The 1,153,433-nt window shown below is 44.2% G+C and overlaps 1 protein-coding gene and 1 long non-coding RNA gene across 5 annotated transcripts; one reads left to right on the top strand and one right to left on the bottom strand.

Moving 5' to 3' along the window:
* Positions 1 to 319,257: 319,257 nt before the first annotated feature.
* On the top strand, positions 319,258 to 1,121,121 carry DIAPH3 (diaphanous related formin 3). Of its 4 annotated transcripts, XM_073663943.1 has the most exons (28): positions 319,258 to 319,641; positions 360,783 to 360,818; positions 407,808 to 407,981; positions 457,918 to 458,022; positions 522,171 to 522,301; positions 587,335 to 587,409; positions 627,167 to 627,236; positions 629,325 to 629,461; positions 630,143 to 630,248; positions 667,443 to 667,553; positions 668,068 to 668,186; positions 673,893 to 674,009; positions 681,359 to 681,477; positions 681,583 to 681,647; positions 696,020 to 696,124; positions 704,130 to 704,432; positions 711,989 to 712,103; positions 760,568 to 760,660; positions 761,776 to 761,870; positions 763,254 to 763,355; positions 765,790 to 766,029; positions 789,173 to 789,302; positions 823,117 to 823,242; positions 845,059 to 845,222; positions 879,530 to 879,665; positions 926,677 to 926,772; positions 927,193 to 927,252; positions 1,119,212 to 1,121,121. In XM_073663943.1, exons 1-28 carry the CDS (start codon positions 319,528 to 319,530, stop codon positions 1,119,466 to 1,119,468), a joined length of 3,501 nt encoding a protein of 1,166 aa, XP_073520044.1. In that variant the 5' UTR covers positions 319,258 to 319,527; the 3' UTR covers positions 1,119,469 to 1,121,121. The 4 variants fall into 4 exon arrangements, with proteins under 4 accessions (XP_073520044.1, XP_073520045.1, XP_073520046.1 ...); XM_073663944.1 differs by lacking the exon at positions 360,783 to 360,818; XM_073663945.1 differs by lacking the exon at positions 927,193 to 927,252.
* On the bottom strand, positions 948,534 to 984,175 carry LOC141204556 (uncharacterized). Its single transcript, XR_012275422.1, has 3 exons — positions 984,045 to 984,175; positions 971,813 to 971,871; positions 948,534 to 948,812 (listed from the first exon to the last, which is right to left on the bottom strand). It is a non-coding gene; the product is annotated as an uncharacterized lncRNA (long non-coding RNA).
* Positions 1,121,122 to 1,153,433: the final 32,312 nt, after the last annotated feature.

The following is a 1,153,433-nucleotide window of genomic DNA, read 5'->3' as shown; positions in this document are numbered from 1 at the left end:
CATAATATATATATATAGTATGGACATATCTTTTATATGCTTCTGTGCATGTTTGTACTATGTATAATCCATAATCTGTTAGTGCATGAGTAATGTATTAGTATGTGCTTATTTTATATATGTATGCTTAATGTGACTATGCATGTTAATGTACATGGGTGTATGCAGCAGGGGGAGGAAGGTGGAGTAGACACAAGCCATGCACGGGCCCAATCACTGCCACAGTCCAAGTGCACCCAAAACAATGGGAGCAAATGATATTTACCTGGGTCTATACAATCCTCCTGATGTTATGTTGTCTTATTTTTCTTTTTTTTTATATCACAGTGAGAATAAAAGGACTGGCATGTTGAAAACTATATGCCTAATCCTTTTTTGACTCAAGACACCACTTTAAATTTTCGTCCAGTTTCGAAAAATCATTGGGTTTGGCCAATATTTCTCTATTGTGTATGGCTACATTAACATACTAAATGGCTAAGATAAAAGGAAATAAAACATCTAACCTTTTTAAGTGACTACCAACAAGCTCCAATGGAAAGGAAATGTGTTTCCAGATCAACTGTTCCATTCAATGACACCTTTGTCCTCCATGTTTCTTTTGTTTCAATGTTTGTTCTTGATTTCTCACGTTTTATTCTTCTACAAGAAATGTGCTGGCAAGAACATCTCTATTACACTCATAACTATAAATATTCAATACTGTCGTCATTAAACTATGCAAATTTCCCATTATTTCTTTAACATTTACTGTTTGTATTGAACAAATAATTTGAAATAATGACTATGAGTTTGTATAAACTAACGTGCATGTAAATGATCACAGACTGAAAGGTATTCACACTGGGCTATTTAACTCATGTTTTTTTTAACACTTTGTTTACCCAAAAATATTTTAATTATTCTACCCCTTTTGTGAGAGAGAAGCATTTTGCTCATAAGTTGTTTAACAGACTGGCAGCATTATATGATTTGTGATGGGGATTTTGCTTCCATAAGCTTTTCTTTTCCAATTGATCAAGCACCATATCTATTTGGAGTACCATTACATTTCAGAAATAATATCTTTAAACTTTTGAGTAGATATTAAATCTGAATAGCTCACGTAGAGCTAATAGAAACAGACTAAGATCTGGTGGAATCGTGCATTTCTTGGGAAAAATTTACAAAAAGGGCTAATATCCAGAGGATTGAGAGTTCAGGTGTTCCCCTCTCCAACTGAGGATGAAGTATTTAAAACTAAGTGGGAGGAGCTATCAAATACCTGTTCAAAAGGATTTATTGAGCTGCTCAGCCAACTTGATTCCACCACTCTTTCCCAATTGGAGGTTGAAATTGATAAATTACAGTCCAGTTTGAAAAATGAAATGTCAGCTGATGCTCTTAATAAATGTAACCCCTTCATGACCGACGGTAAATAATCATCGGCGCTTGCTGGGCTTTGTGCGGCACCGACTTTTCTCCATGGTCAATGGTCTTGCAGCACGCGGGACCCCCAGAGACCTACATGTTCTGGGATTCCGGTACAGAGCGATAGCTCTGATCGGCGAGATCATCAGGACCTGATTGATGTTAAGCCTGTGTTATCTTCTAGATGTCATGATCAATAGCGATCGCGACCTTTAGAAGTTTGTAAGATGGAGAGGGCTCTTTCTCTGACCCCTCCGGCACCCCTGCGACATGAACATGTGGGAGCCGAGGGTTGTCATGGCAGTCGGAAGTCAAATAATCATCTCCAGGTCTGCCAGCTGCTGTGGCCTGTTATACTCAGCCAGTACTCAGGTCTAATAGGTGTTTTGTCAGTGTAAATCCATGAGACAAGGGATCAGAGAAATAAAAGTTGATGTCCCATAGAGGTAATAAGTAAAATTGTAAAAAAAAAGTAACAATTTTTAAATCTGTTTAAAAAAATCACAAAATGATTAAAAACAATAAAAAAATTTAAACCAATAAATAAGTATATTTTTGTAAAAACAAAAATAAACAAAAAATCCGGAACTACCTTATTTATAAAATTGTCACACTAGTTAATCCTTTCTGTGAACACCGTAAAAAAAGTGGCAGACAACTATGCTTTTCCGTCATACCATCTAACAAAATGTGAAATTAAACGCTATAAAAAAGACAAATGTAAAAAAAATGGTATAACTGAAAATGCAATCTTGTCCTGCAAAAAACAAGCGTGCCACAGTTTTGTGCACCTCTGAAAAGACCGCTGAACACAGGCCAGACGGAGTGCAGAGTAACTCTGCTGCCTCATTATAGTGAATGGATCCCTCAGGGGTTTTATCTGAATCATGTCATTCAGAGATTTAGATGGAAACCCCAATTTAAGTGCTAAGCGTAGAGCACAGGATAAATGTGATCCAAAATGTTATGTAATATGTTCCCAATAAAAGCTTCAATCAATCCACTAAAAAAAAACAAGTCCTCACTCAAGTCCATCTCTTGTCAATGGAAATACAGGAGGCTTCCACTACTGGTAGCGCAAAGGCTCTGGAAAAGCACTCCCCTCAAAAAAAAAAAAAAATCCAGAAAATTCTGCTCTCCCAAATCCAAATGACCCCCACCCTTCTGAGCCTCACAGTGTGTCTAAACTACATTTAGTGTTCACATGTTTCACATTTCTGTAGCGATGAGAGCCCGCTTAACCCTCCGTCACATAAAATAGGCCTGACAGGCACATCTCTTTTACTTTCATTTCTCCTTCCTCACCAGATTGTGAGGAAATCCCCTCCCTCCAGGTAGTCTCCTGTCTCTAGCAGCTCTGTGAAACCTCATACCACAGTTGGATTGCAGAGCTTCAGGAGGACGGATATAACTGTACTAATCTCTCAGGCTCATTGTATGTGAACACGTCACACTCAATAAGGTTTGTATTTTATGTTTTCATTCATCACAATTGTTTATTTAGCTTGTTTTATGAATGTATAGCACAAAGTGTGAGGATATTTCATAGAAATAAGGCAGATTAAAAAAGAAAGTGTGCTGCTCAGGCATATACAGTAGTTCCCTAACACATATTCCTTCTCTTGCTTCAGATTATCTGCTGAAATGGAGAGGAAAATGTACAATTTATCAAAAAACCTTGATGTTGAGGAAGTAACAAACATGCTGTTAGATGATGCAGACCCCACACTGAATGAGGATTTAGGAGATGAAAGTGAGTTTGATTCTCATGATGAGGTGGAAGTATGTGAAGTGGATTCTGAAACAGAGCAAGATGGTGACAGTGATGAGGATGAAGATGTAGAATCTTATTATATGGGAAAAGATAAAAAAAAACAATGGAACAAGAAGCTACTCCAGAAAAAACTTAGGGAACCTCAAAACATTATTACTCACCTGCCTGCAGTTATAGGAACTGCAAGTAATGCAAAAACTGCAGTTGAATGCTGGAATAGTTTATTCACAGATGACATTCTGGACTCTATTGTCACATATACCAACCAATATATAGACATTATAAAGGACAAGTTCATCTGCAACAGAACCATCAAGGCCACAGATGAAATAGAACTGCATGCTTTTTTTGGATTATTATACCTTGCAGGAGCTTATAGGGCAAATAGACAAAGTTTGGAGGAGCTTTGGAGTAAAAATGGGGATGGAGTTGAAAAATTTGGCCTTGTTATGTCCATAAACAGATTCAAGCTTCTAATTCGTTGCCTTCGGTTTGACGACAGAACTACCCGAACCGAACGTAAAACACATGACCGACTTGCTCCAATTCGTGATATATTCCAAAAATTTGTTGAAAACGGTAAAAAAAGCTATTTCCCTGGGGAGAATCTCACTATTGACGAAATGCTCCCTGGTTTTCGTGGTAAATGTGCCTTTCGTCAATATATTCCATCAAAGCCTAACAAATATGGAATAAAACTGTATGCCCTTGTTGATGCCAGTAAGACCTACACTTACAACCTGGAAGTTTATGCAGTAAAACAACCAGAAGGTCCTTACTGTGTCAGCAACAAACCCAGTGATGTTGTAAAAAGACTGGCTGAGTCCTTATTTGGATCGGGTCGCAATATAACAGCTGACAATTGGTTTTCAAATTGTGATCTGATTGATTATCTGAAAATGCAGAAGCTTTCATATTTCAGAACTGTAAGAAAAAATAAAAAAGAATTGCCTACACAGTTTGTAAGTGTGAAAGGGAGACAACAGTACAGCAGTATGTTTGCATTCCATAATGGAAAGATTTTGGTTTCCTATGTACCACAAGCAAAAAAAATTGTACTTCTTCTATCAACATTTCATGATGATGATGCCATCGATCCTGGGACTGAGGCACAAAAAAACCCGGAGATAATTACATTTTATAATGCAACCAAAGGGGGTGTTGATACAGCTGATCAGATGTGCTCAACTTTCAACGTCAGCAGAAACACCAAACGCTGGCCAATGGTCATATTTTTTGCTATGTTGAATTTGGGTGGTATAAATTCACAAGTCATTTACCTTGAAAACAAGCTTGAACCACTCCGTAGATGATTCTATCTGAAAAAATTGGCCCATGAACTAGTGCTTGGAGAGCTACGCAGGAGAAGTATGAAAACAATCGGTATCCCCTCTCGCCTTCAAGATCAGCTCAAAAGATTCCGCCCAGAAGATGATAGTGAAAATTCACCACCTGCACCACCTCCCAAAAGAAGGAGATGCACCACCTGCACCACGGAAAGCGGAATCAGAAGGCTTTCTAATTATGAATGTCACAAATGTCATAATGCAATCTGCCTGACACATGCAAAAATGATGTGTAATTCTTGCTCTTTGCTCTGCAAGTGTAATTTTTCTGGGGAAACTTCAGGATCTAATTCTGATTGAATATGTGTTTAATAGTACTTAAGGTACCTTAAAATTAAGTTTATTTCCATAAATTTTCTTTGTAGAGTTTTTTGACAGAGTCGAACTGGGGACTATTTGGCGGGAGTTTTGAAATGTTTGTATTTCAGAGTTATTAGTTTTATGTTAAGTAAATGGTTTTTTTTTTGCACCTGATTATGTGTAGTCTCTTTTATTACATCCCTATGAAGGTCACTGATCACTTTTAGAGCACTGAAATTGCAAACATTAGATATTATAGGTATTTTTCTAGCCTGAGCCTGACAGTCACATTGTATGTGAACTCGTTAGAACCGATATTGTATGTGACGGAGGGTTAATTTATGGGGTGCATTTCTCCAGAGGCAAGAGCTGGGTACAATGTATGGACACTATAGTTAACTCGGCACTACAATATCAGATTTGCAATTTTCACTAAGCAACATCCATTACTACTTGTTTGCGGAAAACACCCATGGAGTCAAAATCATCACTTCACCTGTAGAAAAAAATTCCAGAGGGGTGCAATTTCCAAAATGGGGTCACTTGAGGGGAGATTCTGCTCTTCTGGCACTTAGGGGCTCAGTATGCGGAGTACACAAACTATTCTAGGTAAATGTGTTCTCCAAGAGTCAAAGAGGGCTCCTTGCCTCCCTAGTTTTGCCATGTGGCTATGCAGTACTGAACAGCCACATATCTAATATTGTCACGTTTAGACATTTTTACCCATTTTCCCTTGTGAGAATGTAAAATAAAGGGCTAAAAAAAAAAATTTTGTGGTAAAAATGTGATTATTTTTTCTTCACCGCCTCATGGTATAAAATTCTGTGAGACACCTGTCTTGTCAATATAATTATTGTACCCCTAAATGAATTAATTGAGATATGTAGTTTGTAAAATGGAGTCACTTTTGAGGGATTGTGCTGTTCTGGGACCTCAGGGGCCCTGCCAATGTGACATGGCACTCGCAAACAATAATAGCAAAAACTACACTCCAATATGGCCTCCTTCCCTTCTGAGCTTTGCACTGTGCCTCAAAAGTAGTTTTCAACCACTTATGGAGTATTTGCATACTCAAGAGAAATTGTGTAACAAATTTTACATAGTATACATAGTACATACATAGTATACTATGTAAAATTTTAATAGCAAAAACTATACTCCAATATGGCCTCCTTCCCTTCTGAGCTTTGCACTGTGCCTCAAAAGTAGTTTTCAACCACTTATGGAGTATTTGCATACTCAAGAGAAATTGTGTAACAAATTTTACTATTCCTTTTCTCCTATTACCCCTTTTGAAAATTACAAACTTGAGGCCAAGCCACATTTTAGTGGAAAAAAATGGTAATATTTCATTTAATCATCCCAAAGTTATACAATTCTCTGAATCACCTAAAAGTTAAAAATACTCACTACTCCCCTAGATGAATTCCTCGAAAGGTGTAGTTTCCAAAATGGGGTCACTTGTTGGGGTTTCTGCAGTATTGACATGTCAGGGGCTCTTCGAATGTAACATGGCATCCGCAACCTAGTCGAGCCAAAATGGTATTCCTTTCCCTTCCTTCTCGAGCCGTGCCATGTGCCCAAACAGTAGCTTTGTACCACATACGGGGTATCGACATACTCAGTAAAAATAGCACAACAAATTGTATGGTCCATTTTCTCTTGTGACGTTGGTGAAAAAAAATTGGGAGCTAAAGCAACATTTTTGTAGGAAAAATTTGATTTTTTTATTTTCTCAACATAATAAAATTCGGTGGAGCACCTGTGGTTCAAGGTGCTCTCCACACCTCTAGATAAATTCCTTGAGGGGTGTAGTTTCCAAAATGAGGTCACCTGTGGAAACCCCCCCCCCCCTGTTTAGGCTCATTAGGGGCTCTGCAAACGTGACATGGCGTTTGCTATCTATTCTAGCCATTTTTGCGTTCCCAAAGTCAAATGGTACTTCTTTCCTTCCGAGCCCTACTGTGTACCCAAACAGTAGTTTTCCACCACATATGGGATATCGGTGTACTCAGATTAAATTGCACAACAAATTGTACAGTGCATTTTTCCTGTTACCCTTGTGAAAATGCAACATTTGGAGCCAAAGTAACATTTTTGTGGGAAAAAAGTTAAATTTTCATTGTTTCCTTTCATATTGCTTTAATTCCTGTGAAGCACCTGAAGGCTTAACAAACTTCTTCTGGTTTTGTAAATTTTGTTTGAAAAATTAGAAATTGCTGATAAACTATTAACAGTTCTAACTTCAGAACAAAAAAATAAATATTTTTCAAAAATGAAGTAGATGTAAAAATAGACATGTGATAAATATTATTTATTAACTATTTTGTGTGATATAACTATCTGGTTTAACGGTGTAAAAACTAAAAGTTTGAAAATTGCAAACTTTTCATAATTTCCGCCAAAATTCAGATATTTTCACAAATATACACAACAAATATTGACCTAAATTTACCACTAACATGAAGTACAATATTAGTAAACAGAAATCGGCCTTCATATCTAGGATCAGGTTACCAGGCCACCAGTCAGTACATTGTGCCTATCACCCATGCGCCTACTCAAATAAACATGAAAAAAACAGAGGAATAGTGAGTATATATGGCATTAAAATAGATTTTTATTTATAATTGATTAAAATGCATCCATCAACAGTCATAAAATATTTCATCTCCAAATTTCAATCAAAATAGAAGAAAGTGCAAAGTGTTAGAAAGGCCATTGCATCACCCTAATATAAGTCCCCCAGTGGTATTCATAGTTCCAGCCGAAAGCTGAGGTACATAGTATAAAGTAGTATGCATCAGTGCTATATCCTGTAAATCAAATAAGTCCTACTTACCACTAGGTGTAATGGGGGAATATGTGGGGGACAGCAATGAGTAGTATCCCGGCAGAAAAGGAGCCCCTTTTCTGCCTGGATACTACTCATTGCTGTCCCCCACAGCAAGGAGGGGGAGACACAGATATAGGCATGTCATGCCCTTCTAAAACCAAAAAAGTGCGAAGCCGACACGGCCAGTCTGTTCCTGCCCGTGCGACCTCCGTGTCGCCGGGATTGTGCCAGAGCTGCGGTGGACCCTGACGGACAGCCCCCCTCTCCCAATACTGGTGCCTGTCCGATGGTGGGTCGAGCGAGCCCCCCTGCGGTGGAGGCAGGTCTAATCTTTTTAATTTAAATTGTCTCTCTAATTTGAATGAGTACACTTTAAATCCTTTTCCAAGGATCTATTGGAGGGCAAGTCTCATGCCAGCAGCCGCGGTAATTCCAGCTCCAGTAGCGTCCACTAAAGCTGCTGCAGTTAAAAAGCTTTTATAAGGATCGAGCTTGGCGGTCCACCGCAAGGCGTCCTACCGCCAGTCCCAGCCCCTGTGCCTTGGGGTACCTCCCCGATGCTCTTCACTGAGTGTCCCGGGGGCCCGAACCATTTCCTTTGAAAAAATTAAGTGTCCAAACTACAGGTGGTGTAGCTTGCTTAACAGCTGGGTTAATCCGCTGACTAGCAGACACTGCTACTAGGCCCAAAGTATTGCTTGGGCTAGATGCAGTTAAAAATTTGTAATTAGATACTCTCGTTGGATGCTGAGAAAGCATTCCATAGAGTCTCCTGGCACGCCATATATTATTCTCTTAAAAAGCTTGGGGTAGGGGACCCTTTTATAGCCAAAATCATGGCCCTGTATCGCAATCCGTCAGCTAGGCTGAAGATAAATGGAACATTATCATCACCTTTCATAATCACCAATGGGACAAGGCAGGGATGTCCTCTGTCCCCTCTCTTATACATCCTAGTGATGGAGCATCTGCTCTCATCAATTCACGATAACCCCAATATTAGGGGGATTGAGGTGGGAGGCACCGAGTACAAGTGCTCTGCATTTGCTGATGATGTCCTAGTATATATCGCTCAACCACATATATCCATCACTGCTGTTATGGCTGAAATAGATCACTTTGGTACATGGTCAAATTTTAAAATCAATGCAGCGAAGTCTGAGGCCCTCGATGTCTCCCTCCCCAAATCCATACAGGATTCCATCCAGTCCAACTTTCCTTTTGCCTGGCCCTCACAGGGTATCAAATACTTATGAATTCATATTCATAGAGACCTCTCCCGTCTATTTTATCTTAATTTTGGGCCCTTTATTGAACAACTCCATAGAGATCTTACTTCTTGGACGGTGAAGGATTTTTCCTGGTTTGGCAGAATAAATATACTAAAAATGAACGTCCTACCTAAACTCTTATACCTCTTCCAAACCATTCCCGTGGTAATTCCCTCAAATTTTTGGAAAAGACTACGCAGTAGCTTTTGCAGATTTATCTGGGCAAGTGGGCGTCCACGCATTCGGGGGGACATTCTGATCAGACACAAACAAAAGGGGGGCCTTAGCCTTCCGGATTGTAGAAGGTATTACATGGCAGCAGTACACGCTAGAATCCTGGACTTCTTCCATCATTCGGAGGGGAAATTGTGGGTCAAAATCGCTCAATCCATTTGTCCTAAAGCTCTTACCACTCTCCCATGGTGCACCCATTTAATTGTCCCCTCTCTTGGCCTCATGTCATTTAGTACTTATGCCACTGCTTTGGCTTTGAGATCCCCAAAAAAAAGCTTATCCTCAATCGACCCCCAGGGCCCCTTTCTCCCGATTTCAGATAATCCAGATTTCCCACCAGGACTATCTGCAAATAGATTTCTCGGTTCAAATAAATCCCATCTGATATTATTTTCTCATGTCATCTCCAATACTTCGCTGCTCCCCCTCAATGACTTGTTACAGGGAAGAGCCACTTCCCCGAAGGCTAATTTTGAATATAGCCAGTTACAACACTTCTATTCAACTGTGAAGAAGCGCACACATCTTCATAGAGATCTCACAAACTTTGAAAAATTGAGCCTATCACTGTCACCCCCTACACACTCCATCTCCCTACTGTATAATCTCCTCATTGCCCAGGTAACTGACAATAGGCCAGGATTCTGCGGTGCATGGGAAAGGGAACTGGGGAAGTCCTTCTCTGACTCACAATGGGATAAATGTTTCTTCCTAACACATAAAACCTCAATAGGGTCCAAAGCTCAGGAAACCTCCTTCAAAATTATCTCTAGATGGTACCGGGTACCAGCAGTCCTTCATAGATGGTATCCAGTGGTCTCAGATAGATGTTGGAGATGTGGGGAGGGGGAAGGTACAATGTCACAGATATGGTGGGCATGCCCTATAATAAATGCATTTTGGGCAAAGGTGGTTCCCATGATTGAGAAAATAACTGGTTTGACTATCCGTAATACGCCAGAAGCCCTCCTTTTATCAATGTTACCAATAAGTAAACGTAGTTATAAAAGGTCATCTATAGGCTACCTAATACAGGCGGCTAAGAATGTCATTCCACGACACTGGAAAAGCAGAGACCCACCCATTGTGGAGGAATGGTTAATCCTTAATAGGATGGAGCATCTGATTGCCATCTCACCGGCTGATGTTGATAGATACTGTGTGATTTGGAGGGATTGGATTGATTTGCAAAACTCTGACGCCAACCATCTAGCCCCCAACTAAAGTTATCCGTGATGTTGGCACAACAATGATCATAATCGCACTCTATTGATTGGTGGTCTGCCGTGGTCCGCTCCCTCTCTCTCTATCTTTCATATGGAAAAATACATGCTTGATCTGGATATTGATGGAAAACCCTCCCTGTACCCCCCAATGTACTGTAGTTATGCATAGATTTATAGTTATACTACCCCTTTTACTATGTATATTGTATTTTCTTGTACTTTTTCAACACAAAAATAAAAAAAAATTTGAATTTGAAAAAAAAAATTGTAATTAGATCTACAGGCGGTGGCTACTCCGCTGACTAGCAGACACTGAAGCTTTGGAGCAGACCTCTGATTGGCAGGCTATAGTATGAGTAAAAGACGCGCCCCCTGGGCCATGTTTGGGGAATACCCGGAGCCGGATCCGTTGGGGGTGGTAGTCCTCGTGGCGGTGACCCGGTCCGTGCCCAGGGTGTCAAACTAAGTGGCGATGTTTTTAGTGGCAGATGTGATATTGTTCGACTACGCCACCCATTGAATGCGGTTATGAAACCGCCGCTGCATGGCAGACCGCTGAGGCCGGTGGTACGGTTGTGCAGCATGGATAGTATAACCCCCAACGGGAGGGGTATGGCCTCAGGGCAGCAGACGTGGATGATGGGGATGGTAGAATTGCACGCAGGCACCAGGAACCACTCAGAGACGGTGCGGTGTAGTTCAGGGTCTTTACTGGTGACAAAGATAGACCCTCCCGGGAGTACTGGCTAGCGGTCGGGGTCTGGTCAGTCCGTGAGCAGACAGGATCTCCCCTGGCCAGGCGGAGTTGTAGGCCTCCCCAACTAACTGTACTCTTCTTGGCTACCTTGCTAGAAGCGGGTAAAAGTAGCCCACGTCCCTGAGTGTACCGTGTGGTGCTCACCCGTATGGCCGGTGACTCGGGGCCTTCTGGTAGCCTCCGCTCCACGACGGCGGTGCTGGTCCCTTGCGTGTGACCGTGCCTTCGGGTTTCTTGGCCAGAGGACCTGAAATCCCCTGCCGGTCGGTTTCTGCTGCTGGGTATGGAACAGTCCCCACAGCCTCGGACTCCGTGTCCGGTGAGATCTCTTCAGCCAAGGAGAGCTATCTAGCTTCCAGCCTCTGGCACTCACTCCTGCTCCTACAGAGCTCCTGTTGTCACTTTCCCTGCAACTGCTCCACACCAGACCAAACTGTGTCTCTGTCTCTGTCTGTGTTCTTTTCTTTTTCTAACCCCACCTCAGCCCCAGTTTATATAGGGGAAGTTCTTCCCCTCCCAGGACTGGGCAGGAGGTGTGGCATGCTTAGGATTCCTGACCAGGAGACCTCCCACCTGCTCACAGACGTAATATTGCTATTACTGTGGTAACCAGAACCCTGGGGTGCCACATTCCCCCCTAGTAAATTTAGTACTCCGGGACTAAACATATTTTTGAAAACATAACAGGGTATAAACAGAAACAATACAATAAGGAAAAACATGTTAAAGTGGTCACGGCGTGTCCGCAACCGGGTGCAATTTTTGAAACAAAAAGGGTGTCCATTTCACCAAAGAACAGGGAGCCGTAACCAGGTAGGGGTCTGTCCTGCCCCGAGTCTTTAACAGTCTTTAGTCCGTTTCTGGGTTACGCTCCAAACATATATACAATAGAGTTCTAGTAAATCCACAAAAGATACCTATAAAATAACTGGAAAAACATAATTATTTACAAGCAACAGTAAACAGGTAAATATTAATAAAACAGTCTAAACACTTTAGATCCTCCAACGTACGGGCAACTGGCCTCTAGTGGCCCTAGTAGACCTACGGAGCTTACTGTCCGGTCCTGAGCTACAGGGTGTAGGAGCTGTCAAAGGTAAGCTGGGCAGCTGTCTACGGACTCTTTGGCTCACTAGGGGCACGGCAGGCTCACTATAAGCAGAGGGTCGATTCTCCTGGTCTGCTTGTGTGGGGTCTTCTGCCTCCTGGACCGGCTGCTCTTCCAGCTCTACCTGTTTTTCCGTAGGCACTTGGGATGCTGGCTGGAGGAAGGTGAGGACGGGTACCACAACAGCGCCATTTACTTGTGTCCAAGACCGAGGGAAGTCTCCGAGTACAGTACTGACCATCTCTTCCCTTTCCTCTGCGGGTCGAGGGTTTTCGTGATCTTCTTCAGGGTTTCGTAGCTGCTCGGGACACTTCTTCAGGTGATCTCGGGAGACAATGGCTGTGGTTTCTCCTCCATCCTTACTGATTGTGCAGATTTTTGGGTTTTCATGGCTTGATGGCAGTACGGTGTACGGGTCCTTCTCCCACTGGTCGTCCAACTTGTGGAGCCGTCTTTTCCTCTTCAAGACCTGCTCTCCAGGTCTTCTCCTGTCTTTCTCTTGCTTGACAGAGACTTCGCTCAACGCTCTCCTGTACTTTCCGGTACTGCTGCTGCCTCTCTGTGTCCCAGTCTGCTTCAGGTGAAGTGTCCTCGGGTGTCAGGACTCCCATATCCAGATCAACAGGCAGCTTACCAGGTCTTGCTCTCATTAGGTAAGCCGGGGTACAGTTGATAGAACCTACAGGGATGTGGTTGTATAGGTCCACCAGATCAGGCAGTTTCTCAGGCCACAGACTGCGTTCTTCCAGGGGCAATGTTTTCAGAAGGTCTATCACCACCTGGTTCATCTTCTCGCAGAGTCCATTGGTTTGCGGATGATAGGGTGTTGTTCTTATCTTCCGGCAGCCATACAGAGTGCAGAACTCCTGGAAGACTTCCGCTTCAAAGGCAGGTCCTTGGTCCGTCAGCACCTGCTCTGGGTATCCGTGTGGACGACAGAAGTGCTGCTGGAAGGCTCTAGCTGCTGTTTGAGCCGTTAAGTCCTTGACGGGGACTACAACCAAGAACCGGGAATAGTGATCCACGATGGTCAACGCATAGACGTAGCCACTTCTGCTGGGGGTCAGTTTTACATGGTCCAAGGCTACCAGTTCCAACGGCTGCCTGGTGACGATGGACTGCAGGGGAGTCTTCTGGCTGGCACGGTCCTTCCTTCTTAGGTTGCATGGGCCACAGTCTCTGCACCACCTCTCGATGGTTCCTCTCATGCCTACCCAGTGGAACCACCCGCGCAGCAGGAACTCCAGCTTCTTCCATCCGAAGTGCCCAGCTCCGTCGTGGTATGCCTCCAATACCATTGCCGCGTCTCTTCTTGGCACCACTACTTGCCAGACCAGTTCATGCGTCCGGGAGTTAACCATTCTGCGGCACAACTTCCCCTTGTAAAGGAACAGTCGACTCTTCTCAGCCCACAGTTGCTTGGTCTCCTCCGGAGCGTCTGGCTCATCTGGCTGAGTCAGCATCTCCTTCACCAGTCGGACGGCGGGGTCACTGTCTTGCGTTTCTGCCCAGTTGTAATGAGGTAAGGGGTTGAACGTAGCGGATTGCTTACCCCTTACACGGTGGGAATACTGGGTAGTCCCATGACGGTGAAACGCGGGGAGTTCAACTTCTTCCAGTTCCCCTGGATCTTCCCCTACGTCCGGTAGGTTTGGCATTCTGGACAAGGCATCCGCGTTGGTATTGGAGCGTCCTGCCCGGTATTTGATCGTGAACTCATAGTTGGACAGGCGGGCCATCCATCTCTGCTCCAGGGCACCGAGTCTTGCAGTGTCCAGGTGTGTCAACGGGTTGTTATCCGTGTACACGGTGAACCGGGAAGAGGCGAGGTAGTGCTTAAAGCGTTCGGTGACTGCCCACACCACTGCCAGGAACTCTAGCTTGAATGAGCTGTAATTCTCAGGGTTTCTTTCGGTGGGTCGCAGTTTTCGGCTGGCGTAAGCAATTACCCGTTCTCTCCCCTGCTGGATCTGGGACAGTACGGCTCCTAGCCCGATGTGACTTGCGTCGGTGTAGAGGATAAAGGGCTGGCTGTAATCCGGGTACGCCAGGATTTCATCCCCCGTGAGGGCCATCTTCAGCTGGCGGAAGGACTCTTCTTCCAGCTTCTCCTATCTGAAGGGCGGCTTCTGGTTCTTGGCCTTCCTGGACTGGCCTATCAGGAGGTCCTGCATAGGAGCTGCCTTTTTGGTGAAACCGGGAATGAATCTTCGGTAGTAGCCTACCAACCCGAGGAACTGCCGCACTTCCTTTACGCTGGAGGGTCTTGGTCATTCCTTAATCGCGGTGATCTTATCAGGGTCAGGAGCCACTCCGTCAGCACTCACCACGTGTCCCAGGTACTGCACTTTTGGTTTTAGCAGGTGACACTTCGACGGTTTCACCTTCAGACCGTAGTTTGCCAGGGCTTCAAGCACTTCCGCCTGGTGTTTCAGGTGGTCCTCGTAGGTTTTGGAATAAACTATAACATCGTCCAGGTACAGCAGGACCGTCTCAAAGTTCCGGTGTCCCAGACAGCATTCCATCAATCGTTGGAAGGTTCCTGGTGCGTTGCAGAGTCCGAACGGCATGCAGGTAAACTCGCTAAGTCCCATCGGGGTGGTGAATGCGGTCTTCTCCCGGTCCGCCTCTGCTACAGGAACCTGCCAGTACCCGCTAGTGAGATCCAAAGTGGAGAAGAAGTTAGCAGATTTTAAAGCAGCCAAAGACTCCTCTATCCTTGGTAAGGGGTACGCATCTTTGTGTGTGATACGGTTGATTTTCCGGTAATCTACACACATTCTCATAGTGTTGTCTTTCTTTTTAACCAAGACTAGTGGAGCTGCCCAGGGGCTACAGCTATCCCTGATTACCCCAGCCTCCTTCATGTCTCTAAGCATCCCCTTGGCGTGTTGGTAGTGTGCAGGGGGTACGGGAAGATACCTCTCCTTTATGGGAGGATGGTCTCCCGTGGGGATGTGATGTTCCACTCCCTTCACTCGCCCGAAGTCTAGCGGGTGTTTACTGAACACTCTCTCGTATTCCTGGAGCACCCGGTAGACTCCCTGCTTTTGGTGAGCGGGTGTGGAGTCAGTACCCAAATGCAGTTGCTGACACCAGTCCTCCATTTGTTGTTTAGAGCCGTTACCTTCCTCTGGATGAGATGGAGGCAAGGGTTCCACGGACTGTACAGAATTTTGGTTGATGGTATACAATTTGGCTAGCGTAGCATCCCGGGGCAGGTACACTTCCCTCTTCCTGATATTTATTATGCGAACGGGCACCCTCCCATGGCGTACATCAACCACCCCCCGTGCCGTCAAAATGGTGGGCCTACTATCTGAGTAGACTGGTTCTACCATTGCCTGGTAATCTCTACCTCTCAGACCAATAGCTGCCCGGCACCAAATCATCATTTCACTTTTCGGGGGCATGGCAATAGGGAAAGGGTCACACATTCTCACGCTACCAATCTCACCACCGGAGAGTTCCACTTGTTGCCGTCGCATCAGTGCCCGGATCTCTTTTTGGAGCACTCGCTGCTGGCCGGAGCTGGCGTTCTTGGCAACCTGCTGTAAAATGAGAATCACCTCTGCAAGACAATTTTCAATCACATTAGTTCCTAGAGTTATCTTTGGGTGACTCTCGCGCTTGTCAATGTCTACAATGATCAGTCCCTGTGCTGCCAGTTCGACTCTACCGATTTTAATGGTCATCTCTTTAAATCCGATCTGTGGCACGGGCTGACCATTGCTGGCGATGATACTCAAGTCGTCGTCTGGGTAGCGGGTTATATCCGAGTCATTCCAGTACTGCTTCAAGAGCACGTACGGGATGGTGGTGACCTGTGACCCGGTGTCAAGTAGGGCACTCATAGTAATGCCATCCAGTACCACAGGCAAGACTGGACGTCCTCCCACGTATTTGTCACGCCAGTTCGATGGGCCTGGTGATCTTATTCCTAGGGGTTGGCCCTCTACCCCAGGTTGTGCCAGTTTTAAAGGACAGTACCTTGCCATATCTCCGGGTTGATTGCAGCGGCGGCAGATGGGTTGTCCGTCCTCGTTGTATCGGTCGCTGGGTCTTCCTCTGGCCGGTGGGGTCCTCCTTGGTCGGCGCCACGGGATATCCTCCGGTCCGGATGCCAGCTGGATCTTCCCTGGAGTAGAAACCTGTAAAGACTGCACAGTTCGGGTTAGCGCGGCAACGCTTTTAGTTAGCTCTTGGACCTGATGGTGCAGGTCTGTAGCCGGGTCATTGTTTAAAGCCTGCGCATCAGCTCCCACAGGCCCTGCCGACAAGGGCGCCGTCTCCTGGTGGTAAGTGGTAGCAGGGCGTTTGTGGGTCACAGCGCCACCTGGTGCCAGTTCTCGGAGCACCCGGATGGCTCTGTCCTTGAACTGTGCAAAGTCCAGATGAGGGTCCTGTAAGGCCATGGCCCGCAACTGGGTTCGGTGGGCATTACAATGTAGACCCTCTATAAATTGTTCAGTCAACAGTTTATCTTCATTTCCCACGCTGTCAGGGTCTGCCTGCTTAATGGCTCTCAGGGCCTCTTGTAGGTTTAAAGCATAGTCTCTTATACTCTCATGTGCTCGCTGCTTGCACCCGTAGAATCTAAGCTTGATCTCGGCTGAGGTACGGGTATCAAAGGTGTCCTTCAGCCGGGCTAGTATCTCTGCGACAGTCCTCCTCCTCCCAAGTGGCCAGGACTTTACCTCCCTTTGGGCTGCCCCTGTTAATTGAGCCACCAGGATGCTCACTTTTTGCTCTTCTGTGAGGGGGTACACCTGGAAGAGGCTATCCAGCCTTTCTCTGAAGTCATTTAGGGTATGGGACTCCACTGAGTACTGGGGTAGCCAGGCTGCCCCCGGGATGTAGGGCATGGTGAAAGGCATGACCGCAGCAGCGGTGGTGCTGGCGGTGGCTGTAGCAGTGAAGCTCTCCTCCGTATCCGACATCCTCCGCCCCCCTAGTGGACCGTGGCCTACCTTGCGATGATCCTCTTCCGTAGGCCGCGGCTCCGCAGTGGATCGTCAGGGTTGAGGACCTTCCGTCGCGCTCCTGTGACGTCGGCGTCTGCTGGGCTCCTTCCAGGACCTTACGCAACGTCCGGACGTGAGGCGGGGCTTCAGTTCTCGCGCGCTTTCGGAGTCCACGCCCCTCTTCTTCTCGCGCGGCGTCCTCGAGATGGCGTCCAATGGCGGGAAAACTCCACGGATGGCGGGAAGAAGGCAAAAGATGGCGTCGGATGGCGGGAAAACTCCACGGATGGCGGGAAGAAGGCAAAAGATGGCGTCGGATGGCGGGAATCTTCACCACAGGTAAGTTTAACAGTCTTTTTCAGGCACGCAGTACCCGGTGGTTGCGGGCACGAGATCCTGCCAACTACGCCAAAAGTTGACGCGCCCCCTGGGTCTGTGCTGCTTCTGCTGCGCAGGGGGATACCCGGAGCCGGATCTGCTGGGGATAGTAGTCCTCGTGGCGGTGACCCGGTCCGTGCCCAGGGTGTCAAACTAAGTGGCGATGTTTTTAGTGGCAGATGTGATATTGTTCGACTACGCCACCCGTTGAATGCGGTTATGAAACCGCCGCTGCAGGGCAGACCGCTGAGGCCGGTGGTACGGTTGTGCAGCGTGGATAGTATAACCCCCAACGGGAGGGGTATGGCCTCAGGGCAGCGGACGTGGATGATGGGGATGGTAGAATTGCACGCAGGCACCAGGAACCACTCAGAGACGGTGCGGTGTAGTTCAGGGTCTTTACTGGTGACAAAGATAGACCCTCCCGGGAGTACTGGCTAGCGGTCGGGGTCTGGTCAGTCCGTGAGCAGACAGGATCTCCCCTGGCCAGGCGGAGTTGTAGGCCTCCCCAACTAACTGTACTCTTCTTGGCAACCTTGCTAGAAGCGGGTAAAAGTAGCCCACGTCCCTGAGTGTACCGTGTGGTGCTCACCCGTATGGCCGGTGACTCGGGGCCTTCTGGTAGCCTCCGCTCCACGACGGCGGTGCTGGTCCCTTGCGTGTGACCGTGCCTTCGGGTTTCTTGGCCAGAGGACCTGAAATCCCCTGCCGGTCGGTTTCTGCTGCTGGGTATGGAACAGTCCCCACAGCCTCGGACTCCGTGTCCGGTGAGATCTCTTCAGCCAAGGCGAGCTATCTAGCTTCCAGCCTCTGGCACTCACTCCTGCTCCTACAGAGCTCCTGTTGTCACTTTCCCTGCAACCGCTCCACACCAGACCAGACTGTGTCTCTGTCTCTGTCTGTGTTCTTTTCTTTTTCTAACCCCACCTCAGCCCCAGTTTATATAGGGGAAGTTCTTCCCCTCCCAGGACTGGGCAGGAGGTGTGGCATGCTTAGGATTCCTGACCAGGAGACCTCCCACCTGCTCACAGACGTAATATTGCTATTACTGTGGTAACCAGAACCCTGGGGTGCCACATAAACAGCTCTTCAGACTCAACCATCTGTGTTACCCCAAGCCATAGTGTATGTAGTTTCTTACGGTTAAAAGGGGGGGGGGACCCGACCCACCTGGAATTGACGATGGCAACGTCATGTAAAACACAGCAAGGGGACTCCAAAAAGAGTCTCCATTTTTTTCCAAAATTGTGGCACAGACACCACTTAAGTGGCATCAAATGTCCCAGAGTTGATTAAAATGGTTGGTGAGGTGATTTTCCAAAATCCTCAAGCATTTAGTCTCCCCAGAATGACACAGGTGGGGCAAATGGTGGTTGTCCCGGCCCGCTAGGCCGCATTGTAGCACAGTGAGCTTCGCACTGCAACTTATGCTTCATATCCATGTGACGGTTCATGCATGAAGTACTCAAACTATGGATTTTTTGGCCTCTACTTAGCTTTTGGTGACAAATGTTACAGATAACACGAGTTGGGTCATCCTTATCGATCTGGAAAAATGCACAGGCTATGCAAGGTTTAGAGCCCATGCGACTCTGCTACTAGCAATACTATCAAATGATTGGCTGGGTTAGATGCAGAGCGTCTGGGTTTGGTTGGGGGTCCCCACAGTCTGCCTAGGCTAGATGCAGTTAAAAATTATTATTAGATGCACAGGCGGTGCAGCTTGCTTCGCAGCTGGGCTAATACGCCCAAAGTATTGGTAGACTCTATACTAAATAAGGAAGGATTCACTGACTGTGGTGGCCCCTCCATGGGCCGTGGCGAATGGTGGAGATTTGGTGGATGATTATAGGAGAAAGCTCCTTAATAGAGAAAGTTGGTGGATTTATACTTTAAATACACGTGTACCATCAGACATGATTTGATGTATCATTATGAATGATCATTTCTAGATTATTATTATATATATGTTCCTTTTTTCTTCTTTTCTTTTTCTTTTGGATTATTTAAATTTATATGCATTGTTTCTATGCTATACGATTTTAACATGGTATGTGTGTTTAAATTTCTGATTAACTCAGCCTTGAACAGGTGCATAGCAGGACATGACATATAAATACCACTTCCTTGCTGTTTTTTTGCTATGCAATGATTAAGAACCTTTAGTTCGAAACGCGTTTGCATTTCTTCTACAAGGTGGACTTTTAAAATATGTTTTGTATGACCCAATAAAAAGTGGATTTTAGAAGATTTGTTCAGCTGGATCTTCCTGGTTCCTCATGTTCGTCTGGTAGCACTCCTGGCTCCGTGCTGTTGGTCTTCTAGGTGGGTGAGCTGATTTTTTCCTTTCTTTTTCTGCCATGTGACGATTGGTCATCCACTTTCGCTGCCCCTTACTCAACGAATTCACAAACATCTCCCATCGGTTTGGAGTCCCATTATGCCCAACCAAAAACATAGGCCCCACAACTAAAAAAAATCGTTCTTAGGCATCGAAATCGACACCACAGCAAGGTTGTTCCGCCTCCCATGGGAAAAAATACCAAAACATTACACCTGATCTAGGTTTTTTTCACAGTATGGAAAGTAACACTACAGCAGATGCAAGTATTACTAGGTCTCCTCGTGTTTGCGAGCCGGGTGATGCCAGTCGGAAGGGTTTTTTCTCTTCATTTATCGCCCGCAACAAAAGGGGCATCTAAACCGAGTCATACAATCAGAATCAGCAGGCAGCTACGGGCGGACTTAGAGGTGTGGAAAACCTTCTTATAATCATTCAACGGTCACACGTTATTTATGTCAGTAAAGGGAAGGAGGGGTTTGTTCCTCTGTGAAGCAGAGAAACAAATAGATGGGCACACAAGTTCAAAATGGTAAAGAGGTAAGAAAATTCCTTTATTAACACATGTAGTAAACACAAATTACAAAGATAAATGCAGACAACAGAGTGGACACAGAGTGCTGGATCCACATGGATAAAACAATGTTAAAAACAGTGACACAGCACCCGAAAGGTCAGCCTATATAGCAAATGGGACTATAAGGGGGACAGCAACAGGGTCACATGTATTAATAAATATATACACACATATAGAATGCCCTTTCCCAAATAATACCCCCAATACAATAATTTCCCATCACAATCAAAATACCCAGCAACAAAAGGGATTAAAATACTTATACAGATAGAAGTAATGTAAACAATAGATCATAAATAAGCTGAAATAGCTGTGTACCTGGGTAAGGCCACGGGACAGGCTCTGCTACCGTCACCTCGACGCACGTTTCGGTAGGAAAACCTTTTTCGCTATTTATGTCAGCAGAACAGTCCAACATTCAACTAAGATTATTCACCGGGGCGGCAGAATCAGGCGGATATGCAGCGATACTAAATAACCAATGGTGCACAAGCTTATGGCCTCCCTATTGGGCAGAACAAGTGCTGACAAAAAAACAGACAGTGGAGTAGCATTTCACTTCCAACTACTGAATTGGGGACATGTGACAAAGAGATTCATCATCAGACAATCCATAAAAGGGTGGAAAAGGGGTCAGCCAAGTCAGGAGTGTAGACGTCCCATCCCGTGTCACTAAAACTGATTTCTCACATCATATCCCTAGCACCATTAACATGATACTCACAATTCGAAGCAACACTACTGTCTACTGTATTTGCGATCGCCTTCTTCGGGGCTCTATGCATAAGCGAATTAGTCCCTCAATCCAAAATTAACACCAGTGGAGGCTTATTACACCAGGACCTAGTCATAGCCAATAATGCAATACATCTACGCATACGCAAATCGAAAACGGTTCCAGCGGGCAGGGGCACTTGGGTACTTCTACAACCCTCAAATGGTACGCTGAGTCGGGTAACAATAGTAAAAACATATATAACCATCAGATCACAAAGTAATTTCTTCCTATCACACATTGATGGAACGCCATTATCAAGATACCAGTTCCAAGCTATATTTAATAAACGCATAACATCGGCAGGGAACCACCCCAAAGATTATGGGACACACTCATTCTGCATAGGCGCGGCAATGGAAGCAGCAAGAGCAGGACTGTCACAAACGGAACTTCAGAGGATAGGGAGATGGACTTGTTATCCTAACGTGGTTTGTTTCTTTTACAGGTGACGCTAAGCCAACAGTGTGGGTGATAGGCCACTCGTATATATTATGGGCAGAAAAAAGGGCGAAAGTCCGCCCAGGCGGGAGGAAATTAGAGTTTCATAACACATATTTGAACCGGAGAGGTATTAGAGGCCTGCAATGGCAACAGGTACTAATGGAGGTAATCAAGGTTGGGAGAGAGGCAAGAGGTCCGGTCATCTTAGCTATACAGGCCGGGGGAAATGACCTAGGTTATCACAAGAGTGCATAGCTAATGGCAATAATGAAACTAGACACTGAGCGCTTCAGAGAATTTTTCACAAAAATAGTCAGAGATTGTGCCGAGAGCGGTATGGCAAGGTGCCCGAGACTTCACGGCCATCGAACGGACAAGGCGGCTAATAAATATTTGGATGCCAAAATTTATAAGAGACAGAGGCGGACAACTGGAAGGAGATAAAGCAGGCCTCATACGGCCCGACTGTGTTCACTTAATGGATATTGGACTGGACATATTCCTGTCAGGACTCCAGGACGGAGTGAAACAAGCATTAAGAGTGATGGATGGGGGTCAGAGTCCTGCATACGAGTACGCAGGATCCTCCGTGGCCTGGAAATAGAAAGGACATGTTGGAGAGTTACACTTGTTGGCCAACTTGCCATTGTGGAGACTGGAGACACAGGGCATGCTGCAACAAGCTGAATTATTTTAGAAATAAAATGCCTTTCTAATGTAATGAGTATAAACAGTTAATAAAGCTGTGACCGATCCTCACCCATCCGGTTGTAAGAGTTACATGATTGTATTGTCAATGAAAGGGGGGCGGTAGTGGGCTGAGCGTCTGGGTTTGGTTGGGGGTCACCACAGTCTGCCTAGGCTAGATGCAGTTAAAAATCATTATTAGATACACAGGCGGTGCAGCTTGCTTCGCAGCTGGGTTACTACGCTGACTAGCAGACACTGAAGCTTTGGAGCAGACTTCTGAGTAAACAGCTCTTCAGACTCAACCATCTGTGTTACCCCAAGCCATAGTGTATGTAGTTTCTTACGGTTAAAAGGGGGGGGGAGACCCAACCCACCTGTAATTGACGATGCCAACGTCACGTAAAACACAGCAAGGGGACTCCAAAAAGAGTCTCCATTTTTTCCAAAAATTTGGGGCACAGACACCACTTAAGTGGCATCAATTGCCCCAGAGTTGCTTAAAACGGTTGGTGAGGTGATTTTACAAAATCCTCAAGCTTTTAGTCTCCCCAGGATGACACAGGGGTAGAAAAGTCCTTGCGGATCCATGATTTGTTCATCTTTATGAACGTGAGTCTGTCTACATTGTCAGTGGACAGAGAACGCTGGCTGTGGGGCATGACAAGATCTCCAAGGCGTGAGTGGGAAGCTCCGGCCATTTTTCCAGATTGGAAGCCCAAAAAGAGCAAGGGTCCAGTGACACAGTCATGGCTTCGATGTTCACTTGGAGATACTCCTGTACCATCGTCTATAGGCATTGACTGTGTGTCTGACTTCTTGTCTCCTGTGGCCTTGCAAAGGATGGGCTAAAAAAGTGGTGAAAGGATTCCGCAAAATTGCTGTTACTAGCAGATACTGTGTTTCTGTTACGGTTTGAGTGCTGAAGACTCGACAGTACCACGGTTGGCAAGTTAGAACTGTGAGATTCACTACGTGCACCACTGGTGTTTTGTGGAAAAGCACATGTAAGATTCTGCAACAGTCTCTGCTGATACTCCTGCATGCGTGAATCCCTTTCTATGGCAGGAATTATTTCGGCAAATTTACTTTTGTACCGGGGATCTAAGAGTGTGGCAACCCAGTAGTCAGGATTATTTCGAATTCTGACAATTTGAGGGTCATGTTGCAGGTAGTGCAGCAAGAAGGCACTCATGTGTCTTGCGCATCCAGGAGCACCAAGTGTTGGTGGCGAGGTAAGAATCATGCTTCCTTCCTCTGCCCTCTCCCCCCAACCTCGCACAACAGAAATTTGATCAAGGTCTCCCTCATCTGATGAGTCTTCCATGCCCATCGCCAGTTCGTCCTCCACTTCTTCCTGGGCTCCTGCACCTTCCTCACTAGTTTGGCTGCTACCATGCGCCCTGGTTAATCCCTCTCCCCCACCCTCCCATGCCTGCCGCCTTGGTGCTGCCGACCGTCTGGACCTTTCAGATGTTAGCCCTTCCACATACAACTCCTCCTCCTCTACTTCCTCCACCTCCTCTTGTCCCACCACCTGACTTCGAATTCTGTTTAACATGTGCTCCAGCATGTAAATCACCGGAATAGTCATGCTGATAATGGCATCGTCAGCACTAAACATCTTCGTCGCCATTTCAAAACTGTGCAGAAGGGTGCATAGGTCCCTGATCTGAGACCACTCCTCCAGCGTGATTTGCCCCACCTCTGGATCTCGTTGGCCCAGGCTATAAGTCAGAACGTATTGCACCCAGGGCTTGTCGGTGCTGCCACAGTCGCTGCAACATGTGCAGAGTTGAATTCCACCGTGTTGGCACATCGCATTTTAGCCGGTGAAGTGGCAGGCCCAACGACTTCTGTAGAGATGTAAGTCGCTGAGCTGCGGGATGCGAATGGCGGAAGTGAGCACACAGCGACCGTGCCCTCTGCAGAAGGCCATCTAGTCCGGGATAGTGGGCTAAAAATTGCTGGACAACCAGGTTCAACACGTGAGCCATACAAGGCACGTGTGTGACATTGCCCCGGCGAAGGGCCGCACCCAGGTTTGCAGCATTGTCGTGTAGCGTCCCGAGGGTTCGGTTGCTACAGGGGTATTGCACCACAACCAGAGGTGTGATATTTTACTCCCAGGTAAGGATGGAGTATGGACCAGGGCTCAGTGGCTGCATACACACACTCAATTTCCGAGGGACGGCTCGACGGTGCTCCCATTTATATATATGCAGGCACAACTGACCATGTCCCTGGCTGGAGTGGGGAGGGGGGAGAGAACCCAGTGATGTAGGAGCAGAAGGGGATGGTTTCTGGAGCATAGGAAGGAGCTCATTGGTTGCAGGTGACCTGAGCTCAGACACAGTAAAGTAGATAAAAGGTGGGAGCCATCTTTAGTGCACGAACAGTTATCGAACATAACCTCGAACAGCCGGATTTTTTTCAAATCGTTCGGGTTCGTCGAACGGCTCGAACACCGCCCAAAACAGCTCTAATTTGAGATTGGCGAACAGTTCGATTCGAACACTGCTCATCTCTACTCGCTATTCCTCTGTTTTTTTCATGAAGTACAATATGTCACAAAAAAAACAATCTCAGAATCACTGGGACATGTTGAAGCGTTTCAGAGTTATTACCACATAAAGTGACACTTGTCAGAATTTACAAACTTGGCATGGTCAGTAAGGTGAAACAGGCTCTGGCGCAAAAGGGTTAATAATGATACAAATCAGGAACTCCAAAAGTGGGAGAAAGAAATTCGAGAGATTAAAAAAAATTCCAAAGGGATCTCAACAACAGGCAGAACAGAGAGGCAAAATTAATTCCCTAATCCGATCTGATTAAATGTCCCGATCCAGATTTGAATCAATTAAAGGGAACCTGTCACCCCCTGGGACCTATCAGAACTCTAATATGGGCATACAGGTGATAGAGATGTGAATTAGCAGGAAACTTGTGTGCAGGCTCACGGAGTGACTTACCGCCGCCTGTGCACAAGTTTTCTGCTCTACAAGGCTACACAGAGGGCAGGGATTACTGCACCTTCTGTACAAGGTAAATTGCGCAGGCGCGGGATCCGGCCATGGAAACTGCAGGTCACAGGGCCATGTGACGTGCAGGGGAGGGGGGAATATGGAAATTAAGTTAATAGGCGAGGATTTCTTCTTGTCCCCCAGACGCGAAGCTTGTCAAAACTAATTTAATAAAAAGGTATTTCAAAGCAAACAAACCTCCAATATGGGACATACAGGTAAGTATAGATTCACATTTCTATCACCTGTATGCCCATATTAGAGGCCTGATAGGTCCCAAGGGGTGACAGATTCCCTTTAAGTCATATATATCTGGGGATGAACCACTACAGGCTGCAACTAAAAAGGATATAGATGGAGAGGAAGATAAAAGATCATGGATAAATAAGACTAGACAAGCATCTAAATGTAAATTAATTACCAATAATCAACAAGACAAGAAAAGTATAAATAATCGACAGGTAATTAATTTGCAGCACTGCGATGGAGGTGGCCTATGCACTCTAGTACGCCAAACTCTTCCTGGGGTTCTGAGAGTAGAACATCTTTGGCGACGGGATTGCGCAGGCGGCTGACTATGTCCAGTGCTGGCTGAGATATATTGATGACTTTCTGATTTTCTTGCAAGAGAGATTACAAATGGAGCTGTTCCGAAAGCGGCACAATAATAATTCTCTAAATATTATATTGAGGTATAATTTTAGTGCAAAGAAAATTGAATTTTTGGAGGTCAGTCTGGAAGTTGATGATACACATCTCCTACAGAGTGATGTCTATTAAAAAAAACTACATCCGTAAATTCACTGTTGGAGGCTACCTCTGCCCAAAATGTTTCTACCATAAAGGCTGTCCCGGTTGGACAATTCTTCAGAATGAGGCAGATCTGCTCATCAGATGTCAAGTTCGAAATGCAGGCTAAAGATCTAAGATCTAAATTTGAGAAAATAGGCTATAGCCAAAGGTGTATCAAACAGGGATATAATAGAGCTAAAATGACCCCACGGAATCAGCTATTATATCCCACAAGAAAACAAGTGCATAATGTTGATAAAATTAGGCTTATATCTACTTTTAATAATGAATGGCACACGATGAGATGAGTTCTAAGCAAATACTGGTCAGTCCTGCTTACCGAACCTCTCTTTTCTTACATCTATACAGATTATATACTTATATCTTACTTGCTCGTTTAGTCATAGGGGTGTTCCTTTCTTTATTCAGTCCAGCTTGTCGCTGCCCACTCAATTTGAATTGTTCCATAAATAGGTTTGTTGTGTTGCTGTCACCCATGCTTGCGCAATATGTATTGTAAAGCCGCGCATCACCACAAGTGAGCAGTGACGATCGGCTCCTACGCTCCCAATTGCGTGCACGGGAGCCGCTCATCACTGCACACGTGCGGAAGGCACTCGTCACTGCGCACACGCGGGAGCTGCTCGTCATTGGCCGCACGTGGGAGCAGCTCAAAACTGCGCACGTATGGCTTTACAATACAATTGAGCAAGCGTGAGTAACAGCATACAGTACGCAAGTGCGGGACCACAACGAACCTATTCGTGTGATGTCGGCGCAAACCGGGGATAATTCAAATTCAGTGGGCGGCGTCAAGCCAGACTGAATAAAGAAAGGAACACTCCTATGACTAAATGAGCAAGTAAGATATAGGTAGTACCAAGGGGATATGTCACAGAGAAATCAAACCAAGCGAAAAAGAGAGCCCACCAGGCCTTTCTAGTATTCAGGCATTTTAGCGGCATCAACATAAACTACATCAAAGTGAATTAATCAAAGACTATCACCAGCAGGAAACAACAGCAGGGGAAGGTATGTAACACTGCACCCAAAAGGTGATAAGGCAGATGACGCGCCCCTGGGCCTGTGTCGCGCTGCGTTGCGCACGCGGGAGCTTACCCGGAGCCGGATCTCTTGAGGGTTGTAGTCTCGTGGCGGCGACCCGGTCCGTGCCCAGGGAGTCAAACTGAGCGGCGATGTACTAGCAGTAGATGGTTGGTGACTACGCCACCCGTTGAATGCAGCTATGGAGCTGCCGCTGCAGGGCAGACCGCTGAGGCCGGTGGAAGGATGGTGCAGCGTGGATGGTATAACCCCCAACGGGAGGGGTATGGCCTCAGGGCAGCCGACGTGGATGATGGGGGTAGCAGGAACCACTCAGAGACGGTGCGGTGTAGTTCAGGGTCTTTACTGGTGACAAAGATAGACCCTCCCGGAGTACTTGCTAGTGATAGGGGCCTGGTCAGTCCTTGAGCAGATGGGATCTCCCCTGGCCAGGCGGAGTTGTAGGCCTCCCAAACTAACTGTACTCTTCTGGCTACCTTGCTAGAGGCGGGAATAAGTAGCCCACGTCCCTGAGTGTACCGTGTGGTGCTCACCCGTATGGCCGGTGACTTGGGGCCTTCTAGTGGCTTCCGCTCCACGATGGCGGTGCTGGTCCCACGCGTGTGACCGTGCCTTCGGGCTTCTGGGCCAGAGGACCTGAAATCCTCTGCCGGACGGTTTCTGCTGCTGGGTAGGAGTTAGTCCCCACAGCCTCGGACTCCGGGTCCGGTAAGAAATCTTCTCAGTCAGGGCGAGCTCTGCAGCTGCCAGCCCCTGACTCGTTGTAACACTGCTCCCCACAGAGCTCCTGATGTTTCTTGCTATGCTGCTTCTCTTCTCTACTCTTGTTCTGTCTTCTTTCTCTCAGAACTCTCTACCCTGCCTCAGCCCCAGGTTTATATAGGGGAAGTCCTTCCCCTTCCAAGACTGGGCAGGAGGTGTCGCATGCACAGGATCCCTGACCTAAGGACCTCCCACCTGCTCTCAGACGTAATATCTCTATCACTGTGGCAACCAGACCCCTGGGGTGTCACATTCCCCCCCTAGTGAAATTTAGTACTCCGGGACTAAACATATTTTAGAAAAACATAACAAGGTAAAAACAATAATAATACAATAAGAAAAACATATAAAGATGGTTACGGCATGTCCGTAACCGGGTGTAGTCTTTGAAGAAAAGCAAGGTGTCCATTTCACCAAAACAGGGAGACGTAACCAGGTAGGGGTTTGTCCTGCCCCGAGTCCTTAACAGTCTTTAGTCCGTCCTGGGTTACGCTCCAACTATGTACAAGGATTCCCGGTAAATCCACCAAGGACTCCTACAAATAACTAGAAACACAAAATTATACACAAGCAACAATACACAGGTAAACATAAATAGAACAATTTATACACTTCAAATCCTCCACCGTGCGGGTAACTGGCCTCTAGTGGACCTAGTGGACCTACGGAGCTGACTGCCTAGCCCTGAACTACAGGGTGTAGGAGCTGTCAAGGGTAAACTGGGCAGCTGTCTACCGGCTCTTTGGCTCACTAGGGATATGGCAGGCTCACTGCAAGCAGAGGGTTGATCCTCCTGGTCTGCGGGTGTGGGGTCTTCTGCCTCCTGGACCGGCTGTTCTTCCAGCTCTACCTGTTGCTCCGTAGGTGCTTGGGATGCTGGTTGGAGGAAGGTGAGTACGGGTACCACAACTGCACCATTGACTTGAGTCCAAGACCGAGGGAAGTCCCCGAGCACAGTACTAACCATATCTTCCCTTTCCTCTACGGGTCGATGGTCTTCTTGTTCCTCTTCAGGGTTCCTCAGTTGTTCGGGACACTTCTTCAGGTGGTCCCGGGATACAATGGCTGTAGTTTCCCCTCCGTCTTTACTGATGGTACAAACCTTCGGGTTCTCGTGGCTTGAGGGCAGTACGGTGTACGGGTCCTTCTCCCACTGGTCGTCCAACTTGTGGAGCCGTCTCTTCCTCTTCAAGACCTGCTCTCCGGGTACCAGGGGAACAGCGGGAGCATACTGGTTGTAAGTTTTCTCTTGTCTTTCCCTAGCCTGACAGAGACTTCGCTCCACGCTCTCCTGTACTCTCCGGTACTGCTGCTGCCTCTCTGTGTCCCAGTCTGTTTCTGGTGAAGTGTCCTCGGGTGTCAGGACTCCCATTTCCAGGTCAACAGGTAACTTACCAGGTCTTGCCCTCATTAGGTAAGCCGGGGTACAGTTGGTGGAACCTACCGGGATGTGGTTGTATAGGTCCACCAGATCGGGCAGCTTCTCAGGCCACAGACTGCGTTCTTCCAGGGGCAACGTTTTCAGAAGATCCATTACCACCTGGTTCATTTTCTCACAAAGTTCATTAGTTTGCGGATGATAGGGTGTCGTCCTTATCTTCCGGCAGCCATACAGAGTGCAGAATTCTTGGAAGACCTCCGCTTCAAAGGCAGGTCCCTGGTCTGTCAACACTTGGTCCGGGTACCCGTGTGGACGGCAGAAATGCTGCTGGAAGGCTCTCGCTGCTGTTCGAGCTGTTAAGTCCTTGACGGGGACGACAACCAAGAACCGGGAGTAGTGATCCACGATGGTTAGTGCGTAGACGTAGCCACTTCTGCTTGGGGTCAGTTTTACATGATCCAAGGCTACCAGTTCCAACGGCTGCCGGGTGACGATGGACTGCAGGGGAGTCTTCTGGCTGGCACGATCCTTCCTTCTTAGGTTGCACGGGCCACAGTCTCTGCACCACTTCTCAATGGTTCCCCTCATGCCTACCCAGTGGAATCGCTCGCGCAGCAGGAACTCCAGCTTCTTCCACCCGAAGTGTCCAGCTCCGTCGTGGTATGCCTCCATCACCATGGCTGCGTCTCTTCGTGGCACCACTACTTGCCAGAGTAGTTCATGCGTCCGGGAGTTAACCATTCTGCGGCACAACTTCCCCTTGTAAAGGAACAGTCGACTCCTCTCTGCCCATAGTTGTTTGGCTTCCTCCGGAGCATCTGGTTCAAGGCAAGCCTCCGGGCGAGTCAGCATCTCCTTCACCAGTCGGACGGCAGGGTCGCTGTCTTGCGTTTCCGCCCAGTTGTAGTGAGGTAAGGGGTTCAACGTAGCAGCCTGCTTACTCCTTACCCGGTGGGAGTACTGGATAGTCCCATGACGGTGGAACGCAGGGAGTTCCACTTCTTCCAGTCCCTCCGGATCTTCTCCTTCGTCCGGCAGGTTGGGCATCCTGGACAGGGCGTCCGCGTTGGTATTGGAGCGTCCGGCCCGGTATTTGATTGTGAACTCGTAGTTGGACAGACGGGCCATCCACCTCTGCTCCAGGGCACCGAGTCTTGCCGTGTCCAGGTGTGTCAACGGGTTGTTATCCGTGTACACGGTGAACCGGGAAGAAGCGAGGTAATGCTTAAAGCGCTCGGTGACTGCCCATACTACGGCCAGGAACTCTAGCTTAAATGAGCTGTAATTCTCGGGATTCCTTTCGGTGGGTCGCAGCTTTCGGCTGGCGTAGGCGATTACTCGTTCCTTCCCCTGCTGGATCTGGGACAGTACGGCTCCTAGCCCGATGTTACTGGCGTCGGTGTAGAGGATAAAGGGCTGGCTATAATCCGGGTACGCCAAGATTTCATCCCCCGTGAGGGCCATCTTCAGCTGGCGGAAGGACTCTTCTTCTAGCTCTTCCCATTTGAAGGGCGGCTTCTGGTTCTTGGCCTTCCGGGACTGGCCTATCAGGAGGTCCTGCATAGGCGCTGCCTTTTTGGTGAAACCGGGAATAAACCTTCGGTAGTAGCCTACCAACCCGAGGAACTGCCGCACTTCTTTTACGCTGGAGGGGCTTGGCCATCCCTTAATTGCGGTGATCTTATCGGGGTCGGGAGCCACTCCGTCAGCGCTCACCACGTGTCCCAGGTACTGCACCTTTGGTTTCAGGAGGTGACACTTGGAGGGTTTCACCTTTAGGCCGTAACTCGCCAGAGCTTCGAACACCTCCGCCAGGTGTTTCAGGTGGTCCTCATAAGTTTTGGAGTATACGATGACATCGTCCAGGTACAACAGGACCGTCTCGAAGTTTCTGTGGCCCAGACAGCACTCCATTAATCGTTGGAAGGTTCCTGGGGCGTTGCAGAGTCCGAACGGCATGCAGGTGAACTCACTAAGTCCCATCGGGGTGGTGAATGCGGTCTTCTCCCGGTCCGCCTCTGCTACAGGAACCTGCCAGTACCCGCTAGTGAGATCCAAGGTAGAGAAGAAGCTAGCAGATCTTAAAGCAGCCAATGACTCCTCTATCCTTGGTAAGGGGTACGCATCCTTGTGTGTGATACGGTTGATTTTCCGGTAATCTACACACATCCTCATGGTGTTGTCTTTCTTTTTGACTAAAACTAGCGGGGCTGCCCAGGGGCTACAGCTATCCCGGATTACCCCAGCCTCCTTCATGTCTCTAAGCATCCCCTTGGCGTGTTGGTAATGTGCAGGGGGTACGGGTCGATACCTCTCTTTTATGGGAGGATGATCTCCCGTGGGGATGCGGTGTTCTACCCCCTTGACTCGCCCGAAGTCTAACGGGTGTTTACTAAACACTCTCTCATACTCTTGAACCACCCGGTAGACTCCCTGTTTCTGGTGGGAGGGAGTGGAGTCAGTTCCCAAGTGTAGTTGCTGACACCAATCCTCCATTACTTTCTTAGAGCCGTTACCTTCCTCCGGGTGAGATGGAGGCAAGGGTTCCACAGACTGTATAGAGTTTTGGTTGATGGTATATAATTTTGCTAGCGTGGCATACCGGGGCAGGTACACTTCCCTCTCCCCGATATTGATTATGCGAACGGGCACCCTCCCATGGCGTACATTGACCACCCCCCGTGCTGTCAAAATGGTGGGCCTACTGCCTGAGTAAACTGGTTCTACCATTGCCTGGTAATCTCTACCTCTCAGACCAATAGCTGCCCGGCACCAAATCATCATTTCGCTTTTTGGGGGCATGGCAATAGGGAAAGGGTTACACATTCTTACGCTACCAATCTCACCGCCGGAGAGTTCCACCTGTTGCCGTCGCATCAGTGCCCGGATCTCTTTCTGGAGCACTCGCTGCTCGCCGGAGCTGGCGTTCTTGGCAACCTGCTGTAGAAGGAAAATCACCTCTGCAAGACAATTCTCAATTACATTAGTTCCTAGAGTTATTTTTGGGTGGCTCTCATGTTTGTCAATGTCTACAATGATCAGTCCCTGTGCTGCCAGTTCGACTCTACCGATTTTGATGGTCACCTCTTTAAATCCGATCTGTGGCACGGGCTGGCCATTGCTGGCGATGATACTCAAGTCGTCGTCAGGGTAGCGGGTAATATCCGAGTCATTCCAGTACTGCTTAAAGAGCACGTACGGGATAGTGGTGACCTGTGACCCGGTGTCCAGTAGGGCACTCATGGGAATGCCATCCAGTACCACAGGCAAGACTGGACGTCCTCCCACATATCTGTCGCGCCAGTTCGATGGGCCTGGTGATCTTTTTCCTGGGGGTTGGCCCTCTACCCCAGGTTGTGCCCGTTTAAAGAACAGTACCTTTCCATATGTCCGGGTTGATTGCAGCGGCGGCAGATGGGTCGTCCGTCCTCGCTGTATCGGTCACTGGGTCTTCCTCTGGCCGGTGGGGTCCTCCTTGGTCGACGCCACGGGATGTCCTCCGGTCCGGATGCCAGCTGGATCTTCCTTGGGGTGGAAACCTGTAAAGACTGCACAGTTCGGGTTAGCGCAGCAACGCTCTTAGCTAGCTCTTGGACCTGATGGCGTAGGTCTGGAGCCGGGTCATTGTCCAAAGCCTGCGCATCAGCTCCCACAGGCCCTGCCGACAAGGGCGCCGCCTCCTGGTGGTAAGTGATAGCTGGGCGCCTGTGGGTCACAACGCCACCCGGTGCCGGTTCTCGGAGCACCCGGATGGCTCTGTCCTTGAACTGTGCAAAGTCCAGATGGGGATCCTGTAAGGCCATTGCCCGCAACTGGGTTCGGTGGGCATTGCAATATAAACCCTCTATAAATTGTTCAGTCAACAGCCTGTCCTCGTTTCCCACCCCATCAGGGTCGGTCTGCTTTATGGCCCTCAGGGCCTCTTGTAGGTTTAGTGCATAGTCCCTTATACTCTCATGCGCTCGCTGCTTGCACCCGTAGAATCTAAGCTTAATCTCGGCTGAGGTGCGGGTATCAAAGGTGTCCTTCAGCCGGGTTAGTATCCCTGCGACAGTCTTCCTCCCAGGTGGCCAGGATTTTACTTCCCTTTTGGCTGCCCCGGTTAGTTGGGCCACCAGGATGCTCACTTTTTGCTCTTCTGTGAGGGGGTACACCTGGAAGAGGCTATCCAGCTTTTCTCTAAAGTCATGCAGGGTATGTGACTCCCCTGAGTACTGGGGTAGCCAAGCTGCTCCCGGGATATAGGGCATGGTGAAGGGCATAACTGCAGCAGCGGTGGCGCTGGCGGGGGTTGAGGCAGTGAAGCTCTCCTCCGTATCCGACATCTTCCTCCCCCCTAGTGGACCGTGGCCTACCTTGCGATGATCCTGTTCCGTAGGCCGCGGCTCCGCAGTGGATCGTCAGGGTTGAGGACCTTCCGTCGCGCTCCGGTGACGTCGGCGTCTGCTGGGCTCCTTCCAGGACCTTACGCAACGTCCGGACGTGAGGCGGGGCTTCAGTTCTCGCGCGCTTTCGGAGTCCACGCCCCTCTTCTTCCCGCGCGGCGTCCTCAAGATGGCGTCCAATGGCGGGAAAACTCCACGGATGGCGGGAAGAAGGTCGAAGATGGCGCCGGATGGCGGGAAAACTTCGCGGATGGCGGGAAGAAGGTAGAAGATGACGCCGGATGGCGGGAAACCTCCACGGATAGCGGGAATCTTCACCACTGGTAAGTTTGAACAGTCTTTGCTTTTCAGGCACGCAGTACCCGGTGGTTGCGGGCACGAAATCCTGCCGACTACGCCAAAGTTGACGCGCCCCTGGGCCTGTGTCGCGCTGCGTTGCGCACGCGGGAGCTTACCCGGAGCCGGATCTCTTGAGGGTTGTAGTCTCGTGGCGGCGACCCGGTCCGTGCCCAGGGAGTCAAACTGAGCGGCGATGTACTAGCAGTAGATGGTTGGTGACTACGCCACCCGTTGAATGCAGCTATGGAGCTGCCGCTGCAGGGCAGACCGCTGAGGCCGGTGGAAGGATGGTGCAGCGTGGATGGTATAACCCCCAACGGGAGGGGTATGGCCTCAGGGCAGCCGACGTGGATGATGGGGGTAGCAGGAACCACTCAGAGACGGTGCGGTGTAGTTCAGGGTCTTTACTGGTGACAAAGATAGACCCTCCCGGAGTACTTGCTAGTGATAGGGGCCTGGTCAGTCCTTGAGCAGATGGGATCTCCCCTGGCCAGGCGGAGTTGTAGGCCTCCCAAACTAACTGTACTCTTCTGGCTACCTTGCTAGAGGCGGGAATAAGTAGCCCACGTCCCTGAGTGTACCGTGTGGTGCTCACCCGTATGGCCGGTGACTTGGGGCCTTCTAGTGGCTTCCGCTCCACGATGGCGGTGCTGGTCCCACGCGTGTGACCGTGCCTTCGGGCTTCTGGGCCAGAGGACCTGAAATCCTCTGCCGGACGGTTTCTGCTGCTGGGTAGGAGTTAGTCCCCACAGCCTCGGACTCCGGGTCCGGTAAGAAATCTTCTCAGTCAGGGCGAGCTCTGCAGCTGCCAGCCCCTGACTCGTTGTAACACTGCTCCCCACAGAGCTCCTGATGTTTCTTGCTATGCTGCTTCTCTTCTCTACTCTTGTTCTGTCTTCTTTCTCTCAGAACTCTCTACCCTGCCTCAGCCCCAGGTTTATATAGGGGAAGTCCTTCCCCTTCCAAGACTAGGCAGGAGGTGTCGCATGCACAGGATCCCTGACCTAAGGACCTCCCACCTGCTCTCAGATGTAATATCTCTATCACTGTGGCAACCAGACCCCTGGGGTGTCACACAGACAACAGAGTAAATGAAAAACACCTGTTAGGCTATGTGCCCACGATGCAGAAATGCTCAGGATTTTTTCCTGAGCGTTTCTGCATCTCCCTGGCAGAAAAAAACGCATGCGGATTGTACATGCGGATTGTACATGCGTTTTCCTGCCAGGGACATGCAGAAGTGAAGCGTTCTTCACTTGCATTTCTACATGCGGGTTGACAAGCGCTTTCCAAGCGATTTTAGCATCACTTGGAAAGTGCTTGTCAACTTGGTCACACGATATACTGTAAATCCATGCAAACAGCATGGATTTATATAGTGTGACTCGAGAGAATGTCAAAAAATAAAAAAATAAATATATACTTACCCTCTGATGGCCCGAGCTGTCTTGCTTCACCGTCCCGGCTGCCGGCAGTGGTACACTGAAGGACCTGCCGACGTCAGCGTCGCGTGACCCGTCACATGATTATGACGTCAGCGCAGGTCCTTCAGTACATCGCGAACTGTCGGCATGAGAAGAGGAGTGCATCGGGGGCCGCCAGAAGGTAAGTATATATTTATTTTTTATTTTATTCTTTTTTTTACAGTTTTCTATGGCACCCAGGTCCGGAGGAGAGTCTCCTCTTCTCTAGACCTGGGTACCATCCGCACATTAGAACGCATGGAATGCGCATCTACATATACAGTGATGCGTAATCCATGCGGTCTAATGCAAGTCAATGGTGGCGAAAACGCAGCACTTCGCAAAATAATTGGTAGTGCTGCGTTTTTTCCCGCAATGATAATCCGCAGCGGAAATTTCTGCAGCATGTGCACAGCACATGCGGATTATCATTGGGGAACATGGCAGGCCTTCTAACATGCATTTTTTAAGCGTTTCTGCAGCGTTTTTGCCGCTGCGGAAACGCTTAAAAAACGCCTCATGGGCACACAGCCTTACTCAACCGACAGAAACAAAGATAACAGAACTAAAACACCCAAAGAAAATCTGTATCTGCTGCGGCTCAGCGGAAAGAGACGTCAACCACAGAACACAGTATCAAGGGTACAAATCCAGACCCATGGCAGACACATATCATTCGCCATGGCTTTCTTCCATGACTCATTCACTTCTCTGTATTATTGGATGAATTTTGCTAATTGGGTGTTTGTACACATTTAATTGTCACCTTTTTATACATTGTATACTTACCTTGCTTAATTGTGTTAACACGTTATGGTTATCACTTGAATAATGTGTTCTTTATCCTCTCTTTTTCTGCCAAACTGAGTCTGACGGAGTGAATCTGCTCTGTTTGCGCACCAATAGCTGTGGGGCAATGGCTGTGTGCATGTGTGCCCCGCTGCCTCATGCTCCTGCCCTCCAGTGTCATGGTGTCAGCACGTCCCCGGTAACACATAGGATACATATCCTTAGATGCCAGGCATGCGCTGTCTGCCTTGACTGCCGTGGGCAGGTGGTTGGCGCAGAATTTGCATGCGCCGCCATTAGTTGATCCTCCGCAGATGTTCTCCAGTCGCATGACCGGATTCTAGTGCATTTAAGCACTGGGAGATATTTTTATTTCACCACACCCCCTTGAGTAAGTGACATCTATGTACATTAAATGTACATCGGGTTATCACAGTTTGGTAGCAACAAGCAGTGCATATTGTTATTGGGTAAGAGCATTGTTGCCATATACCTTTGACAAATACAAATTTATGTGGTGCTGATATTCTTTATATTTGGTACTATGTTGTATACTGATCATTGTATCTATTACTTATATTCCATTTGATCTCTGCATTCATATCAATATACCTATTTTTGATGCTAAATATATGTACTGAGTAGTTGCTAAAACACTTTTTGTGCAGTCCTATGTATAATTAATTATTTTGTTTGTATTGTGTAATTTCAATAAAGTATTTTAGCTATAAAAACTCCTTGTTCTTCTAATTGGTTAAAACATTTACTGTTTGTATTGAACAAATAATTTGAAATAATGACTATGAGTTTGTATAAACTAACGTGCATGTAAATGATCACAGACTGAAAGGTATTCACACTGGGCTATTTAACTCATGTTTTTTAACTCTTTGTTTACCCAAAAATATTTTAATTATTCTACCCCTTTTGTGAGAGAGAAGCATTTTGTCTCATAAGCTGTTTAACAGACTGGCAGCATTATATGATTTCTGATAGGGATTTTGCTTCCATAAGCTTTTCTATTCCAGTGGATCAAGCACCACATCTATTTGGAGTACCATTACATTTCAGAAATAGTATCCTTAAACCTTTGGGTAGATATTACATCTGAATAGCTCATCTTCAATAGAGGTAATACTAGCTATAAATCATGTAGTACAGATGTGCTTGTTTAGTTTTTCACACAGTTTGTGGGTTGCTAATGAAATGAACAGTGAATGGTTGTAATTTACAATGCTCTTATAAAGTTCTGCTATGAGCTGTGGAAGCAGCTTTGCAAAGCGCCAGCAATGCACCTTCTGGAGTGCAAAATCAGCATGTAAATTATAAGGTCTATTGAACATGAATTGAGAGTGTATCAAATATTCACTGTGTGCTAAAATGTGAGTCTGTCTGCACCATTATTATTCAGTGCTGGAAGCATGCACACATGAGAGGAACCTGACCTAAGTCTAAACATTAACATAAATCAGCAGCAATTCCTCCTTTGCCAACAGTTCTGCCAACAGGATCATACATTGGCAGTATAAATGTACAATTTGTTAGACACAATGGCAAAATCAAATTATTTTCCCTACATCAACTCTATTAAGTCTAGAATAACAAAGTATTCATAAACTGCACATTTAGACGATAGCTCTTCACATTGCACATAAATGAAATCAATTATTTTGATATTTCATCAACAGTAAATCTGCAATGTTTTGGATTTCAATCAACTATTCATTGGCTCGATACACCTTGTCAATGATGATAAAAGAAATCACAAGCCAAGGTGCCTATTCCTCAGAGATTTTTAGAGAGTAAAATCCAACAGGATACAGCAACATATTTTTATATTTACACTTGGAAATGAATAAAAAAATGGAATATTGGAAAATGTACAAAGTCTACAAAGTCTACTGTGAAACATAGGATAACACATCAACTATAAACCCTGAATCAATGTAAAAGTTACTGATGAAGCCATACATGAGATTCACGGCATTAACCCAAGGTCTTATGTAAGAGAAAGGAACAGAATAAAAACTGATGTCAAAGTGTTTCATAATACATAGTGATAAACGATGTGGTAGGAATATTCATTTGTGAACGTGTTTTGCCATCTGTGGTTTTGGACACCTACGCAAAATCAGCTATACCCTATCAAAGGAATCTCCATGTAGACATTATGTATGCTCTAATCTGGATATTTGTAGGGAAAGATTAATACTGTAGAAGGGTTATTTTCCAAAATATATGTTAAACCACTTCAAAAACTACTTGATATTTATACAGCAATTGCTGAAACATAACTTTGCAGCTACTGTATAGATACACAGCAGATCTGTGTTAAGAATCAATACAGACACTTCCAGATCTCATCCCACGGTGCTGTCATCTCTTACACTCTCCCAATACTGATTGCAATGAGATGAGCTCTGCTTTACACAGCAGCTGCAGAGATCAGAGGGGGGAGGAGGGCGTGTTCTTTTCTCCCCTATGTGACACTGCCTGCTTATGACTGGCCAACTTCATGCAGGGATAAATACACACCCTTTGAGACAAATCTCTGGTAATGCCCAGTTGAACTAGAGCATAAATTATAACCCAAATATTACAAGCTAATATATCTTTATCTAAATATTGCAATCCAATTTCAAAATATGTTGTCTCCCCATAGGGCTCCAAAATGCATAACATCCAAAAGAGACATATGTGCCAGGAACAAAATAATGAACTAGTAAATACTAATAAAAGGTATCAAATTTTTATTTAAATACAATTTAAAAACCGTAAACATGTATAAACACAGGGTACAGGTAGATTAAAATTTGGTGAGTGAGCTATTCTGGGAAACCCCTATATACAGTACAGACCAAAAGTTTGGACACACCTTCTCATTTAAAGATTTTTCTGTATTTTCATGACTATTAAAATTGTACATTCACAATGAAGGCATTAAAACTATGAATTAACACATGTGGAATTATATACTTAACAAAAAAGTGTGAAACAGCTGAAAATATGTCTTATATTCTAGGTTCTTCAAAGTAGCCACCTTTTGCTTTGATGACTGCTTTGCAGACTCTTGGCATTCTCTTGATGAGCTTCAAGAGGTAGTCACCAGAAATAGTCTTCCAACAATCTTGAAGGAGTTCCCAGAGATGCTTAGCACTTGTTGGCCCTTTTGCCTTCACTCTGCGGTCCAGCTCACCCCAAACCATCTCGATTGGGTTCAGGTCTGGTGACTGTGGAGGCCAGGTCATCTGGCGTAGCACCCCATCACTCTCCTTCTTGGTCAAATAGCCCTTACACAGCCTGGAGGAGTGTTTGGGGTCATTGTTCTGTTGAAAAATAAATGATGGTCCAACTAAACGCAAACCGGATGGAATAGCATGCCGCTGCAAGATGCTGTGGTAGCCATGCTGGTTCAGTATGCCTTCAATTTTGAATAAATCCCCAACAGTGTCACCAGCAAAGCACCCCCACACCATCACACCTCCTCCTCCATGCTTCACGGTGGTAACCAGGCATGTAGAGTCCATCCGTTCACCTTTTCAGCGTCGCACAAAGACACGGTGGTTGGAACCAAAGATCTCAAATTTGGACTCATCAGACCAAAGCACAGATTTCCACTGGTCTAATGTCAATTCCTTGTGTTCTTTAGCCCAAACAAGTCTTTTCTGCTTGTTGCCTGTCCTTAGCAGTGGTTTCCTAGCAGCTATTTTACCATGAAGGCCTGCTGCACAAAGTCTCCTCTTAACAGTTGTTGAAGAGATGTGTCTGCTGCTAGAACTCTGTGTGGCATTGACCTGGTCTCTAATCTGAGCTGCTGTTAACCTGCGATTTCTTAGGCTGGTGACTCGGATAAACTTATCCTCAGAAGCAGAGGTGACTCTTGGTCTTCCTTTCCTGGGGCGGTCCTCATGTGAGCCAGTTTCTTTGTAGCGCTTGATGGTTTTTGCAACTGCACTTGGGGACACTTTCAAAGTTTTCCCAATTTTTCGGACTGACTGACCTTCATTTCTTAAAGTAATGATGGCCACTCATGTTTCTTTACTTAGCTGCTTTTTTCTTGCCATAATACAAATTCTAACAGTCAGTTCAGTAGGACTATCAGCTGTGTATCCACCAGACTTCTGCACAACACAACTGATGGTCCCAACCCCATTTATAAGGCGAGAAATCCTACTTATTAAACTTGACAGGGCACACCTGTGAAGTGAAAACCATCTCCAGTGACTACCTCTTGAAGCTCATCAAGAGAATGCCAAGAGTGTGCAAAGCAGTCATCAAAGCAAAAGGTGGCTACTTTGAAGAACCTAGAATATAAGACATATTTTCAGCTGTTTCACACTTTTTAGTAAAGTATATAATTCCACATGTGTTAATTCATAGTTTTGATGCCTTCAGTGTGAATGTACAATTTTCAAGGTCATGAAAATGCAGAAAGATCTTTAAATGAGAAGGTGTGGCCAAACTTTTGGTCTGTACTGTATATTTAAGAATATTCATGAAAAATATACCATAAATGGGGTCTATTCTTATAATCATAAAAGCATATACATATAGTATGTATGTATGTACACACACCCCTGCATACAAATATGTGTTTAGTGAATATGCTACTAAGTGAAACACTCCCAAGTATGCAATATATAGCACTGCAGGGTAAACATATTATACAGTGTATATAAACATACAATGCAAAATATACAATGGAAAATATATGCACATCTCAGGGTAATATCAAGTACCAAAATATCCTGGATTCCAGTAATTGAGCAACTCCAGATAGTCAGATGTTTATTACCCAAAATTACAGTATACCCTGCCTATAACTCTAGGGGGGACTGTTTTTCTTCCATCATGTTTCAAATATGGTAAGTCAGGAGAGTCACCCAAGAAGTTAAGAGAAGAGATCACTGCTTTACATAAACAAAGAGAATAATATGAAAAGATATCAAAGGCATTAAATATTCCTAGAGATACAGAAGGAAGCATAGTTCACAACTTCAAGGAACACTGGCTACACTACCTGAACATGGAAGGAAAAGAAAGTTATTGCTATCATCAGACTTGTTAGGAAGCATGTGGTAAAAACCCTTCACTGAGTGCAAACCACCTGCAGCAAAATCTGGTGGCAGTAGGCACTGAGGCCTCAGTTTGCACAATAATGTGGTGCTAAATGTTAAAGATCTCCATGCCCAAAGTCCAAGTTATATGCCTTTGGTGATAAAAAAAGCACAAGGACAGTAGGATCCAGTATGCTCAAATTCATGCAAATAAGCCATAGAAGTTTGGGGTTTCTGTTCTTTGGAGCAAAGAGACAAAGCTTGAAATTTTCGAGCCTAAAGACCTAAAGCAGTATGTCTGTTGGAGGAAGAATGAAGCATAGAAAGAAACCACTTTACCTACAGTGAAGCATGGCAGTGACTCAGTGATGATTTGGGTCTACTATGCTTCCTATGGCACTAGAAATCTGCAGGTGTGGAGGGCACTAATAAAAATTCAATAAAAAAATCAGGAAATCCTAGGAAAAAATGACATACCTCCTTTGAGGAAGCTGAAGCTTAGATGTAATTGGATCCTTCAACAGGGCAATGATTCCAAGCATACCTCATAGTCCACTAATATTTGGCTTCAACAGAAATCCAGGAAAAATCTGGAGAGGTAGTCGCAGCAGCCTGAACAAACGTAATAGAGAATCTTAGGTGGGATGTAAAGAAAGCAGTTGAAGAACACAAACCCAAGAATATTAGTTACGTGGAAGCCATTGCTCATGGGAAATGGGCTGAGATTTCTCAAGAACTCTGCTAGAAGACTGTCTTCCCACCCCAATTGTTTTGGGTCTACCCTGGTTGGTGAACCATAATCCGTTGGTGGATTGGTAATCCAGGGAGATCATTGAGTGGGAAGATTACTGCCATGAGAAGTGTTTAAATAATTCCCTTTCTACAGTCTCTACAGAGACCTTACCTGCATTTTTGTCTGTTTTTCAAGACATTTTTTCTGAGAGGGGGTGTTAGGATTTGCCTTCTCATTGTGGATATGACTGTCCTATTAACCTGACCCCTGAAAGTCTGAAGAAGGGACATATCAAACCCTCATCTTCACCCGTGGCGGCTGGGTTCTTCTTCGTGAAGAAAAAAAGATGGCGGTCTACATCACTGATTAGATTTCCGGGAATTAAATCAAATTAGCATCCTGGATCCATACCCTCTTCATCTGATTCCAGATTTGTTCAGCCAGGTTGTGGGAGCTAAGGTGTTCTCCAAGTTGGATTTAAGGGGAGCCTACAATCTGGTTAGAATCAGAGAGGGGGATGAATGGAAAACAGCGTTCAATACCTCTGAAGGGCATTTCGAGAGTCTGGTTATGCCTTTTGATCTGACCAATGTACCTGCAGTGTTTCAGCATTTCAATAATGATATTTTCCATCATTTGGTGGGCAGGTTTGTGGTGGTCGATCTGGATGATATTTTGGTTTACTCACCTGATTTTGAGACACATCGGAGGCATGTGAAACAGGTGCTTCACATATTAAGGGATAACAAACTATATGCCAAACTAGAAAAGTGTGTTTTTGCCGTCCAGGAGGTGCAGTTTTTGGGGTACCTGTTGTCATCTCCGGGTTTTCGGATGGATCTGGAGAATATCCATGCAGTCCTTGATGGGGACTGCCCTGAGAACCTGAAGACTCTGCAACGTTTTCTGGGCTTTACTAATTTTTACCAGAAATTCGTTTAAAATTATTCAGTAATTGTGAAACCCCTCACTGACATGACAAGGGTGGGGTCTGATTTTTCCAAATGGTCGGATGCCACCCTGCAGGCGTTTTCCTCCCTAAAGAGCTGTTTTGCCACAGAACCTATACTCAGTCAACCCGATGTTTCATAATCCTTTATAGTGCAAGTGATGCGTCGGAGGTGGGCGTTGGGGCTGTGTTGTCTCAGGGTCCATCCCCTGGTAAATGGCGTCCATGCACTTTCTTTTCTAAGAAATTATCTTTGGCTGAGAGAAATTATGATGTGGGTAATAGGGAACTTTGGTGATTACATTGGTGTTCAAAGAATGGAGACATTGGTTAGAGGGGGCTGTCCATCCTATTACTGTTATCACTGACCATAAGAACCTGTCATATCTTCAATCAGCTAAACGTCTCAACCCTAGGCACGCTAGATGGTCCCTGTTTTTTACTAAGTTCAATTTCGTTGTCACTTTCCGTCCAGGGGTCAAAAATGTCAAGGCTGATGCTTTGTTCCGGACCTTTCCTGGTGGTGGTGACCATGAGAACCCTGCACCAATTTTACAGAAGAGGGTAGTCATTTCAGCATTGTACCCTGAACTGGAGGGTGAGGTGTTGGAGGCTCAGGGGGACGCCCCTGCCTCCTGCCCCTCAGGAAGGTTATTTGTACCATCTAACCTGAGCCGAAAAGTAATTAAGGAACATCACAACTCTGTCCTTGCTGGTCATCCAGGTGGTAAGGCAACTACGGACCTCCTTCCTCATCGTTTTTGGTGGCCGGGGTTACATTGGGATGTGGTTGAAAATGTATCTTCTTGTAGTATTTGCTCGTGTTCTAAAGTATCACATACCCGTCCTTCTGGTACTCTTCTTCCACTACCTACTCCTAGCAGGCCATGGACACACTTGTCCATGGATTTTATTACTGACCTACTGGTATCTGCAGGCAAAACTGTGGTTTTGATGGTTGTAGATAGGTTCTGTAAAATAGTTCACTTCGTCGCATTATTGACACTTCCGAATTCCAAGACTCTTGCTCAGGTGTTTATAAATGAGATTGTGAAGCTTCACGGGGTTCCCTCCGATGTGGTGTCAGATCGGGGAACCAGTTTGTTTCCAAGTTCTGGAAAGCATTCTGTTCTTGTCTGGGGGTGCAGCTGTCCTTTTCCTCTGCCTTCCATCCTCATTCGGTTGGACAGACCGAGCGCGTCAATCAGAATTTGGAGACTTACCTCAGATGTTTTGTCTCTGAAAACCAGGAGGATTGGGCATCCTACTACCGCTGGCGGCAGAATTTGCTATTAATAATCATTGTCAAGAATCTATCAGCAGGTCACCATTCTTTGGTGCATACGGTTACCATCCACAGTTTGGTACTTTTAGTGGGAGAGGGGCTTTGGGAGTTCCTGAGGAGGAACCTTTTGCTTCGTCGCTCTCCTCAGTGTGGCGGGGGGTTCTGAGTAATTTGAAGATCACGGGAGACAGGTACAAATGTATTGCTGACAGGAAACGCTTGTCGGGTCCTGAATGTGAATGACTTTGTGTGGTTGTCTACCAGGTATATCAAATTGAAGGTTCCTTCTTGGAATCTGGGACCTAGGTTTATTGGTCCTTATAAAATAACCGCTGTCATAAATCCAGCAGCGTTTCGTCTTGAGCTACCTCAGGCCCTTAAGATCCACAATGTCCTTCACAGATCTCTGCTCAAGAAATATGTGGAACCTCTTGAGTCCTCACCCCTACCGCCGCCCCCAATAATGGTTGCTGGTAATCTGGAGTTTCAAATTTCAAGGATTGTACATTCTCGTCTCCAACATCACTCCCCTACAATACTTGGTGCACTGGAAGGGTTATGGTCCAGAGGAAAGGATGTGGGTTTCAGCATCAGAAGTGAATGCCCCCAGGCTGGTTCATTCATTCCACACCTCTTATCCTGAGAGACCTGATCCTGAGTGTCTGGAGGCCACTTGTAGAGGGGGGGTTACTGTCAGGGGTGTGTCAGATGTAACAGACTGTCGCTCTTTATCTGGCTGTAGAAGGTCACTGCATTTGGCATTGCCGATGCCTTCTTAATCTTTCTGACTTTTGGACAAAGCGGCAACCTCATTTCTGCTCTAATTGATACACCCTTGTCTTTGTGTTTATAAACTCTCAGTCTGCTTCAGGGAGTCGACGGTGATATTCTCATTTTCCCTTGTGGAGTAATAGCAGTCGGCTAGCTTCCTCTCTGCTTCCCTTGGAGGACATTTGGTGTTATCTCTCTGTTGTCTGTTCAAGCTAAGTTTCCCCCCCTTTGTTTGTCTCCCTTGTTGTGTTTAGTTTATAGTGGGGACTGACAAGTGCTCACCCCCCTCCCTATCTAGGGTCTAGCTCTAGGGATATACAGGGATTAGATTTCCTGTTCGGCGATAGGTTCTGAACATGAGTTTCACTTTTTGTATTGAAGAACTGAAATAAATTAACTTTTTAATGATATCCTAATTTAGTGAGAAACACCTGTATATCGAGAGCTTGTGACTGTTACCTCTGAGTTCCTGTCAGTCAGAAGTTGTGATCACAAGATAGGGCCACAGGACTTCTGCGGTGCCATGAGCAACTGAAGACAGCAGCTGGTAAGTATAATACTAGGGTCAGGGACCTTACGTTAGTGGCACCACTCCAGCGCTGCAATAAAAAAAATGGTGGACTGGTACTTTTAATGACCGCCATTCAGTAAATATTTACCAATCTGTGGTCACGGGCAGAACGTGTCTCAGATGTGAACTGAATAATCAGTAAAAAAAAAAATCAGCGCCATTGTTCTTGACAGTGTAGGCATTGTTTGCACAGAACTATTGTTATGCACACGCCCGGACTGACTGGCGTGTGCGTGATTTAGTGATTTCACTGTGCCATGAACCGGAGAGTGCCTGGAAGGGCGTAACTAAGTATCCACCCAATCCAACCAAGGTCGCACGACGTCTAACGACATCGTGCACCAGGGAGGAACCGAGCAGAGGGACCAGGTGCTACTCCAGGTCAGACACGGACACGGCTGTTGACTCACCCCGGGGAATACAGGAACAGGCCGGTTAGGCTGGCACACAGACTGGTGGGTATTGGTAGGCACGGCTGGCGTACAGACGGGGAGGTACTGGCAAGCACGGCTGGAGTGCAGACAGGATAGGGTCCAGTACAGACTGGGACTCAGGAACAGAACCGCAGATGCAGTAGACAAGCAGAGCAGAGAGGAACCGCTGGAGCGGTGGGTAAGACCGAGCAGAGAGATACCGCCAGAGCGGTGAGCAAGACAGAGCAGGGCGAAAAAGCAGCGGCGGTGAGCAAGGCAGAGCAGGCAGGAGCCACCGGAGCGGTGAGCAAGGCAGAGCAAAGAGAAACCGCGGGAGTGGTGAGCAAGGCAGAGCAGAGAGAAACCGCCGGAGCGGTGAGCAAGGCAGAGCAGACAGAAACCGCCGGAGGGGTGAACAAGGCAGAGCGGGCAGGAACCGCCGGAGTGGTGAGCAAGGCAGAGTGGGCAGAAACCGCCGGAGCGGTGAACAAGGCAGAGTGGGCAGGAACCGCCGGAGCGGTGAGTAAGGCAGAGCAGAGATAAACCGCCGGAGCGGTGAGCAAAGGCAGAGCAGAGGGGACAGGGCTCTGTTCACACGGAACAGACGGGAAGGGAAAGGCAGAACCAGATATACACAAGATACTTGCAATGAAGTAGCGAGTGGACTCTAAACTCACAAACGGAAGTACAGCGACAACGAGTAGGAGTTAGGTGCAGGTTCAGACTCTGCAGAAAAAGGGAAGGTACGGACATAGAGAAAAACAGGTAACAGGCTAGGAGAGTGTTCAGACAGGAATTGAGTGTTCTGACAGGAACTGACACTGCAGCGAGATACTGGAGCGAGTCTGGGTATGCGGCCCCCAGAATGGCGGACAAACAGGCTAGAAGACACAGATAACAGGTCTGGGTATGCGGCCCCCAGAAGGCGGGACGAACAGGCTAGGAGCGTGTTCAGACAGGCCTGGAAATACAGCCTCCTGGAAGGTGGACAGGCAGGAGAAACAGAACGGGACCTGGCACAACAGAGGCTAGGAGCTCTCTGAGGGAAAGAGTTGCTCAGGCACCAGCTTCAAGGTGGAGCTGGTTTAAATATCAAGTAACAGACAGCAATAGGCTGGGGACGCATTAGGGGTGTGCCCACAGCAGCTACAAGAAACAGGAAGTAAACGGGCCGCCGCCCTAAGCAGTCAGAACAGAGGTAAGCAGACAGCATGAATAGAAGCCAGGCTAGCAGACTGGACTGAAGATCAAGTTTGCGATTTTGCATAGTGGGAGATGGTGCACTATGCAAGCCCGCCACCAGGTATTTTACAGTACCCCCCTTACGCCCCCTCTTCTTCAAGCCTGCAAGAGTGTTCCGCAGAGAATTTGGAGGCCAATCCTTCTCTTCAATAGGATTACCTCTTCTGTCCACTAGAGAAAACGTAACTGGTCTCATCATCTTGGTAACTAGGATGCTTCTTCCCATCAAGCCATCCTCAGCAACAGATGAAGTGGGTGAAGTGCCAGGAAGAGCACATAGCAAAGTATCTCTCCATTTATTATCAGATAGCACCCCGGTGGATTCAGGAGACAACTGGAGGTCCTCCGCCTGGTTGGAGCGGTGCAGAGACTCGGGGATAGCCACAGCTTCGGAGTACACTTTGTCAAGCTCACTGGATGAAGTGGGCGAGGTATCAGGTACAGGGTGAAGGAAAGTCTCTCTCCATTTGTTATCAGGTAGTGCCCCGGAGGATTCAGGAGGCAACTAGAGGTCCTCCTCCTGGTTGGAGGGGTGCAGAGACTTGGGGGTATCCACCGCCTCGATGGACGTAAGGCCAGATTTATTAGAGATGGAGGGTCCTTGCTTTGAGACCATCTTCAGTCTGGTTTGAGAAATGACATGTCTGTGAGGCGGGACGGTACCTGAAGCCAGATCATTGATACAATCGTAGAGACTGTGTGGGGAAATTGCCTCCGCATCTCTTCCTTCGGAGACTTCAGCGCACAGCGAGTCAGCGACTAGCAGATCAGGTGAAGAAGAAGAAAACATTGCTGACTGTCCTGAAGATATGGGAACTGGACACCCCTTGTACCTTAACAGTCCCCCAGGATACACCATGCAAGGTCTCCAGACCTGAGCGGGCACTAGATCTCTCGGCTCTCGACGACTTGTGGGTAAACCAGTCAGCACCTGGAATGAAAGCTTCTTCAAGTGTAATGCTCCAATTTGCAGCTTAATTTGTACAGACTATTTTGACTGTTTCTGAGTAGGGCTCGTCCTTCCGCAGACAATGCCCAAACTGGTTTCAGGAGTTTTCGGACGGGAATCAAACACTGACTCTTCAAGGCTTTATGCCCGAAACTTCCGGTTAATCCGAGGCTTTCACTTGCCACGGAGACAGTCATGGTCATCTGTGGAGAGGAAACACAAACGCCAAGGGCAGCCTCTCCTACAGGCCTAATGTCTTGGGATTCTCCAACCTTCGCTGGACAAAGACCGTCAGTGGGTCCCAAACAACCGCTATGGGACTGCAATCCGATCTTGTGACTGAGTTCCGGCCTCTGCTTTGCCTGAAGAACATGGTCAACCTTCATGGATTCAAAGTGGGTAGCTGCTTCTACAGGCTGGGGAACAGGAGGTCTTTGGGAGGACAGAACCTGGCGTGATGGCTTGCCTCTACGCCTAGCACGTCTGGACTGCCTCTTGAGGTTGGGAAGAGAAGTATTCAGTGGAGCATAGTCATCCTGTGTGGACTCTGGGTGGGCAGCAGTCTCTTCAGGCTGGAGAACTAGTGAGTTACCCACACACATTACCCATCAGGGCTGCTCCGGGATATTGGAAAGGGAAGCTTTAGCAGAGGCTTCAGGATTGGGGTCATCGAAGACCATTAGAAAGGCCACCAGGAAGGCCTTCAGGTCAAGGACGATAGGATCCCATGCTTCCATAGGGGAGTGATCCATTTCAAGGCATCACCCACTAGTTAGGATATCATAAATGCGACTTTAGCCCAATCGGTAGGAAAATAGAGAGGGTAGAACTTGAAATGCAGCATGCATTGCTCCACAAACGCACGGCTTTGTTTAGGATCCCCATAGTACCGTGGCGGATCCGCAGGAACGGGTGCAGAAAGCTCCATTTGGGCCGGTGCGTACATCGCCTGGACATCAGCTTGCGAAAAAAAATTTCTTGGTGCACGTTTTTGCCAGAAAATGGCTCTGAGAGCGAAGGGCCGTGGGGCTCAATGGGAACCATGGCCTGAGCAAACTGTTATGCACATGCCCGGACTGACTGGCGTGTGCGTGATTTAGTGATTCCACTGTGCCATGAACATGAGAGTGCCTGGAGGGGCGTGACTAAGTATCCACCCGATCCGACCAAGGTCGCACGACTGCTAACGACGCCGTGCACCAGGGAGGAACCGAGCAGAGGGACCAGGTGCTACTCCAGGTCAGACCCCAGACACGGCTGTTGACCCACCCCGGGGAATACAGGAACAGGCAGGTTAGGCTGGCACACAGACTGGTGGGTATTGGTAGGCACGTCTGGCGTACAAACGGGGAGGTACTGGCAAGCACGGCTGGAGTGCAGACAGGATAGGGTCCAGTACAGACTGGGACTCAGGAACAGAACCGCAGATGCAGTAGACAAGCAGAGCAGAGAGGAACCGCTGGAGCGGTGGGCAAGACAGAGCAGAGAGATACCGCTGGAGCGGTGAGCAAGACAGAGCAGGGCGAAACTGCGGCGGTGGTGAGCAAGGCAGAGCAGGCAGGAGCCGCCGGAGATGTGAGCAAGGCAGAGCAAAGAGAAACCGCCGGAGCGGTGAGCAAGGCAGAGCAGAGAGAAACCGCCGGAGCGGTGAGCAAGGCAGAGAGGGCAGAAACCGCCGGAGCGGTGAGTAAGGCAGAGCAGAGATAAACTACCGGAGCAGTGAGCAAGGCAGAGCGGGCAGAAACCGCCGGAGCGGTGAACAACGCAGAGCGGGCAGGAACCGCCGGAGCGGTGAGCAAGGCAGAGCGGGCAGAAACCGCCAGAGCGGTGAACAAGGCAGAGCAGGCAGGAACCGCCGGAGCGGTGAGTAAGGCAGAGCAGAGATAAAGCGCCAGAGCGGTGAGCAAGGCAGAGCGGGCAGAAACCGCCGGAGCGGTGAACAAGGCAGAGTGGGCAGGAACCGCCGGAGCGGTGAGTAAGGCAGAGCAGAGATAAACCGCCGGAGCGGTGAGCAAAGGCAGAGCAGAGGGGACAGGGCTCTGTTCACACGGAACAGACGGGAAGGGAAAGGCAGAACCAGATATACACAAGATACTTGCAATGAAGTAGCGAGTGGACTCTAAACTCACAAACGGAAGTACAGCGACAACGAGTAGGAGTTAGGTGCAGGTTCAGACTCTGCAGAAAAAGGGAAGGTACGGACATAGAGAAAAACAGGTAACAGGCTAGGAGAGTGTTCAGACAGGAACTGAGTGTTCAGACAGGAACTGACACTGCAGCTAGATACAGGAGCGAGTCTGGGTATGCGGCCCCAAGAATGGCGGACAAACACGCCAGAAGACACAGATAACAGGTCTGGGTATGCGGCCAGAGAAGGCGGGACGAACAGGCTAGGAGCGTGTTCAGACAGGCCTGGGAATACAGCCTCCAGGAAGGCGGACAGGCAGGAAAAACAGAACAGGACCTGGCACATCAGAGGCTAGGAGCTCTCTGAGGGAAAGAGTTGCTCAGGCACCAGCTTCAAGGTGGAGCTGATTTAAATATCAAGTGACAGACAGCAATAGGCTGGGGACGCATTAGGGGTGTGCCCACAGCAGCTACAAGAAACAGGAAGTAACCGGGCCGCCGCCCTAAGCAGTCAGAACAGAGGTAAGCAGACAGCATGAATAGAAGCCAGGCTAGCAGACTGGACTGAAGATCAAGTTTGCGATCTTGCATAGTGGGAGATGGTGCACCATGCAAGCCCGCCACCAGGTATGTTACAACTATGCACTACTGAGAACAGTGATCTTCGGCAGAAACCAAAAGATCATTCACCCAAAGAATTAATATTTTACTTGTTCATCAGAAGATTGCAGCCTGTTTAGACTGCTTGTTCATGATAATATTGCAGTGTAAGTGGACCTTTGAACCAGTGAAAAACAAAAAAGGCAAACAGTACAAAAAGCCCTGCCATGGCTTAAGGATAATCCTGTGTTTTCCCGTGGTACATTAGAGCCCCAAGCCCTATAGAGTTCACTGGGTGCCAAATTATAGTCATTGGCCAATCAGAACTAGTAGAATTTTAATGTGGCCCTCTGTGTGAGGCCTTGGGAAAATGAATACAATTCTGTGGATTATTAAAACGGTTTTAAAACATCTACATTTCATCATAATCACAATAAATATCAAGCTAAACTCAGACTGTTGGGTTTATAAAGGGTTAATGTTCCCAGCTGTCCCAGGGGGCAGTGGATTTCTATATAAATGGAAATTTTCAAACTCTTACAACATTTATAGAAACTTCCTTCTACAGTGATAACCGAAAAAGTATAAGACTGACCCGCGTTTCTTAGATCAAGTCATTACACTTGTAGAATGATGCACTGGATTATGTCAAACATATCAAAAAGTCTTCTGTTTCTCCCTTTCAACTTCCCTTTTCCTTAGCCAGTAGAAGAAAAGCTAATTATTCACATCATCTTAAATTCACGAGAGCTATTAAACCGAGCAGTCTATAGCTGAGATAAAGGGGGTTCAAAACTAATATTTCATTTATACTTAGGAAAGCTCTTTTCATTTTCATTAAACTTAAAAAAAAGGTTTTCTATTGCTTTATTCTTTGCAGAGGCTACAGGTTTATGGCTTCATTTCCAGTTATGGAAAGATGGACTAATGGGGATTAGAGACGTATATCTTACAAAATGAAGACATTTGGTCTAAAGAATTTTTATCAGAACTAAGCAGAGAGAGGAGAAAAGCCTCTGTGGCTTGCCTTGTGCTCCTACTTAAACAATGGGATCTCGGAGAAGCTGGTTTTATACCTTGTTATTATATACAAGCTAAAAGCAATTCATTGCACTGAAAGAGTTGGCTGCTAAAAATTCTCTTGTGTCCACTGTGTCATATGGTGCTTCAGTATAATGCTAATTGTATCAAGGTGGATTAGAATTAAGCCCTGAATGGAATAAGTCTGTATCATTTTCACACAGCAGTCAGCCTTTAAATATCTGTAGATATGTTCAGCATGCAAAAATATATTGTACGCAGCATAGTAGGTAAAGCGATGGCAGCTGAAAAGAATATATAGAATAAATAAGGAAAAGGAATGACCTTTTGACTGACCTTGACAATAATTGTTGTATGGCTTTGACAGAATAATTACGCACTTTTTTGTCATTTCTGGATTTAATTTTGTTTTCTTAAAGTTCACAGACTGAGACCCTGTTTTCCATTTCTGCTAATTGATTTCTTCTCTCCACACACCAACGTAAAACTGAGTGATGAGACTTCATGCCTGATCCTTGAGAATATCTGAAGTGTTTGACATTTTTATGCAATTGATTTTTATTTCAAATATCCATATCATTGACCTTTATGGTTTGTAGTTTATTCTGTGAAACCCTCACTCTTTTTCTTTCTCTTTCCACCACTACAGAAAATGACAAGGCTCGTTTCCAAGAGAGATGCACGTTGTTTTCAGATTCTAAACATGTTAGGAATCTCTACGCTACAATATAAATATGTATCAGCCAGAACATTGAAACCTCTAACAAGTGAATTCAAAGCCATTGACTATTTCAATGGCAATTGTTGAGGAGTTAGCAAGAGCTTCTCTAAAATGGCAAGAAAATTTCTGAAGTGGCAGTTTGTGTGGAGTGTTCCCAGGGCGCAGCTGTAAGTAAGTACCTACCAAAAGTGTTAATAAAAGGTTGCGATGAACCAGCATCAGGATCATGGGTGCTCAAAACTCTGATGGAGAGTGAAAAATTTATGCAATAGAAGAAAGTGGTGTTGTCTGCTGAATCCCATCTTCTTTACACCACATGGATGGCCAGGTATGCTCCTTACCTGGCGAAGATATGGAAGCAGAAGGCACTATGGGATTAATTCAAGATAGCGTATTCAGTGTTCTGCTGGTTCTTTTCTGTTTGAGTCCTAACATTCATGTTGGTCATACTTTAACACATACCACCTAGAAAACATTGTTGTAAATGAGGTACACTTCTTTATGGCAACAGTATCTCCTTTTGAAAACACTTAATGCACCCTACAATACGGTTTCCAATCCTCAAATCTAAATGTGATTGAACATCTGTGGAGTGTTCAAGAAAAACAAGTCCCATTAATAGAGTCTACACCTCGCACCTTTGCACATACTGTTAACATCCTAGTGTCAGGACACCTTTAGAGGTCTTATGGCACTATGCCTCAATGCTCTGTTTTGTTTGCACCAGGAAGGTGTTGTCATGAGTCTGTCAGATGTGACAGACAGTCGCCCTGCAGTTGGTTGCAGAAGATCTCTTTGTTTGGCATTACAGACACCTTCTTAGCTCTGTCTCACTCTAGGACCCAGCGGCTATCTCCCTCCTGCTAATTGACAGCCAGGCCTGAGTGTTTAAACACTTTCTGTTTGCTACAGGAGGTGCCAGTGATATTCACATGTTCCCTTGTGAAGGCTTGGAGCTATTGCAGTCTGCTTACTTCCTCTCAGGTGCTTGGAGTACATGTGGTGTAAATATCTCTGAAGTTGGCTCAAACTAAGTTACTGTCCCCGTGTTTGTCTCCTTTGTTGTCTTTAGTTTTTAGTGGGGACTAATTAGCATTCATCCCCCCCTTCCCTATCCAGGGCTAAGCTCTAGGTAATACAGGGTTTAGGTTCCTGTGCAGCGATTGGTGAGGAACCAATATAGGGACGTTAGGGGAGACAGGGTGATATCAGATCAGCCGAGGAGGTCTCCACTACCCCTTTCCCTAGTGTCTGGGTTCCCTTCCCCTCTTCCCTTCCTGTTGCACTTAGTCTTTCCTACACCTTGCTTGACAGGCGTCCTGTGGTGTCTGACAGCAGGACATTAGCAGTAATTCCTGTAAGTCCTTTATGTTGTGACGTGTGGTTTCTGTTTTTCTAGCAAATCCCAAAGATTGTCAATTAGATTAAAATGTGAGAATTGGGAGACCAAGACAGCAATTTGCATTCTTTCTCATGTTTCTCAAACCATCCTGAAAAAAAATGTATGCAGTGTGTCAGGGTGCATTTTAATGCTGAAAGAGGCCACTACCATTATGGAATTGTATAGGTTTACCTGTTGAGGTGGATCCTCTAGCCTCGAATCTGGGTGGACATATGGTCTCCAAGTGTCAATACCGCTAGTTGGAAGGCACATGGACAGCGAGGACTTGGGACACTCAGGAATCTCAGAAGAAGCAGGACAGATGAAGTGGAACCCAGCAGGGATGGAGGCAAGTTGATGCAAAGAAGGTGGAGCACACCATAGAGGTCTAGATACTCAATCTGATCACACAGATGTGTCCTAATGGGCCTTAAATAGGATTAGGGAGATGATGTCACTGAGCCACGCCAGGCAACCTGCAAAACCCAATGGGGAGAACAACAGAGGGTAGCGGACCAAGATAAAGGAAGCAGAGTGGTATTCATTAAAGTAACATCCACATGAATATTCCTCAGAGCATCAAACAAAATGTGATTCCTGAGACCAGGCATCCTTCTTCCATTGCACTATGGTCCAGTTCTGATTGGCAATACACAAGAGTCAGCAACGTAAATAAGTGGTCTGTCTCTTTGCAGCATATAACGCAACAAGCTTTCATGCCCTTTGTTGTATCACATTTTTCTATGATAGTATTATATTTTTCTGTTATCAAATAGTAAAGAGGCAAAACAGAAGATTAGATGTACTGAGGCTTGCAGTACCATAAGTTTTAGTTTGGTTACGTACAAATGTTTTTTTAGAAATATGGTCATACCAATTGCACTTGTTGAAAATATGTAAAAAAATATTTTCTTCAAAAGTTACTAAAAGGTTAGCATATTAAGAACTATATAAACTGCAATACATGTTATGTAACATATTTGATCACATGTGCATGCTGTAATATGCAGTATGTAGGCTGCACAACAGGACCATTTAAAACACGCATCAAGAGGCATCTTTCAGATGCTGCTAATAAATTGACATTTAAATGTTCTGCAGCATCAATTTTCCTGAGAAACACAAAGAAAAAGTAGACACTAAAATAATAGGTATCTGAAAAAGGTTAAAAAAACAATCAGAGGTGCAGATCACAGGAGAAAACTCCTTAATAAGGAATAGTGGTCAGGGTTGTCTTTTTTTCTGGACAGCTTGTCAAAAAATCACGGACAGACAAATTTTTTACAGATGCATTAGATGATCATAATAAATCATTACCACTATCAGTGATACATATCAACAGACCATACATGCTATATTAAGACATTAGCTGTCTTCCCTGTGAACTGTAAAAGGGTGATAAATCCAGTACTAAAAATCTATATAAGTCTCTCGAGCTTCATGGGCATGTCAATTTGTTTTATGGACAGAGGAAAAAAGTGCCCTATTTTTATGGAATGTTCAGGAATTTCTGGACAGTTTGCAATCCTGATTGTGGTGTATCTATACTTTGAAAACTTGAACACCACTAGGCATGAATATTATGCAAGACATAGTGTATCATTATGAACAACTCATTTGAGGGTCTTTTCTATGTTTTATATGTGCATTTAATGTAAATTATTTATTCAGAAAGTTAAAGACCAGTTATCTGCTACTGGAGGAAATGGATCATGTGCTTGACAGGATATGACTTAACAAGCCAAAAAACTCACCTTTTTGTACAACGTATCTGCAATAACTAAAGACATTGGCCCAGATTTATCAAGACTGAACAAGACTGACGTTTTTCACTTCGATATTGATTATGGGGTGGCATGGAGTGTGAGGTGACTGATTTATTAAGAAGTAAGATTTGGGGTATATGGTACGCCACCGCTCATAATAAATTTGACAAGCGAGGGTCGCCACTCTCGGCCTCACCCTCAAACCGCATTAGCTCCTCTCTCTTTATCGGAATTGGATGAGATTGCTATGAAATCGCCCAAAGTCGCAAAATTCTTCCTGAGCCTTATGTTTTTGTGACTTTTCAAAACATATTACACCAGTTTTGTAGGATAAAAGCTTTGATGAATCATGGCCTTTGTCTTGAACATATTTGCCTGTCGTATTGTTGATGGAAGTTGTGAATTGTTTAATTTGTAAGTAAAGAAGCAATTTTACAAAAGGACTTTGCTGCTGGAATTATATTCTTTTTCTGAGGTTTGTACCAGAAGGGATCATCTTTGCTTTTAGTCTGCTCCTTGGTTGTTCATGATGTTGTTTGGCAGATGCTCTATGAGGAAGAAGCCAAAGGGATTGGTTATATGCTCCCCTGATATGGTGGATTTGCTAATCTATTGATCTGGATGAGCAGCATGGACTGGAGATGATGATACAGCCAAAGAGGACTTGCCGAATAGCATCTGAAACAGCAAGGGCCATTAGAGCTGCATATGTAGGATGACATGTGAATCAGTGGACCTGGAAGTAGTAGATGCAGCAGATCAAAATGTGCAGACAGCACAGGTTCAGTACAGTTGCATAGGCAATGTGGTAACTCGTTGAAGCACGCAGATACAGCAGAGTCTGAAAGGCAATTTGGCAACTTGCAGAAGTGTTGTAGCACAAAGGAACAGCAGAGATGAGTAACTTGGCAAATACCTAAATTCAGCAGTTGTTTCGACTGCACTAGGAATAGCAAGACTTCTTGGTTATTAATAGTGTTGAGCGAATTTGTTCAGCATTTCAAATTCGGGTTCGTTTTCGAGGTTCCGGCTTGTTCACACCAAAAAATCGGCTTCGCCCACGAACATTCCTGGTTTGCCACACTGTCACGCAGATGTTATCAGGAACCTTGAATAGGCAGATTTGAGGAGGAGAACAGCACCAGGAATACTTGACAAGTAGGTTGTTGAGAGTGTGAACAGCACCAGTAATAGTAGGGCTGAGTTAGTAATAGTAGCTGGTTGCTGGATAGCACTCTGGATAGCACAAGCGTTTCATAAAATGGTCTTTAATCATCATATGCAATGACTAAGGACCATCGTATGAAAAGAGCTTGCTTTTAATTTTTATTTTTTCTGAGGTGTTGTGGTGGAGGATCGTTTGATTTTCTTGAATTTTTCTTGGATTAATATATTTTTGTACCAATAAATTATGGCGTTTCATGGAAAATCCTGATGCTGGAATTCATCTGTTTTCATACTAATCCTATTTGCACCATAAGCGTCCGTGCATTGGACCTCCAGATAGGTAAGCTGCCATTATCCTTATCTTTTTCTTCACCTCTTTAATGCTCCTAACATAAATAAAAACACAGTAAACCTTAACTTGTCAGACGGCACAACACTTTATTAACATTGCCATGTATCACGTAATCTTACAAGTTATGGATTGTTACATCGTACAGGATGAGAGCCAATAACAACATAAGAATCCAACACCAGAACCACCAGCAGTGCAAAAACACAGAATCACAACCCACATCAGTACAGAAATTCATCATCAGAACCACCAGCAGTACAGAAATTCATCACCAGAACCACCAGCAGAACAGAAATTCATCATCAGAATCACCAGCAGTATAAAAATACATCCGTATAACCCCCATCAGTACAGAAACACAGGTTCAAAACCCTCATCAGTACAGCAATACATCACAAGAACCACCATCAGTACATGAATACAACCCCAGGACCACCATCAGTACATGATACATCAATTGTAATGTTAGGTTAAGCCCATATACATTTGCATCGCATAAACCTACAACAATAGTATGAAGATACTGGGAGCTGTTACTATCAGTCATCATCATCTGACTTTGGACCATACAGGGACCACAGTACTGATGAGAATTAGTCAGTATCACAAATAAGCAGAAGCCATGATGACTTTTCACAGCCACAGCTTGTCTCTGCAGACTTCCATTTTCTCCGGTCTTGTCTAGCACATCCCCACACAATACCCTTAAAGGGCCACCGATAGCGCCGCTCACAGGCAGTATCAGCAGCGCAAGATAATTAGAAAGAAGGTTGTATTTATCATTAAAACACACTGGCATTTTTTTAAAAGTACCGGACAACCCCTTTAAAATAGCAGTGTCATTATAATGCTCCTGAATAAAAATATCTGCCCTACGCTGAGCCCTTGAATAAATAATTGCTCATCAGTGTGGTCTCTGCACAAAATATGATCCACACATTGTCCTTCTTATGGTACATGCCTTCCACACTGCCTTCTACTTTCCATATTGGCCCAATCTTCACACTGCCCTCTCACATTGTGTCCCCCTATACTGCCCAGTCTCTATACTGTGCTTCCTCATCACACTCCCCCTTTTCCTCATACTGTCCCCTCCTTGCTGTGGCCTCACATTGTCCCCCCATGCTGCCACTCTCCATACCGCCACCTACACCCTACCCAGTCTCTATTCTGTGCCCTCTCACATTTTCCCATCCCACATTGTCTCTTCACACTACTTCCCTCAATAATTTCCTGCCAAACTCCCTCTTGCTCCCAATACAGTTTCCGAACTCATCCCCTCTACCTCCTCATACTGTGTCCACACCCATCCCTCCTCATTCCTCATACTGTGTCCACATACATTCCCCCCTCGCTCCCTATACTGTGTCTGCACCCATCCCGCCCCTTTGCTCCCCATACTGTGTTCTCAAATTCACCCCCCCGCTCCCCATACTGTCCTCAAATTCACCCCCCCTCGCTCCCCATACTGTTTACACACCGATCTCCCAACCCTCCCAAACTGTATTTGCACACATCCATCCCCCTCGCTCCTCATACTGTGCCCACACTCATGACCCACCCTTGCTCCCCATACAGTGTCCTAAAATTTCTTGCACCGGTTGCTCCCCATACTGTGTCCACATACACCTTTACCCTTCCTCCCCATACTGTGTCTGCACCCATCCCCCCTAGCTCCCCATACTGTCTCTGCATACATTTCCCCCACCCTCTCTCCCCATACTGTGAACTCATACTGCGAACTCCCCAACTCAAATTTCTTTCCCCCTTCCCCTAATTACAATAAATCTTTGGTGTCTTCAACTCCATTGGACCACTTACCACACCAAACTTCTGCCACCTATACAGCACACAGCAATGACATCAGCAGAGTGATCACATGACCTAATCATGCTGCTGACGTTGCCCTGACCCAAAAGTGCCAGCGATCAGGGCTTCAATTGTACTCGCACCTGATAAGCACAAGTACAATTGATCACTGGGATCTGGTGCGCTGCCACCTCTCTGAGTTGGCTGTCAGCTTGACAATCGGCTCAGAGAATGGCCGACTCCCACTACAGGGGGCCGCAAAATGCAGTCGCCAGGGAGACACTTCGGACTACCGCATCAGGCAGCCCGACTGCACTGCACTGCCTGCACCCTGGGCACATGCCCCACATGCCTGCCCTAGATATGCCCCTAATGCAGTCTTCCATTATTAGCCTGTTTTATGAGAATTAGCTTGTTAGTTTGTAACAGGTCTAATTTCGTGAAGATGGAAGCTCCCTTGATCTGAACAAAAATTGGATAGCAATGTTTCAGGGTGATTTTATTTAAACCCCAGTAGTCAATGTATAGTCTAAGAGACCTCTCCTTCTTCTTTATAAAGAAGAAACATGCACTTGCAAGAGAAGGTGACTTCCCGCTGAATCATCTCTTTATTCTCTTTAAAGGAAAATTGACAGGTCCCCTATGCCCTCAAAACAGTAACATAGTTCCCGCGGGACAAAGGTGCAGTCACCCTAGGCCCCACACTTAGAGGGGCCCACCCAGAGCTATGCTACACTTAACTGTATCACCGAGAACAGCAATTAAGCTCTGCGGTACAGAGCAGGAAGAGACGATCTCCCTGCACTACCGCTCTCAGTGGACCTGGATGATACAATAGCCGAGGCGCCGGCCCATGCACAGGAAGATCAGAGTGCTATTGTGACACCATTGCGGGTTCAGTCACCACAGAGCTACTGCATCTCACCCAGAGGTGTGGTACCCCACTCTCAGTAAAGGAGGGAGTACTGCCCGGGACCCACCCACCTGCATCCAACACTACACCATTCCAAACCAGCAGGCGGGGCAAGATGCACTGGCTTATGCTGAGCCCTATCCCTGGTTGGAAGTGGGGGAGAACCGAGTGAGGAGGAACCATGTAGTGGGTGTGGGTGGAGGAAGCAGTACAGGGGTGCAATTGAGTAGGAGTATAAAAAGGGGATCAGTCTGAGGAGAGAGTGTTAGGAGCTGGAGCTCTGTAGGAGCTCTGCTCAGGAGGAGAGGAGAGAGGAGCGGGCCTAAGTTGAGAGGCCCAGGAGGACAGGCTGGAAGAGGACGGGAGCAGAGGGAAGGCTCCAGAGAGATAGAGGGGATCCCGGGGGCACGGGGAGTGCGGAAGCCACCCGTGCGCCCAAGTCTACAGGAACGTGGAGGGATCAGGCCGGAAAGGGGATCGGCCCCTAACTAGTGGAGAACTACAAGGCTCAGCTAGAAACCAGAGGCTACTGTACTTTCAGGGTGCAGCTGCTCACAACCACAACTAAATTGCTAAAAAGGTAGCAGCATAGGATTCAGGGGACTGAACAAATCTTTAGAAAAAGTAGTTCTAAAATGTCTTTTGACTAGCCAATGGAGCGTTTGTTTCTCCAGAGCAGTCGTCCCATTTAGCATGTTACCACACCCCAGTGGACGTGATAACCCGATTTGTAATAGCCAACATCATTGCCAGCTCTCTGCAAATCTCGCTCATGCCCCCAACTTTCTTTTCCACAGGTCATTGCATCTCTGAAGCCACGTGTACACTTCCCAGCTTCAGAGGTGCATTGCGGCTTCATAGGCACCATGATCTGTACTCGAGATGTCCAGGGAGCAGGTGATGACACCGGCTCTTGCAAATCATTTTATCCTGCCCACAGAGGCGTGACAACATGCTGAGGAAGTCATGGAATGACCAGTCTGGGGACACAAACGCCCCATGAACTAGTCCAAAGATTAACTTGCAAATTAAAAGCAGATTTTAGAAACACATTTCTAAATATCTGTTAATGTGTCAAACACTATAAAGGGCTTGTTAGGCAGGGTTTTTATAAAGAAGCAGAGAAATGTTGGTGGTGTGAAGGGCATGAGGGACCTGTCAGGTTCTCTTTAATGTAAGCAATTATCCATACCTCCTAGCTTTTGAATAACAGAAATAGTGACAGATGATGTGGCGCACTGTGGCACATTTTGGCCACGTCCCTGGTCATACCTCAAGCCACGCGCATTAGCCATTTATTTCTCCCCTGGCAGGAGGAGATGTCAGAGTGGCGGTAGCAGTGAGGGACATTCAGCAGACGCCCAAGACTGCAGGGCGTAGACCCAAATCCGGGACTGTCTGCTGTATCCAGGACAGTTGGGACTAGAGATGAGCAGATCGATTCACGGGACTCTGTTCCAGTGTGCAGGTCAGTGGTACCTGGTGACTAGACGGGAGGCCTGCGAATCTCTAACCTACTGGTATCCCTGGCATGGCTTTTAATTAATCCAGGCAGTGCAACGTCATCTGTGCATCCTGCTAAACTCTAATTGGGACCTATCGATTTAATTTTTGTTCATTCATTCACAGTTGGAGCCACCAGAACTTTCTCATCTTTATGTAGCTTCACTATATGACATCTGGCTTTTTTGTGTCTGTGATGCCATGATCACACGTTTCAAAAATACTGTGTTTTTTGTTTTCTGCAGATGTCTGCACCAAACTACACAATAGCAATCTTCTCTCCACTTATTTGTTGCACTCAGATTCAGTTACCACTCTGAGTATACAGAGCGGTGACTGAACCCATGCCGCCTATCCATTCTGAACTGTGCTATCTTCCACATTGCTTGCAGAGACAGTTTTGACTCTGCTGCATCAGAGAAGTGCAGAGGCACAGAAGCTGGCCGGTTCCAACAGTTTACAGAGCGGTGGCTGTAACCACGCGCCGGCCCTGACTGACAGCTGAGCCCCAATGCAGAGGGAGTGTTAGTCAGGGCCAGGGGTTTGGTTATAGCCGATTCTCAGTATATTCAGTGCGGTGACTGAACCGACGCAGCCCCCACCCCAATGACTGAATCCGAATGCTGGCTGGGAAAATAAAGTTAATTTTCTCCCCCCTGCATTCGGCTGTATGCAGGCGCCGGGCAGCATAATAATGCTGTTAAACTTCAGATTAACGAAGGAGGAGGTCCCCATACAAATTAGGTGGATTCAGTTCACTTTAGTCTAGTGTGGGCCTGTCAACTCTTTCCTGACATATGATGTTATGGGAGATATTTATGGCATTAGAACGAGCAAATTAATTTGAGTTGAATTTAATGCAACCTGTCATGCCAATGTGGCGCTCCTGGGGGTTCAGTCGCCACAGAGGTGCTGCACCTCAACCAGAGGTGTGGCATCTCCTTCTCTCAGGTAGGGATGGAGTACTGCCCGGGACCCCACCACCTGCACTCAACACTACACTACTCCAGGCTGGCTGGAAGGGCATTATGCACTTCTTCTGCTGCCCCGTCCCTGACTGGAGTGGGGGGAACCAAAAGTGAGGGGATACCAGTAGTGGGTGTGGGTGGAGGATGCAGAACAAGGGAGCACTTGAATAGAAGGTATATATAAAGGGGAGCCATGTTAGAGTAGAGGTTAGTAAGTAAGATTGAGAGAGAAGAGGAGAGGAGCACAGTCTCTTCAGGAGCTCTGCTCCAGAGTGGGGCCTAGTAAGAGAGGCCCAGGAGTGAGAGGGGAGTCAGGGAGGAAGGTTCCTGGAATAGAAGGGATCCCAGGGGGTACGGTGAGTGCAGGACGGCACCCGTACGCCCGAATCTGCCAAGTATCAGAGGTATTAGGCCGCAAGAAGGGAACCGGTCCCTGGACTAGCCGTGTTACTTCAGGTCTCGGCTGGAAAACCGGAGGCTTCTGCACATACAGGGTGCAGTAGCCACACTTGCACCTAAGCCGCCGAAAAGGGCACCAAGTCAGGTCCGGGAACTTCAAGTTGCCCAGAGGGATCTCAAGGTACCCGATCGGGACTTTGTGTGGCGGGGTGCAGGGCAGGAGGGAGAAGACACAGCGCGGGAAGTCGGCTAAGAAAGGAACATAAAGAGAGGGGTCCCGTTAAGCGCTCTTGAGATACTTGAGGCCAGAGGCCTTCAGCAGCTCCGGTACCCATTACCGGGAACCACAGGTGGCGTCACGAGACAAGATTCATCCCTTCAAGTAACAAACCCCTTTTAAAGAGTGACCCCAGGGTATGGGCCCGGGAGCCGACCGCCGTGACATCTCAAGAAGGTAAAGGCCCGGGTACCGAGACCGCCATATCCGAGACCGAGTCACCAAAAAATGCTAATAACCTACATATATGTATTTACTAATGTTCTAAAGCCATACGGCTGCCACACTGGGGGAGTACGGACTCTATTTCTCCAGGCAGCCTCAGGATTTCAGTTACAGAGGCATGGCCGGTGCGGCTTCAGTCACCGCTTAGTACATGATGAGTGGCAGCTGAAAAAACACTCCCCGAAACTGACAGCCAGCTCTCTGATGCATTACTAAACCGGCTGTCAGTCAGTGCTGGGGTGTGCTTACAGTTTCCACTCACTATGTACTGAGCGATGACTAAAGCTGTGTAGGCCATGCCTCTATGACTGAAAGTATGAGGCTGCCGGAAAGAATAAATTTCAATTTCTCCCCGCAACTGGGCTTTCAGTGCAGCAACCATTCAGCTTCCGAATACTATTTACCTGCAGAATAACCCCATATCTGCAGGTTAATAGGGTTTTTTTCATATCAGGTTTCCTTTATACTATGAATGGCAACCACTGGCCACCATTTTTCTGAACCAGTAAGGACCATCAAAAGGTTAAAAAATAGAAAAATAAATTCCTTATTCTCACCTCTATGATCCCTCTGCTACTTAGCTCCTCAGTCCAGTCCTCCCCGCATCTTCTTATTCCCCGTTACTCACTCTGGAATCCTCAGACCTCTCACGCTGAATTAGGATTTCCAGTTTTCATGAGGCTCTGGTGGGTTCTGTGCATTGGTACTTTTTTGGGAATCGAATTTCCTGGGAAAAACTGCATAAACAGGCAAATTCGAATTCTGCCTAATCTGCTAATCTCTATCTGGTATGTCTGACATCAGGCTGCCAAAACCTTTAAAATTTTGTTCTCTGTGAGATAAGCTGCAGCTAGGAAAAAATCAAAGCACTAAAAGGAAAATGATCTGGTTCTTAAAGGGTTAAACTATCATGGAACATGGGTTATCTGGACACTTGACACAGGCTGGAAGCATCACATGTTGAACACTGGTGGCCAGGACACTTGACATAGGCTGGGAGAATGTCATGTAACATGCTTTATAAAGAAGCTAACACATAGGATGCAATAATTATAGAAGTCAGATATAGGGGTCTAGAAGTTATCACCAATATCAAGTATGGAGGTCATTAGACACCAGATGAATAACACTTTCCTGATATTTCATTGAGCTTTGTAAGGCCATGTAATTGATAAAAGAGCATATGGTTGAAAAATATTGGAACAAGGCTCCATGCACTGTCAGTTACATTAATGAACATTCACCTAGTGTCGCTATAAGTTACATCCAGGTGACATTCTGAAGGCTGAAATATGCAAAAACGATGTCCAAACCATCTCTCAATGCATACACTTAAGTCATCCCTTCCTGTACAGTGCCACGCTGTTTATAGTTTTGGATGTAATTATATTATAGGTTTGCATGTTGAAGTAAGGTGTAAAATATCTCCAGTGTTCTTTAAATGTGATGTCTTGTCAATACGTGTAGAACACATGAACCTCGCTCGGACCTAGCTATCCTAATCATGAATGGACATTGGCTCTGTCAGTTACATGGTGTGGCTCATTTCCATTTGATAGATTCGGAAGGAGAAAGGAATAAAAAGGGACATCTTCCAGGATTCATTTTCAGATGACCTTGCGCTATAGGATGTTTAAATTGCCTACTTCATACAACTCTATAAACTTCACTATTTTCATTTGCTGGATTAGATTGAAGTGTCAACTATTTGTGATGAATTGCACAAGTAATTTATGCTCATGTTCTTCTTTGCTCCTTTCTTTTTATTTATATGAAGGCAATATAATTTATTTACTTTGGAAAAGCTTTATCTGAAAAGTAGGACTTTAAACTGTGTATTTGTATTTCAAACACTTTTAAAAAGTATTGCTCTCACTCCGGCTTGTGTCTAACAAACAATATGCTGTCCCTGAAGATTCCTTATTAAAGTTGGAGAATGTTAGGTCATTGAAACTCAGCTGAGATAACAAAAAATGGGAAAGAATTTCTTACCACATCATTTTTAATACAAAAAAAAGAAATGAAAAATATATACAATAAGGTGACAGAAGGGTAATTAACTAATAATTACTTTTACTAAATAGGGCACCAGACAACTACATCTGACAATATGTCTGTCCGTTGGCTGCTTTGTAATTCAGTCATGCTCTACAACACACATCACTGTGAGAGAATTAGCCTGGAAGTGCATTGGAGGCGTGTTGATGCATATTGAGGACAGGATAATTTGCATGTGGTTTCAAAGCTTTATTTCTCAGCGTTCTCAAATAGGATTACTACAAACAGATATCATTATTACTCTTGTACTATGATCTATACAGCCAAACCACTAGTTTCAGTAGTAAAGCCACCCACTCCTTAGTCCTGAATATGTAATTCCCTTGAAGAAAACGAGTAGCACTATGTGAGTGTAGCAAGAATTGAAAGTGTAGTGGCCAAAAGATAAAAATGAAAACTTATCACCTGATGTAATTGTGTAATATAGGGCACAACTCCATGTCACATGTGCAGGAGGATTATCAATTGGGCGCTACCGACCTGATATGCTGTTGGAATTTCCTCTGAGAAGAGCTCAAGGAGAATGCAATCAAGGGGGAAAAAAGTCAGGAGGAAGGCGCTCCCACAAATTTAAAAATGAAATGTAGAAAACTCACCATAAAAATATTTATAAAAATGTAATAAACACACAACGCGTTTCGGCTGCATCCAGCCTTCATCAGGTTTCATCTGCTTTACTCACAAGATGTCTCCTGGTGAAGGTTAGATGCAGCTGAAATGCATTTTGTGTTTTCTCAATTTTTAATAAATATTTTTATGGGGAGTTTTTTCCATTTCATTTTATTTTATACTGAGAGATTCCCATTTATTTTAACACAGAGCATTATGCAGGGGCAACTGGCACCTTGGAAGCAGCTTCCTTATTTCAAATCTTCCTGTCACGCACTGTGTAAGAAAGACTAAGTGTAACACGAAGGGATGAGGGGAAGGGAGCCCAGACACTAGGGAAGGAGGGAGTGGAGACTTCCTAGGCTGATCTGATATCACCCCGTCTCCCCTAATGTCCCTATATTGGTTCCTCACCAATCGCCGCACGGGAACCTAAAACCCTGTATTTCTCTAGAGATAGGCCCTGGATAGGGAAGGGGGGATGAGCACTGGTCAGTCCCCACTAAAAAACTAAAGACAGCAAGGGGAACAAAACAGGGGAAAACAACTTAGCTTGAGCCTACTATAGAGAGATTACAATACATTCTCTCAACACCAGGGAGGAAGTAAGCAAACTGCAATAGCACCAAGCCTTCACAGGAAACATGTGAATATCACCGGCACCTCCCGATAGCAAACTGAAAGTATTTAAACACCCAGGTCAGGGTGTTAATTAGAGCAGACGGGAGGTCCTAGAGTGAGACAAATTCTAAGAAGGTGTCTGTAATGCCAAATGAAGAGATCTCCTGCAACCAACTGCAGGGCGACTGACACACCCATGACAGTACCCCTTCCTCTACGAGTGGCCTTCGGACACTCAGGACCAGGTTATTCAGGATAAGAGGTGTGAATTGAACTAACCAACCTGGGAGCGTTCACCTCTGATGCTGAGACCCACATCCTCTATTCTGGACCATAACCCTTCCAGTGCCCCAAGTATTGTAGGGAACGACGTTGGAGACAAGAATCTACAATCCTCGAAATCTGAAACTCCAGATTACCATTGGTTAATCGAGTTCTCTTTTGCTTAGGAACCGAAGGACAGACCTCAATAAAATGTCCCTTTTTCCCACACAAAAAAAATACGCCTTTTTTCTTGCGAATCTGAGGGGAAATGTATGATGCAGAGGCACCCCCTAACTGCATGGGTTCCTCCACCTTCCCCAGCACTGGTTCAACACCAGACTGCTCCCTCGGCAGAGGTACACAACCCCAACAAGAAGGCCCCGGAGAAGGTAGTCTCGCCAGCCTATCCCAAAGGCGTCTGTCAATACTTATAGCCAGTGACATGGCAGCCTCCAAGGACTCAGGGGTTTCATATGCTGCCAAACCATCTTTCAACCTTTCAGTAATGCCCTCACAAAATTGGCTTCTAAGGGCTGAGTCATTCCATTAGAATCCGTTGCCCATCTACGGAATTCAGAACTGTACATCTCCACTGACTGATGCCCCTGCTGAAGGCGACGTAGCCTGGACTCAGCCAAGGTGATTCGGTAAGGGTCATCATAGGTGAGGGCCAGGGCCCCAAAAAAAACCTCTATAGACTGGAGACAAACTGAATCATGTGGTAAATAAAAAGCCCAGGATTGCCGTCTCCCTGCAACAGGGAGATTACAATTCCAACCCATTGCTCCTCACTTCCGGAGGATTAAGGATAAAGTTTAAAATACAGTTTGCAGGCCTCCTTGTCCCTACCTCCTGAAAACCTGTCCGGGAACGCAACCTTGTGTTCAGGCTGGACAGGCCTACCTGCAGAGACCCCCACATTAGTGACCTGTAGCCGCTGATGCTGTTGCTGAATCTCACAATGGAGGTCATTCATCTCCAGAGCTCTGCAACGGAACCCATACCAAAGGGGGGGGGGGGGGATCACGCCCGAAAAAAAAACCACACAATTAAACCCAAGTGTCAGTTTTTTAAACATACATGGCCGGTGATAATAAAATGCACTGTGTAGGAAAGACTAAGTGTAAGACGAAGAGATGAGGGGAAGGGAGCCAGGCACTAGGAAAGGGAGAAAGGAGACCTTCTAGGCTGATCTGATATCACCCTGTCTCCCCTAATGTCCCTATATTGGTTCCTCACCAATCGCCACATGGGAACCTGAAACCCTGTATTTCCCTAGAGCTACGCCCTGGATAGGGAAGGGGGAGATGAGCACTAGTTAGTCCCCACTAAACAACTAAAGACAACAAGGGGGACAAAACAGGGGAAAGCAACTTAGCTTGAGCCGACTTCAGAGAGATTACAACATGTCCTCTCAGCACCAGGGAGGAAGTAAGCAGACTGCAATAGCACCGAGCCTTCACAGGAAACATATGAATATCACCAGCACCTCCCTATAGCAAACTGAAAGTACTTTAACACCCAGGTCAGGGTATTAATTAGAGCAGGAGGGAGGTAGCCGCTGGGTCTTAGAGTGAGACAGATTCTAAGAAGGTGTCTGTAGTGGCAAACAAAGAGATTTCCTGCAACCAAATGCAGGGCGACTGTCTGTCACATCTGACACACCCATGACACTTCCCTCTTTTACTTCCACTCCTATAAATGATATATAGTCATGGTCGTAAGTATTGGCACCCTTGAAATTGTTCCAGAAAATGAAGTATTTCTCCCAGAAAATTATTGCAATTACACATGTTTTGTTATACACATGTTTGCTTCCTTTGTGTGTATTGGAACAACACAAAAAAAATGGCAAATTGGCCATTTAATCCCTTGCATGCTGCTGTCAATAGTGACTATGGCATCTAGATGGTTAACAGGGTGTGGGAGCTCCCTCTTTAACCCCATCGGCACCCTGAGCTCATGATAGTCATCAAAAAAAACATTCTCAAAATCACTGGGTTATGTTAAAACATTCCAGAGTTGTTGGCACATAAAGTCAGATTTGAACAATTTGGCCTGGTCAGTAAGGGGTTAAAACTGTATTCACAAAGTTGTAGAACCTGCTTATGGCAAGGCCTAAAAAGCCACCACACCTGGTCGACTCAGAGGTAGAGAAGGGTAAATTTATTTGAGTGGAATTTAATTGTACTCAAATTTTACAAAAGCATTTTTTGTAATTCACTCTGCTCAAATTCATTAAAATGACAGCTGGTTGAGGTTGTCATTTTGGTGAACTGCAGAGAGCCAGCAAAAGATTTAACCCCTTAATGACCGTCAAAACGCATTAAAACGGTGGTCACTAAGGAGCCTTATTACCTCATCGCCGTTTTAAAACGCTGATGGGGAATAAAGGAATAGCGCCTCTCGGTGGTGACAACTCCCACGGGTGTCAGCTGTCAATGACCCTGCAGTAAAAATGGTATAAATGAAAACATCAAACCGTCCCATAAAAAACAAGTCCAAATATGGCTCATTCAGCAAAAAATAAAAAAGTTACAGCTCCCAGAATATGGCGATGCAAAACAAATTAAATTTTTTAAAATATTGTTTATAGTCGGTAAAAATAGCAAAGCATAAACAAATATATAAATCTGGTATAGCTGTAATCGTACCAACCCGACGAACAAATCAGTCTTATCACTTTAACTGTACGGTGAATGGCGCTAAAAAATAAAAACGATAACTCAATTGCTGTTTTTTGTTCATTCTGTGTCTGAAAAATGTGAATAAAAAGCGATTAAAAAATATTATGTACCCCAAAATAGTACCAAAAAACATCTGCAACTCATCCCGCAAAAAATAAGTCCTCCTACATTGCTGTTCGCCAAAAATTAAAAAAGTTACAGCTCTCAGAATATAGTGAAAAAAGCTACTTTTTATAAAAAAGCATTTTTATTGCTTGACAGCAGTAAAACCTAAAAAAAAAGTCAGATAACTCTGGTATCACTGTAATTGCATTGACCCAAAGAATAAATCCACCTTATCACTTGTACAGCATGGTGAACAGCTATTCTTGCACTGTTGTCTATTTGTTCATTCTACCTCCCAAAATCGGAATAAGGCTATGTTCACACATGTTAGGTTTTTCAGCGTTTTTTGCTGCAGATTTTTATGCAAATTTTCAGCTGTGTTCTGCAGTACCAGCAAAGTCTATGAGAAACCAGAATTCTCTGTTCACCCATCATGTTTTTTTTGTTGATGCGTATTTTGTGGCTTGGTTGGGTTTTTGGAAAATAGAGCATGTCACTTCTTTCAGTATTTTTTCAACGTTTTTTCACCCATAGGAAGTAATGAGTGGTGAAAAAAACGCTGAAAAACACATCAAAAGCACACCAAAATTTGCATCAGTGTTTTTTCAGCATTTTTGATGGCAAAATAGAATGAAGTTCTTTTTTTTTTCACAGAACTTTATGTGCATGCATAAATAGAGACAGAAAGACAGTGAAAAAACACATCAACAAATGCAGCAAAACCTGCATTTTTGATGCAGCTGATTACCTGCCATAGATTAGGTTTTGCTGCAGATTGGTGATGCTGAAAAATCATTATGTGTGAACATAGCCTAAGGCTCGGCTTACATTTATCCTGCGCCCTCTACTGAGCGCTTATGTCAGGGTTTCTGTGTAAATTCTCCAAAACCGAGATTCAGACAAAACCCTGGATTGAACAATTCACTTACGAGGCCGATGAAGTTACTTTGGACTGGTCTGTGTTCCCTCATTTTAGGCGGGCGTCTTTTTAACACACAAGTGTGGGCGACCACATATCTGTGCATGCCTAAAAAGATGGATACCACCAGAGAAGACGCCAAACGGACTCCAAAGTGTCTCCATCTGCATCCTTATGGTGGGTGGATCCGTCGGGGGTTTCGTCTGAATCGCATGTTTTGGGATTTACATGGAAACCCCGAAGTAAGTGCTCAGCATTGAACACATGATTGTGATCCCAGCCTTATTCTGTAAGCAATCGAAAAATATTATGTACCCCCAAAATGTTACCAATAAAACCCCTAATTTATCCAGCACAAAACCAGCACCAACTCAGGTCCGTCATCTGTAACTTGAACTCTAGGGGGTTCTTATGTTACTGATAGAACAAAGACTCTGGAAAAGCGATGTGGCTCTCGGCCCCTCAAATAAAATCCAGTGAATTCTGTGCTCCCAAATCCAAATGGCCCCTCATTCTGAGCCCCACTGTGTCTAAACGCCTAAACAGCAGTAAAAGGCCACATGTTTCGCATTATTGTAGTGGGGAAAGACTACTTAACAAATTACAAGGTGCGTATCTCCAGACGCACAAGCTGGGTACAATGTATGGGTGTGCTACAATATATTGGGGCTCTACACTGTATGGGAGCACATTGTATGGGCACTAAACTGGCATATTTGCTACTCTCCAAGAAAAAGTCTGGTATGGATGTTACAAAATAGTCACTGCAGCCGTAGATTAATTCCTTGAGAGGTGCAATTTCTACAATAGGGTCACTTTTGGGGGTTTTCTACTGTTCTGGCAGCTCCGGGGCACCGCAAATGTTACCAGCAAATTATTCTAGCAAAATTTGTACTCCAAAAGCCAAAATGTGCTCCTTCCTTCTCAGCCCTGACGTGTGGCCAAATAGTAATTTCTGAAGACATATGGGGCATCACAGCATTCGGGAGAAATTGGGCAATAAATGATGGGCTCCAGTTTCACCTATTAATCCTTGTGTACCTGAAAAAGTTGCAGCAAATACAATAATTACATTTTTACCACTAAAAAGTTATAATTCCATGTCTCAATGTTATAAAATTCTGTGAGGCACCTATAGGTTCAAAATACTCACTACACCTCTAGATGAATTTCTTAGGCAGTGAAGTTCCCAGTATGGGGTCACCTGGGGATGTTTCTGCTGTTCTGGCACCTCAGGGGCTCAGCTAATGGAGCTCACAATCTATTCAAATAGAATCTGCATTCTAAAAGCCAAGTAGCGCTCCTTCCCATCTGATCCCTGCCGTGTGCTCATACAGTTGTGTACAACCACATATTGGGTACTGCCACATTCGGGAGAAATTGCATAAAAATTGTGGAATCCAATTTCTCCCATTACTCCTCGTGTAAATGATAAATTTGGTACTAAAACAGTATTTCAGTAGAAAAAAAATATTTTTGTTCTCACATTTAATTGTTATAAAGTTTTCTGAATCCCCTGTAGGTTAAAATGCTCAGTACATCCCTAGATTAATTTCTTGAGGGGTATAGTTTCCAAAATGGGGTCACTTGTGGGGTTTCTTTGCCATTTTCGCATGTCGAGGGCTTACCAAATGCGACATGGCATTCACAATTTATTTTAGACATATAGTGTTCTTTCCATACCTAGCTCTGCCATTTGCCCAAATAGAAGTTTTTGACCACGTATGGGGTATCATCACTTTCGGGAGAAATTGCGTAACAAACTATGGGGTCCGTTTTAACCTATTATCCATTGTGAAAATTACAAATTGGGGGCTAAAACAAAATTTTTGTAGAAAAAAATAACATTTTCCATACGACGACCTAATGTTATGAAATTCTGTGTAGTACCTGTGGGTTCAAAGTGCTCACTATACCCCTGGATAAAATCCTTGATGGGTGTAGTTTCCAAAATGGGGTCACTTGTGGGGAGGTTTCAACTGTTTAGGCACATCAAGGGTTTCCAAACGTGACATGACACCCGCAGACCATTCCATCAAAGTATGTGTTCCAAAACGTCACACCTTCCTTTCCGAGCCCTGTCCTGTGCCCAAACAGTAGTTTTTCCCCACATATGGGGTACTAGTGTACTGAGGAGAAATTGTACAACAAATAATTTTTGAGTTCATTTTCTCCTGTTTCCTTTGTGAAAATAAAAAAAAATGGGGCTAGAAGTACATTTTCGTGTTAAAATTGTGATTTTTTATTCTCACGGCTCTACATTATAAACTTCTGTGAAGCACCTGGGGGTTCAAGGCACTTACCACACCAAATTTTCTATCTTCACAACAGTAACAGGATAAAATGGACCTCAAAATTTGCTGTGCAATTTCTCCTGAGTACGCCGATACCCCATATGTGGTTGAAAACTATTTTTTGGTCGCACGACAGGGCTTGGAAAGGAAGGAGCACCATTTGACTTTTTGAAAGCAAAAATGGCTGGAATCGAGAGCAGATGCCATGTCGCAGTTGTAGAGCCCCTGATGTGCCTAAAAAGTGGAAACCCCCCAAAAGTGACCCTATTTTGGAAACTAGACCCCCACACAGCTCTCTATACACTATAATGGGTCTACATACAGTATAATGGCCCGCACTATCCCGCCAAACAATATAATGGCCCCCACACAGTATGATGGACCCCACACAAACCTTCACATTGTATAATTGCTTGCATACAGTATAATGAATCCACACATATTATAATGGCCCCACGTAGCCTTCCATATAGTACAATGTGCCCCCATAATCCTCCATAAAGTATAATGCACTCCTCATGTCCTCCATAGAATATAATGTTCTCCCCATGGTCCTCCATAAAATATAGTGCACTCCACATGGTTCTCCATAAAATATAGTGCATTCCCCATAGTCCTCCATAGAATATAATTCACCTTCCATGGTCCTCCATATAATAAAACACTCTCCTCATGGTCCTTCATATAATAAAATGGTCTCCTCATGGTCACCCATACAATATAATACACACCCTATCGTCCTCCATACAATATAATGCACACCCCATAGTCCTCCATTCAATATAATGCACCCTTCATGATCCTCCATACAGTATAATGCACCCCCCATGATCCTCCATGCAATATAATGTACCCCTCATGGTCCTCCATACAATATAATGCACCCCCCCCATGGTCCTGCATACATTATAATACACTCCCCATGGTCCTGCACACAATATAATGCATCCCTCCATGGTCCTTCATACAGTATAATCCACCCCCCATGGTCCTCCACACAATATAATGCACCCCCCATGATCCTCCATACAGTATAATGCACCCCCATGGCCCTCCATACAGCATAATGCAGCTCCATGGTTCTCCACACAATATAATGCGCCCACCATGGTCCTCCATACAGCATAATGCACCCCCATGATCCTCCATACAGTATAATGCTCCAGCATGGTCCTCCATACAGCATAATGCACTCCCATGGTCTTTCACACAATATAATGCACCCCCATGGTCATGTATACAATATAATGTGCCACCCATGGTCATCCATTCCGTATAATGCACTCCAACCATCATCCTCCATACAGTATAATGCACCTCCCATGGTCCTCCATACAGTATAATGCACCCACATGGTCCTCCATAAAATATAATGTACCCTCATGGTCCTCATATAGTATAATGCACCCCCATGGTCAGGGGTGGATTAAGAGTAGCCAGGGCCCCAGGAAGTTTAGAAGGCATGGTTTTAACCCCCCCCCCGGTACCTGATGTATCACGTGGTATCATGATCCCCTTTGATAAATCATGTGATAGTTTATGTGAGTAGCATACAGGTGCTCTGGTGCAGATCTGTAAACAGAAATAAATAGAGATACATAACATAGCGCTATACAAAATAGAGCAGAGTGGGAGATCAATTTTCCCAAGGGGCCACATGAGAGGCCGTGACTGTTGCTGAGGCTGAACCAATAGGCTGAAATGAATTCTGCTCAATATTAATATTAACATATTAATTATAATTATTTTTTTACATTAATTTCATGATTTAATATTGAGCACAATTACGGTAAGTATGCTGACATCATCCTAACTACATCCCACACGGTCATATCATCATGTGGAAGCATATATTGACTTAGTCCAGAGGGACATTAACGACATCCTACTGGTGACGCACCCCTGGGCCTGTGTCGCGCAGCGTTGCGCACGCGGGAGCTTACCCGGAGCCGGATCGCGGATAGGGGTAGTAGTCCCTGTGGCGGTGACCCGGTCCGTGCCCAGGGTGTCAAACTAAGTGGCAGTCTATGGCAGTAGATGTTAACTTGATCGACTACGCCACCCGTTGAGTGCGGCTTTGAAGCCGCCGCTGCAGAACAGTCCACTGAGGCCAGGTGTATGAGGATGTGCAGCGTGGTGGTATAACCCCCAACGGGAGGGGTATGGCCTCAGGGCAGCAGGGATAGATGATGGGGGTGATGGTGGTACACGAGCGCAACAAAGACAACTCGGAGTCTTGGTGGTGCAGTTCAGGGTCTTTACTCACGGTTACTCGGTTACTGCTCCAGGCCACCGCTGCAGAGGTGGCCGCCTGTGTCACGCTGTGCTCACCAGGTGAGGGGCTCGGTTAACTCCCAGGTCTTTCTGGAGTGCTTTGCAGGACCCCCTTTATGTCCCCTGTCTCTGGTCTTCAACCCCACTAGTGACCACGCTTATGTCCAGCTGCCTCGGACCTTCTTGGTGGGCAAACGTTGGCCTGCGTTTCCCAGGTCCTATGTGGTGCCTTTCTAGCGGGTGTGGTGAGGGGCTGCTCCACATGTAATGTCGCAGCCTCCGGTTCTTAGTTGAGGGTAGTTTCTCTCCTCCACTAATTTGGGATCCGGTTCCCATCTTCTTGACCTGACCCCCCTACTCAGGTAGCGGCGGGCGTGTGGTGGCTACCAGCCAGTCCACACCCCTGGGGTCCCCTCTGTCCTTCCTGGAGCCCAGTCTGCTCCTCTTCCTCCTTCTTCCCTCCTCCAGGCTCAGGCCTCCTGACAGGGCCTGCCTGTGGAGCAGAGCCCATAAAGCAGCTCTGCTCCCTGTCTTCTCCTCTCTCAACTCACTCCCTTTCCAAGATGGTGCCTCCCTTTATACTCCTGTACAGAGTGCACCCAGGATCTACTTCCCCCACGCACACACTACCGGGTTCCCTTCTCTAGGTGTTCCCTCCCCCCACTCCAGCCAGGGACATGCTCACTCGTGCCTGCATAACTAATGGGAGCACCGTCGAGCTGTCCCCCGGAAATGTGGTGTAGTGCATGTGGGTGTTAGGGTCCTGAGCCACACTCCATCCTTACCTGGAAGTGAGATATCGCACATCTGGGTGAGATGCAATACCTCTGTAGCAACCGAACCCTCGGGGTGCTACACTGGCAATTAAGAGGGGCCAGTTCCATAATAGAAATAATTTGACGATAGAGGAAAATAGGGCTCTCTCTCCCCTCAAGAATAGGAAAGACTTGATCAAAAAACTTGCCAATAAGGGGGGTGCAGTGGTGGTAATGGATCGTTCATACTATGTCTCAGAGATCCAAACACAATTAAGGGACATGGACACATATTTAAATATACCACATAATCCCACCTCTGAAATAGCCAGCCTTATCGCTGGTTTGATTACCACCCACCAGCAAAAAAAATGGGGACCGCCATGGGCTCAAATGTTGCTCTCCCTTCTGCAAATATTTTCATGGCAGATTTTGAGAATAATTTTGTTTACACCTATTCCTCCTACCAAAAAAACGTATTATATTGGAAAAGGTTTATAGACATTTTCTTGATCTGGACAGGTACGGACAATGAACTCAAAACGTTTTTTGATTACCTTAATACAAGGGTACCTAATCTTACTTTTACCAAACATTGTGACCGACACTCGATCCATTTCCTAGATACAATAATCACATTGCCCAACACGGGAATACTTGAAAGTGACTTATATATAAAACCAACTGATAAGAATAGCCTTCTTATGTATGTTGCCATCCACGGCATGTGAAGAAATCTCTCCCTAAATCCCAAACATTGTAGGGTCGATCGGATTGTATCTGATAGTACAGTAAGGAGCATTAGACATATTGAGATGGATGAGAAGTTCCGTCAAAGAGGTTACCCCAATGAGACCCTGAAACAACAAAGGAGCCGGACCCAGGTGGCAAATAAATCCCCACGACTGGCATTCGTTAATACGTATCACCCTCTTAGTGGGTTTATTTACAATTGTATCCAACGCCATTGGCCCCTGTTGGGACCGTCTTACCCTACAGTACCAGAATTCTCAGCTACACCCTTACTTTGTCACAAAAGAACTCGGAATGTTCGGGACTATCTAGTCAAGGCTGACGTTGGCTCAACACGGGTTGGACCAATCCAGCGCACCTTAGCTACCCCTCGCAGAGGCACCTTTCCCTGCTTGGGTGGTTTACAGTGTTCAAACATCATGAAGGGGGACTCCTTCACACACCCTCAATCTGGTAAAAGATATCCCATCAAAAGGTACTTCACATGTGATTCCAGTTATGTCATATACCGTATTTTTCGGACTATAAGACACAACGGACCATAAGACGCACCTAGGTTTTAAAGGAGGAAAATAGGAAAAAAAATGTAAGCAAAAAATGTGGTCATAATGCCCTGTTATGGGGGAGGGGGTCTGCTGCTGACACTGGTATTGGGGTAATGTCCCCCAATTCTATTAATATCCTCCATCCTGGTATGTATGGCCCCTACTTCCTGGTATAAGTGGCCCCCATCCCATCCTGGTATGCATGGCACTTCTTTATCCCCCCCCATCCTGGTATGCATGGTACCCCTTTATACCCCATCCTGGTATGCATGGCACCCCTTGAGCCCCCATCCTGGAATGCATGGTACCCTCTGAGCCCCCATCCTGGTATGCATGGCACCCTCTGAGCCCCCATCCTGGTATGCATGACACCCCTTAATACCCAATCCTGGTATGCATGGCACTCTCTGAGCCCCCATCCTGGTATGCATGACACCCCCTGAGCCCCCATCCTGGTATGCATGACACCCCCTGAGCCCCCATCCTGGTATGCATGGCACCCTATGAGCCCCCATCCTGGTATGAATGACACCCCTTGATACCCCATCCTGGTATGGATGGCACCCTCTGAGCCCCCATCCTGGTATGCATGACACCCCCTGAGCCCCCATCCTGGTATGCATGACACCCCCTGAGCCCCCATCCTGGTATGCATGGCACCCTCTGAGCCCCCATCCTGGTATGCATGGCACCCTCTGAGCCCCCATCCTGCTATGCATGGCACCCTTTGAGCCCCCATCCTGGTATGCATGACACCCCTTGATACCCCATCCTGGTATGCATGGCACCTTCTGAGCCCCCATCCTGGTATGCATGACACCCCCTGAGCCCCCATCCTGGTATGCATGGCACCCTCTGAGCCCCCATCCTGGTATGCATGGCACCCTCTGAGCCCCCATCCTGGTATGCATGGCACCCTCTGAGCCCCCATCCTGGTATGCATGGCACCCTCTGAGCCCCCATCCTGGTATGTATGGCACCTTCTGAGCCCCAATCCTGGTATGCATGGCACCCTCTGAGCCCCCATCCTGGTATGTATGGCACCCTCTGAGCCCCCATCCTGGTATGTATGTCACCTTCTGAGCCCCCATCCTGGTATGCATGGCACCCTCTGAGCCCCCATCCTGGTATGTATGGCACCTTGTGAGCCCCCATCCTGTTATGTATGGCACCTTCTGAGCCCCCATCTTGGTATGTATGGCACCTTCTGAGCCCCCATCCTGGTATGCATGGCACCCTCTGAGCCCCCATCCTGGTATGTATGTCACCTTCTGAGCCCCCATCCTGGTATGTATGTCACCTTCTGAGCCCCCATCCTGGTATGAATGACACCCCTTGATACCCCATCCTGGTATGGATGGCACCCTCTGAGCCCCCATCCTGGTATGCATGACACCCCCTGAGCCCCCATCCTGGTATGCATGACACCCCCTGAGCCCCCATCCTGGTATGCATGGCACCCTCTGAGCCCCCATCCTGGTATGCATGGCACCCTCTGAGCCCCCATCCTGCTATGCATGGCACCCTTTGAGCCCCCATCCTGGTATGCATGACACCCCTTGATACCCCATCCTGGTATGCATGGCACCTTCTGAGCCCCCATCCTGGTATGCATGACACCCCCTGAGCCCCCATCCTGGTATGCATGGCACCCTCTGAGCCCCCATCCTGGTATGCATGGCACCCTCTGAGCCCCCATCCTGGTATGCATGGCACCCTCTGAACCCCCATCCTGGTATGCATGGCACCCTCTGAGCCCCCATCCTGGTATGTATGGCACCTTCTGAGCCCCAATCCTGGTATGCATGGCACCCTCTGAGCCCCCATCCTGGTATGTATGGCACCCTCTGAGCCCCCATCCTGGTATGCATGGCACCCTCTGAGCCCCCATCCTGGTATGTATGTCACCTTCTGAGCCCCCATCCTGGTATGCATGGCACCCTCTGAGCCCCCATCCTGGTATGTATGGCACCTTGTGAGCCCCCATCCTGTTATGTATGGCACCTTCTGAGCCCCCATCTTGGTATGTATGGCACCTTCTGAGCCCCCATCCTGGTATGCATGGCACCCTCTGAGCCCCCATCCTGGTATGTATGTCACCTTCTGAGCCCCCATCCTGGTATGCATGGCACCCTCTGAGCCTCCATCCAGGTATGTATGGCACCCTCTGATCCCCCATCCTGGTATGCATGGCACCCTCTGAGCCCCCATCCTGGTATGCATGGCACCCCTCTGAGCCCCCATCCTGGTATACATGGCACCCTCTGAGCCCCCATCCTGGTATGTATGGCACCCTCTGAGCCCCCATCACGCTGCCTACAAAAAAAAATAAACACTCACACTCACCTCCTCTCTCCTCCAGCGCTGTCCCACTCTACTGCCGACACTCTCACTGTGTGAGCCGTGCATGGCAGGAGACGCTGTGCTGGAATAGTCACTGCTCCCCACGCCGGGACTCGTGGGGAGCAGTGACCATTCAGTCTCTTCAATAGCCGGCGCACCGTACCGCAGCGTGACTCCTGCTTCCACTCTGTGGTCAGTGTGCCTGCTATTAAAGAGCATGGATATTCACTACAACCCATGGGAGGGGGTTGTAGGGAATATTCATGAGCTTTAATAGTGGGCACACAGACCGCAGCAGGAGCAGCGCTGCGGCTCCAGTGTGCCAGCTATTAAGAGAAATGAATATTCATTGCTCTCCACGCCCATGGGCGTGGGGAGCAGGGAATATTCATTTTCTTTAGTAGCGAGCACAGCACGGCTGCAGCAGGCGGCTGCTGCCTCCTGTGCCCCGCTGATCCCCCACACCCACCACCGTGCGGCCATACAATAATATAGTATTCGGACTATAAGACGCACCCCTCACTTTCCTCCAAAATTTTGGAGGAAAAAAGTGCGTCTTATAGTCCGAAAAATACGGTACTTAATCAAGTGCCCGTGCGGTCTCGGGTATGTTGGGGAAACTACTCAGCATAATCGGGACCGCATCTCACAACATAAATCTACCATTAGGTGCAGTCGGACTATTTTACCCATTCCTACCCATTTTTCAGCCATGTTCCACCCAGTGTCACAGTTAAGGTTACAGGTGATCGACCATGTTCCACTCAACAGAAGAGGGGGTAATCGCATATTGAGTCTAAAAGAACGTGAATCCTATTGGATTCATACATTACAAACCCTGACACCAAAGGGTTTAAATAGGGAGTATGAATTACAATATTGATTAAACATTTGGACTTAGCATATTCTGACACTCAATGTACTAATGGCATAAATTGTCTTGTGTACTATAGTCTTGACATATTTATTACCTGTTAAACTATTATGTTTGTTCCTATCCCATATATTCCGTGTCTTTATGGCATTATGATATACCATCTACTGAAATAACATTGCTATTTAAATATGCCAATAATAACAGTAGATTCCGTCGTATTCTGATCACTTTCCTTCTTTTCCTTTATAGGTTATCAATTAGTACCTATGAGTGTGATACCTGTGATCTATTGGAGCATCAGGTTTTCCCTTCCTTCTCTCCCTTATGGGATTCTGTCTCCTATAACTTACCCAGTGATACATGTAACACCCTCTTCACTCTTGCGCTCCAGGGATACACTGTAGGCACTTTTGCACAAGTCCGGAAGTTTCATTCGTTCCACTGATGCAGTCCACCGTGGTCTAACAACGCACATGTCCGGAAGTCCTATGCGCTCCAACATGCGCCCCAGCCCTTAACTGTAAGTGCATTATGCGCATGTCCGGATATTCCACGCGGTTCATTCCGCTGTGTTCATGCGTCTCACCTCTATTGCGCATGACCGGTAACGCCGAAAAGTGCGCGCTCTTCAATCTACTTTAGGGCACTGGGTGTATATAAGCAAGCTGACACGTTCGGTCACTTCACACATAGCCCCTGTCACCGGCACCTATTCTGAAGGCACTCCCCCTCGTGAGCAGGTACGTACATGATCCTCACTCTCTTGCACATTATGACATGGTTTGTCTGTAACTTTATGCAATGATTCACCTATTTTCTACATGTCACCCTTTTCTTCTTTCTATATAGTATCTCACTGACCTATCCAGCACCCGGTGTATATCCATATTGAACCTAAGCTACTATTCAGTAAGGTCTAATACCAATTATAATTCCTTCTTACTCTGGAGTATGTTTTTAAATTTATATGTCAAAAAACGGTATGTTACGACTAATTCCTCCTTTTCAGATTAACCAGTTGAATTTCTGTTTGTTGCCATGATTATTCCTACTACTTTGTTAAATACACAATGTTGTCCAATCATGTTCCATGATGTCTCAATCATGACAGTTTTTATGTTTAACTCTTGATAGTATATTTGAATTTGATGCTCCTATTGTTTTTCTTTTTGTTTAGAGATACCTTGATAAAGACCGATACAGGTCAAAACGTCGGTTTATCATCGAAAAAGTTTGGGGTTCATGATTGAAAAAAAAAAATTCTCCCATTTAGGGGCTTTTTGTACAAATAAATAAATCATTTTCTTGCATCCCAATTAGAGTGCCGAATTTTTCTCTATATATACAGTATGAGACCCTACATATAATATGAGCTTCCACATAATCACTCTATATACAGTATAAGCCCCACATAGCTCCCTATATACAGTATGAACCCCCATGTAGTCAACTATACACAGTATGAGGCCACACGCAGCCATCTATATACAGTATGAGGCCGCATGTAACCATCTATATACATTATGAGGCCGCACGTAGCTCCCCAGATACAGCATAAGACCACGCGTAGCTCCCCATATACAGCATGAAGCCTCATGTAGCTCCATAGATACAGTATGAGGCCACACGTAGCCATTTATATACAGTATTAGGCCGCACGTAGCCATCTATATGCAGTATGAGGCCGCACGTAGCTCCCCAGATACAGCATGAGACCGCACGTAGCTCCCCATATACAGCATGAGGCTGCACGTAGCTCCCCATATACATCATGAGGCCGCACGTAGCTCCCCGTATACAGCATGATGCCTCATGTAGCTCCCTAGATACAGCATGAGGTCGCACATAGCACACTAGATGCAGCATGTGGCCATACGTACCTCCCCAGATACAGCATGAGGCCGCATGTAGCTCCCCAGATACAGCATGAGGCTGCACGTAGCTCCTCAGATACAGCATGAGGCCACACGTAGCTCCCCAGATACAGCATGAAGCCACACGTAGCTCCCCAGGTACAGCATGAGGCCCACGGCGCTCCCTAGGTACAGTATGATGCCACACATACTGTAGCTCCCCAGATACTGCATGAGGCCGCATGTAGCTCCCCAGATAGAGCATGACGCCGCATGCAGCTCCCCATATACAGCATGAGGCCACACGTAGTACCCTATATACAGTACGCACACACGCAGTTACGCACACACACGATCATGCACATGCAGACTTGCACATATACTGGTCAGAGAAATGTGCACACACACAAACCTATATAGACATATACAAAGACACATACTGTGACAGAGTCACTGGGGTTATATGTAAGGGGAGATTTGTTTCACTACGGCTACTAGCCTTAGTGAACTGAACCTACAACTTTTCTCCAACATGTTATATGTTGGGGGGTTAAATCACCATTGTGAAGGGAGTGTTTTTTTGTGAATGATATTGAGAAGGGTGGGAGGTCATACACCATATCTCCACCTCAGGGTGTGGCTGGGCAAGTTTAAATGCTCAGTCAATGTTTTTTTTCTGTGGTTGTGAGTTTGGAGAGACAAGTCTCCAGACTATGGAACTTCAGCTCAGGAGATGCTGAAGTGTGCTGCAAATTGGTGAAGGCGAACCTGCACACATATGGACTTTGTTATCATTTGTCTTTGTTTTACCTTTATGCCAGCAAGGCTGAGTTTATTTAGCTGAAGTCTGCAGTGCTTTATGCTAATATAATAAACCTGCAGACGAAACCATTCCTGTGTCTACTTCCGACTGCAGTCGAGCGAGTCGTCTTGCCAGAGTTGGTGTGAGAGTGCGAGCAAGATTCCAGGAACATGTGTACCTGGCACAGAGATCAGTGGATGTCCTGGGTAAAGGCTGCCAGCCAGCCAGAGATGTCCGGCAGCATGGAGGAGCTCCTCAAGCACCTGCTCCAGAGCCAACAACAGCAACATCAGCAGCACCTACAGAGCCATCATAACATGCAGCAGCAGCACCGGGAGCTTCTCCACAAGCAACGAGAGCATCAGCAGCAGAGCCAGCAGGTACAGCAGGAGACAAATAAACTCCTGATCCAGCACATCCAACAGTAGCAATGGCAGATGGACCTCCTAGCAGGGGAGATCCGCAGCAGGGAAAACCCCCCCTCCCCCAATTTAAGGATTTGTTTCATACGTCCAGAAGGTGGTAAGGCATGTCATGCAAAAGATGACCCCAGGGGACGATGTTGAGGCACTTCTAACTGTATTCAAAAGGGTAGAAGAGTGGGAAAAGCTGCCACCGGAGCAGTGGGCGAAGGTGCTAGCCCCCTATTTAAAGGGTGAACCTCAAAAGGCCTACTTTGACCTGGTCCTACAGGATGCGCAGGAATATGCCAAATTAAAGACAGAGATATTGGCACGCTCAGGAGTGACTGTGTCTGTCAGAGCGCAAAGGGTCCACCATGTTAGAATCTATGTTGTTTTACTTTGCTGCCACCTTTTTGTGGTTTGCTGGCTTCTAGTCTTTTCCTCTGGTGTTGGGTGTCTTGGTCACATGATCTTCTCACTCTTTATTACTCAGCACCTGTCTCCCATTCCTTGCTGGACATCAGCATTGTTACACTTCTGCTCTGGCTAAGTTGCCTTGTTAGTTCTTTGTGCTTAGGACAATTGATATCCTGGGACTTCTTGTTCCACCAGTTTTGTTTCTTTTAATCTTCATTTCTGCAACTAACTTTTCTGTTAGGAGGTCTCCTGTTTTTGCTCCCAGTCCTTAGATCTTTTAGGGACACCCTTTCCCCTTCCTTCAGGTCTTTGTTTGAGTTCAGTGCAGGATCGTCGGTGGGGCTATTCACAAGGAATAGGGCACCCACCCCAGCGTAGGGTTTAAGCAGAGTCTCAGTGCAGGGACAGCTTTTCCCTTCTATTCCTTAGTTCTTAGTTGCAGAACATAACAGTATGTCCAGCCCTGTTTTAAAAAGAAAAGTTGTTTTTTTTTCCTCCTCTCCTCTTCCTGGGTTTTCTTCAGTATGAGTACCATCCAGGAGCTTGCTCAATGCTTGCAAAGGTTGACTCTGGAGGTTGCCGGTCTTCAGCAGTACGTGAATAAATACCCTGCAGAACGCTATGAAGAACCTAAGGTAGGAATACCCGAGTGTTTCTCGGGGAAACAAAAGGATTTTTTTTCATTTAAAAATGCTTGTTTGTTGTATTTTCAGCTCAGACCTAGATCTTCTTTGAGTGAACTACAGCGTGTAGGGATTATTATGTCTCTATTGCATAAGGAACCTCAAATCTGGGCGTTTTCCTTGTCTCCTGATGATCATTGTTTGAGGTCTGTGGAGGCATTTTTTGATGCCATGGGTTTGCTGTATGATGATCCTGATTGGGTTTCATCAGCTGAGGCAGAGCTCAGTCGTCTCAAACAGGGTTCTCTTGATGCTGAGAGTTATTGCACCCTGTTCAGACGATGGTCTGCAGAGGTCAGGTGGAACGACCCTGCACTCAAGTTTCAGTTTCTGGCAGGCTTGAGTGAAAGGGTTAAAGATTTGCTGATTGCATTCCCGGCACCTGATACTTTGCAAGTTGCCATGCAGTTAGCTATCCGTGTGGATAGAAGGTTGAGGGCCAGACAGAATGAGGAGCAGTTTCCTATATGGCTGGATTCTGTTTCTCACGATAATCCTGCCGACACTGGGGAACCCATGCAGGTGGGGGTAATGTCATCCCGTTCCAAGGAGAGGGACAGGAGGTTCTCTGAGGGACTTTGCTTGTATTTCATTAAGACTGATCATTTTTTAAAGCAATGCGAGGTTCGCTTAAGGAAAGAAAAAAAATGGTCAATAGAAATAACACTCCCGTTCGCATTGCGTTTTTATGTTCTGGTGGGGTGTTTTTTCCTGGTAATACCACCTGTCAGGGTCGTTCAACTGAGTTTCAGGTAATGGTGGATTGTGGTTCTGCACTTAATTTGATTGATCAACAATTTCTTGAAAAGTATAAGTTCGGTTCTGAACCTTTGTCGTCTCCTTTTCCTGTGGTGGCGATTGATAATACTCCCCTGGAGCATGGGAGCATTCTTCGAAGGTCACTGGGTTTCTGCTTACTATGAATATGGAACATCAGGAGCAGACTGACTTATTTGTAGTTGCTAAATTGCCTTCCCCGGTCATCCTGGGGTTGCCCTGGTTAAAAGTGCATAATCCTTTGCTGGACTGGTCGTCTGGTTCCATAAGATCCTGGGGTCAGGTTTGCTATGGTAGGTGTTGTAATGTTCACATTGCGGCTGTTGTGAAGTGGGAGTTACCTGAACCCATTCAGGATTTTTGGAGGGTTTTTTTCAGAGGTGGAGTCGAAAGCTTTACCACCTCATAGAGATTACGATTGCGCTATTGAGTTGGTCCCTGATGCTAAGCTCCCTAAGGGTCGGTTGTTTAATATGACAATTCCCGAGAGGGAGGCTTTCAAAGAATACCTTCAGACTAGTTTAGCTGCAGGTCACATAAGACCCTCTAAGTCTCCTGTGACGGTTGGGTTCTTTTTTGTCAAAAAGAAGTATGGGGGTCTTAGGCCATGTCAGGATTTTCGGGAGATTAATAAGATCACAGTGCGCAATCCTTACCCGTTACCACTTATTCCGGATTTGTTTAACCAATTGACCGGAGCTAAATGGTTTTCTAAGATTGACCGTCGTGGGGCATATAATTTGCTGCGGGTGAAGGACGAAGATGAATGGAAGACAGCTTTTAACACCCCAGAAGGTCATTTTGAATGTTTGGTGATGCCTTTTGGGCTTACTAACGCTCCTGCATTTTTTCAAAATTTCAATAATGACATTCTGAGATCCTTGATCGGTAGGAGTGTTATTGTTTATCTGGATGATATTTTGATTTATTCATTGGATCTTGAGTCTCATTGGCTGAGAGTCCGCGAAGTTCTTCAGATTCTGAGAGATAACACACTCTTTGCTAAATTGGAGAAGTGTCAGTTTGCTGTCCAGAAAATTATTTTTTTGGGTTACTTTGTCTCTTGTGATGGTTTTGAGATGAACCCGGTGAAAGTTCAGGCTGTGCTGGAGTGGCCGAGGCCTGAAGGTTTGAAGTCCATACAGAGGTTTTTGGGGTTTGCCAATTATTACAGGAAATTCATAAAGAATTTCTCTGTCATTGCTAAACCCATTATTGATCTCACCAAGAAGGGTGCTAATACAGTCCAATGGTCCACTGAGACTATTGAAGCTTTTGAGTATCTCAAGGGGAGGTTCAGCTCTGCTCCTGTTCTTATCCAGACGGATGAGACCAGGCCATTTTTGATTGAGGTGGATGCCTCATCTATAGGAGATGGGGCAGTTCTGTCCCAGGAGGGAGAGGATGGGCTGCATCCCTGTGCTTTTTTTTCAAAAAAAAATTCTGAGACAGAGCTCAACTATGATGTTGGGAATCGTAAGTTGTTGGCTATTAAACTCAGGTTCGAGCATTGGTGACATTTTTTGGAGGGGGTTCGACATTCTATACAGGTTTTCACTGATCATAAGAATTTGATTCATCTGGACGCAGCTAAACGTTTGAATGCCCATCAGGCTAGGTGGGCACTGTTTTTTGCCCGGTTCAATTTTTCTGTAACCTTTGTCCCGGGGACAAAGAATGTTAAGGCTGACGCTTTGCCTCGTAGTTTCTCTCCAGCGGTGAATGCTGAGAGGGAGGAGTGTATTTTGCAGAGAGGGGTGGTGTTGGCCACATTGGATTCTGAGTTGAAGAATAGCATCCTAGGAGCTCAGAGTGCGGCACCAACTAACACTCCGTGTGGCAAATTTTTTGTGCCTAAAGCCTTGAGGAGGGCGTTGTTTGTTGCATGTCATGAGTCTCGGTTGGCGGGTCACCCAGGGATTTCGGAAACTAGGAAGTCTATCGGTCGGAGTTTCTGGTGGCCAGGGTGGCAAAGAGAAATCATCAAGTGGGTGAGTCATTGTTCTGTGTGCGCTAGGTCGAAGGCCTCTCACGCTCCGGCTGCAGGGTTGCTGTGCCCCTTGGAAGTTCCTAGTTCCCCGTGGATGCACCGTGCCATGGATTTTATCACCGATCTGCCTGTATCAGAGGGTTTTTCTGTCATCTGGGTTGTTGTGGACCGGTTTAGTAAAATGTGTCATCTGGTTCCGTTCAACAAGTTACCTTGCGCCAAGACTCTTGCTAAGGCTTTTGTGAAGGAGATTGTCAGGCTCCATGGTGTCCCCACGGACATTGTTTCCAAAAGAAGACCACAGTTTGTGGCTCTCTTTTGGCGTGCTTTTTGTGACAGATTGAAAATTCATTTGTCATTCTTGTCGGGGTATCATCCAGAGTCCAATGGACAGACTGAAAGGAAGAACCAGGATGTTGAGCAGTTTTTGAGATGTTTTGTGGCAGACAATCAGGAAATGTGGTCGGAATTTCTACCACTTGCGGAGTTTGCCCTTAATAATCATACTTCTTCCTCGGCTGGGTGTTCTCCTTTTTTTTGTTGTACTTGCAGGTATCCATCTTTTGGTCCATTTTCCAAAGTTGGGGCTGCTGTACCGAAGGAGGACAATTTTTCTGGTGATTTGGAGAGGGTTTGGACCAGTGTATGCCTGAACCTTAAAGATGCTAACAGGAGATCAAAAAGGTATTTTGACAAAAAAAGAAAGGAGTCCTTGTTTGCTGTTGGGGACATGGTTTGGTTGTCCTCTAGTAATGTTCATTTGAAAATTCCTTCTAAAAAACTGGGGCCTAAATTTGTGGGTTCTTTCAAAGTGGTTCAAATTGTGAACTCGGCAGCGGTGAGGTTGGGCATTCCCTCATCCTGGAGGATTAATTCTGTGTTTCATGTGTCGTTACTTAAGAAGGCGGACATGCCTGATAAGCAGGCGAAGCCTACTGTTCCTCCTGTTGATGAGGACGGTGAATTTGAGATTTCTCGCATTTTGGATTTCAGGTGGTATTGTGGGAGATTACAGTATCTTGTGTCCTGGAGAGCTTTCAGCCCCGAGGATAATTCCTGGGTGAAGGCCGAGGACGTCTCGGCCTCAAGGCTAATTAAGGCTTTTCAGAGGAGATTTCCTGGTAAGGCTCAGCCTAGAGGATCTGGAGGATCCTCGTAAAAGGGCAGGTACTGTTAGAATCTATGTTGCTTTACTTTTCAGCCATCTTTTTGTGGTTTGCTGGCTTCTAGTCATTTCCTCTGGTGCTGGGTGTCTTGGTCACGTGATCTCCTCACTCTTTGTTACTCAGCACTTGTCTCCCATTCCTTGCTGGACATCAGTGTCATTACACTTCTGCTCTGGCTAAGTTACCTTGTTAGTTCTTTGTACTTAGGACAGTTGATATCCTGGGACTTCTTGTTCCACCAGTTTTGTTTCCTTTAATCTTCGTTTCTGCAACTAACTTTTATGTTAGGAGGTCTCCTGTTTTTGCTCCCAGTCCTTAGATCTTTTAGGGACACCCTTTCCCCTTCCTTCAGGTCTTCATTTGAGTTCAGTGCAGGATCGTTGGAGGGGCTATTCACAAGGAATAGGGCACCCACCCCAGCGTAGGGTTTAAGCAGAGTCTCAGGGCAGGGACAGCTTTTCTCTTCTATTCTTAGTTCTTAGTTGCAGAACATAACACACCACTGGGCGTATACTGGCGACAAACCTCCTCGCTCGCAAATGTTTGACTTGTCCAGAAGTGGCAGCAGCCACAGTCTTCCTCTCCTGCCCAGTTGGTCGAGTGTGTGGTGATGGACAGGTTCATCCATTTCCTACCCAGGCCGGTGCAGACCTGGGTTGCCCAGGGCGACCCTTGGAACACGGACAACATCGTGGGCCTGGTAGAGAGGTTCCAAGTGGTCGAAAAATCCCTCGGGAAACTGGACATAGTTACTTCCCCGTGCTGGAGTACCCAAAGGGGGCTCACCACATAAGGGGTCTAGAGTCACAAACAGGGATTGTCCCAATCCCACTGAGAGTCCTGCAAAGACTGCTGTGAGGGATGTGGTATGTTGGCGGTGTCATGATCCTGGGCACATAGCCAGCTGGTGCCATATGTCCCCTGAACCAATGGACTGCAGCCTAGGCCAGTATTGTTCCTATTATGCCTATCCGGCCTGTAGCATAGATGGTTAACCTGGTGAGGGGTTGCAGGCGTGTGCCGTGTCCATTAATGGGGTGATGGTGCTTGGACTATTGGACTCAGGGAGTCTGGTGATCCTAATCAGTGCCACCCTTCCCCACCAGCTGATCCCTGCCAAAACTGTGGGCGTTTGCTGCATACATTGGGACGCCAAGGACTACCATGTCGCCAGAGTTAGAATGGGAATAGACTGTGGTGCCCAATCCCACGAGGTCGGGGTGGTCAAGGACCTGATACATCCAGTTATATTGGGGCACGATTTTTCTTTGCTCTGGGACTTATGGGGGTTTCTTGTTTGGGAGCCAGTCCCAAAGCCAAAGTCGATGATGTCACAATAGCAGAGACTCTATCGCCCTTTGGATCCCATCGTTCTCGTGCCAAAGCCTGATGGGGAGTGGAGATTTTGTAACGACTACTGCAGGTTGAATGAGGTATCCAAGTGTGACGCATACCCGATGCCCTGCATCAATGAACTCCTCTAGAGGCTTGGACCTGTAAGGTATATTACCTCCCTCGACTTGATAAAGGGCTACTGGCAGACCCCCATGTCCCAGAGGGCCAAGGAGAAGACGGCTTTCTCAACGCCTTATGTTTCCAATACACCCGAATGCCGGTCGGGCTGCACGGGGCACCAGCCACCTTCCAAAGGGCCATAGATCAGATCCTCGGCCCACATAAGAAGTATGCCGCAGCCTACCTTGATGATATTATCGTCTTTAGCCCAGACAGGGCTAGTCATCTGCCAAAGGTACAGGTGATTCTGGATGCTCTGAGGATGGCGAGATTTACTATAAATCTGAAAAAATGTGCCATTGGAAAGGAGGATTCCAAGTACTTAGGCTATTTTGACAAGAGAGGCGAAATTAAGCCACAGGTCAATAAAATTGAGGCAATTCAGAACTGGCCACAACCACTCTCCAAGAAGCAGGTGAGAGCGTTTCCAGGAATTGTGGGATATTACTGATTTATGCCAAATTTTGTCATGATTGCCGCACCACTGACGGACCTTCTGAAAGGCACAAAATTAATGATGGCGAAATGGACAGTTGAAACTGAGATGGCGTTCCAACAGCTGAAGCTGGCGCTGTGTAAGCAGCCGATCCTGGTCGCACCAGACTTTACTAAAGAATTTGTGGTACAGACGCCTTAGAAGTTGGCGTAGGAGCCGTGCTGTCTCAAGAGATAAATGGTGAAGAGCATCCCATCCTGTAAATGAGCAAGAAGCTCTCGTCCTGCGAGAAAAATTATGCCATTGTGGTAAAAGAGTGCTTAGCCATAAAATGGACCATAGACACGCTAAATTATTCCCTACTTGGCCGAAAGTTTAAACTGGTGTCAGACCATGCCCCTTTGAGATGGTTGAGGGAAAAGAAGGGTAAGAATTAGTGATGAGCAAGCATGCTCGCTACTGCTCGGTGCTTGCCCGAGCATCTCACTGCTCGAGATGCTCGGCGCTCGCCGAGTATTTCCGGGTTGCTCGGGCAGGAACTCAGGTCCCCTCCCTGCATTTTGGCGTTCTTTAGAGAGCCAATGAACATGCAGGGATTGTCTGCCATGCACTGTAATGCCTTAGCCATGTTGGTTGTGGGTATTACAGTGATTGGCTGGCTGCACAGCGTCATCAGGTCTATATCAGACCTGGCGCCGCCATGCTCGTCACAGTCACTCCGGATCAGACAGTGTAGGGAGAGCTGCTGCTGTGTCAGGGAGAGATTTGATCGTGTATTAGGTAGTGTAGGGAGAAAAACCGTACATTACACATATCCATCTTAACAAACAGTCCTTCTGAGGACTAATCCATCTGCAGAGATATCAGGAAGGCAGGGTGTATAGGCAGGGAGTGTATATGTCAGACTGCAGTGCATATAGCACGAGAGGCTCCATTCCATTTCTGCCTTCTGCTGCTGTTAGATATTTCTAGAAATAGGCCCAGGTCTCAGGGGCCAGGAATACTATTCTTTGGATCTTAATCCTCATTGTTTGCGTAAAAAGAAATCCAGAGAACACCGGTTTTCTGCGCCATTTGCTTGTTTTGGGAGAGGTGCTGCTGCGTCAGGGACAGATTTGCTTGTTTGCTTGTGTATTAGCAAGTGTAGGGAGAAAAACCGTACATTACACATATCAATCTTAACAAACAGTCCTTCTGAGGACTAAACCATCTTCAGAGATATCAGGCAGGCAGGGTGTATAGGCAGGCAGTGTATATAGCAGACTGCAGTGCATATAGCACGAGAGGCTCCATTCCAATTCTGCCTTCTGCTGTTGTTAGATATTTCTATACAAAGGTCCAGGTCTCAGGGGCCAGGAATACTTTTCTTTGGATCTTAATCCTCATTATTTGCTTAAAAAGCAATCCAGAGAACACCGTTTTTTTCTGCGTCATTTGCTTGTTGGTGCTGCAGAATACAGCCAGGTCCTTTCCATATTAGAGCGCTAGAAATCCAGCTATTTAAAATTGTGTTTTCTCCGTCAAACGGATCACATATATGTTGTCAGAAAATACTGCCATTTCTGGCCTCCATTAAAAATTTCCTTTAGTGTGTCAGTGAAGCAATTCACTGCAGTTTGCAGTTCAAACTACTTACCTACAGGCCAGGTATTTAAAACTCAGTTTTCTCTGTGAAACGGATCACATATATGTTGTCTGAAAATACTGCCATTTCTGGCCTCCATTAAAAATTTCTTTCAGTGTGTCGGTGAAGCAATTCACAGCAGTTTGCTGGTCAAACTACTTACCTACAGACCAGGTATTTAAAACTCTGTTTTCTCCATCACAGGGATCACATATAAGTTCGCTCCAAACTCAGTCATTTGTAGTGAGCGTGGAAGATACTGTCCTCCATTTAAAATGGGCAAGGCACATGGCAAGGGACGGGGAACTGGAGTGATGGTAATGGTACATGCAGAGGCCGAGGACAATGCCGTGGGCAAGCCGAAATTGTGCCACAACAAACACCCACATCTTCTCGCCTGACCTTCCTGTCCCAATTTCTAGTGGACCGCAACACACCACTATTGAATCCAGAGCAGTGTCAAAAGGTTGTTGGTTGGATAGCGGATAATGCTTCCAGTCACTTAGCCACCACCACCACCCTGTCTTCCCCACCGTCAAGTCTCAGTAGCCATGAGTCTGGACCGCATATTCCTCATCCTGATCCTCCTTCCTCCCACCATGCCGAGTACCCAGAGACAACTGATCCCACACGTGGACACTCTGAAGAGCTGTTCACTTTTCCATTTATAGATTCGGGCCTCTCACCCGGTCCACTTGAAGCAGGGCAAGAGGAGATCGCGTGTAGCGATGCCCAAATATTTGAGCAGCCATGGTCACACGAAGGCGACAGTGGGAAAGTGTCACAAGAGGAGGACGATGATGAGACACAATTGCCAGAAAGTCAGGAGGAGGACCAGGGTGCGGAAGTGGAAGACAAGGTGGTGGATGATACATTAACTGACCCAACCTGGCAGGAGGACATGCACAGCGAGGACAGCAGCACACAGGGGGAGGGAGGCAGAGGATCCCAACAGGCAGGAAGAAGCAGTGTGGTGGCCGCAGACAGAAGGCAGGCAACCATTCCCCGTAACACCAACACGAAGAAAGTTGCCAGTACAACTGTTAGGTCTTCCCGAGTCTGGTTGTTTTTTAAAGACTCTGACGATAACCCCAAAAAGGCCATTTGCACCACCTGCCATGCCAGCATCAGCAGGGGTGGCAAAACGACCAGCCTGACCACCACCAGCATGATCAGGCACATGGCAGCAAAGCACCCGACTTTGTGGGCCTAGCCCGAGGGTCCAGGAACAGTGTCTGCGGGTGGCACAATTGCTTCTTCCGCTGTTGTGCATGCAAGCCAATCCCCTGTCCATGGTGCATGCGAAGATGCCTCCTGCCCTGCACCTGTCGTTGCACACTCTCAAGTAGCAGCATCGGGATGCACGTCCATGTCCTTGTCCCAGCGCAGCGTTCAGTTGTCCATACCCCAGTCCTTGGAACACAAGCGCAAATATGTAGCCAACGCCCCACAGGCCACACTACTAAATTTTCACATTTCACGACTGCTTGTGCTCGAAATGTTGCCTTTTAGGCTCGTGGAGATGGAAGCATTCCGCAACATGATGGCAGCGGCCGTCCTTCGGTACTCGGTCCCTAGCCACCACTATTTCTCCCAGAGTGCCGTTCCCGCATTACACAAGCACGTGTCCCAAAACATTAGCCGTGCTCTCAACAACGCAGTTATCGGTAAAGTCCACCTAACCACGGACACATGGACAAGTGCTTGTGGGCAGGGACGGAACACTGGATTAACATAGTGGAAGCCGGGACCCAGTCGGACCATGGGATGGAACACGTCCTCCCGACGCCAAGGATTGCGAGCCCTAGGTCAATCAGGGTTGCCACTACGGTCTACAGCTCCGGCACCTCATCCTCCTCAGCCTCCCCCTCCTCTTCAGCCTCCATCTCCGAAATGACCACATCAGTCACAAGCTGGAAGCACTGCAGCACTGCCTCGGCCAAGCGGCAACAGGCTGTGCTGAAGCTAATATGCTTAGCTGAAAAACCGCACAATGCTGAAGAGTTGTGGATAGTTCTGAAAGAGCAGGCAGATCTGTGGCTCACACCACTGAACCTACAGCCAGGCATGGTCGTGTGTGACAATGACCGGAACCTGGTGGCGGCTCTGAGGCGAGGCGAGCTCACACGCGTACCATGCCTGGCCCATGTGCTTAACCTCGTGGTTCAGCGGTTTGTCAAATCCTACCCGGAACTGCGGATCTGCTTGTTAAAGTACGCCGCCTGTGTGCCCATTTTAGAAAGTCAGCTACAGCTTTCGCCGCCCTTGCCGTGCTTCAGCAGCGTTTACAGCTTCCGGCTCACAGACTGGTGTGTGATGTCCCCACGCATTGTAACTCTACACTGCAGTTGTTGGGAAGGATTTGTGAGCAGAAGAGGGCAGTTGTTGAGTACCAGCATCAACAAGGTCGTCGGTATTCAGTTCAGACTCCACACATAAGACCTCAGGAGTGGACATGGATGTCAGACATATGTACCATCCTCCAAAACTTTGAGGACCCCACCAAGATGGTGAGTGGTGATGATGCCATAATTAGCGTCACCATCCCACTTCTCTTTCTTCTGAAACACTCTCTGCTCACAATCAAAGAGGATGCATTGCAGGCGAAGCACGATGAGATGGAGCAAGGAACCAGACAGGGTGATTACACACAGCCGAGCCTCATCTCATCCCAATGTGGATTGGGTGACAATGAGGAAGAGGAGGAAGGACAAAAGCTAGTTTCATGCACTATAGACGGTACTACCTGCACAACTGTCATACCGTCTGTTCAGCGTGGATGGCCAGAAGACAGAGAGGAGGAGGAGAGCCTGGTCAGTCATCCTCTTGTTGAGGACACGGAAGTCTTGCCTGTTAGTAGCCTGGAACGCATGGCTGAGTATATGTTACGCTGCCTTTCCCATGACCCTCGCGTTCTCAAAATTTTGGGTGACAGTCATTACTGGTTGGTGACACTTCTAGACCCACGCTACAAGGAGAACTTTCTATCTCTTATTCCAGAGGCGGACAGGTGTACAAAAATGGGGCAGTACCAGAAGGCCCTTGTTGAGGAACTATTAAAAAAATTCCCAGCTGAAAACGCTGGCGGCAGAGGGCACACTTCGTTGGACAACCAAGGAGTACAGGTGAGAGAGACACAACTTCAATCCAGCAGAGGCAGGGGAACACTGTCAAAGTTCTGGGAGAGGTTTCTCAGACCCTCCCATCGCACAGGCCCTGAGGCGAGGGGTACTCTGTGCAAAGTTTGGGAAGATGCTGAGGGAGTACCTTGCCGACTGTACCAACGTCCTCCGTGATTCCGCTGTGCCTTATAATTATTGGGTATCCAAGCTGGATACGTGGAATGAACTGTCTCTCTATGCCTTGGAGGTCCTGGCCTGCCCTGCCACCAGCGTTTTATCAGAGCGGGTTTTTAGTGCCGCTGGTGGAATTATAACTGATAAGCACATCCGCCTGTCAACTGAAAATGCTTCAGGCTGACTATTATAAAAATGAACAAGGGCTGGATTGGGCCAGACTTCTCAACACCACCGAATGATAGCAGCGTAACATAAACTCAAATCCAGTGTCTTTTATTGGGAGGTGTATTCCCATGCACCTTTTCACACACACACATGGGTATATGCTTCCAGATTTGGGCTATTTGCTCCTATCCCCCTCATTCTCCTCATCCTCCACCACCATATCACCAGGGTGACCATGGTCCGTGATGCAACACCCACATAATTTTTTTAAAGGGTGTTTTTGATGCCCGTAAAAAAAAAAATTTATACAGTATGTTCATGTATACCCCCCAGGGATAAATGTTTGTCAGCTCATACACTTCGTGCATGGGCATTACAAGTATAGGAGGCCCGTTCCTTTCTAAAGGGAACATTTTTTTATGAGGCCCTCCTCCATGTCTCTTCCAAGGATAATTGAAGTGCCTCCAAATTTTTGTCAGCCCTTGCATTCACTGCATAGGCCAACACTATGGGAGATTCTCTCGTTTCTAATGGGAATTTGTCGTTACTGTGGCCCTGCTCTATTTGTCTTTAAATTCTTAGTGGTGTTTTTCCTAAAATTGGTCAGCCGTTGGACTTACTGCATACCCTATAACTGTATAGCAGACTCTCTCCTTTCTAATGGGAACATGTCATACCTTGTTACTGTGGCCCTGCTCTGTGTGTCTTTAAATTCTTAGTGGGGTTTTTCCTAAAATTGGTCAGCCGTTGGACTCACTGCATACCCTATAACTGTATAGCAGACTCTCTCCTTTCTAATGGGAACATGTCATACCTTGTTACTGTGGCCCTGCTCCGTGTGTCTTTAAATTCTTAGTGGTGTTTTTCCTAAAATTGGTCAGCCGTTGGACTTACTGCATACCCTATAACTGTATAGCAGACTCTCTCCTTTCTAATGGGAACATGTTGCACCTTGTTACTGTGGCCCTGCTCTGTGTGTCTTTAAATTCTTAGTGGGGTTTTTCCTAATATTGGTCAGCCGTTGGACTCACTGCATACCCTATAACTGTATAGCAGACTCTCTCCTTTCTAATGGGAACATGTCGTACCTTGTTACTGTGGCCCTGCTCCGTGTGTCTTTAAATTCTTAGTGGGGTTTTTCCTAAAATTGGTCAGCCGTTGGACTCACTGCATACCCTATAACTGTATAGCAGACTCTCTCCTTTCTAATGGGAACATTCGCACTTTGTTACTGTGGCCCTGCTCTGTGTGTCTTTAAATTCTTAGTGGGGTTTTTCCTAAAATTGGTCAGCCGTTTGGACTCACTGCATACCCTATAACTGTATAGTAGACTCTCTCCTTTCTAATGGGAACATGTCGTACCTTGTTACTGTGGCCCTGCTCCGTGTGTCTTTAAATTCTTAGTGGGGTTTTTCCTAAAATTGGTCAGCCGTTGGACTCACTGCATACCCTATAACTGTATAGCAGACTCTCTCCTTTCTAATGGGAACATGTCATACCTTGTTACTGTGGCCCTGCTCTGTGTGTCTTTAAATTCTTAGTGGGGTTTTTCCTAAAATTGGTCAGCCGTTGGACTCACTGCATACCCTATAACTGTATAGCAGACTCTCTCCTTTCTAATGGGAACATGTCATACCTTGTTACTGTGGCCCTGCTCGTGTGTCTTTAAATTCTTAGTGGGGTTTTTCCTAAAATTGGTCAGCCGTTGGACTCACTGCATACCCTATAACTGTATAGCAGACTTTCTCCATTCTAATGGGAACATGTCGTACCTTGTTACTGTGGCCCTGCTCCGTGTGTCTTTAAATACTTAGTGGGGTTTTTCCTAAAATTGGTCAGCCGTTGGACTCACTGCATACCCTATAACTGTATAGCAGACTCTCTCCTTTCTAATGGGAGCATGTCATACCTTGTTACTGTGGCCCTGCTCTGTGTGTCTTTAAATTCTTAGTGGGGTTTTTCCTAAAATTGGTCAGCCGTTGGACTCACTGCATACCCTATAACTGTATAGCAGACTTTCTCCATTCTAATGGGAACATGTCGTACCTTGTTACTGTGGCCCTGCTCCGTGTGTCTTTAAATACTTAGTGGGGTTTTTCCTAAAATTGGTCAGCCGTTGGACTCACTGCATACCCTATAACTGTATAGCAGACTCTCTCCTTTCTAATGGGAGCATGTCATACCTTGTTACTGTGGCCCTGCTCTGTGTGTCTTTAAATTCTTAGTGGGGTTTTTCCTAAAATTGGTCAGCCGTTGGACTCACTGCATATCCTATAACTGTATAGCAGACTCTCTCCTTTCTAATGGGAACATGTAGTACCTTGTTACTGTGGCCCTGCTCTGTGTGTCTTTAAATTCTTAGTGGGGTTTTTCCAAAAATTGGTCAGCCGTTGGACTCACTGCATACCCTATAACTGTATAGCAGACTTTCTCCTTTCTAATGGGAACATGTCGTACCTTGTTACTGTGGCCCTGCTCCGTGTGTCTTTAAATTCTTAGTGGGGTTTTCCCTAAAATTGGTCAGCCGTTGGACTCACTGCATACCCTATAACTGTATTGCAGACTCTCTCCTTTCTAATGGAAACATGTCGTACCTTGTAATTGTGGCCCTGCTCTATGTGTCTTTAAATTCTTAGTGCGGTTTTTCCCAAATTTTGGCAGCCCTTGCAGTCACAGCATGGGCATTACCACTATAGGAGACCCGCTTCTTTATAATGGGAACATTTTTTTAACTGAGACCCTCCTCTATGTTTCTTCAAAGGGGTATTGGGTTGCGTCCAAATTTTTGGCAGCCCTTGCAGTCACTGGACACGCAATAACAGTACAGGAGACCCACTTGTTAATAATGGGAACAGCAAAGCATAGCCGGCTGATGGCTCTCTAACAATAGCTAGGGCCGACTGCTGGCCTTTTAAGAATAGTAAGGGCCGTCTGATGTCCCTATAAAAATAGGCTTTATGACTTTCAGAGTCCTTCCATCATAAATTAAACAGGATGTGTCTGTTGATGTGTCACACACCACATTGCGAGATAAGGTTGTAAAATGTTAAAATGACATTTCCCGGTGAATGCATTTGTCTTAAAAAATAACGTAAAAAAAACAAAACAATAGGATCTTTCTTTAGTATAAAAAACAGCGTCACCAATTTAACCTCAATGTAATCACATTGTTCTGCTCATGCACCTCCTCCTCCATCTCCGAAATGACCACATCAGTCACAAGCTGACAGCACTGCAGCACTGCCTTGGCCAAGCGGCAACAGGCTGTGCTGAATATAACATGCTTAATGCTTAATTGACAAACCGCCCAGCTCTGCAGAGTTGTTGAAAGCTGTAACACAGCAGCCTGATCTGTGGCTCTCACCGCTGAACATACAGCGAGGCATGGTCGTGTGTGACAATGGGCGGAACCTGGTGATGGAGAAATGACAGCCGGGGTAGATACGGTTTCCCTCTATGCCAGTCCTTTCACCGAGCTAAAGAATATGGCTGTGGTGAAATACAACTGCCACTGAGAAGCTGTTTCAGATTGAAAAACATTGCGCCCACCAGAGGATTTGATTCTGAGGGCTAACCTTTCTCACCCGCTCAAGAGCCCCATAGCAGCTGCAAAGTTAGCGCTATCATGAACTCTCCTGAGGTAGAAGCCAAGGCACACCAGAGGATTCTTTGGTGGGACCGTCCAACCCTGCTGAGAAGCAGTCCTGGCTAAGAAAAGTCTGTGGGAAGGTTCCTGGACACTCTATGGCTGCTTTTTTACTGAGGAGGAAACACACGCAAACACAGGGAGAACATACAAAGTCCTTGCAGATGTTGTTCTTGCTGGGATTTGAACCCAGGATCCCAGTGCTGCAAGGCTTCAGTGCTAACCACTCATCCAATGTGCTGCCGTTCACCCTCTAATATCTAACAGGCTGGAGAAACTTGCACCTCCTGCCACTCTATCTTCAGCTCCTTTGTGAGAAAATGTATTTGGGCAGCCACTCAGTCTACCAAATAAAATTACTGAGAAGGAAATTGCGGAAGGCTTCGCTACTGGTACTGGGGGCAGTGCTAATACTATGGCGTCGTACCATAGTTTGCTGGAAATATTTCAGGCTGGTAGGAGGCAAGCAAATTCCCACAGAAAAGTACCAGCAGTAATGTTCAGGCCACATTTCAAGTGCAAGCAGCTGTAGAGGACTTCCTGGGAGAAATGACACATAGGGTAGATACGGTTTCCCTCTATGCCAGTCCTTTCACCGAGCTAAATACAACTCTTAGGAAAAAAAGTTGTGGACTGGTTCCCTGCCGTCCCTGGCCACATTCACCTGTCCACGTGTTTATGGTTAGGCGGTCCTTCCCAGTAAGTGCACTGGGGAGGGCACGGGTAATGTTCTGGGACCCGTGCTTGTGGAAGGCGGAGGCGATACCAGGAAATATAGTGGTGGCTGGGGACCGAGTATGGACACCCGGCCACCGCCGGCATGAGGTTGTGAAAAGCTTCCACCTCCACAAGCTTAAAAGGCCATATTTCAAGTGCAAAGAGCTGCCCAGAAATCTGGCAGTTTAGTGTTGCGGCCTGTGGGTGGGTGGGTGGCTGGCTGCATACTTGCACTTGTATTCCAAGTAACAGAAAACTAAGCAGATGATGGTCTCTATCATCATTTTGGCCTCACCTTGGCACTATGAACTCTCCTGAAGGAGAAGCCAGGGCCCGCCGGAGGAGTCTCCGGTTTTCTGGTGGGCCCGTCCAACCCTGCCGAAAAGCAGCCCTGGCTAAGAAAAGTGTGGGGGAAGGTTGCCGGACTCTCTATGGCTGCTTTTTTAATGTGGATTGGCCATGCTTATGCATGTTATTTCTCAAAACGCATTACAGATCAGGCCATTGTCCAACTCTATATTCAAGAAATTAAATGCGCAAAGAAAGATGTGAGTGTGTCAAAGCATCACCGACAAGTGCGAGTTGATGTTGGACGGGCTGCCATTGCTTCTGCAACAAGCTCAATTACAGGACTTCCTGGGAGAAATGACACGCAGGGTACATACGGTTTCCCTCTATGCCAGGTCTTTCACCGAGCTAAATACAACTCTTAGCAAAAAAAGTTGTGGACTGATCCGTACCGTCCCTGAACACATTCACCTGTCCACGTGTTTGTGGTTAGGCGGTCCTTCCCAATAAGTGCACTGGGGAGGGCAGGGGTAATGTTCTGGGACCCGTGCTTGTGGAAGGCGGAGGCGATACCGGGAAATATAGTGGCGGCTGGGGACCGAGTATGGACACCTGGCCGCCACCGGCATGAGGTTGTTAAAAGCTTCCGCCTCCACGAGCTGAAAAGGCCATATTTCAAGTGCAAAGAGCTGCCCAGAAATCTGGCAGTTTAGTGTTGCGGCCTGTGGGTGGATGGGTGGCTGGCTGCATACTTGCACTTGCATTCCAAGTAACAGAAAACTAAGCAGATGGTGGCCTCTATCATCATCATGGCCTCACCTCGGCACTATGAACTCTCCTGAAGGAGAAGCCAGGGCCCACCAGAGGAGTCTCCGGTTCTCTGGTGGACCCATTCAACCCTGCCGAAAAGCAGCCCTGGTTAAGAAAAGTGTGGGGGAAGGTTCCCGGACACTCTATGGCTGCTTTTTTAATGTTGATCGGCAATGCTTATGCATGTTATTTCTCAAAACGCATTACAGGTCAGGCCATTGTCAAACTCTGTACACAAGAAATTAAATGCGCAAAGAAAGATGTATGTGAGTCAAAGCACCACTGACAAGTGTGAGTTGATGTTGGACGGGCTGCCATTGCTTCTGCAACAAGCTCAATTACAGGACTTCCTGGGAGAAATGACACGCAGGGTACATACGGTTTCCCTCTATGCCAGTCCTTTCACCGAGCTAAATACAACTCTCAGCAAAAAAAAGTTGTGGACTGGCTCCGTACCGTCCCTGGCCACATTCACCTGTCCACGTGTTTGTGGTTAGGCGGTCCTTCCCAGTAAGTGCACTGGGGAGGGCACGGGTAATGTGGGACCCGTGCTAGTGGTGGCTGAGGAACGAGTATGGACACCCGGCCGCCGCCGGCATGAGGTTATGAAAAGCTTCAGCCTCCACGAGCCTAAAAGGCCACATTTCAAGTGCAAGCAGCTGTCAAAAATTTGGCAGTATAGTATTGCAGCCTGTGGGTGGGTGAGTGGGTGGCCTCCTGCATACTTGCGCTTGCATTTCAAGGAATGGGGTAGGGACAATTTAACGTTGCAGTGGGACAAGGACATGGACGGTGATTGTTGCAAGTCTGCAACGACAGGTGCATGGCGGGAGGCATCTTCGCATGTGCCAAGGATCACTTATGATGGGTACACTTTTAGGCAGTGACGTGGGAGTCAGAGATGCTTCCAGAGGTCTTCCCCATGCTGTTCTTATGTCTTTTCAGCACTGTATGCATGTGTCTGATGATGTGTCACACACCACATGGCCAGATACGGTTGTAAAATGTTAAAATGACATTTCCTGGTGAATGCATTTGTCTTGGTTGAAAGCAATGCAAAAGTGCAAAAACGCATGAAAAACGCTACCTGTGAACATAGCCCAAGGTGTGGAGGAGTATTTTTGTTTTTGGTTATTTATTTTGCCTTATATACAAGTTATTACCTTGGAAAGGATGTTCCTTAACATATTTGCCAGGAAAATCCATTTTGGTTTCGTTTTTGTATCTTTTATTGTGAGTCCGTAAAAGTGTACTCTGACAACGTTGTTGACAGCAGTGATCTGGGAGTCAGGGATGCCTCCAGGGGTCTTCCCCATGCTGTTCCCATGTAATTTGAGCACTGTTCCCATCGATTTGGACAATTTTTAGGCCCTCTGCAGAGCTGCCTGAAAAATGCTCAAGTTTCCCATAGACTTACATTGGGCTCGCTGCTCGGGTCGAGCACCGGAGTATTCCAATTTGCTCGACCCGAGCAACGAGTACCCGAGCATTTTAGTGCTCGCTCATCACTAGTAAGAATGCCCGGGTAACTAGGTGGTTCTTAGGTCTCCAAGACTTTAATTTTCACGTGAAGCATAGACCCAGGAAGTTACACTCTAATGCTGATGCCCTCCCCAGAATTCCCTGTTTGGTGTCTGAAGGTGTCCAGGCCCCTGGCCTTGGGCAGAGGGGGGGGTATGTGACAGAGTCACTGGTGTTATATGTGAGGGGAGATATGTTTCACTTTGGCTACTAGCCTTAGTGAACTGAACCTACAACTTTTCTCCAGCATGTTATATGTTGGGGGGGTTAAATCACCATTGTGAAGGGAGTGTTTTTTTGTGAATGACATTGAGAAGGGTGGGAGGTCATTCACCATATCTCCACCTCAGGGTGTGGCTGGGCAAGTTTAAATGCTCAGTCACTGTTTTTTTTTTCTGTGGTTGTGAGTTTGGAGAGACAAGTCTCCTGACTGTGGAACGTCAGCTCAGGAGTAGCTGAAGTGTGCTGCAAATTGGTGAAGGCGAACCCGCACACATATGGACTGTGTTATCATTTATCTCTTGTTTTACCTTTATGCCAGCAAGACTGAGTTTATTTTGCTGAAATATGCAGTGCTTTATGCTAATATAATAAACCTGCAGACGAAACCGTTCCTGTGTCTACTTCCGACTGCAGCAGAGCGAGTCGTTTTGCTACAATACATGCATGCATAAACATATTTGAAACAAAAAAGTACATATAAACAGACATATCACACATACATAGATAGATAAACACAATCATACATGTACAAACAGACACACTGTGTCACACACACACGTCACTCACCATCCCCCTGCTTGGCTCCCATTGTCCAGCTCCTCTCCAGTGGTAAGTAGCAGCACTGGGCGCACTGCGTGAGGTCACGCTAGCAGACACAGTCATGCACAGGGCCGAGTCGAGTCTGATAGCTGTGAGGCAGCCAGGCCAGCACACAAGCAAGTTTAAAGATGCAATGCTGGCCTGGCCAAAGAATAAGCAGGGGCCCTGCGCAGCTGCTGGGGGAGCAGCCTGGGAGTCCCCTGACCCTGCCTGCCAGGGTCAGGGGGCCATCGGCGGCGCACACATTATAATGAGGGCAACCTGGCCATGGGCCCCCCTGGAGCTTCAGGCCCCAGGCGGTAGCCCAGATTGCCCTCATTATAATCCGTCTATGCTCATTGCCCTCCATACAGCATAATGTACCTCCATGGTCCTCCATACAGCATAATGCACTCCTATGGTCCTTTATACAGTATAATGCACTCCCCATGGTCCTTCTCACAGTGTAATGCACCCCCATGGTCCTCCGTACTGTATAATGCACCCTACATGGTCCTCCACACAATATAATGCACCTCCCCCATACTGTATTATGGCCACCAGACACTGATTTAAAAAAAATAAATACAGTATTCGCCTTTCTTGGTGCCACCAGATGCTCCAGTCTCCTCAGAGTGTGGTATGAAGCGTCGTACATCCCAGAGCAGCGGGCGCCCTGTAATAACATCATCGCGCCCGCTGCTCTGACACGTCAGACACAAAGGAAGAATGATGGGGGTGGAAGTGTCTGCTGATGCTCCCTCCTCCATCATCATTGCTCTTACTAGGCCCACCCTCCGGCCATCAGCGGGTGCAATGATGATGGAGGAGGGAGCGTCAGCAGACGCTTCCACCCCCATCATTCTGTGCCGGCGGCCGGGCACTGTGGGTGCTAACGGGCAGAGGCGGGGCCCAGTGCGGTGAGGCCCCGTTGTGGGCCCCCCTGCTCACAGGCCCCATAGCAGTGACGCAATTGGTGGTACGCCACTGCGCAAGCCGGTGTCTGCATTTTAGAACAGGACTTCCAACCACAACCAGGCCTTAGAGGTCATTGTGCATTATAACGTTATGAATTCATGACGCGCCGTGACCTCTAAGGCTTGGCCGTGGCTGGAAATCCGGTTCTAAGGTAAGACACCAGCGCACATATGCAGGAAGAGGTACTGAGGATCAGATGGGTGGGCCAGGGCAACAGTGGCAGAGGAGGAGCCAGGAGAGATGAGAAGTGGGGTGAGTATTGTTTTTTTATTTGTTTATTTTTTACGTTTATGATGCTTGTGTGTTGTTGTGAATTGTATTTCCCCATAAAATCCTTGTGATTTAGTGAATACAAATCTCACCAGATCCACTCATCTCTATCCAGAGGTCTGTTGTTACAGAAGCTCGGCCCTATAGTGACCATCCCAAGCACTATGCGTATGATTAACTGGAAGTATTGGAACATCAATTTCAAAAACACACAGAGGCAAATTGGACATACCGGTGCATCCAATGTCGGAAACAAGATAAATCTTTTCTAAAGATTACTAAAACATTAGTAAAATAAAATCAATATGGAAAATAGGCCCATATTGTATCATATATCTGTCTAAATGTAATGCACCTTTTCTCTGTAACCCGCCATCTTGATTTTTACTTAGGTTTCTTATCAAACATTTGTCAACCTGATGTAAAATGTGCACTCATTTTCAGTGTGAAGCATTGTATGCACATATACTGCACCTTTAAACTTCCCTTTACTATTCTGCATTGATTGAGTTCCTTACAAGCCTTGCATTAATCCATATGCTCATGTATAATTTTACATACCTGATAATTGTAAAAATTAACGCCCCTCATAGACATCAGATTAAAGTCAGCGAAACCCTCCAATTTCAGGAGGTATAGGGACCAGGTGTCATGTATGAAAACCTTCTGACTCTTCTCCAACAGATGATGCTGTAGAAGGTAAGGATCAAGCAGTGTCAATTCAAACACTCAATCCTTTTGTTCTCCCAGGAGATAAGCCACTGAAAATGACTTTCTCCCCACCCTCTATTGAAAATATGGGGACGATAGGCGACATAGCCATTGGCAGATTGAGCTTTCAGCCAACAGCTACCTAAGATGTATGGGCACCTTTACTGTAAAAGAAATCTGCAAAGTACAGTTAACTTTTAGGCATTGGATTGCCAGATGTTCTAGATCTTGACCATAAAGTAGTAGATACATTTTCATGTGTGGGTCCTGTCCAGTTGTTGTTTTTCATAGCACTTTATTTTGTTTAAGTCCCACCTAAATACATCAGTAACTAATTATATTATCAAGAACTCCTTCACAATGTTCTTAGCTTGAGATGCAAATCATACTGATTACCTCATTTATTTCCACTTAATCTGACATTGAAATTCATTAGTCTATAGCTATAAATCTCAAAGAAACGTGAAACATATAGATAAGTCTATATGGTTAGCCCATGGTGTATCACCTGTCACAGCCATTGGGGTTACCTTGACTTATCTTAGTTCAATTAACCCTTAGGAACAGCAACCTAACAATATAATTTCATAGATAGCAATCTGGGATATCACATTTATCTTTAATATGCTTCCCTGGAGAGTTCCCCACTGGTGCTAGTTACAAATTATCTGTGAACAGGGAAAAGGTCATGATCATTTGAATAAATTATAGATTGGCTAAAAAAAATTTCATTAGTGGTCAACTAGATAAGTTAGGAGAAACGCAGGCAGAAAAGCAAATTGGCAAAAGTAATGTAGCAGGGTCAGGTAAGTGGTAGAATGGAAATGAAGAAGCAGAAGAGGTGTCGAATGAGTCAGGTCAATCATCTGTCAAAGTGCATCAATTCACAAGAACAGACAAACCTAGCTGAGCAAATCCAGCTTATCATTTTCATCGACTCCACTGTGTGCATACTACAATTTTGTTTTGTCAGTGTCTAGAAATATAATCTACCCATAGCTATCCAAATACTGGATGTAATAACCCCATTTCATGAAAATAGAAGAACTAACCACTATAATAACGTATTTAGATAATACCTAGAGATTGAATGGTGCTCAGAGAGTCTTCAAGGATCTTTGTGCTATTAAGATAGTCCTTTATATGTGGAAAATGGGTAGTTGTAGATGAGAGATGTCTACCTATTCCAGACAAAGTTCCTTAGAATTATTTCTGGCGCTTCCATACATTTTCTCATGAACTGCCGGTTTCCATTATATATTTTCTTCTTTTTTCTTTTAACCAAGGTAAGGTTCCAGAAGTAAGGTACTTATATTGTCCTCTGTTTCCACTGGTACTTAGTAGGGATGGGGGAACCCGAACTTTATGTTCAGCTGCTGTCATCTGGTGGGATTGAGAAGTCTGGACCAATCTAGATTTTGAGTGAGGGCCGCCTGATGATCTAATAAAGATTTTGAGCGATTGCCCCCTGTTGAACCTATAAAGATTTTCAGTGAGGGCCGCTTGTTGACCCTATAAAGATTTTGAGTGAGGGATGTATCCCATCTGCTTCTTATCTTCTTTCTCTAACCGCTTCATTCGGCCTCTCACAGTTTACTAACTCTCCTACACATGAAGATCGGAATACTCTGGACCTGGTATTCTCACGACTGCATGACTTTACTAACTCCCCACTACCACTCTTTGACCACAACCTTCTTTCCTTCTCTGTCAAGAATGGTCTCCTCACCTGGGACACCCCCACTTACCATACACACAGAAATCTACGTGCCATTAATACCCAGCAACTCATGAACAATCTACAGTCATCTTTAGCCCCCATCCTCTCCCTCTCCTGTCCAGACTCAGCATTTTCACACTATAACAACACATTGCAGAGTGCCCTGGATAAAGCAGCACCTGCTACACGCAGAATGACCCGTCTTAGACGGCAGCCTTGGCACACAATGCAAACACCTCTTCTCCAGTGCTGCTCAAGGTGCGCTGAGCGTCTGTGGAGAAAATCACTCTCGGCAGAAGACTTCATCCACTATAAGTTCAGGCTCAAAACTTATAACTCTGCTCTCCATCTGGCTAAACAAGTCTACTTTACTTCTCTCATCATATCCCTATCTAACAATCCTAAACGACTCTTTGAAACCTTCCACTCCCTCCTGAGCCCTAAAGAACAGACCCCACGTCTGTGTGTGTGTGAAGGGGGGGGGGAGATAAGAGATGCACATGGGGGGGAGATGATAAAAGATGCACATGGGGTGGGGGGGGGTGAGAGAGGTGCACATGGGGGGGATGAGAGAGGTGCACATGGGGTGGGGGGGTGAGAGAGGTGCACATGGGGTGGGGGGGATGAGAGAGGTGCACATGGGGTGGGGGGGATGAGAGAGGTGCACATGGGGGGAGAGGGGGATGAGAGAGATGCACATGGGGGGGAGATAAGAGATGCACATGGGGGGGAGATAAGAGATGCACATGGGGGGGAGATAAGAGATGCACATGGGGGGAGATAAGAGATGCACATGGGGGAGGGGGATAAGAGATGCACATGGGGGAGGGGGATAAGAGATGCACATGGGGGAGATAAGAGATGCACATGGGGGGGATGAGAGAGGTGCACATGTGGGGGAGGGGGATGAGAGATGTGCACATGTGGGGGGGATGAGAGAGGTGCACATGGAGGGGGTGGTGAGAGCTGCACATGTGGGGGGATGAGAGATGCACATGGGGGGGAGGGGGATGAGAGATGCACATGGGGGGGAGGGGGATGAGAGATGCACATGGGGGGGAGGGGGATGAGAGAGGGGCACATGTGGGGGAGGGGGATGAGAGATGTGCACATGTGGGGGGGTGAGAGATATGCACATGTGGGGGGGTGAGAGAGGTGCACATGGGGGTGAGAGAGGTGCACATGGGGGGATGAGAGAGGGGCACATGTGGGGGGGGTGAGAGAGGGGCACATGTGGGGGAGGGGGATGAGAGAGGGGCATATGGGGGGGTGAGAGAGGTGCACATGGGGGGGTGGTGAGAGCTGCACATGGGGGGGTGAGAGAGGGGCACATGTGGGGGGGGGGGGTGAGAGAGGGGCACATGTGGGGGAGGGGGATGAGAGATGTGCACATGGGGGGGTGGTGAGAGCTGCTCATGGGGGGGTGAGAGCTGCACATGGGGGAATTGGGAGAAAATGAGCTGCACATGGGGGAATTAGGAGTAGGGGGATAATGAGCTGCACATAATGAATGTGGGGTGAGGGAGAGTAAATGATAAATGATGATAGGGTGGGGAGAGCACGGACATGATATAATGAATTGGGGCAGGGGGTGCATGTAAATAATGAATGCGGGGAGCAGGAAGTATAGAGTAGAGGTTCTAATTAAATTATATATTAAGTGCCTATTTACAGTTAATGGGGGCACCGTGGTGGATTACAATTTATATTTGGAATGGTAGGTTGCATAATAACTAACCATATATTGATGGTGGATGCACGTCTGTATTCAGCTGCGTAATGTAGAAGTTGGGGAATGTGCTCTAGATAACTGTGTTATTTTATGCAGAGACGAGTCCTGGCTGGAAGACGTGATGGCGGTCTGTGCTGGATGATGGAGAAAAGCGTAGCTGAAGGACTTCACCTAGAGACGTCACCAGTGAGTCAGTGCATTACATGTACACTTACACTATATACTATGTACCGGGCTCCTGTGTATAATGTCACTGGTGATCACTGTATTACCTGTACACTATATACAGAGCTCCTGTGTATAATCTCACTGGTGATCACTGTATTACCTGTACACTGACACTATATACAGAGCTCCTGTGTATAATGTCACTGGTGATCACTGTATTACCTGTACACTGACAATATATACAGAGCTCCTGTGTATAATGTCACTGGTGTACCCTGTATTACCTGTACACTATATACAGAGCTCCTGTGTATAATGTCACTGGTGATCCCTGTATTACCTGTACACTATATACAGAGCTCCTGTGTATAATGTCACTGGTGATCCCTGTATTACCTGTACACTATATACAGAGCTCCTGTGTATAATGTCACTGGTGATCACTGTATTACCTGTACACTGACACTATATACAGAGCTCCTGTGTATAATGTCACTGGTGATCACTAGATTACCTGGACACTTACATTATACATACCATGTATAGAGCTCCCGTGTATAATGACACTTATGGTAATATTAGTAATGTGGTGGTAATATTAGTAATGTGGTGGTAATATGTGGTCTGGTCATGGTGTGGCAGTTTTTCTCCCTTCTGTGTGGTATTATTCGGTCACTATGTTGTGGTAATATGTGGTCTGGTGATGGTGTGGCGGTATTCCCTGTATGTGGTATTATTGGTCATTTTAAAAAAAAATGTATATGACACATTCCCTTAAAGAAAACTAAATAAAAATATATCTAAAAAGAGTATTGGATATTTTAAGAAAATTTTAATAGGTTAGAGTAGGGCCCGGCCCGAAGAGTCTACCTTATCGTGGTGGCGGCTTTAAAAATCTTTTGGCCAAAACAAAAGCTGTTGGCTATGTATGTGGCACCGTCACATGGCCGAACGTCAGGAGAGCCTGGTGGCAGCGACGTGGACGAGCGCCAGGATTCTGCAGGGATCGCATGGGGGTAAGTATAACAAGTTTTATTTTTCTTAAATACAATTAATTAACTAGGAGTGGGGGGGATGAGAGATGCACATGGGGGGGGATGAGAGATGCACATGGGGGGGATGAGAGATGCACATGGGGGGATGAGAGATGCACATGGGGGGGATGAGAGATGCACATGGGGGGGATGAGAGATGCACATGGGGGGGTGAGAGATGCACATGGGGGGGTGAGAGATGCACATGGGGGGGTGAGAGATGCACGGGGGGGTGAGAGATGCACATGGGGGGTGAGAGATGCATGGGGGGTTGAGAGATGCATCGGGGGGGTGAGCTGCACATGGGGGGGATGAGAGCTGCACATGGGGGGGCGAGAGATGCACATGGGGGGGTATGTTTACATAACTTTGTTGCCTTATGAAGCGCAGGGGGGGGGGCCCCAAAAATTTCTTGCACAGGGGCCCACTACAGTCTGTGTCCGCCCCTGGCGCTGACGATCTGACCACTTATTTCCTACAAAAAATCAATCATATCCGTCAAGACATTTTTGCACAATCCCCTCAGAGTCTGGATCCCTTTCCTCCCGCACCTCAAGTTCACTTTCCATCTTCGAGCTGGTCACAGAAGAAGAAGTGACCACACTCCTCCCTTCTTCTCGCCCTACAACCCGCAGCAGTGACCCTATTCCCTCACATCTCCTTCAGTTCCTTTCCCCAGCTGTCGCTACCCACCTAACTAAAATATTTAACCTCTCTCTTTCTTCAAGTATCTTTTCCTCTTTATTCAAACATGCCATCATAACCTCTTTACTTAAAAAGCCATCACTGGACCAGAACTGCACTGCTAACTACAGACTGGTCTCTAATCTTCCCTTTATCTCTAAACTTCTGGAACGCTTGGTCCTCTCATGTCTGATCCGCTATCTCTCAGATAACTCTCTTCTTGACCCTTTACAATCTGGTTTCCGCTCCTCACACTCTACTGAAACTGCCCTCACTAAAGTCTCTCATGATCTACTAACAGCTAAATCTAATGGTCACTACTCCCTGCTGTTTCTCCTGGATCTCTCTGCCGCTTTTGACACTGTGGATCACCACCTCCTCCTCACTATGCTCCACTCTGTAGGCCTCAAGGACACCGCTCTCTCCTGGTTCTTCTCCTATCTCTCTGACCGCTCCTTCACTGTATCTTTTGCCGGCTCTCCTTCCTCTAATCTACCCCTTACTATCGGGGTTCCACAAGGATCAGTCCTAGGTCCCCTCCTCTTCTCCTTATATACTGCCCCTATTAGACAAACCATCAGCAGATTTGGTTTCCAGTATCATCTCTATGCTGATGACACCCAACTATACCCCTCTTCACCTGACATCACCCTCACTCTAATACAAAATACCAGTGATTGTCTGTCCGCTGTCTCTAACATCATGTCCTCTCTCTATTTGCTACTGAATCTCTCCAAAACTGAACTCCTTGTTCTTCCTCCCTCTACATAAGTACCTATACCTGACTTTGCGATTTCCTTGGGTGTTGCCACCATAACTCCCAAGCAGCAAGCTCATTGTCTTGGAGCCATATTTGACACACAACTTTCCTTTATTCCCCATATACAATCACTCATTCACTCATGTCCCCTGCACCTTAAAAACATCTCCAGAATCCGACCTTTTTTCACCTTTGATACTGCAAAAACTCTTACTATCGCTCTCATTCACTCTCGTCTGGACTACTGCAACTCTCATCTAATCGGTCTCCCTCTAAACAAACTCTCTCCTCTCCAATCCATTCTGAATGCAGCAGCCAAGGTTATATTTATATCAGGCTGCTTCACCGATGCCTCTACCCTGTGCCAGTCATTGCATTGGTTACCCATTCACCACAGAATACAATACAAACTCATCTCTCTCACCCACAAAGCTCTCCATAGTCCTGCACCGCCCTATATCTCATCCCTCATTTCTGTCTATCACACCTCCTGTGCCCTCCGTTCAGCAACTGATCTAAGACTAACATCCTCCTTAATCCCAACCTCACACCTCCATCTCCAAGGCTTCTCTCGTGCCACGCCAGTTTTCTGGAATGCACTGCCCCAAACGATCCGACTAATATCTAGCTCCCATGTCTTCAAACTTGCTTTAAAAGCACATCTGTTTAGACAAGCCTATCACCTCAACTCACCAACCTAAGTCTCCTCTGTTCCCTCCTAAATGTTAATCTTAATCTGACTCAGCGTATTCATCTGTCTCCACATCTTCCATGCACCAAATAGCACACGGTAACTTCTCTTCGACAGATACTGGCTGATAACCATGTTCTATCTATTGTGTCCCCCCCATTTACATGTAGATTGTAAGCTTGTGAGCAGGGCCCTCACTCTTCCTGTAACTGTTGAAATGTGATATACTGTATTGTTTATATTGTCTGTACATGTCCCTACTTAATTGTAAAGTGCCACGGAATATGTTGGCACTATATAAATAAAAATTATTATTATGCACTTGTGCAAATTTTTGATAAAATTCAGCCTGTCAGCATTTTCAGTTGACAGGCGGATGCACCTATTAGTTACTATGCCCCCTACGACACTAAAAAGTCGCTCTAAAAAATGCTAGCGGCTGGGCAGGCTAGCACATCTAATACGTAGAGGGACAGTTGATTCCACGTGTCCAGCTTGGATACCCAATAACTGTATGACACAGAGGAATCACAGAGGATTCTGGTACAGTTGGCTAGGTACTCCACAATTTTCAAAACCGTTTCCCTCCTTAACAGTCTACCCCACACATCAGGGTATGGGCGTCGGGAAGGTCTAATGAAACTGACCAAGACTTTGATATTGTTCCCCTGCCTGGTGTGTGTTTCCCTCGTCTCTTCTCCTTGGTTGCCCAAGGATCTATGATGTCTGCCACCAGCGTTGTCAGATGAGAATTTTTTATTATTTGTGCGACTAGGGCCTTCTGGTATTGCACCATTTTACTAGCCCTCTCCGCCACAGGAAGGAGAGATATAAAGTACTCCTTGCAGTGTGGGTCGAGAAGCAAGAACAACCAGTAATCAGTGTTTACCAAATTGTGTATAATGCGAGGGTCACGGGAAAGGCAGCAGGACATAAAGTGAGCCATGTGTGCCATACTCCCAACAGGCAAGACTTCCTTTTCCCCATCAGGAGGATGACTCTCCATCTCCTCCTCCCCCTCCTCTTTAGCCCATCTATCTGAACAGACGGGATGAAGCTGGTGGTGGTAGTACCCTCTGTAGCGCAGTCAACCATCTCCTGTTCCTCCTCAGCCTCCTCCCCCTCATGATCACCCAATCTGTGGTGAGAAGATGAGATGAGGTTGGGCTGGGTAGTATCACCCTGTGTTCTTTCTTGCTCCATCTCCACCTGGTCCACATGCAAAGCTTCCTCTTTAATTGTGAGCAGTGAGCATTTGAGTAGACAAAGAAGCGGAATGGTTCTGCTGATTATGGTGTCATCGCCGCTCCCCATTAATTAATTCCTCAAAGTTTTGGAGAACCTCACAGACGTCAGATATCCATGCCCGCTCGTCATTTGTTATGTGCGGAGGCTAACCGGAATACCAACCGGCATGTATTTTGGCGTGCTCGGCATTTCTTTTACTGTCAAACAGGCAATCTCTGCATGTGTCACATCAGTCTAACAGCCGTGACACATGCCGCCGCCGCTGCGACAGTAAAAGAAATGCCGAGCACGCCAAAATACTCGACGAGCACCCGAGCGTGCTCGCCGAAAGGGTTAATGAGACATACTCGCTCATCACTAGTGGTGAGTTCTCCTTCAATGGAAGTCTTAAAACAGAGGCTGGAAACACATCTGTCTGAGATGATTTAGTGAATCCTGCCTTAAGCAGGGGGTTGGACACGATGACCCTGGAGTTCTCTTCCAACTCTAACATTCTATGATTCTATGATTCTGTGCCTGGTTGTAGGTTCAGCGACGACAGCTACAGATCTGTCTGGTCTCTTATACCTTTTGTGACAAAATAGCTTCTTATCTTAATCAGCCAGACGTTTAGATTTGTTAAGCAAGAGAAATACACTATTATCTTTGTGTTGACCTTTGAATTTATGTGTTTCTTTGACTGGTCAAGAGGGACAGTGACTCAGTTTTTGGGAACAATGATGTTTGTTACTATGCTAATTGCATATTGTACTAAACCAGTTAATTTATTTACAAGAGCAGGGGGATTAGTTCAAACAATGAGACCCGAGTGAGCCCTGCACCTTTACCTCTGACCTGTGACTGATGACCTTAGCCACCTATATAAATATAAAAAGGGGTTTCTATCCTGCTAAAGGAGATTCAAGGAGAAGCAAAGAATCAGAGAAACATTCTTCAGATGATCAGCTTGAGCAAGGGGGAGGGAGAAAAAAATGACCAAAAAAGTCCAAATTATATTGAAACAGTATAAAGTTTATTAATTTAATAAGACATAGCAACAGGCAAGGAAACGTGATACATGTGCAGAGTGTGCATAGGACGCACAGGGCCGGAGTACAAAACAGAATATAGTAAGTGGCACATATAGTAACTCATATCAAATGACAACTATAATACACAGTAATGAACCCTTATACATTGGCTACCAAACAAAGTGATTGATCTTAGTGTGTCACTAGGTCACTGACAGTAATAAGCCATACATATGTAGCAATGGGTATATATTTGACTCATACAAATAAAGAGGTACATTGCCAAGTGTGGTACTCCGGGAACCTGCACGTCTGCCCCGACGCGCATTTCAGAATGCCTTCATCAGGGGGCAAAGAGTGAAGGGGTTTAAAAAGGGAGCCGGAACCTATCGTATGCGGACTGGAAGTGACGCATGTGTAACTATGCCAACCGAGACGCCGGCCGGGGTCCGCATCATGTGACAGGAAACGTCAGGGTCACATGGTATGCCATGACATCAGCCGCCACATCGAGATGCAGCGGAGACAGAGCGCGCATGCGTACGAGTCACGCAAGTATAGCAAATGAATGGTAAGGAAATATATGGCATGAGCAGTGCTACTAAATCCACTGTCCAATGGGTACATCCAGACACAGATAATGATGTGTAAAATTACAGACAGCTCAAAATAGATATACAGTTGTTGTAACACATTGAGAACAAAACAAAGTGCAAAACAAATGTTGGGCTACAGATAGAAGCACATGCTTAATATATGCGCAAACCTATAATATGTGTGAGTATGAAGTGTAAAGTTATACGTATATACACTGTGTTTCAAATTATTATGCAAATAATATTTTCTCAGATTTTCCCAAATTACCTATATGAATTGCAGTCATTGTAATTTTCCAGTCAAATAACTATTAGAGTACAATTGAAAGGTTTTTGTACAAACTGCCTATGATAACAGTATATTTTTAAAAAAATAAAAATCTCAAACTGAACTCAAAATGCATGTTCCAAATTATTATGCACAGCAGAGTTTTCAACCTTTTCATTTTAATAAAGAACAAAAAAATGGTCATTTTTGAAATTATAAGCATTAGCAGGTTATTACAAACTGAAATCAAACAGTTTTCAACTCAAAACTTTATTCTAGGTGATGTTACATTTGCACATAGGACCCCTTGTTTGAAAGGAGCTTCTGAACTCTCTCGTTCATTGAATTTGTCAGGTTTTGGATGGTTTCTGCTTTAATTGTTTTGCATGAGGACAGAATACCCTCCCAGAGCTGTTGCTTAGATGTGAACTGCCTTCCGCCATCATAGACACTCCTTTTGATGATGTTCCAGAGGTTCTCAATGGGGTTGAGATCAGGGGAGCATGGGTGTCACACCATAAGTTTGTCCCCTTTTATGCCCATAGCAGCCAGAGATGCAGATGTGTTATGTGCAGCATGAGACGGGGCATTATCATGCATGAAATGATCTCGATGGTCCAGATGGATGGAGTGGAGGATGGCTGGTTGATGGACACCCCATGCAAACACGGCTACGGCACTAACAAGGAGGAGGTGGAGTAATGTTTTGGGCTGGAATCATGGGGAGAGAGATTGTCGGCCCTTTTAGGATCCCTGAAGGGGTAAAGATGAACTCCATAATGTATGTGGAGTTTCTCAAACAGCACTTCCTTCCATGGTTCAAGAAGAAGAACCGTGCATTCCGCAGCAAGATCATTTTCATGCATGATAATGCCCCGTCTCATGCTGCACATAACACATCTGCATCTCTGGCTGCTATGGTCATAAAAGGGGACAAACTTATGGTGTAGCCCCCATGCTCCCCTGACCTCAACCCCATTGAGAACCTCTGGAGCATCATCAAAAGGAGTGTCTATGATGGCGGGAGGCAGTTCACATCTAAGCAACAGCTCTGGGAGGGTATTCTGTCCTCATGCAAAACAAATGAAGCAGAAACCATCCAAAACCTGACAAATTCAATGGATGAGAGTGTTCAGAAGCTCCTTTCAAACAAGCGGTCCTATGTGCAAATGTAACATCACCTAGAATAAAGTTTTGAGTTGAAAACTGTTTGATTTCAGTTTGTAATAACCTGCTAATGCTTATAATTTCAAAAATGACCATTTTTTTGTTCTTTATTAAAATGAAAAGGTTGAAAACTCTGCTGTGCATAATAATTTGGAACATGCATTTTGAGTGCAGTTTGAGTTTTTTATTTTTTTAAAAATATACTGTTATCATAGGCAGTTTGTACAAAAACCTTTCAATTGTACTCTAATAGTTATTTGACTGGAAAATTACAATGACTGCAATTCATATAGGTAATTTGGGAAAATCTGAGAAAATATTATTTGCATAATAATTTGGAACACAGTGTAAATAGCACTGAGCCAAACAACTATTGATGCAACTGTACACTGTGTGCAGAATTATTAGGCAAGTTGTATTTTAGAGGATTATTTTTATTATTGATCAACAACTATGATCTCAATCAACCCAAAAGACTCATAAATATCCAAGCTTAATATTTTTGGAAGTTGGAGTGGGTTTTTTTTAGATTTGGCTATCTTAGGAGGATATCTGTTTGTGCAGGTAACTGTTACTGTGCAGAATTATTAGGCAGCTTAATAAAAACCAAATATAATCCCATCTCACTTGTTTATTTTCACCAGGTAAACCAATATCAGTGCACAAAATTTAGAAATAAACATTTCTGACATGCAGAAATCAATATAGCCACCTTTCTTTATGGTGACACTCAACAGCCTTCCATCCATAGATTCTGTCAGTTACTTGATCTGTTTTCGATCAACATTGTGTGCAGCAGCCACCACAGCCTCCCAGACACTGTTCCGAGAGGTGTACTGTTTTCCCTCCCTGTAGATATCACATTTTATGATGGACCACAGATTCTCTATGGGGTTCAGATCAGGTAAACAAGGGGGCCTGTCATTATTTTTTCTTCTTTTAGACCCTTACTGGCCAGCCATGCTGTGGAGTAGTTGGATGCATGTGATGGAGCATTCTCCTGCATGAAAATCATGTTTTTCTTGAACGATACCGACTTCTCCCTGTACCACTGCTTGAAGAAGCTGTCTTCTAGAAACTGGTAGTAGGTCTTGGAGTTGAGCTTCACTCCATTCTCAACCCGAAAAGGTCCCACAAGTTCATCTTTGATGAAACCAGCCCATACCAGTACCCCACCTCCACCTTGCTGGTGTCTGAGTCGGAGTGGAGCTCTCTGCCCTTTACTGATCCAGCCTCTGGCCCATCCATCTGGCCCATCAAGAGTCACTCTCATTTCATCAGTCCATAAAACCTTTGAAAAATCAGTCTTAAGATATTTCTTGGCCCATTCTTGACACTTTATCTTATGTTTCTTGTTCAAAGGTGGTCGTTTTTCAGCCTTCCTTACCTTGGCCATGTCCCTGAGTATCGCACACCTTATGCTTTTTGATACTCCAGTAACGTTGCAGCTCTGAAATATGGCAAAACTGGTGGCGAATGAAATCTTGGCAGCTTCACGCTTGATTTTCCTCAATTCATGGGCAGTTATTTTGCGCCTTTTTTGGCCAACACGCTTCTTGCGACCCTGTTGGCTATTTGCCATGAAACGCTTGATTGTTTGGTGATCACGCTTCAAAAGTTTGGAAATTTCAAGACTGCTGCATCCCTCTGCAAGACATCTCACAATTTTGGACTTTTCAGAGCCCGTCAAATCTCTCTTCTGACCCATTTTGCCAAAGGAAAGGAAGTTGCCTAATAATTAAGCACACCTTATATCGGGTGTTGATGTCATTAGTCAACACCCCTCCTCATTACAGAGATGCACATCACCAGATTTACTTAATTGGTAGTTGGCTCTCAAGCCTATGCAGCTTGGAGTAGGACAACATGTACAGTGGTGGCCAAAAGTATTGGCACCCCTGCAATTCTGTCAGATAATACTCAGTTTCTTCCTGAAAATGATTGCAATCACAAATTCTTTGGTATTATTATCTTCATTTAATTTGTCTTCAATGAAAAAACACAAAAAGAATTGTCCTAAAGCCAAATTGGATATAATTCCACACCAAACCTAAAAAAGGGGGTGGACAAAAGTATTGGCACTGTTTGAAAAATCATGTGATGCTTCTCTAATTCGTGTAATTAACAGCACCTGTAACTTACCTGTGGCACCTAACAGGTGTTGGCAATAACTAAATCACACTTGCAGCCAGTTAACATGGATTAAAGTTGACTCAACCTCTGTCCTGTGTCCTTGTGTGTACCACATTGAGCATGGAGAAAAGAAAGAAGACCAAAGAACTGTCTGAGGACTTAAGAAACCAAATTGTGAGGAAGCATGAGCAATCTCAAGGCTACAAGTCCATCTCCAAAGACCTGAATGTTCCTGTGTCTTCCGTGTGCAGTGTCAAGAAGTTTAAAGCCCATGGCACTGTGGCTAACCTCCCTAGATGTGGACGGAAAAGAAAAATTGACGAGAGATTTCAACGCAAGATTGTGCGGATGGTGGATAAAGAACCTCGACTAACATCCAAACAAGTTCAAGCTGCCCTGCAGTCCGAGGGTGCAACAGTGTCAACCCGTACTATCCGTCGGCGTCTGAATGAAAAGGGACTGTATGGTAGGATACCCAGGAAGACCCCACTTCTTACCCCGAGACATAAAAAAGCCAGGCTGGAGCTTGCCAAAACTTATCTGAGAAAGCCTAAAACGTTTTGGAAGAATGTTCTCTGGTCAGATGAGACAAAAGTAGAGCTTTTTGGGAAAAAGCATCAACATAGAGTGTACAGGAAAAAAAAAGACGCATTCAAAGAAAAGAACACGGTCCCTACAGTCAAACATGGTGGAGGCTCCCTGATGTTTTGGGGCTGCTTTGCTGCCTCTGGCACTGGACTGCTTGACCATGTGCATGGCATTATGAAGTCTGAAGACTGCCAACAAATTTTGCAGCATAATGTAGGGCCCAGTGTGAGAAAGCTGGGTCTCCCTCAGAGGTCATGGGTCTTCCAGCAGGACAATGACCCAAAACACACTTCCAAAAGCACTATAAAATGGTTTGAGAGAAAGCACTGGAGACTTCTAAGGTGGCCAGCAATGAGTCTAGACCTAAATCCCATAGAACACCTGTGGAGAGATCTCAAAATGGCAGTTTGGAGAAGGCACCCTTCAAATATCAGGGACCTGGAGCAGTTTGCCAAAGAAGAATGGTCTACAATTCCAGCAGAGCTTTGTAAGAAACTCATTGATGGTTACCGGAAGCGGTTGTTCGCAGTTATTTTGGCTAAAGGTTGTGCAACCAAGTATTAGGCTGAGGGTGCCAATACTTTTGTCTGGCCCATTTTTGGAGTTTTGTGTGAAATGATCAATGATTTGATTTTTGCTTCAATCTCTTTTGTGTTTTTTCATGGAAGACAAATTAAATGAAGATAATAATACCAAAGAATTTGTGATTGCAATCATTTTCAGGAAGAAACTGAGTATTATCTGACAGAATTGCAGGGGTGCCAATACTTTTGGCCACCACTGTATAAAAAGTATCATGTGATCAAAATACTCATTTGCCTAATAATTCTGCACACGGTGTATATACAAAATATAAACATATGTGTGTACATGGCATAAACACATCAGAAACCTCACAGTATACTGTGCATGATACATACTATATGACAAATGTACAACAAAGGACAGGAAAATAAAAAAATAAAATAAAAGCTAAACGACAGCGATGAATACACAAAGTACATGTAAGGACATATAATAAACAATATCACATATACAGCACATAAATGCAACTTGGTAGATATTAATGGGCAGATGAAGTATAGATGCTGTATCCAAATAAGAGTAATACCGGAAATCCTAAAGTAAAAAATGGCAATAAAAAATAATTAAAAACAGAAAAATGCAACAACAATGCACATATGTGATTAGATGTACAAGCACGCAAAATACCTCCCACGCAGCAAACCAATGATCCAAGAAATGGGAATAAACTAATGTTCTCATTTAGTCCCGCCGGATGAATGGTATTTAGAGTCCAGATCCACCTGGACTCCAATTGTGTGAGGTTTTGTGAAACTTTACGCCCACGGATATTGACTTCAATGATGTCAATGCTCCTAACCCTGAGTAGGTCACTATTGCACTGGTGGTGTAGTTTGAAATGACGAGGAATCGTCTTGAGAGTGGATGTGTCCATGTGGTCCGCCACAGCAGCTATGCCAGAACGTGTTCTCTCGCGGGTACCTTAAACTGGCGTGTAGTTAGACCTACATATATAAGTCCACAAGGACAAGTGGCATAGTAGATCACGTTTTTTAGTATTACATGAGATGTATTTTTTTTTAAATAGCTCTTGGATCCATTGGAGTTGGAAAAAGAATCACAGTGATCAATATTAGGGCAACGGCCACACGTAGCACATCCACGTCTCACACTGATGTTGTCTAAGAAAGTGGTCCGATGTTCACACGTGTAGTGACTACGGACTAAATGGTCACATAGGTTTCTCGACCGACGAAAGGTAATAGTGGGTTTAGCAAATATTAATTTGGAAATGGTGGGGTCAGCCATGAGAATGGGCCACGATTTAGTGAGGGCCTCACGCATATGATTTGCCTGAGAGTGGAAGTTTGTAATGAACCTCACAACATCACTAGATAAACCTGCTGATCTTGGTATGGCACAGGTTGCAAATGGCCATTCATTTACCGTTTGCAATTTCTTTAAAAAAGCGCCATACTGGGGAACACCTATCCCATGGCCAGGGAACTTGAAGCGTGTGGGTGCTCTGGGGAACAGTTTGCCTGCCTTTTCCCTCTGGCCACCCCACTGCCTCTTACTGCCTGTTGCGGTGCTGCGGATCCCTCCCCGTCTGCGCTGATGGCGTCACTCTGCATGGCACCTTAGCAAGTTGGGTGAGTGACTTCATCATCCACCACCTCGTCTTCTACTTCCACACTCTGGTCTTTCTGACTTGTTGGCTTAGCAACATCACTTGTTGGCAACTGTGACTCATCATCATCTACCTCTTGAAACACTAATTGCTGTTCCCCACAGTCCTCTTCTTCTGACCGTGGCTGCTCAAATATTTGTGCATCACACCCAAGCTCCTCATGTCCCTCTTGAAACATGCAGGGCGAGAGACCAGAATCAATAAATAGAAATGTAAAGAGCTACTCATAGTGTCCGAGTGTGTAATCACTTGTCTCCTGGGGCTCGCCATGGAGGGAGTAAGGAGGATCAAGGTGAGGATTATGTGGTCCAAACTCTTGCCTAGAGATACTGGACTGTGTGGAAGACAGGGTGGTGCTTGGAAACATACTGAAAGCATTATCTGCCATCCAACTGACCACCTGTTTGCACTGTTCTGGCTTCAAGAATGGTGTCCCATGCCTCCCTGCAAAGTGGGACAGAAAGCTAGGACTCTTGGATGAGTGTGTTTGTTGTGCTTCCACGGCAGGCACAGTTTCACTTGTCCCACAGCTTCAGCCTCTGGGTGCACTGTCAGGAAATATTAAAAATCTCTGAAATCCCCCCTCATGACACCCCTCTTCCCCCCTCCCCTATCCCATTTGCAGTAAGAGGAGATAGCAATCTAAAAAGCTGCTCCTATGTAAAATGGCAGTGTATGACAAACTTAATTATCCAGGCTAATTACCATGCAAGAGAGAGCTCCTGGTAGCACAAAGACTAGAAAGATGCATATTGTGCCTAGTAATAGAGACATGTGTGACGAACAGTCACAGTTTAACATATGGACCAGGGACTGAATGAGGTGTATTGCGATAGACACAGATTGAAAGAGATAGGAAACATCTCATTAAGCATCAAAGGGAATATATCACACTCCTTAGAATAGCCTGGTCATTCACATTTTCATATTCCTTTAATCTCCAGGCATCTGCTGGACACTGAGGCACCGAGAGAAAATATAGAATAGCGGAATTTCTATAATTCCGATTGTGATAGGATCTATATATATATATTGTAACATACCTGGCGGCGTCCTTGCATAGTGGTCCATCTCCCACTGTGCAAGAGCGCGCACTTGATTTCCAGTCCAGACTATCACTTTGGCTTCTTTCCATATGGTCTGCTTTGCTCTGCTCTGTCTGTTTAGGGCGACGCCCGCTGAACTTCCTGTTTCTTATAGCTACTGCAGACACACCCCTGATGCTTCCTCAGCCTATTGCTGTCTGTCACCTGGTATTTAACCCAGCTCCTCCCTGGAATCCTTGCCTGAGCATCTTGTACTCTCAGTTGGCTTCTAGTCACTGATGTGCCAGGTCCTTTCTATGTTTCCTGCCTTGCAATATCAGTTCCCGTGTCTGAACTGAGTCCTGTCTGTGTTCTCTAGCCTGCTGCCTTTCCTGGAGGCTGTATTTCCAGGCCCGTGTGAACACGCTCTTAGTCTGTTCCTTCTGCCCTCTAGGGGCCGTATACCTAGATCTGTTGTCTGTGTCTTTTCCCAGTGTCTGTTCCTGCCCTAACCATCTTCTAGCCTGTTTCCCGTTTCTCTCTACGCCCATATCTTCCCTTTTTCTGCAGAGTCTGAACTCGTACCTAACTCCTGCTCGTTGTCACTGTACTTCCGTTTGTGAGTTTGTGGTCCACTCGCTACTTCACTGCTAGTACCCTGTGGGTATCTGGTTCTGCCTTTGCCTTCCTGTATGTTCCATGTGAACAGAGCCCTGTCCCCTCTTCCCTGCCTTGCTTGCCGCTCCGGCGGTTTCTGCCTGCTCTGCCCTGTTCACCGCTCCGGCGATTCTTGTCTGCTCTGACCCTTTGCTCACTGCTCCGGCAGTCTCGCTCTGCTCTGACCCTTTGCTCACTGCTCCGGCAGTCTCGCTCTGCTCTGACCCTTTGCTCACTGCTCCGGCAGTCTCGCTCTGCCCTGACCCTTTGCTCACTGCTTCGGCAGTCTCGCTCTGCTCTGACTCTTTGCTCACTGCTCTGGCAGTCTCGCTCTGCTCTGACCCTTTGCTCACTGCTCTGGCAGTCTCGCTCTGCCCTGACCCTTTGCTCACTGCTTCGGCAGTCTCGCTCTGCTCTGACTCTTTGCTCACTGCTCTGGCAGTCTCGCTCTGCTCTGACCCTTTGCTCACTGCTCCGGCAGTCTCGCTCTGCCCTGACCCTTTGTTCACTGCTCTGGCAGTCTCGTTCTGCTCTGACCCTTTGCTCGCTGCTCCGGCAGTCTCGCTCTGCTCTGACCCTTTGCTCGCTGCTCCGGCAGTCTCGCTCTGCTCTGACCCTTTGCTCGCTGCTCCGGCAGTCTCGCTCTGCTCTGACCCTTTGCTCACTGCTCCGGCAGTCTCGCTCTGCTCTGACCCTTTGCTCGCTGCTCCGGCAGTCTCGCTCTGCTCTGACCCTTTGCTTGCTGCTCCTGCAGTCTCGCTCTGCTCTGACCCTTTGCTCGCTGCTCCGGCAGTCTCGCTCTGCTCTGACCCTTTGCTTGCTGCTCCGGCAGTCTCGCTCTGCTCTGACCCTTTGCTCACTGCTCCAGGCGGCCTCGTCCTGCTCTACTCTCGCTCACCGCTCCAGGCGGTCTTGTCTTGCTCTGCTCTTGCTCGCCGCTCCGGGTGGCCTCACTCTGTTGTGTTTGTCCACCGCATCTGCGGTTCTGTTCCTGAGTCTCAGTCTGTACTGGGTCCTATCCACTCTGTGCTCCAACCTGTCGTACCTGCCAGTACCTCCCTGCCTGCATACCAGTCGTGCTTACCAACATCCACCTGCCTGCATACCGGCCGTACCTGCCAGTACCTCCCTGTTTGCATACCAGTCGTGCTTGCCAGCATCCACCCGTCTGCATACCTGCCGTGTCTGCCTGTACCCACCAGTCTGTGTGCCAGCCTAACCTGCCTGTTCCTGTATTCCCCGGTGTGGGTCAACAGCCGTGTCCGGGGTCTGACCTGGAGTAGCACCTGGTCCCTCTGCTCGGTCCCTCCTTGGTGCACTGGCGTCGTATGCCGGCAAGCGACCTTGGTCGGATCGGGTGGATACTTAGTTACGCCCCTCCAGGCATTCTCTCTCTGGTACGGTTCAGTGGAATCACTACATATACACGCACACGCCAGTCAGTCTGGGCGTGTGCATTACATATATATATATATATATATTTAGCGGCAGGGCGAATTCGGGAACAGTATGCATATTTTTTCATATCTGTGAGCCCTGCCGGTGAGCTGTAACTCAACAGTAAAAAGATAACTGACAGCAGCCGGGTCATGTTTGATCTCTAAAGAATGATAAAATCCCAATAAAAAAAACAAGACATCATTTGCTAACTTCTGCGATCATCCAGCGAGGAGCTATCGCAGAAATTGTGAATTTAATAAAACCATGAAGGACTGAGACCAGCCCACAACCCGGCGCACGTGGGTCATCACAGGGGGAGTGTGAGGGTGGGGCCCAATTCAGCATAAAAAGTCAAGCCGAATATCGACCTGTGTTCATGCTACCTGTGTTCATGAGATACATTTTTTTGTGTAAGCAGGGGCCACGTTCTTGTAACAGTCAATCGAAGTGCTCTCCTTCAGCTAAACTGAACGTCTCTGTGATCTGTATAGTAAGTTCTTCGGTTAATCCCTTTTATTTTCTGTAACTGTATATGCTGTATTGTTTTGTCCCCTTTGTAAAATCTTTTGCATATTTTTCATAAACACTGCTTCCTTTTGAATTAAATATAAAATTTAATAGTTCTGTTTCTTTTGCTCTATAATCGTGCCTCCCCCAAAGCCACACGCTACCAGAAAACAGGTGTCTAATCGACTTTTTTGTATTATATTAGTTAAAAAGAATTTGATTGGTGGTGGCAGCTAAGAATCTTTCCTGGGTTATCGTGAAGTGAGCAGTGATAGTATGGGGGGTATACACGCATATTCCATGCGTTGGAATCCGGAGGCGTGTATGCCGTACGCTCACTGTTAGCTTCCCGATAACTAATAAGTGAGAACAGCCTGCGGTCCTCTTGGTTGATCGTCGGCTGTTCGCTCATGAGATCACAGTGGGTGGTCTCTGTGATTAATTGGGATCGTGTGAATCCCTGATATGCACCATCAGCAGCACATCCATTTTCCCATTCCTTACTGCATGCCTTGCGCATTTTAAATTAGGTATCTATGCCTGCAAACTTTCCATTATTAATAGGTAAAAAAAATATTCAGCCCTGACAAGGACTGTTGTTTTAACGGTGCAGCAGCGGCGGTGGTTATCTACTACTGCAATAGTAATATTAAACCCTGCCTAGATGCCTCTAATCCTAAAATTTCCCTCCACTGAATGCAGGTAACAGCGGTTTTACTACAGAAAGAAAGAATATATTTAGCCCTGAAAAGGACTGTTTGTTAGACTCTATGTTGTTTTACTATCGGCCATCTTGTTGTGGTTTGCTGGCTTCTAGTCTTTTCCTCTGGTGCTGGGTTTCTTGGTCACGTGATCTCTGCACCCTTTATTACTCAGCACCTGGCTTTCATTCCTCGCTGAACATCAGTGTTGTAACGCTCGTGCTCTGGCTAAGTAGCCTTGTTTAGTTCTTCTTGCTTTGGACTATTGTTATCCTGGGACTTCTTGTTCCATCAGTTTTGTTTCCTTTAATTTTCATTTCTGCAACTAACTTTTCTGTTAGGAGGTCTCCTGCTTTTGCTCCTAGTCCTTAGATCTTTTAGGGACCCCTTTCCCCTTCCTAGCGGTCTTCGTTTGAGTTCAGTGCAGAAGTTTCGGTGGGGCTATTCATAAGGAATAGGGCACCCACCCCAGCGTAGGGTTAAGCTGAGTCTCAGTGCAGGGACAGCTTTTCCCTCCTATTCCTTAGTTCTAAGTTGCAGAACATAACACTGTTGTTTTACTGCAGTAGGACCAGAATACAAGTACTGCAATAGTAATATTAAACCCTGCCTAGATGCCTCTAATCCTAAAATTTCCCTCCACTGAATGCAGGTAACAGCGGTTTTACTACAGAAAGAAAGAATATATTTAGCCCTGAAAAGGACTGTTTGTTAGACTCTATGTTGTTTTACTATCGGCCATCTTGTTGTGGTTTGCTGGCTTCTAGTCTTTTCCTCTGGTGCTGGGTTTCTTGGTCACGTGATCTCTGCACCCTTTATTACTCAGCACCTGGCTTTCACTCCCCGCTGGACATCAGTGTTGTAACGCTCGTGCTCTGGCTAAGTAGCCTTGTTTAGTTCTTCTTGCTTTGGACTATTGTTATCCTGGGACTTCTTGTTCCATCAGTTTTGTTTCCTTTAATTTTCATTTCTGCAACTAACTTTTCTGTTAGGAGGTCTCCTGCTTTTGCTCCTAGTCCTTAGATCTTTTAGGGACCCCTTTCCCCTTCCTAGCGGTCTTCGTTTGAGTTCAGTGCAGAAGTTTCGGTGGGGCTATTCATAAGGAATAGGGCACCCACCCCAGCGTAGGGTTAAGCTGAGTCTCAGTGCAGGGACAGCTTTTCCCTCCTATTCCTTAGTTCTAAGTTGCAGAACATAACACTGTTGTTTTACTGCAGTAGGACCAGAATACAAGTACTGCAATAGCAATATTAAACTCTGACTATATCCCTGCTCTAGACTTTGCTCTCCCTCCTATAACAACTCTCCCTGAACTACTTCCTGAACACAATGTGCTGAGAATCAAGTCACTGAGTCTTATATAAGACCCCATGACACGATGCGGCCGATCAATTACAGTAATGCCAGTTGCCAACAAGGCCACGGTATTACCGTGCATAGCAGGCAATTCCAATGGCTGTCAAACATGTGGGGTGGGGACTCAAGCATGGTGCTCAAGCACCCACGATACTCCCAGAGGCGAACACGCTCACTCATCTGTAAGGTGCCCCATCGAGGTAGTCGTGGACGAGCTGTAGCCCATGCTCGCTATGGCACCCTACAGACAAAGTGTGTCCTCCCTCTGGTGTGCTGAGGTGTATGTGGTGTTTTCCACTAACTTCTGACCAGCCGGTCTCTTCTGACTCCAGGAATTTCTCTTCTAGAACCAGGGCAGCAATGAGTTTCCCCTCCCTCTACTGGGCCGGCTGTCACAGTTAACCCCACCTGGACTAAACTGCAGCCCAGAGGGTTCTAACTTTGGTAACATGCTTTTAACCCCTTTTTAGTGTTGGGGGGAACTATCTCCTTCACCACTACATCACTTTATTATACTTTTCCTTTAACTGTTCCACTTCTGGTTTTACCTTACAAATACTGATGGCATAATATAATATAAAGTTTGTAGTTTAAAGTTGCAAGGCACATCAACTCGAAGGAACATCTTCACAAGCATTTCCCTATTCTCAGTTACTTTGTGATTAACTTACACAGTTTCATTTCAAACAAGGGTTTCCAAAGGTTTGGATTCTGGAATCAAGTATTTTCTTTTAAAGCCTTTGTTCTTTCTACAGTATATATAACTTTACTTACAATACGTATGAAGGGTATGTAAATATAAAGCAATGTTCCTTTTCCTGATCTGTTTTCAGCCTCAAACAAGCAAGTAAAAATCTACAACTAAAACACAGGGATCAATTCATCAAATAAAGAGACTTACATAAAAACACAGCAGTTTCTTTTCACAGTAACCTACACAAATATAAAACTTTCAGCATGAGTTTGTCGCATTTTACCATTTCAAACAGTTTCCTCCTATAGTTTACTGGCTGCTCCATTGTCCTTGTTACCAGTATTCAATGTAAACCGCACTCAAAGAGACAGAATCAGCAAAATTTCCTGCTGTGTGAATGGCAATATACATCAAGTCATTGTAATTTATTTGCAGGAGGATCAATATATGATACTGAATCCCATACAGTATGATAGCTCCACAGTGAATTCTCATCCACAATTTGACCACACACTACCTAACACAAACAGCATGATGACCCTACAGTGCCCCCTACACAATATGATGCTGCCAAAGCCCCAAACTCAGTATGGTGTCCCCACAGTTCCTTCATAGATATTAAGAGACCCTCACAGTGCCCGCAACACAGTATGAGTCCCCCACAGTGACCCCCCACAGAGTATGATGCCCCCACAGTCCCATACACAATATAATGCCCCCACAGTTCTCCACATAATATGATATCCAAGCAGTGACCTTTCCACAGTATGATGTTACCACAGTATGATTCCTCAGTCATCCCTCCATAGTTTAATAAATCTACGGCCCCCAAACGGAATGGTACTCCCACAGTCAACCAAACAGTATGATGCCCCAACACTCCCCCACACAGTATGATTCCAACCCCACAGTCATTCACACAGTATGATGTTTCCCATGCCCACCCCCACACAATATGATGGCCCTTGCAGTCCTACACACAGTATGATGGCCCTCAACGTCCACCATACTGTATGATGCCTCAACAAATCTCTACACAGTATGATGCCCCCAACAGCTCCCCATACAGTATGATTCCCCACAAACTATGATGAACGTGGTAAATTTGGGGTTTTTTGGTGTAGCGCATGAATCCAGCATCCAGCACAAATTATCCTTTTGGTAATACTTTTTTATTTGACAAATGTGGCAATCACAACATGTTTCGGAGGTGATAAAAGTGGGAATCCGCCGAAACATGTTGTGAGTGCCACATTTGTCAAATAAAAAAGCATTACTAAATGCTGAATTCATGCGAAAGACCTACGGTGATGTCACCCCCATGTGACCGGTTAATCCTGAACGCCGTTTAATCGTGGTGTGTGTGACTATACACCAGAGGCTCCTACTGTGGTTGTGCAGAGGTGCACAACCACAAAAGGTGAGTGATCTCACGATCCCCCTCTCCAAAAATCCCCAGCAGACCACTAGGTACACACAAGGGCGCCTCTGTGTTTGTTTTTATCTTCCACAAACTATGATGGCTCCCACAGCCTCCCATACAGTTTGATGCCCCCATAGTATGATTCCCTCAAGTCACCCTCTACACAATATGATATGATGAACCCACAGCCCCCCACACAATATCATATCAGAACTCTCCCTACAGTATGATACTCCACACAGCGTGATCCCCCCTATATATTATGATGGATCTAATGGTTCCTTAGACATAGTATGATAGCCCCTAAAGCACCTCACACAGTATGATGGCCCCAAAGCCAATCAAACAATATGATGCCGCTGCCCCCACGCACACACACAGTATGATGGCCTTCCACAAACCCCAACATAGTATGATGACTCCTCTTCCCACGCAGTATGGTGGCCCCTCCAGCCCCCACATGTGTATAATACCCCCACAGCCCTTTCATACAGTATGATGCTCCCACAGCCCCTCACATGCAGTATGATGACCCCCACAGCCCCCACACAGTATGATGGTCCTTAGAGCCCCCTCAATTATGATGGCCATCATAACCTCCCCTCCATACAGAGATGAATTGCCCCCCACAGCTCCCCATATAGTATAATGTCCTCCTAGATCCTCTAACTAGTACGGTGGCCCCACAGTTGCCCACACACATTATGACAGCCCCTGGCTGTATGGTGCCTCCACAGACTCCCCCACAAGTACTGACTGACAAAATATTTAAAAAAATAAACTAAAACTAAATCCTGTAGATTGTGGGCCCTTTCGGGCAGGGTCCTTGCTCCTCCTGTACCAGTCGCCGACTTGTATTGTTCAAAATGTATTGTAATTGTTTGTGCTATGTATATCCCTTTCACACGTAAAGCGCCATGGAATAAATGGCGCTATAATAATAAATAATAATAATAAACTACTCACTTAGCCCTGTTCTGCCAATGTGCTACTCTGTTCTGTGCAATGTGTGGACTGAGGTGCAATCTAGTGATGTAATCACACCTGCTGCACTGAGACTCAGACGCAGAATGATGGAGTAAAGAGCCAATGGCTCTTTGTTCCACTATTATATTAAACTGTTTCTGTATGTTAATGATTTGGATACAATTAAATACCACTGAACCAGTGAAGCCAGGAAGGGGGAGGGAGTTGTCATTCAGCACTGGGTCCCCCAGCTCTCCAGGCCCCTTAGTGGCTGCATGGTCTGATACTAATAGCAGTATAGCACTGCCGCAAACTCTTAACCTATAGAGAACAAGAAGACCATCAAGATGATTTTTCTCACTGTGTTTCACATAATTCATAGTCACAACAATGTGAATAAGCTGAGCTGGCTTCCATCTTCCTAGAGGCCTCATAGTCATTTTATCTGAGTTCCCCTCATGTAATAGATATCTTGTTTTAACCAATTTTTCTTTTATCTTACTGTTAGATCTCTCTATATTATTTATTATAAGCTTCCTATATTCAGAATCAAATATTAAATTGACTATATTAGCTTAAAGAAGTTGTCCTACCTTGGACATTTATGGATTGTTGACAAAATGTGCCATAAATGTTCATCGTTAGAACTCACAGTTAACACCCATTGGACATGTTCAGGAATGGAGAGGTGGTTGCACATTTGTGGCTCTCTCAATTCATTTGTATGAGAGGTATGAAAATTGGCAAACTAGTGCTCCAACAGCACATGACATTGTCACAGCACTTATACTGATTGCTTCTTACAGTTCATTAATAATGGGAGATCTGAGAAAAAAAAGTTTTTAACCATTAGGCTATGTTCACACGTTCAGTATTTGGTCAGTATTTTATGTCAGCATTTGTAAGCCAAAACCAGGAGTAGAACAATCAAAGAAAAGAGAAACACGTCACCACTTCTGCGTTTTTCACCCACTCCTGGATTTGGCTTACAAATACTGACCAAATACCAAACGTGTGAATGTGGCCATACTACCATAGTTATTAAACAGTGTAAAAAGTGAAATGTTGCTTTCTGAAAGATAATGTCATCCACACCTTTACTTATGCAATGTGTTGCTCCCTGACTGAAAAATCACTGTTTTTACTCATACTAAAATCAGTCTTAAGTGCTTTGGGAGCCTTTGCCTCCCTGAATCTATTCCAGTCTTCTCCTGACCCACTGACTTCTCACTGACTATGTAGTTAAGTCAGCAAGACGTCTGTTAAGCAGGTGAAGGTGGGGTTGGGCAAGTAAATAGAGCCATGGAGGCAGAAGACTGGGATTTGATACTCCCAGAGCACTTAAGCCTCATTTGCATATTAATTAAAAAAGCAATTTCTCAGTCATTGAGTCATTGAGCAACAGATTGCATAAGTAAATGTATGGATGACATTTTTTTCCAGAGAGCAACATGATCATATAAGATGTGGGTGTGAAGTGTTCTGACAGAAGCCCTTTAACTAGCTATCAAATATTATTTAGAAGTGTATGCAAATCGCTTCTTTACAGAGGGAGAGAACAGGGTCTCTAGTGCCACCCACTGGAAGAAGCAATCCTAAAAGTCAATATGGACCCTCTAAAGAGCCTTGCCCCATGACTTAGGATATCCCAAAATAAAAAACAGAATCTTTTGCAAAAGAAAAATACATTATTTTGCAGCTTCCCGTCAAAGCTAAGTAGGAGATTGGTTAGCTGGGTGAGAGACCTGTGATGGAAACTCTAATTGATAAAGCTTCTTCTTATGGAGACTACCACGCTGGTGTAAGGAGACTTTTATGCCATGCAGCGCTTCCTTGGAAAAAGATATGTAAATAGGCTCTAAGGACCTCCACCAAAGACCTTTTAACCAGCCAAAGAGTCTCCTACAACGTACTACTCTTGTTACCTCCAGTACGTGGCACTAGAGACATTTGTCCCTTTTTCTGTGAAGAGGCTATTTGTCAGGGGGCATTGCATGGCCCATAAGTCTCCTGTGGTAGATTGGCTCACTCGGTTGCTATCAGAGGTAGACACAGGTATGTTTTCGTCTGTTGGTTTATTTCAACACAGCATTAACCACTGCAGGTTCAACAAAATAAACATGGCCTTTCTGGCATGACAGCAAAACAAAAGATAACAAGATAACTTATAGCACAGTCCATATGCATGCGAGATTCGCCCACTCAGGTTATAATAAACTTCAGCTCCCACTGAAGCTCGAGACAGGAGACTTCCTTGTCTCTAAACACACAACAGAGAAAAAAAACTCAGTGATCAGACAGTTAACTTGCCTAACCACACCGTTGAGGTGGAGATATGGTGAGTGGCCGCCCCGCCAATCTCTTACAACCACTCACAAAAAAAACAACCCTGTCATGGCTGATTAACCCCTCAGCACATAACATGAAAGAGAGAAACTTCTGGGTTTCACATCACGGAAGATAACAATCTTCGTGATACATACCTGCCCTCACATACATTTCCAGTGACACTGTCACACTCCCTACATTATCTTGTCACTAATTGTATAGCATGCTCGCTACAGGTAAAGTGTAAAACATTAGTTTGTATTCATATATAGGTTTTTCTTATATATTTAGCATTTTTAATATTACTAATGTAATTTTTTTTAGATACAAGTGTGTATATAAATATATCTGTATATGAGTGTATTTTAACCATCTGCCATATGGGAAAGAGAAGTGAGAAACACCAAAAGTATATTTTGTGTTATGGTATAGTACTTTTAGTTCTCATCAGCATGCCACATAAAACATTGGAACAAATACATTAAACTTTGCACATTTGAACTTGTGTGATGTTTGTCATAGAGAAATGAATAGAGAAATGAAATTGAGAGGCACAGATGTAATGTTTCATACAGTAATATGTACCCCAACTAGCTGTCAGGCAAAAAAAACTTATCTCCATATGGATGACAAGGAAAGGTTATATACATGAATTCTAATTTGTAAAATACCAGATTGTTTACTGAGCATTTAATTAACTTATCTTGTCTCATTTATGGAATAAATAATTAAAAATATTTTGTGAACTGCCAATGGTGCCAGACTGAAGCGTATGTGTATAAATAGACTATTATTAATTATTACTTGCGTAATGTTCTAAGAAGGAAATATTCATATTTCCTCCAAGTAATTAATCAAAGCCAGTTCTCATCATTTTTCATTTTCTTTAGTCTCACTATATATACAGTTGGTGCTGGGGTTCAGCTTTGATTCCCACCTTTATGATACGCATCTGTAAAGAGTTCAGATGTTTATGAACATGTTGGTTTCATGGTTGCAAATGGCATGTGACTGCAGCTCTCCTTTTCTATGCTCCTGTGTAATATTGCCATGGTAAACTTGAGGATCCACTCCTGGTATCAACTTCGGGCCTGTCTTCTATTCCTCCGTGGGTGGGAATAAAAGTCAAGAAAGGAAAGAATTCTCAGGCTCCTGTGCCAAGTTTGCAACTAAAAACAAAACCCTTTTATGATAAATATAACTAGGCTCAGAAACCATAACAATTGGGTTGCCATCCATTCGTAAAATTGCTTATAGTTCACGAAAAACAGGTGTTTTGTTTTGCCATCCTTAGTGTCCAACAGAAAAGAAATAATGTCCGTCAATTTCTTACAACTGTTCCATAATTTGCACTGCACATAAGTGAAAAAAGCTGACATGACAGTACAAAATGGGACGTGATGAGAAGGAAAGACTAGAAGGAGGAGCATCATTTTCCACACAACACTACTCTGTGTAGGCTTCTTTCCATCGTTACCCAACTACCCAGTCCAGCTCCGCAGAGATGCAGTATGGTGAGTTTGAGTGTGTTCTTCTGCTGTATGAGAGAAGTGGTACTCAGGTGACTGTGTGTGATGCTCTTGCTCTTCTTATGCTTTGTAGGTTGCAGATAATTCACAGTATATTCTTATTCTATATATATATATACACTGCACAATACCACTGCTTCGGTCCTGTAATTCTCAGAATCTGCTTTCATTCTGTATATGTGTATACTGCACAGTACCGCTTCTTCCCTGTATGCTTGGAATAATTCTTAGTATATGTTCTTATTCTGTATATATTTACACGTCACAGTACCACTGCTTCGGTCCTGTATATTGTGTGTAAGGCCACACTCACAACTGCATAAAACAAAAACGCTCCTATATTGATCCAGAAAAGTAGGACAAGTGTCATGTGAGTGTCATGTGAGTACAATGTGATTGTTCTCACCTAGCATCTGTATGACATTTGTATGACATGTGTATGCGAAATCACTTTACAGTCACTTTACTGCTTCTCATACAGCTTCTAGACCTAGAAGAAGACCTATACGGTTGAAACGTGTAATGTGTTCCTAGACAACTGTGTCCTCTATACTGCCATAAAGTGCCCACTGTATGTACATACCTGGTCCGAAAAGGAATGATGTTCTTTTAAGGATAGTTGAAGAATGAAAAGATTTTAAGAAAAATGCAAAAATAAGGGTTCCTCTGCTGGACTTTATTTGTTTTGGTTCCAATGAATTTTGGCACAGTTCTCCAGAAAAAAATTGCGTTGGCAACCCTGCATATCAATCAGAATGCAATGTATATAGGTTTTGCAGCATTTATTGTAAATTATAGCGCTGTTTTTTTTTTTTAAATTGACTTTTATAAAATGGCTGTTGGAAAGGAAATAAAATGTAATAGCATACTCCACGTCATTTCCTCAAGTGTGGTGCAAATTGTGCAGTAGAAATTTTATATGCGTTAAATTTTCAATCTGAGTATGACTCATAAAAAAAACCTCTAAATGCTATGTAGTATTACGCATAGTTGACTTTTTGGGGGGCCGTTGAGAAAAGGAATGGAGAACCACAATCTGAATCAAAAGGCTTACTTAGCTACGCAAATCCTGACCACAATATAGGCCCAAAAGAGTCAGGCCTTGCCATCTTGGATAATGTCTGTGAGGTGCTTACATCCTCCTACTGGAGCTGAGGGTAGGGCAGAAGTAGTGCAGACTTTCTCATGTAGATGTGCCATAGTGGAAAAGAACAGACCTGAGGACACCCAGAGTCCCAATATGGACCAAGATAAAGAACAGGCCTTAGCATTAATAAGCTGATAAAGAGACTGGGAGGAGAAGGAAACACCTACAAGTGTGCCAGATCAGAGAGTGGGTCAGCATAGGTCAAGAGACAGCTGGGAAGAGTAGGGTTAGAGCTGATGGATCTGAAGAAGATCATTTGTTCTACCGCTGGAAGAAAAGAGCAGCCGAAGGACTGTTGCCTCCAAGCAGGTGACACAAGCTGCAGGATACCTGAATTAAAGTCATTATTCACACTGCATTTCTGCAGTGTATTTGAGTATTCCACCTGAATTCCCCTAAATACGATGAACCCTTGATAGGGGTAATAGACTGCAATGACACAAGTTAAATCCCAGTTCAGATTTCTAGGTTTTTTTAGTTAGTGCGCATCTCGTTCATATAAAGGTGTGGCCTGCCTTTTCCATGAGCTGGAAACTTCATTCATCTAGTTCTTCTGCTGTGTGTCTACTATCCGGGCTCAGTCTTTCTCAGCCCTTATCCACATGAACGTCACTTGACAAATGGAAAGGTTTTATATATTAGAGTTAGGACTATCCCTAATAGGGTCACAGTGATGTGGTGGGATGGCTTTTGCATTAAATTATGTTAACTAAGTACCCTATATTATTTTCATGCACTATTGCTATTTATTTATTTTTTGCTGGATATTTAATTATTATGTTTCTGCCTTTGTTTTTTTTCTGTTTAGTTGCCAGGTGTGAACATGCACTTACATGCTGCATGCACGCCAATTTATATCCCAGTTCATATTTCTAAAGAGAATAGCAGCAAGTGTTGAAAAGAGGATAAAACATAACCTTTAATGAATAAATATTAAACGAATATGACCATATAAAAATATAAAATTACCACTAGGACCATACTAGCAATGAAATGTCCGCCTAGGATGTAATATATTTGCCTAGGCAACAAATGTAACCGTCTTGAATGAAATAAACAAGAACTCTCATCTAGGACATATCTCGCCTGTCAATTATAATGAACCTGTGACAGGACGTATAATTCAGAGCTGGCAAACAGTCTAAGGAGGTATGTATAATTAAGCTGATGCTAGTGATTCTAGATGAGAGTCCATGCTTAAAAATACAAAAGGAACAGTCTCACCATGCACGTTCTCAGCTCTCATACGCTCCTCAAGGCAGCTCACTTAGTGGGGCATTAGTATCACTATATCCGCCATCCACATGTCACAACACCACTCCCAACACGTTTCTACACCTCATTGCTCATCAGGGGAGATGGGGGTGTCCGTTGCCAACCATATACTGAGGATGGCACCTAATATTAGAGTTAGGACTGTCCCTAATAGGGTCACAGTGACGTGGTGGGATGGCTTTTGCATTATTTTGATCAAAATTATGTTAACTAAGTACCCTATATTATTTTCATTCACTATTGCTGTTTATTTATTTATTGCAGGGCATTTGCTTATTATGTTTTTGTTTAGTTTTTTTTCTACTATGATACAAGTGTAGATAAAATGAACTCTGTTTGTGGGGGGGATTTCAGACAGACACAGAAACTTAGCAGACTATGTTTCTGGACCCTTCTGAAAAGACAGACACTTTCAGAAAAAAAAGCACAAAGTTCATTTGATATCTGTTTGTGTCATAGCAGTCCATGGCCACATCAGGGTTTTTTTTCAGAATCATGATTTTAGGAGGATTCAGGAAAAACTCCAGAATGTACTGAAAAAATGTCGTTTAAGCGGAGCTAAAGGCACACATATTGCCCCTGTTTCAGGGAAGTGCCCCTTGAGACTAATGGACTTGATAGACTTTGAAAATAGATTATTGCTGTCATCTTGGAAGAAAAGGACTGTAGCACTGAATATCCCTTTTGTGGCTGTAAGACCTGTTTTGTGATGCAACCTTTTAGTGTACCATGCTTTCCTATGGAAAACCTGAAAACATATATATATGTAAGGCAAACTCTTGAGCTGTGCTGGAAAAATTGAATTCTATGTCCGAAATGTTTGATCAACTAACATTACTATTGTGACGCCTCGCCCTCCCTGGGAAATGGGGTTACTCGGAGCCGGGTCAGTGTAGGTGTCGCGGGGATGCAGTCGTGGCTTGGACCCGTTCCATGCTCAGGGCTGTCACATAAAAATATTGGGCTTTCAAGGATGAGTGGTATTTCGACTACGCCACCTGTGGTTTCCGGTGATGGACACCAGCGCTGCAACAGTCCACTGAGGCTGGTGTTATGGGCAGCTAAGATGGGACGGCTCCCCACAGGCGGAGCAGGCCTCAGGGCAGTGTGAGAAGGAATGGTGGGTGCAGTGCCACGCAGGAAATAACAGGCTGAGGCGGTGTGTGAAGTCATCCGGGTCTTTACTCACTTTAGATGAACTTTCAGCCGCAAAGCTTCTCTCGGCTACACACGGCGTACTGCGGCCACCGGGAAGGGGGTTGAGCACTTCCCAGTTAGATCAGGAGCACCTGTTGAGACCCCTCTGGTGTGTGTTCCTCTCCTTGGTAAGTTCTCCCACTAAGTCTTCACCTGACTGTGTGTGGTTCGAACGTGGTGTAAGGACGGGTCCCACTGGATAAACGCAGTGTGAGAGATACAGGTGGTGACTCCGCTCCGTCCGTATACCCCTGGCATCCACTAAGCCTCCGGGCTTTTCTGACTGAGACGTGAAGTAACAAAGTCAGATATCGGGGGCCGGTCACCCCTCTTGCAGCAGTAATCCCTCTGACTAGGCCAGAGTAAAGAATACAGGTGGCGACTCCGCTCCGTCCGTATCTCCCTGGGATCCTTTTGCCTGTGGAGCCTATCTCCTCTGCTCACCTCCAAGGCCTTCTTAGGACAGGACCCTGACCGGGTAGAGACAGTGGTTAACTCTGACCCGCTCCTCGTCTCAAGGCCAGAGAACAAGGACCATGTATCTTCAGTCAGTTGCAGACTCTTGGTGGACCCTGGCAGAAGACCACAATCAAAGACCTTGAACTAAAGATGGCCGTAGATTAAATATGAATCAATAAGTGTTTCCTAAAAGTGTGTCCTCCACCCTCACCCACTACATGGTTCCCCCTATCTTTGGTTCCCCCCATCTCCTCTATCCCGGGCCGGGGCAGCAGCCTGGTGCATTTAGGCCCCCTACAGGACAGGAGTGGTGTAGTGTTGAGTGGTAAAGTGGGGTCCTGATAAATGCTCCATCATTACCTGGAAGAGGAGATACCACACCTCAATCTGAGGTTCAGTACCCCTTTGGCGACTAAACCCTCAGGAGCGCCACATTCCCCCCCGGTGAAACACAGCACGTCCGTGGGCTGCAATAGAGTAAAATACAGGTACAGACATTCAAATTTTGAAAAGTTTTTGTAAACAGTAAAACAATATTCCCTTTATGGGAGGTTTGGACACTTTTAACGCTGCATGATATATATATATATAGTATAAATATAGAAAAACATCAAAGAGACATTATGCATGTAGACAGTACTGTAGAAAATACGGTAGAAAGTGTCAGTTCAGCAGCATGAGGGACCTGTCCCAGACCCTCAACGTAGGCCCTGGGGTGGCTGCAGGGCATGGAGATCCCGAGTTGGACCTCCAGTAGAGCCACTCCAGCTCCAGACAGGTTTTGCTTCTGAGGTCTGAGGTAGAAGTGGTTTTGCATAAAACCAATAGGGAGCACCTAAATAGGTGCAAAACTATTTACAAAGTTAGTCTGTCTACTGCTTAGCGTCTCTCTCAACTCAATCCGGGTGCAGAATGAACATGAAAAATAAAACAAATAAGAGTTCACACAAAGGGGGAGATGCATCTCCCGGGGCTGCTCTAAAGCGGTATCCCCACCGGGGAAATGGCTCATCTTTCCCGACGGAGCCTGACCGGTCCTCTGTAGGTAGGTGAGTGGGGGCATCCTCTTTAAACACCCTGTGGACGTTCAGGACATACCACCCATGCTCCCCGTGGTGGCGGGTGTAAGATACCAAATCGCCCGGGTAGAGGTTACAGCCAGAGTGGCCCTGCTCCAGCAGCGGATCGACGTCCCGCCGGTTGACGAACACATCTCGGTTGAACTGTAGGCTGCGGATGAAGCCCCATCCTGCCACCTGGTGGAAGCGCATGATAACGCCTTCTTCCCGGGGGCTTGGACGGGTGGCCTCCGCCTGACGGGCCTGCTTTTTGGCAGCCTTGGCACGCACCTCCAGATGCTCACAGTGGACCCTCCTGTCATGCCGCTCCTTCTCGAACTGGAGGAGCTCTTTTCTGCAACTGTCCTCCCGCCTACGCGCTTCGGCCTGGGTCTCCCGGGGGGAAGCCCATCAGGTCGCCCGACCGGTTGTCCCAGGCAAACTCCTCAGCCGCTTGACAGGTGACCGGGGGCGCAGGTAGCGGCTGTAACAGGGGCTGCTGCGGGCCCTCTGTTGGTACGGACCAGTCCGGGTTGGGGCAGGTGTTCACCCAAGTAAGCGCAGGAGGTTCCGGCACAGGAGTCGGGAGGCATAGCAGGTCCCCGACTGTGGCAGTGGCTTGGGCCTCGGCCTCTGGAGCCAGGAGCTGCTCCCATACGATGGCGCCCGGGGATAGGGGTGCCGGCAGGATACTTAGGAGGGCTTCGGTGCGTCCCGCGCCCGGGATAGGGGTTTTATCCTTACCCGCACTTGGGCTGCACGGGGCCTCCTGGGCTTCCTCCGCCTGGGCTGGAGCCTCACTTGTCAGGCGCGATGAGCTCTGGCGGCAGGCCCTGATCCTCCGCAACACCTCTTCTCTCCACTCTGCGGCGGCCAGTCGCTGGGCCTCTTCGACCCTCCAGGTCAGATCCTGCGTTTCACCACGGAGGAACTCAGCCTCCTCCACGGTCAGGTAGATTCCCTCTATAGTGAGGGGTGTAGCAGCAGGTGGGCCAGCGACGGAGGACTTCTCCTTTGCTGCTTCCATCTTTGCTGCTGGGTGCCGTCTGTTTCTCCTCCTTCTTTTGGGGCGGCTCCAGGGCGGCTGGTTGACGGGCACTCCTTGGGACGTCCCATCCGTCTTGACGGACACTACTATGCGGACTGTCTCTGCTGGAGGGGGCGGTCTGCATTTTTGGCGCCATTGGGGAGCCAGGCCCATGATGGGAGGACTTTGGTTGCTGTTGTTTTTGCACATAATGGCGTCCGTTCTTCTTGGGCGGCGCCACGTTAGTGTGAAACGACAGTCTTTTTGTGAAAAGGCGCACAGTACCCGTCGGCAATGGGGATTATCTTCTCCGTTGTTGCAGTCACGAGATCCTGCCGACTACGCCAAGTTTGTGACGCCTCGCCCTCCCTGGGAAATGGGGTTACTCGGAGCCGGGTCAGTGTAGGTGTCGCGGGGATGCAGTCATGGCCTGGACCCGTTCCGTGCCCAGGGCTGTCACATAAAAATATTGGGCTTTCAAGGATGAGTGGTATTTCGACTACGCCACCTGTGGTTTCCGGTGATGGACACCAGCGCTGTAACAGTCCACTGAGGGTGGTGTTATGGGCAGCTAAGATGGGACGGCTCCCCACAGGCGGAGCAGGCCTCAGGGCAGTGTGAGAAGGAATGGTGGGTGCAGTGCCGCGCAGGAAATAACAGGCTGAGGCGGTGTGTGAGGTCATCCGGGTCTTTACTCACTTTAGATGAACTTTCAGCCGCAAGGCTTCTCTCTGCTACACACGGTGTACTGCGGCCACCGGGAAGGGGGTTCAGCACTTCCCAGTTAGATCAGGAGCACCTGTCGAGACCCCTCTGGTGTGTGTTCCTTTCCTTGGTAAGTTCTCCCACTAAGTCTTCTCCTGACTGTGTGTGGTTCAAACGTGGTGTAAGGACGGGTCCCACTGGATAAACGCAGTGTGAGAGATACAGGTGGTGACTCCGCTCCGTCCATATCCCCCTGGGATCCACTAAGCCTCCGGGCTTTTCTGACTGAGACGTGAAGTAACAAAGTCAGATATCGGGGGCCGGTCACCCCTCTTGCAGCAGGAATCCCTCTGACTAGGCCAGAGTAAAGAATACAGGTGTCGACTCCGCTCCGTCCGTATCCCCCTGGGATCCTTTTGCCTGTGGAGCCTATCTCCTCTGCTCCCCTCCAAGGCCTTCTTAGGACAGGACCCTGACCGGGTAGAGACAGTGGTTAACTCTGACCCGCTCCTCGTCTCAAGGCCAGAGAACGAGGACCGTGTATCTTCAGTCAGCTGCAGACTCTTGCTGGCCCCTGGCAGAAGACCACAATCAAAAACCTTGAACTAAAGATGGCCGTAGATTAAATATGAATCAATAAGTGTTTCCTAAAAGTGTGTCCTCCACCCTCACCCACTACATGGTTCCCCCTATCTTTGGTTCCCCCCATCTCCTCTATCCCGGGCCGGGGCAGCAGCCTGGTGCATTTAGGCCCCCTACAGGACAGGAGTGGTGTAGTGTTGAGTGGTAAAGTGGGGTCCTGATAAATGCTCCATCATTACCTGGAAGAGGAGATACCACACCTCAATCTGAGGTGCAGTACCCCTGTGGCGACTGAACCCTCAGGGGCGCCACACTATCTTCTCCCTTTTGTAAAATAATGATATGTCCGAAATGTAGAAATGTTCTCAGCAGTGAGCACATGCTGCTTTTCAACAGGAACTTGACATGAAAATTCTTGTGCAGACAGCTCCTCTGCTCATCCAAAAAAGCTGTTAGTCAGAAATGAATTAAATTACTCGAATGTTCTTGGGCTATTAAATGAAATAGCAGCTGGAGGAAACATATGCAATTATTCTATACAATTTGTGGCCAATGATAACCACTTGTGCCTCCACGCCATGCCGACAATAGATATCAGATGTATTAACGATAACTTCCAAAGTCACAGATTTTAATATTTTTGTAAAGTTAATCCTTGATTAATTATTGATCATCACTTAGCTCACAGAACATTTTAATAGGTCAGAAAGTTAATGTTTCAAAACCCACGACAAAGCAGAAGAGACAATCTCAATTCATACAGTCAGCCAATCCATACGAAGCAATTGCACATTGCTGCGATGCTGGTTAAGCATTTCACAAATTATCTGTTAATTACACGGAGGTTTGTATTTTGATGTTGTCAGTATAATTAATTGCTCACTCTCCAATGTCTTTTACTTTTTAGATCTGAACAGTAGAGACCGCTGCATACTGATACCAAGTACAATCTGTTTAGTGACAGATTAGAATTTAGGTTATTTATGATTTGGATAAATTATGAATCTGTATCTTACAAGAGCATTGAAAGTTAGCTGGAAGGAAAATGACTGAATACTTAGAGCTAGGATCAGCTGTAGCGTAGGACAAATAGCTTTACCTGTTATGTAAAATGACCTGGATTTTCACTATTTTTAGCATCTGAATGCAATTTAATCTTTTAAGGTGCAGCCAGACATAAAATAAATAGCAAAAATGTGACTAATTTACATAACTTGTAGATAAGAGCTTTTCTCTTATCCCTATTAATAATACTGCGTTTCTTAATTATGAAGATAAGAATCGTGGCAACAGTAGACAATGTTCTTTTGTAAACTGAACTCATAATAAATTCACTTCTGGATATAGAGTTTCTGAGTAAAATCCATACTATCCTTTGGGAGAAGATCTTGTTTCTATTAATTCATCTTCCATTTCAGATTTGCCCTTCTTGGATTCACCATGTCCTTCTCGCCATAACAATATGTCTTGGAGCATGGTTATATGTACAGAGCATAGTGTGTGTACTATGTATAAGTATGTGTTTATGAACCCTTCAGAATTTTACGTATTTCTGCATAAATTTGACCATAAAGGATATCGCACATGTCCTAACTGTAGATAAAGAAAAGCAAACTGAATAAATGAGTCAAAAATATTAGACATTCTCATTTTTTCAATTCTGGAAAATCATCCAATATTACATATCTGTGAGTGGCAAAAGTATATGACCCTTTGTTTTCAGTGCCTGGTGTGACCCCATTGTGCAGCAATATTAATCTTATTTGTTGATTAGTCCTGCACAACGGCTTGGAGGAATTTTAGACCATTTATCTACAAAACAGTTTCAACTCTGTTATGTTGGTTGGTTTTCTCCTATAAGCTTGTTTCAGGTCCTTCCACAACATTTCTATAGGGTTAAGATAAGGAGTAAGACTTGGCCATTCCAAAACTTTGACTTTATTCTTTTTTAACCCCTTCACGACCTTGTGATTTTCCATTTTTGTTTTTATCTCCCCTTCTTCCAAGAGCCATAACTTTTTTTATTTTTCTGTCAATATAGCTGAATGAGGGCTTGTTTTTTCGTAGGACAATTTGTACTTCTGAATAACCTCCTTCATTTTATCATTTGATGCACTGGAAAGTGGGAAAAAAATTCCAAGTGCATTGAAATTGCAAAAAAATTGTTTTTTGGGTTTTTCATTTTCCATGTTTATACAGTCATGGCCAAAAGTATTGAGAATGAGACAAATAGTAATTTTTCCAAAGTTTACTGCTTCATTTTTTGTAATGGCAATTTGCATATACTCCTGAATGTCAAAGAGTGATCAGCTTAACAGCAATTACTGTACTTGCAAAGTCAATATTTGCCCAGAAAATGAACTTTAACCCCCAAAACACATTTCAACATCATTGCAGTCCTGCCTTAAAAGGAGCAGCTAACATCGTTTTAGTGATTGATCCATTAACACAGGTGTGGGTGTTGATGAGGACAGGGCTGGCGATCAATCAGTCATGATTAAGTAAGAATGACATCACTGAACACTTTAAAAGGAGGCTGGTTCTTGGTATCATTGTTTCTCTTCAGTTAACCATGGTTATCTCTAAAGAAACACGTGCAGCCATCATTGCACTGCACAAAAATGGCCTAACAGGGAAGAGTATCGCAGCTACAAAGATTGCACCTTAGTCAACAATCTATCGCATCATCAAGAACTTCAAGGAGAGAGCTTCCATTGTTGTCAAAAAGGCTCCAGGGCGCCCAAGAAAGACCAGCAAGCGCCAGGACCGTATCTTAAAACTGTTTCAGCTGCGGGATCGGACTACCAGCAGTGCCGAGCTTGCTCAGGAATGGCAGCAGGCTGGTGTGAGTGCTTCTGCACGCACTGTGAGGCGGAGACTCTTTGAGCAAGGGCTGGTTTCAAGGAGGGCAGCAAAGAAGCCACTTCTCTCCAGAAAAAACATCAGGGACCGACTGATATTCTGCAAAAGGTACAGGGAGTGGACTGCTGAGGACTGGGGCAAAGTCATTTTCTCTGATGAATCCCCTTTTCGATTGTTTGGGACATCTGGAAAACAGCTTATTCAGAGAAGAAGAGGTGAGCGCTACCACCAGTCTTGTCTAATGCCAACTGTAAAGCATCCTGAAACCATTCATGTGTGGGGTTGCTTCTCAGCCAAGGGAATCGGCTCACTCACAGTCTTGCATAAAAACACAGCCATGAATAAAAAATGGTACCAGAATGTCCTCCAAGAGCAACTTCTCCCAACCGTCCAAGAGCAGTTTGGCGCCCAACAATGCCTTTTCCAGCATGATGGAGCACCTTGCCATAAAACAAAGGTGATAACTAAATGGCTCATGGAACAAAAAATAGAGATTTTGGGTCCATGGCCTGGAAACTCCCCAGATCTTAATCCCATTGAGAACTTGTGGTCAATCATCAAGAGACGGGTGGACAATCAAAAACCAACAAATTCTGGCAAAATGCAAGCATTGATTATGCAAAAATGGACTGCTATCAGTCAGGATTTGGTCCAAAAGTTGATTGAGAGCATGCCAGGGAGAATTACAGAGGTCTTGAAGAAGAAGGGGCAACACTGCAATTATTGACTTGCTGCATTAACTCATTCTAACTGTTAATATAACCTATTGGTACTCATAATATGATTGCAATTATATTTCTGTATGTGATATAAACATCAGACAAATACTAATAAAAACCAGAGGCCAGCAGATCATGTGAAAATATAATTTTGGTGTCATTCTCAAAACTTTTGGCCATGACTGTATACAGTCGGTAAAAATGACTGGGCAATATTATACTTCAGGTCAGTATTAGTTCGTGGATACCAAACATACATATATTTTTTTTTATTTAACTGGTGGAAAAAAATTCAGAAATTTGTAATAAAACATTTTTTCGTTTGTGTTGCCATTTTCCAAGACTCATAACATGCGGCTGTATGATGGCTTATTTTTTGCACCCTTAGCAGACGTTTTTACTGATACCAATTTGGAGTATATACAATGTTTTAATCACCTTTTATTGCATTTTATTGCAGTGTTGCGTTGGCCAAAAAAATATAATTCTGGTGCTTTGATTCTTTTTTCTCATTACACTGTTTACCAATTGGATTAATTTATTTTATATTTTGATAGATTGGACTTCATGAACCGCAGAGATACCAAATATGTGTTTTGGTTTGATTTTTAATTGGTTTTCTTTTTAATGGGTAAAAGGGGGGTGATTTAAACTTTTGCGTTTTTTTTATTTTTTTCATATTTTTAAAAACTTTTTTCACCTTTTACTGTAATGGTTACTCCCCTTCAGCATCAGCACGGCTATATATAGCTAAAATCAAATCATGATCTTCCATGAAGGCCAGCTAAGCACTAGCTTTCACAGGAGGATCGTAATAACAGGCATGGGGGGTCTTCAGCAGAACCCAGGCTGTCACGGCAACACGTCAGCGCCCTGAAATCACGTCACTAGCGTGTTGATGGGAGCATGGGATGATGCACACACCTGTCGGCGTGTATTAAATGCCACTGTCAGAGATTGACAGCGGGATTTAATAGGTTAACAGCGGACAGAGCTCCAGTCCACTCATGGCTGTTAAAGGCACATTATGGCTGATTACATCAGCCGGCATGTGGGGGGAAAGATGTGGGCTCAGCGTTTTAACCCACATCAAACACAAAGACATGACACAACATATGACATACCAATATGTCAAGGGTCATGAAGGGGTTAACCATTCTTTTGTAGAACGACTTGGGTGCTCTGGGTCATTGTCTTGCTGCATGACCCACGTCCTCTTGAGGTTCAGCTCATGGACAGATGTTCTGACAACTTTCTTTAGCATTTGCTTAGAAATTTTTTAATTAATTGCTCCATCAATAATGGAATAATACAGAGACAGCCAGCCGGTTCTCTTCTGGCATACCTAATTCGCTTGGACCAAAAGTCTATAACCAGTGGCCCAGGTGCTGAATGTGTCCTACTGTTTTTTTATTGAGGCCCCCAACCATCAGGACATAGAAAAAAAATAGAAAATCAAATCAAGACCAGAGTGCCATCATTACCTCTATTCTGTCTTCCTATCACTGATCATAGTTATTTTCCTGACCACCAGTCTTCTCAATCTGTAGCCAATCATTGGCCTTGGCAGGCAGGGAACTGAAGGTCAAAATGTCAAAGCTTTCGGTCCCAAAGGAGGCCTGCAGTGCGGTAACTTTTATAAGAATCTGTACACTTTAGTAACTTTTCAAAAGGAGCACAAAACCGAGTAAAACTTTCAGTCAGGAATTAGATCAGATATTTTATGAAGCCTTTGAATTTATAAAACATACCCAGTAAGTGTATGCTATAAAATACAAGTATATTATTTCATTAATACGTACCAATATTTGCATCGAAATAAATAATTTTTGCTATGCTAATATATTTTAGAGATAAAAGAAGTGAAGAACTTTTGGTGAACGTTACAAACTCTTGTATTCGTCGTCATACCGGTCTCATAATGATTATAGTAACAGGCTTTTATAGAGGTTAAGTAGAAATAATTACTCAAAACTACACATTAATAGTCTTCTATTCAGCTAAAAGCTATTAGCAGCTGAAGATCTTCTAAGGCCCATGACCCTGATGCCATTTTACAGGATTATATTAAAAGCTTAAAACTCGTATGTGTTCATAACGTAAAATAATTAGACATGAAACACTGCTTTGATCAACTTCTCTGGCTAATAAATTATGGGAGGGTTTTAACCCTAACATTAGACTGAATATCTGCAACCAGTGCAATTCAGTTTTTATCATGGAATTTAGATTTATAATCTGTAAAAAAATAGGTGGTAATATATCACTAATTTACATCATTCAGTGGATATCAATGAACATAAATACTATTAAGTATCAATGTAAATTCTTTTAAGTCAAATCAGTAAGCTAGACCATTATTTTGTGTTAAATACAATTAGTGAAAAGGGCACACTTGCTGTTCCCTAACACAGTGCCACATCTGTTGTATCCACTGCATTTCCTTAGCATTGCAGCTTACCTATATTGAAGCAAATGGTACTGAATTAGAAAAATCTGACATAGACTTTTATTTTTGGAGAGATCTGTAAGAAGGTAGTGGGATGGATCTCTTATAGTGATGGGCGAGCACTAAAATGCTCGGGTGCTCGATGCTAGGGTCGAGCAAATTGGGATGCTCGGGTGCTCAACCCTAGCAAAGAGCCCAATGTAAGTCTATGGGAAACTCGAACATTTTTCAGACGGCTCCCCCGGCGGTCTGCAGAGGCCTAAGAATTGCCCAGATCGATGGGAACAGTGCTCAAATGGCATGGGAACAGCATGGGTAAGACCCCTGGAAGCATTTCTGACTCCCAGGTCACTGCTGTCAACAATGTTGCCACTTTTACGGACTCACAATAAAACATACAAAAACGAAACCAAAATGAATTTTCCTGAAAAATATGTTAAGGAACATCCTTTCCAGGGTAATGACTAGAGATGAGCGTTGTTCTACTCGAACTGTTCGCCAATCTCAAATTCGAGCTGTTTTGGGCGGTGTTCGAGCCGGTCGGCGAACACGAACAATTTGAGAAAAATTCGGCTGTTCGAGGTTATGTTCGATAACTGTTCGTGCACCAAAATCATAACTGGATTTTTTCTCAGTAATGATGAAAATTAATGTTAATACGCAGTTTGAGTGTACAGCGGGGCGGGGGGAGGGGCAGGGGATGGATCTCTGCAGGAACAATGAAGATCTCCATTTTTTTTTCTCTTTCCCGCATTTGCAGTGGGGAGGTGCAATCTGTCAGCCTATCAGCAGCGCACACACGGAGCGAAGTGCTTTTTTTCACACAAGCAAGGGCATGTGTGATTGGCAGTGTATGTCACATGTCCTTGCCCTATAAGACCAAGCCATTTTCCCCGTCGCCACCATTTTCTCACTGCTGCAGCTGCGTGTTAGACGGCACCGCTGTTGCTGTGTGCGCTACACCTTGTTAATTTCAAGCCAATTTTCGCACAAATATACAGATAGCTTGGGAGTAGGGAATAGTTGTGATTGCAGTCCTTTTAAGGACTAGGTTACAGCATTTCCTACGACTTTTATCAGGCAGGTCTGTGCTCTTAAATAGATAGATTGTGGGAGTAAAGACTAATTGTAATTGGAGTCCTTTTCAGGACTAGGTTACATCAGTTCCTATCAGTTTTTGCCAGGCAGGTCTGTGCCAGTGCTGTGCAAGTTTTTTTCACAGCATTTGGCTGAATCTAGCAAAGCTAATCCTTTTTGGCCTATTGCAGAGTGTGTTAGTCAGTGGAGTAGCCTATCTGTGTTGCAAGATATACCACCTGTGTATAGAATACCAATTTTTTTACTGCACCTAGTGAAGTAAAATCTTTTGGGCATAGCATCATTCTAATAGTCCATCTATACTGACCTCCATCAGGTTGCAAACTGAATATAATTTTTTTCTGCATCTAGCTCTGAAAAAATATTTGGGCTTCTTGCAGTGTGTGGGACTTGGTCTATTAGTCCATCTATACTGACCTCCATCAGGTTGCAAATTAAATAATAATTTTTTTCTTCATTTAGCTCTGAAAAAATATTTGGGCTTCTAGCAGTGTGTGGGACTTGTTCTATTAGTCCTTCTATACTGACCTCCAGCAGGTTGCAAATTGAATATAATTTTTTTCTGCATCTAGCTCTGAAAAAATATTTGGGCTTCTAGCGGTGTGTGGGACTTGGTCTATTAGTCCATCTATACTGACCTCCATCAGGTTGCAAATTAAAAATAATTTTTTTCTGCATCTAGCTCTGAAAAAATATTTGGGCTTCTAGCAGTGTGTGGGACTTGGTCTATTAGTCCATCTATACTGACCTCCATCAGGTTGCAAATTGAATAAAAAAAATTTCTGCATCTAGCTCTGAAAAAATATTTGGGCTTCTAGCGGTGTGTGGGACTTGGTCTATTAGTCCATCTATACTGACCTCCATCAGGTTGCAAATTAAAAATAATTTTTTTCTGCATCTAACCCAGCCAATAGTTTTGGCCTAATACCACAGTTTGGCCACTCAGCTCTGCTCGGTTACCATCCATTGTTTTTTTGTGCAAACAACTCCAGAGTTGTGAATTAGTTAACCACCAAAATGAGTGGAAAAAGGCCTGCTGCTGGTGGAAAGGGGAATAGGCGTGTTGGGAAGGGGAAAAAAGGTTGTGTCCGTGGGGTAGGTGCAGAAGAAAGACCATCTTCCAGCCAAACTAAAATGTCTACTTCTTTTAGCGGACAATGTGATAAGATCCCTTTCTTACGGCCACGCCAATCGCTACAAATTCCAGATGAGGCACAAAAACAGCAGGTGCTTCAACGGATATCAAGTGCTCCTTTAAGTGGGCTCTCCTCCACATCAACTTCAACATCACAAATACTCCAGTCCTCAAAGGTGTCACCCAAATCGCACTTGCTTCCTCACAGCTCCCAAATCTCCAGCTGCCCGTCTGAGTATGAGGTAGAACAGATGGTTGAGTCTGCAGAGCTGTTTACTCATACTATAGCCTGGGAATCAGAGGTCGACTCCAGCGCTTCTGTGAATCCAGACGAGGAAATGATCTGCACTGATGCCCAGAATCTTTATGAGTCGGATCCAGGACCAGACGCAGAAGGTTCTGACCATAATGTAGACCCTCATTCCCAAACTGTAACTCCTGTTGGTGGAGACAATGAGGAAGACGATGATAAGACTCAAATACCTGATTGGAGCGACAACTTTAGTTTTTTGTCAGGGCAGGAACAGGTTGGCTCTGAGGACGACGGGTGTGATAACGCACAGGGTGATGATGATGAGGTCGGAGATCCCACTTACTGTCAACCCACAGTCAGCCAAGAGATGAGGTCAGCAGAGGAGGTGGAGGAAGATGCTAGTGACGACGAGGTCAGGTTGCGCCTTCCTGGACAGAGACGTAGTACTGGAAGCACGTCAACAACTGCATCCTCAAACACAACTCTGCCTCTCACCACAAGTCGTGGTGGCTCTTCAGGTCGCATGGGTGCTAAGCCTTGAATAGCCTGGGCATTTTTTCAGATCGATAAAGATGACCCAACTCGTGTTATCTGTAACATTTGTCAGCAAAAGCTAAGTAGAGGCCAAAAAATACATAGTTTGAGTACTTCATACATGAACCGGCACATGGACATGAAGCATAAGTTGCAGTGGGAAGCTCAGTGTGCTACAATGCGGTCTAGCCGGCCGGGCCAACCACCGTCTGCCATATCTTGTGCATCCGCGGCCTCTTCATCCTCTGTGACTGGGGGGACAGCAGTCACACCTGTTTTGGGGCGCAGACCTGCCACCTCTTTACCCGCAACAGCCAGCGTGATTGGCAGGTCATCATTTTCTTTGGAGGTGGTAACACCAGCTGGTCTTGAGCGCTGTCCGACATCGATAGCACCACCTTTGGATCAAGGCAACCTAACATGTCCGCCTGCATCTTCCTCACAGACCGGCAGTTTGCCGGGGACACCCTTATCAACCCCGTCTAAGCACAATAGCCAGCCCTCGGTCCCTCAGATGTGGACAAGTAAAAGACCATTTCCTCCTAGCCATGAGAAAGCTAAGAGGTTGAATTTCACCATCTGCAAGCTCTTGGCTACAGAAATGCTGCCTTTCCGCCTGGTGGACACAGAGGATTTTCGAGACCTTATGTCCGTCGCAGTGCCCCAGTACCAGATGCCCAGTCGGCACTACTTCTCAAAGAAAGGTGTGCCTGCGCTCCACCAGCATGTCGCACACAACATCACCGCTTCTTTGAGAAACTCTGTGTGTGACAGGGTGCATTTCACCACAGACACTTGGACGAGTAGGCATGGACAGGGGCGTTACATGTCGCTGACTGGGCACTGGGTAACTATGGTGACAGCAGGACAAGGGGCTGCTGTCCAAGTCTTGCCGTCCCCACGAGTTGTGCGTCAATCCTCTTTATGTCATTTTTCCTCCACTGCTTCTGCCTCCTCAACCTCCTCTCGGTCTTCCACCTGCACCCAAAGCCTGTCTGGTCATGCCACAAGCTTTCTAACTGCGCAGAAGGGATCCTGCACACCTCCTTACTATGCTGGCAGTAGGGCTCAACGTCATCAGGCGGTTTTTACATTGAAATGTCTGGGAAATGTGAGTCACACAGCTGAGGAGTTGTGGTCAGCTCTGGAGAACCAATTTCATGAATGGTTGTCTCCACTGGACCTGAAACCAGGGAAGGCCGTGTGCGACAATGCTGCAAACCTGGGTGCGGCCCTTCGCCGGGGCAATGTCACACACGTGCCTTGTATGGCTCACGTGTTGAACCTGGTTGTCCAGCAATTTTTAGCCCACTATCCCAGACTAGATGGCCTTCTGCAGAGGGCACGGTCGCTGTGTGCTTACTTCCGCCGTTCGCATCCCGCAGCTCAGCGACTTACATCTCTACAGAAGTCGTTGGGCCTGCCACTTCACCGGCTAAAATGCGATGTGCCTACCCGGTGGAATTCAACTCTGCACATGTTGCAGCGACTGTGGCAGCACCGACAAGCCCTGGTGCAATACGTTCTGACGTATAGCCTGGGCCAACGAGATTCAGAGGTGGGGCAAATCACGCTGGAGGAGTGGTCTCAGATCAGGGACCTATGCACCCTTCTGCACAGTTTTGAAATGGCGACGAAGATGTTTAGTGCTGACGATGCCATTATCAGCATGACTATTCCGGTGATTTACATGCTGGAGCACATGTTAAACAGAATTCGGAGTCAGGTGGTGGCACAAGAGGAGGTGGAGAAAGTAGAGGAGGAGGAGTTGTATGCGGAAGGGCTAACATCTGCAAGGTCCAGACGGTCGGCAGCACCAGGGCGGCAGGCATGTGAGGGTGGGGGAGATGATTTTACCAGGGCGCATGGTAGCAGCCAAACTAGTGAGGAAGGTGCAGGAGCCCAGGAAGAAGTGGAGGACGAACTGATGGAAGACTCATCAGATGAGGGAGACCTTGATCACATTTCTGTTGTGCGAGGTTGGGGGGAGAGGACAGAGGAAGGAAGCATGATTGTTACCTCGCCACCAACACAATAGGGACTTGGTGCTCCTGGATGCGCAACACACATGAGTGCCTTCTTGCTGCACTACCTGCAGCATGACCCTCATATTGTCAGAATTCGAAGTAATCATGACTACTGGGTTGCCACACTCTTAGATCCCCCAAACTTTTCGATCAACCTTTTCATTTTAATAAAGACCAAAAAAATGGTCATTTTTGAAATTATAAGCATTAGCAGGTTGTTAGAAACTGAAATCAAACAGTTTTCAGCTCAAAACTTTATTCTAGGTGGTTACATTTTCACATAGGACCCCTTGTTCGAAAGGAGCTTCTGAACTCTCTCGTCCATTGAATTTGTCAGGTTTTGGATGGTTTCTGCTTCAATTGTTTTGCATGAGGACAGAATACCCTCCCAGAGCTGTTGCTTAGATGTGAACTGCCTCCCGCCATCATAGACACTCCTTTTAATGATGCTCCAAAGGTTCTGAATGGGGTAGAGGTCAGGGGAGCATGGGGGTCACACCATAAGTTTGTCCCCTTTTATGCCCATATCAGCCAGAGATGCAGATGTTTTATGTGCAGCATGAGATGGTGCATTATCATGCAGAAAAATGATCTTGCTGTGAAATACACGGTTCTTCTTCTTGAACCATGGCAGGAAGTGCTGTTTGAGAAAATCCACATACATTATGGAGTTCATCTTTAGCGCCTTCAGGGATCCTAAAGGGGCCGACAATCTCTCTCCCCATGATTCCAGCCCAAAACATTACTCCACCTCCTCCTTGTTGGCGCTGTAGCCGTGTTTGCGTGGGGTGTCCATCAACCAGCCATCCTCCACTCCATTCATCTGGACCATCGAGCGCTGCACGGCACTCATCCGTGAACAAAACAGTTTTGAAATCAGTCTTCATGTAATGTTTGGCCCACTGGAGCCGTTTCTGCTTGTGTGAAGTGGATAGAGGAGGTCGACAGGATGGCGTATGCACAGCTGCAAACCTCTGAAGGACCCTGCATCTTGTTGTTCGGGGGACGTTGGAGGCACAAGCAGCTTCAAAAACTTGTCTGCTGCTATGACAAGGCTTTTTTGCCGCTGCTCTTTCAACCTGACGTAATTGCCTGTAGGAAAGAGTCCTCAATTTGCCCTTATCAGCACGCACACGTGTGTACTGTGAATCAGCTACATACTTCTTGATTGCCAAGACACTTCATCCTGATCATCGCACAATGTTGATTGTAGTCATGCCTTGACCTAAACACTCCACAATTTGTTGCTTCTCAGCAGCCGACACATCCTTTTTCTTTCCCATTTTGGCAGAAAATGTAGGCTGCTTAATAATGTGAGAGAGCCTTCTTAAGTAGTCTTGCCTTTCATTGGACACACCTGCCAAACTAATTAGCACAGGTGTCTGCAATTGCTTACAGTGATATAAAGAGCCCTGACACACATCACCATCAATGAGTTTAACTGACAAACAAACAAATTCTTCCCTTATCACTCCTAAACACTTTTTGCATAATAATTTGGAACGCGGTGTACATGTGCTTTTCCACAAAACACCAGTGGTTCACGTAGTGAATCTTACAGTTCTAACTTGCCAACCGTGGTCTGTATGGAATTGTTCAATAAAGGGCCCAAAATTAAGATAACATAGATGGGAGAGGTCTCTATGAATAGGAATTCCTAAGTATTTGATACCCTGTGAGGGCCAGGCAAAGGGAAAGTTGGACTGGATGGAATCCTATATGGATTTAGGGAGGGAGACATCGAGGGCCTCAGACTTCGCTGCATTGATTTTAAAATTTTACCATGTAACAAAGTGATCTATTTCAGCCATAACAGCAGGGATGGATATATGTGATTGAGTGATATATACTAGGACATCATCAGCAAATAGAGAGCACTTGTACTCGGTGCCTCCCACCTCAATCCACCTAATATTGGGGTTATGGCGAATTGATGAGAGCAGGTGCTCCGTCACTAGGATGTATAAGAGAGGGGACAGAGGACATCCCTGCCTTGTCCCATTGGTGATTGTGAAAGGTGATGAAAATGTTCTGACGCACCCCCTGGGCCTTGGGACACCCGGAGCCGGACCCTTTTTGGTGGATGCTGGTGGTTGTAGTCTTCGTGGCGGCGATCCGGTTCCGTGGCTCAGGGCGGTCAAACCAGTGGCGGAACTATTTATGTGGTTTTGATGTTTAAATGTCCGACTACGCCACCCGTGGATTGCGGTCAGAGTGAACCGCCGCTACAGGGCAGACCGCTAAGGCTGGTGTTGTGGGTGCAGCAGAGCGTAGCATAACTCCCCACGGGAGGAGTATAGCCTCAGGGCAGTGTATGCGGAGGATGGGGGTGATGGTGCAGGGCAGCAGCAGTAACGACACGGAGTCAGTGATGCAGTTCAGGGCCTTTACTCACAGTTCTTATTATCCAGACCACGTCTGCAGGTAACGGCTGCCCACGTCGTACTGTGCTCACCAGGTGAGGGGCTCAGACAACTCCCAGATAACTTTGGAGCGCTTCACAGGACCCCCTTTGTGTGTCCTTTGTCTGGCCTTTCTTACCAACACTTCTGTCCGGCTGCCTCGGGCCTCCTCTTGGTAAACTTGGCGCCAGTTTCCCTGACCCTATGTGGTGCCTTCCTAGGGGGTGGAGCAAGGGGCTGCGCCACATAAAATGTCAGAGCCTCCGGTTTCTAGCTGAGGGTCGTTTCCTGCCTCCACTAGTTCTGGGACCGGTCTCCCCCTTTGGCCTGACCCCTCCACGCAGGTGGATTCGGGCGTGCGGTGGCGACTCGCCCGTCCGCACCCCTGGGATCCCTTCATTCCTCGTTCCTGGAGCCTTCTCCGCTCCTCTTCCTTCCTTCTCCCTCTTGCAGGCCTGGGCCTCTGTTACTAGGCCCACCTCCGGAGCAGAGCTCATGCAGAGCCCCTGCTCCCTGCCACTTCTGCTCAGACTTCTCTGCACTGAACTAAGATGGTGCCCACCTTTTATACTCCCTTCTCAATGCACCCAGGAACTGCTTCCTCCCTGCTCCTGCACTGCAGGGTTCCCCTTCCTCAGTGTTCCCTCCCCCCACTCCAGCCAGGGACAGGGACTGTCGTGCCCATCTCAGGGGCATATTGGTCGCCCTGCCCCACGGCAATGTGGTGTAATGCATGCAGGTGTCGGGTCCTGATCCACACTCCATCCTTATCTGAGAGTGAGATATCACACCTCTGGGTGAGGTGCAATACGTCTGTAGCAACCGAGCCCTCGGTGCTACAGTTCCATTTATCTTCAGCCTAGGTGACGTATTGTGATACAGGGCCGTGATTTTGGCTATAAAAGGGTCCCCTAGACCCCTACCCCAAGCTTTTTAAGAGAATCATATATGGCGTGCCAGGAGACTCTATGGAATGCTTTCTCAGCATCCAACGAGAGTATCTACTTACAAATTTTTAACTGCATCTAGCCCAGGAAATACTTTGTGCCTAGTAGCAGTGTCTGCTAGTCAGCGGATTATCCCGGCTGTTAAGCAAGCTACACCACCTGTAGTTTGGACACTTAATTTTTTCAAAGGAAATGCTTCGGGACCACGGGATACTTAGTGAAGAGCATCAGGAGGCACCCCAAGGCATAGGGGCTGGGACTGGCACTAGGATGCCTTGCGGTGGACAGCCGAGCTCGATCCTTATAAAAGCTTTTTAACTGTAGCAGCTTTAGTGGACGCTACTGGAGCTGGATTTACGCGGCTGCTGGCATGAGACTTGCCCTCCAATAGATCCTTGTAAATGGATTTAAAGTGTATTCATTCAAATTAGAGGGACAATTTAAATTAAAAAGCTTAGAGCTGCCTCCACCACAGGGGGGCTCTCTCGACCCACCAGCGGACAGGCACCAGTATTGGGAGAGGGGGGCTGGCCGTCAGGGTTCACCGCGGCTCTGGCACAAACCCGGCGACACGGAGGTGGCACGGGCAGGAGCGGACTGGCCGTCTCGGCTTCTCACTTTTTGGATTTTAGAAGGGCATGACATGCCTATATCTGTGTCTCCCCCTCCTTTTACTCCTCCACCTCTTTTATTTTCGCATGACTATATGTACTTGTCACTTTTCCATGTGTTAGTTGTGTCTTCTGAGCAGTTTGTCAGCTTTTGGACACCTTTGAAGGTGTTTTCTATGTGTTTCTATGTGTTTTTGTTTGCCTGCCATTGGTTTTAACGGTGTTCGAAGGTGTTCGACGAACAGTTCGACGAACAGTTCGGCGAACACACGGGTGTTCGACGAACCGAACCGAACTCGAACACTACGGGGGTGGCTCAACACTAGTAATGACTTGTATATAAGGCAAAATAAATAACCAAAAACAAAAATACTCCACTCCACACCATAGGCTATGTTCACAAATAGCGTTTTGGATGCGTTTTTTCACTTTTGTATTGCTTTCAACCGTGACAAATGCATTCATCGGGAAATGTCATTTTAACATTTTACAACCTTATCTGGCCATGTGGTGTGTGAGACATGATCAGACACATCCTGTTTCATTTATGAAGGAGGGACTCTGAAAGTCACAAAGCCTATTTTTATAGGGCCATCAGGTGACCTTTACTATTCTTAAAGGGCCAGCAGTTGAAACTCACTATTCTTAGAGAGCCATCAGCCGGCTATGCTTGGTTGTTCCCATTACTAAAGAGTGGGTCTCCTATGCTGTTATTGCGTATGCAGTGAGCGGCAGGGCTCCCCAAAATTTGGAAGCACCACAATATCCCTTTGAAAATTTGGACGCACCCCAATACCCCTTTGAAGAGACTTAGAGGAGGGCCTCCTGAAAACAATGTTCCCATTATTAGGAAGTGGGTCTCCCATAGTGTTGGTCCATGCAGTGAATGCAAGGGTTGCCAAAAATTGGGAGGCACTCCAATGTCCCTTGGAAGAGACGTGTAGGGCTTCACAAAAAGTGTTCCCATTATTAGGAAGTGGGTCTCCCATAGTGTTGGCCTATGCAGTGAATGCAAGGGCTGCCAAAAATGTGGAGGCACTCCAATGCACCTTGGAAAAGACGTGGAGGAGGGCCTTATAAAAAAATGTTCCCATTAGAAAGGAACGGGTCTCCTATACTTGTAATGCCCATGCATGAAGTATATGGGCTGACAAACATTTACCCCTGGGGGGTATACATGAACATACTATATAAAAAAATTTTTTTACAGGCATCATAAACCCCCTTTAAAAAAATTATGTGGGTGTTTCATCACAGACCACGGTCACCCTAGTGATATGGTGGTGGAGGATGAGGATGAGGAGAAGGAGGAAAATAAGAGCAAATAGCCAAAATCAGGAAGCATATACCCACGTGTGGGTGTGAAGAGGTGCATGGGAATACACCTCCCAAAAAAAGACACTGGATTTGAGTTTATGTTACGCTGCTATCATTCGGTGGTGTTGAGAAGTCTGGCCCAATCCAGCACTTTTTCATTTTTATAAGAGTCAACCTGTCAGTATTTTCAGTTGACAGGCAGATGCGCTTATCAGTTATAATTCCGCCAGCGGCACTAAAAACCCGCTCTGATAAAACGCTAGCGGCAGGGCAGGCCAGGACCTCCAAGGAGTAGAGAGCCAGTTCATTCCACGTGTCCAGCTTAGATACCCAATAATTATAAGTCACAGAGGAATCAAAGAGGACGTTGGTACGGTCGGCAAGGTACTCCCTCAGCATCTTCCCAAACTTTGCACTCCTTGTGAGAGTAGCCCGCGCCTCAGGGCCTGTGAGATGGGAAGGACTGAGAAAATTCTCCCAGAAACTTTGACAGTGTTCCCCTGCCTCTGCTGGATTGGAGTTGTGTCTCTCTCACCTGTAGTCCTTGGTTGTCCAAAGAACTGTGACCTCTGCGGCCAGTGTTTTCAGATGGGAATTTTTTTAATAGTTCCGCAACAAGGGCCTTTTGGTACAGCCCCATTTTTGTAGACCTGTCCGCCTCAGGAATAAGAGATATAACGTTCTCCTTGTAGCGTGGGTCTAGAAGTGTCACCAACCAGTAATGACTGTCACCCAAAATTTTGAGAATGCGAGGGTCATGGGAAAGGCAGCGTAACATAAACTCAGCCATGCGTGCCAGACTGCTAACAGGCAAGACTTCCGTGTCCTCACCAAGAGGACGACTGACCATGCTCTCCTCCTCCTCCTCTCTGTCCTCACGCCATCCATGCTGAATAGACGGTATGACAGTTGTGCAGGTAGTACCGTCTATAGCGCATGAAACTAGCTCCTGTTCTTCCTCCTCCTCCTCCTCTTCTTCATTGTCACTCAATCCATGTTGGGATGAGATGAGGCTGGGCTGTGTGTAATCACCCTGTCTGGTTCCTTGCTCCATCTCATTGTGCTCCGCCTGCAATGCATCCTCTTTGATTGTGAGCAGAGAGCATTTCAGAAGACAGAGAAGGGGGGATCGTGATGCTAATTATGGCATCATCGCCGCTCACCATCTTGGTGGAGTCCTCAAAGTTTTGAAGGATAGTACATATGTCTGACATCCATGTCCACGCCTGAGAACTTATGTGGGGAGTCTGAACTGAATACCGACGGCCTTGTTGATGCTGGTACTCAACAACTGCCCTCTTCTGCTCACAAATCCTTCACAACATCTGCAGTGTAGACATCAGAAACCAGTCTGTGAGCTGGAAGCTGCAAGCGCTGCTGAATCATGGCAAGGGCGGCGGAAGCTGTAGGTGACTTTCAAAAATGGGCACACAGGCGGCGTACTTTAACAAGCAGATCTGGCAGCTCCAGGTAGGATTTGATAAACCGCTGAACCATGAGGTTAAGCACATTGGCCAGGCATGGTACTTGTGTGAGCTCGCCTCGCCTCAGAGCCGCCACCAGGCTCCGGCCATTGTCACACACGACCATGTGAGCCACAGTTCTCCCTGCTTTTTCAGATCCATCCACAACTCTTCAGCATTGTGCGGTTTGTCACCTAAGCATATTAGCTTCAGCACAGCCTGCTGCCTCTTGGCCGAGGCAGTGCTGCAGTGCTTCCAGCTTGTGACTTGTGGTCATTTTGAAGATGGAGGCTGAAGAGGAGGAGGAGGCTGAGGAGGATGAGGTGCAGAAGCTGTAGACTGTGGGAGAAACCCTGATTGACCTAGGGCCCGCAATCCTTGGCGTCGGGAGGTCGTGTTCCATCCCAAGGTCCGACTGGGTCCCGGTTTCCACTATGTTAACCAAGTGTGCCATCAACAAGATGAACTGTCCCTGCCCACAAACACTTGTCCACGTGTCCGTGGTTAGGTGGACCTTCCCGGTAACTGTGTTGTTGAGGGCACGGCTAATGTTTTGGGACACGTGCTTGTGTAATGCGGGGACGGCACACCGGGAGAAATAGTGGCGGATGGGGACCGAGTACCGAGGGACAGCCGCCGCCATCAGGTTGCGGAATGCTTCCATCTCCATGAGCCTAAAAGGCAACATTTCGAGCGCAAGCAGTCGTGAAATGTGGGAATTTAGTAGTGTGGTCGTTGGCTGCATATTTGCGCTTGCGTTCCAAGGACTGGGGTATGGACAACTGAACGATGCTCTGAGACAAGGACGTGAACGTGCTTCCTGATGCTGATACTTGAGAGTGTGCAACGGCAGGTGCAGGGCAGGAGGTATCTTAGCATGCACCATAGACAGGGGATTGGCTTGCATGCACAACAGCGGAAGAAGCAGTGTGCCACCCGCACAAACGGTACCCTGAACATGGAGTTCGTGTTACTGTTCGGGTTCGGCAGCCCAAATAAAGCTTGTTGAAAGGCTGCAGTGCAGCCAATCAACAAGCTTTTCTGGGGTGGGCACTTCTGGCTCCATCACAGCCAGGTCAAGTATTGGCATGGCTGTGATTGACCAGCGCAGTATGTTAAAAAAAAAATTAATTAACTAAAAAAAAGACACGGGGTCCCCTCTATTTTGGATAACAAGCTCAGGTAGAGCAGACAGCTGCGAGCTGCAGCCCTCAGCTGTCTGCTTTATCTTGGCTGATTATCAAAAATAGAGAGGCCCCCCATGCCGCTTTTTTAATAATTTAAATAAATAATTTAAAAAAACGGCATGGAGTGCGCCCTACTTTTGATAGCCAGCCAAGGTAAAGCAGACAGCTGGGGGCTGGTATTCTCAGGCTGGAAAGGTCCATGGATATTTGGCCCCCCCCAGCATAAAAATAGCAGTCCACAGCCACCCCAGAAAAGGCGCATCCATTAGTTCTGCCAATTCTTGCACTTAGACTGGCTCTTCCTGCTTGCCCTGGTGTGTTGGCAATATATTTTGAGGTTGATGTAAGATTTGTAATATCAGCTGACATCAAGCCCAGAGGTTAGTAATGGAGAGGCGTTTGTAAGACACCCCCATTATTAACCCTGTAGTCAAAAGCAATAAAATACACACAGAGAAAAGTCCTTGAATTGTATAAAGCACTCCACAACCCTCTTTTACCCATTAATTACCTTTAAAAATAAAATAATCCAAAGGTGTCCACCGTAAATCCATCCCATGCCCCACGACGATTCCTGACTCTGCTACATTCAGATGCAGTGCTGAGCAGTGACATTAGTAATGTGACCGCTCAGCTCGACAAACGAAACACACTGACAGTAGCCTGTGAATATGGCTGCTGTGATGAGCGCTGATGTCAGCCCTGCATCTGGATGTAGCAGAGTCGGGGATCATCGTGGGATGGATTATTTTATTTTTTAACCGCTTCAGGACAGCCCACTGTACATAAACGTAGGCACTGCCTGGGCTCTGTGTAGCGCCGACGTTTAAAAACGGTGGGTGGTCCCGCAGCGCTCAGGACCCCCAGGGTCCTGCAAGCGCTGCGGTTCCGGTGCAGAGTGATAGCTCTGACATGTGACATCATGGGGACCTGGTTGGATCAGGTCCCCATGATGTTAACCCGTTCCTATCTTCTAGATGCATAGCGATCGCGGCATTTAAAAGATAGCGACAGCTGGTGGTCGGTGATCGGGACCCCCACATACCTTAACAGCGAGGGGATCCCGGTGCTGTGACCTCTGACCTCATCGAGACCTGATTGGCTCAGGTCTCGATGATGTCAGCGTCACACCAGCCAATCAGAGAGATCACTGGGGAAGTTTGTTGTAGCAACAAACTTTCCCGGGCAATCTGCCTGATAAAACACTGTTTCTCCTCAGATCTCAGTGAGAGAGCAGAGGAGAAACAGTGTGACAAGAGCTGTGTCAGCCTTGCCACTGTGAAACAGTAAAAAAGAAAAAAAGAAAGTAAGGCTATGTGCCCACGATGCAGAAATGAAGCAGAAAATTTCTGCAGCATTTCTGCATCTCCCTGGCAGAAAAAATCGCATGCAGATTGTGCATGCGTTTTTCCTGCAGAATACATGCGGATCCACATGCGGGTTCACATGCGTTTCCGCATGCAGATTGACAAGCACTTTCCAGGCGATAGCATCACTTGGAAAGTGCTTGACAACTAGGTCACACTGTATAAATCCATGCAAACAGCATTGATTTATAAAGTGTGAACCTTAAAAATATAAAGCTATACTCACCCCCGAGGCCCCGGCGTGGCTGCAGCGCTGCTTCCTGGCTGGTTCCCGGCTGCCGGCATATCGCGAGACAGAGCGGTGAAGGGCCTGCGGTCACATGACTGTGACGTCACCGCAGGTCCTTCAGCGCTGCTGGCATTCAGAGAGAAGACGCCGGACAGGTGAGTATAAACTTTATTTGTTATTTTATTCTTTTTTTACAGGTACAATGGTACCCAGGTCTGGATGAGAGTCTCCTCTCCTCCAGAACTGGGTACCATCCGCACATAGAGACGCATAGAAGCCGCTTGTAAAAATGTACAGTCGCGGTTTCTGTGCGTCTCAATGCAAGTCAATGGCGGGAGTTCCGCTGCACTTCCGCAAAATTAAATGACATGCTGCGGATTTTTGTACGCAGCATAAACGCTGCGGAAAAATCCGCAGCATGTGCATAGAACATGCGGAATCCCCTTGGGGACCATGGGGTGCGGATTACCTAGCATTTTACAAGCGTTTCCGCTGCGGAAATTCCGCAGCATAAACGCTTGAAAAACGCTACGTGGGCACACAGCCTAAGAGTTAGGCTAAAGTTAGGGCTAGCCTTAGGGTTAGTCCTGTCTGTCAGTCCCATCAGTCTTGTCAGTCAGTCAGTCCTGTCAGTCAGTCCCATCAGTCTTGTCAGTCAGTCCCGTCAGTCCTGTCAGTCAGACCCGTCAGTCAGTCAGTCAGTCCCGTTAGTCAGTCAGTCAGTCCCGTCAGTCTGTCAGTCCCGTCAGTCAGTCCGGTCCAGTCAGTCCCGTCCGGTCAGTCCGGTCAGTCCAGTCCGGTCAGTCCAGTCCGGTCAGTCCAGTCCGGTCAGTGAAGTCCGGTCAGTCCAGTCCAGTCCGGTCAGTCCTGTCCAGTCCGGTCAGTCCAGTCAAAAAATATAAAAACAAATAAAGTGGCCCGTCAGACTTATACCGCAGAGGAGGCGTATGCCCTGCTATGTTCTGACAGTGACGACAGTGCAATCTCAGATGGAGATGTGGATTTTGAGGGCTTTAGTAGCGGCGACACTGAGAGCTCAGAAATGAGCAGTGATTCTGGTCCATCCTCAAGCCCAAGGACCATTGCAACAATATGGGCAAATAGAGCTACTGGAGAAATGTCTCCAAATCAGGGAACACTGCCCAGTACAAGCGCTGTCCCTGCTACTAGTGAATTGGCGCATGCCAGTGTACAAAGGGCTTTGCCACTTGATATAGCATTTCCCAGATGGGAGGCTTCGGATTCGGCTGCTCCATTCAGCCCTGATTTCAACGCCTTTCCTGGTATAAATGTGAAGGTGGAAGATTTTGGACCAATTCATTTTTTTTATTTGTTTTTTACAGACAGCTTGCTAGAGCATATTGTCGTGCAAACAAATTTATACGCGTCCCAATTCATAAGCCAGAATCCCCGATCTTACTATGCTAGGGCAAATTTATGGACACCAACTACGTAATGTCCCGGAAATAAAAAAAATTTTAGGACTTACATTTGCCATGGGGCTTGTTAAAAAACCGAGCATTCGATCCTACTGGTCAAACCACCCTGTTCAAGCCACCCCTATGTTTTCAGTCGTTCTTCCTAGGACCCATTATGAAATGCTCATGAGGTTTTGGCATTTTAACGACAATAGTCAATGCCTGCCCAGAAATGCCCCAGAACATGACAGGTTATATAAAATCAGACCCATCATTGAAAATTTGTCAGAAAAATTCTTAAGGCTCTACACCCCAACACAAAATATTTCTACAGACGAGTCCCTTGTAAAATTCAAAGGAAGACTGCACCTCAAGCAATTTATCCCATCTAAAGGGGCAAGGTTTGGAATAAAGATCTATAAAATATGCGAAAGTTCAACCGGATACACATCCGCTTTTCACATATATGAGGGGAAAGATAGCCAACTAAACCCACCAGGATGCCCTACTTATCTGGGGACATCTGGAAAAATTGTTTGGGAGCTGATAAGTCCATTTTTTCAAAAAGGCTACAATCTATATGTGGACAATTACTACACCAGCATACCCCTATTTAAAAGTCTGGTTGAACACAACATTGGAGCTTGTGGGACCATTCGTAAAACCCGTCACGGGTTTCCACAACCATTGGTCAACCAAAAGTTCCAAAAGGGGCAGTCAGGGGCTGTACGCAATGGAGAGCTGCTTGCCCTGAAGTATAGGGATAAGAGGGATATTTTTGTCCTCAGCTCGATCCACACAGATGCCACAAGGGCCACTGTAGAACTAGGATCCACTACTCCGAAGCAAAAACCTGTGTCAGTCATTGACTACAACAAACACATGGGGGGTGTGGACCTTGCAGACCAGGTTCTACAGCAATACCAGGTATTAAGAAAGTCCTATACCTGGTATAAAAAGTTGGTCATTTATTTGTTTCAGGTGGCCACATAAAATTCTTTTGTGTTGTGTTGTCTCCGAAGAGGCAATTTGCATATTAAATTTCCCAGAGGAGCATTGCATGGCGAATAAGCCTCCTTACCTTGACATGCCAGAGCTGGTGTGTCACTCTCCATAAGGAGAAACGCTACCCCTTAGACCTCAGTCCAGAGCCTCTCACCTAGCCAAATCTGTTCTCATACTTTGCAGTGATGAGGGCCAACAGCCTGAAACACCGTGTCTGCAAATTGAGATTCTGATTTGGCTTTTATCCTAAGTCATATTGCACGACTCATTAAAGGGTTGATTGTGACTTGTAGGATCGCTGCTTCCAATAGGTGGCGCTATTAAGTACAAGTCCTCTTTTTCTCCGAAGAGGCAATTTGCATATTAAATTTCCCAGAGAAGCATTGCATGGCGAATAAGCATCCTTACCTTGACATGCCAGAGCTGGTGTGTCACTCTCCATAAGGAGAAACGCTACCCCTTGGACCTCAGTCCAGAGCCTCTCACGTAGCCAAATCAGTTCTCATATTTTGCACTGACGAGGGCCAACAGCCCGAAACACCGTGTCTGCAAATTGAGATTCTGATTTGGCTTTTATCCTAAGTCATATTGCACGACTCATTAAAGGGTTGATTGTGACTTGTAGGATCGCTACTTCCAATAGGTGGCGCTATTGAGTACAAGTCCTCTGTTTCTCCGAAGAGGCAATTTGCACAAAAAAAGCAGGAAATTCAGATACTTTTCTTGATTATCAAGAAAAGGTAATTGAAATCTTGTTTTTGAAAGTGTTAGCCCTGCTCATCCATTAGAATCTGAGGATATGAAAAGACTCATTGAGCGACATTTTATTGCACTTATTCCAGCAAAAGAAACGAGAAGGAGCCCCCAGAAAAGATGTCGTGTATGTACTAAGAGAGGAATGAGGCGGGATACCCGCTACTATTGCCCACAACGCCCATCATTGCCAGCCTTATGCGTCACTGACTGCTTTAAAATCTTACACACAGAACCACGTTTTTAAACTGTAAAAATGTATCCCATTTTGTCATTCAAACATTTGGTTCATTTAGTGAATGACAGATTCGAGTAGAGCTCACTTAATTTCCAGGGGTGGGAGGGGGGGGTTCTCCAGAATATAAACCTTCCATTGCATGCTTGTTTCTGGAAACCATCCATTGAGTTAAAATGGTCACTAAACCCATAGATGAATTCCCAGAGGGGTGTCATTTCCAAAATGGGGTCACTTCAGGGGGAATTCTTTAGTTCTGGTACTTAGCAGCTCTGAAAAGTGCCAGAACAGCAGAATCCCCCCTGAAGTGACCCCATTTTGGAAATGACACCTCTCTGGGAAATCATCTATGGGTATAGTGACCATTTACCTATCTACTTATTTTCCCACCACTAGATTAATTTATACAGAGGAGTACATTGTAAAATTCAGTCACTTTTGGGGGTTTCCTCTGTTTAGGCACCTCAGGGGCTCTCCAAATGCAACATGGCATCCGCTATTGATTCCAGCCAAATTTCCATTCAAAAGTCAAATGGCGCTCATTACCTTCCGAGCCATGCCGTGCGCCCAAACAGTGGTTTTGCACCACATATGGGGTATCAGCGTGCTCAGGAGAAATTGCAAAACACATTTTGGGGTCCATTTCTTCCTGTTACCTTTGCGAAAATTAAAAAATATTGGCTCTAAGGTAAATTTTTGTGAAAAAAAGTTAAATGTTCATTGTTTTCTTCCACATTCCAAAAATTCCCGTGAAGCACCTGAAGGGTTAATAAACTTCTTAAATGTGGTTTTGAGCACCTTGAGGGGTGCAGTTTTTAGAATGGTATCACTTTTGGGTATTTTCTGTCATAAAGGACCCTCAAAGTCACTTCAAATAAGATGTGGTCCCTAGTAAAATGTTTATGTAAATTTTGTTGTAAAAGTGAGAAATCGCTGGTCATCACCCTTATAGCTTCCTAACAAAAAAAAATTTTGGTTCCAAAATTGTGCTGATGTGAAGTAGACATGTGGGAAATGTTATTTATTAACTATTTTGTGTGACATATCTCTCTGATTTAAGGGCATGAAAATTCAAAGTTTGAAAATTGCAAAATGTTCTAAATTTTTGCCAAATTTCCGATTTTTTCACAAATAAACGCAAGTGATATCGAAGAAATTTTACCACTATCATGAAGTACAATATGTCACGAAAAAACAATTTCAGAATCAGGGGAATCCGTTGAAGCGTTCCAGAGTAATTACTTAATAAAGTGACAGTAGTCAGAATTGAAAAAATTGTCCCGGTCACAAAGGCAAAAACAGGCTCTGGCGCGAAGTGGTTAAAGGAAATAAATGGGTAAAAGAGGTTAATTATCGGCGAGTTCTTTTTACAATTAAAGGACTTTTCTCTGTGTGTGTGTTTATTGCTTTTGACTACGGGGTTAGTAACGGGGGTGTTTGATAGACACCTCTCCATTACTAACCCATGGATGATGTCAGTTGATATTACACAGCTGACATCAACCCTAAAACGATTACCCCACTTGCCAATGCACCACAGCAAGTGGAAAGAGCAGAGGCTAAGCACTAGTGTTGAGCCACCCCCGTAGTGTTCGAGTTCGGTTCGGTTCGTCGAACACCCGTGTGTTCGCCGAACTGTTCGTCGAACTGTTCGTCGAACACCTTCGAACACCGTTAAAACCAATGGCAGGCAAACAAAAACACATAGAAACACATAGAAAACACCTTCAAAGGTGTCCAAAAGCTGACAAACTGCTCAGAAGACACAACTAACACATGGAAAAGTGACAAGTACATATAGTCATGCGAAAAGAAAAGAGGTGGAGGAGTAAAAGGAGGGGGAGACACAGATATAGGCATGTCATGCCCTTCTAAAATCCAAAAAGTGAGAAGCCGAGACGGCCAGTCCGCTCCTGCCCGTGCCACCTCCGTGTCGCCGGGTTTGTGCCAGAGCCGCGGTGAACCCTGACGGCCAGCCCCCCTCTCCCAATACTGGTGCCTGTCCGCTGGTGGGTCGAGAGAGCCCCCCTGTGGTGGAGACAGCTCTAAGCTTTTTAATTTAAATTGTCCCTCTAATTTGAATGAATACACTTTAAATCCATTTACAAGGATCTATTGGAGGGCAAGTCTCATGCCAGCAGCCGCGTAATTCCAGCTCCAGTAGCGTCCACTAAAGCTGCTGCAGTTAAAAAGCTTTTATAAGGATCGAGCTCGGCTGTCCACCGCAAGGCATCCTAGTGCCAGTCCCAGCCCCTATGCCTTGGGGTGCCTCCTGATGCTCTTCACTAAGTATCCCGTGGTCCCGAAGCATTTCCTTTGAAAAAATTAAGTGTCCAAACTACAGGTGGTGTAGCTTGCTTAACAGCCGGGATAATCCGCTGACTAGCAGACACTGCTACTAGGCACAAAGTATTTCCTGGGCTAGATGCAGTTAAAAATTTGTAAGTAGATACTCTCGTTGGATGCTGAGAAAGCATTCCATAGAGTCTCCTGGCACGCCATATATGATTCTCTTAAAAAGCTTGGGGTAGGGGTCTAGGGGACCCTTTTATAGCCAAAATCACGGCCCTGTATCACAATACGTCACCTAGGCTGAAGATAAATGGAACTGTAGCACCGAGGGCTCGGTTGCTACAGACGTATTGCACCTCACCCAGAGGTGTGATATCTCACTCTCAGATAAGGATGGAGTGTGGATCAGGACCCGACACCTGCATGCATTACACCACATTGCCGTGGGGCAGGGCGACCAATATGCCCCTGAGATGGGCACGACAGTCCCTGTCCCTGGCTGGAGTGGGGGGAGGGAACACTGAGGAAGGGGAACCCTGCAGTGCAGGAGCAGGGAGGAAGCAGTTCCTGGGTGCATTGAGAAGGGAGTATAAAAGGTGGGCACCATCTTAGTTCAGTGCAGAGAAGTCTGAGCAGAAGTGGCAGGGAGCAGGGGCTCTGCATGAGCTCTGCTCCGGAGGCGGGCCTAGTAACAGAGGCCCAGGCCTGCAAGAGGGAGAAGGAAGGAAGAGGAGCGGAGAAGGCTCCAGGAACGAGGAATGAAGGGATCCCAGGGGTGCGGACGGGCGAGTCGCCACCGCACGCCCGAATCCACCTGCGTGGAGGGGTCAGGCCAAAGGGGGAGACCGGTCCCCGAACTAGTGGAGGCAGGAAACGACCCTCAGCTAGAAAACGGAGGCTCTGACATTTTATGTGGCGCAGCCCCTTGCTCCACCCGCTAGGAAGGCACCACATAGGGTCAGGGAAACTGGCGCCAAGTTTACCAAGAGGAGGCCCGAGGCAGCCGGACAGAAGTGTTGGTAAGAAAGGCCAGACAAAGGACACACAAAGGGGGTCCTGTGAAGCGCTCCAAAGTTATCTGGGAGTTGTCTGAGCCCCTCACCTGGTGAGCACAGTACGACGTGGGCAGCCGTTACCTGCAGACGTGGTCTGGATAATAAGAACTGTGAGTAAAGGCCCTGAACTGCATCACTGACTCCGTGTCGTTACTGCTGCTGCCCTGCACCATCACCCCCATCCTCCGCATACACTGCCCTGAGGCTATACTCCTCCCGTGGGGAGTTATGCTACGCTCTGCTGCACCCACAACACCAGCCTTAGCGGTCTGCCCTGTAGCGGCGGTTCACTCTGACCGCAATCCACGGGTGGCGTAGTCGGACATTTAAACATCAAAACCACATAAATAGTTCCGCCACTGGTTTGACCGCCCTGAGCCACGGAACCGGATCGCCGCCACGAAGACTACAACCACCAGCATCCACCAAAAAGGGTCCGGCTCCGGGTGTCCCAAGGCCCAGGGGGCGCGTCAGAACATTTTCATCACCTTTCACAATCACCAATGGGACAAGGCAGGGATGTTCTCTGTCCCCTCTCTTATACATCCTAGTGACGGAGCACCTGCTCTCATCAATTCGCCATAACCCCAATATTAGGTGGATTGAGGTGGGAGGCACCGAGTACAAGTGCTCTCTATTTGCTGATGATGTCCTAGTATATATCACTCAATCACATATATCCATCCATGCTGTTATGGCTGAAATAGATCACTTTGTTACATGGTCAAATTTTAAAATCAATGCAGCGAAGTCTGAGGCCCTCGATGTCTCCCTCCCCAAATCCATATAGGATTCCATCCAGTCCAACTTTCCCTTTGCCTGGCCCTCACAGGGTATCAAATACTTAGGAATTCCTATTCATAGAGACCTCTCCCATCTATGTTATCTTAATTTTGGGCCCTTTATTGAACAACTCCATACAGACCACGGTTGGCAAGTTAGAACTGTAAGATTCACTACATGAACCACTGGTGTTTTGTGGAAAAGCACATGTACACTGTGTTCCAAATTATTATGCAAAAAGTGTTTAGGAGTGATAAGGGAAGAATTTGTTTGTTTGTCAGTTAAACTCATTGATGGTGATGTGTGTCAGGGCTCTTTATATCACTGTAAGCAATTGCAGACACCAGTGCTAATTAGTTTGTCAGGTGTGTCCAATGAAAGGCAAGACTACTTAAGAAGGCTCTCTCACATTATTCAGCAGCCTACATTTTCTGCCAAAATGGGAAAGAAAAAGGATGTGTCGGCTGCTGAGAAGCAACAAATTGTGGAGTGTTTAGGTCAAGGCATGACTACAATCAACATTGTGCGATGATCAGGATGAAGTGTCTTGGCAATCAAGAAGTATGTAGCTGATTCACAGTACACACGTGTGCGTGCTGATAAGGGCAAATTGAGGACTCTTTCCTACAGGCAATTACGTCAGGTTGAAAGAGCAGCGGCAAAAAAGCCTTGTCATAGCAGCAGACAAGTTTTTGAAGCTGCTGGTGCCTCCAACGTCCCCCGAACAACAAGATGCAGGGTCCTTCAGAGGTTTGCAGCTGTGCATACGCCATCCTGTCGACCTCCTCTATCCACTTCACACAAGCAGAAACGGCTCCAGTGGGCCAAACATTACATGAAGACTGATTTCAAAACTGTTTTGTTCACGGATGAGTGCCGTGCAGCGCTCGATGGTCCAGATGGATGGAGTGGAGGATGGCTGGTTGATGGACACCCCACGCAAACACGGCTACAGCGCCAACAAGGAGGAGGTGGAGTAATGTTTTGGGCTGGAATCATGGGGAGAGAGATTGTCGGCCCCTTTAGGATCCCTGAAGGCGCTAAAGATGAACTCCATAATGTATGTGACTTCCTGCCATGGTTCAAGAAGAAGAACCGTGTATTTCACAGCAAGATCATTTTTTTGCATGATAATGCACCATCTCATGCTGCACATAAAATATCTGCATCTCTGGCTGATATGGGCATAAAAGGGGACAAACTTATGGTGTGACCCCCATGCTCCCCTGACCTCTACCCCATTCAGAACCTCTGGAGCATCATCAAAAGGAGTGTCTATGATGGCGGGAGACAGTTCACATCTAAGCAACAGCTCTGGGAGGGTATTCTGTCCTCATGCAAAACAATTGAAGCAGAAACCATCCAAAACCTGACAAATTCAATGGACGAGAGAGTTCAGAAGCTCCTTTCGAACAAGGGGTCCTATGTGAAAATGTAACATCACCTAGAATAAAGTTTTGAGTTGAAAACTGTTTGATTTCAGTTTCTAATAACCTGCTAATGCTTATAATTTCAAAAATGACCATTTTTTTGGTCTTTATTAAAATGAAAAGGTTGATCGAAAAGTTTGGGGGATCTAAGAGTGTGGCAACCCAGTAGTCATGATTACTTCGAATTCTGACAATATGAGGGTCATGTTGCAGGTAGTGCAGCAAGAAGGCACTTATGTGTCTTGCGCATCTCGGAGCCCCAAAATTATTTTCCGGGCTAGATGCAGCTAAAAATTATTATTAATTTTAAATCTGGTGGAGCTTAGTATAGATGGCCTAATAGGATCAGTGCTGCACACTGCTACAAAGCCCAAATTATTTTCCAGTCAAGATACAGATAAACATGATTAGTAATTTTAAATCTGGTGGAGCTTATTATAGATGGCCTAATAGAATCAGTGCTGCACACTGCTACAAAGCCCAAATTATTTTCCAGCCAAGATAGAGATAAACATGATTAGTAATTTGAAAGCTTAAAACGGTTGGTAGGGTGATTTTAACCAATCATCAAGCTTTTACTCTCCCCAGGATGACACAGGGGTAGAAAAGTTGTTTCGGATCCATGATTTGTTCATCTTTATGAACGTGAGTCTGTCTACATTATCAGTGGAGAGCTGCGTGCGCTTATCTGTCAGCACACCACCAGCAGCGCTGAACACACATTCAGACAGAACGCTGGCTGCGGGGCATGACAAGATCTCCAAGGCGTAAGTGGCTAGCTCCGGCCATTTATCCAGATTGGAAGCCCAAAAAGAGCAAGGGTCCAGTGACACAGTCATGGCTTCAATGTTTACTTGGAGATACTCCTGTACCATCGTCTCTAGGCGTTGACTATGTGTCAGACTTCTTGTCTCCTGTGGCCTTGCAAAGGATGGGCTAAAAAAGTGGTGAAATGATTCCGCAAAATTGATGTTACCAGCAGATACTGTGGTTCTGTTACGGTTTGAGTGCTGAACACTTGACGGTCCCACGGTTGGCAAGTTGGAACTGTGAGATTCACTACGTGCACCACTGGTGTTTTGTGGAAAAGCACATGTAAGATTCTGCAACAGTCTCTGCTGATACTCCTGCATGCGTGCATCCCTTTCTATGGCAGGAATAATTTCTGCAAATTTACTTTTGTACCGGGGATCTAACAGTGTGGCAACCCAGTAGTCAGGATTATTTCTAATTCTCACAATTCGAGGGTCATGTTGCAGGTAGTGCAGCAAGAAGGCACTCATGTGTGTTGCGCATCCAGGAGCACCAAGTCCCTGTTGTGTTGGTGGCGAGGTAACAATCATGCTTCCTTCCTCTGTCCTCTCCCCCCAACCTCGCACAACAGAAATGTGATCAAGGTCTCCCTCATCTGATGAGTCTTCCATCAGTTCGTCCTCCACCTCTTCCTGGGCTCCTGCACCTTCCTCACTAGTTTGGCTGCTACCATGCGCCCTGGTAAAACCATCTCCCCCACCCTCACATGCCTGCCGCCTTGGTGCTGCCGACCGTCTGGACCTTGCAGATGTTAGCCCTTCCGCATACAACTCCTCCTCCTCTACTTCCTCCACCTCCTCTTGTGCCACCACCTGACTCCGAATTCTGTTTAACATGTGCTCCAGCATGTAAATCACCGGAATAGTCATGCTGATAATGGCATCGTCAGCACTAAACATCTTCGTCGCCATTTCAAAACTGTGCAGAAGGGTGCATAGGTCCCTAATCTGAGACCACTCCTCCAGCGTGATTTGCCCCACCTCTGGATCTCGTTGGCCCAGGCTATACGTCAGAACGTATTGCACCAGGGCTTGTCAGTGCTGCCACAGTCGCTGCAACATGTGCAGAGTTGAATTCCACCGGGTAGGCACATCGCATTTTAGACGGTGAAGTGGCAGGCCCAACGACTTCTGTAGAGATGTAAGTCGCTGAGCTGCGGGATGCGAACGGCGGAAGTGAGCACACAGCGACCGTGCCCTCTGCAGAAGGCCATCTAGTCTGGGATAGTGGGCTAAAAATTGCTGGACAACCAGGTTCAACACGTGAGCCATACAAGGCACGTGTGTGACATTGCCCCGGCGAAGGGCCGGACCCAGTTTTGCAGCATTGTCGCACACGGCCTTCCCTGGTTTCAGGTCCAGTGGAGACAACCATTCATGAAATTGGTTCTCCAGAGCTGACCACAACTCCTCAGCTGTGTGACTCACATTTCCCAGACATTTCAAAGTAAAAACCGCCTGATGACGTTGAGCCCTACTGCCAGCATAGTAAGGAGGTGTGCAGGATCCCTTCTGCGCAGTTAGAAAGCTTGTGGCATGACCAGACAGGCTTTGGGTGCAGGTGGAAGACCGAGAGGAGGTTGAGGAGGCAGAAGCAGTGGAGGAACTTTGACATAAAGAGGATTGACGCACAACTCGTGGGGACGGCAAGACTTGGACAGCAGCCCCTTGTCCTGCTGTCACCATAGTTACCCAGTGCCCAGTCAGCGACATGTAACGCCCCTGTCCATGCCTACTCGTCCAAGTGTCTGTGGTGAAATGCACCCTGTCACACACAGAGTTTCTCAAAGAAGCGGTGATGTTGTGTGCGACATGCTGGTGGAGCGCAGGCACACCTTTCTTTGAGAAGTAGTGCCGACTGGGCATCTGGTACTGGGGCACTGCGACGGACATAAGGTCTCGAAAATCCTCTGTGTCCACCAGGCGGAAAGGCAGCATTTCTGTAGCCAAGAGCTTGCAGATGGTGAAATTCAACCTCTTAGCTTTCTCATGGCTAGGAGGAAATGGTCTTTTACTTGTCCACATCTGAGGGACCGAGGGCTGGCTATTGTGCTTAGACGGGGTTGATAAGGGTGTCCCCGGTAAACTGCCGGTCTGTGAGGAAGATGCAGGCGGACATGTTAGGTTGCCTTGATCCAAAGGTGGTGCTATCGATGTCGGACAGCGCTCAACACCAGCTGGTGTTACCACCTCCAAAGAAAATGATGACCTGCCAATCACGCTGGCTGTTGCGGGTAAAGAGGTGGCAGGTCTGCGCCCCAAACCAGGTGTGACTGCTGTCCCCCCAGTCACAGAGGATGAAGAGGCCGCGGATGCACAAGATATGGCAGACGGCGGTTGGCCCGGCCGGCTAGGCCGCATTGTAGCACACTGAGCTTCCCACTGCAACTTATGCTTCATGTCCATGTGCCGGTTCATGCATGAAGTACTCAAACTATGTATTTTTTGGCCTCTACTTAGCTTTTGCTGACAAATGTTACAGATAACATGAGATGGGTCATCTTTATCGATCTGAAAAAATGCCCAGGCTATGCAAGACTTAGCACCCATGCGACCTGAAGAGCCACCACGACTTGTGGTGAGAGGCAGAGTTGTGTTTGAGGATGCAGTTGTTGACGTGCTTCCAGTACTACGTCTCTGTCCAGGAAGGCGCAACCTGACCTCGTCGTCACTAGCATCTTCCTCCACCTCCTCTGCTGACCTAATCTCTTGGCTGACTGTGGGTTGACAGTAAGTGGGATCTCCGACCTCATCATCATCACCCTGTGCGTTATCACACCCGTCGTCCTCAGAGCCAACCTGTTCCTGCCCTGACAAAAAACTAAAGTTGTCGCTCCAATCAGGTATTTGAGTCTCATCATCGTCTTCCTCATTGTCTCCACCAACAGGAGTTACAGTTTGGGAATGAGGGTCTACATTATGGTCAGAACCTTCTGCGTCTGGTCCTGGATCCGACTCATAAAGATTCTGGGCATCAGTGCAGATCATTTCCTCGTCTGGATTCACAGAAGCGCTGGAGTCGACCTCTGATTCCCAGGCTATAGTATGAGTAAACAGCTCTGCAGACTCAACCATCTGTTCTACCTCATACTCAGACGGGCAGCTGGAGATTTGGGAGCTGTGAGGAAGCAAGTGCGATTGGGGTGACACCTTTGAGGACTGGAGTATTTGTGATGTTGAAGTTGATGTGGAGGAGAGCCCACTTAAAGGAGCACTTGATATCCATTGAAGCACCTGCTGTTTTTGTGCCTCATCTGGAATTTGTAGCGATTGGCGTGGCCGTAAGAAAGGGATCTTATCACATTGTCCGCTAAAAGAAGTAGACATTTTAGTTTGGCTGGAAGATGGTCTTTCTTCTGCAGATGTTACTGTTGCTTTAACACCTACCCCACGGACACAACCTTTTTTCCCCTTCCCAACACGCCTATTCCCCTTTCCACCAGCAGCAGGCCTTTTTCCACTCATTTTGGTGGTTAACTAATTCACAACTCTGGAGTTGTTTGCACAAAAAAACAATGGATGGGAACCGAGCAGAGCTGAGTGGCCAAACTGTGGTATTAGGCCAAAACTATTGGCTGGGTTAGATGCAGAAAAAAATTATATTCAATTTGCAACCTGATGGAGGTCAGTATAGATGGACTAATAGAACAAGTCCCACACACAGCTAGAAGCCCAAATATTTTTTCAGAGGTAGATGCAGAAAAAAATTGTATTCAGTTTGCAACCTGATGGAGGTCAGTATAGATGGACTAATAGAACAAGTCCTACAAACAACTAGAAGCCCAAATATTTTTTCAGAGGTAGATGCAGAAAAAAAATATATTCAGTTTGCAACCTGATGGAGGTCAGTATAGATGGACTAATAGAGAAAGTCCCACACACTGCTAGAAGGCCAAATATTTTTTCAGAGCTAGATGCAGAAAAAAATTATATTCAGTTTGCAACCTGATGGAGGTCAGTATAGATGGACTAATAGAACAAGTCCCACACACTGCTAGAAGGCCAAATATTTTTTCAGAGGTAGATGCAGATAAAAATTATTTTTAATTTGCAGCCTGATGGAGGTCAGTATAGATGGACTAATAGAGAAAGTCCCACACACTGCTAGAAGGCCAAATATTTTTTCAGAGCTAGATGCAGACAAAAAATTATTTTTAATTTGCAACCTGATGGAGGTCAGTATAGATGGACTAATAGAGAAAGTCCCACACACTGCTAGAAGGCCAAATATTTTTTCAGAGCTAGTTGCAGATAAAAATTATTTTTAATTTGTAACCTGATGGAGGTCAGTATAGATGGACTAATAGAGAAAGTCCCACACACTGCTAGAAGGCCAAATATTTTTTCAGAGCTAGATGCAGAAAAAAAATTATATTCAGTTTGCAACCTGATGGAGGTCAGTATAGATGGACTAATAGAACAAGTCCCACACACAGCTAGAAGCCCAAATATTTCTTCAGAGGTAGATGCAGAAAAAAATTATATTCAGTTTGCAACCTGATGGAGGTCTGTATAGATGGATTAATAGATCAAGTCCCACACACAGCTAGAAGCCCAAATATTTTTTCAGAGGTAGATGCTGAAAAAAATTATATTCTGTTTGCAACCTGATGGAGGTCTGTATAGATGGATTAATAGAACAAGTCCCACACACAGCAAGAAGCCCAATATTTTTTCAGAGGTAGATGCAGAAAAAAAATATATTCAGTTTGCAACCTGATGGAGGTCAGTATAGATGGACTAATAGAGAAAGTCCCACACACTGCTAGAAGGCCAAATATTTTTTCAGAGCTAGATGCAGAAAAAAATGATATTCAGTTTGCAACCTGATGGAGGTCAGTATAGATGGACTAATAGAACAAGTCCTACAAACAGCTAGAAGCCCAAATATTTTTTCAGAGCTAGATGCAGATATAAATTATTTTTAATTTGCAACCTGATGGAGGTCAGTATAGATGGACTAATAGAGAAAGTCCCACACACTGCTAGAAGGCCAAATATTTTTTCAGAGCTAGATGCAGAAAAAAATTATATTCAGTTTGCAACCTGATGGAGGTCAGTATAGATGGACTAATAGAACAAGTCCCACACACAGCTAGAAGGCCAAATATTTTTTTAGAGGTAGATGCAGATAAAAATTATTTTTAATTTGCAGCCTGATGGAGGTCAGTATAGATGGACTAATAGAGAAAGTCCCACACACTGCTAGAAGGCCAAATATTTTTTCAGAGCTAGATGCAGACAAAAAATTATTTTTAATTTGCAACCTGATGGAGGTCAGTATAGATGGACTAATAGAGAAAGTCCCACACACTGCTAGAAGGCCAAATATTTTTTCAGAGCTAGTTGCAGATAAAAATTATTTTTAATTTGTAACCTGATGGAGGTCAGTATAGATGGACTAATAGAGAAAGTCCCACACACTGCTAGAAGGCCAAATATTTTTTCAGAGCTAGATGCAGAAAAAAAATTATATTCAGTTTGCAACCTGATGGAGGTCAGTATAGATGGACTAATAGAACAAGTCCCACACACAGCTAGAAGCCCAAATATTTTTTCAGAGGTAGATGCAGAAAAAAATTATATTCAGTTTGCAACCTGATGGAGGTCTGTATAGATGGATTAATAGATCAAGTCCCACACACAGCTAGAAGCCCAAATATTTTTTCAGAGGTAGATGCAGAAAAAAATTATATTCAGTTTGCAACCTGATGGAGGTCTGTATAGATGGATTAATAGAACAAGTCCCACACACAGCTAGAAGCCCAATATTTTTTCAGAGGTAGATGCAGAAAAAAAATATATTCAGTTTGCAACCTGATGGAGGTCAGTATAGATGGACTAATAGAGAAAGTCCCACACACTGCTAGAAGGCCAAATATTTTTTCAGAGCTAGATGCAGACAAAAAATTATTTTTAATTTGCAACCTGATGGAGGTCAGTATAGATGGACTAATAGAGAAAGTCCCACACACTGCTAGAAGGCCAAATATTTTTTCAGAGCTAGATGCAGATATAAATTATTTTTAATTTGCAACCTGATGGAGGTCAGTATAGATGGACTAATAGAGAAAGTCCCACACACTGCTAGAAGGCCAAATATTTTTTCAGAGCTAGATGCAGAAAAAAATTATATTCAGTTTGCAACCTGATGGAGGTCAGTATAGATGGACTAATAGAGCAAGTCCCACACACAGCTAGAAGCCCAAATATTTTTTCAGAGGTAGATGCAGAAAAAAATTATATTCAGTTTGCAACCTGATGGAGGTCTGTATAGATGGATTAATAGAACAAGTCCCACACACAGCTAGAAGCCCAATATTTTTTCAGAGGTAGATGCAGAAAAAAAATATATTTAGTTTGCAACCTGATGGAGGTCAGTATAGATGGACTAATAGAGAAAGTCCCACACACTGCTAGAAGGCCAAATATTTTTTCAGAGCTAGATGCAGACAAAAAATTATTTTAATTTGCAACCTGATGGAGTTCAGTATAGATGGACTAATAGAGAAAGTCCCACACACTGCTAGAAGGCCAAATATTTTTTCAGAGCTAGATGCAGATATAAATTATTTTTAATTTGCAACCTGATGGAGGTGAGTATAGATGGACTAATAGAGAAAGTCCCACACACTGCTAGAAGGCCAAATATTTTTTCAGAGCTAGATGCCGAAAAAAATTATATTCAGTTTGCAACCTGATGGAGGTCAGTATAGATGGACTAATAGAACAAGTCCCGCACACAGCTAGAAGGCCAAATATTTTTTCAGAGGTAGATGCAGATAAAAATTATTTTTAATTTGCAGCCTGATGGAGGTCAGTATAGATGGACTAATAGAGAAAGTCCCACACACTGCTAGAAGGCCAAATATTTTTTCAGAGCTAGATGCAGACAAAAAATTATTTTGAATTTGCAACCTGATGGAGGTCAGTATAGATGGACTAATAGAGAAAGTCCCACACACTGCTAGAAGGCTAAATATTTTTTCAGAGCTAGATGCAGACAAAAAATTATTTTTAATTTGCAACCTGATGGAGGTCAGTATAGATGGACTAATAGAGAAAGTCCCACACACTGCTAGAAGGCCAAATATTTTTTCAGAGCTAGATGCAGATAAAAATTATTTTTAATTTGCAACCTGATGGAGGTCAGTATAGATGGACTAATAGAGAAAGTCCCACACACTGCTAGAAGGCCAAATATTTTTTCAGAGCTAGATGCAGAAAAAAATGATATTCAGTTTGCAACCTGATGGAGGTCAGTATAGATGGACTAATAGAACAAGTCCCACACACAGCTAGAAGCCCAAATATTTTTTCAGAGGTAGATGCAGATAAAAATTATTTTTAATTTGCAACCTGATGGAGGTCAGTATAGATGGACTAATAGAGAAAGTCCCACACACTGCTAGAAGGCCAAATATTTTTTCAGAGCTAGATGCAGACAAAAAATTATTTTGAATTTGCAGCGTGATGGAGGTCAGTATAGATGGACTAATAGAACAAGTCCCACACACTGCTAGAAGGCCAAATATTTTTTCAGAGCTAGATGCAGAAAAAAATTATATTCAATTTGCAACCTGATGGAGGTCAGTATAGACGGACTAATAGAATGATGCTATGCCCAAAAGATTTTACTTCACTAGGTGCAGTAAAAAAATTGGTATTCTATACACAGGTGGTATATCTTGCAACACAGATAGGCTACTCCACTGACTAACACACTCTGCAATAGGCCAAAAAGGATTAGCTTTGCTAGATTCAGCCAAATGCTGTGAAAAAAACTTGCACAGCACTGGCACAGACCTGCCTGGCAAAAACTGATAGGAACTGATGTAACCTAGTCCTGAAAAGGACTGCAATTACAATTAGTCTTTACTCCCACAATCTATCTATTTAAGAGCACAGACCTGCCTGATAAAAGTCGTAGGAAATGCTGTAACCTAGTCCTTAAAAGGACTGCAATCACAACTATTCCCTACTCCCAAGCTATCTGTAGATTTGTGCGAAAATTCGCTTGAAATTAACAAGGTATAGCGCACACAGCAACAGCGGTGCCGTCTAACATGCAGCTGCAGCAGTGAGAAAATGGTGGCGACGGGGAAAATGGCTTGGTCTTATAGCGCAAGGACATGTGACATACACTGCCAATGACACATGCCCTTGCTTGTGTGAAAAAAAGCACTTCGCTCCGTGTGTGCGCTGCTGATAGGCTGACAGATTGCACCTCCCCACTGTAAATGCGGGAAAGAGAAAAAAAAATGGAGATCTTCATTATTCCTGCAGAGATCCATCCCCTGCCCCTCCCCCCACCCCGCTGTACACTCAAACTGCATATTAACATTAATTTTCATCATTACTGAGAAAAAATCCAGTTATGATTTTGGTGCACGAACAGTTATCGAACATAACCTCGAACAGCCGAATTTTTCTCAAATCGTTCGTGTTCGCCGAACGGCTCGAACACCGCCCAAAACAGCTCGAATTTGAGATTGGCGAACAGTTCGAGTCGAACAACGCTCATCTCTAATGGCCAGAGCTTAGCCAGTATGCATTGGAGGTGCTGGCTTGCCCTGCTGCTAGTGTATTATCGGAACGCGTCTTTAGTGCCGCAGGTGGTGTACTAACAGACCGTCGCATGCGACTATCCTCCGATAACGTTGACCGGCTTACTTTTCTGTAAATGAACAAGGCTTGGATCTCACATGAATTTGCCAGTCCTCTTCCAGAATAAACAATTGGTTGGCAACAGTATCCAGGTCTCCTGTTGTGTTCATGTTTCTACCACCTGAACTGTAATCCCTGGGCTCCAACACCACCAGTTGCTGCTCAGAAGTGCCGTCTGCACAGTCAATGCTTGGTTCAGTGTTATTGGGGTTCAGTAACGTCAGCTGATCCCCTGCTGTGTGTCCGGCAAATTCTCCTGCTGTCCACATCCACTCTACTACTAATTTAAAACTTGCTCCAATTACACCTCTGGCTCTTCTCTGTTTTCAGTATTATCCCTGAGCTCCAACACCGCCAGTTGCTGCTCAGAAGTGCTGTCTGCACAATCAACACTTGGTCCAGTGTTATTGGGGTTCAGTAATGTCAGCTGATCCCCTGCTGTGTGTCCGGCAAATTCTCCTGCTCTGTCCACATTCACACTACTACAGATTTTAAACTTGCTCCAATTACACCTCTAGCTCCTGTCTGTTTTCAATATTTACCCTGAGCTCTTACACCGCCAGTTGCTGCTCAGAAGTGCTGTCTGCACAGTCAACACTTGCTGCCGTGTTATTGGGGTTCAGTAACGTCAGCTGATCCCCAGCTGTGTGTCTGGCAAATTCTCCTGCTCTGTTCACATCCACTCTACTACTAATTTAAAACTTGCTCCAATTACACCTCTGGCTCCTCTCTGTTTTCAGTATTTACCCTGAGCTCCAACACCACCAGTTGCTGCTCAGAAGTGCCGTCTACACAGTCAACGCTTGCTCCAGTGTTATTGGGGTTCAATAACGTCAGCTGATCCCCAGCTGTGTGTCCGGCAAATTCTCCTGCTCTGTCCACATTCACACTACTACTGATTTAAAACTTGCTCCAATTAGGCCTCTGGCTCCACTCTTTTTTCAGTATTTACCCTGGGTTACAGCACCGCCAGCTGTTTCCCGGCAGTGTCTTTGGCACGGGTACTCCCTCCTGCCCAGCCTGGTTCCAGCACGCCAGCTGTTTCCGGGTAGTGTCAACGTCACTTTGCCTCCAATACGTTGTCCTGTCATGTTGCGGTCGGGTTAGCCGACTCTATGGTGCCTGCAGTTTAGGTGACTCCTATGTGGGCTGCGGGATCTGGCAATGAAGGCTGGTTCCATAGTGCCAATAGGACAAGCACCCCCTGTAGGACTGTGGGTTTCAGTAACTCAGGCCGGCTCGCGGCCTTGCAACTTTTTTTTTCATGTGTACCTTCTGCTACCCATCCGGGTTCCAGTACCGTCAGCTGGTTCTCGGCAGTGCTTTTGGCTTAGGTGCCGCCTTCTCGGTATCCGAGTTCCACCAACGTCTGCTGGTCCATGGTAGTGCTTTCTAGCACAGGTACCTCCTGCTTAGTAACCGGGTTCCAGTACTGTCAGCTGGTCCTCGGTAGTTCCATTGGCTCTTGTACCTTCTGCTACCCATCCGGGTTCCAGTACCGTCAGCTGGTTCTCGGCAGTGCCTTTGGCTTAGGTGCCTCCTTCTCGGTATCCAAGTTCCACCAACGTCTGCTGGTCCTTGGTAGTGCTTTCTGGCACAGGTACCTCCTGCTTAGTAACCGGGTTCCAGTACCGTCAGCTGGTCCTCGGTAGTTCTATTGGCTCTAGTACCTTCTGCTACCCATCCGGGTTCCAGTACCATCAGCTGGTTCTCGGCAGTTCCTCAGGCTTCTTGTACCTTCTGCTACATTTCCAAGTTCAAGCTTTTTGAAATGGTTTTTGGTAATCACTCTGGATCTCCCTGACGATGACCCTGAAGACGACGACCCTGAAGACCACCCCGAAGAAGACGAGGACCCAAAAGACGACGACCCTGAAGACGACGACCCTGAAGACCACCCCGAAGAAGACGAGGGCCCCGAAGACGATGACCCTGAAGACGACGACCCTGAAGACCACCCCGAAGAAGACGAGGACCCCGAAAACGACGACCCTGAAGACGACGACCCTGAAGACCACCCCGAAGAAGACGAGGACCCAGAAGACGACGACCCTAAAGCCCACCCCGAAGAAGACCAAGAAGATGACCCTGAAGAAGATGACCAAGAGGACAAAGAACAAGAAGACAACCACCAAGATACAGAAGAACAAGAGACAGAAAACCAAGAAGCAGAAGAACAAGAAGCTGCAGAACAAAAAGCAGAAGAACATTAAGCATAAGACTAAAAATCAGAGCAAAAGATATTATCTAAATTATAAGCAGAAGAAGACTAAGCAGTGTATGGGGGTGAGTCCGTTCCTCCTCGTGGTGCCCCGGGAAAAGACCTGCTGCTGCAGGCCAAACTGAACGCAGACAAATCCTGTTGTAAATCTTTTGTGACAGGCAGAACAGAAGGTGTAATCTTCAAACTTTTATAGATAACAACTACAGGAATGCCTGTCACAAATAAGAATATGATGAAGAAGAAGAATATGAAGAAGATGAAGAAGTAGAATATGAAGAAGAAGAATAGTTGAATAAGAAGAATATGAAGAATGTAAAAAACTGAATAATAGGAAGAAGGTGAAGAAGAAGAAGATGATGAAGAAGGTGAAGAAGAAGTTGATGAAAAAGATGCTGCTGCTGAGGATGATGAAGGAGAAAGTGTGGGAGAAGTAAAAAAGAAGGTGAAGAGCATGGAAGTAGTGAAACATAAATATCTGACAAAATATAAAAAAGCTTAACATAGTCAATATTTTTGTAGCTCAGACCGTCTTAAAAAAAATATTAATTCCTGCTATTCCATTTGATTGGGCTAAACCTCTATGCCTTTATTGTCTCCCCCACCTCCCCCAATACATTCTACATTATTCTTAGTTGTTTTCCTTAATGTAGAATTAACCTACAAGGAAAGAAAGGGTTTATTTTCATTCCGATATTTGTGTCCCATTGACTTGCATTGGTTTCCAGTATCGGAATCGGCGATATCCGATATTTTTTGGGTATCGGTCCGATCCAATCCGATCCGATATTTCCCGATATCGGAAGGTATCGCTCAACACTAGTTAGAAGACATATGTCGGATGCAGTGAGTACTACAGCCTTTAATATTTCTGCGGTTTCCAGGCAATTTTTACATATAGATAAAGGGGATGTTTCCACTCTAAAATTCACAGGCTTTTGGAGGTGGGAACCTAAGACAGGATATTATTCTTGAGTATACGTAATCCTTTTGCTTCTTTGTTTTAGTTTTTATTTAAAAAATACAATTTTTGCATGTTCACCTTGTTCTTAATATGTATGTTTCAACAAGTGTTTGTATTACTTGCACCTTGTGATCACTGGCTGTTGATCCGACATGTGATCCATGGCAGGTGCTTTTTTAGAAAGGTCTTTTAGAACATATTCATACCATGAGTAAGGCTCTGTAGCAACCAAAACGCGTAGGTCTGTGATGTGTATGGAGGAACCGCCACATGCTTTAATGCACGAATAAATGTGAAATTTTATATTCAATTACCTGTTCATTGCTGGAGGATTTCTTTTGGCTTTCTTGATTGCTGCCCCTGGACCTGGACTGCTGCGTGCGATGTCTACGCCATGAATACTTCCATAGATTAACTGGTGAGCTGACTCTCCCTCTCCCTTTCTCCCCCATCTTGGAAACTATACAATTATTTCCAGGTGGTATTGAATTCCCCTGATTTTGCATAAATGGTACACTGGTACCTCAAACTTATGTTAGCATTGTGGGTCGTGCAAAGGCACATTATCCAATTTGGCGATCTTGTCAGCCACATGAAACATTTTGGGATGGAGTTCTTAAAGTTATTTGAATGTCACCGGAGTAGCAATTCCCCAAAAACATAAAGCAACCTACATTTCATGTTCCCATTGTCTGGACCTACCTTTAAAAAATATCTTTTAAGACATCTGCTCCAGGCAGTAAAAACAATGATCCCCAATCATTGAAAAATCTCCAGACACTCCATCCCTAGAGGAATGTGTTGCGCCAGTGTCCCTAAGCGATTCCCATCCTCCTCCCCTCCAGGAGGGACGCTGACTCACTCACTGCCCCGGCCCTCAGCCTGCGCTTCCTACTTCTGCTGTGGTCTCCGGGGGTTTGCGCATGTCTGTCAGATACCCTGGCACTGTGCTTAGGGAACGTGCGCCGTTTCCGCCAGCACCAGCTGTGCCTGTCAGTATATTAGCCGGTTCCGCCTGACCTGCCATGCTAGTCTATATATCAGCTGTGTCTGCCAGCACCTGACGTCAGTATACCAGCTATGTCCGCCTGCACCTGCCTTGTCAATCTGTATACCAGCCGTGTCTGCCAGTACCTGCCCAGAGAATGCCTGTGCCTGCTGTGCCATCCATTTCTGGTCCTTTCAGCTTCTTACCCCATTGGGGGCAGGTGCCGTGTTTCCAAGGCCTGTTCTGGAGTAGCACCTGGCATCCATCTGAAGCCAAGTCTGACCACAACATCAGGGACTCTAGCGAAGAGTCAGGTTTTCGCCTAGTCAAGCCCCTCCAGGCTCTCCACGGTAAATGGCACAGTGGTTCCACTACCACGTGCAGTACAGATTGCTAAGTTCATGGAATCCATTGGCTCTCAATCTCCCCCAGTCTCTGAGCTGTACCAGGAGATTTCCCACGAGAAAGCCGAGCAGGAAAAAATCTACTCGGATCTGCAGACAGTGAACACCCACTGGTACATGCTGACATCTGCGGTGGCATCCACTCCAGCCCAAGCTGCGGCAACACCAGCTGTGACTCTCCAGTCTACTATTTGTGTCCGGCACCGGACCCCATCAGTCTGCTCCACCACGATTTGACAGTAATCCTACACAATGTTGTGGTTTCTTCAATCAGTACACGCTGCACTTTGACCTATTGGCACATCAATTTACATCAGACCGGGCCATTTATCATGTCTCATCTTAGTGGCGAGACTATCGCATGGCTCAACCCCTTATGGGAAAGAGAGGATCCCCTAATCTCCAACCTCCAGACTTTCCTGGAGGCCTTCCACAAGGTCTTTGATGAGTTGGGCCGTGTTTCTTCTGCAGCATTCTCCCTCCACAGGCAGCTCCAGAGAAATCTCACTGTAGGTCAATATGTCATCCATTTCCATACTCTGTCCTTCGAGCTCACTTGGAATAATGAGGCTCCTCCCCCCTCAAGGCCATATCTATCCGCTGTCCCAGGCCGAGACCTGAGCCATGTCCAAATACATCAAGGAGACTCTGGCTAAAGGATTTATCTGGAAATCGTCCTCCCCGGTGGAAAAGGGATTCTTTTTGGTAAGAAGAAGTACAGCTCACTTCATCCTTGTATGAACACCCGCTGGGCTTCAACCAGATAATGATCAAAAATAAATATCCTCTGCCCCTCATCTCTGAGTTGTTTGATTGTCTCAGAGGTTCCAGAGTCTTTATTAAGCTTGATCTGCAGGGGGCATACAACATGATCCGAAATACGACAGGGGGGCCAATGGAAAATTGCCTTTAACACTCTGGACGGCCATTATGAGTATTGTGTAATGCCGTTTGGCCTCTTCAATGCCCTAAAAGTCTTCCAAGAACTGATGAATGATGTCTTCCGGGATCTACTCTACTCGTGTGTGATGTATTATCTGGACGATATTTTTTTCTTCTCTCCTGATCTGCCCACACACAGGAGGCAGGTTCGCCAGGTCCTGCTGAGGTTGAGGATAAACCGTCTGTTCGCCAAGTTCAAGAAGTATGTCTTTGAGCCAACCTCTCTTCTCTTCCTGGGATACATTATCTTAGAAACAGGACTGAGGATGAATCCCAAGAAGGTGTCTGCTGTTCTGAAGTTGTTCCATTTCCGGCCGGCAATCAAGAACGTCAAGGCGGATGCGCTTTCTAGGTCCTTTCTGTCTTCTGACAAGAAGGAGGAGACTCAACACATCATTGAGCCTTCCAAGATGCTCACTGTTGCACTGGTGGATCTGTCTCAGGTTCCGCCTGGGAGGACCTACGTAGTGGAATCAGACAGGAAACAGGTTCTTCGGTGGGGTCACTTATCCAAATTAGCTGATCATGCCGGTCAGAAGAAAACGGCTCTTCTCATTTCACGGCATTATTGGTGGCCATCCCTGCGCAAAAATATTATGGATTTTTTCTCAGCCTCTCCATCCAGTGCCCAGAGTAAGCCTCTGAAACAGCCTCTGTCCGGTTATTTCCTCTGCCCATACCATCAGCTCAATGGCAGCACATCGCGATGGACTTCACTACAGATCTTCAGGTCTCCGTGGAATGTACTATCGTTTGGGTAGTTGTGGATCACTTCTCAAAGATAGCTCACTTTATTCTTTTATCCGGTCTCCCTTCTGCTGCTTTGCTGGCTGAAAAGTTCATACAGCATATCTTCCGTCTTCACGGGTTACTTCTCCATATTGTTGCTGACAGAGGGATCCAGTTCACATCACGATTCAGGAGGGCCTTCTGTAACCTAATGAATGTAACCCTGGACTTCTCTTCAGCCTACCATCCACAATCCAATAGCCAGTTGGAGTGAGTAAATCAGATCTTAACCAATTTCATCAGTGTTCACCACAGTGATTGGGTCGAACTCCTGCCTTTGGCCAAATTCTCTTACAATAACCATGTAGGTGAGTCCTCTGCTAATTCTCCATTTTTTATTGTGTATGGTCAACAATCCCTTTAGCTACTAACTCCGACATTCCTATGACCGAAGCTCTCACCAAGGACTTCTCTAAAATTTGGGAAGACACCAAGGCCACATTGGTGAAATTTTTGGAATGGATAAAGTGACACGTGGATAAGAGGCACTTGGACCCACCTCTGTTTCATCCTGGAGACAAGGTTGACTTTCTTCGAAGTTTGGCTGTCTAAAGCTACCTTTTTACAAGTTGGGTCCTCACTTCATCGGGCCTTTTGAGGTTCTCAATCAGATAAATGCCGTATCCTTCAAGCTCTCAGCCTTTTTAGGTATCCCCAACTCCTTCCACAAGTCTTTCCTCAAACCTGTCATCTTAAGCTCCTTCTTTAAGGACCCGGGTACTGCTCCTGCTCCAGTCAGTTCTGAAGATGTCTTTGAGGTAGAGAGAGGGCAAGAGGAAAAACAAAGAGGGCAAGAGGAAAAAACTTTTTTCTTGGGAATTGGAAGGGGTTCGGTCCTGAGGAGAGGTTGTGCAAGCCCAGGGAGAACATCCATGCCCCACTCCTACTAGAGAGATTTATTGTGGGCCTGAAGAAGAGGGGGCGTAAAGGGGGGCACTGTACTGTCGGCATCCCTGCGTGATTCCCATCCTCCTCCCCTCTAGCAGGGACCCTGACTCACTCACTGCCCCGGCTCTCGGCCAGCGCTTCCTCCTTCTGCTGCAGTCTCCAGGGGTCCGTGCACATCTGACAGATCCCCGGGCACTGTGCTTAGGGCGCGCGCACACCCCCCAGATCTCTTAAAAAGACAGCGCACATTTTCCATAAGTGTACCCTGCCAATAGTTGGGAGACACATTATTTAAGGCAACTCCACCTGTTAGAAGGTGCCTGAGCAACATGTTCTTTCAGTGTGCCTGCACTCTTGCTAGTTGTCAGGTCCATTGTGCTTGTGTGGCACCCCAGAGGGTCTGGTTGCCACAGTGGTGTTGCTTCCCTTAAAACAGGTAATACCATGTCAGGAGGCAAGTGGGGGGTTTCCTGGTCAGGAACCTAATACATGCAACACATCCTGGCTCCAGACCAGAAAGGGGAGGATCCTGTCCTATATAACTGGATCTGGAGGCGGGGTTAGGAGAGTTCAGTGTGAGGAGTCGAGTTGTGGACACGAAGGAGCAGGAGCCAGGGACTGGAGCTGGAGATAGCTCTTCCTGGCCAGTATACACAGAGTACCGGACACCGGAGTCAGAGGCTGTGGGGATTGCAAACCCAGCAGCAGATACCGCAGGGCAGGAGATTGCAGGTCTCCTGGCCCCATCAGAAGCCCGGAGGCTCAGCAGCACAAAGGGACCAGTACCGCCACAGAGGAGCGAGGAATCCACAAGGCCCGAGTTGCCAGCCATACGGGTGAGCACAGCACGTTACACTCAGGGACGTGGGCTACAACACAGCAATAAGCAGGATAGCCAAAGAGCATAGTAAGAATGGCAGGCCTACAACTCCACCTGGCCAGGGGGACTCTATGCTTGCTCCCAGACCGACCGGACCCTTATTACTAGCCAGTACTCCCGTTGGGGCCTGTATAATTGCCACGAGTAAAGACCCTGGGACTGCACTATCTGACTCCGTGTCATTACTGACTACCTGCACCATAACCACCATCATCTCCACTCGCTGCCCTGGAGCTACACTCTTCCTGTGGGGAGTTACACTACCTTAGCTGCTATACCACCAGCTTCAGAGGACTGTTCCGCAGCGGCGGTTCCTATTGACCGCATTCCACAGGCGGCGTAGTCGGACATTAAACACCTTTACACATAGACTACCCTTGGTTTGACCGCCCTGGGTCACGGACCGGGTCGCCGCCACGGTGACTACAACCCCCAGCATCTACAGACCCGGCTCCGGGTACCCCACGGCCCACGGGGGCGCGTCAACTTTTGGCGTAGTCGGCAGGATTACGTGCCCGTTACCACCGGGTACTGTGCGCCTTCACGTACTGTTTCGCATACCGTGGTGAAGTTTTCCCGCCAATTACCGCTCTTTCCCACCATTGGCCGCCATTTCCGGATCGCCGCGCGGGAAGAAGAGGGGCATAACCGCTGGAAGCGCGCGAAGCCCAAGCCCCGCCTCACACACTGATGTAACGCCAGGTCCTGGAATGAGCCCCAGCGAGCGCTGACGTCAGAAGCAAGCGACGCCAGGTCCTCAACGGAGACCATCGCCTGCGGAACTGCGGCCTACGGAAGAAAAGTGAAAGAAGGTAGGCCACGGTTCACTAGGGGGTAAGCAGACGCCCAATATGGAGGGAACTTCAACCGCCGGCCGCAGTGATGCCGTTCTCCATGCCATATATACTGGGAGCGGCGTGGTTGCCCCAGTACTCAGGAGAGTCACACACCCTGAGTGACTTTAAAGAAAGACTGAGCAGCTTATTTAAAGTATAGCCCCTGTCCGAGGAGCAGAAAGTGAGCATCTTCATAGGCCAGTTGATTGGTGCAGCCCAGAGAGAAGTAAAGTCCTGGTCAGCCAGAGACAAAGGGACTGTGAAAGAGATACTGGCCCACCTAAAGGACACCTTTGACACACGCACTACGGCTGAGATAAAAATGAAGTTTTATGGGTGCAAACAATGGGCGCAGGACAGTGTGCGGGACTATGCTTTAAACTTGCAGGAGGCGCTGAGGGCCATCAAACAGGTAGACCCCGACAGTGTGCATGATGAGAACAGACTGTTAACTGAGCAGTTTATTGAGGGTCTACTGTCCAGCGCCCACCGAACCCAGCTACACATAATGGCTCTGCAAAATCCTGATCTGGACTTTGCACAATTTAAAGACAGCCATCCGGGTGCTGCGAGAGTCAACACCAGGTGGCGCTACATCTCACCGGCGCCCAGCTATCACCTACCACCAGGAGGTGGTACCCTTTTCCCCAGAGCCTGTAAGAGCTGATGCACAGATTCTGGACAATGCCCCGTCTACAGACCTGCACCATCAGGTCCAAGAACTGACTAAAAGTGTAGCTGCGCTAACCAAAACTGTGCAGTCCTTGCAGGTGTCTCCCAAAGGAACGATACAGCTGGCTTCCAGTCCGGAGGACGTCCCATGGCGACAACCGAGGAGGATTCCACCAACCAGAGGGAGGAACAGTGACCGCTACGACCAGAACGGACAACCCATCCGCCGCTGTAACCAGCCAGGACATTATGCAAGGTGCTGTAATTTAAACGAGCAAAACCTGGGGCAGAGGGCCATCCCCCAGGCGTAAGACCACCAGGCCCACACAGCTGGCGAGACAAGTATGTGGGGGGACGACCGGTCCTACCTGTCGTGCTTGATGGCATCCCAATTAGCGCGTTGCTGGAAACTGGATCCCAGGTGACCACTATCCCCTACATTCTTTACAAACGATACTAGACTGATTCGGACATTACCCGCCGTACAGATGAACATTTAAGCATCTATGCCAGCAATGGTACCTCAAGTGGGGTTTAAAGAAGTGACCAGAAAGGTTGGCAAAGTGGAATTGCCGGCGCAAGGAATGATAATTGTTGACATTGATCGCCGAGAAAGTCATCCCATGATAACCTTGGGCACTAATGTCATTGAAAATTGTCTTTCAGAAATTATTGTCTTGTTACAGCAGGTTGCAGAAACCACCAGTTCCAGTCAGTAGCGGGTTCTGCAGAGAGAAATCAGAGCCCTGATAAGAAGACAACAGGTAGAACTGTCTGGTGGTGAAATTGGCAGTGTCAGGATGAGTGACCCGTTCCCCATTGCCATGCCCCCAAGAAGTGAAATGTTGATATGGTGTCGGGCAGCAATCGGTCTCAGGGGTAGAGATTACCAGGCCCTGGTAGAGCCCGTATACTCTGATAGTAGGCCCACCATCTTGACAGCCAGGGGGGTAGTTGATGTCCGCCATGGGAGAGTGCCAGTCCGCATCCTAAATATTGGGGAGAAAGAAGTTCATTTGCCCCGGTATGCTACCCTTGCCAAATTATTCACCGTCAGCAACAATTCTATAAAAACAGTGGAACCCTTACCACCATCCAAACTGGCGGAGGATAATGGCTCCAAGGGACAGCTGGAGTACTGGTGTCAGAAGCTACACGTGGGCACTGACTCCACCCCTCAGCACCAAAAACATGGAGTATGCCGGGTGGTCCAGGAGTATGAAAGGGTCTTCAGCAAACACCCACTCGACTTCGGGCAGGTGAAAGGGGTTCAACACCATATCCCCACGGGAGACCATCCACCGAATAAAGAAAGGTACCGGCCTGTACCACCAGCACATTACCAAAATGCCAAAGGGATGTTACGAGAGATGAAGGAGACTGGGGTGATAAGAGACAGTTGTAGCCCCTGGGCAGCTCCATTAGTACTCGTAAGGAAAAAAGATGGCACAATGAGAATGTGTGTAGACTACAGGCAAATTAACCGCATTATACATAAAGATGCATACCCATTACCCAGGATTGAGGAGTCACTAGCTGCATTAAGATCTGCTAACTATTTCTCGACCTTGGATCTCACTAGTGGGTATTGGCAGGTTCCTGTGGCAGAGGCGGATAAAGAAAAGACCGCATTCACAACCCCGATGGGCCTCAGCGAGTTCCACTGCATGCCATTCGGGCTCTGCAACGCCCCAGGAACCTTCCAGCGGTTGATGGAGTGCTGTCTGGGACATAAGAACTTCGAGACAGTCCTGCTGTACCTGGATGACGTCAGAGTATACTCCAAGTCCTATGAAGATCACCTGAAGCACCTGGCAGAGGTGTTTGAAACCCTAGCTGGTTTTGGCCTAAAGGTGAAGCCGTCGAAATGCCACCTGTTGAAGCCCAAGGTACAGTACCTAGGTCATGTGGTAAGCGCTGAAGGTGTAGCACCAGACCCTGACAAGGTCACAATAATCAAGGACTGGCCAAGATCCTCCACTATCAAGGAAGTGCGGCAGTTCCTCGGGTTGGTGGGCTACTACCGAAGATTTATCCAAGGCTTCACCAAGATGGCGGCACCCATGCAGGACCTCCTAGTAGGCCAGTCCAGGAAGGCCAAAAACCCGAAGCCTCCATTCAAATGGGATAAGCCGGAAGACGAATCCTTCAGCAGGCTGAAGATGGCTCTCACAGGAGACGAGATCCTGGCCTACCCTGACTATGGCCAACCCTTCATACTCCATACAGACGCAAGTAACGTGGGGCTAGGAGCAGTGCTGTCCCAGATACAGCAAGGCAAAGAAAGAGTGATTGCCTATGCCAGCAGGAAGCTCCGGCCCACAGAAAGGAACCCCGAAAACTACAGCTCCTTCAAGTTGGAGTTCCTCGCAGTAGTTTGGGCTGTGACAGAGCGCTTCAAGCATTATCTCGCCTCCTCCAAATTCACCGTCTTCACGGATAATAACCCGCTGATGCACCTGGACACTGCGAAACTTGGTGCCCTGGAACAAAGATGGATGGCCCGACTGTCTAATTATGAGTTCACCATCAAGTACCGGGTTGGGCGCAAGAATGCAAACGCTGATGCGCTGTCCAGGATGCCTAACTTGCCAGAAGGGGGAGAAGACCCGGAGGAGCTCGAAGAGATAGAGATCCCCGCTTTCCACTGTCATGGAGTAACCCAGTGCTCCCATTGTGTGATGAACAGGTGCTCTGCCAACAGGGAGGCCACATTTAATCCATTGCCCCACCATAGATGGGTAGAAACACAAGACAGTGACCCGGCTGCCCGCCTAGTCAAAGAGTTGCTGACACGAGCTGACGCGCACCCTGATCCAGATGCTCCTGAGGAGACCAAGCAGCTGTGGAAAGAAAAAGGCAAGCTGTTCATCTATGAAGGGAAGCTGTGTCGAAGAGCCATCAACTCCCGGACACATGAGCTGATCTGGCAGGTGGTAGTCCCGAGGCGGGATGCGTCATTGGTCTTGGAAGCGTACCACGATGGAGCAGGACACTTCGGATGGAAGAAGCTGGAAGTCCTGCTACGTGAACGGTTCTATTGGGCTGGCATGAGGAAAGCAATCGAGAGGTGGTGTCGAGAATGCGGACCATGCAACCTGAGAAGAAAAGACCGTGACAGCCAGAGGGCTCCCCTGTAGCCCATCATCACCAAACAGCTACTTGAACTGGTAGCCTTGGACCACGTAGGACAGGCTATGTCTACGCTCTCACCATCGTAGACCACTACTCCCAGTTCCTGGTAGTAGTGCCAGTAAAGGACCAGACGGCTCAGACAGCAGCCAGAGCTTTCCAGCAGCATTTCTGCCGCCCACATGGTTACCCAGAACGTGTGCTAACTGACCAAGGTCCAGCCTTCGAAGCGAAGGTGTTCCAGGAATTCTGCAACCTGTACGGCTGCAAGAAAATCAGGACAACGCCTTATCACCCCCAGACCAATGGGTTGTGTGAGAAGATGAACCAGGTGGTGATAGACCAGTTGAAGACGTTGCCCCTGGAAGAACACAGCCTGCAGCCAGAGAAGTTGCCAGACCTGGTGGACTTATACAACCATATCCCGGTGAACTTTACCAACTGCACGCCTGCTTACCTGATGAGAGCAAGACCTGGTAAGCTGCCCATCGACCTGGACATGGGAGTCCTGACACCAGAGACGGCCTCACCAGATGCAGATTGGGACACTGAGCGGCAACAACAATACCGCAAAGTGCAAGAGAGTGTTGAAAGAAGTCTGTCCCAAGCAAGACAAAGACAAGAGAAGACTTACAATCCACATGCACCTGCTGTTCCATTGTCACCTGGAGAACAAGTCCTTAAGAGAAAGAGGCGACTCCACAAATTGGATGACCAGTGGGAGGAAGAGCCGTACACCATCCTACCCTCGAGTCATGATAACACCAAGGTGTGCCTCATTAGTAAGGATGGAGGAGAAACATCAGCAACAGTTTCAAGAGACCACTTGAAGAGATGTCCCGAGCAACTGCAACATCCTAAAGAAGACCAAGATAGCCCTCAACCCACAGAGGAAGTGGAAGAAATGGTCAAAACAGTACTCGGAGAATTTCCCCGGTCGTGGACCCAAGTGAACAATGCAATTGTTGTGCCAGTCCTTACCTTTCTCCAACAAGCCCCTCAGGAAGCTGCAGAATTCCCAGAAGAGTTGGAAGAACAATTGGCCCCGGAGGCAGAAGTTTCCTCATCAGCAGACCAGGAGAATCAACCCTCTGCTAGTAGCGAACCTGTCGCACCAACGGTAAGCCAGAGAATCCGTAGGAAGCTGCCCAACCTACCAGTGTCACCTCAAGATACTAGTCACACTGAACCCACCACACCAGGGGTAGACACAAGGGACCAGGGTAGAACACTGACAGATAGTGTACTCCGTAGATCTACCAGAGCTACAAAAGGTCAGCCCCCTGCCCGTTGGAGAATTTAAAATTGCAGAAATTGAAAGTATAGAAAATTTGAAATGTTTTATATGTGTGCATTTAACCTGTTTGTCCAGTTACCCGAAATGGGTACAAAGACTTTTAGGTTATGGACAGTGAATAACCAAAAACTTTGCCTGTGAATAGTTGCACCTGTAAAAGTGCCCCTTTGTGCCAGACCACAGAACAAAAACCCGTGGAGGTGGCTGAAGACGTGGTCCAGCATCCGGATCATCAATGCCCTGCAGCCACCCCAGGGCCTCCGTGGAGGGTTTGAGACGGGTCCCTCAAGAAGTACACCTTGTTTCAGTGGAATGGACACCTGGTTGCAGACTATACTGTGACCTGATAAAGACAGTAATACTTGTAAATATTCCTAATGTACCTTTATTGCCATTGTTATTGTTACCTGTTGTATTCCTTGTAAAATATGCTCAGTCCCGGAGTACTGAGATTAACTAGGGGGGAATGTGGCACCCCAGAGGGTCTGGTTGCCACAGTGGTGTTGCTTCCCTTAAAAGAGGTAATACCTTGTCTGGAGGCAAGTGGGGGGTTTCCTGGTCAGGAACCTAATACATGCAACACATCCTGGCTCCAGACCAGAAAGGGGAGGATCCTGTCCTATATAACTGGATCTGGAGGCGGGGTTAGGAGAGTTCAGTGTGAGGAGTCGAGTTGTGGACACGAAGGAGCAAGGAGCCAGGGACTGGAGGTGGAGATAGCTCGTCCTGGCCAGTATACACAGAGTACCAGACACCGGAGTCCGAGGCTGTGGGGATTGCACACCCAGCAGCAGATACCGCAGGGCAGGAGATTGCAGGTCTCCTGGTCCCATCAGAAGCCCGGAGGCTCAGCAGCACAAAGGGACCAGTACCGCCACAGAGGAGCGAGGAATCCACAATGCCCGAGTTGCCAGTCATACGGGTGAGCACAGCACGTTACACTCAGAGACGTGGGCTACAACACAGCTATAAGCAAGATAGCCAAAGAGCATAGTAAGAACGGCAGGCCTACAACTCCACCTGGCCAGGGGGACGCTATGCTTGCTCCCAGACCGATCGTACCCTTATTACTAGCCAGTACTCCCTTTGGGGCCTGTATAATTGCCACGAGTAAAGACCCTGGGACTGCACTATCTGACTCCGTGTCATTACTGACTACCTGCACCATAACCACCATCATCTACACTCGCTGCCCTGGAGCTACACTCTTCCTGTGGGGAGTTACACTACCTTAGCTGCTATACCACCAGCTTCAGAGGACTGTTCCGCAGCGGCGGTTCCTATTGACCGCATTAAACACCTTTACACATAGACTACCCTTGGTTTTACCGCTATGGGTCACGGACCGGGTCGCCGCCACGGTGACTACAACCCCCAGCATCTGCAGGCCCGGCTCCGGGTACCCCACGGCCCAGGGGGGGCGCGTCACTTGTATCCCTGAATACCAGCCGTGTCCATCAGCACTTATCGTGACAGTATGTATATCAGCTGTGTCCGCCAGCACCTACTGTACCTGTCAGTATACCAATCATGTCCTCCAGCACCTGCCGTGCCAATCTATATATCAATCGTGTCCGTCAGCACCTGCCGTGCCAGTCTGTATATCAGCCGTGTTCGTCTGCACCTGCCACGTCAGTCCATATATCAGCCGTGTCCACCAGCACCTGCCATACCTGTCAGTATACCAGCCGTGTCCGCCAGCATCTGTCGTGCCACTCTGTATATCAACTGTGTCCACCAGCACCTGCCGTGCCAGTCTGTATACAAGCTGTGTCTGCAAGTACCTGCCCAGCGCCTGCCTGTGCCTGTTGTGTTATCCAGCTTCTTACCTCTTTAGGGGCAGCTGCTGTGTGTCTGAGGTCTGCCCTGGAATAGCACCTGGCTTCCATCTGAAGCCAAGTCTAACCATACCATCAGGGGCTCTAGCGAAGTCAAGTGTTCGCCAAGTCATGCCCCTCCAGGCTCTCCTCGGTCCACGGCACAGTGGTTCCACTACCATGTGCAGTACAGAATGGTTTGCAAAAATTGCTACGACCCATGAAAATGTTGGTGACTCACTTACAGGAAGAAAGGATCAATATTGCTAACAAATGGTTTCACTGGGACTCCTTAATAGCCTCTCCCCTCTACAGGTCAATCCTTAGGTAATATATTTTCATTCCAGGCCTTCTGCACCTCGCCTTTCTTGACTGCCCTTTAGTCTTTCATCCACTGTTTGATCCCCTCTCCCCCTTCCTATTCCCCATGGTTTTATCCCCTGCATGTCAGCCCTACCATTTTACTTACCTTTCTTCTTCTACTTTCTGTCTCTCTATTTTCTCCATCGAATAACACTGCCCCCCAGCCTTCCCTCTCAGTCCTGATATTGTGGAAAATATGTGTATGGTTGAAATACGGAAATGCAAATATAATAAAGGCAGTAAGTGCCGCTTCTTTCCCTGAGAGAAGTTCTTGTACCATAGTTTGAGTTTGTTGTATTTGGTTCGTCGCATGCACTTAGGGAACTATCGATTTGGAGAGAGTAGTCACCCGGTGTATCAGAGGTCAAACTGTACCCCAACGAGGCACTGTACCTCATCAATATGACCCTCAGTTTGTTACAGCTAGTGAAATAAGTATTGCACACGTCACCAATTTTGTAAGTAAATATATAAGTATAGTAAATATATTTCTAAAGTTGCTTTTGACATGAAAGAGCCCATACAATTCACATAGGCAAAGAAATCAAACCATAGATGTCCATAAATTAAGTTATGTATAATAATGAGAAATGATGCAGGGAAAAAGTGTTATGTCCAACGATGGCGCACGTGGATTTGTGGACCCACTGTGCCACAAGGCCGGGTCTGGCTAGGTAAAGGCGTAGCTAAGCGGCGACCTGGTATTCTCCTCATGGTGGAGACAGACTGGGCTGCAGGTAGCCACCAGGTAGCACTCCTAGGTAGATCCCTACTGCAGTTGCTTACCCCAGGGATCAGGTTAGCTGACACAGACTAGGGCTCCGTTCAGACTAATAGGTTCAGGATCACCGCAGAACGGTTACTGACACAGAGACTCAAACGGGTACTTCAGAGATAGGTTGTAGCAGTCAAAATACATGGAATACTCGGAGAGGGAATCATTCAGATACTGGCCACAATGGAACCAGGGGACTTCGGGGACAGGACTGGCCACACCAAGACCAGGGGACAATGTACAGGCACTGGCTGCACCAGGACCAGGGGACTTTGTGGACCAGGACTGGCTGCATCAGGACCAGGGGGCAATGTTTAGGCTCTGACCTCACCGGGACCAGGGGACTATGGTAATAGGACATTAGCTGCACCTGGACCAGGTATTAGGGTTCAGGACACTGGCAGAACCACGATCAGGGGATCCTACAACTCACTAATAGGGGAGACTACACACTAATGAATGACGTTGCTTCAGCGACTCCCTAAAGGGGAGGGAATCTTTTATATAAGATGCCTCCCAGCAATTGTCTGGGAGCCATCTTGCAGGTGTACTCAAATACTAAATGCCTCCCAGCTATTCAAAGGGGGCATTTACTATGTGCGCATTGACCACTTTAAGAATGGGGGAGCACTCGCGCGCGCGCGCACACTAGTCGTGCTGCCAGGAAGTACGGTATGCACAAGCAGGAGACTTGCCAGCAAAAAGGGACCACGCTGCAGAGCCGGAGCAGTGTGTATGCCAGCATCCCTGCATGGATAGGGAAGGGAAAATATGCAGGGGAGCTGGCAATAGTGTTAGAAAAAGTAGTGAACACGCTTACTGAAATTTATTTAAAATTTTGTACAAAATCCTTTTTGGTGATGACAGCTTCAAGACAGTGAGGGTGATCAATGAGTGGAACAGGCTGCCACGAGAGGTTGTGAATTCTCCTTCAATGGAAGTCTTCAAACAAAGGCTGGACAGACATCTGTCTGAGATGGTTTAGTGCATTCTGCATTGAGCAGGGGCTTGGACATGAAGACCCAGGAGGTCCCTTCCAACTCTAACATTCTATGATTCTATCATTCTATGACTCTTTGATTCTAAGATGCCTCCTGTATGGAGAAACTAGTTGTATGCATTGCTGAGGTGTGATTTTGGCCCATCCTTTTATACAAACACTTACTCGTGAAGGTTACGTCGGCTCCTTCGATGAATTCTGAGCTTTAGTTGCTTCCATAAATTTTCTATTGGATTCAGGTCAGATGATTGGCTGGGCTATTCTAGCAGCTTTATTTTCTTTCTCTGACACTAATTGAAAGTTTCCTTGGCTGTGTGAAATGTCCACCCATCTTCATCATGGTATATGGCAGCAGATTTTTATCATGAATGTTTCGGTAGATTTGTCCATTCATCCTTCTTATAAGATGTTCCCACCTCCAAACTTCATTGTTAGTATGGTGTTTTTGGGGTGATTTGCAGTGTCTGTTGGCTTCCAAGCATGGTGTGCATTATGACATCCAGAGAGTTCAATTTTGGTCCAGACAATATTCTCCCAGTATTTCACAGGTTTGTCTAAATATTGTTCAGCAAACTTTAAACGCGCGTGAACATGTTTTTTGTTCAGCAATGGAGTCTTGTATAGTGAGCGTGCATACAGGCCATGGAGGTTGCGTGCATTACTTATTGTTTTCTTTGAAACAATTGCGCCTGCTGATTCCAGGTCTTTCCACAGGTGGTCCTTGGCTCTTGGATAACTCTTCTGATAATTATTTTCACTCCTGTCTGAAATCTTGCAGGGATCACCTGGTTGTGGCCGGTTTATGGTGAAATTATGTTCTTTCCACTTCTGGATAAAAAATTATTTTGTCAATGCCATCAGTATGTTTTGCAACAATAAGGCTGCAAAGGTCTTGAGACAGCTCACTGGTTTTACCCATCATGAAACGTGCTTGTGTGGAACCTTGGTAGTGAGACACCTTTTTATAGGCCATCAGATGAACCAGCTGATATTATTTTTCACTAAGTAGCATAATTGCATTCTAATTACTGATAAATTTCAGCTAGTGTCATGACTTTCCATGGCTTTTTGCACCTCTCTTTCTTCATGTGTTCAATACTTCTTTTCACTGTGTCATTTCTCATTAGTACACATAATTTAATTTATGTACATCTATGGTTTGATTTCTTTGCCTGTGTGGATTGGATGGGTTGTTCCCAACATCTGGTGAGAATTTCATGTGAAGAGTACCTTTAGAAATATATTTACTTAGAAAATTGGTGATGTGTTCAATACTTATTTCACCTGCTGTTTGCTCAACAACTTGTTATATATCCATTTCTAGACTGTGTATTGATAGCCTATACATTGTATACTCTGGGAATTTTGATCTCGTTGGACATCTTGTAGTGTCAATGGCCTTGACTGTATTTGTGGAGTTGCTGATTTTCCATTTTGTATGTTAAAAAGCTTCAATAAACCTTTAAATTTTAAAAAAAGGTATGGCATACGGAAGCCATTAGATTTAATGTCCACAAAATCTGGCACATTTTTCAGATTGTGAAGGCTTAGCTAGCAAGGGAGTACATTGAAATCATGGACGCCTATGGCAAAAGTGAAGATTGTCACCACCTTTAAAAAATATACTGTATATATATTTGGTAGAGTAGGAGAGGACACGCCTCATAGGCACAGTCACAGAGATAGGGAGATGCATTACAACATGCATATAAAAATGTTATCCGTACTTAAGTCTCCTAGTGTTCTCATCTACTACGATACCCCATTCATGGCCCCTAAACTGTATGATGCCCCAAAAATGCATCCCACATTGTATGTTATCCTCACAGTAAATACTCACATATAGTTTGACCTCAAAGTACCCTTACAGTTACAATATGATGATTCCCTAGCGACCCAAGCAAAATACGATACCCCCACAGTGACCTAACACAACATGATGTCCCCACAGTGCATGCAACACAGTATGATGCCCACAAAGTACCCCCAACATAATCCAATGCATCCCAAATTCCCTCCCACACATTATAAAGCCCTCTCAGTAACCCCCTTATGGTATGATGCCTCCACACTGACCCTTCATACTATGATTTTCTCACTCTCCTCTTTGTATGATGCACCCAAAGTTCCTACAACGTACAATTGATGCATCCAAAGTGACACCCCCCAGTCTGATGTCCACACAGTGCCACCACCCCTTGCACAGTACGATACCCCCACAGTTTCTCAACACACATTAGGAAACCCACACAATGGGGTACTGGGCAGTGTTTGTTCTTCTGTGCATGATGGCACATGGTGGATATGGATGTCTGATTATATGATCTTTACTGTGTGGATGAAGGGGGTCTGTTGATTCTCTATGGTGATAACTTTAAGTGATTTATATAATAGCATTGGCAGTTCACATAGGTTTATATATGACTATATGTCATACCCATACCCATGCCATTAATTTTAGTCTTATTTGACTAATTACAGTAATCATGCTGTTCTCCATCTTACTGCACTGCCCTTTTTCTGGTTTTATGGGGGGGTTATGTTTTTAGTCTTCTGTTAATTGTGTTTTTAGTGTATGTTAGTGAACTTATATCATTTTGGCATCTAACTTGTGTAATTTACTATATTGTATCTGGTGGTAATTATAGGACTAAATGACCATCCACAGTATGATTCCCCCCTAAAGTGACCCTCCCACAGTATAGTGTCCTCACAGTTCCCCAAATACATTATGAGGCCCCTACAGTGATTCTCAACAAAGTAGGATGTCTCCACTGTGACCCCCCCCCATTGAATGATATCCCAACAGTTCTCGACACAGTATGATGCCGACACAGTGAATCCCCAAAAATATGATGCCCCATTGTGACCTCCAGAAGTACTGGCTGACAAAATAAATAAAAAAATATTTATCCAGCCCCATTTCCCAGATTCATTGCTCTGGTCTGTGCTGTGTGCAACAGAGGTAATCTAGTGATGCCGTTGGGCCTACTCTATTGATACTCAGACCGACAGGCTAAATAGTGGAGCAGAGAGCTGGTAGCTCCATGCTCTCCTAGTGTATTCAACGTTATCTTCATCATCCTGAGAATTCAGATACCACAGATACCATTAAAATCAAGAAGTCAAGCAGATGGGGAAGGCATTGCTGTTAGTTTATGAGACATTTTTGCTGTTTTTTTTTAATTTGTGTCATGCACTATATCCTCCATAAGCTTTCTCTAGGCAACTTTAGAGAAACTTTAAAGAGTAAACTAAAGACTAAACTTTGAACATGTTTTGCAGGCACTTTTATTGTCTGCAGATCGATGAGGGTATGGGTCCTGAGATCCCCACTGATATCTCAATAGTGCCCCAAATAGTGCACAACTCAACAAGCAGGAGCTCACAGTTCCTGTCCGAGTGTGCACACTGAGTGGGGTACAGATTCAATGGAAAGCCTAGGCTACATAGCCTATGCTTTCTCTTAATTTCATACTCCGCTCTGTGTGTCCAATCACAGACAGAACACGTGCCCTTTAATCTCCTGAGCTGTGCACTGTCCGGGGGTTTCCTATCTACCTGCAGGCAATTAAAGTGCCTGCCAAATATGGAGAATCATAAACAAAATGTACTTACTCTTTAATCATTATATACATATGTTGTTTAGAGGCGTGTAATGAATCTGACTCCCTGGAAGTTGGTGAGATCCCACTTCGATGCAATCCTATGATGTGGCATCTTCCTTCTTCTTTTCCTCTGTTTACCACCCCTCCATCCATGAATAACAGCACCTCCAGCAGTTGCAGAGTTCAACTTATAACGTCATGTATTGGTTTATGAGAGTACAGCCTTGGGGAAGGCACAGAAAAAGTCATTTGTAGGTAATGACAATTCAATATGAATACTTAATGTAAAACACAAAATTATCATTAGTATGCAATGCTGCCTATTAAACTGCAAAAAAAACGTAACCTCGGAATAATTGCAGCCTAATTTGGACCTCAGGGCACAGCAATATAATTCTTTATTCCAGCATTTGACAGGCAGTGGAGTTCACAGTGCACTATTAATCACACAGCACCTACATTTTGTGGGTCATTACAATTACATCAATATCAAATTCATGCTTTTTTTCTACTTTAGCAAATAAAAAAAATTGTTTTCTGTCACTGTAAAGTGGGTCTGTCAGTGGTCACCTGGCAGCTCGAAAAATGTATAGAGATATGAACTTCCACAGGGACCCTTGCATTTAGGACACAGAGTTGGGTCAGACTCAGGAGTGCAGTGAAAATACAAAGTGTAAAAAAGGAAAATTTTCCAAAACCAATCTGAGGACAAAGCCAGGAGGGCAGACAAGGAGCAAAATCAGAGGGTGGAAGAATAGTTAGGAAACGGGTCAAGATCAAAACGGAAATATCACAAGTTAACAGGAGCTGGACCAAATACAAGAACCAGGACTAGTTCAACCATATCTGGTAGCTCCCAGCAGTAAGCTGGAAGCATAAGTAAGGTGTGCGTCTGTCAGATTGGCCAAAGTAGGGAGTTTATTATTTTAGCTGGACAGCACACGCATCCACACTGCCAAACTGGATGATACTACAGGTTCCAGCCACTATAGTCTCAGACAGGGCCTGCACTGCTTAGAGTCTCTGACCCCAACGTCTCCCCCATCACCAGCACCACCAGCAGAATGAATATGGCACCACCTGTCGACAGGAGCAGACATCATAGGAGGAGATGTGACAGTCACCATATTTTTGTTTTTTTATCACCATATTCAGACACATACAATTTTATTTTTCCCTCAACAAAGCTGAATGGTGACTTTTTTGTATGACAAATTGTTATTTTCATTGGTGCATTCAGCTTTGTAATATTATTTCATTCCATTTTTCAGGAGATATAAAAATAAAAAAAATTGCTTAAATTAAGTAAAATGATATCAAGAAAGGCAATATGTATGTTCAAGCAAACAGTTATTTACCAAAGATTTCTATAAAAATCAAAAACACAACATGTGCATGGCGGAGACCAGGTGGCAGAAGTCCCACAAAAAAAAGAAACACTTGTCACGGTAGCTAAAATATGTTCTTTTTTTCCTGTTCTTAAAATGAATTGATAATAACAAGTGAGTGACACAAGTACTGATCCTGAGAAAAACAGGAGCCAGAAGCATTAGAAACCAAGCTACAATCCGAGGAGCAGGTAGCCCAGCAGGCATGAAAGACTGTACCAGAGTAAGGTTAGCAACTAATGATATTTCTGACAATTGTGTCATAAAAGCATGCCGTTTTCTTCTATCTAAGCTTCTCAATAGTTGATCTTCACAAGGGCAGCAGCTGGCCCCAATTTAATTTTAGCGGCAAAAATGGACAACCTACAAAAAAGACTAGGTTGAGTAATGGACAGTAAACCACTTATACAAGACAATAAGAGATGGTACATGAATAAGACTCTTTAAAGCTGACAAAAGCCAATTGGATACCTCTTGATAAAAGCAATAAAAATCATTTACCAGACTGCAAAATCAAAGATTCAAGTGCACAAGGGGATACATTTCTTGTATTTTTCACATTGTAATGACAGGTTCTGGCAGCAACACTCCTGATTCTGTACCTAGAAACCAAATATAAAGGGCTAGAATATGTACTCAAATATATGTTAAACAGCTTCCTTAGGTATTTAATTATAGAAAAGGAAATGCAGAATCATTTTGGCTTCCATTAAATCATCTCTAATGTTTGCCTTCACTTGGGACAAGAACTGATATCATTTGCTCTATATTTTTGCATTATATAAATAATATAAAAGTAAAATGAAATGTATTTAGTAAATTATGAATTTAAAAGGTTCACCAACAGCTAGAGCACTGTGCGGTCTTAAATCTCCTTGCACATCAATATCCACATCATCATTTTCATTATTTAGAGCACACAAATCAAAAGACAGGAATTGTCTTTATATCAGGGGTCCACAATGATGTCCTTTTCTGAGGTCAATAGGTTGTACTCAGTTGTTTTAGACTGATGTTGCAACAGCTCAAACATGACAGCTGTTCCATGATCATGTATAGAGAGAAGAATGAATAAAAATACTACCTGAAGATACAAACAAATTAAGTATTGTTTGAAATGTTTCAGTTTTATTTTTGAATATGCAGAAAAAAATAAATGTATTACATTACCTGAAAAGCTGGAACTAACAGGGAGTTATTTCATAAACGTGTGTACTTATGAAATATTGTTATGGTGGCTAAGCCAGCATTTAATACATACAATAAATAGCAGTGCAAAACAGGACTTGACTACATAAATAAGAAGGAACAACACAGAAGTACTGACAGTCTACACACCCCAAAAGACTGCCATTAATTATGTAGAATTCATGTGAAGCTTCAAGCTCTATGCTCAGTGGGCATTCTCTGTGAAGTATGCTTTCTGCCCCTCCCTTTTCCTGATGCTCTAGCCTGTGAGCATGTGGCTTCTATCTCATCTTTTTCACACTGACATAGCTGTGCAACTTGTGATTTCTGTTATTTCAATTGTAGCTCAGAAATTTCCTCTGGAAAATATTCTATGCTATGTGTGAAAAAAATGCTAACCTTCTCTGACTACAGATACATCTATAGAGCTTAGGAGTAGGTTACCAGGGAATTCTTGACAGCAGGGGTTATTTGTAGTCTGTACACATAGAGAAGCAACTACTGCACAAGAGAAGCGCTGTATCCGCAAATAGAATATTTGCAAGACTATTTGCAAACTTGATTAATTTTTCATTTATAGATTAAACTAAATTAAAAAAAATATTGCAGATAAACATGTAGGGTCCGAATCAACAAACAGTGTGCGCCATAAATTTGGTGAAAAATTGTTTGAAATGTTGCTACATTATTATGCAAGCTGTAGTTGCACCAAACTATGGTGACTTTTACCATTTTTACATGGACATCATCTTTTTAGTGTGGGCAGAGCTTAGTGGAAGGGTCATGGCTGAGAATGACCTAGCAAGTTCATCATGATGTACACCACAAAAGTAGCGTAAATTAAGACAGAAGTACACAACAGTCCATGACTGTTTTCCATTTTTGATTTTGTCACGTGGCAGCTGAAAGATGAGCCAAATTTATTAAGAGGCGCACACCCCATTGCATTAAATGATTGTGATCATTTAGGAGCCAATCCATCAAGACAGGCATTTTGTGCACCAGTCTTAATGAAGAGTCCTCTGGAATAAGATGGAGCCAATTCATTAGGAGAAGTGTGCCTCCTAATTACATTTCAGCTGTTCTGCGCTTACATAAGAAATGTACTCCAGTCATAGACTGGAGAACATCTTTGTCAGAATTTAAGGAACTTTTGTGTTGTAATCTACATTGAATTTGTTGGTCATGCCAATTCCTCCATGATCGCTGCCCACTTTACAAAATGTTGGTGGAGGTGGTGTGAAAACGCAAAAAGTCAGGAATATCAAACATTTTTATATGACAATTTTGGCAAAAACTCTTTGATGAATTGGGGCCAGAATCTTCAGTCTGCTTTCACCAAAAATAACATGTCACCTAATTCTATGAATAAGAATGTTAAAATAAAGCGAGTGGCAAATTTTTTAATTATAAGAAAGCAGCATTGGAAATGTATTTTAAATAGATATTTTCTTCACGACACCAAGCATTATTTATCTACTTAAGATTATCTTGTTTTAAATAAGAATTGATTGTTAGTGAACTGCAATACTGAAAAGAATGGATAGGTTATAAAAGCCATAGTAAGAAATATAAAACGTCTTTCATCAGTCCGTCTTTCAGAAAAGTGCAGTGGGTCATTTCTTACACAGAGGTACAAATGTGTTTTTATAGCATTGTTAAGAACAAATTTTTACAGAATATAAAGAACTAGATTTTTTTTTATTAATCTCATTATCATTTTTGTCTCTACAAAAATGGATACAATCATTTTAAAGCTCACAATAAAGAAGGTAAGTAGGCAGTACTGAAATAAGCAGGAAATCAGAAGGAGATAAAGCAGACAAGGCACTTGAAGAGGATAAAGCACTTCAAATACTTCTTTCACATTGATAACTTCCACTATGATGAACAAAATGATAAGGCAGAGTAGACCTTTGCACTCTAGATTTAAAGGCTTTGATCTACCATGAGACAAGTGGTTTCAAAATTATCTGCAAAAAGAGAATGAAGCAAATTAGTAAAAGAACATACTTGAACAAGATGCTCATAATCACACTTAGGGTGATCAAACACTTCTGCATAATGGAACTCGTAATTACAAACTGCTATATTCAAGTTTGTCAAATAATTATAAAGAGAACAAAATGTACTGTTATCAGACATTCATTATGATGCACTCCATAAACATTAAAGTTTTATTTTCATATGGATTTCTCTTATGCTGTGCTGCCATGCATTTCTTTTTAAAATTAGAAATGTTTTTATTTTCCACTTAAACTACTTATAATGCTCCAAACTTCTGTACTTTATTTTTGGGACTCATTTGTGTAAAGATTGCTGAATTTTAAGGCATCTGGTAATATCAATTACTAAGATTTTGATGAATTGAGTATTGCAAATATTAAAAAGGACCTTTAACCAGTTTTAGCATGTTAAACTGGCCACATCATGAAATAGTGGCTGCAGAAATGAACATGTCCTTTGCTATCCCACACAATACATACACTAGAATATACTAGATTATGAATAGTAGTAATCTATGTAAACACTTTTATGCCCCAAAAAAAGACAAAAGTATTCTAGGATTGATACCTTTATTGGAGTAGGAGATAACTGTTGTTCAACCCACCTCTGTATTATAGATATTTCATTGACATTAATGTATTTCCTGTAGTGATGAGCGAGCATGCTCGCCACTGCTCGGTACTCGCCCGAGCATCTCAGTACTCGAGATGTTCGGAGCTTGCTGAGTACTTTCGAGATGCTCGGGCGGGAGCTCGGGTCCCCGTCCTGCATGTTTGGTGCTATTTAGAGCATCAATCATGGAGGGATTGTCTGCCACTCACTGTAATGTCACAGCCATGGTGGTTGTGGCATTACAGTGATTGCCCAAATCGATGGGAACAGTGCTCACAGTGAAACATGAAAAGCAGGCAATTCATCAGCGGCATACACCGGTACTCGACAATTTATAACAGAAAGAATAGAGCATCACACATAGATTAGATAGATAGAAACAAGTCAGTCACATATATAATAAGTACAGTGACAGTGTTGATTAATGTACTTGTCATTTAGTGTTAAAATAAAGGATTTATTAAAAAAAAAAATTGGCGTGGGGTTCCCCATAATTTTAGTCTCTAGTGGAGGTTAAGCAGACGGCTGGGGCAGATGTTTGAAGCCTGGGAAGGGGGTAATACCCATGGAGCTTCCAAGGTTACTAATATCAGCCCCCAGCTGAATGCCTAGCCTTTTCTAGCTATTAAAATGGGGGACCCAAAAAAAAAATGACGTGGGGTCTCCCCTATTTTAATAGCTAGCAAAGGCTAGGCAGACAGCTGGGGGCTGATATTAATAGCCCAGGAAGGGTGCCATGAATATTGTCCCCCTCCCAGGCTAGAAACACCAGCCGTCAGCCGCCCCAGAAATGGCGCATTCATAGGATGCACCAATTCTGGCACTTAGCCTCACTCTTCCCACTGCCCTGTAGCGGTGGCAGTGGGGTAATAGGGTTGAGGTTGATGTCAGCTTATAATGCCAGCTGACATCAAGCCCAGGTTAGTAATGGAGAGGCGTCTGTAAGACACCCCCATTACTAACCCCATAGTCAAAGTTAAAAAAAACACAAACACCCAGAATAAAGTCCTTTAATTGAAATAAAGACACAATTCTTTAATGTTCTAAACTAAACTCTACTTACCGTCACGCCCATTCCAGCTGAAGCCAATGATCTCCTGCAATAAAGCTAAAATAATAAACCAACCTCATCCTTACCTTTCCCGGGGGAACCGCCAGAAAAATGCCCGAGTTTTCCAATGTGCTCGACCCGAGCTTCGAGCACCCGAGCATTTTAGTGCTCGCTCATCACTAATTTCCTGGCATGTCACCTGAATGGTTAATATAACAAGCATGACAAAAAGCCACACTAGGGATTCCTGCACACAAGAAAATTTTATAATTTCCAAACTTGAACAAAAATATCACAAACAATATCACATCCTTGCTTATAGCATATATCTCACTATTGTCTTTCAGATAGCATCTGGCCACAGAATTTTTTGTAGGAAAAAAATTCCACTGGAAAAATGCCTCCCCTCTAAGAAAATGTTTTTCTTAAAAATACAATATTGGTAACAACTCTAAGTGGATCTTTGAGAAATTTAACATAGTAATTTGATCAGTGAGTGTCTGACTTCCAACAACCCCACAAACAGCTGAATTACTGTATCTGTGAGCTCTAGCAAGTAATATCTCCTTAAAGGGAATGTATAATCAGAATATGACCAAATGTTTAAATAAGGTTTTCATGCTAAAAGTGTTTTTTTTTAATTGTTAGTATTTTTTATTTATTTTTATATCACAATCTATATAAAAATAGAAAACTTGTAATGTTCACACTGGCTGCTAGGATAATTCTAGACCCATACTTGCTGTTCTTTCAGGAAATCCATATGTACTTTAGCAGCAATAGACTGGTTTCTGCTCTATCTCTCATATTAAGGCATCTAATGAGCATGTCCAACGGTCATCGTGAAGGGAGGGGGGGCAGGGGAAGCTCAGAAATCACCTATTGTGAATTGTAATTAGCTGTTTATAGTGTCTGTTATGATAATGAGACCTCTGAAAATTCTTCTGCAAGGAAAAGGAAATGTGAGTATAAAATATGCTCAATGGTCAGTATGAAAATTGCAAGATTTCATTTTTTTTATACAAATTGTGATATAAAAAAAAATTGCCAACAATTTTCAAAAACCACATTTAACACAAAAATAAAGCTGTGCCTGGTGGTGACAAGGGTAAACAATTTTGGGGACAAGCTGCTGGCGGGAGTTCGGTGTCCCTTTTATACAGCTGATCAGCAATTCTAAGAATTGAGCTTTGTGCTCCAATGGTTACAGTGTGAGTTCTGCAAAGGATAGGGACATAATGAAGCCAGACCACAGTGTTCAGTGCAGCAGAATATATAGACATAAGCAATGTAAAAATCAATGATAAATATATCAACATTAGTAGCTAACAACACTAAATCTCTGCCGTAACATATAGATTTGGCCATGTTGCCAGTATCCTGAATAGGATTTTTTTTTCATCTCATTTAACCCCTTAAGTTTATGTGCACACAACCCTTTTTTCAGGCAGGCAAAATTGCCAAATATTTCAACAGGAAGACATTTGAGGAAATGCTGCTTTTCTCTGGAGTTTTGTAATCCTGAAGCATCTTTTTCTTTTTGCGTATTTAGTCACTTCGTGAGTGCCTTAATAGATGTGTATGTAAACCGGCAATTTTTGGGGGTATTTTCCCACTGTGTTTAGGGAGTCTTTTTACAGGCATTTTCCAGCCAATTTTTTAACTCCATTCAAGAAATAAGAAAATGCTGACAAACCGCTCTAAAAGACGCCTAGTGAGTTTTGGGTGCCTTTCAAGTCTTCTAATTGATTTATATTGTAAAGTACATAGCGTATACTGAGTGGAAAACACCTGATGTATGGTTGGCTTACTTCTTTTAGGCACTTGGCATCTTTGGAACACTGAAGCACTTAAAAAACGCTCAAAATACTGAATATATGAACTGCAGGTCTTTTTTTGATATGGAAATGCATATGTTCATTCGTTTGAGTGCCTAGTTTGTCCTTTTCAGGCAGGTTTTGGCATGAACTCTTCTGAAGAAAAAACAGTGTGATACCCCTAGATGGGTATTCTTCTCTAAGCAAGTATCACCTATCCTCTGCCGGGACCTTCACCAATTGCCAGAACAGGGAATTTGTAGCAATCTTCTCTGGCTGCTAGAACGCCTGGTCCAGCATGACAGAAATAGATGCCTAATTTGCTTAGACTAGATTACACATTTACAGGCAAACCCAGTTTTAGCCAAAAGGACACAGAATTTTTTTTTGCCTTTCGTCTCAATATTCCAAGAACCAGCAATATACAATTAGTGTTTTATGGTCTTACTGCTTTTGCACAAAAAATTAAAATAATTTTGTTTTCAGTTTGTCATATCCTGTGACCCATAACATTGACATTTTTTTCTTTCAATGCAGCTAAATTGAAAGCTGTTTTTTTGTAGGATGAGATGTAGTTTAGTTGTTCTCATTTTAGAACCTTTTGATTTAATACTTTAGGAGGTATGACAAGTCAATCAAACTGTGGTATTGGTTTCAGGGTGAGCCCTTAGAGTTGACTGCAGAAAGCTAGAAATATACAGGGTGGTCCAAAAGTAGGTGGCCAGAAAATAATAACATTTATTTTGATTTATATATAAAATGATATTTACTAACACAAGCATAATATTGACAATTAAATTTTATTCTGAACAATAATGCAAAAGCCGTTAAATTTTATCAACGCAGGTGCTCAAACTGTTTTCCATTACAATTTGCACAGCTTTGAAGTCTGCCTCTTACGCTTCCACAAACTTTTTTGCACAAGTCTCTTTGGGTAATAATTTCTTGAAATGCATCTCTTATGTAATTTTTCAAGTCACTGACACTTTTTGGTTTTCGACTATAAACTTTGTCCTTGAGTACTCCCCAAAAGAAAAAATCCATTGGGGTCAAATCTGGTGAACGTGCCGGCCAATCAAGTGGGCCTCTTCGGCCAATCCATTTATTAGGAAATGTTTCATCAAGATACTCGCGGACCACTCTTGAATAATGTGGAGGGGCCCCATCTTGTTGGAAATAAAGGTCATTTGAATTAGGCTGTTGCTGTAACTGGGGAACAACTTGATTCATTAGAATTTCGAGATAGTTATCTCCTGGAACTGTTCCATCAAAAAATATTGGTCCTAAAGCACCAAAACTTGAAATACCACCAGAAACATTGACACCAGGCTCATTTAGTTGTTGCTCTAATGTTAAATGCATGTTCTCATTATACCAGTAAATACAATTATGTCTGTTAATATGGCCGCATAATTTGGAAGAAGCTTCATCACTCCACATAATGTTATCTAAAATTACTGGATTGTCTTCAATTTCGTTAAGCATAATCTCACTAAATTGCAGCCGCCTGTCTGGATCATCCTCCAATAAACCATGAATTAGACGTGGAGGATAAGCTTTCCACCCAATAGATTTCAGGATTCGCATGATAGAAGCTCGTGAAATTCCCAATTCCAAAGAGGCTCTTCTGGTGGACTTGTGAGGAATGAAAAGTGGAATCTGATTGGTTGCTAAGGGCAACTGAGCCAATTTCACTTTACACCATGTTTGATAAATCTCCCCCTTTATAACCTTATTACACTTTCTGTCCACCTACTTTTGGACCACCCTGTATATAAAACTCTGAATGTATGAAAGAAAGCAGGTGTTTTAACAGAATAGTAGATCTAATCCATATACAGTAAATACATACTATGATAAATTAGTACAGCATTTAGGAGTTATTTGGATTAAAAAAATTAAATGCTATTTAAAGGTGATCATTCACTTTATATTTTATTTTGATGCCATTTGCCTTCCACTCCAAGTACTTTACTCCAAGTACCCACAGAATATTTTAAAGGGGTTGTCCGGTCAAAACAGATAATTTTGCAGTCATTCTGTGTGACTGTAGACTTATGAATCCCCCCAGCGCACGCACTGTTCGCTGCGGATATTCGCCAATTTCAGACATGGTAATGGAATGTATGTATGAGTTATACATTCCCCTGGCCAGTGGGCGTGGCCTTGCTCTCCATACACTTGTATTGAACGAGGCCACGCCCTCTAGTTGGACACGCCCACTGGTCGTCATCACTAGACAAGTATATGGAGTGAGGCCGCACCCACTGGCCAGGGGTATGTATAACTCATACATACCCTCCGTTATGGGTCTGAAACGAGGAAATACCTGTAGCGCACAGTGCGTGTACTGGGGAGATTCATAAGTCTGCAGTCACACAGAGTGACTGCAGATTTATCGGTTTTAACCGGACAACCCGTTTAACTCTGGCCACTGATAGATTGTAAGCTTCCAAGCAGGGTCCTCGCTCCTCCTGTAACTGTTGAAATGTGTTATATTGCATTGTTTTTATTGTCTGTACACGTCCACACTTAATAGTAAAGTGCAGCGGAATATGTTGACACTATATAAATAAAAATTATTATTATAATGTGATGGCATATCACACAGCCCGTAAAACAGAGAATAAAAAAAAATAACATGAATAAAACGTATAAATAAAACAAAAGAATTCTTAGATTTTGTGACTTAAATCATACATTTGATATTCTTAGAGTCAAGAGAGATATGTGATTAAATGTTTCGGTAAATTAAATTCTTAAAAGGTGTGTTTTGTTTCAACAAGGAATTGCGACAGATTCATGTTGACTTCAGAGGTTGAAAAAGTAAGACCAAAGTATTAGATTTTGCAGCGGTAGTGAGTAATGTCAGTGTAAATAGTTATAAAAAGTGAATACTACTGGGGCTCACATGTAACAGTGCCTGCTCATTACAGTTCTGTTTTCAAAAAAAAGATTAAAGAAATCCAACAAGAAGGACAGTGTACAGAGATAACATTTTAAGTCTATTAATGAAATTTCAATTATCTTAATAGGTTTGTTCACTTAAAAAAAAAAATTCCCGAAACGTGCCTAAAATAATAAGCTATACAATAGTAAAATAGTAATCTGTACAACTTACTTTTATATTTCAGTTATTAATATAATGTGGTTCTGTCAGTGGTCACTTTGCAGCTCTACAAATGGCTACAATGGACAGGCTTACTGCAAGCCACTCCATTTACCAGATCCCAAGGGTTGCCCCTGCCCTCACCCAATAAGCTCTTTACAGGGATTTGGACTCCGACAGGGTACCCTGAGTTGGGGACATTGAGTTCATTGCTGGCCAATGGTGTAGGCTGGCAGGAGTGGTAAGGTAGCTAGGTCAGGACCAGGAGGGCAGTCAGAAAGACAAAAGAATAGTCAGGAATCAGGCTCAAGCTCAGGTCAATAACAGGAATAAACAAAAGCAAGGAAGCTTGCCCCCTGCCGCTAGCATTGTCAAATGGGAATTTTTTCAATATATTTTCCACGATGGCCTTCTGGTATAGTAAATTCACTGACTAAGGTGGACTGAATAATGAAATTAAAAAATACCTTTTATTAATCAATTTTAAAAACCAATAACCTTATCCACCGTGCTTGTTTGCAGTCTGTCCACTATGACCTAATAGGTAAGTAAGTATACAGGTCATATCCTGGACACTAATATAAATAAAACAGACAACTATGTGCCTTGATACAGTAAAGCAACTCAATAATCAATACTAGCCTATATATGGCTGTATCCACTATTATTGGAAATTATCAATCTAATAGGTATTGTAAGATGGCTAATGGTCGCATAGTCGATGGGAGGTATGTGTCACAGAGATGGCTGGTCTCTGTGATGTAACCCGGAGTGTTTCTCTAGTGCAAGTAAGCACTAAGAGGATCGTTTGGTGCACCTGGGACCAGGTTACAAGTAGTTTAGAGAGATGGGTGGGTCTAGCTACCCAGATAACTCACCTCTGGGTGTGGTTAACAGCCTATATAATGGAGGCTGCTGTTTGGCACATGGTCTGTGTGTCTGGAGGGAGAAGGCCTCCTGTGTGTGGTTGTCTCCAGACCGAGCCGTGTACTGGATGCTACACCAGCCTGTGTGATGACAGCGCTGGCTAACCAGAGACTTTGCTAAAAGGACTGTTTACTTTGCTATTGCCTGGACTAAAGGCTGTTTGTTTGCATTTTGATTTTGACCAGTTTATGAAGCAAATAAACTGTTATGGACATTTAAAGGAACTGTCTCCTGTTTGCCTCCCATCGCACCCAAGTGAGTATGATCCCTATAGTATATAAAATGCAACCACATAACATATAAGTTAATATTATTGCATTAATTCACATGTTATGTGGTTGCACTTTATATACCTATTTCTTGTTTCAGAACTCTTTAAAAAATTCCCAGACTAAGGAACACCTAATTCTTTGATGGAGAAATTCACGAGCCTTGGTGCTCAGTTGCCCGCTTTCTCCCTCGAGTAACCTCACTTCCTCTACCTGCCTGTTTCGGTGCTGCTGGCCTTGCTCTGCATACCAGCTTCCCAGGTTGGGTCGGTGACTTCTTCATCCACCACCTTGTCTTCCACCGCCACATCCTGATCCTTCTGACATGGTGACTTAACAACAACCTGACTTATCAGTAACTTTGTCTCATCATCATTTTCCTATTAAATTTCTATTTAATCCAGAAGGGAGGCAGTGTTTATAAAAAATGTACAAAACATTTTACAAAGCGGACAAAACCATATAGCATATACAGAAACATAAAATAAAATGGATAAAACAAAAGGAACTTACTATGCCGCTCCCAGAGACGAGTCAGCTAGCGGACGGAAGAAATCTGATTGAAAACGTCTGGCTAACGGGATCAAGCTTACACTGACATATATCTATCTCAGCATTGAACACATAATCATAATTTGCCTTGATATTTTTTCAGCTCCTGAATTCCACCAACACACCCCCCGTGATGACTTCATGTGGGCTTGGTTGTGGGATGTCCTCAGCCCTTTAGGATTTTATGAAATCTCCAACTTATGCGATAACTCCTCTGTGGATGATCGCAGAAGTTGGAGATTGCCACCATATTTTTCATCGGGATTTTATCTTTACTTAGAGACCAAACATGACATGGCTGTTGTCAGTTATCTGATTGATATTGATTTGTGGCTTATGGGCAGGAGTTATAGTTATGAGAAAATATGTATCTTCTTCCCTGGTTCGCCCTGGTGTAGTAAATGCAGGTCTCATCAATGTCAGATTTATACAAACTTCGATATTCAAAGTTTCCTTTCGTAGACATTAAGTCTGGGCTGGCTTATTGTTACATTTCCCATGAAGGAAACCACTTAAATCCAACAAGCATCTCCTGTGGACAAAAGGGCTTCCGCTGCTCTGCTTATGTATAAACACATGTACCCTTTTGTTGCCCAACTCCCTGAAAAGACTTCACCTGCCTCAATTACCAGTCTATTGTATAGCTCTTTGCCTATGCACAATTTACATGCTCCTTAGTATTGCTAGGGTCTATTGTCACAAAAGGAGCTCTTGCATGCTAGCTAAGCTAGTTCCCATCTCTTTGTCTCTAATCTATACATCGTAGTCTTACTCATTTCCCATATATTAAACTGTGTAATTCACATCTAAGAGACTTAAGACCATAAGTCTCTTGTCTTCTACTGCAACTCAGTGTGGGAGGAAAAAGGAGGAAGGGGGAATGAGTGACTTCAGAGATTTTTAATATTTTCTATGATACCCACCGTCATCTTCTTGTGGCTGTAGCTGCTCTAAGTTTTGTGCATCACTAAATAGCATCTTCTCCTGTTACTCTTGGACTATGCAGGGAAAGAGGTCACAATCAAAAAATTATGTTGTAAAGAGCTCCTTGAAGTGTCTTAGTGTGGGATCACTAGTCTCCTGTGACTCCACATGGTGGGAGGAAGGAGGACCAGATTGAGGATTAAGTGATCCAGACTGTTGGCTGGTGAGACTGGACCGTGTGGTAGACTGAGTGGTGCTGCCAAGCATGCTGGAAGCATTATCTGCTATCCAACCAACCACTTGTTTGCACTGTTCTGGCTTCAGAAGTGGTGTACCGTGCCTCCCTGCAAAGTGGGACAGGAATCTATGTGTTGCGGATGGGCATGTTTCTTGTACTCCAGTAGTCACACCTGCCCCATGTCTGCGTGCACCATCATCAGCAATTCCACTTCCCCATCTTTTACTGCACGCCTAACTATTAGGTATCTTGAAACCTAGTTTATTTTTAATTTAAAAAAAATTGGTCACCTGCAGCAGGCAAAGCATTTTTTTGGAGTTTAATACCACCGTAATGTAACACAAAGCATGTAATACTCTATGAATGACTACGTGAATCCAGAAAAGTTTTTGAACACTTTTTTAGATTGTTATAAACCACCGTAATGTAACACAAAGCACATAATACTCTATGGATGACAAATTCAATCCAGAAAAAATGTGAATGCTTTTTTGGAGTGTTATATACCACCATAATGTAACACAAAGCACATACTTCTATATGGATGACAAATTCAATCCAGAACATTTTTTAAACGCTTTTTTTGGAGTGTCATATACTGTAGCGTCGGCGTCCCTGCCTCCTGCTAGGCAGGGACGCTGTTCCCCTCACCTCTCCGCTCCGTGCCCGGCGTCTTCCTCCCGCTCTGCTAGCAGCGCGCGCTCCTTCCCGGCCACGGTGCTTAGGGCGCGCGCGCTCCCCCTCTCTTAAAGGGGCCGCGCGCGCCGTCCTAAGGAGTCCCCGGCCAATGGCCGGAGGACTTCACCATATATAAGGCACCTCCTCCAAAATGGAGGTGCCCGAGCAATGTTGTAGCACAGTTCATCACTCTGCTTCAGCCCTCAGGTCCCGTTTCCAGTTACCTGCCAGTTACCTGCCAGTTTCCTGCCAGTTTCCTGTCTGATACCTGCCTGTCTCGTGTCAACCTGCTACTATTCCTGCGGTCCGACAGTCTGCCTACCAGCCCTGCCAGTCTGTCTATGGATCCGTCTGCCCGCTCACCTGGGAGCGCTCATCTGCTACCTGTCTGCTAGCCTACCTGGAGGCTCCGCCATCACGTGCTGTGACCACCTGCCTGTCCAGAGACTCTTGCCCGCTCACCTGGGAGCGCTCACCTTCTACCTGTCTGCTAGCCTACCTGGAGGCTCCGCCGTCACGTGCTGTGACCACCTGCCTGTCCAGAGACTCTGGCCCGCTCACCTGGGAGCGTCCACCTGCTACCAGCCTGCTTGCCTACCTGGAGGCTCTGCCGTCACTTGCCGTGACCACCCGCCTGTCAAGAGACTGTCCCGGTCACTTGCCGTGACCACCTGCCTGTTTACCCAGAGACTGTCCCGGTCACTTGCCGTGACCACCTGCCTGTTTAACCAGAGACTGTCCCGGTCACTTGCCGTGACCACCTGCCCGTTTACCCAGAGACTGTCCCGGTCACTTGCCGTGACCACCTGCCCGTTTACCCAGAGACTGTCCCGGTCACTTGCCGTGACCACCTGCCCGTTTTCCCAGAGACTGTCCCTGTCACTTGCTGTGACTACCTGCCCGTCTTCCCTGGGCGCCACCCGCTTCCTTACAAGGGCCGCCCCCTTGTATAGTTGCTCAGAGGTTCCGCCTCCCAGACCCATTACATATACCACTGAAATGGAACAGAAATCACATAATAATCTATGGATAAATAATTGAATCTAGAAAAGCTTTTGAACACTTTTTTGGAGTGTTATATACAGTTATATGAAAAAGTTTGGGCACCCCTATTAATCTTAAGCTTAATGTTTTAGAAAAATTGGTGTTTTTGCAACAGCTATTTCAGTTTGATATATGTAATAACTGTTGGACACAGTAATGTTTTGCCTTGAAATGAGGTTTATTGTACTAACAGAAAATGTGCAATCTGCATTCAAACAAAATTTGACAGGTGCATAAGTATGGGCACCCTTATCATTTTCTTGTTTTAAATACTCCTACCTACTTTTTACTGACTTACTAAAGCACTTTTTTGGTTTTGTAACCTCATTGAGCTTTGAACTTCATAGCCAGGTGTATGCAATCATGAGAAAAGCTACTTAAAGTGGCCACTTGCAAGTTGTTCTCCTGTTTGAATCTCCTCTGAAGAGTGGCATCATGGGCTCCTCAAAACAACTGTCAAATGATCTAAAAACAAAGATTATTGAACATAGTTGTTCAGGGGAAGGATACAAAAAGCTGTCTCAGAGATTTAACCTGTCAGTTTCCACTGTGAGGAACATAGTAAGGAAATGGAAGAACACAGGGACAGTTCTTGTTAAGGCCAGAAGTGGCAGGCCAAGAAAAACATCAGAAAGGCAGAGAAGAAGAATGGTGAGATCAGTCAAGGACAATCCTCAGACCACCTCCAGAGAGCTGCAGCATCAACTTGCTGCAGATGGTGTCACTGTGCATCGGTCAACTATACAACGCACTTTGCACAAGGAGAAGCTGTATGGGAGAGTGATGCGAAAGAAGCCGTTTCTGCAAGCACGCCACAAGCAGAGTCGGCTGAGGTATGCAAAAGCACATTTGGAGAAGCCAATTTATTTTTGGAATAAGGTCCTGTGGACTGATGAAACCAAGATTGAGTTGTTTGGTCATACAAAAAGGCGTTATGCATGGCGGCAAAAAAACACAGCATTCCAAGAAAACACTTGCTACCCACAGTAAAATTTGGTGGAGGTTCCATCATGCTTTGGGGCTGTGTGGCCAATGCCGGCACCGGGAATCTTGTTAAAGTTGCGGGGCGCATGGATTCTACTCAGTATCAGCAGATTCTTGACAATAATGTTCAAGAATCAGTGACAAAGTTGAAGTTACGCAGGGGATGGATCTTTCAGCAAGACAATGATCCAAAACACCGCTCCAAATCTACTCAGGCATTCATGCAGAGGAACAATTACAATGTTCTGGAATGGCCATCCCAGTCCCCAGACCTGAATATCATTGAACATCTGTGGGATCATTTGAAGAGGGCTGTCCATGCTCGGCGACCATCAAACTTAACTGAACTGGAATTGTTTTGTAAAGAGGAATGGTCAAAAATACCTTCATCCAGGATCCAGGAAATCATTAAAAGCTACAGGAGTGACTAGAGGCTGCTATTTTTGCAAAAGGAGGATCTACTAAATATTAATGTCACTTTTCTGGTGAGGTGCCCATACTTATGCACCTGTCAAATTTTGTTTGAATGCAGATTGCACATTTTCTGTTAGTACAATAAACCTCATTTCAAGGCAGAAACATTACTGTGTCCAACAGTTATTACATATATCAAACTGAAATAGCTGTTGCAAAAACACCAATTTTTATAAAACATTAAGCTTAAGATTAATAGGGGTGCCCAAACTTTTTCATATAACTGTACCACTGAAATGTAACACAAAGCACATGATACTCAATGAATGGCTAATTGAATCCTGAGACATTTTTTAACTCTTTTTTGAAGTGTTATATACTACCATAATGTAACACTAAGTACGGTAAACTGTATGGATAACAATATAGTCAAATTTTTCACCCAAGAAAACAAAAAGAATGTGGTCAACTGCCGCAGCTATATTTTTAGCAAAGGAGTGCAAAGCCCCAAGCCTTGCCTAGAGAATGTATTCAGCCACTCTCCCTGCTCCTGCAACTGTCCCTCCCTAGGTTAAATGCAGAATGTGTCTGATACAAACAGCAAAGCACAGGTTGAGCCCTTACAAGGACTGTTAATATGATGGTTCAGCATCAGCACCAATATCAACACTACAGGACTTTGATTCATTAAACTGTGCACACACAGGCCTGGACAAACACTCTCTCCCTCCAATAAGAACTGTGCAATGGCGCAAAGGCATCAGTGTGATGATCGTTGCGGCGCCTTTTCTTTTATAACCCCTGATGATGTAATGTAGCCAGCCAATCACAGTAATGCCACTACCAAGATGGCTACATCATTACAGTGACTGGCAGGCAATCCCCTCATGTTTATTGGCTGTGTAACAGGCGCCAAACATGTGGGGCAGGGATTCGAGCTTCAAATCCGAGCACCAGCCAATGCTCATCGATACCATATACTCGAGTGATATCCAAGTATCACCAAGCACATTCCCTCATTCAACATGGTGTTGGTAAGGCCGTATTTTTTTCTGGGATTTTTTTTAAAGTTTTTTTGAAATTTTGTCCCATGTTAGCCATTGCTCATCCCTATCAATAATATTTCCACCTACCATTGCAATATTAGATGTTCAATGATAGAAGTCAGGTAAGCATTGTTATTTGATTATTGAGGGTAATTCTACACCTCAGCAGCGCCTCACAAATTTCTCGCCTCTTTTTACAGCTCTCTGCTGTGCTTTGTACTGCAGCTGAGGGGGATTTGCAATGGCATCTTTAGGCACTTTGATTTTGGTCCAGTGCCCCAAATGATAAGTCCATTGTCCCAAGTCTTACTAATGCCACAAATTTAAATAAAGTTTATTTAATTTAAAGCTGCACCGTTCAGTAGAGCTCTCAAACTGCATGCTGTACAGGCATGCACACGTCGCTTTAAACATAGCTCCTCTTCCTGTGTGACTAGTACTCCCCCTAGTTCGCAGGCCTGAAGTGAATCCCTGTAGGCCAGTCGCTGTGCAAGGTATCGCAAGAGCCGATGGGAGCCCCTAGACAGCAGTGAGTGGAGAAGTGGAACAAACAACTGATTGTCCCCATGCACAGGGGCCAGGAACTAGTGGAAGAAACAGGTGCTGGGAAATAAGGAGGAAGTGAAGCATGAATCATGGAAAAAGAGGACAAACTTAAAATGAATGAAAGAAGTCAAGAAGGAGAAAGCAGAGGGGAAGTAATCTGAAAGAGGCAAGATCAGGAGAGAGGCTTCATAGGCTGTGAACTACCTGGAGGTCGGCAAGACAAAAGAAAAGCAAAGCCACCATTTCAGATGAGGCTGCAATTAATAAACAGACCTCTTCTTCCCCTCAATAGTGACCTTACACCTGCTTGGCACAAGTCTCTGTTTTAAGAATATGGGGGGGACTGTTAAGTTGCCAAGACCCATCATCATCAAAGGCGCTCCTTGCGAAACCCTCCACAGCATCAGGTGTGGTGCGATGTTTCTTTTCTGGGCTGCTGTTTTGCCAAGTATTTAAAGGGCCCAGATACGGCTTTAAAGAAAGGGGTTATTTTTTTTTATAATTAAATGATTATAGAAAATAGTGTGATATTGCGTACACTTTTACATAATATAAATCACAAAGGTAAAGTAATTACACTGCACACTACACAGGAAGAAAGAAAACTTCACCAGGAACCGTACACATCATCTGTCCGGAAACGTCAGCTGTGAGACGCAAACAGCGAAGACAGAGAGATTCCTGGGACTGTAGACTCACATGGGTGTCCCCTCCAGTCCACAGGTTAACAGGCTTTTGTCTTAGCTGAAGTCTTCCCCAACTGATATATTGTTTAGAAACAAAAGCTTGCGCAACCAAGTGTTACACAAACTCTAACAAATTCTATTTGTCCAATATAGTATCTCTCTTCTGAGTGGCCAGCTCTTCAGATGTCAATCTACACCGGACAAATACGTCACCGGATGAAACATACCAAAAACTCCTGTTACCGAATGTTTTACCATACTATAAACATATCATTTCTCACCAAACATGGATATCGAAACTATGCAATAATTGGATGATAATATAAACATGCACTTCCCCACTAAAAAGCTATGTAATAATAAAAACATACACCGTTCTCATTAAACAGTGATAAGAGAACTATGTGGTATTGGGTGATTCTATAAACATGCACGTTCTCATTAAATATTGCAGCCTTCAGGTGTTAGAAAAATTACAGAAGATACAAAGCTAAACTATTACTGTTTATTATCTTAAAGGGGTCTTTAAAGACAGGCTATCAATATGGGTTCCTGATGGCCATTAACATCTTAGCACTACAGCTGCCTATCGCCTATCTTAAAAAACAAAAACTACACTGATAGTGCCAATTCTGAATAGTCAGTATAGTTTCCAATGGTAGAAGAACCTTTGCTGACATTATAAGGCACAAGGTAACTCTTCTTCTTCTTTCAATGGAGTACACAGATGCAAAAAGGTCAGACACCTATGGTTTAGATCAGACCTGGCCAAACTGCAGCCCACTGGCCACATCCAGCTCTCAGGCTGTTCCAGTCCGGCCCGAGGACCGAGACAACTGAAGGGCTGAAACAGTGGCCCACGGGCCGCACTATGACCTTCACAACAGTCATGGTTTTTCATTCATGTGGCCCCTCAAGAAAATTAATTGCACCCCCATGGTTTTAATCATAAAGTAGGTTGTTATAAGTCAGCTGCACAGAGCTGTGGCGACTAACGTCTGACAAGCAAGCCCCTCTATAGGCCCACTTACACTCACAGATTGTTGTTGCACTTTTTGGATTATAATGAAGATTTGCAATACTAATTGAAAAGTTTGGGACAGATTTTTAAAGTAAGATAAGCCAGAAATCTGATTCAATTTCTGAAAAAAAATTTCTGTATATGCCTTGTGTCAGATTTATGTGCACCTCACATGTCAGTTTTGAAAAAGAACTAAAAGAGAGCTTAAAGGAATCTTAAAATGTGACAAAATTAAATAAAAATATAAATGTAAAGTAAGTGAAACAAGAGGTGGCATACAGTTGAGAAAAGTATCTAAAATTTCTAGCAAGATGAACAAAATCAGTCACAGAGCATGCACCTCCATAATAAATTTGGTGCATCTTCAACCCCTCCAAACCCCCCCCCTGTAGTTAGGTATATACTTCCTGTTCTGTAGTGATTGTTTTTCATTGGTCGTCTCATTATCATTACAGAAGGGATAATCTCTCTATATAAAATATATAACACTATAATCCAGTTTCCGGTGTTTCGAGAACTTGCTGAGAAGTAAGTCAGATCCTGTCTATTGCTGGTTAAAGGGGTTGTCTGTCTATTGCTGGTTAAAGGGGTTGTCCAGTCTTAAACTACAAGTCTGCAGTCAATCTATGTGATTGCAGACTTGTGAATCCTCACATTGTGTGCACTGCGTAATGTGAGGATCCTTTGGTCGCAGCGCCGGAGAGTGGGTGGTCATGTGACTGCAAGTACAGAATGTGATATGCATACTCCCATCCACATTATAACTAGATGGACGTGGCCTCGCTCAATGCAAGTGTGGCGCCCCTGTGGATTTAATCGCCACAGAGGTACTGCATCTCATCCAGAGGTGTGGTACCCCACTCTCAGGTAAGGAGGGAGCACTAACCCCAGTACCCACACACCCATATCCAATACACTCCACTTCAGTAGGGAAGGGCGAGATTGCTCCTAAGAGAGAGCACAGTCCCTGGTCCCTAGCTGAAGGGTGGAACTAGGTAGAGGAGGTGGGTGGAGGAAGTAGATAAGGGGAGCACAGAAAGGAGAAGGTGTGACGCCTCTTACTCGAAAAAGCCCTTTAGTTTACCCTGGGAGATGGCGGAGCAAGGCCTCAGGGCAGAGGGCCAGGATGGAGGAGGTAGTAGTAGAGGATGACGGGCGCCGCATCGTGCGGTGTAGCGCAGAATAAACAGTCCGGAGGCCATAGAGGTGAACTTCCAAGGCTTTACTCACTTTAGAGATAGCAGAAGGAAGGTGACTCCCTGCTCCCCGCGGAGTCCTGCAGTCACCAGGGACGGGGGTCTGACAACCTCCGAGTAAGTCCAGCGTTCAATCGGGACCCTACACCAGAGTGTTCCTGAACTACAGACCGAATCCTTTCCTGTCCGTGTGTGTGCGAATAGGCCGGGTCTCCCTCTGAGCTCCTCTCAGAACAAGGGCACGGGTGGCAGCTCCGCTCCGTCCGATACCTGGTGGGATCCTCTGGGCCTACCGGGCTTTCCCGACCAGGACTTGGAGTAGCAATGTCGGGTGTCGGGGGCCGGTACCCCTCTTGCAGCCAGACTCCCTCTGAATACATCAGCATGGCGAGGACAGGTGGCATACACCGCTCCGTCTGCATCCTGCCTGGGATCCATTTGCTGTGGAGCCACACTCTTAAGCTCCGGGCCTTCTTGGTCCTGGTCATTGGCCGGGTTGAGAGATTCCCCGTCTGCAACCTTCCCCTCGTACCAAGACCGGGGCACGAGGGCCGTGTCTCGCTCCCCTGCAGGTCCACACAGGATTCACGCTCAGGGTGGGAGGTCACAGTTACACACAGTATTTGACAGCACAAAACGACCAGAACCAAAGATGGCTTTTTATTAAATATGAAATTTAAAGTGTAACTAACTTGTAGGTCCTCCACCCTCACCCACTAACTGGTTCCCCTAACTCTTGGTTCCCCAGTCTCCCTGTAACCAGGGGAGCAGCACCTAGTGCATACTAGCCCCCTCTGGTGGAGAAATGTGGTGCTGGATGCAAAGGTTCGGTCACGACTATCACACTGTTCTTACCTTAGAGGAGGAACACTACACTCCATTAGAGAAGTGCAGCATCCCTGTGACGGTTGAACCCTCAGGGGCGCCACATTCCCCCCTGGTAAAACACAGCATGTCCGCGGGCTGCAAAAGAAGTAACACCCAAGAAATTTTCTTTTTAATATAACCATGAACTATCTTCCCTTTATGGGAGGCACATCTTCTTAAACGTTGCATAACAGGTTATACAGTATATAAGTACAAAAGTATAAAATTATAAAAGTGCTAGCATTTTTCCAGATACATTTGTGCAAACAGACGGGTTAAGGTGCAAAGACGCAGAGTCAGTTCAGAAGTGCGAGGGACCTGTCCCAAACCCTCAACGTGGGCCCTGGGGTGGCTGCAGGGCATGAAGATCCCGAGTTGGACCTCCCGGAGAGCCACCCTGACATGTTTTCATGAGGTAGAAATTATCCGCGGTTTTTGTATAAAACCAATATGGAGCACCTAGAAAGATGCAAACTATTTACAAAGGAAAGAGTCTGTCTGCTGCCAGTCCGCAGGGACACATGTCTCTAGAAACCAGGGTATAAAGTAAAAATAGAGATATCAACACACATTAACTTGTAAACAAAAACTGCTACAGCCGGGGGGCCTGCTTTAAATCCCGGACTCCCTCCTGGGAAAAGGCTCGTTCCTCCCGACGGAGGCTGACCGGTCCCCTGAGGCTGAGCGCGGGGTGGCGTCGCTCCCGGACACTTTGTGTACGTCCAGGGCGTACCACCCTCGCACCCCCTGGTGGCGAGAAAAGGTCAGTGTGTCGCCCGGGAAGAGGTTCCGACCAGGGTGTCCCTTCTTCAGACGCGGCTCGACGTCCCGCCGGCTGACAAATACGTCGTCCTGGTATTGAGGACTTCTAATGAACCCCCACCCCGCCTCATGGCGGCAGCGAACGACTTGCCCTTCCACACGGGGACTGGGACGGGTGCCCTCTTCCTGACGAGCCCGGGATTTGGCAGCTTTGGCCCGTATCTCTAGGCGTTTGCAGCGGAGCTCCCGTTGACATTGCTCCCGAGCGAGCTGGAAGATTTGGTCGCTGCACCATTGGCTCCTCCTCCGCGCTTCAGCCCGGGTCTCCCGGGGGAAGCCCATTAAGTCCCCCCCCTGGTTGTCCCAGGCCTACTCCTCAGCCTCGGGCCAGGTTACTGCTGGTGCGGGTAGCGGGGTCATCACGGGTTGCTGCGGGTCCTCTACATGCGCGGACCAGTCCGGGTTGGAGCCGGTGGATTCCTCCGCAACTTCAGGCACTTCGGTTTCAGGGTTAGGGCGGCATCGCAGGTCCCCACTCATAGCTGCCGCTTGCAGCTCCAGAGCCAAAGCCTGCTCCCAGGTGGCCGCGTGGGGTATTAAATACTCCGTCATAAGGTCCAGGATTGTTACGGTAGGCTTTGCAGCTGGGGCAGGGGTTGCACACTCACCCGCCGCTGGGTCGCCCTCGACCTCTGTCACCGCGTCTCCTTGTCCTGGGACCTACCTCAACTCCTTGGCAGCGGTCCCGGATTCGCAGCAGCATCTCTTCCCGCCACGCAGCCGTCGCTGCCTCCTGGGCCTCTCTCTGTCTCCGCAAAAGACCTGGAGCTTCCTGCCGGAGAAATTCAAAATCTCCCGATGTGAGGATACTGCTGCCTCGTTCTCTGCCAGGTGAAGGGCCTGAACTGGGTTCAGAAGGTGCGTTGGTTTGCTCTCCAGAAGCGGCCATGTCCGCCTCTGACGATTGCCAAGCTCCGACTGCAGTGGCCGCACCTTGTTGCTTTTCTTCTTCCTCCTCTTTCGGGGCGGTTCCTGGGAGGCATGTTGACAGGCCCGCCTTCGTTCAGCCCATCCGGTTTGACGGGCATTACCCCGCGGACAGTCTCTGATGGAAGGGGCAGTCCACATTTTTGGCGCCAAGCGGGAGCCCAGCCCACGGTGGGAGGTGTTCAAAGACAGTCTTTTCACGGCATTATGGCGCCTGTTCTTCTTGGGCAGGCGCCATTTTAAGTGTAAAACGACAGTTCAAGGTGTAAGGCACACAGTACCCGGTAGCAATGGGTACTTCCTTCCTTTGCTGCGGGCACGTGATCCTGCCGACTACGCCAGGTTGTGACGCCTCTTACTCGAAAAAGCCCTTTAGTTTTCCCTGGGAGATGGGGGACTCGGAGTCGGGTCCTGTGATGGAGAGATGGGGGTGCAGCCGTGGCCCGGACCCGACCCATGCTCAGGGCCGTCACATTAAAAGAGATGGTGTGGGCTCATCCGGGTTGAGTGGCTGATTTACGACTACGCCACCTGTGGCACCTGGTTAGGGCCACCAGCGCCGCTGCAGTCCGCTGAGGCATGGTGTTATGGCGGCCAAAGTTCTTACTACTCCCCACAGGCGTAGCAAGGCCTCAGAGCAGAGGGCCAGGATGGAGGGGGTAGTAGTAGAGGATGACAGGCGCCATGTCGTGCGGTGTAGCGCAGAATAAACAGTCCGGAGGCCATAGGGGTGAACTTCCAAGGCTTTACTCACTTTAGAGATGGCAGAAGGAAGGCGATTCCCTGCTCCCCGCGGAGTCCTGCAGTCACCAGGGACGGGGGTCCGACAACAGCGTTCAATCGGGACCCTACACCAGAGTGTTCCTTAACTACAGACGGAATCCTTTCCTGTCTGTATGTGTGCGAATAGGCCGGGGCTACCTCTGAGCTCCTCTCAGAACAAGGGCTCCGCTCCGTCCGATACCCGGTGGGATCCTCAGGGCCTACCGGACTTTCCCGACCAGGACTTGGAGTAGCAAGGTCGGGTGTCGGGGGCCGGTACCCCTCTTGCAGCCGGACTCCCTCTGAATATATCAGCATGGCGAGGACAGGTGGCGTACACCGCTCCGTCTGCATCCTGCCTGGGATCCATTTGCTGTGGAGCCACACTCTTAAGATCCGGGCCTTCTTGGTCCTGGTCATTGGCCGGGTTGAGACATTCCCCGTCTACAACCTTCCCCTCGTCCCAAGGTCGGGGCACGAGGGCCGTGTCTCCCTCCCCTGCAGGTCCACACAGGATCCACGCTCAGGGTGGGAGGTCACAGTTACACACAGTATTTGACAGCACAAAACGACCAGAACCAAAGATGGCTTTTTATTAAATATGAAATTTAAAGTGTAACTAACTTGAAGGTCCTCCACCCTCACCCACTAACTGGTTCCCCTAACTCTTGGTTCCCCAGTCTCCCTATTACCAGGGGAGCAGCACCTAGTGCATACTAGCCCCCTCTGGTGGAGAAATGTGGTGTTGGATGCAAAGGTTGGGTCACGACTATCACACTGTTCTTACCTTAGAGGAGGAACACTACACTCCATTAGAGAAGTGCAGTATCCCTGTGGCGGTCGAACCCTCAGGGGCGCCACACAGGGCCCAGTGAGAGAGGCCCAGGAGAAGGAAAGAGAGAAGAGAGGAGCAGTGAGGAGGGCTCCAGGAGGAGGGGAGCCAAGGGGCACAGTGAGTGTAGAGGCCACCCGTGCGCCCGAATTCACGCTGACGTGAAGGGATCAGGCAGCAGAAGGGGACCGGCCAATAACTAGTGGAGAATAACCAGGCTCAGCTAGACAACCGGAGACTGCTGCATTTTCAAGGCGCTGCAGCCAACAGCCACAATTACATCGCCGAAAAGGTGGCCGCATAGGGTTCAGGCCACTGCATGTCGCCCGACAAAGCCCGAGGCCACTGGCTTGGGACACTGATTGTGAGGCGCAGGGCAGGAGGGCGAGAGCCAGAGCAGTGAGACGACCGGGAAAGGCACATAGAACGGGGTCCCGTTTAAGTACTCCTGAGATACTTGAGAGATTGCTGAACCCCTACCCCGGAGGACACAGGACAATGTGGGAGGTTACACATTGGCCATTGTAGCCTGGAGAATTGAACAACCATGAGTAAAACCTGAAGACTGCACCCCACTGTGTCCTTGAATGATTACTGCGCCATCACCAGCCCTGCTCTACACAGCAACAGCAACATCTACCTCATACAATATAACATTTCCTGCCCTGGACCTAAGCTCTACCTGTGGAGAGCTGAACCAAATCTACTGCGTCACCATCAGCTCCAGTGGATCTGCACCGCAGCGGCGGCCCCATATAGCCGCATACCACAGGTAGCGTTGACACGCCCCCTGGGCCGTGGGGTACCCGGAGCCGGGCCTGTAGATGCTGGGGGTTGTATAACGTTATATAACGTCCGACTACGCCACCTGTGGAATGCAGCTAATGAAGCCGCCGCTGCGGAGCAGTCCTCTGAAGCCGGTGGTATAGCAGCAAAGGTGGTATAACTCCCCACAGGAAGAGTTAGCTTCAGGGCAGTGTGTGTGGATGATGGTGGTTGTGCAGGGTGTCGCGGTGTAGAAATAACCACGGAGTCCGTGCAGTGCATTCCCAGGGTCTTTACTGGTAGCAATTAGACAGGCCTGGACTGGAGTACTGGCTAGAGATAAGAGTCTGGTCAGTCTGGGAGCAAGCATAGAGTCCTCCTGGACAGGTGGAGTTGTAGGCCTGCCGTTCTCACTATTCTCTTTGGCTATTCTGCTTACAGCTGTGTAGTAGCCCACGTCCCTGAGTGTAACGTGCGGTGCTCACCCGTATGGCTGGCAGCTCGGGCCTTGTGGATGCCTCGCTCCTCCGTAGCGGTACTGGTCCCTCGGTGCTGCTGAGCCTCCGGGCGTCTGATGGGGGGACCTGCAATCTCCTGCCCTAAGATATCTGCTGCTGGGTCTGAAATCCCCCACAGCCTCGGACTCCGCTGTCCGGTTCTCTGTGTAGCTCCTGCTAGGACGAGCTATCTCCAGCTCCAGTCCCTAGCTCTTCTCTCTTCAGTGTTCTAATCTCAACTCCTGCACTAAACTAAACTAACCCCGCCTCCAGATCCAGTTGCCAAGGGGAGGGGTCCTCCCCTTGCTGGTCTCAAGCCTGGAAGTGTTGCATGTATTGTGTTCCTGACCAGGAAACCCCTGCTTTCCTCCAGACATGGCATTACTTCTTTTGAGGGAAGCAATACCACTGTGGCAACCAGACCCTCTGGGGTGCCACATTCCACCCTAGCTAATTTCAGTACTCTGGGACTGAACATATTTTTGCAAAATAACAGGTAACAAATAACAATGGCAATGACAAGGTACATTAGAATATTTACAAACATTACAGTCCTTGATAGGTTACAGTATAATCTGCAACCAGGTGTCCATTCCACTGCGCAAGGTGTAATTTGAGGGACCCGTCCAAAACCCTCCACGGAGGCCCTGGGGTGGCTGCAGGGCATAGATGATCGGGGTGTTGGACCACGTCTTCGGCCACCTCCAACAGGTTTTTGTTCAATGGTCTTTCAATAAAGGGGCACTTTAACAAGTGCAACTATTTATAAAGGAAAGTTCTTGGTTATTCACTGTCCATAACCTAAAAGTCTTTGTACCCTTTTCGGGTAACTGGATAACCACGTTAAATGCACACACATAAAACACTTCAAAATTTTTCCTATACTTTAAATTTCTGCATTTTAAATTCTCCAACGAGCAAGGGGTTGACCTCTTGTACTTCTGGTGGATCTACGGAGTACACTATCTGTCACTGCTCTACCCTGGTCCCTTGTGTCTACCCCTGGTGTGGTGGGTTCCGTGTGAACTGCACTACAGGTAGTATGAGGTAGTACTGGTAGGTTGGGCAGTTTCCTACGAACTCTTTGGCTCACCGTGGGTACGACAGGTTCACTATTAGCAGAGGGTTGATTCTCCTGGTCTGCTGTCAATGAAACTTCTGCCTCTGGGGCCAACTGTTCTTCCAACTCTTCTGGGACTTCTGCGGCTTCCTGAGGGGCTGTTTGGAGAAAGGTAAGGACTGGCACAACAATTGCATTGTTCACTTGTGTCCACGACCGGGGAAATTCTCCGAGTACTGTTTTGACCATTTCTTCCACTTCCTCTGTGGGTTGAGGGCTATCCTGGTCTTCTTTAGTGTGTTGTAATTGCTCGGGACATTTCTTCAAGTGGTCTCTTGAAACTGTTGCTGATGCTTCTCCTCCATCCTTACTAATGAGGCACACCTTGGTGTTATCATGACTCGAGGGTAGGATGGTGTACGGCTCTTCCTCCCACTGGTCATCCAATTTGTGGAGTCGCCTCTTTCTCTTAAGGACCTGTTCTCCAGGTGACAATGGAACAGCAGGTGCGTGTTGATTGTAAGTCTTCTCTTGTCTTTGTCTTGCTTGGGACAGACTTCTTTCAACAGTCTCTTGCACTTTGCGGTATTGTTGTTGCCGCTTAGTGTCCCAATTTGCATCTGGTGAGGCCGTCTCTGGTGTTAGGACTCCAATGTCCAGGTCGATGGGCAGCTTACCAGGTCTTGCTCTCATCAGGTAAGCAGGTGTGCAGTTGGTAGAGTTTACTGGGATATAATTATAGAGGTCCACCAGATCTGGTAGCTTTTCTGGCCATAGGCTGCGTTCTTCCAGGGGCAACGTCTTCAACAGGTCTATCACCACCTGGTTCATCTTCTCACACAACCCATTGGTCTGGGGGTGATAAGGCATTGTCCTGATTTTCTTGCAGCCGTACAGGTTGCAGAATTCTTGGAACACCTCCTCTTCGAAGGCTGGACCTTGATCAGTAAGCACACGTTCTGGGTAACCGTGCGGGTGACAGAAGTGCTGTTGGAATGCCTTGGCTGCCGTCTGAGCAGTCTGGTCCTTTACTGGCACTACTACCAGGAACCGGGAGTAGTGGTCTACGATGGTGAGAGCGTAGACATAGCCTGACCTGCTTGGGTCTAGCTTCACGTGGTCCAAGGCTACCAGTTCAAGTGGCTGTTTGGTGATGATGGGCTGCAGGGGAGCCCTCTGGCTGTCACGGTCTTTTCTTCTCAGGTTGCATGGTCCGCATTCTCGACACCACCTCTCGGTTGCTTTCCTCATGCCAGCCCAGTAGAACCGTTCATGTAGCAGGACTTCCAACTTCTTCCAGCCACAGTGTCCTGCTCCATCGTGGTACGCTTCCAAGACCATTGATGCATCCTGCTTCGGGACTACCACCTGCCAGACCTATTCATGTGTCCGGGAGTTGATGGCTCTTCGACACAGCTTCCATTCATAGATGAATAGCTTGCCCTTCTCCTTCCACAGCTGTTTGGTCTCCTCTGGAGCATCTGGATCAGGGTACGAATCAGCTCGTGTCAGCAACTCCTTGACTAGGCGGACAGCCGGGTCACTATCTTGCGTCTCTGCCCATCCATGGTGGGGCAATGGATTGGACGTGGCTTCTCTGTTGGCGTAGCACCTGTTCTTCACACAATGGGAGCACTGGGTTACTTCATGACGGTGGAAAGCGGGGATCTCTATATCCTCTTCCAGGTCTTCTCCCCCATCTGGCAAGTTAGGCATCCTGGACAGCGCATCAGCGTTTGCATTCTTGCGCCCAGTCCGGTACTTGATGGTGAACTCATAATTAGACAGTCGGGCCATCCATCTTTGTTCCAGGGCACCAAGTTTCGCAGTGTCCAGGTGCGTCAGAGGGTTATTATCAGTGAAGACGGTGAATTTGGAGTAGGCGAGATAATGCTTGAAGCGTTCTGTCACAGCCCAGACTATGGCGAGGAGCTACAACTTGAAGGAACTGTAGTTTTCGGGGTTCCTTTCTGTAGGCCGGAGCTTCCTGCTGGCATAGGCAATCACTCTTTCTCTGCCTTGCTGTATCTGGGACAGCACTGCTCCTAGCCCCACGTTACTTGCGTCTGTATGGAGTATGAAGGGTTGGCCATAGTCAGGGTAGGCCAGGATCTCGTCTCCTGTGAGAGCCATCTTCAGCCTGCTGAAGGATTCGTCTTCCAGCTTATCCCATTTGATTGGAGGCTTCGGGTTTTTGGCCTTCCTGGACTGGCCTACTAGGAGGTCCTGCATGGGTGCTGCTATCTTGGTGAAGCCTTGGATAAATCTTCGGTAGTAGCCCACCAACCCGAGGAACTGCCGCACTTCCTTGATAGTGGAGGGTCTTGGCCAGTCCTTGATTACTGTGACTTTGTCAGGGTCTGGTGCTACACCTTCAGCGCTTACCACGTGACCTAGGTACTGTACCTTGGGCTTCAACATGTGGCATTTTGACAGCTTCACCTTCAGGCCAAAACCAGCTAGGGCTTCAAACACCTCTGCCAGGTGCTTCAGGTGATCTTCATAGGACTTGGAGTATACTCTGACGTCATCCAGGTACAGCAGGACTGTCTCGAAGTTCTTATGTCCTAGACAGCACTCCATCAACCGCTGGAAGGTTCCTGGGATGTTGCAGAGCCCGAATGGCATGCAGTTGAACTCGCTGAGGCCCATCGGCTTTGTGAATGTGGTCTTTTCTTTATCCGCCTCTGCTACAGGAACCTGCCAATACCCACTAGTGAGATCCAAAGTCGAGAAATAATTAGCAGATCTTAATGCAGCTAGTGACTAATGGGTATGCATCTTTATGTGTAATGCGGTTGATTTGCCTGTAGTCTACACACATTCTCATCGTGCCATCTTTTTTCCTTATGAGAACTAATGGAGCTGCCCAGGGGCTACAACTATCTCTTATCACCCCAGCCTCCTTCATCTCTCGTAACATCCCTTTGGCATTTTGGTAGTGTGCAGGGGGTACAGGCTGGTACCGCTCTTTAATGGGTGGATGGTCTCCCATGGGGATATGGTGTTGAACCCCTTTCACCTGCCCGAAGTCGAGCGGGTGTTTGCTGAAGACCCTTTCATACTCCTGGACCACCCGGTATACTCCATGTTTTTGGTGCTGAGGGGTGGAGTCAGTGCCCACGTGTAGCTTTTGACACCAGTCCTCCATCTGTCCCTTGGAGCCATTATCCTCCGCCGGTTTGGATGGAGGTAAGGGTTCCACTGTTTTTATAGAATTGTTGCTGACGGTGAATAATTTGGCAAGGGTAGAATACCAGGGAAAATGGACTTCTTTCTCCCCAATATTTAGGATGCGGACTGGCACTCTCCCATGGCGGACATCAACTACCCCCCGGGCTGTCAAGATGGTGGGCCTAATGTCAGAGTATATGGGCTCTACCAGGGCCTGGTAATCCCTACTCCTGAGACCGATTGCTGCCCGGCACCATATCAACATTTCACTTCTTGGGGGCATGGCATTGGGGAACGGGTCACTCATCCTGACACTGCCAATTTCACCACCAGACAGTTCTACCTGTTGTCTTCTCATCAGGGCTCTGATTTCTCTCTGCAGAACCCGCTGCTGACTGGAACTGGCAGTCTCCGCAACCTGCTGTAACAAGACAATAATTTCTGCAAGACAATTTTCAATGACATTAGTGCCTAAGGTTATCATGGGATGACTTTCTCAGCGATCAATGTCAACAACTATCATTCCTTGCGCCGGCAACTCCACTTTGCCAACCTTTATTGTCACTTCTTTAAACCCCACTTGAGGTACAGGCTGACCATTGCTGGCATAAATGCTTAAATGTTCATCTGGACGGCGGGTAATGTCTGAGTCAGTCCAGTATCGCTTTTAAAGAATGTAGGGGATAGTGTTCACCTGGGATCCAGTGTCCAGCAACGCGCTCATCGGGATGCCGTCAAGCACGACAGGTAGGACCGGTCGTCCCCCCACATACTTGTCTCGCCAGTTGCGTGGGCCTGGTGGTCTTACGCCTGGGGGTTGGCCCTCTGCCCCAGGTTTTGCTCGTTTAAATTACAGTACCTTGCATAATGTCCCGGCTTGTGACTGCGGCGGCAGATGGGTTGTCCGTCCTGGTCATAGCGGTCACTGTTCCTCCCTCTGGTTGGTGGAATCCTCCTCTGTTGTCGCCACGGGACATCCTTCGGACTGGAAGCCAGCTGGATCTTCCCTTTGGGGGACACCTGCAAGGACTGCACAGTTTTGGTTAGTGCAGCTACACTTTTAGTCAGCTCTTGGACCTGAAAGTGCAGGTCTGTAGACGGATCATTGTCCAGAGTCTGTGCATCAGCTCCCACAGGCTCTGGGGGAAAGGGTGCCACCTCCTGGTGGTAGGTGATAGCTGGGCGTCTGTGAGATGTAGCGCCACCTGGTGTTGGTTCACGCAGCACCCGGATGGCTCTGTCTTTAAATTGTGCAAAGTCCAGATCAGGGTTTTGCAGAGCCATTATGCGCAGCTGTGTCCGGTGAGCGCTGGACAGTAGACCCTCAATAAACTGCTCAGTTAACAGTCTGTTCTCATCATGCACACTGTCGGGGTCTACCTGTTTGATGGCCCTCAGCGCCTCCTGCAGGTTTAAAGCATAGTCCCGTACACTGTCATGCGCCCGTTGTTTGCACCCATAAAACTTCATTTTTATCTCAGCTGTAGTATGAGTGTCAAAGGTGTCCTTTAGGCAGGCCAGTATCTCTTTTACAGTCCCTTTGTCTCTGGCTGACCAGGACTTCACTTCTCTCTGGGCTGCACCAATCAACTGGCCTATGAGGATGCTCACTTTCTGCTCCTCGGACAGGGGATACACTTTAAATAAGCTGCTCAGTCTTTCTTTAAAGTCACTCTGGGTGTGTGACTCTCCTGAGTACTGGGGCAACCACGCCGCCCCCGGTATATATGACATGGAGAGTGGCATTACCGCGGCAGCGGCCGCGCCTGCGGCTGAAGTTCCCTCCATATCGGGCATCTTCCTCCCCCTAGTGAACCGTGGCCTACCTTCTTTCACTTAGCTTCCGTAGGCCACAGTTCCGCAGGCGATGGTCTCCTTTGAGGACCTAGCGTCGCTTGCTTCTGACGTCAGCGCTTGCTGGGGCTCCTTCCAGGACCTGGCGCTGCGTCAGTGCGTGAGGAGGGGCTTGGGCTTCGCGCGCTTCCAGCGGTTACGCCCCTCTTCTTCCCGCACGGCGACCCGGAAATGGCGGACAATGGCGGGAAACAGCGGCAATTGGCGGGAAACTTCACCACGGTATGTGACACAGTTCGTGAAGGCGCACAGTACCCGGTGGTAACGGACACGTAATCCTGCCGACTACGCCAAAAATTGACGCACCCCCTGGGCCGTGGGGTACCCGGAGCCGGGCCTGTAGATGCTGGGGGTTGTAGTCACCGTGGCGGTGACCCGGTCCGTGACCCAGGTGGTCAATCCAAGGGTAGTAGATGTAGATAGGTTATATAACGTCCGACTACGCCACCTGTGGAGTGCGGCTAATGAGGCCGCCGCTGCGGAGCAGTCCTCTGAAGCCGGTGGTATAGCAGCAAAGGTGGTATAACTCCCCACAGGAAGAGTTAGCTTCAGGGCAGTGTGTGTGGATGATGGTGGTTGTGCAAGGTGTCGCGGTGTAGAAATAACCACAGAGTCCGTGCAGTGCAGTCCCAGGTTCTTTACTGGTAGCAATTTGACAGGCCTGGACTGGAGTACTGGCTAGAGATAAGAGTCTGGTCAGTCTGGGAGCAAGCATAGAGTCCTCCTGGACAGGTGGAGTTGTAGGCCTGCCGTTCTCACTATTCTCTTTGGCTATTCTGCTTGCAGCTGTGTAGTAGCCCACATCCCTGAGTGTAACGTGCGGTGCTCACCCGTATGGCTGGCAGCTCGGGCCTTGTGGATGCCTTGCTCCTCCGTAGCGGTACTGGTCCCTCGGTGCTGCTGAGCCTCCGGGCGTCTGATGGGGGCCAGGAGACCTGCAATCTCCTGCCCTATAATATCTGCTGCTGGGTCTGAAATCCCCCACAGCCTCGGACTCCGGTGTCCGGTTCTCTGTGTAGCTCCAGCTAGGACGAGCTATCTCCAGCTCCAGTCCCTAGCTCCTCTCTCTTCAGTGTCCTAATCTCAGCTCCTGCACTAAACTAAACTAACCCCGCCTCCAGATCCAGTTGCCCCTTGCTGGTCTCAAGCCAGGGAGTGTTGCATGTATTGTGTTCCTGACCAGTAAACCCCTGCTTGCCTCCAGACATGGCATTACTTCTTTTGAGGGAAGCAATACCACTGTGGCAACCAGACCCTCTGGGGTGCCACAGCGTCATGAACATTATCTCTAAAAACTTTATTCTCATTTCTTTAGCTTTAATTATTGACCGCCCGGGGTCACGGACCGGGTCACTGCCACCGTGACATCCCCCAGCACCGACCGGCCTGGCTACCGAGTACCCCACGGCCCAGGGGGCGTGTCACAAGTGTATTCAGCGAGGCCAAAAACAGTCTAGTCTGAAAGTGGCAGACAGTTTGCATATGGCATACTTGAAGTCACATGACTGCCCGCTGTAGGCGCCAGCACCGGAGAACACTCCTCACAGCATGTAGTACATGCAATGTGAGGATTCACAAGTCTGCAGCCACATAGAGTGACTGTAGACTTGTAGTTTAAGACTGGACAACCCCTTCAATATGGCTGCTGTAAAGCATATCTGTAAATGCTGTTAACAACAGCTTATGTAAGACGGTTGTGTCCATAATTATGAGCAACAAATAAGTTAAAAAACAAATCTACAATCAGAAAATAAAAAGAAGTTAGAAAAAAGGAATATGTATAACTCACCGGTTTTCATGTAATGAAAGTGTAAACTGACGTGAAATCAGCATAATCTTATCTCAACAATATCTGTAGTGACAAATTTCCACTATATGCTGAGATAACCAGATTACAAGTCAGAATGAGAGTGCTCCCAGGATGATCAAACTAGAGAAACCCGGATACCATGGGAATTTTAAAAGGGCAAATAACGTAACTTTAGAACTTATTTTGGCAAATTGAGGTCAAGACGCTTGAACATTTCAGCAAACGTACTCCTCAGGAGTCTCATCGTGCCCATCTATATGTCCAAAGTCGGTTAGTTTGGTTTATTCCCTATTCTCTCGACTTCTTTATATCACTATATGGCTGCACATTTAGTTAACTTTACAAAATACATTTAAACAATAGCCTAGAAATGTGCTAAAAAACTTGGGGAAAAAAGCCGAAAAAAACAAGCACATTTGAAAGATATATGAAATTAAACTAGCAAAGAAGATTAATACAATAAATCTAGTGTGAGGCTGACTGCAGGACAAAATGAAATTGCAATGTTACAGAAGAAAGCATTTGTTAAGGCTGAATAAAAAGCAGCGAGCGTGCTGGTTATGGGTCCTGTGACGAGCACACCGAAGTCTTGGTGCAATGAATAGCAAATACATGGGGACGCTCATGCATACAGATGTTTCTTCCACTTGTTTGTAGAAGAAAACAACTATTTACATTTATACTATATCGTGCACTTGAAGGATTTATGCAAACGTTTTTCTCTGGAAATGTCTTTGCGTTCGACTGAAGCTCGTCTTAGAGATTCGATTTCAGCACAGGTTATGTACTTCTTGTCACATCTAGAATGTTTAGAGCTCCTGAAGATAAAACAATGGGGAAGACTTACTAGCAATATTATTTTCTAGTGCAGTATCAACCCAGGTTTATCAACATGGCCCACGCCTGTCTGAATATCCAATACATGCCAAAAACAATGCCTGGGACTGACATGATTTTGTTTTCCAACACCGTTATAAGTGAAAAAGGTTTAGAAAATAGTCACACTCATGCCCTAGAAACGCTCATTTTTTACGCTAAACAAACTGCTGATCACACGATGAATAATACGCTCGTTCATCAGGTGAAATGATCTTTTGCGCTGCACAAAAATTGCTCGCTCTTGGTAGCGTATCATCTGATGTAAAAAGCACTCACACTACCAAAAGCAATGGTGACAGCCTATGCGTATTGAATGGCCTGTTACAGACCGTTCAGTGAGCATCATTAAGAGATATCTGCCTGTGTAAATAGGCTACTAAATTACAGCAGACCAGTAAACATCTATATATCGTCAGTCGTTGAATGTCGCAAGTAGGGCACTGTATACTCACCTTAAAAATAAGCAGCGCATGGGCTAGTGATATTATAATTTTTAAGGTGTTAATGCTAAACCTCTTGCATACAGTTGTACAGTTCTGCTCATCACTATTGGCACGCATGAAGTTTAAGTACATAATATTGAATGTCTTTGAAAAAAATAATCAAGTGAAACAGTTTTTTAGTATAGAGAACTCATGTTAAATACAAAAGAGCAAATGATAAACAATTTAAAACAAAAAAATAATGGGAGGGAAAAATAGAAAAACCTAAAGCTTGCTGTGTCACTGGTATTGGCACCCTTTACATTCATATAGTATGGAAACACATTTTGACTTGCCTAGGCTAAATCACAAAAGAGATTCACTTGTTATTGTCAGTGCCCATGTGACATGAATTAGCCAATGAATGATGACTTCAGTGTTTTAAAAAGCCACATGTGTCATGTTCCTTTGTCACAATGGTGAAGACAAAGGAGCTGTCTGAGGACATCAAACACCAAAATATTAAAATATTACAATATTAATATTAATTAAAATATAATATTAATATAATAAATATATTATATATAAATATATTAATATTAATTAAAATATAAATATTAATATTATTAAATATTAAAATATTAGCAAATACAAGACTTCCAAAGGGTATAAGGCCATCTCCAAAGTCCTTAGCATCCCAGTATCAACAGTGTGCAATGTTATTAAGAAGTTTGCCAAGCATGGAACCATCAAGAACCTCCCTGGACATGGGGGAAAGAAGAAAATTGACAAGAGATGTCTTCGAAAGTTGGTGCGAATGGTGGAAAAAACACCACGTCAAAAATCCAAACACAACAAGTACCATACGTCGCACACTAAACCAAGCAGAGCTTTATGGAAGAAGGCCAAGGAAAAAAACATTGCTGAGGGAAAAACATAAAAAGTAACGACTGATCTTTGCCAAAGAGTACCTTGACAAACCACAATCCTTCTGGGAAAATATTCTTTTGACAGATGAAACAAAAATAGAGCTTTTTGACAATACAAAGCAACAGTTTGCTTACAGACGGCACAATGAAGCTTAAAAGGAAAAGAACACATTACCAACAGTTAAGCATGGTGGAGGATCTATAATGCTGTAGGGTTTCTTTGCTGCGTCTGGTGCTGGATGTCTTGACCGTATCACAGGAATCATGAAATTAGAGAATTATCAAGAGATTTTAGAGTGAAATATCCTACCTACCCAGTGTAAGAAAATCATGGGTCCTCCAGCAAGACAATGACCCAAAGTACACATCCAAAAGTACACCGAATGGTTGAAAAAGAAAAATTGGACTGTATTAAAATGGCCAGCAATGAGTCCTGACCTCAATCCCATTGAAAATTCTTGGGGTGAGCTGAAATCTGCCATTGGGAAAAAGAACCCTGCAAACATTCAAGAGCTTGAACAAACTGCAAAGGAAGAGTGGGAGAAAATTCGAGCTGAGAAGTGCAAGAAGCTTATAGATGGCTACAAGAAATGTTTGGAGGCTGTCAGCAATGCTAAAGGGTGTGCAACCAAGTATTAATTAGGGGTGCATTTATTGCTTGCTGCACATGCTGTTTATTCTGTTTCTTCTTTGAAATTGCAACATGGAAGTTGAAAAACAATGTTTAATTGTTATATTACTTTGGACCACTAATTAAAAAATCCTGAGGATTTAACTTTGGTACATTTCCATTTATTTCTGAAGTTATTGTACAGTCTATGAAAAAAAATGAAGGGGTGCCAATAATGGTGAGCAGCACTGTATATCTGCCCCATTGTGCTAATAATTACATTATTTATAGATATCACTACTAGCCTTAGAGCCTTCAAAAACTTTGTTGACTTTTGTTTAACAGGAATATGTCAGTAGGATCAACCCTCCTCAGCCATCTATATGGGCATGCAGGTCATAGGAAGCTGAAAAAAATTATACCTTGATATCTGCAATACGATGTCTTATTCCAGAGAAAGCCAGGTTTTTCTTATATATAAATGAGCTGTTCAGGACTATGGGCTGGACACGGAACTGTATGAGAATCTGCGTCCAGATCTTACTTTAAATAAAATAAAACTTCAAATCCAATCTCCAATCCAGCTAGCTTGATTGACAGCTCCTCAGTGTCTCTCCTGCTGCTGAGATCTCCTATTGCTAGCTACAAGCTGCAGCTGTCAGTCAGGCTGGGTGGGTGGGAAGGGACTGTACATACTTGAACTCATGAGTTCTCTCACTCTTGAATCATAAAATGTTAATTTTAACAGAAGTAATATACAGGGTATGGATTCCCAAAGTAAATACACCAGTCTTATCTGATCTGCGAAATACAGTATTTAATAACATATGCATCTCACATGTAAATCTCCATGGAATAAATGGCGCTATAATAATAATAAATAGTAATAATAATAATAATAATTTTGTATACGGAAATCTGGTGACAGATACTTTTTAGCATGTTGGCTGCCTGTAGCCACCACTAGTGGGAGCTTTGAAGCTGCATAATGGATATAAATAAAATGTATTAATGTTAATAATTTAACAATAATAATGTAATCATTTAATAATTTAATATTTTTTTATTCATTTTAATTTTAATAATTAATTAATTATTTTAAATTAAATTGGACATACATTGGATTTAAAGAAGTTGTTCAGAACACATTTATACTGACAGTCTATCCTTAGGATAGGTTATCAATATCTAATCATGGGGGTGAGACACCTGGGACCCCCCAACCAGCTATTCCTGATGCCACCGGTAACCAGATGTGTTGAGCTGCAGAGCCGCACAGAACTGCTTCGTCAACTGCATAGTGGCTGCGATCAGGTCCTGCACATTCACTTCCTTATTTATTTAGCACCGGACAGCAGTTTGGCAGGGTGACGGGTGTCACACCTGCTTGATCAGAAATTGATGACCTATCCTAATGATGGGACATCAAAATAGGACAAACCCCTTTAACAATAAACACTATACAGTAAGATTCAGCCCTCTCTTCCTCTCTGGTCACTGTAGAAAGACAGCTTGTTTCAGTCCGACACCTGCAGTATGCAGACGTTTTGTAGCTCTGTATTACAAAAAATCTGCTGTATTTGCTATATATGTATATATATATATATATATATATATATATATATATATATATATACACACAGTATATATATATACACAGTACAGACCAAAAGTTTGGACACACCTTCTCATTTAAAGATTTTTCTGTATTTTCATGACTATGAAAATTGTACATTCACACTGAAGGCATCAAAACTATGAATTAACACATGTGGAATTATATACTTAACAAAAAAAGTGTGAAACAACTGAAAATATGTCTTATATTCTAGGTTCTTCAAAGTAGCCACCTTTTGCTTTGATGACTGCTTTGCACACTCTTGGCATTCTCTTTATGAGTTTCAAGAGGTAGTCACCGGAAATGGTTTTCACTTCACAGGTGTGCCCTGTCAGGTTTAATAAGTGGGATTTCTTGCCTTATAAATGGGGTTGGGACCATCAGTTGTGTTGTGCAGAAGTCTGGTGGATATACAACTGATATTCCTACTGAATAGACTGTTAGAATTTGTATTATGGCAAGAAAAAAGCAGCTAAGTAAAGAAAAATGAGTGGCCATCATTACGTTAAGAAATGAAGGTCAGTCAGTCTGAAAAATTGGGAAAACTTTGAAAGTGTCCCCAAGTGCAGTTGTAAAAACCATCAAACGCTACAAAGAAAAGGGCTCATATGAGGACCGCCCCAGGAAAGGAAGACCAAGAGTCACCTCTGCTTCTGAGGATAAGCTTATCCGAGTCACCAGCCTCAGAAATCACAGGTTAACAGCAGCTCAGATTAGACACCAGGTCAATGCCACACAGAGGTCTAGCAGCAGACACATCTCTTCAACAACTGTTAAGAGGAGACTTTGTGCAGCAGGCCTTCATGGTAAAATAGCTGCTAGGAAACCACTGCTAAGGACAGGTAACAAGCAGAAGAGACTTGTTTGGGCTAAAGAACACAAAGAATGGACATTAGACCAGTGGAAATCTGTGCTTTGGTCTGATGAGTCTAAATTTGAGATGTTTGGTTCCAACCACCGTGTCTTTGTGCGACGCAGAAAAGGTGAATGGATGGACTCCACATGCCTGGTTCCCAACGTGAAGCATGGAGGAGGAGGTGTGATGGTGTGGGGGTGCTTTGCTGGTGACACTGTTGGGAATTTATTCAAAATTGAAGGTATACTGAACCAGCATGGCTACCACAGCATCTTGCAGCGGCATGCTATTCCATCCGGTTTGCGTTTAGTTGGACCATCATTTATTTTTCAACAGGACAATGACCCCAAACACACCTCCAGACTGCGTAAGGGCCATTTGACCAAGAAGGAGAGAGATGGGGTGCTACGCCAGATGACCTAGCCTCCACAGTCACCAGACCTGAACCCAAACGAGATGGTTCGGGGTGAGCTGGACCGCAGAGTGAAGGCAAAAGGGCCAACAAGTGCTAAGCATCTCTGGGAACTCCTTCAAGATTGTTGTAAGACAATTTCCAGTCACTACCTCTTGAAGCTCATCAAGAGAATGTCAAGAGTGCGTAAAGCAGTCATCAAAGCAAAAGGTGGCTACTTTGAAGAACCTAGAATACAAGACATATTTTCAGTTGTTTCTCTTTTTTGTTAGGTATATAATTCCACATGTGTTAATTCATAGTTTTGCTGCCTTCAGTGTGAATGTACAATTTTCATAGTCATGAAAATACAGAAAAATCTTTAAATGAGAAGGTGTGTCCAAAATTTTGGTCTGTACTGTATATACTGCTCAAAAAAATAAAGGGAACACTCAAATAACACATCCTAGATCTGAATGAATGAAATATTCTCATTGAATACTTTGTTCTGTACAAAGTTGAATGTGCTGACAACAAAATCACACAAAAAATCATCAATGGAAATCAAATTTATTAACCAATGGAGGCCTGGATTTGGAGTCACCCCCAAAATTAAAGTAGAAAAACACACTACAGGCTGATCCAACTTTGATGTAATGTCCTTAAAACAAGTCAAAATGAGGCTCAGAATTGTGTGTGGCCTCCACATGCCTGTATGACCTCCCTACAACGCCTGTGCATGCTCCTGATGAGGTTGGACAGTCTGTTGTGCAACGTGACGTTTCTTATGAAATTCTCAATAAGTTTGATTTGTCACATGACCCTCTTCCCATTGAAAAAAATAAAGTTGGATCCAAAATAGCAGACTTCAAAATGGCTCCATGGTCACAACCCATCTGGAAAAGTTTTCCCCCTCCCATATACTAATGTGCCACAAACAGGAAGTTGATATCACCAACCATTCCCATTTTATTTAGGTGTATCCACATAAGTGGCTCACCCTGCATATATATATATATATATATATATATATATATATATATATATATATATTCACACACTTCCAAGAAATATTTTGAGTAGTGTAAGTGCAAGCAATAAAATACTTACCGATTGCCATCTTCCCCAATTTCCAGCGCTGCCCCAGTTCTCTTCGGACACACGTGACTGAAAGTTGTTCTATTGTTCCATAGACTTACATTGTAAAAGTGACTTCATAGTTCCCTGTGTGATCCAATGAGTTGAATTTCAGTGAAAAGAGGACCAGAGCGACGCTTGAAACTGGGGGAGACGGCATTCTGTAAGTATTTTATTGCACTTGCACTACACATAACATGTATTTAGACAAGTTTAAGGACTAAAAACATTCCTGGTCTGCTTCTTTAAAAATTAGCACAGAATTGCTTGGAATCATAGAATATGACCAGGTGTGAAAGCATGTGTTGCACAAGTTGCTGTAAAACTTTCCGAAATCATTATTAGCACATTTTTCTTACCATATAGATAAATGAAGACGCTCAAATTTGTGTAAGTGTTGCATTGTCTTCTCTTCGTAATTGATTCTGTGTTTTATTGGAGACCCCACTACTGACCCGGTTGTTCCTTATACAACTGTTCATTTACATGGATCACATTTATTTAAAGATTCCTGTTCTTGCTTTAAACACCACAATCATCTGCATGCATAGGCAGATTAAGTCTCTAATCAAAACATCCCCAGTAATCATTAAGCATGACATTAAACAGTGTAAGGCTAATTACACTCCCCTGAAGAATTTCTTTGTGAACATATTGTAAAAGACTGTTGAGAAATCTTGCCCAAAATACAAGACGTTTAAACCAATTTTATCAACCAGCACAAGCTCATTTATTAATACAATGCCAGGCACAATCTCCTCCTAATTAACAGTAGCTTGGAAGCTTGCTTGCTATGGGCTCTCGGAAAGCCATGAGGGATTAGACCAGGTCACTCGCCCTGTGGATTGCAACGATTTTGAATTCACAGCTGACGTTTCTGAAGATTAGGCGATTCTTTGTTATTTCTCTTCTAATAAAATTACCTTATATGAACATATCAGCAAGAACATAGTTCTAAGTATTTGCAAATTACAAGGTTCAGAATAATTTCATTTGAAGTATTCCATGTCACAAACAGCTCATTTTGGATGTCATGGTAACAAAGCGTTGTCAGAGATAAGGGAGTATATATTTTCACTGAAAAGCAGGAGAAATATAAGTAATTTTTATTAAAGTGGTTATTATGGTGTATTTTGTTTTATGAATACGGGATTTTTAGAATCTAATCATATTTCATCAAACGTTATTAATGACCTCTTCTCTGAGTCTCGGTTTTGTATATCTTTTCTAGAGTATTGGAAAACAGAAACATTTTTCAAATGATGGTCCAGTTTCTCTAACCCCAGATGATCATCTGTTATTGCCGGGAAAAATAGCCTCTGGCTATAGAACTTTTTTTCTGCAGTGGCCTCTGCAGAGTAAATATGGCTTTAGGCCTCATTCAGACGTCAGTGATTTTTCTCGTATGCAAGAAATGGTCCGAGTGTCATCAGTGTTTGCTCAGTGTGTCAGTTTTTCATCAATGATTTTCACAAATCAAAGAATAAATAAAAAAAAATGTCAAAGCTTCTCCTGTACACTGTTAATCCCAGACAGCACTCGGACTGCAGACTGATGGCATCCGTGTTTTGTCCATGATTACCATAGACCCATAAACTTGTATGGGTGAATTTCATTCAATATGCTGATGAAAAACGGACATGTCCCCATGATTTTTTTTGATGGCTAAAGCAACTTTGCAATTTACTAAAACTATCAAGGATGTAGTTGAGAGTATTAAATGTGTCTAACAAAAGAAAACATCATCCAATAAAATGTTATGCTTTTATTAATACCTTGTTAAAAAGGAGCTATCATAATGTTCCCGATCATAGACAAAATTCGTAAATCCGTGGCACTAATCAATTGAAATGACCGCGGGCAAGGCCGCGCATTGGTATCCATGATCTGGCCCAGCAAGATCCCCACACACAGACTCTATCTTGATAACCGTATCTTTACTTGTATACATTTTTAACATAGCAGAACACAATAAATGACAACCGTAAATGTTCACAGCAATAACGTGTACTTATAAGCTGACCCTCACTGTCCCTACTCACACGTTACCAGTCCTTTATTCCAGAAGGATGTGTCCCCCGTCGCAGGCCTGTCTGTCTTTGCAGGAAGGCGTCCCAGCCAAAGAAAAAAACAGGAACAACAAATTTCGCTGAAAGGAGGGGATACTTCGGCCTCTCGCCAGAGGTCCCGCTTACAGTCTCTCTGATCCGGATAGCATCTCTTGTGGATTCCCTTGTGTAGTCCACACTCCAGTAGTAGGGAGTGTAACAGCTGAATCCTTCAGCCGTGCGGTAGCTGGGGAAAGCTCTGAGGAAAAGATGTCAGATAGCAGCAGCCACGTTGAGAGTATCCTCTACGGCACACCTGAGGACCTGCACACCGTCCTGGTTCTTTACACAGACTCTCTCAGACTCTTCGGGCGCTTTTTCCTGCTTCTCACTCTGGTCACGTGACTCTCTAGGGCGGGACACAGGAGACAGTCTTTTTCTCTGTCATCACACCCTGCGCAGGTGCAACCTCTGGCCACAAGGTGGCAACACCATCCTGCGTTATCATTTCTGTCACAGGCTCTATTTCAATTATCACAGAACAGCCAGAGCCGGCCAGCTCACTACACGCCCCTCCACTCAAAGGTTGGCAGTCCCTGCCAACGACCGGCTCCAGGGCTGTAGATATAGTATATCTTGACTTCAGCAAAGCATTTGACAAAGTATCTCACACCATCCTTATTGAAAAAATGACCAAGTATGCAATGGACCAGGCAACTGTTAGGTGGATTCATAACTGGCTTAGTGATCGGACTCAAAGGGTGATTGTAAATGGCTTCACATCCAGCTGGATGAATGTCTCAAGTGGGGTACCACAGGGCTCTGTCCTGGGACCTGTATTGTTCAACATCTTCATCAATGATTTAGATGAAGGAATTGAGGGTAAACTGATTAAATTTGCTGATGACACAAAGCTAGGAGGGATAGCTAATACTAGAGAAGAGAGAGAGAGGATTCAAAAAGACCTAAATAAACTGGAGCAGTGGGCAGCAACCAACAGAATGTTTTTTAACAGGGAAAAATGCAAAGTACTACATCTGGGCAATAAAAATGAAAAAAGCATATACAGAATGGGAGGAATAGAGCTAAGCAACAGTACATGTGAAAAAGACTTAGGTATACTAATAGATCATAGACTGAACATGAGTCAACAGTGTGATGCAGCAGCAAAAAAGGCAAATACAATTCTGGGATGTATTAACAGAAGCATACAGTCTAGATCACGTGAAGTCATTATCGGTCTTTACTCCTCTTTGGTCAGACCTCATCTGGAATACTGTGTACAGTTTTGGGCACCACATTTTAAAAAAGACATCGACAAACTGGAGTAAGTTCAGAGAAGAGCGACCAGAATGGTGACTGGTCTGCAAACCATGTCCTAGGGGGAACGGTTGCAGGATTTGGGAATGTTTAGCTTGCAAAAAAGAAGACTGAGAGGAGACTTAATAGCTGTCTACAAATATGTCAAGGGCTGTCACATTGTAGAAGGATCATCTTTATTCTCATTTTCACAAGGAAAGACTAGAAGCAATGGGATGAAACTAAATGGGAGGAGACACAGATTAGATATTAGAAAAAACTTTTTGACAGTTAGGGTGATTAATGAGTGGAACAGGCTGCCACGAGAGGTGGTGAGCTCCCCTTCAATGGACGTCTTCAAACAGAGGCTGGACAGACATCTGTCTGAGATGATTTAGTGAATCCTGCTTTGAGCAGGGGGTTGGACCAGATGACCCAGGAGGTCCCTTCCAACTCTACCATTCTATGATTCTATGATTCTATGATGTTACAGGGGGCGGCTGGGAAGAGGGCCACACATATTGGTCTCTATAGGACTGTCCTGGAGGTACCCCTGCAGTGGTCCTCATTGTCCGCCTAACAGGTTGGATCCCCTCTCTCCTATCAGTCACCCCACTCTCTTTCCCAGTCGACATGTCAGTAGAGGAGGTAATCGGTTCAAGTGCGTCAGTCGGACGGACAGGGGTAGGCATGCATTCAATCTCTACATCCCCGGGGTCAGTGTCTCCGACAGTATTAGTGATATCCATCTCTCTAGGTATCACAGTAGGGGAGTCAGGCTGGGAACGGCAGGGGCGCAACATATTACGGTGCAAAGTTCGGATGCTACCGCTTTCTTCGCCCTGCACTCGATAGACGGGGCCACCGGGGTACGGCTGTCCAATTACTCGATAGACTTCGGTCTTCCACTTGGGCTGGAGTTTCCCTTGCGGTTACTTTATACGGACTAGGACCAGTTGACCTACATTCAGTGGGTCCTCTTGTACCGGAAGTGGGTCAGCGTGCAGTTCTTGGTTTGAGGTAATTTTCGTAAAACTGTTCAGAGATCGTGGTCACTTGTGACCCAGTGTCCATCAGTCCCTGTACGGCAATTCCTTCCAGGACAACTTCAAGTGTCGGGCTACTCGAGGCAAGAGCACTCCGCCGTCGGCTCTGTTTTTCCACACCCCTCTCTTTGGCCTCCCCTGCGGCGCGAGCCTCAGCTGCAGGGGTGTCTAGTTTAACGGCGGCCATTGTGGTGAGGCCCGGCGTGGTAGCTCTGCTTGTGGATATGGCTGGGGTTCCATTCGCTGGTCTGATCGAAATTCCCTTCGCTGGGGTGACTGAGGGTTTGTTCGTTGGTGCGACGGAGGTTTTTGCGGAGGGAAGTGTTGAGGACAACGATTTGCCCTATGGCGAGGATCACCGCATGACCAACACTGTCCCACGGGACGACTAGGCTGTCTTCGCTGGTCTCCCTGTCGGTCTAATGTTAACTGTAATACCTGTTTCTGTAAGTCTGCTACCATCTGTTTCAGGTCTTCCGTGTCACTGTTCGGATTTTTAATGTTAGATATGGATCTGAACGCAGCACCGGGAATCCCCACATCCATGACGGGTCCCCTTGAACGTTCTATGGCTTCCTGGTTGACTTCAGCAAAAGTAAGAGTCGGCATCATCCGAATCAAGTCCTGTAACGTGCGGTTAAGATACTGGTCTCTCAGTCCTATTACAAATTGGTCTCTCAGTACCAGGTCATGAGGAGCCATACCAGCTAGTTGTTCCCCTTTTCCACAGGCTTGTTCAAGGAGTACCTGAAGGGCGTTCGCATATTGGGGAATATCCTCCCATTCAAGCTGCGTCCGTCTAAAGAACATGTGTCGCAGTGTTCCCTGGTATGTGGTCGGCCCATAGGTGTTCTCCAGCACCCGCACCAAATCATCCACTGTACGCTGGCCCCTGACCGTCTCCAGTCTGACTGTCGTCCATGCCTCCCCCTCTAGCGTCAGTACCGCCATTTCTGCCAAGGTCTTAGGGTCAATATTATACATTTCCCCCAGTATCCGGACTTGTTCCGCCCACTGTGGTACAGGGTAGTTTCGTCCGCCAAATTTCCTGACCTGATTCACAATAGACACCGGCGGGGCTTTCTGACTGTACACGTGGCCTGGGTGGTAATCTTGTTGGTCACAGATCCTGCCGACTACGCCAGATGAAGTGACCGTGGGCAAGGCCGCGCGTTGATATCCATGATCTGGCCCAGCAAGATCCCCACACACAGACTCTATCTTGATAACCGTATCTTTACTTGTATACATTTTTAACATAGCAGAACACAATAAATGACAACCGTAAATGTTCACAGCAATAACGTGTACTTATAAGCTGACCCTCACTGTCCCTACTCACACGTTACCAGTCCTTTATTCCAGAAGGATGTGTCCCCCGTCGCAGGCCTGTCTGTCTTTGCAGGAAGGCGTCCCAGCCGAAGGAAAAAACAGGAACAACAAATTTCGCTGAAAGGAGGGGATACTTCGGCCTCTCGCCAGAGGTCCCGCTTACAGTCTCTCTGATCCGGATAGCAGCTCTTGGATTCCCTTGTGTAGTCCACACTCCAGTAGTGGGGAGTGTAACAGCTGAATCCTTCAGCCGTGCGGAAGCTGGGGAAAGCTCTGAGGAAAAGATGTCAGATAGCAGCAGCCACGTTGAGAGTATCCTCTACGGCACACCCGAGGACCTGCACACCGTCCTGGTTCTTTACACAGACTCTCTCAGACTCTTCGGGCGCTTTTTCCTGCTTCTCACTCTGGTCACGTGACTCTCTAGGGAGGGACACAGGAGACAGTCTTTTTCTCTGTCATCACACCCTGCGCAGGTGCAACCTCTGGCCACAAGGTGGCAACACCATCCTGCGTTATCATTTCTGTCACAGGCTCTATTTCAATTATCACAGAACAGCCAGAGCCGGCCAGCTCACTACACAATGAACAATCATATATGGATAACCAAGGCCACATAGAAAACCAGGGTTTCTAGGTATCTTGGGAGGGGAGGGAATAATTTTCCCTCATCAATTACCCTTCTAAGCCGCGGAAGTTGGCACCCTAAATCAAGCACGCAAGTTATGGCGCCGCTCACCGTCGTCTCTCCCTGGCAAGCCCTAGGTTTTCCTAGGCACTACAACCCCTCACAGGAGGCAAAGATGCCAAACCAAACACAAATTTGACAAATAATATGAGGACAAACAGCCGAGATAACCAGAGTAAAGTGACTGTGCTTAGAACACTAATATTAGTTATATCACACTATGGACTTCCACAACAATAGCAGAAATATAGATTAAAAGTTCACAAAAGAACGTTAAATGTCAGTGCCTGTAATAAAGTGTGTAGCATCGGCGTCTCTGCCTCCTGCCAGGCAGAGACGCCGTCCCTCTCACCTCCTCTCTCCCCACGCTCCCCGCTCTCCTTCTCTTCCTGCTGTCGTCGCTCGCAGTCCCCCGGGCACTGAGCTTAGGGCTAAGGAGTCCCCGGCCAATAGCCGAGGGTCCTCCCATATATAGGGCACCTCCTCCAAAATGGAGGTGCCCAAGCAAAGTTGCTGCACAGTGTTATTTATCTCTGCTTCAGCCCTCAGGTTCCGCTGCTAGCCTGACTTCTCGTCCTGCCTGCCAGCCTGTTATCTGCCAGTTACCTGCCGAGTCTGTCAGCCCGCTCACCTGGGAGCACCCGCCTGTTACCTGCCATGTCTGTCAGCCCGCTCACCTGGGAGCACCCGCCTGTTACCTGCCATGTCTGTCAGCCTGCTCACCTGGGAGCGCTCGCCTGTTACCTGCCTGTTACCTTCCGTGTCTGTCAGCCCGCTCACCTGGGAGCGCTCGCCTGTTACCTGCTTGTTACCTTCCGTGTCTGTCAGCCTGCTCACCTGGGAGCGCTCGCCTGTTACCTGCCTGTTACCAGACCGTCCATCTACAGACTTCTGCCTGTCACTTGCCGTGACCACCTGACAGCCTACCCGGAGGCTCCCGCCTGTCACCTGCCGTGTTTACCAGTCCATCCTCCAGGACCACTCGTCAGCCTGCCTGCTGTGTCATCTGCTATACCGGTCAGTCCCAGCCATCTGACCCGTGGGAGTCACCTGCTGTCTTACAAGGTCGTCCCCAGAGTAGCACCTGGTCCCTCTTCTCGGTCCCTCCCTGGTCACGGAGTCGTTAGCCGCCGTACGACCAGGGTCGGTCCGGGTTGAAACTTAGTCACGCCCCTCTGGGTCCCTCCTTGCACCGCAGCACAGAGGTTCCACCACCCGGACCCGTAACAGTTTGCTCGGGCCATGGAACCCGGTGGCACCCAAGCTCCCTCGCTCACTGACCTATTCCTGGAGGTGTCCCGTCAGAGATCCCAACAGGAAACCATCCTAAACTATCTGCGGAGTGTCAACTCCGGCCTGGACACACTGAATGTTCCACCTGCGTCTGCCGTGAGTCGTACGACTTCCGCTCCGGCAGCGCCGCTGCCCACCAGTGCCATGGCATCCAGCCCTGGTCCCTGGCTTTCTGCACCTCCTCGTTTCGGAGGCGACCCCGCGCTAGCTCGGGGTTTCATAAATCAGTGCACCCTGCACTTTGAACTTTTGGCACACCAGTTTCCCTCCGATCGTGCCAAGGTGGCCTTCATCATGTCCCACCTCTCTGGAGAAGCACTGGCATGGCTGAATCCCCTGTCGTCTTTCCTCGTTGCTTTCCGGAAAGTCTTCGAACAACCTGGACGAAAATCCTCTTCAGCCTCCTCTCTGCTTCGTATCCGCCATGGGAGTCTCACCGTGGGCCAATATGCCATACGGTTCCGTACGCTCGCTTCTGAGCTCGCCTGGGACAATGAGGCCCTGGTGTCCATCTTCTGGGAGGGCCTTTCCGGTCGGATTAAGGACGAGTTAGCTGGAGGGAACATTCCTACCACCCTGGATGACCTGGTGTCGCTAGCTACCCGGATTGATATCCGTTTCCTGGAGCATACTAAAGAGACTACCCGGGAGCGAAGATTTCCTCGTCGGGCTCCTACCTTCCAGAGACCTGTCTCTCAATCAGCCACTTCCCGGGCACGCTCGCCCGAACCTATGCAGGTCGACCAGACCAAGATGGTCAAGTCTCGCCAAGAGTCTCGCCGAGCCGAGGGGAGCTGTTTCTACTGTGGCAGTAAGGAGCACTTCATCCGTTCCTGCCTGGTGAGGAAACGCCAGTGTCTAGGACCGCTCGGAGAGGTCATCCTAGGCAAAAGTAAATCCTCTCCTTCCCTGACTTTGTCTGTCTCTATCTCCTGGGGAGAGAACCGCTATTTTGAACTTGCACACATACTGTAGATTCCGGAGCTGCTGGGAACCTCATCTCCCAGTCCCTGGTAGAGAGATTTCACACCCCCACCAAACCTCTGGCTGAACCATTGGCTGTCGCCGCCGTGGATGGAGGACTTCCACTCACCCCGACTAATCTACCCGGTTTACCGGCACCTTACTGGTCCTATGCAGATGTCTTCGATAAAAAGGAAGCAGAGACACTGCCACCTCATAGGCCATATGATTGCCCGATCGACCTGGTACCCGGAGCCACTCCACCCCGTGGGCGTATTTACCCGTAGTCATCGGCCGAAACCCGGGCATTGTCGGAGTACATCGAGGAGAATCTGGCTAGGGGATTCATCCGGAAATCTACCTCCCCAGCAGGAGCCGGATTCTTCTTTGTCAAAAAGAAGGATGGCTCGCTACGTCCTTGTATAGACTATAGAGTACTCAATCAGATCACGGTCAAAAATAAATACCCCCTGCCGCTCATCTCCGAGTTGTTTGACCGCCTTAAGGGCGCTAGGATCTTTTCCAAGCTGGATCTACGTGGGGCGTATAACCTGGTCCGAATCTGTCAAGGAGACGAGTGGAAGACGGCATTCAATACCCGGGACGGTCACTATGAATACCGTGTGATGCCCTTCGGTCTCTGCAATGCTCCCGCCGTCTTCCAAGAATTGGTCAACGACATCTTCCGTGATCTTCTTTACTCCTGCGTGGAGGTGTACCTGGACGATATCTTGGTCTTCTCTCCGGATCTTCCCACACACCGGAGGGATGTTCGTCAGGTCCTGCTTAGGCTCAGGCAGAATCACCTCTATGCAAAATACGAGAAGTGCCTCTTCGAGCAGACCTCTCTTCCATTCCTGGGCTATGTTATCTCCCAGACAGGCTTGCGAATGGATCCCGAGAAACTCTCTGCTGTCCTAAAGTGGCCCCGTCCGGAGGGGTTGAAGGCGATTCAGCGATTCCTGGGCTTCGCCAACTACTATCGTCTCTTCATCCCACACTTCTCTTCCCGGACAGCTCCCATATCTGCGCTCACCCGTAAGGGAGCAAATCCCAAGCTATGGTCGCCCGAAGCTGAGGAGGCCTTCCTTTCCTTAAAGCAAGCCTTCTCCTCTGCCCCAGTACTGCACCGTCCGGACTGCAACAAACAATTCTACCTGGAGATTGATGCTTCCTCCTCCGGAGCCGGAGCGGTGCTCACTCAAAAGTCTTCATCCAGGAGAATGGTAACCTGCGGTTTCTTCTCCAAACTCTTCTCCTCGTCTGAGCGCAACTACTCCATTGGAGTTCGAGAACTGTTAGCCGTTAAATTGGCACTGGAGGAGTGGCGCTATCTGCTTGAAGGGGCTCTATACCCGGTGATCATCTATACGGATCACAAAAATCTGGCATATCTCCAGAATGCCCAAAGACTCAATCCGCGTCAGGCCCGGTGGTCTTTGTTCTTCGCCCGCTTCGACTTCGTCCTACATTTCCGCCCGGTGGACAAGAATGTCAAAGCCGACCCCTTGTCCCGATCCTTCCTGTCCTCCGATCAAGAGGAGGAGCCTATGCACATCATCGACCCCTCCAAAGTGATGCATGTGGCCCCCTTGGATCTTACTCGTCTTCCGCTCCTGAGAAAAAAATACTGACCAAATACTGACCAAATACTGATAGTGGGGCCGTGGCCTTAAGGGAAGGGTCAGAAGGCCGTACAACTTGGATGTGGATAGCAATGCAATGCTCAGACTGGCCGTTGGCTCTCCCGGCCAGAGGGCGCCAGCTGCATAGAAATATGAGTTATACGGCCATCTGACTCTTCTGTAAAAATTATCACCTATTAGGAATAGGTGATAATTTGGGAATTTGTGGGGGTCCAACCACTATGACCCTCACTGCTCCCAGGAATGAGGCTCTGAAATGCTCCTTCCGAATGAAACGGTAGATGAGCATGTGTACCATTTCTGTATTCATTCCCTATTGGACTGTTTGAGACAACCAAGAATAGCCACCTTCTCCAGCCGTCCCATAGAGAAGGAATAGGGTATTGACGACCATACCAGCTATCAGACCACCGACATCCACAAATGATCACTTATCCTGTGGTATATAACTTTTAAACGCTGTGTGACATTTAGTATTGAGGTGTTGCACTGCCGTTGATAACTGAGTGGAGAATGTGGCATCGCTCATATCCAGTAGTAGTACTTTTGCCGGCTGCTGATTTTATTTCACACGACGATGTATCCCTAGCCTAAACGGCATAAATAAACCAGTATCAGCCAACAGCTATGTACTAATGTGGCCATTACTGTGCATTCAATAAAAAATTAACAACTACCTGAGTATTTTGCCGCTATGTAAACTGTGAACTGCAATTTCCTCCATACATGTCTGATAAGCAGTGTCTATACAATATATTATCACATTATTCTTTCAATACATTTTAGGCGTTATAAAATCATTCAGCTCTAATTCTAGGTGCATAAAGTTGTCATAGTAACCTGGAAGACAATATTGTGTTGAATATAGAAATTTTGCCCTTCTGGACATCGATGCGGCGCATTTCATAAATGTACTAATATATTGTTAGATAAAATACTACATTTCAATAAAAAAATACATTAAAAGGTGTTGTCCTGTTTCATCTAACTACATTATAATAGTAAAATTAAACATTATGCAGAAATAGAAATATTCTTATTAATCTTCAGTCTAAAAAACCTATATGGATTTAGTACTTCTTAAAATTGAAGCGATGCTAACTATATCCAGACAGACATATCTCTGTACATTAAACACATCAGCAACTCACAGAGGGTTTGCAACAATGTATCAGTGCAGTTAAGAAATATCAAAAGGTTGCATGGACAGAATACTTTAAAAGTTTTTCTAAAGTTTGAAAGTTATCCCCTAGGATGGAGGATTACTTTCCGATTACTGGAAGTCTGATCGCTGAGACCCCCACTGATCCTGAGAACCGGAGCTCAAAAAACCATTGTATGAATGGAGGGTTGGTCAATCAAGTGCGGAGCTCAGTTGGTCTTCAGCACTCTCAGAAGAACAGAATGGAGCCGCAGTGCACATGATTAACTACTGTTCTTTTCACATGGGGCTCTGTCAACTATTGATTTAACCCCTTCACCACCTTGGGTTTTTACGTTTTTGCATTTTCGTTTCTCGCTCCCCTTCTTCCCAGAGCCACAGCTTTTTTATTTTTCCGTCAATATGGCCATGTGAGGGCTTGTTTTTTGCAAGACGAGTTGTACTTTTTAGCGACACCATTGGTTTTACCATATCGTGCACTGAAAAACGGGAAAAAAAAATCCAAGTGCAGTGAAATAGCAAAAGAATGCAATTCCACAAATGAATTTTTTTTTTTTTTACCATGTTCACTGAATGCTAAACCTCACCTGCCATTATGATTTTCCAGGTCATTACGAGTTTGTCGATACCAAACATGTATACGTTCTTTTTTATTTAAGTGGTGAAAAAAAATCTAAAGTTTGTAAAAAAACAAACAAAAAAACAATGCCGCCATTTTCCAAGACCCATAGCGTCTCCATTTTTCGTGATCTGGGGCTGGGTAAGGACTTTTTTTTTGCATGCTGAGCTGATATTTTTATTGATACCATTTTGGGGTAGATCCGATGTTTTGATTGCCCGTTATTGCATTTTATTGCAATGTTGCAGCGACCAAAAAAAAATAATTCTGGCATTTTGATTATTTTCTTGTTACTTCGTTTACCGATCGGATTAATTATTTTTATATATTGATAGATTGAGCGATTCTGAATGCGGCGATACCAAACGTGCATTTTTGATTGATTTTTAATTGTTTTATTTTGAATGGGGCGAAAGGGGGTGATTTGAACTTTTATATATATACCGTATATATTTTTTTTATATATATATATATTTTTTTAAAACTTCACTGGTTTTTCACTGGCTTCAATAGTCTCCATTGGAGCCCTGCTATGTGTAATAAAAATGCTCATCTGCTATGAGCGCCCACCACTGAGCAGCGCTCATAGCATATCGGCTATGACAACCACAGGGATCTTCTGCTGACCCCCGGTTGTGATGCCAACCCATCGGCGCCCCGTGATCATGTGATGGGGTGTGTTTTGCAAGGTGAGCAAGCCTTGTATGTGCTGCTCAGACTCTGCTGGAGGCAGAGAAAGGCACTTTATTTAAATGGCTGAGGCCGTGCTGTATGGACTGGTTATTTTGAGTTGTTGTTCAGTTACAGTATACCTTTTTGTGCCAGAAAGAGGATGTTATGCTTTGTTTTCCTGACTGGTTTATAGACACATAATAAACCACCAGTTTGTTCTGGAACCTGTGGACTGCATCCCTGTGTGAACCTGCGTCTATCCAGAGCTGATCCTATAAAAATTATATTTTATTAGAAAAAATTAAAACATAGTAAAAAGTTAAACCTTGTGTGCACATCATGAAGGTCATTTTGAACTTTCTATGTTTTCTATAGTTTATTATTTTGTATCATATTCAGGTTTATTGGTACAGTGTATGCTAATTTTGCCTGTGCAAATATCCTTATATAGATATTTATATGAATTATTATTGTCATTGTATTCCTGATGTATTTATTCAAATTAATTTGAAGTGTTGGATACTATCACGATTTGTTTCCTATCCATTGTATCACACCATTTGTTCATTTCTTTAGCGGTGTTCATGTACTAATGCTGAATGTGATTAGCACCTGGAGCGTTGATTCTAATCTAACTAATTATCATTGCTAATTGGCGCAAGCCCAGCATAAATGGCAGCTTGTAATGTTCCACCTCAGTTGTCCTATGAATAAGGGTGCTTTTATACACCAGAAATGAGTCAGGTTTCTTGAGGTTTCACTTTTTACTATGTTTTAATGTTTTCTAATAAAAGATAATTTTATATATATCCTGGTTGGATGTGCCGATGAACTTTCCTTTTCTCTACTATGTCCACTAAATACCCTATGTTATTTCAATGCACTATTGCTATTTATTTATTTACTGAAGGGTATTTGCTCATTTTGGTTTTATCTTAGGTTTTGTCTGTTTATCAGTGGTGGTTGGTCTCCCAGGCAAGGCATGCAGTGCTTACAAGCTCTTTCCAAGTGAGTTTGTAAGAGCTGCACTGAAGCTGGCTGGATTGTCAGATCCGGCTAGCTTCAGTGCCACTGCGCTCCTACAATACTGCAAAGCTGCTTCTGCTTGCAACATTAGAGAGTGTATAGTTCCAGCCAGCAGAGCAACCATGCCGCTGGATGAACTGTCAGTTAATCTGGAACACACTCCCCTTCCCAGCAACCATGAAGCAGAGGAGAAGTAGGGTCCAGAAGTCAAGTTGAGAAAACCTATTTACGCTTTATTTACAGTCCTTTTAAAATTTGAGTAAATAATAAGACTAATAGAAATCTGAGAATATTTGTGACTTCTTTTTGACAGCTAAGAGATATTATTTCATTCAATTATTAAATAAATGAAGGCCCTTTCCTTTACCTTGGGGAATAGCAATGTAGTTAGCTGAATCATGATGACAACTTCATGATAGAATGTGAGAAGAAAAGAAGTGCCACCGCATTGATAAAAAGACTTCACTAAAGGTTCAAGGAGAAGGCGTTAAGGTGTGGCGCAATGCAGTGTTTAATCCAAAGTAGCATTTAGGTTATGTTCACACAACAATTTTTAAAGGAGGTCAAAAATGAAGAATCTTTCAGGTGGAAACCACCTCAGGCCTCTTTCACGCATCCTTATATTTCCAGTACTGGAAAAAACAGTACCGGAGATATCCAAGTCCGTGTGTTTTATACATGTGAACTGTACCGCTGACTCCCAGTTGCTGGTGCATGTCACACTGATGACACATGAATGTCAGTATGTTTTGCCCACGGACAACATGGGCAAGCATACTTACATGTGGAAACATACTGACATGTGCCCAGACCCATTCATTTGAATGGATCTACGTGTGTAAGTGTCTCCGATATGTGTGAAAGCGGTCACCACATGTACCAGAGACACTGATGTGTGAAGGAGGCCTCAGGAAAGGCTGATGACATCTTGGTGTTTTTTTTGCACTGAAGAGTTTTCTTCATGTTTTGTTAAATGTATGTGAGTGCTAAGTCTTTTTTAGGAGTTTTTAAAGCAGAAACTCTTAAAAAAAAAGAGGAGTTCAAAAACATAAGTTTTGATAAGGGAACTGGAATTTCTGCCCCAAAAACTCCTGAAAAAAGTCAGTGTGAACATACCCTTAAAGTTTCCTGAAGTGCATTGTTTTCTTAGGTGTTATGTTTTAACTCCTTCACCGCCCAAGCCTATTTTCACCTTCATGACCAATCCAAATACTACAATTCAGTGTCATTTTATGTGGTAATAACTCTGGAACGCTTCAACGGATCCCAGTGATTGTGAGACTGTTTTTTCGTGACATATTGTACTTCACGCTAGTGCTAAAATTTGTTCAATATGACTTGCATTTACGTGAAAATATTGAACATTTTTGAAAATATTGCAATTTTCAATCTTGTAATTCTTATGTCCTTAAACCAGAGAGTTATGTCATACAAAATAGTATGACATATGTACACTATACACCTGCATAATTTTTGAAACATAATTTTTTTTTGTTAGGAAGTTAGATGGGTTAAAAGTCAGCAATTTCTCATTTTTCCAACAACATTTACAAAACGATTTCTTTAGGGATCACATCACATTTGAAGTGAATTTGTGGGGCCTTTATGACAGAAAATACCCCAAAAAAAGTTACACCATTCTAAAAACTGCACCCCTCAAAGTCCTCAAAACCACATTCGAGAACTTTATTAACCCTTCAGGTGCTTCACAGGAATTAAAGCCATGTGGAAGGAAAAAAGGAACATTTTACTTTTTTTTACAAAATTTTTACCTTAGGCCCAAATTTTTTATTTTCACAAGGGTGACAGGAGAAAATGGACCCAAAATTTGTTGTGCAATTTCTCCTGACTATTGATACCCCTTATGTGGGGGAAAACTACTGCTTGGGTTCTCGGCAGTGTTCAGAAGGGAAGGAGCATTGTTTGACTTTTTCAACACAAAAATGACTGGAATTGAGAGCGGATGCCATGTCACGTTTGGAAAGCTCTTGATGTGCCTAAGCAGTGGAAACCCCCTACAAGTGACCCCAATTTGGAAACTAGACCCCTCAAGGAATTTATCTAGATGTGTGGTGAGCACCTTGAACCCCCATGTACTTCACAGAACTATATACCGTAGAGCCATGAAAATAAAACACATTTTTCCCACAAAAAAATGTTTTTAGCCCCAAATTTTTATTTTTCACGAGGGTAACAGGAGAAAATGAACCCCAATATTTGTTGTGCAATTTCTCCTGAGTATGTCAATACCCCATATGCGGGGAAAACTACTGCTGGGGCGCACGACATGGATCAGAAGGGAAGGAGCACCATTTAACTTATTGAACGTAAAAATGTCTGGAATCGATAGCGGACGAAATGTCATGTTTGGAGAGCCCCTGATGTGCCTAAGCAGTGGAAACTCCTCACAAGTGACCCCATTTTGGAAACTAGACCCCTCAAGGAAATTATCTTGATGTGTGGTGAGCACCTTGAACCCTCAGGTGCTCCACAGAACTTTATAACATAGAGCCGTGAAAATAAAAAATCATATTTTTCCCACAAAAATGTTCTCTTAGCCCCAATTTTTTTGGTTTCACAAGGGTATCAGGAGAAAATAGACCCTAATATTAGTTGTGCAAATTCTCCTGAGAGCACTGATTCCCCATATGTGGGGGAAAACTACTTTTTGGCCGCATAACGGGGCTCGGAAGAGAAGGAGTGACGTTTTGGAACGTAGACTTTGATGGATTGATCTGCGGGCATCATGTCGCGTTTGGAATGCCCCTTATGTGCATAAACAGTGGAAACCCCTCAAAAGTGAACCTATATTGGAATTGATCAAGTGTTTAACTGGTAAGTAAATTTTATATGGTGGCATATGTAAGTTGTGTAGAATGCATCTAGGTTGACATAAGTGAGTAGTGTAGAGTGCATCAGGTTGACATACATGAGTTGTGTACAGTTCATCAGGTTAGAATACATAACTTGTGTAAAGTGAATCAGGTTGTCATACGTGAGCAGTGTAGAGTGCATCAGGTTGGCATATGTGAGTTATGTAGAGTGCATCAGGTTGGCATACGTCAGTTGTATAGAGTGCATCTGGTTGACATATGTGAGTAGTGTAAAGGGCATAAGTTTGGCATACGTGAGTAGTGTAGAATGCATCAGGTTGGAATACGTGAGTTGGGTAGAGTACGTTAAATTTGCCATACATAAGTAGTGTAGAGTGTATCAGGTTGGCATATGTGAGTAATGTACAGTGCATCAGGTTGGCATACATAAGTTGTGTAGAGTGCATCAGGTTGGCATTTGTAAGTTGTGTAAGTCAGAATGATTCTAGTAGTAAATGGACATGTGGTACAGTTTGAAGAATTCTTTCATTCACAGGCCAGGTGTCAAGGGGTTTACCGCGACAGAGAGGAGTCAGAAGACCACAGCGTCTGATTCCTCCCACTCCTGCACTCATTAGAAGCCTTTCGCCTTCATATTAAATGGTGCAGGTTTCTTTCAGCACTGCAGGGTTTAATCTGCTCAGTTGTGAGCTCCTGGAGCCTTACTTTCATTTAAGCTCTCAGCTGTCCAGTGTTAGCCACTCCCTGCTTCTATATATACTGGGCTTTGGCAGGCTATCATTGCCAGAGCTAGCTTATGCTGCATGGTTCTAGGAGTGTGGTGAAGAGTGGTTATTTGAGAAGGCGTTTGGTGGATTTCAGCTTAGACTGTTGTGTGGCTTAGGTTGCGTGTTAAGCCTATTCTTCTATTTTGGTTTGTTCCCCGTCCTCCACTTTCCAGTGTTAACCTCTGTTGTTTCGGTGCATATATTTGTATAATTGGTATTTTCCTTTAGTCCTGTTTGTATTACCTTGTTAGTCTGGTTTGTGTACTGCCATACACTACTACTCCCCTCTTCCCGGGGGGGAGGGGACATACTGGGGGCGGATTGAGGAGCTCAGACAAGGTGCCGATCAGTGACGTGTGTCAATGATTAACGCTCGATGGATGCGGGATGCACGAGCAAGAAAGAAACTGCCAAAAATCGAGCGATCAAATACTGATCAGCAACCAATTACTGATGAGTGCTCAGCGGCAGAAGGGTGGGAGGGGTTAGGCTTAGGGGGAAAGGGGGAAAAGGGAGGAAATTGGGGTGAATTGGGAAAAAGCTGGGGACAGAAACAGGTCAGGAAAGGATCAGAAACATCTTCTTTCTTCCTTCTTATTATAGGTACAGCAGCAGTGATGGCACAGGCAAAAAGAGTCCGTGGCACCACAAGTCCTAGCAGATCCAGCAGCAGAACAGCACATTGACCGCCCTGCAACATCTCTAACGTCTACACTGTGACGATGACGCTAATCACACCAATCATTGTGGCAGTGTCTGCGCACTGATTGGTGCGATCAACGTCATCATCCAATCGCACCAATCAGTGCTGGGGCTGCTGATGCTGCGATCTCCTAGCACCAGCCTATGATCAGTGCTGTTACATCACTGATCAAAGGCTGGACCTCAGTGTTTCAGTGATTTCATTGCCTGAAACACTGAAATCCCTGTGATTGGCAGTTAAGAATTGAGTGGAGTGGGAACCAAAACCAGGAGTGGGTGATAAATGCAGAATTGGTGACTTGTTTCTATTATACCTTTTCTCTGATTGTTCCTCACCTGGTTTTGGCTCCCACTCCTGAGAAAAAATACTGACCAAATACTGATAGTGGGGCCGCGACCTAACACAGGGGTCTCAAACACGCAGCCCGCGGGCCGCATGCGGCCGCTCCGGCTGCTTTTTGCGGCCCGCAGGCTCATAGACCCCATAGCGATCGCGGCTCTCTCCAGCAGCCGCCGACATCAGCGCTGTAATGCAGTGTATTGCCGCGCAGAGACCCGCTCTCTGCACAGTAATACCAGTGTCAGCCGTCGGCCTATCAGAGGCCAGCAGCTGACATCTGCGTCCCAGCGCAGCAGCGTATGATGTCACTGCCATGCGCAGATGTCAGCTGCTGGCCTCTGATAGGCCGGCGGCTGGCACTTGTATTGCTGTGCAGAAAGCCGGTCTCTGGCGGCAATATACTGCATTACAGCGCTGATGTCGGCGGCTGCAGGAGAGAGCTGCGATCGTTACGGGGTCTGTGCCTGCGGGCCACAGGTGCAGAAAGGACGCAGAGGGAACGGAGGACAGATGAGAATCTTTTTTTTTTCTCTGTCATGTGAAATACAGCACAGGGGACCTGTGCTCAGTATGGGGGGGGGGCACTGTGCGCAGTATGGGGGGACGGGGACCCTGAGCGCAGTATGGGGGGACGGGGACCCTGAGCGCAGTATAGGGGGATGGGGACCCTGAGCGCAGAATGGGGGGACGGGGACCCTGTGCGCAGTATGGGGGGACAGGGACCCTGTGTGCAGTATGGGGAGAGACCCTGTGCGCAGTATGGGGAGGGGAACCCTGTGCGCAGTATGGGGGGGACGGACCCTGCGCGCAGTATGGGGGGGGACCCTGTGCGCAGTGTGGGGGATGGACGGACCCTGTGTGCAGTATGGGGGGGACCAGGATGGGGGACATGTCTGCAAGATAAGACCAGGATGGAGGACCATGTCTGCAACATGGGGGACCATGTCTGCAATATGGGGGACCTGGATGGGGGACCATGTCTTCAATATGGGGGACGTGGATGGGAGACCATGTCTGCAATATGGGGACCATGTCTGCAATATGGGGGACCATGTCTGCAATATGGGGGACCTGGATGGGAGACCATGTCTGCAATATGGGGACCATGTCTGCAATATGGGGGACCTGGATGGGGGACCATGTCTGCAATATGGCGGACCTGGATGGGAGACCATGTCTGCAATATGGGGACCATGTCTGCAATATGGGGGACCTGGATGGGAGACCATGTCTGCAATATGCGGACCATGTCTGCAATATGGGGACCATGTCTGCAATATGGGGGACCTGGATGGGAGACCATGTCTGCAATATGGGAGACCTGGATGGGAGACCATGTCTGCAATATGGGGGACCTGGATGGGAGACCATGTCTGCAATGTGGGGGACCTGGATGGGAGACCATGTCTGCAATGTGGGGGACCTGGATGGGAGACCATGTCTGCAATATGGGGACCATGTCTGCAATATGGGGGACCATGTCTGCAATATGGGGGACCTGGATGGGAGACCATGTCTGCAATATGGGGACCATGTCTGCAATATGGGGGACCTGGATGGGGGACTATGTCTGCAATATGGGGGACCTGGATGGGAGACCATGTCTGCAATATGGGGACCATGTCTGCAATATGGGGGACCTGGATGGGAGACCATGTCTGCAATATGCGAACCATGTCTGCAATATGGGGACCATGTCTGCAATATGGGGGACCTGGATGGGAGACCATGTCTGCAATATGGGAGACCTGGATGGGAGACCATGTCTGCAATATGGGGGACCTGGATGGGAGACCATGTCTGCAATGTGGGGGACCTGGATGGGAGACCATGTCTGCAATATGGGGGACCTGGATGGGAGACCATGTCTGCTGTGTGGGGGACCTGGATGGGAGACCATGTCTGCAATATGGGGGACCTGGATGGGAGACCATGTCTGCAGTGTGGGGGACCTGGATGGGAGACCATGTCTGCAATATGGGGGACCTGGATGGGAGACCATGTCTGCAATATGGGGGACCTGGATGGGAGACCATGTCTGCAATATAGGAGACCTGGATGGGAGACCATATCTGCAATGTGGGGGACCTGGATGGGAGACCATGTCTGCAATATGGGGGACCTGGATGAGAGACCGTGTCTGCAGTGTGGGGGACCTGGATGGGAGACCATGTCTGCAAAATGGGGAACCTGGATGGGAGACCATGTCTGCAATATGGGGGACCTGGATGGGAGACCATGTCTGCGATATGGGGGACCTGGATAGGAGACCATGTCTGCAATATGGGGGACCTGGATGGGAGACCATGTCTGCAATATGGGGGATCTGTGTGGCGCCCCTGAGGGTTCAGTCGCCACAGAGGTACTGCACCACATCCAGAGGTGTGGTGTCTCCTTCTCTCAGGTAAGGAGGGAGTGCTGCCCGGAACCCCAACACCTGCATCAAACACTACACTACTCCAGGCCGGCTGGAAGGGCAAGATGCAATGTGTTTTCCTGCTGAGCCCTGTCCCTGGCTGCAGTGGGGGGAACCAAAGGAAGGGGGAACCAGTAGTGGGTGTGGGTGGAGGAAGTAGAGTAGGGGAGCACCATAGTAGGAGGTATTTAAAGGGAGGCCATCTTAGGGTGGCAGGTCAGTCAGTGAGAGGAGAGAGTGAAGACAGTCTGGGAGCAGAGTCTCTTTAGGAGCTCTGCTCCACAAGTTGGGGCCTAGTGATAGAGGCCCAGGAGGGGAGCAGAGGAGTAAGGCTCCGTTTTATTGAAGGGATCCTAGGGGGTACGGCGAGGGCAGGACGGCACCCGTACGCCCCGAATCTGTCAGAAGAAAGAGGGATCGGGCCGCAAGAAGGGGACCGGCCCCTGGACCAGTCGTGTTACTCCAGGTCTCAGCTGGAAAAACCGGAGGCTTCTGGCTTTTATAGTGCAGTTGCCAAAGCCTCATCCTAGTCACCGTGAGGGTCAAGCAGGTCCGGGAAGCGCAGGGCAGGAGGGAGAAGACCCAGCGTGAAGTCGGTCTAGAGAGGAACATAAGAAAGCGGGGTTCCATCAGGTGCTCCTAACCTACCCGAGGAAGAGCTGAACCCCCGGTCTGGTGAACGCAGCGCGACGTGGGAGGCTGGCACCCGCGCAGTGTATCAGTGGAACGTATATGAGAACTGTGAGTAAAGACTCGGGTGACTGCACCGCACCGCCTCCGTCCATTATTTCAGCTGCGCCATCTTTCCCCCTGCACTACAACGCCCAGCACAAACAACAATTTCTACACTGCCCTGGAGCTAGTTCTTCCTGTGGAGAGCCACACCATCCGTGCTGCAGTAACATCAGCTTTAGAGGACTGCTCCGCAGCGGCGGCTCCCTTTGGCCGCATTCCACAGGTGGCGTCACGAACTTTATAAATCCCCTATAAATAGAGAAACCACCCCCCCTTTTATTGACCGACCTGGGCCACGGACCGGGCCAGCCACCGTGATATCCCCCACCAGCATCCATAGGTTCGGCTGCCGAGTATCCCAGGGGGCGCATCAAACTTGGCGTCACGAACAGGATTTCGTGCCCGTTGCAACAAACAGGATTTTGTGCCAGTTGCCACCGGGTACTGTGCGCCTTAAAGAACTGTGTTATGTTGCTGAATGTGGCGCCCGCCCCATAAGAATGGGCGCCCGCCCCAGAAGAACGGGCGCCATTATGTGCATGATCAAAAACAACAATATGGAACCTCCCATCATGGGCCGGATCCCAGAATGGCGCCAAAAGCACACCCTGCCCCTTGCAACAGTGACTGTCCGCATAGATGTGTCCGTCAAGGCCGGGAGGACGTCACAGCGAGTGACCGACAGCAGGCTGCCATGGGACCGCCCCCGAAAGGGGAGGGGAGGAAGAGAGAAGGAATGGAGACAGGGTGTGGCCTTAACAAGTCTAGACAGACCGCACCTGGCAGCCAGCATGGATGGAAGCAAGGATCCAGCCTCCGCCTCTGGCCTGCAGCAGCAAGCGGCCCCCCTCACCCTGGAGGGGGAAGCAAGTAAACTGTCCCCGGGGGATACGGAATTCCTCCAATGAGAGATCCTGGAGCTGAGCCAGAAAGTGGAACGGGCCCAGCAAGCAGTGGTCACCAGGTGGAAGAGGGAGCTGCTAGAGAAGTTAGCAGCTCGGCGGCTCCCAGCATTGGATACCAGCGGCAGCACTACAGCCCCAGCAGAGCCAGAGGAGCACCAGGAGTCCCTATACAGCACAGGAGCAGGTAGGAAGAGTTCCCCTGTCCCGGGCGCTGCAAGCGCCAACCTGCTCCTGGGCCTTCTACACCAGCACTCCCCGTACCCCGCCATGTATTCCCTGGAGCAGCTGCTCAGCACCGAACCTCCACCCCCGGGCGCTGAATCCAAAAACCTCCTGCTCGGCTCCCTCCCGGAACCGCCACTTCCGGAACCCGAGTGGGTATACTGCGCGCCGTCCTTTGATTGGTCCGCCCGGTTTGAGGACCAGCAGCAGGAACCGCTACTCCCGACACCAGCACCCCTGGTGGCCTGCCCCAGCGGAGAAGAATTTAGTTGGGACAACCGGGGGGGGACCTGATGGGGTTCCCGCAGGAGACCCAAGCCGAAGCCCTGCAGAGGAAGGAGTTCTGCAGGCGGGAGCTCCAACAGCTGGAGAAGGAGCGGCGCACTCGGCGGGCGCGTTGTGAGCAGATAGAGGCCCGGAACAAGGCCGCAAAAGCTCAAGTACGGCAGGCGGAATCGGCCCACCCCAGCCCCCGTGAAGAAGGACTAGTAGTAAAGTTCGATTTGCAGGCTGGGTGGGGCTTTATCCGTGATCCCAATTTTAACAGGGATATTTTCATGAACCGGCGAGATGTTGAGCCCAAGCTGGAACAGGGCCATCCCGACCGGAACTTGTATCCCGGTGACCGTGTCACCTACACACAACACCACGGGGAACACGGGTGGTATGTCCTCAAGGTGTACCGCGTGATTGAGGAAGGAGAGGACACGCCCCCGCATTTCTTGGCTGATGACCCGGCTGGGTCCAGCAAAAATCAAAAGAACCCCAGGCGGGGACCCCACTACTAGTACAGTAGGTGGGACTAAACTGTATATAGTCACCCGTAAGGGTACAGAAAATTGAAGTTGTTTTAAGCGTGTTTTCAGAATTACCCGTTAGGGTATATAGACTTCAGGCAGAGGACTGTGAGTAGCCGAGAACTGATTTTGTACATAGTTTTGCACTTCTTAAAGTGCTCCCTATTGCTTTTATATTAGCAACACATGACCTCAGAACAAAAACCCGTTTGGCGTGGCGGAAGATGTGGACCATAACCAGGATCACTTATGCCCTGCAGCCACACCCAGGGCCTACGTTGGGGGTTTTCGGACGGGTCCCTCATGCTGCTACCTTTGCACTCTTTTACCAGTAATATGGACACCCTGCTTGGGATCTTACTGCAAGATGTTTGAAAATGTTTTACATGAAGATGTATATATGCCAGTGAAAAGTGTTTTATAATGTTTTGATAACCTGTAACATTCAAAGAAAAGTGCCTCCCATAAAGGGAAGAAATGTTTTTGTTACAATCTTATATGCGAATGCATTCTAAAAACTGCATGTTTAATATACCGTGTTTTTGCTCAGTTCCAGCCCGCGGACGTGCTGTGTTTTTCCAGGGGGGAGTGTGGCGCCCCTGAGGGTTCAGTCGCCACAGAGGTACTGCACCTCACCCAGAGGTGTGGTGTCTCCTTCTCTCAGGTAAGGAGGGAGTGCTGCCCGGAACCCCAACACCTGCATCCAACACTACACTACTCCAGGCCGGCAGGAAGGGCAAGATGCAATGTGTTTTCCTGCTGAGCCCTGTCCCTGGCTGGAATGGGGGGAACCAAAGGAAGGGGGAACCAGTAGTGGGTGTGGGTGGAGGAAGTAGAGTAGGGGAGCACCATAGTAGGAAGTATTTAAAGAGAGGCCATCTTAGGGTGGCAGGTCAGTCAGTGAGAGGAGAGAGTGAAGACAGTCTGGGAGCAGAGTCTCTTTAGGAGCTCTGCTCCACAAGTTGGGGCCTAGTGATAGAGGCCCAGGAGGGGAGCAGAGGAGGAAGGCTCCATTCTATTGAAGGGATCCTAGGGGGTACGGCGAGTGCAGGACGGCACCCGTACGCCCCGAATCTGTCAGAAGAAAGAGGGATCAGGCCGCAAGAAGGGGACCGGCCCCTGGACCAGTCGTGTTACTCGGCTGGAAAAAACGGAGGCTTCTGGCTTTTATAGTGCAGTTGCCAAAGGCTCATCCTAGTTACCGTGAGGGTCAAGCAGGTCCGGGAACTCCAAGTTGCCCAGAGGGACTTCAGAGCACCCGAGCGGGACTGTGTGTGGGGAAGCACAGGGCAGGAGGGAGAAGACCCAGCGTGAAGTCGGTCTAGAGAGGAACATAAGAAAGCGGGGTTTCGTCAGGTGCTCCTAACCTACCTGAGGAAGAGCTGAATCCCCGGTCTGGTGAACGCAGCGCGACGTTGGAGGCTGGCACCCGCGTAGTGTATCAGTGGAATGTATATGAGAACTGTGAGTAAAGACTCGGGTGACTGCACCGCACCGCCTCCGTCCATTATTTCAGCTGCGCCATCTTTCCCCCTGCACTACAACGCCCAGCACAACCAACAATTTCTACACTGCCCTGGAGCTAGCTCTTCCTGTGGAGAGCCACACCATCCCTGCTGCAGTAACATCAGCTTCAGAGGAATGCTCCGCAGCGGCGGCTCCCTTTGGCCGCATTCCACAGGTGGCGTCATGAACTTTATAAATCCCCTATAAATAGAGAACCCCCCCCCCTTTTATTGACCGCCCTGGGCCACAGACAGGGCCAGCCACTGTGATATCCCCCACCAGCATCCATAGGCCCGGCTGCCGAGAACCCCCCACGGCCCAGGGGGCGCGTCACCTGGATGGGAGACCATGTCTGCAGTATGGGAAACCTGAATGGGAGACCATGTCTGCAATATCAAGGACCTGGATGGGGGACCATGTCTGCAATATGAAGGACCTGGATGGGAGACCATGTCTGCAATATGAAGGACCTGGATGGGAGACCATGTCTGCAATATGAAGGACCTGGATGGGAGACCATGTCTGCAAGATGAGGACCAGTTCAAAAGGTGTATAGAAAATAAAATGGTATCACTAAAAATGTCACTTTGTCATGCAAATAATGCGGCCCCCCAAATTAAATGTTTTTCTGTGTGCGGCCCATATGCCCAGCTGAGTTTGAGACCCCTGGCCTAACACATAGTTCAACACATGCCAAGAGTAGTGAGGGCCCTGCTCACAAGCTTACAATCCATCAATTGTAAGTGGCATTTTTAGAAACCTAAAGCAGTTAAAAAAACCTTGAAAGCCTAAATGTATGAACTTGTTTTTGACTAGAAATGATTAGGAAGAGGCTTTCGGGCATTTTCTGAGCTCTTTTTCTGGAAAATACATATCTACTGATCAAAAAGTAATTTTTCTATAGTAACATTTTGATCAATATTTTGCACTAGTACTTGTAAGCCAAAACCAGGAGATGAACCTACACACAGAAAACATAACAGAAAGACGTGCACCTGTAACATATTCTGGATTCACTCAAGCTTTGGGCTCTCAAATTTTGATGCAAAACACTGTCCAGAAAAGTGCAGCTTGAATGAGGCCTAACTTTTACATGTCCAAATTGGCATTAGAAGAAACTGGAAATGAAGGGTGTAGGATATTTGTTTTTACTAGTAAGTATGTACAATCATCACAGTTTATAGGCATTATTGATAATTGTAAGGCCACATTCACACTCTCAGTATTTGATCAGTATTTTACATCAGTATTTGTAAGCAAAAATCAGGAGTGGAACAGTCAGAGGAAAAGTATAATAGAAACACTTCACTACTTCTGCATTTTTCACCCACTCCTGGTCTTGGCTTACCAATACTGATGAAAATACTGACCAAATACTGAACGTGTGAACGTTGCCTAAGGGTTAGGATGGGGCTACAAGGCTAAGCAGCATAAAGCAGATGAATGGCAGGGTACAACAACTGGGACAAGCCAGCTAACAATTTAGAATTTTTTGCTTTTGGGGTTGTGGTACCTTGTGAGTTGCAATGTGACTCCATACACTTGCACTTTGCTGTGATGTAACAACGGCAATACAGTGATCTTTTGCCCCAAGACTTGTTGTGGCCAAAGTCGTCATGTAGCCCCAGTCTAATTCACTGAGTTTTATACTTATATAGATATAATTTTTTAAAGAATTTTTCTTAAAATGTAACCGTTCAGAGCTTTTTTGCTTTGTATAATTTAGCTTTAGTCTAATCACAAACATAAAGCCCTTTACTGAAGAATTTCTGGGATATTATGTTTTAGCACATACAGTATGTACTATAACGTTTTAACAAGTAGCAAATTAGAGAAATAATATGCTGTAAAGACAACAAATGAAATAATATAGAAAATATATAGGCAGGACTCCCATATAGAATATGGCACTTGTAGTACACATCTTAGGTGTGACTCCTAAGAAGCCTCTTCATAAAAGTTGCAGCCTTCCACAGTATCAATTGAAACTAATTGCTAATTGCTTGGTTAGGCTCCTTTCACATTGCGTTCTTGCCCACATTCAGTCAGATGCAGTGTACATTCTTGGGGTGATGAGCTGTGTTGGTTTTGGCGCCAGACATAGCGTTTACCTTGGTGGCCAAAAAGTTCAATTTTAGTTTCATCTGACCACATCACCTTCCTACATACATTTGGGGAGTCTCCCACATGTCTTTGGCAAACTCAAAATAAGCCTTACAATTTTTGAGTGTAAGTAAAGTCTTTTTTTCTGGCCACCTCTATGGAGCCTACAGCTTATTGTGGTCATATGGACAGATACTCCAGTCTCTCCTTGGGAACTCTGTAGCTCCTTCAGGGTTACCTTTGGTCTCTGTGTTGCCTCTCTGATTAATGCGCTGCTTGCCCGGCCTGAGAGTTTTGGTGGGCGGCCCTCTCTTGGCAGGTTTGTTGTGGTACCATGTTCTTTCCATTTGATGATAATGAATTTGATGGTGCTCCGAGGGATCATCAGAGATTGAGATATTTTTTTATAACCCAATCCTGTCTTGTACTTCTCAACAACTTCATCCCTGGCTTGTTTGGAGATCTCCATGGTCTTCACGGTGTTGTTTGGTTAGTGGTGCCTCTTGCTTAATGGTGTTGCAGCCTCTCTGGCCTTTCAGAAAAGGTGTGCATATACTGACAGACCATGTGACAGATTGCACACAGGGGGACTTCTTTTCACTAAGCATGTGACTGATGAAGGTAATTGTTTCACCAGAACTTTTTAGGGGCTTCACTGCAAAAGGGGTGAATACATATGCACATTCCAATTTTTAGTTATTTGATCCCATAAATTAAATTTTTGCCTGTATTTTTCTCACTTCACTTCACCCATTTAGACTATTTAGCGCTGATGCATCACACATAAACCGTATTACAAAAAATATTTAAACACAAGTTGTAATGTAACAAAATAGGTATAAAGCCAAGGGAGGGGGGTGAATACTTTCACAAGTCACTGAATATTACATTACATTTGTCACATGCTTTAATTCATTTTTGTAGCTTTAGTGGGCACATAAAAGATGCAAGAAAGCATGTACAATTCAATACAAAAATGGTTTAAGAATAAATAGAATTTTCTCCTTCTTAGTCAATATTTAACACTACTCCAAATGAAGCTCACAAACCGACTCAATAGAAGAGTCAGAGAACAGCAAAAAGCAAGCTATTACTGTCCAGAAGGCAGAGCCATTAGTCTAGGTCATATTTTAGTCACATACTTGTCGATACATGGTCACTCTCTTCTCCAATATTTCGAGAATACGGGACTTCATTTATTTGCAGTAAAAGCAATACAAATATTTGTAAAAGTGGAATAGCTTGTATAAAAAGACAGAAGCAATATATCGATTCTGCTTTATTTTTTGGAATGGATTATTATGTAATGTGTAAGAAACACCATGCTGTAATACCAGAGCATACTGTTCACAACATTCAGAGATTTATGAAAAGCTACCACAGAGAGTATTTCTTCTGTCGCACATCAATGTTGTGTCTACACAACTTTATTCCGTTGGGAATAAAATTCTAAATATTTGACAAATATTCTCATTTAAGTAATACATCATAGGAAACACTACGACAATAAGCAGCAGGACAGTGAATGGATTTTTTTTTAGGATTAGTAGGATAAAATATACTGCTGTTTTTACTATGTTACTGCACAAGCTCCTAGGGCCGGCTTCAATATTTTCTGATGAGAGTGATTGAAGAAAACTGCCGTTCACGTCAGTGCCAGTTTTCACAGTGGGATCAGATGCTTCAGACAATATCAGGTCCTTTCCTCTGCTTCATTACTGAAGTCTACTAACACACAGCATAGCTTATCTCCAACCTTTTCACAGCCAGCCTCCTCCGCAAAAATGTATGGAAGAGATAGTCTTATCAAAAAGTAATAAAGCTTATAACACTGTCTGAAACAGTAAAAAAAAATAATGCCAGAGGGAAACAAGACAAAACTTTTGTAAAAAGAAAATTTGTATTACTAATTGAAGTATATATATAGTTTTTTCTTTGCCATAATTCAATAGTGTATGCAAAGGTAATAAACTTTTAAAATAAATCCTCTTTTCCCCTATACTTGGTTATTACACTTTGCCTGTGAATGAGTTTTCAGTTTACATCAACTGAACGTTTATGGGTTTGTTGAAATCCTATCTCGCACATTTAGGACAAATCCCCAAGATATGCCACAAATATCTGATAGATGGCACCCGTGTGGAGAAGCAGGGCCCTTCTTTCACCGCCGTACATTGCTGTAAACTTTCTCTATTTACTTCCGTGTGAATTCCAAAAATGAGTAGTTGTCTTTATGAGACACCACTTTACCCACTTGTACCACTCCAGGGGCTTACAGGTCAATACAGAATGGAGAAAGACAATCCTGAGCTGCTAAATTTACACAATGACTTAGTTATAACAAGAGTGTGTAAAAACAAGGGAAGAGGGAAGTATTGTGATATACGGTATATTACAAATCAGAGCTGTCAAAAATATATTGTACATGCAAGAACTCAAACCTGTAATAGAAAACTATTTCCCACTGTATCATAAGGATATCACACACTGCCTGTCAGAAAAGGAAATGCTAGTAAGACACTTATCAGCCCATCCCTGCAGAAATAACATTACAACAGGATGAAAAAATGTAGAAGGAAAATATTTCTTCTTTAGCTTAAAAAAAAAAAAAAAAAACTACAATAGAGCGATAAAAACTGTTGTATGTATAATAATCACAACTATCAGCCATACTTACAGAATTAATTCAAATATTTAAAGGGAACCTGATATTAATTTGCAGATATTGGGTTAATCTGCAGGTTAATAGCGTTCTGAACCTGCCCCTTTGCCGGCACTTAGACCGCCACTGCCGGGAGGAAATTAAGTTAATTCCTCCCAGTAATGTTTGGGTTTCAGTCACGGGGGCAGCTCCCGCACCCCCAGCACTCACTGACAGCAGCTCAGCATTTGGTTTGGCTGTCAGTCAGAGCCAGGGGCGTGGTTAAAGCCACCGCTCTCTATACACGGAGCGGTGACTGAACACTCACACCGGCGCCACCCCTGTGGCTGAAACCCAAACGTTACTGGGAGGAATAAACTTAATTTCCTCACGGCAGCGGGGGTCTAAGTGTCGGCAAAGGGGCAGGTTCACAACACTATTAACCTGCAGATTAACCCCATATCTTCAGGTTAATAGTGTTTTTTCACATGACAGGTTCCCTTAAAGGCTCCCATAACATTAAAGTTAGACAATCTGCAGTGTGTCTGTTAGATTTTTTTAATCCAGAAGTGAAGTCTAACAATGATTTTTTGAGAAAGGACCTGTTTAAACAATGTCTGTTCTAATTCAGTCTAATAGTGTCTGATGGGCTTGAGATCAGGTCTTTGTTGACCAGTCAAGTTCTTCTACACCAAACTTATCCTACGCTTTTGTGGACCTTGCTTGGTGCACAACTGGGGTAGTCATGCTGGAACACAATAAGGCCTTCTCTAAACTATTCCCACAAAGTTGAAAGCATACATTTGTTTGAAAACTCTTGGTATGCTAAAGCATTAACATTTTCCTTCAATGGAACTAAAGAGCCTCTGCCAACTCCAGATAAACAACCCCATAGCGTTATCTCTCCTCTTACAAACTGTCACAAACATCAATCACTTTCTGCACACGTGACTCGGATGTGACTTTAAAGGGGGACTCTGCTTCTCACACTCAGTCAAATGAGTTAACGCACTCCACTGCCAGTTCGTGCATCCACACCACACTTTTGTCGAATCACCCGCAGTTTTATGAGGCCAGCAGGAAGCCTGCACGGAGTAACACACTAGCACAAATGCCACCCAGCTTTACTAAGTACTCTATATAATCTTCTTACATTCTGGCATACACAAAGTAACAAAACCAAGCTATATTCTCCTTCTTGAGGATTGTGGAGGGAGGAGGAGTGAGGAGCAGGGAAGGGAACAAACAGAGGCATACAGAAAGCCATCGTGCACAGCTCTGTAACAAGTGTTTTACATCACATCAGATCTTGATTCAGATCAGCACGGCTGAGCTCTGCTGTGTAATGTCCTGCATGTTGCTACAGCTAAAAAGTGAATGAAGAGTAAGCATTACCCTCTGTGTGGTATCTATGAGAGAAATCACTGCAGTTCGTCTGCTCTCCCCAGCTACCAGTGGATTGCGGATTGAGCATGCACAGCGGAAAATTGGTGATCATGCAGGATATAAATCACATAATGACCAGCAATGGCCAACTTTGATCTAATCCATATTCAGTCTGTCACATAAACTTTACACAATACAGTCAGGCAAATAGCCTTCTCCTATATTCACTCATCAGACTGCTAGAGAATTGTGATTTACCACTCCACAGAACATGTTCCCATTGCCCCAGAGTCTAATAGCTGTGTGCTTGGAATTGTGCTATTGTGCTTAATACACACCTGTCTCATATTAAGGGCTGGGTTTCGCTCCCTTTTACTATTGCCACCGCCCTTTGTTGTGCTCCACATTGGGTCTTACAAGTGGCCCTGTGTTCCTCAGCGACATAATCTCTCTAGGCCTTTTAATGCCCTATTATATACACCTTTGTGTCTGAATTTGGGTTTACCTGCCACTTGTTTGGATTTTGCCACCATCCAGTTTCTTTTGTTGCTATCATCTCCTCAGACTCTTATGATTTCTACAATTTGCCCCTTCTGCGCAACAAGACTTTTTGATTAACCCATTATATGCTATAAGCATTAAGATGGTTATCAGATTCTGTTCATATTACGTTGCAATCTGCTGTGGATTCTACAACTTGCATCTCCTGCTTCTGTTACCTGCTGGTTGACCCATTGTTTGCTGTAAGTATTATGAACTGTTACTAGACTCTGTTCCCATTATGTTGGAATCTGCTGTGGATTCTGCAATTTGCATCTACTGCCTGTGTGACCTGATGTTAAACCATAATTTGCTGTAAGAGAGACTGTTCACACTACTTTATAATCTACTGTGGATTATAAAAGTTACATCTACTGCTTTTCAGACCACTAGGTTAACCCATCGTTTGCTATAAGTATTACAAACTGTTATTAGATTCTGTTCACCGCTGCAGACCCCTGTGGCTTCTACTATGCACAATCAACATTTAAGATCTGCTTCAAACCTGCCATTTTTCCTTGTCATCTGCCCTCCAGTTCTACGGTTTCCGACATGTCCCTCTTCAATTGCTTGCCTGCCATCCAGCATAGCCTATTGTCTGGGTCCTTACTGTTCCACATGTCTTTCAGCCTGCTATGCCAACACACTGGTTCCATCTTTCCACCCTGACCTGCAGCTTCATGAATCCACCTCACAAGTGAGCACTAACAGTGCTTAATGATGTAAGGTTTGCTTACACTTTGTGGCTGAGTTTCTATGGTTCCTAGGTGCTTTCACTTTTGAATAATACCACTCACCGTTGATCAAAGAATATTTATTTCACAAACTGACTTCTTGCAATGGTGGCATCCTATAATCGTACCACATTCAAATTCAAGGAGTTCTTTAGAACTATCCATTCTTTCCCAAATGTCAGTAAAAGCAGGCTACACGGTTTTGGCCTGGATTTTGTATAACAGTGGCAATGAGTGAAAAACCTGAATTCAAGATTAAGAGTTGTATCCCAATACTTCTGTCCATATAGTGTATGCTATACATATTTTTCCAGTACATGCACTCAGACATTACTGTGATTCTCCTTTTCAGTTAGCTTATGCTACAGGGAAAGAATGTGCATTCCAGACATTACTAAGTTCCTTCTCAATATTTACTTCAAGTTTTACCAAACTAGGACAGAGTATCACTTCTGTGAGCTGAAAAAACAGTTTCAATAACAAAGAAATATATAGTAGATGCAAGATGCTATTTGTGATATTCCCGGGCAAGGACACTCCTGAAGTTTATTAGATTCTTTATTACTGTATATTCAAAAGCGAAGTCTTCTGCGCTTGGGTGTTTACAGTCTGCCAGCTCTTACCTCAATTATAAAGCTCACTCACTTGAAAGTAATCTGAAGATCGATCTGTGTTAGTTCTTGTCACTGGGAGTTTGAGACTGCATGTCTTATGGAGGAGGGGAATGTCTTGCTGAGTTGTGAACTTCTAAGAACCTGATGATATGGCTAATTTAGAAGCTGCATGTGGATGCTTTCCTCTGAAATACATTACTGAGCAAGCCACAACAAAGTTCTTTTGTGATTGACAGATGAAAATCTAAGAATTAAAAAGAACAAAGTCCAAAAATATATGCGCTGAGCATAACATGATCAATACAGCTCTTCTTAATAAAGTATAATACATTTTTTTTGCTTTTATGCAATCTGCATAAGAAAATAATGGTCTGTAAAATGCAGAAATTATGAACCTGTGACTGTAAAACTTCAATATGTGACCTTACCTCTAACTGACTCCACAACTGTCCCAGCGTGACCAGGCGACTCTGATGAGCGATGACATCAGTAACTTTATTGCTCTTCACAGTCTCTGGGTCTCGCTGAGCACAGTGTGAGCCGAGAGTGGTTGCTACTAAAGCCTATGCTAAAGCAGTAGGAGGCTCCATAGGGTTTGGACGACGGATTCGGGGAACATCGTTGGAAGCGCTGTACTATGTCGGACCTGTGTGGGAACTATTTTTTATATTGAATATTTGACAGTGTCATGTTTTAATTTCTCTCTTTTTATGTTTTTTCAGGTTTATATTTGTGGACTACGTCAGATTCCCTGGACTACGTCGGATTCTTTTGCATTAATAAATTGGGAACCAGGGAAAGCGTTTGGGAGTATTTTTTAAATAACGTACTGGGCACACATGAATTGGCCAATTTATGCGCTAAGTATCATAATTTTTTCCTATTTTCTAGAGCAATAATGCAATTCCAATTTCATGTATTTCATGTTTGCATGCTATAGTGTTACAGAGTGCAAATTTGTTAGTTATATATGGAGATGGCTCCTCTTAGTATGCACCTGTCCCCTGTTTGGAAGTGACGGTCAGTCTTTGATATTTGTATACATAGGCTCTCTGATCGAGCATGCCACCCGTCATCCTATGGCGGTTTTAATCACAGCAGGATCCTACCTACCCATATAAGTCATAATGCATAACTCCTGCCTTTAAACTAGTGCAGAGAGATGAAGAGATCCATAAATAGCTAAAAAATAATTTTATTTCATCAATAACTAAAATCAATACACACAATATTAAAAACATATAAAACTACAAAACAGAGTGCCCAGTACGGGGACAGGCTCCTAACAAAGTGTCCAAAAATAGTAATGTAGGCTCAATGATAATTGTTTATTGCCTAATATAATGACATGAACTTGTAAACACCAAAAGACTCCCCTTAACATACATTCTGTAACATCCCTGGTGGTGTGCTTGCATAGTGCACCACCTCCCACTATGCAAGACCGCAATCTTACCCATCAGTCCAGCCTATAAACCTTGCTCCAGTTCATGCTGTGTGCATGTCTCTTATCTGATTGCTTAGGGTGGTGGCCCGGTTACTTCCTGATTCTTATAGCTGCTGTGGGCGCGCTTCTAATGCGTCCCCAGCCTATAGCTGTGAGTCACTGGATATTTAAACCCCCTCCACCCAGAAGGAGGAGCCTGAGCATCACCTTCACTCAGTTTGTCTTTGCAACTGAATTGCCAGGTCCTGTCCTGTATCTTGCCTGTTTCTGCCACCCTGGGGGCTACATACCCAGGCCTGTTATCTCTGACTTCTAGTCTGTTTCCACCACTCTGGGGGCTGCATACCCAGACCTGTTATCTCTGACTTCCAGTCTGTTTCTGCCACTCTGGGGGCTGCATACCCAGACCTGTTATCTCTGACTTCTAGTCTGTTTCCGCCACTCTGGGGGCTGTATACCCAGGCCTGTTACCTGTGATTTCTAGTCTGTTTCCGCTACCCTGGGGGCAGTATACCCAGGCTCGTTCTTGTATCTCGTTGCAGTATCAGTTCCTGTCTGAACTGTCTCCTAGCCTGTTACCTGTTTGTCTCTATGTCCATACCTTCCCTTTTCTTGCAGTGTCTGAACCTGCACCTAACTCCAGCTCGTTGTCTCTGTACTTCTGTTTGTGAGTTTTGTGTCCACTCGCTACTTCATAGTAAGTACGTTGAGTGTATCTGGTTCTGCTTGTCCCTTTTCCCTTCCTCCGTATCTACCTCCTGTGTTCTAGCCATCTTCCTGTATTTTCCAGTCTGTTCCATGTGAACAGAGTCCTGTCCTCTCTGCTTGCACCTTCTGCCCTGTTCGGCTCTGCTTGCTTACCGCGCCAGTGGTTTCTCTCTGCTCTGACTTGCCCACCGCTCCGGCGGCTTCTCTCTGCTCTGCCTTGCCCACCGCTCCGGCGGTTCCGCTCTGCTCTGCCTTATCCACCGCACTTGCGGTTTCGCTCTGCTCTGCCTTGTCCACCGCACCTGCGGTTTCGCTCTGCTCTGCCTTGTCCACCACACCTGCGGTTTCGCTCTGCCCTGCCTTGTCCACCGCACCTGCAGTTTCGCTCCACTCTGCCTTGTCCACCGCACCTGCGGTTTCGCTCTGCTCTGCCTTGTCCAACGCACCTGCGGTTTCGCTCTGCTCTGCTTTGTCCACCGCTCCGGCGGCTTCTCTCTGCTCTGCCTTGTCCACCGCACCTGCGGTTTCACTCTGCTCTGCCTTGTCCACCGCACCTGCGGTTTCGCTCCGCTCTGCCTTGTCCACCGCACCTGCGGTTTCGCTCTGCTCTGCCTTGTCCAAGGCACCTGCGGTTTCGCTCTGCTCTGCCTTGTCCACCGCACTTGCGGTTTCTCTCTGCTCTGCCTTGTCCACCGCTCCAGCGGTTCCTCTCTGCTCTGCCTTGACCACCGCACCGGCGGTTCCTCTCTGCTCTGCCTTGTCCTCCGCTCCGGCGGTTTCGCTTTACTCTGCTTGTCTACCGCATCTGCGGCTCTGTTCCTGTCTCCCAGTCTGTACTGGACCCTATCCAGCCTGCGCTCCAACCTGCTAGTACCTCCCTGTCTGCACTCCAGCCGTGCTCGCCAGTATCTCCCTGTCTGCACTCCAGCCGTGCTTTCCAGTACCCACCTGTCTGCATACCAGCCCTGCTTGCCAGTGCCCACCTGTCTGTATACCAACCGTGCTTGCTAGTACACACCTGTCTGCATACCAGCCGTGCTTACCAGTATCCACCTGTCTGCATACCAGCCGTGCCTGCCAATACCCACCTGCCTGTATGCCAGTCTAACCTGCCTGCTCCTGCATTCTCCGGTGTGGGTGAACAGCTGTGACCAGGGTCTAACCTGGAGTAGCACCTGGTCCCTCTGCTCGGTTCCACCTTGGCTCACGGAGTCGACTGAGCTGCCGTGCGACCTTGGTCGGATCGGGTTGATACTTAGTTACGCCCCTCCAGGCACTCCTCGGTTCATGGTACAGTGGGATCACTAATCACGCTCATGCCAGTCAGTCCGGGCGCGAGCGTAACACATTCCAAAATAATATTGTAATGGTAAAGTAAGTAGAGGATATTTAATATGGTCTTAAAATGGGCTAAAGATGAACCCTAAATATAGTTCCAAATATATTATACCGTCACAATTACCAAAAACCTAAAATGAGAGTGGAAATCATGAATCACAGATACTAAAAGGATAGTAAGTACCCGATAACAGTGAGTTCCTAGGAGAGGAGCCAGAGAGTTAATGACCCAGGGTAGGATGCCATCTCCCTTCACCCCGACGCGCGTTTCGCCTGTTTGCTTCTTCTGGGGGTGCACATGAATTGGCCAATTTATGCGCTAAATATCTTCCTTTTTTCCTATTTTCTAGAGTAATAATGCAATTACAATTTCATACAGTGGTAGCCAAAAGTATTGGCACCCCTGCAATCATTTTCAGGAAGAAACTGAGTATTATCTGACTGAATTGCAGGGGTGCCAATACTTTTGGCCACCACTGTATATTTCATGTTTGCATGCTATAGTGTTACAGAGTGCAACTTTGTTAGTTATATATGGAGATGGCTCCACTTAATATGCACCTGTTCTCTGTTTGGAAGTGACGGTCAGTCTTTGATATTTACATATATTTCCGTTCTAGAACATGCATTACTAGTTTTGTATCGGGCAAGTGCCCTAAATTCAAGCAAAGCAACTCATAACATTATAGCAGAAAGAGAGGAGGACATTGAGTTTAGCGATAAAAAACATAATTTTTATTAATTAAATTTCTTAAAAACTTGCATACATAATTTAACATACAGTTTAAGATGTAAAGATGGGTACCCATTGAGGGCTGAAGTGCCCAGGCGCACAGCACATACACAGGTCGCAGATCTCAGCTGCATTTATTGGACAAAAATGGGGCAGTACTCTGGCCATAGAAGCCCGGAGGCTCAGTCACAAGGAAGGGACCAGCACCGCCATCGAGGAGCGGAGGCTATCAGAAGGCCCCAAGTCACCAGCCATACGGGTGAGCATCACACGGTATACTCAGGGACGTGGGCTACTTCCACTCGCTTACAGCAAGGTAGCCAGGAAGAGTGCAGATAGACGGGGAGGCCTACAACTCCACCTGGCCAGGGGAACTCCTGCTTACTCGCAGACTGACCAGGCCCCTTATGCTAGCCAGTACTCCCGGGAGGGTCTGCCTTAATATCATCAGTAAAGACCCTGAACAGCACTGCAAAGACTCTGAGTCGTTCCTGCTTTCTCACCGCATACAGCACTACTAGTACTGGGACGCCCGCGCACCATCACTCCCATCATCCACATTCCCTGCCCTGAGGCCATACTCTTCCCGTGGGGAGTTATCCTATCTTTAGCTGCGCACACCACACCAGCCTCAGCGGACTGCCTCGCAGCGGCGGTACACCCTGACCGCAATCCACGGGTGGCGTAGTCGGACAATTAACCTAAAACCTATAAAGGACTGCCACTGGTTTGCCCACCCTGAGCCACGGGACCGGGTCGCCGCCACGGAGACTACAACCCCCAGAGACCCGGCTCCGGGTAACCCACACACGTGCACACACGGCCCAGGGGGCGCGTCACTCATATACAGCTGCATTTTCATTCTTGATCTGTGTTCCAGGATGATGTCTCTCCAGTTCGGCTAGTGATGAACGCATTGCTGAAGGCTTTGGCTTCAAGTGTTTTATTGGGGAACCTGGATGTGGACAGTTTTGAGAAATTTCCTTGTAATTGGTTCAGTTAGGGTTTAAAGGAGTTTGTTACTTTAAGAAAAGTGAATCCCAAATATTTTTATATATATAACACAACAAATCCAAATACTTTTATATACATAACACAACAAACTCTACAATTACTCACCTGCCAATGTTCGAATCTCAGTGTTTTGGCTGCACAGGTGACATCACGTCAACAGTTTGCAACACCGCTGCAGCCAATAACTGAGTTTTGTGGCTCTGCCGATGTAGATGACACAGACTACCAAGTTCAGTGATTGGCTGCAGCTGTAATGTGGGGAGTCAGTATGACGTTACCACTGAAGCCAAAACACTGAGATTGAAGTAGTGGTGGAGAGCCAAATCGGCACCCAAGGATGGTGTATACCAGCTTTGTTTGTTATGTTGCATATACAGTAAATGCATCAAATGAGCAGATATTCGGTCAGAAAGATAGATAGATAGAATGACCCGGATCTCAGAAACCAAATTTGTCAGGGCCTTACTGAAAGGTTGAAAGATGCTTTGGCAGTGTATGAAACCCCAGAGTCCTTGGAGGCTGCCATGTCTTTGGCCATACGTGTTGATAGACGCCTTCGGGATAGGTGGGTGAGACCACCTTCTCCGGAGCCCTCTTTTCGGGGTAATGCCCCTTTGCCGGGGGGAGCGGTCTGGGGGTGAACCAGTACTGGGGGAGGTGGAAGAACCCATACAGTTAGGGGGTGCCTCTGCATTGTACGTTTCCCCTGAGATCCACAAAAAAAAGGGCGTGTGTTCTTTTGTGGGAAAAAAGCAACATTTTATTGGGGCCAGTCCCTTGATTTCTAAGCAAAAGGAGACCCGATTAACCCTTGGTAGTCTGGAGTTTTTGTCATGCAAAGTGTAGGAAAGACTAAGTGGAACACAAAGGGAAGAGGGAAAGGGAGCCCAGACTCTAGGGAAAGGGGGGAGTGGAGACCTCCTAGGTTGATCTAGTGTCACCATGTCTCCACCAACATCCCTATATTGGTTCTTCACCAATCGCTGCACGCGTACCTCGCTCTGTCTTTCCCTCACATTAGGCTCAGGCTAGGGAAGCGAGGAGATGAGCACTAGTCGATCCCCACTGAACACTAAAGACAACAAGGGGGGGGAAACAAGGGAAAATCGCTTAGCTTTAGTCGATTCCAGACAAATGCGCACACGTCCTCTAGCACCAGAGAGGAAAAAGTACTGCTCTTACTCAAGCCTTCACAAGGGGTAATGAATATTGCCGGCACCTCCCTCTGGCACACAGCAGGTATTTATACACCCAGGCCAGGGTGTTAATTAGCCAGAGGAAGGTAGCCGCTGGGTCCTAGAGATACAGCTTCTAAGAAGCTGTCTGTAATGCCAAACGAAGAGATCTCCTGCAACCAACTGCAGGGTGACTGTCTGTCACTTCTGACACACTCGTGTCAGTACCCCTTCCTCTACGAGTGGCCTCCGGACACTCAGGACCGGGTTTCTCAGGATAAGAAGTGTGAAATGAACGAACCAACCTGAAAGCGTTCACCTCTGATGCTGAAACCCACATCCTCTCCTCTGGATCATAGCCCTTCCAGTGCACCAAGTATTGTAGAGAAAGACGGAGATGAGAATCTACAATCCTCGAAATCTGGAACTCCAGATTAACATCAACCATTACTGGGGGCGTTGGTAGAGGTGAGGGCTCAAGAAGTTCCACATACTTCTTGAGCAAATACCTGTGGAACACGTTGTGGACCTTATAGGCCTGAGAAAGTTCAAGACGAAACTCTGCTGGGTTAATGACGGTGGTTATTTTATAGGGACCAATAAACCTAAGTCCCAGCTTCCAGGAAGGAACTTTCAATCTTATATTCCTGATAGACAACCGCACAAAGTCATTCACATTCAGGTCCAGACCTGGCAAGCGTTTTCTGTCAGCCATACGTTTATACCTGTCTCCCATGATCTTTAAATTACTCAGAACACTCTGCCATACCGGGGAGAGCGACGAAGCAAACCGTTCCTCCTCAGGAACTCCTGAAGCTCCTCCCCCACTAAAGGTACCAAACTGTGGGTAATAACCGTATGCACCAAAGAATGGTGACCTTCCAGTGGATTCTAGATGATGATTATTAATGGCAAATTCTGCCAGCAGTAAGTAGGATGCCCAATACTCCTGATTTTTGGAGACGAAACACCTGAGGTAGGTTTCTAAATTCTGATTGACACGCTCGGTCTGTCCATTTGACTGAGGGTGGAAGGCAGAGGAAAATGACAGCTGCACCCCCAGTCGAGAACAGAATGCCTTCCAGAACTTGGAAACAAACTGGGTCCCCCGATCTAGCACCACATTGGAGGGAACCCTGTGAAGCTTCACGATCTCATTTATGAACACCTGAGCAAGTGTCTTGGCATTTGGAAGTGCAGGTAATGCGATGAAGTGAACCATTTTACTGAACCTATCTACTACCACTAAAAGCACCATTTTGCCTGCTGAAACTGGTAGGTCAGTAATAAAAATCCAAGAACAAGTGTGTCCATGGCCTACTAGGGATAGGTAGCGGAAGAAGAGTACCAGACAGACGGGTATGCGAAATCTAAGAATGCACGCAAATACCACAAGTAGCTACGTGTTCAATCACATCCCGATGCAACCCCGGCCACCAAAAACGACGAGAGGGGAGGTCCACGGTTGCCTTGCCACCTGGATGCCCACAAGCACAGAGTTATGTTGTTCCTTAATTACTTTGTGGCGTAGATTAGATGGAACAAATAGCCTTCCTGAGTCCCCCTGAGCCTCCAACACCTCACCCTCCAGTTCAGGATACAGTGCCGAAATGACTACCTCTTTCTGTAATATTGGGACAGGGTTCTCATGGTCACCGCCACCATGGAAGCTCCGGGACAAAGCATCAGCCTTGACATTTTTGACCCCTGGACGGAAAGTGACAACAAAATTAAACATAGTAAAAACCAGGGACCATCTGGTTTGCCTACGGTTGAGATGTTTAGCTGACTGGAGATATGACAGGTTCTTATGGTCAGTAATAACAGTAATAGGATGAACAGCCCCCTCCAACCAATGTCGCCATTCTTCGAACGCCAATTTTATCGCCAAAAGTTCCCTATTACCCATGTCATAATTTCTCTCAGCCGAAGACAATTTTTTAGAAAAGAAGGCGCATGGACGCCTTTTACCAGGGGAAGGACCCTGAGACAACACAGCCCCAACCCCGACATCCGACGCATCAACCTCCACAGTAAAGGGTTGGGAAACATCGGGTTGACTGAGTATAGGTGCAGTGGCAAAATGATTCTTTAAGGAAGAAAAAGCCTGGAGGAAGGCATCCGACCATTTGGAGAAATCAGACCCCTTCTTAGTCATGTCAATAAGGGGTTTCACAATTACAGAGTAATTTTGGATGAATTTCCAGTAAAAATTAGTAAAGCCCAGAAAACGCTGTAGAGCCTTCAGGACTGCAGGACTGCACAGATCTTCTCCAGATCCATCCGATAACCCGAAGCCACTGACTTTGACGAGGATGTGTCCTCTGGCATCCTCGTCAAAGCCGGTGGCGAAACGCGCGTTGCATCCGGCCAGCTCTCTGGGGGTTAGTAACATTTACTATTGTTACATATTTTAAGTTACATTACTATCTGTTGGCGTTTTGGCTCACATTATTTTCCACACATTGATCCATTTCTATCCCCCTTGGGTTACACAGACATTACTGATGATGTCCTTATCAGCTTGACTATAATATATATCTATATACAGGTTGCTATAGAATAGTTTACATTGCACTAAGCACTTTATTTTCTCTATATACCTCATTATTGTAACATACCTGGCGGCGTCCTTGCATAGTGGTCCATCTCCCACTGTGCAAGAGCGCGCACTTGATCTCCTGTCCAGAATGTCTCTCTGGCTTCCCTCCATGCTGTCTGTTTGTGTCTGTTTCTGCTGCTTAAGGGCGGCGCCCGATCACTTCCTGCTTTTTGTACCTGCTGTGGGTCACACCCCTTGTGCGTCCTCAGCCTATTGCTGTCTGTCACCTGGTATATAGCTCAGCTGCTCCAATCATTCCCTGCCTGAGCATAGTGTTTGATTCAGTGTGTGCTTGCACTCTGAAGGGGCCAGGTCCCGTTCTGTGTTCTCTTGTCTGCCTATCCTGGAGGCTGTATTTCCAGGCCTGTCTGAACACGCTCCTAGCCTGTTCCTCTTGCCTTCTAGGGGCCGATTACCTAGACCCGCTCCTGTATCTTGTCTGACCTGTCTGAACACGCTCCTAGCCTGTTCCTCCCGCCTTCTAGGGGCCGATTACCTAGACCCGCTCCTGTATCTTGTCTGTCCTGTCTGAACACGCTCCTTGCCTGTTCGTCCTGCCTCTCTGGGGGCCGTATTCCCAGACCCGCTCCTGTATTCCGCTGCAGTGTCGGCCTCCTCCGTACACTCAGTTCCAGTCTGAACTCTCTCCTATCCTTTACCTGTTTTGCCTCTATGTCCGTTCCCTTCCTTTTTCTGCAGAGTCTGAACTCGTACCTAACTCCTGCTTGTTGTCTCTGTACTCCCGTTTGTGAGTTTGTGGTCCACTCGCTACTTCACTGCAAGTACCCTGTGGGTATCTGGCTCTGCCTTTCCCTTCCTGTCTGTTCCGTGTGAACAGAGCCCTATCCCCCCTGCTCAGCCTAGCCTGCTCTGACTCCTTTGCTCACTGCTCCGGCGGTTCTAGCCTGCTCTGACTCCTTTGCTCACCGCTCCGGCGGTTCTAGCCTGCTCTGACTCCTTTGCTCACCGCTCCGGCGGTTCTAGCCTGCTCTGACTCCTTTGCTCACCGCTCCGGCGGTTCTAGCCTGCTCTGACTCCTTTGCTCACCGCTCCGGCGGTTCTAGCCTGCTCTGACTCCTTTGCTCACCGCTCCGGTGGTTCTAGCCTGCTCTGACTCCTTTGCTCACCGCTCCGGCGGTTCTAGCCTGCTCTGACTCCTTTGCTCACCGCTCCGGCGGTTCTAGCCTGCTCTGACTCCTTTGCTCACCGCTCCGGCGGTTCTAGCCTGCTCTGACTCCTTTGCTTACCGCTCCGGCGGTTCTAGCCTGCTCTGACTCCTTTGCTCGCTGCTCTGGCAGCCTTGCTCCGCTCTGACCCTTTTGCTCACTGCTCCGGCAGTCTCGCTCCGCTCTTATCCTTTTGCTCACTGCTCCGGCAGTCTTGCTCCACTCTTGCTCACCGCTCCAGGTGGTCTCGTCCTGCTTTACTCTTGCTCACTGCTCCGGCAGTCTCGCTCAGCTCTGACCCTTTGCTCACCGCTCCTGGCGGCCTTGTCCTGCTCTACTCTTGCTCACCGCTCCAGGCGGCCTTGTCCTGCCCTGTTCTCGCTCACCTCTCTGGGCGGCCTCACTCTGCTGTGTTTGTCCGCCACATCTGTGGTTCTGTTCCTGAGTCCCAGTGTGTACTGGGTCCTATCCCGCCAGTGTCCCTACCTGCTAGTGCCTCCCTGTCTGCACTCTAGCTGTGCTTGCCTGTACCCCTCTGCCTGTATTGTTCCTGAGTCCCAGTGTGTACTGGGTCCTATCCCGCCTGTGTTCCTACCTGCTAGTGCCTCCCTGTCTGCACTCTAGCGGTGCTTGCCTGTACCCCCCGGCCTGCATACCCGCCTGCCTGCATACCAGTCGTGCCTGTCTATACCCACCAGTCTGTGCGCCAGCCTAACCAGCCTGTTCCTGTATTCCCCTGTGTGGGTCAACAGCCGTGTCCGGGGTCTGTCCTGGAGTAGCACCTGGTCCCTCTGCTCGGTTCCTCCTTGGTGCACTGGCGTCGTATGCCGTCGTGCGACCCTGGTCGGATCGGGTAAATACCTAGTTACGCCCCTCCAGGCATTCACTCTCCGGCACGGTCCAGTGGAATCACACGCACACGCCGCTCAGCCCGGGCGTGTGCATTACAGCATGCTCAGGCCATGGTTCCCGTTGAGCCCCACGGCCTTCGCTCTCTGAGAAGTTTTCCAGCGAATACATGCATTAAAATAAATAAATAATTTTTTTTTTCCCTTTAGCTGAGTTCCAGGCGAATTACGCACCCGTCCAGATGGATCTATCTGCTCTCGTTCCTGCGGATCCGCTACGTTATTATGGGGATCCAAGACAAAGTCGTGCATTTGTGGAGCAATGCATGCTACACTTCAAGTTCTACCCTCTATGTTTTCCCACCGATCGGGTTAAGGTGGCATTCATTATGTCTTACCTGGCGGGTGATGCCTTGGAATGGATCAACCCCCTATATGAAACACAGGATCCGATCCTCCTGGACCTAATGGCCTTCCTGGTGGCCTTTCTAATGGTCTTCGATGATCCTAACCCGGAGGCTCCTGCTGAAGCTTCACTTCCCAATATCCCGGAGCAGCCCCAATGGGTAATGTGTGTGGGTAGCGCAATAGTCCTCCAGCCCAATGAGACTACTGCCCACCCAGAATCCTCACTGGGTGACTACGCTGTCCGGAATACTTCTCCCAACCTCAAGAGGCAGTCCAGACGTGCTAGACGTAGAGGCAAGCCGTCACGCCAGGGTCTGTCCTCCCTGAGACCTCCTGACCCCAACCTTGAAGTCCCTACTGAAGCTTCATCTCCCTGTATCCCGGAGAAGCCCCAACGGGTAATGTGCGTGGGTAGTGCACCAGTTCTCCTGCCCGAAGAGACTTCTGCCCATCCAGACTCCACACAGGAGAACTTCCTGCACCCGGCATCAGATGCTTCACCCACTTTAACCGGTGTGCATGCCCAAGGATGCTCCAAAGCTGTGGTTACCTCAGAGTCTGTGCACCTCTACTACCTGGCGGAGGACCCCCTGTTGCCTCCTGAATCCTCCGGGATACCACTCGATGAAAAATGGAGAGAGACTTCTCTACACCCGGTACTCGATACTTTGTTCGCTTCGTCCAGTGAGTCCAACCTAGTGTACTCCGAAGCAGAGGTTACTCCCGAGTCTCTACACCCCTCCGACCAGGCGGAGGACCTCCAGTTGTCTCCAGAACCCTTCGGGGTGCTACCTGGTAGCGAAAGGACAGAGACTCTCCTATACTCTGTATCTGATACCTCGCTCGCTTCGTCCACTGAGTCCAACCTAGTGTACTCCGAAGCAGTGGTTACTCCCGAGTCTCTACACCCCTCTGACCAGGTGGAGGACCTCCAGTTGTCTCCAGAACCCTTCGGGGTGCCACCTGGTGGTGAATGGACAGAGACTTTCCTATATCCTGGATCTGATACCTCGCTTGCTTCGTCCAGTGAGTCCGACCTAGTGTACTCTGAAGCAGAGGTTACCCGTGAGTCTCTACACCCCTCTGACCAGGCGGAGGACCGCCAGTTGTCTCCAGAACCCTTCGGGGTGCCACCTGGTGGTGAATGGACAGAGACTTTCCTATACTCGGTACCCGATACCTCGCCTGCTTCGTCCAGTGAGTCCGACCTAGTGTACTCTGAAGCAGATGTTTTCTCTGAGCCTCTGCACTCTTCTGACCCGGCGGAGGACCTCCAGTTGTTTCCTGAATCCTCCGGGGTACCACCAGATAACAAAGAGACAGTGACTTTTCCTCATTATGTACCTGATAACCCGTCTATTTCTTCCTGTGAGCTTGACAAGATGTACCTCGAAACAGAGATTACCCCCAAGTCTCTGTCCCCCTCCAACCCGGTGGAGGACTTCCAGTTGTCTCCTGTACCCTCTGGGGTGCCACCTGAAAATATGTGGAGAGAGACTTCCTTGTGTGCTGTTCCTGGTGCTCCACTCGTTTCGTCTGTTGCTAAGGGTGGCTGGATGGGAGGTAGCATCCTAGCTACCCAGAGGAGACCAGTTTTTCCGGTGGACAGTGGAAGTGATCTCTTCGAAGTGAAGAATTGGCCCTCAAATTCCCTGCGGAAGATTCTGGCAGGCCTGAAGAAGAGGGGGCGTAAGGGGGTGGGTACTGTAACATACCTGGCGGCGTCCTTGCATAGTGGTCCATCTCCCACTGTGCAAGAGCGCGCACTTGATCTCCTGTCCAGAATGTCTCTCTGGCTTCCCTCCATGCTGTCTGTTTGTGTCTGTTTCTGCTGCTTAAGGGCGGCGCCCGATCACTTCCTGCTTTTTGTACCTGCTGTGGGTCACACCCCTTGTGCGTCCTCAGCCTATTGCTGTCTGTCACCTGGTATATAGCTCAGCTGCTCCAATCATTCCCTGCCTGAGCATAGTGTTTCATTCAGTGTGTGCTTGCACTCTGAAGGTGCCAGGTCCCGTTCTGTGTTCTCTTGTCTGCCTATCCTGGAGGCTATATTTCCAGGCCTGTCTGAACACGCTCCTAGCCTGTTCCTCCTGCCTTCTAGGGGCCGATTACCTAGACCCGCTCCTGTATCTTGTCTGTCCTGTCTGAACACGCTCCTTGCCTGTTCGTCCTGCCTCTCTGGGGGCCGTATTCCCAGACCCGCTCCTGTATTCCGCTGCAGTGTCGGTCTCCTCCGTACACTCAGTTCCAGTCTGAACTCTCTCCTATCCTTTACCTGTTTTGCCTCTATGTCCGTTCCCTTCCTTTTTCTGCAGAGTCTGAACTCGTACCTAACTCCTGCTTGTTGTCTCTGTACTCCCGTTTGTGAGTTTGTGGTCCACTCGCTACTTCACTGCAAGTACCCTGTGGGTATCTGGCTCTGCCTTTCCCTTCCTGTCTGTTCCGTGTGAACAGAGCCCTGTCCCCCCTGCTCAGCCTAGCCTGCTCTGACTCCTTTGCTCACCGCTCCGGCGGTTCTAGCCTGCTCTGACTCCTTTGCTCACCGCTCCGGCGGTTCTAGCCTGCTCTGACTCCTTTGCTCACCGCTCCGGCGGTTCTAGCCTGCTCTGACTCCTTTGCTCACCGCTCCGGCGGTTCTAGCCTGCTCTGACTCCTTTGCTCACCGCTCCGGCGGTTCTAGCCTGCTCTGACTCCTTTGCTCAAAGCTCCGGTGGTTCTAGCCTGCTCTGACTCCTTTGCTCACCGCTCCGGCGGTTCCAGCCTGCTCTGACTCCTTTGCTCACCGCTCCGGCGGTTCTAGCCTGCTCTGACTCCTTTGCTCACCGCTCCGGCAGTTCTAGCCTGCTCTGACTCCTTTGCTCACCGCTCCGGCAGTTCTAGCCTGCTCTGACTCCTTTGCTTACCGCTCCGGCGGTTCTAGCCTGCTCTGACTCCTTTGCTCGCTGCTCTGGCAGCCTTGCTCCGCTCTGACCCTTTTGCTCACTGCTCCGGCAGTCTCGCTCCGCTCTTATCCTTTTGCTCACTGCTCCGGCAGTCTTGCTCCACTCTTGCTCACCGCTCCAGGCGGTCTCGTCCTGCTTTACTCTTGCTCACTGCTCCGGCAGTCTCGCTCAGCTCTGACCCTTTGCTCACCGCTCCTAGCGGCCTTGTCCTGCTCTACTCTTGCTCACCGCTCCAGGCGGCCTTGTCCTGCCCTGTTCTCGCTCACCTCTCTGGGCGGCCTCACTCTGCTGTGTTTGTCCGCCACATCTGTGGTTCTGTTCCTGAGTCCCAGTGTGTACTGGGTCCTATCCCGCCAGTGTCCCTACCTGCTAGTGCCTCCCTGTCTGCACTCTAGCTGTGCTTGCCTGTATCCCTCTGCCTGTATTGTTCCTGAGTCCCAGTGTGTACTGGGTCCTATCCCGCCTGTGTTCCTACCTGCTAGTGCCTCCCTGTCTGCACTCTAGCGGTGCTTGCCTGTACCCCCCGGCCTGCATACCCGCCTGCCTGCATACCAGTCGTGCCTGCCTATACCCACCAGTCTGTGCGCCAGCCTAACCAGCCTGTTCCTGTATTCCCCTGTGTGGGTCAACAGCCGTGTCCGGGGTCTGTCCTGGAGTAGCACCTGGTCCCTCTGCTCGGTTCCTCCTTGGTGCACTGGCGTCGTATGCCGTCGTGCGACCCTGGTCGGATCGGGTGAATACCTAGTTACGCCCCTCCAGGCATTCACTCTCCGGCACGGTCCAGTGGAATCACACGCACACGCCGCTCAGCCCGGGCGTGTGCATTACAATTATTTATGCATTTTAGTCATCTTCCATGATTTAATGGGGATTATCTTTAGATCTGTGGAATAATTTATCAAGTGACAGTGTTTGTGGCATGTTTATTATCTGTACATCATTATCTACCTCAGTCTGGCCTCCCCTCTTTTGTGATACTTTTCCCTTGAACTTTATGTGATTTTATCTTACTAATAAATGTTATATTTTATGACACTTTAGTTCTTATGTCTTATGTGTAGGTTTAATTACAGCAAGCAAGACCATGAGTTTTCACAAACTCAGCATCAACCATGCTGACTTCGGCTCCACTATTAACAAATACAGAAATTTTCTCGGTTTCACACTGGTTGGTGAAACATAATCCGTTGGTGGAGTGGCAATCCATAGAGATCATTGAATGGGGAGATTACTGCCATGAAAACTGGTTAAACATTTCCCTTTCTACAGTCTCTACAGAGACCTTACCTGTGTTTTTTTTGGGTTTTGAGGACTTTTTTTCTGAGAGGGGGTGTTAGGATTTGCCTCCTCATCGTGCATATGACTGTCCTATTAACCTGACCCCTGGAGCTAAACTACCAAAGTCCAGACTGTATAATCTTTCTGTCCCTGAGAGACAAGCCATGAAGGATTTCATTGCAGAAAGTCTGGAGAAGGGACATATCAGACCATCATCTTCGCCCGTGGCGGCATGGTTCTTCTTTGTGAAGAAAAAAAATGGCGGTCTACGTCCCTGTTTACATTGCCGGGAATTAAATCAAATTACCATCCGAGATCCATACCCTCTTCCCCTGATTCCAGATTTGTTCAGCCAGGTGGTGGGAGCTAAGGTGTTCTCCAAGTTGTATTTAAGGGGAGCCTACAATCAGGTTAGAATCAGAGAGGGGGATGAATGGAAAACGGCGTTCAATACCCCTGAAGGGCATTTTGAGAGTCTGGTTATGCCTTTCGGTTTGACCAATGCACCTGCGGTGTTCCAACATTTCATTAATGATATTTTCCATCATTTGGTGGGCAGGTTTGTGGTGGTCTATCTGGATGATATTTTGGTTTACTCACCTGATTTTGAGACACATCGGGGGCATGTTAAACATGTGCTTCAGATATTAAGGGATAACAAACTTTATGCAAAACTAAAAAAATGTGTTTTCTCCGTCCAGGAGGTGCAGTTTTTGGGTTACCTGTTGTCATCTTCGGGTTTTCGGATGGATCCGGAGAAGATCCGTGCTGTCCTTGAGAACCTGAAGACTCTACGGCATTTTCTGGGCTTTACTAATTTTTACCGTAAATTTATCCAAAATTATTCAGTAATTGTGAAACCCCTCACTGACAAGACAGGGAAGGGGTCTGATCTTTCTAAATGGTTGGATGCCGCCCTGCAGGGTTTTTACTTCCTAAAGAGCTGTTTTGACATTGCACTTATACTCAGTCAACCCGATGTTTCCCAATCCTTTATTGTGGAAGTTGATGTGTCGGAGGTGGGGTTGGGGCTGTGTTGTCTCAGGGTCCGTCCCCTGGTAAATGGTGTCCATGCGCTTTCTTTTCTAAGAAATTATCTTCGACTAAAAGAAATTATGACGTGGGTAATAGGGAACTTTTGGCGATTAAATTGGCGTTCGAAGAATGGTGACATTTGTTGGAGGGGGCTGTCCATCCTATTACTGTTATCACAGGCCATAAGAACCTGTCATATCTTCAATCGGCTGAACGTCTCAACCTTAGGCAAGCTAGATGGTCCCTGTTTTTTACTAGGTTTAATTTTGTTGTCACTTTCCGTCCAGGGGTCAAAAACGTCAAAGCTTCCCTGGTGGTGGTGACCATGAGAACCCTACCCCAATTTTGCAGAAGGGGGTAGTCATTTCGGCATTGTACCCTAAACTCGTGGGTGAGGTGTTGGAGGCTCAGGGAGACGCCCCTGCCTCCTGCCCTTCAGGAAGGTTATTTGTACCATCTCATCTGCGCCGCAAAGTAATTAGGGAACATCACAACTCTGTGCTTGCTGGTCATCCAGGTGGTAAGGCAACTGTGGACCTCCTTTCTCGTTGTTTCTGGTGGCCGGGGTTGCTTTGGGTTGTGATTGAACACGTGTCTGCTTGTAGCATTTATGCGCGTTCTAAAGTACCGCATACCCGTCTGTCTGGTACTCTTCTTCCACTACCTATTCCTAGCAAGCCTTGGACACACTTGTCCATGGATTTTCTTACTGACCTACAGCGGTTTCTGCAGGCAAAACTGTGGTTTTGGTGGTTGTAGATAGGTTCAGTAAAATGGTTCACTTCGTCGCATTACCGGCACTTCCGAATGCCAAAACTCTTTCTCAGATGTTTATAAGTGAGATCGTGAAGCTTCACAGGATTCCCTCCGATGTGGTGTCAGATAAGGGGACCCAGTTTGTTTACAAGTTCTGGAAAGGTTTCTGTTCCGGACTAGGGGTGCAACTGTCCTTTTCCTCTGCCTTCCATCCTCAGTCGAATGGACAGACCGAATGCATTAACCAAAATCTAGAGACTTACCTCAGGTGTTTCATCTCTGAAAACCAGGAGGATTGGGCATCTTACTTATCGCTGGCATAAATCCAACCACAGTTTGCTACTTTGAGTGGGGGAGAGGCTTTGGGAGTTCCTGAGGAGGAAGGTTTTGCTCTCCTCTGTGTGGTGGGGGGGTTCTGAGTAATTTGAAGATCATATAATAATAATAATCTTTTTATTTATATAGTGCCAACATATTCCGCAGCGCTTTACAATTCAGACAATATCCCCATTGGGGATACAGACTGTCCCTATTGGGGCTCACAATCTACATTATCTATCAGTATGTCTTTGGAGTGTGGGAGGAAACCAGAGAACTCGGGAGAAATCCACGCAAACATGTGGAGAACACACAAACTCCTTGCAGATGTTGTCCTTGGTGAGATGTGAACTCAGGAGCCAAGCGCTGCAAGGCTGCAGTGCTAACCCCTGAACCACTGTGCTGCCCATCATGGGAGACAGGTACAAACGTATGGCTGACAGGAAATGCTCGCCAGGTCTGGACCTGAGTGTGAATGACTTTGTGTGGTTATCTACCATGAATATCAAGTTGGAGGTTCCTTCCTGGAAGCTGGGACCTAGATTTATTGGTCCCTATGAAATAACAGCCGTCATTAACCCAGCAGCGTTTCGTTTTGAGCTACCTCAGGCCCTTAAGATCCACAATGTCTTTCACAGGTCTCTGCTCAAGAAATATGTAGAACCTCTTGAGTCCTCTCCTCTACCGCCGACCCCAATCATGGTTGATGGTAATTTGGAGTTTCAGATTTAGAGGATTGTAGCTTCTCATCTCCAGCGTCGTTCCCTACAGTACTTGGTGCACTTGAAGGTTTATAGTCCAGAGGAATGGATGTGGGTTTCAGCATCAGAGGTGAATGCCCCCAGGTTGGTTCGTGCATTTCACACCTCTTATCCTGAGAAACCTGGTCCTGAGTGTCCGGAGGCCACTCGTAGAAGGGGGGGGGGGTACTGTCACGGGTGTGTCAGGTGTAATAGACAGTCGCTCTGGATCTAGCTGTAGAAGGTCACTGCGCTTGGCATTTCAGACACCTTCTTAATCCTTCTTCCTTTAAGACCAAGCGGCGACTTCCCTCCTGCTGCTGATTGATACACCCTTGCATGGGAGAGTTAAAAACCCTCAGTTTGCTCCTGGCAATCGCCGGTGATACTTCTATGTACAGGCTTGGAGCATTAGCATTCGGCTAGCGTTTTCTCTGGTGCCCTTGGAAGACAGTTGGCGTTACTCCTTTGGTATCTACTCAAGCTAAGTTAATCCCATTTGTTTGTCTAACTTGTTGTCTTTAGTTTGTAGTGGGGCCTGACCAGTGTTCACCCCTCCCCCTCCTTATCTAGGACCTAGCTCTAGGGTTATCCAGGGTTTAGGGTCCTGCTCGTTGATAGTTGTGGAACCTATATAGGGACTATAGGGTAGGCAGGGTGATATTAGATCTGCCTAGGGGTCTACACTCTCCCTTTCCCCAGTGTTTGGGCTTTCTCCCCCTCATACCTTCATGTTGCATTTAGTCTTTCCCACACCTTGCGTGACAGATATGCTCTTATAATACCCCAGAGTTGGGGATTACCATAGTGTTTAATTATGTTATTGTTATGCACACGCCCGGACTGACTGGCGTGTGCGGGAGAAGTGGTTCCACTGGACCATGAACCGGAGAGTGCCTGGAGGGGCGTGACTAAGTATCTGGCCGATCCGACCAAGATGGCACGACGGCATACGACGCCAGTGCACCAGGGAGAAACCGGGCAGAGGGACCAGGTGCTACTCCAGGTCAAACTCCGGACACGGGGGTTGACCCACACAGGGATTACTGGAACAGGCTGGTTAGGCTGGCGCACAGACTGGTGGGTATAGGCAGGCACGACTGGTATGCAGGCAGGCGGGTATGCAGGCCGGGGGGTACAGGCAAGCACAGCTAGAGTGCAGACAGGGAGGCACTAGCAGGTAGGAACACAGGCGGGATAGGACCCAGTACACACTGGGACTCAGGAACAATACAGGCAGAGGGGTACAGGCAAGCACAGCTAGAGTGCAGACAGGGAGGCACTAGCAGGTAGGGACACTTGCGGGATAGGACCCAGTACACACTGGGACTCAGGAACAGAACCACAGATGTGGCGGACAAACACAGCAGAGTGAGGCCGCCCAGAGAGGTGAGCGAGAACAGGGCAGGACAAGGCCGCCTGGAGCGGTGAGCAAGAGTAAAGCAGGACGAGACTGCCGGAGCAGTGGGCAACAGGATAAGAGCGGAGCGAGACTGCCGGAGCAGTGAGCAAAAGGGTCAGAGCGGAGCAAGGCTGCCGGAGCAGCGAGCAAAGGAGTCAGAGCAGGCTAGAACCGCCGGAGCGGTGAGCAAAGGAGTCAGAGCAGGCTAGAACCGCCGGAGCGGTGAGCAAAGGAGTCAGAGCAGGCTAGAACCGCCGGAGCGGTGAGCAAAGGAGTCAGAGCAGGCTAGAACCGCCGGAGCGGTGAGCAAGGAGTCAGAGCAGGCAAGGCTGAGCAGGGGGGACAGGGCTCTGTTCACACGGAACAGACAGGAAGGGAAAGGCAGAGCCAGATACTCACAGAGTACTAGCAGAGAAGCGAGTGGACCACAAACTCACAAACGGGAGTACAGAGACAACAAGCAGGAGTTAGGTACGAGTTCAGACTCTGCAGAAAAAGGAAGGGAATGGACATAGAGGCAAAACAGGTAAAGGATAGGAGAGAGTTCAGACTGGAACTGAGTGTACGGAGGAGACCGACACTGCAGCGGAATACAGGAGCAGGTCTGGGAATACGGCCCCCAGAGAGGCAGGACGAACAGGCAAGGAGCGTGTTCAGACAGGACAGACAAGATAACACAGACAGGACTAAGTTCAGACAGGAACAGATACCGCAAGGCAGGGACACAAACAGGACTCTGTTCAGACGGAACAGATACCGCAAGGCAGAGACACAAACAGGACTCTGTTCAGACAGGAACAGATACCGAAAGGCAGAGACACAAACAGGACTCTGTTCAGACGGGAACAGATACCGCAAGGCAGGGACACAAACAGGACTCTGTTCAGACGGGAACAGATACCGCAAGGCAGAGACACAAACAGGACTCTGTTCAGACGGGAACAGATACCGAAAGGCAGAGACACAAACAGGACTCTGTTCAGACGGGAACAGATACCACAAGGCAGGGACACAAACAGGACTCTGTTCAGACGGGAACAGATACCGCAAGGCAGAGACACAAACAGGACTCTGTTCAGACGGGAACAGATACCGAAAGGCACAGACAGGCAGATCTAGGAATACGGCCCCTAGAAGGCGAAAGAACAGGCAAGAAGCGTGTTAACAAGAACAGACCACAGTTCAGACACAGAACTGGAAAACAGGCAGGAAAACAGGATAGGACCTGGCATGTCAGAGACAAAAAGCCGACTGACAGGACACAATGCTCAGGCGCCATCTAGAGGAAGAAGGTGGTATAAATACCCAAAGATGGACAGCAATAGGCTGAAGGTGCAACAGGGGCGTGTCCGCAGCAGGTACAAGAAAGAGGAAGTTCAGCGGGCGTCGCCCTATGCAGCCAAAACAGACAAACAGACAGCAAGGAGGGAAGCCAGAGAGACATTCTGGACTGGAGATCAAGTGCGCGCTCTTGCACAGTGGGAGATGGACCACCATGCAAGGACGCCGCCAGGTATGTTACAGTACCCCCCCCCTTACGCCCCCTCTTCTTCAGGCCTGCCAGAATCTTCCGCAGGGAATTCGAGGACCAGTCGTTCACTTCAAGGAGATCACTTCCACCGTCCACAGGAAAAATTGATCTCATCTGGTTAGCTAGGATGCTACCTCCTATCCAGCCATCCTTAGCAACAGACGAATCGGGTGGAGTACCAGGAACAGCACACAAGGAAGTCTCTCTCCACATATTTTCAGGTGGCACCCCAGAGGGTACAGGAGACAACTGGAAGTCCTTCACCGGGTTGGAGGGGGACAGAGACTTGGGGGTAATCTCTGCTTCGAGGTACATCTTGTCAAGCTCACAGGAAGAAATAGACGGGTTATCAGGTACATAATGAGGAAAAGTCACTGTCTCTTTGTTATCTGGTGGTACCCCGGAGAATTCAGGAAACAACTGGAGGTCCTCCGCCGGGTCAGAAGAGTGCAGAGGCTCAGAGAAAACATCTGCTTCAGAGTACACTAGGTCGGACTCACTGGAGGAAGCAGGCGAGGTATCGGGTACCGAGTATAGGAAAGTCTCTGTCCATTCACCACCAGGTGGCACCCCGAAGGGTTCTGGAGACAACTGGAGGTCCTCCGCCTGGTCAGAGGGGTGTAGAGACTCAAGGGTAACCTCGGCTTCAGAGTACACAAGGTCGGACTCACTGGACGAAGCAAGATAGGTATCAGATCCAGGATATAGGAAAGTCTCTGTCCATTCACCACCAGGTGGCACCCCGAAGGGTTCTGGAGACAACTGGAGGTCCTCCGCCTGGTCAGAGGGGTGTAGAGACTCAAGGGTAACCTCTGCTTCAGAGTACACAAGGTCGGACTCACTGGACGAAGCAAGCGAGGTATCAGATCCAGGATATAGGAAAGTCTCTGTCCTTTCACCACCAGGTGGCACCCCGAAGGGTTCTGGAGACAACTGGAGGTCCTCCGCCTGGTCGGAGGGGTGTAGAGACTCGGGGGTAACTACCACTTTGGGGTACCCATTGTCAGGCTCACAGGACGAAGCGGACAAAGTATCGAGTACCGAGTGTAGAGAAGTCTCCCTCCATTTGTCATCGAGTGGTATCCCGGAGGATTCAGGAGGCAACAGGGGGTCCTCCGCCAGGTAGTAGAGGTGCACAGACTCAGAGGTAACCACAGCTTTGGAGCATCCTTGGACATGCACACCGGTTAAAGTGGGTGAAGCATCTGATGCCGGGTGCAGGAAGTTCTCCTGTGTGGAGTCTGGATGGGCAGAAGTCTCTTCGGGCAGGAGAACCGGAGCACTACCCACGCACATTACCCGTTGGGGCTTCTCCGGGATACAGGGAGATGAAGCTTCAGTAGGGACTTCAAGGTTGGGGTCAGGAGGTCTCAGGGAGGACAGACCCTGGCGTGACGGCTTGCCTCTACGTCTAGCACGTCTGAACTGCCTCTTGAGGTTGGGAGAAGTATTCCGGAAAGCGTAGTCACCCTGTGAGAATTCTGGGTGGGCAGTAGTCTCATTGGGCTGGAGGACTATTGCGCTACCCACACACATTACCCATCGGGGCTGCTCCGGGATATTGGGAGGTGAAGCTTCAGCAGGAGCCTCCGGGTTAGGATCATCGAAGACCATTAGAAAGGCCACCAGGAAGGCCATTAGGTCCAGGAGGATCGGATCCTGTGTTTCATATAGGGGGTTGATCCATTCCAAGGCATCACCCGCCAGGTAAGACATAATGAATGCCACCTTAACCCGATCGGTGGGAAAACATAGAGGGTAGAACTTGAAGTGTAGCATGCATTGCTCCACAAATGCACGACTTTGTCTTGGATCCCCATAGTAACGTGGCGGATCCGCAGGAACGAGAGCAGATAGATCCATCTGGACGGGTGCGTAATTCGCCTGGAACTCAGCTAAGGGAAAAAAAAAAAAATTATTTATTTATTTTAATGCATGTATTCGCTGGAAAACTTCTCAGAGAGCGAAGGCCGTGGGGCTCAACGGGAACCATGGCCTGAGCATGCTGTTATGCACACGCCCGGACTGACTGGCGTGTGCGGGAGAAGTGGTTCCACTGGACCATGAACCGGAGAGTGCCTGGAGGGGCGTGACTAAGTATCTGGCCGATCCGACCAAGATGGCACGACGGCATACGACGCCAGTGCACCAGGGAGAAACCGGGCAGAGGGACCAGGTGCTACTCCAGGTCAAACTCCGGACACGGGGGTTGACCCACACAGGGATTACTGGAACAGGCTGGTTAGGCTGGCGCACAGACTGGTGGGTATAGGCAGGCACGACTGGTATGCAGGCAGGCGGGTATGCAGGCCGGGGGGTACAGGCAAGCACAGCTAGAGTGCAGACAGGGAGGCACTAGCAGGTAGGAACACAGGCGGGATAGGACCCAGAACACACTGGGACTCAGGAACAATACAGGCAGAGGGGTACAGGCAAGCACAGCTAGAGTGCAGACAGGGAGGCACTAGCAGGTAGGGACACTTGCGGGATAGGACCCAGTACACACTGGGACTCAGGAACAGAACCACAGATGTGGCGGACAAACACAGCAGAGTGAGGCCGCCCAGAGAGGTGAGCGAGAACAGGGCAGGACAAGGCCGCCTGGAGCGGTGAGCAAGAGTAAAGCAGGACGAGACTGCCGGAGCAGTGGGCAACAGGATAAGAGCGGAGCGAGACTGCCGGAGCAGTGAGCAAAAGGGTCAGAGCAGAGCAAGGCTGCCGGAGCAGCGAGCAAAGGAGTCAGAGCAGGCTAGAACCGCCGGAGCGGTGAGCAAAGGAGTCAGAGCAGGCTAGAACCGCCGGAGCGGTGAGCAATGGAGTCAGAGCAGGCTAGAACCGCCGGAGCGGTGAACAAAGGAGTCAGAGCAGGCTAGAACCGCCGGATCGGTGAGCAAAGGAGTCAGAGCAGGCTAGAACCGCCGGAGCGGTGAGCAAAGGAGTCAGAGCAGGCTAGAACCGCCGGAGCGGTGAGCAAGGAGTCAGAGCAGGCAAGGCTGAGCAGGGGGGACAGGGCTCTGTTCACACGGAACAGACAGGAAGGGAAAGGCAGAGCCAGATACTCACAGAGTACTAGCAGAGAAGAAGCGAGTGGACCACAAACTCACAAACGGGAGTACAGAGACAACAAGCAGGAGTTAGGTACGAGTTCAGACTCTGCAGAAAAAGGAAGGGAATGGACATAGAGGCAAAACAGGTAAAGGATAGGAGAGAGTTCAGACTGGAACTGAGTGTACGGAGGAGACCGACACTGCAGCGGAATACAGGAGCAGGTCTGGGAATACGGCCCCCAGAGAGGCGGGACGAACAGGCAAGGAGCGTGTTCAGACAGGACAGACAAGATAACACAGACAGGACTAAGTTCAGACAGGAACAGATACCGCAAGGCAGGGACACAAACAGGACTCTGTTCAGACAGGAACAGATACCGAAAGGCAGAGACACAAACAGGACTCTGTTCAGACGGGAACAGATACCACAAGGCAGGGACACAAACAGGACTCTGTTCAGACGGAACAGATACCGCAAGGCAGAGACACAAACAGGACTCTGTTCAGACAGGAACAGATACCGAAAGGCAGAGACACAAACAGGACTCTGTTCAGATGGGAACAGATACCGCAAGGCAGGGACACAAACAGGACTCTGTTCAGACGGGAACAGATACCGCAAGGCAGAGACACAAACAGGACTCTGTTCAGACGGGAACAGATACCGAAAGGCACAGACAGGCAGATCTAGGAATACGGCCCCTAGAAGGCGAAAGAACAGGCAAGAAGCGTGTTAACAAGAACAGACCACAGTTCAGACACAGAACTGGAAAACAGGCAGGAAAACAGGATAGGACCTGGCATGTCAGAGACAAAAAGCCGACTGACAGGACACAATGCTCAGGCGCCATCTAGAGGAAGAAGGTGGTATAAATACCCAAAGATGGACAGCAATAGGCTGAAGGTGCAACAGGGGCGTGTCCGCAGCAGGTACAAGAAAGAGGAAGTTCAGCGGGCGTCGCCCTATGCAGCTAAAACAGACAAACAGACAGCAAGGAGGGAAGCCAGAGAGACATTCTGGACTGGAGATCAAGTGCGCGCTCTTGCACAGTGGGAGATGGACCACCATGCAAGGACGCCGCCAGGTATGTTACAGTTATTTATAATACTGAAATTTTCCACTGTTTCCTGCAATGATTACTATAGTGTTACTGTGTGTGTCACCATGATTCAGCATTTTATACATTACAGGGCTCCCAACCCCAGGTAGTAAAGAGTTAATCACACCACTTAGCTTTTAGCTGGTAGCTAGGGAATAGTTTTGTGGGTGGAGCCTGGTGTAGAAAACTATAGCAACCATAGTTTTACTCAGAGTTCCTGCAGAGTCCAGTCAGAGGGCAGCACAGCAACATGTAGAAGATTTTCTCTCCCCATTCCAGCAGGCCATATAGAGCAGACTATTTGGAGGAAAGTGAGGGAAGCATCTTGTTATGCCTGTGTGGTACACTGGGGAAAATAAGTATTTGATACACTGCCAAGTTTGCAAGTTTTCTCACCTACAAAGAATGGAGAGGTCTGTATTTTTTATCGTAGGAACACTTCAACCGTGAGAGACAGAATCTTAAAAAAAAGATTAATTTGCATTTTATTGCATGAAATAAGTATTTCATACAATAAAAAAACAGAATTTAATATTTGGTACAGAAACCTTTGTTTGCAATTACAGAGATCAAATGTTTCCTGCAGTTTTTGACCCAGTTTGCACACACTGCAGCAGGGACTTTGGCCCACTCCTACATACAGATCTTCTCCAGATCTTTCAGGTTTCGGGGCAGTCTCTGGGCAACATTGAGTTTCAGCTCCCTCCAAAGATTTTCTATTGGGTTCAGGTCTGGAGACTGGCTAGGCCATTGCAGGACCTTGAAAAGCTTCTTATGAAGCCACTCCTTAGTTGCCCTGGCCGTGTGTTTGGGATCATTGTCATGCTGGAAGACCTAGCCACGACCCATCTTCAATGCTCTGAGGGAAGGAGTTTGTTGGCCAAAATCTCGTGATACATGATCCCATCCATCCTCCCTTCAATACGATGCAGTTATCATGTCCCCTTTGCAGAAACGCACCCCCAAGGTATGTTGTTTCCCCCACCATGCTTCACGGTTGGGATGGTGTTCTTTGGGTTGTACTCATCCTTCTTTTTCCCCCAAACATGGCTAGTGGAGTTGATACCAAAAAGTTATTTTTTGGTCTCATCTGACCACATGACCTTCTCCCATGCCTCCTCTGGATCATCCAGATGGTTACTGGTGAACTTCAAATGGGCTTGGCCATGTGCTTGTGTGAGCAGGGGGACCTTGCGTGCCCTGCAGGATTTTAAACCATGATGGCGTAGTGTGCTACTAACTTTAATATTTGAGACTGTGGCCTCAGCTCTTTTCAGGCCATTGATCAGGTCCTCCTGTGTACTTCTGGGCTGATTCATTACATTTCTCTGACTCATCCTTACCCCACAAGGTGAGATCTTGCATCTTTTACAATAATTGTGCCAACAGTTGTTTTCTTTTCACTAAATAGCTTGCCAATTGTCCTGTAGCCCATCCCACCCTTGTGTTGGTCTACAATTTTGTCCCTGGTGTCTTTAGTAGGCTCTTTGGTCTTGGTCATAGTGGAGAGGTTGGAGTGTGATTGATTGAGCGTGTGGACAAATGTCTTTTATACAGGTAATGAGTTAAAACAGATGCAATTAATACAGGTAATGAGTGCAGAGTAGGAGGGCTTCTTAAAGAAAAACTAACAGGTCTGTGAGAGCCAGAATTTTGCTGATTGATAGGTGATCAAATACTTATTTCCTGCAATAAAATGCAAGTTAATTATTTAAAAATCATACATTGTGATTTTCTGTTTTATTTATTTTTAGATTCTGTCTCTCACAGTTTAACTGTACCTAAGAAAAAAATTACAGACCTCTCTATTCTTTGCTAGTGGAAAAACTTGCAAAATCGTCAGTGTATCAAATACTTATTTTTCCCAATGTAGATCACTCCGTAATAATTGGTTAATTACTAAAAACCGCAACTGACCCTGCCCGTTCTTGTGCAGACTAGGTATTTTGACATCGCAGTCCCTATTGGTGCCTGTGGGTACAGAAATAGCCCTAGCCACATACTAGGAGATGGCAACTCAAGCCTAAACCTGCCTAAATGGCCGTCGAAATGCTTCATGTTCCTCCTAAAGAACCGAAGGGCAGCACAGAGTGTGAATTACCTTCAAGAGAAGTGTGCTGTACAAAGAACAGTTCTGTCACGGGTGTATCAGGTTTGACAGACATTCGTTCTGGATCCGTCTGAAGAAGGTTGCTGCGCTCCTTTTGATGTGCTGTCAGATCAGGGAACCCAGTTTGTTTCCAAGTTCTGGAAAGCTTTCTGCACTCGACTAGGGATGCATTTGTCTTTTTCCTCTGCCTTCCATCCTCAGTCGAATGGACAGACCGAGCGCATTAATCAGAATTTGGAGACTTACCTCAGGTGTTTTGTCTCCGAGAACCAGGAGGATCGGGCATCTTACTTACCGTTGGCCGAGATTGCTATTAATAATCATCGCCAAGAGTCTACTGGCAGGTCACCTTTCTTTGGTGCATACGGTTTTCATCCACAGTTTGGTACCTTTAGTGGGAGAGTGGCTTCGGGAGTTCCTGAGGAGGAACGTTTTGCTTTGTTGCTTTGTCGTGCTCTTCTGTGTGGCGGGGGGTTCAGAGTAATTTGAAGATCATGGGAGACAGGAACAAACGTATGGCTGACAGGAAACGCTAGTCAGGTCTGGACCTAAGTGTGAAGGACTTAGTGTGGTTGTCTACCAGGAATATTAAGTTGAAGGTTCCTTCCTGGAAGCTGGGACCTAGATTTATTGGTCCCTATAAAATAACCACCATCATTAACCCAGCAACGTTTCGTCTTGAGTTACGTCAGGCTCTTAAGATCCACAATGCCTTTCACAGGTCTCTGCTCAAAAAATATGTGGCACCCCTGCCGCCGCCCCAGTCATGGTTGATGGCAATTTGGTGCTCCAAATTTCCAGGATTGTGGATTCTCGTCTTCAGCGTTGTTCCCTTCAGTACTTGGTGGTGCACTGGAGGGGTTATGGTCCAGAGGAAAGGATGTGGGTTTCAGCATCGGAGGTGAATGCCCCTAGACTGGTTCATTCTTTACATGCCTCTCATCCAGAGAAACCTCGTCCTGAGTGTCCGGAGATCACTCATAGAAGGGAGGGTACTGTCACGGGTCTATCAGGTTTGACAGACAGTCGTTCTGGATGTGGCCGTAGAAGGTCGCTGCTCTTGACTTTGCAGACACCTTCTTGATCCTTTTATCTTTGGAGGGTAGTGGTATCCTTCTCTCGCTAGGACCCAGCAGTGATCTCCACCTTCTGCTGCTAATTGACACACCCTTGCTTGATATTTAAAGACCCTCAGAGTCTCCAGAGATTCGTCAGTGATAGAACTATTTTCCTCTGCTCAGGCCTGGAGTGCTAGCAGTCGGCTAGTTTCTTCTTGGAGTTTTTTTTTTTATTGTTGTCATCTTCTCTCTGGTGTCTTCTCAAAGCTAAGGGTATCCCCTTGCCTGTTTTCCTTGTTTGTCTTTAGTTGCAGTAGGGGCTGACTAGTGCTCACCCCTTCACCTCCCTACCTAGGTCCTAGCTCTAGGGTCAGTTAGGGATTAGGTATCCTACTCGGCGATAGGTGCGGAACCTATTTAGGGACGGTAGGGAAGTCAGCGTGTTGTAAGATCTGCCTAGGGGTCTCCACTCTCCCTTTCCCTAGTTGTTTGGCTTCCCCCCTTTTCCCATCGTTGCACACTTGGACCTTCCCTTACCTAGCGTGACACATAATTGTAAAATCATATAAAGAAGACTGCTGTCATATAATGTAAAAAGGTTCAGGTCAGGTAAAAAATATTAGAATAACTCAGTGAATCAGGGTATAAACTATCCAAGCAATTATATACCAGGTATGTATGTGGGTTAAGAATTGGCTCAGTGATAGGAAACAAAGGGTGGTTATTAATGGAAAACACTCAGACTGGGTCTCAGTTAACAGTGGGGTACAGACGCGCCCCTGGGCCTGCTGTGTCGTGCGGCATCGCGCGCACGGGGGCTTACCCGGAGCCGGATCAGATGGGGGTAGTAGTCTCGTGGCGGTGACCCGGTCCGTGCCCAGGGAGTCAAGCTGAGCGGCAGTGTCTTGAATAGTAGGGTGTTGTACGACTACGCCACCCGTTGAATGCAGCTTTAGGGCTGCTGCTGCAGGACAGTCCGCTGAGGCTGGTGATATGGTTGTGCAGCGTAGATGGTATAACCCCCAACGGGAGGGGTACGGCCTCAGGGCAGCAAGAGTAGATGATGGTGGTAGCGATGGTGCAGCAAGAAAGCTCAGAGACATGTGATGCAGTTTCAGGGTTTTTACTCACAGGTGTTGCCCCGGTCACTCCGGCCTTTAGTGACCACCCGAGCCGTGCTGCGTCCACCAGGTGTGGGACTCGGCCAACTCCCAGGCAGTTCCAGAGCGTGGTCCTGAGCTCCCCTCTCTTCCTTCCTACTGGCCGTTCCCACCAGGGACCCACCTTTGTCCGACTCCCTCGGGCCTCTTGGTGGTAAAACCTTCTCTGGCTTTCCTGACCCTATTCGTGGTATGCCTTCCTGGTGGGTGTGGTGAGGGTCGTGCCAAAGCTTGACCTCGACCTCCGGTTCCTGGTTAAGGATATCTTGCCTCTGCCAGTTTGGGATCCGGTACCCTTTTCTGCCAACCCTTCACCCGTTAACTTGTGGGATCTCAGGGTTCCCTCTTGTCCTGCGTCTCTGGGCCTTTCTTCCTCCTCCTCTCCACTACAGGCCTGGCCCTGGAGCTGGGCCCAGCCGGAGCCACAGCTCCCTGTCAGCCCTCTCTGGCCGAACTCTCTCTCTGACTCTCTAGCTCTGTCTCAAGATGGTGCCCACCATATATACTCCCTCTATGTGTGAGCCCAGGTGACTAGCACCCAATGGGCTCCTACCTCTATGCCCAGAGTCCCTCCCCTATCTGCCCCTACACTACTGGGATGTTCCTCCCCCCCTCCCACTCCAGCCAGGGACAGACGCTGTCGTACCTGCACATCTATTTGGTGGGAGTACCGTTGTTCTGTCCCCCGGAAATGGGATGAGTGTAGTGCATGCAGCTATCTGAGCTCAGTCCCACACTCCATCCTTACCCGGGAGTGGAATACCACACCTCTGGTTCGAGGTGCAATACCCCTGTAGCAGCCGAGTCCTCAGGGTGCTACATTCCCCCCTGGTAAATCACAGCACGTCCTCGGGCTGTAAAAGAGTAAAACATACCAAAACATACAAACTTTTTAAAACATACACTAACATATAAAACATTATAAAACATTATCAGAAAATATAACATGACAGGTAACTTCTTATATATTATTCTAGCAGTATAAACTTTTGATATAAAACTTTTTCATATAAAATGTTCTTGATCTTCTGGCCACGGTGCCACTGGTGACCAGGTAAAGTGCCACAGTCACTGGAAGACAAACAGCAGTTCTCCTATAAAACCGGTAGGGGGCGCCTCAGGAAGCGCAACTATTTACAGGGTATGGCCGCTTTCAGTCCTCGGCCAGTGGGGATAAGGGATGGCTGCTCACAGTCCTCAGCCTGTGGGGATAAGGGATGGCTGCTCACAGTCCTCAGCCTGATTAGGGATAGGGACACACAGATAAACAGTTCACACTAGTGCCAACGGGGACCACTCTTAAATTGACAACAGTTCTTGTACCCCGATGGGTAACTTTATACAGTTCTCTTTACCGTTCAGTGATAACGATGCCCTCCTGCTCCTTCCTGAAGGTAATCTTCAAACCCGTCCGGGTCCTCTTGATCTCCCTCATACCGCAGCTCTTCTTCCGTCAATCGGTGCACGTGAAGGGCGTACGGTCCTTTGGCACACTGATGCCGGGTGAAGGTGACCTCGTCACCCAGGTAAAGGTCACGTCCACGGTGTCCCTCCGGCAGATGGCTCTCGACATCCCTGCGGGTAACAAAGACGTCGCCGGGGGTTTTGTGATCCCTGATAAAGCCCCAGCCGTGCTCCAGTTGGAACTTGATTACAGTCCCGGTGGCGCGGGGACCGTGGGCTGCACGGGGGTTTCGCCGGGTCCGGCTTTTCTGCTCCGCACTTTGGACCTGCAGCCGCTCCTCGCGGACCCGCCTCTCTCGCCGTTCTCTGTTGAAGACCTCCAGTTGTTGTCGGCAGCACTCCGCACGCTGGGCTGCGGCCGCCCGGGTCTCTTGGGTGAACCCCATGAGGTTTTCACCGGTGGGGTCCCATGCGAACTGCGCCTCCTCCAACGGGAGTGGGGTGATCTTGGCGGGCGCCGGAGCCGGGATCAGAGGCTCACACAGGGGCCATTCCTTCCGGAGTCGGGGGTTGGCGTACTCCGGTGGCCACACGAAGGGCTGCCCATCCGGGCAAGTGTGTTGCGCAAATAGGTCTTCGCCTAGGGGCAGCACTGTGGAGGTTGAGGGCGCGATGGGGGCAACGGCGCCCGGGTTCACCAGGCCTTGCGACCAGGCCGGTGGCGTTTCCTGTTTGGCCGCGCTCAGGGTTAAGGCGCGTGACGTCACAGGGGGCGTGGCCGCGGCTCCTGCCGCTTGAGGCCTAGTTCGGAGCGGTGGCGGTGCAGCAACGGGCACGGTCGGTGGGATTTCGGGCTCTGCGACGGGGAGCTGGGGCAGGCTTACGGCTACTAGGCTTGGAGTGGTGACGTCCCCTTTACCTGCTTCCATCTCTTCAGCTTCTTCCACGGCGTCGTCTCCGGCCGTCGTCCCTTCTGCACCATCTTCAGGGGCAGGCGTGCTCCTCGTTGCGGGTGGCGTCCTTTGCTGGCGGGTTCCAGCCTGCAGGGCCATTTCTCTGCTCCACTCGGTCAGTACTTCTTGTTGCACTCGGGCCATCTTCCGAGCCAGGCCCTCCAGCGCGGTCTGTGCATGCTCCCGATCTCTGGGGAGCTGTGCCAGGATCTCCACCAGGCCTTCTGGGGTGGCGGCCTGCAGCAGGCTCCTGACCACAGGGTCGGTGCTGCCTGACTCTCCCTCCATCTCCGGGTGCGATCTTTCCAGACTCCTCCAGGCTGCACCCATCCTCTCCCTTTTGTTCTTGATCCGCCCACACTGAGGGTGGTCTCGGGGCAACTTGGTGATTGTCAGTTCCAGGGGCAGACCCCCCACTCTGATGGACATTTCTATCCTTGCAGTCTCTGCTGGTAGGGGCGGTCTTTGCTTTTGGCGCTCTTCTGGGACCAGGCCCACGATGGGAGGTCGTCTCTTACCACCCTCTGGCACGCCCACAATGGCGTCCGCTCTGCCAGGGCGGGAAATCGTCTCAGATGGCGGGAATCGTCTCCTTATGGCGGGAAACTCCGTGGATGGCGGGAAAAGGCTGCAGATGGCGGGCAAACGGCGGGAAACGATCCGAGATGGCGTCCGATGGCGGGGACCCTCCGGAATTGGCGGAAGACTCCTTTTTACGGTACAGATAAACTTTTCTTCAGGCACGCAGTACCCGGTGGTGGCGGGCACGTAATCCTGCCGACTACGCCAAAGCTGACGCGCCCCTGGGCCTGCTGTGTCGTGCGGCATCGCGCGCACGGGGGCTTACCCGGAGCCGGATCAGATGGGGGTAGTAGTCTCGTGGCGGTGACCCGGTCCGTGCCCAGGGAGTCAAGCTGAGCGGCAGTGTCTTGAATAGTAGGGTGTTGTACGACTACGCCACCCGTTGAATGCAGCTTTAGGGCTGCTGCTGCAGGACAGTCCGCTGAGGATGGTGATATGGTTGTGCAGCGTAGATGGTATAACCCCCAACGGTAGGGGTACGGCCTCAGGGCAGCAAGAGTAGATGATGGTGGTAGCGATGGTGCAGCAAGAAAGCTCAGAGACATGTGATGCAGTTTCAGGGTTTTTACTCACAGGTGTTGCCCCGGTCACTCCGGCCTTTAGTGACCACCCGAGCCGTGCTGCGTCCACCAGGTGTGGGACTCGGCCAACTCCCAGGCAGTTCCAGAGCGTGGTCCTGAGCTCCCCTCTCTTCCTTCCTACTGGCCGTTCCCACCAGGGACCCACCTTTGTCCGGCTCCCTCGGGCCTCTTGGTGGTAAAACCTTCTCTGGCTTTCCTGACCCTATTCGTGGTATGCCTTCCTGGTGGGTGTGGTGAGGGTCATGCCAAAGCTTGACCACGACCTCCGGTTCCTGGTTAAGGATATCTTGCCTCTGCCAGTTTGGGATCTGGTACCCTTTTCTGCCAACCCTTCACCCGTTAACTTGTGGGATCTCAGGGTTCCATCTTGTCCTGCGTCTCTGGGCCTTTCTTCCTCCTCCTCTCCACTACAGGCCTGGCCCTGGAGCTGGGCCCAGCCGGAGCCACAGCTCCCTGTCAGCCCTCTCTGGCCGAACTCTCTCTCTGACTCTCTAGCTCTGTCTCAAGATGGTGCCCACCATATATACTCCCTCTATGTGTGAGCCCAGGTGACTAGCACCCAATGGGCTCCTACCTCTATGCCCAGAGTCCCTCCCCTATCTGCCCCTACACTACTGGGATGTTCCTCCCCCCCTCCCACTCCAGCCAGGGACAGACGCTGTCGTACCTGCACATCTATTTGGTGGGAGTACCGTTGTTCTGTCCCCCGGAAATGGGATGAGTGTAGTGCATGCAGCTATCTGAGCTCAGTCCCACACTCCATCCTTACCCGGGAGTGGAATACCACACCTCTGGTTCGAGGTGCAATACCCCTGTAGCAGCCGAGTCCGCAGGGTGCTACAGTACCACAGGGGTCAGTATTGGGCCCCCTTCTTTTTAACATATTTATTAATGACCTTGTAGGGGGCATACAGAGTAATATTTCAATATTTGCAGATGACACTAAACTCTGCAGGGTAATCAATACAGAGGAGGACAATTTTATATTACAGGAGGATCTATGTAAACTAGAAGCTTGGGCTGATAAATGGCAAATGAGCTTTAATGGGGATAAATGTAAGGTAATGCACTTGGGCAGAGGAAATAAAATGTATAATTATATGCTTAATTGTAAAACACTGGGCAAAACTGTAACTGAAAAAGACCTGGGTGTATTGGTGGACGACAAGCTCACGTTTGGTGGCCAGTGTCAGGCTGCTACTGCAAAGGCAAATAAAATAATGGGATGCATTAAAAGAGGCATAGATGCTCATGAGGAGAACATAATTTTACCTCTATACAAGTCATTAGTGCGACTACACTTAGAATACTGTGTACAGTTCTGGTCTCCGGCGTATAAGAGAGACATAGCTGAACTAGAGAGGGTGCAGAGAAGAGCGACCAAGGTTATTAGAGGACTGGGGGGTCTGCAATACCAAGACAGGTTATTACACTTTGGGTTATTTACTGTGGAAAAAAGAAGGCTTAGGGGTGATCTTATTACTATGTACAAGTATATGAGGGGACAGTACAAAGACCTTTCTACTGATCTTTTTACTCTGAGGCCTGAGACGGGGACAAGGGGGCATCTTCTACGTCTGGAGGAAAGAAGCTTTAATCATAATCACAGACGCGGATTCTTTACTGTAAGAGCAGTGAGACTATGGAACTCTCTGCCACATGATGTTGTAATGAGTGATTCACTGTTAAAATTTAAGAAGGGCATGGATGCCTTTCTTGAAAAGTATAATATTACAGGTTATAAATACTAGATTCCTTGATAGGGCGTTGATCCAGGGAACTAGTCTGATTGTCGTATGGAGTCGGGAAGGAATTTTTTTCCCCAATGTGGAGCATAGTGTTTGCCACATGGATTTTTTTTGCCTTCCTCTGGATCAACAAGTTAGGCTATGGGTTGAACTAGATGGACTTCTTCTTCCTTCAACCTTAAAAACTATTTTACTATATACCAGGTGATTAATAAAGTAACATGAGCCTACTGTATATGTAAACATGTAGTAATTACGCACATATAAATGGTACAATCACAATATACAGTATAGAGAAGGTCAGAGCTTAGTAGCAATAAGGATCAGCCAAAGTGCAGTGTAATCTGTCACACACGTGGATCGTGGACCCATTGTGCCACGGGCCAGGCTTATCTAGGAGGGGCATAGCTAAGCCGCTAACTGGTTTTCGCTAGAGCTCTTGATGGTGGAGTTAAACTTGAGCTGCAGGTAGCCACCAGGTACCACTCCTAGGCAGTCCCCGGTGCTGCAGCTGCTGACCCCAGGGGTCAGTATCGCAGACACGGACACAGGCTTAGAGTCTCTGGCAGGACATGATTTGGACACTGTTCAGAAAATACGGGTTCTGGGTCACCGGGCAGAATGGACACTGACACGGAGTCACAGGCAGGACTCGATTCAAATACTGGAACAGGCTCCACGGTTTGTAGGTCACCGGGCAGAATGGACACAAACTCGCAGGCAGGAGCAGTGTCAGGCTCAGCTACCGCAGGTGCGGTGTAAGGGTTCAGGTACCGCAGGAACGGTGTCAGTGCTCAGGTTCCGCAGGAGCGGTGTCAGGCTCAGGTACTGCAGGTGCAGTGTCAGGGTTCAGAAACCGAAGGAGCGGTATCAGGGTTCAGGTACCGCAGCAGCGGTGTCAGGCTCAGGTACCGCAAGTGCGGTGTAAGGGTTCAGGTACCGCAGGAGCGGTGTCAGGCTCAGGTACTGCAGGTGTGGTGTCAGGGTTCAGGTACCGCTGGTGCGGCTTCAGGGTTCAAGTACCACAGGTGCGGCTTCAGGTTCAGGACTAATGATGAGCGAACGTGCTCGAATAAGGGGTTAACTGAGCGCGCTCGGTTTGCGACTGTTAGACAGCCGCAACACATGCAGGGATTGCCTGTTTGTTAGGGAATCCTCTCACATGTGTTGAGGCTGTCTAACAGTCTAACAGCCGCAAATCATGCAGATGCAGGGACTCAAACATAATATATGAGCACGTCGAAGATGCTCGGTTAGGACTCGCTCATCACTATTCATTACTACACAACTCAAAATATAGGAAGAGGTTCAGACTCATACAACACAGAATACAGGGACCTGGCAACTCACTAGTTACACAACACTACTAAACTACTAAATGGAGAACGTGGCTCAAGCACCTCCCTACTGGGGAGCATGCCTTATATACTTGATGCCTCCCAGCTATTGGCTGGGAGCATTTACAAAGTGCGGACGCTGCCCTTTTAAGAATTGGGGAGCATGCACTAGGCACGCCATCAGGAGACTTGCGTGGCGTGTGCAGGCCCAGGGGAACTACGGCAGGGAAGAGGGAAGGAGACACTGACGCTGCTGTGGCGGTATGCCGGCATACCTGCCAGTAGGAGGGAGAGGGAGCACGCAGAGAAGCCGGCATTAGAGTTACATAATCACAAAGGTATATTTCAAAACAAGCAATACATATTAGAAGTGGAAAGAAAATGTAACATGTGTAGCATATAATGGACATATTAAGTAGTAAACTCCAAGTGGATACAGTGGATACATACCCATCACCTAGAGTGGGGAACCCAACACATGTTTCGCCAATGGCTTTATCATATTTTTGTGCTCATGTTTCCCTTGAAACATAATTTTTATGTTTGTATTATTTGTAATAAACTTTATTTGCATTTTTGAATATACATTGGTTTCGTGTCATTTTCATAGGTGTATATAGCGGCTCAGTAAACTTGATTTTGGATTGGTCACACTTAGTACACCTAATTTTGCACTTGGTAAGTACGCCTTATTCTGCAGTGGGTAAGTACGCCAGCTTTTGCATTGGGGACAGTAAGTACTCCTGATTTTGAAATGGTTAAGTACACTTGATTTTGCAGTAAGTACGCCTCGTTTGCAGTATGTAAGCATGCCTTATTTTGCAGTAATTAAGTATGCCTGGTTTTGCAGTGGGTAAGTAAGCCTCACGTACGTCAGATTTTTCATTGGATAAGTACGCCTAATTTTGCAGTGTGTAAATACACCTGATTTGCCAGCGTGTTCAGTAAGAATGCCTGATTTTGCAACGGGTAAATGCAACGGGTAAATGAACCTGATTTTGCAGTAAGTGCACATGATTTTGCAGTGTGTAAGTGCCCCTGATTTCGTAGTGGGTTGAATAAGTGACTCATCCCCTGGGCCGTGGAGTACTCGAAACCGGGTCTTCTGGTGTACGATGCTGATGGGGGTAGTAGTGGCAACCCGGTCCCGTGGCTCAGGGTGGTCAGACCAATGTTGTGGCAGTCTATTTATAGATTTGTGAATGTCCGACTACGCCACCTGTGGATTGCGGTCAGAGATAAACGCCGCTGCGAGGCAGACCACTGAGGCTGGTGTTGGTGTGCAGCACAGGGGTAGGATAACTCCCCACGGGAAGAGTGTAGCCTCAGGGCAGTGTAGGTGGATGCTGGGGGTGATAGTGCCGGCCGCAATAGTAAAAGTTCAGAGCCTGTGTCAAACAGTTCTGGGTCTTTATTGTAGATGTTACTAATGACCCAACAGTAGTACCGGGTAGGAATGGGCCTGGGTATCTGAGAGCATTCGGGCGAGCCCCACTGGTCAGGGTGAGTGTGTAGGCCTACCGTTCTCTCTATGCTCTTTCTGAATATCCCCCTTTTCGTGGTGTAATAGCCCACATCCCTGAGCTGGCCGTGTACTTCTCGTCTGTATGGCTTGCGACTCGGGCCTTGGGTACCTTTTGCTTTCTCCTCGCTGTACTGGTCCCTCTGTGTGGCGGAGCCTCCAGGCTTCTTAGGCCAAGGGACCTGAAATCCCTCGCGGGTTGGTTCTCTGCTGCTGGGCTTGATAACCCGGGGCAGCCTCGGACCCCAATGTCCGGTTAGATTGGTTCTCTGCCAGGACCGGCTCTCATAGAATCATAGAATGGTAGAGTTGGAAAGGACCTCCTGGGTCATCTGGTCCAACCCCCTGCTCAAAGCAGGATTCACTAGATCATCTCAGACAGATGTCTGTCCAGCCTCTGTTTGAAGACGTCCATTCAAGGGGAACTCACCACCTCTCGTGGCAGCCTGTTCCACTCATTAATCACCCTAACTGTCAAAAAGTTTTTTCTAATATCTAATCTGTGTCTCCTCCCATTTAGTTTCATCCCATTGCTTCTAGTCTTTCCTTGTGCAAATGAGAATAAAGATGATCCTTCTACAATGTGACAGCCCTTGACATATTTGTAGACAGCTATTAAGTCTCCTCTCAGTCTTCTTTTTTGCAAGCTAAACATTCCCAAGCTAAACATTCTCGTCGCCTCTGTCCCTGGCTTGCTGTTCCTCCTCTGCCTCACGGACTCCTCAGCTGCTGCTGACCTGTCCCTCTTCTCTGAGAACCCTTCTGGACACTTCAGAAGTGGGTTCTGGTCTCCCTAACCCTGCCCCAGTTCCAGCTTTTATAGGGGCAGCCTGCTCCCCCTACTGGCCTGGGACAGGAGGTGCTGCATGCTAATTGTCCCTAACCAGGGAACCTCCCTCCTGCTCTCAGACACAGATTATTGTTTGTGGCATCCAGGCCTGGGGTGACACATAAGCACACCTGATTTGGCAGTGGGTAAGTACACCTGATATTACAATGAGAAAGTATGTCTGAGTTTGCAGTCAGCAAGTATGCCTGATTTAGCAGTGGGTAAGGACAACTGATTTTGTAGTGGGTAAGTATACCTTATTTTTATTAAGTGAATGTCAATATAATAAAACAATTTTAACCCAGTTAACCCCTTTAATCCCTTTGTGCTGGAAGCTTTTCTGGATGGCTCACACCTGTTGTGCATGGAGCTTAAACAGCTCTAAGAATAAATCAATAGTCTAAAACAATGTAGCACTTTTCTAAAATAATATTTTTTCTGACACAGATGCAGGTACCCAGGAAATTCATGATTTTGTGCAGAGCAGTATCTGGAGGGGGGGGGCACTTGCTCAAGGTGCAGCTGGCAGGGGGCTGCCACCTCCACCCCCCAAATGGGGTTTGCCTGTTCTCCAGGCTGGCTGTCAGGCTGACAGCCGGCTCAGAGAAGGTTAACATGCTGGGTCCCAGCATTCAATTGTACTCATGTCTTTCAGGTGCGAGAACAATTGAAACCCTGCCGCCAGCACATTCAGATCAAGGCAATGTCAGCAGCGTCATCAGGTGATCACACCACTGACATCATTCTTCGGCGCCGCACAGGCACGGTGAACAAACGTCAGTAGGGTAAGCGCTCCCAAGGAGCTGAAAAAAATAGAAGATTTATTATAATGAGCATTCTTCTGAGGGGGCAGTATGGGGGGAAGGGGAAGTTTGAAGACACAGCATGGGTATATGGAAAATGTGAAGTAAAAATAGTACTGGGAGTGAAGGAGTTAATGGGTCAGGAGACAGTATGGGGAGTGCGGGGGATATATGTGTGGGAACAGCACAGGGAGCAGGGGAGATATGTGAGGAGACAGTATGGAGAGCGCAGAGGATGTGTGAGGAGACATTAAGGTAAATGGGGTGGATGTATATGGATTCAGTATGGGGAACAGGAATGTGTGTATGATGAGGGGGGGGATTGTGAGGAGACAGTATGGGGAGTGGAGGGGATGTGTGAGGAGACAGTATGGGGAGTGTAGGGGGATGTGTAAGGAGACAGTATGGGGAGTGAGGGGGATGTATGTGGAGACAGTTTGGCCAGCAGGTGGGATGTTTGAGGAGACAGTATGGGAAGCAGGGGGAATTTGTGAGGGGACAGTATTGAGGTGTGACACAGGTACTTTAGATGCAGTGACACAGAAACACAGAGCAGCCAGTACAGGGTTAATAAACAGGGGGGATTTATTGTAACAGGGTCAATCTCCACGCAAGGAGTAAGAGGGGAAATATGGGGACAACAAGAGAAGTAGCAGGTAACAGGCTATAACCGACAATCCACAGTTTGGCTAGATGTAGCAGAGTCGAAACGGTTGTAATCGGCAGTTTTACACTCAGCTGACTCTTGTTCCCCATAAGGCAGTTGCCGGCTGATGCCGGTGTTGTTTTCTTCTAGCTTCCCCGCCTAAACAATGCTCCGTCTTCTGGCGGCAGCGGAAGGTCTCCGGTTTGACCCGCTGAGCCCCTAGTCCATAACACTAAACCTCACTTGCTCAGTTCCACGGACCATGCGTCTCTTCTCCCTCTAGTCGGGCTTGACTCCAACTGTCAACTGCCTGCTTTCCCGCGCAAACCTCCTTTTTCTCCCTCTTCCTAGACACCGGTCACCTGACTCCTCAGCTCTCGCTCTGGACATGCTCCCAGACTCCCGGTCACCTGACTCCTGTGCTCGCACTCTGTCTTCCCCCTGCAACCAGAGGCACGGCCCCGGCAGTTCCGGATCCCTCGTTCTGAAAGTACTTACACCCCGGTCTTCCCCCTTACAGAGGGGGAAAGTGTGAAGAGAGAGTATGGGGGGAAGTGTGAGGAGACACAGTATAGAGATTGGGTAGTGCTGGGGCAGTATAGAGAGGGGGCAGAATGGGGAGACATTGTAAGGGCATAGTATGCAAGGAACAGTATCCAGAGAGGGGAGTGTGAGGAGGGGAAAAACACAGTATATAGACTTGGCAGTATAGGGAGGGACATAGTGTAAGAGGACAGTGTGGAGGGTATCTACCATAAGAGGGACAGTGTGGGAGACATATTTTGTGAAGACAGCACAGTGAGGGGCAATTATTCAGAGGCACAGTGTTGGGTAGATATTTTTATTCAGGAACATTATAATGACATCATTACCGTAGTTTAATGGGCACTGCATTGGGATGTGATGCAGAAGAATGGAGAAGATGAAAGTCTGCAGAGACAAGCTGTGGATGTCCAAAGCCACCTTGGCATCTGAACGAGATGGAGAAAAAAATGAACAACGTTAATCAGAAAAGATGTCATCTATAAGGTACCTGGATGTACTTGTTCATTTTTGATACTGATGATGGTTCTGGTCGCGTATTCATGTACTAATGGTGGTTCTGGTGATGTATTCATTGATGGTGGCCCTGCTGTTGTATTCATGCACTGCTGGTAGTCCTGGTGTTGTAGTCCTCAATTCAGCAAACTAAATTCTTGCTGGAAAACCTAGATCTGCCTCTGTTTTAAGTAAATAAGCCCTAATTTCTCTAGGGTAAAAGTAGCACAGCTTTATAATATGCTTTGTATATAACCCCCAGCATTAGTAAGATATTTGCTTGCTGTAATTGAATGGAAACCTTTTGTGAAAAATGCATCCAGACCTAGTGTCACACCTACAGGTAATGATGGTTGTCATTACCAACATGAAGAAATGCTATGAATATTAGGAAGCTGCACTCATCAGCAGACAATCATGTGCTTGCTCTTTCCGTCAGTGCTCAGCGGCTCTTCGCCCTGTATTCCTGCCCAGCAATGCCACACTGCCCTCTTCTCTGCCAGTTACCAAGATGTCTTCTGCGCGTCCTCCACACTTCGTGACGTCACAGCCAGAGCGCCTGCTCCATTGGTTACATGACTTAGTTTGTGGAGAATGCCGTTTACCCATAGGTTGGACTTGAAGGAGTGGGCGTGACCGGAGTGGCGGGAACATTGAGTGTGTCGGTGGGTGCGTTGTGCGGGCGCTGGCACCCTGGTATGGCCGGGTGGGCTGTGGCAGTGACTGGCAGCGCATGATATCGCAGTCACTGCTAAGTGGATCAGCGCGCTGCTCCCGAGCTGCCCGGCGGTAATCGGATTCCTCCTCCATAATCCGCTGTCAGCGCGGCCAGGTGACATCTCGCCGCCCGGGGCGGGACACACAGCTGCTCTCTTCCCTTCTCTATGGATCTGTCACGGGCCAAAATGAGCCGCAAACAAAGGGGGGCGCCGGGCACTGGGCCGGCATGTCCGGATTATCAGACGGGAGAGGACGGGGACCGGAAGATCTCTAAATTTGTAAGTATGGCAGCCTGGTACATGCTGGCACGGCTTGTGTGTGCACCGCAATATTCTGCGGTGTGGGCCCTGTGGGCACATCTAGCAGCCTCACCCTCCTGTGGTGCCATGTTCTGCAGTGTGCTCTGTCATTATTAAGCCTGAGGTTGTCACTGTCGCCCTCCTATTGTACCCCTGATCTGTATGTGTGGCAGGGCAGCAGTAGTGCCAGTCTGTGCCCGCTCCGTCCGCTACAGATATCTAGCACCCCGCTCATTAACACATTACTCTCCTATATTGTGCCACGTCCTGCCGTTCTCTGTGATGGTGCCCGCTGGTGGCAGATGACAATGTCGCCTATAATTGGGCATCGCACATGGTCTCCTGAGGATCTGCCTCTGCTCCGCGGTCCTCTTCCATCCCAGGTGCTGCTCTGGCACAGGTATAGGGGCGGTGCCGCTGGTGCCTTCCTCTGACTGATGCCCACTCCTATTAATGTTGGCCTTTTGCTCCTATGCAGGATCCTTGGTTCGGTTCTTTGGAAACTCTTGTTTTCTGGCTGCTCCTCCCTGGACTTGGTCCTGGTGCGATGATGTTCACCTACCAGTCGCTCCTACTAATGTACAGTAGAGGGACAGCGGCTGTGTTGTACCCTGGATAGTTCCCCCGGCACAAGTAATCCCATAGGGCCCCCCAGCTTCTGTTTACATCACAGTGATGATATACCGTATGGGCCCACAACCGCTCCAGTCAGTCATTGATGTCATACGATGCTCTGCATGGGAGCTGTATGCAGAATACGGTAGGATATTTTAAGTGTCTCGTCTGTCTTCAGGAGCACCCCACTCCCCTGCCTCTCAGCGTCCTGTTTGCTGGGCAGTGTGCTCCTGAATATTGACAGCTCTGGCCAGTAGCATGGACGCATCACTGGTCTGGAATGAGTCCTCCACCAGGCTGCCAACAACAGCAGCTTTACCTCCAGCATCAGAGGAGCGCAGTTGGACCGACGCCATCCGGCTAGCTTCATGGAAGCCCTTGCATATTCCATAGCATGGATGGGTAACGCTTTTTATGTCAGGGGCAATTTGGATACTTAGGCTATGTGCCCACGATGCAGAAATGAAGCAGAAAATTTCTGCAGCATTTCTGCATCTCCCTGGCAGAAAAAAACGCATGCAGATTGTGCATGCGTTTTTCCAGCAGAATACATGCGGATTCACATGCGGGTTCACATGGGTTTCCGCATGCAGATTGACAAGCACTTTCCAGGCGATAGCATCACTTGGAAAGTGCTTGACAACTAGGTCACACTGTATAAATCCATGCAAACGGCATGGATTTATACAGTGTGACCGTAAAAATTAAAACAAATAAAGCTATACTCACCCCCGAGGCCCCGGCGTGTGCAGCAGCGCTCGTTCCTGTCTGGTTCCCGGCTGCCGGCATATCGCGAGACACAGCGGTGAAGGGCCTGCGGTCACATGACTGTGACGTCACCGCAGGTCCTTCAGCGCTGCTGGCATTCAGAGAGAAGACGCCGGACAGGTGAGTATAAACTTTATTTGTTATTTTATTCTTTTTTTACAGGTACAATGGTACCCAGGTCTGGATGAGAGTCTCCTCTCCTCCAGAACTGGGTACCGTCCGCACATAGAGACGCATAGAAGCCGCTTGTAAAAATGTACAGTCGCGGTTTCTGTGCGTCTCAATGCAAGTCAATGGCGGGAGTTCCGCTGCGCTTCCGCAAAATTAAATGACATGCTGCGGATTTTTGTACGCAGCATAAACGCTGCGGAAAAATCCGCAGCATGTGCATAGAACATGCGGAATCCCCTTGGGGACCATGGGGTGCGGATTACCTAGCGTTTCACAAGCGTTTCCGCTGCGGAAATTCCGCAGCATAAACGCTTTAAAAACGCTACGTGGGCACACAGCCTTAGGACATCATTCATGGGCCATAGAAACTTATCAGCTGGAAAATTAACTTGATGTATCTCTTCAAACGATTATATCGCTCTAATGTGGAGGCTGGAGATGCTTCTCTGTGGTGCGACGTTTGATGATGGGTGGTAGTGATGATACTACTCGCAACTGCTTTTCCAGGTTTGCGTCAGTCTGGAGCGCAGGTGACTCTTTGCAATGTATTTTCAAAATAATTTGCAGCAGTAAGTTCTGAACTCTGATGTATTTTACACTGCGGGTCTCCTCACGGAGACAAATTCATCACTGGTCACGTAACATTTATAAAACTCAAGCAGTGGGAAGTCTGAAGTGTACATCACAAAGGAGACGCCGAGACTGCAGCATATACATCACATTGGAGACGTCGAGACTGCTGTATATACAGCACATAGGAAACGCTGGAGCTGCAGCATATACGTCGCATAGGAGACGCTGAGGCTGCAGAACGTACAGTACAGACCAAAAGTTTGGACACACCTCATTTAAAGATTTTTCTGTATTTTCATGACTTTGAAAATTGTACATTCACACTGAAGGCATCAAAACTATGAATTAACGCATGTGGAATTATATACTTAACAAAAAATGGTGAAACAACTGAAAATATGTCCTATATTCTAGGTTCTTCAAAGTAGCCACCTTTTGCTTTGATGACTGCTTTGCACACTCGTGGCATTCTCTTGATGAGCTTCAAGAGGTAGTCACCGGAAATGGTTTTCACTTCACAGGTGTGCCCTGTCAGGTTTAATAAGTGGGATTTCTTGCCTTCTAAATGGGGTTGGGACCATCAGTTGTGTTGTGCAGAAGTCAGTTGGATACACAGCTGATATTCCTACTGAATAGACTGTTAGAATTTGTATTATGGCAAGAAAAAAGCAACTAAGTAAAGAAAAACGAGTGGCCATCATTACTTTAAGAAATGAAGGTCAGTCAGTCTGAAAAATTGCGCAAACTTTGAAAGCATCCCCAAGTGCAGTTGCAAAAACCATCAAGCGCTACAAAGAAACTGTCTCACATGAGGACCGCCCCAGGAAAGGAAGACCAAGAGTCACCTCTGCTTCTGAGGATAAGTTTATCTGAGTCACCAGCCTCAGGTTAACAGCAGCTCAGATTAGAGACCAGGTCAATGCCACACAGAGTTCTAGCAGCAGACACATCTCTTCAACAACTGTTAAGAGGAGACTTTGTGCAGCAGGCCTTCATGGTAAAATATCTGCTAGGAAACCACTGCTAAGGACAGGCAACAAGCAGAAGAGACAAGTTTGGGCTAAAGAACACAAGGAATGGACATTAGACCAGTGGAAATCTGTGCTTTGGTCTGATGAGTCCAAATTTGAGATCTTTGGTTCCAACCACCGTGTCTTTGTGCGATGTAGAAAAGGTGAACGGACGGACTCTACATGCCTGGTTCCCACCATGAAGCAGCATGGCTTCCACAGCATCTTGCAGTGGCATGCTATTCCATCCGGTTTGCGTTTAGTTGGACCATCATTTATTTTTCAACAGGAAAATGACCCCAAACACACCTCCAGGCTGTGTAAGGGCTATTTAACCAAGTAGGAGAGTGATGGGGTGCTACACCAGATGACCTGGCCTCCACAGTCACCAGACCTGAACCCAATAGAGACGGTTTGGGGTGAGCTGGAGCGCAGAGTGAAGGCAAAAGGGCCAACAAGTGCTAAGCATCTCTGGGAACTCCTTCAAGATTGTTGGAAGACCATTTTCGGTGACTACCTAACTTTTGGTCTGTACTGTACGTCACATAGGAGATGCTGAGGCTGCAGCATGCACGTCGCCTAGGGGGCGTCGGCGCTGCAGCATGCACGTCGCCTAGGGGGCGTCGGCGCTGCAGCACGCACGTCGCCTAGGGGGGCGTCGGCGCTGCAGCACGCACGTCGCCTAGGGGGGCGTCGGCGCTGCAGCACGCACGTCGCCTAGGGGGGCGTCGGCGCTGCAGCACGCACGTCGCCTAGGGGGGCGTCGGCGCTGCAGCACGCACGTCGCCTAGGGGGGCGTCGGCGCTGCAGCACGCACGTCGCCTAGGGGGGCGTCGGCGCTGCAGCACGCACGTCGCCTAGGGGGGCGTCGGCGCTGCAGCACGCACGTCGCCTAGGGGGGCGTCGGCGCTGCAGCACGCACGTCGCCTAGGGGGGCGTCGGCGCTGCAGCACGCACGTCGCCTAGGGGGGCGTCGGCGCTGCAGCACGCACGTCGCCTAGGGGGGCGTCGGAACTGCTGCTGTCTTCATTGTTGGGACTGGAGAGTGCTGACTCCACAAAGTACATCCTGATGGTAGAACTGGTCAGCATCAGGATGTAATCCATCATTGCATGCGACGCAGCGTTCAGTAGTGAATGCTGCATGCTTTTGCTTGCAGTTTAAAGAGCAATTAAGGCGCCCCCATCTGGTAAAATGCCGGAGAAAAGGACATTGGACCAGAGGTTCCCCACCTCTGTTCTGTAGCGTAGGCTGCAGAGAGGTGGCCGTTAACCTTGATAGGATTAAAAATCGTTCTGTTTTTGAGAGTGGAGGGGATTAACAGGAGGTAAATTGCAAGTGATGTTTGTACCAGTGCTATGCAATGTTGCCCATTTAATAACACAACAATTAGTAAAGTTTCTTTATTGTAGTTACATTTGAACACTGTTATATTTGGTTGCTGAGGTGCACATATTAGTGGTGGCAGCCCGTGCGCCTACTAGCTTACTGCCCGATCTGACACCGGGCATGGAGAGATGCGTGGTGTGTGGCAAAGGTACGATACATGGCAAATGTTGGTCACAGGTCCCATTAATTAGAATAGGACAGTGCTAGAAACTCTCAGGGCTGTATGAATGCCTCAGCCCAGCGACGCATCTTTCCGTGACTAGTTTCTGATTGGTGACGGTGAGTGTGCCAGGAGATGAGTTTCTGAAATATGAGCACATGGATTACAGCGGGACAGATAGTTTGTCCACGTTCACATCCGATCACAGCCTCCATTGCTGTTGCGGTAAATTTCCAAGAAAAAGAAGCTCCGTGGCTTTATAATGGGTGACACGGTGGCTCAGTGGTTAGCACTGTGGCCTTGCATCGCTGGGGTCCTGGGTTCAAATCCCACCAAGGACAACATCTGCAAGGAGTTTGTATGTTCTCCCCGTGTTTGTGGGTTTCCTCTCACACTCCAAAGACATACTGATAGGGAATGTAGATTGTGAGCCCCAATGGGGACAGTGCCGATAATGTCTGTAAAGCGCTGTGGAATTAGTGGTGCTATATAAGTGATTAAAATAATGGATTGGCGGATACAAGGTTAAATGGATGTTCACATGGAGTAATACAGTTTACTAAAGAAATAATGGTAAATACATGACAAAAAACATGTTACTCTACTCCTCCACAGGAGTGCTATATAGCAGACATCTCGATGGACAAGAGCAGTCTTCCTACATTCTGCAGCTCATCCCCAAATCACAATATGGTTTTATTATAATGGAATTTATTCAGTTGTACCAATATAACTCCTTTTTAAATTTGCCCCGTTTTGCACATAACCCTAAGGCTATGTGCCCACGATGCAGAAATGCTCAGGATTTTTTCCTGAGCGTTTCTGCATCTCCCTGGCAGAAAAAAAAGCATGCGGATTGTACATGCGGATTGTACATGCGTTTTTCCTGCCAGGGACATGCGGATGTGAAGCGTTCTTCACTTGCATTTCTGCATGCAGGTTGACAAGTGCTTTCCAAGCGATTTTAGCATCACTTGGAAAGTGCTTGTCAACTTGGTCACACTATATAAATCCATGCAACCGGCATGGATTTATATAGTGTGACCCGAGAGAATGTAAAAAAATAAAAAATAGATCTATACTTAACTTCCGATGGCCCCCGGTGTCTTGCTTCGCTCGGTGCTGACTGCCGGCAGATCGTGGTACACTGAAGGACCTGCCGACGTCAGCGTCGCATGACCCGTCACATGACTATGACGTCTGCGCAGGTCCTTCAGTACATCGCGATCTGCCGGTGACGCGCCCCTGGGCCTGTGTCGCGCTGCGTTGCGCACGCGGGAGCTTACCCGGAGCCGGATCTGTTTAGGGTTGTAGTCTCGTGGCGGTGACCCGGTCCGTGCCCAGGGAGTCAAACTGGACGGCAGTCTGTTAGCGGTAGAAAATGGTTGATGACTACGCCACCCGTTGAATGCAGCCAGGGGGCTGCTGCTGCAGGGCAGACCGCTGAGGCCGGTGGAAGGATGGTGCAGCGTGATAGTATAACCCCCAACGGGAGGGGTATGGCCTCAGGGCAGCCGACGTGGATGATGGGGGTAGCAGGAACCACTCAGAGACGGTATGGTAGCGTTCAGGGTCTTTACTGGTAACAACGATAGACCCTCCCGGAGTACTTGCTAGCGAACGGGGCCTGGTCAGTCCTTGAGCAGATGGGATCTCCCCTGGCCAGGCGTAGTTGTAGGCCTCCCAAGCTGACTGTACTCTTCTGGCTACCTTGCTAGAAGCTGATGTAAGTAGCCCACGTCCCTGAGTGTACCGTGTGGTGCTCACCCGTATGGCCGGTGACTCGGGGCCTTCTAATGGCTTCCGCTCCACGATGGCGGTGCTGGTCCCACGCGTGTGACCGGGCCTTCGGGCTTCTGGGCCAGGGGACCTGAAATCCCCTGCCTGACGGATTCTGCTGCTGGGTAGAAGTTAGTCCCCACAGCCTCGGACTCCGGGTCCGGTAAAGAATCTTCTTAGGGCGAGCTCTTTAGCTGCCAGCCCCTGACTCCTTGTGACTCTGCTGCTTCCTATGCTGCTCTTGTCTCTACTCTTCCTGGACTCACTAACCCTGCCTCAGCCCCGGGTTTATACAGGGGAAGTTCTTCCCCTCCCAAGGCTGGGCAGGAGGTGTGGCATGCACAGGATCCCTGACCAAAGGACCTCCCACCTGCTCTCAGACGTAATATCTCTATCACTGTGACAACCAGACCCCTGGGGTGTCACACCGGCATGAGAGGTCGAGCGCAGCGGTGGCCAACAGAAGGTAAGTATAACATTTATTTTTTATTTTATTCTTTTTTTCACAGGTTCTATGGTACTCGGGTCTGGAGGAGAGTCTCCTGTCCTCCAAACCCAGGTACCATCCGCACATTGAAACGCGTGGATTCCGCATCTACATATACAGTGATGCGGAATCCAAGCGTTCCAATGCAAGTCAATGGCTGCGAAAACGCAGCACTTCCGCATAATACTTGGTAGTGCTGCGTTTTTTTCCGCAATGATAACCCGCAGCGGAAATTTCCGCAGCATTTGCACAGCACATGCAGATTATCATTGGGGACCATGGCAGGCCTTCTAACATGCGTTTCTGCAGCGTTTTTGCCGCTGCGGAAACACCTAAAAAGCGCATTGTGGGCACACAGCCTTAAGGATGCTTATTTAGTCTTTATTTGCCCTCCGGTTGCCATTGGATCTATCCTTTTGTAGTTCCCGTTCTTCTGGTCGATCATATGCTGTGCAGTCTCTGCCAGCATTGCTATGCTGTGTGAAGAACTGCGCTTCTACTGTGAGGGATGATCTCACGGATGAGAATTTCCTTCATTACAGTGTAGCATTCCTAGCAGGAAGCAGTGGTGTGCCTGTGGTGGTAACTAAGGGGAGCACTATATTATAGGTTGGGACTGTATATTGGGGGGTTGAGAGGAGGATGAGGCTATGTATAGAGGAGCTGACGGCATGTACTGCAGGATAGGCTGTACACAATATTTGTTGCCTGTTGCTGAGAGATCAGTGATGTGAAAGTGTAAATGCCACTCTATTGATGTGTAGCACCCCGAGGGCTCGGCTGCTACAGGGGTATTGCACCTCAAACCAGAGGTGTGGTATTCCACTCCCGGGTAAGGATGGAGTGTGGACCAGGACTCGGTAGGCTGCATGCACCACACACACCCCATTTCCGAGGGACAGCTCAACGGTGCTCCCACTAGACAGAAGTGCAGGCACGACAGCATCTGTCCTTGGCTGGAGTGGGGAGGGGGGAGGAATACCCAGTGGTCTAGGAGCAGATAGGGGTGGGTCTCTGGGCATAGGTAGGAGCCCATTGGTTGCTAGTCACCTGGGCTCGGGTGTTAGAAGGAGGTATATAAGGTGGGCACCATCTTAGGAGAGAGTTCAGTCCAGCCAGTTCAGAGAGGAGGAGAAGAAGACAGGAGTTCAGCCAGAGAGGGCTGACAGGGAGCTGTGGCTCAGTCTGGGCCCAGCTCCAGAGGCAGGCCTGGAGTGGAGGCCAGAAACAGCAGAAAGAGAGAGGAGAAGGAACGGAAAGGAAAGTAAGAAAGGAACTGGAACAGAGGAGAAAGGAAGCAAGGAACACAGAGAAAGGCCCAGAGACACGAGGACCGAAGGAACCCCATATGCCCAGAGGAGATACAGGGTGAAGGGTTGGCAGAACAGGGTACCGGAACCCAAATTGGTGGAGGCAACAGATTCCTCAGCCAAAGACCGGAGGTTGTTACCACATCTTGGTGCGACCCCTCACTACATCCACCAGAAAGGCATACCGTATAGGGTCAGGGAAACCGGGAGAGGTTTCGCCAACAGAAGGCCCGAGGAAGCTGGACAAAGGTGGGTCACTGGTGGAGACGGCCAGAGAAAGGTAGAGAAAGGAGCTCTGAACCACACTCTGGAATTACCTGGGAGTTGACCGAGTCCCTCACCTGATGGACGCAGCACGGCTCGGGCAGTCATCGCCTGCAGCATTGACATGAACAACAACTGTGAGTAAAGAATTGAAAACTGCAACCGCACGTCTGTGGTTCCTCGCCGCACTAGCACCATTAGCACTGGGACGCTTCTACCATCACTCCCATCATCTCTCACATTAGCTGCCCTGAGGCAATACTTCTCCCGTGGGGAGTTATCCCATACTCGGCTGCGCAAACAACATCAGCCTCAGCGGTCGGCAGCGCAGCGGCAGTCCCCACTGACCGCAGTCCACGGGTGGCGTAGTCGGACATTTGCTATACATTAAGACTGCCACTGGTTTGACCACCCTGGGCACGGACCGGGTCACCGCCACACGGAGACTACAACCCCCAGCATTCTACAACAGGCCTGGTTCCGGGTTCCCCTGCACAACACAGGCCCAGGGGGCGCGTCAGATGCATATGACAGAGAAATATCTTCTGCTCTATGCATCTCCAGATTAGCTTTGTGAAACTGCAAAAGCTAATTTGTCAACTGACCACAAACGCAGCTTGGAGAAGTGCAGAAGAGGTTGAGCTCTGCAATAACCAGCTAATGATGTCTAACCACACATCAGATATACTGATGTAGATGGCAGAAAGTAAAATAAGTCGGTCAGGGCATTGTACAGGAGCAGAAAGTATAAAGAAGTGTACGGTGATTTGCACTTAGATTAGTTGGTGATATCTGAGTAAGGCTTGTCAGGAACGCACAGGAGAGGGGATGAAGGGTCTGCAGCACTGAATGGAAGCAAGTGCTGCAGTTTTAATGTAAGAATAGGGCCATCCATCATGCTTTGTGCAACTGGATGCACAGAGGGGCAGATAGAGATGAAAAAAGACTTAAAGGTAAAAGAAACATTATGTTGGACTTAGTCTAAGAAAAGTCTGCATTTTATTGTGCTTTTTGAAAAGTAATGTGATTCTAGGAATAACCAATTAAATCTGACTTTTATATCCTTGTAGCATTATCACTTCGTCCCCTTGTGGTGTTGATGCTTCTGTCTAAACACTGGACTGGTCTCGTCGGTCTGAGAAGACGTGAGCTCGGCCCTTTGATATGTCTTTGTCCTAGAAGTGATTTTGTACTTTGCACTCCCTGGTAATTTTCTCCAAAGAGGTTAAAGCAAAGCAGATACTAATAATAGTCACCTGGAAGAATCAAACCAACTGACCCATGAATTTACCCCATTACAGCTGCATATATCACTATCCCATCAAAGCAGCTGACAGTTATAGTGTACTTTTCAACTAAAATTACTATTCAGAGTAAGCTGCGGTTTGTCAGTACATGTGTATATTACTTGTATTCTGCATTTTTCAACAGTTTTCCCACCTGCAGACTGTATCTATAATTTTCAGTTTTCTCTGAGCTAGTGTGTGGAAGCTAGCTGCTATGATGTATCTCATACATAGAGATGGATTCCTGCTTTTCTTTCTTTATAGCATAAATAAAGCAGCTGCAGCATGTGGGATATCCTACAGCAATACTGAGCATGGTGGCTGGGAATCCGGGGCACTGATCTGCTTCTCCTTGCTCCTCATCCTTTCTCACCTCCATACAGTTTAATAGGCTCTCTAATTGATACATCAGTGAGCTGGTGGTCTCTTTGTGTGTTGAGCAAGACTGAGTTGAGCTGTTTTTTCAATAGATGGATGGCAGGATGGAGGGAAAGAAGTGGCTCATAAGTGAATAATTTTTTTTTTCAATAGGGATATTAAAAACTTTTTTTTTTTATGTTGGATTGTTCTAAATTCTGAAAAGTTTATTGAAATGACAGTGACCATTTAAATTGTGTGTGTGTATTATACAATGTTGCAGGCAATTTAGTAAGGGTCATGAGGTGCATTTGAGCATGCTCCAGTGACCGCTTTAGAACTACGTGGCAATAGAGTTTAGAGCCCTGGGAGGTCATCATTAGGGGGCTGGCAGCTGCCAATCAGTGCAGGTTTAAAAATAAGTTGTATTGGCACACATGATTTATTCTGCACATTATGATATTGGAATAACCCTAAGCAAAACCTAACTGACCCCATTATAAGTATGTGGGATGTTTTATTTTTAGGTGATTGTCTTGAGATGGATTTGGCACAGTTGTAATGTCTGGTTATCGTTATAATGGAAAGCAGGACTGTTCACACTATTGTTCATGCAGACCTCAGTATTATAGGAGACTTCTCTGAACTTTAGGAAGACTGGAACTTATCCAGGACTTATCTCAATCTATGGATCAGTGATGCTCTTGCAGCAAATCTGGTTGTGTCATAAGCAGTATCTTCTGAAAATGAAAGTAGTTTAATCACTTGAAGACTTGTGCATCACATGTACAGCATAATTCACTCGTTACTTTACCCGGAAAAATCCCTGTAACTTCTAAAAGAGACGACCTATCGTACTGAAATTTGGACTGTACATATCTAGGTTCACGAGAAACTGATGTTTTAAAGCAGGTGTTGAGAATGCCCACTGTTCACATCCAAGCACGTCTGCACGCCAGGGCTGTGGAGTCGGTAAGCCAAGCCCCCCGACTCCTCAATTTCCCTGACCCTGACTCCACAGCCCTGCCTCACTACTGAGCATGTACATAAAGTGCAGCACAGATTCATCTCAACTAAAACCCGAGACCCTTAGATCAGGAGCAGAACAGACATTTATAAGACATTTCATAACTTTCCCAAATTCTTATGGAAGCATTTACAGCACAGTCTGCATTGTACTACTGTACCCAATTTATTATATATTTTAGGAGTCGGTTCATTTTATACCAACTCCACCAAAATGGACACAGACTCTGGCTCTGCATCCCTGTGCATGTGCTGTTCCATACTATTGTATTCCACAGGATGTCTGGGGTCATAGCCTAAATTTCTCTCTGTATGTTCTCTCCAAGTGCTTGTAATGTTCGTGGCTTGTTAGTATACACCCAAAACTTCACATAGTGACAGATTTTTTCCTTTGGGGCTAATGAATTCTTTCCTGTTGATTGTGCCCATTCAATTCCTGAGTTCCAGTGACTCTGTACGGGTGAGCACGACCTTTCTTCCCCACTCGGTGACATGTGGAATATGGCAATGCCTGTCTCCTGGGAAAGCCTGGGCAACTATTTCCGCGGAGGTGCCAGAAGTCGCCATTTCACAGCTTGAATTGTTTCCACACGGTTTGGACGGCGGATTTCGACCACCAATCTTCTTTAGAAACTCACTTTGGTGCCTCTTTAAGGACTCTGTTTTCCAATAAGTTTTCACAATGAAAACATTCTCTTCCCAACTGTATCTGTACATTGTTAACAAATGAATAAGGAATTTGGCTGGAGTGAAATGCAAACACCACACATAGACTACCGACGGGCAGAAAGGCGTGCAGCAAGTCTACCTTGTAGTGGAGACCATCCGTGGGGCGACAAGTCAGCGAGACCACTTGGTGCGAGGACGTTTCTCGTTGCTGAGGTTCATTATACTCTAATTTCTCGTGAACCAAATAACGTACAGTTCAAATTTCAGTACAGTCGACCGTCTTTTAGAAGCTACAGCAATTTTTTTCCGTTTAAAGTAGCGAATGAATCCCCCTCTATAACGAGTAAAGTATTTGTGTCCGAGCTCCTGTCTGCTTCTCATTCGTGCAGCCGATATTACAGCGAACCAGAGGAAAGGAAATACAATGCTGATTTTAACCCCTTAAGCCCCGGAGCATTTTCCGTTTTTGCATTTTCATTTTTGCTCCCCTTGTTCCCAGAGCCATAGCGTTTTTATTTTTTGGTCAATATGGCCATGTGAGGGCTTATTTTTTGCGGGACGAGTTGTACTTTTCAACGCCATTACTAGTTTTACCATATCCTGTACGGGAAAACGGGAAAAAAATTCCAAGTGCAGTAAAATTGCAAAAAAAGTGCAATACCACAGTTGTTTTTTATTTATTTTTTTTACCACGTTCACTGAATGCTAAAACTGACCTGCCCTTCTTATTCTACAGGTCATTACGAGTTCATAGACACCAAACATGTATAGGTTCTTTTATATTTAAGTGGTGAAAAAAAATTCCAAAATTTGGTAAAAAAAAAAAATAAAAAAATAGCGCCATTTTCTAAGACCCATAGCGTCTCAATTTTTCGTGATCTGGGGCTGGTTGATGGCTTATTTTTGCGCACCGGGCTGACATTTTTATTGATAACATTTGGGGTAGATCCGATGTTTTGATCGCCCGTTATTGCATTTTATTGCAATTTTGCGGCGACCAAAAAACGTAATTCTGGCGTTTAGAATTTTTTTCTCGTTACGCCGTTTACCGATCGGATTAATTCTTTTTTTATATTGATAGATCGGGCGATTCTGAACGCGGCGATACCAAATTTGTGTATGTAGGGTTTATTTTTTATTTTATTTTGAATGGGGCAAAAGGGGTGATTTAAACTTTTACATTTTTTTATTTTTTTTTATATTTTTAAAAACTTTTTTTTTTTTACTTTTTGCATGCTTCTATAGTCTCCATAGGAGACTAGAAGCAGCAACTATCCGATCGCCTCTGCTACATACAGGGGACGAGCAGGTCCCCTGCATATAGCAGAAATGGTCCTGTGCTATGAGCGCCGACCACTAGGTGGCGCTCATAGCGACAAGATCATGACAACCACAGGCGTCTGCTGCAGACCCTGGGTTGTCATGCCCACCCATCGGCGACCCGCGATCACGTGACGGGGTCGCCGGTGGGTGGGGCTTATGACGCGCTACCCGGAAGCGCGCGTTAAATGCTGCTGTCAGATTGACAGCGGCATTTAACATGTTAACAGCCGCGGGTGGATCGTGATTTCACCCTCGGCTGTTGCGGGCACATGTCAGCTGTAAGAATCAGCTGACATGTGCTCCGTTCAGTGAGGGCTCAGCGCAGCAGCCCTCACTGAACGGGGGGTACGCAAATATGCGTACTAATACGTCCCCGGTAATTAAGGGGTTAAAGAATCACTCCTCCCATCAAAGTTTTTATCCTCTTGATATATTGCAGTAATCATGTACAGCACTGTGTAATTACAATTGCTCATTTTGCCTTTCTACCCAGTTAATTCTTTTTTCTCTCCTGTATGTAGAAACCGGAAGTCTTTCTTTCCTGCATAAATCATTCCTCCTTCAACTCCTGACAATCCTGCTCCTTCTCCCCCTGCCAGCTGCTTTTCCATTGATGACTCATGCTGGGAAATTTGTCCTCCTGTTTCTACATAGAGCTTAGAAGGATTCAGCTAGTCAGTTTTTAATCACGTGATGTCATAGACCTAATGGAAAGTGTGAGGACCTGGCCACTTTCTAAATACTTTTCCAGCACTGAGCACTCCTTTTCGTCAATCTTAATTTTGTGTTTTGTTAGAAATTTTGCTTGCTGTGTTTTGTTAGTGATTTGTTTGCTCATCAGTTCAACCTCAGGTATCTATTCCATTCAGTGACCATATCTCCGAGACCTTGGGCCATTGTTCTCTCCGTCACCACAGGTAGTCTCACATGCAGACCCAGGGGATGGGTTCCACCTGAGAAAATATCTCCACTAAGGCACAATTAGCTGGGGGAGGGAGGGGTGAGCTCTTCTGCTGATTCAGGGGGCTGAACCCTGGGCAGGAGAAAGAGAACAGGCATTGCTAGTCGGACTGAGAGCTGGGTGGTATCACGGGCTGCGGTCGTGATATCCATCATCCGAAGGAGCATATGTTGTGACTGCCAATATACCGGCGGGAGATACAAAAAGCTGTGGGCCAACCAACAGTTGGGGGACAGTGGGTATCACCTGGTACGGGGCAGTGGAACTACCGATCCCAGGTTGGAAACTCAAGGACTAAGAGAATTGCCTGTTGGACATTTACCTGGAATTGCTGTTCACCGTGGTCGGAAGGAATAAAACTAATTGCATCAATAACCTGTCTAGGTGATTATTAAAATCCACAACCGCACATCTTTACAGAAAGCAAAAAGAATTATCTGGGTAGAAGAGCAAAATGAGCAATAGTAAGTACACAGTGCTATATAATATGATGACTGCAATAAATTAAGAGGAAAAGTTAGATGGTACTTCTTCTTTAATACTCCTAAGGCTGGAACAAAGATGGTTTACAGCGTCAATACATACCCAGGGGTATACCAGTATTTCGGTAATGATTCTCGGCTCAAACTTATAGTTTCACACGAATGTCATTTTACTGTCATCCGATTTCTCTTGGCTCAGAGAATCATATCATAGGTGCGGTGAAGATAGAGAGCTTCATTTCTCCATCTTTTCCGTTGTCTGTGTCCTCGTAAATCGGATGACATCTGAGTGCAGTCCGATGTTTTATACACACACTAGGACTTGTATGGGTGCGTGTGCTCCGATTTGTGGAACCACTCGCAGCATGCTGCAATTTTTTTCTCATGTCGAATAGGCATAAGAGAAATATAACAGATCTGTACTGCCCCATAGTATAACATTGGGCCAAGTGCTCTCCGATAAAACATCAGAGAGCACTTGTCTGAGTCATACGCTCATGTGAATGAGCCTTTAAAGGCTATCGGTCATTAGGTCAGTTTATGTAATCTAACAGCATGACGTAGGGACAGATCCCCTGATTCCAGCGATGTGTCACTTATTGTACTGGGTGCAGTGGTTGTGAAAATCAGTTTATGCAGTTGCAGGGTCCTCAGAGCTCTAAATGTTGTAACCCTGCCACACCACTGATTGGCTGATTTCTGGGTACATTGTAAAGTGACAGTTGCTAATCAATCTTGGGGGCGGGGTTGGACTAGGAGGCACGAGACCAGTTGTCTTGTAGTGATAATCTCCTGCTGATTAAAACATTGTATTGAAACAACAAAACACATCACTAGAGGTCCAGTATGGTGCTCTCAGATTACATGGCAAAATCCTGCTGACAGATTCCCTTTACATCGCTTTTCCGTTACTGGAAAACCAGTCTCCTGGTTGCAGTTTGTTTAAAAAAAACCAAAAAAAAAAACCTAGAAAATAATTACTTGTCTGCCTCAGGTCCATTCCTGAGTCTCCATCGCTGCTTGTGTGTCTGTTATTCTCTGCAGCACTGCAGCCATTCAGTGAGCTCAGCGGCTCGTGCTGCCAACTAATGTAGAGCTACTTTGCTCAGTTATTGGCTGCAGCGCTATCAAAGTGAAACCCCTTAAAGGGTGAATCCACAGATCGTTGCCAGAAGCTGCCGCTGTGTTTCGTGTTACTTGGTCATCAGTTTTGGAATGCATTTTTGAGCACACAGAAAAATGTGTTAAATATTTACAAAAATCACATTGCAAAATTGAGCCAATTAATTAATTTTTTCCTTCCAACATCGTACAAAACCGTCAGCGGGAAACTGATGTGGTAATCTATCGCATAGTATTCTATGGGATCGTTTCCATAGAGCCAGCGCATTAGTTATTGTATGGATTAATTTTAGTGCTGGTTAGAAAAGGTGGCGTGATGCATTTTCTGATCTGATCTTGAAATACTGACCGGTGGCCATACTAGGATTAAAAAATACTTATATACCATATATAGAAAAAAAAACACGACTGATATAAGGAAATGCACACCACCAATTTTCCACGCAGATAATTGATCCATGTGAAAATATTGCAGCATGCACTTGTCTGGTCTGTGTGATGAGTGAATGGAATAGCAGGCCGCTTCTGTATCCATCCATGGCGTAGACAAGAGCACTGAGCCAATCACGGACGAATGTTAGAAATACGATCAACCTATTTTTTTGACAGACATCTGAACCCGACATTAGATTGTCAATGTCTAATTAACGTTATTCCTATCTTCATAGATGGATATTTTCTGATTGTGCTTGAAATGCCATCACTTTGGTAATTTCCTGCTTGTTAATATCCCAAGAAAAACTGCAAATGAACACTTCTTTTGTTTGCAGCTTGTTGCCTTGAAGACCGACCACCGCTGCTGTTTAGCGTGAAAGTGAAAACTCGCTCTAGAAATCCCGCCAGCTTTAAAACAGTGCTTACAAACTTGGTAGAAAACTTTGTAAGCTTTGCTTGTGTTCTGATGTCTAGCATTGGTTGTCGGTCTCCAAGGCAACAAAATGTGAAGAAAAGTGTTAAATATCTCCAGAACAGCTGACAATTTTAAAAAGCAATTATCCTCTTATTATATTGCAGTCATCAGATTATATGGCACTGTGTACTTATAATTGCTCATTTTGTCTTTCTACCCAGCTAATTCTTTTCCCTGCTCTATGTAGAAACAGGAAGTGTCTTGTGCCTGCATAAATCATTCCCCTCTTCATCTCCTGACCCAGCTGCTCCGCCCCCCTCCACCCACCATTGACTTTTGCAGTGACTGATGAGTCATACAGGGAAAATTGATCTCCTGTTTCTACATAGAGCTTGGAAGGATTCAGCTAGTCAGTTTTTAATTATATGATGTCATAGACTTAATGGAAAAGAGAATTATCTGGGTAGAAAGGCAAAATAAGCAATTGTAAGTGCCATATAATATGATGACTGCAATAAATTAAGATGACACAAATTTTGATGGGAGTGCTTCTTTAAAGGCTGCGGATAACTTATAACTTTTTGATATGGAAAAATTATTTTTCTCCAATTCCCTCCACGACCGCACACCCGGGAGGTAGCCTCCCCATCCTAATTAGGGACAGGAAACAAGAGGTTAAATACCCCCTCCCCGATACCATCCTCAGTGTTTTCCTGTCCCTATGGGATGAAGAGGTTACCTAGGGTGGCTGCAGCCGGCGAGCTGGGCCCTACTAAATTTACCTGTGTTGGGCTGCAGGGAGCGATCGCCTCCGGCCTTCCTTCCCTGGCAGCTCCAGTTCCCTCTGGAGCGGGACCTCTTCACTCGCCTGCGGGTAAAGCTGAGTGAGGTTGGGGCTTGGGACCTCCTGTAGCTCCCCAGCCGGAGTCTCCTCTGTCCTCCATGGCAGCGTTCTGGCGCGCATGCAGGATGCGCCGGAAGTCGGGTATTCGGCCTGCGGAACCTCACTGCCGGTTGCGTTCCACCGTGGAACGCATGGGGCCGCGGTGGGAAATTCAAACTGGAAACCGTGGTTTTGGCCCAGGAATGGTGGATCTTTCACCTGATAGGTGGAAATTTGGTGCTGGATCTCGGTCTCATCTATAAAAGACCTAGATAAGAAGACACCATTAAGGTAGGGCAGAATATTCTGCTATGGAGGGTGTTATCTCAAAGCCTGCGTCTGCAGAGCCCAGCGCTAACCCGGCCCCTGTAAGTACTCAGGGGCAAGGTTGTTCCCCTCTCTCTTGAGCAGGATCCCAAATTGTATTTTAAAATCTCCCCTTTCTAATTTTAGGGAGACAAGGATCCTGCACCGAGAGTGGGAGAAAATGTGCCATTTGTAGAAAAAAGCTTGCTTCAGGGCATAAGAAACCCCTATGCCAGAAATGTACTAACAGCATTGTGAAGGAAGAACAGCGTTCCCTTATGGAAGAAGTCAGGGGAATGGTTCGGCAGGAAATACAATCCTCCCTAGCCTCCTCCTCGCACTCATTTTCGCATGCCAGAGCTGAGGGTCTATCTCCGCCAAAAAGGAGAAAGTATAGGGTTAGGGATACCTCTGATTCAGAAGAATAGGGATCCATGGAGGAACCTAAGGAAGGTGTTCTAAGTGAAGAACGTGAGGAGGATAAGAAGTATTACTTTTCTGCCGAAAATATGGATGAATTGTTGTTGCAGGTGAGAGACACTATGAAGGTGGAAGAGGAGAAGAAGACCCGTACAGTTAAGGACGAGATGTTTGGGGTTCTGAAATCCAAAAAGAAGTTAGTGTTCCCGGTGCATGACAACATTTGGAGTCTGATAATGGATGAATGGGAGTCACCTGAAAAACGGTTTAGTGTTACGGGAGAAATGAAGGATAGATTCCCTCTGGATGAAAATACGGCTAAACTATGGACGGAAATTCTGAAAGTGGATGTGCAAGTGGCAAGGGTAGCGAAGAAAACAACCCTTCCCTTTTGAAGACTCGTCCCAGCTGAAGGATCCTATGGATAGGAAGATGGACAGTCTGCTGAGGAAGACATGGGAAACATCGGCGGCTTCACTGAAGAAGAATATCGCTTCGACTTGTGTAGCACGTTCCATGTTCCTCTGGCTACAACAATTAGAGGAACATCTCTGGAAGGGTACTCCTCGGGAGGACCTCCTTGCATCTCTTACTTTGCTACAAAAAGCCACTGGATTCTTAGCTGATGCCTCAGCGGAGTCTGTCAAGATTGCGGCAAAATCACCAGCCTTATCTAATTCCACAAGAAGAGCTCTATGGTTGAAGATGTGGAGTGGGGACAACGCATCAAAGTCTAAGCTTTGTTCCATCCCGTTTAAAGGAGAGTATATGTTTGGAGCAGTCTTGGACTACCTGTTGGAGAAAGCATCTGACAAGAAGTCTCTGCCAGAGCCGAAGATTTCAAGGAACTTCAGGAAGAGACCATTTCTCCTCCCTCAGCAGCAAACATTTCACTATAGAGGCCAGGGTAAAACCGGTCGCTGGAATTACCCAAAAGGGGGAAGAGGGAATAATATCTTTCAAAGTTCAAGGCAGGACAGACAATGACGCTAAGAAGGTAGGAGGCAGGATTGCAATCTTCCTTCCACAATGGCAGCTAATATCTACGGACAGGAAGATCCTGGACATGGTGGCGGTAGGAGCCGAAATAGACTTTGCTACCTACCCTCCAAAAAGGGTAGAAGTAACGTCCTTACCTTCTGCAAGATTACAAAAGATCCTAATGACAGGTCTTCAGAATCTTCAAAACTCGGGAGTTATATCACCAGTGCCTCGCATGCAACGAGGAGAAGGTCATTATTCTCGAGTATTTCTGTTGAAAAATGTTTCAGGTTCCTACAGGATAATCCTCAATCTAAAACATCTCAACCAATATGTGAAATACAGAAGGTTCAAGATGGAGTCGATAAGGTCCATGATCCCGCTGATTGGGGAAGGATTTGTCATGGCAACAATAGACCTGCAAGAGGCATACTACCATGTACCAATTCACCCGGCCTACAGGAAATTCCTCAGATTTGCCGTAAGTCAGTTCAATGTACTCCTCTTCGGAATTTCGTCGACACCCTGTTTATTTACAATGATCATGGAAGAGGTGGTAGCTTGTCTAAGAAGGCCTAATATCAGCATCGTCCCCTATTTAGATGATTTTTTAGTGATGGCTCCCTCAGTTCCAAATTTGGAAAAAGACCTTCAGATGATCCTCCAGATTCTGGAATCATCGGGATGGCAGATAAATTTCGAGAAGTCAGATCTGATTCCCTCCACCAGGAAGACCTTCTTGGGAATTCTCCTGGACTCTCAGCAGCAAGTCTCTTTTTTACCAAAACAGAAATAAATTCCGTTAAGATCAAAAGTTTATGCGCTGAAGAACGGGAGCAGAGTCTCAATAAAATTCGCCATGTCCGTCCTCGGGACCATGACCTCATCTATTCAAGCTGTACCTTGGACTTTCCGGTTGGGACAGATCTCCAAGTTCCCTCACCAGCAGGATTCATCTGCCAGAGAAGATGAAAGCAGCTTTAAGGTGGTGGCTCTGTCCAAAACATCTAGAGAAAGGTTTGACATGGATTCAACTTCCCTTATCGGTCAAAACAGACGAAAGCAAAAGGGGATGGGGAGCAGTAGTCTCCCACGTGGCCTTTCAAGGAGTCTGGTCACAAGAAATTGCAGAACAGTTTTCAAACCTAAGAGTTGAAAGCGGTGGAAGAAACCCTATAGGCGGCCAATTCTCTACTTCAGGGGTCACATGTCAGGGTCTACTCGGACAATATGACAACCTTAGCCCGATTGAGACATCAGGGAAGTACAAAAAACTGGAAATTGCAAATGATCTCAAAAAAGATCTTCCACTGGGCGGAGCATCCTCTACTATCCTTGTCGACTCTGCACCTGAGGGGCTCCGACAACTAGGGGAGTGGAGTCTGAACTCAAAGATATTTCATATGATTGTACAAAAGTGGGGATATCCAGAGGTGGATTTGTTTGCGAACCAGAAAAATGCGAAAGTAAGAGCTTTTTTTTTTTTCTCCTTAGACCCCGAGGATTCAGCAACAGGGATAGATGCATTCGCTCACCCTTGGGAAGTCGGACTCGCGTATGCTTTTCCCCCGATTCCGTGGCTACCAAGGACCTTACAAAAAATCAGGTCCGAAAGAGTCTAGTTGATTCTAATAACTCCAATGTGGCCAAAAAGAGCATGGTTCGGAACATTGAACAGTCTAAAAATGGAGGATCTGTTGATGCTTCCTCAAAACCACGATCTGCTGCATCAGGGCCCGATCTGCCATCCGGCCCCTCAAAATTTCTCTTTATCGGCTTGGCTTCTGAGACCGCCCTCTTAAGAGCCAGAGTCTTCTCAGTGGAGGTAATCCATACACTGCAGAAAACAGGTCACGAATTCCATCTATGAAAAAATCTGGAAAGCTTTCAAACTATAGTATGACCCTCGTCCATTAGATCCCTTTCGGCCGGACATGGCCAGAATCTTGGACTTCCTGCAGAACGGTCTGTCTAAAGGATTGAGACCAAGCACAATTAAGGTCCAAGTCTCGGCTGTAAGATCCTATTTGGCCCAGAACAGATGGATTAGGAGATTTATGACAGCTGCTTCTTGGATAAATCCAACAAGAGCTAAAATAATTCCACCTTGGGTTCTCAATATAGTTCTTAGAGGCCTAGCTATGCATCCTTTCGAGCCAATAGCTGAGGCACACCTAGACAAATTGTCTTGGAAATCAGCATTGCTTATAGCTCTGACTATAGCCAGGAGAGTGGGTGAAATCCAAGCCCTGTCCATCAGAGAACCTTATTGTCGTATTTTGGAGGACCGGATCATCCTCCAGTTGGAACCTTCTTTTCTTTTCAAGGTGTCATCTGATTTTCATATGTCTCAGCCCATAATACTCCTGTCCTTCGGCCAAAATCCATCAAATAGCAAGGAAGAAGAATTCCACGCATTGGACATAAGAAGGACTATAATCCACTACTTGAGTCAGATTGAAACTTGGAGGAAGGATCAGAACTTATTTGTTCAATATGGAGGCCCCAACAAAGGGAAGAAAATTACAAAAAAATATGCTAGCAAATTGGATTAAAAAGCAATTTGTGAAACATATAGTTCAAGATTTGCCTCCTCCAGAATCCTTGAAAGCTCATTCTACTAGAACTATGTCTGTCTCTTGGGCTGAAAAGGCTAGTGCATCCATCGAATAGATTTACAGGGTGGTCGTCTGACTATACCTTTGCTAAACATTATAAATTAGATGTAATGTCAAATAAAGACTTAGCATTTGGAAGCAAAGTCCTTCAGGCTGTTATCCCTCCGTAAGATTAATTCTTTGGTATTACACCAGGTGGTGCTGTCGTGGAGGGGATTGGAGAAAATTGAATTAGACTTACCGGTAATTCGGTTTCTAAGACCCTCCACGACAGCACGGGTAATTCCTGCCCTTTCCTTGTTGATAAAAAAATCCTTAGTGTTAAAATATTTAGAGCATTCATACTGTGTGGTCCTTTAAAAACACTGGGGATGGTATCGGGGAGGGGCTATTTAACCTCTTGTTTCCAGTCCCTGATTAGGATGGGGAGGCTACCTCCTGGGTGTGCTGTCGTGGAGGGTCTTAGAAACTGAATTACCGGTAAGTCTAATTCTATTTTTAGATGTTGTCTTCATTTAGTTAACGTAATTGCACTTACTTTCAGTGTGCAATCTTTATTCCTTCATTCATTTTCCGTGCCCCTGATTTGTAGTTTGCATTCTGATCCAAGCTTCAGATCTTTCGCTCGTTGGAATGACTGTCAGTAAGGACTCGTTGGGACATCTCTGATTTTTCTCGTGCGCTAAAAATTGCTCAAGTTCCATCAGTGTTTCTGATCAGTGTCATCATTTCATTAGTTTTTCTTATATGTGAAAGAAAAAAAAAACTGGAGGTTTCTTCACCTCCTATCATACAGACTTGCTCCGAGACTCATGTCAAAATGTCTCCACTTGGTCTGCAAACGTACACGGACATGTGAATAACTTCATAGACTATAACAGGTACGAGTTCTGTTTGTGAAAAAACGTGGATAAAAACTCAGATCTACTTACAGCTCCCTCCTTTTTCCTGCTGTCTCCAACCATTACATGAAGCAGGAGGGAGCAGAAAGTTGTCAGAGTGGAGCCGGATCTCTGCCTGACTATTCTCCAATCAAAGCCAGTGTTTAACTCGAGTTCATAGGAGGCCGATATTTTTGCTATAGTGCTGTAGCACTCTATGTACACTGTGTGCAGAATTATTAGGCAAATGAGTATTTTGATCACATGATACTTTTTATACATGTTGTCCTACTCCAAGCTGCATAGGCTTGAGAGCCAACTACCAATTAAGTAAATCTGGTGATGTGCATCTCTGTAATGAGGAGGGGTGTTGACTAATGACGTCAATACCCTATATAAGGTGTGCTTAATTATTAGGCAACTTCCTTTCCATTGGCAAAATGGGTCAGAAGAGAGATTTGATGGGCTCTGAAAAGTCCAAAATTGTGAGATGTCTTGCAGAGGGATGCAGCAGTCTTGAAACTTTTGAAGCTTGATCACCGAACAATCAAGCGTTTCATGGCAAAAAGCCAACAGGGTCACAAGAAGCGTGTTGGCCAAAAAGGCGCAAAATAACTGCCCATGAATTGAGGAAAATCAAGCGTGAAGCTGCCAAGATGCCATTCGCCACCAGTTTTGACATATTTCAGAGCTGCAATGTTACTGGAGTATCAAAAAGCACAAGGTGTGCGATACTCAGGGACATGGCCAAGGTAAGGAAGGCTGAAAAACGACCACCTTTGAACAAGAAACATAAGATAAAACGTCAAGAATGGGCCAAGAAATATCTTAAGACTGATTTTTCAAAGGTTTTATTGACTGATGAAATGAGAGTGACTCTTGATAGGCCAGAGGCTGGATCAGTAAAGGGCAGAGAGCTCCACTTCGACTCAGACGCCAGCAAGGTGGAGGTGGGGTACTGGTATGGGCTGGTATCATCAAAGATGAACTTGTGGGACCTTTTCGGGTTGAGGATGGAGTGAAGCTCAACTCCCAGACCTACTGCCAGTTTCTGGAAGACCACTTCTTCAAGCAGTGGTACAGGAAGAAGTCGGTATAGTTCAAGAAAAACATGATTTTCATGGAGGACAATGCTCCATCACATGCATCCAACTACTCCAAAGCGTGGCTGGCCAGTAAAGGTCTAAAAGAAGAAAAAACAATGACATGGCCCCCTTGTTCACCTGATCTGAACTCCATAGAGAACCTGTGGTCCATCATAAAATGTGAGATCTACAGGGAGGGAAAACAGTATACCTCTCGAACAGTGTCTGAGAGGCTGTGGTGGCTGCTGCACGCAATGTTGATCAAGCAACTGACAGAATCTATGGATGGAAGGCTGTTCAGTGCACTGATATTGGTTTACCTGGTGAAAATAAACAAGTGAGATGGGATTATATTTGGTTTTTATTAAGTTGCCTAATAATTCTGCACAGTAATAGTTACCTACACAAGCAGATATCCTCCTAAGATAGCCAAATCTAAAAAAACCTCACTCCAACTTCCAAAAATATTAAGCTTGGATATTTGAGTCTTTTGGGTTGATTGAGAACATAGTTGTTGATCAATAATAAAAATAATCCTCAAAAATACAACTTGCCTAATAATTCTGCACACAGTGTATAGAACAAGCAATCGGTTGATTTCAGGGTCAAGTCCCCTAAGGGCACTTACAAATACAGTGAAAACATATGTTTTTTATTTTTAGATAAAAAAAAAAAAAAAAAAGTTCAAATCACTCCCCTTTTGCCTCATTACAATTAAGTCCGATCTATCAAAATCTAAAGTAAATTAATCTGAACGGTAAACGGCATAACGTGAAAGAAAACAAAACTTCATAAATAGTTTTTTTGGCTGACGCAAAATTGCAATAAGATACAATAAGTGGAGATCAAAACATCGTACCGACCCCAAAATGGTATAAATAAAAACGTCAACTCGAAGCGCAAATAAGCCCGCACACAGTCCCACATCCCGGAAATTAAAAGCGTTAGGGTTCTTAGAAAGTAGCAAAACACAAGCTAATTTTATTTTTTTTTTTTTACAAATTTCAGAGTTTGCTTTCACCATTTAAAAATAAAAAAACAAGCATGTTTAGTATATGTGTAATTGTACTGTCCTGAAGCATCGTATTACTGGGGCCATTTTAACATATAGTGAACGTGGTTAAAAAAAAAAAAAAAAAATGAAATTGTGAAATTGCACTTTTTTTGAATTTCAACGCACTTGTAATCCCCCCCCCACTTTGAAATGAATTTTTCCCGCTTTCCAGATCATCCCTTGAAAAATAAATGGTGTCCTACAAAAGTACAACTCATTTCGCTAAAAACAACCACTCCTACTGCTATTTTGATGGAAAAATAAAGTTATGGCTCTTGGAAGAAAGGGAGGAAAAAAAACCTAAAACCAGAAATTTTCCTCGGTGTGAAGGGGTTAAATGACCGTAGAGTGCCTTGTGTATGGCCAATCAACTTTAGTTTAACTGCAGTGATAGGCTGGTGTAAATGCACACTAAGGGCTCTTCTACACGACACTGTGTCCGGTACGTGTGGTGACAGTTTACACACGTGGGCAAAACAGTCTGACATGTCTGTTTTTTTTACCCGCTGCACGGGCCGCAAAATGTCCCACACTGATGACACACGGATGACATCTGTGTGACACGTACCGGTGCCTGGGAATCAGGGTACAGTTAGCGCTGTTCCCAAGCGCCGGGTGCTGGAGGCATCTCTCATCATTAACCCTTGCTTGCGCTGCGATCAGCACCAACAGGGGACAATGTTGAGAGTAGTAGTCTGCTCCTGCTGTCGCCAACTGTAAAAATAAGAAAAAAAACACCTTATACTCACTTGTCGTAAGTGTGCCCCGCTTTAACCCATCTGACCACTCACGCTGGGTAGAATGACTCACTCCAGCGAGCGAACCCCGGAGCTGCACTCAGTGAAAGGTATTGTCACTCACTAAGCTCAGCACAACTTCGGGACCCGCTCACTGGAGCGAGTCATTCTCCTCGGCGTGAGCAGTCAGATGGGTTACAGCTGGGGACACTTAAAACAGTTGTGTATAAGGATTTTTTATTTTTACAGTTGGAGACTACTACTCTCAGCATTGTCCCCTGCTGGTGCTGATCGCAGCGCCAGCAGGGGACAATGATGAGGGCAGCATTCATCACATGGCGCTTGGGAATAGCGCTAACTTTACACTGATTCCCAGGCCCTGATACGTGTGATCCTGATGCGGCACACAGTTGCCACACGTGTGCCACACAGGTGCACACGGACATCTCCGGTACTGGTTTTCCAGCAGAAAAATGCTAGAGAAGTTTTAATGAAGACCATTTAGAAAGTTGCTTAATTTTGCATTTTGGAAGTAAATAAACAAGGAAAATTTCTATATGCAAAAGTGTAGATGGTTTAACTTCTGCCAGACGCTATCACTATAATGTCCCTCACAGATTTTCACCGATATTTGCCTGTGAAAGATGTAATTTATATACGTAGAACATCTAGCACCCAAAGTGAGAAAACTGATAAAATTATAAAAAACAAACAGAAAAGGTAAAATTACAATTATAAAAAAACAAACAAAAAAAGATGGTAAAAGTACAATATACAAAACTTTAATTCTAAACGAAAAACAATCATACCCCCATTCCTACATATTCTCTAATGGTGGCCCAAACACACACAAGATTGCCAAACAGTGCTCCTGAGGCCCGTCTGCTTAGGTGGGGAAAAAAAGGCCAGAGTAGCATTAACCTTTTTTTTTTTTGCGAACGTTGTTTGGGTTCCCTGCTGGTCTCCTCTTCCTGGTGCTGCTCGACACTGGAGGATGATTGCTTAGTCAGTTGCTGGTCACTTGTCATCAGTGTCTGGATATCATCGCTACAGCAGCAAGCATAGACTTCATGTCATTTTTGCATCAAAGCTACCTGCCGCCTATGTGCATGGGAACTGCAGCCAGTCCCATTCAGGACATTGGGGTTGGCTCCATCTTCTGGCACATCTTTCTGGTCTGTGGGGAAGACAATGAAGGGGTCATAGTGCAGATTCAGGGCATTGCCCCTTTATTTCTATCATCTATTAGCTGTCTTTTTTTTATTTTTTTTTAGCTGGAGGATGGTTTTAAATCCCCCCCAGATTTCTCATGTTGCCCATGCTGCATAGTATTAGAGAAAGTATTCATTATTTAGTAGAGAAAAATGGGCAATTAGTTTTATTCTTTTCTGTGCTTTCAGCGAGTGGAATTGTGATCTAAGCACATATACCGAAGTCGCCCGCTTAATGATTAAAGAACTCTTGTTGAATTAAGGCATAAAATTGGGCTTGAGGGAATTCTCTTAATCTTTTGGCATGATAACATGACTGGTGGCATTAAGCATCTACAGGCTTTGCTGCCTCCTTAATTAGAAAGCTAGCCTAGTTTTGAGCACCATATTAAATGAATAATCCTCCTGAAATATTCCTCTTAATGACAAACTTCTCCAAAGGATAAAATTAATATTGTGCAATAAGTTTAATTATTAAAATCGAGTAGAAGCAGTTTTGGCTGTGGGAAGTTTGTTTACATGGCAGCTTTTGCTCCAGTTCGGAGTTGTCTGGGCCGTCCCTTTAGGAACAGATGTAGGTTCTCTGGCAGCCGGCTGTTGCAGGGCTCGGGGCGCGCTGTCATAGATTTTGGCTTCATATAAAGGCTGTAAAGTCTAATTGATGAACTGTGACGCCTGTCCTGCAGGAAGGTTCTTGGGTTTGGTTTCGGTGCCTAAGGATAGCAGTACCTTTTTTATTTGCTTTCTGTTCTTGCCACCAGACTGAGTCATTAATTGCTACATATTACATGTCGTTGGAGTCCTGCCATTCATTTGTATAGAAGTAATAATTTAATTATCCGTGCTCTGATGTCTGAATGCACATGTTATACAGACATACATACTACATAGACACTACATCCTCTCATAGATTGAGAAAGTTCCCCCTGTGCCAACCTTTGTCATGAGAACAAGTCACGTGTGAACAACCACTGACTGACTACTCATTACTTAATACTTGGGATAATGGTTCTCTAATATATACAGTAAAACATGCTAATGTATCTATTATCAAAATATCAGTCCTGACAGCTTCACTTATGGCATGGGTTCTAAGTAGCTGGAGAGTGATATGTATGAAGCGGGCTGGCTACTAGCTTCAATATCTAAGCCAGCGCCCTTCTTTGTACTTTGACCGTAACCTACCTGTAATACTTGCCTGCTTTTTATTTTCTGCACATTAGTCTAGGGTGGGGAATGGATCCCTTCGACAGTATCTGCTACTTCACTCGCTCTTGGAAGAAATATCTCCTCCCTCCAGAACAATTCTAACACCCCTTGCCTGCTTTAGGAATCTGTGCAATCTGTTTCTATAGGGAGAACAAAGAACTAACTTCCTGCTGATGAGGACCACAGGGCACTGTAGGCCTGGCTTTACATACTGGCTTTCTCATCTCACCTGGTGAGGAAGATCCTTGAAGCCCTATGTCCACCTGTACAGACGGATTTCCTAATGAACTGACAACATTGAGACAGTGGGGTGAACCAATAGAAGCATAGTAAGCTATAGAGGCTGTAGAGACGGGATGTCACCTGGAGGAACGGAGGCTGTAGAGACAGGATGGCACCTGGAGGAACGGAGGCTGAAGAGACAGGATGGCACCTGGAGGAACGGAGGCTGTAGAGACAGGATGGCACCTGGAGGAACGGAGGCTGTAGAGACAGGATGGCACCTGGAGGAACGGAGGCTGTAGAGACAGGATGGCACCTGGAGGAACGGAGGCTGTAGAGACAGGATGGCACCTGAAGGAACGGAGGCTGTAGAGACAGGATGGCACCTGGGGGAACGGAGGCTGAAGAGACAGGATGGCACCTGAAGGAACGGAGGCTGTAGAGACAGGATGGCACCTGGAGGAACGGAGGCTGTAGAGACAGGATAGCACCTGGAGGAACGGAGGCTGTAGAGACAGGATGGCACCTGGAGGAACAGAGGCTGTAGAGACAGGATAGCACCTGGAGGAACGGAGGCTGTAGAGACAGGATGGCACCTGGGGGAACGGAGGCTGTAGAGACAGGATGGCACCTGGAGGAACGGAGGCTGTAGAGACAGGATGGCACCTGAAGGAACGGAGGCTGTAGAGACAGGATGGCACCTGGGGGAACGGAGGCTGAAGAGACAGGATGGCACCTGAAGGAATGGAGGCTGTAGAGACAGGATGGCACCTGGAGGAACAGAGGCTGTAGAGACAGGATAGCACCTGGAGGAACGGAGGCTGTAGAGACAGGATGGCACCTGGGGGAACGGAGGCTGTAGAGACAGGATGGCACCTGGAGGAACGGAGGCTGAAGAGACAGGATGGCACCTGGAGGAACGGAGGCTGTAGAGACAGGATGGCACCTGGAGGAACGGAGGCTGTAGAGACAGGATGGCACCTGGAGGAACGGAGGCTGTAGAGACAGGATGGCACCTGGAGGAACGGAGGCTGTAGAGACAGGATGGCACCTGGAGGAACGGAGGCTGTAGAGACAGGATGGCACCTGGAGGAACGGAGGCTGTAGAGACAGGATGGCACCTGGAGGAACGGAGGCTGTAGAGACAGGATGGCACCTGGAGGAACGGAGGCTGTAGAGACAGGATGGCACCTGGAGGAACGGAGGCTGTAGAGACAGGATGGCAGCTGGAGGAACGGAGGCTGTAGAGACGCTGGATACCACCCGGAGAAATGGAGGCTGTAGAAGCGACATACCTGGAGGAATGAAGGCTACATAAGCTGAAGACTCAATTTAGGAAGATTGTGCCGTTATCTTGACTCTACTTCTTTAAAGTAGTCTAGTTGTAGCAAAGATGTGTAGGTCCTGAGACTTGAGGTAAAGGTGGAGCAATATTGCAGCAGAACTGAGTTTGCCATCATCCTCACATTAAGGCCACGGCCCCTCTTTCTGTATTCGGTCAGTATTTTTTCTCAGGAGTCGGAGCCGAAACCAGGTGAGGAACAATCAGAGAAAAGGTATAATAGAAACAAGTCACCAATTCTGCATTTATCACCCACTCCTGAGAAAAAATACTGACCAAATACTGATAGACCGTAGCCTAAGCGATATAGTAGAGCTAACAGCACAATAAACCTAGGAATGTCGGGAGACTCTCTGTGGCGATGTAGCATGGCTTGCTTTGTCAGGAGGCATCATGGTACATCATAGTGGAGCTGTATTCAGAACTCAGCAAGTGGTGGAGCTGGATTTGTCAGGTGGCCAATAAAGATCTGGCACAAGTAAGCATTTAACAGTAGTGACATGGATGTCTACTACCTGAATACTCATGTGGGACCCACCCCGTGAGCTGGCGTGACCTCAGAAATGCACACTGAGTTACTATAGTAACCCAACGCACAAGAGAGAGGATGGAGAGCCCGGCTATCAAACCTAAACCAAGGCTTTTTTATTTTATTTTACATTTTTTAAATGTATTTTATATTAATCATTAAGATTAAATTACATTTTGGAATCTGTCTTGTTAGCCGTAAAAAGTAGCACTTCTGTACAATGGTCGGACCCAACAGTCTCCACTGTAAGTCAATTGGTATGTTGGGTGCTGCTGGTATAAGCCATAATATGGATCCAGCAGAGCTTATGGTTTAGGTCAATGGAAGCAAAGAGATTAGTGTGGAAATAGTTAAAAAAAAAATAATAATAATAAAAAAATATATATATCAGACCAAAAGTTTGGACACACCTTCTCATTTAAAGATTTTTCTGTATTTTCATAACTTTGAAAATTGTACATTCACACTGAAGGCACCAAAACTATGAATTAACACATGTGGAATTATATACTTAACAAAAAAGGGTGAAACAACTGAAAATATGTCTTATATTCTAGGTTCTTCAAAGTAGCCACCTTTTGCTTTGATGACTGCTTTGCACACTCTTGGCATTCTCTTTATGAGCTTCAAGAGGTAGTCACCGGAAATGGTTTTCACTTCACAGGAAGACCAAGAGTCACCTCTGCTTCTGAGGATAAGTTTATCTGAGTCACCAGCCTCAGGTTAACAGCAGCTCAGATTAGAGACCAGGTCAATGCCACACAGAGTTCTAGCAGCAGACACATCTCTAGAACAACTGTTAAGAGGAGACTTTCTGCAGCAGGTCTTCATGGTAAAATAGCTGCTAGGAAACCACTGCTAAGGACAGGCAATAAGCAGAAGAGACTTGTTTGGGCTAAAGAACACAAGGAATGGACATTAGACCAGTGGAAATCTGTGCTTTGGTCTGAGGAGTCCAAATTTGAGATCTTTGGTTCCAACCACCGTGTCTTTGTGCGATGCAGAAAAGGTGAACGGATGGACTCTACGTGCCTGGTTCCCACAGTGAAGCATGGAGGAGGAGGTGTGATGGTGTGGGGGTGCTTTGCTGGTGACACTGTTGGGGATTTATTCAAAATTGAAGGCTTACTGAACCAGCATGGCTACCACAGCATCTTGCAGCGGCATGCTATTCCATCTGGTTTGCGTTTAGTTGGACCATCATTTATATTTCAGCAGGACAATGACCCCAAACACACCTCCAGGCTGTGTAAGTGCTATTTGACCAAGAGGGAGAGTGATGGGGTGCTACGCCAGATGACCTGACCGCAACAGTCACCAGACCTGAACCCAATCGAGATGGTTTGGGGTGAGCTGGACCGCAGAGTGAAGGCAAAAGGGGCCAACAACTTCTAAGCATCTCTGGGAACTCCATTAAGATTGTTGGAAGACCATTTCTGGTGACTACCTCTTGAAGTTCATCAAGAGAATGCCAAGAGTGTACAAAGCAGTCATCAAAGCAGAAGGTGGCTACTTTGAAGAACCTAGAATATAAGACATGTTCAGTTGTTTCACACTTTTTTGTTAAGTATATAATTCCACATGTGTTAATTCATAGTTTTGATGCCTTCAGTGTGAATGTACAATTTTCATAGTCATGAAAATAAAGAAAAATCTTTAAATGAGATGGGGTGTCCAAACTTTTGGTCTGTAATAAATATATATATATATATATATATATATATATATATATATATATATATATATATATATATATATATATATATATATATATATATATATATATATATAAGCTGCATAGTTATTCAAAGATATGATTACAAGCAACTAAACCACAGGGTATTTTTTTATCTGATAAAAAACTGATATACAACCCCAATTCCAAAAAGGTTAGGACACTATAAAATATGAAGAAAACAATGATTTGTAAATCTATTATAAACATAGAGTGCACTGTGAAAGTATTTTGCCCCGTTTAACTTTCTAAGTTTTGCCACATTTCTGGCTTCAAACATAGATATAAAATTCTAATTTTCCAGTATGTCCCCATGACAGCACCATAGGAGGAGTAATCCCATATCCTGTGTAGGGACAGGAAGCACAAGAGGTTAAAAGCCCTCCCACCCCCAACCTCCTCAGTGTTTTTCCTGTCCCTACACAGGACAGGGAGTACAGGAGGAGCGCTGGTGCAGGAGCACTGGTGCGAAGATGGATATACCTCTGGGGACCCTGGGGAGATCAGGGGGGTCACGTCTCTCTCCTTCCCGCCGCCATGCGGGTCCTGGGCCGACACTCCGTCGGGAGTCCCTCAGCCTTCCGGTGTGCTGGAGCCCTCCGGGTGCTGCTTCCCCATCGCCGGGGCTCTCGGCGTCCTGTTCTGGGCGGGTCTGGCTTCTCCAGGACCACCAGGTGTCGAAACCGGAAGTTCGGGATGACGACTTCCGGTGCAGTCGCGCAGGAAATTCAAACCGCCGTTCAACCAGACGCCAGGGAGCAGGGAAAAGAATGACAGGATGACCAGGTAAGGTATAAGAAGGGGGGCTGGAGAGCACAAAGACAGGCTTACAGCTTGGTTACCCCTGACAGCAAAATGGCAGAGATGTCTCACCCTGATACCCTCCCTGGATCGCCCCACAGTCGTGTAACTGTACCATTACCTCCTTTATATGGTTAATGGAGCTTACTCTTACCAGGCCCTCCATATTTTTTATAGGATCTATCTGGGCAGTTACCACTTCCTTCTGAGAAAAAGAAGGATACAGGGAAAAAGGCCACAGTAAAATCCAAGAGGTGCCTGGATTGTAACATTAGACTTCACGATTCATATACAAAACGTATATGTGCTGAATGTAGAGCCTTCATGCTAAAAGAGGAGCACGGGGCTTTATTAAACGAGATGCGTAATATAATCAAAGAAGAGGTTCAGGCTTCTATTACGTCTCTGCAGCTCCCAGGTTCAGGAGTCCAGGATGTCCCGGGACCCAGAAGGCCCAGAGAAGATATAGCACCATCTTCTGAGAGTAAAATCGACCCATCTGGCAACTCTGACAATGAGACCATTAGTCCACCTCAGGGCGGGGAACAGAAAAGATACATGTTCCACTCAGATGGTATGGATATTCTTCTACGAGCAGTCCGAAACACGATGCAGATGGAGGAAACGGAGAAGAGCAGTAACATTCAGGATGAGATGTTTGGTGGTCTTAGAACCCAGAGATCCATGTTTTTTTCCTGTTAATGCCCATGTGAAGGACATGATACTAGAGGAATGGGAGGATGCGGAGAAGACTTCGGCGCCTGACTATCTTTTGACCCAGAGGACACCAATGTGTGGGACACTATTCCTAAAATTGATGTCCCGGTGGCTAAGGTGGTCAAGAAAACCTATCCCCTTTTGAAGACTCGTTAGGACTTAAAGATCCTATGGATAGGAAGGCGGATGGACTTTTGAAAAAAGTCGGGGAAGCTTCAGTGGCAATTATTAAATCTAATGTCGCTGCTACATCTATTGCCAGATCCATGAGAGTCTGGCTAGAAGAGCTAGAGAGTCGCCTACGAGATGGCACCCCAAGGGAATCTCTCCTTCAATCATTGCCCCTATTAAAAATGGCAACAAATTTTATGGCCGACGCTTCAGCGGAATCTGTCAGATTTACGTCTGGGAAGTGAGGAGACCAATTGCTTGAGTTTTTGGAGAGGAATGTTGTCCTTTTCTTGTCTGAGAAGGATTCTAGCTGCTCCTCAGTCCTGGGTCTTTTTTGCTCGATTTTTCATTCTATAATGTGCCAAATGTTTTCTATCGGTGAATGGTCTGGATTGCAGGCGACGCTTATCTGTTACGTCTTACGACTTGGGAATCATACAGTATTGTTTTGTTATTTTAGTGTGCTGTTTCATTGCCTTGCAATAAGGTTTACTGCTCTTTAGAAGTTTGTCCTGCCTCTCTTCCGGTCTGCCTCTCTTCCGGTCTGCCTCTCTTCCGGTCTGCCTCTCTTCCGGTCTGCCTCTCTTCCGGTCTGCCTCTCTTCCGGTCTGCCTCTCTTCCGGTCTGCCTCTCTTCCGGTCTGCCTCTCTTCCGGTCTGCCTCTCTTCCGGTCTGCCTCTCTTCCGGTCTGCCTCTCTTCCGGTCTGCCTCTCTTCCGGTCTGCCTCTCGCTCTGATGTCAGTAACCCCTCCCTTCTTTGTCATTCTTTCTCATTCACTGTTGGCCATCTTAGAAGCTTATGTGTTTGCATCTCTGGTTCAGAAAAGTCTCTTACCTACTGTATTTCTGCATAACTACAAGAATTCAGCTGGATTATAAATCTTTTCCTATACCTCCTGCTGTCGAGTTCAAGCTATCTGCTGATGTATCTACATGTGAGTTCTGGTTCATACTGAGGCAGCCTAGAAATAGAGGTTGTCTGGATAGGAGCATATGTTTTAAAACCTCTGTATAATGCTCAGCATTGATAGTGGATTTCAATATGCGTAAGTTGACCATGCCATAGGCACTAATGCAACTCCATACCATCAGAGATGTAGTCTTTTGAACTGTGTGCTAGTAAGCTGGATGGCCCTATAATCCTTGAGTCTGCAGGACACAGTGTCCATGGTTTTCATAAAGAATTTCACATTTTGATTTATCTGTCCACACAAGTTTTTTTTCATTTTGCCTGACGGCAGCATTCCTGGATTGTGTTGATAGATGCCTTCTATGCATGGTAGAGCTTTAGTACCAAGGTGGATGTCAGGCCAAGGTAGAGTACATCTTTTTGCTCTTCTCTACACTGATGAAGATGAAACTCTGTAAAATGTGTATCGTGGTTAGCGCCTACTATATTTTGCCGTGGACACTGGAGGTAAGCTTCAAAAATGTTTCTTGTCTGCATTGGCTGTACACTATTTGATATACATTTTTTCTACTAGACACCACGTTGTGAAATGGAGCAGTGTGTGCTTTTCCATACAGCAGAGGGTGTACTGGCCAGGCAGAGGCCAGAGGCCACTTATTGATGGTGACATGTGGATGAGGTGCATACAGTCAAACCTGATATTGCTGGCTAAGGTCTGCACATTACGGGGGAATTTATCATGAGTTAGAAATGCACAGGAGTACTCTTAATTAATTTGGAACCTCTTTGGCTGTGTTTGTTCCAGAAATTAAAATCTACCTAGATTGCACTATTTGTTGCACCAACTTTGCCCGCTTAACCCATTGTACTTTTCCACCAGTTGCTAAGCATGACGTGCACCATAATGTACGGCTTTTTTAAGTCCTAAAAGTGGGAAATGTAATTTTCCCCTATAATATCTTTTAGTGCTTCAGGCCCAGTTCTTGTGGAACAACAAGAAATAGGAGAACGCTAGCACATTGGTGTACCGTGACTTGTGTGCCGACGTCTGTGTGAAATTCAATCTAGAATGTTTATGTCTCGTTTAGCTGGAAGCATTGACATACTAATGATATATGCAGAAAGCATGGATAAAAGTATTTAGTCCTTAATAATGTTGAGATTAGGCCATGTCTGGACTGGAAGTCTAGATTATGAAGCATGCCTATACCATATTAAGAAATTTTTAGCCTGCAAGGTCACAATTTATCTTATTTGGAAGTTTAAAAAAAAAAAATTGTATCCCGAGATTGAATTATCTTTATTCATTGCTAAATAAATTGAATTTAAAATTGCTTTTTTATGTTTATTACAAATTAACACCTCTTATAACTTGTTTATGCCTATGGAATACTGCTGCGTGGCAATTGCGGCGTCTCACTTAAATGTAATTATCTTTAATAAGGTTTCTCATAGCGTTTAGTAACAAATGTCTATGCAGGGCTGTGTGAAATAGATAAGCAGTGGGTAATCTACTCTTTGTTTACTTGGTCAACTTAAGACACTGCTTGAGAAGTGGATGTGCCGCCTGTTCATTTTATTGTATTAAAGCTTCAATGAAGGGATTAATTCCCGCATTCTCCTCCAGCACAGCTATCTCTCCTACCAATGTTTTTACAGAGTAAGAAAAGTTATGCTGCACCTATAGCTTTAGAAAGACTTTGTTGCATTGTGACTTTTTACTGATGTCCTTCCATTTTCCCTTTTTGTGTCTTGTGTATTTTAGGCCAGACACATACTGGCATTATTTTCCCTAGATGCACAATGTTGGGAATCTGATTTCTGCCACATTCTCGTGGTTTCATCTGCTGTAGATCTCCATGAGGAGCTAATCATAGTCTTTTTCGTAGCGGTAAAGATACATGCTTAAACTTTTCATAGCTTGTGAATGGGATGCAGATTATCGTGATTTGAACACAAATTTCAATGCAAAATCTGCTTTAAAATTTAAGGTCAAAAAGGAAAATAACTTAATAATAACAATTTTTATTTTTATAGCACCAACATATTCCGCAGTACTTTACAATTTTAGGGGGGGGGCTTGTACAGACAAAAATACATTACGAAATAAGCATAACTCAGATATTAAAAGGAGTGAGGGCCCTGCTCGCAAGCTTACAATCTTTGCGGAAATAGGGGGGGTACACACAAGGTAAAATGTACAACTATTGTATAATGCAGCCATAATATACTAAATAGGGTAAGTACATAACTACATGAACTGGTCGCCAGCCAGTATGTGTACAGTACAGACAGAGGCTAATCAGTGCATGAATGGTATGAACATGATTTTGAAGAAAATTTTGATATGGGCCAAACTGGGACAGTTAGACAAGTGTGTTAAGGCGCTTGGCAAGTCTAAAGAAATGAGTTTTTAGGGCATGCTTAAAGCTGTAGGTATTGGGAATTAATCGAATTGTCCTGGGTAGTGCATTCCAAAGAATTGGCGCAGCACGTGAGAAATCTTGGAGACGGGAGTGGGAGGTTCGGATTAAGGAGTATTTTAGTTTTAAGTCATTAGCAGAATGGAGGGCATGGGAAGGGTGGTATACTGAGATGAGGGAGGAGAGGTAGAGTGGTGCTGAATCGTGGAGAGCTTAAAGTCCTTTACCGGTTTATGTCTTCTGCCATTTCCAGCTCTGCTCCAAGCCCTCTCCAGCATCATCTAACCACAGCACTTTCTTGCCAGCTCACACCAAGATCCATAAGTTTCCTTCGTAATGCAAGTCTATGAGCACCTTGCCCTGCATCTCGTAGCCTTACCTTGAGAAAGAAGCTGTGGTGATGTGGCTGGTCACAACTGCGGTCCCATGATGTAGAAGAGGGTCGGAGCAGCGGTAAAACCGGCAAAACACAGCATACTGAGTACTTACATTACTGATTAGCTAATGATAGATGGTGAAAAAAAAGCTGCAGTGGCTCATCAGAGGACCTGTCATCAGGCCGATTTTTGCTCTTATTTTATCTTTGCTGCTCCCTTATGTGTCCATTTTTTATTTTTTTAATTCTGCCATATAGATCCATGGACTTTTTATTTAGTGCTAGTTATACTGTTTTTTTCCAAGGGGGCATTGCTCACAGGATTCTCTCTGGATTTGTCTTTAGGTTGCTTTATTACCCCGTGACCAACTCTTCCTTGCTAAAGACTAGAGATAGGAGAATTGATTCTCAGGGCCCTGGTCCATCGGGCCGGTCAGTAATCTGTGACCACTGGACAGGCGGGCAGCCTGGTAACATCCTTAACTCTTGACTCTTCTTTTTTGATTATCTGGGTTGGCGCACAGTTGTATGCATCACGCCGTAATGATGTAGTGCCAGCCTAGCTGATCAAAAGAATTCTGGGAGTTAGGGAGTTCGTAGACCCCCTGTCCAGCGGTCACAGATTACTGACCTGGAGCCATGAGGTTCGATTCTCTAATCTTAAATGCCATAAAAAGCCCATATCTCTGGAGCTGAATGGGGGATTTAAACAAACAATTACTCTGGGGTAGAGCAGGAATAACATTAAGCAATACCTGGCCACTTCACTTTTTCGTGATTTTACTTCCCCTTTCCTTTGTGCTGAGATGCCGCCTGTATGTCATATTAATTAATAATAATTCTACTTGGCGACAGTATATTTAGGAGAACTTTACAATTCTGAGGATGCCTTAACAAATATCGGACACTACAGAGTGACTTACAGCTGAAGAGGAGCAAGGGTCCTGCTCACAAGAGCTCACAATCTATAAGGAAGTAGGGGTGGCACAAAAGGTAAAAATGCTTATAGAGTATGGATCAGCCATCAGTACAATAAATGAGGTATTAATAGCCATCTGCATGAACCGGTCTCCAGCCAGTACCCGTGTGCCCAGATGCCCTCGCGTACAGTAGTACTTGATATACAGTACAGACCAAAAGTTTGGACACACCTTCTCATTTAAAGATTTTTCTGTATTTTCATGACTATGAAAATTGTACATTCACACTAGAGGCATCAAAACTATGAATTAACACATGTGGAATTATATACTTAACAAAAAGGTGTGAAACAACTGAAAATATGTCTTATATTCTAGGTTCTTTAAAGTAGCCACCTTTTGCTTTGATGATTGCTTTGCACACTCTTGGCATTCTCTTGATGAGCTTCAAGAGGTAGTCACCGGAAATGGTTTTCACTTCACAGGTGTGCCCTGTCAGGTTCAATAAGTGGGATTTCTTGCCTTATAAATGGGGTTGGGACCATCAGTTGTGTTGTACAGAAGTCTGGTGGATACACAGCTGATAGTCCTACTGAATAGACTGTTAGAATTTGTATTATGGCAAGAAAAAAGCAGCTAAGTAAAGAAAAACGAGTGGCCATCATTACTTTAAGAAATGAATGTCAGTCAGTGCGAAAAATTGGGCAAACTTTGAATGTGTCCCCAAGTGCACTTGCAAAAACCATCAAGCGCTACAAAAAAAACTGGCTCACATGAGGACCTCCCTCGGAAAGGAAGACCAAGAGTCACCTCTGCTTCTGAGGATAAGTTTATTTGAGTCACCAGCCTCAGAAATTGCAGGTTAACAGCAGCTCAGATTAGAGACCAGGTCAATGCCACACAGAGTTCTAGCAGCAGACACATCTCTACAACAACTGTTAAGAGGAGACTTTGTGCAGCAGGCCTTCATGGTAAAATAGCTGCTAGGAAACCACTGCTAAGGACAGGCAACAAGCAGAAGAGACTTGTTTGGGCTAAAGAACACAAGGAATGGACATTAGACCAGTGGAAATCTGTGCTTTGGTCTGAGGAGTCCAAATTTGAGATCTTTGGTTCCAAGCACCGTGTCTTTGTGCGACGCAGAAAAGGTGAACGGATGGACTCTACATGCCTGGTTCCCACCGTGAAGCATGGAGGAGGTGGTGTGATGGTGTGGGGGTGCTTTGCTGGTGACACTGTTGGGTATTTATTCAAAATTGAAGGCATACTGAACCAGCATGGCTACCACAGCATCTTGCAGCGGCATGCTATTCCATCCGGTTTGTGTTTAGTTGGACCATCATTTATTTTTCAACAGGACAATGACCCCAAACACACCTCCAGGCTGTGTAAGGGCTATTTGACCAAGAAGGAGAGTGATGGGGTGCTACGCCAGATGACCTGGCCTCCACAGTCACCAGACCTGAACCCAATCGAGATGGTTTGGGGTGAGCTGGACCGCAGAGTGAAGGCAAAAGGGCCAACAAGTGCTAAGCATCTCTGGGAACTCCTTCAAGATTGTTGGAAGACCATTTCCGGTGACTACCTCTTGAAGCTCATCAAGAGAATGCCAAGAGTGTGCAAAGCAGTCATCAAAGCAAAAGGTGGCTACTTTGAAGAACCTAGAAAATAAGACATATTTTCAGTTGTTTCACACTTTTTTGTTAAGTATATAATTCCACATGTGTTAATTCATAGTTTTGATGCCTTCAGTGTGAATGTACAATTTTCATAGTCGTGAAAATACAGAAAAATCTTTTAATGTGAAGGTGTGTCCAAACTTTTGGTCTGTACTGTATGTGCACTCCGCGTGGCAGAACGTTCCACATAACAACCTCGTTGACACTATGCCAAGGCGTGCGAGTCCATGCGTTTCTGCGTGTGGTGCTCATAGTCAATACTGAATAAATTGAGATGTTTTAAAAATGTTCCCTTTTCCTCATCATTTGCATGTTATGGTATCTATCCATCCTGTAATTTCCATAATTCCATGTTTCAGTGTTGAGGAGCGTCTACATTTGTGCGTACATCTCCTGTATATAATACACACACTAGTGATGATTACCCCTTTAATTATTGTTGATGTGATCTGCTTCCCATATCGGTGTAACGCTTTGTGCTCCTGGCGCCTTCTTCCTCCATCATGGGCTGCACTTGTTACACTGTATTAATCTAATGTAATGCAACCAACATGTTAGGAAGGTAAACTGTGATCTACCGCTCCTCTGATACTAAATATCCTGGACCGTGCTGTCAAAGCACAAATTGAAGACTTGTCATCTGCAGTGAATGATTTAATGGCTCATAAATTTTCCAAGATTTTAAAATGCGTTGCACATGACAACATCCATAAGTTACAGCGGGAACTGAAGCTGCTTGAATATGATTCATCCATATGCATAGATATAAAATATCTCTGTTCTGTGCCATTAAAATATCTATTGTGTCATTTTAGTCATACTGATTTATATGAATGGTGTCCGCTCCATTAATAACTTTTGTATCCCTTTTTCTATACTTTCATTACTTTTCCTTTTTTTTCTCTCTCTGTTTTTTTGTTGACTGCAGTATGAAGTCCAATTCTGTACAAAACTAGAAGCCCATTCCTTAATGAGGTTTTTGTTTTCTGGCTTTTCAGCCCATAGGTTTTCACTAGCTAAAAATGGTAAAATCTGTGATAATCCTTCCCCGGCGCAGGCTCTCGGCTGCTCTGCTGTAGAACAACATTGGGACGGATGTCGCAGGGATAAACTACACTAACGACCAACATTAAAACTTAAGGAATTTTTGTTTTAAGTTTGTATTGATGGCAATATCAAGTCCAAGATACCAGCGGCTCCTCTGACAAGCTTCTGTGTGCCTCTGTTCTGCCATACTTTGCTGTACTTTGCGGCTTAAAGCTTTGTCTATTATATTTACATGTATGTTTTTCTTTTTTTCTCATGCAGCAAATAAACAAACTAAGAAACTTGACCGATGATGTGGTAAGGCTTCCATGTTTCTTAAACAAACTAACCTGTGCATGTTGGCATGTTCTGAAAAATTCTGCATGCATGTAACACAAGTGTTAATACAATTGGTTATGTTAAAGAAGAATCCTTAAAGGGATTGTCCAGGACTTTATTTTGATGACCTGTCTATGGGTTAGGTCATCCGTATTAGATCGCTGGGGATTCAACATGTAGAACCTCCTCCAGTCAGCTGTTATCTGTGGCGGTGACGACCGGAAGTGATCAATTATTATTATTAACTGTATAATGGCCGTAGCTGGGTGCTGCATATGCACCCCTATTTGAATGTTTAGTTTTACTCCTGATGCCGTCATGAGAGATTGATCGGCGAATGTCACATCTCCACCCGTCTGATATTGATCACCTAGCCTTCGGATAGGCCATCAATATAAAGTTCTGGACAGCCACTGTCGAGAGGTTGTATGATCTTCAAAAATGGGTTAAATTTATAACTCGTCTCTCATTAAAAATCCTTTCCGTTTCCAGGAATGGCAGAATTTTGTAATTTTCTAGTGTACTGCTCATTGCCTAGTTTACTGGCTACTAAATATGACCAGCCTTAGTCCTGTGCACTTCACCCATGCTGCACAGCTGCCTCCGCTATCAGCATGGGAGAGTGCTCCGTTCTGGCAAGTAACGCGACCATGCTGCTAGTCTGAACTGTCAAACTAGGAGCACATCGGGAGGCTGAGGACGTAGGCGCTATTTAACATTAGAAGAGGACTCGATCTTGTTAAAACATACATGATAAAATACTTTGCCTGTAAATATGTCTTGTGTGAACAAATCCTCAATTTGCTGTCCAGATGCTGCAGAGAAAGAATGTTTTAAAACCAAAAAGTGTTCATAGTTTTTTTTTATAAATTAACAAAATGCAAATTGATTAAACAAAAGAGAAATCTAAATCAAATCAATATTTGGTATCATCTCTCAAAACGTCATCATCTCTTCTAGGAACACTTGCACATTTTGAAAGCACTGGGCAGGGAGGTTGTTCCAAACATCATGTAGAACTAACTACAGATCTTCTGTGGCTGTAGGCTTCTGCAAATTGTTCAGGCTCTTCATGTAATCTTAGGCAGTCTTGATGATGAGATGAGGGCTCTGTGGGAGGCACATTATTGCTTCCAGAACTCCTTGTTCTTCTTTATGATGAAGTTAGCTCTCAAGGACATTGGCTCCAAATTTATTCTGTAGCAGGAGAATGACCCCTAACATACAGCCCATCAGACTCCTCCCTGATGGTATTGCTTGCTGAATAAGTGTCTGACAGTATTTCTCAGCATTCAGGACACCAAATGCTGACCAAATGATACTTGCTGAAATGCTGCAAGGAACCTACAACCTGCTTCACGGTTGTCTGCAAACACTTATTTTGCTCATCAGCCCTTAGGCAAACAAGCTGTCTTCTGTTACAGCCAAATATTTCCAATGCTAATTTATCAGTCCAGAGCACCTGCTGCTATTTTACTGTATCCCATTTCGTATATTTTTGTGCATAGTTGAGTCACTCCGCTTTGTTTCCATGTCAATGGTATGGCTTTTGGCCACAGCTCTTCTATTAAGACCACCTTTAGTCTGACTTCTCTGAACAGTAGATTAATATTGCTGGGTCCCACTTTTTGCTGACCATACTGTGCTAATGTCACTGCTGGACATCTTCCGACTTCAAATAGAAAAGAGCATGATTTTTCTTTCATCTACTGCACTAAGTTTCCTTGGCCGATGATTGCATCTGCGGTCCTCAAGGTTGCCCATTTCTTGTCATTAAAGGGAACTTGTCATCAGGTTTTTATACACAAAACGAATGCCATCTATGTAAATACACTGTACTGCTCATTACATCCATACTTTTATTTTAGAAATCTGGTTTTCTGTTTTAGAGAAATTGTTGAATTGTGATGGGCATGCCCTGCACTCTCAGTTCTGCTGCCTCTCTTCCCTATTATTCACCCGCTGTTTGTTTCCTGTGAGTGATTGACAGGTGTCTTTTCTTTCAGTGACCTGCCTATACCGCCCGAGATCCAGCGCAAGCGCCTTCATTTACCGGAGCAGTGCTTGCACTATAACGTCCTAATGGAGAGGACGGTCAGTGTCTTGTGCCAGACACTGACGGTTCTCTTCACTAGGGCAACCGGCCCAGGAAAAAGCAGTAGGAGTAGTGAAGAAGACGTGTCTGCAGCGATTTACAAACGATGTAGATTGTGCCAGACACTGACTGTCTTCTTCATTAAGACCATATTGTGCATGCACTGCTATGGTGAATCAGGGCGCTTCCAATAAATCTTAGTCTGGAGAGGCAGGTCGTTGTAAGAAGTGTGACCTGTCAATCATTGCACTTGAATGACAATTCAACAATTATATTTCTCTAAAAGGTAAACACAGATTTATAACATAAAGGTATTGATGTAATCATCATTACTGAGCTTTTACCCATACGGCATTAATTGGGGTATAAAAACCTGATGACTGGCTCCTTTAAGAACTATTTTCAGTATAAAGAAGATCAAGCAGTACTGGAAGTGATGAAATGGCACCTGCAGAGCCCAGATCTTTACATTGAGTCGGTAAGCTAACATAGAGAGACAGAAGGATTTGCGCAAGCCTACATCCTTGGAAGATTTGTGGTTAGTTCTCCAAGATGTTTGGAACAATCCCCCTGCCAAGTTCCTTCAAAACTGTGCAAGTGTATATAGAAGAATTGATGCTGTTTTGAAGGCAAAGAGGGGTCATACCATATATTAAATTGATTTAGATTTCTCTTTTGTTCATTCACTTTGTATTTTGTGAATTGATCAAGGTAAACTACTAACACTTCTATTTTCTTTTTAAAGCATTCTTACTTTGCAGCATGTTTTCCACCCCTGCTTTGAACTTTTGCACTATACTATTCATCCATTGTGAACCTGGTAATTCACATGTGGATTTTGTTGTAGAGATCAGAATTGTCTAATTCATTTGAAGCAACCTCATTCAGATGAACAGAATGGATTGTCACTTGTAGAAATTTCTGCAACAAAGTCTGCATGGCGAGACCTTGGGTACAATCACACAGGTTTTTTACGTGTATTTTGGAGACTATTCTGCTGCATACTCCACATGAAAAACCGCTTCAAATACACTTTGAATAATCTTCCTATCCATATCAATGTGAAAACATGGCTATAATGCAGTGTCAAAAAGCAAAGGGGCCAATTCATCATAAATATTATTCTGATGAACAGTCTGCTGGAGTAAAATGTGCCAAATGTATTAAGAGATGTGCGCCTCTTAATGAACTTGTAACACGTCTCATCTACAAGTGGCGTAAATTATAACTTTGCCTAATCGTGCTAAGCCCTACCTATTTCTCAAAAAAATGTTGGAATTGGCAAAAAAACAAAAAATGCAAATGTTTTGCACAACTACCAGTAAGTGGAGAAAGTTTGAAATTTCAAACAATTTTATGCTACATTTTTAGCACAAACTTATGTTTTTTTCAGCAAAAAAACAAAAATCCAAGTGAAAAAGGCTGAACATACTCTTTTGATATAGATGAGTCAGATTTTAGGTAATATTGTCTGTACATTTAAATCTATGGATGAAAGTTGTTACAGCATACTCTATTACTTCATTTTTGATTGGGGGTTGTCTTCATTGATTTTAATGGATAAAGAAAGCCACATTAAAAACTTTATATGAAAAAATCATTACTCCTTTTCCCTTTTTTTCTGCACGATTCTTTCTGTAGCACCCAGCTAGGCTCTACTGTCCGACACTCCTCAGAATTATGAGCGGAGCGGCAGCCTGGAGAAGGGTCAAGAAAGTGACGTGTGCAACTTTTATTGGTGGTCCTACTTAAAAAACATGGTCAGAAAAAGAGGCAGCCTAATAAATTCCCTGTGCTATATAATGCAATTGTAAATCTGACTGCTCCCTATAGAAAAGGCTTTTCTCAATGAGATGTCTTCTGGAGAGGTTTTACTGTAGAACGGGGGCTGGATTCTCCTTTACATCTGTTGTTGGTAAACACAATGGTATTAATTTTGAGAAATGTGCATCCATTGACCTAATGACAAAAAGGTCCATCATTATTCCACCTCTCTGAGCTGTGTCTGCATATAATGAGTTCTTTGGGTGCCTCCACATAGACACTTGTGATAATCCAATCACCACTTATTAATATGCCTTATCTGTTCTTGCTATCACTGCAAGAATAAACTAAAGGGGTTCACTTCTAGAGGGATGAAAGCCGTCTGTCTGGTATGACTTACAGGTAGCCACTAGTTATGACTGCTGGACCCTGCTCCAGTAGACAGGGCCATATTCTGTGGCTGCTGGACAGGAAACCTGCCCAACGCCTCCTACTCATCCGCAACCGTGCCTCCCATTTTGATTAGCTGGGTGGTATGATGTCATTGCTGTGGTAGGAGATACACATGTAACACGAGTACTTTAGATGCAGCGACACAGAAACACAGAGCAGCCAATACAGGGTTAATAAACAGGACAAGTTTAGAATAACAGGATAAATCTCCACGTAGGGAGTATCAGGGGAAAACAAGGGAAGTAGCAGGTAAAAGGTCTTTAACTGACAGTTCACAGTTTAACTAGATATAGCAGAGTCGAACCAGTTGTAAACGACAGTTTTTACACTTAGCTGACTCTTTTCCTCCACAAGGCAATTGCCAGCTGAGGCCGGCATTGATTTCTTCAGGCTTCCCTGCCCAAACAATGCTCTGTCTTCTGGCAGCAGCGGGCAGTCTCCGGTTTTACCCGCTGAGCCCCTAGTCCATAACACGGCACCTCACGTGCCCGGCTCCACCGACCCTGCGTCTCGTCTCTAGTTGGCTTCGCTCCTCCGGTCCACTGCACTCGACTCTTGCTCCCAGTCCTGGAGCCAGGAGCCTGGACCCTCTCACACTGCTCTGCTGAGCAGGACCCAGCTCTGCTTTCCCACGCAAACGTCCTAGTCTCTGCCTCTCTCTACCCACACCACCACTCTCTCGGTCACCTGACCTCCCAGCTCTCTCTCTGGACACGCCCCCAGCTTCCCAGTCACCTGACTCCTGTGCTCGCAGTCTGTCTTCCCCCTGCAACCAGAGGCACGTTCCTGGCAGTTCTGGATCCCTAGCTCTGAAAGTACTTACTCCCCAGTCTTCCCCCTTACACACACAAGATGTTAAGTCGAAGCAGCTACTAATAAGAGGAGCCTTGGATGCTGGCAGTTAAGAGGTGGTTCACAGCGCTCCTTTCCAGCGGCCATTTAATACTGAACTGGCCACTAAATCAGGGTCCTGTAAATTTATTAGCTTGTCTCTATTGGCTACCATGTAAGTAAGTAACTGATCGACCCATTTAGGAGCATGGAAACATGAGTAGAGGTACTAGCCATACCAAAGACACCACTAGTCTCCATCCCTAGTCATGTTCCAAGGCTCTTTAATAGGTCGGACGTTGACTTACACACTAGCTTCCTATAGAATACATAAGTCTTTGTTCTTCCCTCTAAGGGTTGTTTCAGATGTCCGTAATAATCGGTCCAATGTTGGATTACAATGCACGGACTGGCTGCACATCTCCTGACGCGAGCATGTCAACTTCATAGAAATATCTGAAGTTATGCTCCGGTCAGGAGATGCGCGGCCAGCCCGTACATTGTAATCCGACATCGGACCGATGATCATGGACATCTGAAACAGCCCTAAAGGAAAACTAATTTGCATGTGTTTTTCCCAGAATGCATTACCAGCTGGATCTCCTCAAGGAGAATCAGCACCTTTTAAGAAATCCAGGAATATATGAGCCACTGTCACCCTGTGTAAGCCAACAATGAGCCATTGTTGTATTGTACGGCCTGTTCATTCAATACCTAATCTGATTCTATATAGATTTCTCACAATTGACGGAAAACCTTGCTAAATAAAAGTTTCTATTCTGATCACCGTTGATTGTCATGTGGTCACGGAATGAGGGGTTGCAGTAACATTTACTGAGTTTTGGGTAATTGATTCTGTGTCTCTGATCATCGAATACAATAGTGAAGGTCATTTAATTCATTTCGAAGAACTCAGCTTTTATTCTGCAATTTCTTCTTCATTTAAATGTATGTCTGCATCACAAAAAGAGGTAGAAAGGTAATTGATTTCCAAGCAGAGCCAAATAATGCCGTATTTGCACCCTATAAAGGTCTGCTTGTGCTTTCTTTCAGATTAGCCTAATGACATAATGATTTTGCATGTCTGAAATATTGAACAGCAGGATTGCCTGGTAATGTGATGTCTTCCATGCTTTATTGTTGCGATCACCTTTTGGAGGTTGTTGGGACACCTCTTGTGTGTGGACTGTGTACTACTATCCCACTCGCAGAAGGCAGTGATGGGAGCTAAAATATTACTTGTCTCCATTTAATTGAACAAATGTGTTAGCGTAGCAGTATGCTGATGCTGTGTCCTGCCGAGTTAAACAATATGAATTTCTATTAACATAATGATGCCGAGGAAGGGTGCTTTCTCTATTAAGAAACTAGGCTAAATTATTCATTCATTTTACCCTCTGCAGAGCTTCCTACAAATGGCTAGGCTCGGGATAGCCTGGATCCATGACGAAATGCTGATCGAAATAGTGGAATTTTACAGATATATAGGCATAGGATATATAATATAAAGCTTCTATTATAGAAGACACTAGTCCACCAACAATCATCAGTAGTCTGTAGTACAGGGAGCACCTGATGATCTACGCCGGGAGCCGCGCGTCCTTATCAGAAGAGGAGCGTGGCAAGAACTCTATTTAATTTCACTTAATCAGTGAAAATGAATGATCACCTTTGTGAGTGGTTTGTTCTTTATTCATAGTAGCATGTGATTACGTGAAAAGGTTTTTGCCAAAATCAATTCCAATTTTTACCAATTCCAATTTTTTCCAGTTTAACAAGATTAGTAGGGCTCCCGCCCACTATCATTAGCAGGACTCCACCCCCCCTTCCCCTCCCCACGATCATTAGCAGAACTCCCCCACAATCAGCTTGTCTTTGGTAGAAATTCCGTTGTAACTTAAACTTGACAACTGTAACGTGTTAAACCCATTTGTATTGCTGTGTGTTGCATTGTTCTTGTAATTACAAGCACTTTTGTAATTTAGTTTTTACTAACATTTTGCTCCATTCGCCAATATTAAGTGGCTAAACATGCTCAGTGCATACAAACTCTTTCCAATAGAGCTTGTAAGCATTGCTCTGAAGTTGTCTGGGATCACTGGAACACACTGCTCAGTCCCGATCTGTCTGTCCAGTTTCAGCACCAATGCGCCTCCGATGCTGCAGAGACATAACTGCCTGATGTAGCAGCACCTGGAGTGCTCAGTGCGAGCCAGCGGCACTACAATGCTACAGGCCTGAGCCATCAATCAGTAGTGCTTGCCCCCCAGCAATCACAAAGCGATGCACTCCTCATTATATACATGGGAATAACACTTTAATTTCAGTAAACATCTGACATGTTGTTGTAACTGACAGACATCTTTATCTGTGGAGGTCCATACCTAAATCCCCCCACCGTTTGCTAACCTTAAAGAGGTTATCCACCAAATTTACATTAATGGCCTGTGCTTAGGATAGACCATCAATGTCTGATCGGCTGGGGTCCGGAAGTACTTACTTGCAGAGTTTGGCCATCTACTTAGTAGCTGATACGGGGTACTGCACATCCACCTCCTATTCGTTTAAGAGGCTTATGTGCAGTACCCTTCGGTGGCCACTTCAAGTAAAAGGCCTTGCTCTGCAAGCAAGTACTTCCGGCCGGAGATCACTGGCACCAATAACAGCTGATTGGCGGGTTGCCGAGCGTTGGACCCCAGCCTATCAGATATTGATGACCTGTCCTAAGGATAGGCCATCAATGTAGTAGTAGTAGTAGTGGACAACCTCTTTAATGCTCCTACCCTATTGATTCAGTGATTTGCCCCTTAAGCTTTGCCTGTCTCACCTCAATGACCTGATCAGCGCATTGTACAAATCCATGGAAAGTACTTGAACCCTGCGGAGCTGGTTATTTGGTGAGCAGACATTAATGGGTGGTGGTGGTCAAAACTGGACTACTCTTTCCTCCCCTCACTCATTTCAGATATTGCTCAGAAGAGTTTAGTGGAGAATAACGTGTTCGGCCTCATTCAGACATCTGTTTTGCACATCCGTGTTTTATCAGTGATTTTCTCAAATAAAACACGTACACATTATAATCTATGGGGCTGTTCACATGTCGAACTTTTTTTTGTGGGTTGTGTCCATTTTTTACTGGCATCAAGGATGAAAAGTACCAATCCAAGTCTGTGGGTCACTGATTAACATTGTAACGGATAGAAGAAGCTTTGTAATTTGGTTTTCCATACGAGAAAACCCCTGATGACACTTGTACCATCTGAACAAACACGACGTATGAATGAGGCCTTCTAATTTTGATTAAAATAAGGGGTTTAAACGTGTGCGTACTTTCTTCTCCTGCTCAGTAATAGTTATTGGTGCATATTCCAATGGTGATCCTTAGTGGGGAGGCTTGGTGATGGCTCCCGATGGCCGTACACTGGGGATCTGGCTTTGGAGACCATGGCAATAGGCTGTTGTGGAGTTGGGCCGAGGTCAGCAGCTGCTAATATGGAGGCATGTAGGTCAGCGATGCTGGCACACGAGCCCTGCACAGCCCTGGGATGTGCCATTGAAGTTGTAAACTGTGCCATGCTGTAATGCAGGGAGAGGATAAATACCATGGCGGATAAGCAGCCGTGTTGTCAGTAAATACTGCGAGGATTCTCTGCAGACGAGCTGTTATTGTGCGGGGAGTTGGGGACCGGCTGTAATGATATCCGCTTTTTTGACTGATCTATAATGGGAATGGATCACAGATGATGGCGAGTCGGTGTTACATTGCTGTGAACACTTTCTCTTTTACTGTACGGTACTGAAAGCTCATATAGAATGATTACACTGGCGACAGGCACACTCTCCCCGGTGAATATTAAAAAGCATAAAACCTTTAAGATATTTCCTATTATTTATGATGATTGCTTTTCTGTAAGCTGTACACTGATCCGTGCTCTGTCCTGCTCCTCGTATCCCAGCCCTGCATTTAGCATGTATGTATTGATTTTCCTCCGCACACCAGCTCGTTGTGGGATCTCCAGATACTCACTGCAGCCATTTGGATCATACGTATGTAGAGACCAATCAGGGGCTCACAGATCAGCAGTCAAGCTTTACTATTCCCCTAAAGAGGAGAGGCGCAGCTCCGTGCCAGCAGCGCCTGTCAATTATGGAAAGCAGGCCTGCATGTTACAAGCTGCACCGCAGGCAATGGAGTAGGTGCAAAGTCCCAACCTTCTCACCCAGTTAACAAGGGCTCCTCTTGTACCGTATGGATCGATTTGCAGCTTCTTTCATGGAAACACATTTCAGGCTTCTCTTAGGAACATCGAAGCTGTAAATGCTTGTTCTCTGTATAACTGAAATGCATGCATTGGGATACTGGCCAGTACGAACTGTGAATTCCTGGATCACATTATAGGAGACCAGAACAGGAGAGATGTTTTCCTAATGTGTGTACATATATTTGTGTGTGTGTGTGTGCGTATATATATTTGTGTTTATACTTATACACTGCTCAAAAAAATAAAGGGAACACTCAAATAACACATCCTAGATCTGAGTGAATGAAATATTCTCATTGAATACTTTGTTCTGTACAAAGTTGAATGTGCTGACAACAAAATCACACAAAAATCATCAATGGAAATCAAATTTATTAACCAATGGAGGCCTGGATTTTGAATCACCCCTAAAATTAAAGTGTAAAACCACACTACAGGCTGATCCAACTTTGATGTCCTTAAAACAAGTCAAAATGAGGCTCAGTTTTGTGTGTGGCCTCCACGTGCCTGTATGACCTCCCTACAACGCCTGGGCATGCTCCTGATGAGGTTGCGGATGGTCTCCTGTGGGATCTCCTCCCAGACCTGGACTAAAGCATCCGCCAACTCCTGGACAGTCTGTGGTGCAACGTGACATTGGTGGATGGACATGATATCCCAGATGTGCTCAATTGAATTCAGATCTGGGGAACGGGCAGGCCAGTCCATAGCTTCAATGCCTTCAACTTGCAGGAACTGCTGACACACTCCAGCCACATGAGGTCTGGCATTGTCCTGCATTAAGAGGAACCCAGGGCCAACCGTACCAGCATATGGTCTCCAAGGGGTCTGAGGATCTCATCTCTGTACCTAATGTCAGTCAGTCTACTTCTGGCGAGCACATGGAGGGCTGTGCGACCCTCCAAAGAAATGCCACCCCACACCATTACTGACCCACTGCCAAACCGGTCATGCTGAAGGATGTTGCAGACAGCAGATCGCTCTCCACGGCGTCTCCAGACTCTGTCACGTCTGTCACATGTGCTCAGTGTGAACCTGCTTTCATCTGTGAAGAGCACAGGGCGCCAGTGGCGACTTTGCCAATCCTGGTGTTCTGTGGCAAATGCCAAGCGTCCTGCACGGTGTTGGGCTGTGAGCACAACCCCCATCTGTGGATGTCGGGCCCTCATACCACCCTCATGGAGTCCGTTTCTAACAGTTTGTGCAGACACATGCACATTTATGGTCTGCTGAAGGTCGTTTTCCATGGCTCCGGCAGTGCTCCTCCTGTTCCTCCTTGCACAAAGGCGGAGGTAGCGGTCCTGCTGCTGGGTTGTTGCCCTCCTACGGCCCCCTCCACGTCTCCTGGTGTACTGGCCTGTCTCCTGGTAGCGCCTCTGGACACTACGCTGACAGACACAACAAACCTTCTTGCCACAGCTCGCATTGATATGCCATACTGGATGAGCAGCACTACCTGAGCAACTTCTGTGGGTTGTAGAGTACGTCTCATGCTACCACGAGTGTGAAAGCACAACCAACATTCAAAAGTGACCAAAACATCAGCCAGAAAGCATTGGTACTGAGATGTGGTCTGTGGTCCCCACCTGCAGAACCACTCCTTTTGAGTGTGTCTTGATAATTGCCAATAATTTCCATCTATTGTCTATTCCATTTGCCCAACAGCATGTGAAATTGATTGTCAATCAGTGTTGCTTCCTAAGTGGACAGTTTGATTTCACAGAAGTTTGATGTACTTGGAGTTATATTCTGTTGTTTAAGTGTTCCCTTTATTTTTTTGAGCAGTGTATTTGTGTGTGCGTGTACGTATATTTTGTGTGCGTACGTGTATATATATTTGCGTGTGTGTGTGTGTAGAGGGGGGTTAATCAGCCTTGTTTAGTGCTAGGGCGATTAAACACCTGTAGAGAGAGAGGAGGTCAGAGGATAAATTCCCAGCCTTTCAGAGCATTTGGTGTGGGGTGGGTCTGGAGGCACAAGCTCTGGAGCTGTATTGTCATGTGAAGGAAAGCTAAACCTTTGGGTTGTTTGTTCCTGAAGCGGAACTCTGCCATACGTTAAGTTTTGTTTTCCTGTTAGACAGGAAAGGCTGCTTGTTTTTGCTAACATTGCCATGGTTTATGCAGTACTCTTAATAAACCCAGCGGAATATTTAAAGCGACAGTGTTCCTGTGTGTACCTCCATGTGCCACCGAATGAACTGGTCTACCACAGTGTGTATTCATATTTTCGTATATATACATATATTTGTGTGTATATACAGTGGTTTGTAAAAGTTTGGGCACCCCTGGTCAAAACTACTGTTATTGTGAGCAATTAAGCACGTTGAAGATGAAATGATCTCTAAAAGGCCTAAAGTTAAAGATGACAAATTTCCTTTGTATTTTAGCCCAAAAAAACATATATTGTCATCTTTTACATTTTAAAAATTACAAAAAGGAAAATGGGCCGATGCAAAAGTTTGGGCACCCTTGGAGACTTGTGTGCTAAGATAACTTTGACCAAGGTTTCAGACCTTAATTAGCCTGTTAGGGTTATGGCTTGTTCACAATCATCGTTAGGAAAGGCCAGGTAATGTAAATTTCCCAGCTTTAAAACAGCCCAGCCAAATCCTCTAATCTTGTACCAAAAAACAGCAGCCATGGGTTCATCTAAGCAGCGGCCTAACACTCTGAAAATGGTGGAGGCCCACAAAGCAAGAGCAGGATATAAGAAGATGGCAAAGCCTTTTCCAGTTGCCCTTTCCTTTGTTCGAAATGTAATTAAGAAATGGCAGTTAACAGGAACAGTGTAGGTCAAGATAAGGTCTGGAAGAAAAAAACAAAATTTCAGTGAGAGCTGCTCGTAGGATTGCTAGAGAGGCAAATAAGAACCCCCGCATTACTGCAAAAGACCTTCAGAAAGATTTAGCAGTCTCTGTAGTGGTACTTTGTTCTACTGTTAAGAGACACCTGCACAAATATGGTCTCATGGAAAAATCATCAGAAGAAAACCTCTCCTGCGTCCTAACCATAAAATTCAGCATTGGAAGTATACAAAAGAACATCTAAACAAGCCTGATGAATTTTAGAAACAAGTACTGTGGACAGATGAGGTATAAATTGAACTCTTTGGCCACAATGATCAAAGGTATCTGGAGAAAAAAGGGCACCGAATTTCAGGAAAAGAACATCTCGTCAACCATTAAGCATGGGGGTGGATCAATCACTCTTTCGGATTGTGTTGCAACCAATGGCACGGGGAACATTGCACGGGTAGAGGGAAGAATGGATTCAATGAAATTTCAACAAACTCTTGATGCAAACATAACACCATCTGTAAAAAACGCTGAAGTTGAAAAGAGGATGGCTTCTACAAATGGATAATGATTAGTGTTGAGCGAACATGGTCGACACTGCTCGTTACTCGCCCGAGCATCACTCTACTAGGGATGTTCGGCGAGCACCGAGCATTTCCGGGTTACTTGGGCGGGAGCTCGGGTCTCCGCCCTGCACGTTTGGCGCTCTTTACAGAGCCAATGAACATGCAGGGATTGCCAGCCAGTCACTGTAATGCCGCAGCCATGTTGTTTGTGGGCATTACAGTGATTGCCTGGCCGCATAGTCACCTCGAGTATTTAAAACCGGGCGCCCCCATCTTGGACACAGTCGCTCCGGATCAGACGGTGTAGGGAGAGTGCTGCTGAGTTAGGGAGAGATATATAGTGCGAAATAGGTAGTGTAGGGTCTCTAAAGCCTGCCAAATCAAACAAACAGTCCTTCTCAGGACTAATATCCATCCCAGATATCAGGCAGGCAGGCTGTATAGGAGACGCAGTGGTTATATGAGCAAACGCTGCATTACAGTCCTATGTGCTCCTGTTGGTCAAATTGCTAGACTTATCACCCCGGTCTCAGCGGTCAGGAAAATTTTTATTTTTTTTCATCTAAATCCTGTATTTTTTTTTTCCTCAGTCAGACTGTCCAAATATGCGTCTTATTAACCATTTGGTATCACCCCCCCCCCCCCCAAAAAAAATAAAAAATTGAGCGTGTCTGTGACTGTTCAGACACCAATATATCTGTTTAAAAGAGTCTGGTGTAGGCCACATAACTATAACTGTGGTTTTGCAGTTCCACGGTTCAAATGTCTGTATTATCCACTTTTGGGCCCTTTTTGCATTAAAAAAAACAGTTTGAGTGTGTCGCTGACTGTTCAGCCCCAAATATATATATTTAAAAAAGTCTGGTATACACCAGTAAATTAGAACTGTGGTTTTGCAGTTCCACGGTTCAAATCTCTGTATTATCCAGCTTTTGGTATTTTTTCTGTAAAGAAAAACAGTAAGTGTCTCCCTGATTGTTCAGACACAAATATATCTGTTCAAAAGATTCTGGTGCAGGCCAGAGAAATAGAACTGTGGTTTTCCTCTTCCACGGTTCTAATCTCCTTTTTATTACCCTTTTTCCATTGATAGTGCGAGTGTAAGCTATTTTACTTCCTTTACAATGGGCAAGGTGCGTGGCAAGGGACGTGGAAGTGGACGTTCTGGTGATTGTGCGTGTAGAGGACGGGGCCGTGGCCAAGGTGAAAATGTGCCACAACCAACAGCCACATCTTCTCCCTCCCACTTCTTGACCGAATTACTAGGGAAGCACACTACATCACCAGTATTGCGAACTGATCAGTGTGAACAGGTTATTAATTGGATAGCAGATAATACTTAGTTACCTGGGCACCACCACCTCCGGTCTGTCTTCCACACGGTCAAATCTTAGCCGTGAGTTTCGACCCCGTACTCCTCCTCACCCTGATGCTCCTTCCTCCCACCATGCCGAGTGTTGTCAGACAGCAACTGATCCCACACTTGGACACTCTGAAGAGCTGTTCACTGTTCCATTTCCATATTTGTGCACCTCGCCTGCTCCGCTTGAAGTAGTGGAAGAGGAGATCCCATGTAGCGATGCCCAAATATTTGAACAGCCACGGCCAGAGAACGTGGACGCTGGCAATTTGTCACAAGAGGTGGACGATGACGAGACACAATTGCCACAAAGTGAGGAGGAGGATCGTGGTGCGCAAGTGGAAGAGGAGGAGGTGGTGCATGATCTAGTAACTGACCCAACGTGGCAGGAGGACACGCAGAGCGAGGCCAGCAGCACACAGTTGGAGGGAGGCAGAGTACCCCAACAGGCAGGAAGAAGCAGTGTGGTGGCCGCACACAGAAGGCGGGCAACAGTTCCCTATAACACCAACACGAGGGACGTTGCCAGGACAACCGGTAGGTCTTCCAGAGTCTGGAATTTTTTTAAAGACTCTGCTGATAACCCCAAAAAGGCCATTTGTACCACCTGCCATGCCAGCATCAGCAGGGATGACAAAACTACCAGCCTGACCACCACCAGCATGATCAGGCACATGGCAGCAAAGCACCCGACTTTGTGGGGCGAACCCCAGGGTCCATGACCAGTGTCAGCGGGTGTCACCACTGCTTCTTCCGCTGTTGTGCGTGTAATAGAACCCCCTGTTGTGCGTGCAAGGCAATCCCCTGTCCATACTGCATGCAAAGATGCCCCCTCCTCTCAGTCTTCACTTGTTATGGCAGTTTCTCAAGAAACAGCATCAACGTCCACGTCCCACCGCAGCGTTCAATTGTCCATATCCCAGAGCTTTGAACGAAAGCGCAAATTCGCAGCCAACGCCCCACAGGCCACAGTCCTAAATTTGCACATTTCACGACTGCTTGCGTTGGAAATGCTGCCTTTTAGGCTGGTGGAGACGGAATTTTTCCGCAACCTTATGGCGGTGGCCGTCCCTCGGTACTCGGTTCCCAGCCGACACTATTTTGCCCGGTGTGCCATCCCCGCACTACACAAGCACGTGTCCCAAAACATCTGCCATGCCCTCAACAACGCAGTTACTGGGAAAGTCCACCTGTCAAATACTAAATACTCGGGTCTCCCATAGACTAACATTGGGCTCGTTGCTCGGGTCGAGCACCCGAGTATCACGGCGAGCTCGGTCCGAGCTTCGAGCACCCGAGCATTTTAGTGCTCGCTCAACACTAATAATGATCCTAAACACACGTCAAAATACACTATAGACTGTCTCAAAAGGTGCAAGCTGAAGGTTTTACATTGGCCCTCACAGTACCCTGATCTGAACATCATTGAAAATCTTTGACTAGTCCTCAAAATAGCAGTTTATGCAAGACGACCTCTCACAGAACTGGAGGATTTTTCCAAGGAAGAATGGATGAAAATCCCTGAAACAAGAGTTGAAAGACTCTTCTCTGGCTCTAAAAAGCATTTATAAGCCGTAATATTTTCAAAATGGGGTGCTACTAGGTACTTACCATGCAGGGTGCCCAAACTTTTGCATTGGCCTATTTTCCTTTTGTACTTTTTAAAATGTAAAAGATTCAAATTATATGTATGTTTGTTTGCCTAAAATACTAAGGAAATGTGTCATCTTTTAACTTTAGGCCTTTTAGAGATCATTTCATCTTCAACTTGCTTAACTGTTCACAATAACAGTAATTTTGACCAGGGGTGCCCAAACTTTTACCTGCCACTGTATGTAAATATCCTACTACAGCTCTGGACCACTGTTATCAAGGTGAGGACCTGGGATAGATTGAGTGTACCTACAGTATCACTGCAAAAACAGCAGAAAGAGTATTTTCAAAAGCAGATTTCCTGTTAAGAGGAGCGCTGATCAACTATATATGTCGTTGGTCACTGGTTTATTGACCTGTTTACATACGGAGTTTTAGCTATTTATTTAGATAACTATGTGACTTTGTTTCTTAGCCATTGGAATTTATCTAACAAGTATTTTTGATTTATTTTAAGCAAATAGCCTCTGCACAGAGGGAAAGAACAGGGTCTCCTGTGCCACACATTGGAAGTAGAAATCCTAAAAGTCAGTATTGACCCTTTAAAGAGCTCCTGACAGATTTCATGTTTGTCTCTCTTGGTGGGCAGCAGGTGAAATCTCAAGTCCAATTGGGCATTTCTTTAGAGTCTTTTCTGGGGGCATGCGCTTTACCCCTCCCTTCCAAATTCTGCCGATCACAGCTCAGCTGCTGATCAGCGACTGAGACTGCGACACTAGATCAGCTGCTGAGCTGTGATTGTCAGCTTTTGGAGGTAGGGGAGAAAATGAATGCCCCAGAAAAGACTCTACAAGACATTAAAAAGGATATCTGGGACTATTTTATTTATTTTTTTTAACATGGTGCTAAGAGCAGGCATGCAGGTAGTTTGTAACTAATGCCTGTTCTGCCTGGTGCCGCCGCTGCTGCTGGCGATTCTGCTGCTGCTTCTTGGCAGCAGAGCAGCTCTTCTTCCAGGCTGCTCTGTTGACAGGGCGTGGCTGCCAGCATCATGCTTATTGACACCCGGCTCCCCACAGTTATGCAGCGGAGAGCCAGCTGTCAATCATCGTGACATCGTCAGTCATGCCCAGTCTGCAGAGCAACGCGGAAGAGAAGCCGCTGCTCTGTCGATGTGACGTCACTGAAAGCTGCAGGAGCGGTCTGTGACTGCTAACAGCCAGCAGAGATCTGTGTCGGGCACTGCAGACAGGTAGTTGGAATGTAAGTTTTAAGGCCCATAAGAAAAATATAAAATAGTCCTGGATAACCCATTTAAGTCAATGTTTTGAGCAAGTGACAGGTACTCTAAGTGAGTCTTGCTACATTAATTGGGATCTAACGCCAAACCATAATCTCCATTTGATTATATGATAATGGGACATTTCTGTTTTGGAACATGAGGTTCTTTTTGCATCAGATTTAGATTTTTAGCCATGCTCAGAGTATGTGCTAGAAATGCTCCCAATGCATGTACTTACTGTGTGCGTGTATATTTTCCCGTACAGGTAACCTATGTATGCCACAGACATTGCTGCACGCCTGCAGTGTACGTCTGTGAGTGAAAAACGTTTCAGCAGAGGTGCAACAGATGCCAGAAGTTTTTTTTTTTTAATGGCTAATTTAATGAAAAATTGTTAATAATGCCTAGGAGATGTATCTATAGCATTTTCTGTATCCATATCTGACACCGGATTATTATTTTTTAACATATTTTTCTGTGATTCTTGAATATTACTTGATCATTTATGTAATTGTCATATACCCTGATCGGCTTCTATATAGGCTGAAGTCCGCGCTGTAGCCACAAACACTGCATATTCTCGCATATTCTCACATCGTGCTCACTGTATACAGCTCGGCTGAAGGGCTTGTACTCCTGTTGACTTTAGATCATAGAGCTTTTCAGCTTTGCCATTAGATGGCTCTGGAGTCCACTCCTATCTGAGGAAGGAGCGAGACCAGGCATTCAGAGCACAGCACGGCTAACCCTCAAGGGGTAGAGAAAAAATAGAAATGTGGGGAGAAAGCATTGTTCTAACAAATGGGGAGAGACTTTTTACTGATTTCCAGACAAATTGAGACAGCACATTGCCTGGCCGCTGCTCTGCTTGTCATGGAGTATTAAGGGACCACAATTTACATTTCTAGTGGTCCTGTATCATGAAACTCTTCATGTAAGACGCTACATTTAGCTATAAGCTATAAAAGCTGTTCTTAAATGATTATATGAAATTTATATCTCCAGAATGCAAAGTACTATCGTAGAAATAACATAAATCTGTAAGAACTTCAGTAAAAAGAGATTAGCCATAATACGAGATTATGGTTCCAGTTCTAGGGGATCTGTCACCAAATTTCACAATGCAAACTTTTAAAAGTTTAAAAGTTTTCTTGATATTAAAGGGAATCTGTCACCAGGTTTTTGCTATGTAATGTGAGAGCAGCATGATGTAGGGTCAGGAGCCCCAGTTCCAGTGATGTCACTTACTGGGTTGTGTGTTTCAATAAATTCAGTGTTTAAGCACAACCCTAACCCTAAAGTTTATTTTTTACACCATTCCTCGTGCGGTATAAGTGATTAGACTTCTTTATTCTTCGGGTCGGTGCAATTACAGCGATGCCAGATTTATATCGGGTTTTTTGTGATTGACAGCTGTCACACACTAAAAAACACTTTTTTTTTTTTGCAAAGACTAGTTTTTGCATCGCCATATTTTGAGAGCTATAATTTTTACGTATTTCGGCCGACAGAGTCCTGTGATGGCTTGTTTTTTGCGGGATGAGTTGACGTTTTTATTGGTACCATTTTCAGGCACGTGACACTTTTTTGATCGCTTTCTATTCTGATTTTTGGGAGGCAGAATAAACAAAAACCAACAATTCAGGAATTGTTTTTTTTTTTTATTCCGTTCTGCATGTGGTAAAATTGATAAAGCAGCTTTATTCTTTGGGTCAGTTTACAGTGGTACTGCATTTATATTGTGTTTTTTTTTATATTTTGGCGCTTTTACACAATAAAAACTATTTTATAGAAAAAATTATTGTTTTTGCATCGCTTTATTCTGAGAGCTATAACTTTTTTATTTTTCGGCTGATGGAGCTGTATGGCGGCTTGTTTTTTGCGGGACAAGATGACGTTTTCAGCGGTACCGTTTTTATTTACATTAGTCTTTTTGATCGTGTTTTATTCCATTTTTTGTTTGGCTGTATGATGATAAAACATTGTTTTATGTTTTTTTTTTTTTTTTTACTTTATTGACTAAAGGGGTTAACTAGAGTGACAGTTTTATAGGTCAGGTTGATCCGGATGTGGCGATACAAAATGTGTACTTTTTATTGTTTTTGTTTTTTTCCATAAGATTATTTATTTATGGGTACAATATATTTTTATTTTTTTCGATTATTTTTTTACTTTTTTTTTTTTTCTTCATATTTTTCCTTTTTTTTTTTTTTTCACTGTCTGACAATTTTATTACTTTTACACTTTATCCCACTATGGGACTTTCACTTTTTGCAGCCTGATCGCCTGCATGGCATAGAGAGCAGCAGCTCCCTATGCCATGCAGCCTGTCAGCGCTGCACAGGGAGAAGTTACTTTGGTCGTGCACTGCGCATGACCAAAGCAACTTCCTGCCTCCTGGTGACCCGGATGTTGTCATGATGACGTCGGGTCACCATGGCAACATCCGGGACCGGACTCGGACGTCGGCAGAGAAGGTAAGTATAGCGCTTACCTCCTCTTGCCTCTTGGGGTTAATGTGCAGGGAGCGGTGCGGGATCGCTCCCTGCACATAGCATCGGGTGTCAGCCAAGGTGTACTAATACGTGTCTGGCCCATAAGGCCCAGGGCACAGATACGTATTAGTATGCCCTGGGCCAGAAAGGGGTTAAATAGTCTCCTTCGGAGACTTGAAGCTGCGATCATCCGATTGCCTGTGCCACACATAGCAGGGTAGCAAAAATCATAATCTATGAATCCTGGCCACAAGCCAGTGTTCATAGGAGATTCACAATGACAGTCACAGGGGTCTTCTGAGAAATCCAGCATTTTTGTGAGCAGTCAGATAAAAAAGTAATGTAGAGGGTGAGAAATAGGAAATGGGGCAGGAGAGCTGCAATTTGAGATTCTGGTTTTTATCTTGAGTCATAAGGCAATACTTGTTATAGGGTCGAGAATGATTTGTAGGATAGCTATTTCCAATAGGTGGCGCTAGAATTCTAGTACTCTTCCTCTTTGAAGAGACAAATTGCATATTTAATTTCCCAGAGGAGCATGCATGGCGTATAAGTCTCCTCACTCTGACATGCCAGGTCTGGCTTGTTAGTCTGCACAAGAAACGTTACCCCTTACTAAGTGCATTCCAGAACGGATTGCATGTCATTGCAGAATACTGTGGTTGCCCTGCTGGGTAAGTGTGCCTTTAATTTGGAATAAATTGGCAAGTGTCACCAACAAAGCATCCCATACCATAACTCCTCCTCCTTCATGCTTCACAGTGGGCACCATATATGTAGAAGCCTCCCGCTCACCTTTTCTGTGTCTCACAAAGACATGGTTGGTACAAAAAATCTCCAATTTTGACTGCAAAGTCCACCATACAGATTTCCACTGATCTAATGTTCAGTCTTTGTGTTGCTTTGCCAAAACAAGTCACTTGTTTGTGGTTATCAGTAGAGGCTTCCTTGCAGTAACTCTACCATTAAACCTGGCTTCTCGCTGTGATATTTGTGATTCATTTATGATGGATGTTATATAAGATACTGTCTGTTTGCATTTTCTGTGGCTGACAACTTTTATGATCATCTTCTCAGCAAAGGTAATTTTTGGGATTCCTTTTTTGTGACTGTCCTCATAAGAGCCAGCTTCGTCATAGTGATTGACCTCACTTGAGTATACCTTCAAGGTTCTAGCAATTTTCCCGATTGATTTTCATGTATTAAACCAATGATGAAGTGTTGTTTCTCTTAGTTGAGTGGGTAAAAGGGCTCATCACTGTATGGAACTGTGTCAAAAAACACCTGATAGATGCACATACTTTCTGAAGCCTGGACATTCCACAAATGAACTCTTGAAGAGGCATTCCTGGGAAACCATTCCTGGTGACCAGCTGATGAAGCTGCTGGAGAGAATGCTAAGGGTGTGTAAATATGTCATAGGGTGCTTTATGGAATCTAAGCTTCTGTTCCTCTACTTCTTTCTGATTTTGCTGCTTTCAGTCTGAATTTACAATATGCACATTCCAATAAGAACAAGGAAAGCTATATACAGTTGTCCACATTTTTGACTGGTACTGTATATCGGGTAATAAGAGCCTCTTTTGAAGCCATATGTTGCAACTGGGATAGGATGGAATAATTTTCTATTGCCATTTAAGTGACGCCCCCATTAAAACATGGCACACTGCCAAGTTTAATTAGCTTTTTCCTAGCCCAACTGATGAGCATGAGAAAACAAAATGCCGAGTTTTATATTGAATTTGAGGTGGACTTTGATGGTGTCTGGTCGCAGTGAAATAATGGCAGCGCCTTGAACCTTGCTTGCTTTTACCAGAAGAGGCTCATTCATGTTTGTGTGATTAGTCTGTATAGTATTTTAAGTAAATACCTTCTTCGGTTAGAAACTAATTAGAATCCCAGCAGCTACTTTCATGAGCAAGGTATATTCATTTGTAGTGATTAACATAGCACATTGATTGGAAACTGCCAGGTTTTCTGCCGCTTTGTATTTCAGCTGAAATTGCTCTGAAACATCCAGCTACACATGATGATTAAAAAAAGAAATCCGGCTTTTGAACTGCTGCTTGGTTTTTAGTGAAATATGTGCTTTGGAAATCATCTGCAGGCTTGTGTTTTATTCTCTATTAATGTAATTAAATCTGATGGATATGCAAAATGAACGTGGCTGGCACGAAATCTCAAATGAAGTTTCAGCTCTTCAGTAGTCCTACCAAGGAAGCGCTTTAATTGTTGGAAGCAAATATTTTGGACACAGATAATGCAATGTTATTAAAACATAATTTCCATCTGCTTTATCTTCCCTTTTTGTACAATCCAAAATAAACATAAGACAATAATGTCAATTAGCACACCATGTGGAAAGCATAAAGTTACATCTTAGTCTTTTTTTTGTAGCGCAAAATTTCGGTTCCTACATTTCGGTTTAATTAATTTCAGATTAGTGTCACTGCCAATTATCAGTGTGATTACTCACTGAGAGATAATGCTCAATAGGGTGCTCATTTAACTATCCTTGAAGATAAGTGTTACTAATTTACAAATCCAGTGCACCCAAGATGAAACAGCACAGCAGTGAGGAGCATGCCTTATCACCTCCAGGGGGCGCTGTAATAGAAACGCTGATTGACAGAATGGCAGATGTGGGGGTTGGATGCTGATTTTATATTCCACTTCCTGCACACTCTGGATACACGTTTCCTTATCTGAATCCCTTGTATAGGGACCATGTCATCCAAAATTAGTTTAGCTTATTTAAAAGAGCAAAGTGTTCAGAGACCTTGACACTCTATCTTTTTTTTTTTCAAACCACACAGACTAAAAATGACTGGCGCGGATCGGACTGACACTGTCTCAGGATGACGCTCTCCGATGGCCGGGAGCTTTTAGTCTAGCCCACTAAGGAGTCTAATTGCTGCCTCATAAGTGTTTTGTTTCAGAGCAGTACGCTGAAAAGAAGGAATACATATTGTAAATGAGTATGCCTATATTTAGGTAACTTTTCAAAATATGCTGTCATGTGTTTGTACAAAACACTATATTTGGCTGTTATTTGACTTGTATCCGGAATTTTTCACCTGTTTTCCCATCTGCAGGTTCTATCTCTAGATTTCAGTGTTCTCTGAGCTGGTGGGTGGAAACTAGTTGTTTTGATGTCTCCTATACTCAGTGCACTGAGAGATTGACTCTGCTCTTCTCTCTCTCTGTAGTAAACCTACCAAAATAGCAGCACGAAAGACATATAGCAGAACTGAGCTGTGTGGCTGTGAATCCAACACTAGTGAGGTTATGAAGCTACAACTCAGTCTGCCTAACTATGCCGAGTGCTTCTTATTCCTCTTTCCCTTCTCATCTCTGCAGACTCTAAAGGGAATCTGTCACCACATTTGACCTATGTAAATTATTAATATGGGCATACAGGTTATAGACCGCTGAAAAAAAGTCTTGCAGGTATATCTCATATCGGATGTCTTGTTAAATTATCTTTGATCACTTAATATAAATCACCTCTTCCAGGCCCTGGGGAGGACACTGCCTGGAAGATAACTGAGATTATTGTACGTGAAGGGTGTGTTCCCAGTGTGATGTGTGATGGCCGCTCTCTGCTCTCCTGATCTCACTGCAGAGCTGTGTGTGACTATTAGGCTATGTGCCCACTATCAGGCTACAGCTTAGTTTTGGAAGTAGTGTTTTTCCTCTGCGTCCAATCACGCAGGTAAATCTGCATGTGTTCATTGAACAATGCGGAGTTACCGCACCCAATACATTCTATGCAGGAAATTTCTATTGCGGAGACTACCGTAAAGCCGCACCGCTGGTAAGTTTACGCGGCTTCAAATAGAAGCACAGTGGGCATGGGATTTCTATGTACTTCTATTGTACTGTAGAAGGCAGTGTTTTGGATGCAGCACAGGTGAGCTGCGTCCAAAACGCTACTATTACAGATCGTGGGCACGCAGCATAACTGACACATCTGCAGCTTCCTCTCCGCTTCAGCTTCCATCTCACAGGCGGACAGATGCAATATTGTTACAATACAGCAGAGCTCAGAAAGCTGCAAAAAATGTTTGCATGAAGACAGTTAATTTCTCCTGTTATGTGTAAGTTACTTGTCTCACACTGGTAACTCCCCCTTCATGTAAGATGAGCTCTGAGAGGGAAAGTTATCTTCCAGGCAGCGTCCTCCCCATAGCCTGGAAGAGGTCATTTACCTATAAGAAAAAGTGTCTTTCTCGGGAATAAGACATTATATTAAGGAATCATTTTATTCAGCTTCCTATGACCTACATGCCTATGTAGACTGCCTAGGAGGGTTGATTCTACCCACAGATCCCCCTTAATAGACTGCAGGTTTGTAAAAAATAAGCCCTCATCCAGCCCCAGATCCCAAAAAATGGAGACTCTACGGGTCTCGGAAAATGGCTCGATTTTTTATTTACTTATTTATTTTTTCCACCACTTTAACCCCTTAAGCCCCGCGGGTGGTTTGCACGTTAATGACCGGGCCAATTTTTACAATTCTGACCACTGTCACTTTATGAGGTAATTACTCTGGAACGCTTCAACGGATCCCCCTGATTCTGAGATTGTTTTTTCGTGACATATTGTACTTCATGATTATGGAAAAATTTCTTCGATATCACTTGCATTTATTTGTGAAAAAAATGTAAATTTGGCGAAAATGTTGAAAATTTTGCAATTTTCAAAATTTGAATTTTTAAGCCCTGAAATCAGAGCGATATGTCACACAAAAGAGTTAATAAATAACATTTCCCACATGTCTACTTTACATCAGCACAATTTTGGAACCAAAATTTTTTTTTGTTAGGGAGCTATTAGGGTTAAAAGTTGACCAGCGATTTCTCATTTTTCCAACAAAATTTACAAAACCATTTTTTTAGGGACCACATCACATTTGAAGTCACTTTGAGAGGTCTTTATGACAGAAAATACCCAAAAGTGACACCATTCTAAAAACTGCACCCCTCAAGGTGCTCAAAACCACATTCAAGAACTTTATTAACCCTTCAGGTGCTTCATAGGAATTTTTTGAATGTGGAAGAAAAAAATGAACATTTAACTTTTTTCACAAAAATGTTACTTTAGACCCAATTTTTTTTATTTTCAAAGGGGTAACAAGAAAAAATGGATCGCAAAATTTGTTGTGCAATTTCCCCTGGGCACGCAGATACCCAATATTTGGGGAAAAAACACTGTTTGGGCGCACTGTAGGGCTCGGAAGGGAAGGAGCGCCATTTGACTTTTTCATTGTAAAATTTGCTTGAATAATTAGCGGACACCATGTTGCGTTTAGAGAGCCCCTGTGTGCCCAAACATTGGAGCTCCCCCACAAGTGACCCCATTTTGGAAACTAGACCCCACAAGGCACCTATCTAGATGCATAGTGAGCAGTTGCAACCCCCAGGTGCTTCACAAATTGATTCGTAAAAATGAAAAAGTGAAAAAAAACCCACTTTTTCATTTTTACGAATCAATTTGTGAAGCACCTGGGGGTTCCAACTGCTCACTATGCATCTAGATAGGTGCCTTGGGGGGTCTAGTTTCCAAAATGGGGTCACTTGTGGGGGAGCTCCAATGTTTGGGCACACAGGGACTCTCTAAATGCAACATGGTATCCGCTAACAAATTGAATGGAAAATCGGCTCAAATTGTTAGCGGACACCACATTGCGTTTGGAGAGCCCCTCTGTGCCCAAACTTTGGATCTCCCCCACAAGTGACCCCATTTTGGAAACTAGACCCCCCAAGGCACCTTTCTAGATGCATAGTGAGCACTTGGAACCCCCAGGTGCTTCACAAATTGATTCGTAATAATGAAAAAGTGAAAAAAAAACCACTTTTTCATTTTTACGAATCAATTTGTGAAGCACCTAGGGGTTCCAACTGCTCACTATGCATCTAGATAGGTGCCTTGGGGGGTCTAGTTTCCAAAATGGGGTCACTTGTGGGGGAGCTCCAATGTTTGGGCACACAGGGACTCTCTAAATGCAACATGGTATCCGCTAACAAATTGAATGGAAAATCGGCTCAAATTGTTAGCGGACACCACATTGCGTTTGGAGAGCCCCTCTGTGCCCAAACTTTGGAGCTCCCCCACAAGTGACCCCATTTTGGAAACTAGACCCCCCAAGGCACCTTTTTAGATGCATAGTGAGCACTTGGAACCCCCAGGTGCTTCACAAATTGATTCGTAATAATGAAAAAGTGAAAAAAAAAAAACACTTTTTCATTTTTACGAATCAATTTGTGAAGCACCTAGGGGTTCCCAGTGCTCACTATGCATCTAGATAGGTGCCTTGGGGGGTCTAGTTTCCAAAATGGGGTCACTTGTGGGGGAGCTCCAATTTTGGGCACACAGGGGCTCTCCAAACGCAACATGGCGTCCGCTAACAATTTGAGCCGATTTTCCATTCAATTTGTTAGCGGACACCATGTCGCGTTTGGAGAGCCCGTGATGTGCCTAAACAGTGGAGCTCCCCCACAAGTGTCCCCATTTTGGAAACTATACCCCTCAAGGATTTTATTAAGGTGTATAGTGAACATTTTGGACCCAGAGGTACGGCACAGAATTTGTTTACATTAGGTCATCATATTGAATAAGTTGTCATTAGTCTTGAGCGCAAGTGCTCACTACTTGAGTTTGCATCGGGTACTCAGGTATGCACCATGTACAGCGTGTGCTCGAGTGACATGCTCGAGTCCCTGCTCCGCATGTTTCACGGTTATTAGACACCCCAAAAAAAACATGCGGGGATCGCTCGTGCATGGCAGGCAATCCCCGTAAAGTTTTTTGGCCGCGAAGCATATGGGGCAGAGACTCGAGCATGTCACTCAAATACCCACGATACTCAATGCATACCAGAGCACCCGATGCAAACTCAAGTAGCGAGCACTTGCTCTCAACACTAGTCGCCATATCGTCATCTTTTTTTCTTACTTTTGAAAAAAATCCCAACCCCAGCCCTAACCCTAGCACAACCCTAGCCCCAGCACAACCCTAGCCCCAAACCCAGCCCTAACCCTAGCCCAATCCTAACCCAAGAGTTTATTTTTGACACCGTTCCTTGTGCGGTATAAGTGATTAGACGACTTTATTCTTCGGGTCGGTGTGATTACAGCAATGCCAGAATCATATGGGGTTTTTATGACTGACAGCTGTCACACACTAAAAGATGCATTTTTTGTAAAATCTAGTTTTTGCATCGCCATATTTTGAGAGCTATAATTTTTCCAGATTTTGGCAGACAGTCATGTGACGGCTCGTTTTTTGTGGGATGACTTGACGTTGTTATTGGTGCCATTTTCAGGCACGTGACATTTTTTGATCGCTTTCTATTCCGATTTTTGGGAGGCAGAATAAACAAAAACCAACAATTCAGGAATTGTTGTTTTTTTTTTTTTTTATTCTGTTCCGCGTGTGGTAAAATTGATGAGGTAGCTTTATTCTTCGGGTCAGTACGTTTACAGCAGTACCACATTTGTATCATTTTTCTATGTTTTGGCGCTTATACACAATAAAAGCTATTTTATAGAAAAAAATATTTTTTAGTATCACTTTATTCTGAGAGCTATAACTTTTTTATTTTTCGGCTGATGGAGCTGTATGGCGGCTTGTTTTTTGCGGGACGAGATGACGTTTTCAGCGGTATCATTTTTATTTATATGCGTCTTTTTGATCGCGTGTTATTCCACTTTTTATTTGGCAGTATGGTGATAAAGCATTGTTTTTTGCTTCGTTTTTTTTTTTTTTTTTTTTACAGTGTTCACTGAAGGGGTTAACTAGTGGGACAGTTTAATAGGTCAGGTTTTTCCGGACGCGGCGATACCAAATATGTGTACTTTTATTGTTTTTTTTTTATTTTTTTTTATAATAATATTTATTGATGGGTACATTATATTTTTATTTTTGGTGTATTATTTTTTTTATTTTTTTTTATAATATTTTTGCACATTTTTTTTTTTTTTTTTCTCCACTTTCACACAGTTTATACACTTTATTACTTTGTCCCACTCTGGGACTTTCACTTTTTTTTTTCTGATCGCCTGCATGGCACAGGAATGGAGCACCATCCCTATGCCATGAAGGCTGTCAGAAGTGCACAGTGTGAAGATTGCTTGGAGATGCACTGCGCATGTCCAAGCAATCTTCCTGCTCTCTGGTGACCCGGATGTTGTCATGACGACATCGGGTCGTCATGGCAACACCCGGGAAGCCTTTGCAGACTGCGCTGGAAGCCGGAAGAGGTGAGTATCGCCGATCACCTCCCCTTGCCCCCGCAATGCCGCGATCGACTTCGATCGCAGCATCGCGGGGGTTAATGTGCTGGGAGCGGTGCAGTACCGCTCCCTGCACATAGTACCGGGTGTCAGCTGTGACAATCAGCTGACACCCGGCGGCGATCGCGCCCGCACAGCCTGTGTGCGCGCGCGATCGCGATGACGTACTAATACGGGTCAGGCTCTTAAAGCCCAGGGCACAGACGCGTATTAGTACGTCAGATGTTATTAAGGGGTTAATAAAAAACAATACATGTTTGGTATCTCGTAATGACCTGGATAATCACAATGGCAGGTCAGTTTTAGTGTTTAGCGAACATAGTAAAAAACTAAACAAAAAAAACACAAAACTATTGTGGAAATTGACTTTTTTTTTTTGCAATTTCACCGCACTTGAAATTTTTGCCCATTTTCCAGTACATTATATGGTAAAATCAATGGTGTCGTTCAAAAGTAAAACTTGTCACTCAAAAAACAAGCCCTCACATGGCCATATTGACAGAAAAATAACAAAGTTATGGCTCTAGGAAGAAGGGGAGAAAAGCTGAAAATCCCAAGGTCGTGAAGTGGTTAAAGAGGACATTTCAAATTCTTCATGTTGAACTGGACACACACACTAACTAACTAACTAACTAACTAACTATATATGTATGTATATAAATTCCACAGCGCTTTACAGACATTATGGCCACTGTCCCCATTGGGGCTCACAATCTAAATTCCCTAGCGGTATGTCTTGGTAGTGTGGGAGAAAACCGGAGTACCTGGAGGAAACCCACACAAACATGGGGAGAACATACATACTTACAGATGTTGTTTTCGGTGGGATTTGAACACCGGACCCAATGAACTGCAAGGCAGGAGTGCTAAGCACTGAGCCACAGTGCTGCCCCATGTGTATATATATGAATTAAAATTTTGCCTTTACTTTGTGGAGATAATGGTAATCAAAGTATGTGGCACCTAATGATTTTTTTTTTTACTGAAAGGGTGGGTGTTATCAGACAGTTTTCTCGGGGGTGTATACTTCTTTTTGTATGTCGCTGACCAATCACAAGGAGGCTGCAAAAGTCATAAGAAAAGCAGGACATGACCCCCCTTAGAGCAGATTTCTCATTGTGTGAGGTGCAATGATGCAGCTCTGGTCTCCTGGTGTAATCTCCTACATGAGTCCATGTGGGGCAAGAGGCAGTGCAGCAGAGTTTAGCTATGTCACATTACAAACCCTTCTATTGGCTCCCCTAATTACGGAGTGTGACAGTATTACCCTTTTTATGTCTGCTGTGCTCAAGCAACTTGTAATAGCTCTGCAGTGAGATCAGGTTGTCATTACATCCCACGCAGAAGTAACCTGTCTGTTCTTGGTTACTTCTGTGTGAGATGTAATAAGACCCTTCTCTGCTCTCAATCTAGAGTGATTTACAAGATGAGCACAACAGACATAAATGATATTTTCACTTTGAGCTCTCTTTTCTTGACTAGCAGTGTGGGAAAGGGGCAGTGCAGCAGAGCTGACAGTGCTATGAGAGGAGGAGAGCTGATCAAATAGTTTGTAATGTGACACAGCTAAACTTAGGTGTGCTGCCAATCCCCCCTTTCAGGGACCTTAGTTGAAAGATATTAGTCATCTGTGCTTTCTAATTATGCAGGAGGTTAGACCAGAAGATCAGGGCACTCTGACATAGGTCTCGCACAATGAGAATTCGCCTCTAAGCTATGGTGGGGGCATGTTCTTTTCTCCTTTGAGTGTTGCTGCCTTCTTATGATTGGGCGGCATCATACAAGGGAGAAGTAGATGACCACAGTGAAAACTATCTGATAATCACTTGGATCTATCTTTTTTTAACCCCTTCATCCCTGGGCCATTTTCCATTTTTGCGCTTTCATTTTTTGCTCCTCTAATCCCAGAGCCATAACTTTTTTATTTTTTCATCAATATTGCCAAATGAGGGGTTGTTTTTTGCAGGACGAGTTGTGCTTTTGAACGAAACGATTGATTTTACCATATAGTGTACTGGAAAACCGGGAAGAAAATCAGTGTGGTGAAATTGCAAAAAAAATGCACTTCCACATTAGTTTATCTTTTTACCATGCTCACTAAATGCTAAAACTGCCATTATGATTCTCCATGTCATTACGAGTTCATAGATACCAAACATGTATAGTTTCTTTTTTATTTAAGTGGTGAAAAACAAATCAAAAGTTTGGAAAAATAAATAAATAATAAAAAATATTATTTTCTGAGACCTGTAGTGTCTCCTTTTTTCGGGATCTGGTGCTAAGTGAGGGCTTATTTTTTGCGCACCGAGCTGACATTTTTATTGATTCCATTTTGATGTAGATACAATGTTTTGATCGCCGGTAATTGCATTTTATTGCAATGTTGCGGCGACCAAAAGAAAATGTAATTCTGGCGTTTTGATTTTTTTTTCTCGTTACGCCGTTTACCGATCAGATTCATTATTTTATATATTGATTGGGCGATTCTGAACGTGGCAATACCAAATATGTGTATTTTTGATTTTTTTATTGTTATATTTTGAATGGGGCGAAAGGGGGTGATTTGAACTTTTATATGTATATTTTTTTTTTATATTTTCAAAAACTTTTTTACACTTTTTACTTGCTCGACTAGAAGCTGCGATCGTCTGATCGCCTCTGCTAAAAATGTCACATGATTACTGTGTTGCAGAAATTCTCATCCGCTATGAATGCCGATTGCTGGGTAGAGCTCATAGCAGATCGGCTATGACATTCCCAGGGGTTTTATGCAGAACCCCGGTTGTTATGCCAACCCATCAGCGCCCCACAATTATGTGATGGGCGTGTCTTATGACGCTGTTGTGTTAAATGTTAACAGCTGCAGGTGGATCGCGATTTCACTCGCGGCTGTTAGGGGCACAAATCGGCTGTCATGTGCCTGAAATGATGCGGGCTCAGCGCCGGAACCCGCAACAAAGGGAAGGAGGCGACATATGACGTATATATATGTCGTGAAGGGGTTAACTCATTAGGTGCCAAATACTTTGATTGCTAATATCTCTGCAACAAAGGCAAAAAAACTCTAAAAACAATTTTTATTCTGCTCTGCAGCCACTATTACATTGTGCGTCCAGTTTAACATGAAAAATAAGGTAAAAAGTCCAGTTTTAGGGATTAAATGTCATTTTCTGACTACATATTCCATTTACACACTAGTAATATCTATATTCTCTGTTGGGTTTTGCTTAAAAAGACCAGCTGCTACTTCTGGAAGTTTTTCAGGCTTTTTTGATATTCGTAGTCTTTCTTTATCTAAAAGATTATAAAATTCCTTGTATATTTTTCTACGAAATCTGTCTTGTGATTTAAGCCCTACGATGCATTCTTGTTGTGTTTTTTTTCTTTCTTACTAAGGGATCTGACACCAGCCATAGCTACTATAAGAGTCGCTTTCTAGTTTACTGGATTGCCTCAGGGCTTCCACACAGAAACTTATCACAATGCTGTTTGCTTTCCTGCTTTTGCTGGGAATCTAAACTTGTTTTTGGTCTTTTTAAGGAGACAAAAAATAAAGGAGTACAATGGTGGTCTGAAGTGATACCTTCATTGTCAGCTTTTTTTCTTGTGTGTTACTGTCAATCTAAAATTAGAGGAAATAGGTTATAATTCAACTTTGTATCCGACTTTGAGGGACCGAAGTCGTTGCCTTCTCCCCTAATATCATATTTCAGTCTTAGAGTAACTGTCGTTTTAAATTTTATTACATAAATCAATTATACATGTGAAAATAAGCAGCTTTGCAATAGATTTTATCAGAGAAATCTCCTCCAAGACTGATCATTTTCAAAATTCTCAATTCTGGGGTAAAATCTGTTTTCAGTGAAGACAGATTATTACATTACTGATAGCGATGACTGTTGGTACCAATGAGATTCTATGTAGAGGGAGGAGCTAGACACAGAGCTCCTCCCCCTCTTATCTACATAGAATTTTATCTCCTCTCAGTAATGTAATTATCGGTCTTCACCGAATACAGATTATGTGGCGCCCTGCTGCGCATTGGTGCCACAGATCCTAGAGGGGTGCATGGACGGATTCCTCCACAAGAGGCCCTCACAGCATACACACACGTCCACCTTCCACCTCAGACCACCAGAGGGAGCCCTTATAGGGATATAAAACGGGAAGGTGGAGCTAGGCAGTCGAGTCTGGGAGACAGTCTAAGTCTGGAACCTACAGCCTGGAGTATGCAGCCAGTCTGCTGCAGCCAGTGGGACAGTGAGTCCAACCCAGACTCAGGGAGCTCAGGTTAGTGAGCCTAAGGCGTGCCGACGCCATAAGAGCAGTGAAGAGTAGCGAGGCCTACTGCCAGTGTGAAGCCTAGTGAGGGCCCCGAGCGGGGCCGAAGGCAAGTGGAGTAAGCGAGCTACATAGGGGGCAGAGGAGCTTAACCAGCTCACCCCACAACCATTTACCGGACACCGGGTCCGCGTCTGCAGGGATCCCTAAGGCCCAGCAGAAACTACCGGAACCCCTGGCGAACTATATGTCCCAGGAACACCAAAAGCTGACTGTCATACCAGGGTCAGGAGTCACTGAGGCCCCAGAGACCAGGGAGTTTGAGCTCCAACAGAAAGCCCTACTACCAGGTCAGCCGGTGCAAGACAGAGACCAAGTTAGGCCTAGCTCCAGGCAGGTCATAAACTTATCAAGGAAAGGCAAGAAACAGGAGGCCCCACACCCGCTCACTGGGGAGAGTCCTGAAATGCACCCTTCACTCTACAGTGCCCTGGATCGTGCCTGAAACACCACCAGTAAAGGTACTGAAGTGAACTGTCGTGTGTGTGCCTATTCTTCTTCTGACCCGGCTGGGTCCCCTCTGTCCTGCATACCTTCTCCTACGCTGCCCTGAGGCCCCGCTCCACCTGTGGGGAGCCGCACCAACTAAGCTGCCTGATCACTGGCCTCAGAGGACTGCAGCAGCGCTGGTGATCCTCACCAGACACCATGGGTGGCGTCACGAACTTTCCCTTTCCCATACACCTTTTCCTCCAATTCCTTGCTTTTTAAAAGTGACCCCAGGGTACGGCCCTGGGAACCGGCCACCGCGACATCCCCCAAAACTAACAACAAGGCCCTGTGCGCCGAGTCGTCCCCATCCTCTGGGCGCGTCAGTTACCCGAGAATTTTGAAAATGATCAGTCTTGGAGGAGACGGAAGCAGATTTCTCTGATGAGATCTATTGCAAAGTTGCTTATTGTAATGTGTACTATTGACTTATGATAAAAAAATTAAAACGACTGTTATTTTTTAAGGAAATCTGTCATTAGGTTTTTGCTACTCCATGTGAGAGCAGCATGATGTAAGGGCAGATACATGGCTGGAATCTGGGTATCAGTTTCTAGGCTGCTTGCTGTCGTTTTGATCAAATCACTGTTTTCTTTGCTGCAGACGTAGCCGTTCTGTGAATGCTGAGCTCTGTATAACCCCGCCCACACCACTGATTGGCAGCTTTCTGTGTACACTGTGCATAGGCAGAAAGCTGTCAATCAGTGGTGACGGGGTTATACAGAGCTCATGAGTATAGTGGACTACCTGCCAGCAGGTTTACTAGTCCTCTAGTTATCTACTGACAGCTGACGTTTGTCAAAAGTACAAGCAGTCCAGCAAGTAACACATCACTGAAATCAGGGTCTCTCTACATCATGTTGCTCTCAGATTAGGTGACAAAAAAGTGGTGACAGATTCCCTTTAAAGGACAAAACTGTATATTCGAGTCAATGGGTTGTCGTCTTTTTGTAAAGTGCTTCAGCCTATGTATTAGTTTTCTTGGGCTTAACCTATGCAAAGTGACAACTCCATAATAGAGGCCTAAATGAGCGTCATAGATCTACGCTGCTAAAGGAAATGGGTACTATAGGGACATTTTTACTTAAATTAATGTCTCTTTAGCTACAAAAGCATTTTTGCCTAAAATAGTTGCCATCAAAACTAATTGATACACAGAGGCTTTAGAAGGCAAACGTCCCCAAATTGTTAGAAAAACCCAAAGCTAAAATGCTTTTTAGCTAAAAATACATGCACGTAAGTGAAAGAGAAATGTGCCCATAATTGACTATATCCTTGAATGCCATTTCATCCGTTCAGCTCTCCTTATTCTCTGCCTCTATATGTCAGATACATCAGTGACCGCAAAGAAAGTCGGCTCTGTGCAGTGTAGATGATCTAATGACTGGGCACTACAGCAGGAGCTATCATGGGTACCGGCAGACCCATGTAACAAACAGCAGGTTTAGTGTAAAAAAAAAAAATGTTGCGAGATCAGATGAGGAACAATCAGAGAAAAGGTATAATACAAAAAAGTCACCAATTCTGCACTCATCACCCACTCCTGGTTTTGGCTCCCACTCCTGATAAAAAATACTGACCGAATACTGACCAAATACTGATAGTGGGGCCGCGACCTAAAGCATATAATCTTCATCTACTTTTGGTTTTGCCTGAATTCTGTTTTTCAGAGACTTAGGTGGGAACCCTGATGTAAGTGCCCAGCGTAGAGCGCAGTATAGATGCCATCTGAGCCTTATTGCAATTTTTGGGAGGCAGAATGAAGAAATCAGCAGCAGTTCAATAATTGCTTTAATTTTTTTTTTTTCCGCCGTTCACTGTGCAGTTTGTGATAAGTAAGCTGTATTCCTCAGATCAGTACAATTACAGCAACACCAGGTTTATATCGTTTTTTTTTTGTCTTTTTATTACTTTTACAGAGTAACAGTTTTTTTTTTTTTTTAAACTATTCTTTTGCAGCGCCATAACTTGAGATCTATAGCTTTTGTATTTTTCTTCCGACAGTCATGTGTTTTGTGGGATTTGTTTTGCCTTTTTGATGACTTTATATTTAGATTTTTGGGAGGCAGAGTAAATAAATTTTTCTTCACATAGTCTTTTTCCCATTATGACGCACATATTAAATGTTAGGTATGGAGTAAAACCAAATACAATTTAGCCTAGAAGTGGGATATGTCACTGCACTCTCAGGCTAATTTACATGTGGCATAAAACCTGGATTTTTCAGCACTAGCGCATTATACTGTATGACTACAAGACTGGTATTCTTTTTCTGTTTTCTGACCTATCCAGACCCATCATGAGATAATTGGTAGAATCAGCCTTGCAGGTTTCCTTCTTTCCCATAAGCAGCTGAGAATAAATAACACAATGCAGGTTTAACCCCTTAATGACCAGAGCACATTTTTGAAATCTAACTTGTCACTTTATGTAGTAATAACTCTGGCATGCTTCTACATATCCCATTGATTTTGATTTTTTTTTTCGTGACACATTATACTTTATGAAAGTGGTCAATTTAGAATATGTTTTGTGTTCATTTATAAAAATATCAGAAATGTGACAAATTTAAAATTTTTTGCAATTTTCAAACTTTGAATGATTATCCCTTTAATCCAGCTCGTCCTATCACACACAAACCTTAATAAATAACTTTTCCCTAATGTCCGCTTTACATCAGCACCATTTGTAAAATGTTTTATTTTGTTAACATTTTAGTAGGTTTAAAAATGTAGCAGTAATTTTCCATTTTTTTTTTTTTTTTCAAGGAAATTTACAAAACTTATTTCTTTAGGGACCTGTTAAGTTTTGAAATGACTTTAGGGGTATTATATACTGGAAATCCCCAAAAGTGATAACATTTTAAAAACCGCGCCCCTCAACGTATTCAAAATGGCTGTCAGGTAGTTTATTAACCCTTCAGGTGCTTTTCCGAAATTAATTCAAAGTGACAGGAATGGAAAAATGTGTTTTTACCACCTAAATGTTTATAACTTCTGAACAGTCCGCTATAGCTGGAAGACTTTAAAGGGGTTTTCCCACTAACATTAAGGAGTTAATCCTGTAATAAGACCGAAGCGTCCATTGATGATATAACCAGTGGGAGCCGAGGTCGCGTTAAATTTCTTACAGAAGGGTAAATGTATTCCTCTTCGCATTCTTGAGGAATATTTTTAGCCAGGGGGGAGTAGGTAATTTTGAGAACTCAAACTTGTGATACATTGTTAAATCCAGCAGCAATTCCAAAGGAAATAATTTCTCTATTTAAACAGACCCCAGGACAGGTGATAAATGTCTGATGGCCGGGGGTCTGTCCGCTGTGACACTGCCAGCAATCACACATTTTTCATCTATCCTGTAGATAAGGGATATGTTATTAGTGGCACAAATTCAATATATTGAAATGGGGTTGTATACTACTGGACAAGCCCTTGTGACTGTCCCAAATGTGCTCAATAAATTAAAAAGCATATGTATGTACCTCCTGGACTGGGGTCGTCCTCCGCAGTGGGTGTTGTATACCCCGGCAATCTTGTGGCATATTTAATATCACATGAGCGCTGCCTCCTATCAGCTGCCAAGGATGTACTTGTGCCCTGGCTAAAAGTAAGGAGCTTTATTGCCGGCTCTGCTGCTATCATTACACTAGAAGGTGTGTACAAGTAATAATGCACACTGGCAATATTGCCATTTCAGATTTATAACCACCCATATCCAGTATGTTTTCCATCTGTATCATGCAGTATATGATCACACTCTCACTTGTGTCCTCTGCTATATTTCCATCCCCCATCTGTACCCTCTGGTTTATCATCTGCCCTCTCCCATATCTTAAGAGAAATCTATATCAAATCAATGTTTAGTGTGACCACCCTTTGTTTCAAAACTGCAAATATTCTTCTAGGTACACTTGCACACAGTTTTTGAAAGAATCTTCAATGAGGTTGTTTCAAACATCTTGGAGAACTAACCACAGATCTCTGGATGTAGTCTTGTGTCTCTTCATGTGATCGCAGACAGATTCGATGATGTGGAGATCAGGGCTCTGTGGGACCATATCATCACTTCCAGGACTCCTTATTCTTCTTTATGCTAAACATAGTGCTTAATTGTATTAGCTTTGTTTGGGATCGTTGCCTTGCTCCATTACTAAAATGCAGACTCAAATTTTCAAGGAACCTCCACCATATCACTGTTGCCTGCAGACGCTCATTATTGTAACACTATTCAGGCCTTTGACAATACCTTCTGCTACAGCCAAATATTTCACATTTTGACTTTATTTTGCACCCCAGTTTCTGTGTGCATTATTGAGTTACTTGTCCTTGTTTCCATATTGAACGTATGGTTCTTTTGCCACAATTCTTCCATGAAGACCACTTGTGAGCTGTTGGCGCTGCTGGACCTCTTCTGATTTTGAAGGGAAGTAAGCATGATTTTTCATCTGCTGCACCAAGTTTCCTTGGCAGACCATTTCATCTACTGTCCTCAACATTGCCTATTTCTTGGTATTTCTTCAAAAGAGCTTGTACAGCACATGTTAAAACCCCGGTATGCTTTGAAATCTTTGCCTGGGAAAAGCTTTGCGGATCAGAGTTAGGCTGTGTGCCCACTATGCATTTTTTAAGCGTTTTCGCAGCGGCAATTCCGCCGTAGAAACGCATAGAAAACGTTTGGCAGAAGGTCTGCCATGTTCCCCAATGATAATCCGCGTGTGCTCTGCACACGCTGCAGATTATCATTGCGGAAAAATCCGTAGCACTACCAATTATTTTGCGTAATCGTGGCGCTTTCGCCACCATTGACTTGCATTGAATTCTTAATATCCGCATGACTACATGTGCACATGCGGATATTAAGCGATTGAATGTGCGGATGGTATCTGGGTCTGCAGAAGAGGAGACTCTCCTCCAGACCCGTGCACCATAGTACCTGTAAAAAAAAAAAAAAAAAAAAAAAAAGAATTTAAACTAAAAAAATACATTATACTTACCTTCTGATGGCCCCCGGTCTCCATAGCGATGCGTCCTTGCTTCCCGGCAGCTCGCGATGATCTAAAAGGACCTGCGGTGATGTCATTTAGTCATGTGACGGGTCACGCGACCGCTGACGTTGGCAGTCGCGTGACCTATCACATGACTAAATGACGTCATGGAAGGTCCTTTTAGACCTCCACGAGCTGCCCAACACACCGGACAAGGAGACCGGGGGGCCATCGGAAGGTGAGTATAATGTTTCTTTTTTATTTTTTACCATTCTTTTACTAAAACTTGGTCACACTATATAAATCCATGCCGTTTGCATGGATTTATATAGTGTGACCAAGTTGTCAAGCACTTTCCAAGTGATGCTAAAATCGCCTGGAAAGCGCTTGTCAACTCGCATGCGAAATTCCATGTGCAAAACGCTTCAATTACACTTGTCCCTGGCAGGAAAAATGCATATACAATCCGCATGTACAATCCGCATGCGTTTTTTCTGCCAGGGAGATGCAGAAATGCTCAGGAAAAATCCTTTTGGAGCAGAGTTTGGCTGTTCCTCACTACAGTCTCCTACACAGCTGTTTTTTGTTTTGGAAGTGATGATCATTTTGCCCTGCTTGGTATAACTGGTTACTGATACGCTTGACTATAATCCTATAAAATCCCTGACTTTGTGCAAGTGTACCTGATGCTGCTGGAAGGCATAGGCCCGTCACAAAGTATTGATTTTAGAATTTCTTTTGTTCATTCACTTTGCATTTTAGTTGATGAGAGCAAGTTATTAACACTTGTATGTTTGAAAGCATTCTTACTACCTATAACCTATAATAATGAAATGCACAGTGGCAAGCCTCTGTATATTATGTTATAGTGGACACACTTTTATCTTATATTATGCCAAATAGCCCTATGGGTCCATTTGTTATATTCCCCACATATGCCGAATGCACATAAAAGCATACTGAATACAATGATCTGGTATAAGGAATATAAAGGTTAGTTTAAAGCATTTAATAACTTACATATAGCCAATGAATTCACACTCAGAAACTCGTTTATTTTTTCTTTTCATGGCACCTTTATACTCATATAGAGAGTCAGTATGTCTGGTCACTCAGACATCTACTTTACCTATTCTTCAGACTACCCTTTGTATCAGTCGCTACAGTGTTACATACCACTGCTTTTCTGAATGACTCAATCTGTAAAACGCATGATCCATCTTTACATTGATGGTGACAAGATGGGCATGATCGGTGGAAAAACATCCTGATCTAATCTTGGTACGACTGTCATGGCTCATAGTGAGCTTGCTTTGCCTGGTTTGTGCTTAACAATTTACTGCGACCTTAGATGTTATTACAATTCAGGCTAAAACGTAACCCGGAGGTTAGGACAGGGCAATCGGGCTTGTTAAAATCCTGCTGAGAATACACCTGATGGACGTTTTTTTTTTTTGGGAGCATAACAATCTGTGCCCTACTGCAGAGATGTCCAAAGGGGGGAGGCTCCTGCTGCAACCTTGAAATAATTTCACAAGTTCTTAAGGTGAAATGCTCTTTTGTGTTGCACACAGGGCTGTGGAGTCGGAGTTTGGAGTCGGTATAAAATGGAGCGACTCCAACTCCTAAAATATATAATAAATTGTGTAAAGTAGTTTAATGCAGTTTGTGGGGAATATTTTTTCATAGGAATTTGGGAAAGTTATGAAATGTCCTATAAGTGTCTGTCCTAATCCTGATCTAAGGGTCTAGACTTTTAGCTGAGATGAATCTGTGCTGCAGTAAATTTATCACTTAAACATGAGCCATGTATGAGGGAGTCGGAGTTGGAGTCTGAGTCGGAGGTTTGGCTTACCGACTCCACAGCCCTGGATGCACAAAAGTTCATCCTTCTTGGCAGCGCATTGTCCTGTGTAAACAGGATTCCTGCTGTCGAACAGTGGCCGCCTATGTGCACTGAACGATTTGTTACATATACATCGCTCCATGTGCATCCAAAGAGCGGTCTGCCTCTGTAAACAAGCTTTTCAATGACCACCGATCGGCAAACAAGTAGCTTGAACTTCTGTTTAGTGCTGCTGGTTGGTTCGTGTAAACGGACCCTTAAAATAGGAAGACAAAATCACATCGGTGGGGATCTGATACTCAGCCCTCTCACAGATTAGCGGTTTTCGGCTTTGTTGGCACTGTAAGTAAGCTGTGAACACAGCCAAAACAGCATTGCTCCTTTCTCTGGGTAGTGGCCATTGCTGAAAACTGAGATTAAACTCCTATTCGATTAAAGGATTTATCTGGTTTTCTGGTGAATGTCTGCAGTCACTCTGACTACATTTGACCGTCCAAGTGAAGCTTAATAGGCATCTGACTGTCATGCAATATTAAAGAGCATCCCTTTTAAAGTGAGCCTGGCCAATGTATAAGGATTCTCGGTGGTGCTTGGCTCATATACATATATAGCATCAACTCAAGTAAAGCTGAAAAGCGGCACTCACCGCATCTAGTGATTAAAAGTCCTTTATTGCAAAATCCAGGACACATCGGCTTACATGTCCTGGATTTTGCAATAAAGGACTTTTAATTACTGGATGTGGTGAGTGGCGCTTTTAATCTTTTGAGTTGATACTCTGACTACAACCTTCTGAATCCATTGCTGCTGAGAGCGGGCTGTCATGTGACAGTAAGTATGCAATTTGCACCCTTTCAGCCACATTCAGACTAGACTTGCTCAATTCACTTCTCATCGGCAACATCGGAGAATTCTGACAGCATGAGGTGAGTACTCTGTAAGGATTCAGAATTCTGCAGTCACATAGAAAACTGAACAACCCCTTTAAGTAGCAGGTTATCTGCAGTTCTCGAAACAACGGCCTCTGAAAAATGAATAAAGCTGTTGTCCTGGCTCCGCTCACTGTTTTCAGCAATGGTAGGTTGTAATCAGCTGATAAATGGTGTGCTGGACCCCACTGATCTTTTATATATGACTTTTCTTAATGACCATAAAAGATAAAACTATGAGCTCACCGCTACTCAGTTAAGTTTCACACGTTCCATTGCTTGTCCTTGGTGCATGGAACAAGCAAGGCCGGCTCCCTGGATTAAGTAGATACGGTTGTATGTTTCAATCCGGAACGTGAGCTTTCTTTAAAAGCAATTCTTCATTTATCCAATATGGCACAAGTTAAGATCCAAACAACACATTTCAAGTGGATGAACTGCTTGCACTTGGTATAATGGGATGAGTGGTTTTATGCACTTGAATGTGTTGGTGTTTTTGGACTTTTGCTTTGTTTTTCAGGTGCCATGTTGGATAAAGATTTGATTTTAAAGTTCCAGTGCTGGATTGAACCGTACTATTGTATTCCGAAGCTCATCGATATAAGGCCGGAGAACCCCTTTAATCAGTATGACCACATCTCCTGGCCTTATAATGTGAGATATATGTATTTGTTGATTTGGATATACAGTACTGTATATAAAATCTAAAAGAAAAAGTCTTTAAAAGCTGCACTGTGTGCACAGGATCATAGAAGTACATTTCTCCTGTAGTGCAAAATACTATTGGGATTCTGGGGGCTTGGGAACTCCACAGTAACCCCTTGACACAGAAATGAGCAGTAAAATAGTGAAGAAATAGTTATTTTTCTTGTTTGTCAGTCTACAACTAGATCTTGTGCCGTATATTTAATATGAACGGTTTCTAGTCTTGCAGATCCTTTTGCATATCCACTGCCTGCATTGTCAGAAAGCTGAAATGTTTATATTCCAGGCAGAAGTATCATGGGCGATAAAACCCCAAATCACAATGTATTTGTGGCTTCTGTATTAGAACACTAGGTGAATAGGAAATTTTGACTTGAAAGCGTAAAATTGTAATTGTAGTGGAGGCCTCGGAGGCCGGCAATCGTAAAGCTGCTTCCAATATATATGACTTATCCCAGGTGATTTTCCCACACCGTAGATTTATTGTCTATGCAGCAAATTCAGAAAATGTGTTTCTCACTAAGATTTGCTACAGTTGTCATTGTTGACAAGTGACTCTTTGTTCATTTAAAGGACTTCTAAAGCTAAAATACAAGCTGTCTCCTATAAAAAGACGGGCAGATATATATGTAAAACTTTCCTGCTCTTAACACTACAGATTTCAAATGTTTGGCTCTAAAAAAAAAATATCATCTGCTTTCTATCGACGGAAACTCTTAATGCATTACTTTTGTTTGTGCCACATTAAAGGGGTTTTCCAGGACTTGAGTATTGATAAACGACTCCTCTCCAGTGTCCGCGTATGACGCATAAGCATTCTCCTATACAAGTGACTAGGGAAGAGCTTATGGTACCGATAATGGCCACTGCACAATGAATCCAGCGTCTTTAGTCAGTTTATCGTAAGGAGAGGCCCGAAAACTAAAGTTCTGAAAGGTTCTAAAGGACTTATTTCTAAGAATCACTCCATATAAGAAATAGTCCATGACTTATTCTGATTGAATGATCAATGTCCACATATCCAAAAAAGATAGATGAACAAGTATAGCACTCGCCAAGTCTGTGCTGAGGGTCGTGCCTATTCATCTTTTCTTATATTTCTTTCTGTAACAATGACTACATCTAGTCTGCATGCTCAATTAGTGAAACAAAATTAATATGGATGTATTTATAAGAAAAAAATAAATAAAGTGATTTGCTTAGAGTGGCTATCAATTTATTCACTAATCACTAACACAAAGAGAAGGGAAAGCCAGCAGGAGCTCTGACAGATTTAAGATATTTTGGCAAAAGCTAAAAAAATAATTACACTATGCAATAGCAAAAAAGTTTAAAAGGCAACCTGTCAGTTGTTTTTTGTATTCCAAACTAGTATCATCTGTTAAGTCGCTGTAATGCTGAAAAAATCCAGACCATAGCTTTATAAATTCGGGTCTCTGTTTCAGAGAAATCCATTGTCCAATTTTTATGCTAATGAGCCATAAGTGCAGGGGGGCTTAGTCTTGCACTTACACCTCTCCAATCTCCTTTTCCGCCTGCTGCTGGCCTCCTGTCACTGATTGTGCTGGGGAGCAGGTCACTGTGACCTTGTGCAAGCGCCATCAGGTCCTGAGGACGTAGTGAGAGCTGGACTGTCGATTTGCGCAAGTGCTATCCCAGGAATGACTGCTTGTGTGAGATCTATGGCGAGGGATCTGGTCACAGAGAAGAGAGGCTTGTCAGTCAGTGATGGAAGCCTGGTGGCAGGCGGGTAAAGAGGCCTGTAAGTGTGTATGTATGTGTATATATATATGTATATATAATACACATACACACTGGATAATTATAATATACAATAGATAAATGGAATACACCTAAAATCTTTACAATTTTTTATTTTTAAATTGTACAGTATATCTCATTCTCAGAATATATTATTTCCCTTTAACTCCTTATTAAGTTAATAATTGCCTTTCATTTAGTCTATTTTCTTTTGTTTAGGTGCTTGTAATTGGTTTAGTTTCGAACATAAGAATCTACAGCAGTTATCTAAATTGCTGCTTCAAAAATCAATATCTGTCTGGGAAAACTGAACCTAAATCTAATCAGCAAAAAGTGTTTGAAGAATTGTCATACTTGAAAGACCGTTATAATTTAATAGGTGTAGGTGCAGGATCTGAAAGCCAAGTTTGTTCAGATGACCAGTGGATAAGAAAACGGGAAAAATACAGCCTGATTCTGGTGTGAAAGTGCTGTGTTTTTTCACGCTTCACAGATCTCCCAGTTCTTCATGGCACATGCGCTGGACCAGAGGCGCTCGTGTCCCAGACGTCTACTAATTACTAGCTCACTCTGCCAATATTCCCAGAATTTGAAACAAAAATATATATTTTTAGTAAGTATAATCTTAAAGCTATTTATTAATGTGCTCCTTGATGATATTCTACATGTGGGGGTACGTAGCCTTATAAAATGCAGCTTCTATTTAGTGTATAGCCCGAGGCACCGTGTCATAACAAATCTCCTCTCGTGCTGCATGTAGGGTCTGTAAGATCACTGACCTCACATTTCCCACCAGTTCCTTGAACTTGTTCATATCATGTTTGGTCTCATTTTCATAAGATAGAGTGTAACCCCAGGCATTGAATAAGTAGAAAGGAATTGCAATCCCTAGCCTAAATAGTCGGGTATGTCTGCCAGCACAGTCCTACCTGATTCTAAGGCTATGTTCACACACACTTTTTTTTTTTTTTTAATGGATTTTGAGGAGGATCCGCCTCATAATTCACATCAATGAGTAATCATAAAGCTTTTGAAACATTTTTTTATGTGGATTTTGTAGTGGATCCTCTTCAAAATCCAAGTAAAAAAAAAAAATAACCTAGTGTAAGTGACATCCATCTGAATAAGGCGACATTCACACATCCGAGTCACGGGCCAACCATGATGGATGGCCTGTCTGTGGGGGACTTGAACTGAACGTGACAGTTTCATATGTCTATGAGGCTGTGGAGTTGGGGTCAGGAGACCTGCAGCCGGCCTGTGAATCATGGCCGGTAATGATATGTGGATATGGCATTACTAGTAGTGGAAGCACAGTTGAAAAATTTTTCACTGACTATAGTAAAATGGTATAACACTTTGTAGAAAGCTTTTCTTAATTTTTGATCTATACGTGCTATCAATGACGTAAAGCTATTTTGTTTCTGTTGTCATACAGACCCCGGCACTTTTCAAAATAGAGGAATTTTCAATGTATTTGGTCTACACATTTCATAAAAAGCCTACCTGCTAGACACATTGCTCTTACTAACATATAAATGAACCAATTACCAGCGAATGATTTCTTAGGATTGCTCATTCCCGACAATCAGCCCATCTAAACAGGTCAGCAATCACTTGACAAAAGGGCAAACAATCGTTCTTTGGGGGCCCTGATGTTTATGCACGTGTAAAAATCATTATTAAAGTCAGCACGTCCCTCAAATAAACAGGATATGTGCGGCCTATAACATGATCTATGCACGCAGAACAATTGTAGTAACGATTGTTCTGTGTGTGTTGTATGCTCATTGGCCTGCCTAAACAGGTCAGTAAACGGCCTAGATTGGCCGCAAGATTTTGGTCACATTAGTATTACACTTACACATGAAGCTATGGCACTACTGCTCATCCTTTATATGACTCAGTCTCTTGGTCCTATAGACCTACATTAAAGAAGAAGCTGTGTGGGGCGCTATTATTACCAGGGCTGTGGAGTCTGTGTCCATTTTGGAGGAGTCTGTGTTGGAGTCGGTATAATATGGACCGACTCTAAAATTTATGATAAATTGGTACATTAGCACAATGCAGTATGTGGTAATGTTACCATAAGAATTTGGAAAAGTTATGAAATGTCCTGTAAATGTCTGTTCTGCTCCTGATCTTAGGATCTCGGCTCTTAGTTGAGATGAATCTGTGCTGCACTTTATGTACACGCTCAGTAGTGAGGCAGGGCTGTGGAGTCAGAGTCAGGGAAATTGAGGAGTCGGAGGTTTGGCTTAATGACTCCACAGCCCTGATTATTACCATCAACTACAATGGAAATGCTCATGAATGCTCTCTTATCAAGTAGTTAAAACTAAGCTGACTTTAAGGCCGTGATCCCACATTAAGTAAACAATAAGTTTTTTTACACTGCAGTTTTTTTTGTAAGCAAAAAAGAAAAAATATTGTTGCATTTAACTATTTACTCAAAATAGATGTGAAAATAGATGTGACTCATGAATACTCACGTTCTCTGTGAGTTTAGAGATGCTGTGGAACTTAGTTTTTGGTGTGGTTCTCCCCCCTTTAACACTCATATATTTCACTTTTTATATCACGCTTGCCAGGTGCGAAACGCGCGTCGGGTGCAGTTTTCCTGACTGGTGAGGTTTTTTGTATTACACTGTGCACTTGTACACCTACTTATCTCTACTTGACATATCCTTTTACTTATACCTTTATTGGCTTGTCCATCGGCATACTATGCGCATTACCTTTTTTTGGACCTAGTCTCCTCTAGGTTTCAGTTTACAATATTGTGACTGTATTTTTACTGTGTAGCTTTCTGTGTTGATCTATACATTTATCTCATTGATGTCAATACCCACCAGTTTATTTTTATATCTTAACTTTTCTATGCACCATTTTAATTACCGTACTATCTAGTGTTATTGTGCCCTGCAGCCTTCTTAATAGGTTTTCTTATTTCATTGTGCTTATTGGCCTTTCACCCTATGCCCATTATAGATATGTAGGTTTGTCTATGTTGGATCTAGTTATTGGAGGGCTTTTTTAGAGGCAGGAACTGCATTAGGAGTACATGAGAAGTGAAAAAAACAATATCAGGGACTGCACCATAGTAGTATATTTTTTTAAATTTTTGATATGGGTGTTAAAGGGGTTGTCGTTATTTTAACAAATCTTCATGATGATTTTGCTGCGCTAGGAAGTATTACAGGTTCTCCTGCGCAGCTCTCCTGTCTTCAGCAGCTAATGGAGGAGCACATGACCAGACCTGTTCATCACCCTCCAATGCAGTGTTTTTAATTGGAGGAGGCTGATGGACAGGTCTGGTCATGTGCCCCTCCATTTGTTGCCATTTTGAGGACAGGGGAGCCTTAAGTGGCACATGATGAACTGGACACGGATAATCAAACCATACAAGTTCACTTTTAGCCAACAACTGTAGAAAAGTCTCATCATGACAGATACTGTTTTGGTGGGTGGTTATCTGCTGGCAGCCTCACACAATTTTTATTGTGGTCCTTTTGAAATGTTTAAAACCAGCCATTTTGGTGGACTTTCTATGCAATGTTTCTGTGCATGAAGTCTAAGGCCCGAATCCACTATCAGTATTTGGTCAGTATTTTTTCTCAGGAGCGGGAGTCAAAACCAGGTGTGGAACAATCAGAGAAAAGGTATAATAGAAACAAGTCAAGGAGGCTCCCACTCCTGAAAAAAATACTGACCAAATACTGATAGTGGGGCCACGGCCTTATAGTCATGTTAAGTGCACTTTTTATATTTTTTTAGTTTGTGTGATTATCAGAGATGGAAAAAAAAATTGGCAACGAACATAATTGCATAGCATAAAATGTAAATTAGTAAAACCCTGCGCCTCCTGCACACATCCATGGTAGCCGCATTAGAGGAAGAAAAAAAAGTACTAGGACTTAACATTCAATCCGTAAAATATGATTTATTTTAATAACCTGAAAATGAGATTTTTTTTCCCCCTCTAAACTTGTTAGCGGAAGTCTTGTTTTCTGAAGCAAATTCTGGCGATCTCTGTACAGGATTTATTTCCTGAAATCATGCATTGAGGTATTTTCCTTCTGTTTGCAGCAATTAATCAAATCTTCGTTTCTTTGCAGTTGGATAGATTTGCCAGCATTAGGATTCCTGGAAGCAGAAAAGATCGTCCTAATTTGCATTTAGTGAAGAGCTCCAGCACTGGCAGCGACTGGTCCACATCTTCAGAGTATGAAGACTTTCCTCGCAAGCAGCTGTCAGATAAAGAAATCTTGGCGCTCTTTGAAAAAATGATGGTGAGTGAATTATTTTTATAGACTGTGCTGGGTTTGCATGGTTCAACTTTGTGTTAAATTTTGGTTATTTTAAGGGAGGCTCAGTATTTGAGTATGTCAGATTGAAGTGTTTCTATACCTGGTTTCATCTCTATGCTATTGTTCAGCAGAAGATTTTATATAATGGCAAGAAAAAGAATTAAAGATCCTTGTAATGACCGCAAATTAGGACATGGAGATTCATATATACCGTATATATATTTCTTATTATACTCATAAGTCAACACCGGTACTCTTGAAAAACCCATTTAACCCACCAAACATCCGTGAGGTGGCTGCCTAGTATTCAGAATGCACATAGGCCTGCATAGGGGGCCATTCACACAATTACGTGAGATGCACCTCTGTCCTTATAACAGCATTCTACTAACGCTCCTACTATTACATTAGGTGGGCTACCTATACCTTATGTGAATCTACAGAACAAACACCCCATGTGAAGGATCCCCATCTTGCCACCCGGCTGACGTCTGTCACGTTAGAAAGATCACGTGATATGGGTCCGCACTTTGCACCAATGGGACGTTCTGCACCCTTCGGGGACACATAAGGTCAGATTGTTACAGTTTTACACAGACCCCCTGTCCGAATGGGTTCAGGATGGTACCGAGAGTGAGAAGAGGTGGCCCACTCAGTCACTGACGGGCACCAAACTCGATCACACCCCTGACAGGCAGTGAGGCCCTCCTCACTGGCCGCAGTGAAAACATAACTTTATCAGCTCGGTAGAGCTGTCACCAGTTCCTATTCGATATAAGCCCCATTAACAGGAATTATATCGGGCCAGAAACCAGCCCCGGTAGCATGAGAGTTAACTGAACAACGGATGTGTGGATTTGCGGATTGAGTTAAAAGAGCAGCCCAAGATTGAATTATATATTTAATCACCTTAAGGGCACACTAGACAAACTATATACATGATGGTTATACATATATAATGGTTAGAGATGCAAATACAACAGCAGTGGTACAAAAGTATCCAGATATTAAGAGTCAGTTACCAGTCAGATGAAAGGCCTGGTTTGCGGGAGAGTGCTGCCCCATAGGAAGCTTGTGATTCCCTCTGTGGCATGACTTCTCCCACACGATATGTTGTCGCGACCTCCCAGAGAAAAAGCACTAGGTCAAGATCTGCAGGAGCATTTAACTCCTCTGGGTCACTCCCTTCCTGCCCCCCTGGGCTACTCCCTTCCTGCCCCCCTGGGCTGAACCTGAATCCCCTCCTTAAGTTGCTGGCAGATAATAACTCCAAAACTTCAGATGGGTCATAACTACTTAATGGACGGCCCTAAGGAGGCAGTTCTGGTGTTATCGGATCCAGCAGGGCCCATGCTGGATTTTTAAATAGGTGTGCTATATATCTCCCTATCCCTATGTGCTAGACTGGGTCGAGACCCAGACTTACATTCACCATTTCCTGGGGGTTTTGGAAATATAATCGATGTATGGCTAGGAGGTATGGTATTTCCATATCTCGATATGGAATTATAGCTGTCTGAAACAAAGGGAGACTGCATGACTTGGATCCACAGGGGGTCTCCCTGTAGTAGCTCACCAGCTAGCTGGTGGGGGTGTTAAATCCTTTGTTTGAGGCTGGCCAGGTGTCTCCTTACAACTACACATGCTTACAAGATTATTGTTTGCTGCCATTACATCCCACCATCCTTCACACCTCACATTACTCAACCACTTTACACCATGCGGACAGTGGTGCATCTCACGTAATGGTGTGAATGACACCCTATGCAAGTCTGTGTGCCTTCTGAATACTAGGCAACCCCCCCACGGATGTGTGATGGATTAATAAGTGGTTGTTTGTATTTTGCACCTGTGCTGCCCCCGCCTTTATAATGGGTACCTCCTGCATTCTGTTGTCCATTTGTGTTTGGACATGGTATTTGTTCTGTGATGTCAGGCTCAGTACTAAGTCCATATGTCCTCTCACTGCTCTGTGCATGCAGCTCGCGCAGGGCCTGTGCACTTCAGAGCGGTGTTTTGCCCGAACAGTGAGCTCTATGACTCGGGCTCCAACCAATTAACAGAACATAGCATACTCGATGATATATAGTTTTTTTTTTACTTCCAATGATGCTTACCTTTTTAAATATAGTTGATTTGTTGCATTATAATTATTTTTCTTATTACTATTACTTTTGTCTTCTATTGAGAAAATCTTTCCTTTCTACCAGCTACTTCTGTCCTCGAATGGAGGACGTGGCTGCTGCGTTAATGCAAAGAAGCCATTTTAGTCAATTAAAGTGCCCTGTGTAATGCAGTTTAAAAACACAGCAGGAACTAAAAACTCCATTATAGCACATATGTTTTATGAACGTGTTTAGTCGTAATGGGTTTTGTGTTAAAAGAAAGGAAAAATATTAAAAATGAAATAACTGTGAAGGTAGGCATCCCGTAAGCGTTAATGGCGCTGTTCTATCTTACCGCCGTATTTATTTTGTTTATTTGGAAACTGATGATCTTGTATATTAGAATACAAAGAATGGATGGAGCACGACGCCTATTGTATCCTTCTGATTTACTCTGTAATGATTGCATTCCTTCATCTTAACAGCTGGAGATAGTCGACTCGCCAAAATGTAATATCTCTTAATGTAATTTGTAAGTAGTATAATTAAAATGAATTGGGTTATGTGAGGACTCGGGTGATTTTCTTTTGAAAAAAGCAGTGTGCTATCTGTATTTTAGCTTAGTTAAGCCCAGATGGACTGTTACATGTAAGTTACACCTTGTATCACCTGATTGTACACGATTTACAGAGAAATATTCAGGCAGACATGGAAAAGAGAGAAACTGAACATTCACAACCATCATTTATGTAACAAAAACCCAATCCCATTCGTTGCTAGTCCATTATTAGAAACTGAAGCAATTAAAAAGGGTAAATTCATTCATTCTCTAATAATCCACCAGTCATCACCGGGTTTAAAGGGAAACTCTCATGTTATAAATGGTGTCTGATCTGCAGGCAGGAGGTTAGAGAGCAGGGGGGTTGATCAAAGTAATATTCATTCTTAGTAGAAAAGTTTTAGTAAAACTTTCATTTCATCCATTGAAATCCCTGGTTTTAGTATGCACGAGTCTAGTGGGTGGTCCTATTACTGATTGACAGTCTTCCCTGTATGACTGTGCATGCAGTGATAGCTGTCAGTCACTAGTAGGACCACCAACTGGACTCGTATACAGACATCACGGATTTCAGTGAAAAAAATACAAGTTAAGGCTCATTTAGACATCCATGGCAATCGGTCCGAGCACGGAGTGACCATGGCTCTCCCAACCCGAGCGTGACTGCATCATATATTTCTATGACACTGTCATGCTCAGGTGAGGGGACCCACAGCCAGTCCGTGCATTGCGGTCCAATCTCAGACAGAAATTCACGGACATCTGAATGAGCCTTCATACTGAATCTTTTCCAACAAACCTGTATCATTCTGCTCAGCTTCTCTTATTCTATAATAGACTGTCTATAGCTCAGACAACATGTATGTACAACATGCAGTCCCTTTAAAGGGGGTGTTCTGACACCTAAAATTTATTTTCTAACTATCTATCTTTACACACTAACCACCACTTTTGTAATTTACTTTTAGACAATAACCTACACTTCTCCCTATATTCCTAATCTCTATTTTTTTTTCTTTTCTTTTGTGAAGTTTCGTTTGAGAGGAGTCTCAAATGTGACGTTACAGGAAGCTGGGGCTGTACTCACTCCACACAGCGTCCATCGCTCTTACTGGAACAGGACATCACATGGGGCAGCGCTGCAGTTACTCACTAGTTTCTTGTATCACTGCCCTTTCTGATGATATTCTGGATCCTGGGTGATGGACTTTGTGGAAGATGTGAGTCCAGTGCCCAAACTCTTCTTCTATCTCCATCACCGCCTTAGCTTCTGTGAAAGAAGACGTCAGGGGGCAGAAATAAAAGCAGCAAGTGACACTAGCTACTCCCCACAGCTTCTATAATAATAATCTTTATTTTTATATAGCGCTAACATATTCCGCAGCGCTTTACATAGATTATCGTCGCTGTCCCCATCGGGGCTCACAATCTAGATTCCCTATCAGTATGTCTTTGGAGTGTGGGAGGAAACCGGAGAACCCGGAGGAAACCCACGCAAACATGGGGAGAACATACAAACTCCTTGTAGATGTTGTCCTTGGTGGGATTTGAACCCAGGACCCCAGCGCTGCAAGGCTACAGTGCTAACCACTGCGCCACCGTGCCGCCCTTCTAGCACCACTCTCAAACAAATCATCATTAAGGGGCGGCGCTGGTGTCACTCACTGCTTCTATCACCGGCTCCTGATGACTACTTGTTTGAGGGTGGTGCTAGAAGCTGTGAGGCGGCACTGGTGTCACTCACTGCTTCTATATCCGCCCCCTGATGTCTTCTTTCAAAGAAGCAATGTCGCCAGAGTTTAAAGCAGATAGTGGGGGCAGCACTCATATCTCTCACCGCGTCCATCACCCAGGATCCAGGACGTCTTCAGAGGGGAGCAGTGATGCAAGAAACTAGTGAGTAACTGCAACGCCGCCCCCTGTGATGGTCCTGTTCCAGGATGTGCGATAGACGCTGCGGGGAGTTGGTGCAGCCCCGGCCTCCTGTGACATCACATTTGAGATTACACTCAAATGCAACCTCACAGGAAATACAGTAAAAAAAAGGCATTTAGGGATTAGGTATATAGGGAGAAATGTAGGGTTTTGTGTAATAATAGAAATTACAAAAGTGATTAGGATAGGATGTTAGGATGGTTAGAAAATACATATTAGGTACCGGATTACACCTTTAGGCCACTTGGATGGAAAGTAATGTGTGGCACCCTGCTGCGCACAGGTACCACAGGACCCAGGGTGCATGGACGGACTTCTCCACAAGAGGCCCTCATTACATACAAACACCTGCACCCTTCCACCTCATACCACCAGAGGGAGCCCTGATAGGGATATATATATGGAGGGTGAAGCCAGGCAGTCAGTCAGTTTGAGTTAGTAGTCAGACAGAGAGTCTGAGAGCGTGCTGACGCTGAGAGCAGCGAAGACGCAGCGCGTCTGCTGCTTAGTTCTGAGGGTCCCGAGTGTGGCCGACGGCAAGGAGGAGAGGAGAGAGGAGTTGAAAGGGGGGGGCAGAGGAGCATCATAGGCTCACCCCAATATACAAACCGGACACCTGGTCCGCGCCTACAGGGTCCCTTTATACCCAGTAGGGATCACCGGCATTCCAGGAGGACTGCAAGTCCCTGGACGACCTGAAGCTAGACCCATTACAGGACCAGGAACCATAAGGCCCCAGCGTCCAGGGAGAGTGGTTGCCAGCAGAAGGTCCTACTACCGAGCGACAGGTGAAGGAGCAGTACGACACATAAGCTAGGCCCAGTTGCAGGCTGGCCAGGAGCATACAGAGAGGCAGACACGGACCAGGAGGCCTTATACCCGCTCACTGGGGAGAAGTCCTGAAGTGCACCCATCCTACTGAGTACCCTGGACCGTACCTGACATCCGCACCAGTAAAGGTATTGAAGCTAATCCCCTGTCTCTGTCAATTACTCCTGCTGCGCCATCCCGCCTGCACTACAAGCCCCAGCATCGCCACCATCAAACTCCACACTGCCCCGGGGGCCCTCTCCACCTGTGGGGAGCAGAAACATCCCAGCTGCCATCCCATCACCCCCCGGAGGTCTGCAGCAGCGCTGGTAATCCTTACCAGGTACCACAGGTGGCGTCACGAACTATTTATTTTATTTTTATTTTCTATCCAAGTTACCATCCCCTTTTTGGTTGACCGCCCTGGGCCACGGACCGGGCCAGCCACCGTGATATCCCCCACCAGCATCCATAAGCCTGGCTGCCAAGTACCCCACAGCCCTGGGGGCGCGTCAAATGTAACGTGACTGGATCCCCTTTCACATTTTTGGCAATGTATGTTTTCTGAGACCTTGGACAAAGGTGTCAAATCTACATAAACATCTGATGAGAATGCTCATACATTGTGAGACATCATGTGTACTGTTCATATCAGTGCTACGTATAAAGTAACTTTTTCCCAATCTGCAGTGTTAACATGCACTGAAGTCTGTTGCATGGCTCTCATTGTAATTGGGGTTTATGCTGTCATGTGAGCAGAACAGCATTGAAGTAATATGTATTTGTACATACTGTAGCATCACATAGAACTATTGCACTGTAGAAGTGTCACACAGTGCGTTTTTTTCCTAGTCTCAAGTATAACCACTCACTGAGGTCTTGTTTGCTTTCATGGATAGTGAACGTGGCATGGTGCCTTATTTATATTACTTATTGATCAGTGGGGTCCGACTACTTGAACCGATCGGTAGAATTTGAACTTTTGCATTACAATGGAGCGCAGCACGCGTGCTCGACCCCAGATCCATCCATTCCATTTGGGGCTACCGAGCGAGGTGTTTGGCGATTTTTGGCATCCCCACAGAGCGTGTGCTGATCAATAAGTTTTTCTGTGGCTAGGTGATAGAGAACCATTCACCACAGTAAATGAAAACAAATTAAGGAAATCTCCTAATATGTTGAAATGGGCACACCATGTAGTAGTAGAGCAGAATAGAACGTGTTTTTTTTTAAATCTCCCCTCATTGCAGAGATATTGCAGGGATATTAGCAATCAAATAACAATCAAGTGGGTGTTTTGTTTTTTAAACTGGGTTGTGCCTACTTTATGACACTGACCAATCATAGGAAGGCTGCAACATATAAGTGTAGATGTGATGTCATCAGGGACATCACATCAGTCCACAGATCCTTCTAGTTGGAGTGTGCTGCCTTAATAAGCAATGAAGATATATTATGTAGCACAGAAGTGTGGAAATATTAACAGGTTTAGGCCACAGCCCCACTATCAGTATTTAGTCCGTATTCGGTCAGTATTTTTTCTCAGGAGTGGGAGCCAAAACCAGGAGTGGGTGATAAATACAGAATTGGTGACTTGTTTCTATTATACCTTTTCTCTGATTGTTCCTCACCTGGTTTTGGCTCCAACTCCTGAGAAAAAATACTGACCAAACACTGATAGTGGGGCTGTGGCCTTAGGCAGAGTTGCAGGTCTGTGCTCACTGCTGGCTTGCAGCCCAGTGCAAGGAATGATGGGAATGTAGTGAGAAGGGAGCAGAAGATTCTGAAGAGGATGTGAGCACTATGACAACAGAACTGATGCCAGGACATGGGAAGCTAAGCACAAAAGTAGAAAACATCATGAAACTTGGCAAAAGAGGTACCGTATATGGCAGGGCTGTGGAGTCTGTGTCCATTTTGGTGGAATCTGAGTCGGTATAAAATGGACCGACTCCAACTCCTAAAATATATAATAAATTGGGTATAGTAGTTCAATGCAGTTTGTGGGGAATATTTTAGCTGAGAGGAATCTGTGCTCCAGTAAATTTATCACTTAAACATGAGCCATGTATGAGGGAGTCGGAGTCATGGAAATTGAGAAGTCGGAGTTGGAGGTTTGGCTTACCGACTCCACAGCCCTGGTATATGGGGATATTTAGGGTCATTACTGGATTTGATGCAAAACCAGTAACTGAGTCAGGGCAGTGGACAACCTCTTTAACTAAAGGTAATTCATCAGCTGCCAAACATTGGTTCACTAATATCTCTGAAACGGAGAGGTGAAATAAAGTAACAAAAAACCGAAAACTTTTTGTTGTGCTCTGCAGCCGCAATTACATGGTGTGTCCAGTTCAACATGAAAAATTTGCTGAAAGGTCCTCTACATGCTGGCTTTTGGCATGCTCACCCAGCAGAGTGAGATTAACAACCGACCATTGACTTGATCTCATGGATAAACGTAGGCGAGTAATAAACCAGGGCTGTGGGGTCGGTCAGTGTCCATTTTGGTGGAGTCTAAGTTGGAGTTGGTATAAAATGGACTGACTCGATGTAAATTGGGTACAGTTGTACAGTGCAGGATTTGCTGTAAATGTTTTCATAAGAATTTGGGAAAGTTATGAAATGTCCTATAAATGTCTGTTCTGTTCCTGATCTAAGGGTCTAGACTTTTAGTTGAGATGAATCTGTGCTGCACTTTATGTACATGCTCAGTAGTGAGGCAGGGCTGTAGAGTGTGAGTCAGAGTCAGAGATTTGGCTTACCAACTCCACAGCCCTGTTAAATAAACACTTGTATTTTCTGCATACCTTTAAGGTGGATTGAGACTTCACTTTTGCCGAAAGTTGACAAGGCTCTATCGCTTCTGAGAAAAGCATAGAAAATAACTCTAGATGGAATTGTCAGACTTTTTCCAAATATAAGTGGCAATCCTGCCACTTAGTGAAAAATATTAGCTGGTTCAACTGATGGCCACTAAAAAGGTGTCTTATTACCAAAGTGCCATACAAGAAACATCTCATGATGGGTAAAACCAGTGAGCTGTCTGAAGACCTTCACAACTTTCTTGTTGCAAAACATATTGATGGCATTGGTAACAGAATAATTTTTCCTGACAACAAGACGGTTCCAGTGAGCACTGTAATCTGGAAGTGGAAAGAACATAATTTCACCATAAACCGGCCATGGCCAGGTGCTCCCCACAAGAGTTCAGATAGTGGAGTGAAAAGAATTATCAGAAAAGTTGTCCAACAGCCAAAGACCACCTGTGGAGAGCAACAGAAAGACATGGAATCAGCAGGTACAATTGTTTCAAAGAAAACTAAAAGTAATGCACTCAACCTCCATGACCTGTATACACACCTGACTCCATTGCTGAACAAAAAGCCTGTTCATGAGTGTTTAAAGTTTACTCATCAACATTTAGACAAGCTTGCCAAATGCTGGAAGAATATAGTCTAGACATATGAGACAAAATTGAACTCTTTAAATTCCATAAGCACCATGTTTGGAGGCCAAAAGACACTGCATATCACCCCAAAAACACCATACCAACAGTGAAGATTGGAGGTAGAAACATCATGGTGTGGGGCTGTTTTTCTGCATACAACACTGGCAAACTTCATATAATAGGAAAGATGAATGGACAAATGTACCGAGACTTTCTTGTTAAATCCGCTGCCATCTACCAGGATAATGAAACGAGGGTGGACATTTCAGCAAGACAATTATCCCAAACACACAACCAAGGAAACAAGCAATTGGTTTGAGAAAGAGAAAATAAAGCAGCTAAAATGGCAGAAGAAAATTGGTGATTTGATTTGTTCAATACTTATTTCACCAGCTGTATATTTGTTTTTTTTTGTATGTATATATGTGTGTATATATGTACTATATATAGTTTGGACACAACTTCTCATTTAAAGATTTTTCTGTATTTTCATGAAAATTGTACATTCACACTGAAGGTATCAAAACTATGATTTAACACATGTGGAATTATATACTTAACAAAAAATTGTGAAACAACTGAAAATATGTCTTATATTCTAGGTTCTTCAAAGTAGCCACCTTTTGCTTTGATGACTGCTTTGCACACTCTTGGCATTCTCTTGATGAGCTTCAAGAGGTAGTCACCGGAAATGGTCTTCCAACAATCCTGAAGGAGTTCCCAGACATGCTTAGCACTTGTTGGCCCTTTTGCCTTCACTCTGCGGTCCAGCTTGCCCCAAACCATCTCGATTGGGTTCAGGTCTGGTGACTGTGGAGGCCAGGTCATCTGGCGTAGCACCCCATCACTCTCCTTCTTGGTCAAATAGCCCTTACCCAGCCTGGAGGTGTGTTTCGGGTCATTGTACTGTTGAAAAATAATTGATGGTCCAACTAAACGCAAACTGGATGGAATAGCATGCCGCTGCAAGATGCTGTGGTAGCCATGCTGGTTCAGTATGCCTTCAATTTTGAATAAATCCCCAACAGTGTCACCAGCAAAGCACCCCCCCCACCATCACACCTCCTCCTCCATGCTTCACGGTGGGAACCAGGCATGTAGAGTCCATCCGTTCACCTTTTCTGCGTCGCACAAAGACACGGTGGTTGGAACCAAAGATCTCAAATTTGGACTCCTCAGACCAAAGCACAGATTTCCACTGGTCTAATGTCCATTCCTTGTGTTCTTTAGCCCAAACAAGTCTCTTCTGCTTGTTGCCTGTCCTTAGCAGTGGTTTCCTAGCAGCTATTTTACCATGAAGGCCTGCTGCACAAAGTCTCCTCTTAACAGTTGTTGTAGAGACGTGTCTGCTGCTAGAACTCTGTGTGGCATTGACCTGGTCTCTAATCTGTGCTGCTGTTAACCTGCGATTTCTGAGGCTGGTGACTCGGATAAACTTATCCTCAGAAGCAGAGGTGACTCTTGGTCTTCCTTTCCTGGGGCGGTCCTCATGTGAGCCAGTTTCTTTGTAGCACTTGATGGTTTTTGCAACTGCACTTGAGGACACATTCAAAGTTTGCCCAATTTTTCGGACTGACTGACCTTCATTTCTTAAAGTAATGATGGCCACTCATTTTCCTTTACTTAGCTGCTTTTTTCTTGCCATAATACAAATTCTAACAGTCTATTCAGTAGGACTATCAGCTGTGTATCCACCAGACTTCTGCACAACACAACCGATGGTCCCAACCCCATTTATAAGGCAAGAAATCCCATTTATTAAACCTGACAGGGCACACCTGTGAAGTGAAAACCATTTCCGGTGACTACCCCTTGAAGCTCATCAAGAGAATGCCAAGAGTGTGCAAAGCAGTCATCAAAGCAAAAGGTGGCTACTTTGAAGAACCTAGAATATAAGACATATTTTCAGTTGTTTCACACTTTTTTGTTAAGTATATAATTCCACATGTGTTAATTCATAGTTTTGATGCCTTCAGTGTGAATGTACAATTTTCAAAGTCATGAAAATACAGAAAAATCTTTAACTGAGGTGTGTCCAAACTTTTGGTCTGTGCTGTGTCTATATATGTGTGTGTGTATATGTACATATTAATGTATTTATTTTTGCATTTGTTGGTCACATGTTTGCCTAATAGTTCCAGGTGGTTTTGGTTGGATATTTGCGGATATCTCCTGGGAGAGAGTCTCCTGTCTCAATATTTCAGCTTCAACTGTTATTCTCATTGTGGCGCATTAGTTTTGTTCATGTTTTAATTGGTTTTAATTTGTCTGCATCTGGTGATTTTTTTTTTTACAATACTGAATAAAATATTGCTTTTTTGGATGGGCATGTCTAAGCACAGTTTCTTTTCTTCCTTCTTATTGCTAGGATTCTTTACTATGCAGTGGGCGCACCTTACTATTTTGATGGTGCCCCTTTCCTCCAAACTAATTGTGACCCAGGTGATAGTCGTCTTTCTTGAGTTGTGAAGTTGCGCTGTACTGGAAACAAGGCTGCTTAGTCCTGGCCTATCGCAGGGTACAGCTGACTCCCAAAGATAAATGGTGGCAATTGTTTTTCTTGCACTTTTAGATTGTCTTCTGTTGTATAATAGATTTTAAAAACTTAATTATGTCTCCTCTCAGGAAGTTTTATGGTTTCATATCTGATTAAAGCACTATGATCATAATAATCTGTAACGCTAATTATCGCTGTAGGCCAAAATCAGGCAAATACCCACAATTATAAAGGGCATGATAGACCTATTTTCTTTTTTTATTAATTATAAATGGGGGAATCAATGGTAAATCTTAACCATGGACGGATTAAAGGGTAATTGGCAAAATGAGCCCTGATTATTATGTTATGAATTGATGTGCGTCCGGTGATGTTACATTATATAGAAAGGCTGTATGGATTAAGCTATTAAGTTATATCAGCTATTATAAGCTTATATTGCTTACTTGAGTGCTAATACATCTGCAGCACATATTATTCCAATCAATTAATTTAACTCGTCGTTTCCTAGACAACTGTGAACTATAAGTGTCTTTCCTGAACCTGCAGAAACTCCCTGAATGAGAGATTTACATTTCTTCCTAGTAAACATAATTATTAATGTCAAATCTATATGATATCTTATCAGCACCATAATTGGTATGTTTCATAGAGATACATTGTAATTCCTTAAAAAAAATCAGGTTATTCCCTATCCTTAAGATGGGAGATAACTAGCTGATCAATGGAGGTCCAACTGCTGGGACAGGCAGAGACTCTGAAATTGGGAGATGGACCTCCAGAACAAGGCTCTACAGCGTTCTCAGTGGAACAGAGGTGTGCATTCTCGGCCTCCGTTCTATCAATTGGGGCCGATTTATCAAAGCTTTGAAAAGTCACGTCAAGTCACAAAAAAACCTTTGAAAAGTCATGTTTTTTCCGGCAAAGCGAGATTGCTCAAAATAATGCTGCTTCTGGGTGGAGTTGTGATGGAGTGTGGTTTGCAACACCACAAATCTATTTTGGCAGAGGCTGGAGTAAGATTTTTGGCGCGGTGTAAAAAAGCTGTGCCTCTCCTGATTCATTATGAGGTGCACCCCCTTAATGAATCAGGAGCGTCTGCTCCAACTTGCACCCTCATCAAGGCCGGTAAGAGAAATAGCTAAGCACTGGACTCAATAGTCCCATAGACAAGGAGTGGACGCCACACATGCATCTCCGCTCTTTTCCCGACAGGACTGCAGGGCCTTTTCTTGGGGTCCTAGAGGTCATGATCTCGTGATTGCTGGGAATCTCAGCAGTTGGACCTTCCGCTATTAATAATTCATCCCCCAATAAGTGCTATGCTAGCACTGAGGCTCCTTCATTCTAGGGATCAGTGATCATACAGTGATCGCATTTTCAGGCAATACGCCATCACTTTACAAGATGGGAAAAACCCTTTAAAGGGTTTTCATGCTTGTAATTATATTAGGGAATGAAAGAAGACTAAGGTAGGTTGCTTGTATCACTACAGGTGTTTTTCAGCTCCTCCAGTATTATGGTAAAAATATTCTAGATTAATGAACTAAATACATACATTTTCTGTGTTGTTTTCCCCTCTAGATATTCTAAATGGAGTCAGATGTCGGGTAAACTGTACTGCTTTTCACTATTTCTGTGGTCTTATGATGTGACACCTTTGCAAGATATTTTAACTTATAAATTAGCATATAAATAGAAGGCTTTTCTGTTAGCCCTGCTTAAATAAACTAAGGCAAAATAATATTATTCATATTGACAAGCATTATAAACATGCTGTAATTTATAGGGAGCAAAATAAGCTTATGGCTGAACGATGACAGTGAGGAATGTAACCTGCTAACTTGTCTGGTCCTGGCACTTCAGCTACTTTATTACAGAACTGCTTTATTTGCAAACCTTGCTATTTTATTTCATATACCACTTAATGTAAATTATTTATATACAACCTGCACACTATACATTGAAAAATCTCACCCTGGAAATGTGTTTTCTGCTATGATTGAATGTATGAAATAAAAATCAGCCCCTCTTAAATATGGTCAATCTAAGGGCCTGTGTATGTGTATATATGTACAGTGGGAAAAATAAGTATTTGATACACTGCCAATATTGTAAGTTTTCCCACCTACAAAGAATGGAGAGGTCTGTAATTTTTTTTCGCTGGTACATTTCAACTGTGAGAGACTGAATCTTAAAGAAAAATCCAGAAAATCACATTGTATGATTTTTACCTAATGAATTAATTTTGCATTTTATTGCATGAAATAAGTATTTGAAATCGAAAAACAGAACTTAATATTTGGTACAGAAACCTTTGTTTGCAATTACATCGGTCAGACGTTTCCTGTAGTTCTTGACCAAGTTTGCACACACTGCAGCAGGGATTTTGGCCCACTCCTCCATACAGATCTTCAATTTTTTTCTGGTTTCTGGGCTGATTCCTGACCTTTCTCAAAATCATCCTTTCCCCACAAGGCAAGATCTTGCATGGAGCCCCAGACCGAGGAAGATTTACAGTCCTTGTTTGTTTCTTCGATTTTCTAATAATTGTGCCAACAGTTGTTGCCTTCTTAACAAGCTGCTTTCCTATTGTCCTGTAGCCCATCCCAGCCTTGTGCAGGTCGACAATTTTGTCCCTGGTGTCCTTAGACATATCTTTGCTCTTGGCCATGGTGAAGAGGTTGGAGTGTGTGGACAGGTGTCTTTTATACAGGTAACGAGTTTAAACAAGTGCAATTAATTCAGGTAATGAGTGCAGAGTAGGAGGGCTTCTTAAAGAAAAACTTGCATGTCTGTGAGAGCCAGAATTCTTGCTGGTTGGTAGGTGATCAAATACTTATTTCATGCAATAAAATGCAATTTAATTACTTAAACAGAAAATCACATTGTATGATATTTACAGTATTTTTAGATTCTGTCTCACACATTTGAAGTGTACCTACGATAAAAATGACTGACCTCTCCATTCCTTGTAGGTGGGAACAGTGCGTGTATGTATATATGTGTATAATATACAGTACAGACCAGTGTACATTCACACTGAAGGCATCAAAACTATGAATTAACACATGTGGAATTATATACTTAACAAAAAAGTGTGAAACAACTGAAAATATGTCTTATATTATAGGTTCTTCAAAGTAGCCACCTTTTGCTTTGATGACTACTTTGCACACTCTTGGCATTCTCTTGATGAGTTTCAAGAGGTAGTCACAGGAAATGGTTTTCACTTCACAGGTGTGCCCTGTCAGGTTTAATAAGTGGGATTTCTTGCCTTATAAATGGGGTTGGGACCATCAGTTGTGTTGTGCAGAAGTCTGGAGGATACACAGCTGGTAGTCCTACTGTATAGACTATTAGAATTTGTATTATGGCAAGAAAAAAGCAGCTAAGTAAAGAAAAAGTAAGAGACGAAGGTCAGTCAGTGCGAAAAATTGGGCAAACTTTGAAAGTGTCCCCAAGTGCAGTTGCAAAAACCATCAAGTGCTACAAAGAAACTGGCTCACATGAGGACCGCCCCAGGAAAGGAAGACCAAGAGTCACCTCTGCTTCTGAGGATAAGTTTATCCGAGTCACCAGCCTCAGAAATTGCAGGTTAACAGCAGCTCAGATTAGAGACCAGGTCAATGCCATACAGAGTTCTATCAGCAGACACATCTCTTCAACAACTGTTGAGGAGACTTTGTGCACCAGGCCTTAATGGGTAAAATAGCTGCTAGGAAACCACTGCTAAGGACAGGTAACAAGCAGAAGAGACTTGTTTGGGCTAAAGAACACAAAGAATGGACATTAGGCCAGTGGAAATCTGTGCTTTGGTCTGATGAGTCCAAATTTGAGATGTTTGGTTCCAACCACCGTGTCTTTGTGCGATGCAGAAAAGGTGAACGGATGGACTCTACATGCCTGGTTCCCACTGTGAAGCATGGAGGAGGAGGTGTGATGGTGTGGGGGTGCTTTGCTGGTGACACGCTTGGGGATTTATTCAAAGCTGAAGGCATACTGAACCAGCATGGCTACCACATCATCTTGCAGCCAGCGGCATGCTATTCCATCCGGTTTGCGTTTAGTTGGACCATCATTTATTTTTCAACAGGAAAATGACCCCAAACACACCTCCAGGCTGTGTAAGTGCTAAGCATCTCTGGGAACTCCTTCAAGATTGTTGGAAGACCATTTCTGGTGACTACCTCTTGAAGCTCATCAAGAGAATGCCAAGAGTGTTCAAAGCAGTCATCAAAGCAAAAGGTGGCTACTTTGAAGAACCTAGAATATAAGACATATTTTCAGTTGTTTCACACTTTTTTGTTAAGTATATAATTCCACATGTGTTAATTCATAGTTTTGATGCCTTCAGTGTGAATGTACAATTTTCATAGTCATGAAAATACAGAAAAATCTTTAAATGAGAAGGTGTGTCCAATCTTTTGGTCCGTACTGTGTGTATGTATGTGTGTGTGTATGTATGTATATATATATATATATTATATAATTAGTGAAGGAATTAATTATTTGATCCCTTGCTGTTTTTGTAAGTTTGCCCACTGACGAAGACCTGAACAGTCTTTAATTTTAAGGGTAGGTTAATTTTAACATTGAGCGATAGAATATCCCCCCAAAAAAATCAAGAAAATCACATTGTATAAATTAGATAAATTTATTTGCATTTTGCAGTGAGAAATAAGTATTTGATCCCTTACAAACCATTGAGTTCTGGCTCCTACAGACCAGTTAGACGCTCCTAATCAACTCGTTAACTGCATTAATGACAGCTGTCTTACATGGTCACCTGTATAAAAGACTCCTGTCCACAGACTCAATTAATCAGTCAGACTCTAACTTCTACAACATGGGCAAGACCAAAGAGCTTTCTAAGGTTGTCAGGGACAAGATCATAGACCTGCACAAAGCTGGAATGGGCTACAAAACCATTAGTAAGACACTGGGTGAGAAGGAGACAACTGTTGGTGCAATATTAAGAAAATGGAAGAAATACAAAATGACTGTCAATCGACATCGATCTGGGGCACCATGCAAATTCTCACCTCGTGGGGTATCCTTAATCATGAGGAGGGGGAGAGATCAGCCTAAAAATGCACGGGGAGAACTTGTTAATGATCTCAACGCAGCTGGGACCACAGTCACCAAGAAAACCATTGGTAACACATTACGCCTTGAAGGTTTAAAATCATGCTGTGCCCGCGAGGTCCCGCTGCTCAAGAAGGCACATGTGCAGGCTCGTCTGAAGTTTGCCATTGAACACCTGGATGATTCTGTGAGTTATTGGGAGAAGGTGCTGTTGTCAGATGAGACAAAAAATTGAGCTCTTAGGCATTAACTCAACACGCTGTGTTTTGAGGAAGAGAAATGCTGCTTATGACCCAAAAATGCTACCTAGGAGAGAAGGTGAAGGCTAGGACCTCCAAGGTGGTGGTCTCAGAAATACTGTCGGAGCCACGTGTGTCACTAGATAGACAGCGGGAGCTTAGGGAGATAAATAAGTGGCTCAGAAATTGGTGCAGGAAGGAAGGGTTTGGGTTCATGGATAACTGGGCCGACTTTGTCGGCTACAGGGTCTACAGTAGGGACCGGCTGCATCTCAACGGGGAGGGTGCAGCTATGCTGGGGGAAAAAATAGTCAGATGGATGGAGGAGCTTTTAAACTAGGATCTGCGGGGAGGGCGGGTATTCGTGCTTATAAGGGCATAGATAGAGTAGACAGAGTGGGACAGCAGGGGTTATAGTGGATCTGGGGGGGGCTGGGATACTCGAGGAAAGTAGGGAGCTTAGTAGGAGTAGCAAATGTGCTAATTGTATTAAATGTCTGCTAGCTAATGCAAGAAGTCTAGCAAACAAAATGGCTGAGCTGGAGACTCTTATGTCGGTCACAGAATACGATGTGGTGGGTATTACGGAAACCGGGCTGGATGAAAGCCATGACTGGGTGACAAACAGAGGGATACACTACACAGGGCTGTGGAGTCGGTAAGCCAAACCTGCGACTCAGACTCCTCAATTTCCCTTACACCGGCTCAGACTCCCACATATATTGCTTATATTTAAGTGAAAAATTTATTGTAGTACAATGTGAACATCAGACATTTAATCATTTTTATGATACAATAATCAAGATATTTAGAAAGAATATAATGATGGATAGCTGGAGGGATAGATAGATAGATAGATGGAGGGATGGATAGAGTGTGGTAGACAGATGACAGCTACAGACAGCAAATAGTACATTGCACATATCGCACATATAGTTCACACACATTGTACAGAGCGCACATAATAATCACCTACAATATTTGCATTAGTTACCTTCCTGTGACAGAGATGAGCAGTAGTTCTTTCTCCAGCTCGGGGCCCAGGAATCGGATCCTGTGCAGGGCAGGCACCCCTCCCCCTCTTCTCTGGTGAAGACTGCAGAAGACAGCACAGAGGAGGGGAGATTGCCCCCTGCAGTCTGGAGCCAGTGCAGGATGGGAGCTCTGCAGCATACAAGTGAGTTTTGATAGGTGCGTGCCCCTGCTTCTAGGGGGGGGGGCAGCTGCCCCCCCTTGCCCCTCGCTGGCTATGGCCATGATTCACACACAGCGTTTTTGCGGATCCGTTTTTTTGCAGTAAAATGCAGTGTCTCTGGGCATCCCAGCAAAGTCAATGGGTTTCAAGATATGACATTCAGACACATCGTTTTGTGAGGATACGTTTTTGGGCTCAAAAACGGATTCTCACAAAGAATGAGCATGTCAGTTTGTTCGGTTTTTTTCTATTGAAATCATTATCTATGAGCTCAAAAACCTTTCAGGTGATGCGGTTTTTTAAAAAGCTGATCTGCTTTTGCAGCTGAAAAACGTATCCTCAAAAAACGCAGCAAAAACGCTGTGTGTGAATGTAGCCTTAGATCAGGAATAGAACAGCCATTTATAGGACATTTCATAACTTTCCCAAATTCCTATGAAAAAATATTCCCCACAAACTGCATTGATCTACTGTACCCAATTTATTATATATTTTAGGAGTCGGAGTCGGTCCATTTTATACCGACTCCACCAAAATGAGCACTGACTCAGACTCCACAGCCATGACACTACATTTAGAAAGGACAGGAAAGACCAAAAATGTGTAGGGGTGTGTATTTTCGTAAGATCTAACTTAAAACCTGTGCTCAATGACAACATTGGGGGGAGCTGCAACAATGTAGTGTCAGTCTGGGTAAATGTACATGGGGATGGCCATAATGGAAAGCTGCTAATTGGAGTTTGTTACAAGCCTCCTAATATAGCTGAACAGGCAGAGGACGAAATCCTGGAACAAATTAAAAATGCTGCAAGTAATAATGGAGTCCTTATTATGGGGGATTTTAGCTATCCAGATATTCAATGGGACATAGAATCATCCAGTTGTGCTAAAAGCTGCAAGTTCTTATCTACAGTTCAGGACAATTACCCCTCTCAGCTGGTAGATGAACCAACCAGGGGAGGTAATCTGCTGGATCTGGTGCTGTCAGATAGATCAGATACAATTTCAGATCTACAGGTCCCGGGAGCATTTGGGAAACAGCGACAATAATATGGTAAGTTTCAATGTAATATTTAATAAAACATTTGTAAAAGGAAATGCAAAAACCTGGAACTTTAGGAAAGCTGATTTCAGCAAATTAAGGGAAGAGCTTAATCGTGTAGACTGGGACCATGTCATGGTAACTGGGGATGCGAACTTAAATGGGGCATGTTTAAGGAGATACTACTAGATCCTTGAGGAAAATTTATACCCTCTGGTAATAAAATGTCCAGGAATAAAAAGAAACCATTATGGTTAAATAAGACAGTACAAAGTTTAATAAGACAAAAACAAGGGGATTCAAAATCTTGAAGGCCGAGAATACAGAAATAGCATTTCAGGAGTATAAAGATCTAAATAAGAATTGTAAAAAAGAAATCAAGCTAGCAAAATTATCTACAGAGCAACAAATCGCCAGGGACATTAAATTAAATCCCAAAATTTTTTATACATACATCAATGCCAAAAAGAGAAAATCAGATGGTATTGGCCCCTTAAAAGACGATAATAATAAGATAATTATAGAGGACAAAAAAAAAGGCTGAGACATTAAACAGACACTTTTCATCCGTGTTCACCGACAAACAGTCTGTTCCAGGGATCTTTCAACAGAGCAAAAATCAAAGTTCACCACCTGATATAACTAGTTTAACCACTTCGCACCAGAGCCTGTTTTTGCCTTCGTGACCGGGCCAATTTTTTCAATTCTGACCACTGTCACTTTATGAAGTAATTACTCTGGAACGCTTCAACGGATCCCCCTGATTCTTAGACTGTGTTTTCGTGACGTATTGTACTTAATGATAGTGGTAAAATTTCTTCGATATCACTTGCGTTTATTTGTGAAAAAATCGGAAATTTGGCGAAAATTTTGAAAATTTTGCAATTTTCAAACTTTGAATTTTCATGCCCTTAAATCAGAGAGATATGTCACACAAAATACTTAATAAATAACATTTCCCACATGTCTACTTTACATCAGCACAATTTTGGAACCAAATTTTTTTTTTTGTTAAGGAGCTATAAGGGTTAAAAGTTGACCTGCGATTTCTCATTTTTCCAACAAAATTTACAAAAACATTTTTTTAGGGACCACATCATATTTGAAGTCACTTTGAGGGGTCTTTATGACAGAAAATACCCAAAAGTGACACCATTCTAAAAACTGCACCCCTCAAGGTGCTCAAAACCACATTCAAGAACTTTATTAACCCTTCAGGTGCTTCACAGGAATTTTTGGAATGTGGAAGAAAAAAATGAACATTTAACTTTTTTCACAAAAATGTTACTTTAGACCCAATTTTTTTTTATTTTCGCAGGGGTAACCGTAAAAAATGGACCCCAAAATTTTTTGTGCAATTTCTCTTGAGCGCGCTGATACCCCATATATGAGGGAAAACCACTGTTTGTGCGCACTGCAGGGTTCGGAAGGGAAGGAGCGCCATTAGACTTTTTGAATATAAAATTTGTTTGAATAATTAGCAGACGCCATGTTGCGTTTGGAGAGCTCCTGATGTTCCTAAACAGTGGAAACCCCCCACAAGTGACACCATTTTGGAAACTAGACCCCTTAGGGAACTTATCTAGATGTGTGGTGAGCACCTTGAACCCCAAGGTGCTTCACAGAAGTTTATAATATTGAGCTGTAAAAATAAAATTTTCACATTTTTCCCACAAAAACGTTTTTCATCCCTTAATTTTGCATTATCATAAGGATAACAGGAGAAATTGCACCATGAAATTTGTTGTGCAATTTCTCCTGAGTACGCCGATACCCCATATGTGGGGGAAAACCACTGCTTTGGTGTACGGCAGGGTTCGGAAGAGAAAGGAGCGCTATGTTGGCTGGGATAGGTTGCAGACACCATGTCACATTTGAAGAGTCGCTGACATGCCGAAACAGCAGAAACCCCCACAAGTGACCCCATTTTGTAAACTACACCTCTCAAGGAATTCATCTAGGGAAGTAGTGAGTATTTTTTAATTTTTAAATTTATACCATTGGGCAGTGAAAAAAGCATAATTATATTTTTACCACAAAAAAATGTTTTACCCTCGGATTTTACATTTTCACACAGGGCAATGGGTAAAAATGGTGCAGAAATGTGTCACGCAATTTCTTCTAAAAGTGGCAATACCCCATATGTGGCTGTATCGTACCGCTTAGCCATATGGCGAGATCTGGGAGGGACGGAGCGCTATTTGACAATTGGAGAACAAATTATTGTAGAATAGGTATTTGGATTTGGGAGCACAAAATTTTCTGAATTTCTTTTGGGGGGCAAGGGCCATTTCGCTTTTCCAGAGCCTTTCTGCTACCAGTAACTTGGAAGTCCCTTATATTTTTAACAGATGACGGACCTGAGTGGGGACTAGCTTTTTTTTGAGGACTGAGTTGAAGCTTTTATTGGGAACATTTTACGTAACATTTATCCGGCGCTCTAGGCTGAGCATTTACATCGGGGTTTCCATCTAAATTTCCAAGTGATGTAATTCAGATGAAACCCCTGCGGGATCCATTCACTATAATGAGGCAGCAGAGTTACTCTGGACTCCGTCTGGCCTCTGTTTAGCGGTGTCCTTCTTTTCAGAAGTGCACAAAACTGTGGCCAACCGCACTTTTATGCACGCTTAAAACAAATAACACTGTGGGATCACAGGCCAGACTGCATCCACAGTGGCCTATATCTGCCTCATTACAGGGAATCTTCCGTCATGGGTTCGGTCTGATTCACGTATTTCAGAGATTTACACGGAAACTCTGGGGTAAGTGCTCAGCGCAGAGCGCAGGATAAATATGAGCAGAGCCTTACTGCGATCTTTGGGAGACATAAACAAATCAGTAGCAGGTGAAGAATTGGTTTTATTTATTTTTTACGCCGTTCCTCGTGTGATATAACTGATTAGATTACTTTATTCTTCGGGTCGGTGCGATTACCGAGATACCAGATTTATATCGGGTTTTTATGACTGACAGCTGTCACACACTAAGAGACGCTTTTTTTTGCAAAATCTAGTTTTTGCATCGCCATATTTTGAGAGCTATAATTTTTCCATATTTCGTCATGTGACGGCTTGTTTTTTGCGGGACGAGTTGACATTTTTATTGGTACCCTTTTTGGGTACGTGACATTTTTTGATCGCTTTCTATTCCATTTTTTGGGAGGTAAAATTAACAAAAACCAACAATTCAGGAATTGTTTTTTGAGTTTTTTTTTTATGCCGTTCTGCGTGTGGTAAAAGTGATCAGGCAGCGTTATTCTTCGGGTCAGTACTTTTACAGCGATACTACACTTACTGTATATTTTTTTTATGTTTTGGCGCTTTTACACTAAAACAATTTTATAGAAAAAATATTTTTTTTGCATTGCTTTATTCTGAGCGCTATAACTTTTTTATTTTTCGGCTGATGGAGCTGTATGGCGGCTTTTTTTTTGCGGAACAAGATGACGTTTTCAGCGGTACCATTTTTATTTCCATTTTGCTTTTTGATCGCATTTTTTTCCACTTTTTGTTTGGCGATATGATGAAAAAGCATATTTTTTTGCTCCGTTTTTTATTTATTTTTATTACGGTGTGCACAGAAGGAGTTAATTAGTGTGACAGTTTTATAGATCGGGTTGTTTCGGACGCGGCGATACCAAATATGTGTACTTTTTTTTGGTTTTGCATAAATATATACGGATTTATTGGTTTAATATTTTATTTATTTTTATTTATTTTGTGTTTTTTTTTTTTTTTAACAGTTTAAAAACATTTTTTTTTACATTTTTACTTAGTCCCTGTATGGGACATTAATTTTTATTTTTCTGATCACTGATCTCATGTAATGCAATAGACATGTATTACATTACATGAGATATTTGCTGACTGTTTCACACTGTCTGTCTCCTGCTAGACTTCAGCTGCAGACTGAGCCTAGCAGGACACCATATATGGCAGATCTGGAGGCGGTTATGTGACCTCCAGCTGCCATAGCAACGCCAGGTCCTGGAAGGTATCAGGGGTCGTCGGAGAGGTAAGTAAGACGACCCCCTCTCCTCTGTCTATCTTCTATATGCCGCGATCACTATAGATTGCGGCATATAGAACATAGCAAAGGGTTAACATCATTGGGACCTGAACCAATCAGGTCCCGATGATGTCCCCTGTCAGAGCTAACGCTCTGCACCGGAATCGTAGCGCTTGCAGGACCCTTGGGGTCCTGAGCGCTGCGGGACCACCCACCGTTTTTAAACGTTGGCGCTGCACAGAGCCCAGCAAGCGCCGACGTTTATCTACAGTGGGCCGTCGCGAAGCGGTTAACACAAAAAGAAGTACGCCTGCGTCTGAACAAATTAAACATTGACAAATCACGTGGACCAGATAGTATTCATCTATGAATACTGAGGGAATTGAGCTCAGTAAGTGATAAACCGCTGTATTTCATATTCTTAGACTCTCTTGTAACAGGGGTAGTGCCACAGGATTGGAGGATAGCCAACGTGGTACCGATTTTTAAGACTGATAATAAGGTGGATCCAGGTAACTACCGCCCTGTAAGTCTGACATCAGTAGTGTGCAAAGTATTTGAGGGCATCATAAGGGATGACCTACTGAGTTATATTGCAGAGAATAATATAATAAATGATAATCAGCATGTATTCATGAAGAATAGGTAGTGTTTAACCAACATGTTGGGGTTCTATGTGCAAATCTGGATGTTGGTAATGCTGCTGATGTGATTTATCTGGACTTTGCGAAGGCATTTGATACTGTACCACATAAAAGCCTTATACTGAAGCTACAAAAGCAAGGACTTGGGGTAACTATATGTACATGGGTAAGGAATTGGCTAAATGATAGGAAACAAAGGGTCGTCATAAATGGTACATTCTCTAAATGGGACATAGTCAGCAGTGGGGTGCTGCAGGGATCTGTGCTAGGACCTATTCTCTTTAACCCCTTTATTAATGACCTGGGGAATGGGATTGTGAGTAAAGTGTCAGTTTTTGTTGACCATACCAAACTATGTAGGATATTAAAATCTGATCTTGATATTACGATATTGCAGAACGATCTGGATAAGATGACTGAATGGGCAAACATTTGGCAGATGAGGTTTAATGTAGATAAATTTAGAGTAATGCACCTAGGATGGAGTAATCCTATCATTAAATGGGAGTATACTCGGGACTACAGAACAGGAGCAGGATTTGGGTATTCTGGTTATGAGTAAGCTGAGCAGCAGTACTCAATGTCAAGCAGCTGCCGCAACAGCAAACAAGATTTTAGGGTGTATAAAAAGAGAAATAAAATCTTGTGATCTCAACGTATTGTTACCCCTTTATAAATCACTGGTGAGGCCTCATCTAGAATATGGAATCCAGTTTTGGGCTCCACATTTTAAAAAACATATTCAGAAGTTAGTCAGTTCAAAGGCGGGCAACTAGAAACATTACAAGGGATAGAAGGCCTCTCTTACGATGAGAGGTTGAAAAAGTTGAGCTTGTTTAGCTTAGAAAAACGCCTCGGAGGGGATCTCATTTACATGTATAAATGTATGTGTGGTCAGTACAAAGGTCTAGCCCATGACTTATTCCTTTCAAAGACTATACTAAGGACCAGGGGTCACTCATTATGGGTGGAAGAAAGGCGATTCCGGCACCTAAACAGGAAAGGATTCTTTACATTTAGAGCAGTCAGCTGTGGAATGCCGACCACAAGAGTTAGTAATGGCAGATACTATAACCGCATTCAAAAAAGGGCTGGATGATTTCCTCAATACACATAGCATTGTGGGCTACAGTTAAATTAGACAAAATGTTACACCTATAGTAGTACTTTTTATCCAGGGTTCTTGTACTGATCGCCTTTCTTGGGGTCAAGAAGGAATTTTTCCCCATGATGCAAATTGGCTGAATGTATCCTGGGGTTTTTGCCTTCTTCTGGATCAACTGATTTAGGTACAGGGATTTTAGTAATACCATAACAGTAATACAAAAATAAAACAAATTAAAAAATTATAAACTGGTTCATTTGTAATTGTAATAGTGCAGTAATGATAAAAATAAAAATGGTAATTCATTTGTGAGGCCTTGTTTCCAGTAAGTTAGTGTAGTGTTGGTATGGGGAGTACAATTGGTGGAGAAAGGTTGAACTTGATGGACCTATGTCTTTATTCAACCTACGTTAGTATGTTACTATCTTACTTCACCGCATCAATGGGAGAATGGATGGAGCCATGTACCGTAAAATCCTGAGTGACAATCTCCTTCCCTCCGCCAGGACATTAAAAATGGGTCTTGGCTGGGTCTTCCAGCAAGACAATGACCCAAAACATACAGCCAAGGCAACAAAGGAGTGGCTCAAAAAGAAGCACAGTAAGGTCATGGAGTGGCCTAGCCAGTCTCCAGACCTTAATCCCATAGAAAATTTATGAAGCTCCAAGTTGTCAAGCGACAGTCTAAAAATCTGAATGATTTAGAGATGATCTGCAAAGAGGATTGGACCAAAATTCCTCATGACATGTGCGCAACCCTCATCATCAACTACAAAAACCGTCTGACTGCTGTGCTTGCCAACAAGGGTTTTGTCACCAAGTATTAAGTGTTGTTTGCCAGAGAAATCAAATACTTATTTCTCACTGCAAAATGCAAATAAATTTATCTAATTTATACAATGTGATTTTCTTGATTTTTTTTTTTTTTTTGGATATTCTGTCTCTCAATGTTAAAATTAATCTACCCTTAAAATTATAGACTGTTAATGTCTTTGTCAGTGGGCAAACTTACAAAAACAGCAAGGGATCAAATTATTTCCTTCACTGTGTATGTATATACATACGGTATATATCATACATATCACTGTGTGATGAACCAAGAACCAGGAACATGGTAATAAATATCAGGCCATAGTAGAGCATAACAAAATATGTTTGCAAGAACTATGGCAAAGCCACTTCTCACACCAGTCTCGTCCAGTTCATCCAAAGTGAGCGGAGCCAGGCCAGAAGTGTTGCGACAGCTGCCTGCAAATTCATGACAAGTTGCGTTTGCTTTGCCACAAATCTTACTCCAGCAACGCATGGAGTAAGATTTGTGACAAGGCGCACAACACTCATCAAACGCTTCCAATTCATTAAGATGCATGCACCTCTTAATGAATCATAAGACTTGCGCTCCAACCTCAAGCCTGGCGTGAAGATCTATTTTCTTGCTGAAGTGCCCACTGTGCCAGCTTTAAAGACCTTGCAGTGTTGTTGTATTGTCATAGTATTAAACTAAAGTATTGTATTAAACTAAAATTAACCTCGTGCTAAACCGCAAATGAGCTACAATTTGTAATAAAAAAAAGTCCGTTTGTGTGAAATAATAAGACCTAGTATCAATCAATTGCTGGGCTTTTGAATGCTGTGGAATTATTCATGTTCCTCTATTCAGTCTCCTTGTGATCCTGCCGTGCCGAAGAAACAGCAGGCTAGGAACCCAAGTTTTATTGATTGAGGTTAACAATCACATGGCCTCAGTATGAAGACTTTTATCACTTATTCTGTGTGTGACATGCAGTAGTAATGCTGTTGCTTTAAAAGCATTCAGCAACTATTAGAAGCAACCCAAGTACCTGAGACAGGAAGTGTTGTGCTCCAGAAGTATCCAGCAAGTAGAGGGGTTAACACAGTCACAGGAGAAGGGGAGTGTTTTAGCAGAGCCCCAGGGGGATTGTGGGGAAGTTGTTTACTGTCTGTCTGGAGCCCAGGAGAAAAGTGGTGTGTGTGTTCTGTATCTCACAGAAGCGCCCCTGCAAGTGAAAAGGATTCAAGTCAGGAGTGAAGCTAAGCACAGGTCAGGTAGAGTTCCTGAACTAGCAGTGCAGAGTATTGTCAGGCAGAAAGATGAGGACTGGAAGAAATGGTGTCACAGGGATCATCTCCCTCAGCAAACCCTCCCCCCTCCTCCATCTCAATGTGCTGTAAAGAATGCTGTTCAATAATGTGCCTTTGCATTAGAACTGTACTGTGCTGTCCTGTACTACTGGGAAGATTGTGAACTGCTGTGCTGCTAAGGAAACTGTACTGTTTGTCACTGGAGCCTGTTGCTCATAAGACTTAACTTGCACTGGCTGTGCAGCTTCTTATTAAATGCTACTGTTCTACCGTTTGAGGACTCTTGTCAAGTGTGTCTGGTCAGCAAGTAAAATAACCTACGTGTCTGTGCCTGAGGGTCAATACCCCTGTGTGCCTGAGAGAAGCTGCAGCACATGGTCTATGGTTGCCCTGAGTAACGGTTCCCCCCGGATTCCAAAGAATTCATGTAACCTGTCTCGCCCCTATCTGAACCTAGCGGCGTGCGTGTAACATTGGTGGCCCATATGGGGAATCCTGAGCGGGAATTAGCGTGTAGAGGGAGAAGAGGAAAAGTGTCTAGAAAAACAAAGCCGCACAGTACCTCAACTCTGCTACACCAGTTAAAAAGGACCAGCCCTAAAGAAAAACTCACTAGCAACAATGGATGTGGAAATACAAATGGACAGAATTAGTGAGCTGCTTCTTCAGTTAACCTGTGAAGAATTGAGAACAGTAGGAGAACATATAAAGATGTCAGTAGAACAGATTTTCAAAGCACACAACCGCAGGCTACTGTTAGCTGTCATTAATGCAAAAATGGATGAGCTGGGGGAGAAAGAAGCTGAGAGGGAACCTTAAATCACCAACAAAAGAGAGAACCACCAGCGCTGACTGGGGGGAAGTAATAGGTGAACTGAGAGCCGAGTTGATTGAGGTGAAAAAGTTGATTCGTTCCAGGCCAGAACCGGTATCCCTCAGACCCAGGAGTGGGTTCCAAAACAGAAGATACCCAGCTCGTGCCGTTCATCAAATCGCCGTTCAAGAACGGCGCATGAGGTAAAACGGCTGTCAGTACTATCCCCAAGTGTGTTCCCATCTACAACAGCTGCAAGAGAGACAGGGGCATCAGTTACTTAATGCCCAGTGCGGAGGTCAAACAAATGTATTCCTGGGAGGAGGATTTCTTGGTCAGTAAAGATAGCCTCATCAGCCTAATCGGTGAAAGGTGCTTTATACAGTGCCAGCTAGATGGACTCCTGGTAAAAGCACTGTGGGACACAGGAGCCTAAGCAAGCCTTTTAAATGAAGAATGGAGAAGGCGCTACCTGCCACATGCTTGACTTCGGTCACTAAAAGAACTCTTGGGACCAGTTGACCTCCACGGCAAAGCCGTTAAACAGACCGAAATCCCTTTCATAGGCTGGGTGGAAGTGACTTTCCAACTCAGGGCCACGAAGAACAGCAACACCATCGAGCTTTTGGTTCCTTTTCTCGTGACCAGTGATCTGAATGTGGCAGAGGATCCTATCCTGGGTTATAATGTAATCAGTATGGTCATCAAGAAACACAAGACACATAGCTCGCCATACCCAAGAATAAAGAGCACAGAATACAATGGAAATAAGTCAAGGTAGGCTTGCGCCCAGCCATCATCCCTGCAAACCAAATGGTAAGGGGGTAAGGTGTGGAGTCCGGGTAGAACCGGGAAGAAAAGTCCAGAAAAGACTGTTCATGCCAAAAGACTCCTCAGAACTTCCGGAAGGCCTAGTTCAAGGTGAGACTGTGCTTATGACTCGCCCCCTGGGCCGCGTGGGGAACCCGGAACCGGGCCTCTGGTGGGATGCTGGGGGTGGTAGTCTCAGTGTGGCGGCGACCCGGTCCGTGGCTCAGGGTGGTCAAACCAGTTGCAGTCTTAGTGTAATAACAAATGTCCGACTACGCCACCCGTGGATTGCGGTCAGTGGGGACCGCCGCTGCGCTGCAGACCGCTGAGGCTGATGTTGTAAGCGCAGCCAAGTATGGGATAGCTCCCCACGGGAGAAGTATTGCCTCAGGGCAGCTGGTATGGTTGATGGGAGTGATGGTGTGAGCGTCCCAGTACTAATGGTGCTGGTGCGGCGATGAAACACAGAGACGTGTGGTGCAGTTCAGGGTCTTTACTGATGGTATAAAGCAGACCCTCCCGGGAGTACTGGTTAGCAGTAGAGGCCTGGTCAGTCTGTGAGCAAGCAGGATCTCCCCTGGCCAGGCGGAGTTGTAGGCCTCCCCGTCTATCTGCACTCTTTCCTGGCTACCTTGCTGTAAGCGGTTACAAGTAGCCCACGTCCCTGAGTATACCGCGTGGTGCTCACCCGTATGGCTGGTGACTTGGGGCCTTCTGTTAGCCTCCGCTCCTGGATGGCGGCGCTGGTCCCTTTCTTGTGACTGAGCCTCCGGGCTTCTATGGCCAGAGGACCTGGAATCCCCTGCCGGCTGGTTTCTGCTGCTGGGTGTATATCAGTCCCCACAGCCTCGGACTCCGGTGTCCGGTTGTAGTGTCCTCAGCCAGGGCGAGCTCTGCTCAGCTCCAGCCCCTGGTCTTCAGCTACTGTTCCTACAGAGCTCCTGCTGTATCTTTCCCTCTCCAGGCTCTAACTCTCTAATCCCGCCCCAGACCCAGTTTATAAGGCCAGATTCCTCCCCTCCCAGGTCTGAGCGGGCAGTTTTGCATGCTTAGGGCTCCTGACCAGAGAAACCTCCCACTTGCTCTCAGACATAATATTTCTATTACTGTGGCAGCCAGACCCCTGGGGTGCCAGATTCCCCCCTAGTAAATTTTAGTACTCCAGGACTAAACACATTTTTAAAGAAACATAAATACAAGGGTATAAACGATAATACAATAACATATTTACAAGAAGCTTTAGTTCTTTAAAGGTCACGGCGTGTCCGCAACCGGGTGTCCATATCACCCAAAGTGAAGTTTGTGAAACAAGAGGGTGTCCATGTCACCCAAGGTGAAGCTTTAAGCGAAGTAGGGGACCTGTCCAAAGCAAACCCCTTGCGTTGGCCTTGGGCGTGGCTGCAAGGCTGAAGCTAGATACTTTGGGTCGCAAGGAGGCCACGCCAGACAGGTTTTCTCTTCCGCGGCCATCTTCGCAAGAGGCACAATGTGCAACTATCTACAAAACTGTTCCGGTTATCCAGCGTCCATAACCTGTTAGTCCAAATAAATCTGCAGGGTAACTGAGAAACATAATTAATAACAGGCAACAACAAAAACCATCAACATTTCTCAATAAACAGGTAAATTTACAGTGCATTACTTTATATTTTCCAGCAGGCGGGCATCTGACCTCTGGTGACTCTAGTGGACCTACGGAGCTCACTAACTGGTTCTGCACTACAGGGTGTAGGGCATGTTGCGGGTAGGCTGGGCAGCTGTCTGCGCACTCTTTGGCTCACTAGGGGCACGGCAGGCTCACTACTAGCAGAGGGTTGATTCTCCTGGTCTGCTGGTATGGATTCTTCTGCCTCCTGGGCCGGCTGCTCTTCCAGCTCTACCTGATCTTCTGTAGGCACTTGAGAGGCTGGCTGGAGAAAGGTGAGGACGGGCACCACGATAGCGTTATTTACTTGTGTCCAGGACCGGGGAAAGTCTCCGAGTACGGTGCTGATCATTTCCTCCTTTTCCTCTACGGGTTGAGGGTCTTCCTGATCTTCATCCATGCTTTGCAACTTCTCGGGGCACTTTCTCAGGTGGTCTCTGGAGACAGTGGCTGTGGTCTCTCCTCCATCCTTGCTGATGACGTACACCTTTGGATTATTGTGGCTTGAGGGCAGTACAGTGTACGGGTCCTTTTCCCACTGGTAGTCCAATTTATGGAGCTGCCTTTTTCTTTTCAAGACCTGCTCTCCAGGTACCAGGGGAACAGCGGGAGCATGTTGGTTATAAGTCCTCTCCTGCCTTTCTCTTGATTGACAGAGACTTCGCTCGATGCTCTCCTGTACTTTCCGGTACTGCTGCTGCCGTTCTGTATCCCAGTCTGCCTCTGGCGAGGTGTCCTCAGGTGTCAGGACTCCCATATCCAGGTCAATAGGCAGCTTACCAGGTCTTGCTCTCATTAGGTAAGCCGGGGTACAGTTGGTGGAACCTACCGGGATGTGGTTGTACAGGTCCACCAGATCGGGCAGTTTCTCAGGCCACAGGCTGCGTTCTTCCAGGGGCAATGTTTTTAGCAGATCTATCACCACCTGGTTCATCTTTTTGCAGAGTCTGTTGGTCTGCGGGTGATAGGGCGTTGTTATCTTCTTGCAGCCATACAGGTTGCAGAACTCCTGGAAGACCTCTGCTTCGAAGGCTGGTCCTTGGTCTGTCAACACTTGCTCCGGGTACCCGTGTGGATGGCAGAAGTGCTGCTGGAAGGCTCTAGCTGTTGTTTGAGCCATTAAGTCCTTGACGGGAACCACCACCAGGAACCGGGAGTAGTGATCTACGATTGTGAGGGCGTAGACATACCCAGATCTGCTCGGAGCCAGTTTCACATGGTCCAGGGCTACCAGTTCCAGTGGCTGTCTGGTGATGATGGGCTGCAGGGGAGTCTTCTGGCTGGCACGGTCCTTTCTTCTTAGGTTGCACGGGCCACAGTCTCTGCACCACCTCTCGATGGCTCCTCTCATGCCTACCCAGTAGAACCGTTCACGCAACAAGTACTCCAGCTTCTTCCATCCAAAATGTCCTGCTCCGTTGTGGTATGCCTCCAGAACCATAGCCGCGTCTCGTCTTGGGACCACTACCTGCCAGGTCAACTCATGTGTTCGAGAGTTAACCATTCTCCGGCACAGCTTCTCCCTGTAGATCAACAGTTTACTTTTTTCCTTCCACAGTTGCTTGGTCTCCTCCGGAGCGTCTGGGTCAAGACGGGCATCGGCCTGTGTCAGCATTTCCTTCACCAGACGGACTGCGGGATCACTGTCTTGCGTTTCCGCCCAGCTGTAGTGGGGCAAGGGATTGAACGTCACAGAGCGCCTGTCCTTCACACTGTGGGAATACAGGGTAATCCCATGACGGTGGAACGCAGGGAGCTCGACTTCTTCCAGATCTTCTGGATCTTCCCCTACGTCCGGTAAGTTTGGCATTCTAGACAGGGCATTCACGTTGGCATTTGAGCATCCCGCCCGGTATTTGATGGTGAATTCATAGTTGGACAGGCGGGCCATCCATCTCTGCTCCAGGGCACCGAGCCTTGCAGTGTCCAGGTGTGTCAACGGGTTGTTATCTGTGTACACGGTGAACTTGGAAGAGGCAAGGTGCTTGAAACGTTCGGTCACTGCCCACACCACTTCCAGGAACTCCAGCTTGAATGAGCTATAATTCTTAGGGTTGCTCTCCGTGGGCCGTAGCTTTCGGCTGGCGTAAGCGATTACCCGTTCTTTCCCCTGCTGGATCTGGGACAGTACGGCTCCTAGCCCGATGTTGCTTGCGTCCGTGTGGAGGATAAAGGGCTGGCTGTAATCAGGGTACGCCAGGATTTCATCCCCCGTGAGGGCCATCTTCAGCTGGCAGAAGGACTCCTCTTCCAGCTTTTCCCACCTGAAGGGTGGCTTCTGGTTTTTGGCTTTCCGAGATTGACCTATCAGGAGGTCCTGCATAGGTGCTGCCATTTTGGTGAAACCGGGAATGAATCTTCGGTAGTAGCCTACCAACCCGAGGAACTGCCGCACTTACTTTATGCTGGAGGGTCTTGGCCAGTCTTTAATCACGGTGATCTTATCGGGGTCGGGAGCCACTCCGTCAGCACTCACCACGTGTCCCAGGTATTGCACCTTTGGTTTCAGGAGGTGACACTTGGAGGGTTTCACCTTTAGGCCGTAGCTTGCCAGGGCGTCAAACACTTCTGCCAGGTGTTTCAGGTGGTTCTCGTAAGTCTTGGAATAAACGATGACATCGTCCAGGTATAACAGGACCGTCTCGAAATTCCGGTGTCCCAGACAGCATTCCATCAACCGTTGGAAGGTTCCTGGTGCTTTGCAGAGCCCGAACGGCATACAGTTAAATTCGCTGAGACCCATCGGGGTGGTGAATGCGGTCTTCTCCCGGTCCGCCTCTGCTACAGGAACCTGCCAGTACCCGCTAGTGAGGTCCAAAGTAGAGAAGAAGTTAGCAGATTTTAATGGAGCTAAGGACTCTTCTATCCTTGGTAACGGGTACGCATCTTTATGTGTGATACGGTTGACCTTCCTGTAGTCTACACACATTCTCATGGTGTTGTCTTTCTTTTTCACTAAGACTAGTGGAGCTGCCCAGGGGCTACAGCTGTCCCTAATTACCCCAGCCTCCTTCATGTCCTTTAGCATCCCCTTGGCGTGCTGATAGTGTGCAGGGGGTACGGGTCAGTATCTCTCCTTTATGGGAGGATGGTCTCCCGTTGGGATGTGATGTTCCACCCCCTTTACTCGCCCAAAGTCTAGCGGGTGTTTGCTAAACACTCTCTCGTACTCCTGAACCACCCGGTAGACTCCCTGTTTTTGGTGTGAGGGAGTGGAGTCAGTACCCAAATGCAGTTGCTGACACCAGTCCTCCATTGGTTTCTTAGAGCCGTTACCTTCCTCTGGTTGAGATGGAGGCAAGGGTTCCACGGCCTGTACAGAGTTCTGGTTTTTGGCTAGCGTGGCATACCGGGGCTGGTATACTTCTCTCTCCCCGATATTTATGATGCGGACGGGCACCCTCCCATGACGTACATCGACCACCCCCAGTGCTGTCAAAATGGTGGGCCTACTGTCTGAGTAGACGGGTTCTACCATTGCTTGGTAGTCTCTACCTCTTAGACTTATAGCTGCCCGGCACCAAATCATCATCTCACTTTTTGGGGGCATGGCAATAGGGAATGGGTCACACATTCTCACGCTACCTATCTCACCACCAGATAGTTCCACTTGTTGCCGCTTCATCAGTGCCCGGATCTCTTTTTGGAGCACACGCTGCTGGCTGGAACTGGTGTTCTTGGCAGCCTGCTGCAAAATAAGAATCACCTCTGCAAGACAGTTTTCAATTACGTTAGTACCTAGGGTTATTTTTGGGTGACTCTCGCGACGGTCATTGTCCACAATGATCAGTCCTTGTGCCGGCAGTTCAACTTTACCGACCTTGATGGTCACTTCTTTAAATCCTATCTGTGGCACGGGCTGACCATTGCTGGCGATAATGCTGAGGTCGTCATCTGGGTAGCGGGTTATGTCCGAGTCATTCCAGTACCGCTTGAAGAGCACGTATGGGATGGTGGTTGTCCTGTGACCCGGTGTCCAGTAGGGCACTCATAGGAATGCCGTCCAGTACCACAGGCAAGACCGGACATCCCCCTACGTACTTGTCACGCCAGTTCGATGGGCCTGATGATCTTAGGCCTGGGGTTTGGCCCTCTACCCCAGGTTGTGCCCGTTTAAATGACAGTACCTTGCCATATGTCCGGGTTGATTGCAGCGGCGGCAGATGGGTCGTCCGTCCTCGTTGTACCGGTCACTGGGTCTTCCTCTGGCCGGTGGGGTCCTCCTCTGTCGGCGCCACGGGACGTCCTCCGGTCCGGATGCCAGCTGGATCTTTCCTGGAGAAGAGACCTGTAAAGACTGCACAGTTCTGGTTAGCGCAGCAACGCTCTTAGTCAGCTCTTGGACCTGATGGTGCAGGTCTGTAGCCGGGTTATTGTTCAAAGCCTGAGCATCAGCTCCCACAGGCCCTGCAGACATGGGCGCCGCGTCCTGGTGATAAGTGATAGGGCGCCTGTGAGTCACAGCGCCACCTGGTGCCGGTACTCGGAGCACCCGGATGGCTCTGTCCTTGAACTGTGCAAAGTCCAGGTCAGGGTCCTGTAAGGCCATTGCCCGCAACTGGGTTCGGTGGGCATTGCACAGTAGACCCTCAATAAATTGTTCGGTCAACAGCTTGTCTTCATTCCCCAAGCTGTCAGGGTCTGCCTGTTTAATGGCTCTCAGGGCCTCTTGTAGGTTTAGAGCATAGTCTCTTATACTTTCATGTGCCCGCTGTTTGCACCCGTAAAATCTGAGCTTTATTTCGGCTGAGGTTCGGGTATCAAATGTGTCTTTCAGCCGGGCTAGTATCTCTCTGACAGTCCTCTTCTTCCCAGGTGATCAGGACTTTACCTCCCTTTGGGCTGCCCCGATTAACTGGGCCACCAGGATGCTTATTTTTTGCTCTTCCGTGAGGGGGTATACCTGGAAGAGGCTATCCAATCTTTCCCTAAAGTCACTTAGGGTATGTGGCTCCCCTGAGTACTGGGGTAGCCAGGTTGCCCCCGGGATATAGGGCATGGTGAATGACATGACCGCTGCAGCGGTTGCGCTGGCGGCCGGTGTGGCGGTGGAGCTCCCCTCGGTATCCGACATCCTTCTACCCCCCTAGTGGACTATGGCCTACCTTGCGATGCTCTTCTTCCGTAGGCCGCGGCTCCGCAGTCAATCATCGGGGTAGAGGACCTGGCGTCGCGCTCCGATGACTTCAGCGTCGCTCTTCCTCCCTTCCAGGACCTTGCGCAGCGTCAGTGCGTGGGATGGAGCTTCGGATCTCGCGCGCTTTCGGCGTCCACGCCCCTCTTCTTCCCGTGCGGCGTCCCGAAGAAGGCGTCCGATGGCGGGAAGACGGCAGAAGATGGCGGGAAACGACCCAAGATGGCGTCCGATGGCGGGAAACTACTCCGGACGGCGGGAAACTTCGCCACAGGTAAGTACAAAAGTCTTTTTCAGGCACGCAGTACCCGGTGGTTGCGGGCACGAAATCCTGCCGACTACGCTAAAGTTGACTCTCCCCCTGGGCCGCGTGGGGAACCCGGAACCGGGGCTCTGGTGGGATGCTGGGGGTGGTAGTCTCAGCGTGGCGGCGACCCGGTCCGTGGCTCAGGGTGGTCAAACCAGTGGCAGTCTTAGTGTAATAACAAATGTCCGACTACGCCACCCGTGGATTGCGATCAGTGGGGACCGCCGCTGCGCTGCAGACCGCTGAGGCTGATGTTGTAAGCGCAGCCAAGTATGGGATAACTCCCCACGGGAGAAGTATTGCCTCAGGGCAGTTAGTATGGATGATGGGAGTGATGGTGTGAGCGTCCCAGTACTAATGGTGCTGGTGCGGCGATGAAACACAGAGACTTGTGGTGCAGTTCAGGGTCTTTACTGATGGTATAAAGCAGACCCTCCCGGGAGTAGTGGTTAGCAGTAGAGGCCTGGTCAGTCTGTGAGCAAGCAGGATCTCCCCTGGCCAGGCGGAGTTGTAGGCCTCCCCGTCTATCTGCACTCTTTCCTGGCTACCTTGCTGTAAGCGGTTACAAGTAGCCCACGTCCCTGAGTATACCGCGTGGTGCTCACCCGTATGGCTGGTGACTTGGGGCCTTCTGTTAGCCTCCGCTCCTGAATGGCGGCGCTGGTCCCTTTCTTGTGACTGAGCCTCCGGGCTTCTATGGCCAGAGGACCTGGAATCCCCTGCCGGCTGGTTTCTGCTGCTGGGTGTATATCAGTCCCCACAGCCTCGGACTTCGGTGTCCGGTTGTAGTGTCCTCAGCCAGGGCGAGCTCTGCTCAGCTCCAGCCCCTGGTCTTCAGCTACTGTTCCTACAGAGCTCATGCTGTATCTTTCCCTCTCCAGGCTCTAACTCTCTAATCCCGCCCCAGACCCAGTTTATAAGGGCAGATTCCTCCCCTCCCAGGTCTGGGCGGGCAGTGTTGCATGGTTAGGGCTCCTGACCAGAGAAACCTCCCACTTGCTCTCAGACATAATATTTCTATTACTGTGGCAACCAGACCCCTGGGGTGCCACACTTACGATTCCTACTGGTGGGTTTGCTCGAGTGACAGTACCGATGATGAATACTACGAAACACGAAATTAGACTGGATCCGAAGACTGTGTTAGGTCACATAAAACGGTATATCCAGCCAGTGTGAGACCTGCCCAGAGGTCTACAGTGAATTGTTTCCCCACCAAGGAACAGGAGTTGCCCAGGGGAGGAAATTGCGCAACCCACCTCGGGGTCCTGGGATCCCCCAGAACCCCTGGAACACTTGTGTGCTGAAGATCTAGCGGTAGCAAAACAGATGCTGAGAGAAGAGTGTCATTCGTTCTCTAAAGATGACTGATATAGGCTGTGTCCCGTCGTTGCATTTGAAAATCAATTTGAAAGACACGACCCCAGTAACCAGAAGTTACATGCGACTCGCCCCCTGGGCCGTGGGGTACTCGGATCCGGGCAATAGGGGGAACGATGGGAGTAGTAGTGGCAACCCGGTTCCGTGGCTCAGGGTGGTCAGGCCAGTGGTAGTCCGTTATGTGTTATTAATTATGTCCGACTACGCCACCCGTGGATTTGCGGTTATTAGGAACCGCCGCTGCATGCAGACCGCTGGGGCTGATGAGGTGTGCAGCTATGGTAGTGTGACTCCCCACGAGAAGAGTGTGGCCCCAGGGCAGTATAGTGGATGGTGGGAGTGATGGTAGTGAGAGTCCCAGTGCTGATAGTGCTGGAGGAGCAAGGAGCACACAGACAACAGGTTGCAGTCCAGGGTCTTTACTGAAACAGGTAAACTGACCCATAAACAGTCCCAGCTAGGAGGGGACCTGGATGTCTGAGAGCAACGGGGAAATTGGCCCTGGTCAGGGTGAGGGTGTAGGCCTACCGTGCTTTCTGCGCTCCTTCTGGCTATCTCCTCCTTATAGAGTAACAGCCCACGTTTCCGAGCTTTCCGTGTATTCTCGCCTGTATGGCCTGCGACGTGGGTTCCTTTCTGCTCTCAGCCTTGTACGGCTTTGCTGGTCCCTTCGGTTGTGGCAGGGCCTCCAGGCTTCTTAGGCCAAGGAATATACAGTCCCCTGCGAACTGGTTATCTGCTGGAGAATATAGAATCCTCCCAGCCTCAGACACCAAAGTCTGGTAGATTAAGTCCGTTATCTGCCAAGACAGGCTCTCTTCGCCTCTTGTCTCTGGCTTGTGGCTCTCCTCCTGCCACACTTCCTCTTAGGTGCAGTGCAACTGTCTGTCCCTGCTCTGCTGAGACACGTCTCAGTCCTGAGACAGGTCATCTGGGTTCTCTCTAACCCTGCCCCCAGTACCAGCTTTTATAGGGGCAGCCAGCTCCCCCTACTGGCCTGAGACAGGAGGCATTGCATGCTAATGTTCCCCTGACTAGAGAACCTCCCCCTTGCTCTCAGACACAGCTTTAATTACACTTGTGGCATCCAGGTCAGGGTGACACACATGTCTGTGCCAAAACCATTCCATCGTGAAGTGAAAGAATATTTACAAGATCTCATCAACAGAGGTTGGGTCCAAAAGTCGAAGTAGTCATATTCCTCTCCTATTGTCTGTGTTGAGAAGAAGGACGGTACGTTGACTCTGTTGTGATTACCAATAACTAAACCGAAAGTCAGTACCTGATCGACACCCGATACCAAAGATCCAAGATATGCTGGATAGCCTATCAGGAAGTACCTGGTTCTCTGTCCTCGATTAGGGTGAAGCATACCACCAAGGGTTTGTCGAAGTGTCCAGTAGACCCTTGACAGCATTCATCACACCGTGGGGATTATATGAGTGGATCCGCATACCGTTTGGGCTCAGTTCAGCTCCAGCAGAATTCAAGAGGAGCATGGAGACGTGTTTAGAAGGATTGAGGGACGATATCTGCCAGCCGTACTTGGATGACAATGTGGTACATAGCAAAACCTTTCGGGAGCATGTTGAACACGTGAGGAACGTATTACAACGGTATCAACAACACAGAGTTAAGTTGACCCCAAAGAAGTGTGAACTGTTCAAAAGGCAAGTTCGATTTCTAGAGAAATTTGTGTCCGGAAAAGGAGATACCATGGACCAGCAGAAATTGCTCCAGTACTGGCCTTAAAAGACAAGCGGCCCTCTACCGTCGGGGAGTTGGGGCAGATATTAGGATTCCTCTCCTACTATCGTACTTGCGTTAAGAACTTCTCCAGGATTTCCGCCCCACTATACGTCCTCTTGGGGACGACGACAGAGACAAGAACACCCACGGAGAAAAAAGACCAAGCTTAAAAGAAACCACGCCGAGTCGTCCCAACAGCCCATTCTCTGGACAGCAGACCACCAGGGGGTATTGGAAGAACTACTAGACTACCTGGTAAAACCACCCATCATAGGATATCCTGATTTCCATTTACCATTTGTTCTTCATTGTGATGCTTCTCAAGTTGGACTGGGAGCTGCCCTGTATCAAAATCAAGATGGAAAATTGAGGGTCATCGGTTACGGTTCTAGAATGTTGACAGACGCCGAGAAGAATTACCATCTACATTCTGGAAAATTGGAGTTCCTGGCATTGAAATGGGCCATCTGTGAATCATTTAGAGATCATCTCTACTACAGCAAAGAGTTTGGGGTATACACTGACAACAACCCTTTGGCTGTAGTAAGGACATAGGTCAAACTGAATGCAACGGGTCAGAGATGGGTCGCTGAGCTAGCTGACTTCAATTTCAGCATCAAGTACAGGCCAGGAAAATGCAATGTGGATGCTGACGGATTGTCAAGAATGCCACTAAAGCCTGAGGAGTTCATGCAAGAATGCTCGGAAGAAGTCAGTCTGGAAGCAACTGAGAGTACTACCCAAGCAGTACAAGCTTATCAGGAGGAAGACACACCATTGTGGTGTCAGTTGACGATGGAAACCACCATAAAAGCGAGAGAACAAGATCACCCCCAGTCTATTCAACAAGTACCAAAAGGGAAAATCCATAGAGCAAAAGGGGAAGATCAGATAATTGGTAGAATACTACTTTATGTAGACCAAATTCCTTTTCCAAGTAAACGAGAGAGAGACAGAGTCACCAGCAGTATCTGTTTTAATTAAAGAATGGACGAAGCTCTACCTCAGTGAAGACTGTATCCTGTATTGTAAAGGAGGACAAAACTGGCAGTTGGTACTACCCAGAGTATTCCGTAGGTTGGTCTTCAAAGAACTCCATGAAAACATAGGACACCTGGGAGTGGAAAGGACAACAAATTTGATCCGTAAACATTTCTTCTGGCCGTACATGCAGAGAGATATTGAGAGGTACGTGACCAGGGAGTGTGGGTGTCTGAAAGATAAACGTCGCAACGCAGCAACCCAGACACCTATGGGCAATATTCAAACTACGCATCCGTTTGAGATGGTCTCAATAAACTTTCTACATCTCGAGATGTGCAAGGGTGGTTACGAATACATCTTGGCAGTGATGGACCATTTCACTTGATTTGCTCAAGCATATTCCACCACCAATAAATCTGGTCGAACAGCAGCAGAGAAGATCTTTAATGATTTTGCTTTAAGGATTTGGGTTCCCTACGAGGTTACACCACAACCAAGGAGGAAGAGAATTTGAGAACCAGCTCGTTGCCAAGCTAGGAAAATACTGTAGAATTCAGAGATCCCACACAACGCCCTATGACCCAGAGGGTAATGGACAAGTTGAACGTTTTAACCGGACATTATTGTCGATGTTGTGCACTTTAACAGCTGATAAGTATAAAGACTGGAAGAGTTCTCTGTCAAAAGTGGTACATGCCTATAACTCTACAAAGAGCGATGCAACGGGCTACTCACCCTTTTTCCTATTGTATGGACGATCGCCAAGACTGCCAATCGACATCATGTTCGATACTCCCGTGTCAGAGATTTGCAGAACGTATCAGGATTATGTTTGGAAATGGAAGCAACAGATGGCAGAAGCATACAACATAGCGTTCAAAGTGGTTACGCAAGGACGGAGCTAGAGTAAGGAGTACTATGATCGAAAATGTTAAGGCACCGAATTGGCACCTTGAAGCTGGGTGCTAGTCAAGAACGTACATGAGAAAGGCGGTCTAGGAAAACTTTGTTTGTACTGGGAAGACCAGGTGTATGTGGTTTTAAGGAGGAAGGCTGATGACAGCCCAGTGTATGAAATCTGATTGGAAATGGGAGAGAAGAAAACCAGAATAGTCCATTGGAATTTACTACTACCCTGTGATTATCTCCCACCACAATAAGACTTCCCAGCAGTAGACAGACATCGTCCGAGATCGACTAAAGGACCACCACAGACTGAAGCTCCGTAGGTGGATAGTGACCTTGAAAGTTCCGATGGAGAAGAACACACCATTGTATTTCTCGGACCAGCAAGGAGAGGGATGTACCATCCTCAGGAGAGTGAACCAAGTCCTGAGGCTCCAGAGTTCGTACCAAGGAGTACAGATGAAGTCCAATTCAGATCTGATGATCGAACACTGGCCCCTGAAGAGACCGATCGACACTCGGGAGGAGCGGAATTATCTGATTGTGCGGAAACAAGCAACTCAGGAGAAGTACCAGAACTTAGAGGCAGCTTCAAGAGCATCTGAGGAAGAATGGGAAATGAGTGCGGCGGAAGGAACTCCTGTGACCGAAGAACCCGTGGTCTCTGAGGAACAACCCACCAGGAGGATGTCGACTCGATAAGTGAGGAGGCCCGTGATGCTGACGTATGAGACACTTGGTGAACAGAGTCAAGTGCCAAGGACTGTCGACTGGAAACAGGTATCTCTGCCTGCGGACCAGGTAATCCCACTTGAGTGATATTCACCACCGAGAGGCAGTATGGAAGATGTTGCCTTCTGGAAAGACTTGCTTTCATGCTTTGATTTTCCTTAAAAGACTTTGTAGAAACAAAGAACTAATGAAAAGCTCCAGCTGAAGAGATGCTGATTTGTTTTAATGGTGTTAATTGTTTATTTCTTACAGGCGTCCTACAAGAAAAAAGGTCGTAAGAATAGGTGTTGTTAATGTTTATGAACGTTATACCAATTTGTTAGTGCGAATTTGTAGATAAAGTTATCCAACTTTCACCACTGTCTCAGAATTGGTCAGATTGAATAAATTAAGGCGAATGTTGAGGACGACATTCAAAAAGGAGGGAAGAGTGTAGCATGCAGAAGTAATGCTGTTGCTTTGAAAGCTTTCAGCAACTATTAGAAGTAACCCAAGCACATGAGACAGGAAGTGTTGTGCTCCAGAAGCATCCAGCAACTAGAGGGGTTAACACAGTCACAGAAGAAGGGGAGTGTTTTAGCAGAGCCCCTGGGGGATTGTGCTGAAGTTTACTGTCTGGCTGGAGCCAAAAAGAAAGATGGTGTATGTGTTCTGTATCTCACAGAAGTGCCCCTGCACGTGAAAAGGATTCAAGTCAGGAGTGAAGCTAAGCACAGGTCAGGTAGAGTTCCTGAACTAGCAGTATTGTCAGGCAGCAAGATAATGACTGAAAGAAATGGTGTCGCAGGGATCATCTCCCTCAGCAACCCCCCCCCCCCTCCATCTCACTGTGCTGTAAAGAATGCTGTGTTCATTAATGTGCCTTAGCATCAGAACTGTGCTGTCCTGTACTACTGGGAAGACTGTGAACTGCTGTGCTGCTAAGGAAACTGTACTGTTTGTCACTGGAGCCTGTTGCTCATAAGACTTAACTTGCACTGGCTGTGCAGCTTCTTATTAAATGCTACTGTTCTACCATTTATGAGGACTCTTGTCAAGTGTGTCTGGTCAGCAAGTGAAATAACCTACGTGTCGATGCCTAAGGGTCAATACCCCTGTGTGCCTGAGAGAAGCTGCAGCACATGGTCTATGGTTGCCCTTTGTAACAGCTCCCCCAGGATTCCAAAGAATTTATGTAACCTGTCTCGCCCCTATCTGAACCTAGCGGCGTGCGTGTATCATGTGGACAGTTAATAAATAGCCATTATGGGATACTTTGCTGCTAAAGCGGTTATCCAGGATTTTTTTTTTCAACGAGGCTAAGAACTTGCCTGTTCTGCACTGTGACGATCTGTTCAGGGTCAGAATGCGATTCTCATTTTTCTTTTGATCTCATGTCAGCAGAAAAGTTTTTTCTCGCTTCTATCTGCTCTGATGATGGGCATCACTGCCAACATCATGATTATTAACAGCCAGCTCCCCACAATTAGGCAGCGAGGAGTCATTAGTCAATCAGCATGACATCTGCTGTGAATTCCCCGTTGCCAGGGTACAGCTACTGTTGATGAGATGTCACTAGAAGCAGGAGAATCGCCTCCTTAGCCGGAAGAGATTGTCGCAGGGCAGGACCTACCAGTAGGTTCTTAGCCCCATAGCAAAAAAAAAAGGTCTTGGGTAACCCTTAACGAACGACCGCGTTGGCGTGTTGCAGATGTGGTGAGTTTTTAAGCCACATTATTTTTGCAGATATTTTTGAAAATTGCAGCAAAAAGGTAAAAAAGACAAAAAAAAAATTGCTGTGTGGCTTCACTTTGTGTACACATTCCAATAACTATGATGTGACTGCATTAATGGTCATTTTGACGCTCACCCTGGGCCGTGGGGTACTCTGCAGCCAGGCCTATGGCTGCTTGCAAGGGATATCACGGTGGCTGGCCTGGTCCGTGACTCACAGCGGTCAGTAAAAGGGGGAATATATAGGGGATTTGGAAAGTTCGTGACGCCACCTGTGGAATGCGGCTAAGGGGTGCCGCCGCTGCGGAGCAGTCCTCTGAGGCAGATGGTAGGGCAGCTTGTGATGGAATGGCTCCCCACAGGTGGAGCGGGCCTCAGGGCAGCGTGGGGTGTACTGGATGGTGGTGCAGGGGAGAGACGGCAGGACGGTCCCGGAGGAAGGATGGACACTCACACAGGGGTAAGCTTCAGTACCTTTACTGGTGATGCTGCAGGCACGGTCCAGGGTACTCCAGGTGAAGGGCGCACTTCTGGGCTCTCCCCAGTGAGCGGGTATTGGGCCTCCTGATCCGTTGCTTTATTCTCTAAGCTTCTGACCAGCCTGGAGCTAGGCCTAGCTTGGTTACTGTCTCTTTCTGCACCTGCTGACCTGGTGGTAGGGCCCTCTCTTTGGAGATCACTCCCCCTGGACGCTGGGACCTCCGTGACTCCTAGCCCTGGTACTGTAGTCAGCGTTTGGTAAACTTGGGACCTGTAGTCCTCCATGGGTTCCGGTGGTTCCTACTGAGTATAAATGTCACTGTAGGCGTGGACCCGGCGTCCGGTATATATATCGGGTTGAGCCTGGTATGCTCCTCTGCCCCCCTCACTACTACTTCCTTCTCCTCTCGCCTTCGGCCCACTCAAGGCCCTCACTAGGCCTTCACACATGCTGTAGGCCTTGGCTCGCCTAAGCACAGCAGCCAGCGTGCTGCTCTCTTCGCTGCTGTGTTCCTCTCTGTCTCTGAACACTGACTGAGAACTCACTCTAAACTGAGCTGCCTGGCTCCACCCTCCCTTTATATATCCCTAACGGGCTCCCTCTGCTGGTCTGAGGTGGTAGGGTGGAGGTGTGTGAATGCGTGAGGGCCTCTTGTGGAGAAGTCCATCCATGCACCCTTCTGGGTTCTGTGGCACCAATGCGCAGCAGGGCGCCACAATTTCACCTTATGTAGAACTACCTAATAAGCGGTGAGAACTTCAGCCTGTATGGGGACTGTTTAATTTGTGGCCTTTTTCAGATACTCTTCACTTTATATAAATTCCAGGCTTGTTTATTTCTATTTCTGATAAACAAAGAACAAAAAAAAAAATGCCTTTTTCTTTTTTTCAAAAGAAAACTAAAATCTGTCCACAATGTCTATACAAATTGTGAGTGCAATCATTTCTCTAGGGGTACTATATACATTTGGATTAGGTATTGATTTTAGCTACCTTAGTAAATGAGCCGGTCTTGTTTTGATATTGAAAAACATTCCGTGACTCCAATGTTGGTGGATAAAGAACCAGAACACAAAATGTGCACGTATATGTTGACCTTTTCCCCAAATCCGCTTTCTGTCTTGAATTTCAGATCTTTTTCTGTGCGCGTGGATGCAGATTAAAGTAAAATCCACCCTTCAAATGCAATTTAACCTCTCTCCCGTACAGATGACATTTTGGAAGTAGTATGTTATCAGAATGGGTATTTCTAGTAATACTCCTCTGAGTACATTGCTGTCTAGCTGAAAAATTCACGTGCTTTATATACACCAATTAATTGGATTTGGTTACAGTAGTGTTATAATGCATTTGCCTACTTTCCTAAAAATCTGTGAGTGCGGTAATAATTTAACACAAAGCTTAACCCGTTAGTGACCATCAATACATCTTTTAATTGACCTGAGATATGAGAGAATAGCATCCCCCTGACAGGTGAAAATGCAGCAGCTGTCGGCTATATGCTATAGCTGACACCCTATTACATCAGCCATAATCAATGTTGGCGCCCACTATGGCCGTTGAACCCCTTAGATGCGGCTGTCAATAGTGACAACGGCATCTAGATGGGTAAAAGAAGAGGGGGGGCTTCCTGCTTTCCCCTATTGGCATTTTGAGATCATGATTGTGTGGTCCTGATTTTTGCCATGGCAATTAAGGACCAAGTAGGAGGGTCTGCCAGCTGTTGTGACCTGTTCAGATGTTGGCAACATTTTAGTGGTAAACATATAATTTTTTCATTTCTGGCATTCCACTTTGCTTTAGTTCCTGAAAAGCACCTGATAGAAATAATGTGTATGTGATGATATATTAACGGTAGGAGGAAATGAAATGTACTTACGTCTGCTATTGCTTATAATGTAGAACACCACCAGACTTTACTGCGTGTTATGGATCCATTTGGATTGTGCTGGCCCCTCAGGCGATACATTTTACATGACGCGCCCCCAGGGCTATGGGGTACTCGGCAGCCGGGCCTATGGATGCTGGGGGGGATATGTCACAGTGGCTGGCCCGGTCCGTGGCCCAGGGCGGTCAACCAAAAAGGGGATTGTAACTTGAATAGAGATAAAAATAGAGTAAATAGTTCGTGACGCCTCCTGTGGTACCTGGTAAGGTTTACCAGCGCTGCTGCAGACCTCCCGGGGGTGATGGGATGGCAGCTGAGGTGTTTCTGCTCCCCACAGGTGGAGCGGGCCCCCGGGGCAGTATGGAGTTTGATGGTGGGTGGTGATGCTGGGACTTGTAGTGCAGAGGGAGAGATGGCGCAACTCACAGTTCTTATGTAAGTTCCACAGGTACACTGTACGGGTGTCAGCCTCCCACGTCGCGCTGCGTTCACCAGACCGGGGGTTCAGCTCTTCCTCAGATGTGTCAGGCGTGCTTGACTGAACCCTGCTTTCCTTATATTCCTTGCTAGACCGACTTCTCACACTGGGTCTGCTCCCTTTTGCCCTGCGCTTCCCCACTCACAGTCCCGATCGGGTGCTCTGAAGTCCCTCTGGGCAACCTGGAGTTCCCGGACCTACTTGACCCTCACAGTGACTAGGATGAGGCTGTGGCAACTGAACTATAAAAGTCAGAAGCCTCCGGTTTTTCCAGCCGAGACCTGGAGTAACACGGCCGGTCCAGGGGCCGGTCCCCTTCTTGCAGCCTGATCCCTCTGACACCTGGCAGATTCGGGGCGTACGGGTGCCGTCCTGCACTCGCCGTACCCCCTGGGATCCCTTCTATAGAACAGAGCCTTCTCCTCTGCTCCCCTCCTGGTCCTCTATCACTAGGCCCCACTTGTGGAGCAGAGCTCCTGACGAGACTCTGCTCCCTGACTGACTGTCCTCACTGACTGAACTGCCACCCTAAGATGGCTTCCCTTTATATACCTCCTATAATGGTGCTCCCATACTCTACTTCCTCCACCCGCACCCAGTACTGGTTCCCCCTACCTTTGGTTCCCCCCACTCCAGCCAGGGACAGGGCTCAGCAGGAAAACACAATGCATCTTGCCCTTCCAGCCGGCCTGGAGCACTGTAGTGTTGAATGTGGGTGTTGGAGTTCCGGGCAACACTCCTTCCTTACCTGAGAGAAGGAGACACCACACCTATGGGTGAGGTGCAGTACCTCTGTGACGACTGAACCCTCAGGGGCGCCACATACACATGGCAGGTTTGCTGCAAGAGAAAATATGGAATATTTATGTAAGTGGGCTCTGTAGGTGGCAGACACGGGGATCTCTGTAAGCTCTATTGAGATGACTGAGACGGTGACGGATTCTTAGCCGCACCACGTAAAGGTTTTAGGTACCGAAGCATTATAGAATCTGACAAGTGACAATCTTTGAAGTAACAATACCTGGCCATCATACAGCTTGTTTTCCACAATATAAATATAAGGAAGTTTTGCAATGATGATTATAAATTGGTAGCACTTTTTGCAATTACTGAGGCTGATACTAGATACTTGTCCTTTTTTTGAACCAACACCATTGCTGGCATCTTGCATATACAGTGTCTTCAAGTATAACACCAGCAACTGTTGGTCACGTAAAGGAGAAAACAGCGCCTCATTTCAAGTTATTGATGGTATTTTTCAGAACAATAATCCAGTGTAGACTACATGCATTGTGGGCATATTTATTCTTTATCTACACTATTTCATAATATACGAAGTTCTTGTACATGTCCACAGAAATACTGCCAAGAATTGAATTGCTAACAACCTTGTACTACTTGTGTCTTCCTTGATAATGCGCATGCACTTTTGATACTGAGTGATACTTAATCCCAGCCCCTGAGCTGCCTACTGCATGGTGCACAATGCGGTGCTGTGGATAGGCAAATCTTTTATAGTGGCATGGTCTTTACTGCAAGGTCTCAGTACAAAGCCATTCATCTGACTTGAGATGTACTGTATTTTTCGGACTATAAGACGCACCGGACCCTAAGACGCACCTAAGTTTTAGAGGAGGAAAATAGAAAAAAAATGTAAGCAAAAAATGTGGTCACGATGCACTGTTAAGGGGGAGGGGGTCTGCTTCTGACACTGGTATAGGGGTAATGTCCCCCAATTCTGAAATCCCCCATCCGTACATATATGCCCACCTTCCTATTATACGTGGCCCCCATCCCATCCTGGTAAGCATGGCACGCCTCCATCCTGGAATGTGTGGCACCCCTCATCCTTATCCTGGTATGCATGGCACCCTTCATCCCTATCCTGGTATGCATGGCACCCCTCATCCTTATACTGGTATGTATGATCCCCCTCATCCTTATCCTTGTATGTATGGCTTCCTCATCCTTATCTTGGTATGCATGGTCCCCCTAGTCCTAATCACGCTGCATATAAAAAAAAAACACTCCTACTCTCTCCTCAAGCGCTGCATCCTGTCTTCCTGTATTGATCTCGCCATATGAGCCGCGCATGGCGTCACTGCTATACGCGGCTTACAAGGAGAGATCATCTGCCGGAAATCACTGCTCTCCACGCTGGGACTGTGTGCGTGGGGAGCAGTTTCTTCATGCTCCTTAATAGCCTGCACACAGTGTAGCCGCAGCGCGGCTCCTGCTGCTGTCGGGAGATCGCGTGTGTCCGCTATTAAAGGGCATGAATATTCTCCCCTCTCCACTCCCATGGGTGTGGAGAGGGGGTGAATATTCATGCAGTTTAATAGCAGGCACACGCGATCGCCCTCAGAAGCAGGAGCCGCACTGCAGATACACTGCGTGCCGCTATTAAGGAGAATGAATAATCAGTGCTCCCCAAGCCCATGGGCGTGTGGAGCAGTGAATATTCATTTTCTTTAGCAGCGACGACAGTGTAGGCTGCTGCAGGTGGCTGCTGCCTCCTGTGCCCTGCTCCTCCGCCGCTACTGCTCCCCCCCACATCCCACACCCCACACAGTATATACGTATACCCCCCCCAACATTCAGACTATAAGACGCACCCCCCATTTTCCTCCAAAATGCGTCTTATAGTCTGAAAAATACGGTATGTGACGGAGTCAGGGTTCTGATTGGTTCTTTTGGTGGGTTGTCCCCGTTTCATCAGACATGTTAAACCTAAAATTTATTGTCCCTGCTGCTATTGCCCCATAGCCCCTGATGAAGCCTGCTGTCTAGTGAAACATTTCAGAGGGCGTTATCTGCAGGGCTGTGGAGTCGGAGTCTGTGTCCATTTTGGTGGAGTCGGTATAAAATGCACCAACTCCACCTCCTAAAATATATAATAAATTGGGTACAGTAGTCCAATGCAGTTTGTGGGGAATAATTTTTCATAAGAATTTGGGAAAGTTATAAATGTCTGTCCTATTCCTGATCTAAGGGTCTAGACTTTTAGCTGAGATGAATCTGTGCTACAGTAAATGTATCACTTAAACATGAGCCATGTATGAGGGAGTCGGAGTCATGTAAATTGAGGAGTCTGAGTTGGAGGTTTGGCTTACCGATTCCACAGCTCTGGTTATCTGAACTTTTAATATATTGAGTCATGGTCCCATTCTGTATTAGCAATTACAGCAAGACCTAAATAATTAATGGAAATTTTACCTACAATATCCTGTAAATATCTATTGAATTTCTATACAACCAGTGGGCCTCAACTTAAATTGTTTGTGTTTCTGGGATTAGTAAACCTTGATTTATTTTTTTAAATGTGTATTGTAGTGTATGCTATATAAAATAAGCTGCATTGATGGAGTGGAGATATAGGTAGTTTGCCTAAATATTAGGAAAGGTTTCTTCCTACTTGCCATCTATTATAGTCTCCTAATGAAAAAAATAAAAAAGCTGTAAATGAGGTGATCATCAAAAAATAGTGCTACTATGTAGGGTGTAGCATTGGGAGTGAACGCAACAAGACCTCTTGACCCATTCATAAAAATGAACTAAGACCCTTATACATCAGTTTTCACCAGAATTCCGACATATAAGTTTGCATTGTTACTAATGTGCTGTGTAATTCATAATTGTGCAAAAATTTAGCAACTTTTGGCATTTTTATGACAGTCCCGACAAACTCCACAAACGGATAAGTAGGGAGGGAAGATTGGCTGACAAATTCATTGTAATTTATGCTTCAAAACTGGAGTATGTATTTTGTGGTGGTGCCTGGCAGCCAAAAGGTGCACCAAAATCAGGAAGTGGCCTCTTAACGAATTTGGTGCATCTTACTCCATTGCACGGTCCATCAATAATGGTGTGCAAAGCACTTGTCTTAATGAATCAGAGCCTATGTAATTGGTATTGAAGTTTTGTATTTAATTATTCTGTAGCAATAACGTATTTAAGGGGGTGATTGGTATCCCATCAGTCCCTAGGATAGCCATCATCTGATCCGATATCAGCTCTGTTGATTTTGTGAAGCTATTCTCACAATAAAACAAAGTTCAGTATCTTTTATCCCATTTTTTACCTTTTTTTTTTCTTCTTTTTTTATTTTATGCTTCAGGAAGATATGAATTTGAATGAAGATCGAAAAGCACCACTGCGCGAGAAAGACTTTGCAACCAAGAAAGAGATGGTCTTGCAGTATATTAGCACCGCTTCAAATGTTGTAAGTACACTCTGAAAGTTTAATAGGAAACACTGGCAGATATAAAAGAATAACGTAGCTTGCTTTAAAGATTTGCAGCTGTAATGAGAGGAAGCGATGAAGTGTGGTTTCCTAGAGGATCATGTGGGACACGTTACCGAAATGTAACATCAATTAGATCATCAGAAAAAGGAAAACGCGGAACAGGAATTGCATCGGTTACCTTCTGAATTCATTGCTTCACATACTGTCTTGAAATGTACGAACTGAAGAACTATTCTAGGAAAGCCACATACAGCATTAATTACAGATGATTTTTGCTTGTTATATTCTTAATATTAAGTTTTACTTTTATTTTATGCGTCTTTTAGAATTTCATGTACAGCATCATCTGTAACTGCCATCTATGATCCTGTCATTGACCACTTCTAACTGTGTCTATGGATGACTGCTTGTTACAGCTGGACGTTTTTCAACTTCTTTACTTGGAGACTGAAATTAAAGGGAACCTAACACGTGATTCATGTCGTCTCTCCCGGCCCCATCTCTAAATTGCTTCCTCTTAAACGCTCCAGAGAGGCTCTTATTCATGTTGTCCACGGTTTGGACAGCATAAATTAAGTGACAGATTCCCTTTAAACATTGCCTCTTTTAAAGTCCTCTAAAGAATATGGATTAAAGTAAGTGACTTCTGAATTTCCCAGGTTTTCTTAGAAGGCAAGGTTGCCACCGATTAAAACGTACTTTTTTTTTTTTTTTTTTTTTTAAGATCAGAGCAATGGTACCATTTTCCCGGCATGTTCCTTTGTCTAGATTACTGTTTACTTATATTATGGTGCCCCTAGTGGTCTTTCCACCCCTTCTCTTAACTTTCACCTATCGTGTCCAGTACTGGTGAGAAAAAGCTCTTCTAGTTAACAGATTTTTTTCCCTTTCTGCCATGACAGCACCACCTTAGAAGGGATCCGCCCATGAAGGACAGGAAACCTACTGCATAAAAAAGTGCGGTACCTCTCCTCCGCATCAGTTTGGTTTCCTGTCCTTGAGGGAACCTTAAGCTGAACATCTGGACTGTACTGGAAGGATACAAGAAAGAGAAGAGAGACTCACCAAGGCCTGGCTGCTTGCTGGAGAAATGCTTTCCTATAGCACCAGTGGGTCCTGGAAGCGCCACCGCCGGTCCAAGAGATTGGTGCAGGTGTGCGGATACATGCAGGCGGAGATCTTTTTAAAATGTCTGCTGGTCGCCGCGCCGTCCCAGACTGTTTATGCGCAGTGCGCACTGGATTGGCGTGCCCTGAGGTCTAGCACGCCGGAGACACTGCTCTTCCGGGTCTGCGCATGCATGGAGCATGCCGATGACGAGTGGATTTCAAATCGACGCGTCCTAATGACGAGGCAAACATGGCCGCAAAGACCAGAGTCTGCGCATGCGCAGGGTGCGCCTGATTGGGAGCCCTGAGGTTGAACGCACCAGAGAAGTCTTACCCGGAAATAAGAATAACGCTTCTGGGAGGAGTCCGAAGGAGGTGCTGGAAGAGTGGCTGTGGCTGGTCCTCATTTGAATTGTAGTCTGACCGCCAGAGAGCGGGTTTGCTCCAGCTTTTCTCCCCCTGGTAATGTGGAGGAACAACACCAGCAGCGTCAGAGTGGACGCAGCAAGAGCAGTCGCATGAGTGTCAGAAGCGGCAGTAAGACCAGCCAGAAGAGCAGAGTGGGCCTCAAGAAGAGAAAAATCATGTGATTTGATCCAGCCTCCGATTTCGGTACCCTAAAATGAACGTCAGAATGGGGAGTCCCATGCGTGAAAGTTCACCATGGTAATTGGGTCCTTTTTTTGTGTGTGTGTAATTACTAGTAATGGCCTAAAAAGTGTAGCGGCAAACTCAAAAATAAGGTGTGTGTGCTGTGCAAATATAAGTTACCCAGTTCATACCAGAAAAGACTATGTCCAGATTGTATACAGAAAACCATCTGTGAAGAATCCCCCAACTTCGCCATTGATTTAAAATCCATTATCCTGGCAGAAATGTAGTATTCTATTAAGACCCTTATTCTGAAGGAAGATAATAGAAAGGAGAAAAAGTCTAGGCGACAACTGACTGGTTCAGATGAATCTATAAGATCGGAAGATAAAAGTGGATTGGATTCTTCCTCTTCTTCCTCATCCTCCAATGGTGGTACAGGGGGTAGGCCGTGTTTTCCCATAGAAGACATGGGGAAGTTATCTTGGATACTAAAACACCCTGATCGATTCACGATATCATGTTCGGCGGATTAGAGGAAAAGAAGAGATGCATTTTTCCAATTAATGAAAAGATTCAGATGCTCATTTAATAGGGAATGGAAAAAAACTGAGAAAAAAGGTCCATTACCCACGTCATCTAAAAGAATATACCCCTTTGATGACGAGGAATCAGCCATATCAAATTAAAGTCCTTAAAATAGATGTAGCTCTAGCCAAATCGTCTAGAAAGTCTACTTTGCCCTTTGAGGAAATAGGTGCGTTCTAAAGGACCCTTTGGATAGGAAGACAGATGGATATTTGAAGCAGACCTGGGAGTCCTCGACGGGTGCACTAAAGCCAGCAGTTTCTGCAACTTGTACGGCCAGATCTGATGATCTGCTTACAGCAACTAGGGGATCCAATTAAAGATCATATCCGTAGACAAAAGATTCTGGCTAATTTCCCATTGATCCAAGGAGCGGCTGCCTTTCTTGCAGACGCCTCAGCAGACTCGGTGAGGTCAGCGGACCTCTCTAATGCCACCCGCAGAACACTATGGCTTTAAAGCTGGCTGGGAGACTTTTAGTACAAAACCAAGCTGTTCAATCCTGTGTGATGGGGAATTTCTCTTTGGTGAATCTCCTGAGCTCTGGATGACATATTAGACAAGGCGGGTGATAAAAAGAAAGGATTTCCCAACGTGTCTATTCCAGAATATAGGAAGAGGAGATAGTCAGGGAAGACCTCCTAGACCAGAGATCAAGGAAAGTGCAGGAATAAAAGACCAAAAAATAAGTGTTATGTTTGCAGGCCCCTCTTTAGGGCCAAGAAAAACTTCCCAGTGACGTGTTTCTCCAGGTAGGGGGCAGACTTTTCCTCTATCTTCCTACCCGGGAGAAAATTTCATCCAGTTGCTGAATCTTTGGGATAGTGGAAGCAGGCTTAAGAACGGGCCTGTGGAGTCTGTATGCCAAACCTCCGACTTCAAATCTGACTCCTCAATTTCCATGATTTTAACTCCACGACTCTGACTCCTTCATACATGGCTCATGTTTAAGTGATAAATTTACTGTAGCACAGATTAATCTTGGCTAAAAGTCTACACTCTTAGATCAGGAATAGGACAGACATTTTTAGGACATTTCATAACTTTCCAAAATTCTTATAAAAAAATATTCCCCACAAACTGCATTGAACTACTGTACCCAATTTATTATATATTTTAGGAGTTGGTCCATTTTATACTGACTACACAACTCCAACTCCACAGCCCTGCTTAAGACTGGAATTCAGGACTGTTTCTCTGCGAACCTTCAGAGTAGCATTTCTCCGAAGTTCTTGCGAGGAACAGTTAGCCCTGTAGGCGGAGGTTCTGAGCTTAGTGCAGAAACGGGTCCTTGCGGAAGTGCCAGAGGAAGAACCAGAAAGGGAATTCTATTCCCCCATCTAATTGTTAAAGAAACCAGATGGCACCTTCAGAGCTATAGTGAATCTGAAGGGGTTAAACAAATTCCTGGTGTACAGACTCCTTAAGATGGAGTCTATAAAATCGGCTATAAAGATGCTATTTCCAGGTTGCTACATTAGTGTGCTAGACCTAAAGGACACTTACCATGTTCCAATCCATGCGGAAGATCAAACATTTCTGAGAGTGGCCTTACCTATAAACAACAAGGTCAGACATGTCCAGTCCAGAGCCCTACCCTTTCGTGTGACCATGACTCTGAGGGTATTTACGAAAATCATAGTGGAAGTGACTGCGCATCTCCAGGAACAAGATACTCTAATAGTTGCATACTTGGACGATTTCCTGGTGGTGGGCAGGTCGGTAGAACACTGCAACTGTCACCTTGTAAGGGTCAGGGCTATCCTGGAGGAGTTGGTTTGCTTTTAAACCTAAGTCAAGATATGTGCCATTGAGAGTTGAGTCTTTCTTAGGTTTTATTTTGGACTCCGTAAATCAGACCTGTCTCCTAACGGAAGAAAAAAGGTAGGCAAGGTAATAGCCTTAGTCTCAGCATAAGTGGGCAAACCTACAGTTAGAAAGTCAATGTCCCTATTCATGTATACCAGCAGTCCAGTGGGCTCAATTACATTCCAGACAATTGCAGCAAGACATACAGCTAGGCGAGAAAAGGCTCAGAGGCTCATAGGAGGGAAAAATCTTTCTCAAGTAATGATCGATTCCCTGTCATGGTGGCTGAGAGTAGGGAATCTGTCGGTAGGGGTCCATTGGGTGTATCAGATCAAAGATATAATAACTACAGACGTAAGCACAAATGGGAGACTAAGGTCCAGTCTGAGAGACTGTGGTCCGCTAGGCTGCAAGTGCTGACTAAGTCAAGCAATGCTCTTTGGGCCTTTCACACACTGGCCATCCCGTTTTCTGCACTACCCAGACTGAACAGTGTACGATACGTCAGTGCTGGAAGTAATGGCCCTGCTCACTCGCGCGCCTGGTTGCCCGCTGCAGACGTCCACTTCCGGATTGGAGTCCTCACCGGGTCTTCGGTGCTTGACGTGCAACGGTCGTCTATCGGGCTTTAACGAATGACGGCTGGGCCCTGTGTTTTGACCTCTGCGATCTGGTTCGCGGACATTGACTAGCGCAGTTCTGGAGCTCAGGTCTTGACCAGCGTGGTTTGGTCCACGGATCTTGACTTGCCGTTGTCTGGACACTGCTCATGGGTGCACAACAACCCACTGGTTGGCATGTTACAGTGTTTTGGCCTTGGCATCCCCCTTAACACACGTCCTGCTCGTCTCACTGGTTGGCGCCAAATCCCTTCCAGTTTTGCTACTCTGGCCTTTTACAACCCCTGGCAAAAATTATGGAATCACCGGGCTCGGAGGATGTTCATTCAGTTGTTTAATGTTGTTGAAAAAAAGCAGATCACAGACATGGCACAAAACTAAAGTAATTTCAAATGGCAACTTTAGGGCTTTAAGAAACACTAAAAGAAATCAAGATTAAAAATGTGGTACTCAGTAAGGGTAATTTTTTTCAGACCAAGCAGAGGGAAAAAATTACGGAATCACTCAATTCTGAGGAAAAAATTATGGAATCATGAAAAACATACAAAATAACACTCCAATACATCACTAGTATTTTGTTGCGCCACCTCTGGCTTTAATAACAGCTTCCAGTCTCTAAAGCATGGACTTAATGAGTGACAAACAGTACTCTTCATCAATCTGGCTCCAACTTTCTCTGATTGCTGTTGCCAGATCAGCTTTGCAGGTTGGAGCCTTGTCATGGACCATTTTCTTCAACTTCCACCAAAGATTTTCCATTGGATTGAGATCCGGACTATTTGCAGGCCGTGACATTGACCTTGTGTCTTCTTTCAAGGAATGTTTTCACAGCTTTTGCTCTATGGCAGGATGCATTATCATCTTGAAAAATGATGCCATCATCCCCAAACATCCTTTCAATTGATGGGATATGAAAACTGTCCAAAATATCAATGTAAACGTGGGCATTTATTGAAGATATAATGACAGCCATCTCCCTAGTGCCTTTACCTGACATGCAGCCTCATATCATCAATGACTGTGGAAATTTGCATGTTCTCTTCATGCAGTCATCTTTATAAATCTCATTGGAACGGCACCAAACAAAAGTTCCTGCATCATCCCCCTGCCCAATGCAGATTTGCGATTCATCACTGAATATGACTTTCATCCAGTCATCCACAGTCCACGATTGCTTTTCCTTAGCCCATTGTAACCTTGTTTTTTTCTGTTTAGGTGTTAATGATGGCTTATGTTTAGCTTTTCTGTATGTAAATCCCATTTCCTTTAGGCGGTTTCTTACAGTTCGGTTACAGACATTGTCTCCAGTTTCCTCCCATTCATTCCTCATTTGTTTTGTTGTGCATTTCCTGTTTTGGAGACATATCGCTTTAAGTTTCCGGTCTTGACCCTTTGATGTCTTCCTTGGTCTACCAGTATGTTTGCCTTTAACAACCTTCCCATGTTTGTATTTGGTCCAGATTTTAGACACAGCTGATTGTGAACAACCAACATCTTTTGCAACATTGCGTGATGATTTACCTTCTTTTAAGAGTTTGATAATCCTCTCCTTTGTTTCAATTGACATCTCTCGTGTTGGAGCCATGATTCATGTCAGTCCACTTGGTGCAGCAGCTCTCCAAGGTGTGATCACTCCTTTTTAGGTGCGGACTAACGAGCAGATCTAATTTGATGCAGTTTTGGAAATGAAAATTTACAGGGTGATTCCATAATTTTTTCCTCAGAATTGAGTGATTCCATAATTTTTTCCTCAGAATTGAATGATTACAGAATTTTTCCCTTTGCTTGGTCTGAAAAAAATTACCCTTACTGAGTACCACATTTTTAATCTTGATTTCTTTTAGTGTTTCTTAAAGCCTTAAAGTTGCCATTTGAAATTATTTAGTTTTGTGCAATGTCTGTGATCTGCTTCTTTCAACAACATTAAACAACTGAATGAACATTCTCCAAGCCCGGTGATTCCATAATTTTTGCCAGGGGTTGTATTTTGGGGAACTGCGTCATGAAGTTAACCTGATCCAGTGCTCCATCTAGACTCGTCCTTCTCAAAACTCTTCTCCTTACTGTTGGTTCTGCAAGGTTCTGCTTGGGCAGTAGGTGGCAGTCTCCGGACACAAATACCATAAAGCGATAGTGAATCTCATCTTCTATGGCACACCCTCTTCCAGGTGCAATAAAATTATTATTTTTTTATTTTTGTAATTTTATGGCCATTTAATACTTGATTTTCCCAAAGTTTATAGGAAAAAAAGGATGTTTTGCTATTTTTTCTTATAAGTGATCATGAATCACATTCATGGCAAAGTCACAAAACCTTGTACCTTCTTTTGCATCAGTCTAATAGAAGACTCTTTTATATTGTTGTGTTTCAAACACCAAAATAAGTAACTTGACTATATTATGAGTCCGGAGCAGAAATGTACAGAGCACTGTCACTTCAAATAAAGGCAATACAATAGCTGCAATGCTTATGTGCTATATTTTGCTCAGTGGCATTATTCTGTATTCCTTCTTGTATTCCAGTAGTGTGAATTAATGCAAAATCGGGGTGGCTGGAGATTATTAAATCTTTTTCTAATGTGCTGGTCCTATTCTTCCTTCGGATCCCATTTCTGCTGGCACACATCTTGTTGAGCATCTCTATTGATATAGCTGGCAGCACAATGGCTTCCTAGAAGTGTCATTGCACATAGTGCAGCTGCTATTGCTATCCAACTTGTATCTTCCTTGGGGAAAAGAGCTCAGCAGTTTGTTCTCCAAATAAATTACTTTCTTTTTTATGTAAGTTGCAGCATGAAACCACTTGAGGGATTTTAAACCAATTGTCGAGATTCTAAATATACTGCAGATGTTGCTTCAATTAAGAAAGTCTGATGAGCATAAAGTCTTCAATACATTAGAATCTGAGATGAATTATCATCGCCCCCAACACATTAAAGAGCACCCCTTAATGCATAGGTGCATATCATTATAAATGGAGATGAGAGGTGGGCCTCTTTACATTTACAAGCTGGCTGTACGGTATGGAACTGGTTAACATTTGCATGAATAAATGAGCTGCTATGGAGCTAATAATTAAATATGAATGGCAGAAATAATGAAATATTAAAGTTTTAACTGTTAGGATTGGAAAGATGTTTTGCAGCACAGTTATCTTTTCTACTGGCCACACATTTAAAGGGGTTATCCATCCAGGAAAAATTATATTAAGAAAGGCCTAGAAGGTGAACAAAGGACTAAATAGCCATAACCTCCTTTTCCATGTGCTTTTTCTGCAGCATGTCACCACTACAGCCAGTGATTGGCTGCAGTCAGTATACCGGTAGTCCCCAACTTATGAACTTCCGGTTTACATATAACTCATAGTAAAAAAACAACAAAACCCCTTCTGCTTCACAGCTGACATCTCTGGATTCCTCGCTGCTTGCCACCCGTCGTCCGGTCCTCTGCAGCTTCTTCACTATAGGCCAGGACTTTCCACCACCTCCTAGCCAGAGCTCACTGCACATCATAAGGTTGCTATGTCCACATCACGGCCTTACCACTCGCAGTAACCTCTGAGGCCTGGACGTAGTCTAAAGGCCTGGCCTATAGTGAAGAGGCTGGAGATGTGGTACATGACGGCAGAAAGAAGAGGACCCGATCCCTGGTGGCGGTCAGCTGCAGAGAGGTCAGCAGTGAGGTGTGTATTAGTGTCCTTTTCCCTCCTGGCCCTGTTCCTACTTGCATACATATTTGGGTTACAAACAAACCTACAAAAGCCATCTAGTTTGTAACCCAGGACGCCTGTATTTGATTACAGGCCCCTCCTTTTTGTGTCTTTTTTATACCTTCTTTACAGCTTAAGGGTTTAGTTCTTTAGCCTTTTTTATTCCCTTAAGACCTTAAAGGGAATCGGTCAACAGGTTTATGCTCTCCCAACTGAGAGCAGCATGACATAGGGCCTGATTTCAGTGTCACTTACTGTGCTGCTTGTTATATATTTTTTATAAAATCCCTTTATCTGCAGTGCGTCCAGCAGTTCTCTGAATGCTGAGCTCTGTATACCCCCACACCACTGATTGGCAGCTTTCTGAGTACACAGTGCATAGGCAAAAAGCTGCCAATCAGTGGTGGGGGCTGGTTATACAGAGCTCATGATTGCGGTGGGCTCCCTGGCAGCAGGTTTATTGGTTCTCTAGTGATAATATCCTGCTGATAAAACATTGATTTTATCAAAACTACAGCAAGCAGCCTAGTGAGTGACCCATCGTTGGAATCAAGGTCTTTGTCTCTATTATGCTGCTCTCAGATTACATGGCAAAAACCTAGTGACCGATTCCCTTTAAAGCCAAGGGCTATTGTGTTTGTGAGTTTATTAGTGAATAAGCAGTGATGAGAGCATAGCTGTTATTTCAGGTAACTTCAGATTAAGCTGTAATATATGTGTACATAAGCTATAACACTATTTCTGAACATTATTTGACTTTTATCGTACATTTTTCCATATATGAGCTCCATCTGTATTGTTCAGTTGTCTCTGAGCTAGTGGATGGACAATAAGTGGCCATGATGTCTTTCTTACTCAGTACACACAACAGATGAATTCCTGCTTTTTTCTCTATGTAGCACTTGTGCATAAGCAGCAATAGTATAGAAGACCATACACTGCAGCACTGAGGACATTATACAGCTGTACTGAGCCGTGTGGCTGTTAATCCTGCACTGTAGTGATGGTAACAGTTGATTGAAGTTGCAGCACCATCCGCCTGTTCTCTCGCTGTGCTGAATGTTCCTTCCCCTATCCTCTTCATATACTTCAGTGTGCGAAGAAGAAATGACTGATAAATGAAGTAGGAATTGTATTTGTCTGATAACATAAACTATACAAATTCTTATATCCACTTGTAATATTAAATTATGCAAAGTTTATTGAAAAGACAGTTACTGTTGAAGTGTTACTACTTGCAGAACCTAGCCAGAATTAAAGGGAATCTGTCAGCAGGTTTTTGCTATATAGTCATAGATCAGCATGATGTAGAGGCAGAGACACTGATTCAAGTGATGTGTAATTTATTAGATTCTGTGTTGCTGCTTCAATAAAATCATTGTTTTATCAGTAATCAGTATGAGATTATCACTATAGGATTAGTTGTCTAAGACTGTGTGCCCACTATGCGTTTTTTAAGCGTTTCCGCAGCGGCAATTGCACTGCAGAAACGCTTAAACGCTTGGTAGAAAGTCTGCCATGTTCCCCAATGATAATCCGCATGTGCTGTGCACATGCTCCAGAAATTTCCACTGCGGATTATCATTGCGGGAAAACAACGCAGCACTACCAATTATTTTGTGGAATCGCTGCGTTTTCGCCGCCATCGACTTGCATTGGACCGCATGACATCTGCATCACTGCACTGCATCTGCATCGCTTGGAAAGCGCTTGACTATTCGCATGCGGAAATGCAAGTGAAGAACGCTTCACTTCCGCATGTCCCTGGCAGGAAAAACACATGTACAATCCGCATGTACAGTCCTCATGTACAGTCCTCATGTACAATCCGCATGTACAGTCCGCATGTACAATCCGCATGTACAGTCCGCATGTACAATCCGCATGTACAGTCCCGCATGCGTATTTTCTGCCAGGGAGATGCAGAAACACTCAGGAAAACTCCGGAGCATTTCTGCATCGTGGGCACATAGCCTTATACCTCTTGGTCATCTTCCCTGTGTAATCCAGCCCCCAACACTGATTAGCATCTTTCTGTCAATGTACAGTTAGTGGTGTGGGCGAGGTTATATAGAGCTCAGCATTCTGAGCCCTGCTACATCTGCAGCAGAGAAAACAAGGATTGTATCAAAAAGAAAGCATGCAAACCAGCAAGTGACACATTACTGGAATCCAGGTCTCAGCCCCTATATACTTCTGCTCTCCGATTACATAGCAAAAACCTGGGGACAGATTCCCTTTTAATGTATCTACGTTGTTGTAAAGTAGTATAGCAGAAAATGTTTGCACATACCAACCATACTTGCAACATTTTAGCAGTGTAATTTTCCTCACCCCAGTTTAGACTAGGTACACAATGTGCTATTTTTTTGTTAAAATGATGACCACCCAAATGTAAACCAAAAGAACTTCATTATAGTTAGTGGAGTCTCTCATATGACGGACTCCTTTCTTGCAGGAGTTCAGTTTTCGTGTTCCTATAGCAGATCAGAAAAATGGAACAGGTAACGCTGTTATTAATATGCCGTAGGTGCATATATACAGTGGCATGTAAAAGTTTTGGCACCCCTGGTCAAAATTACTGTTATTGTGAACAGTTTAGCAAGTTGAAGATGTAATGATCTCTAAAAGGCCTAAAGTTAAAGATGACACGTTTCCTTTGTATTTAAGGCAAAAATACGTATATATTCATCTTTTACATTTTAGAAATTACAAAAAGGAAAATAGCCTGATGCAAAAGTTTGGGCACCCTGCATGGTTAGTATCTGGTAGCACCCCCTTTTGAAAATATCACAGCTTGGAAACACTTTTTGTTAGCCAGCCAAGAGTCTTTCAATTTTTGTTTAAAGAATTTTCATAAATTCTTCCTTGGGAAATTCTTCCAGTTCTGTGAGATTCCTGGGTTGTCTTGCATGCACTGCTGTTTTGAGATCTAGTGAACATTGGACATAATTTAAAAAAAACATCACAGTAAAAGATAATGTCTTACCAACACCAGGTCAGATTACCAATGCACTGCAGGATGCAGCAAGCCTCCATGATAAAGACGGGGGCAGCACATGTGCAAAATACTGATGCATCAGCCACTCACTAACCTGCCAATTCATGGAGGGGGTGGCTGTGTAGTATTATACATGCAAACCGATAGAGTCTGCATAGGGCACCAGTCACACAGATGTGTGATGCACAGTGTCTGGCTTGCAGCCTATTAATGACGATCATACTATTAGATCAGGTGGGCTGCCCAGCACTATATACGTGCACCCCCACAGGACAGACGCCACAATTCACACAGCCAACACTAAAGAGACCTGGCCGCATCCTGCAAAAAAGATGAAAAATAGTGTACAAGATAAATACACCACATGAGGTATGGTAGTGCTGGGCAACCCGCCTGATCTAATAGTATGGGTGTCATCAATAGGCTGCAAGCAAGACACGGTGTGTGACGCCCTCCCTGAGCGTCGGGGTACTCGGTCCTGGGCCAATGTAGGGCGGTGGTGCGGGGTGTCGTCGTGGCCGTGATCTGGTCCGTGCCCAGGGCTGTCACATGAAAATAATGGGCTTTTTGGATGAGTGGTGGTTCGACTACGCCACCTGTGGTTTCTGGTGAAGGCCACCAGCGCTGCAACAGTCCTCTGAGGCTGATGTTCTGGCAGCTTGGTTGGTACTACTCCCCACAGGCGGAGTAGGCCTCAGGGCAGTGAATGTTGAGCAGTGTGGAGGGATGGTGGGTGCAGTGCCGCGCGGGAATAAGCAAGCAGAGGCGGTGAATGAAGTCATCCGGGTCTTTACTCACTTTAGATGAACTTTCAGCCACAAAGCTTCTCTCTGCTACACACGGCGTACTGCGGCCACCAGGAAGGGGGTTCAGCACTTCCCAGGTAGATTAGGAGCACCTGTCAAGACCCAGTCAGTGTGTTCCTCTCCTTCTCCTCCCGCTTGTGTTCCTCCCTGGGATCCACTAAGCCTCCGGGCTTTTCCAACAGTGACGTGAAGTACACAGTCAGATATCGGGGGCTGGTCACCCCTCTTGCAGCAGGAATCCCTCTGGCTAGGCCAGAATGAAGAATACAGGTGGCGACTCCGCTCCGTCCGTATCCCCCTGGGATCCTTTTGCCTGTGGAGCCTATCTCCTCTGCTCCCCTCCTAGGCCTTCTTAGAATGGGACCCTGACCGGGCAGAGACAGTGGTTAACTCTGACCCGCTCCTCGTCTCAAGGCCTGAGAACGAGGACTGTGAATCTTCAGCCAGCTACAGGCTCTTGCTGGACCCTGACAGAAGACCCACAATCAAAAGACCTTGAACTAAAGATGGCCATTTATTATATATGTTGCTATCAGTGCTTCCTGTAAGTGTGTCCTCCACCCTCACCCACTGCTAGGTTCCCCCTATCTTTGGTCCCCCCCCCCATCTCCTCTATCCTGGGCTGGGTCGGCACCCTGGTGCATTTAGGCCCCCTACAGGACAGGAGTGGTGTAGTGTTGAGTGTGAAGTGGGGTCCTGGGTGATGCTCCATCCTTACCTGGAAGACGAGATACCACACCTCTAACAGCTTTTTTTTATAGATGGTGATATGTTTGCATCAAGAATTTGTTGAAATTTCATTAAATCTATTCTTTCCTCTACCCGTGTAATGTTCCCTGTGCCATTGGCTGAAACACAACTCCAAAGCATGATTGATCCACCCCCATGCTTAATGTTTGGCGAGATGTTCTTTTCCTTTAATTCTGTGCCCTTTTTTCTCCACACATACCTGTGATCATTGTGCCAAAGAGTTCTATTTTAACCTCATCGGTCCACAGGACTTGTTTCCAAAATGTATCAGGCTTGTTTAGATGTTCTTCTGATGCTGAATTTTATGGTGAGGACGCAGGAGAGGTTTTCTTCTGATCACTCTAACATGAAAGCCATATTTGTGCAGGTGTCTGTGAACAGTAGAACAATGTACCACAACTCCAGAGTCTGTTAAATCTTTCTAAGGTCTTTTGCAGTCAAAAACAAGAATTGTATCAAAAAGAAAGCATGCAAACCAGCAAGTGACACATCACTGGAATCCAGGTCTCAGCCCCTATATACTTCTGCTCTCCGATTACATAGCAAAAACCTGGGGACAGATTCCCTTTTAATGTATCTACGTTGTTGTAAAGTAGTATAGCAGAAAATGTTTGCACATACCAACCATACTTGCAACATTTTAGCAGTGTAATTTTCCTCACCCCAGTTTAGACTAGGTACACAATGTGCTATTTTTTTGTTAAAATGATGACCACCCAAATGTAAACCAAAAGAACTTCACTATAGTTAGTGGAGTCTCTCATATGACGAACTCCTTTCTTGCAGGAGTTCAGTTTTCGTGTTCCTATAGCAGATCAGAAAAATGGAACAGGTAACGCTGTTATTAATATGCCGTAGGTGCATATATACAGTGGCATGTAAAAGTTTTGGCACCCCTGGTCAAAATTACTGTTATTGTGAACAGTTTAGCAAGTTGAAGATGTAATGATCTCTAAAATGCCTAAAGTCAAAGATGACACGTTTCCTTTGTATTTAAGGCAAAAATACGTATATTTCCATCTTTTACATTTTAGAAATTACCAACCAAGCACTTTCCAAGTGATGCTAAAATCGCTTGGAAAGCGCTTGTCAACCCGAATGCGGAAATGCATGTGAAGAACGCTTTACATCCGCATGTCCCTGGCAGGAAAAACACATGTACAATCCGCATGTACAATCCGCATGTACAATCCACATGTACAAGCCGCATGCTTTTTTCTGCCAGGGAGATGCAGAAACGCTCAGGAAAAATCCGGAGCATTTCTGCATCGTGGGCACTTAGCCTATAAGTTTAGTGCCTTCTGTCCTGTGTAGACAGGTCAGTCTCCCCGGTAAGTTCTCCCTTGAAGATAAAGATAGAACTTCTGCTATTAATAATGAGTAAGCCCCTCAATTGATTACATGAAGTTATAAAACTCCTTTATCTGGGAATACTGTGTGCAATATTTGCCGTGTATTTTTGAGTTGTTGCTTCACAGCAGGAGCAAGGGTTACCACTCACCGTCCTTTAGGCTGTGTGCCCACGATGTGTTTTTTAAGCGTTTCCGCAGCGGCAAAAATGCTGCAGAAACGCTTAAAGAATGCATGGTAGAAAGCCTGCCATGTTCCCCAATGATAATCCGCATGTGCTGTGCACATGCTGCGGAAATTTCTGCTGCGGATTATTATTGCAGAAAAAAACGCAGCACTACCAGTTATTTTGCGGAAGCGCGGCGTTTTCACTGCCATTGACTTGCATTAGATCGCATGGATTACGCATCACTGTATATGTAGATGCGCATTCCATGCATTCTAATGTGCGGATGGTACCCAGGTCTAGAGAAGAGGAGACTCTCCTCTGGACCCGGGTACCATAGAAACAGTAAAAAAAAAAAAAAAAAAGAATAAAATAAAAAATAAATATATTTACCTTCTGGCGGCCCCCGTTGCGCTCCTCCTCTCATGCTGGCAGTTAGCGATGTACTGAAGGACCTGCTCTGACGTCATAGTCATGTGACGGGTCACACGACGCTGACGTCGGCAGGTCCTTCAGTGTACCGCTGCCGGCAAGGGAGAACGGAGGGAAAGCAAGACAGCGCGGGCTATCAGAGGGTAAGTATAGATTTATTTTTTTATTTTTTGACATGCTCTCGGGTCACACTATATAAATCCATGCTGTTTGCATGGATTTATATAGTGTGACCAAGTTGATAAGCACTTTCCAAGTGATGCTAAAATCGCCTGGAAAGCGCTTGTCAACCCGCATGCGGAAATGCATGTGAATAACGCTTCACATCCGCATGTCCCTGGCAGGAAAACGCATGTACAATCCGCATGTACAATCCACATGTACAATCCGCATACGTTTTTTTCTGCCAGGGAGATGCAGAAACGCTCAGGAAAAAATCCTGAGCATTTCTGCATCGTGGGCACATAGCCTTAAAACATCTTCACTTTATTTGGAAAATTAACCCCTTAATGACCGGGCCATTTTCCGTTTGTGCGTTTTTGTTTTTTGCTCCCCTTCTTCCCAGAGCCATAACCTTTTTTTTTTTTTGGTCAATATGGCAATGTGAGAGCTTATTTTTTGCAGGACGAATTGTACTTTTGAACGACGCTCATAGCAATGACAACCGCAGGGGTTTCCTGCAGACACTGGATTGTCATGCCAACCCATCAGCGACTCGCGATCATGTGACGCGCTTCCGGGAGGCGCAAGTTAAATGCCACTGTCAGAGATTGACAGCGGCATTTAACTAGATAACAGCCGCGGGTGGATCGTGAATCTACCTGCAGCTATTGCGGGCACATGTCAGCTGTATAGATCAGCTGTCAAGTGCCTGGAAACGGGAATCTGACGTGTGTCGCACTATTACGGCATGTCATAAAGGGGTTAAAACAGCGGGTTGCAGGGCTGAAGGGAATACATGGAGGATGACAGCCATTTGTTGCCAAACAGAGCTTCAACAGGTCCTTGCATATTGAAAGTTGGGTGTTGCCCATCTTAAATACCTACGCCTACTGTGACTTCACACAGACAGGCACAAAAATTATGGACACAAAATTCCAAAACATTTCTACATAGGGAAGACCATTAGGCCACTATTTGTCCGATTTAGAGAATATTACAGGTCAGTCTGTACCGGAAAAGGTTCCCGTGGATTAATAGATCACACACGAGACAAACACAATTCAGACCCAAGCCTTTCTGCATCTCCCTGGCAGAAAAAAACGCATGTGAATTTTACATATGTTTTTTCAGCCAGGGACAAGCGTATGTCACGTGTTTTGCACATGCGATTTCACATGCAGGTTGTCAAGCTCTTTTCCAAGCGATTTTAGCATCACTTGGAAAGTGCTTGACAACTTGGTCACACTATATAAATCCATGCAGCCGGCATGGATTTATATAGTGTGACCAAGTTAATAGTTTAAAAAAAAAGAAAGAAAAAGAATAAAAATGGTAAAACAAATAAAACCAAAACATTATACTCACCTTCCGATGGCCCCCGGTCTACTTCTCCGGTGGCTCGCGGTGGTGTAAAAGGACCTTCCATGACTAAATGACGTCATGGAAGGTCCTTTTAAAGCATCGCGAGCCGCCAGGGAGCCAGGACGCACCGGAGAGAAGACCGCGGGCCATCAGAAGGTGAGTAAAGTGTTTATTTTTTTTATTTTAAATTCTTTTTTTTTTTTTTTTTTTTTTTTATACAGGTACTATGGTACCTGGGTCTGGAGGAGAGTCTCCTCTTCTCCAAACCCGGGTACCATCCGCACATTGAACTGCAGAATATCCGCATGTGCACATTAAGTCATGTGGATATTAAGGGATTCAATGCAAGTCAATCGCGGCGAAAGCAATATTCTGAAGTGTGAATAATGGGATAGCACTTCTATGCCACTAATTTTCTGATGCACACAGGTAGGACTAGGTTGTGAGAAAGCTTGTCAGGTACAGAAAGTGCAATGTGATGAGACTCCACACTGCTTGCAAAGCCGTAGGCATCAATAGTATCATGCCGGCTACATTAGGTCAAATGCGGGATCAATATGTTACCAACCCCATTCTCTCTCAATGTAAAAAATTTGTATTGTAAATTTGAAGAAAGCTGCAGACTTTTTAATGTGAAAAATACCCAATCTGTTGCGTTATTGCCCCAGATTTTCACCGTGGTTTTTATTTTGGGAATGCAAAGGAAGAAATCTGTACTACACTGCTCAAAAAAATAAAGGGAACAGTTAAACAACCGAATATAAGTCCAAGTGAATCAAACTTCTGTGAAATCAAACTGTCCACTTAGGAAGCAACACTGATTGACAATCAATTTCACATTCTGCTGTGCAAATAGAATAGACAATATCTGGAAATTATTGCCAATTATCAAGACACCCTCAATAAAGGAGTGGTTCTGCAGGTGGGGACCACAGACCACATCTCAGTACCAATGCTTTCTGTCTGATGTTTTGGTCACTTCTGAATGTTGGTTGTGCTTTCACACTCGTCGTAGCATGAGACGGACTCTACAACCCACAGAAGTTGCTCAGGTAGTGCTGCTCATCCAGGATGGCACATCAATGCGAGCTGTGGCAAGAAGGTTTGTTGTGTCTGTCAGCGTAGTGACCAGAGGCTGGAGGTGCTACCAGGAGACATGCCAGTATACCAGGAGACGTGGAGGGGGTCATAGGAGGGCAACAACCCAGCAGCAGGACTGCTACCTCCGCCTTTGTGCAAGGAGGAACAGGAGGAGCACTGCCAGAGCCCTGCAAAATGACCTCCAGCAGGCCACAAATGTGCATGTGTCTGCACAAACGGTTAGAAACCAACTCCATGAGGGTGGTATGAAGGCCCGACATCCACAGATGGGGGTTGTGCTCACAGCCCAACACCGTGCAGGACGCTTGGCGTTTGCCACAGAACACCAGGATTGGCAAAGTTGCCACTGGCGCCCTGTGCTCTTCACAGATGAAAGCAGGTTCACACTGAGCACATGTGACAGACGTGACAGAGTCTGGAGACGCCATGGAGAGCGATCTGCTGCCTGCAATATCCTTCAGCATGACCGGTTTGGCAGTGGGTCAGTAATGGTGTGGGGTGGCATTTCTTTGGTGGGCCGCACAGCCCTCCATGTGCTCGCCAGAGGTAGCCTGACTGCCATTAGGTACCGAGATGAGATCCTCAGACCCCTTGTGAGACCATATGCTGGTGCGGTTGGCCCTGGGTTCCTCCTAATGCAGGACAATGCCAGACCTCATGTGGCTGGAGTGTGTCAGCAGTACCTGCAAGATGAAGGCATTGAAGCTATGGACTGGCCCGCCCGTTCCCCAGACCTGAATCCGATTGAGCACATCTGGGATATCATGTCTCGCTCCATGCACCAACGTCACGTTGCACCACAGACTGTCCAGGAGTTGGCGGATGCTTTATTCCAGGTCTGGGAGGAGATCAGACAGGAGACCATCCGCAACCTCATCAGGAGCATGCCCAGGCGTTGTAGGGAGGTCATACAGGCACCTGGAGGCCACACACAATACTGAGCCTCATTTTGACTTGTTTTAAGGACATTACATCAAAGGTGGATCAGCTTGTAGTGTGTTTTTCCACTTTAATTTTGGGGGTGACTCCAAATCCAGGCCTCCATTGGTTAATAAATGTGATTTCCATTGATGATTTTTGTGTGATTTTGTTGTCAGCACATTCAACTTTGTACAGAACAAAGTATTCAATGAGAATATTTTTTTCATTCAGATCTAGGATGTGTTATTTCAGTGTTCCCTTTATTCTTTTGAGCAGTGTATATAATTTGTATGCGATGTGTAAACCCAGTTTATGAGAGAGGAAAGTGTTATTGCAGTGTAAACTTTCAAGGTTTTTGTATTATGGTGTTTCATTTTTAGTAGCATTACTTACACTTGATATTGGTATATGACCCATCTCTAGTCACAAGTGCATAATGCTAATACATTTTTCTATATGAAGGTAAAAGGAATTCTGCCACTAATGATAAATGGATAGAAAAGTTTTCTTATGTACCACACATCTTCGTGTTTAAGATGTTGGAGTTGTTCTACACAGTCAGTCTAATATCCTTCTCTTCCCTTATGTTATGACATCTGCTCAAGCAGTGTAAATTATAATGACATGCAAGATCTGCTGAGATCACCTGAAGCCATCAAATTTTGCCAAGAAACCCCTCTGAATACAGCTTAGTGAAATGGTATTGAAGCAGCTGCGCTGTATAATGTAAGTATGTTGGGGGACGTTCTATTCACAAACATGGCAATAAATGCTCAGGAGAGCACAATCTTTTCTTTTGAATTTATGGCAGATTTAAGCAATGCATTCTGCAGCTTTACTATTTTGCATTTTATTTTTTATCAAGACATTGGGCTGGACTCTTAACTCCAGTATTCTGGGTAAAAAGCCTTGAAAAGTTGCATCATTTTGGCGTAACTCATGGCTGCGCTAAAATTATTAAACTTTTAGTGCTCTCACGCCATTTTTACCCACCTCCGTCAAAATTGGTGGGTCATGGGCCTGGCGACTGCTGCTCTTTATATTCATAAGTGGTGGCGTTCATTTTGCCACAGATTTTACTCCAGCTGGGATTGGAGTAGGATTTGTGGCGAAGCGCGCACAGAGGTGTGCGTCATCCTTCAAACGCTCCTGATTAATGAAGAGGCATAAGCTTCTTGATGAATTCGGAGCGTCTGATTCCAGGACATTTGTTCATTAACACTGGTGTGCACAATGCTGGTCTTGATTAATCGGGTCCATAATGTTTTTCTAGTTTTTGCAGACAGGGTTTTTTTTTGTCAGTTAACTCATTTTATAAGTAGTACAGAAATAGCCACGAGGTAGAACAAAGTTAGAGCGCCTTACAGGCCATCACACACGTTAAAAAGAATCCATAACCAGGTTTGTATCATGTAATCTGAGCGCAGCATAATGTAGGGGCAGAGAACCTGATTCCAGTGATCTGTTACTTAGGCTGTGTGCTGTAGTTTCAATAATCATAGCCCAAGTCTAACGTGCAGGCCAGACCAGCTAACCTTTGTATCTCCGCCCCCATCACTGATTGGCAGCTTGCTGACCATGCATGTATACACAGGAAGCTGCCAATCAGTGGTGTGGGTGGGGTTATACAGAGCTCAGCATTCATAGCACTGCTACATCTACAACAGAGAAAATGATTTCTTACAAAACTGCACCAAGCAGTCCAGTAACTGATACATCGCTGGAATCAGGGTCTCTGTCTCTACAGCATGCTGCTCTCAGATTCCATAGCAAAAATCTACTGACGTTCCCTTTAAACTAAAGTTGGCTGAATCGGCCAACCGTCTAATGTGTATGAGGGGATCTCTCGGCTTTATAAAGATGATGTCAGAGGAGAGAAGGATCGGCACATTGGAATTTTAAAGATCGATTTTTCTTTTTAGTTCTTGCTGAGAAAAAAACCCGCTGGCAGAGGAACCAGCTTTTTCTGGCCGCAGCTTTTTCATAGAGAACACAAACGCACAGCTGAGCCGAGCCTTATTGTGTATGGGGGAGTTGAAAGAAATGTAATGAGTAATGGGGCTTAAGGGCCAAGAAAAACCTGAAGTGAAGCCGAAAAAAAAATACAATTGTGCTTGTCTTTGTACCAGACATAATAACATAAGTGACAATGATGTGCCTGGCATTGCAGAATCCAATATTCCCACCATTGAAAATTGAGTCTGTTCTACGCTAGGAACACTATGGCACCGTGGTCTAAGCGGAGTCCCACTTACAGTGATTTTGGTGTTGTAAAATCATTTTTAAAGTTCACGGATGTGTAGAGATATGAATCCCAAATAACAGGGAATAGAATTAGCGGTTACAACGGTATGACCTGAAGGCCGGCATCGGGGCGACTCGGTGCCACTTATGGGCAATGCCAGGTGTTCTCTGCTGGAGCTGCAGTATAGATGAGCAGATTTCCTAACATTCTGATTTTTATAGTTAATGTGGTTGTTTTTATCTTACATGCCTGAAGAATAGTACATGCCATACTGTAGTCACATCTAGCATTGCTGATTTCTGTTTTAATTTGGAAAGCAATTATAGAAACAATTATTTACTTTTTTTGCTATGGGAGACTGCCACTTTAACGGATGTAACTAGTTATTAAAGAATTCTTCTGTGAACTAGATAATGAGGGGCGCAGATTTTGACAAATGGAAATGCGAGCTAATTGGTTGGGATTCATTGTATCGCTAATCTCTTCCTTTTCTTCTTGGCTGCACATAATTGAAGAGTGAATGGCTCTGCCAGTTTATTGGCACACACAGATTTGATGATTCATCAGAAAACCACTTGATTCTGTGTAGCTTTTTATATGGTGTACATTTACGACACAAAAGCCTCCCAAACAATGCCATTCAGCTTGGCGCTCCCTAAGCGTCCTATGGAACGTGCACAAAGGAGCTGGCGGTGCGGATTGTGACGTTTCCCGAACACCGAGGAGCGCCGTGGAGTAACTGTTCATATACACTCATGGCTTCCACCCATTTTATTCTTTAGTGAATTATATATTTATTTAGATGGCCTTATAATAAAGCGAACGCTAAAAGGGTTAAAGTTGTAGGAGGTAATGTGTCCACTGTGCTGCCCTCGCATACTACAGCTAAGCTGTTTATACACATTAGATAAAAGGAGAAAAAAGCAAAAACTAAAAATCTAGGTCCCAAGGACGCTGCTGGCCTGCCGTGCATAATAGGAATTTTTATCGTTGGAAATGATTTAAATTGTGTAACATACACTGTGTTCCAAATTATTATGCAAAAAGTGTTTAGGAGTGATAAGGGAAGAATTTGTTTGTTTGTCAGTTAAACTCATTGATGGTGATGTGTGTCAGGGCTCTTTATATCACTGTAAGCAATTGCAGACACCTGTGCTAGATAGTTTGGCAGGTGTGTCCAATGAACGGCAAGACTACTTAAGAAGGCTGTCTCACATTATTAAGCAGCCTACATTTTCTGCCAAAATGGGAAAGAAAAAGGATGTGTCGGCTGCTGAGAAGCAACAAATTGTGGAGTGTTTAGGTCAAGGCATGACTACAATCAACATTGCCAAGACACTTCATCCTGATCATCGCACAATCAAGAAGTATGTAGCTGATTCACAGTACACACGTGTGCGTGCTGATAAGGGAAAATTGAGGGCTCTTTCCTACAGGCAATTACGTCAGGTTAAAAGAGCCGCGGTAAAAAAGCCTCGTCATAGCAGCAGACAAGTTTTTAAAGCTGCTGGTGCCTCCAACGTCCCCCGAACAACAAGATGCAGGGTCCTTCAGAGGTTTTCAGCTGTGCGTAAGCCATCCTGTCGACCTCCTCTATCCACTGCACACAAGCAGAAACGGCTTCAGTGGGCCAAACAATACATGAAGACTGACTTCAAAACTGTTTTGTTCACCGATGAGTGCCGTGCAACGCTCGATGGTCCAGATGGATGGAGTGGAGGATGGCTGGTTGATGGACACCCCATGCAAACGGCTACGGCGCCAACAAGGAGGAGGTGGAGTAATGTTTTGGGCTGGAATCATGGGAAGAGAGATTGTCGGCCCCTTTAGGATCGCTGAAGGGGTAAAGATGAACTCCATAATGTATGTTGAGTTTCTCAACCAGCACTTCCTTCCATGGTTCAAGAAGAAGAACTGTGTATTTCACAGCAAGATCATTTTTTTGCATGATAATGCCCCGTCTCATGCTGCACATAAAACATCTGCATCTCTGGCTGATATGGGCAAAAAAGGGGACAAACTTATGGTGTGGCACCCATGCTCCCCTGACCTCTACCCCATTCAGAACCTCTGGAGCATCATCAATAGGAGTGTCTATGATGGCGGGAGGCAGTTCACATCTAAGCAACACCTCTGGGAGGGTATTCTGTCCTCATGCAAAACAATTGAAGCAGAAACCATCCAAAGCCTGACAAATTCAATGGACGAGAGAGTTCAGAAGCTCCTTTCAAACAAGGGGTCCTATGTGCAAATGTAACATCACCTAGAATAAAGTTTTGAGTTGAAAACTGTTTGATTTCAGTTTGTAATAACCTGCTAATGCTTATAATTTCAAAAATGACCATTTTTTTGTTCTTTATTAAAATGAAAAGGTTGAAAACTCTGCTGTGCATAATAATTTGGAACATGCATTTTGAGTGCAGTTTGAGTTTTTTATTTTTTTTAAAAATATACTGTTATCATAGGCAGTTTTTACAAAAACCTTTCAATTGTACTCTAATTGTTATTTGACTGGAAAATTACAATGACTGCAATTCATATAGGTAATTTGGGAAAATCTGAGAAAATATTATTTGAATAATTTGGAACACAGTGTATATTGGCATTCGACTGATATCAGACACAAAAATAAGATAACAGATGCCTGACAAGTACCTCTCACTGACTTCCTAATTACCACGCAGTCTTGGCTTTCCTCCACAAGAAAGTCCCTAATTTATCATTTATAGGGTTTTTTTTAGTCATTTTTCTTTTGTCTTGTATTTGTGGCTGTTTTTGCTCAAAATTCTTCAAAATGTGTCACGCAGTTTATGAATTTACCAGATCTATAGAAAAAAGACATGGACTGCAAAGCCAGTAAAATTCTGCAACTTTTTTAATGGTCTTCATTAAAACATTCCTTACATTTTCTTGTTGTGTAGTCTGTGCAACTCCTGTACATAGCCAGCTGTCCAGTTGTTTCTGTACTCACTATTTTTAACTGTCTCTCTTATCTCCCCTTCCTGTTGGTTATCTCTAGGGAAGAGTCAGACGGCCATATATCTAGGGCAGAGATCACACTGCAATGCTTGGACAGGTCTTCGGCTCTCCTGACCCTTGTGTGATAGCTGCATTGAAATGCATGCATAGCATTGTGATTCCTGTCTGAGTTATATGGCCGTCTGATTGTTTCCTTAGGCCTCGTCAAGTGCTCTAGAACCATATCGCAGTTTTAAAAACAAACAAAACATGTTTTGGCTGTGTGCCCACGATGCGTTTTTGGTGCGTATTTGCTGCGCTTAAACGCTCCAGAAACGCATTGCATACCTTATCCCATGACTTCCTATGACATTCTGCAAGTTCTGTGCACATGGTCCGTATTTTTTCTTCGCAGATTTTACTCGCAGAAAAAATACGGACATGACCAATTCTTGTGCGTTTCTGCATGCGTATTTGCCTATACAATGCATTGGAAAAACGCATGGCAAATACGCATGCAGAAACGCATGCAAATACGCGTCAAATACGCATGTAAAAACCGCATGCGTTTTTCTGCCAAGGAGATGCAGAAATGCTCAGGAAAATTTCTGCTTCATTTCTGCATCGTGGGCACATAGCCTTTGGGTCAGACACCGCAGGGGCACATTTACAAGATTCTCAGCACAGGAACGTTCTTTTAACACACCCAATTGTGGAAGTTATTATTCCAAGGTGCATTATCATGTACTTTGTTAGTGGGAAAACCCATTTAAGCACATCTGAATAAATCAGCAATACATTAAGGAGAACTTTTGCCAGTTCAAAAGTAGCCTTTTTTTTAAATCTTATTTTATTCCCTTTTTTTGGTGCTTTTTTAATCTGCCATATGGTTCTGGAGATATAGAATCATAAAATGTTAGAGTTGGAAGGGAGCTCCAGGGACATGGTGTACAGCCCCCTGCTCAATGCAGGATTCACTATACCATCTCAGACAGTTGTCTGTCCAGCCTGTGTATGGACCTTTTTATTTAGTGCACCCAATATGATAATTGGATGGTCTTTGGTGTTCCTCACAAGATTTTCTGAGGATATGTATTTAAACTGGTCTGACAATTTACCTTTTGAGCTATGATCCCTTGGTATGGGCCATAAAGATTATCATATTGTGCCCACTAAATAATAAAAGGTCCACATCTCTGGAACAGTATGGCAGATTTTAAAAAGGGGAAAAAAAGAATACAAAAGGGAGTACAAAAGACCAAAAAAGACCAAAAATCTGTCCACTTTTGCCTTGGTGACATTTCTTCTTTAAGATGACTATTTTTTTTTAAATAAATAAGCTTAAAGAATAACTCAACTTTTTTTTAAAACTATTATTCTGTCTTTGCAAAGTTCTCTTTTTTTAATGTACGCCATTACCTAGCTTTCTTCCTTTTCTCTTAAATTTCAGCTGAAAGGCCTGTTTCCAATACCTTGGTCATACACTTAAGGCCCTGTCACACTAAGCGACGCTACAGCGATCCAGACAACGATAGGACCTGTCAGGGATCGTTGCTGCGTCGCTATGTGGTCACTGGTGAGATGTCAAACAGTCAGATCTTCCCAACGACGCAGCAGCGATACGGCGACCCGTAACGATCTGTATAACGATGCACGCCTATGTGTTTGTGTCTGAGTCGTCAACAAGGTCGTTGGTAAGGTGTCAAACGCACTGATGCATGCTACCCAGCGGGGCCTCAACGATCAAAGAAATGTCCAGACCTTTCCGACACGACCAGCGATCTCACAGCAGGGGCCTGGTCGCTGCTAAGTGTCACACATAGCGAGATCGCTGCTGAGGTCGCTGTTGTGTCACAAAACTTGTGACTCGGCAGCGATCTCGCTTAGTGTGACGGGGGCTTTAGAATAGCTGTTTACAACTGCAGGTCTAGCAAATATCTGTACCCCTTCTCATGCTCAGATGCCATTTAAGGGAAGGGAGCAGAAAAGCTCACAAGGGAGAGCAGATATTTGCTAAATCTTTTGTGGCTCAAAACAGCTACTCTAAGGCTGTGTTCACATGTGTCTTTTTTACTGCTTTTTTTTCTGCAGCCAAACCCTTATCTCTTGGCAATAAAAAAAAAAAAAAGCTGTAGACAAAAAGCAGGTATTGCTGCTTTTTTAGGATCCCAAAGTTCAGCTTTGTTTCCCCCACACATGAGTTCATGAAAAGCAGGGGGAGTTGAATTGGTCAGATATAGTTTACCTAAGGCAGTGGTCCCCAACCTTTTTTGCACCAGGGACCGGCTTGAAGCAAGATCATTTTTCCATGGCCCAGCAAGGAGGGGGTGGGGTGGGCGGGGCTTTGGTCATATGGGGGCGGGGTAATGGAGGGATTTGGAGTTTAGTGCATACTTATCATATAGTGTAGACCAGGTCCCCGCCAGGAGCTATGCCAGGAGCCCCACATAATGTGCTGTGCCAGGAGCCGCATCACTGAGGCCCCATCACGCCCTGCAGCAGGACAGGGCAGCTGTCCTGACAGCTGCTGTTCAGCTGCATTTACTTCATCCCAGGGGCGGACACAGACTGTAGTGGGCCCCTGTGCAAGAAATTTTTGGGGGCCCCCCCCACCCTTCATAAGGCAACAAAGTTATGTAAACATAACCCCCCCCATGTGCATCTCTCACCCCCCCATGTGCAGCTCACCCCCGTGCATCTCTCATCCCCCTCCGTGCATCTCTCATCCCCCTCCGTGCATCTCTCATCCCCCTCCGTGCATCTCTCATCCACCCCCCGTGCATCTCTCATCCACCCCCCGTGCATCTCTCATCCCCCCCGTGCATCTCTCACCCCCCGTGCATCTCTCATCCCCCCCGTGCATCTCTCACCCCCCGTGCATCTCTCATCCCCCCCCCCGTGCATCTCTCATCCCCCGTGCATCTCTCATCCCCCGTGCATCTCTCATCCCCCCGTGCATCTCTCACCCCCCAGTGCATCTCTCACCCCCCCGTGCATCTCTCATCTCTCCCCTCCCTCCCATGTGCATCTCTCCCCTCCCCCCCATGTGCATCTCTCCCCTCCCCCATGTGCATCTCTCATCTCTCCCCTCCCCCCCATGTGGATCTCTCATCTCTCCCCTCCCCCCCATGTGCATCTCTCATCTCTCCCCTCCCCCCATGTGCATCTCCCATTCCCCCCACTCCTAGTTAATTGTATTTAAAAAAAAATAAAACTTGTTATACTTACCCCCATGCGATCCCTGCAGAATCCTGGCGCTCGTCCAAATCGCTGACACCAGGTTCTCCTGACTTCCGGCCATGTGACGGCGCCGTCACATGACCGGAAGTCAGGGGAATCATGAAGGTGCTGCCGCAGCAGCGCAGCGCTAAGATGTCCCGGACCCGGCGCTTAGCATGCGGCCGGGGGCCCCATGAGGAGAGAGACGCACAAGAGGGGGGCTCCGAGGGGGCTCCTACCGGCCGGGCCCCATACTGGAGTCAGGGCAGTCATGCCCTGATGGCGGCCCTGCTGGAGGCTGGAGGGGCCCCCTCTCCCCGCGGACCGGCTGAAAAACCCCAACGGCCTGGTCCTGGTCTGCGGACCGGCGGTTGGGGACCTCTGACCTAAGGCATTGGCAGAGCACTTATTTGGTAGACATTGTTTATTTTCACACATTGAATTGGTCAGGCATTGTTCAATTTCACACACTGATCATGCATTATTTACCTTTACACGCACCACTAATTTAATTAAACTGTACTAATACTTTCTGCCATGCTCAGTTTAGGACACCAAGACATTTTGATTTTATCTTGGGAAAATCACTGAAATAAATGGGTTTCACATTCTACCATACTTGCTTATTTTTCCACTAAAACGCTGCAAAAATTGAGGCACCATTTTTTGCACCATTTTTGCCCTTACTCACTGCTTTCTGTGGGTGAAAAAATGGTGCAAAAACGCTGAAAGAATTGACATGTTGCCGTTTTCAAAAAAAGCAGCAGTTTTCCGATTAAGTCAGGAAAAAGACAAGCGTGTGCATGAGATACCTGGAATATTATAGCTTTTGCTGGTACTGTACTATATAAAAAAAGCTTTTAATTTGCATTAAAAAACGCTGGAAAAAAAACCGCAGCGTATGAACAAGAGTGTATGAACAAGACAGTTGAAACAGTTCTTTCAGCATGGAGTTTGAAAGCAAAGTAATCAAGATATGGTAATGGAGTATATTGCAAAGATTCATAACTTGGCAAAGACTGACCATTTGTTTAAAGAAAGTTTAGTTATTCTTTAGTTTAGCATTACTTTTTGCTTAGCCTTGTAATTGTTGAGTATTTTTGCCTTACATGATCTGTTTACTTAAAGGGGTATTCTCATCTCCAAGATCCTATCCCAATATGTATTAGCTGTTATAATAGTAATATTAGCAAATATGTTCAATAAGAAATGTGGTATAGTTCTTCTGGTGCGCTATGTTTCTTTTCCCAAAGGGATATTCCCATCTCCAAGATCCTATCCCAATATGTATTAGGTGTTATAATAGTAATAGCAAATATCTTCAATAAGAAATGTGATATAGTAATTCTGGTGCGCTACGTTTCTTTTCCCATGTGAAGGGCATTGCAGTAGCTTAGGTATCCATGGTTACTACCACTAGCAACTAGCTAGCTCACTATATGAGTGGTCTTAACCATGGATACCTAAGCTACTTCAATGCCCTGCACATGAGGAAAGAGACATAGCTTATCAGAAGAACTATGCTACTATTTCTAATTGGAGGTATTTGATAATATTATCCCTACTATATATTGGGATACGATCTTGGAAATGGGAATACCCCTTTAACACTGTCAAGTTTTCACACAAGTAGTCCCTAGTACTCTGTAATATATACTCCCAAAAGACCTGGGACCAGTATACTCAGCTTCCAGAATAAGACGAGATTCAAGCAATAATAGATAATAAAATGTATATATTTTGAATTGAAATAATACATAAAAATTAAATATTACAAATGACAGGGAAAACCTCCAAAAAGACACAGAAAATGCCTGAAGAACCAATAAATATAATACAGAGATCCACATAAAGAAATAGCCATGGGTATTAGATCCTAAAGTTCCAGTGCTGTGCTTTAGTATAGGGTATAATTATCCCTATCCAAAAGATTAACCTAAAGTGATCCCAGGCTCCACATCAACCTCAAAGTAGCATGTATATAATATAACCAACACAATTCCACAAATGGAATCCTGAAAAATATTATCGGTAGTTAAACTCATATACCATATACACTTGTTCTCTTCTCAAAATAGGACACTAGTCCCCCAAGAAAAGACCTGAAGCGAGTATTTCAACCATAAAATCCATATTTATTGACACATTTTAAAAATGCAGTGAAATAAAACAAATCACAGTGCTTCAAAAATGCAAATGGGCAGACATTGGTATTAAATCCTACTGATACTCAAGGTATACTGTGTTCCGGTTAATGGCATGAGGCTCACAATCGTTGCCTATTGCTATCCCCTCATAGTGAAATGTGTAATGATAATCAATATTACTTATAGCATATTTCTGTCCCCACATATTATAATAAATTGTGCAGTGATAATCACTATTGATATAACAAAGATGCTATTAATTACACACATGGAGGGGCTATTGTGGTTAAGGTTATGAACCCATGGGGAAATGTCTCGAAAGAATAAAGCATGGAAACCAACTATCTGCAAACAAGCAGCATAAAATGGAGCCAAAAGTAAGAAGGAACCGAATAAAGTACCTGAGTCAGAGTAATAAAGCTGTCGCCCATCCGTAACCCCGACGTACGTTTCAAATATTCTTCTTCAGGGAGTTGAGGTTTATCGGTCGCGTGGTGGTATATATATGTAGGCCAATCTCAGGTAAATGTGTGTGTTGCTGTTTCCGGTCCTCTTTGACCTCAAATGACGCATGCGCATAAGTGACAACCTCCTTAATGGAACTTCCGTTATCGGCCGGTGAGACGCAAGCTGAAGGTTGCCACGCAACACTTACACGCTCGCGGGCACGGAGGCCGGGTCAGGAAGAAACCAGGAAGTGGCCCTCATGCGCATGCGTACCGGTCCAGAACAGGGTAGGTGTATACGGAGTTCTCAATGGGGTGCTTTGGGCAATTAAATAAGTAAAGCCTGAACAAATAGGAGGTGCGAACATGGTGTGTGTGGTGTGTTGGAAAGGATAATATCGAGACAAAACTGAAATTGTGAGATGTGAGTAGTGTATAACGTGACAAGTATAATACGAGTCTGAGATAAAAAGAAGAAGTGTGTGAGTTTGGAAATGGGGATTTTCTCTATGGTGTTGTGTGAAAGGTATGTTGTGTGCAAGTGAAAAGGATTAATAATGTGAGTGTGAGGTGTGTATGCACGACAGATGTGGTCCAAATGAGATAGTGAGATGAAAGAGGAGTGTATAAGTATGAGAATAAGGAAAGTGTTGTGTGAAAGGTGCATTGTGTGCAAGTGGAAAAAGTTGAAAATGTGAGTGATGTGATATGTGGAATATGGGTAAAGAGTGTTGGGAACAGGATATATAAGAAGGTTGAATTGATGTGAGTGATGCTTGATGCATGTGTGCTGGATAAATATGTGATATGACTCACGATATCCGTGGTACCAAATTATATATTAAACAGTGAAATAAAATCCTAGTGTCACGTGATTTCGTACCACTAATAAATGTGTAATAAGCACATATATATATTGGACTCACAATATTATGATAAAAATTACATATACAGAATTAGATATTAGGTATGAAGTACAAATGAAATTTTCATGATAAAAAATTTTAAATATTAAATATCAAAATATTGAATATTAGATATTGAAATCCAGTCCAAACATCATCGACTTGAATATTGTACCAATAATGGATGCTTGTCAGCTCAGAACTACCATACACCGTCATAGATGTTCCTGAAGGTTGATTTGGATGGAGCTTCATGAATATCAACAGCGTCACAGTCTGTGATGGGTTCCCACCAATCGTATGTGATCAAATATATGTACATCTGTGTGAAACAAACTGAAGTTAAAAACACATAAAAACAGAAAACGACAATAAAAACATAACTCAGAACGGTGAATTGTAGAAATCAATACCAAGCTTCACAGAAAAGAACTAAATCCAAAGTTCTCGTTTAGTCCGTATGGGGAAATAGTATTGAGGCGATATATCCACCTGCTTTCTACCTGTGCCAAAGTCCTGAATAAGTCACCTCCTCTGATACCGAACGATACTCTGTCAATAGCTTTCATCTTAAGCCCTGTTGTATCAGAGTCGTGAAATGCTTTGAAATGCCGCGGAAGGGTTTTAAGATGTTCAATGTCTACGGCATTTTTGGACTTTTCGATATCTCGTACATGTTCTCGCACTCTAACTCGAAACTCTCTAGTGGTCATGCCCACGTAAATCTTATTACATGGGCATTCCGCTATGTATATCACTCCTCTAGTGGAACATGTAAGGAATTGTCTAATTAGAAATTCACGATCTCTTGCTGCATTGTGAAACACCTTACTTCTAACCGTGTTGGTGCAGGCCTTGCACTGTCCACACAGACAAAAACCCTTTATTTGATCCCTAAAGGATGCTGTTTTGTTTATTGTTGGTTTGTATTGGCTCCTCACCAGGAAATCTTTCAAGTTCTTAGATCTTTTTGCTGTGATACATGGTTTTGATGGTAAAATTTTACCAAGGATAAGATCCGTGTGGAGAATATTCCAATGCTTATGAATAATTTGCTGGAATTTATTCCATTGGCTATTATATGGGGTGATTAATCTGATCTGATTATTCCCCTGATTATATTCAGATTTCTTGTTGGGATAAAGTGTCTGATCTCTATTCAGAGCTTTGGCTCTCTTGTAACCCCGTCTAATCTGCCTATGTCCATAACCGCGTTCTCTAAAACGGCTATATAGGTCAGTGGCCTGCCTTTCAAAGGCTTCTTCGGTTGAGCATATCCTCCTTGCTCTTAGATATTGGCCAGTGGGTATACCCCGTATAGTGGAAGGTAGATGCGATGAATCGGCTCTCAAAATGGAATTCGTAGCCGTCGGTTTACGGAATATATCAGTTTTGATCATTCCGTCCGGTGTGATCTCAATATCAATGTCAAGAAAATTGACTCTGCGCCCATGTTGGTAGGTCAATTTGATATTTAAATTGTTATTGTTGACATTGTGCATAAATTCATGAAGCTCCAATTCCGAACCCTCCCATACAAAAAGGATGTCATCAATATATCTTATCCAATTGTGGGCTTTCTCAATACCCTCAATTGGAGAGCATTGGAAGATGTCCCTCTCCCATGCTCCCAGAAATAAGTTCGCATACGATGGGGCACAAGCTGCACCCATGGCAGTTCCCTGCATTTGTAAAAACACCTGATCCTTAAAAAGGAAGCAATTGTGAGATAGGACAAATTCCAAAAGTAACACCAGTAATTCAGTGAGGTCATGATCAAGATTACTGTTCTTGAGGAACCACTCTACGGCCCTCAAACCATGTCTATGGGCAATGGAAGTGTAAAGTGCCTCGACGTCTGCGGTAACCAAAATCATGTTGGAATCAAGATGCAATTGATCTAAGCATCTCAATGCTGCCGCAGTGTCTTGAATATGTGAGGGGAGCGTGGCTACAATAGGTTTTAAGTAGTAATCGATTAATAGACAAATAGTTTCACATAGCCCTCCATTTCCTGAAATGATAGGTCTACCGGGGGGGTCCAGCGGATTTTTGTGAATTTTAGGAATGAGGTATAGGGTTGGCATGCGTGGCTTAAGTTTAATAATATGATCCAAAAATTTTTTAGGTATTGTTCCCTTTTCATGCGCAACTTGCAAAATATCAATGAGCTCCGATTGAAAGCTCAAGGTCGGATTATTAGTAAGTTTTTTATAACATTTTTGATCGGATAAAAGTTTGAATGCCTGTATTTCATATAACGTATTGGGCCAGATAACCAAATTGCCCCCCTTGTCTGCCATTTTTAGGACACAATCGTCCCATTTAGAGATTTCTTCAATTATTTTCTTAAATTGATTCTTGCCATAGTGTCTGTGAGTGTCCAATTTCAATTGTTCAATATCTTTAGTCACCATTTTCACAAAAACATCAACAGCCGGACAGGTGTTGATATTCGGAAATTTTTTTGATTTATCAATCAATTGCATTGGAAATGTACTCACCACTGTGGTAGGTTCATCTTCAGCCAAGGATTCAAGAATAGCCAAAGCGGCTTTTTCTTCATCTGAGTCTAGAGTAAGACCCAGATTAGATTTTTCATGGAACCTTTTAAGTATTAATTTTCTGGCAAAAAGATGAACGTCTTTCACTGCCGTGAAGGAATCTATGGGTTGAGGAGGAGAAAACGTTAAACCTTTCTCCAAAAGATTCATTTGTTGTTCTGTTAGTTCGTGTAAGGATAAGTTGATTACCTTAGGGTTATCAGTACGTTTAGAGCCATGAGTGGAAGTATAATCATGGTGCCTTCTTCCACGCCCTCCATACCTAGTTCTGATATATTGGTTTGGAACAGGTTCATTCTCCAAATCAGAGGTAGTTCCACTGGAGAGGGATGATACTGATAAGACGGACCTAGTGCGCTTTGAGATGGTAGAGTCCTTGTCCTTTTTATATTGCCATCGATATATCTTTTTATTCTCATAATCTCCTACATCCCTTACATATTTTTTCATTTTTGTTTGGCTGATAGACTCCTCCCATTTTTCCACTTCCTTATTCATATCCTGGAAAATTTTTTCAAGTGATTGAGAAGACATCTCTTGAGACATCTGCCTGTGAGTAGTTTCCAGTTCTTGATCAATCTCACTCAGTATATTAGCATTTCTCTCATTAATGATATCCATGAATGTTAAAGAGCAGGTAGATGCTGCCACCTCCCATTTTTTGCTTAATTCACCATCATCAAGTCCAAATGTGGGATATAGTTGGATCCTTAAACCCCTTGGAACAATTTTCTGTTGCACATAGTTCTCTAGTGAAGCTTTGGTCCACCAGATTTTAGTCTTTTTATGCAATAAATTCTTATATTTCATACACATTTCTTTATGGAATTTGTCCTATCTCACAATTGCTTCCTTTTTAAGGATCAGGTGTTTTTACAAATGCAGGGAACTGCCATGGGTGCAGCTTGTGCCCCATCGTATGCGAACTTATTTCTGGGAGCATAGGAGAGGGACATCTTCCAATGCTCTCCAATTGAGGGTATTGAGAAAGCCCACAATTGGATAAGATATATTGATGACATCCTTTTTGTATGGGAGGGTTCGGAATTGGAGCTTCATGAATTTATGCACAATGTCAACAATAACAATTTAAATATCAAATTGACCTACCAACATGGGCGCAGAGTCAATTTTCTTGACATTGATATTGAGATCACACCGGACGGAATGATCAAAACTGATATATTCCGTAAACCGACGGCTACGAATTCCATTTTGAGAGCCGATTCATCGCATCTACCTTCCACTATACGGGGTATACCCACTGGCCAATATCTAAGAGCAAGGAGGATATGCTCAACCGAAGAAGCCTTTGAAAGGCAGGCCACTGACCTATATAGCCGTTTTAGAGAACGCGGTTATGGACATAGGCAGATTAGACGGGGTTACAAGAGAGCCAAAGCTCTGAATAGAGATCAGACACTTTATCCCAACAAGAAATCTGAATATAATCAGGGGAATAATCAGATCAGATTAATCACCCCATATAATAGCCAATGGAATAAATTCCAGCAAATTATTCATAAGCATTGGAATATTCTCCACACGGATCTTATCCTTGGTAAAATTTTACCATCAAAACCATGTATCACAGCAAAAAGATCTAAGAACTTGAAAGATTTCCTGGTGAGGAGCCAATACAAACCAACAATAAACAAAACAGCATCCTTTAGGGATCAAATAAAGGGTTTTTGTCTGTGTGGACAGTGCAAGGCCTGCACCAACACGGTTAGAAGTAAGGTGTTTCACAATGCAGCAAGAGATCGTGAATTTCTAATTAGACAATTCCTTACATGTTCCACTAGAGGAGTGATATACATAGCGGAATGCCCATGTAATAAGATTTACGTGGGCATGACCACTAGAGAGTTTCGAGTTAGAGTGCGAGAACATGTACGAGATATCGAAAAGTCCAAAAATGCCGTAGACATTGAACATCTTAAAACCCTTCCGCGGCATTTCAAAGCATTTCACGACTCTGATACAACAGGGCTTAAGATGAAAGCTATTGACAGAGTATCGTTCGGTATCAGAGGAGGTGACTTATTCAGGACTTTGGCACAGGTAGAAAGCAGGTGGATATATCGCCTCAATACTATTTCCCCATACGGACTAAACGAGAACTTTGGATTTAGTTCTTTTCTGTGAAGCTTGGTATTGATTTCTACAATTCACCGTTCTGAGTTATGTTTTTATTGTCGTTTTCTGTTTTTATGTGTTTTTAACTTCAGTTTGTTTCACACAGATGTACATATATTTGATCACATACGATTGGTGGGAACCCATCACAGACTGTGACGCTGTTGATATTCATGAAGCTCCATCCAAATCAACCTTCAGGAACATCTATGACGGTGTATGGTAGTTCTGAGCTGACAAGCATCCATTATTGGTACAATATTCAAGTCGATGATGTTTGGACTGGATTTCAATATCTAATATTCAATATTTTGATATTTAATATTTAAAATTTTTTATCATGAAAATTTCATTTGTACTTCATACCTAATATCTAATTCTGTATATGTAATTTTTATCATAATATTGTGAGTCCAATATATATATGTGCTTATTACACATTTATTAGTGGTACGAAATCACGTGACACTAGGATTTTATTTCACTGTTTAATATATAATTTGGTACCACGGATATCGTGAGTCATATCACATATTTATCCAGCACACATGCATCAAGCATCACTCACATCAATTCAACCTTCTTATATATCCTGTTCCCAACACTCTTTACCCATATTCCACATATCACATCACTCACATTTTCAACTTTTTCCACTTGCACACAATGCACCTTTCACACAACACTTTCCTTATTCTCATACTTATACACTCCTCTTTCATCTCACTATCTCATTTGGACCACATCTGTCGTGCATACACACCTCACACTCACATTATTAATCCTTTTCACTTGCACACAACATACCTTTCACACAACACCATAGAGAAAATCCCCATTTCCAAACTCACACACTTCTTCTTTTTATCTCAGACTCGTATTATACTTGTCACGTTATACACTACTCACATCTCACAATTTCAGTTTTGTCTCGATATTATCCTTTCCAACACACCACACACACCATGTTCGCACCTCCTATTTGTTCAGGCTTTACTTATTTAATTGCCCAAAGCACCCCATTGAGAACTCCGTATACACCTACCCTGTTCTGGACCGGTACGCATGCGCATGAGGGCCACTTCCTGGTTTCTTCCTGACCCGGCCTCCGTGCCCGCGAGCGTGTAAGTGTTGCGTGGCAACCTTCAGCTTGCGTCTCACCGGCCGATAACGGAAGTTCCATTAAGGAGGTTGTCACTTATGCGCATGCGTCATTTGAGGTCAAAGAGGACCGGAAACAGCAACACACACATTTACCTGAGATTGGCCTACATATATATACCACCACGCGACCGATAAACCTCAACTCCCTGAAGAAGAATATTTGAAACGTACGTCGGGGTTACGGATGGGCGACAGCTTTATTACTCTGACTCAGGTACTTTATTCGGTTCCTTCTTACTTTTGGCTCCATTTTATGCTGCTTGTTTGCAGATAGTTGGTTTCCATGCTTTATTCTTTCGAGACATTTCCCCATGGGTTCATAACCTTAACCACAATAGCCCCTCCATGTGTGTAATTAATAGCATCTTTGTTATATCAATAGTGATTATCACTGCACAATTTATTATAATATGTGGGGACAGAAATATGCTATAAGTAATATTGATTATCATTACACATTTCACTATGAGGGGATAGCAATAGGCAACGATTGTGAGCCTCATGCCATTAACCGGAACACAGTATACCTTGAGTATCAGTAGGATTTAATACCAATGTCTGCCCATTTGCATTTTTGAAGCACTGTGATTTGTTTTATTTCACTGCATTTTTAAAATGTGTCAATAAATATGGATTTTATGGTTGAAATACTCGCTTCAGGTCTTTTCTTGGGGGACTAGTGTCCTATTTTGAGAAGAGAACAAGTGTATATGTATATAATATAGTACATATAAAAGGTAAATTACCTATAGTGCGCCACCTAACAGGGCTCAGGCTCCGTGTCCCACTACACCAACACCGTTTCGCCTTACTTCTTCAGGTGGCATGTCTGAGAAAACAGACAGTGATCTGCATATATTGCTTGCCTGTCAATGGGGAGATGCCACGTCAGACCTAATTAGCCATGTGTTGGTTTTATTGGTGCGTCCGCTACATCCCATAGCTGCAAATGGGACTTCCTGTCAATGCGAGCTGAAACGCACACGGTCACATGATTACGTATAACAGTAAGTCAGTGGGATAAGACGGCAGCGCATGCGCACAGCCTGCCATGCTAACTTTAATAGTAACCCAATGAATGAAAGCTGTGGATTTGACACCTCTACCTCTAATAATGCTACCATAACAATATCCTGTTGATAGATCATGAAGTCCTTATATTAAGTACTAATGAGGACATCAATACATAAAGTGCCAATATGATGGGGGAATCTCAATATACAGTGGGGAAAAAAAAGTACACTGCCCAAAAAAATAAAGGGAACAGTTAAACAACAGAATATAACTCCAAGTAAATCAAGCTTCTGTGAAATCAAACTGTCCACTTAGGAAGCAACACTGATTGACAATCAATTTCACATGCTGTTGTGCAAATGGAATAGACAATAGATGGAAATTATTGGCAATTATCAAGACACCCTCAATATACACATCTCAGTACCAATGCTTTCTGGCTGATGTTTGGGTCACTTTTGAATGTTCTTTGTGCTTTCACACTTGTGGTAGCATGAGACGGACTCTACAACCCACAGAAGTTTCTCAGGTAGTGCAGCTCATCCAGGATGTCACATCAATGCGAGCTGTGGCAAGAAGGTTTGTTGTGTCTGTCAGCGTAGTATCCAGAGTCTGGAGACGCTACCAGGAGACAGGCCAGTACACCAGGAGATGTGGAGGGGGCCGTAGGAGGGCAACAACCTAGCAGTAGGAACACTACCTCTGCCTTTATGCAAGGAGGAACAGGAGGAGCACTGCCAGAGCCCTGCAAAATGACCTCCAGCTGGCCACAAATGTGCATGTGTCTGCACAAACGGTTAGAAACCGGCTCCATGAGGATGGTATGAGGGCCTGACGTCCACAGATGGGGGTTGTGCTCACAGCCCAACACCGTGCAGGACGCTTGGCATTTGCCACAGAACACCAGGATTGGCAAAGTCGCCACTGGCGCCCTGTGCTCTTCGCAGATGAAAGCAGGTTCACACTGAGCACATGTGACAGATGTGACAGAGTCTAGAGACGCCGTGGAGAGCGATCTGCTGTCTGCAACATCCTTCAGCATGACCGGTTTGGCAGTGGGTCAGTAATGGTGTGGGGTAGCACAGCCCTCCATGTACTCGCCAGAGGTAGCCTGACTGCCATTAGGTACCGAGATGAGATCCTCAGACCCCTTGTGAGACCATATGCTGGTGCAGTTGGCCTTGGGTTCCTCCTAATGCAGAACTATGCCAGACCTCATGTGGCTGGAGTGTGTCAGCAGTTCCTGCAAGAAGAAGGCATTGAAGCTATGGACTGGCCCGCCCGTTCCCCAGACCTTAATCCGATTGAGCACATCTGGGACATCATGTCTCGCTCCATCCACCAACGTCACTTTGTACCGCAGACTGTCCAGGAGTTGGCGGATGCTTTAGTCCAGGTCTGGTAGGAGATCCCACAGGAGACCATCCGCAACCTCATCAGGAGCATGCCCAGGCGTTGTAGGGAGGTCATACAGGCACGTGGAGGCCACACACAAAACTGAGCCTCATTTTGACTTGTTTTAAGGACTTTACATCAAAGTTGGATCAGCCTGTAGTGTGTTTTTCCACTTAAATTTTTGGGATGACTCCAAATCCAGGCCTCCATTGGTTAATAAATTTGATTTCCATTGATGATTTTTGTGTGATTTTGTTGTCAGCACATTCAACTTTGTACAGAACAAAGTATTCAATGAGAATATTTCATTCATTCAGATCTAGGATGTGTTATTTGAGTGTTCCCTTTATTTTTTTTGAGCAGTGTATTTAGTCAACTACCAATTGTGCAAGTTCTCCCACTTAAAAAGATGAGAGAGGCCTGTAATTGACATCATAGGTAGACCTCAACTATGAGAGACAAACTAAGAAAACAAATCCTGAAAATCATTGTCTGATTTGGAAAGAATTTTTTTCAAATTTTGGTGGAAAATAAGTATTTGGTCAATTACAAAATTTCATCTCAATACTTTGTTATATATCCTTTGTTGGCAATGACAGAGGTCAAACATTTTCTGTTACTCTTCACAAGGTCGACACACACTGTTGCTGGTATGTTGGCTCATTCTTCCATTCAGATCTCCTGTAGAGCAGTGATGTTTTGGGGCTGTTGCGGGGCAACACCGACTTTCAACTCCCTCCAAAGGTTTTCTATAGGGTTTAGAGCAGGAGACTGGCTAGGCCACTCCAGGACCTTGAAATGCTTCTTACGAAGCCACTCCTTCGTTGCCCTGGCGTTGTGCTTGGGATCATTGTCATGCTGAAAGACCCAAGCCACATTTCATCTGCAATGCCCTTGCTGATGGAAGGAGGTTTGCACTCAAAATCTCACGATACATGGCCCCATTCATTCTTTCATGTACACGGAACAGTCGTCCTGGTCCTTTGGCAGAGAAACAGCCCCAAAGCATGATGTTGCCACCCCCATGCTTCACAGTAGGTATGGTGTTCTTTGGATGCAACTCGGCATTCTTTCTCCTCCAAACACGACGAGTTGTGTTTCTACCAAACAGTTCTACTTTGGTTTCATCTGACCATATGACATAGTCCCAATACTCTTCTGGATCATCCAAATGCTCTCTAGCAAACTTCAGACCGGCCCGGACATGTAATGGCTTAAGCCGGGGGGACACGTCTGGCACTGCAGGATCTGATTCCTTGGCGGCGTAGTGTGTTACTGATGGTAGCCTGTGTAATGTTGGTCCCAGCTCTCTGCAGGTCATGCACTAGGTACCCCTGGGTGGTTCTGGGATTTTTGCTCAGTTATTGAGATCATTTTGACCCCACGGGGTGAGATCTTGTGTGGAGCCCCAGATCGAGGGAGATTCAGTGGTCTTGTATGTCTTCCATTTTCTAATTATTGCTTCCACGGTTGATTTCTTCACACTAAGCTGCTTGCCTATTGCAGATTCAGTCTTCCCAGCCTGGTGCAGGGCTACAATTTTGTTTCTGGTGTCCTTCGACAGCTCTTTGGTCTACAATATAGTGGAGTTTGGAGTGTGACTGTTTGAGGTTGCGGACAGGTGTCTTTTATACTGATAACAAGTTCAAACAGGTGCCAGTACTACAGGTAATGAGTGGAGGACAGAGGAGCCTCTTAAAGAAGAAGTTACAGGTCTGTGAGAGCCCGAAATCTTGCTTGTTTGTAATTGACCAAATACTTATTTTCCACCAAAATTTGAAGAAAAATTCTTTCCAAATCAGACAATGTGATTTTCAGGCTTTGTTTTCTCATTTTGTCTCTCATAGTTGAGGTCTACCTATGATGTCAATTACAGGCCTCTCTCATCTTTTTAAGTGGGAGGACTTGCACATTTGGTGGCTGACTAAATATTTGTTTCCCCCACTGTAGATAATATTTTATAATATATTCTTGTGGTATAGTCTGTTCTTCCATTCTTCACAGATGAGATGCTACCATAATGAATGGTGTTTGAGCTTAATGTGTGGCTGCATTACCCCTGTCTAATCTTAAAGGGGTATTCCCATGTCCAAGATCCTATCCCAATATGTAGTTGGTGTAATAATAATATTAGCAAATACTTCTAATTAGAAATGTAGCATAGTTTTTCTGATTTGCTACATCTATTTCCTCATGTGCAGGCATTGCAGGACCTTGGGTATATCCATGTTGACAAACACTGATAAAGTGACAGCTGGTTGCTAGTGGTCGTAACCATGGATACCCAAGGTCCTGCAGTGTCTGTGACGCGCCCCTGGGCCTACTTAGTGTAGCGTTGCGCACGCGGGGACTACCCGGAGCCGGGCCTGTTGGGGGTAGTAGTTTCGTGGCGGTGACCCGGTCCGTGCCCAGGGAGTCAAACTGTGTGGCTGAGTATTAGTAGTAGATGTTGGACGACTACGCCACCCGTTGAATGCAGCTATGGAGCTGCCGCTGCAGGGCAGACCGCTGAGGCCGGTGGTACGATTGTGCAGCGTAGATGGTATAACCCCCAACGGGAGGGGTATGGCCTCAGGGCAGCCGACGTGGATGATGGGGGTAGCAGGAACCACTCAGAGACGATGCGGTGTAGTTCAGGGTCTTTACTGGTGATAAAGATAGACCCTCCCGGAGTACTGGCTAGCGATCGGGGCCTGGTCAGTCTTTGAGCAGATGGGATCTCCCCTGGCCAGGTGGAGTTGTAGGCCTCCCCAACTAAATGTACTCTTCTGGCTACCTTGCTAGAGGCGGGTGAAAGTAGCCCACGTCCCTGAGTGTACCGTGTGGTGCTCACCCGTATGGCCGGTGACTCGGGGCCTTCTAGTGGCTTCCGCTCCACGACGGCGGTGCTGGTCCCACGCGTGTGACCGTGCCTTCGGGTTTCTTGGCCAGAGGACCTGAAATCCCCTGCCGGGCGGTTTCTGCTGCTGGGTCTGGGTTAATCCCCACAGCCTCGGACTCCGGGTCCGGTGGTAACTCTTCAATCAGGGCGAGCTCTGTAGCTGCCAGCCCCTGATTCCTTTTAGCACGACTTCCCCAGAGCTCCTGATCTCTCTTTCCTATAGCTGCTTCTCTTCTTCTCTCTACTCTGCTCACTAACCCTGCCTCAGCCCCAGTTTTATATAGGGGAAGTCCTTCCCCTCCCAGGACTGGGCAGGAGGTGTGGCATGCATAGGATTCCTGACCAAGAGACCTCCCACCTGCTCTCAGACATAATATCTCTATTACTGTGGCAACCAGACCCCTGGGGTGTCACATCTGCACATGAGGAAAGAAACGTAGCGAATATTAAAATAAACTATACTAATTGGAGATATTTGCTAATATTATTATTTCACCTACTACATATTGGGATAGGATCTTGGAGATGGGAATACCCCTTTAAGTGACATTTTCCCCACCCACTGACACGATGTATCTATGAATCACTGGCCATTGTTTTATCTAGAACAGTTAAGTGTTAAAATCAAAAGGTGTACTAAGGCCACCCACTATGTGCCATCTCCTATAAAATATGTGGGGCTTTCTGAGTGTCAGGACAGCCGTTCTATCATGATCTCCAATAAACAGTACACCATAGCTAAATGTCTTTAGAAGTAATTTATTTTGGGTATTGCATGATGAATAATATATCTCTCTAACTTTAGTCTTTTGATTTATAAAGGTCGCAAGAATACGCTTGATAAATTGCTGGTTCCCTGCATATGCTCAGTGTCACCAAACATAATTTACTTCCCAGCAACTTTTCCACATTTTTAAGTTTACCAAGCAAGAATGTTTTTTTTTTCTGTCTGAAAACCTACCAAGATCAAGGGTTTAATATAATGAGAATGTAGTCTCTTACAAGTCTGAGTGTATGCCGCTTTTACAGTTATGCATGCAACTTTAGGTAAAGTTGAAGTTGTTCGTATATAGATAAAGAATCACAGTGATGAAAATGCAGTTGGTTTTAGTGATGTCTCTGGCTATAAAAGGGTTATGCCGTGCCTGTGAACAGATCCTTTAGAAGGTAATTTTTTTAAGTTAAATTCTTCCATGCATTGTAAAAGTATGAATTATTATAAATTAGTTTGACTTGTTTTGCTTCCTTCTCTACCAAACTCTGTGCTGCAGAGCTGTGTCAGTGCCCATTTTAAGCTCATTTAGAATCCACTTTCAGCAGCTGCTAAGCAAGATTTGTACACTATTGGGCTAATTCTTTAAGACTGGTGTGTATGTGCCAGTCTTAATGAAGGGACATAATGGGTTAAGTGTTGGAAAATTCATTAAGGGGCACCTTTTCAGAAGCATGCACCTCTCAAGAAATACTACTCCATTCAGGGACTGTAGTAACATTTCTTTGCCCCTGTAACTCCTACCAGCTCATGGGAGGAAAAGTAATGGGGGCAAAGGAACTCGCTTTCTTTTTGTTAGGCAGTTATTAGAAAGTACAGAAAAGAGAAGGACCTATGATTCACTGACCAGCACTGTTTAAGGGTGGTGTGTGTGTGAAGGAGGGAGCGAAGACCATACACGGGTAGCAAGTTCTGAAGTGAACAAGTATTGAGTGGCAGAAGGATTCTTTATCTCAGGTGAGTGGGGGCCCTTAGCAAGTGTTATCTATACTAGATAGGAAATTAATGTGTAGCCAGACCTGACTGGCCAGGCTGGGACACATGTTCTCCTAAGGTGATTGCAACAAGTTGTAGTAGAAGGCAATGAACCAACAGGAGAACTCTTGCATGATGTGTCAGAGATTGCGATCTGCTGGCCAGGCGAAATCAAGCGGAACCATGTTGTGTTAGAAGAATTGAAGGGGGAGCAAATTCAGATGCTGGACCTGATTAGGTGACCTCCAGGAAGGATTTCCTGGATATAAAAGTCCAGCGCGCCAAGACACAGGCAGATTTGGTGCCAGGCTGCAGAGTGAGCCCAGCTCTACAGACCTCAGCCGGAGGCCTTCATCGCACCAGAGCCGGACACCACCTGATAAGCTCCGGACTGATCACTGAAGCGCCCTGAGTCCTGCACATGTTGGTCAGAGTCAGGACCTGCGCCCCATACTGAGTAAGTTCCATGGACCTGACGCCTCCTGCCAAGAGCCGAGGTCTGGACCCCCTTACCTCAAGCGTGAGAGAAGAGCTGAGAGAAGAAGACTGCGACAGGAGTAACGCGCCAGCAACAGCGGAGGAATCGCGCAATTCAACAGGGCCGTCACTTCCAACTCTCACCTACGGTACCAGGGACAGTTGGGATTAGGATTTCAGGTTGGGTGCCGGTTGGTGCGTGGGAGACTAAATAAGATCTGATAGACTTTATCCAGAAGAGACTTGCGGCCTAGCTGGAAGAACCGGTGACCCCCCGCTAGGACCATACAAAGATAACTCACCTGGTGACTCCCACGACTGGGTGCATCACATTTTTGCAAAGAACTTTATTACTGTTATTCACTGAAAATACTTATTATTTCAAGTTACTGTTTATTACCCTTGTTACTAACCCCTTTCTGAATAATTGTTATACATATATAGCAACCCCTGACTGTTCCCGCCTTGTGTCACTGTGCGTTGCATTCCGGCACCTGTTACAAAGTGTAAACAGGTATGAAGATGCAGCGGCACACCAAGAGGTGTGTGGCCAGACAAATGGAAAGTTGAGTACAGTTATAAGGGGCCGTAGCGACACACCTCGACCTGTGCGATCCCCACAAGGGAAAATGGAAGCCCCCATAACGATTTGCTTGTTTAAAACAACATGTAACAGAAGAAATGTTCAGCCACATGTAACCGTGAACCTTCCTGCCTTTCAAATGTGCAAAAGATGTAGTCTTTAATTGTCATGCCTGCTATCGGATGTAAATACGTTCCACCAGTTCGTTTAGTAATGAAAAGTTTATTTTTGTACATTGGTCTCTCTCACTTGTCTATACAGATGGGTCGTGGCCTGCAGTGGTGTATCCTAAAGGAACAGCGCACACACCCAGCCAGGAGACCCCTTTTTCTTTAGTGTTCGGGCACGAGTAACGACCCTTGGGTGTCCGCTGGCATTACGCTCTACCCACTTTATCAAAGCTGGCTGTAAAACCACCAAAATTCACAAAATGTTTTCCACTATTCAAAGTATTGTGTGGCTGAAAACTATCATGAACACTTTGAATCAGCAGAGAGGCTGTTTCATGCTTTGCTTTAACAAAATGAATGGCTTTTGCTGAGCAGCAGTTGTAAGGACCTTCACAAAGAGCATGAATTGCTCATTTAAACATTTCTGCAGCTTAGTGTTTTTCTGAGCGAGAGAAAGAAGCAAAAAGATAATTATGTATAAAAAATGCATCCTTGTTGTATAAATTAAAACAAATATAGCTACTCCTGACCCCCTCTATAGGTATAAATTAAACATTGATCGAATGATTGTTTTCGTAAGGTGAGAGGCTCTTTGACAGCTTCCTCCATTAAGAAAATTACCTGTTCAAGTGCAGCAAAGAATTATACAGTTAAAAAAGTTATTGGACATTTACAATTACTCTATAGATCATACACACGTTTGCCCTTTACTTGCTGTTAATAATGATCCAGAAAGGAGTTCTGACATTTATTTACCAACACTTGGTGTTCACATGTGTAGTTATGTGCACGACCATCTTATGTGCTGAGATTGATGGTCGCACATGCTCAGTGGCTCTTCACTCAGCCGGCTCTCACTGCACTGCAACAGATAGTATTTTACTGCTCTTTCTGCCAAGGAGGACTGTAGGCTTGGTAGTACAGCAGAATTATATAAGAACTGTTTTTTTGCAGTGGAAGTAAGAAGGCACTATATTTTCATGTGATAGAAAGGAAAAGGAGAATATTTTTTTTCTGCATTGGGAACTCTCTATTAAAAATAGCCCAAAACCAATGGTTGAGTTTTTCACCATTTCACCACACTGAAGAAACTTTTTCCCGATTTTCAGTCCCTTTATATACAAGGCTGTGGAGTCGGAAATCCAAACCTCCGACTCCTTAATTTCCATGACACCGACTCCGACTCCACGACTCCGACTCCCTCATATATGGCTCATGTTTAAGTCTAGAAAAGTCTAGACCCTTAGATCAGGAATAGGGCAGACATTTATAGGACATTTCATAACTTTCCCAAATTCTGATGAAAAAAATATTCCCCACAAACTGCATTGAACTGCTGTACCCAATTTATTATATATTTTAAGAGTCGAGTTGGTCCATTTTATTCCGACTCCATCAAAATGGGCTTTGAATCCACGACTCCGACTCCACAGCCCTGCTTATATGGTGAATGGAGCCATTGAGAAATAAAACTTGCCCTGCAAAATAAAAGCTCTTGCACAGCTTTGTCCATGGAAAAAGTGATGACTTCTGGAAGAAAAAAATAATTAAAACCGCTATTAGCAGTATTTTGGGAGTTTTTGTAGAACACTGACTTATAGGTTAGCCCCTTTAACAATTCGAATTTCCCTTAATACAATTTTAGTCCCCAAAGACAGAATGCTGATTGTTCCTATTGAATATACCAGGATTCCCCAACGATGACTTTTTGGTTATAGACAACCTAAAGGCGCCCATACCCATTAGACAGCGCTCTCTTGACTCCCCCATACAAAGGAACGCTCAGTTTGGCCTAGCACTCCTATGTTCTTTATAAGAGAGCCACTTAAAACTCCTGTGTTTTGCTTCTTGTCTTGGGGGGGGTCAAAAGGATCAACATTTGGAAATCCAACAGGCCGAGTCCTTGTCATAGAGTCAGAGGCCCCCATACACATTAGACACTATTGCCCCATATTGTCAGATTCTGCCGGCTTTAGGGTGTGTATGTGTGTGTGTGTATTGGGGCCTTTATATATATAAAACTCTGTAGATTATTTTGGCACTATATAAGTAATGCTTCATTCAGACTTTGTTTTTTGACGTACAAGGAAAACAGACCGGGTTTCATAAGTGATTTTCATCCGGGTCATCAGATTTTCATCAGAGTTTAATCCGTCATCAGTTTTTTTTTCCTTGATTCGCCACCTTTTCCTGTCAGTGAAAAACAGACCACTCTGTCCTAAAAAAATAATGATCGTGTGAACAGCACCATAGACTGTCAAAGGTATCCGTGAAATAAACAGATAGCACTCGTATATGAAAAACTGACATGTGAATTGGCCAAAAGAGAAATAAAGTTGACATTTTGTTTCCCTGGTCATTTAATTGTTTTTTTTAAAAGGGGTATTGCCATTTTATTCTGTGTTTACTCCTGGGATCTTCACATCTGAGGTCCTACCATTTATAACAGAAGCCCAAGACTCTGCCAGATCCATAGACGTGGAGAGCTTATGTACTCACTCCACACAATGGGGGTAGCTGGGTGGTCCGAAAAATGTTACTTAATACGGAGAAAAGTACGGCTCAGGGTGATATTTGTTGAATTTTATACTTACGCATAATGCCTTGAAGTTCACTGACAAATGGTTCCATCAAGAAGCCTGCACCACCGTAGGACCCGTGTCATTCTGCAGATCTTTTCTTGTTTCTGAAAGTACTTGTCACTAGTGCAGATAATCTTTTTCTACAGTTTTAGGTACTTTGATTCATTTGTTGATGACCTTTATTTTAGTATGGTCTGGTACTGAGCATCAATCTGTTTATAGGGCATCTTAGGGGTTTTCTAGGCCGAAATGATAAGTCAATAAGCATTGAGAGAAGCGCAGGAGAACACAAGACCTCACGTATGCAAATCTCATCTATAAGATCACATGACTACCCACTCACAAGGGAATCGTGACAGTGTGAATACCGCACCGTGTCATGACTGGGTAATCACATTTCTGACAGCAGAATTCAGCCTGGAATACCAGTAATATGAATGGATTTTTGGAGCTTGCATGTTCTAATTGATTCATTTGTGTTTTTAATGCTCTGGTTAATATTCCTTAGAGTTGAAGGCATTGGTAACCGTGGCAACCTGTAAGAGCACGTGGGCGCTATGACGCCTTCGGCGTAAAGTACTTGTTACTGCACAATACTGTCGGCCTGTGAACGCTGCTTGCGGGTGCACCCCTACTAACTGCTCTACATGGTGATTGAATAAAACAACGGGTTCACACTGTATCCTGGGGGGTGGATGCCGCTTACTACTTTTGGCTGCGGATTATTCTCTGTACTATTCATCCATGCAAAAGTTTATATATACTTATTCAGGAACAAAGATAACACAGCTTACAACTGGTATTTCTTATATCTTGAAAGTAAAATGTGCTCCAGCTACATGCACAGTGGACTGGAACTTACTGTTGTTTACATTTTTAAACACATTATTGATGACAATTTAACACTTGCTGGAGACAGAAACTCATGCACTATTAGACAGTAGTAAACAGTAGTTGATGCAATATATACAATAATGAGCATTATTCCAGAACATTTGCTGATGCGATGTAATTCTCACACTTCCTACAGATTAGCCTTGGATGCCTGAGAACTTTCACTCATTAGTGGCCACTGATTGGCTGCAGTGCTCACGTGGCATAACAATCAACAGTTGCTGACAGGCTGCAGTTCTCGCATTTCCTTCAGACCAGGACTGTTGAGTTAGTCTGTGTCCATTTTGGTGGACTCAGTCAGTATAAAACTGCTACTCCTAAAATGTATTATAAATTGGGTACAGTAGTACAATGCAGAATGTGCTGTAAATATTTCCATAAGAATTTGGGAAAGTTATGAAATGTCATATAAATGTCTGTTCTGTTCCTGATCTAAGGATCTCGGCTTTTAGTTGAGATGAATCTGTGCTGCACTTTCTGTACACGCTCAGTAGTGAGGCAGGGCTGTGGAGTCAGAGTCATGGAAATTGAGGAGTCGGAGGTTTGACTTACCGACTCCACTCCTGCTTCATTTTCAGCCCCGGCTGTCCGCATGAAATGTGAGAACTGCAGCCCGTTAGTGATTGGCTGCAGTGCTTATGTGGCAAAACAGTGTTCGAGCCCTTGAAGACTCCGCTCCAATATCCCGGTTATGGCAGGTGGGTAACAGTTATTGTTATTTTACACTGGGAAGTATAGTGCTTCAGTAGGGTTGTCCAAGTAGTGAGCACCCCCTCCTTTAACCCCTTTCTGACGTATGACCTAATAGTACGTCTTGGTGACCTGGGCCGATTGGACCAATTACGTACTATTAGGTCATATGGCAATCGCGCCCGCACACAAGCGGTGCAGGACGTTCGCCGCCGGGTGTCAGCTGATAGTCACAGCTGACACCCGGTGATATGTGCAGGGAGCGGTCCCGCACCGCTCCCAGCACATTAACCCCCTCAATGCTGCAATCGAAGCTGATCGCAGCATTGCGGTGGCAAGGGGTGATCGCAATACTCACCTCCTCTCCCGGCCTCCAGCGCTGTCTGCCGCGGCTTCCCGGATGGTGCCATGATGACCCGATGTCGTCATGACAACATCCGGGTCACCAGACAGCAGGAAGATTCTTTGGTCATGCGCAGTGCATGACCAAACTATCTTCTCCCTGTGCAGCACTGACAGTCTGTATAGCACAAGAATGGTGCTGCATTCCTGTGCTACACAGGCGATAAGAATAAAAAAAGTGAAAGTCCCAGAGTGGGACACAGAATAAAAGTCCAAAAAGTGTTAAAAAAATGAAAAAAAAAAAAAATTTTAACTATATATATATATATATATATTATATATATGTATATATATATATATATAATATATATATATATATATATATATATAAATAAAAATAAAATAAAAAAAAAAGAATCCACCAAAAAAAAAAATATAATGTACCCATCAATAAATATTATTATGAAAAAACAAACAAACAATAAAAGTACACATATTTGGTATCGCCGCGTCCGGAACAACCTGACCTATAAAAATGTCCCACTAGTTAACCCCTTTAGTGAACACGGTAAAAAAAAAAAAAAAACGAAGCAAAAAACCATGCTTTATCATACCGCCAAGCAAAAAATGAAATAACACGCGATCAAAAAGACGAATATAAATAAAAATGGTACCGTTGAAAACGCCATCTTGTCCCGCAAAAAACAAGCCGCCATGCAGCTCCATCAGCCGAAAAATAAAAAAGTTATAGCTCTCAGAATAAAGCGATGTAAAAAAATATTATTTTCTATCAAATAGCTTTTATTGTCTAAAAGTGCCAAAACATAGAAAAACGATATAAATGTGGTACCGCTGTAAGCGTACTGACCCGAAGAATAACGCTGCCTTATCAATTTTATTACAAGCGGAACAGAATAAAAAAAAAAAGTAAAATAAATAATAATGGAATTGCTGTTTTTTGTTTGTTCTGCCTTCCAAAAATCGGAATAGAAAGCGATCAAAAAATGTCAAGTGCCTGAAAATGACACCAATAAAAACGTCAAGTCATCCCGCAAAAAACAAGCCGTCACATGACCCTGTCGGCCAAAATATGGAAAAATTATAGCTCTCAAAATATGGCGATGCAAAAACTAGATTTTGCAAAAAAATGCGTCTTGTAGTGTGTGACAGCTGTCAATCATAAAAGCCCGATATGATTCTGGTATCGCTGTAATCGCACCGACCTTAAGAATAAAGTCGTCTAATTACTTATTCCGCACGAGGAACAGCGTAAAAAATAAACTCTAGGGTTAGGGTTGGGTTAGTTTTAGAGTTGGGCTAGGGATTTTTTTCAAAAGTAAAAAAAAAAAAAATTGATGATATGGTGACTAGTGTTGAGCGCAAGTGCTCGCTACTTGAGTTTGCATCGGGTGCTCGGGTATGCACTGAGTATCGCGGGTGCTCGAGTGACATGCTCGAGTCTCTGCCCCATATGCTTCGTGGCCAAAAAAACCTCGCAGGGATTGCCTGCCATGCACGAGCGATCCCCGCATGTTTTTTTTTGGGTGTCTAATAACCATGAAACATGCCAGCGGGGACTCGAGCATGTCACTCGAGCACCCGTAATATATGGTGCATACCCGTGTACCTGATGCAACCTCAAGTAGCGAGCACTTGCGCTCAAGACTAATGACCACTTATTCACTATGATGACCTAATGTTATCAAATTCTGTGTCGTACCTCTGGATTCAAAATGTTCACTATACCCCTTGACAAAATCCTTGTGGGGTGTAGTTTCCAAAATGGGGTCACTTGTGGGTGGTTTCTACTGTTTAGGCACATCAGGGGCTCTCTAAACGCGACATGACGTCTGCTCTCAATTCCAGACAATTTTGCGTTCAAAAAGTCACACAATGCTCCTTCCCTTCTGAACTCTGCCGTGTACCCAAAGACTGCATTTTCCCCACATTTGGGGTATTGGCGTACTCAGGAGAAATTGCACAACAGTTTTTGGGGTCCATTTTCTCCTCTTACCCTTGTGAAAATAAAAAAATTGGGGCTAAAACATTACTTTTGTTGAAAAAGTTTGATTTTTTTTATTTTCACGGCTCCATGTTATAAACTTCTGCAAAGCACTTGGGGGTTCAGGGTACTCACCACACATCTAGATAAGTTCCCAGAGGGGTCTAGTTTCCAAAATGGTGTCACTTGTGGGTTTTTTCCACTGTTTAGGCATATCCGGGGCACATCCGCTAAGTATTCAAGTAAATTTTACATTCAAAAAGTCAAATGGCGCTCCTTCCCTTCCGAACCCTGCCGTGCGCCCAAACAGTGGTTTTCCCCCACACATGGGGTATCTGCTTACTCACGAGAAATTGCACAACAAACTGCATGGTGCAATTTCTTCTGTTACCCTTGTGAATAATGCAAAATTGGGGGCTGTAAAACATTTTTGTGGGAAAAATGTGAAATTTTTTTTTTATGGCTCAATGTTCTAAACTTTTGTGAAGCACCTGGGGGTTCAAGGTGCTCACCACACATCTAGATAAGTTCCCTGAGGGGTCTCGTTTCCACAATGGTGTCGCTTGTGCGAGGTTTCCACTGTTTAGGCACATCAGGGGCTCTCCAAACGCATCATGGCGTCCGCTAATTATTCAAGCAAATTTTACATTCAAAAAGTCAAATGGCGCTCCTTCTCTTCCGAGCTCTGCCGTGCGCCCAAACAGTGTTTTTTCCCCACATATGGGGTATCTGCGTGCTCAGGGGAAATTGCACAATAAAATTTTGGGGTCCATTTTTTTCTTGTTACCCCTGCGAAAATAAAAAAAAATTGGGTCTAAAGTAACATTTTTGTGAAAAAAGTTAAATGTTAATTTTTTTCTACCACATTCCAAAAATTCCTGTGAAGGACCTGAAGGGTTAATAAAGTTCTTGAATGTTGTTTTGAGCACCTTGAGGGATGCAGTTTTTAGAATAGTGTCACTTTAGGGTATTTTCTGTCATAAAGACCCCTCAAAGTGACTTCAAATGTGATGCGGTCCCTAAAAAAATGGTTTTGTTGGAAAAATTAGAAATCGCTGGTCATCTTTTAACCCTTATAGCTCCCTAATAAAAAATAATAATTTTGGTTGCAAAATTGTGCTGATATAAAGTAGACATGTGGGAAATGTTATTTATTAACTATTTTGTGTGACATATCTCTCTGATTTAAGGGCATAAAAATAAAAATTTTGAAAATTGCAAAATTTTCAAATTTTTTGCCAAATTTCCGTTTTTTTCCCACAAATAAACGCAAGTGAAATTGAAGAAATTTTACCACTATCATGAAGTACAATATGTCACGAAAAAACATTCTCAGAATCAGGGGGATCCGTTGAAGCGATCCAGAGTAATTACCTCATAAAGTGACAGTGGTCAGAATTGTAAAAATTGGCCCGGTCATTAACGTGCAAACCACCCTCGGGGGTAAAGGGGTTAAGGATGTTTGATAAAATCTGATCCTACACAGAAGACCATCCTGCTATATCCTGCCTTCTTATATTCCATTGTCTTTTCCCTCTGACTTGGCACTTGATCAGAAGTACAAATTAGGGAAGAAGTGTCAGGCTGATGCTATATACCTGATGTCTATGTACGTTCTCCACCACATCTACCGCAGAATCAGATTTTTCAGCATTGTATAGACATGTTCCCTTCTTTCTCCCTCCTGGAGGTTTTCTGTAAGTAGCGATTTCACGTGCAGTGTTTTCTTCGCGACTGCAGGAGAAGACTTAGAGTAAGTAACCGGCATAATTGAATTATTTGATGTAGTGTAGAAAGGCTGAGTATATAAAGTAATGAATGCAGATTGAATCCTTTCTTTGCGGCAGATTCTAGATAGAACATTCTGCTCATCTGAAATTCCATTTTTTTGTTCATTTCCTTTCTTTGCTAAAATAAAAGATAACACAAACACAAAGATTGAATTACTGGGCAATTTCACATGAATTGTATCATGTTACATGGCTAGTAACGTAGAAGTACGGGAGAGCTCGTCGTATCCACTTCCCAGCTCTGCATACATCCAACAATTAATTTAATATGGTTTTGTAGGATAATCTGATTGCGGGGCTGCCTGGGGCCTCCATTATGCATTCTGGCATATTGCATTCTATTTTAATCTTTGAGGAAGATATAAAATTTGCGACAATGTTTTAGAAGCTAATTGAACACAGTCTGTTGGAAATAAAAAAGAACATTATGTTATGACAACCAATTTGGATTCATTATATGAGAGGATATTGAGAGTGGATCTATCGGTGTCCAATTTCTTCATCTTGTCTGGCTTATTCGGATGTTGTATGAAAAGCATCAGTATTTGGTGAGACATGGGAATTATCCAACTCTCAGGTATCCAGTAATAAATGATCAAATCACTCTCAATCATAAACTGCTACATAGAAACAATGTGTAATCATTCACTGGTCTCTGCTCGTGTTGGAGTGTTACATTGTAACGTTTTTACTTAAAACATTCTTTCTGAGAAAAAAATATTGTAGATCCGTGTTTTTTTTTTATCTAGCGCTAAAGCAAAACAAGAAATAAACATAGCATATATAGTACAGACCAAAAGTTTGGACACACCTTCTCATTTAAAGATTTTTCTGTATTTTCATGACTATGAAAATTGTACATTCACACTGAAGGCATCAAAACTATGAATTAACACATGTGGAATTATATACTTAACAAAAAAGTGTGAAACAACTGAAAATATGTCTTATATTCTAGGTTCTTCAAAGTAGCCACCTTTTGCTTTGATGACTGCTTTGCACACTTCTGGCATTCTCTTGATAAGCTTCAAGAGGTAGTCACCGGAAATGGTTTTCCAACAATCTTGAAGGAGCTCCCAGAGATGCTTAGCACTTGTTGGCCCTTTTGCCTTCACTCTGCAGTCCAGCTCACCCCAAACCATCTCGATTGGGTTCAGGTCTGGTGACTGTGGAGGCCAGGTCATCTGGCGTATCACCCTATCACACTCCTACTTGGTCAAATAGCCCTTACACAGCCTGGAGGTGTGTTTGGGGTCATTGTCCTGTTGAAAAATAAATGATGGTCCAACTAAACGCAAACCGGATGGAATAGCATGCCGCTGCAAGATGCTGTGGTAGCCATGCTGGTTCAGTATGCCTTCAATTTTGAATAAATCCCCAACAGTGTCACCAGCAAAGCACCCCCACACCATCACACCTCCTCCTCCATGCTTCACGGTGGGAACCAGGCATGTAGAGTCCATCCGTTCACCTTTTCTGCGTCGCACAAAGACACGGTGGTTGGAACCAAAGATCTCAAATTTGGACTCATCAGACCAAAGCACAGATTTCCACTGGTCTAATGTCCATTCCTTGTGTTATTCAGCCCAAACAAGTCTCTTCTGCTTGTTGCCTGTCCTTAGCAGTGGTTTCCTAGCAGCTATTTTACCATGAAGGCCTGCTGCACAAAGTCTCCTCTTAACAGGTGTTGAAGAGATGTGTCTGCTGCTAGAACTCTGTGTGGCATTGACCTGGTCTCTAACCTGAGCTGCTGTTAACCTGCGATTAACGGCATGGGCCCCACATAGTCCTCCATACTAAATAATGGGCCCCACATAGTCCTCCATACTAAATAGTGGGCCCCACATAGTCCTCCATACTAAATAGTGGGCCCCACATAGTCCTCCATACAGAATAGTGGGCCCCACATAGTCCTCCATACAGAATAGTGGGCCCCACATAGTCCTCCATACAGAATAGTGGGCCCCACATAGTCCTCCATACGGAATAGTGGGCCCCACATAGTCCTCCATGCGGAATAGTGGGCCCCACATAGTCCTCCATACGGAATAGTGGGCACCACATAGTGCTTCATACAGAATAGTGGGCCCCACATAGTCCTCTATACAGAATAGTGGGCCCCACATAGTCCTCCATACAGAATAGTGGGCCCCACATAGTCCTCCATACAGAATAGTGGGCCTCACATAGTCCTCCATACAGAATAGTGGGCCCCACATAGTCCTCCATACAGAATAGTGGGCCCTCGTAGTGGTGGTGGTTCTGATGTCGCGGGCTAAATATAACCACCCTGCAGGCCAGATTTGGCCCACGGGCCGGAGTTAGACATGTAGGTGCTAACGGATTGGTCTCACTTTTTATCTTTGAATGCACTCTTTCCTAGCCTTCTAGCTTCCCGGATGCCAGAGAGTGGTGCGCTCCTGAAGATTGGCAGTTCAACGGCATGGTTGCACTGCTGGTCCGAACTGGGTGCTCTCTGATACTGGGAAAGTAGAATTTGCACTAAAGCTGATTAAATAGCAATTAAAACACTTTTATATGAGGGCTTATAAGCTCTGACGATAAAAGCTTATAAGCACTGCACATGTTCAACCACTGCTGATATTCTGTAGTGGTGGCCGGTAACCTAGACAACGAGCATTAAACAATAGAACTAAAAGTCCCTCCATTCTCTAACAGAGAGGATTTTTATTAAAGGGTTGTCCAGCCTTAGGCTTTAAACTATGTGACTGCAGACTTGAAAATCCTCTCTTCCTGCAGTGTGTTCTGTCAGGATTCTCTGGTGCTGGCAGCGGGCGTATGACTGATAGTGTGCAATTGGCACACACGCTGTCGCTTGTTGACTAGACATCTTTGGCCTTGCTCAGTGCAAGTATATCGAATGAGACCGGACACGACTAGTCGGAATATAGCCGTAAGTATGCAAATCCTATATTTGCAGTCACATGAATGCCCGCTCCCGGCGCAGCACCAGAGAATACTCCCAGCGTGCAGTGCGCGTATTATGAGCAAAGACTGTTGTCCCATAGACTTGGCTCAAACATGGACAACCCCTTTAAGAGATAAATTCCGAAGTTGCTTGTTTTTCCAGACACTTAGTAATTGGAGCCCTTAGAAGGTGGCAATTATTAACGCTGTAATAAACTCCACCAATATACAGGGTGGTCCAAAAGTAGGTGGACAGAAAGTGTAATAAGGTTATGAAGGGGGAGATTTATCAAACATGGTGTAAAGTGAAACTGGCTCAGTTACCCTTAGCAACCAATCAGATTCCACTTTTCATTCCTCACAGACTCTTTGGAAAATGAAAGGTGGAATCTGATTGGTTGCTAAGGGAAACTGAACCAGTTTCACAGATCTAGTTTTCACAAATAGATCTCTCCCAAATCTGTTTTCTTTTCAGATAACACATAATGGCAAATAATTTAACTACAGATCAAAGAAAATGGATTTTAACAGAGTATTGGAAATCTCAAAATGCTGAAACCGTTCGAGCAAATTGGGTTGAAACATTTGGTACTCACACCCCAAAGAGACAAACCATTTACCGGATTCATGACAAATTCAATGCCACTGGCTCAATCCTTAATGCTCCAAAAGCTGGTCGACGACGCCAAAACAGTCTGTACAGAAGATAATAAACAACTTGTTGCTGAACCATTTGTTCAGAGTCCAAAAAAGTCCACCAGAAGAGCCTCTTTGGAATTGGGAATTTCACGAGCTTCTATCATGCGAATCCTGAAATCTATCGGGTGGAAAGCTTATCGTCCACGTCTAATTCATGGTTTATTGGAGGATGATCCAGACATGCGGCTGCAATTTAGTGTTTGATAAATCTCCCCCTTCATAACCTTATTACACTTTCTGTCCACCTACTTGTGGACCACCCTGTATAAAAGATACCTCCTGTGCTTTTGTCTATACTGCTATAAAGATCGACACTTAGTGCTTGATGAAATAACCCTCTGAGCCCTGTGACTCTAACTGTGACCACAGCGATAACCTGTATATGAAGGGTAGCGTACAGCTACATACAGCATGGGATTGTACCTAACTTGAGCTGCTGGAGCGATGGTGTAATAGTGGGTGCTTCGTCCTCAGGTCAGTGTGGCTTGAAAACTGTTTGAGTTGTCTTTGGCAAGTGCGAATCTCCTGACTGAGTCCAGTGTAGTTAGATTAGTTTGGTCATTAGCAAATCTAAGAAGTCCCCAAGATGCACTGGTAACGCTAGTCAGTGACATCACTTATAGCTATGGAAGCCCAAGTAGAACAATCTGACATCCAAGCTGTTTTGAAAAGTAACACTTCACTTCCTGAGGGTTAAGTTGTCTTCTCCTTAGCTCTTGTAATAGCCTGTCTCCACCTCCTCTTTTTCTTATTGTAGTACTCATAACCTTTTCCACTGCTACTGTTGTGATTCTTCTTTTTCACGTAATCCCCTAAATAAATGTCTATCTGAAAATATGCGTTATTAAACATATTACCTCTATTATACAGTTGTATGAAAAAGTTTGGGCACCCCTATTAATCTTAAGCTTAATGTTTTATAAAAATTGGTGTTTTTGCAACAGCTATTTCAGTTTGATATATGTAATAACTGTTGGACACAGTAATGTTTCTGCCTTGAAATGAGGTTTATTGTACTAACAGAAAATGTGCAATCTGCATTCAAACAAAATTTGACAGGTGCATAAGTATGGGCACCTCACCAGAAAAGTGACATTAATATTTAGTAGATCCTCCTTTTGCAAAAATAACAGCCTCTAGTCGCTTCCTGTAGCTTTTAATGATTTCCTGGATCCTGGATGAAGGTATTTTTGACCATTCCTCTTTACAAAACAATTCCAGTTCAGTTAAGTTTGATGGTCGTCGAGCATGGACAGCCCTCTTCAAATGATCCCACAGATGTTCAATGATATTCAGGTCTGGGGACTGGGATGGCCATTCCAGAACATTGTAATTGTTCCTCTGCATGAATGCCTGAGTAGATTTGGAGCGGTGTTTTGGATCATTGTCTTGCTGAAAGATCTATCCCTTGCGTAACTTCAACTTTGTCACTGATTCTTGAACATGGTCAAGAATCTGCTGATACTGAGTGGAATCCATGCGTCCCTCAACTTTAACAAGATTCCCGGTGCCGGCATTGGCCACACAGCCCCAAAGCATGATGGAACCTCCACCAAATTTTACTGTGGGTAGCAAGTCTTTTTCGTGGAATGCTGTGTTTTTTTGCAACCATGCATAACGCCTTTTTGTATGACCAAACAACTCAATCTTGGTTTCATCAGTCCACAGGACATTCTTCCAAAAAGATATTGGCTTCTCCAAATGTGCTTTTGCATACCTCAGCCGACTCTGTTTGTGGCGTGCTTGCAGAAACGGCTTCTTTCGCATCACTCTACCATACAGCTTCTCCTTGTGCAAAGTGCGTTGTATAGTTGACCGATGCACAGTGACACCATCTGCAGCAAGTTGATGCTGTAGCTCTCTGGAGGTGGTCTGAGGATTGTCCTTGACTGATCTCACCATTCTTCTTCTCTGCCTTTCTGATGTTTTTCTTGGCCTGCCACTTCTGGCCTTAACAAGAACTGTCCCTGTGTTCTTCCATTTCCTTACTATGTTCCTCACAGTGGAAACTGACAGGTTAAATCTCTGAGACAGCTTTTTGTATCCTTCCCCTGAACAACTATGTTGAATAATCTTTGTTTTCAGATCATTTGACAGTTGTTTTGAGGAGCCCATGATGCCACTCTTCAGAGGAGATTCAAACAGGAGAACAACTTGCAAGTGGCCACTTTAAGTAGCTTTTCTCATGAATGCATACACCTGGCTATGAAGTTCAAAGCTCAATGAGGTTACAAAACCAAAAAAAGTGCTTTAGTAAGTCAGTAAAAAGTAGGTAGGAGTATTTAAAACCAGAAAATGATAAGGGTGCCCATACTTATGCACCTGTCAAATTTTGTTTGAATGCAGATTGCACATTTTCTGTTAGTACAATAAACCTCATTTCAAGGCAGAAACATTACTGTGTCCAACAGTTATTACATATATCAAACTGAAATAGCTGTTGCAAAAACACCAATTTTTAAAAAACATTAAGCTTAAGATTAATAGGGGTGCCCAAACTTTTTCATATAACTGTATATAGCTAATTGTGAAGTGTCAAGCTTTATAGAGGTTTAAACAAGCACAGGAGGTATTATATTTTTTATATACAAGTGGATTTTATGATTTTGGTGGAGTGGGTATAAAATGGACTGACTCCTAAATATATAATAAATTGGGTACAGTAGTACAATGCAGAATGTGCTGTAAATGTTTCCATAAGAATTTGGGAAAGTTATGAAATGTCTTATAAATGTCTGTTCTGCTCCTGATCTAAGGATCTCGGCTTTTAGTTGAGATGAATCTGTGCTGCACTTTATGTACACGCTCAGTAGTGAGGCCGGGCTGTGGAGTCTGAGTCAGGGAAATTGAGGAGTCGGAGGTTTGGCTTACCGGCTCCACAGCCCTGGTGTATCAGTATACACTATATATTACCCTTTACACTGACCCCATATCCCCTTGATGACCAAGAAAGCTGGCTATATTTACTACGAGCACTGTTGCCCAGCTTTTTGGGGCTCACTATCGGCTCTTTCAGGAAGGGATGAGAACACAGCAGTTGCTGGAGAGGAATAGACCTCAGCGGTCAGATCTACAGGATGACCAGGAGCAGTGACACAATGAGTGGGAAGGGGGTTTGCCTTCTCCGAATCCTAATTTTTTTGAGGATTCGATTTATGGACAATATATAAACATGGCCATTTACATCAGTGGAGCGTCCATGGCTCGAGACACAAAGGATTCAAAGAAGGAAGGCGATGTTCTGGCAGCTGCTTTCCTAGAATGTCATCCAGCAGGTCCACAAAACGGAGGGCCTGGTTAGCGGACGTATCCCATTGTGTACATATGGAGTGGGCTATGGCACTGCCCTCCATTGGCGATCTCTGAGAGTGATATTGTTGGTCACACAGCTTGTCTAAAGCAGATAAAAAAGCTTAACTGCCGTAAGTAATAAAACAGAATAAAAGGACTTGTATTTGCAGCTGCTAATTTTGATCTTGCAGAGATTTGCTTGTCTCTGGGACTTGTACATTTGCTCTCCCATTTCCCCTCTCTATGTTCTGTTGCTATGGTTTTCATTTTTGGCCTAACAGAATCCACAGGAGACGGCACAATTTCATGTTCATTGACTGATTTTAAGAACACCCATAAACTCGCAGTCACATGGCTTATAATGAAATAATGACTGCGAGCAGCAGGTTTTGTTTTTGTTCACCAGATTTTCAGCAGAGTAGCTTTTTATCCTTCATTGAACCAGTAAATAGTGGTTGGCAGATCAGGAAATCAATGTTTATTTAATAAGCTTTCACCAGTTATTACTCCTCAGAATGGAAAGTTTCCACTGTTCGTGCTATGTAAATTACGCTTTCCTCCAATGTGTTCCAATATGATAGGAAATAATGGCCAACCATGGTAGTTTTCATGCTGCTACATGGGGAAAGTCCGGCTGTAAAAACAAAACAAAAAAAACTAAGAAGCCGTCACTTTCCTTAGCAAATCTGACTTGCCAGAGTGAGTCCCATCACTGGCCGCACATGACATGGCTGTTCACCTACAGCTGTGTCCCAACGTTCTCATAAACCTGCAGACTCGGATTGACCTAACATGTAGGATTATGTCAATGTGAATAGAAAAATAAGTTGTCGTCAATCACCGCTGAGAAGCCAAGGATCAGACATGATAAATACCACATACCCGATGCTTCTTTAGGGAGGGTTCACTTCACGTTTTCTCCACTTATGTCTGAAGCGTTGAAAAACTGAACTTGAATGTATGCACTGACGAGGCCATTGACTTAGCACATACTGCATCACTATGCCAGGCATTGTTTTCACCAATATTTGGCTGTTTCAGATGAGTATTAAAACATGGTCAACCATATCTTGGTACCTGCATCAAATAGGCAAATACTGCCAAAAATGATATCCGGCAGAGCACCTAGCGACTCTGATTTCACCACTCAATGGTTTTATCAGCTCAAATGTCCAAATTTTGTTTTTCAGGGCTTCAGATGTAGTTCCCTACAGAGCCACTGATGAGTGCATAAAATGATGTGAACATAGCATTACACTCATTTTAGACATTGGGATGTTCTTGGGCCATATAAGATTGTTGACTGATCCTACCAAAATTGTGGTGTTTTGTAAATTGTTGATGCATATTGTCATCTACACAAGCAATCTGATTTCTTTACTAATTTTCCTATGTCTTTGGAAGCAATTGAGAACAATTAATGTTGACCCTAAATGATGGGAGAGAGCCACCATCAGTTCTCCTATTTTGATTGTGAGCCCTCGCTGTGGAAGAACAAAACAAACAAAAAAAGCATGAAATACAATCATGGTGTGGATCTTTCGGCATGAACATAAGGCAATTTTTCTATGTCAGTTTAGCTGAACAGTCTTCTCCATGTCATCTATTACTAATGTCACATGCTACAGTGGTGGCCAAAAGTATTGGCACCCCTGCAATTCTGTCAGATAATACTCAGTTTCTTCCTGAAAATGATTGCAATCACAAATTCTTTGGTCTTATTATCTTCATTTAATTTGCTTGCAAGGAAAAAGCACAATCAAATCATTGATCATTTCACACAAAACTCCAAAAATGGGCCAGACAAAAGTATTGGCACCCTCAGCCTAACACTTGGTTGCACAACCTTTAACCAAAATAACTGCGAACAACCGCTTCCGGTAACCATCAATGAGTTTCTTACAATGCTCTGCTGGAATTGTAGACCATTCTTCTTTGGCAAACTGCTCCAGGTCCCTGATATTTGAAGGGTGCCTTCTCCAAACTGCCGTTTTGAGATCTCTCCACAGGTGTTCTATGGGATTCAGGTCTGGACTCATTGCTGGCCACCTTAGCAGTCTCCAGTGCTTTCTCTCAAACCATTTTATAGTGCTTTTGGAAGTGTGTTTTGGGTCATTGTCCTGCTGGAAGACCCATGACCTCTGAGGGAGACCCAGCTTTCTCACACTGGGCCCTACATTATGCTGCAAAATTTGTTGGTAGTCTTCAGACTTCATAATGCCATGCACACGGTCAAGCAGTCCAGTGCCAGAGGCAGCAAAGCAACTCCAAAACATCAGGGAACCTCCGCCATGTTTGACTGTAGGGACAGTGTTCTTTTCTTTGAATGCCTCTTTTTTTTTCCTCTACACTCTGTTGATGCTTTTTCCCAAAAAGCTCTACTTTTGTCTCATCTGACCAGAGAACATTCTTCCAAAACGTTTTAGGCTTTCTCAGGTAAGTTTTGGCAAACTCTAGCCTGGCTTTTTTATGTCTCGGGGTAAGAAGTGGGGTCTTCCTGGGTATCCTACCATACAGTCCCTTTTCATTCAGACGCCGACGGATAGTACGGGTTGACACTGTTGTACCCTTGGACTGCAGGGCTGCTTGAACTTGTTTGGATGTTAGTCGAGGTTCTTTATCCACCATCCGCACAATCTTGCGTTGAAATCTCTTGTCAATTTTTCTTTTCCGTCCACATCTAGGGAGGTTAGCCACAGTGCCATGGGCTTTAAACTTCTTGATGACACTGTGCACGGAAGACACAGGAACATTCAGGTCTTTGGAGATGGACTTGTAGCCTTGAGATTGCTCATGCTTCCTCACAATTTGGTTTCTCAAGTACTCAGACTGTTTTTTGGTCTTCTTTCTTTTCTCCATGCTCAATGTGTTACACACAAGGACACAGGACAGAGGTTGAGTCAACTTTAATTCATGTTAACTGGCTGCAAGTGTGATTTAGTTATTGCCAACACCTGTTAGGTGCCACAGGTAAGTTACAGGTGCTGTTAATTACACGAATTAGAGAAGCATCACATGATTTTTCAAACAGTGCCAATACTTTTGTCCACCCCCTTTTTTAGGTTTGGTGTGGAATTATATCCAATTTGGCTTTAGGACAATTCTTTTTGTGTTTTTTCATTGAAGACAAATTAAATGAAAATAATACCAAAGAATTTGTGATTGCAATCATTTTCAGGAAGAAACTGAGTATTATCTGACAGAATTGCAGGGGTGCCAATACTTTTGGCCACCACTGTATAACCATGTAGTCCATGTTCTCCAGTTGTCCATGTGTGCTTATACCATGGATTTTTATGCTCATATGGGGATTAGGCTGGATTTTTAAAGTTTTCTTTTTTAATAATCTTAAATATACTTTGTTGCCATTCTTGAAAAGTCTCACACCATGATGCCCTGTATATAAATCCTATGTTAGTAGACCAGCTGATAGATACCTTTTGGATACAAATTGTCCTTTTACTGGAGCAGTTCAAGGAGAACATCTTGTAGGCTCCATTAAAGAGAATGTCACCTCCTGGGACATATATAACCTATTAATATGAGCATGCAGGTGATAGAAATATTAATCTAGTCCTACCTGTATGCCTCATATTAATGGTCATGTTGTGAAATCTTATATTATATCTTTATGCTAATGATTTCTTCCACTCCCTGGGGCATATGGGGCCTCCTCTCTTTATTATATTAGTACCCACCTCCCCTGCACGTCATAGTGTCCAGTGATGTGCAGTTGGCGCCGCTGTAATTTCGTGCCTGCACCTTGCACTCTCTCCACGATCCTCCCTTCTATGGGAGAAAGTCTCCGTGACTTGACGGCGCCTGCGCAGAAGATTACTGACTAATGTATTCCTCGATCTTCTGCGCAGGCACCAGTGAGTCACGGAGACTTTCTCCCATAGAAGGAGGATCGTGGAGGGAGTGCAAGGCTCAGGCGTGGGATTACAGCGGCGCCAACTGCACATCACAGGACACTATGACATGCATGGAAGGTGGGTGGTATTATAATGAAGAAAGGAGGCGGGGATTTCTTCCGGCCTCCTACGCCCCGGGGCTTGGAAGGAATCATTTTCATAAAAATATAAAATACGATTTCACATCAAGACCATTAATATGAGGCATAGAGGTGGGACTAGATTAACATTTCTACCAGCTGTATGCCCATATGAATAGGTTATATACGTCCCAGGGGTGACAGATTCCCTTTAAGAAGGCAGAGAATTTTACTTGTAAATGAGTTGTTTGATCAGGTCGTGAGCTAAAGCTCAAATATATATTCTAGAAAAGTTGCAAAAAAAAAAGTTATTTGCTTAGTGATCTATGCATGTGATCTGTGCGGGAATGATTGCTCAGTATGATTTTTATCTTGTTACAGGGGAGCCTCAAGAGCAGCAGACAGATCTCGCCACAGGAATTCATTCATGAGCTGAGATCGGGCTCTACAGATGAAAGGCTCGTCTCTTACTTAGACTCCCTTCGTGTCTCTCTGACCAGCAATCCTGTCAGGTACTCTCGATGAATTAACAATAAGTGATTTTATGTTAGTGTTTCATGTCTGGGCAGTTAACATTTATCTAAGTCTCTGTCTGTGACCTCTGTCATGTTTCAGTCAAATTGTACAAGGTTTACATTAAAATGCATAAAATCAAGAATTAGAAATATGCTCGTGGTCATTATTACAGGAGCGAATAGATGGATAGAGGCAAGTAGTATGGGAGATATATTAGCTGGAGTGTTGGGGAATGTTTCTTTTTCTCTATTTTCTCTTATTTCAAAATGAAATAAAAATTTTAGTAATATACGGACGAGCAAAAGGGTAACAATGCTTTGAACTTTTGACTTTCAAGCTCCATATCTCACCATCCACTACTGCTTCAAACTTGAGACTACCATTATTTTCTAGATTATAATCGTGGCGAGCTCATAAGCTCATACATACAGTGGCGCTTAAAAGTTTTGGCACACCTGGTCAAAATTACTGTTATTGTGAACAGGTAAGCAAGTTAAAAATTAAATGATATCCAAAAGGCCTAAAGTTAAAAATGAAACATTTCCTTTGTATTTTATGCAAAAAAAAAAAAATATTGTAATTTTTTTACATTTTAAAAATTTCAAAAGGGAAAATGGGCTGATACAAATGTTTGGAGATTTGTGTGCTCAGATAACTTTGACCAAGGTTTCAGACCTTAATTAGCCTGTTTCGGTTATGGCTTGTTCACTATAATCTTTCAGAAAGGTCAGAAGCTGCCTAGAACTCTGAAAACTAAAATGGTGCATGCCCACAAAGCAGGAGAAGGCTATATGAAGATGGCAAAGAGTTTTAAAGTTGCCCTTTCCTCAGTTTGAAATGTAATTAAGTAATGGCAGTTAACAGGGATGGTGAAGGTCAAGATAAGGTCTGGAAGACCAAGCAAAATTTCAGTGAGAGCTGCTCATAGAATTGCTAGAGAGGCAAATCAGAACCTCTACTTGACTTCAAAAGACCTTCAAAAAGGTTTAGCGGACTCTGGAGATGTGGTACATTGTTATAATGTTCAGAAACACCTGCACAAATATAGAAGAAGGTCTTTATAGAAGAGTCATCAGAAGAAAGCCTCTCCTGCGTCTTCATCATAAAATTCAGCATCAGAAGTATGCAAAAGAACATCTAAACAATCCTGATGCATTTTGGAAAGAAGTCCTATGTACCGATGAGGTTAAAATAGAACTCTTTGGCACAATGATCACAGGTATGTGTGGAGAAAAAAGGGCACATAATTCAGGAAAAAAATATCTCACCAACCATTAAGCATGGGGTGGATCAATCATGCTTTGGGGTTGTGTTGCAGTCAATGGCATGGGGAAAATTTCACTTCTTGATGTAAACATACTACCATCTGTAAAAAAGCTGAAGTTTTGAAGTGGATGGCTTCTACAAATGGATAAAGATCCTAAACACAAATCAAAATCCACACTAGACTACCTCAAAAGGTGCAAGCTGATGGTATTACAATGACCCTCACAGTCCCCGTTATGAACGTTATTGAAAATCTGTGGCTAGTCCTCAAAATAGCAGTGCATGTAAGACTACCCAGGAATCTCACAGAACTGGAGGAATTTTCCAAGGAAGAATGGATGAAAATCCCTGAAACAAGAGTTGAAAGACTCTTCTCTGGCTACAAAAAAGTGTTTACAAGCTCTGATACTTTCAAAAGAGGGTGCTACTAGGTACTAACCATGTAGGGTGTCCAAACTTTTGCATCGGCCCATTTTCCTTTTTGTAATTTTTTAAATGTAAAAGATGAAAATATATAGATATATTTTTTACCTAAAATACAAAGGAAATGTGTCGTCTTTAACTTGAGGCCTTTTGGAGATCATTTCGTCTTGAATTTGCTTAATTGTTCACAATAACAGTAGTTTTGACCTGGGGTGCCCAAACTTTTACATGCCACTGTAAATTTGACTTGCAACTATTTAACATATGATTAGTTATACAGATTCTTGTCATGTCACGGCATTGTTACTGTTTTGCTCCTGGTGGTGGAAAAATCTTTTCTTCCTGTACACTACAAATTACAACTTGTTCTCGCCTAATAGCTCAGTGTGATGTTAGGTTGATTCCCAAGCGAAAGGTCACTGGTTCAAATTGAGGCGTAGCCATGAAAATTGCCAAACTGCATCATGTGATGCCATGACCATTGGAAGAATAAGAATTTAAGTCCATCAATCCATTCAAAAGCCAAGATGTGGCCGTTCTGGCAAAATGTCGGAGTCAACAAGTTGGCTCATCACAAGGTTTATCCGTTCTGGCGCAACAAACACTGCAGTGGAGGTAGCTTGTATGCTTTGTAATAGTGAGATCACAGATGTCCATGCAAGCACCGTGGCTAAAGTGGCTAATCGATTGAGAAATTGAAGGAACTGTCAAGTTCGGTGGAGGAAACCTGATGATATGGGGTTGTTTCACAGCCAAAGGCATTGGATACTTGACCAGAATTGATGGTGCTCTCAATGCTGAGCTATATGTGAATTTCCTACAAGATGAGTTAGTTTATACACTCGAGTACTAGAAGTATAAAAAGGACGACATAGTGTTCCAGTAGGACAACGACCCGAAGCATTCTTCGAGATTGGTGAAGAAATGGTTCGATGAGAATGAAGTAGAGGTGCTGGATTGGCTCTCATATTCCCCAGACCTCAACCCAATAGAACACTTGTGGGTAGAGTTGAATGCAAAACTATACATACCAGTATGCACCAACTTTGGGAACGTGTAGAAGAGACCTGGGATCAGATTTCAGTCGAGACATGCTTGAATCTGATCGAGAGCATGCCCAGACGGATTCAGGCTGTGTTGAAAGCCAAAGGTGGATTTACAAAATATTAACAAAATAATAAAAATTAAGATTTAGATTTTTTGGAGCAAAACAGTAACAATGCAGTGAGATGACAAGAATCTGCATAACTAATCATATGCTAAATAGTTGCAAGTCAAATTTATGTATGAGATAGCCAAGATGATTGCCTATAAAATGATGGTAGTCTCACCCTCAGTAGGGGATGGTGAAATATGGAGTCTGAAGGTCAAAATTCAAAACATAGTTACCCTTTTGCTCGTCAGTGTATTCCGGAAGCACTGCATTTTAAGGGCATCTTCACCAGAATAATAAGGCCTAAATTCCTAGTCACATTAAAGGGAATTTGTCACCAGGTTTTTGGGAACAAATCTGAGGGCAACATGATGTGGGGACAGACACCCCGATTCCAACCATGTATTGCTTGTTCTGTATCTGCTTGGTGTAGTTATCATAAAATCATTGTTTCATATGCTGCTGATTTAGCAATGCTCTGAATGCTGAGCCCTGTATAACCCCACCCACACCAGTGATTGGCAGCTTGCTGTGTTCCCTGAGCATAGACAAAAAGCTGCTAATCAATGGTGGGGCGGAGTTATACTGAGCAGGAGGACTACATGGCACAAGACAACTAGTCCTCTAGTGATAATTTCCTGCTGATAAAACACTGATTTTATTGAAACTACACTAAGTAGCCCAGTAAGTGACACATTGCTGGAATCAGGGTCCCTGTGTGCTCTCTAATTATATGATACCAAAAATCATCCCAGTTTCATCCAGATTATACAAAGTTTACAACACTAAATACAGTTGCAGATGCTAAAGAATTGCAATGTATTTGTAAAAATCAGATGTTAAATGGTGACTCCATATGAAGTCCAATTTTTTTTTTTTTGCCCTAATAGACTTAAATGGACGTGTTCCATCTGACATATGGATGAAACTAGTGCATGCTGCAATTTTTTTTTACAGGCCGATTAATGTAATGTCATCCTTGTCCTGCACAGTTCTGTGTTGCGCCTCCAGCGATGACCTCTTCTTTTCACACATTTGGCTTCTACATTGGCCCGTTGAGTAGAGAAAATCTGCCACACTCGCATTGCTCCGCTACATAAATTGTCCTTGTCCACAATAGATATGCCTTTCTAATGGTTAAATCCATGCTAAAAATCCACAGAAAGTATTAACATGCTGGAGAATCTCCATTTTCTATTCTGAATTAGTTTATCCACAACCTGTGGCAGAGATGTGTTAATAATTTGTAGCCACTGTTGCTGTACATTGTGAATATTTCCGCTATGGTTGAACATACTGTAGAGCATTTTGCTAGTCTGTGGTCCTATCTACATTGCTATAGAAGCTCTGATCCGAACAAAAAACATTTTGTCCAGTAAGATGAGACACCATAATGAAAACCTAGCTGATGCCTGAATGGTCCAGCTAATGTCCGTCTTATGATGGGTCTGCCATTCCTGTTATTTTTGTTTTTTTTGCTCTTTTGACAAAAGACATGCACATTGGGAACATCCCCTTAGATGCCCCAAATAAGAAATCTAATTACAATTAATTAAAAAAATGGGCTGTCCTAGTGCCGGATTCCCTTGACCGGTGTCCATTTTCCCTGATTATTATAGGTAGTAATAGGATTTCAGGAGAGATCTCTTCTGCGTTGGAAGGGGTTTGCTTCCGCAGATGTACTAAAGTCCATTCTCCTAATTGTACTTTGCATATCAGACTGCTTGACATTTAATATGTCGTTTTCCGCTGAATGAAATTCCTGTGTGGAGGCAAGTCAAATTATCAAGTGCTCTGATTAACATTGTGCCTAGGGCTGTACATTTATTAATACTGTATGTGAATGGGAATTGCTGCACACCGATAGGCCTTCTGTCAGATCACAATGGTGATTGTCTGTAGATTGTAGAACAGACGCTTATTTTCTATTATATACTTCTTTTGTATTAAGTACATTACTCAGGCTTTGTGCGAGACAAACTTGAACGTCTTTCCATGGGTTAATACCAATGCATGATATATACAGTATGTGGGTAGCACTAAGGTCCTAGGAGTCACATCTGTGTAGAGCAGGGGTCTCAAACTCGGCTGGGTATATGGGCCGCACATGGAAAAAATTTGAATTTGGGGGGCCGCATTCTTTGTTCAATGTGACATTTTTAGTGATACCATTTTTTTTGTATACACCTTTTGAACATTTTTGCCGTGTTTATTTTTTTATGGCTTGGGTCGTTATGGATGTGGCGATAATAAACGTGCACTTTTTTGTGTTTACTTTAGTTTACATATAAAACAGCATTTTTAGTGCCCAATATTTTTTCATGCTTTATTTTATTTTTTATTTTTTTTACAATTTTATTTCCCCCAATTGGCCACATACAGTAATATTGTCTTACAATTAGCATCATATAGTAATAATGGAAAACATCTTGTAGTAATGTTCCCCATCCAAGTCCCCATCTTGTACTAATGCGCCCCATCCAGGTCCCCATCCTGTGGCAATGTTCCCCATCCAGGTCCCCATCTTGTGGCTCTGGTCCCCATCTTGTGGCTCTGGTCCCCATCTTGTGGCTCTGTGCCCCATCCAGGTCCCCATCTTGTGGCTCTGTGCCCCATCCAGGTCCCCATCTTGTGGCTATGTGCCCCATCCAGGTCCCCATCCTGTGGCAACGTTCCCCATCCTGGCGCCCATCTTGTACTAATGTGCCTCATCCAGGTCCCCATCTTGGGGCTATGTGCCCCATCCAGGTCCCCATCCTGTGGCAATGTTCCCCATCCAGGTCCCCATCTTGTGGCTCTGGTCCCCATCTTGTGGCTCTGTGCCCCATCCAGGTCCCCATCTTGTGGCTCTGTGCCCCATCCAGGTCCCCATCTTGTGGCTATGTGCCCCATCCAGGTCCCCATCCTGTGGCAACGTTCCCCATCCTGGCGCCCATCTTGTACTAATGTGCCTCATCCAGGTACCCATCTTGGGGCTATGTGCCCCATCCAGGTCCCCATCCTGTGGCAATGTTCCCCATCCAGGTCCCCATCTTGTGGCTATGTGCCCCATCCAGGTCCCCATCTTGTGGCTATGTGCCCCATCCAGGTCCCCATCTTGTGGCTATGTGCCCCATCCAGGTCCCCATGTTGTGGCTCTGGTCCCCATCTTGTGGCTCTGTGCCCCATCCAGGTCCCCATCTTGTGGCTATGTGCCCCATCCAGGTCCCCATCTTGTGGCTATGTGCCCCATCCAGGTCCCCATCTTGTGGCTATGTGCCCCATCCAGGTCCCCATCTTGTGGCTATGTGCCCCATCCAGGTCCCCATCTTGTGGCTATGTGCCCCATCCAGGTCCCCATCTTGTGGCTATGTGCCCCATCCAGGTCCCCATCTTGAGGCTATGTGCCCCATCCAGGTCCACATCTTGAGGCTCTGTGCCCCATCCAGGTCCCCATCCTGTGGCTATGTGCCCCATCCAGGTCCCCTCTTGTGGCTATGTGCCCCATCCAGGTCCACATCTTGAGGCTCTGTGCCCCATCCAGGTCCCCATCCTGTGGCTCTGTGCCCCATCCAGGTCCCCTCTTGTGGCTATGTGCCCCATCCAGGTCCCCTCTTGTGGCTATGTGCCCCATCCAGGTCCCCATGTTGTGGCTCTGGTCCCCATCTTGTGGCTCTGTGCCCCATCCAGGTCCCCATCTTGTGGCTATGTGCCCCATCCAGGTCCCCATCTTGTGGCTATGTGCCCCATCCAGGTCCCCATCTTGTGGCTATGTGCCCCATCCAGGTCCCCATCTTGTGGCTATGTGCCCCATCCAGGTCCCCATCTTGTGGCTATGTGCCCCATCCAGGTCCCCATCTTGTGGCTATGTGCCCCATCCAGGTCCCCATCTTGAGGCTATGTGCCCCATCCAGGTCCACATCTTGAGGCTCTGTGCCCCATCCAGGTCCCCATCCTGTGGCTATGTGCCCCATCCAGGTCCCCTCTTGTGGCTATGTGCCCCATCCAGGTCCACATCTTGAGGCTCTGTGCCCCATCCAGGTCCCCATCCTGTGGCTCTGTGCCCCATCCAGGTCCCCTCTTGTGGCTATGTGCCCCATCCAGGTCCCCTCTTGTGGCTATGTGCCCCATCCAGGTCCCCATCTTGTGGCTATGTGCCCCATCCAGGTCCCCATCTTGTGGCTATGTGCCCCATCCAGGTCCCCATCTTGTGGCTATGTGCCCCATCCAGGTCCCCATCTTGTGGCTATGTGCCCCATCCAGGTCCCCATCTTGTGGCTATGTGCCCCATCCAGGTCCCCATCTTGAGGCTATGTGCCCCATCCAGGTCCACATCTTGAGGCTCTGTGCCCCATCCAGGTCCCCATCCTGTGGCTATGTGCCCCATCCAGGTCCCCTCTTGTGGCTATGTGCCCCATCCAGGTCCACATCTTGAGGCTCTGTGCCCCATCCAGGTCCCCATCCTGTGGCTCTGTGCCCCATCCAGGTCCCCTCTTGTGGCTATGTGCCCCATCCAGGTCCCCTCTTGTGGCTATGTGCCCCATCCAGGTCCCCATGTTGTGGCTCTGGTCCCCATCTTGTGGCTCTGTGCCCCATCCAGGTCCCCATCTTGTGGCTATGTGCCCCATCCAGGTCCCCATCTTGTGGCTATGTGCCCCATCCAGGTCCCCATCTTGTGGCTATGTGCCCCATCCAGGTCCCCATCTTGTGGCTATGTGCCCCATCCAGGTCCCCATCTTGTGGCTATGTGCCCCATCCAGGTCCCCATCTTGTGGCTATGTGCCCCATCCAGGTCCCCATCTTGAGGCTATGTGCCCCATCCAGGTCCACATCTTGAGGCTCTGTGCCCCATCCAGGTCCCCATCCTGTGGCTATGTGCCCCATCCAGGTCCCCTCTTGTGGCTATGTGCCCCATCCAGGTCCACATCTTGAGGCTCTGTGCCCCATCCAGGTCCCCATCCTGTGGCTCTGTGCCCCATCCAGGTCCCCTCTTGTGGCTATGTGCCCCATCCAGGTCCCCTCTTGTGGCTATGTGCCCCATCCAGGTCCCCATCTTGTGGCTATGTGCCCCATCCAGGTCCCCTCTTGTGGCTATGTGCCCCATCCAGGTCCCCTCTTGTGGCTATGTGCCCCATCCAGGTCCCCTCTTGTGGCTCTGTGCCCCATCCAGGTCCCCTCTTGTGGCTATGTGCCCCCTGTGCTGTTCTTCACACACATAAAATAGACAAAAAAAAAGATGATTCTCACCTGTCCTCCTTCCTGCAGATGTGGCCCGCAGGCACCACAGAGTCCGACCCCTTGACGATCCCGACCTGGTCCAGGAGGAGCCGCCGACAGCAGCGCTGCATTGCCGCACAGAGACTGTCTCCCAGCACAGCATTTTCAATGTCAGCCGCCGGCCAATCAGAGGCCAGCAGCTGACATCTGCATATGGCAATGACGTCATACTCGCTGCGCCGACACGCAGATATCAGCTGCTGGCCTCTGATTGGCCAGCGGCTGGCATTGGAAATGCAGTGCTGGGAAACAGTCTCTGTGTGGCAATTCAGCGCTGCTGTCGGCGGCTCCTCCTGGACCAGGTCGGGATCGTCAAGGGGTCTGTGCCTGCGGGCCGCGTGTTTGAGACCCCTGGTGTAGAGGGTTCTGTCCGGCTGCTCCACTTTTATCCCACCCTTTAAAGAAGACTTTTCAGTGGATGTTTTAATTCAAGCTTACTACCTCTTCCACGTTGCGCTGCTCTACGGATTCTGGAACAGTTCTTCTTTGTCTCCTGTGCCCCTCTATTCCATCGGTGCACAGCCTTTGTCACAGATTAAACAAACCCCAGGGGCTACAATACAGTTAGGTTTTACATGCTGAGACCTTTATGGCATATGGAAAGGCCAAGCCGTAAAAGATAGCTGGTTTCTTTCTTAGCACTCCCAGCTATCAGGCGTATAGAGGCCTCTTTCTCCCCCCACTTACAATTCAGAATGGCAAATACCAGCATGCATGCTGATTGTTTCTTTGTAGTTTATGCCAGATGCAGAACCGGTCAATTATTTCCCTTCATAAACCCTAGTGCTAATTTTTTGAGATTTGACATGTCAATTTATGTAGTAATAACTCTGGAATGCTTGGAATATGCCATTGATTTTGAGATTTGTTTTGTTCGTGATACATTTATACTTTATAATAATGGTAAAGTTAGATTGATATGTTTTGCGTTTTTTAAAAATATCAGAAATTTGACATATGTATAAAAATTTGCAATTTTCAAACTTTGGATGATTATCCCTTTAATCCAGCTAGTCATGCCTCACAAAAACAATATTTCCCTCATGTCTGCTTTACATCTCTACATACATATGACGCGCCCCCTGGGCCAGTGTTGTTTGGGGGATACCCGGAGCCGGATCAGATGGGGGTTGTAGTCTCTGAGTGGCGGTGACCCGGTCCGTGCCCAGGGTGTCAAGCTCAGTGTGTGGCAGTCCTACAGATGTTGCTGGATGTTCTTTCGTGTCGACTACGCCACCCGTTGATTTGCGGTCAATACGGCCGCCGCTGCAGCAGGGTCCGCTGAGGCTGGTGGTGTGTGTGCAGCTTCTGGTAGTATAACCCCCAACGGGAGGGGTATAGCCTCAGGGGGTCAGTTGTAGAGGGTGGTGGTTGTGGTGGTGCAGTGAGGGTGGTAATAAGACTCAGAGTCGGGCTGTGCAGTTCAGGGTTTTTACTTACTGCTGTTGTTCTGGTCACTCCGGCCTTGAGTGACCGCCCGAGCCGCGCTGCATCCACCAGGTCCTGGACTCGGCCAACCCCCAGGTGATTCTGGAGCGTGGTCCTGAGCTCCCTTTCTGACTTGTCCTTCTCTCTGGCCTTCCCCACCAGGGATCCACCTATGTCCGGCTCCCTCGGGCCTCTTGTTGGTAAAACCCTTGTCTCTGGGTTCCCTGACCCTATGCACGGTTTGCCTTCCGGGTGGATTTAGTGGGTGGTCGTGGCAGATCCTGCCCACGACCTCCGGTCTCTGGCTAAGGATTAGTGCCCTCCACCAGCTTGGGATCCGGTACCCTTGTGCCAACTCTTCACCCTCTGGTCTAATTTTGGGTTCTTGGAGTTCCCTCTTCTCCCCCTCTGGGTCCTTCTTTCTCCTCTCTCTCACTTGGCCTTGGAGCTGGCTGAGCTGCTCTGCTCCTCTGACTCAACTCTGACAGACTGACCCTGATCTAAGATGGTTCCCACCTTATATACTCCCTCTATGTGTGAGCTCAGGTGACCAGCACCCAATGAGCTCCTAGCATTACCCAGACTGCTCCCCCTATCTGCCCCTACACTACTGGGATGTTCCACCCCCCTCCCACTCCAGCCAGGTACAGACACTGTTGTACCTGCACATTTCTCTAGTGGGAGTACCATCGATCTGTCCCCCGGAAATGGGATGTGTGTAGTGCATGCAGCCTACTGAGCTCAGTTCCACACTCCATCCTTACCCGGGAGTGGAATATCACACCTCTGGCTGAGGTGCAATACCCCTGTAGCAGCCTAATCCTCAGGGTGCTACATTCCCCCCTGGTAAATCACAGCACGTCCTCGGGCTGTAAGATAATAAAACATCAAAACATACAATTTTTTTCAAAACAACATCAACATATAAAACATATAAACGGAATATATATATAGATTTCTTGTAGAAAAACTGTTTCCTCATAAAACCAATAGAGGGCGCCTTAGAAAGCGCAACTATATACAGGGGGAATATGGCCGCTCTCAGTCCTCGGCCAGGTAATGGGAATAGGGACACACGGGTTAACAGTTCACTCTTGTCCCAACGGGTACATATTTAAAGCAGCAACAGTTCACTGTACCCCGATGGGTAACTATTTACAGTCTCTTTACCGTACTTTAACGACGGCGTCCTCCTGCTCCTTCTTTGGATTCAGACCCGTCCGGGTCCTCCTGCTCCTCCTCACACCGCAGCTCCTCCTCCGTCAGGCGATGTACATGGAGGGCGTAGGGTCCTTTGGCACACTTGTGCCGGGTGAAGGTGACCTCGTCCCCTACATACAGGTCACGACCTCTGTGTCCCTCCGGCAGATGGCTTTCTACGTCTCTGCGGGTGACAAAGACGTCGCCGGGGGTATGAGGGTCTCTTATGAAGCCCCACCCATGCTGCAGGTTGAATTTGATCACAGTCCCGGTGGTACGGGGACCATGAGCTGCACGGGGGTTCCTCCTGGTCCGGCTCTTCTGCCCTGCGCTCTGTTCTTGCAGCCGCTGCTCTCGGACCCGCCTCTCTCTCCGTTCTCGCTCGAAGTCTGCCAACTGCTGGCGGCAGCACTCCACTCGCTCTGCTGCGGCTGCCCACGTTTCTTGAGTGAACCCCATGAGATCTTCTCCGGTGGGGTCCCACTCGAACTGCGCCTCTTCCAGCGGGAGCGGGGTTCTCCTGACGGGCTTCGGAACCGGGGGCTCATCTAGGGGTCTTTCTTTCCGGAGTCGGGGATGGTGAAACTCCGGTGGCCACACAAAGGGCTGCCCATCCGGGCCCGTGTGCTGGGCAAATAGATCTTCGCCCAGGTGCGGCACTTTAGGTGTTATGGGCGCTGTGGTGGTAGCGGCGCCCGGGTTGACCAGGCCTTGCGACCAGGCTTGGGGCACGCTAAAGGAAAAGGGCACCGTAAGAACGGCGGCGCCCGTGGTTACTCGGCCCTGCGACCAGGCTGGTGGCTCCGCGGAGGTAGGGGGCGCTGTTGGAATTGCGGCGCCCGGGTGTACTAGGCCTTGCGACCAGGCCGATGGTATTTCTGTTAGAACCTTGCTGTTAGGTTTTTTTTCCTTTGCTGGTCACATGACCTTGTTGGCCTATTTAATCCTGCTCCGCCCTTCTGGCTTTGCTGGACTTCATTGTATATCTACTTTCTAGCTAGCCTGTGCTCTGTATCTAGCTCTGTTAGTTTGCTTGGTCTACGGACCTCTATGTTCTATCTATTTTGTTTGTTCGTCTGTCTGCTACTATTTCTGTTAGGAGGTGTCCCATATTCCTCCCAGTCCTTAGTACTTGTAGGGATTCCCTCCCCACATCTATAGGTCTCCGTACAGACTAGATTAGGACTTTAGCAGGTCTGATCGCAGGATCAGGTTCCCTGTTACATCGTAGGGATTCAGCTGAGTCCTATAGTAGGGACAGATCTCCTCTCTTTCCTTAGCTTTGGTAGCAGAACATAACAGTAAGTCCAGCCTGCAAATTCTCTAAGGAAAGATTTTTTTTTTTTTGTTCCATCATGGTGTCGGTTCAGGATTTGGCTAAACACCTGCAGGGACTCTCTCTGGAAGTGGCCGAGCTCCGTCAGCACGTGAGTAACTGTCCTGGAGCATATTTCTTGGAGCCTAAGGTATGTTTGCCGGATTTATTTTTTGGTGAACATCGAGAATTTTTTTCATTTAAAAATGCTTGCTTATTGTATTTTCGTTTGAGACCCAAGTCCTCTGGGGATGAATCCCAGCGCGTAGGGTTCATAATGTCACTTTTGCGCAAAGAGCCTCAGGAGTGGGCCTTTTCTTTGCAACCTAGTGATACATGCTTCAGATCAGTGGATAGTTTTTTTTCTGCTTTAGGATTATTATATGATGATCCTGACCGTGTGGCATCAGCTGAGACTGAGTTGAGACGTTTAAAACAAGGATCAGGTAATGTGGAAAAATATTGTACTCATTTTCGTCGTTGGTCCACTCAAACAGGGTGGAACGATTCTGCTCTGAAAAGTCTATTTCTTGCTGGGCTCAGTGAAAGGGTCAAAGACCTGCTAATTGCTTATCCTACACCTGAGGATTTGCAACAGGCTATGCAATTAGCTATACGGGTGGATAGAAGACTGCGTGCTAGGGTTAATGAGAGCAAATCCTCTGCTATGTCAGTTTCTGGTTATGAGAATGTGTGTACTAACAGTGGTGAACCGATGGAGATTGGATCGGTGGCACCTCGCTCTCAAGAAAAAGACCGTCGTTTTTCGGAAGGCTTGTGTTTCTATTGCGGAAAATCTGGTCATTTGATTAAAGGCTGTGAGCTTCGTATGAAGAAAGAAAAAAAAATGGTCAGTCACGCCCGTATTGCCTGTTTAAATTCCAAGGGTATATTTTTAGCTGCTTCCACGATTGCTCAGGAAAAATTAATGGAATTTCGGGTGTTTGTTGATTGCGGGTCTACACTGAATGTAATTGATGGGGGATTCGTGGAAAAACTCAATTTAAAACCTGAACCTTTATCATCCCCCATTGCTGTGGTTTCTGTGGATGGCTCCCCTTTGAAGAATATTACTCTCAAGGTCAGTGAATTTCCTCTCACTATTAATGGTGTTCACCATGAGAAATTGGATTTGGTAGTGTTGAATAACTTGCCTTCTCCAGTAATATTGGGTTTGCCCTGGTTAAAATTTCACAATCCTGTACTGGATTGGTCTACCAGTGAAATTAAATCCTGGAGCCATAAATGTTATGACAAGTGTTGTAACGGGCGTATTGCAGCTTTGGATAGGGGAGAATTGCCTGTTCCTATTCAGGATTTTTGGAGAGTTTTTTCTGAGAAAGAATCGCAGGTTTTGCCTCCCCATAGAGACTATGATTGTTCTATTGAATTTGTCCCTGGAGCGACTCTTCCTAAAAGTCGTTTATTTAACCTTACTATTCCTGAGAGGAAGGCTTTGGAGGAATACATACAGACAAGTTTGGCCGCCGGTCACATTAGGCCCTCTAAGTCTCCTGTGGCGGTTGGATTTTTTTTTGTAAAAAAAAAGGACGGCGGTTTACGTCCTTGTCTGGATTTTCGTGAGATTAACAAAATTACGGTACGCAATCCTTACCCACTGCCATTGATTCCTGATCTGTTTAACCAGTTATTGGGGGCCAAGTGGTTCTCTAAAATTGACCTTAAGGGGGCATACAATCTGTTGCGCATGAAGGAGGGTGATGAATGGAAGACTGCTTTTAACACTCCTGTGAGTCATTTTGAGAATCTGGTTATGCCTTTTGGTCTTACTAATGCTCCTGCATTTTTTCAGAATCTGATTAATGACATCCTTAGACCTTTGATCGGTAAAAATGTGGTTGTGTATTTGGATGACATTTTGATTTATTCGCCAGATCTGGAGTCTCATTGGCGGAGCGTGCGTGAGGTATTACAGTTATTAATGGACAATTCGCTTTTTGCTAAGCTGGAGAAATGTGAGTTCGCTGTACAGAGAATTAGTTTTTTGGGCTACATTATCTCCAGCAAAGGTTTTGAGATGGATCCGGTTAAGGTTCAGGCTGTGCAGGAATGGCCTAGGCCTATTGGTTTGAAATCGATACAGAGGTTTTTGGGTTTCGCCAATTACTATAGAAAATTCATAAAAAATTTTTCTAGTATTGTCAAACCTCTGACTGATCTCACCAGGAAAGGTGCTGATGCGGTTCAGTGGTCTTCTGAGGCCATTGAAGCTTTTGTGTATCTCAAGGAGAGGTTCACCTCTGCTCCCATCCTTATGCAGCCTGATGTTACTAGGCCGTTTTTGGTTGAGGTTGATGCTTCCTCTGTGGGGGTTGGCGCAGTATTGTCTCAGGATAACGGGGATGGATTACATCCCTGTGCCTTTTTTTCAAAAAAATTTTCGGAGACTGAATTGAATTACGATATTGGTAATTGGGAATTATTGGCTATTAAACTCGCATTTGAACACTGGCGCCACTTCTTGGAAGGTGCGGAATTTCCCGTTCAGGTTCTTACGGATCATAAAAATCTGATATATCTTGATGCTGCCAAGCGCCTGAATGCCCGTCAGGCTAGGTGGGCACTGTTTTTCTCGCGGTTTAATTTCTCCGTTACTTACATCCCTGGTACTAAGAATGTTAAGGCGGATGCCTTGTCTCGCAGTTTTTCTCCCATAGTCGGTGCTGAGAAAGAGGAAAACATTTTACAAGAAGGTGTTGTGATAGCTGCTTTAGACTCCGTTTTGGAAGATGAGATTCTTAAAGCTCAGGAGAATGCCCCATCTAACACTCCTCATGGGAGGTTGTTTGTGCCTGGGACCTTTAGGAGAGATTTGTTTGTTGAGTGTCACGAATCTCGGTTGGCAGGTCATCCCGGAATCTCTGAGACCAAGAGACTGGTGGGTCGCAGTTTTTGGTGGCCTGGATGGCAGAAGGAAGTCATTAAGTGGGTGCGCCAATGTACTATATGTGCTAGATCTAAGTCCTCACATACTCCTGCTGCGGGGTTACTTTGTCCTTTGGAGGTCCCCAGTGCTCCTTGGACACATTTGGCTATGGACTTTATAACTGACCTTCCCCCCTCTGAGGGTTTTACTGTCATCTGGGTGGTCGTGGACCGTTTTAGCAAGATGTGTCACTTGGTTCCCTTCGTCAAACTGCCCTGCGCTAAAACTCTCGCTAAGGCCTTTGTCAAGGAAATTGTCAGACTTCATGGCGTTCCTACTGACATTGTTTCTGATAGGGGTCCTCAGTTCGTGGCTCGTTTTTGGCGTGCCTTTTGTGACAGGTTGGGAATTCATTTGTCGTTTTCGTCCGGATATCATCCTGAATCTAATGGCCAGACAGAAAGGAAAAACCAGGATGTTGAGCAGTTCTTGCGTTGTTTTGTGGCAGACAATCAAGAGGGGTGGTCTGAGTTTCTGCCACTTGCCGAATTTGCTCTGAACAATCATACATCTTCTTCTGCTGGTTGTTCGCCTTTTTTTGTTGTTCTGGGAGACATCCGTCGTTTGGGTCGTTCTCCAAGTTGGGATCTGCCGTGCCTGAGGAGGAGAATTTTTCCGGTGATTTGGAAAGAGTTTGGACGGATGTGCGTGGTAATCTTCAGGAGGCCAACAGAAAATCTAAAGACTACTTTGATAGGAAACGACAGGAGGTTTTGTTCGCTGTTGGTGACATGGTTTGGTTGTCCTCTAGGAATCTGCGGTTGAGGATTCCTTCTAAGAAATTGGGTCCCAAGTTTGTAGGGCCCTTTAAGGTGCTTCAGGTTGTCAACCAATCTACTGTTAGGTTGGAGGTTCCTACCTCCTGGAGAATTAATCCGGTCTTTCATGTCTCTCTGTTAAAAAAAGCTGTTGTGTCGGATGGTGACGCCTCTGCCTCTGTTCCTCCGGTGGTGGAGGACGGGGAATATGAAATTTCTCGCATCCTTGACTCTAGACGGTATAGAGGTAGTTTGCAGTATCTTGTGGCCTGGAAAGGTTTCGGACCCGAGGATAACTCTTGGGTGAGGTCAGATGATGTTTCCGCGTCCAGACTTATCAGAGCGTTTCACAGGAGATTTCCTGATAAGCCTGGTCCTAGGGGATCCGGAGGATCCTCTTAGAAGGGGGGGTACTGTTAGAACCTTGCTGTTAGGTTTTTTTTCCTTTGCTGGTCACATGACCTTGTTGGCCTATTTAATCCTGCTCCGCCCTTCTGGCTTTGCTGGACTTCATTGTATATCTACTTTCTAGCTAGCCTGTGCTCTGTATCTAGCTCTGTTAGTTTGCTTGGTCTACGGACCTCTATGTTCTATCTATTTTGTTTGTTCGTCTGTCTGCTACTATTTCTGTTAGGAGGTGTCCCATATTCCTCCCAGTCCTTAGTACTTGTAGGGATTCCCTCCCCACATCTATAGGTCTCCGTACAGACTAGATTAGGACTTTAGCAGGTCTGATCGCAGGATCAGGTTCCCTGTTACATCGTAGGGATTCAGCTGAGTCCTATAGTAGGGACAGATCTCCTCTCTTTCCTTAGCTTTGGTAGCAGAACATAACAATTTCCTGCTTTGCCGCGCTCAGGGTCGAAGCGCGTGACGTCACAGGGGTCGCGGCCGCAGTTTCCGGTTGAGGCCTAGTCTGCGGCGGTGACGATGCAGCGACGGGCACGGCAGGGGGAATTTCGGGCTCTGCGACGGGGAGCTGGGGCAGGCACGCGGTTTCCCGGCTCGGGGTAGAGACGTCCCCTTTACCTGCCTCCATTCGTTCAGCTCCCTTCTCGGCGCCGTCTCCGGCCTTGAGTCCTCCTGCACCATCCTCAGAGGCGGTCTGTCTCCTCGTCTCGGGTGGCGTGCTCCGCTGACGGGTTTCGGTCCGCTGGGCCATCTCTCGGCTCCACTCCGCCAACGTCTCTCGCTGCACCTGGGCCATCCTCCGTGCGAGGCCCTCCAGCGCAGTCTGTGCACACTCCCGGTCTCGGGGGAGCTGTGCCAGGACCTCCACTAGGCCTAGTGGGGTTGTGGCTTGTAGCAGGCTCCTGACCACTGGGTCGGTGCTGCCTGACTCTCCCTCCATCTCCGGGTAGGCTTTCTCTGGACTCCTCTCCAGACTTCTTGTCTCCGGGTGCGCTCTCTTCAGACTACTCCAGACGACACCCATCTTTGCTCTTTTGTTCTGTCTCCGCCCACATTGAGGGTGGTCCCGGGGCAACTTAGTGATTGTCAGTTCCAGGGGCAGTTCTCTCACGCTGATGGACACTTCCAGCATCACAGTCTCTGTTGGTGGGCGCGGTTTCCGCTTTTGGCGCCATTCTTCGACCTGGCCCACGATGGGAGGTGACCTCTTGCCACCCTCTGGCACGCCCATAATGGCGTCCGCTCTTCCAAGGCGGGAAATCTTCGGAAATGGCGGGAATCGTCTCCCAGTGGCGGGAAACTCCATGGATGGCGGGAAAAAGCTGCAAATGGCGGACAACCGGCGGGAAACGACCTGTGATGTGGCCCGATGGCGGGGACCCTCCGGAACCGGCGGGAGACTTCTTTTTGAGGTAACGGTGTACTTTTCTTCAGGCACGCAGTACCCGGTTGTTGCGGACACGTTATCCTGCCGACTACGCCAAAGTTGACGCGCCCCCTGGGCCAGTGTTGTTTGGGGGATACCCGGAGCCGGATCAGATGGGGGTTGTAGTCTCCGAGTGGCGGTGACCCGGTCCGTGCCCAGGGTGTCAAGCTCAGTGTGTGGCAGTCCTACAGATGTTGCTGGATGTTCTTTCGTGTCGACTACGCCACCCGTTGATTTGCGGTCAATACGGCCGCCGCTGCAGCAGGGTCCGCTGAGGCTGGTGGTGTGTGTGCAGCTTCTGGTAGTATAACCCCCAACGGGAGGGGTATAGCCTCAGGGGGTCAGTTGTAGAGGGTGGTGGTTGTGGTGGTGCAGTGAGGGTGGTAATAAGACTCAGAGTCGGGCTGTGCAGTTCAGGGTTTTTACTTACTGCTGTTGTTCTGGTCACTCCGGCCTTGAGTGACCGCCCGAGCCGCGCTGCATCCACCAGGTCCTGGACTCGGCCAACCCCCAGGTGATTCTGGAGCGTGGTCCTGAGCTCCCTTTCTGACTTGTCCTTCTCTCTCTGGCCTTCCCCACCAGGGATCCACCTATGTCCGGCTCCCTCGGGCCTCTTGTTGGTAAAACCCTTGTCTCTGGGTTCCCTGACCCTATGCACGGTTTGCCTTCCGGGTGGATTTAGTGGGTGGTCGTGGCAGATCCTGCCCACGACCTCCGGTCTCTGGCTAAGGATTAGTGCCCTCCACCAGCTTGGGATCCGGTACCCTTGTGCCAACTCTTCACCCTCTGGTCTAATTTTGTGTTCTTGGAGTTCCCTCTTCTCCCCCTCTGGGTCCTTCTTTCTCCTCTCTCTCACTTGGCCTTGGAGCTGGCTGAGCTGCTCTGCTCCTCTGACTCAACTCTGACAGACTGACCCTGATCTAAGATGGTTCCCACCTTATATACTCCCTCTATGTGTGAGCTCAGGTGACCAGCACCCAATGAGCTCCTAGCATTACCCAGACTGCTCCCCCTATCTGCCCCTACACTACTGGGATGTTCCACCCCCCTCCCACTCCAGCCAGGGACAGACACTGTCGTACCTGCACATTTCTCTAGTGGGAGTACCATCGATCTGTCCCCCGGAAATGGGATGTGTGTAGTGCATGCAGCCTACTGAGCTCAGTTCCACACTCCATCCTTACCCGGGAGTGGAATATCACACCTCTGGCTGAGGTGCAATACCCCTGTAGCAGCCGAATCCTCAGGGTGCTACACATACATTTTTTTTACTCATTTTAGAAGGTTTAAAAATGTAGCAGTAATTTTTCATTTTTCCAAGGAAATTTACAAAACTTATTTTTATAGGGACCTGTTCAGTTTTAAAGTGACTTTGGGGGTCCTATATATTGGAACCCCCCCCCCATACCATTTTAAAACTGCGCTCCTCCAACGTATTCAAAATTTCTTTCAGGTAGTTCATTAACCCTTCAGATGCTTTTCAATAATTAATGCGAATTGGCATGACAAGAATGAAAAAGTTTATTTTTACCACCTAATTTTTGATAACTAATGATCAGTCCGTCAGAGCCGGCAGACTCGAAGGCCGTTATTTGGCCGTGAACTGCCATGGCAAACATCAGGACCACACAGTCAAGATCTTAGAGTGCCAATGGGGTTAAGGAGGAAGCCCCCACACTCTGTTAACCATCTTGATGCAATAGTCACCATTGACAGCAGCATTTAAGGGGTTTAACGGCCATAGTTGGTGCCAATGTGGCGCCCTGCTGCGCATTGGTGCCGCAGAACCCGGAAGGGTGCATGGATGGACTTCTCCACAAGAGGCCCTCACACATTCACACACCTCCACCCTACCACCTCACACCAGCAGAAGGAGCCCTGATAGGGATATATATAGGGAGGGTGAAGCTCAGATTAGTTCCTGCTGAGACACAGAAAGGGACAGAGCTCAGAGTGAGCTGAGAGCGTGCCGACGCTCAGAGTGCGGTGAAGACGCAGCACGCCTGCTGCCAAGTAGTGAGGGCCCCGAGTGTGGTTGACGGCGAGGAGAAAGAGAGTGGAACTCAGGGGGCAGAGGAGCGTCGTAAGCTCACCCCGATTTGTATACCGGACACCGGGTCCGCGCCTACAGGGACTCCTTATACCCAGTAGGAACCACCAGAACCCCTGGAGAACTACAGGTCCCAGGTCCACCTAATGCTGATTGTAGTACCAGAGCCAGGAGTCACAGAGGTCCCAGCGTCCAGGGAGAGTGATCTCCAAAGAGAATGCCCTACCACCAGGTCAGCAGGTGCATAAAGAAACCGTAACCAAGCTAGGCCCAGCTCCAGGCAGGCCAGAAGCTTAGAGAATAAAGCAACGGATCAGGAGGCCCTATACCCACTCACTGGGGAGAGTCCAGAAGTGCGCCGTTCACCTGGAGTACCCTGGACCGTGCCTGCAGCATCACCAGTAAAGGTACTGAAGCTTACCCCTGTGTGAGTATCCATCCTTCCTCCGGGACCGTCCTGCCGTCTCTCCCCTGCACCACCACCCAGTACATCCTCCACGCTGCCCTGAGGCCCGCTCCACCTGTGGGGAGCCGTTCCATCACAAGCTGCCCTACCATCTGCCTCAGAGGACTGTTGCAGCGCTGGTGATCCTCACCAGACACCACAGGTGGCGTCACGAAAAATCCCAAAAAACCCCATATAAAAGTATTCCCCCATTTCACTGACCGCCCTGTGTCACGGACCTGGCCAGCCACCGTGATATCCCCCGGCAACCGGAGGCCCGGCTGCCGAGTCCTCCACGGCCCTGGGGGTGTGTCACCAACACTGAGTAAGTTGTCAGCTATAGTGTACAGCTGACAGCTACAGGATTGTCACCCTAGGGGAATGCTAGTCTTATATCGCAGGTCAATAAAAAGAAGTATTGGTAGTCACTAGGGGTTAAAGGGTTTTCTCATCATCATAAATGGGTAAAATTACAAGGTTCCTGTAAAACAAGCAACTTTGCAATTTCCTTTTTTTATAAATCCTTTCTATCCTTAAGAACAGAGTATTTTTTGTCGTCTTGTTTGCTGCTTGTTGACCCTCTGTGGCAGCTTGTGTCCATGGAGTGCAGCGCTTGTAAGCGCTTTTCTATAGCACTTGCAAGGGCTGCTCTGAAGCTGACCGGATTGCTTGGTTCAGTGCCCCTGTGTGCCTCTGAGGTTGCAGAGGGAAATCTGCATTTGCGTTGCAGTATGGCAGAGTGCGCGGTTTGGGCCAGTGGCGTAACAGTGCTATTCATCTGAACTGTCAATCAAGCAGGTGCTCACCCCCCCTCCGCAAACAGGAAGCCGGGAGGCAGGGAGTGGTTTGCTCCTGATAATAAGAGAAATCTTGAAAGGGGGGAATGGTAGTGATAGTATTCCTCATAATCTAAGGTTGCTTCCACTCCTCGGTAGATTCTGAAATATAAGCATATCCTGATGCAAAGCTCTGGTGTAAGAAACTTTTTACAACCCATTTAACACTGCAACGAAAAGAGAAAAAAAGAAAAAGAATTCTCATTGTTTTATGTGTGATCCCAGTTTATTACTGGCATCGTATGTGCGTGTTCGAGGCAGCTCCGATAAATGCATGTTTATAGAAGTTTGCTTATTTTGAGAAGAATTTGATTATAAGAACAGTGCAAATAGTGTATTGACTGGCACAGGGTTATTGCTGGGAGGATGTCGAGCAGCGCCTTGAAGACACTTTAATGTGTTGTGAGCTGCAGAGTGTCCCGGCCCTGAAATCATTAGGTGCATCACTTTTACAACTTTGGGAGCTGTGCTTACATGGTGTCAGCACTATATGCTTCTATTACTCCCCCCATAGTCTCAGCATACTGGTTGGGAGATGCTGGTCGGCCGTAATGGTTATTTATTGATAAGAAATAAACATAAGAGTATTAGGGAGAACGGTACAGCGTTTAGTCTCGGGCACATAGACGCCGTCATTTGTGTGCCGCATTGTTGACACTGTGACTTGGAAATGATCCTCTTACTTTAATGTTCAGAAGGAAATTGCTGCAATGTCTGTAGGTGCCTTGTAGTTGTGTTCAGTAGCTGTATCATATCCACATTTCTGTAGCCGTGCGCGGCAGAAAGTAGGGGAAGAAATCTCAGTCACATCAGCCTAATTACCTTGATCTCCTATTATTCCTGTGAACTTGCTGTTTTGTCGGCATTGTGTGTGACATGAATGCCTCAGCTTCTACAGAATGTACAGAATTTAGCTTTTTATCTTCCGCATTTTGCCTAGCGCGGAGTTAGTAAAGAGGCCGATCTAATAACAGGATCTGCGTGTAATTGTGTAATGTAAAGGACACTGCAGTAACTGTCACAAGCGTATACCCAATATAAGGAGGCCGTCACCTCTTCTGACGTGGTACTTTTATTATTTCATCCAGTAACAATTCTACAGATTTATTTTCTTATGACACTGTATGGTGCCGTTCCTCTTTTTTTCCCCAAAAAATGTATGAATAAATTAACAATTAGGTGTTATCTTTCCCTTGTTGGATGGGTGTGTACCTGCAATGTTTGGCTCTGAACACACTGAAAAAACGAAGGGAAAGAAGTGTGTGTACATATACTCAGGATCACCGACTAGAAATACAAGTTTATTATATCAAAATATCAAAACACAACAGTACAACACCACATCATTAAAACATTTAAAAGTCCAACAAAGGATGGGACATAATCATGCAAAGAAGTCCATCTCTACCAATTTACTCTGTGCTTTCTCCCCTATTTCTACGTATGCTATAGCTGTATGACAGTTTAATGGACTCCTGTTGCATTGACACTCAATGAAAAATGACAATAGTTTTAAATGTGCACATGACTGTGACTCATTCATGGAAAAAGTGTGTGTTATATAAAGGTGCACAATGTACAGTTGTCAAATATACACATTGTACAAAAAATGCAAAAATATACGGTTACCAACACACCGTGATGATGGCATACGGTGATTGCCTGTATCTTATATATGATATAGCTGTAAGACAAATTAAAAATAAATACGCCAATAGTATCCAATAATCAGGCCTTAAAGTATCTAGGCACTGAATCTGCCAAAAGAAAAACTTTATATACGACCACTAGTAACAAGATAAAAAACATATTTTTTATTGAGATATAGATTAAAACACTGAATAAAAGAGCATAATGGTGTGAGATACAGTACACTACGGCACACGGTGGGTATACCCAGATAAGGAATCAGTAAATCTCTATAACCTAGAGATTAATACTAACATGCAGTGACATTGATCAGACTCTTGTGAGTTATGAAGAAAGAAATATACAGCATGGTATATAGCTAGTAACATACAGCGTCACATGCTTGATATAACAAACAATTGACTAACAGGTATAAGTATACATAATAATGCATTACCTCACTAGTAATGTCTGGGATCCCACCACACACAACATGTGTTTCGCATTGAAATGCGAGACCCCTGGACGAAGCATTTCAATGCTGCAGATTTATCAATCCCCTAGTTCACGCGCTGTGGGGATTAGCCAGTTTTTGAGCCGGGAACAGTGGTGATGTATATATATATACATTGGGTACGGATAGTATTCAGACCCGTTTAAATTTTTCACTCTTTGTTTCATTGCAGCCATTTGGTAAATTCTAAAAAGTTCATTTTTTTTTCTCATTAAAGTACACTCTGCACCCCATCCTGACTGAAAAAAAACAGAAATGTGGAAATTTTTGCAAATATATTAAAGAAAAACTGAAATATCACATGGTCATAAGTATTCAGACCTTTTGCTCATACACTCATATTTAAGTCACATGCTGTCCATTTCCTTGTGATCCTCCTTGAGATGGTTCTACTTCTTCATTGGAGTTCAGCTGTGTTTAACCCCTTCGCAACCCTGGGATTTTCCGTTTTTGCTTTTTCGTTTTTTGCTCCCCTTGTTCCCAGAGCCATAGCGTTTTTATTTTTTGGTCAATATGGCCGTATGAGGACTTATTTTTTGCGGGACAAGTTGTACTTTTCAACACCATTACTAGTTTTACCATATCGTGTATGGGAAAACGGGAAAAAAAATTCCAAGTGCGGTGAAATTGCAAAAAAAAGTGCAATACAACAGATGTTTTTTTTAATTTTTTTTACCACGTTCACTGAATGCTAAAAGTGACCTGCCATTATTATTCTCCAGGTCATTACGAGTTCGTAGACACCAAAAATGTATAGTTTCTTTTTTATTTAAGTGGTGAAAAAAAATTCCAAAGTTTGCTATAAAAAAAAAAAAAAAAAAAAAAAGTCTCCATTTTTCGTGATCTGGGGCCGGGTGAGGGCTGAAGTTGTTATTGATACCATTTTGGGGTAGATCCGATGTTTTCATCACCCGTTATTGCATTTTATTGCAATATTGCGGCGACCAAAAAACGTTATTCTGGCGTTTAGAATTTTTTTCTCGCTACGCCATTTACCGATCGGATAAATTCTTTTTTTATATTGATAGATCGGGCGATTCTGAATGTGGCGATACCAAATATGTGTATGTGGGAGCCCTCACTGAACCAGGGGTTACAGCCTTGTGTGTACAAATACGGCACAGGCTGTAAAGGGGTTAATTAAACTGATAGGACTTTATTTGGAAAGGCACACACCTGTCTATATAAGAGTGCTCACAGTGCATATCAGACCAAATGAGAATCATGAGCTCAAAGAAATTGCCCAAGGAGCTCAGAGACAGAATTGTGGCAAGGCACAGATCTGGCCAAGGTTATAAAAGAATTTCTGCATTACTCAAGGTTCCTAAGAGCAGTGGCCTCCACAATCCTTAAATGGAAAAGTTTGGGACCACTCGAAGTCTTCATAGACCTGGCTGTCCAGCCAAATTGAGCAATCGTGTGAGAAGAGCCTTGGTGAGAGAGGTAAAGAAGAACCCCAAGATCACTGAGGCTGAGCTCCAGAGATGCAGTAGAGAGATGGGAGAAAGTTCCCCAAAGTCAACCATCACTGCAGCCCTCCACCAGTCGGGCCTTTATGGCAGAGTGGCCTGACGGAAGCCTCTCCTCCGTGCAAGACGTATGAAAGCCCGCATAGAGTTTGCTCAAAAACACATGAAGGACTCCCAGACTATGAGAAATAAGATTCTCTGGTCTGATGAGACAAAGATAGAACTTTTTGGTGGTAATTCTAAGCGGTATGTGTGGAGAAAACCAGGCACTGCTCATCACCTGCCCAATACAATCCCAACAGTGACACATGGTGGTGGCAGCATCATGCTATGGGGGTGTTTTTCAGCTGCAGGTACAGGACGAATGGTTGCAATTAAAGGAAACATGAATGCGGCCAAGTACAGAGATATATCCTGGATGAAAACCTCTTTCAGGGTGCTCTGGACCTCAGACTTGGCCAAAGGTTCACCTTCCAACAAGACAATGACCCTAAGCACACAGCTAAAATAACAAAGGAGTGGCTTCAGAACAACTCTGTGACCATTCTTGACTGGCCCAGCCAGAGCCCTGACCTAAACCCAATTGAGCATCTCTGGAGAGACCTGAAAATGGCTGTCCACCAACGTTCACCATCCAACCTGACGGAACTGGAGAGGATCTGCAAGGAAGAATGGCAGAGGAACCCCAAATCCAGGTGTGAAAAACTTGTTGCATCATTCCCAAGAAGACTCATGGCTGTACTAGCTCAAAAGGGTGCTTCTACTCAATACTGAGCAAAGGGTCTCAATACTTATGACTATGTGATATTTCAGTTTTTCTTTTTTAATAAATTTGCAAAAATTTCTACATTTCTTTTTTTCAGTCAAGATGGGGTGCAGAGTGTACTTTAATGAGAAAAAATGAACTTTTTAGAATTTACTAAATGGCTGCAATGAAACAAAGAGTTAAAAATTTAAAGGGGTCTGAATACTTTCCGTACCCACTGTACATACTCCTGGGCATAAGCCACCTAGTGGGTGCGGCCTCGCTCCATACATTTGTATGTATATGTAGCACCCTGAGGATTCGTCTGCTACAGGGGTATTGCACCTCAACCCAGAGGTGTGATATTCCACTCCCGGGTAAGGATGGAGTGTGGAACTGAGCTCAGTTAGCTGCATGCACTACACACATCCCATTTCCGAGGAACAGACCGATGGTATTCCCACTAGAGAAATGTGCAGGTACGACAGTGTCTGTTCCTGGCTGGAGTGGGAGGGGGGTGGAACATCCCAGTAGTGTAGGGGCAGATAGGGGGAGCAGCCTGGGTAAAGCTAGGAGCTCATTGGGTGCTGGTCACCTGAGCTCACACATAGAGGGAGTATATAAGGTGGGAACCATCTTAGATCAGGGTCAGTCTGTGAGACGTCAGTCTTTTGTAGAGGTTTGGTCAGTCTGAGAGAGCCTGAGAAGCAGAGAGAGAGGAGAAAGAAGGACCCAGAAGGGGGAGAAGAGGGAACTCCAAGAACCCAAAATTAGATCAGAGGGTGAAGAGTTGGCAACAGGGTACCGGATCCCAAGCTGGTGGAGGCTACAGCACACCTTAGCCGGAGACCGGAGGTCGTGGGCAGGATCTGCCACGACCACCCACTAAATCCACCCGGAAGGCAAACCAAGAATAGGGTCAGGGAACCCAGAGACAAGGGTTTACCAACAAGAGGCCCGAGGGAGTCGGACTTAGGTGGATCCCTGGTGGGGAAGGCCAGAGAGAAGGACAAGTCAGAAAGGGAGCTCAGGACCACGCTCCAGAATCACCTGGGGGTTGGCCGAGTCCAAGACCTGGTGGACGCAGCACGGCTCGGGCGGTCACTTAAGGCCAGAGTGACCACAAGAACAGCAGTAAGTAAAAACCCTGAACTGCACAGCCCGGCTCGGAGTCTTCTTAACATCCACACTGCACCACCACTACCACCATCCTCTACACCTGACCCCCTGAGGCTATACCCCTCCCGTTGGGGGTTATACTACCAGAGCTGCACAAGCACCACCAGCCTCAGCGGACCCTGCTGCAGCGGCGGCCGTATTGACCGCAAATCAACGGGTGGCGTAGTCGACACAAAGAACACTAATAACATCTGTAAGGACTGCCACACACTGAGCTTGACACCCTGGGCACGGACCGGGTCACCGCCACTCGGAGACTACAACCCCCATCTGATCCGGCTCCGGGTATCCCTAAAGGCATGGCCCAGGGGGCGCGTCATATACATCACCGCCGTTCCCAGCTCAGAATCTGGTGAATCCCGGCAGCGCACAGTGCGCGCTCTGGGGCAGTTCATAAGTCTGCAGTCACACAGAGTGACTGCAGACTTATCATTTTAGACCAGACAACCCCTTTAAGCACGGAGCCTGCAGTTTATACATGTTAAACACTACTTGGAGCCAACTCTGTAAGTAACTGTCCTAACTCGTAACATCCCCTGTAAATCTATCTGCAACAGTAATTGAACTTCAGGTGCTGAGATCTGTACAGTAGATGACCCCCTTACTTTGGAAAAGATTTCTTCTTTATTCCACCTGTGCATATAGAATAAGGAAAAAAAAACTTTGAAGCTAGTCTACATAAAAAAAATCTTAGTTTTTTATGTCTTGAGGTGCTTTACTGACTTGCACTTATCCATGGTAACACACAGCTAACAATCCCTATGTGTTCTCATCCTGCAGTCTTACTACTTTTCATCTGCCCTCTACTTCTTGCTAATACACCAAATGTTCGTTAAGAAGAGGTAAAGGACAAATGACTGCAGTATCATGGTTTCTTTCTTGCCTGTTACTATGGAAACATGTACATTTGCCTGGTAGCTGTAGACCCAAAATAATACATTTTTAATGAAGACATTTTTATCTACAAGTTGATACTTTTTTCCATTATAGATCATTAGAACTATAAAAAATAGATTGTGAAAGTGTGGCCTTCAGCCTGCATCCACTTGGCAACTCAATGCGTTTTGTGTTATTGTGTCCATTGTAGAACTTATGCTGCAAGAGTGGCAAACAGCCAGCAAACGTTTAAATGGGAACTTTCACCAGGTTTCACATGTAATATGGGCCACATCATGGAGTAGTGACTGCAGAAGCTGAGTAAAACATCTTAATTTTCTCTTTCTGTTGTAGAGATATTACCTGGTAAAGTTTAAGGTTAGAATTTTTAATTTTAAGGGGGGTTACCAGAGATTTGTCATTTCAGGTGTGTTCTTCTTCCCCTGCATGAGAGTGACCAATCATAAGCAAGTAACAATATTCTGGAGAAAACAAACACACCCACACAAAACCTTTAGAGCGGGTTTCTCAGTGTGAGACTTGTAATGACAGTCTGTTCTCACTGTAGAGCTGAGTGCGATTACAAACACCTTTCCGCTTTCATCTCATGGCAATTAGTGTGGGGAAGGGACAGTATGATAGAGCTGAGCATTGTCTCATTACACTCGTCTGTGTCTCTCCTGTTACAATGTTGTCAACTCATCTGTAGTGCTCCTCTACCAACAACAAGACATGCTGATCATCGGTACCACTTTCACAGTGGGATTACATCACTCACAGGGTACTTATCATTTACACAGGAGACTCATGTTACACAGCAATCCGTGCACCTGATGAAGGTCAATGTTCTGACCAAAACTTAATGCATTTTGTAAATTGTAATGCACCTGTAAATAAAGTATTCTGATTCACATTTCTCAATGAGTACCAATTAGTTCATAATTTTGCGAATAAAGGGTGGGACCCTAGCTTTGCACCATCACACATGTAAATTGATGTAAATTGGCCTATACCGCATGTTTTTTTTGTTGCCTTCCCCTGGATCAACGCTGCGGAATAGCTGCAGTGCACAAGAAATAGGCTGAACTGGATGGACGCTTGTCTTTTTTCGGCCTTATAAACTATGTAACTATGTAACACAGCAGTGCCTTCCTCTACTACACACCTCCACCAACACTGACTGCTGTGAAATGAAAGCTGAAGGTGTTAGTAATCCCTGCTCTGCACCTGCCATCTTGTAGTCACACAGCTTTGCAGTGAGATCAGTGGGAGCAGGACTGGCTGTCATTACATGTCTCACACAGGAGGAAGTCTGTTCTAAGCTATTGTGGGGGCATTTCCTTTTTTTTCCCTAGTATCTTGCTGCCTGCTTATGATAGGTCATCCTCACTCGGGAGGAAAAGTACATGCCCCTAGAGACTGAGCTCTGGTAACACCCAGTTGGGCTTAAAATAATTTATAACCTAAACTGGTGAAAGGTCCCTTTGTCAGCACTCAGAGAAGAAAATGGTGCTCTGTAGCAGGGGACATCCTTCCAAACAATAAAGCAAAATGCTACAGCACGCGCTTAAATATGCAGTGAAAGTTTAATTGATTAGTCTGCATGTGGAAATAGAAAGGATGGCCAACGTTTCGGCCTATCCCAGATCTTGATCAAGACCTATATCCTGTGGTTCATAGCAGATACAGGGGCTGACTGCCAGTTAATTGTGTATTTAAAGAAGCACTCCCATAAAACGTTTTATGCCCTAAATCCGTGTAAAAGTATATATAGCATAGTGTAAGTGTGTTAATAAACTTCCCCGTCTTCCGCACTTTCCAGCGCCGCTCCTCGTATTGGTCACCTGACCGCTATTCCGTCTTGCTGGCTCACACATGGCTCTTAGGTGTGAGCTGGAAGTCGCTTTTACAATGGAAGTCTATGGAGCGTCATGTTGAGGCTGTACAGACTAGTGATGAGCCATAATCTGGACAGGGCAAGCATTACTTCTCCAGTGTAGTAGAGAACTGCAGCTCCAAATACACAGTGACTAAAAACCTGTTTTTCCAGTCTGATTTGTTACTTTCTATAGCTGTATAATAGGCGAATTGATGAATATATTAACTGATATTTGCATTTATTCACACAGTGACAGACGGCATAGATTTGTCACAATGGGTGGTAACTGTGAATCTGAAATCCTCAGGAATTATTTCTCCCCTTCTCTGGATAAAAGACCAGAATGTGGAGGTTTGATGACTTTTTTTCCGGAGCGGTGTATGGTTTCTTGGGAATGCATGCATTTCTCCCCATGTCTCACGTCCCCTATGTATATTCTACTTGCCCATTTCTGTATCTCTCTAGCTCTGTAATTGATATAGTTCTTTACCTGGAAATGCTATTATTGTAATAAGCGAGGAATAATGCTCGTAATATATTGATTTAAACCAGTTGGGTTCCTGTTTTATGGCGATGTTGTGCATTAAACTGTCTGTGGATTTTTATGGAGACAGGAGCTTTGTTGCTGATCATGATAAAGTAGCTGTATCGCCAGCGTTTATAATTTGATTTATCAGATATTTTTATTTTAATTTGCAAAACAGCTGTTGCAGAAAATTACATGCAACAGATTTGATCTTTTGGGCTCTTAGGGGCATATGGTTGTTTATGTGATGTGAAATGGAGATTGTTGCAGGGAGTCGGACAGCTGTGTTACATATTGTCCATTTATGCAACATCCACGTTTTCTTCATTCAGTGTCTGCTCATCTGTGTGTTTAGCCGCCGCCGAAACTGCATTCACTTCCATTCTTGTGAAATATGAGAAACCATCTCTGTCATCACAGCCGCGCACAGAGCTTTTGTCATTCGTATTCTGACTTTATAACTAGGCTGCACTGTAAAGTGTTTGAGACACCTTTGCTATGGCTCTCTATGTACCCTTCCTCACACGTAGATACATCATCAGATAGCTTGGCCCTGACTGCAGGAGGCATGTATGAAGATTCCAGAAGGTTCATTGTCCAGCTGGATTCTTGTAGTTATGCACAAATACAGTAGGTAAAAAGAAAGAGATGCTGATATGTGCTTCTTAAAGGGGTTGTCCAGTCCAAATTGATAAGTCTGCAGTCACACAGAGAGACCTATGAATGCCCCATCGCAGGCACTGTGGGGATTCGCCAGTTTCTGAGCCGGGACTGGCGGGTATGTATGAGTTATACATACTGAGCAGCATAGTGGCTCAGCGGTTAACACTGCAGCCTTGCAGCACTGGGGTCCTGGGCTTAAATCTCACCAAGGACAACATGTGCATGGAGTTTGTATGTTCTCCCCGTGTTTGCGTGGGTTTCCTCCGGGTTCTCCGGTTTCCTCCCACAATCCAAAGACATACTGATAAAGAGTTTAGATTGTGAGCCCCAATGGGAACAGTGATGATGTCTGTAAAGCGCTGTAGAATTAATGGTGCTATATAAGTGAGTAAAATAAATAAATACATACTCCCAGTCAGAGCCCATCCAGTGGATGCGTCCTTGCTCCATACACTTGTACTGAGAGAGGCCGCTCCCCATCTAGTGACGCGGCCGTCCAGTGGATGAGGCCGACTAGAGGAAAGGGTCTGTCCAAGAGTATGTATAACACAGACGTACTCTCCGGTCCCGGCTCAGAAACCTGCGAATCTCCATAGCGCACAGTGCGTGGCTGGCAGGATTCATAAGTCTGCAGTCACACAGAGAGTGACTGCAGACTTAGCGATTTGGACCGGACAACCCCTTTAACATATCTGACGTCCAGAATGAGGAAGAAGGGAGGGGGGGTTACTGACATCAGACCTCCGTCAGTCACATGGATAGAGGGAGGGCAACTTGGAAAAGGGGCAAACCCTATGCAAGGCAGCGTGACCCCAACACAATGATAATACCGTGCTGTCTGTATGATTCCTACATCGTGGACATGATAATTAGTTTTTCCTTCCTTGTATTCCGTATCTCTATTTAGGTATATAAAGAAAAGGACATGAATAATCTTATGTTCTCTTTTCATTCTTTGCTAGTGAATGTCAGTGTCATCTGAACCTTTTTTCATACTTTTGCTGCTTTTTCTAAATGTTCGTCTGTATTAATCTATTTGTACTCTCAAATTTCTAATTTTCTGTCGTTTTGTCTTCCTTTGCATTATAGACAGGCAGGATAGCGAGTACATAATAATGCTTTTATTTTCTGTTATTTTATGAATCCTTCATGTTCCAGAAACTGAATTCTTCTATTTATTGGTGTTTTAATATGCTGTCATGCTACAGTACTATTTAGCTTTTTAATTAAAGAAAAGCTTTCCTTTGGGGGACAGGTTTTCCTTTCTCCCTCTACTGGGATCCGTTCCCATTTTCGGCTGGAGAGTTCATAAGGCAATTTAAATGAGCCATTATCAAAGTGCAAGCATCATTCAAAGCTCATGTGCTTTATAAATAGCAAGTCTCAATAGTATGTGATCCACATGTTACTGTGATTGGGGTCACAAGTAAGGTTTTTTTTTTTTTTTGAAGGGAGGCTGCAATGTTTGGTTAAGTTGCAAAAGTGTTATAGAAAAACCACTGATGTAGGATATAAAATACAGTTAAATAAAAAAAAAGTAAGCTGGTATGCTAATCTGCATTGGAGGCCCGGGTACTGCAGCTCAGCTACTATTCACTTAAGAGCTGAGCTGCTGCCCCTCAGAATGCCCACTACACAGTGAACACAAGTGTGTATTTTTTCCAGGTGTCGGAATCCCAGAGATCTTATCCTAAGGAAAGGTCATCAGTATCTTAAGGCCCCCAAAGTGGTCATGGCTCCATTTTTTACAGCAGTTTATATATATTCTTTATCATTCTTGAATAGTATTTTTAGCTAAAGAGGAGTACGCAATTTGCAGTAACTCAAGTCTTCAACACATAGACATATTTGAAGGGATTCAAAAATAAGTAATCTGTCAGCAGGTTTTGCTGTGTAAACTGAGAACAGCATGATACAGGGGCAGAGAGCCTGATTCCAGTTATGTGTCACTTGCTTGGCTGTGTGTTGCTGTTTTCAATAAAATCTGTGTTTTATCAGCAGGAGATAATAACCAAAGGACTAAATGTATCATTCCTTCTGGTCAACTGCTTTGTGTAACCCCGCCGCCACCACTGATTAGCAGCTTTTTGCCTATGCACGGTGTACACAGGAAGCTGCCAGTCAGTAGTGTGGATGGGGTTACACACAGCTCTGCATTCAGAGGACTGCTAGATCTGCAGTAGAGAAAACAGTGATTGTATCAAAATGATAGCATGCTGACCAGCATGTGACACATCTCTGGAATCAGGGTCTCTGCCCCTGTATTGTGCTGCTCTCAGATTACATAGCAAATGACATTTAAACCCTTCCCAGGACAGGTGATAAATGTCTGATGTTTAAAGGTCTGCTGGGACAGGCTGTCAGCGATCAGACACATTTCACATATCCTGCAGATGGGTGATATGTCATTAGTGGCACGTTACATTCAGCACTGTACTCTACTAGACAGCCCCTTCTCAAAGTGGCCAATGTGCTGAATAAAATAAAGCGTAGGTACCTCCTGGACCAGCGTCACTTCTCCACTGTGGGTGCTGTGTCCCGTGGCGATCTTGTGACAGTGTTAATGTCCCATGAGCTCTGCTGACTATTGGTGGGTGCTGATGGGCTGCAGCGGTCACAGTTCTGCCAGAGCGTACCACCATTTTGGCTGAAGTAAGGCCCTTTATTACTGGCTTGGCTGTGATCAGTACACACTAGGAGGCGTTAGTAATAAAACGCACAGGAATTCTAATCTCTCATTATCACCGCCTCAATATCGGGACAAGGAAATTGCAAAAAGTCGGAAACTGTTTGATTTTTTCTTACTTGCAATATGGCCCCATTCACCTTCACTACTCTGCAATGTCATAACTGCACAGTGTGATCCTTGGCCATGAGGACATGAGTGAAACCCGTGTAATATCCAAAGATTATGCACTGCACTATATATGTATATAATATAAATATTTTTTTATTTTATATTTTTGTTTTACCACACCTAGCCACATCCCTTCTGTATTGAGTTCCTAGTCCCTGGGAGGAGACATCGTGGAGCCATCCACGCTCCTCACCTAAATGAAATCATCATGCAGCATATCTTGCGTCTCCTCCTGTTCTTGTCACCTCCTCCCTCACTGATCAGCCCCTTCACTTTGCCATGGCCTAATAGATTTACTAGCAGCTGAACTGCATACAGCGAGTGGCCTCCAAGCATATCCGCACACTGTCCGCAGGTCCGCACACTGTCCGCACACTGTCCGCAGGTCCGCACACTGTCCGCAGGTCCGCACACTGTCCGCAGGTCCTTAGAGTCCCAACATTCAGACCTGCTCACTAGGGCTGTGGAGTCGGTATAAAATGGACCGACTAACTCCTAAAATATCTAATAAATTGGGTACAGTAGTTCAATGCAGTTTGTAGGGAATATTTTTTCATAATTATTTGGGAAAGTTATGAAATGTCCTATAAATGTCTGTTCTATTCCTGATCTAAGGGTCTAGACTTTTAGCCGAGATGAATCTGTGCTACAGTAAATTTATCACTTAAACATGAGCCATGTATGAGGGAGTCGGAGTCGTGGAGTCTGAGGTTTGGCTTACCGACTCCACAGCCCTGCTGCTCACCATGCTCTGCACCAAAACTGTTCCCTCACTGCTGCCATGGGATGGGGTAGCATCTAGCAGTTTCTATTGATCAAAACTTTCACGTATTGGTCCATGTCTCCACTCTTATCTTCTGCTCAGTATTCAGGCTCATGCTTATATTTACACATGAGACTGGTTTTAAAGAGTAGAAATGCAGTTAAAAACATTAGACTAAAGTCGGCCGAACATGCTGATTTCAGCAGGATCAGCCTCCAGTCTAACATGTATGACGTCCTACTGACACTACATTGCTGACTTCCGATGATGGCACGGTGGTGCAGGATCAGCCTCCAGCAGGATCAGCCGCCAGTCTAACATGTATGACGTCCTGCTGACACTACATTGCTGACTTCCGATGATGGCACGGTGGTGCAGGATCAGCCTCCAGCAGGATCAGCCTCCAGTCTAACATGTATGACGTCCTGCTGACACTACATTGCTGACTTCCGATGATGGCACGGTGGTGCAGGATCAGCCTCCAGCAGGATCAGCCTCCAGTCTAACATGTATGACGTCCTACTGACACTACATTGCTGACTTCTGATGATGGCACGGTGGTGCAGGATCAGCCTCCAGAAGGATCAGCCGCCAGTCTAACATGTATGGGGTCCTACTGACACTACATTGCTGACTTCTGATGATGGCACGGTGGTGCAGGATCAGCCTCCAGAAGGATCAGCCGTCAGTCTAACATGTATGGGGTCCTACTGACACTACATTGCTGACTTCTGATGATGGCACGGTGGTGCAGGATCAGCCTCCAGCAGGATCAGCCTCCAGTCTAACATGTATGGGGTCCTACTGACACTACATTGCTGACTTCCGATGATGGCACGGTGGTGCAGGATCAGCCTCCAGCAGGATCAGCCTCCAGTCTAACATGTATGACGTCCTACTGGCACTACATTGCTGACTTCCGATGATGGCACGGTGGTGCAGGATCAGCCTCCAGCAGGATCAGCCTCCAGTCTAACATGTATGACGTCCTACTGACACTACATTGCTGACTTCTGATGATGGCACGGTGGTGCAGGATCAGCCTCCAGAAGGATCAGCCGCCAGTCTAACATGTATGGGGTCCTACTGACACTACATTGCTGACTTCTGATGATGGCACGGTGGTGCAGGATCAGCCTCCAGTCTAACATGTATGACGTCCTGCTGACACTACATTGCTGTCTTCCGATGATGGCACGGTGGTGCAGGATCAGCCTCCAGCAGGATCAGCCTCCAGTCTAACATGTATGGGGTCCTACTGACACTACATTGCTGACTTCCGATGATGGCACGGTGGTGCAGGATCAGCCTCCAGTCTAACATGTATGACGTCCTACTGACACTACATTGCTGACTTCCGATGATGGCACGGTGGTGCAGGATCAGCCTCCAGTCTAACATGTATGACGTCCTGCTGACACTACATTGCTGTCTTCCGATGATGGCACGGTGGTGCAGGATCAGCCTCCAGCAGGATCAGCCTCCAGTCTAACATGTATGACGTCCTACTGACACTACATTGCTGACTTCCGATGATGGCATGGTGGTGCAGGATCAGCCTCCAGTCTAACATGTATGACGTCCTACTGACACTACATTGCTGACTTCCGATGATGGCACGGTGGTGCAGGATCAGCCTCCAGTCTAACATGTATGACGTCCTACTGACACTACATTGCTGTCTTCCGATGATGGCACGGTGGTGGAGGATCAGCATGTTACACTTCCAACCTTTGGTTCTGCACTATAAGGTACTCTGCCTCCATATAAGTCTGGCTGCCGCACTCATAGAGAACAAAGGAATACTCGGCCAAGCTGAACATTTCTGCATATGGTGGGGTCGGGAGAGATGGCTGACAGCTATCTAATGTGTATGAGGGGCTTTTACTCCTTGGAAACCCCTGTAACTGAACTGTATAATACGTATGCCATGGTTGTATTTTGTTTAGTCATTGCAGTATACTGATCAGAACACACAGGGAGTTAAAAATGAATTGATTTCTTGTTTCAGTTTTGCTTCGTTTTTGCAAAACCAACATAAACCATTTTAGAGGCAGAAAATGTATTGCTTGATGACCAGTGGTCAGCGAATGTGGATGCTTACTAAGCCGTGTTGGGTCTCAGGTGCTGCAGACATGAAATGCCATATTTCAGACAAAATGATCCTATTTCTCATGTGTCACTGGGTGTGGGAGTAGGCGCAGAACGCATTATATTGATATTATTTGTATGGTCATCAAATACGTTTTCTTCAACCCTTTTTCTTGAAAATGTATCTGTAACATAGAAGTCTGTGTCTTATGACTTTGGAATTGGTTTGCGGGTTTCTTCCTTCCTGGTAGGTAAGCATCTTTGTGAAAGAAATAAAATAGATCTCGTATAAAATAATAAAAAAAAAAAAAAAAAAAAAAAAAGAAATGCAGCATCGTCCATGTGACAACATAACAAATTTGATGCCTTAAACCTGAAGGTCAGTTTTAATATAATATCAAAAACCAATTTCCCCTGGTCTGTCTGAGTCATTTATCACCTACACTTAATACAATTATAGGCAGCATCAAGCCTTTATTTGCACCTATTCTTGCTATGATGATTATAGGCTCTAAAACCACAGTCTGCAGGGATTAAATACAGTGAAATAATGTACTCCAGACCTAAATTTGATCATGATTCTTCTGCTGTAAGTGGATAAATTTTCCCAAAGATAATATTACGTCCAGCTCCCCTGGCATCACAGTCATTGGGACTACGACATCGCTGACCCTAATTAGAGGCTATGAGTGAAGATACAGGTGTAGCCTCATTTAATGCCCCTAAAATTGTGTGACCCATATAATCCATCATACAGAATGATAATTGTCTACAACACACAGAACACTGGCGACAAAGCCTCAGCTCTTCTGTTCTTTGCCTTCTGCCTATTAAAGGATCTTTATTTAGCATATTGATTTTCATAAAAATTTCTATTCCTTATGTAGTTAAGGGAACTTTTCAGGATAAGAAAAAAGTAGTTTTGTTCACTTGTGAGTAAATGCCATGTATGTCTATGGGCTGTCGAAAAAAGATGTGCTGCAATATCAGACACGGACCCTGGACAGATTTGCTGCTGTTTGGGAAAAAGAACCTTTTGTCTAAACCTGCATAACCACTTTATAAGTGTTATTTAGGTTTTTTTTTAATTGAGGCCCTTTATTAAAAGGGATAAATCTGATCTGCTAACATCTGATTTGGGAGGTGAGCTGGTCGGGGACTTAACACCCACCTGTTTAGTTTATCAGAAGGAGTAGGACAGGTGCTCGATACCTGTCTCCCGCACAAGCAGGCGGATATGTCACTGATTTCACTCATCTGCTCTAAATGGATGGTTTGTATTAAAAGGGTAATCCGTCTCTGCCAACCTCTTAATGCCCCCCCAACGCGATGGCTGTACTGGCTCTCCTGGGGCTCGCGTGACATTGTCATGTGAACCCTGCTGCCAATCTGTAGCCACTTCACTCTTCCTTTGGACGTAACTGACATTCGGAGGAATTCAGACAGCAGCAGGTCGTCAATTTCGTCTGAAGGAAATGAGTGAAACGGGAGGGCAAGTACCTTCATTGTGGAATGGTGCTGACACAGAAGAGGAGTATAGGCTGTTGTTTTTTTATAAGAGAGAATATAGCAATTGATAAGGGGTTGTCCGAGTAGTGGACAATCCCTTTAATGTCCCCTATAATCGGTACAAATCCATTGGGAAACAAACTGAAATCATTTTGAGGGGGGAAATAAAAATTACAAAACTGAAATAATGTGGTTGCATAAGTGTGAACATCCTCTTATAAATGGGGATCTGGTTGTGTCCAGAATTGGCTAATCACATTTAAACTCATGTTAAATAATAGTCAGTACACAGTTGTCAAAAATGATTCTGATTAGCCCATATTAAGGCTTGTGCAGATGACCGTATATTCTCTCATCCGAGAGAATCGGGCCAATTATGCAAGTGACACTGATCAAACTGAGATTTTGATCAGTGTAATCTATGAGGAGAAGATAGAGAATAAAATTTCTACAGCTTCTTCATTGTGTCAGTGGGTGTGTACATCAGACTGCACTCAGATGTTATCCGAGTGCAGTCCGATGATTTTCACGCACTCTTTGACTTTGCATGGCCAAGTGCGATCCGAATATCGTAAAAAATTAAACATGTGCGTGGCCCCATAGAATAACATTGGTCTGGCTGTGATCCAATGTTTTAACGGATTGCACTCGGACCGATAATACGGCTGTCTGCACCAGGCCTTAAGTTTAGTTGTTCTGGTAAGATTTTCCGAGTTGCATTTTGCAAAGCCATTGTTCGCAAACGGCTTACAACACAGCAAAGGGATCTCACTGTTGAAACTTATCAATCAGGGGAAGGGTACAAAACATTTCCAAAACATTATATAAACCATGGATCACTGTGAAGATAGTCATCAGGAAGTGGCTTCAATTTGGCTCAGCTGAGACTTGACCTAGAACTTGACATCCCACTAAAAAATTGATGAAAAGACCAGAAGAAAATTGGTCTTGGAGGCTGCAAGAGGCTTACAAAAACATTAAAGGAGCTGCAGAAGTTTCCAGTACGTATTGGTTGTGTACTGCAAGTGACAACAATCTGTCGTTTTCATAATACAGTCTACCCTGTGGGATGGCAAGACAGATGTCTCTTCTTACTAAGAAAAACATCCAAGCCCGACTATGTTTTGCCAAAACATAAAAAAAAAAGTCTCCCAAAAGCACGAGGGAAAACATTTTATGGTCTGATGAGACCAAGATTTAACTTTTTTGTCCATAATGCCGAAAGCTATGTTTGGCGCAAAGCTAACACTGCGCAACACCAAATGAACACCATACCCACTTTGAAGCTTGGTGGGGGCAGCATTATGCTTTGGGACTGTTTTGCGGCAGCTAAAACTGGGGCTTGTGACACGACTGTGCCATGATGATAGACTCCAACCCAAAAGAAGAAATGCTGTCAGAAATGTATAGGGTACTTCAACAAAGTATTCGTTTAGGGGTTTGCATATTTATGCAGCCACATTATTTTAGTTCTTTATTTTTTTCCACCTGTAAATATTTCAGTTTGTCAAAAAATATTGTACAATATATAGGTGAGACTAAAGGTGCAAAAAGTTCTGAAATGATTCTCCTTGGTATGAGCTTTTTTTTTTCTTCGTGACAACCTGGCGTTTTAATAGGGGTGTGGGTTCTTAGATCCATTTTATGTATGTATCTTGCTAGTACTGGCACATGGGTATTACTTGTCTAAATATTTGTATTGTCTGAACATCCCATATGACATTAATTACAGTCATTAAGACGACTTGCTAAAAGCGGATGCATAGATTGTGTTCCATCCATCCCCTACTACTGGTCCTAATGTAAAAAGAACTGGAAGGAAAATGGATGTTTGCCTTTTCCTGTCACCTTTTATGCTTTGTAACCATCACTTAGTTGTGTTTGTCATCCTGTCTTCTGCTTGTGATTGTTCTTGGAGTCTTGGCTAGAAAGTCTTAATGATTGGCACACCATTATGGCAAGATATCTTGAGAATACCAGCTGCCTCATTTACTATGTGACATTTACTTTATTGTGAATGCAGTTTGCCTGCGGAGAAACCATTGGTGAATGAGCGTATATATCATCCAAGCTGATCTTTTACTTATAATTTCACGCTTCTGTATTGTGTGCATCATGACAAATACAACGTCACTAAGTGTTCCTGGACAGTGACGCTCTGTGCCAGGTGGGACCTTGGTTCTCGTGCCACACCAGTGTCTTGGGTGTTATCTGCCGTTACAAAATTGTTCTTTGCAATATTTGAAGTAATCATTAAACAGCTAAGTCACATCCATCTTTTAGCAATGTAATTGTAATATGTTGATAAATTTACCCCAATGTTGTGTAAGCATACTTTACTTTTAACGTCCATATAGAATAGGAAGCAATAGAATTGTATAATTGTGCTTAGAATTCGTCTCACAAACCTTCCTGGTAACGTAGTTTGTCCCACTCTCTACATAGAAGGGGATATAGCCCGGTGGTCCCTTATCTTTTGTATCTACTATGAGCGGTTACATTCAATTAAAGAAAGCCGAGAAGACACACGTCACACACGAAGAAATATGCTGAAAGTTGTAAAATCACAAGACGATCTAAAGCCACATGTGAATCCACAGCCACTGAATCAGTGCCATCATATTTCTAGGCCTCTGTAGAGGCTGGCAAATGGCCACTGATGCCAAATGTAAAGGCGACTGATATTTATTTTATTTTGTTTCCTGTTTAGTTAGACCGACCATGCTTCTTGTGCTGCCAATAAGGTGATATTCTGTTGGAGCAATGTCATGTTTACACTGGACAATGTGCTGCCGAGAGAACCCAGGGCTGTGGAGTCGGTAAGCCAAACCTCCGACTCCTCAATTTCCACGACACAGACTCCACGACTCCGACTCTCTCATACATGGCTCATGTTTAAGTGATAAATTTACTCTAGCACAGATTCATCTCAGCTAAAAGTCTAGACCCTTAGATCAGGAATAGGACAGACATTTATAGGACATTTCATAACTTTCCCAAATTCTGATGAAAAAATATTCCCCACAAACTGCACTGAACTACTGTACCCAATTTATTATATATTTTAGGAGTTGGAGTCAGTCCATTTTTTACCGACTCAGACTCCACAGCCCTGCGAGAACCATGATTTTTAAGCAGGTTTATAAATCCTCTCTACCAACAAATGAACATTTTGCTTCTACATCAGATAATTGCTGGTCTTGTAGATAATCCTTGGAGTGCATTTATCTGATTATTGCCTACCTGTAGGTGATGCATAGCATGGCTGCCAACCTGTAGGTGATGCATAGCATGGCTGCCTTCTTACCTGTAGGCGATGCATAGCATGGCTGCCTTCTTACCTGTAGGCGATGCATAGCATGGCTGCCTTCTTACCTGTAGGCGATGCATAGCATGGCTGCCTTCTTACCTGTAGGCGATGCATAGCATGGCTGCCTTCTTACCTGTAGGCGATGCATTGCATGGCTGCCTTCTTACCTGTAGGCGATGCATAGCATGGCTGCCTTCTTACCTGTAGGTGATGCATAGCATGGCTGCCTTCTTACCTGTAGGTGATGCATAGCATGGCTGCCTTCTTACCTGTAGGCGATGCATAGCATGGCTGCCTTCTTACCTGTAGGTGATGCATAGCATGGCTGCCTTCTTACCTGTAGGCGATGCATAGCATGGCTGCCTTCTTACCTGTAGGCGATGCATTGCATGGCTGCCTTCTTACCTGTAGGCGATGCATAGCATGGCTGCCTTCTTACCTGTAGGCGATGCATTGCATGGCTGCCTTCTTACCTGTAGGCGATGCATAGCATGGCTGCCTGCTTGTAGGCAATGCATAGCATGGCTGCCTGCTTGTAGGCGATGCATAGCATGGCTGCCTGCTTGTAGGCGATGCATAGCATGGCTGCCTGCTTGTAGGCGATGCATAGCATGGCTGCCTGCTTGTAGGCGATGCATAGCATGGCTGCCTTCTTACCTGTAGGCGATGCATAGCATGGCTGCCTTCTTACCTGTAGGCGATGCATAGCATGGCTGCCTTCTTACCAGTAGGCGATGCATAGCATGGCTGCCTTCTTACCTGTAGGCGATGCATAGCATGGCTGCCTTCTTACCTGTAGGCGATGCATAGCATGGCTGCCTTCTTACCTGTAGGCGATGCATAGCATGGCTGCCTTCTTACCTGTAGGCGATGCATAGCATGGCTGCCTTCTTACCTGTAGGCGATGCATAGCATGGCTGCCTGCTTGTAGGCGATGCATAGCATGGCTGCCTGCTTGTAGGCGATGCATAGCATGGCTGCCTGCTTGTAGGCGATGCATAGCATGGCTGCCTGCTTGTAGGCGATGCATAGCATGGCTGCCTGCTTGTAGGCGATGCATAGCATGGCTGCCTGCTTGTAGGCGATGCATAGCATGGCTGCCTGCTTGTAGGCGATGCATAGCATGGCTGCCTGCTTGTAGGCGATGCATAGCATGGCTGCCTGCTTGTAGGCGATGCATAGCATGGCTGCCTGCTTGTAGGCGATGCATAGCATGGCTGCCTGCTTGTAGGCGATGCATAGCATGGCTGCCTGCTTGTAGGCGATGCATAGCATGGCTGCCTGCTTGTAGGCGATGCATAGCATGGCTGCCTGCTTGTAGGCGATGCATAGCATGGCTGCCTGCCTGTAGGCGATGCATAGCATGGCTGCCTGCCTGTAGGTGATGCATAGCATGGCTGCCTGCCTGTGGGCGATGCCTAGCATGGCTGCCTGCCTGTGGGCGATGCGTAGCATGGCTGCCTGCCTGTGGGCGATGCCTAGCGTGGCTCGCCCGCCTGCCTGTGGGCGATGCCTAGCGTGGCTTGCCTGCCTGCCTGCCTGTGGGCGATGCTATTTTTAGTTTTAGACATTGCATTGATGGAACAAAAGACACAAAATGCGCATTTTACCTATTCATTAGAGGCATTTTTTTCCCATTCAGTAGGATGTAATGCCCCTTTTAGAGCTGGGAATGTGTGCACAGTGACCTATGAGGTAGCTGACTTGGTGTGTTGGCTGCTAGCCTTTTTTAGGCCCCAGTTTCTTGATATCCTTGATAACTCATCCTCTTACGGTAGAATTGATGGCTCTTCAGATTTAAATAACAGCAGTTTGTCTGCTAACATTGTCAAGAAGTGGGAAGCATAAATTTCAGATTCTGTGCATATATTGAGCACCTTTGGGATAATGGCTCAAGCTGCTGAAGGAAAAAAAACAAATTAATTTAAGCTCAGTGTAGGTAGCTAGCCTTTTCAAACAAATTGAATTGAGGTAAAGGCCTCTTTGCTGCACCTTGAAATTCACACTGACATACATGCTAGAATTTGATTATGAGATGCTTGAAGGCATACAGCTTGTTGATTATTAAAGCACGAAAACAGAATGGCAATACGTAAAGATGTGATTTCCCAAAGTGTGTGTGTTTTTCAGCATAATCGGGACTTGCCATTTACATCTCCAACATCTGTATGCAAGTTGATTTTTTACTTTTAATGATTCTATCTGGTGACATTTATCATTGCTGGATAAATGACTCCAGTAAAAAAAATGTAATCTTTATCCTAGGAGTGATGTAAGCTGTAAAGCTGGAAACAAAGTATTTAACTTTGTTCATATGTCTCATTTTTATATGGAAATTGTTACTTCTAGATAGTAGTCTGCTCAGCATAGTCCTGCTAAGCCTTGCCTGAGTCTCGGTCCTTGGATAATAGGACCTTAAATGACTAGTCAGTCAGTCTTGGGCTCGGTTCACATCAGCGTTAAGAGCCTCCCTCGGAAGTTCATTTGTCCAATCCGGTATTTTTAATTATAAGAATAGCGCAGTTTACTTATTATTACATTATTCTCTATTTCAAAATTATCGTAATCTTTACCAGCCCCTTTAAATTCAGTGGAGTCAGTCAATGTCAGGTTGGATCTGGGGTAAATTGGTCCATTGTAGGGTCATGACCTCCATTAAGAAGACCATATATTTCTACTGACTCCACAGTTTGTCTTTAGAAGGTTTGCTTTTACATGGAGTAGTAAGGTTTGCGTACTGGGCTCTCGTTTGACACTCACATCACCCTGGAGCACTTAATTTTAAACCGTTTCATTTGCTGTTTTAATAGTAAATTTATTTCATAAGTTATTGTTCACTTTAATGTTCTTATAACACCCAGAAACTGTAGTTTTCTCACTTATAGTAGTAAATTCACAATTTATCGGTCTTGTGACTCCTAGGTCCTGCTAATGTATGTGGAGATGAGGAACGTTTCTCTCCGAAGTCCTGTGTGATGATTTCCAGGTCTCAATTAGCACCTTTAGTAAGCTGATGCCTTTACAGCATATATAGTTGAAACCAGAAGGTTACATACACTATATAAAAAGACACACATGCATGTTTTTCTCAATATCTGACATGAAATCAGAATAAACCTTTCCCGTTTTAGGTCAATTAGGATTTTTAATATTTTCTAAATACCAGAATAATGAGAGAGAGAGAATGTTTTAAGACATTTTTATTACTTACTGCAAAGTCAAAAGTTTACATACACTAACATTACTATGCCTTTAAACCATTCTGGACTGCCCATATGATGATGTCATATGTTTGGAAGCTTCTGCTTTTTTGGCAACATCTGAGTTAGAGACACACCTGTGGATGTATTTTAATGCACACCTGAAACCCACTGCTTCTTTGTGTAGCATCATGGGAAAGTCTGAAGGAATCAGCCAAGATATCAGGAAGAGAATTGTGGACTTGCACAAGTCTGGCTCATCCTTGGGTACAATTTCAAGATACCTGAAGCTGCCTCGTTCATCTGTACAAACAATTATACGCAAGTACAAACAAGATTGGAATGTCCAGCCATCATACTGCTCAGGAAGGAGACGGGTTCTGTGTCCCAGAGATGAACATGCTTTGGTCCGACATGTGCTTATCAACCCAAGGACAAAAGCAAAAGACCTTGTGATGATGATGGCGGAAGCTGGTAAGATTGTGTCAATATCCACAGTGAAACAAGTGCTGTATCAACATGGGCTGAAAGGCCACTCTGCCAGAAAGAAGCCATTACTCCAAAAGAAACATGAAAAAGCCAGATTAATGTTTGCAAATGCACACAGGAGCAATGACCTTAATTTTTGGAGACATGTCCTGTGGTCTGATGCAATTAAAATTGAACTTTTTGGGCATAATGACCATCGTTACTTTTGGAGGAAAAAGGGAGAAGCTTTGAAGCCTAAGAACACCGTCCCAACTGTGAAACACGGAGGTGGCAGCATCATGTTTTGGTGTTGTTTTGCTGCAGGAGGGACTGGTGCACTTCACAAAATAGATAGCATCATGAGAAAAGAAGATTATGTGGCAATACTGAAGCAACATCTCAAGACATCAGCCAGGAAGTTAAAGGTTGGACGGAAATGGGTCTTACAAATGGACAATGACCCAAAGCATACTACCAAAATGGTAGCAAAGTGGCTTAAGGATAACAAAGTCAATGTTTTGGAGTGGCCATCACAAAGCCTGATCTCAATCCTATCGAAAATTTATGGGCAAAGCTGAAAAGGCAGGTGCGAGCAACAAACCTGGATCAGTTACACCAGTTTTGTCAGGAGGAATGGGTCCAAATTCAGACCAACTATTGTGAGAAGCTTGTGGAAGGATATCCCAAACGTTTCACCTAAGTCATTCAGTTTAAGGGCAATGGTACCAAATACTAATGAAATGTATGTAAACTTTTGACTTTGCAGTAAGTAATAAAAATGCCTTAACCCCTTAAGCCCCGAGGGTGGTTTGCACGTTAATGACCAGGCCAATTTTTACAACTCTGACCACTGTCACTTTATGAGGTAATTACTCTGGAACGCTTCAACGGATCCCCCTGATTCTGAGATTGTTTTTTCGTGACATATTGTACTTCATGATTGTGGTAAAATTTCTTCGATATCACTTGCGTTTATTTGTGAAAAAAAACGGAAATTTGGCGAAAATTTTGAAAATTTTGCAATTTTCAAAATTTGAATTTTTATGCCTTTAAATCCGAGAGATATGTCACACAAAAGAGTTAATAACATTTCCCACTTGTCTACTTTACATAAGCACAATTTTGGAACCAACATTTTTTTTTGTTAGGGAGCTATAAGGGTTAAAAGTTGACCAGCGATTTCTCATTTTTCCAACAAAATTTACAAAACCATTTTTTTAGGGACCACATCACATTTGAAGTCACTTTGAGAGGTCTTTATGACAGAAAATACCCGAAAGTGACACCATTCTAAAAACTGCACCCCTCAAGGTGCTCAAAACCACATTCAAGAACTTTATTAACCCTTCAGGTGCTTCACAGGAATTTTTTGAATGTGGAAGGAAAAAATGAACATTAAACTTTTTTCACAAAAATGTTACTTTAGACCCAATTTTTTTTATTTTCACAGGGGTAACAAGAAAAAATGGACCCCAAAATTTGTTGTGCAATTTCCCCTGGGCATGCAGATACCCAATATGTGGGGAAAAAACACTGTTTGGGCGCACGGCAGGGCTCGGAAGGGAAGGAGCGCCATTTGACTTTTTGATTGTAAAATTTGCTTGAATAATTAGCGGACGCCATGTTGTGTTTGGAGAGCCCCTGTGTGCCCAAACATTGGAGCTCCCCCACAAGTGACCCCATTTTGGAAACTATACCCCTCAAGGATTTTATTAAGGTGTATAGTGAACATTTTGAACCCAGAGGTACGACCCAGAATTTGTTTACATTAGGTCATCATATTGAATAAGTTGTCATTAGTCTTGAGCGCAAGTGCTCACTACTTGAGTTTGCATCGGGTACTCAGGTATGCACCATGTACAGCGTGTGCTCGAGTGACATGCTCGAGTCCCTGCTCTGCATGTTTCACGGTTATTAGACACCCAAAAAAAAACATGCGGGGATCGCTCGTGCATGGCAGGCAATCCCTGTAAAGTTTTTTTGGCCGCGAAGCCTATGGGGCAGAGTCTCGAGCATGTCACTCAAATACCCACGATACTCAATGCATACCAGAGCACCCGATGCAAACTCAAGTAGCGAGCACTTGCGCTCAACACTAGTCGCCATATCGTCATCTTTTTTTCTTTTGAAAAAAATCCCAACCCCATCACAACCCTAGCCCCAACCCTAACCCCAACCCCAGCCCTAACCCTAGCACAACCCTAACCCTAGCACAACCCTAGCCCAATCCTCACCCAAGAGTTTATTTTTGACGCCGTTCCTCGTGCGGTATAAGTGATTAGACGACTTTATTCTTCGGGTCGATGTGATTACAGCAGTACCAGAATCATATGGGGTTTTTATGACTGACAGCTGTCACACACTAAAAGACGCATTTTTTGTAAAATCTAGTTTTTGCATCGCCATATTTTGAGAGCTATAATTTTTCCAGATTTTGGCAGACAGTCATGTGACGGCTTGTTTTTTGCGGGATGAGTTGACGTTGTTATTGGTGTCATTTTCAGGCACGTGACATTTTTTGATCGCTTTCTATTCCGATTTTTGGGAGGCAGAATAAACAAAAACCAACAATTCAGGAATTGTGTTTTTTTTTGTTTTTTTTTATTCTGTTCCACGTGTGGTAAAATTGATAAGGCAGCTTTATTCTTCGGGTCAGTACGTTTACAGCGGTACCACATTTATATCGGTTTTCTATGTTTTGCACTTTTACATAATAAAAGCAATTTTATAGAAAAAAATATTTTTTAGCATAGCTTTATTCTGAGTGCTATAACTTTTTTATTTTTCGGCTGATGGAGCTGTATGTTGGCTTGTTTTTTACGGGACGAGATGACGTTTTCAGTGGTACAATTTTTATTTATATTTTGTCTTTTTGATCGCGTGTTATTCCATTTTTTGTTTGGCGGTATGGTGATAAAGCATTGTTTTTTGCTTCGTTTTTTTTTTTTTTTTTTTTTTACCGTGTTCACTGAAGGGGTTAACTAGTGGGACAGTTTTATAGGTCAGGTTGTTCCGGACGCGGCGATACCAAATATGTGTACTTTTATTGTTTTTTTTTTATAATAATATTTATTGATGGGTACATTATATTTTTATTTTTGGTGGATTATTTTTTTTTTATTTTTTTGCAATTTTTTTTTTATATTTTTTTTCACTTTCTGGGTGTTTTTACACTTTTTTACTCTGTCCCACTCTGGGACTTTCATTTTTTTTTCTCTGATCGCCTGCATGGCACAGGAATGCAGCACCATCCCTATGCCATGAAGGCTGTCAGCGCTGGACGGGGAGAAGATTGTTTGGAGATGCACTGCGCATGTCCAATCAATCTTCCTGCTGCCTGGTGACCCGGATGTTGTCATGACGACATCGGGTCGTCATGGCAACACCCGGGAAGCCTTTGCAGACAGCGCTGGAAGCCGGAAGAGGAGGTGAGTATCTGCGATCACCCCCCCTTTCCCCCGCAATGCTGCGATCGACTTCGATCGCAGCATCGCGGGGGTTAATGTGCTGGAAGCGGTGCAGGACCGCTCCCTGCACATAGTATCGGGTGTCAGCTGTGACAATCAGCTGACACCTGGCGGCGATCGCGCCCGCACAGCCTGTGTGCGCGCGCGATCGCCATGACGTACTAATACGTGTCTGGCTCTTAAGTCCCAGGGCACAGACGCGTATTAGTACGTCAGATGTTGTTAAGGGGTTAAAACATTCTCTCTCTCATTATTCTGGCATTTCGCAAATATTAAACATTATGGTAATCATAATTGACCTAAAACGGGAAAGGTTTATTCTGATTTCATTGTCAGATATTGAGGAAAAACATGCAGATGTGTCTTTTTATATAGTGGATGTAAACTTCTGGCTTCAACTGTATGTGGTTTGTATCTGTGTATTTCCACCTCTCGTTCTGGAGCTTTACATTGAGAGTATGAATGTGCCTTATCTTTTACACTGGACTATAGCATTTATTGATCATGTGATCAGACCAGTGCACATGCCTGAAAGGGTATGTGTCTGGCAGCCATGTTTATTTGGTTGGTCAGCTTGCTGTCATGGGTGTAGGGGTTCATATTAATAACATACACACCTGCAGTATACACCTCTGTATTTTGGCTCTTATTCATAACCTCGTACATAGTTTGTATTTTTCTGTTGTAACTTACGGATGCGAAACCTGGACGATAAAGAAAGAAGACAGAATCAACGCCTTTGAAATGTGGTGCTGGAGAATGATGTTATCAATAACCTGGATGGCAAGAAGAACAAACAAATCCGTTTTTGAACAAGTCTAGCCAGACATGTCCCTTGAAGCATGGGTCACCCATCTATGACTTGCCTACTTTGGACACATAATAAGAAGAGAGCAATCACTGGACATCATGTTCGGAAGAATAGAAGGAAGACCAGCAACCCAATGGCTTGATGCAGTCAAGATAATGGCAGAGAAGACTCTGGTGGACCTATCGATCTTCCTATAGAGCAGTTTTTCCCAAACCCCATCCTCACGGACCCCACAGGTCATGTTTTCAGGATCTCCTTAGTATTACACAGGTGATTGAAGTATCATCAAGGCATCAGGAATTCTCTCACCTGTGTAATACTAAGGAAATCCTGAAAACATGACCCGTGGGGGGCTGTGAGGACAGGGTTTGGCAAAAACTGCTATAGAGCATTCATCCATCAAGTCACCATGGTTCGAGACCGAGCCAAAGGCCATTAAATGATAATAATTGACCCCCTGTTGGTTAAATGCCATGCACAACATTTAACCAGCAAGTGAGGTGCCCCAGGATGAAACTTTCAAAGCAAAACATGAGACGAATGTAGTGGATGCCTGGCAATGCACTTCCAGCTCTGCTGTGTTCGCTCTACCTTTTTCCACACCCACCTCTGGTCTTTGATGGATTACTCTTCCCTCAGTCACCTGTCTCCCCTGCTCAGGTGCGGTCATTGCCCGGGTTTGTCCCATTATAAGGAGTGGCGCGTCCACAGTAAGCTTCTAATGATGAAGTTGTGAGATTGATGGACTGGCTCCCGTAATGTCTTCATGATTTTACTGCGCGTGATCTGTGCAAAATCACGCCGACATGTCTGAAATTAATCTGAGTGTCGGATCCTAATAGGCAATGCAAGTCCATGGGTCAGTGAAAACTCTGTCAGCATTTGGATGCTGCCCTGCCATCCTTGCGATGTTGGTTTTTACTGACTGATAGGTGGGGGAAGCTGGAGAAACTTTTTTTTTTTTATTTTTCATCAGTGGAAAAAAAATTGATGGCACTCACTGATGAAACTGTCCCTTTTTCTCATACATAAAAGAAAAAAAAAAAAAAAAAACCCCTGATGTCTGAATAAGGCCTTAATGCATGGTTTGTTTAGCTATAATTGGAAATTTGTGTCATAATCTCTGTGATGATAGTGCTCATCGGTGTAATAATGCCTGTCTCCAAATATCATGTCTATCAAAAATGGCTAGTAGAGGATCCAGACCAGCTGGTTGTATCAATACTCGGGTTAGTTTTCTCTGTAGTGGCAGAATCTGAAGGTGGCACTGTTATACAGTACAGACCAAAAGTTTGGACACACCTTCTCATTTAAAGATTTTTCTGTATTTTCATGACTTTGAAAATTGTACATTCACACTGAAGGCATCAAAACTATGAATTAACACATGTGGAATTATATACTTAACAAAAAAGTGTGAAACAACTGAAAATATGTCTTATATTCTAGGTTCTTCAAAGTTGCCACCTTTTGCTTTGATGACTGCTTTGCACACTCTTGGCATTCTCTTGATTAGCTTCAAGAGGTAGTCACCGGAAATGGTTTTCACTTCACAGGTGTGCCCTGTCAGGTTTAATAAGTGGGATTTCTTGCCTTATAAATGTGGTTGGGACCATCAGTTGTGTTGTGCAGAAGTCTGGTGGATACACAGCTGATAGTCCTACTGAATAGACTGCTAGCTGCTTTTTTCTTGCCTTGATAGAAATTCTAAGTAAAGAAAAACTAGTGGCCATCATTACTTTAAGAAATGAAGGTCAGTCAGTCCGAAAAATTGAGAAAACTTTGAAAGTGTCCCCAAGTGCAGTTGCAAAAACCATCAAGCGCTACAAAGAAACTGGCTCACATGAGGACCGCCCCAGGAAATGAAGACCAAGAGTCGCCTCTGCTTCTGAGGATAACTTTATCCAAGTCACCAGCCTCAGAAATCGCAGGTTAACAGCAGCTCAGATTAGAGACCAGGTCAATGCCACACAGAGTTCTAGCAGCAGACACATCTCTACAACAACTGTTAAGAGGAGACTTTGTGCAGCAGGCCTTCATGGTAAAATAGCTGCTAGGAAACCACTGCTAAGGACAGGCAACAAGCAGAAGAGACTTGTTTGGGCTAAAGAACACAAGGAATGGACGTTAGCCCAGTGGAAATCTGTGCTTTGGTCTGATGAGTCCAAATTTGAGATCTTTTGGTTCCAACCACCGTGTCTTTGTGCGACACAGAAAAGGTGAACGGATGGACTCTACATGCCTGGTTCCCACCATGAAGCATGGAGGAGGAGGTGTGATAGTGTGGGGGCTCTTTGCTGCTGACACTGTTGGGGATTTATTCAAAATTGAAGGCATACTGAACCAGCATGGCTACCACAGCATCTTGCAGCGGCATGCTATTCCATCCGGTTTGCGTTTAGTTGGACCATAATTTATTTTTCAACAGGACAATGACCCCAAACACACCTCCAGGCTGTGTAAAGGCTATTTGACCAAGGAGGAGAGTGATGGGGTGCTACGCCTGATGACCTGGCCTCCACAGTCACCAGACCTGAACCCAATCGAGATGGTTTGGGGTGAGCTGGACCGCAGAGTGAAGGCAAAAGGACCAACAAGTGTTAAGCATCTCTGGGAACTCCTTCAAGATTGTTGGAAGACCATTTCCGGTGACTACCTCTTGAAGCTCATCAAGAGAATGCCAAGAGTGTGCAAAGCAGTCATCAAAGCAAAAGGTGGCTACTTTGAAGAACCTAGAATATAAGACATATTTTCAGTTGTTTCACACTTTTTTGTTAAGCATATAATTCCACATGTGTTAATTCATAGTTTTGATGCCTTCAGTATGAATGTACAATTTTCATAGTCATGAAAATACAGAAAAATCTTTAAATGAGAAGGTGTGTCCAAACTTTTGGTCTGTACTGTACGTATACCAATAATTGGAACATTCTTGTCATATTTTGCGTATATCAAGAATCATTCATATGGGAATCTGTCACCAGGTTTTTGCTACCTAATCTGAGAGCAGTGTTATGTAGAGGTAGAGACCCTAATTCCATGGAAGTGTCAGATACTGGACTGCTTGATGTATTTTTGATAAAATCACTGTTTTAGCTGTAGGAGATCACTATAGGACTAGTATAACCTGCTGTCAGATAGTATACCACATTTAAGAGCTCTGTATAACCCCACCACTGATTGTCAGCTTTCTGCCTATGCACAGTGTAGACAGAAAGCTACCAATCAGTAGTGTAGGCGGGGTTATACTGGGCATGGCATTCAGAGAACTGGTAAATACACTGAACATTTAGGCTATGTTCCCACGATGAGTTTTTGGTGAGTTTTTTACACTACATATTTATTTTAAAAATGCAAGTAACCCATTTTACTTAACGGGTGCAGAAAAATTTACAACATGAAAACCTCACCAATAGCTCAATGTGGAAATCATAGAATCATAGAATCATAGAATGGTAGAGTTGGAAGGGACCTCCTGGGTCATCTGGTCCAACCCCCTGCTCAAAGCAGGATTCACTAGATCATCTCAGACAGATGTCTGTCCAGCCTCTGTTTGAAGACGTCCATTGAAGGGGAACTCACCACCTCTCGTGGCAGCCTGTTCCACTCATTAATCACCCTAACTGTCAAAAAGTTTTTTCTAATATCTAATCTGTGTCTCCTCCCATTTAGTTTCATCCCATTGCTTCTAGTCTTTCCATGTGCAAATGAGAATAAAGATGATCCTTCTACAATGTGACAGCCCTTGACATATTTGTAGACAGCTATTAAGTCTCCTCTCAGTCTTCTTTTTTGCAAGCTAAACATTCCCAAATCCTGCAACCGTTCCTCATAGGACATGGTTTGCAGACCAGTCACCATTCTGGTCGCTCTTCTCTGAACTTGCTCCAGTTTGTCTATGTCTTTTTTAAAATGTGGTGCCCAAAACTGTACACAGTATTCCAGATGAGGTCTGACCAAAGAGGAGTAAAGACCGATAATGACTTCACGTGATCTAGACTGTATGCTTCTGTTAATACATCCCAGAATTGTATTTGCCTTTTTTGCTGCTGCATCACACTGTTGACTCATGTTCAGTCTATGATCTATTAGTATACCTAAGTCTTTTTCACATGTACTGTTGCTTAGCTCTATTCCTCCCATTCTGTATATGCTTTTTTCATTTTTATTGCCCAGATGTAGTACTTTGCATTTTTCCCTGTTAAAAACCATTCTGTTGGTTGCTGCCCACTGCTCCAGTTTATTTAGGTCTTTTTGAATCCTCTCTCTCTCTTCTCTAGTATTAGCTATCCCTCCTAGCTTTGTGTCATCAGCAAATTTAATCAGTTTACCCTCAATTCCTTCATCTAAATCATTGATAAAGATGTTGAACAATACAGGTCCCAGGACGGAGCCCTGTGGTACCCCACTTGAGACATTCATCCAGCTGGATGTGAAGCCATTTACAACCACCCTTTGAGTCCGATCACTAAGCCAGTTATGAATCCACCTAACAGTTGCCTGGTCCATTGCATACTTGGTCATTTTTTCAATAAGGATGGTGTGAGATACTTTGTCAAATGCTTTGCTGAAGTCAAGATATACTATATCTACAGCATTTCCCTGATCCACCCAGTCAGTGATTCTGTCATAGAAGGAAATTAAGTTAGTCTGACATGACTTGTTAGTTACAAACCCATGCTGACTCTGGTTAATCACTTCATTCTTATCCATGTACTTACATACATGTTGTTTAATAATTTGTTCAAAGATCTTTCCTAGTATAGAAGTCAGACTCACCGGCCTATAGTTCCCTGGGTCCACCTTCTTCCCCTTTTTGAAGATAGGAACAACATTTGCTCTTCTCCAGTCTTCTGGGACTTCTCCTGTTCTCCAAGAATTTTCAAAGATTATGGAGAGTGGTTCTAAAATTTCTTCTACGATCTCCTTCAGTACTCTGGGGTGTAATTCATCTGGACCTGGAGACTTGAACTCATTTATGTTAGCTAAATATTCCCTCACAATCTTTCTGTTTACAGATAACTTGGATTCCTCTATTCCTTTAAAAGGACAGTGAAGATCAGTTGATGTTACATTTTCTTTCTGAGAGAAAACAGATGCAAAATAGGAATTAAAAAGTTCGGCCTTCTCAACATCCTCTCTTACCATTTCTCCATTTTCATCCTGTAAAAATCCTATAGCATCTTTGACTTTTCTTTTACTTTTGACATACCCCCAAAATCCTTTTCTATTGCTTTTGACATCTCTTGCAAGCCTTAATTCATTGTCAGCTTTAGCTAACCTGATACGTGCCCTGCAGGATCTGCAGACTGCATTATAATCTTTTTTAGATATGCCTCCCTCTTTCCATTTAATAAACATTTCTTTCTTTCTTTTTAGCATGTGTTTAAGTTCTGTGTTCATCCATCCTGGTTTCCTTAAATGCTTCCCATTCTTTCTACTTTTCGGGATTGTTAACGATTGTGCTTTGAGAATCTCATTTTTAAAAATTTCCCATCCTTCCTGGACATTTTTGTCCTTAAGGACATCCAGCCATTGGATCCCTCCTATTCTCTTTCTGAGTCTCTTAAAATCTGCCTTTCTAAAATCTAACCTTGAAGTTTGAGTCTTCACATGTCTTCCTCCTCTAGTTATCCAAAATTCTATAATAGCATGGTCGCTGCCTCCTAGGGTCCCAGCCACTTTTACCTCCTCAACCATTTCCTCCCTGTTTATAAGGATTAGATCCAAAGTAGCAGATCCCCTTGTTTTCTCCCCTACCTTTTGGAAGATAAAGTTGTCAGCAAGAGAGGATAAGAATTTGCTTGACCTGTTAGTTTTACTTGAGAGAGATTCCCAACAAATGTCTGAAATGTCTGGATAGTTGAAATCTCCCATGACCACTACGTCATATTTTTTGGAGAACTTGGTCATTTGATACATAAAGAGTTCATCCATATCTTCAGCTTGCCCAGGTGGCCTGTAGTAAATGCCTACAATGGTGTCCTTTCCGTTGTTCTCTCCTTGTATTCTTACCCAAACAGTTTCCACAGAACTCCCAGTCTCTGAAGCTTCAATCTCTGTGCAGATATACGCTTTTCTAACATACAATGCAACACCTCCTCCTCGTTTATCAAGTCTGTTTCTTGCAAATAAGTTGTATCCTTTTAGCCTTTTATTCCAATCATGTGTATCGTCCCACCAAGTTTCAGTGATTCCAATGACATCATATTCCTTTTCCTGCATTAGTAGTTCCAATTCTCCTTGTTTGTTGCCCATGCTTTGTGCATTTGTATAAAAACATTTTAGTTTGTGATTGGTTTCTCTTCCTCCCATATTTTTATTATTTAAATTGTTTTGTCTTTGTTCTTCCTTTCCACTTCCAGTAGCAGAGATCTCAATAGTATTTGTCAGCTGTATGGCTTTTTCTGGCCTTTTGTTTCCCTTCCTACATTGTTCTAGTTTAAAGCTCTTCTGATGAGTGTAGCAAGGCGACTTCCAAATACATGTTTTCCAGTCTTCGTAAGGTGCACCCCATCTCTAGCAAGTAGTCCATCGTATAGGTAATTCATTCCGTGATCCAGAAATCCAAATCCTTGTTGACGGCACCATCGACGTAGCCAGTTGTTCACCTGTAGAATCTTATTCCACCTCATTGTTCCATGGCCATCCACTGGGAGGATGGATGAGAAGACCACCTGCGCTCCCAATTCTTTCACTTTCTTGCCTAAGTCTTCAAAGTCACTGCAGATGGTTTCCAGGTCCTTTCTTGCGGTGTCATTTGTCCCCACATGTATTAGCAGGAATGGGTAGTGATCTGTAGGTCTGAAGAGTCTTGATATCCTGTCAGACACATCTTTAATTTTTGCTCCTGGAAGACAGCACATTTCTCTTGAGGTTATGTCTGGTCTGCAGATAGCGGCCTCTGTTCCTCTTAACAGGGAATCCCCCATTACCACCACTCTCCGTTTTTTCTTCACAACATTCTTCTTTCTCCATCCAGGAGGATTCTGAGGGCTTACAAGGTTATTCATTGCTGGCAAAGTCTTATTTTGCTGTATTTCTTCCTGGTTCTCCTGCGTGAGAGCCTGGTACTGGTTCCTGAGCAGTATGGGTGCTGACTGCCTCTCGATCCTCCTGCTTCTGTGGGTCACATGCTTCCATTCCTCTGTTTCGTCAGGTGCAGTTCGAATTTCTTCTCTTTCTGAATCATGAAGAGATAATTCTGCTCTGTCTAAGAATTCTTCACCTTCCTTAATGATTTTCAAGGTAGTTAACCTCTCTTCTAGATTTCGCAACTTTTCCTCCAACAGGGACACAAGCTTGCATTTCTGGCATGTGAAGTTTGGCTTTTCCACTGGCAAGTCTGTGAACATGTAGCAGGATATGCAGCTCACCAAATGGCTCCTGGACTCTTCCATGTTCTTACTGTTAATGTTCTGAAAACAGTGAAAAAAGCTTAAAAAAAAGCTTCAAAATGCGCGCGCCGGAAGGCGCGCGGTTTACCGATGTCCTCATTTCAGCTCCAACAGCCAAAATCCAGTGTTCTTTGAGCTCGCGGAGACTCTTCACTTACCCCAAAATGCAGTGGGAATATGCAAATTATCTCCTCAGGACTCCTCCCCTGGTTTACCGATGTCCTCTTTTCAGCTCCAACAGCCAAAATCCAGTGTTCTTTGAGCTCGCGGAGACTCTTCACTACAAATGTAGCCTGAAAGAGTTTTTAATCAAAACTGCAGCAACCAGCAATATAAATGCTACTTCACTGGAATCAGGGTCTCTGCTCCTACATTATGTTGCTCTCAGATATTGTAACAAAAACCTGCTGATAGATTCCCTTTAACCTCTACAGTGATTTAGTGTTTTGAGTCCCCTCCAAACCAATGCGTTCAAGTCCTTCATCTGTGAGATGTATTCTTTATAGAGAACAAGCCTTTAGTCTTTTACTTGTTGAATTATCAGCACAGATACGTAATGGAGCCAGAAAAATACATTAAGTGACATTAGAAAGTTTGCCGCCACGGAAACATTTGCAATCACAAGGACTAATACATGCCCTTTACTAAACGGGTGAAGTGCCTCACACATTGTTTGCATCTGAGGCTGTATTGTCGCTCAGAAGGTTATTCTTCCTGATTATTGTTCAGCACGTCACTGCTCTCAATTTAATACCCAGGATGGAACAATTTGTACTTTAAAAAACATTTCTGAATCTTTTGTGAGATAATCTGTGCGCTTCACACTAGAGGTTGCACTCTTCAGTTAAGTTAGAAAGAAATATTATGACGCTTATGACTTAAAACCAGTTCGCGGCCCGGGTACAACAACGTATTTGTTTTATGTTACTTTATTGTAATGTTCATGATTTCTGTAAAATATACCCCAGAATCGTAGCTGAGCCCCTTTACAACTTGTAAACTGGCCTGAAAAAAGTCTCCCCACTCTGACATGCCAGGCCTGGCTTGTCACTCTCCACAAAGAGAAACTTTGTCCCTTAGAAATCCTCATTTAAAGAGGTTATCCACTACTTTTACATTGATGACCTATTCTTAGGACAGGTCATCAGTGTCTGATTGACAAGAGTCCAACACCCTGCACCCCGCCAATCAGCTGTTATCTGTGGCGATGGTCTGCTGGAAGTACTCACTTGCAGAGCTGGCTGTCTTCCGGTAATGGCCACCGCAGGGTACTGCTTATCTGCCTCCTATTGATTTGAATAGCAGGTGGATGTGCAGTACCAAGCCTTGGCCACTACTAGAAGACGGAGCAGCTCAGGAAGTGAGCACTTCCGGCCGGTCACCATCACCGATAACAGCTGAACGGCGGGGGTGCCGGGTTTTGGACCCCAACTGATCAAACACTGATAACCTGTCCTAAAGATAGGTCATCAATGTAAAAGTAGTGGACAACCTCTTTAAATGAGTATTTCTAAGGGGTAAGGTTTCGCCTTGTGGAGAGTGACAAGCCAGGCCTGGCATGTCAGAGTGAGGAGACTTCTAAGCCATGCATGCTCCTCTGGGTAATTTAATATGCAAAGTGACAGCAATTTGCATATGAGGATTACTGTAGCATGTCCTCTAAACCCTATGAGCTGCTGAATTCCAGCTCGTGGCAGGAGCAATGTTAGAGTAGCACCATGGACAGCAGCTTCCCAGCCGGTGACAGCTGAGGGTGTCAGACCCTGTCCTGTCCCCTAAGTGCTGCAAGCTAACTATTTGTCTCTCTTACTCTCGCGTTCCAAAACGTCAAAGCAGAGTAAAACTGCTTTTATAATGAAAGATTATCATTCTCAATAACTTTTGTTCCATGATGATCTTTCAGTGCAGCGAGCAAAACGCTTTTATCGGGTGAAATGATCTGTTCTGCAGCGCAAAAGTTGATTGTTCTCGGTGGTGCAGAGTGATTGTGCAGACAAGTGTAAAGAGCGCACTGACACAGGACTGCTGCGGTTTAAAGTTGCAGTTCGACTTCTATGTGTGAACGTAGCCTCATTATTTCAAAATTAGTTTCAATTATGGTAGTATTCTTTGCAAATGATTTGTCTTCTGGGTCTGATATAGGTGAAGACATTGGTGATAAAGTGACAGTTTGTCCCCATCAGGGCTGTACTACATCAAGTAAGAAAATGTAAAAACATGGCACAAAACTTAATTTTCATCATTTCTTTATCCATATTATTTTAATTTTCATCTCCGTACATTCAAAAAGTCTTCAATACTTGTAAATAATTATAATAATCACCACTTGTGAAATAAACATCCATACTGCGATGCGGGCACTGAATCTGCTCCCAAGCTGCATTAGGAATAACGATGTAGACAATCCAAGCGCCTACCAGCGCGGTGCCTCAGACGGCGGCAAGGCAGAGGCGCTGCCGGATGATCCATGGGAAGCACCGGCAGCGACGTTTCGTGGACCTGCCCCTTTCTCAAGCTTGAAATCCTCCTTTCAACTCCATCCTTAAGACTGCGCACACCACGTGACCCAGAACCAAGAACACCAAGGTGCTAAAACATATATAACCACACTAGCTATTGAACTCGTTCTATGCCTGGGTGGCGAGCATTTTTATTGGTATATGGTCTCCCATGCTGGTTTGTGCTGCCCCCATCCTGGTATTTGTGCCTCCCCCATCCTGTCCCCACCATCCTATCCTGGTATGCATGGCACCCCTCATCCCCATCCTGGTATTCATGGCACCTCTCATCCCCATCCTGGTATGCATGGCACCCCTCACCCCCAATCCTGGTATGCATGGCACCTCTCACCCCCAATCCTGGTATGCATGGCACCTCTCACCCCCAATCCTGGTATGCATGGCACCCCTCATCCCCAATCCTGGTATGCGTGGCAACCCTCATCCCCATCCTGGTATGTGTGGTACTCCTCATCCCTAATCCCTATCCTGGTATGTATGGTATCCCTCATCCTGGTATGCATGGGCCCCTCACCCACATCCTGGTATGCATGGCACCACTCATCCCCATCCTGGTATTCATGGCCCCTCATCCGAATCCTGGTATGCATGGCACTCCTCATCCCTATCCTGGTATGCATGACCCCTCATGCCCAATCCCGGTATGCATGGCATCCCTCATACCCAATCCCGGTATGCATGGCACCCCTCATGCCCAATCCCGGTATGCATGGCACCCCTCATGCCCAATCCCGGTATGCATGGCACCCCTCATGCCCAATCCCGGTATGCATGGCACCCCTCATGCCCAATCCCGGTATGCATGGCACCCCTCATGCCCAATCCCGGTATGCGTGGCACCCCTCATCCCCCAATCCTGGTATGCGTGGTACCCCTCACCCCCCAATCCTGCTATGCGTGGCACCCCTCACCCCCCAATCCTGGTATGCATGGTCTCATCACCCCTCATCCTGGTATGCGTGGTCCCCTCACCCCCCAATCTTTGTATGCGTGGTACCCCTCACCCCCCAATCTTGGTATGCATGGTACCCCTCACCCCCCAATCCTGGTGTGCGTGGTACCCCTCTCCCCCCAATCCTGGTATGTGTGGTACCCCTCATCCTGGTATGCATGATCCCCTCACCCCACAATACTGGTTTGTGTGGCCCCCTCATCACCCCAATCCTGGTATGCATGGTCCCCTTACCCGACAATCCTGGTATGAGTGGCACCCCTCACCCCCCAAACCTGGTATGTGTGGCCCCCTCATCCCTTTCACACTATACACACATACAAAAAAATTAAACAGTTATACTCGCCTTTCTTCTCTGTGCTCCATCGTCCTGTTCTGCCAGAGGCCCGGGGAGGAGTGCGGCGCCGGAGCACCACGCTATCCGGCGCCATTTTGCTGAAGACACACTGTAAATGTGTCTTCAGTTAAATGGCGCCAGATGGCTCTATGCGCATGCGCCGATCCGACGCCTCACTCCTGCCCCGGTCTCTGGCGAAGAGAGGCGCCACGGCAACTCTCTTCCTGGTCAAGTAAGTATGGTGCTGGAGATCGCGTTATGCGTTCAGTGTCTACCCATACCGCGATCTCCGGCGCAATGCACCTCCTCTTACCTGTAACGGCTGGATGCCTGCTTCTGTCTGAAGCCAGACTGCGCGTCGCACATGCGCAGTCTATCGAGGCTTCAGCCAGAGACACGCATCCCCGGTTATATTATAGATTAAGTATAAGTTGTTACAATATTATATTACAATGGTATTTAATTTAGGATTACCTCAACTAAATGCAAGTATTACAAAATTACAAATAACTCACTAATAGCGCATACCAAAACACAATTCTTCAGAAGAATAAAGCTGCATTTTTCATTCATCCCCTTGGGTGATCCTGTATCCGGAGACTACACCCAGTATACTTCACTTAGTAATAATTTTTTTTTGTCTGGTTTACAACATAGATATCAGTTCCAAAATGATCCATTTTAATTTGGAAACCATATGTTTGCACTCCCAAAAATGCCTAACTACCATAGTTTCTCCAAATTTTTATTATCCTTCAAATTTTGTTTTCCCTCACCTCTAATTTCCTTTTTTTTTCTTTTTCACCAAATAACCTGATAACCGAACGGCTCTCAGGTTATTCACTTTATGTAGTAATAACTCTGGAATGCTTTAACATATCCCATTGATTTTGAGACTGTTTTTTTGTGACCCATAATATTTTATAATAATGGTAAATTTAAGTTGATATTTTTTTGAATTTATTTATAAAAATATCAGAAATTTGAGAAAAAATGTTTTAAAAATTGCAATTTTCAAACTTTGAATGACTATCCCTTTAATCCCACTAGTCATACCACACAAAAACATTACTAAATAACATTTCCCTCATGTCCGCTTTACATCAGCTCCATTTGTAAAGTGTTGTTTTATTTTGTTAGCATTTTAGAAGGTTTAAAAATGTAGCAGTATTTTTTTCAATGAAATTTACAAAAATTATTTTTATAGGGACCTGTTCAGTTTTGAATTGACTTTTGGGGTTCTATATGTTGGAATCCACTCAAAAGTCACACCATTTTAAAAACTGCACTCCTCAACATATTTAAAATTGCTTTCAGGTAGTTCATTAACCCTTCTGGTTCTTTTCAGGAAGTAATGGAAAGTGTCAGGACAAGAATGAAAAAGTTTATTTTTACCACCTAAATTTTGATAACTTATGAACAGGCCGCTATAGCGGGCAGACTCTAAGGCCATTATTTGGCCATTACCTGCCATGGCAAACATTAGGACCACACAATCAAGATCTCAGGGTGCTGATTAGGTTAAAGAGGGAGCCCCCACACTCTGTTAACTATTTAGATTCTGTAGTCACTATTGACCTCAGAATCTAAAGGGTTAAACGTACATGGTCGGTGCCAACTCTGATCGTGGCTGATGCAGCAAGTTGTCAGCTATAGTGTACAGCTTATATCGCAGGTCAGTAAAAAGACGGCTATTAATCACTAAGGGGTTAAAAAAATATGCAATATTAGTAGAATTGCAAGTAAAAAAACCTTTCAAAGGTATTTTAGTGCCCAATGGTGGCGTGGGATATGTGGTCACCTTTAATGATTGCACTGCAATTTTGACAGTTCATACAAGGGGGTGCATGCCTGTTTGGGTAGCCTTGGAATATTGATGTCTGCTCTATCGAGACTAATGAATAATGTTTTGGATTTCCAATAAAAAAAATTTAGGGGGATTTTTAAATAACCTTCAAAATTTCTGTTCATGATGTAACAAACCCCAATATTTCTTAATAGATTTTTTAATTAACGTAGAGTATTCATCAAACAGAAATAAAAGGATGTCTATTCTCCTCCAATTTCACCTTCTTTTTCCTTGTCTCCGCTCTAGAATTCATAGCACCCTCATCACTACTTCTAGTAAGGCCTGTTCACACCACATTTTTAATAGCCTCACTTTTTTTTACCTTTAAGAAGAAAAAAAATCTGTTGTAAAACTGATGCAAGATAATGCTAGTGGATCCAGTTTTTTAAACAATTTGCATTGCGCCTGTTTTTTATTTATTTTTTGTTTAGTAGACGCAGGGAGGAATGTCTAGAGATCATGGGACTTCTCTTCTGTGAAAACAAAATGACAAAACGGAGGCCACCGTTGACAATATATTTGCATTCATCTTCCATAGACTGCAATAATGTCATTTAAAAAGTTTTTTAAACATTACAAATGGAGAGTACAAACGAATAAGTTAGATACACTGTATCACAAAGTCATGGTGTGAAGCAAGCCTAAGACCCAGCTGCTCTGGTAATAGTTCACGTAGATTGCACAGTGTGAGTGGTGTACAGAATTTGAGCGTCCGTGGATGTGGCTTTTTCGTCTTCACCAACTGCTGTATATCATTTCAACAAATGAAACCCATGACTGAAAAAAGCACTTTCCAGTGAGGTCAGTTGGTTCTTACACCACCATTTGCCCTGACCCAGGTATATATAGGGCACTCAGGTCAGGGAGGGACCAGCGATTTTCTGCAGTAATGAAACATTGCTTTGGATGAATGAGTGCATCTGATCAAGGCTAGATAGATGATAATTAAAGGGAACCTGTCATGTAAAATAATGCCATTAACCTGCAGATATGGGGTTAATCTGCAGGTTTAGTGTTCTGTCACCGTGTGGCACCCGCACTGAAAGCCCTGCTGCCGGGAGGAAATGAACTTTATTCCCCCTGGCAGGCTTGCGCTTTCAGTCATATGGGTGACTCCATTTGTCACTAATTTGTGTATAGAGAGCAGCAGCTGTAACTGCGCCCCCGAGACTGACTGACAGCAGGATCAACATTAGAGCCGGTTCTGCACGTTTATAGCATTGTTATAATTAGCAGGTTCCCTTTTAATAAGAATTTTTATTTCTATAGCACCAACATATTCCACAGTAACTTTATAATTCAGGTTAGGAGAACCTACAGTTAAATAAATCATTTTAAGTAATCAAGAGAATGCCGCAGATCTAGGATTCAGGAGCCGGTGCGCACTGCCTCCAGAGCAGCGTTCATGTACCAGGCAGCGCATCCCTCCATCCCACTGCAGATGTCTACAGCAGACAGCCTGGAGGAGTAAGGCCGCTTTATTCAGATACTGCTGAGGACACTGGCCATGTACTTAAGCGTGGACTAAAATTCAGATTTTTCCTATATTAATATTAGACTTTTATGCAGGAAATTTTCTCCTTTGTAGTCTATGAAGAACACCCACAAATATTCCTTACCAGGTCCTCAAAAAAAAATACCCAACATGGTGTGGATGGTGACGCGCCCCCTGGGCCGTGGGGTTCTCTGTGCCGGGGACAGTCGGTGCTGGGGATGTCACAGTGGCAGTGACCCGGTCCGTGACCCAGGGCGGCCAATAAAAGGGGATTATAGTTTTTATAGGTTAATGTTCGTGATGCCACCTGTGGTATGCGGCTATATGGAGCCGCCGCTGTGGTGCAGATCCTCTGGAGCTGATGGTGATGCAGCAGAGTTGGTTCAGCTCTCCACAGGCAGAGCTTAGCTCCATGGCAGGAAATGGTGATGTTATAGATGTTGCTGTGCAGTGTAGTGCAGGTGATGGCACAGATAATAACCAGTCCACAACTTAATGGCGGTTTCCTCTTTTCTTTCCTTGCGGTGGTTAGGCAGACCGGGGCACGGGTACTAGCTTGTAGTAGAGATCCGGGCGGCCTGGAAGCAAGTTGGAAATCCACCTCGCCAGGTGAAGTTGGAGGCCTTCCCTTTGCGCTAATCTCTTTGGCCCTGCTGCTTATAGCTGTGCTGTGGCCCTTGTCCCTGAGTAAAACGTCTGTTCCTCACCCGTATGGCAGGCAGCTCGGGCCTTCCTGGAGTGTTGCTCCCACGTGGCGGTGCTGGGCCCTATGTGCTGCGGAGCCTCCGGGCATCTGATGGGGCCAGGAGACCTGCAGTCTTCTGCCCTCCGGTTTCTGCTGATGGGCCTTCAGTGCCCCACAACCTCAGACTCTGGTTCTTCTGCGCTCCTCTCTGTGGTGAGCTGCCGTGCAGCTCCACTCCCCAGGTCTTTCCTCTTCGCTGTCCTGTATTCATCTCCTCTCACGAACTCTCACTAGCCCCGCCTCCAGATCCCAGGAGAAGCTCCCCTTGCTGGTCTGGAGCCAGGAAAGTGTTGCATGCTAGTATCCCTGACTAGGGGACCCCTGCTTTCTTCCAGGCATGGCATCACCTCTTGTGAGGGAGGCAATGCCACAGTGGCAACCGGACTCCTGGGGTGCCACAATGGTAACAGCTGCTCTGCGAGGGCTTGTCATGCTGAGGGGCCACAAGTCCAGTATTTTTCCTCCGTTCTAAAATGTCTGAAAACTTTATTTTTTTCTTATTTTATCCCATCCTTTTCTATGTCTTTGTTTTTTTGTTTTTTTCCTGTCAACCGCTTTAAGCTGAGCTGATGGGGCATTCTTTGCTGCATGTTTTGCCGATCCTCAATAGCGGCTTCCATATTTTCTTTGTCTTCTGTGTCTGAGTGTTTTAATCTTTTTCTGGGCACAAAAGGAAATAAACCAAATACCTGTTAAATGTTAGAACCCTGTAAAGTCTTATTACTACAGTGTAAATGGAGTTATGGCTCCCTGTAAAGTATTTAGCTCTGTATATATCTTCTCACGTTTCCTTTCTATATGTCTCCTTTTCACTTGTAGACGGTGCTAATTGTATAGTTATGTTGTATTATTTTTCCTCTTTCAGTTGGGTCGAAAGCTTTGGTCATGACGGCCTTGGTTTGCTATTAGACATCTTGGAAAGGATGGTGGATGCAAAACGGTAATGTGTTTTCCCATTTCTTATTTTTTATTGTAATATATGATAGTTTTATATCTCATAGTATTTATTCCAAAATAACATGAAAAAGTAAGTGATCCCCGGATGTAAAACATACATGGGGCCGAGCACCTTCAGTAGCCATCCACAAGGTTGGAATGAGACACATTTTTGGTTGTTTTTAAATGGATAATCTGAACATGTCCCATAGTTAGCCTGCTTATTGATCTACTGGCTAAATCCTGCCCCCGGCTGCAGTTTCTTGTAAGTCTAGCGCTGAGTCTCTGCTGCGGCTCCTGCTGTCTGTTACTGTCTGCAGCGTTGACGTAACTTCAACAGTGCTGCAGCTGATCAGTGAGCTCCCCATCTTCTACTGTGACTGGCATAGCACCATGTTTGTCCGGACACTCTGCTATTGGAACAGGGTCCCTCCCTTCGTTTTCAGGATTAGTGCAGGACTTCCAGAGGAACCTCGACTGTTTACATGTCAGTGGAATATACTAGCAGGACACCATCAATATTTAAGGGTACACAACAATGTATAATACTAATGAACCCACCCTGCCTAATCACTTCAGGGGCACTTTTAATAAAAATAATGTATACTCCCAAGGTGACGCAGTTATAGCAATGCTGGCACCACTATTCCTGACAGATCAAGTGACATTGTGTCTGCAGCAACCATTCACTGGTTGCCCACCAGATGCAGCATTTACTGTTTTGTCAGAACGGACATCAACGCTGACATTCTTGAGACCCTCTGGGAATAGGGGCGCTGGTATCACAGGGAGGCCCGGGTCACACAAGCGATGATTATCTCTTCCGAGAGAATCAGGCCGCTTATTGTAATGACACTCATCTCAAACTCAAAAAATGTGAGCCGAGTGTCGGTATACTGTCATCAGATATACTCGCATGAGAGAATAGCAGAACATGTGCGGAGAAGACGGAAAATTTAATTGTTCCATCTTTTCCATGGTTTGTATCCGAGTGCAGTCTGATGTTTTACACGCACCCTTAGACTTGCATGGGTGCACGTGATCCGATTTGCGGAGCCACTCACAGCATGCTGCAATTGTTTTGTTATGCTGAATCGGCATGAGAAAATAATCGCAGATCTGCACTATCCCATAGTATAACATTGGGCCGAGTGCAATCCAATAAAACATCAGAGAGCACTCATCCAAAAGACTCTGCTGGGTGAGGTGAGTATCCATTGTTTTTATTTTTAATGGGGTCCTAAAATAATTAATCAAAAGTTCTTTAGAAGTGGAGAACCCTTTGAATACAACAGATCATATATATTTTTTTTACTGGAGTCAGAAAACACTTTAAGGCTATGTGCCCACGATGCAGAAATGCTCAGGATTTTTTCCTGAGCGTTTTTACATCTCCCTGGCAGAAAAAATTCATGCGGATTGTACATGCGGATTGTACATGCGGATTGTACATGCGTTTTCCTGCCAGGGACATGCGGATGTGAAGCGTTCTTCACTTGCATTTCTGCATGCGGGTTATTAAGCGCTTTCCAATGAAAGTCAATGGCGGCGAAAACGCCGTGCTTCCGCAAAATAATTGGTAGTGCTGCGTTTTTTCCCGCAAAGATAACCCGCAGCGGAAATTTCCGCAGCATGTGCACAGCCTAACTGACTCCACACAAAAATAACACCATGGCCCTGGTAACAAGAAGTGGTACACTTCTATTAGGGCGAGTTATCTCATATCCTCGTCACCATTTGTACATTCGCCCTGTTCTGTTCCTATATAATGGTTCCCAGTGTGCACCACTCCTCACCCCAGCTCCTATCTGTTCCTATATAATGGTTCCCAGTGTGCACCACTCCTCACCCCAGCTCCTATCTGTTCCTATATAATAGTTCCCAGTGCGCACCACTCCTCACCCCAGCTCCTATCTGTTCCTATATAATGGTTCCCAGTGTGCACCACTCCTCACCCCAGCTCCAATCTGTTCATATATAATGGTTCCCAGTGCACACCACTCCTCACCCCAGCTCCTATCTGTTCCTATATAATGGTTCCCAGTGCGCACCACTCCTCACCCCAGCTCCTATCTGTTCCTATATAATGGTTCCCAGTGTGCACCACTCCTCACCCCAGCTCCTATCTGTTCCTATATAATGGTTCCCAGTGCGCACCACTCCTCACCCAGCTTCCTATCTGTTCCTATATAATGGTTCCCAGTGCGCACCACTCCTCACCCCAGCTTCCTATCTGTTCCTATATAATGGTTCCCAGTGTGCACCACTCCTCACCCCAGCTCCTATCTGTTCCTATATAATGGTTCCCAGTGTGCACCACTCCTCACCCCAGCTCCTATCTGTTCCTATATAATGGTTCCCAGTGTGCACCACTCCTCACCCCAGCTCCTATCTGTTCCTATATAATGGTTCCCAGTGCGCACCACTCCTCACCCAGCTTCCTATCTGTTCCTATATAATGGTTCCCAGTGCGCACCACTCCTCACCCCAGCTTCCTATCTGTTCCTATATAATGGTTCCCAGTGTGCACCACTCCTCACCCCAGCTCCTATCTGTTCCTATATAATGGTTCCCAGTGTGCACCACTCCTCACCCCAGCTCCTATCTGTTCCTATATAATGGTTCCCAGTGTGCACCACTCCTCACCCCAGCTCCTATCTGTTCCTATATAATGGTTCCCAGTGCACACCACTCCTCACCCAGCTTCCTATCTGTTCCTATATAATGGTTCCCAGTGCGCACCACTCCTCACCCAGCTTCTATCTGTTCCTATATAATGGTTCCCAGTGCACACCACTCCTCACCCCAGCTCCTATCTGTTCCTATATAATGGTTCCCAGTGTGCACCACTCCTCACCCCAGCTCCTATCTGTTCCTATATAATGGTTCCCAGTGTGCACCACTCCTCACCCCAGCTTCCTATCTGTTCCTATATAATGGTTCCCAGTGTGCACCACTCCTCACCCCAGCTTCCTATCTGTTCCTATATAATGGTTCCCAGTGCGCACCACTCCTCACCCAGCTCCTATCTGTTCCTATATAATGGTTCCCAGTGCGCACCACTTCTCGCCCCAGCTCCTATCTGTTCCTATATAATGGTTCCCAGTGCGCACCACTCCTCACCCCAGCTCCTATCTGTAACTATATAATGGTTCCAGTGCACACCACTCCTCACCCCAGCTTCCGATCTGTTCGTATATAATGGTTCCCAGTGTGCACCACTCCTCACCCAGCTTCCTATCTGTTCCTATATAATGGTTCCCAGTGCGCACCACTCCTCACCCCAGCTCCAATCTGTTCATATATAATGGTTCCCAGTGCGCACCACTCCTCACCCCAGCTTCCTATCTGTTCGTATATAATGGTTCCCAGTGCGCACCACTCCTCACCCCAGCTTCCTATCTGTTCGTATATAATGGTTCCCAGTGTGCACCACTCCTCACCCCAGCTCCTATCTGTTCCTATATAATGGTTCCCAGTGTGCACCACTCCTCACCCCAGCTCCTATCTGTTCCTATATAATGGTTCCCAGTGCGCACCACTCCTCACCCCAGCTCCTATCTGTTCCTATATAATGGTTCCCAGTGCACACCACTCCTCACCCAGCTTCCTATCTGTTCCTATATAATGGTTCCCAGTGCGCACCACTTCTCGCCCCAGCTCCTAGCTGTTCCTATATAATGGTTCCCAGTGTGCACCACTCCTCACCCCAGCTTCCTATCTGTTCATATATAATGGTTCCCAGTGTGCACCACTCCTCACCCCAGCTCCTATCTGTTCCTATATAATGGTTCCCAGTGCGCACCACTCCTCACCCAGCTTCCTATCTGTTCCTATATAATGGTTCCCAGTGCGCACCACTCCTCACCCCAGCTCCTATCTGTTCCTATATAATGGTTCCCAGTGCACACCACTCCTCACCCCAGCTTCCTATCTGTTCGTATATAATGGTTCCCAGTGTGCACCACTCCTCACCCCAGCTCCTATCTGTTCCTATATAATGGTTCCCAGTGCACACCACTCCTCACCCAGCTTCCTATCTGTTCCTATATAATGGTTCCCAGTGCACACCACTCCTCACCCAGCTTCCTATCTGTTCCTATATAATGGTTCCCAGTGCGCACCACTTCTCGCCCCAGCTCCTAGCTGTTCCTATATAATGGTTCCCAGTGTGCACCACTCCTCACCCCAGCTCCTATCTGTTCCTATATAATGGTTCCCAGTGTGCACCACTCCTCACCCCAGCTCCTATCTGTTCCTATATAATGGTTCCCAGTGCGCACCACTCCTCACCCCAGCTCCTATCTGTTCCTATATAATAGTTCCCAGTGCACACCACTCCTCACCCCAGCTCCTATCTGTTCCTATATAATGGTTCCCAGTGCGCACCACTCCTCACCCCAGCTCCTATCTGTTCCTATATAATGGTTCCCAGTGTGCACCACTCCTCACCCAGCTTCCTATCTGTTCCTATATAATGGTTCCCAGTGCGCACCACTTCTCGCCCCAGCTCCTAGCTGTTCCTATATAATGGTTCCCAGTGTGCACCACTCCTCACCCCAGCTCCTATCTGTTCCTATATAATGGTTCCCAGTGTGCACCACTCCTCACCCCAGCTCCTATCTGTTCCTATATAATGGTTCCCAGTGCATACCACTCCTCACCCCAGCTCCTATCTGTTCCTATATAATGGTTCCCAGTGCGCACCACTCCTCACCCCAGCTCCTATCTGTTCCTATATAATGGTTCCCAGTGCGCACCACTCCTCACCCCAGCTCCTATCTGTTCCTATATAATGGTTCCCAGTGCGCACCACTCCTCACCCAGCTTCTATCTGTTCCTATATAATGGTTCCCAGTGTGCACCACTCCTCACCCCAGCTCCTATCTGTTCCTATATAATGGTTCCCAGTGCGCACCACTCCTCACCCAGCTTCTATCTGTTCCTATATAATGGTTCCCAGTGCGCACCACTCCTCACCCCAGCTCCTATCTGTTCCTATATAATGGTTCCCAGTGCATACCACTCCTCACCCCAGCTCCTATCTGTTCCTATATAATGGTTCCCAGTGCGCACCACTCCTCACCCCAGCTCCTATCTGTTCCTATATAATGGTTCCCAGTGCGCACCACTCCTCACCCAGCTCCTATCTGTTCCTATATAATGGTTCCCAGTGCGCACCACTCCTCACCCCAGCTCCTATCTGTTCCTATATAATGGTTCCCAGTGCGCACCACTCCTCACCCAGCTTCTATCTGTTCCTATATAATGGTTCCCAGTGCGCACCACTCCTCACCCCAGCTCCTATCTGTTCCTATGTAATGGTTCCCAGTGCGCACCACTCCTCACCCCAGCTCCTATCTGTTCCTATATAATGGTTCCCAGTGCGCACCACTCCTCACCCCAGCTCCTATCTGTTCCTATATAATGGTTCCCAGTGCGCACCACTCCTCACCCAGCTTCTATCTGTTCCTATATAATGGTTCCCAGTGCGCACCACTCCTCACCCCAGCTCCTATCTGTTCCTATGTAATGGTTCCCAGTGCGCACCACTCCTCACCCCAGCTCCTATCTGTTCCTATATAATGGTTCCCAGTGCGCACCACTCCTCACCCCAGCTCCTATCTGTTCCTATATAATGGTTCCCAGTGCGCACCACTCCTCACCCCAGCTCCTATCTGTTCCTATATAATGGTTCCCAGTGCGCACCACTCCTCACCCAGCTTCCTATCTGTTCCTATATAATGGTTCCCAGTGCACACCACTCCTCATCCCAGCTCCTATCTGTTCCTATATAATGGTTCCCAGTGTGCACCACTCCTCACCCCAGCTCCTATCTGTTCCTATATAATGGTTCCCAGTGCGCACCACTCCTCACCCCAGCTCCTATTTGTTCCTATATAATGGTTCCCAGTGCGCACCTCTCATCACCCCAGCTCCTATCTGTTCCTATATAATGGTTCCCAGTGCGCACCACTCCTCACCCAGCTCCTATCTGTTCCTATATAATGGTTCCCAGTGCGCACCACTCCTCACGCCAGCTCCTATCTGTTCCTATATAATGGTTCCCAGTGCGCACCACTCCTCACCCCAGCTCCTATCTGTTCCTATATAATGGTTCCCAGTGCGCACCACTCCTCACCCAGCTTCCTATCTGTTCCTATATAATGGTTCCCAGTGCGCACCACTCCTCACCCAGCTTCCTATCTGTTCCTATATAATGGTTCCCAGTGTGCACCACTCCTCACCCAGCTCCTATCTGTTCCTATATAATGGTTCCCAGTGCGCACCACTCCTCACCCCAGCTCCTATCTGTTCCTATATAATGGTTCCCAGTGCACACCACTCCTCACCCCAGCTCCTATCTGTTCCTATATAATGGTTCCCAGTGCACACCACTCCTCACCCAGCTTCCTATCTGTTCCTATATAATGGTTCCCAGTGTGCACCACTCCTCACCCCAGCTCCTATCTGTTCCTATATAATGGTTCCCAGTGCACACCACTCCTCACCCAGCTCCTATCTGTTCCTATATAATGGTTCCCAGTGCACACCACTCCTCACCCCAGCTCCTATCTGTTCCTATATAATGGTTCCCAGTGTGCACCACTCCTCACCCCAGCTCCTATCTGTTCCTATATAATGGTTCCCAGTGTGCACCACTCCTCACCCCAGCTCCTATCTGTTCCTATATAATGGTTCCCAGTGCACACCACTCCTCACCCAGCTTCCTATCTGTTCCTATATAATGGTTCCCAGTGCGCACCACTCCTCACCCAGCTTCTATCTGTTCCTATATAATGGTTCCCAGTGCACACCACTCCTCACCCCAGCTCCTATCTGTTCCTATATAATGGTTCCCAGTGTGCACCACTCCTCACCCCAGCTCCTATCTGTTCCTATATAATGGTTCCCAGTGTGCACCACTCCTCACCCCAGCTTCCTATCTGTTCCTATATAATGGTTCCCAGTGTGCACCACTCCTCACCCCAGCTTCCTATCTGTTCCTATATAATGGTTCCCAGTGCGCACCACTCCTCACCCAGCTCCTATCTGTTCCTATATAATGGTTCCCAGTGCGCACCACTTCTCGCCCCAGCTCCTATCTGTTCCTATATAATGGTTCCCAGTGCTCACCACTCCTCACCCCAGCTCCTATCTGTAACTATATAATGGTTCCAGTGCACACCACTCCTCACCCCAGCTTCCGATCTGTTCGTATATAATGGTTCCCAGTGTGCACCACTCCTCACCCAGCTTCCTATCTGTTCCTATATAATGGTTCCCAGTGCGCACCACTCCTCACCCCAGCTCCAATCTGTTCATATATAATGGTTCCCAGTGCGCACCACTCCTCACCCCAGCTTCCTATCTGTTCGTATATAATGGTTCCCAGTGCGCACCACTCCTCACCCCAGCTTCCTATCTGTTCGTATATAATGGTTCCCAGTGTGCACCACTCCTCACCCCAGCTCCTATCTGTTCCTATATAATGGTTCCCAGTGTGCACCACTCCTCACCCCAGCTCCTATCTGTTCCTATATAATGGTTCCCAGTGCGCACCACTCCTCACCCCAGCTCCTATCTGTTCCTATATAATGGTTCCCAGTGCACACCACTCCTCACCCAGCTTCCTATCTGTTCCTATATAATGGTTCCCAGTGCGCACCACTTCTCGCCCCAGCTCCTAGCTGTTCCTATATAATGGTTCCCAGTGTGCACCACTCCTCACCCCAGCTCCAATCTGTTCATATATAATGGTTCCCAGTGCGCACCACTCCTCACCCCAGCTTCCTATCTGTTCGTATATAATGGTTCCCAGTGTGCACCACTCCTCACCCCAGCTCCTATCTGTTCCTATATAATGGTTCCCAGTGCGCACCACTCCTCACCCAGCTTCCTATCTGTTCCTATATAATGGTTCCCAGTGCGCACCACTCCTCACCCCAGCTCCTATCTGTTCCTATATAATGGTTCCCAGTGCACACCACTCCTCACCCCAGCTTCCTATCTGTTCGTATATAATGGTTCCCAGTGTGCACCACTCCTCACCCCAGCTCCTATCTGTTCCTATATAATGGTTCCCAGTGCACACCACTCCTCACCCAGCTTCCTATCTGTTCCTATATAATGGTTCCCAGTGCACACCACTCCTCACCCAGCTTCCTATCTGTTCCTATATAATGGTTCCCAGTGCGCACCACTTCTCGCCCCAGCTCCTAGCTGTTCCTATATAATGGTTCCCAGTGTGCACCACTCCTCACCCCAGCTCCTATCTGTTCCTATATAATGGTTCCCAGTGTGCACCACTCCTCACCCCAGCTCCTATCTGTTCCTATATAATGGTTCCCAGTGCGCACCACTCCTCACCCCAGCTCCTATCTGTTCCTATATAATAGTTCCCAGTGCACACCACTCCTCACCCCAGCTCCTATCTGTTCCTATATAATGGTTCCCAGTGCGCACCACTCCTCACCCCAGCTCCTATCTGTTCCTATATAATGGTTCCCAGTGTGCACCACTCCTCACCCAGCTTCCTATCTGTTCCTATATAATGGTTCCCAGTGCGCACCACTTCTCGCCCCAGCTCCTAGCTGTTCCTATATAATGGTTCCCAGTGCGCACCACTCCTCACCCCAGCTCCTATCTGTTCCTATATAATGGTTCCCAGTGCGCACCACTCCTCACCCAGCTTCTATCTGTTCCTATATAATGGTTCCCAGTGTGCACCACTCCTCACCCCAGCTCCTATCTGTTCCTATATAATGGTTCCCAGTGCGCACCACTCCTCACCCAGCTTCTATCTGTTCCTATATAATGGTTCCCAGTGCGCACCACTCCTAACCCCAGCTCCTATCTGTTCCTATATAATGGTTCCCAGTGCATACCACTCCTCACCCCAGCTCCTATCTGTTCCTATATAATGGTTCCCAGTGCGCACCGCTCCTCACCCCAGCTCCTATCTGTTCCTATATAATGGTTCCCAGTGCGCACCACTCCTCACCCCAGCTCCTATCTGTTCCTATATAATGGTTCCCAGTGCGCACCACTCCTCACCCAGCTTCTATCTGTTCCTATATAATGGTTCCCAGTGCGCACCACTCCTCACCCCAGCTCCTATCTGTTCCTATGTAATGGTTCCCAGTGCGCACCACTCCTCACCCCAGCTCCTATCTGTTCCTATATAATGGTTCCCAGTGCGCACCACTCCTCACCCCAGCTCCTATCTGTTCCTATATAATGGTTCCCAGTGCGCTACACTCCTCACCCAGCTTCTATCTGTTCCTATATAATGGTTCCCAGTGCGCACCACTCCTCACCCCAGCTCCTATCTGTTCCTATGTAATGGTTCCCAGTGCGCACCACTCCTCATCCCAGCTCCTATCTGTTCCTATATAATGGTTCCCAGTGCGCACCACTCCTCACCCCAGCTCCTATCTGTTCCTATATAATGGTTCCCAGTGCGCACCACTCCTCACCCCAGCTCCTATCTGTTCCTATATAATGGTTCCCAGTGCGCACCACTCCTCACCCAGCTTCCTATCTGTTCCTATATAATGGTTCCCAGTGCACACCACTCCTCATCCCAGCTCCTATCTGTTCCTATATAATGGTTCCCAGTGTGCACCACTCCTCACCCCAGCTCCTATCTGTTCCTATATAATGGTTCCCAGTGCGCACCACTCCTCACCCCAGCTCCTATTTGTTCCTATATAATGGTTCCCAGTGCGCACCTCTCATCACCCCAGCTCCTATCTGTTCCTATATAATGGTTCCCAGTGCGCACCACTCCTCACCCAGCTCCTATCTGTTCCTATATAATGGTTCCCAGTGCGCACCACTCCTCACGCCAGCTCCTATCTGTTCCTATATAATGGTTCCCAGTGCGCACCACTCCTCACCCCAGCTCCTATCTGTTCCTATATAATGGTTCCCAGTGCGCACCACTCCTCACCCCAGCTCCTATCTGTTCCTATATAATGGTTCCCAGTGCGCACCACTCCTCACCCCAGCTCCTATCTGTTCCTATATAATGGTTCCCAGTGCGCCCCACTCCTCACCCCAGCTCCTATCTGTTCCTATATAATGGTTCCCAGTGCGCACCACTCCTCACCCCAGCTCCTATCTGTTCCTATATAATGGTTCCCAGTGCGCACCACTCCTCACCCCAGCTCCTATCTGTTCCTATATAATGGTTCCCAGTGCGCACCTCTCATCACCCCAGCTCCTATCTGTTCCTATATAATGGTTCCCAGTGCGCACCACTCCTCACCCAGCTCCTATCTGTTCCTATATAATGGTTCCCAGTGCACACCACTCCTCACCCAGCTTCCTATCTGTTCCTATATAATGGTTCCCAGTGCGCACCACTCCTCGCCCCAGCTCCTATCTGTTCCTATATAATGGTTCCCAGTGTGCACCACTCCTCACCCCAGCTCCTATCTGTTCCTATATAATGGTTCCCAGTGCGCACCACTCCTCACCCCAGCTCCTAGCTGTTCCTATATAATGGTTCCCAGTGTGCACCACTCCTCACCCCAGCTCCTATCTGTTCCTATATAATGGTTCCCAGTGCGCACCACTCCTCACCCCAGCTCCTATCTGTTCCTATATAATGGTTCCCAGTGTGCACCACTCCTCACCCCAGCTCCTATCTGTTCCTGTATAATGGTTCCCAGTGCGCACCACTCCTCACCCCAGCTCCAATCTGTTCATATATAATGGTTCCCAGTGCACACCACTCCTCACCCCAGCTCCTATCTGTTCCTATATAATGGTTCCCAGTGCGCACCACTCCTCACCCCAGCTCCTATCTGTTCCTGTATAATGGTTCCCAGTGCGCACCACTCCTCTCCCCAGCTCCTAGCTGTTCCTATATAATGGGTCCCAGTGCGCACCACTCCTCACCCCAGCTTCCTATCTGTTCCTATATAATGGTTCCCAGTGCGCACCACTCCTCACCCCAGCTCCTATCTGTTCCTATATAATGGTTCCCAGTGCGCACCACTCCTCACCCCAGCTCCAATCTGTTCATATATAATGGTTCCCAGTGTGCACCACTCCTCACCCCAGCTCCTATCTTTTACTGTATAATGGTTCCCAGTGCGCACCACTCCTCACCCCAGCTCCAATCTGTTCATATATAATGGTTCCCAGTGCGCACCACTCCTCACCCCAGCTCCTATCTGTTCCTGTATAATGGTTCCCAGTGCACACCACTCCTCACCCCAGCTCCTATCTGTTCCTATATAATGGTTCCCAGTGCATACCACTCCTCACCCCAGCTCCTATCTGTTCCTATATAATGGTTCCCAGTGCATACCACTCCTCACCCCAGCTCCTATCTGTTCCTATATAATGGTTCCCAGTGTGCACCACTCCTCACCCAGCTTCCTATCTGTTCCTATATAATGGTTCCCAGTGCGCACCACTCCTCACCCCAGCTCCTATCTGTTCCTATATAATGGTTCCCAGTGCACACCACTCCTCACCCCAGCTTCCTGTCTATTCGTATATAATGGTTCCCAGTGTGCACCACTCCTCACCCCAGCTCCTATCTGTTCCTATATAATGGTTCCCAGTGCGCACCACTCCTCACCCCAGCTCCTATCTGTTCCTATATAATGGTTCCCAGTGCGCACCACTCCTCACCCCAGCTCCTATCTGTTCCTATATAATGGTTCCCAGTGCACACCACTCCTCACCCCAGCTCCTATCTGTTCCTATATAATGGTTCCCAGTGTGCACCACTCCTCACCCAGCTTCCTATCTGTTCCTATATAATGGTTCCCAGTGCGCACCACTTCTCGCCCCAGCTCCTAGCTGTTCCTATATAATGGTTCCCAGTGTGCACCACTCCTCACCCCAGCTCCTATCTGTTCCTATATAATGGTTCGCAGTGTGCACCACTCCTCACCCCAGCTCCTATCTGTTCCTATATAATGGTTCCCAGTGCGCACCACTCCTCACCCCAGCTCCTATCTGTTCCTATATAATGGTTCCCAGTGCACACCACTCCTCACCCAGCTTCCTATCTGTTCCTATATAATGGTTCCCAGTGCGCACCACTCCTCACCCCAGCTCCTATCTGTTCCTATATAATGGTTCCCAGTGCGCACCACTCCTCACCCCAGCTCCTATCTGTTACTATATAATGGTTCCCAGTGCGCACCACTCCTCACCCAGCTCCTATCTGTTCCTATATAATGGTTCCCAGTGCGCACCACTCCTCACCCCAGCTCCTATCTGTTCCTGTATAATGGTTCCCAGTGCGCACCACTCCTCACCCCAGCTCCTATCTGTTCCTATATAATGGTTCCCAGTGCGCACCACTCCTCACCCCAGCTCCTATCTGTTCCTATATAATGGTTCCCAGTGCACACCACTCCTCACCCAGCTTCCTATCTGTTCCTATATAATGGTTCCCAGTGCGCACCACTCCTCACCCCAGCTCCTATTTGTTCCTATATAATGGTTCCCAGTGCGCACCTCTCATCACCCCAGCTCCTATCTGTTCCTATATAATGGTTCCCAGTGCGCACCACTCCTCTCCCAGCTCCTATCTGTTCCTATATAACGGTTCCCAGTGTGCACCACTCCTCACCCCAGCTCCTATCTGTTCCTATACAATGGTTCCCAGTGCACACCACTCCTCACCCAGCTCATATCTGTTCCTTTATAATGGTTCCCAGTGCGCACCACTCCTCTCCCAGCTCCTATCTGTTCCTATATAACGGTTCCCAGTGTGCACCACTCCTCACCCCAGCACCTATCTGTTCCTATACAATGGTTCCCAGTGCACACCACTCCTCACCCAGCTCATATCTGTTCCTTTATAATGGTTCCCAGTAGGCACCACTCCTCACCCCAGCTCCTATCTGTTCCTATATAATGGTTCCCAGTGCGCACCACTCCTCACCCCAGCATCTTTCTGTTCCTATATTATGGTTCCCAGTGCGCACCACTCCTCACCCCAGCTCCTATCTGTTCCTATATAATGGTTCCCAGTGTGTACCGCTCCTCACCCCAGCTCCTCTCTGTTCCTATATAATGGTTCCCAGTGCGCACCACTCCTCACCCCAGCTCCTATCGGTTCCTATATAATGGTTCCCAGTGTGCACCACTCCTCACCCTAGCTCCTATCGGTTCCTATAGAATGGTTCTCAGTGTGCACCACTCCTCACCCCAGCTCCTATCGGTTCCTATATAATGGTTCCCAGTGCGCACCACTCATCACCCCAGCTCCTATCTGTTCCTATATAATGGTTCCCAGTGCGCACCACTCCTCACCCCAGCTCCTATCTGTTCCTATATAATGGTTCCCAGTGCACACCACTCCTCACCCCAGCTCCTATCTGTTCCTATATAATGGTTCCCAGTGCGCACCACTCCTCACCCCAGCTCCTATCTGTTCCTATATAATGGTTCCCAGTGCGCACCACTCCTCGCCCCAGCTCCTAGCTGTTCCTATATAATGGTTCCCAGTGCGCACCACTCCTCACCCCAGCTCCTAGCTGTTCATATATAATGGTTCCCAGTGCGCACCACTCCTCACCCCAGCTCCTAGCTGTTCATATATAATGGTTCCCAGTGCGCACCACTCCTCACCCCAGCTCCTAGCTGTTCCTATATAATGGTTCCCAGTGCGCACCACTCCTCACCCCAGCTCCTATCTGTTCCTATATAATGGTACCCAGTGCGCACCACTCCTCACCCCAGCTCCTATCTGTTCCTATATAATGGTTCCCAGTGCGCACCACTCCTCACCCCAGCTCCTATCTGTTCATATATAATGGTTCCCAGTGCGCACCACTCCTCACCCCAGCTCCTATCGGTTCCTATATAATGGTTCCCAGTGCACACCACTCCTCACCCCAGCTTCCTATCTGTTCATATATAATGGTTCCCAGTGCACACCACTCCTCACCCCAGCTCCTATCGGTTCCTATATAATGGTTCCCAGTGCGCACCACTCCTCACCCCAGCTCCTATCTGTTCATATATAATGGTTCCCAGTGCACACCACTCCTCACCCCAGCTCCTATCTGTTCATATATAATGGTTCCCAGTGCACACCACTCCTCACCCCAGCTTCCTATCTGTTCGTATATAATGGTTCCCAGTGTGCACCACTCCTCACCCCAGCTCCTATCTGTTCCTATATAATGGTTCCCAGTGCACACCACTCCTCACCCAGCTTCCTATCTGTTCCTATATAATGGTTCCCAGTGTGCACCACTCCTCACCCCAGCTCCTATCTGTTCCTATATAATGGTTCCCAGTGTGCACCACTCCTCACCCCAGCTCCTATCTGTTCCTATATAATGGTTCCCAGTGCGCACCACTCCTCAGCCCAGCTCCTATCTGTTCCTGTATAATGGTTCCCAGTGTGCACCACTCCTCACCCCAGCTCCTATCTGTAACTATATAATGGTTCCCAGTGCACACCACTCCTCACCCCAGCTTCCTATCTGTTCGTATATAATGGTTCCCAGTGTGCACCACTCCTCACCCCAGCTCCTATCTGTAACTATATAATGGTTCCCAGTGCACACCACTCCTCACCCCAGCTTCCTATCTGTTCCTATATAATGGTTCCCAGTGCGCACCACTCCTCACCCCAGCTCCTATCTGTTCCTGTATAATGGTTCCCAGTGTGCACCACTCCTCACCCCAGCTCCTATATGTAACTATATAATGGTTCCCAGTGCACACCACTCCTCACCCCAGCTTCCTATCTGTTCGTATATAATGGTTCCCAGTGCGCACCACTTCTCGCCCCAGCTCCTATCTGTTCATATATAATGGTTCCCAGTGCACACCACTCCTCACCCCAGCTTCCTATCTGTTCATATATAATGGTTCCCAGTGTGCACCACTCCTCACCCCAGCTCCTATCTGTTCCTGTATAATGGTTCCCAGTGCGCACCACTCCTCACCCCAGCTCCTATCTGTTCCTATATAATGGTTCCCAGTGCGCACCTCTCATCACCCCAGCTCCTATCTGTTCCTATATAATGGTTCCCAGTGCGCACCACTCCTCACCCAGCTCCTATCTGTTCCTATATAATGGTTCCCAGTGCACACCACTCCTCACCCAGCTTCCTATCTGTTCCTATATAATGGTTCCCAGTGCGCACCACTCCTCGCCCCAGCTCCTATCTGTTCCTATATAATGGTTCCCAGTGTGCACCACTCCTCACCCCAGCTCCTATCTGTTCCTATATAATGGTTCCCAGTGCGCACCACTCCTCACCCCAGCTCCTAGCTGTTCCTATATAATGGTTCCCAGTGTGCACCACTCCTCACCCCAGCTCCTATCTGTTCCTATATAATGGTTCCCAGTGCGCACCACTCCTCACCCCAGCTCCTATCTGTTCCTATATAATGGTTCCCAGTGCGCACCACTCCTCACCCCAGCTTCCTATCTGTTCGTATATAATGGTTCCCAGTGTGCACCACTCCTCACCCCAGCTCCTATCTGTTCCTGTATAATGGTTCCCAGTGCGCACCACTCCTCACCCCAGCTCCAATCTGTTCATATATAATGGTTCCCAGTGCACACCACTCCTCACCCCAGCTCCTATCTGTTCCTATATAATGGTTCCCAGTGCGCACCACTCCTCACCCCAGCTCCTATCTGTTCCTGTATAATGGTTCCCAGTGCGCACCACTCCTCTCCCCAGCTCCTAGCTGTTCCTATATAATGGGTCCCAGTGCGCACCACTCCTCACCCCAGCTTCCTATCTGTTCCTATATAATGGTTCCCAGTGCGCACCACTCCTCACCCCAGCTCCTATCTGTTCCTATATAATGGTTCCCAGTGCGCACCACTCCTCACCCCAGCTCCAATCTGTTCATATATAATGGTTCCCAGTGTGCACCACTCCTCACCCCAGCTCCTATCTTTTACTGTATAATGGTTCCCAGTGCGCACCACTCCTCACCCCAGCTCCAATCTGTTCATATATAATGGTTCCCAGTGCGCACCACTCCTCACCCCAGCTCCTATCTGTTCCTGTATAATGGTTCCCAGTGCACACCACTCCTCACCCCAGCTCCTATCTGTTCCTATATAATGGTTCCCAGTGCATACCACTCCTCACCCCAGCTCCTATCTGTTCCTATATAATGGTTCCCAGTGCATACCACTCCTCACCCCAGCTCCTATCTGTTCCTATATAATGGTTCCCAGTGTGCACCACTCCTCACCCAGCTTCCTATCTGTTCCTATATAATGGTTCCCAGTGCGCACCACTCCTCACCCCAGCTCCTATCTGTTCCTATATAATGGTTCCCAGTGCACACCACTCCTCACCCCAGCTTCCTATCTATTCGTATATAATGGTTCCCAGTGTGCACCACTCCTCACCCCAGCTCCTATCTGTTCCTATATAATGGTTCCCAGTGCGCACCACTCCTCACCCCAGCTCCTATCTGTTCCTATATAATGGTTCCCAGTGCGCACCACTCCTCACCCCAGCTCCTATCTGTTCCTATATAATGGTTCCCAGTGCACACCACTCCTCACCCCAGCTCCTATCTGTTCCTATATAATGGTTCCCAGTGTGCACCACTCCTCACCCAGCTTCCTATCTGTTCCTATATAATGGTTCCCAGTGCGCACCACTTCTCGCCCCAGCTCCTAGCTGTTCCTATATAATGGTTCCCAGTGTGCACCACTCCTCACCCCAGCTCCTATCTGTTCCTATATAATGGTTCGCAGTGTGCACCACTCCTCACCCCAGCTCCTATCTGTTCCTATATAATGGTTCCCAGTGCGCACCACTCCTCACCCCAGCTCCTATCTGTTCCTATATAATGGTTCCCAGTGCACACCACTCCTCACCCAGCTTCCTATCTGTTCCTATATAATGGTTCCCAGTGCGCACCACTCCTCACCCCAGCTCCTATCTGTTCCTATATAATGGTTCCCAGTGCGCACCACTCCTCACCCCAGCTCCTATCTGTTACTATATAATGGTTCCCAGTGCGCACCACTCCTCACCCAGCTCCTATCTGTTCCTATATAATGGTTCCCAGTGCGCACCACTCCTCACCCCAGCTCCTATCTGTTCCTGTATAATGGTTCCCAGTGCGCACCACTCCTCACCCCAGCTCCTATCTGTTCCTATATAATGGTTCCCAGTGCGCACCACTCCTCACCCCAGCTCCTATCTGTTCCTATATAATGGTTCCCAGTGCACACCACTCCTCACCCAGCTTCCTATCTGTTCCTATATAATGGTTCCCAGTGCGCACCACTCCTCACCCCAGCTCCTATTTGTTCCTATATAATGGTTCCCAGTGCGCACCTCTCATCACCCCAGCTCCTATCTGTTCCTATATAATGGTTCCCAGTGCGCACCACTCCTCTCCCAGCTCCTATCTGTTCCTATATAACGGTTCCCAGTGTGCACCACTCCTCACCCCAGCTCCTATCTGTTCCTATACAATGGTTCCCAGTGCACACCACTCCTCACCCAGCTCATATCTGTTCCTTTATAATGGTTCCCAGTGCGCACCACTCCTCTCCCAGCTCCTATCTGTTCCTATATAACGGTTCCCAGTGTGCACCACTCCTCACCCCAGCACCTATCTGTTCCTATACAATGGTTCCCAGTAGGCACCACTCCTCACCCCAGCTCCTATCTGTTCCTATATAATGGTTCCCAGTGCGCACCACTCCTCACCCCAGCTCCTATCTGTTCCTATATAATGGTTCCCAGTGCACACCACTCCTCACCCCAGCTCCTATCTGTTCCTATATAATGGTTCCCAGTGCGCACCACTCCTCACCCCAGCTCCTATCTGTTCCTATATAATGGTTCCCAGTGCGCACCACTCCTCGCCCCAGCTCCTAGCTGTTCCTATATAATGGTTCCCAGTGCGCACCACTCCTCACCCCAGCTCCTAGCTGTTCATATATAATGGTTCCCAGTGCGCACCACTCCTCACCCCAGCTCCTAGCTGTTCATATATAATGGTTCCCAGTGCGCACCACTCCTCACCCCAGCTCCTAGCTGTTCCTATATAATGGTTCCCAGTGCGCACCACTCCTCACCCCAGCTCCTATCTGTTCCTATATAATGGTACCCAGTGCGCACCACTCCTCACCCCAGCTCCTATCTGTTCCTATATAATGGTTCCCAGTGCGCACCACTCCTCACCCCAGCTCCTATCTGTTCATATATAATGGTTCCCAGTGCGCACCACTCCTCACCCCAGCTCCTATCGGTTCCTATATAATGGTTCCCAGTGCACACCACTCCTCACCCCAGCTTCCTATCTGTTCATATATAATGGTTCCCAGTGCACACCACTCCTCACCCCAGCTCCTATCGGTTCCTATATAATGGTTCCCAGTGCGCACCACTCCTCACCCCAGCTCCTATCTGTTCATATATAATGGTTCCCAGTGCACACCACTCCTCACCCCAGCTCCTATCTGTTCATATATAATGGTTCCCAGTGCACACCACTCCTCACCCCAGCTTCCTATCTGTTCGTATATAATGGTTCCCAGTGTGCACCACTCCTCACCCCAGCTCCTATCTGTTCCTATATAATGGTTCCCAGTGCACACCACTCCTCACCCAGCTTCCTATCTGTTCCTATATAATGGTTCCCAGTGTGCACCACTCCTCACCCCAGCTCCTATCTGTTCCTATATAATGGTTCCCAGTGTGCACCACTCCTCACCCCAGCTCCTATCTGTTCCTATATAATGGTTCCCAGTGCGCACCACTCCTCACCCCAGCTCCTATCTGTTCCTGTATAATGGTTCCCAGTGTGCACCACTCCTCACCCCAGCTCCTATCTGTAACTATATAATGGTTCCCAGTGCACACCACTCCTCACCCCAGCTTCCTATCTGTTCGTATATAATGGTTCCCAGTGTGCACCACTCCTCACCCCAGCTCCTATCTGTAACTATATAATGGTTCCCAGTGCACACCACTCCTCACCCCAGCTTCCTATCTGTTCCTATATAATGGTTCCCAGTGCGCACCACTCCTCACCCCAGCTCCTATCTGTTCCTGTATAATGGTTCCCAGTGTGCACCACTCCTCACCCCAGCTCCTATATGTAACTATATAATGGTTCCCAGTGCACACCACTCCTCACCCCAGCTTCCTATCTGTTCGTATATAATGGTTCCCAGTGCGCACCACTTCTCGCCCCAGCTCCTATCTGTTCATATATAATGGTTCCCAGTGCACACCACTCCTCACCCCAGCTTCCTATCTGTTCATATATAATGGTTCCCAGTGTGCACCACTCCTCACCCCAGCTCCTATCTGTTCCTGTATAATGGTTCCCAGTGCGCACCACTCCTCACCCCAGCTCCTATCTGTTCCTATATAATGGTTCCCAGTGCGCACCACTCCTCACCCCAGCTCCTATCTGTTCCTGTATAATGGTTCCCAGTGCGCACCACTCCTCACCCAGCTCCTATCTGTTCCTATATAATGGTTCCCAGTGTGCACCACTCCTCACCCAGCTCCTATCTGTTCCTATACAATGGTTCCCAGTGCACACCACTCCTCACCCAGCTCATATCTGTTCCTTTATAATGGTTCCCAGTGCGCACCACTCCTCACCCCAGCTCATATCTGTTCCTTTATAATGGTTCCCAGTGGGCACCACTCCTCACCCCAGCTCCTATCTGTTCCTATATAATGGTTCCCAGTGCGCACCACTCCTCACCCCAGCATCTTTCTGTTCCTATATTATGGTTCCCAGTGCGCACCACTCCTCAACCCAGCTCCTATCTGTTCCTATATAATGGTTCCCAGTGTGCACCACTCCTCACCCCAGCTCCAATCTGTTCATATATAATGGTTCCCAGTGCGCACCACTCCTCACCCCAGCTTCCTATCTGTTCGTATATAATGGTTCCCAGTGTGCACCACTCCTCACCCCAGCTCCTATCTGTTCCTATATAATGGTTCCCAGTGCGCACCACTCCTCACCCAGCTTCCTATCTGTTCCTATATAATGGTTCCCAGTGCACACCACTCATCACCCCAGCTCCTATCTGTTCCTATATAATGGTTCCCAGTGCACACCACTCCTCACCCCAGCTTCCTATCTGTTCGTATATAATAGTTCCCAGTGTGCACCACTCCTCACCCCAGCTCCTATCTGTTCCTATATAATGGTTCCCAGTGCACACCACTCCTCACCCAGCTTCCTATCTGTTCCTATATAATGGTTCCCAGTGCACACCACTCCTCACCCAGCTTCCTATCTGTTCCTATATAATGGTTCCCAGTGCGCACCACTCCTCACCCCAGCTCCTATCTGTTCCTATATAATGGTTCCCAGTGCGCACCACTCCTCACCCCAGCTCCTATCTGTTCCTATATAATGGTTCCCAGTGCGCACCACTCCTCACCCCAGCTCCTATCTGTTCCTATATAATGGTTCCCAGTGCGCACCACTCCTCACCCCAGCTCCTATCTGTTCCTATAGAATGGTTCCCAGTGCGCACCACTCCTCACCCCAGCTCCTATCTGTTCCTATATAATGGTTCCCAGTGTGCACCACTCCTCACCCCAGCTCCTATCTGTTACTATATAATGGTTCCCAGTGCGCACCACTCCTCACCCAGCTCCTATCTGTTCCTATATAATGGTTCCCAGTGCGCACCACTCCTCACCCCAGCTCCTATCTGTTCCTATATAATGGTTCCCAGTGCGCACCACTCCTCACCCAGCTCCTATCTGTTCCTATATAATGGTTCCCAGTGCACACCACTCCTCACCCAGCTTCCTATCTGTTCCTATATAATGGTTCCCAGTGCGCACCACTCCTCACCCCAGCTCCTATTTGTTCCTATATAATGGTTCCCAGTGCGCACCTCTCATCACCCCAGCTCCTATCTGTTCCTATATAATGGTTCCCAGTGCGCACCACTCCTCACCCAGCTCCTATCTGTTCCTATATAATGGTTCCCAGTGTGCACCACTCCTCACCCAGCTCCTATCTGTTCCTATACAATGGTTCCCAGTGCACACCACTCCTCACCCAGCTCATATCTGTTCCTTTATAATGGTTCCCAGTGCGCACCACTCCTCACCCCAGCTCATATCTGTTCCTTTATAATGGTTCCCAGTGGGCACCACTCCTCACCCCAGCTCCTATCTGTTCCTATATAATGGTTCCCAGTGCGCACCACTCCTCACCCCAGCATCTTTCTGTTCCTATATTATGGTTCCCAGTGCGCACCACTCCTCAACCCAGCTCCTATCTGTTCCTATATAATGGTTCCCAGTGTGTACCACTCCTCACCCCAGCTCCTATCTGTTCCTATATAATGGTTCCCAGTGCGCACCACTCCTCACCCCAGCTCGTATCTGTTCCTATATAATAGTTCTCAGTGCGCACCACTCCTCACCCCAGCTCCTATCGGTTCCTATATAATGGTTCCCAGTGTGCACCACTCCTCACCCTAGCTCCTATCGGTTCCTATAGAATGGTTCTCAGTGTGCACCACTCCTCACCCCAGCTCCTATCGGTTCCTATATAATGGTTCCCAGTGCGCACCACTCATCACCCCAGCTCCTATCTGTTCCTATATAATGGTTCCCAGTGCGCACCACTCCTCACTCCAGCTCCTATCTGTTCCTATATAATGGTTCCCAGTGCGCACCACTCCTCACCCCTGCTCCTATCTGTTCCTATATAATGGTTCCCAGTGCGCACCACTCCTCACCCCAGCTCCTATCTGTTCCTATATAATGGTTCCCAGTGCGCACCACTCCTCGCCCCAGCTCCTAGCTGTTCCTATATAATGGTTCCCAGTGCGCACCACTCCTCACCCCAGCTCCTAGCTGTTCATATATAATGGTTCCCAGTGCGCACCACTCCTCACCCCAGCTCCTATCTGTTCCTATATAATGGTTCCCAGTGCGCACCACTCCTCACCCCAGCTCCTATCTGTTCCTATATAATGGTTCCCAGTGCGCACCACTCCTCACCCCAGCTCCTATCTGTTCCTATATAATGGTTCCCAGTGCGCACCACTCCTCACCCCAGCTCCTATCTGTTCATATATAATGGTTCCCAGTGCACACCACTCCTCACCCCAGCTTCCTATCTGTTCGTATATAATGGTTCCCAGTGTGCACCACTCCTCACCCCAGCTCCTATCTGTTCCTCTATAATGGTTCCCAGTGCACACCACTCCTCACCCAGCTTCCTATCTGTTCATATATAATGGTTCCCAGTGTGCACCACTCCTCACCCCAGCTCCTATCTGTTCCTGTATAATGGTTCCCAGTGCGCACCACTCCTCACCCCAGCTCCTATCTGTTCCTAAATAATGGTTCCCAGTGCGCACCACTCCTCACCCCAGCTCCTATCTGTTCCTATATAATGGTTCCCAGTGTGCACCACTCCTCACCCCAGCTCCTATCTGTTCCTATATAATGGTTCCCAGTGCGCACCACTCCTCACCCCAGCTCCTATCTGTTCCTGTATAATGGTTCCCAGTGTGCACCACTCCTCACCCCAGCTCCTATCTGTAACTATATAATGGTTCCCAGTGCGCACCACTCCTCACCCCAGCTCCTATCTGTTCCTATATAATGGTTCCCAGTGCGCACCACTCCTCACCCCAGCTCCTATCTGTTCCTATATAATGGTTCCCAGTGCGCACCACTCCTCACCCCAGCTCCTATCTGTTCCTATATAATGGTTCCCAGTGCGCACCACTCCTCACCCCAGCTTCCTATCTGTTCGTATATAATGGTTCCCAGTGTGCACCACTCCTCACCCCAGCTCCTATCTGTTCCTGTATAATGGTTCCCAGTGCGCACCACTCCTCACCCCAGCTCCTATCTGTTCCTATATAATGGTTCCCAGTGCACACCACTCCTCACCCCAGCTCCTATCTGTTCCTATATAATGGTTCCCAGTGCGCACCACTCCTCACCCCAGCTCCTATCTGTTCCTGTATAATGGTTCCCAGTGCGCACCACTCCTCTCCCCAGCTCCTAGCTGTTCCTATATAATGGTTCCCAGTGCGCACCACTCCTCACCCCAGCTTCCTATCTGTTCCTATATAATGGTTCCCAGTGCGCACCACTCCTCACCCCAGCTCCTATCTGTTCCTATATAATGGTTCCCAGTGCGCACCACTCCTCACTCCAGCTCCAATCTGTTCATATATAATGGTTCCCAGTGCGCACCACTCCTCACCCCAGCTTCCTATCTGTTTGTATATAATGGTTCCCAGTGTGCACCACTCCTCACCCCAGCTCCTATCTTTTACTGTATAATGGTTCCCAGTGCGCACCACTCCTCACCCCAGCTCCAATCTGTTCATATATAATGGTTCCCAGTGCGCACCACTCCTCACCCCAGCTTCCTTTCTGTTCGTATATAATGGTTCCCAGTGTGCACCACTCCTCACCCCAGCTCCTATCTGTTCCTGTATAATGGTTCCCAGTGCACACCACTCCTCACCCCAGCTCCTATCTGTTCCTATATAATGGGTCCCAGTGCATACCACTCCTCACCCCAGCTCCTATCTGTTCCTATATAATGGTTCCCAGTGTGCACCACTCCTCACCCCAGCTCCTATCTGTTCCTATATAATGGTTCCCAGTGTGCACCACTCCTCACCCAGCTTCCTATCTGTTCCTATATAATGGTTCCCAGTGCGCACCACTCCTCACCCCAGCTCCTATCTGTTCCTATATAATGGTTCCCAGTGCACACCACTCCTCACCCCAGCTTCCTATCTATTCGTATATAATGGTTCCCAGTGTGCACCACTCCTCACCCCAGCTCCTATCTGTTCCTATATAATGGTTCCCAGTGTGCACCACTCCTCACCCAGCTTCCTATCTGTTCCTATATAATGGTTCCCAGTGCGCACCACTTCTCGCCCCAGCTCCTAGCTGTTCTTATATAATGGTTCCCAGTGTGCACCACTCCTCACCCCAGCTCCTATCTGTTCCTATATAATGGTTCCCAGTGTGCACCACTCCTCACCCCAGCTCCTATCTGTTCCTATATAATGGTTCCCAATGTGCACCACTCCTCACCCCAGCTCCTATCTGTTCCTATATAATGGTTCCCAGTGCGCACCACTCCTCACCCAGCTTCCTATCTGTTCCTATATAATGGTTCCCAGTCTGCACCACTCCTCACCCCAGCTCCTATCTGTTCCTATATAATGGTTCCCAGTGTGCACCACTCCTCACCCCAGCTCCTATCTGTTCCTATATAATGGTTCCCAGTGCACACCACTCCTCACCCAGCTTCCTATCTGTTCCTATATAATGGTTCCCAGTGCGCACCACTCCTCACCCCAGCTCCTAGCTGTTCATATATAATGGTTCCCAGTGCGCACCACTCCTCACCCCAGCTCCTAGCTGTTCATATATAATGGTTCCCAGTGCGCACCACTCCTCACCCCAGCTCCTATCTGTTCCTATATAATGGTTCCCAGTGCGCACCACTCCTCACCCCAGCTCCTATCTGTTCCTATATAATGGTTCCCAGTGCGCACCACTCCTCACCCCAGCTCCTATCTGTTCCTATATAATGGTTCCCAGTGCGCACCACTCCTCACCCCAGCTCCTATCTGTTCATATATAATGGTTCCCAGTGCACACCACTCCTCACCCCAGCTTCCTATCTGTTCGTATATAATGGTTCCCAGTGTGCACCACTCCTCACCCCAGCTCCTATCTGTTCCTATATAATGGTTCCCAGTGCACACCACTCCTCACCCAGCTTCCTATCTGTTCATATATAATGGTTCCCAGTGTGCACCACTCCTCACCCCAGCTCCTATCTGTTCCTGTATAATGGTTCCCAGTGCGCACCACTCCTCACCCCAGCTCCTATCTGTTCCTATATAATGGTTCCCAGTGCGCACCACTCCTCACCCCAGCTCCTATCTGTTCCTATATAATGGTTCCCAGTGTGCACCACTCCTCACCCCAGCTCCTATCTGTTCCTATATAATGGTTCCCAGTGCGCACCACTCCTCACCCCAGCTCCTATCTGTTCCTGTATAATGGTTCCCAGTGTGCACCACTCCTCACCCCAGCTCCTATCTGTAACTATATAATGGTTCCCAGTGCGCACCACTCCTCACCCCAGCTCCTATCTGTTCCTATATAATGGTTCCCAGTGCGCACCACTCCTCACCCCAGCTCCTATCTGTTCCTATATAATGGTTCCCAGTGCGCACCACTCCTCACCCCAGCTCCTATCTGTTCCTATATAATGGTTCCCAGTGCGCACCACTCCTCACCCCAGCTTCCTATCTGTTCGTATATAATGGTTCCCAGTGTGCACCACTCCTCACCCCAGGTCCTATCTGTTCCTGTATAATGGTTCCCAGTGCGCACCACTCCTCACCCCAGCTCCTATCTGTTCCTATATAATGGTTCCCAGTGCGCACCACTCCTCACCCCAGCTCCTATCTGTTCCTATATAATGGTTCCCAGTGCGCACCACTCCTCACCCCAGCTCCTATCTGTTCCTGTATAATGGTTCCCAGTGCGCACCACTCCTCTCCCCAGCTCCTAGCTGTTCCTATATAATGGTTCCCAGTGCGCACCACTCCTCACCCCAGCTTCCTATCTGTTCCTATATAATGGTTCCCAGTGCGCACCACTCCTCACCCCAGCTCCTATCTGTTCCTATATAATGGTTCCCAGTGCGCACCACTCCTCACTCCAGCTCCAATCTGTTCATATATAATGGTTCCCAGTGCGCACCACTCCTCACCCCAGCTTCCTATCTGTTTGTATATAATGGTTCCCAGTGTGCACCACTCCTCACCCCAGCTCCTATCTTTTACTGTATAATAGTTCCCAGTGCGCACCACTCCTCACCCCAGCTCCAATCTGTTCATATATAATGGTTCCCAGTGCGCACCACTCCTCACCCCAGCTTCCTTTCTGTTCGTATATAATGGTTCCCAGTGTGCACCACTCCTCACCCCAGCTCCTATCTGTTCCTGTATAATGGTTCCCAGTGCACACCACTCCTCACCCCAGCTCCTATCTGTTCCTATATAATGGGTCCCAGTGCATACCACTCCTCACCCCAGCTCCTATCTGTTCCTATATAATGGTTCCCAGTGTGCACCACTCCTCACCCCAGCTCCTATCTGTTCCTATATAATGGTTCCCAGTGTGCACCACTCCTCACCCAGCTTCCTATCTGTTCCTATATAATGGTTCCCAGTGCGCACCACTCCTCACCCCAGCTCCTATCTGTTCCTATATAATGGTTCCCAGTGCACACCACTCCTCACCCCAGCTTCCTATCTATTCGTATATAATGGTTCCCAGTGTGCACCACTCCTCACCCCAGCTCCTATCTGTTCCTATATAATGGTTCCCAGTGTGCACCACTCCTCACCCAGCTTCCTATCTGTTCCTATATAATGGTTCCCAGTGCGCACCACTTCTCGCCCCAGCTCCTAGCTGTTCTTATATAATGGTTCCCAGTGTGCACCACTCCTCACCCCAGCTCCTATCTGTTCCTATATAATGGTTCCCAGTGTGCACCACTCCTCACCCCAGCTCCTATCTGTTCCTATATAATGGTTCCCAGTGTGCACCACTCCTCACCCCAGCTCCTATCTGTTCCTATATAATGGTTCCCAGTGCGCACCACTCCTCACCCAGCTTCCTATCTGTTCCTATATAATGGTTCCCAGTGTGCACCACTCCTCACCCCAGCTCCTATCTGTTCCTATATAATGGTTCCCAGTGTGCACCACTCCTCACCCCAGCTCCTATCTGTTCCTATATAATGGTTCCCAGTGCACACCACTCCTCACCCAGCTTCCTATCTGTTCCTATATAATGGTTCCCAGTGCGCACCACTCCTCACCCCAGCTCCTATCTGTTCCTATATAATGGTTCCCAGTGCGCACCACTCCTCACCCCAGCTCCTATCTGTTCCTATATAATGGTTCCCAGTGCGCACCACTCCTCACCCCAGCTCCTATCTGTTCCTATATAATGGTTCCCAGTGCGCACCACTCCTCACCCCAGCTCCTATCTGTTCCTATATAATGGTTCCCAGTGCGCACCACTCCTCACCCCAGCTCCTATCTGTTCCTATATAATGGTTCCCAGTGCGCACCACTCCTCACCCCAGCTCCTATCTGTTCCTATATAATGGTTCCCAGTGCGCACCACTCCTCACCCCAGCTCCTATCTGTTCCTATATAATGGTTCCCAGTGCGCACCACTCCTCACCCAGCTCCTATCTGTTCCTATATAATGGTTCCCAGTGCGCACCTCTCATCACCCCAGCTCCTATCTGTTCCTATATAATGGTTCCCAGTTCGCACCACTCCTCACCCAGCTCCTATCTGTTCCTATATAATGGTTCCCAGTGCACACCACTCCTCACCCAGCTTCCTATCTGTTCCTATATTATGGTTCCCAGTGCGCACCACTCCTCGCCCCAGCTCCTAGCTGTTCCTATATAATGGTTCCCAGTGTGCACCACTCCTCACCCCATCTCCTATCTGTTCCTATATAATGGTTCCCAGTGCGCACCACTCCTCGCCCCAGCTCCTAGCTGTTCCTATATAATGGTTCCCAGTGTGCACCACTCCTCACCCCAGCTCCTATCTGTTCCTATATAATGGTTCCCAGTGCGCACCACTCCTCACCCCAGCTCCTATCTGTTCCTATATAATGGTTCCCAGTGCGCACCACTCCTCACCCAGCTCCTATCTGTTCCTATATAATGGTTCCCAGTGCGCACCTCTCATCACCCCAGCTCCTATCTGTTCCTATATAATGGTTCCCAGTTCGCACCACTCCTCACCCAGCTCCTATCTGTTCCTATATAATGGTTCCCAGTGCACACCACTCCTCACCCAGCTTCCTATCTGTTCCTATATAATGGTTCCCATTGCGCACCACTCCTCGCCCCAGCTCCTAGCTGTTCCTATATAATGGTTCCCAGTGTGCACCACTCCTCACCCCATCTCCTATCTGTTCCTATATAATGGTTCCCAGTGCGCACCACTCCTCGCCCCAGCTCCTAGCTTTTCCTATATAATGGTTCCCAGTGTGCACCACTCCTCACCCCAGCTCCTATCTGTTCCTATATAATGGTTCCCAGTGCGCACCACTCCTCACCCCACCTCCTATCTGTTCCTATATAATGGTTCCCAGTGCGCACCACTCCTCACCCCAGCTTCCTATCTGTTCGTATATAATGGTTCCCAGTGTGCACCACTCCTCACCCCAGCTCCTATCTGTTCATATATAATGGTTCCCAGTGCACACCACTCCTCACCCCAGCTCCTATCTGTTCCTATATAATGGTTCCCAGTGCGCACCACTCCTCACCCCAGCTCCTATCTGTTCCTGTATAATGGTTCCCAGTGCGCTCCACTCCTCTCCCCAGCTCCTAGCTGTTCCTATATAATGGTTCCCAGTGCGCACCACTCCTCACCCCAGCTCCAATCTGTTCATATATAATGGTTCCCAGTGCGCACCACTCCTCACCCCAGCTTCCTATCTGTTTATATATAATGGTTCCCAGTGTGCACCACTCCTCACCCCAGCTCCTATCTTTTACTGTATAATGGTTCCCAGTGCGCACCACTCCTCACCCCAGCTCCAATCTGTTCATATATAATGGTTCCCAGTGCGCACCACTCCTCACCCCAGCTTCCTTTCTGTTCGTATATAATGGTTCCCAGTGTGCACCACTCCTCACCCCAGCTCCTATCTGTTCCTGTATAATGGTTCCCAGTGCACACCACTCCTCACCCCAGCTCCTATCTGTTCCTATATAATGGTTCCCAGTGTGCACCACTCCTCACCCCAGCTCCTATCTGTTCCTATATAATGGTTCCCAGTGCATACCACTCCTCACCCCAGCTCCTATCTGTTCCTATATAATGGTTCCCAGTGTGCACCACTCCTCACCCCAGCTCCTATCTGTTCCTATATAATGGTTCCCAGTGTGCACCACTCCTCACCCAGCTTCCTATCTGTTCCTATATAATGGTTCCCAGTGCGCACCACTCCTCACCCCAGCTCCTATCTGTTCCTATATAATGGTTCCCAGTGCACACCACTCCTCACCCCAGCTTCCTATCTATTCGTATATAATGGTTCCCAGTGTGCACCACTCCTCACCCCAGCTCCTATCTGTTCCTATATAATGGTTCCCAGTGCACACCACTCCTCACCCCAGCTCCTATCTATTCGTATATAATGGTTCCCAGTGTGCACCACTCCTCACCCCAGCTCCTATCTGTTCCTATATAATGGTTCCCAGTGTGCACCACTCCTCACCCCAGCTCCTATCTGTTCCTATATAATGGTTCCCAGTGCACACCACTCCTCACCCCAGCTCCTATCTATTCGTATATAATGGTTCCCAGTGTGCACCACTCCTCACCCCAGCTCCTATCTGTTCCTATATAATGGTTCCCAGTGCGCACCACTCCTCACCCAGCTTCCTATCTGTTCCTATATAATGGTTCCCAGTGCGCACCACTTCTCGCCCCAGCTCCTAGCTGTTCCTATATAATGGTTCCCAGTGTGCACCACTCCTCACCCCAGCTCCTATCTGTTCCTATATAATGGTTCCCAGTGCATACCACTCCTCACCCCAGCTCCTATCTGTTCCTATATAATGGTTCCCAGTGCGCACCACTCCTCACCCCAGCTCCTATCTGTTCCTATATAATGGTTCCCAGTGCACACCACTCCTCACCCAGCTTCCTATCTGTTCCTATATAATGGTTCCCAGTGCGCACCACTCCTCACCCCAGCTCCTATCTGTTCCTATATAATGGTTCCCAGTGCGCACCACTCCTCACCCCAGCTCCTATCTGTTCCTATATAATGGTTCCCAGTGCGCACCACTCCTCACCCAGCTCCTATCTGTTCCTATATAATGGTTCCCAGTGCGCACCACTCCTCACCCCAGCTCCTATCTGTTCCTATATAATGGTTCCCAGTGCGCACCACTCCTCACCCCAGCTCCTATCTGTTCCTATATAATGGTTCCCAGTGCACACCACTCCTCACCCAGCTTCCTATCTGTTCCTATATAATGGTTCCCAGTGCGCACCACTCCTCACCCCAGCTCCTATTTGTTCCTATATAATGGTTCCCAGTGCGCACCTCTCATCACCCCAGCTCCTATCTATTCCTATATAATGGTTCCCAGTGCGCACCACTCCTCACCCAGCTCCTATCTGTTCCTATATAATGGTTCCCAGTGTGCACCACTCCTCACCCCAGCTCCTATCTGTTCCTATACAATGGTTCCCAGTGCACACCACTCCTCACCCAGCTCATATCTGTTCCTTTATAATGGTTCCCAGTGCACACCACTCCTCACCCAGCTTCCTATCTGTTCCTATATAATGGTTCCCAGTGCGCACCACTCCTCACCCCAGCTCCTATCTGTTCCTATATAATGGTTCCCAGTGCGCACCACTCCTCACCCAGCTTCCTATCTGTTCCTATATAATGGTTCCCAGTGCGCACCACTTCTCGCCCCAGCTCCTAGCTGTTCCTATATAATGGTTCCCAGTGCGCACCACTTCTCGCCCCAGCTCCTAGCTGTTCCTATATAATGGTTCCCAGTGTGCACCACTCCTCACTCCAGCTCCTATCTGTTCCTATATAATGGTTCCCAGTGCGCACCACTCCTCACCCAGCTTCCTATCTGTTCCTATATAATGGTTCCCAGTGCGCACCACTCCTCACCCCAGCTCCTATCTGTTCCTATATAATGGTTCCCAGTGCACACCACTCCTCACCCCTGCTCCTATCTGTTCCTATATAATGGTTCCCAGTGCGCACCACTCCTCACCCCAGCTCCTATCTGTTCCTATATAATGGTTCCCAGTGCGCACCACTCCTCACCCCAGCTCCTATCTGTTCCTATATAATGGTTCCCAGTGTGCACCACTCCTCACCCCAGCTCCTATCTGTTCCTATATAATGGTTCCCAGTGTGCACCACTCCTCACCCCAGCTTCCTATCTGTTCGTATATAATGGTTCCCAGTGTGCACCACTCCTCACCCCAGCTCCTATCTTTTCCTATATAATGGTTCCCAGTGCGCACCACTCCTCACCCCAGCTCCTATCTGTTCCTATATAATGGTTCCCAGTGCACACCACTCCTCACCCCAGCTCCTATCTGTTCCTATATAATGGTTCCCAGTGCGCACCACTCCTCACCCCAGCTCCTATCTGTTCATATATAATGGTTCCCAGTGCGCACCTCTCATCACCCCAGCTCCTATCTGTTCCTATATAATGGTTCCCAGTGCGCACCTCTCATCACCCCAGCTCCTATCTGTTCCTATATAATGGTTCCCAGTGCGCACCACTCCTCACCCCAGCTCCTATCTGTTCATATATAATGGTTCCCAGTGCACACCACTCCTCACCCCAGCTCCTATCTGTTCCTATATAATGGTTCCCAGTGCGCACCACTCCTCACCCCAGCTCCTATCTGTTCCTATATAATGGTTCCCAGTGCGCACCACTTCTCGCCCCAGCTCCTAGCTGTTCCTATATAATGGTTCCCAGTGTGCACCACTCCTCACCCCAGCTCCTATCTGTTCCTATATAATGGTTCCCAGTGCGCACCACTCCTCACCCAGCTTCCTATCTGTTCCTATATAATGGTTCCCAGTGCGCACCACTCCTCACCCCAGCTCCTATCTGTTCCTATATAATGGTTCCCATTGCACACCACTCCTCACCCCAGCTCCTATCTGTTCCTATATAATGGTTCCCAGTGCGCACCACTCCTCACCCCAGCTCCTATCTGTTCCTATATAATGGTTCCCAGTGCGCACCACTCCTCACCCCAGCTCCTATCTGTTCCTATATAATGGTTCCCAGTGTGCACCACTCCTCACCCCAGCTTCCTATCTGTTCGTATATAATGGTTCCCAGTGTGCACCACTCCTCACCCCAGCTCCTATCTGTTCCTATATAATGGTTCCCAGTGCGCACCACACCTCACCCCAGCTCCTATCTGTTCCTATATAATGGTTCCCAGTGCACACCACTCCTCACCCCAGCTCCTATCTGTTCCTATATAATGGTTCCCAGTGCGCACCACTCCTCACCCCAGCTCCTATCTGTTCATATATAATGGTTCCCAGTGCGCACCTCTCATCACCCCAGCTCCTATCTGTTCCTATATAATGGTTCCCAGTGCGCACCACTCCTCACCCCAGCTCCTATCTGTTCATATATAATGGTTCCCAGTGCACACCACTCCTCACCCCAGCTCCTATCTGTTCCTATATAATGGTTCCCAGTGCGCACCACTCCTCACCCCAGCTCCTATCTGTTCCTATATAATGGTTCCCAGTGCGCACCACTCCTCACCCAGCTTCTATCTGTTCCTATATAATGGTTCCCAGTGTGCACCACTCCTCACCCAGCTTCCTATCTGTTCATATATAATGGTTCCCAGTGTGCACCACTCCTCACCCCAGCTCCTATCTGTTCCTATATAATGGTTCCCAGTGCGCACCACTCCTCACCCAGCTCCTATCTGTTCCTATATAATGGTTCCCAGTGTGCACCACTCCTCACCCAGCTTCCTATCTGTTCATATATAATGGTTCCCAGTGTGCACCACTCCTCACCCAGCTTCTATCTGTTCCTATATAATGGTTCCCAGTGCACACCACTCCTCACCCAGCTTCTATCTGTTCATATATAATGGTTCCCAGTGCGCACCACTCCTCACCCAGCTTCTATCTGTTCATATATAATGGTTCCCAGTGTGCACCACTCCTCACTCCAGCTCCTATCTGTTCCTATATAATGGTTCCCAGTGTGCACCACTCCTCACTCCAGCTCCTATCTGTTCATATATAATGGTTCCCAGTGCGCACCACTCCTCACCCCAGCTCCTATTTGTTCCTATATAACGGTTCCCAGTGTGCACCACTCCTCACCCCAGCTCCTATCTGTTCCTATATAATGGTTCCCAGTGTGCACCACTCCTCACCCCAGCTCCTATCTGTTCATATATAATGGTTCCCAGTGCGCACCACTCCTCACTCCAGCTCCTATCTGTTCCTATATAATGGTTCCCAGTGTGCACCACTCCTCACCCCAGCTCCTATCTGTTCCTATATAATGGTTCCCAGTGCGCACCACTCCTCACCCCAGCTCCTATCTGTTCCTATATAATGGTTCCCAGTGCACACCACTCCTCACCCAGCTTCCTAACTGTTCCTATATAATGGTTCCCAGTGCGCACCACTCCTCACTCCAGCTCCTATCTGTTCCTATATAATGGTTCCCAGTGTGCACCACTCCTCACCCCAGCTCCTATCTGTTCCTATATAATGGTTCCCAGTGCACACCACTCCTCACCCAGCTTCCTATCTGTTCCTATATAATGGTTCCCAGTGCGCACCACTCCTCACTCCAGCTCCTATCTGTTCCTATATAATGGTTCCCAGTGTGCACCACTCCTCACCCCAGCTCCTATCTGTTCCTATATAATGGTTCCCAGTGCGCACCACTCCTCACCCCAGCTCCTATCTGTTCCTATATAATGGTTCCCAGTGCGCACCACTCCTCACCCCAGCTCCTATCTGTTCCTATATAATGGTTCCCAGTGCGCACCACTCCTCACTCCAGCTCCTATCTGTTCCTATATAATGGTTCCCAGTGTGCACCACTCCTCACCCCAGCTCCTATCTGTTCCTATATAATGGTTCCCAGTGCACACCACTCCTCACCCAGCTTCCTATCTGTTCCTATATAATGGTTCCCAGTGTGCACCACTCCTCACCCCAGCTTCTATCTGTTCCTATATAATGGTTCCCAGTGTGCACCACTCCTCACCCAGCTTCCTATCTTTTCCTATATAATGGTTCCCAGTGCGCACCACTCCTCACCCAGCTTCCTATCTGTTCCTATATAATGGTTCCCAGTGTGCACCACTCCTCACCCCAGCTCCTATCTGTTCATATATAATGGTTCCCAGTGCGCACCACTCCTCACCCAGCTTCCTATCTGTTCGTATATAATGGTTCCCAGTGCACACCACTCCTCACCCAGCTTCCTATCTGTTCCTATATAATGGTTCCCAGTGTGCACCACTCCTCACCCCAGCTCCTATCTGTTCATATATAATGGTTCCCAGTGCGCACCACTCCTCACCCAGCTTCCTATCTGTTCGTATATAATGGTTCCCAGTGCGCACCACTCCTCACCCAGCTTCTATCTGTTCCTATATAATGGTTCCCAGTGCGCACCACTCCTCACCCAGCTTCCTATGTGTTCCTATATAATGGTTCCCAGTGTGCACCACTCCTCACCCCAGCTCCTATCTGTTCCTATATAATGGTTCCCAGTGCACACCACTCCTCACCCCAGCTCCTATCTGTTCCTATATAATGGTTCCCAGTGCACACCACTCCTCACCCCAGCTTCTATCTGTTCCTATATAATGGTTCCCAGTGCGCACCACTCCTCACCCCAGCTCCTATCTGTTCCTATATAATGGTTCCCAGTGCGCACCACTCCTCACCCAGCTCCTATCTGTTCCTATATAATGGTTCCCAGTGCGCACCACTCCTCACCCCAGCTCCTATCTGTTCCTATATAATGGTTCCCAGTGCGCACCACTCCTCACCCAGCTCCTATCTGTTCCTATATAATGGTTCCCAGTGTGCACCACTCCTCACCCAGCTTCCTATCTGTTCCTATATAATGGTTCCCAGTGCGCACCACTCCTCACCCAGCTCCTATCTGTTCGTATATAATGGTTCCCAGTGCGCACCACTCCTCACCCAGCTTCTATCTGTTCCTATATAATGGTTCCCAGTGCGCACCACTCCTCACCCAGCTCCTATCTGTTCCTATATAATGGTTCCCAGTGCGCACCACTCCTCACCCCAGCTCCTATCTGTTCCTATATAATGGTTCCCAGTGCGCACCACTCCTCACCCAGCTCCTATCTGTTCCTATATAATGGTTCCCAGTGTGCACCACTCCTCACCCAGCTTCCTATCTGTTCCTATATAATGGTTCCCAGTGCGCACCACTCCTCACCCAGCTCCTATCTGTTCGTATATAATGGTTCCCAGTGCGCACCACTCCTCACCCAGCTTCTATCTGTTCCTATATAATGGTTCCCAGTGCGCACCACTCACGCCCCGGTTCTTAGTTTCCCTGTATGGCCGCATGTTCCATGGCTTTTTTTCTTTCTAAACATAACCTTAAACTTCTTCTGAGTGTCACAATGCACTTATCTTCCCCAAGCTGCAGTACATAGGAGAGTACAATATAAGTACAGCTATTTAGTCCACATGTTCTTCTCTTCAGTATTTCTGGAGAATGGATTTGTAACACCCTGCCAAGATTTCGTCATGTCAGTTATGTGCCCTGGACCGTTTCGAAGCATTACCAATTGTTTTAAATTCACTCTTCAGAAAATCTAATCAAGGCAATTCGACTTTATTATAATTTTCTTCTTCTCAGCCTTATTAAATGAGTCCCTTAGTGGCCAATTTCATTGAATTTGGCTGAAAATTGCAATATACTTGAATAATCCCCTAATTCTCAGATATATTCCTTAAACCTCTCAATTGGTTGAATCCTGTGTGGGATGTCTTACAACCGAGATTTATCCGATAGAAGAATGGAAAATAAGCTTCTCAGCTCAATGAGTGAATTTCATGTTTTTTGCTGCCTAGATTTCACTTTCTGTATAGTGTTTAAGTCGACTTAGCAGTTAGATTTGGTCAGCGTTCTATTTTCTCTGCCTTAATAATCAGGATTTGATGCGCTTTTAGCACCTTTGAAAGCCTTATCTATTTATTTGTGTTTGGGGCTCTCCTATTTTCCTGGCTGTTAGGTACCTCTCTGACATAGCGCCATGTTGCAGCACATTTACAGATGTCACACTAGTAGATCGCATCCCATTGTGGCCCTAAAGCTGGTGACTCGTCCCCAGGGCCGTGGTGTACTCGGCAGCCGGGCCTCTGGATGCTCGTGGGGGGTATCACGGCGGCTGACCCGGTCCGTGGCCCAGGGCGGTCAGCCAAAAGGGGGATTATTTTTTGGGGATTTGGAAAGTTCGTGACGCCACCTGTGGAATGCTAAAGGGGGCCGCCGCTGCGGAGCAGTCCTCTGAGGCAGATGGTAGGGCAGCTTGTGATGGAACGGCTCCCCACAGGTGGAGCGGGCCTCAGAGCAGCGTGGGGTTATGGATGATGGTACAGGGGAGAGACGGCCAGGGCGGTTCAGAATGAAATGATGGACACTCACACGTGGGTTCGCTTCTGTACCTTTACTGGTCTTGATGCAGGGATGGTCCAGGGTACTCGGTACGCAGGGTGCACTTCTGGACTCTCCCCAGTGAGCGGGTATAGGGCCTCCTGATCCGTTGCTTTCACTTGCTAAGCTTCTGACCTGCCTGGAGCTAGGCCTGGCTTTATTACTGTCTCTTTCTCTTTTGCACCTGCTGACCTGGTGGTAGGGCTTTCTCCTGGAGATCACTCTCCCTGGACGCTGGGGCCTCCGTGACTCCTAGCCCTGGTACAATGGTCAGCGTTGGTCGGCCTGGGACTTGTAGTCCTTCAGGTATCCGGTGGTCCCTACTGGGTGTAAAGGGTCCCTGTAGGCGCGGACCCGGTGTCCAGTGTATATTTCGGGGTGAGCCTGGTACGCTCCTCTGCCCCCTCAACTTCTCTCTCCTTTCCTCCTTGCCGTCGGCCACACTCAGGGCCCTCACTACGGCAGCAGCAGGCGAGCTCCGTCTTCGCTGCTCTCAGTGTCAGCACGCTCTCCTCTTAACACTGCACTAACTTCTGACTAACTAACTGCCTGGCTCCACCCTCCCTATATATATATCCCTAACGGGCTCCCTCTGCTGGTCTGAGGTGGTAGGGTGGAGGTGTGTGAATGTAATGAGGGCCTCTTGTGGAGAAGTCCATCCATGCACCCTACTGGGTTCTGTGGCACCTATGCGCAGCAGGGCGCCACACTGGTTTTAAACACTGGTCAGGAATCCAAAACCCCCATGCTTCAGACACTGAAATCTGTCCGCAGATCCCTTGTGCAACTTAATCCAGTTTTTTTGCGCGCTATATTGTAAATTTGACACTCAGCGGTTGACCATCCCATTTTGCTAAGAACAGTCCACTTTTAGAAAATTGATGCTGCCAGCGCCAAAATGCCAAGTGTTGCACAATTTTTGGAAAATTGCCCTTTCTGGGTTGATAATCCTGTAGATTGTGAACCCGTGAAGGCAGGGTCCTCTCCCACTATGTCCGTGTCTGTATGTTTAGTATATTTTATATCTGTATTATAGGTTTGTAACCCCTTTTCTCATGTACAGCTCCATTAATGGGGCTAAAATAACAATAATAATTTCATTCCCTCTGTTTTGCTGAAAACTCACATTTTTATTGACCCTTTAGTTTTAGTGAAAAATGCTGCATACAGATGTTACTTTAAGGCCGCTGTCAGACGGCCGTATAAATCAGACTGAGATCGGAACACTATGCATAACCCTTTTTTGTCCAAGACCTCTATAGGACTACACATTTATATATACACACTCAAAAACACCTAGGTTTTTTTTTGTAAGCAAGCATTTAAAAATCTTTCAGGGTAAATAGCGGAGTTTTGTAAAGAAAGCTTTGAGGTTTCTGCCTCCTCACTGGCGGACTTGTGAAGGCAAGCAGCAGTGAACGTGCAATGTAATAATATCGCTGGATGGAGTTTGTCTTTCTGTAAAGCTGTCATTTAATTGGATAATATCCCCAAAATATTCATTAATCTGTCCATGCTTCCTGATATTTGTCGCTAATGTTCCATACTGTTCTATAACTGGCACCAGCTCTGGGCCATCTCTGGTCTGTAGGCTTCAGTGTGCTGTGCAAGCTGTCATCACCTCCTTACCTTGTGCTCCTGTGTTGTGGCAGCTGCAGCAGATGCTGCTTATTCTTACCTTCCCACTTTCAGCCTCCTGTAAGAATTAGGGATGTGGACGAATTTAAAGCTCTTCCACTTTACTGTGAAAAGATGTTCTGCAGCAGCCAGTTCACTCCTGGGGCAAGGCCTCATTAGAGTAAAGGAGGAAGTGACTAGGTGTCAGTCACTGATATTAGAGTATCTATCACCAGGTGAGAAGTGAACGGTTTTGCTCTTATTTTATTCCGGCTGCTCCCCTTAATATTCAGTGTATCAAATGGTTCCAGAGATTAGATCTTTTATATGTAGTGCTAATTTTTATGTTCATTACCAAGGGTTGGGCGCTCGCCAGAGAAGGGTTGAGCGCTCGCCAGAGAAGGGTTGGGCGCTCGACAGAGAAGGGTTGGGCGCTCACCCATTTCTCTGTAGGCTGCTCTGCATTTTTTACCCTCTGAGTCACGTCAACTTGGTAAAGACCATAAAAATTAGTACTAAATAAAAAGGCCCATAACTCTGGAACCTTATAGCGGATTTAAAGGCCACCCACCACCCCCAACAAAAAAAAATGAATAAAATGAAGTACTCTGGAGAGGAGAGCAGCGGGAATAAATTAAGAGGAAAACTAACCATTTTGACTTCATGATAGGTCCTCTTTGAGATTCCGTACCATTTCCCAGGTCCTGCATGTGTTGAAATGTAACCGAAAAAAATAGGAGCATATTTACACTGGCCATTAAAGGGAACCTGTCAGGTCCCCCATGCCCTCCAGCCCAGCACCATTCACCTATGTATGACTCATTTCTCTGCCTAACCAGCCCTGTATAATTTTATTCAGTTAAATCAATGTTCAAAAGAAGCATTTATAAGGTCCTCTTTTCCTAAACTAATGAGGGCTTTGACTAGTTGATGTGGTGTTGTTTTCACCACACTAGTCGGCCCTCTTTCCATGTTATCATGCCCCTATGGGTGTGATAACATAACTTGCACGAGCGGCGTCAAAGCCAGCTCCTGCACATCTCGCGCACGTGTATGCTTCCCGGCTTCAGAGGCGCACTGCTCATGACACGACGACTCATTTAACTTAATAACATTGTACAGGGCTGGTTAGGCTGGGAATTTAGTCATTCATATGTGAATGCTGCTGGGTTGGAGGGTATGGGGGACCGGACAGGTTCCTGTTAAACCCAAGACTGAATCGTTTGCAGGTATACATTTGGGACCCGGTCCTGCTCGGCTCTTATTCACATTGCTGTCACTTTGATACATGGTAAGGTTTTAATACCAGAGGTTAGGACTATCCCGATTGTGGTACACCTTGAGGCTGGTGGGATGGCTTCTACGGTCCTTCTGTGTCCTGATCTTGCGGGTTTCATAAAATGACGTGGCGGGCTGGATTCGGCCCTGCCTTGACTTTGATACCTCTGTATTTAAGTATTCCCATAATCTCATAATTTGCAGGAGGGCTGGGATATCCTATATAAAAGCATGGAGGAGATCTCTGTTGTGATTTCTGCAGCTGATCTAGCCGGTAGATTGGTGCTGTGCTTCTACGTTCTGATATTATTATTTAGTAAAATGATGCCTATAATATTGAATTGCCTAACTTGTCCTGGTTTATTATTAAGGTAATGAATGTCATCTTCTGCACAAGAACAAACATTCGTACTTGTTTAAAGAATGCTTCTGTTCTAGGCCATAAAATTTTAATAATCCTTGACAAATATTTATTAGGGTAATTATTTTCTGGCTCACAAAGGTTCCCCTATCCGTTCTATATATTTTTTTAATTGTGTTCTCATCTCTCAAATTTAATTTAGGCATGAAAAAATAGAGAAGCGAATCCAACACAAAGTCATACAGTGCCTGAAGGCGTTCATGAACAACAAGGTAATTTTTGCGCTGTAATAGTCATATAATTGTATGATTTATGAATTGTTTTGAAGAGAGTAGGGCAGATTTATTAATACAGTCCTGAATTAAAAAGAAAAAATAAGACCAGATTGGCATAAACGAATCCACTTGGTCCACTCTGAATGATAAATTTGGTTCATCTTACTAGACGTGCTACACACTTCTCTTTTTTTCTTTATGCCACCTCCTGACTGGCATCATTTACACGAGTACTTTGCACCCGGATGGCATTTATAAATTTGGTCCATTTAATAAGCCATTTTAGTCCAGCCTCCCTTTTGCGGCACATTTCAAAATGGTCCAATGTCTAAAGAGGCGTAAAAAGTGTCTAAAACATAATACCTGTGGTGGACTTTTTCCAGTGTTTTGTACTGTTTGAGCCTACGTCTGGCACACTGGATCAGACTGAGTAATCCTGTCTTATAGTCAGTATAATGTTAGGCTGGTCAGTCTTAAAATGCATCCAATTTATCATAGTGGCTCATGCCAGCATTTAACAAATTTTTAGATATTTTCATCTAATTTTGCATGACCTATTCATTGCTTTAGTAAATATTTTAAGCCAGATCTTGGCACGTGAAATTCCTTTTAAGCCTCACTCCTTTCTAAATGAGCCATATTTCTGTGCAGAACGAAAGGATCATCTGTTGAAGTTCTAACGTGCTGATCCGTCTCTTCCCTAGTAACTAATAATACTGTAATTATATTTATATGGCGCCAACATATTCTGCAGCACTTTACAAATAAATGAGTCAGGAGACCACTCCATCCCCCATACACATTTCACTCTTGGCCGATCTCAATAGGTTCCTTAATCGAATGTTTATTGGGCCTTAAATGTTTTCTCATTGGGAGTTGGCAGGTACAGTACATGAGAAAAATAATGCTTAAATTGACAAAAGAAACCCTCCAAAAAAGGTTTAAAGTTGTGCAGTCTTTATTAAATTTATTATTTAAATGGAAAAATTATTTAAAGAGTAACTGCATTTTTTTTTAATGTAATCATTGACTTTTGTTAAGTTCTGAATTTTTTGTAATATACTTCATTACTTTATTTTGCTTCCTTCTATCATTAAAGCTATGCTGAGACTGCTTGTCTGCCTAATTCTTTCTGTTTAGTAGTTGATTTGTATTGGGGTTCTAACGAAGATCCAGCTTCAGAGTGTGTGCTCCCGGTTCCCCATGCTCAGAAGGGAATAATGTCTGCGTATGGGGAAGGAGAGCCGAGAAGCTCATCTTTTCAGTACGGATTTTTGATAAACCTGCAGTTCAGATGAGCTCATAAGAAGACTTAATGAACTGGGCAGACAAGCCAGCACTCTCAGCATGGTGTTAGTGATAAAAGGAAGCATAGTAAGGTTAAGGGCTCACTCACTAGCATATAGTGAGAGAATCAGATGCTGTGTGCAAATGACCCTCAGCTCTCCTGTGAGCGTGAGTGGAGTGTCACTTGGATCCGATCCTCTTGCATGAGAAAATCGGATCAAAGGCGCGGAGAAGATGGAGAACTTAATTTTTCAATCTTCTCCATTGTGTGAGTCGGCGTATATCAGACTGGATTCGGATGACATCAGAGTGCAGTCCGATGTTTTGCTCGCATCCTTAGACTTGTATGGGTGCGCGTTGTCAATCGCAGCATGCAGCAAATTTTTCTCAAGCCTACTTGGCATGACAAAGAAAAATGTTAGTCTGCACGGCTCCATAGTATAACATTGGAGCGAGTTGATTTGATGAAACATCAGATAGCACTTGTCCGAGTTTTCGCTGGCTCCCAGTGAGTGTGAGCGAGTCCTAGTAATAATAAAGGCTGATCAGTAATTAAAAAATAAAAACCTCTTTAAATGGGTAATGACACCGGAGAATCCAAGGTACGGGACAGTACCTCAGAATGCAGGAGCTGCCGCAGTCTTCTGCACCGTAGGTATCCAGGAGTGTCAATGTGCGGAGAACAAGCCGAATCCTAATATTGTGGTGTAACCCTGAGCTATGTGCCTTGCCATAAAATCATAACATAAACATGCCTAACCTACCATTTTGCTTCATTACTCCTACTTTTCATTGCAGTATGGATTGGAAAGAATCATGGGAGAAGAAAGGAGTCTTTCGTTATTGGCCAAAGCCATGGATCCCAAGCAGGCTAATATGATGACGGATGTGGTGAAGTTGTTGTCTGCGATCTGCATTGTTGGCGAGGAGAGCATGTAAGTACCGGGCTTCTTGGTCAATGAGCTGTGATGACGTCCCCTCAGACAGCTGCGCTGGGGAAAGGGTTTTGTCATATCGAAATATTTATTCACAGACATGTCTTGTGGCGCATTTCATTAGAACGCTTATTGATGAGGCACCGCGTTGGTTTGCGTTCAAGATATTTGCTGTAAATAGGATTATTATTTTCAAGAATTTTTTTTTTTTTTCATTTTGTTAATAGTTCCAAGTTAATGTGTTCTCATCAATAAAAATTAGACTGTAATTGCTTTACCTCATCTGGGAGATATTCCGCAATCACGTGGTCAGGTCTTACCTCTGAAAGTGAATTAATTACGTCTTGTTTAGGAGTGTATCTCTTACAGGACAGAAGTACACTGTTAACATGCAATAAATATTTTTTCTCACTTCTGTTCAGGAGTGAATTGGGATTTCTTATGTTCTTTGTTCCTAGCCATCTGCTTGAAGTGATTTAATTAGATTTGGTGAATTTATGAAGAATACTGAAACAAGACGATAACAAACATCGCTGTCATCATAAACTTTGCCGTGTCCTTGCAGCAATCTGCTAAGTTTATACTTTTTTAGTGTTATAAATTGATTTTGAATTTTTGTGTTGGTTATTTGTTACGATGACATTTTTATCTCTCACAATGATGTATCCTGTCGCCTTTTAGTCTTGAAAAAGTCTTGGAAGCAATCACCACGGCTGCAGAAGGAAAGGGCATCGCCAGGTTTAGCCCAATTGTGGGAGGTCTACAACACCACACCGTCCAGCTGCAGGTCTGTAATCCCCCGTGTTGTATGTGTGCTGTGAACTGCTTGGTCTGGCCTTCTCTACACTTGTTTTCTGCAGGATTCACATATACACGTGCATCTCGCAAAATTAGAATATCATCAAAAAGTTAATTTATTTCAGTTCTTCAATACAAAAAGTGAAACTCATATATTATATAGAGTCATTACAAACAGAGTGATCTATTTCAAGTGTTTATTTCTGTTAATGTTGATGATTATGGCTTACAGCCAATGAAAACACAAAAGTCATTATCTCAGTAAATTAGAATACTTTATAACAACAGCTTGAAAAATGTTTTTAAAATCTGAAATGTATGTTCAGTAAATGCCCTCAATACTTGGTCGGGGCTCCTTTTGCATCAATTGCTGCCTCAATGCGGCGTGGCATGGAGGTGATCAGCCTGTGGCACTGCTGAGGTGTTATGGAAGCCCAGGTTGCTTTGATAGCAGCCTTCAGTTCTTCTGCATTGTTGGGTCTGGTGTCTCTCATCTTCCTCTTGACAATACCCTATAGATTCTCTATGGGGTTAAAGTCAGGTGAGTTTGCTGGCCAATCAAGCACAGTGATACTGATGTTTTTAACCCTAGAACGCATGACCATAAAAATCTACACTTTCACATACCTGGGGCCTTTTAGGCCCGTCTGCAAATAACATGGAATAACTCAAACAAAAATGACAAACAACTATATACCTGAGGAATACCTAGAGTTTCAAAATTCTAACTAAAGTAATCTTGCAGAAAATAGAAAACAATTAACAGGGCGGGCCTGCGAGGCCCTAGGTATGCGTTCTAGGGTTAAACCAGGTATTGGTACTTTTTGCAGTGTGGACAGGTGCCAAGTCCTGCTGGAGAATGAAATTTCCATCTCCAAAAAGCTTGTCGGCAGAGGGAAGCATGAAGTGCTCTAAAATTTCCTGGTAGACGGCTGCGTTGACTTTGGTCTTGATAAAACACAGTGGACATACACCAGCAGATGACATGGCTCCCCAAACCATCACTGATTGTGGAAACTTCCCCCTAGACCTCAAGCAGCTTGGATTGTGGCCTCTCCACTCTTCCTCCAGACTCTGGGACCTTGATTTCCAAATGAAAATTGGAACTCTGGGACCTTGTGGAGTGTGTCAATGACTGCCTTCTGGACATCTGTCAAGTCAGCAGTCTTCCCCATGATTGTGGAGCCTACTTAAACAGACTAAGGAACCGTTTTAAATGATTAGGAAGCCTTTGCAGGTGTTTTTTGTTAATTATTTTAATTTACTGAGATAATGACTTTTGTGTTTTCATTGGCTGTAAGCCACAATCATCAACATTAACAGAAATAAACACTTGAAATAGATCACTCTGTTTGTAATGACTCTATATAATATATGAGTTTCACTTTTTGTATTGAAGAACTGAAATAAATTAACTTTTTGATGATATTCTAATTTAGTGTGATGCACCTGTACATATCCTGTGATCCATTCTAGATCCGCTCCTAGATTTGCGTTCTTAACATCCTTTGATATGTAACAAAAATGGCTACTTTTAGGTTTACTATAGCTGTCTTTTTTTTTGTAAGACTTTAGTGATGCTATAGTGACGTCAGACATTTCAGTTCGGTTGAGGGTCTTGGTGCTGAGAATTTCATTGATCACGAAAACAAAAGAGCAGAAGTACTCAGCCCAGTGCTGCACCCCTTTGGTTCTGCTCATCTGCACCTTGATAGTTGGGTTAGATGTGTGCAGGGTCTTAAAAGATGGAGTCCATACACTACTAACCATGCACCTGAGTGGAGAGCGAAGTTCACTTCAACAATCGGTAAGTGTCCCAACACTAGGACCACTACTAATCAAAGCTTCTGATATGTCACAATGCAATGTCAAATGATTTACAAAGGTTTGGTTCACTATTGTGGTACTGGTGATTTATTCATAGGCTAGGCCAGTGGTACCAGATAGTGAGGGTCTGATACTCTGTACCCCCACAGAGAAGCTGTTATCAGCTCCGCCAGCAACCAGCTCTGATGAATGTGTAGTGGCTGCTGCTGCATACTGCAGATCAGCTCCTATTCTGATTACTTCTAATGATGGGAACTGATCTGTGGCTCTCAGCAGCGGCCACTACACATCTGACAGAGCTGTGCTGTCAGCTCCGCAACTGATTATAGCTGGTTGCTAATGGCTCTGGGATTAATGGTTGGTGGAGTGTCAGGTGTCAGACCCCCGAAATACTTCTTAAAATCCTAGAAGTGAAAGGTCGCTTTAGCCAGCAGTCTTATTATGAATAAGCAACTATTTTGGAAAGTTAATCAAAGTGCCTCTTTAGAAGACAACTGTTCACTCCTAGACATTTACTTCCTGAGAAGGTTTTTCCTGAACAGGCTTACTTTAATCTCCAGTCCTTTTTGAATTTTCTTAAGGTATGTTCACACAGAATTTTTCATGAGTAAGTAGGAGCAGATTCAGAAACATGTTGTAAAAGCTTCCACTTGATTTCGGTGGAAAAAAATACTCTTAGGGCTCGTTCACCTGAGCTTAATTTCTGTCCGAGTGCCGTCTGTGAAAGTAACGGACAGCAATAGGATCCATCTTATTGATTGGGACAGTGCAGACAAGGGATTTTTTTCACTGACCAAATCTGCATTAAAAAAAAATTGCAACATGCACTCGTTTCTTCCGCAAATCGATGAGACTCACCCATCCAAGTCTATGTGTGCGTAAATCAACTTCACTTAGGAAAATCTAATAAAGATGTTGTATGCACATGCCCTCATAGGGCCGATCATGAAGCTGTTCTCGCTAGACTACTGGCATAAAGCACCGTAACCCCTTCCCGACATGACCAATTTCCATTCTTTTTAGTTTTATCTTCCCCTTCTTCTAAGAGCCATCATTTTTTATTTTTTCGTCCACGTAGACATGTGAGGGCTTGTTTTTTGCGTGACGAGTTGTACTTTTAAATGAAACCATTTATTTTATGTAATGGCATACTGGGAAATGGTAAAAATTGCAAGTGCGGGGAAATTGCAAAAAAAAAGAAGCCTAATTGTTTTTTTGTGAATTTTTTTACGGCGTACATTTTGTGGTAACAATTACCTGGCGATATGATTCTCCTCATCAGTACAATACAGCTATACCAATATTGTCCAGTATTTTAATTATTTTAGTGGTGAAAAAAATTGGACATTTTCTTTGTTTGTGTCGCCATTTTCTAACACCCGTGACATTTTCATTTTTCAGGTGTTGGAGCTGTGAAAGGGCTTATTTTTGCTGGGCATGATGACTTTTTTTATTGATTTCATTTGGGATAGATAAGACAGGCGGATAGTTTCTTAAAGCGATTCTTTGTGGTGTTTTTTTTTTAGTAAATATATATAATAATAATAATTTAGTCCCCTTATCGCTTGTGCTGTAAACAGCAATGCCACAGTGTTTCTGTATGTAGTAATCTATATAGAATTAGTTGGGTAGGTGGATCCCCAGCATCTTCTCTCCAAGCAATCTGGGAGAAACTTGACAGTCGTGCTGCCTGAAGCACGCGCTGCATAAATCCGAGTCTGGCCGGGCGATTACATTCAGGTATGTCTTACTGTAAAATACCAGAGCGTTTCAGAATAAAACATACCTGGCTGCAGTCAGGCTGCTAGATACTGATTCACGCTGCCTGTGGTTTCGGGAGCATGCATCTCGGGACAGGTTCCCTTTCACATACTAAATATTGAGTTATTATTAGTAAATCTAAAAAAGTGATACTGCTACTTATTAGCCAATATTTTACCTTTAATCTCCTGTATTGTGTAGTCAGGAGGTTCATTCTGCATTGTCGTGTCTCTGTCCTCAGTTGATAGTCCAGATTTTAATGCTGGTTTTATAACTGGCCTCTTTCCATGTCTGCTTCTGCACCGTGCTGTCATGTGCTGGTATTAGCTCACCGGCTTCATTCTACAAGATCGCTGTAAACCTTTGTGCTGTGCTTTTCATTTCATCACTCGGCTGTCAGATGCGGCACATAAACTATAGTGCTATCTTGATTTTTTCTTTTTAGTTGGTGGAACATTATGAAACCTAAGGGGCTCAGAGACGCGAGCGATTCTGATCTGTCTGGGTATTGTGTAGAAATGGTTCCAAGTAGAAGGCTAATAGTATTAGGGCTAAGCACACTTTCATACTTTCTGACACTGGTATTCTTACTAAAGTTTTCACTGTGTTCTATCAAGTAACTAGTGCAAACCTCATTCTTCCCTAAGAAGTCAATATGGGTTCTTTAAGCTCTGTATTTGCTACTGCAAATGCTTATATTACAAAACATATAACCAATTCATACTGACGCACAGAACAAATCGAAATCTGTAGCCAACATGGAAAGCAGTGCACAGCATTTTTCATATATAGGTGGACCAAGGTAACTGCAGAACTGGTTTCCAGAGTTAACAAAAAGGTTATAATTGGCAAGAACAAATGCCAGTGGATATGAACGAATCATTTGTTAATGGTGTAATATCTCTGGGCAGATGTCTTATTTTCCCCTCCGTTGTGATAACTTGCATGTTAAGCATTACATTATAATGGCGGATCAGCAGTGATGGACTCTTATAAAGTCTAATTCAGCTTGATAATCCCTTTCCCAATGAGATTAGATAAACAGCCACACAACCCTTTCTGGTTCACCTTCTTGAAATACATTATGGCCACATCATGGAATAGTGGCTGCAGAGTTGAGTAAAACTGTTTTTATTTTTTAATTTCTTCTCTCTGTTGTGGAAATATTAGCTATATTTAAGGTTATAATTTTTGTAAAGATGTCTCTGTGGACATGTAATTCTTCCTCTGCATGAGGTTGACCAATCATAAGCAAGCAGCAACACACAAAAGGAAAAAGAACACCTTTTCCTCTACTCATGGAGCTTTGCAGCTACTTTGTAGCCCCTGCGGGATCAGTCGCCACAGATGTACTGCATCTCACCCAGAGGTGTGGTACCCCACTCTCAGGTAAGGAGGGAGCACTGCCCGGGATCCACCCACCTGCATCCAACACTACACCATTCCAGTCCAGCAGGCGGGGCAAGATGCACTGGCTTATGCTGAGCCCTGTTCCTGGTTGGAAGTGGGGGCAACAGAGAGAGTGGGAACCATGTAGTGGGTGTAGGTGAAGGAAGTAGTTCAGGGGAGCACCTTCAGAAGGATTATAAGAAGGGAACCATCTTGAAGGAGTCAGGTCAGTCTGAGGAGACAGTCTGAGGAGGAAGTCTGAGAGGAGCAGGAGCTCTGTAGGAGCTCTGCTCAGAGGAGAGGGCCTAGATTGAGAGGCCCAGGAGGACAAGGCTGGAAGAGGACGGGAGCAGAGGGAAGGCTCCAAGAGGAACAGAGGGGATCCCAGGGGCACGGGAAGTGCAGATGCCACCCGTGCGCCCGAATCTACCAGGACGTGAAGGGATCAGGCCGCAGAGGGGATCGGTCCCTAACTAGTGGAGAACTACAAGGCTCAGCTAGAAACCAGAGGCTACTGCACTTTCAGGGTGCAGCTGCTCACAACCGCAACTAAATCGCTAAAAAGGTAGCCACATAGGATTCAGGGGACTGCACGTTGCCCGCCAAAATCCGAGGTTACCTGCTTGGGACACTGGTTGCGAGGCGCAGGGCAGGAGGGTGAGACCCAGGGCAGGAAGACGACCGAGGAAGGCACACAAAATGGGGTCCCGTTAAGTACTACTGAAATACCTGGGGATTGCTGAGCCCCTTCCATGATGAACGCAGGACGACGTGGGAGGTTACCCTGGTACTGGGAACCTGGAGTCTGACAACTGTGAGTAAATCTGAAGACTGCACTCCACTGTGTCCTAGAATTATTATCTGCGCCATGACCTGCACCACACTGCACAGCAACATCTACCAAATCACCATCTATACTGCCCTGGAGCTTAGCTCTACCTGTGGAGAGCTGAACTAACTCTGCAGCGTCACCATCAGCTCCAGTGGATCTTTACCGCAGCAGCGGCCCATATAGCCGTATACCACAGGTGGCGTCACGTACGTTATCTATAAAAACTTTATTCCCTTTTACTTTCTCCTTTTATTGACTGCCCTGGGTCACGGACCGGGTCACTGCCACTGTGACAACCCCCATCACCGACCGGCCCAGCTACCGAGTACCCCACGGCCCAGGGGGCACGTCAAATACATAGCTCAGCTCTGCTGTCACTCTGCACAGTAGCTTCAGAGATCAATGCGGAGAGGAAGGTGTGTTCTTTTCTCCCCTGCATTATGATGCCTGCTTATGATTGGTCAACCTCATGCCGGGGAAGAAGTACAATAAAAAAAACTATATTTTACTTGGCCCTGCAGTCACTATTCTTTGATCTGGCCAGTTTAGCATGCTCTTAATGATCCTCTTTAACTTGTGTGGAGGGAGATCCATGATGGAGACCTTACTCTTTTCCAGAGCGTCGCTTCTGCTCTAGTAGACCAATGTGAGCAATTAAAATCTGTGCATAATTCATCAATTACAAAAATCATTATGAAATGTTGCTTCACTGCAGGGAAAACTACATTTGCTATCGCAGTCTTTCAGCCAAATTTGGGGTTCGGTGGAGGTAATGGCAAAACAGACTTAGAATGAACCACCATAAAGAAAGATTGTCCTAAATTATCTGCGTCAGCATTCTTTAATGAGACATCACCACCGAGTCCGCGCCTGCGGGTAAACTCTGGTGGGTGTCGGGCTGGAGGCCTCCTCGAGCTCTCCAGCCCACCTCCTCCCCCCTCAGGCGGCCTCCGGCGGTCTCCATAACGGGAGAGTCGCGCGCCGGATCCCGGAAGTGACGCGGACCGCTGATGACGTCACTTCCGGTCTACGTTCCACCCTGGAACGCAGGGACCTAAAAAACGGCCGGAGAGTGACGTGGGACGCCGAAACAGGGTCCCTTAGGTTGCTTCCGGTCCGTTTAGGGCAATGTGGTCCTCTGAGGTGGCACAATATAAAAAACAAACAAACAAAACCCCGCAGGTGATTGCAGGTGTTCCTGCTTCACAAATTGGACTAAGGGGGAGGAGCCTTCCCACCCCCCCTCCCCAGGGAAGGAGGGAGAGCGCGGAGTCCGGTCGCCTATATAAGAGCCCTGGACGGAAGACATCTAAGGTAGGACCAAATCCGTTTTTGTATTCTTACACACTGGATGGTCAGGAATCTATCTTCTCCATGTCTGCGGAGTCCAGTGCAATTCCAGTCCCAGTAAGTCTGGCACTGGGGGTCCTTTCCTAGGTGCATGTTAGAATTTGATACATTAATTACCCTTCTACCTCTTTTTTAGGGAGACAAGGATCCTGCACCAGGAAATACATCTAGCCGGAAGTGTGCTATATGTGCAAAAAAAACTATCTTCTTCGAACAAAAAATATTTATGCCAGAAATGTACGTAGAAAATTATTAGGCAAGAGCAGTCGTCCCTCATAGACGAAATCAAGGGGATAGTCCGTCAAGAGGTTCAACCTTCATTGGCCGCTTCCTCCCGATCCACTTCTGATTCGCCTCCAAAGGCTAAGAAGAGGAAGATTTCCCTGGAAGAAAAAAGAGACTCGGACTCCCAGGACGAGCTATCCCTTCCGGAAGACCTCATAGAGGAAGTTGAACTTAGCCCAGCAGGGGAAAGTCTGGAAAATAAGAAATATTATTTCTCAACGGAATTTATGGAAGACCTCCTCACAGCAGTAAGAAGAACGATGGAAGTGGAAGGAGAGAAGCCCACTAGATCAGTCCAGAAAGAGATGCTCGGTGCTCTCCGTTCAAAGAAAAAGATGGTGTTCCCGATACATAAAAACATTCAGGACTTAATCCTGGACGAATGGGAAAATCCTGTAAGACGACTGAATACACCAGCAGAATTGAAAGACAGGTTTCTGGTAGATGAAGAAACCTCAAAATGTTGGACCGAGATACCTAAGGTCGATATTCAGGTGGCAAGAGTCGCTAAAAAGACAATATTGCCATTTGAGGATTCGTCGCAACTGAAGGACCCTCTGGACTGCAAGATAGACAGCCTTCTCAGGAAATACTGGGAAACATCAGCAGCCCTTATTTCTGAACACTAACGTAGTCTCCACGTGTGTTGCACGATCCATGTTGAGATGGCTCAACCAACTTGAAGAGCATCTGGCTATGGGCAAATCCAGAGAGGAGATACAAGCTTCCTTACCTTTACTGCAGAAGGCCACTGACTTTCTGGCAGATGCTTCAGCGGAATCTGTGAGAGTAACCGCCAGGGCAGCAGTCCTATCAAACTTCACAAGGCGAGAACTATGGCTGAAATCGTAGAACGGTGATGTAGCCTCTAAAATAAAACTCTGTTCCATTCCCTTCAGGGGAGAATATATGTTTGGCCAAGCCCTTGACGACCTCCTGGAAAAGGCAGCTGATAAAAAGAAATCCTTGCCCGAACCCAGACACTACAAGAAGACCCCCATTCACCCCCCTCAGGAGCAGAATCCCCAGTACAAAGGGAAAGGGAAGTCCGGTCGATGGAGCTACCCCAAAAGGGGGAAAGATAGGAATATTTTTTTCCCAAAAGGACAGCGACAGCAGAAGCTGTGACGCCAGAGCAGTTGGGGGACGAATCATGAAATACCTTCCCCAATGGCAAAAGATTTGCTCCAGTCAATGGGTCTTGAAAGCAATTCAAGAAAGGGTGAAGATCGAATTCTCCTCATATCCACCAAGAAAAGTGAGAATAACTCGTCTATAGTGTTGAGCATTCCGATACTGAAATATCTGGTATCGACCGATATTCGCGGTATCGGAGTTCCGACACTGAGTTCCGACACTGAGTTCCGACACTGAGTTCCGACACTGAGTTCCGACACTGAGCTCCGACACTGAGCTCCGACACTGAGCTCCGACACTGAGCTCCGACACTGAGCTCCGACACTGAGCTCCGACACTGAGCTCCGACACTGAGCTCCGACACTGAGCTCCGACACTGAGCTCCGACACTGAGCTCCGACACTGAGCTCCGACACTGAGCTCCGACACTGAGCTCCGACACTGAGCTCCGACACTGAGCTCCGACACTGAGCTCCGACACTGAGCTCCGACACTGAGCTCCGACACTGAGCTCCGACACTGAGCTCCGACACTGAGCTCCGACACTGAGCATCCTTCAGAGACACTGCAGAGCGCAAGCATGCCTGCGCTTCTCAGTGTCTGCGGCATGGCAAGCTGGATGGCAGCTTTTGGCTGCGATCCAGCCAATGTAGCAGTGAATGTAGCAGAGCTGGAGCCGTCCTGGGAACCATGGAAAGGTAAGGATGAGGTTGCTTTATTATTTTACTTTTATTGCAGAAGACATTGGCTTCAGCTGGAATGGGCGTGATGGTAAGTATGGTTTAATTTAGAACATTAAAAAATTGTGTGTTTATTTCAATTAAAGGACTTTTTTCTGGGTGTTGTGTTTTTTTTAAATACTTTACTAGAAATTCATGGCGGTCATGTCTAATATTGGCTTGACCCCATGAATTTTCGGGCTTAGGGCCAGCTGATAATACCAAGCTGGCCCTAACCCCTTTATTACCCAGTGAGCCACCGCACCAGGGCCCTGGATGAGTTGGGTACAGCGCCAGAAGATGGCTCTTCTATGAACGCGCCATTTTCTGGGGTGGCTGCGGACTGCAATTTGCAGCGGGGGGGGGGCAGAAAGCTTGGGCCTCCCTGCGCTGCAGATTCCAGCCCCCAGCTGCCTAGTTGTACCTGGCTGGACACAAAAATAGGGCGAAGCCCCACGTATTTATTTTTTTAATTATTTCATGAAATTCATGAAATAATTAAAAAAAAAAAAAAAAAAAAAAAGGGCTTCCCTATATTGTGTCCGGCCAGGTACAAATAGGCAGCTGGTGGTTGGGGGCAGCCCGTTCCTGCCTGCTGTACCTGGCTGGACACAAAAATATGGCGAAGGCCACGTCAAATTTTTGGTGAAAAATTAAAAAAAAAAAACACATTTAGGGACTGCATCTTTATTAACCCCGCCACGTTATTATTTTTTATTAATTTTTCCCAAAAATTTTGATGTGGGCTTCGCCATATTTTTGTATGCCAGCCAGGTACAGCATCCAGGAACGGGCTGCCCCCAACCACCAGATGCCTATTTGTACCTGGCTGGACACAACAATATAGGGAAGCCCTTTTTTTTTTTTTTTTTTTTTTTTTAATTATTTCATGAATTTCATTAAATAATTAAAAAAAAAAAAAAAAATACGTGGGGCTTCGCCCTATTTTTGTGTCCAGCCAGGTACAACTAGGCAGCTGGGGGCTGGAATCCGCAGCGCAGGGAGGCCCAAGCTTTCTGGGCCCCCCCTCTGCAAATTGCAGTCCGCAGCCACCCCTGAAAATGGCGCGTTCATAGAAGCGCCAACTCATCCAGGGCCCTGGTGCGGTGGCTCACTGGGTAATAAAGGGGTTAGGGCCAGCTTGGTATTATCAGCTGGCCCTAAGCCCGAAATTCATGGGATCACGCCAATATTAGACATGACCGCCTTCAATTTCTAGTAAAGTATTTAAAAAAAACACAACACCCAGAATAAAGTCCTTTAATTGAAATAAACACACAATTTTTTAATGTTCTAAATTAAACCATACTTACCATCACGCCCATTCCAGCTGAAGCCAATGTCTTCTGCAATAAAAGTAAAATAATAAAGCAACCTCATCCTTACCTTTCCATGGTTCCCAGGACTGCTCCAGCTCTGCTACATTCACATGACCGGCTGGATCGCAGCCGAAAGCTTCCATCCAGCTTGCCATGCCGCAGACACTGATAAGCGCAGGCGTGCTTGCGCTCCTCAGTGTCTGGCTGTGACGGCATAAAGATGAGCGGAGGTCATGTCCAATGAAGTCAGCTCACCTCATGCACGTCACTGACAGCGTGGGAAAATTCTCCTGCGCTCAGCGCTTCAGCACGAGAATTCTCCCACGCTGGGATGGCATTGAGATGACAGGCTGGATTGCAGCTGAGCGCTGCCATCCAGCTTTTCATCCTTCAGAGACACTGCAGAGCGCAAGCATGCCTGCGCTTCTCAGTGTCTGCGGCATGGCAAGCTGGATGGCAGCTTTTGGCTGCGATCCAGCCTGTCATGTGAATGTAGCAGAGCTGGAGCCGTCCTGGGAACCATGGAATGGTAAGGATGAGGTTGCTTTATTATTTTACTTTTATTGCAGGAGATAGTTGGCTTCAGCTGGAATGGGCGTGATGGTAAGTATGGTTTAATTTAGAACAATAAAGAATTGTGTGTTTATTTAAATTAAAGGACTTTATTCTGGGCGTTTGTGTTTTTTTTTTTTAACTTTGACTATGGGGTTAGTAATGGGGGTGTCTTATAGACGCCTCTCCATTACTAACCTGGGCTTGATGTCAGCTGGAATTATAAGCTGACATCAACCCCAGCCCTATCACCCCACTGCCACCGCTACAGGGCAGTGGGAAGAGTGAGGCTAAGTGCCAGAATTGGCGCATCCTATGGATGCGCCATTTCTGGGGCGGCTGACGGCTGGTGTTTCTAGCCTGGGAGGGGGCCAATATTCATGGCACCCTTCCTGGGCTATTAATATCAGCCCCCAGCTGTCTGCCTAGCCTTTGCTAGCTATTAAAATAGGGGGGACCCCACGTCATTTTTTAGGGGGTCCCCCATTTTAATAGCTAGTAAAGGCTAGGTATTCATCTGGGGGCTGATATTGGTAGCCTGGGAAGCTCCGTGGGTATTACCTCCTACCCAGGCTTCAAACATCTGCCCCAGCCGTCTGGTTAACCAATTTTTTTTTTAATAAATCCTTTATTTTAACACTAAATGACAAGTACAGTAATCAACACTATCACTGTACTTCTTATATATGTGACTGACATGTTTCTATGTATCTAATCTCTGTGTGATGCTCTATTCTTTCTATTCTAAATTGTCGGGTACCGATGCTGAATTGCCGGCTGGCTTTTTTAAATAGACTGTGCCTGAAAACACTTTTATTTTTTTTAATAAATCCTTTAACACTAAATGACAAGTACAGTAACCAACACTGTCACTGTACTACTTATATATGTGACTGACACATTTCTATGTATCTAATCTATGTGTGATGCTCTATTCTTTCTGTTCTAAATTGTCGGGTACCGGTGTATGCCGCTGCTGAATTGCCGGCTTTTCATGTAATACATTCTACATTATTCTTGGTTGTTTTCCTTCATGTAGAATTAACCTACAAGGAAAGAAAGGGTTTATTTTCATTCCGATATTTGTGTCCTTGCATTGGTTTCCGGTATCGGAATTGGCGATATCCGATATTTTTTGGCTATCGGTCCGATCCAATCCGATCCGATATTTCCCGACATCGAAAGGTATCGCTCAACACTACTCATCTAACTTCCCCAAGATTAAAAACCGCCCTAATGTCCGGCCTAAGGAACCTACTATCCTTGGGGGCTATTTCACCGGTTCCAAAAACAGAAAGACACACAGGCCACTTTTCACACCTATTTATGATAAGAAAACCAAACGGCTCTTATAAAATAATAATAAATCTGAAACCCTTAAATCAATACATCATCTACCGAAGATTCAAAATGGAGTCCATCAGATCAGCAGTTCCCTTGATAGGACAAGGATATGTGATGACAACCATCAACTTACAGGACGCATACTACCACGTTCCTACACATCCAACATACCGAAAATTTCTAAAGTTTGCGGTGGTTCAAGAGGATCAGACGTTACATTTCCAATTCATCGTATTGCCATTCGGAATATTCTCAGCACCAAGAATATTTACCAAAATCATGTCAGAGGTAGTGGCTTCTAGCAGAAAGGAGAAGATCTGCATCATTCCCTACTTCAACGACTTCATACTAGTAGGTCCATAGGTGGCATCACTCCAGAAAGATCTGCAAAGAACAATCCAGATCCTGACCACCCTAGGGTGGTTAATAAATCATCAAAAATCAGACCTGGTCCCTGCCACAGAAAAAACGTTCCTGGGTGTTCTATTAGACTCCGTCAAACAAACCTCCTTCTTACCAGAGGACAAGCAGATACTTTTGAGATCCAAGATATTGAAACTGAAGACCCGGGACAAAGTGTCCCTAAGATTTGCCATGTCAGCCCTCGGCTCCATGACACAAAACCAAAAAGATCTATTGTGGAGAGAGAGTTTGCAATGCGGGGGAGAGGAGAAGCCTTTCTCTCCGAAACAGGTGATAATTAAAGTCTATTTATAAGTATTCTCTAAACAGACACATATGAGGGATTTAAATGAAGAAAATATACTTTATTGAAAGGATACAGTTATATGAAAAAGTTTGGACACCCCTATTAATCTTAAGCTTAATGTTTTCTTAAATGTGGTGTTTTTGCAACAGCTATTTCAGTTTGATATATGTAATAACTGTTGGACACAGTAATGTTTCTGCCTTGAAATGAGGTTTATTGTACTAACAGAAAATGTGCAATCTGCATTCAAACAAAATTTGACAGGTGCATAAGTATGGGCACCCTTATCATTTTCTTGTTTTAAATACTCCTGCCTACTTTTTACTGACTTACTAAAGCACTTTTTTTGGTTTTGTAACCTCATTGAGCTTTGAACTTCATAGTCAGGTGTATGCAATCATCAGAAAAGCTACTTAAAGTGGCCACTTGCAAGTTGTTCTCCTGTTTGAATCTCCTCTGAATAGTGGCATCATGGGCTCCTCAAAACAACTGTCAAATGATCTGAAAACAAAGATTATTCAACATAGTTGTTCAGGGGATGGATACAAAAAGCTGTCTGAGATTTAACCTGTCAGTTTCCACTGTGAGGAACATAGTAAGGAAATGGAAGAACACAGGGACAGTTCTTGTTAAGGCCAGAAGTGGCAGGCCAAGAAAAACATCAGAAAGGCAGAGAAGAAGAATGGTGAGATCAGTCAAGGACAATCCTCAGACCACCTCCAGAGAGCTGCAGCATCAACTTGCTGCAGATGGTGTCACTGTGCATCGGTCAACTATACAACGCACTTTGCACAAGGAGAAGCTGTATGGGAGAGTGATGCGAAAGAAGCCGTTTCTGCAAGCACAAACAGAGTCGGCTGAGGTATGCAAAAGCACATTTGGAGAAGCCAATTTCTTTTTGGAAGAAGGTCCTGTGGACTGATGAAGCCAAGATTGAGTTGTTTGGTCATACAAAAAGGCGTTATGCATGGCGGCAAAAAAACACAGCATTCCAAAAAAAACACTTGCTACCCACAGTAAAATTTGGTGGAGGTTCCATCATGCTTTGGTGCAGTGTGGCCAATGCCGGCACCGGGAATCTTGTTAAAGTTGAGGGACTCATGGATTCCACTCAGTATCAGCAGATTCTTGACAATAATGTTCAAGAATCAGTGACAAAGTTGAAGTTACGCAGGGGATGGATCTTTCAGCAAGACAATGATCCAAAACACCGCTCCAAATCTACTCAGGCATTCATGCAGAGGAACAATTACAATGTTCTGGAATGGCCATCCCAGTCCCCAGACCTGAATATCATTGAACATCTGTGGGATCATTTGAAGAGGGCTGTCCATGCTCGGCGACCATCAAACTTAACTGAACTAGAATTGTTTTGTAAAGAGGAATGGTCAAAAATACCTTCATCCAGGAACTCATTAAAAGCTACAGGAAGCGACTAGAGGCTGTTATTTTTGCAAAAGGAGGATCTACTAAATATTAATGTCACTTTTCTGGTGAGGTGCCCATACTTATGCACCTGTCAAATTTTGTTTGAATGCAGATTGCACATTTTCTGTTAGTACAATAAACCTCATTTCAAGGCAGAAACATTACTGTGTCCAACAGTTATTACATATATCAAACTGAAATAACTGTTGCAAAAACACCAATTTTTATAAAACATTAAGCTTAAGATTAATAGGGGTGCCCAAACTTTTTCATATAACTATATAAATATCATAAAAATTACAATCAATATAAATAATGAAGTACAAAATGAGGACAGCAGGGGAAGGGGAGAGAAGACAGCTAGAGAGTAATGGAGTGAGGTGAATAATATAGCAAATAGACTAACACCCCAAAATGGCATTCAATACATAACAGGTGTAAGTATGCTGCCAATGAATGCAAAACCTAACACTGACCATATCAGATAATAATGATTACGAATCCTCTAGGGGAAGTTAAGAAAATGTCTAGCATAAGACCAATAGCCCTGTATATAAAATACATGCAGATAGGTATCAGAGCGGTTATATGCTTGTCAAAATGAACTGTAATCATAATAATTACGCAATAAGATATCCATGTCAGTGAGTCATAGAGACAGACATAGAGCTTCCATTACCTTGGGTCATGTCAGTTGGATCCAAGGCAGCGTGGGGGTGTAAAGCAGCCTCGACGCGCGTTTCGCCCGGAAGTGGCTTCGTCAGGAGGCGTGGCTATCATGAGGAGAGGGGACACCTTATGCACCAGAATGTACCAATCAGAATTTAGTACTTAATAATGTCCCGCCCCCGGCGATGACGCGGACGCCCACTTGTGGCACGTGGCCAGGAAGGAACAGAAGTACCTCCCATGTAACCGCGGCAACGTGGCCCGTCCGAGACGCCGCCGGGACGGAAACATATGCATGCGATGATAGGTGTGTTTAAGGTGCAGAGGGCGTGACAGAAGGCCTGAATGAACAGGCAGCAAGCTGTGGGATGCTCAGCATAATGCAGGCACACGGAGTGGCCACCTCACTGCGTCGCAAAACGCTGAGCCTTCATCAGCAATAAAGCAATAATTATGAACAGTCATAGGAAGTAAGGTAGAGGGGGGTTCTATTAGAATCTCCATGACAGCCTACATTCAATCCGTAGCCTGGGCTCAATCTCACACCAGGTTATTGCAAACCCATGTTCTCGCACAGTGGGACCGATCCCCAGACTCCCTAAGCAGGAAGATCATGATCCCTCATTATGTGAAGACATCCCTGTCATGGTGGCTTAGCCCAAGAAACCTAAGAACAGGGGTTCCATGGTCTCAGTTCCCTCTGATAACAGTCACGGTAGACGCCAGCAAGACGGGATGGGCAGCCGTCATCGTCCAAACCCCATTCCATGGGGTTTGGACAGAAGAGACCAGCAGGAGATCCTCCAACTTTTGCAAATTAAAGGCAGTGGAGGAGGCACTCAAAATATTGGCTCCAGTCATTGCGGGCATGCACGTAAAAGTCTATTCTGACAACATGACTACCGTAGCTCACCTGTCCCATCAAAGGAGTACAAGGTAGGAGAATCTAAAAAGTATCTCAGCAAGAATATTCTTCTGGGCAGAAAGACCTCTTCGTTCCTTAACAGGTCTGCACATAAAAGGCTCAGACAACATCCAGGCCGATTTTCTGAGCAGAAGGAATATCCATCTGGGGGAATGGGAACTGGACTCAGACATTTTCCACATGCTGAACAGACAATGGGGTTGTCCGGAGGTGGACCTCTTTGCAAGATGCCGAAACACCAAGGCAGAAAACTTCTTCTCCCTAGATCCAGACGATGTATGCCTGGGGATAGATGCATTCGCTCACCCGTGGCGTTTCCATCTAGCTTATGCCTTTCCCCCAATTCCATTGCTACCCAAGACCTTACAGAAAGTAAGGACCGAGGAGGTCAAGATAATCTTGATAGGTCCACTTTGGCCAAAAAGGAGCTGGTTCTGTGCACTAAACAGTCTAAGCATAGAAGGACCCCTCATTTTGCCAGCAATCAAGAACCTTCACCATCAGGGTCCAATACTCCATCCAGATCCAGAGAACCTCCATCTAGCGGCCTGGCTTCTGAGTTCACAATCTTGAAAGCCAAAGGACTCTCAGACCGAGTGATTCATACCCTACAAAAAAGTAGGAAACCAATAACAAACTCCATATACAGCAAGATATGGAAGACCTTCCTTACATGGTATGAACCGAATTGGATTTCCTACAAGAGGGGCTGGAGAAAGGCCTTAAACCCAGCACCCTCAAGGTACAGATCGCGCCGCTAAGTGCCTATTTTGACCAAAGCCTGGCCGAACATCGATGGGTAAAAAGGTTCATGACAGCAGCTACTCGTCTGCATCCCAGAATCAACCACGTTCCCTCTTGGGATCTTAATATCGTCCTTAAAGGTCTGACACTACCACCGTTTGAACCTTTGGCCTCAATAGAGCTGGATAAATTAGCCTGGAAAACAACTTTTCTACTAGCGATTACCACGGCCAGGAGAGTGGGAGAAATCCTGACTTTCTCAGTGAATGACCCGTATTTGAGAATCCTGGATGATAGGATTATTCTACAACTGGACCCATCTTTCTTACCAAAGGTGGTCTCAGACTTTCATAGATCGCAGGAGATAATTCTGCCCTCCTTCTGTCAGAACCCGAAAAATAAAAAAGAAGAAGAATTCCATTCTTTAGACGTAAGGCGGGTCGTTCTTCACTACCTCCAAAAAACAGAGGCCTGGAGGAAGGATCAGAACCCCTTTATTCAACCATCTGGTCAGAACAGAGGAAAGAAAGTCTCAAAAGGTACCATCGCTACTTGGATCAAGAAAGCAATTGTAGAATCATATCAGATCCAAGATCTCTCATCACCAGAAAAGCTGAAAGCACACTCTACTAGAGCCATGTCTGTCTCCTGGTCAGAGAAGGCTACCGCTTCCTTCGAGCAGATATGTAGAGCAGCTACATGGTCCTCGGTCCATACCTTCACCAAGCATTACAAACTTAATTTAATGTCCATTAAAGACTTGGCCTTTGGGCGGAAAGTGCTTCAGGCCATTGTCCCTCCCTAGTCTTTGGTACTCCTCCTTTGGTGCTGTCGTGGGGGTTATTGGAGAAAATAGAATTAGACTTACCGGTAACTCGGTTTCTAATAACCCACTACGACAGCGCTGGTAATTCCCTCCCATGCTTGGTTAGCCAAAAAATAATTTGATTTGAATAAGAATAAATATAATTTGAAGCATCCATACTTGTGTGGTCCTTTATAAAAACACTGGAGGGAGGATGAGGGAGGGGCTATTTGACCTCTTTGTGTTTCCTGCCCCTATTAGGGTGGGGTGACATCCTCCTTTGGTGCTGTCGTGGTGGGTTATTAGAAACCGAATTACCGGTAAGTCTTATTCTATTTTCATTGACTCTGCATGGAGAACTATGAAAAGAAAAAAATCTTTTTATGCTCAGTCAGTGGGAAGATATAAGTCTTGCTTATATGTTTCCGATTCTTCTCCTCTGTCAGTTGAGACACACGTCTCAGGAGCTTTATTTCCTCACATTGCAACCTGTACTTCCACTTTACTAAGACAGGCTGCACTTTGAATTATATGATGGGTGATTTTATCACATCCTTGGAGAACACCTTCTTAATGAATTAGATGCATCCTACTCCAGTGGTGCCTCCATTAAGTTTGGCGTGCAAAACCCAGGTCTTCATGAATCAGGCCTTATGTGTTCTTTGAGGTTTATGCACACATGACAGACTTGCTGAAAATGTGTGATGAACGTTTTCGATATCAGTGGATATCACACACCAGTCACCATGCTCCTCCCCGGAGATCTCTGCAGGGACTGCATTGCTCTTTAGATTATAAATGCATTACACTGTATATTTTCCGGGGTAGATCAGCTAATTGCATGCTGTCGACCATACTGTATTGATACTACTAGTTTCAGTTATTTGCATGAGAAGAGATGTTATTTCCTTCTTACTCTGCCTACAGTGATGAAAAGCTCATTTTAATATGTAAATTTTTCCTGCGTTAAATCATATTTTATGCAGATTTGCATTCATGTAGCGAGACAGCAGTGTTGACCTCAATTTTTTTTTGTTGCTAGGACAGTTGCCATGGCACATGGAACATGGAAAGACTCCTGTTGCATGTCAATAGACCTTGATAGCTGTCACCGGGCGAAATCATAGCTCTGAGAAACAATTCGGGGATGCTTAATATTTCCTTTCTAGAAGACAACATTGAAGTGACACATGATAAAATAGCAATTGGTAGCCATTGTGCCCAGACGTCTGTTTTCTTAGCTTTATAAAGTAGAATCAGGTCGGACAATTTTTTGCTTATATGCTGTAATTATAGGTTTCTGTGTTTAAAAAAAAAAATATATATATATATATATATATATATATATATATATATATATATATATATATATATAATATACATATATACACACACACACACATATAATGCATATATATCAGTATGATATACATAAACTTTTTTTTTTAAACCCACAAACCTATAATTGTAGCATATAAGCAAAAATAGTAAGTATGTATATATAAATATATTTGTGTGTTTATGTAGAGGTGCAAACATATACACACAAATATTTACACACAAGATATACAGGTGCTTCTCACAAAATTAGAATATCAAAAAGTTAATTTATTTGTTCTTCAATACAAAAGGTGAAACTCATATATTATATAGAGACAAGGAGAAAAAGACCTGGACTGTTGCTCAGTGGTCCAAGGTGTTGTTTTCAGATGAAAGTCAATTTTGCATTTCATTTGGAAATCAAGGTCAGAGAGTCTGGAGGAAGAGTGGAGAGGCCACAATCCAAGCTGCTTGAGGTCTAGTGTGAAGTTTCCACAATCAGTGATGGTTTGGGGAGCCATGTCATCTGCTGGTGTAGGTCCACTGTGTTTTATCAAGACCAAAGTCAGCGCACCCGTCTACCAGGAAATTTTAGAGCACTTCATGCTTCCCTCTGCCAACAAGCTTTTTGGAGATGGAAATTTCATTCTCCAGCAGGACTTGGCACCTGTCCACACTGCCAAAAGTACCAATATCTGGTTGAAATACAGCAGTATCACTGTGCTTGACTGGCCAGCAAACTCGCCTGACCTTAACCCCATAGAGAATCTATAGGGTATTGTCAAGAGGAAGATGAGACACCAGACCCAACAATGCAGACGAGCTGATCAGGAGCATGCCCAGGCGTTGTAGGGAGGTCATACAGGCACGTGGAGGCCACACACAACACTGAGCCTCATTTTGACTTGTTTTAAGGACATTACATCAAGGTTGGATCAGTCTGTAGTGTGTTTTTCCACTTTAATTTTGGGGGTGACTCCAAATCCAGGCCTCCATTGGTTAATAAATTTGATTTCCATTGATGATTTTTGTGTGATTTTGTTGTCAGCACATTCAACTTTGTACAGAACAAAGTATTCAATGAGAATATTTCATTCATTCAGATCTAGGATGTGTTATTTGAGTGTTCCCTTTATTTTTTTGAGCAGTGTGTATATATACAGTCTTGTGTGTAAATATATATTTGTGTGTGTTTGCACTTTTAAACTCATACACACAAATTTGGAAAGTAAGATTTTAATCAATATCTCATTGAATGCAAGAAAAATGTCCAAAGTTTTGACAAGACTGAGTTTCATAGAACATTTCTTTAACTGATAACATGAAAGTAAGGCTAATAAGCTAATAATATAATTTTCAGTACAAAATCTTCAGCTTTAGGATAGGTGTAGAGAAGCATATTTTCGGTTCAAGTTCGATCCGAGTTTTATCTGATATTTGGATTGCAGTTGGCCATTCAAGTCAATGTGTCTGTAGGAAACATCAGACTGCAGTCTGATGACACCTGAGTGCAGTCTGATTTCTGTGTACTCAGAGTGGAGAAGATGGGGAAATTTTTTTTTCTCCATCTTCTTATCCTAGCAAATCAGATCCCACTATGCTGACACTCTGATCAAACGCTGGTCAGAGTTTCATTAGAGTGTCATTTGCATAATCTGCCAGATTCTAAAGGATGAGATAATACAGATGAGTTAATACAGATGAGGATAGGGCACAGCTACAGGAGGATTTAGATAAATTGGGGAGTTGGGCCAAAAAATGGCAAATGGGGTTCAATGCCGATAAATGTAAGGTCATGCACATGGGAAAGAAAAACAGCAGTCACCCATACATATTAAATGGGAAACCGTTGGGGAAATCTGACATGGAGAAGGACCTGGGCGTCTTGGTTAATAGCAAATTAAATTGGAGTGCCCAGTGTCAGGCAGCAGCTGCGAAGGCAAATAGAGTCATGGCATGCATCAGAAGAGGAATAGGGGCATATGATGAGAACATTGTTCTTCCTCTGTATAAAGCGCTGGTAAGGCCGCACTTAGAATATTGTGCACAGTTCTGGGCTCCGGTGCTCAGGAAAGACATATTGGAGCTAGAGAGGGTACAAAGGAGGGCGACTAAGGTAATAAAGGGAATGGAGGGACTAGAATACCCAGAGAGGTTGGCAAAATTAGGCCTATTTACGTTGGAAAAGAGAAGGCTTAGGGGAGACCTCATAAACATGTATAAATACATCAGTACAGAGATCTCTCCCATGACCTGTTTATACCAAGGATGGTGACAAAGACAAAGACGAGGGGGCACACTATGCGTCTGGAGGAAAGGAGGTTCCTGCACCAGCATAGAAGGGGATTCTTTACGGTCAGAGCCGTGAGACTCTGGAACTCTCTGGGAGAGGAAGTGGTGATGTCCAACTCACTTAATGAGTTCAAGAGAGGCCTGGACGCCTTTCTTGAGAACAATAAAATTACATCTTATGCTTAGTGATAGTTAATTAATCCAGGGATTTAATCTGACTGCCAGATTGGAGTCGGGAAGTGAATTTTTCCTCAATGATGTAAATTGGCCTATACCGCATGGTATAGGAATAGCGGAATAGCTGCAGTGCACAAGAAATAGGCTGAACTGGATGGACGCTTGTCTTTTTTCAGCCTTATAAACTATGTAACTATGTAACACGGTCATCTGCACGAGCCCTTACATTATTTGATGCAAAAATGAATACACCGCACATAAAAGACTGCTACACTTAGTATTTTTGCAGGAGAAGAGAACAAGAATTGATGATACATCTATGCTATCAATTTTATTTAACACATTAAAAACATGAAAAAAAAGAAAAATAAGTCACGAGGATTGGATTCAGAGGGCAAATTACAGTATCAGTGATAAGATCCCGGAACAATATGGCCAATTATACTAGTATTTTGTATGTCCTCCATGATTTTTAAGGACCGCACCAAGTCCTCTAGGCATGGAGGAAACAAGTCGGGGATATATTGCAACATCTATCTTTATCCATTCAACCTCTTTTAGAGCCTGGATGCTGGATGGAGTGTGATACTCAATTTATCTCTTTAGAATTTTCCATAGGTGTTCGGTTAGGTTCAGACAGGAGACACTTGACCACTAAATCACTTTCTTCTTCAGAAATGCAACAGATGTGTGTGTTGGATCATTGTTATGTTGGAAAAGTGGACGTCTACCAAGGGCACAGTGTGATGGTAGCATCTTCTCTTTCAACATAGAGCAGTACATCTGTCAATTCATGATTTCATGCAGCACCACATAAGGACACTGCCACCACCATGTTTCACTGTAGGCACCATGCATTTTTCTAAATTCAAGTTTTCAAATGTGCCAGTTATTTTATTAACCTTACTTACATATTATGGGTTAAAAAATGGAACGGTCTTGTCACAATTTGGGAAACTGTTTTTGTATTCAATGAAACATTGATTAAAATCTTACTTTTCAAAGGGAGTGAACTGATTAACGTAAAGCTGTGTATGTATACACGCACACACGCACACACACGCACACACACATTTGTCTATTATATACACATACATACAAGTTTTGTAGACGGAAAGTAAAGTGATCCTTGTTTATAATTGAGAATTATCTTCCCTCTAGCTGCACGGGGGCCGCCCGATCTGATGCTTATTATTGTATTCCATTAATCCCCCGTTACTCTGTGGCAGTAAAGCAGAAAATAACATGCTTTTTAACTTGTGCGTTCTCCAGCCTGCATAACAATACTTGTTTTGTAACATGGATGTTTATTTGAATTCATACCCAGTACAGTGAAATCCAATTATCTGTGCCTACTGTTTTGCCTGTGATCCATTTTCATCAGCTTCACACTGAGGTTTCCATGCCAGAAACCTCAATGGTATTGTTGAAACTGTTATTAGGTTCCAAGTAATGCAATTTGTTTATCGGTCCGCATGGGTTATCTCTCTGTGTGTGTTCTTAGGTGTATGTAAATGTGCTAACACCTGAGGAAGCCTATGTGACGTGACAGAGGGTGAGGCTCGGTGCCATCATGTCTATGGAGAATCAGCCAGTCTGGTCACAGCAGATGTACAGTCTTGATTTATTCTTCTATTTCTCATCTAACACTTCGTTCTGGACCTGTACTATTCAATAAGCTCAGACATATAATAGATTTCTATTTCCCCGGTAGGTTATTTATATATACCCTGCATTTTATTTTCACCCTATTAAAAGGAATGTCCCATCTTTCCCATCATTAATGGGTTTCTGTGAACTCACATCATAAATTCCCACAGTTGACCCAGAAACATAACCTGTGTGTAGTAAGCCGTATCTCAGTTCAACTCAGATCAGCAATACTACATGATAATCCTTCATCATACGTTATGTTTCCCATTTCCATCTATTAATTTCTTAAGTTTTAAAGGATATGGACATTTTTTTTCCTTATTGGGGGCTTTTTTTTACTTAAAGCATGTATTTTGCCTAGAAATAGTTTTTCCATTACCTTAAAATTGTTGACCGCTTGGCTTCTACAGCCTCTATGTATTACAGTGCATAGCTGTTGTAGAATGAGTTTACAGTAAATCTGAGTTCTTAAGGTTTAGAAGTCTTATCTATCTTCTTCAGAGCTATCTTCTAAGCGGATTTATAGTCTCATCACTTAAGTCTCTCGAAATGTTCAGAAACTTACTGCTCAAATAATCTGAGTTTAGTGGGAAGTTGTCCGGTGGTAATTCATATTGTCCGACCCACAGCAGCATGAATCATGTACAGGCCTCCCATACTCCATTCTGAAATTCTACAGCATTTTAGCAACAACAGTTTTAAAAAAGCCCCCTACTTCACACCACCTAACTTAGATTGATGGACATATGCCGTTGGGGAGAAGCTCGGTAATCCACATAAACTGGGAAGCGAGAAGCCAGCGGAGATCCTGGCTGGTTTTTAAGGCAGATTTTCTGTGAAACACCTCAATGTTTCAGAGTAAACCTTAGATGTCTGCAATGAGCCAGCTTGTCCCTGATGAATGTACCCATCTAAAATTATTCTCCCCCTGTCCTGTATAGTAGTGGTTGCACTTCCATACTTGCCGGCTAGGTGGCGCTCTAATATATTGCTGCAGTTATTCCTTGTACTGTGCACATGTTGGTTCTTGGACACCTATCAGTATGTTCAATGTAATGTGATAAGCACGCTGTTAATGGACGTGTTGCAGGAGGCACCACGTCTACAGCCGCACATTGCTATACAACACGGTTATCTTCCATTGCACGTTACACAGGGTAACTTGCACGAGTCCCAGCATTTTAAGAAGGTTTTAATAAATCATTCTGTCATTTAAACATTTCTCTCAAGCACCAAGAACAATGGGAATAGTACTGTAATTGCTAATTAACTTTAAGAGTTGATTATGAGATATTGTTGGTGATTAAGCACCCTCGAGGCTTCAAAAATCCATTTTTTTCATTTAATAAAGACAGCATGCTTAGGGCAAATTTGTCTGTTAAGCTGGAAGCCATTATGGGGTTGTAGATATTGAGTGAGCCTATTGTTTTTCAGGGGATATGGTTTAACCAATGCATTTCTTCGGATCAGCCTGATATGCCTGAGATGAGGATTTTCATTGCATTGCGTTGTTGGCCAACACTTTAGTGCAGTGTTTGGACAATGGATGGAATTATTATCAGGGCTTCAGAATCTGCCTCAGGATCTCTCACTTGTGCAGAACGAAGACGATCCAGAGAACATGATGTGTACGGAGGCTGTGAGGAGCTATGACGCGCCCCCTGGGCCGCGTGTGTGGGGATAGCCGGAACCGGACCCGTTGTGGATGCTGGGGGTTGTAGTCCTTGCGTGGCGGGGACCCGGTCCCGTGGTTCAGGGCGGTCAAACCAGTGGCCGTTAAATGTCTGACTACGCCACCCGTGGATTGCGGTCATAGTGAACCGCCGCTGCAGGGCAGACCGCTGAGGCTGGTGTTGTGGGTGCAGCAGAGTGTAGTACAACTCCCCACGGGAGAAGTATAGCCTCAGGGCAGTGAGTGTGGACGTTGGGGGTGATGGTGCGCGGGAATAATGACTCAGAGTCTCTGTAATGCAGTCCAGGGTATTTACTCACAGTTCTTTATCCACGGTACTATAGCTGGTCATAACGTCCCACGTCGCACTGTGTTCACCAGGTGAGGGGCTCAGCCTACTCCCAGGTAACTTTGGAGCGTTTCACAGAACCCCCTTTGTGTGTCCTTTCTCTGGCCTGTCATACCCCGCCAGTGACCTCGCTTCTGTACGGCTGCCTCGGGCCTTCTCTGGTAAAACTTGGCGCCAGTTTCCCTGACCGTATGTGGTGCCTTCCTAGCGGGTGTAGCTTGGGGCTGCGCCACATAAAATGTCACAGCCTCCTAGCTGAGGGTAGTTCCCCGCCTCCACTAGTTTCGGGGACCGGTCTCCCTCTTTGGCCTAACCCTTCTACGCAGGTAGATTCGGGCGTGCGGTGGCGACTCGCCGGTCCACACCCCTGGGGTCCCTTCGTTCCTTGTTCCTGGAGCCTCCTCCGCTCCTCTTCCTTCTCCTTCCTCCAGACTCCGACTGCTTTCTCCGGCCTGCCTGCGGAGCAGAGCCCATGCAGAGTCTCTGCTCCCAACTACTGAACTGACTGACTTCACACTGAACTAAGATGGTGCCCACCTTTTATACCACCCTCTAGCTGCACCCAGGAACTGCCCTCTCCCTCCTATGCACTACAGGGTTCCCCCTTCCTCGGTGTTCCCTCCCCCCACTCCAGCCAGGGACAGGGACTGTCGTGCTCTACTTGGAGCATATCGGTCGCCCTGCCCCCCGGAAATGTGGTGTAATGCATGCAGGTGTCGGGGTCCTCATCCACACTCCATCCTTACCTGAGAGTGAGATATCACACCTCTGGGTGAGGTGCAATACCTCTGTAGCAACCGAGCCCTCGGGGTGCTACAAGCTACAGCTCTAGTGGGTTGAAATAAGATTCAGAACCTCAGCATGATGGATTCAAGGGAAGCGACATTGCAAGGTTGAGGCTTCCTAATTTGCTCCGCATGTCCTTAACAATCCTCTAAGGCTACATTCCCATGATGAGCTTTTGGGGAGTTTTTGATGATGCAGATTTTTTGCAGCATTTCTCCACCTACTTAGTAAATTACCATATTTTGTGGATTATAAGACGCAGTGGACCATAACACGCATTCCAAAATTTTGTGGACGAAAATAGGATTTTTTTTTTTTAATAAAATGGTGGTGCGTCTTATAGTCCCATTTTACTGTAGCTTATCGGGGAGGGGCGGCTGCGGTCTAGGGGGTCACAGGAGGCAGGGTCACTGCTGCAGGAAACTGGCGGCAGCAGTAGCAGTGGGACCAGGCTGCAGGCTCTCTGGGTTGGGAGGAGGGGGTGTCCCGGCGCTGTCAGAAAATGTCGTGTTGAGTGGAATCCTCGCACTTCTCCATTGATTTCTCTGCGGTGGTAAAAGGGAAAATGGCCACCAGAGTTGGCGCATGCGCAGATTGTGATCTTGTTTCTCGTCACCCCAACGCTAATTGAACAAAGGTCTCAATCTGCGCATGCGCCACCTCTGTCGGCCATTCTCCCTTTTGCCACTGCAGGGAAATCAATAGAAAAGTGCGGGGACGCCGCTCAATACTGAAATTTTCTGACAGCACAAGGCCCGACCCTGCTCCACTACAGCCCCACCCCCCGTCCCCAGTAAGCTATATTCGGATTATAAGACGCACAACCCATTTTCCTTCCAAATTTGAGGGAAAACAGTGCGTCTTCTAATCTGAAAAATACGGTAGGTTACTTTTTTAATTTAGGTTTCGTTTTTTCATAGCTTTCTTTTACATGCATTTTTGACTGCAGTTATTTTGTCTCTTGTTGGTATGTCAGGTTTTCAATAAAGCTACTTTGATTTTGATACTTTCTGGTATTTGGCCTTTACAAAACTTTAAGGACTTGTGCACACATTGCAGATTTGTCTTGTCTTTGTTCCGTTTTTTTTCTGCGCAGATTTGTCACAGATTTGTCCTGATTCCAGCAAAGTGAATGAGATTCCTGAAGTCTCATGCACACGTTGCTTACTTTTCCGTGTAGATTTGCAATAGATTTAAATCTGCACCATGTCAATTCTTTCACCATTTTTGCTGCAGTTTTCACGTCTAGTAATTGTGTGGAAAAATCTGCACTAAAAAACACACAAAAATGCACCTATTTTATGCAGCGTTTTTCCTGCCAAGAGATGCAGAAATGGTGCAGAAATTTCTGCTGCAAATATGTAAGATGTGCACATGCCCTAATACAGTAGATGGATAAAGTACCGCACTCTTGGAAGTTGTCGGTGCGCTAGTAGAGTTCAAAGCCAGTAATGTAAAGAAAAACTTGGCACTCTAATAAACTCAGATAATCTTGAATATTTAATGATGAGAAAGTAGTACAAAGGCACCAAAGTTTCGGTCAAGTGCGACCTTGATCAGTGTGCGCAATGTTAGATAGATAGAGGACATATTTGTGCAGTGATATAGTATCCAGCCTCTATGGTAACTAGTAGCCGGTTCCAATGTATGTGAGATATACGGCGTCAAGAACACGGCGTCCACTGCTTGTTCCTGAGAGCGTGTAGTATCCACCCTCTATGGTAACCGGTAGCCGGTTCCAATGTATGTAAGATATATGGCATAAAGAACGCGGCGTCCACTGCTTGTTTCTGACAGCGCGTAGTATCCAGCCTCTATCGTAACCGGTAGCCAGTTCCAATGTATGTAAGATGTACGGCGTCAAGAACGCAGTGTCCACCGCTTGTTCCTGAGAGCGCGCAGTATCCAGCCTCTAAGGTAATCGGTAGCCCGTTCCAATGTATTTTAGATGTGCAGCGTCCACCGCTTGTTCCTGAGAGCGTGTAGTATCCAGCCTCTGTGGTAGCAGGTAGCCGGTTTCAATGTATGTGAGATATACGGCGTCAAGAACGCGGCATCCACTGCTGTCAGGAACAAGCGGTGGACGCCGCATTCTTGACTCCATATATCTCGCATACATTGGAACCAGATACCATAGAGGCTGGATACTACATCACTGCACATATATGTCCTCTATCTAACATTGCGCACACTGATCAAGGTCGCGCTTGACCGAAACGTTTGTGCCTTTATACCACTTTCCCATCATTAAATATTCAAGATTATTTGAGTGCCAAGTTTTTCTTTACATTACCCTAATACAGTCATGTGTGGATTACAACATTTTATACCTAGTTTTCCACACTTAATGTGAATCTATGGGAAAAATCTTCACCTAAAACTCAGCGTATCCAAAGAGAAATTGACATGTTGTGGATTTGATACCCGCACCGCAGGTCAGGTTACTCTGAATAAAAAGCAGCACAGTGGGCAGGAGATCAATTTTATATCCCATCCACTGTGAGGGAACTATAGGACGCTGCGTTTGTTTTTGATGCTGCAAAAATATGCAGCCGCAAATACTCTCTTTGCGAACACAGCATAAGGCTTTTCTCTGGGCAATGTGTTTGGAAGGGCTGACTTAGAAGACATTCCATATCTGAAGGGTTGCCTAGGCATTAAATATTTATTATAAAAAGAACAGATTGGCTTTAAAAAAAATATCAATACTTTCCCCGGAACGAGCCCCAGTTTCTTCCGTTCTGATACTACCCGGTACCCTGCCAGTCTCTCTTTCCTGCTGTGATGTCACAGGGACATGTGACTAATGCAGCCAATCACTAGCCACAGTATTGTACCACTACTATTGATTGACTGCAGTGTTTGTATGTCGCTGTGACAGGACATCAGTGTCTATAGATATTTATAGCTGTGTGTATATATTTATATGTATGTGTGTGTGTGTATGTATATACACACACACAGTACAGATCAAAAGTTTGGACACACCTTCTCATTTAAAGATTTTTCTGTATTTTCATCACTATGAAAATTGTACATTCACACTGAAGGCATCAAAACTATGAATTAACACATGTGGAATTATATACTTAACAAAAAAGTGTGAAACAACTGAAAATATGTCTTATATTCTAGGTTCTTCAAAGTAGCCACCTTTTGCTTTGATGACTGCTTTGCACACTCTTGGCACTCTCTTGATAAGCTTCAAGAGGTAGTCACCGGAAATGGTTTTCACTTCACAGGTGTGCCCTGTCAGGTTTAATAAGTGGGATTTCTTGCCTTATAAATGGGGTTGGGACCATCAGTTGTGTTGTGCAGAAGTCTGGTGGATACACAGCTGATAGTCCATTGAATAGACTGTTAGAATTTGTATTATGGCAAGAAAAAAGCAGCTAAGTAAAGAAAAACGAGTGGCCATCATTACTTTAAGAAATGAAGATCAGTCAGTGCGAAAAATTGGGAAAACTTTGAAAGTGTCCCCAAGTGCAGTTGCAAAAACTATCAAGCACTACAAAGAAACTGGCTCACATGAGGACCGCCCCAGGAAAGGAAGACCAAGAGTCACCTCTGCTTCTGAGGATAAGTTTATCCGAGTCGCAAGCCTCAGAAATCACAGGTTAACAGCAGCTCAGATTAGAGACCAGGTCAATGCCACACAGAGTTCTAGCAGCAGACACATCTCTACAACAACTGTTAAGAGGAGACTTTGTGCAGCAGGCCTTCATGGTAAAATAGCTGCTAGGAAACCACTGCTAAGGACAGCCTACAAGCTGAAGAGACTTGTTTGGGCTAAAGAGCACAAGGAATGGACATTAGACCAGTGGAAATCTGTGCTTTGGTCTGATGAGTCCAAATTTGAGATCTTTTGGTTCCAACCACCGTGTCTTTGTGCGACGCAGAAAAGGTGAACGGATGGACTCTACATGCCTGGTTCCCACCGTGAAGCATGGAGGAGGAGGTGTGATGGTGTGGGGGTGCTTTGCTGGTGACACTGTTGGGGATTTATTCAAAACTGAAGGCATACTGAACCAGCATGGCTACCACAGCATCTTGCAGCGGCATGCTATTCCATCCGGTTTGCGTTCAGTTGGACCATGATTTATTTTTCAACAGGACAATGACCCCAAACACACCTCCAGGCTGTGTAAAGGTTACTTGACCAAGAAGGAGAGTGATGGGGTGATACGCCAGATGACCTGGCCTCACCAGTCACCAGATCTGAACCCAATCGAGATGGTTTGGGGTGAGCTGGACCGCAGAGTGAAGGCAAAAGGGCCAACAAGTGCTAAGCATCTCTGGGAACTCCTTCAAGATTGTGGGAAGACCATTTCCGGTGACTACCTCTTGAAGCTCATCAAGAGAATGCCAAGAGTGTGCAAAGCCGTCATCAATGCAAAAGGTGGCTACTTTGAAGAACCTAGAATATAAGACATATTTTCAGTTGTTTCACACTTTTTTGTTAAGTATATAATTCCACATGTGTTAATAACATAGTTTTGATGCCTTTAGTGTGAATGTACAATTTTCAGTCATGAAAATACAGAAAAATCATTAAATAAGAAGGTGTGTCCAAACTTTTGGTCTGTACTGTATCTACATCTATAGATATATATTACTCCTAAGACGATCCCTTTAATAGCAAAGCACAAGCTGGCATGTGTTTGGCTGCTATATCTCACATACCCTAGAGTTCATGTAATAATTTTTTATTGTGAAGAACCAATCATAGGCAAATTTTATCAGCTCCACACCAATAAATGTGTGGTTTCTGGAAATACTGCAGACCTTATTATCTTGTTTCAGAGCACCCCATTGATTAGATTGCTGGTGAAGCATTGTACGTTCCGCTGATGTCTCATCGTTGTGTGCATCTACAATAGGGACTTGCTTTGTGAGCATTTCTCTAATAGACTGTTACTTGTGGAATAACTCCTTACCATATACAGCCCCGTTTATGGCAGCTTGGCCTCTCCAAGGAAGGCATGCCCACCCTGTAGTGTTGTGCTGAGGGCTCCTATGAGTGCTTTCTCTTTTTCTGCCTACCCTGTAAGTTGGGTATTGCATAGGGAGCAATTGCAATAAAATTACATTAGAAACCTGCTAATGGCACGATTCCCTTATTTAATAAAATGACTCCAGACAGATATGACTTTTAAATCTTATGAAAATATTTCAATTTCTGCAACAAGTTTTAATTATAAAATTTGATGACAGTTGAGCCTTTATTCTGATGTATTTCTATGTAATAGTATAGTGCTAAAACTGACACAAACAGCAAAAAAATCAAACATTTTACGATAAATATATTGTTTCACTAGAATTACTTACATAAAGGAAGTGTATATCTTGCTGATTAGCTGGGTCCGAAAAGTGGATTCAGAGGTTTTGGCCACTTTAAAGTTAACCTGTCCACACGATTTTGTAATGTAGAGTAAAGACATGGTTTTAATGGCACTGACTACATTGATTCCAGTGGTGAAGAAATCGCTTTGCTGCTTCGGCCTGCGAGGGGCCCGCCTCCGGCCTGCGAGGGGCCCGCCTCCGGCCTGCGAGGGGCACGCCTCAGGCCTGCGAGGGGCCCTCCTCTTCTGAAATTTCAGCAGTGATCTTTCATTCAGAGACCATAGGCAGGCGGAGGAGCTGGGGAGTTACAAACAGGGAGCCCCTATGCACCGATATTTAATTAGCAGAAAACTTCAAATGATGATTAAAGAGGAACAACAAAGCTGATTTCTTTACTACTGGTATCATTATAATCAGTATTACAACACCATTACAGCCATGTCTTGACTTTACACTACAGAATGGTGCTGACAGGTTCTCTTTAAATGCACAGGTAAACTTCTTGTGACTAGGCTACATTCACAGCATATTCGGGGTACACGTTTGTGAGTCAGTGTATTCGTCTGACCTTCTGAAATACGGTATGAGAACAGAATTCCCGATGGAGCCATTTACTATAAAGACCAGGGTGGATGATTCACTTTTATAATAGTCTATGCTGCAGGAATAAAATTCTCTTGACATAGGGAAGTTGAAGACTTTTATTGCCAAGTTTTTTCACTTAATAAAACTGCCGGTACGGCATTAAAACACGTTGTGGCAATAAGATCCTTCAAGAGAATTTTATTCCAGCAGTGCAGCGTACGATGAACCCTGGTGAATTCCTTCTGGCGGATTTCTTCCCCCAGCCACGGGGCAGTAGCAGCTGATACTCTTTTCTCGGTCAGTGGTTGTCTCTTATACAAGCACTCCAGGTGAGCACCACCCATTGTTTTCTAGTCCTCCCCCATTTGGGTTTTACCCTATGTTCTGGTACTTTTTTTTCCCTCTACAGCTTCTCTTTCTGTTCACTATAAAGAGACCGACTGAGTCACTTACTGCTCTGTCTGGCCTCTGTTCTGTAATGTCTTTTGTACCCGCCTAAAAAAGATTGACACTGCCGGAACAGAGGCCAGACGGAGCAGAAAGTGACTCTGAATGCCTCATTATGGTGCATGAATCCTGTCCACCATATATATTTATATATAAAATAAATCCATCACTAGGTGTTGGATACTCCATCTGAGAACAGCATAATGTAGAGACCCTGATTCCAGCTATGTATCAGTTACTTTATTGGGTACTGCAGTTATAATTAAGAACAGTTTTCTCTGCTGCAGATCTTGCAGTCCTCTGAATGCTGAGCCCTGTATAACCTGCTCACGCAACTGGTTGCCAGCTTTCTGCCTATGCACCGTGTACACAGAAAGCTGCCAATCAGTGTGGGGGATGGGGTTATTCAGAAATCAAGAATATGGAGGACTACACGGTAGCAGGCCAACTAGTCCTCCAATTATAATCTCTTCCTGATTAATCTGTGATTTTATAAAAACTGCAGTAAACAGCCCAGTAAGTGACACATCACTGGAATCAGGGTCTCTGTATCTACTGTACATTATGCTGCTCTCAGATTAGGCCGCAAAAACCTGGCAACAGATTCCCTTTAATCATGCTGTATTGAATTTTCTTTAACAGTACAGTAAGTAAGACAAAGTAACATATAGAAAAGCAGCAGCCTCACATGGCTGAGCACATAACGATGGTATTCTGTATGTCACACATCAGATGGTAAACTCCCTGAGCCTTCCACCTTAGCAGTGCATCCTGGGAGCTGTAATATAATCACTAGTTAAGAAAAAATAGCGGTGGAGAAGGGCGGGAGGTGGAGTAACCCCACTTGTATGTCTGGGAGTGGGGTGCACTAAACATATCCCAGGTGTCAGAACTGCCCTCTATTGAAGCTATGGGCAAAGCTCTACATAGGTAACACTATGTGAACAAGTTCTGTAAGTTGACTGAATGTCTTACAAGGAAGCATGTCCGCCAGATATTAAAGTGAAACTGATCGCTGATAGATGCTGTCTGATCCACGCTGGAGAGTAGTTGGACTGGCGAGTCCCCAGTAGCTTCTCGTTGTTCTGGAGGTACAAGTCTCTTCGTATATGAGCGCGCAGAGCAGCGGCCGGAGAAAAGCCGCCAGGGACGTACCTGTCCGACTAGTCTACAGCACGGCTTGCTCCCCACAGCTCTTAAAGTATGTTTTTCTCTGAATCGCCGCAGCGTTTCAGAGTCAAACATACCTGGCTGAGACCATACAGTGCCTGATGAATGCTGCCCATGGCTCGGACATGTTAATCAGTTGTCCGGTTCACTTTAAGGAGCTTTTCATTGTTTTCAGAGCTCTCTGCTGATATCTCCTCTACCTGAGCTAAGTATGACTTGTCTTTCAGCAAGGCCGTCGTGTGTGTGGTGCCTCATTGCGGGGGAATAACGGATAGTGCTGCTGTCAAGCAAAAACATAGGCGTGTTGATTTCCTGGGAGACGGTAGAGCCAGGCAGGATTGGCAGCAGAGCGATCTGTTGTTACATGTGCTCTGATAAGAAGTAGACCCCTTCCCCTTCCAAGAAAGGCTCAATACCAGCACAGCCCCAACATGTGTCTGTTCACAGCGCCAAAACACGACTCCAGTTCCTGGGGAAAGATGGCATTTGTCGTTTCAGCAATCTGTACCACCTACCCAAGATCTTATAATTTTTGCCAGATTTTTAGATTTCTCTAAATAAAACCTGACAGTAGATTCATACTGCCCAAACTACCAGCAGCACTAACCTGCTGCGTTACTGCAGCCGTGCATATTTTACTGAAAATGGCTGCAGTGTTTCAGAGAAAACATACTTTGAGAAGCCACTCAGAGACTAGTCTTGGGCTAGAGCACTGGTGGCTTTTTCCCGCCCCACTCTCCAAGGCTTTCAGGGAAGTGTTTCACGTTGTGAGTTATTGATCACTATATACATATCATACATCTGTGAACGTGACTTTATTGTGAGTTATTAGTCACTATATACATAAGAATGTGTGAACGTGGCTTTTTGTGACCTGCAGAAGTAGTGCTTTTGCAGAGTGTGACATGCAGAAGTAGTACTGGTGCTTTAAAAGCATCAGCAACTAGAGGGGTTAACACAGTCACAGGAGAAGGGGAGTCTTTTAGCAGAGCCCCAGGGGGATTGTGGGGAAGTTGTTTACTGTCTGGCTAGAGCCGAAGAGAAAGGTGGTGTGTGTGTTCTTTATCTCAAAGGATCGCCCCTGCAAGTGAAAAGGATTCAAGTCCGGAGTGAAGCTAAGCACCGGTCAGGTAGAGTTCCTGAACTAGCAGTGCAGAGTATTGTCAGGCATAAAGTTAAGGACTGGTAAAAATGGTGTCACAGGGATCATCTCCCTCAGCAAACCCCCCACCCACCCCTCTCCTCCATCTCACTGTGCTGTAAAGAATGATGTGTTCATTAATGTTCCTTTGCATTAGAACTGTGCTGTCCTGTACTACTGGGAAGACTGTGAACTGCTGTGCTGCTAAGGAAACTGTACTGTTTGTCACTGGAGCCTGTTGCTCATAAGACTTTTAGAAGCTGCACACCCAGTGCAAGTTATTAAATGCTACTGTTCTACCATTTATGAGGACTCTTGTCAAGTGTGTCTGGTCAGCAAGTGAAATAACCTACATGTCTGTGCCTGAGGGTCAATACCCCTGTGTGCCTGAGAGAAGCTGCAGCACATGGTCTATGGTTGCCCTGAGTAACGGTTCCCCCCGGATTCCAAAGAATTCATGTAACCTGTCTCGCCCCTATCTGAACCTAGCGGTGTGCATGTAACACTTGTTGTGAGTTATTTATCACTATATACATAACATGAATGTGACCCCCAGACTTGTACCACACTTAATAAAACAGAGGAGAGGGGCACAATTTTCTGTCTGGAATTAATCTTTTCAGGCTGAGTGCCCACTATGCGGTTTTCAAGCATTTTTGCCTGGAATTTCCGCAATGAAAGCACTTAAAAAACGCTTGGTAATACAAGCCCCATGGTCCCCAATGATAATCCGCATGTGCTGTGCACATGCTGCGGGAATTTCCGCTGCTGATTATCATTGCGGAAAAATACACAGCATGTCCATTAATTTTGCCGGCACGCAGCGTAATTGCCGCCATTGACTTGCATTGAAACGCTTGATATCTGCATCACTACATGTGCACAAGCGATTCAATGTGCGGATGGTACCCGGGTCTGGTGAAGAGGAGACTCTCCTCCAGACTCTGGTACCATGGTACCTGTAAAAAAAAAGAATTTAAAATAAAAAATAAAGATTATACTTACCTTCCGATGGTCCACGGCCTCCGCCCAACACACCGGACACATCGAAGGAGACCGGGGGCCATCAGAAGGTAAGTATAATCTTTATTTTTTACCATTCTTATTCTTTTTTTTTTTTTAACTATTACTTGGTCACACTATATAAATCCATGCTGGTTGCATGGATTTATATAGTGTGACCAAGTTGACAAGCACTTTCCTCCAAGTGATGCTAAAATCGCTTGTAAAGCGCTTGTCAACCCGCATGTGGAAATGCATGTGAAGAACGCTTCACATCCACTTGTCCCTGGCAGGAAAACACATGTACAGTCCGCATGTACAGTCCGCATGTACAGTCCGCATGTACAGTCCGCATGTACAGTCCACATGCGTTTTTTCTGCCAGGGAGAAGCGGAAAAAATATGCAGCATTTCTGCATCGTGGGCACATAGCCTTATATGTGTTTTTAATTCTCAAATCTTGTGCCGGTGTACCGCTGCCGGGAGGATGGGGATGTAATAAGTGGATTCCTTTTCTCTAAACATTGTAATAGGGACACTTTCTGCTCCAGCGTCCGTGGACAGTTCATTAAAGTTGTGTAAATCTGTTTGGAGATCTGATGATCAATGCTGTCTGCTCTAATCCTGCCCTATATTTAACTATATGTTCCACGCCGCACCATAAATTGGGCAGCCCTGGCAGTTCATGGTTCTCTGCAAAACACGACTCTGAGCTAACAGCGGAGACTGGAGATTGCTGTTGGCTTTCAAGGTGACAACTGTAGAGCTATAATACCTGTGGGAATTATTTCCGTCTGGTTGCCAGCAGCGTCAGTTTTCGACTATTTTGCTTTCTTCCATTGCATTTCCTTTATAGTGCAATTCATTACAGAGAGAGGAGCGATTCTGCTGAAAAGCTTTGACAGTAAGGTCTTAAGAAAACACATGAAAAATACATAGAGATGGCTGCAGTGCAAAAGGGCGATTTTTTAACTTCAGTTCTGCTTAAAGGTTCTCGGGCACATCGCAGGGTATTATGTGGCTGGCAGTCCTGGCTGCAGATAATGTATTTAGCCCTTTCTGCAGCCTGATTTAATTTTCCACAGTATTGGTTCCATGAATTGTGAAAAGGCCTGATGTGCTGCGCTCAGTGGGATCCGGAGCTGCGAACTGAGCGATATACATATTGCTATGCTGGAGAATCTATATTTCCGGAGCAGTATAGCTGATAACGAGCCGCTATTTAGTCGTATTGATCTGGTGGTTGTTTGCATGATATGACTATCCGTATTGTACTGTCCATGCATCTAGGAGACTGTAAAGAATCTATTATTTAGGCTCTGTCTCCTAGTTATTCTGCTTTATTTCTGCAAGCTCCAAATCCTCCTTCGTCCTGTAATGACCTCTTTACCATTGAAATATAATGAAAACTGGAAATGTGAGATTTTAATGTTCTCCCTGTTTGTGCTGTAGGTGGCTTGTATGCAGCTCATCAATGCTCTAGTAACGTCGCCTGATGATCTGGACTTCAGGCTTCACATCAGAAATGAATTTATGCGCTGCGGATTGAAGGAGATCTTGCCGGTAAGTGCCCTGTAGTCACTGTTTTTACATTAATATTTAAATTTCCACAGACCGGAGTGGAAAACGTATTTGATAAACTTCTCTTTTTGGAATAATGTAATCTCATTTGCAGAGATGAGATGTGCTTCACGTAACCCCAGCCTTCTTACTGCATACATAGCACGCTGGCCACCAAGCCTGGATTTCGGGTGTCACCTGTTTAAACATTGATTTAATGCACAAGCGCGTCGTTTTAATAGGTTTCCTAGAGGCATTAATATTCCCGAGACAGATTAAAAATGGATATTTTTAATGAATGTAGCGACTTAAAAACAATGGATGTAACATTTAAAAGGTTCACCTCAGCGATTGCGAGCAGCACCGGGAAGGTTGGTCTTTAATAAATTATACAACCCCACTAGAGATCATTTGTGGGAAAGCAGTTACTAAATTGGAGCCCGTCTTTATGATGAACGTTTTCCACATGCCTCTAGCTATATGTCTAAGCCTTATGTCTCTCCCCTGTTTCATACAGCAATTAAAAAGTATCCGCAATGATGCCCTGGACATCCAGCTGAGAGTGTTTGATGAGCACAAGGAAGAAGACATGATCGAGTTTTCTCACCGCCTGGACGATGTCCGCTTAGAAATGGAATATCCTTCATAACAAGCAATAACAGGAGCTGTAGTTTGTTTGAAACCTATAAGAATATGTAAAAGAAAGGCTCCAACCATGTAAAAAAAGCCAGTACTCCAAATATAGGAGCCAGAGAGGATCACAGACTCACAAACGTGTTGTCTGGTAAAGCAGAATTCTCATGTGGGCTTCGTTTTTGTTGTCAGTGGGAAGACCACCATTACATTAAGAAGTGGGAAGACCACCATTACATTAAGAGGCTTATAGACACATTTGAATTGGGTAGGGCAGAATTTTTTACTAGTGTGACTTTTTTAACTATAGGTATCAGCTGAATTTTTCATGCCTTTATCCACATTGAGACTCTTGTTATACAGTTTGCAACCTGCTCCAAGATTTATATTTTTTGGCTGTCTTTTCCAGTAATACATGCTGGATGTGTGATCTGTGTGTACATGAGAACTTTACAAGTTCTCATGTAACTGCACATCTTCATTCCTGGAATGATTTCCCCTTCATGTGCTTTTCTCACTATTTGCTGCTTGTTTTCTCTAACCTCCCTGAGAATATACAGGTGTTTCTCACAAAATTAGAATATCATCAAAAAGTTAATTTATTTTAGTTCTTCAATACAAAAAGTGAAACTCATATATAGAGTCATTACAAACCGAGTGATCTATTTCAAGTGTTTATTTCTGTTAATGTTGATGATAATAGCTTACAGCCAATGAAAACACGAAAGTCATTATCTCAGTAAATTAGAATAATTAACAAAAAACACCTGCAAAGGCTTCCGATGCCATTGAAAGGGCCCCTTAGTCTGTTTCAGTAGGCTCCACAATCATGGGGAAGACTGCTGACTTGACAGATGTCCAGAAGGCAGTCATTGACACACTCCACAAGGAGGGTAAGCTACAAAAGATCATTACTGAAGAAGCTGGCTGTTCACAGAGTGCTGTATCCAAGCATATTAATGGAAAGTTGAGTGGAAGGAAAAAGTGTGGTAGAAAAAGGTGCACAAGCAACCGGGATAACTGCAGCCTTGAAAGGATTGTTAAAAAGAATCTGTCACCCCCTAGGAGATATCAGACCTCTAATATGGGCATACAGGTCATAGAAAAGTAAATCTATATATACCTGTATGGCCCATAGTAGAGGTCTGCTTGCAGAGAACTGTGTTCTTATAAAATCGGTTTTCACATGCTTGGCTTCTCTGATTAGGAAGCCCAGAAATCCCCGCTTATCAGTTTATTTTGCATATTTCCCCCCTCCCCTGCATGTCACAGGGCCCTGTGACATGCACTCGTCTCACTCACTTCCCACGCATTTGCAAATCGCCGCTATCATCAAGAGCTTTTTTGTGAAAACCGATTTTTATGAAAACACATTTCTCTGCAAGCAGACCTCTACTATGGGCCATACAGGTATGTATAGATTTATTTTTCTATCACCTGTATGGCCATATTAGAGGTCTCTTGTCTGCCAGGGGGTGATAGATTCCCTTTAAGAAAAGGCCATTCAAAAATTTGTGGGAGAATCACAAGGAGTGGATTGCTGCTGGAGTCATTGCTTCAAGAGCCACCACACACAGACGTATCCAGGACTTGGTCTACAAGTGTTGCATTCCTTGTCAAGCCACTCATGACCAATAGTCAATGCCAAAAGCGTCTTACCTGGGCCAAGGAGAAAAAGACCTGGGCTGTTGCTCAGTTGTGGCACCCTGCTGTCCACAGGTACCACAGGACCCAAAAGGGTGCATGGACGGACTTCTCCACAAGAGGCCCTCATTACAAACAAACACCTCCACCTTTCCACCTCATACCACCAGAGGGAGCCTGTTAGGGATATATATATGGAGGGTGGAGCCAGGCAGTTCAGTTAGTTGTTGGAGAGCGTGCTGACGCTGAGAGCAGCGAAGATGCAGCACGTCTGCTGCTGAGTTCTGAGGGCCCCGAGTATGGCCGATGGCAAGGAGGAGAGGAGAGAGGAGTTGAATGGAGCAGAGGAGCATCATATGCTCACCCCGAAGATACAAACAGGACACCGGGTCCGCGCCTACAGGGTCCTTTATACCCAGTAGGGACCACCGGCATTCCAGGAGGACTACAAGTCCCTGGCAGACCTGATGCTAAACCCATCACAGGACCAGGAACCGCGAAGGCCCCGGCGACCAGGGATAGTGGTTGCCAGCAGAAGGTCCTACTACTGAGCGACAGGTGAAGGAACAGCACGACACATAAGCTAGGCCCAGTTGCAGGCTGGCCAGGAGCATACAGAGAGGCAGACACAAACCAGGAGGTCTTATACCCGCTCACTGGGGAGAAGTCCTGAAGTGCACCCATCCTACTGAGTACCCTGGACCGTACCTGACATCCGCACCTGTAAAGGTATTGAAGCGAATCCCCTGTCTCTGTCAATTACTCCTGCTGCGCCATCCCGCCTGCACTACAAGCCCCAGCATCACCACCCACCAAACTCCACACTGCCCCGGGGGCCCGCTCCACCTGTGGGGAGCAGAAAGACCTCAGCTGCCATCCCATCACCCCCCGGAGGTCTGCAGCAGCGCTGGTAAACCTTACCAGGTACCACAGGTGGCGTCACGAACTATTTACTTTATTTTTTATCTCTATCCAAGTTACAATCCCCTTTTTGGTTGACCACCCAGGGCCACGGACCAGGCCAGCCACTGTGACATATCCCCCCCAACATCCATAGGCCCGGCTGCCGAGTACCCCATTGCCCCGGGGGCGCGTCACAGTGGTCTAAGGTGTTGTTTTCAGATGAAAGTAAATTTTGCATTTCATTTGGAAATCAAGGTCCCAGAGTCTGGAGGAAGAGTGGAGAGGCCACAATCCAAGCTGCTTGAGGTCTAGTGTGAAGTTTCCACAATCAGTGATGGTTTGGGGAGCCATGTCATCTGCTGGTGTAGGTCCACTGTGTTTTATCAAGACCAAAGTCAGCGCAGCCGTCTACCAGGAAATTTTAAAGCACTTCATGCTTCCCTCTGCCGACAAGCTTTTTGGAGATGGAAATTTCATTCTCCAGCAGGACTTGGCACCTGTCCACACTGCCAAAAGTACCAATACCTGGTTGAAAAACGGCAGTATCACTGTGCTTGATTGGCCAGCAAACTCGCCTGACCTTAACTCCATAGAGAATCTATGGGGTATTGTCAAGAGGAAGATGAGAGACACCAGACCCAACAATGCAGACGAGCTGAAGGCGGCTATCAAAGCAACCTGGGCTTCCATAACACCTCAGCAGTGCCACAGGCTGATCGCCTCCATGCCACGCCGCATTGATGCAGTAATTGATGCAAAAGGAGCCCCGACCAAGTATTGAGTGCATTTACTGAACATGCATTTCAGATTTTAAAAACATTTTTTAAGCTGTTGTTATAAAGTATTCTAATTTACTGAGATAATGACTTTTGTGTTTTCATTGGCTGTAAGCCATAATCATCATTAAAGAAGTTGCCCGGTACTTTTTTTTAAGTTGCCCAATATATTCAGCATGTGGGCATAAGTATCTATGTAAATACCTTGCGCTGCTGATACTGCCTGTGAGCGGCGCTATCGGTGGCCGCTCACAAGCAGCACGTGACCCCCGCCTGCAGCCGGCTCTGACATCCGCTGACGTCACGACAAGTCCAGGCTGCAGCCGAGGGTCCCTCTTCCGCTTTCCACCAGTGGCTGCTGGATTGTGGGCGGGGGTTATCCTCCTGCGCCACACCCGGCATCCACCACGCACTCTCCCTCTCCCCATTCATTGGGAAAGCGTGCAGTGGATGCTGGGTGTGATGCGGGGAATAACCCCGCCCACAACCCAGCAGCCACCACGGGGACCCCAGCACTGAGTCATGCCGCACTTGTTGTGACGTCAGCGGGGGGGGGGGTCACGTGATGCCTGTGAGCGGCCACCGATAGCGCCACTCACAGGCATCATCAGCAACACAAGGTATTTACAAATATACTTATGCCCACATGCTGAATACTTTGGGCAACTTAAAAAAAAGTACCGGACAACTTCTTTAACAGAAATAAACACTTTATAAATAGATCACGGTTTGTAATGACTCTATATAATATGAGTTTCACTTTTTGTATTGAAGGACTGAAATAAATTAACTTTTTGATATCCTAATTTAGTGAGAAGCACCTGTAGATGCTTTCCCACCTCTTATCTTAAAACACTGAGAAAAGAGCGGCCGAGAGTAGAGTTCTGACGGATTTGTCTCTGATTTTACAGGCTAGATACTGTAGGTCAGTAAAGAGCTCATGCACTTTCTGCAGCTGGAAAATGATTAGACATGTTAGTGAAGACTATTTAGAAAGTTGGCTAACTTTACCTATAATATGCAAATTAATACAAAAAAAAAGATGTAAATTGAATTTAAAAAGAATGTTCTGTCAGAAAATGACCTATTATTTAAGTCAGGTTTCTGTTTACAAGTGTTTTTAAAAAATGAAATTATTTTTTTCCTTTGTATCATGATCTTCATTAAAAAAAAATAAAAAAAATTTGGAAATCTTGCATTTTTCACACTGGCTACTGGGGCTTTTTGATACTCATACTTCCTGTCATTCCAGGATGCGTTTTCACCAGGCTCCTTAAAGGGGATGTTAGGTCTAAAACTACAAGTCTGCAGTTCCTCTGTGTGAATCCTCCCATCACGCGCGCTGCACGCTGTGAGGATGTGCTGTCACTGGCAATGAGACGTCTCTTGACTGCAAGTATACGATTTGCAAACCTCTGGCCACATACTGACTAGACTATCTGGCCTCCGCACCCATCTAGTCGGCACGTGACCACATGTATGCAAATCGCCTACTTGTGGTCACCCCGCGCCAGCACCATAGAATCCTCATAACGCGTGGTGCACTCAGTGTAAGAATTTCCAAGTCTGCAGTCACACAGAATGACTGTAAATTTGTAGTTTTAGACCGGACCACCCCTCTAAGTAGAGGCAGCATTACAATGACAAGTAACATTTCTATACACAGCTGATAACACCCAATTCACCAGTCACAATAGGCAATGTCACAGCTAGCCCCTCCCTCTCCACAATGAACTCTGCACATGATCATTATATGCTTCATTGCAAAAGATAGGGTCAGAGTTGGTTCATTGCTGTTAATGTACATGTGTCATTTCCTAAAACAGGAAGTTAGTCTAAAAAAATAAAATAAAAAGCTCCAGTGGTCAATGTGAAATTTCAAGATTTCTAATATTTTTAAATAAAGATTGTATATGTGAAAAAAAAATTCCAAGAAAAACATTTACACAGAAAGTTAATTTAAGCAATGTTATTTTGTGATAATGCATTAACTAATAAAACATATGTTTGTCCCGTTCAGAGCATAAATGATGTTCCACTTACTGACGTGATTGTACCCATGTTACATAAATTCTCCCATAAATCCTTGTTAATCTTCTCTAGATTCTCATTACATGTATATCTATATGTAGTGTCGGGAAGCTGGGATATAACTGAAATATTCACAGCGAGCCTTGAGGAATTAGCAGTGAAGTGTGGAGAATAACCTTCATCACTCACTGATGGACATGTGAGACTAGTGGAGTGGGCAGAATTATTAAAAATATTTTAATATTGGGAAATTATCATATACAATTGCTGTAATGGTATATCAAATTTTTATTCCCTGCGCATAAATGTAATTATATCCCGGAGTCTGTCAGTTTTATTACCTTAACATTATAACTGATGCCAGCGATGTTTTCAGTGTGCTGTGGAGTTCTGTCAAGAACACGTATTCTGAAGGATATTTTCTTTCCATTCTTCAACATCTTCTAATAATCCGCAACGACTGTTTTGCAAGGTTAGGACATGTCTTTTCATTTGTCACCTTTTTATATTATACTTGTGTATTGTATATGGTTAGTTCTTCTGACATGACACAAAAATCTTTTATTAATATTCCAAGCAAACCCCATACTGGTTTGTATATTTCATCACCTGTGGGGCGCTGATGTCAGGGACTGTCCCTGTGCTGTTTTTTGACTCCCTGTGCTGTGTGCCGTTTGTTGCCTCGCTGTGCCGTGTGCCGTTTGTTGCCTCGCTGTGCCGTGTGCCATTTGTTGCCTCGCTGTGCCGTGTGCCGTTTGTTGCCTCGCTGTGCCGTGTGCCGTTTGTTGCCTCGCTGTGCCGTGTGCCGTTTGTTGCCTCGCTGTGCCTTGTGCCATTTGTGCCTTGCTGTGCCGTTTGTTGCCGTCTGTTGGCTCGCCGTGCGCCGTCTGTTGACTCGCCGTGCGCCGTCTGTTGACTCGCCGTGCGCCGTCTGTTGGCTCGCCGTGCGCCGTCTGTTGGCTCGCCGTGCGCCGTCTGTTGGCTCGCCGTGCGCCGTCTGTTGCCTCGCCGTGCGCCGTCTGTTGCCTCGCCATGCGCCGTCTGTTGCCTCGCCGTGCCACGTGCCGTCTGTTGCCTCTCTGTGCCGTGTGCTGCCTATTCAGACTGTCCCATAGGTGCGCTCATCAAACTCATATTTATGCCATAACTTTGTAAATTTGCAGCCAAGTACTGCAACATGCTCTCTGGTGAGATGGCAATAGGAACTCAAATTCCCACTATTCCAATGATTACCGTGGGCCCCGCTCCCCATTATTCATTAACTATTCTGTCCTTGTGTTTGATATGAGACCCTCTAATGTGTGTATTAAAGTGAACCTCCTGGCTGTCCTTTTACTGAGGCATACTAAGAAGTATATATGTGGCAGACGCCTGAAACTACTTTTTTTTGTGAAAATGGAGGTTTAAATGTAGTAAAATTGCAGGTAAGCACTTAATAAGGTGCAATAATTCTTGTACTTTAGAATTTTTATGCTATTGGCATAAATACCCATGACATTGAATTGTGAAATTATTGGTTTATTGCCTATTTGTGCAACTGCACTTTCACAACTCTTTTGACTCCTCCTAAATCTTAGTTTTGTTCAGTGGGAGCCCAGGTGCTGAGACCCCCAGTGATCACTAAAAAAAAAAAAAAAAAAAATGGTCCTGGAACTCTCATGCGAGAAGCTGGTGTCAGTTTAAAGATTGTGGGTCCGGCCTGAGTTTTAGCGATCGGGCAGAGGGTCTCTTTGAACTCTCAGTGATAAAACTTTTTAAGATGTGTTTCTTTAAAAAAAAACATTGACAGTTGTGTTTTTTTAATCAATTTTTGATACCACTGTCTAAATAATAGAAAACAAAAAACAACAACTTTCACACATAGCCACTTGATCTAATGATAGACCCCGGTACTTTTCTGTTTCCACATGGGCATCAGTAGCAGTAGACTGTTTCAGACCCCATTGAATTGTATAGAAATATTGACTTTTCACGCGCTGATTTGAACATAGTTCATTGTGATGGGTCAGGGGTGGCTTGTAAGATCATCTATTGTGAATGGTGGATCCTCTTTTGTCTGTGTATACAGGCAGGATATTTCATTGTAACTGACTCGCCCCCAGGGCTGTGGGGTACTCGGCAGCCGGGCCTTGTGGCTGCTTGCAGGGGATATCACGGTGGCTGGCCCGGTCCGTGACCCAGGGCGGTCAGTGCAAAAAGGGGATATTTATAGGGGATTTGTCGTGACGCCACCTGTGGTGTCTGGTGAGGATCACCAGCGCTGCAGCAGTCCTCTGAGGCAGATGTTAGGGCAGCTTGAGATGGAGGAGCCGGCCTCAGGGCAGTGTAGATAAATGGAGGTGCGCTGGGCGTTGTAGTGCAGGGAGGGAAACTGCACCAGCGAAAGAGAGGGACGGAGGCAGTACAGTGCAGTCATCCAAGATTTACTCACAGTTCTTAGACAGTCCACAGGTGCACTGTACTGGGGCAAGCCTCCCGCGTCGCACTGCGTTCACTGGGCTGGGGTTCAGTCCTCCCTGAGGCAGCTCGGGTGTACCTGCCGGAACCCCACTTTCTTATGTACCTCTCCAGACCGACTTCACGCTGGGTCTTACTCCCTCCTGCCCTGCGCTTCCCACTGTGAATCCTGTTCAGGTGCTCTGATGTTCCCCCTGTCCGTCGGAGTTACACAGACCTGCTTGACCTTACTTGGATTGGAGTGGGGATTTGGCTACTGGCTATAAAAGCCAGAAGCCTCCGGTTTTTCCAGCCGAGGCTTGAAGCTGCACAACTGGGCCGGGGGCCAGTCCCCTTCTTGCAGCCTAGATCCTCCTGACACCTGGCAGGTTCGGGGTGTATGGGTGCCGCCTGCACTCGCCGTACCCCCTAGGATCCCTTCTGCAGAGCGGAGCTTACTCCCTGCTCCCCTCCTGGGCCTCTGAGACTAGGCCCTGCTTGGGGAGCAGAGCTCTGGCTGAGACTCTGCTCCCTGACAGTCCCTTCTGTCTGATCTGCCACCCTAAGATGGCTTCCCTTTATATCTCTCCTATGATGGTGCTTCCTCTATTCCTCTAACTACTTCCTCCACCCACACCCACTACTGGTTCCCCCTACCTTTGGTTCCCCCCACTCCAGCCATGGTCAGGGCTCAGCAGCTGCACTCTCCATGTTGCCCCTCCAGCTGGCCTGGAGCAGTGTAGTGTTGGATGCAGGTGTTTGGGGTTCCGTGCAGCACTCCCTCCTTACCTGAGTGAAGGGAGGCACCACACCTCTGAGTGAGGTGCAGTACCTCTGTGGCGACTGAACCCTCAGGGGCGCCACATAACCGTCTCTGTGATGGTAATGAGACTGCTGAATACTCACGTGGTCAGGAAATGTATTATAAGTGACCAGTGCGAAAATTACAAGATTTCTGAGATTGTTTTTAAGGGAACCTGTCTGGTCCTCTTATTGTGCCAAGCTACCACCATAATGTTTAATGTGCCTATGGCTACATTCCAATAAAGTAATTTATGTGCCTCACTAAGGTTTGTAGCTTTTAAAAAATGCACTTTTATTGCACAGCTCATACTGTCTGCAACGCTGACATCCCATTGGTAGCGCTGCAGCCAATCAGTGAGCTTCTTGACTTCGCTCATATAAATGACATGCACCACTCAGAGCTGCTGAGTGTAGTCATTGGCTGCAGGGCTGTCGATGTCAGTGCTTCAGACAATCACACTCGGAGCAGCAGTGGAGACAGCGTTGGACCCAGGGAGGGGGAATAAAACAAACTGCAGCCGAGGGACAACTGTAAATCCCCTTTAAACAATGTCACATTCTGATGATACATTCACTTTGCCTCAGTTCTGTAGAATTAAGTGATTGTCTCTTTATAAGTGATATATCTTCTACTGCTGCTTCACGTCTTTACTGCACAGACATTACTGTGTTTATAGGGAACGTTCCCGCCGCCCCCTGCGATCTCTTGTGATGTGATCAGGTTCCTCACCGGTCCCACCACGTGCTCCCTTACAGATATTACATAAATTATAGGAACGTGATTGCAGTACAGTGAGGCACAAGAACCGCTATTAGGTGGAATTATTTGGATTACGTGTATGTAAATAAGCGGCAGCAGTGTTATCCTCCTCTCCAATGGTTTATTCTCCATCTTTGAGCATTTAATTTGGAGTTCATTGGTTATGTCAATGTAATAAATAGATTTAATCCTGTTATCACAAATATTTGTCATTATGACGCCGTTTCCTCTGGTTTTGCTGCTATCACTAATAATCGACACGCGGGATTGAACATGCTCTCCATATTTGCCTTTCATTACTCCTGGTTTTGCAAAGGACGGTTTGCATAATTACTTTGGTTGCCATAATGCATGCACGAGTACATAATGCTGGAATAATCTGGAAATAAAGTTAAAGCAATTCCCTTCACGGCAGCAGATAAATGCCACGCTTACCGAGAGGCTTACAGTAATACATGGCTTCTTATTGTATAGTGTGTATTGTGTGCTAAGCACCTGTGACCCGTCACTTCTGACGACGAGACGACGCTCCATTTCTGCAGTTTAGAGGGATCTTTAGGAGGATTAATTGCAATGTGTTTGCTGCATGCAGATTTTACTGATCATAAGAGCCGGGAGAATGGCGTGTTGTGGCATCAGAATGAAATGATTCTTCACAATGTAGTGCTTTATTGGATTATCCACTTCTTATCTGGATAATTTATTCCAGCAGCCGCCGCACCATTTTTAATAATTTCACAAGAGTATTGATTGATTTTTCTGCCGTTTGTTTCTACGCCTGTTGATGAGGTGACCACTCGCAGCCGGGTTTCCTCATATCTAATATTTTAGGAAGTGCTGGTTCTTGTCCCATCTGTAGAGCTTGTTCATGGAGCACCGTACTCCTCAGTTTTCCTTCCATGTTTCACAGGGACTAATGTAGTTTCTCTGGGTGGATACTATTCTAAAGCAGTTAGAGACTTGTTACATTGTTTCTAGAATTAGAATTAGAGATAATGTAATAAGTCTTGGTCAAAAATTAGTCAAAAATTGATACTCTCTCCTCCTAAAGTAAGAATGAAAACCTCCCAATTATTGGATTAGATCTTCATTCTTCCTTTTGGAGGAAAAAAGCACTAACTTATGGTGTTGCACTTAGTAACATGGTGCTATAAGAGAGTTATGGCGCCCTGCCAGGGGTTTATACCCCATGCATATAATTTGTCACACTCTGCAGACTTAGAGTCAATCAAGCACGTCTGCGCAAAGGTTTTTTGTTTTTTCCCTCACTTATCCGGCCATCTGAGTTTCTTTTTCTCCGGCGTGGTACAGAAACTCTGGCAGAGATCTGATGACGGAGTTGATCCCATAGATTTCTAAGGTATTATTTCCATTCATCCAGAACATCATTGCCTCTCATCAGTTAATGCTCCGGATTGGAGCTAGAGCTGAATCAGAAGGCGCTGCATGCCGAGTTTTCTGATCCGGCTACAGATGTTTGACTGGTGCAAAAAGTGCACGGCTTTGCCTTTTATGATTGGCTTGGGCATAAAAACAAAAAACTTATCTGAGACCACTGACATATGGAAACAAGGCATAACATAATATAGCTTAAAGGGAACCTACCGGGAGAAAATGATCTTTATTCCTCATGGGAGCCCCCAGCTACAGTCAGGCGTGCAGCTACAACCACCACTCAGTAAGGGCGCCCCAGCACTAGAATTGACAGCTTACTCGGCAGCGCATGTGTTTAGGGCGAACTGTCAGAGTACCGGGGCGTGCTTACTGTACCCGCCCCAGCCACGCCTCTGACTGATAGATGGCAGCTCCCGGGAGGAATAAGGTTAATTTCCTCTGGGTGGCCCAAAAGCATTGTAACTCTCTTTCCCTGCAAATTAACCCTATATCTGCAGGTTGATAGTGTTTTGCGACATGATAGGTTCCCTTTAAAGAATAGCCTTTTGTCTTATTTAATTTTTTAAGAAATAAATGGTACATGTGAAAATAAACTTTGTAATATTTATTTTTAGAGAAATCCATTTCTTTCTCTTACTGGATGGATCTTTCATTCTCAAAATTCTCAGTTGACGGGTGAAATGTTTGATTTTTCCATTACTGAAAGAAGAAATGACAGTTGGTGCTCATAAAGTTCTATGGAACTTGCAGTAGAATTGTCTGTCTCTATCCTCCCCTCTCTATAGAATGTTAAAAGCACCACCTGCCATCTCCTATGTCAGTAATGTGAAATGTGTCTTCACTGAATACAGATTTTACCCATGACTTAAGTGAAAGATCACTACAGGAGGAGAAAGAAGCAGAATTCCCTGATAAGATATATTACAAACTTTCTCATTTTCATGTGTACTATTGATTTATTTAATAAAAACTAAACTGGCGGTTACTCTTAACACGGTAGTTGAACATGACTTCTTTTTCCAGAAGCTGTAGCCCGGGGAATTCTAGCACAAAAAGGACTGAACTTCTACTCCACAATGTGAATGATGCTGAGTGTTAAAATGCAAAATAAAAATGTAACCGTAAAGGGCTGCTTTTTGAGAAAACGGTTTACATTTTTTTTTCATTCATATGTTTTATTTTTTGAGTATTGGTGTATTTGAACAAATATAAAACAAAGCTATAACAGGTTATATATAAGGATTTCTGTTAGAGAATCTGTCAGCAGGTTTTGATGTGTCACTTAATAGGCTGTGTGCTGTTAACTTATAATGAAGGTTTTATCACCAGGTGATTATCATTGCTGTGACTAGCTGGCACATACTAAGTTGTCCGACTCTGCCCCTCTTGTGATAAGCAGCTCACTGTCCATAGACAATGTACACAGAGAGCCTGGTGTGGGTGGGGTTCGCTTTCTCAGCTCTGCTTCATGCTACATAAGAACTCTGATTGTGTCACATCCACTGCACCCAGTAAACTAAGTGATACATCGCTGGAATCAGGGTCTCCTTGCCTATATCAGGCTGCTTTCAGATGAGCTAACAAAAACCTGCCTCCAGATTCTCTTTAAGCCAAGCATATTATATCACCAAGTTCTAGCATTTCTGTAACTTATTTATGAGGCATGCATTCATGTTGGGGTTATCCCAATGCTACAGGCTGTGTCGGTAAACGTCTTAAACATTTTTCAAATGATGATTAGTTTTCTTTTGTTTATATTATATGTCTAAGAAAATAATGAAGTCACAGTTCTGATCTTGAAACTAGCGCCAGATTATCAGATTCTGGATGTCAAAAGAATTGTACTGTGTGTTGTATATTAACGGGATTGTCCCTCGACTGCCATTTAGTATTTTTCCATGGGATAAGTGAGAAATAGCTGATTACTGAGGAATTCTATCACTGGGACCAACCCTGATCACTAGACTGCAGGTCCTGGTTCGGGTGGTCCCTGCCATTTTCATCACTGTAGGGAGGAATTTCTATGGATTTGTGGTCACGCATGCCCCCTGCACCATTTCCATCAGTCCCATTCATATTGCATAATACGACACCGCACATGTTGGACCACCACTCCATTCAAACCCCCCCTCACTGCGGTTTATCATTGCTGGACCCCGTACCCCCTTATTTAATGATCAGAGGGTTATCCCAGCAATTGTGTTTATTATCTATTGTGTGGATAGGTGTCATTTGTGGGAAAACATTCAAGGGCCTGCGATTATTGATTTATTGAATGGTGTTGTAGATTTATGATTAGTCTTATTGTATTATTGCTGTTTGTATACACTCATTTACATGTGTAAGATTTTGATCTCCCCCAGTAAGTTCTTTTTTCTCCACTTTCTATGCTCTCATTTAACCATGCTTTTCTGTTGTCCCCTAAGACCACAATATTTCAAAATCCTAGAAGAGTGTGTCTCCCAGGTAGTGCTGCATCGTAGCGGTGTGGACCCTGACTTCACGTACAGGAGAAGATTAGATGTGGATTTCAGTTACTTGCTAGGTAAGTGTTACATCAATGGCTCAGCTGGAATATCGCAGCTCTGACAGCTGCTGCTCCGCAGCTTAGATTTCTAACTGGAGCCTTGTCTATTTCTTATTTTTATAGACGTCTGTATAGACAAAGCTAAGACAGAAGAATATGAAGAAAGATACCTGGAGATGACCAAAAAAGTGTGTAGCATTTTGTGTATATACGTAAAGAGTGGAAAATAAGAGGCAACTGCTGTGCCCTACGCTACATGAGCCGAAATAATGAATATGCGGCTACCTGCTGCCTCCAATGTGGACTATTTAGAGGAGCTTTCTAAAGAAATGGGCTGAAATAATAGTTATAGTCGGCAGGTTAGAGCGCTCGTATATGGAAAATGGTGAAAGGTGCCCCCCGAGTCATTTCTCTGCAGAGAAGCAGTCCCATAGCCTGAAGCTCCCAGCGCCATGTTATATATTGAGAATTGGGTGTTTCGGTTAATGTGTTGGGAGCAGCCCGCAGGCTCAGACCTCTTTGCTCCAGCTCCTCCTCACATCCATTGTGCACATAGTCCCCTAGTTAAGTGAATTAGATGGACCCCAGTGATCAAACATTCATTAACTATTACATTGATAAGGAGATAAAAAAGACCCCCTTTATTTCTGTCTTGCTATAAATTTTCCCTTTAGACCATTACCCTTCATAATAGGTGTTTATGGTAACAAAACTGTAATTTTCAAGTTTTTCATCCTTTTTTCTTAAATCTGATATTCATTAAAGGAGTTTTCCACTGTCACAAAATGGACCCCCAACACTTGCAATTAGGTCAAATAATAAAGCAAATGGAACCCTCCCTCCGGATCCAGCACTGACTCTCTGCTGCTGGTCTTTGTGTTTCGGATGCAGTGGTGACGTTACACCTACAGCGCACATCACCGCTGCAGACAGTTACGTTCAGCGGCTCTGCCCACTTAAATGGCACAAGCCCCCGACCTCCGCGATTGGCTGCCACACTGATGCCTGCTGTCCACATGACGTCACCGTGATAGCCAAACAGATGGTACTGGATCTGCGAGGAGGGCGAGTACTATTATTTTATATGACTGCAAGCAATTGGGAGTTACTTTATTGAAAAACAGAAAACCCCTTCAAGGATCAACTTTGAAAACCACATATTAATGGTTCCCATAAAACTAAAATAACCCTAAACAACAAAATGTAATTATTCTCACATGCACACGTTAAGTATTTGCAGACATTTCTGCATCAAAACTGTGTCTGTTGGCAGAAAAATACGCTGCATAACAAGCGCCAGTTTTTGCGTTAGTTTTTGATGCTTTTAATTCATTCTCAGAATGGGTGAAAAACACTGAAAGAACTGACATGCCGGAGATTTGAAAGTGCTTCAAATCAAGAAAAAATAAGCAGAAATCTCATTCACTGCACATATGTGAAACCCCCCCAAAAAAGCGCAAGAACACGACTTGGGAAAATATCCCGAGGGTGCAAATTAGATTTTTTTTCTATTTATAGTACCAGCAAAAGTTGTGAGATTTCAGAAATCTCATGCACATGCTTTTTATTGTATTCCTGATTGAATTTGAGAACTGCAGCTTTTTTTTTAATCTGCCGCATGTCAATTCTTTCAGCATTTTTTCTGCGTTTTTGGTTAATAAAGCTAACTTTATTAAATGTACGGTAGAGAAGTCGCACTTATTCCGCACAAAAAATTATGCAAAAGCGCAGCGTTTTTACTGCCAAAAGTGCAGGTTTTGGCTGCAGAAAAACTCCATAGCCTAATGGTGGGTGCAGTGTCACTGATTGACAGGTGGGAGTCATTGGATGTCTGATCACATGAATTCATAAGCTGAGAATATTTCAAATTTACTCCACCGGACATACAACTTCTGCACCAGGCAAGTACATACTGTACCGGACAAGCATGCACTGCTCTGGACATGCATGCACATACTGCGCTGGACATGAACACGCTGCACCGGGCATGCACATAGCGCGCTGGACGTGAACGCGCTGTGCCGGGCACGCACATACTGCGCTGGACGTGAACGCGCTGCGCCGGGCACGCACATACTGCGCTGGACGTGAACGCGCTGCGCCGGGCATGCACATAGCGCGCTGGACGTGAACGCGCTGCGCCGGGCACGCACATACTGCGCTGGACGTGAACGCGCTGCGCCGGGCACGCACATACTGCGCTGGACGTGAACGCGCTGTGCCGGGCACGCACATACTGCGCTGGACGTGAACGCGCTGCGCCGGGCATGCACATACTGCGCTGGACGTGAACGCGCTGTGCCGGGCACGCACATACTGCGCTGGACGTGAACGCGCTGCGCCGGGCACGCACATACTGCGCTGGACGTGAACGCGCTGTGCCGGGCACGCACATACTGCGCTGGACGTGAACGCGCTGCGCCGGGCATGCACATAGCGCGCTGGACGTGAACGCGCTGCGCCGGGCACGCACATACTGCGCCATTTCCATCACTAGAGAGGTTACAATATTTCTTTGCTATTTCATGGCTGACATGTTTTAGGGCATTTCCTCACCAAATCTTTGACTGCCTCCTTAGTGCAATTCTTTATTTTTTTTTTTAATTAAAGACACAAACTAGTGAGTGGTGAAGAATGAGATTGTTTACTGTTTTGGGAAAACGAATATATGCACCATACATTATTTTATCTGCCATCCAGGCATACGTAGCATAATAACCTTCCCATGAAACATTCGCTTGAACCTCCGTCTATCATATCCAATTTACTTTCATCCTAAGAAATAAACACAGTATGGATTTCTCAGTCTTTGGCATTTCAGTTCTTTCAATTCCCATGTATCTTGGAAACTCTGCAGGATATGTCTTTTCTCAACAATGAGACAGTAATGCAGTGAAACCTCTTCATTATTGGAGATTTATTTTTACAATATGTGACTTAATCTCTTCTGTTTTTAATCTGTCTGTATGATTCAGAATGTCATGGGCATAGAGTGAAGCGTATTTATCTTGTATTTCCTGTTTGAAGAAGGAACATGGTTATTTTATAGGAATATCGCATACATTTTAGATGTGTTGCCCAAAGCATACACTTTCCATTAGGAGAGTACGCTTACAGTTAAATAACAATTTATGCAAGACTATAACTGGTGTAAAAAAATGTACTCAACAGGGAAAGTCCTAGCTTTTAGGTTTGCAGATTGCATTAAAAAACAGTGCTAGAAATATCCACAATAAATGGCCGGCACAATGCTCTGTGTAGTGATCCACGTACATGGCTGGAAGTGAAGGCCGGGGAGCGGATGCTGCAGTAGTCCATTCATTCCCATCCACATTCACAATCTGTTGGTCTATATAGAATAGATGTCTTTGTGTATATAAATTTTCACCCACTCCCACTCCAGCTTCTGTTATGTACTATATCTTATCAGCATTGATGCTAGTGGACACCATTAGGCTTTTTATTTTAAATATCAACAGAAATTGTCAGAATGCAAACAGATCTACAGGGTGACCCCGATTTATTCATTATTATTACAAGCTATGCGCTCTATTTAAAGGTAATATGTCTCCTCCACAAACGCTATTTATTCTCCGATATCGGTAATCTGCAGGTAAATAGAGTTTAAGCAGGGAGGTTGTTACCCCCAAAACAGTAACTAAACCACTGATACAAATATATAGGGGACAGCCCTTAAAAAATCATACCTGTAGTATTGATATTAAACATGCAAATGAGGGAGATTTGATTCACTCTTTTTTATAGCCAAGGGGCTCAGTGTACCGATTTGCCCTTTCAAACTGCATCTTTAGCAGTGTTATATCTACACTGTGTTCCAAATTATTATGCAAATAATATTTTCCCAAATTACCTATATGAATTGCAGTCATTGTAATTTTCCAGTCAAATAACTATTAGTGTACAATTGAAAGGTTTTTGTACAAACTGCCTATGATAACAGTATATTTTTAAAAAAATAAAAAACTCAAACTGCACTCAAAATGCATGTTCCAAATTATTATGCACAGCAGAGTTTTCAACCTTTTCATTTTAATAAAGAACAAAAAAATGGTCATTTTTGTAATTATAAGCATTAGCAGGTTATTACAAACTGAAATCAAACAGTTTTCAACTGAAAACTTTATTCTAGGTGATGTTACATTTGCACATAGGACCCCTTGTTCGAAAGGAGCTTCTGAACTCTCTCGTCCATTGAATTTGTCAGGTTTTGGATGGTTTCTGCTTCAATTGTTTTGCATGAGGACAGAATACCCTCCCAGAGCTGTTGCTTAGATGTGAACTGCCTCCCGCCATCATAGACACTCCTTTTGATGATGCTCCAGAGGTTCTCAATGGGGTTGAGGTCAGGGGAGCATGGGGGCTACACCATAAGTTTGTCCCCTTTTATGCCCATAGCCGCCAGAGATGCAGATGTGTTATGTGCAGCATGAGACGGGGCATTATCATGCATGAAAATGATCTTGCTGCGGAATGCACGGTTCTTCTTCTTGAGCCATGGCAGGAAGTGCTGTTTGAGAAACTCAACATACATTATGGAGTTCATCTTTACCCCTTCAGGGATCCTAAAAGGGCCGACAATCTCTCTCCCCATGATTCCAGCCCAAAACATTACTCCACCTCCTCCTTGTTAGCGCCGTAGCCGTGTTTGCATGGGGTGTCCATCAACCAGCCATCCTCCACTCCATCCATCTGGACCATCGAGATCATTTCATGCATGATAATGCCCCGTCTCATGCTGCACATAACACATCTGCATCTCTGGCTGCTATGGGCATAAAAGGGGACAAACTTATGGTGTGGCACCCATGCTCCCCTGACCTCAACCCCATTGAGAACCTCTGGAGCATCATCAAAAGGAGTGTCTATGATGGCGGGAGGCAGTTCACATCTAAGCAACACCTCTGGGAGGGTATTCTGTCCTCATGCAAAACAATTGAAGCAGAAACCATCCAAAACCTGACAAATTCAATGGACGAGAGAGTTCAGAAGCTCCTTTCAAACAAGGGGTCCTATGTGCAAATGTAACATCACCTAGAATAAAGTTTTGAGTTGAAAACTGTTTGATTTCAGTTTGTAATAACCTGCTAATGCTTATAATTTCAAAAATGACCATTTTTTTGTTCTTTATTAAAATGAAAAGGTTGAAAACTCTGCTGTGCATAATAATTTGGAACATGCATTTTGAGTGCAGTTTGAGTTTTTTATTTTTTTTTAAAATATACTGTTATCATAGGCAGTTTGTACAAAAACCTTTCAATTGTACTCTAATAGTTATTTGACTGGAAAATTACAATGACTGCAATTCATATAGGTACTTTTGGAAAATCTGAGAAAATATTATTTGCATAATAATTTGGAACACAGTGTAGATGTCTGCAGCAGTGCTTAAAGTGTTAATGTCAGCTCTCTTGGCTGCCTCCTGTCTGCAGTACAGCACTGAGCGGCACTATCAGCCCTTCTGCACCTCCACACAGACACTGCACCCATGTTCACATATTATTGTCAGCGCTCATTGCTGCCTCCTGTCTGCAGTACAGCACTGAGCGGCACTATCAGCCCTTCTGCACCTCCACACAGACACTGCACCCATGTTCACATATTATTGTCAGCGCTCATTGCTGCCTCCTGTCTGCAGTACAGCACTGAGCGGCACTATCAGCCCTTCTGCACCTCCACGCAGACACTGCACCCATGTTCACATATTATTGTCAGCGCTCATTGCTGCCTCCTGTCTGCAGTACAGCACTGAGCGGCACTATCAGCCCTTCTGCACCTCCACACAGACACTGCACCCATGTTCACATATTATTGTCAGCGCTCATTGCTGCCTCCTGTCTGCAGTACAGCACTGAGCGGCACTATCAGCCCTTCTGCACCTCCACACAGACACTGCACCCATGTTCACATATTATTGTCAGCGCTCATTGCTGCCTCCTGTCTGCAGTACAGCACTGAGCGGCACTATCAGCCCTTCTGCACCTCCACGCAGACACTGCACCCATGTTCACATATTATTGTCAGCGCTCATTGCTGCCTCCTGTCTGCAGTACAGCACTGAGCGGCACTATCAGCTGTTCTGCACCTCCGCACAGACACTGCACCCATGTTCACATATTATTGTCAGCGCTCATTGCTGCCTCCTGTCTGCAGTACAGCACTGAGCGGCACTATCAGCCCTTCTGCACCTCCACGCAGACACTGCACCCATGTTCACATATTATTGTCAGCGCTCATTGCTGCCTCCTGTCTGCAGTACAGCACTGAGTGGCACTATCAGCTGTTCTGCACCTCCACACAGACACTGCAGCCACTCTCTCATTAGTTTTATTGCTGGGTCTCGTTGCTGGTTCCTGTGTGCAGAAAGGTATCAAGCGACTCTGCATCTCTACATGGACACGGCAGCTCCTATCACATAGTGCAGGGTTCCCCAACTCCAGTCCTCAAGGCCCACCAACAGGTCATGTTTTCAGGATTTCCTTAGTATTACACAGGTGATAATTGCATCACCTGCACAGGCAATAATTCCATCACCTGTGCAATACTAAGGAAATCCTGAAAACATGACCTGTTGGTGGGCCTTGAGGACTGGAGTTGGGGAACCCTGACATAGTGTGATTGCGGGCTCTGCTCAGTATTATTGCTGCCTCCAGTCTGCAGCAGAGTGTCAGTCATGGGATGATAGTGCTCAATATGCAAACTGAGGGTGCATGACGTGCATCCAGCCCTTAATAATAATAATAATAATTTTTATTTATATAGCGCCAACATATTCCGCAGCACTTTACAATTAAACGGGGACATGTACAAACAATAAATTCAATACAAGTTGAGACAGTTTAACAGTTACATCAGGAGTGAGGGTCCTGCTCGCAAGCTTGCATTCTACAAGGAAATGGGGGGACACAATAGGTGGAAAGTGCTTGTTATTTCAGGTCAGGCAATTATAATAAGTAGGGATTATCATATAAAGCTGTATGATCCGGTCATCAGCCTGTATGTTCAAGTGCAATACTCAATTACCGAGTGCAGTTATCGTGTGCATGAAGGGTGTAGAAACAGATGAACAGTAGGGGGCAGATTCTGAATAGTATTTAAGAGGGAACAGTGGAAAGTTAGTTTACTGGGTATTTGAGATGGTAGGCTTGTTTAAAGAGATGGGTTTTAAAAGCGCGCTTGAAAACATCGGGGCTAGACATCAATCGGATCGTCTGGGGTAGAGCATTCCAGAGAACTGGCGCAGCACGAGAGAAGTCTTGGAGACTTAGGTGCGAGGTTCGGATTATGGGGGATGTTAGTCTTAGGTCATTTGTGGAACGGAGGGCACATGTAGGACGATAGACTGAGATGAGAGAGGAGATATAAGGCAGTGCTGAACTGTGGATAGCTTTGTGGGTGAGAGCAATGAGTTTATATTGGACCCTGTAGCGAATGGGTAACCAGTGTAATGACTGGCACAAGGTGGAGGCATCGGTGAAGCGGCTGGACAGAAATAAGACCCTGGCTGCCGCAGATTGGAGAGGGGAAATTTTGGTAAGAGGGAGACCGATCAGAAAAGAGTTGCAGTAGTCCAGACAAGAGTGAATAAGAGCGACAGTAAGAGTTTTCGCAGTTTCCAAAGTGAGAAAAGATTGGATTCTGGAGATGTTTTTAACCACTTCGCACCAGAGCCTGTTTTTGCCTTCGTGACCGGGCCAATTTTTTCAATTCTGACCACTGTCACTTTATGAAGTAATTACTCTGGAACGCTTCAACGGATCCCCCTGATTCTGAGAATATTTTTTCTTGACATATTGTACTTCATGATAGTGGTAAAATTTCTTCGATATCACTTGCGTTTATTTGTGAAAAAATCGGAAATTTGGTGAAAATTTTGCAATTTTCAAACTTTGAATTTTCATGCCCTTAAATCAGAGAGATATGTCACACAAAAGAGTTAATAAATAACATTTCCCACATGTCTACTTTACATAAGCACAATTTTGGAACCAAAATTTTTTTTGTTAGGGAGCTATAAGGGTTAAAAGTTGACCAGTGATTTCTTATTTTTCCAACAAAATTTACAAAAACATTTTTTTAGGGACCACATCATATTTGAAGTCACTTTGAGCGGTCTTTATGACAGAAAATACCCAAAAGTGACACCATTCTAAAAACTGCACCCCTCAAGGTGCTCAAAACCACATTCAAGAACTTTATTAACCCTTCAGGTGCTTCACAGGAATTTTTGGAATGTGGAAGAAAAAAATGAACATTTAATTTTTTTCACAAAAATGTTACTTTAGACCCAATTTTTTTATTTTCACAGGGGTAACAGGAAAAAATGGACCCCAAATTTTTTTGTGCAATTTCTCTTGAGCACGCTGATACCCCATATGTGAGGGAAAACCACTGTTTGGGCGCACTGCAGGGTTCGGAAGGGAAGGAGCGCCATTAGACTTTTTGAATGTAAAATTTGTTTGAATAATTAGCAGACGCCATGTTGCGTTTGGAGAGCCCCTGATGTGCCTAAACAGTGGAATCCCCCCACAAGTGACACCATTTTGGAAACTAGACCCCTTAGGGAACTTGTATAGATGTGTGAACCCCAAGGTGCTTCACAGAAGTTTATAATATTGAGCTGTAAAAATAAAATTTTCACATTTTTCCCTCAAAAACATTTTTCATCCCTTAATTTTGCATTATCATAAGGGTAATAGGATAAATTGCACCATGAAATTTGTTGTGCAATTTCTCCTGAACACGCTGATACCCCATATGTGGAGGCAAACCACTGTTTGGGTGCACGGCAGGGTTCGGAAGGGAAGGAGCGCCATTTGACTTTTTGAATGTAAAATTTGTTTGAATATTTAGCAAATGCCATGTCGCATTTGGGGAGCCCCTGATGTGCCTAAACAGTGGAAACCCCCCACAAGTGCCACCATTTTGGAAACTAGACCCCTTAGGGAACTTATCTAGATGTGTGGTGAGCACCTTGCACCCCCAGCTGCTTCACAGAAGTTTATAATATTGAGCCATAAAAATAAAATTTTCACATTTTTCCCACAAAAAATGTTTTTCATTCCCTAATTTTGCATTATCATAAGGGTAACAGGATAAATTGCACCATGAAATTTCCATCTAAATTTCCAAGTGATGTAATTCAGATGAAACCCTTGCGGGATCCATTCACTGTAATGAGGCAGCAGAGTTACTCTGGACTCCGTCTGGCCTCTGTTTAGCGGTGTTCTTCTTTTCAGAAGTGCACAAAACTGTGGCCAACCGCACTTTTATGCACGCCTAAAACAAATGACACCGTGGGATCACAGGCCAGACGGCATCCACAGTGGCCTATATCTGCCTCATTACAGGGAATCTTCCGTCATGGGTTCCATCTGATTCACGTATTTCAGAGATTTACACGGAAACTCAGGTGTAAGCGCTCAGCGCAGAGCGCAGGATAAATGTGGGCAGAGCCTTACTGCGATCTTTGGGAGACATAATAAACAAATCAGTAGCAGGTGAAGAATTGGTTATATTTATTTTTTAGGCCTTTCCCGTGCGGTATAAGTGATGAGATTACTTTATTCTTCGGGTCGGTGTGATTACAGATATACCAGATTTATAGCGGGTTTTTATGACTGACAGCTGTCACACACTAAGAGACGCTTTTTTTTGCAACATCTAGTTTTTGCATCGCCATATTTTGAGATCTATAATTTTTCCATATTTCGGCCGACAGAGTCATGTGACGGCTTGTTTTTTGCGGGACGAGTTGACATTTTTATTGGTACCATTTTTGGGTATGTGACATTTTTTGATCGCTTTCTATTCCGTTTTTTGGGAGGTAAAATTAACAAAAATCAACAATTCAGGAATTGTTTTTTGAGGGGTTTTTTTTATGCCGTTCTGCGTGTGGTAAAAGTGATCAGGCAGCGTATTCTTCGGGTCAGTACGTTTACAGCGATACTACACTTCTGTATATTTTTTTTATGTTTTGGCGCTTTTACACAATAAAACAATTTTATAGAAAAAATATTGTTTTTGCATTGCTTTATTCTGAGCGCTATAACTTTTTTATTTTTCGGCTGATGGAGCTGTATGGCGGTTTTTTTTGCGGAACAAGATGACGTTTTCAGCGGTACCATTTTTATTTCCATTTTGATTTTTGATCGCTTTATTTTCCTCTTTTTGTTTGGCGATATGATGAAAAAGCATAGTTTTTTGCTCCGTTTTTTATTTATTTTTATTACGGTGTGCACAGAAGGAGTTAATTAGTGTGACAGTTTTATAGATCGGGTTGTTTTGGACGCGGCGATACCAAATATGTGTACTTTTTTTGGTTTTGCGTAAATGTACGGATTTATTTGGTTTAATATTTTATTTATTTATTTTTATTTATTTTCTGATTTTTTTTTTAACAGTTTAAAAACATTTTTTAACTTTTTTTTTACATTTTTACTTAGTCCCTGTATGGGACATTAATTTTTATTTTTCTGATCACTGATCTCATGTAATGTAATAGACATGTATTACATTACATGAGATCTTTGCTGACTTTCACAGTCAGTGTGTCCTGCCAGGCTTCAGCTGCAGGCTGAGCCAGGCAGGACACCATATATGGCAGATCTGGAGGCGGTCATGTGACCTCCAGTTGCCATAGCAACGCCAGGTCCTGGAAGGTATAAGGGGGCCGTCGGAGAGGTAAGTGGACGACCCCCTCTCCTCCTGCTGTCTTCTATATGCCGCGATCACTATAGATCGCGGCATATAGAAGACAGCAAAGGGTTAACATCACTGGGACCTGATCCAATCAGGTCCCGATGATGTTCCCTGTCAGAGCTAATGCTCTGCACCGGAATCGCTGCGCTTGCAGGACCCTGGGGGTCCTGAGCGCTGCGAGACCACCCACCGTTTCTAAACGTCGGCGCTGCACAGAGCCCAGCAAGCGCCGACGTTTATCTACAGTGGCACGTCGCGAAGCGGTTAAGATGCAGGTGACAAGAGCGAGTGAGTGATCGGATATAGGGAGTAAAGGAAAGGTTAGTGTCGAATATGACCCCAAGGCAGTGGGCGTGCTGCTTGGGAGTTATGGTTGACCCCTCCAAGGTCATTTCGATGTTAGGTAGAGTTAGGTTAGTAGAGAGGGGAAACACAAGAAGTTCAGTTTTGGAGAGATTCAGTTTAAGATAGAGGGAGGACATGATGCTAGGCACAGCCGACAAACAATCCTTGGTATTTTGTATTAGGGTAGGGGTGATGTCAGGGGAAGAAGTGTATAATTGGGTGTCGTCAGCATAGAGATGATACTGGAACCCAAATCTGCTGATTGTTTGTCCAATAGGGGCAGTGTATAGAGAGAAGAGGAGGGGGCCTAGGACTGAGCCCTGCGGAACCCCGATAGTAAGGGGAAGAGGAGCCGGCAAAAGATACAGTGAAGGAGCGGTCAGAGAGGTAGGAGGAGAACCAGGAGAGAACGGTTTCCTTGAGGCCTATAGAGCGGAGCATAGTGAGGAGGAGCTGGTGATCCACAGTGTCAAATGCTGCAGAGAGATCCAGGAGAATCAGCAGGGAGCAGTGACCTTTGGATTTGGCTGTTAGTAGATCATTAGAGACTTTTGTGAGGGCAGTTTCAGTGGAGTGTAAGGAGCGGAAACCAGATTGTAGAGGGTCGAGGAGAGAGTTATCTGAGAGATAGCGGATTAGACGGGAGTGGACCAAGCGTTCTAGGAGTTTAGAGATGAAAGGAAGATTAGAGACAGGTCTGTAGTTAGCAGCGCAGTTCTGGTCCAGGGATGGCTTTTTAAGTAAAGGGGTTATGATGGCGTGTTTAAATGAGGAGGGAAAGATACCTGAAGAAAGAGAGAGGTTAAATATTTTAGTCAGGTGAGTGGTGACCACGGGTGAGAGGGACTGCAGGAGATGTGAAGGAATAGGGTCACTGTTGCAGGTTGTAGGCCGAGAAGAAGCGAGGAGCTGGGTAACTTCTTCTTCTGTGACAGGCTCAAAGATGGCTAGTGAGCTTGAAGTGCGGCAGGGAAGGGGATCCTGAGGAGATTGGGCTGAGATGTCCTGATGGATGTGGTTGATTTTTTCAAAGAAATAAGTGGCCAGATCCTCCCCGCTGAGGTTGGTGGTGGGGGCCTGTGCTTTAGGTTTCAGGAGGGAGTTTAAGGTTTCGAAAAGTCGTTTTGGATTGTTGGACATTGAAGTGATGAGGGTGGTGAAGTAGCATTGTTTGGCCAGATGAAGGGCAGAGTTATAGGTTTTGAGCATGAATTTATAGTGGATGAAGTCCTCTGCTAAAAGTGATTTTCTCCACGGACGCTCAGCACACCTTGAGCAACGTTGAAGAAAACGTGTTTGTCGGGTCTTTCTGCGAGTAGAAGGAGCTGCTTCATCTAGGGCACTCTTCAGTGTATTATTGTAGTGTGACAATGCTAAGTCTGGACAGGAGAAGGAGGAGATGGGGGCTAAAGCTGTGTGGAGATTGTCCATAAGCTGCTGGGTATTAATGGTACGTGTATTCCTATAAGTGTGGTAAGTGGGGGTGTCCCGGGTGAGGAGACAATTCTTAACAGAGAAGGAAAGAAGGTTGTGGTCCGAGAGCGGGAGAGGGGAGTTGGTAAAGTCATCCAGCAAGCAGAGACTGGAAAAAAACAGGTCCAGAGTATGCCCGTCTTCATGGGTAGGAGAATTAGTAAACTGTGAGAGACGGAATGAAGAGGTTAGAGAAAGTAGATGAGAGGCAGATTGGGAGAGGGGATCATCGATGGGGATGTTAAAGTCGCCCATGATGAGGGTGGGGATGTCACAGGATAGAAAGTGAGGAAGCCTGGTGGCAATGATCCAAGAACTGGTGGGGGGAGCCTGGAGGGCGATACACAACCGCCACTCGCAGGGAGAAGGGTTTAAAGAGTCTGATGGTGTGGACTTCAAAGGAAGGAAACATAAGTGAGGGAACCTGGGGGATGACCTGGAAAGCACATTGTGAGGAAAGGAGCAGACCAACACCTCCACCCTGTCTGTTGCCAGGTCTGGCGGTATGTGAAAATTTCAGCCCATCAAACGAGAGAGCAGCAGCATCGGTGGTGTCTGGCTGCTGAATCCAGGTTTCTGTGATAGCGTGAAGGTTAAGAGAATTAGAGAGGAAAAAATCATGGATGTAAGTTAGTTTGTTACACACAGACCGTGCGTTCCAGAGAGCGCAATGGAAATCGATAGGAGAGGGCATGCACTGAACGTTAATAAGATTAGCAGGGTTTCTATATGCAGCTGGAGGAGAGTGGTGTACGCTAGTGGAGGGAGGCCCAGGGTTGGGGGAGATGTCGCCTGCGACTAGTAAAAGGAGAAAGAAGAGAAAGAGCAGGTGGTCTAATGATTTGTATGAACTTTTTGAGTGCTGTATGGAGGTAGAGGATGGTTTGCAGTGGGTGAGGAATGTCAGTAGAGCCTCAGAGTTATACATGGGAGAGGGGAGAAGGGAGGGGCTGATATAGAGTGAGTGCACAGAATGTGTTAATGGGCAGGTGAGTTGTGAGTAAGCAGAAGTGAAAACAAATAAAAAGCAAATTGATAAGACTTATGCATAATGCAGTATGACTGACCAAGAAGCATGTTTGTATGAATATCTTATGCATCTTACCTGTCTCCTGCCCTGTCCAACTGCCATTGTATAACTGCACTTGTAATTATTGCACTTAAAATCTATTACACGCGTGACCCAGCACGCGTGCTATTCCCAGCCACACTAAGGGTGCACCAGAGCCCCCTTATTTTCATTCAAAATAAATCTTTATTTATGCTAGCTAAAATACTTGAAGCTATGCTGCAGATATGATTTTATTGGGGCTAAGTCCTTTACTTATCTGGGTAAGTGGTTTAGTTATCATTTTGGGGGTGACAAACCCCTTAAATAATGTCTGGCTGACTTACTGGAAGTGCAGCTACAGGGAGAAGATGAAGCTTTATTCTTCCTGACAGTGCAGGGAGCTGTCGTGGTCAGCGCTCACTGCGCACACACACTGCAGAGCAGGCGGTCAATGAATGTGCTTTTGCACATCAAGTAGTTCACATACACACAAGAAACATAGAAAGAAAACCTGATGTAGTCCAGCTTACTTACCGTAATTCACCATATGCAAAATACTATAGGATTGGTGGCAGCCGGAGCAGAGTCCTGCAAACTTCATTGGTCAGCACCTGAGAACATCCTGGGCTCCTTGTGATATTATGATGTCGCGGGGGGCTTGTAAGCGCTAAAGGCGCCAAGGATGCCAACATTCCTATGCCTGCCAAAGAAATGGCTGCCACTGAGTCCTGACTGATGTGGACGCTGGACCAGTGTTCTACACATTTTGTTGCTCAACTTTCTACTAAATACTCTTGAATTAATTCACTTTTTATTTGCTTAAGAAAATTAAGGATTTTTTTTGTATCATGCACTTTAAAGTCAGCAGAGGCCTCGCGCTTCTTTTCTCATACTGAAATGAAAACAAAAAAATAAAATTTTTTAATAAGCATGGATTTAAAGAAATTGACACGGTATTTCTGTGCTTTTCAGTACGAAGAAGAATTTACAATTCGCCAAGAGACCCAGTCCCAATTGCAGAAAAATGAAGAAAAAATCAATGAACTTCAAGCGGAATTACAGGCTTTTAAATCCCAGGTAATGGAGCATGTTAAATGAATATATTGAATACAAGAACATGACTGTAGGAGCAAATTCCACTTAATACCTTTCAAACAGGAGTAGGATTTCAGATTTCTTAACACCCGCCTGGAATTGTTTACTATCAATTTTCTTATTCATAGGTGCCACTTTAACGTTCAAAAAGTATTAGCGAGAGTCATTAATTAGCCATGTGTGATCTCAAATTGATCTATTTTTTTTTGCTAAATCTTATGTTAATTAAGCGCGTTTCATTCAGGTTTTGCTCTGTGTCACATTTGTTGTAAGTAATTAACCACAGAGGGCACAAACTCTTCAGCTTGTGGATTTGGCATTCATCACTGATCTTTGTCTCGGCGCAGGAAATTATTCCTCCGGTAATCTATTTTGTTGAACCTTCGGCTTTTGGTAACCTGCAGTGAAAGATAACCTGCCACGCGGAAAATAATATTTTCTGATAATTTTTCAATTTCGTAAAGTAAACAGATGAAAACATGACAAGAGCGTGTGATTTTTCTATGTAGGCATGTAATTTGGCTGTTTGACAAGTCTTATGTTTGGAGGAAGAAAAAAAAATGATAAGGTCTAGTCCTTTCTCCTGTTTGCATTGTCTCCTATGTTATGAGAAGACGACGCAAGAAAACGAGAGAAGTTTAAGTAAAAATGACAATGGTTGCTCTGCTTAGCTCGACCTGCTGAGAGGGGACTGAAAAGATGGAGTGTATAAAATGATTGAGTCCAACCTGAAACAGTGAATTTCTAGTGCATTTGTATTATTCATTTACGGTTTATTGTACACAGTTCTAATATCAAGAAATACGCAGATGCTCAGGATAGCCTGAGGCCGTCCTTACAGCAGCTACTTACTGGGCTGGCAGGTGATCACAACAGGCAGCATTGCCTGGGACTGATTTGTTAAAATTTTAGAGCTATGGTATGTTTAATGCATCCCTGGTGGCCTATTTATAATGAACGCTTCTAAATATTCCTCAGCCTTCTCTCATGGAAAAAGTGTGTGCTGCCCAGTATAAACCTTCAGGCTGAATGCTGTCAATATGGGGACGTGCAGTCGGCTTGGAGCTTGAGAGACGCATTGTTGTAAATGTGTAAGTCCAGGTATCTAGAGCAGTGATTATAGTGTAGGAGTGTGGAGAACGATTAGTGGTCTGAATCACTTACATTGGAGATTGTGTCTCTAAATAGAAGCATGGACCGGCAATGGTCATCTGGGCTGCGTATACTGTATATATACGTATGTATGTATATATATATATATATATATATATATATACAGTGCCTACAAGTAGTATTCAACCCCCTGCAGATTTAGCTGGTTTGATAAGATGCAAATAAGTTAGAGCCTTCAAACTGCAAACGAGAGTAAGTTTTATGAACAGAAGCATAAATCTTACAAACCAAAAAGTTATGTTGCACAGTTGAATTTTATTAAATTTTAAACATAAAAGTGTGGGTCAATTATTATTCAACCCCTATATTTAATATTTTGTGGAATAACCCTTGTTTGCAATTACAGCTAATAATCGTCTTTTATAAGACCTGATCAGGCCGGCACAGGTCTGTGGAGTTATCTTGGCCCACTCCTCCATGCAGATCTTCTCCAAGTTATCTAGGTTCTTTGGGTGTCTCATGTGGACTTTATTCTTGAGCTCCTTCCACAAGTTTTCAATTGGGTTAAGGTCAGGAGACTGACTAGGCCACTCCAACACCTTGACTTTTTCCCTCTTGAACCAGGCCTTGGTTTTCTTGGCTGTGTGCTTTGGGTCGTTGTCTTGTTGGAAGATGAAATTACGACCCATCTTAAGATCCTTGATGGAGGAGCGGAGGTTCTTGGCCAAAATCTCCAGGTAGGCCGTGCTATCCATCTTTCCATGGATGCGGACCAGATGGCCAGGCCCCTTGGCTGAGAAACAGCCCCACAGCATGATGCTGCCACCACCATGCTTGACTGTAGGGATGGTATTCTTGGGGTCGTATGCAGTGCCATCCAGTCTCCAAACGTCACGTGTGTGGTTGGCACCAAAGATCTCGATCTTGGTCTCATCAGACCATAGAACCTTGAACCAGTCTGTCTCAGAGTCCTCCAAGTGATCATGAGCAAACTGTAGACGAGCCTTGATATGACGCTTTGAAAGTAAAGGTACCTTACGGGCTCGTCTGGAACGGAGACCATTGCGGTGGAGTACGTTACTTATGGTATTGACTGAAACCAATGTCCCCACTGCCATGAGATCTTCCCGGAGCTCCTTCCTTGTTGTCCTTGGGTTAGCCTTGACTCTTCGGACAAGCCTGGCCTCGGCACGGGAGGACACTTTCAAAGGCTGTCCAGGCCGTGGAAGGCTAACAGTAGTTCCATAAGCCTTCCACTTACGGATGATGCTCCCAACAGTGGAGACAGGTAGGCCCAACTCCTTGGAAAGGGTTTTGTACCCCTTGCCAGCCTTGTGACCCTCCACGATCTTGTCTCTGATGGCCTTGGAATGCTCCTTTGTCTTTCCCATGTTGACCATGTCTGAGTGCTGTTCACAAGTTTGGGGAGGGTCTTAAATAGTCTGAAAAGGCTGGCAAAAGAGATCTTTAATCCACACATGTGAAGCTCATTATTCTTGGTGCCTGAACTACTACTTAATACTTTAGGGGGACCAAACAGAATTCTTGTGGTTTGAGGGGTTGAATAATAAATGACACTCTGAATTAACTTTTAACGTTTTAAAAAAAAAAAAAAAAAAAACAATATTTGCTGCTGTGCATTTCCCACTTCCAGGCTGATCTACAGTACAAATGTCACAATGCCAAGTTAATTCCGCATGTGTCAACCAGCTAAATCTGCAGGGGGTTGAATACTGCTTGTAGGCACTGTGTATATATATATATATATATATATATATATATATATATATATATATATATATATATATATATATATATATATATATATATATATATGCATGCGCAGGTAGTCAGTGCCCTTCTCCATCTCTTGAGCCTCGTTATTTAGGACTCCAGTGCTGGTGAATCACCTTACACCCTGCAGAGCTATCCTATTGTATACAGGATCGTATGAGTTTAAGCTGGGCACGGTCTCCTAGTGCATCGATATGAGCAGAACAAACCATGGCCTGCCGAAATCTGCTATCTAAGAAGAAAATGACTATTGAGCTCGCTCCAGCTAACCTAGTAATTGGGAGGTGACTCTGAGCAGAGCCGGTTGTCTCTTAATCTGTTTTAGTCAATACTTGTATTTGTAAAAGTTATGGATAGAGATGAACGAACCCGAACTTTAAAGTTCAGGGTTCATACTGGACACTTGGCGTTCGGTGCTGAACTCGGAACACGATCTTCTCCTGGAAAGAGAGACAGTTTTCCACCTCTGAAGTTCGGGTTACCATACATTTCATTGGGATGCGGTTCATGTTCAAGTTTGGGTAAAGTTCTGGTAACCGAACTTTGGACATAATGTTCAGTCGGGTACCAGAACCCAAACTTCACGGGTCCACTCATCCCTAGTTATGGAGCATCTTCTCCTATATTCTGTGTTGTGCTACCCCTCTGTAATTCCTTGTAGTAATATATGAATACATTGATGACTCGGAGGTTACCATTCCCATTAAGCACTGATTGTCCAATCATGTACTGTAGGGAGACCTATCCAATAAGAAACCGTGACAAATATCATATACAGGTACGTCTCACTAAATTAGAATATCATGAAAATGTAAATTTATTTCAGTTCTTCAATACAAAAAGTGAAGCTCCTATATTATACAGAGTCATTACAAACAGAGTGATCTATTTCAAGTGTTTATTTCTGTTCATGTTGATGATTATGGCTTACAGTCAATGAAAACACAAAAGTCATTATCTCAGTAAACTAAAATAATTAACAAAAAACACCTGCAAAGGCTTCCTAAGCATTTAAAAAGGTCCCCTAGTCTGTTTCAGTAGGCTCCACAATCATGGGGAAGACTGCTGACTTGACAAATGTCCAGAAGGCAGTCATTGACACACTCTACAAGGTCCCAGAGTTCCAATTTTCATTTGGAAATCAAGGTCCCAGAGTCTGGAGGAAGAGTGGAGAGGCCACAATCCAAGCAGCTTGAGGTCTAGTGTGATGTTTCAACAATCAGTGATGGTTTGGGGAGCCATGTCATCTGCTTTTGTAGGTCCACTGGGTTTTATCAAAACCAAAGTCAGCGCAGCAGTCTACCATGAAGTTTTAGAGCACTTCATGCTTCCCTCTGCCGACAAGCTTTTTGGAGATGGAAATTTCATTCTCCAGCAGGACTTGGCACCTGTCCACACTGCCAAAAGTAGCAATACCTGGTTTAAAAACAACAGTATCACTGTGCTTGATTGGCCAGCAAACTCGCCTGATCTAAACCCCATAGAGAATCTATGGGGTATTGCAGTGGTCCCCAACCTTTTTTGCACCAGGGACCGGCTTGAAGCAAGATCATTTTTCCATGGCCCAGCAAGGAGGGGGTGGGGTGGGCGGGGCTTTGGTCATATGGGGGCAGGGTAATGGAGGGATTTGGAGTTTAGTGCATACTTATCATATAGTGTAGACCAGGTCCCCGCCAGGAGCTATGCCAGGAGCCCCACATAATGTGCTGTGCCAGGAGCCGCATCACTGAGGCCCCATCACGCCCTGCAGCAGGACAGGGCAGCTGTCCTGACAACTGCTGTTCAGCTGCATTTACTTCATCCCAGGGGCGGACACAGACTGTAGTGGGCCCCTGTGCAAGAAATTTTTGGGGGCCCCCCCCGCCCTTCATAAGGCAACAAAGTTATGTAAACATAACCCCCCCCATGTGCATCTCTCACCCCCCCATGTGCAGCTCACCCCCCGTGCATCTCTCATCCCCCTCCGTGCATCTCTCATCCCCCTCCGTGCATCTCTCACCCCCCCGTGCATCTCTCATCCACCCCCCGTGCATCTCTCACCCCCCCTGTGCATCTCTCACCCCCCCTGTGCATCTCTCACCCCCCCGTGCATCTCTCACCCCCCCGTGCATCTCTCATCCCCCCCCCGTGCATCTCTCATCCCCCCCCGTGCATCTCTCATCCCTCCCGTGCATCTCTCATCCCCCCCGTGCATCTCTCATCCCCCCCGTGCATCTCTCATCCCCCCGTGCATCTCTCATCCCCCCCGTGCATCTCTCATCCCCCCCGTGCATCTCTCATCCCCCCCGTGCATCTCTCATCCCCCCCGTGCATCTCTCATCCCCCCCGTGCATCTCTCATCCCCCCCGTGCATCTCTCATCCCCCCCGTGCATCTCTCATCCCCCCCGTGCATCTCTCATCCCCCCCGTGCATCTCTCATCCCCCCCGTGCATCTCTCATCCCCCCCGTGCATCTCTCATCCCCCCCGTGCATCTCTCATCCCCCCCGTGCATCTCTCATCCCCCCCGTGCATCTCTCATCCCCCCCGTGCATCTCTCATCCCCCCCGTGCATCTCTCATCCCCCCCGTGCATCTCTCATCCCCCCCGTGCATCTCTCATCCCCCCCGTGCATCTCTCATCCCCCCCGTGCATCTCTCATCCCCCCCGTGCATCTCTCATCCCCCCCGTGCATCTCTCATCCCCCCCGTGCATCTCTCATCCCCCCCGTGCATCTCTCATCCCCCCCGTGCATCTCTCATCCCCCCCGTGCATCTCTCATCCCCCCCGTGCATCTCTCATCCCCCCCGTGCATCTCTCATCCCCCCCGTGCATCTCTCATCCCCCCCGTGCATCTCTCATCCCCCCCGTGCATCTCTCATCCCCCCCGTGCATCTCTCATCCCCCCCGTGCATCTCTCATCCCCTCCGTGCATCTCTCACCCCCCCGTGCATCTCTCATCTCTCCCCTCCCCCCCATGTGCATCTCTCCCCTGCCCCCCATGTGCATCTCTCCCCTCCGCCCATGTGCATCTCTCATCTCTCCCCTCCCCCCCATGTGCATCTCTCATCTCTCCCCTCCCCCCCATGTGGATCTCTCATCTCTCCCCTCCCCCATGTGCATCTCTCATCTCTCCCCTCCCCCATGTGCATCTCCCATTCCCCCCACTCCTAGTTAATTGTATTTAAAAAAAAAAAAACTTGTTATACTTACCCCCATGCGATCCCTGCAGAATCCTGGCGCTCGTCCAAATCGCTTACACCAGGTTCTCCTGCCTTCCGGTCATGTGACGGCGCCGTCACATGACCGGAAGTCAGAGGAATTATGAGATGTCCTGGACCCGGCACTTTGCATGGGGCCGGGGGCCCCATGAGGAGAGAGACGCACAAGAGGGGGGCTCCGAGGGGGCTCCTACCGGCCGGGCCCCATACTGGAGTCAGGGCAGTCATGCCCTGATGGCGGCCCTGCTGGAGGCTGGAGGGGCCCCCTCTCCCTCGGGGCCCCCGTTCAATGAACCGGCTGCACGGGCGGTAGTTCCGCCCCTGCTTCATCCTGCTTCAGGACCTGTGGTGACATCACAGTTATGTACCTTGATGTCATCACAGGTCCTCTACAGGTCTACCCTGCGGGAGTCTAGAACAGCGGGCAACATCCACTCCACACAGTGTGCTCTGAGCCACCGCAGACCAGAGCACACTGTCAATGTTTAGTGATTGTCTGTGGCGGTGCCGCGGACCGGCTGAAAATCCCCAACGGCCCGGTCCTGGTCCGCGGACCGGCGGTTGGGGACCTCTGGGGTATTGTCAAGAGGAAGATGAGAGACACCAAACCCAACAATGCAGACAAGCTGAAGGCTGCTATCAAAGCAACCTGGGCTTCCATAACACCTCAGCAGTGTCACAGGCTGATCGCCTCCATGCCACGCCGCATTGATGCAGTAATTGATGCAAAAGGAGCCCCGACCAAGTATTGAGTGCATTTACTGAGCATACATTTCAGTAGGCCAACATTTCAGATTTTAAAAACATTTTTCAAGCTGTTGTTATAAAGTATTCTAATTTACTGAGATAATGACTTTTGTGTTTTCATTGGCTGTAAGCCATAATCATCAACATTAACAGAAATAAACACTTGAAATAGATCACTCTGTTTGTAATGACTCTATATAATATATCAGTTTCACTTTTTGTATTGAAGAACTGAAATAAATGAACTTTTTGATGCTATTCTAATTTAGTGAGATGCACCTGTATATGATTTAAGCATTTTCTGTGGGATTGTTCCCATGCATCCTACTCATCAATAGTTGTACCGGACCGCTCAAAGAGCCGATTACAAGAAAAAATATGCATGTTCTGTGTTATAATCTAGCTTCATGATTTTGCTGTAATAAGTAGTAAAAAAAAGAAAAAAGCCAAATGATATCTAAGGCAGTTGTAAAATCCGTTGAGAAAACTGATCCGAGAGAAATGATATCCCAGAGTAATGCAGGTTCTCCTGGTATGGAGTTGAGTAGCACTTCATAAGGTTTAGGTATTATCACTCATTGTCTACTGCTCACCTACCTTAGAACAAAGTCTGATCATATTGGTGTTAGAAATATCTGTCTGTTTTTGTCTCCTTCTCCTATGCGGAGAGGTGTCTACAGACTACAAACCCTTGTATGCACATTCACCAGTTATACTGCTGTCCTCCCGTCCCTTCTTACTATGTATATGGGGAGTAGATGATGGCTGGTGTGACTAGTGGCAAGGTCAAGCCTGTAAACATGGAGACATACAGCTTGACATAAGACCTGTATATACAAAGCTTGTAGTATATTCGACCAAGAATATTAGCTAAAAAGCAAAAACAGCAAAGTGTAAGCAGCCTTTTTTACTGATATATACTGATCACTGCCTCGTAGCCCTGTCCGTTTGAAGAAAAGTTTGTATTTTGCAGCAATAAATTACACATTAAATTGAAGAATACTCAAGAGATGACACATTTTAGAAAGTATTTGTATATATTCTTTGTGTTTGTACTTTATCCATCTTAAAATTATTCTCTACAATTGTTCTCTTTTGCGTAAAACTTCAATTCTTCCTGTTTTTCTTTTCTAGTGTGGCCTGTCTAATAGTGAAATCAATGCACTAAAAGCATCTGAGAAATTGCCACAGCCAGAAGACCCCAAAGCTCCACCACCACCGCCTGGAGCAGCGTTTGGATCTGTGCCACCACCTCCTCCTCCGCCCCCACCACCTCCACCACCACCTCCTATGTGTGGAGGACCTCCTGGGGCTCCACCATTACCTGGGTTTTTTGCAGGGCAACACTCCCCTCCGGCAAAGTCTCTTCCTTTTGGTTTAAAACCTAAAAAAGAGTTCAAACCAGAAATGGGGATGAAGAGGCTAAATTGGCAAAAAGTATTATTTTTATTTATCTATTTACAGTATAATTGAATGTATGTAATAGTTACAGTTAGGTCCATATATATTTGGACAGAGACAACATTTTTCTAATTTTGGTTATAGACATTACCACAATGAATTTTAACCAAAACAATTCAGATGCAGTTGAAGTTCAGATTTTCAGCTTTCATTTGAGGGTATCCACATTAAAATTGGATGAAGGGTTTAGGAGTTTCAGCTCCTTAACATGTACAACCCTGTTTTTAAAGGGACCAAAAGTAATTGGACAGGTTAAATAATTGTAAATAAAAGGTTCATTTCTAGTACTTGGTTGAAAACCCTTTGTTGGCAATGACTGCCTGAAGTCTTGAACTCATGGACATCATCAGACGCTGTGTTTCCTCCTTTTTGATGCTCTGCCAGGCCTTCACTGCGGTGGATTTCAGTTGCTGTTCGTTTGTGGGCCTTTCTGTCTGAAGTTTAGTCTTCAACTAGTGAAATGCATGCTCAATTGGGTTGAGATCAGGTGACTGACTTGGCCATTCAAGAATATTCCACTTCTTTGCTTTAATAAACTCCTGGGTTGCTTTGGCTTTGTTTTGGATCATTGTCCATCTGTAGTATGAAACGACGACAAACCAGTTTGGCTGCATTTGGCTGGATCTGAGCACACAGTATGGCTCTGAAGACATCAGAATTCATTCGGCTGCTTCTGTCCTGTGTCACATCATCAATAAACACTAGTGACCCAGTGCCACTGGCAGCCATGCATGCCCAAGCCATCACACTGCCTCCGCCGTGTTTTACAGATGATGTGGTATGCTTTGGATCATGAGCTGTACCACGCCTTCACCATACTTTTCTCTTTCCATCATTCTGGTAGAGGTTGATCTTGGTTTCATCTGTCCAAAGAATGTTCTTCCAGAACTGTGCTGGCTTTTTTAGATGTTTTTTAGCAAAGTCCAGTCTAGCCTTTTTATTCTTGATGCTTATGAGTGGCTTGCACCGTGCAGTGAACCCTCTGTATTTACTTTTATGCAGTCTTCTCTTTATGATAGATTTCGATATTGATACGCCTACCTCCTGGAGAGTGTTGTTCACTTGGTTGGCTGTTGTGAAGGGGTTTCTCTTCACCATGGAGATTATTCTGCGATCATCCACCACTGTTGTCTTCCGTGGGCGCCCAGGTCTTTTTTCATTGATGAGTTCACCAGTGCTTTCTTTCTTTCTCAGGATGTACCAAACTGTAGATTTTGCCACTCCTAATATTGTAGCAATTTCTCGGATGGGTTTTTTCTGTTTTTGTAGCTTAAGGATGGCTTGTTTCACCAGCATGGAGAGCTCCTTTGACCGCATGTTTACTTCACAGCAAAACCTTCCAAATGCAAGCACCGCACCTAAAATCAACTCCAGGCCTTTTATCTGCTTAATTGAGAATGACATAACGAAGGGATTGCCCACACCTGTCCATGAAATAGCCTTGGAGTCAATTGTCCAATTACTTTTGGTCCCTTAAAAAACAGGGTGGCACATGTTAAGGAGCTGAAACTCCTAAACCCTTCATCCAATTTAATGTGGATACCCTCAAATGAAAGCTGAAAGTCTGAACTTCAACTGCATCTGAATTGTTTTGTTTAAAATTCATTGTGGTAATGTCTAGAACCAAAATTAGAAAAATGTTGTCTCTGTCCAAATATATATGGGCCTAACTGTATGTGATAACCGCATGGCAGAAAAGTCCTAGCACAGTTAATATTTCTCTAAAATGCTGAATTCCTTTAATATTCATTCATAAATTCTCGAGGAAGGTCCGTGTGGATTCAATAGCCTTGTTATGTCTTAGGAAGTGAAATTACGTATGCTCTCAAGCACCGTCTTTGCATGAGCAGAATAATGATCACATGACTTGACAACCCTTTTGAGTCCAAGGACACAGTCACCTATTTTTTCGAAGCTCAGATAAACCTCTCTGCCTATTACTTCTGTAGCACTTCATAACTTAGCCCTCAATATTATCACACGGCGGCACATCTCTTTGAAATGAAATATTGTGCTGTGATTGTTTGTAGGAAGAGAGGCTGGAATGTTAATTTAGTATTGCCAATTTACTGAATTCTTTTGCCTTTTTAGATTCTTTAGAAACACCAATTTTCACTTTAATAATTATTTACTGGAAAATGTCTCTCTCCATATTCAATTATTTTGTGCGCTATTGTTCCTTTTTTAAAATGTATTCATAAATAACGTGGCATTGTGGATAGATGTGTTCTCCTTTAGTAAGGCATTTATGACAAGGTTAAGAAGTACTCTGATCTTCTGCTTTTACATCGGGCTTTACAATGTGCAAATACCAAGAACGTCAGAACTGAAGATTCCTTTAGTAAATGTGTTACTTCTTGGTTATTGTGACTCTCGATTACTGCCATTTACATTTCTCCTTCTATGTAATTTATAACTTATTACAATGCAATAACTTATAGTTATTCTATTGACTCATTTAAGTCAAAGATAGTTTAAGTTGGTATGTGAGAATGTATTCCCTTATGACAGTTGTAATGGTACAATATTTGGACCCAAGATATAGCTTTCTAAAAGTAAAAATTTTTCAAACCTTGAAAGATGGTCCACTGTACCTGCTAACCACTTAAGACTGTTTTATACAGTACTGGTCAAAAGTTTAAACACACCTGTTCGTGGAATAGTTTTCCTTGTTCTTATTGGAATATGCACATCGTAGATTCAGACTGGAGGTAGCAAAGCTATGATGGAACAAATATGACAACAAGGAGTGAAGAAACGTCTGAAACAAACCAGAATGTATCAAATCTTAGATTTCTCAAAGTACTCTCCATTTTACTCTGATGACAGCATTACACACACGATTGGCTTTTTTTTTCTAAAACCGCTTCATCAGGTAGTCGCCTGGAAAGGGTTACAATGAACAGGTATGACTTGTCAAGAGGTAATTTGTGGAATCACAGACCTTCAGAAAGTTTGTACAACCATCAGGTGTGTGTTGCCAACACAGTGTTGGTACAGAGTTCCATACAATGCTGAGTCCTATTCCACAACTAATCTAGAGTATAGCAAGAAACGCTCAACTAAGTAATGAAAAACTACAGTTCATCATTACCTTAAGACACGAAGGTCAGTCTGTCCAGAAGAATGATAAAATCTTGACAGTATTGTCATGCGCAGTCATGAAAACCATGAATTGCTATGATCAAGCTAGCTCTTATGAGGACCACCTAAGGAAAAGAAGACCAAGAATTACTTCTGCTGCAGAGGATAAGTTCATCAGTTGCTATCCTCAGAAACCACACATTGAAAGCACCTCATATAACAGCACTTATAAATGATGCACAGATATCAAGTAGCAGACACCTCTCAACATAAACTTTCCAGTGGAGACTGAGAGAAACATCCCTTTATGGTCAAACTGGTGCAAATAAGCCATTACTGAGGACTGAAAACAAGAAGAAGAGACTTGTTTGAGCCATGCAACACTAAGACTGGACATTACATTAGTAGAAATCTGTACTATTGTGTGAGGAGTCAAAATGTGAAATTTTTGGTACCAACTGTGTCTTTTTGCGGTGCAGAAAAAGTGAGCAGATGTCTTCTATATGTGTTTTACCCATCATGAAGCATTGAGGGGGAACTGTGATTGTGTGGGGTGGTTTGCTGGTGAAACTGTTACTGTTTTATTTCCAAATTCAAGACGCACTTACCCAGCATGGCTACCACTGCATTCTGTAACAACATGCCATCTCCTCAGGTTTGTACTTTTATACTCATTTGTGTTGCAACAGAACAATGACCTTAAACACACCGCCATGCAATGTGAGTGCTGTGTGACCAAGAGGGACAGGGATGGCGTGCTGGGTCAGATGACATGGCGTCCACAATCATCTAACCTTAGGCCAAGAGAGATGGTTTGTGATGAGTTAGAGCGCAGAGTGAAGGCAAAGTAGCCAAAAAGTACTCAGCTTTTCTGGTAACTTCTTCAAGATTGTTGGAAAGCTACTCCAAGTGACCACCTGATGAAGCTGTTTGTGAGAGCGCCATGGGGGTGTAAAGCTGATAGATTCCTCAAAGTACCCCACTTTTACTCTAAGGTTTAACACTTTTTTTCCCCAATCATTTTTTAATTCTTTGTTTCCATACGGGTTCCTTTTTTGTTTTGCCGCCGTCAGTTTGAATTGACAATGTGCACATTTCAATAAGATCAAAGATAACCATGGCATGAAAAGGTGTGTTCAAACGTTTGACTAGCGCTGTATCAGGTAAAACAATCCACAGTAGCCAAACAGGAAAGGGTTCTTTACAGTTAGAGCAGTCAGACTGTGTAATGCCCGACCACAAGAGGTAGTAATGGCAGACACTATAACAGCTTTTATAGGAGGGCTGAATGATTTAACTCAACAAATGGCATCGTGGGTTCTAAATAATCTAGTGATAGAGATCGAAATTCATGAACCTAGGTCTTTTTTTTCTTTCAACCTAGGTAACTATGTATCAGTTTATAGCTTAACCTGTTGGACTATGTACGACGGTCCACTGTACTAGCTGATGACATTAGTTTGTTATTTTAATTGCCAAAAACAGTTTTTTGTTACTACACATACACTCTCCAATTATGGGTTGCTGTAAGGGCGCGATCAAACGGCTGTATAAATCGGACCAAGATTGGAACGCCGTGCATGGACTGGCCGGCGGCTCTCACGACTGGAGCATGACTGCTGCATAGAAATACTGCGGGATGGCCGCCGGCCAGTCTGTCCACTGCGATCCGATCTCGATCTGATTTATATGCCCGTGTGACTGCCTCCCTAGGCTACATCATAATATTTTGCTTTTAGCTAAGATTTTCCATCACGTGCCCATTGCACAATGCATTAAGTTCTTCTACTGCGGTAAACCAATTCTCCTAAATGTCCTAAATTCTCCTCACACATGTAAGACTATGTTCCCACGATGAGTTTATGGTTTTGACGCTGCAGGTTTTGTCACCTTTTCTTATGTCATGTTTTAAATTAAGCTGCTTTGTTTTTGATACTTCTTGGTATTTGGCTTTGACAAACTTTCATACAGTCATGTGCGGATTAATTGCGTTTCTGCAGTGGATTTTCCACATCTCATGCAATTCTATGGGGGAAAGAAAAGAACAGTGTGTGTAGGATTTTTATAAATCCCATCCACTTTTCTGGAGCTGCAAGACGCTGCGTTTTTGCGCAGCATAAAAAACTCATTGCAGGAACGATTAGAAATGGAGTCTAGTTCTTCTGTTTTGCTTTGTCTCTTTCTTCATGTGCAGGGAATTGCAGAAACTTCGGTATCCTAGGTTTAGACCACTAGCTAACTGTCAATAGATGAATGCTTGTAACCATGGATAGTGTAGCACTGGATACTGCATGGTGTCTCCTTCTCTCTTCATGCAGGGACGTCGGCTTACTCACCACCCTGGTCCTCGGCGCAGCCCCATATGTGCTCCTGGCACTTCCTGGTGTGACTTCCTGATGTGCACTCTGCACTGTGTCTCGGCGGCATGCCTAGTGCAAGTGCTCCACTACTCTTAAAGGGGCAGTGCACGCACACGGTAAATGCCCCCAGCTTACAGCTGGGAGGCATTTAGTAATGTTTTCACCTGCAAGGTATCTCCCAGCCAATAGTTGGGAGACATCTTGTATAAAAGGCACCCTTCCCAATATGGAGGTGCCTGAGCAACCCCTATAGTTATGTTAGCTGATTTGGTGTTCAACTGTATGTTGCCACGTCCTCCGTCCCTAGTCTGTTATAGTTTCCCATATCCTGTGTCCTTTTAGTCCAGTATAGTTGTCCTTGTTCCTGTGACTGCTTCGGCAGAGTCCGTATCATGAAACCGTATCTGCGGTACCTGTCTGCCACCCTGGGGGCTGAGTTCCCAGGCCAGAACACTGAACCTGTAATCGCATCTGCGGTATCTGTACCCTGTGGTCGGTGGTACCTGTCTGCTATCCCTGTGAGACCTGAGAGTCTGAACCCGTCCCGGTGGCCGTCCTGTCTGCATGGTCTGAACCGATCCCAAGTAGCCTCCTTGTCTGCACAGTCTGAACTTGTCCCAAGTGGCCATCCTGCCCTGTTGAGAATCTGAATTAACGTCTCTGCCCTTTGGGGTCGGCTGCTACTGCTGGAGGCCGCCCTGGAGTGGTACCTGGCAGCTACCTGCTGCACAAGCCTGACCTTACCACTAGAGGCTCCAGTGAACACCAAGGTAGCTGCTTAGTCACATGTTTCCAGGGTAAGTCCGGACTTGGGCACAGTGGGTCTGCGAACTACTTTCGCCATCTAGGAGCGTAACAGATACCTTAGCTACTGCAATGCCCTACATGGGAAAGAGACAAAACTTATTAAAAGAAGTACTACATATTGGGATAGGATCTTGGAAATGGGAATACCACTTTAACCTAATGGTGGACATGTTATTTATTAATAGGATTTCTTCACACTTTCGAGATGTCTGCTCAGATGATAACTATAGATTGCCTTTTAAAGATGTTTCTTGCAATGGAATATTGTTGGCCTATTCTTGATCAATATCAGATCATTATTCCCCCAACAACCAGTACCCCTATTAGTCATTTTTCCATTAAAGTGAGTGGAAGCTGAGCTGCATAGCCTGAGAGCAGGCAGGAGGCGGTGTATGTAGCAGTGGTGGTCTGGCTGTATACACGGTGCTCTTCGGGGGACCGGTGTCCAGCTGATCGGTTGGATGCGCCATCAGTATCAAAGTCCTGGACAGCCTTTCTGTACAATGCAACTTCTAAACATCCTGAATTCTGATAGAAGGAAATTAAATATTGTTATCATCATAGTGTTTACCCTTTAAGCAAATGCTAGAAAGTGGTTGACCTCGTGGGGTGTTATTTTATTAGTGCTGTTAATAGAGTATAACATAAATGTCTGAGATGGGGCTACCACTGGGACAGCAATCCCAAAAATGTGCTGTGTAGGTTCCTATTCCCAGTTTTATAATGTACCCCTTATCTTCCTTAGACTATGGAAAGAATGGAACTCAGTAAATAGCTGAGATCTTTCTGATTTGGGGTCAATATACCATAAATGATGTTGTAGATTGTAAGAATAACATCCCATCCTGCTCCTTTTCTGTGCACTGCAGTGGGACAGATGATGGGCCGCACTGACACTGCTCGCCTTCACGTCTCTTTGCATTTTTATTCCGTGCACATTTTTCCCTTTTAACTAACAAAGTCTTTTATCAGCTCTGCCTTAAGCAGATTAGAATTTTTCTTTGACAACAGACATTTGTCATAAGCAATGTTGTTTTAAAAAGTCAAAAGTCTACTAGCTGAGGAAATCACTAACTACAGAAGATTGCTCAAATATTACCGGGAATGGGCTGCAGCTGGCGGCGATGAGATGGCATATAAATAATGGGAGAGGGTTAATAAACCAATTTAGTGGTGAGATTTATTATTTGATAACACTTATTTAAATAAAAATAAAGGTGAAAGTATAATTATGATTTCATTTATATTTCTTCCTAACTGTCCCTCCCGTACATTTTTTAGATTCGACCAAATGAAATGACGGAGAATTGTTTCTGGGTGAATGCAAAGGAGGACAAATTTGAAGATAAGGATTTATTCAATCAACTAGAGAATACCTTCTCATGTCAAAGAAAAGGTAACAAGAAATACCACTTATGCCATTCTGCGGAGTGTATGTATGATCGCCTGCAAGTCCCACTGGTTTACTATCTGCCTAGGTGCTGACCCAGTCTGATTCTGGGATTGATTTATCACAAACCTTTCATTTCTTGCTGCTTTACTGTCCTAGATTCTTCTACTATCTTGTGTCATACAGGTAGAATATTGCCGTAGTTATAGAGAAACAACCTAATCTGTCAAGGTTTCCTATAGAGGAGATGATATTGGCGATGCTGAAGTTAGTGGGCTTCTTGCTCTAGTTTAATATAACACTATTATGTGCTGTAGCCCTGCTGGTTATCTCAGAGGTAAGCGTCTACTACATAGACCCACCCCTGATTAGCAGCTTTCTGCCAATACATGGTAATAGGCGAATTATGTCAGTGTTGTAGGCGGGGATCTACAGAACTTAACATTGAGAGGACTAGCAGAGATGCAGTAAACACTGATTTTATGAAAACTACAGCAAGGAGCCCAGTAAGTGATACATCACTGGAATCGGGTTCTCTTTCCCTATTTTTTTTCTGCTATCAGATTGGAAAATATATCCCTGGTGCCAGATTCTCCCAACTTAAGACTTATTAGTACATGTTATGTTAGGTCCCCGTGTATGGAACGGGCTCAGAAGCTGAGGCTGCGCCATACCAGGCAGATGCTTTCAGTAATAAATAACAGGCACTTGCCTGTAAATACAGTGGCCTGATGATGCTCCAATTATTATAGTTTAACCACTTAAATGTTGTGGTCAATCCTTGCCCGCGGCATTTAAATTACATGATTGCAGTTGACTGCGTGGTCAACAGCTACCCACGACACAATCTTTGTTTGTCCTGGCAGCCAGGAGTCTACTCAAGGTCCTCGTCACCCCCCATTTTCATCCTCCTATAAATCCAAGATTGCAGATGGACTTCATAGGAGAACGTCTTTTTTACCTATAAATATCGAGAATATCCTCGTAAAGCAAATAGATGAAGCTGCGACTCAAGGAGAAGTCATTATTATGGGAGACTTCAACTACCCTGAAATACATTGGGGAATAGAAACCTGTAGTTCAAGCAAAGGTAATAGGTTTTTGACAACTATGAGAGACAATTACCTTTCACAACTGGTTCAGGACCCAACAAGAAGGGGGGCACTGCTAGACCTAATATTAACCAATAGGCCAGACCGCATATCAAATATACGAGTTGGGGGTCACTTGGGTTATAGTGATCACAAAATAATACGTTTTCATGTAACCTTTAATAAGATGTGTAGTAGAGGGGTTACAAGGACACTAAACTTCAGGAAGGCAAATTTCCAACGGTTGAGAGATGATCTTAGTGCAATAAACTGGGACGATATCCTGAGACATAAAGCTACACAAAGCAAATGGGAGACATTTATTAGCATCCTGAATAGGACCTGTGCACAATATATACCCTTTGGGAATAAACATGCTAGAAATAGGAGGAAACCACTATGGCTAAATAGAGCTGTAAGGGGCGCAATAAGTGACAAAAAGAAAGCATTTAAAGAACAAAAGCAAGTAGGTAGTGATGAGGCATTAAATAAATATAGAAAATTAAATAAATTCTGTAAAAACCAAATCAAGGCAGCAAAGATTGAGGCAGAGAGAATCATTGCCAGAGAAAGTAAAAATAACCCCAAAATATTCTTTAACTACATAAATAGTAAAAAACTAAAAAATGATAGTGTTGGCCCCCTTAAAAATAGTCTGGGTGAAATGGTGGATGAGGATGAGGAAAAAGCCAATATGCTAAATGATTTTTTTCAACCGTATTTACACAAGAAAATAGCATGACAGAAAACATGATCAGTGATAACAAAAATTCTCCATTAAATGTCACTTGCTTAACCCAGCAGGAAGTACGGCGGCGTCTAAAAATCACTAAAGTTGACAAATCCCCGGGCCTGGATGAGATACACCCGCGAGTACTGCAGGAATTAAGTAACGTCATAGATAGACCATAATATTTAATCTTTAAAGATTCCATAATAACAGGGTCTGTACCACAGGACTGGCGTATAGCAAATGTGGTGCCAATATTCAAAAAGGGGACAAAAACTGAACTTGGAAATTATAGGCCAGTAAGCTTAACCTCTACTGTGGGTAAAATCCTGGAGGGTTTCCTAAGAGATGCTATACTAGAGTATCTGAAGAAGAATAACCTCATGACCCAATATCAACATGGGTTTACGAGGGACCGTTCCTGTCAAACTAATCTGATCAGTTTTTATGAGGAGGCAATTTCTGGACTGGACCAAGGAAATGCAGTGGATGTTGTGTATATGGACTTTTCAAAAGCTTTTGATACGGTTTCACACAAAAGGTTGATGCATAAAATGAGAACAATGGGGATATGGGAAAATATATGTATGTGGGTTAAGAATTGGCTCAGTGATAGGAAACAAAGGGTGGTTATTAATGGAAAACACTCAGACTGGGTCTCAGTTAACAGTGGGGTACCACAGGGGTCAGTATTGGGCCCACTTCTTTTTGACATATTTATTAATGACCTTGTAGGGGGCATAGAGAATAATATTTCAATATTTGCAGATGACACTAAACTCTGCAGGGTAATCAATACAGAGGATGACAATTTTATATTACAAGAGGATCTATGTAAACTAGAAGCTTGGGCTGATAAATGGCAAATGAGCTTCAATGGGGACAAATGTAAGGTAATGCACTTGGGCAGAGGAAATAAAATGTATAATTATACCCTTAATTGTAAAACTCTGGGCAAAACTGTAACTGAAAAAGACCTGGGTGTATTGGCGGACGACAAGCTCACGTTTAGTGGCCAGTGTCAGGCTGCTGCTACAAAGGCAAATAAAATAATGGGATGCATTAAAAGAGGCATAGATGCTCATGAGGAGAACATAATTTTACCTCTATACAAGTCACTAGTGCGACCACACTTAGAATACTGTGCACAGCTCTGGTCTCCAGTGTATAAGAAAGACATAGCTGAACTAGAGCGGGTGCAGAGAAGAGCGACCAAGGTTATTAGAGGACTGGGGGGTCTGCAATACCAAGACAGGTTATTACACTTGGGGTTATTTACTGTGGAAAAACGAAGGCTTAGGGGTGATCTTATTACTATGTACAAGTATATGAGGGGACAGTACAAAGACCTTTCTACTGATCTTTTTACTCTGAGGCCTGAGACAGGGACAAGGGGGCATCTTCTACGTCTGGAGGAAAGAAGGTTTAATCATAATCACAGACGGGGATTCTTTACTGTAAGAGCAGTGAGACTATGGAACTCTCTGCCGCATGATGTTGTAATGAGTGATTCACTATTAAAATGTAAGAAGGGCATGGATGTCTTTCTTGAAAAGTATAATATTACAGGTTATATATACTAGATTCCTTGATAGGGCGTTGATTCAGGGAACTAGTCTGATTGTCGTATGGAGTCGGGAAGGAATTTTTTTCCCCAATGTGGAGCTTGGTGTTTGCCACATGTTTTTTTTTTGCCTTCCTCTGGATCAACATGTTAGGCTATGGGTTGAACTAGATGGACTCAGTCTTCCTTCAACCTTAAAACTATGTTACTATACCCTGCAATTCCGGTGTTTGCAATATATATATATATAATATGTATATATACAGTACAGACTTATTCTACATATACATTTACAGTACAGACCAAAAGTTTGGACACACCTTCTCATTTTAAAGATTTTTCTGTATTTTCATGACTTTAAAAATTGTACATTTACACTGAAGGCATCAAAACTATGAATTACCACATGTGGAATTATATACTTAACAGAAAAGTGTGAAACAACTGAAAATATGTCTTATATTCAAGTTTCTTCAAAGTAGCCACCTTTTGCTTTGACGACTGCTTTGCACACTCTTGGCATTCTTTTGATGAGCTTCAAGAGGTAGTCACAGGAAATGGTTTTCACTTCACAGGTGTGCCCTGTCAGGTTTAATAAGTGGGATTTCTTGCCTTATAAATGGGGTTGGGACCATTAGTTGTGTTGTGCCGAAGTCCGGTGGATACAGAGCTGATAGTCCTACTGAATAGACTGTTAGAATTTGTATTATGGAAAGAAAAAAGCAGCAAAGTAAAGAAAAACGAGTGGCCATCATTACTTTAAGAAATGAAGGTCAGTCAGTGTGAAAAATTGGGCAAACTTTGAAAGTGTCCCCAAGTGCAGTTGCAAAAACCATCAAGTGCTACAAAGAAACTTGCTCACAAGAGGACCGCCCCAGGAAAGGAAGACCAAGAGTCACCTCTGCTTCTGAGGATAAGTTTATCCGAGTCACCAGCCTCAGAAATTGCAGGTTAATAGCACCTCAGATTAGAGACCAGGTCAATGCCACACAGAGTTCTAGCAGCAGACACATATCTTCAACAACTGTTAAGAGGAGACTTTGTGCAGCAGGCCTTCATGGTAAAATAGCTGCTAGGAAACCACTGCTAAGGACAGGCAACAAGCAGAAGAGACTTGTTTGGGCTAAAGAACACAAGGAATGGACATTAGACCAGTGGAAATCTGTGCTTTGGTCTGATGAGTCCAAATTTGAGATCTTTGGTTCCAACCATCGTGTCTTTGTGCAATGCAGAAAAGGTGAACGGATGGACTCTACATGCCTGGTTCCCACCGTAAAGCATGGAGGAGGAGGTGTGATGGTGTGGGGGTGCTTTGCTCGTGACACTGTTGGGGATTTATTCAAAATTGAAGGCATACTGAACCAGCATGGCTACCACAGCATTTTGCAGCTGCATGCTATTCCATCTGGTTTGCGTTTAGTTGGACCATCATTTATTTTTCAACAGGGCAATGACCCCAAACACACCTCCAGGCTGTGTAAGGGCTATTTGACCAAGAAGGAGAGTGATGGGGTGCTACGCCTGATGACCTGGCCTCCACAGTCACCAGACCTGAACCCAATCGAGATGGTTTGGGGTGAGCTGGACCGCAGAGTGAAGGCAAAAGGGCCAACAAGTGCTAAGCATCTCTGGGAACTCCTTCAAGATGGTTGGAAGTCCATTTCCGGTGACTACCTCTTGAAGCTCATCAAGAGAATGCCAAGAGTGTGCAAAGCAGTCATCAAAGCAAAAGGTGGCTACTTTGAAGAACCTAGAATATAAGACATATTTTCAGTTGTTTCACACTTTTTTGTTAAGTATATAATTCCACATGTATTAATTCATAGTTTTGATGCCTTCAGTGTGAATGTACAATTTTCATAGTCATGAAAATACAGAAAAATCTTTAAATGAGAAGGTGTGTCCAAACTTTTGGTCTGTTCTGTAAATGTATATGTAGAATAAGTAATCTAATAATTTGCAGATTTAACTAAAAAAAAAAATTACTTCCCCTTTTCCGCCCTTTAAAAATAAAGAAATAAAAAATGCATATGTGGTAATACTACATTCATAAAAATTACATCTATCAAGATATAAATTTAATTAACCCAATTGGTAAATGTAAAAAGTATATAAAAAAAATTAAATAAAAAAAAATGCTGCAACATTGAATAAAAATACCCCAAAATGGTATCAACAAAAACTTTACCTCACCACACAAAAAACAAGCCCTCACTCAGTTCCAACGACGTAAAAATGAAAACGTTAAAGGTCTCAGAAAATGATGAGAGAAGCAAAAAAATGTACTTACGAATTTCTGAATGATTTTTATTACACAAAGAAAAAAGCTATAGAAGTTTAGTGTTGCCATTTTGCACTGACCTGAAGAATCATCTTGCTGGGTAATTTTTACAGCATAATGACCTCCGTAAAGAAAACACCAAAAAACAATTGCCAATTTTTGTACAATTTCACCGCACTTGGAGATTTTTTCCTGTTTTCCAGTAAATAGAATGGTAAAATGGATGGTGCTATTCAAAACTACAACTCTTCTTTCGAAAAATATGTCCGCATTAAGGCTGTATCAATGCAAAAATAAAGTGTATGACTCTTGGAAGATCGGGAGGAAAAAACAACAGCCGAAAAAAGACCAGTCGGCTCTCCTGACATGCCTGTTGTAGTGAATACAATGATTTCTCACATCTGTGCATTGTGACGTTCCTCTGGGTTTTGCTATTCCTTTTTCAGAGGTGTGTCAGATCGACAATTTCAGCACTATGTGATTGGGGTCTTCCACACAAGTGGTAATTAGTGATGCGCAAGCGTGTTCTGTCAACCCTTTCGACGAGCATGCTCGGGTGCTAGCAGAGTATTTGCGGCGTACCCGAATTTTATGTTTGAGTCACTGTGTGTGCATGATATGCGACTGCTGGACAGCTTTAATACATGTGAGGAATGCCTAACAAACTGGCATTCCTCACATGTATTAAAGCTGTCAAACAGTCGCAAATCATGCACACACAGTGACTCAAACATAACGTTCGAGTACGCCGATGATGCTCGAAAAACACCCGAGCATGCTCATAAATCTCGAGTAACTCAGCATGCTCGCTCATCACTAGAGGTAATGCCTCGTTGTCAATTTATTAATGAAAGTTTAGAAGGAGAAAGGGAGGAATGCAGACGGATAAGAAAATAAGTGTTGCTTAATCTTCTGTTACAGGGCAGAGAATTCTTTAGTAAAACAGGCAGAGGCGACAGGTTCTCTAGACATGAAATGTAACCAGAAGCGCTAGTTGAATCTGTGTTCTGTACCTGATTTTCATCTTATTGCCTAGAATTTTACTTTATAACTGCAAACAGGTAAAAAAGAACTACTGTAGATCTTGATGGGGTTCTTCTTCTTATAGCCTTTTATATTAATTTTCCGGCATTCACTTGTAAACCCCTCCCCCACATTAATTATAATCGTAAGGGTCACTGTTCTGATGCTTCCCCTGTCACTCTCCACTTTGTCTGGACTATTTTTTTCATTCTACGCCACAAACTTGTTGGTAATTACAGAGATTGGCATGTTCATGCTAGAGAGCGAAGCGCTGTACCATCCGGAATTAATAATTGTTTTTTTAATAGAATCCGTCCTATCAGATCAGCTGTCATGTACAGGGAAAGATACGCACTCCTCACCGGAGCCTGCAAAAAAGGTAGGGACACGACCTTGGATGTACCTAGATGTCCAAAGGCACATAGGGGTTAATACCCATGACGGTCGCTACGAGTATCTTGTAATGCCCATTGGTCTGTGCAACACATCCGCCGTGTTTCAGGAATTTGTTAACGTCATCTTCCGGGATCTCTTCTATGTTTCCGTGGTCTTGTATTTGGACAAAATCCTAATTGTCCCTCCTGATTTACCTGCCCATAGAAGACACGTTCGTCAGGTTCTGCAGCGTCTACAGGGGAACAATTTGTTTTCCAAGTTGTCCAAATAGGTCTTCGAAAAACCCTCCTTGCCTTAAATCGGCTACATTGTTTCCATGTTTCCAGCCAGGGTCTCAAAATGGATCCTGAAAGGGTTTATGCTGATCTCTGTTGGCCATCGTCCCCAAGGTTTGCATGCCATCAAGCGGTTCATGGGTTTTTCCAACTTCCACAGACAATCTATTCTGCACTTCTTTCCCCGCATGGCACCCATCTCCGCTTTAACCAAGAAGGGAGCTAATTCCAGAGTCTGGCCTGAGTCGGCAGTGTCGGGCTTCCAGCATTGGTAAGAGGCCTTGGTGAGAACTCCGGTGCTGCACCACCCCGATCCTAACAAACAGTTTCTCCTAGAAGTGGATGCCTCCTCTGTGCCGGGGAAGTCTGCCTCTTGTGACTTTTTTCTCAAAACTGTTTTTCGCTGGCCAAGTGGAACTATACAATTGGGGATCGTGAATTAATGGCCATTAAAATGGCGCTTGAAGAATGGCGACATCTACTGGAAGGCGCCAGCTCTCCAGTAATAATCTACACGGACCATAATAATTTGACCTTTCTGCAGACTACCCAACGGCTAAATACTCGTCAAGCCAGGTGGGCACTCTTCTTCGCCCGTTCCGACTTTGGGTTGCATTTCCGTCCTGCAGAGAAGATTTTTAAAGCGGATGTCTTGTCTCAGTCCTTTGTGTCTGATTCTGAGCAGGAGTCACATCATATCATTTACCCATCATATCATTTTAATTGGCTCCTGTTCTTGTACGAGACATTCCTCTGTGTAAAGCCATTGTTCCTACTGAAAGGAGGAAGAGAATGCTGTGCTGGGGACAATAATCCAAGCTGGCCGGTCATGTGGGCATCTGCAAGTCCACTGAGCTAATTGCTCGCTGCTTCTGGTGGTCGCGGCTTACATCTGAACCCCCCTCAAAACGGGATTCGGAAGTATGCATTGACGGTGCCATTGACTGTAATGGTGCCGACAGTCAGTGTGCTCTGTTTTGCATCATTTTTGGGCATATACGCCTACTGGAGGCGGAGACATAGATGCAGTCTACAGTGTCTACCTCCTGTGTCAGGCATACACGCCTGAAAATGATGCACTACAGAGCACACGTCGACTCTGTTGGCACCATTATAGTCAAAGGCCCTGTTGGCGCATACTCCCGAATTCTATGTTACGGGGGAAGGTAGGGGTTGCTAAGACTTAATCCCCGAAAGGACCACTAAATGTGGGACCAAGCGCAGTGTGTAAGGGCCCTAATAGAAATGAGTCAGTCAGAATATTTTTTTTGTGTATTGATATATGAGCGGCTGCCTCTATGCATCTCTACTACCCTAACACAGTTGCAGTTGGAGTGTGATTCGGGTCACTTTATCACTTTTATTGTGGCTTTAATCGTTTGTAGAGTGTAGTCTTCTCATATTATTAGACACACATGGCATGCACGTGTTTTGTATATTTGGCTTTTTTGATGCTTGCGGTTGTGTTCTTTTTAAAAATATGTAGCACCAAGTGTTCATTAAACATTGGCTGTGCCCAATATTACATTATTTGTAATATTAGCCAATGTGCATAGGGGTGTGTGGTGGAAAGATCACTAACAGATATACCCACTTGCTCTCACAGCTGATGTGCTTTGTTAGGCCCCATTCAGATATCGATTTTTCACATACATGTTTTGTCCATGTTTTTTTTTTTTTTAAATGTAGCCATCATAGTCGGTGGGCATGTTCACATGTCCTCAATGTCCACAAAAGAATAACGTAACATCTGTTCGTGTGTGATCCAAGTCACGGACCAAAGTCACCCATCAGAATTAATGGGTCCGTGAAGAAAGTGCTGCATTATCCTTGCTTTCAAAACTTATGGAAATGACAAGACTTCTGGGCAAAATACAATCATTTTTTAGGGGTTTGGGATATTTACCAGATGTGAATATGTTGCATCTTTGGATTGCAGTATGTTTCCACGTTAATAACCATTAAGTCATGTATATATGGGGCTGATTTTCAGATGCGTGATGCATGATCTGTAATTTTTTCTATAGATACTAAAGCATAGAAATTTTGTGATTTTTTTTTTTTTTTTGTTTGCTTTATAGAAATGTCACAAGATGTCACTCTTGTTCCTGCTGCTAGAATAGAAAGTTGTCCCTCTTTCGCGTCATGAACAATTTCTATGTACTGTGTTTTCTATCTTTACTTCATCCACTTAAGTAGTTCGGTGGCACAGTGACACACATGTTGACCTTAGATCAGTCATTGTGTGATATTGCATTCTTCCCCCTATATTGAGAAGCATCAGCCGGCATTGCCATTGCCAGACCATTTATTACAGAGAAAATGGAATTTAATAAATTTAGAATTCACTTTGAAAATTAATTATAAGTGCTTGTTCTCTGAGCATGGGAATATTAAAATGTAGTCCTCATGAATATACTAGCCATTATAGGGCTGCCATTCGCAGAGCTGCAGCTTTATTTCCTAATATCTCCGGTCTATTAAAGAAAACAGATCCTGCTCATATAGATCCTGCCTGCAATACAGCACATCTTTCCAGCCATTATGAATTCTATCTAGCAAGGTGACATTTACATTACATGCTTTATGTAGATTATAACGATAGGTATGCTTCTATATGCCACAGCTTCACAATCATTCTTTAGGGGCCTCACCATCCTGAACGTTAAACCTATGCAAAAACACTCATTTTTTCTTAAAATGTGTCCCCTAAACCCGATAGAACACTTAAAAGGAATCTGTCAGCAGGTTTTTGCTATATAATCTGAGAGCAGCATGATGTAGGGGCTGAGAGTCTGATTCTAATGATGTGTCACTTACTGGGCTACTTGATGCAGCTTCAATGGAATCTGTTTTCTCTGTTGTAAATGTAGCAGTGCTCTGAATGCGGAGCTGTGTGTAACCCCGTCCACATCACTGACTGGCAGCTTCCTGTGTACACTGTGCATTGTCATCAAGCAGCCAATCAGTGGTGGGGGCGGGGTTACACAGATTAGCCTGACTGGCTTGTATGTGAGTCCTAGTGTTCTAGTGATAATCCCCTGCTGATAAAACACTGATTGTATGGAAACTATAGAACATCGCCTAATAAGTGACACATCCTTGGAATCGGGGTCTCTATCCCTACTTTATGCTGCTCTCTCAGGTTATATGCCAAAAACCCTCCGATTGACTAATTTTTGCCTTATTTAAAGGGAATCTGCTATGTTGTTAAACCAGAGATTGGTTCCTTCAGGTAACATCTAAACTGAAGATTGCTGGTAATTCCAAAAGGTGCATAAAAATATTAAAAAGCCATAATACCGCACCCAGAGATTTATGTAATCTTTTATTCCCTGGATTATTTTCTTTCCATATCTTTATGCTGATAGATTTAGGAGCACTACAAGTATCCATCCTGGTTATAATAAAATGTAATTGAAGAGAAACAGCAGCGTTTGTTGCTTTTCCACAAGAAAAACGCAGAGAATTTGCCCAAAAAAATGCAGCAGGTACTGCAAATAAAAATATATGTTTATCGGTCGACCATGACGGCACCATGAGAGAGGGGATCCGCCCACCAAGGGCAGGAAACCTACAGGCTTAAAAGGGGCCGCCCTCTCTCTCGTCTCAGTGTGGTTTCCTGTCCTTGATGGAGGGAACCTATAGCAGGCTCATGGAAGATCTCCGTGCGAACCTGGATGTGGCGAAGGCTGTCGAGCAGCGCCCCTATCTGGGATCGGCAGCTCCAGCGTCAGCTATGCGAGGGCACCCCTATCTGGGGAATGCCCATCATCTTTTTTTGCACTTGATAGCAGTGGGAGCTGCGCCCCTATCTGGGATGGCAGCCCTATCATCTCTTTCTACAGCCAGGTCTGCGCCCCTACCTGGAGGAGGGGCTGCCCCTGGACTGATCCAGACTGCAGTGGGACTGCGCCCCTTTCTGGGGTTGCAGGCCCACCAACGCTTTGAGGATGATGGCGGGGTTGCATGGAGTGCCATTCCCATCGACACCCAGCAGAGGATGGCGCTCTGGATATTCCGGGGGTCTGCGCCCCTGTCTGGGGTGGCAGCTCCGTCGGTTCAACGGTGCCTACGACCTGGGGAGACAGGCTGATCATCCCTCTGGAGCCTACCTGGAGTGGCGGCGGCTGGAGCGTCTCGGCGTTCTCTGTGCTCGCGCAGGCCCGCACTTCTGGCCTTCTCCTGTGAGTCGTGGCTCAATGACGTCACCGCGACCCTCGGCGGTCACATGACCGGAACCGGAAGTTTCTGTCACGTGCATCTGGAACTCTAATATAGTGCGGTACTAACCGCAGTGGCGTCCCTGTGAAAAAAAAAAAGAGGTAACGTGATTAAAAATTTAAGGGTGGAACAGGTGCTACTATTTAACTGCCCAAGCACCGTTGTTCCAGGCTTCCCAGCTTCACTTCTCATTATCATGGAGACAGAAAGTGATTAGCAGCAGCAAGTTCAGCAGCCATCTTCACCATCTCAGCAGCTGTTTGGGGAGCTTCAAAAGGCACGTCGCCCTTGGGCTACTGGTAATGCCCGGTCCTCAGGAAAGCAAGGTTCGGCATCCAGGTCCAGTCATCATAGCTCCAGCAGGATGAACGAATCTGCAGCCTCCAGGGAATATCCCCCGGCTGAGAAATGTCCTTCCTCCAAATTGGTACCAGCCCTTTGAGCCGCCTGGGTAAGTGATCTTTGAGAAAGTTCATTTAGTTATGGAGTATCCCTTCTCCTCTTCTATTTTTTAATAGGGGAAGAAGTGTGCCTCCAAGACCAAGCATTTTGAATGTGCATTGTGTAACACCGTCCTTCCAGACTCATATCGCAAAAAATTGTGCCAACCCTTTATCAATCAGACGCTATCAGATGAGACCCCTAGTTTTTCCTCAGGATTGAAAACCTTAGTCAAGTCTGAAATTAGTAAAATCCTTTCTAATAAAGCTAAGAGGAAGGTGGATACAGACTGTGAGATCTCCCCAGCCCCTGTTGACTCCCTGTCGTCAGCTTATGAGTTGTGCGCTGACAACTCAGCCTCTTCATCATCCGCTTTCTCAGATAGTGGTGCTGGTCAGCATTGTTTTCCCCTTAACGAGATTGATGGCTTGGTTAAAGCGGTTTGCTCAATTATGGGCATTACAGATGCCAGACCAGAGAAATCAATCCAGGACGTAATGTTCAGGGGGCTGGGGCAAAGGAAAAGAAGAAGTTTTCCTTTTAATGATAAACTTCAGGACCTGATACATAGAGAATGGAAAAGACCGGAGAGAAAGGGTGCTCTCCCTCCTTTAAGAGAAAATACCCCTTTGAAGACTCGGCCTCTTCTCCTGGGAGAAGGCCTGAAAAATAGATGTGGCCATAGCTAAAGCATCTAGACGATCGTCCCTTCCCTTTGATGATATAGGGGCCCTTAAGGACCCTTTGGACAGGAAAGCTGACACCTTTCTCAAAGGAACCTGGGAATCAACTGCTGGGGCTTTAAAGCCGGCGGTTGCCGCAACCTGTATAGCCAGGTCTCTAATGGTATGGCTGGACCAGCTTGAATCCCATCTGAAGAATTACACACCCAGGAAAGAGATATGATCAGATATGTCACTCTTACAGGGGGCAGCAGCTTTCTTGGTGGATGCCTCCGCGGATTCAGTCAATTTGGCAGCATGGTTGGCCGCCATGTCCAACGCAGCCCGTAGAGCCCTGTGGCTTAAATGTTGGCCAGGTGATATTCAGGCAAGAACGAAACTCTATACTATAACATGTGATGGGGAACATCTTTTTGGGCCCGTTCTGGACGAGATTCTGGATAAAGCTAGTGACAAGAAGAAAGGGTTCCCTAGCTTGTCCGTTCCCACTTATAAACGTCCTTTCCATAGAAGAAGATTTCTACGAAAAAGACCGCAGAAGGGTCTGTAAAAGTGGGAAGACCCCAGGCCGAAAGGTAGAGGGCTGTTCTACTCGAGGGCCCTGGAAACCAAGTCAATGACTCATAGCCCAGGTGTGGGGGGGGGGGGGGGGGGGGCTATTGGGCTTCTTACCTGCCTGAACAAAAATTTCTGCCAGTAACTGGATCCTTGATCTGGTAGGTTCGGGTCTGAGGTTTGAGTTCCAGGAGATTCCTCATGGGAGATTCATCTTGACCCCAGTCCGTTCCTCAGTGTTAGAGCAGGTGGCCCTACAAATGGAAGTCCTGGACTTGGTTCGTAAAGCAGTCCTGGTGGAAGTCCCGTCATCGGAAAGGGGGCTAGAATTCTACTCGCCTCTCTTTTTCGTTTCTAAGCCTGACAGTTCATTTAGGTGTACCATTAACTTGAAAGCCCTTAATAAGTTTTTGATAGCCCCCCCCCTTTCAGATGGAGAGTGTAAAATCAACAATAAAGTTGCTTTTTTCAGGCTGTTACATGGTGGTGTTAGATTTAAAAGACTCCTATTACCATGTACCTATACATAAGGATTTCCAGAAATACCTTAGGGTAACTTTGATCATAGATGGAGAGATTAAACATTTCCAGTTTAGGGCCCTGCCATTTGGTCTGGCCATAGCTCCCCGGGTGTTTACTAAGGTTATAGTGGAGGTCATGGCTCATGTTTTTCAGAATTCGGAATGTCATCTCCTTTCCTTAACGGCCCTCCACATCAAAGGAAAAGAAAATAGAAAAGCAGACTACTTAAGCCACTATCCTCTGAGGCAAGAAGAATGGAAACTAAATCAGGACATTTTCTCCCAAATAGTCCGAAGATGGGGGCCTCTGGTGGTAGACCTCTTTGCCACGAAACTAAATCAAAAGACAGAGCTCTTTTTTTTCCCTAAATCCCAGAGAAAATCCCCTGGCAGTGGACGCCTTACAAGTAACTTGGGATTTCAGCCTGGCCTATGCCTTTCCCCCATTGAATCATCTTCCCATGGTCATAAGAAAGATCAGAGAGGACAAGGCGAGGGTTCTTCTGGTCGCACCTTTTTGGCCCAGGAGGCCCTGGTTCTCATGCCTGAGGAAGACGTCGATCTCCGATCCTTGGGTCCTACCCGAAATTCCGGATCTCCTTGTCCAGGGTCCAATAGTCCATCCTCAAGCTCCTGGCCTCCACTTGATGATGTGGAACTTGAGAGGTTGCTGTTAGAACGTAAAGGGTTCTCTCGGGACCTAGTAGCTACACTAATGCGTAGTAGAAAACCTATCACTAATAGAATTTACGGTAGAACTTGGAAGAAATCTTTCTTTTTCCTGTTCTACAGTTGGTGAGGGGGCACCAATTGGTAAAATTTTAGAGTTTTTACAAAAGGACCTTGAGTTGGGGTTGGTGACAAGTACCCTAAAGGTCCAAGTCTCTTCCTTTGGTACCCTATATAACTGTGACTTAGCGGGCAATTACTGGGTTTCTCGCTTTATCAAAGCCGTGTTTAGATCCAGGCCTGTCATCAAAAGCAAATTAGTACCCTGGGATCTAAATTTAGTTCTAAAGGCACCAACCAGCTCGCCTGTTGAACCAATAGATTTAGCGTCCCTTAAGTCCATCTCCCTTAAAACAGCTCTTCTAATAGCTCTAACATCAGCTAGGAGGATCAGTGTTATCCAGGCTCTGTCTTCGGCTTCACCTTTCACTCAGCTCCTGGACGATAGAATAATTCTTAGACCTGACCCAGCTTATCTCGCTAAAGTAGCTTCCCGTTTCCATAGACTCCAAGAAGTAGTCCTACCCTCTTTCTGCCCTAATCCGAGTAACCGAAAAGAGGCAGAATTTCATACATTAGATGTAAGGAGATGTGTGATTAGGTACCTCTCGGTCATTCAGGCTTTCAGGAAAGATAGTTCTTTGTTTATCTCCTACCAAGGGGTTAGAAAGGGGCTTAAGGTTGCTAAGTCCACCATAGCTAGTTGGTTTAGGGAGGCTATTATGCTAACTTATGCTTCCAGCGGTGAGGAAGCGCCACAGGGGTTGAAGGCTCACTCTACCCGGACAGTGGTGACCTCGTGGGCGGAGATGACGGGTGTCTCAATGGAAGACATACAGTGCCTACAAGTAGTATTCAACCCCCTGCAGATTTAGCTGGTTTGATAAGATGCAAATAAGTTAGAGCCTTCAAACTGCAAACGAGAGTAGGTTTTATGAACAGAAGCATAAATCTTACAAACCAAAAAGTTATGTTGCTCAGTTGAATTTTATTAAATTTTAAACATAAAAGTGTGGGTCAATTATTATACAACCCCTATGTTTAATATTTTGTGGAATAACCCTTGTTTGCAATTACAGCTAATAATCGTCTTTTATAAGACCTGATCAGGCCGGCACAGGTCTGTGGAGTTATCTTGGCCCACTCCTCCATGCAGATCTTCTCCAAGTTATCTAGGTTCTTTGGGTGTCTCATGTGGACTTTATTCTTGAGCTCCTTCCACAAGTTTTCAATTGGGTTAAGGTCAGGAGACTGACTAGGCCACTCCAACACCTTGACTTTTTCCCTCTTGAACCAGGCCTTGGTTTTCTTGGCTGTGTGCTTTGGGTCGTTGTCTTGTTGGAAGATGAAATTACGACCCATCTTAAGATCCTTGATGGAGGAGCGGAGGTTCTTGGCCAAAATCTCCAGGTAGGCCGTGCTATCCATCTTCCCATGGATGCGGACCAGATGGCCAGGCCCCTTGGCAGAGAAACAGCCCCACAGCATGATGCTGCCACCACCATGCTTGACTGTAGGGATGGTATTCTTGGGGTCGTATGCAGTGCCATCCAGTCTCCAAACGTCACGTGTGTGGTTGGCACCAAAGATCTCGATCTTGGTCTCATCAGACCATAGAACCTTGAACCAGTCTGTCTCAGAGTCCTCCAAGTGATCATGAGCAAACTGTAGACGAGCCTTGACATGACGCTTTGAAAGTAAAGGTACCATACAGGCTCGTCTGGAACGGAGACCATTGCGGTGGAGTACGTTACTTATGGTATTGACTGAAACCAATGTCCCCACTGCCATGAGATCTTCCCGGAGCTCCTTCCTTGTTGTCCTTGGGTTAGCCTTGACTCTTCGGACAAGCCTGGTCTCGGCACGGGAGGACACTTTCAAAGGCTGTCCAGGCCGTGGAAGGCTAACAGTAGTTCCATAAGCCTTCCACTTACGGATGATGCTCCCAACAGTGGAGACAGGTAGGCCCAACTCCTTGGAAAGGGTTTTGTACCCCTTGCCAGCCTTGTGACCCTCCACGATCTTGTCTCTGATGGCCTTGGAATGCTCCTTTGTCTTTCCCATGTTGACCATGTCTGAGTGCTGTTCACAAGTTTGGGGAGGGTCTTAAATAGTCAGAAAAGGCTGGCAAAAGAGATCTTTAATCCACACATGTGAAGCTCATTATTCTTGGTGCCTGAACTACTTCTTAATACTTTAGGGGGACCAAACAGAATTCTTGTGGTTTGAGGGGTTGAATAATAAATGACACTCTGAATTAACTTTTTACGTTTTAAAAAAAAAAAAAAAAATTTGCTGCAGTGCATTTCCCACTTCCAGGCTGATCTACAGTACAAATGTCACAATGCCAAGTTAATTCCGCATGTGTCAACCAGCTAAATCTGCAGGGGGTTGAATACTACTTGTAGGCACTGTATGTAAGGCTGCTACCTGGTCTTCTCAGTCTACTTTTTATAAGCACTGTAGACTGGATTTGGGTGTTTCATCTGACCTCGCATTTGGGAGAAGGGTGCTCCAGGCTGTGGTCCCTCCCTAGACTTCTTCATCTCTGCTATTCTCTCGTGGTGCTGTCATCGTCGACCGATAAAGTCATAAGTTACTTACTGGTAACGGGATTTTTCGGAGACCATGACAGCACCCTTATATTCTCTCCCTTCACATTGTGGGAGCACCCCTTATTTAATAATTAAAGATTTCATACTTAGTTGGTGTTTTATTAAAATATTGTTTAATGGTTGTTTGCTATGTCTACTAACCTGGTGGTCCTCTCAGTGCTCTATAATCCAAACTGAGGTGAGAGAGAGGGCCGCCCCTTTTAAGCCTGTAGGTTTCCTGTCCTTGGTGGGTGGATCCCCTCTCTCGTGTTGCTGTCATGGTCTCCGAAAAATCCCGTTACCGGTAAGTAGCATGACTCTTTCATCCTCAGCCTCATTGATCTCAATGGGGAAAAAGCTAAAGGAAACACTGAAACAATTGACTTTCTGCAGCTTTCAAAAAAAAAAACAATACTTGTGAAAGACATCTTAGAAATCTTATCTATTTTGCTGCTACTGTAAAATGCTGTGTTTTCACCCTAACAAGCAAATAGGGGGAAAAGGGAAACAAAAACACTGTGCATGAATAGGACCATACACAAATGTGTTTCTCCCTTTTTTGTAACTGATATCTATTTAATCTAAACCTAAAAACACGCTAGAACGGTGCCTACCCTCTACACATACGGGTCCTGTAGCCCTAGCCTTAACAGCAGACGTATTTTATGCTGAATATGGACGTGAGGTGACTCAACACCCCAGCCACCACTAAGGATGGAGCGGGAACTATGAAATAAGATTTCCTAAAGCCCAATCATAAAGCACTGAATTCTGCCAGATTCATTGCAAACCATGGGTGGCTGATTATTTTCATGACTCAAAATTAATAGTGCCCTGTTTGATTCACAAAACGTACCCCTAGTGGTAACCATTGACCCACTGTGCTGCTCGCTAGTTGGGGATTGTTTTGCTGCATTATTAAATGGAGTTTATGGACCGATTGTCCTTCTACAAACGTCTCTGCCTGCATCACTATTAATCGTATCCGGAAGCGTGCCTAAATCGTTTTGTGGCGTAAAGTATTTTTGCTTCAGGATTCTAGGAGGATCACCACGATCTTTACTGCCCTTCTCTGAGTAGGCATGCTGCTCGTGCACGGCACTATTCAATGCTATGGGAGGTCAGTGCACTGCCCGGCACACTTAGCGTCCTTTTAACAGATTTATCATTCCACATATATTTGCTCAAATTTATGCCTATTGGAAAGCCTGGCCCAATTTTTTCACCTCTTCTTAAAAAGACGAAAATGATTGTACCGTTTTTGGTGTGCAGAACCTAAGAAAATAATAAAATGAGCAAATTAGTTAGTCAGTAAATAAATAACAATAGTACATGTAAATAACATAAGGTACTTAGTTAACATTGTTTTGATCAAAGAAACATAAAACAGCCCACCACAACAAGGTGTACCCCAATTGGGACGGTACCTAACTCTTGTAGTTCACCTCACTATGTTGCAGGGAATGTAAAAATAGATAAGGGCAGTGTAGGACTTGGGTCCTCAATGTTCTGACACCTGCCCAGGTGTCTGAACAGTTGGGACCCAAATCCTACTCTATCCTTATATATTTTTTACATCCGCTGAAACATAGTGAGGTGAACTACGAGCTATGTACCGTACTGATTGGGGACACCTTGTCGTGGTGGGATGGCTTTTGTTTCTTTGATCAAAACAATGTTAACTAAGTACCTTATGTTATTTACATAATAATATTACTTATTTACTGACTAAAGGGTATTTGCTCATTTTTTTATCTTATGTTCTGCTTGTTAAATGGCCACAGAGTGAATTCACACCTATACATTGCACTTATACCAACATATGCTTTGGCTCAATTTTTTTTTAGGTTTTAATTTTTGGTGTGTCTTAATTTTCAACTTTTCATCTCCTTGAAACCTGGCTGAAATTACTCTAAAATTCCCCTGTAGTTTTAGCGACGCCAACTTCTGTTTTGCCAATAAGTTCTCGTCATCAGATCCCAGTATAAGAATACTACACATTCATAGATAACCCTCTCCTTCTGAGTCCCGAGACTAGTACATCAAGGAGTACATAACTTGTGTGGAAATGAAGGGCTTTTATGGGACGACTCTTGTGTTTGATTCGCAGCATCATAGACTCACATCATATTTCTTCATTAAAACGTAGTAATGACAAGGCCTAGACAAACAAGTATCTTCTGCTGGTAATTTAAGGCATCGCTCACATTGATCATGTACGACCACAGTATTTTTAGATCATTTTCAACACCAAACCCAGAAAATAAATCTGTTTTCATGGATTGTAACTTTATAGGCTTAAATGTTAATTTGCCCATTGTGAGGAAATTGCCTCTGTAAAATTGTTAATGAGACCAAGATCAAACCGTAAATTCTTGTTGAATGGATTAAATAATTTGCTTAGAATGGAAACTGTAAAATAGCGATAGAATATATAGAAAAATGATTTTCAAATAGTTTAATCTGGTCTTTACACTGGATCAATCTAATTCAATGAGATAGTGGAGAAATCTCCAATATAATTACAAGTGAGACTCTCTATTTTTGTTATATAAATGAGCCTGTGGGTAATTGTATTTCTGCTAATGGAATATTTGAGAATATTGTCTCGGTGTATGGCGCTCTAATTAACATCGGAGGGCTGTGATGATGTCTTTTGTCTTCTCGGGTTGATCTTTTAACTTTATCTGCATACATTTTACTATTAAGCACAGGAACACAGTAATAATGATTGTGACCATATCCGGAAGATATTTTACATTTTCCGGCAGAATAGATAAATTCTAGCTCAACTCCTCAGACAGCGGCCTCATGTTCATAAGCAGATTTGGGATTTGTATAGATCCATCGAAAAAAATCTGCCGCAAGCTGTTATTATATGCTGCACTTCAGTTCTGCCCTCAAAGTAGTGAAATCGGTACTTGTGGAGGGAAACTCAGTGGGCCTCATTTATGAAAAACATCTAAAAGAAAAATGAAAAACCAGATACTTTTGATAAATCTTCCTCATTGTATGAAGCTGAACCTAACACCAAGATGAACACACACAGGTGCATGATGCTTGATGTTGGATACTGTTGACAAAACTCATATGTGGTGAGAAAATGAATTTAAGTTTTGTAACTGCTTTCCGACCACCAATAGACTTTATCGATCGGGTCGCGCTCCATCGGGTCGCGCTCCATCGGGTCGCGCTCCATCGGGTCGCGCTCCATCGGGTCGCGCTCCATCGGGTCGCGCTCCATCGGGTCGCGCTCCATCGGGTCGCGCTCCATCGGGTCGCGCTCCATCGGGTCGCGCTCCATCGGGTCGCGCTCCATCGGGTCGCGCTCCATCTCTGCAATGAGGTTCTAAAACGTCATTGCATAGGAGCGCAGCTACATGCAATTGTGTAGCTGCAGAAACGTGGATCCGGTTGTCAGATAGAGCTAAAATCCCCATGGAGATGGCACAGAGATTTTCTTACTGTCTGTGCCTTCTCTGTATACCCTGATCGCTGGATCATAGGAGACACAGACCGTTCTGCTGTGCAGCCTGGAGGCTCCTTTTCCCCTGTAACTGCTGCTAATATACCAGATCCAAGTACAAGGGAAGGAAGATGAAAATAAAAGTATTTCAAAATGTAAATGCCCCTACCCCCCCCTCCAAAAAAAAAAAAAGATCTTTTATTGCATTATAGGGAATGCAATGTGTAAAATAAAAAATCAACAGGTAATAAAATAAAATGCCTCTGTCAATCCGAGTCGCTGTTACTGTCTCCACCCCCATATAAAGTGTACAATATATAAAAACATTTGTTACAGAATGGGAAACAAGTTTTTATACTTTAATTTTAGTGGTCCTGTGTGGGCATAAAAAAAATAAGAATATGGGAAAAAAAGTGACTTATTTCACCTATATTTCCACTGCTATTGCCCAATATCAGTAAAAAAAAAAAAGGTGCCATAAAAATTAAGTTTCTTGTATCATGAAAAAAATTGATCCAAAAATGACTTCAATATTCAAACGAGAATTTTTTTTTACAGCTCTTTAAACCGTATGAATGAAGAAATCAAATGTGCCTGGTCAGCAGCGGGGGTAAATGATCCAGTCTTAAACTGGTTAAACAAATGAGTTATTTTATGAATATAGTTGAAATCAAAATTATTCATCCCAAATTGAAAAATGATTATTGATAGCGTTTTTGGGGTAGATACGATGTTTTTATCTCTTTTTCTTGCAATTTTGCGGCTGCCAAAAAAATGTACGGTAATTCAATCTCTCTTCTCATTCTGCTGTTTACCAATCGGATTATTTAATTTTATATTTTGCGAATGCAGCGATACCAAATGTATGTATTTTTAATTTTTTTAAATTTTTATTTTTAATGAGTCAAAATGGGAATGATTTTTAACTTTTGTATTTTTATTTTCACTTTTAACTGTATTTGTTAGTCCCCTTAGGGACTAACACTGTTAGTGATTCTCACTGTGTATAGGGAGAATCACAATCTCCAATGAACACCAGCTAAAGGCAGGTTTTTACATTAAAATCATCATGACAAGCACAGAGGTCTTTAACAGACCCTCGGCTGTCGTGCAACCTATCGTCGCCCCCCTATCATGTCATGGTCGCGCCGATAATCTGCTGTAAGTAAATAGTAATAGTACATGTAAATAACATGGAGTACTTAGTTGGTACTATTTTGATTAAAAATGCGTGAAAGCCATCCCACTGCAACAAGGTGTACCCAATCACACACAGTCTGTTAAATGGCTATAGTGTGAATGTGCACCGACACATGACACTTGTACCAACATGCGTTCCAGCACATTTCTTTGGTTTTGCTTTCATTTTTTGCACGTTGTACATACAGGGGCGTGGCTTCCCCTTTTTGGGCTGTACATCGAGTCTATATAGCTTTCCACAAATAGGTGCAAAACAGTGAGGCCTGGGTCTTGCTCTGCCCTCTTCTATTTTGAGGTCGGCTGACACAGAGAGAGGTGAACTACAAGAGCTAGGACCATCCTGATTGGGTACACCTTGTTGGGGTGGAGGACTTTTACGTTTTTTTGTTAAATATGTAGTGCAGGCTAATGACACTGCCTCAGAATTCAGTAAACTATTCCCCATTGGATAGACCATAAAAATTAGTGCTCAATAAAAAGGCCTATACATCTCTGGAACAGTATAACAGATATAAAATATAAAAATAAAAGCAGAATTCTTAGGGGAGCAGTGGAAATGAAAGAGCAAGCAAAAACTTGTCACTTTGAACCTGGGGACAGGTCCTCTTTATTCTAGAAAGGAGTTGTCGTAAATCGGCTTTTTTATTTTCAAATTGCCTAACTCAAAACAGTAGAAGTATAATTTGCAATTAGACGAAGAGTACTGAGTTTGTCTTACTATGGAGTAACGGGTAGGACCCCTTAGGCCACGTTCATACATAGTAACATAGATTAAATAAAGACCTAGGTCCATCCAGTTCAACCTTTCTCCCCAAATTGTACTCCCTACACTGACTTACTGGGACTTGGCCTCACAAATGTATTATTACCATTTTTATTATTGCTGCACTGTTACAATTAAAAATGAACCCGTTTATAATTTTTTTGATTAGTTTTATATCTTGTATTACTCTTATGATTCTAATAATGGTATTACTAAAATCCCTATGCCTAAATCTGTTGATCCAGAAGAAGGCAAAAGCCCCAGGACACATTCAGTATTTTACCTTAGTATTTGTAAGTCAAAACCAGAAGTGGTGACGTTTCTATTATACTTTTCCTCTGACTGTTCCTCTCCTGGTGTTGGCGTACAAATACTGAGGTAGAATACTGAAGGTGTGAATGTGTCCTTACATTGGGAAGTGAGTGCCGCATTCCCTTTTCTGCCTCCTGATGGGCACTAAAGTGGGCAGCAGTAAATGACTGATGTCTTGGGATGCGGTGATGAAACCTTTCTCGTCATTGTATATTAATGGATGCATGAAGCTGTGGCTGCAGTCATTTTCTAGTTTGATCCTTAATAGACTGTGAGGTTTTCTTTGGGGTACACTGCCCCTTTTCTTCTGAACGCTATTTTGTCAAGCCTTTTGCCTGCTCGCTATTATGGTCTGTATCTTCACATGTGACATTAATCTCTTCCATTTTCCCTTGTCTCCCCATTACCCTCTGTTGTATTAGGATGCTCAACTACTTCTGAATGATTCAGTAAATTGTCCAGTATGTACATACCTATTATGTCTACGCCGAACATTACTCGGGGTCTAGTCCATGGTGCTAAACGCTTACTGCTCTGCCACGTGCAGCGTTATGTACTTTTCTGTTACTGTGACTATTTTTCTAGCTTTAATTGACACGCTGACATTGTAGGAATGCTGGGCATGCTTCTGTTCTGCCGGGTGACTAACTTTCTTTTTTATTGTTTATTTGCTGCACTTGGCTGCTTGCTTCTGTTTGCCTCCATCACAGCTATAGAAGGTTAGTGCACTTTTCAACCTTTGTGAGCTTAATATTTCATGCTGTATATTGCTTTTTTCGTTTGTACTACTAATATTTTTTCGTGTTTTATGTTGCCATTGGGACTGAATTTCACTCCTTTATTGGAATATAGACACTCAGTGTAGTATGATTGTTTAATTTTATTAAATAGCTTTTTCTCTCCTAATCCTTGCTTTTCTTTACAGATTCAGTGAGTTTATTTTGAAATGAGCCATTTTTTATGTTTGTATGAACATAACTAAATGTATGAAAATGCTTTAGCGAACCTTGTCCAATTACACAATTGCTTCAATCTAAGTGGAAATTCTTGAGTTTAGTCAATTCTCCTTGTAATATTTTAGGATGGTGTACCAGTACTGTACAACTAATGAGGTAAATAAGAAGTAAGGGGACAAAATGTCGTTATGAAAGGAGCATTAATATTGGCGAAATTAAAGCGGAATTCTTAAATTTAAAAGTTATCCCCTATCCATCGGCGGGGGGATAACCATATGATTGCTTGAGGTCCGACTGCTGTGATCCCAAGAACTGGGGCTCTGAAGAACCTCAGCTGAAGAGAGCAGAAGTCAATCATGTGCTCCCATTAGGAGTGAATGGAGCGGTTGTGTGTGATCGACCACTGCTCCATTCAGCCAAGAAGAGACCCGGTTCTCAGGATTGCTTGGTCGGATCTCCAACGATTACAAAGTTTTCATTTAATGTATAGTATCAAGGCCTCCATGCACATTAGGCTATCATTCGACGAACACACAGATATCAGCGAGCTTGGCCGATGATGTAATGTGTATGGCGGCCTGCCAACTCTCACATGACAGATGATGTCGGGGAGATAATGATCTGGCATGTCTGATATTAGATTGGCAATTGAGTAGAGAGATGATTGTGTGGCTTCCAATATTACATTGCTGTAACAGCCCTTGCAGGAAAGTTGCTGGTCACTCTGCAGCCTGAGCTTCTGGATCCCTTCCATTAGCTTTCTTGGCTCTCCAGATCAACGTTAACCTGTAAGTATACTGTATTGGTGAGACAAGACCTTTAACATGAACGTGGCGGTCCACCGGTCAACAAGAGTTTCCTACACTGACTTGATCTAGATGGAAAACGTCATCAGATGGTATCCGGCTCTGCCCAAACTAATGCAGGAGGCTCCCATTTGGAGCCTTTGTCAACAGACACGATGGAAAGATTACAGCTGCGCCTGGCACTAAACTTCCCATAAAAAGGCTGAAACCACAGGGATCACACTGTAAGACAATAGGGTTTGAAGGACAGCAGTGATCTCTTGTATGAAGTACCTGGCAGAGCATTGTTACTTCTGTTATATACAAAAGCTGCAACAATGATGAACTTGGCCTTAACCCGACACATGTGGCACAATTTATTGTAGAAAACTTTGGCATAAAAAAAAATCAATATAAATATTTCCGAATTACTAAATTATTATGTGTGTGTGTTTTCTAGTAACCTAGAGATTGAAATTCTACAGACGACAAGCATTCACACCTTGAGTGTTGTTTTTCTCACATTCTATTATACTGGACTTCTCCAACTGCATAGTAGACATCGTAATGCTTTTCGTAAGAGGAAAACTTCTATATACGTACCTCTTCATATATGAGTGTTTTTCAATAAGAAGTAAACATGTCATTTCAAATAAATGATTGTTTATGGAGTTTCTTTGTTTTCTGCTTTTATTCCAGTTCAATTTTTAATTTAAAGGGAACCTGTCATAAATAATAGAGTTTACGTGTAGCCACACTATGGTGCAGGATGTCCCTCGAGGATCCGGGGATGAGTGTATTGAGCCAACGGCTCGCTGCCTTGGCACCGCCCAATTGAATGCAAGGGAATTGGGTGTAGGGAGAATATAAGTGTGTTTTCTCCCAGCAGCCGAACATTCAGTTAGATAGCCGCATAGGTTAGAACAGTATTTTCCTGTAGTTTAACACTATGGCTGCAGGTAAATACATTATTTTAATCAAGAATAGCTGGGTCAGCACAACCACACGACTGCTGTGGTTGCATTGCATAGGTAGAAATTCTCGGTGAAGATCTGCAGAGTGAATTGACCTGCCGACACCTCTTGTCAGCAAAAATAATCCTTTGGAATAATCACTGACAGTTTATTATGCCAAGGCTTTGGGGTGCTGATTGGCTGACAGAGTGTGCCCTCTCCCTCTGTCACATTAAATTGTGTAGTTGTCATTGTTAGGGCTTAAACAGCAGGATTTGGAGATTTTTCCAATCCTTACAGTTGCAGTACAATGACAGCTGTGTATTACAGCCATGCTTCTGCCACGGCTGTATGGTTTGCTGTGCAGTATCGACTTGATGACTTTGATTGGCATGTCCTTTTTTTGAGCAGAATTGGAATGGTTGTGCAGCTCCTCTAATCTCTGGATTGATAGATATTCTAGTTAATAGGACATGTGCACTACAATTGCCTCGGCAAAGGTCCTGCCCATCAGTGGCGTAACATGAAGCTCGCGGGCGTCAACGCAAAATCTCCAACTATCACAGAGTTTTAATAGAATTTGTCTTCATATGGGCCAGTCTCCAAGGGTTGTATGTGACCGCAACCCCTGCACCCATTCTAGTCATACCCTTGCACTCATTCTAGTTATACCCCTGCACTCATTCTAGTTATACCCCTGCACTCATTATGGTTATACCCCTTCCCCCCCATTATAGTTATACCCCTGCCCCTCATTATAGTTATACCCCTGAGCCCCATTATGGTTATACCCCTGCCCCCATTCTAGTTATGCCCCTGCCATCCGTTGCTAGATGTTGGCTGCAGAATGAGATTAACAAGGAATTGGTCAGTAAGGTGGTTCAGAGGGGAGTTTGTAACTCCTATCTTTCCTTTCAGCAGATTTATGACCACAAAATACAACAGAGAAACTTTAATGTGATCAAAAATCAGCTGAGAGGAGCCCAGTAAAAGACAACAGTTACACTGACAGATGAGCGGAGTGATGGGGGAAAAAAAATCCAAGTGCAGTGAAATTGCCAAAATAAGTGTAATTCCGCAATTTTTTTTCTACCATGTTCACTAAATGCTACAACTGACCTGCCATTATGATTCTCCAGGTCCTTATGAGTCCGTAGATACCAAACATGAGGGAGGCAACACATGACGTATATAGACATTCTATGTTGTGAAAGGGTTAAGCGTTTTTGACGAGGATTTAGAAATAGATACTTCCCCTAAATCCACATCAAAAACTGAATCAAATACTCTTTTAGAGCTTCCAACTGATTATAATGGCAAAAAGCAACTAAAGTGTGCACACAGGACTGTTTTCTTTATGTAATTTTGATCATTTTCCCAGTAAAACCAATAGGCAGCTCATTCTGAGTATTTGAAGCAATTTTTTAATGTGGATTTTGCAGTAAAATCTGCTTGTAAATCCTCGTTAAAAACTGTCTGATTTTACCCTAAAAAGGAAGGGAGAGATCATCATGCGTGCACATAGCTCTCTATAATGGGTTATGGGTTTTGTGCTTTAGCCTAATGTTTCACAATAAATGTCCACGAGCTGCAGACACTTAAAGGCCGCCTGTCTCATTGACATACTCTTTTCTGAAGTGCAGAACTGGTCTAGAGACCCTATCTCCTGATGTAGCAGGCATCCAGAGATGTCTACACAGTGCTCCATTAGTACTTGCCAGTCCCTGCTCTTCAGCTGCTGCCACTTCTCTTCTGTGTGTGGCTGCTCACATATAGTTAATCTGTCAGACAAGCACTTTTCTGTCTATCTGGTTTGGGGTCCGCACAGAATGGCATTGCAGACCACATGTGGCCCCAAGTCTGCAAGTTGTCCACCCCTACTTTAAAGTATATCTATCACCAGATTTTACAATGTAAGTTGCATACATTATTAAATAGATTATTTAGACCTGATAAGAGTGAATTCTTACTATGAAAATCTATGTATGCAAGAGCATGACAGAATCAGGGCTTACCACACTGACTAATGACATCTACACAAGTGGTCAAAATTGTTGATGCCCCTCGTTTAATGAAAGAAAAACCCACAATGGTCACAGAAATAACTTGAATCTGACAAAAGTAATAATAAATTGAAAATCTATGAAAATGAACAAATGAAAGTCAGACATTGCTTTTCAGCCCTGCTTCCGCAGAATTTAAAAAAAAATTATACTCATGAAACAGGCCTGGACAGAAATGATGGTACCCCTGAAAATAATGTGACAAAAGGGACATGTTAAATCAAGTTGTGTCCACTAATTAGCATCACAGGTGTCTACAAACTTGTAATCAGTCAGTTGGCCTGTATATAGGGTTACAGATACTCACTGTGATGTTTGGTGACATGGTGCGTACCACACTCAACATGGACCAGAGAAAGCAAAGGAAAGAGTTGTCTCAGGAGATTAGAAAGTAAATTATAGACAAGCATGTTAAAGGTAAAGGTTATAAGACCATCTCCAAGCAGCTTGATGTTCCTGTGACTACAGTTGCACATATTATTCAGAAATTTAAAATCCATGGGACTGTAGCCAACCTCCCTGGATGTGGCCGCAGGAGGAAAATTGATGAAAAATCAAAGAGACTGATAATACGAATGGTAACAGAAGAGCCCAGGATAACACCATCCGTCGTTGTTTGATCCAAAGTGGACTTCACGGGAGACGACCAAGGAGAACACCTTTGTTGAAAAAAAATCATTAAAAAGCCAGACTGGAATTTGCCAAACTAGCATGTTGACAAGACACACAACTTCTGGGAAAATGTCCTATGGACAGATGAGACAAAAATGGAAGTTTTTGGCAAGGCACATCAACTCTATGTTCACAGATGGAAAAATGAAGCATATGAAGAAAAGAACACTGTCCCTACTGTGAAACATGGAGGAGGCTCTATTATTTTCTGGGGCTGCTTTTCTGCATCTGTCACAGGGTGTCTTGAATCTGTGCAGGGTACAATGAAATCTCAAGACTATCAAGGGATTCTAGAGAGAAATGTGCTGTCCAGTGTCAGAAAGCTTGGTCTCAGTCGCAGGTCATGGGTCTTACAACAGGATAATGACCCAAAACACACAGCTAAAAACACCCAATAATGGCTAAGAGGAAAACATTGGACTATTCTGAAGTGGCTTCTATGCGCCCTGACCTAAATCCTATTGAGCATCTTTGGAAAGAGCTGAAACATGCCGTCTGGAAAAGGCAACCTTCAAACACGAGACAACTGGAGCAGTTTGCTCATGAGGAGTGGGCCAAAATACCTGTCGAGAGGTACAGAAGTCTCATTGACACTTACAGGAATCGTTTGATTGCAGTGATTGCCTCAAAAGGTTGTTCAACAAAATATTAAGTTAAGAGTACCACCATTTCTGTCCAGGCCTATTTCATGAGTTTAATTCTTTAAAAATTCTGTGGAAGTAGGGTTGAAAAGCAATGACTGACTTTCATTTGTTCATTTTCATAGATTTTTAATTTATTATTACTTTTGTCAGATTCAAGTTATTTCTGTGACCATTGTGGGTTTACCAACAATTTTGACCACGTGTGTATATGTCAAAAACAAATCAGATGTGACCTATGGAGTATATTCAATACCACAATATGCTGTTCTTTTAATCAAGATGGAATACAATTTGGATGTTTTTATACAAGGAATCGGGATGTTCAGTTTTCTCAAATTTCTTTGAAAATGTATGTCAGAATGACTGTGTAATCCTAAAATCAATATGTGCATTTTAAGTCCATCTGGAGCTGGATTTATAAAATGCTTATTTTAATATCAGCTAAGGAAACTTTCACAGCTGCTCTTGGATAGATTTTAAAAGTAAGTACACCAGCCCCATTAGGTTTAAGATAGATTAATATTGTAGGCAGTTTGTGCAGTAAAATCCGGTTACAAATCCGTAACAAGAATTTTCCAAATGTGAAAATAGTTGGGTTAGGGGAGGGCAGAGATCAGAAGGCATGTCAGAAAATAATATTTTGCTCAAAGGTTAGTAGATGCTTAGAAGACATTTATAGCAGAGGAGGTTAGAAAATCCACATTAAGTAAATGCTGACATGCATGGGGTGAATATATCTACCCTAAAATTAAAAAAAGGCTATATTGTACTATAAGGGCAGACTTGATGGACCATGTGTCTTTTTCTGCTGCCAATCTTCTATGTTTATAACCCATGCAAAAGGTAGGAAAGCTGGTTATAAATTTAGAACGTTTATAGATCTTCGATCTCCTTATGAAGAAACCAAAGCTTAAGATTGAAAGTGTTTTTTTTTCTTCTATAGAGTTTGGCTTATAAAATGATGAGTATCTTGCATTTATTTTGCATCTAAGGCCCCGGCCCCACTATCAGTATTTGGTCAGTATTCGGTCAGTATTTTTCTCAGGAGTGGGAGCCACAACCAGGTGAGGAACAATCAGAGAAAAGGTCTAATAGAAACAAGTCACCAATTCTGCATTTAAGCAGGCCTACTTCACAACCCTCATATCCTCCCTATCCTACAACCCCAAACTGCTATTCAACACTTTTAACTCTCTCCTCCGCCCTCCACTGCCCCCTCCGACCTCCCTCATCTCTGCTGAGGAGTTTGCCACACACTTCAAAAACAAGATTGACCAAACACGGCAAGTGTTTTCTGTCCGACCACCACAACCCCTTTGTTTTCCACACCATTTCCCTACCCCTATAACCTCCCTTCCCAACATCACGGAAAGAGACCTTACTCATCTCCTCTCCAAATCACACCTCACCACATGTGCACTCGACCCCACCCCACCCCATCCCATCCCACCTCCTCCCCAACCTCACCCCCACACTCATCCCATCCCTAACCCATCTCTTCAACCTATCACTATCCTCTGGTACTTTCCCTGCTGCCTTCAAACATGCCACAATCACGCCCATCCTCAAAAAGCCATCCCTTGACCCATCCGCCCTGTCCAGCTATCGCCCCATATCGCTGCTCCCATTTGCCTCCAAACTCCTTGAGCAACACGTTCACGCTGAACTTTCCTCCCACATTTCATCTAACTCTCTCTTCGACAACCGACAATCCGGCTTCCGCCCCCACCATTCCACCGAAACTGCCCTTACCAAAATCACCAATGACCTACTTACAGCCAAAGCTAACAGACAGTTCTCTGTACTCCTTCTTCTTGACCTGTCCTCTGCTTTCGATACAGTCGACCACTGCCTCCTACTACAGATCCTCTCTTCCTTTGGCGTCAAAGACCTTGCCCTATCCTGGATCTCCTCATACCTTTCTAACCTCACATTTAGCGTCTCCCACTCCCACACTACCTCCTCATCCCGCCTCCTCACTGTTGGAGTCCCTCAAGGCTCTGTGCTAGGACCCCCACTCTTCTCAATCTATACCCTCGGCCTGGGACAGCTCATAAAATCCCATGGCTTCCAGTACCATCTGTACGCTGATGACACCCAGATCTACCTCTCTGGCCCAGACGTCACCTCTCTGCTGTCCAGAATCCCAGCATGTCTAGCAGCCCTATCCTCCTCCTTCTCCTCCCGCTACCTCAAGCTCAATGTGGACAAAACTGAAATCATTATCTTTCCCCCATCTCGCATATCTTTCCCACCTGATCATTCTATCACAATAAATGACATCACTCTTTCCGCTGTACCGACAATCCGCTGCCTCGGAGTAACCCTCGACTCTGCCCTGTCCTTCAAACCCCACATCCAAGCTCTCGCCACCTCCTGTCGCCTCCAGCTCAAAAATAAATTCCAGAATCCGTCCTTTCCTCAACCCTCAATCTACTAAACTGCTTGTGCATGCCCTCATCATCTCCCGCCTCGACTACTGCAACATCCTCCTCTGTGGCCTACCTGCTAACACTCTCGCACCCCTCCAGTCCATCCTCAACTCTGCTGCACGACTTGTTCATCTCTCGCCTCGCTACTCCTCTGCTACCCCCCTTTTCAAATCCCTTCACTGGCTCCCATTCCCCCAGCGTATCCAGTTCAAACTACTAACACTGACCTACAAAGCCATCCATAACCTCTCTCCTCCGTACATCTCTGAACTAATCTCCCGATATATTCCCTCACGTAACCTCCGGTCCTCCCAAGACCTCCTTCTCTCCTCCACATTTATTCGTTCCTCACGCAATCGCCTCCAAGATTTCTCCCGAATATCCCCCGTCCTATGTAATTCTGTGCCTCAACACGTCCGATTATCCACCACATCTGGATCCTTCAGACTGAACCTGAAAACCCATCTCTTCAAGAAAGCTTACAGCCTGCCATGACCCCGCTGCCTCCTCAACACCGGAGCTACTGCAACCCCCCCAACGTACAGTCTCCTCCCCATTCCTGTAGAATGTAAGCCCGCAAGGGCAGGGTCCTCTTCCCTCTGTACCAGTCTATCATTGTTAGTTTGTTTACTGTAAGTGATATTTTTATTTGGTATGTAACCCCTTCTTATGTACAGCACCATGGAATCAATGGCGCTATATAAATTAAATTATTATTATTATTATTATTATCACCCACTCCTGGTTTTGGCTCCCACACCTGAGAAAAAATGCTGACCATACTGGTAGTGGGGCCGTGGCCTTATATGCAGTCCCAACACCAAATAGATCAGTAAATCCCCGGCAGCAGGTAGTGTATGTACGTAAGCAGCTGATAATTGCTAATGCATTTCCTTATTGTTAGCTGATAATATTGGTAATTGTGTGCTGTTTAGCCAGAAGGCTATGCAGAAGAAGTTAATACCTGTAAAATAAAGGTTTTGAAAAGGCAATTTCAAACTCGCCATTAATTTTCCATCATAGCGTAACATGAAAGCGTTTTATGCAAAGTGGACATCATCTGTGTGAAACCTTTGGCGTCCACATCATAAAAAGCTGTTTAAGCTTATTTTGTTTTCTCAGCATACTGTGCATAATGTGTATTTATTCACCTTTGAAATATGCTGGAGTATTCAGACTGACATTTAGTATTCACATATTGGTGTCCCATTTAACCATGACATTTAATTTCTTTGAAGGAAGCGCAGTAATGTAACAGCTGATAGGCAGCCTTACCAAGATGGATTGCAGCTCGCAGTCTGCGTCCATGTCTGAATCTCTAGGTAGCTTCTGAATTGGATGATATTGAATAGCAAAACTCTGCTTTCCGGCAGTTTATTTAATGTGACAGAAGCTCACGTATATTACATTTAAAGCGAGATGAAGCCTGATTGTTTCACATCTGCTCTTTATAAATTCTAAACATTTCCAGATGAACACTGCATAATGCAGGAGTTTACTGCTAGAGTAAAAGCTTTCACCATACTAATCTATTTTAGAAGGTGTTGCTGTGTTGATCAGGAGTCAGATTACCATTTGACATGGCCTCCGATCTCGGCGTTAGCGCATAACAACATAATGTGCCTCCTAGTTGTTGTCTAAACCAATTATCAATGTGCCTGTCAGACTTTAAAGTGAAATGACAGGGAAGTGTGTCTTGTGTGGTTTTTTTATAGTATGAAGGTTAAATTCGTGCCAGGTATGCTTCGCTCACATTTCATTTCATGAACACTTTCCTGTTTGAAATGAGAACATTAAGTTATAGAGATTGATTTAACGCTATTAGATTATACTCTGATTAAAATCTGAAAATTGTACTTGTGTTAATTACTTTTCATTGGAAAAGTACCACTGATTTGCAGTGCAGTATTCTGCTCACATCCCTCCTTGCCAGTAGCCACCGGACACCATGTCTGCCTGTTGATGGACACCATCCAATAATCAGCCTTTAATAACTGCCTGTAGCCAGTCCATTTTAAGTTTCTGCTTCTTTAGGTGTATTTTTCCTTTTATGCAAAATATTGCCTTATCCTTTGATTTAATGGGACCCTGCAACATGATTCCAGCTGACATAATCATAGACAGCATGAATCTGATAATGTCTCCATCGTTAAGGGAACCTGTCATGCGATTCATGCCTCCCACACCATGGGCAGCAAGAATCAGACCCTGTTTGCACTATTGAAGCTTGCAAAATTTTTCAACCCCCCTCCCCCTGGCATTTTTCGTGCTTGGCTACCTCACAACCTGGAATTTCACTGGTTTTATTGAGGGTTTGCATCAGTTTATATAAAGAATATGCCAACAACTGTGGACATTTAGTTTCCTTTTTATTGTGAAACAAACGACAAAATAACTGAAAACTTCAGTGTGCCTAACTAATCACACCCTAATGTCAGTGCTTTGCAGAGCCTCCTTTTGCGGCAATTACAGTTGTAAGTCACTTTGGAAAAGACTCTGAGCTTTCCACATCCGGCCACTGGGATTTTTGCCCATTCCTCAATGCAAAACTGCTCCAGCTCCTTCAAGTTAGATGGTTTCCTCTGGTGAACAGCAATCAAGTCTGATGACAGATTCCCCATTGGATTAAAGTCTGGGCTTTGACTAGGCCACTCCAAAACATTTACACATTTTCCCTTAAACCACTCAAGTGTTGCTTTAGTAGTATGCTTTGGTTCATTGTCTTGTTGGAATGTGAACCCCCGTCCCAGTCTCAAATCACTGACAGACATGTTTTGCTCAAGAATATTTCTGTATTTTGCACCATTTATCTTCTCTCAACTCAAACCATTTCCCTGTTCCTGCTGCTAAAAAACATCCCCACAGCATGATGCTGCCACCACCATGTTTCACTGTGGGGATGGTGTTCTTGGGGTGATGAGCTGTGTTTGTTTGGCACCAGACATAGCGTTTACCTATTCAATTTTGGTCTCATGTGACCACAGCACATTCCTCCATACATTTGGGGAGTCTTTTGGCAAACTCAAAAGGAGCCACACAATTATTGTGTGTAAGTAAAGGCTTTTTTTCTGGCCACTCTTTTGTAAAGGCCACCTCTATGGAGTGTATGACTTACTGTGGTTGTTTGGACAGGTACTCCAGTGTCTGCATGGGAATTCTGCAGCTCCTTCAGGGCTACTTTTGGTGTCAGTGCTGCCTCTCTGATTAATGTCCTCTTTACCCGGGCTTAAAGTTTTGGTGGACGGCCCTCTCTTGACAGGTTTGTTGTGGTACCATGTTCTTTCCATTTGATGATAATGGATGATGGATAATGGTGCTCCCGGAGAACATCGGAGATTGGGATATTTTTTTATAACCCAACCCCAACTTGTACTTCTCAACAACTTTGTCCCTGACTTGTTTGGAGATCTCCTTGGTCTTCATGGTGGTGTTTGGTTAGTGTTGCCTCTTGCTTAATGGTGTTGCAGCCTCTCTGGCCTTTCAGAAAAGGTGTGTATATACTGACAAACCATATAACACTTAGATTGCACACAAGTGGGCTTCCTTTCACTAAGCATGTGACTTATGAAGGTACCGGTAATTGCTTACAACAGAAATTTTTAGGAGCTTCATCGTAAAAGGGCTGAATACATATGCACATGCCAATTTTTAGTTATTTGATCCCATAAATTTAATTTATGCCTATATTTTTCTCACTTCACTTCACCAACTTAGACCATTTAGTGCTGATGCATCTCTCACAAATCGGATTCCAAAAATATTTAAACACGGGTTGTAATGTAACAAAATAGGTTTAAAACCAAGGGAGTGAGTACTTTCGCAAGCCACTGTAGTTAGAAATCTAGTCAGGGACCATAGAGACCAGATTAGTCTGGCGCTGCTCCCAGCTGGCTTCTCCCAGCGCCTTTTCAGGTGATTGAGAGATCTATCACCGGATCTTCTAACTACAGTATTTGTTGGGTTATAAGACTCCTTTTTTCCCCCCCAAGTTTGGGAGGAAATGGGTGTGTATCTTATAATCCGCGTGTAGCTTACCGGAGAGGTGGAGGGGGTCACAGGAGGCAGGGTCGCTACTGCAGGAGTCCGTTAGCGGCAGCGGCAGGTGTGGAGTGATGCTGCGGGCCCTGGGCTGGGAGAAGGGGGTGTCCAGGCAGTGCAAGGCTGTGAGTCCAGGGATCTCAGTCTGTCCATATGCCACCAGAGGCGGACATTTTCCTGATGCCTACTTAAGAGAAATCAATGGGACAGGGAATCCGCTCACCGCCGACATTTAATGAACGCCCAGGGCCATTAGCCTCGCACTGCTGGGGCACCCCCTCCTCCAAGCATGCGGCCCACAACATCGCCCCTCTCCTGCCTCCTCCGGCCTCCTGCAGCAGCGACCCTGCCTCCTTTGACCCTGCGACCACCCCCCCAGTAAACTACCGTAAAATCGGATTATAAGACGCACCACCATTTTATTTAAACAAATTTGTTTCCTGATTTCCTCCCCAAAATTTGGGGTGCATCTTATAGTCCACAAAATACGCTATATTTTTTCTGAAACTTTCCAGTGAAAAATATTCCTTGCTGCAATCTGATTCTTGCTGGTTTGGGTAGCATGACTCTTGTGGCAGTTTCCCTTTAAAAATGTGTGTTTTTTTTATCACTGTGCTGAATAGTTTCAGAGAAAAACATTGTAAACAGTGCAATGGACAAGGTGACTTATCCTAGAGGCATCTTCCCACGGCTTCTCCTCAATTACTCTGCTTCTCCATATTACACACATGGGCTTGGTTCACACTAGTGTACAAAAAATTTGTCAACAATTCATCCAAACAACTTAAACGATTGTTTTCTCATTTGTCATCTGCGTGCAATCCTTTTTCTTTTACGTCAGCAGTCATTATGGTAATAATTTACAAGATAATTTACAGTTGTCTATTGTAAAGAATTGCAATGTTTCCATAAAAAACAGATGTGATATGGATTTTCTGTATGAGATCCATTGTGTTTTTTTGCACACTTATATTGTTAAATGGGCGAGTCTGACCCAGCATACAGAAGAAACTAGGGCACTCTATGGTTTATTTTTTCACATGCAAATTTGATCAGTGAAAAAAATCGCTCATCTGAACAGCCCAATTGTATAACATTGGTCCTAGTTCTATTTGTGTGCTGACTGTTATCTCACTGACAGCACTCTGACTAAAAATACGCTCATGTTAACCTACTCGCTGCTACTAAAAAGCCAAGGGAGCTGGCCACGCCCCGTCACCTCCGACTGCAGACAGGTAGACATTTATGTGCTGCTGTGACAGTAGCTGCTTCTCACTGTTCACCCATCCGTGTGGGATATTACATCAGTGTGCAACTCCAGCCAGTTTCCTGATAGTTTTTCTGCAGAGAATCAGGGGGGTGTGGCCATGCCCCCTCTTCTTGGACTGGCTGTTACTCACAGCAGGGCGCTTCACACTGGTTTGTGAGATATTGTCCCAGACGGGAAGGGGGAGCAGTGAGGAGCAGCTGCTGTCACACTGAATTACAAGTGTTATAAAGATAAAAAAACTGCACTGGGTATCTCATATTATAGTTTGAGGGCAGGGACAGTATAAAAATGTATTATCTCTCCTTTAAGTCCTATTGAGCTATGTATTAATCATTGTGTGTAAAGCTAGATTAATTTGACATTCATAAGTCTTAAAGGAGTTGCGTGGGCCATTGTTAGTCGTTGTTCTCTTTGTAAAATGGTGAGGGAAACTTAAATAAAAACTGAATAGATAAATATATAAATTTATAACTTCTGACTTTTTTTTATGTGGGAGCAAAAATGGTTGCAAAGAACCGTGAAACTATGGCAAAAATCTGTAATCTAGCTGCAACATATTTGGAATAATTGCAGTTAAATTGACCAATATGTTTCAAAGGGGTCATTCCCTTTTAAATTAAAATTTCTTACCAGCTTATAAAAAACAAACCGTACTGTACTCTCAAAACTGTGGAGTCTGTAAGCCAAACCTTCGACTCCTCAATTTCCCTGACTCAGACTCCACAGCCCGGCCTCACTACTGAGCGTGTACATAAAGGGCAGCACAGATTCATCTCAACTAAAAGCCGAGATCCTTAAATCAGGAACAGAACAGACATTTATCGGTCATTTCATAACTTAACCAAATTCTTATGAAAACATTTACAGCGCATCCTGCGTTGTACTACTGTATTTAAATTATTATATATTTTAGGTGTCGGTCCATTTTATACCGACTCTGACTCCATGACTCCGACTCCACAGCCCTGGTACTCTCCCTTCCAGAGTCCGGTGGGGACCCTCCACTGCTGTTCCTGATGTCTGGCATTGGCTGCATGCTACCTTGACAGCTCGGCAGCCAATCAGTAATCTCAATGGCTTCATCAGGGCATTATACTGTAGATAGAATGCCCCATTCATGGCCGCTGAGCTCACGGATTGGCTGCTGTACTGTTGTCGTGATGTCTGCCCAACAGCCAATGCCAGACACCAGGAAAAGTGGAGGGAACTCACTGGTGAACCCAGGGAAGGTCAGTATTGTATGTTTTTAGTAGTTTTTATAGTAAGCTGCAGCCTGGGAATAAATTAAAAGGAAAAGAAACAGCCCCTTTAAGTATCTGAAATGTCTGAGAATTACCAATTAATGGGTCTTTGCAGTTCACTAAAATTGATAACTTACTATTGGACTAAGCCAGGGGCGGACCTACCGCCGGTACAAAGGGGGGCCCTTGCTGGGCTGCTAATATTGAGGGCAACCTGGCCTGCTTCTCGGAGCCCGAAGCTCCGGGGGGGGGCCATGGCCAGATTGCCCTCTCATGTGCGGCTTGCAGGGAGCAATCCCTGCAGCTCCGCTGCTGACAGGAGGAAAATGGCAGCGGAGCTGCAGAGATCCATCCTCTGCTTCCTGCCCGGCTGGTCCTCCTTGACACAGATGTGCGTGGCTTGATGTCATCAAGCAGTGTGGGCCTGTACAAGGGAGGAAGTTACCCGCATCGAGGAGGATGCTGCGAGAGCGTGCTGAGAGGTAAGTTGTGTTTTTTTTTTTTGTACTGATACATTGGGGAGGTGGGGGAGAGCAGTGACGGGCAGAGCAGTGATGGGAATGGGGAGAGCAATGTTGAGGATGGGGGTGCTGGGAGAGAGCAGTGACGGGGGGTGCTGGGAGGGAGCAATGATGGGGGTTTCACTTTGCTTGTACTGTAAAGCCTTGTATATTTTCCGTGTTCACATAGCCTTACAGTTAATTGGGGAGAGTCACAGAGACTGAATAATTTATATTATTGGCCGGTATCCTCAATGCGTCTGTAAAACAGGGCAGCACACAGACACTGCACTCAGATGCAGGAATATAGCCTTATTATATATAGTACAGTCCCTTAGTATATAGTGTACTCACTTATTATGTATAGCACAGTCCCTTAGTATATGGTGTACTCACTTATGTATAGCGCCATCCTTAGCTATATAGTTTCCTCTTTTATTATGTATAACACCCTCTCTTATTACGTACCATCCTCTCTAGTTATACACACGTGGTCAAAATTGTTGGTGCCCCTCGTTTAATGAAAGAAAAACCCACAGTGGTCACAGAAATAACTTGAATCTGACAAAAGTAGTAAATTAAAAATCTATGAAAATGAACAAATGAAAGTCAGTCATTGCTATTCAACCCTGCTTCCATGGAATTTAAAAAAAAATTAAACTCCTGAAATAGGTCTGGACAGAAATGACAGTACCCCTGAAAAAAATGTGACAAAAGGCACGTTAAAGGGGTTGTCTGGTCAAAAGTGATAAGTCTGCAGTCACTTGTATAGAGCGAGGCGGCGCCCGCTGACCGGGTGTATGTATAACTCATACATACATACCCTCCGTTATTGAGTCTGAAACCGGCTGAAGTGCGTGTGCTGGGGGGATTCATAAGTCTGCAGTCACTGCAGAGTGACTGCACACTTATCACTTTTGACCGGACAGCCCCTTTAAATAAAGTTGTGTCCACTAATTAGCATCACAGGTGTCTACAATCTTGTAATCAGTCACCGACTCCTCAATTTCCCTGACTCAGACTCCACAGCCCTGCCTCACTACTGAGCGTGTACATAAAGTGCAGCACAGATTCATCTCAACTAAAACCCGAGATCCTTAGATCAGGAGCAGAACAGACATTTATAGGACATTTCATAACTTTCCCAAATTCTTATGGAAACATTTACAGCACAGTCTGCATTGTACTACTGTACCCAATTTATTATATATTTTAGAAGTCCATTTTATTCTGACTCCACCAAAATGGGCACTGACTCCCGACTCCACAGCCCTGCTGTGCTGTCCCTGCAGCTTTCCTGCAGATTACTGGGGGCTTTGCGACTGTAGTCTGAGGAGCATTTGCAGGCTACAATTTCTTTAACAGATTCTCAGATGCCCAGGTAAATAATGGGGACCTTGAATTTTCTCCAATTGCTTTGCTATACTTGGAAATAGTTTTTTAAGCATCATCTAACAATGTCTAATATGTGGTTTTAGGACTCGATCAAGCAACTTTATTTTGTATCACACACGACACTAATGTGCACCAGCTAGCCTGAGTGATCTCGCCTGAGTCTGGTCATTTTTAATGTTAAGCCAGCATATGCTATACAGCGCAGCTCCTGCACCCGTCCGTGACTTGGGCAAGCACCCTGAGCCAATCACATCTGCATCTGGCTGTTGTCAGCGGCCCATCTTTGCATACCGCCGTCTCAACTCAGCCTAAAACCTTTTAAAGGGTTTTCTAGTTTTGGAAAATACCTATCCCCAGATTTTTTTATTAATAAAACAAGCTCTGCTTTAGTCAGCCTCCCCAGGTCCAGTGCTGAGTCTCTGCTGCCGCTTCTGGCATCTGTTATTATCTCCAGTGTTGACGTCATGTCGACAGTCAATAACTGAGCTCAGCAGCTCTGCAAGAGTTGACGTCATAAGCCACTTAAAGTCTCTGAGATCAGTTAATGACTGAAACACTGTGGACGTGACGCCAGTGCTGCAGACAGGAAGAGACACTGGGAAGAGCGGCATAGACTTAGTGCTGGGCACAGGGAGGGTGAGGAAAGCACAGCTGGAAACTGAGATTTTCTGAAACAAAAACCCCTTTAACTCCTAGAAGAATTTTTTCTGTTTGATGAGCACAAAACTTAAATGACAAAATTAAAAATAAATATCCTTACACTTTTTGGAAGTAGACAGCTGGCAGAATTCTAAAATGCCACAGCAGTTTACACTAATGGGCGCCTTCATGCAATTTTGCAATATACTGTAGTTTTAGTAAAAAAAATAAGAAAAAAATATTTTTGTCTGCAACCCGTCTTAAATGTTCACAAGTGTTAGGGTATGTGCACGTAAAGTACAGTGAAGGAAATAATTATTTGATCCCTTGCTGTTTTTGTAAGTTTTCCCACTGACAGTCTATAATTTTAAGGGTAGGTTATTTTTAACATTGAGAGATAGAATATCCCCAAAGAATCAAGAAAATCACATTGTATAAATTAGATAATTTTTTTTTACATTTTGCAGTAAGAAGTAAGCATTTGATCCCCTACAAACCATTATGAGTTCTGGCTCTTACAGACCAGTTAGACGCTCCTAATCAACTTATCTGCATTAAAGACAGCTGTCTTACATAGTCACCTGTATAAAAGACTCCTGTCCACAGACTCAATTAATCAGTCAGACTCTAACCTCTACAACATGGGCAAGACCAAAGAGCTTTCTAAGGATGTCAGGGACAAGATCATAGATCTGCACAAAGCTGGAATGGCTACAAAACCATAAGTAAGACGCTGGGTGAGAAGGAGACAATTGTTGGTGCAATAGTAAGAAAATGGAAGAAATACAAAATGCCCCACATCGATCTGGGGCACCATGCAAAATCTCACCTTGTGGGGTATCCTTGATCATGAGGAAGGTGAGATATCAGCCTAAAACTACACGGGGGAAACTTGTTAATGATCTTAAGGCAGCTGGGACAAACGTCACCAAGAAAACCATTGATAACACATTAAGCCTTAAAGGTTTAATATCCTTCAGTGCCCGCAAGGTCCCCCTGCTCAAGAAGGCACATGTGCAGGCCCGTCATTTGCCAATGAACACCTGGATGATTCTGTGAGGAAGAGAAATGCTGCCTATCACCCATAGAACACCGTCCCCACTGTCAAGCATGGAGGTGGAAACATTATGTTTTGGGAGTGTTTCTCTGCTAAGGGCACAGGACTACTTCACCCCATCAGTGGGAGAATGGATGGAGCCATGTACCGTAAAATCCTGAGTGACAACCTCCTTTCCTCTGCCAGAACATTAAGAATGGGTTGTGGCTGGGTCTTCCAGCAAGACAATGACCCAAAACATACAGCTAAGACAACAAAGGAGTGGGTCAAAAAGAAGCACATTAAGGTCATGGAGTGCCCTAGGCAGTCTCCAGACCTTAATCCCATAGAAAACTTATGGAGAGAGTTGAAGCTCCGAGTTGCCAAGCGACAGCCTCAAAATCTTAATGATTTAGAGATGATCTGCAAAGACGAGTGGACCAAAATTCCTCCTGACATGTGCACAACCCTCATCATCAACTACAAAAAACGTCTGACTGCTGTGCTTGCCAACAAGGGCTTTGCCACCAAGTATTGTAAGTGTTGTTTGCCAGAGGGATCAAATACTTATTTCTCACTGCAAAATGCAAATAAATGTGTCTAATTTATACAATGTGATTTTCTTGATTTTTTTGGGGATATTCTATCTCTCAATGTTAAAATTAACCTACCTTTAAAATTATAGACTGTTCATATCTTTGTCAGTGGGCAAACTTACAAAAACAGCAAGGGATGAAATAATTATTTCCTTCACTGTATATATATATTTTTTAACCAGCTGCTGACTTTTTCTAGGCAAAAAAGCCTTGAAGTCTCTTCGCTGGCAGCTTCTACACTGTTTTTGCAGCGGCTCCGCTGCCGGCATCTTTTCTCTGTACTTTCCACTATAGCGGTGAGCAGTTTTCTAGCAGACTATGCTACTTTTTTAACCGGTTTATGGTTTCCAAACTGTGAAACAGTTAAAAGAAGAACCAAAAGACTAAGGCTGAGTTCACACGATGCGTATTTCATGCGTTTCCGCTGCGTTCTTGCAGTTGCGTAAACGCCGCGGAAACGCATGAAAAACGCATGGTAGAAGGGAAGCAATCTTCCCCAATTGAAATCCGCATGTGCTGTGCCCATGATGCGGATTTTTCCGCAGCGTAAACGCTGCACTCAAAGATCCGCAGCATGTCATTTAATTTTGCGGAAACGCGGCGTTTTTGCCGCCATTGACTTGCATTAGAACGCGCCAATTCCGCAAGACTGCATCTGTACTTGCGTAATTGGTGCGTTCTAATGTGCGGATGGTACCCGAGTGTGGAGGAGAGGAGAGTCTCATCCACACTCAGGTACCATTAAAAAAGCTGTAAAACAAGAATAAAATAAAAAATATATATATACTTACCATCTGTCGGCCCGCGCAGCGCTCCTGCTTGGTTCCCGGCACTTGCAGTGAGTTGTAGGACCTGCGGTGACGTCAGAGTCATGTGACGGGTCACGTGACGCTGACGTCGGCAGGTCTTTCAATTCAAAGTTGCCGGGAGAACGGAGTGAGCAGGACAGCGCGGGCCATCGGAGGTAAGTATATATGTAGCACCCTGAGGATTCGGCTGCTACAGGGGTATTGCACCTCAACCCAGAGGTGTGATATTCCACTCCCGGGTAAGGATGGAGTGTGGACCTGAGCTCGGTAGGCTGCATGCACTACACACATCCCATTTCCGAGGAGCAGACCGACGGTACTCCCACTTAGAACTGTGCAGGTACGACCGAGTCTGTTCCTGGCTGTAGTGGGAGGGGGGTGGAACATCCCAAGTAGTGTAGGGGCAGATAGGGGGAGCAGCCTGGGTAAAGATAGGAGCTCATTGGGTGCTGGTCGCCTGAGCTCACACATAGAGGGTGTATATAAGGTGGGCACCATGAGAGAACAGGGTCAGTCTGCCAGCCTTTTGCAGAGAGAAGTCAGAGGAGGAAGAGGAGCAGAGAAGCCCCAGAGAGAGAGAGAGAGTGGAGCAGAGAAGGAAAGACCCAGAGGAGACAAAGAGAGGACTCTGAGAACCCAAATTCAATCCCCGGGTGAAGAGTCGGCAATAGGGTACCGGATCCCAAGCTGGTGGGGGCAAAAGCACACCCTAGCCAGAGACCGGAGGCCGTGGGCAGCGTCTGCCACGGCCACCCACCACATCCACCCCGAAGGCATACCACGTGGAGGGTCAGGGAACCCAAGGCCAAGGGTCTCCCAACAGAAGGCCCGAGGGAGCTGGACCTAGGTGGATCACTAGTGGGGACGGCCAGAGGAAAGGACAGAAGGAGAGCTCAGGGTCACGCTCCGGACTTGCTTGGGGGTTGGCTGAATCCAGGACCTGGTGGACGCAGCACGGCTCGGGTGGTCACTTGAAGCTGGAGTGACCGGAACATCAGCAGTGAGTAAATACCCTAAACTGCACAACCCGACTCTGTCTTCATTTAACATCTATGCTGCACCACCACAACCCCCATTCTCTGCACCTGACCCCCTGAGGCTATACCCCACCCGTTGGGGGTTATACTACCAAAAGTTGCACCAACACCATCAGCCTCAGCGGACCCTGCTGCAGCGGCGGCCATAGTGACCGCAATACAACGGGTGGCGTAGTCGACATTAAGAACTTAATAACATCTGTAGGACTGCCACATACAACTGAGTTTGACACCCTGGGCACGGACCGGGTCACAGCCACTCGGAAGACTACAACTCCCATCTGATCCGGCTCCGGGTATTCCCCTAAAGAATATGGCCCAGGGGGCGCGTCATATACACTCTCTCGGGTCACACTATATAAATCCATGCCGGTTGCATGTATTTATATAGTGTGACCTAGTTGTCAAGCACTTTCTAGGTGATGCTAAAATCGCCTGGAAAGCGCTTGTCAATCTGCATGCGGAAACGCATGTGAATCTGCATGTGGATCCGCATGTATTCTGCAGGAAAAACGCATGCACAATCTGCATGCGTTTTTTCTGCCAGGGAGATGCAGAAATTTTCTGCTTCATTTCTGCATCGTGTGCACATAGCCTAAACCTGTGGACAGCAAAGATGTCAAGTGCATATACCCTTTATTTTCGTCTTTCCCTTCCTCTTCCTCCCTGTTTTCCACTTTCATGGCAGGATTGCTGCATGGCCTGATCATAGGTTTTGCATTATAGCTGCAAACCTTAATGGTGTTATCCTGCAATGTCAAATTTACTGTCACGTTGGACCTGAGTGGTACTGATGACTCTCACACCTGTCGAGATGGGCGCATTATTGCCTGGTAGCGTGCATGTGTCCTTTTCATTAGAATTGGACACGTGCACACTGGTAGTAACACCATCAGCGCCGCTCATTTGTTATACAGAAGGGTGCAGCTCTGGACCATCCCTTTAAATTTTTTTCTAAAATGCAAGTGTACCATTCTGAGTTACACACGGTTTGGGAATAACTGTTATGTATGTTTGTTTCTGCTTTCTCTTGCTTGCGATTCAAAGAATTAAAGTCTCAGCCTTCAGACGAAGAAATCTGTAAGTTATGTATGTCATTATGCGTGTTACTGCTGGGCCTTTCCTTCCTTGCTGTAGAAGATGCTTCTTGAACACTTAACTACCCTGCTCTTAGTCCATAGTGTGGATATTGGTCACATAAATTCTTAGGTGTACTTTCCTTTATAGCGCCAGTAACATTACCTCATTTGACTTGCAGCTTTAGCACATCCTATAAAGAACGGTATGATTCTGCCGTTCAGATCCTGAATTATTAAAAATGTGCATATAGTGTCAAACAGCCTTTTAAATAAATTGTATGTACGTATATTTTGAAGTAGATGTTTTATTGTGCTATTGAATGTATTATAATGGCAGCTTTCAGGAGGGTCGCTGCCGAGTTGGTCAGCAGAGGTGGCAGAAGAGAACAGCGGAATCAATTTGAACCTTTTCGAAGTCCTAGTTGTATCTCAGGAACTTGCTGTGAACGAGGATTTCCAGGCTTATAAGCCATCTAAATTCATTGGTCAATAAAGAAAATATCCTAAGATTGTAGTATTTCCCTTTCTGCCTGCCACCAGTTATACATGGAAGTGGATGGCTCCTGCCAGAATTTCCCATTTCTTGGCAGTGGGCAGTGTTGAGTATGTGTAATCCTGTCTACAGTAATGTTAAATGGAAATGCTTCTGCAAAGAATAATATCTAAAAAAAAAACAATAAATCTGTTCAGCATTTCTATAAGTTGACCAGGCACTTACTAGTATGTGAGCCACTAAAAAGGTTTTAACAGCTTTTTGTTACAAATATATTCCTGTCTCTCTTTTTTTTTGTACCTTTATGTTCCTTCCAACACAAAGTGGTTAGTTGCTGCAAGGATTATGGCGATATGTCTCCTCTTCTGTCTCCTCTTTGTGAAGGCATCCCCCTCATTCTGACCAGATTTCCTATGGGAGATTGTCTCATAATTTTCATAAAAGTTGATTCTTCTCTTGAAGTTTAGATCGCAACGTTCTGCACGATGAAACCTTTGGCAAGTCAGGACGCCAATGTTGTGTTCATAGCTATCATGACATTGCCACAAAATGTTGTTTTTTTCCTGACTTTCTCTCTTGTCTTAATATTGCTGTAATTTAGCCACTTTGTGTGGACCATCATAAAGTTTTATGAAGAAAGATCTATTTTTTATTTTCAAATACATTTAATAATTAATTTGTGATTTTTTTTGATTATGTTGACTCCATCTATTATTGATGCCTCTATTGCCCCAAGTCTGCTTACAAAACTTAAGGGGTTTTTCAGGATTAAAAAAAAAAGTGGCCGAGACCAGTAAAATAACAAATCAACCATTACTTAAAGGATTATTGCCTCAATGGAAGGTATACAGCATAAAGGCAAACACCACTAAGGCCAATGATTGGCTGCAGTGGTCATGTGGTCACATTTTAAAGGGGTATTCCGGGATTACGAAAAATATGGCTAAAGACAGTAAATCCTATAAATTAACATAACTATTAGTCAATTTATGAATCACCTGTTGCTCAATTGCCACAGTTCTGCACTGGTCTACACAGGGGATGGCCGCTCTCATTAAAGGGGTATTCCCAGCTCCAAGATCCTATGCCAATTTGTAGTAGGTGTAATAACAATAATATTAGCAAGTATTTTCAATTAGAAAAGTAGTATAGTTCTTCTGATTAGCTGTGCCGCTTACCCCACGTGTAGGACATTGCAGTAGCGCAAGTATCCATGGTTACAACCACTCAGATAGTGACAGTTAGTTGTTAGTGGTCGTAACTATGGATACCTAAATTACTGCAGTGCCTGCACATGAGGTAAGTGTGGCGCCCCTGCGGATTCAGTCGCCACAGAGGTACTGCATCTCACCCAGAGGTGTGGTGCCCCACTCTCAGGTAAGGATGGGGTAATGCCCGGGATCCACGCACCTGCATCCAACACTACACCATTTCAGACCAGGCAGGGGCAAGATGCAAGTGTACAATGCAGAGCCCTGCCCCCTGGCTGGAAGGGGGGAACCAAGAGAGGGGGAACCATGTAGTGAGTGTGGGTGGAGGAAGTAGGACAGGGGAGCACCTTCAGAAGGAGTATAAGAAGGGAACCATCTTGAAGGAGTCAGTGCAGTCTGAGGAGAGAGTGAAAGAGAGAGGAAGTGTTGGGAGCAGGAGCTCTGCTCAGGAGGATCGGGCCTAGTAAGAGAGGCCCAGGAGAACAGACTGAGAGAGGATGGGAGGAGAAGGAAGGCTCCAAGAGGAACAGAGGGGATCCCAGGGGCACGATGAGTGCAGGAAGCCACCCGTGCGCCCGAATCTACACGGACGTGGAGGGATCAGGCCGCAGAGGGGACCGGCCCCTAACTAGTGGAGAACTACAAGGCTCAGCTAGAAAACCGGAGGCTACTGTACTTTCAAGGTGCAGCTGCCCACATCCACAATTATATCGCCGAAAAGGTGGCCGCATAGGATTCAGGGGACTGCAGGTCGCCTGACAAGATCCGAGGCTACTGGATTGGGACACTGATTGTGAGGCGCAGGGCAGGAGGGTGAGAGCCAGCGCAGGAAGATGACCGAGGAAGGCACATAGAATGGGGTCCCGTTTAAGTACTCCTGAGATACTTGAGAGATTGCTGAACCCCTTCCTTGGTGAACGCAGGTTACCAGCACATTGGTGCTGGTAACCTGGAGTCTTGAATAACTGAGTAAAACCTGAAGACTGCACCCCACTGTGTCCTGGAATTATTGCTGCGCCACCGACCCTGCACTACACAGCACCAGCAACATCTACCTCACAAAATCATCATACACTGCCCTGGAGCTAAGCTCTGCCTGTGGAGAGCTGAACCAACTCTGCTGTGTCACTATCAGCTCCAGAGGACCTGCACCGCAGCGGCTTCCCCATATAGCCGCATACCACAGGTGGCGTCACAAACATTATCTATAAAAGCTTCATTTCCCCTTTACTTTTCCCCTTTAATTGACCACCCTGGGTCACGGACCGGGTCACTGCCACGGTGACATCCCCCAGCATCGACCGGCCCGGCTACTGAGTACCCCACGGCCCAGGGGGCACGTCATAAGCGACATAGCTAATCAGGAGAACTATACTACATTTTTAATTGGAAGCATTTGCTAATATTATTATTATTACACCTACTACATATTGGGATGGGATCTTGAAGATAGGAATACGCCTTTAACTGGCATAAAGTAGGCGGCATGAGATCGCTGAGACCAGTAAATCAGCTGTATTGGTCAGTAGCTGGTCTCGGCAGTCTCGTGCCGCCTAGTTATGCCAGAGAGGTGATTGAGCTGCGGGGGATTCATCAGTTCATGGTTCTGTTGTTCCATTTACCACACTGTATTGCTCCTTGAAAACTCTTTATTACTGTGTTAAAAGAATATTGTTTTTTGCTATAGAAATATATCTGAACTGTGTTTGTCTTTTCTACATATGCAGAGTAACTTATACTATTAAATGCTTTATTTTCTGAATGTGTCTCTAGTAAAAAAAGATGATGAAGTAGATGACCCAGTGTTTACAAAGAAGCGAATAAAGGAACTGAAAGTTTTGGAGCCTAAAATTGCTCAAAATCTATGTAAGTATGTAAATGGAGTCGTAAGGAACCAACAAGTGCAGGTTTGTTTCAGAAAAATGCGACACTGATAAAATATAGTAACATTTAACGATTCGTATGTGTACAGTGAATAAAAAAATTGGCTTTCCAGAATGAAAAATGCTTGTTTTATAACTTTTTGGATAAATCTCATGCTTCCAGAAGCATACAGTATGAATCCTAAAAAAATGAAATGCTAAGCTTTCCAATTTCAAGTGAATGTATCACCAGATTTTATAATGGAAACTGCGTACATTACTAAATAGATTTCGTAAGTTGTAATTTTTTACTTTTTTTTCCACAATACACATCAAAATAAGAAAATGCGTATTATATCTTATCAGAAAAATTAGCTTTTTCTTCCTGGTCTGATTTTTCATTTTCAGTATTCTCAATTCACAGGTAAAATCTGTCATCAGTAAGTACAGATTTTCCTATTACTGAGAGAGGAGATGGCAACTGGTGCTCATGAAGTTCTATGGGAAGGAGGAGGTGGTCAGCAGACATTCATTTACACAGAACAGTAATAAGGGAATGAGTGTTAGGTGCGATTATTTTCAAGCTGGCTTAGAAATCCTTGTTCTCGGCAGCAAATGACTCTATGTAAATGGTCGCATTAGGAATCGCTCTGTGTGTGTATAGATTTCCATTTGGCCTGATAAGGCATTAAACTACTGATGATCATCTTGCATGTAGCAGATCGGTGGGTATTTGACAGCCGTGGTCGGCTCATGTAAATGATGTATTTACTTTGAAAATCCATGTCAGAATGGCTGTATAATTTTTATGAAAGTTTCTCAGTCTCTGCCCACCAAGCTTGAATGTCAGCTCCTCAGTGTCCTCCTTACTGCTGCTATCTCACCCTGCTCAGTACAAGCTGCAGCTGTAAAACAGAGATTGAATACACAATTTGTTTCTTTAGCTGTACTCCTAAAATGCTCATCTTAGTATCAAGATTCTAAAGCCCTTCTGAGATAGATTTTCAAAGTAAATACATCAGTCTCATCCCGCCCAAGATATCCATATGATACTGTGATGTAAGAGAAAGAGACTTGCTGTGATATAATTGTTACCAACAGTATATGTTTCATTTTCAGCTATCTTTCTGGGTTCTTATCGTTTGCCTTATGAAGACATTAAAAAAATTATATTGGAAATTGATGAAACACAGCTGACAGATTCCATGGTCCAGGTAGCAAAATATTATTTAATATGATTTATTTGTTAAAGCTGTTATAATTCATGAAACCTAATGCTACTGACCATAATTTAGCTAAGTAGCTTTATATAACTATTTTGTTTCCCTATAATGAAAGTTAATCAGAAGATCATTACATGGAAAAAGCCTTCTCAGTATCCACAGTTTTAAGGCACGGTCTATAGGCCGGTCTATCACATCACCTCTATAGTTTATCATTTTCCCACACCCGTCCTGCATTCAATAGCACTTTATATCTGGACATATACAGATACTGACCGGCTCCTGTATGATGGCTGGTGACCAGCTCCTGTATGTATGGTAGATATATACCATATCGTGATGAGAATGCGGTATCGTGCACATGTCCTAGTCTATAGGACCCCTATATAATACCTTGTGCACGTCTTCTACCAATATAACGTCATTAGTGCCGCTCACCTCCTGATGCGATAATGATCCTGCTGGATTACCAATTATGATAAATTCTTCATATTATTAGCAGGGCTGTGGAGTCGGAGTCGGAGCCTATTTTGGTCGAGTTGGTATAAAATGGACCAACTCCTAAAATATATAATAAATTGGGTACAGTAGTTCAATGCAGTTTGTGGGGAATATTTTTCCTAAGAATTTGGGAAAGTTATGAAATGTCCTATAAATGTCTGTTCTATTCCTGATCTAAGGGTCTAGACTTTTAGCTGAGATGAATCTGTGCTACAGTAAATTCATCACTTAAACATGAGCCATGTATGAGCGAGTTAGAGATGGAGTGCGTGGCATGGAAATTGAGGAGTTGGAGTCTGAGTAGGAGGTTTGGCTTACCGACTCCACAGCCCTGAGTGTTAGTCCTAAACCCTCCTCAGTCACGAGAGCATAGGTGCTGTGCTGCATAATTACAACATGGGGTACCGTCAAGTGTAGGTGCACTTATTATTTTGCCTGGGCCTGAATGACTTATTGTAGTAAATAATTGTTAGGCTCTTAACATAAATTTCTAGGGGTATTCTCAAGTTTGGAAGAATATAGGGAATAACTTTCCCATTGTTAGGACCCCCTGTGTTCCCGAGAACTGTGGCTTTGAAAAGGCCCGTGTGAATGGAGCGGTGTTCAGTCATGAGCACTGATGATCCATTCATTCTTAATGAGATGTCTGGAGATAACTGAGCGCTTCGCTCGGCTGGTCTTCGTCAGTCCCATAAGAATGAATAAAGCTGCAGTGCGCATGATTGACCATTGCTCCTGTTACACGGGGCTCTTCAGAGTCCCAATTCTCAAAATCGGTGGTCGTCCCGGCGGTCGGGCTCCCCATGGGTAAGGAATAATTTCTAAACTTGAGCTTACCCCTTTAAGCTAATAATTATGTTGTTCTCTCTGCAGAATTTAATAAAACATATGCCGGAACAGACTCAATTAACAGCCTTGGCCAAACTGAAGGGTGAATATTGCAGCCTGTCCGAGCCGGAGCAGTTCGGTGTTGTGGTGAGTCTTTATTTATGTGTCTTCAATCTGTTTCATCCAATTTTCCATTTAAAATGAATTGTTGGATGACAAAATTGCATTTGTGACTCTATCAAGCTGCATAGGTTTCTCCGAGGATGAAGGAGATGTAAATCCACTCCACAGCCAGACAGCCTTTATAGCTATGAGATAAAAGGTGGTGAGATATACTGTATTATCTGTGCTAATTCCCATAAATGCTTTCCAGTTAAAAGGTCACAGTGGGAAGAATTTATGTACAGTTATATTTCTAAAATTATGTCATTATGACTGGGAAAATGTACAAAAGTAAGTTTCAATAAATGAGACCTGAAAAAAACCACTATGAAGTTCTTTATATAGCCGGTATATGACGCTTTGTCCTCTGCGAATCTGCAAGAAGCCAACTTGGTATTGTAGACGTGTCCCTGAAATATGCATTCAGACAATGGTTTCTTTGTTGTCCGTGGCAGTTTCTATAGTGATTGTGTTCTCATGGTACCTGGGCCCAACCTGCAGCCCGAGGGTCTCAACTGATACTCATCCATATACTCCTTTATGTGCCTCATATTTTGCATAGATTTCGCTTTATAGATCCTTTGCTGTTTTTTATTCCTGGTCAAACATTGATGCATCTGATACAAGTAAAGAAAACATTTATTATTGCAGGAAATGAATGCCATTATATGGCCAGTATTTTCCAGATTTGGAAGCCTCTGTGATCAGCTGATCACCAGAGTTTCCCGAACTCCCGCCCTTGCGGCCCCCAACAGATCGTGTTTTCGGGATTTCCTCAGAGATCGCACAGGTGAGAGATCCTGTGCCAAATTCTGATGCTGTCATAATTCCATGGAAATCCTGAAACATGATCTGGGGGGGAACTGAGAAACATTTGTGTTTATAATATCAGATGGCTGATATTAGGAAGATTGCTTTCCATGTAATAAATGGCCAGAACAGACCTTAGATGGGAGTTGGCCTCCAACCCATTCGGCCACCAGGGTGTCCACCTCCAGTAGGCGTATACTCCAGAAAATGCCGCACAATAGAGCACACGGTGACTCCGCCTGCAACATTAGAGTTGATGGCCCCATCGGCGATACGCCCCAATCCCTATTTGCATGGAGTTTGGACTTAAGCCCCATGAGACCACTGAACGTGGAGATGAATGCAGTGTGAAAGGGGCCTTACATTATGTTAGAAATTTTGGCCCCGATTCAACATTAATGGGATTTTTTAAGTCACTTTTCAGTTTGTATTGTGTTTGTTGATGTATTTTGTGCTAAATTCTTTACTATGGCACTCGCAGCTTTATGAATTTTGTGCAAAATCCCAAATGCTTTTTATTTTTGTTTTTTTACCTTTTTGAGCATGATGTGTGAACATGTCATAACATTTTTGCAAAAAAAAAATGCAGCTATGCAAAAAAATATCACTCCACGGGGCGAAATGGAGTACATTTGCACCAAAAATGGGTTATTTTTTAAAAAGTTGCAATTGGTAAATGAATTTCTCACTTATTTAGCGCCATTAATTCCCCAGTTTTACAGACATTATGGGCACTGTCCCCATTGGGACTCACAATCTACATTCCCTATCAGTATGTTTTTGGGGTGTGGCAGGAAACCGGAGAACCCGGAGGAAACCCACACAAACACGGGGAGAACATACAAACTTCTTGCAGGTCCATGGTGGGATTTGAAAAGTACAACTCGCCCCATAAAATACCAGCCCTTACACGGCCACATTGACAGAAAAATAAAAAAGTTACAACTCTTGGAAGAAGAGCAAAAACGGAAAATCGCCTGGGGTGAAGGGGTTAAAGCAGCAAAAACGAGACAAAAAGAAGGCGTAAAGTATGAATCGTTCCCTTTGTGTATATGATGGTGGCTTCCATTAGTTTGGTGGCTGTTAATCATGTTGGATTTTTAGTGCTTATTATCATTTTTGCGATTAATAAGAAGTCAAAGTAATGAACTGTTGCGTGCCGCTGCCACCATTAATTTACCTCTTCCCTGTGATATATCAATATGGCTGGAAATATGTGTCATTAAGACGTCCTGCTCCTTGTTAGGGAGAAGGCGGGGGATGATGACAGGGGGGATCTTCAGTGGTGCTCTCCTGGATGGAGATCTCAGCATCCTGCTTGCGGCACAATAAATGATCTGATACAAGGCAGGCTTCGAAATCCAACAAAGTTCTTATTTTTTTCTTTGTCAGAGGTTCTGTTTCGACTCTCTTAATTCTGTGTCTGATAAATTGCAGTGATGGAGAATAGACATTGTAGATATGAAGTGAGATGAGATCTGTGCAAAGTTGTCCTTCATAATTACATCCCACACTGAAGGATTTCTCTTTTGCCGGTCCCCCTAGAATGGTTTAAAGCAGCAAATTATTATATAGCCATTTCATAAAATATATTCCTTTCTTTAATCAGATGAGCAGCGTGAAGAAGCTCATTCCACGTCTCAACGCAATTCTATTTCGCCTTCAATTTGAAGAGCAAGTAAACAACATCAAACCAGATATTATGGCTGTCAGCGAAGCGTGCGAGGAGATAAAGAAAAGCAGGAGCTTCGCTAAACTGCTGGAGATAGTTCTGCTCATAGGAAACTACATGAATGCCGGATCCAGAAATGCCCAGACGTTTGGGTTCAGCCTCAGCTCTCTGTGTAAAGTGAGTGTTACTTTTACACTTTCTACGTGCCGTGTATTTCCTGGTGACGTCGTTCTGCAGCCGCCGCTCCATCACATTTATTAATGGAGACTGAGGGAAAAATATTTTCTACCTATGTTCTTCAAAACATTTGTTGTTAGTTCGTGTTCCATTTCTGTGGTTTTATCGTAAGTAACCCTAATGGATATACCATAGAGTAAAGTGTAGAAAGCAGAACTCCAGCATGTCCCGTACAATAAACCTCTATCCGGTGATGCAGGATGTGCGCACAGATGTGCTGTCCTTTTATTGCTCCTCTGCACATCTTACCTTCTATTCTCCTGGTAGTAAAAGCTAAACTTTTCATAGACCTGTTGAACTTTCCTTACTTTAATGTAACACAACTTAGGTAATAGTTTACTCCTACTTCATTTTGTTGTGTGCATGTGGTGGGTGCTTTGTGCTTTCTGATGACTTATGGTGGATCACGTTTATAGAACCTACCTAACCTTGTCTCTGTACTGTGAGTCTGTTACTTCTTATTACAAGTAATTATTTGTTACGAGTCTTCATATGTTAATATACAAAAAGCAATGTCATCTTAAATATCCATGAACTTTTGTGGACGTCATTATCTTAAGGTATTAAATCAAAAGGTGGATCAGCACTCAATAAATCAGGGTGGTGCTTGTGGCGCTACACCAAAAACGCAGCATTTTACACTTCCAGCAAAGTGGATGGGATTTATAACAAATGCCATGGAACATGTTAAGTGTCCAATTACAGTTTTCAGCATTGTGACACCTTTATGTAACATGTTAGAATTTAAAGAGCCCTTTTTATGTATTAAGAGCTGGCAGCCCCAAACTGATGATTTTACTAAATCTAAATTGGTACCAAAAGTGCTCATAACTGTCCATAATGCCCATCGAAAGGGTCTGACTTTCTATCATAGTAAGGCCCGCCCAATCCATTTGTGAGGTCCTCCTCAGTCCTCCACAGTCCTCCTTAGGATGAATGAGTGAGTAACCAAAGTAAAGCTGTAGCAACCCAGTAAAGCATGTTTTGGGTCATACTCTTTACCTACAAGAAGGGTCATGGAGGGATGTGGCATCTCTCTGCATGCTGGAATCCCACAACCTGGAAGTTTTGGCCAAACTTTGATATAAAGTTGAGCCCTTTTGAGAGGGTGTATTAGGAGCACCTTTTACTCTAACTTATATTTAGTAAAATCACCAGCCTGGTGCTGCCCATGCTTTTATTCAGTATAAAGGGCAGCTCAAGATTAGTGCACTTTTTCATGTAATGTTAAAAAATGATACATCAGTATATTATTTGTATCTTAGAAACTATAAAAAGATTTTAATGTCTATCCTGTGTCGTTACTAACATAAAGCCAATTTTGGGGGAACATTTGACTCTTGGTTGGCTCACTATTTGACATTATCAGAGTATCGACCCTGATTTTCTCCTTTGATAGACAGATATTACAGCAGCAGCTTGTGTAGACACAGGTTCTGGACATTGCTCCAGCCTGTCGGGTTTGATAAGTAGCCTCTAAAGTCATATGTTATATTGTGTATATTCGACTGTGCAAGAAATTCAGGGAAATCTCAAAATGAAATTATTTCTAAGTTTAGTCTGGAAATTCGAGTTTCCACCATTTCAGAATCAGGTTTTATTGAATTTAAACCTACATTATGCCTCCATGACTTCCCCTGGACATTCGGTTCATAAATAATAACCTGGATGATGTATATATATGATGGTCCTGTACCAAGCGCTGTATACTATACAAAATAATGAGTTTTCTAAACAATATGAATGCGCTGCTTGTAGACGCTCGCTGGGGCAACTTTAATGCAATATTTCAGGAAAAAACATTACCCACACATCAATTTTATTGATGCTACACCAGAGGTGACAGCATTTAAAGGAAAATAAACCTATTCAATTGTGTTGTCTTAAGTGTGCCTTTCAGGCTGCATTTGGAGGTAGATGGGGATATAAAATGTGATTAATGGGCAATTCACTTTGATCCTATGTTGTGAATCTAACTTTGTTAAACTCATGACTACATGTGCCTCTAACAATACAGAGAGGTCTTTGATGATGATGGTCCATTTCTTAATGTCTTTGTGAATATCTTATGCGTTCCCTCACCTATTTTGTCATTCATATCATCACTTTCTATGAAAGGAAATCCAAGGCAGCCGGTGTGTGATACATGAAGTGTCTGCAATCAAAGGGTATAGGACAGAGAGCCATTTATTCAAATATTACCTTTATTAGAGCCGGCGGAAAACCTTACAAGTGCAATCTAATGTGATCACCATAATAAGTGTCACTGATCCTCCCCCTTTGTTTCCTGTAATACCAGATGGACTCTAGATAGCCAAAACACAGACATTAAACAAAAGTAATGAATAATGCCCTAACAAAATATCCATCTGGAAGTAGGTAATGAGTATTCCACTGGCAAGCGTGGAGATCCCTGAATCCCAAGCGTATTGCCAGAAGTGATGGCTTCCTCAGGGATTTAAGATCTTATCTTGGGTCTATCGGTCTATCTTATACAGTTGACCCCAATTTTCACAAATGTTTTCACCTGCATAAAGTACTAGCCACTGAATAGGGAATGTACAAGTGACCATGCGCTGCAAAGTAGGTGTCTTACTCCACAAACGTGAATGTGGGCTCTTGCTCTGCGAAGATACAAACCAGGCACATTGAAATTAGGCTGCACAGTATAATGCTAAACAGTCAGGCGATACATGCTGGCCAAACTGAGAGCAACATGAATTGCAGCCAGGTATTTTATTCTCTAAAACGCCCTGGTGTTTCAGAGAAAATATACTTTGAAGAGCCAGCCAGGAACCATAGCTGTAGATGAGACTAGTCCAGTGCCGCCCTTCACCAACTCTTCCCTGTGCCTCTGCAGGTGATTGACAGGTCTCTCCCTTGTGTGCACGGAGAGAGAGACCTGTCAGTCATCTCTAGCAGTTCTGGGAAGAACTAATTGGGGGAAGAGCCTGACTAGTCTGGTTTCTTGGACAAGTAGAAGAGAAACTTCGACACTCCAATTATGATGCAAAAGGTTTTTATTAGAACAAAACCCCATGTGGCATAGCAGGAAAGAATAAGCTAACGTTTCGACCTTTATGGTCTTTAACAAGGCCCTTTTCTGCTGGTGCGTGGTGCCCTCAGGATGGACGAAGCGGTGAATAATGGTCTGGTCTGTGGTCTCCAGCTTGATCTTTAAAGGGAAACTGACAGCTGATTTATGCTGCCCTATTCATTGCGAATTAATTTCAGCAATATTTAACTCTCAAACGCTGCGACCGGTTACCGAGCCGCACGGTAGACTGGTTGAAAAGGCGAGTCCTCGGAAACTTCTCCCCGCCTGCTGCCCTGTAGTCACCTTTCCCCTCTTGGTCCCCAGCTGCTATTAAGCTATGGTTTTCTCTTGAACGCCGCAGTGTATCAGAGTTAAACCTATGTGGCTGAAATCCTACAGCCATGGTCTGATATACTGCCTGTGGATAGGGCTGCATGTATCAACCGTCAGGTTCACTTTAAAGTATATTCTCTGATAGACCAACAGAGCATTTCAGAGAATTATACACCTGGCTACAAATGTGCAGCGAAGCTCTGATTCATGCTGCCGCAACTTGGGCAGCAAGAATTTAGGTTTCATATTGCGTAATGTTAAAGGGGTTGTCCACTTTATTTGCATTTTAACTGATGTGCTGGGGACATGATTTTGCGGCACTTACTAATATAGAAGTATTACAGGGTCTCCTCCTGCATGTGTTACTGCTGCCTTCTTCACAGACTGCATAAATCTCATTCTCAAAATGGCTGCTTATGGAGGAGCATAAGACCAGACTTTTCATCAGCCTCTTCTATTAAAAAAACATTTCACATGGGAAAGCTATTTTTCCATTGGCTGAGGCTGATGGACAGGTCTGGTCACATGCTCCTCCATCAGTAGCCATTTTGAGATCAGAAGCTTTGTGCAACCCCTTTAAGTTTAACCTCTTGATAATATTTCCTACAGATTGATTACACATGGAAATCATCTTTGCTGCAAAAAATCTGCTATAAATATAATTACAAACACAATGTTATAGGGAGTCCATTACACCAAACTGAAAATTAAGCTACTTACACTTCTACATAGGGACTTGGCCCCTATAACAATTATGCCAGTAATATACATTTTAGTGGAATAGCTGAAGAAAAATTCACTTGTATTCCATATGCACATGAAGGCACTTTGGTGCACCCTTGGTATGGCCAATGTCTCAGTGTACCATTACCCCCTCCTATTTGCATATCTAACATTGCCCTGAGCTTGATTGACAGCTTTTGCATTATCACTGTGAGTGCTCCGCTGGGCGCCTCCAGTGTCAGTGCGCAAGCAAATGAACGGGGATATGAGTTTAAGGAGCGCTCGCTGAGAGAAAGAGTGCTGTCAAGCTCAGGGACAGTGCTAGATACAAAGCAGCGCTCTCACAGGGTCAGATAAGACACAGACTGGCTCTCATCTCCAGGTCCTCTCTGAAGACATTCGCTCACTACACTTTTGGGTGTCGCAATCTGCGGCTACAGACAAGCAAGAGCCAGACATCAGGGCATAAGGTGCGACTTTGACCTGTCTCCTGCCAATCTGTGACCATCGCTCAGTATCAGCTGTGTGGCTTCAGAGAGGAGCCGGAGATCAGAGCGTTCCCTCACTGACACTGTGAGCGAGCTGCTGGGCCCATTGTCCATACTCAAGCACAGGAACATGGATTTCAGTTTAGGGAGTGTTCTCTGGGAGAAAGTGAGTGCTTAAAATCAAGCTCAGGGCCAGTGTGAGATATCGGAGGGTATAACGGCCCACCGAAACATTGACCGCGCCGACGCACCCTCATTTGCATATGGCTTACAAGTGAATCTTCTGCAACGACTACACTAAAATCTATGTTACTGGAATGATTTTGATATCAACTAAGTCTCCTATATACATATTTCAGTAGCTGAATTTGAAGTTTGGGAGGTGACAGACTCCCTTCAATAAGTAACCCCAAAACTGTTCCTACTAAAGATGACTCGCTACATGGTGTCACAATCTTTATGTAGAAATTTACTGATCGAAGACCTCCATATAAATCCATATACTATATAAATATGTTTCTAAAGAATAATCAATCTAGTATAACAAGAATAATATTACCCCGATCACTAAAAGTTACAGCTGGTTCTATTCGAATAGCCATTGCCAAGCTGCACGGCCAATGGCGGATCCCAGCCCGTCTTCCAGAAAAATGAAACTTCACTACTCTTTCACCAAACCATACACATTATGCACATACAGGTACAGTGGTTTGTGAAAGTATTCTCCCACTTGGCATAAGTTAAATTTATGGGATCAAATAAATAAAAATTGGCAAATGTATATGTATTCACTTTATTTGCTATGAAGGCCCTAAAAATTTCTTGTCCAAGCAATCACCTTCATAAGTCACATGCTTAGCGAAAGGAAGTCCACCTGTGTGCAATCTAAGTGTCACATGGTCTATCAGTATATACACACTTTTTCTGGAAGGCCACAGAGGCTGCGACACCACTATTCAAGAGGCATCACTAACCAAACAACACCATGAAGATCTCCAAACATGTCAGGAGCAAAGTTGTTGAGAAGTACAAGTCAGAATTGGGTTATTAAAAAAAAAAATATATCTATATATATATATATATAGATAGATAGATAGATAGATAGATAGATAGATATATATATCCCAATCTCTGATGATCCCCCGGAGCACTATCAAATGGGAAGAACGTGGTACCACAACAAACCTGATAAAAGAGGGCCGCCCACCAAAACTCTTAGCCTGGGCAAAGAGGGCATTAATCAGAAAGGCAGCACAGAGACCAAAGGTTACCCTGAAGGAGCTGCAGAGTTCCCAAGCAGAGGCTGGTGTATCTGTCCATACGACCACAATAAGCCATACACCCCCATAGAGGTGGCCGTTATGGAAGAGTGAGCATAAAAAGGCCTTTATTTACATACAAAAATTATAAGGCTCATTTTGAGTTTGCAAAAAGACACGTGGGAGAGTCCCCAAATGTATGGAGGAAAGGTGTTGTCGTCAGATGAGACCAAAATTTAACTGTTTGGCCACCAAGGGAAACGCTATGTCTGCTGCCAACCAACACAGCTTATCAACCCAAGAACACCATCCCCACAGTAAAACATGGTGGTGGCAGCATCATGCCGAGGGAATGCTTTTCAGCAGCAGGAACAGGAATATGGTCCGAGTCGAGGGGAAGATGGGTGACATTAAATGCAAGGATATTCTTGAGCAAAACATGTTTGCCAGTTATTTGAGACTCGGATGGAGGTTCACCTTCCAACAAGACAATGACCCAAAGCATACTGCTAAAGCAGCACTCGAGTGGTTTAAGGGCAAACATGTAAATGTTTTGGAGTGGCCTAGTCAAAGCCCAGACCTTAATCCAATTGAGAATCTGTGGTCTGACTTGAAGATTGCTGTTCATCAGAGTAAACCATCTAACTTGAATGAGCTTGAGCAGTTTTGCATTGAGGAATGGGCAAAAATCCCAGCTTCATCCAAAGCAACTTGCAGATGTAATTGCTGCAAATGGAGACTCTACAAAGTACTGACTTTAGGGGGGTGAATAGTTATGCACACTAAAGTTTTCTGTTATTTTGTCCTATTTCTTGGTTGGTTCACAGTTGTAGGCATGTTCTCTCCGTGAACTGATGCAAACTCTCAAAAAAACTCTGAAAATCCAGGTTATGAAGTAGCAAAACACAAATAATGCAAAAGGGGGTGAATACTTTCACAAGCCACTGTAACAGCAGCCAAGGCAAGTGGCTCAAGTCCTGGGAATATGTGGTGTAATTACTTCACCCGACATTAATTAATGTGTCAATTTATTTTCCATTGATTGCATTGATCACTTTTAATAAAATATGCAGCAGTAAGTCATTGCCTCGTCTACTTTCAGAAGCAGTAACAAGACCGGGGAATTGCAGTTAAATGAATATTTAACTCTTCACTAGTTGCGCGGACTATTGATATCTTCCCACAGCTATTTCTCTCTTATTAACAAATTACAAGCTTTCCTGGGCTCATTCAGGCCTGACTACGCAGTAATCTGCAGCCACTCCAAACCTCTCTGACTGCTCATATTTTAGTCAACTCATCAAATTTTCCGCTCACATCACGTATTTGTATACATATTTTTTTGTCGTTCTTTTGGCTTAATTGTCTAAATCCCAATTTGCCCATAAATTAAAAATCCATCATACTTTTTGTGTTGTGAATGGCAGCTAAAAAATTAATGAGAAAATAGTCTTCAATTCACGTTTTCTGCTTCAGTAGATTTAGGAGGAGGTGAGGAGCAGAAATCTTTACATGCACATACATTATCTGTGCCGGAGTAACACGTAATATTATATAATATGGAATAAATGATAATTCTCTGACAAGTGTAGATGTAGAATGGTAATAGTCATTTCACCACTTATCGGGGTACTGCAGGCTGAATTCAATATTCACTGGGACTGGTGTAGCTTCAGTTCACACTGCATTTGGTGTATGGCATGGACTTGTGCCTCTGGTATATGCCGTAGACTTGTGTATCTGGTATATGGAATAGACTTGTGCCTCTGGTATATGCCGTAGACTTGTGTATCTGGTATATGGAATAGACTTGTGCCTCTGGTATATGCCGTAGACTTGTGTATCTGGTATATGGAATAGACTTGTGCCTCTGGTATATGCCGTAGACTTGTGTATCTGGTATATGGAATAGACTTGTGTATCTGGTATATGGAATAGACTTGTGTATCTGGTATATGGAATAGACTTGTGTATCTGGTATATGGAATAGACTTGTGCCTCTGGTATATGCCGTAGACTTGTGCCTCTGGTATATGTCATAGACTTGTGTATCTGGTATATGGAATAGATTTGTGCCTCTGGTATATGCCGTAGACTTGTGCCTCTGGTATATGGAATAGACTTGTGCCTCTGGTATATGTTGTAGACTTGTGCCTCTGGTATATGGAATAGACTTGTGCCTCTGGTATATGGAATAGACTTGTGCCTCTGGTATATGCAGTAGACTTGTGTATCTGGTATATGGAATAGACTTGTGTATCTGGTATATGGAATAGATTTGTGCCTCTGGTATATGCCGTAGACTTGTGCCTCTGGTATATGGAATAGACTTGTGCCTCTGGTATATGCAGTAGACTTGTGTATCTGGTATATGGAATAGACTTGTGTATCTGGTATATGGAATAGATTTGTGCCTCTGGTATATGCCGTAGACTTGTGTATCTTGTATATGGAATAGACTTGTGCCTATGGTATATGCCGTAGACTTGTGTATCTGGTATATGGAATAGACTTGTGTATCTGGTATATGGAATAGATTTGTGCCTCTGGTATATGCCGTAGACTTGTGTATCTGGTATATGGAATAGACTTGTGTCTCTGGTATATGGAATAGACTTGTGCCTCTGGTATATGCAGTAGACTTGTGTATCTGGTATATGGAATAGACTTGTGTATCTGGTATATGGAATAGATTTGTGCCTCTGGTATATGCCGTAGACTTGTGCCTCTGGTATATGGAATAGACTTGTGCCTCTGGTATATGCAGTAGACTTGTGTATCTGGTATATGGAATAGACTTGTGTATCTGGTATATGGAATAGATTTGTGCCTCTGGTATATGCCGTAGACTTGTGTATCTGGTATATGGAATAGACTTGTGCCTCTGGTATATGGAATAGACTTGTGCCTCTGGTATATGCAGTAGACTTGTGTATCTGGTATATGGAATAGACTTGTGCCTCTGGTATATGGAATATACTTGTGCCTCTGGTATATGCAGTAGACTTGTGTATCTGGTATATGGAATAGACTTGTGTATCTGGTATATGGAATAGATTTGTGCCTCTGGTATATGCCGTATACTTGTGCCTCTGGTATATGGAATAGACTTGTGCCTCTGGTATATGCAGTAGACTTGTGTATCTGGTATATGGAATAGACTTGTGTATCTGGTATATGGAATAGATTTGTGCCTCTGGTATATGCCGTAGACTTGTGTATCTGGTATATGGAATAGACTTGTGCCTCTGGTATATGGAATAGACTTGTGCCTCTGGTATATGGAATAGACTTGTGCCTCTGGTATATGCAGTAGACTTGTGTATCTGGTATATGCAGTAGACTTGTGTATCTGGTATATGCAGTAGACTTGTGTATCTGGTATATGGAATAGACTTGTGCCTCTGGTATATGCCGTAGACTTGTGCCTCTGGTATATGTCATAGACTTGTGTATCTGGTATATGGAATAGATTTGTGCCTCTGGTATATGCCGTAGACTTGTGCCTCTGGTATATGGAATAGAGTTGTGCCTCTGGTATATGTTGTAGACTTGTGTATCTGGTATATGGAATAGACTTGTGCCTCTGGTATATGGAATAGACTTGTGCCTCTGGTATATGCAGTAGACTTGTGTATCTGGTATATGGAATAGACTTGTGTATCTGGTATATGGAATAGATTTGTGCCTCTAGTATATGCCGTAGACTTGTGCCTCTGGTATATGGAATAGACTTGTGCCTCTGGTATATGCAGTAGACTTGTGTATCTGGTATATGGAATAGACTTGTGTATCTGGTATATGGAATAGATTTGTGCCTCTGGTATATGCCGTAGACTTGTGCCTCTGGTATATGGAATAGACTTGTGCCTCTGGTATATGCAGTAGACTTGTGTATCTGGTATATGGAATAGACTTGTGTATCTGGTATATGGAATAGATTTGTGCCTCTGGTATATGCCGTAGACTTGTGTATCTGGTATATGGAATAGACTTGTGCCTCTGGTATATGGTATAGACTTGTGCCTCTGGTATATGCAGTAGACTTGTGTATCTGGTATATGGAATAGACTTGTGTATCTGGTATATGGAATAGATTTGTGCCTCTGGTATATGCCGTAGACTTGTGTATCTGGTATATGGAATAGACTTGTGCCTCTGGTATATGCCGTAGACTTGTGTATCTGGTATATGGAATAGACTTGTGTATCTGGTATATGGAATAGACTTGTGCCTCTGGTATATGCCGTAGACTTGTGTATCTGGTATATGGAATAGACTTGTGTATCTGGTATATGGAATAGACTTGTGCCTCTGGTATATGCCGTAGACTTGTGCCTCTGGTATATGCCGTAGACTTGTGTATCTGGTATATGCCGTAGACTTGTGTATCTGGTATATGGCATAGACTTGTGCCTCTGGTATATGTCGTAGACTTGTGTATCTGGTATATGCCGTAGACTTGTGTATCTGGTATGTGGAATAGATTTGTGTATCTGGTATGTGGAATAGACTTGTGTATCTGGTATATGGAATAGACTTGTGTATCTGGTATATGGAATAGATTTGTGTATCTGGTATATGGAATAGACTTGTGTATCTGGTATATGGAATAGACTTGTGTATCTGGTATATGTCGTAGACTTGTGTATCTGGTATATGTCGTAGACTTGTGTATCTGGTATATGGAATAGACTTGTGTATCTGGTATATGGAATAGACTTGTGTATCTGGTATATGGAATAGACTTGTGTATCTGGTATATGGAATAGACTTGTGTATCTGGTATATGTCGTAGACTTGTGTATCTGGTATATGGAATAGACTTGTGTATCTGGTATATGGAATAGACTTGTGTATCTGGTATATGGAATAGATTTGTGTATCTGGTATATGGAATAGACTTGTGTATCTGGTATATGGAATAGACTTGTGTATCTGGTATATGGAATAGACTTGTGTATCTGGTATATGTCGTAGACTTGTGTAACTGGTATATGGAATAGACTTGTGTATCTGGTATATGGAATAGACTTGTGTATCTGGTATATGGAATAGATTTGTGTATCTGGTATATGGAATAGATTTGTGTATCTGGTATATGGAATAGACTTGTGTATCTGGTATATGGAATAGATTTGTGTATCTGGTATATGGAATAGACTTGTGTATCTGGTATATGGAATAGACTTGTGTATCTGGTATATGAAATAGACTTGTGTATCTGGTATATGTCGTAGACTTGTGTATCTGGTATATGGAATAGACTTGTGTATCTGGTATATGCCGTAGACTTGTGTATCTGGTATATGGAATAGACTTGTGTATCTGGTATATGGAATAGATTTGTGTATCTGGTATATGGAATAGACTTGTGTATCTGGTATATGGAATAGACTTGTGTATCTGGTATATGGAATAGATTTGTGTATCTGGTATATGGAATAGATTTGTGTATCTGGTATATGGAATAGATTTGTGTATCTGGTATATGGAATAGATTTGTGTATCTGGTATATGAAATAGATTTGTGTATCTGGTATATGGAATAGATTTGTGCCTCTGGTATATGCCGTAGACTTGTGTATCTGGTATATGGAATAGACTTGTGTATCTGGTATGTGGAATAGATTTGTGTATCTAGTATATGGAATAGATTTGTGTATCTGGTATATGGAATAGACTTGTGTATCTGGTATATGGAATAGATTTGTGTATCTGGTATATGGAATAGACTTGTGTATCTGGTATATGGAATAGACTTGTGTATCTGGTATATGGAATAGATTTGTTTATCTGGTATGTGGAATAGATTTGTGCCTCTGATATATGGAATAGACTTGTTTATCTGGTATGTGGAATAGATTTGTGTATCTGGTATATGGAATAGACTTGTTTATCTGGTATATGGAATAGATTTGTGTATCTGGTATATGGAATAGATTTGTGTATCTGGTATATGGAATAGATTTGTGTATCTGGTATATGGAATAGACTTGTGTATCTGGTATATGGAATAGATTTGTGTATCTGGTATATGGAATAGACTTGTGTATCTGGTATATGGAATAGACTTGTGTATCTGGTATATGGAATAGACTTGTGTATCTGGTATATGGAATAGACTTGTGTATCTGGTATATGGAATAGATTTGTGTATCTGGTATATGGAATAGATTTGTGTATCTGGTATATGGAATAGATTTGTGTATCTGGTATATGGAATAGATTTGTGTATCTGGTATATGGAATAGATTTGTGTATCTGGTATGTGGAATAGATTTGTGTATCTGGTATATGGAATAGATTTGTGTATCTGGTATATGGAATAGACTTGTGTATCTGGTATATGGAATAGATTTGTGTATCTGGTATATGGAATAGATTTGTGTATCTGGTATATGGAATAGATTTGTGTATCTGGTATATGGAATAGACTTGTGTATCTGGTATATGGAATAGACTTGTGTATCTGGTATATGGAATAGATTTGTGTATCTGGTATATGGAATAGACTTGTTTATCTGGTATGTGGAATAGATTTGTGTATCTGGTATATGGAATAGATTTGTGTATCTGGTATATGGAATAGATTTGTGTATCTGGTATATGGAATAGATTTGTGTATCTGGTATATGGAATAGATTTGTGTATCTGGTATATGGAATAGATTTGTGTATCTGGTATATGGAATAGACTTGTTTATCTGGTATGTGGAATAGATTTGTGTATCTGGTATATGGAATAGACTTGTTTATCTGGTATATGGAATAGATTTGTGTATCTGGTATATGGAATAGATTTGTGTATCTGGTATATGGAATAGATTTGTGTATCTGGTATATGGAATAGATTTGTGTATCTGGTATATGGAATAGATTTGTGTATCTGGTATATGGAATAGATTTGTGTATCTGGTATATGGAATAGATTTGTGTATCTGGTATATGGAATAGATTTGTGTATCTGGTATATGGAATAGACTTGTTTATCTGGTATGTGGAATAGATTTGTGTATCTGGTATATGGAATAGACTTGTGTATCTGGTATGTGGAATAGATTTGTGTATCTGGTATATGGAATAGACTTGTGTATCTGGTATATGGAATAGATTTGTGTATCTGGTATATGGAATAGACTTGTGTATCTGGTATATGGAATAGATTTGTGTATCTGGTATATGGAATAGATTTGTGTATCTGGTATATGGAATAGACTTGTGTATCTGGTATATGGAATAGACTTGTGTATCTGGTATATGGAATAGACTTGTGTATCTGGTATATGGAATAGACTTGTGTATCTGGTATATGGAATAGACTTGTGTATCTGGTATATGGAATAGACTTGTGTATCTGGTATATGGAATAGACTTGTGTATCTGGTATATGGAATAGATTTGTTTATCTGGTATGTGGAATAGACTTGTGTATCTGGTATATGGAATAGATTTGTGTATCTGGTATATGGAATAGATTTGTGTATCTGGTATATGGAATAGATTTGTGTATCTGGTATATGGAATAGATTTGTGTATCTGGTATGTGGAATAGATTTGTGTATCTGGTATGTGGAATAGACTTGTGCATCTGGTGTATGCAGGTTAATATCGTAATAGTCACACAATGGCTACTTATGGTCTGAACAGTCATAATCTGGTAAATAGATGCCATGGAACTTGGCTGTGATCTCCTGCATGATGCAAGCTGTGGTGGTGCAGAATATGTAGAACCAGTAAGATCATCCTCTCCGTGACTAAGAAAAGCTGACCAGCATTTTGCAAATGATGGATTGCAAGTTTCACATGACTGTCAGTATTGACGGCACATGTAACAGATCACCCTTTACTGGACTTGCCAATTTTTGTTTCTAGTGCATAAAATCAATACAATTCTCTGGTATGTTTCGTTGGCTTTGTCAACTCTTTTAGCATGTGGAATTGATATTACGCTGTGCGGAAGTAGAGGGTTTTTTGTTTGTTTGCTTTTTTACTCAAATTGTATATCTTTTATATCTTGGCTACAGTTTTTTATGACCAAACAGTAAAACAATCATTGGTGCCCTCATAAGTGACCATAGAAAATAAAATAAATGTAAATAAAATTAAAACATCTAGGGAGATTTAATGGGCAAATTTGGATTTCAGAAAAAAAGCCCTTTCATTGTTTCAGCCTGTACTGTATTATTTGCTCAATGCAAAAAAGAGGTGGACAGGCACATCCAATAATAAAAAATCTTCAAGCTTTATTCCAAATACATAGCTTTAAAAATCCATGTATGAATTTGGACTAAAGCTTGAATATTTTTTATTATTGGATGTGCCTGTCCGCCTCTTTTTTGCATTGAATATTTCTGGTTGGTCAGCATCATTGGAATGGCAATCTGGAAAATAAAGACAGGTGTTTCATAAAATATGAGTACCATGGAAATTTTCTATTCAGTTTTTATGTATTATTTGCTCCTTACTTTCTCTTTCAAAAAAATGCAACAATGTCTCTAGAACTGAAAGTGTGGCCATATGTGCAGCATTTAGATATCTTCCTTCTTTTACAGAGGCATACAAACATGTACAGTCATGGCCGAAAGTGTTGTCACGTTTGAAAACATTCCAGAAAATGAGGTATTTTTACCAGAAAATTATTGCAATTACACATGTTTTGTTATACGCATGTTTATTTCCTTTGTGTGTATTGGAGCAACACAAAAAAACTAAGAAAAAAGACAAATTGGACATAATTTCACACAAAACCCCAGTCTCACCTGTGGCAAATAACAGGTGTGGGCAATATGCCAGTCACACCTAAAACCAGAAAAAAGGGGAGAAATTGACCCAATCTTTGCATTGCATGAAGAACAGAAAGAGAAGAGAACTGTTTGAGGACTTGAGAACCAAAATTGCTGAAAAATATCAACAATGTCAAAGTTACAAGTCCATCTCCAGAGATCTTGATGTTCCTTTGTCCACAGTGCGCAACATAATTAAGAACTATGCAACCCATGGCACTGTAGCTAATCTCCCTCAACATGAATGGCAGAGAAAAAAAATTGATGAAAGGTTGCCACGCAGGATAGTCCAGATGGTGCATAAGCAGCCCCAATCAAGTTCCAAAGAAATTCAAGCGGTCTTGCAGGCTCAGGGTGCATCAGTGTTAGCGTGAACTATCCAACGACATTTGAATGAAATTAAACACTATGGCAGGAGACCCAGGAGGACCCCACTGCTGAAACAGACATAAAAAAGCTAAACTGCAGTTTGCCAAAATGTGTGCAAGACAAAATCCTTCTGGGAAAGCATCTTGTGGACAGATGAGATCAAGATGGAGCCTTTTGGTAAAGCACATCATTCTACTTTTTACTGAAAACCGAATGTGGCCTACAAAGTAAAGATCATAGTACCTACAATGAAATATGGTGGGGGTTCAAATATGTTTTGGGGTTGTTTTGCTGCCTCTGGCATTAGGTGCTTTTACTGTGTGTAAGGCATTATGAAATTGTGAACATTACCAAAGGATATTGCTTCGCAACGTAGTGCATAGTGTTAGAAAGCTGGGTTTGCGTTCTAGGTCATGGGTCTTCCAGCAGGACAGTGACCCCAAGCCAAGCATACTTCAATATGCACCCAGAAATGTTTGGAAGCAAAGCACTGGAGAGTTTTGAAGTGGCCAGCAATGAGTCTGGATCTAAATCGCATTGAACACCTGCGGAGAGATCTTAAAACTGCTGTTGGGAGAAGGTACCCTTTAAATATGACAGACCTGGAGCAGCTTGGAAAAGAAGAGTGGTCCAAAATTCCAATTGAGAGGTGTAAGAAGCTTGTTGATGGTTATAGGAAGCGATTAACTGCAGTTATTTATTCCAAAAAGTGTTCAGCCAAATGTTAAATTGAGGCTGTTAACAATTTTATCCGGACCGGTTTGGGGGTTTTGTGTGAAATGATGTCCAATTGCCTTTTTTTCTCAGTTTTTTTGTGTTATTCCAATACACACAAAGGAAACAAACGTGTATAACAAAACATGTGTAATTGCAGTAATTTTTTGGCGAAATACTTAATTTTCTGGCACTATTTCAAGGGTGCCAACACTTTCAGCCATAACTGTATAGATAAGGCTTTGATCACACTTCTGTTCAGACTTTTTACCTTTTACTTTTTCATTTTACGAACAAATGGAATAAGTGATCCATCAAATCAGTCATGCAAATTTAAGCAGAGGGGTCACTCTGATTGTTATAGGGTCATTTTGATGTCCTTTCTTTGAAATGGAAAAAAAGACTGCATGCAGGACTTTCTTTCATTCTAAAAAATGGATTGCAGTCGAAGATGGGACCCATAATAATGAATTTCCACTTGTATAACTGATGCAAATGATCACTTATTCCTAAAATAACAGACAAATGGAGTGTCTGAACATGGAAATTGAATAATGCTGTCTGCTTAAAAAATATGGAGGATGCCATAATTGTGAAATATTTAGCATTTTTTCTGCTGTCAATATATGTTTTTGTAAATTGACATGGGCTTAGTGGGAGGGGTGGGGCCTCCTGACCAAATTACTATATTTTTCTCCAGGAATTGGTGTAAATTTTAAAGTAGATTTACACCAACTTGTAGCTGACGTAGACATGACTTTCCGGTGAGCACTACCATTGCTTTGTCTAGTTGTCCGCCATCTGTTTAGTAGTGGCGGTGCAGGGTATTGCAGCCGAGACCCATTCATTCTATGGGAGATTAGTGCAATGCTGAGCAGAACAGGCAACAATAATTGAATTGATTTGCCCTAAACTACTGAGTTTTTTTTTTGCATTCAGAAATTAATTTTACATTTTGTGTAGGACCAGAAAACCACTCGAAGTGTCTGGCTTTCTTTAGAGAATGTTGTTTCCTTCTTCCAGCTATAGATTTTTTGCTGTGTTGTTGAAGTATTTTCCTTGTATTCAACTCTCAACATGCTATTTATACCCGTTCATGGACCCAGGAATAAATTACCACAGGCTAGTGAAATTTTAATCTTCCGTATTTCCATTTTTGAAATCAATTTATTACACTCATATTTCTGCATGAATATAAATATTGTTGACATTGGTCCAGCAAAGAGAGATTAAAGTCTTTAAAAAAAATGTTAAAATCATAAAATACCATAAGGCTTTCATGTCTGCGCTGAGATATTAAAGTTTCTGATGTTTTCATCCTTGAAGATACATTGATTTGGGGTTGTCATTAGGATGGCTATTAAACAAACATGGGCATGTAAAAAGAAAAAAAAGATTTGTTAATGCTCTTAAGGAAAGTTCTTACATAGCGGATACACTGTGAATTTTGGGTGCAGAAAATATGCATGGCATGAGTGGCAGCATTGGGTAGGAGACCTTATCAAATCTCATCCGTGCGATTTTCGATTGCAGTGGGTGAAATTTGCTGCAAATCCACTGCATTAATGTAATAAAACCTGATCAGAAACATACTTATAGGGAGTTGATCCTTCTTTAAAGGGAATCTGTCAGCAGGTTTTTGCTACCTCATCTGAGAGCAGATAATATAGGTTAAGAGAAGCTGAATCCAACAATGTATCACTTAGATTACTGGGTGCAGCCATTCTGACACAATCAGAGCTTTTAGATTTAGAATGAAGCAGATCTGAGAAAGCTAGCCCTGCCCACACCAGCCTCTGTATGTACAAAGTCCATAGACAGTGAGCTGCTTATCACAGGAGGGGGCGGAGTCGGACTAGTTCGGCAATGTTAATCTCTCAGTGATAAATCCTTCAGTTAGTAAACAAAAGCACGCACTTTGACAAGTGACACATCCCTGAATTCTGTGTTTCGGCCTCTATCTTCTGCTGTCTTCAGATTACATAGCAAAAACCTGCTGACAGATTCCCTTTAAGGACTATTAAGGGATCTACTGCCACTCTGCCTGGAGGAGTTCAAAGACCCCACAATTATTTTGCAAGTAAATGCTGCATTTTATGGGAATCTGTAGTCTGTCAATGTGTTCCACACTGTTGATGTAAATTAGACAGTTGTTTTTTTAGAGGGTAATAATTATGAAATGCTGTGTCTTCTTGATTAATGCCCTTAGTTGGAGTCTATTTGGTATTGCAGTTTATCTAAACACCAATTTCAAATATTTATTGCAACTCCATGAACCCCTTTTTACAGATACTGTCGCGGTGTTCCCATCTGGTAATTTTATCACATATCTTATTTGGAGCTCACATAGAAATATATATAGAGAGCAGCACAGCACATATACACTATCGATAGGCCTTGTTGGAACAGCTTCTTTACACATACACTTGCCAAGGTATATATGGCAAATTGTTTTTCTCCAATTACACACTCGTTTGGATTATAGCTTTACTTTGTGACCAATGAGAGTGCGAAATAATTAGACTATGTGTACATGTTCAGGATTTGCAGAAATTTCTGCAGCGTTTCTGTATCTCTTGGCAGGAAAAACGCTGCAGAAAAAAACACGTGTTTTGCCACGTTTTTGATGCGTTTTTGTACCTCAATGAATGGTTTTTGGAGCTAAATAAAGATATTTGAAAAAAGAAACGTGTGACATCACTTTACCCTTGGATTACTGTCAGACCTGGGGTGAATATATTGGTTAATTTAAGTGATTAAAGAATGTATCTGTTTTATTTCAAATAAAGTGTTTACTATGTGTGTGTTTATTTAACTCTTAACTTTAGTTAGGTTTAGTATTGAAAGGGTCTGATTGACACCTTGTCATCACTAAACAAAAGGGCTAGGTGTCAGCTAAACCCAATCTCATTAGTATTCCCATTCATGTCATTTCTGGGGCAGCTGAGAGCTGCTATTTTTAGCCTAGGAAGGTGCCATTAGGCAAATATGTTCCCTGGCTATTAATAACCGCTCACAGCTGTTTCGTTAGCCGCAACGTCCCCATGATCAGCAACAAGCAGCGCTTTAAACGCAGCGTATTTTCGCTGCGTCCAAAACGCTATATTCTAATGCCGCACTTTTGTTGTCAGTACATGTGTATCCACCGCATATAATGAACATTTCAATTGGTCAAAATTTCCTGCAGAGACTAGCAGAAATTGACATGCTGCAGGTGAATTTGGGTACGTGGCCACAGTCAGGAGCTGCTGCAGGTTTGAAGCTACGTGTTTATTCAGCGTCAAACCCGCAGTGTCCAGATGATACAGCATAGGGGATGGGATTTCTAGAAATCCCATGTTTACTATGCGTGCATCTGATGCTGCGAATCACCCGCAGACACTGACATGCAGCGCGTTTTTCAGGACCGCAGCATGTCAAATTCTCTTGCGAAGTCGCTAGTCTCCACAACAGAAATTTGACCACTAGAATGTAGTGAATGCGGTAAATCCATAGGGTTCTGTGAACACATGTGGATTTATCTGCGTTTAATAGAATGCAACGTTTTGGAAGCAGCAAAAATATGCTGCGTCCAAAGTGCTGCTACATCCGGATCGTGGGCACATAGCCTAAAATTTTAAAAAAAATGGCATTGGCTCCTGCGTCAATTTTATAACCAGCAGAGGAAAACTTGACCGCTGGGAGCTGATATTAGTAGCCGGGGAAGGGACCATTAACCAAAAATTTTCCCTGTCTATTAATAACAGCTCACAGCTGTTTGGTTAGCCTTTACTGGCTAGATTACAGGGGGACCCCAGAAAAAAAATAACTTGGTGTCCCCCTATAAAAACTAACCAGAAAAGGCTAAACAGACAGGTGTGGACTGATATTGATAGCCATGGAAGGGCCCATGGATACTAGCCCCCTCCGTGGCTAATATTACCCGTCAGCAGTTCCAGAAATTGCGCATCCATAAGATGCGCCAATTCTGGCGCTTAGCCTCCACTCTTCCCACTGCCGTGTAGCCATGGCGAGTGGGGTAATAATGTTGGGGTTCATGTGAGCCTTGTCTTGGCGACTGACATGAAGCCCAGGTTAGTAATGAAGGGCTTTTATAAGACGCCCCCATTACGAACCGCGAAGTAAAGGGTTTCGATGCTTTTTCAATAAAAACACGAGCAGAATAAAGTATTTTATTGAAATAAAATGACACACGGTTTTAATAATTTATTTATTGTTCTCCTAATCCCCAAATCCCTCGTGTCCTGAAAAGAAACGAAAATAAAAAAACAACCATGTCCCTCACCTGTCCGCCGTCGTGACGTAATCCAGATTGTCCCACAGTGATCCAGGTCACTTGTACAGCAGTCACATCAATCACTGATGTGACTGCTGTAGAAGACAGCACTATACACTGACAGGAGTGTAATCACTCCCGTCAGTGTACATCGCTGCTGCTGGTTGAGGACATGTGAGTTCATCAGCTGATCAGCTCTGGTGACCTCATTACTGCATCAGTGCCTGGAAACATTCGTGAAAATATTCCCACGCAGCACCAGTGCCGTGAAGTGAGGTCCCGGAGCTCTCAGCTGATCTCCAGCTGACGAACTCCAGTGAACCCAGCCAGCAGCGCAGTGATGTACCCTGCCAGGAGCGAGCGCGCTCCCGTCAGTGTACCGCCGGGTGATCAGGTCAGGAGGACTCCGGACAGGTGAGAGTAGTGTTTTTTTTTTGTTTTAAATAGATTTTTTTTTTTTTGACACCGCGCACACGCCGGCTCGGCTGAGGAGACTACTTCTCCCCTTAGCCGCACCGCTCTCTGTTATCAGCGGGAGAGACGGTCGGATGATGGGAGAAGTAGTCTTCTTCCCCAGCTCGGGTACCATTCTTTGTGCTTTTTTATGCTGCAGAAACGCTATAAAGAATGGACATGCTGTGGATTTTAAAGCAATGACAATACTGAGCGGAAAATTCCTCATCATGTGCACAGCACATCAAGATTGTCATTGCATTAGCTGGCAGATGGATTACATAGAGTTTTTGGTGCATTTCCGCTCGGGAAAAAAAGCCGCGAAAACGCACAGTGTGCACACAGCCATAAAAGTGTTAAGTTCTAAAAGCTGCAGAAAAGTGGAGCTAATCACTGGAACTTCTCACTTATGTCTCTTTGCGGTGTTGTGACGAAAACCTCACCACTGAAGGAGACGGACTAAAATTTCTTACTTCAAATTGTATAGTTATCTAGATGCGGCAAAAAGGGTGGAACACATACTTTCCAACATTTAGACTTTCAATACGGTCTTCTTTAAGAACATCTGTACTCTGAAGAGCTGGACATCTGAGAAGTTATTCGCTGGTTAAAGCCTTGGGTTTTTTTCATCAAAAGTACAATCGAATCTTGGGAAATGGGAGAGGAGAAACATTCTCTAACCATTTAGTTTAATGTGCAAATGTTCTAAGGTGACACAAAACCTCATTGATTTGTTGCTGTTAACCTCTAGTGAAATGTGCCACATTAAAATACTGATGCATCAAGACCAGTGTTATTAACATCCATATTAATGAGGAGGTGTGCTGGAGTCAGATGCCCCTGATTCATGGAGTATCAGCCTCAGGAAAGCCTCGCTACAAATCCTATTCCCACTCCTTACTGGAGTAAGATCTGTGGTGTAGCAAACGCCACCTCTCTACATGAATTTGACGGGCAGCAGCCGCTACGGCCCTTCCCACCCCAGCTGCGTCTACTTTGTCAGAACTTGGCGAAACTCCAAAAGTTGCGTAATTTTAACGCAGCTGTAAGTTGCACCAAAATTATGCAACTCTTTATAGCTTTTTATTCCAGAATACTGGCATTAAAGCTTTGATGAATCGGGGCCTAAGTGTAGAGCCCTCTTAAGTTGTCTACGATTCCTGCACCATCTGTGTGGCCATAATGGCTAAGACTAGTAATGCCGTTGTCGCATGCCTATCGGTCTAGTCCATCACAGCATCTGTGGATCTTCGTGGGAGGTCAGATTCATAGTTCCACCATAAGAAAAAGCCCCTTTTAACCAATTATTTCTCACAAACCTCTTTTAATTCACAAATAACCTGATTGGCCTTAATAATAATCCCTGTGTTCACAAGTCAGTGTTTACGACTTCTTCTCTAATAGACTTTAGGAACCAAAGTCTGTATTGACACGCGTTCTTTGACAAAATCTGACTTTCTGAAATATTATGGCCATCACCTTTTATTACCCACCACCCACTTGTACACCCCTGCACCATAAGCCTCACATCTTACAAAGTATTCATTGGGGAAACTGAAAAAAATCATTAATGAATAATTCCATTGAAAAACTTTTTTTTTTTCTCCACTGGAGTCTTCTTTTTAATGAAACGTTTCTGCTCTAATTGAAGTGGACAAGAATTAATGACTATAAAATTCTGGAATCTGCGGTGCCGTTTTTAATCAGATTTGGCATGAAGGGTTACAGCAAAGGTTTTTTTTTATTCTTTTAATGAAGGCATGTATGAAGCAAAGTTTTAAACCCCTTGATATGTTCCTTTTACAGAGAACTCCCTTTTGTCATAATTTGCAATAATAAAGTTGAAAAAAAAATGTTTTAGAATCAAGGTTTATCATGAGAGCACATATATATCTTTTCATACCCGTATTATCTCTGTGGGATGACATGCTTGGTGGCCCATTGCTGACATCTTCCTCATTAACAGCCCCACAATAGCTGTGGTCCATCACAAGCTTACAAAATATAAAAGGTAGAATTTTCGCAGACTATAAAACCCATCCACTTCATTATAATTTGAACTTTTGCGCTTTGCAGATTTGTTCATTTTTATCAGGCTGTTGAAAAAAAGCTTTTATCTATGTTACTGCAGCTACAAGGCATATTGCTTTTCTCTGAGTTCTGTTGGAAGTTGTCACTTAACAAAAAGTATGGTCACCTCTGTCAGAACCCCTCAATATATATTATGAAAGCTTTGTGAAAGAACTTGCCCGCTTTTCAATCAACTGTGGTTCTGTATAAATCATCCTTTTTCTCCTCTAAAGTCCCCTTTGAGTTCTACATGCACGGTGCACATTTTGTCTTTTCCACCTCTAAATTGGAAAGTTCAGCAATTTTGGAATGATATTTTTAAGTAACTCTCATAGTTTAAGACAAACAACTGAATGGTTATCTTAGTCAAAATACAGTAACATGGTTTGACTGTAGTTGCTTTTGGCTATGTCATGAAATGACACCTTGTTTAAGCTGCAATGTTTACTTTTGCTTTTTATAAAATTCCACATTTTATATTACACTTTTTCATAGTTAAATGATTATATACTGTATATTAAACCCATTCAATATCATTACCGCCGATGTCTTTTTTTTTTTTTTTTTGCCTTACAGATAAAAGACACAAAATCGGTAGATCAGTCAACGACCCTTCTTCACTTTCTGGCTGAAATATGTGAAAAGAGGTTCCCTGAAGTCCAGACATTTTTGGAGGATATACAGACTGTAGACAAAGCGAGTAGAGGTGCGTATTGTTATGATCCCATCTGTTCTAGCCTTTCAGTATGATGATAGAAGGTCATAGTCTGAGTTTTCAGTTTATTCTTCATAAATGGACAGTTCCTGTTTAGGAGACTGCATACGTGGCATTTCCATTAGACTAAAGGCCCCCATGCACATTAACGTAATGTCGGTTGAACCGACCAATATTGACCGGTTCGGATGATGGACTAATGTTTGACGGCACTAGCTGAGAGATGTCATTTGTGCATATCCGATTTTGGACTGCATATCGCATTGTTCTCCCGGAGATAAGCCTTCTGCTGATGTGTCATTCAGATGCTTTCTCATAGAGTACACCAGAGTACTCGGCCAAACAAGTGCTCCTGTATATGGGAGAGTGGGCTGACATGCCTGTTGGCGGAACAATCAGCTGAAGCATTATTCGGCCAACAGCCTTCTAATGTGTATTGCCAGCCTAACTCTACACCACGTCTTGGTCGCCATTCATAACTCAGTCCTGAAAAACTAGATTCAGACATGCCCCTTACAGAGCTATTGATTTAAAGGGGTTGTCCACTACTAGGACAACCCCTTCTCACTCTGAATCTTTGCCTCCGTTAAAATAAAAACACCTCCTACCATGCCAGCACCGTTACAGGGGTGTTTGCACTCGCGTTCCCGGGGCTAGTGTGAGGTTGTTGCATCATGTGTGCCCTGTGCCCAATCAGCACTGGAGTCACTGTCCCCGCCTTCAGACATATAAGTAATCAAGAGGGAGTGAGCGTCCAGCCGCGGCTCTCACTCATTGTTTATTATTCATACGTCCGATGGTGAGGACAGTGACGCCAGTGCTGATAGGGTGCAGGGCACACATGACGCAGCAACCTCACACTAGCCCTGGGAACGGGAGAGCAGGCACCCCTGTAACGGCGTCAGCATGGCACGCGAGTATGGGTGATTTTGTTGTAATGAGTGCAAACATTGAGTGAGAAGGGGTTGTCCCAGTAGTGGACAACTTCTTTAAGTGAAGCATACAAAAAGAGTTGAAAATCTGAAACTTTGCACCCTATTTGACCTCCACTAGCCAGACACTAAATCATCAAAGACTAAGAGTTTGTGTACATGGACCGACTGGCAGCTCGATACGACTGCCAATCAGAAAACTCCTTTTTAGGACCTGACATTTCCGAAGGCAAGTATGTTACACAAATGGATTTCAAGGAGCGCTCCAGATCTAAGTAAAGGGTGCTGAGCGATCTATACTAGCTGCCATAGTTCTTCTGTTGGGAACAATGATTATTTCGTGCTGCAGAAAAAAAATCATTTCACCCAATGAATAAGAAGCCTGTCTACAAGATACAGTGTACAAGATAATTGTGAAACCAGCATTATTTATTAAAATTAAGTAAGTGCTCCCAAAAAATACATATATACTGAGCAGACAAAACCCTTTCCAATGGGCATGATAACATGATGTTATATGTTTAAGTGCTACAATAAAGCCCCTAATTATGCAAATAGAGGACTAGTTAACGAGATTTGGAACTCAGTCAAGTTTCTAGTGATTTTTCTGACACCCATAGCAGATGAGCCAGTAACAGAAAATCGCTCTCATGCCTGAAGCTTTAAAGTCCACATGGATCGCTAATATCCAGAACACTGATAAGACTGGCCTTCTGAGCACCCGCAAAACTGGCACAGCTGCCAACATTATCTACACATGCCCACAGAACAGGTCGCATAATCCCTGAGCAAGACGATTGCCAAGAATGATAAACCTTGTCATAGTGCTGAGCAGGAGGTGTCTGCTTCTAGCACATCGGAGAGCCATTGCTTCTTACATATTATGTATGTATGTCACTCACAGGGTCTTCTTGTGATACTAAATGCCGCACACATCCCTGCTCATGTGAACTCAAGAAAAACATTGAATTTTACCTTCAAATTGTGCAGACAGAAGCATGTCAAGATCTGAACAGCAGAAAATAGATGGCTGGGCTAAGATTTCTCTCTATAGATGGAGACATTGCATTACTAATATAAACTGACTGACCATAGAGGAGGAAATTGATGAAGTATTAGGATTGTCATATTGCTGCGGGGACTTCTCCAGGGAAAATGGCAATTGCGAAAATCTACAGCTATAGCTCATCATTTGTTTCCTGGATGGAAGGTTTGGGGCAAAGTATTAGACAATACAAAGCCAGATCTATTTCACAGTTATTGTATTGTAACATGAGATGAATATTTTATAAATTCTTTCAAAGATACCTTTTTTCGAATTATTCAGAGGGGAGATCTTTCAAGTGACCGGGTTTCCAAATGTTTTTCTCAGATTTCGTTAAATTCTTTTGTGCATAAATTAAAAAAAAATAAAGACATCAAAAAGCAAGCAAAATATTAAATTCATCACTTTTAATGGAAAAGAGAACTTGATTCGTAAGATTTTGCTGCGAAATACTTTATTACTCATACCCAATATGGTTTATTCTACTCTGGAAAACTGCACATTAGGATTTGGAAGTGTCAAAGCTATCTTTTAAAGAAGCACTCCTCCCATCAAAATTTTTATCCTCCTAATATATTGCTATAATAAAATTTTATAGCACTGTGTACTGACAATTGCTCATTTTGCCTTTCTACCCAGCTAATTCTTCTCTTTTCCATTAGGTCTATGACATCACATGAATAACAACAAACAAGCTGAATCCTTCTAAGCTCTATGTAAACAGGAGGTCAATTTTCCCTATACACAGTGGGTACGGAAAGTATTCACACCCCTTTACATTTTTCACTCTTTGTTTCATAGCAGCCATTTGGTAAATTCTAAAAAGTTAATTTTTTTTCTCCTTAAAGTACACTCTGCATCCAATCTTGACTAAAAAAAAACAGGAATGTAGAAATTTTTGCAAATTTATTAAAGAAAAACTGAAATATCACATGGTCATAAGTATTCAGACCCTTTGCTCAGTATTGAGTAGAAGCACCCTTTTGAGCTAGTACAGCCATGAGTCTTCTTGGGAATGATGCAACAAGTTTTTCAGACGTGGATTTGGGGTTCCTCTGCCATTCTTCCTTGCAGATCCTCTCCAGTTCCGTCAGGTTGGATGGTGAACGTTGGTGGACAACCATTTTCAGATCTCTCCAGAGATGCTCAATTGGGTTTAGGTCAGGGCTCTGGCTGGGCCAGTCAAGAATGGCCACAGAGTTGTTCTGAAGCCACTCCTTTGTTATTTTAGCTGTGTGCTTAGGGTCATTGTCTTGTTGGAAGGTGAACCTTCGGCCAAGTCTGAGGTCCAGAGCACTGTGGAAGAGGTTTTCATCCAGGATATCTCTGTACTTGGCCGCATTCATGTTTCCTTCAATTGGAACCAGTCATCCTGTCCCTGCAGCTGAAAAACACCCCCACGGCATGATGCTGCCACCACCATGTTTCACTGTTGGGATTGTATTGGGCAGGTGATGAGCAGTGCCTGGTTTTCTTCAGACATACCGCTTAGAATTATCACTGAAAAAAGTTCTATCTTCGTCTCATCAGACCAGAGAATCTTATTTATCATAGTCTGGGAGTCCTTCATGTGTTTTTGAGAAAACTCTATGCGGGCTTTCATATGTTTTGCACTGAGGAGAGGCTTCCATCAGGCCACTCTGCCATAAAGGCCCGACTAGTGTAGGGCTGCAGTGATAGTTGACTTTGTGGAACTTTCTCCCATCTCCCTACTGCATCTCTGGAGCTCAGCCACTGTGATCTTGGGGTTCTTCTTTACCTCTCACCAAGGCTCCCACGATTGCTCAGTTTGGCTGGATGGCCACGTCTAGGAAGACTTCTGGTGGTCCCAAACTTCTTCCATTTAAGGATTATGGAGGCCACTGTGCTCTTAGGAACCTTGAGTAATGCAGAAATTCTTTTGTATCCTTGGCCAGATCTGTGCCTCGCCACAATTCTGTCTCCGAGCTCCTTGGGCAGTTCCTTTTGAGCTCATGATTCTCATTTGGTCTGACATGCACTGTGAGCTGTGAGGTCTTGTATAGACAGGTTTGTGCCTTTCCAAATCAAGTCCTATCAGTTTAATTAAACACAGCTAGACTCCAATGAAGGAGTAGAACCATCTCAAGGAGGATCACAAGGAAATGGACAGCATGTGACTTAAATATGAGTGTCTGAGCAAAGGGTCTGAATACTTATGACCATGTGATATTTCAGTTTTTCTTTTTTAATAAATTTGCAAAAATTTCTACATTTCCTTTTTTTTCAGTCAAGATGGGGTGCAGAGTGTACTTTAATGAGAAAAAAAATGAACTTTTTAGAATTTACCAAATGATTGCAATGAAACAGTGTAAAATGTAAAGGGGTCTGAATACTTTCCGTACCCACTGTATGTCATCAGTCACTGCAAAGGTGAAGGGAGCTGCTGGATCAGGAGTTGAAGAGGGGAACGATAAATGCAGGGACAAGAGACTTCCTGTTTCTACATAGAGCAGAGAAAAGAGACAAATTATCTGGGTAGCAAAGTAAAATGAGCAATTGTAAGTACATAGTGCCGTATAATATGATGACTGCAATATATTAAAAGGATGAAAACTTTGATGGGAGGAGTGCTTTTTTAATGTTGGTTTTTTTTTTTTACATCAACCTTCTCTTTAACCTTTCTGTACGATGTGCATTAAAATTGTTTGCCATCTCTTGCCTTCTCTACTTTCCAGTGCCGCTCCAGTCGGGTTCTGCAGGATGCGACCACAGTTGTGACCTGCCACCTAACAGCACTTCTGTAGACCAAAGGTCATTTTCTCAGTATAAGTCTGAGACTCATATTGAGACTCTCATAGACTTACCTTGAGAAAAAGTAGAAACTAAAGGTCTGCTGTGTGAGCTGGCTGGTCAGTACTGTGGTCACTTGGTACAGGGTATGACCGGAGTAGCCTTGGAAGCAGAAAGCTATGTTGGTTAAGTATTTTATTGCAGATATTGTGCATACTACTGATGGCTAAAGGAGGGCTTAAAAAGAAAATTGTCAAAGTGATCCTTCAACCTCTTCACGACCTTTGACGTTACTTGAAGTCAAACGTTGTGTCCCTGCCTTTCACGCGGCTCACACGCTGAGCTCAAATCCTTCGTTGCACATGATGGCTGATTTAATCAACCATCATGTGCCTTTAACAGCCACAGGTGGATAAAAGCTCTGCCCGCAGCTGTTAACCAGTTGATTGACACACGCACACGATGCACTACTGTGTATAGCACAAGCAATCGGACAATCGCAGCTGCAGGTCTCCTAATGGGGACTATTCAATACAGAAAAAAGTGAGAAAAAAAAGTTTTTAAAAATATGGAAAAAAAACACACAATTCAAATCATCTCGTTTTTGCCACATTTAAAAGTAAAACAACCAAAAAATCCAGCACATATTTTGTATTGTTGTGTTCGTAAAAGTCTGGTATATCAAAATATAAAATTTACCCAAATTATAAAATGCTTGGAAAATGGCAACATAAGCAAAAAAATATTTCTTACAAATTTCCAAAAAATGTTTCATTACTTAAATAAAAGAAAAACTTTACGTGTTTGTTATCTGCATACTCGTACTGTCCTGGAGATTCATATTACCAAGTCACTTTTACCATATAGTGAATATGGTAAATAAGAAAAAAACAAAAAAAACATTGTGGAATTGCTTTTTTTTGCAATTTCAAGACTCTTGGACTTGTTTCCTCGCTTTTCAATGCATCATATGATAAAGTGAATGGTGTCAGTCAAAATTACAATTCATCCCACATAAAAAAACAAGCTATCATACGAGTATGGGGATGGAAAAATTAAAAAAAGTTAAGGCTCTTGGAATAAGGGGAGGAACAAGCAAAAGCGTAATAACGAAAAATCTCAAGGTCATGAAGGGGTTAAAGGTAATCTATAAGAAGATTTGAGTCTACTGCACCATTAAAGCACCACTCCTGCTGTTTTTCTTTAAGCGCTGGAGTGGTGTTTCTGTTCTAAGGTCCCTGCCCCTAATCTTATACTTGCTCAATGGTGTCTTCACCTTTTATTGGCACCACTCCGGTCCTGTGATGCCATTTTGTGAAGGCAACTTCTGACTGGCCAGAAGTCAGAAGTAACCGTTATGAGATGTCAATGCAAGTCTATGAGAAGTAGAACGAGGCTCTCATAGACTTGAAAAGTGACCTCCAGCTTTCTCCAGCAAATACAGGAGCGATCCGGCAAGTCACAAACTCCTGGAGACCGATGGGAGCAGCAACTATAAAAGGGGAAGATGGCAGCTGGTAAGTATGAGAGTAGGTGCAGGGACTTTAGATTAGAAGCACCACTCCAACGGTAAAATTAAAAAAAACAAAAAAAAATGCTGGAGTGGTGCTTTAAATACAGTTATATGAAAAAGTTTGGGCACCCCTATTAATCTTAAGCTTATTGTTTTATAAAAATTGGTGTTTTTGCAACAGCTATTTCAGTTTGATATATGTAATAACTGTTGGACACAGTAATGTTTCTGCATTGAAATGAGGTTTATTGTACTAACAGAAAATGTGCAATCTGCATTCTAACAAAATTTGACAGGTGCATAAGTATGGGCACCCTTATTATTTTCTTGTTTTAAATACTCCTACCTACTTTTTACTGATGTACTGAAGCACTTTTTTTGGTTTTGTAACCTCATTGATCTTTGAACTTCATAGCCAGGTGTATGCAATCATGAGAAAAGCTACTTAAAGTGGCCAGTTGCATGTTGTTCTCCTGTTTGAATCTCCTCTGAAGAGTGGCATCATGGGCTCCTCAAAACAACTGTCAAATAATCTGAAAACAAAGATTATTCAACATAGTTGTTCAGGGGAAGGATACAAAAAGCTGTCTCAGAGATTTAACCTGTAAGTTTCCACTGTGAGAAACATAGTAAGGAAATGGAAGAACACAGGGACAGTTCTTGTTAAGGCCAGAAGTGGCAGGCCAAAAAAAACATCAGAAAGGCAGAGAAGAAGAGTGGTGAGATCAGTCAAGGACAATCCTCAGACCACCTCCAGAGAGCTGCAGCATGAACTTGCTGCAGATGGTGTCACTGTACATCGGTCAACTATACAACGCACTTTGCACAAGGAGAAGCTGTATGGGAGAGTGATGCGAAAGAAGCCGTTTCTGCAAGCACGCCACAAACAGAGTCGGCTGAGGTATGCAAAAGCACATTTGGAGAATCCAATTTCTCTTTGGAAGAAGGTCCTGTGGACTGATGAAACCAAGATTGAGTTGTTTGGTCATACAAAAAGGCGTTATGCATGGCGGCAAAAAAACACAGCATTCCAAGAAAAACACTTGCTACCCACAGTAAAATTTGGTGGAGGTTCCATCATGCTTTGGGGCTGTGTGGCCAATGCCAGCACCGGGAATCTTGTTAAAGTTGAGGGACGCATGGATTCCACTCAGTATCAGCAGATTCTTGACAATGATGTTCAAGAATCAGTGATAAAGTTGAAGTTACACAGTGGATGGATCTTTCAGCAAGACAATGATCCAAAACATCGCTCCAAATCTACTCAGGCATTCATGCAGAGGAACAATTACAATGTTCTGGAATGGCCATCCCAGTCCCCAGACCTGAATATCATTGAACATCTGTGGGATCATTTGAAGAGGGCTGTCCATGCTCGGCGACCATCAAACTTAACTGAACTAGAATTGTTTTGTAAAGAGGAATGGTCAAAAATACCTTCATCCAGGATCCAGGAACTCATTAAAAGCTACAGGAAGCGACTAGAGGCTGTTATTTTTGCAAAAGGAGGATCTACTAAATATTAATGTCACTTTTCTGGTGAGGTGCCCATACTTATGTACCTGTCAAATTTTGTTTGAATGCAGATTGCAAATTTTCTGTTAGTACAATAAACCTCATTTCAAGGCAGAAACATTACTGTGTCCAACAGTTATTACATATATCAAACTGAAATAGCTGTTGCAAAAACACCAATTTTTATAAAACATTAAGCTTAAGATTAATAGGGGTGCCCAAACTTTTTCATATAACTGTAGGTCCTGTTGTTTAAAGTTTAACCTAACCATTCCTGTGTTGCAATTGGGGCTTCTATTTGAATAACCAAAAACTGTATTCTGGCATTTCCCAAACTATTTCAGCAAACGAAGTCTAAAATATTAAACTTTAGACCCTCTCTAATTTTGTTGGACATAATAGTGTTGTAGACTATGAGAGCTTCATGATGTAGGGCCAGTGACCCTGATTCCAGCGATATGTCACTTACTGGGAAGATTAAAAGAAAAAAATCTGTTTTCTCTGCTACAGACCTAGCAGTTCTCTGAATGCTAAGCTCAGCATAACCCCACCCACACCACTGATTGGCAGATTTTTTTCCCATGCAAAGAAAAATGACCATCAATGGTGGGGTTATATGGAGCTCAAGAATATATAGGACTACATGACAACAGGTTTACTAGTCCTCTAATGATGATCTCTTCCTGATAAAACATTGATTTTATCAAAACTACAGGAAGAAGCTCAGCAAGCGACACATCACTGGAATCAGGGTCTCTGTCACTATAATATGCTCCTCTCTCTTTATGTGGCAAAATAAACTGGTGACAGATTCCCTTTTAAGTCTGACAAAAAAGAGGGACTCTGATGGAAAGGAGATAAATGGAGTCCAAAGAATCATACTTTGGACTCCATTTGAGAAACGTGTTGGGGAAGTGTCTGAATACCCAGAGCATGATGAAAACCAGAAAAAAAAGTTTTATTTGTATTAAAGTAATGTTTTTTTTTAAGATGTATTTATTTTTTTTCAAATACAGTAAAACTTCTACTTATTAGCAGTTTCTAGTAGCTCTAGTGAAGCCAATGGGTCCAGTGTTTGTGGGGAAAAAAGCCAAATCCTATTTTCTTCATTCAGAATTTTAAGTTTTTTTTTTATTCAAGTTGTGCATCAGAACTAGTCACTATGACCAGCCATGTTTCTCCTCACATGGAATAGTGTCCAAAGCATGCAAACCACCAAGGCAATTCATATGGAAGTGGAGGAGCGATCCCACAGTGTTGCCACACATTCATCTTCTTAGGAGCAGTGTAAATGCCCCCCTCTTCTTTTGGCAATGTAAACCAAGCAGGGTGATCATCCTGAGGGGTTAAAGCACACATATTTGGCATGTGCTAGAACACAATACCTTAAGCGGTTTATTATCTTTCAAATATTTCACACAATTCCCATTGTTCTTTTAACAATTTTACTCCCTGAATTTTCTTTTTTTTGTGTGTTTTGTTTTCCATTTTCTACTTGTTAAAATTGCACTTTACATGTGCTACCAGTAGGAAGAGAGGGGACAATTTTCTTAACAGATATCTGACCCGTTGTAATAGTATCTTTTAAGGGGTACCTGTCATATTGAAAATGTAGTTTGATTTGCTGGCAGCATGATAGAAAGGAGGAGGAGCTGCTCAGCTTCTCCTTCTCTCTACCATTCTGCGTACAGGACGCCATGTACTACATCATGTACTACATGATAAGCTTCCTTTAACGTCTATCCAATGTTGGTCTTATAAACTAGATTGCTCAACTGTATTACATTGGCTCTAACTGCTAAAATACATTACTTTAAGTGCACGGACCTGGGCCTGAATATACAGAAGTATTTTCACTTGTATATTGAATTGCTCTTTAACATGACTACACTTCCCATCTGTAGTATGGTATCCTGGAAAAAAAAGCCAGCTGATAAGCAGTATTAAAAATGGACAGTGGAACACTCACATTAAAAATGTTTATTAAAAGCTATACACAATGCGTTTCGACTCTATCCAGCCTTCATCAGGTGTTCCACTTTTTAATTTTATTACTTCCTGGTTCTTTTTTCTTGATCACGCTCTGCTGGAACTCTTCTTGGAGGAACTTCCTGCAGCACATGTGGCCAACTGCACCCATTTATACGCTTCTCACACATGTTAGATAGTGCCGGGCCCTACACGCACAACCCTATCAGGTGAGAAGTTTTCTTTTTTATGGTCACAATAGTTTTATTTTCACTATGCTCAGATCGCTGCTCTCACTCCCTGTCCCTCTAGGGAATTCCATTTTTGGTATAGTCTGGTATTCTGTATAATGAAAGCTGTTTTTCCCATCTAGTATTAAAATATCTTTGAATGAGGGATATCACATCCTAGTCATTATAGTCTAGCAGTTCAGCAGGGGGAATTTTCTTTTCCATTAATGAGCAACCCATATCACTAGTTCTAAAGATCTGCTTCATTAAAATTACTGCTTTACGAAAAGGTAATGACTTGCAGCTTTGCTGTAAGAGTTTCAGAGGAAATAATTTTTGTCCATTATTTTATCTGTGTGCGCCATTGTAATATGTCCCATGTTATGGCCTTTTAAAGATGCATCTGTTCATTACCAGCTATGCTAGTTTTATTAATTGACATTGATTTACCTAAAGCCATTTCCACCTTAATGCAAAGCTTATTTTCACCCCAGTTAGGAAAGCAACAATAATTACTGAAAGTACTGTGATGTTGGGTATAAATTCAAAGCGCTGGCATGCATATCTCAAATGTATATGGTAGAAAGGCTAAATCTGTTGGGAAAGAGAGAAATGATTACACAGTTATGTTTCTTAAAAAGTTTTTGTGCTTTTAAACAGTTTAAAGTCTTAAAATTGCCCGGAACCTATTAAATAATCCTCATTTTGGTTTGATAAAATGTAATCATCTCTGGAATGTATACATTTATAAAAGTCCAGAACATTTTTACTTTGCCTGTATTTCAGCAAATTGATAGCTATAGTAGTTTTGTTTTTTAAACATTATTTAAAGTAATAGTTCTATAGATATAAACAATTTTACAATTGTGGAAGTAACAAATATAAAATGGATAAAATAAGTGAGCAAGCAAATCTGGTGGAAGAATGGTGGAGAAATATGGTCGCAGTTGAAAAGTCTGTGGTTACGTTGACAGATATTGAAGGCTAAGGTCTTGGTCTGCTGGGGGTTTGGTCACACTATCCAAATGTAGAGTCTCTAAACTTGGTGTGAAGTCTAAAGGTTCTCCTGATTTAAGAGAACATGTCAGAATGATCATGCTGCCAACAGGAATGAGATGAACAGGTGATATGTAATTGTGTTCAGTGGGCAATCCCAAGCAATGATTGACAGATCTCTATACACATTTATACAGAAAAGCCGGCAATTACCAAGACCTCACATTGGACTTTTAAGCCTTGAATGAACAGGAATTTATATCGGTTTTCTAATTATCCAAATGTTATTTCTACAAAGCCATATATTTGCTCCGCTCCTCCTGCGGTGTAACGTAAATGTTAGATTGCATTTTTAAGATTACCCATTCCCTCCTGTGAAGAGGTGAAGATTCTCGGGTTGCAGTCTCCAGGATAGTTGTTCTTTAGTAGCGGCAATGTTGGAGTGATGCATGGTCCTCACCTGGATGTGACATTCCTAAAAGTGAGGTGAGGATCAGAAGTAGCAGGTGTAGACGAGACTGAAGCGTTTTCATGAATAGTTAGGAGATGAGACATGGAGATGAAGTATCCAGAAGTCTAGGTAGCAATGTAGTCAGGAATAATAAGGAACACGTTCATGAGGAACCAGGAGTAATACTGCATGTTTTTAACAGGTTCAAGGTCAGAGATCAGGAATAATGAAGCACAAAAATAATAATAATGCAATTTAGACAAGGAGCCAGGATTGATAGACCTAGGCAATTTGCATCAGGTAGATGACCAAAATAAGCCAAGTTTGGCTTTCTCCTGTAAACCGGATACTTCTGTGTGCTGACACAACCTTATGATTAAGATCAGAGAAAGCCTATTGTGACATGTAGGGGTAAAGCAAAGGGGGATTTCCTATGATGCAAGCTTTACATTACTTCTCATGGATAGACTGTCCAGGGTCTTAGGACCCCAAAGCTTGTCTGTTCAGGAAGACCTAAAATCCTGTGAGAACTCACAAGTGCTTGCATATGTGTCTGTATATGCAAGTACAATAATCTGTAAATCATTGAATAATAAAAGTCCTATTATGAGGTTAAAAATGCATAAAACAAGTATATGTATAAGATTTCTTTTTATGTTTAGAATACCTATAATCTTTTTTTTATGTAAAAAAAAAAAAATCAAATCAAATTTCACTCACAAAATAAGTATTTTTCTACACGTTGGATTTAAAAGAAATGAAAAAAAGAATGAACGTAAACTTGATTATTATTAGCATGTAAATGACCTGATTGTCCAGCAGGAGTCTGGGCTGACCTTCCTGCTGGTGCGATCCCAGCATGCCTAAAGTATTTATTTGGAATCAGATCTGTAAATGTGGCTTTAATACTGCGGACAGCGCTTGTTTAGTCAACGCCGCAAGATCATTTGATGTCACGTTCTGACTCTGCTACTGTGGGGGATTTTGGGGAGCTGCCCCGCATGTTGGGATTGTACCTACAAAGTTGCACTCAAACGCTTTAGAATGTAAACAAAAAATATATGAAATTTGAATTGCGTTACTGCTCTAGAAAATTTAAAAAAAAACTAAGATGCTTAGCACATACATTTCCCAATTCATTACATGCCTAGCAGTCAATGACAAGGCGATCATCTTGGGTTCCCAGCAAAGAAGATTACCTTGTCGTTGGCTGCTGGGTAAAGATGAATTGGCCAATTTATGTGCTAAGTATCTTCGTTTTTTCTATTTTCTAGAGCAGTAATGCAATTTAAATTTCATATATTTAATGTTTACATACTACAGCGTTACAACTTTAAGTTATGTATGGAGATTGCTTCTCTTATTATGTACCTGTTAAGACCAGTATTCTGTTTGAAAGTGACTATGTCTTTTGATATTTGTTGGGATTGTACAACCCAGAAATTCAGACTGGACTCCTGCTGGAGAGTCCGGTTGTTTACATGCTTGTTCATCAGTTTAACCCTTTAACAACCACTGAAATCCAACTTCACCAAGATCATTTAAGAGTCATTATACCTTGACGCCAACTTTTTTACAGCACTGAGGAGTAAATATAGTGTCCCTCGTCTGGAGAAAATGCAGAAATGTCAGCTGTATGTTATTGCAGACATCATGCTGTATCGGCCATGATTGATATTAGCATTGATCGTGACTGTTTAACCTCCTACATGCTGCTGAAAATTATGACAGCAGCATCTAGTTGGTTAACAGAGGGAAGGGGCTCCTTTAATTCTATGAAGACCCTGTGATTGAGAGTCTTGATAATTGCCATGGAAACCTGATGCCAAGTAATGTCCATGGGCTTCGGTGGCTTATTTGGATCTGCCAAAAAGCAGGGTCTTATAGACTGTGTGGCTATGTGCCCACGATGCAGAAATGAAGCAGAAAATTTCTGCAGCATTTCTGCATCTCCCTGGCAGAAAAAAATGCATGCAGATTGTGCATGCAGATTGTGCATGCGTTTTTCCTGCAGAATAAATGCGGATCCACATGCGGGTTCACATGCGTTTCCGCATGCAGATTGACAAGCGCTTTCCAGGCGATAGCATCACTTGGAAAGTGCTTGACAACTAGGTCACACTGTATAAATCCATGCAAACAGCATGGATTTATACAGTGTGAACCGTAAAAATTAAAACAAATAAAGCTATACTCACCCCCGAGGCCCCGGCGTGTGCTGCAGCGCTGCTTCCTGGCTGATTCCCGGCTGCCGGCATATCGCGAGACAGAGCGGTGAAGGGCCTGCGGTCACATGACTGTGACGTCACCGAAGGTCCTTCAGCGCTGCCAGCATTCAGAGAAGACGCCGGACAGGTGAATATAAACTTTATTTGTTATTTTATACTTTTTTTACAGGTACAATGGTACCCAGGTCTGGATGAGAGTCTCCTCTCCTCCAGAACTGGGTACCATCCGCACATAGAAACGCATAGAAGCCGCTTGTAAAAATGTACAGTCGCGGTTTCTGTGCGTCTCAATGCAAGTCAATGGCGGGAGTTCCGCTGCACTTCCGCAAAATTAAATGACATGCTGCGGATTTTTGTACGTAGCATAAACTCTGCGGAAAAATCCGCAGCATGTGCATAGAACATGCGGAATCCCCTTGGGGACTATGGGGTGCGGATTACCTAGCGTTTCACAAGCGTTTCCGCTGCTGAAATTCCGCAGCATAAACACTTGAAAAACGCTACGTGGGCACACAGTCTGTCAGTGTAAAACTGAGAGGTCTTGATCACTGCAGTATAAGTATTGTACTGCCTGAGACCTGCAGTCAGACAGAAAAATATTCAAGTCTCTTAGTGGAACTAAGTAAAAAATGTAAAAAAGTGTAATGTAACAGAAAAGTTACACCAAAAACACACACAAAATTGTAAAAAATAGTTTTGGGTCTAAAAACACAGCTTTTGTGTTAAAACATAAAAATAACCTGACATTGATTTTGCCATGTATGGAACATCCTGAACTATAAAACTGTCGCATTATTTATTCTTTACGGTGAACACTATTAAAACACACAAAAAATGTGGGTTTTTCTTTATACTCAAAAACATAAAATGTCACAAAAAGCAATCAAGACATTGTATGAAAGACTGCATAGAAAATGACTTAAAAATAGACTCTTCCTGAATTTTTTTTTATTTTTTATTCTGCGTCTAAATTTGGAATAACAGAACAGAATGAAGAGTCCATTATATCCTGTTACCATTATGAGAGTGAAAAAAAATCAAGATTAACAAAGTTTTAGCGGGGGAAAAAAAAGCGATCACTTTTCTTTTTCATATCCCAATCTTTTAAAATTCTGTGAAGCTTTTGCGTGTTAAGAATGGTCACCACACGTAAAGATGAATTTCTTGATGGGCCTAGTTTCCAAAAAGGGGTAACTTTTGAGGAGTTCTGGCCCATGTGGGACCCAGTTTTTCTTAACTCCAGCACTTGAAAAATTAACACATTTTTCAACATTTTTGAATAATTTTGAGGTGTGCCATTTTAAAATTTGTATCTTTTTTGGGGTGTTCTAATATATTGGTCCCTCAAAGTCGCTTCAAAATTGAATAGCTTTATAAAAAATCGTATTTGTAAATTTCCTTGAAAAATAATGGAAAAAGTGTTTTCTAAGTTTTAACTCTTTTAGCATGCTAACAAAATAAAATGGATAATGAAGCTGACATAGACTAGCAATTTGGGTAATCTTTAACTAGTTTATGTGGTATAACTATCTTGGTTAAACATTCAAAGTCTAAAAATTGCTAAATTTTGATGACAAAAATGCAAATCGTATTGACCTAAATTTATTACTAACAAAGTACAATATGTCGCAAAAAACAATCTCGACATTTCTGTTGAAGCATTTCAAAGTTATTACTGCATAAAATGACACATGTCAGGCTTGAAAATTTGGCTTGGTCATTAAAAGGGTTTTCCCACAAACAAAAATTAATTTAAATCACTAGTCTTTTGCCTCCTCCCCTGCCCAGGAGATGTGGTATGATCAGACCATGTCCCTGCACGGTCAGACACGGCCATTACACAATATACAGCAGGGACACATTTATAAGATTATCTCAGCACTGGAACATTTTATTTAAGTACATTCAACTGTGGAACTTATTATTATTCCAAGATCTATTGATTAAAATGAACTTTTGTTTGTGGGAAAATCCCTTTAAATGTTGTCTGGAACTTTTATATTGATGGCCACTCTTCCATTGATGGAGCTGCGCTGTGCAGATCATCAACTTAGCATATCGAAACAGCTGATCAGTGGGGGTGCCAGATATTGCATTTCTGGCAATCAGATATTGATGACCTCTCCTCAGGATAGGTCATAAGTTTAAAAATAGCAGACAACCCCTTCTTGATCTAAATGTTTGGCCTGGATGAAATAAAAAAAATCTTATACTCTCCTCCCGTGTTGGTGCCATTCCAGCGGTGTTTTCTCTCGCTCTCCCCGGGGCTTTCATGGTTATGACACATGAGCCTGGCGCCCAATCAGCGCTGGTGTCACTGGCCCCGCCTTCGAATGTATTGAACATCAAAAGGAAGTCAGAGTTGTGGCTGCCCTCACTTACTCTTGATGTTCAATACATCCAAAGGCGGAGAGAGTGACGCCAGTGCTGATTGGGCACCAGACTCACGTGTTAAAACAACCACACGAGAGCCCCGGGAACGCAAGTGCCGACACCGCTGGAATGGCGCCGGCATGGGAGGTGAGTATAAGCTTTATGATTTTGTTGGCGTCAAACTTTTAGATCAAGAAGGGGTTGTCTTAGAAGTGGACAGCCCCTTCAAGGCCAAAATTGGCACCGTTACTAAGGGATCAATTCACTTTATGTAAGGAGGGGGGGGGGGGGGTAAGCGTTTTTTTTTATTTTTTTTATTTACTTTTTTTAAAAAATTTTACTTATTAATTTAAATCTTTTTGTATTGATCACTTATGAATGATATTTAAAGAAAATACAGGTAACCCTGCTAAGAAAAACAAAGGTTCTCACGAGCGTGCTGATAAAACTAAAATATAAACCTGTAGAAAAGTTATGGTTGCTGGGATGTTCTTTTTATTTTATTTTTTTTGTTATGCTGAAATTATTTGATAGTTAAGTTTATTCAAACCTACAACTTATTTTAATAAAAGTAATTTAAAGGTGTTTCAGAACGGTAACTATGTGATTAGCACCATTTTCATTACCTATAACAGTAACATTTTGGTATAATGTCAGTTTCTGACAACTGAATGGCTGGTGGCATTTCCAAATTGTCGCTGTATATATTTTCAGATAATAGCCTTCTTGTAGTTTTTGTCTTAGCAATTCAAAGTGGTCCATAACGCTACAAAAAAAGTTAATTATACAAGCGTCTATTCTGTTCCTTTTTTTGTGTGTGTGAAAAGGACATTTTATAACAACTATTGAGCCACATTGTGTGCTGTGGAGACAGTCTTCTGCAGAAGCCATTTATACATGGCAGCATGATTACTACATAGTAAATGGAAACTATATGTTGGTGCATGTTTAGAATTGCCTTTCTTTTGACTTTCTTAAACATAATTACACCTAATATTGGCACTAAGCAGGCTTTGTATTTAAAGTCTGTCTGTAGTTTCAATTGCTTTTCAGAATAATCTTATTATATGTGCGTGCATAAGAATTTGCGACAATCCTGGTCACTGTATGATTTGTATGCTGCAGTTAACACGAGCAGCAGGATCCTTTTCTAATCTGGTGTCTCTGAGCTAGTGGACAGAGAGAGTTTATCTGCCATGATGTCTCCCATACACTGCACACACAGACATGATGAACTCCAGCTGTATATGTAGCACCCCGATGGCTCGGCTGCTACAGGGGTATTGCACCTCAAACCAGAGGTGTGATATTCCACTCCCGGGTAAGGATGGATTGTGGACCAGGACTCAGTAGCTGCATGCACCATACACAGCCCATTTCCGAGGGACAGCTCAACGGTGCTCCCACAGAAGTGCAGGCACGACAGCTTCTGTCCTTGGCTGGAGTGGGGAGGGGGAGGAAAACCCAGTGCTGTAGGAGCAGATAGGGGTGGGTCTCTGGGCATAGGTAGGAGCCCATTGGCTGTTAGTCACCTGGGCTCGGGTGCTAGAGGGAGGTATATAAGGTGGGCACCATCTTAGAGTAGGGAGTTCAGTTCAGTCTAGTCCAGTCAGGAGAAAGAAGTAGTAGTTGAGTCTGAGAGAAGTGACAGGGAGCAGAGCTGCGGCATGGGCTCTGCTCCACGGGCAGGCCTTGTCAGGAGGCCGGAGCCTGAGAGAGAGAGGAGAAGGAACAGCAAAGGAAGTAAGAAAGGAAACCAGGAACTGGAACACAGAGAAAGGCCCAGAGACACGAAGGCAGAAGGAACCCCAAAGGCCCAGGAGATTGCGGGTGAAGGGTTGGCAGAGCAGGGTACCGGGACCCAAATTGGTGGAGGCAACAGATTCCTCAGCCAAGGACCGGAGGTTGTGACCACATCTTGGTGCGACCCCTCACTACATCCACCAGGAAAGCATACCACGTAGGGTCCGGGAAACCGGAGATAGGTTTCGCCAAGAGAAGGCCCGAGGAAGCTGGACAAAGGTGGGTCACTGGTGGGGACGGCCAGAGAAGGGTAGAGAAGGGAGCCCTGTGCCACGCTCTGGAATTGCCTGGGAGTTGGTCGAGCCCCTTGCCTGGTGAACGCAGCACGGCTCAGGCGGTCCTTCATGTGCACAAGTGACCTGGATGAGAATTGTGCGTAAAGCATTGGAAACTGCACCACACGTCTGTGTTTCATCGCCGCACCAGTCCCATTAGTACTGGGGCGCTCATACCATCACTCCCATCATCCACACTAGCTGCCCTGAGGCAATACTTCTCCCGTGGGGAGTTATCCCATACTCAGCTGCGCAAACAACATCAGCCTCAGCGGTCTGCAACGCTGCGGCGGTCCCCACTGACCGCAATCCACGGGTGGCGTAGTCGGACATTTGTTATTACACTAAGACTGCCACCGAATTGACCACCCTGGGCACGGACCGGGTCAGCGCCACGGAGACTACAACCCCCAGCGATCCGGCTCCGGGTATCCCCTGCACAACACAGGCCCAGGGGGCGAGTCATATAGATATATATATATAGAGAGAGAGAGCACACAGTCACTATGCTCAGTTCTGCTCTATGATGTCCTCCATACTGCCAATTTGATCAAACTGCAGTAAGGTGAAACACTGAATTGAAAGATCCAGCGAGATCTGACTCTTTAATTTGTTCAATCTTGCTTCTACCTCCCTCTTACCTTTCAATTGGCAGCTGTAATCTGACACCTCAGTGAGCTGACAGTCTGGCTTTTTATGAGAATGCCAAATTGTAGAAGAGTGATGCGTTGAGAAGTCAGCAGGGAAGAGAACTGACTCATAAGTGAAGAAAGAAGCATATTTTTCTGCTAACATATATTATACGATTTGTGTCCCGAGAAACAAGTCTGGAATGACTTTGAAACGCATTGACTAAAGAACCTGAAATAAAACATTCTTTGTTATACTTCCATTTGGATCTTCATTGCCTACCAGCAGCGCGGATAACCCACATTTGCCTCCTTTTCTTTCTCTTTCCTGGTCGGAAGACCCGTGGATCTGCAGCAACTGTTTTTATGCGTATTCATGGTTGTGTGTCACACAACCTTATCAGGTTAGCATATCCTTTATTTGCATAATTATTATTCTCAGATAAGACCTCTCTGCTCTTTTTTGCTCCTAGTTTCTGCTATAACATATATTGCATTGTTTTTCATATTTGGTTTTGCTACTGATTTATGCCAAGTTAATTGAGACAGTGACTATTTAATGGGCTATTTGATTTTTATCAGAGCCCCTCTGCAGGAATTGTTTACTTTGCTTAGAAAGGCCAAGGCTGCATTAGTGATGTGCAGCGTTAAATGCCCAGCATGTTTGCCAGTCAGAAGTTATTACACAGGCAGACCGCACTTCAGATGTGCACTACTGAATTATTTGTAATAGATGGTTCAGTGCACATAGGCTGCCGTTCTCTGAAGTGCAGGTCCTGCTTACACAGGATGGTGCTCTGCCTAGAACTATGATCTTTAACCCCTTTACAACCCAAGGTGGTTTGCACGTTAATGACCAGGCCAATTTTTACAATTCTGACCACTGTCACTTTATGAGGTAATTACTCTGGAACGCTTCAACGGATCCCCCTGATTCTGAGATTGTTTTTTAGTGACATATTGTACTTCATGATAGTGGTAAAATTTCTTCGATATCACTTGCGTTTATTTTGTGAGAAAAACGGAAATTTTGCAATTTTCAAATTTTGAATTTTTATGCCCTTAAATCAGGGAGAGATGTCACACAAAAGAGTTAATAAATAACATTTCCCACATGTCTACTTTATATCAGCACAATTTTGGAACCACATTTTTTTTTATTAGGGAGCTATAAGGGTTAAAAGTTGACCAGCGATTTCTCATTTTTCCAACAAAATTTACCAAACCATTTTTTTAGGGACCACATCACATTTGAAGTTTCTTTGAGGGGTCTTTATGACAGAAAATACCCAAAAATGATACCATTCTTAAAACTGCACCCCTCAAGGTGCTCAAAACCACATTCAAGAACTTTATTAACCCTTCAGGTGCTTCACAGGAATTTTTGGAATGAGGAAGAAAAAAATGAACATTTTTTTTTTCACAAAAATGTTACTTTAGACCCAATTTTTTTTTATTTTCACAGGGGTAACAGGAAAAAATGGACCCCAAAATTTGTTGTGCAATTTCCCCTGGGCATGCAGATACCCCATATGTGGGGGAAAACCACTGCTTGGGCGCACGGCAGGGTTCGGAAGGGAAGGAGCGCCATTTGACTTTTTGATTGTAAAATTTGCTTGAATAATTAGCGGACGCCATGTTGTGTTTGGAGAGCCCCTGATGTGCCTAAACAGTGGAAACCACCCACAAGTAACACCATTTTGGAAACTAGACCCCTCAGGGAACTTATCTAGATGTGTGGTGAGCAGCTTGAACTCCCAGGTGCTTCACAGAAGGGTAACAGGAGAAATTGCACCATACAATTTGTTGTGCAATTTCTCCTGAGTAAGCAGATACCCCAAATGTGGGGGAAACACACTGTTTGGGCGCGTGGCAGGGTTCGGAAGGGAAGGAGCACCATTTGACTTTTTGAATGTAAAATTTGCTTGAATAATTAGCGGATGTGCCCCTGATGTGCCTAAACAGTGGAAACCCCCCACAAGTGACACCATTTTGGAAACTAGACCCCTCAGGAAACTTATCTAGATGTGTGGTGAGCACCCTGAACCCCCAAGTCCTTTACATAAGTTTATAACGTGGAGCCGTGAAAATAAAGAAATCAAACTTTTTCCACAAAAATGATGTTTTAGCCCCAAGAGGAGAAAATGGACCCCAAAAACTTTTGTGCAATTTCTCCTGAGTACGCCAATACCCCAAATGTGGGGAAAATACAGGGTTTGGGCGCACGGCAGAGTTCAGAACGGAAGGAGCACTGTGTGACTTTTTGAACGCAAAATTGGCTGGAATCGAGAGCAGACGCCATGTCGCGTTTGGAGAGCCCCAGATTTGCCTAAATAGTGGAAAACCCCACAAGTGACCCCATTTTGGAAACTACACCCCTCAAGGATTTTATCAAGGGGTATAGTGAACATTTTGAACCCAGAGGTACGACACATAATTTGATAACATTAGGTCATCATATTGAATAAGTTGTCATTAGTCTTGAGCGCAAGTGTTCGATGCTTGAGTTTGCATCGGGTACTCAGGAATGCACCATGTATCACAGGTGCTAGAGTGACATGCTCGAGTCCCCGCCCGCATGTCTCACGGTAATTAGACACCCAAAAAAACATGCAAGGTTTTTTGGCCGCGAAGGATATGGGGCAGAGACTCGAGCACCCGCGATACTCAATGCATACCCGAGCACCCGATGCAAACTCAAGTAGCGAGCACTTGGCTCAACACTAGTTGCCATATCGTCATCTTTTTTTCTTTTTTTTTACTTTTGAAAAAAATCCCATCCCCAACACAGCCCTAGCCCTAGCACAACCCTAACCCTAGCCAACCCTAATAAAACCCTAGCCCAACCCTAACCCTAGCACAACCCTAACCCAAGAGTTTATTTTTTACGCCGTTCCTCGTGCGGTATAAGTGATGAGGTTACTTTATTCTTTGGGTCGGTGCAATTACAGAGATACCAGAATCATATCGGGTTTTTATGATTGACAGCTGTCACACCCTAAAAGACGCATTTTTTTTTTGTAAAATCTAGTTTTTGCATCGCCATATTTTGAGAGCTATAATTTTTCCATATTTTGCCTGACAGAGTCATGTGATGGCTTGTTTTTTCCGGGATGACTTGACGTTTTTATTCGTACCATTTTCAGGCACGTGACATTTTTTGATCGCTTTCTATTCCGATTTTTGGGAGGCAGAATAAACAAAAAACAACAATTCAGGAATTGATTTTTTTTATTTTTTTTTTTATTCTCTTCCGTGTGTGGTAAAATTGATAAGGTAGCTTTATTCTTCGGGTCAGTACATTTACAGCAGTACCACATTTATATAGTTTTTCTATGTTTTGGCACTTTTACATGATAAAAGCAATTTTATAGAAAAAATCATTTTTTGCATCGCTTTATTCTGAGAGCTATAACTTTTTTATTTTTAGGCTGATGGAGCTGTGTGGAGGCTTGTTTTTTGCGGGACAAGATGGCGTTTTCAGCGGTACCATTTTTATTTATATTTGTCTTTTTGATCGCATGTTATTCCATTTTTTGTTTGGTGGTATGATGATAAAGCATTGTTTTTTGCTTCGCTTTTTATTATTATTTTTTACCGTGTTCACTGAAGGGGTTAACTAGTGGGACAGTTTTATAGATCGGGTCGTTCCGGACGCGGCGATACCAAACATGTGTACTTTTTATTGTTTTTTTTTGTTTGTTTTTCATAATATTTATTGATGGGTACATTATATTTTTATTTTTGCTGGATTATTTTTTTATTTTTATTTTTTTTACAATTTTTATTTTCATTTTTTTTTCACTTTGACATTTCTTTTTACTTTTTCCCACTATGGGACTTTCACTTTTTTTATTCTGATCGCCTGTATAGCACAGGAATGCAGCACCATCCCTGTCCTATACAGGCTGTCAGCGCTGCACAGGGAGAAGATAGTTTGGTCATGCGCAGTGCATTACTAAACTATCTTACTGCTGTCTGGTGACCCGGATGTTGTCATGACGACATCGAGTCGTCAGGGCAACATCCGGGAAGCCGCGGCAGACAGCGCTGGAGGCCGGAAGAGGAGGTGAGTATTGCAATGACCTCCCCTTGCCACCGCAATGCTGCGATCGACTTCGACTGACCAAATACTGAACGTGTGCACATGGCGTAACAGTTAATCTGTGACAAACCTGCATGTGATGCATGAAAATTTTGATGAAAATTTGACACAGATAAGGCAAAATCTCTATTGGAGAATTGTACGTGTGAACATGCAGCATCGGTTATTGTCTTCATGACTGCAGTTTGGTCAATAAATAGGAACATATGAGAGACTGAAAAAAGATTGGAGATATGGTCTGTGGCTACCAGGTGGACCCCTGCAAACTTCTTTCTACCTTCCAGCATCTATGGTGCCTCTTTTGATTAGTAAGCCCGAAATTGTGTCACACGTGCATCGCACTGCAACGATGATGTTTACGTTTGCTGATGCTGGCAGAATACAGCAGCTCCATCAAAACTATAATGGCCACCTATGAATGCTACAGATTCACCAGCTATTCATCTGAATAGGGAAGTGTATCTGCAGTACCCGGCCCGGACCACTATAGAAATGGCGGAGTTGCTGTTTTGGTAGCAGTCGAGAACATTCTGCCGGCGCTGGTAACAGCTGATCAGCTGGGCTGCCTGGTGTTGCACCCCCATCAATCAGATATTGATGGCCTAACCGTAGGATAAGCTGTGAATTGAAAAATCTGATCCCGCTAGGCTATGGACACCATTGACATGGGAAAAAAAATATTTACATATATTAGTGTGTCTTTAATTACTAACATATGGTTAATTTTCAGACTGCAATCTTTATTCCTTCATTAATTTTCAGGCACCCTGATGTACAGTTTGCAGCCAAACAAAGTTTCAGATTTTTCTTTTATGGGAGTATCTTTCCCAGTAATATAGGCTGTATGTAAGCTCTGTGTGTATCTAGGGTGCCTCATGTTTTCGTTTGTTACAGTATTGTTTATCATACATTACACTTGCTTTCTTGTACAGAGAGTGGATATCAAAAGTCTGCAAACCCCTGTTAAAAAGCCATGTTTTTGTCATGTAAAAATATATATGAAGACGAATCATTCCGGAACTTTTTCCACATTTAATGTCACCCATAAACTTATATAAATGTATGTACATACAATTCACTTGAAAAATAAACTGAAATCTTGTCAACTAAAAAATGAAATTACTCTTATTTTTCGTTTTTTAGCTGAGGCTTGAAAATTTTGATGCAAAATTTGCTGATATTTGAAACTGTTCATAATATCCTCCACCTTGACTAAAGTCCCATTTCCACCTGCTGAAAAAAAAGCCACACTGCATATTGCTGACTCCACCATGCTTCACTGTTGGTATGGTGTTCTTTTGATGATGTGTAGTGTTGCCATTGCACAAAATATATCTTTGGAATTATTTCCAAAAAGTTCAACCTTGATCTCCTCTGGCCATAACGCATTTCCCACATGATTTTAGCAGACTTGATGTAGGTCTTGGCAAAACATAGCTGGTCTTAGATGTTTGTCTTTTTAAGAAATTGTTTTCATCTTACCTCCTACTTCACATGCCAGACATAAAGAATACTGGAGTTTGCTTTCACATGCAGTACACAACCAGTGCTTGCCAAAAATTCATGCAGCTCCTTTACTGTTACTGTAAGTCTGTGGTCAGCCTACCGAACCAATTTTCTTGTTGCCTTTTCATCCATTTTTGAGGGTTGTCCAGTTCTAGGTAATGTCACTGTTGTGCCAAATTTAATCCACTTCAAATGATAGTCTTCGTAGTGTATATTATTATTATTTATTTTTATAGTGCCATTCATTTTATGCTGCTTTACATGTGAAAAGGGGTATACATAATAAAAAACAAGTACAATAATGAACAATGCAAGTCACCGACTGGTACAGGAGAAGAGTGTACCCTGCCCATGAGGCCTCACAGTCTACAGTGGATGGGTGAGGATACAGTAAGTGAGGGTAGAGTTGGTCATGCAGCGGTATGGTGGAACAAGGGTTACTGTAGGTATATCTAATAACTTGGAAAAATGTTTGTACTGGTAGCTTTCAACAATGAGATCCTTTTGCTATGTTGTAATCTGCTAACGGACCATATGTTTTGCTGTTAAATGCAACTAAGAAAATGTCAAGAAAATTCTACTAGAACATATAAACTTCATATGGGGTTAATCAGAATCACTATAAATGATGGCAGCTGTGCACTTACTACTATTTAACATGAGTTTAAATGTGATTGGCTAATTCTGAACACAACCACATCCCCAATTAAAAGAGGATGTTCACACTTATGCATCCACATTATTTTAGTTTTGCTGTTATGTCCCTTTCAAAATGATTTCAGTTTGTTTTTCAGTTGGTGTGTACAGATTATGGGTGACAAGGGTTGAAAAAGTTCTGAAATTATTCTTCTTAGCATGATTTTTTTACATGACAAAAACCTTGCATTTTAGCAGGGGTGTGTAGACTTTTTATTTCTACTGTATCAGCACAGCAACTGTACTGTGATTTTCTCTCCATGTACTGTCCTCGTTGTCTTATAGCCTGTTTTCATTGCCCTCCAAGATATTCTTTCCGCTGCTGATCTTTGTACAACCCCTTCCACCTCCCTGCTGCTATGTCTAACCCGAAGAGAAGGCAGCACAGAGGCTTCAGGAGCTCTTATGGATTTGTATTCTCTGCTACAATAAGACAACATTTATATTTCCTTTATAAAAAAAAATTTCAATGGATTTGGAGTTTAAAAATAAATGAAAATTCTGATGTAAGTGTCCCTTTAATTTAACATCCTTATTTTGTTTTGCTAGGAGATAGTCTCTCACCAGATTTCTGCCATAATGAAGACACAGATCCTCCGCCAAGCCTAACATTCATGTATATACTGTATATTACAGCGGTTGGCCTAATGTTTGTTCAGTCGACCTAATGTTTATTTGGCCAACACCTAAGGTGTATGCTTCTCAAGGGTTAGTGATCCCCTCCAATCTTCTTTCCTCTATTTCTTTTAGACTTTTTTATTGACACAATCTGCAGATTACTGGGAGAGTTCACTTCAAATTTCTAACAATGATTTACAAAGTCATCCATACCAGCCTCCCCCCATTCATCACTGACTTAATCTCCTACTACTTCACTATGCATAATCTCCGGTCCTCACCAGACCTGTTTCTGTGATCTTTTTTCCCCTTCTCCGCATACAGTCATCTTTGAGTTCCCCCTTACGTCCATCCCCTGTACTCTGAATTTAGCTGCGCCAATCTATCTGATTCCCTCTCAACACTGAAACTTTCAAACACAACCTTCAGCAAGAAAACCTACAGCCATTGATAATCCTGCCGTACCAGCAGTTTTTATCCTCACCTGATGTCCACTTCCCCCTTCCCTGGAGAGTGTAAGCCGTTCGCGGGCAGGTTGCTTCCCTCCATTGTACCCTTGTCACTTACTTGGCCATGTATAGTTACACTTTTTGTACATTTTTATATATTGTTAATTGATATGTATTGTAAACCCAGTTTTCTCATCATACGGCTGTAGAATTAAGGTTGATTTAAAATAAATAATAGTTCACAGAGATCTCGAAGGCAGAGAAGGTAGACATATGGCCAATGGAAGGCAAAGAAGATGTCACTTTTCACTAATGAGAGATACTACAAATTTCAATGGCATACATTACTGATATTCCTAAAAAGACTTATTATGACCAGTGGTACACTGTATAGAATTGCACCACAACGATCTACAGCGGACAACAGTGTAAATAATTTTGGAAGTAATCTGACCAGAATTTACACCTGATGATCAGTTTTAAGTTCTATTTAGTTCATATTCCATTTCACATTATCTCGCGTTCCAGTTTTATGTCAGAATGCTTTCGGTCTAATAGCGTTACATGTAGGGCACCATTTTTTTCTTGGCTTACTTTTCCTTTTCCCCAACAGCTATACTGAAAAATTCTATTTATACAGACCTGAATTACAGATAAACCACGGCAGGACTGCACAATGCCTTAACCATTCTATCAAGAGCCCAGGACTTAATGTGAGAGGATAATTCAGTTGCACTCACTACTAAGCCTGTGGACTTTTTCCTCTGCAGATACCATCATTAACCTGCCAAACTATAAATTGTCTTCTGAGCTTTGAACTATAGCATCCAAGGGAGAAAATATTCTCACTAAGAAACATTTGATATGCCTAGACCGGAGTTCACAAGGCTTGCATGGGAAGGGTTTACTGTGTTTGTCTTGAGCCATATAAATAATTTCTCTGGCTTTCCGAGTATATAGAATGCTGTAGACCCTTATCTTGTAGAGAGTAGCATATTATAGAAATCTTTGTTTTTATGCTCAGTTAGCGCCATAAACACGTTAAAACGAGATACAAATAAGTAGCCAATGGAATTGCTATCAGAAGATTAGCTAGATCCATGGGCATAGAGATAATCATAGATAAAAGAACAGTCCACGGCACTTGTGCCTTCCCTATAAACTATTATTTGTTCCACATAAATAAGACCTTTACAGGCTGACCCTATTTTTCTGAGATCAATGTATACAATTTTTCCAAACATGAACTTGACTTGTTTAGATACTTTGCTAAAACTGGTAATATATGTGAATGCTAGATAACGTCTATCATTCTTTATATTGAATATTTTTTTTATACCTAGATAGTTTTGACTTTGAATAGAGGACAAAACACCACGCACAATACAAACATACATTTGCTTACATGCTTACTGGAAATCTATTTAGACATTTTCAACCAAGATGATAGGATTATTGGGTGCATGCTTTCAACAAATGATTGTTTTAGTCACCGATGACAGTAATCTTTTGGAAAGAAATTGACCAAATTTAAAAATTTTTATCCCATAGAACGTGACTTCCCAAACTTGTTGTAGTTGGGGTCTCATTCAGAAGACCTATGTGATATCTGGACATTACCTTATAGATCAAGGTGGCACCTGGGCCTCACAATCTGTGCTGAAGTTTAATTCAAAAATTTTAATTATTTGTTTCTCAATGTTGTTCAATCTTCTAATAAGTACAGCTCTGTACATAAGTTTTAGGCAGGTGGGGAAAAATACTGCGAAAGTATAACGAATAGAAGTCTGTCTAGGATTAGATAGAAGGATTTATGCAAGCGACATACACCGAAGATCTGTGATTCTCCCAAGATGTTTGGAACAACCTCCCTGCCGAAGTCCTTCATAATATATGTGCAAGAGTATCTAGAAGAATTGGTCCTGTTTTCAAGGCAAAGGGGGGAATCACACCAAATATTGATTTTGATTTCTCTTTTGTTCATTCACTTTGCATTTTCTTAATAATAAACTAGAGTATTAACGCTTCTACTTTTGAAAGTATTCTTATTTTGCAGCATTTTTCCTGCACCTGCCTAAAACGTTTACACAATGCTGAGAACCACTGTAAAAGCCTGTAGTCTGCTTGAGGTATTTCCGTTAAGAAAGTTCCCAGAAATATTTCATCCTTTACCCTATGTCATTGAGCATGTATTATTAGTTTAAACTACTGTAACAGGAAATTTGGAGTAAAATATATATGGATACATGGGTGTAACGATTGTTCAGCAGCTCAACCAGACACCTACTTCAGACTAATGTGTATGGCCACCTCATTAATAGAGAAGCCACAAATGGTCAATAGAAAAAAAATTACAATGAAACTATTCTGAGGGCCTACGATTTCTTTTATGATGGATTTCAATTTGCTCATTTTGACTTATAATGTGATCTTTTTATTGTAAATAAAGCCTAAGAAGGCATTTATATGTGCCATCTCCTGTTAAATGACCACTGATCAGCAATCTACAACTGATCAACAGTTATTTAATTGCCCGTTTAAACCATCTAACCACTCTTCTCTGCGCACAGACCAATCATTAATGCACATACAACATAATCTTATCGGATAAATACTTGTTCTCGATTATCGGCTCTTCTATATGGGTGTTAAGAATCTGGAAAGTCCTTTGAAATCCTGAATGTGAATGTGAGAATTGAGTTTTTAATAAGTAATGACATTTTTGATTATAGCAAAGTGGACTAAACAGCAATGTATTAAAACAGATGATTCCTTTTTAAGTACATTTTTATTGTCTTCAATTTCCGTTTTTTGGTTTTGTGATGTGGCATAGTGCATTACTATATCCACAAAATGGTGCTAACTGATAGGATTATACTGATAGCTAATTTCATCAGTGCCAAATTATTCATAAGGCTGACTAGACTGAAGCCAAGGGGCCCCACAGGAACTAGGAGCCCGTCAATTATGCTGAGACACCTGTGATTAAAGGTGCTGAGCCATAGCAATGCGTGTACATACATGTTTATCACGTGACCAAAAGCAAACTACTGACCAGCACTTCCGTACAAAGCATGCGTGAACAGGTGTAAGCAGCCATGACCGCATAACACACAAAAGAAGCTAAATTAATGCTGGATCCTACCTGATCTTTAGATTTGTAGGCTTTTAGCGCGAGAGAGGCATATTTGATAAATGTTTAGGGTCCCATCAAATAAAGGTCACTTTGTTGTGGCTGATGGGCTCACATGAATTGGTCAATTTATGCTCTAGGTACCTTCATTTGCAGACATCATAGCGCTTACAGAGGCTGCTGTATTCTCTTGTTTATCAATAGCAAACTATTGTCAGGGTTGTGACCAGGGCTGTGGAGTCGGAGCCCATTTTGGTGGAGTCTGTTTAAAATGGACTCCTAAAATATATAATAAATTGGGTACAGTAGTTCAATGTCGTTTGTGGGGAATATTTTTTCATAAGAATTTGGGAAAGTTATGAAATGTCCAATACATGTCTGTCCTATTCCTGATCTAAGGGTCTAGACTTTTAGCTGAGATGAATCTGTGCTGCAGTAAATTTATCACTTAAACATGAGCCATGTATGAGGGAGTATGAGTTGGAGTCAGTGTCATGGAAATTAAGGAGTCTGAGTCGGAGGTTTGGCTTACCGACTCCACAGCCCTGGTTGTGACGTCATGCTGTCTTCTCCCTTGTTACACTCCCTATCAATACAGTCTTGTCATGACCTTGATCATGTGAGTGCTTAACTGTTCCATGGCCATTTCAGCCAGCCAAGACATTTTATTATTTATAGGTATTTAAGTAGAACAAACGGTGGCCAACGTGTGTGAGCACAGGGCAGCATTTCAAAAAAGAGAAGGAAGAACTATTGTGCTATGAGAAAGGAGCTCACCGGACTTTGTGTCAACTGGGTGTTAGTGAAAGAGTTAAGTCTGAAAGACTTGTGAGGCCTGGTTACTGGTTTTAGTCGCTAGAGCTAATGCAGGGTGATGATGTTGCAGTGCCCATTAATAGCCAGAGGCGATGAGGATGAAGGCAGCAGAAGAGAAGACTGCCCTAGTACGCCTGCCACAGAGGACCTGACTGGATGCCAGTCCAGGGCAGTGAAAATCTTTTTCTTTTTACACACCCAGATCCTCACCTACTGAGCTGGCTCATATATCAGACGATTATTTAAAATGTTTGTAAAGATATAGAAAAAAACTTGTTGCCACTGCTATGAGATCCTCCACGGTTCAGAAGGAAATCTGTTGCATCAAAACCTTGAATTGCTGATTTGTGATGTCCTGACGTTGTTGAGGCTCCTTCATTTCTGAATTTACAAGCTATTAGTAGCAATTAAACAGTTAATTAGCTGTCACTTTTAACTTCATTCTACTTTTTTATATAAACCGTTCAGTGTAACATTTGCAGAGACTTTGTATCGTTAGACCATAAGCAGCTAATCTTTTCCATAGCCGGCATTATTTCATTCTTGGCATTTACCATGAACTAAATAAATATTTATTAGTGTATTTAACCTTTACTGTTGACATTCTTCAAATTATGCATGTGTGATGTATTTGTGAAAGTCATGTTCTGTCCTGTGTAAACACACTCAGGGATGCATACAGTGGTGCAGCGCGAGAGAAGAGCTGATAGCCTGCAAATAGTATTAGAATGGAGAGGTACAAGCGAGACATCATATGTTAAAGAGACACACAACCCCGTCTGTCTTATCAGCTTACGCCGGGAAGCAGCTCACTGTCTCTTACATAGACTGATGCCTGATCACTGCTTGAATCTACAGTGCCTTGTGAGAGTATTTGGCCCCCTTGAACTTTTCTACCTTTTGCCACATTTCTGGCTTCAAACATAAAGATATAAAATTCTAATTTTTTGGGGAAGAATCAACAACAAGTGGGACACAATCGTGAAGTGGAACAAAATTTATTGGATATTTTAAACTTTTAAAAAATTAAAAACTGAAAAGTGGGGCGTGCAATATTATTCAGCCCCCTTGAGTTAATACTTTGTAGTGCCACCTTTTGCTGCGTCTGTATCAGTTTTGCACATCGAGAGGCTGAAATTCTTGCCCATTCTTCCTTGCAAAACAGCTCGAGCTCAGTGAGGTTGGATGGAGAGCGTTTGTGAACAGCAGTTTTCAGCTCTTTCCACAGATTCTCGATTGGATTCAGGTCTGGACTTTGACTTGGCCATTCTAACACCTGGATTCGTTTATTTTTGAACCATTCCATTGTAGATTTTGCTTTATGTTTGGGATCATTGTCTTGTTGGAAGATAAATCTCCGTCCCAGTCTCAGGTCTTTTTCAGACTCCAACAGGTTTTCTTCCAGAATGGTCCTGTATTTGGCTCCGTCCATCTTCTCATCAATTTTAACCATCTTCCCTGTCCCTGCTGAAGAAAAGCTGGCCCAAACCATGATGCTGCCACCACCATGTTTGACAGTGGGGATGGTGTTTTGAGGGTGATGAGCTGTGTTGCTTTTACGCCAAACATATCGTTTTGCATTGTGGCCAAAAAGTTTGATTTTGGTTTCATCTGACCAGAGCACCTTATTCCACATGTTTGGTGTGTTTCCCAGGTGGCTTGTGGCAAACTTCAAGCAAGACTTTTTATGGATATCTTTGAGAAATGGCTTCCTTCTTGCCACTTTTCCATAAAGGCCAGATTTGTGCAGTGTACGACTGATTATTGTCCTATGGACAGACTCTCCCACCTCAGCTGTAGGTCTCTGCAGTTCATCCAGAGTGATCATGGGCCTTTTGGCTGCATTTCTGATCAGTTTTCTCCTTGTTCGAGATGAAAGCTTAGAGGGACGGCCGGATCTTGGTAGTTTTACAGTGGTCTGATACTCCTTCCATTTCAATATGATCGCTTGCACAGTGCTCCTTGAGATGTTTAAAACTTTGTAATTCTTTTTGTATCCAAATCCAGCTTTTAACTTCGCCACAACAGTATCTCGGACCCGCCTGGTGTGTTCCTTGGTCTTCATGATGCTCTCTGCACTTGAGACAGAACCCTGAGACTGTCACAGAGCAGGTGCATTTATACGGAGACTTGATTAGACACAGGTGGATTCTATTTATCATTACCAGTCATTTAGGACAACATTGGATCATTCAGAGATCCTCACTGAACTTCTGGAGGGAGTTTGCTGCACTGAAAGTAAAGGGGCCGAATAATATTGCACGCCCCACTTTTCAGTTTTTAATTTGTTAAAGTTTAAAATATCCAATAAATTTCGTTCCACTTCACGATTGTGTCCCACTTGTTGTTGATTCTTCCCCCAAAAAATAGAATTTTATATCTTTGTTTGAAGCCAGAAATGTGGCAAAAGGTAGAAAAGTTCAAGGGGGCCAAATACTTTCACAAGGCACTGTATATATACTGTATATGTTTGCAAAAATGTGCAGTACCTGATGTTTTGCATTTCTTACATTTGTGATCTCTTTGTTTTTAATGGTTGACTAGGATATAAAACAAAATACTGCTACTTCCAATAACGCATAGACGGGTGTGACATTGTTCTTAAAGGGAACCTGTCACCATGTTTTTACCTATGGAACTATTAGAATGGAAGTAACGTTGGTTCTCCAATAAAAATTATATATATATATATTTACATACATAGATATGTATATCAGATATCTAACGTGGATACCATTATACAAACCAGACTGAAAGTGTATTGGGGAGCGTGTCAATGACCTTGTTATGGTTTCTTCCAAAAACACTGACACGCCCCCAATGCACTTTCAGCATAATTTACATACGACTTCCACGCTAGATTTCTCATGGCTGACAAATCGCATAACTCCATATATTTTTTTTATATTTTGATCACACCATTTAACATTAGAAGCAATGTTTCCTTGTGATGCCTTTGTACTTCCTTAGGCACATTTTATCCTTTCTGGTAATTTCCCTTAGGTCACAGCTGCACATGTCTGTGATAAAATGGCCTTGGTGCTTTCCATGATTGAACCTGTCAGGGTGCTGCCACATGCTGCGGCTGTACGTTCTGCTACCGATTCTCCGCCCAGCCGTGGCTAGCCAGTAGCTGTAGAATTTTGGTGGACAGAGTTTTGGCCATGTGGCCGCCACCCTTAGGGTATTACAGTACAGTGAATTAATGAGATTGGGGGGCGTCAGCTGTGGTTGAAATTCTAGAAATTTGTAGGTGCAGCCAAGATATCCTAAAGAGCAATCTGCTTCATTGTTTAATGGTGGGGTTGGTTTAATACCCTCTAAGCCGGTTGTAAACTTTGTAACATACACCACATTAAGCAATACATCTAATGGTTTGCCGATGACCAGGGGGAACAGAAGGAGCAGTGACTCTGGGCCCAGCAATGTCTATACTCGCAACCCAAAATAATGGGAATTTCATGTAAATCCAATCAATTTGTGCTTGATTACTAATGTAGACTCTAATAAAGCTGTAATAAACCTAATAAATCTTGTAATCCATGGTATACTTTTAAGGGGCCGCTTCACAGACGCGGATTCTTTATAGTTATGCCACACCCCTATAATGTATAGACACGTGTGACACACTTGGCATACTGTATGTATTATGCTTCACCCACAACACTTGTGTTTGAATATCTACTCCATTGGTGGAAAAAGAAATGGTGTATACAGTGCTGTGGTATTTTAGGTTTTCTGTGTAATTAGTTCTGTTTTTTTTACTAATTTAGTGTCTGCTGAAAATTTGGAAAAGACAATGAAACAAATGGAACGCCAGCTCCAACAGCTTGAGACGGATTTGGAGACCTTTCCCCAATCTGACGACGCACATGACAAGTTTGTGACTAAGATGTCCATATCCTTTTGACGACCACACAACTTATGCAGGGCTGGCTGAATAAGCGCAAGATTTACTTAGCATTTTATATCTCTTCCAGTAACCTTTGTGTATTTTTCAGCGTTTATGCTTCGAAAGCTTTGGCAGCAAAGAGGCTGCATGCTGTGAGTAAAAGGTTTCGTCAAAAGCAGAGGCTACTAGTTTTGACAGAATAAAAGTGTTTTGTGTAAAATGCCACAATATCAGCATGTCCTCCACAAACTCTTGGATTAGCACTGATCCCATGCATGTCTAGAAGCCACTATTGCATTACTAAGCTACATAAGCTATATGACATTCTTATGGCATGTCCTTCACCAGAAAGATACCAAGTCACAGTATAACTATTTTCTGCTAAAGGGTATTTGTAAGCTTCAACATAGGGGCAGATAGGAGGCAATATGCAGGACCACTGTGTATGCCTGGGACACATACATCTACATAGGAGCTGCAGACACATAACAGAGAGGTTTCATTTTATTATTGGAGCAGTTCTAAAATTATTGTTGAAGGGAATCTGAGTAGGATAAACCCTCCTAAGCCGTCTATTTGTGCACACAGGTCATAGGAAGCTGAATAAAATGATATCTGTGATCTGATGTCTTATACCAGAGAAATCCATATTTTTCTTATATGTAAATGAGCTATTCCAAGCTCTGGGGAGGACACTGATCTGCATGAGAATCTGCCTCCAGAGATTATTTTACGAAGGGGGAATTACCAGTGTGATGTGTAATGGTTCCCAGTGTGATGTGTGATGGTTCCCAGTGTGATGTGTGATGGTTCCCAGTGTGATGTGTGATGGTTGCCAGTGTAATGGTTACCGGTGTGATGTGTGATGGTTACCAGTGTGATGTGTGATGGTTCCCAGTGTGATGTGTAATGGTTACCAGTGTGATGTGTGATGTGTAATGGTTCCCAGTGTGATGTGTGATGGTTCCCAGTGTAATGGTTCCCAGTGTGATGTGTGATGGTTCCCAGTGTAATGGTTCCCAGTGTGATGTGTAATGGTTCCCAGTGTGATGTGTGATGGTTACCAGTGTGATGTGTAATGGTTACCAGTGTGATGTGTAATGGTTCCCAGTGTGATGTGTAATGGTTACCAGTGTGATGTTTACCAGTGTAATGGTTACCAGTGTGATGTGTGATGGTTACCAGTGTAATGGTTACCAGTGTGATGTGTAATGGTTACCAGTGTGATGTGTGATGGTTGCCAGTGTGATGGTTACCAGTGTGATGTGTAATGGTTACCAGTGTGATGTGTAATGGTTACCAGTGTGATGGCTTCTCTGCTCTCCTGATCTCACTGCAGAGCTGTGTGTGATTATACCTGACTCATCTGCAGCTTCCTCTCAGCTTCCATCTCAGTTGCAGACAGGGTTGCCAGAGACTTTGCTAGGGGGTTAAGTCAGCAGGAGCGGGGAGGTGAAGCTTTTCAGTGGGCCCTAAATCAAGTAGCTATGTTCTGTAATTTCGCTCAGGATCAATAAAGTGTATCGTATCTTATAGTTTACTACAATGGTGGCACACCCTTATCATGGGTATAGCGGAACCTCAGCAGATGACTGCGCTGTTACTGAAAATAAGTCACTATACACAGACCAACACAGTTATTGCAGCCATATTGTGACCATATAGTGGTAGATACCAGTCCTGCAGAACATATAAAAGATTACAGTATAGTTATATATAGTGACTTACGGGTGATGTTCTTTGTGATGGAGTTGTTCATCTTTTCAGCCCTTTCCATCTGACCCAGACTGACATAACTTCTTCCAGTCACGACTTGTTTGCGACGTTTACAACAGACACATTTGACTTCTCACATTTCCAGCACCATCCCCATCTATTCACAATCTGCACAAACTCCTCATCCTCCTGTCACCTGAGCTCTGCTGCCGTATGTGTCCCTATTACTGCACCTACTTTGTGTCACAAAAATACTGCTCCTCTTAGTGCCCCATATAATAATGTCCATCACTGTGTCTCTTATGAAGTATAATGCCTCCTTTGTGCCGTCTAGATGGTAAAACGGACCATTGGAATATGTGTCCTGTGCAAGTGCCCTAAAAAGTGTCCATATTTTGCCCACTAGAAAATAATAATGCCCCCTGTGTACCATTTTGTCAGTCACAATAACGAGTTCCTATATAACCATAAATGCACATTTAACATTTTCCCCTGAGTCCTCCCCCGAATAGCTCACCTCTGCACAGTATAATGTCCACACAGCTCCCCTCTACCGAGTCCCCCCCATACAGCTCCTCTATACACAGCATGATATTCTCACAACTCCCCTCTACACACTATGATGTCCCCATAGGTCTCTTATATGCAGTACATAATGAATACACACCTCCCCTCTACACACTGATACCCCCACAGCTCCAGTGTACATACTATTATTCTTAAGGCCCCGTCACACTTAGCGACACTGCAACGATCCCGACAATGATACGACCTGTCAGGGATCGTTGCTGCGTCGCTATTTGGTCGCTGGTGAGCTGTCAAACAGGCAGGCTCACCAACGATCAGGGGAGCAGCAATATCGTGGAAAGAATCTTTCCACGATGTCCTGCTCCTGGTTACGAGCCTGCTGAAGCAGGAGAAGGCTGGTAACTATGGTAAACATCGGGTTACTAGGGGCACACGCGCTCCTAGTAACCCGTTGTTTATCATCGTTACCACTCTGCTACAGTGAGCGGGAGGTTACCATTCACTTTAGCAGGCTCGTAACCATGATAAACAACGGGTTACTAGGTGCGCGTGTGCCCCTAGTAACCCGATGTTTATCATGGTTACCAGCCTGATCGCTGCTCCCGCTGGTCACACACAGCGATGTGTGCTGACCAGCGGGAGGGCAACGACCAAAAAATGGTCCAGGACACTTTGCAGCGATCAGCGACCTCACAGCAGGGGCCTGATCGTTGCAAAGTGTCACACATAGCGACATCGCTGGTGAGGTCGCTGTTGCGTCACCAAAACCGTGACACAGCAGCGATCTCGCTAGTGATCTCGCTATGTGAGACGGGGGCTCTACACAGCTCTCTGTACACAGTATAATTGGTCCACAGCCCTTCACTACACATAGAGACGCAGTGCAAGGGAAACAGTGGCTCCCTGCTCGACCGCAGAGTTTAACTATGTTATTGTGTTGTACATACCGATACAATTAAAGGGGTTGTCCGGTCTGAAATGAAAAAGTCTGCAGTCACACTATGTGACTGCAGACTTATGAATCCCCCCAGCGTGCATGCACTGTGCACTTCGAGGATTCGCCGGTCTCTGAACCGAGAATGGTGGTGATGTATGCTCTATTCATGCTCCCGGCCAGAACCCAACTAATGTGCGCGGCCTCGCTCCATACACTTGTATAGAGCGAGGCAACGGCCACAGATTGGCTGATTCTCAAGACGGGGCGCGGCCTCGCTCCATACAAGTGTATGGAGCAAGGCCGCGCCCGCTAGTTGGGTTCTTTAGTATACATAACCACCCCCTGTGCCCCCCGAGTAGCTATGCCACTGATAGTTGTAATGCAACAGAGCTGTGAGAGCTGCTGCAAAGTGTTTGTAAGGAGACAAAGTTCAGTTGTACTGTTCAGTTAGTTACATGTCTCACTCTGTTAAAACCCATTTTTATTTAAAATGAGCTCCGGAGGCAGAATCTCCTACAGATGAGTGTCCAGCCCATAGCCCCGTGGATTTCTCTGGAATAAAACATTAGAACACACTTATCATTATATCACTTTATTCACCTTCCTATGACCTACATGCCCTTATAATGAACGGCTTAGGAGGGTTGATCCTATTGACAGATTCCCTTTAAGATGAACAGCGTTAGGCTGTGTGCCCACAATGCGTTTTTTTAAGCGTTTTCGCAGCTGGAAAAACGCTGCAGAAACGCTTAAACGCCTGCCATGTTCCCCAATGATAATCCGCATGTGCTGTGCACATGCTGCGGAAATTTCCGCTGCGGGTTATCATTGCGGAAAAAAACGCAGCACTACCAATTATTTTGCGGAAGCGCTGCGTTTTTGCCGCCATTGACTTTCATTGGGACGTTTGGATTCCGCATCACTGGATCTGTACATGCGGAATCCAAGCGTTTCAATGTGCGGATGGTACCCGGGTGTGGAGGACAGGAGACTCTCCTCCGGACCCGGGTACCATAGAACCTGTGAAAAAAAGAATAAAATAAAAAATAAACATTATATTTACCTTCTGATGGCCCGCGGTGCGCTAGTCTTCACTTGCCGGCAGCTCGCGGTGGACTGAAGGACCTGCGCTGACGTCATAGTCATGTGATGGCAGGTCCTTCAGTGTAGTGTACTGCGAGCTGCCGGCAAGCCAGGATGGAGCGAAGCAAGACTCTGGGGGCCATTGGAAGGTAAGTATAGATTTACATTTTATTTTTTACCATTCTTTAAGGTCACAGTATATAAATCCATGTCGTTTGCATGGATTTATATAGTGTGACCAAGTTGATAAGCACTTTCCAAGTGATGCTAAAATCGCTTGGAAAGCGCTTGACAACCCGCATGCGGAAATGCATGTGAAGAACGCTTCACATCCGCATGTCCCTGGCAGGAAAAACGCATGTACAATCCCGCATGTGTTTTTTCTGCCAGGGAGATGCAGAAACGCTCAGGAAAAAATCCTGAGCATTTCTGCATAGTGGACACATAGCCTAAATCACATTTACTGGACAAATTTAATGGACAGTTAAGAGCATGACCTCATTGGAAAAGTGGATTTTATCAGGAAATTCACAATGCAAATCTGCAGAAAGAATTGGATCTAAAATTTGCATGCCATTTTACACATTGTTGTTTTGCATGTTGGTGAAATTTTTTAAAAATCTCAGCCACTCTGCTGCAACTGAATTTCACTTCAAATCCAGATAAAATGTTCGTCTTTTTCCTCTTGTGAGCTGTTTGTACATAGTGTAAATGCTGTGTTTTTTAATGCAGAAAATATGCTTCTTTTAATAGTGTTGTGAGCATTTGTTGGTTTCTGAGCCTGGAACGGCTGTGATGTATGCGATGTGCATACTACCGTGCAGAAGCCATCTAGTAAGCACGGCCTCACTCCATACACTTGTATTCAGCGAGGCTGCGCCGCTCCCGGTTCACAAACTGGTGTATCCTTGCAGCGCACAGTATGTAGGTTGGGGGGGATTCATGAGTCTGTGACTGTAGACTTTTCATTTTAGACCGGACAAGCCCTTTAAAGACTATTGAACTTTGTATGCACAGTGTCATATATAGGTTATGTACAGTGCCATGTAAAGGGTTTCTATGGAAAGCCTGATAAAAAGTATGTAAAAAAAAATCTAGTTCCGTTCTGAGGTGGAGTCCTAAGTTTCTGTACTAAGAAAACTTAAAAAAAAAAAAAGTGTAGCTTAAAATCTGCACTAAAAACAAATTAAAAGGAGTGTAAATGCAGTGTAAAAAAGTAGCAACATAACCTAATACACAGCAAGGAATATTCTAGTGAAAGGCATAAATGGTTGCTGGCCTGCTTGTTAAGATTCATTTTGCTTCTACTTTGCTCGGTGTCTGTAAGCACTTGTTTGCTCCTAGATTGTCTAAAAGAAATTGTACAGTTTTTCGTTATTTGCACTGTTTTGACAGTAGTGACAGTTTCTCAGTATTTTGCCCCCTTTATTTTCCACTAAGACTTGAAGTTTCTGTTCTCTGCTACAGTGTGACGCATCTCTGTAGACAGACAATAGCTTAGAAGCTGTAGACCTGCATATGGCTTATGCTATTAGCACATGATCTCGCTAATTAGAGGAGCACACATTGAAGCAAACAGATTTTCCAGCAAATTAATAAGAAAAAGAATGTTTGATATAAAGGTTAGATAATCCAACACAGCATGGAGAAGCCCGGATCTGTCTGTACATTTAATCCTAAATGAGGGGAAGCTGAATGATTTTCTCTTAAAAGACGGACTGCTCACAAAAACAGTCAGCAGGAAATCCGGAACAGGAAAGATGCTCTTTGTGTGAGATACTTTATCAAAAAGTGGGATATTGTTTAATGGTCAATTTATCCATTATATTTTCCGGCGTTGAAGGACACTAATTAGAATCCCCGATTCTGTTTGGAAAGTCTCCATATTGTATACTCTTCAGATGATAGTATAAAACTAAAGCACAAAAAAATGATTTTGATGTCTTTATTTAAAACACAGCTAATTTATTTTTTTGCCATAAATAAGCCTATAATAGCCAAAAGCAGATACAATAGGAAAAGCCTAATTTAACTTGGATTTTATTAGTAAATGTTATCAGCAGTCCTGAGAAAAGTAAGCCAATTTTATTTGAATTCTATGGTTTTACTTATCAAGACATAATTAAAAAAAAAAAATCTGGTCCTTAAGTTTTTGAATTGCATAAATAAAACCACAGATGAAAAACACATGATAAATTATACCTTGTCATTATTTAACAAAATCGTGGCCAAAGTTCAAAAGCAGTGTGTGAAAAATTAAGCACCCCCTTACTGCTTCCATAAGAATTAAGAGGGTAAGCAGCAGCTGTTAATCACCTGTCCTGACAGAAGCACTGGCTTTTGTCTCATGGCCGCCTAAATTTGCAGTAGTCCTGGTAGAGGTCATGCGCTTGTGTATTAAGTAGCATTGTTTACAGTTGCCTCAAGTTGGTCAAAAGTTTTCCTCCATTTAATTTGACTTGGCTTTCGCCTGGCATCTAACATCCCCTCTTTTGCTCCTTACTTTCATGGTATAACCAACATTATTTCCAAGCTCAGTCCAGTTTAGTAGATGTTGACTATACAAACCTTTCAGCATGCAAGTAACTAACTCGTCACTACTGATTTTAATACTGTTCACACCTGGACTGTGCAATCAAGTTAACACAACTCATCAAGCCTGTCTCCTGTTTACTTCCCTGTTATCGCAACTATTAACTGTTGTCCTGATACCAAATTGCATTTACTTCTCTGTTACGTAACTTCTGTTATCTTGGAAGATCCCAGACTACATTTACATCTTGATTAGTTCTGTTTAACCATTGCACTGCTGGTATATAACATACTGCATTCCTGTGATTAACTGATTCCCTTGTGGAAGATACTAGTTTCTTATATAAGTACTTTTCCCACATGGCTCTGTGTTCTGCTTGTTTGTTGCACTGAATACCCTGCTGTCCTGGTCCTGGTCCTCACTGATTCACGGGTCGTCCCTCAAGACTCGCTCTGCTGTACCCTTGCCTCCATTCCATGCTGCTCATTTAGAGCTATGGTTTAAAGAATCTACCTCACCAGTCAGTTGCACACTTAACAGAAAACACAAGCCATGGATTATAAAAATGCAGTTTCATCAAAATCATTGCATCTGGATATGTAGGATCTATCCAGACTTGTTATGTAACTTTCTGTAGGCCAACTGGAGAAAATCCAGGCTTTAGGCTCGTGGATGCATTGCCTCAAACTCTTGTTATTACACCACAGATCCCTAAACCCCTTCTGCAGCCACTCTCACATCTGGGTTATTATTCTTGAGGAACATTTCCACATTTGCTTCTTCTCATTTTGATGATGACCCTAAGGCATTTATAAACCTTTCTATTCCGGGGAGTCACGCTTGCGCAATAGAACCCTGCAGCGCAGTGCACAGGCAGACGGGGCTGGGATGAAGCAAAGCACGCTCTATGGGAGCTCTATGTGAGCGGCGCTTTGCGCATGCACGGGAAGTCAGGGAGCACAGTGCAAGTCACAGGGCCCTGTAACGTGCAGGGTGGGGGGGTATTTATGATAATTAAGCATATAGATGGGAATTTGGGGGAATAATAAGCACATAGGCTGGGATTGCTTGGCTTCCCCCGGTTGCCAAGCCTGTACAAAATAGAATTGATTAACGCTTTTCTCTGCAATCTAACCTCTACTATGGGCCATACAGGTATATATAGATTTACTTTTCTATACCCTGTATGGCCATAGTAGCAGTCTGATAACTGTAAAGTGGTGACAGATTCCCTTTAAGACAACTTTGTTGTGCCTATGTCCATTACCTTTAAATCTTTTGAGCTTATGGGACAAGCCTTCCTTGGTTCTTGAACTGCAGTGAACTTTGACTTTTTTAACTCGCCAGAAGGCTAAAAATTCATTTTACCTTTTGGATTTCCTCAAATCAATTGCTGTTCATATAAAATTCCATACTAGAAGGTGACCATCATCATCTTTTCAAAATTGCTTCAAAGCTCTACTTCAATGAACTTCCCTGAAATTCTGCTTTACTTCACTTCAACTTGTCTGCTCCTTAAAAGGATTTTGTACATGTCTTATTCAAGCAGACGACTGAAACGCTACCTCCATATCATTCATTTGTCTGTGCCACGTTCATTTTTCCATGCTCTGATCCACCTAGAGAGATAGTTTATCTTTGATCTCCCCTTTACATTGAGGCAATGTTGTCTTATATTAAAGAGAATCTAGAAAGTGGGTTCATCTGATAGTTAACGTCTAAGGCCAGTACAGGCTTCTTCTTTGTAAAAAACAAAGAAGGGTCTCTGAGACCGCAGGCATAGACTATTAAAGTCTGAATGAAATCAAACTAAAAGACTGTTACCCATTGTCTTTCATTTCAGAGCTATTTTATAAGATTGAAGGTGCTATAATTTTCTCCAAATCTGTGTGGAGCTTATAACTTAATTTGCTACAAAGAGGGCAGCTAATGGAGGACCACCGCGTTCACCTAAAGGTCTCTAAGACTCGACACCGGAAAAGCCTAATTTTGGTCCCATTCTTCTCTCCTTTTTAGTCCCCATGGTTTGAAGAACTACTGAAATCCATTTCTGTTTCTACTGGTGGCCTAAATGGAGACTAGATGTTAAATAATTTGTGGCATCTTATCTTCCATGTCAGTACATACCCATGTACCTTTATGTTCTTCAGCCTCTTTTTATACCATCAGAACTTTGGGATCAAATTTCTATGTACTTTGTTAGTGATCCTCTGCAGTGCAAGAATTAGCTACCATATGGTCTTGTTGGATTGATTCTACAAGGTATCCTGTATCGTAGTATTTTTTTCCTTTACCAAGCTGGCCCAAGTGTTCTTCAAAGAAATCTTATGGTTCTACGAACTTCCCACTTATTTAGTGTCTGACTGTGGTGTGCAGGTAGTTTCCAGGTTCTGATGGGTACTCTTCAACAGTTTAAAAATCTTTTTACACTTGTCAAATGCCTATCAATCTTAAAGTAATTGGTAATCAATTTATTGCCCTCAACATACACATTTTCTCAAACTCTCATCAAGGTATTTGGCCAGATTTGCTTCCTTAGGCCAAATTAGCTCATAAAAGTTCATGAGTCGTCAGGAGAATCTCCCTTTGTCACAGTATATGTTCACGAGCCTCATCTTTCTCTGCCAATCACATTCAAAAGTCAACTTCCTGTTGTGAACAGTATCTCACAGGACATCTATGACATCTGTATTTAGGTGCAATCCAATGTGGCAGCATCAGCAGCTGCCAAAGTGAAAAGTGCTGATAAACCCTGCCGACCTGTCCTCACTTCTCACCTGGTGATGGTTTGGCGTGCCTCCAAAAACATCTGTTTATTAAAACTCTTAAGAAACTAGCTCCCAAGTTCATTAGTCTATTCCAGATTATTCAGCAAATCGATCAGGCTACTTTCTGTTTGGATAGTATCTTCAATGTTAAAAATGGCAAATGTTTTTCATATCGTCTTGCTATGTCCTCTCATTTTCAATGAATTCCTACTGTCAAGATAGCTTTAGCTTTTGCCTCTGATCCTGACATGAAGTACGAGATTAAACGAATTCTTGACTGTAAGAAAGTTTGTGAGAACCTCTAATACTTGATAGACTGTGAGGTCCCAAAAAGTGATGCTGAGTCTATAAAAAAGGATATTAATGCTCAAATCTTGCTCATGAGATTTCATGCCAACCAGCTTCTTTCTTCTGTTACAAACTCTTCTTAAGAGTCCCTAAACGAGAGGTTATTTTACTCACCGATCCCGGTACAAGAGCCAGCCTGATTCCATTCTCCTATTGACCACCTCCCTTTTCAGTAGTCCACTCAGAGTTTCCCAGGTAACCCGACAAATGCCTCTAACATCTCTCTAGGATTTTTAAGTCCACCTTTGGTAGTGGTAAGTTGCTTGGGTATTAAATAGCATTGTCCACAGTTGCCTCAGGTTGGTCAGTTTTCATTAAAATCACTTTGCTGAGCTCAAGCCGGTTGTCTATTGTTTACTTTTCTATTACTGTCTACCATGTTACAACCAGCATTGTTTCCAAGCACCATTTAGCTTACAAGTTGTTGTCCACATCAACCTCTTGGTTCACACGTTGCCAACTCCTTGCAACTGTTTCCAGTCCTGCTCACATATGGCTTTTACAATCAAGGTCGTACAACTCTTAAAGGGCGTTTCCAGTTTGCATTTACTTTTGTGTTACATCACTGTTATTAACCAATGTCCTGAAGGAAGATACTAGACTGCAATTCTGTGACTAACTGCTTCTCTGCCGCAAGATACAAATTTTCTGTACAAATACTGTTCCTATGTGTGTAGCCACACACTTGCCTCAGTTTTCTGTTACCTGCTCCTTGTTTGTCTGACGTCCTGCTAGCCTGGTCCTCACTGATCCACCTGTTGTGCATCAAGACCCACTCTGCTACACCATTGCCTTTGTGTCCGTGCTTCTGACCCAGACCTATGGCTTAGGTCTCACCAGGTAAGACATTAACAACAGTTAGGTGCTGATGATCAAATGGCCTTAATGAAGTGTTTATCAGTGAGTATGCCCATCTCTTTAAAAGCAGAGGTTTTGTTAGTTTGCTCATTTGGTATATTCAGGCATTTTAACACAATACCAAGGAGTAAAAACAACAGCAATAATCTTAAAGAAGTATTTTTTGCTGCCTATCAATCTGGAAAGGGTTATAAGGCCATTTTCAAACAATTTGGAATCCATCATTCTACAGTGAATAAGATTATTCACAGTGGAAAACATTTAAGACAGTTGACAATTTTCCGAGGAGTGGACATCACAGCAAATTAAACCCCATGCCAAACCATGCAATGCTCAGAGAAATTGCAGAAAACGCAACAGCTACAGCTCAGACTCTAAACATCTCAGCATGTTAAATTTTCAAATTCATGACTGTACAATTAAAAAGACTGAACAAGTATGGCCTGTTTGGAAGGGTTAACCAGGAGAAATCCTCTTCTCTCTCCAAAGAAAAAGGCAATATGACTAACGTTTACAAAGTTGCATCTGAACAAACCACAAGATTTCTGGAACAGGGTCCTTTGGACAGATGATACCAAAGTGGAGATTCTTGGTTATAATGCCCTGTGCCACGCTTGGTGAAAACCAGATATCGCATATCATCACAAACTTCTTAGACCAATTGTAAAGCACGAAGGTGGAGGGATGATGATATAAGCTTGTTTTCTAGCCACAGGACCTGGGCATCTGGCAGTCATTGACAACCATGGACTCGTCTGTATACCAAAGTATTTTAGAGATGTATGTGAGGACATCAGTCTAAGGCCACGGCCCTACTATCAGTATTCGGTCAGTATTTTTTCTCAGGAGTGGGAGACAAACCAGGTGAGGAACAATCAGAGAAAAGGAATAATAGAAAACGTCACCAATTCTGCATTTATTACCCACTCCTGGTTTTGGCTCCCACTCTTGATAAAAAATACTGACAGAATACTGATCAAATACTGATAGTTGGGCCACGGCCTTAAAGCCAAAATTTGGCTGAAACTGGGCCTTGTAACAGGACAATGATCTCAAGCACACCTGCAAATGTACATCACAAATGACTGAAAAATGAAAATGTGTTGCAAATGAAAAGAAAGGTGTTGCAAAGTTTTGACCTTAGCCCAATTTAAATGCTGTGAAAGTACCTTAAGAGAACTGTGCATTATGCACCAAATTTCAAGTCCTGATTTTCTGGCAAGTTAAACATGGACTATAGTACAACATGAAGCATTTGTCATCTTTTGGCAGTCTACAGATGACCCTCTAGTTATTGTCTCCTTGGAATCTTAGGATAGAGATGGCCTTACATCAGTTGCCTGTTGAGGCCAACTACTCGTATATATTAGGATTTTGTTGTGATGAGCCTGTTTAATAAATTTTGACAATACTTAGGCTCTAAATGTATTTATTTTTTCTCTAAAGTAAGACAATGAACAACTACATTTGATCACTCCCTGCATCTAATCTGGACACTTGCTGATTCCTGGACTTGAAAGTTGGCATCTGGCAAAGATTACTGAATTTTTGAATCTATTAAATTAAATTTTTTATTTGTGTAGTGTAAGTGGTATGTGTGAACTTAAATTTATTTTTAGTTTGTAGTCTCAGAGATTTTAGCTAGAGACCAAAAAGAGCTAATGTGTGCCAGGACTATAGTGAATGCAATTATTTATTTTTAAACAATGAATAATAAAAACATATATAAATATCCAACAACAGAAGTAATAAATTGGAGGGTGAACTAATGAGGAAGCCCTAATGATAAGAAGGCACCAATCCCTTAAATAAAATAGTAAAACTAGGGAGAGGTACAGTACAGACCAAAAGTTTGGACACACCTTCTCATTTAAAGATTTTTCTGTATTTTCATGACTATGAAAATTGTACATTCACACTGAAGGCATCAGAACTATGAATTAACACATGTGGAATTATATACTTAACAAAAAAGTGTGAAACAACTGAAAATATGTCTTATATTCTAGGTTCTTCAAAGTAGCCACCTTTTGCTTTGATGACTGTTTTGGACACTCTTGGCATTCTCTTGATGAGCTTCAAGAGGTAGTCACCGGAAATGGTTTTCACTTCACAGGCGTGCCCTGTCAGGTTTAATAAGTGGGATTTCTTGCCTTATAAATGGGGTTGGGACCATCAGTTGTGTTGTGCAGAAGTCTGGTGGATACACAGCTGATAGTCCATTGAATAGACTGTTAGAATTTGTATTATGGCAAGAAAAAAGCAGCTAAGTAAAGAAAAACGAGTGGCCATCATTACTTTAAGAAATGAAGGTCAGTCAGTCCGAAAAATTGGGAAAACTTTGAAAGTGTCCCCAAGTGCAGTTGCAAAAACCATCAAACGCTACAAAGAAACTGCCTCACATGAGGACCGCCCCAGGAAAGGAAGACCAAGAGTCACCTCTGCTTCTGAGGATAAGTTTATCCGAGTCACCAGCCTGAGAAATCGCAGGTTAACAGCAGCTCAGATTAGAGACCAGGTCAATGCCACACAGAGTTCTAGCAGCAGACACATCTCTACAACAACTGTCAAGAGGAGACTTTGTGCAGCAGGCCTTCATGGTAAAATAGCTGCTAGGAAACCACTGCTAAGGACAGGTAACAAGCAGAAGAGACTTGTTTGGGCTAAATAACACAAGGAATGGACATTAGACCAGTGGAAATCTGTGCTTTGGTCTGATGAGTCCAAATTTGAGATCTTTGGTTCCAACCACCGTGTCTTTGTGCGACGCAGAAAAGGTGAACGGATGGACTCTACATGCCTCTTTCCCACCGTGAAGCATGGAGGAGGAGGTGTGATGGTGTGGGGGTGCTTTGCTGGTGACACTGTTGGGGATTTATTCAAAATTGAAGGCATACTGAACCAGAATGGCTACCACAGCATCTTGCAGCGGCATGCTATTCCATCCGGTTTGCGTTTAGTTGGACCATCATTTATTTTTCAACAGGACAATGACCCCAAACACACCTCCAGGCTGTGTAAGGGCTATTTGACCAAGAAAAAGAGTGATGGGGTGCTACGCCAGATGACCTGGCCTCCACAGTCACCAGACCTGAACCCAATCGAGATGGTTTGGGGTGAGCTGGACCGCAGAGTGAAGGCAAAAGGGCAAACAAGTGCTAAGCATCTCTGGGAACTCCTTCAAGATTGTTGGAAGACCATTTCCGGTGACTACCTCTTGAAGCTCATCAAGAGAATGCCAAGAGTGTGCAAAGCAGTCATCAAAGCAAAAGGTGGCTACTTTGAAGAACCTAGAATATAAGACATATTTTCAGTTGTTTTACACTTTTTTGTTAAGTATATAATTCCACATGTGTTAATTCATAGTTTTGATGCCTTCAGTGTGACTGTGCAATTTTCATAGTCATGAAAATACAGAAAAATCTTTAAATAAGAAGGTGTGTCCAAACTTTTGGTCTGTACTGTATATAATTGTATAAGTAATTAATAGGAAAGTAATATCACATATATATCCACACAGTATATAAGACTGGAGTGCCAAATAAAGTAATTCCCAGACATTGATTCAAAAGTTCAAAAAGTGCATGCAGTAAACGGAGGTTCACCCACCCAATACCTGACGCGCGTTTCACAAATGAATGAAGTTTTAGTGAAAAACGCACACCGGGTGTTTGGTAAAGATAAAGTGGTTGTCGTGTATGATCCAGCCATCAATATAATAGGAGCATTCAAAAAAACACTGCAGGAATCCGTCATCAGCCAGTATCTATCTATCCTTTAACATTTCAGAGTCCAACATACCTGACTGAGTTAATGTATGTATTGGGCAACGGATTGGGCATCAACTGTCAGGATCCCTTTAAATGTTATTTAGTATTCTGCGCTGAAATCTGCAGTAAATACAACACAAAGTCCTAATAATTCCACAGCAAAATACTGGAACAAAATCCTTGACTAATACCTTATTGCAACTAGAATTGCCCTGTATAAGCCCAACCAAACGGTTTTATTTTTTTTTGGGTGGTTTTTGATCTATTCGTATAGTGTCAAATCATAATAATCTTTTTATTCATCAGTTTTGGCTGACTGCAATTTACATTACCAAATCTTACTTAAACAATATAAGAAATGTTTGCCAGAATGATGAAGAATCGCAAAACATAACTTGTCAATATAATACCAAAGAGAACAATGAAGATCTGTTTTTAAGGAAAATAAAACTTCACCACTTTTTGACAGAGACAATAGTAAATGGAAAGGTCAGAAGGCTTCCTAATGTTACATCCCTTACTGCTAAATGTGAAATCTAAATATTGTAAATGAACATGCAAGTCTGAAATAATTCATAATCCAGCAATTAATATTTTATTTCATGGCCATGAAAAGTGCATTAATAGTTTTAAAAGCACATATTTATTACAAAGGGAATGGGACCTTGTGGTATAATTCATAAATAACCAAGCAGACATGCTGCCATTACACTTATTAATAGTCTCATTGGTAGCTTTAAAGACACTCGTTCCCTAATGCTAACAAATGTTTATCCATTAAAGAGTATGTTAATTTACAATTCATAAAATGGCTTATGAGCAAAACTTAAAGTGGACCTAGCACCTGATTTAACAATAGAAATTGGATATATTAAATATTTTAGACCTGAAAAAAATGTTGTATTTACTTTGAAAATCCATGGCAAGATGATTGTATAATCCTTTGACCATTGAACTCATTCCGCACTCACCTAGCCTGAATAATATCTCCTCAGTGTCCCTCCTCCCTGCTGCTGCATAGATTTCACACTCTGTAGAAGCTGCTCACTATAAGTATTTGAAGGGGTTGTCCCCTTTCATGTACTTTTAGCCCACAGGACCAACGCTGCCTCTACACCGCTGCACCAGTCTATCAGCTGCAGTTGTAATGTCACATTGTCACTACTGCAGACAATCAACAGAGATGGGGGCGCAGGTGAAGCAGCAGCACTGGCCCAGGGGATGGTTAATAACGCTCAGTTTGTTACCTTACACATTACTGAGCCAGTGAGTAAAAAAACTGAAAGGAGGCAAGCAATTTAATATATGTATAATGTTTGTTTTGGTAAATCTGGTCAAAGATTTGCTATATCTGGTATGGAAAGTAGGTTTACAATTGTTTTTGTGTTTTCTCCTAACCCCCCCCCCCAACATTTTTCCTTTTTAGTCATCAAATAAAAAGCAGCATTGCTACCACAAAAAAAGTTCTAAAAAAAATGCTTTTATGGAAAACTACTTGGTTTTTACATTGACGTAATTGAGGAACACTATATCGCTTTTGACTGTGTTATAGGTGATAACATTGTGTTTTTAATTTATTCATACATTTCTAGGATGAACATAAGTCACAGCAAAATAAACAGTTTTGGGGAAAATTCTAGTGTTTACGAACATAGTCATGTCAGGAGAGCTGACAGATTACCCCTCATCTGTTTAATATATATAATGTGTGTGTGTGTGTGTATATGAATGTGTGTATGTATGTATGTGTATATATATATTACACACACACTGGGGAAATAAGTATTTGATGCACTGGCGATTTTGCAAGTTTTCCCACCTACAAAGAATGGAGAGGTCTGTAATTTTTATCGTAGGTACACTTCTACTGTGAGAGACAAAATCTAAAAATAAAAAACAGAAAATCACATTGTATGATTTTTAAGCAAGAATTCTGGCACTCACAGACCTTTTAGTCTTTCTTTAAGAAGCCTTCCTACTGTGCACTCATTACCTATATTAATTGCGCCTGTTTGAACTCTTTACCTATATAAAAGACACCTGTCCACACTCAATCAATCACACTCCAACCTCTCCACCAGGGCCAAGACCAAAGAGCTGTCTAAGGACACCAGGGACAAAATTGTAGACCTGCGCAAGACTGGGATGGGCCACGGGACAATAGGCAAGCATCTTGCTGAGAAGGCATCAACTGTTGGCACAATTATTAGAAAATGGAAGAAACACAAAATGACTATTAATCTTCCTTGGTATGGGGCTCCATGCAAGATCTTGCCTCATGGAGTAAGGATCATTCTGAGAAAGGTCAGGAATCAGCCCAGAACTACATGGGAGGACCTGGTCAATGACCTGAAGAAAGCTGGGACCACATTCTCAAACATTACTGTTAGTAACACACTACACCGTCATGGATTAAAATCCTGCAGGGCGCGCAAAGTCACCCTGCTCATGCCAGCTCATGTCCAGGCCTGTTGGAAGCTTGCCAATGACCATCTGTATGATCCAGAGGAGGCATGGGAGAAGGTCATGTGATCAGATGACACCAGAATAGAACTTTTTGATATCAACTCCACTCGCCGTGTTTGGAGGAAGAAGGATGAGTGCAACCCCAAGAATACCATCCCAACTGTGACGCATGGTGGGGGAAACATCATACTTTGGGGGTGCTTTTCTGCAAAGGGGACAGGACGAGTGCACTGTATTGAGGGGAGGATGGATGAGGTCATGTATCGTGAGATTTTGGCTAACAATCTCCTCCCATCAGAGTATTGAAGATGGTTCGTGGCTGGGTCTTCCAGCATGACAATGACCAGAAACACACAGCAGGGGCAACTAAGGAGTGGCTCTGTAAGAAGGAAATCAAGGTCCTGGAGTGTCCTAGCCAGTCTCCAGACCTGAACCCAATAGAAAATCTTTGGCGGGAGCTGAAACTCAATGTTACCCAGCAACAGCCCCGAAATCTGAAAGATCTGGAGAAGATCTGTATGGAGGAGTGGGCCAAAATTCCTGCGGCAGTGTGTGCAAGCTTGATCAAGAACTAAAGAGAAATGTCTGACCTCTGTAATTGCAAACAATGGTTTCTATGTCAAATATTAAGTTCTGTTTTTCTATTGTATCAAATACTTATTTCATGCAATAAAATGCAAATTAATTATGTAAAAATCATACAATGTGACTTTCTGGATTTTTTATTTTTTTTTTAAATTGTCTCTCACAGTTGAACTGTACCTACGCTAAAAATTACAGACCTCTCCATTCTTTGTAGGTGGGAAAAATTGCAAAATCAGCAGTGTATCAAATACTTATTTACCCCACTGTAAACCAGCATAAAACCACACACAAACTTAAAGTACAAAATGGCTTTTCAAACCATGGTCGGACGCTTGGTGCACCTTCTGCTAGACCAAACAGTTCAGTGCAGATTTCTACCTACTTGTTTTGCATCTCCACCCTTCTTTTCTCTAACGGAAACCTGTCATGTGAAAAAAAAAACACAACCTGCAGATATCTGGTTAATCTGCAGGGTTATAGCTTTCTGAAGCAGTATGGCTGCCAGACTGAAATCCTGGCTACCAGGAGGAAATTAACTTTATTCCTCCCGGCAGCCTTCTGCTTTCAGTCAGAGGCGCAGCTTAAGTCACCGCTCAGTTCATAGTGAGAGGCGGCTGTAACCATGCCCTGTCACTAAGTGACAGCCGAGTCAGCACTGTAAAGCCGGTGGTCAGTCAGTGCTGGGGCGTACTTACTCAGTACATAGAAACTGGGGAAAGCTGGAGGCTGCCGGGAGGAATAAACTTAATTTCTCCCAGTAGCCAGGCTTTCAGAGTGACAGCGGAGTCAGAACTCTTATTAACTTGTAAATTAACCCTATATCTTCAGGCTAATAGTGTTTTATTTCACATGACAGGTTTCCTTAAATTACAGGTCTGACTTTACAGAAGTAAAATGATATAGGAGAGTGATAGCAGACAAGTGTTACGTCACCCGGTGGCACTTGTGGATTAGTGGACCCACTGTGCCACTGGGCCGGGTCTGCCTAGGTAGGGGCATAGCTAAGCGGCTATCTGGTGCTCACTGCCGCTCCAGATGGAGGAAACAGGCTGGGCTGCAGGTAGCCGTTGGTACCACTCCTAGGCAGATGCCGGTACTGCTGTAGCTGACCCCCGGAGTCAGGTTAGCTGACACAGACTAGGGCTCCGTTCAGACTAGTAGGTTCAGGTTTATTGCAGAATGGTTACTGACACGGAGACTCAGGCGGATACTTCTGGGATAGGTTGAAGCAGTCCGGATACTCTGATAGGGAAATGTTTAGACACTGGCTGTATCGGGACCAGGGGGCAATGTTCAGGGAACTGGCCAGACCAGAACCAGGGGACTTCAGGAGCAGGAATTGCTGCACCAGGACCAGGGGATAATGTTCTGTGCTCTGGCCACACCTGGACCAGGGGACTTTGGAAACAGAACTGGCCACACAAGGACCGATGGACAATGTTCGGGGCACTTGCCACACTAGGAACAGGGGACTTCGGGAACAGGACACTGGCCACACCAGGACCAGAGGACCTAACAACTCACTAGTAGGGGAGACTACATACTAATGAGAGCTGTTGCTCTGGTGACTCCCTAAGGGAGAGGGAGTCTTTTATACAGGATGATTCTCAGCAATAGGCTGAGAGCCATCCAGCCGGTATACTAATTATACTAAATGCCTCTCAGCTAAAGGCTGAGGGCATTTCGCTATGTGCGTGTGCTGCCCCTTTAAGAATGGGGAAGCGGTCCCACATGCACACTAGGCGAGCTGCCAGGAAGTGCGGCAGCAGCACAAGCAGGAGACATGCCAGCAGAAGGGGAAAATGCCACGTGGCCGGAGCAGTGAGTATGCCAGCGCCCTTGCATGGAGGGAGAAGGGAAACCATGCAGGCGAGCTGGCAATGGTGTTACAACAAGTAGGGGGGAAGGTGCTCTGAACTGTTCGGCCACAGAGTGCATGTGCTTGTTTGGTTTGAGAAGTCACTTTGTGCTGACAGACTCCATTTAACATTTGAACAATTGTAGCAATTTGCCACATTGTGTTACAAAGCGTGAACCGGACCAAAGGTATGTTACCGCAGTATTGTTGTCACCGCAGAAAGTTGTCTGGAAACTGGTATTTTGGAGGTTAATTCTCTAGTATTCTGATCTTTCCAACAATATCTGGCTACTGTTACAGAAACTGTTTGATATTTTTATCTTCTTAGCACCTGTAAGAAAACTTGAGTGGTGGTATTATCTGCATTTCAGCCCCAACTCACTGCATGACAGCTCCATAGTAAGGTGATTGTTACAAACATGACAGCTGATATACCTCCTTGTTTAATTTGTATTGTAATAGATACAAAGACTAGTTGTATCTTCAAATGCTTTTTAAGTTACTATTCATGATGGCGTGCACTGCTTAATTTAAATGGTAAGGTAAAAGTTTCCAAGGATTTTTTAAGGGTACAAGTTTCTCATAACATGCCTTCAAATGCCAATACTTTTTAGCTTAATGTATAATTGTTAGTACCACATTTATATTAGTTTATATAGTGTGTATCTATGTGCAGTATTGTGCAAAGTTTTAAGATTACTTTCCAAAATACAAGCATTAATAGTCTTTTATCAATGAAAATGCAAAGTAAATGAACTTTATAATTGTTTTGACCGCCCTTTGCCTTTAAAGCAGCAGCAATTCTTTTAGGTACACTTGCACAAGGTCACAGATTTTGTTTAGTTGTACAAATAACCAATTATACCAAACAGGTCATAATTATCATTTTCAAATGTAGGTTCAAACTGTCATTAACTGAAACAGAAACAGCAATTTAGGAAGTTTGAAACTGGATGAGGAGCAGCCAAACTCTGCTACAAAGTGAGAAGGTGGAAGACAGTTTTATGACTCAGGTCATAGACCATGGCAAGACAGAGCACAACAATAAGACACAAGGTATTTCTACTGTATCAGCAAGGTTTCTTAGAGCCAAAGATTTAAAAGTAAACTTTCAATATGTGCTGCTAAAGCACTGTTGAAGAAGCATCTAAAAATGGACAATCATGAGGACAGTAGGTGCAGTGGCCGGTCAAGGAAACTTGGTGATGAGACACCTCATGCTTCCCTTTTAAATCGAAAGATGTCCAACAGCATCAACATCTCAGTACTGGCAGCAACAAATGGCACCCTGCTACTCCCATTTATTGTTAGGAGAAGTCTGTCCAGAAGTGGCTTTCTTGGAAAGAAAAAAATCCATACCTTCGATATAGACATAAGGCCAAGAGACTTGACTATGCACAAAAACATAGGAACTGGTGCAGAAAAATGTCAGCAGGTGCTCTGGACTAAAGTTTCAAAATGTGAAATATTTGGCTGTGACAGAAGGCAGTTTGTTCATCAAAGGGTTGAAGAGCAGTGCAATAATGAGTGTCTGTCTGCAGCAACATTGATGCATGGACGTTCCTTGCAAGTATGGGGCTGTATTTCAGCAAACAGAGTGGGGATTTTGTCAGGACTAGTTGTGTCCTCAATCCTGAGAGCACCATCAGAGAGATCTAATTGTCTCAAATTTATTCTGCAGCGGCACAACAACCTCAAACATACAGCCAATGTCATTAAGAACTATGTTAAGCATAAAGAAGAAAAAGTAGTATTGGAAGTGATGAGCTAGCTCCCACAGAGCCCTTATAATATTAGGACTGTCCCATAAGGGTTGCCGTGACGTGGCGGGATGGCTTTTACATTATTTTGATCAAAATTTATGTTAACTAAATACCCTTTATTATTTATCATTATTTTTATGCACTTTGCGATTCATCCATTTACCTTTTGGGTATTTGTGTATTGTGCTTTTGTCTTTGGTATTATCCTGTCTGTGTGGATTACATGAAGAGACAGAAGGATTTGCAGAACCCAACGTCCACAAAAGATCTGTGGTTACTTCTCCAAGATATTTGGAACAACCTCACTGCCGAGTTCTTAAAAAACTGTGTACAACCTAGAAGAATTGATTCTGTTTTGAAGGCAAAGGGTGATCACACTAAATATTGTTTCATTTTTTTTCCTTTTTGTTCACTTTCCATTTTAATTCATAAAGCATTAAGGCTTCTATTTTTAGAGTCATTTTCATCTTGCAGCACTTTTTACCACATCTTCCTAAAACTCTAAATTCTGTGTAAAAGGTAACACTGTAGTTCATGATTTATGTGGCAGGTTATTTCTACATACTGTGTGTTTTCACTTGGTTAGTAAATACCTTAACAGCAATTCACAGTTTCACTGTATGCGCAAGAGAGCAATTTAAAAAGCTGTCACGAATGTACGAAAACATGGAGAAGCTCTATCAAAGTGTCATGGAATATTATGTTCTAGATGCAAAGAAGGTTTCTGTGGAGGAATTCTTCACCGACCTGAATAACTTCAGGACCATGTTTGTGGTGCGTAGTTTTGCACTTTTTATAATCTTTTTTTTTTTCATTACCTATTTATTAAGGAAAAAAAACAACACGGCAGCAGCATCAAGGTTAACAAAGCTGCTGCGTGTCTTCACTGTGTAAAAATAAAAAAGCGACAGAGCAAGACATCAATTGTTATATACACGTAAAAAGGGAAAGCTAAGAAAACGTTAGGAGCTGGAGTCCATTGTAGGATTTTAGCATCATTTAGTTGCGGTGGATCTTGAATAAGTACAGACATTAGGATGATTCACATATAGTATACTAAATTTACTCACAATATTCTCAGGGGACGTGTCTTTCGGCTGCTCTGCATTATTACCCTGTGAGCAATGCCCCCTTGCTAAGACCTTAAAAATTAGACTAAATAAAAAGACCTATATCTCTGAAACCAGTAGATTTTAAAAAAGAAAAAATCTGAATGCTGATGAGAGAGGCATGGAATAAAATGAGCACAAGCTGTCCACATTTGACCTAGTGACAGGTCCTCCATAAGTCTCTCCCTGCAAAGCAGGGTTTCGGCCGCCCATGTAGTTAATCCACACCTCAGCTATTCAGATTAATGAAGACCAGAACCACTAAGAAAATGATTGACACATCATAGTTATATCTTATTTATTTTCGCTTACATATCTCCATTAATTACACCATCATCATCACTGTCCCCATTGGGGCTCACAATATAAATTCCCTATCAGTATGTCTTTGAAGCATGGGAAGAAACCAGTGTATCCGGAGGAAACCCACACATATAAAAATACGCTTTTAAGACAAAAAAACAAACCACCTATTGTTGAATTTCCACATTTTGCTTTACTATACTGTTTGTAGCCTGAGACTGATGACACATGTTATTTCAGAAAGGAGAGCAGAAGGTAAGTAGATGCCAGACCCCAGATGCCGCTAAAATCTAGGGAAACCTAGGGGCTGTAGGAGTTGATTTAGACTGTGGTCATATTGCTGTTCTTAACACAATTTACAAAAAATGTAAATGAAATAACAAAAACAAAATCACTTAAATTAATTTTAATGGTTTTCTCAGTGAGTGGCATTTTTTGAGTGATTTGTTAACATTGCTCCAAGTTGCCGCATACTACAGCTTTATGGGCCTGCTGTATTCTAGTCACATTGCTTCTCTCCTGTGTGTGACACATTGCTTTTCACTTGCTTTAAATGTTGTTCTGCTCTATTTAACAAGAACTATAAGGCTATGGGTAAGCAGTGATGATGAGTGTTCTTCACCACCAGCCCTCCGGCAGCATCTTCAGTCGATTTTGGATGTCTTGCCCCTCAGGAGCATAGAGCATTGCAGATGGGGGGTGCATTAGCCCTCAATTTTATCTGTGCCCTCATTGCATTTTAGCTGGTGGCATATCCTTAGGCAATGATCAAATGCGCTAATGCTATCATGTTATGATAAACTAAGAAACTTCTAAAAAGGTAAGGATTGAAAAGGATCTGATTTTTATGTAAATCTGCGTATTTATAGGCCATAGGTGTAACACTGGAGAATCTACTAGTCCATGCAAAACATAGGCAGTACAAGAGGAAAATCATCCTTGTGTGCCTGGAATATAAAAGAGATCACTGTGGATTAATCTAAGACATGCTGCAGAATTTCACATTGGAAATTACCTGTGCTGCAAATCTTTAAATCCGCGCCATAATAATTAAATTTGTAAATTTTAAATGCAGATTTGATTCCTTTCAATAAATTAAGGGAAAAGTGCAAAATATGCACATATGGAAAATGCACAGATTCACCATGAAGTTGGTGGTGTGTGAACCTACTCTTTCTATTTCTTTGACACTAAAATATATTTTCTCCAAAAAGTTATGACAGCTTGAGGCACGCCCTAGGGAAGAAAAAATGATTGACCACAGCTCTTACAGCAGGCCGGAAGTGGCAATCTATCTGCACTCAGGTGGAAAAAAAGCAATCAGTCTGCAGCCTAGTGGTTAGTACAGTCTGCAGCCTAGTGGTTAGTACAGTCTGCAGCCTAGTGGTTAGTACAGTCTGCAGCCTAGTGGTTAGTACAGTCTGCAGCCTAGTGGTTAGTACAGTCTGCAGCCTAGTGGTTAGTACAGTCTGCAGCCTAGTGGTTAGTACAGTCTGCAGCCTAGTGGTTAGTACAGTCTGCAGCCTAGTGGTTAGTACAGTCTGCAGCCTAGTGGTTAGTACAGTCTGCAGCCTAGTGGTTAGTACAGTCTGCAGCCTAGTGGTTAGTACAGTCTGCAGCCTAGTGGTTAGTACAGTCTGCAGCCTAGTGGTTTGTACAGTCTGCAGCCTAGTGGTTTGTACAGTCTGCAGCCTAGTGGTTAGTACAGTCTGCAGCCTAGTGGTTAGTAAACTGGACTATAAAATTAAATTATTTTAAATAAAATTTAAGTCAGACCGGCATAACCTTGAAAGTAGTTGACTACGTTCAGATTTTCGTCTGTCTCTAATCCGCAATCTTTTCTAGAAAGAACATTCTTGGAACGATTGTCCTTTGTTCTCATTGAACATGAACGGCCAGTCGACTGTGAAAGCTAATGGTGACTAAAAAGCGTATTGCTGTGCCCGCAAAACGATTGTTTATTGCTGTGCCCGCACAAAGGTTGGTTGTTGCTGTGCCCGCACAAAGGTTGGTTGTTGCTGTGCCCGCACAAAGGTTGGTTGTTGCTGTGCCCGCACAACGGTTGGTTGTTGCTGTGCCCGCACAACGGTTGGTTGTTGCTGTGCCCGCACAACGGTTGGTTGTTGCTGTGCCCGCACAACGGTTGGTTGTTGCTGTGCCCGTACAACGGTTGGTTGTTGCTGTGCCCGCACAACGGTTGGTTGTTGCTGTGCCCGCACAACGGTTGGTTGTTGCTGTGCCCGCACAACGGTTGGTTGTTGGATGGACCTGAAGTCACTTCTCAATGTAAGTCTGTTAGAGCCAGAACAATGTTTCATTGGCTTTGTTGAGAACTTGTGACTGTTAGCTGCTGTGACAAGATGGCTTAACAGAATTGGAGCGGCGCCGGTAAGAACAGAAGTCGGCGACTGATAACTATATTACTAGGGGCAGACCACATGGATTAATAATACCACTCGGCGGTGAAACAATAATATAATAATAATTTTTCTTTATATAGTGCTGACATATTCCGCAGCACTTTACAATTAGGTGGGGACATGTACAGACAATGAATTCAATACAAGTTAAGACAGTTTAAACAGTTACATTAGGAGTGAGGTCCTGCTTTCAAGCTTACAATCTACAAGTAAAATTTAAAAAAAAAAAAACACATTAATACAGTTGTGTTTTTTTGCAAATTTTCCCTGTAACTGGGACTGGTATATTAGCCCCAGTTAAAGGAGAAAATCACTCTCTTCTCTGCATAGAAAATCAGTCTGGTTTTCGTAGGCACAGAACACATAATCTCTGGGTCTGGTGGAGGAAGCACAGTAAGTGCTTCCTTATCTGTGTACACAGCTGTTAAACAGTGCTGAGTATACAGTGATAAAGATGGTAGACATGATAATAAATAATGTCTGCCTTCTCTGCAGGGAGTCTAGCTAAATGTGACAGCCAATTTTCTGTCTCAGCAGCTGCACAATGACATGTAGCTGCTCTAGTGACAGTTTAGAACAACAGTGCAGAAAAAAACAAGGAGCGCTCGGACATTTATAGTCTATGGGTGGCTTTGAAGTAGTTAAGAGTACATTTACACTGGCCGATCTGAGCCATTACACGACCACCAATCGGCTACATGTAAGCTGATCGGTGGTCATTTAATAGCTTGACAGACGGGCCGACTGCACTTCCATGCACACAATTCAAGTTAATATGGAAGTTCTGTGCGCATAAAATATCATTGCTCTCGGCAGCACATATCCTTATTTAGGCCTTTTTTCACTGGCTCATAATTGGGTACAAATGTCCCTAGAATTCTAAGCAAGCTGGCATTCGCCTGACCAATGAGCAGAACGCAGTATATGGTCCCATGTAACAGACATACTGATGAGAATAATTGAAGTAATGGTCATTCTGTGCTCATGAAAGTGCAGGCTAATAAATGACCGCCAATCGACTGTCATTTAGTGGCTGCGATAAGGCTGTCTGAATGTAGCTTTACATAATAATCTGTGATGTCGAGAACAATGATTTTTAAGCAGGCTGAGTGATTGGCAGCCCGTTTAGACAGACTGAAAATTGGGAAACTAGGAACGCTCATTCCCAATTATCCTCCAGTGTAAATGCACCCTTAGGAAGAGCCAAGAAAATAAGGGTTTATGAAGCCAATGCCAATACAGATACCAGTTAATGCTATAACCACCTGCGGTGCTGCACCTGTAACATGTGAATATTGGTTGGTAATGCTCACATCATCTGTTTTAACACTATTATCTGCATATACTGATGTTACCTGCCTTGTATAGCGGTATACAGCCAAATTATGAAATATCCCCTAGTCTTAAAGAAATTGCAATATAGACCATAACTAAATGTGTATGTAAAGGAGGCCAGGCTAAATCCATTAGAACAGCACTGTGGGTAAAGAATAAACTTCTTCCTTTCAGGGGAGAAATAAACGCAGCCCATAGCTTAACTGGAAGTCTTGTGTCTGGGAATTTAGCAAGGTTTCATGTTTCAACTTTGGAATAAATTGCATTGAAAACCATTACCGGGGAAGTCATATAATATGCTTTACCCGGTGACAAAATATGGCTTTATCAATAGTCATCCTGCTTTTTGTTCTGCTGATAAGGTTTTATATAAAAGAGGACTTATAAAGTCAATATTATTACCCCGGTGCCCGTCTCTGCTGAGTGTACAAACACAGCAAGTGTAAAAATAATTTACAATTAGCAGATCCGTTTGGAAGATGTGAAGCGCAGACTGGAAATATATGATTGTGCTTTCGGGCATATCAGAATCCATCTGGAGTTTGGGAAAACATTATTTACAATCCATATTATTTTGCAGTCTTTGTCTTTTCCGCCAAGTGCACTGTTTTTTCCCTTAGCCTTTTACATACACAGGAATATTCTGACTGACTCATATAATAAACCATGAACTATAATACAAAAGATTTCTGCCCCGTCAATAATATAAGTGGACTTCTACCATGCTTTACAAATACTAGCCTTCCCACTTTCACCCTAAATCCGCTATTAATATAATTTTGTGCCATACATAATTTCCTGAGAGGAACATAATACGGACACACGGCTGGAGTTCATAGAGCTCAGTGTGTAATGTTCGAATTACGCGAAAAAAGAATTCACAAGCCACAAAGCTGAATATACCATCAAGATACAAAGACGCAGGAGGACTCAGGGTTTCTTATTATAAAAGCCTCTGTGTGTCTATAAATGGAACATAATGACATATATTTAAACACCTTCTCCTATTTTTATGATTGAAGAACATTTATGCTGAATTTTAAGTTGGTGACCACATTTACATCTTTATAATATTCATGTATACTACAGTGCATGTATCATAGTTATAGATTTGTCTCTGCACATGTGCTTTGTATACCTGGTCAAATAACAGCTTTTTATAGCACATTAGTTCACAAAGATAAAATACAGCTGCACCTCTCCAATGCAGAAAAGGGAGTGTGGTTATAATGGCAGCTTTGCGCTCTGCTTAGGGAAGGAGGGCACTGTTTGGCTGACATTGTGCACAGTTATGGCTAGCTTTTTTTTCCCTGTACTATGTCTGAGAGGTCTGTGGAGGTGTGAATGACTAGTATTCTTTACTTTATGCCTTTTTAGCTTTTTAATGTGCACCAGCTTCTCAGACCCGTCCCTAGTCATGTGCCAGTTTCACACACAAAGCCCAATTAAAGGGGATAAAACATGCCATCATTGTCCGATTGGTGGGTTTTCATCTGAGACCTCTGATATTCCCGGGCAATATATACATAGATAGAGATATACAGTTATTGTCGAAAATGTTGGCACCTTTGGCAATGTGAAAATAACACCTGAAACCAGATAAAAGGGGAGAAGTTGACTCAATCTTTGCATTGTGTGTCACACAAAGCCTGAAGAACAGAAAGAGAAGAGAACTTGAGAGCCAAAATTGTTTAAAAATATCAACATTCTCAAGGTTACAAGTGCATCTCCAGAGATCTTGATGTTCCTCCTTTGTCAACTGTGCGCAACATAATCAAGTAGTTTACAACCCATGGCATTGTAGTTAATCTCCCTAGACATGGACTGCTGAGAAAAATTGAAAGGTTGCAATGCAGGATATTCCGGATGGTGGATGAGCAGCCCCAATCAAGTTCCAAAGAAATTCAAACTGTCCTGCAGGCTCAGGGTGCATAAGTGTCAGTGCGAACTATCCATCGACGTTTAAATGAAATGAAATGCTATGGCAGGAGACCCAAGAGGATTCCACTGCTGACTCCGAGACATAAAAAAAGCTAGACTGCAGTTTGCCAAAATGTACGGGAATAAGCCAAAATCCTTTTGGGAATGTGTCTTGTGGACAGATGAGACCAAGATAGAGCTTTTTGGTAAAGCAAATCATTCTACTGTTTACAGAAAACAGAATGATGCCTACAAAGAAAAGAACACCGTACCTAAAGTCAAACATGGTGAAGGTTCAAATATGTTTTGTAGTTGCTTTGCTGCCTCTGGCACTGAATGCCTTGACTGACATCTTTAGATTACCAAAGGATTTTTGGTCACAATGTAGTGCCCTGTCGTGGAAAGCTGGGTTTGTGTCATGGGTCTTCCAGCAAGCCAGTAACCCCAAATATGCTCCAAGAAGCACCCAGAAATGGATGGAAACAGCACTGGGGAGTTCTGAAGTGGCCAGCAATTAGTCCAGATCCAAATACCATTGAACTCCTGTGCAGAGATCTTAAAATTGCTGTTGGAAGAAGGCACCTTCAAATATGAGAGATCTGGAGCAGTTTGCAAAAGAAGAGTGGTCCAAAATTCCAATTGAGAGGTGTAAGAAGCTTGTTGATGGTTTTAGGAAGCGATTGATTTGCAATTATTTATTCCAGTGGATGTGCAACCAAATAATAAGTTGAGGGTGCCAACAATTTTGTCCGGCCCATTTTTGGGGTTTTGTGTAAAATTATGTCCAATTTGCCTTTTTTTTCTGTTTCTTTCTGTTGTTCCAATACACTCAAAGGAATTAAACATGTATATAACAAAACATCTTTAATTCCAATAATTTTCTGGGAGAAATACTTCATTTTCTGAAGCAATTTCAAGGGTACCAACATTTTCGTCCATGACTGTGTATATAATATATGGACTCCTATTAGTGGTCAAACATTCTAACTATACAGTGATGCTTTAAACTTTGTGAATTTAGTTTTCCCTATGTCTGCATGACCTAAGACTACATCAGATTTTCACACAAGTCCTAAAAGTAGACACAGAGAACAAAATAAAAAAATGATTTAAATTTTACATAGTCGTTTGAAATGAGGAAAACTATCCAATGTCACATGTCTGTAAGTGGCAAAAGAATGTTAACCTGTGCTTTCAGCATCTGGTGTATGCATATGCAATAATAACTTCATCTTAACATTTCCTGTATTTTTTGATTATTCCTGCACATTGGATTGGAAGATTTTTAGCCCATTCCTCCCTACAAAACATCTTCAACTTTGTGTATATTTTTGGGTTTTCTACCATAAACTGTTTATTTGAGGTCTTTCCACAGCATCTTTAGAAGAATAAGGTCAGAACTTAGACTTGTCCATTCCAAAACTATTGCTTTATTCTTCTTTAACCATTGTTATGTAGAATAACTTTTGGTCCTTGTCTTAATACATAACCCTCATTTTCTTGAGATTCAGCTCATGGACAGATGTCCTGATGTTTTTCTTAAGAATTTTCTGGTATAATTCAGAAATCATAGTTCCTTCAATGATAGAAAGCCGTCCTGGCCCAGATTCAGCTAGACAGGCCCACATCACTATACTTCCACCACTATATTTCACTGATATGAGGTTCATATTCTGTAGTGCAAACCGGACACTTCTCATTTAAACAAAAAAAAAACTTTTTATTCACCTTATCTGTTCAAAAAACATTATTCAATAGCAATTTGGCTTATCGCTTGTCTAGATGATGTTTCGCAAGCTGCAGATGGGTAGCAATGTTCTAGGTTTTTTTTTTTTGAGAGTAAGGTGGGGGGAAGCAGTTCATTTTGTTTTTGCAATCCTTCCGTTCATATGATTCTTGTTTAGTGTACTCCTGATGGATAAATATTAACGCTAGCTAATGTGAGAGAGGCCTTTAGTTGATTGAGTTACCTTAGGTTCCTTTGTGACCTCGCAGACTATTATATGCTTTGCTCTTGGTGTGGTGTTTGTTGGTCGATCAGTACTGGTCAGGGTAGTAATGGTATTTCCCCCATTTGTACATAAATTGTCTGAATGTGGATCGGTGAAGATCAAACACTTCAGATGTGGTTTTTTTTATTTTTTTTTATAAATCTTTTTCAGCCTTATGAGCATGAACACCTCTTATTCTGAGGTCCTCAGAAATCACCATTGTTGTGTCCTGATACATTTCCACAAACATGTTATGACGCACCCATAGACTTTAAACATCCAGAGGGTCCCACACCTACTCTGTAGTGTCATTCTAAAATCTTACTGCATAGTAATGCAGCTGCACAGGATCGTGTGACTGTGAGAGCGGGGATACAGCTATCAGAAACCACATAGATGGTTTATTACTGTATGTGCCTTTTGTATAAATAGTGCTGACTGCGTTTCTACTTTCTTATACAGCAATTGTGATTGCATAGGAGACCCAGACAGCTCTGTTAAGCAGCCTGTAGGCTTCATTTCCCTTGCAACTGGGGCTAATATACCAGCCCCAGTTACAAGGGAAATACGATGAAAATTAAAATTATTTCAATATTTAATTGCACCCAGAGGTCTATTATGCCATTTTGGGCGAAACAGACTAAAAGAAATGAAAAAACAAACAAACAGGTAAATAATAACAAATTAGAAAAATGCCACTGCCAAACAGAATTGCTGTTAAAAGCCCTGCTCCCATAAAAAAAAATGTCTGATATATAAAAATTTGTTACAGACTGGGGAACAAATAATGACAGTGACATAAAAATGAAGCCCCATGTATCCATTTTTTCAAAAATATGGAAAATGTTTAGGGTGTCACAAATTTTAAAGTGCATTAGATGGGAAATAGTTAAGAACTGGTAAGTCCCTTCATACCTCTGGCCTCCTATTTCTATGGCAGGTAGTCCACTAATATCCGTGCTTTAAGAACTGAATGCCACCAGCACCAACTTTATCAGTGGACATGCTGGGCTCATGGCTTATTTGAGCTTTTGCATCCTGACTCCACAAGACTTGTTTGCTCTTTAGACCAGGCAATATTTTTCTGCTGCGGTGTTAGTGCTTATATACCCACTGCAGTCACCATTTCTCATATTTGACTAATAGCATTGGAACATTGCATGGTATTTTACTTTGATCATTCTGAAAAGTGTTTAATAGTGTTGATCGAGGACTGAAATGCTCGAGTGCTCGGTACTTGAATTGAGCACGTCGGAAGCTCGGGCTCTTTCACTCTCTTCCCGTTCCCAGAGTTCTACAGCTCGCAAAGAGTCCGTAGGACCGAGGAGTCCCTGCACTCCCAGCAAGGGAATACCCCTCTTCAGTGTGGCGCGCGGCTGAGAGGATTCAAATGAGCTTCTTACGGGGACCCGAGCACTGCAGCACCACGCGATACTCGACACTGCTCGGTACTCAATTGCGCAGTCCCGAGCACGCTCGCCCCATCACTAATGTTTCTCTTCACTTGTTCACCTTTTACTCTACACGAGTTCTTACTGATCTTTATTATCAACCACAGTAGACCACCTAATCACTCCCAGAAGTTTTTCTGGTTGTGAAATGCTCATATTATCATGTCACTTAGAATCCATACATTTTCATATTGACACCGTTTTCTAGCCAGCATTATTTGACCAAGTTGTCTTTTGAGTGATAGTTATCTGTGTACAGAGCACTATTACTAATATGTTGTCAGTTGTGTGTATATTTATGTATTTGTATTTATCTTAAAGAGATTTTTCAATATATTTTTTAAATGTATGGCAGATTACGTGGTCAAATAAACTTATGATCACCTGATAAGTATCCTGATTATTAAAGTGCTGCCATTCCGGTGGTCCTAATGGTCTATGTTAATTGTCATTCAGTGATGATGATCAGGCTTACCCGCACGAGGCCTCTGCAGCCAATCACTAGCCTAGCCAGCACATGCCTTTAGAAGTCATTAATTGGCTGTATCAGTCACTTCATATCAATGCAAGACACAGGTCACAAAGTCCAGTGAAACCACCGGAGCAGTGGTGCTGGAGCAGTGACTGGTTTCCAAGGTAAGTATAAGCTATTTTATTTTAACCCATTCCCTGCAGTCCAGCCATGTTAAAAAGATTGTGGATAACCCCTTTAATTGTACGGCTAAAATGTAAAGATCAGAGTTATAGTTTTCAGTTTACCTTTTTATATTCTGTACTTGAGCTCGCTACTGCTTCAGACGGGCTGACATGTACAGTGTGAGCACTGCCATATTAACCAGTGATCACTGGTGCTTTTCATTAACATTGCTTTAGCTGGGGGTTAGATATGTAATTGCACGGTAATATGACGAAGCCTTATTAGATAGATATTATGTTGTGAACACAGCCTCTTTTTAAACCTGACAGAGTACATGAAACCAGCTTCACTGTGTCAGAAGCAGAATATCGTCTGATATCTTGACAGTCTCTTGCAGCATGCCCTAAGGCAGTACACTATTTTATCAATAATATTTTCCATAGCCTTCAGTGGAGCACAGTCAGCTAGTAGTGTTCAGCTGCATGATGTCTGTACAAAGAAACTTCTGAAGCTCACCCATATGGGCTTAGATAACCCTACTGGTTAAAAATGCACAAGTGTTACAAATATACAGCAAACCAAAAGCCTGAACATTGTCATTTGTAGCAGACAGATTTTGTGGTGAACCATTTCCTATAATGGACTCCTTTTAGTGATGTTAGTGATTGTTTTCCAAAGGCAGGACCAACACGGATATGGAATAAACGTACGTCGTGGAATATTAATTGTATCTTAATGTAAATGGGGAGAATTTGTTTAATATATACAGGGTTGTCCAAAAGTAGGTGAACAGAAAGTGTAATAAGGTTATGAAGGGGGAGATTTATCAAACATGGTGTAAAGTGAAACTGGCTCAGTTGCCCTTAGTAACCAATCAGATTCCACTTTTCATTCCTCACAGACTTTTTGGAAAATGAAAGGTGGAATCAGATTGGTTGCTAAGGGCAACTAAGCCAGTTTCATAGATCTAGTTTTCACAGATAGATCTCCCCCAAATCTGTTTAATTTTCAGATAATTCAGATAACACATAATGGCAAATAATTTAACTACAGATCAAAGAAAATGGATTTTAACAGAGTATTGGAAATCTCAAAATGCTGAAACCGTTACAGCAAATTGGTTTGAAACATTTGGTACTCAAGCCCCAAAGAGACAAACCATTTACCGCATTCGTGACAAATTCAATGCCACTGGCTCAATCCTTAATGCTCCAAAAACTGGTCGACCCAAAACAGTCTGTACAGAAGATAATAAACAACTTGTTGCTGAAACATTTGTTCAGAGTCCAAAAAAGTCCACCAGAAGAGCCTCTTTGGAATTGGGAATTTCACGAGCTTCTATCATGCGAATCCTGAAATCTATTGGGTGGAAAGCTGATCGTCTAATTCATGGTTTATTGGAGGATGATCCAGACAGGCAGCTGCAATTTAGTGAGTTTATGCTTAACGAAATTGAAGAAAATCCAGTAATTTTAGATAACATTATGTGGAGTGATGAAGCTTCTTTCAAATTATCTGGCCATATTAACAGACGTAATTGTATTCACTGGTATAATGAGAACATGCATTTAACATTAGAGCAACAACTAAATGAGCCTGGTGTCAATGTTTCTGGTGGTATTTCAAGTTTTGGTGTTTTAGGACCAATATTTTTTGATGGAACAGTCACAGGAGATAAGTATCTTGAAATTCTAATGAATCAAGTTGTTCCCCAGTTACAGCAACAGCCTAATTCAAATGACCTTTATTTCCAACAAGATAGGGCCCCTCCACATTATTCAAGAGTAGTCCGCAAGTATCTTGATGAAACATTTCCTAATAAATGGATTGGCCCGAAGAGGCCCACTTGATTGGCCGGCACTTTCACCAGACTTGACCCCAATGGATTTTTTCTTTTGGGGAGTACTCAAGGACAAAGTTTATAGTCGAAAACCAAAAAGTGTCAGTGATTTGAAAAATTACATAAGAGATGTGACTCGCCCCCTCGGCCGTGGGGTACCCTTAACCGGGCCTTCTGGTGTACAGTGCTGATGGGGGTAGTAATGGTAACCCGGTCCCATGGCTCAGGGTGGTCAGACCAAATTGTGGCAGTCTATTTATCAGTGTTTTGTGAATGTCCGACTACGCCACCTGTGGATTGCGGTCAGAGATAACCGCCGCTGCAAGGCAGACCGCTGAGGCTGGTGTTGGTGTGCAGCACAGGGATAGGATAACTCCCCACGGGAAGAGTGTAGCCTCAGGGCAGTGTAAGGGGATGCGGGGGGTGATAGTGCAGGCGCAGCAGAAATCACACAGAGTCCAATGATGCAGTCCAGGGTCTTTTACTCAGTTGTTATCCAAGTCACTTCTGTCAGCAAGGACTGCCCGAGCCGTGCTGCGTCCACCAGGTGAGGAGCTCGGTCAACCCTCAGGCAATTCAGGAGTATGGCACAGGACCCCCTTCTGTCCTTTCTCTGGCCTCTCGTGCCCGACCAGTGTCCTGACTTCTGTCCGGCTACCGCGGACCGTATTGGGTAAGCATTGGCCTTCACTTCCTGCTATCCTATATGGTGCCTTCCTAGCAGGTTTAACGGGGGGGTCGCACCAATAAATGGTCACAACCTCCGGTTCTTGGCTGAGGGTAGATTCGCCTCCACCAAGTTAGGGATCCGGTACCTTTCCACAGCCTGACCCTTTCACCCGGTATAATGGGGTATGCAACGGTTGCTGGCCGTTCTGCACTCTTAGGGTCCCTTCTGCCTTCTTGTTGCTGGAGCCTTTCCACTCCTCTGTCTCTTCTCCTTCCTTCCTTCTCCTTCTCCTCTCTGGCCCCGGCCTTTTCTCTAGGCCTGCCTCGTGGAGCTGAGCTCAGGCTGAGCCACGACACCCTGTCAGCTCTGACTGAACTACTTCTCTCCACTGAACTCTCTGACCAAGATGGCACCCACCTTTTATCTGCTTCTCTGTGTCTGAGCTCAGGTGACCTGCACCCAATGAGCTCCTTCCTATGCTCCAGAAACCGTCCCCTCCTGCTCCTACACCACTTGGTTCTCTCCCACCTCCCCACTCCAGCCAGGGACATGGTCAGTTGCGCCCGCATCTGGAAGCACCGTCGAGCTGTCCCCCGGAAATGGGGTGAGTGTGTGTGCATGCAGCTAACTGAGCCCTGGTCCACACTCCATCCTTACCTGGGAGTGGGATATCACACCTCTGCTTGAGGTGCAATACCCCTGTAGCAACCGAACCCTCGGGGCACTACAGATGCATTTCAAGAAATTAATACCCAAAGAGACTTACGCAAAAAAGTTTGTCGAAACGTAAGAGGCAGACTTCAAAGCTGTGCAAATTGTAATGGAAAACAGTTTGAGCGCCTGCGTTGATAAAATTTAAGGGCTTTTGTATTATTGTTCAGAATAAAATTGTCAATGTTATGCTTGTGTTAGTAAATATAATTTTATATATAAATCAAAATAAATATTATTTTCTGGCCACCTACTTTTGGACCACCCTGTATATAATATACACACACACACCTACAAATACAAACAGCGGGTTGAATAAGTATTGAATGCGTCACCAATTTTCTAAGTAAATATATTTCTAAAGATGCTATTGACATGGAATTGTCACCAGATGTTAGTAACTAACCCATCTAATCCACATGGGCAGAGAAAACAAACCATAGATGTCTGTGAATTATGTGTAGTAATGAGAAATGACAAAGGAAAAAAGTATCGAACACATGAAGTGAGAGAGATGCAAAAAGCAATGGAAAGTCATGACACCAACTGAAATCTATCAGTAATTAGAAAGCAACTCTGCTACTTTGTGAAAAATATCTGCTTCTTCTACTGATGGCCTATAAAAAGGTGTCTCATTACCAAGGTGCCACACTAGAAACATCTCAAGATGCGGAAAACCAGTGAGCGGTATCAAGACTTTTGCAACCTTATTGTTGCAAAACATACTGTTGGCATTGGTTACAGAGCAGAAGAATTTCTCAACTACTGAAGGTTCCAATGAGCACTGTTGGGGCCATCATTTGGAAGTGGAAAGAACATCATTTCACCATAATCTGGCCACGACCAGGTGCTTCCTGCAAGATTTAAGAATTATCAGAAGAGTTGTCCAAGGACCACCTGTGAAGAGCTACAAAAAGACCTGTAATCAGCAGGTACAATTGTTTCAAAGAAAGCTATAAGTAATGCACTCAGCCTCCACTGCCTGTATGCATGCTCACCACGCAAGACTCCTGAACTAAAAACATGTTCAAACCCAATCCTGAACAAGTACCTTATGTATGTGTAACATATACTGATGAATGTGTTCCTGCTCACATTTGTTCACCTGACCTACGCCTCTCTTGTAATAACTGTTTCTGTATGAAGTGACACCTAGCAGAGGTTGTAGGACTCCTAATAATTGTATGTGCATTTGTCCTTAAACATGATATATTTTTCCAAGTGATTTAGTTGCCATGGTTACAATTATCATTCAGATCTATAATATCAGCAGCCATGTCACTGCCACTGTTAGTTCAGTATATGTATGTGAAAGGGAGAGTTTCTAATATAAGGTTTTCAGAGCAAGATAATAAAAGTGCAACAGTTGCTTTTACAGTCTATAAATAATAAAGAAAACCTAGAATAAAGGGTACAGATATCATGTATAAAGAATGAACGATAGATGAACCTTGTTTTTAGTTTACTATTTTTTTCCGGTTTTTACACTTTTTTAGTTGTGAGGTAATTACTTTTTATTTACACTTGACATTAAATATATTTATTATTTTGCTCGTTTGTATAGCTCCGTTAATTCTACAGCGCTTTACAGACATTATTGCCACTTAACCAATTGGGGCTTACAATATAAATTTCCTATCAGTATGTATTTGGAGTGTGGGAGGAAACCGGAGAGCCTGATAGAAACCCACACAAACACGGGGAGAACATAGAAACTCCTTGCAGATGTTGTGCTCAATTGGATTTGAACCCAGGACCCCAGCGCTAAAGCAACAGTGCTAACCAGTGAGCCACCATGCTTTCATACTGGTCTCAAGCCTTTCTTTTTTTAACCGATCTGTTTTAAGAGACAGAAAAAGGCTACTATCTGATCCAACTGACTATCTGTTGTCAAACGTTGAGGTTTTTTTATTGGCCATAAGTGGGTACATTAGTCAAGTTCCATGGCATAGGTTACCGTGGTCGAGCCGCTGCATGCAAGCGTAACATCACCAATCACAATGTCAGATGGAGTGGTGTAAAGCTCTCTGCCGCTGGACTGGAGCAGTGGAAATCTTTTCCGCGGAGTGATAAATCACACTCCTCTATCTGCCAGTCTGTTAGACAAGTCTGGGTTTGTCAAATGCCAGAATAACCTTTACCTGCCTGACTGCACTGTGCCAGCTGTAAAGTTTGGTGAAGGAGGGATAATGCTATGGGCTTGATGTTCAGGGGTTGATCTTGTGAAGGGAAGTCTTATAGGGGTTGCCCACCTGTAGGGCCACATTTTATATACACATATACACTGGAATGCATGTATTTAAGGCTAAAATAATTTTTTGCTATTGGAATACAGTAAAAATGTACCACCATTTGACTGTCACAGGCTCTTTGTTTACCAGCACATTCAACTGAGATGGGGTCTCTGGGAATAAATCTGCTGAGAAGAGCTCAGCACAAGACCAGTAAGGAGGAAGCTGAGTTTAAACTGAAAGATCATCAAAACTAACGTTTTTAAGCACTCATTTCATGATAATCATTCAATGCAACGATCAGGTGAAATTATCTTTTGTGCTGCACCAAAGATCATAGTTCTTGGCAATGTATAATGTGTAAACAGGACTCACGTTGGCTGAGAACAGTGGAAACCTATGCGCACGCACTGAACAAGATATTATATATAGTGCGTGACATTTACTCATCAGCTGTCATTTAGTGCCGCCGGTTGATCAGTGTAAATGGACCCTTACAAACCATTCTGCCTGTCTGACAGATTTTCAGCTCATTCTGCAGCCAGCAATAGAGACTGCCACAAATGGGGCTGGGTAATGCAAATATTGCAAAAAGACTTTTTGGACAGTTGTATGCTTACAACTTTGTTGGAGCAGATTGGGGAAGGATTTCTTTTGTTCCAGGATAGCTTTGCCCTAGTGCACAAAGCAAAGTACATAAAGACCTTATTGGATGAATTTGACTTGGAAGAACTTGACTGCCACAGAGCTCTGACCTCAGCCACATCAAGTATCTCTGTGATGAACTAGGACAGAGGTTGTGAGCTCGGCATCTCATCCAACATCCGTATCCAACCTCATGAATGTTGTTCTACATTAATTGGCAAAAATTCCCACAGACATACTCCAAATTCTTAAAGAAAATCTTTCCAGATGAATGGAAGCTGCTGTAGCTGCAAAGGGGAGACAACACCATTTCAATGCCTATGAATTTAGAATGCAGTGTCATTAAAGCTCCTGTACTTTTGTTCATTTAGTGTGTATACAGTTAGGTCCAGAAATATTTGGACAGTGACACAAGAGTTGGCATTTTAGCGGTTTACCAAAACATATTCAATATTGTTAAATAATCAATATGAGCTTAAAGTGCAGACGTTCAGTTTTAATTTGAGAGTATTCACATTTTAATTGGAGTAAAGGTTTAGGAATTTGACAATTATCTCATAAGTTCTTTGAGGGGTTGCATGGGCATTCCCTCATTAATCCATTATCTATTATGCAGTTAAAAGATCTGGATCTAATTCCAGGTGTGGCATTTGTATTTGGAAGCTGTTGCTGAGAACCCACAACATGCGGTCAACTGTGCTCACAATGGAAGAGAAACAGACCATTATTAGGCTGAAGAAATCCATCAGAGAGAGCAGAAATGTTAGGAGTGGCCATTTCAACAGTTTCATATATTTTACAAAAAGAGCGCACTGGTGAGTTTGGTACGTTCTGCAAAAAGGCATGGACGTCAACTTAAGACAACAGCGGTGGATGATTGCCAAATCTTTTCCACGATGCAGAAAAAACCCTTCACAACATCCACCCAAAATCACACTCCAGGAAGTACTTGTTTCATTGTCTGTCTACCATAAAGAGAAGACTTTGAGAGCAAATACAGAGCAAAAACCATTAATCAGCCTTGACTATAGTAAGCCAGATTAGATTTTGCTCTAAAAAAATCTAAATGAGCCAGCCCTTTTCTTTAAAAGCATTCTTTGGACAGATGAAACTAAGATCAACCTGTACCAGAATGATGGGGCAGAAGAAAGTATGGAGAAGGCTTGGAATGGCTCATGATCCAAAGCACACCACATCCTCTGTATAAAATGGTGGAGGCAGTGTGATGGTGTGACGACACAGCTTTTAATCTTAATTATCTAGGCATAAATTTAGTAGGCCTGGAGTCATACACCTTTATCTTTATGTTGACTTTTGAATTTGTGTTCTTCTTTGGTTGATCAACACAGACTATTGTTTCAATAAGCCTGATTGTTGATCACTAGAGTTGATATTTGTTAATTGATGATTGGCTGTTATTTACATCTTATATCAGCTCCTACAATGTATTGTCTGCTAGCTAGTTTTGCAAGACAGCGACTCAGGGTCTTGGAACAATGATGTTTGCTAATATGCAAATTAGATATTGTACTGCGCCAGATAGTTTGCTGATCTGCATAGCAGTGAGTTACAAACTATGCAAATTGATTAAATGTTCAAACAATGAGACATGAGCCCCTGCCACCTTCCACCCTGACCTGTGAATGATAACCTTAGCCACAGACGTAAGTATAAAAAGGGATTTCTATCATGCTGCAAGAGAATCATAGAGACTCTTGAGGACAGTAACCAAGATACATGGCTCCATCAAGAGGAATACAGATGTGACACTGCAAGATGTCCGCTTAGGGGACCCCTGCCCCAGCTGAAGGGAAACAGATCACCATTGACTATTACAGAACCCATGGATACATTTGGGGAAACCAGGTTGGGATGATGAGGTCACCTGGTCCCATGGATATGTTGTTTGGGGTTGCCAGGTGGGACCCTCCGGTCATCTGGAGCCCATGAATACACTCAGAGAAAGCCAGGTTGGGACCATGTGGCCACCTGTTTCCCTGGATATGTTCAGAGGAGCCAAGGTGGGACCCTCGGGTCTCCTGGCCACATACCTAAATGGACTGTCAGCTTGCTGCTACCTCCTCTCTGTGGGTGTCCACCCAACTCGGCGTGCCACTGTTTGAGGTAGTTGACACTTTAAGTCGCAGCTGCTCTATTCATGGTGTGCCAGTAGAAGGGTGGGACTGTGTAATTTTGCGCCATCTTGGTTATTTGCTGGGACTGTTATATATGTTATTGTCTGTTTGGTGGTTCAATAAAGTATTGCCGCACTGTTTTACCCTCACCCTGTCTTTTCTGCGTAATATTATGCCCACGGAAGACCCTGTGTCTTCACAGATGGCATGGGCATTCTTGGCTTACAATGGCACTGGGTCACTGGTGTTTATTGATAATGTGACTGAAGATAGAAGCAACTGGATGATTTCTGAAATACCAATTTTTACCTAATATATATGCCAAAAGGGATGTATAAGAAATTTTTAAGTAGGCAGTCTAGCAAAATATTTTTTGACCATGGCTGCAATACATAGAATTAAACCAAAAACAAAAAAGCCAATATGGTGAAAATAATTACATTTATTGGTGCAAAAATCAATCAACAAGGCAGGGAAATAACCAGAGAGCAATGCTGTTGCGTCAGAGACAACAGAGGGGGATGGAGTATAGATTAATTAAATGAATCATGGCTAGGCTCAAATATAATACACAATGGGGTATAGTAATGTTATTAATAGTGCTATACACAAAGTGATTTGTGCACTAATATACTAATAAATCCCCAGTTATAATTAACCAGTCAGATTAAGAAAAAATAACATACCTGTAGCCATCCCTGTTATGATCTGCAACAAGTACTAAGGAAAGAAGGGGAAAGCTGTCCCTACAGTAAGACTAAGCTGAATCCCTACTATGTAGCGGGCTGCCTGTTCTTGCGAACAGAGCCGCCTTAGTCCTCGGCTAGTCTGAACGAAGACCTATAGTTTTTAGGGACCCCTCCCCTTATGCTAAGGACTGAAACAAAAATGGGACACCACCTGAACAGAGAAAGTTGTTGCAGAACACAAAAAGACAAAAAGGTACTAGAGGTCCCAGAAGGACCAAGCAAACGGACAGAGAAAGGTACCGAAGCACCTGGCTAGCAAAACAGTCAAACACTGAAGTCCAGCACAGCCAAAAGGGCGGAGCTGTAATATAAAGGCAGATGGTCACGTGACCGCAAAACACAAGATGGAAATAACAAACAGGAGGGTTCTAACAGTACCCCTTCTTTTATGAGGATCCTCCAGGCCTAGCCGGAAACCTCTTGTGGAAAGCTCTAACAAGCCTAGGAGCAGAGACATCATCCGTCCTTACCCAGGAGTTGTCTTCGGGACCAAAACCCTTCCAGGAGACAAGATACTGTAATCTCCCTCTATGCCATCTAGAATTCAAGATACGAGAAATTTCATATTCGCCGTCTTCCACCACAGGAGAAACTGAGACAGTGGCATCCCTATCTGATACATCAGCCTTTTTCAACAAGGAAACATGAAATACAGGATTAATCTTCCAGGAAGTAGGGACATCAAGCCTAACAGCAGATGGGTTAACAACCTGAAGCACTTTAAATGGACCCACAAACTTAGGACCCAGTTTTTTAGAGGGAATCCTCAACCGCAGGTTCTTTGAGGACAATCAAACCATGTCACCCACAGTAAACAAAACCTCCTTACTTTTCCTGTCAAAATACTTCTTTGACTTCTTGTTAGCCACCTCTTGATTGTCCGCCACAAAACAACGCAAAAACTGTTCTACATCCTGGTTCTTTCTTTCAGTCTGTCCATTAGACTCAGGATGATACCCAGACGAAAATGACTAATGGACTCCCAACCTGTCACAAAAAGCACGCTAAAAGCAATCCACAAACTGAGGTCCTCTATCAGAAACAATATCTGTGGGAACGCCATGAAGCTTGACAATCTCCTTAACAAATGCCTTAGCGAGTGTCTTGGCGCAAGGCAACTTAATGAATGGAACCAAATGACACATCTTACTAAAACGGTCCACGACCACCCAAATGACAGTAAAACCCTCGGACACAGGCAGATCAGTAATAAAATCCATTGTGAGATGCATCCAAGGCGCACTAGGAACCTCCAGAGGGCAAAGCCACCCAGCAGCAGGAGTAAGTGAAGCCTTTGACCTAGCACACACCGTACATTGACACACCCACTTGATAACTTATTTCTGCCATCCAGGCCACCAAAAACTGCGACTGATAAGTCTCTTAGTCTCAGAAATTCCTGGATGACCTGCCAACCGAGACTCATGACACTCCACAAACAAATCTCTCCTAAAGGTTCTAGGCACAAACAACCTCCCATGGGGAGTGTTAGATGGAGCATTATCTTGAGCTTTCAGAATCCCATTCTCCAAAACGGAGTCCAGTGCCGCCACCACAACTACTTTCTGTAAAATGCTCGGCACCGAACGCAGGAGAGAAGCTGCGAGATAAAGCATCGGCTTTAACATTCTTAGTACCAGGGATATAGGTAACAGAAAAATGAAACCGAGAAAAAAAAAGTTCCCACCTAGCTTGACGGGCATTCAAGCGCTTGGCAGCATCCAGATAGATCAAATTCTTATGATCTGTGAAAACCTGAATAGGAAATCTAGCGCCTTCCAAAAAATTACGCCAATGTTCAAACACGAGTTTAATAGCCAGCAACTCCCGATTTCCAACATCATAATTCAGTTCGGTTTCCGAAAATTTTTTCGAAAAGAAGGCACAAGGATGTACTCCATCCCTGTTCTCCTGAGACAAAACTGCTCCGACCCCCACCGATGAAGCATCGACCTCAACCAAAAAAGGCTTGGTCTCATCAGGCTGCATAAGGATAGGGGCAGAACTGAACCTCTCTTTGTGATACTTAAACTCTTCAATGGCCTCAGTAGTCCACTGGACCATATTCGCACCTTTCCTGGTGAGATCGGTTAGAGGCTTAACAATTACAGAAAAATTCTTAATGAATTTCCTGTAATAATTGGCAAAACCCCAAAATCTCTGTATAGATTTTAAACCAATAGGCCTAGGCCATTCCTGCACAGCCTGAACCTTCACCTGGTCCATCTCAAAGCCCTCGCAGGAGACAATGTAGCCCAAAAAACTAATTTTCTGCACAGCGACCTCACATTTCTCCAGCTTCGCAAAGAGTGAATTATCACTCAATAACTGCATAACTTCACGTACACTCTGCCAGTGGGACTCCAGATCTGGCGAATAAATCAAAATGGCATCCAAATACACAACCACATTCTTGCTAATCAAAGGTCTCAGGATGTCATTAATAAGGTTCTGGAAAAATGCAGGTGCATTGGTAAGACCAAAAGGCATCACCATATTTTCAAAATGACCTACCGGAGTGTTAAAAGCAGTTTTCCATTCATCACCCTCCTTCACTCGTAACAAATTGTATGCCCCCCGGAGATCAATTTTAGAGAACCACTTGGCCCCCACTAACTGGTTACACAAATCAAGAATTAACGGCAATGGGTAGGAATTGCGTACGGTAATCTTATTAATTTCACGAAAATCCAGACAAGGACTTAAACCCCCGTCCTTTTTTTTTTACAAAAAAAAATCCAACTGCCACAGGCGATTTAGAAGGTCTAATGTGACCAGCAGCCAGGCTAGTCTGTATGTATTCCTCCTTTCTTTCGGGGATAGTCAGATTAAACAAGCAACTCTTGGGAAGAGTAGCACCCGGAACATAGTAACATAGTTTGTACAGCCGAATAAAGACTTGCGTCCATCAAGTTCGACCTGTTAGTTCTGTAATTGCTAAAGTTGATCCAGAGGAGGGCAAAAACCCCAAATGATTTAGCCAATCTTCACGTGAGGAAAAATTCCCTCCTGACTCTGAAACCAGCAGTCAGAATAAATCCCTGTATCAACCTACTATTTTATTTTATTTTTAAGTATATGCTGAAATCTGCCTGGTATCTAGAAATGCATCCAGTCGCCGCTTGAACTGGTGTAGTGAATCCGACATTACCGTCTCCTCACTCAGTGAATTCCATATTCTCACTGCTCTTACCGTAAAGAACCCCTTCCTATGCTGGTGCTGAAACCTTTTCTCTTCCAGTCTTAGTGAGTGCCCTCTTGTTACCGTAATATCCCTCCTTTTGAACAAATCCCGGGCAAGATCTCTATACTGTCCCCTAACATATTTGTACACATTTATTATGTCCCCCCTCAACCTTCTCTTTTCCAGGCTGAATAGTTCTAGTTTTGCCAACCTATCTGGGTATTGCAGTCCCTCCATTCCCTTTATTAATTTTGTTGCCCTCCTTTGTACCTTTTCAAGCTCATTTATATCCTTTCTATATATTGGGGCCCATAACTGAGCACAGTATTCCAAGTGTGGTCTGACCAGTGCTTTGTACAGTGGAAGAACAATGTTCTCATCCTTTGCAGCTATACCTCTTCTGTTTGCCCTTACAGCAGCGGCCTGACTTTGGGCACTCCAATTTAGTTTGCTATCAATCAAGATGCCCAAGTCCTTCTCCATCTCTGAATTCCCCAATGATTTCCCATTCAGTGAGTACTGGGGACTTCCATTTTTCCTTCCCATATGTATGACCTTACATTTCTCCTCGTTAAACCTCATTTGCCATTTAATGCTCCACCTACCCAGCTTATCCAAATCCCTCTGTAGGTCTGCACTGTCCTCTTTTGTATTAATTGTTTTACATAACTTTGTGTCATCTGCAAATATTGATATTTTACTATTTATCCCGTTGACTATGTCGTTAATAAAGATATTAAATAACATTGGGCCTAGTACAGACCCCTGTGGTACCCGACTAGTGACGCTTACCCAATCTGAGTATATTCCATTTATAACCACCCTCTGCCTTCTATCCTTTAGCCAGTTAGCTACCCACTTGCAGACATTTTCCCCCAGCCCCATCATTCTCATTTTGTATACCAACCTATTATGTGGCACGCTATCGAACGCTTTTGAGAAGTCGAGATACACGACATCCACTGGTTCCCCCTGATCTACTCGAGAGCTAACCTCCTCGTAGAAGTCAATCAGGTTTGTTTGGCAGGAGCGATTCCTCATGAATCCATGTTGGTTCGGGATTAAAAGATTATTAGCATCAAGATGCTCCGTAATTGCCTCTTTAATGAAGCTTTCAAAAATTTTGCCCACAACGGACGTCAGACTCACCGGCCGATAGTTTCCGGCGTCACTTTTCGCTCCCTTTTTGAATATTGGCACTACATTCGCCTGTCGCCAATCAAGTGGCACAGACCCAGTCTCAACAGAGTCCTTAAATATAAGATATAACGGTCTGTCTATCACATTACTTAGTTCCCTTAGTACCCGTGGGTGTATGCCATCAGGTCCTGGTGATTTGTTTATTTTAATATTACTGAGGCGTTTCTGTACCCCAGCTTGGGTTAGATTTGTCATACTTAGTGGAGGATTAAGTTTGTCACTTCTCATTTCTCCTGTTAGTTCGATTTCCTTTGTGAAAGTTGTCGAAAAAAAATTATTTAATAGATTAACTTTATCCTCATCTTTCTCTATGATTTTGCCTTCCTCACTTTTTATTGGTCCAATATTATCCGATTTAATCCTTTTACTATTTATATACGTAAAGAACAGTTTGGGATTTGATCTACTTTCCCTAGCAATACGTCTCTCTGTTACCTCCTTCGCTATTTTTATTTGTTTTTTACAGGTTCTCGTTACTGTTTTCCTGTTTTAATCTCTTGAATGCCTCTTTTTTGCTATTTAACGCCCCTTTTACGTTTTTGTTCAACCATATTGGTTTCCTCTTATTTCTGGCCCTTTTATTCCCATACGGTATATACCTCTCGCACTGAGTATTCAGAATTCAATGGCGCAATCATAATCCCTATGAGGAGGTAAAACTTGCGACGACTCCTCCGAAAAAACCCTCCAAAAATCTTGAATAGGTACAGGTAATTGCCCTTCTTTTTCCACAGCCGCAATGCGACCATTACAACATTTATCATAGCACTTCGGACTCCAAGACTTAATCACATTAGGAGACCAGTCCAGCAAAGGATTGTGCAGTTTTAACCAAGGCAAACCTAGAACGACCGGAGAGGGTAAATTATCTAATACAACCAAGTCCAAAATTTCTTGGTGAAGACCATTGACAGTGAGGGGAAATGCAGCCACCTTGTGAGTAATACATTTCAAGGGAGTCTTATCAATTGCAATCACAGAAATAGCTGATGACAAAGGTTTGGATTTCAATTTAAGTTTTTCCAAAAACCCTTTATCAATCACACTAAGTGTTGAACCACAATCCACAAATATCTGAAATTCAATCAAATTTTCCTGCAAAGTAGTACTCCCTGAAAGAAATACTCCTGCAGAGCGTAAACAAGCTATACGGGCGTACCTGACCTCTTTTTTTTTTCTCTTTACAAAAATGGGACACCTCCTAAACAGAGAAGTTGTTGCAGAACACAAAAAGACAAACTGACAAAAAGGTACTAGAGGTCCCAGAAGGACCTAGCAAACTGACAGAGAAAGGCACCGAAGCACCTGGCTAGCAAAACAGTCAAACACTGAAGTCCAGCACAGTCAAAAGGGCGGAGCTGGAATATAAAGGCAGATGGTCACGTGACTGCAAAACACAAGATGGAAAAAACAAACAGGAGGGTTCTAACAATCCCCTCCTGCTGCACGCAAGGTCACTACACGTGTTGCCGAAACTTAAGTCAGAAAGACCAAGCAACAACAAGTCAGCTGCAGTAATGGTGGCAGAGCATCACATAGTAGGAAACCCAACGTTTGGTGACGTCCATGGCTTCCAGACTTCAAGCACACATTGCCTGCAAAGGATTCTCTACAAGTATTAAAATTGAACATTTTATTTATGGTAAAGTTAATTTGTCCAATTACTTAATTAATGGAGCCCCTGAAATGAGGAGTTGCAATTCCTAAACTTTTCACAGGATATGTTTGTTCAACCCCTTTAATTAAATCTGAAAGTCTACACTTCAATTGCATCTCAGTTGTTTTAGTTTAAATCAAAAATAGTGGTGTGTAGAGCCCAAATTACGAGGATTCGGTCACTGTCCAAATACTTCTGGACCTAACTATGTGTCTATGAATAGACACACAAACAAAACAGCTTGTTATACATACACACAAACACGCTCTCACTTAGAAGTGGATTTGGCTTGTCTGTTACTTTGTAGACTTTTCTTCTTTAAGCATGCACAAAGCAGCATATCGATCCTACACAATGATTTCATGATAGTAACGATTTCTTCCAGGTTCTTAGTTGGCAATAAATTTTGCTAACTCATTATTTCCCTAACGCTTGGGTTACAGAGTCTCCTATTGAGCATGCATCAATATCTTCAACACTTCAGCCACAAGAAAAACAAATAGCCTAAACCTTTGTTAACCCCTTTTTCCTATTAAGAAAAAATGGTAATCTACTGTTCTAGTGGTAAAGTAAGGGCTAATATCATAATGTGTATTTAGTAAAGCAAGTAGGTGTGTGCAGCCTTAAATGGTTTTATCATTTGAAGTGACAATTGAAAAGTGCACATTTTAATAAAGGGATCAGTCCCCAGTCTTCAATACCATTCATTAATTGCACATGAAAAATAGCTCTGGAGGGTTCTTCTCTTACACTTATCAGTGCTGAGGCCAGACTGGGCCCTAACAATCAGGGAAAATGCAGACAAATGTTATAGGAAATTATAGGTTAACAATATGTATCAAGTAGGTATTTAGGGAGCCTAATATATATCTACCAAAGGAATACAGAATAAGAATGGTCATCGGCCTTATTGACTTTTGTATTCCTTTAGGAGATATGATGTGATTTATTCAGTGAAGCAGATTTCTCTATGAAGGTCAGCACAATTATATGGTTTCCCTACAATATTAACCTATAATGTACTGTTATTACTCACCTAAGGCTCGGTTTTGTCTCACGATTTCTACTATAAACTGAAAACACCACATATATTTGGGTGCACCACACAATGAAGAGCAGTGATGCCTCACAAACCCTGCTGGTTTAGATGGGACCTGCTGCCGTGTTCCACCAAGGTGCCAGTCATATTTCCCTCAGCACTACGTTTACCATGCAACACAGCACAATCTGTAATAGCGCCTCCAATGAAGATGTGAGCATAGTCTAAAGGTCTGTTTACATGGACCAACCAGTGGCTCGATACGACCGCCGACCTTCAACGATTGAAGGTCATTTAAATGCCTGTTTATACGGTCAGCCCAAAGTAAATGGTGCACACTGAGTAATCAGAGAGACAAAGCTCAGTGTGCTCAGGCTGTCATGGTTCTCAGGGGTGCAAGTCTTGTTTACACGGGACGATGCACTGATGAATATCGGTATGCTCTGCACAAAAGATCATTTCACCTGATTAACAAGTGTTTTGCTTGTTTTGCTGGTGATCATCAGCTTGTTTCCATGGCTTGATAATAGTAAATTGAGCGTTTTTTAGAATGCATGTTCAGAATTACCTTGCAGCCCTAAAGATTCTGTAAGGTGGCTGCTGGACACATAGTGGATGGGAGATGTGTCACAGAGGTGGTTGTCCTCTGTGATATAAGCTTTGAGCAATGCTCTAGTACACAGTACTAAAAGGAGTTTGACAGGGCCGTGTTTATTATGAGCAGCTGAGGAGAGCGGGCAGGACGGCTTCTCATTATATCTCCACTCCTGGGTGTGGTTCACATGGTAAAATGGGACCTGTTTGTCTCACACATGGTCTGTGTGTGGAGGTTTGCAGACCTCTAGGATTGTGTGCTTTTGCTACAGGACTAAGAAACTGGACTCTAACCCAAGTGGACGAATCTGCACTATTGTATGGACTTTTTACTTTGTTTCACTGTGTGCTGGACAAGGGCTGTAATTAAGTTTTCCTGTGATGTGGTTTATGAGGAGTGAAATAATCCAGCGGGACTTTTAAATAGAAACAGTTCCTATGATGCCTCATCCCACTCCCAAGTGAGTAGCATTGTTACAATACTTACATAAATATGGCTAAATGCTCCTTCAGGCGACAGCGCTCTCTCCCCATAAACCCAAACGTTCAGCTTGGCTAAGCATTTATTCTTTTTTTATGGGGAAAGAGAACAGGTAAAAGAATGATTTTGATTGCAGGGATTTTTGTGCTTCATAGCTTGTGTCACTGTAGCTTTGTTACCTGGTTGTATATCGATTGAGATTTTAGTGGCATTTGGCGGCGTATGAATTACACAACCTGTTTTGCCATTGAGAGTTGACGGCTTAAACAGCAGCTGGTTTCATTGTTATCTACAGTGTTATCTACAGTATACACTGGTCGCACAGTCATACCATAACCCTGCTTTAAGTTCAGTCTTCATAAAAAATCCTTTTTAACAATAATGGCTTTACGTTGAATCTCAACAGTCCTGTATCTGTCTTGTTCTGATCTTTAATTGTACAGGGATTGCTAATTCTTTTAATGCTGGTAAAATATGCATTACAGCCTATGCTGTACTGTCTTCAAATATTTTAAATTAAGCTGTACTTCACAAGGAATTGTATGTAAGCGGGCTGTACAGCATCCGGTGATCCCCATTGGCCTCGCGGTGTTCTCTGCTCTTATGCAGTGGGGCATCTTACTTGGTTTTATGTCCCTAACACATGTTGACAAAGTGCACCTTGCTGCTCCATTACAATGGATACTAATTATACCACTGTAACCAATGCCTATTTTTATTTTAATTATGTAAATTAAAATCATCTTCCAATCGCTCCTATGTTATCTCCGAGAGTAGTTACAGCAAAAGAGGCATGAAATCTGATCCCATAAGCTAGATGCTAATTTCAGGACGGCGTTATCAACCCTCTTTGCCTAATTTCCTTAAATAATACTTTCCATCATTCTTTAGCCATAGTTAATTTCATTACCTATTATTTTAGGTAATTATAAGCAGATGATATAAAGTTGTATTGTTTTAGCATATTAGGATTATGATTAGAGTTGAAGAGTGAAAATTTTCCTATTTCTTTTAAACTGTATGGATGCTAATACTGATGCATCCATATTTTACGCCCAGACTTTGGGTGTGCTCTGTCTGTAAAATGGATTAAAATAGTTCATGTTGTATTTTTTTTTAACCCTTTAGTGTCCAGGCCAAATTTTTCAGATCTGACGCGTCACTTTGTGGCTAGAAGTCTGGAATGTTTCAACATATCCCAGTGATTTTGAGAGCGTTTTTTTACGTAACACATTATACTTTGTTAATAGCAACTTTAGTTCGATATGTATTGCATTTATGTATAAAAAAATATCAGAAATTTGACACTTTTTTAAAAACATTCGCAATCTTCAAACTTTGAATGATTATCCCCTTCATCTATAAAGTCATACCACACAAAAAATGTTAATAAATAACATTTCCCTCATGTCTACTTTATATCAGCACCATTTGCAAAATGTTCTTTTACTTTGTTAATCTGTTAGAAGGTTTAAAAATGTAATATAATTTTTTTCATTTTTCTTCAAGGAACTTTACAAAACTATTGTTTTAAAGGTTTTAAATGACTTTGGGGGATTGTACATTTGAAACCCCCCAGAAGTGAGCTCAAAATACAGCTCAAAAGTATGGACTCTTACAGATAGTGCTCCATAGGAAAACACATGCAGATTAGATCCTATTTCTTATGTACAGCACCCTGTAATCAATGGCACAAACCTCTTAACGACCTATGCAGGTCGATAAGGAAAGTATTAAGCTGTTTCAGGAGCTGAGCCTGCTCCATACCAGGCAGATGCTGTCTGTTACATAGCCGACGTCTGCTTCTAACTGAAGCGATATGAGCTAGCTTCAATTGCTGCAGTTTAACCATTTCAATTCCACCGTCATTCTGACAGCAACATTCAAATGACTCCATTGCTGGTGCGTGACCACATCGACTGTTAGTGACGCGATTGTGTGGAACTGATAGGTTACCAAGGCAGCGGGGGGCCTTTTGAAGACCCTTGGAACTCCTCTTGTGAAGCTCAGCTTTAGGCTAGATCAGGGGTCAGGAACCTTTTTGGCTGAGAGAGCCATGAACGCCACAAGTTTTAAAATGTAATTCCGTGAGAACTATACAATACTGTATGTTTAGAACTAAATACAAGTAAATGTGTGCATTTTATGCAAGACCAACACTTTTAAAGTACAATAAGTCTCTGAATTATTTTTAATAACGTTGTTATGCTGTTGCTAACCAATGATGAATAAAGTACTTCTTACCATTAATGTGACTTCTGGTGCTGCATGGTTTTGCTGATGGCTTTGTAGTCTGGTTAATACGTGATGAGGTTAAGCTTCATGCAGGCATTGAGACTTCCATCCGATAAACGTGATCGTAGGTTGGTCTTAATGTTCTTTAGATGTGAGAAAGACTGCTCACATGCATACGTAGAGCCAAACATTGTCAATACAGCAATACTCACACGCTGCAGTGTGTGGTATGTGACGGGAAGCGCGTTCCAAGTATTGACGATCAGCTGGTCCGCGGGTTGAAGTTGCCCCTTGTGTTTGCTCGACAACTCTTCTTGCTGTTGTGCAAGTCTTTCCAAATTTTCATTCAGTGACTTGAACTTATTCACCCACATGTCTGAGGCCTTCAGGTCAGCAGATTGTAGCTCAAAATCTCTGACGGAGACACCGGGGATGTAACTCAGGTCGCCGCTGTCCACTGCACAATCGTGTGAATGGGTGATAAACTTAAAAAGACGAGTGCGCTCACGAAATTCTCCAAATCTCTTTGAATGACTGCAGGAGATTAGATGTGAAGCCCGCAAGCTGCTGAAGATCAAGATGTTGAGCAGGGTCACTTGCTGTGCATGAATCTTTAAACTCTCCCAGTTTTTTAAAGTGTAGTAAACGACCTATTTCAATGTCGGCGATGAAGAGTTCTAGCTTGTTTTGAAATACAAACACTGTTTGTTGAAGGGATAAGACTGTATTTCCAACGCCTTGCATTTTCACATTGAGCTGGTTCAGATGTTCAGTCATGTCCCAGAGATAGAACTTCAGGAGCCACTCAGCGAGAGCTAACTCAGGATGCTCAACGTTTTTCATTTCAAGAAAAGTCCGGATATCGCTCAGACAAGCCGCGAAACGGCTGAGCACCTTCCCTCTTGACAACCAACGCACATTGCTGTGCAGAAGCAGACCAGGATAATTATTCCCAACTTCATCCAGCAGTGTTTTAAACTGGCAATCATTTAAAGCTCGAGCAACAATAAAGTTCGCCAGCCGAATGACCAGCAACATCACCTCACCAAGCTGCTCACCACACATCTGAGCACAAAGCGCCTCCTGATGTAGGATGCAGTGAAAACTTGGGATAGGTCTCTTTTCATGTTCTCAAAGAAGTGCTACGAATCCTCTGTTTTTCCCCACCATGCACGGAGCACCATCAGTACACACCGAAATAAGTTTATCCATTGGTAGATTTTTTTTCTTTAGCGAGCTCAGTGAAAGACTTGAATAAATCCTCCCCTCTTGTTGTCCCTTTCATAGGCAAAACAGCAAGACTTTCCTCACGTAGTGTGTCACCGGCAGCATACCTTGCAATCACACTGAACTGGGATAAATGGCTTATGTCTGTTAACTCATCCAAAGTGAGAGAAAAAATGGTGCTGCATTTATGTCCTTCACTTGTGTTGCCTCAATCTGATTTGCCATCATGATGGCATGATCGTGAACAGTTCTTGCCAACAGAGGCATGTCTTTTATTCGTTTGATTATCTTGTCTTTATCCGAAAAGTTGTCAAAAAGTTCATTGGCAACATCAAGCATGAATGTTTTGGCATACTCTCCATCTGTGAATGGCTTTCCGTTTCTCACAATTGCTAAAACACCAGCAAAGCTAGCCGAATTCCAGTCACCTTGTTTGGTCCGGGTCCAAATACGGAGTTGATGCTGACTAGCTTGCACTCTGCACAGTAGCTCTTGACATGCTTTCTTCCTGCTGTCCCCCGCAGGATATTTCGATGCAAATGTAGTATGGCGTGTGTCGAAGTTCCGCTTTATATTTGACCGTTTCATTGATGCAATTTTTATCATTGCATATCAGACACACTGCAGAACCTGCTCTCTCCACAAAGGCAAATTCTTCTGTCGATATTCCTCATCTTTTTTTCTTTTAGCCATCTTCTTCGATAAAAGAGTTTCTGCTATTAGCTAGCTGACTACTTGATTAAAAGGAGGGAAGTTTACTTCCATATGCTGAAGGTGTCACTAGCTGATTCCATATGGGGAACAGAGATGGCGTCTTTGCTCTTAAGGGGAAGGGCAAACTGTACCCCCGCAGTACTGTGTATATAAGGGGTAACTGGCATCTCCCTAATTGACTGGTTACCAGAAACGTAGGTGGTATGAAGTAAGAGCATTACCTGTATTCAGGCGCTCTCTCACTGATGAAGCTGTTGATTCCTTACAGTGGAGTTTAAAATGGAGCCGCTGCTTCTGATCCGCACCACAGGAAGCCGTCACCCGGGATATAAGGCGTCCGCTCTCCTGACAGCTAGAGCGGCGCTTGAGCGAGCGGAGCTCAGTTGCTGCTCCGATGGGGTGAGGAGAACGATGGCTGACAGCGCGGGAACTCTCTATATGATGAGCTCGCCTCCGGTCTGCGCTAAATGATGGTGATGATTTGCTTTACTATCCGAGAAAAACGGACCAATTTTTTTTCTTAGGTGTCCTACTAATTGTATCCTAGTTTCATCAGTTTTTTTTTTCTCAACCCTTTTTTTATTTTCAATGATGTGTGTATGGCTCAATGTAACTCTTGTCAGTTTGCTGTCCCAAGAAAAAAACGTGTCGGTGTAGCCTGAGACTGAACTTCATAGTAGCATCATGATGTCACTATATAGTGCAATACTTCAGTATTTAGTTTTACAAGTGAGTCTCCGCTCTTGTCCCAGTCTCTCCTTTGCTTGCAATGCCGATGTAATGTCAACAGTGCTGCAGTCACTTACGGAGCTCAGTGGCACTTGCCATCTCCAGAGCAAACCACAGAGATCAGAGTTGCTGAGCGCTGTATGAACCTGACATAAGCGCAGCAGACATACAATGCAGACTGTGGCAGCAGCGGAGAGTCAGTGCTGGACCCCCGGGGAGGGTAAGTATAGCATGTTTGCTTTTTTTTTTCTTAAGTCCCACATACACATTAGACTTCAGTTGGCTAAACCCGCCGCTATCAACTGGTTCATTGTGTATGGAGGCACTGGCCAACTGATGGTCAGGATAGATGTCGATTGCTTGTGGCTGATTCCGGACTGTCGATCACTTTGTTCTCCCAAACGTAAGCCGCCAGCTGACATATCATTCATCGGCTTTCTCATAGAGAACACAGGAGTGTTCAGCCGAATGAGTGCTCCTGTGTATGGCACAGTCATCTGAGATGGCTGTCTAGTGTGTATGTCCAGCTTTACACTGAACCTTGCCTCGGGACAATAGATCACTGAAACTGAAAACCCCTTTTAATTCGTTATAACACCAATGTTGAGGTCAGTTTACACTGTACAGTTATAATTCCTGGGAATGCTCTCATCATAATAATGGAATAGTGTAAAAAGGTTGTCTATCACCTGACAAACTAGCAAAATGCTTGATCGTCAGCTGAGATGATATAAAAGATGATCATTCTTGGAAGCACATCTTGTGAAATCAAGACTTGTGTTGCCGAGAACAATGGCAGCTTGTGTGCTCTGAACCATTTATTACAGATAATTCAGTGCATATCTGAAGTCAGTCGGCCTTTGGAAACAGGCAATTAATAGACAATTAAATGACTGCCAATTGGCAAGCAAGTACCCTATCGGTGGTCATGTAGTGCTGGCTGTCAGCCAGTATAAATTGACCTTTAATCTGAGTTTCCTACTCCTATAATTTACAATGCGGTTGTAGACTACAGATTTTCATGTGTTTGTGATACACAAGTAGCAGCAATTGTAGCAATTATTCCTCCTGAGATTGTGGCTAGAAGAGAGTTCAGTGCCCTCTCCCGACTGATCAGTCTGTTTTATTTACTTACGGTAATTAAAATGCCCCTTATTTGTTTTTTAATTGAAACGTTAATTTCTCGGGTTGTAAGCAAAGATAAGCCTTCCGAGCCCCTTCAGATGAATAGAAAGTCATTGTGAGCCAGGTTACCGAGCAGAGCATCCTGGCCAGAGATAAGGCCGTGTCCTCACCTTACATGCAGTAAAATCAAGGCATTTTGGTAATTGGGACCATTGTTAAAATGTAAGTTGTCTGCAGTTAGGGGACTAGCTTTCACTAAGTGATGCACGGATGGTGTTTTTATTGTTGTTTTTTTCCTTCCATTAATTGGTTTGCTATGATCTCATGCGATGCACTGGAAAGTTTCTTTCTATTGTATTTCCATAATCGCGCCACTCTATTAAAAAGTGTGCGGCAAGCTGACCTCCCTGCTTTTTACACGGATTTGTATAAAATAACACTAGAGATTCTGACATTTGGAAAGTAATCTGCGTTGTTAGGGTAACTTAGGCATTCATATATAATAAATGCTCTTTGTGACACACTGCTTTCTTTCTGCACCTGAAGACAAATAGATCTGGCACGTGGCAAAGTTTCCAATGACTCAGGAACTTTTTAAATGTACCCATTAGTGTAAAGCCTTTGTAGCGCGGGAAGAAAAGCAATAGCTCTAAATCTTCATTAATTTTCAGATTGATTTTAAATACAGTATCGTGTCCCCCTATCATTCAGACGCTTAATTAATGAGATTTAATTTTCTTTCTCTGTAGCAAGCAACAAAAGAGAATTTCAGACGAAGAGAGGCCGAAGAAAAACAAAAGAGAGTCAGGCTGGCGAAGGAAATGGCAGAAAAGGAGAAAGAAGAAAGGCAGAAGAAAAAGAAACGTCTGCTAGAGAAGAACAGAGGTGCGTAGTGTCTGTGGTGATGGTGTGGAAAATGTCCTACCACTTATGAAAGGTGCACACGGTGGGATGTTCTCCGAAGTTCCTGCACAGGCGAACTTCTAATGGTGGTGAAAAATAGGGTAACAATTTGTAGAAGAGCTGCTGTCTCCATTGTGTTTCAAGTAGCGGAGGGTGGTGCTTGCTAAGACTGTACCTGAGGACTGTAAGTGGACTTGTGGGCCTAATATACATATTAATAAAATGCTAATTTCTGCTCATCGGGGCACCAGATAGCGCCGAAATGGGTATCCATGGGTATTACATTGCCCTATACTGCACTACTCTGTTAGCTTAGCGAGCTTTCACATTGCGTTTAGACACCCGTTCAGTGGCTCACAACAGAGTTTGTGTCTAAACCCCCTGCAAAACTGGATTCAGACATAAGCCCCGACGGGGCCATAGACTATAATGGTGCCAATAGAGAAAACACATGCTCTCTCGTGCATCATTTTCAGGCGTGTACTTATACTAGAGGCAGACACTCAACAATAGTAGACTGCGTCTGGGTGTCTGCCTCCAGTGTGCACATGTTTGATCTGTTGGCACCATTATAATCTATAGCCCCATAGGCGCATACGTCCAAATCCCATTTTTCATTGAGTTAAAAAGTAAGCCCCAATGGGGCGACTGAACCGGGGTGCCTAAATGCAGTGGGTCCATTTGCGGTACCACCCTGACAAATAGGGCGTACCACTATATCCAATATTGGTAAGGACTTAAAGGGGTTGTTCACACTAAAGCTAGTCTGTAGTCACTCTGTGACTGCAAACTTGTGAATCCTCATAGTGCGCACACTGACGGTCATGTGACTGCAAGTATACGATAATGCATACTCCCAGCTACAATCCGACTAGTTGGGATGGCCTTGCTCAATGCAAGTGTATTAAGCGAGGCCAGAACAGTCTAGTCGGAATGCGTATCACATACTTATAGTCACATGACTGCCTGCTCCTGGCACCAGAGAATCCTCACAGCCCAAAACCCCTTTAAGGCATATCATTGTGATACATATGTACCTATTTTGAAATAAATAATTGTTTGACGTTCGGAAGCAAACTGCACAGCATAACCATTCCAGTACTAAATGGGCGAGTGGTCTGCAACCCTTTTTCATGTTTTTATTTTTTTTTATTTTGACTATTTCATTATGAACCTTACCAAAGAAAGGTTACCTTGGTAAAGAGGTCTACTCGGATTTAGCATTGATGGGATATTGCTAGAATTTATAAAGAATTTAACATGTAAATGCATGAGGCCATACAATCATTAGAATATAGTATGTGGTATAGTTATGTTTGATTGGCATTTTTACAGCCGCACCATTATTGTCATTTAGGCGCTGTTTCTGGCACATCCACACTTGACTTGTATTAGTGTTATGCTGTTTTAGGGCTTTAGTATTTGTTAGATTACTTTGAGCTACATAATTCTAGTTCTTCTAGAAGACCACCTGCTGTATGCCGTCTCCTGACATTGATGTGTGCTGTTGAAGAGACTACTCTGAAATTAGCATGCCATGGAATATACTGTATTATGTTTTTTACTTTTTAAAATGCAATGTTTGTGCTGTACATCAGCAGTATATTGGCATTAATGGACATCTGCTGGTGGGGGGGCACATGTAGTAGAGAGGCTTTCAAACACTGGCTGCAGCGCCTGGGACTTGTGGAAGAAGCACTCATACAAAAAGCTTCTCCACGGGAATCCATTTTATTTACAGTGATTAAGGGTTAACTGAAAAATAAGATGTTTATAGCCTTAGAGAAGCACCGACATTAAAAGCTCTTGAAAATTAAAATTTAAAATCTATGGCAACCAAAAAAGAGAGGTATGCTAAAATATTACTAAAATAGCAATTAATGGTTCATTATATATATTACTTTATCTGCTAAATCTAAGTTATAGAAACCTTTTATAAGAAGAAAAATAAATATTCTCAACATCATGAAGTGTTAAAGGGAACCTGCCATTAGATTTATTCTGCCTTAAAAACGGCAGCCTGAATCAGAGCCTGGCTGTGCGATTGCCGCCAGGTAAGTCTTACACTCCTGTGAGTGCACATGAGGACAGACCTGTCAATCAACTGGAGTGGAGCTGGGAGAATCATGCCTGGGACCACATTGGACTAGTCAGGTCTCTAGCTATAGACCCTGGACCACATTGAACTAGTCAGGTCTCTAGCTATAGACCCTGGACCACATTGGACTAGTCAGGTCTCTAGCTATAGACCCTGGACCACATTGAACTAGTTAGGTCTCTAGCTATAGACCCTGGACCACATTGAACTCGTCAGGTCTCTAGCTATAGACCCTGGACCACATTGAACTAGTCAGGTCTCTAGCTATAGACCCTGGACCACATTGAACTAGTCAGGTCTCTAGCTATAGACCCTGGACCACATTGAACTAGTCAGGTCTCTAGCTATAGACCCTGGACTACATTGAACTAGTCAGGTCTCTAGCTATAGACCCTGGACCACATTGAACTAGTCAGCTCTCTAGCTATAGACCCTGGACTACATTTCAAACCTTCCTCTGCTAAGCTGCAGCGTATCAGAGTACAGCATACATGGCAGCAATAGCATAGGCAGTGTTTGATGCATGCTGCCTACTGTTTGGAAAGCATGACTTTACTGACAGGTTCCCTTTAAATATGCAAAATGTTTGTAAACCAGCAACTTGGAAATATACTTATTATTAAAAATCCTATCCTTTCTCAAGAATGGAGGAATTTTTAACTTTATACTGTTTGTTGCCTAAATTGCACTGCATGGCCGGTAACTTACAAGCAGACTAGCTGCACTTGCAAGCCTTTTGCTATAGAGCTTGGAAACGCTGCTCTAAAGCAACACCCTTTCACTGCTCCAATGCTGCCTCTGCACAGCATCGGAGATTGCATTGTTTGACCCACGGATCAACTCTGCCTCTGGACCAAACTGTCAGTTACCAACACCACACTACCCACCCCTTGCCCCAAGGCAAGCAGGGAGACAGGGTAGCAGTGCACTCATGAGGATCAATGATGAAAACGACTATTTAAAATAGTTTTTCACAGAATTTGCTATAATTGCCCATGTTTGCCATTTTTTATGGAAAACCGCATTCAATGTTCTGAATCGAATGCATTGTCTATACAACTCTGATACTTCAACGGTTCCTCCAGCCTTTACTTGGAAGCAGCCAGCATGCAATAGCTTCAGATAGTGAAACTCTGGGTCCAATGGATTGGTCCCATAGAAGCATCATAGAGACGCAAAACAGCCGTCGTCCACCTGTCTCTCCCTGCATGTCTCCCCTGCTTTTATGAAACACCGTTGTACCTGGTGTCCAATTCTACATGAAATAAACCACTTTTAGCCTATGGATATGGTGAGTGCTGCTATTCTATTCATCATTTTATATTTTGCCCACACGTTGTGTTAAGCATTGCGCCGCCTGAATTATCCTACACAGCTGCAGATTTGGAACTTTGTAAAATCCACAGACGTGATGTTGGGTACTGCACTAGCTGAGTTGTGTCCTGCACAGCTGCTGGTTTGGAACTTTGTAAGGGTCACACACTGGTGCCTAGAGATTTTTCTACACCTCTTTGCATTGTCATACTGTTAGGTCCTCGTAACCAAGGTTGATGCAGGAGTTACAGTCGTAACCGGGCCATGGAGCCAAGGGGAACATAGTAGGTCCCTTTGGGCCGCATAAGACTACCATTAGTATCCATGCCCTGGAGCTTCAAGTTAGACCACACCACTGATCCTGGTTCAGCACTTACGGCTCGCTCACACGAGCGTATACAAGTGCTTTCCGATGTTTTATCGTATAGCACTCGCACCCATGTTGTTCTATAGGACAGTGCTGATCAGTGTTTTTTTTCTCATAGAGATTCGGTATGAGACAGTAATTGCTGCAAGCTGCAGCGCAAATCTGATGTCACGCCCCATTCAAGTCTATGGGTGCGTTAAAATCATCAAACTGCCGTCCGATGACATCTGAGTGCAGCCTTATTTATGTGGACTCACAGAATGGAGAAAATGTGGAAATTTTGTTCTCCATCTCCTCCTCACCTGTAGTACGCCTCTCTTATCGGAGAGAATCGGATAACACTAAGCTGACACTTAAATCAAACTCGGATCAGAGTTTTATCGGAGTGTCATTAGCATAATCGGCCCGATACTCTCGGAGGAGAGAATGCACTCTCATGTGACCGCGGCCTAAGTGGTGAGATCACTGAAGTTTGATGCGTGATCACCACATGGCTACAGCAATTACATGCTGGCCAGTTACAAAGACAGACCAGACGTACTATGGGAGCATCAGAGCTGGATAACAAGGGAAAGAAGTGGCCAGAAATGTTAATTTTTTTTCTTTTATAAAATTTGCTGGGATTTTAGATTTAGAGTTTTAGGTGGAGTCACATACAAAATAAAATGGCCAATGAGAAATAAATGAGCTTTGCATACTTAGAAGTCTGTGAGTGCCATTGATTTACCGATGCATTTCGAGAACTGTCAATGTCACGTACCGCAGACGCTCAGGTACACACAGAATACAGAGTTTACCATCAAGCAATTATTTCTGCCTAAACATCTGCCTCAATTAGGTTTATGCAGGAGCCCCTAGTACAGATACTGCGTCCCTGATCAGGATTGCTAAGACTGATAAGAGGGCTGGATAATGGCTCGTCATTAGGAGCAAAATATCAGGCTTTGGAATCTCACTTTTGATGAGCGTAGCTCTGCTGTCCTGTGTGCATTTCTCATCTCGGCCTGTACCAAACCAGGTATATTGTTGGAAGTACATTGTGCAGCCACATTTAATGGGCTCTGTTCACTATTGAGTTCTTTCTCTGAGCTCTTCTAGAAAATGGAAACCTAGCTGATTCCAGTCTGTCAATGGGATCCATTACAAGATAGATGATTGCAGATCTGTCAAGGAAGACATTAGAAATATGTTGTGCGAGTTCTATGGAAGCCACTTTGTGGTGGCACTGTACACGTGTGATCACATTGTCATTAGCTCCTATTGTTTATATAGAGTATCGGCATCATGTTGTGTAACGGAGTACACAGATTATAGTCATCCACATCAATCCCACACACAATAGGGATTATGTCATTGAAAGCGAGTAGCATCTCATGTTTTATAGTGTGCGAGTAAACTTTTCCACGTAAAGGTAGAACATATTCACTTCATGTTAATTTTGCTCTTTATCAGATTTGATACCTAGGGCCTCAACATTATCAGGCAATTATGGTAAATTCCGACCATGGATCCATAAGACTTTACTAGTCCCTTTAAATTAAAGATGTATTCCTAGGTATAAAGAGATATATCCCAGGAACTCTCGTACATGATAATTGTGCAGTATAAATGTACATTTACGATTATCTTCCAGTGTAAATGGACCTTTCGTCAGGCCTTACAGCTTCTCTCTTTCAGCTATTGCTTAACCTGTCCAATTTCTGGTCATCATGACTTTAGCAAGGACCAACAGAGGAAGTTCAATCCTTAAGTGTTGATTGCTTCGATATTCTAGAAAGGTCTCCAGGAAGATAAAGGGGTTAAGAATTGGGCTGGGGCTACACTGTGACTTTGGTCACGAAACAGGCCATGCAGCCAAAGATCTCTCTAGGTTGCTGCTACATCACAGCTTAAAGGTTAATGGGGACACGTTGCAACCCACATGGTATAACTACAGCGACAATTTGCAATAAATCCAGCTGATTCAGACTTTGAGATTTATCGCGGTTGCGGCACTGTTTACCTGCTTTAAGGACCCCTCCAGTCATTTTTTTTAATTTTTCCCTTTCTTAGATATTACGTCTCTAAGTGTATTAAAAGTAGTAACGTACTCACCGGTTGTCATCTCTTAGTTTCAGCGCCGTTCCAGTCAGCATCGGCACCACATGGTTGCAACTGTAACCTGCCAGATCACTATGTGGAGCAGCAGTTACTCCATTAATCTGTACTGTATACATATGGGACTCGGAGCCACGCTGTCCGGCCTTGTTCTGTCTCTCATCGACTTGAATTGAGAAAATTCAAGAAGTGACGTCTGCTCCACCCAGCAAGCACTGTGTGATTCGACAGGCCTCAAGTGCAGTCACGTGGTGCCGCAACGGACTGGAGCGCTGCTGAAACTGGGAGAAGACCGCATCCTGTGAGTATTTTACTACCTTCATGACACTACACACATGATCCCTAGCAAAGGGAAAATGAAATAAAAACCACTGGAGTGGTCCTTTAAGGTGCGATGTAGCAGCATAGAGCGATCTTTGGCTGCACGACCTATGTCACCACCAAATAAGCAGATTGTTATATAAAAGTGATAAAATGATTTACGTGTAAATGCTTTTTTTTTTTTTTTAAATGGATATATCCCTCTCTGATCACTTCCGCATTAAGAAACAAGCAGGTCAGATGATGTCCTACCTACTGATACTTGCCGGGTGACGATCGTCAGGTGCACCTGTCCTATTTTAGTGAAAGAAATGGGTAGATGATACTTGGCGATAGTGAATACGACCTGGCAGTTATCAGTGGACATAATGTCACCTGCCCCACTTGCATCGCAATGCAGAAGTGAATGAAGGGGGACAAACCATTTTACCAACGTTGAGAAAGGGGGACAAACCTTTTGGATTTAGTTGCTTGAGCTGTCCCTCCTCTACAACATGAAGAACATTATCCCTTCTGGAAATAGATTAGATTTGACATAGACGCTTGCTAAATTACATAGATGGGTAGATATGGTTAGCAGGGCTGTGGAGTTGGTAAGCCAAACCTCCAACTCCACAGCCCTGCCTCACTACTGAGCGTGTACATAAAGGGCAGCACAGATTCATCTCAACTAAAAGCCGAGATCCTTAGATCAGGAACAGAAAAGACATTTATAAGACATTTCATAACTTTCCAAAATTCTTATCAAAAAATTTACAGCACATCCTGCATTGTACTACTGTATTAACTTATTATATATTTTAGGAGTCTGTCCATTTTATACCGACACAGACTCCGATTCCACAGCCCTGATTGTTAGATTAAGTAGATAAATACTTGAACCTGCATGCTCCTAATGCTGCTAGATGCTTCTCATTAGTATGGCTCCATACTGTGCATGTCCTAGAGCTTTCCAGTAGACCTCAGCAGCGGTGGTCGGGTAAGGAGAATAATGCTCATGCTCCAGAATACTACCAGTTATCCTCAAGAGATATCACAGGTGAAGGACTATGCAAGTTCAGCCATTGCTGCACATCAAGCTGCGAAAAACTGTAGTTGAGAGAAGAGAGTTTCTGAAAATAAAGCAATAATGAAAACAGAATACTTTGGATAAGTTTAATAATTAATAGCTATAACCACAAGCTGGATTAACACAGTGTTCATATTGCTATAATAAAACCTATCCCAATCCGTCTTTAATTCTGTTTTTTGCTTATTGCTTAACTACACTGGAATCTGAATATTTCCAAGGTAAAGCATCTAACCTAATGAAAGCATTCAATGCTAATCACACTTCAGATTTCACATTTTGTCCGTGGTCAGATACAGATACTGCTGTCATATGAACATGAACCGATTTTCTATAAACCTTAATGAGCAAGACCCTGTACCTCATTATAGAGATGTACAAGTAGCCAGACTATTCATTGAATGTTATTAACTTCTAAGTCAACTCCTGCCGATTCTCATTGGCCTTTGAAACATTATCAGTTCCCAGGCAGAAGTTTCTGTAGATTGTGAATATTCTTTTTTACAAAAGAGGTAGGATTGAGGAAAAAGTGAAGAAACAAGTTTGTTTTATTTCACCATTCTCTTCTGCACGTGTTGTAATGTTCACTTGGAGATTTGCACCTGTGCCAATGGAAGTTATAGTAATGTCCTGTTAATGTTCAATTTTGTAGGTTTTTTAAGTATTATTCAAGGATTTTTTTTTATATATATTACATGTGATGATCACCTGAATGACACCTGGTTAACAGTTAATGTGATCAAATGATAACTAACAAAATACCTACTTTTCATCAATTGATGGCGGGCCTAAAAGGTAGTTTGTCAGCAGCAGATCCCTCATCTAACCAGGGGCCTCATCTAAACTGGCTGCCAGACAGTTTGCCTTTCTGTGTTAAAGTCCCCCTAAGTGCACACAGCTTTCCTCCCTATCCAAGAAATAATAAACTGTGCTACCATAGGCCAGTTTGCTAGTAGTATATGACTATTTTGCTGTTTATTTGCTAAAAGATCTTGAATTTCCATTGATTACATACTTAGCATACACTATGTGGACTGAAGTATTTGGACACCTTCAAAGTTACAGGAGCTTTTATGAAATCCCATTCTAAATCCATAATCCCCCCTTATTTTGGAGTGTGCCTGTGGAAATGTCTGCCCATTCACTCATCCACAAGAGCATTTGTAAGGGTAAGACACTGATTTTGTATGGACGTGCCCCACAATCTTCATTCTGGTTATGCAGAAAGGCGTCCAATGGGGTTGAGGTCAGGGCTCTGTTGGTAGCCAGTTAAGTTTTCCCACCACGCGAAGCTCCCCCAACAGCGAACCTTGCTTTCTGTATTGGGGCACATTTATGCTAGAACAGAAAAGGATCTTCCATAAACTGTTCCCAAGCCTACAATTGTCCAAAATGTCTTAGTCTGTTTGTATTGCACGATGTGTATTGTTTAACAACCATCGACCGGCAGTATGTGTGGTGCTCGTTTAGTAGCCTATTTACACAGCCGGCCCCGGTTCAGAATTATCAGGAATGAATCATTCAGTGTGCATTGGCTGCCATTGTTCTCAGCCGCCCAGGTCCGGTTTACACAGGGCACTGCATAGAAAGATGATCTTTTGTGCAAAACCAATATATCATGTCTGCCAGCGAATGAGAGTCTGGCTTGTTTTTTGGACCATGGGCAGCCTGTTTAGATTGCACAATTATCCTGAAATGAGCATTCTTGGTAACCCTCATTTGCGATAATTGTGTCGTGTAAATGCTCCTTAAGTATGCCGAAGCATTAAGGTTTTCCTTCACTTGAACGAAGGGCCCTAGGCAAACCACTAAATAGTGGAAGGAGCTGTAGAGTATGAATAAAAAACATATTCTTGCCCTACTCAAGAACACAGCTACACAGAAATGCCATCTATGCTCATTAAGCAGGATGTCACTTACCTGTCCTGTCTTCATGACCATTGTACCGAGTAAGCATCAGCCAGATGCATCTACAGTACAGACCAAAAATTTGGACACACCTTCTCATTTAAAGATTTTTCTGTATTTTCTTCACACTGAAGGCATCAAAACTATGAATTAACACATGTGGAATTATATTCTTAACAAAAAAGTGTGAAACAACTGAAAATATGTCTTATATTCTAGGTTCTTCAAAGTAGCCACCTTTTGCTTTGATGACTGCTTTGCACACTCTTGGCATTCTCTTGATGAGCTTCAAAAGGTAGTCACCGGAAATGGTCTTCCAACAATCTTGAAGGAGTTCCCAAAGATGCTTAGCACTTGTTGGCCCTTTTGCCTTCACTCTGTGGTCCAGCTCACCCCAAACCATCTCGATTGGGTTCAGCTCTCGTGACTGTGGAGGCCAGGTCATCTGGCGTAGCACCCCATCACTCTACTTCTTGGTCAAATAGCCCTTACACAGCCTGGAGGTGTGTTTGGGGTCATTGTCCTGTTGAAAAATAAATGATGGTCCAACTAAACGCAAACCGGATGGAATAGCATGCTGCTGCAAGATGCTGTGGTAGCCATGCTGGTTCAGTATGCCTTCAATTTTGAATAAATCGCTAACAGTGTCACCAGCAAAGCACCCCCACACCATCACACTTCCTCCTCCATGCTTCACGGTGGGAACCAGGCATGTAGAGTGCATCCGTTCACCTTTTCTGCATCGCACAAAGACACGGTGGTTGGAACCAAAGATCTCAAATTTGGACTCATCAGACCAAAGCACAGATTTCCACTGGTCTAATGTCCATTCCTTGTGTTCTTTAGCCTAAACAAGTCTCTTCTGCTTGTTGCCTGTCCTTAGCAGTGGTTTCCAAACAGCTATTTTACCATGAAGGCCTGCTGCACAAAGTCTCCTCTTAACAGTTGTTGTAGAGATGTGTCTGCTGCTAGAACTCTGTGTGGCATTGACCTGGTCTCTAATCTGAGCTGCTGTTAACCTGCGATTTCTGAGGCTGGTGACTCGGATAAACTTATCCTCAGAAGCAGAGGTGACTCTTGGTCTTCCTTTCCTGGGGCGGTCCTCATGTGAGCCAGTTTCTTTGTAGCGATTGATGGTTTTTGCAACTGCACTTGGTGACACTTTCAAAGTTTTCCCAATTTTTCGCACTGACTGATCTTCATTTCTTAAAGTAAAGATGGCCACTCGTTTTTCTTTACTTAGCTGCTTTTTTCTTGCCATAATACAAATTCTAACAGTCTATTCAGTAGGACTATCAGCTGTGTATCCACCAGACTTCTGCACAACACAACTGATGGTCCCAACCCCATTTATAAGGCAAGAAATCCCACTTATTAAACCTGACAGGGCACACCTGTGAAGTGAAAACCATTTCCGGTGACTACCTATTGAAGCTCATCAAGAGAATGCCAAGAGTGTGCTAAGCAGTCATCAAAGCAAAAGGTGGTTACTTTGAAGAACCTAGAATATAAGACATATTTTCAGTTGTTTCACACTTTTTTGTTAAGTATATAATTCCACATGTGTTAATTCATAGTTTTGATGCCTTCAGTGTGAATGTACAATTTTCATAGTCAAGAAAATACAGAAAAATCTTAAAATGAGGTGTGTCCAAACTTTTGGTCTGTACTGTACATAAACCTTGATGGGAAGATTTGTTTATCCAAGACGTTTTGACACTTTATACTCGTCATATTTCTCATATATATCATTTTCATCTGATACATGCACATATAATTCCGCGTTCAAGACTCTATTAGGGGCTGTCACTATTTTTCCAGTAAAATGTCAAACTCTACAAATGAAACGGTATGGACCCCGATTTAGTCAGTGGCATTCCTTTGGTTCAGTTTCTATCCTCCTTCTAATTAACTACGTTTTGGGTGTGTGGAGCGGGCTCAGAGGCTGAACAGAAGGCAGATGCCAGCTATGTTGCACAGCCAGCATCTGCCTGTTACAGCAGTGATCAGAGCGCAGTAAGAATGTTTGTTTCTTCTCGCGTCACAGCCCTGCTCCAGCAGCTCACTGAGTTGTGTTTACGATGTCGCTTCTGTGGTTGAGACACAAGTCTTGAGCTGTGTTGCTTCAGACTGCAGCTTCTCGCGGCACTTGAGTTATGTGATGGGGGGCCATTTTATCACATTCTTGAAGATCAAAAAAATTGGTGAAAAATTCAGGATACAATTCATATAATGGCCAGAAATAGTGTTGTTCTTCATGTGCACACACTGGACAGCTTATTCTGAAAAGTTACTTGAACGTGCAGTTACTCTTTAAAGGTTTCTGATGATATAATATAACAGAAAAGCAGAATTCGGAACGCAGATGTGAACATAGCCTAATGCTGCAGAGGAGACATTTTTCCCTATCTGTTTTTTATTATCAGTTTTCACTCTCTTGGTTTGGTAGATGCTTCTATCCACTGGCCATAGAGCTCCTGACAATATAATGAGCTGTAAGATGTCAGTTAATGGCTTGGGGTTACTTCTAGTCTGCTTAGTAAATATGTCTTTCTTCCCTCGCCATTTTGGTACCAGCAGTGCCAATAAAGGTAATAGCTTTTGTGAGATATACAGTGCTGATTGATGACAGTCAGTTCTGCTTCATCATCTGCTTGAAAGCTTTAATGTACACAGGACAAGAGCCAAGCAGTCACAAACCAGTGCTTTGATCTGACCTTTCTACATTGTCAATTGCTCATTTCAGCGTCATATGAGGCCACCTAAATAACAGCGAACATGTATGGCTCATTAAGGTGCAGAAAGTAGCATCACTTATACAATCATCATGGTCGCTGTAGCTAGCAACCTTCTTTTTAGTAATAATGTTCACTTGGCCATAAAACTGTAAGTGGCCTTCATTCTTAGAAATCAATGCAGAAACGAGGCATTAATAGAAACACAGCCTATAGATTATTAACGTAATTAGCATTATGGCATTGAAGAGCCGCATCTTGTGCTTTTCCTGTAAGGATATATCACTTTGTGTTATAAGTGACTAGGGGCTGCATTTATAGTGTTGCCACCCTAAAGTAAACTTTTGTTGAATAGATGCGATATAAATGTTAACACCCCATTTGCCACTTATTGGTTAATGGCATTTTGGGACCATTTCACCCCCAGGCGATTTTCAGTTTTTCGTTTGTTTTTTCCTCCCCTTCTTCCAAGAGCCATAACCTTTTTATTTTTCCAGCCATATAGCCGTATAAGGACTTGCTTTTTGCGGGACGAGTTGTACTTTGGAACGACACCATTCATTTTAACACATAATGTACTGGCTAATGGGAAAAAAATTCCAAGTGCAGTGAAATTGCAAAAAAAGTGCAATTCCATAATGTTATATTCCATAATATTCTGTTCAATATATGGTAAAACTGACCTACAATATGATTTTCCAGGTCAGTATGAGTACACCGATACCAAACTTGTATAGTTTTTTTTGTTTCTTAAGTGGTGAGAAAAAATTCAGAAATTTGTAAAAAAAAAATAAATAAAAATGTGCTTTTGTCGCTATTTTCCAAGATACTAAACTTTCTCATTTTTCGGGATCTGGGGCTGGGTGAGGGCTTATTTTTTGCGCCCCAAGCTGACGTTTTTATTGATACCATTTTGGGGTACACACGATCTTTGGATGCCTTTTATTGCAATGTTGCGGCGACCAAATAAAGCCGTATTTCTGACGTTTTGATTTTTTTTCTCTTTACACCGTTTACCAATCAAACTTATTTTATATTTTGATAGATTCTGAACGCAGTGATACCAAATGTGTGTATTTTTTTTTTAATCGGACAAAAGGGGGTTGATTTGAACTTGTGTTTTTTTGTTTTTGTTTTTTTAGATTTTTTAAAACTTTTTTTTTACTGTATGTAATAGTTCCCTTAGGAGACGTGAAGCTGCAATTGTCCAATCGCCTGTGCTATACACAGCAGGGCTTCAGCTCTGCTACAGTATGTATAGCAAAAATCACTATCTATTATGAGGAGATATTTCGGCAGGGGATGAGTGGCGCAGCTGGGTCAAGAACTGAAGAAGGGGTGGAGCTGTGCTGCCAGGGACTGTGCAGTGATGTAGAATTGTAGTTCTAATGATGACTCATGCTGGAAAAGAGACTCCTGTTTCTGCATAGAGCTTAGAAGGACTCAGCTAGTCAGTGTTTAATCACGTGATGACATAGACCTAATGGAAAAGAGAAGAATTAGCTGGGTAGAAGGGCAAAATGAGCAATTGTAAATTGATGACGGCAATATTTCAGGTGGATAAAAACTTTGATGGGAGGGCTTTTTTAAGGATATAAAAGTTCTGAATCACATGACAAACAGCTGGCATTTTAACAGGGGTGTGTAGAACTGTTATATCCGCTGTACGTCCATCCCACCGCCTCCACCAGCAACAAATAATAGCAAATGTGTAACGGAGTAACCTACTGCATAGCTTTCCATTAATAATAGTCGTCTAACAATTATATAAACTATATACTCCCCTTAACAGAGAACATATCAAGCAGCATAACATGGGATTGCCATAGGAGTGGGCTCATTTTTCATTCCTATTGCTTTATGGGGGGGGTGGTATAAACATTGCACTTATTGTGGTTTGAGCAGCATCGGAGAAGTGAGAAAATAAAAGGCACAAAAAATTAGAAAGTTGCTTCATTTTTCCTTCCCCGATGATTCAGCTTTATTTGCATAATAATGGACACCTCTTAATAACATACCGTAGGTTTTTCCTGTGCGGTGCATTGACTAACTTCTGAAGGTGCCATGTTCTAGCAGATAAAATAAGATTAGGAAATACAAATGTATCAGAAATGTAATTCATGCTCCATCCTTATAAATCAGGAGGCTCGCCAGGACATTTTAATTAGAAATGTGTGTCTGTTCCTGACTGCGGCTGCTCCTCTCCTGACAGCTTGTACTGGTCTGGTGGAGCTCGCAGCACACGCACACTTTATTTTCATTGTGTTATACTGCCGTAGTGTTTTATCTTGTTTGGGCTTATTGTTTTTCTTAACTGTTCCTCCAGATATTGCTTCATTCATCTTGTTCTAGGTGAACTTCTATCATAACTCAGCTCCCTATCACGCTGTTGTATTGTTAGGGATCGCCATCAGGAAAGAAGTGCATTGATGTTATTTATCTCCTGATATTATCCACGTTCGCTGCTAGTCGTGGCTGTCCCTGTATTAGCTACTACTTATCTATGGAAGCAAAATGAGCTTTCTATTTTGGGAGACAGACTTAATAACTATTACATGGTTGAACAGTTAAAATAAAAAAAATAAAATTTTTCCTATCAAGTGCTCCAAATTTCATATTCAGGTGTCAAAGAGTCCACACATGGCCCAGCGTCCCCATCCACTGTCCCCACATTGCATTATGCCCAGCGCTCAGTGGTAGAAATGCTGCGGTTAGTTCACGGTCTACTGTCTAGCTCCAATGGTCCAGAATTTAAAGGGAATCAGTCACCAGGTTTTTGCTATCCCATCTGAGAGCCAGAATATGTAGAGAGAGAGTCCCTGATTCCAGTGACTTGTCACTTACTGGGCTGCTTGCTGCTCTTGTATTAAAATGACTGTTTTATCTGCTGCAGATCTAGCAGTTCTCTGAATGCTGAGCTCTGTATAACCCCACCCACTTTACTCATTGACAGCTTTCTGTGTACACTGTGCATAGACAGAAAATGGCCAATCAGTGGTGGGGATGGGATTATTCAGAGCTCATGAATATGGAGGATACATGGCAGCAGATATATTGATAATCTTTTGCTGATAAAACTGTGATTTTATCCAAACTACAGCAAGCAGTTCAGTAAGTGGCACATCACTGGAATCAGAGACTCTGTCTCTACATTATTATGTTATCAGATTAGATGGCACAAACTTGGTGACAGATTCCCTTCAACATGTAATGTAAACTTGGTCAAAAAAAGAAATGACCAGAAGGCTAGGAATTTAAACCACATATTTATACATACATTTTTTAGTAAGTAAATCAAAAACATGCTAAAGTTCATGTTAAATACCACCCACTGTTTTACCTCATATTGCCATGGATTCACAATGTGGTTTTTAGAGGTGAATCTCATTCCAAAAATGTGTTCCACCAAATCAAGAAGTCTGTGGACAGTAACGTGGGTCAGAGCCTTGTGTATTAATAAAATTGGTAAAGGGTCTTTGGGGATTTAAAAAGTTCACACTTTACTTTTTTTTTCCTGCATTTTTTTCTGCAGAAAAAGAAAAGAACAGTGTTTTCCAGAACAAGCAAAAGCTTTGAGAATTGAGAAATCTGCTTATTTTCCCTTCATTTAATTTGTTTTGAAAATCTGCAGCAAGTCTGTTCTTTCATTATTTTTTCACCCATTGAAAGCAATGAGAAAGTGCAAAAACGCTGCAAGAAACACAGCATAACATTTGTCCTGTGTTTTTGCAGCATTTTTAGTGCATAAAGCTAACCTCCTTAACATAAGTAGAGTAAGTGAAGGAACATGACACGTGCCAAGTTCCTTCACTTACTTTACTATGAGTTAAAACCCCACTTGGACACCTGATCTACTTACCAGAAGTAACCTTATTAACATGTCCTGTAGGCAAATCACACATGTAATCTGCACCGAAAAGCGCAGCTATTTTCTGCATTTTATACACCGTGTTTTCACTGCCAAGAATAAAGGCTTTGGTGGCAGAAAATAGCTGCAAAAACACCATGTGTGAACGGTTCCTAAAGGGATGAATTTAGCTAATATTTACTAGTGGGCAGTTTTTTGACCTGAAGTCTTAAATCTGTAAAAGCACACTGCAAATTAGCTTTAATCTAAAAGGTAGAAAGCAGTTTCTCAAGGTGGAATTAGAGAAGGTTACCTATTCCCTAGAGATCTCCTACTTAACAAAAGAAAGTCAGAAATATCAAAAGGCTGCACATCCCTCTGTCCAAGAACCAGTTTGATGTGCAATATTCAAAAAACAAAACAATATGAGAATATACCCTATAGTAAGTAAATGGTACGTGGAAATAACATAGGGTACTTGGTTAATGCTATTTTGGGTAAAAAGTGTAAAGCCACCCCACCACGACAATGTGTACCCAGTCCGGACGCTCCTATCCTGTCTCTAGTTTTAAAATCTTACCTTGTCTCAGCCGACCTCAATGTGAATAAGGGCAGAGCAGGACATGGCCCGGCTGTCCAGCCACCTGTGTGTAGGAAAAAGCTATATACATGAAATGCCTAGCTCAGAAAGAGGGGCCATGTACAAAAAACAACAGCAAAACCAAAGAAAGAGCTGGAGCATAAGTTGTTATATGTGCATGTGTAAGAACACATTTACTCTGTGGAGACGTCCTATTAGTGTGTTGTGATGATACCATACATTTTGCAAGGGGTGTTTCTTAATATATATTTTTTTCAATATTTAGTCCAACTTTGTAACAGTGGTTTCCAGAAAGCATGGAGATCCAATTCCATAAGTAAGAAAACAACGGCCGACATGACCCTCTGTTCACTCTGCCACTCGGAGTATGTGTTGGGAGCTCTATTCCTTTTGCAACAAAAAAAACACAATGGAGCCCTGCTGGGACCAAATTATAACTATTAGGGTCTGTCAGGCACCTTTGCTAGAAACAATATTTTACTGAACAGTTTATCTTTATTGGATTTATACCTCTTTTGGCTGTAGGTTTACTGGAAGGAGTGAAAATTGATTGTACACATTTATATGGCCATCTTCTGGAACGGACTTGTTCTGCATCAAAACCGTTTTTTCTTCGCCTACATGCCGAACCCATAAATGAGCTGCACTATAAATGAGCACCAACCAGCGGCACTGCCCATCACGGCACAGCATGGGACAGTCGGGACACGATCATTCATTAGTATTTATTCCTATACAGTTCACCTTACTTATCAATTAACCTACGGTGTTTAGTAAATGTAGGAACTCCTGCCTATAAATAACTAAAAGCAAATGTTCCAATGCTTAGAATAAAGCCACAGACATAAAGGAAAGTTTCATGCTCAGATATCTGGCATTTTCTGAATGTTACCGGAGTGCTTTTTCCTCCGCCTCAGGACAGCTTCAAGCAGATTTCATCCCTTACAGAGGATTGACATTCCTAAGCTTTTCTGTAGTTAGCTGCTCCCAATATATAAGGTGGGCAACATGCAACAGCTCTCTGCAGATATTAACCACATGAATACCACTATTGCTCCATGTGTATAAACCTGGAATTCTTAGCGCACAATTTGATCAAAGTGTAGCAGCAACAAGGCTATCTCTTTTCAGTTGGACCCCTACACTGAAGACCCCACTCTCTTTGTGCATAGGCTTCAAATTAACTGGGAAAGAAAACTGATGGTCCCAACCCCATTTATAAGGCAAGAAATCCCACTTATTGAACCTGACAGGGCACACCTGTGAAGCGAAAACCATTTCCGGTGACTACCTCTTAAAGCTCATCAAGAGAATGCCAAGAGGGTGAAAAGCAGTCATCAAAGCAAAAGGTGGCTACTTTGAAGAACCTAGAATATAAGACATATTTTCAGTTGTTTCACACTTTTTTGTTAAGTATATAATTCCACATGTGTTAATTCATAGTTTTGATGCCTTCACTGTGAATGTACAATTTTTATAGTCCTGAAAATACAGAAAAATCTTTAAATGAGAAGGCGTGTCCAAACTTTTGGTCTGTACTGTATATATTGCTCTAATTAGAAGCAGTATTGGAAAGGTGGGTGCACTGGTCGCACGAACCTTTAAGGTAGCCAATTCCTAATGCAGAAAGTCTAGAAAGTGTTTTCATTCTTTAATGCAGTATGCTGTTACTGTTGTATGGTTTCATTTAATAACTTTTCTATTTCCCAGTTCACCATTAGAGAGAGCAATTCTAGACATATGCCTTGTAAGACTATGGTAATATGGAGCTGTGCTCTCTTTGCACTCGGTGCTGCTCTCTCTGCACTCGGTTCTGCGCTCTGTGCGCTCGGGGCTGCGCTCTGTGCACCAGGCGCTGTGTTCCTATTCTGTTAATGTAGACGCTGAATTGTTCTTACCTTGGAGCTGTTCGCCACTTGTATGACTCCAGAATAGGAGAGAGGCTCTGTCCCTAACTTCTTATGGCTAATTTGTATGGGTTTGTGTCATGCTGTAATGCACTATAAAGATGAAAATAGATGTAAACCTTTGTAGGGAAGAAACATAAAAAAGTACCAATTGACTTTATTAGCTAGACATACATATTTAATTCATGAATACGAAAAAACATTCCCTTTAATTATTGATTGTGTTCTATGAACTTAAACTTGTACTTATATATTTTTTTCTTTTTTCACTTGCTTCCTAATTAACTTTCTCAATTGCCTTCTTTCATTCTAGGCTGCTGTTAGCTTAAGGGTGAAATGATGCTAGCAGCATCTAAGAGCGCACAGTTCAGGCCAGAGGCACAGCCCTGCGCTGGCCTGAACTGTCAATCATGAGGAGCGCACCACCCCCACCACAACAAGGAAGCCTGAAGGCTAGGGAGTGGTGCGCTCCTGAAGATAAAAGAAGCAAATAACCTGTTTAAGGTAAACCTGAAATTAGGAGCAGGTTGCAGGCTCCATATCAAATGAATGAATAAAGGAATGGGGATTGCAACATGAAACTTAACCCAACTTTTTTAACTTCGCTAACATTAAATATATTTCTTAGTTTTCAAAGGCGTCCATAGCATTTAAATTCTTTTCATTGCATATTTGCAAGAGAAGAACGAACACTGCTTTATCCTAATAACAGAGGTCGGCACTTTTATTTTAGTGTCTGCGTTTTCATTCAAGCCTTATGGGTTTATCTATCCTGTTCCTGCAGAGACACAACATCCCGTGTGATCCCTACAGCAGGAATATTCAAGAGTCTGAATACTGCAACCAGCCAGACGGTTCTATTCAATACACTGGCTTGATTTTAGGATCTCAAAAGAATTAAGTGCAAGAATGTGTTTCTTTGCAGAAATGAATAGAATAAAGATTGCAAGTTTCTTTCTTAGATCTTCCATATGATTGTAACATCAGGGTGGTCTGGGCTGCATGAACACTATCATTTTAATCTATAAATTAGCATCTGTTTCTCTCGCTCTCAAAGCGTGTGTGTGTGTGTGTGTATATATGTGTGAATATATACTGTATATATTAGCTATTGAACCCGTTCTACGCCCAGGTGGCGAGCATTTATATTGGTATATGGTCTCCATCCCGGTATGTGCTACCCCCATCCTGTCATGTGCTATCCCCATCCTGTCATGTGCTGCTCCGATTCTGCGCCCCCCATCCTGTCATGTACTGCTGCCATCCTGCGCCCCCATCCTGTCATGTGCTGCTCTCATCCTGCGCCCCCCATCCTGTCATGTGCTGCTCTGATTCTGCGCCCCCCATCCTGTCATGTGCTGCTCTGATTCTGCGCCCCCCATCCCGTCATGTGCTGCTCCGATTCTGCGCCCCCCATCCTGTCATGTACTGCTGCCATCCTGCGCCCCCATCCTGTCATGTGCTGCTCTCATCCTGCGCCCCCATCCTGTCATGTGCTGCTCTGATTCTGCGCCCCCATCCTGTCATGTGCTGCCCCCATCCTATCATGTGCTGCTGCCATCCTGCGCCCCCATCCTGTCATGTGCTGCTCCGATTCTGCGCCCCCCTTCCTGTTATGTGGTGCTCCCATCCTGCGCCCCCATCCTGTAATGTGCTGCTCCCATCCTGCGCATCCATCCTGTCATGTGCTGTTGCCATCCATTCTGTCATGTGATGCTGCAGGATTGTGGCGCCGGAATCAGCGCCTGCGCAATCCGCGCTTTCCGGCACCATTTTGTTGAAGACACACTGCAAGTGTGTCTTCAATAAAACAGCGCCGGAAAGCGCCGTTTCCGATGGCAGAATTATCTCCCGGCCTCTGGCCCCCGGCCCAAAGAGACCCTGCGGCAATCCCGGATAGGTAAGTTGTTGTGCCAGAGATCTCAGTATGCGTTCTGTGCTTAAGCTTAGGATGTGGATGCGTTCCTCTGTGGGGTCCATACTGAGCAGGCGCGTCGCGCTTGCGCAGTCTATAAAGGCTTCGGACAGAGGTACGCCCCCAGGATTATTTTATAGAGATATATATATGTGTGTGTGTGTATGTATATGTGTATATGTATATATATATATATATATATATATATATATATATATATATATATATATATATATGTGTATGTATGTATGTATATATATGTATATATACATACACACACATTATATATCGGTATAAAGAAACAAAGACAGCACTCCTCTTTGAAAAAAAAATAATGTGATTTATTGGCCCATAATGGCTAAGTGCAACATTTCGGCTCCAATGTGAGCCTTTTTCAAGCCTTTTTCGGCTTGAAAAAGGCTCACATTGAAGCCGAAACGTTGCACTTAGCCATTTTGGGCCAGTAAATCACTTCTTTTTTTTTCAAAGAGGAGTGCTGTCTTTATTTCTTTATACATATTTAAAAGGTTTAGAATTTGCCTGGAAGGTTTGCACCCTTATAGCTCTTGTTGTTTGCTGGTGCTGCTTTTTTTTTTCTATTTATATATACAGTGCAGACCAAAAGTTTGGACACACCTTCTCATTTAAAGATTTTTCTGTATTTTCATGACTATGAAAATTGTACATTCACACTGAAGGCATTAAAACTATGAATTAACACATGTGGAATTATATACTTAACAAAAAAGTGTGAAACAACTGAAAATATGTCTTATATTCCAGGTTCCTCAAAGTAGCCATCTTTTGCTTTGATGACTGCTTTGCACACTCTTGGCATTCTCTTGATGAGCTTCAAGAGGTAGTCACCGGAAATGGTTTTCACTTCACAGGTGTGCCCTGTCAGGTTTAAGAAGTGGGATTTCTAGCCTTATAAATGGGGTTGGGACCATCCGTTGTGTTGTGCAGAAGTCTGGTCGATACACATCTGATAGTCCTACTGAATAGACTGTTAGCTGCTTTTTTCTTGCCATAATACAAATTCTAAGTAAAGAAAAACGAGTGGCCATCATTACTTTAAGAAATGAAGGTCAGTCAGTGCGAAAAATTGGGAAAACTTTGAAAGTGTCCCCAAGTGCAGTTGCAAAAACCATCAAGCGCTACAAAGAAACTGGTAGTCACCGGAAATGGTCTTCCAACAATCTTGAAGGAGTTCCCAGAGATGCTTAGCACTTGTTGGCCCTTTTCCCTTCACTCTGTGGTCCAGCTCATCCCAAACCATCTCGATTGGGTTCAGGTCTGGTGACTGTGGAGGCCAGGTCATCTGGCGTAGCACCCCATCACTCTCATTCTTGGTCAAATAGCCCTTATACAGCCTGGCGGTGTGTTTGGGGGTCATTGTCCTGTTGAAAAATAAATGATGGTCCAACTAAACGCAAACCGAATGGAATAGCATGCCGCTGCAAGATGCTGTGGTAGCCATACTGGTGAAGTATACCTTCAATTTTGAATAAATCCCCAACAGTGTCACCAGCAAAGCACCCCCACACCATCACACCTCCTCCTCCATGCTTCACGGTGGGAACCAGGCATGTAGAGTCCATCCGTTCACCTTTTCTGCGTCGCACAAAGACACGGTGGTTGGAACCAAAGATCTCAAATTTGGACTCATCAGACCAAAGCACAGATTTCCACTGGTCTAATGTCCATTCCTTGTGTTCTTTAGCCCAAACAAGTCTCTTCTGCTTGTTGCCTGTCCTTAGCAGTGGTTTCCTAGCAGCTATTTTACCATGAAGGCCTGCTGCACAAAGTCTCCTCTTGACAGTTGTTGTAGAGATGTGTCTGCTGCTAGAACTCTGTGTGGCATTGACCTGGTCTCTAATCTGAGGTGCTGTTAACCTGCGATTTCTGAGGCTGGTGACTCGGATAAACTTATCCTCAGAAGCAGAGGTGACTCTTGGTCTTCCTTTCCTGGGGCGGTCCTCTTGTGAGCAAGTTTCTTTGTAGCGCTTGATGGTTTTTGCAACTGCACTTGGGGACACTTTCAAAGTTTGCCCAATTTTTTGGACTGACTGACCTTCATTTCTTAAAGTAATGATGGCCACTCGTTTTTCTTTACTTAGCTGCTTTTTTTCTTGCCATAATACAAATTCTAACAGTCTATTCACTAGGATGATCAGCTGTGTATCCACCTGACTTCTGCACAACACAACTGATGGTCCCAACCCCATTTATAAGGCAAGAAATCCCACTTCTTAAACCTGACAGGGCACACCTGTGAAGTGAAAACCATTTCCGGTGACTACCTCTTGAAGCTCATCAAGAGAATGCCAAGAGTGTGCAAAGCAGTCATCAAAGCAAAAGGTGACTACTTTGAAGAACCTAGAATATAAGACATATTTTCAGTTATTTCACACTTTTTTGTTAAGTATATAATTCCACATGTGTTAATTCATAGTTTTGATGCCTTCAGTGTGAATGTACAATATTCATAGTCATCAAATTACAGAAAAATCTTTAAATGAGAAGGTGTGTCCAAACTTTTGGTCTGTACTGTGTGTGTGTGTGTGTGTGTGTGTGTGTGTGTGTGTGTGTGTATGTATATATATATATATATATATATATACACATATATATATATATATATATATATACACATTTGTGCTCAAAAGTTTACATTTTTATTATTATTATTATACCCGGCAGAATTTTTCCTTTCTTTGCCTTGTTTCAGAGAATATGAATGATAACAAAAAAACTTTTTCTCCACTCATGGTTATTGGTTGGGTGAAGCCATTTATTGTCAAACTGCTGTGTTTTCTCTTTTTAAGTCTTAATGACAATCAAATACATCCAAATGACCCTGATCAAAAGTTCACCTACCCCAGTTCTTAATACCGTATATTGCCCCCTCTAACATCAATGACAGCTTGAAGTCTTTTGTGGTAGTTGTGGATGAGGTTCTTTAATTTCTCAGATGGTAAAGCTGCCCATGTTTCTTGGCAAAACGCCTCCAGTTCCTGTAAATTCCTGGGCTGTCTAGCATGAACTGTGCGCTTCAGATCTCCCCAGAGTGGCTCAATGATATTGAGGTCAGGAGACTGAGATGGTCACTCCAGAACCTTCACTTTGTTCTGCTGTAGCCAATGACTGGTCGACTTGGCCTTGTGTTTTGGATCTTTGTCATGTTGGAACGTCCAAGTACATCCCATGCTCAGCTTCCGGTCTGATGAGTGCAAATTTGCCTCCAGTATTTGCTGATAACGTGCTGCATTTATCTTTCCTTCAACTTTTACCAAGTTTCCTGTGCCTTTGTAGCTCACACATCCCCAAAACATGAGCGATACACCTCCGTGCTTTACTGTAGGAATGGTTTTCCTTTCAATATAGGCCTTGTTGACCTCTCTCCAAATGTAACGTTTATGGTTGTGGCCAAAAGGTTCAATTTTGGTGTCATCACTTCACATTACCTTGTTCCAGAAGTTTTGAGGCTTGTCTGTGTGCAGTTTGGCATATTGTAGGCGAGATACTTTGTGGCATTTGCGCAGTAATGGCTTTCTTCTGGCGATTCGACCATGCAGCCCTTATTTGTTCAAGTGCCTCCTTATTGTGCATCTTGAAACAGCCACACCGCTAGTTTTCAGAGAGTCCTGAATTTCAGCTGATTTTCCTTGCAGTTGTGTCCGAAATTTTTGTTGGTCTACCTGACCGTGGTTTCATTTTTACAGAGCCCCTTTTTTTGCCATTTGTTAATCAAAGTTTTTAACGCTGCTGACTGGCATTATCAATTCCTTGGATATCTTTTGTATCCCTTTCCTGTGTTATACAGTTCAACTTACCTTTTTCCGTAGATCTGTTGACAATTCTTTTGCTTTCCCCATGACTCACAATCCAGAAACGTCAGTGGCTGGATGAAAGATGCAAGAGTCTGTCTGGATCCCAGAAACTCTCTTAGCTTTTATGCACACACACTAATTACAAGCAAACAGGTCTTCGGTGAGGATGTGACCTTTAGTAGCCATTCAAACCTATTTGTGTCAAATTCTGTGCATGTGATCAAGCCAAAATTACTGGGGTATGTGAACTTTTGATCAGGGTCATTTGGATGTTTTAGGTTGTCTTTAAGAATTAAAAAGAGAAAACACAGTAGTTTGACAATAAATGGCTTCACCCAACCAATAACCATGAGAGGAGAAAAAGACTTTTTGTTATCATTCATATTCTCCGAAACAAGAAAGGAAAAATTCTACCAGGGTATGTAAACTTTTGAGCACAACTGTATATTATTACTAGATCTGCTGATAAAAGGATGAGCTTTTAGGACCTGCTTAATACTGTGGGTTATGGGAATTAATGTTTCTGTTTGTGGGTACTGAGTTCCAGAGAACTGCTGCAGCACAAGAAAAGTCTTGGAGACGGGAGTAGAAGGTTCAGATTATGGAGGATATTAGCAGAACGAAGAGCAGGGGCCGCGCAGTAGACAGAGATGAGGGAGGCGATGTCGGGCCGTGCAGCACTGTGAAGAGCTTTGTGGGTGATGTGATATATTTATTATTTTGCGGAGCATATGATCAACCACAGCTATAATTGGCAAACGGTGGATCTGACGCGCCCCTGGGCCTACTTGGTGTAGCGTTGCGCACGCGGGGACTACCCGGAGCCGGGCCTGTTGGGGGTAGTAGTCTCGTGGCGGTGACCCGGTCCGTGCCCAGGGAGTCAAACTGTGTGGCTGAGTATTAGCAGTAGATGTTGGACGACTACGCCACCCGTTGAATGCAGCTATGGAGCTGCCGCTGCAGGGCAGACCGCTGAGGCCGGTGGTACGATTGTGCAGCGTAGATGGTATAACCCCCAACGGGAGGGGTATGGCCTCAGGGCAGCCGACGTGGATGATGGGGGTAGCAGGAACCACTCAGAGACGATGCGGTGTAGTTCAGGGTCTTTACTGGTGATAAAGATAGACCCTCCCGGAGTACTGGCTAGCGATCGGGGCCTGGTCAGTCTTTGAGCAGATGGGATTTCCCCTGGCCAGGCGGAGTTGTAGGCCTCCCCAACTAATTGTACTCTTCTGGCTACCTTGCTAGAGGCGGGTAAAAGTAGCCCACGTCCCTGAGTGTACCGTGTGGTGCTCACCCGTATGGCCGGTGACTCGGGGCCTTCTAGTGGCGTCCGCTCCACGACGGCGGTGCTGGTCCCACACGTGTGACCGTGCCTTCGGGTTTCTTGGCCAGAGGACCTGAAATCCCCTGCCGGTCGGTTTCTGCTGCTGGGTAAGGATTAGTCCCCACAGCCTCGGACTCCGGGTCCGGTGATAATTCTTGAATCAGGGCGAGCTCTACAGCTGCCAGCCCCTGATTCCTTGTAGCACTGCTCCCACTGAGCTCCTGATCTTTCTTTCCTATAGCTGCTCCTCTTAACTGACTCACCCTGCCTCAGCCCCAGTTTTATATAGGGGAAGTTCTTCCCCTCCCAGGACTGGGCAGGAGGTGTGGCATGCATAGGATTCCTGACCAAGAGACCTCCCACCTGCTCTCAGACGTAATATCTCTATTACTGTGGCAACCAGACCCCTGGGGTGTCACATTCCCCCCTAGTGAATTTTAGTACTCCGGGACTAAACATATTTTTAGAAAAACATAACAAGGTATAAACAATAATAATACAATAAAGAAAGACATTAGGATGGTCACGGCATGTCCGCAACCGGGTGCAGTCTTTGAAGAAAACAAAGGTGTCCATTTCACCAAAACAGGGAGACGTAACCAGGTAGGGGTCTGTCCTGCCCCGAGTCCTTAACAGTCTTTAGTCCATTCCTAGGTTACGCTCCAACCAATTGTACAAGGATTCCCGGTAAATCCACCAAGGACTCCTAAAAATAACTAGAAACACATAATTATTTACAAGTAACAGACAGGTGACCACAAATAAAACAATTTAAACACTTCAAATCCTCCAACGTGCGGGTAACTGGCCTCTAGTTGCCCTAGTGGACCTACGGAGCTGGCTGACTGGTCCTGAGCTGCAGGGTATAGGAGCTGTCAAGTGTAAACTGGGCAGCCGTCTATGGACTCTTTGGCTCACTAGGGGTATGGCAGGCTCACTATAAGCAGAGGGTTGATTCTCCTGGTCTGCTTGTGTGGGGTCTTCTGCCTCCTGGACCGGCTGTTCTTCCAGCTCTACCTGTGTCTCCGTAGGCACTTGGGATGCTGGTTGGAGGAACGTGAGGACGGGTACCACAACAGCACCATTGACTTGAGTCCAAGACCGAGGGAAGTCTCCGAGCACAGTACTAACCATATCTTCCCTTTCTTCTACGGGTCGAGGGTCTTCTTGTTCCTCTTCAGGGTTCCGTAGCTGTTCAGGACACTTCTTCAGGTGATCCCGGGATACAATGGCTGTGGTTTCCCCTCCGTCTTTACTGATTGTACAGATCTTTGGGTTGTCGTGGCTTGAGGGCAGTACGGTGTACGGGTCCTTCTCCCACTGGTCGTCCAACTTGTGGAGCCGTCTTTTCCTCTTCAAGACCTGCTCTCCGGGCACCAGGGGAACAGCGGGAGCATACTGGTTGTAAGTTTTCTCCTGTCTTTCCCTAGCTTGACAGAGACTTCGCTCCACGCTCTCCTGTACTTTCCGGTACTGCTGCTGCCTCTCTGTGTCCCAGTCTGCTTCTGGTGAAGTGTCCTTGGGTGTCAGGACTCCCAACTCCAGGTCAACAGGTGGCTTACCAGGCCTTGCCCTCATTAGGTAAGCCGGGGTACAGTTGGTGGAACCTACAGGGATGTAGTTGTATAGGTCCACCAGGTCGGGCAGCTTCTCAGGCCACAGACTGCGTTCTTCCAGGGGCAACGTTTTTAGAAGATCCATTACCACCTGGTTCATTTTCTCACAAAGTCCATTAGTTTGCGGATGATAGGGTGTCGTCCTTATCTTCCGGCAGCCATACAGGTTGCAGAATTCCTGGAAGACCTCCGCTTCAAAGGCAGGTCCCTGGTCCGTCAGCACTTGGTCCGGGTACCCGTGTGGACGGCAGAAGTGCTGCTGGAAGGCTCTAGCTGCTGTTTGAGCTGTTAAGTCCTTAACGGGGACGACAACCAAGAACCGGGAGTAATGATCCACAATGGTTAACGCGTAGACGTAGCCACTTCTGCTTGGGGTCAGTTTTACATGATCCAAGGCTACCAGTTCCAACGGCTGCTTGGTGACAATGGACTGAAGGGGGGTCTTCTGGCTGGCACGGTCCCTCCTTCTTAGGTTGCATGGGCCACAGTCTCTGCACCACCTTTCGATGGTTCCTCTCATGCCTACCCAATGGAACCGCCCGCTCAGCAGGAACTCCAGCTTCTTCCATCCGAAGTGCCCAGCTCCGTCGTGGTATGCCTCCATCACCATAGCTGCGTCTCTTCTTGGCACCACTACTTGCCAGATTAGTTCATGCGTCCGGGAGTTAACCATTCTGCGGCACAACTTCCCCTTGTAAAGGAACAGTCGACTCTTCTCAGCCCACAGTTGCTTGGCTTCCTCCGGAGCGTCTGGGTCAAGGCGTGCATCTGGCCGAGTCAGCATCTCCTTTACCAGTCGGACGGCAGGGTCACTGTCTTGCGTCTCTGCCCAGTTGTAATGAGGTAATGGGTTGAACGTAGCGGATTGCTTACTCCTCACACGGTGGGAATACTGGATAGTCCCATGACGGTGGAACGCGGGGAGTTCAACTTCTTCCAGTTCCTCTGAATCTTCCCCTACGTCCGGTAGGTTCGGCATCCTGGACAGGGCGTCCGCGTTGGTATTGGAGCGTCCTGCCCGGTATTTGATTGTAAACTCATAGTTGGACAAGCGGGCCATCCATCTCTGCTCTAGGGCACCGAGTCTTGCAGTGTCCAGGTGTGTCAACGGGTTGTTATCCGTGTACACGGTGAACCGGGAAGCAGCGAGGTAGTGCTTAAAGCGTTCGGTGACTGCCCACACCACTGCCAGGAACTCTAGCTTAAATGAGCTGTAATTCTCAGGGTTTCTTTCGGTGGGTCGCAGTTTTCGGCTGGCGTAAGCAATTACCCGTTCCTTCCCCTGCTGGATCTGGGACAGTACGGCTCCTAGCCCGATGTTACTGGCGTCGGTGTAGAGGATAAAGGGCTGGCTATAATCAGGGTACGCCAGGATTTCATCCCCCGTGAGGGCCATCTTCAGCTGGCGGAAGGACTCTTCTTCAAGCTTCTCCCATCTGAAGGGTGGCTTCTGGTTCTTGGCCTTCCTGGACTGGCCTATCAGGAGGTCCTGCATAGGAGCTGCCTTTTTGGTGAAACCGGGAATGAACCTTCGGTAGTAGCCTACCAACCCGAGGAACTGCCTCACTTCCTTTACGCTGGAGGGGCTTGGCCATTCCTTAATTGCGGTGATCTTATCAGGGTCGGGAGCCACTCCGTCAGCACTCACCACGTGTCCCAGGTACTGCACCTTTGGCTTCAGGAGGTGACACTTGGAGGGTTTCACCTTTAGGCCGTAACTTGCCAGAGCTTCGAACACTTCCGCCAGGTGTTTCAGGTGGTCCTCGTAGGTCTTGGAATAGACGATGACATCGTCCAGATATAACAGGACCGTCTCAAAGTTTCGGTGTCCCAGACAGCATTCCATCAATCGCTGGAAGGTTCCTGGTGCGTTGCAGAGTCCGAACGGCATGCAGGTAAACTCGCTAAGTCCCATCGGGGTGGTGAATGCGGTCTTCTCCCGGTCCGCCTCTGCTACAGGAACCTGCCAGTACCCGCTAGTGAGATCCAAGGTGGAGAAGAAGTTAGCAGATTTTAAAGCAGCCAAAGACTCCTCTATTCTTGGTAAGGGGTACGCATCTTTGTGTGTGATACGGTTAATTTTCCGGTAATCTACACACATTCTCATGGTGTTGTCTTTCTTTTTGACCAAGACTAGTGGAGCTGCCCAGGGGCTACAGCTATCCCTGATTACCCCAGCCTCCTTCATGTCTCTAAGCATCCCCTTGGCGTGTTGGTAGTGTGCAGGGGGTACGGGTCGATACCTCTCTTTTATGGGAGGATGTTCTCCCGTGGGGATGTGGTGTTCTACCCCCTTGACTCGCCCGAAGTCTAACGGGTGTTTACTAAACACTCTCTCGTACTCTCGAACCACCCGGTAGACTCCCTGTTTCTGGTGGGAGGGAGTGGAGTCAGTACCCAAATGTAGTTGCTGACACCAATCCTCCATTATTTTCGTAGAGCCGTTACCTTCCTCCGGGTGAGATGGAGGCAAGGGTTCCACAGACTGTATAGAATTTTGGTTGATAGTATATAATTTGGCTAGCGTAGCATACCGGGGCAGGTATACTTCCCTTTTCCCGATATTTATTATACGAACGGGCACCCTCCCATGGCGTACATCAACTACCCCCCGTGCTGTCAAAATGGTGGGCCTACTGTCTGAGTAGACTGGTTCTACCATGGCCTGGTAATCTCTACCTCTCAGACCAATAGCTGCCCGGCACCAAATCATCATTTCACTTTTCGGGGGCATGGCAATAGGGAAAGGGTCACACATTCTTACGCTACCAATCTCACCACCGGAGAGTTCCACCTGTTGCCGTCGCATCAGTGCCCGGATCTCTTTCTGGAGCACTCGCTGCTGGCCGGAGCTGGCGTTCTTGGCAACCTGCTGTAAAATGAAAATCACCTCTGCAAGACAATTTTCAATTACATTAGTTCCTAGAGTTATCTTTGGGTGACTCTCGTGCTTGTCAATGTCTACAATGATCAGTCCCTGTGCCGCCAGTTCAACTCTACCGATTTTAATGGTCACCTCTTTAAATCCAATCTGTGGCACGGGCTGACCATTGCTGGCGATCATACTCAAATCGTCGTCAGGGTAGCGGGTGATATCCGAGTCATTCCAGTACTGCTTGAAGAGCACGTACGGGATAGTGGTAACCTGTGACCCGGTGTCCAGTAGGGCACTCATAGGGATGCCATCCAGTACCACAGGCAAGACTGGACGTCCTCCCACATATTTGTCGCGCCAGTTCGATGGGCCTGATGATCTTTTTCCTGGGGTTTGGCCCTCTACCCCAGGTTGTGCCAGTTTAAAGGACAGTACCTTGCCATATGTCCGGGTTGATTGCAGCGGCGGCAGATGGGTTGTCCGTCCTCGTTGTATCGGTTGCTGGGTCTTCCTCTGGCCGGTGGGGTCCTCCTTGGTCGACGCCACGGGATGTCCTCCGGTCCGGATGCCAGCTGGATCTTCCCTGGAGTGGAAACCTGTAAAGACTGCACAGTTCGGGTTAGCGCGGCAACGCTTTTAGCTAGCTCTTGGAACTGATGGTGCAGGTCTGGAGCCGGGTCATAGTTCAAAGCCTGCGCATCAGCTCCCACAGGCCCCGCCGACAAGGGCGCCGCCTCCTGGTGGTAAGCGGTAGTAGGGCGCCTGTGGGTCACAACGCCACCCGGTGCCGGTTCTCGGAGCACCCGGATGGCTCTGTCCTTGAACTGTGCAAAGTCCAGATGAGGATCCTGTAAGGCCATTGCCCGCAACTGGCTTCGGTGGGCATTGCAATATAGTCCCTCTATAAATTGTTCGGTCAACAGCCTGTCCTCGTTTCCCACGCCGTCAGGGTCGGTCTGCTTAATGGCTCTCAGGGCCTCTTGTAGGTTTAGTGCATAGTCCCTTATATTCTCATGTGCTCGCTGTTTGCACCCATAGAATCTAAGCTTAATCTCGGCTGAGGTGCGGGTATCAAAGGTGTCCCTCAGCCGGGTTAGTATCCCTGCGACAGTCCTCCTCCCAGGTGGCCAGGACTTTACCTCCCTTTGGGCTGCCCCGGTTAGTTGGGCCACCAGGATGCTCACTTTTTGCTCTTCTGTGAGGGGGTACACCTGGAAGAGGCTATCCAGCTTTTCTTTAAAGTCATTCAGGGTATGTGACTCCCCTGAGTACTGGGGTAGCCAGGCTGCTCCCGGGATATAGGGCATGGTGAAAGGCATGACTGCAGCAGCGGTGGCGCTGGCGGGGGTTGAGGCAGTGAAGCTCTCCTCCGTATCCGACATCTTTCTCCCCCCCTAGTGGACCGTGGCCTACCTTGCGATGATCCTCTTCTGTAGGCCGCGGCTCCGCAGTGGATCGTCAGGATTGAGGACCTTCCGTCGCGCTCCTGTGACGTCGGCGTCTGCTGGGCTCCTTCCAGGACCTTACGCAACGTCCTGACGTGAGGCGGGGCTTCAGTTCTCGCGTGCTTTCAGAGTCCACGCCCCTCTTCTTCCCGCGCGGCGTCTTCAAGATGGCGTCCAACGGCGGGAAAATTCCACGGATGGCGGGAAGAAGGCAGAAGATGGCGCCGGATGGCGGGAAAACTTCACGGATGGCGGGAAGAAGGTAGAAGATGGCGCCGGATGGCGGGAATCTTCACCACTGGTAAGTTTGAACAGTCTTTTTCAGGTACGCAGTACCCGGTGGTTGCGGGCACGAAATCCTGCTGACTACGCCAAAAGTTGACGCACCCCTGGGCCTACTTGGTGTAGCGTTGCGCACGCGGGGACTACCCGGAGCCGGGCCTGTTGGGGGTAGTAGTCTCGTGGCGGTGACCCGGTCCGTGCCCAGGGAGTCAAACTGTGTGGCTGAGTATTAGCAGTAGATGTTGGACGACTACGCCACCCGTTGAATGCAGCTATGGAGCTGCTGCTGCAGGGCAGACCGCTGAGGCCGGTGGTACGATTGTGCAGCGTAGATGGTATAACCCCCAACGGGAGGGGTATGGCCTCAGGGCAGCCGACGTGGATGATGGGGGTAGCAGGAACCACTCAGAGACGATGCGGTGTAGTTCAGGGTCTTTACTGGTGATAAAGATAGACCCTCCCGGAGTACTGGCTAGCGATCGGGGCCTGGTCAGTCTTTGAGCAGATGGGATTTCCCCTGGCCAGGCGGAGTTGTAGGCCTCCCCAACTAATTGTACTCTTCTGGCTACCTTGCTAGAGGCGGGTAAAAGTAGCCCACGTCCCTGAGTGTACCGTGTGGTGCTCACCCGTATGGCCGGTGACTCGGGGCCTTCTAGTGGCGTCCGCTCCACGACGGCGGTGCTGGTCCCACGCGTGTGACCGTGCCTTCGGGTTTCTTGGCCAGAGGACTTGAAATCCCCTGCCGGTCGGTTTCTGCTGCTGGGTAAGGATTAGTCCCCACAGCCTCGGACTCCGGGTCCGGTGATAATTCTTGAATCAGGGCGAGCTCTACAGCTGCCAGCCCCTGATTCCTTGTAGCACTGCTCCCACTGAGCTCCTGATCTTTCTTTCCTATAGCTGCTCCTCTTCTTAACTGACTCACCCTGCCTCAGCCCCAGTTTTATATAGGGGAAGTTCTTCCCCTCCCAGGACTGGGCAGGAGGTGTGGCATGCATAGGATTCCTGACCAAGAGACCTCCCACCTGCTCTCAGACGTAATATCTCTATTACTGTGGCAACCAGACCCCTGGGGTATCACAGATCTTTCAGAGTGATTCCCAATTGGCCCCACATTTCTGTAGGAAGGACCCGTTGTTTTGGCTGACTTGTATTACATTCTTTCTCATATCCACCATGAAATATTACATTTCTGCTCCAGTGGCTTCCACGATGGCCATGCCTGGCGAACTGTGTCATTACTCTGGGAAAATCAGCAGTTTGCTGGGGCTGCCAGGATTAGTGGAACTTGTAGTAATCAGCCTTTTACCCCAGCAGCCACATTTGCAGGTTGTCTCTATAAGGGGACATCATTACTTAGTATGATGCAGATATTTACACGTGCAGTACTGTCCTTGTGCGTACAAGCAGCTTGAGATATTGTAAAACTGTAAAGCTGATAAATCCCCTCTCCCCCCAAAAAAATGCTTTTAGAGAAGACCTTTCACCAAATTTTACCCGCTGAACTGATCATACGATGTAACAGTGGCCACAGAGCAGAATAAAACATTGTTTTTAACACTGCCTCTCTATTGCCGAGATATTAGCAATCAAAGTTGGCACCTAATGAGTTAACTTTTAAGTCAAGTGGGTGTTCCCTCTGGGGACATTTTTTCCTTCTCCCTGTATGAGTTGCTGTGTGATAACACCCACTTGGCTTAACAAAAAGTCAACTCTTTAGGTGCCAAATAATTTTATTGCCAATATCTCCGCAGCAGGGAGGCGAAATTGTAAAAAAAAAATGATGCTGCTCTGCAGCCACTATTATGTAATGTGTCCAGTTCAACATAAAAAGTTTGGTGAAAGGTCCTCTTTAAGTTAGACCCTCGAAATGCCTCTTCAATTAAAGGAATTAAAAAAAACAATAATTTTGTCTTTTACTCGCCCTCCCCGGGTCCAGTGCTGAGTCTTTGCAGCTGCTACTGGTGTCTGTCAGGGCTCATTGAGACATCAGTAATGTTTCTCCTTTGCATAAAACAGTCCAAGTTTCTCCAGGTTTTTAATATATTTTGGTCAGTTTTTGCCGTCAATTTCATCAGTTTTTCCTTGTATGTAAAAAAAAAAAAAAAAAAACTTTTATTGCAAGTTTGATTTGTGACTTGGATCAAAATCAAACATGTCTTTATGATTTTATGCAAACCACCTGGTCCCCAAAAATACACGGATGTGAACAGCCTCATAGACTATAATGACTGTGAAAAATGCGAAAGGGACTCATATGTAAAACACTGATGTTTGTATAAGCCTTTATTATCTGCAGCGCTGACATCACGTCGACAGTGCTTCAGCCAATCAATGATCTAAGCGGCCCGTGCCACCAAATTGGCAGTGCCGTTGAGGTAACTTAGTCACTACAGCGCTATTGACGTGACTTCAGAGCTATGTACAATAACACCAGGAGCTGCGTCGGAGACTCAGCGCTGTGCACAATAACACACACCAGGAGATACGGCAGAGACTCAGCGCTGTGCACGATAACACACACCAGGAGCTGCGACAGAGACTCAGCACTGTGAACGATAACACACACCAGGAGCTGCTACAGAGACTCAGCACTGTGCACGATAACACACACCGGGAGCTGCGGCAGAGACTCAGCGCTGTGGACGATAACACACACCAGGAGCTGCGGCAGAGACTCAGTGCTGTGCACAATAACGCACACCAGGAGCTGCGTCAGAGACTCAGTGCTGTGCACTATAACACACACCAGGGGCTGCGGCAGAGACTCAGCGCTGTGCACAATAACACACACCGGGAGCTGCGGCAGAGACTCAGCGCTGTGCACAATAACACACACCAGGGGCTGCGGCAGAGACTCAGCGCTGTGCACAATAACACACACCGGGAGCTGCGGCAGAGACTCAGCGCTGTGCACAATAACACACACCAGGGGCTGCGGCAGAGACTCAGCGCTGTGCATGATAACACACACCAGGGGCTTCGGCAGAGACTCAGTGCTGTGCACTATAACACACACCGGGAGCTGCGGCAGAGACTCAGTGCTGTGCACTATAACACACACCAGGGGCTGCGGCATAGACTCAGCGCTGTGCATGATAACACACACCAGGGGCTTCGGCAGAGACTCAGTGCTGTGCATGATAACACACACCAGGGGCTGCGGCAGAGACTCAGTGCTGTGCACTATAACACACACCAGGTGCTGCGGCAGAGACTCAGCACTGTGCATGATAACACACACCAGAGGCTGCGGCAGAGACTCAGTGCTGTGCACAATAACACACACCGGGAGCTGCGGCAGAGACTCAGTGCTGTGCACTATAACACACACCAGGAGCTGCGACAGAGACTCAGTGCTGTGCACAATAACATACACCAGGAGCTGCATCAGAGACTCAGTGCTGTGCACTATAACACACACCAGGGGCTGCGGCAGAGACTCAGCGCTGTGCACGACAACACACACCAGGAGCTGCGGTAGAGACTCAGCGCTGTGCACTATAACACACACCAGGAGCTGCGGCAGAGACTCAGCGCTGTGCACGATAACACACACCAGGAGCTGCGGCAGAGACTCAGCGCTGTGCACGATAACACACACCAGGAGCTGCGGCAGAGACTCAGCGCTGTACACGATAACACACACCAGGAGCTGCGACAGAGACTTAGCGCTGTGCACAATAACACACACCAGGAGCTTCAGCAGAGACTCAGCGCTGTGCACGATAACACACACCAGGAGCTGCGGCAGAGACTCAGCACTGTGCATGATAACACACCAGGAGCTGCGGCAGAGACTCAGCACTGTGCACAATAACACACACCAGGAGCTGCGGCAGAGACTCAGCACTGTGCACAATAACACACACCAGGGGCTGCGGCAGAGACTCAGCACTTTGCATGATAACACACTCCAGGAGCTGCGGCAGAGACTCAGCACTGTGAATGATAACACACACCAGGAGCTGCGACAGAGACTCAGCACTGTGCATGATAACACACACCAGGAGTTGCGGCAGAGACTAAGTGCTGTGCACGATAATACACACCAGGAGCTGCAGCAGAGACTCAGCACTGTGCATGATAACACACACCAGGAGCTGTGGCAGAGACTCAGCGCTGTGCACGATAACACACACCAGGGGCTGCGGCAGAGACTCAGCGCTGTGCACAATACCACACACACCAGGAGCTGCGGCAGAGACTCAGCGCTGTGCACAATAACACACACCAGGAGCTGCGGCAGAGACTCAGCGCTGTGCACAATAACACACACCAGGAGCTGCGGCAGAGACTCAGCGCTGTGCACAATAACACACACCAGGAGCTGCGGCAGAGACTCAGCGCTGTGCACAATAACACACACCAGGAGCTGCGGCAGAGACTCAGCGCTGTGCACGATAACACACACCAGGAGCTGCGGCAGAGACTCAGCGCTGTGCACGATAACACACACCAGGAGCTGCGGCAGAGACTCAGCGCTGTGCACGATAACACATACCGGGAGCTGCGGCAGAGACTCAGCGCTGTGCACGATAACACACACCAGGAGCTGCGGCAGAGACTCAGCGCTGTGCACGATAACACACACCAGGAGCTGCGGCAGAGACTCATCACTGGACCCCGGGATGGTAAATAAACCAAACTGCTGCCTGGGGACGTTTTTTTTTTTCTCAAACCCCTTTAAGGACCAGATGTGCTCTCTTCTCATGAAGTAGATTGAGCGGTCATTAATATTTAAGTCACATAAGAGTTCAGTGTCACAGTCTTGACATTATACCGTCACATACAGGCTGAGCTCTCATTTAATACTGAATATCTGTCTTTGGATTACAGTTCTGTAACCTGTACAGATGTGAGAGGAGTTAGAGCGTAAAAGTAAGAAGTATCAGAAGTGTGTTTTAGAGAACCCGAATATAGGACAAGGATTTGAAGAAATTACCATTTTACACGTTTTTTTCTTGTCAACAGATCTGACAGAACCACTTTCTCAAGAATATCAAGTGTAATTACATGTCTGAAGCGTGAATTGTAAAATCTGCCACATACTCCAGTGACAGTTGGTTAGGTGCTTCTCCAAGAAGAACCTGATTCTTCCTTTACTTTTAGTAATAGATGTAGAAGTCAAAATCACTTTTCATACTCGAAAGGTGTACGTGGCTAGTTATAGCCATACTGTAAGTCCTGTAAACTCCATGTAGAGCAGTGCTGGACCTGACGACTGGGCCATGGCCATTTGGTTTTGAGTTTTTCCAAAAAGTGTACACCTTACTAATACACAATTCCTAAAAAGTATACAAACATTAATGAAAATTCTGTCCTCGTGAGACGGTTATAAAATAATTTATTAGTTTATAGATTCATCTCCATACAGCAAAGATTTCTATATAGTCTGCATAGGATGTGCTGTGTCAAGAGTAGAGTTTCGGAGTTGAGTTTGCGGTTTATTACTTGATGTATATTTGCTATAAACTTAAAAATAAATTCCAATATACAGGAAAATGTATTAGATAAGCCTGTGTAACGCACACTGTCCAAACATCCGTCCACAGCTTTCAGAGGACCAAGGATGACCTTCACCATTTCTCCACTTCCACTAGCCTGAACTTTTGACACCGGTCCAGAAGGGTGTATCGGTTTAATTGTAAAGTGGTGCTGAATACTGTATTTTGATGCGATATAAATAACATTATTATATTATATTTTCATCGGTTTACATATTTTTGACCTTCTCATTGGCATGGTGCAACAGGAATATGGATTTATTTGACCGATCAGTGTTTTTACACTGCTGAGTTATGCGGTTTTTGCACTTTTTTTGTCCATGTGGTTCTTGTCTTTCTGTTTCCCATGGATTGTAATGGCACTCGAGTCAGCCGTCCACTATTATAGCCCACTTGTTTTAAGGAACATTGAGTTGTGCATTTTGACATGTGGTTGCAATTTTTTGACGGTGCACTGCCACTTCATCGGAATGGTTCTTGTTATCATGCCTTTCATCAATTACTTGTTTCCGTCCACAGGATTCACTTTCACTGGATAATTTTTCTTGATCACACCATTCTCCGTATACTCACAACACCATTGCCTGAGCAAACCGCACAAGACACGAGTTTTTACAAATCTGGCCCCGGCTAGTTTAGCTCCGATGACCATGCCTCGTTCTAAGTTGCACAGATTGTTCGGTTTTCTAATTTTAATGTTTATTCACACTGAAAATGTTCCACAAACAGGAAATTCCAGTTCTGAAAGGGCAGATGTCTGTAATAAAGTGGCCATTAAGTGAATATTGTGTAGACCTCATCAAGACGATAACAAGGTGCCAAGAGAATTGACTGCTACATTGAATTTTTCAGCTCCTGCTTAAAAGTAGCATTTAAGCAAACTAAATATAGCCTGTGAGACGCTTGTGTTTCCAAAAAGTGAAGTTTTGCAATGTTTGTATCCAATAGTTGGAAAAGATGCAAGAATAAACAAGATGAAACCTTGGCAAGGACATGTAGATGTAACTGAAATCTGCTCGAGAATGGAGTAAAAATGTCAGCCACTGACACTATACTGATGGTGGTTAATGAGCGGAGGATGGTTGTTGATAATGTTGAGGCTGCATTTCGGCAGCAAATCACATAATTATTCTTCTTGTAGTGTATCAAAAAAAGGAAAATGAAAGGCACCCAGACCCACATCAGACTGAATAGTTCTATCAGAACTGCAGGATCAGAAAGTGTTTTCACATGGAACCTGCCTTTATCTGACGATCTCATTAGCCATTAATGTAGTTATGTTGTCTTTTCTATCACCATAATCAAAAAGTGTGTTATATTGTCAGAAGCTATATTTTAACTCTTTAGTTCTTTAGGTGTTTTTTAAAAAATACAGAACCAAATCAAATATTATATATAGACCAAACTCCTTAAAGCGGTTGGCCACTTTATCTTTATTTTCACAGATGTGTCTGGGACATGATTTTGTGACACTTACTAATATGTTACAGGTTCTCTTCCTGCACTTGTTAGTATAGTCTTCAACATATAGTGCGTAGCCCTCCTGACCACGCTATGTCCGCTGATGGAGGAGCATGTGACCAGACCTGTCCATCAGCCTCATCCAACTGAAAAACTGCTTACCCATGTGAGTTGTTTCCATTGCAGGAGGCTGATGGACTGGTCTGGTCACAAGCTCCTCAACCAGCTGCCATTGTATGCACAGAACTATTAAAGGGGTTGTCCACTACTTTCACATTGATGCCCTATCCGTAGGATAGGGCATCAATGCATGATCGGCCGGGGTCCCGCATGCAGCACCTGCGCCGATCAGCTGTGATCGGCGGCCAGAAGTGCTTACCTGCTGTGCTTGGCCGTCAAGTTGTAGTGGCCGGCGCTTGTTACTGCACATCCGCCTCCCATTCAATTGAATGGGAGGCGGATGTGCAGTACCCTCCGGCGGCCACTACAGATGGCAGCCAAGCACCGCAGGTAAGCACTTCTGCCTGCCGATCACAGCTGATGTGCGGGACCCCAGACGATCATACATTTATGCCCTATTCTACGGATAGGGCATCCGTGTGAAAATAGTGGACAACTCCTTTAAGTCTATGAGGAAGACGGCACTAACATGTACTGGAGGAGAACCTGTAATATACAGTTGTGCTCAGAAATTTTCCTTTCTTGGCCTTGTTTCAGAGAATATGAATGATAACAAAAAAACTTTTTCTCCACTCATGGTAATTAGTTGGGTGAAGCCATTTTTTGTCAAACTACTATGTTTTCTATTTTTAAATCGTAAGGACAACCAAAAACATCCAAATGACCCTCATCAAAAGTTCACATACCCCAGTTCTTAATACCCCCTTAATAACATCAATGACAGCTTGAAGACTTTTGTGGTAGTTGTGGATGAGGTTCTTTAATTTCTCAGATGGTAAAGCTGCCCATTCTTCTTGGCAAAAAGCCTCCAGTTCCTGTAAATTCCTGGGCTGTCTAGCATGAACTGCGCGCTTGAGATCTCCCCAGAGTGGCTCAATGATATTGAGGTCAGGAGACTGAGGTGGCCACTCCAGAACTTTCACTTTGTTCTGCTGTAGCCAATGACAAATTGATTTGCCCTTATGTTTTGGATCGTTGTCATGTTGGAACGTCCAAGTACATCCCATGCGCAGCTTCCTGGCTGATGAATGCAAATTTGATTCCGGTATTTGCTTATAACATGCTGCATTCATCTTTCCTTCAACTTTTACCAAGTTTCCTGTGCCTTTGTAGCTCACACATCCCCAAAACATCAGCAATCCACCTCCGTGCTTTACTGTAGGAATGGTGTTCCTTTCATCATAGGCCTTGTTGACCTCTCTCCAAATGTAACATTTATGGTTGTGGCCAAAAAGTTCAATTTTGGTCTTATCACTCCAAATTAACTTGTACCAGAAGTTTTGAGGCTGGTCTCTGTACTATTTGGCATATTGTAGGTGAGATACTTTGTGGCATTTGCACAGAAATGGCTTTCTTCTGGCGACTCGAATGTGCAGCCCATTTTTCTTCAAGTGCCTCCTTATTTTTTTCAGAGAGACCTGAATTTCAGCTGATGTTATTTGTGGGTTTTTCTTTGCATCCCAAACAATTTTCCTGGAAGTTGCGGCCAAAATTTTTGGTGGTCTACCTGACCGTGGTTTGGTTCTTACAGATCCCTTGATTTTCCATTTGTTAATCACAGTTTGAATGCTGCTGACTGGCATGATCAATTCCTTGGATATTTTTGTACCCCTTTCCTGTGTTATACAGCTCAACTACCTTTTCCTGTAGATTCGTTGACAATTCTTTTGCTTTCCCCATGACTCATAATCCAGAAACGTCAGTGGCTGGATGAAAGATTCAAGGGTCTGTCTGGATCCCAGAAACTCACTCAGCTTTTATGCACACACCCTGATTACAAGCAAACAGGTCACAGGTGAGGATGTTAGCTTTAGTAGCCATTCAAACCCATTTGTGTCAAATTCTGTGCATGTGATCAAGCCAAAATCACCAGGGTATGTGAACTTTTGATCAGGGTCATTTGGATGTTTTTGGTTGTCATTAAGATTTAAATAGAGAAAACACAGTAGTTTGACAATAAATGGCTTCACCCAACCAATAACCATGAGTGAAGAAAAAGTTTTTTTGTTATCATTCATATTCTCTGAAACAAGGCAAAGAAAGGAAAAATTCTGCCAGGGTATGTAAACTTTTGAGCACAACTGTATATATTAGTAAGTGCGATCCTAACACATTTGTTAAACTGATGATAAAGTGGCCACCTCTTTTTAATCATAAGTTCTTATACTGCTATATGAGGAGCAAATATTACGATACAATTTTTCATAGGTTTACTGACCAATAATATGTAAGGGTCAAATATTACTGCCAAACCATGAATATATATTGCTACTACATAGTGAGGGAATTGTTACCACTATGATTTAAAAAAAAATAAATTAAAAAAAAAAAGCGATATGTGGATAAATCCTGCAAGGTTGCCCATGAGGCGGCAGGCCCTGTGGCTGCTACGGTGCTAGCTATACCCCTGGTGGTGAGAATATTCACATTTACCATGGTTTCCTTACTCTACTACTGAATTTCTACACCTGACAGAAGATAAGTACCACCACATTCTTCACAAGTGTCACATACCCTCTGGTTTTGCTTTTCCTTTTTTTTTCCACAGCTTTGTAAAAAAAACGCTTTCAAGACAAAAGAAAAGTAAGGAGTTGCTCTTCTTTCCCTGTGCACTGCCCTTTTTGGGGGCTCTTGATCAATGAGGAAATAATGTATTTATACATTACATGGTAATTTTAGGACCATTCTCATGTCACTCTGTGATAAGCACTTAAGTTTACATATACGGTATGTTGTCCTTTCAATAAGTGAGATCTTATTATGTTAAGATTATGACCTAATTAACCAGACCTCATTTTCTGTACATTTGTTTTCTACTTATGAGCGTTTACATTTAATCTAAAATTCCAACATTTGCACCAATTACAATTTTGCAGACATTTGACCCATAAGTTGTGAAGTTTGTATGCTGTAGAACATTTTATATATTAAGTTCGGTTTACAAGATCTCAATAGGGTTAAAATCTTAAAAGTAGTGACTCTATCAAAGACGGTACTTGGGCTGATTCTTTTTTAGTTTTGTAAAGCTTAGACCGCTTAGCGTTCCAGTTCATTGTCCTGCTGCCTGCTGACATTTCAGCCGCTCGGACCCTAAATAAAGGGGCATGGCCTGTATTAGCCGTAAGTCAGCTGGAAATGACACTGGAGTTTGGCGTTACGTGGCCAGTTTCCTTATTACTCAATGTTTGTCAGACCACTGTCTGATGTTCTGAAGTTTTATATCTGGTGTTTTTAATTCTCATTGGTTTTAAGGTCCAGTTTACCCCATGGTGGTCAAGGGTCTTGAGAGAATCTATCAAATGTTTGACAACAGCTATAAACTAAAACAGAAAGCTGTTACTTTTGGTCGAATGTGGATATGTTCCTAGTAAGGCAAGGTGACATAAATATGACGAAAGCAGGATTATTCTGCACCAGAGTTGCTCATTCTTTCCGACTCTGAAATCAGAGCTATTGCTGTGTAACTGTAGACCACATGGCCTTCTACACATAAGACTAAAGTGGGCCGAGCCTGCTGATCAGCTAGTGTACGGGGCCTCCCGACTGTCCCCTGACGACTGATCGCTGCTTGGGAGAATTGCAGTGAACGAATAGCTGAAATCTCCAGCAGACAGGTGCAAGAAGTTCACAAACGTAAGGAGACAGACTTTGTTGCCAGTGGTTGTACAGCCAGGTATTTGGGAAGGTTCCTTTCATCCTGTCAGGTCATGTACTGTTTCTCCATTATTTCATCTTTTGATCATAACATTTTCTAATGCCAAAGTTAGTACATGTCCACTTTTTTCAGAAGATATTGGAGGCAATGGCTCCAGTTGCCAACCACAACTCCAGCAAATAACATTCCCCCTTCAGCACAGGCTTAGGCCTCATTCAGCCCTTTTTTTCATTTTTTTTTTTTACGTATGAGAATAAAAGACCGAGTATCTCCAATAGTTTCTCCAGTGATTTTCCTTACTTTTGTCAGAGTGAGATCTCATCCTTCTTCTATCAGTCAGTTAGAAATGGACAGCACACAGATGGCATCCGAGTTCTGGCTGATTTTTTTCACATACCCATAGACTTTCATTGTTGAGTTTGATCAATATCGGACATGTCTCCGCAATTTACACAGACTACTCGTCAACAAAAAAATCACAGACATATGAACAGCCCCATAGATTATTATAGGTAAGAGGGCTATCTGTGAAAAAAGCGTATAGCACTCCTATGTGAAAACTGACGTGTGAATGAGCCCCAACTGTCCGTCATCGATCTGACTACGTTGGGTGTTTTGGGTGACACTGTGGGTGCAGGCACAGCTCTGTCTACAAGGGTTAAAGGGTCATTTCTATCAGTTTCTTTCTGCAGGAATCTCTTGCGATTGTGTTACCAATTCCGGAAGTTATCTTTAAAATTCATCAGCGCCGTTGGTCTCTTGAGATTCTCATTTGCTCATGCATGTTGCCTGTCAGGCAGTTTTTTCGTCTCTGTGTAATTTCTAATAGCGAGGACAGATCAGCTCCTCTTCTGTAATCATCTTTCAGACTTGTCAAACCAACCTAGCAGAATTACACCCCGCAAAAGGATGTTTGCTTTCCTCTAAAGTATAATTCTGCTGACTGAATATATGTGCTAATTTAAAGTTGAATTGAGCCATGGGATTTTTATTTAATGATCGGCTTCATATAAATGCAAATTACAATGAATCCAGGGATCCCTGAGCTGTTTCATGTTGTTTAAAGCAAAAGTGTTAGTTTTCAGTTTGCTTACAGTGTAAATGGCGCTACCACTGCTCCGTGCCATTACAGAATGTGCTTACTGTGTCTTTTACCTCTGCTCAGCATTGTACATCATTGGATCCTATCTTTTAACAAATGTGTACTATCCATTTCCTCGCGACACACTAAGCGGCTGGCAGTGAAAGCTGCGCCTGTCCACCGTTAAACAAATTAAATATTGTTATCTGTAATTACAAAAACATGGTGGAAGCATGTTCAGTCTTAACGCTATTAATTGAATTTCTCTGTAAGGCAGAGCCAATGCCCTGACTTTCAAATTAATCTTACAGAGCTGGATTAATGTAGATTTCTTTCTCTTTTTTTTTTTTTTTTTGCAATTACGAGATCTGTGATATTTTAGAAATATTTTGTAAGGCTTGGACAATAACTGAACTTCAGCGGTGCAATTGTGGCCACAAGAGTCTTATAGCTACGAGTTTTCAGCTGGAGAGTCGCTCAGCTTTCACCCCTTGGAAGAGGACCTTTCACCAGTTTGCAAAACTCCCCCCATAATGGAATAGTGGCTGCAGAGCTGAATAAAATGTAATTTTTTATTTTTTAATTTCTGCTCTCCATTGAAGAAATATTAGCTTGTAAGGTTTAGGTTATGGTTTGATGACTCTACAACTGGGTGTTGTTAGGGATTTGTTTTTGAGGGTGTGTACTTCTTTCCCTGCATAAAGTTTACCAATCATAAGCAGGCAGTGTCATGCAAGGGAAAAAAGAACATGCATCCAGAAGAATATGTTTTCTCCCTTGAGATGTAATGATAGACAGTCCTATCCAGCTGTGATCTCTGTAGCTATTATGTCATACAGAGCAGAGCTAAGTGTGATTAGAATCTGTACTAGAGGGTGTACTCCCCCCTACCCTCACACTGACTGCTATGAGATGAAAGCTGGAGGTGTTTGTAATTACACTCAGCACTGCTCTATACTACACTGTTGCTGGGGAGGTCAGGGTGTTCTATGATTACATCTCACAGGAGAAAGTAAATTCTGACTCACAATCCTGATTACGTAACAATTACTATTGACTTCTGGTAACCATGTGGTTATAGTACATTTTATGTGAACACAGGACTTTTTATACGCAGCTGTTGTCCATAGATTGCTGTGTGAGTATAAATATATTGTTTGCATTCCCTTTATAGGTTCCTGAGTAAAAGCGACTTTGCTGAACTTTCTAATAACAAATCAAAGTGACTGCTTTTCTGTGGTTGTCACCTTTCATAACTGCTTTTATCTATTTGTGAGTAAATGGAAATATATAGATGTGCTGCATCACAAAATATTGCAGTATTTTAAATGAACAAAAGTCTGCATGATATACGAAATTGCTATCTCTGCATTTATAATGACCCAAGCTATAAAGTTAAACCACACAATGAACGTTTGTATAACACACAAATGTTTCCCAAGAAAGAACAATTGAAAACAGTAGTTTTCAACAAAAAATACTGCTACCAAAATTTGATGGGTTTTCCACTAGTTTGATTTTGATGATACGAGATTGGACACGTGTCACCCCCATTCCACAGATCAGCTGTTATCAGCTATAGCACCTGCCAGAAGTAACCAGTGCATGGAGCGGACCCCCACAGCACCGCGCATTGTTCAGTAATACAGTTCACTAGGAACTAAGCTGCTGTGGCACGGGCCACAAAAACGTGTACAACACTGTGTGGCCTGCGCCCCCACAACTGATAATAACTAATCTGTGGGGGTGCTGGGTGTCGGACCCCACTAATCTGATATTGATAACCTATCCCAAAAATTGGTTATCAGTATCTAAGTAGGGGACAATCCTTATAAATAAAAGTGGTTTTATTCTGCAAAAGAGGTCAAACAATTACCAATTTGGTACTGCAATAGTTGAGAAAGAAATTAAAGAAAATGAAAATAGCAGGATTGCTGGTTAATTTATTTTTGTTTGTTTTTTTAACTTCCCCACCTTTCTCCCTTGGGAAAAAAGCTAGAAAGTTGGAGTGGATTAATCAAGTACTTCATTCCTGAAAGTGGTGTTAAAAAGTCACACATTTTTTCACTTTTTGACATTTTCGGACAACTTTTGGAAAAGCGGGAGAGCTATGATTGAGAGGCTTGGCATAATACTGCCACATCAGATTCCATATGATAACAGTGGTTGAAACTGTAGTAGAAATCTACTGCCGTCACCGACTGGAGAAGATCTCCGACAGCTGAAAGATGCACCGCCATTAAGATGCATGTCCAGCAGGTTCTTAATCCAGCAGGTTCTTGATGAAGACTAGCATGCGGAACAGCAGACCTTGTTCGTTTTCCCCCTAGATATATTCCAAAGTGGTGGCATTAAAAATACAACTCCTCCTGCAAAAACAAGCTCTCATATGGCTGTATAAGGGGAACAAATATATATCTCAGAATACATTGTACCACGTCTCCTTCATTCCGTCTATGTGTATACATGCAGAATCCAGTAATGAATAATATCACTGACAAAACCTTGTTTTCTTGGTTTTCTGTGTGATCCTTTCCCTTTTTATCGTACATTATATCAAGTGTGTGCCAATGTATTTGTTCCCCATCCCTTTCTGATCATACAGTTCTGTCTGTTCAGACGATTCCCTAGATGTTGTCGCCATGCTCCGGTAGCCATGATATCAGTTGGGTCATCAGCTTTCACAGTCATTGAGATGCAAATGACACGTTCATTATTTTGTGGCGGATTTTGGATGCAGAGTTTAGTTGTAATCAAGCAAATCATCTGTTGATGAAGAGTCGGCGAAACAGAGGCCCGGACTAATACAAATAGTGTGCTTCAGCAGAAAGCTCTCCATGAATGGCTGCTAATGAGAGATGAATAAATAATTGGCCCGTCTAGACATTTAGGCAGTAATCTCCTTGCAGGTCTATTAATCTGCCCTTGTTCTATGCATAAACTATTCATAAAACTGCGTCCATTGGAAAAGGTAGATGTGGACCATGGGCGCTGCCGGGACTTGGTCCAAGCAGTCATTTCTTTCTTCCTCCTTTTAATAATTAAATGCGATTTTATAAATACATCAGAGGAAACCTAATGAAGATGAAGGTGCGCAGGGGGAGACGCCGTGACATCTTCTCGCCGTTGGCTTGTGTTAAGTCAGATATAACTACAGCTGATTCCTTTTTAGGGAGCGATGAAGTTACAGATTTTCACCAGGGACATATGATTTATGAGTGACCTTAGCTCGCAGGGTTCAGGAAAAACTGAAGATAAGACAGAAGCCATATTCCTTTTGAGATTACTGTCAGTGGCTGTAAAGCCTGCGGCCTGAAGTAAATCAATTGAACTCTCGTCCACTTTACTAGATAGCGAGCGCCAAACGAAATGAGGCTGATTTTATTAAGAAAAGGATGATGTATGAGCCGGTTAAAGGCTTGTCTAGTTTTAAAATTGCTGGTTTTCGTCATAACAGAGTGATCTTTTTTATCTGTCTGTATGTCTGACATTACTATGGTAACCCGGCGGCTGATGGAATTCCCTCAATCTTGTATTTTTTCTTCTTTTTTGCAGAGAGTGAAGAGACCGGAGTGATGGATAGCCTGCTGGAGGCCCTGCAATCCGGAGCAGCTTTCCGAGACCGGAGAAAGCGGACTCCGCGGCCTAAAGGTGACTACAATACCTTTCGTCTATTCCAAGGCATATTTTGTTCAGTATGTGCACCTAAAACATTCATCATAAATCCAGAGCAGCCGGGAAGAAGTGCTTAAAGTGGCAGCAGTGAGCGTAATCCTTTCCTGCTCAATGACAAATGTCAGGAAAGACGCTAATTCCTGCTGGCTGATGTCACTAGCACTTTGCTACCAATGCACTGAGCTTCCCATAAGCTGCTGATTAGGACCAGCCTCGGCTCCCGACCATATGCACATTATCTCCGGGGTATGCTAATATGGCTAAGTAGGTTGTACCGTCCCCATCACTCCTGTTATGTCACGTCCTCAGCTGGTACATCGGCCCGTCACTTCACAGGGACAGGATTTGTATGGGAACTATTGTGCTTATATAAAATCTCTTTCTGGTTTTTCCCAGATATACAGGACAATCTGAGTCCGTCATCAGAGAGGCCTATTCTAAAGCCTTGTAACCATGGTAATGGAAAGCGCTCATGCATTACAGGCTTATGTCTATCTTCATTCTGCTGATATATGATTTTGGCTTGAGGTTTACTGCAAAAGACAATGACACTACCTGCACCTTACAGGGCTCACGTCTTACCCCGATAAGTCTCCTCCTCTGCGCTTTGCATGCTGCTTTGGCTTTGGCGCATGGTTATTATCCGTTTTGCATGTATAAAACACCCCTAAATGTATTAATGTATGGTTTATAGTGATTGCATGTACTGTACTTTGCTATTTTGTACTTTGTTACAGGCTTTCAGGGTAATAGGTGCTATGTAAAGAATGTTTCCCCCTTTCTGCAATCTGTAACCATAGCATATTGCTCCAGACATTAACCGCTCGTCCAGCTAATGATAGGAACGTCTCTTCACTTCTCTGGTCACACAAGGGCTTTTTATTATACGTTTTCTACACACACTGCTGCATTGCAGGTAGTGGGCAATGATATTACCACTCAGGTATGTCTGTCTGCAGCACTCATTTCACGTCGTGCCCAGTACAGTACATATATAATATTAACCTTGTGATGCTTGAAGGTATATACTACTTTCTAAACAGGTTTTATCTCTTCTACAAATGTACAGATCTAGCAAAGGTTACCTTGACTGAGCGAACACAGCACCAGGATTACCTGGGCACAAATTCAACACCTAATTTAAATATAGATATGGGGTTAATCTGCAGGTTAATAGTGTTCTGAACCTACCTGGTGCCCACATTGACAGCCGGCTCTAATGCTGAGCCGGCTGTCAGTCAGTGCTGGGGTGTGGTTTTCAGACTCCGCTCACTATGCACAGAGCGGTGAGTGAATACGCTCCTGCCCACCTTATGACTGAAAGCCCGAGCCTGCCGGGAGGAATAAAGTTAATTTCCCCCAAGTAGTGGTGCTCTCAGTGCGAGACCTGGGGAGGTTTAGAACACTATTAAAATGTAAATTAACCCCCATTTCTTCAGGTTAAAGGCGTTTTTTTTTTGTTTGTTTTTTTACATTACATATTCCCTTTAGCATTGGTTATGTGCATTGGGCTTGTGCAACATTAAAGGGTGTCCACCACCCCCAAAACGCATTTTAAATGGGCTATATAGTGTTGTAGGCGACTTAGCTCCTATAACAGCCATATTAGCACTGTACCTGTCACTGGTACATTGTCTGATATAAAATAACTTAATATCTATGCAGTTGAGGAGGCTACAGTGCACCCTTAGCATGGCCAAGAGTTTGGTGCACCATTACGCCTCCTCATTTATATATTGGAATTCTTCCCCCACTTCTGATTGACAGTGCTAGCTTCCCAGAGCGAGCTCTGTCTGAATGCTGCCCTCGTGTGTCAATCAGAAGCGGGGGAAGGACCCTAATAATGAAATAAGTGGGCATAACAGTGCATCAAACCCTTGGCCAAGCTAAGGGTGCACCAAAGCCTCCTAAGTGATAGGTACAGTGCTAATATGGTCGTTAAAGGGGCTAAGTCCTTTACAACACTGTATAACCCAAATGCATTTTGGGGGTGACTGATTCCCTTTCAGTTATCTTATTCCTTTTAAGTGGTGTGTCACCTCCTGTGCAGTTTATTGTAGTTTTGATAAAGCCACTGATTGATCCGCAGGAGATTACCATTAGATGACTAGTGAACTGCTGCCATGTATCCTCCATATTCAGGAGCTAATTGGCAGCTTCTGACCCATGTACAGTGTACACAGCTGCCAATCAGAGGTGTGGGCGGGGTTATGCAGAGAAAACAAGGATGTTATCAAGATGACAGCAAGTAGCTCAGTTAGTGATAAACCTCTGGAATCAGGGTTTCTACCTTATCCTACTATTAGATGAGTTAGCAAAAACCTGGTGACAGATTCCCTTTAAAGTAATCTAACCTTCTGTGACTAGTTATCAAGATGGTGCATGGTGTAGGACATGCTAACCTTTGCTACATCTGTATGATCATGACCTGAATGCTTGCATGCAAGGAGGTAGTCAGGGGTTTGTTTCACTACCTACTAGAACTAAAGACTGAATTTAGTCATAGTGGATGATCTAAATGCCCAGCGCCATCATTGAACGTTTATTTATATACATGGCCCCTTTTCCAGATGCTGTTTAGCCCACACTTAGCTAAAAGTGGAGTTTCAGTGAGTAGAATACCCCTTCCCCTGCTCGCTAGAGCGAAGCATCAGGACTAGTGTTGAGCGAGTCTGTTCTATTAACCCTTTCACCGAGTATGCTCGGGCCGAGCTCCGAGTATTTACAGCTGCTCGGTGATATGGTTGAATTGCTCCCGTGTGCATGATTTGCGACTGTTTGACAGCTTTATTACATGTGAGGAATGTGTAAGAAATAGACATTCCTCACATGTATTAAAACTGTCAAACAGTTGCAAATCATGCACACGGGAGCGATTCAATCATATCACCGAGCAGCTGTAACTACTCGGAGCTCGGCCTGAGCATACTCAGCGAAAGGGTTAATAGAACATACTAGCTCAACACGAATCAGGACCCCTGTGACATCCGCAGTGCTCTGGGCGGCAGCGGTGGGACGCCGTGTGATGAACTAGACTGTGAGCGGTGTCCACTCAGAACAAGCCTGTTAAACTGTCCCAACAGTGAAAGGGTTTCGTTTTCTTGACATACACTAATAAAATCTCAATTATAAAACAAAGAAATATCTTATTCTTTCCCGGTAGATTTTGGGATTAGCAGATGTTCTCATTTCTCTGACATGTGACAATTGGAGAAGACGTCTTCTCTGATTGGTAGTGAGGTGATAATATGCAGAGAGGTTTATGGACAGTAAATCCGCTCAGGGGTCACTAAGTTAGTAAAGGAGACTTAATAGCAGTAATATGTAATCGGCAGCTTAGAGAGGGACTAACACCCCGCTTTCTGAAATCTGTCTTGTGTGACTCTTGCCAGAGATGGATTACACTTGACAGCAGGCAGTGGGCAGCAAGGTAGACAATAGGGAGGTGCCTAGTGGACGGGACAACATTTCTACACTAATACATTTACAGATTACCTATTTCGTGTATTAGAGCATGTGACCAGACCTGTCCATCAGTCTACTCCAATAGAAAAGCTGTTTTCTTATGTGAGGCTTTCTATTGGACGAGGCTGATGGACGGGTCTGGTCACATGCTCCTCCACCAGCAGCCATATTGTGGACAGGAGAGCTGTGCAGTCTGCGAGGAAACCTGCACTAATAATAGTGGGATAAGAACCTGTCACACCGATGTAATGGTAAGTGCCACAAAAACATGTCCCCAACACATCTGTTACAGTAAAGATAATGAGCCAACCTGCAATAGACAGTGTTATACATCGGCTACTGGAGGCACGTGGTGCAAAATGTTCTATGAAACCCAATTGCAAAAATGATCCCCCCCCCCCCTCCCCAAATTGTATGCATTTAAGTAAGAAAAAAAATAGTCCCCTTTAAATATATGTCAGATCAAGGTCCACCAATAATTTCCAGCATTATCTAATAATTTGTGGTTATCACAGTTTGTTTAGATGAAGTTTTTGATGCAGATCAGTTCCCTATTATGTAGCATGGCGTTTCATGTGGCATTTTGCCCAGCTTTCTACCCAAACACATACATATAAGCTTTCCCCGCCGCTTATTGCTCACATAAACTAATGCTCGGTGTGACATTTTACAGATTTTTAGGCATGATACTAAAATGAACATCTTAGAAAAATAAAATGTCATCTGTAAATGCCTGTAAACTCATTTCAGCATTTTCTTTTATTACTGAATTCTGCTTGATCGAGCCTTGTTTATGCCTTAAATAACTCACGACAATTTAGGAGTCAATGGGCTGAATTTATTCCCGGCGTCTCAACTTGACATTTTCAGCTTTTCTTCACATTGTTATTTGCACATATTAATACATGTAGTATTGCACTTGGAGAAAAGGCTGCTCTCTGGGAGGAAACTAGCTGTGGTAATGTCCAGGTTGGGTTACTAGCCCTAGCCCAGGCCTGATGTGCGGATTGCAGGCTGCCGCTGCACATTATTTCATGCAGTATAAAATATCCATATGTTTCACACTGCCCCTGTCTGAATCTGTAACTCTTCCTGGGGTGCATACCGTTAGTTCTAGCTGGATATATCCCAAGAAGATACTTCCAAGGAGGTTAATAGCTTTTTTATACTGCATTTCTGTCTCTTTCAATATTAGTTGTTAAAGAATTTAGTGCAAACATTTTTATGGGTGGTCTTATTTCTTATATCATTTATATCTTATTACGCAGCTTTAATTAGCAGTGGTATATTGAAATATCATGGTTTAGGTCATTGGGCGTGAATGTGTTAAAAATAACAAAATGAGGCAGATTTTTCTGCTGTTCACCTCATGGATCCAGTGCGGACCCCTCCAGTGGTCTACCCCAGATCGGGAAGCCATGACGGACCGTTCTCCAGTCACCAGGCCGCTGTATAGCACTACAGTGTACACAGCTTTATGCTGACGCTCACCAAGATACACAGTGGTCTGGGAGCCAAAAGGGAGGACAGGGCTGATGGGAGCAAAGGCCACATTCTGTTTTTGCACTCTGGCCCTCTGTTGTCTAGATCAGCCTGTTTTATTTAGGGTGGATTAGCTCTGCTTTAGGCACAAATGGAAGGAGCCTTTATGGAGCTCTTTGAGTTCAGAGGGTTTCCCAGAACCTTAGCATTCTTTTTCTAATCTGATCAGAGTGGAAAGGGTGAAATTCTCACCAAATCTGCATGTTACTGATGTGGATTTTGATTTGTCGTCGTTTTTCTCTCCCCCAATTTTTGTACCTGCTCTTCCTCGTGTCAAAATGGCATGGAAAACCCCTGCTGGATAATCTTCTCTCTGAAGCCTGCTGACAGTAGATGCAACTGTGGGCCTCACCACGGTCTTGTGCTCCCAATGCACTCTTTTATTTCTACAGGCTCATCTAATATTTAACCTGCAAAAAGCATTAATTGCATCGCCCATAGTGGTAGAGTAACGAAAATTACAGTGGTGCTGGATCGGTCTGAGGACAGACACCCGTTGTGACCATTGGACCATTTTGACTTTAATGGGGTCCATCATATTTCTGCCATGATGTGCGTCATTTACTGGACAAAATAGCGGAGCATTCAGCATTATTTTCTATGTCGTATTTGGCCTAATCGGTAACCGAGCCCCAATATGGATGGAAACACAATCTAATACAGTTGGCGCTACATGCGTGAAAATGATATGAACCGATTCTTATCACTCTGGGGTATTTAGATGCGGTGATGGTATTCTGCAGTTAAACATGAACTTGAAGCTATGTCCATAGCTAACAGCTATTATGTGATAATGCAGGTGTATAGTGCAAAGAAGTCAAAGTGTGAACAGAGAATTCTTGTTTCTCATACACTTTGCTGGTACTGCCAGACGCAGCTGAAAATTAGCATAAAAATCTGCTGCAAAACACGTATGTGAACATAGCCTTAGTGTTAGCCGTTAACTACAGAAAAGTACCTATAGATGACTGAGTGCTGACCAGAAGATGCCACCATTGCTCAGAGCGTATTCTTTTCCATTATCATCTTGTCCAGCACCTTTGTTATGATACTGTCAGTCTGATGTGGACAGGATAGCAAGTATTACAGTTTTCATGATTCGTCCCCGTCTTGCATACATTGCATCTATTCCCAGTTGCCTGCATGCTTCAATCTGTTGTAATTACAGTTGTTATCACACGCAGGACACACTCCACTAGAGGCAATACATTAGTAAGTGAATCCTCATACTGCAGTTAAACCAGTTACACACAATTTTAATGATCAGAAAACGACATTAAAGAAAATGTGATCTGAACGTGATCTATTGTTTAAATATATTTTTTAAAATTATGCATATATGTTTTATTTTATTTTGATTGGCGCACCTTACTCCAGTGGGGTATATGTTCAATATTGGTGTATGAAATGTCAGTCTTAATAATTTCCCCACATTCATTTTGCACAGAAAATGCTTTACCTTTGTTTTCAGTACAGGCAGGATTTTAATGAAAGATGTCACACTGTATTCAGTAGGTAACACAGGAGCCATTTAATATGCAAGTTGTCTCTTCAGAGAGGAAGAGGACTAGAACTCTAGTGCCACCTATAGGAAGTGGCAATCCTAAAAGTCAATTTAATGAGCCTTGTAACATGACTTAGCATAATAGTCAACCCAGAATCTCAGTTTGCAGACACTGTGTTTCGCGGTGCTGCCCCTCATCAGTGTGAAGTGTGACAAATGGTTTGGCTAGGTGAGAGGTGCCTGACCGGGATCCAAGAGGTAACATTTCTCCTTGTGGAGACTGACATGCCTGGCATGCAAATGTGAGGAAACTTTTAAGCCTTGCAATGCTTCTCTGGGAAATTAAATATGCAAATTGCCTCATCAGAGAGGAAGAGGACTAAAACTCTAGTGCCACTTATTGGATGTAGTAATCCTAATAGTCAATTTGGACCCCTTTAACAAGCCTTGCAATATGACTTGGTGTCAGGGATAACACAGAGACGGCATCGGGGAGATCACGCAATATCTCATCGTGCCGTCACTGTGTCACAGATTTCGTCCGGAAACGTGAGCACACGATCCAGACTACTCACTTCTTAGGTATCGGCAAGCAACCAGTGAGCGTATGGCGTCACACCTCTGGATTCCAACGCATGGAATATGTGTTTACTACGCCCTTCATACGGTCACTGTCAGCTTCACAATAGCCCAATTATTAATAGTATTCGCTGCCACCACCGTCCAGATATGAAATATAATGCAGGCGCCTGCTTTTTGGTAGTGTAAGGCTTCGGGGGAGGGAACGATTACTGGACAAAAGAAACAGAACTATTCAATTTTATATTTAATCCAAAAGGGAGGCAGTGTTTAGGAAAAATATACAAGATTTTACAAAGGAGACATACAATACATAAGCAGTTACACAAAATAATAAGGATTAAAGAAGAAACCTACTCTATACTGTTAGCAGGGACGAATCAGCATAGGTGGAGGAAGGGCTCCTCGATTTAATTTGAACGTTATCGAACTTGACCCATTGCTTATAGTATCTATACCCCCCCTGGCAATGAGTACTGCTCCAACCTCAGCAAACTATTTTATGGTTAAGGGAGAGACCTATCCACATGCCCTTGTGCTGACATCACAGGGGCTGGGGCTCCACCCTTCATGTTTGTATTAAAGATCTGTTTTTTGGGATAACTTATCACTGGTTGATCCCAGAAGCCCAAACGTGGTACCATATTTTCTATTATGATTTTGCCTTCATTTAGAGACCACACATGATATAGTTGCTCCCTGGTTTGGCTTACAGCAATGAGAAAATATGCATATCGTTCCTTGGCTGTCCCTGCCACTAAAAATATAGATCCCATTATTATCGGAGTTATGGAACTTACAATATTCCGTATCTGTGCCGGCGAGACTATAGACTTCCTTTTGAAGCTCGGGAAGCAAGCTTCAACAGTTACACATAAATTACTGCAAGCCTGCGTCTAATCACCCGTGGGTGAAAGATGCCAGGGAGAAAGATGCTCGCATCTTAATTAGGGTCTAGCTTTACAAGTCATTTCTACTGTAGGTATAATTTGCAGAGGGACAAATGTTGGACTGTCTGCTCTCCTGTGACAAATGGGGAATTGGAGAGGCTGAGGGGGACTTCAGGGGAAGAAAGAAGGGATATATTCAATATTTCTGAATATTTTCCTGACATTTGGGATAAAAGCCAAACCAGAATCTCAATGTGCAGATCCTCATTAGTGCAAAGTGTGAATCTCATGTGTGATGATGTTCGACATCATTGAGCCTGTATATTGTGTGTGGTCTCAGGCAGGACCTTGGCTCTTCTGCCTGCTGAGCAGTCCGTGCTACAGATTTTAACCATCCTTTGGTGATGTTGGGGCCTCAGAATGGGGATCCTCACTGACCTGCTATACATGCTAGACTGTACCTAGACTTATGATTTAATTTTATTGAATTTTTTTAGATACTCTTTACCGTTAAACCAGATTAAAATAGGTAATTGAATGACCCATTCATACATATGCCCATGTAGATTGTATATGTGTGGATGTATTATGCTAAAACTGCTAATCAAAATCCATAAGGTTATTTTATTACATGCTGCACCCTATGGTACCAAGAGAAAATCAAAAAAGGTGAACAGAAAGTAAAACTTAATGTCGATGTCCTCGTCGTCCGATTTAAACAAGACCTTAATGTTAACCACTGATACACTATGCTGTCATTTGAAATTCATGACTTTACAGTAGCATTTGAGTTCTCATTCTGTGTCTGTTTAAGGGAATCTGTCACTGTTTTTACTACCTCCTCTAACAGCAGCATACTTTAGGGGCTGAGAACTTGATTCCAGCAATGTCACTTCGTTTACTGGCTGCAGCTGTTGTGATACATTCATTGTTGTATCTGTTGCAAATCTAGCAGTGCTCTGAATGCTCAGCCCTGTATAATCTCACCCACACCACTGACTGACAGCTTTCTGTGTACACTGTACATTGGTAGAAAGCTGCTAATCCGTAGTGGGGGCAGGGTTACACTGAGCTGTTGGCCAGGAGGCATAAGACACCTAGTTCTATAGTGATAATCTCCTGCTGATAAAACACTGATTTTATTGAAAAAGCACTCAGCCTGAGAAGTAACACATCACTAGAATTAGGGTCTCTAATCCCTACATTATGCCACTTGCAGATTACATAGCATAATTCCCTTTTGACAGATTCTCTTTAGGGTTTAATTAGTTACTTGCATGTAGCTGCAAAAGTAGAAACTAAATTGTTTTTACAAGTTCCAGTTTCTTCCAGAGAATAACGACCTTCACTGCCAAAACAAGCAAAAAAAATTATTAATTTCTATTTTAAATAGTGTTTTAAATGCAAATTTAAATTGATACTGCTTTTTATTGCTTTTTTTTTACTATTCTACCTTTTGTGCCGGGGAGGTCTTAGATCAATACAGATACAGCACAGGACTTCTGATATTCTTCTTTCTCTCTTACTTTGGCTTCTTGCTGTTGTTCTACAAAGCATACATTTTGAAAGACACTTGCTGTCTGCCCTCTGCTCACAATAATAATCTCACCATGTACTACTTGGCAGGGTAGTCATATTGTCCTAGATTTTGACATAGTAGGGGGAACCGGTGCCAGTGTAGCCTCAGACTAATGTAAATTAGATTTAAATTCACTTGTCGCTTCAAGAACACATATTACATTCTACCTAAGTATACAGAGTCTCACTTTCTACTGACTTTAATCACTATCCTGCTGCATTTTTGCCATTTTAATACTTCCCAGTGTCTTTTAAGGAGTTATATTTTCCTTCCTTTTTGATTGTGTTGTCTTAATCTCATCTCTATGTTCTTAAACCATTTGTTGTGCCAGTTCAGTAAGGAATGAGATATTTCAAAAGAATTAATCAATTTTTCCCGTGAGTGTTCATGCTGATAGCATCTAATTCCACTTGAATATCTTATCTTTTACACATAGTTTTGTTTCCTTTGGGCATATGTAATCTTTGAGGTTAAAACAAAATCTCATACACATACAAGAGCAATTCTTGTATTTATAATAGAAAGTAATACATATCTTGGCTCCCATCTCTGTCAGTATACCAAGAAAATAATTAGACTCCATAAACAAAGCAACACTTCATTGTTGCTGTATGGGGACGTGGTGGGCATTGTTAGGATTGGTCAAATATAGTGCGATTTTATATCAGATTACCAAAAAGGCTCCATATCTGGCCATCATCAGATAATCAGAAGTACTCATTTCTGATATTATAGAAATTTGATTAAGAACTTCCATTTCTCTCTAAAGACATTAAACACCGTATCACAGCATGCAAGAAAAACACTTGACTATTCTCTAATAGAAATTAAAAAATGTAATTACCCCTTTGACAGCTTTCTGCCATTTTAAAAGATAAAGTTTTTCACTATGTTTTTACTTATGCAAGACCTCTCCTCCTCCAGAAGAAAAGTTGCCTATAATGTGGCATTTACAGGCCTGGAAGTCGGTGTTAATAGAGGTAATAACCTGGACCGAAGCATTGATCTGTGGACTCATTTTTGTTATTTTGGACTCTTAGCATTCCAAAAAATTCTGTATTCCAATGGCTTTAACCCATTTTTGACATCCGCAGCACATGTACGGAACAGCAGGGAAACGAGATTCTACAAACCACTGTACATGTGCTACACCATGAGCCGCTGATGTCAGCTGTATGTTATAGCTGCAATCAATGCTAACTAGCCGTCTAACCCTTTAGAAGCTGCGATCAATAGTGACAGAAGCATCTAGATGGTTATTTGAGTCTGGGGGGTTACCTCTTTAACTCCATTGCAGTAAGAAATAATGGCCTTGGGGAATACCAGCTATGGTGGCCTGTTAGGCTCTACCTTAGCAAGTTCTAACATTGTCAACCTTGAGCAAGGTAGGTCTAACAGGCCTCTTGTCAGTGTTAAACATCATCCAAGTACTGCACTTTATTTCCCATTGAAGTAAAAAAATTAATTGTTGCTAAACTTTTAACCCTTCTAACATCCTAAAAAAAAACTGAAAAAAAATTGAAGGATGTTTGAAAAATGCCAACGTAAAGTATTTTGTGTTGTATGACTGTTATAGTTGCATAACATTTTTCAAATTTTTTTTTCTAAATTTTCATCTGATTTCTGATATTTGTATAAGTAAACACAAATCAACCTAAATTTACCACTATTATGAAGTTTCATGAAAAACATCTTTGGTCTCACTAGGTTTGGAAAAAGCATTCCAAAGTTATTATAGCAAAGTTATACATCAGATTTGAAAACTGGGACTCTCCGGGAACTCAAAACTGAGAGTAAGGTCAAAAGGGAACTATACATTTGCTAAATTAGCATTTATCAATAGCACAAGCACATATAAGAAACCTTGTAACATGTCTTATCAAAGAAATCAACTTTTTTCTCCACTTATGAGCCTCCATGCCCTCTGAACTCACCATCCACTCTGTGGAAACAATCAGCTCAAATCTGTCATGCTCTAGAGAAGAAAGACTGACAGCACACTCTGGTTATATCTCCTGCTAAACTCTATGGAGAGTAACAGAGGAAGGAATAAGAAGAAAGAGACACAGGCAGATTGTGCTGAGCTTTTTAACAAGACTTTTACCCCACCCCAAAGCTGGATTCACATCTACACTGCTCAGCATTGTTGTATAATTTTATCCCTGAAAAAACAGGGACCCACATAGTATAGAGACAACTGGATAGGGCACTGGTAATTCAGTATCGGACCTTAACCACAACAAAGCCTACTCAAAGATATAAGTATAACAAGAGGAAAACATGAGTATGATGGCATAATATAAATTTTATTAAAGAGTAATAATATTAGCATCATAATAGTACAAAATTCATGATGCAAAAAACGGGACATGGAATAAAATGAGTCAGGTCCAGTGACAGCGTGCCCAACCCAGAGGGGCCCCAGTGTATCCCATGAGAGTGGCAAAGAATATATTTATATATATATATATAAATTGCTGTCCTTTGATAGTCCCAAACAACCTTAATAGGGAATACAATTAACATAAGTATCAAGTGACAGAGGCAAGACCAACGGAAACTCTCCACAGAGCTGGGGGGCCCGAGAGGTAGGGCAGGGTGTCACATGGGGGCTGCAGACATGAGAGAACGCGCTGAGGGGCGAGGAGAATATAATAGATAGTCTTAATTATTACGAGTCCGGGTGGTGGAACCTCTGTGCTTCGGTGCAAGGAAGGACCAGAGGGGCGTGACTAAGTGCCTACAAGGCCCGACCAAGGTCACACGGCGGCTTAGTCAACTCCGTGAACCAGGGAGGAACCGGGTAGGTGGACCAGGTGCCCCTCTGGGACTGACCTTGTGTGACAGCAGGTGACTCCCATGGGTCAGATGCCAGGAACTGACCAGTACAGCAGATGAGAACGGCAGGAAGGCTGACGAGTGGACTGGGTAGATAAGCAGGCTGGTTCAGCAGATAGCCAGACGGGTGCTCCGGGTAGGCGAGCAGGCGGGCACGGCAGGTGCTTCGGGTAGATTGGCTGGCGGGCACTACCTTTAACAGGCCGGTGCTCCAGGTAGGCAGACTAGACTGGCGGGCACGGCAGGTTACAGACAGGTGCTCCAGGTAAGCAGGCTGGCGGGCATAACTGTAGACAGACTGGAGAACAGAACTGTTAGACTGGCTGGCAGGACTGACAGGCAGCGGGACCTGAGGGCTGGAGCAAGTGTTTAGCACACCGAACAACAACCTTGCACAGGCACCTCCATATTGGAGGAGGTGCCTAATATAGGGGAAGTCCTCCGGCCATTGGCTGGGGACTCTATAGGACGGCGCGCACGGCCAGGAAGCTGTGTGCAGAGCGTGCCACAGCAGCAGGAGAGCAGAAGGACGCTGGACCGTGGCGGTGAGGGGAATGGCGTCTCTGCCCGGCAGTTGCCCTATCTATATAAATGATGCTGCACACTGATAGTAAGTGGCAATCTCCCAAAGATTGTTAGGGAGCAGTGCAGTTTCATAGAGATAAAAATGCAAAGAATCTGATAATACTGCAATAATAATTGAAAGACTTACAGTTGAAGAGGGCCGTGTACTTCAGAGGGTGATAGTCCAAATAGTAGAGTTAGAAGTAGCTCATGGCTACTGGGCAATAACTGGTGTCCATCGGCTTGTTGCGGTCTGCCCATATAGGTCCTGTTGGTACTGGTGGTTCAGAGCGGAAGCGTCTTCCCGTGGAATAGTCCTCGGCAGCTCTGCACTGATGACTGCTCTGGCCGGAAGCGCAGCCGCGTGTGTGCAGAGTTGCTAGGAAGCGTATGGTCACGTGACGACATGGCCGAGGTGCGGAGTCTGGTGAGGCCAAAAAACAACCGACGCGTTTCGAAGGGATCTTCCTAATTCTTCAGAGTGCGGCTTCACCAGACACGCAGCCTTTAAATTGCTGGCCTGAGGTAGCCCAATGGAGCAGAATGGTGCAGACAAGCAAGCCCAAAGAGCCCCGTAGGAGCCATATAGAGAAACGTGAAAAGAGACACGGAAAAGAAAAGGGTCTAACTAAAAAGACAAATATTTAAAAGAGGCATGCACTTAAAGGGCACTAAAATGTTGGAAAGTGCAAAGTGTGTGTCAAAAAAGAGGTACAAACTGTCTGCCTGAGTAATAGTCCAATTTCTGCACAGATATTTTCTCAACAAAGATAATACAAATAATTTAAATAATTAAATAAGGTTATTTTGTATATTTAAAATGTGTATATGCACATTGCATCAACTGGTGCAATGGGTTTCATTTTTTTTTGTATTTATTTATGTAAAAAGCATACAGCTCAATTTCTTGATTCAAGCCTTTTGGGGCCAGACTGTCCAAAGTGAATATCCACTTGGACTCGACTCTGGACATTTGTTTTAAAAAGTCACCTCCTCTCCAGTTTTTCTTAACGACCTGGATACCGCAAAAAGAGACCCCATTGCATGACCGATTGTGATTGTCTGCAAAATGTCTGGATAACGGGTGCCCCCTAAACCCTTTGTTAATATTGTGTAAATGTTCCTTAATTCTCTGTTAGCTGTCTTTCAGTGCTGCCAATATACAATTTATTGCATGGACACTTGATAATATAGATGACCCCCAACTTGTGACTAGAGATTGCTTCCCTAATGAAAAAATGGTTAGTTCCACTCAAATCGGTGAAACTAGTTTGACAGCGTGATATTTTTATCAGACGTGACTTTCCCAGTAGTCAGGTATGCCACCAGGTGTCAGCTATGGTAACAGTCACATGATGCGAAAGGTGAATAGTCTTTCACTGTACTGGCTAGAAAGAATCCAATGTCCCTGACCTGGAGGAGTCCCAGGACATAATTTGGCACTGCCCAGCTCAGAGATGTTACAGTAAAAGGTAGTTTTGAAAATGTAAGTGTGCTAAATGGGGTTCCCAGGGAGCTGATAGTCTGTTTCTGCAAGTGACCAGGCATAATGATTTGTTGTGGGAACAAAGTAAAAGGACATTTAAAAAAGCGCCCCCTCAAGGCCCAAGAGGGAAAATCCAGGGCGTATAATCCGTCGGCTCAAGTGAAACAATTTAAGCCTGGGGATCGGGTATTTGTGTTAGTGTTCACAGGAGAGAGCAAGTTCATTACCCAGTGGCAGGGGCTCTATACAATGGTGGGAGAGGTCAACTATAAAGTACACCGACCAGGGAAAAGGAAGGCCTTTACGATGTATTATGTCAACCTGCTAAAACCCTGGAAGGGTAGGGGCCCACTCAAAACCCCTCTCTGGTTGGCCCGATCAGAAGCCAGAAACTTTGCCGCCTTCCAATCCTTCCAATAATCAGCACTGCCGAAAATCAGTATCCAAAAATAGGGGCAGGTTCTTCGAGTTACTAGGTCACCCTCGTGTCATCAAGCATGAGCCTCATGTTCGGGACAGTTCAAAGCCCTGTAGGCTGTGTGTGTTAGCAGATGGTGCCCAGCCCGCGGCTTTGGGCAGAGGGGGGGGGGGGGTGGTATGTGGCAAAGCCAGTTAAGTTATAGTTAAATCCTAGCTCTACAGGATCTGATTAGATCACCTGGCTAGCTCTGAATATAGCTAGGCTAGATGTTCTCTTTCGTAAGTTGGCTCAGGAAAGCTGACTAGACTGAATGTGTCCTAGAGTTGAAGAGAGAGGCAGGCCAGAATCCCTCTGCACAGGCCGAGTGCAGAGATCTGTAAGTATCAGTGGTTGCTATGGGCAATAGCTGTTTTGTTTGACTGGGCTGGGGTTAGCTCAGCTGTGTATGTGTATCCAGGGTCTGTTCTGTTTGAGTTTGTTTTGGCGCTGTGGAAAACAATAGAAACTGCATGTGTTTGGGCCAAAACTGCATTGCCTGTGTGAACGCTGCCTAATGCCTACCAGAGAAATGGAATTCCTACAATATATATATAGATAGATAGATAGATATGAGAGAGAGGCCGAGACTTTACCAGCATCCACTACACTGTTGCCCCTCATGTACTGTTTTGAGTGAAATAAAAAAGGGTCATCCAAAGTGCGGACAACGTATCACAGCATATTATTGTTATAAGCTACATTTCTTTATAAAATGACCCTTACATTTACATGATCTCACACCTATCTACATGTGCATACATTGTATGTAGCTGTCCTTGTTAAGCTCTGCCATTGAGGTTTTTACTTTGGCTATATGTTCTTGATGACTACATAGGAACATTCAATGATATGATGTGTATTGAGAACAGTGGCTTCTCACGTATTACATTGAAGTTAATAACGGCCATCTGTTGTGTAGATTACATAATGGATTACAATACACTATACAGGATGACCCTCATGACTGTGTGTGCTATAACTTATCTAAATCTGTAGTTGTCCTTGTGAAACACATAACAGATGTTATTAGATTTCAAATGAACTAGTTAATAACTGCAAAGTAGGAAAATAAAGTGTATATTAAATGTTTCTTCCCAAGTATAAAGCTATTATAAGGCTATGTGCCCACGATGCAGAGATGCTCCGGATTTTTTCCTGAGCGTTTCTGCATCTCCCTGGCAGACAAAAACGCATGCGGGACTGTACATGCGGATTGTACATGCGGATTGTACATGCGTTTTCCTGCCAGGGACATGCGGATGTGAAGCGTTCTTCACATGCATTTCTGCATGCGGGTTGACAAGCGCTTTCCAAGCGATTTTAGCATCACTTGGAAAGTGCTTGTCAACTTGGTCACACTATATAAATCCATGCAAACAGCATGGATTTACAGTGCCTACAAGTAGTATTCAACCCCCTGCAGATTTAGCTGGTTGACACATGCGGAATTAACTTGGCATTGTGACATTTGTACTGTAGATCAGCCTGGAAGTGGGAAATGCACTGCAGCAAATTTTTTTTTTTTTTTTAAAACGTTAAAAGTTAATTCAGAGTGTCATTTATTATTCAACCCCTCAAACCACAAGAATTCTGTTTGGTCCCCCTAAAGTATTAAGAAGTAGTTCAGGCACCAAGAATAATGAGCTTCACATGTGTGGATTAAAGATCTCTTTTGCCAGCCTTTTCTGACTATTTAAGACCCTCCCCAAACTTGTGAACAGCACTCAGACATGGTCAACATGGGAAAGACAAAGGAGCATTCCAAGGCCATCAGAGACAAGATCGTGGAGGGTCACAAGGCTGGCAAGGGGTACAAAACCCTTTCCAAGGAGTTGGGCCTACCTGTCTCCACTGTTGGGAGCATCATCCGTAAGTGGAAGGCTTATGGAACTCCTGTTAGCCTTCCACGGCCAGGACAGCCTTTGAAAGTGTCCTCCCGTGCCGAGGCCAGGCTTGTCCGAAGAGTCAAGGCTAACCCAAGGACAACAAGGAAGGAGCTCCGGGAAGATCTCATGGCAGTGGGGACATTGGTTTCAGTCAATACCATAAGTAACGTACTCCACCGCAATGGTCTCCGTTCCAGACGAGCCCGTAAGGTACCTTTACTTTCAAAGCGTCATGTCAAGGCTCGTCTACAGTTTGCTCATGATCACTTGGAGGACTCTGAGACCGACTGGTTCAAGGTTCTATGGTCTGATGAGACCAAGATCGAGATCTTTGGTGCCAACCACACACGTGACGTTTGGAGACTGGATGGCACTGCATACGACCCCAAGAATACCATCCCTACAGTCAAGCATGGTGGTGGCAGCATCATGCTGTGGGGCTGTTTCTCTGCCAAGGGGCCTGGCCATCTGGTCCGCATCCATGGGAAGATGGATAGCACGGCCTACCTGGAGATTTTGGCCAAGAACCTCCGCTCCTCCATCAAGGATCTTAAGATGGGTCGTAATTTCATCTTCCAACAAGACAACGACCCAAAGCACACAGCCAAGAAAACCAAGGCCTGGTTCAAGAGGGAAAAAGTCAAGGTGTTGGAGTGGCCTAGTCAGTCTCCTGACCTTAACCCAATTGAAAACTTGTGGAAGGAGCTCAAGAATAAAGTCCACATGAGACACCCAAAGAACCTAGATAACTTGGAGAAGATCTGCATGGAGGAGTGGGCCAAGATAACTCCACAGACCTGTGCTGGCCTGATCAGATCTTATAAAAGACGATTATTAGCTGTAATTGCAAACAAGGGTTATTCCACAAAATATTAAACATAGGGGTTGTATAATAATTGACCCACACTTTTATGTTTAAAATTTAATAAAATTCAACTGAGCAACATAACTTTTTGGTTTGTAAGATTTATGCTTCTGTTCATAAAACCTACTCTCGTTTGCAGTTTGAAGGCTCTAACTTATTTGCATCTTATCAAACCAGCTAAATCTGCAGGGGGTTGAATACTACTTGTAGGCACTGTACATAGTGTGACCGAGAGAATGTCAAAAAATAAAAATGTATACTTGCCCTCCGATGGCCCGCGCTGGCTTGCTTCACCGTCCCGGCTGCCGGCAGCGGTAGAGTGAAGGACCTGCCGAAGTCAGCGTCGCGTGACCCGTCACATGACTCTGACGTCAGCGCAGGTCCTTCATTCCATCGCGAACTGCTGCCAAGCAAGGAGGAGTGCAGCGCGGGCCGCCAGAAGGTAAGTATACATTTATTTTTTATTTTATTCTTTTTTTTTTTTTTACAGTTTTCAATGGTACCCAGTCCGGAGGAGAGTCTCCTCTTCTCTAGACTTGGGTACCATCCACACATTAGAACGCATGGAATGCGCATCTACATATACAGTGATGCGTAATCCATGCGATCTAATGCAAGTCAATGGCGGCGAAAACGCAGCGCTTCCGCAAAACAATTGGTAGTGCTGCGTTTTTTTCCGCAATGATAATCCGCAGCGGAAATGTCCGCAGCATGTGCACAGCACATGCGGATTATCATTGGGGAACATGGCAGGCCTTTTACCATGCTTTTTTTAAGCGTTTCTGCAGCGTTTTTGCCGCTGCGGAAATGCTTAAAAAAACGCATCGTGGGCACACAGCCTAAGATTTGAAAGTCTTCTCAGCATTAAACACTTTGTTACTTATGAGGATATTTTGGAGCAAGCCAAGTTTTAAATCAACAGTACAAGGGTAAGAAACTCTGTAATCCATCTCTTTAGCGAAAAATGCCTGTTTTCGCACGTATGAGTTACTTTGTCTCCACTAATCATTCGCTCTCAAAAACTGCTTAAATCTGTCTATAGATCTGTCTTTGGTGATGATTCGAATGACACCTTCTGCAATAAAATATGGAGGGCGTACGTTTTAAAGTTGCTAGTGAAGGGGAAAACTGCTATAAAGGCAAGATACAAGTCCCTAATTTGGCACAAATCTTGCTATCCCTCATGTACACACATTACAGATTATTTTGAATATTCACCTGAAGATCCCTTTAAAAGGAGATGGACACACTGCCCACATTCTTCCTTGAAGACATGTGTATTGTTGCAATGTGTAATAATCTGTATTGTTGGTGATGAAGCAGTGTTCTGCACAGCAACAGGTAGTTAACAGGAACATTTGGAGTTAACAATTGGGACTAGCCCAGAGTGGGAGGGGGTAAAGTGAAGGGACAGAGAGTTTCCTGGTAGTGAGTCAGAAAGCGCCCAGAGTGTGTAGTAAGAGGGCCTAAGGTCCTCTGTGGGCAGTGCTGCAGTTTGTGTGTGTCACCTAGTCGTGAAAGGAGACAGGTCCTGGGAGAGGACGCCTAGCAGTACGGCCCAGAGTTTACAACTCGTAAAGAGGACAGGACAGAGTACGTGGGACGAAGAGAGTGCCCCGGGCGGGAGTTCCAGAGCATCAGAAAAGAGAAAAGATAAGTACCTGCCATACTGGCACCATAGTTCCCTAGAGGGGAAAGAAGAATCGGAACCGTGGGTTGAGTGAAGTACTATTGATAGCTGGATTCTAGTATTGAGCTGGGTTGTGGTGCATTAGTGAGGAGCAGTGCAGATAGAGGGAAAAAAAGAGAGGAATTGAAACTGTGTAAGGAAGATGTTGCATATTGTGAGAGAAACGTTCATGAAGATCTGTGCCAGCAATCTCCTACATAAGATCTCTTCCCAGTTATCGTTGAGTAAAAAGTTTATTTTCAACTGGTGGTCTACCTCCTTGAACTGTCCAACACCAGGTGGTCACTGGTTAAATGCGGCCTGCCTAGGCGTAGTGCCCTCGCAGCACAAGTCCACACGCACAGCCAGGAATCCCACTTTCATGTAACATGCTGAAGCGTAAGAGACGAGCACCTTGCCCACGGCTACCGTCTACGTTGCACAGTCACACATTACAGCTATGCTTCAGGAGAAAGTGGCAGAAGAAAGAGAGAAAAATAGCGAGATTTCTATGTGTGTAGGTATTTACACAAGCAGCAGGTGGTTGAAGAAATTCTGTCCAGAAACAGACCCAAAATGTCTACATTTTCTGTATTATGATGGAACAGACAACGTCCAGTATTTATAGTGTGTGCAGTGGAAGAAAAGCCTGAATGTGACAACACAGACAGGCTGACAAGGAGCTCATAAACCGAAAGAAACCTGTTCGCTGCTAGACCTTTTCCCAATGCTTTATCATAGGGTACAGAGGCAGCAGTCACCCTGAGGTTCCCAGCATGGTGGAGAACGTCATCACCGGCCTGTGGGCAGTTCTCTGCCTGGGAAGACTACCGTGATAACTGTCCATACAAGGACCATTCCATCACTGGAGCTTCTTGAGTGGTGTTCAACAGATTATGTGCAATAATATCCGTGACCATACGTTATTGGCATCCGTATTTTTTGGGGCAGTTTGCATACATAAGTGTAGTCTACTTTGTTTTTTTGTGGGGGGTTTTTGTATAATGATGTATCCAAACTAGACGGAGGCCAAAAGGATGCTCTTTTGGCCTCTGTCTTGCAATACAAGTCTATGGACTCATTTAACATACATATGGGAAGCTTTCCTGGCATAGTTGCTAACCGTAGTGGGAAAAAGTGCTGTGAACAGGGCCTTTGCCTGTAGTAACACCCTCTCTGCTACGACTGGTGGGCAGAATACGGTCTGCTCTACACAATGGCATGCATTATACTGATGGTTGTACGTACCAGCTGCGAGAATCCAGGACTGCATTGCATATTCAGATTGCTTGTGGTTCTAAATTACAATAGGGCAAAGTTGATACAAACTGTGTTTATTCCTAGTACTGGGACTGAGTGGGTGCTGCGTCTCACGTCTTTGCTGGTCCTTGAACAATTGTGTCCTGCACTAAACATAACACACTGTGTATCCATTTTGCCTGGAGTGTTCCTTTAATATAGCTAGTTAGTGTTATTTTTCTGTGCTTTTTAGTTATCATTACTGTCTATTGAATAATTGTGCTGCCATTTGTCACAAAGTTCTTCTCCAACATTTGCATTACGGGGTCCTGAAATGATCATAAGAACCTGATGTTCTGATATAAAACCATTCATAAACAGCACAAATGTCACATATCTTATATTTTTTTTATTTGTTCAGTTGGGTGGTATAAGCATTGTTGTTTTTCCATCTGTATACATATGTGGAAGTTTTAGTGTTTTTCTTTCTTCATAAGACATAAAACTATCCGCCTGCAGCATTGCCCACGTTGGAGCCTTTACTGCTATTCCCACATGTTACTGCAGCACAAAGCTGTTTGCTATTCAGGAAACAAAGAGATTGACTAGGAATATCTCTCAGGCTGATTCCTGGGGATACAAGTCTTTCAAGTCCAGGAAAGCTCTAGCGCAGAGAAGAACCCACCCGTCAGCTTTGTTAACTCCGTTTTTACATAGCTGAAATCACAAAAAAGTGCAAGCGCTCAATATGGTTGACCAAGCAGACGTGTGAGTAGTTTGTGCGGATCACCCACCAACCTTTTCCCCTGTGCTGTCAAGAATTGTTGACGCGTAAGTAAAGCTGGAAGAATATAAATCCATAGTCAGGAAAGTTCCGCAGCTCTTTCTATTAGGAGAATCCTCGCTAGGAACATCTTGGCTGTTGAAGTGGAGGAATTTTCTTGAGATCAGAATGTTAGGTGCAGAAATGAATAATTCATTTAACACATTAGACTAGGTGGGGCCAGTAGTGAATAAATGAATCAAGCTGTCTATGGCTATAGCTTTCAAAATTCTACAATTTCTATTAAGGGAATGTATCTTTAGATGAGTTCGTATTCGGTGGAGCCGTGTGAAAAATAGTGGCAGAGTGCATACTTTGTTAAGGAGATCCATACATATGTATATGGCTCTTTTACATTGGCAGTCAGATGTGTCAAGATGCAATCTAGGTTTAAAAATGTCTCTAGCTATTAGATGTGAAATGAAAGGTGTCGTATGAATATTTACATACCTGAGCACAGAATATGTTTTAGCCATGTTTTCATTAATATGCTGAAACATTAAGTAAGTGTTCAGATGGAAGGAGTACGAGGGGTGACATATTCCAGGGGGAGCTTCTGTCACATTTTCAGTCTGCCGGCATACTTTAATCCCCATCTCAAGGTGATGTCATTGGATATTGTCACTTCTTGCCAAGAACAAAAAAAAATCGGTTACTAAAAATATTCCTGTTTTTACCATGCTGTACTGTATAATAAATTAACTTTTTTTTTCATTAAAAGGTACTTGCATATTTAGTGCAGGATTTTTAGAGCAGTTTTTTTTCTAAATTAATGTTTACCCAAACTATTGTATGCGTGTCCGTGCCAAAAAGTATGGCTCATAACGACATTATACAAATATCTTTCCTCTGCTTTAAATTTACCACGTGCTGCCAAGATTTCCTTGATCTAACAGGTCACCGAGCTCTGAGACTTGTTCTAATTAAAGTTTCACAGTTTTACTTAATAGGGGATGCAGGATTGTGCACGTATTAGTTTAGAATATACTTGCACCATACACTAAAAGCAGCAGTCCATGATTCAATTCTAGCTGTAAATTTGCGTAAATATTTCCCAATGTGTTATCACTATTATGTCTTCACTAGGAAGCATGAAAGCTGACCTGTCACCAGATTTCTCAGTAAAAACTGTGTACAGTATTATATAGATCTCTTAAAAGGGATCCGTCATTTCCAGAAATGCTATTCACATGCAGATATAGTGGTAATCTGTAGGTAAATAACATTTAAATCCTGTGTGGCTGCCTTACTGGAGTAGCGGCTGCAGGAAGAAAATAAAGTTATATTCTCTGTGCAGCCGCTGGCTTCCAGTCATTGAGGCAGTCGCTGCTCGCTATATGGTAAATGTGCTGTAATCACTACATTGATTGACAGTCTGCTCTCCAGCATGTATGTTCAGCGTGTGTGTGCGGAACAGACGGTCAGTCAATGTGCCAGGGAGTGATTACACCCGCATTTACTGTGTAGTGAGCGGTGACTGTGTATCACCCCTGCGCCCCGATGACTGGAAATAAGCAGCTGAAGGTAGAACATAACTTAATTTTCTCCCTGTAGCAGCTGTTACAGTAAAGCAAGCAGGCCTATATCAGCAGCGACAAGTTCACTTTAAAAACAGATTAGACTGGTGTACTTACTTTAAAAATCAGTCAGAGTGGCTGTATAAATCTGGTATTATGCTGAGCATCTTAAAATAAAATAGCTCATCAGTCCAAATATATTCAACCTCTGAGAGTTGCAGCTTGTACTGAGATCTCAACAGCAGGAGATATGTAACGCCCTGCTGTGCATGGAGTCACAGACCAAAGGGGGGTGCATTTCAGGTTTTCTCCACAAGAGGCCCTAAGAGCATACACACACCTCCACCCTACCTCAGAACCACCAGAGGGAGCCCTTTAGTGAATATATAAAGGAGGGTGGAGGCAGGAAGAGAGGGAGTTCAGTCAGTTGTCTAAGGAGTGAGTCCAGTCTGGAGTCTCTGCTGAGACACAGAAGGTTAGTGACTCAGCAGGTTTCTGCTGAGAGGAGTTGTTTGGAGTCTGCTGCAAGCAGCTCAGAGAGAGACAGCTAGGAGCGTTGCCGAAGCTCAAAAGAGTGGCAGAAGAGGCAGCCAGCTTACTGCCAGTGTGTATAGCCTAGTGAGGGCCCAGAGTAGGCCGAAGGCTAGTGGAACAGTAGCATCGGGGACCGAGGAGCTTCATAAGCTCACCCCAGAAATATACCGGACACCGGCTCCGAGTCTGCAGAGCAGTATACCCTCTGTGGAAAACAACCAGATCTTTCCTGGAAGACTTCAGGTCTCAGGATAGCCCAGGAGCTGACACGTAACAGGACCAGGAGGCTCCTGTGGGGAGCTACCCCATCATAGCTGCCGTAACACCGGCCTCAGTGGACTGCCGCAGCGCTGGTGGTCCTCACCAGACACCACAGGTGGCGTCACGAACTTTCATTCTCCATTTAACCCCTTTTTTTTTAAGAGAGACCCCAGGGCCCGGGAGCCGACCACCGTGACATCCCCCAAGGCCAGGCATTAAGGCCCGGGCGCCGAGTAGTCCCCATCCCCTGGGTGCCACATCTCTCTAACTGGCGTCGAACAGGATTGCGTGCCCGCGGCAACAGAAGGAGTTGTGCCCGTTGCCACCGGGTACTGTGCGCCTTAAGAAACTGTAACTCACAGTGGTGAAGCTTTTCCCGCCATTTTCTGGAGTTTCCCGCCATTGGCCGCCATCTTTCCGGTCGCCATGCGAGAAGAAGGGCGTAACCGCGGGAAAACTAGAGGGCGTAACCGCTGAAAGCGCGCAAAGTCGAGGACACGCCCCACGCACTGACGCAGCGTCAGGTCCTGGCAGGAAGCCCAAGCGAACGCTCTGACGTGGAACGTAAGCGATGCAAGATCCTATCAGAAGACCTCCGCCTGCGGAGCTGCGGCCTACAGAAGGAAGGTAGGCCACGGTTCACTAGGGGGGCGCCAAGATGTTGCAGCAACAGCCCGACGTCGCTGACCAGGCTGACAGCCCCGATGATGCGCCCGCAGCCGCCGCCGCGCAAGACGGAGCAGCCGCCCCATTACCAGGGCCTGTAGCCCCTATTGTACCATTGACTTTACCGTACATGCCTGGAGCAAAGTGGCTCCCCCAGTACAACGGCAAGCCGGACACCCTGTCCGGATTCAAGCGCAAAATATGCAGCATCCTGGACATGTATTCTATTACCGGCAAACAAAGAGCTGCAGTAGTTGTGGGACAATTGACTGGTGCTGCGGAGAGAGAAGTAGAGACTTGGTCGGCTGCAGACCAGGAATCAGTGTCCACAATTTTCAAAAAGTTACAGACTGCCTTTGAGGACCGCACTGAGGCAGACCTCCGGATGAGGTTCTACCAATGCTCTCAGAAGCCGGAGGACAGCGTTCGGGACTATGCCTGCCGTTTACAGGTGGCCCTGCGAGCTCTAAAACAGGTTAGTCCAATTAGCATAACCAATGAGAGTAAAATGCTAAAAGAACAATTTGTCCGGGGGCTGAGGTCCCAAGCGGAGAGCAGGACTGTGCGTTGGTGGTCCTTGGACCATCCAGATGCTACCTTCGACAGCCTTAAGGACATGGCTATCAAGGGACTGCAACCCCTGGAGACAGCAGATACGTCTATCCAGCGTTACCAGGGTGGGGCCTCTCCAACGCCAGCAGCACCCACCTTTTCCCCGCAGGCTGCTGAAGCCAAAGTGCAGGCAGCGCCCCCTACTGAGCTGGACTGTCTGCGCTCAGAAGTGCCCCAGCTGACCAAAAACCTGGCCACTGTGATGAGTGCCCTGCAACTACGGACTGAGCCAGAGACGGAAGGAAAGATCCTGGTAGCCGACTGCCCTGAGGATGTCCCCTGGATGAACTGGAGGAGAAGGAGGACGTCGCCACCCCGGAGGAGGACATCGCCACCCCGGAGGAGGACAACGCCACCCCCTGGAAGGACCAACAACCAGTGCCATCCTCACCAAGAGTTCGTCTGCCACCGCTGCCAGAAGTCAGGTCACACAGTGCACCAGTGTCCTTTAAACGAGCAAACCCTGGGTCCGAGGGCCAGCACCCAGGAATACACTCAGCAGGCCCCTCAGACTGGCACCGCAGGTTCGTGGGAGGAAGACCTTTCCTATCCATCATACTTGACGGCATTGCGATACCTGCCCTGCTGGACACCGGATTCCAGGTAACAATCATACCTGATATCCTCTATAGCAAATACTGGTCCATGGACAGTCTCCAACCCCCAAACCCAGACTTTTCAGTATATGCCTCTAACGGCCTCCCTCTTGACCTACTCGGGGTTAAGAATGTAGCAGTAAAAGTGGGGAGAGTGGAGTTAAAGGACCAGGGACTCATTGTAGTGAAGACTGTCAATGAGGAAAATGGACTGAATATGGTACTAGGCACTAACATTGTTGGTAACTGTTTGGAGGAGGTTGTGTTTTTACTCCAACAGCTCGCTGACGTTGCCAGACCAGGGCAGAGGAGAGCGATCCAGAAGGAGATCCGAGCCCTGACGTACCAGCAGAAAGCGAAGCTGACCGGTGGTGAGATTGGTAACGTGCGGGTAACTGACCCGATACCCATTGTAATTCCCCCAATGAGTGAAATGCTTATCTGGTGTAGAGCAGCAATAGGTCTTAAAGGACAGAGCTACCAGGCGGTAGTAGAACCCCTTAGCTCAGAGCACAGACCTACACTCTTAACCGCCAGGGGGGTAGTAGATGTACGCAATGGGAGGGTGCCTGTCCATCTTCTTAACTATGGGGAAGACGAGGTTAAATTACCACGTTATGCCACTATTGCCAAACTCTACACTGTAAATAATAACTCTATTCACACGGCGGAGTCCTTAACCTCCCCAGACCAAGTGGAGGATAATGACCCTACAACACAGGAGGGACAGACACCACTCCTGCCCACCAGAAACAGGGAGTACACCGGGTGGTTCAGGAATACAAGCAGGTATTCTGCAAACACCCGCTTGACTTTGGGAGGATTAAGGGGGTACAACATCACATCCCCACAGGCAACCATCCCCCCATCAAGGAACGGTACAGGCCTATACCTCCAGCACACTACCAGAAAGCCAAGGAGATGTTGCATGACATGAAGAAGGCAGGGGTAGTAAGGGATAGTTGTAGTCCCTGGGCAGCTCCCCTAGTTCTAGTCAGGAAGAAGGATGGAAGCATGAGAATGTGCGTAGATTACCGTCAAGTAAATCGCATTACACATAAAGATGCATACCCTTTACCATGTATTGAGGAATCCCTGGCTGCCTTGAAGTCTGCAAATTACTTTTCCACCCTTGACCTCTCTAGTGGGTACTGGCAAGTAGCTGTGGCTGAGGAGGATCGGGAGAAGACGGCCTTCACCACCCCGATGGGACTCTGCGAGTTCAACAGTATGCCGTTTGGACTCTGCAATGCCCCCGGAACTTTCCAGAGATTGATGGAGTGCTGCCTGGGACACCGCAACTTCGAGACTGTGTTATTATACCTGGATGACGTGATTGTGTACTCCAAGACGTATGAGGACCACTTGAAGCACCTGGCGGAGGTATTTGAGTCACTGTCCCAGTATGGGATGAAGTTGAAGCCCTCCAAGTGCCACCTGCTCAAGAAGAAGGTACAGTACCTGGGACACATTGTCAGTCCAGAAGGGGTAGCCCCAGACCCGGAGAAGGTCACTGCCATCCAGAAATGGCCGGAGCCGAAGAACCTCAAGGAGGTGCGTCAGTTCCTGGGACTGATAGGATAGTACCGGAGGTTTGTAAAATATTACACCAAGAGAGCAGTACCTCTGCAAGACCTCCTGGTAGGACAGTCCCCCAAGGGCAGAAATCCCCCGTTCCACTGGGGTAAAGAACAGGCTGAATCATTTCAAGAAATGAAGGAGATCCTGACAGGTGATGAGATCCTAGCCTACCCTGACTACAGCCAACCGTTCCTGCTGTATACTGATGCCAGCAATGAAGGATTGGGAGCTGTCCTTAGTCAGAAGCAGAATGGCCAGGAGAAAGTCATCGCGTATGCAAGCAGGAAGCTCCGCCCGACCGAGAGGAACCAGAGAACTATAGCAGCTTCAAGTTGGAGTTTCTGGCCTTGGTCTGGGCCATTACAGAACGGTTCAAGCACTACCTAGCCTCCAGCAAGTTCACTGCCTACACTGACAATAACCCCTTAACTCATCTTGAAACAGCCAAGCTGGGAGCCACGGAACAACGATGGATGGCTCGGCTGTCAAACTACCAATTCACCATAAAGTACCGGGCGGGCCGCAAGAACGCCAACGCCGATGCCCTGTCCAGGATGCCTCACCAGTCAGTCACAGAAGAAGAAGTGGATGACCTGGAAGAGGTTGAACTACCTGCCTTCCACCGGAATGGGATGACCCACGAGCTACGAGCCTCCAGGAGGCAACGCGGTAAGACGTTAAACCCCTTGCCTCACCACAGCTGGAAAGAGACCCAGGACAGCGACCCGGTTGTCAGCCGTATCAAGGAACTGATAACCCAAGAAGGTTCCTCCCTGGAGAAGGATGCGTCTCTCCAAGCAAAGCAGCTGTGGAATGAGAGAAGCCGGCTGTTTATCTACCGTGAGAAGTTGTGCCGGAGGTACGTGAATCCCAAAACCCACGAGATGGTGTGGCAGATAGTGGTCCCCAAGACGGACATCCAGATGGTGTTGGAGGCCTACCACGATCAAGCGGGGCACTTTGGCTGGAAAAAGCTAGAGACCCTGTTGAAGTGCCGATTCTACTGGGTGGGGATGCGCAGCTCCATTGAGAGGTGGTGCAGAGACTGTGGACCCTGTGGCCTCAGAAGAAGAGACTACAGCAGCCAGAAGGCACCTCTGCAACCCATCAAGACTACTCGCCCTTTGGAGATCGTGGCCCTGGACCATGTCAAGTTGTCACCTAGTCGGTCAGGATACTCCTATGCCCTGACCATGGTGGATCACTACTCCAGGTTCCTGGTGGTCGCCCCTGTCAAAGACCTGACAGCAGAGACAGCAGCCAAGACGTTTCAAGCGTACTTCTGCAGACCCCATGGATACCCTGAGAAGGTACTGACTGACCAAGGCCCGGCCTTTGAGGCTGAATTGTTCAAAGAGTTCTGCCATCTGTACGGGTGTAAAAAGATCAGGACTACACCGTACCACCCCCAAACTAACGGTCTCTGTGAAAAGATGAACAACATCATTATCGATCTACTGAAGACCATACCACTAGAAGAGAGAAACCAGTGGCCAGACCTACTACCTGACTTAGTGGATCTGTATAATCACATACCAGTAAGCTCCACCAATTGCACTCCGGCATATCTAATGCGGGCAAGACCTGGGAAGTTGCCCATGGACCTGGAGCTTGGTGTGGTAGAACCTGAAGCTGATGCGACCACTGAGGACTGGGACACAGCCAGACAGGAGCAGTACAGAAGAGTACAAGCCTGTGTCGAAGACAGTCTCACTCGGGTGAGGGATAAACTAGAGGCGCAATACAACAGAAGTGCACCAGCAGAACCCTTCACACCAGGAGAAGTGGTATTGAAAAGGAAGCGGAGGAACCACAAGCTTGATGACCAGTGGGAGAGAGAACCCTACACTGTGTTGAATTCAAGGTTTGACAACAGGAAGACGTGTTTGATCAGCAAAGATGGAGGGAGAACCACTGCAACAGTATCTCGGGACCATCTAAAGTTGTGTCCGGATCTGCTAAAACCCCAAGAAGTGGTGCCCCTCATCATCCAAGAGGAACCTGAAGAAGCAGTAATCCATACTGACTTAGGTGACTTCCCGGCAGATTGGCCTCAAATAGGAGGAGCGGTGATCGTCCCAGTACTCCACTTCTTCCAGGAACCAGAAAACTCTACAGCAAGTTGGACCTGTAAGTGCTGCTGAAGAGCCAGCTCAAGAAGGATCTCCGGCTGGAGCAGAGCAAGAAGGCCCAGCCAATGGTACACTTACCAGTCCCATAGAGAGGTTAAGGCAATTTTACAACTTACCCACACGAAGGGCAGACAGGGTAACTGATGATACAGACATTGATACCCCGCAGACCACTGCATTACGCAGATCAGTACGCAGCACGAGAGGTAAACCCCCTGCTAGGTACATTGAATAAAATAGTACAATTTCTGAGAATGTAGATAGTTACCCCTGAGGTATTATGTATTATACTACGTATTGTATTAATGTGTGTAACTTATATTTCTTCCCTTTGAATGGACAATTCAAGTGATATGGACACTTTAACCCTAACCTGTTTATTCCTTATATATGAACTCTGAGGCTGAGGACTTTGTGCAGCCCAAAGATTTTCTTTGTAAATATTTGCACTCTCTGGAGTGCCCCTTTGAGCAACCTCTCCGGAAGAGACTTGGACTTTCTGGTTGCTCACTGCCTACTGCTTTTGCAATGTATATATATATTTTTATTCATGTTTTGTTATGCAACGTTCAAGTGTTCTAACCTCCCATAAAGGGAAGCTTGTTATTTCTATTGTTTACAAAATGTGCTTCAGCCCGGGAGTGCTGACTTTAACTAGGGGGGAATGTGACGCCCTGCTGTGCATGGAGTCACAGACCAAAGGGGGGTGCATTTCAGGTTTTCTCCACAAGAGGCCCTCAGAGCATACACACACCTCCACCCTACCTCAGAACCACCAGAGGGAGCCCTTTCGGGAATATATAAAGGAGGGTGGAGGCAGGAAGAGAGAGAGTTCAGTCAGTTGTCTAAGGAGTGAGTCCAGTCAGGAGTCTCTGCTGAGACACAGAAGGTTAGTGACTCAGCAGGTTTCTGCTGAGAGGAGTTGTTTGAAGTCTGCTGCAAGCAGCTCAGAGAGAGACAGCTAGGAGCGTTGCCGATGCTCTAAAGAGCGGCAGAAGAGGCAGCCAGCTTACTGCCAGTGTGTATAGCCTAGTGAGGGCCCAGAGTAGGCCGAAGGCTAGTGGAACAGTAACATCGGGGACCGAGGAGCTTCATAAGCTCACCCCAGAAATATACCGGACACCGGCTCCGAGTCTGCAGAGCAGTATACCCTCTGTGGAAAACAACCAGATCTTTCCTGGAAGACTTCAGGTCTCAGGATAGCCCAGGAGCTGACACGTAACAGGACCAGGAGGCACGGAGGCTCCGCCATACAAGGAGCGTGCTCTTCAGCAAAAGGCCCTAACACCAGGTCAGCCGGCGCAACACAAGGACTAAGTTAGGCCTAGTTTCAGACAGGCCATAAACTACACAAGCGGCAAGGATACAGGAAGCCCTATACCTGCTCACTGGGGAGAGACCTGCAGTGCACCCCTCACCCTACAGTGCTCCGGGCGGTACCGCAACTCCACCAGTAAAAAGGTACTGAAGCCAAACGTGAGTGTGTCTCCCATTTTTCCTTGGACCCGGCTGGGTCACCGCCATATAGTGCACCTTACTGAACACCGCTGCCCTGAGGCCTAGCTCCACCTGTGGGGAGCTACCCCATCATAGCTGCCGTAACACCGGCTTCAGTGGACTGCCGCAGCGCTGGTGGTCCTCACCAGACACCACAGGTGGCGTCACGAACTTTCATTTTCCATTTAACACCTTTTTTTTAAGAGAGACCCCAGGGTACGGGCCCGGGAGCCGACCACCGCGACATCCGCCAAGGCCAGGCATTAAGGCCCGGGCGCCGAGTAGTCCCCATCCCCTGGGTGCCACAGATACACTAAGGAGCTAACAATCAGGCTAGGTGGGCAGAGACTGAGTTAAACTTTCATAAAGGATTATAGAGCCATTCTGACATGGGATGTCAAGGTAAAAACAGCACCATCAGTTTTAAGATTAGTGATGAGTGATGCCTGTTTGTTAGGCAATCCCTACATGTGTCACAGCTGTGTAACAGCTGCGACACATGCAGCCGTGGCAGCTGAAACTGAAATGCCGAGCACGCTGAAACTACTCGGCGAGTACCCGAGCGTGCTCGTTTAAAGGGTTAAACGAGCACGCTCTCTCATCACTATTTAAGATCTGTTTAATAGTGTATACAGTTTGTGTTGTTAATTCTGATGATAGATCCTCTTTAAATAGCAATTTATAGATTGTGGAGCCTACTGAAACAGACTAAGGGACCTTTTTAAATGCTTAGGAGGCCTATGCTGGTGTTTTTTGTTAATTATTCTAATTTACTGAGATAATGACTTTTTTGTGTTTTCATTGGATGTAAGCCACAATCATCAACATGAACAGAAATAAACACTTGAAATAGATCACTCTGTTTGTAATGACTCTATATAATGTATGAGTTTCGCTTTTTGTATTGAAGAACTGAAATAAATGAACTTTCTGATGATATTCTAATTTAGTGAGAAGCACCTGTAACAAGCCCATATAGATATAATGAATATATGAAGAGATAGGAATAGACATCCATCATGGAGCTCGTGCACATGACAGAATTTCTCATTCAAGTGCTTTGTGGTTTTCATGGATAGCACTTGTACCTTTGATATTCTATGTGCACATGTCTGATTTTTTTCCTCTGACTGAGTGGTCCGCAGAAAAAATCAGAGACATGTTCAATTTTGATCCTAGGGGTCTTTTCAAAATCGGCAATGCAAGTCTATGGGTCCAATTTTCATGGACAGACAAAGGATGAGATGAAGAAACATTTTTTTCTCTTCACATATGAGAAAAATGGATGCCACTGTAATCAAAGTCTGTGTCCAGTATTAAAAACATATAAAATAAGTAAACTGTGGCAATTAAGTGGCATGTGCATATTCAGCCACGTGAATTGGCTCAGAGAGTGGGCATAACGGTGGCTCAGTGGTTAGCGCTGTTGCATTCTAGCGCTGGAGTCCTGGGTTCAAATCCCACCAATGACCACATCTGCAAGGGGTTTGTATGTTCGCCCCGTGTTTGCGTGGGTTTCCTTCCACACCCAAAGACATACTGATAGGGAATTTAAATGACAAGACTGTAAAGTGCTGTGGAATAAGATGGCGCTATATAAATGGGTAAAGTAAATAGAGTAAGTGCCATGTGTAGCTTCCTTAAGGATTCTCCACCTCCCTTACAGCATTACTTACTGGATATAACATCAGTATGTGTGTATTGCACCTTTTTCATTATTGAATACTACTTGACATCACTATTTCAGATATTCATTATATGAGTCTCTTAGTTAGCAAGTTGGTCATATGGGTTGTATTCCAGTGCCAAATGTTGGACTAGAAAACATTGTCATGGTGGCTCAGTGGTTAGCACTATATCCTTGCAGTGCTGGGGTCCTGGGTCGACATCTGCAAGGAGTTTGTATGTTCTTTCCATACACCAGTGATGACTGTCTGTACAGCGCTATAAAAGCTTGACCATCCTTGATTCTTGTGTTCGCTCTTTGATTCCTTTTGTTAAAGTTTAGAAACTACAACCGATCATTTGTATGCTCCTTTCCTCTTTTTTGAATTGTACATGTTTTTCCACAATTTTTGGTTGGCACTCCCTCAATATATAGACGATGGGTACTCCACTGAATTTTTTTTAGATATTTAAACCACTATAATGGTACACGTTCTATCCGTGAAATCCATGACCATAAAGCTGGCTGTATCCAAGTGATGAATATATCATGGTAGTAAGGATTCTTAATTCTGGTTTTAGTTACGAAAACTTGGGGGTTTTCTCTCAAAAGTGCGCCACCCTTGTGCAAAGGTTATGTGTGGTATTGCAGCTCATCCCCACTTCAGCGATGCAGTAGCAGGTGGTCAGATGTGGTGCTCTTCTGACTAAAAGCAGCCATTACTTTCTTATCCTGTACAACGTCTTTGATAATAAGGTCACCCAGTAGGTTACTTACAATTACTGGCTCTGAATGGTATATTCTTACATTACACCATGCATAAAATTTAGAAATCAAATTCATTATATAAAAGTAACAGGTGTCGGCTCTTTGTGCTGCAGGAAGTGCATCTCTAATGATGACATTGTCCTTTGCTGTGTAAGGTTGATCCGTGTGACATCACCACCGTCCTGTAAATGCTTTCATTAGATGATCTCACTCGGAATAAACCCCACGTCCGAGGCGACTTTAAAAAGTTAATTTCAAATTTGTGCCTTTCACGTAGTAATATTTTAAAGCAATTATATAGTTGCTAAACGTACTGTGCAGGGATATACATTTCTGACAAGTTCTAACTTCTAATTTAATTATTCTACCATGTCACGAGCAAAAATTTCCTGCATATTTCAAGTGTAATGGAAAAAAATAATTTGACTTCTAACCTTTTTATGTATTAATGCGTACTTTAGTCATTTTCGTGACACTGAGCTGGTGATGAGATTTTACTAAATGAAAACGGTTCTGCTGCCAAAAATCTGCGGGTTATGGGAAGTTCGGCGACGGCATTAGCACCTCCTGATCTGTAATAGTCCACAGTTTATCTGCCGCATTCCGGACAACTTTTCTATTTTGCACAAACAGAACAATTTACATACAATTACCATGAGAAAATTGGGTGCACTAATTCGATATGAGGAAATTTGTCATTTTGGTCAAAATCTGTTCTGTGCAGAGCTGAAAGATTCCTTTATAGGCCAAGGCTCCCCCATACTCCATTAAATGAAAGTCAGCCAAACCGACTGATCTCTCGCTTGTCAAAAGTGAATCCACCATGTGTTAGACAGATTTACTTTTCTCTTTTTGTGTGAAACGCTAGTCTTACAGGATATTCTTCTAGTATGTAAATGTGATCGATCATCCACAGGATAGGTGATGACTTCTAGATTGATGGAGATCCAGGATCCCCATTGACCAGCATTTTTATGCTCTATGGAATGGGGTGTGAGTGTGCAAAGTTGCCAAGAGCTGTAGTCATGACCAAGCTGCTGTCCGGTTACACAACAGTGTCCCAATCCCAGTGTGCTTTCAGGTGTGAGGTCCACACCCACTTCGCTGTCTCCCCGGGTCCACATACTTAGGAGCCGCCATACACAGTTCAGGGGACACCAAGTTCATTGCAACAAGCAAATGTTTACTGGTCAGTTCAAGTTCATCAGGTTGTAACGTGGGATAGGTCACAACACTTCAGATTTCTTATTTCCTCAGTACAACACATCTTTAGCCCTACCACTCATTCGTCCTGGACTATTCCCAAACCCACTGACTCTGTCAGCCTCATGGATTTTCTGTCTGCTTCAGCAGTGCACCCGGGATACACTACCTTCCGTCTACACGGGTCTCTGTCCATCTTCCACTGTATGCCCGAGGACACGATGTGCCCGGCAGCCCCTATGCCACACCTTCGGCTCCGGACGTGACAGGAGCGTCCGGTCGGGATTCCAGCATGGCTTCCCATTGCTTTGAAAGACTGGTACATGCTGGCCCTAGCAGCCCACTGTTCTTGAACTTGACCTTGCATGGTACTTCCCTATCTGAATTACTACCAAGAAGTGCCCACTTTTTATTAACACTAGTCCCCACCCACTATGGGCTCATCCCAAACATTAACTATATCTTACACCTGTAAATTGAGCTAACTACAGCCACTATCCTATAACAGTATGTACTAAACCTATTCTTATCTTAATCTATACAGTCCTATGCTTACCCTATGCACATCCTGCACTATACACTACTCATATTGTATGTTAATTTTTTACATTACTTAAACACTGCACATTATCATTATACAATACATAGCAATTTACATGACACAATACATGTATGAAAATGCATTGCACTATACACATTACATGATTGCGGTCTTTAGGGGCAGGAACATGATATTAGTCCACACCCTTACAAGTCCACATGTGCGACCGCTGCTCCATTTATTTTTCCCCTCCCCCATGACAGCACACCTTGAGAGGATCCGCCCCACCAAGGACAGGAAACCGTCTGAAATAAAAGGGCGGCACCTCTCCCTCGCTTCAGTTGGTTTCCTGTCCTTGATGGGGAACCTGTCTGGAAGAAAGAAGACTTACCTGGGGCTGTCCCGGTGTGGAAGAGTGGGCACTGGCCTGTGCACTGGGTTCAGTATCCCAGAAGCGCCGTCCTCAGCTTCCCCTGGGGTCTCTGCGCCGAGCGAGGTGCACGCGGTGAGGCAGGCTCTGTCCTCCCGGAGACCGCGGCGCCGTCCTTCCCCTGCAGTGTGGAACGCTTCCGGGTGTGACGCGCCTGACGTCACGGCGCAGGGTATGCTGGGAGCGGCGCGCTTGGTGACGTCAGGAGGCGGCGCCGATCCAAGATGGCGGCGCCCATCTGTGCGTTCCAGGCCGTTTTTTTTCGACGGAGCTCTGGCCTGAGGAAGGGGGAGGGCCTACAGACCGGAGGAGGCTGGATGGCCCTATTTTTAAGGGGGGGGGGCTATCCTGGAAGCGTGGTGCGCTTCTGAAACATGGCTGACCCGGATAGCCAGGAGCAGCAGCTTACCCCCCCCCCCCTCAGCAACAGAAAAAGCAGAGGGATGCATCGCATACAGACAGCCGCTCGAGTAATCGTAGTGGCAGCCGCAGGAGTAAGGCTTCATGTGCCTCAGGACCATCCAGAATGGAATCTTCAGTTCCGCGGCAGCCTCCGAATCCGGTACCCGTTTCTGACCTCCGGGGGTGAGTGAGCTTCGTGAATGTCACTGCTTAGTAACGGGAAGTCTCTTATGTGCTTCCTTTTTTTAGGAGCCTAAGAAGAGTAGTGCCAATCAAAAGCATAGAATGTGTGCCCTTTGCCAAGCTTCTCTCTCATTAGAGTGGCAGAAACCACTTTGCCAGGGCTGTGTGACCAAAACCATAGTTGAGAATTCCCGGGATTTTGCTGCAAATTTAAAGTCCATAGTACATGCAGAAGTTCAGGGGTCCCTGAAAGGGTTACTTAGAGGGAAGAAAAGACCCCGTAGAGAGGTTTCCTCCGTCTCTGATTCCTCCCAGTCCGAGGAGCAGTGGGATTCATCGTCCTCTTCCTCATTGGGGGGCGGTAGACCCTGCTTCCCCATTGAGAATACAGACAGACTGGTTAGGGCAGTAAGATCAACCATGGGTCTGGAGGAAGAGAAAGCATCTAAATCCCGGTAGGACATCATGTTTGCGGGCTTGGGAGAGAAAAAGAGACGCTCATTTCCGGTTAACAGTAAGATTCAGGGCCTCATTGACCGGGAGTGGAGGAGACCAGAGAGATCAGGGGCTTTACCCTCCTTCTCCAAAAGAAGGTACCCCTTCGAAGAGAAGGATGCGGAACCTTGGGATAAGATCCCCAAGGTGGATGGGACTGTGGCAAGGTCATCGAAAAGATCTTCCCTGCCCTTGGAGGACTCTGGCGTCCTAAAAGATGCCCTGGATAAAAGAGCTGACTCCTTCCTGCGCCACACGTGGGAGGCGGCGGCAGGCGGCCTAAAACCAGCGGTGGCTAGCACCTGTGTGGCGAGGTCCTTGATGGTGTGGCTCCAACAGCTGGAAGACCAGCTTAAAGATAAAAAGGTCTCCAGACAGGCAATACTTGCGAATCTACCTCTAATACAAACAGCATCGACCTTCCTGGCCGACTCTTCAGCAGACTCGGTCAGACGGTCAGCCAGGGCAGCGGGACTATCCAACGCAGCCAGGCGGGCCTTGTGGCTCAAAGGTTGCCCAGGCGACCTACCTTCGAAACAGAAGCTGTGCTCCCTCCCGTGTGACGGTAGACTCCTGTTTGGCCAAAAGTTAGAAGACCTGTTAGAAAAAGCAGGCGATAAAAGCAAAGGGTTTTCGGGGGAACCAAGAAGATTTAGTTTTCGGAGGAGGAAATTTAATCGGGGTCGTCCTCCGGGAGACAAAAGGAGATGGGAAGCCAAGTCCAAAAAAGTGTCGGTCTACATGTTTGGAGGACCATCCTCGAGTTCAAAGAGATCCTCCCAATGACGCCAGGCTGGAAGTGGGTGGAAGGCTTTCCCACTTTCTTCCAGCTTGGGACGCGATAACAACAAACCCCTGGATTCTGAAAATTATCAGTGGGGGCCAGAAGATCCGATTCAGCCAGACCCCCTGGCGGACCTTTGTGGTTACCCCCCTACGAAAGGTCCAGGAAGAACAGTTAGCCCTGGAAACAGAAGTGTTAGAGTTAGTAGGAAAGCAGGTCCTTCTCGAAGTACCAGCACCACAGAGAGGGAAGGGGTTCTATTCCCCACTATTCATGATAAAAAAAAACAAACGGGTCCTTAAGGACCATCATCAACCTCAGGAGTCTGAACCAAGTGGTAGAAAACCAGACTTTCAAGATGGCGTCAGTAAGCTCGGCAGTGAAGCTCTTACATCGCAACTGCTTTATGGCTGTAATAGACTTGAAGGACGCATATTATCATGTCCCAATCCAACCGGAGTATCAGAAGTATCTGAGAGTAGCCCTGTTTATTCAGGGGAAGCTGAGGCATTTTCAGTTTGCTGCCCTACCCTTTGGCCTCTCCATTGCCCCGAGAATATTTACGAAACTAATAGCAGAAGTGACAGCCTTCCTACGGATCAAGAATGTAGTGATCGTGCCATATTTAGGCGACTTCTTGATAATAGGGAAAACAGAAGCCCACTGCTCCAGTCAGCTCCTAGTGGTCATGGAAGTGTTGCATCAACTGGGGTGGTTAGTGAATTTCCAAAAATCAAGACTAACCCCCTTCAGGACTCAGACCTTTCTGGGTCTAATCCTAGACTCTCGTCACCAAACCTGCTTCCTCCCAGAGGACAAAATCTGCAGGTTGATTGCATTAGTCTCGAAGGCCATTCAAGCTCCAGAGATGTCTCTGAGAGAGGCAATGTCCCTCCTGGGTTCTATGACGGCCTGTCTCCCAGCAGTAATGTGGGCCCAGGGGCATATGAGTCGGCTTCAGTGGGAGGTCCTGTCAGCACAGATGTCCTGCAACGGGCATTTAGAAGGCAGGCTCTCTCTCTCCCCGAAGTAGTAGATTCCCTTTCGTGGTGGACAGTCAGGGGAAATCTGACCGCAGGCGTTCAGTGGTCCAGACCAGTAGATCGGGTAATTACGAGCGACGCAAGCAGTTCCGGATGGGGGGGTCATCTGGCAGAACTCTCAATACAGGGTCTCTGGGCTTACTACGAGAGGGGAGCATCCTCAAACATAAAGGAGCTTTGGGCAGTAGAAAGATCCCTCAGGGGCTTCCTCCCTCACATCCAAAGTCACCATGTCCAGGTCAGGTCCGACAACCGGACAGCAGTAGCCTATGTGAATCACCAGGGAGGGACGAGGTCACGCCCTCTGATGATGGTGGCAGACAGGATCCTTCGTCTAGCAGAGCGAAACCTCCCATCCCTCAGCGCCCTTCACATAAAGGGGGTAGAAAACGTGAAAGCAGATTTTCTAAGACAGGGGGAGTGGGGGTTAAACCCGGAGGTCTTCCATCAGATTGTCCAGTTATGGGGGCAGCCAGACATAGACTTGTTCGCCACAAGGGCAAACAGGAAGGTGCAGAGATTTTGCTCCCTAAATCCGGCAGAAAATCCCCATGCCGTAGATGCCCTCCAGATTCCTTGGGGGTTCAGGAAGGCCTATGCCTTTCCGCCATTAGTGATGATTCCAGTAGTGGTGAGGAAGATCCGGGAGGAAGGCGCCAGGGTGATTTTGATAGCGCCTTTTTGGCCCAAGAGGCCTTGGTTCTCTCTGCTTCGGCTAATGTCGGTGTCAGATCCCTGGATTCTACCAGAGAGGCCGGACCTTCTCATGCAGGGACCAGTATTCCATGCCCAGGCCAGGGGGTTCCATCTTTCGGCATGGAATTTGAGAGGTCACTATTGAGTAGCAAGGGGTTTTCACCAGGCTTAGTTTCTACTTTATTGGGGAGCAGAAAACCAATTACAACTAAGATTTATAGCAGGGTTTGGGGTAAATTCCTAGAGTTTATAGATATCCCGCTATCGAGCAAATCTCCGATCAGAGGGATCCTGGAATTTCTTCAAAAGGGGCGGGACCTGGGTCTAGCTACAGGGACCCTTAAGGTTCAAGTTTCAGCTTTGGGAGCACTCTACAATTGTAATCTGGCTGGGAATAGGTGGATCTCGAGGTTTATCAAGTCCTGTGCCAGAGCAGGACCGGTTAGGTCCATGGGTGTTCCTCCTTGGGACCTGAATTTAGTCTTGAACGCTCTTACTAGTGAACCGTTCGAACCCCTACACAAGGTCTCTCCAAAAATTCTCACCCTTAAGACCATCCTCCTAGTGGCCTGGGTGGGTGATCTGCAGGCCCTCTTGGTTAATCCTCCTTACACACAAATCTTTGAGGATAGGGTCACCTTGCGGCCAGATCCAGCATACCTTCCCAAGGTGGTATCTAGATTTCACCGTAGTCAGGAGATTGTGCTACCCTCGTTCTGCAGCAATCCCAAGAACCCAGGGGAAGTCAGGTTCCATAGCCTAGATGTTAGGAGGTCCCTGCTACAGTACATTCACATGACTAGTCTGTGGAGGAAAGACTATTCTTTGTTCCTGGCCTTTCAAGGGTGTAGGAAAGGTCACGGGGTGTCCAATGGTACCATCTATAGGTGGCTCAGGGAGGCCATTTGCTTAGCCTATACGTCCACAGGGGTTTCAGCCCCGGACAATGTGAGGGCTCATTCCACCAGAGCCGTCGCAACCTCCTGGGCAGAGAGAGCAGACGTCTCGATCGAGCAGATATGTAGGGCTGCTACTTGGTCTACACCATCCACCTTCTTTAAGCACTATCGGTTGGATCTGTCCTCTTCTGATCTCGCCTTTGGGAGAAGGGTACTTCAGGCGGTGGTCCCTCCCTACGGTGCTCATAAATTCTCCAAAATTCTCTCAAGGTGTGCTGTCATGGGGGAGGGGAAAACACCAAGGTTACTTACCGGTAGCCGGTTTTTCCTGAGCCCATGACAACACCCGTAGTTTCCCCCACTATTTTTTCTATGTTTCTCACACCCTGGTGTGCACTGTTTTGGGTGGTGTGTATATGTATATTGTGGTGTTGGTTATATGCCTAACCTGTTTAGGAAGGTCCTCTCAATGTTCTGTAAACAACTGAAGCGAGGGAGAGGTGCCGCCCTTTTATTTCAGACGGTTTCCTGTCGTTGGTGGGGCGGATCCTCTCAAGGTGTGCTGTCATGGGCTCAGGAAAACTGGCTACCGGTAAGTAACCTTGGTGTTTCTATGGTCTGCCAGATCACTATAGCAGGACTGGACTGCCACTTCATTGTAATAGGAATAAAACTGCCCAGTTCTGGTGATCAGTGAGGGTCTCCAATTTAGAAGTTATCACCTATCCTGTGGATAAGTGATTACTCCAACCTCGCCAGAATAAGGCACTTTTATCCCCCATTCATATGGACCTTCAGTGTGTAAGCACATATGCCACGCCATTCATTCCCTGTGTGACTGCCGGAGAAAGTGGAGTACAGTGCTTGGGCAGTCCAATAAAAAATGAATGGAGCAATGGTTGTGCGTGCCCCATTATGGCGATTGATGGGAGTTTAAATTGATGAGAATAGATTTGCAGAACACAATCCAGCTGCCAAGCCAGTAATCTGGGAGCGCTGAGAACCGCCTCCTACCTCCCAGCATCTGCATCTCTTCTTTTGATTAGCTGGCCTGATCTCATGCCTGCCAGGCCTTCTAATCAAAAGAGCCGTGAACGTTGAAAGGTAGGAGGCAGTTGTTTGGGCTTTCATCCAATGGCCAACGATTACTGGCCTGGATTGTGTCCTGAGAATTGATTCTAGAGCAATACTGTTGTAGGACAGCATAGGGTTATATAATATTCACACTATACCATTAGGTTATATAATATTCGCCTACTATATATAGGTATACCAGCGGATAACTTCTCCCTAGTTATATGTTGAGCATTTGCACAGTGTGGAGCCTGCCTGAGTGAGCATAAGAACTTTATAGATCCAGCTATAGGATTACCTGATCAATAATACCCTTCCAAACATTTGTGTTTTTAAATATATGATTTCCATTTAATGATACAAATAAGTTGTTTTATTAGGATCTTTAATTAGGGATCTTTATTTGCCTATGGCAATCTGTGTGAATACTGTGAATTGATTTGCACCTATTCTAGTTGGAGTCCCTGCAGCCGGACCACACTGATCTAGACGTTATCACCTGTGCTGTAGATAGGTCGTAACTTCTTCCTACCAGAATACCCCTTTAATAAATGTGCAGCAAAGTATTGAATCCACTGTATTTATGAGGGAAGCACTTCCCCAGGCTTCCATGTCCTCTTCTCAGCTATGATTTATGGCTGCTTGTTGTGTTCTGGATGGGTAGAGGCAAGAGGTGCACTCTCCTCCTAAATAGAAGGGCATTTTAACCAAGGGTCTGCTGTATTCTTTAATCTGACATTTTTCAGATTAACCAAGGACTACATCTGCAAGGAGTTTGTATGTTCTCCCCGTGTTTGTGTGGGTTTCCTCCGGGTTTTCCAGTTTCCTTCCACACTCCAAAAGCATAAACAGAGAATTTAGATTGTGAGCCACAATGAGAACAGTGATATAATGTCTGTGAAGCGCTGTGGAATTGATGGTGCTATATAAATAAGTAAAATAAATAATAAAACCTACCATCTTTAACCAATGACTAACAACCAGAATTAATGTGTATGGACTCTGATTTAAAGTCGGTTACAGCTAATTTTGGTCTCTAATAGTTGTAGTAGATTAGTTGATTTTTTTCCGTAATTACAGTACAGACCAAAAGTTTGGACACACCTTCTCATTTAAAGATTTTTCTGTATTTTCATTACTATGAAAATTGTACATTCACACTGAAGGCATCAAAACTATGAATTAACACATGTGGAATTATATACTTAACAAAAAAGTGAAACTACTGAAAATATGTCTTATATTCTAGGTTCTTCAAAGTAGCCACCTTTTTCTTTGATGACTGCTTTGCGCACTCTTGGCATTCTCTTGATGAGCTTCAAGAGGTAGTCACTGGAAATGGTTTTCACTTCACAGGTGTGCCCTGTCAGGTTTAATTTGGTTGGGACCATCAGTTGTGTTGTGCAGAAGTCTGGTGGATACACAGCTGATAGTCCTACTGAATAGACTGTTAGAATTTGTATTATGGCAAGAAAAAAGCAGCTAAGTAAAGAAAAATGAGTGGCCATCATTAATTTAAGAAATGAAGGTCAGTCAGTGCGAAAATTTGGGAAAACTTTGAAAGTGTCCCCAAGTGCAGTTGCAAAACCCATCAAGCGCTACAAAGAAACTGGCTCACATGAGGACCGCCCCAGGAAAGGAAGACCAAGAGTCACCTCTGCTTCTGAGGATAAGTTTATCCGAGTCACCAGCCTCAGAAATCGCAGCTTAACAGCAGCTAAGATTAAAGACCAGGTCAATGCCACACAGAGTTCTAGCAGCAGACACATCTCTTCAACAACTGTTAAGAGGAGACTTTGTGCACTGCTAAGGACAGGCAACAAGCAGAAGAGATTTGTTTGGGCTAAAGAACAGAAGGAATGGACATTAGACCAGTGGAAATCTGTGCTTTGGTCTGATGAGTCCAAATTTGAGATCTTTGGTTCCAACCACCGTGTCTTTGTGAGACGCAGAAAAGGGGAACGGATGGACTCTACATGCTTGGTTCCCACCGTGAAGCATGGAGGATGAGGTGTGATTGTGTGGGGGTGCTTTGCTGGTGACACTGTTGGGGGTTTATTCAAAATTGAAGGCATACTGAACCAGCATGGCTACCACAGCATCTTGCAGCGGCATGCTATTCCATCCGGTTTGCGTTTAGTTGGACCATCATTTATTTTTCAACAGGACAATGACTCCAAACACACCTCCAGGCTGTGTAAGGGCTATTTGACCAAGAAGGAGAGTGATGGGGTGCTACACCAGATGACCTGGCCTCCATAGTCACCAAACCTGAACCCAATTGAGATGGTTTGGGGTGAGCTGGACCGCAGAGTGAAGGCAAAAGGGCCAACAAGTGCTAAGCATCTCTGGGAACTCCTTCAAGATTGTTGGAAGACCTAGAGTGTGCAAAGCAGTCATCAAAGCAATAGGTGGCTACTTTGAAGAACCTAGAATATAAGACATATTTTCAGTTGTTTCACACTTTTTTGTTAAGTATATAATTCCACATGTGTCAATTCATAGTTTTGATGCCTTCAGTGTGAATGTACAATTTTCATAGTCATGAAAATACAGAAAATTCTTTAAATGAGAAGGTGTGTCCAAACTTTTGGTCTGTACTGTATACACAGATGGCATTGGTACCAGTACTGATAATGCTGAATGTTATCTACATGTAATATAAATGTCTCTATATTAAAAATATTCTGATCCACAAGACATCAGGTGTGAAGTAAACATTTACCACCTCTGAATGTGTCCGTCTTACTGCAGAGCACAACAATCAATTATTACGGAAGTAACGTAACCGCTCCCAGCTAACCTCCTGCATACAACATCAATGAATCAATAACTTGTGGGCCTTAGCTTGTAAGCCTTTCCTTTTGTCAAAATTAGATAATTAAATGGGAAATTAACACAGAAGAATGACGTTACCGACAGGTGCAGATTAATCCAATTAAATATCGAAAGTATTGAATGTTTCTACAAATAACCACGTTTCCACCATCCTTCAGTTTTGCAACATAAGCTTAAATTGTTATCAAATTAATGAAGGTGATAGCGGTGGTATCAAATAGTTTTCCAACACTACAAAGTTCCTTATAAAATGGAAAGTAGCACATTTTTATGCTGTATTGGCAAACCCTGTCTGTGCTACAATAACTGGCTTGCGGCTGCATGCAGGTGTGCTTGTGCGTCCACGAAGCGCGCGTGCAGCTACAAGCGATCTGAATACTGCTAGTAGCACGTGCACACGGTGCTTGCGTGTCCTTGCTCGTTGTGACCTCTACACATTTTCTCCCGGCATGCTACATCACAGATGACATCCTGTACTTTGGGGTGGGAAGATCAATGTATGGGGCATCACCAGACAAAACAGTGTGCCAGGCAACAGCAAAACCTGCCATATTGAATTTCAGAACTATATGCCATTTAGGGTAAATTAAGTAAAGCAATGCATCTACCAAGTTTAACTCTGTTCACATATATCATGGTTTCCATTCATAACCGAAGCCGTCACTCTGTCCTCGATCCATTGTACGTCATAGCCCAGCAATTGAATTACCTCATTGACTTATTGTGGTGACTGTCAGGGATGCGTCACTAAGAGCTTTGCAAGCAGCACTGTCTCCATGTCATACTTGATGAAACCAGCTGCCTGAGGTGTTACTAAATGTGACCTCCGACATAGGTGTAAGTATAGCCATTCACAGGCTTTATGTATGTTACATCATACAGTTTTGTTGTGGGGTCCTAGGACAGGTCTATTGCACATTAGTCATTTAGGCTCCCCCAGATGGGAACCTAGAAATGTTATGATAGGGTAATGGAGTGACGTGTGCTGCCATTTCTGGAGTGGTAAGCTGTCTTTGGAGATGGACCTAAATGTCCAATTTTTAGTACTAAATAATCATGTGAAATAGGTTTGTTTGGAACAAGAGACGGAAGAACGAACATGTCATAATAATTAGAGCTAAAACACTTAATCATCTACTGAATGTAATATTGGAGCAGTGTCTAATGTGTAAGAAAAGATCTAAAGAAGCCACATAGGAGAGAACTCACCGAGCACTGGCAGGCATTTCATGGCTTTCTTGGCAGTTTCCTGTTCTTAAATATGTAATCTGCAATCACAACATATAATTAGTGCAGTATTTTATAATTACTTTTAAAAAGTGTTATGGGATCTTCATTCCTGAATGCTGGTGTATGAAGAAAGGTGTTTTCCATTTCAATAGGTTGGATAATGATAACGCAGTAGGTGGAAGCGAAAGAGAAACTTGGAGTTCACGTTATATAAACATGTAGACTGTTACTTCTAGAGATCACTTATATATATACCATCGTACGATAGCTGCTTTTTTTCTCTTTCAAATATCTATTATTAATATCCTTATTGGTGAACTATTTTGTGATGAAATTTTCCATATTTCTTAAAGAAATGGTTAAGCTTCCTCATGCGCATAATATACTGAGGCCAACCATTCGGCCTGCAGCTAAATCGATTGACTGTCTCCTACGTTGGAGTTTTCGATTTTCTGAGTGTTTCTATGTCATCCATGAGAAATCTGCTGCCAAACTTATCTGGCGGTGCCTTATCTCTTGAGAACAAAAGGATCGTCATGTACCCACAACTCCCTCGGCTAGCATGTGTCAGGGGCCCACATAGACATTAGACGATGTCACCGAGTTTGGCCGATGCTAGTCTAATGTCTTTGGGGCCTCTAGTGTTATGCCTTCTTGTATCCATCCTTTCCATTTCCATAAAATGTTTAATCTGAGTCAGCATTTCTTGCTGGCTAGGAGTATTTGGCTGGAATCACTATTGCATACTTTATTTAGACAGTAATAAAAATGCCACAACTATTAGGGGGAAGCTTCCTGCAGACAGGCAGAGTAAATAGACCATGTTCCCAAGAGTAATTCATCCCCCAGATACATGTGCTACTGTTTTACATGTCCACAGGCAGTGATGCGGGGATTTGGGAGGCAGCCTTTGGCACAGGCAGTCAGGTGCGATGATGACTCTGGGTTCAGCGGGGTGTGTAACGCCTGTGTAGCCCTATGAATGATGTGTAAACGTGTTTCACACCATTGTATATTACTGCCCTTTGATCTTCTGCAGATCTCTGATTTTCAGTGGGATTTCGGTATCAACAAAAATTAGTCTTCCACTTTTGAAAAAGAGAACTGAACCCCATTTATGACTGTAGTTGTATATATTCCCCATATAAGAAGCATTTACCAGGAGCACAATTTTGCATGTTCTCAGTTGTTACCACTCAGACCTTACTAGCCGCGTAGCTGTTTTATGGCTTCCGAAAAAGAACATTGTTAAAAATCTCTTATTATAAATAAGCTGAGGCATGACCGCAAACTTACCGCCATCAAAAAGCACAGCAGGTTTGAAGTTTTAAATAGAAGTAAGAGCTGCTTGCTTCTAGTCACTGCCTCTGTTCAGACTTTCCTGCATTGTCAGAATTCCTTTTATTTTGTTACTGGATCATTGAACGTTTTTCTCCTCTTTTTTTTTTCTACGTGACATTTCTCTCAGCCAGGTAAAGTTTCAGCAGACTGCAGACAGTCCTAACCTTAGCCTTACAAACTCTGCCTTGGGATCAGAGTTAATTGATTTCTGGCTCAAGATGTTTTGGGCTCAATCCTTCAGCTTTATAAATAATAGAAGATTCCTTTATCTGCCACGTGGATATCATTATTGGGAATAGAAATGTACACTCTACTTTCAAAGTAAAAATGATTTGACAAGATATTAGGAGCTGAACAGACGTTTAACGAAAAGTATAAATTGCATCAAGCCCAACTCTTCTATGTTCCTGCCTGTAGTAGGCGCTCTTATATGCAGTTTTCTTGTATTCATTAAATAACTACTTGAAATAAGTTTAAATACGCCACACAATTATTAGACATACTGCTAACATCTAATCGGTTTAAAGGTTTATGTGGACCAGTGTTTCCCAAACTCCAGTCCTCACGGCCCCCAACCGATCATGTTTTCAGTATTTCCATAGTCTTGTATAGGTGATGGATGATAATTATTATTAGTGATGAGCGAGCACTAACATGCTCGGGTTCTCAACCCGAGCAATGAGCCCAATGGGAAACTCGCCTATCAGTTATAATGCCCCCGGCAGCACTAAAAACCCGCTCTGACAAAACACTAGCGGCAGGGCAGGGCAGGCCAGGACCTCCAAGGCATAGAGAGCCAGTTCATGCCACGTGTCCAGCTTGGATACCCAAAAGTTTTAAGGCACAGAGGAATCACGCAGGACACGGTGCAGTCGGCAGGGTACTCCTTCACCATCTTCCAAAACGTTTCCCTCCTGATGAGACTACCCCGCGTGTCAGGGTGCTTGGAAGGTCTGCGAAAACTGTCCCACACCTTTGGCAGTGTTCCCCTGCCTCTGCTGCATCGTATTTGTGTCTCCCACGCCTGTACTCCTTGGTTGTTCAAGGAACTGTGACCTCGGCCGCCAGCGTTTTCAGATGGGAATTTTTTTTAATAGTTCTCAACAGGGGCCTTCTTGTACTGCAACATTTTACTATTACTAGACCCCTCCGCCATGGGAAGGAGAGATAGAAAGTTCTCCTTGTAGCATGGGTCTAGAAGTGTGACCAACCATTAATTACTGTCGGCCAAGATGTGTACAACACGAGTGTCACGGGAAAGGCAGAGGAACATAAAGTCAGCCATGTATGCTACACTGCCAACAGCCAAGTCTTGCCTGTCCTGACCAAGAGGACGAGTGTCCATGCTGTCCTCGTTCTCCCTCTCTTCAGGCCATGCACGCTGAACAGATGGTATGACAGTTGTGTGGGTAGTACTGTTTGTAGCGCAGGAATCCAGCTCCTGTTGCTCCTTCCCTTCCTCCTCCTCATTATCACCCAATCCGCGTTTGGATGAGATGAGGCTGGGCTGTGTGGCATCACCCTGTATGGTTCCTTGCTCCATCTCATCGTGCTCCGCCTGCAATGCCTCCTCTTTAATTGTGAGCAGCGGGCATTTCAGTAGACATAGAAGCGAGATGGTAATGCTAATTATGGCATCATCGCCGCTCACCATCCTGGTGGAGTCGTCAGAGTTTTGGAGGATGGCACATATGTCTGATATCCTAAATAATATGTCTGACCTAAATAACGACGGGCGTGTTGAAGCTGGTACACAACAACTGCCCTCTGCTGCTCACAAATCCTTCCCAACATCTGCAACGTTGAGTTCTAATGCGTGGTGACATCGCACATCGTTGAGTTGGAAGCTGCTGACGCATGGTGAGGGCGGCGGAAGCTGGAAGTGACTTTCGAAAATGGGTACACACGTGCCGTACTTTGACAAACAGATCAGGCTGAACCGGGTAGGTTTTGAGAAACCGCTGAACCACTAGGTTGAGCACATGGGCCAGGCATGGTACGTGTGAGAGCTTGCATAGCTTCAGAGCCGCCACCAGATTCTGGCCATTGTCACACAAGACCATGCCTGGCTGTAGGTTCAGCGGTGAGAGCCACAGATGTGCCTGCTCTTTTACAGCTGTCATCAATTCTGCAGTGATGTGCAGTTTGTCACCTAAGCATATTCACTTCAGCACAGCCTGTTGCCACTTGGCTCAGACAGTTCTGCAGTGCTTGCGACTAATGTGGTCATTTCGGAGATAAAGGAGGAGGAGGTGCAGGAGCTGTAGAATGTGGGGGCAACCCTGATTGACCCAGGGCCTTCAATCTTCTGCGTTGGGAGGACGTGCTCTGTCCCAGGGTCCGACTGGGTCCCGGCTTCCACTATATTAACCCAGTGTGCTGTCAGCAAGATGTACCATCCCTGGCCACAAGCACTTGTCCATGTGTCTGTGGTTAGGTGGTACTGCGTAACAGTAACTGTGTTGTTGAGGGCATGGGTAATGTTCTCGGACACGTGCTTGTGTAATGCGGGGAAGCACACCGGGAGAAATAGTGGTGGCTGGGGACTGAGTACCGAGGGACGGCCACCGCCATCAGGTTGCGGAAAGATTCGATCTCTACGAGCCTAAAAGGCAACAGAAAAAGATTTGAGAAATGTGGGAGTTTAGTATTGTGGCCTGTGGGGCGCTGGCTGCGTATTTGCACTTGCATTCAAAGGACTGGGGAGGCACAACTGAACGCTGCGCTAGGACAAGGATGTGGTTGCTGACTGTGATGGTAGCAAGTGTGCAATGACAGGTGCAGGGCGGGAGGCATCTTCGCTTGCGCCATGTGCATGCACGCCAATCCTCTGTCCAACAGCGGAACAGGCAGTGGTGTCACCCGCAGACAAAGTTTCTGGACCCTGCCATTCGGCCCAACTAGTTGGGTGCTTTGCTGTCATATGCCTGAGCATGCTGGTGGTTGTCAGACTGGTAGCTTTACTGCCCCTGATGATGCTGGCATGGCAGAGGTTGCAAATGGCCTTTTTGGAGTTATCTGGAGAGTCTTTATAAAAGAGCCTGACTCTGGAAGACCTAACAGTTGGACTGGCAACTTCCCTCATGTTGGTGTTCCGGGGAACAGTTGCCCGCCTTGTGTCTCTGGCCACCCCACTGCTTGTTCCTGCCTGTTGTGGTGCTACACCTCCCTCCCCCTCTGTGCTGCTGTCCTCGCTATGCATGTCACCTTGCCTGATTGGGTTTTATTACCGCAGTATTATCGCATCACGTCGTATGACGGACAAGTTTCTCTGCTCCCACAATACAGCAATGCGAATAAAATGAAAAAAAATAGGGTGTATTATGCTAACAAGCAAATGGAGCAGTAAAATTGTGTATTATATTGCTTTTTAAGCAAATAATCAGGATTAAGAGCAAAAAAAAAATTTGCCTTGATATTTAGGGCTATGGATATCAGTAACAGCAGCAGCAGACAGAACGTGCAATGAACCCTATTCTGCTGTATACAGTGTCCACAAACTCTGCCTGCCTAACTCCTGCTATCACCAGTAATATATGCAGCTATATTAGTCCTTTGAAGGACTGTTAGTTCAGATGGATATATATCTTGCTGTGGAATACCTGTATCTACCTAATAAACAGCCAATTCTCTCCCTCACTCAGCAGCAGCTCTCCCTACTCTGCCTGTTTTTTGGGTAGACGGTGACGCGCATATGTTCACCAGGTCTTATATAGACCCGATGACGCTATGCGGCCAGCCGATCACTATAATGCCACAACCAACATGACTACGGCATTACAGTGAGTGGCAGACATTCCCCGCGTGTTTGTTCGCTGTCTAAAGAGCGCCAAACATGCGGGACGGGGACCCGAGCTCCCGCACAAGCATCTTGGAAGTATTCGCCAAGCATCTCAAGCAGTGAGATGCTCTGGTGAGTACAGAGCAGTTGTGCGCTCATCACTAATTATTATCAAGGCATCTGAAATTGCAACAGGATCTCTCACCTGTGCAATACTAAGGAGATCCTGAAAACTTGATTTTTTGGGAGTTCCATGAGGACAGGCACTTAAAAAACCCTGATATAGAAGTTTGCTTGATGTGTTGGAGGAGGCCGGTTGTTGTCCCGCTTATTCCATCTTGATCATGACAAGGTGTGTAACATCAGATTAACCCCTTTACCACCTTGGGATTTTCCATTTTCGTTTTTTGCTCCCCTTCTTCCCAGAAGACCTGCCATTATAATTCTACAGGTCATTACGAGTTCATAGATACCAAACATGTATAGGTTATTTTTTATTTCAGTGGTGAAAAAAAATTCCAAAGTTTAAAAAAAAAAAAGTGCCATTTTCCTAGACACGTAGCATCTCCATTTTTCGGGATCTAGGTGCTGGGTGAGGGCTTATTATTTGCGCACCAAGCTGACGTTTTTATTGATTCCATTTTGGGTTAGATACGATGTTTTGATCGCCCATTATTGCATTTTAATCAATGTTGCAGCAACAACAAAAAAACGTAATTCTGTCGTTTTGATTTTTTTTCTCGTTACGACATTTACCGATCGGATTAATAATTATTTTATATTGATAGATATTCATATTTTTAATTGATTTTTAATTGTTCTATTTTGAATGGGGCAAAAGGAGGGTGATTTAAACTTTTATATTTTTTTAATATTTTTAAAAACATTTTTTTCCTACTTTTTACTTGCTTTAATAGACTAAAAGCTGCGATCATCTCTGCTATGTGTAACAAAAGTGTATATCTGCTATGAGCGCCGACCGCTGAGTGGCGCTCACAGCAGATCGGCTATGACAACCGCAGGGGTTAAAGCTGCATATTAAAGTCTTTGGCCAAAGAGGAGGAAGGAAGAGCAGAGTTAAAGAAAGCAGTACAAACAAATGGTTCTGTATCATTCTAGTAAGTCTTTTACTCGACCCCAGTGCTGTATTTACCTCTACACTGCTTAATGTTGGTCTACAAAGTCCTCTATGATGCTGCTGCTGCTTCTGCGCATGTGCTACTTAGAGACAGGGAAGCAGGAATCCCTCATGTCACTGTGTATGACAAACATCATAACTGCTCCAGTCCCAGGCTCTCTACTCTCTAGCTCAGAGACAAATGGTGATGTATCCTGCATTTTGACCAGTTTTCCACTCTATAGGTTTTAAGTCATATAATGGCCGGAAAGTGTTATTTTTCATGTACACACACGACCGCTTATTCTGAGACGTCAGGTATTATTTAATTTACAAAGGTCTGTCCCGAGTCAGACTCCATTATTACACCTATTGTATTTGCTAGGTATACATACAGTGGCTTGTGAAAGTATTCACCCCCACCCCTGGCATTTTTCATGTCTTGCTACCTCACAACCTGAAATTTCACTTTTTTTTTTTTTTTTTTTTTTAGGGTTTGCATCAGTTACTGTAAAGAACATGCCTAAAACTGTGAACATTTGGTTTTCTTCTTATTGTGAAGCAAACAACAAATAGGACAAAATAACTGAACTTCAGTGTGTTTAACTGTTCACCCCCTTAAAGTCAGTACTTTGTAGAGCCTCCTTTTGCAGCAATTGCAGCTGCAAGTCACTTTGGATAAGTCTCTATGAGCTTTCCACATCTTGCCACTGGGATTGTTGTCCATTCCTCAAGGCAAAACTGCTCCAGCTCGTCCAAGTTAGATGATTTCCTCTTGTGAACAGCAACCTTCAAGTCTGACCACAGATTCTCAATTGGATTAAGGTCTGGGCTGTGACTAGGCCACTCCAAAACATTTATACTTTTCACCTTAAGTCACTCGTGTTGATTTAGCAGTATACTTTGGGTCAATGTTTTGTTGGAAGGTGAACCTCCGTCCCAGTCTCAAATCACTGACTGACCGAAACTATCAAGACTCAAACCCAGCAGCTCTCTTCCACCAGGTGGCAGCTCTTCCCTCTGAACTATTCAGCTCGCTGGACAGTTCTTGGCTAACCCAGATTCTAGTACCTGTGTTTTTCCTGAGTGGCTCCACATTGTGTTGTTCCTGATTGGCTTCATCCTGTGATTTCCTGATTGAACACCATATATAAACCTGGCCTGGCACCTCCTTCCTTTGCAAGATTATTGAGCTCCCAGCCTTTAGTCAAGTTCTCCCTTCACCTGCTGCCTCATATAAGATTATACTGCTGTTCCTGTGTACCGACTTCTGGATTTTCCTGACTTAACTGGCAATACCACTAGTCCAAGCCAGGTCAGTTCCTAAGAGAAACAGGTTTTGCTCAAGAATATCCCTGTATTTCGCAACATCAATCTTCTCCTCAACTCGGATCATTTTCCCTGTCCCTGCTGCCACAGCATGATGCTGCCACCACCATGTTTCACTGTGGGGATGGTGTTCTTGGGATGATGAGCTGTGTTGGTTTTGGCGCCAGACATAGCGTTTACCTTGGTAGCCAAAAAGTTAAATTTGGGTCTCATGTGACCACAGCACTTTTCTCCATACATTTGCGGAGTTTCCCAAATGTTTTTTGGAAAACTCAAAACAAGCCTTACAGTTTTTGTGTGTAGGTAAAGGCTTTTCTACTGCCCACTCTTCCATAAAGGCCACATCTATGGAGTGTACAGTTTATTGTGGTTGTATGGACAGATGCTCCATTCTCTGCTTGGGATCTCTGCAGCTCCTTCAGGGTTACCCTTGCTCTCTGTGCTGACTCTCTGATTAATGCCCTCCTTGCCCGGGCTGAGAGTTTTGGTGGGTGGCCCTTTCTTGGCCTGATTTGTTGTGGTACCATGTTCTTTCCATTTTATAATGGATTTGATGGTGCATCGGGGGATCATCAGAGAATAGGATATTTATTTAGAACCCAATCCTGACTTGTATTTCTTAGCACCTTTGTCCCTGACATGTTTGGAGATCTCCTTGGTCTTCATGGTGTTGTTTGGTTAGTGGTACCTCTCTCTTAAAGGAAACCTTTCACCATGAAAATGCTTCATCAGGTTATAAAAAAGAGGGAGCTCAGCAGGTTGATGTATAGTGTTGGAGAAAAGACTAGGTACAGTTAGGTCCGTATATATTTGGACAGAGACAACATTTTTCTAATTTTGGTTCTAGACATTACCACAATGAATTTTAAACCAAACAATTCAGATGCAGTTGAAGTTCAGACTTTCAGCTTTCATTTGAGGGTATCCACATTAAAACTGGATGAAGGGTTTAGGAGTTTCAGCTCCTTAACATGTGCCACCCTGTTTTTAAAGGGACCAAAAGTAATTGGACAATTGACTCCAAGGCTATTTCATGGACATGTGTGGGCAATCCCTTCGTTATGTCATTCTCAATTAAGCAGATAAAAGGCCTGGAGTTGATTTGAGGTGTGGTGCTTGCATTTGGAAGGTTTTGCTGTGAAGTAAACATGCGGTCAAAGGAGCTCTCCATGCAGGTGAAGCAAGCCATCCTTAAGCTGCAAAAACAGAAAAAACCCATCTGAGAAATTGCTACAATATTAGGAGTGGCAAAATCTACAGTTTGGTACATCCTGAGAAAGAAAGAAAGCACTGGTGAACTCATCAATGCAAAAAGACCTGTACGCCCACGGAAGACAACAGTGGTGGATGATCGTAGAATAATCTCTATGGTGAAGATAAACCCCTTCACAACAGCCAACTAAGTGAACAACACTCTCCAGGAGGTAGGCGTATCAATATCCAAATCTACCATAAGAGAAAACTGCATAAAAGTAAATACAGAGGGTTCACTGCACGGTGCAAGCCACTCATAAGCATCAAGAATAAAAAGGCTAGACTGGACTTTGCAAAAAGAAAACATCTAAAAAAGCCAGCACAGTTCTGGAAGAACATTCTTTGGACAGATGAAACCAAGATCAACCTCTACCAGAATGATGGAAAGAGAAAAGTATGGTGAAGGCGTGGTACAGCTCATGATCCAAAGCATACCACATCATCTGTAAAACACGGCGGAGGCAGTGTGATGGCTTGGGCATGCATGGCTGCCAGTGGCACTGGGTCACTAGTGTTTATTGATGATGTGACACAGGACAGAAGCAGCCGAATGAATTCTGATGTATTCAGAGCCATACTGTGTGCTCAGATCCAGCCAAATGCAGCCAAACTGATTGGTCGTCGTTTCATACTACAGATGGACAATGACCCAAAACATAAAGCCAAAGCAACCCAGGAGTTTATTAAAGCAAAGAAGTAGAATATTCTTGAATGGCCAAGTCAGTCACCTGATCTCAACCCAATTGAGCATGCATTTCACTAGTTAAAGACTAAACTTCAGACAGAAAGGCCCACAAACAAACAGCAACTGAAATCCACCGCAGTGAAGGCCTGGCAGAGCATCAAAAAGGAGGAAACACAGCGTCTGGTGATGTCCATGAGTTCAAGTCTTCAGGCAGTCATTGCCAACAAAGGGTTTTCAACCAAGTACTAGAAATGAACATTTTATTTACAATTATTTAATATGTCCAATTACTTTTGGTCCCTTTAAAAACAGGGTGGCACATGTTAAGGAGCTGAAACTCCTAAACCCTTCATCCAATTTTAATGTGGATACCCTCAAATGAATGCTGAAAGTCTGAACTTCAACTGCATCTGAATGGTTTGGTTTAAAATTCATTGTGGTAATGTCTAGAACCAAAATTAGAAAAATGTTGTCTCTGTCCAAATATATATGGACCTAACTGTTTTTTCTGGGGGTTTTGGTCCAGTGGGCGGGGGCTTTCAAAAACTGACAGTTATTTCTGCATGCAAACTTATATAAAGATAGCTGTCAGCCACTGATAGGACCGCCCACTGGACCGGAAATCTCAGAAAGAGCAGAGGTATAAATGAATATATCACAGGTAATACTGAATCTTTTCTCACAAAATCACATATCATTCTGCTCACTTCCTCCTTCATTATAACATGGTGCCCGCAGATCGCATTGCATTTTCTTGGTGACCAGTTCGCTTTAATGGTGTAGCAGTCTCTGTGGCCTTTCAGAAAAAGTGTGTATATACTGACAGAGCATGTGACACTTAGATTGCACACAGGGGGACTTCCTTTCACTAAGCATGTGACCTATGAAGGTAATTGCTTGCACCAGAAATTTTTAGGGGCTTCATGGCAAAAGGAGTGAATACATATGCACATGCCAATTTTCAGTTATTTGATCCCATAAATTTAATTTATGCCTATATTTTTTCTCCGTTTACCAACTTAGACCATGTCGTGCTGATGCATCACACACAAACCGTATTACAAAAATATTTACGCAAAGGTTGTAATGTAACAAAATAGGTAAAAAGCCAAGGGGGTGAGTACTTTTGCAAGCCACTGTATGTTCTCTATTGTCTAGTGTACTTATATGCAATCATCTTATTTTTTGTTCTCATGACATCAGTAGTAGTATTATTTATATTTTTTTTTTTAGTAAAGTGCTTTTTATATAGTTTTTATATGGCACAATCTTGGATCAATATCTTTCAGTTTTGTATTACAGCAAATATTAAATGCCCCATTTATACTAACCTTATGTTACTGCTTTGACCACCTAATCTAGTTATGATGAACTAAATTATTATTTTTTTAAATTTTTGATATAAAGGAAATATATCACCAGGTTTTTGCAACCTCATCTATGAGCAGCATGCTGTAGGGGCAGAGACCCTGATTCCACTTACTGGGCTGCGTGCAGAAGTTTTGATAAAATCACTGTTTTTTCTGCAGCAGAGCTCCCAGTTCTCTGAATGCTGAGCTGTGTATTACCCCGCCCACACCACTGTGCATAGGCAGAAAGATACCAATTAGTGGAGGAGGTGGGGTTATACTGAGGTCATGAATATGGAGGACAACCTGCCAACAGGTTTACTAGTCCTATAGTGATCTATTGCTGATTAAACTGTTTCATCAAAACTACACTGAGCAGCCGAGTAAATAGCTGACACCGGGGTCTTTACATCACGCTGCTCTAGATTAGATGGCAAAAACCCGGAGACAGATTCCCTTTAATAACACAACTTGGCATTTACACTGTGTAATTTTTCTAGATTTGATGTTACTTAGTTTGTGGCCTAATCAGCTATCTGGTAAGTGATAGAATAATGCAGTAATTATTCCAGAGCAGCACATTGTATTTGGTATGTGCGGTGTCTGCAGGCAGTTTGCAGTGTGAGCCCGGGCAGGAGCGCACAGATCATTAGCTGGGATGAGCTGCCTAGTTTCCTGACTGTACTGTAGATGGTAGTCTTCCCCTACTCTCTGCAATAATACCAAAATCTCCAGCTTGCAGCAATCCATCACCGTACAACTACTCCAAAAAATGGTATCGTTCTTAAATGCTCTCAAATGTCCAGTAGCAAAAATAAATGAAGGGTATAGTGCATTAAGGGATTTCCAGCCGAGTCTCACAGGGTAGTGGAAACTGCTTGAAGCTGGACTCTCGGGATACCTCTTGCTTTTGCTGCCTTTAGCAATAGCTTCCTAACTAATCAGTCTCTGGGCTTACATCACTGCTTCAAGTCTGTTCTTTCTCTGTTTAGTGACTGAAAACAGGACACAGCCAATTACTCTCCTCTGAGTTAACCCAGTTTCTGTTTATCCACCTAACAGCAGTTGTCATGAAATCACAGTGTTGAAACCTTACCACAGAGAGATCTGAAGTAGGAAACGCCATTGTTGTGGCTCACAATGAAAAAGAAAACTTAAGTTTTTTAGTCTAATCAAAGATTAGATCATGCATCTCTAAGGAGAGAGCGGCTCCTCCTGTCACACAGGAACGCTCAGCTTACAGATCAATAGATATTTTACTTCTGCTGTCACTGCTTAATTCTAGCAATGGAAGGCGTACATATACAAACTGTGCTCGGTGGCAGTGGCTACACAAGATATACAACATTAATTACCTAACACTGTCTGGGTCGATCATCCACTCTGCATTCATCAAGCCAGTCTGGGGAATTGGCTGCAGTGGGTATCTGATGGCCTCAGCATCTGCCAGCCGCTGCGTTACGTGTCTGCTTCCAATGTGTGGAATGGTGGATATTTTCTCTTACAGGGTGAATGATCTGCTTTTATTTAAATATGACTGTAGGTGGTGTGTACCTGTGCTAACGTTGCACATGATGATCCATGTTGTAGTTATCCAAAAATGAGAGCTGAAACCAAGAGTTAAAGGGATTTTCCCACAAAGAAAGTTAAAGGGGTATTCCCATCTCCCAGATCCCATCCCAATATGTAGTAGGTGTAATAATAATAATAATATTAGCAAATACCTTCAATTAGAAATTTAGTATAGTTTTTGTGATTCACTATGTCTCTTTCCTCATGTGCAGGCATTGCAGGACCTTAGGTATCCATGGGTAGCACCACTAACAACTAGCTAACTGTCACTATATCAGTTGTCGTACACCTACTACAAATTGGAATAGGATCTTGGAGATGAGAATTGCCCTTTAAATTTAAAGTTGATTTTAATCAATGCACCTTGGAATAATAAGTCATTCCACAATTGGATGTGTTTAAATAAAATGTTCCTGTGCTGAGATAATCTTATAAATGTGCCCCGGCTGTGTACTGTGTAATGGTCGTGTCTGACCGTGTAGGGACATGGTCTGATCATACCACAGCTCCTGGGCAGAGGAGGGAGAAAAAGCATACTGATATTACAGTATGGGATCACAGCTGATTCTTTTTGTGAGGTAAAGCATTTCTCTGCTTGTTTTTTACAAAATGTTTTACCTCAAGGAAAGAATCAGCTGTGATCCTGTGCTGTAATGTCTGTATACTCTTTTGCACCCTCCCCTGCCCAGGAGATGTGGTATGATCAGACCGTTTTCTGTACACGGTCAGACACAGCCATTACACAGTACACAGCAGGGGCCCATTTATAAGATTATCTCAGAACAGGAACATTTTATTTAAACACATCCAATTGGGGAATTTATTATTATTCCAACATCTATTGATTAAAATTAACTTTCTTCATGGCACAACCCCTTTAATGTCAGCTTTACCAGAATTAACACTTTCATATTCAAGTCTAATCATCTGCTTTCCTGTTATTCTCGTGATACTGTAACACTGACTTTTTCAAGTCCATGCTGAGTACTACTTGTTAAAGGGAAGTGACCATCAGAAAATGGACAATTGTTTAAAACAGGTTATTGTATTTTTTTGGGGGGGTGGGTGGTGGGGGGGTCATGCAAAATATCTGAATTAAAATGAAAAAACAAAAATGGAAATTCTGCAATTTTTACACCATTCATTGGGGCTATTTTAGACTCGGAATTCCTGGTGATTTTTCAGAAGTCTTATTATCACAGGCAGGATTATAATGATGAATAAAATGGCTGACAGGTAACATTCACAGCTGGTAAAACAGGATCGACAATGCAGAATGGGGGCTGTAATAGCTCCCGCTCCCTCACAGTGACCTTTGCACCCACTCATTAGATGCTTTAATACAAAAGATAGGGTAGGAGTCATTGCTAATGGACAATATGAGTCTAGAATTGCCTCTGTGACGAGAATGAAAATTGCAAGATTTCTAATTTTCTTCATACAGATGGTGATAGGAAAAACATTGCCAAAAATTAGAAAAAAAAAACATTAATTTAAACAGTCATTTTCTGATGGCACAACCCTTTAAAGTAAATAAATACCGTATATTCCGGCGTATAAGACGACTTTTGAAGACTGAAAAATCTTCTGTCTAGTCTGGGGTCGTCTTATACGCCGGTAATGCTTTTGAACTTTCAGAAATTGACATGCGGGGATACTCTGGGGGTGTTAATAAGCTGCCGTGGCCGTATCCCTGCCATGTGGGAGTTAATATAAGGTGGAGGGAGTTAAAATACGATGGCGGTAGGTCCAGACGGTCAGCGCTTCTGTGCTGAAACGGACACATCGCTGCGTATTCCCAGCTCCGGACACAGCGCAGGGCTTCTGTGCCGACAGCTTTCACTTGTCACAGAAGCGCTGCGCTGTGTCCGGAGCAGGGAAGTTCGCATCGCTTCTGTGACAATATATGAAAAGCCGGCAATTCAGCAGCGGCATAAGCCGGCACCCGACAATTTAGAATAGAAAGAATAGAGCATCACACATAGATTAGATAGAAACATGTCAGTCACATATATATGAAGTACAGTGACAGTGCTGGTTACTGTACTTGTCATCTAGTGTTAAAATAACGGATTTATTAAAAAAAAAATTGGCGTGGGGTTCCCCTTAATTTTAGTCTCTAGCGGAGGTTAAGCAGACGGCTGGGGCAGATGTTTGAAGCCTGGGAAGGGGGTAATACCCACGGAGCTTCCCAGGCTACTAATATCAGCCCCCAGCTGAATACATAGCCTTTACTAGCTATTAAAATGGGGGATCCCAAAAAAATGACGTGGGGTCCCCCCTATTTTAATATGTTTATGAGTGACAGTTTTCCTGCTATATACCTGCATGTCATAAGAATTTAAATTAAAAAAGGACCATGTTAAATTCAAATCTGTTTTTTTTAAATTTTTACCGGTGTTTGGTATGCGTTGGAAAAGGGGTAGTCTTATACGGTGAATATATCCTAAACTCTATATTTTAACAGGAAAGTAGGGGGGTCGTCTTATACACCAGGTCGTCTTATACGCCGGAATATACGGTAGTATATTCTTACAGATCTGGGTTCACACACAGTTATTTAGCAGAGTTTTTTTTAGCCTTGGTGGATTAAAAAAAATGGAAAATAGGAAAGGAGGAATTATACTTTTTCATGCTGGTAGCTTTGGCCTAAAAAAATGTTATAACTACAAGTGTGATTCCTGCCTTATAATATTAAAACAAAAGTTGCAGAAATGTCATATCCCATAAGGCTTCCCTGATGATCCATATGCAAAAGAAAAGGCTTAGCTGTGACCTGTATCTTCTGCACCATAGATAGAAGATAGGCTGCCCTGCACTGAATCACCTAACTGGTTCAGTAATAGTTAATACATGTCAATGTAAGTTTAGAATTGACATAACTGTAAAAAAATAGTTATAAAAACGCCACGGAGGACATGGAAACCTGAGCATTATGCACAGACTGTGGGTGGACCATAGGCATCGCTTACCTGTTACTGTAGAAGCCAACTGTCAGATTCTTTTTTTTTTTTTTCAATTTTTTTTTTTGGGGGGGAAAGGGATGGTGGGTGTCAGTGTGTGTAAGGTTGATAGTACTTTAGGCCTTCGTGGTGTCCATGAAAAAGCCGGATCCCACACGTACTGGAAACACGGGTGTGTGAAGGAGACCTTATAATGTAAGTGGTGAGCAGGAGTCTCCCCATATTCCTCCAATAGTTGTTTACTTTGTATGATTTGGAATACTGTACCCTTTTTGACAATTAATAAAGATTACATAAGTTTAAACTTAAACCTGCAACTATTAAAAAAAGAGCAGATAAACTGGTGTACATCTAATCACCCCCTAGGATAATCACAAGTTTACTGGCATGGATATATTTAGGGCATGTTTTCATTATTTTTAGTAGATTTCAGGTGTAAGGCCTGCGGGTTTGTGCTTGTAGCTTAGACTTAGTCATGAGAAAAAATCGGCAAATTCCATGGTTTTAAGGTATCAAAACATAATAAAAAATTGTCTTTAGAAGGTCTTAAAGTTAAGTAACTAGAATCTCAGATGAACAACAACACATGACAAATTCCACCATGCCATTATTTAAGAAAAAGTAGGCCAGAATGTAGAGGCTGTGTGTGGAAAAATACATCCTGTTTCTTTTTGGCAGTTTTCTTGTCTATCTCATTCAGACGTTTGTTAACACATTGCCAATGAGGAAAGCCACCAATAATTATAGAGAAGCAATGGTTGCTGCCCATCAATCTGATAAGTGTTATGAAGCCATTTAGAAACTATTTGGAATCAAACATTCTGCAGTGATAAAGTTTGTTCACAAATGGACTGCATTCAAGACATTTGACAGTCTTCACAGGAGTGGACATTCCACTAAATTCACCCCAAGGTCAGATGGTGCTATGTACTAAGAAATTGCAAAGAACCCAAGAACTACAGTTCAGACTCTGAAGGCCTCAGAGCCTTAGCATGTTCAAAGTTCACCGTACTAGAATTAGAAAATTTGCCCTGTTTTTTAATATGAGCCCCGACCAAGTATTGAGTGCATTTACTGAACATGCATTTCAGTAGGCCTACATTTCGGATTGTAAAAACATTTTTCAAGCTGTTATAAAGTATTTTAATTTTCTGAGATAATGACTTTTGTGTTTTCAATGGCTGTAAGCCATAATCATCAACATTAACAGAAATAAACACTTGAAATAGATCACTCTGTTTGTAATGACTCTATATAATATATGAGTTTCACTTTTTGTATTAAAGAACTGAAATGAATGAACTTTTTGATGATATTCTAATTTAGTGAGATGCACCTGTAATATTTTTTAATATGTGGAGCTGGAATCTCTTCTTTATTGGTACAGTCTTTGATTCTACTGTACCGGTATATGGTGTTCTAGAATTTGAAATAGACTGAACAAGTATGGCTTGTTTGGAAGAAATTATAGCAACATGGGTAAAGTTGTGAAGTGACTTGACAATGATCCTAAGCAAAACAGCAAATCGACATCAAAATGACTAAAGAAAGAAAAAAAATCAAGGTGTTGCAATGGCGCAGTCAATTTCTAGGTCTCAATACATTTTAAATGCTTAAAGCCGTAAGGTGTTTATAAACGAATGTCTATAAACCTCAACTAGCTTACATCGGTGTAAGGAAGAGGGACCAATAGTCAGGGGTGTACATAGAGATCATAGGACCCCATAGCAGAAGTTCTAATTAGACCCCCAACAAAAGAAAATAATTAATGTTCGGGGTCACAGAAGAGCATATCTCACAACTTTTCAGCCTTTTCAAAGTAATTTTCCTCCTACAGAAGCCTTAGATCTCTCTTTCATTGCACCCATAAAGTGTTATGCCAACAAAAATGCCCCACAAACACTGTATGATACCCACACTATGAATGCTTCCACAGTACCCTCCACAGGCACAGTATGATGACCCTACTGTATCCCACCTCAACTTCCCCAGCAAAGTATGGTGACCCCCACCACAGTATAATCCCCCAACTGTGACCCGCACACAGCCCTCCATGCAGTATAATGGGCTTACATGCAGCATAATGGCCCCCACACTTCTCCACAATGTATAATGGCCCCCCACACAGCCCTCCACACAGTATGATGTACTCCTGTTCGACAGTCAATCTCTGCATGTGTCACAGCTGTCTAACAGCTGTGACACTTGCAGGGGTGGAGACAGTGAAAGAAACACTCGCCAGAAAGGGTTAATGATACATACTCGATCAACACTAGTGGTGAGTTCTCCACGCAATCTCAGATTATAATGGAAGTGTATATAGTATTTAAACAATTTCACCGAAAAAAAATACACCTAAAATTTTATGTTTTAGTATCATTAAAAATTCAGTTGTAACTGACCCTCAAAAAAAAATAAACAAAAAACACCAAAAATGGTTAAAAGGCTGTAAAAGATTCTCAGCCCAAAAAGAGATTCTCATAAAGTGGGGAAGGGGCAATGCCCTGAGCTGACCCCTAATCTGTCCCTACCTCACAGCGGAGGTTGGCACCCTCTTGACCTCATATGGCGCCCCCTCTCCTAGTCGGCTCACACTAAAGGACCCTATAAGTCCCTGATTAGGTGAGAGTGGTGGCAGTCAATTATCAGTGTAAGCTGATGAAAGAGGGTAATCACTATTCAATCCCCAAGACCAATGGGCCGCCACCACTGTACCTGCAGTGTACAGGGGTGGTAAATCAAAAAATAGGAAATTAATGGGCACTCATTTCCTAACAGCTATCTTAATGGCCCAGATACTCAAGAAGATATCATCAAACAATCAATAATACTGTATATAGATCTCAATCTGGCTGTTAATACAGAACAAGTATATATGTATTAATAACAAAAATGATCGCAGGGAATATTCTTGCATCCCTCACCAAACCAGAAAATAGATGTCACTTTATAACAATATACACAATAGACCAATCTTCAAGCACAATAAGCATAAAGATTCACTAGTCAGACAGAAAGTCAAGAGATATAGTATGGAGGTGTCCTTGGACCCTCCTATTCATAGGGACAAGATCAGAAATGCAAATAGACCAACCCCACAACTACACCGCTAAGTTCAAATACAGATGCAGGTATGTATAGCTCGACGCGGGTGTGTTTCTCCTGCTAATCGGCTCATCAGGAGCCACATACCCTATAAATTCTGATAATATAATATGAATGCTTAATAAGAGAGACTTAGCTATATGAATCATGTTGGTATTCTCAGTAAGGTGCCTCATGCAAACTGCTCTGCAGATGTAGCAGTGGAGATAGTGGTAGAGTGCTCAGTGCAAACAGGGGGAATAATGGCCCATTCCCATGAGGTTTGTGCCAAATGGCAACCACTCGCACTGACCTCCACCCACATGTATATCCTAGTGGTGAGTTCTCCTTCAATGGAAGTCTTCAAGCACAGGCTGGGCAGACATCTGTCTGAGATGCATTAGTGAATCCTGCATTGAGCAGGGGGCTGTACACCATGTCCCTGGAGGTCCCTTCCAACTCTAACATTCTAAAATTCTATGATCTCTGCTGCGGCCACTCGCCACATTGGTAAACCAGTCAGTGTAGCAAGTGGCTGCAGCAGAGTTGTGACAATCCTTTTGTTTTTTGGATCCACAAAACAACACGGACACGTAAACAACACCATAGAGCACATGTGAGAACAGCAGAAGTGTGAAAGTTGGCCTTGGCCCCATTCATATATCCATTTTTTTTTTATCATGCATGAAAAAGAAAAAAACAGACTAATTTCCATCAATGTGCTAGATCAGATTTTGTCCAATGTTTGGTTCATGCGTCCAATTTTACTATCAGTATTTCATCTGTTTTTTTGCATATGAAAAGATAAAATAAAACTTCCTTGTTTCTTTTACCCTATAAACAGTGAAAAATAAAGTGCAACACTAGAATGACACACGTATGGTGTGTGCAGTGCATTTTTCATTGACCCATTGATTTCAGTGAGGAAGTTTTATTTGTGGCTCAGATCAAACCGGACACGTCTCTATTCACACTTGGTCTGCAAGGACCTGTGAAAACCACTAAAGACCATAAAGAACTTAATGGTTACATGTTCTATTTGTGAAAAAACACACGGGCACGTAGTTGAAGTCACTTTAAGGGGCCTCAGTGTTAACATTTTGCATCTGTGAAAGGGGTTGCCCAGCCTAAGGCTACAAGTGTGCAGTAACTCTGTCTCTGCAGACTTGTGAAACCTCTCATTCTGCGTGCTGTCAAGATTCTCTCATGCCAGGAGTGGGCTGTCATGTGACTGCAAGAATATGATTTGCATACTTACGACCATATTCCGACTAGACGTGTCTTGCCTCGCTCCATGCAAGTGTATCGAGCAAGGCCATGCCCCTTACTGCATGTAGGCAAATCAAATACTTGCGTTCATGCACCCGCCACTCCCGACGCGCGCTGTGAGGATACTCCAGTGGCGGGCACATAATGATTGCAGACTTGTAGGCTAAGGCCGGAAAAACCCTTTAAGATAAAGTGTAGTGTGCATTGGGCTATGTACTTATTAACGTGGTGGCTTCCATTCATAATTCCTAAGCCACCTTACAGACCCCATTGACTTTTGATAAGGTGTGTTGTGGTGTCCATTATTTTGACAGGATGTTTAATGCCACTTGCTGAGCTATTTCTCTGGTCAGTTTTGAAAGGTTTTTGTATTGGAAGCCCCAAACTGAGCACCGAGGCCAAATGTGTACAGAGTCTTATATTATTCTGTAAATGATTACTCAGAACGTAAGAGCGTCGTATAAACCTTGGTGGTGATTTCTTATTTCCCTGTGGTCATTTCTGGAGAAGTTACAGCTGTTATTAGTTGTCACCTTTGATAAGTGTCTTAGTAGCTGATAGTTAGTATGGAAATCCTCCTTAAAACATAATGGTATGCCTTGATGTAAGTATGGGCAGAGTGAAATAGAAAATAGATACTTAAGCTGCCATACACGAAGAACTTGAGATTTTTTATGTGCATTTAAGTGTAAAATGCCACTTTTAAAGGCCATTTCTGCCAAATATTTAAAAGTAATTCCCATATCTAGCTTAAGTTGAGTGTGAAAGGTGGGAGCGTTGTGTAAAGATTTGTACTAAAATCCAGTTTTCATCATCTCAGAAGCCATTTAAGTCCTTCACCCAGGTCAAGGTTTTGCAGAGACTGATGTAACTTATACATAAGCTAATTTTGGCAAGAACTCCGTGCATTTTCAGCTGATGCCAGGAAAGTATATCAAAATGTCCATGTAATGTGAAGCGCTGCATTTTATTCATATGTTAATACTAAATATTATTGTTTCACTGCACATTGTCTGCCTGTTATTTATATTCACTTTGATTGTGTTTTCTTTCTCTTTTTTTGTATGTAATCTCTGGTAAGTTACTATATTTAATGAAAATGACTCATTTGCATATAGGCTTGATGGAAATAACGATTGCACTTGTATTTTGCCGATAGTTGAAATTTTCAGTGTTGTTTCATGATTGCTGTATGTTGGAGTGAAACGCCACTTATAGATTGGACTAGAGAATTATTATTAATATTGCTCTAGATGACTGTGTAATTCAGCACAATGATCTGATACTTATTGATTACAGTGTAATATTTATTGAAGACACAGCCATTTGTTTTCTCTATTTTCATTTCTTTCCTTCTCACATTTCAAAAGCCATAACTATTTTATTTTTCCATTGACATAGCTAAGTAAAGGGTTTATTTTTTTTGTGGGTCAAGTTGTAGGTGTCACCATTCATTTTACCATATAATGTAATAAAACCTGGAAAAAAATTCCAAGTTGGGTGGATTTTTTTTTTTAAATGGCAATTATTACAGTTTTTATTGGGTTTTGCTTCTATAGAATCCATTTATTAGTAATAATTACAAGTTGTCCTTACATTACAGAACAGTAGGGTTTTTTATATAGAGGTTTTTTTAACTACTAAAAAAAAGTAAGAAAAAAATTGGCAGGTTTCTGAGAGTCGTAACTTGAATGAACACTTCTATTTTTTTCTCCAGGAGGATTAGTGACCAAAAACAGCTATGTAATTTACATTTTTTATTTTGTTTTGAAGTTTACCATATGGAATAAGTATTATATTTCAATAGTTAATTACAGATGCAGCGATACCTATTTTTTCAGCTTTTTGTAATTACATTTTCATAAAAGAGCATGATTTTACTTTTATTGTGTTCTTTTATTTTAAAGATATTTGTAGTGGTCTAACTTTTTTAATAGTCCTAAGGGAGCTACTGTCACGTTATCGTTCAGGCAATATTGTAGTATTGCATTCTAATGTAAAATTTAAATCTTCTATGAAACTAAAAGACCAAACTTTTTTGGAGCAAAACACTGTCAGATACGGGGGCCTTTAATGGGCCATGACGATGCTATTGGCACCCTGTGATCACATCACGGAGTGATGAACACAAAGACACCTCCCTTCCTTCCATTTCCAACTACCTAAATGCTGCTGCCCCGTCTGACAGCAGCATCTAAGGGGTGATCTGACTCAGGAGCCTGCTGCACAGTACAGCCTGTAGGGCACACATCTCCTGTTTATTTACTACACATGTCACCAGTGGTTTAATTTAGGAGCTTTATACATGGAAAAAGTGTTGAAGGACTTGTAGCACTTTGCATATAAGGAGAACAATACATAACAGTAGAAAACTTGCATAATGTGCATGAATGACTGAGTGACAGTCTGGTACCTTGGGAGAGAGGGCCTTGACCTTAGGGCTTACAATCTACAAGGGAAGGGGAAAGGTGACTGAAAGTAAGATTGGAAGTAGTTCATGACACAACAGCGGATGGTTGTACGCACTGCTGAAGAGGTGAGTTTCCAGGTTACATTTGAAGTTGTGATGAGCAGACAAGAGTAGAGCAAAGAAGGAGGTCCCGTGAGGACCAGGGATCACATGTGGGTGTAATTATTTGCATTTCAGGAAGAAAAGCGTGACGAGATCAGAGTTTCATCATCTAATCAGAGAGCTTAAATCCATCCTAAGCCACATGTCTTGTTTCTTTCTGTATCCTACCATTGACCTGTATTCTACCAACCTATAAACTGACCAAGCACCATCGTAATCCCACCAGTCCAGTTGTGTTCTGTATTTGCTGTGGTTCCTAGTTGTTATCTTTTTTATGACATATTTTGACTGCATATACATGGTTGTATTATGTTTTGTCAAGATTTGCTCTTTTGGTCTCTGATCCTTTTTTTGTGGCACAGAAATGATGGGGCTTTCAGGACTGCGAGCACTGCCATGTGAAGGCAACTTTAGGCTTTGTGGTCACTAACACAGTAGGTCATGGACAATTGCGACTCAGGCTAAGAAGATTTTGTTAGAGAAGACCCAGCAGAATTTTGTAAAGCTTTTTTTTTTATTTAATAGATTTTGTTGAGAAGAAACTTATGTAGATTTTTTTTCATTATTTAAAGAACATAAATTTAAACATACCTAGGCATAAATTAGGAAAATTAGGTGTTTTATTACTTTTACAAAGTCAAATTAAGTAGCTGTTATTTCTCACAAAAGGTACTTAATTTTATAATTTAGTGTAAATGGGTACAATAGGTAAGGGAGGACTCAGTGTACATTGAACCAGGTGATAGGTCCTAATGCAGGGTCTTTTAAATGTCGACATTTATCATGATAAAGATGTTTTTGTGACAGATATCCAGATAGCAGTTACATCTCTTGAGTCTCGTCCAGTGTTGGAGCATGTTGATCAGGTAGTTATAGAAAGCGTGGTCAGGGCTGCCTGCATGGTGGTAGGTAGTTTGCTGAAGAATTTTCCCTCACTGCTTTGAATCAAATAAAAGCCGGACATAACCAGACTCTACCTCTGTGATGTGTTTTTGTGAACTTTTTATGTGCATAGCTTTACTTAAACACAAGAGTTTCTCTTTATTATTGATCTTCATTGATCTTCCCGCGGTCATTTTCCGATTCATTTATTTTCTACTTTCAAAATGCTTTCATTATTTAAAGGGAATCTGTCACCAGATTTTTGCTACCTCATCTGAGAACAGCATAATGTAGGAAAAGAGACCCTGAATCCAGCAGTGTGTCACTTAGTTTACTTGGTGCAGCAGTTGTGACACAGTCAGAGTTCTTAGATTCAGCATGAAGCAGAGCTGAGAAAGCTAACCACGCCTACACCAGGCTCTCTATGTACATTGTATATGGACAGTGAGCTGCTGATCAGAGGAGGGGGCGTGGTCGGACGATGTTCGGATATGCCAGCTAATCACAGCAATGATAATTTCCTGGTGATAAAACTTTCACTGTAAGTAAACAGCATCACACAGCTTGATAGGTGACACATCGCTGAGTTCAGTGTTTTAACCCTTACCTCATGCTGATCTCAGATTACATAGCAAAAACATTCTGACAGATTCCCTTCTAAGGTACTTTATTACTTGGTCCAATACAACTTTTTGACACACTGCCCATGGCAATCTCCAGCACTTGTGGACTTACGCAATATGAACATGTTGTGTTTTTTTTAATACATTCACATCCATAAAGTAGTTTCTATAGATCTAGTTATTTCTGTAGATTCCAAATACTAGATTTCTACGACACCATTGTGAACAGAGTTTATTTTCCTACGACGCCATGTATGTGAATGGACCCGTGCAGCAGAACTCCAGATTTTACTTGATGGTTTTTCCCCGCAGTCATTTTGAGTAGTGACAAGGAGGAAGGTATCACCACAAAATCCAAACAATCCCTACTGCTCGGCTCCATTCTTCAGTTCTGGCCGTGAACAAAGACAAGCTAATAGAGCTGCTTTCTATAATTTGGCTTCCAATTTTTTCAAAGGAAATCATTTTCTAAATTGTTTACTTCATTTAAATGTAACGGAACTAAAGAATATGTAATGTTTGGTGTAATTAAATTACCGTCCGTTCCCTTATCTCGCGGCTCCATGCAGACAGTCTGCTCATCCGCCACCACGGCATGACTTACAGCAGACGGTGTGCCGAAAGCTCGCATTTTATTAGGTCGGCTGCTTTATTTTGTCCCCAACTTCTTCCCTGCGTTTGCTGGAATATATGACTGTGCTACCTACTTAGGAATTAACATTGTTGGAAAGAAATCTAGCGTTTGGCAGCTTGGCAGGATCTCAACGCTTATTTATTGCCGGGTGGAAATGGGTGAAAGTGGTTTGTTAATTGCATCGAGACTTAATCTGGGCACATTCATATGGAGGAGGAAGGAGAGACGCTCCGTTTTCTCCCAACCTACATAGGAGGTGCAGAGCGATGAATGAGGCATTAGCCGGCGTGCCAGCTGCTCCATACAAACTCTTACAATGCAGTTCACTAGTCTGTCATAGCCCCGTGTCGTCTGGACAGCTTAGGTTGCCATAGAAACTAAATTCTGTTTCAAGGAGCAGGGCGAATGCTAATTGTAGCCATTTGTTGTTCCTTCTGTCATTGCCTTTGCTAGCACTGTTTTGCAGGAGCCAGTGTTTCTGGGCAAACAGTATGGAATACCCCCCTCTTCCTCCCACCCTGAGCTTTCCTGCTCAAGGCTAATGTCTGCTGCTCCGAAATGTGAAAAGAGCAACCCACAGGTCTGACATTGCCACTAGATGGCCGCGCTCTGCACCGCTTGACGCCGGCTCTGACAACTGTTGATCGGTGACATGGGGAAGCCATTAGCTTTGTGGAATCTGTTAGAAGTAAACTGTTGACGTGGATATTAAACTGACATTATCCCCCCCGAGACTCATCCAGAGTCAATTTTAACAAGTGTTTATCTTGGTATAAATAGAGCATTGATGTGCCAGGGGTATCCGTGCCGTCCTCATGAGCTTTGCCTTTATTTTAATTTGGTGCTGCACTTACATGGCCCTGGGCGATAGCACTTATTAGGTTAGCACCGACTGTTTGCTATTCACAGCGGTATTTAAATAGCTGTCATCCCCATACATTTCGATAATAAATGACAAAAACTTGATGTTCTTTCGGCAATTAAATATACTAGCAAATGAGACAAATTGCGAGCGAAGCATCTGTCATTCAGCTGGTGTATACTGTTTGCCGGCTTATGCAATGTAAATAATCATAAGTAAACTAAAATGAGAAATAGAAGATGCAGTGAGAGCAAATTAACTGCCTTTTATGAAGTCTGATTTCTGAGCAAATATAATGTTAGCATGGGGCATAAATAGTCCGCTACGGATCTTGTTATAGACTCTCATTAGCTAAATAAATGTTACATGTATAATATATTATGAGACTTAATTTCAAGCTTAATTCCACTTGCAAAATCACTTTTTTTGAAATCTAATAACAAGAAACACTAGCTGCTCCACTTGGATCCTCTTTTCTAGGGTTGTGGAGCTGGTAAGCCAAACCTCTGACTCCTCAATTTCCCTGACTCAGACTCCACAGCCCTGCCTCACTACTGAGCGTGTACATAAAGTGCAGCACAGATTCATCTCAACTAAAAGCCGAGATCCTAAGATCAGGAGCAGAACAGACATTTCATAACTTTCCCAAATTCTTATGAAAACATTTACAGCACATCCTGCACTGAACTACTGAACCCAATTTATTATATATTTTCGGAGTCGGTCCATTTTATACCCACTCCACAGCCCTGGGTGTCAATATTATCTTGTCCTAGTAACCACCTATTCTGGGCAAATAAGACATTGTGCACTTGGTTGTATTACTGCTCCCTATGTGAGCCCGTATCTCGAGCCAAGGAGGCGATCAGATCTAACGAGACAGTCTCCTATCCTGTTACTCATAAAGCTCTGATGCTCCAGCTGGCCTCCAATGTTAGCCGACCGGGCCATCACGCTGATTATAAATCTTTTTCAATATGATTGTTCATCTGTTGCCCAGGGTCCATAGGCAAGTGCCTACTATGCCTAATTCGTAATCCAGCACTGCCAGCAGATACTCCCCAAAATAACTATTACTTACCCTTAGAGTCTATATATTAATTAAAAAAATAACCTAATAAACGTTAAAGAAGTTATCCCAAAAAGTAAATACATTTCTGGAGTAATCCAGATTATAAGTTTGACTAAATGAATTTAAAAACTCCAATCTCCAGTTTGTCTATCCACAGCTACTTCTTTCTCCTCATTCGAGCGACTCTTGTCACATCTCCATTGTAGCTGCTCCTCATGGCCAGAATGCTCTGCGGCATTAGTGCTGAAGATGCTGAGCATTTTGTCCTCACATCTGAAGGTGGACCACCACCCATCCACAGGAGCAACCGCTTGGGGCAAAATTACAGATTAAAAAAGTTTTGTATTTACAAAACTGCTATGCAAATTGATACTTATTGTGAGACATCCCCTATAACAATCCCCCCCAATTTAATCCTTTATTAAATAAATTACATATCAGTTCACATCTGTTTATTTATTGTGGCTCTTCTAGTGTTTTTGTGTCGAATCGCCCCAAGAAAACATGAAAAAAAAGTGTGGTGAAGGGAATCTAGCCATGAAGCTATACATAAAGGAGACGGGGCCTGAGGATGCCCCTTCATGCACATCTTATCATTGTCCTCTCATCGATCTTGGCACAAACTTTTTTTCCCTACACAGTAACAATCTATTGTGTATTTTGTAAGCTATATCGCTGATTCTGTATGTCCTTGAAGAATTTTTTGTGAATAAGACATTCACTGTTCTGGAGCTGGATTTCTCCTCATTTTGTATTTCCCACGCCTTTTATGTGGCTTTTTCGTGCCCCGAACACCTCCAGGCTGCAAATCACAGTGAGCTGGACTATATTTCTTTTAACAATCCCTCTCCTCCACCTCGTCAAGCGAGCACTACTTGAACCATCATCACCAGGATTCACTAACCATAACCATGTATGCTGCTGTGTCCCTCTCACTTTGCTGTCACCTCGATCTCTCTTCTGTCTCTCACTATACTGCTGTCAGCTGGATCTCTCCTCTCTTTCCCAGTTTCCTCCTCTGTGTCGGCTCCATCTCTCCCTTCTCTAATACATGTCACACAAGTATAGCAGCAGAGTGAGGTTTCTGTTTAGGGCTGACTTCCCAGTGGTCACTGCAGTAATGGAGAAGGTTACAGCTTGTATAGTCCTGGCAGGTGCTCGGGCTAGGTGATGTGTGACTGAATGTGAGTGGATGATTTCTACCTGTGGAGCTGAGCGACAAATTCTGATGAAATGATAGGTGCATTTTAAAAAAGTTATCCAGAATTTCAATATTGATGGCCTATTTTTCGAACAGCCCGTCAATACCAGATCTGTTAGAATCTGATTCTCAGCACCGCTGCCGATCAGTTAGATAAGGGCTTACAGAGCTCCGGTGAGCATCACATCGCCATCATTTTTCACCAAGCACCGCTCTGTCCATGTAGAAGTAGTTTTGCCCAGTGTTGCAGCTTGGTTCCATTCACATTAATGATACTGATCTGTAATATCTGGCACAGCAACTACTGAATGGTGCAGAGTTGTGCCTAGTAGTAATGAAGACCGCGTGTCTACATCAATCAGCTGCCAGTCACTTGCACCCCGACTGTTATAGTGATGGTCTATCCCTGGGATCGGCCAGTAATATTGCACTTCCAAACACTGCTGTATCAAGGATATTGACTTCCCCTGTAACTTGATAACATTTATGGCTAATAACATATAGGCTCATCGTGTTGATACATTTTTGTTCTGACCTGATTTAGTTTTGATCTTTTTTTTCCCATTGGATTCCAACCAAGTATTTCCCATTTCTCCAGTGGTTCTTGGACTTGTAAGTCTGTTTCCAAGGGAACAGTTAGCCTTTCATCACATGGCGGTACAACATCTCCGAATAGATTGTGTATGTGAACCTCTAGAGGTGCTCGTGATAAATTGACCCGTTACTACAGTGCTAGTATTAGGACTTGGCTTCATCAAAGATGGATCTCGGCTTCTTTAGAAATCACAGTTTGGAGACTTTCCTGGTTGCTGTGTTGTACCAAGCGTGACTGATGCCATTACTAGAACATATGCCAATTGTTGGGTAAGAAAATAGCAAACATGTTTATGAAGTAAATCTACACTTTCCCTGTGCTTTCATTAAGTCCCTAATATTTCCTTTCTAATAGTTTATTGTATACAAAGAATGAAGTCCTATGGGAATAACTTCTGTTCACAATGCTGGCTACTCCAGGGCAAGCCAGGTACTGTAATAGTAGTAATAATGCCCTGTAAACAAAGCACAAACAATATAATCCTTAGGACACGTGTCCTTTACTAAGAACAAAATAACTTATGTATCATTATTTAATACTTAGGGACCGATTCAGTAAGACTGGCATTCTCCTGCCAGCAATCCTGCGGCTTCCAGTGACGTCACGTCAGTAGAGCAGCTCTAGTTCTTCTGGACTGGTCGGTCAACTGGGCATCAGTGCTGATGCCATGCTGATTGACTGCCGGCTTTCCACAGTTTGGCAGCAGGGAGGCGGCTGTCCATCACCATAACATCGGCCGAGATAACCCATCAACAGAGCATAGTAGAAGAGAAGAAGCTGCTCTGTTGACGTTAAGTCACTGGAAGCCGCGGAATCACCGGTAGGAGCGGTCTGTGACAGACAGGCGGAGATCAGCATCGGGCAGAACAGGCAGGTAGCAACCATCGACCTGTAAGTTCTTAACCCAATTGCAAAAAAAAAGGCTAAGTCCCGGATACCCCTTTTAATGGAGGAGCTTGCTGGAGTACGATGCCCTGAATTCATGAAGAGCTGACAAATATTTGCGACTTTTTCAACTGTTTTAGGTCAGAAACTGGTGAAATAACTTTGATATATTGGCCCCAGAGTGTATAGTGTAGTGTAGAGATGAGCAAAAAGATTTGCACTACCTGGGTCCGTCGTCCATTTATCACCTATATCATATACAGGCCAAAGAAGATAAGTACATCGAACCAGGGTAGTGTGAATCTTGCACATCTCTATAGAAGTGTGGACTCTGCATATAAAAATACAATATGCACATTTATGTACCGGAGAAATTTCCCACCTTCTATCGAACTTGCCTCACACACTGCACTTATCTTTATGAAGAGGAGAGGGAGCCTCATCGTATGGAAAAAAAATCTTAAGATGTTGTGGAAGCTACTGGTGTGTGTATGATATAGTATGATACATAGCCACAGCTGCTGCAGAACCTCTTTTAGAGTGGATCTTGGTCAGTGTGCATTTATTACCATAGCTGTAACCCTATTGAAATTTATAAATTAAATGGCAGCATGGTGGCTCAGTGGTTAGCACTGTTGCTTTGGAACGATGGGGTCCTGGGTTCAGGTCCCACCAAGGACAACATCTGCAAGGAGTTTGTTTGTTCTCTCCGTGTTTATGTGGGTTTCTTCTGGGTACTCCGATTTCTTCCCACGCTCCAAAGTGACACTTTGGCAGTTTGCTGTTGTTAACATACAACGAAGGTTTTATCACTAGGCGATTATTACTGCCAGGACTGGCGCTATCGTGAGCAGTGGTCCAACTCTGCCCCCTCCTCTGATAAGCAGCGCACTGTCAATAGACTATGTACACAGATAGCCTGGTGTGGGTAGGGTTAGCTTTCTCAGGTCTGCTTCATGCTATATCTAATAACTTATTGTATAACAACTGCTGCACCCAGTAAGCGAAGTGATACATGGAATCAAGGTCTCTTTTCCTACATGCTGCTCTCAGATATGGCAAAAACCTAGTGACTGATTCCCTAAAAAGAAAACTGTTTAGTATTGGGCATCCATAAGAAACACACATGTGTAGTAATTTTTGTGGTGATTATTATGCCCTACCTGTATCTTACCCCTCTGGCATGTTGGCAGATGATGTGTTACTCTCTGCTTTTTCCAGCAGTGCCACATTCTTCTTTATTAAAAGGCTTTTAACCTGGCACAGCGCTCAGCGTATTCTGTCTTACAGGATGATGAATCAGGAAATGACAATATTCTATCATTCACTTTCTAGAAATGACTGTATTGGGAAAAAGTAGTAAAACCAAAGCAAAAGCAGATATACTGAAGAGAGCAGACAGCTTTTTCTGAGTGATGAAAATGCTATTGATTTATGACAAATGCCAGCCATAGCGGGCAGAGATGGTTTTGTCGCTGTCATCTGAGAAGTGAAAGCAGACAGGTTTTGTTATCAATCATTCGGTCTTAATGTCGGCCAGTGGCAGGCTGCTGGGACGGATTTCAGGACTTGCTCGGACGCATCATAGTGGCATTTGTGGTTTGTGGCAATCCAGTCCTACGGAGAAGTGACACAGAGCGGAAGTGACACCACGGCTGAGAGGCACAAGGCTCCTACATGAGACACAGATATTACAGCACTTTGTTTCCGAGGCTCCGATCTGAAGACTTCATTCTCTAAAACGTGTTGATTGTGTTAGATTGTGCTCATTTGCAGATTGGCGGAAAGATTTACATGGCTAAATAAGTCTTAGCTTTTGCTCTTTTTGCGCTCCCGGGGACGTCTGTGTGATGTATCGCTGGTGCACAAGCTCATTTCCTGGAATAATGTATCATGGCCACTGGTGCAGTTTTATTTATAGACGGCATGAAAACAAGTTGTTTATATTTGTTGAGCCTTATATCTAGATGTACTTGGCTTTATATATCTTCGCTTCCTTCTAAATTGCGCATCCTAGCCCAGAAATGTGCCGTAGTCTGCTCTGTGTTATATCAGAACTGCAGTGACTAGTTTTAATTAAAGCCCTTGCATTTCCCATTGCCTGATTGTGCTTTTATTGGTAGTAAACATTGCAGCTTAACACTCCACCATCAGCATGCACTACATTTCAGCCCTGTCAGAAAACCAATTACCGTTTTATTATTAAGAGATAATTATACCGATTCATTTTTGCATGTCCAAAGTGCATTGATTAGTAAATAGAGATGACTGATCACATTATTTTGGAAACAAATAAAGGCAAAGCAGATAACATGACAATTCTGCCTTTTCTCTTTTAAAGGGCCGCATTAGTATCCAGACTATTTGCATTTACTATTACGTGCAGTTATGGAAGTTAAATGTTTTAGACCATGGCACCTGCTTATGTTTACTGATCTTAAAGTGAACCCTCAGTGAACCTACACTTAGATATTCTGGAACCGCATGAGCTGCAGGGTAGTATATACCATATCTCCTAATAACCAGGATCGATCTAATAATAGAGTAGGAAAGTGATAGGGAACATAAATTTCTCAGTCGCTTCCTTGCTAAGCCATCGTGAGGTACAGGCTATCTTATGACAACCTCTGTCTATTGCATTTGCAAGCAAAACACAAGCTGCTTAACACGAGGCCAAAGTCATAACCGGTCGACTGTGATGCAGAACTTATTGTGATATGCAGAAGTAGTGCTGTTGCTTCAAAAGCATCCAGCTACTGTTACAAATAACACAAGCACAGTAGACAGGAAGTGTTGTGCTACAGAAGCATCCAGCAACTAGAGGGGTTAACACAGTCACAGGAGACAGGGAGTGTTTTAGCAGAGCCCCAGGGAGATTGTGGGGAACTTGTTATTGTAGTCTGGCTGAAGCCGATGAGAAAGGTGGTGTGTTATCTGGAGCTGACAGAGGGCAACTGAACAGGATTCAGATCAGGAGAGAAGCTAAACACAGGTCAGATAAACTCCCTGCACTAACAGTACAGAATATTATCGGGCAGGAAGATAAGGACTGGGATGAATAGTGTCACAGACATCATCTCCCTCATCAACCCCCCCCCCCCCCCATCTCCATGCAGGATAAAGAATGCTGTGTACTATTGTCCTTGTGAAGGAAAGGCCTGTGGTTGTATATGCATAGAAGTGTGCTGCTAAGAGATCTAATCTATGCTAATTTATGCTACTGAAGACACTAACACTGTGCCTTGTGAAGAAACTACTGTATTGTTACTGGAGCCAGTTGCTCAAGAAACTCAGACTGTACTGTAATGAAGATTGTTGCTGTAATGTGCCTGAATTGCACTGGCCGTGCTTCAGATTAAATTCCACTGTTGAAAAAGACTCTTGTCAGATGTGTCTGGTCAGCAATTGAATCTATCGTGTGCCTGAGAGAAGCTGCAGCCTATGGTCGCCCTGAGTAACGGTTCCCACAGGATTCCAACGAATTCATGTAACCAGTCTCGCCTCTATCTGAACTTAGGCGGCGTACGTGTAACATCCATCCACATTCAGACTGTTTACAAAATCCTGCTCCTCTTACACTTTAAATAGGATGTTTGCTCTTCTGACTGTCCCATTTACAGTTGTGCTCAAAAGTTTACATACCCCGGAAGAATTTTTCCTTTCTTGGGCTTGTTTCAGAGAATATGAATGATAACTAAAAAACTTTTTCTCCACTCATGGCTATTGGTTGGGTGAAGCCATTTATTGTCAAACTACTGTGTTTTCTCTTTTTAAATCTTAATGACAACCAAAAACATCCAAATGACCCTGATCAAAAGTTCACATAGCCTGGTGATTTTGGCCTGAACACATGCATAGAATTTGACACATGGGTTTGAATGGCTACTAAAGGTCACATCCTCACCTGTGACCTGTTTGCTTGTAATCAGTGTGTGTGCATAAAAGCTGAGTGAGTTTCTGGGATCCAGACAGACTCTTGCATCTTTCATTCGGCCACTGACATTTCTGGATTGTGAGTCATGGGGAAAGCAAAAGAATTGTCAACGAATCTACGGGAAAAGGTAGTTTAACTACATAACACAGGAAAGGGATACAAAAAATATCCAAGAAATTGATAATGCCAGTCAGCAGCATTCAAACTGTGATTAACAAATGGAAAATCAGGGGCTTTGTAAAAACCAAACTACGGTCAGGTAGACCAACAAGGATTTCGGCCACAACTGCCAGGAAAATTCTTCGGGATGCAAAGAAAAACCCACAAATAACATCAGCTGAAATTCAGGACTCTCTGAAAATTAGCGGTGTGGCTGTTTCAAGATGCACAATAAGGAGGCACTTGAAGAAAAATGGGCTGCATGGTCGAGTTGCCAGAAAAAAAACATTACTGCGCACATGCCACAAAAAATCTCACCTACAATACGCTAAACAGCACAGAGACAAGCTTCAAAACTTCTGGAACAAGGTAATTTGGAATGATGAGACCAAAATTGAACTTTTTGGCCACAATCATAAACGTTACATTTGGAGAGAGGTCAACAAGGCCTATGATGAAAGGAACACCATTCCTACAGTAAAGCACGCAGGTGGATCGCTGATGTTTTGGGGATTTGTGAGCTACAAAGGCACAGGAAACTTGGTAAAGGTTAAAGGAAAGATGAACGCAGCACATTATCAGCAAATACTGGAGGCAAATTTGCACTCATCAGACCAGAAGCTGCACATGGGATGTACTTGGATGTTCCAACATGACAACGATCCAAAACACAAGGCCAAGTCGACCTGTCATTGGCTACAGCAGAACAAAATGAAGGTACTGGAGTGGCGATTTCTGTCTCCTGACTTCCATATCATTGAACCGTTCTGGGGAGATCTCATGCTTGAAGTTCATGCTAGACAGCCCAGGAATGCAAAAATGCAATTCCACAGTTGTTTTTTTGTTTTTTTTCTTTCGACGTTCACTGAATGCTAAAACTGACCTGCCATTATTATTCTCCAGATCATTACGAGTTTGCAGATACCAAACATGTATAGATTCTTTTTATTTAAGTGGTGAAAAAAAAATCCAAAGTTTTGCTAAAAGAAAAAAAAAATGGTGCCATTTTCCGAGACCCGTAATGTCCCCATTTTTCGGGATCTGGGGCCGGGTGAGGGCTTATTTTTGCGCGCTGGGCTGAAGTTTTTATTGATACCATTTTGGGGTAGATCCGATGTTTTGATCGCCCGTTATTGCATTTTATTGCAATGTTGCGGCGACAAAAAAAAACGTAATTCTGGGGTTTGGAATTTTTTTCTCGTCACGTCGTTTACCGATCGGATTAATTCTCTTTTTTATATTGATAGATCGGGCGATTCTGAACGCGGCGGTACCAAATATGTGTATGTGGGGTTTATTTTTTATTATTTTATTTTGAATGGGGCAAAAGGGGGGTGATTTAAACTTTTATATTTTTTTTTATATTTTTAAAAACTTTTTTTAAAACTTTTTGCATGCTTCAATAGTCTCCATAGGAGACTAGAAGCAGCAACTGTTACATAAAGGTAATCAGCAGATCACCTCTATGTAACAGAAATGCTCCTGTACTATGAGCGCCAACCACTAGGTGGCGCTCATAGTAATCTTTACATGACAACCACTGGAGTCTGCTGCAGACCCAGGGTTGTCATGACCCCCTATTGGTGACCTGCGATCACGTGACCGGGTCGCCGATGGCCGGGGCTAATGCCGCCGTCAGAGATTGACAGCGACATTTAGCATGTTAACAGCTGCGGGTGGATCGCGATTCCACCCGCGGCTGTTGCGGGCACATGTCAGCTGTAATAATCAGCTGACATGTGCCCGGTTCAGTGCGGGCTCAGCGCCGGAGCCCTCACTGAACCGGGGGTGATGGCCTGGGGCATACTAATACGCCTTGGGCCAGTAAGGGGTTAAACACACGTACAGTGCACTACACACACAAGGCACTAATTATACAGTGCTGGCCAAAAGTATTGGCACCTCTGCAATTCTGTCAGATAATACTCAGTTTCTTCCTGAAAATGATTGCAATCACAAATTCTTTGGTATTATTCTCTTCATTTAATTTGTCTTCAATGAAAAAAACACAAAAAGAATTATCCTAAAGCCAAATTGGATATAATTCCACACCAAACCTAAAAAAGGGGATGGACAAAAGTATTGGCACCCTTTGAAAAATCATGTGATGCTTCTCTAATTCGTGTAATTAACAACACCTGTAACTTACCTGTGGCACCTAACAGGTGTTGGCAATAACTAAATCACACTTGCAGCCAGTTAACATGAATTAAAGTTGACTCAACCTCTGTCCTGTGTCCTTGTGTGTACCACATTGAGCATGGAGAAAAGAAAGAAGACCAAAGAACTATCTGAGGACTTAAGAAACCAAATTGTGAGGAAGCATGAGCAATCTCAAGGCTACAAGTCCATCTCCAAAGACCTGAATGTTCCTGTGTCTTCCGTGCGCAGTGTCATCAAGAAGTTTAAAGCCCATGGCACTGCGGCTAACCTCCCTAGATGTGGACGGAAAGGAAAAATTGACGAGAGATTTCAACGCAAGATTGTGCGGATGGTGGATAAAGAACCTCGACTAACATCCAAACAAGTTCAAGCTGCCCTGCAGTCCGAGGGTACAACAGTGTCAACCCGTAGTATCCATCGGCATCTGAATGAAAAGGGACTGTATGGAAGGATACCCAGGAAGACCCCGAGACATAAAAAAGCCAGGCTGTAGTTTGCCAAAACTTACCTGAGAAAGCCTAAAACGTTTTGGAAGAATGTTCTCTGGTCAGATGAGACAAAAGTAGAGCTTTTTGGGAAAAAGCATCAACATAGAGTATACAGGAAAAAAAAAAGAGGCATTCAAAGAAAAGAACACGGTCTCTACAGTCAAACATGGCGGAGGTTCCCTGATGTTTTGGGGTTGCTTTGCTGCCTCTGGCACTGGACTGCTTGACCGTGTGCATGGCATTTTGAAGTCTGAAGACTACCAACAAATTTTGCAGCATAATGTAGGTGTTATGTTCTGCTACCAGAGCTAAGGAAAGAGAGGAGATCTGTCCCTACGATAGAACTCAGCTGAATCCCTACGATGTAACAGGGAACCTGATCCTGCGATCAGACCTGCTAAAGTCCTAAGCTAGTCTGTACGGAGACCTATAGATGTGGGGGAGGAATCCCTACAAGTAGTAAGGACTGGGAGGGATATGGGACACCTCCTAACAGAAATAGTAGCAGACAGACGAACAAACAAAACATAAAGAACATAGAGGTCCGTAGACCAAGCAAACTAACAGAGTAAGATACAGAGCACAGGCTAGCTAGAAAGTAGTTATACAATGAAGTCCAGCAAAGCCAGAAGGGCGGAGCAGGATTAAATAGGCCAACAAGGTCATGTGACCAGCAAAGGAAAAAAAACCTAAGAGCAAGGTTCTAACAGTACCCCCCCTTCTAAGAGGATCCTCCGGATCCCCTAGGACCAGGCTTATCAGGAAATCTCCTGTGAAACGCTCTGATAAGTCTGGACGCGGAAACATCATCCGACCTCACCCAAGAGTTATCCTCGGGACCGAAACCTTTCCAGGCCACAAGATACTGCAAACTACCTCTATACCGTCTAGAGTTAAGGATGCGAGAAATTTCATATTCCCCGTCCTCCACCACCGGAGGAACAGAGGCAGAGGCGTCACAATCCGATACAACAGCTTTTTTCAACAGAGAGACATGAAATACCGGATTAATTCTCCAGGAGGTAGGAACCTCCAACCTAACAGCAGATTGGTTGACAACCTGAAGCACCTTAAAGGGCCCTACAAACTTGGGACCCAATTTCTTTGAAGGAATCCTCAACCGCAGATTCCTAGAGGACAACCAAACCATGTCACCAACAGCGAACAAAACCTCCTGTCGTTTCCTATCAAAGTAGTCTTTAGATTTTCTGTTGGCCTCCTGAAGATTACCACGCACATCCGTCCAAACTCTCTCCAAATCACCGGAAAAATTCTCCTCCTCAGGCACGGCAGATCCCAACTTGGAGAACGACCCAAACGACGGATGTCTCCCAGAACAACAAAAAAAAGGCGAACAACCAGCAGAAGAAGATGTATGATTGTTCAGAGCAAATTCAGCAAGTGGCAGAAACTCAGACCACCCCTCTTGATTGTCTGCCACAAAACAACGCAAGAACTGCTCAACATCCTGGTTTTTCCTTTCTGTCTGGCCATTAGATTCAGGATGATATCCGGACGAGAACGACAAATGAACTCCCAACCTATCACAAAAGGCACGCCAAAAACGAGCCACGAACTGAGGACCCCTATCAAAAACAATGTCAGTAGGAACGCCATGAAGTCTGACAATTTCCTTGACAAAGGCCTTAGCGAGAGTTTTAGCGCAGGGCAGTTTGACGAAAGGAACCAAGTGACACATCTTGCTAAAACGGTCCACGACCACCCAGATGACAGTAAAACCCTCAGAGGGGGGAAGGTCAATTATAAAGTCCATAGCCAAATGTGTCCAAGGAGCACTGGGAACCTCCAAAGGACAAAGCAACCCCGCAGCAGGAGTATGTGAGGACTTAGATCTAGCACATATAGTACATTGACGCACCCACTTAATGACTTCCTTCTGCCATCCAGGCCACCAAAAACTGCGACCCACCAGTCTCTTGGTCTCAGAGATTCCGGGATGACCTGCCAACCGAGATTCGTGACACTCAACAAACAAATCTCTCCTAAAGGTCCCAGGCACAAACAACCTCCCATGAGGAGTGTTAGAAGGGGCATTCTCCTGTGCTTTAAGAATCTCATTTTCCAAAACAGAGTCCAAAGCAGCTATCACAACACCTTCTTGTAAAATGTTCTCCTCTTTCTCAGCACCGACTATGGGAGAAAAACTGCGAGACAAGGCATCCGCCTTAACATTCTTAGTACCAGGGATGTAAGTAACGGAGAAATTAAACCGCGAGAAAAACAGTGCCCACCTAGCCTGACGGGAATTCAGGCGCTTGGCAGCATCAAGATATATCAGATTTTTATGATCCGTAAGAACCTGAACGGGAAATTCCGCACCTTCCAAGAAGTGGCGCCAGTGTTCAAATGCGAGTTTAATAGCCAATAATTCCCGATTACCAATATCGTAATTCAGTTCAGTCTCCGAAAATTTTTTTGAAAAAAAGGCACAGGGATGTAATCCATCCCCGTTATCCTGAGACAATACTGCGCCAACCCCCACAGAGGAAGCATCAACCTCAACCAAAAACGGCCTAGTAACATCAGGCTGCATAAGGATGGGAGCAGAGGTGAACCTCTCCTTGAGATACACAAAAGCTTCAATGGCCTCAGAAGACCACTGAACCGCATCAGCACCTTTCCTGGTGAGATCAGTCAGAGGTTTGACAATACTTAAAAAATTTTTTATGAATTTTCTGTAGTAATTGGCGAAACCCAAAAACATCTGTATCGATTTCAAACCAATAGGCCTAGGCCATTCCTGCACAGCCTGAACCTTAACCGGATCCATCTCAAAACCTTTGCTGGAGATAATGTAGCCCAAAAAACTAATTCTCTGTACAGCGAACTCACATTTCTCCAGCTTAGCAAAAAGCGAATTGTCCATTAATAACTGTAATACCTCACGCACGCTCCGCCAATGAGACTCCAGATCCGGCGAATAAATCAAAATGTCATCCAAATACACAACCACATTTTTGCCGATCAAAGGTCTAAGGATGTCATTAATCAGATTCTGAAAAAATGCAGGAGCATTAGTAAGACCAAAAGGCATAACCAGATTCTCAAAATGACCCACAGGAGTGTTAAAAGCAGTCTTCCATTCGTCACCCTCCTTCATGCGCATCAGATTGTATGCCCCCTTAAGGTCAATTTTAGAGAACCACTTGGCCCCCATTAACTGGTTAAACAGATCAGGAATCAATGGCAGTGGGTAAGGATTGCGTACAGTAATTTTGTTAATCTCACGAAAATCCAGACAAGGACGTAAACCGCCGTCCTTTTTTTTTACAAAAAAAAATCCAACCGCCACAGGAGACTTAGAGGGCCTAATGTGACCGGCGGCCAAACTTGTCTGTATGTATTCCTCCAAAGCCTTCCTCTCAGGAATAGTAAGGTTAAATAAACGACTTTTAGGAAGAGTCGCTCCAGGGACAAATTCAACAGAACAATCATAGTCTCTATGGGGAGGCAAAACCTGCGATTTCTCAGAAAAAACTCTCCAAAAATCCTGAATAGGAACAGGCAATTCTCCCCTATCCAAAGCTGCAATACGCCCGTTACAACACTTGTCATAACATTTATGGCTCCAGGATTTAATTTCACTGGTAGACCAATCCAGTACAGGATTGTGAAATTTTAACCAGGGCAATCCCAATATTACTGGAGAAGGCAAGTTATTCAACACTACCAAATCCAATTTCTCATGGTGAACACCATTAATAGTGAGAGGAAATTCACAGACCTTGAGAGTAATATTCTTCAAAGGGGAACCATCCACAGAAACCACAGCAATGGGGGATGATAAAGGTTCAGGTTTTAAATTGAGTCTTTCCACGAATCCCCCATCAATTACATTCAGAGTAGACCCGCAATCAACAAACACCCGAAATTCCATTAATTTTTTCTGAGCAATCGTGGAAGCAGCTAAAAATATACCCTTGGAATTTAAACAGGCAATACGGGCGTGACTGACCATTTTTTTTTCTTTCTTCATACGAAGCTCACAGCCTTTAATCAAATGACCAGATTTTCCGCAATAGAAACACAAGCCTTCAGAAAATCGACGGTCTTTTTCTTGAGAGCGAGGTGCCACCGATCCAATCTCCATCGGTTCACCACTGTTAGTACACACATTCTCATAACCAGAAACTGACATAGCAGAGGATTTGCTCTCATTAACCCTTGCACGCAGTCTTCTATCCACCCGTATAGCTAATTGCATAGCCTGTTGCAAATCTTCAGGTGTAGGATAAGCAATTAGCAGGTCTTTAACCCTTTCACTGAGCCCAGCAAGAAATAGACTTTTCAGAGCAGAATCGTTCCACCCTGTTTGAGTAGACCAACGACGGAAATGAGTACAATATTTTTCCACATTACCTGATCCCTGTTTTAAACGTCTCAACTCAGTCTCAGCCGATGCGACACGGTCAGGATCATCATATAACAGTCCCAAAGCAGAAAAAAAACTATCCACTGATCTGAAGCATGAATCACTAGGTTGCAAAGAAAAGGCCCACTCCTGAGGCTGTTTGCGCAAAAGTGACATTATGAACCCTACGCGCTGGGATTCATCCCCAGAGGACTTGGGTCTCAAACGAAAATACAATAAGCAAGCATTTTTAAATGAAAAAAATTCTCGATGTTCACCAAAAAATAAATCCGGCAAACATACCTTAGGCTCCAAGAAATGTGCTCCAGGACAGTTACTCACGTGCTGACGGAGCTCGGCCACCTCCAGAGAGAGTCCCTGCAGGCGATGAGCCAAATCCTGAACCGACACCATGATGGAACAGAAAAATCTTTTCCTTAGCGAATTTGCAGGCTGGACTTACTGTTATGTTCTGCTACCAGAGCTAAGGAAAGAGAGGAGATCTGTCCCTACGATAGAACTCCGCTGAATCCCTACGATGTAACAGGGAACCTGATCCTGCGGTCAGACCTGCTAAAGTCCTAAGCTAGTCTGTACGGAGACCTATAGATGTGGGGGAGGAATCCCTACAAGTACTAAGGACTGGGAGGAATATGGGACACCTCCTAACAGAAATAGTAGCAGACAGACGAACAAACAAAACATAAAGAACATAGAGGTCCGTAGACCAAGCAAACTAACAGAGTAAGATACAGAGCACAGGCTAGCTAGAAAGTAGTTATACAATGAAGTCCAGCAAAGCCAGAAGGGCGGAGCAGGATTAAATAGGCCAACAAGGTCATGTGACCAGCAAAGGAAAAAAAACCTAAAAGCAAGGTTCTAACAGTAGGGCCCAGTGTGAGAAAGCTGGGTCTCCCTCAGAGGTCATGGGTCTTCCAGCAGGACAATGACCCAAAACACACTTCCAAAAGCACTATAAAATGGTTTTAGAGAACGCACTGGAGACTTCTAAGGTGGCCAGACCTGAATCCCATAGAACACCTGTGGAGAGATCTCAAAATGGCAGTTTGGAGAAGGCACCCTTCAAATATCAGGGACCTGGAGCAGTTTGCCAAAGAAGAATGGTCTACAATTCCAGCAGAGCATTGTAAGAAACTCATTGATGGTTACCGGAAGCGGTTGTTCGCAGTTATTTTGGCTAAAGGTTGTGCAACCAAGTATTAGGCTGAGGGTGCCAATACTTTTGTCCGGCCCTTTTTTGGAGTTTTGTGTGAAATGATTTGATTTTTGCTTCATTCTCTTTTGTGTTTTTTCCTTGCAAGCAAATTAAATGAAGATAATAATACCAAAGAATTTGTGATTGCAATCATTTTCAGGAAGAAACTGAGTATTATCTGAAAGAATTGCAGGGGTGCCAATACTTTTGTCCAGCACTGTATCTCTCACTGATATACCCCATAGCTATCTATCTATATCTATCTTTAACACCTAAACATCTGTCATTTCTACAGTATTCTACATTCTATTCCAGTATGTGGCACATGGATAGCACACATGGACACGGATAGCAATAGTACTGGTTTTTCCATTGCCAAAATATCACGACGTGTAAAGGAGTACTAATAGAGTATCAGGACACCCACTTACACATACAGTACAGACCAAAAGTTTGGACACACCTCATTTAAAGATTTTTCTGTATTTTCATGACTATGAAAATTGTACATTCACACTGAAGGCATCAATACTATGAATTAACACATGTGGAATTATATACTTAACAAAAAAGTGTGAAACAACTGAAAATATGTCTTATATTCTAGGTTCTTCAAAGTAGCCACCTTTTGCTTTGATGACTGCTTTGCACACTCTTGGCATTCTTCTTTAAATGAGAAGGTGTGTCCAAACTTTTGGTCTGTACTGTAAGTTGTCATCCAGTCCTGCCAAAATCATTGGGTTTGCTGGACTCTTATCTAATGTGTTTGGGCTCCCTTTATAAATCAATCTACTGTCCCCCAAATTACAACTTTTTAATTTATTTAGATTACTCACACTGATTCTGTTCTTAGCTGTCCCCCACATTCATCGGTCCCCCATAGCTCTGTTGTTGTCCTTCTGTGCTGGTGTCACATCTTCAGGTCTGTTAATGTAAAGAGTCCTCAGAACTTCCTACCGTCCATACGAGCTTGCAAGGAAAAAAGAGCTGTCAGAGGACTGTGGGTCAAACACTCGGACCATCTTGTAGGCAGACAAATATGGGCTGAAGCCTGAGAAAAAAGCAATTAACAGTAGGCTAAAGCATGAAAACAATAATCAGAATAGAGCTTGGCATTAAAGGACACCTGTCAGGTTGGGTAACATTATTAATCTGCAGATATAGGGTTAATCTGCAGATTAATAGCATTATGAAGATGAACGGCCGCAGTACTGAAAGTTCGGCATTTTGGAGTAAATGAGCTTTATTTTTCCCGTCAGCCACCAGCTTTCAGTCACGCAGGTGTACCGGAGTAATTACAGTCACCACTCGGCACCAAGAGCGGCCCAGCACTGGCTGACAGCCGATCTGACTGGTTCCATTTTAGCTACAAACCATTATCCCATCTCCCACCACTCCAGTTCTGGGCTGTAGACAATCAGCATGCCTGTGGTGGAAGTTAATGGCAGAATTTGTATTTTAGAGGACATATGGTATAAACATGTTTTCTAGGATGTAAAACTTTGTTTTAAGATGCCCATACTCAGTTCAATGGCATCGGAAGCTGTTGACCACCTAATGTGGACATACGCTTCCCCAACAATGATTTCAAAATGATTTCCGATCCTTTAGCGGAGACATGTATATGGAGACGTGGGGAGAATTAGATGTCCGCCAAACAAGGTAAGGTGTAGCCACCTCTAGAATACACTGTGATAAATGTTTAGTTGTCTGCTGAGGGCATTGACATTTGAGTTGGTCACTGGGTCTCTATTATCACGCTTTTTCATAAAGCAAACATTATAAGCGCTGCACGTATTGAGGAATTGCTGAAAATACTGCCCATGTTCTGTGCATCAAAGATTTACAAAAAAAAATGTTTTGTAATATTTTCTTCTAGCGGAAGCAAAAGCATGTTTTGATCACTTTTATTATTTGTCTTTGGGAAATTGTAGCTGCGATCCATCAATTTGTTCCAGTTGACTTGTCTTGTAGCAAGTAGCCATAGTGACCGTAAATAAGATTCATACATCTTAGAATTCCTATAATACAGCTGATATGTCTTCACATTTTTTATCGGGAAACTAAAGCATGGTCTTGGAAGAGACATGACTGGAAGGCAATAACTTCCATATAACCCATTAGAGTGGTGTAAAGCGGAACCGTTCTACAGTTTGTTCCTCAGCCTTGCATGCATACCGAATCCCTCCTGTAGAAATGTTACATGTCCTCCATCCTTAATACATTCTCTGCCTAAAAGCCAATTTGATAACACTTTGTCATTTCTAACACTGCCCCAACATCACAGAATACATTTTTTTTCTTTATAACAAAAGCCATAGAATTTTGGAATATTTGGTAGTAAAAGTTGTTACTAAATTGTCATTAAAAGAGAAACTTGTGTCACAGCAATTTCTGCCAAATAAAGTCCCCTCTAGACTTCACCTAAATATTTCTACTGATCCTTACCTGGCTTCCAGCTGGGATAGTTTTCTTAGTCCTCGGTCTGCTCAGCCTTCTGCTTTTCTTTTTTCACCTGAAACACAGAGTTTCTTTTTGTAGCATATTGAGATACAGCTGTAGCCTAAGCCGTCTTTGCAGGCATTGCTGGCTGTCATCTCCGGCACACCGATTCTCCGGTGCTCTGCCTCAGGGCTTCACAGCACACTGCTCTGAAGATAATTAACAAGTGACATTACTTGTCACTTTTCAATTATCCACAGGAGCCACGTTGATGCAAATCTCCGACTCCTAGTCCCACAACAGCGACATACTGTGGATTCCGATACAGGCGATACATATTACTAATATACCTGCTGATTATATATATATGCGTTTACTGATAGGAAACATTCACCTACACGTAATGTCTCACTTCATCGCACTCAGGTGGTTCATAAATATTTTACAGTTTTGTAGAGTTTAGAGGGATCGGTCTCTTATGGTTCGTTTACACGACGGACCGACCGGCAACACTAACCAACCACGGATCGGTAAACCTTTACCCATTGGCAGTCGTTTAATAACCTGATAACCCAAGCAGACTGATGAAAAGCATACTATTACATGACAGATTGCTCAGTGCACATACTGCCATGGTTCTTTGCTGTGCGAGCCCTGTTCAGACAGGACAATGCACCACCGAGAATGATGAGCTTTTACGCTGCACAAATGATCATTTGACGTGATAATTGAACATATTGCTTGTTCATTGGGGGATCTGCAGCCTGTTTAACCTGAAAGACCATCATGAAATGATCATTAGACAATTAGAAGAAAATCTTCCCAATTTTTTTGGATGAAGCTCGGGATGATTTCTCATACACTCGTCTGCACCCAGCTTTATTGGAAGTTCCGAAAAAAATAGATACATAAACGATATATAGAAAACGACTCCAAGTAGTTGGTTAATTAAGGTCGTTCTAAGAGGTCTTATTAATGATTTTAAGTAGTAGGGTCATTATTAAAATAACTTGACAGATGAACCCATTCCTGACATGACTATTTTCCATTTTTGCTGTTTTGTTTTTACTTCTTCATCTTCCAAGAGTCTTGACTTTTTTTTTCCTTTTTTCCGTCAAAGCCATTTAAGGGCTTGTGTTTTTGAAGGACGAGTTGTACGTTTAATTGACGCCATTCATTTTACCATGTGTTGTACTGGAAAGTGGGGAATAAATTCCAAATGCGGCAAAATTGTGGAAAAAGTGCAATTCTAAAATAGTTTTCGTGATTTTTTTATTTACCATGTTAACTATACGGTAAAAATGACCTGAAAGTACTTTTCTCCAGGGTAGTGCGATTATGGAGATATCAAACTTATGCATACTTTTATTTTTTTTTTATTCAAGGGCTGAAAAAATATTTGATAGTTTGTAAAAAAAAAAAAATTGTTGCCTTTTTCCAAGACCCTTAACGTTTTCAAGTTTTGGTCGATGGATTTGTGTGAGCATCCTTGCAGGAGGTGGCGCATGGAATGATGTGTCCCCAGCCGCTTCTGTCAGAGATTGACAGCTGCATTTAACAGGTTAACAGCTGCGGGTGGCGCGCAGTTCTTAGAGACACATGATGGCTGAATATCAGAGCCATCATCTGCCGGGAAAGATGTGGGCTCAGTAACTGAAAGCTGCCAATCGGTGGAGGGGGCGGATTATACGGAGCCCAGAAATATGGAGAACTAGATAGCAACAGGTTTACTAGTCCTGTAGTGATAAAATCATTGTTTTATCAGTAGGAGATTATTAAAACTACAGCAAGTAGCCCAGTAAGTGACAGGTCTCTGTCTTTACCTTATACCACTCTTAGATTAGGTGGCAAAAAACTGGTGAAAGAATCCTTTTAAATACCTTTCTTTACCTGATCTATCACATTTTAGTTTATCAATAGTAAAGAAAGGAAAACCTTCTATAGTCAGCTCACCAATATGGCGATCCGCTGCACGGAAGCTAGCAGTGCAACAAGGATTTGTGGAGAAGGACGAATTTCCAGCATCTGGTCCTTGCATTAAAAGCCATAGGCAGTAACCCTCCCATTCAATATTATATGATTTTAATTTTTCGAAACAGAAATTGTCAGAATGACCTTAAAAATATCATAGGAAAAAGAAATGGTGTCAAACATGTTATTTACCATTCACTACAACAGAAGTTTCATTTTCCAGATTCACATGGTCCAGGATAATTATTTTGTTTCTTAATACATTATTGCATTGAAACTACATAAAAAGTGCGGCAGGTGTGCGTGTGCGAGGCCACAATGCCAGCGCATCACCATTCAGCTGCCTTGGTGGTTTGGGATCCCTATACTCTGAATATTTCATCAGTGACTTATGTAGCAGAGATCATCTCTTTTCACAATCTCATGCGGACTTTGGTCCAGCTACGACATCTTTTAATTTGCTGCCGTTCATCTAGAAGTGACTGATATTCAAAGTTTCTATTATCTTAAAGCCTTCACAATGCCCCTCCTCAATGACAGCGCTTCCATCAGTGGGGGCAGCTCCGGAGCTCTAATTATGGGAAGGCATTTGATTTCCCAAGGCATTTGCCAGATTTGATACTATAGCAGAATTTTCATAGGTAGAAAACCTCTTGTTGAAAACCTCTTTTGTCGCTCGCTTGTAGAGGCTTTGTCTTTCGGGTGATGTCAAGCCGTTATTTCTTTCTGAGAGTTTGGGAATACAGGGAGATCATAACACAGAGTACCAATTATTTTGCTATAAGGATGTAAATAGTGGCGCACCAAGCCCGATCTCTAATGACTAATGAAAGATAGTGCGGCATATCTTGACAAATGCACAGTGTATCTTGACAAAGGGCAATTCATTAGGAGAGTGTGGCTTACAAATTGCTATTTTAAATTAGTTTACACTTTCTACAGCCTAGCTTTTTCCAGCACTTGGGGCTAAAATGGGATTTGTATACTTAATATACAGACTGCTTTGGGAATATGTTGTTGTGTATGTTTTAGAAATGAGAATAGCAATAATTCAATAACCAGCCATATTCCTCTTTACTACACTATTTACTATAGTGACCTACTGCCTTTTAAACACCATTTACACTAGATTTTTAAATATGACTCACGATTATCTTTTGCCTAATTCAGAGGTACCTGTATATTCAGTAGTTGTGCTCCTCCTTAACTTGTTTCTACACCCAAAGTATCACAAGATGTATGGTGCTAGATGGTATCTTTTTTACTGGATTGCTGGGATGGATGCTTTAAAAAACAAAAAAAGTTGACAAATACTATAACTGAATGACCCAAGATTGTATTATATTGGTATCATGACACATTGTATAACATGACCCAGGTCAATAGAAGTTGCACACATTCTGCTACAGACAACTCTGGGGAGAAGCTGTTATTTAGGTTTAGTGTGTGGGCACCATGAACATTCCTCATGAGACCATGTATATGTTGCCAAACCTTCAACCTAGCAAGTCACCAACCATGTGTAATTCTAGTGACAGGTCCTGTGATGAGGTTATGTGATGGGAGGAATCTGGCTATATTCTGTTTTACTCCATGGAGCACTGGTCACAAAAGTATTTGCCCAATGCCCATTTTCCAAATCTGTAGTATCATTGTGGTACCCACGTAGCTGCTGGAAATAAACAATTTTACTAAGCTGTTGCAGCTTCCCATGCACTACTCAAAATGAAATGCTCTACCCCAAAGACTGTGCCCCTGGTGGTGTCAGGAGGTGGCATGGTGGTTGTCAGGTGCACCACCACTGCAGGATAGATCATAAGAAATGGGAGGGGAAACTAAAAAGAGGAGGGCATATAATCCTGCCCACTACATAGGATGTGGTGGCATTTTTCCATGCTAAAGTTGCTAGGCTGTGGACTAAAAAGGTAAAGGAGGGCATAACCTCTGGACACAGCCACGCTGTCACAAGGTATATGGATGTTTCTGTGACAACTGTCCAAGTATAGAGCTTTCAGAGGAGGTATACATTTCAGTGAGGTCACTGATAAATGCCATGTAGTGGCATCCATTGCCTATGAGCTATTATGGTATCTGGTAAACACTTGTAGGATATCATAGGATGGAATTCATTAGGCTAAATTGTTAGTTGGAGGCCAAAAGAGTATATTGATGGCCTTCATCCAACAACTAAGCCCTATGAACACCTTTGTTTTTTAATTTGGGCGCTTATTTGGACTACAGTCTAAGGCCCTGATTCATTTAAAACTTTTACGCTAGAAAACAATCATAAAAAAGTTACAGAAATTTTGCGCAGCTGAGAAATTGACAAAAATGTTGCCACTTTTGATATTTTCAGGCTGGTTTGTCATTACTCTGACAAAATGAGCAGAGCCGGTGGGGTGGGACGCCACAGGTAGTCTAATTCATGATGAGTGTCAGCGTTCCTTACACCAGAGATCTGACTGGAGTAATATTTGTGGCGCAGAGAATGGAGGCACATGCAACATGTCTTGGAGGTGAATGCTTCTTAGTGGATCATAAGCGTCTGAATCCACCAAGACCTGTGAGAAAATCTAAATGAGCATCAGAAGCATAATGTAAACGTCGCCTAATCTTGATGGTGATAGAAATAGGAGAATTCCGCTCTCCGCAGTACAGCAAAGACTAGCTAAGTGTCTCTTTTCTAAGTCTTAATGAAATCGAATACAAGATTGCACTCTTTCAGTTCCAGCGATGTACCAGGGGTGTATAGGATTCCACCCACATTTCTTATTTCACGATGAAATGGCAATCTTTTCAGGTAAGGAATTGTGACTCACTTTTACATCTCATTTGATCTTCGCACTTCCATGTCCAATATAAAGTACAATATGAAAATTAGCAGAAGAGACTGTCTCACAGTGCAAGCGGGAAAGGTAGCCTATAACTCCATGAGAAAGCCTAACAAGTCCTGCAGCATGACCAAGCATGCATGTCAGGCTAGAATCTGATCTATGCCTGGCAGAGCCCCCTGAGGCAACTTTGGACTAATATTGGTTCTCCATAAAGAGCACAGCTGGGTACGGAGTCTTAAAGGCAATGCTCCATGGGAGGAAAGTACAAATAAAATGAACAAAGCACCCAGAGATGGCGCAGCGCCACCTATTTACCATCCTCAGGCATTCTGTTCACATTACATCATACTCGAACAAATCATCAGGTGAGAACGATCTTCAGAATAATGGTTTACCTATAGTATCCCACAAAATAGAGAAGCAGATGCTGTTATATAGGTTGGGCTTTGTATTAGCCACATGGTTTCCAAGGGAGCTGTGAGTTCATGCACGTTGCCCAAAATGTTTGTCTGTGAAACACTCTTACGTTTCAGAGAACATAGTTTAAAGATTCTGCTTTAGAGGAGACTTGTCCGTTGCTGACCCTGTCTGGCTTCTTCCAGCATCGCCCTGGTTGATGGACAGGTCTTTCTTATGCATGTACATAGTGAGAGACCTGTCAATCAATGAGTGATGCGGAGAGAAGCCGAACTGAGGTGGCAATGGACTAGTCTCCTCTCTTCCTATAGTCCCAGACCAGACCTCAGCGTAATACATACCTGGCAGCAATCATGCAGGCCGACTCTTGATTCCGGTTCCTGACAGGTTCTCTTTAATCTATTGAAATGTGGTTTTAAGCCTACATTTGGTATAAATTAGGTACTTTTGGAGCATATTTAATTGATAAAAGCAATATTATTTGTGAGGGCGGCCATTATATGCATCGTTTTATCAAAATGTTTGGACTTTTTAGCTCCCAGTCCCTATGTATTACAATACATAACTGACTAGAATGAATTAAGTCATATTGGTCAGTGAGCTTTCCTGACCGCTCTGGTTTGCAGCCCTTAGTTCTCTCTCCTTCACCATCTTCTAAGCTTAAATCAGCTTAGACGATGATACGATCATTACCATACCATACTGTACGATCATTACTGTTCCTATGGCCTTGATTATATATCCTATATCTCTAAACCCACATAGGTGTACACTCAGGACTCTTGAACTAGCATTTACACAACCAAAAGTCTCTATAAAGAGCTAAAATACTTTGCCACATCTCAGTGATTTGTGTCACTGAACATTTATCCCAGTGATTGCCCAGGGGAACCTCTAAACAAAGTTTAGCATTCCTGGGGAACCTCTAATGCCTTCACAGAAACTTGATATCAGGATTAGGTGAATGATTCCATTCTTCTTGTCCCGTGCTATAACTTGTGGGTACCTATATATGATGTGCTTAGCAGAGCTTCATTGAGCGGCTGTAACTCTTGAGGAACCTCTGTTCTGGGCTGGAGGAACCCCAGTGGCTCCTTGGGAAACCTGGTTGGATAACTCTGGTCTGACACAACATTTTAAGCATTGGGTCGTTGAGTTGAAATGACCTTTTTGCTAAGAATATAAAGAATATATTGTGTCAGGTTTCTATTAGCAGAAGTCTCTGAGCTTGAAGAAAGAGCTGTTATAGGTCTTCAGAGGCCTTTTATTCATGAAATCATGTGCTGCCTGAGATAACATTACACTGATATGATCTCACTCGTCTGAGCTCTACAATCCTGCGGGTTGTTACCTGCTTTTGCATCATTTTTTAATATAGGAAGGTTTATCTTCCATCTTTTTCTGTCTTTAATGCTATGACTAAGAGCAGACTTTACTCTGTAATGTGTACTCAAAACTCCAGTTCTTTTATGTTTTAGTTGTGATGTCCTCGAAATGAAGATTGTTCTAGCAGTGCTGGATTCTCACAAACCCTGACGTCTATAGAGCTGCGATTTATTATCTTATTTCTAAACGCCATCTCATACATGTAAACACAGCGGAAATTGTGTGCCGTTATTCCATTAGTAAAATATCATCAATAATCTAAATCTATAATATTATAAAATATTATCTTTCATCATTTATGGGAAAAGATACTAACTTTACACCAAGTCTTGTGAGCCAGATAGCTAAGATACTTAAAGGGAATCTGTAATCAGGTTTTTGCTATCCCAAAAGTGAGCAGTATGATATAGGGGCAGAGACCCGGATTCCAATGATGTATCACTTGCACTCAGCTGTTGTCCATGGCAGAGCGGTGCACTGGCACATTAGACAGTCTTTGGGACCATATAGTGCTCCGTCTATGCAGAGTGCCGCAGCCTGGTGAATGCTTGTGAGCAGTCTTTTGACTGATCGTGGGGGGGTCTAAGAACCAAGACCCTCCCATAATCTATAGTAAATTTCAGAGGGTTTAAAATGTCAAGAAACATTGAAAATGATTGGTACCCCTTAAGTGGTTGTTACATGTGCATTCACCTGTTCATTAAACAAGGATGGTTCTCAAAACGTAGTGGCCGACCGGTGAGTCTTCTGGACTGAGATTACAGCCTCATCGGCATATATGGTACATGAGGCTGTCATCTCGGGTCAGGTGTCCTACTGGTTGGCCAGGCATTGGCATCTGAGCATGGTCTGTTTCACAAACGTGAAATTAGCCTATGTTGATTTCTTTTATAGGATTGCTATATAGGTGATCAGCCATTGCACCCGTCCTGCCCCTATTCCTTGCCTGACTGTAAGGCTGGCCATATCCTAGGGAGTTCACACGGTCATTGTCTTCTCAGTCACTGTTGCACTGTGAAAGATTGCCATTTTTGGTGACATAAATTAAAACAGCGAATCGGTGATGGATCTCTCCTGTGATCTGTGTCCTACTCTGGGCTTCCAGTATTGGATGCAGAACAGTCATTTGGCTTGAATATTTCAGTATTTTAGTCCTTTCCAGTGTACTGTATGTCCTGCCTTAGGCATCTGTCTTCTGCAGGATCCTCTGCCTGCCTGCAGTGACATACAGACATTGTACTGCCCATTTCAGCCGTTTACTAGCCCAAAGTGGAAGAAATCGACTCGTTTGCAGGATTTCCACAAGACGTAACTAACAGTGTGAGTTAGATGATCTCCAGTTTCCTTTTATTTTTCTTATCCTTTCAGTCTCTCTCGTTCGTTGTTGCAGGGCTCCTCAATCATTCGATTACTAAACCCTACAATGTTTTGCCTGCCTTTTCACAGAATACACTTCCCTGTGACTACTACACCCTACAATGGTCTGTAGCTTCTCTGTGTTCTGGGAAAAGCGGGGCATACGTCCACATCTCCTGTGGTCCTGATATTTGCCTTGAAATGATTAATATTTCATTTCCTTGATTGATTTTGGACTGTCCATGTTCAGTGCGGCTGAATGTGCAAGTAACAGGGACAACATCACTTTGATCTGAATAGTAAACCTATTTAATGTCAGTTTATTCTAAAAAATTATAGTTGGCTTGTAGAAAAAAAATATTTTGGATTATTGCATATTATAGCTATTTACATTTTTTTGATGATCTTTGTAAATGGTATTTAGTATTTGGCAAGTTTGTGTTCAGCTAATCTTTAAATGTTCCTCTCCAGAGCCTAATTACGGCATGGGCAGAGCAGCAAGTCTGTATACACCAGAGATCCAGGGTTCTATTTGTGTTTCATTATTTTTGATCCTGCTCATCAAAAACTGTGCTTTGCAATTTTTATTGTAATAATGGCACTCTTGTGGTTGCTTACATGTATGGTGTCTTATGTTCAGCTTTAGAGAGCAGCACCCCGTTTAATAACACTTCATCGGCCCATGTAGAAATGCAGTCCCCTATCTTGTGTGTCTATCAATCTTCTGTCCATCAGCCAGTTTTTGCCTTACTATGGCTGTGGGTTTCCAACATACTGCAGGCATCAACGGGAAACCATCAGAATGCATGCTGCTAGATGATGGATCCATTTGTGATGTTCTCTTTAGTTGAGGAGGAACCTTGGGGTGCATTCATACATCCGTGTGTATGTCTGTGCACTGCCCGATTGTTTTATTATTTTATATCGGGCAGCACATACACCCACTGAGTGCGTCCTATTCTGATCCTGAACATTGGGTCAGATAGAACATCCTGTGAGTTTCACTGCTCTCTTTCTTGGATCTGTGATTTTCACAGATGTGTGAAATGGTTCTGTAAGACTATGGGTTCCATGAAAAAAAATTGGACAGCACTTGGATGCCATCCGTGTGCAGTTCATTTTTCAATGACCGATAGGATAATGTCGAAACTTTTTTTCTTTCTTTTTTTCCCTCCTAAGTGAAAAAAAAAAAGACGATGAAACAATAACAATATTGTGATGAAAATCACTGACTCAGTCCGTTTTTCTCATGCATCAAAAAACCTGACTTCTGAGTGAGGCCTAACTCTAATTTGATCCAGGATACGTATTTTCGGTGCATTTTGCCCATACTGCCTTCTGCACAGTTAAAGGTGGGACAAAGTGGCACTTGGGATATGGCACAAAATGTAAAATATGTTGAAAGGGTTAAACACTCTGTTCCACTTGTATGTATAGGACGCTTCTGACTCGCCCCTTGGGGCACTCTGAACCGGGCTTCAGTGTAATGATGGGGGTAGTAGTGGCAACCCGGTCCATGGCTCAGGGTGGTCAGACCAGTGGTAGTCTACTATGTGCTTTGAAATGTCCAACTACGCCACCCATGGATTGCGGTCAGGGCTAACCGCCGCTGCAGTGCAGACCGCTGAGGCTGGTGTTGTGGGTGCAGCAGGGAATAGTACGACTCCCCACGGGAGGAGTGTAGCCTCAGGGCAGCGAGGTGTAGATGGTGGGGGTGATGGTGCAGGGAGTCCCAGTACCGTTAGTGCTGGCGAAGTAAGAAGTACAAAGACAACGTGTTGCAGTCCAGGGTCTTTTACTCACAGTTCGTATACTCCAAGCCACTTCTGTACAGGTAGTGACTGCCCAAGCCGTGCTGCGTCCACCAGGTGAGGGGCTCGGTCAACCCCCATGCATTTCTGGAGTATGGCACAGGACTCCCCTCTATCCTTCCTCTGGCTCGTGCCCCACCAGTGACCAAACTTTTGTCCAGCCGCCGCGGATCTATGCGGGTAAACGTGGGCCCCGTTTCCCTCTATCCTATATGGTGCCTTCCTAGCAAGGTTTAGCAGGGGGTCGCACCAAGTGATGATCACGACCTCCGGTTCTTGGCTGAGGGATAATTTACCTCCACCAATTTGGGATCCGGTACCCTTTTCTTGCCTGACCCGTCACCCGATTTCACGTTGGTCCTTAGGGTCCCCTCTGCCTTCTTGTTTCTGAGCCCTTCTGTTTCTCTGTCACTTCTTCTCCTTTCCTGTTCCTTCTTCTCCTCCTTCCCTTGGCCTCTTCTCCAGGCCTACTTCTCCTTCTCCTCCCAGGCTCCGGCCTTCACCCTAGGCCTGCCTTTGAGCAGAGCTCCAACAGAGCCTCCACTCCCTGTCTTCTCCTCTCACTCTGAACTGACCTGACTCTTGTCCTAAGATGGTGCCCACCTTTTATACCTCCCCTCTGAGTGTGAGCTCAGGTGACCAGCACCCAATGAGCTCCTACCTATGCTCAGAAACCGTCCACTTCTGCTCCTACATCACTGGGTTTTCCTCCCCCCTCCCCACTCCAGCCAGGGACATGGTCTGTCGTGCCTGCATTACTGTATAAATGGGAGCACCGTTGAGCTGTCCCCCGGAAATGGGGTGTGTGTGATGCATGCAGCTAACTGAGCCCTGGTCCATACTCCATCCTTACCCGGGAGTGGAATACCACACCTCTGGCAGAGGTGCAATACCCCTGTAGCGGCCGAACCCTCGGGGCGCTACACTTCCATATGTTATAGGTTTGCTACCGAATATTTCTGCATCAAATCTGAAGAAAGCTGCATGGCAAATCATCACTAAATCATTTAGTTTTTTTTTGTGCATAAAATGGTCAAGCTTCTAAAAGAAAACAGGAGTCACCCCCCCTGCACTTCCGCCAGAAACTGTACACCCGACCTACCTGATGTGTTGTGACCGCTGCTGTAGTCACATTTTGATGTGATGCCTGGGGAGATGTGTATAGTGGGGCTTTATCCATCTTTAATTTTAGGAGTTTTTTTTTTTTTTTTTAAACTCCTCCAGCCTTCTGAATTTATTCTGCGGATCTACAGGTAATCCCCCGCAACATCAGCAACAATAGCATTTGATTATGGATGCTCTTGACGTAAATGGAGAAATTCTGCAGCAAATCCTCTCTCGTTCTACGGCACACGTGTCTGAGTAAAGCGCACATGTATTATAATTCTATTATACTTTATATCTTCTTTCCATTAGTTTTGTTTCTTACACTATATGATCAGGATTGATGGATTCCGTATTTGCAGATACTTTGGTTGGGATAGCGGAACAATTGTAATAATCTAGAGAGCTGTCACCATTTCTTTGCAGGTTTTTTCTTGCTCTCCAATTATAAAGTTGCAGTTGTCTAGTTTGGCTCAGTTTAATATGCTTAGACAATTCTGTGAGTTTCTATTAGCACTGGATGCATAAGCGTGTTGTATGGTAAATGAATTGCTTTAATTGCTTCAGCGCTTTAAATTAATCTAATTTAAAGGGAACCTGTGAACAGTTTTGAAGCCTCTAAACAGCCTTTACCGCTGTATAGGGTCTAGACAGATGGGAGGGGTTGCCACTAGAGATGAGCGAACCCGAACTGTAGTGTCCTGTGCTGAACTCCGAACACAGACTTTACCTGGAAGTCCGTCTTACAGTTCGAGAGAGATTTTCCCAGTTCCAAAGTTGGGTCCCAATTGATTTCTATGGGATTCGGGTACAGTTCTGGTACCCAAACTTTGGACTAAGGTTCGGACTAACCTGAACTTCCACGGGTCCACTCATCCCTAGTTGCCACCTTAGTCTTGGGATACTTGTCTGCAGACCTTGTTCTAGGCAACTCCTCACCACTTGCCGGCACATTTGGTTATGTTCCGGAACATCTATCTATACAGTCAGTAAATAACTCGGGTAGTGGTCAAAACGGAGTCCATTTAAATAAAGTATAAACATTAAAGGGGTTGGCCACCTTTTGGGGCAATTTTTTACTTAAATATATTTATTTTAGGCTAAAAATAACATTTTCAGTTGGGCTCCAGTACAAATTTTGCACTATTTGGCTTTTATAGATTCTTTCTTTCCCTACACATTCAGCTAAAATGCAGTTTGTGGCCATAAATCAGCTGAGAAAACCTCAAAAAAGACAGATAAAAAGGTTATGAACTTTCATGATTATTTTTTTAGCCCAAAATACATGCATATGGGTAAAAAAAAATTCTCAGTGGCCGATGCCTTTCATTATCCAATCCCATTTTAGATAAATATAAGTATGAAAAATCTTCATACATGTAAGGACTCATTCAGACATCAGTTTTTGGAGCCCTCTTTGTTAAAGCCACATTTTTGGATGCATGATGTTTTTGTAATCTGGTGACGATACCCATTGCTTTATACTATGATTGACCACACGACCTCCTCAATATGATACAGACTAGTGATGAGCGAGTATGTTCTGTTAACCCTTTCACCGAGTATGCTCGGGCAAGCACCGAGTATTTACAGCTGCTCGGTGTTATGTTTAAATCACTCCCGTGTGCATGATTTGCGACTGTTTGACAGCTTTATTACATGTGAGGAATGTGTAAGAAATAGACATTCCTCACATGTATTAAAACTGTCAAACAGTTGCAAATCATGCACACGGGAGTGATTCAACCATATCACCGAGCAGCTGTAAATACTCGGAGCTCGGCCTGAGCATACTCGGCGAAAGGGTTAACAACATACTCGCTCAACAGTAATACAGACCTATTGTCTTGTGCAGTATGGTTTATTTGTAATTGAGTCTTCCTGAGGGTTGTAAATCTATGTGGTATTCTTTTATTCAATGTATTTTAACCATCTCTATTTTTGTAAATTAATAAAAGTTTGATACTATTATTAGGCCTTTATGATTCCCTTTTTTGGATTTTGTTTTGTATTCGGGATTGCCCTTTTTTTCGGCCTTTTCATTGGGTTTTTCCATGGCTCTTGAGACTGTGGGAACTTCCCACAATAAAAAAGTAGGTTGGAACTTTGTTTAATGCAGACGGCACTTGAGTCATTTTTTGAAAAAGGCATGTTTTTATGTTTTTGGTTGTTTTTTTTTGCAATGCACATAGATTCATCAAGACTGGCATTTTGTACACCAGTTTTGATGCACAATCAACTGCGGTAAGATGTACCAAATTCTTGAAGAGGCATAAGCCACTTTAGTAATCTGGCACACCTTTTAGCTGCCAGACGTCAGCATCCGGATGTGTACTCCAGCCAGTGAATTTAGTACAGTTCTGCTATAATTTACACCAACTTTGTGCCGTAATTTATAATGAATTTCTCAAGCCGCTTCGCCCAATCGGTGCACTTGAAAAAAAATAAAATACAAATTTGGCCAAACTGGCATATCAGAGCCTAAATTCACAATTTTTGCACAGCTGCGTCATTTGAAAGTGTGTTCTGCCAACTTTCCTCCACTGACTATTTACCGTGTCCATCTCGTTATGTGTAATCTGGGTGGCTGGATCATTTTCTTAGCTTTGCTCTTTGGAGTTTCCAGTGTTGCGTGTAGTTTTCCGGTTTACTTCACCTTCTGGGGATGACATCTGATGGCTTCCCTTTGGTTCCATTTACTTTTCATCCTCTGTCTTCATTATCAGTAGCCGGAAGCACACGCCATCAAGGTCTGCTAAAGAAATATTGAACATCGTGTTCCCTCCTTGGAGACACGTAGATTTTCTCATGAATGTGCTTTATTCTTGCTGCATTCGGATTAGATTGCATGTTGCAGTGAAGCTTCACCTGAATCTCAATTAATCCAGGGCATGTGAATTGTCAATTTATTATCTTCTAGTAAAGTGTAGACTTCAAATGAGACGCTTCTAATTCAGCTCTGCCAGGTGACAAAATGCTTTACGTTGCATTGATACTTGGAGAAGGGTTAAAGAGGGTAATTATAAGATATCTGTTCTCATTGAACCCCACTGTGCTTGTTTATTGACGAGGAAAGTATTTAAATCAGGGAACCATGATCAAGATGCCGGACAATATGACATTAATTACCGCTGCCTTAAAATATTAACGTTACCTTTGGGCTTTCACCGAGTAATTAGCATAGTGCAAACATTTAATTCGCCATGCTAAATGGGAAGAGCATAAGCATGTGTAACCCCCGGAGTGGTCAGTGATCCATCCGGGCATAGATGAAAAAACCCACTTCATTGTAGCTCAGCACTTTTTTCTCATGGTAAGTAAATCTGACTTAGTCTTTTAATAGGCATTGTAAAGCTTCACAGGCATCCTAGCGAGCGATTCTTATTTGAACAACCTCATTTAGTGCCATCTTGTATTCTATTCTGCAAATCTGCTGAGATTTAAGCATTTATAATCCTTAGTTTAGGACTGAAAAGCTTTAAAATCTGGAAAATGCTTGTGACAGCAGCGTTGTTAATGTAGATTTAAGCTCCTGCGTTCCTTCTCTAGGAATCATGTCTATTTATTTGTCCTAATAACTCATTTTCTCGGTCATATTGCCTGTGGCCTTGCCTGAATATACTACAGCTGACGCTATGGACGGAGGCTGATTTGTTATAGAATTGGGAAGATTTCTATTTTCTTCCAGTCGTTACGTAAATGTTCTGTCTTGCGTTCTCCGCCGTTTGATTGGCGGCGATTATGCAGGTCATTTCTTGTAAGTGCAAATTACAAAGTGTACTCAACATCCTTGGTAAATGAGCTTCATTTTACTGCTTGCTTGTATTACTTAAAAACTCGAAAAAAGGCTTTCTGAATGATATTGCTTTCCCTAATTCCAACTATTGAGACATCCCTTTTCGATGTAATTGAATCCTTTGGGTTATTAGTCCTGCAATGTTTTTCTAAAGGCAAAGTTTGTACAAAGTAATTACATAGAAAGTTCTAAAATATTTTCCCTCTTGAATCTTGGGGATATTTGCATTACAGAGGCGCAACTGCTGCATATTCTATGATTGCTTCACGTAACGTGCTTTCTAAATGTTATCTGACACCAGACAAATGCCCTACGAGTTTAGGTAAGCAAGGTGCAAATGGGACTCTGCTTTTTTTGCCATCCATGTCCATCTTTTCATACCCGCAATAACATAGCAGATTACGGTAAATTCTTGTGCCTGTATGTAACGGCTGACACATTCAGCGCCAAAGCAAAAATGGAATACTCAGTGTCATTGCAGCCTAGGGTTCCAACAAAGGTTTCATATCAATTCCATTTTTTGGATATTAATGAGTGTTTCAGGTTTAAAAGTTATCTCCTATTCCATGGATAGGGGCTAACTTCCTGATTGCTAGGGATATAATGGCTGGGACGCCCAACAGTCTCGAGGACTTGGGCTCTGAAGAGCCCCGTGTGAATGGAGCAGTAGTCGATCATGCATATGTGATGCCTCTACTCGGAAGCCCTTTCATTTACCCTGGGAGATGGGGGACTCTGAGTCGGGTCCTGTGATGGAGAGATGGGGTGCAGCCGTGGCTGATTACGACTACGCCACCTGTGGCACCTGGTGAAGGCCACCAGCGCCGCCGCAGTCCGCTGAGGCATGGTGTTCTGGCGGCCAAAGTTATTACTACTCCCCACAGGCGGAGCGAGGCCTCAGGGCAGAGGGACAGGATGGAGGGGGTAGTAGTAGAGGGAGACAGGCGCCACGTCATGCGGTGCAGCACAGAATAAACAGTCCGGAGGCCATAGGGGTGAACTTCCAAGGCTTTACTCACTTTAGAGATGGCGGAAGGAAGGCGACTCCCTGTTCCCCGCGGAGTCCTGCGGTCACCAGAGACGGGGGTCCGACAACCTCCAAGTAAGTCCAGCGTTCAGTCGGGACCCTACACCAGAGTGTTCCTGAACTACAGACCAGATCCTTTCCTGTCCGTGTGTGTGCGAATAGGCCGGGTCTCCCTCTGAGCTCCTCTCAGAACAAGGGCACGGGTGGCAGCTCTGCTCCGTCCGATACCCGGTGGGATCCTCAGGGCCTACCCAGCTTTCCCGACCAGGACATGGAGTAGCAGTGTCGGGGGCCGGTACCCCTCTTGCAGCTGGACTCCCACTGAATATTTCAGGTTGGCGAGGACAGGTGGCGTACTCCGCTCCGTCTGCATCCTGCCTGGGATCCATTTGCTCTGGAGCCACACTCTTAAGCTCCTGGCCTTCCTGGTCCTTGACCGGGTCGAGACATTCCTTGTCTACAACCTACCCCTCGTCCCAAGGCCGGGGTACGAGGGCCGTGTCTCCATCCGATGCGGGCCCACACAGGATCCGCGTTAGGGTGGGAGCTCACAGTCCACTCAGCAATTGACAGCATAGAGACTGTCAAAGAGCGATTGAAGGCAGTCAAAGAACCAAGACCAAAGATCGCTTTTTAATAAATATGAAATTTTAAAGTTTAACTAACTTGTAGGTCCTCCACCCTCACCCACTAACTGGTTCCCCTCACTCTTGGTTCCCCAGTCTCCCTGTAACCAGGAGAGCAGCACCTAGTGCATACTAGCCCCCTCTGGTGGAGAAATGTGGTGTTGGATGCAAAGGTTGGGTCACGACTATCACACTGTTCTTACCTCAGAGGAGGAACACTACACTCCATTAACGAAGTGCAGCATCCCTGTGGCGGTCGAACCCTCAGGGGCGCCACACATACACCCGCTTTTTTCACTCTTAATGGGACCTCCGGAGATAGCTGCGTCCTGTATTAGACTGGTCTTCGGCCCTCTAGTAAGCATGACTTGGAGCGGCAGTGTTTATGATCCACCTCCACTTAATTGAAATAGGTTCTTCGGAGCCCCGATTGTCGGGATTGTTGTGAGTCCCAGTGGTCGGACCTCCATTAATTGGGAAGATTTGCCCCATCACACAGAGGGTATAACTTTCATACTTGAGATGGCACCTTTAAGACCGGACATGAAAAAGGCCAAAAACACTGCTTGTGAAGCATTTCTATTTTTATGCGTCAGATATCTGCCTTAACCCTCCATAAGATAAGAATTAAAACTGAGATGTAAACTAGTTAGAAAGCATCGTATCAAGTAAAGAGTATAAGATCTAGATAAACCTTCAGTCTGGGGTGTGATTAGGACAGATAATTTAATATCAATATTTTAATTTGAAAAATATCTAAAGTGCCCCCTGAAAACAAAACTATGGGCCTGATACATCAATATAGAGTCAAACGTTCCTGGTCCATGAAGAAGTGTAATCCTTTTCATGAATCAGGAGTGTCGGACAAATGCCGCATACCTCTGTGCGCCTCGCCACAAATCCTACTCCAGTCCCTGCTGGAGTAAGATTTGTGGCGAGGCAAATGCTGCCACTCGGCGCGAATTTGACCAGCGGGTGCCGCCATGTCCCTGTCTCGCTCCAGCTCCTCCCACTTTGCTGGAGCTTGATGAAGGTGCCCTGAGAACGGCAAAAGTCGCGTAGTTTTGCATAACAGCCTCAAGTTTCATCAAGATTATGCAAATTTTCAAAGCTTTTTTTCCAGAATACTGGCATAAAGGTGTGAGGAATCGGACCCTATGTTTCAGAGAAATCCCTGCTGACTCTGCGCCATTCTACACAGCAAAACTGACCAATACCGTAAACCGATATAGAGGATTTTAATTTGGGTGGAATATTTTGTAATTTTCTTGTCATGTAGGTAAGTAATTAAAACATTGTCATTTAATCAATGTTATGTGTTTCGGCATTTCACTCCTCGAGCGGATAAAATATCAATGTTGGGTGAATGAGTGCCGTGTACGTCTTCTGCCTCCGTAATGAAGGCACATTAGTTACTTAGAGCGTATACAACGTAGTAAGATCAGCCACTATCCAGTTACATAACTCTGTCGGATGCCGAATGGGCCTCCTAAGCCCCCATATATCTTCATAAACACTTCTGTATTGAAGTAAATTCATCTGCTCACGTTCCTAAACAATAATTGCAGTGTAATAGATCTGGATCTTTGTTTTCTACAGTTTAGGTGTGTGAGAACTTGACAGTCAAATTATTTGCTTGGTTGAGCAGCTCAGAATGGACTAATTGTTACCCGAAATATACAATTAATAGAAAAGAACTTGGACTCCCCTGCTCACGTAATGCACAGACATACAAATTCAGTCCGATCGGCTTGTTTTCTGTTATAATTTCCTTTGGGCCTTGAGCATTATTTCCCCCTGCTGTGTTATGTTGAAGGCAAATTACTTGCCTGTGTTATGAAGTGCCTTCTTATTAAACTGACTAGGTATTCATTGGTCTACAGTGCCATGTTCATATTCACATGGTTCATTGGACTTGAAATCCTATAATGTATTCCAAAATTGATGAAGAAGAATGGATATCACAATGTAGAATTCATTACATGGTTAGAATAGGCTTCTTACTGCCACTCCACAACGGATGGTCTGGTGTAAATTAGGGGGGAAAAAAGAAATTTATGGAAATTTACTCCATTCTAAATCTCAGGTGCCAAAAGATGATTATACAGCAGCAGCGTCCCCGGTGGTCCGCACCCTATACCCATAGGCACTCCATAGTCTTCTGTGTTATGATGCCTGATAGAGCATGGCTGGTTTCTCCTGGCACACTCACTAAAATGCAAAAAAAAAATCCATTTACCTCTGTGTAAAATCAGAACACGAATCCTAATAGGTTCTAATAAACTCTAGGTGCTGATTATGGTACATTGTTGGCCAGGTTCTCAAAGGGGATGTATTATTAGAAATTCGCCTATTGTTTAAATTTGATTTTTTTTTTTTAATGTATATATTTTTTGACATTGGTAATAATGTTTTTTTCCCATATCACAATCTTTATTAAAATTAAAAATTAGAAATTGTGCGGTTTTCACATTGGCATGGGAAATACAGGGGGATTGTGACATTGTGCGCATCAGACACTGCAGTTTTCTTCTGAGAATGGACAATCCCTCTAAGCTTTTGTACAACTGTTGAGATTGGAGCTAGAAACCCTTCATAAATGTATGTGTATAGCCTCAGAATAAATATCTGTAATCAATGTTTCCAATCTGGTCCTTAGGAAGCCCCAACAGGTTTGTGATTTTGCACTGAGGATTTTGGCTGTGCATTTTTACAGGTTGGGACATTTTTAATGCGTTTTTGCATTCTGGGCAATAAACTCGTTGCAAAACTGCTACTGTTTGTGGTAAAATGCATTTAACCAGCTAATTAAAACCGGTTTCACATATTTAAATTGAAGTACAGACTGCAATGTCTGAGCTGGCCATGGGTCTTCTGACCTTAATTCAACAGCCTCAAAGGTATTTCTGAGACTGCCGAGGGGGTCAATAGATGCGCTACAGGTGTAGACATAGCTGTCCGATCCTGGACTGTGAGTGTTGGACGTGTGAAACGGATCGTTTCTGTGTTCTCTGAGAAAGCCGCTGACAGATTTGTCTACCCACGGCTTATCTCTGGGAGAACTAAGCGATCGGCAGTCCAAAATCAGAAATGTTTGATCATCCCACGACGATCAATTGGCTGGCGCCCCATACACATTAGTGTGTCTGCCGAATCAGTCAGTGTCAGCAGATTCAGCCGACATTAGTCTAATGTGTAGGGGCCTTCATAACCAGGCAGAGTCTTTCTTGAGTTTTCCTGTAAGAGAAGAAAATTTTTCTAGTGCAGGGGTCATTCTATACAGACTAATCAACTTTGTAGCCTTCTGTGTTCCTTGGCATATTGGCAGACATAATTAGGCCTCTTCCACACTTCAGTGTGTCCGGTATGTGTGGTGACAGTTTCCACAGTGTGTTTCCACGGAACTTGTGTCCTTGGGCAAAATACACTGATAAGTCTGTGTTTGCACTCCGCACGGGCCGCAAAATATCTCACACGTGCACACTCAAAACATCTCACACGTGCACACGGATGACATCCGTGTGTCATGATTATCACATGTACCGTTGCCTGGGAAACAGCAGTACAGTTAGTGCTGTTCCCAAGCGCCGGGTGCTGAAGAAATCTCTCATCATTGTCCACTGCTTCCGCTGCGATCAGCGCAAGAAGGGGACAAAGCTGAGAGTAGTATTCTGCTCCCACCATCTCCTAGTGTAAAAATAAGAATAAAATAAAAAATCATTATACTCACCTTGCTTGCGGCGACTGAGCAGTGTCCTGTCACTTAGTGAGCTCAGCGCAGTTCAGGGGCCCGCTCGCTGCAGCGAGTCATTCTCCTCTACTCCTCAGTGTGCGCGCGGTCGCCTCAAGCCAGGTGAGTATAATGTGTTTTTTATTTTATTCTTATTTTTACAGGTTTTGGAGACAGCTGGAGGTGAATACTACTTTCAACATTGTCCCTTGCTCGCGCTGAACACAGCGCAAGCAGGGGACAATGATAAGAGATTCCTTCAGTACCCGGCACTTGGGAGCAGCGTGAACTATACCGCTGATTCCCAGGCATCAGTATGTGTGATCCTGGTACAGCACACGGTTGCCACACAGGTACACACGGACACTGACATCTCCAGTTCTGGTTTTTCCAGTACTGGAAATATCTGGAAGTGTGAAAGAGGACTTACCGGGCATGTCTCCTCATTACAGCAAATGAAGAATTAGCTTTTAAAGTGAACCTGACGGCTGATGCATGCTGACCCATCCACGGACAGCATGCATCAGACACCTGCTGTATGATTTCAGCCATATATGTTTAACTCTGAAACACTGCAGTGTTTCAGAGAAAAACATAACTTTATAGCTGTCAGGGTGTGAGCCGCACATGAGACAAGTCAGACAAGCGGTTCCTCTGTGGCTTCTCCACGCCCGCTGTCAGTGACTGACAGGTCTCTCCCTATACACGCAAGCAGGGTGAGGCCTGTCACTCCAGGGCAGCGGGTAGTAAGGGCCTGGCTGTCTGACTAGTCTCCAGTGCGGCTCGGTCTACTGTGGATATTAAGCTATGTTTTGTTCTGAAACACCAAAACATTTCAGAGTTGCGTATAGGGTTAAAATCATGCTGCCTGTGGATCGGGCAGCATTCATCAGCTGTTGGGATTCCTTTAAATCAGTTCCCTATGTGCATTGGATCCTTTACGGAATTATAGGTGGTTTTTTTACCCAGCAACTATTGTACATGTAATGTATATAGTCTTTGATCTAATGTCCTATGGTGGAAACAAATGAATAACCACGCTGATACATCCATATTTATGCTGAGCTTAACAAGCGCTGGGTATGCATGTGTGTGTGTGCGCAAATGTGGCCCATAAAGGTTCATTAGATATTAATGGGAAACTGCTCAATGCAAATATATTAGAAGCCTTTTACTGATGAAACGCTAACGATACAGAAGAGCATGTTTGGTGTTGTAGCCGTCACATGTGACCCACAGAGGGGAGTCGGGGTTATCAACTTTCCTAGCAATCACATTCAGGACAGAAAAGAAAGCGCCACAACCGAAACAGTTTTCCCTTTTCAAGTAAATAAAGGCACTTCATACAGTGCATCAATTTTCACAGTCGTTTAATAGATTAGAAAGCAATTGTAAACAGCAAAACTCGCATTATCAGCTCCCTCTAACAGATTCTCATTCCGAGCCTCTCGCTTTCTACTTTGTCTCCTATTTTTGTACATATTTATGTTACCGCTGTTGGTATGAAATGGCAGCAGGAATGATTGCATCAGGAGGAGCGGGATGTATTTATGTGCTCTGTACTAGACATGCTAATTCTGCAGACATACAAGGGAGCCTGTCATTTTGGAGAGATGTAACAATGGAAATATTAGACAAATGTATTACGCATTGTTACATTATCAGAATATGTTCTGAATGCGGGAAGCTTGTATTGGTCGTGAAGTGTAACTACCAGCCAAGCATTAGACGGAGAAACAGATCGCTCTTGTGGTTAATTTCAGATATATTTGCTTATTTTTTTTTTGTTCCTGCCATTTACAGCAAAGTACAGGGTATTACCAGCAGCATCACAGCTATTAGGCCACGTTCACACGCTCTGTATTTCACATCAGTATTTGGTCAGTATTTTATATCAGCATTTATAAGCCCAAACCAGGAGTGGGTGAGAAATGCAGATTGTTCCACTCCTGATTTTGGCTTACAAATACTGATGTAAAATACTGACCAAATACTTATAGTGTGAACATGGCCTTAGGCTAAGGTCAGACGAGGGCCGACCATTGTGGACCTGACTGGATCCATGTGCAGCTCCGTGTGCTCGTTCACTTAGCAGACAGCTACTATTTAGTCTGGACCGTAAAATAACTTGGCTCTAGTGAACAGTTTATTTTATTCTTACGGAATATGCTGGGGTTTTTAATTTTTTTTTTCTTTAATTTTTTTTTTATATTCACCATATGGTTCCAGTAATATGGCCCTTTGTATTTAGTAATTTACGACAAAATGATATGGTCTTTACCTAAGGATGTTTCTCACAGGATTCTTCACGTTATTACCCAGTAAGCCATGCTCCCTTGAAAAGATCATCAAAGTCAGCACTAAATAAAAAAGCCCACATCTCTGGAACCAAATGGTGGGTTAAAAAAATGCTGAATACTCAGGGGAGCAGCGGGACTAAACGAAGCATAAGCTGTTCACTTTTGACCTGGTGACAGGTCCTGTTTAAATTGAACCAGACTAACGCATGCTGCAAGCTGTCCATGGGCAAAAACACATTTCACCTTAAATATTACTTTACCAGAAAGCTGATGCAAATAGAAGCTTGTAGTTAAGGTTATAAGTTAAAAATGCAAGAAGATGGGGAAAAAAAACGTAAAAACTGGTATTTAAAAGAGTTGTCCGGCTTTAGGCTACAAGTCTGCAGTCACTTTGTGATTGCAGACTTGTGAATCTTAACATCTCGCGCGCATTGCGCACTGCTCGCTGTGACGACTCGCCAGGGATGGTCAGTCATGTGAGTGCAACTCTGTGATTTGCGTCCTTCCAGCCACATTCCGACTAGACATGTCCGGCCTCACTCAGTACACTTGTATTGAGCGAGGCCGCACATGTCTAGTCAGCATGTGACCGCATGAATGCAAATTGCATACTTGGGCTCATGCACTGACCACATAGAGTGACTGCAGACTTGTAGCCTAAGGCCTGACAACCCCTATGACCCCTTCACTACTCAGTGATTTTCCATTTTTTATTTTTCTCCTCCCCTGTTTCCAGGAGCCATAACTTTTTTATTTTTCCAGCAATATAGCCATGTGAAGGCTTGTTTTTTTGAGGGCCAAGTTGCACTTTTGAACGACACCATTCATTTTATCATATAGAGTACTGGAAATCTGGAAGAAAACTCCAAGTGCATTGAAATTGCAAAAAAAGTGCAATTCCTTAATGGTTTTTTTATTTACCATGTTCACTATATTGTAAAACTGACCTTGCAATATGATCCCCCCCCCAGGTCAATACGAGCACGCATATACCAAACATGTATAGTTTGTTTTTATTTAGTTAGTGAAATAACATTTGGAAATTTGTAAGAGAAAAAAAAAAATCGCCAGTTTCCAAGACCTGTAATGTTTTCATTTTTCAGGATCTGAGGCTGGGTTAGAGCTTATTTTTTGCGCCCTAAGCTGACATTTTTGTTTATACCAGTTTGGGGTAGATATGATGTTTTGATCGCCTTTTATTGCTGTTGCGGCCACCAAAAAAAATCTTATTCTGGCGTTTTACTTTTTTTCTCGTTACGCGATTTACCGATCGGATTAATTTTATGTTGATAGATCGGACAATTCTGAACACAGCGATACCAAATATGTTTATTGTTTTTGTTTTATTTTTAAAGGGGGGTGATTTGAACGTGTTTTTTTTTATATTTTTAGAAACTTTTTTTTTTACTTTTTACTCTCTTCAATATTCCCCTAAGTAGACATGAAGCTGCGATCATCCGTTTGCCTGTGCTATACGTAGCAGTAATTCTAAATGGCAACAGCTTCTTTTTTCTTTAGCCTTAGTTTTAATAAGTTGCCCAATATGTTAGCTGTGTTATGTCATCTGGTCATCGTGGTGTCCCAACACCACATTGTATAGCTTGTCGCTGGGTGAGCAGCGCTTCTTACTGAGACATTTTGGCAGGAGCGTTTCAGAGATCGCAACATATTGGTACTTGTGACTCTTCAGGGCACGTTCATACCATGTCAGGGCATTCTGCTGGGGACCCCCGGCAGATACAGCTGTCTTCACTGTAGGGATTCAAAGAGTGTCCAAAAGCTTTTGGGGATTTAACCATGACCAACTCATGATGGATTGCTGAATGTAGAGCCTAGGAAGTGTTTGGGAACAGGGCAGACCTGAGCAGAAGGGCAAATTTTCTGCATGTAGGGTATCAGTCATTTTGACCTTGTAGTTGATATAAGGGGCTGCTTATTTGCACCACGATACAATCTTTACAGAGGTACAAATGTACGAGGGACACTTTTATTCTCACATAAACCATAAAGACTGGTAGAATATGGAGTATTTCTTTTGAAGCTGTTCTATTTTCATCTCCGAGCTTGTGAAGATGATGTGACACTCTCTGGTGCAGTCCGGAAACCATAACTTGTGCTCACGTAGCCCCTACCATACCAGTTTAGTCCTACATGAATCTGCCTGAAATCCCTCAGTATGTACCTGCAGAAATATGAGAAACAAAAATAGCCATAGCAAAACACATCACATTTTATGGATTATGGTTTATCTGCGGAGTAAAACTTCTACAATTTTCACTTATTTATAACTATATATAGAGAAGTCACAGCTCAACGGATATATCTCATTTCTGCTAATGCCGGCCTGTAAACTATGGCTATCTCTCCAAACCGGTTATCATTTGTAACCTTATTTAGGAAAGTCACAGTTGAATGTATGTTCCCACGCAGTGGAAATGTTGCAGATTTCCCACTACAGATTCACAGCGTTGTATATAAGATTGAATTAAATCTGTAGACAAAATCCACTGCAATAATTAACATGCGTTACCTACTGGAATCCATAGCGTGTCATTTTGTGTCATTGTCTATTTCACCAATGGCAATGCTTACCACGAAATGCGTAAACGCTGCTCCTTTACTGTAGAGGGTATGCCATATGGGAACACACCTTAGAGGTGTATTCTCCCCCATCAGAGGAGTCGTTCTGACAGGAGAGTTTGTAACACCCACATAGTCGGCTAGGTGCTCTATGAATGTATGAGAGAGCCGCTGGAAGACTCTTATACTGGCAGCTAACCTCCCAAAGACCAGAAGGATTGCCGTTGGAATTACATCTTGCCTGATCCTTCTCTCCCCCGACATCATCTGATGGAGGAGGGGAGTCAGGAGGCCTTTATACACGCTGGGCTGTGATATCACTGGGTTTGGGGACTCTACTCTAAAGTGGGTGCCTTTAAAAAGGTTGTCATCTACTTTTACATTGATTGCCTATCCTTAGAATAGGTCATCAAAGTCTGATTGGCCGAGGTCCAACAACCAGAACCTTTGCCAATCAGCTGTTATTGGTGGTGGTGGTGGCTGGCCGGAAGTACTCACTTACTGAGCTGCTCCATCTACTTGTGGTGGCCAGATCTTGGTACTACACATCCACATCCCAATCAAATTAATAATAGGAGGCGGATGTGCATTACCTTGCGGCAACTCGGCAAGTGAATACTTCCAGCTGTCGGCTGCCACCACCAATAACAGCTGATTGGTGAGGGTGTTGAGTGTCAGACTCTAGCCGATCAGACCTAAAAAAGAAAAAATGCCCCAGGAAGTGTCTATATCTTTCAAACTTTTGGGAAGTACGACCCAGTAGCTGATCTAAATGGCTTCATTTCGCTGAACGGTGGAAAATATATATCTATATATATATACAGTACAGACCAAAAGTTTGGACACACCTTCTCATTTAAAGATTTTTCTGTATTTTCATGACTATGAAAATTGTACATTCACACTGAAGGCATCAAAACTATGAATTAACACATGTGGGATTATATACTTAACAAAAAAGTGTGAAACAACTGAAAATATGTCTTATATTCTAGGTTCTTCAAAGTAGCCACCTTTTGCTTTGATGACTGCTTTGCACACTCTTGGCATTCTCTTGATGAGCTTCAAGAGGTAGTCACCAGAAATGGTCTTCCAACAATCTTGAAGGAGTTCCCAGAGATGCTTAGCACTTGTTGGCCCTTTTGCCTTCACTCTGCGGTCCAGTTCACCCAAAACCATCTCGATTGGGTTCAGGTCTGGTGACTGTGGAGGCCAGGTCATCTGACTTAGCACCCTATCACTCTCCTCCTTGGTCAAATAGCCCTTACACAGCCTGGAGGTGTGCTTGGGGTCATTATCCTGTTGAAAAATAAATGATGGTCCAACTAAACGCAAAGCGGATGGAATAGCATGCCGCTGCAAGATGCTGTGGTAGCCATGCTGCTTCAGTATGCCTTCAATTTTGAATAAATCCCCAACAGTGTCACCAGCAAAGCACCCCCATACCATCACACCTCCTCCTCCATGCTTCACAGTGGGAACCAGGCATGTAGAGTCCATCCGTTCACCTTTTCTGCGTCGCGCAAAGACACGGTGGTTGGAAGCAAAGATCTCAAATTTGGACTCATCAGACCAAAGCACAGATTTCCACTGGTCTAATGTCCATTCCTTGTGTTCTTTAGCCCAAACAAGTCTCTTCTGCTTGTTGCCTGTCCTTAGCAGTGCTTTCCTAGCAGCTATTTTACCATGAAGGCCTGCTGCACAAAGTTTCCTCTTAACAGTTGATGAAGAGATGTCTGCTGCTAGACCTCTGTATGGCATTGACCTGGTCTATAATCTGATCAGCTGTTAACCTGCGATTTCTGAGGCTGGTGACGCGGATAAACTTATCCTCAGAAGCAGAGGTGACTCTTGGTCTTCCTTTCCTGGGGCGGTCCTCATGTGAGCCAGTTTTTTTTGTAGAGCTTGATGGTTTTTGCAACTGCACTTGGGGACACTTTCAAAGTTTTCTCAATTTTTCAGACTGACTGACCTTCATTACTTAAAGTAATGATGGCCACTTGTTTTTCCTTACTTAGCTGCTTTTTTCTTGCCATAATACAAATTCTAACAGTCTATTCAGTAGGATTATCAGCTGTGTATCCACCAGACTTCTGCACAACACAACTGATGGTCCAACCCCATTTATAACGCAAGAAATCCCACTTATTAAACCTGACAACCTGTGAAGTGAAGTTAAACCTGTGAAGTGAAAACCATTTTCGGTAACTGCCACTTGAAGCTCATCAAGAGAATGCCAAGAGTATGCAAAGCAGTCATCAAAGCAAAAGGTGGCTACTTTGAAGAACCTAGAATATAAGAAATATTTTCAGTTGTTTCACACTTTTTTGTTAAGTATATAATTCCACATGTGTTAATTCATAGTTTTGATGCCTTCAGTGTGAATATACAATTTTCATAGTTATGAAAATACAGAAAAATCTTTAAATGAGAAGGTGTGTCCAAACTTTTGGTCTATACTATATATATATAAAAATATACACATACACACACACACACACACACATATATATAGTAGTGCGGCGGTGTTCACACAGTAAGATTTAATAGGCAGTGACCCAAGAATGTCCAACGTAAAGCTTTTATTGTCCAAGTAACTCACACAGTGAAGGCAGCTTTGTCCTCCGGATCGCAGTCGGGTTGTCCACAATAGTCTGTACAAATAAACACTGTTGCCGTGGGCGATTGCACCGCCGTATCACTCCAAGGTGTGTCAGAATGTTTGCCTTCCTGGGGCTCTGTGTTCACTTCACACAGGCCTCTATAGCACAGAGCCCCCTGCTCTGCAGTTTGCAAAACCAGAGACTGACACACCTAAACCTTTGCTGCAGGTTTTTAAGTGAAAATTGTGGACATGACCCACATGCAAGGGCTGGAGGGAGAGGACTGCCCCACTGCCATCCTGTAGTCCACTCCAAGAATAAAAGCCCATTCTGGGTTTTTCTAAATTTGCTTTGGTCAATTAGCTTGACCAAGTCCAAACTTACTTTTATTCTGCACTGCAACCACAGCTATTTCTGTGATTGCAATGCACTCCAGCGGGTTTAATATGCTTCTATGTGCATCCTGGGGGATACATACCGTCCCTCGCATATAAATCCCCCTCACTGCCTCACGTATATCACCCCTCTGTTCAAACTTGTGGGGTTGAGCACCTGTCACCATACAGGGTGCCCGTGACAGGGCATCCGCATTTCCCTGCGACTTCCCCGCTCGGTGTTCTTCCGAAAAACTTTTATAGTGACAGGAACCATCTGGTGACCCGAGCATTCCTCTCCTTTGCATTTCTCATCCAGACCAGCGGCAAATGGTCCGTTACCAAATGAAACTGTTGCCCGAGCAAATAATAGCGTAGGGACTCCAAGACCCACTTAATAGCCAAGCACTCCACTATGCTATAATTTTTCTCTGCCAGGGTAAGTTTTCTGCTCAAGTTGGTGACCGGATGTTTATCTCCGTTCACCTCTTGCGACAGTATCGCTCCTAGGCCTACCCCCGAGGCATCCCTTTGCACGATGAAGTTTTTGTTTAAGTTGGGGCTGATGAGGACCGGTTGTCCACACAATGCCAACTTCATGGATTGGAACGCTTCTTCCGCCTGAGGGTTCCACCAAACCATGACCGATTTCTTCCTCTTTAAGAGATCGGTCAGGGGTGTCGATCTTCCCGCAAAATTAGGTATAAACCGGCGGTAGTACCCAATAATGCAGAGGAACACTCTCACCTGTTTAGTAGTCAAGGGCCATGGCCATTTTTGAATGGCCTCAATCTTATTTATTTGGGGTTTGATAACCCCACGGCAAATCACGTACCCTAAGTATCGGGCTTCCTCGAGACCTATCATGCATTTTTTTGGGTTCACTGTTAACCCCGCGACTCTGAGTAAATCCAGCATCGCTTGTACCTGGGACAGGTGAATATGCCAGTCGGTACTGAAAGATGATGATATCATCTAAATATGCTGATGCTTATTTTTGATGAGGTTCTAACACTATGTCCATCAACCTCTGGAAGGTGGCCGGAGCCCCATGTAATCCAAAAGGGAAGACGACATAGTGATAGAAACCCTTGGGTGTTACAAAGGTGGTCTTTTCTTTCGCTGACTCTGTCAGAGGCACCTGCCAGTAACCCTTGGTGAGATCGAGCGTGGTGAAATACAGTCTCTCGATCAGCTCGTCTAACCAAGGCATTGGATAAATGTAAAATTTCGACACCTCATTAAATTTTCGGAAGTCATTACAAAATCGTAATGATCCATCCGGCTTCGGTATCAGCACAATGGGGTTAGCCCACTCACTCCTGGATTCTTCAATGACTGCTAACTGGAGCATTTGTTTTACCTCAGCCGCGATGGCTTGTCTCCTGGCCTCCGGCACGCGGTACAGCTTCATTCGTACCCTTACCCGAGGCTCAGTAACAATGTCATGTTGGATCACAGATGTACGGCTTGGCAATTCGGAGAATATGTCCGTATTCTGCTGCACTATTTTCCGCGCCTCCTGCCTCTGATGTTTAGTGAGAGCGTCACTTATTTTACCTCTCCTCTGGCCTCCTCCCGGGCCGGTGTTGGAGGGTCCACAGACGATACAACCGGAGTCGTCTCCATAATCATACATTCCCGGTCCTTCCATGCTTTAAGCAAATTGACATGATATAACTGTTCAGGTTTCCTCTTCCCCGGCTGGTATACTCTATAATTTTCCTACCCCACCTTTTCACGCACTTCATATGGCACTTGGCCAATAGCTTACTCTCTGCAGTGGGTACTAATACCAATACCCGATCCCTTCTTTAAAGAACCCAACATTGGTCTTTCTATTATACTCACGGCTCTGCGCTGCCTGAGCATCCAGGAGGTGTTCCTTTACTATGGGTACGACCGCCGCGATCCGGTCCTGCATACTTGCCACGTGTTATATTACACTCTTATGTGGGGGAGGTTCCTGTTCCCACGTCTCTTTGGCTACGTCCCCCAGCTCCCTGGGATGCCTGCCGTACAGTAGCTCAAAGGGTGAGAACCCCGTGGAAGTCTGTGGTACCTCGCAAACATTGAATAGGGCAGTAACATGTCCCTCCCATCCTTGGAAACCACCTTTTTTAGCATGGACTTGAGGGTTTTATTAAACCGCTTGACTAAACAGTCGGTCTGTGGATGGTAGACTGACGTGCACAACTGTTTTATTTTTAGCAGTTTGCACAGTTCTTTCATCACCTTGGACTTAAAAGGAGTCCCCTTATCTGTAAGGATCTCCTTAGGCAGCCCAAGGCAACAGAACATAGCAAACAGCTCCTGGGCAATAGTACATTGTTAATTTTCTGTAGTGATAATGGTCAGGAAATACGTATGACTTCATTAGGACAGCTAAAGCAAATTAAAGGGGTCTGCAATCTTCTGCATATTGTTACCCCATCCTGTGAGGATGAATCTGACTCATACTATGGACAAATTGCGAGGTACAGGATATATACTATTCACCATCCCAGCTCTTCTACAGGACTGCATTTTATTAAAGCCTATAAACAGGACTTTAGAGCAGTACATGTTCTTTTGGAAATATTCATAAAGGGCCCTTTAAGTTCTAAATCTGTGAATGATATTAACCTTTCTGAAAGAGAACCAATATGCAGTCTTGTTATTTATAATGGGATGTTATGACAAATATTTTCAGAAGTGACAGGAAGACATATTTCCAAATAAATATGAGAAAATGAAAAGTACTCTTCATAAAGCAAGCCGAGCATTTACTTATTTTTTTATGTTTGTTTATTGAGAATTTGTGAGCGGTTTCCATATTCACACATCCAGATCTCTGCTGTGATGTAAAGTATGTATAGCGCCCTGTATGTAATGCATGTCCCGCCATAATGGTAGGTTTTTATCTCTGGATTTCACATACACATTTTGTAGTGGTGATTTCTCATTTTTTAACTATGAAAACAACATTCCCTTTGATAAAGTAGGTGATATAGGTCAGCCTCTGCAATCCATTAGCACTGTATTGATTTTAGAATTGCGCTACATTGTTCCCAGCGGAGTCATAGAGAGGCAGACATAGTCATTTGTCTCAAAACTTGTACCAAAATCAACTATTTGTTGAGTCCCTTTCAGTTTCTAGGGCATTAAATGTTATTACTTACATGAATCACTCAAACTTGTAACGTTTTGCTATAAAATCCTATACATGTGAACTTGCAGAGCGGCGGTTTTAATTCTCTCTATATTGGAGGTCTATTATTTCTTTTGTGCATATGAATACTAAAGGAAGAACCTACCCCAGCCTCCACCTTGTAGTGATGCCGCAATTTCTGGTTGTAATTCTGGCCTTTATTAGTTGCTGCTGTGGTTTATGGCTTTAATCAGTTTATGTGAGTGTTTGTCTGTTATAACATTAAAGATACAGTGGACATAATTGAAGCATTTGATCTGCCTCCCAGCGTCCCTCTTGTCTCATTGTGACATGTCGTCACTGTGGGTCTGTAAGATAGGTCCCTAGGAATTCCCAGAAGAGGCTGTGCTGTGGTAAGACATCAATTTAACTTAAAGGAAGGTATCATCTATAAGGGACCTATTTCTCAAATCAAGTTTTTATGTTAAACTTTTGAAAATGTTTTATTTTTTTCTATTTCTGTGTCATTATCGATCTATATATATATATATATAATATATATATATATATACAGTACAGACCAAAAGTTTGGACACACCTTCTCATTTAAAGATTTTTCTGTATTTTCATGACTATGAAAATTGTACATTCACACTGAAGGCATCAAAACTATGAATTAACACATGTGGAATTATATACTTAACAAAAAAGTGTGAAACAACTGAAAATATGTCTTATATTCTAGGTTCTTCAAAGTAGCCACCTTTTGCTTTGATGACTCCTTTGCACACTCTTGGCATTCTCTTGATGAGCTTCAAGAGGTAGTCACCAGAAATGGTCTTCCAACAGTCTTGAAGGAGTTCCCAGAGATGCTTAGCACTTGTTGGCCCTTTTGCCTTCACTCTGCGGTCCTGCTCACCCCAAACCAGGTCTGGTGACTATGGAGGCCAGGTTATCTGGCGTAGCACCCCATCACTCTCCTTCTGGGTCAAATAGCCCTTACACAGCCTGGAGGTGTGTTTGGGGTCATTGTCCTGTTGAAAAATAAATGATGGTCCAACTAAACGCAAACCGGATGGAATAGCATGCTGCTGCAAGCTGCTGTGGTAGCCATGCTGGTTCAATATGCCTTCAATTTTAAATAAATCCCCAACAGTGTCACCAGCAAAGCACCCCCACACCATCACACCTCCTCCTCCATGCTTCACGGTGGGAACCAGGCATGTAGAGTCTATACGTTCACCTTTTCTGCGTCGCACAAAGACACGGTGGTTGGAACCAAAGATCTCAAATTTGGACTCATCAGACCAAAGCACAGATTTCCACTGGTCTAATGTCCATTCCTTGTGTTCTTTAGCCCAAACAAGTCTCTTCTGCTTGTTGCCTGTCCTTAGCAGTGGTTTACTAGCAGCTATTTTACCTTGAAGGCCTGCTGCACAAAGTCTCCTCTTAACAGTTGTTGAAGAAATGTGTCTGCTGCTAGAACTCTGTGTGGCATTGACCTGGTCTCTAATCTGAGCTACTGTTAACCTGCGATTTCTGAGGCTGGTGACTCAGATAAACTTATCCTCAGAAGCAGAGGTGACTCTTGGTCTTCCTTTCCTGGGGCGGTCCTCATGTGAGCCTGTTTCTTTGTAGCACTTGATGGTTTTTGCAACTGCACTTGGTGACACTTTCAAAGTTTGCCCAATTTTTCGGACTGACTGACCTTAATTTCTTAAAGTATTGGTGGCCACTCGTTTTTCTTTACTTAGCTGCTTTTTTCTTGCCATAATACAAATTCTAACAGTCTATTCAGTAGGACTAGCATCTGTGTATCCACCAGACTTCTGCACAACACAACTGATGGTCTCAACCCCATTTATAAGGCAAGAAATCCCACTTATTAAACCTGACAGGGCACACCTGTGAAGTGAAAACCATTTCCGGTGACTACCTCTTGAAGCTCATCAAGAGAATGCCAAGAATGTGCAAAGCAGTCATCAAAGCAAAAGGTGTCTACTTTGAAGAACCTAGAATATAAGACATATTTTCAGTTGTTTCACACTTATTTGTTAATGATATAATTCCACATGTGTTAATTCATAGTTTTGATGCCTTCAGTATGAATGTACAATTTTCGTAGTCATGAAAATACAGAAAAATCTTTAAATGAGAAGTTGTGTCCAAACTTTTGGTCTGTACTGTATATATATATTATATTGCTGTTTTCTTGCCACCCTTGCGTCCAGGGGTTTCTTCTTAATCTCCATAAGGGTGTGATATTTAAGTGCAGAAACTCTCCTATCAAAACTCATATTTTTTGTAGCTCCTTGTGGGCTCCTGAAGTGTATGCACACACGATATCTATTTGAGGCTTATACCACCTGAAAAAGCGCAGCAAAAAAAATGAACATAGTGTACAGAAAAATCAACACTGCTGTGCACATGTTCAGGGTTTAGAAACCATAAAGCAGATAAAAGAAGCAGTATGTTCATTCTTTGGACGACATCCGCCAGGAAACCTCTGAATAGTTATGCAGGGTGATTCATTCGCTACTTTACCGAGAAAAATTGCTGTAACTTCTAAAAGAGCTGATCTATCGTACTAAAATTTGGACTGTGCACATTTTGGTTCTTGAGAAACTGTCATTTTAAAGATGGTGTTGCAAATGTGCACCGTTCACATCCAAGCACATCTGCGCGGGCTGTTCCATATTGTTGAATGTATTCCGCAGGATGTCTGGGGTCATGGCCTGAATTTCTCGCTTTATGTTCTCTTGGAGTGCCTGTAATGTTAGTGACTTGTTACTGTACACCCGACCTTTCAAATGGCCTCAAAGGAAAAAATCCAGCAATGTTAAATCAGGCGATCTTGGTGGCCATTGTCCCTCGGAGATTACTCTGTCATCGTTGACATGTGGAATATGGCAATGCCTGTCTCCTGGAAAGGCCTCTGCAACGATTTACATTGAGATGCCAGAAGTCACTGTTTCACATCTTGAATGGTTTCCTCAGACATTTTCGGACGTCCTCCATCATGCCTATCCCGTAATGTTCCTGTACATTTTAGCTTATTCACGAATGACAGAATACACGTTTTGGACGGCGGATTTCGACCTCCAAACTTTAGAAAATCACTTTGGTGCCTCTTTAAGGAGTCCGTTTTCCAATAAGTTTTCACAATGAAAACATTCTGCTCCAAACTGTATTTGTACATTAACAAGTGAAGAAGGAATTCGACAGGAGTGAAATGCAAACACCACACAAACTACCAACGCGCAGAAAGGCGTGCAGCAAGTCTATCTTAAACAATGAAACAAGGGAAGTAAAATAGGTCCCTGATGTAGAGCTAATATTTGTAACAGTTTTGTATTGCCTAATGGTATATATAGTGTCTATCACTACAATCAGAGAACCGGACCGATAGAATCATTAGGACAGTGGGTAAAATACTGAAGGAAAAAATAGAAAAAAAAAATCCGACCATAAAGTCCCAACTCATCAAATTAGTGAAAAATAAGTTATGTTTATTGATACAAGTACAACAATTGGACGATGAAACAATGACAAAAAATTAATAAAAATAGTATAAAAACAAGGAGCGCACACACATGGGGTAATTGGATGTATGAGAGGGAGTGATGCGATGAGACAAAGGTCTATGTATATTGAACTGACATGGGGTGTGTGCACTTTTACAAGGTCTATATGCATACGCTAGTGTATGAGACTAAAATTATAGAATGCAAGTGGCAGCTCCACCAGGGAGAGGGAGGTTGCTGCCTAACTGTAAGTCCTTAGTATCACTGAATACAATAGGTTGGCAAACATCATATGAATAAGACAATGTGGGTATGATAGTGTGCACTAAATGAGCGCTATGTGTATTTTGTGGAGCTGCCATGATGGGTGTATAATCATCGGTAGTTGTTCTGATTCACACATACTGTATATATCTCTGTATACTCAAACACACATGTACCGTCACTCTATACTCCTTGGTCTACTATGTGATGATTATTATACTTGCATTCTATAATTTTAGTCTCATACACTAGCGTATGCATATAGACCCTGTAAAAGTGCACAGACCCCATGTCAGTTCAATATACATAGACCGTTGTCTCATCACATCACTCCCTCCCATACTTCCAATTACCCCATGTGTGTGCATCCCTTGTTTTTATACTAGTTTTATTAATTTTATCTTATTGTTTTTGGTCATTGTTTCGTCGTCCAATTGTTGTACCTGTATCAATAAACATAACTTATTTTTCAATAACTTGATGTTTTGGGACTTTATGGTCAGATTGTTTTATTCCCAGCAAGTCTATCTTGAAGTGGAAACGACCGGTCGAGCGACAAGTCTACGAGACCACTCGGTGCGAGGATGTTTCTAATCGCTGTCACTGAGGTTCATTATACCCTCACTGCTCATGAACCAAAGTATATAAAGTCCAAATTTCAGTATACAGTAGTGAGTGAATCACCCTGTAGTTCAAAGTTTAGGAAAAAAATACCAGAATCAAAGCTTCCAGTGAAGCCAGTTGAGAAAAAAGACCACCAACTTCGTCTAGGAAAACATCAGTGGGTCCGCCATTGTCTTAAAGATGCTGTGTGCACATGCCCAAAAATAGGATTCAGACAAAGTGCTGATGTAGTCGTAGACTGCTATGATATGATCGAAGTGGTTTTCCCTGTAAGACTACTTTTTTGTTCCTGTCTGAAAACTTGGACTTTTGTGATAGTCTGAGACGAAAGATACTTTCAGAGAAAAGCAAAAACTGAGTTAATTTGATGTTTTTGTCATTGCACTCTGACTCCGTCCCATTTTTGTGCTGATTCAGATGGAACCTCAGGAGGCACTGCATAAATGCAGTGTGAACAGAGCCTAACACATCACATTCTGTAGAGCTCACTTCATAGCAGTTATAATCATAATAGGTGATAGTTACAGGATGTGTTGTACTGTGGTTTCTGAGCTATACTGCCGACTAGCCATAGCAGCAGCGTTTATGGTAATCATTGGCCTATGCCAATCATTGACAGCATTAAATTAAAAAAAAAATATTCACTCCCCTCTTTTCTCAGTCTTAAAATAAAGAAGTGTGAAAAATAAACTTCTAGTTTTGCTGTCTACAAAAGTCCCGTCTATAAAAGTACTTAACCCAGTTACTGTAACTACTCTAAACGCTAAAAAGTGAATAAAAAGGAAATGCTAAAATTGTTGTTTTTCTGTGGTCGCGTCTTTCTCAATAAAATGCAATAAAAAGTGATCAAAACATTTTATGTACCCCAAAATGAAATGAAGAAAAACGCCAGCCCGCTACAGAGAAGAAAACAAGCCCTCAGAGCTCCATTGCCTCAAAAAATTTAAAAAACAATATAGGCCTTGGAAAGTGACGACAAGACCGGCACATCCTAAATGTGAACAGGTGCAAGCTGCAGAAACTGCATAAGATATATAAAAAGAAAGCGCAGCAGCACTCCATTATGGCCAAGATACGTAAAGACAATAAAACCATTTGATTTAAACTGTGTTATTACTCAATGAGCTATACTTACAAAAAACGGAGGTTCTTAGCGCATAAATTGGCCAATTCATGTGTGCCCATCGACCGCTGCAAGGTGACCTCCCATCTGATGGGTACTACTCTGCCTACTTGCCTCTCTTGGGCTACAAGCCTATAACTCTGGACAGAACATGTCACTTCTGGGCTGAAACACCTACAATTTAAATGGGCTGGTAGAATAGAATATACATCACCTGCTGGTTAAATGGGGGGAGTGCAAGGTCAAACAGGAGGCAGTTACAGCCTCCTATAGTAATATGTAAAAAGAACTGACCAGCACATCCTAAATGTGAACAGGTGCAAGCTGCAGAAACTGCATAAGATATATAGAAAGAAAGCGCAGCAGCACTCCATTATGGCCAAGATACATAAAGACAATAAAACCATTTGATTTAAACTGTGTTATTACTCAATGAACTTTACTTACTGCGCTTTCTTTTTATATATCTTATGCAGTTTCTGCAGCTTGCACCTGTTCACATTTAGGATGTGCTGGTCAGTTCTTTTTACATATTACTATAGGAGGTGGTAACTGCCTCCTGTTTGACCTTGCACTCCCCCCCATTTAACCAGTAAGTAAACCTATATTCTGTTCTACCAGCCCATTTAAATTGTAGGTGTTTCAGCCCAGAAGTGACATGTTCTGTCCAGAGTTATAGGCTTGTAGCCCAAGAGAGGCATGTAGGCAGAGTAGTACCCATCAGATTGGAGGTCACCTTGCAACAGTTGATGGGCACACATGAATTGGCCAATTTATGCGCTAAGAACCTCCGTTTTTTGTAAGTAAAGCTTATTGAGTAATAACACAGTTTAAATCAAATGGTTTTATTGTCTTTACGTATCTTGGCCATAATGGAGTGCTGCTGCGCTTTCTATATATATATATATATATATATATATATACAGTACAGACCAAAAGTTTGGACACACCTTTCTGTTCTAAAGATATTTTTGTGACTATGAAAATTGTACATTCACACTGAAGGCATCAAAACTATGAATTAACACATGTGGAATTATATACTTAACAAAAATGTGTGAAACAACTGTAAATATGTCTTATATTCTAGGTTCTTCAAACTAGCCACCTTTTGCTTTGATGACTGCTTTGAACACTCTTGGCATTCTCTTGATGAGCTTCAAGAGGTAGTCACCAGAAATGGTCTTCCAACAATCTTGAAGGAGTTCCCAGAGATGCTTAGCACTTGTTGGCCCTTTTCCCTTCACTCTGAGGTCCAGCTCACCCCAAACCATCTCTATAGGGTTCAGATCTGGTGACTGTGGAGGCCAGGTCATCTGGCGTAACACCCCATCACTCTCCTTCTTGATCAAATAGCCCTTACACAGCCTGGAGGTGTGTTTGGGGTCATTGTCCTGTTGAAAAATAAATGCAAACCGGATGGAATAGCATGCCGCTGCAAGATGATGTGGTAGCCATGCTGGTTCAGTATGCCTTCAATTTTGAATAAATACCCAACAGTGTCACCAGCAAAGCACGCCCACACCATCACACCTCCTCTTCCATGCTTCACGGTGGGAACCAGGCATGTAGAGTCCATCTGTTCACCTTTTCTGCGTCGCACAAAGACACAGTGGTTGGAACCAAAGTTCTCAAATTTGTACTCATCAGACCAAAGCACAGATTTCCACTGGTCTAATGTCCATCCCTTGTGTTCTTTAGCCCAAACAAGTCTCTTCTGCTTGTTGCCTGTCCTTAGCAGTCGTTTCTTAGCAGCTATTTTACCATGAAGGCCTGCTGCACAAAGTCTCCTCTTAACAGTCGTTGAAGAGATGTGTCTGCTGCTAGAACTCTGTGTGGCATTGACCTGGTCTCTATTCTGAGCTGCTGTTAACCTGTGAATTCTGAGGCTGGTGACTCGGATAAACTTATCCTCAGAAGCAGAGGTGACTCTTGGTCTTCCTTTCCTGGGGCGGTCCTCATGTGAGCCAGTTTCTTTGTAGCGCTTGATGGTTTTTGCAACTGCACTTCTGGACACTTTCAAATTTTTCACAATTTTTCGCAATGACTGACCTTCATTTCTTAAAGTAATGATGGCCACTCGTTTTTCTTTACTTAACTGCTTTTTTCTTGCCATAATACAAATTCTAACAGTCTATTCAGTAGGACTATCAGCTGTGTATCCACCAGACTTCTGCACAACACAACTGATGGTCCCAACCCCATTTATAAGGCAAGAAATCCCACTTATTAAACCTGACAGGGCACACCTGTGATGTGAAAACCATTTCCGGTGACTACCTCTTGAAGCTCATCAAGAGAATGCCAAGAGTGTGCAAAGCAGTCATCAAAGCAAAAGGTGGCTACTTTGAAGAACCTGGAATATAAGACATATTTTCAGTTGTTTCACACTTTTTTGTTAACTATATAATTCCATATGTGTTAATTCATAGTTTTGATGTCTTCAGTGTGAATGTACAATTTTCATAGTCATGAAAATACAGAAAAATCTTTAAATGAGAAGGTGTGTCCAAACTTTTGGTCTGTACTGTATATATTTTTTTTTTACTGTACATTCTTCTTTTTTTTTTTTTTACAAAAGTTATAATTTTTTTAACGCTTCTTAAATAATAGAAAAAAAAATATGGTCTTTCCTATCCCCATAATAAACAAAACCCAAAATCAATGGCGGCGTAGCATTTTTTTTCACCAGTTCATAAAAATTGAAAAGTTAGAGCTTTAGATTGAAGGGAATAAAAAAAAAAATGAAAGCACAAAAAATGAAAAAGTGCCCAGTCTTTAAGGTTCAGTACTTACTTGGGATTGCTGTCATCGATGGCACTAGAGGCCCTGTTCTATAATTTTCGTACCGCGTTCCTGGGAATATCATGTCAATGAGAATGAGCAGTGAGTCACAATTGCTCTCAGGATATGCATCCTTCATGATGGTATAACTTGGCATATCATTTGGTCCTTACATACACCCCTGACACACAGATAATAGCCTACATTACATGGGGTGTCCATATTGATACCACTGAAAAGAATATCAGACAGAATTAGGGGCTAATGTCCTTATGATTGAGGACCCTGAATACCCCTATCCTGATGGATTTTTCTGATAAAGTAACTCATTTCTATGTTTCTGTAAATGACACATTTCAGGTAGTCTGTAGTGTATTTTTGGGCTTCTTTGTGCATTTTTTAATAGGCACTAAAATAATTAGCCTAGGCCAGGGCTGTATAATCAAAGGATCTGTTGGCTTTCTCGAATGATAAAATATGAATGCAACAAAGTAATTTCCCTCTCTTTAATGAGGCCGGTGAATGAGATTTGATATGGAGAATCTTGCAATCATTTTTTCATAAATAGGAATGTAGAGTAGGTGTTTAACAAGCACCAAGCAATAGATTCCAGATGTAAAGGGCCCGCAACGTTGTTCATTTCACATGTTGACAGTTGAGATAGCAGCAGTTCTCATGACGAAGATGAGATGGCAGCGTAAAGGAGAGGCGGAGGATGACGGCTATTCTGGATTTAAATTTAGTGTCTGTCTGAGATGTGTAATCATGAGGATGAGTGAAAAGCCGCAAGATAGCGAGGTCAAACATTGCTTTGAAGGTTTAAAAAAAAAAGGTGTTGGGATGTGAAATGTAAACACTGTTTTATTTTTACTGTAACCGCAAATATAAAATGACATTCGTTGTTATCGAGTCATCTTCTCTCTGAAGAGTTGATGGCAAGGTAGTCATCCTGGCAATCTGCTTTTATTATTAAATTAGTCATGTGATGGGGTCTTAAAGTGTCACTTATTATTGCATACACTTCACACCCGAGAATGTATCACCTATATTATTTGGTAACAATTAAGTTGCACTTAAATTTTGGCATGGGCAGGGCTGGGGTGGGACGGGACACGACGGGGGCGTGACTCCACATCTTGTCTAATTCATCACGAGCTGTGGCGTTCCCTGCTCCAGAAATCTCGCTCCAGTACCTGATTGGAGTGAGATTTCTGCCGTGGTGCATTGCTCGTCAGACGCTTCAGGTTTCTTGAAGAGGCGTACACCGCTTCATGAATCAGGAGTGTCTGACTCCAGCTCACCCACTCATCAAGTCCAACATAAACAACACTGGTTTTGATGAATTAGGCCCAATATTTGTTGTGAATGGTCATTTTCAAAATGCAGTATAGGAAGGAAAAGATTTCAATAATTTTTTAAAGGAGTTGTCTGCTTTGGTGGTGTCACAGTTGTATAATACCTGGTCGTGCCAGGTTGTGAATAACATGAGTATAGAAGCAGTTGGCTCACCTATGTATGTCTGTGCCCGAAATCACCAAGTAGAAGCAGCAAAACAGGCTCCAAGAAGGATTCTAAGGGGCCAGATCCAAAGGCGCCACCTTAAAGCTTGTCTTTATTGTAGTCCATATAAAAACATATACAAGTCAAGCCAGTCAGTGCATAGATCTTACAGGTACAACAACTCCCAAGAAGGCATCAGATAAGGTTCACAAATTTGCCCTGAGGGGTCTTACTCATAACCAAGGTTAGACTCAAATGGCACAAACTTTATAGCCTGCTACTTAAAGCGGGCTCACTAGATGTGATGGATCCTCTAAGCCCAAGGTCCAGGTAGACATATGAGCGACAGGCGTCTGTGCAGCAGGCAGGTGATGCATGCAGGAAACAGATAGCAGAGTTACTGGAAGCAAATTAATATACAAATTGCCTCTTCAGAGAAAAAGAAGACTTGAACTCTGTAGCACCACCTATTGGAAGCAGCAATCCTACAAGTCACAATCAACCCTTTAACGAGTCATGCAATATGACTTAGGATAAAAGCCAAATCAGAATCTCAATTTGCAGACCCGGTGTTTCGGGCAGTTGGCCCTCGTCAGTGCAAAGTATGAGAACTGATTTGGCTAGGTGAGAGGCTCTGGACTGAGGTCTAAGGGGTAACGTTTCTCCTTATGGAGAGTGACACACCAGCTCTGGCACGTCAAGGTAAGGAGGCTTATTCGCCATGCAATGCTCCTCTAGGAAATTTAATATGCAAATTGCCTCTTCAGAGAAAAAGAGGACTGGAAGCAAATTAAAAGTCTAAAAGGGGTCTTGAAGCCTTAAGCGGGCAGGATACGTCCTGGAAGCCACAGACGGACAGAAGATGTTCTGAAAGCGACTGGCTAACATGTAGAAAACTTGAAAGTCTTAAAGGGGTCCTGGAGACTACTGATGGGTATCGGTGTTATTGGAGGCAACAGATAGAAAGGTAAAGTCCTGAAGACCACTGACAGGCAGAAGGCTTACTGGAAACCACAAACAAGTAACTCATGGATAGGAAACCACAGACAGCCAGGAGACGTCCTGATGGCTGTGAAGTGGAACTGTGCACAGACAACTCAGTTACTAGCAAGTTTTAATACAATACAAAGACACAGATTTGTATCTTGGGAGGCCATATATAGGCCCAGGAAATACAACACATGGGAGCACGCCAGCCTACTAGCAAAACCCGATATGACGCACAAGAAAATCTAACGGACCGTAGCAGATGCGTAGCATAGCCCTTCAATAAAACCCCATTTCATCACATGACAATGGGCTGTATGCATACTCAGACTGGGGCTGTGTGCGCATTCCTTGGGGGGAAGGGGGTCTACTTTGCAATTGTTGTGGGTTCAGGACCCAGACCCCAACCGATCTACACGCAATTCAAGTGTCTCCTAGTATGAAAGCTCAATAAAGTTTAGCTGCTCTTTAATCTGTGCATGCATCTTTCTTCACACTGTCGAACAAATGAGAGATTTAAGTCAGGTCATTACTCTTGTATTTATAAGTTGTGCAGCAGAGAACATTGAGTTTTAAGCCTGCCATAAGTGATCAATATTGCCTGTTTACCCTGCCTGATTATCAGGAAACAAGCGTTTCTTAGAACGCTCATTCACGGTAATTGACCAATGTAAATCCAGCATTAGCATGACATTAAAGGGAATCTGTCACCACATTTGACCTATCGAAACTATTAATATGGGCATACAGGTTATAGACCGCTGAAAAAAGTCATACCTGTATGCCACATATCAGATGCCTTGGGGTTGAGAAATCATCTTTTATCGCTTTAGGTAAATTACCTCTTCCAGGCTCTGGGGAGCACACTGTCTGAAAGATAACTGCCTCCAGAGCTTATTGTACATGAAGGGGGAGTTACCAGTGTGATGTGTGATGGTTCCCAGTGTGATGTGTGATGGCCGCTCTGCTCTCCTGATCTCACTGCAGAGCTGTGTGTGATTATACCTGACACATCTGCAGGTTCCTCTCAGCTTTCATCTCACAGGCGGACAGATGCAATATTGTTACAATAGAGCAGAACTCCGAAAGCTGCAAAAAATGTGTTTGCAAGAAGACCAAGTTAATGTCTCCTGTTATTTGTTAGTTACTTGCTTGACACTGGTAACTCCCCTTCATGTACAATAAGTGACGCGCCCCCAGGGCAGTGGGGTACTCGGTGTCCGGGCCTATGGATGCTGGGGGGGAATATGTCACAGTGGCTGGCCCGGTCCGTGGCCCAGGGCGGTCAACTAAAAGGGGATAGTTTATATGGGATTTGTAGTTTGATCGTGACGCCACCTGTGGTTTCTGGTAATTTGTACCAGCGCTGCTGCAGACCTCTGAGGCAGTTGATAGGGCAGCTAGGATGGAACTGCTCCCCACAGGTGGAGCGGGCTTCAGGGCAGTGTAGAATTTGATGGTGGGTGGTGATGCTGGGACTTGTGGTGCAGGAGAGATGGCGCAGCTGAAATAACTGACGGAGGCAGTGGAGTGCAGTCATCCGACTTTTACTCACAGTTCTTGTTCAAGGTTCTCAGGTACACTGTACGGGTGTCCGTGTCGCACTTCGTCTACCAGACCAGGGGTTCAGCTCTTTCTCAGATACATCAGGAGTGCTTGACGGAACCCTGCGTTCTTTATGTTCCTTACTAGACCGACTTCTCACGCTGGGTCTTCTCCCTCCTGCCCTTCCCCACACTCAGTCCCTATCGTTCGGGGCTCTGAAGTCCCTCTGGGCAACCTGGAGTTCCTGGACCTACTTGATGCCCTTCACGGTGACTAGGGTGAGACTGTGGCAACTGCACCATGGAAGTGCAAAAGCCTCCGGTTTTTCCAGCTGAGACCTGGAGTAACACGGCTGGTCCAGGGGCCTGTCCCCTTCTTGCGGCCTGATCCCTCTGACACCTGGCAGGTTCGGGGCATACGGGTGCCGTCCTGCACTCACCTTACCCCCTGGGATCCCTTCTATAAAACGGAGCCTTTCTCCTTACTCCCTTCTCTGTCTTGCCTGACCTGCCAACCTAAGATGGCATCCCTTTATATACCTCCTATTATGGTGCTCCCCTGTTCTGCATCCTCCACCCACACCCACTACTGGTTTCCCCTTCTTTGGTCCCCCCCACTCCAGCCAGGGACAGGGCTCAGCAGGAAACACAGTGCATCTTGCCCTTCCAGCCGGCCTGGAGTAGTGTAGTGTTGAATGCGGGTGTTGGGGTTCCGGGCAGCACTCCCTCCTTACCTGAGAGAAGGAGGCACCACACCTCTGGGTGAGGTGCAGTGCCTCTGTGCCGACTGAACCCTCAGGGGCGCCACATAAGCTCTGGAGGCGGAGTTATCTTCCAGGCGACATCCTCCCCAGAGCCTGGAAGAGGTCATTTACATATAAGAAAAACATGGCTTTCTCTGGAATAAGCCATCAGACCACATATATCAAGATATCATTTTATTCAGCTTCCTATGACGTACATGCCCATGTAGACAGCTTACGAGGGTTGATCCTACTGACAGATTCAGTTTAAATCCTTAGGCTTTCATACAATGCATTTCCAATGCTGGTTTCTTTTAGGCTGCGTGCCCACGATGCGTTTTTCATGCGTTTCCGCTGCGGAATCGCATCAAAAACGCATGGTAATCCGCACCCCATGGTCCCCAATGGCATTCCGCAATGTCAATGCACATGCTGCGGATTTTTCCGCAGCGTTTCTGCAGCGCTCATAAATCTGCAGCATGTTCATTAATTTTGCGGAAGCGCAGCGGAATTGCCGCCATTGACTTGCATTGAGACGCATATAATCCGTGTCTGTACATTTGTACACGCGGATTACATGCGTTTCAATGTGCTTATGGTACCCAGTTCTGGAGGAGAGGAGACTCTCCTCCAGACCTGGGTACCATGGTATCGGCAACCCGGAAGAAGCCAGGACGAGCGCGACAGCACACGCGGCGGGGCATCGGGGGTAAGTATAGCTTTATTTTTTTTATTTTTACAGTCACACTATATAAATCCATGCTGGTTGCATGGATTTATACAGTGTGACCTAGTTGTCAAGCACTTTCCAAGTGATGCTATCGCCTGGAAAGTGCTTGTCAGTCCGCATGCAGAAACACATGCTTTAACGCATGTGGATACGCATGTGAATCCGCATGTATTCTGCAGGAAAAACGCATGCACAATCTGCATGCGTTTTTTCTGCCAGGGAGATGCAGAAAGGCTGCAGAAATTTTCTGCTTCGTTTCTGCATCGTGGGCACATAGCCTTAACCTCAAATTTTTTAAAAACATGATGAAATTGCGCTCCATTTTTGTAATATTGTGCAAAAAAATACATGGCCTTAGACTCTTGACCTAATACCACATTTTGCTTAAAGATCAAAAATGTACAGATGATATATGCAGAAATAGTGAGCGATGTATAGCTATGTATGTGTATATATAGTATATCACAAAAGTGAGTACACCCCTCACATTTTTGTAAATATTTTATTTTATCTTTTCATGGGACAATACTGCAGATATGACACTTTGATACAATGTAAAGTAGTCAGTGTGCAGCTTGTGTAAATCTGGTGTGCCCTCTAAATAACACACAGTCATTACTGTCTAAACTGTTGGCATCTAAAGTGAGTACACCCCTAAGTGAAAATGGCCAAATTGTGCCCAATTACCCATTTTCCCTCCTCGGTGTTATGTGAGTCATTAGTGTTACAAGGTCTGAGGTGTTAATGGGGAGCAGGTGTGGTAAATTTGGTGTCATCAGTCTCACACTCTCATACTGGTCACTGGAAGTTCAACATGGCACCTCATGGCAAAGAATTCTCTGAGTATCTGAAAAAAAGAATTGTTGCTCTACATAAAGATGGCCTAGGATATAAGAAGATTGCCAACACCCTGAAACTAGCCTGCAGCAGGGTGACCAAGACTATACAGCAATTTAATAAGAGAGGTTCCACTCAGAACAGGCCTCACCATGGTCGACCAAAGAAGTTGAGTGCATGTGCTCACCGTCATATCCAGAGGTTGTCTTTTCAAAATAGATGTGTGAGTGCTGCCAGCTTGCTGTAGAGGTAACAGGAATGGGGGCTCAGACCATATACAGCACACTGCATCAAGTTGGTTTGCATGGCTGTCGTCCCAGAAGGAGTCCTCTTCTAAAGATGATGCACAGGAAAGCCTGCAAGCAGACTAAGGACATGGATTACTGGAACCATGTCCTGTGGTCTGAGGGGACCAAGGTAAACTTATTTGGTTCAGATGGTGACAAGTACAAAGGCAAGTGTGTCTTGTCTACAGTCAAACGTGGTGGGAGTGTCATGGTTTGGAGCTGCATGATTGCTGCCAGCTGTGGGGAACTACAGTTCATTGAGGGATGTCATGAATGCCAACGTATACTGTGACATACTGAAGCAGAGCAGGATTCTCTTCCTCTGGCCCGCAGGGCAGTATTCTAACATAAGGACCCCAAATACAAGACAGTGCTAAAATAATGCTGGCCTCACAAAATATTGATACTTTGGGCACAATTTGTCCATTTTCAATTAGGAGTGTACTCACTTTTGTTGCCAGTGGTTTATACATTAATGGCTGTGTGTTGAGTTATTTAGAGTACACACCAGATTTACACTGTTACATGTACACTGACTACTTTACATTGTGTGTCATATCTTCAGTGTTGTCGCATAAAAATATATACAAAAATGTGAGCGGTGCATTCACTTTTGTGATATGCTGCAGATGTGTGTGTATGTGTGTGTGTGTGTATATATACATATATATTTATATATATATATACATACAGTGTGTGTGTATATACAGTACAGACCAAAAGTTTGGACACACCTTCTCATATAAAGATTTTTCTGTATTTTCATGACTTTGAAAATTGTACATTCACACTGAAGGCATCAAAACTATGAATTAACACATGTGGAATTATATACCTAACAAAAAAGTGTGAAACAACTGAAAATATGTCTTATATTCTAGGTTCTTCAAAGTAGCCACCTTTTGCTTTGATGACTGCTTTGCACACTCTTGGTATTCTCTTGATGAGCTTCAAGAGGTAGTCACCGGAAATGGTTTTCACTTCACAGGTGTGCCCTGTCAGGTTTAATAAGTGGGATTTCTTGCCTTATAAATGGGGTTGGGACCATCAGTTGTGTTGTGCAGAAGTCAGGTGGATACACAGCTGATAGTCCTACTGAATAGACTGTTAGAATTTGTATTATGGCAAGAAAAAAGCAGCTAAGTAAAAAAAAAAAATCGAGTGGTCATCATTACTTTAAGAAATGAAGGTCAGTCAGTCCGAAAAATTGGGCAAACTTTGAAAGTGTCCCCAAGTGCAGTTGCAAAATCCATCAAGCGCTACAAAGAAACTGGCTCACATGAGGACCGCCCCAGGAAAGGAAGACCAAGAGTCATCTCTGCTTCTGAGGATAAGTTTATCCGAGTCACCAGCCTCAGAAATTGCAGGTTAACAGCAGCTCAGATTAGAGACCAGGCCAATGCCACACAGAGTTCTTGTTAGAACTCTCCTGTTAGGTTTTTTTTAGTTTGCTGGTCACATGACCATTTTTGCCTATTTAATCCGGCTCCGCCCTCCTGGTCTTGCTGGACTTCATTGTATTTACTACTCTTGAGCTAGCTTGGTGCTCTGTTGCCGTTCTCTGTTAGTTTTGCTAGGTCTTCTGACCTTTATGCTTTTTGTTGTGTGTTTGTCTTTGACTGCTACTATTTCTGCTAGGAGGTGTCCAACTTATCCCAGTCCCTAGTTCTTGTAGGGATCCCTCCCTCACATCTATAGGTCTTCGTTCAGACTAGCCGAGGACTTTAGCGGGTCTGATCGCAGGATCAGGTTCCCCGTTACATCGTAGGGATCTAGTTTAGTTCTATTGTAGGGACAGTTCTCCTGTCTTTCCTTAGTCCCTGTAGCAGATCATAACAGTAAGTCCAGCCCTAAAAGAAAAAAAAAAAAAAAATTTCTCTAAGGAAAGACCTCCAGTTTTCCATCATGGTCTCGGTTCAAGATTTGGCTCAACGCTTGCAGGGACTCTCTCTGGAGGTGGCCAAGCTCCAACAACACATGAGTAGCTGTTCTGGAGCACATTTTGTGGGACCTAAGGTACGTCTGCCTGATTTATTTTTTGGCGAACAACAAGATTTTTTTTTCTTTTAAAAATGCTTGTTTATTGTATTTTCGTTTGAGACCCGGATCCTCTGGTGATGAATCACAGCGCATAGGGTTCATAATGTCACTTTTGCGCAAAGATCCTCAGGGATGGGCCTTCTCTCTCCAACCTAGTGATCCGTGCTTTAGATCAGTGGATAGTTTTTTTTCTGCTTTGGGTTTGTTGTATGATGATCCTGATCGTGTCTCATCTGCTGAGTCTGAATTGAGACGTTTGAGGCAGGGATCAGGTAATGTGGAAAAATATTGTTCTCACTTCCGTCGGTGGTCTGCCCAGGTGGGGTGGAACGATTCAGCTTTGAAAAGCTTGTTTCTTGCAGGGCTAGGTGAAAGGGTTAAGGATTTACTGATTGCTTATCCCACACCTGGAAACTTGCAGGAGGCAATGCAATTAGCTATACGGGTGGACAGGAGACTGCGTGCAAGGGTTAATGAGAGCAAATCCTCTGCTATGTCAGCTCCGAGTCTTGAGAGGGTCTGTGCTGACAATGGAGAGCCGATGGAGATTGGGGCGATGGCACCCCGCTCTCAGGAAAAAGATCGCAGGCTTTCTGAAGGCTTGTGCTTCTATTGCGGAAATTCTGGTCATTTTATTAAGAACTGTGTGCTTCGTATGAAGAAAGAAAAAAAATGGTCAGTTATGCCCGTATTGCCTGTTTAAATTCTAAGGGAGTATTCCTATCTGCCACTACTGCTGCTCAGGATGAATTAATTGAATTTCGGGTATTTGTGGATTGTGGTTCTACTCTGAATGTGATTGATGGGGGATTCTTGGAAAAACTTAGATTAGAACCTAAAACTTTGTCATCCCCTATTGCTGTGGTTTCTGTTGATGGCTCTCCCTTGAAGAGTGTTACTCATAAGGTCTGTGAATTTCCCCTCACTATTAATGGTATTCACCAAGAAAATTTGGATTTGGTGGTATTGGATAATTTGCCTTCTCCAGTAATATTGGGGTTACCCTGGTTAAAATTGCACAATCCTGTACTGGTTTGGTCTACCAATGAAATTAAGTCCTGGAGCCCTAAGTGTTATGACAAGTGTTGTAACGAACTTATTGCTGTTGTGGATAAAGGGGAATTGCCAGTACCTATTCAGGATTTTTGGAGAATTTTTTCTGAGGAGGAGTCACAAATTTTGCCTCCCCATAGAGACTATGATTGTACCATTGAATTTGTCCCTGGAGCGACTCTTCCTAAAAGTCGTTTATTTAATCTTACTATTCCTGAGAGAAAGGCTCTGGAGGAATACATACAGACAAACTTGGCCGCCGGTCATATTAGGCCCTCTAAGTCTCCTGTGGCTGTTGGATTTTTTTTTGTAAAAAAAAAAAGATGGCAGTTTACGTCTTTGACTAGACTATCGTGAGATTAATAAAATTACTGTACGCAATTCTTACCCACTGCCATTGATTCCTGATTTATTTAACCAGTTAGTGGGGGCCAAGTGGTTCTCTAAAATTGATCTCCGGGGGGCATGCAATTTGTTGCGCATGAAGGAGGGTGATGAATGGAAGACTGCTTTTAACACTCCTGTGGGTCATTTTGAGAATCTGGTTATGCCTTTTGGTCTTACCAATGCTCCAGCATTTTTTCAGAATCTTATTAATGACATCCTTAGACCTTTAATCGGCAAAAATGTGGTTGTGTATTTGGATGACATTCTGATTTATTCGCCTGATCTGGAGTCTCATTGGCGGAGCGTACGTGAGGTATTACAGTTATTAATGGACAATTCGCTTTTTGCTAAGCTGGAGAAATGTGAGTTCGCTGTACAGAGAATTAGTTTTTTGGGCTACATTATCTCCAGTGAAGGTTTTGAGATGGACCCGGTTAAAGTTCAAGCTGTGCAGGAATGGCCTAGGCCTATTGGTTTGAAATCGATACAGAGGTTTTTGGGTTTCGCCAATTATTACAGAAAATTCATAAAAAATTTTTCTATTATTGTCAAACCGCTGACCGATCTCACCAGGAAAGGTGCTAATGCGGTTCAGTGGACTTCTGAGGCCATTGAAGCTTTTGTGTTTCTAAAGGAGAGGTTCACCTCTGCTCCCATCCTTATGCAGCCTGATGTGACTAAGCCGTTTTTGGTTGAGGTTGATGCTTCTTCGGTGGGGGTCGGTGCGGTGTTGTCTCAGGAAAACAAGGATGGAGTACATCCCTGTGCCTTTTTTTCAAAAAAATTTTCTGAGACTGAACTTAATTACGATATTGGTAATCGGGAATTGCTGGCGATTAAACTAGCATTTGAACACTGGCGTCACCTCTTGGAAGGTGCTGAATTTCCCATTCAGGTTTTCACTGATCATAAAAATCTGATCTATCTTGATGCTGCCAAGCGCTTGAATGCCCGTCAGGCTAGGTGGGCACTTTTTTTCTGGCGGTTTAATTTTTCCGTTACTTACATCCCGGGTACCAAGAATGTTAAAGCGGATGCTTTGTCTCGCAGCTTTTCTCCCATGGTCGGTGTTGAGGAGGAAGAGGAGAGCATTTTACAAGAAGGTGTTGTGATTGCTGCTTTGGACTCCGTTTTGGAGGATGAGATTCTTAAAGCTCAGGAGAATGCCCCATCTAACACTCCCCATGGGAGGTTGTTTGTGGCTAGGACCTTTAGGAGAGATTTGTTTGTTGAGTGTCATGAGTCTCGGTTGGCAGGTCATCCAGGAATTTCTGAGACCAAGAGACTTGTGGGTCGCAGTTTTTGGTGGCCTGGATGGCAGAAGGAAGTCATTAAGTGGGTGCGCCAATGTACTGTGTGTGCTAGATCCAAGTCTTCGCATGCTCCTGCTGCGGGGTTGCTTTGCCCTCTGGAGGTTCCTAGTGCACCTTGGACACATCTGGCTATGGACTTTATTACTGACCTTCCCCCCTCTGAAGGTTTCACGGTCATCTGGGTGGTCGTGGACCGTTTTAGCAAGATGTGTCACTTGGTTCCCTTCATCAAACTGCCTTGCGCTAAGACACTCGCTAAGGCCTTTGTCAAGGAAATTGTCAGACTACATGGTGTTCCTACTGACATTGTTTCTGATAGGGGACCTCAGTTCGTGGCTCGTTTTTGGCGTGCCTTTTGTGACAGGTTGGGAGTTCATTTGTCGTTTTCATCTGGATATCATCCTGAGTCTAATGGCCAGACAGAAAGGAAGAACCAGGATGTTGAGCAGTTCTTGCGTTATTTTGTGGCAGACAATCAAGAGGGGTGGGCTGAGTTTCTGCCACTTGCTGAATTTGCTCTTAACAACCATACATCCTCTTCTGCTGGGTTTTCGCCTTTTTTTTGTTGTTCTGGGAGACATCCGTCTTTTGGGTCATTCTCCAAATTGGTTTCGGCTGTGCCTGAGGAGGAGAGTTTTTCCGGTGATTTGGAGAGAGTTTGGACGGATGTGCGTGGTAATCTTCAGGAGGCTAACAAAAAATCTAAGAGGTACTTTGATAGGAAACGGCAAGAGGTTTTGTTTGCTGTTGGTGACATGGTTTGGTTGTCCTCTAAGAATCTGCGATTGAGGATTCCTTCTAAAAAATTGGGTCCCAAGTTCGTAGGGCCCTTTAAGGTGCTTCAGATAGTTAACCAATCTGCTGTTAGGTTGGAGGTTCCTACGTCCTGGAAGATTAACCCGGTGTTTCATGTTTCTCTGTTGAAAAAAGCTGATGTGTCTGATTGTGACGCCTCTGCCACTGTTCCTCCGGTGGTGGAGGACGGGGAATATGAAATTTCCCGCATCCTAAATTCTAGACGGTATAGAGGGAGTTTGCAGTATCTCGTCGCTTGGAAGGGTTTCGGACCTGAGGATAACTCATGGGTGAGGGCGGATGATGTTTCTGCTTCCAGACTTGTCAGAGCGTTTCACAGGAGGTTTCCTGGTAAGCCTGGGCCTAGGGGATCCGGAGGATCCTCTTAGAAGAGGGGGTACTGTTAGAACTCTCCTGTTAGGTTTTTTTTAGTTTGCTGGTCACATGACCATTTTTGCCTATTTAATCCAGCTCCGCCCTCCTGGTCTTGCTGGACTTCATTGTATTTACTACTCTTGAGCTAGCTTGGTGCTCTGTTGCCGTTCTCTGTTAGTTTTGCTAGGTCTTCTGACCTTTATGCTTTTTGTTGTGTGTTTGTCTTTGACTGCTACTATTTCTGCTAGGAGGTGTCCAACTTATCCCAGTCCCTAGTTCTTGTAGGGATCCCTCCCTCACATCTATAGGTCTTCGTTCAGACTAGCCGAGGACTTTAGCGGGTCTGATCGCAGGATCAGGTTCCCCGTTACATCGTAGGGATCCAGTTTAGTTCTATTGTAGGGACAGTTCTCCTGTCTTTCCTTAGTCCCTGTAGCAGATCATAACAGTTCTAGCAGCAGACACATCTCTACAACAACTGTTAAAAGGAGACTTTGTGCAGCAGGTCTTCATGGTAAAATAGCTGCTAGGAAACCACTGCTAAGGACAGGCAACAAGCAGAAGAGCCTTGTTTGCGCTATAAAACACAAGGAATGAACATTAGACCAGTGGAAATCTGTGCTTTGGTCTGATGAGTCCAAATTTGATATCTTTGGTTCCAACCACCGTGTCTTTGTGCGACGCAGAAAAGGTGAACGGATGGACTCTACATGCCTGGTTCCCACCGTGAAGCATGGAGGAGGAGGTGTGATGGTGTGGAGTGCTTTGCTGGTGACACTGTTGGGGATTTATTCAAAATTGAAGGCATACTAAACCAGCATGGCTACCATAGCATCTTGCTGCGGCATGCTATTCCATCCGGTTTGAGTTTAGTTGGACCATCATTTATTTTTCAGCAGCAGAAGGGAAGGAAGGGAGACACAGATTCTCTACTTCGTGGGTAGGCGGAGCCCCATAGGATAGTCACCTCAGATTGGAAAATGACGACCGACCCTCCAGTATATAGGCTCCTCCTACTCCCATGTTCATCAGTCATTTTATCTGAGGTCTCAGAGGATAGTCGCTGCTTCGGCAGCTCCTCAGAAGAGTTTATTTTATATCCAGCGAGTCCTGGACCCCCCGTGGTCTAGAGGTCTCTGGGGATCTCGGCGCTGCTGAGACCCCTGACCCTCCCCTGGCAGCTCTGTGTACCCCTTGAGGAGGTTCCCACTTATGCCTGCCGGCCCCGGGGGATACAGGGCGCTCCCTGGCGGAGGCGCACACCACACATCTGAGAGGGTTCCTGCGTGCTCCGCCATAGGGGGGAGCAAAGGGCCATGGCGCCACACATCCCTGAGGATCCCTGTGGCGTTCAGCCGGGTAAGTGCTCTTTGGTCTAAAGAGTATCTTTGATGGCTACGGCAAGTGTACTGCCTGTGTGTTTCTTGTCTATTTCAGACGCTGCCTTGACTGGGGAGCAGAGATGGAGGCCAGTAATTTTTATTTTTTATTTGCGCATGCTTTTTCGTTTTTGCTTCCTGCCTTCATTGAGGCAGGAAGCTCCCTGTATTTGCGCGCGTTTCCTTGCTTTTATTGACTTGCTTCCTGCCTTCATAGAGGTAGGAAGTTTTCTGCCCTCGTTTTTTGAATAAGCGCGGGCTTTGGCGGGGGGTGTGGCCTAGCGGGCGTGGCCTATTGGGGGCGTGGCTTAGCGTCTCCTGGCTTCCTGCCGTCATTACTTAGACAGGAAGTGCTTGGTTGAGCACGCGCTGGCAGTCCCTGCTTCTCCCTCCGGCGTCCAGCGGCATCTCCTGCTCTCTGCTCCCCGTCCGTCCGTCCACACACTCAGGAGGAGCGGTCGCCGCAGTACCGGTGAGTCCCCTCTGCCTCTGGCAGAGGTTCGTTGTCAGTGCTGTCACTTCGGCTACCTATTAGGAGTCCTCGTGAGCACTGCCGCTTTCCCTCCTAAAGCTATTTACTCCACTGACCTTTTTAGGCAGCGTAGTATTATAGTTGCTGTGATGTTAACCCCTTCTGAACAAGTGGAGCTTTAGGGGAAACACATGGTGTTTAAGGGAATTTCTCCCTTTGATTTTTTGCTCGGCATTTCTGGGGTAGCTCTTTTCTAAAAGTGAGCTTTAACCCTTCAGAGCCTGACGCATATATATAAAAAAAAAAAAAAGTGAAGCGACACACTCGGGAGGAGCGGTCGCCGCAGTACCCCCTCTGCCTCTGGCAGGGGTTCTTTGTCAGTGCTGTCACTTCGGCTACCTATTAGGAGTCCTCGTGAGCACTGCCGCTTTCTCTCCTAAAGCTATTTACTTCACTGACCTTTTAGGCAGCGTAGTATTATAGTTGCTGTGATGTTAACCCCTTCTGAAAAAGTGAAACTTTAGGGGAAACACATGGTGTTTAAGGGAGTTTCCCCCTATTGATTTTTGCTCGGCTTTCTGGGGTAGCTCTTTTCTAAGGGTGAGCTTTAACCCCTCAGAGCCTGACGCATATATAAAAAAAAAAAAAAAAGAGTGAGTTTTGAAAACAGGCTGTGCAGCTTTTACACTTTTTTTGCCATCCTTGTTGTACATCCTGGCATCTGGTGTGGGTGGCATGTCGGATCAGGGGCCTGGGAGTGCGGATCGGTCTCCTGATCCGTTTCAGGTTCAGTCGCACGCCTCTGATACACTCAGGCCTTCTACTACATCAAGTTCAACGTTCAGTGATGTTAAAGTGGAGGCGCTCACTCGCTCCATTGATAGTCTCTCTAGTCTCCTGGGACAGTGGGTGTCAGCTAGATCACACCCAATCCCACGAGGTAAAAAGCGCCACAAGACTATGGTGGTGTTGTCTCCCTCGCAGAGCGCATCAGAGGCTTCGGATTCACCAACAGATTCGGTTGATGAAATTTCTGAGTCCGAAGAGGATCATCAACAGGATCGCTCTGTTTCTCTTTCAGGTCGTGTAGATGGGCTTATTAAGGACATGCGGGAAGTATTAGAGCTGTCTGAAGAGCCGACAAGACCGTCTAGGTCGGCCCGTCTGTATCAGAAGACGCGCCGTGTTCGTTCTACATTACCTGCGCATGAGGAACTTAACGAAGCGGTGGAGAAGGAGCGTCAGTGTCCGGATAAACGCTTCCGAGGAACGCGTTTTTTTTTTTTTTATGCCCTATATCCCTGTGCCAAGGAGATGGTTATTAATTGGGTTCCCTCTCCTGAGGTGGATATATCTCTGTCTCAGCTGACCAAGTCTTCCCTGCTTCCTGTTAAAGGGAGAGCCAATCTTCAGGATCCTTTGGACAGAAGATCGGAGTCAGCGGCGAAATCCATCTATGAAGCCGCAGGTCATGCTTTCCAAGCGGCCTTGGGGGCCATGTGGGCCGGTGAGGCTTCTCTGCGGTGGTTGGATCAGCTGCGTGCGGCGTGGCAGGATGGGACTTCGCGTTCAGAAGTGGAAAAGCTTTTTCAGCGAATGGAAGAAGCTATGTGTTATGGCAGAGATGCAGTACTGGACACTGCTTCAATTCTATCCAGGGCTCAGGCTTCGGCAGTCACGATTAGAAGAGCTCTGTGGCTTAAACAGTGGACCGGAGATGCGGTATCTAAACAGGGATTGCTTAGTCTGGCATATAAGGGCGGTCAGCTCTTTGGTTCAGATCTTTCGGAACTAATTGCCAAAGCTAAAGCTAAGGATGTTACTCTGCCTGGGAAAAAGGCAGTGGCATCCACAGCCAGCAGGACGGGGCCCAGCAGAGGTCTTCGGTCCTTTCGGGCCAGGGGACGATTCAGTCAGCCTTCTTGGAGATTGGGTCGTCCCTCATCCTCCGTCAGATCCGCCCAGAAATCTCGTACTCCCTGGAAGCAACGGTCCTGTCAGGACAGACGGGAGGTTGATAAAAAGTCCGCTAAGGCTGACTGACGCCAGGGATCCCCCGAGGGCTCTCGGGTGGGAGGTCGTCTGCTACAATTCGGGTCGATCTGGGCATCCCACATAGCAGATGCCTGGGTGACACGGGTTATGTCGGCAGGCTATTTCATAGAGTTTCATTCTCTACCTCCAGACAGGTTTCGTCTGACGGGCATTCCGTCCGTGCCAAGACTGGCTGCCGCACTGTTTCAGGAGGTCGACTCTCTCCTACAGCAGGGTGTGGTGGTTCAGGTTCCTCCGGAAGACCAGGGAAAGGGTTTTTATTCCAACCTTTTTGTGGTCCCCAAAAAGGAGGACAAGTTTCGTCCGGTGCTGAATCTCAGGGATTTGAATATTTACGTCCAGACACGGAAGTTCCGCATGGAGTCTCTCCGATCGGTGATAGCGACCCTGTCGCAGTACGATTTCTTGGTGTCGATAGACATCCGCGACGCCTATTTGCATATCCCTATCGGCAGGGCTCACCAACGTTTCTAGCGTTTCGCTATAGGTCAAGCCCATTACCAGTTTGTGGCCCTACCCTTCGGGTTGGCCTCAGCTCCCAGGGTTTTTACAAAAATTCTGGCTCCTCTCATGGCGCTTCTTCGAAGACAGGGGGTTACGATCCTCCCCTACCTGGACGACCTGTTCATAGTGTCACCCACAGCAGAGGAGGCAATAACGGCTCGCGATCTCTCCCTTCAGTACCTGATGGACTTCGGGTGGCTGATCAATTGGAAGAAATAGTCATTGGAGCCAGCACAGTCCATTCTTTTCCTGGGGATGCAGTTCGATACAGTTCGGGCAGTTGTGTCCCTGCCTCCTGTCAAACAGACGAACCTTCGTCTTCTGGTCCAGGCTATGAGGTCGGCGCTGTCAATGTCCCTTCGGGAATGCATGCGCCTTCTGGGTCAAATGGTGGCAACTATGGAAGCAGTACCGTTTGCACAATTTCATTCCCGGGATCTCCAAATCCTTATTCTGACCCATTGGGATCGATTGCTAACTTCTCTGGATCGCTCGGTCATTATCTCCCGCAGGGTGCGAGAGTCTCTTGGATGGTGGTTACGTCCGGAGTCTCTATCCGTGGGGAAATCCTTCCTTCCCCCGAGATGGTCGGTGGTGACAACCGATGCCAGCCGGACAGGCTGGGGGGGAGTTTGGAACGACCTCTGGATTCAGGGGGTCTGGTCGCCAAAGGAGTCGTCTCTCCCGATCAACATTTTGGAGTTGAGAGCAATATTTCTCTGCCTCCAACATTGGACGGTCTTATTAAGCGGTCTACCGGTCCGGATCCAGTCGGACAACGCTACGGCTGTCGCGTACATCAACCACCAAGGCGGGACGAGGAGTTCCAGTCTCATGTCGGAGGTCTCTCGGATCCTGGTCTGGGCCGAGTCCAAAGTTCCAGCAATTTCTGCAATTCACATTCCAGGGGTGTTGAATATCTTGGCGGACTTCCTCAGTCGCGAGCAAGTGGACCCTGGGGAATGGAGTCTCCATCCAGAAGTGTTTTCTCTGCTGTGTTCCCGTTGGGGGACTCCTCAGGTGGACTTGATGGCATCCAGGCTGAACGCCAGGGTTCCGACGTTCATGTCCAGGTACAGGGACCCGGAGGCGGTGGCGGTGGATGCTTTAGTGGCCCCGTGGGGTCAGTTCAAGCTGATCTATGCGTTTCCGCCGATATCCTTACTGCCTCTGGTAATCCGACGGATCAAACTCGAAGGGGTATCAATAATTCTGATAGCACCAGACTGGCCGCGGAGGACATGGTATTCGACGCTGGTGTCTCTTCAGGCGGCACCTCCGTTTCCGCTGCCCCTTCGCCCGGACTTGCTCACTCAGGGGCCCATTCATCATCCGGACCTGAGTTCCCTTCGTTTGACGGCGTGGCTCTTGAGACCGAGATCTTTACCCGTTGCGGTTTTTCGCCCAAGGCCATTGCTACCTTGCGGGCGGCCCGGAGTCCAGCTACGTCCAGGATTTATCACAGAACTTGGGAGTCTTTCTATTCATGGTGTTCTGGATCCTCAAGAAACCCAAGGGTTTTTTCCATCCCCAACTTCTTGGCCTTTCTGCAATCTAGTCTGGCCAGGGGTTTGGCACTAAGTACGGTGCGGGGACAGGCTTCTGCTCTTTCCGCACTTTTTAGGAAGGCTATTGCCTCTCGCAGGGATGTTCGTTCTTTTTTTCGCGGAGTCGCACGTCAGTTTCCGCCACGGAGGGCAGTTGTGGCTCCATGGCGGCTTAATCTAGTCCTGGAAGTCCTTCAGCATAGGCCTTTTGAGCCTATGGATTCTGCTAAACTTTTACTACTTTCTTGGAAGGTGGCCTTCTTGGTGGCAGTCACCTCTTTGAGAACGGTATCGGAATTGGCAGCACTTTCTTGCTTACCTCCTTTTCTGGAATTTTTTCCGGATCGCGTGGTGCTTCGTACTCGTGAAGATTTTTTGCCTAAGGTAGTGTCACAATTCCACATTAATCAGGACATTGTGTTGCCTTCGCTTTGTCCAGGACCTAAGAATCCAAGGGAGCGGGCCTTGCACTCGTTGGACTTAGTGCGGGCATTGAAGTTCTATCTTAAGATCACTCAAGGTTTTCGGAGGTCGGACTCTCTTTTTGTAATTCCGGCAGGTCGTCGGCGTGGTCAACGTGCTTCCAAAGACACGATAGCTCGGTGGATCCGTTCAGCTATCCTGGAAGCGTACCGGCTCAAGGGCGAGCCTTGTCCGGTTAAAGTTAAAGCTCATTCCACGAGAGCCATTGGCTCATCGTGGGCTTTTCGTCAGGGGGCCTCGGCAGCGCAGCTCTGCCGGGCGGCCACCTGGCGCTCCGTTCACACCTTTACTAAGTTTTATAAGGTGGACGTAAGTGCTTCAGCCGATGCGGCCCTGGGACGCAGGGTCCTGCAGGCGGCGGTAATTTAAGTTATCCCTTTATTTAGTTTTCCATTATTTAGCGCGGTTTGCGCTCTTGCCTAAGTTTTGGGGTGTGGAAGCTTCTGCCTCTATTTCCCACCCTTAAGTAGGTACTGCTTTAGGACGTCCCACGAAGTAGAGAATCTGTGTCTCCCTTCCTTCCCTTCTGCTGCTGAAAGACGGATTTTGGTAAGAACTTACCTGTAAAATCCTTTTCAGCGAAGGAAGGAAGGGAGACACAGCACCCTCCCAGGGCAGAAGTGTGTTGTTGTGTTTCTAGATGCAGCGCGTCTCCTTCCTGATGTCAATCTTCTGGACTGGGTTTAGCGCTCTACGGCTCTCCTTCCAGTTTCGCCAGCTCTACACAGTTGTCAGGTCCAATGGGGTATGCCTAAGACTGTGTGTTTCTATTACATAACCTGTTTTCTCTCATTTCTGAAATTTCAGAAGGGGATATGTTGTTCTGCTGGTTGGTCTGCTCTTCCTTAGCTTGTGTACGGACTGATGAACATGGGAGTAGGAGGAGCCTATATACTGGAGGGTCGGTCGTCATTTTCCAATCTGAGGTGACTATCCTATGGGGCTCCGCCTACCCACGAAGTAGAGAATCTGTGTCTCCCTTCCTTCCTTCGCTGAAAAGGATTTTACAGATAAGTTCTTACCAAAATCCGTCTTTCAACAGGACAATGACCCCAAGCACACCTCCAGGCTGTGTAAGGGCTATTTAACCAAGAAGGAGAGTGATGGGGTGCTACGCCAGATGACCTGGCCTCCACTGTCACCAGACCTGAACCCAATCAAGATGGTTTGGGGTGAGCTGGACCGCAGAGTGAAGGCAAAAGGGCCAACAAGTGCTAAGCATTTCTGGGAACTCCTTCAAGATTGTTGGAAGACCATTTCCGGTGACTACCTCTTGAAGCTCATCAAGAGAATGCCAAGAGTGTGCAAAGCAGTCATCAAAGCAAAAGGTGGCTACTTTGAAGATCCTAGAATGTAAGACATATTTTCAGTTGTTTCACACTTTTTTGTTAAGTATATAATTCCACATGTGTTAATTCATAGTTTTGATGCCTTCAGTGTGAATGTACAATTTTCAAAGTCATGAAAATACAGAAAAATCTTTAAATGAGAAGGTGTGTCCAAACTTTTGGTCTGTACTGTATATATATATATATATATATATATATATATATATATATATATATATATACACACATATATATATATATATATACACACATATATATATATATATACACATATATATATATATATATACACATATATATATATATATACACATACACACACACACACATGCAGACACACATTCATATCAGAAACATGCATGGTGCCAGGGTTCGAAACACATGACTATATTTCCTCAACTTCTTATTCTTAGAATTTTACACAGTGAATTATTTTGGGGAATCTCTGAAGATTTTTCATGTTGGTAATGACACACTTACTTTGGACTATTATTAAGGCTTTTTGCCATTTACAGATGTATCTCTTCTCTTCCAGCTCATATGTTTGGAGAGATTTCAAACCATCAATAGCAATCCTGTCTGTACGTCCTTCATATTTTACACTGATTGCAGCAGAGCTCTTTGGCTTTTTAGTGTTACGTTGGTAGCATTTGAAAGACTGAAAAGAAAGAAAGGGTTAGAAAAATTCCTGCTCTCGACAATTGCAGTGGATAGTATTTAATTACAGCTCATGCATGCATGCCATGTTTTATTATATTAAATTACAACCCGTATATGAGATTTGTACCTAACAACAGGTCCAGATTCACACTATGTTCTTTAGAAGCTGTTCTTTAGAATCCCAACCCATTTGATTGAATGTCTGTGGAGTGAATAGATCAGATGATCAACATGCTTGATTTGATAACTAACTACGCTTACACATTTACAGATGCGGAATTCTCTGCTTATTTAGAATTATGGATATTTTAAATTCTAATGCACCTACATCAAATATCCAGCTGTGCTAGGATGCACTTCCAAATTGACGTGTGAATGAGAAGTTTTGTCTTTAAAGAGCTCAAGACAGGATTACAATATCGGGGCTTGGTAAATCCTGCCCTGTAATCTATTATTGCAGCAGTCACGCTTTCATGTAGCAATACTAACCTGATTACATAGTTTACCATGCTAGCAGATGAGCGACTTGACTTACAGTACATCCACACAGGAATGATACGCTTCACAGTTTTCACCCAAGTTTTGTTTGTGGAGAATCCACTGCTTATTATAGTACCAGCATTGTGGACGAGTTTTTAAGAAATTTCTTCTCCAATCTGCGTAAAAATTCTTAATAGAAACTGACCGGCCGTGCCGAAATCTACAAAATGACAAATTATGTTGTGTAATTTCCCTGCCGATTTCACCCTTTGCAATGCATAGAGGAAAAGCTGTGACAAATTTGCAATAAATCCTCTACAAAATTTGAAAATTGATTTTTGAACAAATCAAGCCAGACATGTCACTTGAAACCAGGATCACCAAGCTATGACTTGCCTACTTTTGACACATCATACAAAGAGAGAAATCACTGGAGAAGGAAATTATGGTCAAAAGAATAGAAGGAACAAGGCGAAAAGGAAAACCAGCAACTAAATCGCTCGATACTATCAAGATACCGGCGGAGAAGACCCTGGTGGACCTATATAGGCTTGCACAATATCGAACAGAGGGTTCATCCATCAAGTTGCCATGGCTCCAGATCGAGGCGAAGGCCACTAACTAATAGTAATGAACCTCCAGAAAATCAAAATGAGCTAAAATCAAGAGCTTGGCTGGCTCCACAAACTTAGATTGCCAGATATTTTATACAGCGGCCATCCATCTCTAACAGCAGCGACTCGATCTTCGTCTTATTGCTGCTTTTAAAACCCCTTAAAGTGGTTGTCAACTACTTTGAAAACCCCTTCTTAAATGCTTCCAAGTAAAATAAGAACATATTATACTTGCCTCCGACGCATACTAGTGATGTCTGCTGATCTGGTACTGCTCATCAATGCTCCATCAAAATTGTAAAGGTAACAGATGGTCCGCATCTGTTGATTGGCTGCAATGCTCACAAGACATAATATCACAGGGGGGACCTAGCGCCAACATTACTGGAACAGCCCTGGTGTGGGAGGCGACTATAAGCTTTTCTTATTCTTCTTGGGGGACTTTGCCATTTAAGAAGGAATTGTCCAAGTACTGGACAGCCCCTTTACGTAACTGCCCTGCTAAATAGTACAAGTAAAAGTTTGATGTCGCCATTCCTGCACAAGTCTTTGGTCTTTGTATGTGAGGTTGCTTAAGTTTGGGTTGGGTTGCGAATATCCTCAAATAAAAGTGGTCAACTGTGAATGAAATGTTTTTAAAGAAACATAGGAGATAGAAAGAGCATAGGATATTCTTGTACTTTAGAAATGCATGATACCTTTCATTTATTGTTTATATGTGATCTATAAAATTGCAGCACAATGAGGATTTCCACAGTGGAAACCTAAAAATCTGCTTAAAATTAGATGTTTGAACTTTGTTTAATACAGAGCTTTTGATAAAAACTACAAAATAAGAAGTGGAGTAGTGTCTACTACATCAGCTGCAGATTAATCTACAAGGACCTGCTGGATAGAAGACAGTTATTAAGTATCAGGAAGGTCAAGAGAGTCCAGTTTTTTTCAGTCTTAAATCTGAAACCCCACAGAGATTTCTTTGAGTGCAGACCACACATGCGGAGCGACCTCTCCAATATCACTTATTTATCATGAGGCGTTTTGTCATGACACACATTAGATATAACATCAATATCAACCAGTGACCTGCAGATCCCCTATTGTGGCTTAGATTAAAGGGAACAGGCACTCCGTCTGCAACACACAGGCCAAATTCTTCTCAAACGGTGCGAAAGTCCTCGCTGGTTAAGTGACCCCCAGGTGTTGGTGAGGTGCAGCTGTGAAAGTAGTTACCATATGTAGATTCCTCTGGCTGCACCAAACTTTCTGTAACTGCAATATATTTTACAGTTACATTTCTGTTTGTATTGTTGCTCTACTGACTCATGTGGAACAATAAATATGAATTGAGCAGTTCAAACGTTTGAGAGACACTGTCATCACCATCTTCTTGCTGGCATCAATGGGGGGGGGGTCTCGTCATTCAGAACCCACCATCAGCTGTGATAAAGCCAGTGTAAATTACTATTTAGAATGTAAGTGAAGCATTATTTATTTTTTATCATGCTTGCTTATGTAGTGCCAGCATATTCCACAGCGTTTTGTCCCCATCGGGCTCCCAACCTAAATTCCCTATCAGTATGTCTATAGAGTGTGGGAGGAAACTCGTGCAAACACGAGGAGAACATACAAACACCTTGAAGATGTTGACACTTTAACATTATGCTTATGTAGCTTATAATAAAATGCATATCAGAATACTAGGAAATGACTTGGACGTTGGGTGGCTATTTATCTGTTATATCCAAGAGGCGAGTTTCCTGGTATGCTTACCGCACAAGTTATTAATGGCCTTTTATTAGAGACCATAAATAGTAATCTACCTATACTCTAGCCAAATGTTTTAGTATTTCATCATTGCAAAAAAAAAAGATATCACAGCATTCATGGCCTCTTCCTTATGGATGGTTGTTATGAGTATGACGGGGAGTCTTATAGTTTATAGTAGTGAGATTGGCTTTTTGGATAATTCCTTTTAATTACTGTAAGAATGTATATATCACAAAATAGAATGATTGCTCTCGAAGCCATATGACTTCTGAATCTGTGAGCTGTTGGGACTGGATGAAAGGGCCGTTTATCATATTGACAAGTGTGCATAAGACATATCTGTTAATTATCGTTACTCTCGGGTTAGATGACTTTAAAAGTTAGAATTGTAAGTAAACAAGAGCGTGGAGATGAGATACCTTCACAGTAAGTGCGGGAAATTGCAGAAGGATTTTTTGGCACTAGTTCTACTTTACTTTCCCCAGAAATAACATTAGCAAGCGAGTGCAAAATGTGGCACCATGTCATGGATGTAACAGAGGAAAGTTCAGGCAATTAAAATTAATAGGTGTCAGCATTCTTGACACCTCAAAATCCAACCTGCATGTTGGCAAAAGGAGATATTTTTAAGGCACCTCTTCTTTATAAATATGCATATTGGAGATCTTGTGGTGCTTAATTCCTAAATAATTCATACTATTTATATACTAACAAGCTTCTGTATCTGGTGTTCCTTTATTTTCTTTTTCCCCTTTCCTTTAGCCCTTCAGTCACAAATGTCCGTTTTAAGTAATATCTTTTCTTTATGGTTAATTGCCATATGAAGATGCACATCACATTAGACATCTGCATAAAATTATCAACTCGTATATAGTATTCATGATGGGCAGTGGTAGGAACCGTTGACCAGCATACTACCGCCCTAGGCTTATATAGATGGCCGACCCTTCACCTGCATGACGCCATGTAATATTACATTTCCTTTGCTGAACTGTAAATCTGACTAGGTGAGGCTGATTTTACCAGGAGTACCACTGTGATTGCCGATGTGGCATTAGTCTGGATGGGTTATTTCTTATGGAACAACCACTACAGACACATTGATAGGTAAAATGATCCCAAGTTGAAAAACATATGTTTATTTGCACAATTCCTACATTTCCCATTTTTTCTTTACATTTGTACCTTTGTCTTTTTACCATTGACAGAAAAAAAAAAGTTTTTCTAAACAAATTGTAGACCAGACAAATCACCACAATTGATAGCCACTGGTGGTATCAATGTCCTTAGGCTCCTGCTCTTCTCTCTTCCAGCCTAGCTCTCCTCATTTATTTTTATTTATTTTACTCACTTATACAGTGCCATTAATTCAACAGCTCTTTACAGACATTATGGGCACTGTCCCCATTAGGGCTCACAATCTAAATTCCCTATCAGTATGTCTTTGGAGTGTGGGAGGAAACCGGAAAACCCGGAGGAAACCCACCCAAACACGGAAGAGCATACAAACTCCTTGCAGATGTTGTCCTTGATGGGATTTGAATCTAGGACCCCATCACTGCAAGGCTACAGTGCTAACCACTGAGCCAACCTGCTGCCCATCTGAGTAATAAGGAAATTGTATCTATTTTAGTGCTAGATCTGGTCTAATTTCTTCAGAATAACTTTTTCATGCTTCTGTGTTTAAACAGGATCCCGATTGAGGAGTCTCTGGTGTGGATTGCGGCATATACCTGAAAAAATAGAAATAACTGCTTTGTTTTGGGGTGTTTATATAAATATATATAATATATGATTTTTTTCCTTTTATTTTCTGCTCTCACTGTAGGCTTAGGTTGGTTTGAGGGCTCCTGATGAGCTTTTTTTTTTATATCTTTACCTTGCTTTTCTTTTTCACAGTGTATGTCAGGAGTTTCTTTTTTCAGTTACTGTAGCAGAAGTTCCTACAATCTATTATGGCCAACATGTCTCATGGATCAGATGAGTCTTGGACAACTCTGGTCTTTTAATTAAGAGCGTAATGCAAATGTGCATGCCTTTCTCAAGCATTGACCTACAACTTACCACAGGCTTCTGTTTTTGCTCCTTGTACACATGCTTTAAACATACATTATAGGGATTTTATATTATATTCTCTGACTTCAGCAAGGGACTTCAACTCCTACACAGCTAAGTAGGCTTCCATTATTGATACCTAACTCCTACTCATCTACTATAAGTAGGCTTCCATTATTGATAACCTACTCATCTTTGTCAGCTTCTATCATTGATACCTTTCTTTGCCCCACAAACAAAATTAATGGGTTTGTTGTGATAGTGTTTGTTTACTGTGGGGTTAATTATTTTTTTATGGGACCACGATGCATTTTATTTATTTTTATACTAAAACACATAATTTTTTACTCTGTTCTTCAATGAATATAGTTACATACACAGTTTTCTACTATGGAAATTTAAAGATGATTGCAATCATTACAACCTTCAAAAATGCAGACTGAAGATATCTTCAAATTCTGTCTTTAATGGAGGGATGATAGCACATTCTAATTACCGTATTTTTCGGACTATAAGACGCACCGGACCATAAGACGCACCTAGGTTTTAGATGAGGAAAATAGAAAAATAATGTAAGCAAAAAATGTGGTCATGATGCCCTGTTAAGGGGGAGGGCGTCTGCTGCTGACACAGTTATAGGGGTAGTGTCCCCCAATTCTGTTAATATCCCCCATCCTAGTATATATGGCCCCCTCCTTCCTGTTATTCATGGCGCTCATCCCCATCCTGATATGCATGGCACCCCAATCCACCATCATGGTATTCATGCCACTGCAATCCACCATCATGGTATGCATTGCACCCCAATCCCCAATCCTGGTATGCATGGCACCCTCATCCCTCTTCCTGGTATGAATGGCCCCCTCATCCCTCTTCCTGGTATGTATGGCACCCTTCATCCTGGTATGCATGGCACCCTTCATCCCTCTTCCTGGTATGTATGGCACCTTCATCCCTCTTCCTGGTGTGTATTGCACCTTCATCCCTCTTCCTGGTATGTATGGCACCTTTATCACTCTTCCTAGTATGTATGGCGGCTTCATCCATCCCTCTTCCTGGTATGTATGGTACCTTCATTCCTCTTCCTGGTATGTATGGTACTCTTCATCCCTGTATGTATGTCCCCCCTCATTCCTGTATGTATGGCCCCCCTCATAACTCAACTCTGTATGTATGGCCCCCCTCATACCTCATCCCTATATGTATGGCCCCCTTCATGCCTCATCACTGTATGTATGGCCCCCCTCATCCTTGTATGTATGGCCCCCCTCATGCCTCATCACTGTATGTATGGCCCCACTCATCCTTGTATGTATGGCCCCCCCTCATCCTTCTATGCATGGCCCCCTTCATCCCTGTATGTATGGCCTGGTATGCTTGGCACTCCCTGATCCCCATCACGCTGCACAGAAAAAAAATAAACAATCATACTCACCTCCTCTCTCCTCCAGCGCTATGTTCCGCTCTGTGCCAGAATAGTCACTGCTCCCCATGCCGGGACTGCGTGTGTGGGGAGCAGTGACCATTCATTCTCCCTAATAGCGCGCACACTTTAGCTGTAGCGCGGCTCCTGCAGCGCTCGGCTGTCAGTGTGCCCGCTATTAAAGTCTATGAATATTCACCACACTCATGGGAGTGGTGAATATTCATTGCCTTTAATAGCACGCTATTAAGGAGAATGAATGGTCACTGCTCCCCACACACGCAGTCCTGGCGTGGGGAGCAGTAACTATTCCGGCGCAGAGCGAGACACAGCGCTGGAGGAGAGAGGAAGTGAGTATGAAAATTAATTTTTTTTCTGTGAAGCGTGACGGGGATCAAGGGGTGCCAAGCATAGCTGGATGAAGGGGGCCATACATACCGGGATGAAGGGTGCCATACGTACCAGGAGCCGCTCTGCGGGCACAGTGTGCCGGTTATTAAGGAAAATTAATATTCACTGAGCAGTGAATATTCATTTCCTTTAGTAGCAGGCACAGTGTAGGCTGCAGCAGGCGGCTGCTGCCTCCTGTGCACCGCTACTCCGCCACTGTCACTTCCCGCACTACCCACAGCCACAGTATTTATGTATATCGGACTATAAGACGCACTCTCAACTTTCCTCCAAAATTTTGGAGGAAAAAAGTGTCTTATAGTCCAAACAATACGGTAACTATTTTTTAGTTCCATATGTGTCTTGGGGAATTTTTGATGACGAGACTATGCTATTTTTAATTCTATGGAACCTAACCTAATGCCAGGGTAAACTAAGCCTTACTACTTGATTACAGGCTACAAATATTGCACACCATATGATAGTAAATGTATGGTTTTTATATGAATTATAATAAAGTATTTATTTTACATGAAAAATTTAGGAAGGGCACATCCACACAAAAATATGAGCTGCAAACTACTTGGCTCAGTAGTAATTCATAGAAAGCAGTACACAAAGGCAACAACTGTGAGGATAAGTTGTAATACAAAAAAACACAACAAAAAAGGCAAGAATGTTTACCTGCCAGATCTCATGCCTAATGCACTCAGGATATAGCAAACCCATATAATAAAGATGGCGGCAACACAGGTGCAAAATACTGATGAGGCACTCACTCACAATCTTGGGGGAATTTTTAATTCTTCTTATTGTAGCTTTGCTTTGAGTTTAAGTTGTAATACACACTAATAGATATGCCATTAAAGGGGTTGTCTCCCAAAAAAAGTTTATTTTAATCAATAGTTCTTGGAATAATAATAATTTCCACAATTGGATGTGTTTAAATAAAATGTTCCTGTGCTGAGATAATCTTATAAATGTGCCCCCGCTGTGTACTGTGTAATGGTCGTGTCTGACCGTGCAGGGAAGGACATGGTCTGATCATACCACAGCTCCTGGGCAGAGGAGGAAGGAAAAGAGCATACTGATATTACAGTATGGGATCACAGCTGATTTTTTTGAGGTGTAAAACAATTCACTGCTTGTTTTTATACAATGTTTTACTTTCAAAGAAAGAATCATTTACGATCCCCTCCTGTAATGTTATCTCAGCACTGGAACATTTTATTTAAATACATCAACAGTGGAAGTTATTATTCCAAGATCTACTGATTAAAATCAACTTTTGTTCATGGGAAAACCCCATTAATATATACTAACACGGAGAAGTATAAATTAAGAACCAGGCAGCCAGCAAGCATAAAAAGCAATACTCAAAGGTAAATGCAAACTACGAACTGCAGCACAACCCTGACTTATGTTTCACCTTTAGCTTACTCATTTGATCCTCCATGAGTAAGCTATAGGCGAAACGTATGTTCGGATTTTGCTGCAATTCGTGGTTTGTATTTAGCTTTGTGCATTGCTTTTTATGCCTGCTTGCTGTTTAGTATGTGTTTTGAGTGTTGCTAGAGTACCTTCTTTTTACTGGGTTTTAATTTTTACAGCCCTATGTCAGTGTATATTAATCCAATATTCATTTTTGTGTTTTACTACAGATTAATGTTATTTGTGGCTCACTTTAGGGTTCTGTTGCATTTCCTGGTTTGTATCTACCTTTGTATTCTGCGTTTTATGCTTACAGACTGCCTGGCAGTGTAGATTCTGTACTATGTATTACTACTTACTCATGTATTTTGCAGCTCATATTTCTGCACGGATATGCCCTCCATATTATTCAGGTTTTTTTTATATGTATTCCAATAGTAAAGTATTTATTTTACATTTACTATCATATGAGTGCAATAGTTGTAGGTATATTGTGCACAGTGCTAACTAATAAATTTGTGGACAAATTCAGATGCTAAGGGCCCACCAGTAACCAACTCCAGGACCCCACTTTTCAGCTACATGCAAATGTGACATTATCCTCAATCACAAATTTATATAACAAGGAACTGGGTATATTGTTAAATGAATAAGATGCTGCCTTTATCTGTACATAGTGACTCAAGTATATGGTGCCAAGTACTGCTCATATTAGAGGGTAGTGGCCCACTCCTGCACAGGTACCCACCGGAGGATTCTCCTGTGGGCCAGTCCAAGCCTGGGTTGGTTGATTACAGACTATTTTAAGGTATACTTTGACCAATTCTATATTTCCCTGTAGGCTATTATTTTTTCTTTTTTTTTAAATCTTTTTTTTTCTTTTTACTTAGTAATTTATTAGGTTTTTATAACGTGTACAATTTATAGCAATAGATTTTTTCCACTACCGCCCTGTTGTAAGGGAAAATGTGTCCCCACTGCCTCCTGTCATTTCTACCTTACACATAGACTGTCAATTTCTCAGGAATAGTAGCAAAGTTGGATAGTGGATTACATTTAGGTGATTATTCTTGTCTAACTGGGTTCTCATTGATTTTCATTTAGGTTCGATCACTTGTGCTGATACACTTGGTTCTGAATTTTGATTTTGGTGCTTGCTGATGCAGTCACCTGCATATAACACATTTTATGGGTTCCTGTTGACCAAAGAAGCTCAGAAATCGAGTCATGCATTGTGCATTGTTTTTTAATTATTGCTTTAGTAGTTTCCTAATGTGTGATTATGTTCAGGTCTTTGCTCTGCAAGTCCATAGAAGTGACAGCTTATGGAATAATTGTTCTCCCCTTACCTTGATTTATGGGCTCATTGTTTTTCTCTGGTTTCTGTAGCAACCGGAATGCATATCTTTCACATTTTATTTTCCAAACATTTTCACTCTACAATGTTGAAGCACATCAATTAATGTACCAGAGTAGAACATTTTCAACAACATCACTAAATTTTAAGAGTTGACTTTTATTTCTCAACTTTTAATCTTTCTTTCCTCCTTTTAAACTAAAATGCTAGAAAATAATATAAACCACAAACAAACACATTGACAGACCACAAGGTAAATGGATCATAAAATTAAATTGTTGCTTCAAAAGATATACTTCAGCATTTTTGTAAGATGCATCATTTTAAATATAGTGTTCTTTTCAGGAGATAGATAGTTCTCCACTGCTTACTACTTTCTTGTCAACTCTATAATAATGTGCCTATCATGTCAGTACAAAATTGTCTTTTCGTGATATAAAGCATGTATACTTAAAGAGAAAAGTGCTTGACAAGCACGCACAAGAAAAAAAAAAAATCGTAAAAATGGTTTTGTAAATCACAGAATATCCAATGCCTATTTATTTTATATTGGAAATAGAGCAAGTGTAGAATGTGTTTCCATTGTCTTCTACCTTGATATTCAGGAGGAAAGTAAGGAATAATCACTGTAAGAATATTACAGTATGAACTCCTGTATATAGATAGGTCTGACCTTCTGATTGATTCTCTAGTTTTGAAGACGCTAGATCTGAAAGTATTGTAAGGATTCCCTATGCAGCACTCTACTACACCGACAATATTAAATATGCAACAAGGACGTCAAGACAAAGAGAATTCTATATGTTCTGGCTGAGCCAAAGTTTTGATTTTATTTGTCAATACATTTCTGAGGTATCATGATTACTAAATATTTTCACCGTACTTTATACAAAATAGTTTAGCATTCTCTGTGAAATTTTTAAAGCCATTAAAAAGAAGCTCTCACTAGAATTTGACCTATTATTTAAATGAGGTTTTCATGTTTAGTATTTTTTTTAAACATTTTTCCATTGTTTTTTTTTTTCCATATCCCCATCTGTATTAAAAAGAAAAAAATATATAAATATTGTAATCTTTACTATGGCCACTGGGGCATTTTTAGACTTTAACTTCCTGTTGTTTCAGGAAACAACACGTGTACATAGCCTCAATGATCAGACTCCGACCCTATATTTTTTGTATTGAAGCATCTAAAGAGCCTTTGCAAAAGTCATTGTGCCTTGATAAGGAAACACGTGTGTTATTTGTAATTGTAATCCTGCCTCTGATAATAAGGAGCCTGCTGAGAACTTTTCCTGAAAGAATAAAGTATGAGCCTAAAAAAACTCCAGTGTATAAATTGCAACATTACTAATTTTATTTTTTTTTTTTTTAAATAAAGATTGTAAAATGAAAAAGAAAAACACACCAACATTTTTTTTAAAAAATACATGTAATTATAGGTAATTTTCTGATGATAGTTTCCCTATAAGAAATTTATAGCAATTTGTATCTTCAAATCTCATGAGGCGTTATTCACTAAAGTGGACAACACTAAAAGATATCAGATAATTGGGGAAAGGAAAAGAGGGGAAAGGGATGTGAATACAAATTAACTTTTATTATTTTTTTTTAATAGCAGATATATGCTACTCTCTGATTAAGCTGCATGTTATTCCAGCAATTTATATGAGTAGTGGACAATGGTGTGCATAGCTAATTTGGCAGCACAATCACACCGCCATATAATTCATTCAGCATTATCTTCCACTGACTGCACAGATATAGATGTGGTCGTCATTTTAAAATTACGGTGTAAATTATAGTGGAACAAGGCAGCCGTATATATATACATCGTCTCCCTAATTAATTACATGACATCTTTAGCAATCTATATGGTCTGTTAGTTATATCATAGCATCTTGTTATTGCTATTTATTCGACAGTATACTGAATATAGCAGAGGTCAATAATACATCTTTTGACCCATTGTAATGAGTCAATTGGACATCACCTATTCTTTTTTACACATATAGTTTGCCATTAAATCTGAGACCCTATTATTGGATATATGAAACCCAACCAACTATTTACAAGGGACAATGCTTGGGGATCCTAACTAAGCGTATCTCTGCAGCCAAGTTTTATATACCGGGACCTAGTGGATCACAGTTGTGATTATTATACAACAATATAACTAACTGTGACTCAATATACATCCTTAAAAGGATGCATGTAAATTTTTTTTTAAAAAAAAAAGACATGCTATTAAATAAAAAATAATAAAAGTTCATTTTTATTCACATCCCTTTCCCCTTTTTTCTTTTAAGAAATTTAGAATTAATTAACTTTTGTGTTTTAATTTAAAAATTTTTACAGAACCTGAAAAAAAGACACAAGCTCATCAAGTTTAACCTTTCTCAATTCTATATTATCTGTTGCTAGATTATAACCTACAATGCCATTTGTTATGAGAAAAGCATCCAGACATTTTTTTTAAATGTTGATACAGTTTCTACCATCTTGCAATAGTGCACTCCACAGTGTGACTACTCTAACTGTAAAAAACCCAGAACCCTTTCCTATATAAGGCTAAGCGCCCACGATGCAGAAATGCTGCAGATTTTTTCCGCATCTCCCTGGCAGGAAAAACACATGCGGATTGTACATGCGGATTGTACATGCGTTTTCCTGCCAGGGACATGCGGATGTGAAGCGTTCTTCACTTGCATTTCTGCATGCGGGTTGACAAGTGCTTTCCAAGCGATTTTAGCATCACTTGGAAAAGTGCTTGACAACTTGGTCACACTATATGAATCCATGCAACCGGCATCAGCAGTCCCGTGACCTGTCACATGACTTCATGGCAGGTCCTTTCACACCACCGCGAGCCATACAGCTGACCGGACGCAGCGAAGAAAACACCGGGGGCCATCATAAGGTAAGTATAATCTTTATTTTTTATTTAAAAAATTTTTTTTTAACAGGTTCTGTAGTACCCGAGTCTGGAGGAGAGTCTCCTCTTCTCCAGACCCGGGTACCATCCACACATTGATTCGCTTAATATCCGCATGTGCACATGTAGTCATGCGGATATTAAGCGATTCAATGCAAGTCAATGGCGGCAATTACGCCGCGTGTCTGCAAAATTAATGGACATGCTGCGTATTTTTCCGCAATGATAATCCACATGCGGATTATCATTGGGGACCATGGGGCACATATTACCAAGCGTTTTTTAAGCGTTTTCGCTGCGTAAATTCCACGGCAAAAACGCATAGTGGGCACGCAGCCTAAATGCCAGAATTGCCTTCCCTGTGCATGTAATGAATGCTCTATGGTCATTTGTAAGTTCAATGGTCGGAATAAGTGATGTGCCTGTTTTATCTAGTGTATAGATAGTCGGAGAATCCCAACGCAATAATGCAAATGTGAAACATATATGCTTACATGTGTTAAATAGTTGTGGTGCTGGAAAAACAGATAATCTAATGTTTTACTCCAAAGCTTTATCTCAAGGAATCTGTGATAATATATACAGAAGTGTATATAAAATATATATATATATATATATATATAATGTATACATATACAATTGTGTGAAAAAGTGTTTTCCCCCTTCCTGATTTCTTATTCTTTTGCATGTTTGTCACACTTAAATGTTTCAGATCACAAAACAAATTTAAATATTAGACAAAGATAACACAAACACAAAATGCAATTTTTAAATGAAGGTCTTTATTATAAAGGGAAAAAGAAATCCAAACCTGACCCTGTGTGAAAAAGTGATTTCCCCCTAAACCTAATAACTGGTTGGGCCACCCTTAGCAACAACAACTGCAATCAAGCGTTTGCAATAACTGTCAATGAGTCTTTTATAATGCTCTGGAGGACTTTTGGCCCACTCATCTTTACAAAATTGTTGTAATTCAGACACATTAGAGGGTTTCCGAGCATGAACCGCCTTTTAAAGGACATGCCACAGCATCTCAATCGAATTAAGGTCAGGACTTTGACTAGGCCACTCCAAAGTCTTAATTTTGCTTTTCTTAAGCCATTCAGAGGTGGACTTGCTGGTGTGTTTTGGATCATTGTCCTGTTGCATAACCCTAATGCACTTCAGCTTGAGGTCATGAACAGATGGGCAAACATTTTTCATTCAGGATTTTTTGGTAGACTGCAGAATTCATGGTTCCATTTATCACAGCAAGTCTTCAAGGTCCTGAAGCAGCAAAACAGCCTCAGATGCTTGATTGCAGTTGTTGTTGCTTAGGGTGGCCAGTTATTAGGTTTAGGGGGAAATCACTTTTGCACACAGGGCCAGGTTTGGATTTCTTTTTCCCTTAATAATAAAGAACTTCGTTTAAAAACTATATTTTGTATTTATTTGTGTTATCTTTGTCTAATGTTTATATTTGTTTTGTCATCTGAAACTTTTAAGTGTGACAAACATGCGAAAAAATAAAAAATCAGGAAAGGGGGAAACACTTTTTACACCACTATCTCCAAATGAATGCTTCTTATAATACACAAGAAAAGGGAGGAGGGGAGAGGGAACAAAAGAAATCACAAAATATAATCCTATATGCAAATATGTGCAGTTTGAATAATATAACAATAATAAGGATTGTATGACAAGCAGTGATGGGCACAATGAAAGCTTCTCTAAAATAGACTTGTGCTGATAAGATAAATTTTAAAGCAGTAAATATTCCATAGATCTCCATGGTAAGTATACATTATAATCTAAAACACATGGAGTTAATATACTGTATTATCCCTATATGGTGAGCGAATACTGAAATGTCCCATACAGGTAGAATCAAGGAAGACGAGTATGGATAGTAACATACCAGTGGAGAAAACTGGAAAGTACAGACAAAAAGGAGAGTGATGAATCTTAGTCGCTGGGTAAGGTATAGTGCGCATGGAGGATCACTTTAAATGGAGTAGCGGTCATGAAAGTGAGACTGAGCATGTGCAGGAAGAAGGTGGTTGTGCAGGCGTCAGGATGACAGGAAGTACTATCTGCGATTTTGAAATTGGGCATGTGGCCAGACTGAAGAGTGATGGGAAGAATAAAGTATATGTATACCCCAGTGCGGTCACTGCCGCCTGCACAATAAAAAAAGGAACCACTACTAGCTGCTACCACCAATTATTTATACAGGCCGATTGGACACCTGTTACAGGTAGCGTATAGTTTCAGAGGTGCGGTTTACAGAGCAAGAGAAACAGAGCGATTACATTTTATATATTTGATCCAGAAAAATAGGCAGTGTTTATACAAAAATATACAATGAGTTTACAAAATGGGAACAAAACAATATGGTATATACAATTACATTCGATAAAAAGGGATAACGAAATAAAATTGCTAAACCTGATGTTGCAGGAATGGCTCTTATCTTCATGGAGAGAAGCACTCCGATTGGGAAAATAGTTCGCTGTGAGAGTGTTCCATGTCTTCCCGAATAAACAAAGATAGAAATCTAAACTTTCATTTTTATCAGCTCTGGGCTACGCTCACATTCATCTCCTTGATGAGCTCATGTGGGGGCTGGTTGTGGGATGTGCTGGACCCTTTAGAATTTTATAAGATCCCCAACTCACAGGATATCTTTACCCCAGGAGGTCCCAGGCGATAGATATTGTCGCCATGTTTCTTATCGCGATTTTACCTGTCTATAGAAATTAAACATGACATGGATAGCACAATCCATTGTACTGATATTAGTTTGGAACGGTTATGCCGGCCTTACAGTTATGTGTGAATGCTTTATGTCCATCCCTTCGCTAAGACACCAAAATATATCTCCCATCAATATCGGATCAATGCAAAACCCCAATATTCATCACTGAATTATGGCTCCAAAATGTCTAAGAAGATTCTTTGATCAAAGGAAGCTCTATTCCTGGCAAAGGTACTTCCCCATCTCTGATTAAACAAATCTTAGACTTTGTGTCTTTTTCCCAGCAAAACTCATTGCTGTAATTACCTGGCCACTACAGGAGGCCCCTGCTTTAATGGAGATGGACATGTCTGCTCCCTCTCACTTCCCCTGTTTTAATTAGTTTCTCTCAGTCACAATTAATACCATATGTTCAGCGTGAGTGTGATATGTCCCCTGTCTGGACATGTCGTTATGGACTTTTAATTATTCGCTACGACATCATGTCATTGAACAATGTGACTAATGTATCAATGGTGCCTTGCTATGAAGAAAATATCTTAAATATATCTTTTCCATTATAATGTATACTTTGTGTATACGGTATGGATGTATACATGTTCATCTTTAAATGAGGTCATGCATGTATTTGCATATGGGAGCACTATATTGAAACCCATTGCTGTGCTGGTCTCTTGGGTATAAAATTGATCTTCAAATGAAAAGTAGTTCCTAGTGTAAGTGTGTCCAAACAGAATTTTTCTGTGTGGTACTGAGAGTTGTTTTGGTGTTAAGTAAGTAATCTTTTTTTTCTAGTGATCACTCATGAAAACGAGATCACCTCCGAGAGACTTCTCTTATTCCAAGTTAAACAAGCCCAACTTTTCTAACCTCTGATCACTGGAAACTTCCATCCCACATAATCTAGTTCCTTGTTTTATCTTTGCAATATCCTTTTTAGAATTTGGAGCTCAAAATGGATCCCATATTCAAGATGTGGTTTTTCAAGATATTTATGCACTGGTAATATAACTTTGGGTCCATAGACTTAAATCTCTCTTTTTATGCGGCTCAATATCTTACTTGCTATTCCTTTTGCGGCTCCTGCTTGACATTGAGTACTGGTGCTCAGCTTACTTGTAACCAGAAAACCCAAGTCCTTCTCCTGTTCTGTAGTCCCAAGTATATTTCCATTTAATGTATATGCATCAATATGATTACTACTGCCTGGGTGCATTACTCTACGTTTATCAACATCAATCATCTGCCATGGGGTTGCCTATACAGAAATACTATCAGGATCTTTATATAATATTATACAGTCAAGCTCAGTTATTATTCTACATAGTTTTGTGTCATCAGCAGAGACTGACACTTTACTCTCGATCACATCAATAAGGTCCCGTAACCATTTTTTTACCCATCTGCACATAGTGTCAAAGAGTCTCTGCCTCTGAAACTTCTGTACAAGACTGTTGTTTGGTACAGTATCAGATGCCTTTGCAAAGTGAAGTAATATAACATCAGCTGCATATTTGCATAGAAAACCAGCATGTTGGTTAGACACAACTTATTTCAGCCACAGAGACTTCAGCTTGTCTGGTGCTGCAGCATCGTGTCACACTCACTGCTTCCCACTGACTGACTTCCTGAACTCCACCCCCCAGTATATATATACCTGACAGTGCTCCATCTAGTGGACTTGGGTGGAGGTGTCTGCATGTATTGAAGCCACTGGGGAGAATCCATCTGTGCAACACCCAGGAGTTCTGTGACAGCCTGCAGCTGCGGGGCGTCACACAGCCATCTTCCAGTCTTGTGGCACTGACCTTGTTACAAGTGAGTCTACGAAGATGAGATCCAGCGGTCTGTCAGTTCCTGGGCTCATCTACCTCAGTATCCCGTCTGACTCAAGGCTTTGTCAATATTTAACTTGATCTAACGCAGCCATACTTTTTCTTGCATTAAGTTCGTAATATTGGGTTGTCGGACATTGTTTGCTGCCTTGCTGAATGATACCTGGAACGTTCAGTTCATTGGTAAAACTTGTTTAATATCTCCTTATCATTGTTCTCTCGTATTTTATTCTTATGCCAGAAATCTGCACGAGACACTGCTGACTCAGTATTGGTACTATTGCACTTTCTCAGCTTTGCCCTTGCCAACAAAATAGTGAGTATTTGACAATCAAGACACTCTATTGCGGTAAACATATGCTTATAAAATTTGATAGAGCTGGCATGACTTTGTCATCTCAAGCAGTAGCCCTCAAGGCAGTAAGACTTGCCCAAGTTCCCTGGAGCTTGTGTAGTCAGATGGACAGAATGTGGAGTCATCCGGATGTTGACTGAGGGAACCTGACAAAATAAGTTTGACTTACATTCATGGTATAAAAAAAAAGCTTAAAATCCTAAAAACACGTCCACCACCAGCGTGTATTATGTTCCATAGTAAGGTATAATTCTTTCTTCTCATTTTAACCTGGAACAATAGTAAGAGGACCATTTAGTTAAGTGTCTATTCACTGCCATACCCATGGCTCAACCTTCCCCTTTTTTTGGCTTCTTTGTCTACACTAAGTACTTATAGTCTACTTATGCAATAATTTCCTCTCTGTAAATGAACAGCATTCTTTGCAGTGAATCACTTGGCAAAAATGTGACAAAGAAGCCATTTGTTTTACTTTTTCCCTCCAATTTTAATGTAGTCAATGTTGATGAAAAATAATGGGCTGTTAGGTAGATCTGCCAAGAAAAGAGAGGCAATGCGCAAATAATCAATGATGAATACCGGAGCAGGCAAGCAGTCCAAGCTAGTTTCCGATTTAATAAATTGCTCAATATTCGTTTACTGTGACACTGCCATTTTAAATATATTTGTCGATTATAGTTATCATTATGTACTCAAATAAAATATATTGTCGGATGTGTGATTTTTTTTCCCCTTTCAATGCTCCAGTTTATATAACATCAAACATGCAGTGATCACATTACTATTAATATTCCTCTCTCTTTATGGTACGTTTGTTAGTCAGGGTGTATTGGCAAACACTCGGCTAATATGGAGATGTACTATTAATGAATTTGTCTGATTTGCTGATAATGGCCTATCACATCTCTAAATGAAGCTGTGTGAGTGCTCGAAGTAAAAACAGTTACATAAACCTTTTCTTTTCACTAGCCTACAAGTATTTATAAAAAAAATAACATCTCATGTCTACAACAGTGGATGATATTTTAGGAGCAATACTAAATGTCTGTCAATGGAAAATTACATTTTGCTTGGAAACTAGTAAAATTGCACAGGCAGTAAGTTCCATGGTTCCACAATTTGAGAGTGTTTCCACGAAACGTAACCATTTAGAACCCCCCTTATTCCTTTCCCAACACAGAAAACCAACAGTATCTGTAAGGTTTTTCCTATTAAATTTTGTTTGGTCTTCTTCACTTTCTATCATAATGTCGGGGTCGTAGCGACATTCCACTCGTCCTCCAGTCACTCCAAATTAAGGCTATGAGCATGGGTCAACCATTCAAAGAATGAGTCAGACAACAAGCTGGTTCAAACTCAGAGCATGCTCAGAAGGCTACTGGCAAGCCATGATCTCAGAAATGTTCTGCCTTTATTTCCGCATGCACAAACCTAAATACACTACATAATGGGGAGGGGAAAGGGAGTGTTCGGGGTGGGGTAAGCCATAAATGTCTAGTATCCGGCCACTCCTGATTGGTCCACGTCTCCTTAACTCAGTCTCTGGGCAGACAACAGTCAGTTGATGTTTTGGTTTCATTTCTCTGAAACAGGTGCTGGCTGATACTGGCGCCATCTTAGCATAAATTTCGATCTAAATAACACGTAGCAAGGAAAGCTTATTGTTATAAGACACAAAATGGTGGTTAGTACATAAGCAAAGCGTATAAAAGTGGAAAAATATATATTCTTTCTTACCCTGACATTCCCCCCTAAACACTAAGCTTTCCCTTGCTTCGGGGCCTTTGAGACTGTCCATGTGTGGGGAGAGGGGAGGTGGATTTCTTCACCCAATTATCTTAGAAGCTGCCCCCTTATGGGACGCCCCCAAACAATTGAGCCCTACCCTAAATAACACATGGAGTTCTCCCAACTGACCCTAAACTAGATCTCTCAATTGGACTCTGTCATGGGGGGTCTGGTCAGGCTTGTTCAAAGGAGTGTATTTCTCCATATCTTCCTTACTGGTATCATCATGTAACAGAGATGTGGTTTCTTGATTCAAACAGGTCCCGGAGGTTGAAACAGCATTGTTTATAGCTTTCCTGTATAAGGGGACTATGCAGCATACCATGTCATTCCTGCGCAATTCACTATGTCACAGTAATCAAATCGATACGTCTGGATTTTTGCGTGAGTATCTACCCAAAATGTGGTAGCTGTCCACCCTGGGACAGACAGTAAGCATATGGAAAGGATATAGAAGAAGGTAGTCATCTTTTATAGGCTCGCTTTGTCTCTCTTGCAGTGGGGGGCGTGAATCCAGGTGCTTTTGCCCTCAAGCTTCAGAGCTGTAGGAGTAGTCAGGATCACAGTGTAGGGGCCCTCAAATCTGGGTTGGAGACAGTCTTTCCGGACAAACTTCTTTACGTACACCAGGTCGCCTGGGGTGAAATCATGTACCGCATCACCTGTGGATTCTGGGAGAGAAGCAGATACTGTAGAGCGGGTGTTAGTCAATTATATAGACAGAGCAATCACAAATTTTACTACTCTATCATGTGTTTCAGACAACTCTTGGGGCCTAATTTCTCCTATTTTAGGTGGGGTCCCAAACAAAATTTCATAGGGAGTTAGCCCATGTTTAGCTTGTCGGGTGTGTCTGATATGATACAATACTATAGGGAGTAGGTCGGGCCAGGGGAGGGGATGCTCTTGGGTCATTTTCAAGAGCTGGGTCTTGAGTGTGGAATTCATCCTTTCCACTTTGCCTGAGCTGGCAGGATGGTATGGAGTGTGGAGGCCCAAATCTGTTCCCAACATGTTCCAAAGTTCTTTGTAGATATTTGCTGTGAAAGCTGGTCCTTGATCCGATTCTATGACTTGGGGAACTCCAAATCTGCAGGCAATTTCAGTGATCAGTTTCTTGGCTGTGACTTTAGCAGTCATGTTGACAACCGGGTAGGCCTCGGGCCAGGCTGAGAACATATCCACGGCTACCAAAACGTACTCATATTTTCCTGCTTTAGGCATTTGGATATGGTCGACTTGTATTCTCTGCCAAGGGTAGTCTGGTTTAGCCAGGTGTTGGAGAGGGACCCGTGCCGTACACGTTGGGTTGCAGGTAGCGCAGACAGAGCAGGATTTTGAGTATGTAGTCACAGTGGAAGAGATTCCGGGTGCAAAGTACAGTTTCTTGATACATACCAAGGCTTGATTCTTTCCTCTGTGTGTAGGCCCGTGAGCCCATGCTGCCACGGCTGAGTACATGCGCCTGGGCAAGCAAGGTTTTCCGTCCACTTGATAAAGAGTTGAGTCGACCTTTAAATCTTTGTGACCTGCCAGCACGGCTCCCGCCGCTTTCCATTGCTTGACTTCTTCAGTGGGGGTCTTCCTTTGTTCTTCACACAATTTTTCTTCAGGCATCCTGACCCCCCTGGATTCCACTCGTGTCTCCACTGGACTTGTATGGTCTTCCGCCGGCTGTTCTTTGGCCCTTGCTCTTGTGAGCGCCACAGCTACGGTTTGCAGGGTCTCCCCCATCTCTTCTTCCTTTTCCTGCCACTTTGATGACACATTCTCCACTGCTGCAGTCTTGGCTGCTTGGTCAGCTAGGTGGTTGCCCCTGGCTTCCCTGGAATCTAGTCTTCCATGAGCCTTGACCTTGATAACAGCAACCTGAATGGGTAGTTCCAGGGCCTTCATTAGGGCCTTAATCCATGAGGCATGTTTCACTGGTGTACCTGCAGCTGTGATGAATCCTCTAGACTTCCACAAGAGTCCAAAATCATTGCAAATTCCATGTCCATACCTAGAATCGGTATATATGTTTGCCGTTGTTCCAGCTGCCAGGTGGCAGGCTTCTGTGAGAGCTACAAGTTCAGCTTCTTGTGCAGACATGTATGGTGGTAGAGCTTCAGCCTTGAGGACTGTTAGGTCTGTTGTGACAGCATATCCCGTGTGGAACTTCCCTTGAGGGGCTGCGAAACGGGATCCATCAGTCCATAGGTGAAAAGCAGGGTGTGCGAGCGGATGTGCCACCATATTCTCTGGAGCAGAAGTCTCTTCCTGCAAAAATTTTTATACAATCATGAGGTTCCACCAATGGACCTTCACCCTGTTCGTCTTCCCCCCTAGAAGGTGGAAGCAAAGTGGCAGGGTTGGACAGTCTCTGAGAAGGTGATTAGGGCTACCACATTCTCAACACAGTATGCGTCCTTCAGAATCACGAGATTGTCTCTTGTCTCTAGGTGGCCCCTTGTCATTTCTTCTGTCTTGTTTTCTATATGTGGGAGGAGTATCATCACCTGTGCCTTTAATTATTACCCACTTGATTCCATGTTGGTTGCCAGGGGTGGGTAGCTTTCTTGAGCTTGATATACCATGGCAGGAGCGGCTTTCTTCTTTGGCTTAGTATCCTTTTCCGTTTTTAGCATGGCTTTTTGGAAAGCTTTGACAATGTCCACCGCGTCGTTAAAAGAAGAAGAACGAATCTCGGGGCGTACCCTCAGAACGTCATCTCTGAGAGCGTCTTGTAGGCCATCTACTAGGGCCTGAACCAACAGGGCGGCCTGCGTCTTGACGTGAGGACTGTATCCGAGATCCTCAAAATGCATGCTGAGTCTTGCAGCATATCTTTCCACAGATTCATCAGGGTCTTGTTGAACATCTTGTACAGACCCAGCTTGATCTGACAAGCGATCCTGAGCCCAGGCTTTTAACTGTTTCATGTATTCTAGGCCGGATTCATACGTACTAAGGGATCCTGCTTTTGTGGAATCCATGGCCTTTTCAAAGCTCTCCATTTTCGGCTAAGTGAGCCTGGCATTCTGCAGCCAGAGTAGAACCAGCAGCAAGGGCAATTTTACGAGCCAATCCTCCAGCATGGCTCATACGGGTGTTTGCAGGGTTGACTATGGCCCCCACCCGATGTGTAAGGATGTCACCATAGCCTATTGACAGAGTGACAGGGCGTCCTGATGGGTCTACTAGATTCCGGGAGCGGCAGGGGTCCCAGACTTCTGAGGGGCTGGGGGGTGGTGCTCTTTCAGCAATTGCTTGGAGCAAGGGCCGGAGTATGGGTAATGAATGTGGGGTGGAGGATGCCATAGGAGACGTATGGGGTAAAGGGGGGGGGGCGCTGGAGTATCTTGAGCCCATCCCTCATCTGGCTCCGTATCGTCTTGAGTAACAGTATGTTGGCGGAGGGAGAGCAGTCTGGCCTGAAATTCTGGGGAGTTGAGGAGGATATCCCCAGAGTTATGGGCGACCCCCATGGGGAACAGAGGGAGCGCCTCAGCATCGTGGACTGGAGCAGAGGGTATCGCATTAGTTTCAGATGGGTGCTCTGGGACTGCGGGCTTTTCCACCCGTGCTGGCGGCTGGTAATAAGCACCGGACGGATCTAGTAGTGGATATAGGCCGGATTGGGGTTTCCCGGGCCTCCCACAACAAGTACAAGGTGTAGTAAGATGGCCGTTGGAGGGAGGAGTGGGAGTGGGAGTGGGATTGTTCTTGGGGGCAGGCTGGGCATCGTGCCATGGGCGGCCCGCCCCACAGACACAGCAGAACTTCGCCCAGGGCGGGTTCTGCTCTCAGCACATACGACACGTCCATCCTTCCGATGATTTGGCGTCGGCGCCATTATAGGGTGGTGGCTGAGGGCTCGGTGTAGTGACAGGCATCAACGGGGTTACGGCCAATTTAGGGTCACATAACAAATCACATTCTGCAGCTTTCATGTATCCGAACAAAGGCTCGGCATTCTCTGTTCCCCCCCTGCACCATCTACTTCTTTCCAGCCCTCAACCTTTAAATCATATGCTACTCTAAGATGCGCCTAAGCCTGGTGCAGGAGTCCTTCATCACTCAACATCCCCTTATTTTGTATAACGCATTCCTTCTACACTGAAGGCTGAAGTCTGCCCGTACTGGGTAGTCTTATCATTTAATACAGATTCCTAACATTCTTAACAGCCTCCTTGCTTTCCCGTGACTCTAGTAGCTGGATAACTCCCACAGCACCATCCGGCAACTTGCGAGGTCTTTCAGATTTGAACATACGCAACATTTTCTTATAGAATGCAATGATCTGTCGCGACTCAGATCACTGGTGCAGTCCACAGGTCGCCACCGGTCAGTGTAGAGCACTCCTCAATACACTGGTGAGATAGAGAGACACCTCAATCTATCCCCTTCCCTAACCTTGAATGGCAACTTTACAGTGCAACTCACCACGGCACCCTGATTACAGGTCACCACCCGTCAGTGTAGAGCACACCTCAATACACTGGTGAGATAGAGAGACACCTCAATCTATCCCCTTCTCTAACCTTGACTTTACAGCAGTCTCTGTGGTAGACGAAGAGCACTCCTCAATTCGTCACAGATTCTTTCTCTCTTACACTACAATTCAGGGATGGCTTGGAATCGACTATCAGTCACGGGAGGCAGCTATCTAAGAAAAGTACAGTGACCGGGGGAGGAGGAGGTGGTGTTCACACGAGCACGCGCAGGCATGCGACGTCACTCGGTCTCACAGTTGCTGGTACGGGACGTGGCACGGGACGCCTGAGGTCTCACCACTCGACCGGTCACCCACCCAGATCCAAACTGACAATCCCACAGGAACCGCTGCGGCTGACACACAGGCAAGTGAGACATATAAAATATATCTCGACTTACCGTGTTCGATGGAGGTTGATCAGGCCTCAAATTCAGCCGCCGCGGTCACCACCAGGGAAGTCAGCAATATGGGTCCGGGAGGGCGGCGTACCGCTAGCCACGCCCCACGTTGGGCGCCATTTGTCGGGGTCGTAGCGACATTCCACTCGTCCTCCAGTCACTCCAAATTAAGGCTATGAGCATGGGTCAACCATTCAAAGAATGAGTCAGACAACAAGCTGGTTCAAACTCAGAGCATGCTCAGAAGGCTACTGGCAAGCCACGATCTCAGCAATGTTCTGCCTTTATTTCCGCATGCACAAACCTAAATACACTACATAATGGGGAGGGGAAAGGGAGTGTTCGGGGTGGGGTAAGCCATAAATGTCTAGTATCCGGCCACTCCTGATTGGTCCACGTCTCCTTAACTCAGTCTCTGGGCAGACAACAATCAGTTGATGTTTTGGTTTCATTTCTCTGAAACAGGTGCTGGCTCATACTGGCGCCATCTTAGCATAAATTTCGATCTTAATAACACGTAGCAAGGAAAGCTTATTGTTATAAGACACAAAATGGTGGTTAGTACATAAGCAAAGCGTATAAAAGTGGAAAAATATATATTCTTTCTTACCCTGACAATAACTGATCAGTTCTCCATGTAAATTACTCTTCCCATAGTCTCCCTTCCACCAACAGCAGTTCCACGCATGCTTACAAGCAGTGTTTCTTCATGTAGTAAAATGGCATATAGTGCACATACTCAGGCTATTGACTTATATATGGGAAATTGACTGCATATATACACTGTATTTCAAGATTAACAAACTCTTTATGCATGCCTTGAATACTGCTGAACAGGAAGGTGTAGCCACTTGCAAAGTGCAACACTATATATTGATGAACTATAGTTAAGTCCAGAAATATTTGGAAAGTGACACAAGTTTTGGCATTTTAGCGGTTTACCTAAACATATTCAAGATACAGTCATATAATCGATATGGGCTTAAAGTGCAGACTTTTAACTTTAATTCGGATATGAATACTCTCAAATTAAAGTGATGGTTTAGAAACTACAGCTCTTTAATATGTAGCTGCCTCTTTTTAAAGGGACCAAAAGTAATTGGACAATTATTTTAAGAGATCTTTAATATCCTGCATAGGCTATTCCCTCATTACTCCATCAATTAAGCAGGTAACTGGTCTGAGCTGATTCCAGGTGTGGCATTTGCATTTGGAAGTTGTTGCTGTGAACCAACAACATGCGGTCAAATGAGCTCACAATGGAAGAGAAACAGACCATCATTAGGCTGAAAAAAAGAAGAAATCCATCAAAGAGAGAGCAGAAATGTTAGGAGTGGCCAAATCAACAGTTTGGTACATTCTGAAAAAAAAAAAGAGCGCACTGGTGAGCTTGGGAACTCAAAAAGACCTGGAAGTCCACGGAAGACAACGATGGTGGATGATCGCAGAATCCTTTCCATGGTGAAGAAAAACCCCTAAACAACATCCAGCCAAGTATAGATCACACTCCAGGAAGTCGGTGTTTCAATATTGAAGTCTACCATAAAGAGAAAATTTCATGAGAGCAAATAGAGGGTTCACCACAAGGAACAAAACCATTAATCAGCCTTAAATATAGAAAGGCCAGCTTAGACTATGCTAAAAATAAAGACCTAAAGAAGTCAGCTCAGTTGTGGAAAAGCATTCTTTGGACAGATAAAACTAAGATCAACCTGAACCAGAATGATGTGAAGAAGAAAGTATGGAGTAGGCTTGGAACGACTCATGATCCAAAGCACACAACACGTGCTGTAAAACATGGTGGAAGCAGTGTGATGGCATGGGCATGCATGGCTTCCAATGCCACTGAGTTATGGTTAGTGTTTATTGATGATAGGACTGACGACAGAAGCAGCCGGATGAATTCTGAAGTGTACAGGGCTTTATTTTCTGATCAGATTCAACCAAATGCAGCAAGGTTGATTGGACAGCACTGTTATGATCTGCAACAAGTACTAAGGAAAGATAGGGGAAAGCTGTCCCTACAGTAAGACTAAGCTGTATCCCTACGATGTAGCGGGCTGCCTGTTCCTAGCAAACAGACCCGCCTTAGTCCTCGGCTAGTCTGAAGGAAGACCTATAGAATAAGGGGAGGGGTCCATAAAAGAACTAAGGACTGGGACAAAAATGGGACACCTCCTAAACAGAGAAGTTGTTGCAGAACACAAAAAGACAGACAAAAAGGTACTAGAGGTCCCAGAAGGACCAAGTGAACTGACAGAGAAAGGCACAGAAGCACCTGGCTAGAGAAACAGTCAAACACTGAAGTCCAGCACAGCCAAAAGGGCGGAGCTGGAATATAAAGGCAGATGGTCACGTGACCGCAAAACACAAGATGGAGAAAACAAACAGGAGGGTTCTAACAAGCTCTTTACAGTACAGTTGGGCAATGACCTAAAACATACTGTGAAAGCAACCTTAGTTTTTTAAGGCAAATAGGTGGAATATTCTCCAATGGCTGATTCAGTCACCAAATTTCAACCCCATCAAGGATGTATTTCACAGGCTTAAGACAAAACTTAAGGCAGAAAAACCCACAAACAAGCAACAACTGAAGTCAGCTGCAATAAAGGCCTGGAAAAGTATTACAAAGAGAAAACCCAGCGTTTGGTGGTGTCCATGGCTTCAAAACTTCAGGCAGTCATTGCCTGCAAAGGATTCTCTACAAAGCATTAAAAATGAACATTTTATTTATGGTAAAGTTAATTTTCCCAATTACTTTTGAGCCCCTGAAATGATGAGGCTTCGTAGAAAAATGGTTGCAATTCCAAAACTTTTCACAGGATATTTTTGTTCAACCATTTTAATTAAACCTGAAATTCTACACTTCAATTGCATCTCAGTTATTTCATTTTAAATCAAAAATAGTGGCATGTAGAGCCCAGATAACGAAGATTCAGTCACTGTCCAAATATTTCTGGACCTAACTGTAGATATAATTTTTCTGTAACAATAGATATGATCATATTCTTGGAAAAAGTCATTAAGTACCTCCATGCTCCAGTGTTCCACATCTGCAATTTTTGTTTATTGGCATCCCAAGGTGACTCTGAGCAGAAATGTCAATTACTTTAAAAACTGCACCACCCACAAAGAGCTGCATTGCCTGCCTCAACACGAATGACTGCCAAAGAGTGTGAAATCCCTACATTAGATGTGTGTATAAATAGATAGATACATTTATGAACACTAAGGTAGCTCTCCTGTTCAATATTGTGACAATTTTACATTATATAGATATGTGTATATATATTTATAGAAATATATGTTGTGGTAATGCGACTCACTCTGCTCTCACAGAGGTAGACACAGGAACGCTTCTTGGGTTAATGTCCTGCTGGTTTATTAGGACACAACATAAACCAATGCAGGGTTCAACAACATAAGCACGGCCTTTTTGGCATAACGAGAAACCAAAGATAATGAGTAGCACAGTCCATAGGCCAGCAGGGTTCCCCCCTTCCCGCTCAGGGTACAACAACAAAGCTCACCTAAACACTTTTGTGGAGCTCTCAGGCCTCCATACACACAGACTGGAGACTTCCTTGTCTCCAAACACACAACAGAGAAAAAAAAACTCCGTAGCTGGACATGGACATTTAACTTCTCCAGCCACACCCTTGATGTGGAGATATGGTGAGTGGCCGTCCCACCCATCTCTTACAGCCACTCACAAAAACCCAACCCTGTCATGGCTGATTAACCCTTCTCAGCACATAACATGCTGGAGAGAAACTTCTGGGTTTCACAGCATGGAAGATAGCAATCTTCGTGATACCTTTCTTCCCTCACATATATTGCCAGTGACCCTGTCACAATGTGTATATATCTATCTATAGATATACAGTATATATTTAGATATATACATTTATCTATATAGATGTGTGTGTTTACATATATATATATACACACACACACACACTTTTTCTTCATATGTAGAGTTGTCAAAATATTGAACAGGAGAACTACCTTAATGTTCATAAAGAAGTAGAAAGCCTTCATGTACAACCAGTGTTTCCTAGAAGCAGTGATTGAAATTGCAAACTGAAGGCCATAGCAACAATGAACTTTGCTTTTGCCTTCTTATCCCTGATGTAAGTTCATTGGTAAATTGCACGGACTTATATTTATATATCATGTTTGTATAGGTGTCACCCCACACTAAAAGGAAACCTATGATTCTGAGCTTAATTACAGCATCTTTGTATGATTTTTTTGTTTATTGATTAGAGTTATTAGATAGTCAGTCCTGTTGGGATAGGGATGATGCGCATGATGACAATTTCCATACAGCACTACAGAATATGATGGCACTACAAAAGCAACCTAAATTAAAAAGAGGGTTTAGATATATAAACAAGCTTCACCAGGGGCATACAAACCATTGATGCAACATGTGCAGCCACACAAGCCCCCAAGAGGTAAAATGGCCCACTTCCACTGAAAGGGGCCCATATATTGTGCTATCACAGTGGTTTTCCTTTTGTCTGTGTCCGCTACTGAGCTGCACATTAAGGAGGTCATCCTCTTTGGATAATCCCTAATTAGATGGTCCCCCAGCAATTAGTGGTCAAGAAGTTGACCACTGCAGGGACCATCAGCAATCAGCTGGGACCAATGAGGGTTTCCCACCAGCTAGTTTTCAATTTTCCTGTAACACTGACCCCCGGGACAAAGCAAACACTACAATGCCTGGCTCTTCTTGGGAGAGAGGTGCTCTTTATTGCTGCTCTCTACTCTGATGGATAGATGTACAAAACCCACTTCTATTAACTAACTCCTTTATAGGGTGTTTGAAAATGGGCTTACTAAACTAGACAATCCCTTTAAAGTGATTTTGCAGCCGGGAAAATTGAGGATTGTTGGATACAAAGCAGCTGTGATGCTAGAAGCAAAGACAAAGCATTTTCAGCGACTTTGTTTCTTCGCCTGAGCCATACATGTTATTGAAAACTATTTGTTAAATAAACTTCATGAAATATTAAAAACTATTCCGCTGCAAGCTTCTTTGACAAGGCCACATTCTGAAACTGCGGTTTTCTGCCATCAAACATTCCTACTACAGGGCTCCATTTTCCTGAAGAACAAATTAAAAAAAATCTCCTGTTGAGCTTTCCGAGGGCATTCAATTGGTTTATTCTGTTTTTGAAACCGGCTGTCAAACTGTTTTCTTCAAACATTGACAGATTTCCCTCTAACCACTTCTTGACTAACCCTTCACAGGTCTCCTGCTGGTGTATTTCCAGGCTCTTTGAGAGGGAGGATTGCACTTTCACCAGCTGTGCTTATATGGTGTCAGTTTGTTTAGGGCTCCCCTGTGTATTATACTGTATCCACTACCTGTAAAGACAAATAAGAGGTTTCAGGAAGAAGAGCTACAATATATTTAGGAGCGAGTTCTTTATTAAAGCACGGAGTTCAGATTGCCTTCGTACTGCCATTTCATAAACTCTGGTGTCCCCAGTCTCTTGGTGTTCATTTAATGTTTTATTTAACCCTTCCACTGATGCGAATTTCACAATTATAATCACAGTGACTGAGAGACACAACAAAGAATGGCTGCCTTTTGCTTTTCCTTGCAAAGATATAACAAAATATGGTGCGAATAAAAACTGCGGCAGCAAATGTAAAGAACTTCAATGCAGTAAAGTCTCAGGGAATAAATTTGGGTATCAGATATATAACGGTTAAACTGTAACAGACATGAAATAAAGTTTGTGTAGTATTCCATTCATGTCAGTAATATACCAGCTGCATAATATACATCCTCGCCCCTTCGCCTCCTCAGCTCTGGGCTTTGGCTCTTTGTGTGGTTTACCACTGTGTTTGTTCTCTCTTGTGTCAGTTGTTTGTATTCAACTCTGCAAAACAACATGTTCAGCGAATGGAGTTCACTAATTAAAGGGGTTGTCCAGGTCAGAATAAGTAGAAAATAATTGAAATTTACATATGATGTTCTCAGGTTGGAATTTCTGTACTGAAGCAGTTTATTCCCTGCGAGCTCATCTCATAGACTACATTATATGAGTTTTTGAGGACTTTGTTACTAATAACCTATTCTCGGAATAGATCATCTTTGTGATCTCCTCTTTGCTTATATAGGCTTTGATCCTGCCTATGTTGGAATCTGAAGAAGTAATACCTGAAGAATGCTCATAAGAGCTGAAACACGTTGTATGCTATGTTAATAAAATTTGGTTATTTAATATATCACCGCATCCTACCTACTGTGTTCTGGGAGCGCATACCACTTGGAGAATAATGAGAATAATTGCATATATGTTGGAATCTCATACATTTGACTGCTTCTTTCTTACTCTCTCTCAACTTGCCCCCCTTAACCTTTTAGTTCTGTGAGTAACAAGGTGGGGACCATGGGCATAACTAGAGCCTTACAGGCCCCGGAGCAAGTTTTGAGCGTGTGAGCCTATGTTTCTCTGCTAAGATCTGTAAAGAAATAAGTCCACCTCCCCTCAAAAACACAATGTGGTAATAACTCTGGAATGCTTCAACGGATCCCACTGATTCTGAGATTTTCTCATAACATATTGTACTTCATGATGGTGATAAAATTTGTTCGATATGATTTGTGATTATTTATAAAAAATTAGAAATTTGGCGAAAAATTATCCCTTACTTTTTGTGAGTAGCGTATATATAAAATAGTAGCATTGGAAACACAATCTTTTCATAAAAGAAACAAGGCATCACACAGCTCTGTCAATGGAAAATGAACAAAAAATGATGCCCCGAGTCTTGCTATGGGACACAATTGAGCGTACTAATTTTTCTGACATTGAGAATTCTACAAGCATTTCACATCAAGCGACATAATGCATCTTGCTGATAATTTTTGATTCAATTACTCTTGTCTAAGGGCTCATGCAGATGTCCATGGATTTCTCTCCGATCACAGATTGCAATGCATGGACTTGCTGCTTACCTGAGCGTGACAGCCCTTAAGAAATATATGACACTGTCATTCTAAGGTCTGGAGATCAGCGGCTAGTCCGTGCACTGCAGTCTGTGATCCGACCAAGCCCTAACAGTTTTAACTTTGGTACTGTAGTTTACTTTATCACATGCAATTTTTTTAACATCTTAATCTGTCAGTCAGCCTACATATGGTACATGTACTCTGCATCAGTGCTTGGATCACCAAGGGGTCGTCTGTCTCTAACAGCAAAAACATTACAGCAGAAAGGTAACCGTATTTCCCAACAATAAGATACAATATAAATGCACTGTAGGATGCAACAGGCCGACATGATAAATTGTCCATGTGCATTTGTAGTAGTAGGCAACCACCCCCTCCATGAATGGTGGCCAGGTGAGTGGTTGTTTCATCAGTATTTTGCAGCTGTGCTGCCTCAGCCTTTATCATGGGGCCTGCTGCATACTGCAGTGCATGGATTGTGTCTTGGTGTTGGTAAATACAGCTGTTTTTTTCTGTGATGTTTTTTTGAATTATATTTTCTTTTCAGTGAGCGGTATATAACGGGAGTGGTCTGAGCTGTGCTCTGATCGCTGCTATTAACAATTTAGATATCTTTGAGAGCAGCATTTAAATGGCGTGATCTCGAGTTCAAGTCTTCTATGAGAACAAAAAGTTAAAAAATGTGAATCCCCCACCCCATTTCCCTATTAAAAATAAAAAAACATGCTTTGTATTGCCATGTCTGTAAAAGTTTGATTAATCAACATATATAATTAATCCATGCAGTAAGCGTTAAGAGAAAAAAATCTAAATGCTAGAATTATGATTTTCAAAACACCACACCTTCCTAAAAAAATGAAATGAAAATTGACCAAATTGAAATTGGTAAGTTGCTTAAATTGCCATCATTAAGACCGTCTGCTTCCCCCACAAAAAACTGCTCAATCAGTGAAAAAATAAAAACTTTACATTTTTGCAACCATTTTCACATTTTTTAGTGCATTTTATGGTAAAATGAATGGTGTCATTCAAAACTATAACTCGACCCACAAAAAAATGCCTTCATATGGCTGTGTTGACTGAAAAAATAAAGTTATGGCTCCTGCAAGAAAGGGAAGGAAACGTAGAAATGAAAATTTGCTCTGGAGGCAAGAGGTTAAAGTATATTAAAAAGTCAATGCCAGATTTACCCATTTCACTAATTGCCCTAGTTTTACAACCCATAACCAGTTGACAAAATTAAACTTTTTATAAATACGCCCTGTGAGGCTTAAAAGAGAAAATAGCACTTTCTAGAAAATTAATTTAGAAAGATCAAGACCATCTGAAATTTCAAAAGCAAAATCTTAAAATGCAGCTACTAAGATATGGAGATAACTTCAAACACACGTTGCAAATAATAAATCTAGATGCAGTGACATTCTTTGAAAAGCCATAAAAGTTTGACTTTCTTTTGGTTCTAAGTCACACCATAACAATTCCATTTTTCCACACGATTAAAAAAATATATACTTATTGATCTGAGGAGTTTGCATTTGTATGCCTGGGATGTCCTCACGCATTGCATTCAAATATCAGACAAGCAAATACCTGGAAAATTGACAATAAAAGCATGTACATGTCCGGACTTTGAAATGTGCACTTGGATTTGCTTTCTGAAATTCCAGCATCCTTCACAGGTCACTCAAGCCTGATTATGATAAGAGAAAATCAGTCGTTCGGATTGACAATACGGCTTTAAACACTTTTCACTATGATGAAATCCACATAGGTTTGCTATTAGGCATACCAGTAGTTTCTCCTTTTATTCCTCCTCATGTTCATTACTTAGAAAACTCTGTCTTGGTTTATGATTTAATTTGTTATAGAAGAGGGTGGCGTGTGGAATTAGCACAATTACTTATCATAGTCTGTTATTTCACTTGTTTTACTTTTTAATAGGAAATGGATTTTATTTAATGTGGCCTGATTACCATTATGATTTGGTCAGTTTGTTACTAATGTAGCCCTGAAGTATGAATTCTCCATCAACATCTCATTAAAATGCTAATTTGGTCACGTTTGTAATATTCAGTTAAAGGGAAATGATGCCCTAAAAGATGTAGTTGGGATGAGAATAATTACTAAATCGAATAATGAGAGTCAGGCTTACACATACTTGTGCTGTTCACCAGTACTGCAAAGCTGAAGTGCCTGTCTTCAGGTTGGTGATCCTGGGTTGTGGGTTTATATGGCCGTCATGTCAGTAGTATCCACTCCACTAAACATGTCCACTACTCAACAACCTCCTTTTAATAGTCTACTGTCTATCATAAAATAAGAGCACTGTATTGTTGCCTCCCAGACCAGCGGCGTTCCTCTGGTGGCAGCCATGTGTTCTCAAGCGGTGACGCAACATTGTTGTATCACAAGACGGCTGCAGCCAATTAGCAGCTGCTGATTAGCCGCAGTCTCCAGTATTCCATCAGTTGTAGCTGTCATGTGACACCCGTCTGTCTATGCATGCATGGACATAAGACTGAAATTAGATATTTCTGTTTGATCGGATTTCAGATTGTGCCATTTAAAGATACCTACCGATCAGAATGTCACTTTTCAGAGGTTGTCAATAGCTTAGCTGGGCGGCTTTAGAACATGTATGCATTTCTTAATGTTCCCCTATCTGTATAGTGAGACGTGAGACACGTAATGTGGTTCTGCTGATTTTAGTGCCCAATAACTGGTTATTGACTGGATTTATTACTATTGGAAACAATAAATCTAGATTTCTAATCCATTTTTAGAAATACCTTTAAGATTTTGTTTAAAATACTCGTGTGTCAGGAGTGAACATATCATGTGCTATGATGTTTTTGTTACCTCGGTGCTAATTCTACCCACCTTACTTTGACGCTACCATACACTTCTGGTGTCATCTTGAGATCATGTTTATCAAACGAAGTGGGCTGGATTAAGTCCAAGTTCACTGGAACCTTTCCCCATTAACGACTATGATGGGAAAGGAATAAAACTTTTTTTTGAGACTGCCTTTAATATTTGTGCACATGGGTATGTTTAGAATCCCTTATTCTAGTTCATGATTGGAGCAGTTTAAAAGGGGACTTTCACGCCTCTGAACATGTTTTACATCTTCAAATTGGATTGTGAAAATCTAATTTTCTGTCTGCGGGAAGACCCCTTTAAATTTTATAATTTGCATAAATTATGCATAACTGGTTTTATCATTTATCTAGTCTGACATCTGTCTAGTGCTGATACAGCAAAAGCTTTGTGATGAACACCCAAAATGTAAATTAAAATGGTGTGTTCCTCACAAAGAGTAAGCCAATATACCTAGAAATTATATCTTAGCCCCCTAATTTTATGGATTCTATTTCCGTCCACACTTCATCTCATTCCATCACTTTTCAAACTTGACCAAGTCACAAAAATAGTCTCCAGACTCCTTTCTTCTCGCCCTACTACCTTCAATAGTGACCCCTTCCAGTCCAGCATCCCTGTTATCATTTCCCACCTAGGTAAAATATTTAACCCCCTCTCTCTTCTGGTATATCTCCTTCCTTTTTAAAATATGGTGCCCTAACCCAGTTACTAAGAAAAATAATAATTATTTTGACCTGTCCTGTTCTGCTAGTTACAGACATGTCTCCAATCTTCTCTTTATCTGTACACACCTGGAATGCTTGGTCCAATCTGCTATCTTTCAGGTAAATCTCTTCTTGACTCTTTACAGTCTGGTTTCCAGAGTTTCTACTCTACAGAAACTTCATTTAGTAAAGTCTCTACTGATGTACTAACAGCTAAATCTTATGGTAACTACAGTCTTTTGACTCTTCCTGATCTCTTTGCAGCATTTGACACCATGGACCACACTCTTCTCCTCACTATGCTCCACGTCATCGTTCTCAAGGATGCCTCTCTTTTGGTTCTCTTCCTACCTCTTTAATTGCTCTTTTGGTGTATTATTTGCTGGCTCTTCTTCCTCTTCTCTTCCCCCTTACTTTCTGGCTTCCTCACGAATCCGTCCCATATCACCTCGTCCTTTCTTTCTAGCCCCTATTAGACAAACTATAAGCAGAGTTCGCTTTCCGTGCCATCTCTAAGCTGATGGCACCCAACAATTAAACACGGTATCTCCAGAAATTAACCCCACACTAATACACAACACCAGTGACATTTTGTCTGCTGTCTCTAATATCATGTCCTCTCTCTGAACCGGAATGCAGAAAAATGACAAACCCTTTTTAAAACTTTGATTTGTTCAAGGATTGGTGGGGATTCCAGCAGTCATAACCCAAGCAATAAGGAAGTGATTGCAATTCCTAGTAATTTTTATGGGAAGGCTCCTTTAAATGATCAAACTGGTTATGCTACATTTATAGAAAAAGTTCAATCTGATTATTCAGCTCAGAGCTTCATGATCATTTTAATTTTCACTTACCCAAAAATAGAAGACTGATCATCTAAAAGCAATGATATGGCTCCTCAAATCTGTGCCGTCTTCCTCAGTGATACCTACTCTTACAAGTACATTTTATATTTTCTTCCAAGCCATCCAATAATCTAGGGTTTCTGGTATTCTGACGCACGTAAGATGCCATTAATGCTGGATGAAAGTAGTTTCACTAGACTATTTGATATCTTACAATTTCTGTGTTTAAGAATATCTTGTGAGGAAGTGGAGTATTTCTAAGTTGGTGTGCTGCGTTTGTCGAAGAATATGAGAATTAGCATCACTCTTTTTTTTTTTTTTCTTTTTTCTTCCTTATCAGAAAGTAGTTTTTCCTTACACAAGCAAGACCAGATCTTAAATTTGTAATTCAATTATAGGTTAATGAAGCATTGTAAGCACTATTTATAACTGCATTTTTAAAAAGTCACAAGCCAATTATGCAAAATGTCTATATAACTTTCCTCACCTAGCAATGTAAATAGATTTAACCTTTCTATTAATTACTTGTTCACGCAGAGCACGGCTTTCAATAAAGCAGCATTTCCTGTAATAGCATTATTTTTCAAAGGCATGACTTTTTCAAAATTTACACAATTTTAATGAAAAAATGTAACCCTTTTCTTTGCCCACTGCTCATTACCACTCCAATATGCTGCAAGCCCCTACAACATGCGGATGAAATTCATTTCTTTATCGCATTTGGCTGGTTCATGCTTCCATTTTTTCCTTCTTTATGATGATGTGTGCTCATATTGTATTCAATATACTCTGGAAAAAAGCCATTATTATGAATACCACAACCTTGGATCTCTCCAAAGGACTCACAGGGTTAATGTAATAGATCAAAGGTCACAAATCTGCTAAATGCAGCATAGGATGATCTACAGCATTCTCTTTCTCTTCATTTCTTTTCAGCACTGCATCTTGTTTCTACCCATTTCATGTTTTAGACTAGGGTTAATTAGTCATTAATTGGTAATAGTTACGTAACTGCGCTTTCTTCCAGCATTTCAATGGGCTAATATAGCCAGACCATCTAATGGCTGGTGTTTGTGATAGTATATAATATATGTGTAAGGGGGAATGTCATCAAATGATATTGTTAGAAGTTCACTTTAGTAAAATATATTATTCAAACTGTCTTGCTCCCTGTTGATGAAATAGGTTTAAGCTACGAATCATGCCAAATCGGACTTTTAATGCCACTTTCCTACTTAGAATGTCCATTGATCCGTCACACACGTCCTGACTCGAAAGCTCTCGCCATTCTTTCACATGCATTGGCTTTGAGGAATTGATACTGTAAATCTGGCCCATTGTATGTTTTAGTAAGCAGTACTAATTTGTACAATATTTCAAATCTTAATATTATTTTTAACCCACATTTATAATTTTTCACATTTATTTTTTTTTACACTAATTCTCTGTGCTGAGCTTCCTCAGCCTAGTGCTGAGCCGTTTGCTGTATATCTATCCTTATATACAGCAAAAGCTTTGTGATGAACACCCAACATTGGACTGAAAAATTGTGTTGTCCTCTCAAACAAACTGCCAATATACATAGCAAGTAAAGGAACTGAACATTGGTAACATCAAATGCGTTCAACATCAAAGGTGGTAAGTTTCACTGTGTTTGACCACTGGCTGATAAAGTGAATAACACTGATTATGTTGAGACAAGTGATGGAATATATGGGCTGGAAGTTAAGGGTCAGACATTTGAAAAGACAACCCCTTATCCAGAGCAGACTTGCAATGGCAAATATAATGTCAAGCATACTAAAAAAATATATATAAATCACTTTGGGGCATCTATGGTAAATAGTGGTCACTTTGTTGAATGCTAGACTTAAATAACTTTTTTTTAAGCTCATTTCATGTCAAACATTCTGGTAATTCTCTTTGGCTGACATGGCAAAAATAATCCTGAACATCAGTATATTCCATTCACAGCTTTATCAAAGCAGTGTTCTTGATAAACGCTTAATTGTAAGCCAAACCGTAGCAATTTAAAGAAGCACTCTCATCAAAGTTTTTATCCTCTTGATATATTGCAGTAATCATGTACAGCACTGTGTAATTACAATTGCTCATTTTGCCTTTCTACCCAGTTAATTCTTCTCTTTTCCATTAAGTCTATGACATCACATGATTAAAAACTGACTAGCTGAGTCCTTCTAAGCTCTCTGTAGAAGCAGGAGGTTAATTTTCTCTGCACAAGTCAGGAGTCACTGCAAAAGTCTATGGCGGGAGGGACGGGTGAGGAGCAACTGTGTCAGAAGTTGAAGAGGGGAATGATTGATGAAGGGAAGAAAGACTTCCTGTTTCTACATACAGCAAAGAAAAGAGAATAATTAACTGGGTAGAAAGACAAAATGAGCATTTGTAAATACACAGTGCAATATACCGTAGTATGATGATTGCAATATATTAAGAGGATAAAAACTTTGATGGGAGTGCTTCTTTTAAGTCATTTATGATTTAAATAAAAAGAGCCAGTGGATGAAATATCCTGAAGTCCGGGAGTATTTTTGACATTTTGATGACCAGTTAGACTAACTATTGGAGGAAAAACAGCATTACTGTAAAGTCGCACATGCTGCTTGGAAGTGCCAAAAATGGTCTTTTCTCCATTTGAATCTAGTATTGCCAAATTGTAAGAGGTTTTCTTGTGCAATTGACATGGTGGAAACACTTCTATATCGCCTTTGATTGGATATGAACAACATTATGTTGTAAAGAGCATTTACTGATCCATCATCCGTCCAGTCCCAAATGTGCCGGAATATTGAGATTTTACTATACATCTCTTTTTCAACAAGATTGGAAAATCTATAAAACGTAATATTTGCCATAAAGCTGGAGTTTAATTTTACAGGTACATAAGATGTATTTACTAGATGGCTCTTATCTGCTCCGATGTTATCCTTGAAAACTCAAGTAAAACATAAGTCAAGTAAATTACCTCTCTATACATCCACTAACTTAATCGGATATCTTTCCCCGCAGTATATATTACTATAGGTGACAGTAATATATGTATTTTACATATGTCGAAGGGAGACAATACGCTGGACATAGTTATAACCGCAAATATTCTGCTGGGGAATGTTCTCCAGTTTCAACAAATGCTAGTTACATTTTACATGTCTTATTTTACAATTGAAGATATTTTCTCCCTATTTTCTTGTAACCAAACGGTGGACGTTCTGTTGGTAATTGTCAAGATTGTGTGTAACATACTCATCCATCATTGTGAGCCCGTGGTCAAAAAATGACAATGCAGTAAATATCTTCAGCAACCACCTTTTAATGTACAAGCTGTTTTCAGTAGGAATTTTCAGCTCTCGCATAAACCACACTGTCATGAGTGACTGCCTGTGCTCCAAAGTCATTACTATTGAGATGATAGGACATCTTTCAGCCGATAACCGAAAAACTTTAAATGTCATCAAGTTTCTGAAGACATTTTCAATCCCCCTGCTCAAGGTTGCCTGAATATTGAATATGCCAGCGTTAAGAAGCCTGCATATCTTTGGGAGGGATCATTCTTGAAAATGAGCACTAACGATTTGAGGAGTCAGCCTCAGAAAGTCACTTAATCATCCTCCAGTGTGGCCGTCTTTTTCCGCACTTGTGATAAGTCAAGATCATTGTCTCTTAATAGTCGCTTTCTAGAAAAAGATCACAATAAGATAAGATAAGATAAGATATACTTTATTTTATCCCGGAGGAAATTGCGGTATCACAGCAGCAGAACACAGATCTCGAACATGACACATATAATAACAAAACATTTGGAATGCTTTAGACATTGCTTTTCAGACATTTGTTAAACACCCCCATAGCTGTTGGAACAAACGATCTCCTGTATTTTTCCTTTTTACACCTTAGTTGTATTAGGCGATTGCTGAATGTGCTCTTCTGTTTCGCAAACAGTTCATAAAGCGGGTGTGTGTTGTTGCCCATTATAGCTCTGCACTTCTTCTTAATCCTATCCTCTACCACCTCTTCAAAAGTCCCAAGCTGTAGGCCCACCGTCGCGCTAGCCTTCTTTATAAGTTTGTTGAGCTTGTTGGCGTCAGCAACACGCACACTGTTACCCCAGCAAATTATTGCCGCAAAGGTGGCACTAGCCACAATGGATTGGTAGAACACCTCAAGCATTTTGCCACACACATTAAAAGACCTTAACTTCCTTAGGAAGTACAATCTACTCATCCCCTTCTTGTAGACCTTCTCCATGTGGCACTTCCAGTCTAGCTTGCTATCCAGGTAAACCCCCAAATATTTGAAACTGTCCACCATCTCCACATCCTGACCGTCAATGGTAACAGGTAGGCATACCTTCTTGCACCTTCCATAGCTCATCACCAACTCCCTGGTTTTCTTAACATTTAGTTCTAGATGGTTAGCCTGGCACCATACTACAAAGTCCGCAACCACCCTTCTATATTCCTCTTCGTCCTGGTCCTTCCCAATACCGCCAACTATCACAGAGTCATCCGAGTACTTCTGGAGGTGACAACGGTCTGATTTATACTGAAAGTCAGCTGTGTACAATGTAAAGAGGAATGGCGACAGCACTGTTCCCTGCGGGGCTCCGACACTGCTCAGTACACTATCTGATGTAGCCGTCCCCCACCTAACAAACTGTGGCCTATCCGACAGGTAGTCAATTATCCAATTCACAAGTCCCTCATCCACCGCCATTTTAATCAACTTTCCTCGCAGTAAGAGTGGCTGTAATGTGTTGAACGCACTAGAGAAATCAAAGAACAAAGCACGCACTGTGGTTCCATCATTGTCCAAAAAGGAATGTACTGTTTGTAGCAGAGACGCTACAGCATCGTCCACACCCAGTCCCTGCCGGTACGCAAACTGAAGAGCATCAGTATGCGCCATCACCCTCGGACACAAGTGAGCAAGTACTATTCTCTCCAAGGACTTCATCGCATGCGATGTTAAGGCCACCGGTCTATAGTCCCCCGGGGAAGCCGGGAAGGTAGTCTTGGGAATCGGCACCAGGCAGGAAGTCTTCCATAGCACTGGTACTCTCTTTGATTGTAAGCTCTGGTTAAAGAGATGCTGGAAGACAGTACATAACTCATTTGCACACACTCTGAGGACACGTGGACTGAGACCGTCAGGCCCTGCTGCTTTGCCAATGGCCAGCTTACTAAACTGGTCCCTCACGTCATTTTTGGAGACCGAGAAATGATCTATTTCACCCCCTGTTAATTTAGCTAGTTGTTCCCCGGCCTCCTCCCCCTTCCCTGCTGCTACCGCACCTTTATTGCTGAATCTATTGAAGAACTGATTCATTTCATTAGCCATTGTAAGTCCACCACCCCCCTGCTCCGACCTTGCCTTAAACCCAGTCACTAGCTTCATTCCAGCCCACACCTCTCTGGAGCTTTTTTGTGCAAATTGATTTTCTAATTTAACTCTGAATGCCTCACAGGCAATCTTAATTTTCCCCTTTAGGTCTCGCTGTATAATTTTCAATGCCTCCTTGTCCTTCCTTTTAAAAGCCAGTTTTTTCATGTTTAGTAAATGTTTCAACTCTTTTGTAATCCATGGCTTATTGTTTGCATAACACCGAATCTCTTGAACAGGTACTACAATGTCCATACAGAAGTTGATGTAATCAGTAACTCTGCCAGTAATCTCATTAACATCACAATCCTCTTTCATGGTACACAACACCTCCCAGTCTGTACAATCAAAGCAGTCTTGTAACGCCTCCTCTGCTGCTGGACACCACTTCCTTATCTTTTTAATTGTCACTGGTTGTTTGCGGACGTCTGGTTGGTAAGCAGGAGACAATAGTATGAGGTTGTGGTCAGATTTCCCCAGGGGGGGTAATGCAGCCGATGAATAAGCATTCTTAACATTAGCAAAGAGGAGATCCAGTGTGTTGTTGTCCCGTGTAGGACATTTGACATATTGATAGAACTTTGGTATTGCAGATGAGATCTTTACTCGATTGAAATCCCCAGAAATTACAGTTAGAGAGTTTGGGTGTTTAGTCTGAAGCCGGGCCATCACCCCTGACAACACATCCCCAGCAGCCTCTGGGTTCGCAGATGGTGGTATATACATCACAACTACAATAACAAGAGTGAATTCTCTAGGCAGATAGTAAGGCCTGAGGCCCACTGCTAACAGTTCAATATTTGGACAGCAATGTTTCTCCTTAACAGTTACATGCCCCTGATTGCACCATCTGTTGTTAATGTAGAGTATCACTCCTCCACCTTTTTTCTTGCCGCATCTAACTCTCTCTCTATCAGCCCGAACCATTTGAAACCCTGGTACCGAGACACATGAATCTGGGACCTCCTCATGCAGCCAGGTTTCTGTAAAGCACATGAGACTGCATTCCCTAAACTCCTTCTGGGTCTTACTCAGAGCCAGCAGTTCATCCGACTTATTTCCCAGCGATCGTACGTTACCCATGATAATGGATGGGACCACTGGTTTAAACCTTCTCCTCCAGGACTTGATCTTCTTGCCTGCTCTGCAGCCTCTGAAAGGTCTCCTTATTTCCCGTGGAACATTCAGTATTGCCACTGCTGGAGAAGACTTTATCCTGCGCAGTTCCAGAAGACGATCCCTAGAATACACTGCTCGTTTAGCAACAGACCTAGGGTCCACCATCCCGTCATTATTCCCACCCGTCACACCAGTCCTCTCCATGGCAAATCGTATACAGTGACCTCCACCGCTCACATATGGCTGTATCCCTGTCACAGGCTGTGGGTAGCAGCATGCATCCTTCAGTAGCATTAGCTGAGATGGTCCGTATTGCTTGCCCCAGAGTGTCTGTACCTGCAGGAGACTTGTAAGTGGTGGAAGAAGATCCAGGTGCAGATCTCGTGCTGTGTGCCCAGCAGCAGTTGATAGTGTGGGAAGTGTTGTATCTTCCATCCCCAATAGACGAGTATACAGGAACGTTGCAATCCAGAGAAGGTAATAAAATAAAATAACTGTAACAAAACTGTAACTAAAATAAAGTAGAAGCTTCTGCTGCTGCAATGGGCTGCCAGTAGTCCGGCGCCGTATTGTCTCCACAATCTAGCAGAGAGGCAGACAGGCATGTCCACACCCTCCGGAGTCAGAAAGTCATCGCATTGTGATCTTCTAGAAAAAGATCACAATGGAGGAAAATAGATTTCTTGGGAACATTAAACTGCGGTGCTCATTTCATTGCAAATGTAAAGTTTCCTCCCGACACGGAGAGTTTATAACCAGGAAGACAAGGCTGCATATTCTTCGTAATAGATGCAAAAGAAAATAAAATATATTTACCGCTGATACGTTCTCTTTATCAGACCTATTTTATGTGGAAATGCAAATTACCCTGATAAAAATGTATTACCGTCATCAATATCCTCCCCTTTCGGGCCCAATCCACCTATAAACTACTACTTTACAAAATCGCTTTTTTCTAGACTGTCTTTTTAATACCAGTATATATTTTCCTCTGCTTTTTTTTCCTCGATGCGCTTAATGCATATTTTTACTTTTCCTCCTACTTTCAGCTTCAGCCTTAAATTACCTTTTCCGTGTTCGATAAATTGGAAATATAATGTAATGTATGTTTAAAATGTAATTCAATTTAATAACCTAGCATTTTACTTCTATTTTTCACAGAAAACCAAAAACCTCAATTTGAGAGATCACGTTCAAGACCAAATATCCACTCTACAGCTGCACGGGCTCCAGTTGCTAAGGAACTCAGTTATGAGTTGGAATCTCATGCTTCTGCAACAAGAAGCAAGATTACCGCTAGAAAAGAGGTGTGCAAGTCAGAAGGGCAGAAAGACAAAGGGGCAGGTCACAACCCTGCTGTCAAGGCAGAGTCAATTCCAGAAGTTGAAGCTTTACTTGCAAGACTGCGAGCTCTTTAACAAAGCAGGGGGGCCCTTCCTACATTTATCAAAAAGATAAAAATATAAATAAAGCCATGTGAACCGAACTACAAGTAACCAAGGAAAGCAGCATGTGCAATGTCAAGCATTCCATAACTGCCTATTCATGTGGGTTTTCTTTCTATCATTCCCTTCCTGGCCCCAAGCTTATAAATAGCATAATAAAGTATTCATACTTTTTCATAATAGTTAATGACTGTAGTGTAGTTTGCTGTTCTTTAACCAATTCCTCCAACAGCCTGTGGGCAGAAGTCTTACCTCAAGCTCGTATCATATAACTGCTGCAGTAGTAGTTAAAGGTGTTGTCCAATTTATAAAATATAAAATCTGCAAATGTGATAAAACAAAAAATGAGTAGAACTTCTCTAGTCTAGTCGACCCTGTGCAGCAGACCCTGTGCAGCAGACCCTGTGCAGTAGACCCTGTGCAGTAGACCCTGTGCAGAAGACCCTGTGCAGCAGACCCTGTGCAGAAGACCCTGTGCAGAAGACCCTGTGCAGTCCCTCCAGTGCTTGTTGACAATCTGCCAGTATGTCACTTAATTGCTCATTGCTGACCATGAATGCCAGCTTTACAGCAAGTGATCGCTGTGACCACTGATTGACTGCTGAAATCATGTGCTGACAGTTCTTCAACATGTCACCTGGGATCATCAAAGCATTCGCTCTGGGAATAAGAAAAAAAAAAAACACGGGTAGTTTTTATTTCCTTAACACTTTTTGGTTCTTTTTCGTTTTTATTTTTGCAGAAATTGGACAAAACCCTTATATCCAAATTTTTTTTATTTTCTGTGCATTTGAATCAAACACCTACTAGGATGGGAATTTAAGATACTCACAAAGTTTCCAGTACTATCACAGTATCAGTTATTTGATAAGATTTGGTGACAACCAATGAGTATGTTATCTTGCAGTGTTGTCAGTCCTATTGTAATGATGCCACAAAGTCAGCAGTTATATTATGAGCTCAGCAAAAGTGCAATTTCTATTTCTTCTTCGCATTTATATGTAAACTTATAATAACAGATTGGCACCTTCACAAACATTAGCAGCTTAGTAACACAAATTTTAATGTTTCCTTTGTTCCTGGAATGGCTGCTTTGTCACATGTTGTAATAAATATTGCTTGAAGATGTGTGTTCACTTCAGAACATCTTTTTAATGTTTAAATATAAAACTGTTCTACGTCTATTTTCTAAGTCAATGTGTTTTTCTTTTTCTTACTGATCTTTTGTTATATCCTACACTATACTCCAGAGCTGCATTCACAATTCTGTGTGAAAGTTGCCATAAATCCTATCTAACCATTTGTTAACAGATACAGCTAAACTGAACATCTACAATGCTACACTGCACTGGATGTTAATTTTTGGGCCATCATTCATACAATACACTTGTTCGTCTGATGAAATGATTTTTATGCAAGCTTAAAGATTATCGTTCTCAGCTACATATGTCCATATGTGCTATCAGGATAGGGGCTGCTGATAAAATAATCTTCTATGCACACACAATGGTCATACAGTATTAAAGATTGTTCTGCGTGCATATAATGTTCATCATCCTTTGTAAATAAGCCAATAAAGGGGTTGTCCATTACTAGGGCAACCCCTTCTAATTTCTCATGTATGGACCCGTTAAAATAAAAACACTCATACTCCCCTCCGGTGCCGTTCCAGCGGTGTCAGCACTCGCGTTCCTGGGGCTCACATGTGGATGTTACGTAACACGAGCCGTGTGCCCAATCAGCGCTAGTGTCATTGTCCTCACCTTCGGACATATTGAACATCAACAGGAAGTCAGCCCTGGCTTCCTGTTGATGTTCAATATGTCCGAAGGTGAGGACAATGACACTAGCGCTGATTGGGCACACGGCTCGTGTTACGTAACATCCACATGTGAGCCCCAGGAACGCGAGTGCTGACACTGCTGGAAAGGCACCGGAGGGGAGTATGGGTGTTTTTATTTTAACAGGGCCATACTTGAGAAATTAGAAGGGGATGCCCTGGTAGTGGACAACCCCTTTAAGCCATTAAACGATTACCGATTGGCTTCAATGGAACTAATCTGTAGTCGCTTAACAGCTGCAGTCGGCAAGTGAATATGTTCTCAGTTATAAATAATTATAACATGATTTTATGCAGAACAAGCAGTAGGTGCTTAGAAAATTGAGCTTAGGGGTATGCAGAATTGTGAATGCTGCTATGGGCAATAATAAAGGCTGTAACTGAAGATTGGTGCAAGATAACAATGGCAATGTATTTGTGAAGTTATTATTATGTATTCCATATTGCTATGCAAACTGTAAAATGTTAAAGGTGAAGCTACACAAGACAATCATTTCTTGCACTTTTACGAATTCCTTGTAGTTTTTTTTTTTCCCCAGTTTATTATAGACACTGTTTTTGATTCTGCACTTGCAGTATATATTTATTATGCGATCAACTTATGAATACCAAAGTACACTACTTGTATATGGAAATTGCTCTATATGTACAAGGGCACAGCGATCTGCTTTGGGGTAGTAAATCTTACAAATTGAAAATTATCTTAAAGAAGCAGAACCTGTAAATATTACAGTTAAATAGGCATAAACCAAACCACAGGCTTTAATTAGACGTAATAGAAAACATGTTGGCGTTAATGGAGCAGATAGAAATTAAAGAACCAAATGCAAAGGCTGAGTTTCTCTCACCCTCCGTCAAAGCCGGCATTCTCAGTCAAGGGTGAAGAGCACACACAACAGGTCAACAAGTCCAGTGCTGGGAGAAATTCCACATGGTATTAAACCTTCAAAGTACTTAGCAATTGGCGGCTGACAAGATGTCAGAACGCACCACAGCTTGCAGCAGAAAACACATTAGGTTAGTTTATGATATATTTGTAAGAAATAAGGTAATATATGGCAGAATCCTGGTTGTAGAGAACATTGCCTTCATTTAAGGAGCATTTCTGCAGTAAATATTTTTATATACCAATCTGGATCTTCTCCTATTGCCGTCATTATTCTCTAAGTCTTGCTTTTTTTTTATTACCATAGTGCATTACATTCTATAAACACTACATGCTTATTATTGAAATTGCTAATAAACTTGCAAATACCTCTTCCATTTCACTCCTCCATCCACCCTCCTCAAACGTCGAGAGTTGGGTCATGCTCTACCTGATCAGCAATACTCTGCATGTGCACACGGGTCAGCTTTAATGAGGCCTTGTGATTTCCTAAGCAGTTGATAGATATAATTCCTTATTGTAATATTGTGCCTGATTATGTTATCAAAACACTGCTCTGAAAGCACATGGAAAAGTCTTATGTCACGTAAATGTTCTGACCGCCAGCAGCAACTTGTGTTTCACACTTCCTGAAGCTATGGGTATGATTTCATAGCTGACCACTGTATATACCAATCTCAAATAAAGAGGGGAGTTTGTACCAAAGCTGGTGTCTGTGTATTTCCTTTAGTAAAAGTGATCAGAACATTGTGCTATAAGCTCATCATCAGGGTAAATAGGAATCTTCACGTATGACCGGAAGCCTTCAAGTTAAAGTTGTGTTTAAGAAATAAAATTACTCAATGATATTGCAGATTAAGGCTATGTTCACACATGGTATTTTTTGCAGGCTTTTTATGCAAATAAACATGTCTTTACACTACCAGTAAAAGCTCTGAGATTTCAGAAATGTCATGCACAAACTTTTTTTTTTCTTACAAGAATGAATTTTAGAACTGCGGCGTTTTTTAAATCCGTAGGATGTCAATTCTTTTAGTGTTTTTGCAGTGTTTTTTCACCCATAGAAAGCAATGAGTGAAAAAAATGCTCAAAAAATACAATATGATGAATTATTTGGTGACAAAACCTTTAAATGCAGAAAAAAATGCTGCGTGCGAACATAAGCGTAAGGAAACCTCTCAGCAAATTAGAAGCTGCCCATGATTAGATGGTGACATGCTCCTTCATTGCAAAGAAATAAAGTTTAAACAGACAGGCACGAGAAAACGTGCCTGCTGGATTTCTCCCTTTCTGTTTCTCTTTGCCCTCCTCATCTTGATGAACAGGTCTCTTCATATGACCTGTCAGTCAAGTCCAGGCAGGCGAGGAGATGCCAGAGGGAGGGAATTCTAGAATTAAGAGCCCTAAGGAGTAATCCATTCATCTTTGAATTTCAACATCTTGAGCCTCAACTATCTCTTTGAGTTTCAGAGATATTTTCTAGGCTGTAGTTCAAATATACTGCCCTATAGTCTGGCTGGTTTGTTTGGTTCCTTGTGAGTAATTGTAAAACACAGTTGATGAGCTAGTGTCCTGATTTTCTTAAAACTTGAACTTCTGTTAAATCTACTATTTCCTTCTTTAGAAACTTTGTATTGTCACGTTTTCATCAAACTTTAGCTAGTCAAGGGACTCCATAGTAGAGGTTATAATTGGGCTCCTCCCTACACCATATATATTTATGTATACTGTATACATCTATCTTTATATACATATATATATATGTATATTATATGTGTGTGTGTGTGTGTGTGTGTGTGTGTGTGTTATATACACGCATATACAGTTGAAACCAGAAGTTTACATCCACTATATAAAAAGACACATCTGCATGTTTTTCCTCAATATCTGACATGAAATCAGAATAAACCTTTCCCGTTTTAGGTCAATTAGGATTACCATAATGTTTAATATTTGCCAAATGCCAGAATAGTGAGAGAGAGAGAATGTTTTAAGGCATTTTTATTACTTACTGCAAAGTCAAAAGTTTACATACATTTCATTAGTATTTGGTACCATTGCCCTTAAACTGAATGACTTGAGTCAAACGTTTGGGATATCCTTCCACAAGCTTCTCACAATAGTTGTTCGGAATTTGGACCCATTCCTGACAAAACTGGTGTAACTGATCCAGGTTTGTTGCTCGCACCTGCCTTTTCAGCTTTGCCCATAAATTTTCAAAAGGATTGAGATCAGAGCTTTGTGATGGCCACTCCAAAACATTGACTTTTGTTATCCTTAAGCCACTTTGTTACCATTTTGGCACTATGCTTCGGGTCATTATCATTTGGAAGATTCATTTCCACCCAAGCTTTAACTTCCTAGCTGATCATAGAATTATAGAATGGTAGAGTTGGAAGGGACCTCCTGGGTCATCTGGTCCAACCCCCTGCTCAAAGCAGGTGTCTGATGTCTTGAAATGTTTCTTCAGTATTGCCACATAATCTTCTTTTCTCATGATACCATCTATTTTGTGAAGTGCACCAGTCCCTCCTGCAGCGAAGCAACACCACAACATGATGCTGTCACCCCCGTGTTTCACAGTTGGGATGGTGTTTTTAGGCTTCCAAACCTTCTCCCTTTTTCCTCTAAACGTAACAATGGTCATTATGTTTCATGTGACCACAGGACATGTCTCCAAAAATTAATTTCTTTGTTCCTGTGTGCATTTGCAAACATTAATCTAGCTGTTTTATGTTTCCTTTGGCGTAATACAAACTAGAAAAACTGGAAAGAGAAAAAGCACAAATAGGGTCTTATCTGGCAAACAGGTGGTGTGAACTGTTAAAGGTACGATGACCTGATAGGGTTGTGCCAGTCACAACTCCTATAGAGGCATATGAGCCTGCTGCAGGACCACCAAGAAAATCTGTTGTAGTAAATGTGGAATATGGTGGTTTCAAAATCTGCGCTGCCCAATAGTTCAAATATGCGATCACACACGAAGGTGATGTATGAATGTGGTTTATGTCAACGCATTTCAAGGTTTTCAAGCCTCTTCATCAGGACCAAACAACAATGATATCACAGTATGATTGATCTACATTAAATTCCCACACACACAATGGCAGCCCCATACAAGTAAAATAAAAAATACTTGCCTCTCCCTGCTGCTCCGATCTCTGCAGCATGTGTCCTGGAGCTTCATACAGCGGACACGCATTAGTGATGCCATCGCATCTGCTATGCTGAGAGCTCAGTTGCACAGAGTGAATGATGGATCAGGGAGCTGTATTGTATTCCACTGTGTTTGTATCCAGGAAGCAGATGCCATTGAACGTGTGAAGTGGGGCAGAAAGGGGCCCAGTGTTGGCATCAGGACAGAGTCTTCCATCTCCCCTACCCCCAACTCACATGCCCTATAGTGGATGCGGCTGTGGTGCCACCTTCAGTTTTACGCGGAAGTCACATTAGTTCACATAAGGCTAGTATCTCTCGGTCAACTGAGCACACAGCATATTAGTCTGTGTTCATTACACCTTGCTGTTCCCCCTATATAAATTTGGTATTGCCATAATCACACTTAGATGCAGAACACAGTTAAAGGGAAGCTATCATCAGAAAATGATCTATTGTTTTAATCAGGTGTTTGTGATAAACAAGCACATTTTTAAAATATTTTTGGCAAAGTTTATTTTTTATTACATATCACAATCTGTATTGAAAATAGAAATCTTGCAATTTTCACATTGGCAAGTGGGACTTTTTAGACTTGTTTCGGGAAACCGCATATGTACAATGCCATAATGAGTAGAGCCCAATCCTATATTTTGTATTTTATTGTCTAATAAGCTTGTGTGGATCCTTTATCTGTTGTGTATAGAGGTGATATCTGTCATTGTAATCCTGCGTCTGCTAATATGGAGCTTTGCTGAAAACCTTTTCCTGGAAGGACAGGAAGTGGGAGTTTAGCCCCAGTGGAGAATGTGAAATTTGTGCAAGATTACGAACTTTGATCATGATGTGAGAAAAAAAAACATTGCAAAAAGTATTTTAAAAATACATGCAACACCAAATCCTGATTTATAGGAAACCTGTCATGTTAAAAAAAAAAAAAAAAAACGCTATTAACCTGTAAATAGGGGGTCAATCTGCAGGTTTATAGCATTCTGAATCTGCCGAACGTCCACACCGAGAACCCCGCTGCCGGGAGTAAATGAACTTTATTCCTTGCCGCAGACTCAGGCTTTCAGTTATAGAAGCGCGGCTTCAGTCATCGCTCAGTGCATAGTGAGCGGCTCAGCATTAGAGCCAGCTGTCAGTCAGTGCTGGGTTGCGGTTACAGCCGCCGATCACTATGCACTAAACGGTGACTTCATTTGTGTCGGCCCACCCCTATGACTTAAAGCCAGAGGTTGCCGGGAAGAATGAAGTTAATTTCCAACCAGCAGCGGGGCTCTCACAACTCCAAAACGCTATTTACGTTCAGATTAACCCCATATTTGCAGTTTAACAGCGTTTCTTGACATGACAGGTTCCCTTTAAACAATAGCTCATTCTCTAGTGAAATCTTCCCTTTAGCAGTCATTGTTACTACACAGTGAATGTATTTAAAATGGAACACAAATTGCAACAACAGAGTGGCTATTTTTTTTCCCATTTTTACACCTCAAAGAAATTTTTGCCAATGCATTATATAGTAAATTAAATTATGCCAATAATAACTGCAACTCATCATACAAAAAAAGAAACCCTCATTAGATTAACTACTCAGCTGGACAGGGTTAATGTGAATTATAAAAAAGTTGTTAAGCATAAAAATTAGATTTATTAGCTAATTTACAAATTTTACTTACCAGAAAAATGAAAGGTAACATGTTATTCATGCAACAATGAGAATGGAGCAAAATTTAAAAAGTAAAAAGTTCACTCCCAGAAAGCATTAATGAAAGAGAAGTTATATGTCCCTAAAAATATTAATAATTAAAAATGTAATAAATAATCACTGTTGTGGCTACGGAAAAGGCAAAATATAACCGCTATGACTGTTGGAATACAGCGATCCAAAACTGAAAAAAATTCCTGTGGTGCTCAAGTATGAAGGTTGATATGCAGTAATGAGTGATTGCCCATAAGGTCAAATGTCCTGGTGCACGTCAGCAACCCTTTCACGTCAGCTTCCTCGGGGGGTCTGTATCAATATGAGAACAGTATGATGTATGCAAAAAGATCCAGTATTTTGTGGCTTCCAAATGGGAGCCTACAAACCGCCTCCTACCTACCGGCATCCTCAAATAATCAAGAGGAGCAATTGATGAAAAGAGGTTGAGAGCCTGGCATTAGTAAAACAATGTCAAGTTGCCTGCCCTGTTCTCAACACTTCTGTCACAGCAGTGAAATGGTCCGCTTTATTGCTGCCTGTGCAAAGTGCATCAGAAGAGATGACTTTGTGGCTACAGCTTTCTGCACATTCAACTTCAATGTGCTGAGCACAGTAACCAGCGACAAAGACGCGTCGTCTACTGCGCTTTGGAGAGGTAGCAGTAAAGCCTTATTCAGATATCCATGCATCACGGCTGTCTGAGTGAGCCTTTACATTGAGCAGAACGGAGTCAGTGTTCGGAGTGCAGCAGCCGTGAAGATTTGACTGCTGCACTCTACATAGTAAAAAAAAAAAAGTGTAAGGATTATAAGAAAACAAACTAATTATAATTTGAATCACCCCCACATTCTCTCCATTAAAAAAAATAAATAATATCGCCGCCACCATAAATGTCCAGTCTATCAAAATATGAAATTAATTAACTCCTACAGTAAATGCTATAAATAGGAATATAATTGAAATGCCAGAATTGGGGTTTTACAAAACATCATTTGTATAACAACATGGTATCAATGAAAACGTCGGCTCACCACACAAAAAAAACATCCATAAAACATCTCCATCAATAGTAAAATAAACATATTATGGGTCTCAGGAAATAGTGCCACAAAACAAATATTTTTTTTAAAAACTTCAGATTTTATTTTTTATTTTTTTCCCAATGCTGAAAGAAAAGGTCTCAAGATAGAGTATATCACGTTGTAAAATGTTGATGGTAGTGAAGGGGTAATTATCAGGAATTGAGTTTGCTAATAAAGATAAGAGAGTTTTACAACAAAGGATATGGTAATATGGACTGGGTAAAATGAAACTCCTGTAGTGAAGGGTGTCACCATCCATAAGTGTAAAGCCCCCGTCTCACATAGCGATATCGCTAGCGAGATCGCTGCTGTGTCACGGTTTTGGTGACGCAACAGCGACCTCACCAGCGATGTCGCTATGTGTGACACTTTGCAACGATCAGGCCCCTGCTGTGAGGTCGCTGATCGCTGCAAAGTGTCCTGGACCATTTTTTGGTCGTTGGCCTCCTGCTGGCCGGCACACATCGCTGTGTGTGACCAGCGGGACCAACGATCAGGCTGGTATCCATGGTAAACATCGGGTTACTAGGGGCACGCGCGCACTTCGTAACCCGCTGTTTACCATGGATACCACTCTGCTACGGTGCGCGGGAGGTTACCGCTCACCTTAGCAGAGTCGTATCCATGATAAACATCGGGTTACTAAGTGCGCGTATGCCCCTAGTAACCCGATGTTTATCATGGATACGACTCTGCTAAGGTGAACGGTAACCTCCCGCGCACGGTAGCAGAGTGGTATCCATGGTAAACAGCGGGTTACTAGGGGCACACGCGCACTTAGTAACCCGATGTTTATCATGGTTACGAGCCTGCTCCTGCTTGCAGCAGGCTGGTAACCGGGAGCAGGACATCGTGGAAAGATCCTTTCCACGATGTCGCTGCTCCCCTGATCGCTGGTGAGCCTGCCTGTTTGACAGCTCACCAGCGATGTATTAGCGACGCAGCAACGATCCCTGACAGGTCATATCGTTGTCGGGATCGCTGCTGCATCGCTTAGTGTGACGGGGCCTTTAGTGGAGCTGGTCGCCCTGTGTAGTAGTAAACCGGATGAGGAAACTGATAAGGACATGGGGAGAAGCCAAGGTCTGACATCAGTCTCTTTGCCGGCAGATGCATAGTGTGCCAAATGTTTTATGGGTCTACGTCTGCGCACTGAAGAACTGAGCACTAATATGAAAGGTTCACATTATTGCCTAATTTTTTGCAACTATTAACCCAGAAATATTTTACCGGTAATAATTTTACTACAGTATGCATTATATATTGAATCTGGAACCTATTTGCCTGTTGGTCTTTATATATTCTCTTCTCTATACTTATGGTCTCTTTTTACTGCTCTCTCCCATATCTATATATGATGATAATAACTTGTGAAGAATCTGTATACTTTCCTAATACCCTATCAGCTTATGCTCCTGATTTAAGTAAAACTATTTTATATGCGTTTATATGTCAGAATCATTAAAATTGAGCATTATTTTCTTGTCTGTTTTATACTTTGGTTCTGAAGTTTATACATTCTGAAATTCAGGGCACTTGTTTTTCTTCAGAGCACAAATCCTTTTATTTACCTACAGTTCTCAAAAGTTTACATACCCTGGCAGAATTTTTCCTTTCTTGGCCTTGTTTCAGAGAATATGAATGATAACAAAAAACTTTTTCTCCACACCATTTATTGTTTTCTCTTTTTAAATCTCAATGACAACTAAAAGCATCCTAATGACCCTGATCATAAGTTCACATACCCCAGTTCTTAATACCGTATATTGCCCCCTCTAACATCAATGACAGCTTGAATTCTTTTGTGGTAGCTGTGGATGAGGTTCTTTAATTTCTTAGGTGGTAAAGCTGCCCATTCTTCTTGGCAAAAAGCCTCCAGTTCCCATAAATTCCTGGGCTGTCTAGCATGAACTGCGCGCTTGAGATCTCCGCAGAGTGGCTCAATGATATTGAGGTCAGGAGACTGAGGTGGCCACTCCAGAACTTTCACTTTGTTCTGCTGTAGCCAATGACAAGTTGACTTGGCCATGTGTTTTGGATCGTTGTCATGTTGGAACGTCCAAGTACACCTCATGCGCAGCTTCCTGGCTGATGAATGCAAATTTGATTCCGATATTTGCTTATAACATGCTGCATTCATCTTTCCTTCAACTTTTACCAAGTTTCCTGTGCCTTTGTAGCTCACAAATCCCCAAAACATCAGCGATCCACCTCCGTGCTTTACTGTAGGAATGGTGTTCCTTTCATCATAGGCCTTGTTGTCCGCTCTCCAAATGTAACATTTATGGTTGTGGCCAAAAAGTTCAATTTTGGTCTCATCACTCCAAATTACCTTGTTCCAGGGGTTTTGAGGCTGGTCTCTGTGCTGTTTAGCGTATTGTAGGCGAGATACTTTGTGGCATTTGCGCAGTAGTGGCTTTGTTCTGGCGACTCGACCATGCAGCCCATTTTTCTTCAAGTGCCTCCTTATTGTGCATCTTGAAACAGCCACACCGCTAGTTTTCAGAGAGTCCTGAATTTCAGCTGATGTTATTTGTGGGTTTTTCTTTGCATCCTGGCAGTTGTGGCCGAAATTTTTGTTGGTCTACCTGACCGTGGTTTGGTTTTTACAGAGCCCCTGATTTTCCATTTGTTAATCACAGTTTGAACGCTGCTGACTGGCATTATCAATTCCTTGGATATTTTTTTATATCCCTTTCCTGTGTTATACCGTTCAACTACCTTTTCCCATAGATCCATTGACAACTCTTTTGCTTTCCCCATGACTCACAATCCAGAAACGTCAGTGGCTGGATGAAAGATTCAAGGGTCTGTCTGGATCCCAGAAACTCACTCAGCTTTTATGCACACACCCTGATTACAAGCAAACAGGTCACAGGTGAGGATGTTACCTTTAATAGCCATTCAAACCCATTTGTGTCAAATTCTGTGCATGTGATCAAGCCAAAATCACCAGGGTATGTGAACTTTTGATCAAGGTCATTTGGATGTTTTTGGTTGTCATTAAGATTTAAAAAGAGAAAACACAGTAGTTTGACAATAAATGACTTCACCCAACCAATAATCATGAGTGGAGAAAAAGTTTTTTTGTTATCATTCATATTCTCTGAAACAAGGCCAAGAAAGGAAAAATTCTGCCGGAGTATGTAAACTTTTGAGCACAACTGTATATGTACTATATATACAGCAATGTCTAAAAGACTTGCTATGCAAATGTCCTGTCTTTAACAACTTCTTGTAACCTCTCAAGGCTTCCAAAGTAATGAAGCAGCTAAAAGAAGTGACCAAGTCAAACTTCATGTAGCTTGTGTTTGGAGGCTGCCACTATTTTATATCTAAAATGTAAAAAATAATACACGGGCAGTAAAGCCACCTCTGAGAAACATCCTAAAAGACAACAGAGTAGACGCTTCAGGAAAAGCACCTTCAGCGTTTTCCTGAAGTGTTGTCTTCAAAAACCATGCGGGTACACCAATATCTAAAAGGCGCAGAGTGCACATACCCTTATCTATCTGGTGAGGTGATCACACATACTTAGTGCTAAGTTAGACCACCTGGATCCCTTTTTCCACCGTCTCCAGAATAATTCTTGTAATTGTGCAGGGCAGCCAATAATTAACAGCACACAAGAAACGGTTATTTCTTCCCAAGTTCAACAATTTCTTCTACGTACGGTCTAAACACAAATGCATTGTTCCATCCATGCCCATCACTTACTATGAACCCATTCATGGATAGAATGGACATAACCTATCAGCAATAAACCATAAGTTAGAGAAGATCATCAATGATTGCCCCAAAACTATGGTAGCCCGTCACAGAGTTCTTACATTACTTTATTTTTTGATTCCACATTTTATTTTATTTTTTTAGAGCACCATTGCTTCCATGGTGCTTTACATGAAGAAGGGGTTCCATAGAAAATACAAATATAAATTACAGTTAAGAAACTAACAATGACATACTGGTACAGAAAGGAAAGGGCCCTACCCTTCAAGGCTTACAGTTTACAGGATAATGGAAGAGACAGTAGGTTAGGGGGGGTTGCAGCAGCTTTGAAGGTGGTGAGGTAGCAGTGGGGTCATTGCAGGCTGTAAGTTTTCTTGAAGAGATGCGTTTTCAAGTTCCGTCTGAAAGTTCCGAATGTGATGGATAATCGGACATATTGGGGCACAGAATTCCAGGTGATGGGGGATACTCAGGAGACTTTTTGGAGGCGATTGCATGAAGAAAGTATAAGTATTGAAAAGAGAACGAGGGCTCGAAAGGACCTAAGATTACATGTTGGAAGATATCGGGAGATAAGTTCAGAGATACGGCTGATAGACACTCTGGGATTCTGGACATCAGAGAGGTGACGTTTGGGTCAGAGAGGTATATCTGAGTGTCAACAGCGTATAGATAGTACTGGAAGCTATCGGACTTTATTAGTTGTCCCAGGTCAAAGGTATATATGGAGAAGAGTAGGGGTTCCATGACAGAGCCTTGAGGGACACCAAAAGAAAGAGGGTGGAATGAGGAGGTAGGATGGGAGTGGGAGACAATAAATCTGAAAGTTATTAGGAGATGCAGGAGAGGGCAAGATCTTTGACGCCAAAGGAGGAGAGGATCTGTGGTAGGTGAGAGTGGTCGACTGTGTCAAAAGCAGGTCTAGAAGGGGAGGTATATAGGATTATCTGTTAGCTTTGGCAGTAAGTTGTTAGTAATTTTGGTTAAGGCAATTTCAGTGGAGTGGTGGTGACGGAAGCCAGATTGTAGTTTGTCAAAGACTGATTCAGATGAGAAGTGGGAGGAAAACTCAGCATTGACATGTTCGAGGAGTTTGGAGGCGAACGGGTGCAGCGATGCAGGACAATAGCTGGATGTAGAGGTCGAATCGAGAGATGGTTTCTTCAGGATAGTTGTGATTGTGGCATGTTTGAAAGCAGAAGGGAAGGTACCAGAAGTTAATCGATTTAAGAGATGGGTTAGAGTTGGGATAAGTGTGGTGGTCAGGTTGGGTAAGAGGTGAGGTGGGATGGGATTAGGTGTAATTTGGAGAGAAGTTGAGTAAGCTCTAGTTGAGTGATGTTTCTAAGAAAGTTATGGAGGAAGTACAGTGTTCTGTTGTACATAAGAATTGTGGTGGTTGAGTAGTAAAGACTTGCCTTGTTTGGTCGATTATTTTTGAAATGTGTAAAATCTGCAGAGATGAAGGATCAGTGGTATGCAGAGGTGGGAATTAAAAGTATTGAATAACTGTTTGGGGTTGTGAGATAAAGATATGAGGGTTGTGAAGTAGTCCTGTTTAGCAGAGGTGAGGGCCGACTTGAATGTGAAAGTTTTTTGTTTTAATGTAGTGAAATCTTTTTGTGAGCGCGTTTTCTTCCAAAATTGCTCCTCAACCCTGGACACTTGCCAAAGCTTTTTAGTGAGGTTGTTGTGTTAGGGTTGTCTATTGATTTGTCGCACTCTGTCATGCACGAGAGGGGTGACCGAGTCAATAGCTGATGCAAGTGTGGCTTTGTAGAGAACAGTGGCACTGTTTGTCATGAGGTGAAGATATTGAGGACAGCGGTAGTTTAGAATCAGAGAGTGTGTGAATGTCTTAAGTGTGTGAGGTTTCTGCGGGGGGTGCTAGTTGCTGGACATGGGGCAGGTGAGAACGGTGAGGTTATGAGTCTAGGTAGGGAGCAGAGGCAGGTGAAGATAAGGTCTAATATATGTCAATCTTTGTGACATCAGTTTTTTTAATTCTTTTTATTTGTATGTTTAGTGTCTATGATTCATTTTTGTATTATGTTTTTTTTATTGCCTCCAGTTTTTGTCCAATCATAGAAGAAAAGAAAAAAAAAATTCTATTTCTTTGACTTTCTTCTATGTGCAGTAAACATATTTTGGATCTCCATTCTGCTATATATTTTCTTTATTTTTACTCACAGCTCCATTAAAATGTGACATTTGCAAACAATAAATAAGTGAAAAGAACAGCAGATTTATGTTTTGCTGAATATAATAGCATGCAATTGTTTGAATTAGAGGTTTTGTTTGAATTCTACATTTTATGTTCTGCATTAGTTATTTAAATATTCTTCTTATCGTGTCAGTGTACATTAATCCACACCAACATTTAGGGCATAAATAATTTATTTGATGTTACAGTTAATATTCTCTGATGTATCAATCCTGTCTTTTAGGTGGGTGTGTTTAGATAACTTAGATTAATAGTGGTTCTACATAAAACGTAGAAGCTGGAGAGAGAATAACCTCCCGAAACTCTGAGTGGATATGTAATACTTTTTTTTGTTTTGTTTCATTTGTCAGAAACTAGACCTACTGACATAATGTTTTCATGTACTCTATACCAAATTTTCACTATAGAACATGTAAAAGTGAATGATAAAATCATAGTATTAGCTGAACCCTGTGACCTTCATCTACATGTTTCTCTACTTCTGTTTTCCATCGTTATGAGACCTATTGAGGACACTTTTTATTTTAAAACAAAAAGGTAATGTCATTTAGTTGCTGACATTTGAGTGTTAGACATTATCCAAATTACAAGACAGTAATAAAACGCTGCACTGTTTTGATTTTTGTCCTAAATCCACAGCATCACAATGTCACATTACAATTTTTAAAAATATTGAGGCTTAATATTGATAACCTGCTTTGGTATTGCTTATGTTCACACCTCTTTTAACTTGAAGAAAAACTGCTGTACTACAATGGAGAAAACAACAAAAATGTACCAGGAATTAAGTAAATACAAATATTATAAATTAAAAAGCATATATGACATATTCGTGGGTGAGCCAGTAGGGAAGCCTCACAGTAAATAGGCACCAATCACTAAGCAATAGTTATATGCAAAAGATATAACTATTTATATTCAAATATCTGCATATATTATCCAGATTGTTAATGAAAAGTATAATAGCAAATATATTTAATCACAGAGTAGTTCAGATTTGAGAGCGAATCAAAATAATTCCCCCTAAGTCACAAAATGCAAATTGAGCATATAGTAATTAAGACATATAAGGCTTACCCACAAACACTTCCGACGCGTGTTTCACAAATGCTTCATCAAGGGTGATTGGTGGGAGTATTGGCCAGGTATTTGAAACATGAGTGGCCAATCAAAAGTGTACATATCCATACATTAACATATATTAGATAATTAAAGATGATTACCTTCATCATGATATAAGCTCATATGTTAATGGACGGATGCCGGCGTGTTCAGAATGGGTCGGAAAAGTATCTACCAATCACGTGACCAGCCCCTTGACATGGTGCACCATGTCATACCGCTGGGGGAGATTAGATAAATTTCTCAGAGCCAATGGAATTGCCCGATGCTGCAGTCATATGACCGCAGAATCAGAGGGTTGTACGTACTAGATAACTGATGCATGGTCAACAGGGGACAAAGTATTTGCATTGGTCTGTCCTATATAAAAAGGACAGACCAATGCACAGCAAAACAGAATAGACAAAGGCAGATTAGTAAACTGAGGACACGATAAAGAAAGTGTGTGAGAGAAGAGAATAGATGAAAGGGTAGCGTGAATGGGAGATAGTGAAAAATAGTAAATAAGAGCTCATAAATAATAATAATAATAATAATAAAGAGTAAAAAAATAAGAAATATATAAATATCTGAAAATAAATGAAAAAACATGTAAATAGGAAAGTTAGGATATTCAAAGGGTATGTGGACAAAAATACATGTCTTCCATTCTGGACCTAATACAGTTATGATGTCCCCCATTGTAGCCCCCATATAATTTTAATGTCCCCCATTCTGGCCCCCATACAACAATAATATATCCCATTCTGGCCCTAATAGAGTAATAATATCCTTCATTTTGGTACTTTTTATATTGGAATTAAAAAAACAACTATTCCTTTGCCAGGTGCAATGCAGTGATGTCATTGTGCCACTTGCGACGGGATACCTGACATCACCTGCTGTTGGCCTCTGATAGGCCGGTGACAACTACAGGTATTTGTGGAGCACAATCATTTTTAACATCCTGTGCATCCGGAAACTCACACCCAATAGCAAATAATGCTGCACAGACAGGTGCCCCTCCGCCCTGGGCCCGCAATCATCATGCCACTCTCTGGACAGTGCAAAATGACTCGGTGTAAGTCTGGAGTAGCAGCATTTTGCTGCCTTCTGTCAGCCATCTCATCTCATTTCCCTATTGAGGGCAAGACAGGACAAAGAAGTAGACGCAAGCATTGGAAGAGGAGCTGTGAAGGATTGATCTTGCATTTCTTTTATTTTTTTATATCGGCACTGAATCATTTACAATTATTTTATTCCACTTGAAAGCTCCTTTAAAATCCTTTTTTTTTCTAATTTGAAGCAAAATGTTATTATTTTGCTGTCAACATATGGCAGCAACACTTGATATTTTCATTGATATGCTAAAATTGCCTGATATGTGCGAGTCCCACCTCTAGGAACTTAACATACTGGGAAATCAAGTTTTTCTCTGGATGTTTTGTTGTTAAGGTTTATGGATTAAAAGGGAAAGGATGCACAAGTGCCACTGCCTCCAACTCAATGCAGAATGTTAATGGGGATGACCTGAGCCTGGATTTCTCGATAGTTGATAATTCAAGAGGTGCTGTTGAACTTGGACCTATGAAGAATTCATTGCATTTGCTGTGGATTTGCCATAAATGCATAACATGGCAATACTGCTGTAACCCATTCCCGACATTTGATGTACATGTACATTATGATCGGGAAGGTGTTCCCACACATTGACATACAGCTACGTCATGAGAAAAAAATGGTCACCATGACACAGTGACTGAGTAAAGATGCCTTGAGAGAGTTCACCTCCTTCTGCTAAGCAGTCATTGTGTTGAGCTTTGACTTGCCTTCCTGCTATGACTTATGGTGCCACAGACTTCTGCTGTCATCACTGCTACTGCTGCTGAAGAAGATCTCCAATCTTCCTGTTTAGAATTCTTGTGCCTTACATAAATGTACTCCACCAACTCCTCTGCTAACCCCCTACCACTATCTTTCCTTGCTGACGCTGATTGCATGTGTACTTTATTTTTGACATGGCATTTTATTTCCCTCCTATCATTTTTTAATTTTATTTCCTTCACAAAAAACATCTGTGTTCGCTTCCGGGGGGCCGCTAAACGCTGATCAGTGATGCACATAACTGATAAGCATCTGGGCTCAATTTTTTGGCACAGGATTTTTTTTTATTTTATCCACACCATTACTATATGTGCACTGTGCTCTTATCGAAATTGCACATCACTGATCAGAGTTTGTGTAAATATTTTGTTGCAGGATTTTTTTTCAGTATAAAAATAAAATAAAAAAACAGCATAAAAATATAATTTAGATTAGTTGATAGAGCTAGATATAGTGAGAGCATTTAGCTTATAGTACATTATTTTTTTACTAATATATGTAATAACTGTTACCATCAGTTAGTTGATAAAACAGTGATTTTATAAAAACTACAGCAAGCAGACCATTAAGTGACACATCGCTGGAATCAGGGTCTCTTTCTCTACATTATGTTACACTCAGGTTAGGTAGCAAAAAACCTGGTGACAGATTCGTTTTAAATTTTCATATTTTCCTTATTTTTTTTTTTAATCTTTTCATATTTACATTTTCTTTTTCTTTTTTCTGTTTCCTATTGTTCATTTTTCTTTTTCTTCTATTTTAATCCAATAAGTAAATAATGCACCAAACACACACTTGTATAAAAATATAAAAATAAATTGAAGAAAATAGCCCTATCCAGGGCCGGGACAAGGTATGTTAGTGCCCTACTCAATCAAAGGAATGGGTGAGAGAGTAAGGTAATAAGACCTTTAACATATCTCCCACCCTCCATCCTCACAGATAGATCAGGTGACAAGCTCTGATCATCACTTGCACTTAAATTTTTATCTTTTTCACCCAAAAGTACCAGCAAAAGTACAAAAGGAATGTACTTTAGGGATTTGGAACAGGAGGTGAGATTTCACAGTTAGATATAGTAATAGTTTTAATTAGATGTACTGTATATATGAAACGAGAATGTAATGTTAAATTTAATATATATATATATTTTCTTTAATTATCAAAGTTTTTGATAAACGTATGAAGATCTATAAATGATGTTCTTAATGCATTTCAATTTGTTAAATTGGTATCTTCAATAATTCATCATTTATAAGATAACATTATGTGACATTTTGAACTTTTGAAGTTTATTAATTGTAATGAGTGTCAAATATGATGCATTAAGTGCAGTTAACTTCATTATCTGTGAACTTTATATTCACATGTTTTTATACTATTCGATATAAGTTTATCATTATACATGTCTTCACACTTCATTTTTCTAATATGCAGTCTTATTTTCCTTTTCTATCTCATCTAATGTGACCACAAGAAGAAAAGTCTTTGAATAGTAAAATATATGTGCTGTTTATGATACCAATAACTGGAGTCTCTTGTAATTCTGTGATTTCTAAAGTGGTTGTCCATTTACTCTATAGACCGAGTATGAGGGCAGTGTCTGTACATAAACTACGTCTATTTCTGTCTAATATCTGTCAAGAACTTTTCTGTAAGATTGTCAGTATCAAGATCATCTTAAGCACTGCCTTGAGGGACATCAATTAAACCTTAATGACCACTATTTTATCTTTGCCTCTCCCTTTTCAACAGTCATAACTTTTATTTTTTTCTATAACATGGCAGTATGATACTTTGTTCTATGGGCGAGATATAAATAGTAACATAGTTTTTAAGATTGAAGGAAGACTAAGTCCATCCAGTTCAACCCATAGCCTAACATGTTGATCCAGAGGAAAGCAAAAAAAAACCCATGTGGCAAACACCAAGCTCCACATTGGGGAAAAAAATTCCTTCCCGACTCCATACGACAATCAGACTAGTTGTAATGCACACGCCCGGGCTGAGCGGCGTGTGTGTGTATATGTAGTGATTCCACTGGACCGTTCCGGAGAGTGAATGCCTGGAGGGGCGTAGCTAGGTATTCACCCGATCCGACTAGGGTCGCACGACAGCATACGACGCCAGTGCACCAAGGAGGAACCGAGCAGAGGGACCAGGTGCTACTCTAGGACAGACCCCGGACACGGCTGTTGACCCACACAGGGGAATACAGGAACAGACAGGTTAGGCTGGCACACAGACTGGTGGGTATAGGCAGACACGACTGGTATGCAGGCAGGCGGGTATGCAGGCAGGGGGGTACAGGCAAGCACGGCTAGAGTGCAGACAGGGAGGCACTAGCAGGTATGAACACAGGCGGGATAGGACCCAGTACACACTGGGACTCAGGAGAAGAACCACAGATGTGGCGGACAAACACAGCAGAGTAAGGCCGCCCAGAGTGGTGAGCGATAGCAGGGCAAGACGAGACCGCCTAGAGTGGTGAGCGAGAGTAGAGCAGGACAAGGCCGCCTGGAGCGGTGAGCAAGAGTACAGCACAACAAGGCCGCCTGGAGCGGTGAGCGAGAGAAGAGCAGGACGAGGCCGCCTGGAGCGGTGAGCAAGAGTAGAGCAGGACGAAGCCGCCTGGAGCGGTGAGCAAGAGTAGAGCAGGACGAGGCCGCCTGGAGCGGTGAGCAAGAGTAGAGCAGGACGAGGCTGCCTGGAGCGGTGAGCAAGAGTAGAGCACGACGAGGTCGCCTGGAGCGGTGAGCAAGAATAGAGCAGGACGAGGCCGCCTGGAGCGGTGAGCAAGAGTAGAGCAGGACGAGGCCGCCTGGAGCGGTGAGCAAGAGTAGAGCAGGACAAGGCCGCCTGGAGTGGTGAGCGAGAGAAGAGCAGGACCAGGCCACCTGGAGCGGTGAGCGAGAGTAGAGCAGGACGAGACCGCCTGGAGCGGTGAGCAAGAGTAGAGCAGGACGAGGCCGCCTGGAGCGGTGAGCAAGAGTAGAGCAGGACGAGGCCGCCTGGAGCGGTGAGCAAGAGTAGTCAGAGCAGAGCGAGACTGTCGGAGCAGTGAGCAAAAGGTCAGAGCGGAGCAAGACTGCCGGAGCAGTGAGCAAATGGTCAGAGCAGAGCAAGACTGCCGGACCAGTGAGCAAAGGGTCAGAGCGGAGCAAGACTGCCGGAGCACTGATCAAAGGGTCAGAGCGGAGCAAGACTGCCGGAGCAGTGAGCAAAGGGTCTGAGCGGAGCAAGACTGCCAGAGCAGTGAGCAAAGGGTCTGAGCGGAGCAAGACTGCCGGAGCAGTGAGCAAGGCAGAGCAGGCTAGAACCGCCGGAGCGGTGAGCAAGGCAGAGCAGGCTAGAACCGCCGGAGCGGTGAGCAAGGCAGAGCAGGCTAGAACCGCCGGAGCGGTGAGCAAGGCAGAGCAGGCTAGAACCGCCGGAGCGGTGAGCAAGGCAGAGCAGGCTAGAACCGCCGGAGATGTGAGCAAGGCAGAGCAGGCTAGAACCGCCGGAGATGTGAGCAAGGCAGAGCAGGCTAGAACCGCCGGAGCGGTGAGCAAGGCAGAGCAGGCAAGAACTGCCGGAGCGGTGAGCAAGGCAGAGCAGGGGGGACATGGCTCTGTTCACACGGAACAGTCAGGAAGGGAAAGGCAGAACCAGATACCCACAGGGTACTTGCAGTGAAGTAGCGAGTGGACCACAAACTCACAAACGGAAGTACAGTGACAACTAGCAGGAGTTAGGTACGAGTTCAGACTCTGCAGAAAAAGGAAAGTGACAGACACAGGAAACAGGCTAGAAGAGTATACAGACAAGAACAGACACAGTAGCAAGATACAGGATCGGGTCTAGGTATGCAGCCCCTAGAAGGCGGGAGGAACAGGCTAGGAGCGTGTTCAGACCGGACAGACAAGATACGGGAGCGGGTCTAGGTATGCGGCCCCTAGAAGGCGGAAGGAATGGGCTAGGAGCGTGTTCAGACAGGACAGACAAGATACGGGAGCGGGTCTAGGTATGCGGCCCCTAGAAGGCGGAACGAACAGGCAAGGAGCGTGTTCAGACAGGACTGGAAATACAGCCTACAAGAAAGGCAAGCAAGCAAACACAGAAAGGGACCTGGCACATTCAGAGTGAAAGAGCACACTGAATGAAACACAATGCTCAGGCAGGGATTCATTGGAGCAGCTGGGTTAAATACCAGGTGACAGACAGCAATAGGCTGAGGACGCACAAGGGGTGTGCCTGCAGCAGGTACAAGAAACAGGAAGTGATCGGGCGCCGCCCTTAAGCAGCAGACACAGAGGCAAGCAGACAGCATGGAGGGAAGCCTGGCTAGCAGACTGGACTGGAGATCAAGTGCGCGCTCTTGCACAGTGGGAGATGGACCACTATGCAAGGACGCCGCCAGGTATGTTACACTAGTTCCCTGGATCAATGCCCTATCAAGGTATCTAGTATATAAAACCTGTAATATTATACTTTTCAAGAAAGGCATCCATGCCCTTCTTAAATTTTAGTAGTGAATCACTCATTACAGCATCATGCGGCAGAGAGTTCCATAGTCTCACTGCTCTTACAGGAAAGAATCCGCGTCTGTGATTATGATTAAACCTTCTTTCCTCCAGATGTAGAAGATGCCCCCTTGTCCCTGTCTCAGGCCTCAGAGTAAAAAGATCAGTAGAAAAGTCTTTGTACTGTCCCCTTATATACTTGTACATAGTAATAAGATCACCCCTAAGCCTTCTTTTTTCCAAACTAAATAACCCCAAGCGTAATAACCTGTCTTGGTATTGCAGAACCCCCAGTCCTCTAATAACCTTGGTCGCTCTTTTCTGCACCCCCTCTAGTTCAGCTATGTCTTTCTTATACACCGGAGACCAGAACTGTACACAGTATTCTAAGTGTGGTCGCACTAGTGACTTGTATAGAAGTAAAATTATGTTCTCCTCGTGAGCATCTATGCCTCTTTTAATGCATTCCATTATTTTATTTGCCTTTGCAGCAGCTGCCTGACACTGGCCACCAAACGTAAGCTTGTCGTCCACCAGTACACCCAGGTCTTTTTCAGTGACAGTTTTGCCCAGTGTTTTACAATTAAGCATATAATTATACATTTTATTTCCTCAGCCCAAGTGCATTACCTTACATTTATCACCATTAAAGCTCATTTGCCATTTATCAGCCCAAGCTTCTAGTTTATATAGATCCTGCTGTAATTGTCCTCCTCTGTATTGACTACCCTGCAGAGTTTAGTGTCATCGACAAAAATTGAAATACTACTCTGTATGCCCCCTACAAGGTCATTAATAAATATGTTAAAAAGAAGCGGGGCCCAATACTGACCCCTGTGCTACCCCACTGTTCACTGTGACCCAGTCTGAGTGTGTTCCATTAATAACCACCCTGTTTCCTATCACTGAGCCAGTTCTTAACCCACATACATATATTTTCCCCTATCCCCATTGTACTCATTTTATGTAACAACCTTTTGTGTGGAACTGTATCAAAAGCTTTTGAAAAGTCCATATACACAACATCCACTGCATTTCCTTGGTCCAGTCCAGAACTTGCCTCCTCATAAAAGCTGATCAGATTAGTTTGTCAGGAACGGTCCCTCGTAAACCCATGTTGATATTGGGTCATGAGGTTATTCTTCTTCAGATACTCTAGTATAGCATCTCTTAGGAAACCCTACAGGATTTACCCACAGTAGAGGTTAAGCTTACTGGCCTATAATTTCCAAGTTCAGTTTTTGTCCCCTTTTTGAATATAGGCACCACATTTGCTATATGCCAGTCCTGTGGTACAGATCCTGTTATTATGGAATCTTTAAAGATTAAAAATAATGGTCTATCTATGACATTACTTAATTCCTGCAGTACTCGCGGGTGTATCCCATCCGGGCATGGGGATTTGTCAACTTTAGTGATTTTTAGACTCCGCCATACTTCCTGCTGGGTTAAGCAAGTGACATTTAAAGGAGAATTTTTGTCATCACTGATCATGTTTTCTGTCATGCGATTTTCTTGTGTAAATACTGCTGAAAAAAAATAATTTAGCATATTGACTGTTTCCTCATCCTCATCCACCATTTCACCCAGACTATTTGTAAGGGGGCCAACACTATCATTTTTTAGTTTTTTACTATTTATGTAGTTAAAGAATATTTTGGGATTATTTTTACTTTCTCTGGCAATGAGTCTCTCTGTCTCAATCTTTGCTGCCTTGATTTGTTTTTTACAGAATTTATTTAATTTTCTGTATTTATTTAATGCCTCATCACTACCTTTTTGTCACTTATTGCGCCCCTTACAGCTCTATTTAGCCATAGTGGTTTCCTCCTATTTCTAGCATGTTTATTCCCATAGGGTATATATTGTGCACAGGTCCTATTCAGGATGCTAATAAATGTCTCCCATTTGCTTTGTGTAGTTTTATGTCTCTGGATATCGTCCCAGTTTATTGCACTAAGATCATCTCTCAACCGTTGGAAGGAAATCTGCCTTCCTGAAGTTTAGTGTCCTTGTAACCCCTCTACTACACATCTTATTAAAGGATACATGAAAACTTATTCATTTGTGATCACTATTAACCAAGTGATCCCCAACTCGTATATTTGATATGTCGTCTGGCCTGTTGGTTAATATTAGGTCTAGCAGTGCCCCCCTTCTTGTTGGGTCCTGAACCAGTTGTGAAAGGTAATTGTCTCTCATAGTTGTCAAAAACCTATTACCTTTGCTCGAACTACAGGTTTCTGTTCCCCAATGTATTTCAGGGTAGTTGAAGTCCCCCATTATAATGACTTCTCCTTGAGTCGCTGCTTCATCTATTTGCTTTATGAGGATATTCTCCGCTGCTTCCATTATTTTTGGAGACTTATAACAAACCCCTATCAGTAATTTATTATTTTTTCCCCCTCCCCTAATCTCCACCCACAGGGACTCTACATTTTCATTAGATTCACATATATTCTCACACAAGATGGGTTTTAAGGATGATTTTACATATAAACACACACACCCCCTCGCTTGTTTGTACGGTCATTTCTGATCAGACTATAGCCCTGTAAATTAACTGCCCAGTCATGGCTTTCGTCCAGCCATGTCTCAGATATCCCCACCATGTCATAATTATTTTCCAAAAAAATAAATTCTAATTCCTCCATTTTGTTGGTGAGGCTTCTGGCATTAGTGTACATGCATTTCATGTATCTTTCTGTACCTCTATTCCTTCTTACTATATTGACTGTTGTAGCCAAATAAACAATGTATTATTTTCATGCCATGCTTTGGGCTTTAAATAAAGTGACGTATAATCTATATAATATTTTTTTTGTGCCGCAAATATCGAAAAGAGTGATTTTTGGCTTAGTTTTTTTTTGCTGTTCACATTTCAATCAAAATAACCAGCTGAATGAATACTCCAAATTATTACTGTGCTTTAGACACCTAATGTGTGTGAGTTCTTGTTTTTTTTCTGACTTGTATGTAATAACATATATTTTATATGAAAAAAATCAATTTTTTCTTTGTATATATACAGTATATATATTTTTGCAATGAGGAATTCTTACTATTTTATGTTATATATAAATAGTAGACACTGGTGTATACACAAGGATCCAGTTTGTTGGTTCAAAACAAACATGCGGTTTATTAAATGACCATAAACCATCCAGATTAACAAAACAGCCTCTTCTGGGTACCGCTTTGGGTATAATGGAACCAAAGCGGAAAATAAACAGTCCATATATAACACAGTGTCACCCGTGTAAATGTCAGGCCTTCACTCAGCCTCTAGCAGACACTGAGCCACACAAGCAAGGTTTTTTCACCTTGCACACACCACACTAATGATACAGATGGACTTCCTTATATCTGCCATATCATGCACCGGGGTGGTGATATGTGAGCAGCTAGTCCTATTCATCTCTTTGAGTGCTCGTAAACCCGCTCTATTAACACTCTCAGCACTATATGTGCTGGAGCATGTTTTTCCGGGTCTACATCACTGACGCTACTAACCTCGATGATACATATCTCAAGGACCTGTCCGGTGGCCATCATACATACTCCCCTCTCTGCCCAAAGCCGGGGGGCTTGGTACCTTCAGCCATTAAACAGAGGACCCTCGACAGAGTGTCAGCATTGCCTTGTACTTTCTCGCGCCTATGCTCTATATGGAAGCTAACATTTTGAAGTGCTAGGAACCACCTGGTCACTCAGGCATTGTTCCCCTTCTTCTTCCACATCCACCTCAGTGGGGCATAGTCTAACACTAACCTGAACTTCCTGCCTAATAGGTAGAATCTTAAAGTGTCCAATGCCCACTTGAAGGCCAAACACGCCTTTTCCACATTGGAGTTGTTTTTCTCACAGAGAGACAGTGTCCGACTCACGTACATTATCACTAGTGTTGAGCCACCCCCGTAGTGTTCGAGTTCGGTTCGGTTCGTCGAACACCCGTGTGTTCGCCGAACTGTTCGTCGAACACCTTCGAACACCGTTAAAACCAATGGCAGGCAAACAAAAACACATAGAAACACATAGAAAACACCTTCAAAGGTGTCCAAAAGCTGACAAACTGCTCAGAAGACACAACTAACACATGGAAAAGTGACAAGTACATATAGTCATGCGAAAAGAAAAGAGGTGGAGGAGTAAAAGGAGGGGGAGACACAAATATAGGCATGTCATGCCCTTCTAAAATCCAAAAAGTGAGAAGCCGACACGTTCAGTCCGCTCCTGCCCGTGCCACCTCCGTGTCGCCGGGTTTGTGCCAGAGCCGCGGTGAACCCTGACGGCCAGCCCCCCTCTCCCAATACTGGTGCCTGTCCGCTGGTGGGTCGAGCGAGCCCCCCTGTGGTGGAGGCAGCTCTAAGCTTTTTAATTTAAATTGTCTCTCTAATTTGAATGAATACACTTTAAATCCATTTACAAGGATCTATTGGAGGGCAAGTCTCATGCCAGCAGCCGCGTAATTCCAGCTCCAGTAGCGTCCACTAAAGCTGCTGCAGTTAAAAAGCTTTTATAAGGATCGAGCTCGGCTGTCCACCGCAAGGCATCCTACTGCCAGTCCCAGCCCCTATGCCTTGGGGTGCCTCCTGATGCTCTTCACTGAGTATCCCGTGGTCCCGAAGCATTTCCTTTGAAAAAATTAAGTGTCCAAACTACAGGTGGTGTAGCTTGCTTAACAGCCGGGATAATCCGCTGACTAGCAGACACTGCTACTAGGCACAAAGTATTTCCTGGGCTAGATGCAGTTAAAAATTTGTAATTAGATACTCTCGTTGGATGCTGAGAAAGCATTCCATAGAGTCTCCTGGCACGCCATATATGATTCTCTTAAAAAGCTTGGGGTAGGGGTCTAGGGAACCCTTTTATAGCCAAAATCACGGCCCTGTATCACAATACGTCACCTAGGCTGAAGATAAATGGAACTGTAGCACCCTGAGGGCTCGGTTGCTACAGAGGTATTGCACCTCACCCAGAGGTGTGATATCTCACTCTCAGGTAAGGATGGAGTGTGAATCAGGACCCGACACCTGCATGCATTACACCACATTGCCGTGGGGCAGGGCGACCAATATGCCTCTGAGATGGGCACGACAGTCCCTGTCCCTGGCTGGAGTGGGAGGAGGGAACACTGAGGAAGGGGAACCCTGTAGTGCAGGAGCAGGGAGGAAGCAGTTCCTGGGTGCATTGAGAAGGGAGTATAAAAGGTGGGCACCATCTTAGTTCAGTGCAGAGAAGTCTGAGCAGAAGTGGCAGGGAGCAGGGGCTCCGCATGAGCTCTGCTCCGGAGGCGGGCCTAGTAACAGAGGCCCAGGCCTGGAAGAGGGAGAAGGAAGGAAGAGGAGCGGAGAAGGCTCCAGGAACGAGGAATGAAGGGATCCCAGGGGTGCGGACGGGCGAGTCGCCACCGCACGCCCGAATCCACCTGCGTGGAGGGGTCAGGCCAAAGGGGGAGACCGGTCCCCGAAACTAGTGGAGGCAGGAAACGACCCTCAGCTAGAAACCGGAGGCTCTGACATTTTATGTGGCGCAGCCCCTCGCTACACCCGCTAGGAAGGCACCACATAGGGTCAGGGAAACTGGCGCCAAGTTTACCAAGAGGAGGCCCGAGGCAGCCGGACAAAAGGGTTGGTAAGAAAGGCCAGACAAAGGACACACAAAGGGGGTCCTGTGAAGCGCTCCAAAGTTATCTGGGAGTTGTCTGAGCCCCTCACCTGGTGACCACAGTACGACGTGGGCAGCCGTTACCTGCAGACGTGGTCTGGATAATAAGAACTGTGAATAAAGGCCCTGGACTGCATCACTGACTCCGTGTCGTTACTGCTGCTGCCCTGCACCATCACCCCCATCCTCCGCATACACTGCCCTGAGGCTGGGGAGTTATGCTACGCTCTGCTGCACCCACAACACCAGCCTCAGCGGTCTGCCCTGCAGCGGCGGTTCACTCTGACCGCAATCCACGGGTGGCGTAGTCGGACATTTAAACATCAAAACCACATAAATAGTTCCGCCACTGGTTTGACTGCCCTGAGCCACGGAACCGGGTCGCCGCCACGAAGACTACAACCACCAGCATCCACCAAAAAGGGTCCGGCTCCGGGTGTCCCAAGGCCCAGGGGGTGCATCAGAACATTTTCATCACCTTTCACAATCACCAATGGGACAAGGCAGGGATATCCTCTGTCCCCTCTCTTATACATCCTAGTGACGGAGCACCTGCTCTCATCAATTCGCCATAACCCCAATATTAGGTGGATTGAGGTGGGAGGCACCGAGTACAAGTGCTCTCTATTTGCTGATGATGTCCTAGTATATATCACTCAATCACATATATCCATCCATGCTGTTATGGCTGAAATAGATCACTTTGTTACATGGTCAAATTTTAAAATCAATGCAGCGAAGTCTGAGACCCTCGATGTCTCCCTCCCCAAATCCATATAGGATTCCATCCAGTCCAACTTTCCCTTTGCCTGGCCCTCACAGGGTATAAAATACTTAGGAATTCCTATTCATAGAGACCTCTCCCATCTATGTTATCTTAATTTTGGGCCCTTTATTGAACAACTCCATACAGACCACGGTTGGCAAGTTAGAACTGTAAGATTCACTACGTGAACCACTGGTGTTTTGTGGAAAAGCACATGTACACTGTGTTCCAAATTATTATGCAAAAAGTGTTTAGGAGTGATAAGGGAAGAATTTGTTTGTTTGTCAGTTAAACTCATTGATGGTGATGTGTGTCAGGGCTCTTTATATCACTGTAAGCAATTGCAGACACCTGTGCTAATTAGTTTGGCAGGTGTGTCCAATGAAAGGCAAGACTACTTAAGAAGGCTGTCTCACATTATTAAGCAGCCTACATTTTCTGCCAAAATGGGAAAGAAAAAGGATGTGTCGGCTGCTGAGAAGCAACAAATTTTGGAGTGTTTAGGTCAAGGCATGACTACAATCAACATTGTGCGATGATCAGGATGAAGTGTCTTGGCAATCAAGAAGTATGTAGCTGATTCACAGTACACACGTGTGCGTGCTGATAAGGGCAAATTGAGGACTCTTTCCTACAGGCAATTACGTCAGGTTAAAAGAGCAGCGGCAAAAAAGCCTTGTCATAGCAGCAGACAAGTTTTTGAAGCTGCTGGTGCCTCCAACGTCCCCCGAACAACAAGATGCAGGGTCCTTCAGAGGTTTGCAGCTGTGCATACACCATCCTGTCGACCTCCTCTATCCACTTCACACAAGCAGAAACGGCTCCAGTGGGCTAAACATTACATGAAGACTGATTTCAAAACTGTTTTGTTCACGGATGAGTGCCGTGCAGCGCTCGATGGTCCAGATGGATGGAGTGGAGGATGGCTGGTTGATGGACACCCCACACAAACACGGCTACAGCGCCAACAAGGAGGAGGTGGAGTAATGTTTTGGGCTGGAATCATGGGGAGAGAGATTGTCGGCCCCTTTAGGATCCCTGAAGGCGCTAAAGATGAACTCCATAATGTATGTGGATTTTCTCAAACAGCACTTCCTGCCATGGTTCAAGAAGAAGAACCGTGTATTTCACAGCATGATCATTTTTTTGCATGATAATGCACCATCTCATGCTGCACATAAAACATCTGCATCTCTGTCTGATATGGGCATAAAAGGGGACAAACTTATGGTGTGACCACCATGCTCCCCTGACCTCTACCCCATTCAGAACCTCTGGAGCATCATCAAAAGGAGTGTCTATGATGGCGGGAGGCAGTTCACATCTAAGCAACACCTCTGGGAGGGTATTCTGTCCTCATGCAAAACAATTGAAGCAGAAACCATCCAAAACCTGACAAATTCAATGGACGAGAGAGTTCAGAAGCTCCTTTCGAACAAGGGGTCCTATGTGAAAATGTAACATCACCTAGAATAAAGTTTTGAGTTGAAAACTGTTTGATTTCAGTTTCTAATAACCTGCTAATGCTTATAATTTCAAAAATGACCATTTTTTTGGTCTTTATTAAAATGAAAAGGTTGATCGAAAAGTTTGGGGGATCTAAGAGTGTGGCAACCCAGTAGTCATGATTACTTCGAATTCTGACAATATGAGGGTCATGTTGCAGGTAGTGCAGCAAGAAGGCACTTATGTGTCTAGCGCATCTCGGAGCCCCAAAATTATTTTCCGGGCTAGATGCAGCTAAAAATTATTATTAATTTTAAATCTGGTGGAGCTTAGTATAGATGGCCTAATAGGATCAGTGCTGCACACTGCTACAAAGCCCAAATTATTTTCCAGCCAAGATACAGATAAACATGATTAGTAATTTTAAATCTGGTGGAGCTTATTATAGATGGCCTAATAGAATCAGTGCTGCACACTGCTACAAAGCCCAAATTATTTTCCAGCCAAGATACAGATAAACATGATTAGTAATTTTAAATCTGGTGGAGCTTATTATAGATGGCCTAATAGAATCAGTGCTGCACACTGCTACAAAGCCCAAATTATTTTTCAGCCAAGATACAGATAAACATGATTAGTAATTTGAAAGCTTAAAACGGTTGGTAGGGTGATTTTAACCAATCATCAAGCTTTTACTTGACACAGGGGTAGAAAAGTCATTTCGGATCCATGATTTGTTCATCTTTATGAACGTGAGTCTGTCTACATTATCAGTGGAGAGCCGCGTGCGCTTATCTGTCAGCACACCACCAGCAGCGCTGAACACACGTTCAGACAGAACGCTGGCTGCGGGGCATGACAAGATCTCCAAGGCGTAAGTGGCTAGCTCCGGCCATTTATCCAGATTGGAAGCCCAAAAAGAGCAAGGGTCCAGTGACACAGTCGTGGCTTCAATGTTTACTTGGAGATACTCCTGTACCATCGTCTCTAGGCGTTGACTATGTGTCAGACTTCTTGTCTCCTGTGGCCTTGCAAAGGATGGGCTAAAAAAGTGGTGAAATGATTCCGCAAAATTGATGTTACCAGCAGATACTGTGGTTCTGTTACGGTTTGAGTGCTGAACACTTGACGGTCCCACGGTTGGCAAGTTGGAACTGTGAGATTCACTACGTGCACCACTAATGTTTTGTGGAAAAGCACATGTAAGATTCTACAACAGTCTCTGCTGATACTCCTGCATGCGTGCATCCCTTTCTATGGCAGGAATAATTTCGGCAAATTTACTTTTGTACCGGGGATCTAACAGTGTGGCAACCCAGTAGTCAGAATTATTTCTAATTCTCACAATTCGAGGGTCATGTTGCAGGTAGTGCAGCAAGAAGGCACTCATGTGTGTTGCGCATCCAGGAGCACCAAGTCCCTGTTGTGTTGGTGGCGAGGTAACAATCATGCTTCCTTCCTCTGTCCTCTCCCCCCAACCTCGCACAACAGAAATGTGATCAAGGTCTCCCTCATCTGATGAGTCTTCCATCAGTTCGTCCTCCACTTCTTCCTGGGCTCCTGCACCTTCCTCACTAGTTTGGCTGCTACCATGCGCCCTGGTAAAACCATCTCCCCCACCCTCACATGCCTGCCGCCTTGGTGCTGCCGACCGTCTGGACCTTGCAGATGTTAGCCCTTCCGCATACAACTCCTCCTCCTCTACTTCCTCCACCTCCTCTTGTGCCACCACCTGACTCCGAATTCTGTTTAACATGTGCTCCAGCATGTAAATCACCGGAATAGTCATGCTGATAATGGCATCGTCAGCACTAAACATCTTCGTCGCCATTTCAAAACTGTGCAGAAGGGTGCATAGGACCCTGATCTGAGACCACTCCTCCAGCGTGATTTGCCCCACCTCTGGATCTCGTTGGCCCAGGCTATACGTCAGAACGTATTGCACCAGGGCTTGTCGGTGCTGCCACAGTCGCTGCAACATGTGCAGAGTTGAATTCCACCGGGTAGGCACATCGCATTTTAGCCGGTGAAGTGGCAGGCCCAACGACTTCTGTTGAGATGTATGTCGCTGAGCTGCGGGATGCGAACGGCGGAAGTGAGCACACAGCGACCGTGCCCTCTGCAGAAGGCCATCTAGTCTGGGATAGTGGGCTAAAAATTGCAGGTTCAACACGTGAGCCATACAAGGCACGTGTGTGACATTGCCCCGGCGAAGGGCCGCACCCAGGTTTGCAGCATTGACGCACACGGCCTTCCCTGGTTTCAGGTCCAGTGGAGACAACCATTCATGAAATTGGTTCTCCAGAGCTGACCACAACTCCTCAGCTGTGTGACTCACATTTCCCAGACATTTCAAAGTAAAAACTGCCTGATGACGTTGAGCCCTACTGCCAGCATAGTAAGGAGGTGTGCAGGATCCCTTCTGTGCAGTTAGATAGCTTGTGGCATGACCAGACAGGCTTTGGGTGCAGGTGGAAGACCGAGAGGAGGTTGAGGAGGCAGAAGCAGTGGAGGAACTTTGACATAAAGAGGATTGACGCACAACTCGTGGGGACGGCAAGACTTGGACAGCAGCCCTTTGTCCTGCTGTCACCATAGTTACCCAGTGCCCAGTCAGCGACATGTAACGCCCCTGTCCATGCCTACTCGTCCAAGTGTCTGTGGTGAAATGCACCCTGTCACACACAGAGTTTCTCAAAGAAGCGGTGATGTTGTGTGCGACATGCTGGTGGAGCGCAGGCACACCTTTCTTTGAGAAGTAGTGCCGACTGGGCATCTGGTACTGGGGCACTGCGACGGACATAAGGTCTCGAAAATCCTCTGTGTCCACCAGGCGGAAAGGCAGCATTTCTGTAGCCAAGAGCTTGCAGATGGTGAAATTCAACCTCTTAGCTTTCTCATGGCTAGGAGGAAATGGTCTTTTACTTGTTCACATCTGAGGGACCGAGGGCTGGCTATTGTGCTTAGACGGGGTTGATAAGGGTGTCCCCGGCAAACTGCCGGTCTGTGAGGAAGATGCAGGCGGACATGTTAGGTTGCCTTGATCCAAAGGTGGTGCTATCGATGTCGGACTGCGCTCAAGACCAGCTGGTGTTACCACCTCCAAAGAAAATGATGACCTGCCAATCACGCTGGCTGTTGCGGGTAAAGAGGTGGCAGGTCTGCGCCCCAAAACAGGTGTGACTGCTGTCCCCCCAGTCACAGAGGATGAAGAGGCCGCGGATGCACAAGATATGGCAGACGGTGGTTGGCCCGGCCGGCTAGGCCGCATTGTAGCACACTGAGCTTCCCACTGCAACTTATGCTTCATGTCCATGTGCCGGTTCATGCATGAAGTACTCAAACTATGTATTTTTTGGCCTCTACTTAGCTTTTGCTGACAAATGTTACAGATAACACGAGTTGGGTCATCTTTATCGATCTGAAAAAATGCCCAGTCTATGCAAGGCTTAGCACCCATGCGACCTGAAGAGCCACCACAACTTGTGGTGAGAGGCAGAGTTGTATTTGAGGATGCAGTTGTTGACGTGCTTCCAGTACTACGTCTCTGTCCAGGAAGGCGCAACCTGACCTCGTCGTCACTAGCATCTTCCTCCACCTCCTCTGCTGACCTCATCTCTTGGCTGACTGTGGGTTGACAGTAAGTGGGATCTCCAACCTCATCATCATCACCCTGTGCGTTATCACACCCGTCGTCCTCAGAGCCAACCTGTTCCTGCCCTGACAAAAAACTAAAGTTGTCGCTCCAATCAGGTATTTGAGTCTCATCATCGTCTTCCTCATTGTCTCCACCAACAGGAGTTACAGTTTGGGAATGAGGGTCTACATTATGGTCAGAAGTAAACAATGGTGCAGCGGTCTCAGGGAGCGCCAAAGGAATACTGGACAATTTAGTAGATGTCAACCGACTTTTATTCTTCCTCCAATACCACTGCCACAACGCGTTT

The sequence above is a fragment of the Phyllobates terribilis genome, unplaced genomic scaffold (assembly GCF_046119375.1).
Source record: "Phyllobates terribilis strain yellow unplaced genomic scaffold, ASM4611937v1 Scaffold_2__4_contigs__length_985480577, whole genome shotgun sequence".
In the NCBI taxonomy this organism is placed as follows: domain Eukaryota; kingdom Metazoa; phylum Chordata; class Amphibia; order Anura; family Dendrobatidae; genus Phyllobates; species Phyllobates terribilis.
Note: the sequence above shows the minus strand (reverse complement) of the source record. Positions and strands in the feature narration are given on the sequence as shown.

Coding starts and splice junctions, on each gene's coding strand:
- DIAPH3 (XM_073663943.1), top strand. CDS start 319,528: ATGGATCTGTCACGGGCCAAAATGAGCCGCAAACAAAGGGGGGCGCCG. Junction 587,410..627,166: donor AGGATGGTGGATGCAAAACG/GTAATGTGTTTT, acceptor AATTTAATTTAG/GCATGAAAAAATAGAGAAGC. Junction 927,253..1,119,211: donor TCTAAAGCCTTGTAACCATG/GTAATGGAAAGC, acceptor TATTTTTCACAG/AAAACCAAAAACCTCAATTT.